Genomic DNA, 880252 nt, shown 5'->3' with positions numbered 1-880252 from the left:
CACATAAAAGAAGATCAAGAAATGTCCAGATATCTCCTGTCTGAGCTGACAGTTAGGAAATGCAAACACACAGTATTTCTCCCAGTCCATAGGGGGAATAAATGCAGATGTGACTGTACAGCTAATGAAATGTACTCTGAATCCCAAACACTCTGCAGCTCTGCTGCTTTCTGTCCCTTGAGCACAAGCAGCCTGACCTGTCCTTTGTTCCCAGCACAATCCTCAGTCAGAATTCCTGCTTGCTCAGCTAACTGGATGCTAATAATGAAGCTGGGAATTTTACTTTGGTGATATCAATGTGAAGGGGCTGCAGTGGTGGAGCAGGACGGAGGAGCTGCAGGAAGGACAAGAAACTATTTTGGAAAATGGCTGCAGTGCAAGGGCCAGCCCAGAGATTTCCTGCATTTCTGGAGCTCTGCAGCAGTTTGGTGCTGTATCATGGTGTTAAAGTCCAGAGGTGACAGAGGGACAACAGGCAGGGAGGCCCATATCTATACTCTCCTTTTCTTTATAAGAAGAAAAATGACAGCAAAGAGGGACAGGCCTGGCTGAATACATTGCCAATGCTGACCTCTATCACCATCCAGGCTTCCTTTTCCAGTGCTATTTTTTTCAGAGTGCCTCCTTTTACCTGCCTGCTTATATACACCAGAAGGCTTCTACAGTGAAATCACAAGCTAGAACAGGACAATAAATCCTCCTTTGTGGTCCCATTGTTCTTATTGAGTTAAACACCCAGGCTGCCAGAGGGAAGGAGTGAGTCAGACTGCTGATGCTGACAGATTTATACGTCTATAAAACCTGGTCCTCTTGGATAAAAGGCAGCTGTGGACGCGGACTGCACCATCAGCTCAGGAAGCAGCAGAGCGCAGTTATTTCTCCATGATACTGCCTTCCTCTTTATGCTGGGGAGAACTTGAGCTTCCACACAGCTCAAGAGACAAATTCCCACCACTGGCCTGGCTGTTTGTTTTTTTCCCTGGATGTAGATGCTGGCCCATGCAGTGGAGATGTAGAACTCCTTGAAAACAGACAAAGCTGCTGCACACGGAGAAGTTTTGCTAATGACGCTTATCTAGATGCTGCAATTCATTAAAAAGTAAGCCAAAGAAAAAGCAGCCAAAGGAAAAAAAATACCCACAAACCCCAATTTCCCTTTGGCAGGAATGCAAACATCTCCTTTTCCAGACTGAGGAAGAATGTGGTCATTCAGCAAGAAGGAATCAATAAGCAATTCAGAGCAGTCTCTTCCGGCACCTTTGGCTGGGTCCAGCCAACTCTCTCTTTGCCAGCTCTTGGCACAGACACCTCTTTAAGGAATAAAGAGCTTCTTCCTGCAGTGAGTGACCCACACAGAGCCCTAACACAGCAGCCAAACAGATGTTTCTGATTGATCAAATGTCCCCATCACTGGGCTTTGACACTTGGAAGCAGAGTTTCTGTCAAAATAGCACAAGCGGTGCCAGCTCATTCGTGCAAGACTTCAGAGGCCTGTGGGAATAAGGATCCCTTGGCAAATGCAGCACAACATGCAAACAGGGCATGGCTTGGGGTGGGGGGGGAGAATTTTCATTGACCCTGGTCTGTTCCAGCTCTTCCAGCTGAGCCAAAGGGCTGCAGAGCTGGGGATCAGGGGAAAGCACTCCTACAGATTGTGCAGGGGTCTTCATTCAAAACCCAGCTCAACCAGAGATGAGCCTGCAACTCCGTGACAAGCGATTACATCCTTGTTAAAGCAGACAGGCCAGAACTGACATAAAGCATAACATGAAGAAAGAACAGAGTTCATGTCCATGTTAAACATCTGCTTAGACAGCAGGGAAATGCCCAGAAAATGCCAGAGTGCAATTCCAGAGCCCCAGGTACACATTCACTTGCTGATGGCAGCAAAGCTCTTGAGGTGCTGTATCAGTTCCAAAACAACAGAGGCCCAAAGTCCATTCCTAGCACAGCAGGGTCACTCTGCTCCTTTGCCTTTGGATTGAGAGGCAGCTGCTGCCTGCCTGCATGCCAGAGAGCACAAGGAGAAACAAGTTCTTGGCTCTCCAATGTCCAGAGCAGCCTTGTAAATGCTCTGACAGACACGTAGTCATTCCCTGAGATGATGCACATGCAAACACAAGTGTGGTCTGTAAGAAAAAGCTGTTTGGAGATGTCATTTGGAAAAGCTGAGATCAGACTGGAAAACATGGTTTGCATTGAGGCTCAGAACATCATTAAGTTTAAGCAAATTTTTAGTGGAATTGCAAAAAAAGAAAATAAGCAAAAAAAAAGAAGACCTAAGCCCCAGATATGACACCTCATTAGGAAATTCCTAGTCTACCAATGAGACCTGAGAGATGTGTAAAAAAGAATGCCTGAAGCAAGCCAAAATGATTCAGCCAAAACATTAAGGCTAGATTCTTAAGGAAGCAAGGATTATAGGATCATACTGTGACTCCATGTCCTCTTTACCCCCTACATCCTCCTCTGATCATTTCTTATGCTCATCAGCTTAACTTCAGCCACATTTGAGAGTACTGGAAGTCACAAAGGTACCAAACCCCTCTCAGTTTCAGGCTCTCAGGTAGGCAGGGGACACATCCTCAGGGACTGAGAAGCTGAGCATCCCCTACTGGACACCAGAAAATCCATTCAGAGGACAGAGGTTATGGATGCCTCAACACCAGGGGCTCCAAAGTAGCTCTCACAGGAACACACAATTTTTTTCAATCTTTGCCAAGTCTCCACCACCCACTTTTCTACTGTTAATGCTTCCTTTGGAAGAAAACAGACATTTTAAGCTTCCATTTCCAAATAGACTTTTACCACACAATTAGGAAATGCAAGTTCTCTTTTCCTCTTTGGGAAACATTTCTTTTGCAGACCACTGCTGTATTTGACACAAATGCACTGTTTAACATTAAATCCAAAACCAGTAAAGATGGTGACACAGCTCCAGCAAGAATTCTGCAGTTGCAGGGCAGCCAATCAATATTGTATTTCACCTCAGATGTGATTACCATTTCTGTCTCAAAAATAATAAAATTTGACCTGTCTAGTGATTAAACCTGTTTCTATGGCAACATTCTGAAACCTCAGTCAATGTAAATATTCCCTGGCTCATTCAATAAGGGTCTCTTAAAGATAACATGGTAAAGATCCATTTGTGGCCACCTTGCTTCTCTTTCTGCTGAACCAATTAGTGTTACAGAAGAACCACAAGATAGAGAAACCAAATAAAAAGCAGAAGTGAAGAAAATGCACCATTTGCAACACTTCTCCATCTCTCAGATGGAGAATTATGACAGAGCAGATATTTATGACAGCGTAAAAGGCACATTTTAAAGAACTTAAACACTCAGGCTGGCCCTTGGTGCATTCTATTGAGTATTTTAAAAGATTAATGGAGACAACTCTTTAAAAGAAAGGCATGCAATGCATAAAAACTCCTATATCTCTTAATAGAATGAATCTCTCCACTCATTTGTATTGACCACAAATTTCATACAAATTATATTCCACACTGATAAAAAGTAAAACCAGAAATGCCAGGGATGTAATTTTCCTAGTGACTGTTAAAAATGTATTAATGTAGGTCATTGCACATAAATGATTAATGATTCCCTGAAAATATTCAACATGGACTGGTATTAGATAAGCTTGAATGGCTTTTCAATAAAACTCTTTGGCTGTTTCACAACTACAGAAATAAGCTGTAGGAGCTCCCCTGGCTCATGTGCGCCACAGTCTGGTGGCAGTGCAGAGCCAGGCTGGGGGCACTGTTGTGTTCAGGACATAAATGAGAGCTGTCCCTGGCCACTGCAGGTCCCCTCTGCTTAGAGGGCTCAGCTGCACATTTCAGCAGCCTCTTGAACCTTATCTTCTTCTTACACTGAACCTGAACACAAAGAAAACAGGCAGAATGTAACCAGTGTGACTCTGCTCACAACTTGATTGTAGCTTGATTCTGCATTTATAAGAAATCTGGAAACTAAGGCTCATCATCTCCTCTTGCTGGGAATTAGCAGATCTGTACAGAACTCGGAATTATGCTGCATTTATAAGCAGTATTTAATAAGGATCTGTGTTCGCCACGATGCTGTTGAGAAGACAATGAGAAAGGAAAACCAGAATTATCAAGTAAAGAAACAATAGTGTCTGTAAAGTAATGAATGAGTCCAAGCACACCTTCCCTCACTCCAGAGCACAAGGCTGGCTCATCTCCCACGAGGGCAGAGATGCCATCCCATAGACGGCCTGTTGTTACAGATGCTCCTCTATCATCAGGACCAAAAGTGGCTGGAGGCAAGCCAAGGTTAAAAGGAGAGCAACAGAAATAAAACAGCAGCAGGAGAGCTGAAAGAAGATTGGCACATTTTACAGCAAGCAGGCTGATTATGCAGGAAACCACAGAGCCTCAGCTCAGCCTTGGCAATAGCTAAAGGTCACCCTGCTGCACAGGATGTGCCCCAGGGGACCTGCAGCACTGCAGAGGAGGAACACATCAGTGCCTTCAGGTGAAAGAAAGCAGGATGTTCAGCCAGGAAAACGATGCTAAAAATACACTTTCTGAAGGCAGGTGAGGAAGAAATGGAGAGAAGTGGACAAAAGGGAAATAACAGGTCACTAAGCATTCATATCAAAAATGCCACAGGCTACAGGCCTTCAATCCTCCTCGTTAAGGCACCAAAAGGGTGAAGAAGGGAGTGTTGGCCTTCAGCATTTTAGCTGGCATGTGATTTACCCTGCAGAAAAATCCTTTGAAGATATCCAGGAGGCCTTTTTTTTTTTTGACAGACATTAGTGCCAGTGGCAGCACAGCCCTCTTGGGGCCATGCAAGTCAAATACATCCTAGAATGACATTAGTTTGAATTAACTATCAGCTTCTAAACAGCTGTTAAACTCTGCACATGAGCCCTTCTGTAGATGTGAAGTTCAAGTCAGGGTTAAGGGTGAATTTGCAATGTAAAATGTGACTATACTGATAATGACTTTTTAGCACAGAGCTATAAATTTGAAAACAAACCCCTGAGTGATAATGGAAAAGGAAGGGGCAATATTGAGTATTTGAACCAGATGCCTTGATTCCAATGGCAGAGAAAGATTCATTTCACAGGGATGTGAGAACAACAGCCATAAACATGAGAATAACTGAGAGGTGGCTTTCACAAAAATATGTTCTTGTTGATGAACAAAGGGGTCCTTTAACTACACACAATTATTTCTCCTGTATTTCTGTGGAAAAATCATCTTGACTTCTTTACTGAACTATTCTCACCAAAATCCTCATTAAAAGGAGAGTTCCAGAGATTTCATGTTATTCCAGCTAACAATACCACACTTAGCTCCAGTGGAGACTCTGGGATTGAATTACCCTTCACCATTCAGCCTCTTAATTGAAATTTGTCATTCTAACAACCCCAGAGCACATTCAGCAGTTTCACTATCATCTACTATAATTCTGAGGTTGACATAGGAAACATAGCATAGAAACACAAGGGCTCAATTTTAAATTGGCTAAAATAAAGTTTATTTTACTGTTACAATATATAATCTTTTATTAACACAACTCACAAGGTGTTTACAAAATAATCTCATTTTCTGCTGCATTTTAAACACTACTTTTATACAAACTTTAAAGGTAAAATAGGAGTTTGTAGCTAAAAAGGCTTTTTGTTACATATTTAGAAGCATCATGAGAGTTACTTCAAACAAAACTCTTTTTTTCTTATGGTGCCACCTTCACAGACAAAACAATGTTTACAGTAAAGACCTGAGGGAGGATTCATGAAAGCTTTCTTTAGAAAAGGATGCCAGTCCTCTTTGGCTGACAGTGAACAAACACATTTGAGCCCCAGCAGCCAGGAGGGCCAATGGAATCTGGGAGTGCTTTGGGAAGAGAGTGGCCCCAGGCCAAGGGAAGTGATCCCACCCTTCTACTCAGCCCTGGCATGGCCACACCTGAAGTGCTGTGCCCAGTTCTGGGATCTCAGTGCAAGAAGGACAAGGAGCTCCAGGAGTGGGTTCAGCAGAGGCCACAAGGGGTTGCTCTGCTCCTTAGGGACACTTAAATGCCCCTCTCTGCTCCTGGCAATGTGCCCTCCATGCCTGACTGGCTGCCAGGGGCTTCCAGGTCTGGATGGAGCTTGGGGTCACTGCTCAGCTGTCCCCAAGCTCCAGAACCCCTGGACAGGTCAGTCAAACCCTCACCCCTGCACTTAGCTCAGTTGCTGCTGCTGCCTCACCAGCTGACTGAAAGAAAGAAAGGGATCTGAAAGAAGAAGGAAATTCTTTACATTGAGGGTGGCAGGCTGCCCAAGGAGGGTGTGGAGTCTCCCTTTCTGGAGACATTGCAAACCCACCTGGACACATTCCTGTGTCTCCTGCTCTGGGTGACCCTGCCTTGGCAGGGGGGTTGGACTGGATGAGGCCTGTCCAACCCTAACAGTTCTATGGTGCTGTAACTTAGGTGCTCTGAAATGCCTCACAAAGGAATCTCTTCCCTTTCCCTGCACTGACTGTAGGAGAGGGAAGGAGCCTGGTGCCCAATGGAAGCTTTCATGAATCCCCACACTGATGACTATGCAGCATGAGCATAACACACAGAGCCCTCTGGTCCTTAATGTTGCACAAATGCTTCTTCAAACAGAAGAAAATCTGAAGTGTTACAGTTGTCACCAAACCTAATTTTAACATGTTAAAATTAAAGTCACCTAATGTCCTCTGTGAATCTGGTAGTAACAGGCAGGTATTACATTACTTAACCCTGATCTCCACTACAATGCACTAAAACACCTTAGAAAGAGTGGAAAAAGTGACCATTTTCACAGCTGCTGGAGAGGTATGTGCTAAAGTGAATGGATTTATGTGTCTGACAGTCAAATCAGTTGACAGATTTTACATGATAACAGATTGACAGTGATTACTTTATATACAGCAAGCAGGTAGAAAGAGGTGCTAATTTTATTTCTTTTTTCCATGCATAGTTTAACCAGCTTACAGCCAGCTCATCTCCATTCAGACTAGAGATGCATGATCCACCATTTGGTATAAGCCAAACTATCAGCAAATATATTTCCAGTGCAAACAAAATTGTCTTTCTTCAAGAAAAACAACAAATTTAATGCTACTTCTCAGAAAACAATGCTTATGCTGCATTATTTTCTACCTATTTTGGTCTGCATTTCTGAAGTTTCCTTCCTCTCCCCAAATCACATCCAAAGGCAGATGATCACAGTATATTTTTTTTAGGCAAATGACTGTCTCTACCCCAAAACAAACTATACTGCTCATTGAAGACCATCCCTGAGAGCACTGTTCTAGCTAGACACTTAGACAGCCAGAGAAATCTCAGAGCTTAGAGGAAAAAAAGGCTGTTCACCCTGTGAAATCTTGTGGGTTTAGAAAGTAAAAAAAATTAGCTACTTGGAGCATTTAATTTCCCTGAGCTGAGTGAAATTTGAAGACAGTAATCAGTAACATGAAGCATAGCAACATCTACAGCTGTACTTAGAGAAGCTGCAAGTTTTTGCAGTGGTGAAATCAGAGGTTACATTACAAGCACACAGCAGTGAGTGGTGGTTCCTTTCACTCGCTTCCTGCCACAGGAAACACGACGGCTTCTTTGGTGAGAAACAGCACTGAAGAAGCTCCAGGACTTCAGAATCTTTTGCCTTCTGATATTCCAGACACCTTTAGGTTAGTGGAGACACCACCAGGCCATAGTGCAGTACAAGTAGACCATCCTAGAGAGAAGAAAAGAAGATGTCTCATAGTAGCACTTTTCCTTCTTCCCAAGCCATTTCTGTCACCAGCTGGTACAACTGCTGCATGGCAGGACCCCAGGCACAACCTCACCAGTTGATACTGTGTCTCATTATCAAGGCAAATAACTGTACTCTCCTCTCCTCTTTGAGATGGAAAAGTGTGGTAAAAAAAAAGGTAAAATCTGGTAGTGCTTTTATAATAAAGCTACAATGGCATTATCATCATACAATAGGCTCTTGGTTACAAGTCATGCTGATTTCCACATGGCATTGTGGAGCAGAAAAAAATATAATCCATTAAGTAGTTCTGGAAAGTGCTGCCAAAAGTTGCAGCACAAGAGTCCAGACTATTACTATATACATTTATTAAGTAATAAATGAATTGGATTAAAAAACCTCCAAATGACAAACTATTAGTTTATTAACTCGTGTTTCTTCTCTTCAAAGACTGCTTGACATAACAAAAAATCCCTTCACCTGTGAAACAGGACAATTCTGAGCCATTAGTCTTACTTATGTCACTTAATTCACAGCTGCTGAAAGGCCTAGCACTTAGTGTGCTTCCACCACAGAGGCACTGGGAATCTGACTTTGCATTACACCTACTTATATGGACAGACTTTAAAAAAAGTTCTTTTGTGAAGAGAGAACTACACTAATACCAACTGACGTGTTAGAATTTTTACTGCATTTCGCTTCAGATGTTTTTACCTGTTAAGACACAGGCTGTAAGATAATGTATTAGTACCAACTCACTAACTTTTCTTCATCTTCCTACCCTGTTAATAACCAGGAACTCATTGCTAACTCCTGAAAGGATACAGGAGCTTTAACTTATTAGGTGATTAGCATAAATTGGGATAGCAGCATTGCAAGGCAGAACAGGTTCTAAGAGGTTACTCAGGAACCTCTTGGAACATGAAAACGTTGTTATACCTTCCCAAAGGTACTTATTCCTTGTGCCCATTAGTTCCTTCAAAAGAGAAAATAAGACACATTCAAAACTTTATTTTTGGAGAAAAAAGTGGTCAAAGCCAGTTTTTCCTCTATTTTCCAGTTTCTTAAAGGAAATAAATATTTATACAAGAAGAAAATGCTACAATGTATTCTTTGATGAATAATTTTGAAATGGTACATTTGGCAGCAGGACATTTAAAGGAAATAGCCCTGTTAAACCCAAGGCCAAAACCACTGCAATTCCTTCTCTACAAAGAGAAGTTGAGAGTTACCCCCAGTACTGGCACTTCTTACTCTGTAATTATTCACTTGTAAAGGATTACACACTTCTATCTATGCTCAGCTACTTTCTCTAGATGCTGTTATTAAAAGGAAGTCCAAACAGAGAATGAGCTCTCACTGCCCATTACAAATCTCAAGGCTAAGTCAGACAGGCACAAAAGAAAAGCAAAGCTCTCCAGTGTCCTTTGACACACATTTGTGACCCTGACCTACAAAAAATGCAAAGGATCCCACCTGTTACACCCAGCTATAAATTTCAGAGTGGAACTGATAGCTATATCAGAGCATACACACCTTTTGATGTTCTAAGAGCAGCAGCAACAAAAAGTGCCCCACTTTCCAAATTCAATAATCCCATAGCAAAGAGTAAAACACTTCATAGGAAATGTGTGCTAGAAGGTCACAGTAATTAAATTAGAGCACAGTTCTTCCTGCCTAGCTCAGGAGACCAAAAAACCAGCACAACAGCATTGGGTTACAAAAAGGTGAGAGCTACAAAGAGACCATTATAATCTGCCAAACCTCTGTGCCAAGGGCCAAGGACATCAAGGAAGCTACTCCTTTTAGCTTTTCCCATGTGTGAGCTCTTTATATCCATCAGTGATGCAGAACTCTGAGAGGGCCCAGTTTTAGACAAGTGAAAATAACCAGCAGCTTGGATCAGGTTGCCTTTGTGCAGCAGAGGGGAGGAAGGTGCTACTGGGAAGAAGTTATATTCCCTTTTAGTTAATAACAAGCTTCCTTTCTCAGCTACTTGATCAAACTCATAATTACAGGCAGATCTCAATGCCTGGTGACAAAATTGAGCTGTTAAAAGTCCATGTGTCTTTGATCACTCCTTGCAGTAAAGTCCACCAGCTTTACACTGTTTAAAAAATTAAAAGAGCAAACTTGTTTCTTACTATATAAATTCTGTCAATGAGTTTTGTATGTTTTTGCCCTAAACAGAGCTAGAAATCCTACTTTCAGCTAATTAGGAAGATTTAACCAACCACCCAACTTCAGAAATGTCAAAATATCTTGACATCTACAAGATTAAACAAGATTTATTCCTGATTCTTTTTTAGCCTTCTATCAACTATCAGAAATGAACATGTTATTTGCTTACATTCAACTACTAAAATTAGTTGCCTATTTACCCAATTAAAACAACCCAAATAAGTTACTAGGGGATCAGTGTCAGGAATATTTATTTTATGATCAGATCACATTTGGTCTTCCCACACTTGTTGGAAAGGCAGAAATCTATCCAGAACAGCTAAAATCCAGCTTGCACTTCCAGGAGACTTTCATTTACTCAGGCTCTAAGGCATCATTACACACTGCTAGTCAGTAGGAAAAAAAAGAAAAATAAATACAACACCCAAAATCTTCACAAACAAATCTTAAGAACCATTCAATGTAAGTAAAAGCCACTAAGAGCACCACAGTGATTATGGCTCAGAACAATAAATCACACAACATATGTGATGATGCAAATGCTACCAAAGAATGCACGTTATAATTAATATATTTGCCAAAGAGAAACTTATCTGCATTTTTATAATCACTTTTCCCAGCAAAAAGAATAACTGCTGACATGAATGAACTTGCAAGTGAAAAATGTGACTCAGAATAGCAGCTATTTTTCTCCTCTAACAGTGGTTGTACTCATCTAAATAAAAGAGCCCAATGTTTATTCCTTCAAATGACTTTCTGTTGCAGAAGTAGTTACTGAAGCTTTTTTCTCTGCATGAAGCATCTACAATGAACCTCAGAAACCTGTAAATGACAGCAGCAGTGTTGAACAGTGTCTCAGCATTCTGGTGAGAGCTGTTAGGGACATTCAAGCTCCAACACTGATTTGGAAAGGCTGGAAAGTTACAAAGACACAAGATGCCCTTGGAGTTTAATGTTAAATTCATCAAATATTCCTCTGTACTTGTAGTTTGACTGGCCAGGACAACTGTGCCCCTTACTGAATTTCAGATCCTGTGAGAAACAAACAACCCTCACCATTTTAGATTTGACCCATTCGTTGGGATTTTTTTTGTGGTTAATTACCTAAAAATATTTCCCAAGTTTTTTTTAATTGTAGAAATGCACCCTCTTGATTTCTAAAACAAAATATTATGTTAGACTAAAAACCATGAAAATGTCATTATTTCAATATCAAAAAAGAAGCAACATTGCAACTGTAACTATTTGGAATCCTTAGAGATCTTCTAACAATATGAAGAGAAAATGAAGATGAACCTGGTCTTTCAAATTTCCTGTTGAAAGTGACAATGAAAGAACAAGACTTCACAATAAGCCAAGATGTTTCTTTTCTATTTATTTGTCCAATAGAGAAGCCTTGAGAGAATTAACTGCTAGCATACTGATTTGGCAATGAGATTTGAAACATCACTGGAGAATGCATCTCAAGGCAATTGCTCTCTTTGTGGAGCTGCTGACTGGTGCTTTATCACCAAACATCAATCAGGCAGACCCAGTTCTGACAAGAAATGAAACTGCTGCAGTATTCACTGAAGTGCTCCCCCAAGAGCATTTCTCATATATGAAAAGCTTTTGTGCTAAGCTCAAGTCTAAAACCATACATGTGACTGTAGCCCAGGAGTGAGAAATGTATCATCCCCTGCCATTTACTGAAGCTTTCAGCAGAGAGCACTTCCATCACTTTGTGCTGTTTGCTGAATTTACTTACAATGACTCATAGTGTCAGAAACAAGCTGGTTACCAGTACCCACTTCCCCCCAGTTTCTATCCCCTGCTCCCCAAACTGGATTAGGTTACATCTTCATTTCTTCTTTATGCTATTATAAACCAGCTAAGACATCAGGTGTGGAATTTATTCCCTTCAACTGCAGAAACAGCACAAGCCTCACAGATTTTAATGTTTGCCAATATTACCATGAGCCAAACACCTCTGCCCTGACTCTGGGACCCCTCCTAGTGATTCAAATCAGCTACAAGTGATGCAAAGTCCAAGAGATCTCAAATTCAGCTTTTTACTTCCTGCCTCCAACACAGAAGCCTTCCTGTAGAATAAGAGAGCTCAGCAGGAATTTTAAATGTAAATGATTGTGCATGTGTGTGCACAAACAAGTGGGGAGAGCTGATCTTGCTACTACTATTTTAGCCCTTCTGCTATCTGCTAAGATTGCTTTCCAAATAAAATACCAACCTAATCCTGTTTCTTCCTACTGTATTAAATATTAACTTTTCAGACTTCCTAGTTCAGATTAAGATACAATTTACCATATATCACAACTGTACATCTCTATCCAACGATGCACTTGGCAGAGTACTTCATTGTTTCTGCAGTACTTCTGAAATGGTATGGTCCTTTAAAGATGCTTTGAAAAGATTCACAAAGAATTTTAAGAAAATGCTTTCTTATTTGCAAAGTCAGCAACACTACAGACAGCAAGTTATCAACAAGAAATAGCTGGCCATACACTCCTGCTGTGACCAGAGCCAATGCAATATGCATCAAGCACATTTACTGCATTCATTACCCTCTATCTGTGGTTTGTGTTTTTATAAGCAAGTTTATTCTCCTGACCCAGTCAAAAGGATAGCCTTATTTGGGATTTGTCCTCTGATTTCCTGCAGAGATGCAATTGCCAGGGAGCAAAAACAAGGAATGTTAATTGAAAGAATGGCTGGTACATTTTATCATTGGTAAGGTAGCAACTTGTTTTGGGGGAAAAAAAACCCCAAAACAAAACCCAACACAAACCCCTCATACCCAGAACATCATGAGACCAAGAAGAACATGGTGCACTTTGTCAACTCTACTTACAAGATAAAAATGATTTTGCATAATCTGGAGAGATTTTTCCAAGTGGCTTCTTCAGACAAGCTGGTGCTACCTGAGGGCTTAAGAGAGGTCTTCTGTTTGGAACCAAAAAAACCTGGAACAAAGCCCCAGCTGCCACATACCTGTACTGCACTCTCTCCTATGACCTGACGGATTTCCCTCAGTGTCTGGTAGTGCTCCAGCAGGTGATCACCACAGATTATATCCACCTGGGAAAAAACACAAGCATGGTTAAGGCCAACTTGCCTTTGGAGTAGCAAAACAGTATCCAAGCCCTTTCAATTTTATTAGCAGAGTTCAATGCCATCATGTTAGACACTAAAGCTATCTTTGCCTCTGTTATCCAAATGTTTTTAGCATTCAAAGCACTACTGCACTGCCCTAAAGCCTTTCATGGCCCTGACCTGGGCTCACTGCTGAACAGAGAGGACAGTTTATTGTTTCTCTCAGTTTGGTGTGTCCACTGAAACAAGCTCTTTAGTAATAGCTGTGATGAATTTAATGGGAATGTAGATAATGTATTAGAACAACCACACAAACATCTGCCATCATTCATCAGTTGCAAAAGAGGGTAACTTGTTTGTGCCACCAAAAAAAAAAAGAGCCATTGCCACCCTCCTTACCTCAAGGGAGAAAACACCTGACTATTTTCACTTAATACTTTGGAAGAAGTGCCTTAATAGAAAGGAGCATCTTGGTGCATGTCACTGTCAGCCATTACGTGACAGTCCTCTTTCAGCATGCACTCAGTCAGTATTCCTGGGGTGCAGCTGCAGGGCATTCTCAGCAGTTACATGCATTGTACTCTGCTGCAGCTGAACTCTGTCAGTGGTGCCTGCAATTCCATGGGAGGCACTTGTTTAGTATCTACCCATAAAAACAGTAATTTTGTGGAAAACACAAGCCTTAATCAGGTATTTTGAATTCCTTTCTTGATTATTATGAAAAATAGGCCTCTATAAAGTTACCATGTATTTACAGTGTATAATGTAAATCCAGTCTCTAACATTCCAAATTAGAGCAGCTAACACAGCACTGTTTTTCTCTCTCAACTGGAGCTTGCTTACAATTTCCTTATGAGCAATTTCTAGATAAGGAAATGAGAGTGCTCTCATCTATGAATTGACAAGACCTCAAAATTGAAGATAAAGAGCATTGATAATGAGCAGTCCCACAGCTTTCTTCAAGGGACTGTCTAAGCCCTGCCCCTGCAGCAGTGGGAGCACACTGCAGTATCATGATGTATTGGTTTATACAGCCACCATCCACCACAGGACGTGCTCTGTGCTGCAGCTGTTCCACTCCCCCAGATTTATCCTCCTCTGCAGCCTGACCCACTACCTCTCTCTTGTTCTTCATGGAAAGATTTAGTAAGATTTGTGCTGGCAGACCACATTGTTCTGAGACTTGGGAATGCAGGAATTCTACTCCTCAGAGGTTCAAAAAGGACTAATTTACTGCACCACCTATATTGTATGAGACTGATGCAGAATACTCTCTTTGTGTTTGATTCTTAATGTGCAGAAGATGTAAACTGCTTCGCAGCACTTCTGCTTTTAGCTACCAGGAAGTAAAAATTTGTGTGGACATAATTGTAAATACTGATTAGATATTGATCCATATATAGTCATATATTTAACATCAACACTTGATGTATTTAACATAGTACTCAAAAAATTTATTTATTTTCCTTTTGGAAAACTGTCTGCAGTTCTTTCTTGCTATCTTCCATGCATTTTTAACCTCTACAGTTATTACTGCAGGAAGACAAACATGACTGCTTTGCTTTCCAGGCACATGAGTTTAATTACTTTTGCTTGTAAGCTTACTTCTACAATTTTTATAGCATAAAGCACTGAAAACTCAATCTTGCTCCCAATGAAACATATCACATAAATGTTTTATATATTCTACAGAAACAGAAAATCTAATTTGTTTGACCAATACAGGATGCAAATAGACAGTCACAGCTGCTGAGAATCTCTCAAAACAGAATTAGAATGCTTGTTTGAAAGTACACTGTTTTACCTGCTGCTCCAGTTTCAAACAGCAGTTATTAAAGAGCCAGTGTCTAATAATAAATTGAGACAAGTTTCACACATTTAATGTATTAGAGTTCTCTGAATAACAAATGCTTAATCTCCTAATTCCAGCCCCCAAAGTCTGAAATTCTGCCTGCTAATTGTTATGCTAGCACTTCTTTTATAAGGACAAGAGAAAAAACATACAATGAAAAAATAAATCTCAGGTCAGTGCAAAAAATAAGTTGTGAAATGTGTCTCAGAGGAATCCTTGTATCATACAGGAATTTATATGTTCCATTACAAAAGAGGCACCAGCACCATCACTGCCATGAATTTACTAAAATTTCAAATGACTGGTAAAATTGAAGCCAACTACTACTGATTGCCTGAGACAGCAGTAACTGCAGCTTGACATTTTGTTGAAAGGAAGCATGAAAGTGAATCTGCTGAATACTCAATCATTTCTGTTAAAAAATTCTTATTAAAATAAAGTAGGTTTTGCATTATGCCATTTCTTTTCTTTTGGTGACATGTCTGCTATTAGAGCTACTTCTCTAAAAGCCACCATAACAGACAATTATAAATTCATGTTCACAAAGTAAGACATATATAAAAATAGAAAAAGTTCATGCAAGGGACACCTCACATAAGACTCATCCTAAGGGAGAATGTGGCCCAGAAAGCAGTAGGCTTCAATCAATTTTTTTTCTATACCAACTCATACTACCTAGGGAAGGACAAGGAAAACACAAAGTTTTAGAGACTGATATGAGTATTTGAGCTAGTTATTTATAAAGCTGTCAGAATTTCCTATTTCCTCTAGCTGCTGTTTACTTTCCAGAGGCCCTGGATGCTTTTATTCCAGGGTCCAAGACTGGCATAAAGGAATTGCATCAACAACTGCACTGTGTATGAGCACAGAGTCCTTTCTCCCAGTGTCCCCCCAGACTGCAGCTCACACACTTTTAGGAATGCACATCTGGTAACAGAACATTTCTGTTCAATCAGCCACATTAATGAATTCCAAGCAGCTGAGCTGCAAGTCTTTCAGCAGCTTCTCTCATCCTTACAGAAGAAATAGCAGGAAGGAATTTTGCAGGAGGAGATCAAAGGAAATCACACTCTAAAGAAAACTTTTGATGCCACAGACAAGAATCTACTGGATTCCAAACACCACAAGCTGCATTTAGCTCCTATCAGATGTTACCTACTTAGCTATTACTGGCAATTTCAGTTTCTAAAAAATATTTTCACCCTCTCCCAAATTCCAGCAAGAATATTCAAGAGAGACCTTGTAATTAGAAGTAAACATAAACACATATACAAAAATTAGTCATTGCCCAAAGCACAGAGTTCAAAACAAAGCATCAGAAAGAGGAAACTAGTCTGCCAGCCCAAGTGGTAGATAAAAATAAATGAAGCCTTAACCTTCAGATAAACTAGGGAATTTAAATCATAATCCATTTGCAAATGCTGTTACAGAAGTCTGAAAGCAATTTGAATTCTCAGAATAGGGGAGAAAAAAGAACAAAGGCAGTAGGTTTAAAACTGGTTTTTAGACTTCTATATATACTGCCACACACGAGCCAGATGGCTTATTTCACATTTTCATTAACCTAAATCCATTGCACTTGTGCAGGTCAATGAAGAAGGGCAAGTATTAGCTCAAACTCCATGTGAAAAGATTAAGTCAGAGATGTCCAAGCAGAGCCAGGAGTTCAGGCGGTGGGTAACATACCTTCTATCACTTGGTCACCAAATGAGCTCTAACAGGGAATGACTGAAACATTCTCAAACAGGACCTTTGCAGACTGTCAAACTCAGGTGATATTCAGGAGGAACTGGCTGCACTCACAAAACAACCACACCTAGTGTCCTTAGGAGAAGTTTCAGCAACGAAGCCAAAAATGCAATTGATACACTGAGGAGATAAAGGAGGAAACACTCTGTCCCTTCAAGTCCCAATCAAGACACAAGTCAACCCTGTTGCAATAAATTTTCTGTAAGTAAAGATAGTAAAAAGTACAGCAAATGTAGCGCATTTTAGCTCAATATGTTTGAAACTTAATTTTCTGAAAGAAACTTCCAAGCTTTCCAAGGAAATTGAATTCTTGGACTCCAGTTCCAAACTAAAAACACCAAACTCAAGACATTTTATATAGAAATCTATTATTTTAGGTAATGAAGAGAGTTGGAAAATAATAATAAAGAAGTAATATTAAAAGGAAGAGCTTGTTGTTCAAAGTTAGTATCTATTTCTTTTTTAACATACTTTGGGGAAGCTGACAGGAAATGAACCACTGCAGTCCTCAACACTTCCAAATTTCTAGAACAAACTAAAAAAAGCAGCAAAGAATCTTCTACATTTAAATTCCTTGCACATATGGCTTGTAACCTAGTTCTCTAAATTTTTCTGCTTATGCTAATTCAGAATCAGGTTCTCCCTAATTTTGTTTTAGTTTATTGGCCATCCTGGGAAGCTGGAGTAAGACATGATTCATTAGTCTTATTAATTAGGCTTATTAATCCTCAATGACTTGTCTGACATCTCTTTCACTTTCTCCATGTTCACCAACAAACCATCAGCTTCAGCTCTGTGTACTACCATGAGAAGGTAACAGCTCAGTACATTCACTCCTTTAATCTTAGTCCCCATATGACAAAGAAATGATCACAGGCTAGAAAGAAATACTTCCAGCTTCATTTCCTGAATTTCCAATTTTTTTAAAGATGAGCCTAGATATCAAGACAACAGTCATGACTTGGGGCATAAAAATCAACTGCAGGTTTCTAATGACCAAAAAATACTTGCTAAAAAAAAAATGGGAGCACATCATTTAAGATGAGGAAAAAAAGGCAGCCAAGGCATCTGTTTAAAGAAGAAAGAAGATTTATCATTTCCTCCAAACAGGCAGGGCTTGCACAGAAGAGACCAAGGATTAGAACCAGACAATGATTGTGCCTTACACCTTACACAATGGCAAACTAGACACTAGCAGAGATAGGAGTGACTGGCTCAGCATCAAGAACATCTTGAGAAAGGACACCTATGAAATCATCAGCTTTTGAGATTTAGTAACATTTAACCATTTAACCAAGGGGATTGTACCTGTCTGGCAAAGTCCAAGTAGAGAGTAACTAATGAGTGTAAAAAATCCCAAGTTCTCTTACAGATGATCTTAAGATTTTACAATCTGGAAGACCCAGCACATAGGCTCAGGGTGATTTTGAAAGATGGACACCTGCAGTTTACAAGACAGATGCTCAGTGTTCCTGAAAATTGAGATTCTGATGTACTATTTAAGAAAATCCAAACAAACAAAACAATTCCTTCCCCTCAAATAAACAAGAACTAAATAATGCAAGAAGTTTCTCCAGCCTCATTTTGAGGATACTTGTATTTGTTTAGAATATCAAGTCACCACCATGTAAAAGCTACAGACTCTCACTGAGAGGAAACCAGCAAATAAAAATACATTAATTCCTCTGCAGGATGGATAATTTATATTTGATTTGCTTTGTCACCACTGAAAAGGTAAGCAGCATGAGTACTCATTACTGAGGCACAGCAGTCATGCTGAATTGTCCCAAGTTACTGCTGTATAAAAACAGCCCTAACTCCAAACCCAGCACTAAACTTCTACCATCTGCCTTCACAACAGCATCAGCTTGATCTTCCAGGAACTGACAGCTTTAAGAATTATTTACACACTACAGAACTCTTGCACTTTCCCAACTGAATGGCTGCTGAAATACACAGAAGAATTGGAAACTGGTTTTGACAAGCAGTTCCTCTCAAAATGGAGAAATATGAAGTTAAATTCTTTTGTACCATATTCTGTTCCTTTGAATTCTTTTTTGGAGAAAAGTGTCTGTAGTTGCATTCATACACATTTCAACACATCCATCCATAGTGTAATTCCTTCTTAGCCCTTGTTTGCCTTCAGTTAAATTTCACTACTATTCATCTTGCAGCAGTTGCATCATGCCTTTGCATGCTCCCACATTCCCACTTTTCTGCCTAGTTTTCCTTTGAAACAGCAGAATCTCTTGGCTTTGAATTTCTTTGGCTGAAATTTTACAAGGCACTTTAGAAATTCTGTCCAGTTAGTAGAGTACTATGAACATCTGAATAGGTTGCAAATGAGTTAGTTGTTCCTTGCAGATCACAGAATTGCAAACAATTCTTTTTTTAATCCTTACTGTATAAAAAACTCCATCATTACTTCTAGAATCTAATGAACAATGGAAATGTCTGTCCAAAGCACAGACAACTTGTGAGTGCTACAACAAGGATGTACCTGACAAGCAGGGTCTAGATCCATTTTTCTTCTGAGGAATTTCTCCACATGTCCAATTGTTGCCTCCCCAGAAACACGCACAAACTTCTTTTCCAAAGGCTGCACAGAATAAATAAAGATTTTAAGTTAAAGATTTTGCCACTAATCCCTCAGAAACTCCAAAGTCAAGCAACAGCCCAATAACAGGGAAACAGCTTACAGTTTTGAACCCTTCTCTGATCTACCTGCACATTACCTCACAGGCAACAGACTAAATATGTATTAGGACTCCAGATGCTGTTAAAACATTTAAAAATTAATAAGCAACTGATTATTTTTAAATGTTTTAAACAGTTCTATGTTCTGTGTGGCCCAAAAACCCCAGGGTAAACAAGGCAGAAAGAAGGGCAAATATGAGACAGAAAGGGTAGGAGGGGATACTGAAGATGAAAAAAAATACTGTGAAATATGAGGATAAAAAGAAGAAAAAATGCTGGGGAGCTGTGATGTTATACAACAATAGGTTTTAAATACACTGTAATACAAGATTGGTAATTATTATTCTGATAAAAGCTCCAGCTGCACTCAGTATAAGAAAACCAAACTAAATATATTCAGGTTATAATTATTCCTGAAGAAAACTGTAAGATAAAAATTTAATAATATTTGTACCTTAAAATTCCCTGTGCCTTCATTTGCTCTGAAAAAACAGAAGAGTAAATAGTCAACATTGCTAAGATTGTAAGTTATTAATATACTCAAACTCTTTATGATAACAGTGACTTAGTGATTTATGAGTCTTGCATATCCAGCTTATTTTCCAAACTGAGGCTCTTCCTTTCATTAAATTGCTATACATAAAATAATATTGGACTGAATTGATGTATCTTTTTCTCCTACCCTTTGTATTTCTGCTCAATTTTTCTTGTAAATTCAGCTATTTAGGATGTCAAGATTTCTCTACATAAAATGTGAATAAAACCCAATGCAGGCTAAAGTAATCTTTAAACACAACATAACTTTAATTTTCATAGGCCTAGGTTCATCATATTGATTTCATAGACCTAGCAGCATCATATTGATGCTGCTTAAACCTCCATGCTTCATGATCCTTGATATTTGGAACCTTAACAGACAGCACCTAAGAAGTTACTGACAGAACACACCCAACCACCTCAGGGGCTCCCTGGGCAGGATGTTGGCCTTCCAGACTGTCCATATGACAATATTAATGCTAATGCTATCTAGGAACTCAGGAAAGCAGCATGTGTTTCTCTGGAATGTGAAATACATACAAAGGTGGCAAATAACCAAATTTCCAGCTGGCTTCAGCCAAGGTTCACTGATTTGCACAGCCTGAGCATGTGATCTATCATCGATCACCTATCTCCTTCTTGTAGTGCAATGTGTAAATTTCTCAATTAATTAAGGCCAATACATGACATTTCATTATTCTTGTATTGCATTAGCAAGTATGTACATATGAGAGAGGAAACACTGCAGTATTTTCATTGCACTGGAGAGGACAAAAAAATCAAACATTCCTAAAATCAGCTGACCACTTGCTACAGCAAGCAAATAAAACACTTGTGCAGACCACACATTAACGTGGCACTTCAAGTTACAATGATTGAGTACCTCCACCTCTAAATATGTACCAGGTATCAGACAGAGCTAAGTAAATCTGTCATGAACTAAGAAACAAACATAACAAAGCTTTTTCACTACAGCTGTCATTTTCTTTGATACAGTTCCACAGCCACCGGTGACCACACCATAAACAGTAGAGAGACAATGTAGACAGACTTTCAAGGTAACAATTTCTTCTGGCTGGTCTAATCTATTCCAAGTTTTCTTTCTTCAAAATGCTTTATTAATCTCTCATTGCCAAGACAATCTCTTTGATTTTGACAATATAAATTATCTAAGGCTAAAAAAGTCACTAAAATAAAATACAAAATAGATGGTGTTAAGCCATCATCTTGTTTTGTTAAAAACATTCTGTGCTTCCCTCCATATTAAAAAAAAACCACAAAAACCCACAGTGGACAGTTCCATATGGTACAGATGATATTTACACAGTATTACCTGCTTTGCTGCCAATGCTGGACATTTCAAATAAAACTACCAAAAAACCAAATATAACAGATTCAAAAGTCATCTTCTTTATCAGGCAGACACAAGTTTACTAGGTTTGAGGTCTGAACTGACTTCTGCAAGTCAGGCATGAAGAAAATGAAAACTGAAATTAAGGCAGGTACGTGGATTCACAATGTTAAAAAGTTTCTACTATTTGAAAGCCACTGAGGGTTTCCTGTGAGCACATCCAGCATTAACAGTGCTGCCACCCACAGGGATCAGGGATCAGGGACTGGAACAGACAGGGATTTCTCTGCTCAGTTTACTGAGACTGCACGACTTTGCTGAAAATAAAACACATCTACATTTTAAAACTATACTTCCTAGGAAGTATACATCTTAAACATTTAATTACCTGCATCCTCTATCTGTGCATAGCTGGCTGTCACTATCACACTGTAAGTTAAAACTGGCTCCCCACTACTATTTGAGATGGAAGAAATGCACATTTAATGAAAACCAAGAGCCAGTTAATGGCTCCTCACATGCCAGCAGCACCCTCATGTCAGTCAGTTGCTCTTACATTTGCCCACAACTCACCCAATAAACTCCAGAAGTATGGAAATGTCAAGTTCTGGTGGGATCTGAAACACTGAACCCAGAACCTTTCGGGGTCTTCCTCTGCTCGGTGGAACTGGCTGTGGGACAGCTAAAATATTCAAGCAGCCAAAATGCAAAGATAACTTGAAATAAAAGCAGCATAAGATACTAACATGCACTGAGCAAATCAGAATAGCTCACCAGGGAAAAAGGCCTATGCAATTCATCCTCTTTTTTTATTACTAATCTGCTGTTCCTACATTCTGTGCTGTGTATCTGAATCAGAATTTTAACAGCTTTCAGCACAGCACTCTCCAAAGAGCTTTGTTTGATAGGAAGACACAAAATAATTAGAACAGTCCCCCACTGTTCAGCAGACTTTGAAGCTCTCCTTTTTACTCCTTTGTCATGTCTATTACTTATTAACAGCCAGAAAATAACATTAAGGCACATTTTATATATATTTCCTGGTTGTAAGCAAAATATGTAGCTTAAAATAATTCAACCGTGATCAGGGTTTAAGTGCTGCCAATTCATCTATTTTTGTAATCTGAGATCTGTAGCAAGTTATAAATTCCAAATAACTAAGAATCCCATATTTCCAGCAGTACTTCCACCTTCAGTTGTGAACTAATATTTCAAAGAAAGCCCTTAAGAATAAATGATATGGTAAGTATTTTCTTAACAGTATTTCTTAAAGTGATTACAGCTTACCTGGTTTGGGTACTTCTAATCCTCTTTCTTTGTAGAAGTCATGCATTTGTTTTTTCTCTCCTGAAAAAAATGCACAATACAGGCTGAAATGTTTCAGATGCTGAGAATATCCATTCTCATTAACCAATTTTCAATGGTTAGAGCAGCAAAAACTTTTTACAGACCTTCACCATCACTAGTATTTCATGAGGCTGAAATACTTAAGAAACCCTGACTAAAATTTTGTTAGTAAAAACTGGGAGAAAATCAGAGAAACTGGCCATAAATAATACTGAAATAGCTGCAGGAACTAATATCCTTCTGGCTGTCATGCCTTGTGACACAACATGGTATTTTATAACCTGTTCACATAGAGCACAGTACTTTTTATACTATATTTGTATATACACATATATTTTTATATATACATATATTTTTTACATATGTGTTCATGGTATACAAAGCAATACCATCTATAGTCCATACATATCCACTGGATTGTATATTTCACTCAGCCCATCCAGGGGGACTGTGAAGGATCATTGGTTCCCAAAGTTGAAAATAAATGAGACAGAAAACACATCTAAAATCAGGCAAGTAACATGGCAATGAGGAAAAGATAAAAGCATTTGAGAGAATTGGTCTTGGCATTTTTTTCTCCTGAGCCAAGTGAACTTTTTACACAGAATGATATTATATAGTTCTACTAAAGTAAGAGGAACAAATTGTGAAATATTATCTGCATGTTTATCTGGAAACAGTGACAGCTGTGTTTCATGAGAAAAGGTACACAGCACTACCACAATAGCATTCAGCAGCCAGAAAGATGCCAGCTGTCACAGTTAATTAATTACAACTTATAACCAAACATCACAAAACTATTTTGAAGAGTCCAGAGAAGTAACAAGGCTTTGAATTACTCTTTTTTCTATTCTTTTCAATCTCTAGATAGTAATGTAAAAGAAAAAGGGACTTACTTTCCTCCAGATTGACAACTAATTTGTAGACTATATCTTGCAGTTGTCGGTCCAGTCTATCAAATAGGAAACAAAGGAAAAAAAAAAAAAAAAAGGAGAGTCTTTGGTGTGCAACAAAATTGTTTCAGTAAACTGTAACAAAGATGCCAAATACAACATTGAAATGGGATGTACATGGAGTGACAGCACCACCCTTCATAACCAGCTCAAAAACCTAAAATTCAGTTTTTTGAGTTAATAAATATACCACACCAAAAAGTCTTAGTCTTAAAAGGAAATCAAAGCAAATAGTTAAGTGTTTGTATCTCCTGTAACACTGAGCAAATGCAAAAAAATATCCAGGGCAGCCCTAGAAATGGATACAAACTAGATAAAACAATAGAGACCTTTTATCTTAATTACTGTGGTGAAACTCATGCTAGTAAAGAACATAATTGTTTCTTGTAACTTTCCTTTGTTTAAAATAGGAAAGCACTGCATGTCTGTAGAACAAAACATTTAAAAGCAAGTAGCAAATCTATAAAAATGGGACAAATTTATTACCTGATATTATAGAGGGGCTGTGTCTGATGTACAACAATATTGCACTTTGGGCATCTGTTGCTATAGTAGAAGTGTCTCACGATGCAGCTTTTACAAACTGTAAAGAAAAGAAACCCCACAGGAGTCACATGTCCATTACACAGTGCCATCTGTTCAGGCAGAAGGGATAAATACACCCAGACTTGCCATACATCATTTGTCAGAGACAAAATGAAATCACTGAACACTCCTAATCCAATGGATGCAGAGTGAGAGTTCAATGTGCATGTAGAACATGAGCAGGGCTAAGGCAGAATATTGACTGCTGAAAAGCACCCTACAAACACTTTCAGTAGAAACAAGGCAAGAAATCATAACTCTGCCACTTTCATTGTGTTTTGCAAGTCCTTTAAAAACTTGGAAAAATGCTATTAAGTGGAAATACCTAGAATAAATAACCTATTATCAAGTCAGCTCCCCATCTGCCTGAACAGTAACACTTACCAGGAGAGTTCTAAGACACCACAGCTGCATTTGCAACTCTATGCTGTCCTTAGAAACAGTTGTGCCTCTTTGTAAATTGCAAACTGTGCTGAATACTTTGTGCTGTAGAACAAACCAGTGAGCAATGCTCCAAAAAAGGGAAAAAAAAAAAGAAGAAAGTTTTCCCTCTATGCAGCGTGAATGTTTGGGAGATCTAATAAACCAGGATTCTCAGATTCAGGTATGAACATGGGTGTGGCTGAAAGAGTCAGCTTCACAAAAGGTGTTTTATTAGTTTGGAGAGAAAACAGTTCTTTAGCACTGGGAAAATTGTTGGCTCTAGGATCCAGGGGGAGAAATAACAAGACAAGCACATTGAAATCAGTTATTTATTTCCTCCCTGCTTCCATTCATCAGATTATGGACAAACTGTGCCACAGGTGCAGACCACTGTTTCTGTATCTGAACTGGTACTTCTACAGGAGCTTATGGGGTTTTGTGAATTTAAATAACAGCTTAGGAAACTTTCCAGTCCATTAAAAGCAAAGCCATTCAACTTCCTTTTCTCAGTTATACACTCAAATTCCCAGAGCCTACTTAAAAAAAAAATTTAAGAAAATGTATGTAGTAGCTCTGCTTTTGTCTTACTTGGGCTTTATCTTCTCCTATATCATCTTCCTTCTTAATATGGAAAGCTGACTTCATGATTGATTGATTGAATATATCTTGCTTAAGGAACAGAATAAACACAACACACGTTCACTTCAAACAGAAAATTATTTTTCTGAACTCAGAACATTTCAACAGCTGAACTGGTTTGAATTTGCAGCTAAACCCTTGGGCAGACAATACTGAATGATACTTACAGGTGTGCAGACATTCTGTAATAGTTGTAGCATCGATAAAGTAACCTTTGCAGATGGAACACAGGATGTAGGGGGTCAGCTCTGCGAGGTTTATCATACGCTGCAAACAAAAATTGGTGAGAGTTTGAATACACAGGCTAAGCCATGAAATTCCTTGATTGCAGTTTCCAAAATACCACAGCCTTAAAACCACGGGAAAAAATGGGATCAGTATGTTACAGGAATGGGTTTTCCTAACAGATCAGTTGCTTCTCATGTAGGGCTCATTTTTTAAAGACTTTTACCTAGTCTTATAAATTGAGCTTTTTGACAACAGTAATGCAATTTGTTTCATGAATCTTACCTAAAAAGAAAACTTTAAACAATTAATCATTTTGGAAAAAGTTCTTTTGGATAAACTCTTTTAACAAACTATCACATAGCCACCAAGCTTGAAGTGGATACAGGTGGTAAACAACATCATTATTTAAAAATGCTCAGCAATGCTCAGTTGGAGTCCCAAATCTAGATATAGAGAGAGTTTGTATGACAAGAGACAGTCGTACCTGTTTGTACACACAGTTATGAAATATACAATACACATAGAAGCAAAGGCTGAAATCTCATTGCTTTGAATCCTGGTCATGAAGAACATTTACCGGGAGCGCACACAAATAGTTCCACAACAGCTTTCCTGGCTGAATAACACTGTTTCAAAAAAGAACAAATTTCCTCAAGAGCGCCCATCTGAGATGTGTCTGAAAGAGGTGACACATTAGATTCTTACGTTTCCCCTCGTCTCAAAGCCCGACTAAAAGGCTTTCTTTCCCTCAATAGCAGCATTTATTTCGCCCACGTGCCACCGTCTACCACCCTCAGCCACGCGGAGAGTTTGTAAGGGCTTCACTTAAACGAGACAGATGAAGCGAACTCGGGTAATAGTAAAATAAATATTACAATAATCATAATATTTTTTTAAGAAGTAAAAATAATAAAAAGTCCATTATGACACGCGGGGCACGCCGGGAGCGGGGCCTGGCGTGCCCCGGGCACCCTCCCGCCCCCTTTACCTCCCGGTCGTCGTCCGAGTCGAGCTCCCCAACATCCGTTCCGAACCGAGCCCTGGTGTCGCTCTCCATCTCCTCCTCCTCCTCTTCCACCTCCTCTTCCTCGTCGTCTTCGTCGTCGTCCTCATCGCCGCTGGACTCCGAGCGACCCCGCTCGAACTCGAAGGGGTGGGAGCGCGACCCCGAGCAGCTGGGGGCCCCCTCCATGTCCCGGTCCTCATCGGCCGGGCCCAGGCCCTGGCCCGTGCCCGCTGCATCCCCGCCCGACAGCGCCGGGACCCCGGATCCGGCGTCTCCCTCCATGTCCACGGACCGGGGCTGGCACGGGTCGGTCCGCGGTCCGGGGCGCCTGCGTGGGAACGCCGCGGGGCACGCTGGGAAATGTAGTTCTACAGAACGCACGGCCGCGCTCCCGCACGTGCGCTGAGCCACAACCGGTGTGCGTTTATAGCCCCGCGTTTTGGGATTATTTTTTTAATTTTTTCCCCCAAGCGACTCGCCAATGAACGCTTAATTTTTCCCGAAAGACTGTCAATCACACAATACCAGTTTCATTCAAAATACGGTTTTAATTCTATAACATCATTTAATTTCTTGGGTTGGAAGGAACCTTAGAAATCATCTAGTTCCAATAGCCTGCCATGGGACACCTTCCACTGAAGCAAATTCTTCAAAGCCCCATACAATCTGTCCCGGAACATTTCCAGGGCTGGGGCATCACAGCTTCTCCAGGCAACCTGTGCCAGTGCCTCACCACTCTCACAGTAAAGAATTTCTTCCTAATATCTAATATAAAACTGCTTTCTGTCAGTTTAAAGTGATTCTCCCTTGCTCTGTCCCTACATGTCCTTGTCCAAAGTCCCTCTCCAGCTCTCTTGTAGCCCCTTTAGAGACTGGAAGGTGCTGTAGCGTCTCCCTGGAGTCTTTTATTCTCCAGGCTGAGCACCCCCAGTCCTCTCAGCCTTTCGACAAGTATCACCGAATCTCTGTTTAACAAACAAGGTTAAAAAAGAAGCAGTATTAGAAATATCTGGACAACTCAGCGGTCCGGCCGTAATTACGTTAATTGTGCCCCAGAGCAAGGCCATGCGCGCTGCAATGGAGGGAGCCCCGCAGTGCCCATACGGTTCCGTCCCCACACACCGGCCCCGGCGCCGCCGCCCCTCTCCGTGCCTCCGCTGCCACAAAGCGCTTCCGCCAGCGTCGCAAAGCGAAGCCGCGCGCGCCTGTGGAGGCAGCGGCAGCGCTGCCCTTCCTTTGCCCTCACTGTCGCAAGGGCGGCCGCGCCTGGCGGCAGCCGTGCACCGCCGGCGAATGGAAGGCGGCGCAAGATGGCGGCGCTGCATGAGGAGCCGGCAGAGGTGGCGGTGGTGCAGCCGGACCCCGAGGCGGGGACGCCGCCGCCGCCTCCCGCGGTGCCTCCCGCCGCCGCTCCCGCCGCCGCCCCGGCCGCCGCGGCGGAGGGAGAGGCGGCGGGAGCCGGTGGGGATGCGGCACCCCCGAAGCCCGCGGCGCCGGGCCCGGCCGCCTCCCCGGCGGCGTTGGACCGGCAGACGCTGGTGGCCGTACTGCAGTTCCTGCGGCGCAGCAACCTCCGCGAGTCCGAGGAGATCCTGCGCCGCGAAGCCCGCCTGCTCGGTGACGACCTGGGTGCCGCCGCCCTCAGCCCCTCCAACGCCGGGCTCCTGGGGGGCTCTGGCAGCGACGCGGACGCCGGCGAGGCGCTGCTCGGCCGCGGCACCGGCGCTGCCGCCGTCGCCATAGGAGGCAACGTCGCCACTGTCGCGACTTCCAGCCCCGGCGTGGCTGCAGTTGCCGCCGTGCCGCCGGGGAAAGGTGAGGCCCGCGGGGCTGCGGGGTCAGTCCATTCTCTGGGCGGGAACCCCGGCAAGTGGGGAGCCCGTGTGCTACTTGCAGCCTCGGGGCTCTCCGTTATGCTGGGACACAAGAGTCGGTGTCAGGTTCTCGGTGCCACCGAGCGTCTACCCCGGCGTTCCGCGAAGTCCCTGGATGTCTCATTTCTCTATACAATCCGTGGAGAAATCCGTCTCTCCTGGAGCAAGGGAGCACGGACAGGGCGTCTCTCGCATTTGCAGGGAGCACTGCGAAGCGAGAAGTGCTCCCGTTTGTATTTGTGTCCCATCACAACCGATGGAGTAGCGGGAGCAGGAAGGTTCCATTTAAGTTAGCGGGGATCGTCCCGGTTCTGGCCGCAGGGATGAGAACAGAGGTCTGGTGTACAGGCTGCTGATGTTTTGGTGAAGGAGCTGTGGGATATTTGTAGGCGAGGCTTTTTGCATTTCTTATCGAGTTTGAGTACTTGAGATTTCCTTTGGATAATTAAATTCTAAGTGTTTTTAATCAAGGTGTTCTGTGAGGAGCTTTACTGAATAATGGAATTTCAGGAACTGTTAGTCTGAGTTCCGGTGAGTGTACAGCATAAAGTCAGCTTGTTCCTGACATCAGTAGATATGGTTGTTTTTATATAAAAGACCAAACAATGGAAGTGTGTAAAAACTGCTGTGTGGAACAGAACTGTCAGAGTGCTCAGTGTCCCTGCTCTGTGATGGCTCTGTGGTGGTCTTGCTGAATTGTTCTCTGAGTCTACTTAACTTGCTTGTCTACTGGAAGCAAAATAATTATAGTGGGTATGTCTTGCATTCTGCTCTTTGATTAAGAGTTTCTAGCCCTAGCAGTAAAATAACTCATTCTCGTGATGTTAGTGGCTTTTTCCTTTACACTTAGAATCCTGGCTGAAGTAGGCACTAAATGGGCAACAGTTGGCAGGAAAGTCCAAAAATCTGCTGGAGAGAATTGGCTGCTGGACCGATGTGCTCTTCTCACCTGCATTGTTTAGCCTTGGTGCTGAATGGGCACAGGACGTGTTTTGCTCACCTGGCCACGGGGCTGTAGCCGCTGTTTGTTTGCTGGCTCTTGCAGACTGTCTGAGCAGCTGTTGTTGTTGGCTGGTGCTTTTGCAGTCGGAGGCGCGGTGGTCGTGGAGGACCAGCCGGACGTGAGCGCGGTGCTCTCGGCCTACAACCAGCAGGGGGACCCGACGCTCTACGAGGAGTACTACAGCGGCCTGAAACACTTCATCGAGTGCTCCCTGGACTGCCATCGGGCTGAGCTGTCTCAGCTCTTTTATCCTCTCTTCGTGCACATGTACTTGGAGTTGGTCTACAATCAACATGAGAGTGAGGCAAAGTCTTTTTTTGAAAGGTAATTCATTTTCATTTGTACATTTGTGTTATTTTGTGTTTGCTACTTCAGCTAAATCTGTGAGCTATTTATATACGTATACATGCATATATATTATTCTTCTCTAAAGTTGAAGAGAATTGAAATCTCAAGTAACAGTGCCATGGGTTGTAGTAACTGTTCTTAAATTCTTTTCCAATCTCCTGTTAGAAAGATGTGCAAACTAGTGAACTGTGCATCGACAGAGTTTGAACCATGTTAATGGTGTGCTGATGGGCTCCTTGCTGCAAAAGTATCAATGAAGAGATTCTGCATCTTTAGGGAAAGATTGTGGGGGTCAGTTTTTATCATTGGAAGATTGCACTGAGATGCCACAATAATGAATGCTATAAGTATTTGCTGATATCATAGGATGTACAGTGAAATTCTTCAAATGAGCTTAAAGAAATTAATTTCTGGTTAATCTATAACTTTCTGTACTCTTACTATGTTTCACTTGTTTATCACTTGAGAAGAAAATAGAATTTAATTTGTTTCGTGGATTCAGATGAATTGTGAAATACTTCAAGCCAAAAGTATAACTTTGTTTCCCTTCAAATGGTTCTGTAAATAGTTAAAATGTCCCTTGCCATAACTATTTTATAACAAGTTGAGTGATTAAACCTTTTACCATATCTTAAATTGTTTCAATAGATTTCATGGGGATCAGGAGTGCTATTACCAGGACGACCTGCGTGTGTTGTCGAGCTTAACCAAAAAAGAGCACATGAAAGGTAACGAGACCATGCTGGACTTCAGAACAAGCAAGTTTGTGCTGCGCATTTCCCGCGACTCTTACCAGCTCCTGAAGAGGCATCTGCAGGAAAAGCAGAACAATCAGATCTGGAACATTGTTCAGGAGCATCTGTACATTGATATCTTTGATGGAATGCCTCGCAGTAAACAACAGATAGATGCTATGGTTGGAAGCTTGGCCGGGGAGGCAAAACGAGAGGCTAATAAAGCAAAGGTAGGAGACAAAGATTGTTGCACTTTTTACAAATCTCCCTGCTTTTTCTTAGTATAGATTGACAATCGTAACTGGAGATCTTCAAAGACAGTGCGAACAGAACAAAGGAAGAGAACAGTACAAACGGGTGTTGACAGGAGTAGAGAGAGATCAAGATGTATTGCTGTCAGGTAGACGAAACTGCTGAATCTTTTTGGGATACAATGTTGTGTTCAGCCCACTGAACTAAACTTAAAGTAACTCATTAATTACTTTGGAGTTTTAAAATGGACAATTTGGCTTCCTCTTTTGTACAACAGATAGCAATTTTGACTTGCTACCAGTTGTTACTAGAAGAGCTTTGTGTCTAGTACCACAGTACTATACAAATAAATGAGGTAGTGTGGGGATTGCACTTTAAGGAAGGACTAAGAGATGGTGGGAGAACTTGCAGTTGTCCAGATCAGTTGGCTGGGTAAACTAGAAGAACATGTACTACTTTCCTTATGGGCCAAGCAGTAATATATGCTGTAATGTTAAACGGGGCAGCTTTAAAGGGTCCAAGTCTATTGCTCGGACTACTACATAGAAAAGTTACCATTAAAAAAATCTGGTTTTCAGTAAGAACAGCAATTACTTTTTTTGTCTTGTGTGGTTTTTTTAATTGTTTGGTAGGTTTTCTTCGGCTTATTGAAAGAACCAGAGTTTGATGTGCCTTTGGATGATGAAGATGAAGAAGGAGAAAATGAGGAAGGAAAGCCAAAGAAGAAAAAACCTAAAAAAGATAATGTAGGGTCAAAAAGTAAAAAACAGGACCCTAATGCTCCTCCCCAAAACAGGTACCGAGGAAATAATGTGTAGAGAAGTTTTTAAAATCCAGTCTTGTTAAGCCAAATCTGCATCTCTGTTCACATGGCATTTTTATAATTTTTGGCTATTTTGGCTGTACACAGCTTTAGCCATAAGACTTCTAAGGGAGGTCATGGAACTCTTGGCTTATAACCCTCTATCGTTGCCTATCAAGTCAATCTAGATTTCCCTTGATGAACTTTTACTTGGTTACTCACTAATCTTTTCAGGTAATACTCAATTGTTTATCTTGTTCCAGTACCTGTTTGAAATTCTGAAAGCTACTGGCTCTTTTTCTCATCAGTCTTCTACATAGTCTTTCAGATTTTCTAATTCTTGTTTCTTATTTGAATACTGAGGTATGAGGTTGCATGCAAAGGTTTCACTGTGTTTGGATTAACAGTGAGGAAGGTGTTTTTACTTTGTAAAAATGTGTGTTTCTTGTGTAGAATTCCTCTGCCAGAACTGAAGGACTCTGACAAGCTGGATAAAGTCATGCATATGAAGGAAGCAGCCAGGCGAGTGCGTCTTGGGCCAGAGTGCCTGCCCTCTATCTGCTTCTACACATTCCTTAATGCTTACCAGGTTGGTAAAAGAGTTTGAGTAATGGGGCTAAGGGGATCAAAATTATGAGCATCACTCTTGCTAAAGAAAAAAGACATAACTGTGTTGGCAAGGGTAACTGGAGTATTTGGATTAAACGTTGCCAAGTTTATGTTCCAAAATGTTCAAAATTCTCTCCAAAGACTCCTTAAACTATAAAATTTCCATGCTCCTTGGTTTTGCTTGGATTTTGCTATAATTCTTTCTTTTTCTTTTTCTGTCCTAAGTGTTTCCTGCAGAACACAGTAGATGTTTTACACTGGAGTACTGGAAAGCAATACTCTTTGTCAGTTCTGACTGCACTTCATACATAAATCTTTATTTTTAATGGGGCAAGAATCTGTGTGTGTTTATGTTCATCCTACAGTAATTCTCTCTATTTTTGTAAATTAGTCAAATTACATTTTTGATAGTTTTTAGGATTTTGTAATATTTGCAATGTATAATGAGAGATTCAAACAGTATAAATGCATATTTTGTGAATAGGGTCTGACTGCAGTGGATATTACAGATGACTCCAGCATGATTGTAGGAGGCTTTGCTGACTCTACTGTCAGAGTGTGGTCTGTGACTCCAAAAAAGCTACGTAGTGTGAAAACAGCTGCAGGTAATTAAGACAATAATACTAATACTTAATAGGAGCATGCATAACTTGTGACATTTGTGTTCTGGATACTGTGCACACATTTCTAAATCTTGATACTTAACTGAGATGATGTCACGATGACATTTATCTTTGAACTTCTGACAGTTATTCTGATACATGAACTTTGAAATCTTGCAGACCTCAGTCTCATTGACAAAGAATCAGATGATGTCTTGGAGAGGATCATGGATGAGAAAACAGCAAGTGAGTTGAAGATTTTATATGGTCACAGTGGACCTGTGTATGGCACCAGCTTCAGTCCCGATAGGTAAAAGTTTACAAGCTAACTAGTTTGCTTGTCTTCAGTTTTAATTGCATGCTCCTGAATGAGAACATATTCTTAATGCAGCTTTTTCCAGGTTAAAGCAATTCTTGCTCATGTAGCTTGTAAGAAACTGTGTAAATGCTCGTAAAGTTCAGAGTGTTGAGCTTTGTCAGCTATTACTGAAATCAATTATAGCTGAGAATACAGCACCATTTTGGAAATTTAGGACTTAAATGACAAAACTACAGTTTTGCAAACTGTAGTTTAAGCTAGGTTTTAACTGAGTGATACATAGAAAAAGTACTTCAGCATTGATATAACTCAGAGTGTTGCAAAACTTAGTCTCAGTAGCACATCATTGTACTTCAAGTTTCCCATATTCTATTGAGACTTTATTTTCAGAATGTATGGAACAGAATCTTTAAAATAAGAAATTATAAAGCTTTGTGTAACAATGGGAGTCTGGACAGTGGAAAAGAGGTTTAAATATCTCAGGTTTTGGTTTTGCTTGTGCTTAGTCAGAAAGCAGCCACCACAGAAACACAACTGAGAAGTAAACATTGTGGGGAAAAAATATAGTTTATAATTATAATTGAGAATGAGAGCATGATATGAATTCTCTTTCAGGGAATCATGAAATTTCGTTCAGAGTTGTAATAGAAGATCTTTTAAAAAATAATATAGCATAGCAGTTTACTAGTAATTTTTTCCCTGTAACTGGGATTCCTGAGTAAAGACCACCTCTGTGGTGTGTTTGTTGGTTCCACCGCCCCCCCCCCCAATATTAAGTGCCATCAGAATTAATCATGAATGTAAAATCATCTCTTTTTTTGCATAAGGGCCTAGGGTTCTGCCTGAATTGGTTATTGCTGCTTACTGCACTAAAATGATGATTTATGGGTGACATGCCAAACTGGTGCTGATGAGGGGACACTTCTATCATGGACATTTTCCAGTGTTTATGCAATATTTATACAGCCCCTGTGTGAGTTTGATATATATTGATATGTATATGTTTCTCCTGTGACAGGAACTATCTCTTGTCCTGCTCTGAGGATGGCACTGTGAGATTGTGGAGTCTCCAAACATTCACGTGTTTGGTGGGATATAAAGGACACAATTATCCAGTTTGGGATACACAGTTCTCTCCTTATGGTTATTACTTTGTGTCTGGGGGACACGACAGGGTGGCTCGGTAAGAAACTGCATGTGTTTTTTACTTATCTGGGTCAGTTTTTGGTGGATCAACCCTGAAATTCATTAGCTGATATACTCTTGTCTACTCTATTACTCAAAATAAGTTTTATGTCAGTTAAAATACTGAGCAAATGTTAATGCAGTTTTACTATTTTTTTCAACACACATTATCTCATGGTTTTTCTATTTTTTTCAACATACATTAGTAATACCTGATGACTAAAGAGATGGTGTCCTCCTAAGTGACCCTCTGATTAGAAGTATTCTCTTCTAATTGTTGGAACAGCTTGACAGAATATTCTTTATTTCTCCATTCTAAAAAGTGTATTTTCCCAAAAACACCCTGCTAATTCAGTAAACTGACCCATAAGAAATCACTCCAAAATTAATTTTTTTTCCTCATTGTGCAACCAATCATTGAATCATGGAACAGTTTGGGTTGGAAGGGACCTTTAAAGGCCATCTAGTCCAACGAGCAGGGACATCTTAAGCTAGATCAGGCTGCTTAGAGTCCCATCCAACCTGACCTGGAATGTATCCAGGGATGGGGCATCTCCCACCTCTCTGGGCAACCTGTGTGTTTCACTACCCTCATTGTAAAAAATGTCTTCCTAATATCTACATTAAATCTACCTTCCTTTAGTTTAAAATCATTATCCCTTGTCCTGTTGCAATAGGCCCTGATAAAAAGTCTGTCCCCATCTTTCTTCTAATCCCCCTTTAAGTACTGTAAGGCCACAAGGTCTCCCCAGAGCCAACTCTTCTCCAGGCTAAACTGTTGTCCTTTCCTAATTGCAGAGGTACTTCAGCCCTCTGAGCATTTTTGTGGCTTCCTCTAGAGTTGCTCCACCAGATACAGAGACTGAACTTCTTTGGGGCTCTTTTATTAATGCAGCTTTTCTTTTCAGTCTGTGGGCAACAGATCACTACCAGCCATTACGGATCTTTGCTGGCCATCTGGCAGATGTGACGTGTACCCGATTTCATCCAAACTCCAACTATATTGCTACAGGCTCAGCAGACAGGACTATAAGGCTCTGGGATGTTTTGAATGGAAATTGTGTAAGAATATTCACTGGACATAAGGTAAAGGCAGATCACTGACAGTGTGAAAGTGATTTTATTTCTATGCTGAGATTCTAAACAGTTCTGAACACAGCTTGACTGACTGAATGTGAGTAGTCTTAATTAACTTGTTTTGCTGCCTCCCCATGTCTGTTTCAGGGACCAATTCATTCATTGGCATTTTCTCCTAATGGACGATTCCTGGCTACTGGAGCAACAGATGGAAGAGTTCTGCTGTGGGATATTGGACATGGCTTGATGGTTGGCGAATTGAAAGGGCACACAGACACCATCTATGCGCTCAGATTCAGTAGGGATGGGGAGATTTTAGCATCAGGTAAAGTTCACCAGAACAGTGAAGTGTCCATTGTATTCCATAATTCTGAAGAGGAATTATAGAATTGAGAAGGACAAAGTAGCATCACTTGCTTAGCAAAAGCAACAAGGACTAGTAACTTATCTGTGCATTCAGTATGCTGTATGAGGCTTGCTATAGTCTTTTGCTGAGCTTCAATTTCTGTTAACTTGCTGCCCAGAACCATTTTTTATATTTTATTTTATAACAAAAGACTTTAAACTGGTTTTTTTTGTTTTTTTTTTTTTTTTTCTTTTTAGGTTCAATGGATAACACAGTTCGTCTGTGGGATGCTGTGAAGGCATTTGAAGATTTAGAAACTGATGACTTTACTACAGCCACTGGACACATAAACTTGCCTGAAAACTCACAGGACTTGCTACTGGGCACATACATGACTAAATCAACCCCAGTTGTTCATCTCCATTTCACACGCAGGAACCTGCTGCTGGCTGCGGGAGCCTACAGCTCACAGTAGATCAGGAAGCTGAGACTGACTGTGCCAAGTCATTGCAGTAGTGACCTCAGGATGTGAGACCAGAGGGAATGTCTTGAACAGAAGGATCCCACGAGTCCATTGCAAGGAGTATGAAACTGTAATTTATGCAAGCAGCATTTCTCAGTTCTGCTGTTTCATATTTATCTGCAGTTTGAAAATGCTGGAGATTGACAAGACATTGTGGCTGTAAAAGAAGGAACTGTTCGTGGTGCTTTTGGTAACATAGATATGTACATATGAAATGAGCCATCTCTTCCCAGAGGTGGTACTGAGCTCTGCTGAAACTTGTGAAAAGTTAACAGCCTTTACGTGTGTTCTCAGATTTTTTTAAAGCACTTAATTTATGTATAGCAAATGTTTCATCAGTCTCAAACACAAGCAAAACTGTCCATTTTCAGAAAAGAATGTAGTTTGATTCACTACAGCCTGGGCTGGGCAGCAGGCGTGGTGAGATCACAGCAGCAAGCTGGGAATTGACGGAGCGGGCCCGGCAGCCCGATGCTTGTGGGGAACTGCCAAGCTCCATGCACTGCTTGTATGCAGCCAAGTACTGAGTCCTGAAGAGATTTCAAACTGGTGCGCTCTTCTGAGGTGTCAGAAACACAGATCTTGTTACTGTTTTCAAAGGTAGCCAATGCTGTCAGTGTGACAAGCAACCAGAAGCGCAATGTGAACTTTATTTACTTTCATACTTTATTGTATGAGAAAACAAAAAAGGGGAACTGACGCACAACTGAAATAGTCACTATTAAAAAAAGTGGACTTGAACCCTTTACTTTGTGTTAGCTGTAAAAGAACATAAATAACCTGTATCCTTTCTGCATAAGGTTTAATATAAAAAACCCCAGTAAAATTAGCCAAGAAATTGAAACATTATAGCAGCAGGAAAGGATAAATGTGTGGTCAGTTTGCTCTTGAAAGGCCAGCTTGTCTGCTGAGTGACAATTCCTATCCATGAAAAGATTGTACCCAGTGAGTCCTCCTGGACTACCAATAAAGCTGTGTTTTATTTTTAAAGAAGAGTAAAACATGCAGAACATTGGGAAGAATGTCTGTGTCTTTGAACCAAAACCTCCATCACCAAAGGCCAGGTCCAACGTGGCTTGGGTTTGGGTTGGTTTTGGTTGTTAATCTCTTTCAAGATTTGTGCAGAGAAATCGGTTTTGTGTTCCTCATTACTTCACAGTAAGGACTTGGACACTTGAACAATCTACTGGCTCTCTAGTGAAAATGAAAACAAGACCTGTCATTTCTAACGTAAACTAAATGGAGAACTACCTCCTCTTTCATCTCTTGTTTGCTCCTACAGGCATTATACATGAAAATAAAGTGTGGAAAATTCACTAGGAAGCTCTCCTAGACATTTTCTTCAAAGAAAAAAGGGTAAAACGTAATTATTTTGATTTTTTTTGTGTGTAATGATACCTCAACAAAATTTCCTAGCTCTCAATGTGTCCAGTTAGATTTAAGTACAATTTTTGACAGCTTAAAGAAAACACTGCCACATTCTGCCTTTGTATTTTGTACAGTTTTATACTTTTGATATAATAATAAATACTAAAACCATTTAGTTTGTGTCTATATGTTACAAGAAGATATTTACTTCCCTTCATGGCTGGAATAGAAGCAAGAGCAGTTTGTAACTGTGACAACTTTGCTAAGAGAAACAAAGTAATCAGAAATGTTTAAGTTGATGAGTAGCCAGTCCATATAAATCTTGTTCTAAAGGAAGACTACAGATTCTAGCTCCTGCCATTATTACACTCTTAACAGCCACCATTCTTTAAGGGGGGAATTAAATACAGCTGAAGCCATCTCTGCAAACACTCAGGAGGGAAAGATGACCAGATTTGTTCAGCAGGCACAGCATGCAGAAAAATGGCTTTAAGAAAAAATGAAGTAGGGAGAGCATCAAGACCCTGTAATTAATGTTTCCATTTTTCCAGCAATCATTCCTAGCTCCTGCTGCCCTCAGTTTGGGAAGTAAACTATTTGCAAGCTTTAGCATCGTTCAACCCCTGCTGCTGGCACATTCCCACATCAGCATGACTGTGACATCTAAGGAAGGTATCAAGTGTTAACTGAGCTATAGAAAGACACTGTGGAGAATGCACCAGACACATTTGAGTGTTGGGCAGGGAGGAGGCTGCACACACCTAACTGTGGTAGAGCATCTCCTTTCACAAGAGACAGGGAAAGGAATCACTGGACTATTTGGGTCACTCTTTATGAATGTGGAGAGTTACAGGAGCTTAACATTACTAGACTAAGCTATTTTCTTTCTTCCCTCTGCAAGAGAAACCAGTAACAGAAAAAGCTCAAATACCATAACTGGGTCAGCCTATTTCAGAGGTTTTCCATCAAAACCAAAGAGGTTCTGTGCAAAATACAGACACCTGAGGCAGAAGATGTCACAGTTTCCATGTAAGCTACTAGCTTGGAATGCAAAAAGTGGGAGCAACCAGATGGCTGCAAACCATGCAAGCTGTGGCACAGATGTGTGGAGATGCCTGGATCAGCTCCAGGCCCTGTGCACTGTAATGGCCCTGAGGTCCTGCCTGGTGCTCAGAACTCCTCAGGATGTGTTACAACAGCAGCAGAGTTGAGACAGCAATGACACAATCAGATGCTCCATCTCTGCTACAAGCAACTATTTTTGACAAAGGAAGAAAAATGAGAAGTACCACACTCTGGCTTTTTTGGACCATTTCATATTTCCAATAAAACAAGTAATTATTGATATTTTATTAGCCACAACAGGTCATCAGCCTGCATTACACTGACACAGATTGGGGGTTCAGACATGCCAGGAACCTGCCAAGAGAAGAAAGGTCAAACATAGCAATTCTTGCACGATGTTAACTGAGCATCCCCCTGCCCCAAGCCCAAACTATTTTAGCTACAAGCAGCCAGATTTCAGCACACCCAGGAAGAAGTGGCTGATGTCCCCTTAACACACAACCTTTTACTATTGTTTTATACCCCTATCTTCAGGCTATGAGGACAGCCCATAGGTTTTCCCAAAGTGCTATTTTGGTGAAAATTCTTTATTTGAAAGTGGCCCCAAAATTTTGTAACACTTGGTTGTTGCTATACAAGTCCAGTCATTTCTGCACGGGCCTTGAATAATCATGTGTGCAACATGCACAGTTCCATCATATGGTGTTCCTGTACTCTGTTCAAATGAAGGTCTTAACAGACTGCATTAATCTCTACTTTGAATTTTAATACAGTAAAGAAATAAGTCCTTAAGTACTACTTCATTATTTCCATAACCTACAAAGAAAGTTATCCCTATTTTACAGCAAAAGGGCAGCCCAGAGGGACTTAGTATTCATAGGCAAAGCTTGATGTGTATTGCTGCAACATCCTTCTGTTCCTCCTTCCCTGCATCCCACCCCTAGTCCCATTTACCATGTCAGAAGAAAAGAACACTGTATCCCATACTTTCTGCACCTTTAATAACCCACTTCATTCAGAATGCCCCCAAATAACGTAATGCTATAGATTATTTGAGGTTTAAAATAATAAATAGGAAGTTCATGTGCCTCTGTTTCTGTCTCCCATTACACTGCATTATTGGCAATGCTTCCTGACCTGGCACTGAAGCATTTTGGAGGAACATCAGCCACTTACTTGTCACTTGGAACATCAGCCATTGTCACTAGCTGTCACACTTATCTGTCACAGCAGGAGCTTGCTTCTTAGGCCTAAACTTGAAATACAAGACAAGGAGTGCAACACTTGTGTACGTTGCTATTACATACTGGAAAAACAGAAAAGTTAAATTTAGTTTCAGTCTAAGACCCAGAAAAAAACATTATACAAGACTACAAAACAATGTACTTAATACATACATTCCTCCTGCCTATCATGGTATGGGAATTGAAGTACTTCTGAAATCCAGTGAACTGGTGTTGAGATCCCGAGTCATGGCCAGCCATGGCTGCTTGTCCTAACAAACAGGACAGGACAGGGAATTAATTTAACGTCACTTGGACAGGATCAATAGAAAAATCAAACTAATCACACTGAGCTTCATAATTCCATTGTCTGCTCCCAAATCTACTTTCAGGATGTTTGACAAGTAGTGGATACACATAAGGAGTAGGCACATCCAGAGCATTCTTTCCTGAGGTACAAAACTGGTGATAGGTGCAGACAAGCAAATAAAGGGTTCACTGCACAATAAACGCAGAATCGTTTTTTAATGTTTAGAGATAGAAGAGGATGTCATGTTTAGGACAAACATTTGCTGCTTATCTTCTGCCTCCCCCCAGGGGCACCCCACACCCGACACAGATCCCCAGCCCGGCAGATGCTGCAGCCCCGGAGCCCCTGCAGCACACACGGACTGCGCTGCGGTCACTAACACAGCTCCTGTGTGCCATCCAGCTCTTATCCAAGCCAATCCACAGCGCTATCGCGGGTGTACAACCAGGTAAGTGTTAGCCGACTGTGCCATAGGTAAAAAGCCTAATGAAACAGCCCCTCTAAACGTGCCACAAACTGTTGTCAAAGACTTGAGAAGCCAAGGTCATCTTTTGTCGTGCCTGACCGATGCAAAACCCTGGGCAAGAGCCGAGGGGCCCTTCCGAGGACGGGAAGGCAACCCATGGAAGCACGAGTCCCGTTTTGCGGGGGAGCCCGGTGCCCTTGCCCGGCTACAGCCGCGACCCCGCGCTCGCGTCGGGCCGGGGAACGGACGCGGCAGCGCCCGGGACTCGGAGGAAGCCACGCCGCGGCTGGAGGTCACGGGTGCCCCGACGCTGCGGAGAGGCGCCATCCCCCCCGGCAGGACCAGGATGCAACCCCACCGCGCCCGAGCCGCCCCTCCGTACCTGGGCCGCCGCCGCCGCCGCCGTCCCGACCGCGCTCTGCCCTTCGCCTCTGCCCTCCCACAAGATGGCGGCCGCGGGCGGCGCGCGCAGCCCCCGGGAGCGCCGATTGGCTGCGGGCCCCGGGGCGCAGCCTGACCCCGCCCCCTCCCCGCTGAGGCGCGGCTGCGCCACTTCCGGGCGCCCTTTGCCCTCAGCCCCGTGTGCCGCTTCCGGCCGGCGCCGCGTGCGCCTCCCGCTGCCGTGCGCGCGTCCCCGTCCCGGGAACGATCCCGGCAACGATCCCGGCAACGATCCCGATCCCCGTCCCGGAACGATCCCGATCCCCGTCCGGGAACCGTCCCCATCCCGCGCTTCCCCCTGGCAGCGGCCCCGGGCAGGTAAGATGCCAGCCCTGCCCGCTCCAGCGGGGCCGGCTCGGTTGCTTGCCGTGGGAGGTGTGTGTGTGTTCCCCAGCGAGCCCCGAGGTGAAGCGTGCCTTGACGGCTTTCGCTTTATCGTGTGCTTTCCATTTAAAGAAGCTTTGTGTGTCTAACAGCCTGCCTGAAGTTTGACAGCATAGGGGTTCAGCGCTGTTTTTTGAAGTACTGTTGGCTAATAATAAGCAATGGTGTAAGGAATAATATAAGCGCCATAAGCAATAATAATTACTTGCAACTTGCAAAATATGACTTGCAACTACTTTTACTTATCCTTATATATTAGTGGTAGTAAGAAGAGAATTACGTCCTAATAAGCAAGGTGTTGTTTATTGATTGAAATAGTAAGGTTAAGCACCTATTTTTTATATGTATACTTATGGCTTAGACAAAGAGGTAGCAAGTCATATTAATCATAAGTAATTAATTAATAATTAGCGTTCAAAAAGTAAAAATGCAGGCCAAGCTTACCTAGTGTGTTGCTCACAGCTTGCTCCTTGATGACTGAAGCTGGTAAATTCAGCCACTGAATATAATACAGACTGGTTTGGGCAACATATGGTTAAAGCAGTTTTATGAATATATGTGTGATGTATCGAAGTGCCTTAAAAATTAATACTGTAATACTTCAGTGGAACTGTGCAGTAGTAAAAAGTGTTATGGATGTGCATATTTTATATAATATGCATTTATATATAGTATGACCATTGCAACGCTTCATTGTAGTCAAGTGTTAAATCCATTTGGATGTGAGTTTCTGTTTTGTCCCTGACTAGCTAGAGCAGCCATCCAAAGTCTTTCTTATTTTAGGGGTAGTTCACTCATATCACCTCAGTATTTGTGAGGAACAAGCACAATAACTGCATGTTTCATTTCTGCTTTGTCATTTGTCCCAGAGCAGTGCAATCATGGCATCCATGGAAGAAAACTTTCCTCGAGGAGGCATCCAGAAGAAACCTGCAGAGGGAAAAACACCCAAGCCAAAGTCAGAGCGGGACAATTTGTTTGATGTAGGTTTGCATGCTCTTGGTTAATTTCTCAGAGCTCTTCCACTGTCAGAATTTGACTGCAGCCCTCTCTACCTGTTACTTCTACGGTAAACTTCAGAAGGGCCTCCCAAAAACAGATGTCTGTTGACATCCCATCCTCCTGATCTCTGATACCTGTTACATCTTGAATATGATCACTGAGAAAGTTCAGTCAGAATTATTGATCAGGCTGTAGCTTTTAAACTTCCCACAAGCATCTCATCCCAAGGTGCTGCATGGTGAGCCTGGTGTTACTGGATGCAGGCTAAGTTGGTCTTTCTGATAGTAGAGTGTGGTGCAGATCTCTTGCACCTCTCTTTTCTGTTCCCAAGATTGAGCTTTATAAATGATCAGCCTTGATTCAGCCTTATAAATGATCAGCCTCAGCCCAAAGGAGGTACTTTGGAAGACTTGCATGTAGACAGGCAGCAGTTAGCAAGATGCTTCTCTTTTTTTTGTCTAAATTAGTATTTTATTCATGGCAGCAGAGTTCTGCCATAGCGCAAAATTTGTTTTTTTGTCCACTTTTATTTTTTAACCTTCTGTGCTTGTAATCTGCTTTAGGTTCAACATGAAGAAAAATCCCAGAAAAGAAAAAGAAGCCAGAAGGATCAAGAAAAGCCGAAAAGGTTCAAGGCAGACAAAACTGTTAAAGCTGCTGTTAAAGACGATGTTATGAATATTGGACCACTCACAATTGAGGTTGGTGCATAAATGTTTGATTTTGTGTGCCTCTCTTTGCTGGGCTATATAAAAATGGCATGTTTTTCTTACCTAAACTGCCAAATACATCTGAGATCCAATACAGAACTTACCTGCTTTTCCCCCTCTTATGGACTTGCCAAGATACCCATAGTATGCTATTTTTCCTGTTTTTCCTCCCTAAACTGCCAAATACATCTGAGATCCAGTACAGAACTTACCTGCCTATCCCCCTGTTGTCACTGACTTGCCAAGATACCCATAGTGTGCTATTTTTCCTGCTCTCCCAGGCACTCAGTGAGGGCATGCTGCTCCTTGGCTGTATCAAAGAGGTCAGTGACTACGACCTCACCATCAGTTTGCCCAACGGCCTCTCTGGGTTTGTGCCGGTCACGCAGATCAGCGATGCCTACAGCAACCTGCTCACCAAGCAGGTGGCCCAGGGAGAAGTCCTGGAGGTGAGACCTGGGACTGGGGCTGTGATTTGTGCTTGGAGCTACAGAGTGTTGTTAATACCTCAGAAGCAACCCTGAGGTATTGCTTAGGAGCCTGGCGTTGACTAACCTTGGTTAGGAACTTGGTTTTCCAAGCAAACTTTGCAATTTCCTGGTAACAGCTGACTGCTAGAATAAAATAAAATGAAATAATCAGGTACCCTGTCTGTCTGGTGTCCACAGTGCCTAAGTTTTCTCGAGGTGCTGTGGAATGTGGGATTATCACTACCCCTTTTGCTGGTGGTGTTTTTCCCTGCTGAAGGGGGAGGCTGGGTTATGGTCACTGTTGGCTCTGTAGATGTTTCCTCAGCTGCACTCTCCTGACTCCAGCCCACAGAGTGTTTTTAAGCAAAGCCTCTCAGTCTTGCTGACATGACATAGTGTCATCCCTGCCTCTCTGTTGGAATCCTGGTGTTTGTGGCATTTCCTGCCTGTTCCTGAAGTGTTGACAGAGAAACAGGACTTTCTTATGGGTTTTTGTTTTCAAAATCTGCTTCAATAACAAATTCTAGCCTTATGTTATTTAACATTGTAAAAATTGTATGTTTCTGTGTTGATCATGTTGCTGGGCAGGAGCTGAATTCTCTCCCAGACCTGTTTTCTCCAGGGACACTGGTCAGGTGCATCGTGACCAGCATTGAGAAAAGTGACGATGGACGCCGCAGTGTCAAGTTATCGATTGACCCCAAGAAGGTCAACAAGGGCCTGAACTCTACAGCACTAGCAGCAGGCATGGTAAGTCTGTCAAAGCCTCTCTGGGCTCTTACATTTCAGTTTGTCCTTACATGGGATCGGGGCAGAATGTGGAGCTGCTCCCACCATGGAAATGATCTGTGAGGAGAGGGTGGGTTTAGTTCTTGTCTCCAGGTTGTCATTCATGAAATTAACTAACTTTATTCTGTTTCAATATGGCCAAGTTATTTAAAGATTTCTTTCTGAGTAGGTTTCTTTTTAATTCTTACAGAGAGTAATATATAACATGGCTTGCAGAGGTGCTTGGTTGTTTGTTTTGTGTTTTCAGCTGTATTATTATATACACCTGCTATTCTTGAGCATCACAATTATTTTCTACTAGTTTGTGAGCTCCTTATATGTATAGCTAGATAAAAGTAGAGTTAAGTCCTCACTGCTAGGTGAACTGTGTAATAAGAAAGAATGTAGTTCTTGCTCTGAAAAGCTCAGTTCTCTGTCCATTCAAAACAAGGGAATACTTGGGTGGTGAATCTCTTACCATATGTTCATTCATTAAAGACCCAGCTGTTTCATTACATTGCTGAGCTGCAGTGCTTTTCTCCCAACAGCTGCTCTCTGGTTCTGTGTTGAGTGTGGAAGACCATGGCTACCTCATAGATATTGGTGTCACTGGAACTCATGCTTTCCTGCCTCATCAGAAAGCCAAAAATTACATCAAAGCAGCCAAGAAAGGTAAGAAGCAGTGCAGGAGAATCTGATGGTTAAAATGGAGGTGGAGAATGACAGGGATTAGAGTTTATTATATCTGTGGTGTTAGTGCACCTTGGTGGGATTGGGTCAAGGTGGAGTCTTTGCAGGTTGCTGCAAACAGCAGTTTTGTGGCTGGTCTGCAACAAACCTTTGTGTTTCAGCCCATGATCTGACAGACTGTGTTCCTGCTGCAGTAAACTTCACACAGATTGAGAGGGAACTCTGTAAAATCTTTGGAATGAGTGGGAGGAAATACTGAGTGTTCCTGCAAGAGGTTTTATGCTGTGACTTATCTTTGTAGGGCCTGACTTGAAAATAGGCCAGAACCTGAACTGCCTGGTTGTGGAAGTGAAGAATGAGGGCAGGGTTGTCTGTTTGTCCATCGATCGATCAGAGGTGGCTGCATCCATTGCCACAGAGCGACAGAACTGGGCACTCTCTAATTTATTGCCAGGGCTGGTGGTGAAAGCTCGAGTGCAGAAGGTAAGCTTGGTTTGGGTTGCTTTTGTTGGGTTGGCCTTTTGAACATTGTTGAAGGTAAGAAACAGGTGAAGCAGAGATGAGAGTTTATGACCTGGAAAATTTCTGTTTGGTCTCAATTATTTAGCAGTAGCAAACGTAATCTCCTGGACACTTCCCTCTAGTGCGTTCACCTGAGGTCTGATCTCAGTTCTGGTTGTGATGCCCTGAGTATAAAGGCTTCAGGCTGGAGCTGCTGATGGAGTTTGAAGCAGAACAGGATTAATTTTGTGTTTTCTGGCCTTTACTGCTAAAGTATTCAGCAGGATAGCAGTAGTCTTCAGAGTACACACAGCATTATAAAAAAAACCAGAAGCATTGTTTTTTCAACAGTGTGCAAAGCAGAATTGTTAGCAGTTTTTCTGTCTCTTGTGATGTGCTTGTTGATTAACACTGACAGTGCCATTTTTTGAAATGTGTGAATTGCTCTCTGTGCTGCATGAAAATTGAGTGTGGAAATTTTTTTGACATCTTTTCGTTCCCCTTTCTAGGTGGCCCCACTTGGGTTGAAACTGACTTTTCTGTCTTACTTCACTGGTATTGTGGATTTCATGCACATGGATCCAGAGAAATCCATGAGCTATTCTCCAGATCAAGTGGTAAGGAGGGTGGAGGATGCCTGGAGTTGTTATGTTGCTTACAACATCTCTTACCTTCTCCAATATTTCTGAGGAGTTATCTCTGAAATTTTAAGGCCAATAGCTTCTTTCATATCTTTTACTTGAATTACTATTGTGACTGCTTTGAAGCTGTAAAGAACAAAGCCATTCCTGGAAGACTTATGTGGGAAGTCTGGAGAATTGCAAGGGATAGAAACATGACTTGTGTGGTCATGTTCCCCTCCCTGCATTGATACCAGCCTAGTCCATAAAAAACAGACAAAAGCAAAAATCCCTCCTTGGTGAGGCTGTTAGAAGCGAGTGATGTCTTAGCAGCAATACTGGAAAATGCTTGCATGTGGACAGAGAGTTGAGGTAGCAAGCAGAATGTCCATGAGCACGAGTGAGGTGCCTTTTCCCCTTTTGTTCAGTGAGCACTCTGTGTTCCAGGTGAAGGCCTGTGTGCTGTCCGTACACCCCACGTCGCGCGCGGTGCGGCTCACGCTGCGCCCGCCCTTCCTGCACGCCGGGGGAGCCCCACGGCAGCTCCCCGGGCAGCTCATGGGGGCTGTGCTGGAGGAGGCCACCCTGAAAGCCTTCTACAAACAGTTTGGGGCCATCTTTGAGCTTGATGATGGCACTCTGGCATTTGCACGGGTAAGTGCCAGGATGGTGAGGCAAGTCCTCCATATCTATCTTAGTCTGCTTGGAAAGGGGGCTGGGAGAGGGTTTGATTTTTTGCCTTTATCCTCTTTGTGAGGCAATACAGTAAAATTAAGATAGCATGCGAGGTGTTTGTTAAATTATACATCCCCTTGTTTGAATTTAAATGTAGGAGGGTTGTTGTGGAAGAGCTGGTGAAACCTGCACAAAGGGAATGTTAGGAACAGATTTGTCAGATGCTGGCACTTCAACCTAAGGCCCATATCAGTGCTTCCACTTTCCAAATACTCACTTGTTATTCCTTCTTTTCTAGTTGAAGCATCTTTCAAAAACCAGAAAATCCTTTAAACCTGAAGCATTTAAGGAAGGTTGCAAACATAAATGTCGGATCATTGACTACAGCCTGATGGATGAGATGTGTATTGTATCTCTGAAGAAGTGAGTATGACCGAGTCTTCCAGAAAACTGGTTGAAGAATTAGAAAGGTGTTTGAGAGTGGAAAATTACACTGCTTTGCCGGACTGGAATTTGCCATTTGGGGTTTTTGACTTGTATCTATGATGTGGCACATCAGGTTGTCTGGGCATCCTGCACATACTCCCCATACTCTGTGGAATTGGGACACCATCAGTATTGTTGGTGAGCTGAGGCACAAGGAGGCTAAATTAGTTCTGCCATGATTGTGTCAGAGGACCATGGCTCAGCAGGAAATCGAGCCTTGATCTTGCAGCTCATTTGTATTATAAAGTCCCTCTTAGTACTTCCAACTTTGTGGCTTTAAGCAAAGCAGATAATGGGTTCTCCTATCATGGGGCCATAACTGTGTGACTGTCACCTGGAATGGAGCATGGTGAACCTCCCTAAATTTTATGTCCTAAGAGCTGTTTTGGGAGATTGGTCAGTTGGAGTAAAACACAGCTCTGGAGTTGTAGAACACTGGGCAATGTATGGAATAATGGATATTTGGGACAAGTCAGAGATGGGACTGTCTTGTCTTATCCTGAGTTTCCTTCAAGATGACTCACTGGTCTCTTTGTGTCTCTTCTCTAGCCAGATTATTGAAGCACAGTTTCTGCAGTACCAGGATATCCACACAGGTGATGTGGTGCAGGTGAGCTTCTGAAGGACCTGAGCATGTTATACTTCAAACAGTGATCTTGCCAATGTGCACTCCTGCCTAATCAGTGTGTCCAACTTCTGATCCAGACTAGTGAGATGAAAATGAGAAAAACCTTCTCTTGCAGGACTTGATTAATAGAATGTAATACTCTTTCTATTTTGTTCATGTTTTTATTCATGATGTGGCAAAGGCAATCAAATTTTATCTATGATCAGTCATTTATTTGTTGCCATAAGTGTATTTTAGAAAGACTTGAGTGAAAGAAATGAAAACTTGCCTTGCAGTCATGTAGTCAAAGTAAAAGTTCATGGTTGAACAATCATAGTGAATTGTTGGGCAGAATATGATTTTTATGTCTGAATCATGGCTGTATTGGATATGTCTCTGGAAACAATTCTAGTTTGCTGGCATCAATAGGGATTTTGCAGAAGTAGCCTGTGCTTAAAGAAAAGAAGCTGTACAAGCTGTACAACAACATGATGAAGTATATAAAAGTTAAAGGGTCAGATTAGTTGGGTGGAATGTAGTTTGATCTAAGATTACTTATTTTTGAATGTGATTAGATTTGGTGACTGTAGGTGTTGTAGTGTCTTGGCTGTTTCCTACCTGACCACAGTCTGCTTTTCATGCTGAGTTTACCAATGTTTTCCCCTATTTTGGCTCTTAGGGCAAAGTGCTCTCTCTAAAGCCCATTGGGATGCAGGTGAAAGTGGCTGATGGGATTAGAGGACTTGTGCCATCCCTCCATCTCTCTGATGTGATCCTGAAGCAGCCTGAGAAGAAGTTCAGCATAGGAGATGAAGTCAAGTGTCGGGTGAGAGCTGCCAGACAGGGTCTTCAGCTGCTTTGCACTTTTCTCTTCTGAGTATGTAGCAGCTGAATTGATCAGGCAAGGACAGACATGCTTTTTGAACCTCTGTACTCCATTCTTGCAGGTGCTAGAGTGCAATCCTGGAGGAAAGAAGCTGATCCTTACTCTAAAGAAAAGTCTTGTCCAGTCAAAGCTTCCAATCCTCTCAAATTACGAAGATGCAAAGCCAGGCCTGATCACACATGGCTTTGTAGTGTGTGCAAGGGAGTTTGGTTGCATTGTGAAGTTCTACAATGATGTCAAAGGTCTGGTACCCAAGAATGAGCTGGGCTCAGAACCCATATCTTGTCCAGATAAAGTCTTCTATGAAGGCCAGGTAATTAATCTACCTCTGCTGTGTCACGTGTTTTAATGTGAAAGAGAAATCTGCAGTTGGCTTCAATGTGGATTTTCCTGAGGGACCAGCTACACCAGGAGATGTTTGTGTCCTTTCACTTTATTAGTTGTGCTCCATTGAAACAGGGTAGGCTGTTAAAAGGGCAGCTCTTCTTTGGAAGTTAAAACTTTTACGACAGAATCATAAGGATAATGTTTTTTGCCTCAGTGTTACTCTGGTTATCCTGCTGGTTTCAAATTACAGGCACTTTAGAAACTGTGTTATTCACAGTTCTGGTTTTTGTTGTGGGCAAAGTTACAGAGATCTCAACCCTCTTCATTATTTTTTCTGGTGCTTTTCTTTGTCTTTAATCTTGTTATTTTTTGGTTGGCTTAGGAGAAAAGTAATTTTCTAGTCAGAATTTCTGACTGCAGATCTGGATTTTATTCTCAACTCTGCTACAGACCTGGTACATACTTTCAGAAGATCATTTAATGATTATATACTTCTGTTTTCCCTCTGTGTGATCAGAAGGACATTTGTCTGTGGTTGAACTTGTTAAGTTCTAGCACTGGCCTGCTATCCTCAGGTGTGAGAGAAAAGTGTACTGTGTATGTCCCTGTCTTCTTTTATAGGTGGTAGCAAACTGAGGAGGGTCAGCTGAACTTAACTTGTGTTTTATAAATTTTTTTTCCCTGCAGGTTCTTAAAGTAATGGTCTTAAAATGTGAGCCTCAGCAGGAAAGACTCTTGTTGTCCTTCAGATTATCAGGCAAGCCTGGCCCTGAGGACAAATGGAAATGTACTCTAAAGGAGAAACAGGAAATGAAGTACCAACTAGGAGAGGTATTGGATTTAGTGGCTGATTCCTTTTTAGCCTTTTCCTACTCATTTTCCATATGATTTGGTATCACTTTGAACAACTTTGCTTCAAGGAAGCTTACAGTGATCAGGAACTAGTATTAAATGTGCATTTCTTACTGTGTGGTTGACCTCCTGGATCAAAAATGGTATCTCAGTTTTCAGAGGTCAGGATAAAGGAATACCAGGAAAGTCCCTCTGGAGGTACCAATTAGTGCTCCAACTCCAAAGGTGGAATCCTCTTTTTTTATTTTCTGCATGCTGCTGATTTTCTTGCTCCAAAACCAGCTGCTTTTGCTCCCTGGAAAAGAACAGCTTTAGAGAAATTTGAAATGTTTCTCTGTTTTTGCAATGAACAGTTTCCAACTCCCTGTAGATATTGCTAATGCAGGAACAGGACAGTTCTAGTCTTGATGAAATTACTCCCTTCACCCTTCAAATGAAAAGTCACAACCAAGAGAATGTTTCCAGCTCTTTATTTCTCTGGGAGCTGAGAATTAGTTTTTATTTTACCTGCAGTGTTGCCATGCTTCTTAGCTCAGCCCTGTTGATGTGAGAATTTTTCATGTATAGCTGGGAGGCAATGTCAGATCCCCTGCAACACATCACATCCCATCCCATCCCCTGTGCATCAAAAGATACGAGTTCAAAAACACTTGGAGTTTTATATCACTGTACTTGTTCTCTTTTCAGATGGTTGATGTGAAAATCTTGAAGAAGAAAGATAATGGTTTAGAAGTTTCCATCTTAGAAGATGAAGACAATGTGGTAGCCTGGATCCCCATGCTGCACCTCTCTGACTTTGTTGCTACCTCCAAGCTCCTGTGGCACTGTCTTCAAGAGGGAGATGTCCTGCCCAGAGTTCTGTATCTAAGTGACAAAGGACAGCACATTGTATCCTTTGCCACCTCAACCTGGCAAACAAAGTGTGGGGAAGGAGGTGTCTCTCAGCATAAATAAGAATACATGCAACAAAAATAAGAATACTGTAGCTAGTGTGAAGTGGAAGTGCCTGTCATGCTAATGATACTTTAAAGAGTAATTGTTCTAGAAGTGAGGCTCAGCTGGGGCTAAAATCTCTTCAGAATTAGGTTGTGAGCTGACTTGTTTTCTCAACCAGCTTCTGGGCTGTTAAGCTTATCACAACCTTAGGAAAAAACTTGCTGTTTTTATATCAAAAATCTGAACTGAATTGTTAGGAAGTTGATATTTCTGCTACTGTGAAGCATATATCTTTAATGCTGAGCAGTTTAAGAGACATGAGTTGCTAAATTTTTGTGAAGGGAGACCAAGACAGAAATTGGAATTACAGCATTTAGCACTCCTGTACTCTCTAACTTGCAGCAAGTGCTTTAGCCCAATAGTTAACAGCACTGAGAGATTTGCTTGGCATGGTGCTGCTTTCATTCACCTTTTCCCATTTTTCTTAACTGCTTGTTCAGATCTTGAGTAGAAAGTCTGCAGTGATTTCTGCTGTACAGGAGGAGCAAGTTGTGAGAAGCTTCTCTGAAATCCAGCCTGGGATGCTCTTGACTGGTTATGTGAGGAATGTGATGCCCTTTGGAGTGTTTGTGGAGTTCCCTTTTGGTGTGACAGGACTGGCACCTAAAGTGGTAAGCAGTGCCTCCCCTTAGTAAGCAGCATGTGTGTGATCAGGCTGCTTGAAACATGGTTTTAGCAAAGGTACAGTAACAAGGAGGGAGCAACTGGGCTGCAGGCCCTGCATTCGCACAGCTTCCTGCTGCAGGGTAAAAGGGTTCAGGTTTGCCTTTTAAATTACTTCCAAAATTAAATGAAGCACTTCATTCAAGTGAGCTTAAGCTTCAACAAGGATTTCATGTGATCTCAGTAATTAATTTTAATTGATGGGTTTTTCTTAGTCTTTGTTAATTTCTCTTATGCATTTACATGAAGTCGTAACTCAAACCCTGCTGAACAGCTCTGTGAGTGGTTGGTCAGTATCAGCTGTGCTCAGTAACCTTGCCCTCTGTTTCCTTTGCACAGAGCATGAGTGACAAGTTTGTGACAGACACCAAGGACCACTTTGTGGTGGGACAGACTGTGGTTGCAAAGGTGATGAGCATTGATGAGGAGAAGCAGCGTGTGCTCCTCAATCTGAAGGTGTCTGAGTGCAGCTCAGGAGATTCTGCTGCAGAGAGCTTTGGCCTCCTGAATCAGTATTTCAAGGAGCTGAAAGAAATCAGGGACTTGCTGAAAAGAGGTAAAGATTGGGAATGTTCTGCTAAAGGGTATCAGGTCAAAAAAAAAAAGGTGCACTAGAGGAAAAAGAAAAGAAAAACATTTACGTGAAGAAAGTTCAGTTTAAGCAAAGACTTCACTTCCCAAAGTAGCTTACTAGAAAAAAGATGTGTGTGCCATGTCAAGAGGCTTTTTGTAAGTAAAGCTGGAACAAGCCAAAGGAATTGTTCTTTTCATTGAAGTCTCCTAAGCCTCTTGCATTGATTTTGGGTGAAGTGCTTGTGATAACCCAAACACAGTACTCACATGAGGGTGAGTTTGTTCAAATAGATTTACCTACATGCATTATAGGTCCTCCAGCAGGGGTTTTCTCACATGCTGTTTTTCTAGTGTTTTTATCAAATTCTCACTTTGTCTTTTTAGATTCTTCCTATATCCAGTACTTTTTAATGTTTGTTTTCTGTAATTGTGAAGTGCCTGGTCTGTTTTGTACTTCTAGTGTTAATCTGTTTTGCTTTCATGTTTTTCCAAATGCAATGCTGGGTGTGTTCATATAAGATGGGAAAATATTCTCTCTAAAATTATTAGGTCCTTAATATCACAAAAGGGTTTCTGCTTTGATTAACTCTTAGAATTTACTTTGTAGTTCTACAGGTTCATGAGCCTAGGCTTTGTTTTCCCTTATGAAGGTAGATTAATGCTTCATGTACCACTGATTAAATGTGAAGGCTTGTCTTGGTTTTGTGAAGAAACAACATAAGTAAAACTGATTTCCCACTTTTTCTTCCCTTTATTTAGGAGAGCCCAGCGTTTGTGAGTTGATGCCTGGTAAGAGGGTGCATCTGGTCGTGCAGGATGTGAGGGAGGATGGCTCAGCACTGTTCAGTGGCAGCTCTGTCACAGGCCTGACTGTAACTGCCACCCGCTACCATTTGGGAGGTGAGGGTCTTTCCTTTGCTTATGTTAGTTTTCAGTCTTGTACTTTGAAACCTCTCCTAAAATGGATTCTGCTGATGAGAAACTAATAGGGAGAAGTCTGATTAGAGTAGGGATGGCCTTGAAGAGTAGTTAAGTTTCCCAATGTCTTGCTGGCCCATTTGTGTGATTCAGAAAATATGATATAAACCTCCCTGTGTCTCTGTTAATTTTGTCTCATATTTTGGGCATCTAGTTTGTGCTCAGAGATCCTTAGTTGAACCAAACTGTATAGAGACAAGTATGAATACAAGCTCCAGCTTTCTTTGTTTTTTTCTTCTCCCTTTATAAAGACCGTACTCCAAGGAATACCTATCTGAAATTGCTGCCAGTTTTACTTGAAAAATCAATGACTTTAAAACAGGACCATAATTTTCCAATTAAAAAATTAAAGTGTCATATTGTGCAAAACCAAACATATATTTGCTGAAGTAATGAATAAACCAGAGAAAGCAAGATAAACTTCTAACTTCAGCTGAAGTAATAACCCCAGCACTTCTGTATCAGAAGGATTTCTTTTTTCTTTTCCTTAGCAAACAGATAGACTGATGATCGTTTTGTGCAAATTTTGGGAAAATCTTTTTTATATTATCTTGACCTTGTTTTTAGTCAGCCTTGTCTTTATTATTTAAGAGTAGTGTCTTCAGAAAATCAACTTCATTTTTCCAAGAAAGATCAGACTTTTTCCAAATACAAAGCTCTCTTTTTTTAAATCATTGCCAGTGACGTTAGAAGAATCTGCTCTTAAATAGACTTATTATATGTTTAGTACTAGTTTGGTTCAGATACAATAGTAATTAAGCAGTCTTATTAAGCAGTCTTTGGTCTTCAGGAATTAAACATTTCATGTTTGTCATGTAGCTCTATCACAGTTGCTCAGAATTCTTCATTGTCATCAGGATATAATCTCCTTATTCTCATTTGTAGACAAAAATATTGCTCCTGGTGAGAAAAGGAAGGCATTGGTTCTTCATGTGGATGCCCTCACATCTGAAGTGTTTGTTTCTCTTCGGGAAGAACTGTTAAAGCAAAGGCCCAAGCGAGTGAGTATGTGTTCAGTATTTGGGTTGGTGTGTTTCTGCTTGTCAGGCAAACTGTAGCTGATTAATAAATTTCAAGGGTGACTGTTTCCCCTTTTAGAGCTGTGGGAGGTAGAGAGCGGAGGGAATCCAGATCTCAGCAGGGGAAGTCACTCTGTCTGTCCATTTCTGTCTAGCGGCTCCGAGAGAACTCGCAGCACTCTGTGGTGGTGCAGCACATCACAGAGCACTTTGCCATCGCGTCTCTGCCAGAAACAGGCCAGCTGGCAGCTGTGCCCATCGCCTGCCACCTCAATGACACCTTCCGCTTCGACTCGGAGAAACTCAGGGTGGGACAGACAATCTCTGCCACCTTAAAATCCGTGAAGGAGAATGAGCACGGGGTCTTGTTAGCAGTACAGGGCCCAGCCAAGAAGAATGTTTTTGTGAGGGTGCGGAACGAGTCAGAGACAGCCCTGGAGGAGATGCTGCCTGCTGTGAAACACTCGCTGTCCCCGGGGGATGTTGTCACCGGTACCGTCAAATCTGTCAAACCCACCCACATCACTGTTGCCATTGATGACAAGCTGACAGGTTCAATCCATGTGTCCCGGATCCTGGATGAAGTGCCCATAGGCTCTTTTCCTACTTCCACTCTGAAAGCTGGACAGAAAGTGACTGCTCGAGTCATTGGAGGCAGAGATGTGAATACTCACAGGTGGGAAGACATGTACATGGTTTTGCTTCTGGAGAAATGCAAAGGATGAAACAGTTTGTGTTTCAATTCAGGTCATCTAGGCCCTCTGAACAGATGCTGTTACAGCTGCCTTTGCCGGAGTAGTTGAGGCTTGAGGAAATCTGCTATTATATTCTATCCCAGCTGATCCAGCTTTCAGTAAATAAGCTTTCTACCTGTGCCGCTGTATTAATCTAGAGTATAGATTGCAAGAAAAAAAGATGTCTAAACTTTTAAGATCCTGTTGAAACCTTAAATACAGGCCCCAGGGACTAAATGTGCTGGGGTATTTTGGTTGCCTAAATTTCTACTGCAGTAGTGATCGGAAGAATTGGAATTGGAAAGCTCTTGCAGTTTTAGAGGGCTTGCACCTGGGGTTTTTTTTGCTAGTACAGAGGCATTAAATGTGGGCCTGGGGAGATCATGAGAAACTTTGATCCTTTTCCTCTTCTTTAGGTGCCTGCCAATCACCCATCCACACTTCACACAATCCATTCCAGAGCTCAGCATTCGACCAAGGTAAGTGTTGGCCTTTGTGCTGTCTGCACATGCTTTACAGATCTTGTATCCTTGGATGTTCTATCCCTGGTACCTCATTCATGAAGGAGCTGGCTGTGAGCAAGGACCTCCACATGTAGTGCAGTGAAGCAAGGCCTCTTACTCTCTCTTGTCCTTAGCTGTGTTAAATATCACAGTGCTCTCCTAGCACACGATTTCCTTTGATTGTCCTTTTGGCTTCAGGTTCTGCCAATCTGGACTCTCTCGTGTCTATTTCTGTCAGAAAGATTTCCTCTTATGATCAGGGAAGAATGAATTCCTGGCAGAAAAAATGCAACTGGGGAGGGGTGAAAGACATTGTCACAGTAGTACCAGCTCACCACATTTCCATGGTTTCTAACTTCCATCTTCATCTTTAGACCAAAGCTATTGTACTGATGTCCTCTTTCTTCTTTTGCAAACAGTGAACAAGAAGGGGAATTCACAGCAATGCTGAACCTTAAAGAAGAAGGTTCCCTCAAGAAACTTGGACTCTACAATGCTGGACAGACAGTCACCTGTTTTATAAAGAAGGTGTGCTCAGAGTCTTCTTAGAACGTGTGCTGGGGGAGACAGCAAGTGGGTGTGACCTTGGGGGGCCTTAGCTCAGACCTAAATATTGAAGACTGTGGTCCTCATTAACTGTGAGAGTGGCCTGTGGCAACTGCAGTCCCCTTCTTACAGGGAAGGTAGAGGAAGGAAACAAAAATTTTTGGTACTTGGTGGAGTCAGGCTGACTTGTCCTCTTTGACATGCCTGTTTGTTGCCAGCAGGCTCTAGTACAATGGCCTTGGAGTATGCCACCAGCACAAAGTACACTCACTGCTGATCCCCTGTGTGCACTTGCCTGTGAACCACTGCAGTGTTGTGCTTCTAAGAACAGAATCCAAACCACCATTCTTGCTTGGTGCAGAAGCCAAGCTGGGCTAGTTCTTTTTAGCCTTAAAAATTAGTGAAAAATTCCTGCCAGAGAAGGTTTTTCTTTCCCCTAAGGTCTCATGCTTGGGGTCTCATGTCTTCATGACACTCTTATTTGGTGTCTTTTTAGTATAACATGCTCAAAAACTGGCTGGAGGTGGAAGTTGCCCCTGACATTCGAGGAAGAGTTCCTCACCTGCTGCTGTCTCTGAACACCAAGGTAAGGATGCTGTTACTGGTGAGCTGTACGCACACTTTTTTTTTCCATATGCTTGGCCACAAGTAATGGCTGCAGACCTTTCTGATGTCCATGTGAACTCATAGCCCAGTGCTTTGCCCTTTAGGCATTGCTGCCCCTTGCTGACAAGCAAGTACTGTGCCTGTAGGTGGTTCAGTTCAGGATAGCAGAGCCATTGAAGCAGTGCTGAGCTATCAGTCAACTGCACATCAAAGATGTTTATAGGAAGTGTAAAGGTTCTTAGAGGAAACACTGTCAGAGTTGTGCAAAGCTTCCTTTCTGGAAATAAGTGTAAACATGTCTTTTATTTCAGGTCTTAAAACATCCAGAAAAGAGCTTTAAAAGTGGTCAGGCAATATCAGCTACAGTGACTGGAACAGATGCCAGTGAAACATGCCTCTGCTTGTCACTCACAGGTATTGTGAGCCTTAACAGCAGGACCCCACCACATGTGATGCTTTGCTCAGAGTTGGGCCTGCATTGACCCCTCAGATGATGTTCCACTCTAGAGCCAAGCTATGCCTCTCTGTAGAACAGAACTGACCCCTGGGACCCTGACCTAGATGTAGCAGCATCTAAGACAAGCGAAGTCAGATCTCTAGAATAAAGAATCACTTTCCTAGTGTCTCAGACTGAGCCCTTAACTAAGCCCTTCTGAACATATTCCGTTCTAATCTCAGATGAGAGGTAGTACATTTATCAACATTTGTCAGTTACTCTGGATATGGGAATTGTGCAACTAAGGGTTACATTTGTCTGGGCTACCAAGGCAAACGTGGCTGTGAACAGAGATTGCATAGACTGCACCTTACCAAAAGTTTGTGGGTTTGATATGTGACTAGGCAACTAAAATTAGCTACACTAACTTACTACCTCTTGCTTCATATTTTGAAGTATTATCAAGCCCTTTCCCTTTTCCAGGAATTCACTCACTGGAGCAGGATACCATCTCTGTAGGCATGGTAACAAAGGTGACTCCACATGTTGGCTTGACCATTGCACTGCCAGGTGGGAAAGCTGGCAGAGTCAGCCTCTTTCACCTGAATGATACTTACACAGAGGATCCTCTGGGGAACTTCAAAGTTGGCAAGATTGTCAGGTCAGTAATTGTCTTCCTTGTTCCTTCAAGCTGCAAGGCTTAGAAATATCCTCCTTCAGTGACAGGCTTTTTACTGTCTTGAGGTAGTGCCAGACCATAAGGTCAGTCTGGGGCTAAGAAGTGATGCTTCCCTTGTAAAGGCTTGGGTGAAAGTCTTGTAGTTTTCATTTATGAAGAAGCCCCTTTTCAGCTGCCTTCATGGCCTGTCTTTTTGAGAGTAATTACTCTGTTAGCTAAGGTGCTGATGGGGCTAAGGGTAGCCAGGCATCCCAGCTTTGCAATGGTTCTGTGGGCTGTTTGGCAATTGAGTTGTTTCTACATTTGCACGAGCAATTGCATTTCCCTGCTTCACATACTTTTTGGGAATGTTGGAGAGTGCAACAGGCCAAGTGATTTCAGGTGTAACAATCTTTAACTCTTTTGTACTGGCAGTAGAGACTGAGTAAATCAAGTAGACATGTTTCAAAAGTCCTTTATGTAGTTTTATGAACTGTTGTGTCATGCTGGTTTGTATTAGAAAGTCCTTAAAGGAACAGAGTGTTTCTTTTTCTGCTACTGCAAATATTTATTTTCCACCTGTGGCTTATTTTAGTGTATAAAAAACCTTTCTGTTTTCTCCCCCACCTCTGCATGCAGGTGCTACATCCTCTCCAATGAGAATGGTAAAATCCAGTTGTCTCTCCGGCAGTCCCGGTATGTGTCATCCCTCTAGTCTGTTAATCTACTAGTGAAAAAATGATCATGAGATACACTTGTGATTTGTTTGGGAAGATCAGTGAGAAGTGTTAAAAGAAATGCATTTTTGTAAGGGGTGATACTTGTTTCTACTTCAGAAAGATTTTTTTTCCTGTGAATCAGCAAACACTTAACATAAACATAGTGGGTTCAGATTTAATTTCTGTTTGTTACAGTTTCTAGGCCTGCCTTATCTTTTTTGTTTGCTTATTTGGGAAGAAAGCTCTGCCACTGAATTTGCAATACAAGCATGTTATGTTTCAATGTTCAGCTGGATTTTAACAGTTTTGATTAAATAATAGACTTAGCCCAAAATGTCTCTTAAAACTGAGCCTCTTGCTTTGTCTTCCTTATGGAACAAAAGTGTGGAATTAGGTATCTTAGAAATAAGTGGGGAAAATACCAAGCAAATGCTGTGCAAAATTTCAGACAGCATTTTGCTCTCCTCGTTTTCTTAGTGTTGGAGAAAGCCAGGCTGATGTGTTTGGCTCTGTTTGCAGCAGCATGTGTATTCCCTAATGCTAGGTAGAGCTTGGCAGGGATGCAGGTAGTCCATTAGTGCATTTCAATAAACAGAAGCGTGCCTCTGATCCAATGTGGTTTTCAGAGAGTACTAGCTGTTGTTAATACTGATGTATTTTCTGCTGTCCAGAGCGGAATGTGAATTAATCAGATGAGTGCTTTAACTTCTAACCTCTCTTTTCTTTTAGGCTAAATCCAAAGATAAACAGCAAAGTGGAGGATATTGAAATAACAAGTATTAAGGATGTTAAAAAAGGCCAGCTAGTGAGAGGCTATGTCAAATCAATCACTCCATCAGGTGTATTCTTTGGGTGAGTAACCTGAGAAAGTTATTCTGGCAAATGATGAGTCTTGGAGAACTTAATTTGAGTGTACAATTGTGGAATCTTGTTTGGGGATGGTCTCTGGTATAACGTGAGGTTGCAAAATGAATTATTTGTGGGAATCAAAATGTCATGGATACTGTGCTGAGCCTGTGAAATTAAAGTAGGGAAAGTTAGTGAGACACTTTATAGAACTGATGGTGCCACAAATGCACTTTATTTTTCTTTCCTCCTGCTGTAGAATACTTATTTTTGGTTTTCTTCCTCTTCTCAGATTGTCCACTTCTCTCCTGGGCCGAATTCTGTTCCAGAATGTTTCCCCATACTTTGTACAGAAACATTCCTTATATGAAAAGTACCTGCCTGAAGGAAAACTGCTCACTGCCAAAGTACTTGGGTAGGTCCAATGTTCTTTAAAAGGAACTATGAATTAGAAGAGAGGAGAGGATGGAAAGAAGGAGGATAAAAGACAGGAAGGTTTAAAAGAAGTTCAGATCCTTGCAGTCATTGTAAATGCTCTCATTTTTTTCTTATTCTTCTGTCCTGCTACTCCTGGCGATGCACCACAGGGTAAATAGAAAAGAAAAACATATTGAGCTCTCTCTCCTGCCTGAGGACACTGGGATGCCAAGTGTCTTGCCTGAATCCCTAGGCCTACCACAATATGGAGCAGAGGAAGAGAAAAAAACAGAGGAAGAGAAAAGAGAGACAGATGATGAGAAAAAAGGAGAAGAGCCTAAGCTGAAGAAAAAAAGGAGAAGAGGAAATGATGAAAGTGGTCAGGTATGGGTGTGATTGCACAGGATATGCTAAAGGACTTTGTTAGTTCAAATACTGAAGTGACTGGGAAAATCCCAGTCTCATCCCAGAAGGATAAGGCTGAAAAATTATACAGACTAGGGAAAAAAAGGTTAAATTGCATTGGAGATTACAGACATCAAAAACTATTCCTTTTGGATGGGAGCTAGCTGAGATAACAGCTCAGCTGTGTTTCCTGTCCCTTTGGTCTTTGCACCCCGTGTAGATGAGTGTGGGTTTATTCTCCTCTGTCTGTTGGCTGAGAGGGTAGAGGGGGATGCTGTGCCAGGGTATTGCCCTCTCTCTGCTGCCTGGCTCTTTACTTTGTGATCAGAATTGCCTTTAAGATTATCACAGTTGTTGCCCTTGACCATCCACTCATTTCCAGTTGCAGGAGGCAAAGCCAAAGAAGAGGAAGATCTGCCCAGCAGATGAAAATGACAGTGGAATTGAGGTGTATTACCGTGAGGAGGAAGAGGATGACCAGGAGGAAGAGGCAGCTAAAAAGAAATCTACGGTGAGAAGTTTGGAGGAGAACATGAGCCTGAAATGACCTTCTTGCCCTTCTAGCCCCTTGATATGTGTCAAGTTTAACTTTATGTGTGAAGTTTAACTTTAAAAGTACAAGAAGTCAATAGTACTGAATGGAGAGATGCCACAAGCAAAGAGCAGTTGTCTGATCCCAGTTAAAAAACTTGAAATTAAAACCCAGGGCATTTTCTGTCTTCTTCCAAACAGGTAAGGAAGCCTGGTGAAGCTCCCAGGCTGCAAGTCTCCATGGGCTTCACCTGGGATGAAGACAATGCAATGGATATACCTGTGCTGGATCAGAAGGAAGAGAGCTCAGAGAGCGAGGAGGAGGAGGATGTGCAGTCCAAGGTACTGTGTAATTGTATTGTCTGCACAGGAGACACCACACAGTGGCTGTAATGTGATGTTTTGGTATTTGCATGTCTGTCTGCCCTGTAGCAAAGCCTTTTAACACAAGGGAACATCTTTGGCAGCTGACACAGAACTTGTTCAGTTATTTTGATCACTGACTTCAGTAGCAGGTACCTCTGAAGCAGAGGAGAAAAGGCCCAATTTTAGCATGGCTGCATGAAAAACAGGTTTTCTCATGTTGACATGTTAAATAAATAAGTATTTAGAGTCAAACAAATGTTTTCATGAACACAAAACTTTTTTTATTAAATGTCAGCTCTGTTTCTTACTTTCCTGAGTGGCATAAATGTACAGAAAAACCTGGAGGTGAAAAACCTTTCAAGTTATAGTCCTCTTATTTAGCAAAACACCAAAAAGCACCAAAAAAGAATCTTCTTTTATGCTATAACCTTTAGAAAGGTTTTCTGGTGAGAGCAATTCATCAAAATCAGAAACAAGCTCATGAACTCCTTTCATGTTTGCTCTTCAGGATTTCCCCTGTCCCTCAAACTCACCTCTGTAAAGGCAATGCATGGCTGATGCTTTATTGCCCAAGGTAACAAGGCAGAGAACTATGGCACTGTGAGTTCCAAATTTAGACCTGAGTCCCCCTAGTGATCCAGCAACACACCCCAGTTGTACATGGGGAGAAATTGTGTCGGATTTTTACAGAGTGTAGGAAGGTGATGGTGAGTACTGGCCTGGAGGGTAAAGATGTAAGAATGAGAGGGAAGGACAAAGTGTGGATCCTGCAGCTGGCGTGCCAGACTAGCAAACTATTTGGTCCCTCAATGAATTTCATTTTTAAAAAAAGAATTTCATGTAGTGCTGCTCTTCTTTGAGGTGAGAGCTGTGTAAGAAGGGGTGGGGGGTGTTTATCATTTTTATCCTCTTTTAAACAGTTGGCCTCACCTCTTCCTGTGGAAACTGCTTAGCCTTGGACATACTGAAGTCTGGCTGTGCTTTATCTGGACCTGCCTATTCCCCCATGAAGTGCCTGCCCTTCCTCAGTCCTCCTGTTTTGCTCTTTCAGCTAAAGAAACGAACAAAGAAGGAGAAGGAGCTGGAGAAGCAGAAGAAGGAGAAGGAGCTTTGCAAAGTGGAGGCGGCTCTCATGGACCCGAGCCGGCAGCCCCAGTCCGCCGATGACTTCGACCGCCTGGTGCTGGGCAGTCCCAACAGCTCCATCCTCTGGCTGCAGTACATGGCTTTCCACCTCCAGGCCACAGAGATTGAGAAGGCCAGAGCTGTGGCAGAGAGAGCGCTTAAGACAATCAGTTTCAGGTAATAATGGAGCTCTGACTCTCTATGCCCCAAAGAATAAATCATGATGGGGTAGTTGTGGTGGAAGAACATTGATATTATCAGTATGAGTCTGTATGGGGAGTGACAGAGTGTTTTAGCGAGCTCAGAAGGATTAAATGGTAGCAACTGTCAGCTGGCCCTTTGAAGGTCTGGCTTGAGTCACCACCACTGACCTGCTGCAGATCATGAGCTCAGGAGCTCCTGAAGGTGTCACTGAGTGCACAGACATTCTACTGGGCAGTCAGAAGAGTTTGGAAGAGCATAATGCTGCCAGTGATGTCCTTGAATCAAAACATGACACAAATGGTGAAACTCCTGTTGTTTTTGCCATAGGGCTGTACTTTAAATCATCTCTACTGCATGGTTAAGTATATTGTGATTTTTTGACTCAACCTTCTGGTTTTTAATTAGAAACAACAATGATAAAGACTGTAGTGTGAATCAACTGCTGTGCTCTATTTCAAAAATCATGTTTCAAGGAGCAGTGTGTCCTGTTTCTTGTCCTGGAGGCCTGCTAAAAGTCAGTCACTCTGTGTAGGTTAGTTTGCAAAAACCTGGTGAAGGTTGGCGAAAGGCTGAATATTCTTGTTGACATCTGCTTTAAGGGAAGAACAGGAGAAGCTGAACGTCTGGGTAGCTCTGCTGAACTTGGAGAACATGTATGGTACTGAGGAGACACTGATGAAGGTCTTTGAGAGAGCAGTTCAATACAATGAGCCTCTGAAAGTCTTCCAGCATCTGTGTGACATCTATGCCAGTTCTGAGAAGTACAAGGTAAGACAGTGCAAGCAGATCCCTGGCATGTATCCCATTCAGGCATGCCAGTAAACTGCAAGTGCTGGCTGTGTAAGCTTCCAGCTGTCAGCTGTTGGGCCTGTCCCGTTCTTAACTGGAATTAATGGTTGTGATTGACAGTGGGCAAGGATGTATTGATGCTTGCTTTTATGTCATAATGTTCAGAGACACCCAGCCTAAGAATTAAAGTCTTAAACCTACAAAGCTTTGTTATGAATGTGTGATGTAACCCAGCTCTGTCCTTCCAGCAAGCAGAAGAATTGTACCACACCATGCTGAAGCGTTTTCGTCAGGAGAAATCCGTGTGGCTGAAATTCGCCTCTTTCCTCCTGAAGCAAGGCCAGGCTGAGGCTACACACAGGCTTCTGGAGCGTGCTCTCAAGGCTCTGCCCACCAAAGAACGTAAGCTCTCTGCCCCAGCCTTAGTGTGGGCCTTAATGTAGGCAGGGGATGGGCTGCTCTCTGATATCTCTGCCTGTGACAGCATTTGTAGTAAGTGAAAAGTGCAGCCAGCTGACTCTCAGGGTGGGGAACTTTCAAGCTGGATGTCACTGCTAAATGCACCTCTGCTAAAGGCACCAAATAGAATTTACTGTGATGCACAAAAACAAAGCACCCAAATCAAAGGCAGCTTTGAGTTTTACAGCCCTCTAGAAAAGTTCACTTGGTCTAAGCTCAGGTTTCTGGGACTGCCCATGGGTGCTGCATGATACATGATAAATATAGAAATAAACCTTCCTCTTCTGCAGACAGCTGAAATGGGAAGTGAACTGTGACCCTTCTGTGTCCCACTTTAATCCCACCTCAGTCCAGAACCTCTTTACAACAGAATCTTTTGTCTCTGGGTAGAGATGGTGCTGTCTGTGCCTGCCTCTGTTCTGTGTAATTCTCACTCCTGTTTGATCACGTGGAAGAGAGTTGCTGTGATACCCTAACATGTCATTACTTTTCCCAGATGTGGATGTCATTTCAAGGTTTGCACAGCTGGAATTCCATTCTGGGGACACAGAACATGCCAAGGCCCTCTTTGAGAGCACCCTCAGCAGCTATCCCAAGAGGACAGACATTTGGTCCATCTACATGGATATCATGATCAAGCATGGCAGCCAGAAGGAAATCCGGTGAGCTGTGGTGCAGCAGGCTGGGAAGGGGCAGAACACACCTGAAAAGAAGAGCAGAGGTACCCTGCAGTGTGAGGTTGTATAGGGCTTCCCACAGCAGAAAAAAGGGATTTTTTTCCCCCCAAAACTGGGATGTGTGGAAGTGCTTATTCTTGCTGGGACTGAGGAGACTCCAAAAAGTTCCATAGGGCAGAGGGGAACTGTTTTGTAAGTTGTGGCCTGCATGACAGAAATAGAAGCCTTGCACTGAGGTTCACCTGTCCTTCTGCAGGGATTGCCTTATATCTGAAGGGTGAGATCAATCTTGAATAATCAATCTTTGTAACATAAAAATGGAAAAACATATTTTTTCCGTTTCTTTTCCTGAGAGGTGAAAAAATGAAGTAATTTCCCACATCCACTTAATGAATCCATGGTCCAATGCAGTGTCTGGATCTTTTGTTTGAGTTGACCAGCAGCCTTAGTGTTCAGCAAGCAAGTAGAAGGCTTCTACTTCGAGATTTTGGCCAATTGTCAGGAATCTCTTTCTTCCAGCACCAGCCCTTCGCAGCAATTTCCCCTGAATGTTTCCCCCCAGACTTTCTGCTCTTTGTTAAAAGACATGGTACAGGGCCTATATTGAGTGCTGTCACAAACATGATTTGAATCACTTTGGTTTCTTGCAGAGACATCTTTGAGAGGGTCATACACCTGAGCTTGGCACCAAAGAAGATGAAATTCTTCTTCAAACGCTACCTGGATTATGAGAAGAAATTTGGTACAGAAGAACGTGTCCTGGCTGTTAAAAGAGCAGCACTTGAGTATGTGGAGACCAAGAGTTCCCTTGCTGACACCTAAGTGTGGTGCAAGTGAAAGCAGAGAGACTTAGCTTTCCATGCAGTGTGAGAACTGAGGACTGTGAAGTTCTGCTGTGACTGTCCATGGACAGTTTCTGGTGAATATTGGTCTGTGACCAAACCAGCTTGGAAAGAACAAACAAATGAAAAGATTTGATAAATGTTTGCAGCTTTGTCCAGAAGTTACAAATAATCCTGTTGATGACATGTTTTTAAATATAGACTGTTTTATAATCAAAAGAAACATCACCATACCTGTTTTATTTTCCTGGGTAAATGCTGCAGTTATGACATGCTGCTTTTAAGTACAGTAATGTCTTACAATTTGATTTTTCTCACTGTTAAGATGGCAGAGAAGATTCTTGTCTTTTGGATGAATTAACACTTCCAAAGATTTATCTCAGGTGCCTTTGTGCTCTAGAAATTGGCAGAGCAACACTGGATGCTGGGCATAGCTGAAGCTGGAAGGAACCTCTTGATGATGATCTTCAAGCTCCTGCTCAAATCAATGATCAGCAAGACTAGGTTGCTCAGGTTCACTTCCAGTTTGGTTTTGATTTTCCCAAGAATGGAGACTTCACAACCTCTCTGGGCAGCCATCTGTTGTAGCAAGTTGCTAGGGATTGATGACAGAAACAATAGTGATTTTCAGTAGTCATTTTCTCTTAAGAGAAATCGCTGAAGTCAAAGAAAAAGTGTTTTTTCTGTGCTGAAAAAAAAAATCCCAATGTAACCTGCTTGGAAAAAGCCAGGTGTTTTGGGTACTTGAAAAAGCTGTCACTGATGTCAGTGCCTTATGGTCCTTACAATTCTGTATTCCTCTAACTTTCCACTGAGATGTGGATATGATCAGCCCAGTGTTTTACAGAGGAAGAACTCGAGGCAAGGGGAAAACAGGATATGCAAACAGATGTGATTACCCACTGTAGACCCTAGCTTTGAAATACCAAACTTGAAGAGTCTTCCTTATTGTAGGTACTCTAAACTCAAAATCAGAGCTTTGCAGGACCCAGCTCTTCTGCCTCTGTGAATGCCCAGTGCTGGCAAGGCTGGATGATTCAGCATCTATTTCATTCCCAAGTCCTTTGGGATCCAGAAACAAGTAATTTCACTTCTTGCCCCCAGGGAGAGCAGGGTGCTGTACTCAGATTTTGCTTAATGATCTTGTAGTGGAGGAGGCTGATTACAACATCCAGTAACAACTGCTGCCTTTTTTAAAGAACACAGCTTCAGTGATGGTGGCTCTTTCTTTTGGTTTAATTAGTTGCATAACAGAACATGTAAATAAGCGTTGCAATAGAAACCAAGATCCCTCTGAGATATTGTTTCTTCTTCACTACTGGTGCTATTATACTGTCTGTACTAGGCAGGAGAGGTGAAAGACCTGTGTGTAATTCTCTGTACTGGAGGAGCCTGGTTTGAACCCATCTTGCTGCTGGGAGCTGTGACCTGTGGGCTGTTCTGTGATGGGATTATTGTTGGTCTTTGGAGGAGCAGCAGGGGATGTGTGAGCTCACAGTTTGTGTGATCCAGCATGCCAGGGAGATGGGTGGCTCAATTTCACTCTTGGCATTTCAGTGGAAAATCTAACCTGGCTGCTTGTGCTTGTGTGTAAAACCATCTGGGTTAATGTTCCTCACCTCAGCATTGTCACTGGGGGACACTGGGTGACAGGAGCAGCAGGGATATATTCCTAAGGGTGCTGATGTGCCAGGAGAGGCAGAAGCCTAGGGCTGTCTCAGTGGAGACCACGCTCAGAGAGGGTGGCAGAGAGGAGAAAAACCAAACCTCTGCAATTCAAACAAATTTCTGAGTGTAATGTCTTGCTCCACTTCTCACTGACAGCTGTCCACTCAAGCATGCCTCTCCAACAAGAGGGAGGGAAAACAGGCAAGCTGGACAAGCCCCTAGCCCATCCCAGCCAATGGAAAGAGAGTGGATTTAATACAGGAGAGCAAGGATGCAACCAGAACAAAAGATGGTTTGTGCTCATGGTTTATTCTTAGGATAAAAATCCATTCTCAAGCATTACGTGTCTTGCCCCTTTCCTTCAAAGGAGGGAAGGGGAAGAGAAGGAACCAGAGTGGAGGTGGTTCAAAGGAATAATTGGGACTATCAAGGAGGAAGGCAAGGGAAATAAAGGAAGTAAGAGGAACTCTGCTTTGTTTCAGCAAGTTACCTCGTGTCTGCTGGCTGTGTGGGGGTGGCGTGTGCATCTGCATGTTCGCACTCGAGGGCCAGCATGAAGAAATGCAAATGAACTCCCTTTCATCTCAAGTTAATGCAATTTAATTTAACTTCCATCTGATTATTTCTGTGGATTAGTTGATGAAGCTGAGAGCCAAGCCTTCCCACAAATGCAAAGCAAATCTGTGGAGAGGCTGAACAGGGATCCTGGGATGCCTCGCCCATTAAGCGGTGTTCCAGCCTCTTTATGTGAGGGAGTAGCCTGCAGCTCTTTCTTGCAAGACACCATACTTGTCAAAAGCTTTTTAAAGAATTTTCTCTCCTTTGCTGCAATTGTGTATCCTGATATACAAGATTTGTGCTACTCACTGCAAGAATAACTAAAAAGCCAAGTTACTAACTTGTAATATGTGATAATGCTTTGAAACATTCTCAGATGATCTGGATAGGAGAGGATCTGAATCTTTAATAGAAAGAAAAAATAAGTTCCCAGTCCTTGAGTTCAAAGAGAATGTTAAATTATGCCTTTTATACCCCCCTGAAGAAACTCAGAAGTCAATGAAAAATAACTCTCCTTTAATAATTTATTTAAAATCTTCTTGTGTGTACCCCTCTGAGTTTTGTGGGTTTGGGCTGTTTTTTGAACAACTTTAGACTTTTTGGTAAGTGACACAGTGTAAAAGGAAGTTGTATCTATAACAAAACAGTTCAAGTAGGAAAGCCAAACTTCTCTGTCATGCCAGCTCTTTACACAGTGTACACAGGATTGACCCTTGGGAGAAAAGGGACTGTGCAATGCCAGAGGAGCAGCCTTGAAGCCATAGTCACACAGTGTGATGGTGAGGGTAGTAATTTTACACCCTTCTGGTTTTGCTTTCCCAGAGTATGGCCAAGTCCATAAAAGAGACATTGTGCTTCAGGGGCCAATTAAGGCAGTGGAAAGAGTTTTAGAACATTCAGTGGTAGACGTGTAGGGAGAGAGCTGCTCCCCCGCTCCTGTTCCTGCTGTCCCCTTGTTGCTCCAGGGCTGCAGTCCCAGTGCAGCAGATGGGTGAATGTAATGTGCTCTTTGGGCTGTCAGCTTTCTCATCCCCTTCCCCTCTGAGAAAGATGCTCCATTAATACAACAGACTAACGACAGTTATATGTTACATCCACTATATGTATGTTCATACATACATTTACGGAAAGCTCATTCTGGTTGAGGTCGTCCTGCAGCTTGTAACCCAAACAAAGGACTCTCATCTGATGGCTGGATGACAAATGCAGTGAGATGCAGACAGTACTGTGGGTACTGATTCCTCTCAGTCTCCACCTTGCTACCTTGCCCCAAAGCTGTTCTGCTGATGGTGCCTCCTCTGGGTTTATAAACTCATTGTGGTGACCATTTGGGCTCATTAGAGATTGCCAGGCACTTTAGTAAGGACAAAGGGAGTTTGGTGTCTTACCCAAATTTCAAATTGGTAATTACAGAGTGCCTTTCTGAATACCAAGAATATTGGTGATTCCTTCTGCTTTAGTCTCTCAGTTATTTCGTGTGTGGCTATTACTGACTTATTCCTTCCCAGATGCTATTGCATCCTCCTTGCCTCAGGAATTTACCCACAGCTTCCTTCTTTTACCTGCACTGTAAAGTCTGTAAAGTGCTCTGGGACCTGCCTATGTAACAGGCATCACACAAGTGTGTAAGAAGATATCAATGTCAATAAAACAAATAGGTATGGGATGGCTGGCGGGGGGAGACAAGTGGGACTGCATGAGTCACAGTGAGAAATGTGCCCATCTCTTGCTCCCTAAGGCTTCTGCTGGTGTGTCAGGCAGAGGGCTGCACTGGAGGTAAGGGCTGCATCTGCTCCTTGCTCCCCTGTGTCTCTGGGAGCAGCAGTGAGAGTCTTGTCTCCAAGGGAGGGGTTCCCCAGCTCAGGGTATTGCTTATCAGTCTCTGCCTTGAGGCTGTTGATTCCTTTTACCTGCTGATAGAAGTAATCCTGCTGGGAGGAATGTTCCCAGCATCCCTCAGCTGAGCACGGATACTGGAAGGGCTGCCAGGCAGTCTGGGGAAGCGCTGCTGGTTCACTTCTGTCTTAGGAAGCTAAAAACAGCAGTTCATGGCCTTCTGGGGTTGGCCCGTTCCCTTCCACCCCTTTGGCCCACTTGTGGAGGCGGCTGTAGAGCGGGAAGCCCTTGTTCTCTCGGTAGATGTAGACACCTGTGATGGCATTCCACTGGGGGCTCGGCTGGACGCCCTCCACCGGGAACTCCTGCACCAGCTCCTTCTCCTCCTTGTCCAGTGCCACAAAGCCAAAGAATTGTTTCACGTTCTTGGCTGCCAGGATCCTGGAGTGAACCTCGGCCGTGCGTCGGAAGAGCTTGTCCTCGTTGGAGCGGTACTGGGCCCAGTAGGCCTCCTGCCGGTAGCTCAGCGGCGAGCAGCAGTGCTTCAGGCACTTGGTGAGGAAAATCAGCACCGCAACGATGCCGATGAGCAGCCAGCCGAAGAGCTGGGAGAGAAGAGAGAGGCTGCGTTAGGACACGGCAAGGCTGTCTTACCCACTCCCTGTGGCTTCTCCCTGCTGTGCCTACCTGGGACTCGTATCTCAGCCGCCGTGTCACCTCGTCCCTGAACTTGGTGAGGTTTGCCGGGACGTCTCTACAGGGGATCTTGGCCAGCACCTCGGCCCCGTACTCAGCTGGAAACTTGTCCAGGGAGGATGACTTGACAAACTCGCTGAGGGCACAGATGTAAGCTTCCCCACGCAGCAGCGAGATGACCGACCAAGTGATGGGTGCCACGGACGCTCGGCCCATGATGGAGCCAAAGAGGAGGAAGGTGGCAGCAGCAGAGAAGTTCTTGGTGCCCCGCTTGTGGCACTCGGCCACCAGGTTCCAGGTGTGATTGTTCCAGATGACACCAATGAGGAAGAGGGCCAGGGCCGGGACACCGATGGCAGCCAGCCCATAGATGTAGTTGCGGGCAGGGGAGCAGGGGCAGTGGAAGGCGACGACTGAGAAGAGCTCCTCACTCCCCACTGTGCCCAGGGCCACCAATCCATTGAAAATCATCACGTCTTTGCTCTTGAAGAACAAGGAGAGGAAGCGGAAGTTCTCAGCGATGAGGGCGGCCATCTCGTCCGGGGCCTGAGAGATGTGTTCTGCAGTGGGGGCTGTGCTGGCTCAGCCCCCAGCTCTGAGGAACACTCCAGTGGGGGATGAAAGGCCTGGTGCTAGCTGAGGTGCGAGGAGCTGTTCCAGGAGCAAGACACCTTCACCGATGTCACTTCTTCCCACCTGGTGTCCCAGCCTGTGGAGTTGGCTGCTGATACAGGGATACTTCAAAAGGTATCCTAAGCAATATGTGAAACTTCAGCCCTTTTTGTTTCCCACTAAGCCCTCCAAAAGCTTCACTACAGCAAAGATGACAGGTGGGACACACCTTTCTGTCCCTCTCAATTGCACATTTGTCCTCTTTCCTTCTGTTTGGTCTTAGTCACCTCTCAGAGGCAATTATTGTCAGCATCACTGGCAAGCTCTTGATGATCACCCAAACCTGCAATGAAGGAGGACACCATGTTACTGGGAAAACTGGACCAGAGCACTGGTGCTGGGATGTGTCCCCAGCCCTGCAACTGACTCACAGTAGCCCAGCCATATGTGGCACATGGGTGCTGGGGTTGTGCTGCTTTGAAGGTGTCCTGTGTGGCTTTTGCCTCCCTCTTTACAGCTGATGAGTTAATACTTATGAATAGACACAGGTATGTGAGGAAGGCAGCAAGGGGTGCTGTGAGACATCCCAGAAGATTTGGGAGCACAGAAATGCAGCATGGGAGGCCCAGGCAGGAGCAGCCTTTGCTGAGAAGGGTGAAGGGATGCTTGGGGGCTGTTCATACCAGCAAGAGAAGTTGCTTTCTGGGAAAGCTTATCCTGATGTCCCAGGATACAAACACCAAATGCTCATAGAGCTGGGACAGCAATTATATGTGAGCTTTTGCTAGGATTGGGTGTGTCAGGATGATCTCCCATCCTGCAGCCGATTCACAAAATCGTACTTCCTGTCCTGGCCTGCAGTCCCTGCTCAGCTTCTTAATTGCTGCCCTGAGATTGAGCCCCTCAACCTGCAGCCTCAGTGCCAGAGATGCTCTTTGGTGCCCTTTGCCTGGGTTACACCCCACCGACAGGGCTGCAGGCACCTGGGGCCAAGCAGGGAAAATCATGTTCCCTGATTTTTTTAAGGGCAGGGAAATAACTGGGAATTGTATCCATGCTCTCTGCAGCGACATCATTCCCTCCATCCCATCTGCAAGCTGGATTCAATTAATTTCTTAGCTTTCCATCAGTGCTGCATCTCCACAGGGTTTCTCCTCAGAAAGCCTCAACACCTTGCAAGCCCTGTGAACCTCACCCATGACGAAACCCTCTGGCCTTAGAGGAACTGCTGTCACCAGGGTTTGCTGGAGACAGGAAGGACCTGGGCACCCAACCAACTGCCTCTGGCAGCTTGCACAGTGCTGGAAGTACCAGCACACATCTGGGGCTGCCTGGGGGCCATGGCCCACAGACCTATCTCAAAGTCTTACCTGGGCCACCCCAACTGCAGGGACAAGACTTCAGGGATAGTCAGGCAGAAGAGACAAAGATACTTTAATCCCTATGGTCTTATGCACAGGGCTTGCTCTTACACTGTGCTTTAAATCACTCCTCTGCCTCAGTTGATCTGCTGCCTTAACACATCCTGGTTCACTCCCTTTCTTCATGGGGCACGGGTGGGGAACAGGGACAGAAATTTTGCCTCTGTTCTTTGCCGTGTCTAATCCATGGCAATCCCTCCAAAGTCACGCTGTGATATTGCCGAGTTCAAATGTAAACAGCCCTTAATGTCTTCCTGCAGCTTCCCAGTTTTCCATATGCAAAACTCCCTCTGCAAAGGAGACAGACCAGCTGAAAACTGCCACCACGTGATGGGGAGCCAGGCCTCCATCTCCATGCTTGCCGGAGCTCCACGTTTGCAGCCAGATGCCAAGCCCACAAACTTGCTGGAGTTCAAGCATCTGTTGTTAGTTACCCACAAACAGCCCCGACAAACATGGCCCTGTAACCTTCCTGACAGAGCCTGGCAAATGGCAAAGCAAATATCTGAGGAGCTGGCAAAGAGAAGTATTTGCCACTTAGAGGTTACCCTTCCTCTGCTTGGTAGTTAGGGTCTGAGAGAGAGGGTTGGGTAGAAGGGGAAAAGTTGTAAGCAGGTAAAGGAAGAAGTTGCAGCAGGTAAGTTTTTAAGAGCCTCTGTTTCTTTCCCCAAAATATATGTGAAAGCAAGAAAAAATTAAGTCACTTACTTGAAAAAGTTGTTGAAACCAGTTCTGGAGCCTTCGCAGCCCTTCCTGTGTTTTTTCACCCAGGCTCTGGTTTGTGGGGGGTTTCCAGCAGCACACAGGGCTGTGCAGGAGTTGGGATGAAGCCAAGGCTGGTCTGATGGTGAAGTGGAAGCTTTTGAAAGCAGCCTTAACAGTTTGCGAAGGCTTCCTCATTCAGTTTGAAACATGCTCTCTGCTGTTGGCTTTTGGGAAGAGGGAGGAGGTTGTTCTCCAGCTCTGAGATTGGGTGGGGCAAAGAGCAGGCGCTTGGCTTCTGCTCTGTGCGCAGCTGAGGTTGTGCCTTTAAGAATAAAAAAAAAAGGAAATGAAAAAGCTGAGAGAATGAGTCACTGGAAAAAGCACATCGTGCTTTCTCAGACTCATGATGCAGATGTGCAGTGGCTGGCTGGGACGGCCGGGAGTTTGCCTGGAGAACAGCAGCGATGAGGCACCTTGCAGGGGTGCAGAGGGGAAATGGGGAATCCCTCCTGCCCGGGGCTTGGGTGCAGCCCCCATTGTCCCCAGGGGATGCCGTGATGCTGATGGAGCCACGCCAAGCAGGCAGGGACAGCGCAGGAGAAGCCCATGGTCCCACGAGAAGGGACAGAATCTTCTGCTGTAGCACACGGGAGCCGGCTGAGCCAGCGGGAAGGCGCCTGCCTGGGTGGATTTTGGGGCATCACAAGCTCTGTGGGGTGCCAGGTTCTGCTTTCCCCCAGGTGGGACAGAGCAGGCTGGGGGCTGAGCAGGGCCGGGGACCGTGTGTGTAGGGCTGGGCACAGCCTGATTTTTGGCGGGTGCGGTGCATTCCTGTCTGGTTCAACTTTTCTGCTCTCTGTTTCCCCTGCTTGAGCGATGCCTGCGAGGCAGCCGAGAGCGCCTCTCTTTCTCTTTGCTCCCTCCTCTCCACCGTCTGTCCCTCAGCTCCAGCTCCTGCCCAGCCTGTTGCAGAGGCTGGAGGCCCCCATCCTCCTTCCCCACCCTCCTTGCCGTCTTGTCCCTGGGGTTAAACTCAGCCCTCCCCAGGGAATGCCTTCAGCACAGGCAAATCCTCAGCAACACCCACGTTCCCCTCCTCCCCGAGCAAGTGTAGGCTCAGCCCAGCGCCGGCAGTTCAGCCGATGGGGTTTTTGGACCATTTTCCTTCCTAGCCCAGACCTGGGATCCTCGGGAGGTTTTTGCAGCTCCCGGTTGTTTGGGCGCGGTGCATCCCTCGGCACTCCCACACCCTGGGTGCTCGCCTGGGGGTGGCTCCCCTGCTGGCTTGGTGGGGACCCGGGGCTTGCGCCACGCTCAGAGCACTGCAACAAAGTGGGATCAGCACTGGGACCACAGCCTGGGGTGTGTGGGGCTTCCTTGGGAAGGCTCTCCTCCCAAAGGCCATGAGCAATGTCCCCAGATTCCAGCGTGGAGAGGGGAACCTGATCTATGAGGACTCTGCAACTGCTCCATTTGCTGCATGGGGGCAAAGCTCTAATCTTAAAAATCTTAGTTAAGAGCCCAAGAGTTTCTCATTGCAAATGCATCTAGTTGATACCTTAACGGCTGTGCCATGGAGCCCACCATCCCTCTGTGCTGCTCGCCATCGTGGGGGACTCTGAGCGCACCTTTCCCAGTGAGCCACAAACAGCACCAAACTGCAAATGATAGGAGTGGAAACCACCTTTATCTTTTAATCTCCTTTGCTTTGTAAATCAGGTTTTGTGCCTATTAATTTCTGGGCAGGTGCGTTAATTAAAGTTTGGGTGTGAAGATTGATGACAAAGCTATGTCATGCTCCTTTCTCCTGGGAGTTGGCCAGATTCAGCCTGCCCTTGACTATGAGCTTGCTAAAATGCTCTCACAGCAGCCAGGAGAATTTCCTCATCACTTTGGTCCTTTGTTCTCTTCTACCCAAAGCCTCTGTGGAGTTGCACACTGATAATTAAGGTTTATGCAAACGACAGTCACTTCAGTTACTCATAATAAGTTGTTTGAACAAGAACACCGCAGCAGAAATTTCAAGTGCATGAACATCTTGGAAGGGACGTGGCAGGGCTAAAACTCATGCCTCAAAAGGGGTCTGCCTTCTGCATATTTGTAATAAAATCAGGGCCACTGGGAAACACTCTTCTGGGCTGTGATTTCCATGGTCACCTCAAGGGCTTGCATCCTGTCATCCCCTCTTTCTGTGGAAGCAGGCAGCCACCCTGAATTGTGTAATGTTGGTGGTGACCTCCCGGCTTCTCCTCTGAGGGCCAGGGCTGGCTGCTGCTGGTGGCCAAGCACTGGCAAAACTCTTCAACTCACACAGCCTCAGCACCTCAGGCTTGGCCTGGGGACTCTTCCAGTCCTTTTCATTGCATACAAGTAAAGAAACACCAACAGCTTTAGTAAATAGCTTTTATAAATCCTGGTGTTTGAGCACAGAGCTTGAATGGTAAACCTGAATTATTCATTTGGCTCCTTAAACAAACATCCAGGTGGGTTTTTAACATCAGCGTTTGTGTTAGGGAGACATACAGGAAAATTTGTAAAAACAAATTGTCCTGAGGCAGATTTGTGGCAGGGTGTTGGCCTGGCCCTCTCTCCATCCCCCTGCTGCTGAATGCTAGCTGCTGTCCTTGTCTGGACACTTCCCTCAAGGAGCATCTCTGTGGAATCCTCATTTAATGGTGCCCGTAACACCAACCACCCTGTTTCTGTCACACAGGGCTATGTGGAATGTCTCTTCACTACCTCATTGCTTTGGTCAAATTTATTTTAAGGCTTTTCTTGGCTTGGGAGCCATGTGTCTGTGGGGATGTAGTTTGTGGAGGGGTAATGTGGTCTTTCAGGGTTTCACAACTTGGCAGCAGAAATGGGCACTCTCAGCTTGTTTCCCCACCAGGGGAATTTTTAATACTGCCTAAACCCACATGCACTGCTCAATGCTGAGCACATCATGAAAGAGAGGAAGTTTTGCACATCTGGTAGTGTCTGTATTGGCAACTGCCACAACACAAACCTGGTGCTCAGTGGTGTGGGACACACAGCACGTCTGGCTGCCACATTGCACCCTTCAGCATCCCTGGGGCTTGTCCATCATAGCCTTCCAAAATTATCCTTCCTGGCACACAACTTGTTACCTGGATCACCGATGCTGTGGGACTGGATGTGAGAGCAGATGGGATCCCACTGAGCCCTTTGGGTGCCTGTTCCCCTGCGGCTGCTGTGGCACTGGCCCTTGCCTGTGCCCTGGCTTCTGCCCTCTCTGCAGCCCATCTCACAAAAACATGATTCTGCCTCTGCCCAGCCCCGTGGCCCTCACACCCAGCTGTAGTAGGCAGCTGTCTCTTTTTGGGGTGCAGAGGGGTGTGTGGGGGGCTGCCCTTCTCCTGCCCAGCCGTTTCCAGTAGGTTGGGCAGGTGGGTGGAGGTGAAGTGGGGGCTTGCATCTGTGCCAGCTCTTCAGGGCCATGTTCATGGTGCCCTGGTCGGTGATGCCCAGGAGCTTCTCGGCAGCTTCCCCTGCATCAGCAGGGGCTTTCCTGGGCAGGTGGCAGCGAGCAGCCTCCAGGTCCGTGCTCATGCCCTCAAAGAACTGCTGTATGCAGACTTTGGCAAAGCTCCTGGCGTGCTCCGCACACGTCTCGTCGAACAGCTTGCGCTCGATGTCGATGTAGTGGGACCAGTACCTGCTCTTCAGGAAGGCAGCCTGGCTGAAGCAGGGCCGAAGAGATCTCACCAAGAAAGCCAAAGTGGTCATCAGCAGCACAAAGCACCAGCCCAGAGCCTGCAGGGATGAAGGGGAACCAGAGCTGTCACATGCCCAGCAGAACCAGCCCGCAGAACCCCCCTGGTTTGCAAACAAGCCTGACTCCACTTTGGGCTATTTGACACTTGGCTGTGTTTACGCTGCAAAACTGGGTGAGGAGGCCCTATGAACCATTTGCATAGAATTTTTGTTCAGTGCATAGGCAGCACCTCTTGCTTCTTGCCTTATAGAGCATCAGCAGGCACTGACCATAAATAACACCGGGGCTGAATCCTGTGCCCAGCCCTTGGTCCTGCCTCCAATGAGGGTGCCTCACCTAGGTCTAGGATAGCCTGTGTCCTCTGACTTGCAGTATTGCCCCAGATGCTCCCTGGTTTATGCAGCTGTCTTAGCTCTTTTTCCAAGCTGAATTTAGTAATATCTACTGTGAGTGGGCAGCAGTGAAAGCTCCCCTGTTAATGGGGTCTGACAGGAAGGGTGAGATGAGGACAGAGCCAGAACCAGTTTGTCTTGTTCACCATCAGTCTTAGCTCAGGCTGCCTCCAGGCCGTACTGGCAGAGCTCGTGATGTTCAACGCCCCTGTAAATGCAGCCTCCTAAAAGAGCACCTGAGGGGGAGGTTCTATGTGGGACCTCCTGTTTTTCAGCTCCCAATGCTTTTCAGATGCGGTATGCCCAGGAAAATCTGCTTTGGAGGAGTCCCAGGGGTTCCATTTCTCTTAAAGGGGATAATCATTCCTGTCTGCCCTAAGGTCTGCTTATAAATGGGAGTGCATGAGTGACAGGTATTTCAGACCATCCTGTCTCCAGCATGGCCAGGAGCAGAGGGCTTGAGAGGAATTAAGCACAGGACAAGTGGTTAGCAGCACATCTTCATTTGTGGTTCCCTGGGATGGCTAATAAACACACCCTGGCTGCTCCCATGCAGCGGCACAGACAAGTGGCACAGATGGTTATCGGCCCGTTGCTTGCACGTGTTGTAATAAGAAAAGCAACTGATGGGTTATTGGAGAGGTGACAACCTGCCAGCCACTGAGGAAGATCCATCTCAGCCCCTTCTGAGCCTGCTCTGAATAAATACATGCAGATGGTTTGGCTGTCACGCTCTGCAGCCCTGGGCTGCCCAGGCAGGAGAGATGGCCAGTTATTAGGATGACCTACAGCTACAGCCTCTGCACCATCCTGGAGGCATAACCCCACAGAGCTGAGTCTGAATACCTTGTATCCCTGTGAAATCACCAGTCTCTCCTGCTGCAGCTTGATTTCAACAAGGAGATTCTGTTGAGGGAGCTCAGGCTGTCAGTGCCTAACCCCAATCCACCAGTGAGAGCACACCATGGTGCCTCTTACCTGTGAGATGCAGCGCAGGTACCTGACGGCCACTTCACTGGCGATGAGCTGCTGCCCGGTGTAGATCTCCTTGCAGGGGATCCGGGCGAGCACCCGCTGTACCTCCCCCTGGGACAGGCGGGGGTGGCTGGCATTGCCCAGGCTCTCCAGGGGCACCGAGGTGCAGAAGGCACAGGTGATGCACTTGCCGTCCAGCAGTGTCACCGAGAGCCACACCACGGGGGCGATCATGGCCCGCTGTGCCATGGAGCAGCACATGTAGCGCAGCACGGCCGCGTCCTTCCCGCGCCGGCCCCGCGGCCGCCGCCACTCCTCTGCCAGCATGGAGATGTTGTTGTTCAGCACAAAACCCAGCAGGAACAAGATGAAGGGGGGCACCAGGAGGATGCCCAGCCCGTAGGCCAGGTTGTACTGTGGCAGGCAGGGGCAGTTGAAATCAAAGGCTGAGTACATCTGGGTGCTGGCAAGGGCCATGATCCCACAGATGCCGTTCATGAAGGACTCCTGGTTGGACTGGAAGAACTGGAAGATCATCCGAAACTTGTCCATCTTTGCTTGATTCCTTCCCCCACCAGGGTCCAAGCTGTGGCCTCAGTCTATTTCATTCTTTCAGATTTCCTCTTCAAAGATGGCATCACTAAGTTTCTGTGCTGTCCACTGTTTCATTCATGCACACTTACAACCCCACTATTTGAAGTAAAAAATTAACATTTTTTCCTGCTGATTTTGCTGCCTACAAAAGTTTGGAGTTTGCTTCCTGCTGCTCTTCTTTGGATCTGGGACCTGGGTTGTTTCTGGTTTGCAAAACCAGATTTCATTCTTCTCCACATCCCCATTTCTGCAGTCTTCCAGCCGCCAGATCTCTTTACTGGAGGGTGCAGGTGTTACCATGGCTGTGCCCTCCCCAGAGCACTTTGTGCCCTGGGCAGAGTTGGCTGATTGGCCTCTGTGAACCTGTTTGCAAATGCAGGGAGTGGGTGCTCCTCCTAGGACTGAACGGGACACCCCACCCCTGCAGTGCTGGCACACATGGCAAAACTGGATTCCAGAGCTTCCCCCTTCCCTCTGTGTGTCTGCTTTGCCTCAGCAGCATCTGAGGCAAGCACCTTGCAGGTCTGCCAGCCCCTACTTCTGAACCTGGGAGGAGTTATTTCTGGGAAATAACTCTTCATTTTTATTCTGCAGAGGGAAGGGAAAAGAAAAGGAAAGGCAGAGAAAGGAGAGGTAATAGTTAGGCAGGGCTTGGCTTCCACAGCACAAATCTAAAAGAATGGATGGTGTTGATGGTGCTGTCCTGCATCTCAGTTCCCAGTTCACAAAGCAGCCTTGCTGCGTTCAATTGCTCCCTCAAGCTGGTCAGAAGGTGGGGGATTGCTGGGACTACAGGTGGCTCTAAAACAGGCAGTGGCAGTTGCTCAGTTGTTCCTGTCCAGGCACCACCTGATGTGAGGATCAAGATACATCTCCAGTGTGACTGCAGTGGTGGCTGTGGGACATGTCACCAAGGGAAGCTGTGCATAGGTGGGTGGCACACGGAAGACACAGGACAGGTACTTTCCCACGAGTTTTTGCAGTGTGTCAGTGCTGAGCTAGGAAGCCAGACCAGGCTTTTTGACCATTAGTCAGTGCTGCAGGTTCTGAGTCTGCCCTGCACCAGTCCTGGGGCTCAGCTGATTATGCTGAGTTGACCCTGAGATGCCACTGCAGAGGTGAGCACCGAGCACGTGGGTAATACCTGAGCAGTCTTAGCTCTGTCTGCCGTGGAGAGGTTAATTGCATGATCTCATCAAATGGGAAGAGATTTTGCTGCATGAATATAGATGAGACCTGTTGTACTGCTAGCTAAGAACTCAGACTGGCTTCTCTGTTCACCTGACAAGTGGCTTTTTGAAGGGCAGTTCACATCAAAGCCTGCTTGAATCAACCCTGTAAAAAGCTGAGAGCTTTTTGATCTCCAGGAAAACCCTGCCTTTTATTAAACATGAATTGAGGGTCTGAGCCTGCTTGGTGTACAGCACTACAATTCTCACTGAAGCCAGCAATAGTCAGTGAGAATCAAAAAACAGTCCACAGAAGGCAATGCCTGGGTCTTTCTTTCCATGTTGGCTTTGTTTTCATGAGCTTCCTAACAGAAAGTTCACTCTAACTGACTTCCAAGGGAAGGCAGAGCTGATGATTCCTCCCAAATCCCAACTTATTTGTGCTCTGGAAACCCTGCCCTGAAAGAGATGGTACCTGCCCAAGTCCCACCCTGGACCCAGTCCTGCACCTGCACACCAACACAGACTCCAAGGTGTGGAGCTGGGGAGGGCTTTGCATGTCCTAGTCAGTGTAAGATATGGAAAGAAGGAGTGTGAAAGCAGTAACAATTCCCTTCAGGAGAGTTTAGGAAGTGACTGGGGAAGCTGTCTTTGCAGTCAGCTCTGCTGTTTCACAGGCTCTTGGCAGGTGAGGATCCCTAAGGATGCCAGACAGATCTGCAGGTCAGGCATCACAGCAGCCCTGAGAGACAGACAGCTGTTAAATCCATGGCAGCAGCCTTAAACCCTCCTGTTTGCTCCCTCCTGGTACAGATAACAAATCTGTTCCTCTTCCCCCCTTTAGCCTTTCATATTTTGTGGCCACACTGGGATGACTTAAAACCTGAGAACATGGAAAGCAGCATGCAAATGGAGCTGCAGACCTCAGCTGTGAGCATGTTAGGAAAATACCCAATTTGACTAAAATGAAATGGTGAGTCCAAACTGAGCTGCAGCCTCAGATTTGTGATGTCATGTCTGACAAAAGTAAACCAGAGACACAATTCAAAGTGCAATGTTGATTTCAAAGAAGAGCTCAGAATCTCCCTGGATGTAAAGAGCTCCTGGAGAAAGGACCACTGTGTTTTTCCCTACCAGCATGGGCCACAGCTGGCTCTGTGCACTCTCCTAGCATATCCAAGGGAGCTCAGGGATTCATCCAGATCTGATTTTGCTATGCAAATAAGAAAAGCTCTGCAGCCCATCCCTCTGCACCCTGCAGCTCCTGACTGGGCCTCAGTGGGCAAAGGGGTGCAGCTGCCCATGTGTGGGCTATGGAGTTATTTTGCTTCCCAATGTTTTACCCAGTACATCCTCATCCTCTGGCCTGTGCATGCAAACATCCTGGGCAGGAGGTGACCCACCTGCCAGCAGCTTGACAAGTCAGTTTGGGGTATTAATATGAATTTTTATTTTGATCCTTCATTTTGGATTTAGTCCCAGTGTGGTGGCAGGTTCCTCTGCCCCTATCCCACCCTCTTATTTCCTCCTGAAAACCCTGCTTGCCCCACCTACCCATACCCAAGGAGATATTTCTTCTTCACTCCCACCTCCCCCAGCCCCTCCACGTTGCACCTCTCCCTCCAAGAGACAAAGTGGGTATCAGTGTGAGGTTCAGCCTGGAGGAACAGATGTGTCTGTTCTGGGTTAATTTGCAGGAAAGACTTTAATGCATCCAAGCAGCAATGCTGGACAGAAGTACCCGTCAAACTGGCACCATGTACAGTGGGGGCTGGAAAAGGCAGGTGAGAAAGCAATTATCATCAAAGGCTCAGAGGTAAGATTATATCCAAACAGCTTTGAAACTGTGGATGGAAATGCCCAAATAGGTGTTGCAAGGATGATCCTCTGGATAGCTTGTACCCAAATCTAGCAGAGGAGTGTTTAAAGTCTGTGCTCAGACTTCTCAGGCAGAGTGAGCGTGTCCTTTCCATGGCTGAGCACCAGTGCCTACAGCAGCTACTAAACCCCAGCACAGCCCCATGGTTGTGTTTCACAAAGCCTCCATCTCCTGTTCCTTCTGCAAATCCAATCCAATCCTTATTCAGAGGTGTCTTCAATTAAAGTCATGCTGCTCCATGAATTTCAGTGTGTTGCCATATTTCATTTTATAAATGCATGGAAGTATTGATGGGTTGTGAGAGGAAGACAGAACAGTTTGGCAGCTGGGCTGGGGGCAGCCAGAGCTCTCAGCAGATGGGAAGACTTAGGAGGTGGATTTGCCTTTTTGAGTAAATATGTTGGTGTGGTGCTAAGAGAGTTGCCAATTAAATAACTTCTGTGTCAGCTCTGATAACCCTTTGAAGCAGGTTTCACTGGAGTGGGCAGGAGCTCCTCACTCCTCTGTGTGTGTGTGGTTTGTATGCAGCCAGATGCTGCTGCCCTGGTTAAATCCTTCCTTAGCCAGAACACTTTTATCACAGCTGTAAGAAGCTGCAAACACTTTGATATGACAAAAGTGCCCCGAGGGTCCTTGGCTGAGAAATGTCATTAACAGTGACTGCATCTGGAGCCCTTGGACCCTCAGAGCCAGCTGACTTTGTAGGTTTTGCTAGGCATGCCCTGGAGTGGAGCCTTTGAGTTTGCAGATTTGGAGGAAGGTATGAGCACCACTGTCACCTGCCACTGGTCCTGGCTTTGTGCAGAGGTTTGGCAATGCTCCTTCTGTGCCTGCAGGACAAATCCCCCTTTACACACTGCTGTGCTGGGGGACTTTGGAGTGGGTGCTGGCATTGTCTGCCCTGGGCAGGGGGGATCTCTCTCGCACCAGGGCATGCCTCTGGTGTGCCTGGCTGACATCCAGGGGAGGTTTCTCATAGTACCACGTTTTCAGAAGTTCATTCACCTGGTCCTGATCTGTGATACCCTGGAGAAGACCTTCCCCTCCTTCAGCCCCCTCTCCCTGCCTAGGGAAGCTGAAGCTGTGCAGTTTGATCTCTTGCTGCATGCTTTCGAAGAAGTGGAGGATGCATTTGTGAGCAAAGAGCCGGCTGTGCTCACAGCAGGTCTCCTCAAAAATCTTTTGCTCCATGTCAATGTAGTTGCTCCAGTGACGTGCCTGCAGGAGGGTGACCTGGTTGAAGCAAGGTCTGAGCCAGCGGGCAAGGAAAGCTGCTATGATCAGGATCAACAGAATGCTCCAGCCAAGTGCCTGTGGGATAAGAAAGAAGCAGTGAAACAATAGCAAGACAGACACAAGGACAGGCACAAGCTCTTTGCCTGCATCAGAGAGACAGGGAGTTTGTGTGGCTGGAGGAGAAATGTGATGCATCTGGATTCCTGGCTTTGATCTGTCCCTGTAGTCCAGCACCTCACACTGTACCCAGAGGGTTGGTATAATTTCCTCCCAGAGAATATGGGGTATTTATCTGTGCATGAATCATTCAGTAAGGATAACTGATTGCAAAATTGCCTGGAGCAGACAGGCATTTGCTATGAGCATAGGAGTACCCCAGGGAAAGGGGACTTTAGTGCTCTCCTTTGGCATTCCTTATCTCCAGTGATCTTCATCTGCCACCTACACTAACTCCAGGGCTCAGGAGTCCCCACTGCAGCATGAAGACAGCCCAGACTATGGGCAGCTCCCTTTGATAAGAAAGAAGAGCTTGTTTTCAATGACCTTCCACCAGTCTTCTATACCAAGAGCTGAGGCCAGTCAGGGCTCCAGTCCCCCTTGTGCCCCGTTCTATTGCTCCTGAGCAAGCTGTTTTCATCTGTCTAAGCTTGCACTGTCCTTAAAACAGTGGGTCCTGTCTGCAAGGTTGGCAGTTAGAAGGATCTTTTGACACTGAACAGGGTTTAGGAGACACAGTATCTTATATTATCTGCGTTTAGAAGCTGCTGATTCTTCTATTAAACCATTCATAAATTCTTTCTTTTTCCCTACCCGACTCGAGATTATCACTTGGGATAGCGACATTTGGAAGCACAGAGTAGCCTTGCTCCCAGCCTGACCACAATGAAGGGATGGCAGATCAAGGAAGAGCAGGAGCAGGTGCCCCATGCCTGGTCACCTCACTAACATGAGGGGCTGTGCCAGCAGTGACCCACCTGGGAGCAGCAGCGCAGGTACCTGGACACGGCCTTGCGGGACGTGCTGTTCCTCAGGAGCTCGTCATCCTTGCAGGGCACCTTGGCCAGCAGCTGCTGCACCTGCTCTGCGCTCACGTTGGCAAAACCCACAAACTTCTGGGGGTCCATGGAGCCACTGAAAGCACAGATGAGGCATTTGCCATCCAGGAGGGTGACTACGATCCAGACGACAGGGGCAACCATGGCTCGCTGCATGATGGAGGAGCACAGGTACCTGGAGCAGAGGGAGAGGTGAGTGGGTTAATGCTGGGAGCTTTCTCCTCATCCTGAGCCCTGAAGGATGCAGGCTGTCCTGTGCCAAGCAGTCCTTCCAGACCCAGGGAACTGACTCCCAGGGCTGCCCTCAGCATTGCTCCTGCTGATGCTTGTTCTGCTCTGGGATGTCTTTGTTGGTTCTGCCTCTCAGTGGAACCTGCACTAGCACAAGGCAGGGTTCTGTGTGCTGCCTGCACTCAGTGCACAGTCCCCTCACCATGGGCTTGCCTTGACTGTACCCTTATGTCTCCCATGCACAGATCTTTGTCAGCTCTCCCTTGTCTTCCATATTCACACTTCCTTATCTCATCAGTTGTAATCTGGAAAATCCCCTTCTTTCTGCAGCCTTTCTTGCCCCTCTCTGAGCCAACCTGTGTGCTGCACAAAACTTTACATATAACAGATGGACTATTATTCTCCTCACCCTTCTACCAGTACAAATTAGTAAAAGCTCGGGTGAAGGGACTGAGACTTTTGATAAAGAATGACTGTGATGAAAATGCCACACCTTCTGCATATTTAAAAGGAAATGCCTGATGTTTTTGCACATGGAAGCCCCAGAAGACACCCTGTGAGTGCATGACAGGGCAGCAGCAATGCAGTTCCCCAGGGTGGTGGCATAAGCCCAGGTGTTGAGGCATTCCTGCTCTCCTTAGCTGGGATGGAACGAGCCTGCCTTAATTTCTGCTGGCTGTAAATGCATTTCCCACACCCCTGCCCCTCCAGGGTCCTGGGGAGAGGTCTCAGGAGATGAACTTACAAGAAAACTAATCTACCAGGAGGATCAAAGCCATGGATACAGACAGCTAAACAGAAGGTGAGAAGAGGGATGCCACTGCCACTGCAAACCCCACCTGATGACAGCTGGGTCCTTCGTCCTGCGCCCCGCTGGTCGCCTCCACTCCTCCAGCATCACCAGGGACTGCCTGTTGAGGATGAGCCCACACAGGAAGAGGATGATGGGGGGCACGAACATGATCCCCAGGCCATATGCCATGTTGTACTGGGGCAGGCAGGGGCAGCTGAAGTCCAGGCTGGTGTACATCTTTACACTCGCCAGGGCCAAGAGCCCACAGATCCCGTTCATTACAGACTCCGAGTTGGACTGGAAGTACTGGAAGATCATCCGGAAACGGTCCATGGTGTTCTTCTGGCCAGGGATGCTCCTCCTGGAAATCCCTGGGTGCCCAGACAGGCCTGTCTCCCTCTGCTCCTCCTGCTGCTGCCACAGGGCAGGGGATGCAGCTCAGCTCCCAGTCAGCAGGAGGATGAGGATGGAAGAGAGCTGCTGTGGTAGGGGGGAACAGCCTGTGCTGAGGCTTCCCCACTGGCACATGGCTCTGACAGGTCTGGCTCTCACAGGTCTGGCTCTCACCAAGTGCCTGTCTTCCAGGGCAGTTGGTAGCTTTTCTAGGTGAGCTGATGGATACGGCCTCCAGCAGCCTTTTTTATCCCCTTGTTTTTCATTTTGAGGGCTGTCCCACACAGCAAGCAGTCACAGCCTCCGGTGGTGCCTGGTCCCTCCCTCCAGGAGATGGTAACTCTCTGTGGAGAGCCATTGGTGGATGCCTGTGAGCTGCTGTCTGCTGATTGAAGCCTGTTGGGTGATTCACTGCCCAGGAGAAACCAGGTAAATCAATGAGCTCATCCGTGCTCCTGCTGCTGCCCCGCTTCTCTTTGCATGTCCCCAGCCCCGTGTGGGGCAGGGGGAAGGCAGGGAGCACACACCTGGCTCAGTGTGCTGCAAGCTCAGATTTCCCTATGAAAATGGGCTGAAAGGACCAACCCTCTAGTCAAGAGGATGTGAGAATCCACAGCTTTCAAAGCCTGGAATGGCACCTGGGGGCAAAGGCTGCTCTTGGCTGTGCATCCTGTATGTACTGGGGTATTTGTACCATACCACATCCTTGTCCCCCTGGGGCACTTCTGGCTTCCATCAGAGGGCACCATGCAATCAGAGCAGCTGGTTCTTTTGTCCCATGGGAGTGGGTTATCATCTTCATCAGCTTTTTGTCTCAGAAGTTCATTTTACAGATAAAGATAAGTCATTGCCACACAAGGAAGTTCTGAGGTTTTTTCCTGACATATTGAACATAATTTTCCTCTCCTCGACTTTCCTCTGAAAACACTTCCAGATTTCTTCTCAGCTCAGGTTTCCAAATGTATTCAGGAAAGGGGGAGGGGAAAAGGGTGTTACTTTTAGCTATTTCATTAAAAAAGAGGAATTCTCTCCTATCTGCCAGCACTGTTTCTGCCCATGCTGTCTCCCATTGGTTGCATTGATGGGATCATGTTGAAAGGATCATCAGGGAGGAGGTACCTGTATCTGTACAGATGAATCACAGATGAATGCCATCTCCTCCAGTCTGAACAGCAACTTGCACAGTTGCTTTAATGAAATACATTTGCTCCAACCATAATATTTGTGCTCTCCTTTACCTGTGAGTGAATTGCCTGTTAATGTTCATCCGTCAGCAATAAAAACCCCTGGCTAACCAGCTCATGTTTCCATTACAGGACATCAGGACCCCTCCACATTGCTGTTATAGGGGATCATGACCCCTGGCTGAACTCCACAGTTGATATTTAGCCAGGGTGCAGCCGGTCTTGATTCTCAACTGCTTCAATACTCAGTGGGTTTCTCATTTAATGGTTTACATTTATGTGCTGACTCGGCTTCAGAAGGTGTTGTGCACTCTCTGTAGAACAATTGCTTTAGAAAAATCATTTTGCCTTTCTGGCTCTCCTGGGCAAAAACACAGTAAAGGCTAAACAGCTCCTTACAGCTCAGGAAAATAAGACCTAAAAAGAGCAGGAAACTTCCTCTGGACAGGACAATCTACAAGGGAATTTTACTTCTCCCAGGTGCCTCTAACCTGGATGTTAGAGGTCTGTAAAGGATGTGATTGGGATATCACCAGAGATTCAGAGCTGAGACATGGAGTTGTTGAACTGTAGAAGAAAGGGAATATTCCTGAACTTGCAGAGAAAGACATTCAGAGCTTCCTGGGGAAAAAGAGAAATGCCTGTTGAGGTAAGTAAATAGCTAGAGATGGACAAGTGCTCAAAACGTTTCTCAAAATTTATCACATTTGATTAGTCAGTCCTTAGGGCAAAATGAAGAGGAAACAAGGATTAAAATAATCTCTCTCCTGTCCTCCAGCATGTTGACCTGCCCCATTTCCAGCAGTGGGTACTGAGAGGGTGAGTAAGGCACTGGTGAAATGTCACATCCCTGGATATGGGAGCACCCCATGCTTGCCCAGGTCACCATGGGAGGACTGTGCTCCAGTCTCTGTTTTGAGCACCTCTCAGCTGCTGAGCTGGAAACCCCTTCCACCTGGCTGTGTTTATTCAGAGGACAAGGGTTGGTGCTTTTTCAAGGCTTAGAGGAAATTTGTCACCTTGTGTTTGAGTGAAGGCCATTGCCACTGTAAATGGCCTTTCCCAGCAGCTGTGCCTGCAGACCAGGTTGCTGTTCCTCTGCAGCTCAGGTGAGCCTGTTCCAAACCCTTGGGCCCACAGGGAGACACCCTGAGAGCCTGGACAGAGTACACAGTCTATGCTTGGCCAGCAGGCTGCAGCTGAGCTTTATTTTCTCTGGCCTTTTGGAAACAGTTTGGGGGCCCAGTCCTCCACTGAGGACAGCAGAGCAATATGATTGCCTTCTTTTTTTTCCAGATCTGGCAGAGGATTTTACTCCTCACTGAAACCATTCAGCGTCTTCAATTTATCACAACAGAAGTCAACTCCCATTTCAATTGCCCATGAAGATGGACATAGGTGGTATTTCCTCCTATGCAAACTGCTGATAGTCACTGGTAGCAGTGACAAACATCAGCTTTGTTGGCTCCACAGGCAGGGACCACCTGAATTCTGTGATTCTGTGGGTATCTCTGCACAGCTGTGTACTCTGTCCAGGCTAAGTAAATAATGAGTAATGATCATTAAATGATTAATGAGATGCTAGCAAAAATAATGGCAGCATTGTAAAATGTAGTTTATCCTCACTAATGATGATCTCTGAAGATTAAATATTCCTGTGTTCTGCCTTGTAACTTCATTAAAGCACCACCATGCAGCTGACTGCCAGTGAGGAAATATGTGGCTTAGTTATGTGTTGCTCTTCTTAAGAGCTCATTATGTATTGCTGTCCTGGCCATTAACACTTTGCTTTTTGGCTTACTTAGTAGACTTATTTCCTGATCTCTGCATTATCCCAATCTTGACCTAATTCACACCATTTCTGACTGAGAGGGAGTTTTGTAAGGCCATTTATCTGCTTGGCTTGGAGCTGGTGCTGCAGTGACATCATTTGAGACAGAGTCTCTTCCCAGCTAAGAGGGAATTAGGGAATAAGGTGGAGAATGAAGAAAACAGAGGATCTCTAAATATTGCAGCTCAGAGATTTTTCAGACTTTTTTTCAGATTTGCTAATATCCACATATCTATTGATGTTTAGCTAGGGGTATTTTTGTGTGTCTTGTTTTTTATTGTTTTTTATTTTGGTTTTTTTTTTGGGTTGGTTGGGTTTTGTGGTTTTTTGGGGTTTTTTTTTTTTTTTTGTTTGGTTTTTTGTTGTTGTTCTTTTTAGACACTCAAAATTAAGCTCCAGCCCTGGGAAATCCACAGTTTACAGGATGAAGACCACTGATAAAAAACTTTTCTTGAGGGATCAGTTTGTCTTCAGTTTGCAGAGATGTTACAGAGACTGTTTAGGTGTTTAAAAGGAAATGGAAGTTGAATGACAAAACCATCTCAGTGCTATGACTTTGGGCGTCTGCATTTGGATTTAAGGCTGACCCAGTCTTTGTCCAGTGTGACTACTCTAGGAAGCAGACCACATCCCTCAGTAGCCTTAAAAGATTCATGGCTTTTAAGCCGAAATTTCTCTCTGTACTGCGTTATTAATTCACCAAAACCTCTTAGGTAAGTCATATCTAAAAACTATATCTGATGTCACAGATATTTTGTAAGGAGTGATCCTGTATTTCTCTAATTTGTGCGTCAGGAATGGAAAAACTTGTAAGGATAGAAAGAGAAAATTGTAGGTAAATTTTGCTCTTTTTTTCTCAAAAAAATATTTTTTTTACTCGAAGGATGAAGCCCAGCTGACCGTGTTTTGCAGTCAGGCAGTGGGCTGTGAGGCACATCCCAGTATCCCTGCTGTATCCTGGGGTGCAGGATAAAACCGGGGAGTGAAGGGTGCCTGCATACAGAGGGATTAGAGCGGGAGGGAAGGATGGAGGGGAGCAGAGCAAAGGCTCGAAACGGTGAGGAAACATCTTTTCTTTGTGCCACAAAAAGGCTGTGCTCGGCAGTGTTGGGTTAGAGCGAGCTGCTGTCCTGTCCTCAGCTTGCAGCGGGGCCCGCCACCACAGAGCGGAGCTGCGGCTCCTCCGGCGCTGCCTTCCCTCCCTCCCCTGCCCTTCCCACGCACTCAGAGGCCGGAGGGAGATTTTTCAGCAGTGCCGAGCATCCCTGGAAGCGGAGCCGGGCGGACCAGCCCTGCCAGCGCTGCTGTGGTGCGCTCCGGGATCGGGGTCAGAGCTCCCACAGCACCGATGCTTTAGGGCTCACCTCATGTAGGTGTCTCCACTACAAACGTTCATGAAGTTTTGGCAGATATCAGAAATTTTCTGGGCTGCAAAGGTGCTAGAGCAATCTTGAGCCTTTCCTATGTGCTGCAAATAAACTGCAGAAGGAACTGAGAGGGAGGACTGGGTGGTGGGCAGGATCCACTCTGCTGAAAACTGTGCAGCCATAGAATATTGCCAGTTGGAAGGGACCCACAAGGGTCATTGAGTCCGACTCCCTGCTCCTCACAGGATTATCTGAAATTATTCAGGTGTCTAAGAGCATCATCCTGATGCTTCTTGAACTCTGTCAGGCTTGGTGCCATGGCCACTTCTCTGAGGAGTATATTCTGACTGACAACCCTCTTAGGGAAGAACTTTGTCTTGATGTCCACTCTGAACCTCCCAAGACCTACCTCTAGGTATATCTGCAAATACAGAGGTACCCATAAAATAGAACTAGTTACTATGGGGATTTTTTTATTTGGTAGAACTTGAAAAAGATTTGCAAAGCGGGAAAAGAACCACAACATTCAGAATGGAATCCATGAAGCAGAGTTTCCCAAGAAAAGCAAGGTATGCATGAAGACATCATAAGTAAAACACTACAGGTATTTTCTTGTTGCAAGAAGACCCAATCTCTCTCCACAGGTGTTAAAATTAATCTTGTCTTGGTCCTTTGAGGTGGGAGCTTTATTCTTCCAATGCCATATGTCTCATGGGAAGTGATGTTTAAAACCCCCTGCTCTGACAGAAGGATCAGTATTTAAATTGGTCAGGGTTTGGATTTGGATTTGCCTTTGCTTTCCTTCAGGTACCAGTGCTAGTCTGAACTTGCCTCAGAGCAAGTCAAAGACAGAAAAAACTCAGCTCATTGCAGCATTTCTCTGCAAAACTCCCCAAACCCAGCATCTTTTCCCATCAGAAGCCAGCAGTCGCACCCTTGGACAGCGGCCGTGCCGGTCCCGGTGGAGCAGCCCCAGCACGGAGCGCTGAGCTCTCACTGAGCCGGGCAGGGCAGCCCCAGCACGGAGCGCTGAGCCCCTCACTGAGCCGGGCAGGGCAGCCCCAGCACGGAGCGCTGAGCTCTCACTGAGCCCGGGCAGGGCAGCTCCGGCACGGAGCGCTGAGCGGGCAGGGCAGCCCCAGCACGGAGCGCTGAGCTCTCACTGAGCCCGGGCAGCCCCAGCACGGAGCGCTGAGCCCCTCATTGAGCCGGGCAGCCCCAGCACGGAGCGCGGAGCTCTCACTGAGCCGGGCAGGCCCAGCACGGAGCGCTGAGCTCTCGCTGAGCCCGGGCAGGGCAGCCCCAGCACGGAGCGCTGAGCTCCTCAATGAGCCGGGCAGCCCCAGCACGGAGCGCTGAGCCCCTCACTGAGCCCGGGCAGCCCCAGCACGGAGCGCTGAGCTCCTCACTGAGCCGGGCAGCCCCAGCACGGAGCGCTGAGTCCCTCACTGAGCCGGGCAGCCCCAGCACGGAGCGCTGAGTCCCTCACTGAGCCGGGCAGGCCCAGCACGGAGCGCTGAGCTCTCACTGAGCCGGGCAGGCCCAGCACGGAGCGCTGAGCTCCTCACTGAGCCGGGCAGGCCCAGCACGGAGCGCTGAGCTCTCACTGGGCAAAGCAGCCCCAGCACGGAGCGCTGAGCTCCTCACTGAGCCGGGCAGCCCCAGCACGGAGCGCTGAGCTCCTCACTGAGCCCGGGCAGCCCCAGCACGGAGCGCTGAGCCCCTCACTGAGCCGGGCAGGGCAGCCCCAGCACGGAGCGCTGAGCTCCTCACTGAGCCGGGCAGCCCCAGCACGGAGCGCTGAGCGCCTCTGACAGCTCTCTGCCCCCGGCTGCTGCTGCTTTTCCCAACGCCTTCTCCTCCAGACAGAAACCTCTCTTGCTCTGTGGACTCCTCTTGGAGCGAGGGGCCTCAGCTGGAGAGCGGCCGGACTTTTAGGTGTTCGTTCAAGAGTAGAGATAACAGGATCGTTTAGAAAGAGGACATCTTGATAATCCAGGCAAATATCAATGTTTTTTCTCAGAGCTCTTGTCCTTATTTGGTACAAAGGAGTTTTCTCAAATATCTGGGGTTCAAGTAACAGCTTAAATAGTGTGGAAGTTGGTAGAGTGTACACACACACACACACACACACAGACACTGCTGTCTGGCCATTAGCCCCTCAGCAGAGTAACAGGTGACCTCCAGTCCTAAAAATCCATGTTCTGGTACAAAAATGCCATTTCATATTCCTCCTAATGCCAGGGTCACCTGAAGCACACATCACTGAAGCATTTGAAGAAAGTTGGTGCTTCACAGTAGCTGCAATTCATCATCCAGCAGAATTAGAGTCCTGCTTCACCAAATTGTCTTGTCATCTAGCTCTTGTCTTTATCTGTGTTTATAACCCACCTGCACATCGTTAATCTTCCTTTCTGTGTATATTTATAATATTTGTATGGTGTTGGGTGTCTCTGGGACACTGTGAACACAAATGCAGTTATCTGACCTTCCCACAGGAAAATGCCATCCTGACTTAACCTTTTCAGGGGGGTCTCTCACCAGCAGCAGATATTATCTGTGATGGCAAGAGACTTGTGGATGATCTCTGTGGCAGATTTCAACATATGCTTGACCATGATAAAAGGGAAATTAACAAATCATAGGAATCCCAGGATGTTTAGACTTGAAGATACAGTTTTCCTTTCTCTGTTCAGCTCCCATTTCATCTCTCTCACACATTCTGCCTTTGGAACTTTTTTACAAGCTTAAAAGCTCAAGCTCTAACACCTTTTCAAAGGGAAGATTGGAGGAGGAGGTGTCTGCAGGTGGGTTTACTGCTGCATTGCTGGGCTCTGGCAGGTTCCTGCTCACTGCTCTTGCCACATAATCGTGAGGAGTAATTAATGCATGCTCTTAAAAGAAGCAGTTCCAAGAGAGCAAAAAAAACTTCCTCCAAAACAGCAGGTAATCTTACAGAAACTGTAGGGTAAAACCCACCAACCATTCCAGCTGCACCACCATCCCTACCATCCCCATCCACCCCCTGACAAGCTTTTGTAAAGAGCTAAGGAGAGAAATGTGCCAACATCAGAGACAGATGGTTCATCACAAAAGAGACTCTGTCCTCTCTGTCTTGGGCCTCCTTGCAGAGCATGAAATACCTTTTAAAGACAAGATTATATATTATATTAAAGACAATTTATAACTTTACTTAATACTAACAATCGTGGACTCAGAGGAAATGGTCTTTTAAGGTACACTACAATTTTCCATATCCTCTGTTCCAAGCTAAATTCTCATGGTTGCACAGACAGTAATTACCTGCAGTGCCTTGTGTTCTGCAGAGGATAATCATCTTCTCATGCTGCCTTTGGTAACATCTCTAACTACTCCTGTCTTTCCAAAGCAAATAGCTACAATCACACCATGTGGGATGATGGGATCCTGTGGTGCTGTGACAGCCAGCCCTCTGCTCCTTGAGGTTTATCTGCTGTAACAGGGCTTTGGGTATGGACCTTTTCCAAAAGCTCTGAACACCCCTGAACTGTTCTGTGTTAAGGTCTCCTGGGGAACTCAGTGTCTTGGCTTTGGTACCACACACAGACTAAACATGCTGTTGTAAATGAATCCCTGTCTCTCATGGCCAGCCCCCATGTCCCCCCTCATGTCTTTCTCTCCCTTCTTGTCTCTAAACCTCATTTTCACTTTCATTTAGCACAGTCCATCTCTGCAGAGTAACGTGCTGTAGTGACTCTGAGGGGCACAGAGAACATTTGGGATCCACATCAGAAACAAGGATGGAGTGACAGCAGAGGTGAGTGAGGAGCTTCATGAGAGTGCTGATCCCTCCCTGGCTTGGTCTCAGCCAGAGCCCTCAGCAGTTCAAGGCTCTCTTGCCACCAATTTCCCAGCCAAGACGCCTCACCTTCAGCCCAGCTCTGCGCCTTTGACCTGCTCCTGGTGCTGACCTGCCCTTTCCCAGCCATCAGGCCTTCCCAGCCCCATTTGCTCTTTAGGAGTAAATCATCTCTCTGTGATTGAAGATGATTTTGAGGGGACCCAAGCCAGGACCCAGTGGCTGCAAAGCCACCACAAAGTGGCTTCTCTGGCCCTGGGCACACACAACACCCAGACCTGATTTCACTCGGGTGTTTGCTGGCTCACAGCCTCAGCTCTCCACCCTGGGCAGCAGAGCAGAACAGTTCAGCCATGTAAGTGTAAGGCAGGGATTGCACTTTGGGTTATTTCACACTACCACCTTCTCAGTCTCTGGCATGATCACTGTTTTATTGCCTGTGTGCTCTGTTAGCTGCAAGTGCACTCTGGAAGTAGAGAGAAGCATTGCAGATCCAGCTGTTGTTATTGAATTCCCTCCTAAAATGAGGAGACAGAATTTCACAATAAAGGTTTTTGACTACTGCAGAGATGGAGACAGTGAAGAAAAGAACTGTGAGAATAAAAGTAAAAGGAAAAAAGAATAAAAGCAAAAGCTTTGGCAATTAGCCTTAACTTCTAGCAAGGCTGTAATTAGGGTCTTGACCTGTTCCATTTGTGCAGAAGAAGGAGGAATGATGGAACTACAATTCATAAGTATCTGCTTTGCCTTTTGGATCAAACACAAAAGTATCTAAGAAACTCCACTGACATGGAACTTGCAACTCAGCAAATTCAGACTGGAAGTTGTAGGATTTTAACTGACAGTCATTAGAGTATTGCAAAAAATAGCCTAATAGTGTAATAGCTTTTCCTTTGTTTTCAGTCTTAAAATTAAGGGGAAATTTGTTCCCTAAATGTCTCAGAGACATTGAAAATATTGTCAGTAATTCAGAGGCAGAGATGCAAAATTTCCTTTTGAATGCAGTAGCTATAACTCATGCAGAAGCTTTTAGAAGAGATTATAATGTCAGGAACATGTTGTCAGTAAATGAGAGCTGAAAACTGTATCTGCTCATGAAGTGAATAATGATGGGTGCTGCTCAGTTACTAAGCTGTGAAGCTGCCTGCAGGATTTTGGTGACAGCGTGAACAATGCAAGTGGTGCTGTTTGAATTGGAGTATTTATTCATATGGAAAGGGAATATTTAGTCCTTGCATCCCTATTTATCAGAGCCCAGTGACAGTACCTGATTTCATATTGTGATCTGTTATGCAGACCGGAAATTCTGAGAAAAGAACAGATCTGTCAGCAAGATTATTCAAATAAGTGCTGTTGGGGACTTGTGCTCTCTCCTGTTCCTCTCTGGTTTATTTGAGCATTTCAGCAGAACAGTTTTGATACTCATTCTAGCTGATCCTGGCTGTTAAACCAAAATTAAGGCTAATATTTGTCTGGAGGGGTTAATCCTCACTGCTGGGACTAGATTGTATCCTTGGAAAAGGAAAGAGTTGTGGCTGATATGCTGAATGCAGCAGTTCATGACATTCTCCTGGTGGGAAGTGCTCCTCATCATGATGCTCTTTAAATTGAGAGTCAGTGGAGCTTTATGATAGCAAACTTGACATTTCTGAGTTTGTGCTGGCTGGCTTCCACTATTTGCATCAAGGAGCAAAGAGAAATGTTGACTTCAGATGCTACCAGCAGGCTACAGATCCAGTGCCACCAGCAGGGCTCTGTAGAACGGGTAGAGAGAGCTTTTGCTGCAGTTTCCAGGTCATCTTTTTGAGATTCAGCCAATTTCCCTTCAGTCAGCCTGGAAGGCCCTGTGTGGACTAGGAAGGAATTAATGAGCAGTCTCAGCCTTTCTGGGACCCCTGAGGGTGGTGCTCAGCTCCAGGGACTACAGAGGGCCTGACTGACTTGGATGAGAGCTCATCAGGAGGACACATCTGAACACATCCTGTTTCTATGGCCAGTTTAAGGCTGAGTCAGATGTGGGAGGACCATCTTGGGTGGCTCTTTCATACTGCTTGTGTCACTCTGTGTGGTGGTGCTGGCTGTGTGCAGGCTCTGCAGACTGTGGAAGACTGGGAAATCAAAGCCAAGACTTTTCTTATTGCTTTATTTGGAGCTTGTAGTCTTTGGAACCTGTGAAGATACACTGTTATCCTGGAACCACATGGAGAAAGGAAATTCTGACCAAATACACCAAAGCTGTTGGGTGTCTTTGATAATCTAACCCACCATTTAAGGTACTGAGGATGTCAAACACATTTAGAGGTTCAGACTAACATCCTTAACATCCTGAATACACTTCTCCTTTCTCTAACTCATCACATTTAGTAAATATTTGGTTTTTTCCCCAATATTCCTCAAGCATGCTGACTTCTCAGCATGATGTAAAGTTGGCTTGCAATGACCCATTTAGAAATCTGGGCACCTCCACTGTTAATTTGCACAGTAAATTCAATTAAGAGCAAATATTTTGATGCAGAAATAGGATATGAGATTGACACTGGCATCTGTCATCAAAGTCTTGATATATCCCTCCTTTAACTTACAGCCATTCAGATCTGGAAAGAATGTAGGATCTTTTTTAGAAGGCAAGTATCCCTCAGAGTCTATGTTCTGCTACAATGGGCTGCCTGCCACCTCTGTAGCAATACCCACCATCTTGACAGAGATATGAAGGTGAGACTAAAAGGAAGGTCCATTGTCTAAGAAAAAGTTTCAAGGGAGAAATTCCCCAAGAGTTAAGTGAATAGCAACAAAAACCCTGCAACACTGGTCAATCTGTGAAGGTGGCAAACACACTGTAAAGTGCCAGGGAGAAATCTCTGGCTCCTATTGCTGGAAGTAGGGGTTCAGGCTGTCTGACAGCCAGTGAAACTCCAAAGGGAAGATCAAAGGCTTGACTATTAGTTGTGCTAAATTCCTGTTAGATTTCTCTTGTAGATCAAAGGACCCTTTAAATAGGGAGGAGCTGATTCCCCTGGAAATATCCTCTGCTCAGTACTGGCCTTTCTAGTAAGCCCCAGCTTAGTGGTGAGATTTGGGCCACAGGATGTGGCACAAATGTCCCCCTGAAGCTTTCTGCTGTGGGAGGAAGCAGACTTGGGGTTGCTCTGAAATACACTTGGGGCTCAACAGGCTTCACTCAGTTTCCCAGTATGAGGGGCACAATAGACTTGAATTAAAAGGTACTTAAACCCTCCTCACAGAGGCATTGCAAGAGTATAATTGTGCTTTCATGTCAGAGCTCAAAAAATGTAAGCAGTGCATGTGGAAGAAATTAATATTTTCCAACCACCTGTTTGTTCTCCCCTGTTTTTTTGGGTTGTCTTCAGATGATTGTCTTTGAGCACAGCTCATAACAAATATTGAAGTAGCACTCTGCAAAATGGCTGCTAAAATATGCAAAAGCTTCCTCTTGTTATCACACTCTCAAGTGAATCCATTGCTGATGAATGGGAGAACTGCAAATGTAAAGGTCAGAAAATAAACAGAATTAATCTAAAGCAACAAGATGTCTGCACAAAGCATTTTCCCCAGTCTGCACACTGTACAGTCAGTATGTCACAGAAGATGGACACTTCTTTCCTGCCCTGCTCATATAAAACAAGTATCTACGTTTCTTAAATAAGAGGTGACATGGGATTTAGTTTTGTCAGGAAAAAAGCATGAAATTGGATGATCACTTGTCATGATGGCTTTTTTGGACTGCTGTCTGAGACTAAGCATCTTAAGAGGCTTTATATCTGCAGATCTTTTTTCCCTTCTTCACTTTAACCTATTATCTCTATCTTCACATATTCTTCTGGTTGCTGCTGTGAAATCTGTTGTCCTGTTAGACACAAACACAGTTGCTCACCTGTGACTGAGAGTGGTCTCTTGTCATCCTGTCCTATTTTAACTCACAAGGCCAAATTTGCTTCTGTCTCATCTGACTCTTACATCTAGTTTTCATAAGTTTCCAAGGTGACAGCAATGGGCTAAACCTTCCTGATGTAGTGGCTGCAGGGTATTTGATTTTTGTATGATGCATGCCACATCAAGAAGGCCTGTTTCATTCAGGCAGTTTAAAATACACAAATTAGGGATTAGCTCAACAATTAGATGCAATGAATATCTTCCAGAGGATCTTTTCTCCCTGCAGCATGCAGATCTCCAGATTTCATGGATAGGCGTGTCCTTTTCTTCCATGTCTGTTTGCCCCCTTTGCAGTCTGAAAGCACCCCTGTGCACCCAGCCCAGCAGCTGGTTATCTGCCTCATCACCCAGCACTAGATCCTCCCCTCCAGCCTCTACAAATCCTCCTCCACATCCTGTCTCTGTGGTCTTTCTCCCATGCCTGAGCTGAGCAGCTGCAGCTCATCCTTGCACTCAGATCCTGGGTGGAGAATTGATGGGTGGTTTGGTGACTTCTGTTCCATGAGCAGATGTGGCTCTGCAGAGCCTTCTCCTTGTGTTTGCCCATAGTTACAGTCACAGTGCTAGCTGATACTAACTCCAGATGAAATTAATGGAGTGGCTGCGTTGTCTCCATTGACTTCTAAGCACAAATTACAAATTGGAAATCAGGTGCCCATGCACAAATTCAGAAAGTGGAGAGGAGTTTTAGGTCACTGTAAACTCATCCTGCTCTGCACCAGGTCCCCACTGCCTGGCATGGCTGGTACCAAGGAATTGCATGTCTCTAATTAGCCAATTCAATTGATAACACTAACACACAAGGAAAGTCCTGACTTGCTGGTGTGAAAGCCCTGCAGTTTTAGCAAGCTGTTTCAATGCTCCCTGTTGCTAAAGCACAGGAAAAAGGCAAAAACCCAGAATCAGTGTGATCCTGTTTTGTCTATCAAGGGCCCCTGTGATCACAGAGCATATTTCTCACCCTGCTCAACATTTTTTGCAGGAAGAGCTGGCATAAGTTGGCAAGGACAGCAAGCAGCCCCTCCTTCTCCTTCTCCAACCAATAAAAGGAACAAATTCAAAGGCTCTTTGATAAAGTGAACCAAGGTACAATCACAACAACGCCTGGTGCTGTTTTGCATTTGTCCCCAGGTGTCAGCTGCAGGCTGCTGTGCCAGGCAAAGCAAAGCCCATCCCTCATGGTGGCTGAACATGTTGCTAAAGCAGGTCTGTAAGGCTTCCTCTTTTCACTGACGGAACTGGGCTTCACCTTGGTTATCCAGGTTGAAAGGGGAGGTGGTTGAGCACAAACCCCACCAGCCATGTGGGGCACAGTTTAATACTCTCACTATGGCACCAAGGTTAAAGTGGTGCCTGGTGTCTAAAGCTCAGGGTGGATTTGGCAGAATCCTGGTAGAATTTCCCAGAAAGCACGTGATCCTTCTGGGAACAGGTTCCCCTCATGTGAGCTATCACACAAGGCACAGTTAGCAGCCTGCTCTCACATGTGTGAGTGCCTGTCATTTAATGGATGACTGCACAGAAATCTTTCCTGTGCTTACATGGATGTTCCCTATGCCTCCAGTCCAAAACTGGTGCCTTTCCTTTTTCAAGACCTCTTTTATACAATGGAAAGATGCTTCTTTCCATTATAATTTGCCTTACATTGACACCTCTTTCTGCCACATTAAATATGAAACTTCCCAGAAAAGTGACAGTCCTTGCTCAAGATCTTTTGCAATTCAAGGACAGGCAGAGAGAGAGATTAGAAAAAAGAAATGGAGAAAGAACAGGTTTGTTGTTTTTTTTTTTTCTTTTGTTGGTTGGAGACAATTAGGTTCAACAGGATGGAAGGTATTGTACGATGAGGAGGTGGAATTGCCCCTCTAAGGGCCATTCCAGTCTTGTGCCACAAATCACAGAATATTCTGAGTTGAAAGGGACCCACAAAGGTCACCAAGTCCAATTCTTGAGTGAATGGCCCATGCAGGGATTGAACCCACAACCTTGGTGTTAGCACCCTAATCAACTGATCTCATCTCAGGGTCATTTGTTTCTTTTTGGGCTCACTGTAATGAGCTGGCTGGAAATACAGAGTTCATGTTTACAAATGAGACCTGCTCGCCCCTCAGCCCAGCTGCCTACTCGTCCACTTGCCCTACGACTGTGCAAGGAGCTGCTTGCCCATCTTTGCCAGAGCGTGCCTCTGACATGTTTGTATCTATGAGAATCCTAATTGCTTTAGGACAGCTGCATCCCACCACAGCCGGTCTGCCTGGGTGAGCGTCCATGCATGATGCAGCTTCTTTGGAGCGCCTGGACTCCGGGCTTGGCCCAAATTTCCTGTCTGGAAGAAGGCGGCTGGGGAAGCGGGTTGAGGGCCAGCAGGTGCGAGGGAAGTCCCGGGTTGGCAAGGGAAGGGAACAATGTCCCTGACCCCGCGTCTGCCCCTCGGGGTTGGTGGTCCTGGGCTCCCTTGTGCTGGAGCGGGGGTCGGCGGGGGCCCCGCGTGTCCCCCCCACCTGTCGCGCCAGCGGTGGCACATCTGGGCGGGGCGGGGCGGGGCGGCCCCCGGCGTAACAGCTGTGTCTCCATGGCGACGGGCGCGGCGGGGGGGCCGCGGTGCCGCCGCCCCGCCCCGCCGAGCTGAGCCGAGCCGAGCCGAGCGGAGCCGAGCCGAGCGGAGCCGAGCCGGGCGGAGCCGAGCCGAGCCGAGCCGAGCCGAGCCGAGCCGGGCGGAGCCGAGCCGGGCCGAGCCGAGCGGAGCGGAGCGGAGCTGAGCCGAGCCGAGCGGAGCCGAGCCGAGCCGAGCGGGGCGGGGGGCCCGGCAGGCGGCATCGCGGTTCTCGGCGCCCTCCGAGCCGCCACAGCCCCGGGGACAGAGACCTCGCGCGGTGCCGCCCGGCCCGGCCCGGCTCGGATGCCGCCATGGGGAGCCGCTTCTCCAGCATCCCCGCGCTGCCCCGCGGCGGCCAGGGCCGCCTGCACCGCGCCCGCCACCACCGCCTCAAAGGTACGGCTCGCTCGGCACCCCCGGCACCCCGGGCGCCCCCGGCATCCCCGGCACCCCGAGCATCCCCCTCCAGGCGGGCACCCGATGCAGCCCGGAGCGGGATGGATGCTCTGGACACCACGGGATCGGATGGGCACCCGGCAGGACACAAATCCCGGGTACCGCAGGGAGCCCAGAGTGGGGTTAGACCCCTGGGACACAGAGCACCCTGAGCAACCACGCCGGGCAGGCATCCCGGACACCCTGGGACAGACACCCCGGACACCCGGGGGCAGGCACCCGGACACCTTGGGGCAGACATCCCAGACACCCTGGGGCAGGCACCCCAGACACCCTGGGGCAGGCACCGCGGACACCCTGGGGCAGGCACCCCGGACACCCGGGGGCAGGCATCCCGGACACCCTGGGGCAGGCACCCCGGACACCTTGGGGCAGACATCCCAGACACCCTGGGGCAGACATCCCAGACACCCTGGGGCAGGCACCCCGGACACCCGGGGGCAGGCACCCCGGACACCCTGGGGCAGGCACCCCGGACACCCGGGGGCAGGCATCCCGGACACCCTGGGGCAGGCACCCCGGACACCCTGGGGCAGGCTGTGCATCCCCGGCACCCCGAGCCTCTCGCGGTGTGAGCCCCCTGCCCTGCTCGCAGCGCTGTCACTTCTTCCCCAGCACTGCCCCATGGGCGGCTGATGGGTGCACGGCTCTTTCCTTACCTAGGAAAGCAAAGGACAACGATTTGGGGGAGTAAGAGCACCAAGAGTCCCCGAGTGCTTATTGGTGAATGAAGGCTTTGCTTTGGCGTCTCTTCTGAGAGCTCCATGAATGTGTGTGTGCATGGGACTGTCAGTCCTGTTCGGAGGAGGGCAGGGAGTATTTGGGGTTCCTTGTCTCGCTGATGTGGCTATTCCGTTCCTCAAAAGGATGCCATCCCTTTTCTGAACTCCTGGGGACCTGTTGGCACCAAATGGGATGGGGGTCACTTGGGTAATGTGGGCAGGAGAACCTGCCAAAGGTCTCCTCTGTCTCTGCTCTTTTTTACCCCTTTTGCTGTAAGTTGGGAGGGTGGTAGCAGAAAATAGCCCATCGTTCATGAATACAGTCTGCTCAGGCAGCAGTACACACACACTGTGTGTGTTCAGCACTACCTGGGTACCTCTTCTCTAAGGTCATTTTCACAGCCAAAGACACTCGCCAATGGGGGTAGAGGATGTCACACATCTCTCTGTAAGCAGGGAATGTCACACATCTCTCTGTAAGCAGGGAATGAGGGAAGGTGCTGCTCTAACAGCCATTTCAGATTATAACTTGTTGCAGCTTCCTCTATGTGTTGCAGAATTTGCAGCCACCAGCATGGAAAATAGGAATGCTGCTATTCACCCTCATTTTTTGCTGGGCTTTTGGATACTTCTTTGGCATGATCTAGAGGAGTGGAAATGGTTAATGATGAGCTGGGCAACTGGTTGTTATGGGGAAGGATTTTCTGATACTTGCATTATTCTTCTGCTGAATCTCTCTGCCCCCTTTGTCTGTACTTGGGTGATTTGGAGCAGTTGTGTGAACTGAGGGTGGTTTTATCATGGCCATGCAAGGAGATGTTAGGAGTGCTCATTGCTGTGTCACAGACAAAGTCAGTGAGAAACTCAGCCCAAGCAATGGTGGTGCTTCAAATCAGACTGGAAAGGAGGGGGATGCTGAATCCTAAGCAGTGAACCATCATCCTCTATCAGTGCAAACATGAAGGCACACGCAATGCTGTGGTTGTTGGTATGCAATTGTAAACTGCCAGGGAGGATTTGTCTCTTTAAGAATCATGCTGTCAGCTGGAAGTCTTTCTGGAGCAACCTTAAGCAGATAAGAATTGATAAACTGAAGCCAGAAGGGACACTGCCACTTAATCCATTAACAGCGGCTTACGTGAGATTTGGAGGATGCTCTGTATGAATCACCTGATTGTGGGGGGTGGGAGCAGTGAGTTGTGTGTTAACGGCACTTTGTTTCTATATTTCTTCCTTTAATTTACATTTTAATTCTTTTTCTACCTGTGCTGAGGCAGCAAGCATAAATATTCTCTAGATTCTAATGCAACAGAGCATTGAAATAATTTTTATTTGGAATAAAGAATGAACAAGGCATTGCCTTTGTTGTAAAAACTAAGCAACTGCCAGGGACAATATGTGCCTTTTCTGTCTTTTTTGAAACCAGACTGCCTCAGGTCCTATTTAAATGCAGAATAAACAAGTCTGATTGCATTTGACAGGTTTCTGTAAAATGGACTCAAGGCATAGCAGTGAAAGTATGAATGTCACACAGTTTTGTTACATATCTGCCATTTAACATTTTGTAAAGTATATTTTAGTTGAAGGTCCCCAGTTGTTCTTCCTTCAGTGTCTGGCTTAGTGTTAGGGATACAGAACTTTTATAAGTTGGCCACCATGTAATACTCTGGGACACCCTCTTCCTGACCTGGTGTTGGGGTGATTAGAGCTCATTCTTGCTTGAGAAGCAGCTGTGATTGCATTGTTTCCCCAAGTGGTCTGCACACTTTGAATTCAGTCCCTGTGCCTTACAAGTTCATCTCACCCAAGTAAGAAGTAACATCTCTGCACATGGTAGAGCTGTCGCCCACTTGTGCTGGAAATTTTTATGTCTTTCTCTTAGTCCTGCTAAAAATGGTCACCTTTAGTTACATAAATCTTCTGAAGACCATGTGATACTTCTGGTGTTGAAGGCATGAGACAGAAATCTCACGAAGGCTGACACGGCTGGCAGAATATTTGCTTTGCTGTGGATGGTCCTGCAAAAGGAGGAAAGCACACAACTTGACTCTCAGGCTTCAGCTGCAGTTTTAAAACCAGGTAACTGAAATAGGCAGGTCTTTATGAAGGTACCTGCAATAACAAAGCTGGAACCCCAGGCTGATGATTTTCAAGTTGCTTTTGAGTAAGGTGATACTTTAAAATCTATTATGTCCAGCTGTTTATAAAAGCACTTCACATAACTGTTCACTAGGAACCACTAGACTTGAGCACTTTGGAATTATCTATCTGTTCCAGAGCAGTATGTCATATCTGCATTATGAATCCAGACTTTGGGGCCATAGTTGTGCCCACAGGCTTTGCTCTTTTGGAGACAGTGAAAGTTGAACTCCTCCAGGACTGCAGGTGATGCCATGGTCCTGATGTGGCTGTTTACCTTGAAGTCCTGGCCAGTGATTGGAAGGAGATTTTCACTTGGTGATATCATGATGGGGAGGTTGAGGTGAGATTATTTTCAGAATTCCTGTTAGTATTTCCCTTCCCATAACCCAGATGTAGTTTGTCAGGGGTGACAGAAGGTGATCCTTTGTGTACTTTCCTAATGCTGTGCAAAAGATTATGATTATCTGGTAACAATCTCCTTAAGGATGCAGCCAGATAAACTCCAGGAAATTTTTGCTGTCCACCCTCTCTGAAATATGGTTTGTGATAACTATCAAACAAGGTGTGTATGGCTGTTTGGAGGGAAGCCAAGTGAGAAAACTCCAGCTGTATCTAATCTGCTGAATTCTGAGATGAAAAAGATCAGCCTTCTCATCGGTCGCTCTGTGTACTGTTTATTTAGTTGTGTCAGGGCAGTCTGCATTGAACTGTTCCAGCCAAGGAGAGTTTTATTATTTCTCAAGAGATGGATCCTCAGTTCAACTCCTTTCCTGCCCTCAAGGTTCTTCCAAGATAGTCTATTCTATCTCCTCTATTAACCATTTTTTCTAATCCTGGTGTATCATTAAGTTCCCCTCCTTGCCTAGTGTTACATATTCCCAGTCTCTGGCTTTTGCATTCTTTCCTTAGGTACTGCTCAACCTTGCTGGAAGTGTTTAACTCTTCCTCCTGTGAGATGTGGGCTGTGTGCCCTGTTTGAGCTGTGGTGTAGCTCCCATATGTGCTGGGCCAGGATAAAGAAATGAAGTTTTTCTAGTCCTTGGGTCAGAAGTGAGACACAGGACTTGAATGCCATCTCCTGTGCTCCATGGACATGTAGCTCTTTATCCTCCTTTGTGTCAGCTTCAAGAGGGCTTAGCCATTGCTGTAGACAGGAGATCAATATTACATTGTAAAAGCTAAAAACTATTACTGTCTTCTCTCTTAAATCCTCTCCTCCAGCCTCCTACTCAGGTTTGGTACTCCTTCCTGAGCCCCTCTTGCCTTGAAGAGTGAGTGGCAGCAAGCAGGATTTCTTCCTGTTGATTTTCTCATAGGTGAATGCACCTGTGATATTTTTGCAAAAGGATGCATGCACAGTGTTACAGAATCAGCCCCAGCTGCCAGGGATCCTCTTTTCAGCAGTGCTGATTACTCATGGGTTCCTCTTTTTTATTTGTATTCCAGTGGCATCCGGAGGCTCCAACAAGATCTTAGTCACGTTGTGCTGGGTGCTCCTATGGCTGCCTGTACTTATTGCTCATTCATCCAGACAGCTTTTACTCATGGGTCTGGGGGATGTCTGTAGAACGAGTTGGGGTTTATACTTCAGAGTATCACATGAAGCAGCCTGGCACCTCAACAGAGCAGTTCTTAGTCCTTTTGCTGGGACACCTGCAGTCAGTGAGGATCAGCAGTGGTTTGCTGAGGTGTGTTACCACCTCTCTGGCTGCAGCCCCCAGACTGGCAGCCTTGGCCAAGAAGGCAGAGGCTTTCCTGCTTTCCCTCACCCATGGAGAGCACCAGTCAGGATTACACAGTCCTGCATTTCTGCAGTTGCTGCTCCAAACATTATATTCCACTGACACATAGACATGTCAGACTTTTTCTCCATTTCCCTGGTGCTTTATGAGCTTCTGAAACACACATAGAAGATAGTAATCTGGCTGGTGAAGGCATTTCAATAATTGTTTATTGTTGAAAGGCTGTCCTGCTGCCAGCTCCATTTTGTGCACTCTTTAGATAGAGCTAAGGGGGGAGTAAAAGGTTATCAGCAACTGATGGTCACAGGGCTTAGAAGTTGGGGTGTATCACAAGCATTTTTAGACATCACAGGCAGTGCATTGTGGGGATACCAACAGTGATGCTGTGAGATAACCTCAGCTCCCATTGCTGTCATAATTGGTTCTTCTTTGAAGTATTATATTATTTTCTTCCAGCCTTACAGAGTCAGAAGTTTCATCATTCAAGGCTTTGAAGGATGCCTCCTGCTTCCTGCCCTTCTGCTTTTACTCTGTCAAGGGTATGCTTGTCTCCCTCTGACCTGTCTGGGTTGTGGGTATAAGGTTTTTCCTGCCTGAGGTTGTCAGGTTTGTATGACCTTCTCCCAGGCACTAGATTTTTCCCCAAGCTACTGAACTTTGATTTATTGCATTTAAACTGCCTAAAATTGCTCAATGTTTCAAACACAGCAATTTATTGATCTTACTTTTCCTTTCCTATTGTCTGTTTCATAAGGCGATGAAGCCTGTTGGTGAAGCAGGTACTGCTGCAGCTTTTCACAAATTTCCCACGAAATCATGTAGTTGGTTTCTTGCCTCTATATTTCTCAAGTGCAGGAAAGTCTGCTTCTGAAAACCAGTAGGAACCAAAACATCAGTTGGATGATTGAGCTAAAAATATTAGTGCCAGGCCTCAGTAATTAAATAAAGCAAATTAAATACTAGAAATTATAAGGGAAGCCAAACAGAGGAAAATAGAGGCCATTAATAGATTGTTGTGTAAATGTGTATATTATGTATAGTTCTGGTTCTTCTCCTTCCAAAATCTCAGGAAAGATTTGGAAGAACTGGAAAAGATTCAGAGGTGAGTAACAAGAATGGTCATAAGTCTGGACTAATTTAATATAAGGAATGATTGAATAAACTAGGACTGTTGTCTCTGGAAAAAGGGACAACTAGAATGGAAACGACTTGCAAGTAAAGAAGGGGCAGAGCTCCACTGTTCACTGTCCCTTCCAGTACAAGAATTTGGAGGACATAAAATGAACAAAAGGTGACTGTAGCCACCTGCAGTAGGTAGTTGCTTGGTAGAGTTCATTCTTGATGGATGCTATGGATGCTAAAATGGATCCACTTCTAAGGAAGATTGGAAGAAGTCATGAAAGAGGAATCCTTTGACATTTGTGACAAAGACCATTTGGCCTTCTCATTTTGACTTCCCAAGGGCATCTTCCTAAAGCTACCTGTGTTTAGCTGATAAGGGTAGTGCTAAAATGAGAACTTTAAACTTCAGTGAAAGGTGCAGCTGGGTTGTTCAGACCTTGCAGTGGTAGATGGAGGCATAGAGCCGGCTCTCGTGTTGGCTGGTCTCTAGCTGGATCCATCCTCTTTATCCTAAGTATCCCTGCCTGGTTGTTTACAGGGTGGTTCATTGCCATGTCAGTGTCAAAGCCATTCACAGAACATCCAGGCTTTATTTGGGAGGCAGAAGAGATTGTAACCAGGTCCCTGTACAAGCTTTCTTGGATGTGACTGTGTCTCCTGCACACTGTGACTTTGACTGATGCAGTTGCTTTTCCATTTGTGGGCTCATTTTGACTAAGAGAAAGCAGGTTCTCTCTGCTTACAGTGACCTCCTAATGGCAGAAGCCTAAGTAGCCCCTGCTTCATTTTGCTTCCTAGACTGTTGAAATGGCAGGTTTTGTGGCTATTCCCATATCTGGGAAGATTTCTCATACAGTGGCGTGGAAGATTTCCGGTTTGGCAGCTGTTCTTACCCACTGCTGCTAGGATAATTGCAGGAACCAGCACTTCTGCAGTGCTGAAATTGTTGCCTGTGGCAAGTACGTAAGTACATGTTGTTTTACTTACAGTGTGTACCTTCACAGGGGCTACTTATTTCAAGCTGGGGATCCACACGTGCTCTGACTTGGTCTGCCTTGAAAGTTTAGGACATCTGAGTAATCCAGTTCTGAGCTGTGTCAAGGAGTGGGCTCCACAATACTTGTGTTTCAGGATTGTCTTCATCTAGAAGTGGTTGATCTAAGATTAACCTTAATCACTGCAGTGTGCAGGTGCTCAGTGCTGTGCTGAAGACTGCCAAATCCCAAAGTAGTTTCTCACTTTAATCACAGCACCATGCTGGTGCTCACTTTTGTGCCACAAATACCAAAGTAGTTCTGGGGATGAGAACTGAATTTTCACTGAAAGTTAGGGTCTAACTGTGGTTAAAACTTTTGTTGTGAGTGTGACATATCCATGACCTTAGGCTGCCTTTTGGCCTGGCTAACCAGGGCATTGCTAAGCTGAGCAGGGAGAGGAGGGCAGACACTTGAATACTTACCCATACTAAGATCTGGGTTGATGCAAAACTGTGGTTAAAATTGAGGTGAGAATAGGTTTTCATCTCCATTTGTTCATGGGGAGCTCGAGATTGTGAAAGTATGTTGTTAGAAGATGCTAGTTCATGTTTACACTCTTGGTTATTTGGCCTTTCAAGTACAGGATTAAAATAGGATTTTGTTTTGAAATTATAGGGCAGAGGATGCCATGGTGGCATTATGTTTATACAATCCTCCATTAGTCCACCTCATTTCAACTTTTTGCTGAAGCATAGGGAAGGAATCTCAGCTCTCAGAAAACTGTCGGGTTAAACTGTAGTGCTGCTTTATGCAAAATCTTGAAAAGTAAATATTAATAGTTCTTTGCCAGTCTCAGAGATAAAATTCCATGGCAGGTTTTTTAGTTTCAAAAAACTCACTTGATGTAAACTTTTTGTTAAAAAACCAATAACAACATTTTAGTAAAAATTTATTCTAAAGTACAGACATTACTTGTGGAGTCTCCCTCCTCTCTTGTTCCTCTGTATTTAGTATTTGAGTTTCACACTGGTAACACTGACACTTTCCAGATGTTCCTGCATGGGTGTAGGCATGGATTCACTATTGACATAATCTCACAATTTTTATTATATGACCACCACACATCCTATATCTAGCACCAGTGCTTGGGAAGATCTGTTCATCAAAGCAGTGGCTGGGGTCAGTAGCTAGCAGTTAGCTAAGGGTTAGGGTTAGCAAAGAGGGAGCCTGCTTTCTGAGGAGACAAGGGACAGATAAGGCAAACAGATCTAGAAACAGAGCTAATTTACCATCCAGGTTCCATGTTTTCATCAAAAACTTAGTTCAAATCTCCTCCGTAGGTGGTATCTTTTAATGTAGCATTAATTGTATTGGTATTACTCATGATTTCTTTGATTTGGGTAAATGGTGCCATTGTGTTTCTAAATATCTATCTTGCAAGATAATTTTTGTCTGTGATGAATGCCTATTTTTTATACTTAACAAGTCTTTACTAGGCAGGAATAGAAGAGATGGTTTCCCATTAGAAGAGATGGTTTCCCATAGAAATACTGAGTCACTGTAGAAGACAGGGCACAAATAACTGTAAATGGTGCAAACAGAATGTTTCTTATGTGAGTGAGTGAGTGAGTCAGTTCAATAGATGTGATAGAAAATGGAAAAGACAAAATGTTCCTCACTAATTGATTATGTTCATCAAATACAGAAAGTGGACAAGTAGTTGAAATTTACTTTCTTTATTAAAAATGCAGCAAAAACCTAATGAAGGACCCAGGTTACCTCTGATGTTCAGTACTGGATTTCTACATTCCTACTCCTGTTTCTGTATATCATTTAGTGTTCTTGTTTTAATGGTATAACTCCTCAACAATGACATCCTTAACAAGCATGAGATAAAATAAAGGTGCAAGAAGTTCTCCCTAATAAAAAGCATGAATATTTTTTTTTACAAGGTTTAGAGTTGAGATGCTAAGAGATAAGTACTGACAGCTGAGAGCTTTGCTCCTCTGCTTGAAATCTGCCTTACATTAGTTGTGGAAGAAAGCTCTTACCATCTGCTGGGCAGAGATCATCTGCTGTTCTGTGCATCTCCTCAGGATGGTTGCTCTCAGCCTTACAGGTTGTGCACTGGAGGGCTCAGCAGAGAGGTCAAAAAGTGGCTGCGGGTTTCAAGCAGAGAAGCTGTGCAGGTGGGACCTGTAGCACTGAATGCAGCGAGCTCTGGCTGCTCTTGCCCACACAGAGTGTGTTTGGTGGCTGAGCAGACACTGTCAGCCTCCTGCTGTCAGTCCAACTTGAAGCCCAGGAGGAGAAATTACAGAGTGATGGGTGGGAGCACTGACTGAGGGTGAACTCCCAATTTGGAAATGTTAACGCTGCATCCATTATTAATAACCCCACTGCAAAAGCAAAAATGCTTTGCTGCAAACGAAGCTGGGACCCAGGGAAGTAGCAGGCAAAATGAAAATTTTATACTTGTCGTGGTCTTACAATAAAGGTTTTGTGATACACATCCAGCAATGCTGCTATAAATAGTCTCGTTATCTAATCTTCCAGCTCGGTGTATGACAGAAGATTGCAAGTAAGAAAACAGTTCAGTGTAGCTTTTAGCTGTTTTCCCACTGCTTCCCTTGCTCCTGCTGGAGCATTATTACTGTGTCCCTTGTAATTCATATGGAGACAACATTATTCAGAAGTACAGAATGTCACTAGGAGGAGGAGAGTTCAGAGAAAACCCAGAAGATTTATGACATAGTTTAGATAAGGCCATGGAGGAGCTGACATGAGGGAAGTAATGACAATTCGCAGCCCAGCAGCATTTCTCAGGGGCTGCTGAGAACTTCTTCATGCCAGCTCCATCAGGTCAGATTCAGAGCAGAGCATGCTTTAATAAGGTGTTCTACACGCTTGATTGCAGAGGGAACCCTTTTGCTAATAAATAATCCAGACACACCAAGTTCTGTCCACATGGGTCTAGGACCTGATCCAAAACCAACAGAAAGTCCTTAGAAAATTTCACAGAGGCACAGCTAGCACAGAGAAAAGCTTTTTTTTTCCTTTTGATCTTATTTCTCATGGGAGAAGGAGGAGCTGGTAGACAGGGAGATTCCTTTCTTCCCCTCTCTGTGCCTTGCTGGTAATGCAAATCCTCATTTCTGACCCTTCCTTGGAGATTCCCCTGGCCTCTTTCACATGGGGTACCTGAACCCTCTGGTGAGTGCTGCGTCCTGGGAAAGCTCCCCTGGAGCAGAGGCAGCTAAAAAGGACCTTCTGCAGCCTCTGTGTGTGGACACAAGCAACCCTTTCCCAGGGAGGACTGAAGATCACTTTCAGAACTGTCACGGAGTTTTGCTGTGTGTCCATAGGAGGAGGCGTGAGGGAGTGTGGCTGTTGTAGATCTGGAGCCCCATGAAACTTGAACCATCCTTTTTTTTGCTCTATGAGAGGAGCTAGGAATCCCTTGAGTGTTTGTTCAGACCCCAGCACAGCTCCCCTGCTGCAGGGTGTCCTCCCCACCAAGTGTCCTCTCCACCAGCACTGTGCTGGCCTTGTCCAGCCAGCTCAGGAGAGTGTGGTGGTGGGCACACAGGTGTCCTGCAGCCATGGCCAACTGCAGCAGTCTTCTTCTGTGCCTTCATCACACCTTCTCATGGAAGAGCTACAGCAACGATAAAACTTGAGGAACTGAACCTCACCACTGCTCTTGTAGGGAGGGAGGAAAGAACCTCTGTCATCCCCTCATCCTGAAATAGGCTGACCTGGAGCCTGATACTGCTAGGAAATTCTTTACCAGTCCAGATTCTGGTTTTCCATCTTAAATTCCCAGGCACAGGCAATTACAAGCCCTGGCAGGTGAAATCTCTCTGGACATGGGCTCACTTGTGCTGGAGCCTGTTCAGCAGGAAGGAGTTACCTTCTCCTGATTAGATTCTGTAGGCAGATCTAATTTGCTGTTGGAACAGAGATTTTATATATAGTAAAATGCTCCCAGGTGTGCTTTTCAGTAGTGCTTCTGGGCTAAAGGAAAGATTTATTAATAAGAGGCACCCAAACCTTATTACCCAGTGCAGCAGAGCTGGAACAGGGTGCTTTTGCTCTGATTCAGGGAGCTGATTGAATTCAGTGACAGATGCCAAGTATTTGTGTCCTTGCCTGAGTTTATCTTTTAAATTTGAAAGTGTTAAAAGCAAGAGTTATTTTTGGTATAAATATATTAAATAGTGATGGAGAACTCCATCTGGGTGTTGGTGGGATGGTATTTCATTGTTACATGTCGTTGACCAAAATGTACTGCTCAGACCATCAGAACAGAAACCTGTGGGGGTAATACACTGGTCTAGATTTGCATCAAAATACTGCATGTCAGAGGGCTCAGTGACTTTGCTTGTGACATTGCTTGATATCATGAACAACACAGTAAAATTATCTTTATTGTATATTTACAATAAATACAATACATTGTCACACAATTATAGTATTTTCTGTGAAGCTCCAGACAGCTGTCCATATTTCTACATTAATGTGTCTGTGTGTGCAGGGATGCTATTTGAATTTTATGTTTTTTATCATATTGACAAATGTCCAAACTCTAGAGAAGCTGTTAATTGCCTTGGAAACCATTGCCACCCCACCTTTTGGTTGCTCACTCTCCCTCCTACCAGTAGTCTTTTGAGCTTCTATATTTAATTTATTCTGCAACACCTAAAATAGCCCCTGGCCTTTGTTTTTGTTTATAGCTAGTCATTTAGAGTTTAAAATTATTTCTATTTTATTATCATCTCCATAATGAGCATTTTACTGTTTTATTTAGGGCAAAACAAGTAATTATTGTTTAGCTGTTTAATCTTTCCATGGGCCATCTTGAAGCCCTTGAATGGTGACTCTTTACAGCTGAACCAAGACTCAGGGTGAGGATGAACAGCTGACCCATAAACTCCAGGCAAGTTGTCGCATTTCCAGTGCCTCTGAGCCATCTTGTGCCTCAAAAATTAATGCTACTTACAAATTGCCTTCTGCTGTGCTCCATCAAATGCTAAGATGCTGTAATTATTTATGACAGTTAAAATCTCCTGATGCAGTCAAATAAAAGCCAAACACATAGGGAAAACGTGTCCTGTGGAGGAAGGTTGCAGCATGAAAGATGGCTTGTTCTGACTGCAGGTCACATTGAGGGGCAAGCTTGAAATGCACGTAAGAGATGGAGACCTAGATGTGTTAGATTTTAGGGGAAACTCCATTGCTGCTGTCAGTGGACTATTTTCAGGTGTTTGGATGAGTGAATGACCCAAATATAGTTTAAGCCTGTGACTGTTTCATTTTAATAGCAATGCAAATACAGTAGGTGAAGGCTAAGAGAGCTGCATCTAATTTAGCAGTGTTGCTTTAGCAACATGGTGCAGGATGCAAATAGTCTCCTTGGCAACACTTCCTAAGTGTCATTAGATAAGCCATGCTTATAAACACGGAAGCAGATCAGAAGGAGAGGCATGCTCTTGTGCTGTGCCTTTTTATAGCCCCAGACATCACAATTAGCAGGACGGCAAGAGGAGAGGGGAAAGCTGGGGCTCATAGTGCTTGTGAACGTTTGTGTGTTGTGGTTTGGGAAGCCACACCAATGGTGATGGGGTTTTCTGACTTGGTTTAAATAAAAACCTTGAAATAAAGGTTTAAAATAAGGGGAGGTGGTTGTTCCTGCCCTGCCTGGTTGACACAGACATACATGAAGTGTCCTCATGCCTCTCCAGCAGGTGCAGATTGCAGATGTTAACACTTCTTCTCTCTAATGGCACATTCGAGTCTTGGTGAGTTTTGAATCTACAGGTTGGGAAGGGGAGAGGAAAGGAGACCCCAGAGCTCAATGTGAGTGTGACTCTCCCATGTTCACCCTGGAAAGAATGTGGAGGTTGAGGTGGTGGTGAAGGATCTGCCTCTGGGCTGGGATTAAGTACAGCATCCGCTCCCCTTCTGGCGATCTTGCCCTGTTCCACTCTCATTGCCAGTGGATCACCTCTCCAGAGCTAAATTTGGCTTTCTCTGTTGAATTCCAAAGACCCTTTCCCAGGGATCAGCAACAGAGTAGAGATGAAAGTGAGAAATGAGGGCTAATTAGTGCTCAAAACCAGGGCAGCTGTTTCTGCTGTTGGCATTGCCATATAGAAAAGACTCATGAATTGAGGCAGAATCCCACTGGTCGGTGCCTGAGGAACGCATCCAAGGAATGTGAATGCCTGATGATGTCAACTGGAGCACATGAAAGACACTGGAAGGAGCCAAGTCCACAAGAGCATCAAAACAGGTTTATTCTGGTTTGGGATGAAAGTCTGAAAGAGCAGATGGTTTATTTTATCATGAGCTTGACCCTGTGTTAGTAGAGGCAGACAACTGGTAGACTTTTGCAGTGTTTTTTTGGAAATCCTCTGAACCAAGGCTAAGCTACACCCTTTCAGCAAAACCCCTCCTGATCTGCAACCTTCAGGCCCACCCACAAATCCTTTTACTGGAGACTGGCCAGTCCAAGCAACCTCTTTTCATTTCAGTGGTGTGTAGCACTTTGCAATTTAGATACATGGCAGAAGACATACTGCAATTTTCTCCTTTCTAATAGAAAAAAAAAAGAATTCAAATATCAATAGTCTCTTTTTACAAGGAAAACTCAAGAATAAGCAGAACAACCATCCTTCAAGCCTTTTTTTTGCTCCCTAATCCTCTTGGAATTCATCCATCTTTGTATCACTCGTGTCTCGTGGTCTCTGTTGTAAATGTCAATGCTAATTAATGAGACCTTGGCCCTCTGTGTATCTGAGTAACAATCCCAGGTTTGTTTGTGAGATGGGTGCCCTTCCATGTCCCCGGGGGATGGCACTGGGGCTGACAGCCCCATGTGTGACAAGCTGTGAGAGGCAAGCTCTGAAACACCTCTCCACCTCTGTAGTGTCCAAAGGTTTTCCTTGGAGAGCTCCAATTCACACACAGAGCCTGGCTCTCTTCCTGGGCTGATGTGAGTGCAGAGCCCCACGGGGACGCTGTGAGCCAGAAATCCCCCAGTCTCACCTTGCACACCTGAGGCCAGAGGGCTCTTGCCATTGTGCAGTTGCAAACTTCCTTAAATCAGAGTTTCAAGACAAGCAAGGAGGCAGTTCTGGGTTTTCTGAGAGTTTGTGGGGGTCTTTTTGTTTTTTGGGTGTGGGTTTTTTTTTTTTTTTTTTTTTTTTTGTTCCTAGTGGGAATCAGGAGTTTCACACTTAGTTGTGGCTTCCTAACCCTAAAGGAAATCCCTTCTTTTCTCTCTTGGTCAGTGGATGCTGATGTTTTGCCCTGCAGCCTTGATTAGGGGCGGGGGAGCAGTGCGGGGTCACACAGTGGCTCTGAGGAGGGATGGAGGGATGCTGGGGCAGTGACAGACATTGCTCCAGCTCCTCACCTGCGCTGCTCCTGTTCCCTGGGCTCTGCTGCCTTGTGTCTGCCAGCCAGGCTCCCCAGGCGGCCACAGGGGCTCCTTGCCCACCTCCTGGCCATGGGGAGTGTCTCTAGATGAGGGCTGAAATGTGTCCCCACAGCAGGATGGCATCCCAGTGCCCAGTCCAGCCAGGAGACTTCTCTCTAACCCGCCTGTCCTGATCTCTGGCTCTTGCTCTGCTGCCTGTTTCTGTGAAAATGGTCCTTTCCGATTTTCTTCACAAAAAATTAGAACAGACCACAACCAAGAATCCTTTGGCTTGTGAAAGCTCCCCCTTTGACACAGTAGTCCCTTATTCAGCATTCACCTCTGAGGACAGCTGACTTGTGCCCACTCTCTGCTTGCTCAGATAGGGGTGTTCTCTGTTGCTTGCTGGGCGCTTCCTCTGCAGCTGGGAGCTGCTTTCACAGCATGCCATGACCTGCCCTGTCTTGGACTGTCACCCTTCTCTGTTATTTTTATATTTTTAGTGGCCTTTCTTGTGCAATAACATGATTTTTTTTTTCCATTTGATAAGCATTTTCTTAGCAGAATATTAATGCATATAATTAAGATAGTATTTGGCTCTTGACTCACACTGTTCATTCTGAAATTGTCTTAATTACACAGCTGCTCTTCTAGAATGAAGCTCTCTTTGTTTAAAAGCTTAAATATGGAAAAAGAGACAAAATTTCTTCCTCTAAGAAGAAAACCTCCATTTCACATTTCTGGCTATGGTGGAATCAGTGGCTTCTCTGTTTTAAGGAAGGGGATAAATCCAGGAAATAATAATGCTACGTTTTGTTTTAATCCTCTAGCTGGAGTAAATCTAACTCTCTTGATTTATTTAGTTGGTGGTTTTTTTTCCCTTTTCTGCATTATTGAAGATAAAAAATGTTCAAGGATCTTGCAATCTTTGAGGTGGTTCACATGCAGTTTCTCTGGTTTTCCATTCTCTGACATCTGGAAACTCAGGCATCCCTAACAGCCAGATGAAATCTATCAGATAAGGCACCTGCTTTTCACCAGTTTCCAGTTTGTGAAGCATAAACCTAGCTTTGACATGAGCCTTACTTAACCTGTTAGTGTTACAATAACATGTTAAAAAGTGCCTCAGACAAGTCTATGGAGTTACTTCAGCCTTCTGCAAGGCAGCTGAGAAGTTATGTTCAATTTGCTGTCAATTCTTCTGCTTTAAACATTGCTGCTGTAAACTATCAGCCTCTCCTATGAGTACATTGGTGTTTGGAATGATGCGTTAAATCAGATTATAGCTGTCCTTTATTAACTCTGATGCACAAGATTTCAGCAGTGGAGGTTTGATTCAGAGAAAATGAATGAAGATAGTTAAAGTCAAATATAAATAGAGCCTCACTAAGAAACAAACAAACCAGCCTTTGTTTCATTATGTGGCTCTTAATTGTGCCATGAGTGTAGAAGTATCTCTCATTAAATTCTCCTGGCAGCTGCCTTCTCTTCATCTCCTTCTGCAAACTCACCCACAAACTCCTAGGATTTCCTGGGGACATGAACCCAATTTACACCTTGCAATGGGACACAAGGGGACAAAGCAAGCAAAAGAAGCCTGTGTGCATGTGCACTCAGTAAAAAGAGCATGGCCTTGCCAGCCCATCTGTACCTGTGCGTGCTGCCACCCCTCACCTGCACCCAGGACCCCTCTCCTGCACTCTGTCAGTGTGCAGCATTGTCCTCACCTGGCTGGGCTAAGCCAGAGCCCTCTGATCTCTGCTCCTGTGCCTCAGCTGGGCTTTGTGCTGGTGCTGCTCTGGAGGCAGCTCCACGTTCCCCAGCTGCAGCTGCACTGGGAGCACACAGCGTGGTGGGGTCAGCATCCAACCCCAGCTGCTGGGGGAAAACAGCCCCTCTGCGGCCCCTTGAGCCCCACAGCAAAGCCCAGTGCTGCCTATAAAATGAAAACAAGCTCCTTATTGCTGGGTGCAGTCTGTGGGGAGCTGCTGCCATTCCCTCAGCACAGACACGAGGAGAGCTCAGAGTCTGCCTCACACACCCTCCATCCCTGTGTGGGTGGGTTTGTTCATTTCTGGTGGGTTTTTAAGTACATATGTTTTGGGGGAAGAGAGAAAGTGAAAAAGCAGTGATGGAGTCAGAGCCTGGAATAAATCCAGCTTTGGTAGCAAAATGCAGTGTATAGCAGTCTGTGCTGAAGAAGGGAAGGTTGCTGAATGGTACCCAGTGCTTTCAATTCAGTAATGTACCATCCACAATTACCTTTAATGAAGCTTCAGCTATTGCCTTAATGAACAGAACATGATTCTAAGTGTGAAGTGAATAGGAAAATAGTCCTGAAGGGCTACTGGACAGTGTTTGATAGGAAGACCTGTAGCTCTGGCAAAAGAAGCTACTTTTCAAGCAGAGTTAAAAGATGTTTTATTTTAAAAAGAGTCTATTAAAGACTCTGTGAGTCTCATTACTGCTCATGCAACAGCACAAGTGGGAGATTAATACTCCTCTTGAAGAAATAAAACTGCAATATCTCTTGAGCAAATCTATTCCCACATGGATGAGAGAGCTCAAAAGCAAACAGCAGCTTTCTGCTATTTACAATTGTACTCCTGGATCACATGTGGAGCCTGCAAGGGCCCTGGCAGTATCAGTTGCACTTTTCTCATGGTTTCTCCCTGAAGTTCAATCCCACTGTTATCATAAACTCAGTCCCAGCATTACTAGCCTTGGGATCAGGAGGCCATGAAGTCCTTGGTGTTTTAAAGCAATGCATCAGCTACTCCTGCTCCCTGCAAGCTTAGCTGGCATGATGCCTGAGAGCCCAGCACAAGGGCTCCCACAGCTCCAACTTTATGTGGAAAACCATTCCAAAGTTTTAATTAATTTTAATTCATACTCACAGAGCAATTTGGTGTGTACAGATGGAAATTAGTAGACAAGTGCTAGTATTTTTATGTATACATATGTTTTGCAAAAAGAGTTGCAGTTTACTCAGAACCTGGGCTGGACTGTGACTGTTTAATTACTGTTCACACAGAAGTCATTTGCAAAGTGTTAATTTCTGAAATCAATGCACTCCAGTCCAATAAATATTTAATGCTTCCATCTGCCGTTTTTTAAGTTAGTTACCAACCCTGCTGGATGAAGTCTGTGAAACAGTGATCTGCTGTTGACATAAAGAAGGGTTTTGAGATCCAGCTTTCATGGAAACATAGAAGAAAGCAGGTTTCCTGAACCCAGTTTTATTCTCTTTATTAGGTTAAATGTGGGTATGGACAGCATTGCATGTAGAGACATGTTCATAGCAGGCAGAGCAGTGTAGAATTACATCTTTATTTTATGAGGGAAAATACATTGAATCTTCCCTAGTAAGGCTATGACTGAAGGTCCTAAGTTTGAATTTTGGGAGGAATCTAGTGGGAGCATGCAGTATCTTTTCCACTGGGAATAGCCTGATAAAGTGAAGGGCATGGTGGCCATCCCAAGGAGCAAAGAGGAGGTGCAGCCCCTCTCCCTGCCCAGACAGGAGGGAGCACACGGGGCCCTGCAGGCAGCTGGGGGTCCCATGGGTCAGGGTGGGATCTCAACTCACTCTGCAAAACTGGATGTGGCAAAACCTGTCTGCTTCTGGCTGCATGACACACTATTTAATTACTGATATTCATGGAGCATTTGGAGCTCTGTGCATGGGAATGCCCCATGCCAATGCAAATGTCACTGCTCATGGCACAACACAGGGCCCTCAATGATTAGTTCTGTTTTACTGTTTTTCTAGTACAATTATGTTTAATTCATGTGTTGTTTCATCAAAGTGTCTGTCACTCAGGGCTTGGCCTCATCTTCTTCAATAGCTGGGTATAAAATTACAATGTGTTCCTCCAGTGAGACCATATTTCCAGAGTATCATCACAGCTTTATGATGACACAGGGCTTTCTATTTAGCTAAACAGACACACTGAATCATAATTTTAAAAAATAAATATCTCTTGAGCTTGGATCATTAAACTTGTGCCGTCTCACATACTGGGTTACTCTGAGTCAGCACAATAAACAACCTGTGACTTAAACACTTCTTGTTGAGTCAGGGAACACCAGCAGCATCATGGGCAGTTGCAAATTGCAAAGCACCAAACAAAACAAGACTGGTTTCTCAGGAGATGTTCTTTCTTTGAGCCCTTCCCCAGCCTAGTGGCAGCTTCCAGGGGTTATTTGGAAAGTGGTGGATTTGTCTGAATGACCCTTGTGTCCCTGTGGTGCCTAAAGCTCCTGGAGGAGCATTGCTGCCAGCACCAAATGCTTTAAATATCAGATCCCAAAGTGCCCATGTGGGCTGTGGGATGGATGGAAGTTTGTGCCTGTAAATATGAATCTGTAGTTTAGATAATGGTTTTAGCAATGCATTCAAATTATTGCCCAAAGCTATTCCCTCTTGTGCCCTTGCATGTGAAAAGCCCAGTCTAAGCCTAATGGGACCCTAATGAAATTGTTTCCTGTAGCTTTATGCTGTGCAGCTGGATGTAATAACTCCAGCTAATGCACCAGGGACAGGCAACAGCAAAGTTCTCATTGCACTTGATGAGGCTGCTGCAGCAGTGGATGGATGGCTGTGGGGATGGTAGATGTGTCAGCCAATCTATAATGAGACTTCTGGATTGAAGAATTTTGCTGGATTATGGAAGAAGCTTTTGAATTGCTACTGTGATGGGCTCCCCTTGTGTAACCAGGTACTACAGTCTCTTTTTGGCTTTCATGTGGGTGGTGATGTGCCAGAAAGGAGGAAAAAAAGAGAAGCATGGGAAATAGTGTTGGAAGCATGATTTGCAGTATTGCTTTGGTCCCTATATTTTATTTGAAGATGGCTTTTAAACCTTCTGGGGCAGGCGCTGAATGGTGCTCCATGGTTTGATTAACCAGCATCTAACCTCAGGAAATCCCCAGCAGCTGTAAACAAATATTAAATTAAGTAATCTTTTGGCTAATGGCTGTTCCTCTACTGCCAGTAAAGTGGTGTCCTGGGCAGTTCCTGAGGGAGCCAGGACCACTGCAGTCAGGTGAAGTGCAAGGGGACAGGAACCACCTCTGTGTTTGTTACTCTAGATATGGACATGTGCATGGTGGTGGGGCACTGCCAAAGAGCATGAGGCACCCTGTGTCCCCATTATCTCCTTTGCAGCAATCTCTTCAGGAGAACAGAGTCTGAACACTGCAGAAATCTGCCTGGTAATGTGAGACAGCATGGTCTACTAGTCACAGCAGGGCTTAGTGGAGATAAATCCCTGTACTTGATGTTCTGAGTTCTCCCATGCAGATACCAAGGCATTTCACCTCTCTGCACCTCAAAATACCTCTATGTAAGGATAAAGGAAGGAGAGATTTAAGTTGTTGTTATGGTAATTCTAACCAGAAACAAGCTGCAGGAAAGAACCAACAGTTCCCAGTTCCTTCTGCTGTCATTTAGACCCCAATTAGTGACTCAGTGTGAATTCAAAGGAGGTTGGAGGCGGTCAGTGTTGGGTTTGCTGTGGACCCCCATTCTACAACTGGGCTAGTTGTAGAATGGGGGCCCACCACTCAAGAAAATATTTTTCACAGAAAAAACAATTCCTTTTCCCCCCACATCTTATTTTGAGAAGTTAGTTTTCATTTGCATCCCTGAGTGGACTTGCTGTGCCATGCACATGTCCTGAGGCGAGGGATGGGGGCCGGATGGTCTGGCCAGGGAGGGAGGCCAAGGAAGGATTGTCCCATGTGGCTTTGCTGGGGGCTTTCCTTTGGGGGGTTGTACTGAAGACTGAAGGCATGTCTGAACTCAGGGTGTGTCATTTGGCCAGCTTGGTGCCTTAATTTGATGAGCTTTGGAATGATTTAGGGAAGATTCTCCTCCTGCTGAGATCTCTTCTGCCCTCTGTGCAAGCGGGTTCCTCCTGGAGATGACAGTGTGTGCACTGATTTGCAGGGCAGTCCCTTGCAGGTTCCTGAAGGCTGGATTCCCAGATCTTCACATTTTTGTGAATGAACTGTATCTGTGCATCAGGGATTCAGCAGGAGGAGCCAGCAAGGCAGCCATGTTGTTGTAGTGCTTCCACCCCTGTTTCTCCACCACTGGAACCTCTCTCCTGTCTTGCACAGAGGCCAGGCGAGATGCTGGGTTTGGAGCAATGGGATACCTGCAAGACAGCACTTTGCCTCTTCAGAATTTCTCAGCAGAGGCCTGATTGTGCTGCCTCTGTGAGCTTCAATCTAGGAGCTGGCTTCCCAAGACCATATTAGTATTCTGCAAAGCAAACAGGAGTTCTTTCTTCATTGAGCCAGCTCAAGGGACTAGTGTGGGTTGGTTATTGTAGGAAATAAAATGGCTGCTGAAAAAAAAAATAAGCATTTTAAAAAAAACCCTTATGTTCTGCTTTGAATTATTGAGGTTCAAAAAATAAATTGGTTTAAATGGGTGGGGGCTGGTTCAGCAGAGCAGTGTTGAGTGTTGTGAGAGCCAGCAGCCCCCCAACCTGCTGGGTGAGATCCCTGCATAGAACTTGACTCCTGTGGTTTCCTGCAGGGCAGCCAGCACAGAAAGAGCCTTGTGAAAGAGAGAAGGAAAGGCAAGCTGGGGAGGAGCAGCACTTCAGTAATACTGCACTTTCTGGATATCAGAGTAATTTTATGATACAGGAATTTAATAGTACAAATCTGGCTGATAAACGTTTTGGTAAATAATAATAAAAGAGCTGTGACAGTTCAGCTCTAGCATGACTAATGTAGTGATTTTATATATCTTGAAGAGAAAAATACACCAGCACAGAATGTTCCTTTCTGCTGTTTGTCAGGTGTGCAGATGTCATTGGGGAACATTTGGGCCCATGCAAAGGGACCAGCAAACACACACCTTTGGGTCTGTGTTAAGCTTGGTTAAAATACCCTGTTTCTATGTTCTGAACATCTGTGCTTGATGCATTTCAGCTCCTTCCCATCTTTAATGTGGGGATTGCCTCTCTAGCAGTCAGGGAGATGACAGCCCAGGCAATCTGTTTCTCCTTTACTATGTTAATAGCATTTGCTGGTGTTAGGAGACCTCTGCAGCCCTGGAGAGCAGTAATGGTTACTGTGGTTTTATATCTAATGACTAAGAGAAGCTGGAGATGGTAATAAACCTGGCTAAGCATCAGGTGCTCAATGACAGGGCTTGTCTCTGACCAGGTGGGAAATGGCAGGGTCATTGCTGTACCTTCCAGCACCTCCCCAGGCATACCTTATGGCATTAAAAGCTTGGAATAGTTTTGTTTTGGGTGAAGTCAATTGGAATGGGCTGCTGAGTTAATTGGAATTAAGTAGAATGGGGCAGCTGAGTTATATCTTTCAATCTGCATATTAATGCCACCTCACACTCTCCTTCCCTTTCCATGCCCAGAAAGCAGAGGAGGCTGCCTGGTGCTGCCCCTGTGGCACAGGTGGGTGTTGAAACTCTGAGACCCGGCTTCTCTCCCCTCAGTGCAGTAACTGCTGAGAAATGCTGCCTTCCACCTGCACATTTGATTTGCATTTGTTGCTCCTCTGGTTGCTGAGGTATCCCACCTCTTTTTTTTCCTGGAGAGACACTGATGTTTTTATGTGACTAGCTTAGGAAAGGTCTGCCTTTAGCAAGAAGGGGATATTGGGAGTTCTTCTTTTAACTGCAGCTATGCAATTTGTCATCCATAGCCCAGATGAATTGCCAGCTGTATTTTCATTTAAATTATGCTTCTCAGGAAAAAGGATACAACATAAAAATCTAACTTGATTCTCATTTACTTGGATGAGAATGGGCTCTGGCTTTCAAAGTGTTAACAACCGGTGTTGTTGGAGTTTATCTTACAGCAAGCCAGGAGCCCCTCTAGGATTATGGTCCATGTGCTCTGGTGCAGTAAGAAATATACAGGCTGTGCCTTGGACAATGTGTGCTCTTTTAAAAATGGTCTCCTATACATCTTTATAATTTGTCTGTCAGGCTTTTAGTGAGCTCTGTGTTTAAAGAGACAGCTGTAAGTGCCCAAAAGTTCAGCTTCATTCTTCTTTCATTATGCTTGTTGTATTTAAAGCAAAACTAAATTAATTAAAATGGCCACTTAAGTAAGGTACCATTATTTCCAGCTTTCTAAGAAAGTGTTGGAAAGGAAAAGTGCAAACCTTTGCTAGATTTGGCAGCTTCCTTGGAAACTCTATCCCTGTGTGAGAGTGCATTAAAAATAATGCTCTCTAGCAGCTCTTTTGGAGCCTGGAAGATTAAATGTAGTAACCAGCTCTGTATCGCGGATATCTTACGTTAAATCAGAAATCACAAATATCTGAGACTTACTCCTCAAACTCATGGGGAGAAAAGCCCTTGGTCACACTTAATTCTAATGATGTTTCAGTATTGCATGTTCTTGCTTTTCCCCCAAGCACCATGATAAGGTTTGTGCTCTCAGATGATAGTGCAGGATGAGCCTCACTGTGGCTCTCTGGTGGACAGTTCCCGTGGGTTGAGTTTGCTTGGAGCTCCTCTGCTGATGCCTGCTGCTGTATTGTCTCTGCAGCTGGGGCTTCAGCCAAGTTCGTAAGCAGAGACGAGGCTCAGCCTCTGAGTTTGGACCCAGCTCTTGAGTTTCCTCTGGGGTGTCCGCTGGCCAAGTGTTGGATACCAAGTGTACCATCTCTGCTAATAAACCACATGGTCTCAGGTGATAAAAATGGGTTTCTAAATCTAGGATACCAAAGAAAGTGGTAGCTGCTGTGCAGTGGGAAAATAGCATCCTGCCCCCCAGCTGTCAGTAGTTAGAGATGTGAGCTGTTGGAAAATATAATGTTTTTTTTCTTTTATGTCTCTTTCACTTTTTGCATAGAGACTTAGCCATTCAACGCTTATCACAGTGCAAGAGTATTAGTAAACATAAGCTTGTTGATAGTTGGCATTCTGATGCTTGACTGGAGGGAAGATCTACAATTTAAAAGGGGATTGGAATAAGAAACCCCCAAGTGTAACCTGTGCTTGGGAAATAGCAATGGTTGCTGTTAGTCTGGAGGGTGTTGGGGTTTTTGTGTAGCAGCGAAATAAGATCCTTGAATGAGAACTATGTAATTGTGCTGGAGTTTTGTGTCTGGGGTTGTGGCTCCTGCTCCTTTTCAGTGTGATGTGTGACCTGAAGAATTGCTTTGCTAAGGACACTGAGAGGTGGTGAATTTACAGGTATCTTTACCTACAAGTTCTCTCTTTGATTCCCTTAAACATAAGAATCAGACACTTTGCCTCTGCTGCAGACAGGGTAATTTCTCTGCTTTTTAACTCTGTTATCCTAACTAGCAATGATAATTATTCAATAGTAGCATCCTCTCAAAAAGAAAAAAAATCCTTTTCTCACTTGGCACAAAGGTTGTACATTAAGGAGAGCTGGATGTGTGACTGGAGAGGAGGATGATGGCACAAATATTGGCTTGACAAGGCTGTGCATGCAATGATTCTGCAAAATGCACCAAGTCTTCAGATCTTGATCCTCTTGGGATCTTCACAGGGCTTTAATATTGCTCCCTTTTCTCTTGGCCAGACATCTTGCTTTGATTTCAGTGCTGTCAGCTTGAGCCCCTTTCTCTGCCCTTCACATCAATGGGGCACAGTAAGTGTTTTGTGCAGCAGAAAACACCATAACCTCCTAAAGAATGGTGCTGTGATATTTTCCCCTTGTCTCCCACACAGCTGGATGAGCAGGATGGTGTCAGTGCCCTCTCTTCCCACCTCTGTCCCCCCCTGCCTGGTGAAGTGCAGCCCCTGTGAGCTGGTGACTCACTGCAGAGCCTCTCGGCACTATATAAACCCCCACAAAACCAACCTGCAACGTAATTGTTCTTTTCCACCAATTTTCCGATTTTTCTTCCAGGGCTCTGGCTTTGCTTGCAGCTGGGTTTGGAGCCCGTGGCCACCTGCAAGGGGCAGAACTGTCACGTTACTTTTGCTCCAGCAGCCTCTAGTGGGGAGAGTTAATGTGGTTACAGCCGGGGCAGGAGTCCTCCTGAGCTGTCACTTTGCTGCCTTTGGAGACCACCCAGAGGAGCGATTTAGTGTCTGGAGTCTGAGATTAACTCTCCTTTAATCTGTGTTATAAGGGAAAGCTGACGAGTAGGAGAAAAGGCTATTTATTTCCCCCTCAAGAGGCCAATATGTTTTTTCTTCCTTTGTATTTTAAATGTGTAGAAAATAAAACTATCTAGAGGTGAATGAGTCACTTTCATGAGTCACCAATAGTGGGAAGAGGGGATTTAATATTTGCGAATCAGAAGCAAAAAGTACAGTCTGTTCCCTGCTTGGTGTGAGAGAGAAAATAATGGACAATTTAAAAAAGCTGCTTTTCTCCTGAAAAGAAGAATAAGGATGAGGTTTCAGACTCCTCAGCATCTAGGGGTAAATGGCTAACACCCCTCCTGGTGCTGTGCTCCTGCTGGTCCCTTGACTGACTGCAGTCAGTCCCACACTGCCAGTGGCTTTCTTGGTGTGACCTTGGGCATCCCTCTCCACTGCTTGTCCCACAGTTTCTCCTTTATAGCATGAGACCTTTGCCAGTAACTTAGAATGTACAAAGAGCCATCCTTGTGCCTTCAGCAGCCCCTTTTCTGCCCCAGAGAACACAGACTGGGGAGGGTGAGCCAAGGTGGGAAATCCTGCCCTGGCCATGCTGGGAACTCTCAAATGCCTGGCTGGTGATGCCAAGTGTGGAACCACCTGAATCTGACTCGTCTCTCCGAGGTTCCGAGGGTCGTGACTCAGCCTGGGAGGAGGAGGAGGATGTGCGGGGCCTTCCTCCCGTGTCCGCCAGCTGTCACTGTTGCTGCACACACCCGGATGGCCGGTGCCTCCTGTCCGGCTGGGATTTACTGCTGCCCCAAAGCACGGAGCTTGTTTGGCTCACCCGGCCTGTGAGAGTGTTTATCCTCATCTTAACAACCTGTTCCTAAAGCCACAACTTTATTGCCTCTACTAAAAGGCTCTGTGAGAGCTCCAGAGATAATTTTAGTCCATACACATTTTCCCCTCACCTTGGTTGTAACAGTTTTAGATTGTTTTCTTTTTCTTTTCTTTTTTTTTTTTTTAGGCATTGTTGCAGAACTAAAACTCCCTCGAAGTGCTTCTCTGATTAAACAATGGTTTGTAAAACTGAGGGGGTTGGAAGTAATAGTAAATTAGGAGAAGTGGTCACAGCAGGATCTGTCAGGCTTTGGCAGCATGCATACTCACACAGATACCCACATATCTGTCTCTGTGTGTGTAGGCACTCAGCTTCTTCCACCTTGTATTCCATATGAATTTGCCTTGAATTAATGAGAACTGCTTGTGCTTGTAAAGTGAAGAAGATGGATTTTGCCTCCCCAGTGTGAAATGGCTCACAGATGGAAGTATGGAGGTGTTTGCTGAGGGCTATTCTAAAATTACTCTTAGATGCAGCGAGCATCTCTTCAAGTATTGCACTTTCACCATCTGAGCTGAAAAACACCAAGTTTGATTGAGCAGGTGCAGACTGGACACCAGAAAGAATTTCTTCTCTTGAAGGGGGTCCAACATTGGAACAGGTGCCCATGGAAGTGGTGGAATTGCCATCACTGGAAGTGTTGGATTAGATGACCGTGGAGGTTTTTTCTAACCTTAATGATTCTAGGAAATTAGCCTGATGTTCACTCAATGGTTTAAGAGACCTTATATCAATATTGTAATCAGGTTTTTCTTGAGTTCAGATATCCCAATACTTTACACCTGAAAGGACTGAGTGAGCATAGTGTTACTTTAAGTTACTATTGATGTACTTTGTGGGGATTATGCAGAAGCAAAATGCCCCATCATGTGGTTTTTTACCTGTAACCATGTTTTGGGTTTGAGGTCCCAATACTTATTGAACCAGGTTCTGCTGTGGGAGACACAGATGTAAACTGTGTCTCCCACAGCATTGCTGCAGCAAAGAGCAGCATCTGGCCTTCAAAATGTAATTCTGATAAAAGCAAGCACCAATTGACACAATTTTCTCCATTTAGATTAGATCCTGCCTCGTGCAAATGTAATCCAGAGGAGAAAGTGAGTTCCTGGCAGAGACAGATGGAAAATCCAGTCCCTGCATTGTGCTCACGTACTTGCTGCTGTCTCCTTTCAAACCTGTGTTTTCTTGTTGGTTGTCTCTCTTGAAGCTAAGCATTAAGAACAGCAAATTGATGTTTTTTTTAAATAGTTTTCTTAATTCCTGACCAGATAAAAAGGGGAGGAATCTGTGGGTACATGTGTCTGTGCACAGCCAGACCTGCCTAGGATGTCTCCTGGGAAGAGCCGGGTTGAGCTTTGAATGGGTCCCTTGCATTGATGTTTCTGTATCAGTCTGACCCCTCCTGTGCCAGGTGGCTGTTTGGCCAGAGGGAGAGAAGGCACCTTTCCCATCTGCATTTCTGCTTTTAATTTGGCAGCCCAGAGGCCTGGTTTGCTGCCAGGTGAGTGGCTGTGCTCGCAGCCGTGCCTGTGCCCTCTGTGCCGCTGTGTGTCTGAACCAGGGCTGGGGGAGAAAGAAGCAGCAATTTGTGATCAAAAAGGCTGTTTCTTTCTGTAATGAGGTATTTATACATGCAGTTCAAATAAACACAACCAGAAATGGGGTGTCCTGATGTGTGCTTTGGAAACATGGCTGGGCTTGGGGATGTGGAAGGAGGCTGATAAGGAGTTTGGCCTTTTCCAAGCTCTCTTGCTGCCTGCCGCTCACTGCTGCTGCTCAGTGTTTCTCCAGACTATTTTTAATTGTTTTCTGCTCATGTGGTGACTTCTGTCTGGGTCTCCAGGGAGCAGCATTAACAAGGGTTGTGCTCCCTGCATAGCAGTAAGGGTGGAATGGATCCTTATCTGGGCTGCTGCCTTGCTTTTCTGCCTGCTGCAGCCCCAGTGTTTCCCACTGTGGGGTGGGGAGCTGACAGCCCACTGTGCTGGGTGTTGGAATAAAAAGGTTTCTCAATAGCTTAATTATGGGCCATATAATGTATTAATGGAATTGATGGAACTTAGTCTTGATTTTTGCAAGAGGAGCTGAGGCTGGGTTTCCTTTAAGTTTTTGTGAGTGATGGGGTTTGTGCCCTTGTTGACTTGTAGGGCTTTTCCTTATTTCTCTTCTGCCTCTCTCCCTCTTTGTTTAGCTGCAAGCACTCTATTGAAATTCTGTTGCTGAATAAATGTCACATCCTGGGCAGTATTGTCTTTGTTTTCCATATTTCTTTGCCACATTGAGGCTCGTTGTGTTTATCAGGTTTGAATAAACAGCCTGTGGCCGTGCAGAGATGGGGAAAAGCAAAGGAAGGGTTAAGTAGGCAATACACAGATCCTGCCAGCTGGGATGTGAGCATATGTCCATGTGGCAGGCTGAGGTGAATTCAGTTTGCCTAGGCTGAACCTGACTAAATAAGCTCTGCTGAGACCTGGTAATATTAGGTTGAGCTCAGTGTTGCACAAAAAGTGGTCATACAGCTTCCTTGTGGATTAGTGGTCAGATAGAGTAAGAATGCATCTGTTCAAGGAGTGCAGCCTAAAAATACTTAATTCAAGCCTTGTAGCACTAAATAACAGTCCTGATAGTTAGAAAGACAACTAAAACCACTTAAATAGCAAGAGGGAAATGAAATGGCCTGTTCTGATTTACATTCATGACAGCAGTTACAAGAATCTATGTGGTGCAAGTTTGCTGTAAAGCAGTGAAACTTCCCTTAATCTGACATTTAATAGATCAGCTTAAAAAAAATAACAACCTGACTGTCACCCTGGCAAAAATAATGGGGAAATACAACAGAAAAACTGCTGTGGGGGCCACACACTAAGCCACTAAGCCTGGTGCACATTGAGAGAAACTGGAGGGAGACATGTGGTTGCACCAAAATGTGACTCGGGGCTCACACGTGTTTACTCCTCACTGAATCCATCCCAAGGACTCTTAAGAGAAAAGAGATAACCCTGTGCTGCCTTCGCTCTGCTGCGGTTTCCAAAAGAGGCTGCTGGCTGCAGGACTCCCCTTCATCTGCACTCTGGAAACAAACAATCAATTTTTCATTTTTAGTGGTTAATTCTGAAAATATGAAGGTCTGTTTAGTCTTGTCTCCCTAACATAAACCAGCCAGAACAAGGCAGCTTGAGGGGAGTTTGCAACAAGTTCCCTTATTTGGAATAACAGCCACTGGTGTAATGTGGCAGCTGTGGGATGTCCCCACCCTGGTGGGGCTTGAGGGGTCGGGATGTTCTTGTGATGGATCACAGGGCTGTGCTGGGGGAGCTGTGGGGGCCATGGACACATTTGAGGAAACACAATGAGTCAGATTTGATCCCAAGCTCTGCCTGTTACTTGCACCCAGTTTGTAGGAACAGGTTGTGATGTGAATGGGGTCTGGAAAGGTGAAATACAGAAGAAAACAAAATTTGTGTTGAGTCAAACTTTTCCACAGAAATTCCGTGGCTGTGACTTTCTGCTTTTCTTCTGTAGGGCATAATACTATCCTACCAAGTGTTCCAGGAAGAGCTGCTGTCCCCTGCCAGTCAGGTGCTTGTGGGCAGATGCCAGCCTAACAGGATCCTTGTGTCATGGCTGTGAACAGGCTGGAGCAGTGGCTGGATGTCTCTGGATGCGCTCAGCACCTCCCTGTCACTGCCCTCCTTCCTTCTCCTCCTCCTCTCCACAGCTGTTCTCACCCTGCTGCTCAGGAGGACTCTGATCCTGCAGAAAGGAGCCTGGAATGGCCCTTTTGGATGTTGGATTGTCCTTAGTGAGCTCTCCTTTTCTCTAGGCTTCAGATATCAGTAACTTGCTAATTGCATGAGCTTATAAATCTTTCAAATGTGCAACTCTCTGTGGCCTGAAATTTCCCCTTGGCAAAAGGGGAAATGAGTTCTCTGAGCTCCTGCTGAAGGTATGCTGGGAATTAGGGTTTGGTGAGCTGGGCTCTGCTCAAAATATGAAATGTTCTCCATGTTTGAGGTCTGGTTACTATTTACCTTTGACAACAGAAGAAAAAAATTTAAAGTGCATTTCATTTGGATGTGACTTTTAAGTTGCCCCTTATGCTGAACTATTAATTTACAGCCCCCTCTAATGCCATCTTTCTCCATTCACTGGTGGTACAAGAGCCCTTCCCTTCCCTTCCCTTCCCTTCCCTTCCCTTCCCTTCCCTTCCCTTCCCTTCCCTTCCCTTCCCTTCCCTTCCCTTCCCTTCCCTTCCCTTCCCTTCCCTTCCCTTCCCTTCCCTTCCCTTCCCTTCCCTTCCCTTCCCTTCCCTTCCCTTCCCTTCCCTTCCCTTCCCTTCCCTTCCCTTCCCTTCCCTTCCCTTCCCTTCCCTTCCCTTCCCTTCCCCTCCTTCTCCATTGCACACTTGTCCTATGGCAGATACTAAGTGCATTTAGAATATGATAGTACTTGGGTATGCATTCATCACTGAAAGAGCTGATTTTATTTTTATTTGTTCAGTAAAGCATGAATGACAAGTTCAGATCCCAGACAAATTCTGTTCCCTCCCAAGATTTCTGTCAGTATAAATAAACTTGATTTTAATACAGCTGTCTAATAAATTTGCTCATGAATTTGGAAGGTAAACTTGCCTCTATAGGTAGGTATTTATCAATTTATGGTCTTCTAACCAAACTTCCATAAATGGTGTTTGAAGCACTGTCTAAATTATTTCCATGCCATCTCAAATGTTTCAGAGACTGTTTTCATATCCTAATGATGATTTTCAGACAATGGCAATCTGCCTTGCCATGAAGAAATGTTTCCTTTTCACACAGCTTTTTTTAAAAAGTCATTATAATAACTTGTATTCCTGCTCAAGGTGTTTTATAAAATCTCCGGCTAGTTCAGCAATCCACCCCTACTTAACAAAGCATTTTAAGTGTGTATTTGAATTATACCTGCTACAAGAGAATGAATCTAAGTTCACATGTCAGGAGCAGGAAAAGGTCCAGAAGGACCAACTCTCTGGCCCTTGAACCATTCTAGAGGATCTCAGGACATTCCTGTGAGTGCTGCAGCTGCCTGTCCAGGGTTTTAGCCACACAGTCACTCCAAGATTTCTTCTAAGATGAGTTAAGATGGAATTGGAGGAGCCAGAGCACATCTGATACACTCAGCACTCTGTCTGTTCAGCATTTGTTAATCAGTAAGTTTTGGAGGAACTGCTGCAATTAGCTCATGTTCTGTGCTTGAAGGATGGAGCAACGTGGGAGTTGTCCTGGCTCCAGGGACAGAGGCAGCGGGGTGCTTCTGAGAGCTCCTCAGTCCTGTTCATACTGCATCATCCCACACCATTTGTGAGCAGCCAAGCCCTTTGCTTTTGCCTGCTTACTCAGATGGGTGGGATGAGCTTTTGTACATTTGCTCTTTTTTCTTAATCTTTTCCTTACTAGCACTTGGTCTTAACTGACAGGCAGAACCACAAAAGTTTATTCTCCCATTCCACCCACCTTTTCCTTTAAAATTCCCACTTCTAGAGTGAGCAATAGTTACAGATGCCTTCAAATTGCATTGCTCCCTCTGTAAACAAAGAGCTGACATCTGGCATATTTTGAAGTTGCTTTATTGGATCCTGGTCATTCCTGTGAATAGGCTCCATGTCTGTCATACCTCAGTGGCAGAGAATCGATGGATTATTCCTGCAGGGACTGAGGGGAGAGCCCTTCCTTCCCCTGTGCTGGCCACAGCCCGGAGGAATGATGCCCTCAGGACTGTTTCTAGGAGAGTGGGAGGGTGCACACACTCTCACAAATACCTTGGGGTTACAATGCTGGTCGGAATCACAATAGGATGGATAAACATAGATGGAGGAGACAAAGTGCTGGTAGAGTTTAGCAATGAGTCAGTTTTTGGGTGAAGCCTTGTTTTGGTAGACTCAGATATAGATTGACATGAAGCTCAAAATGTGTTATCCAGATTTAAAAGTTTTCCTTTATTTTTCTTCTATTCCAAGCTAGTGTAGTATGAAGCTTCAGAGTTTTGAGTGTGAGCCAGGTGTTTAAGTAGGTTTCATTTTTAAAAATTGGGGGAGAATCTGCTGCATTTCCCCCATTGCTGTATAGTTGGAAAAAACCTCAAAAGCTTCAAGCTTGATGGTGTGGAAATCTTCTTTGTACAGCTTGAAATCCAAAGAGAGCCAATGGCAGAGAAACTGGAGACTGAACAATGGTTTTTAACACCAAGGTGATGTCAGCTCCTTACTCCATGCAGCAACCACCTAACTAATTCCTGCTGTTGGATTTAAGATCACATTTCCTGCCTTCCTTATTGCTAATTGGGGCCTTAAAAATCATTAACAGAGGCTATTTTCACATCTTTCTGCTGAGGTGAAAAGTGTTGTTCCTAATTTAGAGGCTGGAGGATAGGCAGAGGGAGGTGTAATGATTTGTCAGGGATCATAGAGGAGGGTTAGTAGGGTCAGGAATTGATCCCAGATATCCTAGGAGCTCACTTTTTTGCTGTGTTGGGGAAAGCAAATGTTCTGCACTTACTACAGGAACTGACAGAGGAAAATATTGTTTTTTTAAGCTCCATTATAAACACAATTCCTTTTCAATAATATGTGTTCGTGCATATCCTCTGACGAACTATGACTGCAATTTATTATGAAGGGCTGTAATTCTTGCACATCAGAGGGGGAGAAATGAAATATTTATCTTCATCTCTATAGCATATTCCATATTTTCCTTGCTTTTGGTTACATTTTTGTGAGGCGAACGATGAATTCCCTCGCCTATTAATAATTTATTGTTACTGGAACATAATAATGTAGGATGCAGTTCGTCCAGGAAAAAGCTTCAACAGGGAGTGACTCACTGATGGTAATAAACTTCCGTTCCTCTCAATAGACCATAGGACTGCTTAGAAAAAATGTTTTTGCCATGATTCCTGAATTGCTTGTGCTCTGTACAGCAGCTGGTAGAGATAAAACTGAACAGAGCTGGGCAGACTCCCTGTCTCCCCTCTATTACTATAGCATGTTTCTGAATCATACACAAAAAATGTTTTGGTATGTAAAAGTGACTTCAGAAAAGCAACTCTGACTAGAAATCAGCCAGCAGTGAGCAAGGATGCATTCCCAGAGTGTGATCTTGAGTGTGATATCAACCATATCTGTGGTGCTCAGGGGGTTAGCAGTGCGTGGCTGTGCAGTGCTGAGCTCTCCAGCATTACCCTTCTGTGAGAAGCGTTATCTCCCAGGAGCCCTGGGGCCTTCAGGAGGCAAATCTGAGCTGAATCTGATGGTGTTTCACAGCTGCCTGGGTTGGGGTGCATCTTTGCATGTTACTGTCTGTAACCTCTGTCTTGTTTGGTGTGCAAGATCTCAGATGCAAAGGACTGGTCTTGTGTTTGATGGAGCACATCAGGCACATTCCCTGCTCTGCTGGATCCAGGTCCTCAGGAGCAAGTGCCCCATTTGGGTCCTGGAGAGTGAAATGTATTTCTGGCCATGATCTTGTGCTCTTCCCATGAAGAGGCAGTAGGATTAGTGACCAGATAGATAATAAACACCTTTTGAGGATGTTGGCTCTATTAAAAATGGTATTGGTGGGGTCATGAAGGGCTTAAGCATTCCCCAGTCAGAGAATAGTTTCTCTAGCATGGGTGTTCAATATGTGGTGTGAAGGGTTAAATGTCTTTAACATAATTTCCAGCCTTCTTCCATCAGAGTCCTTTCAAGGCTCCTGGTCCTCCAAAATGCTGCTGCATCCACAGGGGAGAGTGCATCAGGGTGTTGCTTTCTGGGAGCTGTGTTGTTCTCAAGAACTGAGCATAAAACCATGAGGGACACACTCTGCACAGCTCATTAGATGGTGTATTTTATATCTGTGCACAGGCTGCCAGACATGGAAATGTGATGGGCAAAGGTTTTGCAACCTAGGCCTGAGGGAAGGGAAAGAGTTGACGTAGCTGCCATGTGAACTGTAGGGCTATGGCTGGACAGTCACTTTTGTAGCCCAGTGCCAATGGGAAGCTATGTTGCATAAACAGTAAATGCATCCAGCTTTGCCTGAATAATGCTTTTATTTCTCATTTTTCATATGGTGGTTTTAGTTGACAGATTTTGTGATTCTGTTATCCTTCAGGACATGTCTTCTTTGTGAAGCCTGCAGTTGAGTGACTTTGTGTTCTGTGGTGTTGTCTGTAACTCTGCCTACTGCAGTGCTTATACAAGCTTTTCCCCCCTTTTTTCAGTACAGCATTAAGCCTTTTTTTCCCCCCAGGAGTTAATAAGGTATTACGTATTAATACTTTTCACTACCTCATCATTTTTATCATGTTTAACAGATTTCCAAATCTTCTTTCATTAGAAGCCTCAGTAGATTTCACAAATTTTCAGAATTCTTTGCCTTTGTGTTCCTCCCAAGTGCAGCACCACTTGTGCAGTGGTGCCCAGCAGCACCACCATGGCTGGGTGTGCAGGTTAACACAGACAGGCTGTGCAGCTTCCTTGCTGTCACCACCTCAGCTTCAGGGAAGCTGAAGGACCCATCCTGATCAAACATCTTTGGGTTTTTATCTCCTCTGCTGAAAGTAAGAAGTTCTCTTTGAAACACTGTGACACATGAGGCTGATGAAGCCTCACAAAAAGAACCACTTCCTTCCCACCTTCAACAACTGAAGGCTCTTCACTTCTTCACATGAAGCTCCTAGCCTACTGTTAGGGATTTGAACATCTTGCAGATATTCACATACCTGCCTTCCTGCTATTTACCAGAAGACACAGTCTGAATTCCAGCATCTCATGCAGGTCAAGGTCACAGCAGACTTCTTGCCTCTCAGTCCAGAAGGTACCCTCCTAAATATTTGGTGCAGCCACTTGAGGCTCCATCATACCTGTTGTGCTCTGCATCTTCTAATGTTTTCTCCATTAGTATGGCAGGAAAGGAAATTGCACATAGATAAAAAAAAGGTATTTGCATTCACAAAATGGGTGTTCATGTGTTGCACTGCTTGTCCTCTCAAGTGCTTCCTCAGTCATAGAAATACTTGATAGATTTCCACAAAACTGTGCTTTATTGATGAGATCCCCATTGACATGCAAATCCCACCTCCAGTGCAGAGCTGGGCAATCTGGCATTTTCTTTATTCAAACTCCAGCTGCTGAAGACTTGGAGGTGTTGAGTTTAGTGCTGTGCTGCTGCAAGGAGCCTTGTTGAGCCATTGGAGCAAATGGGGCTGAGGTGGAGCTTGCAGAGGTCGGAGCAGAGCGGGAGCAGATTCTCCCTGAAGCTCCCAACATGAGCTCAGTGCAGCTCTGGGTGCTGCAGGGCAGTGATGTCTCTGCTGCTGCTCACTGAAGTGGGCATCGCTTGGGAACTTGCACCTTCCACCTGGCCCACCACACTGCCTGCTTTTCCTCTCTTCTTGTGACCTGTGTGTGCTCTGTGGTGGTGCTCATAAACAGCTTTGTGGTCGTTAAGATATTCTTCAATGCTCACGTTTGTCCATGAAACAGCAGGAAGGAAAGGGCAGAAGGTAAAAGGAGATGGAACATACTGTTCTTGGCAGTGGATGGGTGCTGGATTGATGTGTGGGAAGGTTGTGCTGTGGGTACTGGGCAGGCAGTGTGCAAGTGTGAACTGCAAGTGCAGGGATACTCTCCTTCCCCTGGGTACGTGCTGCACCCACAGGCAGTGTCGATGCTGAGTTATCACAGACTCCTGACCAGCTGTAGCAGGCTGGCAAAAAACCCAAGAAATTTGGTGCTGGTTCTGGATAGTCTCATGAATCTTAAAAGCCATGAAAGCTGTGTGAATAATCTCTAGAGAAAATAAATGCAGAGTGCTGCAGGGAAGGAAGGCTGGATGCTGGCTGTCTGCTATCCCCAGGTCTTGCTGGCTGCTACATTCAGCTGCCCTTGTAACCCAGCAATGATCCCTGATCCTGTGAGATGTTCTCCTTCCCTGGACCTTGCTGACCAAACTCTGCAATGACTCAGTTTTCTGTATTCATTTCTTTCCACCTCTATCACATTTATTTTTCTTTAGTACTTGTTAGGATTTTTCAAATGAACGGGTTTCCTTTCCCCACAGAATTTACTTATTAGGGATATTTCCTTAAAATGTACCAAATTTGTGTCCTTGAAGTCTGCTTGCCCTCTGCTGTCTTCTGCCAGCCTTCCTATTGCCTCTTGTTTATTTATTAGGTCTTCCTAGTGATTGCATTTCCTAATTAGTGTGTTCTCTCATTTCACTTACTGTGCTGTGTCTCTTTGGGTGATGTGTGACTGGATGTGCAGCTGTCCACCAAGTGATCCTATGGATACCTTGACTAACTTCCTCCCAAACACAGAGTCATCTGTCCCACAGAGTCTAATTACTGGAATTATCCTGAATATCCTCATGGTTTCTTCCTGTCAGCTCAGCTACTTATATCTGTTAATGGACCTGACTGATGGAATGTGCACTGCTCTCTATCAGGTTTTAAAACAATTCCTGACTTTAATTTAATAATTCTATCAATTTTTTTTCACCCACTTTTCATATAATTTTGAATTTTAGAAGGTTTCATTTACTTTATGAATTAAGTCTCTTTTTGAGATTTTTTTTTCTATAATTGTCACTTTCTGACATCTGGTAAAATATATCCATCATCACTCATATTTTTCCATTAATTCCCTTTCCCAGCTAATTTTGCTTGTAATTGCTTTCCTTTTTGTGACTTGGGTCTTTTTCTCATATGCATTATTCTGTAATTACTGTTTTGAACCTACTATATTTCACATGCCAAATTCAATCAAGTTGAGGAACTGGAGCACCTGGCTGCTACTATTTTTATTCTTTAACTCCTGTTTCTGTGTGGAGATGAGATCTGGTGTGGCATTTCTCCCCTTTCTGGAGACCTCAGGTGAACGCTCAAGTTTCAGCTTAGCTCCAATTAAACCCTTGGGTCTTGGGAGGTTGGGCAGGAGCTCCTCACTGCTGGCATTGCTGGGTCAGGCCCTCCCTGCTGTGGCTCTGTGTCCCCCAGGCAGCTGCCAGACAGGCACCCAGCCCCAGTGGGATTCTCCTTGCTGTCCTTACTGGAATCTGTCCTGCAGAAGTGTTTGCTCTGTCTTCTCAGCATCCAAAATCCTTGCTGTGGGTGTGAGGAGCCAAGCACTCACCTGGTGCTCTCCTTGCTGCTGTGCCAGGAGGGCAAAGAACACAGTGCTGATCTCACAGCATCAGGGCAACTCAGAAATAGCCAGGAAGATCCTTTATGTTCTGCCTCTTGTCCTGGAGAGTCTTAAAATGTTTGAGTTATTTGGTGAAGTAGCCCACTTGTCACGATCTCTCTGTATTGATTATCCTTTGTGTGATAAATAAGATGCACTTAGGGCAGCCTCTTGGTGTGGTGATGCTTCTGAAATGAGTATTGCAAACAAACCTTCCCTCAGGGATAGATTCACCTGCATGGGGAGAGAATCCCTAGTGTTTTACCACACATTTCAGCAGACTGAGAGGTTGGATATCCCCAGTTAGTCTGGCTCACTTGCTAGGAGGTAATTAGTTAAATAACTGGTTATATGTCCATGTCTGTCTTCAATCCTTTAACTGGATCAGTGACTTGACCTAGCAGAGCAATTCCTAATTCCTTTATGAAACTTTGCTGAGAGCCTGGACTCTCTGCAATCCAAGAGGCTGCTACATTTTCATTAGTGGCTCTCCAGGAAGGCAGCTAAGAGCAGCCTTTAAACTTGGTGTCAAGAGTGATGTTAAAGGAATATTTTTCTTATTTGAGGTGAAGTATGTCCTTTTAAAAACAATGAGTTGGCCAGAGAAAATCTCTCAATCGATCAAATACCTGCAGGACCCCTCTGCCTACAGTATTTATCTTGCCGTGAGCAGCTGAGCTCTGAAACAAAGATATGAGGTATGACTGCTGGAGATTTAAATGAGATGTTTTTTTTCTATAAGAAATATATATTATATAATTGTTAGTTATATATTAAAAAATATAAGTAACAATTGTATCAAAAAGATGATCTGAAAAATGCCTGTGTGTAGTTTTTTCTAGTAGCTTCATACCTGAGGCAGGCTTAAATTCATACAATTGTTTGTTCACTTCATTTGAGTGAAATCTGCAGAAAGGTAAGTGCACTATTTGTTGTACCAGCAGACCAGACTTGGAAGCACTTTACCTACTGGAATCTCAAAACAATATTAAAGTTTAGGAGGTCATTTGGAATTGTCAGGTGTGACTCGATGGAGACAACAGCACAATGCTGTTCTTGGACAGAAGAACTTGAGGGTGCAGATAAATATTAGTGCAGCGGGAGTCTGGGAGGAAAACTCATGAGAAATTATATCATTCTGTTGCAAAAGAATGAACTTTTATGGTCAGGGGAGGTGAAGCCCCACAGCTGGACTGGGGGAGGCATTCCCCTTAGTGATGAGGGTTGAACTGGGATAACATGTTCACTTTTGGTCAGCATACTTTGAGAAAGGCATGGAAACACTTGATAGAGCCCAAAAGACATGAACAAGAACCATGAGGCAGAGGGAGCACTTTCTGATGAGAAAACTGTAGAAAGTGGATCAATTTCCTTTAGGGAGGTGAAGGGGGCTGAAGTCTTTGTTGGAGAAGGCTGTGAGAAAGGGCAGAGCAACCCCCAGTCCTTCGGCAGCAGGGAAAGGAGAACCAACTTCAGTGGGATATTTTAGTCAAATATTTTGGAAAAAACTTCTGGAGGTGGAAGAGTAGGTAGGCACTAGCACCTGTTACTGCAAAAGAAACCAGTTTCACAGGAGGTTTTGTTATCAAGTCAGTCCACACACACCAGGTCCAGTTCCTACACTTTGTGCCCTGTTCATGCTGCAGCTCACTCTGTCCCTGCTTCCTCACATCCATCCCCGTGTGCTCTGTGCATCCAGGATGGTTGTACTGATGATCCTGGGCTGATCCTGGCAGAGGAAATCCATCACCGATCCCTGCAACAGCAGTGGCACCTCTGGGACGAGCAAGAGTACAATGGCTAAACCCTGACCTGGTGGGACCACCATGGGAGTGAAAGGGTGCTCAATCCCGTGGAAGAGTGTTATATTATAGGATTAGGGTTGATGGGCTTAGGGGTCAGATGGGCAATCCTGGATTTCTTTTAGGAAGCCATAGCTGAAATCTAAATTACAAGTCTAGTTATAAAATTTAAAAAGGGGGAAAAAAAATCCCTATTTGTAAAATCAATAAAAACAATTTATAGGCACCTTGATAATCTTTTCTCTTGCCAATTAAAAGCAGGAAAAATCAAGGTGCCTGGTCTGCATGTATCTTAGAGTTCAAAAAGCTAAGAGAAGTAGGCAGGTTTTAGGTCTTGCCTTAGGGAATTTTCCTCTTCCTTTTAGATATTTCAGTTTGATACCATTTTATACATCTGCACATCTGACACAACAAAGATTTTTCTGTCTCTGATACAGGAAGTATATTGGGACTATCACTTGGAAACTTTAATGTTCTATAATCTGCTTTAATGTTCTTTAAACTGCTAAATAGTTGGTTACATTTTCACAAATTTTGAACACAGCACAGTTCTCCTAAACCCCCTCTGAAGCCTCAGGAGTTTGGTCAGTGGGTATCCAGCTTGTGAATATCCAGCCTCTGAAAACCAGGCCTGTTTGTTTACTTGCTCTGCGTGATGCTGGTTACTGCTGTGGGATGGATGAGCTCTGAATGCCCCTGATCTGGTGCTCACCCTCCACCTGTGTGCAAGCCCCAGTTCTTCACCAGTGCCTGCATTCCATGGCAGGATGCTGTAATGGGAGGAAGTGTCAGGGCAGAGCAGAGAGGAGCTTTGTGAGAGCAGATAGGAACAACTTGCGCTGGAGCAGCAGACGTGGCTGTTGTTTTGTGCAAGATTATTCCCTAATCCTCTTAAGGCCAGCCTGGGCAAAATCCCCTTTGTGACAAGAGGCACAGCTCTGGGCCAGGTGGCCCCAGCTTCTGTTGCTGCTTTGCTCTGAGGGGTCTTGTGCTGCTGCACAAACAGCCACGCTGCCAGCTGTGGGCACAGCCCCGGGGACAGCCAGCACCAGGCTGCTGTGACACCTTTGGCCAAGTGCAGCCAAGCACTCAGGGCCTCGGGGGCTGTGGGTGTCACAGAAATGCTCTTTCTAGCAAGGAGGGTGGTAAAATATTTGGCCAAAATTAAAAGGGATGACTGTGAGGTGAGGGAGGAACGGGATAGTATGGGAAAAGCTTAATGGTGAGGCGAGGTGGCACAAGGAATATCTTAGAGCTCCCTCTGCCTTTCTCCAGGGAAAGCTCCTTTCACTGATGTGTCTGGCCTGTGTAGTTGCAAAGGAAGATTTTCCTTGTGGTTGGATTGTGGCTAGGGTGGTGAAGGAGATTGAGCAGGAGGTGGAATGGTGGTCTGACACCTGCTATAATTTCCCTGCTGTGTCTTAGACTTTCTATGTGACCTTGTACAAAATATTTCATCCTGGAACATGGAAGGGACTCCAACCATGCAAACAGTCTCAAGCAAGGACTTGGAAGCTTTGACATTTCTCCCACTTGCCTTAGTTGATATTCATTGTACAAGTCAGTAGTGGTCCTTAAAAAGTGTTATTGTCCATTAATAAACCATTTTATTATTTCATGCTTAATGAAAAATACCCTCATCAAAAGTCAAAACCTAAGCCCCATCCCATTGCTTTCTTTCTTTGTGCCCTTCAGTAACTTCTCCTCTCCCACTTTTCTTTGCATTACACTCAGCTACCAAAATCTGCACCTTGCACTTGCCTCCCTCTTCTTTGGTGCTACAGGGAGTGGTGAGACCCACTATGAATGCCATATGCCATCTTTGTATTTTTAGCATTACTGTGAAGACAAATGGCTTTGAGATTGTTGTTTTCCTTTCAGTTTGGTGGACACCACTATTTTTGTCCTTGCTTTAACTAGCCAAAGAATTTTGGTAAGCCAAAATTCATCTTTGGAATGACACAAAAAGTATTGTGGGGACCCATTAAGGCTGTGGAGTTCTCTGGATTTTGGTGGGGATAATTTTGGAGGGTGCAGTTCTGAGGTTTTTACTTGGGCAGATCTCCCGCTGACTCATCCAAAACTACCATGTTAAAGTCATCAAGAGGATACAAGACTGTATGTGGTATGTTTCTGTAATACATTTTTTGTGTGTCCAAAGCAACTGGTATTAACTTTATTTCCATGTTTTCTGAATTATTTTTGATTTCTTCACCACTCTTGCTCATCTGTTGTAAAAACACCCTTCCTGACACAAGAAAGGATACAAAAATTTCTGGCCTTGCTTCCCTTGTAAGCGATGGTGATGGCAGTGACTCGAGTTGCTGGTAGCAACAACTTCCTTTGCGGGGGAGAAGATAACAATTTGTCCAATAAAATTCAGCATCCCTTCTGGGATGACACGCAGCACCCTCACTTAGTCCTTGTAACTCCAGATTCAGTTTATGTAGAGCTGGCACACTGCAGGCATTTCTAGGCTGGATGGTGTTCAACATCTTAGTGTCAGTCAGCTACTGACTCTCTTCTACAGATTATATGGATCATGTGTCAAATGTAAGATGTGTCACTTCACAAAACTGTTTTCAGATAGAGGCTGTGATTTTCTTGCTCTTTTGTGAGTTTAAAGAAACTTAGACATTTCAGAAGAGCTTCTTAAGTTTCCTAACAGTGTGCTGAAAGTCTGGTGTCAGCCATGGAAGCCCAACTCCATGGATCAGTCATGTAAGCAGGAACAAGTTGTCCAGGATTTTTCTCTCTTTATATCTTTCCTCAATGAAACTTCTGTTTACAAAAAGAGACTACAAGAAGGAAAGGAGTCTGGGGCCTGAGCTTTCAGATGTTGAAACAAACACTTGACCTGAAATTTGGCCATTCTGGGACCTGTTCCTGGCTCAGCTCCTGCTTTTGAGGATCTTCAGTCTTTGTGGGCTTGGGTGCATTTCATTAATAGGTAAAAAGTTGATAAAGAAAAAAAAAAACAAACAGTGTTTTCATTAAATTAGCTTCCTCAAGCTGTAAGGATGGAACTGTTGCAGCCTTACATACTTTTTTTGGCTTCAGTAGAGCTACTCTGCATTTCTACTGGTACAGAGAAGATCTGAATCTGTCCTCTTGGCTGCTCCACTTCAGCAATTGATTCTAAATCAGCCTTGCTATGCAAACATGTAGAATTAAAGATTTGTTACTAATTATATAGCTGTAATTCCTGACCATTTTTCTTCCTAGTTTAGTCAAAATCCCTCTGACATTTAGCAGATTGACATTCTCTTAGCATCTCCACAACAATCTGTCCAGTTTGTTTAAGAAGACAACATTTTTGGAAGAAACTGCAGCATCTCTGCTGGAAACTCAAGTACCTGGCAAGAAACACTTGAGATGCTTGTTGAGCTGGCCAAGTTCTGCTGTTATGCTTAGAGATGGGCAGTTGTGTGATCTCATGGGTCTTTGGCTGAGTAGGGTTCACCTTTTGTTTCCTTCTAGAAGGCTCAGGAAGCAGCAGTGTGGAGTCAGAGAGCGCTGCAGGAGCCCTGCTGGCCTGGGTGGTTCATTCTCAGCAGTGCTGCCTGCTCCCTGTGGTGAGAGGTGATGGATGCCAGCATGACAGACACACCGTCCTGTTTCCAGTGTGTCCCGTTTCCATATTTCCGCATTCCCATGGGACAGTGACTGCCGGCCAGTCTGACGCTGTCATCAGCACTCAGTGACTATCTCACCCACCTCAGGGGAGATAGAAAGTGCTGGGTGATGGTTCCTGTTCCCGTAGGTCCGGGGAAGCCTGGGGCGGGGGGGGGAAGTTTCCATTTTAGAGCTGTCACTTTATATTTTAAGGGTCTACCTAGTTAAGAACTAAACCTATCCTAGGCTAAGGACTCAGGATCTGTGTCCTCTCAAACCAAACAACTACTGAAAGGCAGTCATCACTCTGCAAATGAACATGGATAAAATCACATTGTTTAAATAAACAGTTTAACCCATGGTTGTATTTTTTCAGCCACCTGGATTGTAATCTCTGCTGCTGTCCAACACTGCTCCAAGAGCCTCCCAGCACTTTTCCCTGAATAGCTTTGCTCTGCACTTAATTTTATTTCCATCAGGTAGTGGTGATGTGATCTGTCAAAGAGCCTTAAAAGATGTGAAAACATCTCTAAGTGTGTAAAATGTTTTTAAAGAGAATTTTTCTTTTGTTTTCTGTTGTGGGCTGACAAACTTCCAGGTGTTTACACCCAGTGCATTTCACATTTCACAGTGATCCTGCTGACCCCCACTGGTGCCCCTGCAGATTGAGATGGGAATGAGTACATGATGTGTGCTGTGAGCAAGGCTTAGCTTTTTTTGGTTGTTCATTCTTTATTGTAGTTTGTGTGACTGCAGGCATTGTTCCATGTTATTGGGCAGATCAATTATCTTGCAGGATCAGCTGTGCTCATTGCAGGCAAAAGTGGATTGCAAGTCTATTTTTTACATAGTTCAATGCTGAGCAACAGTCACACTGACAGGTACTGAATTCCAGGTTAGGCACACTGAATGTGCAGTATTCCTGCTACAGTTTCTTTTGGCCTTTAGTGAAACCACACTGAGGGCTAGTTCAAGCAGTTGGTAACACCCAAGGGTTGCTCAGAGTTCAGCCTTTTAGCAGATACTTACCTTATCTCTACTTGTCCCAGGAAGATTGCTGTTTATTTTCATTTTGAGCTCCATGATTTGGATAGCTTTTTACACATTGCTCATTATAAATTATACTTAGTGTGTTTCCATTTGGCCTGGATCCTTCTCTCTTTAAAAGCTTATTCCAGGATTTGTTCACTATCTCTGTTTCATATTCAAGTGTCCCTTTTATAACCTTGGTGAGAATTTACAAGTAACTTCAAACCTTGTGTCCAGTTTCAGTTTGCATCCCCCTTTCATTTATGGCACAAGCACAGACTGCTGTAGGTACAGCAGTTAAAGCAGTGATGTTGAAAAGTGGTGGAAGACGTGGTTGCAGAGACAATTTACTGACAAGCTGGCCACTGCCTAAATTTCAGAATATCAGTGGAGAAAACATGAGATCTGTGCTGAGCCAGAGCATCAGTGATATCACAGGAGCAATCAGTAGCTCTCAACAAAATATTTACTGGTGGATCCACACTTGTCAAAACCTTGGGGTAAAAAAGGCTGAAATAGATGAAGAAGTACTTTCTCTCTTGCCTGGGGCTTTTTGACTTCATCTAAAGATAGTTTCCTGATTGATCTTGGTGAAGATTAGGTGCTGCTCACTCTCTCCGTTGCTTTGCTGTCTAAGAGGCCATTTATTAAGTAGTACTCTGGCAGAAACTTACACTCTTTTATATAGTACTTGTCATTTGAATATCTCCAAATCTGTCCAAAGTGTAGGAAATTTATAATCTTTATCTTGTGAATTTAGAAACTAGGGACAGACAGACAGGGTCAGAAAACCATTGCCAGCACTGGAAACAGAACCCAGCTTTTTGTTGTAGTTTCTGATCTTGGTAAAAACTAGATACCAAGTGGGGAAAGGAAAATGATTCTTAATTTCCTTCTGAACCTATCTTGTGTTGCAGTTCAGTTGCTAGGCTGCCATGATCTCACATTTACCCATGCACAATAACAATACAAAGGTGTTTGCAGAGTGTAACCCAGACCACTGCTTTGCACACAGGGCAGGAAAGCCTTGCACAGCTTAGGGCTGGGGGGTGTGGGCCAGTGCTGCCCTGTAATGCAGCCCCAGCTATGGAGCTGGATCCTAAAGAATGGAGATTATTTACCTGAAATGATGGACAGAGCCTGGCAAGATGATGCCTTCATCTTGCTTTGATCCAAGATGAAATATAAATCGTATAATAATGTCTTTTAGATGCAAAGGCAGTGAACCTGTAAGAAGCAAATGGAAAATAATCACTTGCTGCAGCATCCAGTGAACCTGCTATGCTTTCTTGCTTCCACAAGTCATTCACACATACTGTTTCACTCACTGTTAGGAGGTAGAGAAGCCCTTTCAAACCTACTTTGCAATCAAGAAGAAGAAAAAATAGTTATTTGTGCAGAATAGCTTCAGACACTGTATTCTGTATGCATCTGACTTGGAGAACATTACTGCTGCTTTTAAAAACATCAGATACTGTCTTACTGCATGAGGTAGTATCTCACTGGGAAAGACACTCTCCTAAATGCCAGCAGTCCACTGTTAGAGAAAATGAAATTAATTTTTCATTCTTGTCTCTGATGTAGTCATCTCCTTTATGTGAATCACAATTCACATCACTAGAGAAGGCCGGAACAGAATGAACATTTCATTTGTACCTATGTTCTTAAATTGGTCCCCATCACTGCATTCAAACATCTGCTCCCTGGGGAAGACCATTTGCTTTCATATTTTGATTTGGGAACTGTACTGACAAAAATAGACAGCAACATCAGATTCAGCATCTTGAATGCACTTTCCAGTCTTTGCATATCTTCAGGCTATCTGCTAGGGAAAAAATTTGAAAGTATTTTCAGTGAATCCACTTAGATGCTAAGTCATTTAAATTCTCAGCCTTTTTAGCCATTGTTGTTACCAGACATTTGTATAATGGCACAAGGGAGTGTTTCCTGCCTCCCCCCCACATTCACCCCAGGATGTGGTCTGGTGGGCTTGAGGACAGCAACTTAAAAGGATCCCTTTGTTAAAATGGGCAAATCATCTCTGAAATGGAGAGTGCCTTGATCTGATTGGAGATGGTGGGTTCTGGTTTTATGGAAAAATACAACAAAATGCTCTTGTGTCACACTGAAATAACAGGCAACTTTAACAATCCTCAGGGGAGGAGTGTGTCCAGCCACCCTGAGAGCAGCCAGGAGTCTGAGATAGCACACATCTCTTGCCTGTTCTCTGTGATAACTCTGGGAATGTATTTGGCTAATTCTGAAATGGGAACTGATTGAATGCTGAAAACCATTTTTGCAAACTGCTGCTGAGGTGACAGAACTTCCCAAATTTCTGTTACTCTAAACCAAAGCAAAGATGTGTGCTGTGCTTTTCCAAAAGATGTCCCAGCAGACTTGTGTTAAAGACAGCTTGTAGAAGGCTGGCCATGCTGTTGTGTTGTCTTTTCTGTTTTATAGCATGTAACTTAATAATCTTTCTTTCAGGTTCTCTTGTTTTGGTTTGGTTTGGTTTTTTTTTTAAAGTTTGGGGTGGTTTTTTCCTGATGGATGTACAGGTATCTTGAGGGTTTTGAAGGACTCATTTAACATAAGAAAAGTTGCATTCTGCTTGACCAGTTAATCTCTTGTATTTTTATATCTAGTTTTTCTACTGCTGCTCTGCTTGTGTCAAGGTAGATGTAAGAAATAGTGAACAAATTTAGGATGATGCTAAACAGAAGTTGCACGTCTGGTGCTACAGCTGCATAATTTGACTTGGTTACTTCCAATCATGGAAGCATGTATATATATGTATTTGTAAGGTACTGGGTACCTTGGCCTCTGAAACTGTAAAACACTTAGCATTTCTGGGATTTGACAAAACACATGGCTATTTTCCTTTCTCACACATGTTCTTCTCTGTGTGAAAAGTGTGAGAAACAGTTTAGAGAAGGGATGAGCTCGGAGGGTGACCTAGGTCTGTTCTAGCTGGAGAAAGAGGGCAAATGTTCTCCATTGGTGCTGTATCTCTCTGTTCTGTCCCTCTAACTCCTCATGACTCATTTGCCTCATAAAGCTCCTGGGCTGAACAGGGGCTCTGGGGCTCCCTGTGATTACTTATTGATGGAGCCACGGCAGAGCGAAGCCCACGAGCACAGAGCAGGCTGTGGTGTTGAGGAGTGCAACTCACACCCACCCTGCATAATGCAGGCACTCAGAGTTCCATTTAGTTTCCTTGTCTCCTGTTTTACAGGACCTAGCAAACAGTGTTCTGCTCCACACGTGGCAAGAGGGAGTTGTCTCTGAGGGAAGAGTGGCTGTTAAGGAGCAGCAAAGGCTGTGGCAGCTGTGCTGCCCCACTGCCACCTGTCCTTGTGTTTGGGGGGCAAAGCCCTGCTCTCCTTGTCTTTTCTTTAGCTCCCATTTGGATAGAGCAGTGGTAAAGATGACCTTGGGCATCCCTGTGTTGTCCCCTGTCCCAAACCACAGATGGATGAGCAAAGACAAGTTTGGTGACCAGGAGGCAGACAGGTGTATGGAGAGACTGCTCCACGTGGGAAGAGGAGTGAGGAATGACCAGTGAGATCCTGATCCCCACCCACAGCCTTGCTCTGACTCTGTCAACAATCAGAGCAGGTTCTGTCCTGCATGAGATGTTTTGTTCTTAAGCCTCAAAGCAATAAAGTGCCTTAGTCATGTTTTGCCAACAGCTGATGGTGTAAGCACAGTGAAATGAGTGAGCTGCAGTGTAAGAGGGTGCTGTGGATGTTATTCTCTGGACTGGGCATGGAGCAAACCCTGTTACAGCTGTGGGTTTTTCCCAGATTTCACTGCTGTTGACAGTCAGTCATCCTCCAGAGTCCCTCTGGAGAGTGAAGACAGCGTGTGTCAACTAAAGTGTCTGAGTAGGTGACCTCTAGGAAAGGAGATTTTGCTTTTGATCATTTTTCACATCACAAGCAAGAAAAATCACACTTGAAATTTCCACTTTGCTGGGAATGTGAGCAGAGGAGCCTATAATGGTGGTGGCTGCACAGAAGGTTATCCCTTGAAGGTGGCCTGGGAACACTGGGAAGGGTCACTGTGGGGCTGCAGTGGCACCATGGACTGGGTGCTCTGTGTCCAGTGAACAGTTTGAGTGGTCCCATTCCCAGTTCCTTAACTGACTTTGATAAATCCATTATTTTTATACATGTGTTAGTTATCTAAAGTTCCTCTGCTCCTGGTTGAACAATTAATTGCTTCTGACCTGTTAATAATGAGTTTTCATTCACTGCTCATTTCCCTGGCACAAGACAGAGCTCTTCATGATAATGCCTCTTCTTAGGGGTTGGGTGATTGTAGCTGTCTGGTTCGAGAGGAGAAATACACTTTCTCCAAATATTCCTGTTAGCACAATTTTGCTTGTCTGTGCATTAATCAGTGATGAGTGTAATTTATTTCTGCATATGGTGGGTTCATGTTTGCTGTTTGTGTTTCAGACCACTGTGAATGTCTACAGTCTGGCTGAGGGAGAACTGTGGTGTTGTGGCAATTTGTAAGGCTTGGACAATCCATGCTGTTTGATTTTTGCATCTTTAAAATAGGTTTTAAACAGTTTTTTTTTTTTTTAAATTATATAATTCCTATTTGAATAGGGAGGAATAGCAAACGAACTTGGTCCAGCAGGGAAGCTTCCTGTACATAAACAGTAACCAGAAAAGATGCTGAGCTTAAGCCCTGTGGCATTTGCAATGATTGCCATTTCTCTGGGGCTTGGAATGAGGAACTTGCCAAGTGTCACAGCTGGTCCATCACCAGTGATGGCCCATTAAAAAGTTCTTTTTTGCTTGGCTTTCATCCCTTGTGAGAAGAGGGTAGAGGAGAGGGCAGCTCTCGAGCAACGTGTCCAGTTCTGTGCCTCTGATGCTGGCTGCCCCTCACTGGGGATCTGACCCTCAGCTGGTCAGGGGTGGCAGCCTGAGGTCCTAAAGGACTTGGGGTCTGACCCACCTGTGACACCCCTGGCCCTTGCTGGCATGTCTAGATGTCTGCATTCATCCAGCATTGCTGTTCCTCCTCTCCACACCTTGCCTGGCGTTGGATCTCTCTGTCTCCATGGTGCCTCTTCATGTTACTCTTTGCTTATTTAAAAAGGGAGAAGAAAGCCAGGTGGTGTCAGTTTCCATCGTATGTGCTGCTAATTCACCCTCTTACAGTCCTACTCTGTAATTTTCCCTGTGACTAAAGGGGAATCATTCCACCCAGTGCTCCATTTAAAAAAAAAAATCTAACAAGGCTTTTCAAGAGTGCAGAGAATAAAGGAAGAACCCCCATAATTTCTTCTTTAGAAGACAAAAAAACCCCCCCATTTTATTATTTTGATTAAAAAACATGAACACCTGACTTGTTAGGTAAAAAAACAGATGGTAGACGCTCGAGGGGTAGTGTGCACACACAAAACATCTGCTGTGCAGACAGTATTTAGAAAATTATGATATCAGAGCCTATTGCATCCCACAGGCTGTAAATTGTGGAAATGCCCCTAAAAAACACACCTCCTAGAATAGGAGGTAACCCCAGCTTTGAGTGCCCTGAAATGCTAGGCCTGGATCTAGTTGTGTTGCCCTGATAATGGTCTGTTCATGCCCCAAGGGTAATTGTTTAGGGTTAGGTTCTTCACCCCGTTCTTCTGCTGTCCCCCAGTGCAGGTCTGCTGCCTGCATGATTTATCCATGGAGTATGCCAGATGTGAGAGTCCAAGTCCTGTTTCTCTGTTCTGCCTTGTTATCTTCATTATATGTTCTGTGCTCAGAGAGATATTAATTTCTGAATATCATGCTTCCCATAGTGACTGCTCAGCAGCCACATCATTGTGGTCTTAAAGATACAAGGCCAGATGCTTTCATTTATACTGGATAAGCCTCTGAGGCTTATATGATCAGTTCCCAAACAATAATTTACAGAAATATTCTGCCTTTTGCATTCCAAGACGTTTGAAGGCTACTTTGACAATAAATTACTTACAACAAATTTTATCCAAATTATCTTCTATGTTGTATTTTAATCTATTTTCCTCTCACATGTTCTTTTGCTTGGTGTCTTTATAGACTTAACATGACTATCCAAATGGAAAATCTCATCTTAAATATGAGTCAGCATAACCAGCTTTTACAAGCATGAAAACTCTCCAGATTACGATACCTTTGTACTGTGAAAATGAAAATTTAAAATTATATGCTGCGTATGGTGAATTATTTATCTATCTCATAGGCAATTAACTACAGCAAATTGTATGAGTCTGACAAAGCAAATGTCAGATGTTGTTTCCATTTCTGCTTTTGCTTTGCTTCCCTGGCAAAATTCTTACTGATTTCAGTAGTGGCAGATTAAGCCTTGCGTCTGTTTAATTTTCATAAGCCAGCAAAAATGTCTTTCCTCTTCATTGTGCCCATTTCCTTTAAATATTTCTGTGTGTCTTTACACAACTCTCCCACTCAAATTTCAACATCTTCCAAGTCTCCTTCCTTGGCTCAAGTTGTCTAAATCCCAACAAGTATTGACTCAGACTATGGTCTCACCCAGCTAAGGGTCCATCCCTGCTGTGGGAGACAGATACTGCTTCTGTTTGCTAGGAGGTGAAATAAGGTATTGAATAAAGATGCTTTTCTGCATTGCCTGATTTTTGAGCCTCTTAGGTGTTTCACAGACTTGCAAAGCAGCAGATGGATAAATGGTGTCAGCAGTATAGTGTAGGCTGTGAGGAAAAAAGCAGTTACTGAGCTTTAGGCTAGCATGAACAATATCCAGAAGGAGTGAGCAGCAGGCAAGCCCTGGTGTTTGAGCACCCAGGGACAGGGGGCTCCCTGTGCTCCCCAAGGGCAGCCAGTTCAAAGGGGAGTTGCTCAGGGGCACTGTGGTATGGGTCTTGTACATATTCTCTTAAATAAACCTCTGCCTTGACAGCAGGTTTGGGGTTTGTCTTGAAGCAAAAACCAATGTCTGGGAAGATCACAAACTCCTACGATGTGGATCTTCAATACACTTGAAGGTGTTAAAAAGAGCATCATCTGAAATAGCCTCATGTCCATGTAGTGTACAGACCTGTGCTGCTAACATGGAGCATGCAGAGATATTTATCTTGTCATGCCCATATCTATTGTTCCTATCTTAATCTAGACAGACAGAAAAGGATTTATACTTCTTAACTGCTCTACATTAATGAAAAACGTTCTCTTCTGTTCTCTCACTGAAGCTGAAGGGCAAATAGTCTCTGAAGTGGGGGTGAGACCACAGTCAGACCTTGAATGAGGTCTTGGAAACGTCAGTGGACTCTGTTCACTGTGTGTGAGTTAGAGATGTGGCAGAGTGCAGTTTGCTGAAGATCCAGTTGAAGTTGTGGAGCACTGAGCATCAGTTGTCTGTGTTTTCTCTTTGGAGGCAAAAGCTGGGTCAGAGTCGAGTAGGGATTCCCCTGGGATGTGCAAGTGTCTCCTGTGGACAAGTACATGCTGCTGCCTCCAAAAGTGATGCTGGTTCTGGCCCCTCAAGCTACAAGAGGGAATGTGTGAAAATGTCCAGCTTAGAAAATCTGCTGAAGAGTGTGGTGGCTGATCTGCTTTAGAGGCACAGGTGAGAATTTGCTTTCAATAGAGCAGTGTAGGTGGATATTGGGTGAAAGCCTGGTTAAAGACTGTCAGCACTGTGATGACTGTGGCTGCAACTGTGCTGATAAAGCCATTGAAAGATGGACATTTTGTCCATGTGGCTACAAAAGGCTAAAGTGACAGGAGTCATCATAGTTGGCACGAAGCTGCAAAAGTGAAAATGCTTTTGTGCAGCTAAAATGTCTCCAGGCCATAAGAACAGCTGAGTTAAGATGACCTGATAGGGAGGGAGAGACACTCTGTTTGGATTGGTGTTGTAAATGATGTAACTGCTGATTTTTACTAGCCTGGGGTATGGCTCACAGGTCACCTTGAACAAGCAAATAGCTGCACAGAATAGCTTTGAGTTTTTGAGTCATTCTGTGGAGCATACACTTTGGTCCTAATAAGCAGTGTTTATTAATCATTGAAACTCAACTTTGATTCTAATCACAAACATTATTTTTAGCCCCTCATGCTGAACAGACTTCAGGTGTATTTTATCTGCTCAAGGGACCAGTTGTGCTGGGGTCAAATCCTGCCTATTATTAGGAATGTGTGTATTTAATAAAATATCTTGTTTATATCTAAGTTAAGCATTTTTTTTTCCTTAGATAGGTGTGATTTAATGTTTCTGTTTTAAGATGTTTTTCTCTGTTCCCGCAAAACCAAATAATAGTTTGGGAGACCAAGAGAAGGAAGGGTGGGAAGAAGCAGACATCTAAGTAAAACATATGCTGAATGGGAAAAAAATCAGTCATCCTGGGTTCTGGGCCTGTGATTATTTCCACATGCCTGGACCGTATCGCTGTGCTGTGTGCCATTAATGTCATTAGATGCTTTATGCCAGAATGGTTTTTTTGTATGTGCTGGTGAGATTGCAGGAGTGGGACCTTGATGGGTAAACGTTGCCACTGCCATGTGGGCACGGAGGGGGTGCTGCACCTTTCCAAACCCCCTTCTTGTGCTGTGTGGGCACATGCCCAGGCAGCCCAGCAGCCCCTGGAGTGCCAACAACAGCCTGGCTGGTTAAGGAGCCTCCAGGCAGGCAGCAAAGCTTGTCCTCAGCTCTTTTTAAGAAAAACTAACAAGAAAACTGGCTAATCTAACCCCACCTTGTAAAATCTGATATTTTTAACTGGTGCTTGGGGCTGGGAGAAGGTTGAAGAGAAGCTTGACGTTCCTATTCAGAGGTGCCTGTGTGTCCAGAAGAAATACCAGCCCCTCATTTTTGTGAGGACTGATTTGTGAGAATGCGAGGCCTTGGGATCCATCGCCATTCCCTTTGGTTCCTGGTGAAAGGAAAAGAGATTTGCTTGCTTCTTCCAGATAAAAATACAGAGGAATCTTCCAGGCCAGAAAACTACTTTTCCCCCCCCCCCCTTTTCTTTCCTTTTTTTGTTGTTATTTGAGCTTGCCAGATTGGTCTGCTCTCCACTCTCCAAGTGTGTGGGCGGCACAGAAGAGGTTGCAGAGACAAAGAACTGGGGGAGGGAGGAAGGAGAAGTGAAAAAGCCCTTTGGATTGGAGGCATGGTGTATGGGAGGAAGCGGCACAATGGCAGGAGCAGTTGGGGTTGTTTTGGTTTGCGGAAGCTCGCGGCAGATCAGAAGGAGCTGTGGTAGGTCAGAGACGCTCAGTCTAGATGCTGCAGTGGTGAATACATTAGCATGGTTTAGATCCTGGGGATATGGACATTCTTCTGTGTTTGGTAATATGAGTCTCACGTCCTGCTCTGATCCCTTTTCCTGGAAATGGAGATGTGGGATGGAGAAGTGAATGGAGGGAAACATGACCATTGCTCTGCTTAGTACAATATTTGCACTTCATGTTCATCTGCTTTGTGCTTTGATAAAGTAGCTATAAAACAAGTGGCATTTGGTGAAGGTAAATCTGTGATCTTTTGTCTGATTAAAGACAGGACTGATTAAGTCCTATTTTCCTGAGCTGAAGAACCAAAACACTTTTCTCATTCCAATATTAGCTGCCCCCAGTCTACTGCATCTGGCTTGTGACCTTTCAGGATACTTCTGTGAGACTGAGTTAGAGTCAAAATGTTTTTTAGTTTGAATAATAGAAGAAGTAACAAGGGAGGGAGGCTAAATTTCAGGTAAAATGTGAAAGGCCACAAAGAGTCTAGGATGAGGAGGTACAAAACATCAGTGTCTGGTGAGGGAGAAGTAGAAGAACAGAGAATGGTGAGTAAAAGATGAACAGAGGGCGTGGGAAGGGGCAACACCTGTAACAGGCATGACGTGATTTGTTTGGTATTTACACCAGCAAGATTCCTCTTACCAGGGCTGAAAAATTCACCCTTGCCATGCATTTTGTCCTTGAGGTATTTGACCTCCAGCTCCTTTGGTTCCCTGGAGACCAATGTAAAAGAGCTTGTGAAAGCAGCTCTGTACAGGAAAGTTCTGTAAGTAAGAAACATTTCCTCTGAGATGGCCCTGTAGCAGGAGACAGGGCAGTTTTGGGGTGAAAAGGGGTGCATGAGAAGCCATTCCTGCATGAGGATCACTGAGTGTCCTCTGTGACCCTGGGAGCCTTTCAAAGCCCAGGTTAAAACTTCCTGTGGGCGCAAACAGTGAGGAGCATTCTCATGGACATGAGGGGTGAGCCTGCCTGCCCATCTTGCCAGCCCAAAAGGTTTCTTTTGGATCCTGCTGCCCTTCACTGTCCTCTCTGGAGGACTTTCAGCAGGGTAATAAAAAGGTGTTCTCAGCTGGGCTAATATTTACATCACAAACATACAGTGCCTTTGCTTGGTTACAAACATGTAAGTGAGAGGCTTTTCTGGGAAAGGGTGGCACAGGAAACAGAGAGGTTATTCACTCTTATCATTGTATCTGCTAAGAAATATCTTTAGCAGCTGCATTTCTTTGACAAGGGAGCGTTATTTAGATTACAAAGTCAGGCTCCCAAAAGCTGTCACGTGCTGGAGTGGAAGTTGTCTATCTGACCTTGGTGCCGGTGCTTTCTGATTGCCTTCTTTACCTCTTTGGTTTCACAGAGGCCAGCCTGTGCCCTTTCTAGAGGGCATTGAATGAAGATTGTTAGAATGAAATAACCTGTTGCTTGAAAAGATCCTTTTTAAAATTTTTGAAAAAAGTCAAAATGTCCTTCTTTAGCTCAGGCAGAGAGGCATCACCATTTCCTACAGTAAACTATTGTGGAAGTGAATGCAGTGCTTGCTCTGCACTCACATGTTAAAGCAAAAATGCCACAAAAATACTGTTGATTCTAGCTGGTGATTTAGTTTTTCAGTGCAGAATTTGGATATTGCCTGTGATAAAGTGTGAACAAGCTACTTATATAGTATAAAAACATATATACTATACCAGTATTCCCTGTAACTTTGTGTGGAAGGACATACTTGGGTTGCTAAAGTCTGCCATAGAACCTTATCATGTGATACTGTACAAAGTTTCCAAATATTTCATAGCCACAGAACTGGGCTTGAAATAACATATTTCTCAGTCCTGCCATGTTGTCATTGTGCCGTACCTCCAGCTGAAATAAAAATAAGGATATTCTCGTGAGATTAAAGAAAATATTTGCTTTAATATAGAAACTTTAGTTTTCTCTGTAGTTCTGAAAACATAAGTCAACTCAGGTGAGTGTTATAAATCAGCATTTCTCTGGTTTTTAAAATTACAGTGTTTCTTCTGGTGATGTGTTTTTATATTCACTTTCCATTTGATTTGGATAAGCCTAAGATTCTTCTGAATCTTATTGTGCTTGAATAAGTAATGTGAAATGGCAGTGAGAGGCAAAGCTATTAATTTAGCATGGAAATGAAGGTCAGAGCTGGAGGCATTTGAGGGCCTGGTTGGTGTCATGCACAGCATGATACTTGCCCTCAGGAATGGGCTTCTGGCAGATTCCAGGGGACCTTGCCCCAGACAGACACGTTTTTTTCTGTATCATTTAAAAGCTCCTGGTTAGTGTTTTCTTGCCAGGCACATCTTATATTGAATTCTGTGAATTTTAGTCCTTGCTTCCTCTTTGTTTCCCACAGAGTTTTCTCAATATATTATCCCAAAAGTATACAAGGAAGAGGGAGCACTCTTGGCTTTTGGTGCAATCATTTCTTTCCTGACACCTTCATGCCCTGAGTCACTCTTGTTAAAGATAAACCCCCCATCCAGTGGGGGCTTGTGAGCATGTACATGCTGATGGAAAAATGTTGTGCAATTTGGCCTGAGGTCAGTTCAGTTCCTTTCCATAGAAATCCTTCTTCTTGCTCAGCTTTTTGTCCCTCTCCAACTCTGCTGTTTCTCTGTTCCCCTCCTGCAGACAGTCAGGCAGGGAGGCTATGATAAAACGCTGAGTGCTGGCAGTGTCAGGGTTAAGACTTGGAAGCTGTGGCAGCTTTGGTTTTACATAAACAGGGGTGACAGCCCTTGAGCAGTGGCATGAAGGCTCTGGCTCTCCTTCACAACCTGGACATCCATTGCAACACCTCCCTGATGTCTTTATTGCCCTGCCAGAGACAGCCTTTACCACTGTGCTGCTGCAGCTCCTGTCACTAAAGCAAACACAGCTGATGTCTCATTTAAGCTAAGTGCAAATGGGAGGTGGTTAGTCAGCCTAAAGATTTTTTCGTGTCCTTAAATTCCCCTTCCTGCTGTGCCTGCAGAGAATTGTATTGGGGTAATTGAGCCACCTGGGTTAGCAGTGGCAGTGCTGTAGTTTGTAGGTATGAGTCGTGATTTCGATTTTAAAAATTTAAGCCAGAATTTTAAATTTCCTTTGACTTACACTGTGAGATTTGGCTTTCATCCAGAGCTGCAGCTTTATAATAATGCTTAATAATGACATAACTCGTTATATTCCCAAATGGCTGCATAAACGTCAGCTAATCAGCATATTGCTTGCTGCAGCAGTATCTGTGTCTTTGCATTGCAGAAAAAGGATTGAAGGTGGAGACACACCTTTTGTCTAAGTCACCTCTGTAAATGGCAATAAATTAATTTTAAAGGAATGCATAGAAGGCAAGGTTTCCTAGCTGTTTCTTGTGCATGTTGGTGAGACTTTATTTTTTGGATGCTTTCCAACTGAGAACATAATTTTTCCTCTGAAGTTACAATGGCATAGGTTCCTGAAGGAAATCTGTTTTCTGTACAGGTGAAGCTTCCCCCTAGGAGCAGTCAGAGACTCATGCTGAAAAAAGACCTAAGAATGTGTTCCTGTAAATTATCCTATCTTCCCAGATGAACTCCAGTAGCTGAGAGCTACTGGAGTGAAAAAGGGCAATTTCTAGACAGTCTGTTTGTTACCATAGAGTCAAATGTAAGTGGTAATGGAGAAACTGATTGCACTTTTAAACCTTTTAAAAAGTCATTGAGAGAAGATTCTATGTACCTGGTGAACATTAGATTGATTTCCAGAGTTCCCATCTTTTACCCATTCTGATACTCAAGGAAACTTCTTGGACTGTTTCTTGGCTGGATGTCTCTACCTGCAGCACTGTTAAAGGAGGTGAGATCCCCATCAAGAGAGGTTTTAATTCTTGTTTTGTCTTGCAAACAAAGTGTAAACTCCAGTTCTCCATAGAGCCAAATCCAGTTCCAAAGGACTTCTAGCTGCATGAGGCTTGCATGAACTGGATTTTCATTTTCTTGGCCTGGCCTATGCATAACTGTGATCTTATCCTTGATCTCCCTGAGTTTTCATCCTTTTCTTCTCTCTTTGTATCTCCTTCTCTGTTTCCTCCTGTATGAGACAGGTCTCTGCAGAGCTGGTTCTCCCTGCTGTGGTTCCCTGCAGATATCTCTTCTGCTTTCCCTCAGTCAGGGTTGAATGGGCTCTTTGGCTCTGTTGGGATGTCTTTTCCCAGACCATGATGGTTCTTTGGGATCCTCCTGGCTGACCTGCCAGCCTTCACACCAGGACACCAGGAAAGCAATGCAGATAGTCATAACCCTTCCTGGCCACCCTGTCTGGTACCCAGGGCTGGGAATTTTATCCTGGGAGGGCTGGGAGAGGTGCCCCATTGTTTGCTCAAGGCTGCTTGGAAAGACCCAAGGTTTTAGCTATGGCTTGATGTCTGTGAATCTATTTTCAGAAGTGCTCTGCAGCCTCAGCATCCTACTCTTGTGGTTAATAAGTATATTTAGCAAGACCAGACACTGCCTCAAAATACTCCTGCTGCAGATTTCTCCTGGCTTGGACAGCAACACTGCTGCTTGGCCAGAGTTTGCTGGATGCAGTTCATGAATGGAAATGGATTTAGGGGCTGGGTTTTTGTTGGGTCCAACCTAATACCTTTGTCAGTGATTTAGGAGGGTGTGCAAATGGTGATGTTATTGATTTTTATACTTGACGCCAAAATGGGAGGGTTTATCCTTATTGACAAGAGCAAAGAAACAGCCCAAGGGGATCTGGAGTGTATTGACAGAGAGAACTGTGAAACAGGAACAGGGCAATGGGAAGGATTTCCCTTTGTCTAGAGGAGAATCTGAAACATGAAAGACTGAGGAGTAATTTGGAATAGATAAAGATCTGAAATGGGCTTGGAGGTGGCCAGAGCAAATCAGCAGTAAGTTTCAGTGTGATGTATCTGTGAAGGAAAGATTTGCCATATGGCAAATAATCCTCAAGGAATTATCACAGAACAGGGATGACAGGCCATTCTACTGCTGTGGATGGCTCTGAGGGTCTGTGTCCCCCAGGAGCAGCTCCACAGCACCAAGGGAAGCTCAGGGGTGGGAGGGGATGCTGGATTCTTTTTGAAAAAAATCCCCAAATTTAAAATCAATTGAAATTGTTTATAATTTTCTGCCAAACAGGATGACTCATTCTGGCAGTCTGCCCTCTCCACCCCCCCCCCTCAGACAAACAAACAAAGCCAATAAGTTACAAAAAATAAAATAATCAGACAAGATAGCAATTCACACTTTTCCTTTTGGTGTATTCAAAACAAAGGGCCTAATTTATTTTTTCTTTAAGGACATCATTTCAGAGCTGGATTGAATGACCATAACTTGAAAAAATGAAGTAAAAATAACTCTGAAAATAAAATGGCTCATTTTGAATTAAAGAAACATTTTGTTCAGTGAGACGCACAAAGCATTCATTTTTGGGCCAACATGAAATTACATTTTTTTTTCTAGCAATCTCTTGGTTGAGGCACTGAACCAAGAAGTCAATTATTCACAGAGCTGTAGCAAGATTAAGGTAAGGATGGAAAGCAGAGCTGAAATGAGAAACTGAAGGAGAAAACTTGGGATTGAATGTCCAAGTCAATCTTCATTCCTCCAAGTGAAACGTGGTATTTGATGTTGTAAATTTCTGGACCCATTGCCTGAGAGGGTGAGGTGCCCCCCCAGAAGATGAAAGCAGCAGTGTCCTTGGGGCATCTGTGGGTCCCCAGCAGCCAGGGAGCAGAGCAGGGTGCTGGGATGGGTTGGTGTGACCTGAGAGTTGTCCTGCACCCACTGGGGCTGTAGGGGCCACACCACGGTGCTTGGGGCACGTCCTCACCCCACTCGCTGCTGCAGCAAATGCAGCATCATCTGGGGAGGGGGAAAAAAAATAGAAGGAAAAAAAAGCGAGATTCTTCTTCTGCCAAGAAGCTGCCATGAGCTCTGCAGAGTGTGACTTTGGGCAGGGATGAGCAGAGTGCTGCCTGCGTGCTGCTCAGCTGAGGAAGAGCTGCTGCTTGGCTCTGGAGAGCACTCTCGGCTGGGCAGGTGGGAGCAGGGGTGAGCCGGCAGCGGTGACTGCATGGAGGGCTTGGGACAGGCTCCTCTTGCAGGTTGAAAATGCTGGACACAGCTTTCCTCAAGCACGCAGCACTAGTGCAAACACCCTGACTATGCTTTTTGGCTTGGGCTTTTTTTGCACTGCCTTTTTTTTTTTTTTCCTTTTCTTTTTGTTGTTTTTTTTTTTTTTTTTTTTTTTTTTTTCCTCCAAAGTGCTGAGACCTCAGCACACAGACATCCTAAGCAATAATCCTTACAACACAGGCAAGAGAAAATCTTATTTCCGTTTTTTCCGGTGGCAGAATCGAGGCAGTGGGATGGCAGGATTTGCCCAGCACCATGGTAAGAGTTGGGAGGCAGGGCTGCTCTCGCGGCTGCACAAGTTTCACTGCCGCTCCTTTGCAGAGAGGGGAGCGACTGCGGCGCAGCACAAAGATGCATGAGCTGGTTTCCATCGAGCCAGCTGGGATCTGCCGCGCTGGCTGTGGCAGCTCGGTGCCTGCTGTGTTAATTTACCCACAGAGCAGCGGACAGGAGAGATGCAGGGAGAGGAGCGAGTGGGCAGGGGCGTGCGGTGCTGGAGATGGAGAGGAGGGAGCGAGCGAGCTCCTGCACGGACTGCGGGATGCAGAGAGCGACCGAGGGACCATCCCTGGCTGCGGTGCCCTGCGCACCTCCTCGCACCGCTCTCGGCATCCCCCTGCTTTCCCTAACGCTGGCCATTATCCATCAGCAGAGGTAATGAGCTGGAGCGCAGGAGGCATTGGATCTGGGCTGAGCATGCCGGCCCCGCACAAAAGAGTTTACGGGGGGTAATGCTTTTATTATTTCAGTCTGTGGCGAACCATTCTGCCTTTCGAGCACTTATTTATGAAATAATTAATAAATATTAATATTAGTAAATATTAATATTAATAAAACTATTAAATAATTAATAATTAGCCCGCAAAAGCCGTTTGAAGACTGGTGTGGTGATGTCTGGTAATAAATTTTAGCTTTTCTTTTTCCCCGTTCTAATTTATTCCAGGGTTTTGCAGTGGGGAACGAAAGTTTCACGTGGCCAGAGTCGTTTGGTTTTATAAATGAGTTCTTAATTTTTGTTTTCTTTATCTTCCCCCGTGGAGTCAGCGGTGCCTCCCGCTTTGTTCGCAGCACCGCCGGGTTTGAGCCGGGCCGGCCGCCCCGCTCGTGGGTGCCGCGTTCCGCGCTGTGCGTGGGGAGGGGGACACGCTCTATCGGTGAAACGCCGGCAGCTATTTCAGGAGGCGAAGTCTCCTCCTTCTTATGTAAATAAAGATGACAGCTCGGAGCGCCGGTGCCGCGGCGGGAGGCGCGGGTGTGGGCGGAGGCAGCCGGCGCGGGGCAGCCGCGTCCCGCGGGGCCCGGGGACTGCGGAGCGGAGCCGGGGCCGGGGCCGGGCGGGGGCTGCGCCGACATGGGCGGGCAGGTGACGAGGAACCTGCTCTACGGTAAGCAGCGAGCGCGGGAGGCGGCTGGGAGAGGTGCGGCGGGGATGCGGATTCTGCCCGGCTCTCCTCCCCGAGCATCCCGCTCCGGGAGCGGGGCTGGAAGCCCGGGCTGGGATGGGGCTCGTCTGGCTAAACACGGGGATAAGGCGTAGATACCTGCCCGGGCAGCGCTGACAGGCTCGCTGTGAGGTGTCAGGGTGGAAGGAGAAGTAACTGTGTCCGTGTGTATCCGTGTGCGCTGGGTGACAGCCCCGCCGGGAAACGCCAGCCCCGCTGCCAAGGTTACTCAGCGGGCTCCCAGAGCAGTCACCTTATTTCTCCTTCCCACCAGCAGTTTCTTAGCTGAATTGCTAAGGTTCGGAACGAATGTCGGTGTGAATTGTCGGAGCTGAGGCTCTGAGAGCAGCCCTGTCCCTGGGTTTGTTGGGGGATGCACAGCGGGGCGAGGGAGGAGCTGGGGAGGGACCGGAGTGCCCTGCACAGGCCAGCCTTACACAGAATGTGAATCCATGGACAGTGTGAGACACGTCCCTGCCTGCACAAATCTCGTGCAATTAATACTTCTGTGAGAATATTGCAGTCCTTAGCATGAAATCCGTGTCTTGCTCTGAAACGGTCTGCGTGGGTTTGCACGTAGTAAGTGTGCTGCCTGCTCAGTGAGGTGTGAATGGGGCTCTCAGAAACCCTTCCTTGTCACAATAGTAAACAGGGATATGGGAGACACAGGTAAAGCACTGTGGAGGATCTCATATCCTTGAATAGAGATACATGAGGTATATACATTTACACTGTGAATATTCATATTACAGCCCTGATTCTTCTCATATTTTCTACCAAGTCCAGACGCTATAGTTTAAGGAACAAATGGACATAGTTAGGAAGTAAATGACTCTCCCCAAAGATATTTAGCAAGATGATAGTGATTTTTTATTTGTTCATTGTGTGTATTCTGAAGTTTCTGTGGCATGACCTTATTTCTTATTTAATCTCATGATATGCATGCAGTATGCAGAATAATTGTACTGCTGGGTCACCCCAAAAAAAAAAAAAAAGAAAAAAAACCCCTCTAGCTGTTATCTTGTCATTGTAAGTGCCTTTTCCCCTCTGAAGCATTATTTGAATTAATTTTTTTTTAAATCAGTGAAAGAATGAAAAATATATATGTTTCCTGTGTGTGCCAGGGGCTTGGCATTCCTGTTGGGGCCTTCTCCTGCCTGCAGCTGGCAGTGCACTGCACAGCAATCTTGCAACTTCTGCCTTTCAGCAATTCTACTCCAGCAAGCATGCTTCTCTTTAATTTTTATTTGTTGGAAGATGGAGGTGGTGTGGCTAATTAACTCAAATTTTCCTCTTCAGAGCGGCCATAGACTGTGTTATATACAGAGGTGATGCACTGCATTGTTCAGCACAGTGATACTTGAAAAAAAAATAGGGATTATATATAAAAAAATCGTGCTACAAAGGCACATTTAACAAAAATAGACTACATCTGCACTTGTGGTTTGTCTGTGGCTACTGTTCCTCCAGTTCCATCTTTCTGTTGAATATTTGTGTTTCAGATGTGTCTCAAAATAGCTGAGGAAAGAGAACAGAATCTGTATCCATTTCTCATAAACTGAATTGAAAGTGAATGTAATGATACTGAAAGGAGTTGTATTGATAGCCTTAGGACTGACAATCCTTGTCTTACATAGCACAGATAATTAATTAACCAGTGTCCTTCAGACATTTCTGGTGACCTCTCCGTGTGGCAAGGATGAGGTGGGATTTTTACAAGCACCTGTTCACTGAGAATTAGCTAAACTGGGGAGATGCTGCTCATGCTGGGCTGGTCCTGGGCACAGAGCAGGTTTACTGAGACTTGTGCCCAGAGCTGGGCACACCCTGACCTTGTCAGGGTCATAAAAGCTAATTGAGATAAAAGCTCCTGAAGTGGCTCTTGAAGGAAGCACTCTGTCAAAAACGCCATAAAATCAGGTTGTTTGTTTTAAAAACTGTGGGTGCCCTGATGTAAGAACAGAGGTTTTGTGTTGGCTGCCAGCCAGCTGAACATGAGCCAGCAGCGTGCCCGGACTGATGGCATCCTGGCCTCTATCTGCAGTAGTGTGGCCAGCAGGACAGGGCAGGGGCTGTCCCCCTGTACTGGGCACTGCTGAGGCTGCACCTCGAGTGCTGTGCCCCGTTCTGAGCCCCTCAGTCCAGGAAGGACATGGAGGTAACCAAGTGAGTCCAGAGAGGGGCCACAGAGCTGGTGAAGGGTCTGAAGGGTTAATCATTTGAGGAGCAGCTGAGGGAGCTGGGGGTGTTTAGCCTGGAAAAAAGGAGGCTCAGGGGAGACCCTGACACTCTCTACACCTGCCTGAAAGGAGGATGTAGTGAGGGGGGGGTCAGCCTAATCTCCCAAGCAGCGAGGGATAAGGACAAGAGGAGATGACTCAAGTTGTGCCAGGAGAGGTTTTGATTGGATATTAGAAAAAATTTCTTCTTTGAAAGGGCAGTCAGGTGTTGGAAGAGGCTGCCCAGGGAAGTGGTGGAATCACTGGCCCTGGGAGTGTTCAGAAAGCATGTTGGTGTGGTGCTTAGGGACATGGTTTGGTGGTGGACTTGGCAGGGCTGGTTAGGAGTTGGTCTTGGTTGTCTTAGAGATCTTTTCCACTCTTAATGATTCTTGATTCTAGGTTTGCAGCAGTCATGTACAACCACACACGGACCATGAGGAACACCTGGCATCATTTTGGCCCCTTTCAATCACAAATGTGCTCTCAAACAGCAAAGATATGCAGCAATCCTGCTGGATAGAGGAGTCTCAACATCCTTTGGGTCAAGAAAAGTCACGAGTGGGTGACATGTCATGCATGGGGTTGCATGGCCATGGTGGTGGCACTGGATGTCCCTGGACCTGCACTGATGCTTGGCTGTACTGTGTGAAGTCCTGCAAGCCAGTGCTGCTGATCCTGTTTGAGCCACATTGTGAGCTACACACAGGCTCACATGCACAGGCATCTCCCTGGGTGAAAATGCTGCTTTCCCATTGATAGGTGGCTGCAGAGCCATGCTCCTCTGCCCTAAGGTGGAGATGGTGGGTGCTGAATGGGCCCTGAGCCACCTGAAGGAAAGTTTCCCACCTGATGGGACTGGGAGGAAAAATAAACTTTTAGCTAGCATCACTAAAGCTGCCTGAGCTTCCTAAGAGAGCTCCATTTCTGACTTTATTCCCCACTACCAAACAAACCCCAATGGCTTGTACCATGAAGAGCAGTATGTCTGTTTGTGAAAGGAGTCATCTGATGGCTTGAGATGTTGTGTCATGGGATTGCAGTGCTGACACCCACTCAGGCAGTCTCCATCTATGTCCCTATTCCTGGCACTGTGACTGTCTCTGTTCCTCTTTCCCATTCCCCCCTGCTTTCCCACACCCTCTGTAGAAATCCTCGTGGTGTTTTCCAGAGCAGTCTATGCAGCAAGAAGAGAAGTCAAAATAGGAGGTTCAAAGGTAACACAACCTTGATGGACAGGATGTTTACTTGCTATTTGAAGTGTAGTATCTATATATGCACTGCTTAACAGTATTTTAAACAGGAAGTGCTGATATGGTTCCTTGTGATTCATAAAAAGCTGGTTTCTACAAGAATGACTGTATACTACAATCTTCCGATAACAGAGTCAGGGTTTATTAAGTTATAATATTAAACTACTTGCTAGCTAATCATGCTTGAAATAAATGTCTAATAGATGCATATGTCATAATACTCAGGTTCTTTTTATGTGTTTGGTACAACTTTCATCTGCTGCAGTAGTTTTTCATGCCTCGTACGGCCGTGAGTAAGCTGCTATTTGTAAAAGATCCTATTCTTGATTTTAGGGGCCAAATCTATGAGATTCAGTCTAAGGAAAAAAAAATCCCCAAACACCTGGCTACTTTTTATGTCTCTTTCACTAAGAACCAAGCTGACCCAAAGTGATGGTTTAGCCAATGAAGCTGCTGCACTGTGTGGTGGAGGGGTTCAGTGTAGGTAGGCGTGCAGAGGTTATGATGGCACGTGCACATCTCTTCAGAGGACCTTTGACTTGCCAGAGTTTACACTGTGGGTTAGTCCATGTGCAGGGACTATGTCAGTCTGCATAGCTGCACATTTACTCAATAACTACTCTACCACCGCTGGTAATTATTAATAAATCAGTTGCAGGGCTTTGTTTCACTTTCAGTTTAATTACTCATGTCACTGGCAATTCATCAGAATTTTGCTGTGGAATCACTTTTACAAGGAGCAGGGGAAAAGGCATCTCATGGCATGTTTTCCAAACTGTAATTGTATGGCATCAATGTAATTGCAAAGCAGTCCCAAGTGAGACATATCTGGTTTTCAGCCCGGGAGGTGGTGCTGACTGACAGGTGTGATTTTCAGTTGGAAGGGCAGAGTTTTTAAGCTGCTTGCAGAAGGTGCTCTGTAAGCTGTGAGTACAATATAAATAATGGCTCGTGGGTCTTTGTGTGGTGTATGCGGAGGATCACATAAGGGCTCTGCATGACCAGATTTATATCCCCCGTATGTAGGTCTGGTGAGCAATGCAGCCACATTTGTGTGCTGAAAAATGAAAGAAGGAATCAGGAATTAGGAATTATAGCAGGACTTCATCCACACTGCATGGGAATAGGCTTTTGGGTGGCTATCTGCATTCATTTCCCATTTCATCGGGATCTCATTTTCCATGGACATTCCTTTCCTTCCTGGCTGGTCATTTATTCCTGTACAAAAGAGTGTGAAGCTCTCCCATGATCCTTCCCCCACATTTTGTTCTCCTGGAAAACAGTTTCTGGGTCTTGTTCACACATGTTGGTGGGAGATCTGGAACATTTGAGTGCTGTGTGGAAGCCTCAGCCCCCATGGCAGTGGCTGAAGAGCTCTGGGGAAGAGCAGAGGGTGGAGGCCATTTCCCCAGTGAAAAATGGCTATGGTATGCAAGTTATTTCACTCTTACTTTGCCCTATAGAGCTCTATTTTTTCTCTTTCTCTGAATTCCTTGTAGAATGGTGGATGGTGTATCTATATGCACATGCTGAAACCAGCCCCACACTTCGTGTCTTGCTGTCTGTTCATTGTACTGCAATAACCATTCCAATTACCACAATTTACCCCTGCAGTTAATATCACTAAACTGCATTGTTCTCAAACACACACATATATTCTATCTTAATGATTTCCATCTTCTTACACCTAATTAAAACTTTGTGTATCCCAGAAGAAATAAGAAACAGCAACCCAAAAAACCCCAAAAAACCAAACCAACACTAACTGCTAGTGAGATTTCTCTGCAAATTAGTGTTGATTTATATTCTAATAATCTCTGAGTTGTTGTCTAGATTTTGGGGTAACTTGCCATTTAATGGAGTGACTTGTGATGATATCAAACTCACTAAGGGATGAACATCTCTATCCTTCAGACAGTTGCTTGTTGAGAACTAATACAGGACTGAGGAGAAAAGGTTGTTTCTAAACCCCCTCTGCTTTCAGCAATTGCCATATAGCCCTGAAAGCAAGAGAGTCTGTGTGTATGAGGAATTAATCCTGTTCAGGGTTGGATTAACTGGTGCAGAAGACCTTGGGCAGGGTGCCAAAACAGTGTTGGCATTTGCTGAAAGTGGAACTTCCAGACATTATTTTGGTGCGTGCCTCTGACCCGTGTGTCACCTGCCAGTGTCCCAAGGTGACCAATAATAGAGTGTTATCTGCTGCTGACAACTCTTGTGACAGGAAATGTAGCATCTCTGTATGTGGAGATTTTATAGGTAACCACGTTTATACCTGAAAACTGCTTTATTTATGAACGGCAAATGAGTTTTTCATTAGCTGTGGCAGTTTTTGAGTGTAGGGGTCTTGCTCCAATGCTGAAAGCTAAGGCTGTTCCTGTTCTCATTTTGTCCTTTGCTTTCATGACATTTTCTCATTAACTTTTCTGCCAGCTTTGATGCTCTGTCCTGGTGGGACCTTGGGAGTGAATGTTGTCAGGTTTTGTTGCCTTATTTGTCTCCTCTTGGACTGCTCCTTTCCCTCCTCTGTGTGAATGCATTCTTACCTCTGATCCTTCTTCACTTCTTCCTTATTTCTCCTGGTTTCTTAAGAATGATGGTTGCTATATTAATCTATCATTCAATTAGTTTAGAGGCAGCAGGTGTCTCTTCAGGAAGGTTTGCAGGGTCTATTGACATGTTCTAGAAAATCATTTGCATATTTAATCAAAGCAAGTACTCCCACAGCCTGAACATTCACATTGTTAATAGTATAAAATAAATTTACCAAACAGATATGATTACCATTGCAGACATAAGCAGGAATTAAGAAGAGGTTATCTCTATACATATAATCTCCAAACTTATATGGCTGCTTTAGTTTCAATAAAGAACTTTGCATCAATGATATCTATATGTGCACAGGGTTGCATTAAGAACAGTCTAAAAATTAACCCTAAAGGAAAGGGAGTTTCCTGTAAAGTGAAAGCAAACCAAGGGGTGGAATTAATGTTTGCTCTCGGGAGTTGTCAGGGGTCAGGATGACACAGAGGGTGCTGAGCTGCAGGAGTGTGACTGTGAGCCACAGGATTGGCAGTGCTTGTGCCCATGGTTGGAGCACATGCTCCAGCCCTGTGGGTCCCTGAGCTTTGCTCTGGGGTTGATTCCCATGACTGTTCTTGTCCTTTCATTTTTCGTCTTGTTTATTCACCTCTAAATCAATGTTTTACTTTGAAAATGGTTTTCTCTGAGTCCAAAATGAGTTAGAGCCACCTTCTCTGTAGCTCTTGTTGATTTAGTCTCACCAGTATTTCTGTTCCTTGACTCTGTCTCTTGAAAGGACACTGTAATTTGTTAGCATTAAAAATAACATTTCAGATGACTGCAGTTGATGGTGCTGAGGAGAGAAATCCTTTGGTTCATCTGAGATTTACCATGGGCCTGGTAGCTGAAAGGGGGTGGGCTCAGAGCGAGACATAATTGATTGGATGCGTGAACTTACTTTCTTCATTGGACACATTGATAGCACTTCTGTTTTAAAGAAGAAGGGAAATAGTAAAATAGTCATATAATAAAAGCTATACACATTCATGAACATTATACAGTGTGCTCCTGATTGCCTCTCTTCTAAGAGCCAGCATCAGCAGAAATCTGAAGTTCTTGCCCTCTCCATCAAGGTAAAAGAACTTTTTTTCAGGAGAAACCTTTGTGTTAAACCAAGGCCCCTTGCTATGAAAATCAGCTCCTTTTTGGGGTTCAATTGACATAATTTTCTGCCTATACCAGTAAATACAGAGAGGGAACATGGAGGGGTCATGTAACACTCATACTCATGGTCTGACTTTGCCCCATCAGGCTGTAGCTCACAGGGTGGTTCTGCACAGGGGCTGTGGGAGGCAGCTCCATGCCAGGTGACCTTTCCAGACATGCTGGGTCAGCTCCCAGGGCTCAGAAACTTGCTCACAGGAGACTTTGATGAGGTCTGGAAAACAGAAAAGGACCCAACACTTGTCTAAAGGAGAAAGGAGGTGACTTTCCTATAAGGTTGCCTGGAAAGCAGAGGCTGATCCCATCTTTGACTATCCTAACAAGAAAGTTCCCACCAGTGACTTGCAGACGGCTCAGTGTGATTCTGAAAATGCTGGTTTAGTCTCACTTCTGGTAAAGTCTTTGGGTTACTTGCTGTGATTTCATGAACCTTTTTCAGGCTGACAGTGCCAGATTTTCCCTGTGATAGGCCCTGCTGTGCAGCCACGTGGCGCCGTGTGGATGCAACACTGGAGGTTTTGGCCAATAGACTTGTCAGTGAAAACAGGGCCTGCTGTGAGATACTGGGGTGGGACTGAAATTGTGTTTTTCAAGAAACTCTGAGGCTTGTGGCCTGGCTTAAGCAGAGCCCAAGCAGTGTCTCCTGAAGCAGGAGGGACTTTGAAGGAAACATGTGCCTGTGTTTGAGCTGCACCTTGGCGGGTCTGGGAATTGGTTGTGGGGTTTTGGCTCGGACTCCTGCAAGAGCCTGTTTGTCAGCTCCCTGCAGTGCTCCCCAGCAGCTGAGCACTCAGCTTTATGGAGTTCAAGTGATCCTCAGGCTACTGCAAGTCCCAGAGCTGTGTTATCAGCCAGGGGGAAGCTGTGCAGCCTTGAGAGAAGTGGATGGGTTTGATCCTGGGAGAGCTCTGCCTGGGGAGAGGAGGTTTCTGCCTACAGAGCAGGGATGGGAAGGTGCTGTGCAGAGCCCCAAGGGAATGCTCTCCCCTGTTTGCAAGAGTAGAAGGGGATTTGAGCCATAAACCACATTGTGGCACACAAAGAAGCCATTTTAATTTCAGTCTCTGCTGGAGGCACCACATGGAAAAGAAAATGTGATTGGTATGAAAAGAAATGTTTACGTTTCTAGGAGCAGAGACCTCCCAAATAATTAGTATCACTTGACAAACTGCTGTTTAAAATGCAAGTGGTTTAAGTGCTGCAGATCAACAGGCATTTGTCAGAGCTCTGGTAGTAGATGTGATCCCTGCTCTGGGTTGGTTCCTGCTGTAAAGAAAAGGAGATTTACAGTAAACATCTTTTGCTTAAGGAAAATTTCTCCATGGTTTTATCTTTTCCTTGGTTGGATAAACTAAATGTTACAAACTGGACAAATGGCATCTTGATGGCAGTGCTGTTTGGGATGCTGTTTTGGAATGAAAGAAATCCTGGATTTTATTTTTTGTTCATCAGACCAGGCTTTTGGTCAGAAGAAAGATAGAAATGTCTCATTTTCTTTAGCTTTTGGGAGGAGGAGAGTAAAGGAAAGGCTTTTGGGTGAGAGTTTTGAAAGCCACAGCTTCTGATCTGCCTGTCTGTAATATTCACTGACTCAATTAAAAGTACTAAAAAAGCCCCCTTACTTTTCTCCAGGGCTGTTTGAAAACTAACTGAAGACATAAGGGTTGTTAAGAATTGGTATTTTTCAAAGGTTAAAAAAATGGCAGCTTATAAAGAGACTGAGATAAAAAAGAAAAAGTTAAAAAAAAAAGTCCATGGAAGATGGAAATAAATGGGTGCCTATGATGTACTGAAGCATCCCAAATCAAAATGACTTCTGTCTTTGCACACCAAATAGAATCAGATTATCAAATATAAAATAGAGCTTTAAGAATCTAATTGCTTTTACAAAGGCATCACTGATGATACAAATTTCTTGCAACTTGCAAAAGGAGAATTGCTCAATTTATTTTCTCATTATCTTAAACTAGTTCAATGCCACCCTCTGTTTTTCATCTCTGAAGGGTAAGAGACTATCATTTGTGGTGCCTTCTTGTTTTATGGTTCTGAGTGAAGCTATGTGCTTAGAAGGAACCCAAGACACAAGATTGGGAGTCCTGATGGGTGCTGGTCCCATACAGCTCTCACATGGAACTGGAGCTATGGCATGGTAGGAGCTGCTGTTGTTCTTCTCTTAATCTCTCTGCACATCAGTGGCTTTGCAAAATTGGCCAAAGAGATCTTGATCAAGAAGCATGGCTGTGACAAGGTTCCTGGGCAAACCTGTCTCCTTCCTGACCAGCCCAAGGCCCTCTTGCTTGAGCAAGGGTGGGTGATTCAGTATCTTGATGCTGTGTCTCAGTATCTCAACTCTTGCATTTTGGATGGTTGCTGACTGTAAAATGATCTTGCTCTCTTTGGCCTGTGCTATTCTGTGCATGGATCCCAGCAGTCAGGCTTAGGTAGGAAAGTGGGCAGTGCTGTCTTTGGGATGCTACAAAGGATATTGCCTCATGTTAGAAATTAATTCCTGAAAATGGAGATGCAGTGATTGCAGTTCCCTGCATCCTTCCTACACAGGCATGCAATGGCATTTATCAAACAAAGGATAAAACATCCAGGATATCTGTACCAATGGTAAAAAGGATGAAATTCAGAGAAATACCCTAGAAATGTACTACAGATAGATTTGAAAGGGTGCTAAAGTCATTCACCAAGTTTGCAAGAGCTGACTGCAGATCTCACAATGCTCCACACCAGAGACTCTGGAACCTCAGCCATTTTGCTGGGAGATGTTTCTATCCTGTTAGTTGTAGAGTGGGTACCTGACCTCTCTTCACCCACTCATGAGTTATCCCAGACAGACCTTTCTGCTCTGAACCCTCATACAGCAAAGCTGTTCCCTGGGGGCTCCAGGTCATGCCTCATCCCAAGCTGATTGCAGCTTCAGACTGACCACTGCACAAGTGGTTGCTCAGGGATTCAGAAGCTCTTTAGCATTTGATAACTGGAATATTTTGAGATTTATTTGCTATATATACACATGACAATACACACTTTCCATCTTCTCTTAATGCTGTGCTTTGGAAAGTCCATACTTTAACCCTTGAGGACAGACTCTATCAGTTTTGTCTTTAGTGATGTGTCAGAAGCAATAATTTTGTGATACCATGGCTGGTACTGCTGGCTCAGTTAGTGCAGAGTGGGGTGTGTCATACTGAGTGAGCAGCTGTAATAAAGTGTAGATATGAGCAAATTGCCCTTAATAACTTCAATATTCCAGAGATTTTGAAGTGTACCCTCTGGGAAAAAAAATACAGATTGATGGTAGTTTGGGATTTGTGGAACTTCAGTTTGATAACAAATATTTTGTGTTTTTCCTCTGTGTGCTCTATTTACAGCAGTAGGTTCAGGTTTTGAATTGAGATCTGCTTTTGGGTGCAGAAAACTAATCAGGGAGATGCTTCATGGCCCAGAGGTCTGGATTTGCAGGCTCCAGTTCAACAGCTGCATCTGCCTGTGCTGTCAGAAAGAGCATCTGTCAGGGATGCAGTGTGGTCCTTATTACATTATAATTTAGTGCTGTGGCTTAGAAAAACAGGACCGTTTATGTACTTATAAAACAACCCCTGCAAACCCCTAAAAAAAATTAAAGCTTTGCTGATCTTTCTTAGCAGAAGAAATGCCCCTTATCTGAACATTGACTAAAGGATGTTACACTTTTTTTTAAGCTACAAAAAGCAAGGAAAATGGATGGATGAGTTGGTCTCCACACTCAATTGCTCCTTGCTTTTCTGAAATAGTGTATGTGTCTTTCCCCTGAGAGAATACAGTCCCCTGAGCCCTTCAGGCTTGTTTCCAGTTCACACGTGATCTTCAAGGCTCTCACACTATGAACGTGGCTTCATCAGGAACAACTGACTCGTGTGGCATCAAATTTCTTCCTCTTTTCACTCTTATCAATACATCAATATGGAAAAATGCCCCCTCTGCATGAATTGTAAAACTGTGTGTTGTTCCCATTCCAGGCTGGCTTGGTTTTCTAGCCCATCTCTCTTCCTTCAGCTGTTTAGAAAGCAGTCAACTTTTCATCCTCATGATGTTCCTCCTGTGTCACCTGCTGTACATTACCCAGCTTCAGTAGATGGCAACTGGTCATCTGTGCCAGGAAAGGTCATGCAAGTAAAACCTGCAGCAATGTAAAATTGATGAAAACTGAATTATTGGGAAGTTTTTTCCTGTTTTATGCACTGATATTAAATTTCAAAGCCGGAGATGGCAGAACTTCCTTGGTGTGTTCTCACAGGAAACATTGGGTACCTCCTCTACAAAAGAACTGACTCTGTTATCCACGTCAGTAAAAAATAGTCATGAAGGTTTGGGAGGGTTCTGTGAGGGCTTATAATGAAAAGGCTTGGAGCTTCTAGTTTGAATTGTATTTTTGCCTATGCAAATCAGAGAGGACTATAACTAACTTCCATGTGCTGTTGTGGTGACAGAATGAGTCACCTCCTGCTGTCCTCTGGGACAAGGAATAGCACTGGCCATGAGCATGGAAGAGCATGTCCTGACAGATCCATTAAAATAACAGAAAATCAGATAAAACATACACTTGCTTACAAAGATGTGTTCCTCTTGTTCCTATTTATTTTCTCATATGCAGCCTGTAAACACTTCTGGGCAGGACCCATCTCTTCTTTCTGTCTTTGTGAGATTGGGCATGAGGTGGTGGCTAGCAGGTAGGATGGCTTTTAAAGAAATAAAACAGATCTGTGTGCTCTTGTCCTCAGGCAAAAAGGATTCAAAACCCTTGGTCTTCTACTGGCTGATCCATGGCAGCAAATGCTAAGGAAAGCAAGTTCCTGTATGGACTGCTCCATCAGCTGTTTGTAGCAAAACCTGAAGTGAGAACTTCGTGGAGCTGGCATGGGAATTGCTGGGGAGGATGGCGGAATAGTATTCACACTGGTTCTTTGAATAAGCACCAGAGATACTGCTTATTTTAGTTAAAATAAACTGTAACTCTATGGTCTGACTGGCTGGTGGAGTTTCATGTTTTAATTCAGTGGTCCAAGTTCAAGTTCTGCTCTGCTAAAGAAACAGAGTTATTTACTGGTAAAGGGTGTTGAAACTGGTGCAAGTGATGTGCTGCAGTGCCAGATGAGAGTGGGAAAGTCAGTAATTTAGATTCCACTTGTGACTGTGGTACAGAAAGTGCAGATTAATGAAGGAATGTGTGCATAGAGGGCCAAATTCTTGCGTAAAGGGAGAAATGTTGCCCTTTCTCCTGGTTTTGCTTCAGCAGAACTTATATTATTTGCCCGGAAAATAAAAATATTTTAATGGTGTAGCGGTTAACACTTCTAATGCTACTGGAGTCCTCCCTGGTCTGGGCAAAAGTTCTTGTTTATAATTTCTGTTTGTGCATTGAAGGTGCTGGAGAGCAGGGCTAGTGCCCTGCCCTGGGCTGGGAGCTTTGCACTGGGCCCTTGTGCTGTCCCTGCCAGTGCACTGGGAGTTTGAGAGGGGATGATGGTGGGACTCAGGCATGGAGCTCTGTGCTTTCATCCCAGCAATGTACCTTAAAAAATGCTATTTTGATGGCAAGCTTTTGCCTCGTTTAGTACCCAGTGCAAGTTACTTTGCAGGAATATGTTACAGATTAACTAGTGGTCTGCCAAAATAAAGCCATCTCTTTATAACTTTGTGAGATTGAGAGCCTTGGTTGATCACAAGGGCCTGTTGTGCTTTAGGAGACAAGGAGTTGTTTGTTTTATTTTTTTTTTTAATAAATAAATACGAGGGTATGAAGCATGAGGAGAACAAACCAGAATAGTACAAGAGGTTGGGAAAAAAAAAAAGGAGTAAACCTAAGTGAGAGAGAAATGCTGGATAAAGTGGGGCCAGTGAAGGAAGGGGAAGACTTAAAAGAGAGAAGTGGCTGAGAAACTTTAATACTTGTGACAAGGGAGGAGGAGGAAGAAGGAGGAAGGGATGGCAGAGAAAGCAGAAAGGAAGGTTGCATGTTATGTGAGTTTTCCTGAAGAAGAAATGGACAGAGAAAGAGAGAGTGGAAAGGAAGAATAAAAAAAATGTGGCTCCTATAATCCTGAAATATTTAAGAGGATGTTAAATGTGGCCAAATAGTAAAAGTAATAGTAAATTTTGACCTGCCTGATAAGTTGCTAGCTCAAATAACCCCTTACTTTAAGGATTTGTTTGCTGCCAAACAGGAAATAAAGCCAGTGGAATCAATGTCTTTTGGGTCTAGTCAGTGTGCAGCAAGACTAGAGTTTCAGGTAATTTTTCCTTTGTAAGCACTTTCATATTCCATTTCACAAGAACATAAACCCTACAAAACCCCCTGCATAAACAGCAGCCAGGTGACCCTGAGTAGATATATATTTAAAGAACTTCCCTTTAGGACTGCTTTTGGACTTCATATTGAAAGGAAATCTTTGACATTTGGGTAACTGATGTGGATGGAAATAGTTTGGACTCTGTCCTGACTAACAGCAGAGAGCAGTGCAATTTTCTGATGCTGAAAAAGAGAGTTTTCAGTTGATCAGAAAGAAATTAAAATAGGCAAAAAACCCCACACCAAACAGCATAGAAAAGATATACTGGGTGACAGTATTTCCACAGGTGCCAGTCTACAGGAAGGAAAGAGCAGTGACCTGAGTTTGGGGACATAGCACATCAACATCAGATAATTTTGGCAAAAGATCACTGCACCTCACAAGTTTAAATATGGGTAGGGAAAGGAGCTGGTTGTGGCAATCATGCTCTCAAGAGACCCTGCAAGGAAAAACAGCAGGGGATTTTCAGGAGGAAGGGTGTGAAACAAGAGTGGTTTGAGCACTGTGTTTTTAAACAAGACCACACACAAAATGACCTATCTTTACAGTATCTTGAAGTGACTCTAAATAGATGTTTTACACTAGAAAAAAAGGCACACTCCAAGTGTAATTGTCATGTATGATGGAAGAAAAACTGCCTTCTGAGAGTCTGTAGAAATGTCATTACAAAATAAAACTTCATGATAGGTGGTACTGAACACAATCTAAACTCTCCAGCTGGGTAAGAGGAGATGCTCTTGTGCTGCTCTACCATTCATCCCAGTGCATGTCCTTCTTGATTGGAGGTGGTCTCATATCAGGGAGCTGTGCTAAACAGGACACTGGGGATGGGGAGGCATCCTCCAGCTGATCCTCCACATGAGCATAATTCAGATATGGTCCACAAAATACCCTGTCTCTTTCCGCTGATGCAAACAAAAACATCCTATTATATTGTCAATATGCAGTGGGAGTAGCCTGATGTGGGCCTAATTCCGCATCTTGAGTCTAGGGGCACATCTGTGATTTTACACAGACACAACTCAAAGCAAGCTCTAGTGCTTGAGTTCAGAACCACACTTAGCTTCTCTGATTTTCTTTGCATGGCTTTGTCAGTAGGCTGCACCATTTCTACCATCTCTGGGATTTTGGTTCTACAGATCCATTTGCTTGTCTCTACTGCTCTTACCTTTGCTTTCTCCTGCTCTCCATTGCTCCCACATCCTTTCTAATCCTGACAAAAAAATGAAGTTTAACCTTGGTAGGTTACCTCTGTTTCTGGTGAACTCTCAGTATTCAGACTTTCAAGCTATTACACTGTAGATGGAAAATGTGCCCAGGATAGACTTTCCATTAAACTGTATTTAAATTGGAAGAGAATGCTGGCACCTCAACAAGTATTCCAGCATTAGATCCCAAAATACTGAAGCTAGCTAATCTTTTGGAAGAACAAAAAACTCTTACTGATTTATATTTAGCAGGGGGAATGCATTTTAAAAACACAGCCTATATGAGGCCCCTTGAAGAAAACATCTTTTACATTGATTTGTAGTGCATGGAAATACTACACAGCCGTAAAATATTTGCACTTGGGCTCTGCTTTTATGTCTTCTTTTTTTTTTTTTTTTTTTCAGTATGAACTGTCATGAACTCTCTGAGAGTGGCTGCTTTGCTGCCTGTGGCTGTGCAGTGAGACAGGGCAGCTTTGCTGCTCATCAGGGCTGTGCCCAGCGTTGCAGGAGGGGAAGCAGCAGTGCAGCAGCTTTGGGGGGCAGCAGCTTTGCTGCTCATGGTGCTGTGCCCAGCGTTGCAGGAGGGGAAGCAGCAGTGCAGCAGCTTTGGGGGGCAGCAGCTTTGCTGCTCATGGTGCTGTGCCCAGCGTTGCAGGAGGGGAAGCAGCAGTGCAGCAGCACCACGGTGGGAACCCCCAGCTTGTGACTGTGGGGCTTTGGTTCAAAGTGGCTGCAGGTATTTGTGCTGTACCTGGGACCTGTGTAGAGAGGGATGAGATTAGGCTGGCCCTAATCTCAGCAGCACAGCTCGGAGCTGAGTGTCTGCAGTGACTGCTTGGGCTTGGTTTACGTGATTGTAAATGAGCAGGAATTCTGTACTGGTAATGAAAGTGTAGCGTGTTCTATGCATAGTTCTGATCTATACCAAGGAAATGATTAACTGGAGTTTCAGTGGATGTGAGAGGTCAATGGCTTATCCCAGCGTGGCAGTTTCTGGAAAAGAAGCTATGGTAAGAAGCGGGTCCGTTAATGGAGTGAGTCAGAAAAGCAAACATAACTTATAAATTATATGTAATCTTATGGCCAACAGTGTATCAGTTTATCTTCGAGGAGATAAGGATTATCAACGGACAGAGTATGGAAAGTTCTGGGTGTTTTTCTTCCTTATGTCCCACCATCTGCAGCACAGACAGATCAGCCATCACCCTGGGCAAGCTGTTTCTATTCCTCCTGAAGCATCAGATATTAGAAGAGGAGAAGATTAACAAACTGCACATTTACAGGAGGATGATAAACAGAATTTTTGAAACAGCCCTAGACCATAAACCTAACTAAACTTAACTGGCTTTCTTTTGTTAGAAGACATATATATATATTATTACATTTCTCTGCTGACAGAGCCTACCTAATCACAGCAGAGCAAAAATGTTCTAAATCAAGAAAGAAATTTTAGATGCTTCCACAGCATGATTTTTTTACTTTGATCTTCTCATTTCCTACCCACAACATCAACCTACAGTAGTAAGTTAGTTGTCTGTAGTAAAAAAAATGAAGTTGCAGAAGCACCAAGATGCAAAAAGAATAAGGTCAGGAATGCCTCCCTGCTGTCAAGAACATAATTATTGCACAGGCAAGTTGTTCCTGCCTGTGGATCAGAGGAGCTGCTGCAGGCTGCTGGAGGGAGGGATGGCTGTTGCTGATGCAGGGATGGCAGTTCTCTTTCCATGGATTTGTCTGGAGCCTGGGGGTGCAGCTCCCAAGGCAATTCCTCCTGCCCAGCAGCTTCCAGGGGGCTGCTCACCCCCTCTCTCCTCACCTGGCAGAAGGCAGCATATGGCTGCTTACTTATGCTCTGCTGTTCTTATGTGCTTAGTGGGCTTATGGTCCAGAGGGGCTCGGGGGGATTTGCACAGGGAGAGGGCAAGGAGGGAAAGGATCTACATCCATGGGAAGTGGAGTGGTACCAGAGGTCTCTGTGTGTGAGAAGAGTAACTGAATTTTTGGGAATGACTGGCAGACATTGAGTAAACAGTGCCTAATTAGGGATCAGGAGATGATTAAAGATTACACAGCATCGTAACTGAAGATATGAAATTTAAGAATTAATTTATAAAGAGAAGATATTTCTCCTCAACAGCCTTGTGTCCATATAGAACTGTATTCACACTTTTCTTCTTGGTATCATCTATTCTTCAACAAAGAAAAGGGCCTGATCAGCCTTGGTATTTTTTAAGTGCTTGCAGAGCCATCAGGTGGGTTGCTCTTCCTGGAGATGGTGTGTGTGAGGATTTGCCTCCTCAGCTCAGTCCTGCACTGCTGTCCTCTCCTTTTGCCTCTCCTGCATTTTGAGGGTCATTGTCACCTTCCTTCCCTCATCTGGCAGAGTCTTCTCTAGGCTCTGCACAGAGACATTTTCTCATGTCTCTGTGTAATTTCAACAACAAACATAAGTTCAGCCTTATCCTTCCTGTAGCAAATTAACAGATTCACTTCTCATCTGTAGTACTTAAATCTACTTTGACCAGCCTAGACTTTTGCTCTGAGTATTTTGCCTTTAAAAAAGAAATTACAAACAACTCAGGCTTATTAAAACTGAAGCAGAGCTCTTATTCTGTCACTCCTCAGCTCCTTTCATCTACTTTTTTCAAGCTTTACAAAAGTTGCCACGCTCCTGACTCTTACTGATAGTCAGAGCCTCAGCATTGTCTTCAAGCAAGCTTTTGTGAAGCCTCACTTCCAGGTTCTGAGCAGGGGCACCTGAGTTGAGGTGCTCAGCTGTGTTGCTGAAAAAGCCCCATCCCAGGTCACTGCCTGGCACTCCTGCAGAGGCTGCTGTCTCTGTGCATCTGTTGGACTGGACACGTCTCTGCTCCTCAGCTGCAGCACTGCAAGAGATGGAGAGCAAAGGCCCATCCCAGCTGAGCAGGGAGACAGAGGAAATGCCAGTGTCTCTCTGAGCTCAGCCTCCTAAAAGCCCTCAGACACAGCAGTGTGAGTCTTGCAGATCCCGCTTGCATCTGTCCCATCTTCAGGACACAGCCTTTCTCCTTTCCTTTCTGTTCTGAAGCTTTGAAATCATCTCTTCTGCCCTTGACAAAGTCTTGCTGTGCTTGTATTGATTACAAATTTCACCTGTTGTACCTATTTTCCTGCCCTTTGTTCTTGCTGTCACTTTTTGCATCTCTTCCATTAATTTAATTTTTCTTTCTGAAATGAAGAATCCCCTTCTTTACTTTGAGGGCTCCACACAAATGAACCACTCCCTTCCCACCACTTGTCAGTCAGGTTTGAAGGATGGATCCATTGCAGATCATCCTGCAAACAGCCCCAGCTTCTGCTGCCCAAGTTTTATACTGGCTGGAGGGAAGCTTCTCACAGATGCTGTAAAAACACCCTTGTTGTCTTTCATATCTCTCACTGTAAAGACAGCTTAGACAGCTTTGCATTTCAGGTTAAAAAAGAAGAAGGAGGACTGGTACTATCTCCTTTCCTATGCATGTGGTTTGTCTGCACCTGCCTCTTGTCGTGCAGTTTGCAATTTAAATGGAAAATCTTCCCCTGTGCACGAACCTCCTCGCTTGATACATCTTGTCACCTCTAAAATAGCACAGATGAAAATAAGTTATGCTTTGGCTTTGACTTCTTTTGGAGTCGTGGATGGGAATGCTAGATCTGAGCAGCTGGCTGAGATCCACCTTGTAGATACTTCCCTAATTCACTAAAGTTTAACCCAAAATGCTCCTTAATTTGGATCTAGCACTCTACAATTAACCCTTTGCATTTGTATCATTGAATACCCCAACACTTGCAAAGTAATAGTCTCCTCCTGTGGAGAATCAAAACTTTGCTTTGGCTTCTTGGTCATCTTGCCATGCAGACATGAGTTCTTCACTGTGGTGACAGCAATCTGACAGGGTCCTTGTCATCCCACAGGCCCAGGGAAAGCTGCATATACACTGGAAATACCTATTACTTACTCCCTCCAGAGCAGCAAACATGTTTTTAAAGGCAGTGAAGATTTGCATTAATTTATGGTTCTCTTTCTTCTGTGCACATGCCCTGGGTCAGGCTGCATAGGAGAAAACAAGGTTTGCAACCCCTTTCAAGTTTCCACTGGTGTTAAGCTAATGTTTATTTTTAGTAAACTGTATTTCAAATTGTGCTTTTAAGAATCCTTTTGCAAAGCCTAGCACAACAATTTCAATACGTTTTATCCTTCTGAGCTTTTTATTAACAAATATAAAAGTGTATAAAGGATCAGTGTAACTAGTTATTCTGTATTTCACTGATAATTTTCAAAAGTATGGGTCCGGCTCGAGAAATGGTAAGGATTACAAGCATTCATCTCAGCTGGATTTTTTCTCCCTGTGCTGCTACTAACTACCCAGCTTTGGGAAGGCTGTGTGGATGCTCCTTCAGGGCAGGCCTTTTCTGCTGTGCTGTGTGGGTGTCCCTGTCCCCACACCCACACATGGTTCCCTTTTCTTCGTTCTCAAAATCCTTCCCTTTTAAGTGCTTATCCAGTAAGGCCACCTGCCAGATAAAGCACTGTCAGCCTCTCTTGATAAGGTAATAACTCTGAAACACTCTTCTCCACTCAGAGTGTGGTGTTTGCCCTGCCTGCTCCTTTCACTTTCCCTTGCCTGCAGCACAGGTGTCTCTGTCCCACCCCAGACCTCTCCCTCTCCCCAGGTAGACATGAAAATGACATTTCCATTTGCTACTGCATGTCAGTCTTTGGGCTCTGTTTTGAAGTCTTGTTTTCTGTTTCTTTCAGTTCTGAATGATAGTTATTTCACACACTTTAAGAAATTTAATACTTGCAGTCAGCTTCCAATCTGTAATGATTTTTACAGTGTTCTCATAAGTACTCAGCCTGAGGATGTGCTGTTATAGCTTTGTGTAGCTACAAGCTAAGACTACCCAAAATGCTGGCAGGAAGAGGGTCTGGACTTTTTATTGCAAAACCAAGAGTTATATTAGAGGTGCAAGCATTATTTTATAGTAGCTATAGAAAGACATAGCAGTGAGCAATTAGTTTGTGTGAAGAATATAGATAATTAGTTTCTATAGTTTGCATGTTTGAAGAGTACTGTTTAGTCATGCATCTCTGCAGCACAAACTGGCACATTCTTAAGATCATGTTTGCTTTTTTAGTGTCCTTCAGTCTGTCACAAAATAGTCCTGTATTCTATTGGTACTCTGATTCCAAATTTAGGAGTATTTCCTCCCAAACATGTGCATGATGCAGTGTGTATGTGCACACAAGGAAGAGGAAGCAGATGACTTGTGTTCAGTGGAGTGGTTGTTTTGAGCTGGAATGCTGCAGGCTCCCTGTTGGAAGGAAATGTGCCTGTCCATTCATTCAGGAACAAAGCTGCTGTCGTGGCTGTGCTGATCCTGCTTCAAGGCTTTCTGTAGAGTTTTGAGTGGAGAAAAATGTCATTTCTTCCATCCTTCACAGCCTTTCTCCCTCTTACCTTTCCTCACTGAATCATAGTGTGCTGGCCAATGCCTTCATTTCATGTGGGATCTCAGCTGAGGTTCTTATCAGTGCAGGAGAGAGGAGACTGGATGGGAGTCGGTGGAAAGATCCAGCTGGGTCCCTGCTCAGGGGTGCTGGGGTATGAATTAGCAATGTGTGTGCCTGAGCTGGCACATGGCACAGCTGGATAGGGCACCCAGGCACATGGAGACAAAAATCAGTGGAGTTGCTGTTGCAAAGGATGTGTAAGAAAAATGGTCAGGTTGTGTAGGAGTCCTCTGGTAGTGGAAGATTGTTCCCTAGGTGTGACGGCTTTGATAGAGCAACTTTACAAGTGCTTTAGAACCAATTCTTGTGTTCTCTTCTCATCTGTGGCCTCAAGATGGCCTGTGATTTCAGTGCTGAGGTGCAGACCCAATGTCATGCTCTGTACTGTCAGATTGTCCAAACAGGAGTCTTCAGTATCCTTGCAGTTTTTTACTGCAGAAGATGCTCTAAAATCCCTTGCTGGTTTACAGTTTAAGGATTTGGTTACCTTTGTTTTGTTTTACCTATAATTTCTATGTTAAGTACCTCTTTTTTTTTTTTTTTTTTTACTTGAAAATTTCCATATTACTGGCAGTATATTTGAAGCCCTTTTTTTCCCCATTCTGCTTTCAGATTCCATTGGTGGGTCGTTTTCAGCTTCCTCCCACCGATGCCACCACAAGCAGAAGCACTGTCTCCCCATCCCACAGTGTGGAACTCTGTCCATCAGCCCTCTGCTGTTCCATCCTCACACAAAGGGATCCCAGATCATCATGGACACAACACAGAAGGCAGTGAAGCGCCAGGCTAGCTTCTGCAATGCCATCACCTTCAGCAACAGGCCCATTGTTATCTATGAACAAGTCAGGCTTAAGGTGAGTAGATTATACCTTCCCTTTTGGCCATGGGATCTGCTGGGACTGAATGCTGGCGTGTAGGGGGCTTTGGTGCTTGCAGCAGATCTTTAGCCCTTCCTTGAAAAGTGCAGTAGTCAGATCTTGGACTTAAAGGTCTGCAGTCTTCATTGGTACTTCTGCTTTGGTCACTGTAGTTCTTGGAGCCATAGGTACAGACTGTTGTAGAAACTGAGAGCAAAAGGGAAATCCACCTCCCAAAAATACTTACATTGATGTTAGACAAGTACAACAGATTAAATTGAGATCACTTGGAAAGCCAGGAGATAAGATGTCAAAAAAGGACCTAGAAGTGAAGGTTCTTACCCACATGCATGGGAGGAAAAACAGAAGAGTTTGGAGGAAAGAAGGAAAGGAGCAGTCAGTGTGATCACTGTTGCTGTTTGAGAAAAGGACCTTTCTGGCAGCCTGCTGATTGCTTTGTTGAATCAGTCACCTGATAGCATTAAGATCAGCGGAGAGAACATTGCAGGGATCACATTTTTCTGACTGGCACAGGCTGATTTCACTTCCTTTGTGTCTGTGGTGGCCTGGAGGATGGAGTTTGTACCCCTGGTACCAGGCCATGCTGCAGCTGGCATGGGAAATCCAGCTTGTCTAAGACAACATGCCTCCATGAACACCAGGAGCTGCTTTCTGATGAAGAAACTCCTCCATGTCCTTAGGAACTGAAGCACTTTTCAGGTTATTACCATCCACAGGTACTTTCCAATCTTTGTGCCCTCTATTTTATGGGACTGCATTTCTCTGTTCATAGCCAATCTCAGGCCTTTATTGGCACAAAAAAGGTCATCTTTGGCCACTTTTGTTCGTGGCACACATGAGTGATCTGACTGCAAATCCTTCATTTGTGCAGAAAGAGTTTTCCAGAAGGTTTGTCAGCATATAGATACATGGTTTGAATGATCTTGCTGTCGCCCATTTTTAGAGGTCCTGGAATGCTGGGTCCTGCAGCAGCATTTCAGCCTTCCCTGCCTCTTCCCTCACAGCCAGCAAAGGAGCAAGGAATGAGGGACATGCTTCTTTTTGTAAATCTGGAGATTTCAGTGATTTCAGGCTCAGGCCCAGAGATAGAAAATCCCCACTACAGGTTTGTTATGCTTCCTGTGGAGCTCTTACTGCTTCTATCCAGGCTGGAAGCCCAGCAGGAGTCTCTCACATTGCCTAATGAGATTTCTCCCATGTTGGCCAGCAGTTTGGACAAGCAACTGTGACAAATAATCTGGGAGAAGATGAAAGCAGCATTTCACTTTTGAAGACACCATCAAAGATTTGAGTGGATTTAGTGGTTTAGGCAAAGGTTCTGGGTTATTTCTTCCTCATTCTGAAACAAGGTAGCTATCTCTGGAAATTCACACTTGTTTATCTGTGTGTATTTGGGGATTTTAGCTTACATAACATATGTGAAGGATATGCATGCAAATCTGCACAGGAGATTTATGAGCAGAGCTCCTGCTGACTCCAGTGGGAAGGTCTCATGGGAGTAATCAACAGGCTTTAGCAGAACTTGTGCTCTAGGGAGGGATGAAATGGGAAAACATCCTTGCTGTTGTATGATAAATCCATCCTGCAACTGCCTTGCTGTTGTTTGTGCTTGTGAAAAACAGCACCTTAGACCTTCTTACCAGCCACACACTAACCATGAGCCTACTCATTCAGGTCCTATAAAGTCTAAACTCCCTCTGGAAAACTGAGGGAAGAAGTAAGGAGATTTCATTCTGTTTATTAGCTATTGTATCTCAGGTTTTACACTGACATTATTTTGCAGATATGGGAATATGGCTGTCAAGCAGCCTCAGAGGTAAATGCTTTCTTCCATGTAATTTGGGGCATTGCTAGGAAGTGTAGCTCTCAAAGACGGCATGAGGCAGTAAAGATCAGGAGCCTGTAAAATTTGTAAAAGCAGCAATTTGCATGTTGATTCTGTATTTTCCTCCCCTTCTGGTACCCAGTGGACCTCCCAAGCTTTTCTGCTAGCAGTGGCTGCTGAAAAGAGAATTTGGTCCATCATTAACTGTTGCCTTTTTTAGCAAAACTGTGTGCCCTTTGTCCAGCTGTGTCTAATTCTTGGCAGGCTTTATACTTGATTTTAATTTGGATATTAGTTTGCCTGTGGTCAGACTGTATTGAGAACTGTTTATAGGTGCTGATTAATACATGGAACATGTGCAGCCTCAATTACCATATGAATATTTACTTCACGTTGCCTGTGATTGCTGTGAAGTATTGGCAAGAGGCTGAATTGTACAAATGACAATGAGGCCATATTTATCTTAGACCCAAAAGCTTTTAGGGCTTGCAGTAAATTTGCTGCAAAAAATAACCCAGGCTTCTTCTTGGAGTGTGTTATGTTTCCCTGTTTTGTCATGTGCACACCCTGTTAACCCCACTTCTACTGGGGACATGCATGATGCCATCCCACCATGGCGAGATATATAAAAGAGCAAATCTGCTTCAGTCCTTTTTAGTGTCATCCCAGTGTCCACCCCACAAACAGAAGCTTCCTGTGGTTCCTGGGGCAGAGGTCAGTGCTCAAGTGTTTCATGTAAACAGTTCAGGTGCCTGGATGGACTGAGTAGGGATAAAGAGCAGCACTCCCTTAACTGAAAACTTGTCCATTGATTACTTTTTTCTGAGCTCTGAGTTATTTTCTCTGATACTTTAATTATAAAAGAGAAATCTCTGGGCTTTGAACAATGTCTTTGTTGTAAGATTATTGTGACCCCAAGGGCACGTACTTCAGATTTGCCTTGGAGAGGAATATGTAAAAGAAGAACACAGTATTTACAAATTTGATTACCAGGGAATTCAGAAGTCCAAAGAAAACATCTTGTAGAATTCCTTGGTGAAAATTCTGTGCTTCCAGGCTGGGACGTGTGGGGCTGCTGCCAAGCTTTTGAGAACAAATTCCTGCAGTCCTGGACAGTTCAGTCTCTGTCATTGCCATTCATCTGAGCCATTAGTGCTTTGGCAGAGCATGAAATTACAGAAAGGTAACAAGTTTTTTGTGTCCCCTGGTAGGTAGGTGGTACCTCTCCATGTTTCTGCCCTTGCCCTGTGGCCAGCAGTGGAGTTGCTTGAGGCTGCCAAGGCATTGATGGAAGATGACTATCTCAGGTGCTCTTGTGTTTGCTGCAGGTTCAGAGTGTGAACAGATGCTCTGATTGTGGGTCAGCTGGCATTCAGGAACTGTCCTGGCCCCATATCAGAGCTGGATACACCATCCTTAGATCTTTCATGTCAGTCCTCAAGCTGACAGGCTGAACCCCTTTGAGAGGAACAATTCCTAACAGGTTCATACTCAAGTAATAAAATGAGAGGAAAAACTTCACCAAGCACATCACCCGAGGACCATACTAACTCTGGAAGACTCCTTGCTTCCATGGGAATAAAAAGAGACCTTATAACTGGGTAGTAGTGTTTCAATGAGCTGCATGTATTTAGGACCTGCTGCCTGCTCCCCACAGGTCCCCTGCTGGCCAGGGCTCAGCTCTTGTGAGTAGAAGCTGATGACTCTGGAGGTATCTGTGATCCCTTGTCCTGCTGTCTGTCAGGTGCAGAAGGATGGGTGTAACACATGAACCATTCCAAAAACCACAGCAGATGTTCCTGACCCTGACACACTGAGCAATTGCATACTGGCAGGTTGGGGTGTAGTTATGCACAACATATTTCACAAAACACCATTCACAACTGAAATAAGTAGGTTTTCCCAATCATAAGATAACACCTATTGTTGCTTCAAAATTTTGTACTTAACGAAGTCAAATACTTTATATTATGCTTTCCCACACACAAGTTCTCTGCTGTAAGGCTGTGATTTCAATATGTCATATTGGGACAAGTTAAATAAAGGAAAGACTGTCTTTTACTTGCCTGAGAAGCCCAGAAAACCCTGTGGAGATAACTGTGATTCCAGAGCTTTTCTTTCAGGTCAGAGAGATGAGAGACCCCATAATCTGAGCACCATGTGGGAAGAGCTCTGCTGGGATTAAAGGTCTTGTGCCCATTTTTGGCACATTTTGTGTGACGGTTATTCTTAGACCAAAAGGAATTACCCTAGAAATAGAAATGAATCATCATGCAGCTGTAATTACATTTCACCTATCCACATAGATTTAATTTGATTTATTTGGTTTTAAATATGGGCATCGTATCCTAAGTGTACAGCAGCATTGCTGTGTGCAGCTGAAAAAGCTACAGCAGTGTTGAGTGGGTAAAATGTTTTCTAAATCTGGTGGGGCTCTCTGCACGCTGGCCACCAGTGTTGGATGCACAAATCCTGTGGTGTGTGAGTTGGTGTTCAGTGGCCAGCCTGTCATTGCTGTGTTGTCTTTGCAGATCACCAAAAAGCAGTGCTGCTGGAGCGGGGCCCTTCGGCTGGGCTTCACTTCCAAGGACCCATCGAGGATCAACCCCGACACCCTGCCGAAGTACGCCTGCCCTGACCTGGTTTCCCAGAGCGGCTTTTGGGCCAAGGCTCTGCCCGAGGAGTTCGCAAACGAGGGGAACATCATTGCCTTCTGGGTGGACAAGAAGGGACGGGTGTTCTACAGGGTGAACGACTCCCCTGCCATGCTCTTCTTCAGCGGCGTGAGGACGGCAGAGCCCCTCTGGGCCTTGATCGATGTCTACGGGCTCACCCGGGGCGTGCAGCTCTTAGGTGAGTGCCTGGGAACAAGCTCAGGGGTGATGCTAAGGCATCCCTAACAGAGGATGACACTGCCTGTCCTTTCTCTGTGCTGGGACAAGTACAGGGAAACAGCTGTCCTTCCTCCCCAGAGTGTCTCGGGATCAATTTGAAACTTAGCAGGTAAATATAACCTCAGTGGGAGGTGGGAAACAGCTGCTACAACATACACTAGAAGCCATCTCTAAGTAAGTGGATTTCTGCTCAAATGTGTAGCTCTATCAGAAAATAGCCTGGAGTGTGTCATATACCTCATAATACTGTATTTTTATATCATCTTGTGCTTTCCCTGTGCCAGAGTGGGGAAGTGCATTTTACGCACTGTGGTTAAATCCTTCCTGGATGGCACTGTTACGATTTTCTGTCAGGTTTATTGGACAGATTTGAAACATGACTATCTTTCAAATTACCTGAGAGGGTCTGTGGCTGGTTTTTCCAGGATGTTTTCACAGAGGAGTTTGATTTGTCCTCTGGAGCCTGAAGGTTGCATATACAGCAGGGGTTGGAGGGTGAGGAGTGCTGAGTGCCTGTGTCTTTTGCCATGAAGATAGCTTGGTATTCATGAGGACTCAGTCCCAGATGTGCAGGCTGTCAAGGTTTGGGCTATTTGAGTTTATGCATCTTAAAGAGCTGAAAAGGATCTCTGAGGACTGAAGGGCAGCAAGGTTGCTGGGGGACCAGGAGTGTCAGCACACACCCTTAGAGGTGGCTTTGCATTGTCACTGGGAGGCAAATTGCAGCACTTCTCCATGTAACAGTGGTTTCATGGGTCTTTTTACCATGGAAAAGGTTAGATGGTACCTTCAGGAGCTGAAGTTCCTTCTGAAGATGAGATGATCTGAGGCTGAGAGAGATCCTAGCTTTTTCCTGCCATATACAGCTTCATGCTGTATATCAAAAACATCAATTAAACTTCCTTATGACAGTTCTACCTCCTTCCTGCATTCTGTGCTCTATTAAAAAATATGGTGGCAGGACTACCCATAGCAATCAACACAGCAAGGAAGAGGGATGTTCAGGAGATAAAGAAATGAGACTGACCTTATTGCAAAAAACTCCTGGCCTGAGATTGCACAAGGCAGAGGAATTGAAGAATTTCTCAGCTGCTTTTTCTTTTTTTAGGTGCAGAAAGATTTATCTTTTGTTGTGAATCAGCTTGAATCAGAGCCACTAGTCAACTGTTCATAGGCCAAGGTCGTGATATTTGAATTGGGATGGAGAATTTGGGCAAATGTCATGCCAAGGGTTCAGTTAGGAAGAGCTTACAAATGACTCCAAGTCCTAGGGCTGTACTTGTGAGATTTGGCTCCTCAGAACCACTCTGCCTGATTAATGAGGGTCCATAACTCTGGATTATGTGTTTCCTTTCAAAACGCCCGAGAATCCATTTCCTATCCATCATCTGCCCCTGCATTGTCCCAGCATCTTCCACATCCCCTTTCACAAAGAAAATGTGACTTCTGCCAGCCACTGGCTTACCTCTAGTCCAGGAGGCTCCTGACTCTTTGGTGAAGTCCCTGAATGAAGCAAGCAGCTTCTGAGTTTACACAGTTGGCGTGGAGCTCAGATATGTATTTATAGCTTGTTCCAGCAGCCTTCAGCAGGCTTTGAGCCTGAAACTGTGCTGAAACGGCTTCCACCCGAGTCCTCTCCATCTCCATTCATTATTAAACAGCACTAAAAGTCAGAGAAGGGAAATCATCAGCTGTGTTGCCCCTGGATCCTATAGACATTCCCGTTACTATGCTGTGCATGCCTGCTGGAGTGTAGCAGACCACACATATAGCACAGGACAACTTGCCAAAAACTCCCAGGACTTGACAAATGAATTTCATAGCTTAGCTACAAACATATGGTCGAATTCAGCCTGGTATGGCATGCAGGGCATCTGATGGAGGCTGGGGATGCTGGAGCAGTATGTTGAACAGAAGAGCCTAGCATTTCAGATTCCAGCTCAGTGATTTATTACCCTCTAACCCCAAACATATTTCTTATTCTTAAGTCTCACTATTTTCTCAATGCTTGTAGGGTTACAGGGTCAAACTGCACCTCTGCACAGTCTCCATTTGCTTTTATGTGTAAGGATCTCACCAAAAACTTTACCATTTCTGGTGTCTTTCTGTTTATTGCAGAATTACTCCCTTCTCACTCCCAGTAATGTAACTTCACTTCCAAAGTGAGACTTAACAAAGGAAAGACCTGCAGCAGTAATTCTTGTGTCACTGCAATATCCCAGCTCTGCAGGGAAATGGACAGTGTGCATTTGTGTTCCCAGAAGTGACAGCATCCAAAACTGCACATTTTGATTTGCTTTTCTGCATTACACTGGCAAATCAAATCACTTCCAGCCCAAATAAGGGACTCAGTAAAATGGGGTAATGACTAAGGCTAGTGACTCTGTTCCTGTCTTACAGATCTAATAAAGACAGATTGAATGAAGGGAGGCCCAAAGCCTGTGAGAGTTTAGTGACTTGCCAGAGCAAAAGGTGTCACCTGACATCATCCTTGTTACCCAGCTCAGTCCTGCCTCTCTAGCTGCATCACAGGCATTGCACAACATTCTGGCATCACTGAAAACCAGCTGGTTTGTACCTTAATTTTTCATTTTCCTCTGCTTAGTGACAGCATCAGCCTTAGTGACAGTTACCCACGTGTCAGTACTGCTGTCACTGCACAGGTGCATGTGGCTGTCACAGATGTTCCTGGGTCTGACTGCCCTTGCTGTATGTTCAAAGGCAGAGCCCTTTAAGCAGCTTCTTTGCCAGCTGGATTTTGAAATGAACCAGGTGAAAAGATTTGCACAGTCCACTGCTCTGCAGCCAAGGGGAGCTGGAGCTGAGCTGGGACCATGGTTTGCTGTCACTGCTGGAGTGATTCAAAAGCAGGGACTGGTTTAAATCCACCTTGAGTTGGCTTCAGTGCTGACAGTCACAGGTGAGAGGCTGCTCCTTGCACTCCTCTACCCTTACTCTCTCTCTACATTCTAGAGATGAAAAGGCTTAAATTCACCCTGGAATCTGGTGTCCTCTGACCACAGGGTCTCAGCTGGTTTTCTGCTACAATGTAAGGGCCCTCATAGAGGAGTCTGTGGCAATGGAGTGCATGCATGTGCTGTGTTTTAGGGCATGAGTTTCAGTGTAGGTGCAGGCTTACATGACCTGTAAACATGCCCTTATACAGTGACTCTCCTACTGACATGCTCAACTTGCAGGCAGGGTGGTTTACAGCTCTGCTTTCCTTTTTGGGCAGCTAGTTTTGCACAAGTGCACTTTTACATTCCAGGGTAATTTAAAGTAATATTTACCAAAAATGTGGCTTGTCCTTATGGTATCACTTCAAGATACACACATGCTCATTCACACTTTTAAAAAGAGTCCGAGAAAAATGGAATATAAGCAATCTGCTGTCTGCTGCTATAATAAAGCATCAAAAAAAGGAAAGGAAAGGCCCAGCTGTTTAAATTCTGGAGTCTTCAGAGCTGTGGAGGAAGGATGGCAGCTCATGGGAACCAAGTGGTGATGTTTCATACTAACCTGTTTCTTTCAAGCACTGGGCTTGAGCCTGGCATGTGCACTTTCCATGGATTCACTGCAGGACATCAAGGTTGGCAACTTCCCTCAGTCACGTGTGCAGCACAGCATGAGTGTTCTCAGCATTTTCCTTTACCTTTGGCGGGGGATTACAGGTTTGCCTCTTCTATATGGTGCCTTTTTGAAAATCACAACATTTTTTTTCCTTTTTGAAAATCACCCTGTTTTTTGGGCAGTGACATTGCAGCACAACACTGCAGAGTGGTTAAGATGGGAAAGGCCCTATGAAGATCATCTAGTCCTACCACCTACTGTCTTTTCTTTCAAAGCACAATGCAGGTACTCTACAAGTACAGAAAAATAGAGCTGCAAAACAGTTATGATTCCAGCATACTTCACTTCTCATCCTGTTTTTCCAGTGAGGAAATGTTAGGTACAGTCTGCTAATTTTCCTTGGTCCCATTCTTTGCTACTATGATCAGCAATCACACCCCTTCACTGTTTATTACTCTGTTCACACTCTTCTCCCATCCATCACTATTTTCATTCATGCAGTATTTCAAGAGTATTCTTGGTCTTTTACCAGCACAGGCTTTGAAAATCAAGGATAATTTTATTTAGATTGGCACACTGAGAGGCACCTGTTAAAAGCTAAGTCTCACCACATATTGTAAATATAAAATATGTGAAAAACTAGTAAGACTGTGCAATATTGGAAAATTTTAAATGCATGTGTATTGAATGTGCATATTAGATTTGCCTGAAGTAGAAACATATATAGTATAAATATATATTTCAGTCATAAATATATGTACAGATCCTGGGAGAATTAAATGGAAAATGGAATTTCTGTATATTGTATTAGATATTTGAGAAATCTCATTTCACCAGATCCTCTTCCTACCTTCTTATTGTTTGATGTTTGCAAAGTGTTAAGTCAAAATGTGAACTGATGGAAATGTACCCATCTCATGCCTCAAGCTGGTGTCTCTTTGACAGGGAAGTTGCACATTTTTTAGGGAAAGAAAGAAATGTTTTCATTTCTTCATGCCTGTCACTTCTTACGTAGTTTGAATCTCTAGCTCCTGGCCACCTCTAGAAGAAACATTAAATAAGCCTCAAATGAGGTAGATTTATGGGCAAATTTCAGGTGTTAACGGTATAAGACTGTTGATAAATCTAATTTATTGCATGCATCTGCAGTTTTACTGTGTGGTTATTACTATTTTATTTTCCAAGTGCAAAGCTTATTTTCCATTGCCCACGGGAATCCATTTTGTTGCTATTCTGACACGTGCAAATAAGCAGACTGATGTGCCAGGAGTGCTTTGCACTAAACAAAATTGGATAATCAGATATGACTGCAGTGTATTTTTATAGGGTATTGTTGAAAGTGGAAGCTATAAACAATTAATCCTTTTTGTGGAAGTCTGTGACTATCTGATGGAAAAGCATAATAAGTGCTTAAACAGAGTCCCACTTAATGAAGGCAAGAGACACAAGACCTGCAAGCAGTCAGTTGTCTTTGTTTTTCCCCATCTCCTAAGGGGAGAGAGAATTTAAATTGCTCATAAAGTTTTATTGTCTGTAGCTGTTGTCTCTATGGCAGCTGCAGGAAGCTCTCTAACACAGCTGAAAATGTGAAAACAGTTTAATAAATAACTTATCTCTTGCCATTTTAATCAATCCCTGCTTTGCCCTAGCACCTCTGGAGGGAAGTGTTTTCCAGATGCAGTAGGCGCCCAAAGCGAGCCCACAGACCCAGGCAGCCCCTTGTGCTTGAGGGCCCGTCTGTCCTCCAGCTCTGTCTGTCCAGGTTGTGGTGATGAGCCTGCTGGGCACAGCACTTTCAAGCAAGCCAGATCTCCTCTTGGCCGTGTGAATGCAGTGGGGACTTTTGTTCTCTGTGTGTTTGTCTGCCTGCAGTGGAGAGTTGTGCCCGTGAGCTGGGGAAGGCAGCGTCCGCCTGCCCTCGCGGTCAGCACGGGGCGTTTGGGATGAGCAGCATGTGGCAAACACCAAGGAAGTCAGAACAGGCTGATGCCAAGTGGAATGAGATCCCTGAGGGGTCAGCGTTTCAGGCTCCACGGGGTCTGGATGAGGTGTTGGATTTCAAAGTCCCACAGAGGCTCTGCAGGTTGCTGGTGTTTCCTCAGCACTGCAGTCCGATAGCTGCTGTGCTCAGCACTGCTGCTGTCACCTGAAGCACCTTTGCCTCAGCAGGACCTCTTGGCATTGCCACAGGTGCACAGAAAGGACAAAATCTGACACATGATGTGCTATAAGGCGCTTTGTATCAACAAAGTGTCCACATCAGCGTCAGGAGAGCCTGCAAGGGTTCCTGGGTAGGAATAAATTTAAAAGGGATTAGTCTGGCTTTTATTTTCCAGACTGAGAAAAATGGAGGCTGCTGCAGGATAAAACGAGCAGTGGAAAAATACATTCTGTGCTATAAAGTTTCTTTAGTTCTGGTGAGCTGAAATACTGTTCCTAACACAGTCAAGAAGGGCCACTTTACCCATAAAAAACCCAAGGAAATATGAAAACTCTGACAGTTGTAAGTGGTGTTTATGTTATGGGTATGTTGTAGTTCAGACTACAAGATAGGCCCCTATGTTAAAAAAAAAGTGGAGTCTTCACATTAAATATCTGTTGTGGTGATTGATTTGGCTGTTGCTTTAAGGAGGTAAATGTTGCTGGTTTACAGTAAGAAGTTCATCTTGCCTTTGCTATGTGTTGGAAGCGTGGAAAGTAGAGTCTGGAAACAGTGGTTCCAGTTAAAAAGCTTTTGACTTTCTTTTACTTCTGCTAAAGGTACTTGAATAGTTGTATGTATACTGAATTTATTACACACCTATAGTTAGTTATAGACATTTCTAGCATGGACAAGGCCTTAGAGAATAATAATCCTCCACTAATGGAGCAGTGTATTCTTTGGAGAGGAGTTTCAAAGAATTCCATACGTTAGCAAAAGTTTGAGCTTTCTGATTTAAACCATTAGGATATCTATGCTGCTCTTTTTTAATGCACTCTATTAACTGATACTTAATACCACATATAATTGCATTTTACTTAGTTTGTCTAATATAGTTCCTTTTTTGAAATCTGTAAATCAGAGCTGTCTTTTAAAAAAAGGGAGAGAGAATATGCTGGGAAAGGAAATTAATCTTTGCAGCTTTTTTAATACCTTTCTCAATTCAGCCAAATGGTTTCAACTGTTCAAACCTTGGGCTGTAAAGCTGAAGGCTAATTCCTCTTCATGCATAAAGCTATAGCTTGACAAAAAGAGTGCATTTGGAGTTGGGGCTAAGTTTTGGATGTGAATGGAGTGGTCTGGTAAAAGTATAACAACTAATTGTGCTAATCTTGCAATTCCAGCTATTGCAGCTGTTCCAGCTGTGGAGGCCCTTTCCCCTAAGCCTGTGTGACAGATGATAGCTAAACACTGCTAGTATGATAAAACTAACCACTGTCTCTGTGCAGTATGCCTCTGCTGGCCTGACATAGCACTTTGTCATTTCAATGTCTAATTGGCCTCACAGCTGCTGAATGTGCAATTTACCATACAGAGGATGTGAATTGTTATCCTTGTAGGTGTCTGGGTTATTAAAAAAGTTTGACACCTTTAATAAAATAAAACTGGGTTTTCCTTCCATATCAGCAATAGAGCTAAAAATTAGGTTGCTCTGTAGTCCAGTCTCCTTCTTTTTTTCTTCTTTCTTTTCCCCCCCCAAGCTGCATAAGCAGAACTGTTATGGAGCTCAGTCCTTACCTATAGCCCAACTTTGCTCTCAGTTTTGCCAGCCTAAACTTGTGGCTACCTGTGGAGTCACTCTGGGTTTGCACTGTGAGCAGAGTCTAGCCCTGGGTTTTTGCTTACTTATCCCTTCGTTTTGACCAAACACTGAGCAGCAGAAGTTCCTCCAAAACTGGCTTATCCACAGAAGAAAACAAAACATTTTGACGATGCCGATTTTTGAAGCTGTGCTGATTCAGGCCAGAATTTCTCCTTCACAGAATCATGGAATGGTTTGGGTTTGAAAGGACCTGAAAGATCACCTAATTCCAATCCCACTGGCAGGGGCAGGGATGCCATTCACTAGATCATGTTTAGTCCTGCTGAGCTATTACTTCTTTTCTGAAGGTTTTCTACTTGTGTTGAGTCTACTCCCAGTTTTGATGCAGATGTTACATCAGCTCTGCTTGAGATGCAGCTGAGCCTGCAAGGTGCTGTGCTCAGTGAGAGCCTGAACTCCTCTCTCCTACTCAGACATTTAGATAAATCTTGATCTTTCATTCTTCTATGTTGCCCTCTTAATTGCTTGTTCATAAATATGTTCTTCCGACAATAATTTTTAGATGTTTCCCCTCTGTTTTGGCTTTTGGTGAAAATACCATACCTTGTACTGACATGCACTAGGTAAGTGTCAGTTCCTGTTTTCTTGGAAATTATAACAGGGTAGTGTTGGCAGAACTTTGTGAAATTTATACAAAGCATTCCATGTCTATTAGCTAGGACAGAATGTCCAGTCACAAGTTTTGATTCTCAGACATTTGCATTATTTTGATGTTAAAGGCCTTTACAAAATATATTTTTAAAAATTCCATTCCATCTGCTCATATTGGATTTAGAAATTAAAATTATTAGGGATTGGTAAATTTTTGGTTGGTGGCTAGGGATAAAAGATTGATAAAACAGATTGCTAGCCACTGCCTATGTGTTTAAGAAGATGAAAATCTCTTGTGATGCATCTGGCTACCAGTGTGACTGTTCACAGACGATTAATTCTCTTCAGGGAAAAAAAAAAGTTTAATTGCTCTATCTTTTTAAGAGGATAAAGACCACTCCAGGGAAAAAGCCTTTCAAATCCAATAATCCTATTCCCATGCTGGTGCTGTGCCAATAAATAGTGCACCACTTGCAAGGAAAGATCTGAAGCTTCTAAAATCTTTAATGCGCAGTGTTCCCTCTTTGTCTGGCCAAGGCTGGAGGACCCCAGTGCCTCTGAGCCCCAAAGGTGTTCACTGGAACCAGGAGACTGGTGGCAATTTATTCAATATGTTCTGAAGGTATTTGCGTTTCCTCCTCATTCTGCAGTGGTGTTTCCCTGGTTGATTTTCGTTGCTCTCTCTGGTGTTTGTGGGCAGCAGCCATCACTCTCCTGAGCCCTTCCCAGACATCAGCAATCTGCTGTTATCCCAGCATGGCTTGTGTGAAAGATCTTTTTGACAGAAACACTGGGCCTTTTGGGTTCTGCCCCTGTTTGTAGCCATTTCTATTCCAGATAGAACAGATTCAGTGTTTCCTTACACTGGAATGTGTATGCTCATATCAGAGGTGGGCCTTGACACTGCCTGCATTTGTCAAAATGCATTTTTATTGCTTCATTCCTGACATGGTAGAGTCTTAGAATCTTGCCTATAACACCCCCTGGCCAGGTGGATGGAAATTGGCCTCATGATGGAGATCAAAGCTGGAGATAGCAGGAAAGAAAACTGAACTAATGAGAATTTCATTGTGGAGCTGCAGGGATGCACAATTTCAACTCAGCCTAATTGCACACTCAAGAGAAATACATAAATAGTTTGGTTTTGAGCCATAATCACTATTATGACTATTTTAATGATATTTTCTAGTGCTTCAGTTTTGGGTATGATATGTAGAAGATCAGTGCTGCACAAAAAGCAGACAAGATATGAAAAGTCAAAGTAACAATCTGATAGTGAGGTAGAGGCTGCTCTGTGTTGGCAGGCTAAGGGATGAGAGCTCGTGGAGGGAAAATTCAGTGGGAAGTAGAATACTATATTTTTAAAGGTATTCCAGCTGAGCAATTGGAACCCATTCTCAGGTGCTCAGAAAAGAAGACTGCATAGGCTGCAGGGCCCAAATTCAACAGGATGATAAATTCCCTACCTACCTCCATGTATATGTAGTTATATGGTGTGCCAGAAATCAGATGTGTGCCTGAATAAGTATGTTAATTCACATTCCTAAAGATAGCCATGTGCTTAAATGCTTTGCTGGATCCTTTTCTTTGCCATCTGCTTGTTACTGGATTCTCTGCAGGGCTTGCTAGGTCAAAACCTAGCAAGGTGGTCTGTGGTTAATCAGTAATCAATGGTTATGCAGGGATTAGCCTCTGTGCTTAATGGTTTTTCTGGGCAGCAAAGACTCTTTTAGGAGGAGGAGGAGGAGGAAGAGGAGAACATGAGTAGGAGAGGCTGAATGCACTGTTGAAGTTGGAGGGGAAGTAAAAAAGTTGCCTCCAGGCAGTGCTTGACTTTCTTGGAAAATGTGTCTGGTTTCTGTGCAGGAAGGATTAAGAATGGGTCCAGATGCCCGGGGTAGGGAAGAAGGAAAATGCAAATGTGGAAACAGGGTGAGCTGCTGTCTGAAAGCAGTGGAAAGGCAGGTTTGGCAAAGAGGGATCAGGTTATATTGATGGGGAAGGCAAGGACAGCCCAGTGACCAAGATACCATCCTTTGCTTGCCCGGTTTCTTCACCGACACCAGTGGCTCATTTTGTCTTTGTGATGGCAATTTATGAGCCATAGGCTTTGTTTTCCTTTTTTTCCCCCCCTTTATCTGGACAGCACAGGGTGTTAGGTGTGTTTGAATCACTTTGTATGGGTCACCATGAATGTCTGGCATGTTCCCTGAAGATAAGTGAGCTTTTATCAGGTCAAGCACATACTACTGACATAGGGATCTATCATAGGGATCATGAAGATACAGAAGAAAACAGCATGGACAAAGAATCTGAGTCAGATTTGTTTCTTGCATCCTGAATTAGATTGATGGCTCTTAGTTCTGCTCTTGAAAACACCTATTCCTCTTCATGCAATGGTTCTTTCATCATATAATTAATTTATTGTAGAAGTCTTTTTGCTAAATAACAAATATTGAGAGAAAGAAGTATCAAAGTGTTTATTTGGATGAAGATGAGCAGTTTGTAGGAAAAGAGATGAGAGATATTCCTTTTGTGCTTTGCAGTGAGGATTTCACACTCTTCCATCTGTGTCTGTGGAATTTGCTGCCAGATGAACTCCTGTCTATTAAGTTGGACTTTGGAATCTAATCTTGCAATTAGCAGCATCTCTAGCTTGCTTGGCTGAGGAAAAACCCCAAGCAACCATCTCTAAAATATATACTGAGTGCAGTTATTTTTCCAGCAGAGGGTTTAGTTACAATGGGCAACCTAGAAAATGAATTCGAATTAATAGCAAATGTGACTTTAGAAAGAACTAGCTATGCTAACCTGAATAGTTGCTATGGGCAAGCATTTAGAACTGAAATATCCTGATCTGATTTAGTTACATTCAGAGTGAGATCAGCTGACATCTAATTTACTTTAGGAGTTTTGTTGACAACCACAAAAGTGAGAAAAAAAAATAATCCTAACCCCTCTCTGAGACAGACATGGGGTGAATGGTGGCCACTGGACAAGGCCAGGCAGGTTTTATCTTCAGCTGAAGGGTGAAAATCAGCAGTGACTGCAAGGAGATTCTCAGGCTGTTCTGGGTAGACATAAAGACAACTCTGCCATCTCTCCTGGAGATGTGTCACTGATGGTTATTCTGTCATAAGTGTTGTCTGGGACATTTTTGCAGCCAGCAGTGCCAGATGTTTGCAACTGCTGTCCCCTCCTCAGGATGTTCCTGTTGGCAGCTCTTTGACCAAACTATTATTTTATGGTGTATTTAGTTCTTTTTTATCTTTCCTCACTGTCAGTCTATACAGAACAATAATCGTGTTTTCTTCTTTACCACAGCCTCCATATCCTCCTGTCATTCTAAAAATGCTTCTGTGATGTTAAATCTTTTCCAGTTATATGACGAGAATTAATTCATTCTGACACAGCCATGAAAATCTGATTCAATTCCTTTTTTTGGTATCTCAGTCACAGTTTTTGATCACAAATCAGCATGAGTCAGAATTTCCCAGGTTATTATTTCCTCAGAAAGGCTGATTGCAACCCTGTCTCCATATTTAATATCCTTTTTCTGACAGAGGTGGAGCAGAGCAGTGGAGGCTGCAGTGATTTTGTCTGCAGTTCTGTCTGTTGTTCTGGCATTTGACACCAGGAGGAAGACACCAGAGGATGTCCCACAGCAGTTTCAGTGCTGCAGTTTCTTGCCATTAGGGAGTTGAATCCATGGTGGTTCTACCATGGTATGTAAAGAAGTGTAAAGAAGACTACAGAACCCATGAGGATTTATTACTCTGGAAACTAAGAAATCTTGGTTCACAAGGTGGGGATGGGACACAGTGGCTTTATCAGCATATGCCAGGACATGAGAATTAGGTAATGAGTTTTTAAAACTATCCTATCTAAGCACTACTGTGCTCAGATCTTCTGCCAAAGCAGACTGCCCTGAGATATTCCATATAGATGAGTTTGGAATCCTTTTGGAGTCAACTATTTAAATTAGTAGCTTATCTGAAGTTGCTAAAAGTACATCAGAATGAAAAATAGGTAGTAAATACTCTCTTTGGGGCCCTTATAATTCATTTATTGTCTCCAGTACATCTTTGTCTCTTAACGTAATGTATAGAGGCCAGGACTGCTTGGACTGCCTATTGAAGGGGGGGATTTTTGGTGGAGTGCTGTCAGTCTGTTTTGCTGGGCTGGGCTGTGGCCAGGAGGGGTTTGGGGGCACGAGGAGGCTTCCCTTTCCTTATGCAGAGCCTCTGGCAGGAGGAAATCCTGCTTCCATTGCCTTTGAACCTTCCTTGTTCTGAAGCTGTGCTGTCAGTGAGCAGGAAGGAGTAGGCAAGAGCCTGAGCTGGCCCTGTGGGGTTTGTCACTGCACAAATTCAATGTCCAGCTTGAGGGCTAAGGAAGCATTTCCATATTTCTATTGATGGCTGCAGTTTCCTTTTGTGTTTCTCTTGGGTTTTTCAAATAGGGCAATGGTAGCTTTAATACCCACTAGGGGTTTTTGTTTGCTTGGTTGTTTCCTACAAGCTCTATGAATAAATTTTTTAACATGGAAAGAGCAAAACAATGCCCAGAGAGAGTTAGGTCCACTATTTTTATGAGGGAATAATATTTACCAGGAATTAATTGTGCAGGAAAAGCAATCAAGCACTGCCTGCAGGAGAAAACCCTTACACACTGGTGTGAGTACATCAGATCAGTAAATAGTGATTAGCAGGGAGAGACAAAAAGCCATCCTTAGCTTTAGTGGTAAAGGATCCAGCTCCTGATTCAGGCTCAGATTACTCATTTTCCTGAGACATATCACACAAGTGCCTTCATTTTGCAGGATGGAGATACTGCTTTTCTCCCTGACAGGGCACTGTGGGTTTCAACTCCTCTGAGTTTTTGGACTCCTCACAACCTAAGGTGGGCAAGCCAAGCTGCTGGTCTGACAGAAATGCCGCATCTTGGTTTGCCTCATGTGCCCTGTGAGTGTGTTTCTGGCAGAGACCTCAGATACCATTTTATTATTTGATTTTATATTGTGTTGCACATGGCAAAGGCTGTGCTGGGCTGCTGCTGCCCTGCTGGACACTGGTTTTGGAAGCTTAAGGGAGTGAATGCAGTTTCCCCTAAAATTTCCAAGCAATTCTAGGTTTTATTGGTGAGGAGAATTAGGATTAGATGCTGAGCAGAATGGGTGGCCTTTGTGAGGCTCATCCATTATTAATCAGCCATGTAATTTCCCTTAAGTGGCAAGGTGAGGTTGCTTTTGTTTTAGGTCCAATTGCATCTTCATGCTAGGAGCAGAGATGGGACCCTCTTGTCTGCATTATTGTGAATTACCCATCTGGGAAATGAGGGTGCTGTAGGTTGGAGATGCTGCCTGGGAGCTTGCTTGTGACACAGAGACACAATCAGATGCTGAATAAGCAAGAAATTAATTCCTCCTTTCCTTTCTGTTTTTCCCCATAAGAGATGGGTTTGTTTTTGCTGGAGCTTTGCCTGTGTAAAGGCTGCAGTGTGGAGCCAGTGTTTGCTGTCACACTTAACCTTTGGCATGTCAGAAAGCAGCTCATGGGGGAAACCAAAAGCCTTCTCCTCTGATGGTGGTAGCTGGGCACAGGGAGGACCTGGGGGAGCCACCCAGCCCAACCTGAAAATACCGGAAAACAAACTCCTGACAGATGACACAACTGTAGGACACTGACTTAGTACAACATAATAGTTGAGCTTCAAATGCCTTATAATGGAGAACAAATCTGTATACTCTTAGCTAAAACCAGAGTGATAGCATAATAAACATAACCCTGTTGAACTGCAGGAAGCATAAATCACTTATAAATCAAAATAATTATTAAAAAAATACTTATAGTTCACTGCTGAACTCTGATTTACAGTCTGAAAAATGCTGCTTTGCTTTCATAAAGGCATTTCCCTTGATCGAAGTTGCTGCAATTAGAGGGAGTGGTAATGAGCCAGGAGGCAGCTGAGTGATGTTGCCTTTTGAGGATCTCTACAGCTGCCATTTTCATAGCATGAATAGCAACGCTTGGTGCTGCAGAGAAGCTCCCGTGGATCAGTGCTCAGAAATTGGAAATGTTGTGTTTTGTAATATATCCCCACTCCCCTAAACCTACCGTGCTGTTGAATTCCATCCACTTAAAACAGAGCCTATGTTTAACAATAATTTAAATCATTATCCTGCCTGTCAGCTCAGAGTTAAGGGGCTCTGCGACTGCGATTCTCTGTTTAGAAACTGCCTGGAATAATAACTTTCAGATGTCTCAAATATGCACCACTTATCTATAACATCTAAATACAAATGTCTCCCTGCTGAGCAAGCCCAACACTGTTTACCTATCGTGTCCAAGCCATTCCAGAAGGTTTGCTTGGCGTGGAGCGGAAGGCCCTATATCCGCAGCTCCGACGGCGCTGTCACTGTAATGTTTTTCAACTCCTCCTCACCCTTAGGTGATCGCAAAGAAAGAAATAGCCTGAGGCGGAGAGTGACAAGTGAAGGATGTCCCTGCGTGTGCTTCGCCCTTCCCCCGCCACGCTCCAAGGGTAAAAGTGCACGGGATGGAGGGAGGGAGGCAGGGATGCAGCCCGGTGCGGCCGGGATGATGCTCTCGCCGCTGGCTCCCTTCCAGCTGCTGTGAGATGATCCAAATGCTGCATCCCGGGCCCCGGGCGCGCTGGGGCCGAGCACAGCCGAGCCGCTGTCGCCAGCTTGGGGGCCCCGGGCTCTTTCTCGGCGCGCAGACCTCGGTGGGACCTGTCAGGTCTCATTGAGCATCAGGCCGGGCAATTGGCTTGCGCCGTATGCTGCCCCCGAGGCGCGGCGTGTGCCGCAGCTGGGCGGCCCCGCTGCCCCGGAGCTGCTGTGCTGGCACTCGGCGGGGATGGGCTGAGCTCTGGGGCTGCCCCAGCAGCTCATCAGCAGGGAAAACTGAAAAATCCTTCCTTGCTTCACTATGTCTGACCTGTGGCTTAATATCCCAGAGCCCTTGGGACTTTTGGAGGCTCTCTCGAGGCATGGAGTGTCTCATGCCACCCACCTGGAAAGAGGGGAGCTCCATCCCCATGGCTGGCATTGGGTACCAAAGGCTTCTGCACAGTGCTCTGCAACCTAATGGGAAACCTATGTGGTTTCCAAATTTCCTAATACACTCCAGAGAGCCTCACATGGTACTTGGGCTTTGTTTCCCTTGGGCACACAGAGCACCCTTAGCTGCTGTGCACCGTCCTGAAGCAGTGAATGAAGGTTAGATCAGGAGAAGTGAGAAGCTTTTAATGCATCTTTGCATCATCTTTGGTCCCTAGGTGAAGACTGAGTCACAACTCTTGTTCATATATCAGGTCTGTGATATCAACATTCTTTCTGGGGCTCTTATCCCTTTGCTTTCAGTTAACTCCTGCATTACTTGTGTCCAGCCCCTGCAGCACTGCTGCTGGCCTCATGCTACACAGCAGCAGGTTTTTTGAAATGAGCACTGAGGGGCCACAGTTCATACCAAATTGTTTTACATGACTAAGGTTATGGAAGCAGGCCCTCCCCCCTTGTCCTCCAGTGCTGCTGCCTCTGCAGTCAGGTTGGGCCCACAATAGTGTTTTTAAGAATAGCTGCAATTAGTGAAGCGTGCAATGGCAGGTTTCTTCCTCCTTTTTCTTTTTTTTTTTAATACAGACTTCATTGTAGGGATGTGGCTTGGAGAGGAATCCTTTATAGTTTGCTCCCAGCCTGCTTAGGAAACCAGACTGGTGAGGCTCAGTACCTGATGACTTTTCTTCCATCCATGCACATGGATATTCAGGCCAGTTTACTTGCTTGGAATACCCAAACTGTGTTTCTGTTCTTCCTTCACCTTGTGGCTATTGTTAGTCAGATTCTTCAAGTTGTGGTTTCTCTGGACAGAAACATGCACATGTTCATGGCTTGGTGCCTGCTTGTCCTGCTGGAGCTGCCTGTCCCACCTGCTGCTCCAGCACTGTGGTGGTGCAGGAGAAATTCTGCCTGGGGAGCTGGAGGCTCTGCCATGCTCAGGAAATGAGCTGCTCTGTCACTGTCCCTCTGTTCTTCCTCCCTCTCTGAATAGTTGGGGGCTCCCTCTTTATGGCCCTGTCCCCACATACAGAAGCATCAGGTAGAAGATGGGAATGAGAGCAGCATGCAGGATCCACGGGCTCTCCATCCACAAGCTGGCCCTTCCTGCATGCTCTGCAACTCCTCAGCAGCTCCTTGCTGGTATTCCCATCATCACTCATGCCAGAGCTCCTGGAGCAAGTTAGCACAGTAGAAAAATTTCATCGATTTAATCCATTGCTCTACTGTGTATCTGTGCTGGTGGAGTGTGGCAGTGATGTCCTCTCCACAGAACATCACATTTACCAGTCATTTTCTGATACTTTTTTGCAGCTTGGCCGTGGATGCAGAAGAATAATTTGCAGGCACTGGTGCTGCCTTTATTCTGTTCATTGCTCTAACTGTGCTGGGGTGTTGGCTGCCCAGACAGAGAGAAGGCTGTGATAGCCATCCTGGCAGCCCAGGTGACTCCAGTGAGAGATGACCAGTGACGTGTTTCTGCCCCAGTGGCACCCTGTGGTGACAGGGCAGAGTGACAGATGGCGTTGGGTGGCACAAGAAGCATTGCTGGCATGAGGGGTATAAACAGCAAGGCTGAGCCCACGTGATCAGTCCCAATCAGTCTGTCCAAGGAGCCGTGGCTAGTTTCAGCTGTTGGGGGTGGGAATTGTTTGCTATAAGCTAATGGTTGAAAGCTGAATTGAACCTCAGCTCCTCCAGCAGCCCCAGTGCTCTCTGATCTGGTGTTTTGATTACCTGAACCCGTTTTAAATGCTAGCTCAAGCATCAAGCCCTCGCATTTCCATTTAGCTGTTCAAGGGAAACAATTTTAATAGCTACCCAGCTATTCATCAGGATTAGGCCCTCCTGGAGTAATTTGGATAGCATGAGAGCTAAGTGCAGTGTGATCCAAGCTTAACTTGGAACATCCAGAGGCACCAAAAAACATTTGCTTCTGTAACTGAAGCGCTCTCCTCAGCCCCCGCTCTTCATACCGCTGGCCATGTCCAGGACCAGAGGAGGAGGGGCTGGGGGACAGCCCTCCCTCCTGTTATTCCTGGCCCTGACAGGAACTGGGAGAAGCAGAAACATCAGCAGGAAGCATCCACTTTTGGAGCTCCCACCCACAAGTCAATGTGAGCACCGAGGAGAGAAGGATCCGTGTGCTGGGATGCTCACCCAGCTCCCCAGAGAGGGCACCCCCTGCCCTGGCACTGCGGCACAGAGCACAGTGCCCTCCCAGGAGAGCTCTGGAATTCCTGGGGAGCAGGAGCAGTTAATTTGGTCTTTATTTATTGCCCAAGTTTAGATAGCTAGTATACTGCTCTGCCAAGTGCTGAGGGGAAAATTCCTTGTTCCACGTTGTGTGTTTCTTGGAGTGCCCCTTGCTGAGCTGCCAGTGCCCAGCGCTGAGCAGGGCTTCATGGTGCAGCTGAAGGTTTTGCTGGTGGCTTCAAGACTTGGGAATGCACATGGATTTCCTCTCTTGTCCACATATGTATGCATCAAGAAGTTTTGGTTACTTAATCTCCTGTGTGCAGTGGGAAAATGCTAGAAAATGTTCTTTAAAATATTTTAAAATTTAAATTGCATAGATTAAGGTTGTTTTTATGCTGTTCTGCTGACTGGCTTTTTCCTATCCAGACTTCACCAAGATTTCAGTGAGAGGCTAAGGCACTAGAAAAATTTTGAACATGTAATGGCTGTGGTGGTGAGGACCTGTCAAGGGTGATGCTATCTGCTTTCTGTATAATTGCTGAGATCTGAAAGTGGGAGCTGGAAATCCCTTGAGAATCTGGTCTCTTTAAGCACTTTGAGCCTTTGGGTTGGCTGTGGAGGCTCCTGGGACAGCAAAATTTATGTAAGACATTTTGCAGTGTCATCTTTTCTTTTTTTTCAGTTTTGGGAAGTGTTGAGGCTGGATGGAGTTCAGAGGGTGAAAGGAATGGTTCTGTTGCCTTTAAAAACTGCTGCTCCTTGTTCCTGAGGCTTGTTGGTTGCTTTACAAGGGGAGGCAGGAGGGTATCTGCTTACTGTCTGGTAGGACAGTGACTGTTTTATTCACAGAATGGTCTGAATTAAGATAAATTACTGAATCTTGTAAAAATCATGATGGTGAGACAAAGCCTCTGAACCAGCTGAAAATAATGGCTTTTTGAAGCCCTCTATAAATTTTTACAGTGCTTTCTCTTTATATATATGTATATGTGTAAATGTAAAAGTAAACAAACAAAATACTTGAAACACTGCACAAAGATTAGAAATCTTCCAGACTTTCACCTTTTCCATAAAAAAATAAGGGGAAAGTAACACATTAAATTATTTGCGCTTTTCAGTTGTCTAGATAGTGCTATAGTGAAATAACACAGTGCATCCAGCTGAAAAGGGAATTCACCCAGGACTGCAGATCACATGCAGGCAGCAAGGAGGAATTGTTGAAAAGCCTCAGAGATTGGTGAGGGGAAGCTCTCCACTCTTCACTGTCCACCTGGGCATTACATCTCAGAAGAGCTGCTGCAGCTGAAAGGGACTGATCAGTCCCTAAGAGGGAGGAGGAGGAGGTCAGCTGGGACCTTCAGCATGTACAGAAAACTAAAATATGACAGGAGAATGGGCCTCATCTCTGCTTCTCTGAAAAACAGAGAATTACCATGTTGAAAGTGAAGTAAGACTATGAAGGAAGGAGTATAGCTCTCATAGTTTATGTATTTAAAATACTTTGAGGATCTGAAAAAAGGAGAAGAGGGAATTTGTTGTTGTTTCTGTTGTCTTGGGACTGTTCTCCTGGTGCTGTGCTTTACAGTGTTGCACAACAAGCACAAGATGCAACTTCTGTGTAAGAGGAAGTGTGGTAAGTCTCTTGGTCACTTGTTTCCTTTTTTTTTCTTGGACTCTTAATTCCTCCCCTTGGACATGCATTGGCATGTTCTTGTGGTTCTTTCCTTCTCCCCACCTCCCCAGGAAGAGAGATGGCCAGCACTGTCAGGAAAGCATGGACAGAGATGGAGCCACACCGAAATATTTAGGCTCCCCTGTGTGTGGCTTTTACAGCAGGAGCTGTACAATATCTCTAATTTCTTACAGGCTGTTTCCTCCCTTCACCCTGCTCACCTTCAGGCACAGGATAAAACATTTTCAACTGAATACATGCAATGTAAGGAGTAGAAATCAGAGCAGGACCTGATGTGCTTGAATTTTAGGCATCCTAGAGTTTTGTAGATCACAACTACCCTGTTTATTTTTAAGATGTGCATAAGATTCAGCCCCATAACTCTGTCTGCCATCACCTATTGCTAACTGAACTGCCAGGAGAGCATTTAGGTGTGATCACAGCAGAGCCTCATGTTGGGAAGCATGTTGGCAGTGTTGCAGGACAGGATGGTGGATGCCCTTAATGAAGAAGCACTTAAAAGTTATGCCAAGTATCTCCTCTGTCAGCATCCTCTTTCCTGAGCAGGAATGTGCTTAGTGCTGTGTGTTTGTCTTTGGGGAGCCAGGAGATACCTCTGCTGAAAGCTGAGACTCAAGTCTGAGCATTTGAGCCATCAGACATGAAGTCTCTGATGATTTTACTTAACCACTGGATGGTGAAGACAAATTTGGCCCTTGCAGAAGCTTCAAAGCAAAGAGATGGCTGAGGAGGGAGAGCTGATCCCAGCACTTCTCCAAAAGCAGGAGCTGAGAGTCCCCTGCAGCCCTGGGAATGCTCACAGTTATGTTGAAAGCCTTTCATGCTCAGCCTCAGGAAGGCTGCTGAAACAGCAAGGGCGGGGGGTGGATTGTGACTGTCACTTGTGGATTGTCAGTGACTGTGCAGACTACAATGGATTTATTTAAAATTTCATAGGCTGTGTTTCCCATTTAAAACTACAGAGATTTCCAGGAGAAGGTCAGCTGCTGGCCACCTGCTCCCCAGAGAAGTGCTTAAAAGGGCCTTTTCTCCCTTTTAACACCTAAAGCCTTTCAAAATTTAGCAAGGCAAGCGTGGGATCTGGCACTGAGGGCTCCAGACCTCAGTCCCTGCAGACACCAGAGGGTATTCACTGCATCATAAGCTGCTTGCAGGAGGAGAACCCAAGTCACAGGTCACAGGGATTGACAGACCTCCTGAAGGCTCTTTGGGGAGGACGAGGGACAGGAATAGACACTGGGGAGCCTGGCTTTCTGCCCCTCAGTCTCAAGCACAATGACACCATGCCCTGTTCACATGGTGCACTTGATGGCTGTAGGTGTGGTGAGTGAGTAGTGGGAGGGGAGCTTTGGGCAGGGGTGGGACCAGGAGGAGTGAGAGGCAGAGAATGGGATGAGACAGAGGCAGATGATTGTGGGTATGGAGTTACCTTAACAGCAAAAGCAAAGTAGAAACCCCATTAAAAGGGCCACTACAGAAAACACTCCTTTTCCTTATTTTGGAGAATCCATATATTTTGTTAGAGCACCTTCATGGGACGACCTGCCCAGTGTTTGTAATCTGAAATCCTGTTGTCTAACATGTTTTTGACTGTTAACATTTTCCAACCTATTGTGTAAATAGCTTCTATTTTAACATTTTGGCAAACTGCTTCCTGGGAAAAGCCTGATCCTTCCACCACTCCTCCAGGGTCCTATTGTCCGGGGTCTTATTTTTCCTTCCTGTTTCACATGAACGTGCAGAGCTTTGACAATTGCACTTTGTAATCTTGAAATGTGAATACTTTCCAAGTCTGGAAGGAGTCTCTCAGTTTTTGAGATTGACCTTTGATTTCCAGTGACAGCCAGAATGGGTTTCTGCAATTTTTCATGTTGCCTAGGGCCTGACATTGACTAATAGGACTGGATATTCAGCAGGAATGTCAGGAAACCTTTGGTGATGAGATTTATTCAGGCTGTCCATGCATAGTTTCAAAACTGTAGGGCTAAGTTCCTGTTTGGGATGAAGGGAGCAGTGTTACAACATGGGTGAACTTAGACCATTGCCCCTGCTTTCATTCCACACCCCTCCAGATCTGTCTGATCAACAGCAAGCAGTCTGTTCTGCTTCAACTACTACAATAAGGACATGCAAAATCACATGGTTTTCTGTTGAAGACTAGCAGCAATTCCATTGAATTTGCCTTTTGTTTATCTTTCTTAAGAAAACAGCAGATCCTGCTTAGTTTTACTGAAAAAGTCCATTGCTGGCTGGAAATTACTATCCATAAAAAAATAAAAATGCAGCAAGATGTAGGTCAGTGTGCTTGAGAAAGGTTTCTGCAGAACTTCTACACTGACTTATTCGGGGGATGTATGTGGGAAGCAACTCACAGGAACCAGGGCACTGTCTATAATCTATAAAAGCAATTTTCCATTCTGGTTATGTCTTTTTGGCCCACTGGGCATGTGATCTGCTCCTTTTGCCCCTGGTGCTTGGGAAGACATCAGAGACCATCAGAACTCTGCTGCAGGCACTGATTCTTCAGGGCACCCCAGGGCTTGGCTGTGCCAAAGAAAAGGAAGGGTGCCAAGCGCAGTGGGGGGCTCTGCATGGTCCAGATTTGTCTTGGTGCAGCTTCATCCTTTCCAACAGAGCAGATGGGGCTGCAGGGGAGAGGAGAGGGACTCTACAGTTTGTCAGAGATCTCTGAGGCCATCTGCAAATGTAGATAAATGGAATAACTAGCCCTCACACTGAGCTTGTCCACAGAGCACTGGTGATGATGACCTGGTTACATTGGGGTTCTACTTTAAAATTCTTCATTCGGCTCTCCAGCTGTCCCTCAGTACAACCTCACATGACTAAATAAAATTGATGTTTAATGCTTGATTCATTCTTTCCTCTCTTCTATATCTAGGGCAGGGAGAGTGAATGAAACTTTTTTTTCTCCTATTTGCCAGTTCAGCACTGGTTGCATCTAGGGGAGAGTTTGATTTGTATTTTTATGTAAGTGAAGCAGTATGTGAAAACAGTCCTTTTTTATGGGAAGTTTTGTAAAAGATTACTACTGTTTTTTACAAAACACAGATTTTGATCTGACAGTATTGTTTTCAATATAGGTTTGCTTTAAATCGGCCACTCACCCTCCTTTGTCGTTAAGCCACTGCAATGGGTTTCACAGGAGCTGAAAATCACATTTCCATCAGCTGGAATACTCTCAGCAGCCATTAGAGGCCCTAACATGGCTCTTCCTTTGCACAGCAGCCAATGGGATGTGTGAGATGTTTGTTTTCCCTTCTGTCTCCTTTATATTACCTGGCAGGCAGTGGGTGGGCTGCAGAATGCTGATCCAGGGGGGAAGGTGTCCTGACCTCCTTTCTTTCCAAGCTCTGGCACGGGGCTTCCTCCTGGCCTGGAGAGGATCCCCACCCCAGGAACCAGCCCTGGAGACTCCGTAGTCCCTGCCAGGAAGGTCCCTATAAAGGATCAGCAAGCATTTACTTGGACATTTAAATACCCCTTTGGGCCCCTGGGATCAGAATCTGGCCCTGGTTCAGGCAAAAGAAGAAACAAACATCTGCTTCTCCAACATTCAAAGCAATGTGAGAATTTTAAACTGATTTCAAAATAAAGACATTAATTTGGGCATAAACAAACAGTCACCAAAGAAAGATCCTCAGAGAAATTTAGCTGCTGAATCCTTGACCTCTAAAGGACCCCTAAATATAGTACTGTATGCAATGTGCCTCTTCTTGTGGGTGAGATATTAAGAGCTTGTTTATTTATTAGAAAGTGGTTTACAATGTAAGTAAATTAGTGAGTTCCAAAGCCCTCTCTCAGCTGCCAGATGCTGGGAGGATGTTTATGACCACTGTAAATAATTTCATGGCTTAATACAAACACATTTTTAGAAATCAAGGGCTGATGACTGTGTGTTTATAGTGCAGTTGAGGATTTATCAATTCCTCCAGAGTATGAGAAAGAAAACAAACAGTATTTCAGATATTTTAAAAATTCATAAAAAAGAAAAACTCCAAAGGTATCCTTCATTCACAGTGCTGTGGGCTCAAGTCTGCATTGCCTTGGCTGAGCTCTCCCAAGCCTCATCAAGTCAGTGAGATCAGGAAATGCTCAGCATCCTTCAGGACCCAGCCCATGCATTCTGGTCACTGTGAAGGCTGGGGTTTCCACAGCACAGACAAGTCTTCCCTGCACTGCATTTGCAGATCAGTTTGCTGCTGCTGAATGACCTTTCCCAAGGTCAGCTTCACATGACAGAAATCAGATCCTTCCCCGTCAGCAGAGCAGCAAGGTGGAGCAGCACAAGGGATTTGCTCTATGTTGTGGCTAAAAGGTAATAAGGACTGAGCAGCCCCTCTGGGTACCAGCAGAAGGGTGGCTCCAGAGGGAAACCTGCTTCCCAGACGAAAGGCATAGGATGAAAATGGGGCTGGAGGGAATTTCCTTTTCGAGGCATGTGTGCAGCGAGGAATTCGAAATCGGCAAGGTGACGTCAGAGCCTATGTGGGATGCTTGGTAGGATTTCTGTGAAAAGTCTCAGTGCCTTGGGGAGGGATGGGCAGAAATGAAGTATTACAGATGCTTCATTTGAGCTTTAAGTCTATTTTCAGCCTTTGTGTGGATGGCAGCGGAGAGCCTGAAAATATCAGCAGAAGCTGTGGGCTGCTCGAGTCATGGTGCCTTGTGGTAGCTGCACGTTCCCATGCTGTGCTCTCCATAGCAACATATTTTCAATGTAAAACCACAGAACCAGCTGAATAGTTATGAGCATTTACACTCCCATGTGCATGGGAAAACTGATGATGCTGCTGAGCTGCTGCAAGGCAGAAATGGTCCTTGCTTTAAACTGCAGCTTAAGCTGTGCTTTCAGTCTAGGGATGAAATGAAGTTTGATGATGGGAAGTGCTTAGGCACATGAATTCACAGGTGCTCTGTTCACTTTGGGGGGAAAAGTGACCCTTTTTTAATTACCTAAGAAGTTCTGGGGGCAGGAGAGTGCCCTGGATCTACAACAGGGCAGAGTTAGGTGGGTTGACACAGTGAGGTTTGCCTGGGCTAATGGTGACAATTAATTAAGGGCAATTAATTTAGGGTAAAGTATGCTTTTTTGCAGTTTTTGAGAAAGCAGTCAAGCCCAGTGCAGCAATGCCTCAGATCTGGCAGGCTGAGGTTTGGGTGCTCTCATTGCAGCAGTGTCAATTTTTTGCAGTGAATGTTGTCTGGCACCATGCTGATCCTTTTCCTTGATGGTGCTGGGTTGTCCAGCTTTGAATTCAGCTGAGGGGCTGTATCCTCCAGCAAAGCAGAGTTGGCTGTGCAGTGCAGGCAAGGCACAGCCATGGGCACGGCCCTGGGATGGCCAGGGAGGTAAATGGATGGAGCCTGCAGGGCTCAGTGGCCAATCCTGGCCATGCCTGGTTTCCTTGTGCCTTGAATCATTCCCCTCCTGCCAGTTTCTGGGACCAGCAGTATGTGTGCTGGGAATGGCTTTGAGGTGTTTTGGCAGGTACAACAGTGGCAGAGCATAGCCTGGGTGTGTGTGTGGCTGTTGTCAAAGGAGCTGCTCCCAGGCTCTGCCTCCAGCTGCCCACAGAGCAGGCACGCTCAGCAGGATGGCACAGAGACAGTGACAGCATCTGACACGCCTTTGCTGAATAGCTGGGAGTGCTGGGGAACAAGGCTGCTGACCTGGAAAACAAGCCAAGATTAAGAAATGTCAAATTTCTGGGGAGAAGAGGGTTTCCCAGAGGGCTGAGAGGTGGAGAAAGTAGACTTTGGAGGTTACTTTGGGATGGCTCATTTCAAATGGACCATAAACGCTGACATAGCACTGGTGCCTCTGGGAAGTTCCACCCTGACACCCAAAGCTGAGACTCACCCCCAAAAATGGGGCTCTCGGGCACAGGCAACTGTTGACATCCTGACAGGAATGTAGAGGTGGCTCTCCTCCTGGGGGCAGAGATGGAGGATGATCTCTGCTAATCACAGCCTTTAGGGAGCTCCTGGCAGGGTTGATGTAGCAGTGGGCAGGGTGAGGCAGGCACAGGAGCCACACTATCCCTCTGACTTTCCCCCAAAGAGCTGTCTGTGCCCCAGCAAAGCCCACTGTGTCAGCAGCTTCTCCTGTGGTTAAAAATTCTGGTAGTCCCATCCATGTTCTGTTTGTTGCAGATGTAAAAGTGAACCCAGCAGCTATCCTGTTATTTGTTTCCTTACTAAATTATGTTTTCTTCATTTGCTCACAAATATGAATTTTCAAAGCACTGCAAACTCGCTCAAGAAAGAATTGGCATTGCCTGATCTGTGAGACCACGGGTGACTGCAGCAGCCTCGACAGACCTGAGTGAAATGCTTCTGGCAGGACAAATCACTGAAATGCAGTGGGTAGCAAAGTTGTCATTTATCACTGTTCCTGCAGATTTGGGCCATGGTGGCAGTCCCTGTTCACTTGTGTGCAGACAGGGCAGTTTTTCTGCTGTGGCAGCTCTTGCAGCTGTGACAGAGCTGATGTGGCAGAGCCGGAGGGCAGAGCCTGCAGCTCGGGTGACCCTCACCTCTCCCAGCAGGATGCAGCATCCCCCATGCACTGTGCTGGCTGTCAGCAAGCCAGCAGGCACACACTGGTTCTGTTCTCAGTGCTGTCACTCTGTCCCCCTGTAGCAACAGTGTATGGTGTGTTGGCTGTGGGGACAAGGCTGTAGTGACTTGGAGTCTCTGTAACTCAGGTGTCTCTTTGCCTACTCCAGCAGTCCTGATGATCCCCTTGATTTTTCCATGCTATTTTAGGGAGTAAATGCTGTCCCCATTTTCCCCTAGATGCCCCATTTGGAAATGGTTGGACTGCCAAGAGCAGCCCATTTTCCTTGTTGACAGCATGGAGCAGGACCTGCATGTTCAGCACCCTGGCCTAGTGGAGGGAGGGATACTCAGCCAGGAGGGATTTCATGGACTTCACAGCTCTTCAGAAGGGCTGCTAGCCCCAGGCTGGAGGGCTCAGCTTGGCCTGGAGAAGCTGTGGAACCCATCCTAGCCAGGGCTGAGCAGCTGCAGTATAACACACCAGCAGGAGGTTTGCAAAAATGAGCAGGGATGCAGAGCCCTCTCAGTGTTTAATAGGAAGAATGAAGAGCTGGCAGGGCACATGGGCAGCATCTCAGCATCTCACCCTGACCCTCTTCCCTGTGTTTATTGTACCCTCTCACTGTGTTATGTCTAATAAGGGCCATAAACTCCCCTGGATGGGACTTCCCATTTTTAACTGTCAGGCACAAGGCACACCTAAGCCACCTTATAAATAATCTTTCTGTGCAGAGGGAAACTTGACTCTGGAACAGAAAGGGGTGGCTATGGCAACCACTGTCTGGGTGCTCTGTGTCTGCTGTGGGCTCAGAGCAAAGGGGACATGGCTTCTCCTGGGCTGGAGCGGAGGGTGCACAGCTTCCTGAGGCTCTTTCTGCACGTGGCCATTGACTTCTTCCTCAGCATAAATCATCTCCGTGCCTTGTTGGGATTTCTTCTTTTTCTTTCCCCTTTTTTTCTTCCTTTTGCATATTTTGATATGAAAAAAGTTACAGAACAGAAATACAGCAATTAGTAACCCTTTCTTCTCTGTTTTAGATTACAGGAGAATATGATCACATCCTCTGCTTTTTCTGCCTTTCAGAAATGCTTTTACAGGTTTAGCTATGTGCCTTCCCAGGACCACACTATGGTGGCTGGGAATGGGCTTTGATGTGAATTATCCAGGTTCTGCTCTGATCACTAGAATGCATCTGTGCTTGGAAACAAAGACATTTATAAAGTCCTAATTGTTTTAGTGCCAGCAACAGTGGGACTGTACTGAGCACAGTAGGAAGAGGTCTTTTTGCTCTGATATCCAGGTCCCAGACAGACCTGGGATCAGTCCCAGGTTCCTTTGAGCAAGGCATTATTGGTGTTGGTGATGATATTTCAGTTGATGCAAGCACATCATACTGCAATATTTATTATTATGTAGCAAGGCTTTGATAGTCCCCTACAACAGTTCAGAGTAGGTGTAGAAAGGTTCACAATAACATTCTTACCAAATATTGCTTTAAACATTGATGCTGAAGAAGGCAGAAACTGAAGAGAAATTAATCTACTAATGGGGTGAGAAATTCTTGAATTTGGGAGAGTCATCCCTATATTGGTTACCAGATTGGTTAGCAGATTGAAACTGGACAAGTGGATGAATGATCTGTGGATGAAGTGGATGCTATGATCTATGCATTCAAAATACTGATAGGCAATGAAATTTTTCTCTGGGGTAGGTGAGAGTGAAATTTGTCTTTTGCTTATTAAGGAGTTGGCTGAAGCTCTGGTAGCAAGATTCTTTAGTTCCTTTAGATCAGGGTATCAAAATAATTTTTAAAGAAATCCCAAGCCCGGGGATTTGCCATGACAAATCACAAGCATAGGCATTTGCCATGACAAAATACATGAAGAATTTGTAAAAGAGATGACCTTTTCAGTTATGTACCTTTGTGGAAGTGAGCATGGGCTCTTTCCCTGGTTCCCCCATCATTTTGTCCAGCAGGGACAGCTAAAGTGGGGGATCTAGGCTTAGTTTCAGGAAATCTCCTTTGCTGTTCTCTCCACTGGCACAATGCAAGGGGACAGATGGAAAGTGTAATTTAACAAAGAAATTTTTTTTTTTTGTTCTGTGGAATGTAGGTTTTAAACCTTACCCTGTGCTCCTGGTTTGGGGCTGCTGATTTTCTTATGTGCACATCCTGCTACCTTCAGTGGGATATAAATATTTGTTTGGAGGAAGTATATGTTGCAGGGCTGTGTTGACCTGGAACATGCCTAAACACATACAGAACTCTTCAGAATTGGTGCAGACAGCAGCAATTGGGCTATTTTAAAACAAGCTCATATACAGGGCCTTGATTTGCTGTTTCCATGTACAGCTTTGAGAGTGCATCCTGCAGACTCCACCAGCTCTGGAATAGAAGTGAGAGGCATGGTGTGTAATGGTTGTACTGTCATTTTGTACATGTGGAAAGTGAGTCAGAAATTTTTTGAGAGCTCCTTCATGTTGATTTATGGGTGGAAATTCTCCAAGAAAGAGATATTAAAATGAATTTTACAAATAAAATATTCTGGACAAATAGCACTATGTGCATTCTTTCAGATATATGTTTTTTGGATCTTTAGATGAGGAACCAGCTTGGAGGAGGAGAGATATCTATAAACTTAGTTAGTCATGGTTGAAAAATTGAAATACTTTTGGCAAACTCTAGCTGTTTTCTTTTACTATTTTCAAAATTCTATATTTCAATGTTCAGTCTTGAAATAACATTTTAATCTTGAAAAAATCACTGGCAACAGTGATTTCCAAACAAGCCTCAGAAACCAACTGGAGAAACTCTTGATCCAATATTCATTTGATCCAATATTCATATTCATAAAAGGAAGCAAGATAAGCTGAACACTCTGCTTCAGGTTAGCCTGAAATACTGTATCTTCACAATTAATTGATTTTTCTTCAGGCAGGCTGTGAAATATTATGTATTATTACTGCATTTCACAGGCTGCATCTTTAGTAGAAAATGTGCTTTTTGCCCTAAAAGGTAGGTGAGTTAGCAGCAAAATCCTTGTGATGCCCAGGCAGTTTATCATTTAGCAGTGCTCTTTGAATGGAACAGGACTGCAGCAAGCCCAGGCTCCTGGCATTCCCAAGGAACTGAGTTTTCCCCCAGTGGGATGAAATCAGCTCAGTAAGCAATGGTGCTGGGTGAAATGCTGGCCCTTGGGAGACCCTGCCAGGTAGGAGGTGGTTGTTGCTGGGCTGAGCTCTCCCCCAGCACTGTTTGCAAAGCCACCAGTGGTGGCAGGAGCCTGGCACTGGGAATGTGGGGAGAAGCTGCAGAAGGAGCTTCAGCATCCCCATGGCTGCCCCAGGGCACAGGGGTAAATGCAAGTGAGTGACAAAGGAGAGATGCAGGAAGGGAGGATGACAAATGGGAAGGAGGCAGAAAGTGCTTGTTTTGAAGAAAGTTGCTGTCAGGTGATTCAGGGGGTGAGGGAATGTGTCTGATTCAGCTTGGAAATGTGCTGTGAGCACTGAGATGCTGTGGAAACATTTGCACAGGAACATAAGGTTGGAAACAGGCTTGTGGGAGGGCTCACAGCAATCTGTGGCAGAGCACATTGAGGTAAAGTTGTGGGGTTAACACTGCCTGCACTTGTGTTCTTACCTGAATAGGTGAAATGAGAGAGACAAAATTCCTAGGAGAACAGGAGGGTAAAAGGGATGATTGTGCCAGGAGTAAGCAACAGAGTCAGAGCTATGAGAAGACAGCTCTAGAAAGTTATTAGACAATAAGAACTTGCAATTATTGCCCTAATTTCCCATAAAGAAGGTAAAAAAAAAAAAAAAACCAAACAAACCCAGAGCTTTTCTATAGAGAAATTTACATTTTAAAGATCAGGAAACATAAGATAAAGTGGCAATTGACAGTCTCCTGGGAGAATTAAGTCTATTACAGGTAATTAAAAGAAGTGAAAAAGGCTTTCCATCTATAGAAATAGTCAAAGGAAATGGAAGGGAAATGTGGGTCACCCTATAGAGAGAGGCAGGACTGAGATTAAAATAATATTGGCATGGTCCTAAAAGTGATGATTGTTTTTCTGTGGTTTCCAAGAGGGATAATAATAATTGATCATGAGGAGGCCTGGGCCATGGAGGTGAAAATCATTGATTGGGGTGGAGTGAGGTTCAGAGACTTCATGTGTTAGTCAGGGATGATTTAGGAGTGAATAACAGGATCCTGTTTGTCTCCACAAAACCCAGGGCATGTGGTTTCTGTTCAAATCATATTTCTCTGACTTTAAGGGAAGTTAGGAAACCCATGAACACAATAAAGGGAATCAGACCAGGAGGAGCCAATATCCAAAGGTGGCTTGTGGTAGTGGATAGGCACATCTTCAACCTGAAGGATGTTTGTCAGTCTTCAGAACTGCTGGCTGGGGAGGATGAATTTGCCCTGAATGAAAAGCCTGAATGAAACTCAAATGTGTTGCTGGTAACACAGATGTTGCCAATACCCTACAGACTCTCTATGAGCATCAGCTTTTGTAGAAAAGGAAACAAATGCAAAATGTAACACACATATGGAAGTTTGTTCTCCATAACCTACTGTCAGACTCTTTCAGAACATTCATATTTTCTGAGGAGAGCAGCAGTAATTTATTTCAGTTTTATGAGGGGAGTTATGCTCTTTGTGCTGTTTCACATGTGCAAATCAATTTGACATGGTTACAGATGTTAGGCAGAATTGTATGAATATTTGTTATAAAGCAGACTGGTTCAGAGCACTTTATTAGATAATAAACACCCCAAACTACAATTTATTGATCCATGTATAAGACTGTATGCTATCATTCCTTGGATTTTATTGAAGAATATGCAGATGATCAGTTCAATTACTAGGCTGGCCTGGGAACTGCAGTTGCTCACTCTGGCTTAAAAACAGCCAGAATTCTCTAAAGCTCAGGGATTTTTATTTTCCTTTTCTGAATATTTCAGCTTGGAAACTGGCAGCACATGAGCTCACATCCTTTTAGAATCCAGATTGCTTGTTTGGTTTTTTTTTCTGTTTTGTTTTGCTATGATATTTTGTCTGTACCATTGGTACAACATTGACAACCCATGGCAAGAAATCTGTGATAGTCACAGCAAACCAAGGTCATATTTGTGTTCTTGGAAAAGTGAACAGGTCCCAGGGGTTTTCCTGAGATTCATTTACCAGGACACCAGCTGCCTGGTGGTATAAAAACACCATTACCCCAAAGCAGGATTTGGTGCTAAATGGCCACAGGAAGCCACCAGATCCGCACAATGAATTTATCAAAGACCTAGCTGTTGGTAACAACTAAAGACTAGGTTTATTCTCTTCCATCCCATTTTTTATCACCTCTCCAAAACTGAGTCATGCAAACCAAATAGTTTTAGTGTTCAATATCTCCCAAAATGCCTGTAAAGAAATGCTGATTTTTATCCAAGTAAATGGATAAATCACAAAGCAAAGATGAGTCCAGGGAGATGAACAAAAGCATTGTTGATTTCCAGTCATTTCTGTTAAAGTGGCAGATGTTTGTAGCCTTGCAATTGGTTCCACAGGATGAATGATCTGCTTTCTTTTGTAAACCAGCTTTAAATTTTTGTGACAATTTTTAGTGTAAATATGAATTATTTCTCCCACTGAAGAACTTTGGCTTTGGACTCTTTGTAACCCTTGGCTTGAGCTTTGACTTCTGCCCCTTGGTTATTATAGAAATTCGCTCAAATACTTCCATCAGTATTGGAAAAAAATATCTGAATGTCTTGCCAGGAAGTTGATTAGGACTGTGTTGGTCACAGGCACACAAATGGACTCAGGTGATTTACATACCTGCTACTCCTGCAGTGATAATGGCTGATATGAAAAACCAGGTAATTTGCCTCCCAGGCTGCAGTGGGCAGGAAGCCAATATTTGCTTGTAGCAATTAACTCCTGCTTTTCCCACGTGGATGCACATGAAATGTGTGTGTGCTCTCCACTGACTGTGCAGTGATCCCAAATTGGCCTGTTGGGGAAGGAGAAATTCTGGAATGGTGGCTTCCATGTTGGCCACTGGGATCTGTAGTGGATGAGGAATCCAATGTAAGTTGACTTTTGAGGTGAGAAGAGCAACCTGCATACAGAAGCAGAGGAGCAGCAGATAGAGAATAATGCAAGAATAATGCATTGATGAAGAATTAGGAAATGAGAAGGTTTACCATGGAAAATGGAGTGGTTTTGTTGTGCACTGAGCTAAACCCTAAGGGGCTTCACTTAAGAGTTCTGCCGGAGGAGCCATCTATCCCTCCGGACTGCTCAATCCATCCCACAGTTTCCAGTCTATAAAATAAGAACACTAATTCTTCCTGCCTGCCACTCACCTCTTACATATACTTTCTGTTTACATGGTGAGGAGTGTCTTCAGCTGCAGAGCCTGGCAGCTGGGTTGTGATCTCAGGTGCAGTTTGCCCCAGAGCAGATTTTACTGTCTCTTAAAGAGCAGCCTGGCATCTTCCATAAATAGCTGGTAAAAGTGGTATTGTCTGTTGGCTGTAGTTTTGCAAAGAGAGGAGCCAGAGCAGTGAGAGCAAATGGGAGCACCTCCATTTGAAATGGGATATTTATGCTGTCAATGAAGCAATGAAATGCACATAGCAAGATATTGTGTAAGTAGATTTTGACTGATGTCCTTGATTTGATGTGGGTGTTTTCAATATGGAATGGTTGATCAGAGGCAATAACTCAGGCAGTTTGATTTCTCAGTTGTTCATAAAGAGAAATGTACTTTGTAAAAGTGAATTCCTAAGTATATGGCAGAAGAGGTTTTTAGTCTGAATCATTCCTTTGAGGGATTTTAAACATTTGCCTCCCACATGCTACAGTAATGATCTGGAAGTGGTTTCATTGTATGGTCCGAGAAGCTGCATTCTGGCGCCTGATGGTTTATGAGAAATAAACACAATGGAGTGGTCTGGGGTTATATAAATTCACCATTTAACAGCACAAGCAGTGAGGGGAGAACCTGTGTGCAGCGTCAGAGCAGGAGGACCTGTCCAAGAGCGTGGGTCTCTGCAGCATTATGCTGAGCGTGGCAGATCCCAGCCTCCTCTCCAGACCTCACAGGGAGAGTAAGAGTTTGCAGAAAAACAAATAGTTTTATAAGTATCTCCTCTCACACGGCCAGCAGGGAAAAGCACTTTAGACATGCTCTGTGAGTGGAGCTTTGCCTCTTAATGACTGTGAGCAGGGCCTCAGCATTCTTCACTTCTGTTTTTCTCCTGTGTTTATTTTAAGTAAGGATGATTTTTACTCTCCTGCTTGCAGAGCTCCTCCTGCTACAACAAAGCAGTTAGGATGCACATGGCAGAAACTGAGGGAGCCTAGAGCAAAGAATCCCATGGTGATGAGGATGTCTTCACACCATGAGTACAGCAGGCACTATGAAAATCTTCTTCCAGTTACCCATTAATTTTGGTAGGTTTTGAACCCAGGGCTACAGAATGGTCCTTCTCTTCCTAGACCCAGTCACAAATGCTTTTCTTCTTCCCACTGGAGGTGATGCTGTGGGCTGAATGCCATACACACATCAGGCAAGCTGGCAACCAAAGGAGTTTGAGAACAGGTATTACTCCTTGCCACCAGTTGCACTGATCTCCATCCTTATTTTAGGAGAGATAAATGAGAATATAAGTTGCTTCCATTTTACCACATTTTCAACCCTCAGTCACCTTAAAGTACATAATAAGTTGAGCTATAAACAACATACAGACATTCTTCTGGCCACTCTGCACTGTGGCATGGCAGCCCCCAGCAGTGCACATCAGCTTGCCAGGACTGAGTCAGAGAGGGAGCAGTGAGTGCCACAGCACAGCACAGGGCAGCTGAGCTGAGATTGATAATGCACTGCCATGGTGGGCAGCTGGAGCCTGGGAGCCACAGAAGGGTCCCAGAAACACAGGTTTATTTCTTGTCTTACAACTGGTTGCTTTCCCCAATTGCCCTTGAGTGTGATGCTGTTTTACAGCGTGGTACCTCTGCTCATGTTTCAAATACCTCTCTCTGCAACGACAGAATCCTGCCAAATGGACTCTTTGGTGCATGCAGACCACAGAGGAGGCACTGCAAGGTTACAGGTGTTGGAAGGGCAGCTGCCCTCCCTGGGTAACTCCTTGTGGCAGGTAGAGCTGATGGTGGGAAAAAGAGCCTTCATCTGCACTCCTGAGTGGGAATGCAGCCACTCCAGGGTGGTGGAACAGTACAGTATACATCCTTTTGCAGGTACAGGTTTACACAGAATATTTTTGCAGGGGCCTCTGATTTCAATGTGTATTTTGGTAGCTCAGTACCCCTGAGGTTGCTTGGTCGTGGAAATTATACCATGAGCACCAGTACTCACTGAAAATACCATTACCCAGTGAAGTGAAGGATTAAGAGAAGAAAATTGCACTTGTGAAAAGTAAAGCAAAGAACAGAAGGAAGGAAAACCATGAGTTTTCATATGGAAAGGGAGGTATCATACCAGCAAAATTCTGGCCTTGTTAATTTTTTACTCTTGGTTTAGTAGATAGGGACAGAAATGTTCTCCAGATGCAAGGAGTCACCAAGCACTTCCTTGACTTCTCAGCATTCTCTCTTCTGGAAGGGAGGGAGGGAGGATCATTAGAAATGGAATATATTCTTAAGGTTCTCACAGAATGGTCTGAGTCCCCAAATTAAAAGTTATTTTTTTGTAGTAGTAAGAGTCACAGTTGGTTTATTTACACTAGGTGTTCCATAGCTCATTCTGGTGACTGGTTGCAGACCTCATACTCTGAAGAATTACAATTCATGGAGGCCATAGGATTGCACCAATCTCAGGAAACAGATCAAGAAGAGGTCTGTGTCCCTTGAGCTGTAGTTAAACACAAGTCTGAGTTTCCAGCCTGTGTGTGCATCCAGCTGAGTTTGCTCTGCTGTCTTAGATCCTTTACAGGTGTAGGAATACTGGCTGCTCATGACCTTGGAAAGTCAAGCCTTCAGGCAGTAACAGACAGTACTGAAAAAAGAAAAAGAGGAGGCAAATGGTGATTTGACAGTCTGACAGCAACACATTCCCTTTGGGCATGTGTGGGGCTGAGATGATCTGTGCATGCTGGTGTATTCAATTTGCATGTATGTGATCTCTGTATACTATAGAGATAATGTATGTATTCTACATATTAACATAACACATGTTTAAGGAAATAAATTATTTTGACAAGACAACATTTGGCAGTAGCTCAAAAGAAAGGTGGTAGTGAAATACTTTTGATCTGAGTGCAGTGATTTCAGGTGCATCTGTCTGCTCACCAGCTCCTTGTATAAGCTGTTTTAGAGAGTTGCTGCAGTTGCATTGAGCTTGCACAAAGTGGGAAGCTCTTCCATGCCCTCTGAGCAGGAAAATGGAAAGCTTTGAAACCTCTCGCATGAGGAAGATACTTGAAATTATTTTTCTGTGTAAGGAATCACCTGCTGGGAATCTAAATTTTGCAGATGAACCCCACTGAAGAGGAGAAGAAAACAGAAAGCAGCTGAACTGCTCAAGTGCCCTTTTTCTATTTAGATAAATTTAATTACTCCTCCTTACCTTTTTCTTAAACAAATCTAGAAAAAAATAACAAAGTCATTTGCAAAGATAGACATCCTTTAAATTCAGTGTCTCAGATTCTCCAACTGAGGAGCAGAAAATCTGTATTTAGTAGAAATCCTTTCTACTTTGGCTTTGTGTGTACTGCTACCAGAAACTATAAGTCTCAAAATCCAGAAATAACATTGTAACTTCACTGATGCAGAGCTCAGCAAAACCTCTCTGGAAAGCTACCTGGTCAGCCAGCTCCACTGAGCTGCCATGGTCAGGGCCAGCTGCTGGTGGTGTTAATGCTTGCTCTGGTGGCTTGGGGACAGCTCTGTTCTTCACAAGTCCATCTATTCTCACCCAAGGAGATCTCTCATCAATTGAATTTTCCCAAAGTAACACTGCCAAGTGTCTTATACAAGAAGTTTTATAGCCTTGGATGTTTAATGATGAGATGAATGATTTCTAAATTCTTCAGACTGAAGCTGGGTGGTCCTTGGTAATAGGCTGTTGGACCCATTTTGTGTCTTATAGTCTCATCACGTGAAGTCTTTCAGTCTTTTTGATGTGTCCCCCAGATTTGCCTCTGTAAATGTAAATGCTCCTGAACAAAGGAGTCTCTCCTGTGTAGGCATTAAAAATCACTTGTAAATGTTCTGCAGGGCTAAGGCTGTGTTATGGGGCCACTCCAGCATGAACATTAAATCTGTTTTCAGTGTGACTAGTTTGGTCTGTGTTTAAAAAGTGAGAACTGAAGCTTTAAAGGAAGAAAACAACTAATTCCTGGGCATCTTCTTTTGAAAGAAAGTGGTCAAAGTCATCTCATTTGTTCCACATTTCACCAGATCTGTTCTTTCACAGCCCTTGGCCATCATCAGTTATTGTGGGTAAATGGCATTCCACATTTCTTCCAACCTACCTACTACCCCAAAAGATGAATCCCACTTTTGTTTTGATTTATATTCAATGGGATTTTTTTTCCTTTGGCTGGATATTTTGCAATGCAGGCCAGCATCTCTTAGAGACTCATCTCTAAATTTTCACAAACATACTTCAGAAGCCAGTAAACTGCAATCCTTTCTTCCATGGTTATTTGAAAACATTAATGAACTAAGTGTCACAGTCACTTCTATATGCTAGAGACATTTTATTCCTTAGGTGGCCATGCATCTGAGCTACTGAGGGATTTAAGTAAAACAGTTGGGTATGTAACCTTGGTTTGCTATCACTGCCATGTGTCTTGTCTGCAGAACTCCATCTCTCTTAACCTCTTTTCAGATGGAAAAAGATATTCTGTCCAGCAGCCAAAGGGAAATGCAAGCATCCTGGTGGAAAACAAGCTGTTTCAAAACCCTGGCTGCAAGCTACCCACACATCACAGTTGTCAGCCAGGCTGCACATGTATGGTTACAGGGAATAAAATAGAGAGGACCTTCTGTTCCTATTCAGAAAGGTCTCTATCCATTCACCTACACAAAAGGATTGTCATCAGCTGCCAGTATTAATTTGTTCTCCTATGTAGGTTTCCAGCTATAGGAGGATAAAATAAGTCCAGTGCTATCCAGCAGGAGCACTTGGAATGCAAATGCTAGCCCATTAATGCGACCCACTTCTAGATTACTTGGGGTAATTTCTGATCTTGTTTATTCCTCCTTTTCTTCAATTAACTTCTGAGAGGCTGAAATATCAGTATGCAAAAAATCAAATATGAGAAACAAAGCCCATTTTTATTTTAGGACTCTGCTTCCCTTGTAATAGCAGTTTATTTAAAGAGGAGCCTGGAATAATCCAGTTTAAGCAAAGCAAAGAGCTCTACTGAAGCCAAACCTTGTGTGGGTGTGCTCTTGTCAGGACTCCCAGAAGAGGAGGACAGGAAAGGCTGTTAGTCAGACCACAGATATTGCAGGAGATGTTGGTTACTCAGTAGCTGGCATTATTCCTTGGCATACCAGTACAGAGCTACTACTCTGGTGTACTGGGAGACAGTACATCCCACTGGGAAAATCCTCAGATAACCTGGTGTCCTGCTCTTTATTGTCATAGAGAAAACCCCAAGGATATGTGAGTGGAAGAGGTGTCCACTTCAAGGGCCTAGCATGTGCTTTAGGGACAACTTTGCCTCTTCCCCTTGCTCCACCTTGTGCTGTGTTTGCAGCACGTCCCACGCTGGGGTCTGGTGTGTTGCTTGTGTTGCATGGGGTGGTGTCACCTCCTGCTATTTGGACCTGGGCTCAAAGCCACAACAGACTTCAGTCCAATTGGGTCACAGCTTCTTACACCATCCCAAGAGTTTCCACATACTCAATTTTCACAGAAAGTTGGACATAAAAATAAATTTTTGCATTATCTCAGCTTTCTTTATAATTTTTTAATGAAGGCGGTTTTTTTCAGTATATTGTTCTTTCAAATTTCTAAGACAACAGCACAGCTAAGGATGTAGTAAATATAAGTAATTTCAGTATTAAAGACAGGGGAGTATGTTCCTCAGGAAAAAAAAAATTGATTGGTTCTTGAAGCAGCAGGTGATACTAACAAAGAAAATAAGGTTCAATTTTGTTTCCACTGGTGGATTTGAATGTCTGAGCATCATTTTTCTTAGTTATATATCTGTGGATTTGAATTTTAATTATTTGGGTTGGATATAATAAATGATTGTATTGTATTTCTAAAACCTGGCATATTCTCAAATTCTGCACTGTAAAATTCATGTCTGTACTGCTCTGCACTGAGAACCGGAACACTAATGATTAGCTATAGACAGAAATATTCATTAAATTTCATATGGTGATAAATAATATAGAGCTGAACATAACAATTTCTTTAAAATAAAAAAAATTGTAGCTAGATATTTATTTTGTAAGTCTGTGAGAATTACTGTAGACAATAAAGAGGGCATGAAAGAGAGCCTGCATAGATATTGATTGATATGTTGAGGGTGTATTTCAGATATTTATCCTCTGCTTTCCCTCTCCAAGGAGAGCCTCCCTTGGGCAATTCTTGCCATTGATTTTGAGTCTGCCTGCTCAGAAGCTGGAAATGTTGTTGCTGGTGGGGAAAGTACAAGAACAGCAATTGATTGCAAATACATTTTATGATACTCTGCTCCCATATTTCAAAGGGGAAAATGTATTAATGGCGGCAGGTCTCGGAGTCTCCCTTTTAAACATGTCGAGCAAACCCATATTTTTTCAAGATCCTGGACATTTTTATTTTCTCGGAAAGTGACCCTTTTTTGTTTCCTTTCTCCCACAGACAGTGAAATCATCCCTCCCGACTGCCTGCGGCCTCGCTCCTTCACGGCCATCCGCCGGCCCTCACTGCGGCGGGACACGGAGGACACGCGCCTCTCGGTCAGCCTGTGCGACCTCAACCTGCAGGAGGACGCCTTCCACGTGACGGCCACCACCTGCCCCATCCCGCAGAACTCCCTCAACTCCCAGCACTCCCACCTGCTCCCGTCCCAGCTGGAGAGCGACCTCCGCTTCCACCTCCTCCGGGGACCCCACGTCAAAATCCTGGATGACCAGACCGTGGCCCGCCTGGAGCACGCCCGCGAGGAGAGGACTTTGGTGTTCACCAGCAGACCCCTTCGGATCAACGAAACCATTTTTGTCAAAATCAACAAGTCCAATGCCGTGCGCACAGGGACGCTCTCCTACGGGGTGACGTCCTGCGACCCCGGCACCCTGCGCCCCAGCGACCTCCCCTACAACCCCGAATCCCTGGTTGACCGAAAGGAGTTCTGGGCCATCTGCCGAGTGCTGGTGCCCCTGCAGAGCGGAGACATCCTGGGATTTATGGTGAATTCCGATGGTGAGCTGCACTTGAGCCACAACGGCGCCGGCGTTGGCATGCAGGTGTGCGCGGACTGCTCCCAGCCCCTCTGGATGTTCTTCGTTTTACACGGCGCCATCATGCAAATTCGATTGCTGGGTATGTTGGGCCCCCTTTTTCCAAACCTTGTGCACAAGAAAGCAAGGGGGGAGGTACATGATGGGAGAGGGAGTGAATGGCTCCCTCCCTGCTCTAGGATGAGGTATAAATTTTGGTTTGTATTTCAAAGAAGGTCTTTCATAAAAAGAAAAAGAAATGCAAAGGCACAAACATAGCATATGGGTGTGAGTTACAAGACAAACCTCCTTGCACTTCAGTAACACCCTTCACATGATGGTCTCAAAGATCTTTTCAGATAATGAATTAAGCCTCAGGGACCTCCATTAAAGTACAGATGAGTCATCACTGACCTAAGAGAAGCAAGGAGGGCAGAGGAGAGGTGCTTTGGGCCGAGCTAATGTAAGGCGTAGCCAGCAGGAGAAAAGAGATCTGATGCCCCTCTCTGTGTGTTAGATATCTGGGATGATGGACTCCCAAAAGAGGGGTGCCCTTGCTTTCCCAGGCTAGTATGTGAGAGGCAAGCCAGCAAGCAGAGAGGAAACCCTGTGCTTCACTGAGCATGGCACTGACCATCTCAGCTGGAGAAAGGTTTCCTTGTCCTCCAGCCCTTTTTAAGGCAGTGTAGCTCACACAGGTTGAGAGACCTCTGAAGAGCTGGCCTCTTGGTAATTTTGCTGTTTTTTCAGCTCTTTTAGCTGACATACTTCATTGAAATGCTTCAAGTCACAGTTGGAAGGCGTGGAGGGGGAAGCTTTGAAATATCATTTCTCAGGATCAAATTTACTTTCTCGTGTGTGTGTTTTAGACCAAGTATAGGATGTGTTCAGTCATTAATTGATACCATATCATGGTTCTGCTCTATCAGTGTCAGACAGTAAAAGATGGATTCTGAGAACATGATGTAATCCCCAGTACCCCTATAAATGAAGACTAAAAAATGCTCCTTTCTGTTTATACTGTTGTATAACTTTAAGTATACTTATATTCCATTTTGCTTTAAATCTTCCTCATACCTAACAGCAAAAAAAAACCTCCAACAACCTGCCTCTCCATCAAACTCAAGAGCCAACAAACACCTCCTTTTTTAAGGATTTATAGACAGTATTTGAAGATAAATTGTGAACACACACACATCTGTCTGCAGGGTCCAGTTCACCTTAATCACAGTATGAAATGCCTTGTATAATTTGTTTGAAGTTGACCACAGGCCTCTGCTGTGAGTGTTTTGTGGCTGTTAAAGGCTCACAGAAGACAAATGTAATACTGCAATTTATTTCCAGGAGCCCGAGACTCAATCCCTGCTAATTCAGCCTGATTACATTTGATGTGGGTACTGCACATAATCCGTGGTTTGCTCTGCTCTCCACCAGCATGTCATTGTGATAATGGTAGGTGAAGTCAAACAGAGCCCAGTAAAGCAGGAGATTAAATGCTCCTGTGTATGTTAGAAGGAAAACATACTTAGGTCATTGAGTTGCTGGTGAAACTAAATCATCAACCAGTGCTTCCTTTCGTATGAGATCACTGATTCTGGCAGTTTGGCACAGAGCAAGGAGCCTGTTTGCAATGAGCTCTGAAACAGGGCAGCAAGGATGTGTCTCCCCAGAGGGACAGAATCACATCCTCATACTGAGTTTGACAGAGCATGGACATGAGCACAGATCTCCTGTGTAAACCTCCTGCTGTGCATGCCCTGCAAATGTCCTCCCTGCTTATTACAAGTTCAGCCCAAACCAGAACATCCCCAGTGTGTGTTTTAGATAAATCTACACTTGTATGCATGAAATTAAATGTGCAGAGTTGGAAAACCCTTCACTTCTTGGGTTTATGACCATGACAGGCTTTTCTAGCCTTGATCGCTGGAAAAGAACCTGAAAATGGACTATTGTTCCTTAGTGAGATGTAAGTGAAAAGATCTGGACTTGCTGACCTTGCCTCTCTCAAGGAAAGGGTAGGACCCTGCTGAGTGTACAACTTTATCCATATCAGCTTGGGCAGCAAGCTGTTATCTCCAAGTTAAATGCTCTGGAATTGGAGCTTGTCTGTAATTTTTAACAGGTATTAAAACACAAATAAAGCTTTTCATAGCTATATTTCCAGTATAACAATGCTGGGAGCAGGGAGCAGTGCAGTCCCAGTATCAGTACAACATGAGTGTAGTACAACTGCCCAGAGAAAAGCACTGATGCTGTCCCAACAGCATCTCTGCAACTGCAGTAATTACATGGATCAGCAATATCCTGAGAGAAGGCAAAGAAAATAATGAACTCCCAGCTCTAACTATTGCAGTTTTATTAGGGAGGTGATGTGCACTGTTTGCACTGCAGTGGAACAGATTATGGTGCTTGCCATAATATGTGTCATTATAATATTAGAAAATGTAAGAAGAATGTAAAGTGTTCATCTTTCTAATGACATGCTCCATCTTCAGAATGCAAACAAGAGTAATTTTGTGAGATCTGTCTTTTGTAATTCGGGCTTTATATCACAGCAGAAGACATTTATAGTCATCTTTTTCTAGTTTAAATAGAAAAAAATGAAGTTACATATCCTTGAAAGAAATGAGACACAAATATTGCAAAAGGCATAATTGTACCAAATCTATCCTAAATAGCAGATGTCATTCTGTTTCTGGGGCACACCATTATGAGATGAACCAAAGTCACATTATATAGTGTTAAAGGAACATCAGCACTACAGCTGACTATAAAATTAAATTAAAGTTACTGGGTTTGCTTCTTCTCCAGCTTTTCAGTTTTGTTTGGAGAATGGACAGCCCCTCTTACACCTAGAGAAGGTTTGTTTTTGACTTGGAGAACAAGATGACTCCAGGTATTGATCACTGGAGACTGTATTTCATGACTGGACATTATTTAGTAGGTCCTGATGCAGAGCAGGAGCAAGCTCAGGTCTCTGCTGGCCTGTGACTTTGCCATAGAAGCTGACATTTGCTGACTGCAGCTGTTCCACAATGCTGGAGATACAACATTTATTTCCTAATATCAGGGGAGACCATCTCTACCCAGGCTGGTGATCTTACAGGACTCTGTAGGAGAGGAGGGCAGTGTGGGGTTAGCTGGATAGTAAAGAATTCTGGCTTCTGGTTTCCTCTTATCAGTCTGGCATTGTATACTGGCAATATATTTGCTGTAAGAGAAATAAACCAGCTGTAAATAAAGATGAGGTCGGAAACACTATTATTCTTCATGCCATCCCAGTAAAAGCAAAATAAATTAAACACAAGTCTCACTATAATGCAGTGAGAGGCCACAGTCATCTGTAGGGGAGGCAGAAGAAAGTCAGTTTGTTTCAAAGAAAAGTTTAAAAGGCAACTTGACCACATAGAGCAAAGATAAATGAAAGAGAAGGGCACTTTAATGTGGCAGATAATAGCATAAAAAATATCAAGCTGCTGGGAAATGGACACAAATTTAAATTAAACATAAATGAGGCTAATTAACTATGGGAACCAGCTATTGAGGGAGGCAATAGATCTTTTTGTCAGGGAAGCCCTTTTAAATATTTTATATGTTAAGTGCTGGTCTTAATTTAGTAGTTCTGGGGATTATGCACATAAAAACAACCAAACAGAGACCCAGATAATTAGACATGTAGAAATGAACCAGTCTTTGTGTATCCTTTAGGAATTTCATTAGTTGAGGATTGGGTTGGTTTTTTCAGATATCATTCCTATATAGTCAACAAAACCAGCCTATTAAATTTGATTTACTGCTCTCAGCTTTTGCTGGTAAGCATTTCAGCTCTCACACAGTTTTATTGACAGCTCTGAAAGTTTGAAATGAGCCAGTCTGGATACAATGGTCTGGTTTTGGTCAGGTTTTGGTGGTGTAATTCATTTATGAAGTTAAATTGATTGACCCCATAAGGTTTCAGAATGTATGACTCATGTCTGGAGAAGCTATCACAGCAATAAGTTTATATATTTAATGTTTGAGGATCCAAATAGTTGGGGATATTCTTTTATTTTCTTTTGTCTCAGAGTTGAATTGCTAGCAAGTAAAACAACTTCCTTAATATCTTTTTTTTTTGTGGTTTTGGTTTCCCTTGCGAATTTCATCCTTTTCAATAATATTGAAGCTTTCTTTTGAGCAATGAAATAACATGTTCCATCAACAGTCACACTAATGAAGCCAGGTTGCCAACTTATCTGTCCTTTCTTTCCATGCACTTCAATAACTCCAGCCCCACCAGAACAGCTGCACAATATAGCAGCTTTCTGGATGTCTCCTAATGCTGGCCAAGAGCCAGTCCTAGGCATGAAAAAAACAACCCAAGAGGCAGCATTTGTTGTGGGCAAGTCTGAACTCAGATCCATGCTGGATAAATGCAGTACCTGGGACACTTTCCCACCTCCTTTACCATGGACATGAGCTGGGGCTCCTTCTTAGCTGCCCACTGAAAAATATTTACATATCAGTTGTTACTGAGGCTTGCATCCTTCTTTAAGACTTTATTGAAATTGGACAATGTGATCAAAACTGAGGAGATGAGTAAGAAAGATTTGACATGGCACTTGCAGAAAAACCAGCTCTGTGTCCTCGGTTCCTCGGGATTTCTGACAACACCAGTGGGCAACAAACCAAATTGGAAATTAGCTTAGCAGAGTACTGTGGGACACAATTTGCTGGCAAAGGGCTCTTTAAATCAACAGTGAAATTTGATCTGGAGTGGCCTTGGTGCCAGTCTGAAGGACTGCCAGCTGCAGCCAGTCCCAGTCACAGGCAGGCTTACTCGGAGCCGTGCCCATTATGACTCTTACTGGTGGTCAAACTTAGCAGCCCTGGTAGTGCTGCCCTTGTTAAAACAGCCTTTTTCCTGGAGCTGACTGAAAAGACCTGAAACTTCATGGATGAACAGAGCAGTGTCTTGCTTAGGTGTCAGAGAGCAATGGTTTACCAGAGGGAATTACTTTGCTTCTGTGATGTTCATCACACTGCCCTGCTTGGTTTTCCTTGACTTTTGCTCTATCCCAGGTGAGTGACCAGCTCACCACAGACCACTTATGATTCACAGGCCATTGGAGACTGCCCTCTCCCTTCTAAACAAAATTTTTTCTCCATGTCCCAGAATCCTTTACTTAATCTTGGTGATACTGTTCCTGCAACTACTGTCTCCAGCGTGTCCCCATGGGAGACTTTCTCCTATTCTCTCTTGTCCCTGCTGTGGCACTTGTCTGGCCTGATCCTCCTAAAAATCTATAGGACTTCTTGGGAGATGATCGCATCTTACCTCATCTTTCCAAGCCTTTGTTCTCAGTAAATGAGATTTTTATCCTGTGGTTGATCCTTGACTGTCACAGGACTCCGACATCCAATGGCAGAGATTCCGTCCCTTCCAAAAAGCTTCTCCTCTCTGGTTGCACTTAGGTACTTACTTGGCATGTACAATTATTGCAGTGAGCACACAAAGTATTTAAATGCTGTTTGGTATGTGCAGTTGTTACACACATTGCCCACAGCACAGGCTGTAGGTGAGTTTGTAGAAAAGTATCTCACACAGGTGAGAAGCATCCAGGATCTTGGTCCTCCAGCTCTGAGTTTAGAAGCCTCTCCTGCTTGAGGGAAGATAGTTCTTGGCAGTAGCAAATCACACCCCCTCCTCTCTGATCTCTGAGGGGGTCAGTACATTATCCATTTGGAATTTTGATCCTTCTCCTCTTTGGTTCATTACAGTGACATAGAAATTGTTGAGTTAAACACAGCATAAGAGAAGCCTGATAACTGCCTAGACATTGTTGCATAGAAATGCACATAATGAATCTCTTCCTTTAACAGACTTTCAATTAGATATGCTCCAGAGTTCCATCTTCCATGTTTTGATTTTTATGGAAAATTGCCTCATTTAAGCTGATTGGGATCTAACAGGCCCACATGTGTGTCATTTAACAGCCTGGAATTCCTGTGCACTGCAGGGTACAGGGTAGTTTATGGTGTTAGAGACTGGGGGAAGGAGGAGAGTTAATATTCTGTGCCTCCTGGAAGGCAATCCACTTGTATTAATTGATGCCTCATCATAAATACCCCTATCATGTATGGTTTGCTTTCCCTCTGAGTGAAGTACACATTACTGATGGTAAGTTGAAACAGCTGCAAAGAGAATACAGCATCCTTAACTGCTTGGCTTGATTCTAGCACTGCACAGAGCTCTCCATTCACCTCTTGTTTTATATTCATTGTTTCAAGGGGGAGTTAGCACAAAGAGAAGCTGCTGTGTGAGAGAGAACAAGTTATAACTTGGGCCTTGGAAAACTGGAGAGGTGGATGCAGTCAAATGCTTGACTTCCCTGTGGTCAGTGCCAGCAATGTCAGTGTTAATACCTGCTCATGGCACCTTTGTACCACACACTGTAGATCCCATCACACATGACACATAATTAACCTGCACTTGGACAGGTGGTCAGTGACATCAGCCTGTGCTCTGAGGTGTGAGCTGGTATCCAGGTAAAGGCTAGGGAAAGCAAACACATCTCGTCCAGCAGCAGCCACAGGGCTCCCAAATGTCTTGTCCTCTGCATATCATCCTTGACAAAAGTAGAAACTATCATCATTATTAATATAAGAAACAATTACTGGCTGAAGTGAGATTTTCATAGTGAGTGAGGTGTAGATTTCCCTTATCTCATAATACCTTTGCCTTCCTACAGTAAATATACAGGATATGGGATTCCATACCAGCCTCTTTGCCTTCCAACTTGTCTGTGAGGACAGATAAAATTTGATCTATTCTTTGATCTAGCTTGGTATGAGTTAGTTATTCTGGCTACTGTGAGAATCGCATAGCAGATTAAACTCTTTCTTTGATTCTTTGTCAGATCCCTTTGCATCCAGCAGTGCCCATGGAAATCCAGAGAGTGCTGGCCAAGAAAAGTTATTTGTGTATGCATCTACCACCCTATTTATACCTGTCCCTCCTGGAAAAGCACAGAGCTGGGAGGTGCTGGGTTAGGCAGCAATTTTCCTTTTGCTCATAGAACTATCTTTGCTGTGGTCTCCCAAATACCCTTAATTTGTTTCTCTTAAACAAGATGAAAGCAACAACTCTCATTTTTTGTGGTTTCAGCTACTTAATCCAGGCTTCCTTTTTCACCTCTTCTTGATGTAAGCATGTGCCTGGGTTCTTTGTTGCTCTGGAATTTCTCAGATTGAGAGGTGGAGCTCCAACTCTATGACTCTTTCACTTCAGTTCAGCCATTCATTGCATGGTTTCCATGCCCTCAGGATTTTGCAGGATGTAAGTGCTGAGTGACCACTGAACTTCACCTGTCAGGTTGAGACAGATCCCCTGTAAGTCTGCTGTGTGCTCTTTGCTTCCAGGGAGCAAAACCTCTGTGGCATTTGGAGCTTTCCTGTTTCCCCTGCTTAGCTGGAGTGTGCCTGTGGCTGCAGGAGGGTAATGGATGTGCTGGTGCCCCGCTGCCCTTCTGGACACAGCAGACAGCAAGGCTCCAGTAAAGCCATAAAGTACACTCCTTTTCTGTTCCTCATGAAAGTCTGAACTGTTGTTCTCCATGTGGTTTGGATCTAACTTTTACTTCCTTAAACAGTGGTTGTCTGACGCCCATCTGCAAACACAGACCTTATGGTTTTGCATGCAAAATCTGCCAGGCTGCTTTTTGACCTATTTCCGGACATTTCTTTAGCATAATGCAAAATCCTTTATGTTTCCATGGGCCTGTGAAGGACAAAATGTGTTATTGTTCTATTCAGAACAGTTTTTAAGTCCTTCAGGAAATGCTTGAATGCAGAAAAGCCCATGGATCAGCAGCTGACGTGGGTCACCAGGTACTGATGTACCTGAGAGCAGAGATGAGCTGCAGCACAGAGCCTGGGCTCTGAGAGCCCATGGTTGGCCAAAAACCATTGAGCCCAAGGGGAAGGAAGCTCTGGTTTCTGGCCAGGGCAGTATTGTTCCTATCACCATGGGAACACAACCAATGGATGTGTAAATACATGTATTTTACAGCAGTCAGAAATGATGGATGTGCTCACATCCTTCCCCAACATTATCGTTGATCTTTAACTACCACGTAACCAGGCAGCAACAGGTGCTTTGTTCTTTTGTTTTAGCACAATGGATTCAGAGGGCCCTGTTGGGCAAGACCTGATGGGGCTGGGGGACAGAATAGCTCTCCTGCAGCATGGCTGGAAGCCAGAAAATCTGAAGAGGACCTGGATGCTCTGGTGTCCAATATCCAGTGCCAGGAACGTCACAGCCCCCTCACTCTGGAGCAGCTCATGTATTACAGGACAGACCTACTAAGAGAAATGTTCACATGAGCTCAGAACACACATTTGTGCCAGATTTTTGAAAGAACCCGGATCCTGTTTAGATAACAAAATAAATGGCCCTGATACACTCAGAGTGTTAAATATGAGAAAGAGTGTTGAACAGTTTTTGAGACAGGGTAAGAATTTTAGCTGATATGCTTAAACAATCTGTCTCCTAACAAAAGGAAATAATGTTGAGGGTTTTAAAAGGCATCTAAGTGATGCCATCATACAATATACCTATGACTGCCAGGTACCCAGTAATCACTAGGCTAAAATGTATGAGAAGTGCAGAGATGGCTTGAACTCCCTTAAACATGCTGCAGCCAGACCTGAACAGCTGTACTAACCTTTTCCACTGTGTGCTGGAAGCTCTGGGGCCTGTGGATGGATGGAACAACATTGAAAATCTGTGATTGCTATTGATAATTACCTGATCTTTATTATCTGTCCTATTTATGCAGCAAATGTGTTATAAAAGAGAAGGGGCTGTCAATTTGCTCAACATGAAACTCAGCATATAGGCAAGTTCCTATGTTGCATAAGACTTTATTCTTCCCTAGAAACTGTGGAAGGAGGGTCTGGTAATTTGTCTTTTAGGAACAATGTTTAGTTAAGCTTCTGGAATAGTTGTCAAGACGATTATGGGTAGAGAAAGCCCATAAAAATTTTGCAGATCATCAAACTATGTGAACTCTGACTTGTAGAGTAGTGGACATTCACTGACTGCATCCTGTAAGCCAGGAAAAACAAAGTTTAGGTGAGGTAGGTTCAAAGAGGGGGAAAAGGATGATTCTGGAGTGCAGACAACCAGTTCTGCATTATTGTTATAGAAATGTATGTAGAAATAATGTTTTTATAAAATAACTGAGAGGGAGAATTAATTGAAAACTGTATTTTTAGGGAGCATTAACTGTATCTGATCTTCTTACCATTATAAGTCCTCCAGCAGTACAGCTCTCCCCAGACAGCTGCCATGAGGAGAGATGCTTGGAAGTTGGGACAGCCTCAGGAGATACCCTGGAGAGTGGATTGCAGGGTTCTGGGAAATCACCCTGTTCACCACAATAGATACAGAGAATCAAAAGCATCTCTGATAGCCACAGCTGCTGTATTTTGGTCACAGGACATTTTATAAAAGGGTAATTATGGATTCAGATAGCTATTCTCATAAAAATTGTAAATGCTGTATGGGATCCCAAGAGACTACTTACTTCACCTTCCTGTCCTGAAAGAGTTCTAATGATGGAGATGCCATGGTCTCTCTGGGAAGTCTGATTGCTTTACAGTGCTTCACTATCTACATAATGTCTAACCTTAGCACCTTAGGAGACGGAATCCATGATTTCTTGTCTTACCCAGAACATTCATGAAGAACAGATTGTTTCTTTACTTCATTCATCAGGCTGTGAAAAATTTTGCCATACAAAAATTTAAAAAATCATACAATATTTTAGGTCAGAAGGGACCCCATGGAATTGCCTAATCTAACTTCCTGCTCAAAGCATGGCTAACTTCCAAGGTAGCACAAGACTTTGTCCAGTTGAGTTTTGAGTATTTCCAGGGAGTGGAAGATACCACAGTGTCTCCAGCCTCCTTAATCAGCCTCACATGACCCTGGATTGGCTCAACCTTTTTGTAACAGGATGGTATTCTTGGTTTATGATCATCTTGGTGACCTCTAGCAATTTCCAGGCCTTTTTTCTGTAGGATGTCTGTATTTCAGATAGAATGGACTAATTCCCTGTCCTGTGTTTAGGTAACTATCTCTGAAGTGCTGCATTTTGCATTTGATCACATTGAACACCATACCATTTATTTCTGATCCTATTTCCAGACTATTTTGAATGACAAACCTTTAGCGTACTGGCAGCCTATCCAGGCATGATGTTGTCTGTACATTCCATGGTAAAGCTCTTCTGAAAATATAATACTCTCCTTTGGCGGTGGACAGAGAGGTCCATTTATTTGCACCTCTCCCACAGCAGTGACAGAAGTGTAGACAAAGCATCAATCTGCATTGGTCTTTGACAATAATTGAACTTTGTAAAGATAAAACAGCAAATGGAATTTATTCAAAATCTATTTAAGAGTGATTCCAGTGTGTTTGAGATCAAGCATGAGACAAGTTAGCAGCAGAGACAATTGATCTTAGGGCTTTAGAGAGAGAAAGAATGTTTAAGTTGATTTACTTGAAATTATTTAGTTTTTTAAGTCATGGTTTGAAAGCTGGCTCTTGGTGGGAGCTCTGTGCACACAATGAGCATGTTTGGCCTTGAGCTCATGTATCTGGTTTTAGTTAAGCCAGGCTGGCCACACTCATTCCACTCTGCTCATGATCTCATTCCATGCTCCTTGTCATGATATCTGCACACCATCCAGCAATATATTAAAGCATGAGTAACATGTCTTATGTTGATTATTCTGTCACCAAGGGAGAAATGTGTCTTGTCTGGTAGGGAACTCAGATTGTTTTAAACAAAGCTCTATACTGACGCTGGAGAAAAGTCAAGAGCTGCGCCTTGTATTAGAAGGAAGAATTGGCAAGGTGTCTGCTGGCCCTTGGGTAAGGCCATTTTGGGACTCAGACCAGCTACAACCAGAGAAAACCATGGTTCCTGCACTGCTGAGCTCTCCCTTCACTGTGGAAAGGCCATTTGCCCTGCTGCCAGCATGCTTCATCAGCTCATACGCTGTGATACTTGGGGCACCTCCAAATTCTCCCATTAGTCCAGGAAGAGAAACACTCCTAACAGCCTTTATTTTGCCTTTAATGAAATGACCAGGTTGGTGTTAGAAATGCAATGTGCTCTGTGTCAGCTGAGTGGAAAAAAATGCCTCCAGGCTGTAGGGAGGAGAGGAAAGGCTTGAAAAACTTGTTCAGCTGCTCAGTGTTCATATTTGTGTGTGCAGTGAACGAGCTGAACCCTGTGCCCTGCTGGGCCTGTCCTCAGTGTGTGTTACCACAGGGCAAGTTTTCTGCTTTGGTCATCTGTCAGACTGGAGGGGAAGGGCTCTTGCTAGTAGCTGTCATTAGAGGATGCATCATTCTCTTTGCTTATTTACTGAGCTGAACTCCAGCCTCAGCTCCCATCTGTGTTATGAAGGAGGTAGCTCTTTACAGTATCTCAAGTGTGAGAACTCCAGAGCCCTTTATAGAGTCTAAACTTCAGCTTGTGCCTGGAAGAAAAATGTTCCTTTTTTTTTTTTTGGAGAGGGGTGAAACTGAGGGACTGATGGCTTAGGCTAATTGCTTCTTCTCTCATACACAGTCCTCAAAACAGATTTTGACTCAAACATGACCCCTTCCCAGTTCCTGTGTTGCACTTTCACTGCTCAGTCTTGTTCTGCTAAAAAGAGCAGGAGAATCTGTATTTTTGCTGTTTTTCACAATCCACAGCTGGCACTAACAGTCCCTGTCTCTCAGGTTTGGTCAGTAGCCTCCCTGCAAAGAGGAACTGAAGGACCTTTCTGGCACATGGGGTTTTCCTGACCTCCCACTGCTGCTTTTTCTCTGGAGAATAGCCTCCAACTCATTGAGGACACTGTGGATCCAAACTCTCTGTGCCTCTGGCTCCTTATATGGTAACATGAAGAAGTCTGAACATTTTAGTTCTCATTTCGAGTTATCCTGGTTGTCTTCTCAGCTGGGGAAATAGAAACTTTAAAACCTTAGGCAAGCTGGTTCTTACCATCAGGAAACCATCCCCTTAGTTCAAGCCACGTGTGTGCTGCTGTCTCACCACTGGCTTAGCAAAAACCAGGCTGCATTGGCAGCAATGAAAGTCCCCTGCAAAATCTTTGCAGAGGGTAGAGTTTTTTTTTTCCCTTCTGGAAGGGGCTTTAAGAGATGTGTTGTTACAACAGCAGAAGAAGGAGACTGAGATGGAAGGAGGGTGCCAGACAGGCTGTGGGACAGAGGTGGCTTTTCTAGCAGAGAGCGCATTAATACTGATGGTGGGCAGTGGGAGCAGGAAGTAATGGAGCTGGGGGTATCTACAACAAACTTGAAGAAGCTTTGCACTCTTGAGCTATCACATCCAGACATGCAAGTGAAGAACACATTCCTGAATGATGGAGAGGTGTCCTTGTTCATCCTAGATCTAAATGCATTTTGGAGACTTATCCCTACCTCTGACAAAAGCTACACAAGAAAGAGGCAGAACGGTGAGCATAGCTAAGGTTTCCTGATTGCGAGGCCCTCCTGTTTGTTTCTGAAAAGTCCTTGAGTGCCTTTGCATGAATTTATTGAATGTATTTATTATTCAGTAACAATAAATAAATAAATAAATAAATAAATAAATAAATAATTACTGAAAAGTGCAGTTTTGCACAACTTTTTGACAAAGGGATGTATTCTTGTGTTGAGTCCAGCCCACCCTTCCGCAGGCTGTGTCCTCTACTGCTACAAGCCTGTGGCTGGCTCTAGTACTGGTGGCACATATGAGCATGAAACCACATAGGAAGTAACTGCACTAAATGATTTGAGATAGATTTAAGGGCAGAAACAAAGGGTTATGGTAGCTGAGGGAGCTCCAGCCAATTTCAGGGGTCGTGGGAGTTTGATGTCCCTTCAGGATCAGCTGCTAGCATTAAAAAGAAGGCATATGAGGATTCTTTTGTCTCCTCCCTAGATTTCATGCTGATGAGACCAATCCTGACAAGCACTGAGAGCTGCAACCCCTGCCATGTACCCCCAGTGCCTTGTCAGCCTCAGTTTTTAGAAGTAACCACAGATTTTTTCTCTCACCCGCAGGTTCCACCACCTTAGCGGAGCGGCTGGGACTGTCGGCACCGAGCTCCCCCTCATCCACACCCAACTCCCCCACCGTCCTCTGCAGTGGTGTCTCTGGCCCCTTGCTGTCTACGTGTGGCTCTGGCCCCCTCTGCAGCTCCATCAGTGGTAAGAATGGTGGGATCCCCTGCTGCCTTCCCTTTGCCTCCCTTCACAGTCTCACACTTGTCTCCCAGAAGGGCTCTAAAACCACAATAATCAACAGATTATTATTATCCCGTCAGCTCCCATGGGGAGGAAGGGAGAGCCTCTGTAAGGGCTATTTTCAGTCTGTTTTATGTGGAAGCTGCTTGGATGCCCAGACAGCAATATTTCTCTTACCCTTTTCATCGTGAAAGGTCCCAAGGGAAGCAAAGGATTTTCTGCCGCATGCATGGCCCTGTGATGCAGAGCTCCTTCTGGAGAGCTGTGTGGCACTGACATGTCTCACACTAGCTTGGACTGGAGCTAAAGGTCAGCCTACACCTCCCCTTTCTCCCTCCACACTCCTTCAGTAAGACACAGTATTGCTATTTCTAAAGTGCCTAATAAAGTACAGATATTTAGATAAATGCACATGCAGTAAAAAAGTGTAGGCTGTTCTGCAGCACTTCTAAAACTCCAGACACCTGCACAATCCCAAGGCATTGATGGTGGGATATGTAACTTACCAAATCCTTGTTGCATGGGAACAGCTGTCTCTTGGCTTGCTCCTCATGGGCAGCAGACCCGAGTAGATGTTGCCTTCCTGCTGCTTTGAGCCTTGGCATGTGAACCAGGACTCGGTGAGTAGGACAGCAGGTCACAGGAAGGAACCCTGGTCCTGGAGTATGCATTTCTGCTGGAGCATGGTTCGTCCCTATGTGGCTGCAGGGCAGAAATTACCTTGGGATGTCAGCAAGAGGAGTGACCATGGTTTTTTTTGTGTTGTAGGCACAGGTCCCAACTCTCCAAGCAGCTTGCCTGAGTCACCCATCTCCCCGTCCGTCTCAGGGCCCTGGGTAGATGAATGCACCATCTGCTATGAGAATGTGGTAGACACAGTCATTTACTCCTGTGGACACATGTGTCTCTGCTATTCATGTGGGCTGAAGCTCAAGAAGATGGCCAATGCCTGCTGCCCCATTTGCAGACGGGCCATCAAAGATATCATCAAAACATACCGCAGCACTTAGAGCAGCAGCAGATGCCTGGTGGGGACTGGGCACGTGGGGAGGAGGCCGTGAGACAACACAGGCCTTGGTCTTTATTCATCACCCGGGAGATTCAAAACTCATCAACCACCACCAACCTGACCTCCTCTTCCATGGACAACAGATGAGACAAGCTTAGATGCTGCTCTTCTACCCCCCAAGCAAGCCCTGCGGCTGAACTCCAGTGTCAGGGAAGTTGCAGTGGACTTCTCTCCCTTGTGGATTTTAAACTCTATCTCAAAAAATGCCAGCCAGTGCAATCATCCCTTTCTACACCATGCACAGCAGAGTGGAGTCTCCATTCTTTAACATAGACAGCAAGTGGTAAAAGGTTCAGTGCTACACATCTCCTTCCAGAGGCACCCCACATGCAGAGACAGCTTAGCAGAAGAGAAGAAATGAGCAATGTGTTTCTGTGTACAACCAGCCTGACCAGAGGAGGCTCCTTGGAAAGGATTGAGCAAGGCAAGCATTGACCCAGCGAGGGAGGAGCAATGAGAGCAGGGAGGCTGGGGCCAGTGCAGAAAAGAACCCAAGAGTTGTGAAGCAACACCCACCCCATATCTGCAGACAGAAGAGCAGACTCCTGGCAGCCTCTTGAGGGCTGTCCCCAACTCCTCCTCCATTGCCATTCTCTGACAGAGGCTTCCATGGTGGTTTTGGCAACAAACACTGGCAACAGCTCTGCTCCTTCTCAGCAGCATCAGCCACCTCCTGTCACCACCCTGTCACATGAGGCGCAGCTCCCAAACCCCACCACCACCATCTTGCGTGTGGTCTCCACGCAGCACGAGGGATTCAGCAGCATCTCTTCTCCCCTGGGCCTGTGAGAGAGGGAGACATAACTCCCTCACCTTTCTCCCCCCTGCCATCCAGACAGCACTTGTGAGGAAAAACCCCAGCCTCACGGGGGAAGAATGTATAAACCCACACATCTGTGGGTTACCTTTACTGGTAACTTTATCACTGTGCTTTAAGACAAAACCAGCCAGGTGGTACTCAGCTCTTCACAGCCACACCGGCAGGACACAGCTCTCCTTATGTGTTAGGAAGTAAGGAATGAGAGAAAAATAACTTGAGGGGTTTGGTTTGCTTTGGTGTATTTAAACAAATCTCCTCTGCTGCCTGAGTCAGGAGCCTGGCTGTGCCCAGCAGGGACAGTGGTGGCCCCCACAGTTCCCATGCAAACATCTGCTGCTCTGCCATGGCCACAGGTATGACCCAGGGCTGCTGGCCCTTGGGGCTGGGCTGTGTGGCTTCGCAGCAGCAGGAGCTGTCTGCCTCCCTTCCCAACCCATCCTGCTCCTTCCTGGGCTGCAGGGGAGGGAGGGACTGTGTCTGGGTCCTGAGTGGAGTCAGGGCTAGGGTGCCATGGCAGTGGAGTTTGCCCCCACCACATCACCCCCCTGGCCAGACCAGGGAAGGCCATGGAGTCACAGCCTTCCTGCTGAGCTTTCCCTTGCACCCGAACATTTGGCCATTGATGGGACAGGGGGAACAGTGTGGTGAAGGGATAACAGTATTAAATGCACACATGCGCTTGCTGCAAGGGACATCATGTTCCCCCACCCCCCAGCAGCAGGTGGGTTTGCACCACCCACACTGGCAGAGGCTGATCCTAAAAACACCTGGAAAACACATCCTTGCTCTGTCTCTCAAGGAGATGCAAAAAGAGACTGCTCACAGGGGAGCACATTGTAGAGCCTTTCTCTGAAAGTGCCACCATCTCTGCGGCCTACCCAGGGGCCTGCAGCTCCCCGGGCCTGCCCTGCTGGCAGCACTAACTTGAATGCTGACACTCCGGGTGACAGGGATTTATGTCATTTCCTGGCATACCTCTGATGTACAGCCCAAACCCAGCCCTGTCCCAGCTGTCAAAAGCTCCAGAGCTCGTGGCTCCCATTCCCAGATGGCCTCACTGAGGGGCAGGAGGAGGCTGGTTGGCACAACTTGGGGGAGTCAGAGCAGCCCTGCAAGGAGCATGGCTGGTCCTCAGGCACACAGCCACTCCAGCTGTGACCAGCACGCACAGGGAGCCTTTTTCAGTAGTTAACGCAAACTCCAGTGTAAAGATTTCAAAAAGGAGGAAGCCAAGGGGTAAGAAGGTGTTGATGAAAGAGTGGATGTGGGGAAACGTGCAATAAGCAGCCTCCCGAGCCTTCACCACACCAGTGGGACCAGTCCCACTCCATGCAGGGAAAGCCAAGCAGTAAATTTTATTTTTCAAGAAATTCCACCCCTGGGTACCAGTGCAGTGGTGTAAATTCCTTTTCACCTTTTGAACTGAGAGTGTTTTAATATATTAACTGTGTTTGTTTTACTGTGGACCAAACTCTAGGAGTTAAGAGAAGCTGAAAACTCCCCCAGCATCTGAGTTCAAAAATTAGGGTTCAGTCCTACCCCTGCACAGGCTGGCCTCCAGCTGTAAGCAGGGAAGAGAAAAAGGCTCTCTCCAGGGAGGAAAAAAAACCAGCAAAACCAGTAAAAATAACAAAAATCCTAATCTTTTGTTTTGTTTTGTTTGATTGGTGTAGGTTCCCATGTACCTCTGTGTTGTGTCATCTGCATTTCATTGCTTTACTTTAAGATGTTTTGTGTTCTGTTTAAAGACAAGAAAAACTCATTGTGAATAATTGGATAACTGTGATCGTGAATAAAGTTGATTTAGATATCCTACAGCAGCACGGGTCGCTGAGGATTTCCCACTTCACAAAAGCAGCAAAACACAATGGCCAGCACAGTGTGAGGCTGAGGTAAAAGTAAGGATAGCATGAGAGCCTCTTGCTTAGGGGGAGCTGGGGGGAGACATCTCAGACTTTCCTTTAGTTCTGGAGGATGGGAGGGCATTGGGAGGTGGGTATCAATATCCCCTTGGTGGACACCACACACACGTAAGGAATAGAGAAAAGCACAGAAGTAAAAGCAAGAGTTAACATAATTTCTGAAAGCTTAGGCCTCACACTCCTGAGCCTCTTCCTGCCCTCCCTAGAGAGAAGTCACAGTTTCTTTACTCTCACTGCCTTGATTACAGTCTCTTCTGTAACCACAAAAAAGCACCCTCCACCAAAGAACTTGTGCTGTGAGGAAAGCCAGGACATGCTGCTCAGCCTAGGAGGGGGCAGGTGGGGTGGCTGAAGATGAGGCAGAGCATCATCCCAGCCCTGGCAACATGCTGGGAAGGCCCACTGACAATCTGTGGTCTGCCCAAGCAAGATGCTGAGGTAAGGTGCAGATGCTTACTGGGTACGTAGCAAGGGACACAAGGGCACAAAGGGAATTTGGATTCTCCACAGATCATGCCAGCTCCCTCAAAACCCAATCCTCTGCTGCAGGTATCTGCTCAGAAGCACACCTACAATACAACAAATGTGAGCTTTTTCTCCTCATGTTTTTGTTTAACTATTCAGTAGATGAGGTTATCTGGATCACACTCTTGTCGTGGGACATATTTGAGGTGGCATCTTCTCCCTCAATGGGGATGCTCCATCTGCCAAGGGCCTGGGACAGCCCAGGAGTGGTGTCCTCAGTCTCTCCAGTTGAAACCATTCTACTCTAACAGTTCCTCAGTAGCCTGAAACATTCCAGGCTGGGTAAAGTGCCAAGCCAGTTTTCTCCAGCACCAGCCTGAGGAGATCCCAGCGGCTGGGACAAGGCAAGTCTGCACAGTTGTGTGCTGCCCTCCAAGAGCTGTTCCAGCTCCTGCTTTCCTGGGGACAGGATGACCTCTAGTGGGTCTGGAAAGCCTCCTCATTCCCTCAGGAGCAAGGGACAGGGTTGCACAGCACAGAAAGCCCTAGGACCTGGCAGCACTGTCTTGCTGGATGTGCTGAGCCCAAGCACCGCCACAGATTAGGATGAGTGAAGTGCAAATGCTCTGGGCCAAACTCAGATCTCCTTCTTCCTTGGCACCAGCAAGAGGTACCGTGGCACATCTGCCAGGTTTCCCTCTGCCAGCCTCAGCCTGTGCAGCCCCTCATGCTGCCATGTGCAGCAGCCCCAGCGAGCTTTGCATCCTCATCTGCTGAGCATCGCTGGAGTCACCCTGCCCTGCCTGCCCTCCCTCCCCACAGCCAAACCGGAGTTGTAATTTCACCATTGCTCCCCAAGGATTCTCCATCAAGACCAGCTGTGGTGCAGAACTAACCTTCCCCAGCCAGGGTGCCCCAGCCCATCCCGCTGCTTCAGGCAGGGCTGCTCGGCTGCGGCACAGCCCGGGCGGGCGAGAAGCAGGCAGAGGAAGATGAGAGGGAGGATGCTCCGAGACTGGTCCAGGAGCTGCAGCGCTGGTCCAGCATCGCCACCTGGTGCCCGGCGCCCGGCCCGGAGCTCAGCTCATCCTGCCGAGATCGATTCTAACAAACACTGCAAATACACTAAAGTAGGACCAGAAAAATTCAGTCTGGAGTGCAGCACAATTCTGGTAGTGGTTCTCCAAGAAAAAGGGGCAAGAGGTGAGCAATTAACAGTGAATTACAGTGTACAAGGGGATACATTAGTAAATAAATTGCATTAGCCCAAAAAAACCCTTTCAAGCTGATTGGCTCACTCAGCACAAAGGGAAGAGAGGACACAGTTTCCAGTCACACTTGGCACTACGTTTGTGCCCAGACTTTGTGTACTGCATCAGATTCAACTCCTGGCATCCTTCAGAGAGCAACAGGACTCCTTGGGCACCACTCACCTACATGCCAGCATAGAGGAACATCTACAGTCAGGCTGGGAACTGAAGAGCTAAAAAACAACCTTGTTACCCCTCTATATTACATCCCTTGTTAAAACCTCCTTACCCAATATATCCCCTAATCCACTGCCTTTGGCATCCCCAAGAGATGTCCCTGCATAAGGAGAGGGGATCCATTACCAGAAACTTCAGTTTTACCCAACTGCTGCTTTGCACAGCAATGACCCTCTACTTGCTGAGCTATCTGGGCCTCCAACCTTCAGAGACAGGCAAGAGGAATCACCAGTGCCAAGACACCTTGCAGGATCAGACCTCAGTATCCCCTGTCCAAGCACCACCTGCTCTGCAGACTGCACACAGGGCTCATCCCACCTTGCAGAGCAACTCTAATCACAGAACCAAAGGACCACTTTTGTAAAAGTATGCTTTTGTTCTTATTTTGAACCTATCCTTCTCCAAAAAGCATCCTTCCTTGAGTACTGTGAACCTTAAGAACTTGCTGAACACAGACTAAAGTTCTTCATGTTTGAGGGCTCAAATGACTTTTCCATAAAGTTTGTGGAACAGAAAAAATACAAAAATACAGCACACACTAACAACTTTGGCCAGGGAACAAGACAAGGTCCATTTAGCCTAAGATGAAATTTGCAATTGCATGAACACACAAATTAAAAGTTATTTTGGGAAAGATAAATTCAGTGGAATTCAAGTGGAATCAAAACAGTACTGAAAAAATTAGAAGAAAAACCCCAACAAAACAAACCAACTGGATCACAATTAAAAAGGTCAAAAATTTATTTTTCCTTAGGGCATAAGAGGCATTGTAAACAAAATACCAACAAACAAACAAACAAATCACAAGTCAATTCTTACAGTCTGCAAGCATTTGAAGATAGAGTACCCTTTTCCCACCTCCCCCCAAACACTGCAAGCCTGCTCAAATGGTAACAGGCAACAATCCTGGGCCCCGAAGGTCCAGGGAGTTTTGCCATGTCCCAAGCTGGGACTAAATTTCTCATGTAAGAAGGACACTGCATCTGTTTTATCAAACACTTAAAAAAAAAAAGTCCAACAAAATATAAATATTACAGACAAAGATCAGATTTAGCACCACCTTTGGTCCAAGCAATCAATGAACTGGGAGATGACAGGTACAGTTTGTTTAGCAAGTCCTTTCTGCCTGAGTCTTTGAAAACATTAGAGGTTCATATTGCAAGAACTTGTAATTTCTCTGAGAAAACACTTCTCAAATTCTGGCAGTCCCTCACAACCTCCCAGGGTCCTGCACACAGGGAGGGGGGAGCATCCTGGCTGGGCAGCAGCACCCAGGCCAGCAAAAGTCACTCAGAGTGCTTGGCAGAGCCCTGTGGGACATGGCAAACACTGTGCCAAGGGTCTGCTCCTGCTGTGGCCCAGCAGAGCTCTGACTTCAGGCATGGAGCAGGAAGAGCAGTGACAGCATGAATCCTGAATTTCCCTTTCCACCAACATTTGCCACCCTCCACCACCTGTGAGCTGCCAGGGAGGGAGATGGCAGATGCCTGGAAGGAGCTGAAGTTGCCTCAATGTAAGTTATTTCAGCATATCTGGAACATGCAAATCAGGAGTTCTTTTATCAGCTGTAGTTTACTCCAAGGCCTTTTTAGGCTCATCTTTTCCAATACACACATGCCCATCAGATGCATGGTTCTGAATTTTTGCAAAGAGGTGTCACTGACCAGCACTAGTGTATGCCAGGACACAATCACAAGGACCTGTGACTTCCTAGAAGAAAAATTAGGTTAATACAGCACCTGGCCACATTTTATGTTTCTTACAACTCCCTCTCCTATAAGTGTCCAGAACTCAAATCGTCTTTTCCTTTCCTGCAGGAATTTTTGAGCAGTCCTGATTAACCATTATTAAATACTGTTCAGTTCCGAAATAACAATAGCTCCAACAAATGCCTATAGAGAAATGCTAAGATCTACTTTTAGGCACAGTAATCTGAAGTCTTTGTTCTGTATCTTCATATGTACAATTTCCCAAGACAGATGGTATTTCTTATTCTCTGTTGAGAGACCCATGCTGAGTTTCCACCTTTACAGAGACATGATTAAAATTTCCCAAACAAGCACTTGTTTTTACTTCACTGCTTTAGAACATGCTGCTCTAGGGAAAAACCCCCAACCTCAGTTGCTTTACATTGTTTTGCAGTTCTCTGAGCAAGCAGTTGGTCATGGCACAGAGAGGAGGGCAGCCCCTCTGAGCGCATTCCCTGTCCCACACAGGGCACAGCCATGAGGACAGCTCTGAAATAGTTCTGGGCTGGGCACTGCAGTCAAGTAAAGTCTGCAAATTTGGATTAAGGGGGAGCTTATGCTTTTCACAGCTCATTCCCCCCACCACTGTTGTATCCAGAGCAAATGAAAACATTGTGCTATGGTGATTTCATTAATTCTTGCTGGGATAAAGCCACACTTCTGTTGCCCCAGTCACAGAAGCAGGCTCTCAGTACCATATATATCAGCTAAATCCTCACAGGTCCCAGCTGATTTGTGCTGAAGCCTGAGGAAAATTTCTAGAGAGTCATTTGGCAAAAAGGAGATCTGTATTCTCCTCAATGCTAATACATGTTTTGTGTTGGCCCACAGAAAATTTGCTCATTTTGTTAACCAGTACTGTAATGTGCATCCAGTCTTTACAAATGTTTACACACAGACTCAGGGACTGGTCACAAAAAGATCTGTTTTGTGTCAGTTCAGACAGACTGGGGCATCTAATCCCTCATTAACAGTAACTCTTGCCATCAATGGCAAAAGATGCTCTTAAGTGCAGAAAGTGTCACTTTTCTGGATTTCAGTTTTACTGGGACAACTGAGAAAGGCAATATTTTTTATAATGCATATGATTTCCTGTCCTAGGAAAACCCCTCACAGACTCAAGCATTGTACAAACAGTTTTATCCAACTGGTCAGCATCTCAAGTTCATTAAATAAAAACTGAACAATATTTGAAGCTACAGTTATTATTTCTGTCCCTAGCTCACATTTGTTATGACACATTATGAATGTCATGATGTCTATCACCTCTCTAAGAATTAATTAATGACCAAAATCTTTAACATCTACATGATCAACAATATTCACTCCACTGCCTTCAGTGGAGCTGGATCAGAGGCCAAAACAAAATATGGTCCAAAGCTGTTACCACAAAAAAGGATTTCCCCAGACTCATTTTCTTTCTCTCTTAGCTTAACTTGCAACCCAAAACAAACTAAATGGTCTCCTGCCCATAAACTCTCTTAAAAAAAAAAAAGCAAACCAAGAACAAACAAACAAAAAAAGCTCTCAGCTAACTCCTTCTCATATTTACTGCAACAGAAACCACACCAACTTCTAGACCTTTTTCCGAAGCAGAACAGACAAATTGGTTCCCATATTAAAAACAAAACAAACAAAAGACAAAAAAGTGTCACCAACTTGACCACACGCACACTAAGACCAGCCACACATTTCTCTACCTCTGGTCACCAACATACTCTCCCAAGACTCCAAGCTCCCCCAGGTACATTCCCATCACCTAACCACTAAAAAACGGAGCTCTACACCAACACAGAAATGACAACAGCATCTAGTTTTCAAGGTCACATGAAGAACACCAACCACCCAAGAAACCCACTGCAAAATTTCACTGAGACCAGGCCTAGATCCATTTTTTTTTTTCTTTTTGGTCAACTAAAACTTTGGGACGGCAAACCCTCTAGGAGCTTCTAGTACAGACATGTGTCACTGCTCTGCTAATGCAGAGGAGAACAATAGCTCAAACAAATTTCAGCCTTTCTTCACCAACAGGTTTAGGCTCCCAGGAACTCACTACCCACAGTTTGCAGAGATAATCTGGGCTAATTAACAGCTCTGGAAACAGTTACAGATGTACACAGGCACCTGAGCTGCTTTCAACACCCACCTGGAGTTACCCACATCTGAACTTTAGCCTAAGCAGCAATCAATCAAGCTGCTGGCAGGGCTTCTCCTGATATGATATTTGATATTGAGCCTTAAATGAGGAGGCTCATCTACATGATCCTTCCTAAACACTGCTAGCGGAATAATAAGCACTGCTGTCTGCAATTAAATCTGCACTAAAGGAACAGCACTGATGTCATGTGCAAGTCAGCCAGACAGCAGAAATGCACTTACTCTGTCACTACTGACCCCACTTCGGACCCTCAGTACAAAAAAGTCATTGTAATGCCACACATGCTTTGCTTTTGCAATATTCCAGGTTTGAGCTCATCACGAGTAATGAGCAAGACTTTTCAGCAAGCCTGGTCAGCATGACACAGAAAAATTCCTCCTAGCAACTGGAAACAATTCTAGCTTCCTCCTTCCCTGAAAGTCCAAGACAGGAAGTAGTTACGTCAGCTATTCACTGAAATACTTCATTTTTTAAAAGGTTTATTTTTCTTTTCTTTTTTATTTGTTCCAGTTTACTAATTGCTACAGACCAAGCTCCAGTGACTGCACTATTCTTTTCTGTCCTGCTTCAAGGGGACAGAAACAAACTGAATTAATGTGTTCTGGGGGGCCCAGAGTCAGGACAGAATTGAATGCCCCTCTAGGGGTTTTGTTTATTTATTACTCCTTCCCTGGTGACCCAGAAGCAGTTCAAGAACAAGCTCTCCAACCACAAAAGAACTGTTTGCACAGAGAATGCTGCCACATTGCTTACCTTTCAGTCATCAAATACAGAGTCAATAATACCTTTGATGGGAAATATCTGGAGAAACCTGAAATATTTACCTGAATATTAAATATCATATTTTGAAATTTTTCTTTCAGTGCCAAGTGATTCTCCCTTCCACCTGTTTTTCTCCTCCACTAAACAGAGACCAGAACAGGTACCACTGTAACCCAACAACCCTGAACATCAGGGAAAGGTCACTAAAGCCAACATTGTTCCAGAAGCACTACTAGCACCAGGTTGTTCCTGCCAACATGGACAGGTTTAGAACAGCCGTGCTTGCCCAGTCCACCAGCTGAACCTTGGTGTATATAAACTCCCAGACACACAAACTGCCTCATCTGCAACAAGCAGATAACCTATGTTTGTCTTCTGTTGGTGGATCAGTGGCTTCAGGATACAGATTATCATAGTATATTAGGGACTGAAAAAAAATCAACTTTTCTCAATAACAAAAATCCTGTTACAGAGCAGTGATGTATTTAAACCATCTATACAGAGAAAGCACCTGCAGTGTCAGACCAAATAATTCATGGCCTTATTAGAAACATCTTTTTCCTCATATTTTATCTATCTCTCCCCCTGCCAATATAGTTACTTCTAATTTCTTTTCTAATTTCTTTCCAAATGATCAACATAATTCCCATAATTTCAATTCAGTAACAAACAGGAGTCTCAACTCAGGACAGTAGTGGCTTATGCTGACAAGAACAGGTCTGTAAAACGCCAGTGTGAAGCTTAAAACCAAATTTATTTATAAAAAAACCAAACACAAGACAAAAAAGATTGCACTCTCCAACTAAAAATCAACACTACCTTGATGCAAGAACAAATTAAGAACATAGTTGATGGGACCAGCCCAGCCCTGACAATATAAAATGGGGAAACTAATTTGTTCTGACGATGCCAGCCGTGTCCGCACGCAGTGCGGCGCAGCTTCCGCTCCAGGAATTGCTGCAGACTCCCGGCCCTGATGCAAGGGCACCCAAGAGAAAAGAGCTCCTCATTCCACCCTTGGCCACCCTGCAAAACTGACACCCCAAAGCAGAGTTACAGGTGACTCCTTACAGACACCTGTGCTCTGCTCCAAATTGGGTCTAAGATGGAGGAGGAAAAGCAGCAACAGCAACAAACATCCCAAGCCAAAGTCAGCTGACTGGGGGCTCCTGGATCCGGCCTTATGTACAGTACTTTGAAAATTACAGACACACACAACAGACACGACTGCTGAGCAGCACAGAGGGAGAGAAAGAGCAGCACAAGCACTGGGCAGCGTTAGCAGAGGCCATCAAACAGTTCAAGTGTGCGGACACATTCCCATGCATCATCGCAGTGCTGGTCCCTGCTTCTAGTAAGCAACAAAGAGCAAATGAAAACAAAATAACTTAGACAAACACATGCTCTCAGACCATCCTACTGGTACTGATGGCAGCTATCAAACACTGCACTGATACACAGCACTTCACTACGTGGCTAAATAGCATCTGAAGCGGACAGAGAATGAGCTGCTGGTGATGGAAAAGCACCAGCAAACAGCAGCAAAGCTCCAGCTGGTTTTAAAGAGCTGCAATGTTGGCAGCACAGTGGATCATGGCAGAGCAGCACCAAGGCTAAGCAGCCCTGTGCACCCTTTGGAGGTGTAGGAACAGAGTGCACAGGGCTTGCTTGTGCTGAGAACGGTCCATGCTGAGCACCCACAAGTGTCTTCTGTCAGTGTAACTCTACTGATGCTTGTGGGACTCTTGCCAGTTTAGACAAGGGCATGTGAAAGAATTAAGTTGGCTCCTCAAAACCAGATTGCTAATTGGTAAAGTATTAGAGGTTCTCCAAAATCACGTGTTTGATATACTATTTCAATACAGCTGCAGAATTCCGTTTTTCTGTTTGAATGCAAAGGTCTCTGGTAATATTAAGGCTTTTTGACAAACTTAAGAACAGCAGGACAAAAATTAAGCAGAAAACTGAGGTACATCTCTCCAGAGTAATTAACTAGAGCCACAGGAGATGTACTTTCCAGAGCTCAGTGAGTCAAGTGCTCTGGCTTTCACATTTCTCTTGCACCTTACAAAAATAGTCCAGTTTTTCAAAGGTAGTAGATTTTGCTGCTACCTGTAAAGTCACATTATTTTTGACAGCTGGAAGTTCTCCTTCCATTCAAATAGAATTTAATACAATATCTCTTTTGAAGAGCAAAGTTTCTGCCCAACTTTATTTAGAACCTGACAGATCCACCTTTGCAAGCCAAGAAATATGAAATCAATATCCAAAACATCTGTGAAATTCTGCAGGTGAGAATTAACCCAAATAAAAAGGAGACTTTTTCTTCTTAGGTTAACAATAAGGGCAGAAAAGTAAGGACCTGCAAAAATATTTCCATAGCTCTTGCAATAAATACAAGTAACAATGCAGTAGCCAAACTTGGGACTGCACCAGCAGAATTATTTTCCCTTCTGAAGCTACCACCAAATCTGAAGTGCAACAGAGGACTTAACTAGCAGAGACAAACCAGAAGACAGAATCATCCAGCAGAGACAAACCAGAAGACAGAATCATGCATGGATGACATACAGAGTGTTTCAAGCATAGCTCAGAAGTCCTGTATTGATCAGGATGTTAATGCACATTCTATACATAATCCTGGTGACATGCTGCATAATCCTTATGCTTCCACTAACAGGTGATACTTGTTTATGGAAAGCATCCATTCCCAACCCAAGCCATCCCAGCTGTCAGTCTCTACCTACCCAAGGGTCCTGTTTTCATCCAGTTGCCCCCTCCCCTGCATTTCCCCTTCCCTAAGAGTGCATGAATAGAGAATTGCAAACATTTCACACTGCACGTTCCACTCCAAGTCCTGGATGAGGGGCCTGTTTATTCTATGAATATTGCACTTATCCACTCATTGGATTTGCTTTTTCTCAAGAATGCAGAATATTTGGGAAAAAATAGAAAAAATAGTAGGATACAACACAGGAAAATATGAGTTATTAACAAGCTAGCTATGAAGATCTAAAATTAAATAGTACTAGTTCTATTCTGTTAATACTAGTAATATGAAAATAATGAATGCTTTATCAAATTCCCTTGTTTTTCATATAAGATAAAAGCAGTAACTTTCTTTTTAACTGAGGAAAGCAATGAATATATATTACAATAAAATATGATTCATTAAGATCTGAAAGTGATGAAAACAATTATATAATGCCTTCGTCAAACTTTATAGCATCATAATGGAAGGAGTCTTTGGGGTACACATCCACAAGGGACAAATGCATTTTTTAGCTATACCCATGCAGATATGAATTTCCATTTTGAAGAGTCTAGCTGCAAGACAATCCAAATCTTTCCTTATTGTGTATTTGCTACTACTGAATACATCAATTTAAAAACTTCCTGTTGACACATCAGTTGAGTACCTCAACATGTGCCCATCATCTCTTTTATCTTGAAAGGTGTGGCTTGCAAAGAACTGGTACATAGGACTGCATGGGGTGACAGCTAAAACAATGAACAGGAATTGCCTCCCATGGGGAAGGACTCCTAACAAAATGCATGACTCTTGCTGTTATGAGGAAGTGTTTTGAAAGGGGAGACAAGGGAAACCAGCAAATAAACTTTTCAGGCATTATATAAACCTCAATAACGAACTCAGAAGTGCTCATTATTATTAAAGTTGCAGTATACAGCAAGACACAATTTTCACATTCTTTAATTTTGTTCTCTGGCATTGGAGTTTGGAATTTCTGCTGGTCCAAATTCAAGACTTTTTGGAAAATACAGAGAGTGGGTGAGAGCAGACAGCACGAGCAGCTGCCTCTTCCCCCAGAGGAGGGCCCCCTTCAGCTGCAAATGGCTTTGCTCAAGCCCTGCAGACTCTTCCTTTTAACAATCTGAAAAAGAAATTTAAACAGTACTATTGATTTCTGCATTGAGTGTTCACTGAGGTGTACATTACATTTAAATATTGCTCTTGATCCAGTGTCAGTTCTGACAAATTTAGTAAATAAAAGGTGACGTTAACATTTTTAGAAAAGAGCTAAAACACTTCTAACAACACTACACTGCCCTCTGAGTACTCTGCCAGGTTTTCCTGCCCTGCAGTCAGCTTTGCTGATGTAGCTTAAGGCCCTTCCCTCTGCTTCACAGCTAAGAGTGAAGGGCTTGCTATTTCAGGTATCAGCAGAACCGACCAAAACTAGCTGCTCGCTGATGGAAAAAAAATTTATTTTTCTGCTACCTCTCAGCTGAAAGCATCAAAAAAAGAGAGAACACCTCAGTGAGAGATGCTATGACAATGGTAAGACAGGAGTGGGAAAAATTACATTTGGAGTATTTGTTTTAAAAGTGCCCTTTTAAACACAAGCAGCCAAAACAACTACCAAGTGAACGGAAGCCCAAATGGACGCTCTTCCACCAGGGTGGAAGCCAGCATGCCAAGTGGTGGCCAACAATAATTTCTGGCACCAAGTAGGCCATCTGCAGCCCATCCTTTTTGCTGGTAGAGGTGAGGGCAGAGGGAGGCCGCAAGTGTGGCTCTGCAGCAGCCCATCTACAGGGTCTGGTCTCTCTCAGGAGGGTGTGAAGCCTTTGAGATGGGATAAAGCAGCAACTGAGCCATGGAGCTGCAGCTGTGTGAGAAAATCCTGGCAGTACTGCAGGCAGCCTCATGCTGTGCCACCCTGCCCTGCCTGAGCACTGCAAACCACCTCCCTGTAAAGCCAGAGCTGGAGAAGCAAGCCAGCAAGATGGAACAGGAGCTGTGGGACAGACAGACATCTGTCTCAGGCAGATCCTGAAGTCTCCTAACCTGAACCTCGCTGAGAACCTGCATCCACTGGGGCCAGCCCTGTGCAAGGCACATGGCAGCCAGGCACTGGAACTGTGCCACAAACACCTGTGCCACCCCACACCCTGCAAGGACTCCTGCAGTTCACAGGTGCCCAGGGCTTGGCTGTGCTGGATGCAAATGTGAGTATTTCCAGCAGTCTGGGCTCTTCTGTCTCCTTGCTGCTCTTCCCTCCTTGGATAGGGGCTCATGTCAGACCATACCATACTCAGAGAATTCAGTGGCTCAATGCAGAAGATCTGGGAGCTGTGCTTTACATCCCCCCAAAGAGATGACCTAGTGGGAATGTATTTAAACAAAACTTTAGAATATTTTAAATAATAAGTTAATTCTTAATAAATATGTGCTTCAAGAAAATGATAATTATATACTGCACCTTTAAATAATGCACTTAGTTCTCTGCATTGGCTTCCATTTTGGTTTCTTTTATTGTTAAAGTGCATTAATTCAAAATAATGAACCACTTCCGCATCATTATTGTTAAAATAAATCATAACATTAATACGAATCACTAAGTCACTACTATTAGTACTGCAATCTAGCAGATAACTCTATGTATTGCTCTATTTAATACTGTCCAGCAGAAGAATATAATACTTCTATTATAATCTCACAACAGCTCCAGCAGTCTTTTATGGCTGCTACCATATTAGTACAACTAAAAATGGGGAGAAGTATGAGAGACAGGGCCACAATGTCTCACACTGACACACACCCAGTGAGATGAAGCTAACTGGACATGCACTTACACATTGCATGGTGAGACATCAACATACAGAAAGGACCCTGTAGTGGGATATGAGCTGTTGTGCAGTTACACCTCCTTCTCCTGCCACCACAATTTAAAGGGATCCCAAACAAACAGCCTCCCCTCCCCACCTGCACGCAGAGAGCTGCCTGAACTACAGCACTGTTTGTAGCCTGTAGCTGTGGCACCTGGATGTTTTTTCAGCTACTGAAAGGACATCAGCCACATTAGCTGTAGGCAACTCTCTTAGTGTTATCATGGAAATTAATAAAACTCCCAAACCACACACACATACACACACAAAGAAAAAAAAAAAGAAAAGAAAAAAAAAAAAGGAAAAAAAAGGAAAAAGACAAGAATAACATATACGTTTCCTAATTTTTTTTTTGGCAGTGAAACATCCCCAGTAACATATGGTCTTGTTGTGCTGTTTTACTCAGCCCCTTGATCTCAGCTATTTTGAAACCTTTATAACCTTCAACTTCCAAGCCAAATCAGTGTGAAACTCTGGTGGAAAAAAGGACATGTAATGCTTTGTGTAAACCAGTAGTGAAATGGTCTTCTGTCCCCCCCATCCCACCCTCCCTTAGAACAGATTTACAATGTTGCCTATTATTTAAAGGAATTAGATATTGATCTTGAGTGATTAACAAGGCCATTAAAGAAAACCCCCAAGCATGACTTCCTTAAGCACAGTAGGGATTTAGTAAATTATGTTTACAGTACAAGGCTACCACACAAATAACTCCATGTTCCTAGTCTCTTCTGATGGGTATCTCTTCCACTTCCCATCCTGTGTGCCACATTTCAAAACATGAGTTACAAAAGGCAAACAGAACTGGAACTAGAAGAGGCAGCTTCCTGGTTAGATGCATTGTAGACCAAATCGCTTTGATATGAAACCTCTGAGCCTGAGAAGCCCAGGCCCACTTTCCAGTACAAACGTACACTTTGGATTCAAGTGGGAACAGAAACACATATTTGGCTCCTACTTCAGTTTTAAGTCTTTTCTGGTAAAACTAGACACACATACTAAGAAAATACAGTAAACCCAGAATGCACAGAAAAGACAAAAACAAAATACAAAATCAATTCCCCAAAAATATACAAATTATGTGCAGACTGAGTTTGATGGCTTTTTTTTTTTTTCAACTCATTGTAAACAGTGATGTTGCAGAAGGTTACAAATTTTTCTCACTAATATCTTGGTGGGCCCTGCCAGCAATCAGCACCCTTGGATTTGGACCAGAGGGCAAAACAAGAATTAACACATCTGACAGCTTTGTCTTTAGTGTCTTAAGGGACTGTGTTGACCAACAAAAAGTTGGATAACTTTTGAGAAATCTAACTCTGGGAAGAGAATCAACCAGTGTCACCTGGCAGGAGTCAGGCACAGAACCAAACATGAAGCCTACACAGTAACAGACGTGTTTAAGCAAGGGGTTTGTAGGTTTGTTTTTACAAGCACCAGTAGGCATCACTGCCCTTGAACACCTGAAATCCCAATTCAAAGAACAAGACAGAATGAAAGGAAACAAAAAGCCCCCAACCCACACCACCTCATGGCCTTTTCCGGTGAGTTAGTCGTAACAATACTGAAGTCAGAGACCAAAACTCTCCATGATGAAATGATGAAAAGGCTCCAACTCTGGACCTACCAACTGTTGAGTATAGTAAAAAAAAAACAAAAAAAAAGTGAACATCTCCAAAGGATTAGAGTCCCTCTGTGTTTCAGAAACTTTCATTTGCTTCTCACTTTAAGTTGTGGAAAAGCATCCATAATTCTTGGGTATTCCACGTATTGACAAAAATGAGGAGAAAGGGAGCCAAGATTGTAAAACAGTTTGGCACAGGACTCCCCAGGTAGATGCATGTGTATTTCTCTCACAAAAGGCACACATTTGGTTTCCTATCAATAATGGGAAGGATGGGATGTCATACCCTGTTACACATACAAGATTATTAACAACTTCACAAAAAGGCATTTGACTATGCTGCATCTTCCTCGTAGTTGCTTACAACATGTAAACCCCACAAACCTCTCCAGAACATGGCAGATTTGTCCTCATATAGACTCCTTTGTACAAACTGGAGCACAGGGAAACGTCTTTTTGTGTAGCAATTGTTTTTTCCACATGTACACAGCAGGAACAGTATAAATTAGGGAGGTTAAAGATATTGCAACATTAGTTCTTTTTCTCCAAATAATTTGAGGGCACCCAGCCTTTGAATGGCTTCACACCACTCATTATCTGGCAGTACCACCAGCCGTTCGGGTTCCTTTCGAGGACCTCCATGCAGACGCCTTCCTGAAACCCCGCAGTCTCCTCATCCCCTTCATAGTCTGCAATGGAAACATAGATGTCCTTGAGGTTGTTGTGGATGAACTGGGATTTCTCAATGGGCTTTGGCCTGACTGTGGACACAGGGATGCCGTTCCTCTGTGTGGGGAGGTTGGAGGTGGTCTCAGAGCTCTCTGTGCCCAGCCGCTCTGGCTGCTTTCCCTTTGTGTCACCGGGCTGTGACCAGGCGTTGCTGAAGGAGGAATTCCGACGGACGGTCCTAAGTTGATCTGTGGCTGTTAAAGACTCATTCCTGCGCAAGGAGCACGACAGGTTGTTATCCTTTGGTGGTGGAGACACAAACACTGACTGTGGACGGACAGCAAGTTGCCTCACACCATTCCTCATTTTAACTGGCCCTGATGCTTTGGAAAAGCCACCAGGAGGTTTGCTTGGGATGGGTGGTGTTGCACGTTTGCTCTGGTTGATGGTGTTCAAAGCTTGAACCCTCTTCTCTATCTTCTCTAAACTGTTTGACTTGTTTTCATTTTTCCTGTTCCTGGCAAAAGAGGAATCAGTCTCTGCTGACATAGTTTCTCGCTGGTTATCAGGGAGAGCCAAATAATGGGAAGGAGCCCAGCCTTCCATGTCTCCATACTTCAGGTACCACCATCCACTGGCTTGCTTTTCCAGCACTTCCACTTCTACTCCTGCTGGGAAGCAAATTTCAGAATCCTGTACCTTTTGGTATGAATCAGTGGTCACATAGAAACATCTGGAGTCATTTTCTTGTTCAGTTTTGGCAGTGTGGCTGGAGCAGAAGACACCACGGGAAGGAGCTGTGATGAAATCAGCCGAGCTTCTCCGAACAGGGTCATCCTGGTTATCAGAAGCGGTGCGTGGGGGGCTCGCAGACTCCTCACTTCTTGAACCTTTGAGTCCACCTCTGAGCTGCCCAGTTGGCCTCAACTGACGCCTTAAAGTGCTAATATCCATCTTTTCTTGGCTCTGAGAGTCTGCCTTGTTCAGGAAGGGTTTGGGCCTAACGATTGGCTTTGCTCTGATGGAAGGACTCTGCCCGGGATCTTTCTTCATGCCTGTTCTTGGCACGCTACGTAAGCCAACATCTGAAGCTGATCTTGGTTTTGTCTCCTCACTCCTGGAATAGTGACATTTTCCAAGATCAGGCTGAATGTTTTTGTCTGTTTTGAGCTTCATGAGTGATGATTTCGGAGAGCTGGAAGATGGAGAATTCCTTCGGATCAAGGACAGAGAGGAGCTTTTCTGAGAATCAGAATCCCCACTAGATTCCTTGTTGGACAAAGCATCTTCCACATAACGCCTGAACCCCTCGTTCTCATAGATGGTTTCTTCTTCATGAGCAACTTCTTCTGAAGACTCTCCTACTTTGAACTTAGCTTTCTGAAGTGATGACACAGGTGAAGGCTTGAGGGCCTGAAACAGTCGTTTTTCAGGAGTGCCCTCTTCATGGTGACTTTCACTCACTTCACACTCCGAGTCAAAGCCAAAGGCAGGTACATCATACTCAGGTTCTTCGTATTTCAGCTTGTGGGGAGAGTCCTGGGCATCTCCTGAAGAAACTGCTCCAGGAGTTGTTCCTTCTTCAGAGTCCTTTGGTTTACTGGGAGGTGCTGGGGGTGGAACCTTTGGGCGTGTTAAAGTACTGGTTCTTCTGTTCAAATTTGGTTTCTTTCTCTTGTCAATGTAAGATGCTGGAGCCCATCCTTCCTTCTCTCCAATCTGCACATACCACCAGCCCCCAGAATTCTTTTCGATAACCTAAGAGGCAACAAGGAACATGTTACTTAGAAAAAAATCTCAACTCACTGCTTCCCACTCCTCCCCTTCCAATCCAGTCCCATGCAACAGACATATATTACAATTTTTCCAGATACACTGTTAAGGCTCACCTCTGCTTTTTGTCCTCCACGAAAGCTTATGCCATCAGAGATGCATGACTGGAACTCAGCAATGGTGTAATATTCCACTTCCACGGAGGGTGGCTCTGGTGGCTTGGGTAACTGAAAACCCTACGGCAAATAGGATGCTTTGTTCATTTAAGCCAAAGACACAGTCAGCTAAACAGCAGTATGAAAAAAAAAAAAAGCTTTTATTCACTAAGACTCTTCCTTCTTCCTGTGCTACTTCCTAATGCTAACTGCCCAGTTCTCCTGAGCAGGAGTTGATGTATTGATATGGGCTAAACGAGATAAACCTCTCAACATATGCACTGCTCATGCCACCTTCACCAACTATTAAAACTGTAATAATCTTTACCTGAATAGTAAAATGTTGTACTTGTGGGTGATGAAGTGTGAGCTGCCACTGCAGTCACACTAAGAGCAGCCAATTTACCCTCAGATTTTGTCCAGAAAGATTCAGCTCTGGATAACATGCCACAACTGCAGAAAATTGCATTGCAACAGACCCCTAACAGATTCTGCCTGTCATTAAATACACTATCTTAAAATGTCATCCCAATGAATCATTGCTCTGTATCTGCTGCTGGACTTTTTAAACAATCTGAATTAGTGAGTAATGTGAGCTAATGGGCATCTCTTCTAGCAAGAAACAAGGATAATATCATAGACCCCCCCGCTTTGCCCAGGTGAAGTGCTAGAAGGGAAGGACTTTACTGCTTGATCAAAACAATTCCAAAAAGACCCAGAACCTCTACTCAATCCTAACACAACCTTGCTAAAGGTTCTATAAGAAGTGAGACAATGCTATTTACAGCCATTCTGGCAGCATAGCAGGCTCCTCCAAAAGCTAAGTGTCTTTACGTTAAGGCGCCACATTTTAGTATTTGCTACAATTATTTTTTAAGGTGATAAATGTGAAAAGGGTCCTTTCAGGAATTTCAGTATTGAAAGCTTTTCGGATGGGCACAGTGCTCATCCGCAGGGCAGCTAGGTGAAGCTGCACAGCTTCTGCACTTCACTACTTAGGATTCTGTGAAAGAACCATAAGTCAGAGCATCCACAGACAAAGCACAGGACAGACAAAGACACAAAATGATCCTGAGCCATCAATGCGAGAAGGGCAAATCACACACTGTGCTTTATTCTCCTGCTCCTCTATTTCTATGATACCCTTCCTGTAACTAACAGTCGATGTTTCATCACACACAGCATGTGACATCTCACAGAGAATGCAGCTCTGCACCTTAGGAACCGTGTCTAACAATGTTATAATTGAATGTTTCTGCACTATAAATGCTGAAATACAGCAGAAGCACAGCATAATAAAATGCTTTCAGATAATAGGATAGTTTGGAGTAAAAGAAGTTAATTAAAACCAGCAGATATGCTCAGGGTTTCACATGCAATATCACTGTTATTTTTAGCATGGGATTAAGTGTCATAGTCTTGCCAAAACAAAGTCTAATTGAAAATAATGCAAAGAAAAATAGGAAGAAAATGCTAATATGCTATTCATGTAGTTTGTTAGGAAGCATCTCTGGTGACAGAAAAATTACAAGTCGCATACGGCTCATAAAGGGTACAGCGAAGATTAAACACTATGCATTGCCTAGATAAACAAGCTATTAGCATGACTTTTTGTATAAATATGCTACTGACTAGTTGCTATTGAAGATGACAGTTCTAACCTCAAATTGGTACAAACATACAGGATTCTAGCTTTGGGGATAAGAAATCATAGGGGGTCTCATTCCTGTAGCACACATCCTTCCACAGTATTCTGAGCCACTCCAAACACGCACAAGAGTGAAGCTCAGCCACCTCAAAGGGGGCAGCAATGGAAACAGGGGACACATTCCCAGTGGCTTAAGACAAGAGAAGGTCGGAAATTTCAGTCTGGGCTAAAGACACCCAGAAGACATTTAAACCTCCTGAGTCAGCCAAACAAGTTTTCATGCACAGAACACAGCAGCTTTATCCTATTCTCCCTTCAGCCCTGATTAGTTGGGGTAACATTTTGAAAAACAGAAAATGTGATTTATCATTAGGATGCCCTGAGGTCTGCTCAACACTTAAACAATGAAATGAACAGGTATGCAAATAAAGGATCCCTCCCACCTTGTAGAACTGCACAAAGTCTCGCAGAGCACCCAGACACCTACCCACTGCTAAGATAAACCATAAACCAATACACACCAGACTGGACTCTCTTCGTGGGGGTGGCCTTGTTCTTAGATTTGGAGAACCTGAGTAGAAAAGGGAACAGGGAGAGTTTATTTAACTTCACAAGTACTGCTAAACACATTTTTCAGCAGCTCTCTGCTGTTACATAGTTTGAGAATAGAAGCCAGTATGTGCAATATTTAAGGCATCTCTATGAAACAAGATAGGAAACTATGAGAATATATTAGAAATACCAAGGTAGCTTAGCTATTCATCTCTGCTAAGCCAGCAAATTTAAGAGGAAATCACTGCCAGAAAGCAGTGGATTGTATTTTCTCCTGGATCTGACCAGCTCCATTGGAGACTGGATAACAAAGGACTGACTAATACCTATTTTTCCCCCAGCAGTAGAAGTAATTCACTAAAGACTCACACTGTCCTCTCTCCTGTTATTTTGCCATTCCTTGCACAGAATAGCATCAGCATCTGCATTTCGCAGATGAAGTAGTAAAAAACATCATAGCAACTTGCCCCCAGGAAAACAGCAGAATAAATGCAAGAGACGACACAGGTGGTCTCCTCAACTTGAACATGCTATCACATTATCTACTTTTCTGGCCTAGAAGGGCACATTTTAGAGCTTTCAAAAGGGAAAAAAGTATTCTCTGGTAAAATTAACAAAGCAAACACGTGTAGGCTAAGATAAAGAACCACCAGTCAGCCCCTGCATAAAGTGAAGTTAAATTTTATCACTACTAGTGAAGGATTACATTCTGGAGTCCCTCTTGATACATCTACAGGCTATGCAAAGGTCTGCTTGTGTGGACTTGGCAGTATGGCCAGGACATGTGGGACCTTAGCTGACAGGCAATGCCAGCACTGAAAGGCAGAGAACAAGAATTTACTGCAAGCCTGTGAAAACCCAGACTAATTTACTGCCTTACTTATTTGAGCTCTTTGTGGTGCTATCCTTGCTATGGCTGGGGATCCCTGGGCCAGTTTGGAAGCCTGCTTGTCTGCAGTCATCATAGCATTGCCATTAGAGTCATTGCACAGGATGGGCAAACTGATTTCCTTCTTGGTGATGTGAGTTTCTGCAGACTCGTTTTCTACTTGAGCTTCCTTGTCAGTAGATGATTTCTTGTTCAGGAGGTTACTGATCTCCATGATGTTTCCTATGATTTCCACTGGCCCAGTTAAGTTCTTTTTCCTAGATGGAAGATCATCTTTAGCCTTCTTCAGATATGAAGCTGGGGCCCAGCCTTCTTTGCCCAGATACCTGGAGAGCCAAAAGGAAACACCATCACATCAAACACAGCCTTCTCATGCATTTCAGGTAGAAAGATAAAGCAAAGTGATGGATGAAAACATCAAACAAAGTTTTCAGTTCTCAGACAAGATTTTGTAGTCTCTACTAATTTATTATCCATTGATTAGACATAACAAAGTCAGTTGAGCCAGCAGTGAACTGTGTAGATGAAAGCCACCAATCATCCTAGGGAAGGAGCCTTTCTGGACAAGAAATAGTTACACACAAGGTAAAGAGCTTCACCAGGTTGTTTTATGCCTCCCCTAGACAGTACCAGGCAAACTTTGTATTTTCCCACACAGTAAAAAAGCAAACTAGTAAGTAAAATATTTTAATAGTTTTAAACTTCCTAGTAGCAACACAGATTGAAAATGGGCTAAAATAGGGGTGAGCAACACCTTGTACAGAGAACCTGCACTGCAGTTTAAGATCCTTGTGCAAACCACCCTCCCTTAAACTATAAAGAACACTGGCCCTCCTTCCGTAATTCCCAGCCCTGCATGAGCGGCTTTTTGCCATGGAACATGTGGGACCTTAAACTACTGCAGCTTCTTCTAGCACTGCAAGATCAAGAAACAATTTGTCTGAGGAAAAATGGCTTTAATGGAGACTCATTTTCCTGAGCAAGCTAGAGGCAATTTGAAGAAATAAACTAGGAAATGTGAACAGATACCTGAATCCAGTACGTGCTCCTGAAACACCACCCTGAGCTGATCATGCTACACTTCAAACTGAGGTCATTCTTCCATAACTGGGCTTCAGGGAAGATTTCTTTTTCTAATTCCTGCCATTCCTAACACCTCAGCAGGGACTTCAGATTACAATCAGACTCCAGGGAGGACCATGTGGACGAACTCTGCTTTCCCTAATAAAACCCTAACTTGCTACAGTGAGTCACTGAAAACTTTCTCTCTACTCTCTCAAGATACCCAAAGCAGGCACTTGAAGTGTAAGTGAGAAAGCAGGCATCATTAAAATCCTGGTGCTCAGGAAATCTGCAGGAAATACAAAGGTTAAAACAGGAGGACTCTAAGGTTCTTTATTGAAAAGGGAGCCTCATTAGACAGCAGAGGAAAGAACAGGGGCACATGGGATATGAGCAAATCACTTCCTGGCAGGTGAGCTTCTTTGTCATGACAACACTTGGATTCTGAGGTTTCCAGTGAGATTTCTGCATCAAATCTCATCCTGGTCTTCCTCACGACATCCACACACACTGGGTCTGAGACTTTACAGGGAGAACAGGAAAATGCAGTGTAGATTTGATTCTCTAGACTTCTTTATTACTCTTCCTGTATAAAAGCAAATACAATTCTAGTAATGACTACAAGAATCTTTCTGTCCAAAATCCTGCCTTTTCCTCCTCGCCCACCTAGACCAGGCAGGATACTAGAGATTCTGCTTCTCCTTACATACTTGCCTTCTGTCACACATGAAGGTAAATATCTATGATCTCTCCTGCTCAGAGAGTTTAGTGGCAAGGTTTTCCAGTGATTCTGATGTCAAAGGAAAGCATTCCAAGAGCTCTGAGCTTTCTGTGATGCATGGAGACTAACAAGAAGTAGCAGCCTAGTACTAACTTGATTTGACTTCAAAAATATAAGAGCATCCACTGTGTGATGCTATGTCAAGAAGCAATTTGGATCTATTCAATCTTGTCCCTTTTGAGGCTTTTCTGCTAGGCCTCAAACCAAGCCAAAAAAGGAAAAGGAAAAGGAAATAAGGAAATGCCACAATTCCTGCTGTGCCAGCCAATTTAACCTGAAGTTAATGCTGAGCAGTAGTTACCAGAAATTATTGGTTTATTTCTGCAATATCACAAATAAATACTACTTATGTAAGTGTAATATGCTTACATTTTTTACCTTAGTCCTTGAATTTGTTAATCTTTAAGCCCTTTGAAGAATAACCTTGGAAGATTCCTTGATCTTCCCCATTTTATAGGTGAAAGAACTAAAACAGCTATTAATCAATTTCAGCAAAGTTCTGAACCAGTAACAATTTTCATTTCACATCTTAAGAGTTGACTCACAAGTATCCTTCCTTCCTTTATATTCAGAACCTACTGCAGTCATTTGAAACCCCATTCAAGACTCCTCCTCATTTCAGTACTGCCAGCACCTCCCAGCTGTGCTTCATTCTCATGGGCTCAGAGCAACCACAAAACGAAGGACATGAAGGCAAATAAAAAAGCTTTACTTAGCATATTGGTACCAACTTGCCCTGCAGTCAGTCCACTTGGGCACCACATGATTGTACCTGCTGCTGACACCTGGAGACAAAGTAAGATCTAAATGAGGGATGCTAATGCCAGCTATGGGCACCCTAGGAAGCAGAGATCTACTGAATTCAATGCAGCAGTAAGAAGGATCCCAGGACAGAGCCTTTCTTTAATTTCTCCCTAGTCCTGATTTATTTAAAGTCATAATGCTTGTGGGGCAGCATAAAGACAGACAGCAATATTGCCTCTAGCTTGTACAGCATTGAATTGGGAGGGTCTCAGAATTAGGTGCAGTGATTTGGTTCCTTCATGCTTCCAAAACCTTCCCTGTTTATATTACATGAAGGAAAAAATGGATTAAAACCATAGGAATGTTGAAAAAAGTCAGAAGTGCCTCTGTAAGTCTGAGAGTCACATCTGCTTTCCAGCTCCAGAGCACTGGAATTACTCCAGAGGGAAGCAAACTAGGGAAATAAAAAAAAAATAATGAAAAAAAAAAAAAAAAAAAGAAAAAAGAAAGAAAAGAAAAAGAAGGACAGGAAATGAGGATCAGCACATGGCCAAGAATTTGGAGAAATTACATATTTAAGGTGGAACAAGCTAATGTCTTTAAGGTGGATTTAATTACAAACTACTGGATTTGTTTTCCTCTCTACACATTGACGTGTGTTCAGCCTGTTACCCAGCCCAGAGTTCAGCTGCATTCTCCTCCTGCTCCCTCTCCCCTCACACTCACAAGAGGAGGAGGAGTTGCTCCTTCAAAGGCACTCAATACTCAGAGAAGCAAATTTCTGCAGGAAGGGAATCCTTGTCTGAGGGGTACCTAACAGCATTCAGGGCAGTTTACATGTAACAAACAGCACAACAGCTGGAGATAGCTACCCAGGCTGCAAAGGACCAGCTTGCAGGATGGATCACATCATCAACATTTCTGCAAGTGTTGCCCATGGGAAAAAAAAACCCCAAACTATTTCTAAGAGTTTAATCCTCCAGGAGGAAAGCAGCACAGGGGAGCACAGTTGGCACCCCCTATACTTGTCACACATACGGGAGCACATAACATCTTCCAACAAGAAGAGGGGTTCCTCAAATCAAAATGCCTCTTCCAAAAAAGCCAAGTACATGCAATCCCCACCCATCATGGGGTGGCTGGGGTATCCACTGTCCTTTCAGCAGATTCCATGAATGGAGATGCCATGGAAACCACTGCAGCAAGTGTCATCATGCTGCAGAAGGCACTCCTGGCATATAGAAAAATGTGTCTTTTGGGTTGACTCAAAGAGGTGTGTGAGAAAAAGGGGAAAAAATTCAACTAATTGTAGGAGTGCTAATATGGCAAAGGGAAACCTACAGTAGTAACCAGGCTACAATGCAGAAATAAAATAAAAAAATAAACTAGAGGTGTCTTGCAATGGTTCTCCCCTCAGAAAAACCTATGAGCTTGATTCCCCCATCTGAGACTTTGGATTCCACTTCTGTAGACAATTAATGGAGAAAAAATGTGACCCAGGCATTTCTGAGCTCCTCCTATCTAGAGTGCCTTCCTGGCTCCACTGCTATCTTTATTAGCTTATTTACTCCATGGGATCATTAGACAGAAAAGTGATTTTTTTTCCTTCTAAGTAAGGGAAATCAAGAAAAACAACAACACTGCTTCAGTCAGCATTTTTACAGTCCTCATGCATAGCCAATAAATCAAGCAGCATTCAAACAAAAGCAAGCTATAACTTGGGGAGGGAAAGAGGAAAAAAATCACTATAATTACATGTTGAATGGAAAAAGATGACTGTATGAGATGCTCTGCACTGCTGAGAGATCAACCTCCATTTTAAGCTACTTGTTGCATCACATCTCGTTTGAAGAGAAATGAGATGTCACAGCACTGAGAGGTTCACACACAGATACAAGACAAGAGGCAGAACCACAGAAGTGCACTAAAACCCAAATGCTGTGTGAACCTAGATGAAGAAAACTCTCATCAAGTGCTCATCCTGACACCCTACATCACTGAGGCAATATCTAACTTACAGTCTCCCCATAAGCATTTGCAAAAGGAGATTCTTAAGTCAAAACTCTCTGCTAGGACTGCTGTTCCAACTACATAACAAAATTTGATATACAATAACAACTTCACCTGCCCTTGGAATGCAGTCCCTCTACATTAGGAATATCCAATGTAGACAGGTAAAAATCAAAGCAAAATAGCTGAAACCATGGGTAAGCTTGCACAAGGGCTATAGCCAGCAAACTGATCTCCTATTCCTGAAAGTAGCACTACCTGCCCAAGAGATCACAATCAGCCTTTCAGCATTGCTATAAATAAATTTAAATAGGTTGCAGAATAACTCTTATACTGGAAACACATGAAAATTATACACAACAGAAAGACTTGTTAGGTCTCACAGATCTTAACTCAGATATGGGCTTTTAACTTGAAGCAAGGAAAAAAACCTCTAAAAATGCAAGTTAAGGCATTTCCTCACTGGAATGGCCCACAGCCTTTGCAGACACTCTAGTGTTACTTTAGTCATCCTCCAATTGCCTCAGACTTTTCTTTATATTTCTTCAAGAGGCATTATGAACAATTTGGGCTTCCCTGTCCAGCTACAGTATGATTTAAATGCTAGCATTGAGTGAATGACCAGAAAGGCTCATTGTCACAGTTTCTGCAGGTTGCACAGCTCCTTTACCTGATGTACCACCATCCTTCCAGGTTCTTTTGGATGACCTCCACGGTGACCCCTTTTTCGAAGCCAATCTCATCCTTCCCCTGGCTGGCGTACGGCTGGATGGTGACATATTTCTCTTCTGGTGAGGGGAGAAAAGGCAACATCAGTTAGGGTCAGGATCAGTCCAGCTGCTTTTCTGCACTGCTTGCTTTTAAACTGTTCTGCAGCGATTACGTGAAGCCATCACAAAGGCGGAGCCCTGCTCAGGGGCCCACTGGTTATTTATGCTGACGACATGACAGATAATCAGCCCCTTGCCACTACCCTGCTGCTGATAATCACAAAATGTTTCCATGCCAATAATGACACAAAGTCCCCAGAGAGCTCCCCCCCTCTTCTTCCCGCCTCCCTCCCCTCTCCAAGTTCCTCGAGCGGGTAAGGGAGAGGATTTGAAGCTGGACTTAACTCCCGGACTGTAACTTGACAGAATCAATCCTGCTGCCAAATCAGCCGAGCATCGCGGCAGGAGCTGCAGCCAGTTGGCTCTTTGCACACACACATGGCTGCACGGAGCATTGTGTTACTGAAACCTGAGGACTGCATCCCCAGGGGGGACACAGCTCCCAGCCCAGAGGGGCTGGCCCAGCACGCCGCTCTCCTTGCACCTCCCAAGCAGCACAGGTCTACAGCAACGAGCTTGAAACGTTAAAAAAAAAGTGACAGAAGAACAAAAGAGGCTTGCATATGACAGGAGGTGACACAGCATGTACATTCATAGGTTGAGAAGTGTTTTACAAAGATACTTTTGCTAAATATGACTGCAGAGAAATGCTCGTGTGACACTGGTGAAGGAGGGCCAGAACTAAGACACACACTTCAAAAGCACAGACTGGATTTCAAGTACAGTGTTGGAGCCAAAAACTTAGCATCCCTATTCATCTCCAGCATCTATCCCCTTCCCAGTTGGGCAGAGGTTTTAAGCAGACTTGCTGAGAGCAAGCCAATAAGCAGAGCAGAACAGACACTTGTCAACATCTTCTTCCACCTACCCGGGAGTCATTTACTGCAGCATTCCCATTACACCCGAGGTCACCCTTTCCCTCTGGAGCTTAAAAAATTACACCTGCCATTGAAAACTTGAACTACCATCCTTCCTGTGCAGCAGCAGACATGGGAAGTGTCACAGAACCCCTCTCCTCAACCCGAACTATGGTGCATGTGACAGTTTCTGTAGCCAGATTAAAGGCAGGGAAGGCAAGCAATGAAGTGCACCCCAGGCAGCTTTCCTAGCACTTCCTAACAGCAGTCACAACAAGGCAGGGAAAGAATAAATGGAGGGCTGTCAGTGCAGAGGAATGGGGAGGAAATGAAGTGAATCCAAAGCTCCTGATCACTGCAGAACAAAGGAGCCATGAAAAGGCTGCAGCAGCTTGAAGTGAGCACTCTTTAAGAGAGTAAAACAGATCCAAGCAGCTGTTTGGTTTTGTGGCTCAACTGTATTTTGTTGCTGGGTGAAGCATGGAAACTAATGAAAAATAAACCAAAGCCCTTACTGAGATAGAGTAACAAATAATACCTCAGAAAAGGGAAAATAATGTTGACAGAGAATCTGATGCCAGTGAACTCAGCAAAGCTACATCTCTGAAGTCAAATTCCCTTGATTGGTCACATTTGGATCCTTCTAATTCTGATGGGGCAAAATCTGTCAAAACCTTTGCTACCAAGAGGAAAAGACTCTCTGCTGCTCCCCCCTAGGAGGGCTGCTTAACGGGCTTATAACTGGTAAGAAACTCCAGCTAGTTTGTAATTAGCACCATCAGCTTATGACACTTCCCCACAGAAATATTCTACTACAACATGGGGCCTGAAAAATGAGACCTGGCAAATGAAATCCCAGCCTCCAAGTCACAGGACAGGAGAGTTTTCCTAGCTAGGTTTCTGCTCTGGCTGGTAGAACTGGACTAATTTTCCCTCTATTTTCAAGTCTGCTGCAGAAGGAGCTCCATGTCTGGTTTCCACTGCATGCAGTTCACTAAACTGAACTGCAGAAGATCCCATGGCAGCTAGACTGTGTCCCTGTAAGGGCCAAGGGAAAGTTCAGAGCTGCTCTGTCCAGACACACAATGTTTCAGACACTTCCAGGGATGTTTCTAGGACAGTAATACTGAGCTAAGCATATATTTGCTGAGTCTTGGAAGAAGGCCCTCTTTTTTCTTTCCCCCATACCAAAGATGCTTTATAACCCAGGCTGTCAGAGGTCACCCTTGCCACTAGATCTCCCACAGAAATTGCTGTGTTTATTCAATTTTCCCTCCAAACAAACACCAGGCTCTGCTTCAGCTAAAGGCAGCTATTCAGCTCCTCTTGCTGGGCAGAGTGGTCCCACTCCTCAGGGATGTGGCTTCCCTTCTTCTGCAGATAACCATGCACAGGGTGCTCATGCCTAGCTTCCTACAGAACTTTCCAAACTCGTGTGTGAGGAACTGAGACAGTGGTCACCCATCAACACCAGCAGCGGTGGAGGCTGATCACTCAGGAGAAACAGAAAGGCTCTTCTGAACTGCCACTCTCATTCTGTACATGAGCACCCTCACTGCTTACATCTTCAGTCCTGTGGCTGTTAATCCAAGACTACTGCTTTTTGAGAATAAAGCCCTTTAGGTAACTCCTCCCTATAGAGAAGAAATAATTTTTAAAAAAGAGTGCATGGAAATATGGAGGGAAGAGAGAGAAAAAGGATCTCCTATGAAGCAAGACGATCAAAAGTGTTGAAAATCAAGTCTAGAAAAGAAGGTCCCACAATGTTTTTGTTTAGCAGCTCTATTTTTAAGCCTACAGATAAAAGCCAGGAAGCCACCATTACAATTTCCCCTTGCAAACTACTTTGACAGCAAAAATTACATTTCCAAGATTACACACATTTGGTTCCTGTCAATGCTGCAGGAGATACCACAAACATACATGAGGTTTGTAACTTAAACAAACTGGAGATATGGGCCCTCTTGTAATCAAAGTGTAAATTCTGTTTTGTTTCTCAAAGATTATCTCTAGCCAGTGGACCCTTTGTATAAACCAAAATTTGCTGAAGGGAGCAGGGGAACTCTCAGTGGACGTGTCACTGAAGAGGACCGATAATAGCATTCAACATATCAGATTATTATTCAAAAGTCTTTAGAAAAGATATTTGACACTTCATGACTGATATGTAAAGTTACTGTAAAGACTTAACTCAGATAAATGGTTTCATGAGAGAATCAGCAGAGCGTCAGACAGCAGAATGACACTGCTGTGAGTTACACTGACAAATGTGATATATCATGCTGGCTTCATTCAGCTTCTGTGACAGGCAAGAGTATAAAACAGAAGTCAGTGAACCATCCCAGACCTACCATTGAAGTTATATGCTCAGATCTACAGAGAATACAAAAGCATATAATTTTGGTTCATTAAGTTTTGACTTCAGAATTACCAGGGAAAAAAAAAGACAAACAAAAGGATAATTCATATTCCCCAGCTGCAGCTTCTGTTACATCAACCTCAGTGTTGAGGTCAAGTGGGCAGAATAAACTTTACTACATGCTACAAAGCACACACACCAGCTAAAAGGCTGCATTCAGAAACAATGGGATCAAAGTCCTACCCCCTTTGAGCTAAAAATGGCAAGAAGACAGCTCTGCTCTTACAGAGTGACATCCAGAGATCTATTAATTGCCAACTCCACTCCCATTCCTTTATCACTAATTTCAAGGCCCAAGACACCTTTCCCAGATGAGCTGAAGGAGGTTCCTCTCTGGATTTTGAGCTGCCCCAGTAAATCCAAACAAGGCATGCATGAAGAGGCAAAGCCCGCTTGGCAAAGAGCTACAATACACATCTGTCACATCATGCATTATCCAACTGCAACCTGCTTGGGTCGGAAGGAAAGGATTACTGTGTGTCATTCTCTCTCCTCCCCAGACACAGACACAATTTAAAATACACACAACCAGAATTTTTGCACTATTTCAACCACCCAGCTCATACCTTGCTGCTGTAGCTGTGCTCTCCCAGCCCTCCCAGACACCGTGGCAACCCAGTGCTCAGTCCACTACTTATTCCAAAGCCTCAATTCCCTGTCAATGTACCTTTCTCCTCTTCCTTTTCCTCCTTCCTAATAGAAGGCAGGCTTTTATTTTGCTCTGGTTCTACCTAAAGTCTCCTGAACAAATACAGTAGAGAACTGGGATCAAAATATAGGGACAGATCTTGGTGGATCACTTGGAAAACAGCATGGACAGCAGAGAGCAGTACCTGTGTCCTTGGAACAGCCCACAGTACTACAGAGAGGGCTTTTTTATAACAACAAAGACTTTCCCCCAGAAAATGCAGCACAGGTAGGGCTGTCCAGCTGGAAGGTGTGCACATACACAGGACAAAGGATCAGAGTTGCACAGTGCCCTGCATGACAGCCACATACACTACATGGTCTATACAGATGTACACAACAGCCCTGGTACAAGCAAATCACAGATGTTTAAATGTTATGGATCACTTTCTCACAAGTTTTTAACATCTAATGTCCTTCTGTAACCACTAGAAGAGGAGAAAAAAAGGAAAATGGAAAGAATACAAAAACCCCACCAAAACAGGAACACAACCATTTTGTGTTCCTCCAGCAACACCGTGGTGTTTTGCCAAGCTGAGGCCTCCTCTATACATAAACAGCAATAGCTCTAAAACTAAAAAGACACTTTAAAACCAGTTTTTGAATGCAGAGCAGAGTCAAAACAACTCATACAAAACTTGATCTAAAATCTGGCTAGTTTAAGCACGCCCATGTTTCTTGTCCTACCCATTTTAAGATGAAGCTTAATGAAGTGCAACTTTTCACATAAAAAGAATATATAATACAGATATTAAACCATCATATGATTTACAGCAAAGCAAGATGACCTGTAGCCACCTTGGCAATGCTCAACATGTAGCAACAGGTCACCTCTGCAGTCACAGTGTAATAAGGACTGAAATACCTCTTCTGTCTTGCCCAGCCGGTTCACTGGCTGTGATACAACATACTGGCTGCAGAAAAATGAGGGATGAGACATCTGACTTCTTAAATTTTAGGAGGACTTAATGTCAATGACAGTTATTTTTGGATAATTGCAGACCTTGACAACTGTGCTTTTTTGTTTTTTTTTGTGTAGGATTGCAGCTTGCACATGGTGAGCAGTTGGGCACATTCCAACACATTCCCTTTAAACAACCTATTTCTGAGTAAGCTTTCTTTTGTTTCACCTGATGTATTTCTGTCAAGTAGTAAAGGGGAATCTCAGAAGAATTTTTAAGCATTGGTTATGGCATTTTCCATACCAAGTAACCTGTTAGGACACCTCTCTCACAGGAAAAACCTCAGGACAGCTAAGACGAAGCTCCATTCCCTCCTGAAGAAATTGTACTGACTTGGCTGACAAAGCAAGACACTGAACCTGACAGAGCCTGTGAGGCTCCTCCAATCCCATCTGTCAAACCAGAATTCCATATTTTGCATGTGTGACTGAGCACATTGAAGTTATGAGGTGTCTTGAAATGGCAATCTGGTCCCTCCTCTGGCTGTCTGGATTTATACCTAAAGTCAGGTCAAGGAAAGCAGACCTATGGTTTTACAGCTTGAGTTGTCACAGAGCTTCAGTAGCTCTTTCAAAATCTCCTTCATTCTATCTTCCCAGTTCCCTTGGCACTGTTATTTCAGATTCCTCCCAGTCTATCACTGAGGTGACAGACTTGCCCTGACATTTTCAAAGTTCTCCACCACTGCTGCTCGTCACTGTCCCTTCAGTGACTCTTTTGTACAGCCACTGCAGCCACCTCCTGCCTGCTTTGCTTCCTTCCCAGCCTTTCAGCACACACTGCTCTTGCAGAAGGCCCTTGGCACAGCACTTCTCCGGCATTTCAACCAGACTCCTACCAAGGACATTCCCAATTCAGTTGTTCCATCTTGAATTTTCAAGCCTGTGTGCTGTGCCTTGCTTTAATGCCCTACTGCACACACTCACATGTTCATGTGGATTTCCCCCTCCTTCAAATTCTGTGATCTTTTCCCACTCAGCCTCATGCCTTTCATATGATGCCTCATCAACCTGAGCACGCTCCTTCCTCGATCAAATATCAAATAACCTGAGGCTCTCAAATCCTTCCTAAAAAAAGCCTTACCTACCCTGATTTCCTGCCTTCCCAAACAAGCTTAGTTTTAGTCCTTCTCTAAAAGCTTTTAAAAATACTGAAGAAGGATCATTTTACACTGTGAAAACCCCTTTGGTTGCAGTAAGATTCATGCCAAATTGCCACTTGCCCATGTTCCTTTGATGCACAGATCTCCCTCTCTTTGTTTAGGCTGTAAACTCTTTGGGACAGGAGCCTTGCCTTGAAGCAGCTAAAATACCACGCACGTTTCCAGCCCTGCACAATCTGCCTCATCTTTCCCAGGCAAACAGCCAGTGCTCAGACATTTCTGCTTCCAAGTTCTGAGAGCTCCATTTCACATTCCTCTCCTTCACCTCTGTTTTGTAAGTTTTCTCTTTTCTGCCTCCATTAATAAGCGTGGAAGTTATCAGCAGTGCTCCAGGAGCCAACCAAATAAGGGAATCATTTCCTTTGCTCAGCTGGGGCTTGTACATGCCCCCAACTTTCTGTGACCCCCTCCTGGTTTGATATGTAGGGGTAGGGGAAGGGATAGAGGGGAACTGGGCTAGAAATTAGACAATTAATGATTTCTCAGCAAAATGCAACAGCCCCAAACCTACATCTTCCAAACCACAGAAGAATTTTCTTTCAAAATACTTTCCCCTCTGTCAGCAGTCTGTGTTTGCCCTCCCCCACTCCTCCGCTCCACCCCCCCTTTGTCAGACCTGCTTCTGGAAAAAGTCTCTCTGTTCCAGAAAGCAATGCATTAATTCAACATGGACTTTATTTTACTGGCCTAAATATGCAGAGAGAGAATGACTATCCAGTTATCAAATGTGTTCATCTGCAGACAGAAGCTCTTCAGCCTTTGTCCCTCTTCCCTTCCCTGATTTTTGTTTTAAATAATAGAAAACCTTGTGCCAACAGATAGAAAAGAACAATAATGACATTTCTTCTAAACAGCTTTGTATTGTGCACGCTCTTACTTCAACCAAGCAAGGACCAATAAGCATTTACTACTTTCCTTGGAGAACAGAGTAAAAGAAAACCCAAACAAACAAACAAACAAAAAAAACCCCCAAAAAAACCACAAAAAAAACCCAACCAAAGGAGAGAACAAACTAAATCTAAAGCTGCTCTGTGCTGGTTTGATTTAGCACAGCAGTGTCACTCACAGTCTTCTGCTGTGATTGACAAAGACTTCATCACCATCAAGTACAAGCAGGAAAGAGCAAAAACAAGGGGAGAAGTCCCATGGAGGGGGCTTCCAAAGAGGGCAGAGCAGCTCTGGTGAGATGCAGGAAAGTGTAAGAGTGCACAGGCACATCAGCCAGGCTGGATTATCAATACTGACCAAGTACTCTTTCCACAGCTACAAAACTGGCTGAAGAACCACTCACCTGGGCTAGGACATGGGGTTCCAGTATTAAAACCAACTCAGGATCAGATTCAAGTATCAAGACCACTGGGTTACACGGCTGCCTTCCCTCTACACACCACCTTTGCCCACCAAGCTCCCTCACTCCCTACGACAGGCAAGCAGCGGGAAGTTCTAACTTCAACTCTTTCAATTAATAGCTTATTCCTTGTGCTAGGAGCTACTCCTAAATAATTGGCTCATTTGGCAGAAATTCAGCCCATATGTCACTATATTGTTGGTATGAATAACTTTAAAGTGCTTTTCTGCATTGTAACAGCTCCACTTGAAAGCATTGGGCACAGAACCAAAGCAGCAATAACTTAGGTCAGATATCTGGCATAGAAGACAGGCATGTAACATCCCAATTTTGCCAATCAAACTGTAAAAGCACAAATGACTTTTCATTAAATTAAGCCTGTAAATAATCCTAAATTCTCTTCCAGGGGAAGTGCCAAATAACTGCATGCATACAATTACTATTTAACCCTGTACAAAACATGAACTCTGCAGCTTGCAGGTCTAATGAGTGTCAAGTCTGAGGAAAACTACAAACTTTCAGGGTTCTCCTCACAACCCATATTGTATTACTGGAGTTTCAGAATGTATAGGAAAAAGTTTAGAAAATGTACCACATTTAACATTAAAAAAACCGCAAGCTTTGCAGCTACATAAGAAACACAAACCAATGTAATCTCTTAGATCTGGGCACACCACAGACCATTTTAAAGAGAAAAGTTCAGCAACAAAAGTCATCTGTTTCTCTTTGTAGAAACAGACTACAGCTGTTCCCGTGCAGATTTTTTTTCAGGTTTAAAAAAGGAGCACTACCATGATATTCAACAATTTGTCTTTCATGTTTCTTATTCACAGACCCAGTAACATTGCTTCCAAATATCTGGAGGTCAGAGATGCCTAGCCTCTTCAAATGGCTTTGGAAAAGTTAGAAATAAATACGCCATATGCTACCCCTAATAATTTTTCCCCATCAGGCACAGTCTAACAGGGAAGCAAACACCCTTCTCTTCTGCACTCCAGCTTTCTCAGTGTTTTCAACGTTCAAGTCACTTAGAACATTCTGCCCTTCAGAAGCAATGCTTAATTCCTCTGATTCTAGCCTTAAAGTGATTCTATCACAGGCCTAACTGATAGAAATGCTTATTAAAGGTACCCAAGCATAAATACAAAGGGAGGCATCCTTTACAGCTTGCTTTTAAACTCCAGTGAACTCCTGGAGCTAACCCTTCCAGCTTCCAGCAGCAAGGACTATTTCAAGCAGAATATTGCTGGGTGGGAAGAATTTCAGCCAAAATGTTTAATTGAGTTTGTTTCCAAGGAAGAGGCCAAGTGGGGAAGGGGAAGCTGTTCTGCTTGTGTTGAACAATTCTGGCAGCCTCCTGTTTGAACAACTTGACTTCTTCTGTGCTTTGGAGCAAGGACTTGAAGGTTGGCAGGGGAGTGTATATGTACGCTTTGTGCATTCTGTCATTTCAGTGCAAATTCACCCAAATTTGGCCTTGTTAGAAGTCTTCTGGGCTGGGATGGGAGGGGAAGATGGGAGAAAATCTCTCCTGACCTCATATAAACTGTGTTTTGTTAGAGAACAGCGGGCTGGACACCCAGAGAGACTCATACTTCCAACAACTGAAGTTTGGAAGGAGTAGATGTCTGCACAGGCTGCAGCTCTGCCAGATCATGAAGCCACTGTCTCCAACTTGTGCCCATTTATTCAAGTCACTTTCTTTATTTCCAGTAAGCCTGCTCTTGTAAGGATTCCCTAAGCTATCATTTCTGATGACAATAAACAGCTTATTTTTAGCTAGCTGTGGCTGAAATACATTGCAGAGACCTTATAGAAGCAGCTCAGCCACAGAGGGTGCCCCAAACCTTGGACAAAATCACAGATTGCTGAAGTCTGTGCCAAGTCAAAGTGCCAAGATTCAGTCTGAGATAAAGCACATATTCTCCAACGCCCTCAAAACCTCAGCCCTGCTTGGGCCTAATAGGGAAGAAACTGTAATGAAGCAAGAAAAAGGCAAAGGTTCAAGAGATTAGGGGAGCCTGTACTGGGGAAGACTGCCAGGGAGGACACTGACACTGGTCTGGAGAAGATGCACACATGGCGGGCATCAGAATGCAAAAGGGAAAACCTGGGAATGCATCTTAGGTCCTTGAGTCTTACCAGCTGACTGCTAAGGGACTGGTTATGCAGTCTTAATATTTTATGGAGTTTTGTTTGCAATATTGTACAAACACAAAAGAATGCATTCATTTTCACCAGTAAATAAATTGTTTAGAAAACTGATTCTCATAAATTCTCCCAGTTAAATTGCCAGGAAGCATCTAGCAGAGTTTGACAAAACAAAGTCAGTAGCTCCCAAACAGCTGGGGCACAGAAATAAGCACACTTCCCCCCCCCCCCCCAAGACAGCATGTGTGCTTATGAGGGGTTTTTGGTGCCTTCTGCATTTGGTGGCTGAGAAGCAAGACCTTGTCTTCTAAAGGTAGTTTCAGTTTCTGCAAGGTCAAGCTATGGCAGGTAGAACACAGCTATTGTTGCTTTTGTTTCCTCAATAATAATTTGAAACAAAGTTAAAGGGCCTGAAAAGCTGGGTGTGCTTGAGACAGGAGTCTGCACATGGTATCATCATCAAATCCAGGATGTAAATTTGCCACTTTAAAAGTACATTCCTTAATAGGAAAGGGTGCCTTTCCATTAACTGGGAATCATCTCTTGTGCTTACATCAGTAAGGTTGTCTTAAAGTTACAGAGGTGCAAAAGGTGCTTTGTCCCACCTTTCCTTTACCAAGGGCAATGAAAACACCGGATGATTTTCCAAGTAGAGCAGAAGGTAGATAGGGATACCTTTGGTTTGGGAAAGATGATTCATCTGCCCTTAAGAAATATTTTACTTATAGGGCTCCTCAGGCTTCACCCAAACACAAGGTGTTCCCCCTTACCCTGCCACACTCACTGTTAAACCAGCAAAAGCTGAAAGAACACACAACAAACCAAACCAACTAAAATGCTGCTACTGGTGGCATTTTAAATACCTGGGAATGATGCCAAAAACTCCCAAAAGTTCTCAAGACTCTCTTTAGTACCAAGCACTGCTTGCAAGGAAGAGAGGGGAATGCAACTGGATTCTCATCTTTCCACACCACACGCTTTTCCAGTGTTCACATCTCCAACCATGGCTTTTTGGCATTCAACTCATTTTAACAGCCCTGAAAGTATCACTTGTCCTTACTGAGGCAGGAAAGACTGAGCACAAATATGCCCAAGTTAAAACACAACAGATGTGAGCTTCCCCAGCAGCACAAAGTCAGGCTGCAGAGCTACCCCTGATGACCAGCTTCCAGCTCCTGGGGTGGCTAATCCCGGCTCTGAGCCACCCTCCAGGTGCCATGTAGGAAACCCACAGCTGAACTCTGGAGCTTTGGCCCCTCACTACCAAAGTGCCAAAGATGCAGGTCCTGCCACACAGCTGCTGAATTGCAGTGTGGCTTTTGGTGCCCCTGAGTGGCTGGTGCCAGAGGAAGCTGTGAATTCACCTCGGCTCTGCTGCCTGTTGACTATCCCGCCCAGTGTCCATCGCCGGTCCAGGCGCCTCAGGTGAGCCTTGCGTCGCTTAGAAACTAGTTTGGAACATGGATGGAAACAAAACAAAGGGGGAAAAAAAAAGAAGAAAAAAAAAGTGATGGGAGGGTGAGGAATAAAAACAAAACATGGCATTTACAAGCACTGGTCTTGTTAGTGGGAATGGGTTAGGTGGGATGCAGATGTTTTGTTTTAGTTTATACAATACAGTGGAACAAGTTAACTTCTTGAGCTTGAGCAATGTGAGCCATCCAGAACTGTCACAAATTGCTACTCCTGCTATTGGCATTTCTTAAAAAGCAGTAATTATAATTAAAAAAAAAAAATCAAAAACATATACACACTCCAAAACAAGCTGCACAACTAAAGACAACTTGTCCAAGGAGAATGCAGTGGCAGGACACATCATCATCACTGTTGTATCTCCTAATTCAGCTGCATGATCTTTGGGGAATTCAGTCTGTTGCACACGACATGAAACCCAAGGGCTCTAAACCTCTCTAAGAAAAATTATCACACTATAAACAAACCCACAAACTCTTATGTAAGTTCCGTCATAAGAGCAGCACTCAGGAACTGAACCCAAGTGAAAAGTCTGATGTGCTTGCAAGGCATGACTTGCATTCATTGCCACAGCCGGTTCTCATGATCAAAACTTCCAATATACAGATTACAGTATCAGGAAAAAACTAACCTTGCAATTTTTCAGCAGGCTCAAGAAGCTAACAAGCCAGGACTGAGTGTTAGTTACATACTCAAACAATACTTAAAACAATGCTTAAAGTATAAACAAAGACAAGACACTAATGGAAATGGCACTGTGAGAGCAGCTGTGCACAGAGGACACCACTTGTTTTCTGGAGCACATACTTAGATCTCTACTCAGATTCTTCCTTTGCCTGTACAGGTGTGAAAGACACTGGAACCATGAGATCGGCACAGAAACACAGACAAACGCTTTTCCATTCAAGGGCTTCCATCCCAATTTGGCAACTACTGCAAGGGGACTAGATGCTGCTGCAAAGCAATGCAAGATATTGCAAGGCAGTGATAGCTGAAGTGCAAACAATCATTTTACCAGTGGTGCTGGAAAGCTGTTCATAAACTTTGATATCACATCATTAATAATAATTCAATTCTGTATATGTGCACTTATTTAGGGATTATATCCTTATACTGGAGTAAGCACTGTTGTTTTCTAGAACTGTGTTCTGTTGGCAATCAGGCACAGCAAAATTACTTGATTGGGAAATCATAAGCTGGGCAAGAAAAAAAAAACTTCACCAACAAGTGGCTTTTGACTTTTTGTTCTTTATATCTGTCAGGGACTTAGACCAGACTTTTACATCCAGCCCACTCTCCTCAATTTCTCCTTTACTGTAAGGCCCAAACCTTTCCACATCACCCTAGGTGGAGGTGTGGTAAATGGTGTTGAACAGGTACATTATCTAGTCTCTGGTACTCTGTACTTCCCCTTTGATCCTACGTTGGTCAAAAATCAACCACAGATTTTCAGATGAGCCAAATCTCAAAATTTTAGATAGCTGTGGTTTTGGCTCATGGAAATCACTGATCCTCTTGGAAGCCCATGGAGGGACAAAAGATGAGCAGATTTAACCTGGTGACTTTCCCCAAATCAACAGGACATTAGACTGCCAGTTACACACATGCTACACAGGGAGACAACACAGGACACATTGCTTGACACACAGATTACAGCAGAGAGAGAAGTTGCAATAAGGCTGCCTGGGTCACACAGATCCACCACACTGTGTCCTCACAATGTATGGCCATCCCCAGTGACAGCCCTTTTACAATGATGCTTCTGTATGAGCCAGGGTTGTTACCTTAAAAATACTGAATTTTGTCATTTTGCCCAGACTTGGACTTGGTTGGTCATGCCACAGTCACCAGAAAGGTTGCCTATTAACAAGTGTCCACGCCTTTCCAGAGATTATTTTAACATGTTTACTTTATCAGATCCTGTAGCTGTTAAATGTTTCTTTAGATTGCTGATTGTTTTCCAAGCCTTGCAAGATGTGTTGGTCTAAACACAGGCCTGGGTAACAATCTGTCTGCCTTCATCCAGACAGAAATGTTGTGCAAGCTCAGGTGCAGGGAGGAAACACTTCTGCCCTTCTCAGTGAGCAGACTTTTTAAGAGACACATGAAAATATTACTGTTATATTAGTAGAGGCAGGATTATTAGCAAGATGTGTTCAGCCCCCTGCTATCTTTACTGGGCCTGCCACAGCAGAGCAGACTTCAAGGTTTGCCTGGCTTGTGGACTTGTTCCAGGCCTGTTCACACGGGGAAGGACAAGGGGCTGATACACAAAGCTCCCTACATCAGTGTTCCTGTGCTTTCCAAGTTGGGGGAGCAGGGAGATTGCACAATTGCAGGAAGTCAATGTCTGTTGGAGTCACTCTGAAACGTGTGCAAGCTCTAAATTGTGGGGCTAAGGCATTTATCCCCTAGAGGTGCCTTCCTCCTCAGTTACATCTGAGCCCCTTTCTCCTGCCTACCTGGAGAGAGCTGGCAAGTTTTCTGTCTAAGTACAGTCACTTTGATACACCTTTTAAAAGACAGTGAATCCAAGTAATTACTTCTCCTATGAAGTAATTATATGGAGAAAAACAGCCCAAGTAGAGAAAAATTGGAGGGGAAGAAACAAAGAATGTAGGAAGTCTCAGCTTAGACAGCTAATAATATAAACCAAAGTTACTAAAAAGCAAGCAAGCAAAATCTGGGCCACATAAAAGCAGCTGCAGAGGTTATGCAATTACATCTGTCACTGAGATGGAGCTGAGCAGAAAGGGAAAGGCAGTCTCAAGTTTCAGCATACCTCGATTTGGAGTGAGGCACGGAGCAGGACTGCTGACCATAGCTGAAGAGAGCAGTGTAATGGATTAAAAGGGACAGAGAGGAGGAGATAAGGAATATTTGATAGATATTCCATTACCCAGAACAGACTGCTGGGTGGCAGCATCCCTGTGCAGAGTGCACTCCAGAGGGCAACATGAAAGAGGAGGAGAGCATGAAATGAAAGCAGTTTAAGCTGTAAGGCTGTCAAGCACATACCATATTTAAGAGTCAGGAGAAGGGAGGGAGCTAGAGACCAACAGTCAAGGCTTTCTCCAGTGCTTGCAGAGCAGAGCAGTAAAGGTCTGTTCTTTAATAACAGAGAAGTTTTACTCACTGCTTTTGCATCCACTGAGATGTTGCATCATACCAGACTGGTCCTGACCTACCAGTCTACAGCCAGTCTGTCTCTAAACCAGGATATGGGTAGACTTGAGCAGGGAAGAATGAGTTGCAGAGACCAAGCTTTCAATAAGCCACAGATGTCACCCTTGGAGCCCAGCACAAAGTCTGGCTCTGCCTGTGTGCTGTATTAGTGGGCAGATGGTCACCCCAACACATCTCTAAGCCTCCTGCCTGTGCTAAGGAAAGGTCAGCTGAGTTTCCACATACATTTTACATAAGTGTCAGGTCAAGAAGACTTAGGTTTAGCAACAGATTCACTAGAATGGAGCAAATCATAATAAAAGTGTCCTTTGTACACAGTTGCTACATGAGAAGCCCATTAAGATGTGGTTAGTGTTTCATAATGGAACTGAGGAACATGCAATGCTGAACTATTTCATTTCTGGAACCTGAATTAAGCATCTTTAGTTAAAAAAAAAAAAAAAAGAAGGAAGCAGTGTGGCTAAATACATATACACGACAAATGGCATCTCACTTTTAACAGAATGAGACCTTACCAATTAAAATTACCCTTCCACACAATCACAGACCATAGCAAACAGCAGTGAAACTATTTTCAAAGATTAATTTAAAGGAAAATATGAGAAGCAACCATTAAAGTTAAACCTCACTCCTTTCAATGGCCTGTGGCTCTATCATGCATCTCCTACCAATTAGAAGCTCTCACTTGGGGGAAAAAGCATAAAGCAAGAGAATACCAGTTTTCTCTTGGTAATAAAAATTTTTCCATACCTTCCCCAAATTTAGATGTGTTGATGTCAGAATCATCTCTGGTTCCATTTTGGGATTCCAGGTATGTAGCAGGGACCCATCCCTGCTCCTCTGCTGTGCTCACAAACCACCAACCTACAGAAAGAAGCAAAAGAAGTTTCTCAGTCAACATTTAGAGAAACAAGAATAGTAAAATGCTACAGAGAAGATGACAGAGTCAGCAGCTTCAGTGCATGTTTGAGGTATTCTGCAGCTTCCTAGAACAAGAAAGGGTTTAGTGCTATCACACCATTTCTAGCAGATCATCTCCCAGTGGTAGTGTGCAATGAAGAAAAAAGGTGCAATGAAGCAAATATCAATTTACTTTGAGAAATTCAAAGTCCATCCACGACAACTTTGAGTAAAATTCCCTCAGTCAGTTGCACCTAGCTGGTCTTGCTATAAGCACATCTACAATATCAAAACACTTTGTATATGTAAATATGTACATGGGCACATATTAGACAGCAAAACCACTGCCCAAATCCTAATATGAAGTACTATGAAAGGCAAATGAGGGAAACAGCAAAGACATTCATAGAAGAGCACAGACTTCAGAACAGGATATAAAAGTGCTTCTAGAGCACTTGTAACCACAGCTGATGTTTAAAAAACATTACCTGAATTCAATACCCTGGGAAGCTAGAAAATACTGCATAGAACAGAAATAAAGACAGAAAAGCCAACTGAAATCTGACTTCAGGCCATAAGCACCACTTATTTGTCCTCCCACCTGAACATCCAAGTTTCAACCAGTACCTACAAAAATGTTAAGTATTCAGCAATGTATATGGATATAACCTTTGGGTCCTATCTGTGGACGGATGAATAAAATTATATGCATGCCAGTTTCAGATTAAATGCATTCCAACTGCAACTATCCTTGCCTCTTTTCTTGCTTGATTACACAGATTTATTGAATCCTCCAATGATTTTGACATAGACTCACTCACCCAAGGACTTGCTGCTCTCAGATAAAAGCACAATTAGATTCTCCTCCATTCAGATAAGGTGTGAGTTAAGACAACAGGGAAAAAAAAGTCTAAAAGGTAACCAAACCACTTCTTTTGCTGTCTGTGATAGCCCAGTTTCCCCAGAAAGCATAAGCTGCTTTGTCAGGACCATGCAAACTGTTGTCCATTACCACCCTTCCAGCTTCCCCAGAGGGAGTTGGGAAAACAGCTATTTCTGTACATGCACCTCAGAAGAGTTTACACTTTGATGGCTGTCATAAACACAGCAAATTTCACACAAGCCTGCCTGTGAAGAGCAAAGGTGCCAGCCTGGGCTGTAAAGAGATGGGCACCAACACCAGCGAGCTGTGAGGTGGCCACACATCCCTCCCAGAGCTGGGATCCCACAGCCCAGCCCAGCGAGGGGGAAGAAGGTCTGGGCTCTGCTCCCATGCCACATGCAACTGTCTGTAAGAGAAAAACCACCCTGCTGAAACAACGCTCAAGTGTTCATGCTAAAAGTCACCCAAGTTCATTCCAAATCCTGTCATGGAAGATTTTACCAGAGAACAGTAGCTACAAGCCCTTGCTTTCCTCCCTGGGGCATGTGGCTGGGAGACAATGGACCCCAAGCAGCAACCCCTCACATGGCCCTGGGCAGCTCCTAGGCAGCTCTATTTATTTACTCTCCAAATTCAGACACAGATTTCCATCTTCTGGCCCAGCAGAAGTTTGGAAACTTTGCTTCACGAGGCTCATGGTTGGAAAGTTTAAATTTAGTTATTCTCCCTCAGCAGGAGGTGGATTCTCCTGCCACGAAGCCCACAGCAGTGAACATGCAGGATCTGCCAGACCGTTTCAAAAACACGTCCTCATGGTTGTTCCTGATTTCACCAGTAACATATCAACGTGGGTAACAAACACAGTTTAACATACACTTATAATTAGGCACAAAATGTGAGAAGCTGGCTTCCAGCTGATATTAAGTAGACTGGAATAGTTTACCTACTTTCTTCCTCAGAAAGAAATTAAACACAAGCGCAAAAAGGACTTGCCTACACTTAAAAATGTACATTTGGGCTGAATTCAAACCATGGTAAAACCATCTTTGGAGGACTGGAAGGCACTTCCTTGACACCAACCCCGTGCTAGCCCATTTCACAATACAGCTCCTCTGGTTTGGCTCACTAGCCCCAGAGCCAAGTTTAGATTTTTGCTTAGGGCCATAGTGTAGCTGAGTCTCCATCCATCTAAACATGACTCAGGTTAAAGCTCCTAATTGCCACAGAACTCATAAAGCTATAATTTCTTTCTAAAGACTTCCCTTATAAACTCTGCACAAGGGTAAAGTATAAATGAGAAATCTCCACAGCTACTGAGAAATCACAGCATTTGTCCAAGCTCAGGGAAAACCAGCCCCCCACTCTGAAATTCTCTTCCCCAATTTCAAGCTTGCTTCTCACAAGGACAGAAGAAAGGCTTTAATATAGCCCATTGAAATAGCATGTCAGCAGAAAAATGTGTGTTTTGCTTAAACAGACTCAACAACTGAGAAGACTGAGAAGCTTCCAGCAACACCCCCTGGCAGCAGAGAAGTCACAATTGGGTGCTCACAGGCAAGATGTGCAAAGTCTCAGAGTGGCCAAGGAGCCACTACTGAGGCAGCACATCCCTTATGAGACCAAAACCTAAATTATAATGGCACATCCAAGCCATAACCCTACAGAAAGGAAATTACAGCACACAAGATTTGACTCCTAGCAGAAAATGGCTGCAGAGCAGACAAGCTCCTCAACACAGCCTGTGCATGACAGCCACCAACTGCAGGACTCTGCTGGCTGATCATGAAGTACTTGCTCTGCACCATCCCCTCATTAGAAGCATTAGGGCAGCTGCTATTTGGTGCCACCATCCTTTCCCCGTCACCCTCAAGTTCATGGGTATTCATGGTTTGCAGGCAAATCAGACAGAATGGTCTTAGATTGCACCATTATAGCCCAAACCTTTTGCAAAGAATCCCTTGTCCCATCTCCTGCCATCTTTCCCAACCCAGAGCATCACAGAAAACTTGCTTTTGAAACACAGAACAAAACATTGCATTTATTTTGAGTTCTCCTTCTATGCTGGAGTTTAGCTTGACTTCACAATTCATTATTAAAACCATTCTGCAGCAACATCTGCAGGGAATTATGTAAAGTTATCTCTGTGCACTGCCAAGCCAGACTGAGGTTCACTCTTTCACTCACACCATCTGTAAAAATTAGGCAGTGCTTTACAGCTTGAGTTAACCCTTACAGGTGCCCCTGGCTCTCAGGTACCCAACCAACTCTAACACTGATGTGGCATGGATGTCTAGACTGAGACTCCCAAGCCCTCATCTCTGATGAGGATTTAAAGGGAGTTTGAGCTTCACAGAGCCACTGTGTCCAGAACAAGTTCAACTTGAGCTTTGCTGCATCACTCCAACTGCCTTAACACTAACCCAAGAACAGAAATTTTTAAGGCAGAAGTGTAATTTTCTCCCTACATATGTTGCTGCTTTAGTTGGCATCTGTCAGCATCCCTAGGCTGCAACAGCCAAGATATCTCCTCATTCACAGAGTCCACCTAGGCTCAAATAACTCCCAGGCATTTCACAAGTTACCAAGAAACAGCCAGTTCCACTTGACAAGCATATAATGCACACTGCAAGATGGTGATTGCAAAATGGATTGGTCACACTGGAGAATGACTAAATGACAAAAATACTTGGACTTTAAATAATCGTGTTCTTGCTCATAATTGCATTCCAAGTCCTCTTCCCGAAAGGCTTTTGGAAAAGCAAAACAATTAAGCAAATGTTAGCCACAACATGCATCATGGGAAACTAGTGGAACCCAGTTAAAGGAGTATATTTTATGCCAGTTTTGCTCATGTTTGCATGCATCCTTACCCATCCATACTTCAATGGATGTTGCACATCAACAGGAGAACAAGCTATTCCCATTGAAGTCTGTCTGATCATAAGATGCTACAAAACACTTCAAATACATAAAATTGCAGGATCATGCTGAACTTTGGTTTCTAATTCTCTCCTCAACCATTAATTTCTCTGTAGACTTTGACTGTCATTTTATGAGCTTAGCTAAAGTAAACAGGACTGATAGCACCACTGTAAAAGGGCATGACTATTTCTCCAGCATGAGTAGACTACACATTCTTCTAAACAAATACTTAAGTAACACTCCACCTCTCAAGAGTCTTGAAAAAATCCCATTTAAGCAGCAGTCTGGTACATTTGACACATGGTCTATGGGCTTCAGAGAGCTGTTCATTTTTAAGTCCCTTCGCCTTGGAACTCTCTCAAGAGGATTTTTTGATCCAACAACATAAATTGTCCTACAAAGCAGTACTAGGTGCAATTAGGTCACTTCCAGACCAGTCACAGAGACCTTTTCCTGCTGATTACTTTTCAAGCTGATTACTTCCCTTCAGAGATATGATCTACTCATTAAAAACAGCTAAGACAAGGGTGCTGCTGCACAGTTGAAGGCACTTGCTTTTTCCAGCCCTCCAAAGCTCTTGCCACACAGTACATATACATTTGATACACATACGGCAGTCTCAGTAATTGCCTCTGACGGACCTCTGATGAATATGTAGAAGCAGATGTATAAAGGCAACAGAAGTAGCTTTTACAAGAGGGATTTTCTGCAGTAAGCTTATTCTCACACTCACTCCTGTGTCTGTGTGCTGTTTGACACTACTGTGGTCCATGCTGGCCCTGCTCTCTGCAAAAGGCTTTTTCAGTCTCACACACTTGGAAAAGGCACAAGGTTGAAACCACTGAATTCATGTGAAGGCCAGTCTCCATTTGCTGAGAGTTTTATTCTTACAATTTATAGAAAAGGCATCTTTGAAATATGGAGATACATGCAAGAGGTCTTTCTAGCACAGAGCTGACTGCAGTTGAGGGTACAGCAATCTGTGAATGACTCACTGCAAGGAAGACTAAGGCTGTCATTCTAGGATGAATTTTTAAAGCTGCTGAAATATTAAAGGCAGCTTTCACCTCAAAACACACAATGTTTCCCAGCCTGTGTGCACTGCAGTCTTCACTGCAGCCACCCCTCAACCATGGAGCAATGTTTGTCTTGTTTTAGAGATGAAAGTGGGGCCCAAAGACATGCCCCCAGGAAGAAAGATATTTGTGGAAGACATCCTGCTCAAACACAATTAAGATCCACAGCACAGCTTCATAGCCTTTTATGTGCCACGTATTTATGGGCCATAGATTAGGATTCCAAATTAACCACGCATTATGATCCTTCCAGCCAGTTCATGTCCTAGAGCTACAGCTGGGAGTGTGGCTCACATGGGAAACCCTAAATCCAACAGCAAGTGTTGCCACCCCAAATGTCTGTGCCTGATTGCTGTAACATTCAAGAGTGAAGGCTGTTGCCTTGCAACTACTGTGTTTGCACTCCAGGTACTAAATCCTGCTTTAGGAACTCAGGAATAAAATACAGCACCCCAAGTTACTGCTTAACACCAAGAGGTTTTTTTATTTGCTGCTGAAATACCCCACAGTGCTGTGATAGGGCAGAGCTGTTGGCTTTTTTTTCATGTAAGAGAAAAGTGAAAAAAGGATCCCACCTGTCCCTTCTTTCCTGGTAGCCTGGCATGGGAATTTGGAGATTCTACATGGGCTAAGAAAGCAGGTCTTCTACCATAGTGGTAAAAAAATTAATGAAGAAATACAAACACAGAAACTCTGCCTTTTTATTTTTTAAAGAGCACTTCTTGTTTAAAGAAGACAGTTAAGATTTAAAAGGTAATAAGCAAACATTTTGCTCCTGGTACCAATAACCCCAATATCTGAAGGATATACCTTAGAAACCACACATCTATTCAACAGTAACCACACAGCCACAGGCTACAGTCTGCCCAGCAAGCTACCCTCAGTATTTAAAACTGAGTAACAGTTTTAATATTTAGTGAAGAGAGTACACATTGAAGGAGGATGAGAGGTTGCACACTCCTGTGCCTTGTGTTCAACTGAAAATTTACAGGTGTCCCTACAAAAATGCAATAGAAACCTGACCCTAAGAGTATCACTCTGGAACCCTGACAACCCAACCCTGGAAACATTTTTCTTTCCCTCCTTAGGGAGGATCTCAAAGCTGAGTTATGTTCTCATCAGAGTACAGGCTGCAGCAGTTTTTGCTTAATTTGTTGATTGAAACAACACTTGAGAGCTTCCTGAGGAGAGGGAGAAGATGAGGAGCAGGCAGGGGGAGGTGGAGACTTCTGGAAGGCTGAAATTTGTTGATATCATTTTTTGGCTATTAACAGGACAGCATTCTGCCTCATGGAGCTAAAAGCTGGAACAAAAGGCCAAGAGCTGAGACCACAGTTTGCTTTCTCCACCAATATTTGATAGTAACTGCCAATGCTTAGGGCTCAGCAGCAGCATAGGGAATTGCAGTCCTTGCACTGCTTCAGGTGTTACTAAGCACAAGGAAAACTGAAGTGAATCCCAGATTTTAGGTGCTATAACATACTCGTCCTGCAGTGACTGGTTGTTAAGGTAACCAGCTGGATTTGCTGCCCTAATCCTTCCAGTCTGTCTTCTTCCTACACTTCTACTGCCAATCTTGTGACATTTGTAGACAGAGAATTCTCAGCTGTGCTGCTAGCAAATCCCATAGCTGCTGCTCCTACAGCTGGCTGGCATGGAGAGCCCACTGCATGGGAATTAACATGCTAGTTAATGATTCTTCCTGGGCCCAAACCAGCTGACTAGGTGTGTACATAAGTGTTTGATACAGAGTCCCAAAGTGCATCACAGATTCTGGCTGAAATATCTGGCTTGTTTGAGTTGGTTTCACATCACATTATATGCATAAACACACATGTATCTATGTGGAAATTCACAGCCTGACCTCTGCTCTCAAACACACATTATCCTTGTCTTCTGTTGGGATTGGAATTGTGTTTCCCTAGTACTTTTGGAAAAAACAGAAGTGATCAGAACATGGGAAAATTTCATGGGAAAGAGAAAACTGGATAATATACAACTCAGCTCTAATACTTTATGAGTTACATCACTAGCAGAGACGATGGATATTCCGAGTATTAGACAACTAGGAAATACCACAGTACTGTATTTATTCAAATCTTATAAGCTAGTAGTCAACAGGCCTTCCAGAGGTGCACATTTGGCAAAATACTGATATATTTATCTCTCATTAGAGTGACACACACTTCTGGTGTCTATGTGCACAGGGAGTTGTTCAAGTACAGCACACAGTTTATCTTTGTGTTCTGATAATACAAACTGATAGCTACAGAGTCCAAGTGCTATATCTGCAGCTATTTGCCAGGGCCCAATTGTTACCCAGGGGCTTCCCCTCCCTGTTTAAAAAATGGCCTCAGATTTGTGTATTGACACAGCTGGAACAGAGCAATCTGCCAAACACGTTTTCTAGAATTGGCACGTACATCCACAAAGCCATCACATAATCCATAATACAAATTACACATTGTGTTCTTAAAGCAAGGGAATCAACACACTACCTACATTAACAGATAGGGAAAAGTCTTTGACATTGCCTGTAAATCCCAGATCAAGTCCCACCACATTCCACGTCACCAGTTCTTTTAAACTGTGAAGTACTCCAGTCTCCCCAAGACAAAAGATGAAAGCATCATTTGCTAAACCTGCTCATGTCCAGCTCCAAAACACACACAGCCAACATGCCCAGGGGGTGGCCAGCATCCCCAGACCCCTCACTTTAGGGGATCTACAGAGCAATCAAGTCAGCCAGTTCTACAGGTGAGTCAGCACCCAAGAAGCTGGAAAAAAAATATTTTCCAAGGCTCAAACATCTTAATGCCTTCTAAAAATAAAATTTAAATAATCTTTTCCTTCCTGCTTTTCTTTCAAGAACACCTAATGGTGAAACTGTCTGTGCAATGTCAGCTGCATTCCACATAGTCCAACACGTCTGTGTATGTCGAACCTGCAATACCAACTCAGTCATTACAGAAAATACCTGGTTACTGATCACAGATCTTCCTTTTTTTTTCTATCTGATCCATTTGGATACCAAATTTCCTGTCTGACCTCAAGTTCTGGTCATACTATACATCTATTTACACCTTCTTTTGAATTCTTTTCTCTTAAGAAGTGAAAGATTTACACTGATCCTTTGAAGATGACGTCTTTGTGATTTCAGTAACCACAAGGTAAGATTGTGGAAATCACACGGACTGAATAGCCAGTACAAAAAGTTCTGCATTAAGCCTCTAGGGGTAACAAGTGGTACTGGAGGGTCTCTTTCTTCTTTCCCTTTCCCTAAAGTTTTGTTTACTTCAGACGGTCCCAGAAGTTGAGCAGTGACGATACTGCCTGCTGCTAACATCTTCCAGTGCAACCTTCCTGATCATGGGAAGTTCCTGGGCTACCTTCCTTCCTCCATGTTCAATTACAGCCCAAAACCATTAATTTTCTCCTCCAAAAGGACTTCTGTCCTAGATTTCCTTTCGTATTGCTATTGTTACGAAGATGCTGCTCAAGTAGGAAAGTTAAGCAAAAAATCCTGCCACCCTCCTTAAAGCCTGTCCCCCATCTCATCTCCAGCAGCCCATCATTTAAAGGTTGAAATCTATAGACATGAGGCTTTAAGGAACCTGCCAAATTGATGTTGTTGTCACCATGTTTATATAAATCAGTAATTTACAAAGGCTCCCAATCAAGTGGGTTTGGCTGGGATGCAGAGAGAGGAGGACTGTAGCAGAGAGGGCAAAATAAACAGAAATCTGGTGGGCAAACCCAACCCATGGCAGAAAAATAATCCACTGCCTTCAGAAAGGCTACGCCAGCATAGTCAGTGCCTGCAGCAAATGTTCCAGAGCCATGAACAAGAGATTCCAGTAAAGGCATGCAAACAGATGGCTTTCCACCCCACGGGGCACTGGAAGCCAAGGGAGACTCTATTAGTCATGACCAGTTGTGGGGTTGTATTTTCTGTGGTCAGCCAATGGGGTGCAACCATCAAGCTCACAAGTAATTTCCTTTACATTCACAGGACTTAATCTTAAAGAAAACACATTTTGTGTCCAAGCTTTCTCTAGGAAAACATGAATAAGCTTTCAAACGGGCCTCACAAGTAATCTTGTCCAAAGATTACAAATTACTTCCTAGTGGTTTAAAAAGTTACAGACCCCTAACCCCAGCTGATAGGAAATGGCCTTCACAGGCAGCAAAGAATGGCCAATATTTACTTCCCATACAGAGTGACAAAAGTTGCTCTTGTTTAAATTTCTTATTCTGAAGTCTGTAGAGAGTGTGGTGTCAGTTGGGACATTACTGGGAATTCCTCATAATCACACAGAATCAGAATAAAGAGTCTGAGAACTAAGAAGAAAACCTAGCAGAGTACAAAACAGCACTGCAGGTGCTAGAGTCAAGATCATACAGGAATTCCTTATTTAATTTAAAAACACATTTGCTGCCTCTGAGGCAAGCTTTGGTTATGTCAGGACAGAACAGAGCAATGCTACACAAGAGCTTGAAGCAATGAACAAAAGCTATGGAATATCCAGCAGAAATCTGAGGATAAAGCAATCAAACAGCAATATTAGTTCAATCTGAAGCCCAGCTGAGTCACCAGATTAAAAATGCTGGCTTTTACAAATAGCTTTTGTGGGATCCTTCTGAACCACAACACTCCTGCTAAAGGAGCGGAGACACCTCGGTATGCTGTGCAGCACTCAGATAACCATCTCACAAATGACCATTTCCACATCCTGGCTGTTCCTAGAAGCTCTGCTGTCCAAATACTGCTTCTGTCCAGCTCTATTTATTAGCTAGATCTGGCAAGATGGTAGCCCAGATGCTGTGTTATCACAAACACTGATGTAAGCCACGTCCAGTGCTCTGCTCTCTCTCTCTGACACTGCTCATTGCCTTCCTCCTGAGCTCCATTCACTGTTTCTGCAGTGACCCCGGGAGCTGAGCCTCAAAGAGCTGCCTGCACACGGCTGCAGGAAATGACAGCTTCGGAAATGAGCCCCAGAGTGATGAATAGCTGGCAACAAGAGCAGCCAGGGCGTTAGTGTGCTGCCAATTCATAACCTACATTGTGCTCAGCAGGGACATACATGGGCAGGAGTATCACTGACACGCCCCAGAAGAGATTACAAACCCAACGCATTGTGTTCTGAAGGGTTCTCTAATATTTAGAAACTCAGATTTGTTACTATATTTTGTTCAGTGCGAAGCTGAACTAGTCCCATTTGGAGCAGATTATGGAAAACTGGAAAAAATGAAAAAAGGAGAAAAAGATTTGCCTTTTATCTTCATTCATCATGAAGTCCCAGACAATGAGTAGATTCTGTGCAGGTGAAACAGAAAGAGGTATTGATCTTTAAGGAAGGGGTAACTGAGATCACCCATGCAGACTTTAAAAACACAACCAGGAATAACTGGGGCATCTGTGTCCATCAGCTCCAACAAAAAGGTGCATCAGCAGTGCATAAGAAAAGAAGGTAAATATAGCAAAGTTACTGAGGCAAAAAGCTCAGGTAAGGCAGCTTCCCCCCAGCTCAAAACCACTCCTATATTGCAGAAAATACTCTCCATACAGCCAAGTAACTAAGCATTAATTTCTACTCATTCTGGCTTAGCCTCTGGATACAAAGGGTACAGAGTTGGCTCAAGCTCCTTTGCAGGATTTTTTTTCACCACATGGCAGAAAGCACATAATTTCCTGTAGCTTCCTTGGTTGTCTCACCTTGGATCTTGACTTTAAAGACTGACCTTGAGGCTTTGGTTGCTCCTTACAGACTGGAAAGGCAGGCTAGACTCAGAGCAGAGAATCACTGTCCCAAGAAACCAGAAACACCTCACTGAGTTAGTCTTGCACTACAACATCAACAGCAATGTTTCTATTAACACCCTCCTGATGGAAAAAGGCCACGCTGTGGCAGCTTCAAATGCTGGTCTGCCTCCAGGAAGGTACAGTTAAGTGCACAATAAGTCAAAGTCCCAGTACATAAATATTTTCATTTTCTGACTCTCCTTTCTGTCTCCTGAAGCTTAAACAAAGCCAGAGCAGGCACTAAGCACAGATTTGCTGGCAACAATCAGGGAAGTTGATCTTTTGATGCTAAATAAAGGTTAGCAAGGCAAATTAATGACGTGAGATACAGAAGAGCTGTCAATCTCCATACATTTCACGGATCTGAGAAAAGACAAATAGATCATTGTGAGGCTTATTCCTTTCCATTAGGAATAAATCAACCATGAAACAAGGGCAAGAGTAATGCTGTCCTTGGGCAAAAAGCTGAGATTTGCAGACCCTTCATTACAAACACACATGCATTACACAATACAGCACCATTTAAACTAAATAAGCAGCACAGTAAGGGATTACCTAAACCTGCTAGACAGATGATATAGAGGCACAGTGTTTATCTTTTCAACAGGGAGTCACTTAAGCTTACCCTGTGAGTGAATGCTAGATTAAACCCTTCCCTCTCCCCAGCACAAGGCTACCAAAAGAGGAAATGCTGGACTGCCTGTAACTATACCTGGCCAGAGCCCGCTGCAAGCGCTAAACTTTGATGTATCTCCTGCTATTCCCCAATTGCTCTGAAAATCTTCAACAGAAAACCTTAAATTCAGGCATTTTGCAATCTTGCACTTTTCAGGATCTCACTCTTGGCAGACTGATGGCTTTTTTAGGGGTCCTTTTGAGGATTTAAAAAAAATTTCTTTCCCCTTCTCTCAAAGCACATTGATTTCCCCTTCTTGCTTTAGGAAAGGTCAGTGATGGAGCACAGAGGCTGCACATTCACTGCAAACTGAGAAAGAGGATGGTCCTGCAGCTGGGGAGCTGGCCCAGCTTTGGGGAGCTCTCCACAAGAGAGCTGAGAACCAGACCAGTTCTTTACGCGGGAGGAGTTTTTCCCTCCCCAGTTTCCAAGTCTTAGTTACTTCCCTTCCCCTCCTCCATCCCCCAGATCTGAACAGCATTTCCTTTGTCTGTTCCCCATGTAGACTTCCATTCTCTGGAGACGGGGCCTAAATGTCTAGCACAACAGGACCCTGATCTCAGCTGGCCCTTAGGCACTGCCATAAAAAACAAACAGATCACAGAAGCATGGCTCTTGCATTGTAAAACAGCCCGGATAGCAAATAAGTCTTTGGATAGGTCTGTTAGCTGACACACTAATTACACTGTTGGAATGCTATGCTTTCACAAAAGCTTGTATGGTCTGAAAGTTTATTCCAAAACATCCCCTTTAGTGATTATGAGTGCATTTGGAAAGGCAGCTGGAGCTCACTGCAATGCTAACAAAGTACATGCAACACTGTACCTCCAGCAACACCAAGGAGGTTTCTTGCACACTTTAGGATGACTAATGAATTGAAGTTTCCTTGGCATGCTTCCCTCCTCACACATGTGGGCAAGGACTACAGAGTGGAAAGAACCCAACCTGGGGAGAAGCAAAGTGCAGACTCTTGTAGCCCTTAAATCCCTACTGGGGAAGAGGTTTTCCCATTGCATTTCAGGGATGTCTACCCCCTCCCTTGTTTGCATGGGCTGTTTGACACACACACCCCTGAAATTCTCGGAGTGCAGCTCAGCAATACACTGCGCCATGCAGCTTGCAGAAGGCCAAGGCCACACATTTTTGGGAAGGACAATCATCACTTCCACTTGTGCACAGATTCCTAACACAACACATGAATTTCTTGGTCAATATTCTGGCTAGCAACTGACACCACCTGAAGGTTCCACATCCTCCTGATGTTCCTCCCTCCTATGTTAAATTATAGCACAGCTCTCCTGCTCACAAGCCCTTTTCATGGAGATCATGCTTTCTCTGGCTGAGCCATTTGTCATTGATTGCTAATCCAAGTCAGTGAGCGGGGTTGCCCAGTACCAACACCTGCAGCCTTCCAAATGCCCTGCTAATAATCAGGTTAATCCAGATGCCAAACAGTAACAGGAACTGTTTTAACAAAATTTGGAAGTCAAGCTTTACATTGTCCTAACATTAAAATTTAACTCTCTGTTACAGAAGTGGTTAGATTTGTTGGTCACCAACCAGCACATACCACCTCAATGCTAAGATATGCATCTACTTGCTTGTCCACACATAAGCTGAAGGAAAATGAAAACTCAAAGGAGATTCAATGTCTGGTCTTCAGAATATTTCTGGCCTTTAGCTTCTGAGAAGCATCATTAGGGCAGACCAATAATTTTCCTATATTTATTAAAAAAAAAAAACAAACAACCATGCAGAAGTGTGAGCAAAATGTGACTACAGATCATTGTTTCTGTGCCTGTAGCTGTAGCATTTAAAATGAGATCAATCAAAGCAAATGAGATGCCTGTCTGTCTTTAGCCAGAGGTCTCAGGAGCATGGCATTTCATTCAGATATTGCAAAGGACTTGCAAAAGAGATGAGGTATTGATTAAAAAGAAAAGCGGCTGATGCAGCCCCTGCTCGCTCACGCAAGCTGTTAAGTTTAAAGAAAAGGAACAAAATGAACTTTGGTTTGACTCCTCTGTGCCTGAAATTACTCTGCGACGACGATTCCCTGCTGCCAACACACACTCAGGCTCTGAGAGCAGGATCGGCGGTGGCCAAGCCAAACACACACGTGGCTGGAGAGCCTCAGAGCAGATTAGACAGCTCTTCTTTGTACCAATACATGAAACACATCTGGGGCACCCTGGCCATGTCAAGGGCACATTCCTTGGCTGAGCTGATGCTCTCTGAGCACTGCTGCAGGCACCAATGAGGCTCATCTCTGGAGCACTGATGCAGCACTTCCAGCAGCTCCCCAGGATGGCAGATGGACATCCCTGGGAATGAGACTTGTGAAACAGCCCTGAACCATTGATATTCTCACCCAGATTGTCTGAATCCCAGTGTAGGAAACATGCCAAAAGCATCGTTACTCTGAATCACAACACAATGCTCAGTAAGAGGCTGGATTTACAGAAAGCCAGCTGCAAACCAACACAGTCCTTGATCACAGTGTCCTGAGGAGTCTACTCAGATTAACAGATAAAACTTTATGTGCAAGTCCAGTTCCCACCTCAAAGTGCAATACTTCAGTCAGTTGTACATCTGGAATCAAGCTGTTGCCACTCCAGACACAGTAACTCTCCAGAGGGGTTGGTTCTCTAGAGGCACAGGGCTGCAAACAGCCCATTTCTCAAGGGGGATCTTTTGGTGGTTTTCAATTTCTTTTAAAATGTGTTGTTGGGGTTTTTTTTAAGGGAACAGAAATATTATAAATTGTTATTATAGTGATGATGTCATCCAGTAAGAAAATAAAAAGATATACAATATGGAGTTCCCTTATTATCCATCTCCTGAAATATCAAAATGTTTTTAGTCACTTTATACTGGCCCATGAAGAAGGCAGGAAGATTAACACTGAGTCAGAGTTTAATGGCCAAACCCAAATGAAATGTAACAGGCCTTTGAGTTTATACACCATAGCTTTTTCATGGATTTAGCAGTAAAAAGTTTCAACTGTATACCATGAATGTTCAGTTTATCATTAGTAATAAAAGTTACATCACTGCTCATGTAAATCAGAAGTAATTTGATGGGGCATCAGAAGATTTAAGAAAAACACAGACATCTCTACCAGCATGGAGCTCTTGTCCAAGCAGCACAGCCTGACTCCAGCACCTTCCAGTCCTCCCTGTGCTGCTCTTGCCAGAATGTTCACACTTTGCAGTGGTTTCAAGTTTCCAAATCAGGACCTTTGCTGGATTTTCAATTTTTATACCTCCCCATGCCAGCAGGAGAAAAAAAAAAAAGATTCTGAAGAATTTTAGTTTTTCCAGACTGCATACCAGGTTTAATTCTTTATTCTCTGTTACTATTGTCTATAAGCTCACTTGACAATTTTCAACTTTTCAGATTTACAGCCATTCCTAGCAAAGTATTTCATCCACAAATAAACGCAGCCATCCTTTTTCTGAAGGCAAGAGAAAATATATAGAAAGCACACAGATGTTTGGCAAGTACATCAAAGCTAGGCTAGTCAGTACAAAAATCCTCCCCAAAAGCCTTGACGTTCTTAGTGCTTTAACAATACAATCAAATTTTAAATATGAACAGAGGGGGATTCCAAACGGGTACATACCACCTACAATAATAAATTAATTGGAAGTGCATAGAAACTTGGACTACAGAGAGCTGTATACTAAATTAGATGTGCCACTTCATTCTGTGAGACCAGGCACACTGGATCTGAATAAATCTTTGTTTTTCACATTAATATGAAATTAGATGAGGTTGGCCAGCGATACCAACTCCTGGCCAGTAGGTATCAACTTACTGTCTTTGGCAAAGTCCTGCTCCTGTGTTCTCTGCACAGCTGGAAGAGATGGTACTTGGCTCCCTGAGCCTGCTGTCCCAAGTACAGTCACTTTAGACACTCCTGGATCTTTGGCAAACAGAGAGCACTTCACCCTCCAACAACATTTCATAACTTCAGCACGTAATACCTTTTCCAAGGGAGGACAGATGTGCAGGAGTAGTTTCAGTCTTCCAAGAAGTTTTCCATCAGGATCTTAATTTTTCTTTGGCTGTGCAGTCCAAGAGCATAACCACAGCCCCTGCAAGACTGAAGACAGGAGGCTGCAGCCCGAGCAGAGCCTGCTGCCAGCACACCATCCAGCTGCCCATCTGCTCCTCAGGGCTGGAGCTGCAGCTGTGGGGAGCCCTGCTAGCACACAGCTTTTCTGGAGAATTTTGAAAAGGGCATTGTGCAAGAATAGCTTGAGCCCAGCTTGTCCTACAAGGGAAATTTCAGCCAGAAGCCATTATGCCAAACATTCAGGTTTTTGAAGGGATAGAGAGGTATCATACAGAATGGGTGGGGGAGAAAGACTATTTTCTTTTCAGAATACCACATATCCCAGTTACAGTAAAGAAACCAGCAATAATACCTATCTGCACTCACAGGTTTGGTTTTAGGTTGTTTTGTTGGTTTGTGGTTTTTTGTTTGTTTGTTTGTTTGTTTTTAATTATGCAATCTTTGAAGAGGAGAAGGATAAAGACAAACCTTCTGAGCTCAAAAAATTTTACTCTTGGCATGCCAAAGCCAGCAGTAGAAATGCCTGGGTCTTCCACAGCGGCTTGGATATGTGCCACAGTAAAAGAAGCCACTTCACAGTGAGCTGTCCTTGAGGGAACACACTCCAGATCATTCAGCTTCAGGGAGAAGGGGCTACTTCCCTTCACTACAGAGAGCCCCAGCCTCTGTGTGTGTACATGTACTGCCCCCACCCAAACAGCCAGCAGGCTGTTCAGTCGGCCTCGGGGACTGAGGCCACAAAGAAATTGTCATATTCCACAGAAAGGCATCAAATCCATGATTATATTCAAAATGGATCACTATGGGCTAAAATAGCAGAAATCCTGCAAAAAAGTGGAAGGGAGAAGAAACTGATGGGGAAAAAGATGGTTGCACCCCCAAAATAACAGTAAAAAGTCACTGGTTTCAGTAGGGGTTGGAGGTTGAAAGCTGAAGGACAGCCACAAGTAAACTTTGCAGATGCTGCATCCACCTTAGGAAATGTTATTTGTTTTCGCAAATTACTATGAGGACACATCAGTTTTTGCTTACTATCCTTTTTTTTTGGCCAGGAAACCTTGATGCTGCCACCACATGATTAAGAAGTCACTCAAATTCAGCAGAAACCCAACACTCCAGTGTCTTTGGCTGCAGTCACTCTACAAAGAGCAGTTGGGATCTTGTGACATCTGACAGTTTTCCTCTCCTCAAAGACTGACATTAACCAAAAGTCTCCTATTCAAAACAAAACGCTAGACAGAGCACAACCCACATTCCTATTTTGGGAAAGTCTGGATTGGAAACGTAATTTCTCATCTTGAACCCATGTGTAGCTGTTTGAGTGTAGTTCAGGAGCCATATGACATTTACAGTTTATTCCTTTGAATACTATAGAAAGCTAATAAAAGAGTGAGAATCATCAGCAGAATGTACTACAAAATGCAACACAGAATAAACTGGAGCAAACACTGATCATTTCATACCAATGCTGCCCACCAAGGACCTTCTGCAGCACAGAAGATATACAGTTTTGGGAAACAGCAACTTCATGACAAGTTGAGAGTGAAAAATGCAGGTTTTTGAAGGGAGGCTGGGTATTCTGCTCCCAACCTCATCCCAAGCCTGCTCCTCATTTTCATAAGGAACTGTACTTGGATTTTCCAGAGTGGCTGCCACCTATTCAGAAACTGGTCTTGAGCAGAAACAGCAAGGCTACACTGCTGCCAGCTCTTCAGCCCCTGCCTGGTCACGCTGTAAAGTCCTCTGCCTCTGAAATCCATTCTACCAGCCTTCAAATGGTAATTTCTGAACACTTCTGGGCAAAATTCCACCAGCAAAATACTATTGCTTTGAAACAGAAGAGGACAGCCAAAAATCCAAACAGAAATTGAAAGCACCTGCTGAAGAGACTCCACTAGTATCTCCACAGTCCTTGACTAGTCAACACCTTACATTTTTATTTTTAAAACCTACTTCCACCATGGTTTTTGGACCCTTTAAACCAACATCATCAAATTCCACTACGGATTTAGACTCCACAACGTGACTTCACTTCTCCGAGCACAGAGCAAGAGTCTTGTGAGAAGGCTTCGCTTCTGCCAGCATCCACTTCCAAGTTCTCCAGCCCTGGACAGCAGAGAATCCAAACAAACCAGGATAGCCGCGTAACAGCGCTCAGCCTCCCACGCGCCCCGGGGCCTCCTGCTACTGATGAGTTCTGTGAGCTCCCAAACAGAGCTGGGCCCAGCTGCCTGCCTGCTGGTTGTGAACTGCACGGCCTGGGCCGCCACGGGCGTGCCCATGCCATGTTCTGTCCTGTGCGTGGGACAGGAGGCACGGCTCAGTCATTTCAGGGAAGGTTATGAAGCTGTATGAACACCCAACTAAACAAAACCCTGATATGGTCCATCCTGAGAGATGGAGAGGTGCACACGAATATCATCCCCACCTGGGCACCCAGTTACAAGAACTAGAATGATCATGGAGCACTTATTGACTTGAACAAAGCTGATATCCAGACCAACTTACTGGCAAAACTGTAAAAAGTCCAGTCAATCACTTAATCACTGTCTCAGTGCTGGCATTCCTGAACAGAAAGCAGCAAAAGAGCAGAGAAAGGTGGATGGAAAACATGACCAGCAATGCAACTCATTTTCCTCCTCCATACTAAAAGACAACACAGACAGCAGAGAGCACAAGAAGGAAAAATTAAGGAACAGAGAAGAGGGCATGACAGAAGGATACATCTGAGTAGCAGACATCAGGAAAGAAAGAAGTTGATTTAAACTATCCTTTGCATTTCGGGCCACACAGCACCTCCCACAGCTAATGCACCTGGACCGCTTTCAAGGATGCTGGCCACACACTGCTCACATAAACTTCATGGGATTAACACTACAGCCTGTGGGATGAATCATTCATATATCTTTCTTTTTTTATCCCACATTAAAATCTCAAAAGGAAGAAAACAGTGGCTTGCTCATAACAGATTTTCTCTCTCTACTCTCCAAAAACATGCAAAGGGCTTGTTACCAATTGGATATGCTAGGGCTACAGATACATTCCAAAGGAGTATGTAGCACCAAAATAAAAGCTCCTGAGTTACTTTACATTTCTAGCTGTACTGTCTTCTGCTGTTCTATAGCTATTTGTTGCATTACAAATAGAAGCTGTCTATCTCCAGTGTGAGCTGGCCATTGGTGAGCATTCAGGGGAACTTGCCTTATTGGGTCACTTTCTCCCAGAAAGGAGGACTGTGCAGCTTCAGAAATCAAAGACAAATAGTTCTGACCTCAATTACAGGTTCAGTTGAACAGTTGTGACTAAAGTTGTGAAATTTGCTTTCTGAAGTGATGGTGTTTTTACCAATCTAGGTCAGGCTTCACTACAGCAACTGAGGCTCCTTCCTGCCAACTCAAAAGAAACACATCAAGCACCAATGGATGGTTTGACTCCAGAGCTCTACTTTGTAAGTGCAATTCTAGTCCATCCACCAGGACCTGATGATGGCACAGCTTTACAGCTAGAGAAAAATGCCTCAGCATCACATTGTCAAGGCTAAAGTAAAACTTCAGTCCCAAAGAAACAAAGTACTTTGATTTCCTTAAACTGAGGAACATGCTGTGTTACATTTCCTTAGATTAGAACGCGCTCCTGACAGAAGAAATTAGAGAAGGATTGAGCTTTCACAAAAAAAGCATTAATCACATTAGGTTCTTGACAGAAGGTATAGGAGATCAGTGAAAAGGAACTAGAGACACAGCAGAATAAATGATACCCAGGAAGGAAGTCACTAATTTCCACCTGCCCGCAGTTATCCTCCTTTCAGATCTTCCCTCCCCCTCCATGCACATTTAAACTTCCACCAAATTTACCTGGGGCCACTCAAGTGGTCCATTCAGGAGTCTGCCCAAATAAGAGGCAAAGAGGAAATAGAGGAAGGATTATAAGATTTGAGAATATGGAGAAGAATTAGTAGGTTTGGCAAGTTTCAGCTGTAGCAGATGGTTTTCCTGATGTACCAAGGACCTGGCACTGTTTGTCTGCAGATGCCAGAGTAGCTCATCTGGCAGCCTGCAGCCATTGCTGAGGCACAGGTGAGTTTGGCCCAGTCACTGTTTCAATTCCTGTCACTGCAGTGCCTCCAAGACACACTTGCCAAAGGCAAGTGCATGCCCAAGCACTCAGCCTCTGCCACATCTACACAGAATTGGTGGAAAAAAGGCCCTTGGGCAACTCAAGTGCACCATGCAAGGAGGTGGATTGTGCCACAGCACAAGAAGCCACTTCACAGTGATGCATTTGCCACAGCATTACAAAGGGTGGCTCCATCTCATCTGTAATGGAAGTTTGTCTGAAACCACCAGCGTTTTCCCTCAAATGTCTCTACACAACAATTCCCAGTATCCAGAGTCAAATTTAAACCAGTGTCAGCAGGGATCTTGCAAGACATCCCCAGAACCATTCAGATCCCAAGATCCCACATGCACATTCTGCAGACAGTGTCCTTATTGTGGGATGCTGGTTTCTGTTTGGGATTGTTAGCCTGGGAGTCTCTGGGGTGGCCTGGGGAAAGCAATGTCCTTTCATGTGGCTGCCTCTCAAACCTGGACACTTCTGTGAAAGAGATACTTAAATTCCCAGCTCTCAGTGAAGTGGAAAGGTTCACACGCCAGCCCCAGAAGCTCACTTCTTATTTTAAAGCCAACAGGCTAACAGCCCAGGAAGTGTACAGTCAGCTCTAAAAATACAAAGACATCTGGAATGACCAAGCGTGTAATTTAACTTGTAGCTGGTACAGGAACCAGTTTTGCTTGCTGTGTTCAGGAGGAGCAAGAGGCATTTTCTACAGGACTCAGTTATCCCATTTGCCTGGTAAGGAAAATAACGTCCTATTTCTGATCATTCTACTTTTATTCAAGGACATCTTGGTCACAGACTACTTGAAGCAAGGGAATAACTTCCAAGCTCACTCTGAGCCTACAGCCATCCTGTAATTTAGTTCTTCATACTCTGCAGAGCATTTCCTTCTCAGTAACAGTAAGGAATTTTAGTCAGAATTAATAACAAAACATCAAATTAACTGTCCCTCAGACTCTTGATCCTGTTTTCAGGCAAATAAGCAAGATTCACCTTCCCCAACATGAGTCAGTGTGTGCAGTTTTGTCCTTGCAGACACCCAGAAATGCAGACTCTTCAGAGTGGTTTCCAGGACACTGAATAAACTGCCCTTGAGTTTAATCCTAGGGTTTCAATGGTCAGTGATGGATCTTGCTAAGTTCACATTACCCATACTAAATCTCCAGCAATACTCAGTTAAGACAATTGGGTTGAGTCTCTCCAAGCAGCTCTGCTCTTCCTCGTGCATGGAGGCCTCCAGTAACATCCAACAGCCATGAAAGTCCATGTGGGAGAATGAAGTGTCATCTCTGAACCTACCAACGTTCAAGCCAATGATTCAGGTTTACTGTTAGATGCTGTTCTTCCAACCTTAGGGTCACCACTGCATGGAGATTTACCATGCAACACCCTCCCCATCACTTCCATTGTGTTTGAGTAGGAATCATGTTTAGAGCTTTCAAAACTTCAGTTTCAGCCCATGGAATACGTCATTCCAACTTCATTCCAGGTTTGGTCCCTGGGAGCTATCATTCTTTAAGAAGGATACATTTCACCTGCACATATGGTCACAGTTTGAGAGCCAGCACAGCACCTCAAGGCCTGGACATCAAATCATGAAGGTGTCACCTTACCCTCATCAGCACAGATGTGTGCCTGACAGCATTGGTCTGGCTAGTCAGGCTGCTGCTAATCACGAGAAAGCAACTTTCTCTAAGTACCAAACCAGTCTGTGATTCTTTAACAAACATACGGCAGGTGGGTTAACAAAGGAGCAAAGTGAAGCTCAGTCTGCAGCCTGGGTGCACCCAGCACTGCCCTTTCTCTCCAGGGGCTGGGAAACAGGATTGCATCACAGACAATCCCAGCAGCACGCTGACCAGAAAGGGTGTGCATGTCATGGGAGAAAGATCAGCTGGAGACAGTTCTGCAGCTGAATCACAACAGCTTTTCAAAGCAACACATCAGGGCATCCCAGCACACATTCACACTGCAGGGAAAAATGGGAGATACAGACCCAAGTGAGGTCTGGGAAATACTTGCTGTTATCACCAAGATGAAGTTTGACTACATTGCCAATACAACTGCAGTCCAGCTTCATTTGAAATAAAGTGATGTCCCACTGCACGTGCAACTTTCAGATGAAGTCACACTGTAACAAGATACAAAAACCTGAACTTGCCAGCAAATGCAGTAACAAGAAGCGAGCCAGTAAAACAGCGCTCCAAGAGAGCCCATCTCATCTGCTGCCTCTTCTAGAACTGCTCTGGTTAATCCAGCCACAAGCCAACATCTTTCTACCAAAAAAATAATTAAATTCTCCACCAACAATGCCAGAAAGTCTGATGTCCCAGCCCGGGGGAGTGGATAGGAAGAGCCAACATGCGCCCTTTTGTCAAGCCACCCCCTAAACCTCACTGTATTACGGCAATCCTAAACAAGGCAATTACTCCTATAGGTTTTGCTAAATCTGAAGATGGACAAGAAACTGGTTTGTGGCAAAACTGAACTCTTTTTAACATGAAAACCAAAAGCATGGAGTTATGTTGCTGGTCGTAACTGAAATGCGTCTGCTAATGATTAAAGCTTCCATTTTCCTGCCAAAGTATTATTGGAACTGCTTATTTGCTGTGCAGCTTGGGAGAAAAAAATCTCTTCCATCCTTTATTAATCTTGTCCTCATCTGACACAACAAAAATGCACCATCAGTCTTTTTCTTACTTGGAAAAACAGGCCTGAAAGTCACTCCAAGAGCCAAAGTCTTTGTGTATAATTACTGTCTTGATTAACTAGAACAAAGGGCAGAAAACATCAGTTATTATGCATTAAATTCAGTATTTTGGGGACTTCTTTAAAGACATTTCATCAACCTGCTTTCTTAAAAGGAACTTTGATATAGCACAAATTCATGAAATAATTAAAAATAAATTATTTTTTAGGTATTTTTGGTTGGTTGTTTTTTTTAAAGCAGTCACATCCAAAGGAATGCAGCTCACAGGGTAACTATGGGACTCCTTGGAAGGCCTCAGCAATAATACTTGTATCTTCTTGGCCCCAGGTAGTTTCTTGCAGCAGTGCTGAGCTGGTGACCTATTTGGCTGATATAGGAAACTCAATCATTAGAAAGTTTATGCATTCTAATATAAAAAGCAGATTTTCCTTGGAAAGATTTTCTTGGGGCAGGTTTCAGGGTCCTGAAACTGGCAGTGACTGCATAAACAGAGTAGGTAATGAGTAAAGGCTCCAAAAGGGGATGCTATGTAAATTTTTTCCTTTCCAGCCTGCCATCCTGGGCTCCAAACAGGGTATGCAGGAGAAATGGGGAGTTTAACTCTCTGCCTGAGCATGAAGTCTCATCAGAGGAGGGTTAAATGAGAAGGGAAAGAGGAAGAAACTTGCAGGCAGCTGGAAATTTCAGATTTGAAGTTTTCAGAAGCCTGGTAGATATCCTACTGCTCAGGAGTAGCTGGATGTGTTGTACAGCAAACTCAAAGGCAGCAAAGCCTGTGTCCACTGCTCCTCCACCCTTACCAACATGCCCTGTTTTTCCAAAGCTGAAGTGCCTTTATGCACACCTAAGTCTTCAGGTCTGTGGTTTCAGTGGTCACATCCCACCCTCTCCCCAGCAGACAGACTAACAGGGCAGTCTCAGAAATCCTGGAACACATTTCATGCCCACAGCTGGCAAATATGAAGCCCAGACAGGCTTGCTCCCCCTCCTGCTCCTAGAGGAGGTCTGGGGGGATGGTCTCAGTGCCTTGGATTTGGAGAAATCAAAACAGATGCAGAAGAGAAACAATCTTTGCAAGGGCTGGCATTGATATCTTTTTTTCTCCTTTGAAATACACTTTTTGTGTCTGGAGACAAGAAAAATCTCCTCACATGCTGACCTGGGAACCAGAACCTCTTTCATTGCTGCCTGTGTGAGGGCTTGGCCCCAGCAATGGGCTTGCTCTGCTGGCACTTGTGAGGCAGGGCAGTTCCTTCCTCTCTTTGGCCTCCAATTCCCATTTCTTGAGAAATCAGAGAAAAGTAGATGATATCCTCTAACCTACAACTAGATTGGAGATCTAACCACAATTAAATGAGTAGTACATTGTTCTACTCAAGCCAGGTGGACAGAAGTTGAAAAGGGAATCTGCTTATTTCAGTGGAATGCTTACAAGATAGCATGGAAAAAATCCAGCCCTAGAGATAAATGTTTAATATACCTGGTGACTTCCCAGTCACAGCAATCACCCTTCTCCTGAGCTGTGAGAAATTTAGAGGTGTGTGAAAGCTGTTCCACAGAGGCATGATATCAGCTAAAGAAAAGAAAAATGAATGCCAAAGTCAAAGTGGTTGGACTTTAGATGTCTCCACAAAATGGAAAAACCCTCACATAATTGAACTAGCCCTGTCAGAACACCAGTTGCTCAAGATTAAGACAAACAATGGGAATAAGACTAGAAAAATGAATATAAACCACACATTGCAGCCCAAAACATTTGAAAAAAATATGTTCTAGAGGGACAGTTTCAAATTGGAAGCTGTTTTATGTCTTAATCTGGAGAGATGTTTCTTTAAAACTCTTTAAAAAGTGAACACTACATAAAAGGGATCTGATGGGTCGTGTTAAAAAGGAGAATGCTTTAGAGAAACATGACCCCATGACATTTTTTGTGTCCCTATAACTTGTTAATCCATCTTTTCCCTCCATAGGGGAATGAAATGAGGCAGTGTTGCTTGGAAAATAGTAATTAGTTTCTTACTACTCTGAAACCTTCAACTACAAACCCAAGAGAACACCAGTACTAGTTACCTTTGCAAGGCTTTATAAACACACCAAAGGTCACTTTAGTGTGGCACTGAACTGCTCCCAAATGAAGGAACCTCGATAACCCAAGCCACAGTCAACGACTCCATCCCAACAGGCAAAACTCCCCCAGCAGCAGAGCTCCAGAAGGTGTCCCAGGAAAGCTCCAGCCAAAGGAGGCACTGCAAAGGGCAGGGTTTTAGCAGACAGACATATTTCAAAAGCTCTTAATGAGCTTGTCATCAAGGAGGCAGAGCAAATACCAACTGCAATTTGAAACTGGGCAAAGGAAAACCAAGCAAGGATGTCTTTGAAATGCAGAAATGCTTCCCAGAAAAGATGGAAATGTCACAGCACAATTAAAGGGACACTCTCCCCTTGTCACAGGGCTGGAACAAATAGCACCAGCAGAAAACCAGGAGCCCACCTTAATCCCTTGGCACAGTCACAAAACAATAGGTATTTCAGAGGGGGCAGTGGAGAACAACATCATTTTCCACAGTGATAGAGGACCACTACAAAACTAACAGAGTAGTAACAACCCTGCAGTGGTTCCAACACAGAACTGCCTGCCAAGCTCTTAAACAGAAACAAACTGCCATGAAAGTTACTAAGTGGGGCAGAGGAAGCCATTTAGACATCACAAGATAGCAACATAAATATCACAAAACATTCATAATTCAGGAATTTTGTTTTATGCAGCAACAGTCCAAGCTGGTGTGGTGGTCAAGCAATATGCAGGCCCAGGAACTTCAGTCCCAACCCCTCATTATTCAAACCCATGTACAGGGCAGTCTTGAACTACAGCTCAGAGGTAACTACTTCAGAAGTGTTGTGGCATGATTCCTTTCTGGGCACAGTAAATTCAAGTTTAACTGCGGAAAATCAAAAGAGGGCTTCAGCCATACCAACACGTTTTGGCTGCTGAAATAAAACAGCCAGAAAAAGAAAGCAGCTGGCATCCTCCTTATTGAGGCACAGAATTAAAAATTCAACCAGACAAGGAAAAGGCAAGAAAAAAGGTGTTCAGAAAATAGCTCACAAAACAATCACCAGAGAGCTCAGGGTAGGCTGTCAAGGGCTGCTTCCAGCTCGCTCCATCTGCTAAAGTCATTAGACAGTGTCACCCCACCCTTGGGCTCCCCAGGGCAAGAGCAGAGGAGGGAGGGCTCCTCCTCATCTCCTGCTGACCCAGCTGTTTTGGTGTGAGTGCAAATTTTCTCATTCAACATTTAGCAAACAGGCCACTGGAAGAGGGAGTGCCTGTTTGCAGGGTTGGTCAGGCACTATATTCCCAGAAAGGAGCTAATTTCCAGGAGAACTTGGCTAGAGCAAATCATCACATCCAGTTTTACCTCTCTGCTCCAAGTTTGTCCCAGGCTTCCCTTGGAGCCAGCACAGAACCTGGGTTAGTGCAGATGTCCCTGTTCCTCCTATCAATACTCCATTTCCATTGACTACTTTAAAACAAGGCACCCAGGCTCCTTCCAGAGACAGCAGTTTCCAAGACAGCTAAAATTGAAAATAAAACCCATCCTTTGCAACCAGATGCACCAACAGGATGCTTTGCTTATACTGTTGCAGAACAAAGCAGAACAAAGCAAAAGAACAACCAGGCTTGATCAGTGCCTCCAAAAAGTCTGAAGACAAAGACACTGCTGCAGTGAGACAAGAAAGTGCCACTGAGCATCCCTCCTCAGAGCTCTGAAGCTCTGCTTGCCCAGAGCAGCCCTTCTCCAGCCCAGAGCTGCAAACATTTGAAGGAGGAAAGCATCTCTGCTTTGCCAGCATCGTCCCTGTTTGGAGAGAGAACTTCTGCAAACACTGTTTTTTTATGACATTAAACAACTTTCCAGTAACTCCTAGCCAAAAATTCCGAATCACCCACCCTGCCTCCTCAGATGGCCTGTGTTTGACTGCATTAGTACACACATTGGACAGAAACTGCAGCAGGGCAGGAACTGATTCATAAGTGGATCAAGTAACCTCTGCTGCTGGGCTGGTGCCAGGAAGGCAGGACACATGGCAAGGCAGCCCTGCATTCAGAATGCACACTGAAGAATACGCACCTTTGTTTTCTAAACAGGGGCTTGGGGTGGCCCTTCCTTGAACTTGGCCCTCCTTGTCAGAGAGTTATGAACACTGGCACATACAGAAGCAGCTGGACAAGATGTCCCAGGTACTTAGTGGGGGCCACTCACCTAAACCTGTCCTCTGGGATAAAGCCAAAGTGCTAGAGGAAAACTGTTCAACCTACACAAGTGTTTGCTTCTTCTCAAATTCCAGGCGCAGCTCAAGGACTGACCAAGAAGGGAAGGGGCTCCTGTATGAGGGAGTATTTACTTTTTATATCATGACCTTGGTCTCTTACAAGGCTTCAAATTCAAATACACAGACACACTGGGAAGAAGTGGAAACACAGAGAACTGAAGTATTTCTCAGAACAAACAGCAGGGCAAAGCTGAGTGTACAAACAGAAATCAAGTCCTGCATCATATCTGGTGAATTACACTCTCTTGAAATGCTACATGAAGGGAAAAAAAACCCCTCACTTTCTAAAGGAAGCCAACACACACCAATTGCACCTGAAATAAAGCACAGTGTTGGCAATTTCTGTGTCTGGTAGCACATCTGACCAGCGGATGCAAAGCTATTGACAATTCACAAGCAAACTAGGAAATTGCTTTTGCAATTTGGTCTAGAGCTACAGTCACATTTGAAACCTAGAAAGCTGCTGGACTGCCACTTATCTGATAGAATAAACAGAAGAGTACTGGGTTTGGCCAGCTTTTACATGACAATACTAACGCTCAGAGGCATTTTCTAGCAGTGCACACAGTCCCTTCTGTGTATAGAGGGGGGATCATGAAGACAAGGACCTAGAGAAAGAGGTAGACCAGCAAAAAAGTAGATGCAAGATAGAAACAATGATCTTTACAACATTTAAAACAAAAAAGCCTGACCAACACTAAAGAAAGGTGACTAAAAATCAATGCTACTTGCAAAACAGGCATGGCAGAAGGAATATAGAGATGCGAGATTGGTCCATGAGTTGCAAGAAACCCTGTTCCTCTCTTTCTACTTAGAACACTTTAAGGGTGTGCCTTCAGCCAAGATGCAGCAGTTAACCATGAAAGTAATGGCTCCTTCTGGTACCAAATAAATCCATTTAACCCTGGAAAGCAACACCTTCAAATTAAGGGTGCTGTGCTCCCCATGAAGAGGCAGAAGCCTAACTCCAAAAGGCCTCAATCTAAGAACAGGGAGCTTGCAGTACAGAGGCCAGTGCATCCCCAGGAACTGAGAGTTGCATCCCCAAGGCCCCAGAGTTGTGGCCTTTCTGTGTCCCTCTCCCAGGCCCTGACTGCAGCCAGTGAGCAGCACCAGTGAAACCAAATCGTGCAGCAGAGGACACTGCCAGGCACACACTCATCTCCTGACACTGTGTGGACAGCCAGCAAGTCCCAGGACCTCTAAGCCAGGACTCCCAGATGAGCAAAGATCTTCCTCAGCGCCAAGCCCACAGCCCAGATAGAGAGAAAAGCAGCCTCCCTTCCCAGCGATTCCTTTGGGCCCTGATAAAGTTACACTAACCATAATAGCCTTGTTTTACGTATTACATGTACCGTAACACTGAAAATTGGTCTGCAGTTATGTAATTGCAGAGGAAATGGCTACAGCCCGGCTCGGCCCAGCTGAGAACGCCGTCCCACGTCGGCTCCACCGCAGGCAGGGCTCCCGGGGGCTGCAAGGAAGGAGCTCCCATCCTGCCTGCAGGCACAGCGGCAGCAGCAGAGGCAGAGGGGCTCGGGACTGTGCTCATACTTCACTGTCTGTCAGGTTTTCCATTGCAAACACTGCCGACACAGTTTATAGCTTGACCATTTCAAGCCACATCCATGCAAAACTTGGCAGAGAGGGAGCTGCTCTGGCCCTCCCTCTTTCACCTTAAAGAAATCTGTCAGATTCCTGCTTTAAAGTCACAACATTATTTTTTCTGCAACAGAAATACATTTTTAAGTCATTCCAGGAGGCCTTTTTGGGTTAAGGTTTAAAAGAAGCCTATGTAGTCGACAGACAGGACTTACGTCAACTACTCACATAGTTTTTCTGAAACAGCTCAGAAATGTTTAGATAGTGTTGGACAGAGCAGGTTGATTACACCATGCCTTTAAAAAAATCACAGTCACTTCTAGCAAGAAACACAAGCCCTGTAACTACAGCTCTTTTCCAGACAACATCTGTAGAGACTGTAAACCTCCTTTTTTCTCCTGATGCATTTGTAACCATTTCTACAGGCAGATTTTCCTCCCAGCTAAGGAAAAAAAGAGATGAGTATTCATCAGATACAACAGGCATATTGGGTATTTTGATCTTATAAACAGAATTAAGGTATGAAAGACAACTTTTGTTGAGCCAAGATAGGTGTTTGCTGCAAAAACCAAATGCTGGAGTCTGAGAGGTGGTACACTACTAAATAACTTGTTCTGAAGTACAACAGCTTTATTTACGTCTAGCAAGGCTTGCTTCCACAATAATTGCAGCAACAACCAGGTTATAGTGACCCAAAGGCTTCACAACTCAGATTAAGGGTTTTGGAAGTTATTCACTGCATATACTACACTGACCTTGCTCCTGAGTCATAATAATGGACAGAAGTTTGAACTTCAAATAATGTCCAACAGCACAATAATGAGGACAACTTGTCCAACTCTTTCAGTGAAAGAGAAAGCCAAATGAGACAAGGCCCCTCTCCTATATGAGAAAATTAACACTGAGCAATACTATACAGTAAGCATGACACACTTAAGGTGAAGCTAAAGAAGCTTCATGAAATACCAGATAAGACTTCAATAAATCAAATGCCAGATATTCCCCCTCTTCTACCTATGCCCTATACACTGGGCTCTGAACAAGCACAGTTTATGTCCTTCAGGAAAGCACACAACTTGGAAGCAAACATCAGAAAAGATGGTGACTCTAGCTCAGGCCCTAGAAGTGTGCAGAAGAAAATATCCAGCAGGTGAGAGATGTGCACCATCATTTGGAAACTGATTGTGAGGTTCCTTGTGTAAAAACATAGGGACATTTGACCAGAAAAGAGAAGGTGTTTCTTTCCTACGAAAGCCATGCAACAAAGACAAGTTAAAGCTTTTTCTGTTCCAGAAAACAAAAGAACCATTTAAGTGTCCTTGGCATCAGCAGGCAACCCTATTCAGGCAAGGTTTTAAAATGAAACAATCATCTGTGTGTCTTCACACATCTTAGCTCCTCAAAGTACAGTTAAACACCCAAAGCAGACATGATATGCTATATACATGTCTGTACATACAAGGAAGTTCAAAATATTGGCCCAACATCACATCCAACACACACTGTCCAGTCTGAGAGCACTTTTCAGCTGTCAGCTAACAAGCTGTCCAGCACCTCTTCCTTCCTTTCACTGAAGACACTGTCCCTGCTGCAAGTGACATCCAAGTCACCTTGCATCTCCTTTGTATGGATTAGAAGAATGAGCCTCATTTATACATCACAGGTAGAGCTTCACAACACTTAAAAGGTCAACATAACAATACAGTCAAATGAAGCATTACACATGTGCATAGCCCAATAACCTTATTTTCTTGGAAATTATATCCCCATGTTCTTAGAGGTCATAACCACATCTGCTAGGTTGGCTTGCTTACACTAAGCAGATACTCAAATTCAAGCCATAATTCATATGTTCTGAAAGTTGACTCTTGACAAAATTTTGCTAGTTTCATTACATGCCATCCAAAGGTTCAGCTGAAGAGACTCTTGTAGCTGAAGAGACAAGATACAGTATTGAAGTCATTCCTGTGGTATCCCTAACCTAGGGCAGAATTAAGAGACAGTTTGGAGTCCTGTTATTGGAATAGCTAAATCATGAGCCCCCTACAAGAAATGTCAAAAAAGGCATCCAAGCAAGTGATGCTCTCTCCATCACCAATCTGTGACTTATGAGCTTATCTGATGGGTTTTTTAAAGGATATAGATATCTTTATTTTGTACATATATAAGAGCAAAATCACAGCATGGAATTCCAGGCTTAAATTTCCTTTTGTGTTTACGAAAGGAATCTGGTTGCCAAGCATCAGAATATGGTTTTAAGAAGTATAATCCAAATTCAAGGATGTTCCCTGAGAACAGTCCCATTCCAGGACCACCTAATTAATTTGAGCCCTACATTCTCAATTTCTATCTCTGCATACCATGTGGTTCAATACAATGTGGTCTGAACTGTGCAAGGCAGAGAGGCCACACTAAATGAAAACACAAAGGAACTCTGACTGGAATTCAGACACTTCTTGTATTATTTAACAGCCCAATTAATTCCCTTGGCTCCACAAGCCATTACCCAGTACAAGGATACCATGAATAGGAATATAAGTTGCCACAATATAACCAGACTTGCTCTGATGGCAGGGACACCCACTACTGACAATGAGAAGCCACAGGCTTGGAAGGGAGGATGCTTGTCCACTAGGCCAGACACAGTTCAAGAAGTGAAGACATTTTTCCCTCTTCAATCAAAACTACTGCTGTTAAGGGGCAGATGAGCAGTTTGGTTTCCATTAGTTCTGTAAGTGATAGTCAGTACCCAGGAGATGGGTATTTCTGTCCACACTACCCTGTGCCTTGCCACACACAATCCTTTTGGACTCCACACAAAATCACCAGCCAGCAAATGACTGTATCACTTTGAGCCAAACAAGCATGAGGCTCTCATACAACAGAGAAATCCCCGCTCCATTAAAAGAAGGAGAAAAAAAATACAATGCATGGTCATCCCTGTGGATAATCTGACTCAGAGCTCTGAAAGCTGAATTTGAGCCTTGGATCAGAGTGGCCCAGTGTCCCCAGGCTCTGCTGTGCCCAGCACACTGCAGAGCCTGCCAGTGGCAAGTGCCTTGAATATGTAGGCACCACAATGTGAGCCTTGGCTTGAACAGATCCAAATGTCAGCAGCTCCTCTGGATGAGGACACACAAGTCACGAGTGGGCTGGAAACCAGTCCTGGACAACAGCTCTGGAGTAATACACAGGGAGTGCTGGAGAGGAGGAGGGGAGCTGCTGAAGACAGGCAGTTATTCAAACCAGCTGCTAAGCCACTCCAACCACTCACACGTACACAGTCTCCTGCATGTGTTCTGCCCAACTCAAAGCTACCAGGCTTTGTTCAAGTACAGAAAAGTTCGAGTACAGAAAAGAAATCTATACAAATGCTTGCCAAAAATCTCATTTTCCAAGTGCAAACTGGTTATTCCACGCATGGCAGAATGGGATTTCATCTTGCTTTTACATGACAGCCTCCGCCTCTTTGCTTCAAAATTCCCCAATTCACACTTCTGCAAGAAGTTTTGAAACTGCGCATGGCCACGTATTTATCTACGCACATTCTCTCCCCTCCCTACTGAGCTCTGGGCCACGGGCTAAGCTGTCAAGCCAAGTTTCATCCCAAGCAATTTTTAAACACTCATCCTATAAATCCTCTGCAAGGGGAGTTAGTAATGGAAATACTGACAGAAACTTGAAGAGACAGCAGGGCAGCTATAGCAGCCTACTATACATCAGCTTCATTAGCTGCAGATCCTTCTCCCCATCACCTTCATTTTCCATTAGCATACCTTGGCTAATTAACACACAAAACCTATGAAACATTCTTACAGTAGAAGGCAACATTTGGCCCCCAGCCCAAATCAACAACGAAAAACTTCAACATCCTCTGCCAGACATAGTAACTGTACCAGATGGAGCAAACGTACAGCTAACAAGTAGTGACGAGGAAACTGAAAGCAGAGGAACAAATGCAAAAATCAGACCATCAGAAGAGGGAAAAGCAGCAAATACAACTTACCGCTTTCATTTTTCTCTATGACATCCACGACCTCTCCAGCCTGGAGGCTAATCTCAGAGTTCTCCTGCTTCTCATAGTTGGACACCACCACATATTGCTCCAGGATCATGGGTTCAGAGCTAGCATCAGCACCTGGGGAAGGGAAAAAGCAAGCCGTAAGCCAGCTTCCAGCCATGGCTCCTTGAGAGCGACCTCCGTCCATCCGATTCACAACAGGCCAACTTGTCACCAGAGCCAAGCGAATCAGCAAACAACCCTGGCTCGCAGCATGTCCCCAAATGGCTGGCCATATAGAAACAGCCTCCTCTGGCCCACAACCCAGCAGCACAGAGGGACATTGGAGAGAAGAACAAGAAAAAAGGGGAGGAAAAAAAAATACAAAAAGGAGCCAAAAAAGTGAATTAGTTGCACAGTTTCATGATGGATTCTGAAAATAAACCTCTTCCCAACATGGTTTCCACAATGCTTGCTCCCATTCAGAGAAAAAAATCCTGGGCAGAAGCAGTATAAATCCACAGCTGAGCCATCCCCCCAGTAAACCCAAAGAAGAAACAGCTCTCCCCTTGGCGGCTCAGCTCCTTCTCCACTCTAAAGGCTTGAGCTGAAAGTCAAGAGGGGGCTGTAGATGCCAATCATATTCGTCTGCACTGCAGCCCTTAAATAGAAACACATGAGCGGGGCTGAAAGAGAGGGAGGTGGGGTGGAGGGAGCGAGGGGAGGGCGGGGAAGAGTGTTTACTTGAAACAGAAGAAGAAAAAAAGTTATAGCGCCAGATCTGTGCTCACACACGGCCGCCCCCTGCCCCGGCAGCCCCGCGGTTCCGCATTCCCCGGCGGGACCGGGCTCGGCTCCCCCTCTCCATCGCCCCTCTGGAGCCCTCGCAGCCGCCCCCACTTGTTTGGTTTCTCTCCCGAGCAAGGGCTTTCGGCTGTCAGAGCCATTTATGAATGAGAGCAGGCGCTCACGCCAACAGGGGCCACGAAAGGTGCAAAATAACGCTCTCCTCCCTCCCTTCCCCCACACCGCTGCTCTTTTTTTTTTATTATTAGTATTATTTCTGACTTTTTCACCCCCAAACCGAAATCATGCATTTCGAGGTGGAGCCACGAGGCAGGCACAGCGCAGTGCCAGATGTGGAGGGAGCCCTCGGGCTGCTGCATCTCGGCTCTGCAGTGCAGCACAAACAGACCCTGCGCTCCCAAAGCCGGGCACAGACCGGCTGGGCTCGGCCTAGAAACCGCCTTGAAAAGTCATAAGAACCTCTCCGTTTAGGTCTTTACTTTGTAAGAGCCAACATACCTTAATGCAAAATTATTTTACAGGTTTTCTCAATTAGAGCAGTTTGGGACACTGGCACTATTAACATTTTACATGTTAAGAGGCAGTTCCTGTCGCTCTGGATTAAGATGCCAAATAAAAGGGAGGACAGAAGCAGATACACAACTTGCTGAATGTCCCATTTTACACAACAGGGACACAGCCAGGAGCAGACTTTGGATTTTCCTGAATTTCTGATGACAAATTGGCTACAAGAGATGAGAAAGAAGCAGCATGGTCTGAAACTGTCCACCAGAAAAGTCAAGGGACTGACAACCAAGCACAGGATGCTGGGTGCTGTATTTCCAAACTCAGCATGTTCATATGTGTTTGGACTGGAGATGCAAAGTGATTCTACAGACAAGTAATTAGCATCCCTGCCAAGAAAGAGGTAAAGAATGCATCAGCCATTAAAACAGCATCCTGTGAAATGAAAATCCTAGAAAAAAGGCAATTAATACAACTGTTTCCTGAAAGGAAACACTATCACAATGCCTCCCCTTGGACCAGGTTTAAGAAACCCAGAAAATTAGAAGACTTCCTTGCTCCCTAAGCATGCCTCTGCCTCTCCTCAAATTACCTAAGTTAATTTTCTTTAAAGAGGAGTCATCTCCTCTAGAAGCTTGTGTTTAAGAGATTTAGCTTTTCTATAGCTTGTTGAACCCCAGCCAGTAGCAGGAACAGGAGGAGAAGACCATGAACTGACAACATAGAAATTTATAATACAAATTTTCAGCACAGCTATCCATTCCAAATCAGCATGATGTTTCTCTTCATGATCAGTCAACCTGACTCGTGCACTCTGGTTTAAACCAGTGCTAGTTGGGCTACCTGGAGTACAATGAGATGATTTCCCCTGTTTCACACTGTTTCCTACACAGTCTTTTCTCCAGTCCAGAATCCAGCAGCATTATAATCTTCCTTCAACCTGCTTAGGCTGGTAATACCTACAACCCCTACTTTGTTTTAGTCTTGAGATAAATCCAAGGCTTTTAACCAGAAACAAAAGCTGTCATGGACTTATGTCTATGCACGTGCACCAGCAGAGAATTCAGTGTGTAGAAAGGCAAGAAGGACCAAACAGTGGCAAGGGGAGCAGGGCACATGCAGGAAGCTAAACCAACAACTCAAATGCCTTCTTTCCTCCAACCTACTAGGCAGTTTTCATGGGACTGGAGTAAGGAAAAAAAAAATCCAAAAGACTGCATTGGCTCGGTGGCAGGAGCAGTGTTCATGTGGTGCATGTGTCCCTGCTGGGAACAAAGAGAGGACCAGGCTGGCAAACACCCCACCAGCAGCCACAGGGACACGCCAGGGACTGTGTGCCAGGGGAATGCCCTTGCCAGGAAACACGGAGAATCAGCACTTCAAATCCACCTCTCAACTCTGCTTCAAAAAAAAAAAAAAAAAAAGCACTTAAAACAGTTTGGCAAGATAGGTTATATCTGCATTCTCATATCTGAAACCCAGCAGGGTTTCTCTGCCCTGCCTTGGATAAGGTAGTCACTGCAGGAGGATTTCTTTGTCATTACAGGGGCTGGAGGAACACATACAATCAAGAGATTGTTTTAACAGACGCTTGTATAACTGCTACAGGGCTCCTATTAAGACCAAAAAAAAATAGGGTGATAAATTCCTTGTTCTAGGAAGTAACCAAGGTCAAACAAACGTGTTCATTTACAGCTGCAGCAGATCATGCCTAGAGGATATCCCCCTTTCAAGGCGTGGGCTCCCTGTGGCTCCTGGAGTGATGGTCACCCAAGATTAGGTACTCCACAATGGGGATTTCAGTAAGAGCAAAGAAAGGAAGAAGAGGAGGAGGAAAAGACAGAGAAATAACTCCTTCCAGTAACCAAAAGCTTTAACCATTTTCTGGGTAGCCTGGTTTGGGTTGTTACTACATTCCCTTCAGGCACAGTCAGTAGAGTAAGGGACTCTAACCCTCCTCAGCCTTCCATCCCCCACAAGCTTTAGATGAATTACTGCTCAGTGACACTCAGGATGCCCACAACATTGCTGCTACACTATGTCAGACTCTCCAAAGGGGATTCAAAAGAACAAGACAGGCAACACCACAGGCAGCACAGCACCAATTACACCCGCTGCCCTGGGCGCTTCCGCATCCCTGCCAATTAGTTCAGGTCTAATTTGTACCACAGGACACAGCATGCATTGAAGAGTAGCAGCCTGCTCAGTGTGAGCACGCCAGGGGACAGGGATGCAGCGTGGCACAAGTTCCCCAGCAAGCTCACATGCAGCTGCAATGCCACCCTGACACAACAGCCCTACTTTTTTTAAAAGTGTCTTCAGCCCAGGCAGGAGAAATGGAGAGCAGAGGATAGGATAACATTGATGTGCTAGGTAGAGGCCCCCCCCTCCTTTCCCTCCAAAAAAGCAGAATTAGTGTTTTGGTTAAGCTCCAACTTGCAAGCCCTCCCCAGAGCAGAGCACAGATTGCTGGCTGAAATAAGAGTTTGCTTGCCTCTCCATTTCTTTTTGCCTCCAGTCCGTTTCCCGGTTAAAGTCTTGAGGATACCCCTCCTCCTCTCCATAGGGCTCCACTTTACAATCCTCCCGCTCCTCACCTCAGCACTGCTCTTCCTGGGGCGGAGCAGGAATGTCACTGGAGCTTGTCCATGCCCCTCGCAGCTGGCACTATTAAGTGACAACAGTTGCACCCTGTCCCCCTCACCAGGCAGCGAGGAGGGAGCATCATTCCTCCTGCTGCACTCGGAGACCAGCAACTACTGTGAAGCCTCCTAAATAAGAGCGCAGAACGTCCGCTCCAACATCATCCTCCTCCTCCTCCTGTGTTGCAACAGCTACGACCTATGATGGTTTTGCAATAGCCAAAAAATGAAAACCACCAACTGGACTCCAAAAATAAAATCATCTGGATATGGGAATGTGAGACTCCTGATCTTTGCCAGATTACTCTGCTGTTATCGGGCTATAAACATGTCTGCTCTTTTAATCCATACAGTGCACAAGCTTTTATATCGCTCTTTCATGATTATCAATCAAATGTTTACAGATTAAGACTAAATGAATTAATACTGGGCTGGTCAATGGAAGTGCTGCAGCAGCAGCCAAAACCACAGAAACGGCCAGTGAACGCCATGAGGGTGAGTCACAGCTGAAGCACCAACTGCAGGTAGTGCAGCCCTGGTGCAGGCACAGGCACAGCTGCTGGGGACACGTGCAGAGCCTGCACGCTGGGCTGGCTGGCACCCACGGCCCCCAGTGTCCTGGCATGCCATAAAATAATGGCACAGCTCTGCACTTTTCCACACACAGGGAGGAGTAACTGTGGCAGCTTGGATCTAGAGCTGCGGTTTCTTGTTAAAGCCAGTTCTTGAAGGGTAAACTTTTATGTATCTCTGGAAAACTCCTTTTGGGGAAGGATGAAGGGAAAAAAAAAAGCCCAGAATAGCAGCAAGCCTACTTAAAATCCTCAGATCAGTCTAACATCTTACAGCAATAAACCCAGCTCTAAATACATGGAATTTCTTCCCCTAAAAACTTCACCTCTTTTCTTTCTTATCAGAAGGACCACATAAGAAATAAACATTAAAATTGCATGTTTTCTTTAAGCCTTCTCCCCGTGATTTATCCTGAGCTGTGTTAAGATAAAGAGCTTAGTTCCATCTAAAAATTGGGTTAAGTGTGTACTGCATACAAGATAAAACAGACTTTGCCATGTAATGCATGTGAGAGTACACAAGAGTTCATCATATCTCAGCAGTGTTGGAAAAGCAGTTCTTAAAATAACCAGTTCCTAGAGTAAGCAGTGAGATGAGACTGATGAAGCCTGCTACAAATCTCTATGGGGACAACATGGATTCAGATCAAAACTGTGTTTCCCAGTCTAGGATCTCTCTTCTATTCAGTGAGAGGGTTTTTTTTTTTTTTGTCTTGGTGTTTAGGATTTTTGTTCATTTTTTATTCTTTGTGTGCCCTAAACAATCGGAGCTTTGACTCATCTCCTAGATACTCCTGCACTACAGCCCTGTTGCCACTTACCAAAACTCAGACTGTATTTATATTTCAATTATTCCTGAAGGTAAGAGTACTACTGCCACAAGCTGTGAGTGAAGGGGATTCATCTTCATCCCTCCTGCCAGATAGCAATCCTCCCAATCCTAATAGTGTTTAGCCTCAGTGCTCAGAGGCTCTTGTGTAGCAGCTCTGAGCCACAAAGCTTTTGGGACAGAGACAAAAGTTTATCACCTCCCACAGTTATGTCAGAAATTCAGGACAAATCCACTGTCAAGGTCTGGATTATTGCCAATTATAGAAGAAAACAAACATTTGGGCAACTTTATCAAACGGGTTATTAATACACTGTGCTTTCTCTAGTTCTTCCCTGAGCCTGGCCAGGTAGCTCTTCTACAAAGCACAAAGACACTCTACTGCATTTTCAGAAGAGAATTTCAGAAGCAGGTGGCACCCTGCTATTAGATAGAGATGGGTGGAAAGCAGAAAGGGAATGGTTTGGATCTGACCACCTAGGTAATCCAGAAGACTCAAAGCCAGAGAAGTTTAGCCTAAAACCTTGTTCCAAAGCCCAAAAAATAAAACAAGATTGAGCATCATGCACTGAGCAATGGCCAGGTCAGTGTGCAAACCCTCTCACCCCAGGCTGGCAGCTGTGATTGATGTACAAGAAGTTTCTCCCTAAGTGAGCATCCATCCAACCATCCACCTTCCTTGCTCATGTGCTCTGCCTTTCAGGACATGGGGCAATAGTAGCCAAAACTCTAGCCCTTCTTGCTATCTTTTTGGCTAAACATGCCAAGATCTGGTCTAGATGGTAACTCCATGAGCTGCACTAAGTCTCTCCCAACCTCCTGCCTTGCTGCTACAAACAGCTGTAGGGGGCCCATGCCCACAGCACACATTGCCACCAAGAAGAGACTATGATCAGCAATCATAGCAGCAAAAAATGAACCGGATGCCTGGATTCATCCCCCACCATAAGACACACATAATACTTTCTGTTACTTCCTAGAATCAAGATCTGGGTGAGCCTTCAGGAGTCTGGGACAAGTGGCAGCTTTAACTGTGGACTGTGGCTTCCAGCCCTGGAGTGTGTGTGACACAGAGCTAAAACCAGCAGCACAACACAGCCCCCATGGGGAGCACCCCAGGAATGAGCCTGGCCCGTGGTAAATGGCAGGAGCTGTCTCAAGCAGCTGCTCCAGTTCAGTTCTTCCCTCTTTACAGCCCTCAGCAGCATTTCCAACAAAATCCTGACCAACAGAAAAATTCAGTGCTGACCTTTGCCAAGTGGAGCCTATTGGTCTCGGGATTTTTATTTTTTATTTTTGATCTGCTAGGTTTTAAAATAAAGCCAAGAAAAATTAGAGGCAGGAGCGTGAAAGTAAAAAGTTGAGTCCTCTTTCCACTCCTTCTTGGAAAGTTGGCTCTCTGAACAGTGATTCCAACCAACTAGGTTACAGGTAGCAACAGTTAGGAATACTTAAGTAGTATTTTGCACACAAATCTGTTAAACTGCTTGGAGATTTTCACACAGCTGCCAAACTGGGTCTTCCACCAGACTGAAGTCACCAATATACTCTGGCATTCATCCTAGTCCTGCTCAGTGGTGCAATGCATTCCCATCCCTCCACAAGGCACAAAGCAGACCGGCCAAGGATTTTAACAGCAGGCAGGGTGACCAAACTGGAGTCCCACCACAGCACCTCCCAGGGTGTGGCTGTGTGGCACCCATCTTTTTACAAAGTACAAAATGAAACCAATTTAATGTCTTGGTTAGAGTCTCCACTTCATGGAGCAGGTCCATAACCTCAGCTAGAGCTTGGGCAGCATGAAGCTGGCTTCTGTTCTCACCTCCAAGCCACAGCCCAGCTAGGACACAAAAATGTACTACATAGGTAAAGATCACATCCAAATTCAAGTCTGATCTACCTGCTTGACATGTCAGGATACAGCCTGTGGCAGATCTGGACTGAGGAACAGCTATTTTGGAAACTGGGGATTCATTTGGACGAGAAACTAAAAGGCCACATGACCTAGAACAGCATGGGGAGCTAAGAACTTGCCAAATGTACACAAGACTTTGGAGCAGCACTATGTATCAACATTCACCTTCTCAGACACCATGCAATGCAATTAATCACTTATATTTGCACACTCATCATGCACCTTTTTTTTTGCCATTCTAGCAACATGCATTTAGCTAAAAGCAGTAAGCAGAAGGAAAAAAATTTTATCTATTAGAAACTTTGCTTCCTTGCCCTTTGAGAAGGCCAAAAACCTTGGCATTCAGTTTGCCATTTTATATATCACAACATGAAGCAGTCCCAACAGACCTATTGAGTCAAAGAAATCCAACCTCACCCCTCCAGCCAGGTAATCTGAGGGGTTCTTGTCATTTTTCCTCAGGGACACTACCTCTTCTGTCTCCTCCTTAACATGTTTCTCTTCTGCTCAGTCTCATTCTGTTTTTCTCTCTCAACTCCCCCATGACCTACGAAGCAGCAGGCTCCTGTGACTGAATATTTCAGATATTTCTGCACTTTTATATCCAGTTACCACCCTCAAATTAGACCTAGTCTGTAAATATGAGGCAGAGCCCCCAAGAAATATTCAACTTCTGTCAAGAACAGTGTTTCTGCAATCACAGCAGTCTTGCTCACAAAAAACTTCAGACAAGCAAGCACTCATCCATCAAGGATGGTGGGATTTTGTTCACATACTTTCAACAGGGCATGAACTTGAATATTTACCAAATCTGGTATGAAAATCAGCAGGAGTGTTTCCATCTTTCCTTGCCCCAGGACCTATATGTAGCCTTAACAGCTTGAGTGACCAGCCCAGCATCCTGTACAGACACAGGATCTATCACTTGTGATCTCTTCTTCTAAGTCTGAAGCAGAAGAGAATTCTTCTGTGATATTCCATGTCAAGTGACAAATGTTTGCAGAAGAAATCCACTGGTTACACAGCAGAAGTCTTGATTCCTTATACTATAAAGCTGAGTTTTTGCCTTGTGTGGGACTATTGCTCCCAAGCCCCTGACACCTCACCTAAAGCTGCTCCCCTGCTGCCTCCTCCTTCCTGACCCACTGCAACAAGGAGGATGATGCTCCCTTGAAAATTTTGCATCTTTATCAGAGTTTCAGCTTTTCCATGTGAAACCACTTCTATTTACTGGGGAAATGCAAAGAGCATTTCAGAAGGATAAGGAGCACACAGTCATGTTTCTCTGCCTTATCCTGACCCATAAAGTTTCTCCCATGTAGAACAGTGAGAGCACAGCTGTGCAGGTACTCAGCTGTAGCCAGACTCAACCCACCACAAAAGGGGAAGCTGCCTTGGAATGAGGCTTTGAGTTGGGCAAGGGAAATAAAACCCTGCAAACTACTAACCCCTGCTAGCAGCAGCATCAAGGTGAGGCAGTCATCAGAAAAGCAAAGTTCTTCCTTATCAGAAATCATGCATCATGGAAAACCAAAACACAAGCAGACAACAGGTCCTGGGTATTCACTGTCAGAGATTCACATTCGACACAACTTCAAAACCACACACAGCTTGAACTAGAGAATTCTGGTTTTAACAGCATGCAGAACACCAAGACACAAGAATTTACCTGGAGTGACACTCTTTTTTGGAGTCTCAGACAAACTGGACATCCAGACTTGAAATCCAATCATAGGGCAGCCATGAAAAAAGAAAGTAATTAGAGACACAAGAAAACAGTCAAAACCAGTCATATCAGAAAGTCTGAGAGTTAGTAAAGACAGCTTTGAAAGAGACAGTTTTTCTTAAGAGTAGTGTTGGCATGATGGGGACTCAGAGGAAGGTCAAGTCATAAGAAACACCCAGTTAATTTTTATGTTTTAGTGGATTTGCAGAACTTCTGAAATTGATCTGTAGGTGATCCAATTTTGAGCTCTAAGAAAAAGATATGCCCTGAGCTTATTCCCAGTAGCTCAAAAGACTCATACCAAGAGACAGTTTGACTTATTAAGCCTCAGACCTGCAAAACTATTTATCTTTGCAGCTGTTAATCATACCCAAAAGACACATAGACAACTGAAATTGAGCTTAGCAAACACATATAAGTTTCTACAAGCATTTTGTTACTCTGAAATTGCATTAAGGAAAATAACAATAGACAAATATAGAAAAGAGTACAAAGCTCAAATAAAGGTATATTCAGAGTATAACTAGAAAATCAATTTTTAAAATAATGAATGAGACAGAGATCAGGTTAAGGAAAAAGCTGATAGGAGTTGCTGCCAACAAGGTCAAAATGTTTCCCTCCCCCTCCATGAAATGAGGTGGAAATACTTGGCTTGGGAATTTAGGAATAATCTTCAAATGTTAAGTGTTAATTTTTTTCTTAAATACACTAGAAATATGTTTGGAAAGTCAACAGATTTCCCCCCATTTCTAAATAACAAACATTCCCTTTCTGGGATGAAGCAGCAGAAGGGCAGCTGTTACTCTCTCTTTACCTGGGACAAGAGACATCTAGAAAGAAATGTTTAAAATTCTGACAACTCCAAGATGCAATTTGAAAAATTTATTTGCAATGGGGAACCCTGTTCTGGACCCAGCAGTTTAACAACAGAGAAGATGCACCCATCAACCAACTGGAGAGAAAAGCAGGCTATGCTGGTGGCCTTGTCTATTTGTCACTGTATTTTGAATTGCAGAGTATCTCCAAGACAGTAAAAAGATGAGCAGATAGTAATGTAACAGATTCACAGTACATATGTAACTGAGGAATTGCTAGCATGATACAAACGTTAAGAAACAGCTTTCAAACTTTCCCGATGGAAACCAGAGGTCCAAGAAACACATTGCTGTTTTCTCAGCACTGAGGGAATGCTGAGGTTTTGAAATCCTTTCCTTAAATTAGGGATACAATTTTCGTTGTGTAGTTGCACTGCAATCCAAATGGATTCAGTACTTTGACTACTTTGCAGCAAACTCTCTATAGTGGCAGCTTGGAGAAAATCCTGAACTCTTTCAACCATCTGACTCCCAAACCCATGTGCTGCACTGTCACAATACACTGCAAAATACACAGTGGTAAATAACAATAATTTACTTTGGACTGCCATTTAAGAAAAAATGAAAAAGGCTTTGCACTGGTGGAGTGCAACAGGAAATAATCTGGCAGAGTAACTTGTGCTGTAGCTCATGGAGGGAATATACAGCATGTTTCTGTTACGGGCTCAGGGCACGCACGGGAAGGGGTGTGAAGGAGTTGTTGTCAGCAACTTGTCTATTAGCTTTTGAATAGACTTCCACTGCCTTCAGAGCACGAGTATGAACTTCAGTCAGCTGTCAGATCTTTTTCCAGACAGAAGAACCTGAATATGACAATGATAAATCAAGCAGATGATGTATTGCAGGAGTAACCGAGGAAGTTTCAAAGTTTGCCCCCACCCAAGCTGCGGCAAAAGACGGAAACACCCAAAGTCAGAGGAAATACACTGCACTTAACACAAGTTTAGGGCTACTCTGGATCTGTCTACCCAAGAAGAGAGAGTTTAAACCTAGATCAACAGTAGCCATATCGACAGACACCCATGTGAGAGCTCACCATAAATAAAGCAATTCTGTTAGCAATTATCAATTTCTCAAAAAAACTTCTTTTTAAACAAAGTATTTTTTCTCCTTGTCAGAGCTCTTGGCTTAAGCCAGAAAAGAAGGGCAATATATGTATTAGCTGGTAAACAATCCCACAGGTCACCAGTGCGGGCTTCCCAGCCCAGGAAGCAGCAGAAAAGCAGCAGCACTTCTGAGCTGAGCTGAGCCCCAGCCTGACAGCAGCTAGAAGTGGATGAGGTTGCTTCTGAAGCAGAAGACAGCCAGCATATTTCAGCTGCTCCTGCACATCTGCTTAGCATTAAACTTCCTTCTTGGGGATTTTTTTTTTTTTTATTCCAAGACGTTTAAGCTCTAATTGCTACCAGCTTTTAAGAGTCCCCCCTACAAATAATAAAAATATCAGACATTAGTGATAGATTCCACTTCACAGAGAGCTCAAACGAAGAGCCGCGGCGGGAGCCAGCGTACGGGGAGGAGGTCAGAGGCCTCAGAAACATGCTGTGCCTGAGCCAACAAAACACAAGCTTTGAACAGCCCCAGGTTTCCCCTTTAGGACTGGGTTTTACTGGAATTCTGCATGAGGCTTGGACCTGGTTTCCAATGGGATTGGTAACAGTAAACGAACAAACCTTCACTTCCTGCCACTCCTCTCCCCCAGTGCCACACGGCTGAGCACTGGCTGGTCTCTGATCACTTGGAAGTGTAGAGGGGGAAATTTCAGTATCTGGAAGGAGAATTAAAGTTGCCTGCTCAAAGCAGGCCACTCCTAGGGCAATGGCATCCCAATTCTGCTCTTAACACCAGTCCCCACAGCCCCTGCTGCCGACTTCAGTTGGAGCCAGAACAAACTCCTCCTACCGGAATTATTTTTAAAAGCTCAAAAGGAACATGAATCCATAAATTACAGCTAAGTCACAAGGCCGAGGCAGTTGTGAAGAGCACAGAGGAGGCTTTCCTTCAGAGCCACACTGCACAGAAATAGCAGCACAGCAGGCACGTCACTGGAAGTGGCTGCTGAGCCCCATCCCATCACTTTCAAGCTGCCACGATGGAGTTGGGCAACCCTCCCACGGGTCAAGGGGGGTCCTCAGGTGGGAAAGAAAAGGAAGGAGTCGAAGGGCAAAAAGCTTTGAAGACAAAATTAAGCTGGTTGCTATGGTGAACATGAAACATATTATTCTAGATTTCAGCAGAAGCTTTTGTGCTGCCAGTGAGACTGGTTTGTTTGCTGCTCCTCCCACCTCTGGCAAGAGAGCAGGCGCCAGACTGCTGGGGACTAATGCTTTATGCTTGTGATACAGCTCCACTCATCTCATTTTAGCAGCAGACTATTTGTCTTCTGTACAGTTAGAGCAGAGCAAGCTTCCACAAAAACCTACAATAGCTGGAGTCAGTCTAGAATTAAATGCATGAGCTCAATCTGCCAAAATCCAGATACCACATTCATGGTACACATCAGTTCTACACATCCAGGTGGGCTCCTGCCCCAGCAGGTGCAGAGGAACTCCTCCTCCATGGGCATTTCAGCAGCAGCTGCTGGTACAGGTTCCTTTTGTTAGTAACCCTGTCTGAAATGTTCAGTTCAGTTTTGAGCCCAGCATCCATGATTTGACACTGCTGCCAGCACCAGGAGGACACTCTCTTGCAGAATCACAGTTGCTGGGCTATCAGAGACCATTATAACAAGCTTTTTTTAAGACAAAAATCTGTCTAGCTTGTTAAGCTACATATTTCCCAACGACAGTCCTGCAGTAACTGTGGGCAATTGGATCATACTGGCCATGAGTTTCAGGGTGGTTGTAGTTCTGGCAACATAACCCTTGCCCCAAATGATTTCTGTGCATAGCTGAGAAATTAGCACAGGCCAAAGACAGGCCCCTACCAGTGATCTGGATGTGGCTACCTTGCTTTGGAGGGCAAAGAGTTTAATTACACAGGTATGGCCTGTTCTTTGGAAGTGGCCTTCCATAGAAGATAACAGTCCCAGGGCCATTTAACTACTAAAACTATTTTTTTCTCATGAAGCCTTTAACATCAACTGGGAATACCAAAATCTCCCAGCTGTTCCAGTGCAACTTAAATTACTGAGAAAGGGATTATAAGAACAAGTGGCCATACTGAAGAGATACTGACATCTGGTCCATTTCCAACAGTGCTCTGTTCCACGAGTGCAGTTGAGTGTTTTGCAGACTCATTTTGTAGACTTTTATCCTTCCTGTCTTAATTGGAGGGGTGAAAAGAAAACAAGCAATGCAATCAGTGATTCCTTGGACTGGAGCTGGGGGAAATAAATGCTTCTTCTGAGGAATGGGTGTGTTCTCATGCCAGCAGTGGTATCTGACAAGTCAGCAAAAAGTGGGCTGACCACATGATTCCACTTAAATGTGTCCACTTCTTAGAATTGGCCTAGAGCCTTGTTGGCTGCAATGTTCATCACATATGGCAGAACAGAAAACAGAAGTTGAGCCTGTATTTCAGTTTACATTTTGGAAGACAAGCCTGTATACATGAAGCACCATGTTGTTGTCCTGGGGGCTCTGGTGGGACAGCTTACTGCCCCAAGCAGGTAAAGAACCCAAAAGCCAGGCTCAGTCTACTCAGTCCAGGGCTTCTTGCTGAGGTTTTGCCTCCACTTTCCCCCCCTTCTTGCTTCTTTCTGCATTCTTCAGACAAGCAAAGGAACAACCTCCTCCTCCTCCTGACAAGGTGAGGCTGCCCAGTCAAGAGCAGAAAGCTCAGTCTCAGTGACGAACCCCAAAACTGTGGGGCTTGTTTCTCCTTCCATCTGCAGACAGTGCACTATGCTCAATCCCTGTGGCCCTCTCCAAAATCTCCATCCCCCAGATCCACTGACCATCCTCTGTCAGCCTGTCTCCAGGTTTCTCTCCTCTAATCCATTCCCCTTCAGCTGGGGCTTGACACTTCAGTTAAATGGGAAGGCACTGAAATGCAACAGTGCTAGACTAGAGGAGGAAGACAGAAATACTTGGTTTGCTAAGCTCCCCTCAGAAGTAGAAGTACTTTTACCAGAGAATTCCTCTGCTACAGAGTCTGTGTGCAGTTTTACAACACAGCTGGAAAGAGTAAAAAGGCAGATGAGCCTTCCTCCAAACTGGAACCATTGTCATGCGTTCTTGGCTCACACAATTAATTCATTCAGTTAGGCAGAGAACAACAGATAGTCAGAGAAATGGGAGGATGGCACAGAAAGGTTGCAAGTGTTTTGATCTATCTCACTCAGTCCTGCTCAGGGCACCCTGTTGAACTGTGCCATTGAAGCTTCTCCCCTCAGGCTCCAGAGAGACCTAAACAAAACCAACATTTGTGCCCGGTGCCTGGCTCAGTGTGAGCCTGGTCAGACATTAAACTTCTTAGGTACCACCACAATGACAGATTCATTTGTTACTGTAATTGCTGGGCAAGCAGCTGTCCCACACTAGGGTAGCTTAAATAAGCTTTCCTTGCTATTATGTCTGTGGGATGTTGATGCATCATATTTAAAGCAAGTATTTTAAGATAGTTGTTGAAGGAATACACTTATATTATTTTTCTCCCTAATAGGAGACTGCCTTTTAAAGTAAACTCTCATCCCTGCTGAGATATCTCCTCTTCTATACATTTGAACATCACCTCCACTCCCCATGCCATCTGTTCAAGAGGGCTGTATCTTGAAAAAATATTTGACTAGCGGATTATCAAACATGCAAATCCAGCTAAAGTATCTGAGTAAGAGGATTGGCAGTAGGCATTAAATAAGGCCTTTAATTTTAGTCTTATTCACCAAGTTCAGCTTCATCACGAGCAGCCAGGGAGGGCCTGTCAGTGTGGGGGGTGGGGGCAGAGGTGCTGGGCTGCAGTGATGGGCATAGCCAGCAGCTCCCTCCCTCCCTGGCAGAAATGATCCCACCGGGAGCTGTCGGGCACCACCACGCCGCAGACCAACCTCAGACCACGTCCACTTGCCACGTAGGCTGGCGCAGGCCAGACCCACACACACTGCCTGGAAAATGCTCACATCTGGCTTTCACGTGACTCCAGCGTGCCTCAGCAATTCATCATCTGGATAACTCACTCCTGCAGGGGAGAAATCCACAACCAGGGAGCCCTTTCCTGAGCTGGAACAGAGGAGTGGGGCCAGAGGATCGTGTGCTTGACAAACTGCACAGTGACACGCTCACAGCTGCGTTTTCACAGCCTCATCCAGTCCTTCATCCTTTCTAAAAGTACAAACACAAAGAAAACTTAGTCCCAATTTTCCACTCTGTTTACTTCTGCAAAAACCCATTTTAATCCCGTTCGCAGACCCAGAAGTATCCAGGACTGTTTAGTTTTTGTTCTGGCAGCCATTGCTCACATTAACTCTTTCCACATGGCAAGTGGGGATTGTTTCCCACATGATCCCTGTGGTACAGCCCCTGCACATACAGTTTTGTACCAGTTCCAAGTTTTGCTGGGAAGTGCCTAGAATATCTGAATGCTAATCCACATCTACAGCTGTACAAACTGAGAGCATCACCCCTCTGAGGGAAAAACCAGCCTCCAGCCCTGCCAAGGAGGAGGGCAGAAAAGCCCCAGACGTTGCACTTGGAAACTCACAGGTATGTACACATGCTGGGATTCATGTGTGGCTCAAAAAATGGAGCAAGAGTCAAGTGCCAACTGTGAAGGAGCCATGCTGCCAAGCACAGAACACTCAGCAGCATTGGAGTGTCCAGGCAGAGCTGGCCATAATCAGTGCATATATTGTAACCCCTGCTGGACACCTCTGGAGGTAAAGCTTCCAGCCATTTCTGGTTGAGTGAACCACTCCATCCAGAGTGAACTGGAGAGAGGATTTGTGCTGTCACGCAGCCTGGACACAGGCCAGCTCAATGGGCCAGGTGTGAAGCCATGCACAAAGCTAGATGCATTTAGGGAGTGCTATTTTAGGGGTGAGTGCTCTCAGCTGCTGAGGACACACATTCTACATCCAGATTTCCAGAATCTGGGGACAGAGTGCTCACCAGCATGAGACTAAGTTACGCAAAATGCCCAGGGAAGATTTTATCTGCTCCTCTCAGCCAGCCAGACTCATCTGTGCCCCATACAGATTCCTGCAGTGGCTGAGGATCATCACCCTCTGCTCCAGCTCCCAAATGCACTTCTCACCTGCCTTACCCAGTGTGCCAAAATCAAAATACCAGCACTCTCTGTGCAAGAGAGGAAAAACCCACACAGGCAGTGTTAATACCATCTGCTACTGACAGACAGAAGAGGGAGGAAGAACAGGAGCAGATGGAGAACAGAGAATTTCTTAAAACCAAGAGAAATGCCATTATATGCCCTAAGGTACCAAGTGCTTTCTCTGAGCTCGGCTGAAGACACTCTGAGGCATTTGCAGGGTTCAAACTGTTCTACCACAGCTGTGCTTAAGCCACACCTCATTCTTCCAGCCCTGCCTGCACCCAGTCTCCCTGCCCTCCCTCCTGTACACAGGGCTCTCTGCAGCACCGATGCTGAACTGGGAACGGCAAAGAACACAAACACATTCTTTTCCCTAATCCTGCACCCTGTCCCCACACTTCAGTTTAAAAGCCAAGGAGCAAGACAAAAAACCCACACAACATACAAACATCTCTTTCTCTCTTATCCCATCTTCCTTCCACCCCAGCATATGGGCCACCCAGAAGATGACAGTGATCCTATACATCTAATGGGCCACACGTCCTGTCAGCAGAAAACTGAAGCAGTGCAGAATAAAGTCTCCTATCTGCTCTTCTCGTCAGCAGCCTCAGGCAGAAGTCCAAAGCACTTCAGTTTAAGCAGTGACTTTAAAAATATGGTGTACAAGGAGAAGTGTGAGATCAGCTTCCTTCTGCCAGAACACTATAGACTGGCTTTGGAGCGTGGGATTGGAGTGGACAGATTCACATCTTGACTGAAGATGCAGAATTGGGTCACACACGCACAGATGCTGCAAGGACATGAAATCTGCCTGACTTAGCAGCAGCTCTTCCTCAAATTCTGCTCTCTGCTAGTGCACCTGAGCACAACAGCAGTAGTTTTGCCTTGGAAAAAAAAACAACCCAAACCCACAGAATGGATGCTCCTCTAGTTATTTGAAAAACTTGTTTTAAAAAAAAGACTTACGGTCTCGTTAAAAAAAAAAATCGGGGAAGAAAATTAGGTCTTTGGGGAATAACTGCATCAAGCAAAAGCCAATAGACTGATCAGAAGTTTAGCAAATTCACTACATGAGAAAAAATAATTGTCAGTCATGAGAAGAGGAAGCTCTGTCATTGATGACTGAATTCAAGATGCACACTGAGATCATTAACTACTAACTTCTTCCAGAACCAGGCCCAAGATGTATATGCCCAGTAATTAAATGAAAAGGTTTGTTTGGTCATTAACTGCTATGCTTTTGCCTACTCTATCCTTCTTTTGTTACTAACTCCTTTATCTTCCTGAAGAGGAACAGGAAAAAAAAAAAAAAAAAAAAAAAAAAAAGAGAAGCAGCTATGTTAGAACCAAAATGTTCTGCCAGAATCTGCTGTTTTTAAATTCCATGCAGTAATTAGTACACACAGCCAAGAAGGTTAATCGTATGATGAGGGAACAGATCACAATTTCTGATCGAGAGCAATCTTGTCAGTACATGCTTGTGAAGTTATAAAATACTGACTGGCAAACCATCTCATCCAGTTATCCTCATCAACAGGCCAAGTGGCACCAAGGAGCCAGTCCACCATCCCTGCTTCTGCCCTAATTGTAGGAAACAATGCAAGGAGCACAGGGCACACGTGTGATTCATCAGGACACAAACATGAGCACATGCCTCAGTCTGCAGGGATCATGTCATACCTCAGATTTCTTACAAGGATTAAGACACCAAGTTACATTATTTAAGATGTTCCTGGGATGTTGCCATGGGCTTGGACAGATTTGCATCCCTATTCACCACCTTAAACAAAAAACAAAACAACCTTCCAAGCTAAAGCTTTCAGAGGAACTATAGGGAGACAGACTTCAGAGACAAACACCATGAGAGCAGAATGACTCAAAGTAATATTTGAGTTAAAAACCACATTTGAACTTTGTTGCTACCACCTGGGCTCAGATTCACTGAGCAATGACCAAGTCCCTGCTTGGGGCAGGTAGCCCCCAGCATCTGCTGCAGTCGCCACTCTGAGAGAAGAGGCATTGCCTCATGCTGGGATTGACCATGGCAGTTAATTGGATTTTTCAGCCTCTTTAGTAACACACTTAGATTTGGCTTCTTTGAGAACCCAGTTAAAAGGCTTAAGAGTTCTTCTGGCTGAGAAGGTAAAACTGAGACAGATTTCACAGTCAGCTGGATTAGTTGAGGCATCCCCCAGTTCTAATACTAAACACAACTCCAGAAGACATCCCATCAATACTGCAGCAACCTTAAGGCAAAGGAAAGGCAACACTATATGCCTCCAGGAGCAGTCCTTCCTTCTCCCTCTACTGCAATCATTTCCCACAATATTACCAAACACCTGCCAGGGCTGGAGGCTGTACCTTCCCTGCTCACCCTGTACCCATGTGTAGCTAAGTGCTTGCCACAGGCCTGTGAAGCTGGCAGAGACCTCCACACTCAATTCCATCAACCAAGCTTTGTTCCCAGGGTCACCACCTCAGACCTGGAACACAGTCACAGCTCCAGCCACACAGCCCTGCTGGTCCAGCTGGGAGCTCACACACTTGTCACCCCATCGAATGATTAAGCACAGAAAGGGTGGCACACACTATTCATTTTCTCCGCATTGTCTTAAAGGAGGCAGCTCAGATTAAGTCAAGAAAATAAAGCTCATTTATAAAAAGTTAAAAAAAAAAGACAGCAAGCAAGACACGCCATGGAACTCTAAGTGCAGGCTAAACACATGCAGGGTTAGAAAGGTTAAGCTCTGAAGTGAAGAGCACAGCTCAGCTGTAAGGACAGAAAAAGCCACAAGTTGAGCCATTTCCCTTGGTAATTATAAAGGAAACAGAAAAAAACCTATCCCAAATAATGCAAAGAAGCAGCAATTAAGGCACTCCCTGAAGCTGCCAGAGTGCACATCCTTGGTGCACGAGGGCAAGAAGGAAAGTTTCTCTAGTAATGAAGAATTAGGCTGAGGAAGCAACTTGGGCCATCCGCTCCACCCATAATTCCTAGGCAGCATCCCACAAAGTGATCAGCCACCAGGGCCCTTGTGTTTTCACAACAATCTGCTTGTTTCTCACTTGAGGCCCCACTTCTGTCATTGCTGAAACTCTCTCAACTCTGCTTAGTAATTTCCCCACTGAGGGAAAGACAGCATTACAGATGTTTCTATAAAAAGTTTGTGAAGTATCTTCCAATGGACTCTGAAGTTTTTCTTTACTTGCCAGCAGATATATCCTTGCTAGTTTTAGATTACAGGAGGGAAAGAAAACAGTGATTGTTGGCTGTGTGTAGCCATAATCTTGCTAGTCCAAAAACTAGACAGGGAAACCTAGCTGAAAGATGGTTTGCTCATTCAAGGAAGCCTCATCAGCATCCTGAGGCAACACTGGCTTGAACCAAATCATTAACTTAATATTCTAAGTGCCAAATTACTACTTAAAATAGGCTTCAGCTGCCAGACTCAGCCAAAGCACAGCCAGCTCCATGCAGACAAGATCTGAACAGTGAGGGAAAGGAAACACTGCAGGACTGATGGAGCCATAACGTCCATTTTATTAAAGCTTATTCCCCTTCACTTGGAGGAGCACCCTACAGCATAGCACCAAGGTGCCAGAGGAAGCCACCAAGCAAAGGCTGTGCCCCCAGCAGCCAGGTGGGCAGTCAGAGCAGGGGCAGTTTGGTTATGGTTCCAGAAGGGGGTGGCCAGCAGTGCTCCTGCCCAGGCACACGGAGAGCTGTGACCACAAGCGCTTGGTCACCTACAGGGCAGGTGACAGAGATCACTTTGATCAGAAAGCACCTCTTGTGCTGGATCTGACCTCAAGGTTAGCAAAGAGAGTCCTCTCAGTAGTTGAGAAGCACTGAGATTCAGTGTAGAAAAGTTGTGGAGCCCACACCAGCTCCCTGTTGCCACCAAACAGCAGGTCCCAGATGCTTCAGCTTCCTGACTGGGATCTGATTGCTTTGGCATGAAACCAGCCAGGAAAGATTCTCAGCAAGGGGAGAGGGCAAGATATTACCCCAGGAGTCTGCAGCTTTCTCTAGCCAGCAAGGGGGTTTGTGAGATGGGTGACACAATGATATCTTTGGGGAGAAACATACTCCAACTGGTTTTATAAGCCACATCAGGATTAGCAGATATCTCAAGGGTTAATTAGTTCACCATGCACAGATGGTAGCTGGTAGGGTTTGCAGAATGGATTAACCTAATCTGTTGCTTGTAATGTACCATACAAATATCCATTCCTAGATTTGCAGCAATTCTACCCTTATTTTGATTTGAGGACAGAAAAACCACACAATGGATGCCAGCATAGAAGTAATGCCTGTTTTGATGACAAATGAGTAGCTGTTCACTTGGCTAATGCAATTGACAAATTGGAGTTTGAAAAGTAATTCCTTCACATTTTGCTGCAGAGGGTCCTTGAGTGGACCAAGAAGAGCCCATTTGTTGCAAGTGTACAGAATATGCTCATGTAACCTCTCACAGTTGTACTGAGGGCTCTCCAGCACTGACAGATGGTCACAGAGAAACAATTCAATTGCCTGGAAACATGAAGGCAGCTTTCTGAGCAGCTCTGCAGCGTGTCAAATAAAGCCCCCCAAGTCCAAGGCACCAGCACATGTGGCATTTCAGGCCACAGCAAATGTCTGTGCCTTCACAGAGCCCCAGGTCTCTGAGCTGGCTGCAGGTTAAAGCATTTATAATTAGATCACATCCAAGCAAAGGGCTGTGTGTTTACACAGCCCTTTGCACAAGAGGAAGCCTGGCTCAGGGCTGGCATGCAGAGATGCCCCAGATCAGCACAAGACTCCCCTTTGTTTAGCTAAGGACATGCCACGCTATTGCATTTGGTTCAGAAGGTCTCAAATGTTTACAACCAGCATCAACTGCAGCGGTAAATGTTTCCATAACTCCTGTTAAACTCTGAACTTATCCAGTTTCTCCCTGCTCTAAGGGGTGAGAGCAGAGGACTAGCTAGACACTCACTCTGGCAAGGCAGAGGTCAGGGTAGAGGTGATGTTGGCTGTCTGAGGCATTCTCTGGATGTTTCTGCAATTGGCCACGCTCGTGTCATGCCTGCACATGCCTGAGACACAGCAGCTGTGGGATTCCTGCTGGACAGTGTGGGACAGCTGTGCTCACACCCAGCAGCCTCCTCCCAGCACAGCTTTGGTCAAGACACAGGATGTTCATAAGGTCTCATTTGTTGGGAGGTGCTTGCATTTAAAAATGCCTATTTGTCTCTTGTTTAAAGATGCAGTAGTTCCATGCACCTACAGAAGAAATTGCATTTCAAAGCTGTTTGTTATCTTGAAAGACCATCACAGCAATCATGAAAATCTGTGCTTATTTACCCCATCCCTTTTTCAAGCGTCATAAAGCTGATCTTTGTTAGAGGCTGGGACTGGCAATGCCCTTGGCATGTTCCTTTGCTCGTTGCGTGCATGCTCCCACAACATCCAGCTCCAAACAGAAGGAAGCATTCCTCATCCAGCTCCAAACAGAAGGAAGCATTCCTCTGCCATTCCAAAATCAAGCAAGGAGATGGCTGAGAACAGAGTCCCTTTTATGCAGCTCCATTTGTTCGTAGCACTGCTTCACATTGCTCTTTGTACAGGGCGAGTGCAGAAAGGGTGTCCCTCAGCTCCAGTGTGTCCAAGCCCTGGCTGCACAAACAGCCCAGCACCAAAAGGAAAGAAGTGCAGAAGGAGATCTGGCAGCACAAGCAGCCAAAGGAGGGAGCCCAGCCTGGGTGCCCCTGGCAGGGATGAATGACCATGTCACTTGGGGTGCTCAGGCAGGGGACCAAAGATTCCAGCAGGGCCAGAGCACCCACAAATGGCATCTCAGCTACACTGACTCTACTGCTTTTCTCATGATGTCATGGCAGATCAGCTCCAACTTGCCCCAGAGCCACAGGAATGGAGAGGAAGCAGTTTCCTTCCACTCCCAAAGCAGTTCCTCACATCTCTGGCACATGAATTGCAATACTCTTTCATGTAAACTGGTGCACTGAGCCCAAAGCTCTATGTGCCTCCTAATGCTGTTCCAGGTCAGTGCTAAATCAGGTTGCCCCAGAGACTTCAGCATCATTTTTCAAAGATTTTTACATGGCCCAAAAGCCCCCAGTGGTCAGGATGTGGCACTGAGCCAGGAACTCCCACACTCAGCTCTGCCCTCTACCAAGTCACTTGGACTTTTTTATTTATGGTCAGCCCCTCTAGAGAAGGCACTGTTGCCAAATTAATTCACAGGCTATTGTGAACACACACTTTCCTTAATATTACATTTTACAAGTCCTAGAAGTGCAACCCAGACAGAAGCTTTGCAGATTAGGAAGACCAAGCATGCCCTAATTTATTTGTGGGACCAGCACCTTGTACCATGCTTGCCCCTTCACTACCACACCCCACCTCAGGGAAATTCAAGGAAAGGTACCAAAAGTATTGGCCTGCAAAGGCAGCTGCCAGTTGATACCCAGGCCACCAGGGTTGAGCAACAGCTTCTCTTTAGTGCATCACTTAGCTTATTATAGGATGGCAGCTTAAAAGCCCTCATAATTATCCAACAAATCAATCTAGACAGTGATATTCATTGCAGTCCAGTATATTACATTTATTTTCCCTTCCCTTCCAGAGACTAAGCCACTGCAGTGTTTCTTTATCATCTTAAAAAGCAGGAAGAAAAAAAAATCCTCCTCTCCCTGCACACAGGCCAGAGTTTTCCAGGAGTCAGTACTGGTTTGAAAGGCTTCTCTTTGGATGCCCTGAATGCAATTTGAAGCATCCAAGGTTCCAAACAAAGTCAATGAGAGTTGCAGGTGCTCAATGCTGCTTAGGGGAAAAAAAAAATTAAAAAATAGAAAGCCCTGACACATCCAGCTCAGACCAGCCAAACCCAGAGGCCCATAATTGCACATCCCTATTGAAAACACATCTGTAAGAATCACTAAGACCTACATGGGGAGGGGTAAAATTGGATTTATATAGTCTCAAATCAGAGTTTTATAGGACATTTCAATCCAGGATTTTAAGAGTAAAACACTGAGCTACAGCCTCTGAGGCAGCCCAAGCCCAGACACAAGCACTGAGAACATTTTGCATCAGAAGCCTCACCAGAGCATTTTGGAAAGGCATGACAAACGATTCAAATCGGCAGAGAAAAAGATATCCTTCCCCTCCAGAAAAGAACCCCAACTCTGACTCTGCACTTTGACCATTTGCAATGAAAAATAAAGAAAAGTAATGCAATGATCATCTCACATCGGAGATGGAGCTGTATAAATACAGTTAGAGAAAAGCAGTCATTTTAACTGCAATGATGTATACGGTTTATGGTATACATATAGCTATATAGCATACAGATATAGTTCTTCTATACAGTGCAAAGGAAAGAAACTGATGCTTATCTCCAGCAGGATTCAGCAATAAAAAGTTAAACTGCTACACAATTTCATACCACACGAGATAAACAGAAGGGGAAAAGCAGGGGGCTAAGGACACCTCTAGAATCATGCAGCACATAAAAAAAGCCTGGTGTCTTACCTGATTTCCTCTTTGAAGATCCATAGTCCCTGAAAAAAAGACAACAACAAATAGACATGGTTAGAGCTGGGAACGGTGCTGGGAGAACGGGTGCCTCCCAGATTTCCACCCATACGCTCCAGGGCTGGTGCTGCGCCCTCTCTCCCTCCCTGGGAGCGGAGGTGAGGGCACCGGGCAAGGCGAGGGGCACGGGCAGCACCGGCCCCCGGGCAGCACCGGCGGGGCTGCGGCAGCTCCGGGGGCTCGGAGCATGTGATCAGCCGGGCAGAGCGAACCATCCACCGCCGGCGAGGCAGGGGAGAGGGGTGTCATTCTTTCCCCTTTAAATTGCGCCGTTAAATGCACAGCTACTGGATTAACCCTTCGCGTGCCCCCGGAGAGGAGCGGGGGTGGGAGCTGTTTGCTGCAGGGATGCGGCGGCTGCGGGCTGAGCTGGCGCGGCTGGCAGTCCCGGGCTAATTAATTTGTGAATAACCTCCGGTGCTCTCCTAGTTAGCTCTGACAAGCACTTGGAAAGCACAAGAGGGGAAAAAAACCCCAAACAAACCTAAACAAACCCCAAACTTTGTCTTTTCTTCTTTCTCCCAGCGTAGAACACGCACCCTTACTATTCCATAGTGATTTAAAGGGTGCTGGCACCTCCACTCATGCACAACAGCTGAAACCCCAGACAGCTGCTATGCGAAGGGAAGAAATTATAGAAGGAGCTGCAAGAACTGATTGGGATAAGCAAAACTGAGGGCAGACACACTTGGCTGATGGCTGTGCTTCCCGGGGTGCCCTCGGGAGCCGGTGAGCCCCAGCCCGGCACGGGCAGCGCCGCTGTGCCCGCACAGTGCCCACCGGGCACAGCCACCCGTGGCAGGCTCTCCTCGCAGGAATCCACCGGAGGGGCATGCAGCAGCCTCCACATTCTGGGGGCTGGGCTGTCAGGAGTGGGGTTTTGTCCCTTGCGCCTTGCTCCATCCTCCAGAGGATCAGAGAGGGATTATCCCAAACTGTTTCTTTAAGGAGAGTTTGGGGGCTCAGCTGAAGAGCCCCCAACGCTGTCTTGAGGGCAGAGTTATGTCTACCTGTAAACTCTGTTTCTCCCAGAATTTTGTGTGCATCCCCATTTTGTGTACATCCCCCCATGACTAGGAGACATGTCTAGGATTTGCTTCCAGTGAGTAATAATTGGGAATTTTTTGCACTTTTTAAATTTCCCAGTGTCATTCTACTTCAATTAAATGGTCGTTTTCTCAGCCATATCTGCAGCTGTATTTGATGTGATGATGCTACTGCTCATGAATAAGTTGCTTCTTCTACAGAAGTGATATCATATGCAAATACAATTCCTGCTATATGGTGCCTGAAACAGATCCCTCAGACCAAGCCGGGGATGGTACAATCCCCAAAATGTAGTTCTCTACCCCAGCTTGGCTCCCATGCCAGTCTGGAGCTTTGTAGAACTGTCAATACAGCTCTCCTGGCATGCAGAACTCAATTCACATGATTAGAAATGAGGTAATGATTGATTGATTGATAATTAAAAGAAATTAATTAATAATATCATTATAAAACAGTTATTTGCATCACTACCACCACCCAATTCACAGGGCTTAGTGAAAAATAAAGAAAAGCCAAACAACCTATGGGGCCAGTTTTCCTCTTTCCATTTAGTCTTTCTGTATGTTTTAAAGTCAGCTTTATTTGGGTTCTGATTTTGGAGTTCCAGAAAAAAACCCAGGTACCCTGTATCTCCCTGTCTTGTTACTTTTTTGTACACCCACATTTCACTCATAAAGTCAGAGTAAAGTAGTATCATATAAAATGAAGCTTGAAATAAAATCTTCATCTCCACAGTGAAACTCTGAAATCCAAAACTTGTTCCTCCCAGAAAGGACAGAAAAAAAAAAAACAAAACCAGAAAGCAAAGATATAGCAAATAATCTTTCTGGCTGTGTAAAGTGCTCTTTGTGTTTATATTCTTCAACCCTTTTCTGCTAAAGAAGAAGGCCTGTGTTCCTGTTTTGCAATAGCAGCAGAAAGGAACCCTGCCTGGCTCCATGTTTAATTTTTTTAATGCCTTACTATCCTGCATATGACTCATTGATGTACCTTCCCTCTCCCAAGTGATGATATATAAGGGTAATTCTTCTCAGCCTCACTGTTTTCAATGAAGCATTAATGTGAGGCTGAAGTATTGGTTTATGTCTCCAAACCAATAGAGGAAATTATTTAATGGTTTCTCTTAACTGTAACAATTTCCAAGTAGAAACTCTGATCTCCTGCAACCCAGACTGCACCTGGCACACTGTTAACCCTTAGATCAGACAAAAAATGTGATCTTACAGAAGAAAAACCCATCCATGGAAAGGTACAATCAATGTAATATCTGTAGCTATGCAGGGAAGCTCACTTTCTTTTCAGCTCTTGCTCTTTTTATCTTTTCATCTTTATACACACACATATTTCCATTCTTCTTCCATTTCTGTATGAGAACAGACACTGCCATCCTAACTCCACTGCCAGCCACAGCTACAAGAATAACAATGAAAGCAGCGGGAGGAACTAAAAGTAGCTCTGGCAGGTCTCTTCATCATCCAGGATCTCTCCATACTGAACAAACACCTATCTCAAAAATAGCATATTTCTAGCCTTTTCTGAATTAGAATCTAGCAATTTTGTTTAAAGTCTTCCTGTGGGGCACCACCTTTAGCTGATGCTGAGCCTCATTACTGGCAGGGAAAATATTTCCTGCTGCTAATGGTATTAAAACACAGCTGGTGCCATGCACGTCACACAAGCTGGATACTCTCCTTCAATGACAAAGGAGAGGGAAGCTGGATCTCCTTTCTCATCAGCATTACCCCAGGATGACATTACTGATTTGAAATCTAGCAATGAATGTGAAAGGAGGACCATGGACATTGCTATAAAGCTGACTGCCTTTTTAGCACATTAAGCTATCCAGAGTCTGGAAATTTCTGAATCATAAAAAGATCTTATGTTGAATTAATATGTCACTTGCAATCTCATTTAAATATGAAGGTTGTATTAACAATGTTATGGAAAAGTTTTATGGCACATCTTTAGGGACTGACTTTGCTCTGCATTTAGTGAGAGTTAATAAACATTGATGTGTGTGCACATGTGGTTTGATCTATCTAAATACATACAGATACAAACAGTGGCACAATCAGAAAGTTGTTTAAAAAGTGAGGAGTATCCTGACATATGTTCAATAGAGACTAAGAAATGTTCCAAGTGGAGAGGACTGGAGGTGACTAGGTGCATTGGTGACAGCTGTGCCTATCTGTTTTCTAATTCACTTTGATTTATATCCATCCCAGAGGGTTTCTCCTGCATCGCCGCTGGAGACCTGGCAAGTCTGCAAAGCCTCCTGCAGGACCAGCTTCCCTTGGAGGTGATGGGTTCAGTCAGGGCACCTCATCCCTGTGGGACCCATGGTGCAAAGGCTCTTTTGAAAGCTTCTCCCCCTTGCTGTGGGACAGCAGACCCAGAAAGTTCACTCTCTGGGATTCCTCCTTTCCCAGATACGTCACACTTTAGCCCGGGGCCTCTGCCTGTCAGTAAAGCAAGGCTTGGTTTCAACTCATTTAGCAAAGATTTCAGACAGCCGTGAGTTTCAGCTATGAGGGAAAACAGTGCCTGCAAAGCATGAGGAGCTGTCAGACCCAAGGCTGGGGGAGCTACACAGCAGACACTGCAGCAGACGGGACAGAAGCTAAAGGAAGAGTAAATCATCTTCCTGTCTCTTTCTCAGTGTTCTCTGTCCAAAGGAGATGAGACAGTGACAAACCCTGAGTAATGGAGGTCAGCCTGTATCCTCGAGAGTGTTTGAATACATAAATTGGAATTATTCTGTATTTGTTGGCTTTTGCTAATTCATGTTTAAGTACATTGTAGTAATTTCTGTTCCCAGGCTCCTTAATTCCCAGAAGTCTCTAGTGGGGTGGGCAGACTGTGGTGAAGATATATGACATTTCAAGCAAACAACTCAGATTATCATTTAGTCACCAATGATTTTCCAGGCAGATTAAAAGCACAGAAATATTTTTACAAGGAAGTCCACTCTCTCCTTCCCAACACTTAAGTTTGCAGTCAGTAATGAAGACGGCTTTTTCACAAACTGTTTTTCTTAGCACTGCTATCAGATTCTGTGACACTATTTTTAAAGTAAACCAGTACAAAAATACTTTGCTACTACTCTTTATGTGCACAGGAACTCGAGCCTGGAGAATATATTTGTATCTTGAAACACTCCTTATTTTCATCAACAGCCAGACTGTCATTTTCTATTTGAGACAAGGCACAAAACCAAGTGTGACTGAGAACTGGCACCTGCCTATCACCAAGGACTATGGTTGAACGAGCACCTAACACCTTAATATTATCCAAACACACAGGAGCTATATGGAGAGTGCAGGGTTGTAATTCATACTTGTGGTACTCAGAGTGCAGAAGCTGAATCATGTGCATGAAGGCATCTCCATTCCCAGTGAGCTCTGAGACCCATATGACATGTAATAAAGCAAAATTAACTCTGTGTGTTATGCATTGGGAATAGAAACTCAAACAGATGGATGCACACAGCTATACATTTTACCCCTACAGCATTCCATGCTCTGATATCATGAAACCACAGCTGATCTCTTTCCTGAGCCAAAGAAACAGATGAAGGCTTTCTTCCTTCTTCTTCTTCTTCATATTTTTTTAGAAAGCATTCTGTTCATTTCCTGACATAAATCGTTGCATTGTGGAGCCCTCTCCACCATGAATCTGTCCTTTCTGAGCAGAGCTTGAGCTTTCCAGCCCTGTGAGAAAGGGCCCCATTGTGGTGGTCCCAAGACTCCAGAATTCCTTGCCGCGAGCAAGAGGGACTTGTGGGGCAAGAGGAGAATCTGACTTCCACCCCAGGCATTTCTCACTGGCTGGACATGGCCTCTGCTGCTGCTAAGAGGGGTAAACCACTGTGCAATCACATCCTTAAGAGAACAGGGACAAAACAAAAGAGAGGATTTTGCCTTCCTGTCACCTTCCTGTTGTCTTCACAGCGTGTCTGCAGAGCAAACAGCCCAACTAAATGTACTCTGTACTTCTGCTTAGGCTGCAGTGACTTTTTCTGCACTCCATAAGAAAGGTGGCCCAGCTGGCTCACCAGGACCCAACTGGAGATCCTGATTTAGTGCTTTAGTGACTTCTGACAGCTTGCTTGAACACAGCAACCTTAAATCCAACCAGAGTTCTCCCTGTGAAACTCCAAGCACAACACTGGAAAACTTATTAAGTGCCGAAGAGATCTCCCCTTTACCAGTAACCTTAGCTTGCATGAAAAGGCCAAGGTTGGAAGGAGATGGACACTGTCTCCTCTCCAGCAGTGCTCCCTACACCTGAATCCATGGATTTCTGTCATGAGGCACAGATGCAGGACAAGGAAAGGCAGCATCCTCTGTTCTGCACTTATCCTGGAGATTAGCCCCCCACCAAGTCCAAAGTGCAGGGGATGCAGAAGCTCCAGGACAAGTAACATCCCCATGGCCATCTCAGCCTCACACGGACACACTGTGCTGGAGAGCAGCAGCCACTTTCTTTACGTAGAATGGGTGTTAGAAGGCCAAAAGATGGTTTGAGGCACCCAACCCTTTCCCTAAATGAGTAAGAAATGCCACAGATTTTTGTCCCAGGATTCCTCAGCAGTGAAGTTGATTGCTTGGCTCCAGAGAGCAACTTTAGTATTTGGCTCAGGCTAAAGAAATGCAGAATTAGCCTCTCGCATTTTTACAATTATATTTTTATGATGAAATTATCCTCCTGGAGGAAGACAGAGCTTTGAAAATGCACATTCAGCATTTCACCAGGCTGTGAGGTACAGGGCAGGGTGCTCTGACAGCAAAGCCCAGCCTCTCTGGCACCAGGGAGAGATGGCTCAGCATAGGCTGGGGCTGCAGAGCACAGGAGCAATGAGCTAAGGCCATGTGATCCTCTACTGCAAGCAGCCTTGAAAAAGACAACACAAATGTTTATAGCAAGTTTTTCCTGGAAAGAAGTATAAAAACAAGGTCTTGCCTAAGAGTCACATCCTCATCTGTTTCTGGTTTACCTTGTTTATTCTTACAGATGGCAAATCTCTCCACAGGACAGAAAAGCCCATTTACCTTAGCAAGAACTCTGGGTGGATGTGTTCTTCGCCTCCTCTAAACTGACCCTGCTTGTCCCTTGTGGGGAGGCCAAATTTATCTCTGTCTTACAATGACCAAGCATGTGTCACTTTATTATAGCCTTTACAGCATAAATGCTGAGTGATAAAAACAAGTTAATAAAAATTAATTATTCTCATGTGCAGGTTTTCCAGTTATGCCCTTCACTTGGGAATTTTATTACAAACAGCTACATGCAGATACAACATGTATAAAAGATGCATCTAATCACAGTTACAAATTAAGTATTGAGTATCAGAGTAATAAATTCAAATGTACCTTATAAACTGGTTGGGCTAATGAGCTTGCATATACATCATATGAATCTGATTAAGAGCTTAAGAAGTCTGCACAGGCTTTGAATCTTTACTTCATTTTCTTGAGCCCTCCCTGATTTGAGGGTGGGTGCCTCAAATTCTCGTTTCTGTAGATGTGGGTCCAATCTCTGCTTAGCAAGCACATTGTCCATTTGGGTTTCTAAACTGCAGCCCAAAGAGTCCCCACTGCTGTCCCTCTCTGGGGACATCTTCTGCTGTGTCACACTAACTCTGCCCAGAGCTGTGTGTGCAGTGCCTGGCCACTGCCTCCCCCACCTCCCTGTCCCTATGGGTGACCTGCCCAAAGGAGGCATCACCCCGGCCAGCCAGGCTGTGCCTGCTCATGGGAAGCAGGATGCCATCACCCCAGCACAGCATGCATGGAACTAACAATGTCACCCCCAAAATGCCCATCCCAGAAAGGCCTTGGAAATGGAGAGAGGGAAGGAAGAGGAGAAAACTCCCAAGTGACAGACTACCAAGAGTCAACTCCCGCTCCAGACACAGCTTGTCCAAAAAGGCTTTTGCCCCTGAATTACTGCCCCAGGAAGAACAATTGGAGCACAGCAGTTTAAATCAAAGTAAGAGCAGAGCTTCTGCATGTAACACAGCTGAATCAGGGTACTCACTGCCGTTAGACTTTGTAATCACCAAAACCAGGCACAGGTTCAAAAAGCAATGAGATAAATTCATGAAGCAAGGATAAATGGTGGCTATTGTACTCCATGCTCTGGATGTTTTGACCCGAAGAGTCCCATAGAGGCTGAATACCAGAAACAGAGAGGATACACAAGGGAAGTTCACTCTGTATTTGCTTTGTTTCTTGTATTGGCTGTAAGCCACTGTAGGAGACAGGAGGCCAGATGGGGCCCAGGTCTCACCTAATTGTGGCCTTATAATATATTCTCCTGTAAAAGATCAGACTGGATTAGGATAAATTACATTCAAATCACACTGCATTACTCAGCACATTAAATTGTCCTTAATCACGTACTTTGATGGTCTAGAGTCCTGCTTAAATTTACCTCCTGTGCATATTTCTGTGCCTATTCTGTTGAAATCACAGCTGAATTTCAACTGTACATAACCAGGCTCTAATGAAAAGCCAATAAGGCTCTTTGATCAAGCTTTAATAAGACTCATCATGGGGACATACTCTACTGTGGCAAATGGTTTCCTCATCCTGTCTCTTTCAGAAATGTTTTGTGAGCCTTTAAAAGCAATTTAGTCCTGATTTATGTTAGCTAAGTGATTTCTGTTGCACATGTGAGTTACAAGAAAAGGGCTCTCATTTCTATTTACTACACTGTTCAGGAAATCAGTTATAAATGCTGTAGTGCCTTCAATGTCTCTGACTTCAATGCAGCGGAAACCAGCAATCTGAGTGAATACTTCATCATCCCCAATTCTCCCACATGTGCATCCACGACTTAAAGAGGCAACCTATAGGATATTTTTTTTTTTTTGTAAAGGGTACTGAGATTCTCTTGTCTAAGCTGTTTACCTAAACTTTTTCCAGCAGATATTCAAGGAAACAAGCATGCAATTTTTAATAGAGGGCATATGAAACATATTGATGAGTATCTTATAAAATTAGATGTGTGTTCAATAGGAGTGAGCGTCTCATCACACATTCAGAGGTGAGGAATGTGGAAGGGGTGACTGAGCAAGCTCATGTGGTCAGCCAGGGGTGCAAAGCTACCCAAAATTTTGATGGCTTGACCTGACCTGCCAGAGGCATCCAGCAAGCCCTGGGCACAGGTTAGAGCAGGTCTCTTCACCCCAGGGGACAGATGCCAGCAGGAGCCATTGCAGAGTGCCTGTGGCCAGTGGTGTAAGTGCTGCAGCTGCTGCTGCTTTGTTAATGGGGTTGCTGAGCAAAGACCTTCCCACTTCTTCTCACTCCTCATCTTGGGCAGAGAGACCTGAGAAAGGAGAAGTGACCCAAACAACAGTGCTTTGGGGTGCCTCCTCCTGCTCTCCCCTCCTGCTCTTGAGAGAAAGCCCTTGGGACTTGCAATTCCCCTCACACACCACATCCTACCTGTGAACACAGCTCCCCATGATGAACAGGGCTGGTGACATCGAGCCCTTGCAACACCCACAGGACCAGGACCCTTTCACAGGGAGACAAAGCAGAAGAATTTCCTGTCTGCCCTTTTCCTTCTGACTGCCCAAGGCATGAGGATACCCACTCACAGCCTCCTCTGAGCACTCTCCTTTGCCTCACAGCCACCCCCCTGTGTGTGCTGGGTTCCTCATCTCTCCCCGGGATTCCCCACAGCCCATCCCAATGCCTGGTGCAAGTGCTGGCAGCAGCTCTCATGCTGCAGGCTCGTACAGGGAAATCCCAAGCTATCACTGGCATTTTTGACATTCTAAAGTCTCTTACTTGGCCAAATAAGAATTTATGTACAGGCATTTCCAGACATGGCCCCAGCCCTGCTGGACCTCTGGGCTCCCAGTACAAAGGAGAGTGTGCCAGATGCTTGGTATTAGACAATTTGGCATTTTTTTTTTTCTGGCTGTGTTTTTCTGGTGTTTTGTACTTCTGTATACTCAGCTGACTTTTTAGCAACATGAAGCTTGGACTTCTCTGTCTTGCTGCTCCTGCTACGTGTCCAACGCAGTTGGACCTGAAAGATTAGGACTGCAGTGAGCACAGACAGCAGATGGCTGTTGCATCTGTACTTACTTTGCACTGCTAAATACCCTATTGCCCTACCTAGTTTTACATCCTTTTTTAGTGGGAGATCTCCCCTGAATTTTTAAAATCATCTGTTGCACATATGGCCCTAAGAATGGTAAATACTTTTTCCAAGAGAGGCAAAAACTTATGATGCATGTGGGAAGGCAAGATCAAGCCCACAGTATGAACTCCAGCTTCATCTAGTGACTGCAGTCTTTCCTTTCCTCTTTACATTTCCTTCAGTCAGAGCAGGGAGATTAAAGCAGGGCTCCTTCCCAAATGTGCCTCAGCAGCATGTCCTCAGTTCACTGTCTTGCAACATCAAATGTCTTTTCAGCATACTAAGCAGTGTAGTTCTCTATAAGACACCAATTTTATATTACTTGGAATTGTTTTCTGCCTGTTTCTACAAAGCAGCACATGGAAATATCTTTCAAGTCATTGGGTTCTTTAATTTACTAGTCAAGAGACATAAATCATGGCATGTAAGATCTACTGCAAGTTCATGAACTCTAGGAAATTTCTCTAATCACTATCCTTTGAATGGAGCTTTTTTCAGACACTGTAAAACTCCAAAACATAGCTAGTAAATTTTGCTGGATTGGCAACTACTAAAAGCAGACTTGTCTTCCCTGATTACCTACCAGGATCAGACAGTCTTAAAACATCCTCTGTGATTCTAACATTAAAACATAAAAGAAAAAAGAAGTCCTGAATTTGTCTTGCCCAATATAACTGTTGAGTTTCATTAAATTATTCCAAATTATCATTGACAGGCACCAATTTTGGGAGAAAAATAGAGACACCTTCCCAAAGATAAAACCTTTCAAATACTAAGGTTACTTTTCAAGGTGACCAAACCCCTTTCAAATACACAATTCTGATAGCAACTCTTTTGGAGATTTCTTTACTTTGTTTACTTTTTTTTTTTTTTATATAATTACATGATACTTGCAAAGAAGCATCATAAAGTTTCCAGAGTATTGCACCCTGGGAAGTATCAGACCCACTGAGAAAGGATTTATTGAGCACTCCAGGAGTGAATGGAGATGCTCTTTTTTGTAACAGGGTATGAAATAATAAATAAAAAAGTAATGTACTTCAAGATGGTGTAAGAGATTGTTTAAGTCTCAATGCTCAGTTCATTTTAGGAAGGAAACAAAGAAAACAGCTATTTCACCCTGGATATACTGCAGATATCCATACTATAAGATTCCTGAAACTAAAGATAAAGAGATACACCTCAAGTTTTATAGCCCTATACCCAAAATTATCAAAACTTCCAGTGAATTTTGCTTGACTGGTATTTCTTAGATTATAATAGTAAACTTAAAATTAGATTTGCACAAGCAGAAGATGGTTTTGCTATTACATGTATGGATCCATCCAAACACTTTCTTTTGAGCCTTACTCAATTAAAAGGGCAAATTAAAAACATCATGTTACCCTCAAATATATGTTTGCATACTTGCCTCAAAACACCTCAAATCATGTCAGCTGACTTTCTAAGGTGACTAGCATTAAATATTAAATACCTCTGGAAAACAGAAGAAAATATCTTTTTATATGCACATTCAGATTGCACACAACATGAAACAATGCAATGTCTGAATAGACAAAAATTTTGCTGTTCAGTTCAGATACAAATTTGGATGTTTTTCAGATGTGCTCATAAGGGAAACAGTCAGTTTCTCCTTGTTCTTTTTATGCAATTCCTGTCCAATTCTCCATCCAGACATTAACTTTTAATTCACCTCGTACATCTCCAATGAGTGTGTGTGGCATTTCCAATATCTTTTTCCATGTTCTGTGTTCATAAAAGTGAAGAGGCATAATGAATGAATGTAATTACTTCCATCCATTCAGCTGGTTATAGGATCAGACCTTTAAATTCAGCTAAAGGATAAATAATTTGTTCCTTCAAAATGAATGATGATTCAGGGAGTTTTTCTGGCCTGAAACATGAAGGATCTCTATTTTTCAGAGCTAAATGGCCATTGTCAGCTTATTTCTCCTTCAACTGTTCATGTTATCTGATATATAGATATCACATGTGGGCGAAGGGAAAATGCCACTCATTGTCAGGCATTACACCCCCTCATTTTCAGTTGTTGATCTCACTTGCTCAGTATTATCCCAAGCTTGGAATATCAATGAGGTTCTGCTAATGCCATGCCCTGCAATCAGCTTTTGTCCACTGTTTTCTCCCTTTGTTACCTGAAATGCCAGAAGCTGCACAATAATAAACCAAACCATCAGCAGGAACACTGCCTTTTCCAGCAGGGCAGGCCATGCTATGCCTGGCAGTAGCATCCACCACAGGATCACAGGAGCATCCCTGAGGTCCTGAGAGGTTTCTGTATTCGGAAGTTCACCCTGTGGTGTCCAGTTCCAAGTCTGAATTCAGTGCTATTTTGAATAATCTCTCATTACAGTAAAATACTGCGAGATTCAAAGCTGGAGTCTAGGCACACCAGCCATGAGAGGCAGCTGTGGGGATTAGGAATCAGAGCATGAAACTGAGTCTCCTACTGCCAATAACCTACTTATTAACAATTTCTGCCCCAGTCATCCTCTGGGATGAAGCCAATTCCTGGAACCTTCTGCTTTGCCTCTGCCCCCTCTGCAGCACCAGCTTCCCACCCATCCCTGCCTTGCCACTTCTGGCCTCGAGCTGTTCTCTCCTGGGCAGCTGATTGCCTCCCTCCCTGCTGACAGCACACACCTCTAATGCAAAATGGCTCTGATCACTGCATGAACACCCCGAGCCCACAAAACCCAGCTCTGACCTACTCAGCAACAGCATGTGCAGCACCAAAATTCAGCTTCAAGCCTTCAAGCTCTGCTGTGCATCTCTTCCATTAGCAGTGCCTGGGGAGCTCTGCAGAGACCTGCCTCATGATTAGATAAAAGCTTTTCCTTCTAAATCATTGTACAGAAGGAAACAAGAGCTTGAAAGACAGAATTCCATGCAGATTAGAGGCCAGGCATATCCCCTCTGCTGGTTATTTATGTATTTTCATTTTACACTAAAAAATGCAAGGTTTTGTTGTAGGGGGTAAGTTGCTTAATTTATTTATTGAGGTAACACTACCAGGACCCTTTTCTCAGTAAGACACAGAAAAGAGAAAAGTTTTTCACAAGAATAAATATTTTTTTTAAACAGCGTTAAGAAAATCTTAGAGCTCTACGTGCACCAAAGCAAATCTGGGGTGGTGATGAGAAGGAAGAGATTTTTTTGCCTACCTCTCTGCCTCCACTGCCCCAGAGCCTGCAGGTCATATCATGCCCAACAGGTCCTTGAACTGCTCTAATCAGCAGTGAAACAGCCCAAAATGCAAACATAACACCCTGCCCCTCATCCCTCCTTTGGCTGCCTTGAGGGTCTCCAGAGGGTGAGCAAGGGGGCTGTGAGAGGAGCCAACCTGTGGAGCACAGGGCAGAGGACACACACAGATGGGACACACCATGCACACCATGACTGCGGCTGTGCCTCACCGCCAGCTCCAAAGAAAGTCCATCTCCAAAAAGTACTTGAAAAAGAACTGCAACAGTGACAACAGAGCTCCAAATGTGTCTCCAGGTGCACTTCTATTCAAAGCTTAAAGTCAGGAACATTTCAGAAGGAAAACTGCAGTTAAGGTGGGGAACAGATCCCACGTGAAAGAACTCAAGAGCATCCAGCTGCTAATGCAACCATGGCCGTGTTATCTTCACAGCTGAGCACCCAGGAGCTCCAGAGGATCTCTCTCCTCTGAAGGAGGGACAAGAGCCACAGCATTTCACATGAGGAAAGCTGAAAGTCACGAAAAGTGGAGGCTGGGGTTTAACTTCTCCATCCCTCAAAGGCACAGACTCAGTCATGCTGACCTTCCTCCTATCCCACAGTGTGAGTTTAAAAATACATTGCTCCTCTTGAAAGTGTGTCACAGCTCTTAGAAGCAAGAAAATCAGGTTGTGGGTAGGAGTAACTCCACAGTATATCTGCACCATGTGTGTATATATATATATAGATATATATATATACACACACACTTTTGAGCAACAGTCTTTAAAATTCTACTTTGCAGAAAGCAGACTTTTAGCACTTCAGGAGTGGAACACACTGTTATTATCAGAGGCTGGAAGCAGAACTGTTTTAAGAGGCAGGGGTCCTTTTCTATTAATTTTTTAAGAAACACAGGTTTTTTTATAGCTCAACTTTTCTAAAATATCATTATTTTATGCTCAGACACAGCTCTTCACAAGTAATGCCATGCCAAATTTGGAAGATATGAGCACTGAATTATTTGGCAGAGGGATATACTCAAAGGAAAAGAAACTGCTTACAATTTATGATATGCTTTGATAGCAGTGATTTGAAAATGCTGGTGTTTCATTCCAGCAAACGGTACAATAACAAGCACAAGACTAATGATCTGATGCCTTATCAGAGATGTTCACAGGTCAGATAAAACCACACCATACCTGCAGGACCCAGCATTTCACAGACAGCTCTGTTTGAGTTTCTCCTGGGCTTTCATCCTCACAAGCCATGCATGGACACTATCATCCCAAAAGCTGCCCTAACACTGAAGGTTTTTCTGCTGACACTTTCAGATCTCTGAAATACATCTGGGCTGTGTCACCTCCCAGCCATGGCCACCTCAACCACCTGAGCTTCTTCCTCCATATGAGGCAGCAGTGAGAGAGAAGAAGATGTTCAGCCCACATCAGGCTTTGCCAAACAGGTGGCAAAGAATAACCTTAGAAAAATGGATACTTAAGCAACTGTGGAGGAGATCTGTCAATTTTAGAGGGGCAGGATGAGATCACCCATTGCCTGCTGTTGTCCTTTGGCTGAAAACAGCCAACAGACAGCTGGATGGCTCCTGATCCTGCACTCAAACAGAGTCACAGAGAAATTTGCATCTCATCATCATTTTGCATTTTTCTTTTCTTCTCACAGGCCTTCCCTTGGCTTGCTCCAGGGTTTCCAAGCCTGTATCACATCCCTTCACACCTGCTGGGGTCTGTTCACATTTAATGTTGAGCAGTAACAAATACTTTTCTTATATTCCTTCATTTAATAAAAAACAAAACAAACAAACAAACAATTTTCAGAGTTCCCCTTGACTTAACATTTTTTTTTTGCCACATATTCTGTAGAAATAAGCCAGATTGTGCTCAGAGGTGTGTGTGGTACCAATCTGTGCTGAATCACTGCAGCGCAGACTTGGGCTGGTGATGCTGCTCCATGGATCAGGACATGCAGGCAGGATTTCAGCAGCACCTGAGCTTTTAAATCATTTCCTTTGCTAAGGAAAAGGATTAATTTTTCAGAGAATGCTGTGGCACTCAGACTCCTTCATGCTGCCAGCCTGTGCTACCCTTGAAGAGGCTGCACAAGGACCATGCAGGCAGCCCTGTGTGATGTGAAGGGAATTGCTGCTGTTACTTAAAATAACCTGACACAGAAATGAGGCTCTGCTGGGACTCTCTCATCTGTCTGTGGATGGGCATGGTTGAAATTCCTCCTCCTGGGGTACTACAGAGCAGCAGCAGCACTTGTCCCAGCACCTGGGGTGAATTGTGACCATATCTTGGGCAAAAATTGAGTTTCACCCTTTACATCTGAAACTTCTCTCACCAAAAGACAGAAAGACATGTACTGGGTACATTCACATTTAAATATTACACTGAGATATGCTGGGTACCAGCACACGTGGTCCTTCCAAAGCTCACATGCTTACAACTTCTGATATTTATAGAATCACAGAATCATTTAGGTTAGAAAAGATCCTTAAGATCATCAAATCCAACTGTTAGCCAAGGACTGCCATCAGTAAACCATGTCCATAAGCACCACATCTACCTGTCTTTTAAACAGCTCCATTATCCTTTCCTGGATTCAACTCAGCACCCCCAATGTCTTTCTTGTGGTAAGATGCCCAAAACTGGACATAACACTGAGGTGCAGTTTCACCAGAGCCCAGCACAGGGGGATGATCACAGCCTGGCCCTGCTGGCCACACTATTGCTGATACAAGCTTTATAAAGCATTTTACAGATCACCTTGCCAGTCCAGATGAATTTTCTGATCTGCTCTAGTTATGGAGGGATTTAACAGAGTTTGCCTTGCAGCATGTGACTGGGAGAAGACTACAGACCAAGAGATTAAATGGCAGTACTGGAAAAAGTTAAGCAACAAAGTTTACTGAGAAACTTTTATTTCAGCATGTGCTACATCCTTCCCTCCTGGGGCCCATGTCTGACTCTCCCCCTGGACTCATTGTGCACTCAGACATGTTAAGTCTGTCAAGAGATAAATGCCCAGAGACACAGTGATGCTCATCTTCCCTTCCTTCTGCATAATGCTGAAGAGCAGCTGAAGCCTTGACAAACCCAGGCTGCTCAGGGATGACTTCACACCCAAACTTCACCAAAGGCAGCTTTCCCCTCCTCAGTATCACACAGAACATTTGCATTCAGATTTTTCGCTTCATTTCATTTTGATCCATCTGCTCCTCCTGGCTCATTTCCTCTTGTCTGGTCAATACTTCAGAACAACTTGAATAATTTGTCAAATGAAGGACAGCGAGTCAGGCGCCAGGAGCAAGGCACACGAGGAGAGGCAGGCAGAAAACAGAGCTGGGGCACAAGGAGGAAGGACCCTGAGGTCCCCAGGGAGCAGGGGCAGAGCACAGCCCAGGACATGCTGCTGCCTGATGAGACTGGGGCTTGGTCACTATTTCTGCCCCAGCACTACAGCTCTGTCTGCCACCACGTTTTCAGCTGTTTGACAACTGGTGACGAAGATGCATCCCCCCTCCTGGCACAAGATTAAATTTTCCCTGCTGTGATACACAGGCTTTTTAACTATGTGTGGCCAACTCCTGCTATGACCAGCTTGCTTTGAATGATACGTGGTAAATGTGCTTTATCCCTGTCCACAGGCATAGCCCTGAGTCCCTGTCACATGTCAAGGGCACTGACCTTTGCTGTCTGCCCACTGAGTCCCAACAGGACTCATCTGGTGCCCATTTATGCTCAATTTCAGGCTCCTATTTTGCCCCACAGCTCCTTGTCTCTGGTTAATGTGTTGCTATCACTTTGGATCAGCAGACCCAGAGCGGGGTGAAGGTAGGTGCTGACTCCAGGGAGCCCTCCTAGCCTGCCTATCCTTGCTTTTCAGACCAGATATCATTTTCCAGGCATGTCATGGCTCACAACAAAGTCCTGGCAGCACCCAGCTGTCACGGGACAAAGGCTCAGACACATCATCATCTCCTGCATCCTTTTCCCTTTCCAACTGGAGTCAGCCACAATGTGGAGAGGCCCAAGCCAGCCCCATGGGGACACCAAGCTTGGGTTGAAGCCTAGACGCCAAGGCTCTGCTTTATCTCTGCCTCAGAACAGAGCACAGCAAAAACAACTCTTGGGACACTGCAGTGACCCATTAAAATTAATGGGGTTAAATCATCCTGGTGTAAGTCACCAACTTCAAAAGATTTACACAAGGGATGAATCTGGAGCCATTATTTTTCTTCTTTGTGCCTTTCAGAAAGATGATCTGTTTTCCAGACTGCTGTGCTCAGCCAGTCTTTCTAACTAAATTAACTACCCTCTTGTCGGTCTCTTATTCCATGCTCTTGTCTACTGTCCAAGTAATTCCAACAACTGCTCACCTGCTCTGTTTTTCCCCGTGCAAAATGGCCCTCATATACTTCCAACTGGCCTAATTAATTTCCCTTTTCAGGGAAAAATGAAAAAAGACTTTAAAAAAGCAACCACCCCAAACAAAGTTTCATTAGAGAAACAGGAGAGCTGCATACCCTCCAGGCACATTTCTTCTCTACCCTTGGTTGGATAGCAGGTACAGGAGCAGGGAGAAGTGTAAAACCTCTACCTCTCTTAAAACTACAATGCACAAAACCTACCTGATGTATGCCACATACACTCTTCTGTAATAGGCAGCACTTACTTTAGCTAAGGAGGTGCAGGGGACCACAAGACAGGCAGAGAAGCCTCACGTGTAACAGATACAAGCTCCCAGCTACTCTGTCCTCTGGAAGCCAGCCTTTGTCCTGAGGAGGCTCGTTCACTGCCAGTGCAGATGGCCTTCAACTCTTTCAGCAAAGAGCACAGTAACCTTAAAAAGCATAAATCAAAACTGTGTAAAATTGGCAGATGATTTGATAGGAAGAAATTGCCTTTTGGGGACTGCTTTATGTCTGCCAAATTCACCCAGACACAGAACCACATATGGATTTCTAACCTATGCAGGTTTCAGTGGTGATTACAGTAGTGATTGTGGTATGAACCATGCTAGACATATTATTTTGGGAGAGCTGATGCATTAGAAGTAGACAATGAAAAGCTCAGAGTGTATTTGGTCCGTGACTTAACCCACCTCCATAATTCCCAGGTATTCAGCTCTGCGGATTTTGGCACAGGGGAAGTGGATTTGAAACTCAGCTCCTGAACTTGTTTCAAACTTTGCTGAAAGTCCGGAGGTGTTTGGATCTGGAATATTGACTAGTAGCTCCCAGAAGAGGCTGCTAATTTCTCAGGGTGAGACAGCAGAGGATGGAAGGAACCAGTGTTATTTCACTCTGCTCTAAGCGCACCGCAGCCATCTGTGCAGCCGCTAAACCACAGGGCCTTGAAGGAACTACAGGAGAGTCTGACTATAGAGTCAGGCACTGAGGAGCAGTGCCTGCCGGGCTGACACAGCCTGCTGGTACTCCTCAAACCCCTGCAAGAAATGCTGCCTGACAGCTGCTTTCTATCCCCCGTGCTTTGGCCCCACCGCGTCCCCGCCAGCGCCTTCTGCAGCGCTGCTCAGACATGTACCAACCACGGATCAACATGAGTAACGGACTAAAAACAAAAATACGGGGCGATCAGGAGCTGCACAAAGCTGCCTGTAAATCAGCCGAAAGTGGCGTGTTTCCATAATAAACACTCCGTTATCGCTGCTGCGCTCCCCCGGGCAGCGTGCGGGGAAGGAGCTGCGCTCCATCTGCCGGCCGCGCCCGTGGGACGCCGCTCCCTCGGCCGAGGGCAGGCTGCACCGACCCCTTCTGGCATGGGGGCAACATCTGCGCGGGCACCGCCCGTGAAGCGAGACCAGCGCTGTCAGGATTTGCGCTGATAAAGAACAAAAGCGACAGCGCCTGTGTGAGAGGTGCTGGGCTGTGGCCGCGCAGGGATGAGGAGAAACCCTTGCCAGCTGGGACTGAGAAGTCACTGCTGCCACCTCTGTGAGACACAATCCGTCACCATGCACAAAGCACGCAACAAGGCACGGTGGGTTCAGCGGGTGGGAAGCGGTCTGGGAACCAAGAGGTTTGTATTGCTGTTACAGGCAACAACACCTTTGTTTCCCTTGCCTTGACAACGTTTTTCCATTATCCCTGGACATGCAGGGCTCCATAACAGCAAAAGCCATCTGCCTTCCCAAAGGTCTTCAGGTGAAATGCATTTGTCTCAATATGCTTGATGATGACATGGCAAAACTGTTGACACCTGAAAATACAAATGTGTATAGACACATGCAGCTGGCAAAGATCTGGGACGGCGCATGCATGTACATATACTCATATATTTCATGTTTGTAAAATATGGATTTCCAAAGGACAGGCTCAGTGACACTTCCCAGCAGGACTTCAGGAAGTCCAAATGAGAGAGCAGAATCACTGTGTTACCCATCAGCCACAAGTGACCTCTGCTGGGGGTTGCCTTGAGAGCTAAAATAGAGCCTAAGCCACGAACAGAGAGACCAAGAAGCTCCCTTCAAGCAAATCTGCACCAAAGGGAGGATGTGAATTCAGGACTTCTCCATCCTTATCTCCCATTCATCCTATGAGTCCTGTCACACATAGCCCTATCCAACAAGGCTCCCACAAGGCAGAGACCTTGCCCATCCAAAAGCAACAGCAGGCACAGGGCGCATCAAACCTGCATCCAACAGCCTCTTCCTGCTAATTACATTGTGCCAGCTAATGGGCTTTAAAAGCCTAATCCTGACTTATTTTTCCTATGTCACTTTTAATATAATGGGGACAAAACAGCTCACATCATTGTTGTTGAGCTATCAGGCAGTTTAATTTCTTGCTAATCTCCAAGCAGTCATAGCCCTTTTGATGTCTCATCCATATTTTAAAAGGATGTGGCAATCCTGACAGTTTAGAAATGTGCATGCAATTATGAATGCTAATACAATTAACAGTGAAAGACTCATACTTGGATCACAAACCCAGCTCTCTTTCAACTCAAGCTCTCCTTGGAGGCTTCCAAGTAAATGGGTCAGATAGCAGTACAAAACTCCAGATAAAGAAAACTAATGCTTAAGCGATAGAAAAGACCAACAAAATTCTTCAAAAAGCCCTGACTAGGCACTGTCAGAGAGATTAAAGACAGGAGCAGCTCCCTAGCTATCAGATGTCAAGGTCAAATTTCATGTAGGGTAACTCGTGGTGGAGTTACCCTGAGGATGGGAAGGATTTGCACCAGCGATGAACTGAACTGCAAGTGAGTCTCAGCCCTGTGCTGAGTGCAGCTTCAGGATCAGCGCCTGCACCCCCTGCACAGCACACACACACACACACACACAGAGCAAGGGATGAAAAATGCATGATCAAGTTTATGGCAAAGCTCCTGCCAAGGATCAAAGCTGCCGCCCCCAGCAACACTCAGTGGCCCCAGCCAGCTTCACATGCTGCCTTCTTGAATTTTCTAACATGGGAAAGCACATCAAAAGCCTTGAAAGGGGAAAAGCACATCTCCAAGGAACACCACCTTCAGCAGACAGGCATTATTGAGAATGAGAGGGGTTTGTCAGCACTCTACAAACACCATGGGCACAAAACCAGTCAGCTTCCCAGAAAAGAAAAAACCTCACTTGTCCAAATCCAGCAACAATTAGCCCAGGGACATCCCATTTGAAGCTGGCACTGCCACAGCCAGGAATGCTCTGTGGTGAGGCCACACCAGTTGGTACAAATTTCATCAGTTCAAGTCAGTGGACTGAGACTGGTGCCTCTTCTCAGAAGCTTTGAGGAAATTTCTCTTCCCAGAGCTGGGGGACCACAGGCAGCCAGCTCACATCAGAGCCTTGTCAGCCCACAGCTCTGCAGGCTGGGTCACATCTCCCCTGCTGGGGGGTGTTCCCACTTTTCCCTCCCTTCCTAGGGCACTGACTCACCTGTAGTGAGTGCAGAGTAAGGAGGCACTTTGCTCAGGTGCAGCCTCTCCTGTGAGGAGACATCCTGTGGCAAGGTAAGCTGCTGCCCCAAGAGCTCAGCTGGGAACTGCTCTGGCTGCTGCTGGATGGTGGGAGCACATAGGAAGGGCAGAGAGCCCAGCTGTCCCACCAGCAGCTGGACATGGCTCTAAAACCAAGAGTGCTGCTGCTCAGTTTGTAATTTTTCAGTTCATAGTTTTTCAGCTCATAATTACAAATATATTTTCCTCTTAAGACTATTTTACAAACAGTTCTTAACTCTGTAGCTTACAAATTGTCCAGCTTTGGGTCAGATTGTTGCTTGCAATTGTAAAACATCAGAAGTTGCTTAATTAAATCAGGTTAGTGAGGTCCCAGGCCCCTTTCCCACTCCCCTAGTCGTAGTCATTCTTTCCTTTACTCCATTGTTTAAATCTCTGCACAGCTCCTGCCCTTGCAGAGTCTTCCATTTCACCTGCAAATGAAGAGTAATTTTCCTTCAGAGCAGCATTTGGAGAGCTTTGATTGGAAATTTGCCCTTGTTCCATTGTTTTTCAGAAGCTTTGTGTTCCAACCTGCTCCCTGCTTCAGGTTAAATGGAGCAACATGGAAAATGGTCTTACTGCAAGGCAGGAGCAGGGCCTGGCAGGGAACAGTTCAGCCTGGCTGACAAATTCCTGCAAGGACTGCATGTGTCTACAGGTACCAGTGTGCTGGAAATGGATGGATGGATGGATGGATGGATGGATGGATGGATGGATGGATGGATGGATGGATGGATGGATGGATGGATGGATGGATGGATGGATGGATGGATGGATGGGAAACACAGGACAGGCAGAGGCAGTCCCTGCCATCTAGGGAAGAGCTGTGTCTGGGCAGCTGTGGGAAGGAAGGCCTGCTCTGAGCTTTGCTAAGGAGCATCAGTGTGATGAGGCAGCAGTCCAAGGGAGCTGCAGCAGATGTGGGGTGTGGTTTAATCCTTCCTGGGTCAAGCAAGGAGGCCAAAACCTAGATTAATGTACAGTGTGTCAGGCTGCACATGCAATGCCCTGGCAATACTATTTGGAAACAAACACCCAGATTAGGTGCTGACAACTCCCCTAACAGGATCACACAGGAAATCTGGCCAGAAGAGCTGTCACTGACTTTCACAGCCAAAAACACGAGCAAGCCAGTGACACCTTCCACACTGAAGCTGTGCTGAGTGTCCTGGCACAGCCAAAGCTGGGGATGAGAAAGGTTTTCCTTTCCAAATTGGCTCTTTAGCTTAGTGGAGCAGGAGCAAGGAGAGCCTGGTGATCTGCACAGCTTCCCAGGCCTGCAGAGATGATTCAGTCTAGTACCAAGTATTAAGGAGACAATTAGATAATCTTCAATCTCTTCCATATGCTTACAAATGTCTGATCCAGGTGTGCTTCTGGAGTTGTTAGTATTGATATCCAAGACTGCAGGTCTGCTTCTTTCCCATTTCCTCATCAAGTCTTAGATGTAATGGTATTAAATACCAAAAAATGACTATCATACGACTGATGGAAAAAGATAGGGCTGTAACACCTAATAAGAAGCCAGGTGGAAAAGCTATTTCATATCTGTTCATAGCAATGTGTCACAGCTTTCCCACTGCTGTCCAGAGGAATTTCTGCTCTCTGGGGCATGGGAGCCAAGACAGAGTTAGCTTCACCAGGTGAGCATGGCAAGGGGTGAGGCAGAGCACGTCCCTGGAGAGAGCAGAACACACATATCACCACGTCCAAAATCCAAGCAAACCAAATGCATTTTTTCCCAGCTCAGCTAGTGGTTTTTGCTGCACAATAAATGCATGTAAAGCACCATCTCCCCACGATGTGGCAGTAGCTGCCTGCAGAGCCCGTGACTCAGACCCTTCCCAATTCCAACCCTTGCCATCAAGTGGAGCTGTTTATACTGCATGCTCCGAGCTGTGCAACAAATGTGGCTTTGCAAAGAGGGTTGCAGAGTTCTGCAAAAAACACCAAATGCAAACCTTAAAAATTGTAAATTATCATCAGACATAGGGATAGTGAATAATGGCTGTGGTAGAAGGACTGTACACATCACATCCACACACATGCACATGAGAGCAAAATATTATTTCCTGCATCAAACAGCTCTTGACACAAAAAGGGCTTTTGGCTAAGTTTTGTGTGAAAACCTGCCAGAAATCCCTGCCCTCTGGGGCAATGTTGAACACAGAGCATTTTGTGGACAGGGGATAGATGTGCCTGTTGATGTCCCTGGCTGCCCTCCAGCTGAGGAAGTCCCTCTCCTGGCTTGCTGGGAAGGGAAGGACACTGGGCAGGTGAAACCCTGCCTGCCCTGCTGGGTTTGTTGTACCAGCTATTGCTGGTGAGAGATGTCAGTGGCCTCTCCCAGGCAAAGCTCTTTGTAAAACAGATGCCAGCAACAGGAGGAACACGCTAGACACCAACCCAGTGTCACAGCAGTCTCAGTGTAGTCTGCAAGAATGAAGGACAGGACACACAGGAAGAGCTTGTGCAAGGCTGGGATAGGAAGCTGTTCCCTCCCTACTGGTGAGTCCTTCTGCTGACATAAAGGGCCCAATTCATCCCCTGACACCTGGTCTCCATGAACACAGCTTTTACTGATGTGATCTTCATGCTGCCCTGCTCATGAGTCCTCCCTGCAGTGGCACTCACAGGATCAGTCCTCTCCTCACCCTGCTCCTGCAGAACACGTTGGCCCACCCACACCTCAGGCTGCTGAGCGGGGCCCATGTGAGGCCTCCACTGCTGGATCTGCTGGGACACCAAGGAGTGATGTCACCACTGACCAGAACAACTGCTGGATTGAGGGGACAATAAAAAAAGGCAATAGAAGAGACAAGGTGTTCATCAAGGGTGGGGGGGCACAAGAGCAGCAGATGAGTCCCATCAGGTATCACAGCGTTTACCTTCAAGCAGTGTTAGAGTGTTAGTTCAATAAATGTTACAGACCTTGGATTCACGAGCCATTTTCAGCCAGCAAGGTTCAGGGGACCTATGGACAATCCACTGCACCCTAGGCTCGGTAAGCAGTGACATTCAGGCAGCAACACCACTCCCTTGCCCAGGTGTTGGCAGTCTCACACTGAGGTTGCTCCTACATGCTTTACCTGTGGCACCCTGCCCTGCTTTTAGAGCTAAGGAGGCTTTTGGGAATGCATCCCTAGATCAGCGACACAGGGCAGTGAAAGGACTGCTCTGCCTTCAGCAGAAACTTCCAGGCCAGCACAATTCTCTTTCCAGCTCCCATGTAACCTGCTCCTCAGGCAGAGGGGCCGAAGGACACGCACTGGGCTTACTCTCCCATCTCCTTCCACCTCACAGTGCACACATGAATGAGGATTGAACTGGGTTGAGACAAAATCTGAAATGGGCTGGCCCTACATATTGGCCTCTGGTTTGTGGAGGAGAGCAGGTCCTGCCCAAAAAGCTGCCACGAGCCAAAACCTGGCCAGTGTGCAGTGGCTGGAGCCCAGGCAGGACACAAAGCTGCTCTCTGTGGCACACACAGCCTGGCACTTCACTGGTGGGCATGGATCAGCCTTCCCCACACAGTGCCTGGGCAGTGGGAGCTGCTCCGTGCAGCCATGCTCCCAGGCAGCCTGGTGCTCCCTTTCCTGTGGCTTGGATGGCACTTCCTCAGCACTGCCAAGCCATGAGCCCTGCTCCTTCTGGCACACAGGAGTACCTGCAGGCAGGGCTGGTAGGGCTGTGTGCCGGGGTGAGGGAGGCTCCTGGGCTGGGGGTGAGCTGCAGGGTGGGGGGCTCAGCAAAGTGGGATTGGCTCCTCCCCAGCTGCCCCCAGCAGGGCTGTTCTCCTGTGATAAGAACCATCCCTCAGCTCAGCTCTGCTGCAGGAAGTTTGTTCCTGTCACCCCATTTCCCACCTCCCTCCCCTCTCCCTGCAGGCTGGGGAGGTCGCAGCCCTGGAATGTGCAGAGGAAGAAGGGACACAGGAGCAGGCTGACTCTGCCACCCTCTCCCCAGCTGGCCCCCAGTGCCTGTGGCAGGACCCTGCAGCAATGTGCTTACAGAGAGGAAAGCCTAAGAGCAGCTCTGGGGGTTTGGTTGCCTTCTGAGCACAGGCCTGCAGCAAGCAGGCTGTTTGTGGACAAACAAGCCATCCCCTTCATAAATCCGTTATTTATTCCATTCTGCTTCCCCATCCTTCTGCCAGAGAGTTTGTCCCTGGCACTGTGCTGGGCAGGACAAACAGCTGATTCATCATCCAGCAATAGAGGGGAAGAGGTGGGAGCCCCAGAGCTGCCCGTGCTTGACACAGGACTCTGCTGGCAAAAATAACTTGTCTCCCCTTTGAGAGCCCCTCTGCAAGCCCATCTCCCCACAAAGTGGATCCTCTGCATCCCCTGATGCTCACTCCTCGCCGTGCTGAAGAGCAACAAATCAACATTTCCATTCTTTCTCATTTGGGTCACTGGGTTGAGTGAGAGGAGGCAGAATGTTTCTCAGCTCCCAGGTCAGCACTTTGCAATGCCTCTGTTTCTGTGAGTGCTACACAGGCAGGTTCCAACCCTTCCTCCAGGTCAAAGCAGCAGAACCCACCAGGTGCAGCAGCAGAAGCAGGATGCACAGTGGTGCAGAGCTGAGTAATGCAGTGCCCCACTTCAAACCTCCAAAAAATGCCTAGGGATTGATGTATCCCCAGGGTAACTCAGGGATATCAACAGCATCATCACACATGGTGTCTGCCCAGCACTGTTACACAACCCCTGGGAGGCTGCTCACTGTGCCAAACACCATCTCTGCCCCTGCAGCAAGAACCAAGAGTTTGTCGCAGGATCTTTCCCAAGGGCTGGACTTTGCTGGCAACCTGTGGGGAGGTGGCTCCCTGCCTCTCTCTCCCTCACTGCAGTTTAAGGGAAGTCCTTGCAGCAGAGCACAGGGAGATCTCCAGGATCACAGAGGAGCTGGAGGCATGGAGGGATGGATCCTCTTTGCCATCTGTCTGAAGGAGCAATGCAGCCTTGACTCTTAGGCAGAGTCTGCAGGTGATTCCTCCCTTACAGTGACCCAGGTGACTTTTGCCCTGCTGTGCATCCACTGATTCCTTAAAGTCTTGTCCTGAGCCCCACGGGCAATCAGAGCAGACCTTGCCACAGGCAGCAGCAGCAGCACAGAGGAAATACATGGGAAGTCCAGTCCTTTCTATTAGTATTTCAGAAAGGGGAGAATTGCTACAAGAATCCTGTACTGAATCCAATAAATTGCAACTCTGCTTCTTAATTCTACCTCTACAACCTTAGATCAAATGGCATTTAGAACCAAGAGAACAGGGCTGAAGGTGCTTGCAACCTGCAAAGCTCAACCAAGAAACTCATCTCCAAATGCTGGCAATGGCTGCCCCAGCTCTAATGATCCCCTTGGAGGCTCTTCTGCCTCTTAGCTGAGCACAGTAATACTGCCTTACATTTATTCAGACCATATGTAATACACACAAGAGCCCATAAAAGCTTAAACAGCACAATAAACATTTGGAAAAGCACAGTGACCAGATTTATGGGTTTGGATACCTGCCAGCATGACCCACCAGAATCAGATCCTTAAGTTTTTGTGTAAGTCCAAGACATACATGCAACACAAACACGAATGTGCTGTTATCCTTGGAAAAAAAGACAAACAGCCCCCAAAGCCCATCCCCAGCACTGGAACATGACGGCCTTTCACTGCATCTGATTGGACTTTGTTTAAATCAAAGCCATAAAGAAGGTCTTGGCGAGGAGAAATAAATGTAGCACAACAAAACTTCACCCCAGAGCACACTGTAAAACTGACAAAGAGGGAAAGACAAAAAGATTTAGACACTTAATTTCCACTGAAGGGGAGATGAGTCCTGCTGTAGAAAAAGAGCTTTGCTTTGCCAAATTCCAAGATACTTTTGTACAAAGTTTCCTCCACAGGGATGATGTGATACCTCCTGTGCCACCTACCAGTTTGGAGGAAGGGGGTGATGGCTCAGCAGAACAGAAAACGTGTGAAATGATGACAGATCCCAGGGTGTGCAAAACATTTTTACCCAAGGAACGGCAAAAACCTTGAGCTTTGAGTAAAAATTACTTTGGGATAGTGGGAGGGCAAGGCACCAGCAGGATGCAGAAGTTTCTCTATTTACCAAGCTTAAGAACAGATGAAAGAGTTCCAGTTTCCTGGCTTTTTGGGCATTTTATGGCACTGGGGTTTTTTACCTCTTTTACATTTAATAACATCTATGGCTAAACACAGTATTTTGAGTACCTACACCCCTTTCCAGTTCACAGAGATACTTCACAAGCAGGATTTAGCACAGTCGTGAGCATCCAGCACTCGAGACAGAAACCAGGAGTCCTGAAGCCATGTTTTGTGCCCTCATCCAGGGCAGAACCCCATCCCCAGACTTAAAGCAAAAGGAAAGAGATAAAAGAACAACACAAGATACTGCTTTTGAGAAACCTGCCTCATTTGTTATGATAAAGGAGAGCCATTACGGATTCGCTGGCAATACATGGAAGGAGTTGCCCACCTCCCGCGCATAATTTCCCCCAAAATGTTTTTACCAGTCTAAGATGAGCTGCTACATAAAGTTATACAAAAGAAAGACTAAAACTTGATGACAGATTTACTCACATAAGGCCCAGGACGTGATGATGCCCTTGCTGTTAAAGGAGCAGCTCAGAAGCACTGCTCTGCTTTGCTCACTGACTGCAGAAAAAGGCTGTTTGTGTTTGCCTGCTGCTCTGGGAGGTGGGCTGTGACTGAGAACAAAAGCCACATGCAAGGGCACATTCTCTCACCCACTGGCACGGGCACACTCAGGGACAGCTTTGCTTGGGACAGGGTCTGCCTGCAGCACCACTGCCATGGGGCAGCTGGGCACAAATGTGGGTTCTTCTTCCCCATCACAGCGACAGCCCACCCTGCTCCCTGTGCTGTCCTGCCATATAAAGAAGTGTGGACTGGTTGTTGTTGCTTCTGCACAGGTACCTGCTGTTTATCTCAGGGGAGGGACTTCAGATCAGGCAATTCACCACAGTTTGGGGAAGAAGACAACAGGGTGAGGTCAATCTTGAGCTAAAGATCCCCCTTCACAGGCTGACGAGCAGGGGGTGAGTGTGTGGTTTTTTTAGAGGACTGTGAGACCAGTGGTTGAAGCAGAGAATTCAAGGGCATCCTGAAACCTAGGGCAAACAAGTTCAATGTTTCTTTAACACATTTTCCTCAAATATAGAATTTTGCAAAAATTGCCATTGACGCTGACCCGCTCCAGTAGATCCTGAAGTAACATATCAGCAAGTCAAACTGCTGGCATGCTAGGGGTGTTTGCAGAGGCAAATGGCAGAAAGTATGCCAAGAGTCTCAACACGAGGCTAAAATCCAGACCTTCTGGCTCCTGTTCTATCCTTGGTGACCTTTCAAAACCACTTTCATACTTTTGCTTCCCTGGTTCTAAAATAAAACCTGTATTTCACAGTCTAGCTGAGAGCGTTCATGTTTGGGCCATACCTCGAGGTGTAGAGTGAGATAACTCTATAGAAGGGCAATGCAGTACTATTGCCATTGCTGATGCTGGATGACTTACATGATGCTTTCTTTTCAGTATTATTATTAGGAACAATCCCTGGGAAGATTTTAGTTTCACTAAAAAAAGAAATAAGATAGATTATAGACAGCTAGTGACAAAAATAATCTGTTCCCATGTGCTTTGTGCTATTTAAAGGGACATAATACCTATTCTTGAAAAGACCAATTTCAGAAGACAAACAACTGACATCTGTCAGCATAAAAAAATTTGGAAAAATAGACTTAATACCATTTTCCAGAAGCTTTAGCTGTGCCTGAGATGACCCACAGTACAGCAGCAAGAGGGTGGAAGCATGCCCTGTGCAACAGAGCCCAGCCATCTCTTCTGTCAGAACACAAGCAGGGAGTAGTTTTTCTAGCCAATTTTTGGAGGAGGATCTTGGTTTCAAGCCAGGAGGTTGAAGGGTGAACAGAGCAGCACAGGGCTTGGTGCATAGGGAGAGTACTTTGAGCCACATTCCCACATTTCTGTTCACTGTCCCAGCTATGGTCAGGTGGGAAAAAAGCAATGCCGTCTGTTCAGCCTGAATTTCACTTCCATTTTTCTTCTGCTGAAGTATCTGGTGGTTGGACAGAAGCCACTGAGCTAACAACATCTGTGCCTCACAATGAACAACAGTTGGAGGCACCAAGAAACTGGCAGAGAGTGGGAATTTGGCCCAGACAACATGAGATAAAGCAAGAAAGTCTTATTCCTCCTGCATTCCTTCTGCATCCTCCACGGCCATCTGCTGGGGAAAGCTGTCTGCTGGAATCCAGGGGTGCAACCATGGGCTGAGCTGAGCGTGGGGCTGGAGCTGGAGAATGTGAGCAGACTGAGCAGGGGGACACAGCTGTGAGTGCACGGATTTCCCAAATCACTTTTGGTCCAGTCACATCCTGACCCTTATGCAACTGCAGTGAAGCATTGATCTTGTCCTGGTCTACAACCTGGAGGTAATTTAGAGATGTCCACAAAGTGGAAAATCCCCAACCACACACTCTAGAGTTAGTTTCTGTGGGTTTATATCTTTGTGTTTTGCTCTGGGACCAGCTAAAACTGCAGCAAAAACATTGGTAAAGACAGAAGGACACGTTCAATTAGTGCTGGTGCTGCCCATACAGTTCCTGTCGCTAACAATCACTGGGAAGTCAGTGAGAGATGTCTCAGACACAGCATTCAGAGGGAGATGCTCAGCACATCATCCACTGCTGTCTCATTTATTCCAAACACTTAAAACAAAATGTTGGGGCAACTACAGAGAGAACAAGGCTGAACTTAGAAAAGTAAACTTGCTTTTCTTTGTCTCTAATATTAATAGGCATATTATGTAATTTTCTTGGCTAACTGATCTAGCAACTCTAGTTACAAGACAAGATGGGATTTCCTTGAGGTCATTCCCCCAAACTGTGTGAGTTGTTATTTTCCTGGCTCACCCACAAACAGAATGGCTTGCTCTTCTGAAATACTAATGTCCAACTGTTGAAAGGTTTTGCCAATCAAAACATTGTAGCCTTACCCCGATTTAATAATCTAAGGCATCAATCTCCCCTTTAGTATTTGTTTGATGTGTCCTGCACCCTGCTGAAATATCCCCTCCAGACCTCCCTGAGCTCAGGCTCTGATTGAAGAGAGATGCCATGCATCAGGCCTGCAGCTTTCTCTCTGAAATGTTTAGCAGGGGATGGTGGTAAAATGTATTTATTTTCATGTATTGAGGAAAGACCATATATTCCAGTCTCTTTTTTTTTCCATCACTCAGAGATGGGCCTGAGGCCAAAACGGTGCTGCTAAGCTTGTTTTCTATTTAAAACCTTCATTTTTATTAATAACCCTTTACAGCCTCCACACCAGCACGGCGGGAGTTGCATTTCCGTGTTATGTCATCGTGAACCGTTATGTATTTAATTCCTGTACCCACAAACCCATGTGGACATCATTAAACACGCACCATACAGCATTAAAACCCTGTTCCATAAAGTGTGATTTAGTAAAAAAAAAAAAGAGCTATGAAGTGGGGATTTCTCTCTTTTTTTTTTTTCCTAAGGTCATGGGAAAATGGAGAAGTAGGGGAGAGAGAAAGGGTTCAGCAGTGCTGCAGGTTAGCTCACAGCTCTCCACGCCTGCAGACTGAAAACCCAGCCAGCTTCATCCACCCCAGAAGATTAATTACCCAGGAACTCCAGGCTGGTGATGATGAATTTCTGTTTGGCAGACCACAGAGACAACTTCTACAAAAATTACGGGTTACAAAACAGCAAAAATCCTTGGTGATTTTATTTCTGCCAAGTTAGTTTTCCATGACTTCTTTTCTCCCTAAGAGATGCCTCCAGCAAGGCAAAAGAGCAGGTGTCCCCACATTCTGAGGGTCAGTCATCAGAGCCACTAACACGTATGAGGGTGGCACAGGGTTTGCTCCCAGTTTCTGTTACAGCCTCAGGCTGTACTCTATGCAAACATCTAATTCAGTAATGAGACGAGTTGTGTACCTTCTGTCATCCCTCTGTTATCTCATATGTGGTATTGGGGATGAAAAGATCTGGGGAAGGGAGAAAGTGATAGGAGAAATACATCAGAGAGCAAATAAAACCAATGAACAGAGCACCAGTGGGACAAATAGAAGTAAGTGTTGCAATGCTGGGGGAAACAGCACAGAACATATTGAGAAAAAAGAAAACAATATCCAAGGGATATGAGGATATGAGGGTAAGGAAAAAAAAAAACAAACAAAAAAAACCTAAGCAAACAGAGATAGCTAAAAAACAGAGATAGCTAAAAAAGACACAAGAAAAGATATGCCAGCATGAGGCAGAGAAGCTGATGCAGTCAGAGATAAAGCAGCCAGGTAAGAAAGCTAAAAGAAAGCAATAGATAAGAACAAAGCACAATGTAAAAATGTCATGTAAAAGATTTCGGTACATATGGAGAACAGGAGACAATAAGCAAATTGCCTACAACACACACTAGACACCTTCCAATGACCTAGTCCATTATACTGGAATGAGGCCTGCCAAGCCCTGTTTGATGGATGAATTCCCTCTGCTCACAGAGCAATGCTGGCTGAAGTGAACAGACCCCAGTGGAAATGGTATCTGACAGGATGTTTCAGCAAGCACAGCCAAACAAAGGTGCTCCTCACAGCCTTGTGCTTATGGCTTTCTCTCAGAGAGGCTGCTTTCCCTTATGGAGACTGCATTGATGCTTCACTGATTTTACAGCTACAGAATTAAGAGGCCTCCTCAAGGATACAGATGAAGATATACATCTAATTGCTTTCATGCCCTTTTTAGTTGGGTTTTGGAATTTTTTAAATTAAAAAGTTGTAAAAACAAATACATAAAACCAGCATCCAGGGCACACACAAATTATTTGCTATATCAAACCTCTAAATGATCAGGCCAATTAAGCCTTTCTCCTGTTTTGTGATATGTGTGTTTAAAAGTCTCCACAAGTAGATGTTACCTACCCTCTTCCCTTGAAAGCCGGTGACTTATTCCAGTTAAAATTGTTGTGTTGGCCCCAAAGCCTGCATGTACATACTTCATACCTGCCCATCTCCAGGCAAGAAAGAAGAATTAATACATGATTTGTAGAGGGGGCTACTGATGAATGAACCTCCTTTGTATCCCAACCCTCTCCAGAATTTTTATTCCCATCAAACAAACATACACATGCATACACACACAAATAACTCTGGGAGCACATGTGCTCCTGTTGAAGTCAATACAGTTACTCACTGTGAGGAAACTACCCACGTGCACTAATGTCTGGGGGAGGAGGAGGAGGCTGCTCTGGGGATGAGGCTGACAGCAAGTTTAGTGTTATCTAGCTGCATTACTCTCGAGGTGAAATGTTTCTGACATGTGTGTCTGTTGGGCTGTGTCCTACTTCATTCAAAACCAGGAATTTGCTTTGATGTTTTGAAAATAAAGCCTTAAAAGAAGAAACAGACGTGACTGGCAAAACTTTTTCAGGAAACCTGCAAAGGACCACTAGAGCTGTAAGCTGTTAAATGGGTTTATTTTGTCTGTTTCGGGTAAGTCCTCTTTTAAACTGATCATCTGAGCTGAATGAATCTGAAGTGGAGGTAAGACTGGAGACCTTCTGAGCATATATTCAGATAGACAAAATCATGTCAGAAAGCAACGCTTGTTTGTTAAAGCCCAAAATTCTCTGTTTGCTGATATTAATTCAATCTTCTCTCAAACACTGCTTATCCTGCCAGAGATCAGGATGTATTGGGCAATAAACCAGGGCTCAGTAGTTTATATGCCTGTCCACAAAAACACTAAATATAAACTACTTGTCAGGAATCTGCAAGGACAAAATTATCTGATTTATGAGGATGCTGAATGATTGAGCCAAGACTGTATTAAAAAAAAAAAAAAAAAGCCTTAAGAGAAAGCAGGCAAAAAAGGGAAGAAAAACAAGTACTAATTATATAAATCACTGGAGACCAGCCTTCCATAAGAAGAGGGGGAAAGGGACTGCTCCTATGATGCCATTTCATCCCTTGCCTAACAATCCAAAAGCACATAACTTTCAAAGAACTGCATTTTTTCACAGGCTGGAAGCACCACAAAGCATCCTTCATCAGCCTGGCCTTTTGGCTGTTCTCCTTCTCCAAATGCAAATTCTACATCTGGAAAAAGCAGTAATCCTCTCTCCTGCCTGAAAGCCTCCTTTTATCTCCATTCTCCTCAGAACTCCTACTTCTTGCAACTCCTCACTCTGACATACGACTTTATTGAAGGGATTCAAGGCTTTCTGCTCATCTGCTGAATGTCTGCCTCTCATTAAAGCCCAGGCTCACCTTTGGGGCTCTCTCACTGGCCAGCACAGGTCACCCTGTCCTCCCTCACCAAGCATCTGTAACACAACCCCTCCTGAACACCCAGAGGGGCAGAGCACAGTAACAATGAGCATTAACAAAGCTTATTTATCAGGGCTGGCAAGAAAAGCCTCTCATTAGCTGGGATGGTCTGTGCAGCTCGGGCTGCTCCTCCCCCAGGGGATGACACTGCTGCATCGGGAGCATCGCTGACACCCCAAGTGCCGGTCCCACAGAGCCCGGCTTTGTGCAGTGAGACAAACAACAAGAGAGCTTTCCACTGACCTCTGCTGCAAGAGTTTACAGCTGTGGGCAGCGTCCCAGCAGCAGCCTGGTCCTTGGCTTCACTGCTAGGTATGTGTGGAGGTGAAGGAACCAAGCCAGATCCACCCTGCAAGGTGCCTCAGCACCCAGGTCAGCTGCAGGCACTGCAGAGGTCATGTGCAGCTGAAGAACCTTGTTATTGGGACTATACAAAGTGCTCAGTTCTCTTACTCATGTGACACCCAAATTTAGCAGCTGTGTTGCTAACATGTCCCATCTTGTAGGAAGAAATGTAGAACACTGGCAAGGTGTACCAGTTCCCCCTACAAGAGTAAAAGCTGCCCCAGTTACTACTCATTTTGCATTTCCCCTTACTTTCAGGGATTGATGACAGCCTTACACCCCACTCTCTGCTCCCGTGTTCTGAGCAGCTGATATAATTCTCCTGACTTGGGGTAAAAATTCACAGCACCGCTGCCAGTGTCACAGTGCTGAGGCTGGGCTTTTTCACAGCAAAACCCTTCCTGCTCCTCCTTTACCTCCCAAATATTCCCAATGCCCCAACCAAGGGTTGCACCAGCGCTTACACTGTGATGCATTCATGAGTTCTTTTTCTGCTGGCCAGAGGCTGGCACAGGAGAAAGGGATCATGCACGTGGCTGATGCTGTCCCAGAGCTGCCTGCTGGAGAGTTGAGGAATTGTGTAGGCAGCACCAGACACACCTCAGGACTGCCAGAGGCAGATCAAGTCCCAGCCCAGAGACCTGGGCACCACTGCAGAAGGGTCACCTGCCAAGCGGCCTGCCAGATGTCTCTGTGCATGTTTGTTCACTCCACAGCCGTCCTGCTCCTCAGTAGGGCCAATGAAAACTATTTGATTTCAGGGATTTGGGACCACAGTTCAACAGGAACTGAGAGGCTCATTTTTGGTTCAATGTTCTCATGAAAAGAAAATTCCTCTTTTAGTTGGATTCAGAGAATAATTGACATCTCCACAAAATAGTGTGTTTTGAAATTTTAGCATCCTCAAGAACTATGCAGCTTCCTTAGAAAGAAAGGATGATGTTGGTGAGGATTGTTGGTAAGGATTTCCTTCTAATCCTTAGGAAAAGAACCAGCAATCTGTCCAATGGGAAGCAGCAGAGACAGCAGCATTGCTAATTCACTAGTGCACCAGGAGAGCTTCAAGCCTCTGATGAACACTGTCTCTGGCATGAGTCACTCACACCTCACTCCTGGCATGCTTGGATGGGAAAGGAAAAGGTTTATCTTTTAGATATGGTGCCCCAGCTGTTCTAATCCTACAGTTGTTGCCATGGTTGGCTTCTCATAAAGCAAAATATACTTTTTTTGGTCCCCACCATTCAACATTTTATTCTTCTTTTATATTTTCAAGTACTAGCTATCTCAGGTTACTGGTGATTTTTTGTGGTGGTTCCCACACGAGCCTGAACTGCCCTGATTTTTCAAACCCACCAGACTGTAATTGAAAGCAAATGTAATCAGACATACACAATGTTCTGAGGCTCACCACAGTGCACTGCAGTCAGCATTACTGCAGTGGCTGTTAAAACTCTTTGGAGCTGGGAAGAAATACAGCTTGCAAGAATCCAGCAAATAACCAGCATTTATTAGATTATACTAAAGTATTGCAAAGCCACAGTCAATCCTCTCTTCACTAAATATCTAAGGTCTGTTTAAATGAACATCTTCCTGAGCTTAGGCCAATTGTTTTAAGAGATGAACAAGAAAACAAGGAAAGAATTCTACTTCTAACACAGCAAATTCTGCAATCCTTACATCACTGTCGATCTTATATTGTCCATTACTGTCAGCAGGGTCAGTCCAATCAGACTCTGCATAACTGGAAAAAGAAAGAGGCCCAAAACCAAAGGGTATCTTTGAACCCAGACACACAGCTCTAGCTGGAGATAAGCAGTAGCAAATCCCTTCCATAAAACTCCCCAACAAGATGCAAGCATTAAAAGAGAGGGCAGTGGTGTGATGGGGCAGGGGGGAGGGGAGTGGTTAATTGAATTCCCACTGCCTCTTGAGTCTGCACTTAAAAGCAGGTCTAGGGTTATCTGTGAAATTTCAATTAAATCAAAAGCTTTGATAACATGATAAGTCATTCCAGAGTTTGGAGTCAAAACACATTGTTATTTGATCCTCTGCTTGTGTTTCTGGGAACAGCACGCATGAAAGACAGTCAGCAGCAGAGCAGTCAGGAAGATGGAAAAGGTGGAAATGAATCTACTAATAGATCACTGTGTCTCCTTAGCCAGAGACACTTGAGGTCTGGTATTTTTTTATATATACAGAGTCCTAAAGGTACCCCATTTCTTATGAGACCGAACACAGAACAAAAGAGATCACCTGGGACATGGGCAGCACCATCCAGGGGATGGCTCCCTACTGCCACAAAAGTTGGGCTTTTTTCCCAGGCTTGCTGTAAACAAGATTTTTACCTGCAACAGCATTGGGAGGTGAATGCAAATCTCTGTGACAGACAGAAAACACTGGGCCCTGTGTATGTAACGGAATGGATTTCTAGCACAGACTCTTTGGTGGCCTGAGATGAACAGGTAAAGACAGGTACACTGAAAAACAATAATATGATTCAACCAAGCCAGAACCAAAACCTAGCTCTCATCTCAACAAAATGCAGGAGAGGCAGCAGCTCTCCAGAGAGACATGACTTGCTTGGCCTGTTGTTCAGCACCCTTTGATTGCTAAGGCTTCCTCCTTTCTCTTCAGAGGCAAGTGCTGGATGAGAAGGGCAGTGCCAGAGACTCTCAAAGTCCTGTTCACTGAGGAACATCACCTCTGCTTACCAGTGTTCAGACAGCAATGCTTCACCTTAAATAAATGTGAGATTTCAGCTCCACCTGGCCTGTGATGGTAAACAGCATTTAATTAAAATACATTGTAAGCATGCCTTCCCTTGTCACATATAGCACAGCCTGATAAAATCCTATCAAATGTAATGGGATGCCTTACCTTGCCCCTAAACAGGTCAAAATCACACAGAGGGTCACACTAGGCATGTGTACATGAGACTTTTATAACCAGTGAGGCTACTGATCCTCAACAGTGCTAAAAACAAAGGGACTCTCCAGACAAGCAATGTCAAAATTACACAGCAATCAACACAAAGAGAGCAGACCACTGAAAAAACCCATCTGAACCCCAGGCACCACTGGGGGATAACTTAGAACCCTCCTCTTCAGAGTGAAAGATCTTCATCAAACAACAGTGTGACCATATCATAGACAAGCCCTGACAGGCTGAGTTCTCCTCTGTGATATAATCATATCTGCAACGTAAGCTGCCTGTTCTGGCTTTCCAGAGATGTGACACACACAGGACAAGACAGGCTATACTCAACTCTGTCATGTTAGTGCATAGAAAACCCCACCCCAGCTCCTCCTGCCTGGCAGGTGACGAGTCAATGGTGACAGTGTGCAATTAACCTGCCAGCAGGGGCTCACCAGAGCAAGAAACCCAGATAAAAAAAGGAAGTCCCTGTCCCTCATCCTCTCCTCAGTTCCAGGCTTATCCACAGAGAAGATGAGGACCAGACATTTCTCTTCTGTATGAAATAAAGATTTCTTTTGAGTCTATCAACAGGGGCAGTTCAACCCTGTGGGCTGCAAACCAAGCATCACCTGCCTTTAAACAGAGAACTCCAGAAGATCCTGTGGCATTGAGCCAAACCTCTCTAGAAATGAGTGCTCAAGGATAACTGGAACCTCAAATCCTTAACAACAAACTTGATAATCTCTGAATCCAGTTATTTTGGTTCTGATCCAATCCTGCCTCATTAGGCCAGGGTTCCCCCACTGCCATAAACAAAGAAATTTACTCTTTTGACTTTCTAACTGGTTTTGCATCTAGGAGGACCAGCAGAACAAGCTTTCCTCACAGATTTTGGAAGTAATGTTTCTTCCAACATTGAGTGATGATTTTTTAAAACAAATTATTTTTGTAACTGGTCATCTCTTTAACTGTATTATGGAAAGAATGGGGTTTCCTTACCAGAATCAAAACCTCTTAGCAAATCTCTGAAACCTAAATCTGCAATCATTCTGCAGGTAGAGCCAGGAGATGTAAGGAGCCTTTCCAACATCACAAAATAAATCAATGAGACAGTAAGAAGCAAATTTCCCAGTGCCTTGCATTAACCACTCAGCTTCTCCAGAAAGAAGAAATTTTATGGTTTAAGTTAAACAGTAAGCAAACTATTACTTTCTAATCTACAAAATAGGCACTGGCAAATCATCAGCAGTGATTGCTCCTTTAGGATATGAGTAAAAATTACTGGACAGGAAGAAAGATCTTGAGCCAACATGTTTGGCATTTAGTTTTTCTAAAGGCACCATCTCTGCATTTCAAAACACCTGAGTCACTACACTTGTACGGTGAAAGAAAAATTTTTTTTTTTAATTTGTGCTCATAAACAGTGAAATTTAACCAGCACTGACACTCTCTTGTGTTTCACCCCAGCAAGGCAGTGTCCAGTGCCACTGCTGAAGCTGCTGGGTGTTGGCAGAGCTCTAATCTCATTCTCATACTGATGAATTTCGAGTAAGTCTGTTTATTCTTGATCCATCCTGTGCCCATGACAGCATCCCACTTTTAAACCCTGCAGCCTGCTTATAACCAATCCAGGCTAAAGCTATTTCTGTACACTTGGCCGCCAGTGCTGAGTGTCAGTACATTAAACTGTCTTTGCTCCTCTCAGCTCTGTGTCCTTTCACAGTCAGGCCTAAAAGCATGAGCCAACCCAAATGTGATACCCAAGGCAAGGGATAAAAGCTCATGTTGCTCCAGCAGCCATTTTCTATAGGTTTTTTTTCTGGTTGCTGAACATATTTCATTTAATATGCTTTCAGTTTTCCCCCAGGTTTATTATTTTATATTCATCTATGTGTAATTTCTTTTTTCATTTTCTGAAAGAGTAGCAAAAAAAAATTCAATCTTTTCTCAGGAAGGCTGAGTTATTTGCTGGTATCACCAGTGCTGCAGCCAGTAGCAAATTTCAATACCCTCCATTTGATATCCCAGTCCAAATCAGTTTATATGCCACAAACAAAAGGGAAAGCCCCGTGTGAAACTAAAGAAGATAACAAGTAATGAATCTGTTATTTCCTTTTTTCCATTCCTGCATCGGCTTAGTTTATTTAAGATAACAATCTCCAAGCCTTGCAGAGATCAGGAGCACTGATGAAAGGCAGCACAGCCAGGGGAAGCACAGCCTCACCTGACCATGGCCCAGGGACTGAGCTCCTGCTCTGGGGGTCACCACTGGCATTGGCCACACTTGCCTGCTCTGTTCCTCGGCTGCCTGACCTCTCAGCACAGACTGTGACAGTCCCACGCTGGGAGCAGGACATTGTAAAGCACTTCTGAGACTTTTTTTTCCCACAAATTTAGGTGCTGAGGCCAAATATTACTAATAAATACAGCCCTGAACCAAGTATATTTCAGAAAATAAACACAGGTGCTCTGCTGCACTGGAGATGCTCAAAGAGCTGTGGTGCCTAATTCCCAGTGAAATCAGTGAGAGCTAGGTGACTAATTAGGAGTGGCCAAGCAAAGCTCTTGGCAATAACAGCCCTAAGCATTATTGCATCCTTAGCTACCTAAACCTCGGTGAATAAATAATTCTTTGACAATATTAAATTTTTCTTCCCTTCAAGACAGAGGGTTTTAACTGCCTTATGCTATCAAATCTTTAATCAGAATTTTTTCCACTCTGTGTTTCATCATTTACTTCCCAGGTAAAAAAAAAAATCAAAGAAAAATAAGACCTCTATCTCTTTTCTGATTTTGCATTTCTTAGGGAAATCAATTTCCATTCTGTCTCTCTCAAGGGAAACAGATTTCCCAAATAAAATGTGTGCATTAGCAGTCACAGTAACAGTGCCAAGTTCAGACTCTAATGCCAATTGTCATCAACTGGTGCTGAGCACATTCCTAAATGATGTGGAAATTGTCTGAATTATCTGTATTGCAAGTCCTGTAAGAAAGAGCAATCACAAAAAAAGAATGCCAGCTTTCCTCATATCACATCAGCTCAGAGACTCAGCTGTCCAATGTATGGGGAAACACAATTCAAAAGCCATACAATATAAGGGAAATAAAAGCAATGAAATATAAGGGACTAAATGTAAGAGAAAATATTTTCATCATACCAAACAAATCAGAATAAACACAGATATTTTGCACATGAAAAGTTTTCTTCCTCTACCAATATGTAATTGAATTGTTATTACAGAGCAGGTCTGGGAAACAGAAATAACTGTATATAGACACAGTCATGCTTATGGAGAGAAATAGTGTATTGGGGAGCTGTGCTTTAGCATCAATATGCTCATAAACTAAAGCAGCTTCCTTAACATGGTCCCTCCATTACCCTGGCTATTTCTGTTCAGCATCCTTATCAGGAATTTGTAATACATGAAGAATAAGAGGAGAATCCAGCTTCCATTTTACAGTGGCTGCCTGGCATCAGAACATCCGAGTGTTACACCAATATTTATTTGACAGAGATATGATCACTAAAGCTCCTGGCTACAGACCACAATAGAGCATTTCTGTTCTTTAGTAAAGGCACCTTCAGCATTAACTGCATTTTCAGCATGAACCCTCATAATATGTCACATCCCTGTAAGTTCCCTAGCTTTTCTGGATTTGCATATTATTTGAAAATTGCTTTATGATTCTCATAGGAAAATTATTCTCAGATACTGAACACTGCTTTAAATTCATCTGATAATATTATTAGTGGTGGTTTCAACAGAAATCTTGTTTGAGATTGCATGCATTTCTATAGAGGGAAGTATTGGAGAACTGAATTCTTGGCTCTTGATCTGCTCTTTAGACTGGCTCTAGACATAAAGAAAAAACAAACTCCCACAAGAGTGGTCTGGCTGTGATACTTTGAAACTCACTGCAAAAAAGCCCTAAGACCAGTAAACCATATGCAATGTCTAATTGATTAATCCTGCTTTTTGGGTATTTCTGTTATTTCTAGTAAAATAGAATCATTTAAAAAATTGGCTTCTGAGATTTTGTTTGTTGACTGTGAGCCCTGGCCTGACCCTGGCCTTGAATTTAAATCCCCAGCAGAAATCTGAAATTAATCTACCTCTGGTTTAGTTATCAGTAATTATAATTATTAACAGAAGTATCCAGTAAATGAATAATTTTTTAGTGACATTAGAACAAAGGATAAATAAAAACACACTTCCTTCTTACCTCACAGTGTCTTTTCCCATGGCAGTGCAGGATCTGGCCCTTACACGGGCATGGTGAAGGACACAAGCCCAGCCATGTGCCTACAGACACAGGCATTTGCCCAAACACTGAAATGTCAAATTTGGAAACAGAAGCAGCTGAGAACTGCTCCTCCTGTACCAGGGCTGATGGTTTGAAGCTTGCTTTCCCTGCTGCTAACCCAGGGGTGGAGTGAGAGCAGTGAGACAGCTGCCCTGGGAACACTGCCACTGTCGCTCCCAGTGACACAGCTCACAGTGCCCAGCCTGGCACATCACTGCTCCCTTGGCCCCCCAGCTCCTTGCAAAGCCATGCTTTCACCATGTGGAACAGCCTGAACAGCTCCCACACCATTCCACACAGGAATTTAGGGTCCTCCTACAGTCTCTCCCATGCCACATGAAGGAAACCTGCTGTTGGCAGCTACCTGGCCTGGAGCTATCTCCACCAGCAGGAGCAGGCTCGGAGGAGACTGTCAGCCAGTGCAAATGCTGAGATTTCTTGAGACATCTCTCCAGCTCTGTGCCTGTGAGCTGCTGTACCCTGGAGATATTTAATGGGCTGGAAGAAATACCTTCTGCCTATTGTCACAGGACTCAAAAGCCTGGATCACCACCAAAACAGAAAACCTAAGCTGTGAATTCAAGCGAACAAACTGGCCAGATTCTGAGAGATTGGGAAAGGCCTTTACTGCAGCTTTTACTGCAGCTTTTGCTGCAGCTGGGCTGTGAGCTGCTCAGCACTGCTTGCACCCAGCACAGCAGCAGTAGGAAATGACTCTGCAGGGAGCAGCCAGGCAGCCAAACACGGCACAAGCCGGACAGGAGCCACAGAGAAGCAGAGAGGAGGCAAGGTCAGGGCAGAGGATAGGCTGTAAGGAAGAAGCCAGCAACACATTTGTAAAGGCACCTAAGGAACTGCAGGGGAGTTCTGGTGTCTTCAGGACAATAGGAACAGAAGTGAAGACCTCAGCTTTGTGGCTGAATTGATGCAGTGCTACATGGATTAGTGCACCACTGCAAGCCACGGCTCAGGAGTTAAAGGCATGGATACCTCTCTGCATATCCCAGCTGTAAGGTAAACTAGACATTTTTGTCATTCCTCCCTCAAAGTCTAAACTCCCATGTATATCTGTCTGGAAGCACAGGTTTAGTCACTGACACTCAAAAACTCCATCAACTCTCTGGGCTCAACAACCCAAATGCACATGGGATTAAGGTTACACTCCTGAAAATTAGTTAATTAAACCCTAGGTCAGGCTTTGTCTTATGAGGCCAAGCTGCTGCATAAAAACTGAGCAGGTCAACACGAAACTGAAGATCATCCCATTGTGCACAGAGAGGATATATGCAGGCAGCACAAGCAATTCTGTTCTCTGCCCCTTGGTGGCCGAGTCACTTGCTTATTGTTCTTTAACCCAGCAAGCTGAATGCCAATGCCTGTGCTGACAGAGCAACATACAAACCACCTCTGTGCTGAGGGCTAAAAGAAGCAGCTGAAGAAATAGATAACATAATTAGGATAGTCTAGATGATGCCTCCAGGCTACAGCCCTACCTCCAGTGAGAGGAATGATGAACCATGAGGTCTGGGGAAGACTGAATTCACAGGGCTTGGGCACCACTGGCTCACTGTTTCTGGAGGGGCTTGGCAGGGTAAGAAAACAAGGGAATACATTGGGATTTCTCTGGAATCATGCTCCTTCCTGCAGTGCCTGCTGAGGTTCAGAATCGCCCTGGAGGTGTCCTTCCCCCAGACCCTACACAGTGGTCCAGTGAGCCTCAGATCTCTTCCCTTCCCCCTCAGTTCACAGAAGAAAAACACTAAGATGTTTCCGTTGGCTTTTACATCATCTTTTTGTAGAGGCTAATCTTCAGTTTCCAACAATACATCTTTTGTGAAGCACTCCCAGCAGAAACCTTAGACACCTTCCCTAAGATCTGTTTGCTTACAGAAGACGAGGTAGGATTTGTTTAAACCCAGCTAGATTAATGTCTTGCAGACATTAGTGAAGTGAGATTTAATCAGGTTATTGCTCTACATTTTCCAGGGAAATAAATCACACTTATTACTAGGTTGGAATAGGATGCAAGGCTTGGGCTGAGAACATTTAGTCTTTTTTGTTTTTGCAGAGGGCAGTGAAGGGATAACTTGAAAATTCCTGCAAGGCTGTCAAACAGGCCCTCTACAACTGTGAGTAGGGACAAGGGATGCAAGCCATATGGTTAGGGTACACCTTGGGGTGGGCCTGGGTCCCAGGCCCTTTCCTTGCTGTAGGGTCTGCATCAGTACAGAAAGCAGACAGGAGTTTCAAGCAGACTCATAACCCCCATTTGAGTTCCTCCATGCAAACTCTTCCATAACTCTTAGGACCTAACTCTTCTTCTGGGTGTGCGTTTCTGCCTGGCACACAGGGATGTGTCTTTGCATTGCAAATGGGGTGTTGTGGGATCAAGTAACCTTTGCAAACCTACTTGCAGACCCTAAATGGAAACTCTCAGTGATGCCAGTAGTGCCTTCTTTAGTACACATGTTAACACATCTCCTTGTACAAACCCATGCATGTGCAAGGAACAAAGTCTGGGAAATCAAATTGCAAAGGTCCTCCTCTCTTTTTCACCAGCATGGGAGCAGACAGCTAAAGCCAAAACAAATCTTTCAATAACTACAGGTTTGCATGTGCTGAAGTGCCCAAAGCCCATAAAAAAAAAAAAAAAAAGCATCCATTTCCCCTTATCCAGTGGGTGTGCAAACAAGGGAGAAAGCAAATTATGGTAACACTGCCTGCAATCAGGTTTCAAATCATGCAACAAAGCAGCACAAAACACAATGGGACCAAGTCAAAATCTTATTGCAGAGTACAATAAGATATATCCTGTTTGGGATGAAAGAGAAAAGGAAATACCAGGCAAGGGAGCACTGTTGCTTGTAAATACCCTCCTGCCAACACTTTCCCTGGATAAATGAGTCCTATGGACCCTGAGTGCATCAGAATGAATCAGCCTGTCTGCTCCAAGGTAAAAACTACAATTCTGCCTCGTGTTTAATGGGAGCTCTTTCCCTCCTCCTTTTCTTGGCTTCCTGCTCAGAAAGAATAGACTCTCCAGAGACAATTTTGGATCTGGACCACACTCTTGCTCCCTACTGATAGCTAAGTATCTCTGGGCAGGAGTACATTTAAAGAAGCAGCTGGTAATTATGAGCCAAGTGCTTACTGGCAGGATTTCCCCCTGCTACTGAGCCAATGCTTTTTGGGAACTAAATGACTCCTTGGTGATAACTATCAGGTAAAACCTACAAACCAGGGGAGGTTCCCTCATTAGAACCATGAGCAAGAAACAATGCAAAGGTGGGTGGAGGATGGCTGAAAATTGTGTCTGAGGGCTGCTTGACTTCCCTGTCCTCCATTCACCCACACGGGTTGTATGTAACTGCTGGGCATTTTCTAGGTAGTAATGAAAGCTACAAAATCTGTTCCCACGTCTACAGCAGTAATGAAAACAAATGACCTTTTCCTTCCAGCTAATCAAAATGTACTGAGCAGCACGGGAAAACCATCACCACACTTACTCCTTTGGAGGGTTAAGGTCTTCTGGGCGAGCCTCGAAGAACCTGAAGACTTCATCACACTGTGAAATATGGGGAGGAAGCCGAACCAGTGCCTGCAAAACAAAACAGACAGTGAGAAGCACTTAGACATAAGCCAAGTTTGAAACATGGCATCAAACATCTAAACTGCCACGCATGAGGAGGCAAAACAGTCCTGGCAGGGGGAAAAGAATACTGAAGAATACAGGTTAGCAGCACACCTGGCTCCTTACCTGAGAAGAAAGGAAACAGCAAGCCTTGACTGCAAATGTCAGGTAGGAAGCAATGAATTCAGACAAGCAACAGTTCTTAGAATCAGCCAATGTTATTTATTTTGCCATGTGCTCAAGAGCAAAGTTTGGTCCATAAGTGCAAAACCATGACACTGCACAGATAATTGCTCTGTGGCTGGGACAGTCTGTGACATGGGCTTGCACAGCACCTCACATGCTGAGGTTAAGGCTCACAGGCCTTGTGTCAATGCACACAAATTCAACACCCATTCAGACAATAGATTAATGTGCTCATAAAGCTTTCCATGAAGTACTGTCCACACAAAAAGCAGCGTTCGCTAAAAAAAGCCCATAATCAAACCAAACCAAACAACAATTTGCTCCTAAATTAACAGGAAAGGAAGTTTGATTAAGTGTCTGAAAAAACCAAATCAAAACCCAACCAAAACACAGAGAGGCTTTTTCTGAATGAAGAAGGTTGCACAGCACATCCTGGCTAGCAGTGTCTGTGCACTCTCCTTGGCAGAGGGACATGGCACTTGTCATATTCAGCAATAGATAAGTACAGTCTGGGCATCAACCACATTATGTTGAAGTGTACTGGAAAGCAAGACCTAAAATAAGACAAGCACACAAGGCAGAAACATGGTATGAATTTGCTGTTCAGAATCTAGAGCTTTATGGTGCCAAGAGAAGTTAAAGAGCTGTCCCCAGCCCACAGAGATGGGGCAGCAGCTCTCAGTGACATGACTGGGTGGCTGCCTCCAGAAATGACAAGCAGGAGAGGAGAAGAGGCTGGACTTCACCTCCTCCTGCGCTAAGTTATGCTGAAAATAGGCCACAGGTTAAATATAGACCAAGCTTCTTAGAGTTGCTGTAAACCTGTTTGACAAAATGAGATTGTCTGGCTCTTCTCCTAGTTGAAAGTAGGACAAACAATCTTGAAAGACGGATGAAAAATTGCACCAGAACTAAATGAAGATGCATTAGGTGAACAGGTTATATTAACCATGAGGCATCTGACTGATCTTGGTCAGACACGCCAGAAGGTCCAACCAAAGCACAAAGGCAGGACAGGGCAGTTGGTTACCAACAGAGCTGTTTTTAACCAGGCTTTAGAAGTGGCCAGATTTGTTTCCAAGACCACATTTGCATGGGGGTGTGAAGGAAAAGAGTTGGAAAAAGCCTGCTATGAAATTGTAGTCTCCAGTATTATATGATTTGGTCTTATTTTGAGGTGTTCATAAATTCAAAGTCAAATGCTTCACACCTACAGCTCTCCTCTCCTTTGTGAAGGGATATTACAAGAACATTAGGAAAATCTATTTGGTATCACTAGGCCTGTGAAAAATGAGGCTCTGGCCTTTGGTCATGTGGAATTGCACTACAGAACTGAAAAAGATGCCTTGCAAAGGAAGCAGCACCAGATGCAGAAGCTGGGCAAGAGCTTGGTGGGTGCAAGTGCCAGGGTAAGCACCACAGGCTGCTGCACTAAGGCAGGATGAAACTGAACAGCTGGAAAGCTCAAGCTCTTCTACAGGAACAAAGGATGCCCTGGTCTCCACCTCTGTTTGTTCAAACTTGTCTAAAAGTGTAACAAAGGTGTGAGCTGTGCCTTTCTTCCTACTGTACATAAATACATGCATCCAGCTGGCAAACCAGGAATAACACTGGGAAGTCAGGAAGTGCCCAGGAATAGTAATGATCACAGCATGTTGAAGAGCCATGCCTCACCAGCACAGCCTAACAAGAACAGAAACAACATTTATTCATCTGCGCCCCAAGCAAGAGACAGCAAAGCAATGCTGTCTAACCAACAGTGGATGGAGCTGACATTTAGCACTGGCTCTACTATTCACACCCTTCTTGGTCAGGGCAGGTTACTTAACCTCTTTTCATCAAATTCTGCTGGGCTATATCTTCAGCTACCCCCTTCCAATGCTGAGCAATAACACTTACCTAATCTGCAGAAAGGTTAGGAGGCTCAGGTATTCAATATCTACAGTGTGTTTTGAAATCCCAAAGGGCTCAGGCTTGCACAGTCAATGGGGCAGGAGCAAGCAGTGCAAACGATACGTGTCATTACTAGAGAAACACAAATACCAGAGTCACACCCAGCACGGGGGTCTGGGGCATCAGACACCTTCCCAAAGAGTCCCCACTTCCCTGCAGGTCACAGGTGCTCACCCTTCCCAAGAACCAGGCTCCAGATGTCAATACTGAGCTGAGCACAGAGCGGGTGTTCAGTGATGGAGGAATGCAAAGCTGCTGTGGAGATTTTTGTTTCTAAATGAAGGGAAGCTTTGGGAAATCTGAACCCCCTGAATCAGTGGTTGTCTGCCTGGAAACCCACAGAAGCACTATGATCCTGCTAAGCTGAAGGAGGATGGCTGAAAAGCACCTCTCTGACTCCAGGCTTTTGCACGGAGTGGATAAAAATCAGCCAGTCATTTCCACACCCAGCCATCCACCTTCCCACCCTGGGGCAGGGCTGGCTCTTCTGCTTCTGAATCATCTCCCAGTGTGCTGCAATCTCCAGCCTTATGCACAGAGATGGACTGAAATCCAGCCCACAGTAACTTGCCATTGCATGCTTTTTGGGAAGCTCAGGTGTAAAGTCAAACCAGTCAATTTTTCCTTATTTTGTTTTAAGGAACAAAACCCAAAGAAGTGGTAAGAAACTCTAAGAAATGGTTTTAAAAAGGGCAACCAAGGGTGTAAAACCAATCAGGATCCTTCTATTAAATTCTGAATAGCAGCAGGGAGTGGTGACACTGTTTAGTGAGACAAGTGTCTCTTCAGCATTCACATTCACACAAAATTCACATGAACAAGTCAAAGCCAACACAATTCTGGTGAGCAAACAAAAAGTGCACTGAGGAGATCAGGGACACCACTGTCACTCTGCAAGGGGAAAATGCAAGCTTCTGGCATTTCCAGCAAGACAGTTCCAGGGCAGAGCTGCAACAGCCTGAAGGAAAGACTGCAGGGTCAAGGGAAGAAGTGTAAAGAGGAACAAAGAGGAACACAAAGGAGAGAAAGGACAGGGAAGTGACATTCTTCTGGAGATGTGGAAACCAGAGGTAAACACACACAGCTACAAACAGCAAGCATCCAGGAACTTGCACAGGAAAGGTGAGAGATAAAAAGAGCCAGCAAGCAGAACTCAGCCTTGCACAAGCATTGAGAACTATCAGTAATAGCATGTTTCCTTGCTTGGCATGCACAGGACGTGCACTGCTCAGCCCTCTCACATCCCTCAGGAGATAGATGGGCTTTCATGTGTCCTTCCAGCCTGTAATCATGTCTGGCTCTATAGCACAGCTTACAGCCTTGCAGAGCAGGTGACTCAAAAGGCTATAGAAAAGCTGAAACATTAGGCAGGGTGTGAGCAGGGTGTGCTGGGGATGGCCAGCTACTCTCAGAGCCCCAGCCCACCTGTGGAAAGCTGCTGTGTGCCACACACAGCAATCAAATTGCTTATGGTTACATGAAATGGAAACTGCTCCCTGGGACTGTATCACAGCTCAAAGGCTTCATGGAATACCTGGTATAAAACCCTGCAGGCACTCCTAACAATGTGTTGAGAGCTGTGGGTTGCGTTTTTAAAGGTATATTTATAAAAAGCTGATGCAGAGATGTGTATATGCAGAGATGCAGAGCACATGTGTGGGTATGCACAGAATTTTATTCACCCCATGAACTTCATGTGTCTTCCATGGGAGACTGCCACACTTGTGTATCAACTGGTATCATTGCTAGAGAAAGAGCAGCATCCTCAGAGGGTGCTTTGTCTACCCCCTGCCATGGGTGTCTGCCTCTGGAAGGGGTGAATCACTGATTGTCTCCACACAGCCCCTAGAGACACTTCAGATGCACAGCTTTTAAATCCCTAATGTCCAGTGGGTTTATTCCCAGCTCTGCATACAAAGACACAGTGCCAGCTTACAATACTGCACAGTTATGACTCCCTTACTTTTCCATTAATTGTTTATCATTTTCATTAACATTAGTCACTAGAGCCAGATGTTTGGGAATGGCCATGAGCCCAACAAGGGGGAAGGTGCAAATAAAACAGATGATTTCTGAGAACAAAGAAATAAATTGTTTCATCTATATGAAAACATCTTCTGTTTGACTGAGAATCTCAAGCTTGAACTAAAGCACTGAAGTGGTGGATGGCAAACACTGACAGGCAGGCAGAGAAGTGGATGAAGAATGAATAGGGGTGGTTTAGACTGGAGAGAAGGAATAAATAAAGAGCTGAGAAAAGGAGGAAAGAGGGTGCAGTTTTGGAAGTAACTGGAACATTGTAAGAGCTTCTGTCATGGAAGCACCATAACACAATGGAAAACAAGGCTCTGCTCCAGGTGCTGAGAAGAGTGTTGCAAAAAATTAACTCTCATTACTGCAGCCAGTCTAAATGCACCGGGATTCTGAAACATGGATTAAAAATGTCAGATCAAGTTTGAAAGTATTTCACTAACAACAGATAAATTTTGAAAGTATTTCAGTTAAACTCCCATTCTTGACCAGGACTACTATTCCATCTTCAATCAAACTAGCTTAGTTGTACAACAGATAGAGAGAGAAATGTCTGTGCACCTGTCTTGACAGGTTCAAGGATTAAACCTTGAAAGAGAGGCAGGACTGAGAGACCAAGAGGGAGGTAATTATGTTTGTGAAGTATTGTCTCTCAAATAGTGAACATTAATAAAAGAACGACATTAATAAAAGTACTTCCTGGCACTGATGTGACTTGCTCATTTAATTTCCATTTAGGTGATGTCCATTTGAATACTCAAGCCTCACTACAGAAAAACTCCCAAGCTTCTTCTTAAAACCATATCCAGTTATTTGGGACAGCATGAAGGCATGTGACAAACCCAGGTTAGTGTTTATGACAATGGGATGTTACATCTTAAGGTCTTCCCTGCACAAAGATGCTTCCCTCAATTAGGATCAGCACGCACAAATATGGAAGTCAGCAAATTCTGGCCCAGTTCTTCCCAGAGGGCTGTGAAAGGACAGAGCAATGGTTTTGTGAACCACTGACCTGAAAGGTCTTTCTTGAAGACAGGATGGTACACACTGGACAAACACTCACCAGAGGTGTGTTTGAGAGATCAAAAGCCTCATAAATAAAATGCCCCTCGGGAAGGGAGCTCTATGAAGTTGCTCTTTCTTTCATATTGGCAAAAATTCCTAAACAAATTTAGAAAATTGGGTCCAATGAGCCCAGAAGACCTTAAATCACACTAAACTAATTCCAAGCCTACAGTTAAGAGGGAAATCATCCAGCGAGACTAATTCCAGTGGGCAGCACACATTTACTGGCAAAACACAGTTTGTTTGGTAACTCACTCAGGTTACCAGTAAGGACATCCAGACTCTGCACTTTCATGCTTACAGATGAGAAAACTCCTGGAAATCTTCCCATGTATCCCACTCCTCTCATTTTTGTTGCAACTTCAAAGTTTCCTGCAGCCTTAGCAAAACCACTGCCCTAGCTACCTCTGTGATGCATTTCTCTAAGCTGCTACAATGCACTGGGAACAACCCAGACATGAAGGATACAGAGATGGAAGCTGTAGGGTCCAGAGGGATCATGCCCCTGATACAGAATCTTCTGCAGACCTCCCCTTACTGCCAAGTATCCCCACAAACTCTAAGACAGCCTCTGCCTGTTCCTGGCACAGAAACCACAAACACTTCCACACAGCAGGAGTAAGACCTGCTTCTCAGCCATGCAAATTTCCACACTGACAGACAGTCTGCAAAAACAAGACAACAAATGGTCAAACATTTGCATCCCCCATTTGTGCTTCAGCTTTCCAGACAGGTGACATGGATGGAGAACTCCTATCTTGCAAAAAAAAAATGCCATGAACTTTGCATTTGAACCTGCCTCCCCCTCTGCTGCCACACAGATTCCAGGGGACAAAGGTCTATTGTTCTGTTTATTCATTTGATTCCATCAGCTTCACCCACATCATTCCAGCAAAAATCTCTAAATCTCTAAGTTTTTCAAATTTGTCAGCCTACTCATTTCAGGATTAATATGGACATAAGCTTTGAACTCTTATAGAAGTAGGAACTTGTCAAAATTATGCTCTTGCTCTACAGTTCCATACAATTCTCTAAAGAATCAAAACATTCACTGGAGAAGGGCAGAAAAGCAGAAAATAGGTACAAAGGCAAATTAAATACAAATTACAGTAAACTGCAAACAAAATAAAAAGACATTACATCAGGCACAAGAAACTGACGTGCCAAAGACCACTGGAATAATATTCTGGAGAAGTCACTAAAGTGATACTCAGTGCTGAGAACCACTGTGGCTGCTCCTGGAGACAGAAAACACTGGGCTGGAGGAAACTGGGCTAATCCAACACTGCAGGGTCTCTATTCACAAAAGCAGCATCTATCAATACATAGATTAAGTAAACAGATTGAGTGCAGGCACATATCGAACCATGTTTGGGCAGCAGCAGCAGATCAGACCAAAGTGAAACCGTTCTATGATTCTATGACCTGAGCCAGACTTGTCCAAGAGAGAAAAAAGGAAATGAGGAGAGCAGCAATCACAGCACCACCGTGTCAATGAATGTGCCATCAGCCACAACACACCCCTTGGCCATGACCAGTGGAGCCCCGGCAGGCCAGGCTGGGTCAGGTCAGGTCTGTCTGGGACACAGACAATGGGGTCCCAGAGAACCAGCTGCCCCTGGTCACTGCTTTCACTGCTGGGTGACAAAGTCCCTGCTTTCCCCACCAGCATCTGCTGGGTGAACCCTGACATCAGCCGGCCCCGCTGCTCCTGTCGCCGGCAGTTCCTGTCTGAGGGAGGGAGGCTGGGGACCCACTGAGACCCTACATATTTCAGAAAGAGCCATTTGGCTGCCAGCAGGAAGACAGTACACTAATTGTCACACAAGAAAGCCTGATCTCATGAGAGAAGACTTTAATTGCAGCTTCCTCACCCCGGGGGTGCAGATGGCATGGGTTTCACCACCACCACCACCACCCCCAGCACGCCTCAGGCACTTTGGCAATCTGCTTCCAATTTTGGATGAGCAAATGTCTGACTGGAGAAGTTCTTGGGAATGCTTTTTCCCCCCTCCACCTGCTCCTCTGACTTTCTAAAAGTGGAAAGAAAACCTCAAGGGAAATAAGAGAGGAAGTCTGGGGTTTAAATAATGTGCTGACGGACTTGATACCTTTGCAAAAACTGGGAATCCTACTTGCCTAAGCAAGTAGAACTTGCCTAAGCAAACTACTTTTATTCTACTGACAGAGAATTAATTATCATCAAATCATAAACTCTAGTTTAGAAAGAAAAGATTAGGTGGCTTAATATTCTTCTCAACAGAGTCAAGCTTTTCTGTCCAGCAATAAATCTCCAGGCTTTCACTCACGAGGAGAAGCATTCCTGGAAGACACAGGTCCACCCTCAGTGCTGCACCAGCCACCGCTGTCCCTCTTGTGGCACCAGGGGACAGACAGGCAGAAAACAGAAGAAAACACCACCTTAGCTGTGCCACTCTGCCTGCTCAACTCCTGAGTCATCAAGGCTGATGCAGAAAAAAAATCCACATTTAGGGCAGGTGAGGCTTAGAGCCTTTACTGAGTAAATGAGGCACCAAACCAGTACATTAAGTTTGCCAGGGAAAAGCTGTGAGGACCCTGGGAGCAAATAGCAGCCTGTTTCCACCTGCCCTGTCAGTCTGGGTGGTGTTTGGGAGGGACCATCCCTCCCTGTGATGGGTGTCAGCATTGTGACACATCCATTCCTTTCTCCAGCAGGGAAATGCCAGCAGTGGTGGTGCCCTGAGCCCCCAGGCAGGAGGGCTGTGCCCCCAGAGCCTTACCCTGCAGTACTCATCGATGGGCTTCAGCCTCTTCACTGCTACGTCTCGGACGTGGCTCCTCCGGAACAGGATCTTGCCTGAGGAGAGAACACACCAAGGGGAGGGTTAGGGGCATCACCTGCCATGTGGGACAGCACAGCAGCACCAAGCAGAGAGGGTTTCATCCCTGGCTCCAGCCATGGCTTCCAGCATGAAACCCGGATGACTGCCACCACAGTCCTGCCCGTGTGAGCTTCCAAAGGGCACCCAGGGACTTATGGGACAGAGGGGGGTTCTGATTTCACCCTGTAGCTAACACAGAAGGTTTTGGTTCCCTCACAGTGATGGCAATACCCTGGAATGGACTGACACTATGCTGTGACTCGCTCCCAGCTGAGGGTCACTTTGGCATGGCCATGCTGGCTGTGCAGGAAGCATCAGGGGCTCCATCTGCTCCCCACTCACTGCCTCCCACTGTGGATGCTCCTGCCCTTCCAGCAGACAAACCACACACCCAGCTCACAAGCAAATACAAGACTGTTGGTGACAGAGCCCTTATAAATCTACACGGAGAAACCAAATAACAGAAGAAAAATAAACAAACTCTTTTTTTTTTAACTAAAAGAAAAATAATAACCTCCATGTCCTTACTGGATGACATTTCTGCAAGCAGTTAAGATTAAATAAACAACCGGGTTTTGTGTGAAACTGATTGTAACAAAGTTTATCAAAATAATCTAGGAACTGAGTTTCCCCACACACAAGGATGTCATAGAGTTGGTATTTTTTTGGCTAGAAGGGATTATATCTTCATATCCTTTTTTGGTGGTTTTCTTCCCTTTTCTTTTTGTGCTGTATTTTTTTTAATACAATCAGACAAGAATAAATTGTATGTTCTCCTTGTGGTACAAGAAAACAGTATCTGCCAGCATTATTTAGTCCATGAAATATCTTAAAAAAACCACATCTATACTACACCCTGCTCCAAACTTCTACCAACAGGCAAATAAGATACTCATCCATAGATTGTGAGATAAGAAACTGGACTAAGAAATCAAATCAGATCCAAAATCTGAATATGTGGCTTTGACTTCATCCGATTGCACAATCTGGGAGGTTAATGAAATGGCAGCCTTTGACAGTCCAGTAGCACAGGTTCTAAGCCTCCCCCAGACACTGCCCCTTTTAGCTGCCTTTTCCTCCACAGCTGCTAATCTGGAAGGTGTTAAAGCCTTTTGTTTCAGACAGGAGAAAGTGGTTTATCTTTATCCCCAATTCTGGCAACAAAACAGTTTGTGCTGTGAGGTGAAGCCATTTCCTGGTGCCATCGGTTTCCCTCTCTGGGTTCCCTGTGGTTATCTCATTACTATGCTGATGTTGAGCCATCCCTGTAGGATGTGATGCCTTGTGGCCACTGGGAAATCTTCAATGGGTGTCTGAGACATTGCATCATCTTGAGCAGTTTAGTCAAATTGCATCAGCTTGAGCAATTTAGTCAGAAGCAGCTGGAGAAGGAAAGTGACCCTTCCATCCTCCTGCACTGACCCACACTGGACACACTGGAAGATTCTTGATTTCCTGCTTCTCTGTCTGGTAAATGGTGAGAATTATCTGCCTTGAGGATCACACTTATACTGCATAACAGCAATAAACTGCTTTTGGGGGGCAGAAAAAGGTAGGGGTAGCTATAGAGAAAGGAATAGTTCCTTTGTCAGTGCTCTAGAAATGCTGGTGTGGGAGATTTTGGTATTTTTTTTTGCAACTTTTATAAATATACTGCAAAGAGAAAACGACATTTTGGAAACATTCTCACTTTCTGTCTTTCCTGTTTTCAGTTCAAGCCATGAGTTGAAAGTTGAACGGGTGACCATATAAAAACATAAAGGAACCAAAGATTTAAACACATGAAAGATCTCCTGTAAATGCAACTCAGCTTTTCTAAAAGTAATAATAAAGAATGTTATATTAAACAGTACAAAAACGACCCCAGGATATGATGAATCTTAATTCAGTCCTTAAATGGAGATGGAAAATATCAGGGCAGCTGTGGTGTTAGGACAAAGCAAAGCCCAGAAGGTGCTTCCATTTTAATCCCATCAGCAAAAGGAAGATTTTCCTTCTACTGCTGGAAACTGGAAAAGGCTCAACGAGGCCAGTGGGGAAGATCTGCAGCTGCCCAATCCAGTATGGCATTCAAAGCTGAGATCTGGAGAAGACTGGGTATTTTAGAGCACTGCGGAGTGGCAGTCGACAAAGAAAAAACAAGAAGAAAAACAAGAACACTCTGCAAACACATCCAGTTCTGATGGGCAGCAAGGATGGCATCCCCCCCCCCCCCCACACACAAATTCTGGAGGTCTTCAGGCACAGAAGTCTCATTGACAGAGTCACCTAAGGAGGGACAGCTTCCCAAGAGCCCAGCTTCTCCCCTTGTCTGGGAAGGCAGACCGTGCTGATGGGGGCTCAGTCAAAGCCAGCACAGCCGCCCAGCAGGAGCTGGTGGCAGACCCAGTGCCAGTTACAGCTGCTCTCTCCCGCTCCCCCTTTTCTCCTGGTCTTCCTCTGAAAGCAAGGGAGGTCCCACAGGACTGGAAAAGGAAGGGAGTGGAGAGACCCATGTTGTACACTCTTTGCCTTCTCCAAGTGAGTGCAGACCCCGTCAATGGAAAGTTTTGCCTAACACGGGAGACAGGGTCACCATAAACCCAGGGAAGGCAGAGAGCTGGGCAGCAGGAGCACATCAGCCAGCAAGGAGCCCTCTGGACAGCACTGGAAGGGAGCATTTTGCCCAGCACCAACATCAAGTGGGAAAGTTCCAGGGTGGCTGGTAAATGCAGAACAGCCCAGACAATTTCCTGGCGAGGGTGGAGTAGTGGTTTATGGGCCACTTGGCTTTTCCTCCGGGAATATAAGGAAGGGATCTCTTCTCTGTGAGTACACAGAGCACTGCTTTCTCCCTCCTGAATTTTACTGCAGCTCTTTTAAGCCTCCTCAGGCACTACAGCCCCATTTTACAGAAGGATGAGTGGCTTTTCAGCACACTGCAGCCCAGCTAGGAAGTGAACAGGAAATCTGTGTCCATTCAGATGGGAAGTCAAAGGTTACACGAGATGACGCTGCCTCATGCAAGTATTTCATTCACTGGTGTGCCAGGCTTGGACAGGGCCAAAGGAGATCTGGCACATGTTAGAAAGGGCTCTGAAGACAGCAGCAATTGGAAAGAGAGACGTGGGAAAGGCAGGGCTCCAGCCCTTCTGCTAATGCAGGATAACAGTATTTATTTTTATCATTTTTTCTTTAAAGAAAATATTATTCCTAGGAAATTAATATGGATAAGAGGCAAAGTATCAGGTTTAACATAGTAGAAGACATTTTAAGTCATCCCTTCATCTTTGTGTGTGTGTGTGTGTGTATATATATATATATATATGTATGCAGTCTTTAATTTCACAACCACACACCTCTTCTCTCATAAGACCTAAGTTTCCTCCTGTATACACAGTGGGTGCACAAAGTGGGAATAATAAAGCTATGCAGGAGATTGTCTATCTGGCAGCTGCTGATTCTGTAAGCTTAAAAGTATCCTCAGAATATAATTTTATTCCTGCATCACCTCATACTTGGAGTAACATAGACTTTTAACAAGTGCCATGAGGCCCAAGAACAAACTGGTTTAACCAAACACTCTGGTGCTCCCATTAGCCCACAGACCTGTGCTGAGTACACCAGAAGGGTCCACAGCCTAATGGTTTGTAATAGCCAAGGCCGTGGTTTGTACAGGGAAGAAACCCAGCTTGGTGGCACTGTGGAGCATGGTCTTGAGGCAGGACAGCACCAGGCACCACCAGCAAAGAACCAGCACAAGTCCCTGAGGGGATGCCTAGCAGGAGAACCCTGCTTTCCTTGTCTAGGAGGGGGACATATGGAACACAGCCCCTACAAGCACAGCAGATGCCAGCTGTCAGCAGCCACTGCCCTTGACTGGGGATTTGTAAGCTCTCAGACAGTCTCTAAAACAAATCTCCCGATCACACCTTTCACTGCCAAGGAGAGGTGCTGCACATCCAGGCCTTGAGACCTTCCAGGGATGCCTTGGTGACCTTCCCACCTTGGTGGCAGTGGCTCAGTGCTGAGCTGCCAGCCCTGCTGCTCCCCTGGAGCCAACAGTGAGAGGCAGCTGCTGCAGGGCCAGCAAGGAGCAGGGAAATTGTGTTTAGCTCCCTTCCTAATCTGACAGAGAACAGATTCATCTCTTGGTCTTACTCTTGGATTGCTGAGCTCAAGTCCCATTTCCAGGTATGTCTGGGTGATGGATTGGCCTAAGGACACCAATAGTTTGATGCAAAGAGCCTCTGCTCTTTGCAAAGAGACTAAGAAGAGACCAAACACACTCTCAAAGCGATGATGGACAAATGCATACTGACATTTAATCTTGAATTTCAAGCACCATCACCACACTTCAGAATGAAGCACGTGAAGCAAGCCATATGATAAATATTCTATAGTGGACAGCCTGAAGACTAATGGGAGCACTAAAAGTACTCTAATGTCTCATCTGATTTACGTTTAAAAGAGACATGTGCTGCCTTGACTACAGAAGCTCCAGCTGGGGAGGTTCTGTCAGTTCTCTCTCCCAGGAGCAGGAAAGAGCTCCTGCTTCTGCCTCTTCATGTTGTTCTTGTTACTGGGCTGTTGATTCTCTGCCTTTTTTACCTGAAAACCTGGGAGGCACCAGGTCTGTATGGATTGCCAAGCAACATGTTTAACCCAAGATCAGCTTCTCAGAGGTACCTGGCAGATGAGGTCAGACTCTTCTTGCAGTTACACTGCATCAGTTGCATCAGTAAACAAAAGTAAAGAATTTAGCCCGACTGCAGTTATAGGTTCTCCTTTTGAGCTAAGAAGCTTCTTCCAGTGTAACTAAAACTATTTTGCCATTAAAGTATTTTTATGAAGGCTTCTAATTCTTACACATGGCTATTAGAATTATTTTTATACACCAAATAAGCACAGGCCTGCCATCAAATATGACACAAATTCCCCTCAACCCAGTTAAGCTGTGACATCCACCTCAGGGTCCTGCCAAAATTCTCAGGCACCTGACACACAATCTATCTCCAAAATGGGGCATTTTAACATGCACTGCCACCTTGCACTGTAAAATAGATAGATCAACAGCACAATGATATGGAATATAACAAAAAATTATTTTTCTCATGAAAGTACATGTGAATGTCAATCAGATGGCAATCTGATAGCAGCCAGAAGGGAGGTGTGTTCCTTACAAAATAATATCTAACTTTTAAATGGGGATTCCAGTTTCCATGGATTGTTTCACCCATGATTTCCTGGAGTCAGAAAGTCAGTGCCAGGGTCCTAACACTGATGGCATTTGCTCCTGACAAAAAAAGGGGAGGGAAATGATTCATAGTGTTTCCACTGGTGGGAGGGGGAAGGACTCTTTTAATAAGTAGAAACTCGTGACAGAGTCAGAACTGTTGGCTGAACTTGTCTTGCCAAAGAGCCTCAGCTGATAAAGGCCTTTGCTAATCAGCAGGAATTACCATGGAAGGTGACAAGAGGTGATAGAGACAGATGGGGCAGCCAGGAAAGCCACACAAGCAATAACAATATTGCCCTGAGATGTGGGGGATGGTGGGGATAGTGTCCTCCTGCCCTTGGATCCTGTTTTTAATGTGCAGAAGCTGCAATGTTAAAGAAAATCACTGAGAAGCAATAAAGCATGGGAAGTAACGTGGCTTGTATAAAAGAGTATCACCAGGAAGATAAATCCTCCTCCATTAGAAGTGATAAGCAGAATATGCTCTTTTGTGAATAATTAGAAAGGGGAACCAAGTGACAGGGCTGGATTGTCCTCCAGGGACAACAGCATCAGCTCCAGAGTAGCTTTGCTAGTCCACACTTTGTGAATTGAAGCATCAGGCACAGCTGGAAGGAGAAAAGCCACGAGCACTGACAGTGAAATTCAGGAGTGACAGACGGGGGCCATGGGGTGCAAATCTCAAGCTACCTTTGTAGAATATTTTGCATAGGCCAAGAGCTCCTTCACATTGCTCTGTGTCCTGCTGCTATCACCCAAACAACCCATTGCTGCTGTAATCTCCTCTTCACACATCCTAGTTGCAAATCTCTCACCTCTCCAAAGCAAAGCAGGAATCACAGTGTAGGCAAACGATACAGAGTTTGGTCTGGAAAGGGCAGGCAGAAGTTGCACAAAATTATCCTTTCAATTTTTTCACTGTGGGGCAGCTCCCTGTTCACTGGTCTATGAGCATCAGCAAACACAGAGATCCATCAGCACTTCACTTAAAACAACTTTACCACCAGAGCACAGTAAAGTAAAGCATCCACCCCACACAAGATGATCTCAGTATAAGCACAAGTCCCCAGAATCCTTAAAACTGAACTTCCCAGTCTGTGGGTGGTCATAAAATGTTGGAAGTGTTGATTCAGTGGGTCAGGTCTTCAATTTCTGCAGTGAAATCGGTGCCTCCTCAAACTACACAGCTCAGCTTCTCCAAGGGGAAAGTGAACTGGTGTGTAATTGCTGGTTGCAAGAGCTGCATTATCCTGCAAACAGCCAAGAGCTCTTAATTGCAGAAAGCAGCCAGTGTGTCTGAGGGCAGAGGGAGGAGTGTGATCACACCTGCAGCCAGCAGCTAGCACACCCTCACCTGGAGGAACCAACACCATGATAATTCCCAGTCCCATCGAGACAAGGACCCCAGAGAGGGTCAGATTTTCAAAACACCTAAGAAATGATTCCTTAGGGCTTTCTCATACAGAGGATGCAGGAGTGTCCTGCTCTTTGCATAACCTTTGCTGCGCTGGGAGCAAAAGGCACAGAAAACCTTCCCAAAGCATCATCCTTACCTCTGCATGCTTCTCCCTAAGATAAGAATCACATCCACTGCACTCTTTGTTTAATTTTGTTCAACATCCTCCAAAAAGATCCATTTCCAAATATCCAGGACCAAGTTTTGCAAATTTAATGTGCAAAACCACCAAGGCTTAAATAATGATCAGACTATCTGGACCCTGCACCAAACTGAGAAACAGAGAAACACCAACCACTGCATCTGATTGCTGAAACACTTGGTTTTCCTCCTGTATCAGCTGGCACCACTGTCCTGCCTTCCCCAAGGTAGTTAGTGGCTCCTAACCTGTGATTTCCAAATCATTAGGGCTCCACAGTCTGCAGAGCTATGTTCCAGAGTACCTTTCACTCCCTGGGCAGTGTTGCAATGATGTGGATCGCTGCACGTTGGCCCAACAATTTTGGGAAGGAGCAGTTCCTGTGGGTATTTCACATTTGCTGGTGAAAATGGTTCTTTCATCTGAGCTACTTCAGTGCCTGACTCCTGAGCAGAAAAAGGATAGAGCCTCTCAAATGCCTTTGTGCCACCTTAACCATAAAAAATACTCTTCCTAAAGGGCAAGACCCTGTCCCTGCAGCTAACACTAACAAAACTCCTTCTCTGCTCTTTCCAAACCCACATCAAGTACCACATTGCTCACTGGGGTCTAGTAAAGTCACCAGGTGTCTTCCTACTGACACTGAGTGGTATGGACCCTCAGGAAAGGACCATATGGTTCCTCCTCAGTCTTTTAAAGCAGGAGCCTTAAGGAACAGCGACATTTATGCTGTCTTGTGAGATTTGTCATTCATGCAGGAGCTGGTGTGACACCAAGCCTGAGACATCACCTCAGAGGCCCTGGGCCAGCACCAGCCTTGCCAGCAGGGAGCCTTGGGGCTACATCCACTGGGATAAGAGACCCTGCAGCAGGGTCACTGCAGGGAGATGGATGTGCACCACACCCCTGCCAAACTGCACTGGAAAAGCACAGCAAGGCCCCAGCCACATCCTCTGGCGTGATGGGCAATAACAGTGGTTGGGAGGCTCCACCCTTAAGCTGGTTGAGAACTGGAGCTGTGAATAAACTAATATTTCCACTCATACCACGTAGATCAAAGTTATTATTACAGGGAGGGTGGCCATGCAATAACGCGGTGCCACAGCGTGTGTTCTTACAGGAGCACTGCAAATTGAGGGGTAGGGATGCAAACGTGGCTTCACAAGGTCACAAAACGAGCACACACTAATGAAAGCCATAGAGCCAGTCCCTAGATCCCTCTGCTGATCACATGTAGCATGAAAATACACCTACCTTGCTATCCAGGGCCAGAAAAATCTTCCTGTTCAGTTATTTTAATTGAAAACAAATTCTAAATTTCTGCCACAAAAGAGGCAAAACTCTTTCCAGTGGGAGACTGTGATTAAGTCAGCTGCCAGTTTACACATGCCCCATATTCTAGGAGGTGAAATTCAGCACTCAGATCGGCAGGGACAGTGCTCCATAGAGCAGCTGGGGTATTTGGAAGGCACCAATTAACACAGAAATTAAACAAAGAAACAATATGGCAGCAAACAAACTAGGCAAGGCTGGAACTCGCCAGCTAGGGTTTCAGAGAGTGTAGTAATAAATTAACTCCCCAGTGCTTCACAAAACAGAGCACTGTTCTTGTTTCCTAAATCAAAGTGCTCTCCTGGAGTCCTCCAGGTGAAACTGCTGATTGGTTTTAAGCTGAATTTTCACTAGATGACAGCAGGTACAGAAGAAGCTGCTGAACAACAACCAGACCAAAACTGGCTGGCCCCTGAGTCAAGAAGCTCATCACAGACCAAGACACCATCTCAAACCACAGACATAATCCTCTGGTTCCAGACACATCTCTTCAATATATCTTACTTTTAAATGTTATTAAGGCAATCTCTGGTAGGGATTTTCTCTCTGCCTGCTCTGATCCCTGATAAAGCTATTGCTGCTTCAAAGGCTCACAAGCATGCGCTTTAAAGCAGGGATGACCAGTTTCTGTGCTTCAGGAGAAGGGAAATGGGCACACATTGGGGCTCTGACTGGTGCAGTCACCTTTGTGCCAACCTGTGCCATCTTCAAAGCCAGACCTGCACCCCTTGTCCTGCAGTGCAATAACCCACCTGGGACTTGTGCCCACAGGTATTGATTGGATCTGACTAGGATGGAGATGATTTTCCCATAGCAGCAGAGCATGGTGCTGTGCTTTGTATCTGCAGCTAGAAAGGTGTTGATAACACCCCAGTGTTTTGGTGCTCCAGAAGCAGTGCTCACAAAGCCTCACAGCTCTCCAACATTGCCACCAGCACCACCAGAAAGCTGGGGTGGGCAAAATCTTGGGAGGAGACATAGCCAGGACAGCTGACCCAAACTGACCAAAGGCATATTCCAAACCTGATGACATCAACTCAGCAGTCAGAGCTGAGAGAAAGGTGGAGAAAGGAGGAGCATTCATTATTCATGACACTTGTCTTCCAGAGCAACCATTACACATAATGAAGCTCCACTTCCAAGGAAGCAGCCAGACACGGCCTGATGATGGGAAGTAGAGAATAAATCTTTCATTTTCCTTTGCTTCCACATGTGACCTTTGCTTTCACTTTATCAAACTGCTTTTATCTTGACCCACAAGTTGTTTTTTCCCATCTTATTTCCCCCTTGCCTGTCCTGCTGAGAAGGAGAGTGATACAGCAGCTTTATGGGCTCCTGCTGACCAGCCAAGGCCAGCCCACCCCATCACACTGCCTGATGGAGCAGCCTTTGGGTCAGGTCTGTGGCCAGGGCACCCAGCAGCATCTCCTCTCCAACTCCTGCCCACGAAGCCATCCCTACTGTCCGAGCCTCCCTGCTGATGCACACAGGGTAACCACCCCTGTGGCAGGCAGGGGACACCATGGTCCCTGTGGCACATGGGCTGCACCAACATGAGCCAGTGTTGGTCCCTTGGCCTCCTAGGAACAGCAAAGCTCACTCACACTGCTCCAGCTCAGCTGCACGGCTCTGAGCGCTCACACCAGCACTTATCACAGCTCAGCCGATGCACAGGAACAGGGAAATGATTTTATAATTACTTATCTGATAACCAGCCTCCTTCACAGCCAGCTCCTCTGTGTGTGAGCACGTCAGCTGCTCCCAGCTCAGGCCACTCAATGCAAACTACGCTCAAGTGTGACTTGGCACCAGCAGTGCCTGCTGCTGCCAGAAGACAGTGGAGGACAGTGAAAAATTCCTCTCAGTTCCTCCACGTGCAAGAAAATGCAGTGTTAAGTCTGCAAGAGGACAGAGCTGCTGCCCTGCACCTCAGGATGCTGAGCAACCCCGGCTTTCCCTGGCTGCCTTTCTGGGTTCAGCAAGGTGCTTATGTGTGATCAAAGGAGGAAACAGCACTGTCAGAAGTCAACAGTTGCCCACTGCAGAATAAAAAGCCTCTTTCAGAGATTAATGCTCTGAGCAATTACTCACCCCATGAAAGAAAAAGTGTCTTCAGCCAAGGTGACACCAGGACCCTAGGACCATGCACACTTTTGTTTCCCTTTCACAGTTAATATGGGCTTCTCATTTCCCAGGGAGAAGAAAAAAAAAAAGGTGGACTGGAAACTAATGTTTTGCTATTTTTTTATTTTTAATGAGGATCTCTTGGCCAGCAGCATGAAAACATGAAAACAACCCCAACTTTATTGCTAAATTAAAGAAAAAACACTAACATGAATAGGCACAGAAATCTGAATTAGGAATGTGAACTGGTAATTACCCTTTTGGGCCCTGATTAATTGCATTTGAAGCCACAGAGACACTGAGCCGCCAAACGGGACTGGCTGCAAACAAAATCCACCCCACAAACAAACCTGTCTTTCTCTCCCTGTGCCACCACACAGGAATGGCAGCTCCCCAAATGCTGTCTGCCTTTGTGTCCTGGTGTGCAGTGCTATTCAGGTCTGGATGGAGTTACAAAGTCACACTATTGGGCACCTCAGGTAACCCCTCTGAGGTGGTCCAGCCTGCAGACTTGTGGTCTCCCAGTAGAAGGTCAAGAATGGACAGATGCCATCTCCTCCAGCTCTAGATGGAGGATCACTATCTATGTGTTCAGCTCAGTTCAAGAATGCAGCTCCAGTAGTGGTTATTATACACTAAAAAGAGATGGAGGATTTAATCCACTTTGTTGCAGCAGTGTAGGAGTGCTGCATTTGGTTGGGAAAAAGGTCTCTGTAACCCAGCTCCCTCTCTACAAGATTGGACAGTAGAAGACAGGCAAGAACAGGGTACATGTAATGGGATCCTTCTCCTGATACACTCTTTCTGTTCCTGCACAGCAGAGCTCAGACATTTTAGGAATTAGAAAAGAACTTTTAGCAATCAATGTTGGCTTCATCCTACAGAAACTGTCCAAGTGCATTTTTGAACCTACAGATTTTGTGGTCCCTGTAGAGTCCTCTGGAAATGAATTTCATAATTTAATCACACAGCTTGTGATTTCATACTTCCTTTTGCTCACTTTAAGCTTGCTTTTCAGATTTCAAAGGCTGCATCTGGTTTTTGCATTCTGAGAAATAAAATTAATCATGTTTTCCTCATTCCCAAATTTTTGGTGATTTCACAAACTTCTGCTCTATCCCAACCATCACATTGTTCAAGACTGAAGACTTTTAGTCTATTTACTCCTATTCTACAAAAGCCAATTCCCCTCTGTAATCACCTCTGTCATTCTTCTCAGCGCCTTACTTTATTATGTACATTTTCTGAGAGGCAACACAGACCTGCATACAGTACTCACAACGTGGGGAAATCTTGGATTTTCACAGCTGAAGCTCTGGGTTTTGTTCCCCATTCTTTGCCTAATTCTTTTTAACACCACCTTTGGCTTTCTGACTGCTGCTGACTGTTGAGCTGCAGTTTTCAGGGAAACACCCTCAGAGCTACAGAAATCTCCTTCCTAGATTGAAATGGTTCTTCTCTCCCCGGCTTTGTGCTTACCACCACCAAACTGCCTTCTTACCACGGATATTATGAGATCCTCCCCCACCGTTTTCCAGTCAGCTCCAAATTTGAGTATCCTAAGTGAATTTCATGACCAGCCAAGTTAGTTATATCGCTAGCACCTCCTAAACCAAATCATTCAAGAATCCCTGCCAGTAAGTCCATGTATCTTTTCAGATAGGAAGTTTTTAAGTCCTCGACCTCAGAGGATGCATTGTTTTAAAATGTAGGTTTGTTGACACCAATTAGCTTTCAATCCCGTATTTTAAAAACTTTTCTGTAACATTTTTATTTCAAATGTCAGAAACCAAGGATTGTTGTTAATGTCCACAATGGCAAAGCATTAAATGAAGGCTCCAAACTGGCAGAAAATAACCTTACAGCTTATATCAGTCATACATCAAATAACAAGAAAGACTGTTAATATAATTATCTTCTTATTGCTATTTTGGGAGGCATGGTGGGTTTTGATGGATCTGGAAGTAATAGGATCTCTTAAGCCATAATTTACGAGCACTTCTGTCTTGAACAATTTTCCACATGGGAAATTAATCACATTCTGCCTAATGGGAGGAAAAATATCCCTTTGCAGTTTGAATTGGATTTGCCATGGTCAATTGGCTGTGGGCTTCTTCTTTATCCCTACTTACAATCTGAGATCTAGTGTTGCCATCTAAGATTCACTGTGCTAGATTCCACAGAGGAAGGCATTTCACTGGTGGGTGATACTTGTATGTAATTCCCATGATGAAATAAATATACCATCATGGCACAGCCACAGAATGAGATTGTGGCAGGAGTCAGGAATTGTACATAATTGTTGTGAAAACAACATCCCTGTAAATTTCAGTGGCAGCTGCTATATAGTCCACATATACTTTGGTGTAAGTTCTGTGCAAAGTAAGTAATTGGATTTAGGAAGCAGGCAGCACATATCCCTTCTCCAGCCAACACAGATCAGCTGGACCCAGGTCAGGTGAAATGGCTCATCTGCCTCTCAGAACTGCTCTCACACACTCAGCTCAAGCCACCATGAACCTACATTCTGACTTGAATGTGTAAAAAAAAAGTTTCCAAGTCACACAACTTCCAAGAGAGTCATGTTCTCAGATGTGTACCTGTATCTCAGGTACAAGAGGAGTGAATTTAGCTGAGGCAATGGTAGCATATGTGAAATCCCAACACCAGGAGCTCCATTTGGTACAGAGTCACTGCAAAGAGTCACACCACTCAGCAGAGCCCATCCAAAGCCAACCCTGGGCACGGGGTGCTGGGAGGTGACATCAAATGCTGCAAGACACTAAATGCTGGTGCAGTGCTGCAGCTCTGAATCACCCAGGACAAGGTGTCAATGGCAGCTCAAGCACTCACAGGTCTCATGTACCATGTAGACATTTACTCCTGCAGGTAAACTCCTGCAAGACACCACAAGGAACTGAAGGTTCCTCATGTGCCAGGCTAATGACTCGTCTGGAAGCTGGCTGTTCTTTGTACCTCCACTGGCAGTCAAGAGTGAGCTGTCCAGAAAGTGGGGCTGGCCCACCCTAAAGCTTTTACTGAAATAATTTGCCAAACTTCAGGTTTAGATTTTAATCCCTCCCTGTCTCATCATCAAAAACCCATTGTGCAGAGCAGATGCCCTGGTGCCGATTCATCTCCACTTCTTGGAAAATCCCAACTTGCTTATGGTTCCAGTGGAAAAGGAGTGAGAGAGAGAGACTCGGAAAAGGTGATGGAAAATAAACCAGGAAACTAACACATCAGCTGGCACTGAGATAAAGAAGGTGTTTCCAGGTAGCAGGAAAAGATCCATGTCTCTGAAATCCTTTGACTTTGCCATTAAGAAGCAGAACACAGAGTTACTCAATATTTCTTTAAGGCTGAAAGACTAAAGGAAAACAGGATGGCTTAAAGTAGAAAAGGAGTAATCGTATGACTGGAAAATATGAGTGCCCCTAGCCAAGCACCCAAAGGAACTGAGTGATGTTCATTAGTCAGTGACTTTATTGGTACTTGGGACTTTCGACTTCTGAGCAAGATTTAGACCAAGGAGATATTCTGGGGCATGCTACTCTATTTATGTTTGGATAGAATTCAGTCTCACCCCGCATAATATTTTTCCATGCTGATTTAGGCAGAACCAGTCCTGACTTTTTCCCTGTGCAGGGTAAGAGTGGGTCTCCTTCTTGGCATCAACAGGGTGGAAATGCCACTTCCCAACCAGCAGGGTGAGGGCAAAGGAGATAGCTGAAGAGGAGTAGTTCTGTTGCAAAGAACCAGAAGATATTTTCCAAAGTATTTATTCCCAGAGCAGAAATCCCCAGTCCCAGAACACAGTACAAACACAAGACAGTCCCCGAGATCAACTTGTTCACAACCAAAATGCCACTGTGGCTTTTGAACAAGTTAATAAATAGCAGGGAAGTGCCAAGCACCTGAATTAACACTGGGTACCTGTGTAAAACAAAGTCATACCACAAAATTACCTGACTGTGAGAAATAGAGCATCAAAGGCTGCCTGCTCAGCAGCTTGGTGATGTTATACTTGCCACAGCAATGATGGGCCAGATACAACTGCTACTAAGATCCTGTGAATGCAGGGATGGGTATGGAAAGAGAAGGAAACTGGGACCAGTGGAGACCAGCAGAGAAATTTCTCAAGTACCCAGAAGCCTAAGGATGCAGCAGAACCTTCCACTGCACTCATCTGCAAGACAGACAAAAGGGTATTTCCTGCTGAGTTACATAAAACCATGAGGCTGCAAATGGATTTGAAAGATTGGGCTTTTTCCTTTAGACACACAAGAAGGAGGAAATAAAACTATTTCTTGCAACTGCTACAATGACTGCTCTGTGACAGGAGGCTTTCTGAATGCAGTATTCATACAGGTACACTTGAAAGAGCACAGGCAGCTGAGGGACTGGTGTTGTGGTGACACAAATTACACTGGTGCCACTTACAAATCAGAGTGGTGCTGTCCAGAAATCATGAAGTTTTGATTAAAAACCAGAAGCAGCTGAGGAAAAAATTACATTTTGACAAGTTTCTATTATTGGGTAGACTAAAATCCCTCTTTTTGAGGCTGAGATCATACATCCACAAGCTAGTCTTACAACCCCTTCACATCCAGTTGCTACATACTCTGAATTAATCTTCATGACAATCTTTTCAGCGTGTAGCTCCAAAGAACCAAATCACAGAAACACAGCATGAGAGCTCAAGAGACAAGCAAATCCATTACCCTGATTCATGGTACAATCAGCTCTACCTATGGCACTACTGGGGAAGTTTGTTTAACCTGGAGCTACAGATCTCCAAAGTGGGGAGTCCTCACTTCCTGAGGCCATCCAAAATCACCTCTCCAGTGCACCACAACAAGAAAGGAGGATGCACATTCAGGACATTTAGGACTTGAAGAAAACTTTAGGTGGTACTTACCACCTTAGTTTTTTTATGCTTTTTATCCAGAAAAAGTACCAGATGGATCTTTTTCACAGGTGTTTGTCTTGTTCAGGAGGCAGTTTTTAAAACTTTTCTCTGGATGACTGTTTTCCACATTACTTATTTTAGCTCATATTTTATACATTTTTGTTCATGTGCCAAGAGGGAAAGTCAGGTGCATTTCAGATACTGCACTGGAGATTAATTTCATAACTATTACTTGAAAAAGAGGGCACTGACATGAGCTTTTTGGAAATACAAAAACAAAGAATTTAACAAATTTCTGATGATTTGAGGACATATAGAATATTTTATTTTTAATGACAAGCAGATCAGTCTCCTGAAGTCAGATCTTGAGACAGCTCAGCTCCCTGGGAGTGATTCAGGAGGGTCACTTCTGAGTCAGCTCAACCAGTCAGGTTGCTTTAGATCATCTTATAATCCCCAGGAAACCTGCATCAGTAATGGACCACAGCATAAACCCAGAGCCCCCAACAAACCCCAGGCACTGCAAGTGGGGAAAAGAAAAAAAATTTTCTTGGCCCTTTCCAGACATTGCAATAGGGAAACACTGTGGAAAGGGAAGCAGGTATTTCCAAATGGAAAAGCCATTAATGAGAAGAGAGTCTGGCCCTGGGACTCACAGGGATCAGAACCAAAGTAAGTGAGTGACATCGGAGCCAGCATCTCTGCTGTGAGGGAGAAACCAGCTGGGCTGCGCCACGAAATCAGAAACACAGGGAGCATCAGTGAGCCCCTGGGCACAGACCAGAAACACAGGGAGCATCAGTGAGCCCCTGGCACAGACCAGAAACACAGGGAGCATCAGTGAGCCCCTGGGGACAGCAAACCATTCCAGGCCACAGAGGAGAGCAAAAAAAAAAAGAGATGAGTGGGAAGGGACAGCCTGACAGTCCCTTCATCATGTGCTGGCATTGAGATGGACCAAAGGACTCCAGAAAGGGACACAAACACCCACCGTGGCTGCTCTGCAGCAGCACAAGAACCTGTGTGCGGCTCACGGGGCTGAGGAAGCCAAGAGAAGCTGAGTCCTTGTGCCGGAAACAAGCTACGTGCAAGGACAGAAGCAAGAGACAGAAGTTAATGAGACTGAAGAGGATTATCCCCTCTCCCCAAGGGTCCATGGGTAAATACAGGTTTTCCTGCAAGCATACTGCCACTTGGGGTGATAGCTTTCCTTCCATTGTATTACAATAGCTAAGCAATTTGAAACAGAAGTCAAATTTCCAAACACATGCACAAACACACACCAGGAACTCATTGACACTTCAGAAAACAGGAGTCAGGGTCAGATGACACTTGGGCTCTTCTGAAAATTTCCTGCTGGAGCCTTTCACACTGTAAAATTACCCTGCAATAATTTGAACACTCCAGGCGGAAAAGCCAGCTGCTTCCCTAGGTCAGCCTGAGACCTGCTCTTGCGATCTTTCACTTGCTCACCCAAAACAATCCTGTTCTTGGGGAGGATGATTTCACTGCCTTCCCCAAGATACAGAAAAAGACCAGTTTGTGACTCCCATATGCCAATGGGAGGTTCCCTGCCTGCACTAGCCTCTGCTGGCATGATGCTCTGTTTCATGAGCCTGAGAGCATTGCTTTGAAGGAGGACAGAATAGAAATGAGGTACTATAAACCACTTGGGAAGAGAAGTGCTTGGCTCTCCAGACACCCACAGTCCTACATCCATACTCTTCTAGTGGTACCAATGTCAAGAGAAACTGTGCCTTTGGCAGCCTAACCTAAATAGACTCCTGTGGGAAACATCTGGATACTGCCAGGGTGAGGGATGGGGCTCCCATCACCTCCACCCCTTCAAAATCTTACTGCAAAAATCACACGTCACCAAATGCCCCAGTGCTCTAATGTCCAAATCCTTACTCCCTCCTTGCATCCACCCCCCTCCCACCCTCTGAGGCTGCAGCAGTGAACCCTCCTCTCTTTGTTACACCAGTGCACACAGCAGCAAAGAAACAGTTTTTCCTTTGCAAAGGAATCGATTCACCATAATGTAGTAATTTCACTCTCTGGTAATTAAAAAGCTTAAGCGCCAACTCACACTTCCAAGCATTTGCTCAGATGGGAGAAAAAATAACAAAAACAGTCAGAGGCATCAGCAGAACCACCCCTGTGAAAGGCCTAATTCCCTACATTGCTTTAATTAAAAGTGGATGAATAGCAATCTCTCAGCCCAGAGACCTTTAAGAGAAATAAAGTCAAACTATAGGCTTATGAAAATAAAACAGGAGGATGGAAACAAACACAAAAATCCTGCCAGTTTTAGGGCTTACAAGAGGATTATAACATCTGGACTCTCTTTTCAAGGAGACGTGAACCAAGAAATGGATGGTGTAGACAGGACACAACCACCCTTGAAGTGAGTATCGTGCATAGGGAGCTGTTGATGGGAGAGGAGGAGCAGAAAGCTACAGAGAGGCAATAGCCTTGCCCACACATTTCTGTCTTCAAGGCTGCCTGGAGAAACACTCCTATCTGCTGACACCACAGAAAAAAGGATCTGGTTTAATTGCAAAAAAACAAAAGTGGGCCCAGGGGAGAACATCCAAATAGATGATGAGTACAGTCGACCTCCAGTGAAGCAGAGAACAAGTTGTGAGGAATAATCTAACCCATAAAAGCTAAGTATTTATCATCACTCTCACAGCAAGAGACCACCCTGCTCCAGAGGACCTCTGCAAACAGATGTGAGCAAGGAAGCTTTAACACAGCAACACCACCAGTCAGGGCATAGGTAACTGCAGAAGGACTCTACTGCTGCAGTATTTGAGTGCTATACAATGTTTCATGCATTTATTCTTCTATTACACTGGGAAACATAACAACTCTAATTTGTCTCTCTTCTTCCCCAGTACAACATGTGCAGAGTGTCTGGGGGTAGGTTTGAACCCCATTTACCCTACCTGAGCCCTCAGATTTTCCATTTTCTATTTGTAAAGAACTTATGGAAGCACGGAAAGCTAGTGACACATCTTGGGCAGAATTAGTAACTAAACATGGGCTTAACTGGTGATTCCCAAGTTCACACCCTGTAGCAGAGGGACAGAGAGAAATTGAAACCAAGCCCCCAAAGTGGCTCCAGCCCTGCTCCCCTGGTCCCACGTGCACAGACAAGGCTGCATGGCAGTGGATGCAGGATGTCACCTTGGGCTTTGCTGCAGCAGTGTCCACACACACATGCACACAATGAACCAAACTCATTGCTTTTCCACTTGGGTCAGAGAAAATTAAAACCTTCTGAAACCTGCTTTGTCTTAGAAAGAAAGCAAGTTTACTTTGCTTAGCTTTATTACAACTTAGCCTTTTTATCAGTTTGATTTCATTCTTAAGTCATTTTAAACCCTAGTATCATATAATCTGGCAGCTACAGTGATGGGTTTTACACAGAAAAACACAGGGAAAAGGTTTTCAAAAGCACTCAGACCCGCTGTGATTGCTCCTCCTGAAGTCAACAGTAAATCCAATGATACCACTGGGAGCAGAGGTCAAGGCTGAGCAGGCTTGACACTACAGAAACTTATGGGTGGGATTTTCAATCTCTTCAAAACCCATTACTAATAACACAGTATATTAAAAGTAAAGAGCTAAGTTGTGACCCTGAAAATATTTACATATGTGCCTAGCTCACAGATTGTAAGTAATTATGGGAGGCTTGATTTCTCTCACTTTCTTTAATGAAAGCCAGGAATAAGGGCCCAGATGCGTGGAAAACCTTGGCTCACGGAGAGGGTCAGTTACAGTGATTTGGTGGAATTACTCATGCTCTGCAAAGACTTTGAGCACAGGCATGCACACAGCAAGACTTCTTAGAAACACCACGATCTTCCTACACCCTCAGCCACACACTGACATACAAACACACCAAATGTGAGATGGGACTTTTTGGGCTGTGATGGCGGTGGATAACAGCACTAAAATCCACTATCTTCTAATTGACTGTAGCAAAACTTGGACCAGAAAATGAAGGCTAGTCAAGAAAAACTGGAGGGCTGTGTGTTTTATTATTTGTGCAGATCTGACATTGTGACATGAACTAACTTAACTTCAAAGGATGAAACATCATCATTACAAAGCATTGCATTGAGTATAACCATTTCCAGGCTATTATGCAAGCCCAACTGAAATAATATTATGAGTACAGGATTATTCTTGTTCTCTATTAATCCAAGAGGAAGAGTGATGTGACTTATTTTCTCATCCTGACAAATCATCTCAAGACACTGCTGAATCAGACATGTTTGCAGCTTAAGAGGAAATAAGTAAAAATGTTCAGCTTCTATTACTAAGTTTGAGGATTCATTTACAGGAATGTAAAACTAAACCTCATTTAAATCCCCTCATTGTTCACCATATAAATCCTTAGGTTGTGTAGTTACACTGGAATGAGAGGAAAAAAAAAATATTTAGAGGAGGTGACCTTCCCAGCTATTGGTTTCCAGGCAGTTTCACTCCCAGGTTCCTGCACAATACAGCAGTCTTCCCTGCAAACCTTTCAGGGGAAATGCTTCACTTGCATAAAGGCTGCAACTGTTCCCACTGAAGTGAAGCCATAAAACCATTGCAGTTGAACCAAAACCTGATAACAGCTTAATGGCATAAAGCAATATTTGGACTAAATTGAGCCTGATCATATCACTCTAAAGTTCTTTTCCAAGTTAAAAGGTTTTTATTTATAGTTTTTACTTACACCCAAGAGACTTTGACATATTTCAACTAACCTGCCTTCCTTGTCTTCTTAACCTTGGTCCCTTTCCAAGAGAAAAGATGTCATCTGACCACGAACAGGGTTTGATTTCCAGCAGCAGAATTAACCCACAACAAATCCCCTGTGTTTATTCACCGAGTGACGGTGCATGTTCTGGGGAGTGAGCTTAGCCAGTATTTCCTTGATGAAAGGGGTGGAGGGCAACAGGCTGGAGGGCAACATCAGCCACTTCCATGAAACAAATCTTTGAATCCCACCTCTTCCAACTCTTCCTGGTTTCACAGACAGCTCTGAGAGCTGAATCCAGCAAGACTCACCAGTGGACTGGTGTCACTCCTACTGGGACTCACTGAATCTCCTCACACACATCACCCCATGCTGTCAGTCACCTCAGGCTGCTGCACTGCAGAAACAAGGCTTAGACTATGCAATCCTGGCTATAAACACAAACTGGACAAAGCAAAGCACACCAGAGTCTTCCCTTGACCTGCTGGGTACACACAGGAGGGACTTCAGAAATGCCTGAGTGGTCAGATACCACTGCAGCCACCACTACAGCCTAGGGAGGCTAATGCAATGACAACTCAGCAGTATCTACAGACCAAAGAGAGGCAATTCACCCTCTCTTTGACAGGAATGGAAAAAACAACATTTTTGTCTAGGGTTAGTGAAAGAAATTGAAAACAAGTATTACAGCAGGTTGAACAATGCCATGACCACAAGAAAAGCCTTTTCCTGTCTCTGAGGGTCTTTTTTTTGACTTGTGTCCAAGGGTTTTCTTAATCAGATCTAGTGATGTCCCTCTTCTGCTCACAACACAGTTCATGTCTGCTTCAGACCTGGCTGGTGGTGGGCATGTGACGTGGGATGGCATCACACAAGATGCTGCAGTCCCCAGATCCTGGACACCTCAACTGCCTGCTGCAGCATTACCCTGCCTTCATTTCCCAAACACCCTTTCCATGGCTGCTCTGCTCTCTGGGAAGGAGCAGGGGTGCCAGTTACCTCACCAGCAGGGCTATCTCACTACCTTGGTTTGTTAGACCAAGAAATGGGAAAGGAGGCCCAGGCAAGTGATTCAAGCAAGCTCTTAGTGGTCCAGCAGCACATCCCTGGCTGTGGGAGGCTGCAGGGCACAGGTGGGTCAAGCAGGGCAGTATCACACTCCAGCAGAGCAGCTTTTGCTTGGCAGACAGTGTCCTCCTTCCAGCTGCAGGCAGCCCACTGGTGGCTCCCCCAGCGCCTGTCACCACGTGCCAGAGCCAGCAGCAAGCAACCCCTTCTTCTCCCAGCCCCTGGAAGACGGTGGCTGGGGCATTGTGCATGAGTAAATATTTACGTAGCCAGGGCCTTCCTTCCCCTGCCCTGTATTTTCTCCCCTTCTTAAAATGTCACAGATCAGCTGTTTCCATAATTGTGCAGGAAATGAGTTCCCTGCTGGCTAGCAGCTTAACACTCACATGTGCTGGGTCTACTGTAGCTGCACCACTCACCTCTGCTGCTGGCCCCTGCATCCACCCAGAATCTTCGGAGGATACGGCCAGAGGGGAAATGCGACAGTCAGGGACGTGGCCACAGAGCTGCCTGTGACTGTGGCAGCCGCCACAGGAGCTTAGAGGAACCCCTATTCCCTGGTCCACGGGTCAGATCAGGATCCCAGGAGACCTGACACTCTGTTTATGCCGCTTCAGAGCAAACATCCAAAGCAGACTAACAGAGTTTCCTGCCTGCACACAGCGGCGAGCGCACTCAGGAAATTCAGGCACATTTCAAGCTTGCGACTTCTTCTTTGTTCTTTGGACAAAGCCTCGTTCACTGGAGATGTTGCTAAAAGGATTATTATCTATAGGAGACTTCTTTTCCCAAGAGGAAATCTGCTAAACACACAAATCTGCATTTGCTGTGTTTTGTGGGAGGCGGGATTAATACAGGAACATTCTTCCTTCTGCTCTCCACATCTAACGACTTAAATAGACCAGCCATGACGCCACTGCCCACTGGGAATAGGCCCAAATGCCTTTCTCCTGTACTCCAGCCTGATGGCTTTACTCCTTGCCTGAGATAACACCAAACTACCCAGCATTTGGTGAGAAGAGTTGGAAGAATTTGGTGGGAATCACATCTAACAATGCACTCGGTGAAAAAGTGAAGTGTGTCCACCAGCCTAAACACCAGTCAAATCCCATCATGGGCAAACTAGATTGTAGATGTTTTGTTTATTCCAGGTCAGCCCTGTGCTGTTCAGAGCTCTGAATACAAGAAGCACCCTGCAAGCCTGAACTTGCCAATGCTTAGGATGTAAAAGCAGAAGGAATGTAACTTTCTGCTCTTTATTTAGAGATGGCAAAACCCTGATAGAAAACGACATGGTGCAAGTGCTTAACTTCAGACCCACAGAAATTTGAGGGCAAACATTAATTACCTCGATACTGCCTACAAGCCTGGGGCCTGTATTAGCACCTCTCTGAATGGAAGAAGCTCAAGAGGATTGAATTTCTCACTTCTAGGACTTTCCTCTTCTACCTACCCCTGGTTTCCTCTTTCTTATTCCCACGTTATTTCCTTCTCTCTATGTCAGCTTTCCCTTTAAATTGGACTAAACTCTAAAAACTAAATCCCACAGGGGAGTAGACATGGCCATGGGTTATTTCATTATAGTGAAAATAGATTAACTTTGGCAAATCCCTGCCTGCAGTATCCCCTCACTCTGCTCCTGAGTATAAAGATCCCATTATGAGTAACAACAATGTTCATGAGAGCCTGGAAAAAGCTGCATTGTGGAACAGGGAGGTCTGCAAACACACCACACCAGAGAACATCACCACCTAAAAAGCTCAATAGATAGAGAAAATAAAGTAGGAGGAATCCAGCAGCAAATTCCCAGGTTCATTGTTTCCAATCTACAGGAAAAAAAATAATCACAACCTATTTTAAGCATGTGAGTATATAAATAAATCAGCTGGCCCAGCCAAAAGGCAAAGTGGGCTGAAAACAGATTCAAACACAGGTCTAGACTATTACTTAACTCTGAATCTCAGCTGGGCTCTTCTCTCCTGTATTGCCTAGGCAACTTAAATTTGAACACAACAAAGACAAGATTAGGTAGATAAGTAATATCCAGAGGGAATATCTAGAGCCTGTGGGCTGCAAAGCCATCTGAGTCCCTGGCAAGCTTGACTACTGTGTTAAAAAGCACTTTCATTGTATGGGCCATTTGTTGATGGATTGTGGGAAAAAGTCAGATTTCAGACCGGAGAGGAAGACAAGCAAGCCCTTATATAAAGTCACCCTCTCCCCAGTCTGTGGGTTGAATGCAGAATGCTCTCAGACTTGCTACATACCACCCACTTTAGATTACAGACTTGCAGAGTTATTTTTAAAAAGTAATTATAGTAGTGGAGGGCACTCTCATATGGAATGGCTGCCTGAGGAAACGACAAGCCCAATGCAGGTCAAACTGCTTTTCAAGTCTATAATCGTGTTTATTTATTGCCTTTTAAAACAAGAATCAAAATCCAACTAATTTCTGAGGAAAAACATCTGTATATTTCCCCAAGGAGTCCAGGCAGCTAGACTATACTGAAAACCTTCCCTGGCCTTTCAGTCTAGCATCCAGAGCTACAAAATAAAAATAAATAACCCCCATTAGCTCTGGCTTCAAGGAAACCCAGACCCAAATCCCTTTTCATTCTTTGTTTTCCCTAGAAACCGTGGCTTGATCATTACAAAATCCTCATCAGGAGATTCAAGTAGTCTAATGAGATACATCATGATTTGCATATGCTGATTTGTGCCCAGAGGTAGTTTTTGGTTGAGCAAAACACAAGTTCTTAACCTGTGCGAGAAGAGTGGGTTTATACAAGCCCCAGAAAAAGGTTCAGTAGCTTTTTCCTATTGCAGTCCTCCTTTCAGCTGTCAGCTGGTGGGTTTTAGATCTGTATGCTGAGAAAGGACTCAGGAGAGACTGAGGCAAGAGGACTGGGTGCTTGGGCAGATACCAGCACTATTTTTTCCCACTTTTTCTTCCTTTTGTAATGGAATCAGACCCTTGGTTCATGCCCTATTAATGCCCAAAGACCTTCAGAAGGCCCAGCCTGTGAATCAGCATGCAAAGCCAGCAGCTCCCTGCACTCCAGTCCGGGGGACTCCTTACATCCCCCTCCTCAGTGGGCAGCTCTGCTTTTCCACAGCTTTTTCAATAGGCAGCAGCCTTAGGGCATCCTACGACCTCACACTTGACGCCTTGTCTTTCAACCAGAAAACACTTAAACCCTAAAAATATCTCCACAGAGCCTACAGAGAAGAATAGGCCTGTTCCCCTCGAACCATCAATCCTGTGGAGGAACAGCCGCTTCCTCCCGGCAGCCCCCGCTCTCCCTTCAAGCCCGGAGCCGACAGGAAATCCATTCTCCTCTTGTGAGAGACAGGAGATGGATTTTCCACAATAGCTCTCCTAGCAAGGCAGAAAATAGAAAGACACAATAGAAACTGTGAACTCAAACAATAGGAGCTGCTGAAGGGCAGCTCACCAGAAGCTCAGCATCACCCAAGTCCTAAATAAGCTGGAGTGGAAAGAAGCCAAGGACCTGTTAGCTGTCTTCCTAACACAATATCCAGGCTTGAACACAAGTTGGTTTTAAACCTGGAAGCACTCTCCTCTTTCAGAGAACAGGCAGGAAAATGTAAAATACATGCATTAAAATGAAATTGCACTGCATTATGGAATGGCCCCCTAAAAGATTTCCGTAGCTCTTCAAGCCCCCAGCAGCTCATGCCATGGTGCCATGGGTCACCTGTCCTCAGAGATGGGGACAGGGGACTGCAATGCTCACTTACTGCAGGTGGTGGAAGGGGACGGGGGCAGAGCCCCTCTTTCTTCAGGGAGGTTGTTGCCTCAGAAAAGCACAGCAGAACATCTTGGTTATTGATGTTACACAGGTAAGGCTCAGCAAACCAGATATCTGAGACTCTGTAGTGTGTGTGTCTATGCCTATCATGCCTGTAGGACTACCCCTACATATTAATGGAACACTGTTTCAAATAACTTAATTCATATTTTAATCTAAAACATAAGATGTGCATTGATAAAGAGAATTTTATCTGATCTCTCTTGGGTTTTTTAATCTTTAGGCAACTTTTTGACTGGTTTTGAACTGCTGCAATCTTGTTCATTTCTGAGTAGGTCAGAGATAAAATTCTGAGGAATTCAAAATTACTCAAAAAAAGTTTAAATAACTTCTTAATAACTTGCTGCCCTTGGTCAGACTGATGAAGGACAGAATAATCAAAAAATTAAAAACAAATCTGAAATCTGCACATAAAATACAGCTAAGAATTAGGACAGTGAACACATTTCCTTTTAAATGCTCTGCTACCAACCATCTCTCCAAGGGATAAAATGGCCTGCAATAAAAATACCTCTGAAAGTTCAAAGGCTCCTCCTTGGTCAGTGTGTGCCTTACAGTATCATCCCACTGCCTCCCAAGGTGGGCAGAATAAATGTTGAAAGCACTTTCCATGCACTGTACCCTGCTGAAATGCAGCACCTTGGACAAAATCACACATGGCCAAATCCTAATTTCGCTGGTGCTGGTCCTGATTGACACAGGCAGAACATGAATGGCTGGATCCCTGTGCTGGATCCAGCCACCGGTGCTGGCTGTGTGAGGATGAGCCCATCACCTCTGCTCCAGCACACGATCTCTGAACAAAGCCCTGCTTCTCCTCCAGCCCGGAGCAAAACAAAAGGCGAAAAGCTGGAATATACACAGGTGAGAGGAAAAAAACCAAACAAACCAACCCTGTTCTCATCACCGTGGACAAAATTCTGCTGTTGCAAACCTGCCGAAGCCCTTTTTGGCAGCTGCGTCTCACCCAAAAGACAGCACTGGAAAGGGGAGGGGAAAAATCCAAACCCAACACCTCAGACCGAAACCAAGCAGCAGACACAAGCACCTGGGATGCAGTTCATCGGCAGATCTCCTTCCCCACTGCAGCAGGAGCGGAGGTCCCAGCCGGCATTGGCGAGAGGCTGTTCCCCATGCTCCCACAGGTGCCAGGGGGAGGCTCCCGGCGGCACCCCCAGGTATCTGGGCGGCGCTGCCACGGCCGCCCGCGCCCTCTGCGTGCCAACCTCTCCCTGCCCGCAGCCTCCTGACTCACACACGGCCCTGCCCTCGCTCCTCCGACTCACCTGTGCTGCAGGAACAGCCTCCAGCAAACCCGGCTGCCAGACACCGGGGCTCCTCTGGGGAGCCTGGCCCAGAGGTGAGGCAGCCAGGCAAGGCCTCCAGGCAGGTGTCAGCTCGGCCCACTCCCACCCTCTGCTCCCGGCAGGAGCAGAAAACAGGGCTGAACTCGCACCACCAGCAGGGAGGGATCTCTGCCGCCCTGAATTGCTGCCTGTCCATGAAACACCCAGCAGGCACACGGTGTGTGCTCCCACTACCCACAAAGGAAAATGTCCCACAGACCCCTCTGAGATGGTGCCATGGTGTTTCTCTTCTCAGGGGTAAAGCAGGTCAGCAGGGCACAGCGAGGTGACAGCAGCTGGGTGACATCTCATCCCCCATGCTGGCATCCCTCCAGTGCCCTGGGACACGGCCACCAAGCTACACTGGCAGCATACACCCCAAAATGGACAATTTCCTCTCTCCTCGCCCTAGTCAAGGGGGGAGGAAAACCTGAGTGGGGAAAAAAAGGAAGAGAGAAGGTGCCTCTCTGGTAGAAGCTCCAAGCACTGGAGGCAGGGACTGGAGCCTTGTTTCTCCAGCTGCTTGGCCAAACTGGTAGGGCAGCCTGCAGTGATCATCCTGCTCCCCTGGGAAAGGACTCAGCTTCCCAAGAGTTAGGAGAACCAGGCACACAAAGCAGTCTCCTCAAACAGGATGTCTCCCTCTCCAGGCAGCATGGAAGTTGCAGAGCAGACTCTCATTGAGGATTTTCTCCTTCTGGCACATCCTATGCAAAAACCCCCTGATTCTTCAGTGGGGGTCAAAAGTGGTTTGAATCCAGCAGGGATCAAGCTGGAATCTGTGTGGGAAGTGCAAGGGGTTCCCATCATCAATGGCCAGCCCTCCATGCCATGGCAAGCCCAAGCCTGTCTCCAAGGCAGGGATCTGCAGCCAGCAGGGCACAATGATTTCATGCCATGCAGAGTGTTTTCCCCAGGGCTGCACTTTGGAAGATGCAGTGGAGCAAGAAGAGCTGACATCTCTCCAGCTTTGTCTCCAGATGGCTTTCCCACTTAGTGCCAAGAGAAATGAAAAACAATGCAAGCCCTGGAGTCTTGGGTCAACCACTGCAAAACTGTAAATCCCAGAGTTGCATCGCCCTGTCTCTGCCATTTCATTTGCCACTGTGGTCTCCAGAAGCTCAGCAGATGAGTCTTCTTCCAGCTGAAATTCCTTCATTAATTACCAAGATCCCTGGAAAAGGGAGCCCAAATCCACATCCCTTTTTCTCTGCTGACACAGATGTAAAAGTACCTGACAGGGAGGGAGAAAAACTACTCATCCACACTCCAAAGATCATTCTTCAGATATGCAGCAGGAGAGATGATGGAGAAATCAGCCCATGCAAATGGGCTCAACCAACAGCATCACTGATACATGCAAACAGCACTTGCCATCCATGCCTTCTTAGAGCAACAAACTATTTTTGCTCTAGAGAGGGATTTTGCAGCAAATCTTATTCTGACTCTTCCACAGTCTCCCTCCAAAGGAAAAAATTCCTACCACCAGCTACAAAAATGCTCTCTGGCCAATCCACAGCGTTTCTAATGCAGTTTTCTTTTGCACAACTCCTCCCAATGCAGGATTTTCCAACATTAAAATGGAAAATCAGAGAGAAGAATGGAAAAACTCATGGGAAGAAGATAAAATGAGGAAAGGAGAAAAAAATATAACTTTTGCACTCAAAGTATGTTTAAAAAAATCACAAAAAAACCTGAAGACAAGGAAGTCACTCTTGAAAAGTAAAACAAAACTACAAAATTGTCCACAGGACATTTTCTGCAGGACTACCTGGCACTGTTTATAATTTCCTTGCACCTCCTCATGGTACTGGAAGTCCTATTTGTGTAAAGGAGAAGTGAGGGTAAATACATTTGAAGAAAGAAATTGATGAAAATAAGATGAAGGCTGGGGGAAAGAAGACCTGCACTTTCCTGCTGCTGAACCCAGTCTCTCCTTTGGGGGCAAGGCTCTGAACACCATTACATTTTACTTGGTTTTACAGGTAAAAGGTCTCCAGCACAGTCAAGCTCTAATTATTATTTCATGAGAGCACCAACAAACAGGAGTTCCAGGATGGAATATGCCAACTTCCTAAGCCAGAGCTGAAGGGGGGATTTGTCCTACCCTGCAAGTGGCACAGCAAACCCTGGGCACTCAGAACACATGCAGAGCCACTCCAGCCTGGCTGGATCAGGCCCACAATAAGCAAGCATAACATCTTCATAAAGCAGGATTTAAGTACAAACATCTGCCTTGCCATTTTTTAATTACGGGAGTTTATAGCTAGATATTCGTTTCCGTAATGCAGGGCTCCAGCTGCAGAAATGCCATGCGTATTCTAATTTTGGCAGCCAGTTTATTTAACAGAGTTTGACATTGTTTGACATTTAGCTGAGTCACCTTGTTCCTGGGTAAAGCAACAAGGGCTGTTCAGCAGTTCAACAAGAAAGAGGTAGAGATTCAATATCAAAAGTAGAACATATATCACAGAAATTTTAAATTAAATACAGCTGAGGTCTATGCTGTTCTGGCAGCTTCTCTCTTTGGGACACTAAGTCAACCCAAATGTTTTCCAGATATAACTCTTCCTCTCAAGGGCATGTGGCACTACCATCTCCCTCATGTTCCTGGAGGGTGGGAAGGGTAGGAAGTGTTGTAATGGGCATATGGGGTTTATCTCACCCTCTGCAAATATCACCCACACATATATCAGGACATCCAAACACTATGATCTGCACAAAGGCTGAGGAGCAGCCACCTGCAGTCAGCCAACATTTTTCTAGGAGAAAATAAAACAGGCCAGTGACAGTCAACACAGGAGGAACAAATGCTACCTGCAGACAGGATTTTCCTACAGCACCTCATGTGAAGCCATCTGCACTCCTGTACAGTGCTTTAAGGACCTCAGAATGCTTTCCAGTAAGAAAAGCAGGCCAGCAGTATCCATTCTTATCACAAAGAGGTTTCATAAGGTGATTTGGCTATGAGTTTGTTGGTGGTACAGCTACAAAGAGAGCCCACTCTTAGACTTTTTTCTCCTCACCACCTTCCTCTGGCTACAGAGCCTGGATGCAGCACAGAACACCGCAGAGAGCAAACCCCGAGCCTGGAACTGCCTTCCACAAGGGAGGAGGAGGAGGCTGCCAAGACACTGCCAGGCAGCCTTGCTGCCCTGCTGTGGCTCTGATGCTGGTGTTGTGTATTTGTGCTGCTGGGTATTAATTCCCTACTCCCCAATAACCTTGGAGATGTGCTCACCACACATCTGGAGCAGCTGCTTTGCCTGCAAAGAGCGTTAGGGACTGCAGCATGCTCCTGGTGAGGACAAAGCCATCCCAGCTTCTCTTCACAGCTCCCATCCCAGCTTCTCTTCACAGACCTTAAGAGAAGAGCTGGGATCTCCTTTTTATAGAGAGAGACAGAAGAGACCTTTTAACAAGCTGAAAATACTTCGCTTATCCTGGCAGGCAGTGCAGTGAGCCAAGCTTAGAGCCAGCAGCCAGAATGATGCAGGCAGACAATAGGGAGCTGGCCAAGCCTGCACTGCCAAGAGCACGCTGTGGTCTGGCTCATCTCCCCCATGCCATCCCTGCAGCTGCTGCTGGAAGAAGCTATGTAGAAGTGTGTGCTGTTACCCTCAGGACAGCACATCCATCATGTTCACACACTCTACAGAAGGTGTCAGAAGTTCAGTGGCTCAGCATTGCAGAAATCCCTATTTGCATTTAACCTTCCTTCAGTTTCCTTTCTCTTGCAGGGGCAACTCCAGTTATTCATTCCTTATTGTACAGTAACAGTGTCTGCAGAGCTACAGCACCCAGAAATGACAAAGACTGACTCTGGTCCCCAGTGGTCTCCCAAATGGTGGCTGGAGCTCAGGCTGCCTGGCTGCACCCCAAAGACACAGCCCCTCAGAAGCCCTCAAATCCCTTTGTGCAACAGGGCATGAGCCAACCTGAGTCTGAACAGCTGAGGAAAGGTCCCCTGAGAGCCCTAAACACCATGCCAGCTATTTTAGGAGGTGCAGGTCTGGTATCACAGGGCTGTGTGTATGAGCTCCCAGGGAAAAGGCATTTATAAGAATGGTCACAAAAAGTACCAGAGACAGTAGCCAGGGAACTGCAGTCTCCAGCTGCTCTCAGCCATCTTATTTAGGGCTTTCCCCACAGCATTACCTGGTAGAAAAGGAATGATTCTTTGCTTGGGATCCTTCTGGCCTCCTTCAATAGGGAACTTGTCCAGAAGCTGCATCTGCAAAGAAAGCACAACAAATAAAACATCTTAGGGGGAAACATGGACCATTTGCACAGGGATCAAGGGACCTCTTGGTTTGTGTGTGGTTTGAGACAGAAGCAACTGCAGGAATTACTTTGTCTTGTTGGAGGGGAGCCTGTACTTAAAAAGGTATGATACAGTTCACTCCAAGAAAGGGAGGGCAAGTTCCTGGCAGCACAAAGGAGCTGGGATAGGGCCCAGGCAGACAGCTGAGCCTGGCCTTGCTGTCATTCTAAAATTAGGCTCCCACTTTTTGCTACACACGTGCCTTGTCTCTAATACACAGCCTGGCTAAGTGCTGGTGCAGCAACAGGTTTTACCTGTCCATGTGACAGACCACTCTCCTGGCTGAAAATGCTGTTCAAGCAACCAGATTAAAGCATATCTAATAAAACACCTGCTCTGCTTTTATGGCAGTGCCAGAAAGACCCACTGCCCTGGTCCAGTAAGAAAGAACTCCTGTTCTCCCAGGGAGACAGAGATGGGGTTTTGGGGAGTATCTTCCACTTCAGTCCCTTCATAGAGGGCAGCAGGCAAGGAGGCCTCAGAGAGGAAAGCATCCCACAGAACACCAGCCCCATGAATGGCCTGAAAGCACAGCTCAAGGTGGGTGTGCTCCCAGCCCAGTAGCCTTTAGCACATGGTTTCCTAGCCTAGGAAAGCCACATGCTGCTCTGACATTCTTAAAGGAGCTCTATGATGTATCCTTGGATGATGAGACCTGATGGACCAGTGCCACTGAGGCTGAAGACCAGCTGAAAGGCCTCAGGCAGAAAGATGCACCTGCTCTAGTGACACCTTCATGGACTTGCCCAAGAAAGACCAACTCTAGCCCTGAAAAATATATAATATTTCACCCTCTGTAACCTTTTGCTCTCATTCAGCAGTGGTGCTACCAAGACAGAGACCCAAATCTTCACATTCTGTTTCATTTCTCCCTGTGCTTCCTATGCATGATGTCTCTGTGCTGCCCAATGTCCCCTCCCTACTCAGAAACCCTGGCTCCCTCGGGTAGGGGGAACTCCAGAGCTCCTGCCAGCCCCAGGGCTCCTTTCCAACACACCAGGAGAGACATCTTTCAACTCACAGTCCACATCTCCTGTGATCTCTGAGGAAGGCAAGGAAGGAAAAGCAAGCAGTAGTGTTACTTGCCCTTGCAGAACCCCTATCTCCTCACCTCAACAGGATCTACAACTCAACACAAATAGGAAAAGTGGCAGCAAGAGCTGGGGGAAGGGAGGGGACACTCGTCAATCAGCATTTAATCTCATCAGTGCTACGTGCCCAACGGGGAGGCTGTGCAAGTTAAAAGGGTTTTGCTAGCTCGACAGATTTCCTTTTAAAAATATTTTTTTGCCAACTTGGGGAAAAACAGTCAAATTTTTTTATTATTATTTTTTACTGGTTTTGTTTTAAGCACGCAGAATCCTTCTCGTCTTCCACCGCACACAACATCTCCAGCGTGTTCAGCATATGGCACAGCAAACCAAAGATCAAGAGGAAACTCGGCAGTAGAAGCAACATCTGTGCAGAAGAAGGACTTAAAAGATCCCACATGTTTCCCCATCAGGGAGTCAGCCTGGTAAATAAATAGACCATGGCTTTGCGGATTGTTAGCTAACTCGCTTTTCTGCCTACAGAGACAGATTTTTTATTGAAAATGGGAAATTTTGTTTTCTTGTAGGTAGAGCTCTGGGTGTCTGAGGTCAGGCATGGGCAAGAGCTTCTTTCAAAGAAGAGGGGGAAAAAAAAAAGTGGGGGAGGGAATCCCCACCTAGCTGACTTCAAGTTTCACTGCTGCTACACTTTTAGCCAGGAAGGCAATTCTCACTTGACTATGTGGTGACTGATTGAAGCTGGAACTGATACAGTCAAATTCCCAGGGTTATTCTTGGAGTTAGATTAGCTTGGCTAATACAAGCCTTTTTAACCACATCAAGAGAGCCACAACATGTATAACTTAGTGCTATTTATCTAAAGGGTGGATATCAGCAAAATAGATACAATAAACTGAAGCTGGAAGAGTTTGGCTAAACTTTCCTAGACTACACTTTCCACCCCAGCTCTTGCCTCCACTGGGAGGATCTGGGAGAGCTGGGGGAGGCAGGGGCACTCCAGAAGCCACAGAACCTTCAGGATGTTAAAGTCAAATAAAGTGCAGTAGGAGCAGGGAGCCTTCCTCAGCACTTTCCTGCACCCAGTTCTGCCATTCAAAGCCAGAGCAAGTTAGAGCTAAAGTCATAAAAATGCAGGATTCTGTATCCTCCCACCCACAGAGAGGGATGCAAAGTGAAAGATGAGGAGGAGATGTATACAGGAGGAAAAAAGTACCAGTGGACTTGAATTAAACATCCCAAATCTTCCAAAGATGGTGGAGTATCTCAAGCCAATGCCTAACATCCCCCCTCAGCCCAGCTATGGTAAGAGGAGACAAAGGGAGTAGCTGGGAATTAAAAAGTTAAGGGCTGAACTACCAAAACTCCTCTTGGTAGGCACAGCCCTTCCCTCACATGATTAACAGACAAAGACCAATAAACAGATTTTCAGTTCTCCTAATTAAATGTCTGCAGAGCATCTGAAATTCAAAAACTCTTTTGTCTGTGACAAATGTTTTTCCATTAAAGGAAGTTATTCTTGTTATAACTGCAAATACACATATGATTGATGGAAAAAACCCTGTACTTAATGCCCCAGGTTATTCTGCTCAGACATGGGCAGTCTCCACAAGTTGTTGCTCACATCTTTGATGTGTGACAGTTAACTTAGGGACAAAGTTTGCTAAATCAGAAAGCAATTCTGCCGCCTGGAGTGAAGTCATCCCAGTATGAAAGCAAAGAAGGGAAGATGCAGAGTCACAAAGAATTGAATTAGAGATGAAGTTGGCTTTGAACAGACAGGAAAACACAGCTGGGCAGTGCATTTTGGCAAAACTGGAGGAGCTCAGTTCATCTGCTTGCAATGAGGAGGAGCCTCCAACTGCATGAGTGGTGCAGTGAGCAGAAAGGAACACATAACCATGTCCCTGTACCACAGGGTGGAGGATCCCTTTGCAAACAGGGAGGGCATATGGAAACCAGGAAGTGAGCTTTCCATCCACTCAGGCAGCAGGTCTGGAGTCAGGCTGAACAAACACATCCCATTCCCACTTGTGGCACAACAGATGCATGAATAGCTCACCACCAAAACTGCCTCTCCAGACTGCTCTTTCCTGCTGAAGTCCTGCACAGTCCTGCCTTCTGTCCCAAGCACGTTCCTTCTTGCTTCTGACTAAAACTCCTTTAGAAGACCTGCTACAAAACTTTGTGGTCCAGATTATGACTTTCTTGCAGCAGTCACCAAATGATCATCAATTAATCTCATTAAAAGTCAAGGGAATTACTCATGTGAGTTGCTGCTTATTAGAAAGAGCAAACTCAAGAGCACTGGCCTGCCCCACTCCTTTCTATTTGGACATAAGCATGAAATCACTTGACTTGCAAGAATAAATAGGAAGATTTCAAAGTATCAACTCAACCACTTCCCCAGGCATCTTCCTTCTCATGTCTTCTGCTTCAGGCCATCTTTAGTTAAAATGTAAACATATAGTGAAGAAAGAGCCTCTCCTGCACTCAAGAACCATTTGGGTTTTCCATATAACAGCATCTTTGGTCATTCCACATGAGCTTGGCTGTGAAAATAAGATTGCACTCCTGTCTGCCTTGCAAAGGTAATACCTGGTTTAAAATCTTAATAAAGAAAAACAAGCACCCTTTGAGATGCTACCTGTAGCAGCTTCCTGATAATTTACCTACTACATTTTGCCTATCTTGGTTAAATTTTCATGAAACAACATTTCCTTCTGCTGCACGCATAAGGACTTACAGCACCCAAGACTAAGAGGCAGCTTCTCTTTGGAGGGAGAGGCTTGTACTCTGCTACAAGCCAACCAGTGCAGGGGACACTAACATATAACCTGTTCAATGGCTTGGCCCTGTGGCATTTGCCAGTGGGAACTTTGTTCCTGGATTGGTTTTGAGGTTTCAGAAGTTGGAGTCCAAATCCAACTCCCTAAAATGAATCCACTGAGACAGCTACCTGACCTCCACCTATGCCTTATACCCATCTATAGACTGTAGATGGGTTCCTGATGGGCTGTTGGTTCCTCCTCTTCCTTCCTTGCAGCAGTTTTAATTCCTCTGGTTAGAAGAATTAAGTTCTCCTCTTAAAATGAGCAAATGAGGACACTCACATAGCCTCTTAGTGTGGAAATCTTTCTGGTTTGTTTTCAAGTGGATGCAGGTTTGCCCAGATAAAAATCAAAGCTCTGCAGGAGGTCAGCACTGCAGTCAAGGGGACATTTATTTATAAGACAAAGATCCTGAGGGTGACTTTCATGCAAGCCCCTTACTTTGGCAAGCAAAACGACATTCACTGCTGCAAAATTATAAAGGACTCTGACCTTCTACAGGGAGAGATGAGGCCTCTCTCCCTTTCCAGAGCATCATTTACTTGTGTCCCAGACAAAGAGCAGTTGAAAATCAAACCATGACCCAGAGCAGCAGAGTTTTTGCAAGGTACCCCTAGAAATCCCAGCTTGCAACCTTACTCTTGGCCACTCAGGTGGTCCCAAGACTGCATTTCTTCCTACACTGAATGCCAAGAGGCACATCAGCTTCCCTTTTTCCAAGTGCTATCAGAAAATGCATTTTTCATTAAAAGTGAGGTAAGCTGACAATAACTTTAATTTAGACACCAATGGACTTGAAAGGTAAAGAATTAGAGGACAGTCGGGCATCAGGCACATCCCTTCCCACAAGGCTGATCTGATCTCAGAGTTCCAAGGAGGAAAGAAGGGCTACAGCCAGCTGGGAGACAAGGAAGAGGAGAGGAGGTATCTCTGCATGTGTGGGGCTGTGTGCACACTTCTGAGAGAGTCTGCCAAAGAAACTGGAAGAAAAGCAACGATTCTGAAAGGGGTCTGAAACTAGTGATGATGGAACTCACACCTCAGCAAGAGGGGTTAAGGGCATCTGTAAATCAGAAAAGACTGAAAGTCTCTAATGCAGATAACACAAGTTTAGATGAGGAGGAAAGGTAAGATACCAGAATAGGAGCTATTAATTAAACCCCTGAGGAGCTGCAGTAATTTCCTTTCATTTTGAAGCTGGAAACCAGCTGTGCTGCTTGCTGAGGGGATTGATGGTTTCAGCATCATCAGCTATATTTTGAATTATAAACCATGTGATCTGCAAGAAAGGGAATGGCCAGGATGGGTTTGAATTCTGTCATCTGCCAGTGTTTTCTGGTGGGTAAATCTCTCTGTTTCTGTCTCTGTTTTTGCACCTGCAAAATGTGAGACAGATCTCAGGTAGGGGGCGTGAGATGTAATCAAGAGCCATCAAAGGCTCTGAGCCTTAAGCTGCAGAGCAGGAGACAGAGACTGAATTCAGAGGAACTACACTACCCTAAACCCAGCAGGATGAAAGCAAATGGAAGAAATATTATTGGTGGTTTTCAGATATAATTATCCTCTCATTTGCAAGCTTGTCCATCCATAGCATCCTCCAAATCCAGGTTAACCAGGGAATCCAAAGGGGTCTTCCACTTAGGAAAGAAGGTTGGCCCCAGTTTCCAGAGAATGGATCTCGTGCTGCTTGGTAACATATCAACATTTAAATGTCAGCAGGTGAACACAAGCAAGAGAGTGGGGAACACAAGAGACTATCTCCACAGATTCACCTTCTACATACTGGCCTAGAGAAGATAATTTCTTCAGTTGTTTGGTTTTAGAATAGGTGTTCTGCTAAGATGAGTCAGTGGAGCACCCATGATGTAAAGGAAGGACCTCACTTACTCCAGCTCAGGACCACACCAGCTGAGATCAATGACAGAAGGAGACACATGGCAGGGAATGAAACCTCTGCTGCTGGGGCAGATCCTCCACAGCAAACAGCTGTTAGACAACTTTCTCTCGATTACTCTGAGCTTCTTTTTATTCCTCCTCTGCTTCACTGTCTCACAGGGACAACAAACCAGTTCACTGTCACAGACACAAGACAGCAGGAGGCCTGCTTAACTCCCACCCCTTCAAAATTGGCCAGAGCAGAGCTGTTCCTGAGCACAAGAACAACTAGGAAAAGTTTGCAAAAGATCTTTGGGTGAGGACATGGAACAGACTGAGCCTAGGGGAGCTCATCTGTTAGCCACTCACACATAGAACTGACAACTTACACAGCAGAAGGAGATGGAACTCCATCTCTTCCTAAAGCAGTAATGGGCTCCACAATGCAGCAGGAATAACTTTATCAGGCAGCCAGTGACACTGGCTGCCTTGTGGTGTTACATGATGCCACAGCATGCTATAATTCAATGCCTGAGAAGCAGCAGCAACTGCTTTCCTTTTATTTTTAAAGAAAAAAAAAAGTTACAGCAAAAAGTCATCCGGATAACCAGCTGACATGCCTGACAATTACAGCATTATAGGATATGTTCTGAATTAAATATAGTGCAATCCGTGAGAAAGTCAAACAAAAGCAGGAAAATGCATATAAAATAAAGAGAACAGACATTTACAGCATGGTGTAATACTCAAAGGGAAAATGCCTTTCTCAGGTCTGAAAATTTCCACAAGAAATCTTGGAAATCTTACAAATCTCTCAGTATCCAAATAAAACAGCCAGGGGAGGAGAAGGCAGGGAGCAGAGACTGGGGGTCTCTCCCCAACATGATCCATCAAAAGAGGGAGTGCTGTTTCCCAGCTGAGACATTTGGTACTTTTCATAAAGAAATGCAGCTTTCTCTAAAGGCTCCACAGAACTAGCCTGGCTTTGTGGCTAACACAGCCTGGCAAAACATTCTGAGGTGCTGGTTGGGGATGGCAGAGGCGCTTGGTGCATCTCTGAAGAGCTTCTCAGAAAGCCCACACTGTCCTTTCACAGAGCAGCTATTGAAGTCTCCTGCCAGAAGCATTTTCTTTCCCCAGTGCTAAATTAAACTGGCCTCATCCAACTTAACCACACTGGAAGATGCTTGGACAAAGGCTACTTCATACTTTTCCATCTATCCACGGTGATTACACGTCCCCTGTTACTCTGGTATCTACAGAGGATTTGTCCCAACAGCATCCCTGGGAAGTAAGGCCATACCACAATGCCTGGTTTAGAGAGATGAATGCTGCAGTTATGTGGCACCACAGGATCATGCAGAACTGTGAGAGCCATGCTGATGCCCTGCCCCATCAGGTCAATTAGCTTCTGGGGAAGGCTCATAATTTTGTGATGGGATGTAAGAAATTTGTTTGATTTTTTTTCCAGAGCCCAGGTGCTCAGGCTGCACACCCTAGGCATCTTCTAAAGCATCACTGCAGGTCACAGTAAAAATCCTGTCTGGAAGAAAAGCTAACTTCAAGAGAAGAGCATCTTTCCTTACATCCTTCAATTTTTTATCCTTACAAAACCCACAGGCTTTAAGGGTTCTTTCAGATTGCACATAAGAACCCTTGAACAGCATGTCCCAGTGAGAGACACTGCAGCAATAGTGCCCTTGGACACTCAGCTCTGGCCTTCAGACAGCACAACTGCATCTGACAGCACTGTCAGAGCAGAGGTTCCAGTTTTAAACACAGTGGCAAGTCTAAGAGCTTCACTGAAAGGGAGCAAAGCACCAAGGTCACTTCCATTAATCACTGCTTCCTACATCACTTGGGTGTTTAAAAAGTATTTACTCTCTATCTTTTTTTAAATTTCAACCCTTTCAAGCCAATGACTGAAATACATGGTAGCCCCACTACGACTTTAGGGTTTGTCAGTTCACTAACTTTACCAAGCCACTCTAAAGACCTCAAAATGCAAAAACTGAGAGTGCCTGCCCTAAATTTGTGCAAGCTCAACTCAGCTTAGCCCAGCACAAAGGCTGGACAGATTGGTAGGAGGCTGCAAGGGTTTGAAAAACCTTTGGGTCTTTAAACAAAACCCCAGGCAGCAGCACCAAGCACTGCATTGCAGCTGCAAGCAGGGTGCTTGAGGAGTATCCCAAAAGCAGCACAAGGGCCATGAGCAGAGTGCTGGTATCAACTGCATCCTTACTGTTAGGACACACACCAAATATTGTCAGCATGATTCACAGGCTGTTTTGGTTTTACCACTGCTTTGTTCAGTGCTGTCAGATCGTCCAGGGAACCAAACTCCTGCTCTGCTCTGCAACATGACAGATTTAGGATGGCACCTTGTGGGAATGGGGGCTGGCCTCTCATTATTGGGTCCCCTTGCTTGCCAGGGTGACTCCTGGGTTCAAGCAGTCCCTAAAAGGGATGTCAGGAGCTGGAGAATCACACTGGTCATGCAATGCCCTCTTCTATTCTCCCTTACTCCTCTCTCAAAAAGAGAGAACAGTGGATTTTGTGGGTGTTTTATGTGGTGACTACCCAGACAGCCAGATCCCATCTTTGCAAACTGATTCTGTTTGAACTGGTGCAAAGCCCGGCACAGAAACTCTCTGAAACCAAATTTACACATCGGATGTCATGGAACTTGCACCCACAGAATCCATCCTTAGAGAGTCTTCTAAGTTGCTCACACAGTGCTGACCATAGTTTTAACTAAACCCTGATAAAAACACACCCTCATTTAAATTGGTTCACTTTTATGAGTCCACAAGAGTGCTTCCCTGCTCCCACTGCTAAGAGAGAAATGAGACTTTAGCTCCAAATGCATGAAACTTAATCCCTCTGTTTCCATAATCTACATCTCCTCTACAGCCTGTTAGCTTTGCTTGATATATTGTCCCCTGGAAACCATGAGTAACTTCAATATTGAAAACAGAAACAATAGCTCTGAACACAATGGCACATTTCACTTCACAAACTCCATCTGAAATGGTATCTACTCATCTCTGTAGGACACTTCTCATAGCTCTGGGGAGAGCATCTGCCCGAGGAGAGCGGCCGCCCAGCACAGCACAATGGGGAATCCGTGCCAAGCACAACACAACCACAGGTTTTAACTCCACGCTGGGAGGAGACTCCTTTGTCTTCTTTTCTTCCTCCATCCCCACCTCCAAGCCCCAAGATGTTTTGCCTGAGTATCTGGTTGCAAACACACGTGCATCTCGTCTTTGGGGGGATTTAGAAAGGAGTTCAGACAACGAATCCCACCACCTGAGCAGGCAGAGGTGATATGTAAGAGATACCTTGCTGCAGCCTCCAGGGAGGTAACCAGCAGCCAGCAGGACAGGTTTCCAAGAGCTCAGAGGCAGCTGCCAGCTTTACACCCCATGCCAGCATGGGCCCTTCAGCCCAGCCACTGCCCAGCCTGGGTGCTGTGCTGGCATCTCCCCAGGATGCTCATGTGGCACACAGGGACAGCAGAGGTTGTCAGTGCATGGGAAGGGCAGATTCCAAAAGCACTGGCTGTCCAGTTGGGCGTGCAACGCAGAGAGGAAAGGATTTACACACTAGAATACAATGTGAGAACAAACCCAGGTTTGCAACAATCTGTCTTTACTGGTGCCTACTGTAATGGCATCTCAGAGATTGGCTTCTCTCTGTAGATTTATTTCTGGACAGGGGCACAAAGTTCATTGTATCAAAAATCGGTTTTAATCAGCCCTTCCATCACTAGCCCAACCACACAGCACAGGCACCTGAGCTGCACAGTCAGATCCACACCAGCTCCTTCTGATCCCTGCCCCAACATGCAGGATGGACAACTCTCTCTCTTTAAAAGCAAAAGGGGCATTTGGGTAACATCTGAGTTCATAAAGTCCATGCCCAGAAGGAGAATCCCAGGGGACTCGGAACCAGAGCAGTCCCAAAGGACTCAGCACCCTACAAAGTGAGGCTAGGACTGAAATCTTATTTTTATAAAGTACAAGTCTGCCTGAGGAGTTTCATTAATTGAATGGAGAACAAAAGCAAACCCTGGGAAAGGAGAGAGGCCTGGCTGGTGGCCATGGCTGCTGCTCAGAGCTGGGTGGGCACTCCAAGTGTTTACAGGGCTCCGTGTTACGCTCTGCATGCTCCAGCCCTGCCCTGGGATTTCCACTCAGATAAAAATCATCCATCCCTGGACTCATTCCTTGTGGGCCAGATGCTGTTCTGTCTATCATACCAACTAATCACATGTAATGCTTGGCAGAGTTTGAAAAGCATCGATGGAGGTCTTTGACAGCAGTAGGGGTTATTTTGGTCTTTTTTTATCTCAGTAGCTTTTAAGTGGCACAGGCACATTGTCAAGAAATACTGTCAGGGCTGTGACTTTTCCAAACTTGCTGATGAGACAACAGCTACAAGTTGTGAGGGAGAAAGAGCACATGGAGGCAGACGCTTGCATCCAGGAGGAGACAGACTCCTTCCAGCTCTGTCCTTCCACAGGAGGTTTCCTGCCTGCATTCCTGCCTGGTGGCATTTGCAAGTCCTGATGGTGAGAGCACGGTCAGCAGCACCAGGTGCACCCAGCACATTGTTAGCCACCACAGGCAGCACAGTGCTGCCTTGAAAGCCAGAGCTGCTGTGCCTGTCCCTGTCAGGGCAGCAGCAGAGCTTTAAGCCAAGGGTGGCCACAGGGGCTGGGCAGCAGCACCCATGGGTGCAGAGGCAGCTGGGTACATGTCCAGCTGCTCAGTGAGCATTTATGCCTGCTCTCCTCTGGCAGATGCTCTTCCAGGAACACGAGGAGCAGTGCAGCACCAGAACAGTTTGTACTTAACTAGGCATGTTTTCAGTCATAAAACAAAAACACAAGTGTTCTCCAGCCTGCTGGCCACACATGCACACCATGGTGGCCAGCTGAGGGGAACACATTGCATCTGCACTGATGTGAGATGTGCTTGGGTGATGCAAGGAAAGGGTGCTGGGGAAGCAAGCCACAAGAAATTGTAGCCACAACTCATCACATCCAGCAGCTCCTTCCCAAGTATTTCTGAGGGGAAGAAGGTGACCTACAAACTACTTTGATGGGCAGGCTGATGACCATCCAGAACATCCAGCAGGGATCATGGAGATTTCTATGCCTTTCCACATCTTGTGACCAGCTTTAGAAGCTGGATGGGGCAGACAGGCAGGGCAAACAAGCACAGCAGTCATTTGTGCCCTGCTGGGCACTGTGCAGGCATCCTGGACTATTTCTCATCCTCCCTGTGGATTTGCACTTGTGTATTCTCTCCTCCTCTCCATCACACAAAGCCACAATAAAGGAACATCAGAAAGATGTCCAGACTGCGGAAACATCCTCAAAAGTGTGTTGAAAAGTCCAAGCCTAGCTAACAAGCTGCAGGTACCACAACGCTCTCTTCTGCCCTAGCCCCTGGCTCAGATAGAAAATTAACATTTCACAGACTCCTCCTGAAATTGCATTTAAGATATTTTGTCACAGAAAATATCCAGGAAGACACTAACTTGGATCAAAGAGATTCAAGCCATACCCAGGCCTGTAATTCCCCTGTGAGCAGCAGTCAGGCTGTCTGATGGCACTGCCCTATGAGTCCTGGCTGCTGGTTTTGAAAGCCCTTCATGATCCTTGTGTCCTCCATGGGGTTATCCATCTTTAGCACCTCAGCATTTTGGCTGCAAGGAATCAGGTCTAGAGAACTGCCATCTGCAGAAACCAGCACTAGGAATTCAATTAAACAAATAAAAGAAAAAGATACCAAGAAAGAAGTGAAGTGAGGAGGAGGTGGGAAGAGGAATGGCACATCAACTGCTTTCTACCAGGCACAAGCAGCTTCAAAAATTGAGTTCCACATATGCACCCTGCTGAGAGTAAGAGAAATATCAGAGCACAGAATGGCCCATTTTCCATCAGAGAGCAAGACACAAGGTTCATCAAAGCACAGCTACTGCCAGCCTCCCTTTGTCATCAAACAGGGGCAGAAAAGGTGTGGGAGGGCATCAGCTACACTGCCATGGCCAGCACAGAGAATGCTCTTTGCCAGCAACCCAGATGCAAACTTATCTTGCTTAATTAGGGCTTCCTTTGGCTCAAGTAACTGACCAAATAAATTACACTTCCAGACACAAATAAGTATTTTGCTGAGCCAGGTTCAGACAATTGTTTCTAGCCCTTCATCTGTGACTGGTGCATGTCTCTGCATGAGGTCTGGTGCCAGAGAACATCGTGCTGGCCAAGAACGAAGGAAAACCTGAGAGTGGCTGAGGATCAACAGAAACAAAACTCAGAAGAAATTTTTTCCACCCTAACAGGTGCAGAGATGTGATTAAATGTGCCTCAAAACTCAGGCTTTCAGCACAGCCTGAGCCTCACACTGCAGATTCAAAACGGGCAAGGAGGCTTTGAAATCCCAGCCCTGCTTTGAGCCCTGCAGATCAGTATCAGCCTGGAGAAGGATTTGAAGCCAGAGGAAGATGCTCATGTTTCGAAACGGGAGGCAAAGGGGCTGCTCTCCATTACAAGAGAAACTGCAAGAGCAGCTTGGGCAGGCGATCCCCTTGCCTGAATGCGGGACTGAACAGCATTAAGCACTGCAAGTACAATAGGGACTTGAAAGCAAAAACAGATTTTCCTTCCTAACCATTCTGTGACATGCAGCAAGGTAAACTGCCAGACAGCTTCACTTGCCTTTCCGTTAAAACTGAGCAAAAGAATAGGATCCAAACACCAATGCTGCTAACAGATGGGCTGACACTGTAATAGAATCTCATCCACTTAAAAGCATCTCTCAAATGTCAGAGGTAGAAAAAGAACTCCAGACTTCATATCCTGACTCTGAATGAGTCCCTCGAGGTATTGCTTCCATATTTGATCCATGCAGAAAGAACCTATTTCTATCATCAGACAGAACATAGAGAAAGAAGGAAAAACTGAGATGAGGAAGAGATACTGCTGGGGAATTATGGGGCTGATTCTGAGTATAATGCTGACTTGCATAAGTCTGACAGTTCTGGGACATGTGCAGGTGTCCTGTGCGCCTACAAGCAGATAAAAAAAAAATCAATATATAACTACTCCAAAAAGCAAGAGAAAGAGCCAATTTCTGCAAAATCAATGATTTCTAGCATGCAGAGGCCACTTTTCCATGGTTTGGAACTCAAGTAAAGGTGAGGTTTTTTCATGATGCCACTGAATTTTCAGGCACAACTGAATTCCCTTCCCAGGAAAACCTCTCTTACACCTGCCTCCCCAGCTGGGAAGTCTCCAGGAGCCATTATGGCTCCCCACTGATAGCAGTGAGCATACAATGATTATGTAGTTAAGTAGTACCTACAAACTGGCTTATTCTTTACTGAGAGGGTGGTGAAACACTGGAGCTGACTACCTAGAGGAGTGGCTGATGCCCTAAGCCTCCCAGGAGTTAAGAGGCACTTAGACAATGCCCTTAACTTGCTTTAATTTTTGGTCAGCCCAGAAGTGCCCAGGCAGCTGGACTACATGGTAATTTTATGTCCCTTACAACTGGAATATTCTCTTCTAATAAGGAAGGCCCATAGCATGGACATACAGCAAGAGTTTCTCTCTGTCAAGATTATGACAATTGCAGAAGACAAGAATTTTCTGTGAACTTTACTGTCCTTGGAGCAGAGCCCAATACCCAGGACTGAATTTAAAACTCCACATAAGAACAAAATGATCAGAGTTCTTGACATGACCACAGACACCACTGCATGTGGATACCTGACAGCCACATGTTAACTTACCCTCTCAAATCCATGGGAGATGTCTGTCTTCCCAGCTGTCCCCATCTCCCTTCCTTACACTGGTAAAATACTGCTGGCAATGTAACACCATGATTTCAACAGAGAGCCGCCAAATTCAACTGATCACAGTGAACAAAGGTGTTATATATTTCAATTTATCTTGCAGCTTCTTTTGCCTTTTCTAGTCCTTAACACCAGACAGATGTACCGCTACTCAGAGCTGCTATGTCCTACTGAAATACAAATAAATGAGCAGGCTATTATGAGGGAAGGAAAGAGTTAGTTTTGCATTTTGCATATTGACTTATCTGAGAGCCTGGTGTATTTGAAATCAATTTTTTAAAATTTATTTCAAGGGCTCTCTTTTATAGAGGGACTTTGTAATGATGTGGAAAATTCACAGCTCCCAACATCAAGCCATGGGTGGAGGGAGTCTGAAGTATGAATTAAAAATAATGTGTCTGTTTGCAGAAATTAGCAGCACCGATTTAAATCCACACTCCCCTCCCTCCTCAAATAATCACCCCATGAACAGAGGTGGTTTATGGAGCCCTCTGGAAAATGTTCCTCATGGCCTCCATTCCGGACCCAAAAATAAAATACATTACATGGCAGCAAATACTTCACCAGGGTGCTGCTCTCTCTTCCCCCAGCCCACGCCTCCCATTTGCTGCTCATTAAATGAAACAGCAGGTGCTGAGACCACAAGTGCAGCAAGGCTGGAGTGAGTGCAGTGATTAAACCCCCCTGGAATGTCTTCTTGGAGAGCTGCATCTTTCCAGGGACTGGACTCTTGGAGGGAAGATGAGCTCAGAGGCGAGGGCTGGGTCAGCCTTGGCTCTGAGCTCCATGATCAGAGGGTGCTTTCGAAGGACGACAGATCTCTAGAAACATCAGGGCTCTGAGCGAGGTGCTGCACCTCTGTTCAGCCAAACCACCTTGCCAGCATCCCTGCTCGCACATAACAGAGTGTGCTCTGCCTCTGGGCTGGAGACTTCTCCTTTCTCACCCAGCTGAGAACCATCACAACAAGGCAGAGCAGCCTCCCCCATACCCAGGCATGTCTGGGCACCTCAAATCTTCAAAGATTAGCAATGCAGTCCCTGAGGCAGGAAGCCATCCCAGCCTAGCCCTGGGTGAGGCTAGGGACTGGATGCATCACAAGCCAGAGTGCCAGAGCTGTAGGTTGTGTCTGAACACATGACACACCAGGTCATGCTAATGAGATATTCCTAGTTGCCACCCAGAGCAAATGCCTGCAAGCCCAGAGAACAATTTTGTAAGAGTAACTCACTCTTTGGGATGTGTCCTTACCCCAAGACTCCTGGCACATCCATTTACCTGCTGCCTCTGTGCTGCAATCTCATCCACAAGGTACTCTGGGGACACAGCACGGGCTGAATCCCCCCGGTTCCTTCACATGAAAAAGAATGATCCTTGCTGACACCAATGCCATCACCAAGCAGGGACCAGAAATCAAAACGAAAGGCAAATGCTATTCTGTTATTGACAGGGCAGACACAGTGCTGTTAAGAAATGGACAGGCATGGAGCAAGGGGCATTTAGGGGCAGCCAGAGCTGAGCAGCTCATCACCCCAGCTCTTCCTGCATCCTGCTCTGGGGCCTCCTCGTTTTGCCCTGCTCACCATGCACTCCATCAACATCTCCCTCCCATCCCAGCATGCCAGTCTCACCCAGGTGCCTTCCCATGGAGACAGGACAGGATAACTGTAATCACCCAAAGGCCACCAGTGCATCCTAACTCAGAGGGACCCTAAACCAGTTACCAACTGGGGTAACATGGTACAAGCTTAGAAATAAATTCCTCATCCCTTCTACAAATTCCATTTCCAACCACAAGACTCCATAGGTCCAGGACATAATCCCAAGAACTAAAAGCACTATTTATATTTCTGCTGAGCACTTAACTTCTGTTTGGTCACTCTGCTGATGTTTCACTTCTTCACCAAACCCTGTCAGAAATGGCTGGGGGCTCAGGGAGAGGAGAGGGAATGTGGTCTTTACGGTCTGGCTTAGCTCCTGTAATACAGCTAACATTTGGCTCTGTTAAAAACACTCCAAACCATAGACTTCAAAGCATTTCACAAATATTAATGAAAAAACTTTCTCCAGAAGGGCTGATTATAGCCCCCATTCTATGGGTGGATATTTCCAGATAACCTTCCTGCCACACCAGAAGTTCCCCCTCCTTCTTCCACACCACAGACTCCAAGCTCCTAATTATACAAAAAACATTTCCACATTAAGGCAATGAAATATATTCTGACCTAAGAGTGGAACAGGATTCAGCATGAGGTTTCCTAACAACAACAGGCAGGAACTGACAGCCCTAGTGCTCCTGCAGCTCACAGCACACCCCTGCTCAGCTGGATAATCCTGGGCTCTCCCACACCCAGAACCAAGCCGAAACTTCGTAGGACTTCTGTCTACCTTGGAAGCACCTTTTGTAAAATTTTCCCTTCACGCAAGGATAGCCAGGGACCACTCTCATGGAGCACATCACTTGTTCCATCCACCTTATTCCCAGAATCCAATGGCAAATGAATCTCTACCACCTCCTGAAGCACCAAATGCTGAATCCTACCCTTACGTGCAAGCAACCAGCACCCTCTAACCCCCAGCACAGTAACACACTGAGCATTGCACAAGGCAACAGAGGTTTCTGCAAAGCTGCACCAACAGTTACCAACACACCAGAAAACTACCAGACAACCTGGACTTGTCACAAGGACACAGGTGTGCAGCATGTGCCATCCCACAACGTACTTCCTTCACCAGGAAGACCCATGCCAGTTCTGTTCAAGCAGCACATCACTGTAGTGACTAGCAAAAGCCTGGACTTGGATGCCAAACATTCCCAGACGACAGAGAGGCCACAACATTCCCACTGGGCTGTCAAAAGGCAGAGTTTAGCCAGATATAAGGAAAAGTCTGTGAAATAATTTTTTGGTCCAGGTGGATAAGGTGTATTCCCTTCTAAGACAAAACTTTGATCATCAAAATCAACCTAGCCCTTTCAAATAAATTTTTCCCTATTATCATTTTACTTAGTCCTTTCCTGGTTTGCTTTTTAATTTCTTCCCATTTGGCATTTTCCCCTCTCTTTCACAGTGTTTTCATGGTTTGTCCTTCACCTCTCTCAAAACACCTGGCTGAAGGGAGCAGCTTAGCAAGTCTCACTGGTTTTCTTAACACACCCTTTAAAAAACAAATGACCCAGACACATGGCTCTGATGTTACCTCTGTTTGCAAAAGCACCACTAAATCGATTAGGATCTGCCCTTGACTGACCTGGTGAATCAGAGGCACTCCTGCATCAACACTGATGCCTCAAGAATGGCTTTAATAGAGAGCTCTACTTGTACTACAGAATTACAGAAATTATCTTAAACACACTGTGATGCTTTTCTCAGGCTCTGCTTAGTCCTTTGTGAAGTCGTTCACAGCTCCTGCCATCAAGACCTTGTCAGCAACCTGTTGAAGTGCAAACCTCCTCACTGGACTGCAACTCCTTGCTCTGCTGTCTTTGCATCTTCAGAGGGTCCCAGGTGGGATAGCTTAAAAAAACTTTAGTTATGGCCACTTTGAGGGTCGATGCTCAATGGCAGGTGTGGACTCAGCAGGCTGCCAGCCAGGTCAGTGCCAAAGGATCTGATGTGCTGTAAGAATTCAAATCCTTCCTTTCCTGCACATATCTGACAGACCAGAACTCTCCTTTTAAATTGAAAAAGCAAAAGGCGGAGAAAAAGCCCTCAGCTTGGCTGAATGCTGTTGAAACAGGGCACCCAGGAAGGAGTGTGCACAAAGCTGTGCTTCCCCAGAGCATCACTAGTCCTGCTTTTTGCGTGACTTCACCGTGTGTGTTCTCAGCTCTGTGCATTTTACTGCCCTGACCACCCCACTTCAATGCTTCCCCTGAAGGGAGGGAAGTGGAAATTGCAAAAGGCAGTTCTGCAGTGGGAATACTTGCACTTGCATGAGATGTGAAACTGCTCTGGTTGCAGAAAAGGAGAACCATGCTGTGATTCAAGGCAAACAGGAAGGAAACAGGGGGAAAACTCCTGATTTCATGCTCCATACATTGATGGTGAAAAGATCAGTCATTCAGATGCTATGGGGAAGAAGCAAATAGCACCCAGTGCTCATAAATCAGGCTGGGGTGAACCTGATCAGGAGCCTTCCCTATGGCAGGCAGGACTGTACACAGTCCACAGTGGAAGAGATGCCAGCTGATGCTTTTCTGTGTCCTGTAAGCAAAGCATGGTGTGACAGGACCAAGAGCTACTGCTCCTTCCAGACGAGGCCCTCCCACATCTGAGCCTGTCAGAGCAGAAAGCCGGCACGGGTGAGGTGACATGGAAAAGAGCCCTGACAGAGCCCTGCATAAACTTTCCATTATGGCTGGGCAATTTTCTATTTGCACTTAAATGCAATAATGTAAATAAACTCCCCGTAACCCTTCCAGGGCTATTTAGGACGTTTGCGAAAACAACTGGCTCCTCTCATCACGAGCCAAGGGATGCGAACACAACAGGCACTTCTCATCTTGGTCTCCACACACTTAATGAAAGTGAAGGATTGTATTCCCTGCACAAAAGCAGAATTGTGTTTCAGGGCTGGGGGTGTGAACTCCATGCAATTTTCCGGCAGTATAAATAATTGAAAGCTGAGTACGATTAGGGGAGAGCGACAACATAGTGCAGGGGTGGGATTGTCATGCCCGAGCTTTCGGGGCTTGGGTGCTTCAGGGAAAAAAAGGCCATGGAGAAATCCTGCCAAGGAATTTAATTTTCACACAGATGTTCCAGAAAAAAAAAAAATAAAAAGGTTGATCTTGATCTCTGGTAAGAGGAAATATGCTAATAAAGTGGCACTTGGAGAATTTGCTGCCTGTGTGAGGGCCAGAGCTGCAGCTTTGGCTGGGGCTGGTCCCACAGCCAAACCACTCTCCTGTGTTTTATTGTTCCAGCAAACAAAACCTGGAACAAGGGTAACAAACAAGAGGGCTGTTTCCAAGGCTGAGCCTAAAGTCCTGCTGTGGAGATCTATGAGGAGAGCAAAATAATGGAAATGGAGGAGGGATAACACAGGAGGTATATACTAAGCCTTTATGCACTCTGATGAAGAAAGGTTTTTAGCCCAGTTTTTATCATGATTCTGCATGATAATATGCATAATGCCTTGTATGAGATACTGCCCAAGCACAAAACCAGCACATCTGGGCCCCATATCAAATCCTTCCACCATTATTCAGGATTTTTAGCAATTTCAAGCATGGTTTTAGATTTCCATTAGCACCACTACCTTGCAGGGACTCATGCTCCTGATACATTGGATTTTTAACCTGTAAAGCAACCAAGAGCCATGAAAATAAGTCTGAGTCCTCCACAACTGATATAAGTCAATTCAGTTCATTAGGAAGAACTTATTCCTTTTCCTCTCTGTGGCTGTATCCAGAAGAGCCCTTACCACAGCACAGGTCCTCCAACATCCTCACTGTCTCCAAGCCAGCAATAAGTGGGGGATGGTAAGAGCACCTTACACAAACCAAAACTCTAGAAAGCAAGGGAATAATTCCAGAAAATAACACTTTTGGCCAATTTCACTGTTTTCAGTACCTGCTAGAGGCAGACCACATACAGTAAAAAGGACACAGCTAAGAAGTCAACAACTTTGTGATGCTCCCAATATTTCCTAAAAAACCCCAAGCAAACAAAACTCATTTGCCTAGCTATATATACAGCCCAGCCCACAGAGACAGAGTGGCATGGCTATCACCTCTGTTCTTGCCTTGCTGCCAACTACTCACACCCTGAGGAGTTGGCTACGCCACCATCTCTTTCTAAGGTCACCCATGTTCAGAGAGGTGGATTGGTGCTGAGCAGCAAGTATTTCCCTGTAGCCACCCTGCAGGAGATTCCCATGCTGATTAGGGGCAATATTCAAGTGTCAGCTTTATGCTCCAACAGAACCCAGGTGAAGAAGTACAAAAGGGAGGGTTCCCATAGGCTGGGTCTCGTCCTCAGCTGTGGGTTCTTTGCCATGGTCACTCAGTGCACCTCTATTGTAGGTTGGCAGGCACTTTGCCATTTCCTCATCATGGCCCTCATCTTCGTCTGACGTGTAAAGTCCCTTTAAAAACAAATACTGGAAGCTGAACAGATTGTTTTGCCAAGCAAACATTTAAATAATGATGGAAATTAGAATTATAAACAATTCTATGTATTCATTGAACACAAAGATACTTCCCCAAGCCAGTTGGTATCCTAAAGCATTGAGGGTTAGAAGGACACATGGTATTTAGATAGCTTTTAAATCACTGGAGACAATCATTCTCAGCTCAATAACTATGTCAGCTATTATTTTTTTCCCAGGGGCATCTCAGTTCCCCTGGGAAGGCCTGTAACAAGCTTGCTGCTGGGCTATTTTTCTGAGAGCAGCATTGAGGGGTCTCTCCTACTGGAGCCGAGTCTTGCAAGCGTGGCTGCACCAGGAGCTCCAGCAGAGCTGCCAAAACAGTGGAGGAACAGTCAGTCCTCAAAGATGGTGCAGGGCTCCTCCTGGAAATCTGGTTTTCTGCATTCCTTGCAAACCTTGCACTGCAAGTTTCCCCATGCACTGTCTGGGATAACAGCAGCAAACAACTGTGTTTACTCAGAAGAAAGGATGTGCCATTTCTCCCCAAGGAGCCAGCACTGACCTTTGGGAACAGACGTGTTGACAGACCCATGTTCAGATTTCCTCTGAATTTTCTCAGTCTTGTTTCAGTTTCAATAATGCTCTTAAGGAAGCTGTTTATAAATGAAACCCAACTGTTTTTGCAGTAACTCCATCCCCACATTTCCAAGATTATCAAGGATGTCCCCGAAGCCAAGCAATGGGTCTGAACCTGACGGGTCAGATATGGAGCCAGGCCCCTGGTCTGGAGAAGGATTTCACAGCAGCTCTCAGCATCTACAGCAGGGCCAGGATGCTGAACACCAAGGGAATGGGAACAGGGGAAATGTGATCCTTGCAACCCAGACCATGCTGGCCAAGGCCAGCATAGCCCAGAGCAGAGGGAGGCACATGCAGAGCCAGCAGGACAAACCCCAATTTCACTGTGCACTTGCACCACAGCCTGATGCAGCAACACTTGCCATGCCATTCCACCCCTGTTCCACTCAACCCCACCACCTGCTCCCCCAGCTTTCCTGCCCTTTTCCTTGGGCACCCTCAGATGCACACACACAGCCCAACAAACACTCCCTGAGCTCGTCAGAGGCTGGGAATCCTTTCAGCACAAACCTCCCACGCTGGAGAGGGGCAAGCTGCATCTCGCATGGAGCAGCAGCAGCCCTCCTCCCCTCCCTGCCCTTCCCACCGTGCCAGCAGGAGCTCTGCACAGGGTGGCACCTGCAGAGGAGACAATCACCCACTGCAGAGTGACCCTGCTGCTCTGGATGGCTGGGGAGACCAGTGGGAGACTGCTCACCCTGCTAGAGGCCTGGTGGGTTTGGGTTAGGAGTCAGCATTTGCAAACACAGGAGAACACTTGCCCCATTGCATTCTTACCTACACTCCTCACCACTGCTAAATTTAGTGCATGCTTGAACTTGTCCATTCACTGCTCCTGCAGAGCTAAAAGCACAAGCAACATGAAATATCAGAGGCCCTACAAAAACAATCATTACTGAGTTAGACTGCACTGGACCACCAAAATTAGGGCTGGAGGTCTCCACTTGGGCAATTAACCCTGACTAACTACTGGAGTGAATATACACAATTCCATCAGAATCACAGAATTCCCTCTTTGCTCTGTCCCAGAAAGCCTGCATGCCAAAGCCACCAGGTCCTGTTTCAAATCATAGTGACCCAGTGAAATCCAGGCACATGGCACAGTTACAATCAAACTGGGAATGAGAGTGGACACTACCCTATTTGGTACAGCTTGGGGTAATGGAGAAAGGGATGTTGTTACAGAATAGTGTAACAAGAGAACAATCAATAGCAGCAGCATTTACATGAACTCCAGTCTAAGAAAAGCAGAGATACAAGCTGCAATTACTAGTTTTTTTATATTACCATTTTTGTTTAATGTCATCTCCAGTGCTCCATTACTTCATTATAGCACTATAAACAATCAGGACAACCCAAGAAATAACAAATTAAGCTCTTAATGTTTTATCATCTGGATGAAAATAACTTACAGGTCTTTACTCTTCCTAATAAAATTCTTGATAGCCTTTACTTTTTTAATGCTCTAATTGGCTGCTAGTGAGTTCCTCTTTCTGCACGCCACTTTTAAGAAAACCTGCTTAGATCAGCAAACCACGTTGGGCAGATAATATTTTGCTGATACACAGAGTCAGTGCTTGAACAAAGCCTTGTTTGCCTTTTCAATATTGTGACATTTCAGACATCTCCTTGCAGCCAAACCTCCTGAGTGTGTCATTGTGTGGGGAGGTTGAGATCTGCCTGCCTGTCATTCCTGCCGCGGCTCCGGCGATGCTGCTCCGCTCCTGCACAGCCAGGCACACAACGTGGGATGGTGGCATGCTGCTGAATCCAGCTGCTGTGTTCCACCTTGGAGAAAGCTGCACTACACCTGCTGTGAGAAAGGCTCCTCCCCCAGCTCTGCACACAGACCCAGCCATCCTCACAGAGCAGAGGGTCGGGTCCCTCTGCTGAGGGGCAGGTCCTGTTCATGCTCTAACTGCAAGCACTCAGCTGCAAATCCCCATTCTGCTAACAGCCTCCAAAAGCACTTTCCAGCAAGAAAAACACAGGCCTTACATCTGCAGATGTCTTTTACTGCACAGTGGAAATGTCAGGAGTTATCCCTGCTATCCCAGTAAAGGATCCCTGCTGTCCTTTCTCAGCTCCTTTGGGGACAACAGCAGCATTACTGAACTATCCTCTCAGAATCCTGCAACCACCACCAGCAAATCCATCAATGATGATGGAAGCAGCATCCAGGGAATGTGCCCCAGTGAGACACCAGCCTGTCACAAGGGTCAGCACTACTGACAGGTGATGTTCACACCACTCTCCTCATGCTCCTCCATTCTGCACTGCAGGCAAAGGCAAGGAAACTACATTCAAAATATTACATTAGGAGATAGCTTTGACCCCACATGGTGCTCAGGTGCAAATGTCTCCCCAGGGTGAAAGACAACAGATAATTGGATTTGACAAGCAATTTATAGTAGTGCTTTCATCTCTGCAGAGTTAATTCAATCTTTTCAATCCTATTTACTGAAACACTGGCACTCACATGTATTCTGCTGCCATCATTTGACCCATGCTCAGGAGCAGATGTGATTGGCTGCACAATTAAATGATGCAGCAATACCCTAATTTAATTTAAAATCTGTGTTTACAGATATCCAGCCCTCACTGAAGCAGCACAGAGCTGACACTTGGTTTGCTGCTTTGGGTTCTGTTTGCTGTACTTCTAACAACTTTGTGGGGCAAACAAATCCTCTGGTATGACCATCCTTACTGCCCTATTACCAAACTGAAAAACAACCTGACTCCCAATTCAAGCATATGCACTGCTGAAATAGCACAGCCAAACTCTCCTTGGATTTGAATCCTTGGGACAGAGCAGCCTCTTATCACCTGCAGCGCCTAATAGAATTTGCAAAGAAGTGTTTTAAAAAATGCAGCTTCTACTAATGCTGCAGCACTCAAAACCACTGAGCCACTTCCCACAGAGACAGCTGTTTGGGGAAGGGTGGGCTCTTTTTTAAAGAAACATGAAAATGGAGTAGTGACATTAATTATCTGTATTCCTCCCTCCTTGCTCCTGGGCAGCCCTCGGGTTTCCCCATGGGTGGGATCCAGTGTCACTGTCAATGGCAGCCACTGCAGCCCTGATTAAGTCATTACAAGCCAGCCCTTGTTCCTCCACTTCCAGTCAAGAGCAAAGCAGACACGTGCAGCCTTCAGAAGCCCTGAAGTGCAGCTCTGTTGGTGACACAGCAGGGTGAGTGCAGTTGGCAGAGTCCTATGGACTCCAGCTGTTTTGGACATGAGTGGTGCCCGTGAGTTGGCTGAGCATCACTCCCTGAGAATTTGCTTGGTTCTCTCCAGAAGTGCCACACGGGGATAAGCAGGGATATTATCAAAGAAGATTGATTATGCTGAGACCACCTTACCATGCGTGGTATGAGATTGCAAACCCCACGTTCAACCAGTGCTGGGTCAGAAGTTCAAGCTTCCAGCAAAAATCTGGAAAGCACAAGATCTGGAGCTAATTTCTCTTTCAGCAAGAATCTCTGCACATCAAGCCATAGATTTCCCAAAATGAAAGGGTTGCTCAAAGTCCCCCTTAGCATTCATTTACTTTTCCAACTCTCTTTGCAGGATTCATTAGAGCTGGAAACACAAATTTCTATTCAAGATCCAAACCAGTTTCCTTTGCCTCACCTAAGAGATGCTCAGGCATAATCAAAAATCCAGAAAGAGTACTAGGAGGGGATAAATAAAAAAACACCTATCACCTTTGGGAGTCTAAAAGCACATTATGGCAGCCTGAGCACATAGGGCCTTGTCCCCATCTCACAGCTGGGAAACTGAGGCACAGATGGACACAGTACAGAGACATGGCAGGACTGTGCAAATCTTGAGTAACCTCAATTTCTGTAACTCTGCACCTCACTCTGCAAGAGCTAAAGAAGGAGCTGACACTGCTCATGCAGCATTGGCCCTGACAGAGATCCCTGGGAGGGAAAAGGGTTAAAGAAGGAAATTTTGTTACTTTCTTGTCGTATTTTCTCGTGGGGGGAGAAGCGTCATGCAAGCAGGAGTTTTCCACTGGCTAGGCCCCCTTGCACTTATCAATGGGACCTTTCAGGACTCACTCCCTGATTGAGACATCATTTCCTGTCCAACACACTAACCCCATTGATAACTCCACACTTGATGGGAACTTTTCAAACCTACCAGGAAAGGCCGGGAGACCCAGAACAACATATACATGAAAACAGAACTGGGGTGAAAAGAGAAAGAAGAGAGAAAAAGAAAGAAACAGTTTTGGCCACAGTTTGCAAGCTGACAAGAAATGTTTGTGACTATGGAGCAGGTATCTTTAGCAGGTACAGCAGACACAGAGAAGATGCTGACATACAATTGCAGCAGTGGGACTAGCAGGCCTGGCACTTCAGCCCAGTTAGAAATGGAGATGGGCACAAGAGGAAGCTTAAGAACATCCCTCTCTTGTCTTCCTGCCACACAGCAAAAAGAAATTACGACTGGCTGTAGAAATGGTCACATTTCACCCAAAAGGCCAGGAGGCCATAATAACTGATACAGCTTACAAAACAGACTAGAGAGTTCAGGTTTCCATGTACCAGAAATAAAGAGGAGCAAAGATGAAACTAGAGCTCTTTGAGATACTCCAAGCAAGAACCCTTTTTTCCCTAATTTATCATACAAAAAAGGCTCAGCATTACTTTTCAGGACACAGCACAGTCAGCTACATCCTCAATACTGACCATAAGGACTCACTTGGTATTGTAACTTCAGCCCAGCTCCAAACACAAGCTCCAGGCCAAAAATCAACCTTTACCCCAAAGTTAAAGAGTGTCCAAACCACAGCTTTTATTTTTACCCCAGGCAATTAGTATTGCTGCCTACAAAGCTACAATGATACAAAAATATCAGATTTGGATTATTGCCAAACAGAACATCAGCACCAAAGCTCCCCCTACCCATGCAGGCACCTGGGAGCACTACCAGAAATGAAGCAGCTGATTCCTGGTTTCAAACCCTGGTCAGCAGCTATCCAGCAAGAAAGCTTTTGATGAAATCTAAACATTCAGGCACAGAACAGAGGGAAGGAGCTGTACAAAACAGCAGGAGCCAGGACACTGGCTGGCTGGGGAGATGGTTAGGAAGAGAGACTGCAAAGTTTCCACTGCAATCTCTGTTACTGAACTGCTGTGGGAGTGTGCAAAAGCTCTGTTGTTTTCAGTTACTTGGGTAAGTAGTTTCTGAGGGCCCAAAATGTAGCGCTCTCTCTGTTTTAAGTGCATCTGAAGTATTTAAAATTAGATCTCCTCTTTAATAGGAACCATTCATGAAAATGTCAGCTTTAAATGTCTTTACACTGCAAGTTACTCACTGTGAGCATACCACCCACTTATCTTATACCCTACAAGGGCAGAGTCTGAAAAGTTTCAAGATCATGACATGTAACAGACCAAACAAGCACAAAGCTTTATTTAAAGGCACTATTAACCCAGCTGGAAACATGACTAGAAGCATGAGTAGAAATAATATTTTATGTTAGACAGGACAGACTTACCTGCAGGTCAAAGAACTTGCTGTATCTCCTGTAGATGATCTGGGAAGTCAGGTCAGACCATGTTACATTGATGATATAGACCTGTTCAGGGAAAAGAAAACACAAATCAGCCTGGGCCAGGAAGCACAGGACACATGCAAAGGCAGAACAGCCAACAGAGGTTAATTTCAGATCTCACCGGCTGTTCCCACTCACAGTGAGGAATATAGCCCTGGGAGCAGGACTAGCCTAAATTAAAGCCCGTTGCAGCCTCCAACACAAGTCTTGGGGGAGCACTCAGTGCTCTCCCACACATCCCCATCAGCAGCTCCCACCGACTTGGCTCTGCCTGGGATAAGAGCTCTAATTGAGGGACGCCACATTTTCTGGTCTGTGGTAGCACACCCTGCCTTGTGTCCTCTTTGGAGGGTCCCAGGGCCAGCTACAGGCATGGCTGGGTGAGCTATTCCACCCCTGCAGCAACAGCTCCTCAGGGGATGCTGATCTCCAGCCCCACGCTCCAGGTTTGAGTATGGAGCTGTGGCTGCCGCCCTTCCCAAGCAAGGAGTGGCTCTGGTTCCACAGGAAATCCAAAGGAAAGGCAGCTCCCCAGGTGCTGTGGAATTACAGCCATGAAACAGCATTGTGGAATTACAGCCATTGCTCACTCACACCCATACGTGTGTGACAGAAACCAAACCCTGCCACAGCACACAGCTCTTGCTGAGTCACATCAGGGGATGTAAAGCTGGACAGTGAGAGCGACACTGCTTCCTTGCATTGATGGAAACAGCAACAGACACCTGGAACAAGCCCGGGATTTCCCTTGCCCAGCCCTAGTCCATTCCCAAAACAATTCTCTTACAGAAACACTGTTTTGCCAGAAGTTGTGATAAAAATGATTTGCACGTGCACACACACGTGCAAACTTGTACATACACATATAAACACACACACAAAACATGAAAACGTTGGCTTTTGACCCTGGTATCTCCAAGATATTTTTTTTTAAAGTTACAAATACACTAGGTTCTGCTCTCATACACTTGCCCTCAGGCCAATGCTGGTCCTGCTGCCTTGATGACAGATCTACAAGAAGACTTCAGCAAACACAGGATGGAGTTATCAAGGGTGACCATGGACATCAACATAACGAAAATCACAGCTAGGAGAGCTCCTGGGCCTTCAAAGCAATTCCCAGGTTTCACATATGGACTGAGATAACGATCTGGCAGAGGAAACAGGCAAGCATTCCTCCTCCCTCAGCCACAGCACTGCAGCAGGACATGTCCCTTCAGCCATGGAAGCAGAAGTGAAGCTCTCAGTCTCCAGCAATGGGGGATGGATAAGCATCACCTCCTTCTCCACCTCCCCCAGGACACCAGTCCATCTTCCAAGCTACTGATTCAATTGCTTCTGTGTTTTTACCAATAAAAATTATTCATGAAAATCCTTGCAGGGGTGTTGAATATTGGCCTTGACAACACTTTTCCAAGGACCACCAGTGGATGTTTTTATCTTCCTCTTTCCCAGTAGGAGAGGTATCCTCCCAGAAACCACAGAGATCCTGCAGCCCTGCTTCCCTCTCTGCCTGTTACAACCACATTCAGTCCCCAAGGCATTCTGCCTCCCATCTCCTGCAGCCCAGTTTCATGGCATTCAACAACTGGAGATGCTGAGCACAGGCTGTTAAGGAGATCTGGGGCCTTTCTCATGATTGTACCAAACATATCTGCCCTTCCCACCAGGGCAGAGACCATCAGGGCTGACAAAGGGAGGAGCCTGACTCTCAGCAAACCCAGGTTACTCTGCTGCATCTCATAATTCTCCTGGAAAACCAAACCACCCGACCTCCTTCCTGCAATGCCCATATACACAAGGGTGACATCAGCCCTGCCCTGCTGTATGGAGGGGAGACAAGTCTGTGTGAAATGAAGATTTCAGGTTCCCTTTAAAGATTTTACCCACACAGTCAAAGCAGAGGAGTCAGAGCCTGGGAAGGAAGCTGCTGTTGCCAATTTTCAGGCCAGCCACACTACACTGAAGAATATTTTTCCATGTGTTTGTTGTGGGAAAAAAAAAAGTTTGTAGCTTCACTCTGAGCTAATTCACACACAAATATTTCTACTCATCCTCTATCCAACAGCTACTTTCAGATGGAAAACCCATTGGATTAAAAACAGATCTTGACAGATGGGAGCTGAATAGGCTCCAAAAGCAACTTCAGATACTGTAATTCTGGCCCTGAGTTCTCACAAAGGGAATGAGACAGGAGGAGAAACATATTGCACATGTAAATAAAGATTATAATTTTTCATTCATTATGCATCTTTTCTTCAGAAACTAGAAACAAAACACATATGCCACAGACATCCAGGCACTTCAGGCTTCTCTGTGCTGCTCTTCAGAACCCACAGAAACTGTGAGTTCCTGAAATTTTTAACAGCCTACAAGTCTGCTTGTTCAAAACCTAATCCAAGCTGAAGTCAATCCTGCTTTAAGATTCCAGTTTGGTGGTGCAGTAAGTGGCACAACGCCTCCATGACACAAGGAGGGGCAGAGTTGGGTGCACAGGGATATTCTGGGCAAGAGGTTGGATTTATTTGGTGCAGGGAACAGGTGTAAGAGCAGCACCCACTGCACAGTACAGACATTGCCCAGATCTGAAATTCAGGCTCTGTGGGAATGAAGCTGCCACTGACTTCAGTCAAGCCAGGATTTTGCTGCACATTTAGGACAGCAATTAAATCTTTTTGAGCCTGAAGTCTCCTCAAGCCCAGTAAGTGATGGATGGGGCAGCATGCAGATACACTGACTTCTATTTCAAGGAAAGATTATAGCAGAAGCAAGAAAAGCCTTTAATCATAACCTGGTGCTATGTAAAGTGAAAAACCAGTGGGCTCAAAATCTGCTTGGTGGGAGACAGGTGCAAAACCTAAATCAGCTATTGATCTTTTTTGCTTGTTTGCCCAAATCAAATTGCTTCCCAAAAGCCACCATTTAAAATAATGGGGTTTGAAAAAGATTTGTAAAATGCCATGTGATAAATGCAAGGTCTAGAGGTTTCAGAAGCCTTAGATATCACATTTCTCTTCCTTAGAGATCTGAGTTTGGAAGTTATTTGCTTCTGCTGCCTTGGTCAGATGCATAACCTTTTCATGAGCAGCAAACCTTACATCAGCTTACCTCACCATATTTATTTGTTCCTCAGATCTTAAAATGGGTTGCTGTGAAAGTGATCAACAATGTCCCAAGAGAGAGGGAGAGAAGCAGTCCTGGGGGAGCCCAGGGCCATGCAAATGCAAGGGGACAAGGAGGCAGCAGGAAATATCAGATAAATAGGGAGAGTCACCCAAGGCTTGAACACCCATTAGAGCCAGCATTGCTCTCACAGCCTTCTGCAGAATCAAGGGAAGGCTTTCTGTGGCATCCAGCAACTCCCCAAAACTGAGCCACACAAGGCACCACTCCAACCTGCAGCTGGTCCTGCCCACGAGAGAGACCTGGCTCCTTGGCACTTTCTGTCTTGATAAAAAGATAAAATCAAAGTACCTTACATGCCTGGGAGCAAGCTCTTTCATGTATGCACAGTGTTTGCCTACACACAACTAAACTGTAATTGAGATTCCAAATTACTACAGTAATTAATTACTAAAGGCAAAGAGACCTGCTTTATGTATCTGCCATACTTATAACCATAAAGGAGTAAAAATGCAAATGCTATTCAAATGCTTCACCTTAAAAATCTTTAACAAAAGGTCCTTAACAATGAATGAAAATTGAAGTAGAAATAACAAACAACTCACTGCACAATCATAGGGTGCTCCAGCCACTAAGAATGTTCACATTTTAATTTCCCAAGTCCAGTCTTTTTTTGATGTATTATTATATTTTTAAATAAATCCTTCTTCAGAGAAACAAGAAGCTGACTTGAAAGACTGTAGAATATTAATCAGGAACTGAGCTTGATAAGTAGCTCTTAATATTCATGGCTTATGAAAGAAGGTGCAGGGTGCTCTTCCAGCATATGTCACATTGAGATAGCCACAATACACAGAGTACCACCATACAATTTCAGAAAGCTTCAACCCACAAAGAATAACATCCTACCATTTCAGAAGGCTTCAAGTGTCTGTCCTCCTTGTTCTTTAGCCCAACCTTTTATCCCCTCCTGTTGATGCCCTGCCCCTGTGTGCCCTCTGCTCCCTGTGGTGGTTGGTCAGTGCCCCTGGGCACTCCATGGCTCGTTGCTGTCAGTGCTGCTCACAGCTGTGCCCATTGGGGAGGGGGCTCTGCCACAGCCCCACTCCCAATCACCACACACTGTGTGCCTACAGGGTGCCAGGGGGATTTTATCAGCTGCTAATTATTGTTGTTTAGCTCTGGGAGACTTCTTCTTTACCCACCAGAGAGCAGAAAATTTATTGTAAACTGAAGTCATTGCTCTCCCTTGACTGTCTACACAAGCAATGAGGAGAGATGACTTCCTGCTACAAAACACAGCCACTCTAACGTCACTGGGCATGACCTTATCACTGACTGTCTTGTTTTCACTGGAAAATATCCAGCTCTAGGCAGCACAAACCCCAGAGGTAACAAATTCAGGTTATTCTCATGTGACCTATTTTTCAATTGTTTTTTCAGAGGTTAACACCTTGTTGTCTACAGCCAGATGAGCTGGAGTGGAAGTCAAATGTCTGAAACTGGTCATGTGATGAGACCAAGATTAGAACATAGACAAACACAAGAGCAATTGGCAAAGGGAAGATTGAAAAGCAGAAACCAGAAATATCCCTGCACACATTAGAGAGGGTGTTGTTAACCTCTATAAGTCATTACAGTAAACACCAGCTATTAAGAGAGTTCTGTGAATGCAAAAGACAACACTATGGTGCAGTTTGTGTGCAGATACCATCGTGAGATCTCCCTTTATCCTGGAAAATGTCAGCTTCTTCAAAGACTCTTGTTTAAGTGTTGGATGTTTGTCCTCCTATGAATCAGGTTTGAGTTGGAAAACATACACCTTCTCCCTGTATTCAGATGCTATCACCACCTGTGAGCTGGAAGCTTTCCACCAGCACAGCTCAGCATGTGAATGCTCCCTGCTCCACTTCCATGCAAAGTCAATTCGGCTCCTGCAAGGCTTGCAGCAATTTCAGCTGCTTAATTTACCTGGCAGGGTTTGCATTAAAACAACTTAAACTGCAGCAAAGTCAACATTCATTTGTGCCCTAAATTACCAGAGTACAGCACTGCACCAACTCACTGTTTGCATAACCTTTTAATGTCAAATGTGTGCTGATGAGCACAAATTGGTGCTGGCCCAGATCCAGATTTGAAGTGATATCAGCCTAGGGACAGCAATTTTGGTACCCACAAGACCAAAGCAGCAAAGCTGTTCAGCTTCCTGATGCAGTTTAGTGGATTTTATGTATCTTCCTCCATCCTGTAAGACACTGGAAACTGGGGTTTCCCTAGGATAAGGGGCCCTAACATCCTCAATTTCTGCCCTACACAAGGGCCAGTGTGGCAACAGGAAGGGTGGAATGCTCCAGGAATAAACACAGAGAGAGCAAGCTCATGCACACATCACCTGTGCCTTCACTTGGCTTGGATCACATCTGACTCTGGATTCAGCACAGCACAGGCTTCTTGCCCAGCTCACTAACATCCAAAAGGCCCTAAAAATCACTGTGAGACCTGGGAAATTCCCACAGAGGTGAAGTCAGACCCTCAGCCCCAAGCCAGTGGTAAGTCCATCACTGGTGCCATGCAATGAGGTCACCTTTCAGCACTATGGTCTCTGAGGTACCTCAGCTCGGTGCAGGGCCAAGGAAGAGCTATTTTCAAACCCACTCCAGAGCTGTTCTCACTCCAGGATTTTGAAGACTGAGCTGAGAAACAGAGATGAGACTTGGAAGAAATACGAGACCCAGGGAGCCCCAGACAGGAAAGGTCCTTGCAGGGTGGCTGCTGCCAGGGCAGGATGCCTCAGAGCAGTCCCAAGGAGGGGCTGATGTGGGCTGCACACAGGTGTGGGGCATCTGGCTTTCTCATGCACCAGATGTGCTCTCACAGACACCCCTCTACCCAGCTCGTGTTTCCATTACCAGTGGGGAATATGTAACTGAGAAAAAGACAAAATGACCCAGGGGTCTCATGGACAAATGTTGCACGTACCTAAGTCTTGGAAGCAAAGCAGAGTTACACTGTGCTGGGAGGGAGCAAACTGAACAGCTCTAGCATTTGCCAGTTCTCATCTGTGAGCAGCCACCACACAGGCAACTAAAGCAGGACACAGCAATTCCAGTTTCCATCATTATTTGCAAGCTAATTAACAGTCAAACATACAAGTGAGGGGGAAGAAAAAAAAAACAGGGAGTGGGAGATACGAGAGTTTTCCTTTCTCCAATTTCTCTTGTGGATCTTGTTTCACCTCTAAGCTACGGTGTAAAAGGATTAATGCTGCCTCTCTTTTCAGCCATATCACACCAAATCTGATGTGAGTACACAAAAAAACAAACTCCTTTCCAGCTCCTAATCTAGTCATATTCTCAAGACTCAAACTGGGTCCACTCCAGTTTAGAAAACCACATCACTACTGCAACCTATCTGAGCACAGATCTTCCTCTTGGTGGAGCAGTAACCAGGGTGAAATCTGTTTCTCTTTGCCAGATCCCAGTAGTTAAAAACAAATGAGAATAGCAAACAACTGCCTCGAGCCAGCCAGCAGACATCCCTGGAACACAGGAAGAGGAACTCACTGGAGTATGGAGGCACCTGGCTGGATGACTTTGCTGGTTTCCTAGCTCCAGGGGGACAGACCAGACACAGAACAGAGCTGTGTCTGGATGAGGAATCCAGCTCGTCGTGTCACACAGGCAGAATAAGACAGTACTTAGCCTCCCATATTTTTCTCATGCACTGATGAGGTTTTAAAGCCCACAGTTCAAATTCTGATTTAGTCTCCACTTCACCCCTCAAGTTTCTGGCATTTGCCAACTTGAGTTTCTAAACAGTCTTCAGGCCTCTGCAGCATCTTCCTGCTAAGAAAATTCTGAGTTGTCCCACACATTCAGAGCAATAAGCCAAAAGCAGAAAACCTCCCTGCTGTATTTCTCTGCACGGCCATGCAAATGACCATGAGAGGCATAAAAAGGTAAAAAGTGGAATCTGCACCCATGATTTGTGGCAGTAACTTGACCGGAGAGCTGCAGAACTGGAACAGCTGGGAGCCCTGCAGCTTGGTTACAAACCACCTCGGAGCCTCTTGCCAGGCTTGTTTGATTACTTCATTTAAGTTCATCCTTGGGGGTGTGTGAGCAGAATATGATGTGTCTGATTCTTGCAGACATGCAGTATCTGTGCTGCATTAGCAGGGTTTTGTTTGCTCTTAACTGATATCCTGGGTCATGTCAAAGACCTGTCAAGGCTATCTTAACTCCAGCATATCCAACAGCTACAGCTTAAAGAAAAAGAAACAGCATTAGTAGTGACTGGTCACTTCTCCACTACCACTTTCCAGCTTCTGGAAGCAGATGAGCAGCTTCCCTGCAAGGGGAGGAGACAAAGCAAGGGGACAGCATCCACCCTTTACATTTACATGTGTACGTGAGGGAGAGGGAGCATCTGTGAGGAGCACAATGAGGACTCATATTTGTTTCCAGTCTGTCTCAATCCACCTACATTTACTTTCTACATGTGATGGAACAATTTGTGAAGCAGAATAACCACAAGACTCAGTTTCTGCCTTTTAAGAGTTGTCAGGTTATTAGAAAATAGAACATCTAAGCCTAGATGCATTAGAACCTTAGAGTGACAAATGTAAAATGGAAACAAGAACATACAGGCTCTCTGTGAAACCTGCCTCCCTCGTGGCCTTCTCAAATACCCTACCCAGGTCTGAAGGAGGCTGTGCAAGGCAAGCAAACAAAAATAATAGAGCTGCACTTGGAGGTAAAGATTTTTCAGCTTACTGCCTCTTAAATCTGAATGCCTTCTGACTTTTAAACTATTTTAACTCAATGCTTGTGTCCTTCTCCTCAGCAGATGGTTGGTGTTTCATGACAACCCTAAAATATGAGCATTTCCTGGTGGAAGAAGAAAATCTCCACTCAAGAAAAGAGAACTGGAAAAAGAAACAATCAACAGAAAAAATAGACTCTTGAATTTTAAATCCCCCAAGTTTCCCTGACCAATTTTGAATACAGGAATTACATCAATTTCACTAAACTGGTTTTAGAGAATGATTTGTATCTGAAGTTGTTCTGAAATAAAACCTATCACCCCCAAAGAGTACAGCTTAAAGTGGAAGTCCTCAGGGCCAGTGCTGGATGGGGAAGTGAGGTGGAGGTTTTTCTAAGCCAATCACTTCTCAGGTCCTACATCATCATGTCAGTTGCAAGGAAAACAACAGACACCAAGGGGAAACAGCACTTAAAAAAAAATTACTTTCCAATATGAAATTACTTAATTCCCCTGTCCTTCTTCTCTACCAAGGAACAAATCTTAAAAACCAACTCAAAACTGGCTTCTTCCTCCTTCAACTGAAATGAGTTTTAACAGGAAAGCATTGAGGCAGACATGAGCATTTTAAAAATCACTCCTCAGTTTACACCACATCTTGCAATGTTCAGCTGTAAGAGATCACTCTGCTGTCATCAGCAATGATGATCATTCAGATGAGGGCAATGTTTGTATATTAAATCCAATCCTGGTCCAAATGGGTACAACCTGCATCTGATTTTGACTGCCATTACAGCATCATTAGACTCACAGAAGCCAACAGGAAGAGTTTAATTCCCTTCATGGTGCTGGATCAAACCTCACATGAAAGCAAGATTGGTAAAGTATCAGAAGGATGCTGCCAAATTGAAGAGGCTTATGAGAGAAGCAGCTGAATTAATTTTGGCACAAGAGGAATTGACTTGAGGGATGTTCAAAATAGGACAAGCAGAGCTCTGCTCATATTTCAGGCAAAGGGATCTTTGTCATGGAGTGCCCTGGGGCCAGGGATACAGGAATAGCTTGGTCAAATAAGAACTAACAAAAACCTGCTTGCTACTGTTAAGTGCATCAAGATTGACAAGACAGAGAGACAAAATACAACCTGGAAATTGCTGTTTTCTACATGTGTCAACCACCTCTGCACCGAGTTATTTGTGCCTGTGGGAGCTCTCTTGGAGCACCTCTCTGCTCTGAGGACAAGGGCCCTTCTACCCTGTACCAGCAGGCCTGGGCTGATGCATTTCCCCAGCTGTGGAGCTCACGCTCAGTGCTGGAGCAGGCACAGCTTGTGGGCACATGCAGACACAGCACACCGTGGTGCTGCCCAGCCCGTTTCACACAGCCCCAGAGCGGCTCTGCTGCAGCTACAGACCCTCACTGGCCCCGAGGGCGAGCGCTCCCTGCCCTGGCTGCCTTGGGGCTGCAAAGAGGCCTTGCTGCTACAGCCCAGCCTCCCTTCTGGCTCCCAGCATCCAGGATTCCTGCTCTGCAGCAACACTTGCATGTAGTTTATATTAGCATGCAAATCTTCCGGCTTTGATTCGTAACCTTACGTATGACCCCCAGATGCAGCGGTTGGAAAAGCAAAGCAAGGGCCTGGGAAAACGAGCAAAACTCCTCCAGGCCCTTCCAGAACAATGACAAAGCTCTGGGACATTCTTAGTCCAAATAATGGAAATCTCCTGGGATTTTGCCATAGAATAGTGGGATTTTTTTTCTTCTCATTTTGAGTAGAGGGAAATAAAAAGTTCATGTAAACCAAGAGACCCTCAGATTCACAAAGCCAGACCTGAGGGGCACAGTACTCTAAGTGTGAAAAAAAAAGTACTCTGAAACAACTCTTCTAGTTTCTATCCTGTTTGTGTAGCTACGTTTTTCATGCATGACTAAAGGATAAAACTTGAGGTGAAATCAACATCAACCAGCAAAGCATTCCAGAACTGCCAGCATAACATGCTGACAGATCACAGAATGGTGTGGATTGGAAAGGACCTTGAAGATAATCTAGTTGCAACCCCCCTGCCATGAGCAGGGAAATTGTATTTGCATTTTAAATGCAAAATGATAGAAGAGCAACTGAAAAAAGGAGCTATCCTCAAAACATAAACACCATTCTGCAAATGTTCAATGCACATGGATCTTTAATTATACTGCATGACTACCTCTATATATATATCTAGAAAACTATAAAAGAATGAATGTACTTGTTCTTTACAGAACAATTCTGACAATGCAAAACCAATTCCTGGAAAAAAGGGAACAAATTTCCACAGCCCCTGAAAGACGCAATGCTGAAGTCACTGGAAAAATGTCTTTCACTGTAGTGACCTTTGACTTCAGGCTTTAGAGAAGTCTGTTTCTAGTGGGGAGAAGAGTGAAAGAAGAAAATTATTTTGTGTCCTAGTCTTGCAAACAATGACTGAATTGCACTGCAAAATGCCTAAGAGGCAAACATGGAGCACCCTCCTTATTCCAGCCCTCAGCCCCCGGCCTTCTGGCCAAACCAGGAAAACTGATGCAAGAGTCCTGTGCAGAATGGATTCCCTCCCAGCAGGGCACGGCACTCAATCAGACACAAAATTACCTTCTTCCTGTGGACCTTCAGGGTTTACAGGAAGATGCTGTGCCAAATCCTCACACCCTCAATCACTGCCTCTCTGCTAAGCTGCACTATTGTCTCTGCCCTTTCCTTCCCTCCTACTCTTCTCTCAACCATCCTCCTTTTCCCTCCTTTTCCCACGCTTGGCTTCCTGCCTTCCTATTTGCAGGAACAGCCTCTCCAGCCCCAGCCATGCAGGACTGTCACAGACAGTGCAAACCCATCCCTCTCCAGCTCTGCAACCTGGCCCACACACAGGGACAGACACAGGGACACTGAGCCGTGCCCAGCAGCTTCCAGACCTTCCAGCACTCCAGGAGGAGTGAGCACTGCTCCACCCTGCTGGGATCCACAGAGATGGGAGAGATGGGGGAGATGGGAGAGGTGGGAGAGATGGGAGAGATGGGAGAGATGGGAGAGCTGCTTTGTCCAGCCCAGAGCAATACCAGGCTTTGGGTACTTCTGCTCAAAATGTTGCCCCCTTTAAACCCTGCAAATATAAGGATCCGAAGGTAGGAAAAGCTCTTTAACTGCTGGGCACAGGGATGGCTGCTGGACAGGACAGTGCCACTGCCTTGCTTCAGCCCCAGCTGAGGAGCTGGGAGATGAGTCTCCAGGCTGTTCTGCAGCCAGAGGAGAAAGCTGTCCTACTGACCTGCACTGCCCACCAACCCAACCTGCTTCTCTGCAGTTTGTACATAGGATACAAAGGAGATGGGCCCCTAAAAGAATGCTGAATTAGGGTGGGTGGTGATTATCAGCAGTTGTGACCATACTGCCAAAGGATCTGCTCACCAAATCCAGCCCCATCCTGGCTCAAGGCCTGGCACAAGCACCACCTGAGCTCCTGCTGTGAGCCTGGACTCTTTCAGTGCAGGGTTGAAGAACACTCCCAGGGATTTTCAGTCACTCTAAGCTGGGCTTTGTCACTTGCACAGCTTCTCCCCATAAAAAACTCCACATCTTCTTTGGAGATGTGCACTGCTGTTTGGCATTGCAGCTTCTGTCAGAGATGCCAGGGTGGCAGTGGCTACACTAATTCCTTCTTGTTTCATAGCTCAGGCAAAAACCTCACATACCCTGGGAATTACTCATTTCTGGAAGGAAGGTATGTGGCTGCAAGTCAGCATGTGCCCCATTAGAAATAAGCTTTTAAGGGCCATGCCCATATTATATGTTCTATCAAAATCACTAATAAAACATGAATCAGCAAAAAGACGTAGAAGTTTACATTTCTGTCAAATTCAGGGCTTACAGTGCTTGAGAACAATAAACAAAGCTCTTCCTTTCATTCCCAAGGCTGAATGTTCTCCCACTCTTAGCCACTTAAAGGGAATTATGTATGTTGCACAGACAGAAACTCTATTAAATCTGCTGAAATGTCCACCCAAAGCCCAGAAAGATCACTGACTGTAACAGCAGGCTTTCAAGAACTAATACAGCTGCACTCAACACATCAGCACCTGGAGACAGCAGGAATTTGCCAGGCAGAATTTGGAGAAAAAGTCCTAGCTTTATACAACCCTACACTGGGATCTCAAACTGGCCAAAGCTACTCATCTCAGATCCCTCTCTAGGTAGGTGCCAAGGGTACACATCCATCTCCCGAGGTGCCTCTTCCTCTGCCTGCAGGAAGAGACAAATCCAGGCAGACACCTAACGCCTACAAGCTGAAGCTAAGGTGGATGTACAGTAAGGATGATGCAGAGATGCCCAAATTGACACCAACCTGTGTCTCCTCTATGATGCAGCACTATCAGTCCAAAGCAGCTTGGCTGAGTCAGCTCACTCACACGAAGAGCCCCAAATCTTTGCTGGGCACATGAGCTCTGGCTCAGCACCACTGGTAGTGATGTAACACTTCCATGTGCCTGACCCTTTTAAAAAAACAAGGATTTGACTCCAATCCTCATTCAAAAGATGCAAAGTTTTTAACCTGGGTCCCCAGAGTGATTCTAAATTCTAATTTATGAAGCGCCAAACAGGAAGGAGCTGGAGGCAGCACTGCAATTCACCACAAGGCAGAGAGGCAAAGAGCAGGGAGAGACAAACCCTGCAGCCACCTCTGGCCAGGGGGCAAGCTGAGCTGAAATCCCTCAGCCCCCTGTGCAGGGCATGAAGCAGTGGGCTGAATGCCACAAAATGCAGGAGGTGTGAATTACAGCATCTTAACTCACACCTTGAAGTGTCTTATTGCAAAAGGGCTTCTGGCAGAGGTAGGATTTTTTATTTCCAATGTTGTAATTCCCCTGTCTCTTCCCTCTCCCCCACAACAGCCCCTCCAGTAGAGGTACATCCAAAGAGGATCAAATCTCACCCTCCTCAGCCCTGTGAAATGCAAGCAGAACTAGCAGGACTTGGCCCACTGTGCCTTTTCTTAAGGCTTCAGCAATATTAAATTAATACTCTTTAAATATGAAACACTTGTTGCCTTGGAACAACACAAAGATGGATGTGAAATCACTGGATTCACAGATGGGTGCTATGGGTGGGCTCTGCTGACAGGGAAAGCTTCCCATGCTCCAGCAGAATTCCTCCCTTTCCATCTTCCACACACCCCTGTGGCAGGAGCAGAGGGGCTGCCACGAGGTGCCAGGAAAGCTCTCGGGGTCAGGGCCTCCTTCTCCAGCTCTGTGTGCAGGCTGCTGATGGGAGCTGGCTTCCACCTGCATGCTCACAGGTAAAAACAAATCCTTGCCCACACACCAGCAGATGTAGACAGTCAAATGTGAGGGCCTGCCCTCAGCAACTCCACTGGGCCACCAGCTCCAGGATGTGCCCTGGTCTCCTCAGGAAGAAGGAATGGACATGCTGGACATCCCCTAGCTGGAGCAGAAGGGTGATCCACCACTCCAGGGCCAGGAGAATAGATTCCATGGTTGAAAAAACCCAAAATCTGGGGCAAAAATCTGCTCACAAGTCAACCAAATTCCACTGGAAGCAGCAAACATGGAGTAAGTGTTCCACAAGGCATCCCAAATCCTGTCTGACACAGCCCCTGTGGCTGCCTTCACTTGATGGAAGGGACAAAGTCACACAAAATGATGGCTGGAGCTCTAGCAGACAAGAAAGCCACAGGCTTGGGTGCCAGAGAGACACCAGCAGGCTCCCACAGTCTCTCCTCCCTTTAACCATGCAAATTGCTCCTGAGGGTAAGCAAAGGAGGCCGGTTGGAGAGCAGACTGGTAGTTTCAGGGGAGGATAAGCACCAGCCCTGAGACGTGGCTGACCACAGGGCAAAACCACAGCCCCATCAGCATTCTGCAGGAGTGCCTCAGACAGGCCAGGACTGCCCTGGATGGGACAGACCAGAGCACAGCTGGGGCTGCATGGCTGTGTCCATCCTGTCTGTGCTCCTGAGCACACGATTTCTGCTCCCCCGGCTGCCTGGGAGGCTTCTCCACCAGCAACACAGAGACAGCCAAAACCTTCCTCATGGCTTGTAAATAAGGAGGCACACCTCACTTGATGGTGAGATTTTTCCTGTTCTCCATGGTCACAAAAAAAACCCCTTTTCTGAACACTGAGATGAGTGATTTGCTTTGGTCCCATGGATAAATGTCACCTCCTCGGGACAGGAAATCTTCCTAGAAAGTGTAGGGCAGAGACAGAACAGCCTGTGGAGATCACAACAGCAATCCCTTGGAGACTCAGCCTGCCAGGGCACTGAGAACAGAGCAAACTTCAAGAATGGTTAACTTCTGGCCTTAATTCCAGAAATTTCAATGGGATTTAAGACTGCACTTAACTCTTGTCACTGCTCTGCAGCCTGTGACCATCAAGGCCTTTCTCTCTGTCCCTTTGTCCCAAGAAGTGACAAATTACAGTGCCTGGACTTCTACAACTGCTGATCTGGGGTCTCTGTGAAAATCCTAACTTGCTGAGTATCATCCTGCTATAATTCTGGGCTTTCCCCAAAGCAGTCCATGCAGTTGGTCTACACCCCTTACCAACAGTGCTTTTCCAGCCTTGCAGAGATGAGCAGGAACCCTCCAGCCCAACATCCCCACAACTCCAGCACACACAGATTGCTCCCACACCCTATTTTCACACATCACTCACAACCTGCCAACTTTCAGCTGGAGATGACTGAATCCTCTCCATATTGGCTCACTTCTTGCCACAGCTGCAGCAGCCTACACAAGCTTCCAACCCTTGTTAAACCTCACGAGCTGTGGATGCCAGCCTGGGGAGGGATCTGGAGCAGCCCCTCCATGGTGGCAGGGAAGCCAAGCCATGGCTGCAGCCACTCAGCAGCCAGAACTCTGTGCAGAGGCTGCCACAAGGCTGTGGTGTCTAAGCACTGCCTCTTAGCCTGAAACCATGAAAAGCCTCAGTCAGCAAGGGTGTCACCAGACCCCCAGGTCAGCAAACCGCTATCACAGCAAGAAATCACAGAAAGCAGAAAAATGTCACACTTCTACCTGATCAGCCCCATTGCAGACCCATGGATTTAAGAAACAGGACAGCCAAAACAGGCTGAAGTTGTTTTTCAGGAGTTCAGAGAAATCCCATCTATGGGAAAGGGGTATTGATTCCCACCTGCAGATGTGGCCACTCAAACAGGTCCACCAGCACACTTGGAAACACCTGAGAGGCTGACTGGAGACCCAGCAACCCTCTCACTGACATGGGAACCCTCCTTAGCTAAAAACCAACTCCAAAGCACCACTGAACTACAAATCTCCTTGGCAGGGTAAATTATCGGAGCATGATTTAAAAGTGAGCTCTGAAGTGAGGGAGCTCAGCCAACCCCTGCATCTGGCCACAATATTGAGAGTCAATCCCCTAGTTAACAACCTCAGACTCCATCGAGGTGTGACATTAAAAAACAACCCAAATAATATCCCAGCCATGTCATTTTATTCTTTTTTTCCCTTGAAAGGACATCTGGCATGCAAGCCTTGGGTTTTTCCTCATCCCAGAAAAACCAACAGCCACATTTTCCAGAGGTCTCTTTTCCCTACCCGGGGAGTGGAAGGGATGCAGTCAGTTAATGCATGGCTCCTAACATTTTTCCACCGAGCAGGTTGGACTCCCATTCCCTTCTCCCATGGAGGAACACAGCTGCTATAATCAGCCTGTAGCTGGGAAGGGGATGGAAATACCATTTCTGTCACTGCTGCATAAAAATCACCAGCTGACACTGACAGATTGCAATGAACCCATAACCCCCTTTAAGAAGGTAAAGCATCTCTCTTATCTCCCACAGAAAAACCCTCCAGAAACAAGTGCCTCAGGCTGGACATATCTATTTACAGTAACAGTCTGTAGATCTGTTCCTAAAAGTAACTCAAGCAAAGCTTCCTCCATGTCCAGGCTCTTGCATGTACCTTTGTAACCCCTTTAGGAAAGCAGTTTCAGGACTGCTCTGGTGAAGCAAACACTGATTTCAGTTGCACAGTGTGAGGGCTGCAGCTCTTGTGCTCCCAGCAAATGTTCTGTCCTAGCAGGCAACAAACCTGGTAACAGTGGAAAATATTTGTGCAGCCTCTCCTGTTTTTAGGTTGACATGAGCTGAAATTCTCTTCCAGCTTCATGTTCTTGTGAATTTTTTCAGCTGCCAAGAAACCATCTTTTCAGCAGAAGGAGCTGTGGAAATGGGCTTGGATATCTATCACAGCTCCAGCAACCTGACCAAACTCTTCATAACAAAACCAGGTAGGACTCAGACCAAGCCAAACAACAAAACAACTTTAGCTCCTACACTCAAGTGAGCACAGGGCCAAGGACCACTGATGCCAGTGGGATTGGTGTGAGGATGGAGCTTGCGAGAGGCCAAATCTGAGCTGTGAAACACTGAAGAGTTGTTTCCCAAACATTAGAACATGGCCTTAAAAAGGACCACAGTGTTTCCAGAGGAAAACAGAATTGAAGCTACAAGACTGAGAGGGAGCCTTGTTTGGAAGCTCCAGTCCAAGAACCAACTCAACCTTGTCACTGGCTCAAAGCTGAGGGACTGCATCTGGACGTGAGGGCAGTAGGAGGGGGTTGTTTTCCAGCAAGGGAAGAAATGCTTTTTGAGAAAATCTTGTGCTTTGGTTTTAAAGACCCATGGTGAAATGCAGAGGAAATTCACAAGCTTGAGAATACCAGTACCTGCATACACAGCTAGGACATTTAAACTTGACAGTGCCAGACACAAGACAGAAGAAAAAAGTGTTTTGGAAGCAATGTTTTTTTCCAGGAAAAAAGAGCAACGTGGCTATAAAATAATGCATTTTCATACCAAGTTTATTTCAAGCCTTGTGCTACAGGCAGTGCTGGCCTACTGACTGCCAAGCTGGCTACTGGGTTTCTCTTCACCCTGTGATACTTATTTGATTGGAAAGATAGTATTCCAGAGCAATAAAACCCTCCTGGAACATTCTTCCAATAAACCAAATTCCTTTTCTTAGTAATAATTTTATTTGACTAATTATTAGCAGCACTTGGAACAAAACAGAGAGCACAGGCAGAATCCAAGAGGATTCAGTCCCTGCCCAGCAGCTGCTCATGCACTGCCTGAGATGGACCAGGACTGAGATTTCCATCTCAGCTCCCTGGACAGCAGAATAAGCAGAAGTCTACTGGGAGCATGCTGGGGAGCTGCCTGCTCTAGGGAATGATGTATCCCAAGGTCAATAACATCTGACTCAACTTTATCTCCTACTTTGGCCTAGGCAAGATGCTCTCTTGGGCGCTTGCCTTCAAGGAGCAATCCTGTCTATCTACATCAGCATAGGTAAGTTTGCTCTACAGGGTGCAACATCCCTCTGCAATGATGAAATTGCCCTTTGGCAGGAATGGGGAAGAGTAGTAGCTGTACTTTCCCTATACAAAGCAAACAAAAAGTATATTCCTTCCATTTCTTTATCAGCAACCAAAGATATAATCTGGATGCAGTACCTGGGAGACTGAACTGCTCTGCAGCCCGTAGGGAAGCAGCATGGTAAGGGAAGGTCTGGTTAAACCCAGATAAAATCCATTCTAGGGGCACTGTAGAGCAGAGATTAAAACTCAGGAGTTGGATGGCAGTTATTCACAGAAATGAAGGAAGAATCAGGGGGACATTTATTTTTAAATTCACAACCAATATGAGGGGCGTGTTGCTGAAATGCAGTAGTACAGTGCACCCCATGCAACCAAAGCTGCCCCTCCCAGCAGCAGAACAAACTCCCTGGAGTCTCTCTGGGGCACACTCGAGTCCTGTGGGATATTCCTGTGGGATATAAAAAGCCTGCTGACTCGTTGGCAAGGGCACAGCAGCTCAGTCACGCACAGGGATTTTCTCCTGGAACAGTTCTCGCCTCACTCCACGTGCAGGCACAGACACACACAGCCCCCAGCCCAGCAGGGATGGGATATCCCAGCACCAAATGCTTCAGAAAGTTCAAACACCAGGCATGGCTTCATGGAGAGAGCACAGGCTTCAGCACCACGGGGAAGGAGGGCCCCAAGGCTCCAGACCACCTCCAGCTCCATCTCCTCTCCCACGGTGCCTGGGGCAGTGTTTCCACTGTGGTTCCACAGACCCAGGTCTGAGGCCAAGAGCAAAAGCAATCCTGGGATGAACCTGCCCTGCACAACGTGCAGAGGGCAACACAGTTGTCCCCAGAACAAGGAATGTGTTTAAAATAATCCTGAGGGGCAGGCAGGGGGAAAGGACAATATCCTGAAGCATAAAACCACGATAAGCACATTCGTTTCGCAGTTGCTCGAATATGAAGCCAAGCCCTGGAGCTCTGCCAGCCAGTCAGTATTTTTATGACTGTATCAAAGCACATGATAAAAACAAAAAGCTTAAGGGTCAAACTCAGTGCCAGGATTAGTAACCAGCTGAAGTGAATAGCATGATACCAGGTCTGAACAGGATCTTCTGATCACTTAAAACACGTCTGCTTTTTTTACATAGACAGCAGCCGTGCCTGAAACCTGTGTGCCAAATTCCTCCCCTTCAGCTCGTTCAGGTGGGGAGGGCTTTGTGCAAAACCTCCAAACCATCCCCACCAACAGGCACCAGCAGAGCCTGCAGCTGTCTGGAGTCACGTACATCACCCAGCAGAGCACTCTGCCCAGGCCCTTCCCTCATTGCTATTTCAGTCCTTTAATTCAGACACTTGCCCCTGCCAGGGCTGCCCCCCACAGCAGTGGAATATTTCCAAATATCCCTGCATTAGGCACTAATGCTCACAGGTGAAGCCTGCAAGCATCAGGAGAAGAGCAGAGCTCCCTTCTGAGTAGATCTCAAGTTCTTACAAGGAGGATTAGATATTTTTAATTTATTCAGCATAAGGAATCAGCCAACTTGTGCTAAGGGATTTAACAGAAGAAGCTGCATCAGAGATTCTGAAAGACCAAAGGGTCCTTTCATGCTACATCAGAAACTGTAGGTTGAGAAAGGGAATTCATTGCAGAGCAGGAGATCCCAGCCCATGGGAACTGTGTCCATGACTGCCAGCAGCTGAGGCTGAAGGAGCCACTTGGGAGCCCTGCTCAGACTGTGGCTGCTTTCCCACAAGCCAGCATGGTCACTCCAGAGCTCCACCATGGTTACACACATGGATGCTGCTCGCTGGCACTGCTGCAGCTCAGAGAACAAAGGGTTTGCAGCAGCTCTGAGCTGAAATGCCTGGAATCCAAACCCATCAGAGACACCTTCTCACCCTGTGGGTATCAGTACTCTGTGCCTCCCTCAGCTTTGTCATGATAAAGAATGAGCCAGGAGAGGGACATGGCACTGGGGTGGTGGCATGTCCCCTGCTGCAGACAGGAGCTGAATGGATCCAGCAGGACATGGTGCCACATACCCCCACTGCAGCCTCCTTCTGCATGGCCACACAGCCAGGGCATCCAACAGAGACCTTCACTTCCAGCTGAATTTCTCTTTTATCCAAGGAGACAGGAGCTTTCCCTATGGAATCATCTCCAAGAGTGAATTTGAATGTAATAGATCAGAGAGAAGCTTAAAGCTTGGGTTGTTTGCTCTAAACACTGGATGGCTTGGTTATTTTGTCCACTGGTTAGGCTCCCTTTTATGTTACACATAGAGAAAATTCCTGCTTTTCTAGGGCAAAACTGGGAGTGATTTCCTTTCAAAAAAGCTTTTCGACTAAATAAAATTACTCATTTATGGCATTCAGCATTTTTCAACAGTGCTTTTCATTTCTGCACAAGATGCAGTATTTTATTGCAGAGGATGAAAATTCAAATAAAAGCCTTTTTCCACCTTTCAGCAGGAAAGACATCCATTTTTATTGAGCATTAACTGCAATGACAATTCTCAAGTTTGTGTTATTTCCCTGAAACAACAGTTTGAAATACACAATTCTAGCCAGTTGCTTCCATTACAGACAGAAGCTCTCTTACAACAGGAATTAAGGACAATTTGGGGACTATGTATACACAATGGAGGTTTTTGGTATGTACATGTCATTGCGACCAATTTGTACACAAAGACAAAATTACAGCTGGAGGAAGGCACTGAGGGAGGACATGACTGTGAACAGAAAGAGAAAAGTCTGATCTCCCTTGTTCGAGCTGTTTACCACCCATCGCTTCTGTACCTAAGCTCTGACTTCATTTCACACAAGCTGACAAAAAGCTCTCATCCCACAAAGTGCTGAGCATGCTCTCCTCCCACACACCTCTCTCCATCATCAAAGTTGGGTGGATCTAGGGCTGCCACTCAGCCCCAAAAACACAGAGAGATGGCACCAAACATCACTTCTAGACTGTCCCGGGCAAGCTGTAATTTTGATTAAAGAAGAATTTCTAGCTCCCCCAAGCAGTCTCAGCTCCCACTCAAATTTTCCTTTTGATCTGTCTGCCCCCTTCATCAGATTTTTAAAGAGTTAACGGTGTTGTCTTCCCTCCTTCCTGACACTGTCTGACCTGCAAGGCTTGGCTGGGGCCAGGCTCAAAGAACATCACACAATAACACACCTCTTCTGATGCAATGTCTCTGTGAGAGATTATGGGGCTGTATCATTCCTTCACACAAAATCTGAGAGCAATTCTGGGGAAGAAAATGCCAAGAGGAACTGTTTTCCAGGAATAAATCAACAACCTGTCACAAACAGCATATGCAATAATTTCCTTGTTTACAGCTACAACTTGTCTGATGAAGCAATTAAAAACAAAAACCACCATGATTTTTCTGACCTTCTTCCTTATCTGAAACTGGTATCAGCAGGAAGAACACAGGTCTGACCACACTCCAAGAAGGTGGTGTAGCCTTACCCCAGAATATACTTTAAATATACTTCATATCTAAACCACAAGGTTGTTTAACACATGACTCCAGAGCCCCGGTGTCACTGCTGCCACATCCCAGTCAAGGACAGCTGGGCAGGGAACAGAACTAAACTTGCAATCACTGTCTCTCCTTGTGACTGCACAGACCACTTGTACCACCCTATAGAGGCACCTGGCATTTGCTAAACTGAAAACATTGTCAGGGATGGAAAAACGCCCCTATGTCCCCCAAAACTGAAGTAGGGAAAACACAAGGAAAAAACGATGGCTTACATCAAGCTAAAAAACACCAGTGGCCACCATGACCTTCATTAAGGTAATTCTGAAACTCTGATTTTAATAAGATAGGGGGAAAAAGGAGGGAGAAAAACCCTAGCTGATGATTGATTTGCCAACAGCAGTGGCAAATCACTGCAAAGCATTGCCAACAGCAGTGAGCAGCCAGGGTGAGGACAGAAGCCATGTCTCCTGATATTTGAATTTCTGTGAGAGATGTTTCACCACAGCTTTTTCCCTTGAGAAACTCCTCTCACTGAAACTGCAGTTTAAATATTCCTCACTTCAAGGGGCTGAAATTTCAAAGCAGATGAGCCCTTCCATGAAACCCCACCCTCGTGTTGTTCTCCTTGCTGCCTGAAGGAGATGGTGCTGCTCCTATCTTAACATTATCAAATGGGGGACATTATCAAACCAAAGACATTGGTTTTGAACCAGTTTTGCATGCCCATAGCAGACCAAACTCTGGAAAAGCCAACATATTTTGGCTTGCTGGCCCAACTGCAGGCTTTGAGGACAGAGTTCTGGTTCTGTGGACCAGTTTGTGTACCCTGGAGAAAGGAGGACTGTAATACCTTAGTGACATGGCATGGGGACAGACAGCCCTGACACAGAGAGACAGACAGGCAGATCCCAGCTGGCTTTAAGGGGCAGGGCAGACACTGCAGTGCAAACCCCAACATCCAGGATGAGAAATTAGGTAAATACCCCAAGCTCTGTGCTGTCCCAGCTACACAAACCAAGGGCTACAGGCAGCTCCAGCACACCTGCACAAGGTCCTGTGATGGCACAGAACTGCTTTCTTTATAAGAAAAAAAGTAGGGAGAACAAAAAAAAAATTTAAAAAAATGAAAGCGGATTGTTCTTTCTCATGTTTGCTATGATTTTTAATGTTTAGCATTCACAAAGTGAGATGTGAGAGTCCAAAAAGCTGCTTTAAGGGCACCCCACAAATGTGCCAAGGCAGAGACCTCCAAGCCTGAGGGATGCACTGAATTACTGTCCTTGCAGGACTTGCACTGACTTTCCTTTCTTGCCTCTTGGAGCACATCTATGGAGTCTGGAGCAGAAGAAGGCAAGCTATAAAGAGTGGCTCCCAGGCAGACACTGAGAACCACCACAGGAGGGGTCAGCACCTCTGGCAGCTCAGCTCTCCCAAGCAGGGAGCGTGTGGGGACTGCAGGTGAGATCTCAATCACACTTTTGGCACTGGACATCTCTCCCAGAGACTCAGAGCAGCCAGTGGGACACACCTGTGTGCACACCTTGGCTGTGTCAGACAGACCAAGGGCACCCAACACTTGTCCCATCCTCCCATCTAAAACAGAGGAGAAAACAATTCCAAGTACTGACCCTTGGAATTGTTCTGATGACTAAAGAGCCAGGTTATAACAGTGCTGAAGCTGACTCTTATTTCTTGCTAATTCTTATTCTGAGTATAAAATTAAACAGTTCATTTTAAAAGCAGTAAAATGATTCCCACTTCAGAACACAACTCTCAAGGGGAAAAGAGAAAGTTTGCAATTTCAGCAGGGCAATGCATGAGATGGTCTGTTAATTACCAAAGGAAAGGCAGCTGGTTCAGTTCCTGCTATCTCAATCATTTTCCTCTCTTTGATGTCTTGATCACATCTTTTGAACAACACGCTTGAAGCATAACACTGAAGAGATCACTTATTTTCATAATGAAAAGGAAATATTTTGCTCCATGCATAATATTTAGTTATTGTGATAGGGTGCACTGATAGGGCTTCATATATTGTGATTTCAAACTAATGCTGAGTTTAAAAGGCCTGCAGGGCAGTGCAAGGCGTCTATCAAATGATAAATACGTAATCAGTGTACATGTCCAGCATCCTTTAAAGTGATATCAAATGGTTTCTAATAAGAAAGATGCAAGCACCCAAAACTTTCTTGTCCTAAAGGCATGAAAAGGAAGTTTACTTGTTTCTCATTTTAGTTTTCAAAGTTAAAATATCTAGGCCATATGAAAATGACATTAATCCTTCACACAGTGTGACAGCATATCCACTGCTGCAGAGAATACATAATCAAAAACTCTCTCCCACTTCCCACAGACACCAGAGAGGGCCAAAAATCTGGAGCAAGCACACAGTTTTGAAAACTGCCAAGAACAGGATGGAGTTCTGTGAGAGTTGCAGTGATCTATAGAAAATATATTTGCATGTTCCTTCCCTCAGTGCTGCAGTAACAGGAAAAGCTGGAGGATGACCCAGCTACATGTACATGGCACTGAATTCCTCGAGAGGCAGCTGGCCTCGAGTGCTGGGACAGCAGCTTTCTACAGCTGCCTGCAGTTAGAAGGTCCTTCCTTAATAAATGGGCTGAGATTCAATTTATCCTAACTGTAAATCGGAATTGAAGTCAGTAGGGATATTCCCAACAGGCTGCACACCAGAGTAAGAGGTAGTGAAGCATGCAGGAGAACTCACTAAAAAGATGTTCAGAGACAGGAAAAATGTCGCCAAAATGCTCATGACCTGCACAGAAAGGTCAGGGTTATGGAAAAACTCAGCCTTGGCTCTAATTCTCTATGAACAATCTGAGTCTTGATATTGCAGGTTACACTGAATCTATCTGAACAAAACCTGGCTGTGGAGGAGTGACTTCAGGATGCAGACTTGACTTTAAGCACAACACCCATTTCCTCACTCTTTTCACTTGAAACCAGATGTTTTTATATTTGTGTGTGTGACATTTACACTTAACAATGCAGACTCTGGTCAAATGTAATGAAACAGTGAGCAAAGCTATGGTTAAACAACTTCCTATGTGCAAGAGCACTTTGAACATCGTGTGTGTCACAGAGGCTGGTGAGTCAGAGGCACAACCACTGCCCAGCTGAGGGGCCAGATCTGCTTAGAGCTGCAGCTGGGCAGATGTGGGAGGCAGCTGGCCACTGCTCCCCATGGCCTGGTGCTGCCCCTTCCCTCCTGTGGTTAGCACCACCACACATCTGCCAGAAGGACCAGGTGTGCCACCCTTTGAAAGTACAGAGAGGAAAACCCTGCAGGAAATGGGCTCCAGTTAATCCCCACTGGTTTGGGAGGAGGATGTGACCTGTGGTTGGGAGTAGCTGGAAGAGATGACACTTTACCCCAGCACAGGATAGCATCCCTGACCACAGCTCCTGCCTTCCAACCGACATCAGAGCTACTCTTCCAAAAAAGGAAATAATTTGGGGCTCTTTTGGCTCCCTGAATTGGCTAACCAGAGTCTCAGAGAAGCACCAAGACAAAGAGGTTGCAGGGAAGAGGGTCAGCAGCACTGTCACCCTCCCCAGCAGGAGCCTGACTGGCTCTGGACCCAGACCCAGCTGCTCCTCTGGTGGGAGCTGCATGGGGTGTTAGAAAAGGGGATGTGCACCATGCACCCAGACACACAGTAACAACCTGAAACACTCACACCACCAGCACATGGGAAAGAACAGGGACACAAACACCTTCCCTAACACCCCTGTCCTTGTATTTGCCCCACTGCAGAGCAGCTTCCAAAAGCTGCTCACCTTCATATTCAAAAGAACCTTCTGTTCCACTGCTGCAGAGGCAGAGCCAGTGTGAGGGCAGCCCAAAAGCCAGCCCAGATTCCTGACCAGGTGACAGAGGCCTCCCCTGCTCTACTTGGCCTGTCTCCAGTGAGGTCCCAGGAGTGGAGAAAGGCAGGGATCAGCATTAATGCCAGCCAAGGCAGGGGGAGGCAGGGGAAGGCACTGCCTGGGGGTGAGCACACTCATCCTGCCCTTAGGGGACACAGCCATGGCCCTCACTGTCCTCCTTGCCAGGAGCAGAGACACACACACCCCTCAGCCACAGCTTCATTCTCTAATTCAGCACTGCACAGAGCAGAATTCTACCCAGCCAGTTTCCAAAAACAAAAACAGACTGATTTTTGTTGCTGGGGCAGCCCCCTACATTCGCAGAGCCAGTAAGGGGCAGCTCCCTGTCTCGGTGCTGTCCCCTGACAGCTGAGCCACCCAGGAGCTGGGACGTGCCAAAGGAGCCCCACAGCTGCAAGGCCACGAAAAACTGAGCCAGTGCATTCTGCAAAAATGTCAGCAACAGCTGCTGCAGCAACTTCAGTTTCTTGCCCCTACATGTGCAATTCTCCCCCAGCACAGGACAGTCCAAGCAATTTCTATCACCAGGGGTTTGTGCTACCTAGGGAATGCTAAGCATGCAGCTGAATCTTGATTTAAAAATTCATATTTATTAGGAAATCTCATTTCTAGTGGGTTAATGATATATTTCACTAGAGGAGTTTTAGGGCGTCCTAAAGAATATTACTGTATCTCTAAATAAGATTGAAAGACACTTAGTATGTTTGTAATTTGGCCTATTTTCAGCAACAGTAATTATAATAGTTTTTATATCCTGTTTCTCCTCCTGCCAGCATGAAGGAAAACTCTTAGAGTCTAAGACAACAGCAACTAACACAGGATAATAAAACCACAGATTGTAGAAATATGAAGACACAAAATAAATCAAATTAGAAGATGTAATTTGAGAGAGGGAGGCATCTCACGTTGTGATAACAGACTCTCCTGCTGGCAAATCCATAGCACTCCATGGCCAGAATCATCATTAGCATGTTACTTTACAAAGATCTATTAAACCAGGACAGAAATGAAAAGATCTCCCCACCACAAAAAACAGTGAAGCAGTGGGAGTTGCAAAAGAGACCTTTGATTCACCCTTAATTCACCGGATGAATCATTTCATATTGAGCAAACATCAAACCACACTAAAGGGACACAACCAAAACCTCCCAATCCCTGAAGCCCCTTCAGCTGGCTCACTAAACCATGCAACATTGATCACACACATTGCCAAAGTGCTATGATTTACCTTATTACATGCATTATTTAATTCATGGCATCTTTGCATAAACCTTGACCTGCACTGCAAGACCATTTGACTCATTTTATCTACAAAGAAAGCAAGTTTGCTCTGCCATGTATTCGAGGAGGCTGAGTTTGAGGCAGGGTGAGCACCCCACTACTCATGCACTGTTACTTATTAAGTTGCAGTAAATGGTCCATGAGATTTAAACAGAGATCAAAGGGAGACCAAATCCTGCCCCTGCAATTTTGGCAACAGCATCTCTTTGCAAGATCAGTTTTGAGCATGTGGAGTCGAAATCATTATTATAGTTCACTGCTCAAGCATGAGGCACCTCAGTTCCTCTGCCCAGCAAACCTCCATGGACACAAGGAGGAATTCAGATGTGGCAGAGTTACCTGGTGAGAGTCAACTGGTTTTCTTCATCAGCTGCACACTCACAGTAAAAGAGAATTAACCAATTTTTAATAACTCACATCAGAGAAAAAACTTCAGAGGAAAGAGTTTTGCAATAAATGTTCTTAATTTTAATGCTCCTTGTATAATCTTTATGTATTAGGGTAACAAAAAGTCTAGTAAGCATTTCCTAGCCAGAGCAGCACTGCTAAGTGTCAGCCTCCCTTTATCTAAGATGAGTGACAGCTGTTGGCAATCCCTCCAGCCCAACTCCTGCTAATCCCCATCCGCCCATGAGGCAATGTGAGCTCAGGAAATGGGCTCAGTATCTTGGGCACATTATCATTAAAAGTGTCCCACCTTCCTACTTTACAGTTTGTTCCTGTGCCTTCACAGACAACATCTCTGGGGAGGGAGCCAGGCACTGCTGTTTGACCCAGGTGCTTGCAGCTGTACCTGACACAAAATGGCTCATTCTACACTCAAGGGTGCCAAGCATGCAATGCCCAGGAGATGCTCTGTGGTCAGTGAAGAGTGCTGACCCCAGTTCCTCAGGCCAGCAGCTAGAACAAAGAGCTGCTTGATGTGTTCAGCAATCACCTAAGACACTACTAAGGACAGTCCTTTTTCTTGCCCCAGAACATATTCAAGCAGCCAGAGCAGCAGTGGAAAACCAGAGCCACACCTGATACTGGCCAGCACCAGCTGAGGGGATGCTGGTGTGGGCAGCTCAAAAACCTCCAGAAACAGTGCAGTTTCTAGCACACAGGTACTCACCATCTCCTGAGAAAACAGTCTCAGGCAGGCCTACAAAACCCCAAACAAATCCCAAATCCACTCTGGTTTTGCCTTTAGCAAATTACATTCAAGAGCTGCTCATGATCCCCCATGCTGCTATCTATTGGTGACACTGTCACAGTAAGCACAGGCTCCTAAAAGTGCTTCTGTAGTTTCACTGATGCTTGTGGAAAAGTGCAAAGATACCAACTATAATTTAAACAAGTGGTCTCTGCACATTTTTCCTCCACTGAACAGTGAATTTAAGTCCAAGAAAGCCTATGTTACTTCTGCCAGCACTTCTGAAACAGACCACAAAGCTCAGTGTGAAAACTGCCTTAAAACATAAGGGACCATGTTCCCCTCTGGGGTCTCCCAAAGAAAACAGCCTCTACGACAGAGTTCAACATCTGAAGGGCAAATGAGTCTCAGGCTGCTTTGATGAAATAGGCTGCAGCCATCCTAAAGCCTCCTTAGTTCACTGACACATCTTGTAGGACTGATTTGTTAAAAAAACAGGCACTGAGTGTGCCAGAGAGGACAGTGAGCAATCTTCATGTCAGGTCCTGGGAATGTTCCCCAGCACAGGGAGATGGAGAGACACCAGGCAGCAGGACAGCTGGCCAAACAGCCAGGGTCAAGGACAGCTTTGGACCAGGAGCTCAGCCCTTTGGAATAGAGTCAGCGCCCAGCTTTGTAAAGGGGACAGCTTCAAGTGACACTAAATTTAATGGCAGTAGGTCTATAACCTCACAACTAACACTCACGAGGACTGAAATCCCAGGGGCTGCTATGGCCTTGTCCTTACCCCAGAGACAAATGCCAAAAATATTAAAAAATAGCAGATAGGGAAGATGAAAAGAGAGTGTTTGTCTGAAACATCCCAGCATCATTTTTGGTTCATCAGCATCACAAACCAGCCTACAAAGGAGCTTGCTGATAATCACCCCAGCTATCTCTGCCGATACACGTAAGATGTGTCACATCACTTCTGTGTCTGCCAACACTTCAAGCTCCAATTGTGACCCTGGCTCCCTTCCCCAAGCACTGAGAAACTCCTGTTATGTTTGGCTCCCCCCTTGTCCTCCCTCCACAAAAACAGCACGCTTCCAGAGCGTCAATCTGGAATTATTTACTGCTGTTGAAGCTCAGACAGAAACCGCAGGCCACCTCTCCTCTCGCCCAAGCAGGACGTGCAGAGCTTGTCCAAGTGAGAGGGAACTTCACCCAAGTGCTCCAGCAACCCTGCCAAGAGGGATTGGGTTCAGGCAGCCTGCTGCCCCCACAGCCGTGCCCTTCTCTCCCACTCTGTTCCCAAGACCTGCTGAAAACCAGTTTATCAGTGCTACCAGAACATTAAATAGACACCATCTGCTTAAAATTACCTGTATTAAAGCTAACGTGACAACATAATCAGCCACATTTTCTCTCCTCTGCTTTTCTAAGTGGAGTGTCACGTACAAGGATTTGGGACTAGCTCTGAAACTCCCTGAAGAGAGGAAAATGAAACTGTGACAGAAGCACAAATTACAGGCATCCTCCCTCATGTTGACACGGCACACAGCTTGCGGATGGTACAGGTCCAGGAGTGCATCTACTCCAAATTACATCTGGAAAACCACCCAGCAATGCCAACCTTGCTCTTGGCATCTGCATCTGACCCCTGCCAGCATGAGCAAGGCTGTTTTAAGCAGATTGGATCCTGACCACTGAAGGTAACTTTACAAATCTTTTTTTCCATATCCTTCACAGAAACAGCTGGAAATAAGTCTAGAAGCAAACCAAGGAACGAGAGTTACAAGAATATTATAAATGGTTTTATTTCATCTGTGATGAGTGTTGTTTCTGAAAGCTATGGAAGTTAATTTATAATGTTAGCAATTTGACAACCAGTCTTTTTAGTAGGAACTCAGCTATTGTGTTTTGAAACAAACAGGATCTAGCATGGGCAGGGCCTTGCCTGTGACTATGACTTGGCTATTATTTTATCAACTAGAAGCAAGGCTGGGCTGCAAAACCCTTCACCTCGTTTTACATGTAGAATCCAAAAGGTTGTCTTGGCTAACATAACCAGAAGATCAAGGTTTACAAACCAAGGCATTTTTGCTAAGCAGGTATAGGAGCCTCATCTGACACAAATGCACTGGAGAGTGCTACCCACAACTGCAAAGCCCTGCACATTTCCCATAAACCATCAGAGGTGTTTGATGGACACAGAGACCAGAACATGGGCAACAGTGGGAAACAAGCCTGGGAACTCAGATCAAGCCCCAAAGTGAATGGACACTTGCTGATGAGAGCACTGCACAGTTGGCTTTGGTGCTTGGCTCCTGGTAAAACAATGACATAATGCTGTGTTTACTAGCAGGGAAATCTGAGGGTTGGAAATGGATCTGTAAAAAACCACTAACACGTTTTTTTGACAAGCCAACAGATTAACATCTATTGTCACTGGGGCAAGGCCAAACTGCACTGGAAATGATCCAGGAGTTTGATGTCACTGAGAGGCTCACAAGGACGTCAGCTGAAGAGTGTTCCCATGTCACCTCAGCATTTCTGCAGTTCTGTTTAACCCTTTCTGCCACAAGGTACAGCACGGAACATATTGACTTTTTGGCAATAGAGGTTTGACCAAGATTGCTACAGCTCACATTGCCCAGATACAGAAGGTTGATGAAGGGCCAGGCAGGACAGGCTGCTGGCAGATAAAACATACATTTGACTGTCAGGCTTTTGCTAGTACTAACTAAAGTCTCTCTCTTTCCACAAATACAAACAGTAGACATTATTTCTTCATTTGGCTCCTTAGGATCACTGCAGGTCACCTGTGAACCAAATCACATGGCCAGCTGCACCCTCACCCTCATCTGAGTCAAAGTCTTTATCAGAACCCAGCCAACGCCTCTCACACACAGTAGAAACAACAGCCAGGAGGTTTTAGCTACACACAACAGCCCCACAAAGGATACCTGCAACCCCATAAATGCCAGTGCCTGGTAGAGAACAATCTCACTCCTATCAGATGAATCAGGGCCCTGATGGCTCAGAATCACTGCAGGGATAACATGATGGGCAGAGCCCCACAAAGCCCTTGGCACACAGGGAAAGTGTTGGGTAACCTTTCCTCAGGAGTGGTAAAAACATCAGTGCTATGCTCTCAGTCTTCCACAGACCCTCAGATCCCAGAGGAAGGACCTGGAGATTGCCCATAGGATGCTCTTCAGTCCAGCACTACTGCATCTGGCAGAGCACGGGAAATAACCCCATGCTGTGGGCAGCCTTAGAGCTTGCCAGAAGGAAGGGAAAAATTTGGAAGAATAAAAGAATATTCTTAGGGTCTGGCTAGGACTGTGGCATCAGCTCTGATGGAACCAATTGCAAACCTCTCCTTTCCACCTCATTTCTTTGACCATGCCCTCCTCTTGCTCCAGTGCAGAGCAAGACAGAAGTGAAAACAAAGCAAAGCAGATGTGTGTACACACAGACAAAGATCTCTCATCAAAACCCCAATCCCTACCAAACTCCTGCACACTCCCTCAGCATACCAAGAGAAGAATTCTGTAGAACAGCAACCCCAATGGTCATTCTGGCCAACACCAGGGCATGCAGATGTACAGTCTTACAGCTCAGGGCGTGGTAGAAAACCCAGCACCATCACAGCCAAGCAGTTTGGCCAACAGCACCAGAGGGAGGCCAAGGGGCTGAGCAGCAGTGCCCTGCTCCATCCCCAGCTCTGAGTCCTCTGACTCTGCTCCCTCAGGCCAGAGCCCCAATTATTTCAAAACAGGAGATCCCACCAAGCCAGCAGTGCCTCTCACACCTGTACAGTCACCCTCCAGTGCCACCAGCAAACTGCCTTTGCTGCTCAAAAGGCCATTGGTCCCTACAGCCAGAGGGAGGTTTAAGGACAGACGGACAGACAGACTCTTCTGCACAGACCACGCCCGCAATCTCCAAGGGTTGTTACCCATGGAAAATTCACTGACAGTATTTTTAGTTTAAATGGAACTATTTATACTGGGGATGTCTGTATTAAATGATGAAATGCAAGCTACAGCTGCCCAGCTCAGAAACAGGTGGAAAGCTGCTTCTTCAAAACAGTGCAGAGTTTTGACACAGGCTTCTAGAATCACAAAGACAGCAGCAAAAGTTTAAACTGAAAATTTCTTCTTGAACAGTAACAGCCAAAACACTCCTCCATATGAGAGTATTCCAGAGGTGGCTACTGCTAGATTTCTCTTGAGTAAAACATCCTGAATTGCTTTTATAAAGCATTTTTTGCTGAAAGGTTAGAGGAAAGCTTAGCTGAATTTGAGGGGCTGGGGGAAAAAAGAACTTGTTAAGGACATTCAGGGCTTGTAAAATGTATAAGGTACAGGACTGCTACTTTCTGGTACATGGAAAACCAGCATGGATGTTCCTCTAGAACCAGTCACTTTTTATTCTTCTCTGTTATTAACTGAAAATAAGCAGCCTTTTGGTTAATAAAAAGCCCTATTACCATCAGTGCTGCTTCAGAGTTTCTAGACAGTTTCACCTGATGGAGACATATTTATAAAACACACACACAGCTTCCTTCCTGTTGCTGGCTTTCCTCTGTCCCATCCCAAAGCCATCTCCAGAGCCTGTTTTAATCCCACTGAGGAAAATGCTGAACTGTCTTCCTGTGACATGTCTGGGAGATGGGAGGAGGGACATGCACTTATAGTCTGCTCTCCATGGCTTTCTTCCAGAAAAATACTTCACATATCCTTGTTTGTTTGTTTTTAAATTCTAAGTGACTTTTAATGTCAGTGAAAGTTGCTGGAGTGATAGCTCTGGGAAACTTCAGGCCTCCCCTTAGGCATCAGCAGGGGCTGTGCCAGCTGCCCTGATTCTGCAGAAGACCAGGAGCTCATCTGCCTCTTCTACCATCCACCACAGGAAAGCTCAGCTCAGGCTGCTCAAGATGAGGCAAGTGTCAAAGCATCAAATTTTCAGGCAAAGGGAATAGACTGAGCTCAAAGCAGCAAAGCTTGCAGGGCATGGGAATTGAAAAACACTTAAAACTGATTTTCAAGGTATTTTGCTTGGGGTCAGAGGGGTTTACTGGCAGGCTTGCACCTGCTGGAGAGGGGAAAATCAGGAATAACATTCTAGGCACAAAAAAATACATGCATGAGTTAATGTATAAATAATAAATAACCTTAGTCAAAGAGCAGGAAAATCTCACAGGATGCTGAGGGAGCAATTAGAAATCTCATCTTCACAGGGCTAGGAAAGCAGTAATTGAGATGTTCTCTGCTGCACCAAGCCCTGAGGGTACAAGAATATCTGGAAAGAAGACTGCATCTGTGCCAGGGAGCCTTCCTGGCAGGTAATGTGCAGACACCAGAGAGAGCAGCCAGCAGCAGGCAGCAGCCCGCTGCCAAGGGCTACTCCCACAAAGACCACACTCCATGCTCCACCTCAAACACTTCCACAGACCCTGGGACTCCAAGACAGGGAGGAAAGCCCATGGGGAGCAGGCTCAGAGTCGACAAGCACAGCTGGCATCCTAGATGTGTGTTTCCTCAGAAGGGAATACAGATCTTATGCCATCCCAATCACTACCTGAGCACTGCCAGGGAAGCTCAGCCTTGCTCCCATTTCTGGATAACAGCCTGACCTTGGCCATCCCACAGCCTCTGCTCCCAGGGCAGCCCTGCCCATAGAGGAAGATGATCCTTCTTGGGGGTTTCAAAGCTGATGCCAGCAGTCAGGTAACACCTGCATCTCTACACTTTATAAAACGTGAGTAAATCTTGTTGGCTTTGCAGCAGAGCACACCAAGATCCAGAGAGCCTAAAGGCCACACTGGTAAAGACTCTTCTACCACACTGCACAATGTCCTGTGTGTATCACACTGGAAGTTTGTTCAAACCTCTCTGGTGATTTATGAACTTCATGTGTTAAAGTTTGCATTTTCAGGCATGTCCTGGACAGTGGAGAACCCGGCTTCCAGCATTTCTGGGGCAGCTTGGAAGACAGCTGTAAAGGAGACAGAATGGCAGTGTGGAGCTCCTGTTTAAACACAGCTATGGTTAGTAGAGATTTGGCATGTTTCTCCCCATGAACAGAGATAGGGGTGTTTTCCTTGTAAACAAGTTTGCATCAAGCCCATAAAACCATGCTGCTGACTACTGAGAGCATAAACCCATGCTACTGACTCTGAGAGCATCAGAGCCCTGCATCCCTGAGTTTAGCCAGCGTGGTTTACAGGAAAAACAAAACACACCCCATTGGTCAGAGAAACAGTGCCAGCAACGTATCAAAACATTATCACTGCCAGTCAGGCTTCAAACATGCTATGTGTGGGACCACACACACACTCATGGACACTTAGAGTCTAGAAATAGTTTATTCTATCCAGTGAGTCAACTCAAAGAAACTGAAGAAGTTGCATTCTAACAATACAGAATCAGGGCTTTGTTGTGAAGCCATGGTACACCCAGAGCAGTGTCTGCCGTGACCAATTAGGAATGCACTCAGCAAACCAGGGCAACCTGTGATGTTCTGATGGAGACACAAAGCTGGGGATGTGTGTTCTGCCCACTAAAGGAGAATGCTCCCAGTCCAAGGCTATCTACACATTGACCTCCTCTTCCAAAAACTGGAATAAGAAGGAGCTTTGTCAAAATCAAAAAGCATGAGAGCACGAATTAAGATCATCACTACACTCAAGCACTTATGGGTACAATGAATAGAATATTTATTTGCTGTACCTTCACCTCAGGGTAATCTAAAGGTTATTATCCTTTCTTGTGCCCATTTTTTTGCAGCAAGGTCTAAATGCTGACCAGACAGTTAGCTTAGGTTACCACTATGCCCAGACAATCACCTGCTCAGCTGGCTGAGGTTGTCTCACTGCTCCCTCCTGCCTGTCCCTGGCTGTCATCACCTGTCCCTCACAGCCCAGTGCAGACACCATCTCTCAGGTCTGTCTGCACACGTTTCAGTGCAAAAGCATCCTTGCTTTGTAATAAATGCTCTTATGCATTCCAACCCTTGCCCCACATTTATAAATACATACAATGAGAATATCATATAACTGACATCTAGTGAATGTATGTTTGAAGGAGTAAATTATTATTATTATTACTAGATATTTATCTTGAAGGTGGAGCAAAGAGTGAGAGCTCTAAAGTGGGAAGACTCTAATTAATCTGAAGGATATTCCACTTTAAAATACTTTGAGGTGAAGAAAATCACCTGGTTTCCTTTAGTTTTACCCCCCACACCCCAAATGTGAAGATGTCCCTGCCCAGAAGAACAACAAACAGATCCTGGAAACTGAATTTTTACTTTTAAAGTAAAGACAAAGGAAAATGCATTATATTAACAAACTTAGTAATTACAAACTTCTCAGTAAAAGTTTCAATAAAGCCTCTCTAGAGGTGTGAACCAAAGCTCAGGAAAGTTACTAGGAGGGTTTTTTCCATCAACTTGACTGTATTTGGCTTTGACACTACCTGATTAAACAGCAGACACCACCAATTTCAAACAGTATGCTACTGTGCTGCTCTCTGCCTTCTGCATGCAATATTTACACAGCACGCTCCAGGCGAGGTGTCTGCTCTGGCTACATGAAAGCCTTCAGCCTCACAATGTCACACAGCACACGGTGCTGCCAGCCCCCCTCACGGTCCTGCTCTTCCCTGTGGCTTCTGGGGACAGTTCCCTTTGCGTGAGCAGGCACAGATTAAGAGGATACAGCATGAAAAAGGAAGATCAAAAAAAAGAAAACCACTTCACATTAGAAGGTCCAGCTGCTTCCTCCCAAATGACTAAATTAGAGAGCTCGTACGTCACCTCCTGCCTCAGGTAGGGTCACATTGAATCCCTCTTCCTGTTTAATCCATATAAAATGGGAAATGGGTTTTGAGCAAGACAATGATTGAATACAAGAGTAGTATTTTTTCAGACTGTATTTTTTATCAGGTAATTGCAAGACTGCTTTGAAAGCCAAAGAAAATAACATGAAATGCTACACACACTTCACGGGTGGCTCTGGGTCAACCACTTCTTGCTTTGGGCTTCCAGTGAGGATACCAGCACATATCCTACCTTGCAGGGACAGAGGAGGCAATGCCTTGGAGCTGCTCTCTGAGGGCCAGGGGTGTGGGTGAGATGAATAGACAAGCTGCTCTGGGATGCAGGAAGTCTGGGCTCCCTTTCCTATTCCAACAATTGCTTCCTTAGGATGTCTGTGCATCTCTCTATCTCCATGCTTTGGTGTCTCAGTTCTTCTCACTTTTAACTCAAAGCAGTGAGACTGGTGTAGTTTTGACTACAAGCCATCAAGCTGGATTGCACCAGTGGGCTCCAGCACCCACACACTGAGCCCAGGCAGGGCTCTCATGAAGCCAGAAGTCACATGCAGCTGCAGCACCAACAGCATTTGTGCTGTGTCTTAGGCCATCATTTCCCTGGCAACCAAGTCCAGTGAAAGTCAATAGTAGCATCTTCATCGTTTTTAAAATGGAACTTGGAGGCTTTGAAGCTGTTGTCCCCAGCTCATGGACTTGCTAAAAGCTTTTCCCTGAACTTTCATTTAGCTGCCCTCCCAGCACACTCAACCACAGGGGAGCCAGTGCAGGCAGCCTGCTGGGACGTAAGGCCTCTGGATTATTTCATCCTGCCCTGACCACCACACATCAGGACAACTACCTTATCTCTCTATTGAAAGATAATCTATTCCAAAGGCTGGACACAGCCATTTGCTTTGCAAACTGTTGAATTTAGACACCACTGCCTCTTGGCTGAATGTTCCCAGCCCAAAGCTCTGCTGGAAGAAACAACTGGGAGTGCTCCTTGATCTGCTGGGCTCCCTGAATGCATTGAAGCAGCCTCAAGTTGCACAGGACAACTCATTTGATGAGCCAAGCAGGGGGAATTCAGCTCCTTCTCCCAGGGTAGCAATTCCTTCTCCAGGGCATACTAACACAGGAGCAAAGATCCTTGCCATTAAACCATGTCCAGACTCCCCATCAGTGCTGGCCATGGTATAAACAGCAGCTTGCAGCAAAGAGAATAAAGCCATGAAGATACCTGATTGTGTCAGAATTGCTCAAGTCTGAGCAGTAAAAGCAGGAGCAGCCAAGAGTCAAGGAGCAGAGCTTGACCCTATCAGTACAAGATTTTTCTTCAAAGCAGGCTGACATTTTACAACAGGTCACTTGACACAAGCACACTCATGTTCTCCTGGGAGCAGTGCTGAAACCCTACACAGCAGAACTCAGTCCCTTAAAAGTCAGCAACACCAGTACACCGAGGAGGTCAGCAACCACTGACCATCCATGCAGGGACATTCCTACAAGAGATCTCAAGGCATTCAGAGGGGGCATTAGGAAACAATTACCCTGGGGAGGAGCTGGGACAGTATACAGGCATCTCAGATACTGACATCAGCAGGGCACCTCAGTCTAACTGGAAGGAGGCAGAGCAGCCACTTGTAAGCCAAGAACATTTTACTTTACTTCTGTGCTGGACAAAGCTGAAAAACACACAAAGCCCAGCTGAAACAGGAGCAGAGCAGTGCTGAAAGAGAAAATCTCCACTGATGTATCCACCCCTGCCCTTGGGATAACACAGGCACACTTAAGAGACCTCAGAAATTACCTCAAGCCTATAAATGTCTGGTGAGATAATGCACATCAGTAAGTGCTCAGTCCCCAGCAGAAAAGCAAGTGGTAAGAGAGGGGGTGGGGGATCCTCTTCATCTGGCTTCTAATGAACGTTTGCCATCACCCAGGTCTGCAAAGCAGTGAACAGGTGAAGGTGCAAACCCAATCTCATCTCCCTGGGAGCAAGATCAAGCACATCTGTAGGCAGAGGCTCCCTGCAGGGCTGCTAAAGGAGACAGACATTTGGGTAAAGGATAAGACATCTGCCTGAAGATAAGATGGGAACAGAGAGAGGGAAGGAGAGGGGAGGTGTCCTCTTTAACCTCCATGATGGATAGCTGAAGGAGGCAAGCATCAACAGTACATCCTTTGAAATACAGAATTTCTGGTTTGGGATCATTTTGTGCTTAGTTCAGACAATTACAGTTTCAGAGCAAAAGCCAGAGAAGCTACCCCATAAACAGATCAAACCTCATCAACTGAGAAAAGAGGATTTCTGACTATTTAGTGCTTAGCAGGGGCCAGAAAAGGGATTTGGATTTTGCTACCAGCTTTTTCTCTTCCGAATGATTCACTGGCACCTTCAACCACTAACTGCACTGTCCTAACCCACCCAGCTTCACTGCAGCACTGCTCAGCCAATGTGTGACCCCTGGTGCATCAGGGGTCTTTCCAATAAACCCAGACTTGACCTTCCTGATATTGTTCTTGTTAAAAGAAAAGGGAAGGGACAAAGCAAGGAGATTTAACATTTTTTCAAGTATTAGCAAGTGCAAATCAATTTTTAAAAGATCATCAGTATGGAGAAATAGAAAACTAATTTGAAAAGTCAAAAGCTCTAAGAGCAGCAGTAGCTTGTGTTGGGGATACACCATACAAGAGGCATGTGGTTATTGATCCAACCTTCTGTTTATCCTTTCTCATTCTGCCAGCCAGGGCCCCCAGCCAGCCAGGTGGTGTTGTGCAACCCAGTTGCAGAGAAGGATGCAGAGGGAAGCACTGCAGACTCCTTCCCCAGTAAGGATTTCCCAGAAGAGGGTAGAGAGCTGGCTGGGTTCCTATCAATAGCATTGGAGCCAAGATTTTAATCTATTCCCACAGGCAGAGCCTTTTTCAACTTCCAGTGAGGCAGAGTCTTATTCAACTTCTCCAGAAGTTTCACACACACAGGATCATAGCAGAGGATATGTAAAGCTGTCTTCATTCTTTAGCTTTCTTTATTCAAAGCCACAAAAGCTGTGCTCATGTCATGAAAGACACCTGCTCCAGGCAATGACTCCTGGCAGCTAAGCCAAGCAGTGCAGGGGCTTATGTGCTGCTCACATTTAGCCCTCTCCACGTGCTCACAATGCCTAAGGTGTGCCTTCATCTCTGCAGGTTCCACTATGGTCCTGAAAGATCACAATTAAAAGGAGCGAGAGTTGTGTTAAAACACCTGCAATACTTAGGTCACCATCCACCAGAGAAACACATCATTAATCTGATGCCAAGGCACGTTTGCATGGCCTGAAGGCTTGGCATGAAGACATTTATGGATGCTGGAGATAGAAAAGCTTTTTGATATTTCAAAGCCACATAGAGCAAAGAACATAAAGCTTTGCACTCTCCAAACTATCCACAGGCAATGGAGAGAGCTAAATCCTAAATTATATTAACCTTAGAAGAAAATACTCATCTCATGTTAGAAAAAGAGCACAGAATCAAAGTAACAGCAACCAATGGGTCAGACCCAGGGAACTGAATTCTTTGAAAGCATGGGTCCACACTCAGTGACAGATGACAGAGTGACCCCATTGTACTGAACACTGTACAGCCACAGATGGAAACTAAGTGGGACAAAAGGCAGAGACACCATTCATCACCAAACAAACCATTTAGTTTGTGGGGTTTGGGCTGAGAACTGGGCACACGGAGGTGTGGAACTATTGTACTGAAGAGCATACCAGTTGAGGTGTAGAGTGACAAGGGTGATGGCAAAGAAACAACTTTGCCACTAGAAGCACTGAAGAGATCTTGGAATAGTCTAGGTTACTGTTTATTAACATGCAATGACAATGATCATCAAGGAAAAAGATGTATTTTACAGGTAAACACAGGAAATATTTTCTTTCAAATTCTGTAAACACAGGGTTTAAATCCTTGTTTTCTGGTCATTTTCCATCAAACAAGAAATGAACAGTGTCAATTTCTCTCCAAGAGAAGAGATTGCAAGCAACCCAAGAGACTGGAAGATATTGTTAGCAGTTCTTTTGTATATTTCGGTGCTTGGCAGATGTACTTTTCTGATGCTGAACTGCCACCACTTTTCGTGTGAGATAACACCCTGCAGCTGTGTCAGGCACAGTCCACAGCAAAGTTTGCAAAAACCAAATAAACCTTTCCCACCTGGAAGCAGTGAGTGCATAATAGACTGAATGCACAGGTCCAGCTGCAACCTGAGAGGACATAAGGCCTACAACTTCCAGTTTATGAATTGGTCCCAAGATGCTTAATTCCATGGTAGATGAGAGCTTCAGCTTTACAGGAGTGCATCTCCCAGCAACATAGTGCCCTCTAGCCTTAAACGGGATTATGGTCTAAGCCTCAGAGGAAAAACCTCAGTGATATGCAACACTAATATAAAGGTTTATGTCCAGTCTTTGGCCTTATCTTTTCAACAATCCATTCAGCTGCTGATCAGCTCTGGAGAAATCTGGCAGACACACAATGCCAGGAAACACAGTATACTCAGAGCAATTTCACACCAGATGCAATACTCCCTCAGGCTTTTCCTTACCAAAGCTGGAAGGTTTACCATCTCTATAGACAAAATCCAGCTTTCTGTGTTTTAAAATGCATGTTGTATCTTGAGAAACAGTTAAAGGATTTGGTGCAACTAAAACCCAGAAACAGTGAGAGACAGAGAAGCAAAAACACTTCTCTACCAATGTGGAGACAGAAAAGCTACTGACTGTATGCTGCCAACTCCTTCAGGCAAAGACACCTCAACATGACAGGCTGCAACACAGGAGTCTGGGAAAATGGTTAAAAACTCTCCTCTATTGCTGTGCTATTGGCAGTAAGGTGTGAAAGGAAGAAGGTGAAAGAGAGATAAAAGAGATCCAAACGCTGAGTCTGCCTTGGGAAGCATGCAGACAGACTGCCCCCTCAAAAGAAGGTCTGAATGTAACTTAGGGGTGAGAACGAGCGAAGATGCGCTCGGCACCGCCGGCTGCCCGACCCCGCCGCAGCCGAACCTCGCTCCGCTCCCCACCGCGCACCCCGGCCAGGACAGGGACAGCCGGGGGATCCGGGAGAGCTGCCCTATCCTGCCCTGGGACTGGTGAGGAGGAAGAGAGGGAAACTTCAGAATGGTAACCTTGAAACGAGCCAAGAATCAAACGGGGTGAAAGAGGGTGAGGAAGAGGAGCCGCACCTCCAGAGCAGGAGGCCGCGGGCAGCCCCGCGGGCGCCTCACCTGGGGCCGGCGTCTCGCCCACATGAGGCGAGGGACGGCTCCGGGCACCGCTCCGGGCACGGCTTCGGGCACCGCTCCGGGCACCGCTCCGGGCTCCGGGCACCGCTCCGGGCACGGCTTCGGGCACCGCTCCGGGCTCCGGGCACCGCTCCGGGCACCGCTCCGGGCTCCGGGCACCGCTCCGGGCACGGCTGCAGACACTGCTCCGGGCTCCGGGCACCGCTCCGGGCTCCGCGACCGCTCCGCGCCCGGCCCGTCCCCCCTCACACGTGCGCACCCCGCGCCCCGCCGGCACTCACGTAGTGTTTCGAGGGGTTCCTCCGCTTCTCCACGTCCACCACGTTGGCGTCCAGCACGCTGTAGGACAGCATCTTCGCGCAGCCCGGCGCGGCTCCGCCGCTCCCTGCCGGCGCTGGCAGCACCCTCCGCCGCGGCGATGCCGAGCGGGCGGCAGGGAGACAGCCAAGGGAGGATGCCCCGGTGCCGGCTCCGCCCCTGCCGCGGCGGCGGCGGCGTCTCCCCGCTCACAGCAGCCCAGCCCAGCCCGGCTCCGCTCCCTGCCCGCTGCCCCGGGGCTGCGCGGCCACTGCGGCGGCGGCAGCGGCGGCGGGAGGGGCCGGGCCGGGCCGGCGGCTCCGCCCCCGGGTGGCAGCGGAGGGCTCTGGCGGGACGGGGCGGGAGGGGACGGGAGCCACCGCCCCCCAGTGCCGGAGAGGGCGGGCGGCTGCCCCCGGGCCCGGGTAGAGCCCCCGCTCCCTGCCGAGACACCGCGGCCCGGCCTCGAGGAGAGCCCGGGGGAAGGGGCGGGGGGAGCCCCAGGGCCTTCCATGGCTGCAGAAAGGGTCCGGAATGCCCTCCCCGAGCGGCCAAGGCCACGCCGGAAAGCCGCGAGTGAGGGGCTGAGCCCGCTCGCACCGGGCTCCAGCTGGGAGCTCAAGGTCGGCCAGGGAAGGTCCGCAGTGCCCCGTCCCGCAGGGACACACGGACATCTCAGCTGAAGGAAGGTTGCACAGACCCGCTATTATGAGGGCTTTTTAGAGCTAATTCTGCTCTTTGTATATGCCTGCACAGGTAAATGGATATCATCTTAGTCCCACGCCAAGAAGAGTTTGCCCCAGAAATTTCAGATTTTGGGGTTTTTTTTTCTTTTCAGTAATGCATCATTAATTTGCATATGATTATTTTAAAGTTACGTCAGAAATGGGAACTTCAATGTGATCTTCCAGCCCTCAGCTTGTTTTATGACATGCATTAGCTATTCAACAAATTAACTGAAGTTATAAGATCTCTCCTTCCTCTGAAGTCTCTTCAAGAGCAGCCCGTGCAGATTTTCCAGTAAGATTCCAGAGTGCTGCTGTCGGCTCAAGACCTGCCAGCCCAGGAGTGCAGAGAGGACCAGCTCCTGGCAAAATAAGCTTCTTATTTACAGTCAGAACAGTCCATCTCAATGTGATTTCCTTTGACGTGCTCTAGTCACAATTTCTGAAACAGAACTTTTACAATGTTACTGGCCCTGAAACAATAATCATGAGACAGACACCACAGTCACAAAGCCTTAGGTATTTGGGCCAGAAAGCTGGCATAAAAAGTGGCTGTTTTCAGTACATAGCAGGTTTCCACAAGCAGCCTAAGGGAGGAGAAAAGAAAAAAGAAAAAAGAAAAAAGAGAAGAGAAGGGAAGAGAAGGGAAGAGAAGAGAAGAGAAGAGAAGAGAAGAGAAGAGAAGAGAAGAGAAGAGAAGAGAAGAGAAGAGAAGAGAAGAGAAGAGAAGAGAAGAGAAGAGAAGAGAGAAAAGAAAAGAAAAGAAAAGAAAAGAAAAGAAAAGAAAAGAAAAGAAAAGAAAAGAAAAGAAAAGAAAAGAAAAGAAAAGAAAAGAAAAGAAAAGTCAGGAGCAGCCCATCAGTGCATAAGATATCAGCTACTGCCAGGTGGGAACCAGGTATCTGCTGGCATAGTGACAAGGACAGATGCTCTGAGCCAGCCTTCTCCTCCCTTCTCAGCTAATATACACAGTTTACCAAAATAAATAACCTGACATAAAATGCTAAAATGCCAGCATCCCTCCCCAGGAGGTGCATAGGTATACATGAGACAAGGAAGGCAACAGAGGGGAAAACCTCATGTGCCACTTCCATTGTCACTTTTGAGGCTTATCTTCTTCAAGGCACCCTCTTCTCTTCTTTGAGGGACTTCCCACCTCTAATCCTCATGCATGACACAAGGCAGAAGAACAATTATTTACATTAGAAACCTTTGCTGTTTAGACTGGCCAAGAAGTCCCTGGTGTGCAGAGCAAACAAAGAAGATTCTTTCTTCAAAATGTAAATATTCAAATAACCCATTGATAAAAATATTCCTGGCCAGTGTGATTTGGGTCTTGGATGCCTCTTCCCTGTGAACCATTATAATACACATCACACATTCCATCCCGTTCTCCTATCACGCTGTCCAGAAAAAAAAAAAAAAAAAAATCAAGGGTCCCATCCACTGTTGAAGACTCAGGGTTTGTTTTAAAACAGCTTTCAAAACATGTCATTGTGAGGGAGAGACAAAATACATCATTCTCCAAACACCCTCCCCAACCTGACATTTTTAATGATTGGCATCTTTTTACTGATACTCTTCTCATCTGCTCTTGTAAGGAAGGAGTTTCTGTTTTCAACCAAACCTGACACTGGTGCCTTGGGGTTTGCAGCCCTTTGGTGTCTGCCCTGTTCTTTCACGGCATCTGCTCCACTGTTCACCTTCCCTCTATTCAACACAATTTGATTCTCCTCTGCTCCACACAACCCATCCCACCTGCAAAGCCTGGCCAGCCTTTGCACCTCTGTCCCCCTCCTCCTCTATTATCTGATGGGTTTGTGCTCACAGCCACCTCCTGCTCTCCTTGTTTGCTTGCTGCATCTGTCCATGCATGTAGGAAAAATGTGTGTTGCCAGGGGCATGGATAGTTCTTTTAAAACATGTACAACACCCAGTCTAGTGGGAGTCCAATCTCCAAGTATTGCAAAGCTGGCAGAAGAATAACCAAAACCCCTTATTATGCTGCAGGCTTGGGAAAATCTGCTCCTGTCTTAGGCAGCAGCTGGGAAATTGAAGCTGATGGCACTTCCCAGGCTTGTATTGGAGAGCTGGGCTACAGCTGCTGGGGCTGAATGGAAGCGAGCCTGGGTACACTGAGGAGCACAGCAGGCTGGGTGCAGAACAGCCTGTACCTGACCAGGGCCATGAACACAAGGCTGAGACACTAATTTGTAGGAAAATAACTCTGGAGATTTTAGTGCTGAAACTCCTAATATTTACCTTTTTTTTTTTTTCTTAAAGCCCCCACTACTGAAGTCCTATCATAGCATGGGAATATCACTGCTGTTAAAACAATTTTAACACATATATTAGTATAAATATTAACTGCTGATTTAATAACTCACTTTCAAAGTCTCATGCTTCTGATAAAATTCACCTGAGGAACACCCTGGGAAATTCACCTTCTGAAGGTTGAAATAAACCAGCCATTTTTAAAACCTTTTTTTCTCCTCTTTTGCTAGATGGGTATTGGGGTAAAGATTCTTCTTTCACTTTTTTTTGAACAAGCAGGTAATCACATTAGCCTCACAGACCTAGTGCAGCTAGAGCCCAGCAGCCTGGACTCTGCTCCAATTACAGCAAAAGCTGATCCGTGACAGAATGTGTGTATGTGATGTTGTCAGAGCTGGAGCATGACTTGAGTTTTCATATTTCAAAAGGACTCTCTCATGCTGGCAATTTTTTTGTAAATAAGCATTTGAGTTGTAAATTGAAAACACTTGGATTGTTAAATCAGTGAGAAAATAAAACAAGGGTCAGGCTTTTCTGTGCTCCATTAGGGCCATTTCTAATGCTTCTTATTAATTCATGGCATGTCACTGTAGATAGGTAAGTGCCCCTGAATGTTAACCTTGCTGGGGTCTAGCAGCCCTGTCTGTGGTGGCTGGACTTGTTGTTAAAGATGATTTTCCTTTCTGTTTTCTGACTGAGCAGCCAGGTGGAACACAGGGTTTTCCTGTCCCACTAACTGAAGAGACTCTAACGGTGCTCAGCACCCTGGGGGAGAAATTAAATGCCATGAGCTCAGCCCCTTGGGGGAAGGGGAACTGTGCAGTGCTGTGCATGACAGATTAGCCACACAACTCATTACTGGCAACTGGAGTTGCATGCATAATCTGCTAGACATGGTACTAGAGATGTGCCCCTTAGGGTTTTATTGGCTCTGATGTGCAACAGCACAACACAGAGCCTTTGTTACACTCCCATCTCAGCTTCTGTACTTACAAAACCTCAGCTTTTTAAAAAGGCTGCTTTCCATGCAGTCCTTCCACTTCAGCATTTCAACATACACGGCCTTTGATAGGAATGACAGAAATGGTAGAGCCTGTCTGGCATTCAAATCTGAAACTCTGAAACAAAGCACGGTGGGATCTTTTTTCTTATTTTTTTAAAAGCCAGTTGCATTTCATCTTCTTGGGAGATTACTGCTCTTCGAATGAAATTCCCTCTGGAGATAAATAGGCCCAGCTAATATGGTAGAAGGCAGCCAAAGGAACCAGCAGCAGTGCTGGCAGAGCAAATCCCCCCTCCTCTAGCACAGTATCCTTGTGCCCCTTCCCCTCCCAGCCTCCTCAGCAGAGACTGCTGCTTTGTCAGCCCCTCTGTGCAATCTACTATAATGGAAAAACCAAAATAATCATTCCTTCTGCAGGCAGTGTACATGCTTTTCCACTAGCATAACAGCTTTTACTTACATTATGAAAGATCTGCTTCACCCTCTGGACTTAAATTATAGATTATCCTTTCCTTGAAGCAGCTATCTTACAGTTTAACACTTTCATGACTAACAATATTTTTCAGTCCACTCTTAGCAGTTGTGGATGAAGGATTTCCCACTGTGGTGTGCACCCTGCACAGTGTTTAGGGTGGCAGCAGCACATTGTACCCTGCTTTTCATCCATGTACACCTTGTGCTTTTCCATTTTTACAGAGGCTTTGTAGATATCTCTTGAAGCACTTAAAAAAGTAAAGCAAGCCCAAGCCACACTTTTCTTTATTTATGATATACGTGTCAGGCTTACATTTGAGACAGCTGAAGTTTACCAAACTGATCACAGGTTTGGATTTGGATTCCTCAGGTTTCTTCCCAGATTCTATCCCTGACTTCAGCATGCTCACTGTTCTCAAAATAGCACATTTTGAGACTGGTTTCTACTTTATCCTCTGCAAAAAAAACATGGTAGTCTCCATTATTGATAACATGGGCTTGTTAAAATAAAGTCAGTCTAGGAAGAAATAGTGTTTCTTTGCATTTTCTTCCCATGTTACCTCTATGGATACATACATGGACACTGAGATTTAAAATTTCTGCCAAACTATTTTGAAATTAGAATTTGTTTGTTCACTATTTTTACTTATTCAACCCTTTCTGAAACCAAAAAGTAATTTTATTTGGCTGCACAGTCCCTAGAGAAAGTAGAAGAATTTATCTGCCAATATCCAAACCAGAAAACATTTGACTGACAGATTGTGAACTATAAAACATACAAATAAAACCTTAGGAAAAGTTGCTCATGGAACTGCAGTTTGAACACAGGTGATGAGCACACAAGCTTGGCACTGTAAGAAGAATCTGTAACATCTCTCAGCAGTGAAATGCATTAACTTTTTGTTTTGTTATCTTCATGCAAAAGCAAAGTGGTTTTCCCAACTGAGAGACTTCTGTAGGAAAAGCAGATCTCCCCAACAGCAACTTCATCCCCTGGGTAGACACAAAGAGTTTGGTTTTTATTCCCAGTCATTAGACTGGAGTTAGACTTCGTAGAGCAGTAGTGGAGATGCTTGAAAAATGAAATGCCCTTTAGGATATTAATTGCTGTTAACAAGAAATGAGATCATCCCAAGTTGAGCCCTGGCCATGCAGCATCAGCAATGCAAGCCTAAAGAATCATTTCACTAGTGGATACTTTCTCAGCCACTTTTCTGGTGACTGAGGCACACAAACCATCTGTGAGACAATGGCAGCTTTACCTTCTGGATCATTCTCATCAGTTCATGACAACATCTGTGTGACAATTACATTATCCTGAACATTTTGGTCCTCAAAGGCATATTGGTGACCAACTTTCACTTTAGCATCTAACTTTGAGCACCCAAACCATTGGTCTTTTAGGAAGGACAAAATACTCTGCAGAACAGACCTGTTCAAGGATAGTGTAAGGAAGGCAGAGGAAGAGCATATAAATACTGCTGTGCTCTATGTAAATTTGCCCAGCTGTTTATGCTAAATGTTCTCTTACTCCATTTTTCCTGACCTCATTTCCTCCTCTGCTTTCTAATTGCAGAAAATAAAACAGTACAAGTCCTTGCTTTCATTACATGCAACACCTGCTGCTTGTTCTGAAACAGATGTCTACAGCATCGTTAGGCAATTATTTCTTTAGCCTTTTTCAGTAGGACTCATTTCAAACATCTTTGTGCTAAATCCTCCTCCTTCAGCTTCCTCTGTATTTCTCATCCTTTCCTAAATTCAGGGTTCCAACAAAAACTCTTCTCTATATCAGTTTGCTCTTGTTATGTTTGTCCTGGATCACTGTACTCACAAGAGGACAGAGACCATAACCTTTAATCAGAAATTAAGTTCAAGAGATTTTATTGAGGGGAAAAAAGACAAGGTGAGGACAGAAAACAATGAGAGAGATTAGTCAGCAGTGTAGGCCCGAGTTCAGAACACCAGCTGGCTTGTTACAGCTCAGAGATTTTTGTGGACAATACAGCAAAGAGTTTTACATGAACACAAGGACAGACCCTACACTCTCAAAGCAAATGACCAATATTGTCAACAAGAGAAAAACCCAGCCCCAAGCACTCTTTTCATTTCTGTACCACCTTTGTTCCTTGCCAAGAAGAGCACATGTTAAAATCTGTTAGGCCTGCAGGACTTACAGGACTCCATTGTTGGGGAAAACATTTGAGGGAATAGACTCCTCCCTCCTGTCTTCAAATATCACTGTAAAATTTGGCTGAAGTCTCCATTCCTGGGAGGAACCATGAACTTTCCAGGCCAATAACAGACTTGGCACATACTGTCTTTAATCATGTTGCTATGCAGTGACATACATTTGCTATTAATCTTACCTTGTTTCCAGCAGAGCCATGTGAAGGTGGCAGTTCTAGCTGGCAGGGAAGGAGTGTGCCTTCTTCCAGTGAGTAACAAAAAAGCAAGCTAAAACAAGAGCTGTAGGACATGCTGTGCCAGGTTAATTGGCACTGCAGTGTTCAGTAGTTAACACTTACTGAAAATCGTTCCTTTAGGTTATTTCTTTCACTGACAAATTCTTGGCTGTGTTGTTCTCAGGCAGTCTTGTTAATCTGGGCTAGTTTCAACTTGTAAATTGCTGTGACTAAATTAGTATAGCCTCCATTGCACATTTAAAGATATTAGTGGAAATGGGGTGGTGGCATCATTAACAATCAGTTGCTCAACTTTGCACCCCCAGTGCAGCTTTACCAGATTTTGATGGATTTGCAGTTTGCCATTGTGACTGTCTTAGGGCAGTATCTGTGAGGAAACTTCTGCAAAAACTGTCCAATCACTTCTTAAAAGAGCACTTGCAGAACAAGTACTTCTTGTGGCAGCTGAAGTTACAGGAACGAGTTCTTTGGGATTGTCCTGTGTGTGGTTTCTCTGGTGTTGTCTTTCTTCCTTCCCTTTCACAGAGGCACTGATTTGGGCTTCCCTCTTCTATCAGTGCATCCATTTCCTACAAATGTGCCAGACCATAACAGTTCAGGGTCCTTTACACATCTTAGCTAGCCAAAGTCACTTGGGGTGGTGGGACAGAGGTTGACAAATGCCCAGACACACAGTACAATCACATCAGAATAGAGTCACAACTTCTCAGAAAAAAACAGGCTGAAAAGAGACACTAACTGAGAGACACACAGGCTACAAGTCCACATCAACTTTACAGATTATGTCTACAATGAGATCTGCAAGGACATGAAAGTGGCAGGGAGAGGCAGATAGCTTCTATCAGGGGTGTGACTTCTTGTTAAGGCTTGGGCAAGACACAACTTATTTTTTAGATGTGGTGGGTTTTTTTTGGTGGGGTTTTTTTTGTACTTGGATACCTGCAAAAAAACCCCACCACTAGAATATTTAGGGTGCTACTAAATCTTCAGGAGGGTGGGGTGGAAAGAGAGTTGTTTTCCTGAAATTGCAGCTCTTTCCTGCTGCAAACTACACTGAGAAGAAAGTGTCCTCTTCTGGTGCCTAGACAAGGAGCAAAGGACAACCTGCTGGAATCACAACAGGCTGTGAACAGTGTCAAGTCAGTTTGGCAAGGGAATCAGTCTGAAAGTTTCAACAACCAAATTTTGACAAGGATATTTGAGTTCAGAAAGATAAAGGGAACAAAATAGAGGAAGGGATTTTGACAGGATCTGTGACTGTGAATGAAATGAAGGGCCCGAGAATTGAGCCAGAGGGGAGAGTGGAGTTCAGGAATAGATGAAAGAAACTGAGGGGAAAGTCTCTGTGCCTGACAGGGTATATTGCTGGGAATGAAACCCAAGATCCTTGGCTCAGCATTTCCCTGCTGCCCACAAGGATCCACAAAAATGTGGCTGTAATGCTGGGACTCCTGGAGGATGGTAACCAATTATTGTAACTATTCTTTTATCTTTGTGACTGAACATTTTTTTTGCTCTAGCCTGGAGGGTTGGGGCAGGAGGACTGGAGACTGTGCTGAAAGACAGAAGTAAAGAACATAGCGCTGCACTGACAGGAAGTCTCAAAATTCAGGGTGCCCATGGGATCTGAACTTGCTCCCTTTCCCATTTAGAGGTAAGTATAAAGATACAAATCTTTGCTAGGCACATCTTTTCCCCACAGGATCAGCTTACTCTCAAAGTAAACCAAACAGCATTTCTTTCACGAACAGATTTCCAGTACTTTGTCTTGTAATTCTCTGTGTGGCTCCATGCCTCACTGGCTGCTCATTGATCAATTCCCACTTTGAATAATGAATTAGCAAGCCCTATTTATGTTGTTCATCACTGGAATACACAAGTATACGCAGATCCAAAACAGGAACAGCTTTTAGTCATGTCACCAATATTTAACTTGGTAATTTATTATTTTGAAAGTAAAGCTTGATTTCCCAGGCAGGTTGTGTAAAATGCTTGTCCTCATGGGTCCAACTTTACAATCCAACAATTTCAGAACAAGAATACTCAGAACTTATTTATCTAGATTTCCATTTTTATGAAGCCATCTAAGAAGTCATGAGAGGAAACAGGAATCCAGAAAAAATATGATAAAAACAAAAACAGGGAGACCATCATTGCCTCATAGGCCTTGGAGAGAAAGATGACAAGACAAGCAAAGCAACATGCATGGAAAGAGAGGCAGAAAAAACCAAAGCTATTAGTACTTGTAGAAGAACAACTTTTCCTAAGTCCCACTCCAGCATCTATCCATTCACTCTCTCCTACACAGCCATACTGTTTTTCTCTAATAGCTCCCATAGAGCTTTTAATGACTAGGATTACAAAAAATTGAGGCTTATGACCTTCACAGGGAGTTGTATTATTCCCAGTTTACAGAAGGGGGAAACTGAGGTATGAAGCAACCTCTCTCTTCTCTCACATAAGCAGAGGGCAGGGACTGAAGGTAAAGCTGTTCCTTTGTTTCCTCACCAGAAAAGCAAACACTGTGCATTTTGCTAGAGTAGAATATTGAGATTCTTAGGTAATTTTTGTTCTCAGGTGCTGCATTTCTATGGAAACTTACCTTTTAGAGGTAATGTAGAAATGCTGACTGCTTTTAAAAATTCCATTTTCCTTACCTACCTTTACTGCCGTAACTGTTGCTATGGAAACTGGAACTGGCCATGAAGCAGTTCTACAACATGAATTCTCACTTGTCAGTCTTACTTTAAAGTGCCACCTTCTAAGTCCTTTAATAAACCAGTAATAATTGTGTTGCCTAATGAGTTTTCAAATTAAACAAAACAAGAAAGCATGCTTTCACTGAATGCTCTGCACAATATTTCATAGGTGTGGTCTAAGAATTTTAACAGTGTGCATGATATAACTCTGTTGGTTAAGGATATGATCTTTAAACAGAGAGACAGTTTATTTGCAGTAAAAGCCCTAGTGTGTGTAGTTGGACTTACATAAAGGTGACTTATACCAACATGGGTATGTCTAGACTGCTGTCACAGAAGCACACTGTAGAGATACTGAGTGAATGGGTAAATCAGCCCACAGTGAGCTCTGTGCTCCCACAGCTCCTGGGGCACTGCTGTGCAGGCATATGCATCCTGTATTCCCTGTAGGTGCAAGAGGGAATGCTCTCAACCAGAGCATTAACCTGGGTTGGGTGGCTACTGTGGAAAAAATAAAGCATGCAAGCTTAAGACACAGCTATTCTGTAGAAATAGTCAGAATCTGTGTAGCTTAAATCTAGGCTCCTCCATTAACTTTAGCTTAACCTTTCACTCTTGTAAAAACTATAGGCTCCCTTGTGTTTATTCATCTTACTTCCCTGAGACAACTCATCTGAGAAAAATCCCTTTTTCCTGTTCTTAGGGGACAAACACCATCACAACACACCCTCCATCACAAGAGTTGAGAACTCCCAGCAAGGATCAACTTAAAAACTTCCAGGGACAGGTTTTTTCCAGAATAACTTACCCATGTTTCCTGAGATAAGCTCCTTCCACCTCATCCCCAAGGCTCTGCAGTTGTTCAGTGCTTTTAAACTGCAACAGGAGCAGGACTGAAGCAGACACAAGTGTCTGCCCTTTCTACCTCCAAGCACAGAAAATCAGTGGACAGGGATTTTAGGCAAACTTTACACAAAGAAACACATTTAAAACACAGTAAGTGCAGCCTCAGAGTTGGAGGCAACAGAATTTGCACATGAAACTATACAAACTGCAAAGCTGAAGACGTAATCCTATTTTGGTATGAATTTATTTTAAAGAGATCCTAAGGAGCAACATGATCTCCAAACTCTTTTTCTCCTCGAACTCATCCAGCCCACACACTCAGCTGTCATCCTCAGGAGAACGAGGGTCTTTCTTCTAACTTAAGAGGGATCACCTTTCCCATTGAGCTAGCACTGTTTCTTTAACCCTTTCCCGGCAAAATAAGCTTCTGCTAATACAGAACATTTCAAGAAAATGGCCAAGACAGTCTTGTAAATTATATGCCATGCTCTTCCAAATGCTTTCCTTTAATATATCCTCAAATTCATGCCAAATAAGCAACTTAACCATATGTACTGCTTGATTGTGGGCAATTCCTGAAGTGAATTTGAATATAGGAATCAATATTCCAAGCTACTTCTTCCACAGATAGCCTTGTTTTTAAGCATCACTTCAAACTCATCAACAATCAGAGCAGGAATTTAAAAGCAAATCTCCCCAGTGGCCAACCAGATCTTCTCACAGGCATAAATGAAAGTTTCAATTCCCCTCAGTAGCACTTCACTCAGTATCTGCCTTCTTTCCCTGATTTACAGAGATATTCAGGGCGTGGGGAGGGAGTGTGGAATAAACACACTACAACTCTTCCTTAATCCTCTTCTGTTTCCTTCTGCACAGGTACATCCCCCTTCAGCACCCGTTCAGGGCCCATATTGAGATCTGACTAGAAGGTACCTGAGTCAGAGCAGAGCAGCAATGTGAGGAGTAGGGAAATCTGTGAGGAAACCAACTACTGAGTCCTGCAGCAAGTGGGGAACACAGAGCAAATGAATGATTCATGCACAGTTCTCTACTAGGAACAAACTCACCGTCCCTTTAAGGCCAGAGTTTTCCAGGGCCTCTGAATGCAAATGCCAAATATTTTGTCAAGCCTTTCTCTTAGCCTATATCTCACTACAGCCAGGGCTTGGAGTGAGGCAGATAATATAACAAACCAGAGAGCTGGCACACATGGGGCTACTCACTGGCTTTCCTCATGCACATGGTTTATTTTTCCCTGCTATGTCAATCCTTATATAGGGCTTTACCACTACAGCTGCCTCCTGGGAGTCTGCTGTTTCAACTATTACAGGGAAGGTGCAGAGGAAAAAAGGATAAATTCAATCTTTTGTACTCTTTTCAAGTTAAAGGTCTCACCTCCACACCATAAATTAAACAGATTAATTAAACAGACAAGCCCCTGCAGCAGCAAGCTCTCTCCAAGCATAAATATTGAACAACTTTGCTTTTTAACTGTTGCACATAATTATTCCAGATCAAACATCTTGCATGGTAACCTTCTTTAGGCTAATGTTGTTTCATCTATGCCTTGTGTTCTTCTGTAAGCACAGAAATGGGCAGTATTTTACCCCAAAAGTGACAAAGAATAAAAGACACAAAAAGCAACAGGCAGAGGAGATTACAGTAGGTCTCAATGGTTTCTGTATTTTCTTTTCCAAAGCATCGAATTTATGTTTTACCATTTGTGATCTAAGAAACAACTGAAACAGCAAAATAGAAGCTGATTTTAAAAATTCTAGTCTGAAGAGAAACTGCAACAACAGACATCAGTAGCACAGATGGGAATGCAGAGGAATGCATACATGCTTGACAACTAGTGGGCAAGGGATGCAGGATCCCATTCCTGAACATTACTTTACAGAGAATGGGGAGGATTGCTTTAGTAGTGGGAAAGCTGTTCAGATTGAGGAACACATATTCACAAACAAAGATGCACCAGCACTGCCAGAAGGACAGGCAAATCCTTCTGTTTGTGTGTCCTTTCTCTAGGTGTTACCAAGTTCACATAAAAAGAAAGATCTACAGCTATTACCACATGAAACCTAGCAAGATCAATCATTGAGCCAGAAAACTATCTCCTGCGATGACCACTGCTGTAAACAGTGATCTTTAGCAGTGACTTTTCTTTAGGCACACTGGATGCAGATGTGAGGATGATCAATGTCTCATCTTACTCCAAGAGCACAGTTTCTTTTCCAGTTTCCCTGCTAGATTAGAATGTCCAGAATGACTTTGATACAACTTTCACTAGGAATAGCAAGGAAGTCAGGAAGAATATTAAAACAAGTATTTGAACAATTTCTCTGAAGCTGAACAAAAATAGCATTTGGAGAATCAAAAGGCTCTTTTTTTTATCTGCTATCTAGATAATACCAGATAATTACAGTTTCTCTCAGTCTCTCAACCTCTCTTTCTTATCTGTTCTCTTTAAAATACCATGAAATATCCTTCCATAGTGCTGACAACATCACTGTTACTCTCCAGTAGTTCCAAGACGCGGTGCATCACCACCTCAGGCAGAGAGGGGCTGTAGCTCTGCCGAACACAGCTCAGGACATGAAGGAAATGGCAGCCTTTTTCAGCATCTGCAGGAAAAAGGAAAATGCAGCCAGGCATGGAAGAAATATTTCAGTGTGTCTCTTTTGAACTATCATACTACAGATCAATCAGGAAAAATCTCACAGCCCTAGACACAGAAACAGATATGTATTCAGAAGAAAGAGATCCTGTCTGTGCCTACAGTTCTCCAATTATCAACTGTTCCCAGTGACTTGTCTGGGAAGTGCCAGGGCTGTAACAGTAGTAATGAGGGTGAAAGATAACTCAGTCTTGACTACTCTTAACATACATGGCTCAGTACAACTCGATGAGGAGTTTAATAATGTAAGGGCACCTCCACTGTGCACCTGTGCAGGCCATCCAGTTTTTGCAGCTTCAGAAGGAACCAAATGAAAGTCATTTTACTGAGACCCAACTTCACAGCCTTCAAGCACAGCAGGGAGGTGCGTGGCCAAGGCCTGTAACCGCTGGCCCAACGCTGGCATCTTGTGGAAAAATTGCTGCACTGCAACTCGCAATGCTATCCCATCCCTACCCTGCAGACCACCCAGACAATTATGGGAGTAGACAGTCATGGAACCATCAGTATCAGATTTTATCTCCTTTTAAGTGGAATTAGCCCTGCAATGTACAAGAGAACAGAAGTTTAAAATAGAAGTTTAAAATTCCCCTTTGCTAGGGGCAAGCACAGAGGTCCTTCATGGCTGCACACATCTGTTCTGTGCTAGGTGGGACATTGTTTGAAGCTGTCCCAGTCATCATTTCCTCCACTAATCATCAGTGCTGCAAGCTCCCAGTCCCCCAGGTGCTGAAGTCCACAACATATTTCTCCACAGCAACTGACAATGGAAAAAAGACATAAATCAGATTTATCAGCACAAATTATTTTCCATCTCCTTTGCTCACGTAATGCAAGGCAAGTTTGATAAGGGTACTGAGAAACTGCCATGGGCCAGGAAGGGCCCTATATTTTGTTGTGTTTTGGTTTTTTTTTAGTTAATTCTCTACTCTAGAATCTGCTGAGCCCCAGAGCTGGATCAGAAAAAGCTGCTGAGAAAAGTCACTGGTAGATAGCAGTAAATAAACAGTTCAGCCTAATTCTGATTAGGCTGTGAATCAGGCAGATATACTTCCTCAGAAGTATCCAGCATGATAAAAAGACCTTTGTGGCCAATAGCCAAAAATGTGTCCACTACCCTGGGAGAGATAACTGCAGAGAACAGAACAATACTTCTACCTGGTCATAGTGACTGTTGTTGCAAACAAAATGGGCAGCTGCACTTTGCATTTGTCATAGGTTTGTCATAAGAAGGTCAAATTGCCCATCCCTGATCCAGAGGAACTTAAATCTCAATGAATTACATTAATGACTCAAATGTTACCTAACAGTACAATGTGTACATTTCCCCTTGATGCTGGTAGAAAACAGCACTTTGGGGAAGCTGCAGGTGTGTACAATTATTAAGTAACCCAAAAACACTCCTGTCCCTCTTTCACTGAGATCCTGGGTTCTTGCTTTTGTCCAGCAGCTGAGGGAAGCCAGGCTGTGATTGACTGTCCTGCCTGACAACCAACATCAGAGGGGACAGAGTTTTAGAACTGCCATTTGCTCACTGTAGATGTCTCACACAGGGTATATTCTGACATATTAAATTTAACTTCAAGTGGTTCTGGTTTTTGTCCTCTCAACCACTAGCCTGATTGAAGCCTAAAATTTATAAAACAGAGAAAGAAACAAACCAAAACCCAAATCCATTTTGCAGATCAGTCTGGAGTCAAAATGTGCTATCTGGCTATATTAAGTTTCTTGATGGACCCACAGTGGTGTCTCATGAGTGCATTTAAGATCAGGAACTATAAGTGGAGCCAAGGACTAGGAGTGTCAGGTAGGCACATTTCAGATCAGGGCTTGTGCAGCTCTGAGTAGGCAGGCAAGATTTTTTTTTAAATTTTTACAATAGTTTCAGACAGCTGGGTTGGGCCTGGGAATGTGTCACAACTACAGCAACGGGGCAAGGCGTTGCCTGGAAAACTGGCAGAGAAGTAACTCATTGGAGAGAAGAGTTTGATTTGTCATAACTCATCCCTCTTGTCATGGAAGATTACTGTTACTCTTGGAGGAAAACGGGTAGGAATTTCTTGCAACAAACAAGAAAAAGCCCTAGAGGTGAATGGCCATGTCCTTGTTTTCTCTCTCCTGCAGCTCCCGCCGCCAGAGGGGGGCCGGCAGCCACGCTCAGCTCCGCGCTCTTGCATCATCCCCGGACAACAAATACCGCCGTGCCTGCTGGTTTCCATTGAAGCTCCTTGGCTTTGCTTCTGCTGCCGAGGACCAGGACATTGAAATGGTCCTTCTGGAAAGCAGCAAAGGGACACTGACCTGGAAACTAAGTAGGGGGAAAGCTTCAAGGAGAACAAGAGGGTTTGTAAAACAGTTGCTAATTTTAAACTGCTTATTATGGAAAACATGGCTTTGAGGACTCAGGACTCTTCAAAGTCTTTTCTGTGACTGATCTACAAATTACTTTCTGCTGCTGACTTTCCTGACCAAAAGAACTTCCCAGCTTCCCATGGATCACAGAGTACTTGACCAGTGTGACAATGCACAAGAAGGGAACAAATAGGGGGCAGTCATTCAGTGCCTCTGTCAACTGTATAGAGGTTCTGGCCTTGATAGTGGCATAGTTCTATTAAAAAAGCAGGTTATCAGGAGAACTAACTGATGTATAAAATGAGCAAAGGAATTATTTGACTCTTAGAGAAATGATGTTTTTTAATCGGATAAAAGACAATAAAACAATGTGATACAGCAATTTGTTGGACTGAAACACCCTCAAGAAAACAAGCCCATATTAACCTGCATGCCCAGCAGTAACCTCTTCTCCCAAGACCTTGTCTGCCATTGTACCACTCAAGAGAGACAGTTAAAACTCAAACTTGATTTTGCCTCATTTAGCCTTTTTTTCACTGCAGAATAACCATCATACTCCTGGTCCTACAAGTGCTATTGTAGTTATGATAGTATAGGGATATGAGCAATTTAAGATTTTATGCCTTATGTTCCAGTCAGTCATTTATGCTATACTAAAGCACATTCTGTCCCACAAATAGCTGCACTCCTGCAAGCAAGTGATCCCTGCTGACACATTCTATCCCATGAACAGAAAGACACTCTGTAGCAATGTACCTGTGTAATTAGAACACATTCAAGTCAAGCACAAGTTATCACTCTGACAAAAACCCAATAGTTTAAGGGACAGGGATAACTCAGAAACCACCTGAGGCACGTTATCTGAAAAGAAATAGAATTAGTTCGACTGAAATCTTTAACTACAAAAAAATACCATCTGAGCTCTACCCGACCTTAAAATCTCCAGAGAATATCCTACTGACTTAAGCAAGTTGTATTGTTGACTTAAAGGAGGCGGGGATTTCACCTTTCTGCATGGTCACTTTTGTGTCAACTCCCCTGCAGAAACTGAACCAGCAAGATTTGCTACTTCTCCAGAGTGCAGAGCAACACCTCCTAGGTGGTGACCTGACTGTATTACATTTGGTTCCTCCCAAAATCCAAGTATTCTCAAAAGATACGGATCTAAGATAATGGCTGCTTATTTCAGATGGGAGAAGTTTGCTTCCTGCTGGGCACACCTGCTCTTTCTCTCTCCATGCTCACAGGAAGCTGCTCCTGCACTCCTGCTTTTAGTTTTACTGATTAGCTACACCAGCAACAGCTTAAGCTCGAGGGTGAGGACAGGCAGCAGGAGGAGATATTGTCATCAGTATATCAGCACCAGCTCATCAGAGCTTGATCACCCTGCTACTTACGCCTGGGTTTTCGACAGTCTTCTTTAATCACATCAAGGGTCACTTTAAACAGCTCCTTATCATGGTCAGTCACCTGAAGAAAAAAGAAGAAACTGGCCTTGCTGTTGAAAAACAATCCACTGACATGGTGTATTCTAAGCTAACACTGTCATAATTACACTCTGCACTTTATGCTGCCTCCAAGACTAATAATGGACATCAAATCTTCAGGCAATAGTTTTACTACTATTAGCAGCATCCATGAGTTAGGTGAAGAGCATGATACAACTGTTTGACCCAAAGGAGGGTGATTGCCTCAGCAGAACAGCAAGCTTGAACCCACTTGGAGAACTGTCCCAGGCCCCAGGTTTCAGTGAGCTCAGCTGCATCAGAGCAGTTTGGCAGCCCAGTGAACACAGGCAGAACTTGGAACAACTCAGTGGGTGATACAGAGGTACAACCAACACTGAAGCAAGTTGCAGAAAATACTTCTGAGTAAACTGAGAGCACCTGGATGTCCTGCTGCTCTTTCTGAAACATTTCTACTATTTCTGCAGTATTTTTTATTGTTTTTACTGATTAGGAAAGTCATACCACTGAACTTGCTTGCAACCACAGCTCAGTTCCTTACATAGTATAAGTCCTTGGAGCTGCTAGGTTTCTGGAAAACCACTCCTTTTTCTTGTAGCATCTTTATTGCTTCCTTAAAAACACCATGAATCCTTTTGGAACTGGAGCTACTTTCTGACTTCACCTGGATGGAAAGAAAGGAATGAAGCAGATGGTGAGAAATCTAAGCTCAACCAAAGTTACCAGCAAAAGCTCCAGATGCTTTCAAGAAAAAGATGACTTCATATCCTCTTTAACATGAATTTTGTTACAAATTTTTTTTTCATTTAGTAATTCACAAATCATATATGTTATGTATGAAATAATCAACAATGCTGAGCTTTAAACAAAACTCAAACACCAGAAGCTTGTATCAATCCTGAGGAACCACAATCTCTAAACTGCCTTCTTTGTGATTAGCAGCTATTTGGTGATGGACCAAGAAATCTTTTTGGAATGTTCTTTTGATGCTTGCAGTTCATTTGACTTTTTTGTTAATCAAGCTTTGTTCACTTTCAGAGTTTTCCTGGTAATAAGGGTGAAGGTGGGGTAGGAAGGTAGGAAAATCAGTATTTTGTGAGGATATTCAGGAGGAATCCAAGGGCTGAGGACTAGATTCCCATCTCCTCATTTCAGGGAAAGGAGAAAACTGACAAAACCAGTATTTGTTTCTCGCCCCCTTTGTTTCCAAATTTTTACAAACATTCTGGTCATGCTCTCAGGAGCTTCTCCACAGCCTAACGTAGTGAAAGGATAAAGAGCTTGCACGAAATTAAGGCAAGCATACGAAATAAGGAAACAAAGGATTCAATTTTAGGGATAGGTGGGAAATTTGTTTTTTGTGAAAGGAGAACAATGTATCTGGAAGTCCTAACTGAGGTTATTTAGAACACAGGGTTCTGGGTTTGGAACACATCTAACAGAGAAGGAAGGAAGGGGAGGGGAAAAAAACCAGGGAAAAGCAGTATTTGTTTGGAAGTAGAGCAGATCTATGAGAGTGGAATGACAGCTAGGGAAGTAGAAGGAAATAATTACTTGAGGAGAAGGGAAAGTATGTGTAGATAAGAGCAAGATTATGACTTACTCTTCTCCATCTCCATCTGTCCTACTGTGTCCTTCAACCTCCCATTTATCTACACAGACTGCTTCAGTTCCCCAATTGCTGTTTTCTCATCTGTTGGGAGCACACTGTGCTCCCTGTGGTTTTCTTTGAGAAGAGAGCTAAACTGCTTCCCACAAACCACCATGTGATAACTAGAACCACACCAGAGCAACCAGAGCAAGATCTGCCAAGCCATTCCTTCAACTATCACCAGAAATGCTCCCACCCTGTTCTGAACAGAAATATCAGACTTGGCACGTCCTACTTCACTCACCAGGAGCAGCTCGGAGCCTGGGGAGTGAAGCAGGCAATCATCATGAACTAGAAAGAAAGTACATGAATATGAGAAATGGACACCACAGGAGCAAAGGAAGAATCTCTCCTCACAAAACACTCATTCAATGTATTTGCAGCTCTCAAGGGACACTGCAACAGCCTGGAAGCTGATGTACCTAACTGGGAATAGTTCTGGGATCCAAAAGGGATATTGGTGTTAGCATGCATCACAAGTTTCTCCCTCCTGTTCCTCCAGACAACCCTCAGCATTTCAACAGGCCATAATCACATCTCTCTCTCTGTCCCACAACAGCTAATTCTCTTTTTCCTCTCAAATCACCAGCAAAAATAATTGCTGAATACTTCAAGATAATTATAACAGAACAATGGCTCTTATTCTCAGTTCAGTTTCCTCTGTTTCAGGCTGAAGGATTCAGTGCCTGAACCTTGTCTGTCCTCCTGTCCACCATAGTACCAATCTGGATAACAACAGACTCTACTTCTAATTACAGACTTGGCCATGCATCTGGACACTGTTCCAGTCACTGCATTAATACCACAAAGGTATTTCTCTTTATTGTGCCTCTTCTGATGAACTGAAGAAACAAACATAAAATGCATCAGGAAGGATTAAGTGAAGAGGGAATATTTGCTCACAGAAAAGCACATTCTCACAGCCATATGTAAAATGAAGAGACTTTGCCTCTCACTCAAATGCAGTAATAAATCCTCAAGAATGTAAGAAATTGCTAGCAAAGCAACCAACTCAAGACTCTGATCAATTTTTAATGTGAAAGCAAACATTTGGGGAGAAAAAAAAGATAAAAATATTTCCAAAGAAGCACAATAATTATTCAGTTTGGCTTACCACTGAAATCCTGTCAGAAAAGGGAGATAATTAAAAACAGACTCTGTGCGAACTGACACACAGCTCAGCCTGGATGGATACTGAAACAGAATCACTAAGAATGCAAGTCAAGGCATTGACAGAGTGAAAGCAGCGAGGCCTTATTATAAGTAAGCAGCTGCTCCATATCAGCACTCTCTCATATGTGCTGCAGAATCCATGGAAAAGGGCTTCATGGCAGAAGGACTGTATCTGAAAACCAAAATAGGGCTCCTGCCAACTTTAATAGTACCATGTTATATATTAATACAAAAATATTATGTATTATTGGTGTTTAGTAGCACCATAAAATGACAGGAAAATTTTGAGTTTTTTTCTTTGTGTGCTCTAGAACATGCTTCCTCTTCTCCATTCCTCTGGGTAAGGCAGCAATTCAGTTTCTTTGTCAACACAGACTGAAATTGCTTATTCTGCTCTTTTGGCCCACCCAAAGCAACTCCAGCATCTCATCCTGCAAATGCACAAGTCAATAGTTCTTCTCCCCAATACCTCTCCTTATGTTCACACCTCCTTTTGCAAAGTGCCCCCCTTGAGCATGCCTTAGTTTCAGGGTGCACCATTTCAGGATCTCTCAAGCAGTAACAGCAGGGTCTTCCCCCTCTCTTCCAAATCAGGTCCTTTTCAAATAAATGAAGCTGTACATCCAAAACAGAGGAGCATTCATCAGTCATCCCTTTTGTAAAACATGTTGTGTATGTGTGTAACCTGACACAGAAGCAGCTATTAAATAATAATTTTACTGTCATTACCCTCACTCCCAAGAATGGCCAAGGGCTCTGTAGCAAAGCCAACAGAAGAATCTATGTGTCCAGAATGAAATTGGTGCTTTAATCAATATATTCCATCTGATAGGCCTCACACAGCTTAGTGGGCTGGTGCTGTGCAACCAGTTATTCTCAGATCTTTAAAACAAGACCAATTCTCTCTACAATCAATAATAGGTCAAACAAATGAAGTGGCAAAGGAATTAGTGAGTCTGTTTAAAACACTGGAACTATGCAACCTTTGACTCATTATGAATCACACCCTGATGGTGTTAAAGTTTCCTGGTATAACCACACATGTGATTCTACTCAGGGAATCACCTTTTGCATTTCCTCATGTAATGTTTAATCCTGGACTTAGGCAGGTGACAATTTTAATAATAGTGATCCTGGACATGTCAGTCCTCAAGTCCTGTAATAAGCTTTGCAACTTATTGTAGCAAATAATATTTAAAATAATATTTTTATATGTTTAAATAATATTTAAAAATATTTAAATAATATTTAAAGCAGTGGTGAAACTTCCTTGAGAGGCAGAAAGACAAAGACCCTGCATCAAGAACTTTCAGTGAACTGTTACACCTACAGTACAATGAACAGGGTGGGCACAGACAGAGTGAACAACACAGCAAAACTTCCTGCTATAACTACTTCTCATTGGTGACCTTGAGATAACATTCAAATCAAGAGGAGCACAAACAGCACACTCTGGAAAGCACAACTCAAGCCATGTGTCCAGGGCAGTGACATTCACAAACTGGAATGGCAGCACTAAAATAGCACACACTGTAGCTTATGCATGGCAGAAGGGCAGAAATATTGTTAATCAAGACTGGCTGGTTTAAAGCATTTCAGTTGAGAAATTGGATGGATCCACTTAACATGCAGCTTTCTTTAAAAATGGAATCAAAGGCTTGACCATTTGCCAAACATAATTGTCCAAGTCCAGTAAGTACACACTGGAGGTTCTCTAAGCACAAAATTACTTTTTCTTCTTCTACTTGTAGTCTTCCTTCTGGTACCCACCCACTCAAAAGTCACTTGTTTTAAGGGACAGGGAAAAGGCTACACCTTTGGGATAGATGGGGAACTGGATATGCAAATTAAAGCTCCAATGGCTTTAAAATTCATAAAAGATTTGTTAATTTTTAACTACTTTTAAAAGCAGTTAAATTCTCTTCCTCATCATCTGTAGACTATAAAATTAAATTTTCCCTAGTATATGTCTGAGAAGAGGAAATTATTTCAGTTCTGCCAGATGCATCTGCTAGAGGGAAATTTATTCCAGACAGGCAGAAGACTGCATTTCCAGGGAGGCATGAGGACTGGAATGAGGCATTTATTGTAGGACCTGTATGGGATGTGGACAGGGCTCAGCTACACAGTAATGCTGAAAAGGAACACAGAGATGCTGCCTACCTCAAACCATCCCAGCTAACTCTTCCATCTTCACCCTCTGCTCCACTCCACTGCAGTGACTCCACAGCAGTTCATCACCTCCCTGGAGAAAATATTCCATGGGGAGACACCCTCCCACTATGATGAACATTGTGTAAGTATTTTACAAGTTGGGAAAGAGATGAAGGGGGAAAGGAAGAGAAAGGAAACAAATAGTTTAACAGCAACTTGTGCTCTAGAACACTGGAATCAGGATAAAAAAAAATAAACCTACACATCCAAATAACTCATCCTTTTACAAGCAGGAAAAGTGCAAGAAGTGAACAAGTGTGTATATTGAGGCATGGCCTAATTAGCTGAGTTGGCTCTGTAGCTCCTGCCTTGCCAAATAGGCCCAAAATAACATTGTTCCACATCAGCAGCACCTTTTATCCTCTTGGTTTGAGAGCAGCACAAAACAAAAGACTGCTGAAGAGAAAAGAAAGGAAGAGGGACAGAAATCAGATCTATTACACTTCCTTTTGTGGATAGAACTGGGTACTTGACCCTTTGCCAATTACGAAAGGTGACACCTTCTAGAGATGGAGTAGAGGAACAAGGAAATACATTTCCAGAGCATTACTAGGCACTCCTCCTAAGACATTCATGCCACTTGACAACTGAAGGTCTTCTCTTATGCAAGAACAGATAACCTTCTTTGCAAGAAATTAGTAGTAAAGGACAATAAGTAGAACTGCAATTTCTAAATAAGCAGCTGTGCACCCACATTCCTGGGACATATACTCATGTCCTTGTATCAGGGTCAGGAGCAACTAACAATTATTATGACAGCTCTTCATGACTGCTAATAACACTGATGCTACAGTATTTTTCTTGATTTGGGGTTTTTGAGTTGTTTTTCTTTTGGTTGGTTGGTGTTTTGTTTGGGTTGGGTTTTCTTGGGGGATTTTTTCAGTCTTTCTATGTTTGTTCTGCACCAGTTCCTACTTTAAATGGCTTTGTAAATTATTTATCTTGGTCTTTCTATAAATGCTGAAGCATTTAAGTTTCCAGTATTGGACACAATGGTGACTACTTCCTTTATTGTAAAGTGTTTGGGAACTTTTAATACTGCTCCAGCTAGTTTAGAATGTATCAGGTGCCATGTTGGATAATCTACTAGCAAAATTTTCTGTCTAAAATGAGAATAGGTCCTGTTAGTGCTAATATCCATGTTTGTTTTAAAGCAGACCAGAAAAAACCACCCTAAATGAAAACAAACAAACAAACAAAAAAACACCAACTCAGCTATCAAGAACAGCTATCAGCAGCATTTCAACAAGGCCAACAAGAAAAGAGCTACTTTTCATTATTATTTGACCTCATCTGCAAGAGACTGGTTTTTGCAGGGTTTTTTCTGGGTTTCTTAAGAATTAAACAAACATTAGAATTCAACATAACATAGCACTTAACAGTACAGTGCACATCAAAATCAGGTGAAAATGACTGCCAGGGATTTATTTCTCTATAGAAAACCAAAACAAACAAATGAATCACAACACTCCAGCTTAAGTTCCAATTGCCATTTCTTTCATGATAAAAGATGTAACTGTAAGCTTTGCAGAAAATTATCACTTCATACAAGTTGAAAATCTGGTTTGTAATTTATCCAACTAATACAGAATAATATAAAGGCATTTTACAAAATGGGTCTTGTTCTGTTTCCCATTCTGCAGCTGATCAAGAGGTTACTAACTCACTGGAAAATTTCTTAATAGTTTGGTTACATGCAACTGCCTGTAAACTGATTTCAATTTAATGCCACCTTCTCATCTTTTCACAGTTAGGGACTTCCAATGTGAGAAATGTAGCAGGGAGCACTGTTCATCTACACATAACCTCCTCTTGAGAGCTGCATCTCTATTAATATATTGAGCTTCAAATGAGAAACAAGACAAAGATTTTGTGCTCCCTTCTCCTGATTAGATCCAGGATCTCAAACCTCTATCCCAAAAAACTCAAGCACCTTAAAGGGATCTCTTTTACTGACACAGCTACTAATTACAAATCTAGATACAGTAGTGACTGCTGCAGGCTGTAAGATTGCTCAGCCCTAACACAAGATTACCCCTAATAACAGAATGTTCTTACATTACTTTTTCTAGCCCAGTTTTGTATGTCTAAAGGAACAAGATTTCTTCAAGCTCTGTAAATAATTAATGTGTAAAGCTCAAGCACTAGTTGGTTTTTGAATCCTCTGAAGACACCAGTCTCTTATCTGTTTATGCTTTAAAAGAGTACATGGTATTATCTCCCCCCACTAAAAGCCTGGAACAGGTGCATTCACTCACCTCCTCACAGCTGGGGCTGGGTAGATGCACAACCATCAGAGACACCAGAGAATCAACTGTCTCCAACTCCTGCTGGTAAAAGGTCTGAATTTTGTTTTCTAATAGAAAGCCTTGCACTTTCTCATGCAGCATGTGGATTGAGAAATTCTGACCCTCCGGGCCACTACAAGGATACACAGAACATGTCAAAAGGTAAGAAATGTGTTTTAGAACAATTACATAAAGTAATTGTAGAAAAAAACAACAACAGTCCACTGGACTGGTTTCAAAGATCAAAAGATGTTTTACTGCTCTTAAAGATTTTGAATTTAAATCCTTAATTAAAACAGATCATTTTTATAAGTATAAACGTTCAACTGTTCTTCTTCAATCATTTGCTGTTAGGGTTTTGTGAATTTAAGATCTGCAGTCTCTGAAACAACACTACATGCACCAGGCCTCCCAATAAGCATCCAGCTACCCTGAAACTGAGTACAGGAGTGGGTGTTTGACTCAGCTTATGGAGGTTATGGATTTGTGATTTGACAATGACAAGGGCAGGAGAGCACTTCAGTGGAACAGCTCCTCAACCTTACACATAAAACATCAGTCAAGGATACATCTCCATCCTCTCTGCTGACCTCAGCCCCAAGTCTTGCTCTAAATCCTATTTTTTTTTCACTAGATGAAAGAGGTCTGTACACATTATTTTACTTCCTTCCTAATATTCACTTTAGTTCAGCATTATAATTCTTTCCTCAGATTATGGACAGGTATCTCATCTGTATGCATCACCAGTTATTTGGGAGAAAAGCAGACTGCTACTGTAATGAATGCAGTCTGAATCACAGTCAGGCCCTGCTCTATTTTTTTCCAGAGTTATTACAACAAGTAAACAATCATAATATCCCATACTTTGCCCCAGGAGCAGTTCTGCATACTGCATTTACCTCTGTAATTCCTCAGGGCTCTTGAAAGGTTTATCATAAACTTTTCTATAGAGACAGGGGAGCTCCAGCATTCTCGAAATCTGGACATCACACACAGGATCATCCACTTTATCTGGAAAGGCAATGAGAACTTGTAAACCTGGCCAGGACTCCCACACAATTTTTTAAGCAAGCAAACCTAAGGCAGCACAACAGAGCTTCACAGCCAGTATTAAATTGGCAAAATTTGTTCACTGTGGTTTTCATAAAAACAAACCACAAAGGCCAATCCTGCTTTTACAGTTTACAAGGAGGAAAAATGGCCTGTTGTGGTGCATTACAGGTTATGATTTTGTCTGACAACTTATTTAACCAGAATTTATGATCTCTATTTTACCTTTCAGCAGCCTTTATCCATTAAATGAAGTTAACACGTAGTAAGGAGCTTTATTTGGGCCAAAGTGAAAGCAATTTAGAGACTATTTGAATTGCATGGCTCTCTTTGGTATTATTACCAACCCATGAATGGGTTGTATATACTCATAAATCTTCTGTCTGGAAAGAGAGGCTGAACTCCCTTGCAAACTTAAGCTAGAGCTGAAAAATCTAGATTTTTTTTATCTGACTTATACAGGGTTTTTAAAAGACAGGATTTTCTTCACTAAAGAAATCATTTCAGTATTATCTATGTAAGATCTCATTGGGGAAAACCAGCTCTTACACAACAGCACAGACACGGAACTGAGAAGCAGTTATGTAACTGGAAGGTCCCAGAGCTGTGGGCTGCAGAGCCCTGCTGCTCCAGGAGCTGTCAGACACAGAGGCAGCACCTGCTTGCAGATCTGTGCCTGAGGAACACTTCTCCCTCATCCTGCAGAGCCAGGGAGCTGAGGAGAAGCCAGGCTTCAGTGGGACCCTGCCCATATGCTGCTGCCTGCCCAGGGAATGGATTGGCTGTGATGAACAGCAGCCACTTCTCCAAAGCCCTCAGCACCCTTGGTGAAGTGGGACACAGAAGGTCAGCAGCTCCCTTCCCACAGGCTTTGGCTGCTCTACTTCAACACAGAGAAATCTGAAGAGCAAATCACTCTTGCAGACACCCAACCACAGTGTCTGTGTGGTATTCTTGTATGCATGCTCATCAGCTTTTACAGTTTTTCCAGGAAAGCCTCGTTTACAGGCAGTCTAACCTCACACATTACATAGTGTGTCTTCTAACCTTATGCTGCTACAACTGAAATAAAGATATACAGATGAGAATCCTCAGAAAAATGAGATGCCAGAAAATAATGTGGAAAATATTCAATTAATTACATAAAGCCCAGATATTTTCACAGATTCAGACATCTTAGTCACATATATCACAGATTCATAACACTCACAAAAACATGAAGCCTGAATTTCTCTTTGTTGCCTATAGGTTCGGATGTGACCTCTGACCCTGACAACATCCCCAATCTCCAGCTTGGTTTTCTGGCTTACTGTTTCTTGGAGTTTCTTCAGCTGTTCAAACACACTGAGACTGCTGGGTGTGCTTGGATGACCTGCAAGAAGTGAGGGAAAGGGAGTCAGGCACTAAAGTCGATGCATTAATTGTCCTTTTGCATTCATCCACCTAAGCACCACAGGAGTCATATCACTAAAAAAGGGTAAGGTCCCAGGCACCATGTGTCCTGGGTAGGAAAACTTCTGGGTGACAAAATTAGTTTACTTTATTATACTTATTTGAGTTGTTCATCTGGGGAAAATATAAAAGGGAGAAGACACTGATTTACTTCTGAAAATGTCATAGATGGGTTGCAAAATTGAAACAAATTTGAAATTGTTTTGGCATTTTTTGATTTTATCATGCTAAGATGGATGAAAGGGGAAAAGAAAAGTTAGCTGAACTTTTTATGCAAAAGAAGAATGAGTCATCTGAGGTGGGGCCAAAGCATTCATGTGATGCAATTTGATGTCTACACTGGGGTGAATCCAACTGAGGTGAATTTAACTTGACAGAACCTCACATTTACATAACACAGCTTTGTAGGACAGTAAATCCTTCATAACTTAAAACCTGATTATTGCTCCAAGTATCCCTGATCACAATTACAAAGGGCTGGAAGAAAGTTTCTTGTGCCCCCTAAGAGCTTTCTTTAGCAGGTACAAATAAATGAATTTGCATTCTTAGCATAGTGTCCATCCAAGCACTAGTGATGTATGAGTAAAATAAGAATACAAGGCTGAAAAGCATTCTTGGTCTTCATTCTATTTCAAGCAGTATTTCATGCAATTCCTTTTAATGCATCTAAGTTCCTCATTTAAGTTCCTCAAAACTGATTTGATTGCATGTCTCCTTTTTCTTTTTTTTTTTTTTTTGAGAGCTGTGCCAGATCATCACCTCTCCAAAGTGAGAGCTGTCTTCTACATTCCAGTTGGGACCATTTGTACCACCTGTCATAGGATTGTTAAATATAAGTATGAATTATCTGTCTGTATAAATGGGCTTGTTCCACAGACATCAGAGCTTTTAACTTTTACATCAAGCTTTCCTTTCTCCATTCTATTAATATGCATTCCTAACACTGCAGATGACACCAGTAAGATTTATTTCAGTAGGATTTGATCAGCTTCATATTAGGGTTGTCAATCCACTACATGGGCTTCCAAGAAGAGCCAAAGTAGAAAGAATTCTGTACTTTGATCTACAAGAAACAGTGGGAGAAAAAGCAAAGAGACAGCTAGACACTAGTGAGTTGTTCTGTTACAGTAATACATTAATTTCAAATGCACAATTACTGCACATTTAGGACTTGCCCAAATTGTAAAAGACTGCTGGCATCCTCCCACTGTGTTTGAAGCTACTTTCAAGTTCATTGCTGACAGTGTCTGTTTGAGCAAGAGTATATGAATACAAACAAAGCAAGGATAAATCCTGAAACCAAAATCACCAGGGCAGGTCAATGGACTGACTTTGGAAACAGAAGTTGTGGCACATTTCCAGCCTAGTTCCTTACTTGATGAAGGTACAGAAAGAACCTTAACAGGCAAATTCTCTGAACAATGTCACAGCATAGAAATGAAATATCATATTACTCAAATGAGGAAAAGGCAGGGACAGGACATAATGTAATGGTTTTATTGGCATCACCCTTGAACAAAACACAAAAAAATAATATAAAATTCCCAAAATGGCCCAGGTAGTATTTGCTCTTCTGTAAGTTTGATCACTTATTAAATTATTTAAGACAGACATAAGTAAAAAAAAAAAAAAATCAAAAGAGGACTTATTTCTTTGATAAATTACCTGATAAAGGAGTTTCTGCTACCATGGGATTTTTCCAGCAGACACAATTTATAACTCCAGTACTATCATCCACTGCAAAAAAAAAAATTGCAAGCATTACAGACTAGGAAAGCAAGCAATCATGTTCCAAGAAGTGAAGATACATAAATATGTAGGGAGATAACTGCCAAGGACATCTCATTCCAACTGGTTTGGAAGGTAAAGTCCAAACTCTACTTGCATATCTGAAATAATTTCCACAGTTGTTTCAGACATGGAAGTAGCTCAGCACCAGATGTGCTTATGTGCATAGTCAGCAAAGTAACACGTATATTCTCAAAGAAAGATCATACAGTAATTTAAATTATGAGGCTTCAGTACATATATTGGATACTAAGTGGTTTTAATCTTGTTGACAAGGTCAGGAGAAGAATTAGTTTTGAAGGCTGAAGTCAGACAAATTAAAACAGGAAACCAGGCACAAACTACAGAAGCATTACAGAAGCATTACTGTTAGAGTGATGGAACAGCACTTCAACATTTGGGGATATAACCATGTCAATAAACCAGGAGTGCAGCTACCTGCAGCTGCATTGGTTTCCAAGCCAATATTATGCTCAAAGTCTGCTGGTCTTTCCAATTCAAGACAATGTCCAGGGAGCAGAAAGGCAGCTCCCCTAGGCAGGAAGGACAGAAGACATGCATGCTTGTGGTTCTGCTCTAAGCCAGGAATTCCCAATTCAGAGTGCAGGTGCTGGTGGCATGCATGCCACTTCCTCTGCTGAAAAGGCTCAACACCTTCTCCTGAGCATGGAGCTGCTCTTCCTGTTCTGCCAGTGACCAATGAAAATCAGTTTGACAATTTCTGCTCCAGGCACTGCGTTGTCAATGACAGCAGGAAAAGACAAAACTCAAAGGAAACTAAAATCTGTCTGAAGAATCAATTGTCCATTGGTCAAGGGACTGTATACAGATGGCTTGTACAACAAACACTCTAAATAGAAAGATACTAAATGTCTGTCAAGGATCATCCAGCCAATATACCTTGCTTCTTGAATGTAACCTCTCCAAGATTGAGATTCCACTCCTCACAAATGGAAACCTGCAATTTTCTTCTGCTCGTTAAAGCAGGTCCATGACTAAAAAAGTAACAGCAATGTTTACTATGAAGGCGCTGATTGATACCTGCAGTCATTTCCTCTGAGAACCATAGCATCAATGCCTTTGTATTGTCTCACATGTTTTAAAACAATCTCCCTGTTTGGGGGGGTCTAATTTCAAATTATTGTTTTGCCTTCCAGTTTCCAAGCAGTTTAGCTGCACATTCCTATTAGTAAACTAACAGCACTTATAAGATGCAGGCAATTCCAAATTCCATCACAAAAGTAGGCTCCTCTCTGCTCTCTCTGCTTTGAGCTGCTGTGTCTGCAACTATTTCAGCAGCTTTAATTTTGTACCAGAGCACAGATAACGATCTGCTGGTAGGATTTCCTCTCCTTGGTACAGACAGACAGCAACTATTTTAGTAGGAGGCAGAACCCTCATAAGCCATGCCCAAGCCATGTGTGCAAGCCAGCAATGGCAACAAGAAGCAGGGCAGATAACATTTCACTCCTGCATTCCCACAGTTTGTAGATGTTCCAGCTTGCACCAACCAAGACAGACAGGCTTCCTAAGAAGGGCCTGGAAACAAACCAAGACTGAAGGATTAGGAGGCCAGACTGCTTCTCCTCAATGTAACAGCTGAAAACAGAGTTCCGGAGAGACTGACCTGTACTTGACCACAGAAGGAATCTGGTAGCAGAGTAAGGTTCTGAAACAAAGTTTTGGAATTTCATAGATGAAAGCTTTGAGCAAAAGGACAAGTAACTCTTGCAATTGTATTCTAATTAGACAATATATTTTAAAAGCACAAGGGGTCTACAAACTCTTGAAAACTTCCTGTGCTCCCTGTGCTGCCCTTCCTCATCTCTTTGGGTTTAAACTTTTGTTTATTTGGGTTTTTTGTGGGTGTACTTTTTGTTTGTTGGCGGTTTTTTCCTGGTTTTTGTTTGTTTGGCTTTGGTTTCTTTGATTCGTGCTTAATAATTTGAGGGGTAGCTCAAAGCTACCTGCTAAATGAGATAATTGTGTAAATTTTTATTTCTTTATGACAAAAAGGGTATGGCTCTTGTCAGGCCTGCATGGACCTATTGAGATGCTGGTGATTTTTTTTTATTTTAAGTCGATTGCCTTTTAGCTTTTAAAGTTAGTTTTGGAATACAAAGAAAAACACACGTGATGTTTGGTTTTGTTGAAAAGCAAAGGAGACAAAGGGGTCAGAAAGGTGCACTAGGTAAAATATGAGCTTGATCAAAGCAATGTTTTAATTAGATATTCTCCTAACTTATCATAATAATAGCAAGAAACAATCAAATCCAAGCGTCAAAATAAGATATTACATAGCATGTAATTTTAATTTTTTAAGCCAGGAAAGAGTAAACTAACTCTTTTTTACAATTATAATTTTGTCATCAGTTCTGCCTCTAGAGTTTTCAGCAGAGGACCTAAGACTCTTTAAAGTGAGTGATGTGTATTCGGAAACAGACAAATAGGAAGTGAGGGGGGAGGATCAAGGCAGGGACACAAAGACATTTCAGTTCCCTATCAGAGGGAAAGTACAAAGGGGGAATTGCTTTGTAAGTCACTTTTAAGCAGATGGAAAGTGAGCAAGTCCTGAGCAGTGTGTGGCACTCCAACTGATGCAACCCCTGTGACTCACCAGAGTCTGTTGAACCGAGAGATGCAAGAAGTTACAAGCAGGAAACTGTCTAAGAAGTTACAGTTTTGTGCTGCCAGAGTCGGCTTGCCTGAAAGGGAGGGCAGGCTGGGGAGGGGCACTCTGGCAGGTAGCCTGAAAACTCAAACCAGGAACTGCTGGAACAAAGAGTGGAGTTGGATGTGAAAGACAGCAGGAAGCCAGGCTTACTGTGAGCTGCACTTGAAGGTCGGCTGATCTAAGGCCTTAATTCCACTACTCTGCAGTTTCTTTTTATTTCTATTCCTCTACTTTCTGCTCCAGTCAAACATTTTCCACAGGTGTAGTTGTTAAACTGATGCTGAGAGCAGCATGGAAAACCCTTACCCACGGAATTGGTTTTGTCTTGGTCATTTTGATTCTGCCTTCCTCTGTTCTCAAGAAGAGATAAATGCATTTGCAGTCAATGCCACCCTGCAGCAGTTTGATGCTGGGGTATCTGGGAGCTGGTTAATTCATCAGCTGTATCTTCACAGCACTCCCAAGGGTCAGGGAACTGCAATCTTACAAGCAAAGGAGCTGGGAAGGGGAGGCACTCTGTGACTCACCTCCACCAGGTGAAAACCCATGGCAGAGGAAGACACTGGCCATAAGGGCTTCAATAGGATCTCTGCATTTGGCTCCCCATTCCTACTGTGAGGTGACCTCCCCCCACCTTTTGAAACTTGCCACATCACCACTGCTGTACTCTGCTTTTTCTCCAGATGTAAAAGACAGCTGAACAAAATGACAATCAGATGTTTCCATGTTAATAAAACTGAATACTGGGAAAAGCAATACAGAGGAGACAACTCCCAGCTGGTGCTGGCAAGAACTGGTGCTATGATGCTTCAGTGCATTTGTTAGGACTTTTGTGCATCTAAACATCAACAAGCTCCTGACAGCTTTTAGAAGTTGGCTCCAAGATATGACAAGACATACAAAAAGTCAGAAAGGATTTCTAAGGTTCAAATATGGAAGAAGTGATTTCCCATTTGTGGACACTGTTCAATACATTTGCATCTAACCAAAGCTACTGCAAATAGGAGAGGAAGGCAGCAGAGTCCAGTGACAAAGCAATACCCAAAGTTAAGATCTGCTACATGACCCCCACATGAACCAATCACTCTGTGTTAACAATTTAATTCTCTATTTTTGAAGTGGAGATAAACAGTAGCTTCCCTACATGTGCCAGGTAATCTCAGCTGTAGATATAGACTCTATTAGGATTAGAACACATTTGTTTCAAGAATACACAAGGACCACATAGGGAGACCTTTCAGTTCTAACGGTAACTAAGATAAATAGTAAAGGCTGATAAGTGCAAGAAGAAAGAGAGACATTTTCCTTACCTCCATAATTATAAAAGGCATCTCGCTCCTTCTTTTGAACCACTGTCCCAACAACATCCACCTGCCTTATAGGATGTCCATTATAAAAGAATATACCTAGACACAAAACATTCTTGATTAGTGTAACAATTTCTTTTAACACCCTACTCTACATAGTCACATTTGTCAATTAAAAAAAACATACTTTCTCATGTATTTAATAAATCTTAAATTATACAGCACCTACACAGGAAATATCCCCTGTATCACTGAAGACTAGGGACACTAAAAGGAGAAAGTATCAGCTGTACTTAGGATACCAAAAGCTTGCATTTGCAGAGTGTCAGAATCTTATTAACCTCTTGTTTTCCTGCACATTTGAATCTGAAAAACAGTTTGCTTGCTGCAGGCTTTAGGGGGTTTTTCTTTGTTGCTTCATTTGGGTTTTTGTTTTCCTTTGCTTTGTTGTTTGGTTTGGGTTTTTTTTATATCTTCATAAGGCTTCAGAATAAATAATAGAACACAAAGGAAGCAGTTTGAGCTTCTCACAATGCAGCTGTTCCTGATTAAGGCAGAGCCTCCGAAAGGAAAACTAACATAATTCTGTCTTTCATTTCTAGAGGAACAGGAGCTGTGGGGGCAGGGGGAGAGCAACAGCCCTCTCAGACTGCAGAGTACACTACTGCAGTCATTGTGGACTGCATCCTGAACTTCAGTTTCTGAAAACACATGTTCTAAAAACATCCCTTCAAAGCTATTTTTGTGCATCTATAAAGATAACTTAACACTTAGAAACATGCCCAGGAAAGAGTGAGAAATCACAGCCCAGTGGACTCTGAGAGCACTGAGGTTGCCTTGCTCTGTAATCCCTTTCAAGAGAGTGACAAATGTTGTTAACAAACACTAATGTAAACATCATACACTGAGGCTTCACAGTCCAACAGCAGGAGGAAAATAGGGCAATAAGCTCCAAATATACCCTGGGCTGGCTAGCTTTCAGTGACTGTGTTTTCTTCAGTTTTCAAATACTGCTGCTTTACTGAAATAAGCCATCTGGGATGTTCAATAACTGTCTTCTGAAAAGTAGATAACTCGAGGGACTCAGAAGGGAACGTTTGGCTCCATACACCGTGGCAAGTGTTGTTCTTACAAAGGGAAACACAGCAGCAAGGGAGTCAGAAAAATGTTCTGTACAAAAAAAACCCTAAATCCAAAATCCAAAAATAACTTGTCCTACATAGCTAGCAGCCTTAAACGAGCCTGGAATTAACTTTCTTCACACAATACAGAGAGAAAACACAAAAGTTTCAGAAGAAATCAGAGGTGATCAGCCAAGCAGCTCATAAGCAGAAATTCTGCTCATAAAAATCCACGGCAGTGTTTTGAGGATGCATCTAGGCTATCATCTCAGATCTGGCTACACTAACCTGCAGTCACTGGTCAGGTCTGGCACAGACAACGTTTAGCAGGTCTGTCCACTTGTCTCCCATTTCATTTACCAAATAAACACTGCTGCAGAAACCCCCAGTGGAGATGCTCCCAGTGTGTGCAGTCATTCACTGAATCTTACAACATCTCTGTAAAAGGTCTGGGCTAGAGCAAGACTGTGGAGCAGAGACTCCAAGCTCCTGATTATGCAAACAAGCAACATGTTATTATGTTTGCTTCCCAGTTAGTAAGCTGAGTTTTGGCAGATGACAGAGACCAAATAAAACTGGTTCTCTCCGTCCCCGTAAATTCTCCTAGAACTCCACCCTTACTCTCAGAGAAACTACCTGAACTAATTTGAAGAATGAATTGATATTTAACCTATAAAAAGTTATTGCACTTGATGACTTCAAGGTGTAAATGACTCGTCCTTCCAGTTTATTTGTTCAAATTAAGTCCATATTGGTAGCAATAATTATATACTAAATATTTGAAGCTGTGGACAAACAATTCAGTGAGGTTCCTAAAACCCCAGCAATCAACACCCAGAGCAAAATGCCATTACCATAACAGCCACAGCACTGCTACAGGGAGCTATAGATACAGAGATCTCTAGGGCAAGTGCTGGTCATGTCTGTACCAGCATTGCTGTGCTGTTTGCCATTTCTTTAATTATTATTACCTCCTTTTATGCTATTTGTAGCTTCCCTTCCTTGTTGATAAGCTGTCACAAAGCAGTGGTGCATGATAACTCTGAGAAAAGCTCATTTCCATGATGTAATTATGTGTTACAACTGAGTTTGACACCCACTCTCATTGCAAGGCTGCTAAGACAACACAATTGCTGTTTTTATCTGGGAGGTTTTCCAACCTTCTTGTCACCATTTATAGCAGCAGAGTAATTGGCCAGGTTTGCTGCTTCCCTTTGTGTTGCTTTAAAGGATTAGTCACTGTGGCATCAAATCCTAATGCTTAAAATGGAAAGAAAAAACTCATTAGGTCATTCAGTCCACTTCCTCAGAGCCAATATAAGACCATTTTGTACAGTAAATTCCTGGCAATCTGTACAGTCAGAATATAAACAATCCCAGTGAAGGGCATCCCACCTTTTTCCTGGGAAGGCTGTGCCATGGTCTAACAGATGTCATTCTAGGGATGTTTTTCCTGACATTCAGACTGTGTTTCTTTCCATTCTTCCTAGTTACAACGTTTTGTTTTGCACTCATTCATTCTTAATTACCATTACTTAATGACTGATTTATAGCCAACCATATACTTAGCTTCAGCTGGTCTTTAAAAGCCCATTAAAGGCAGGAAGCATTGACAACAAACACCTACATTCTTCCTTCCTCAAAAGGTATTAATTTTAGTGTTTTTGTTGTGCTATCATTTGTTGCCAGCAAATAAGATACACTGGAAAATGTCTGTTTTGGTATATATACAGCACCAGGAGAATGAACAAAATTCAGGATGTTGGTTCCAGAAAATATCATTTAATTTGAAGTTTGGTTTAGAAAATGATGCAGGATTGCAAACAAGCAGAGTGCAGAGTGCCAGATGCACAGGAAGGGGAGAAAGCTCAAATGTACCAACTGTAAAGGCTGATATCTTGACATGACAGATACCACCTCCTTAGGATCATCTTAGAAAAAACAAAGGTAATAACAAAACTGAAAAAGTTTCTCAAGCAGAAGCCAACTCAGTAAAGTAAAAGAACGGGAAGAGAAGTAAGAAGGGAAATTCAGGTATTGGAGTAAAGAAAAGAGCAGGACTGTACTTTCTAGGACTGTTCCTGCTGTCATGAAATGTTTGTTGGTGTTTATAATGCTAATTATTCTGATTACATTTTCACATGTGTATGTACTAATGTTCAAGTCCAAACTACAATCCAATTCTGCTGGCATTGAATTGTTTTGTATTTTGTTTGAAAACAATTAAAATATGAAGAACATGATGAAGAACAATTTTTACCAGATGCATTTCCCACACCAGTACTACTAGGAGACATTTATAAGACAGTTTAAAAAGGCCTTTAAAAAAAACTTGCTGTAGGACAGATATCAACAACAGTCTGCAGCCTAATTATTACAATGGATTTATGATAAAAGTCTCTCTCCATATTAAATAACCAGGATAGATAGATAGACTGGTATTTGTGGTTTGTGAAGTCCTCATGTACATAAAAATGGCTGCAAGAAGAGAAAAAAAACCCGCCAGTCCTTCATTTCTCCAAAAATAGCATTGCTGCTATTCTTGCTGTTAAAGAACACTGAAGAAGAATAACAAAACCTACAAGGCAAAGCATATTCAAAGAGCCAAACAGGGGTATTTAGTATTTGTGGACAGAAAATAATAAAAATAAAAAACCACAAACAAAACATCAAAACCAAACCAAAGACATGCACTGTGCTTAGGGCTTATTGCTTTTCCTCATTAATTCTAAGTTCTCTGGGTCCCTCCCTGATAATCTTGCACCATGTCAGGCTTCAGTTGGGAGTAATGAACTCTTTCCCAGCAGAAGACACTGCAGTCTATTTAAAGCCTGTGTAGTGAAAACAGCAATTCAAGGTCAGAGCTGTGTTGCTTCAGCCAAAGCTCACATGTGGGTGACACTGCAGAGCAGCAGGACAGACTGCAAAGCAGAAACTTGTGGGGCAAGGTCCAGCATGGAGGCCAGAATCTACAATAAGCTTGTTCCAATGTATGAAGAATGGCATATATCTATCATATCTAGAAATTAAGGAGAAAAAACCTCAAAACCTCTATCTGTCTTATAATGTATTAATATCCATAGGAAAGAGCAAAATCACACATTCAGCAATATCCTCAACTGTCAAAATTTTGCGAAAAATGTAGAGACAGCAGAGAGATAACAATACATGTGGCCAGAAAGGACAAGCAATTATTTAGAATTAACTTTATCAGAATATAACAAGCACCACCACACAGAGGAAACACATTACCTTAATGTAAAAGAGGTATTGGAGAGAAAGGAAAACCATTTTAACAAATATATTTTATTTTTCACATACAATCTCTTGTTGTTAGAACTTTTAAAAGAAACTAACATCACTTAGCTTAAGGCTGTGGAAAACTACTTCACTGATGTTTGTGAAGTGTTCTTCAATCCCTTCATTAAAAGCACAACAAATCAATCATAATACTGGGTGCATCATAACCAGCACCTATAAATACATACCTGGCACCTGTATAGATTCTCTCAATTCTGTAATATCTTTAATATAGAGCCTTGCAAATGCAGAAAACACAGGATCGATACCCCAGTGCAGAGAAGGCATCTCTTCTCCGTACTTCTCAGACTGCATCCAAAACCTGTGAACACAGAAGGACATTAAATTGTTTTCTACAAAGGTAAAGAGCTTTCACATTCATTATTTTTCACATAAATGAAAAAACAACTCATGAGTGTACACACAATAACACAGCAGAGCGGAGGATGAGACACTGGAGTTTATCTAATAAAATGTTACATTTATCTATCAATATTTCATGTGTTGCCACATGAAATATTCAAAGTATCAATACTCATGACTTGTTTGAAGTACTGAGAATCCAGCAACAGCATTTCCCCCAGTAACTTCAAATGAAATAGAATTTCAGACTTTTCTTCTCTAAAATCCATAAACAGAGAACTAAAGTCAACATTTGTTTAAAAGAGCAGGATTGTGGGATCCTAAGTGGTTACTTTCTCTACAAATGATTATTATTTCCCCATCATTCTCCCTCCCTAACGTACTCATTGTTTGTGCTGTGTTTTATCATGGAGTTGAGGGAGGATGACTTTATTCAAAACAAAAACAGCCATCCCTTCTTTGTTTTGGGCATGTAGTCTCCACTAACATTGAAATTGTTACTTTTCCCTTTTACCCTTTCAGATTTTACAGTTTATGCCTGCAATCTTATGCCATTACAGATCCAATTCTCTGCTTATCACAGTCTTGATGTCAAAACCCCCAGCACTCGATTCAGGAAGATCCTCATCAAGATTTAGAAGCTGAAAATACTTTCTATCAGCTTCTCCTGTAGGTGCAGGAACATTGTTCCTGTAAGGCTTTCCAGGTCATCTTCCTTTTACTAGTAAAAGTTAAAAAAAAGTCAATGTTATTTACCCTTCCTTGGACTGGTCATTTCTTAGGTGAGAAGTTGAAAATATTTGATTTAGTCAGTTCCAGCAGTAACTTCACTACTGAGTAACAAACTGAAATAGTTTGATCACACCTGGATTCGTGTCTTGCTCCCCACTACAGACAGCTCTTCCCAGCCTTTCCTTTTTGCACCTGCAAGGTCTACTCCAAAAGTCACACCATTCCTTTCTCACTCAAGTCTCCCCATGAAGCACCCTTTTTCTACTGCTGAATTGAGACACTGCTCAATAGAAATTTAGAAATTAAGCTGTTAAGTGTATGATTTTAACACAAGCTGCTATTCCTCCATATGGCAGTTCTTTGAATACTTGCTACAGTCAATATCAAATTTAGACCATAAAGTTTCTCAAAGGAACAAATGGTTTGAACCTGTATTTTACTTGGCATACTCATTTTCTTACAAAATTAGTTTCTCCATCTCTTTTTGCTTGCAGTCTCTAGTACAAAGTTACATTGCTTTCTGCTTCATGCCCCCCAATTTACTCTGCATGGTTACAAAGCCTGTCACAGCTCAGCACCTGTTTTTCCTTCTAGACAGACAGCAGACTGAGATAACCAACCAAAAAGAGGCAATCAGGTACCAAGTCTGTCTAACCTGTTGTATTTTGGGTAAACAGACACTCCTTGGGGTGAAAAGCAGAAGTCACCCCTGCACATGTGTGCATGTGAGGGGAAATCAATGAAGCAGCTCCACTGAAGATTAAAAATATCTGTATTTTGGCATTTTATAGCCACTTGTCAAGCCTGAAATGCCCAAATGTTGATAGATCAAGTCCAAGCACACTTTAAGCCTAAATGAAGGGCATCTCCCCAAAATTTTTTACTGCTTTCCTCTTCTGAAGGGGGAAGATTTCTGCAGTGAAAGCTCTTTCCATCTCAAAAACAACTGGGACTTAAATTTCAAATTCTGGAGCTTTCTTCTCACTCCCAGGCCTTGTTACAGCTCCTCACTGGAGATATTTACAGCCATCATATGTCTTTATGTAGAGACCATTCTGTTTGGTTCAAGCCTGCTACAGACGCACAATGCTTTATCTTGCAGCTGTGGCAAACATTCCTTGACAAAAACTAAATTGTGCCCCCAGCACTATGAAGGCATCACAGGATTCCCTGAAGTCCAGAGACAAATTTGCTGAAGTCCTGAGTTACAGACACTCCATCCACACCAGGCTGGGGCAGTGAAACCCTACCCCAGCCACCACTCAGTGTCAGCAGTGTCTGACAGGCACACCAGGGCATCCTGCACTGCAGCCAACGCCTTCCCTGGCCTCTCCACAGTCCCAAGAGCCTTCCCACCCCTGACACCACCCAAAACCAAGCCTATTTTCTTCCTTCCCTCCCAGTGGTCAGCTTGGTAGCTACATTTGAACAGTGGCCTATTTGAAGCCAAAAGTTTGTGGTCAGTTGGAAAGAAAAGATGTTTAGTGCCTCCTGGATGTACAACACTGCTAGTATCAGTCCATTCTTCTCAGCACTTGTCTGTTTGCCCCTAAAGCAAAGCAAGATGTAAATTATTTCCAAAGTATCTATTCAGTGAGTTTCCAAGCTCGTTTCAGGCCGATTGAGAGTATTAAAACCATAATTCCTATAAGGCTGACAAAACTCTTCCAATCATTTATCTTTGGATAAATAATAGTATCTTCCCGTAACTTTTTCCTAAGTTGGCACAGGAAGCCTCTCCAGCCCGGGGTTAATTCATGAGTCATCCTGGCAAAAGTGGAACTTTCCATTATGCTACAAGTGTTTGCAGCTCTTAACTGGTACCATTGGTGATTTGCTATCAGCAAAGAAGATAAGAGCTGCCCTGTACAATGAAGAGCCAAGGGGCAAATAGGGGCATTGTGGAGATGCACAACGTTCTAATCAATGAAGACCCAGACAGCAAACAATAGACAATTCTGACCAGATACCATCTAATTAATGTTTAAGGATTAAACTGGCTCTTGCTGGGAGAGGGCGATCAGGCTTAGCAATATAAACAACACAGAGTCCTAGCAAAAGGTCATTCCTTTCTGCATTTTGTTTTAAGTGCAGTGCAATGACTTCAGGGTTGCTGTAGTGCAAGGAATTCAATCATGTTACAGGAGAAAAAAAGGCAACAGAAGAATCTAGTCCACAAGCAAATTAGACAGAAGATATCAGCATTCTATTTTTCACTCCAGAAAAAGGCTATGAAGGCATAATCAAAACCAAAAGAGGAATTAAGTTCTTCTTGGGAAAACAACTCTGTTTGAAGGGCAGAAATCTAAAGTTTACATAATAGGTATCTGGATACAAATAAACAAGGCTCAATTTGAGATTATTCTAACATATTAAGATTGGGCTGTCTCTTTCACCCACTGCTATCAATGTTAGCTTTCCTGACTCTACTGAGAAGCCAACCAAGTGCATAACCCCAGAGCTACCTTGCTAGCTCAGCAAGGTATTATCCTAGAAGGGAAAGCAAAGAAAATTGGCACCCTTCCCAACCATGCTACCCCCCAAACCCATTTTCTTTCTTCCCTCCTAAGCAGCCTACTGGGTTGTTTTGTCTCAAGAGCTTCCTGTTTAACACCCTATTGATTTATTCAAAATCAGCCCATGCCAATTAATTTCTTGGCTCATATTCTTGTGCCCACCATGTACCTTTTCCAAAAAAGGTAAACAGTCTTCCTCCAATCCCAGGGCAATTGAAACCTCAAAGAAAAGTATCTGTTTTCATGTTTCTTGTTGTGTTTTCTCCAAATTTGATTAACAACCTAAGCTCTTGGAGAAAATTGCCTTAGCTTGAGATTAATAATTTTGAGCCAAGAAAATGTGTCTTGCCAGTGGCTGTCTGCAACTGCTCTGCAAGTGCTGGCACACTGCTGCAAAAACTCTTTCTCAAGTTAGCTGTAAAATAGAAACAGAGAATTTATTCACTAATACAGGCAACTTAAACATCCTACCAGGCTTTCACTCTTCTCCAAAGGCTGCCACTACCATGCTAGCACTGACAATTTACACTGGAAACAGCTCCTAAACTGTTGGATTTGCCAACCCAGTGCATTAAAACAACTTAAAGTCATCACTGGTTTACTTGAATAAACTAGGCCAGAAACTGTGCCTGTCAAAAACTGCTCCACAGGTCAGCCATTCCTGCCACAGACAAAGCAACTTGTGGAAAGAGGAGCAGAGTCAACAGCTGGGTTTTGTAACGCCCTCTGTCATCTGAATTGAAATCATCTGTGTCTGAGTCAACACCCTATGTGACAAACAACTATTATTCAACTTTTCATGATCAGCAGAGGCAATTCCAGCATGGTACAGTCAAACCCACCATTTTTCAGGAAATGTTTTTAATTACCTACAGCCACATACAACATTTTAAATTAAAACCAAATAAACCCATTGTATTATTATACAAGTAAGTCCTACTGAACTGGGAAGTAAAGTTTTTGGTTACAGTTAATATGAAACAAAGATTCTAGACATGAAACTCACCCATAGGTTTTTAAAAATTACATAGTTAAAAGAAAGTATCCAACACCAGTAACAAGATGAACACCATCACTGAGACCAAAACACATTACTGAAAGGCAAAAAAAGGCTCCTGGAAAACAGCTGTTGGAAAACTATCAAACAGTGAGGTAAGGTCAGTTTGGAACCACCTCCTACCTGGTTGTTCTATTACAAATCAAGATGGGGCAAGCACTTTCAGTCTTTCATAATAAACCACTTTCTGCTTCTGTCATGTAAAATCCTGACAGTTTTGATGCTACATGCTGCATGTCTTGTAGTTCTTACATTTAAGTACAATTCCAATTTAAAGACATAGTTTCAAAACAAAATTAAGAAATCTAGAACTCCTCTGAACTTCCAGAAGTTCAGCACTTCCTCAAACATTACTTGTACAAGGGTTTAACATTTGTCTAAGCTGTTCAGATAACAATTTACCAAAAGGAAGAATTATAGATTTTTTTCTTAAAGATGCTCCTTGAAATTCTAAACATTGCATGTCTTTTTACTTACATTAGTTTTTATTAATTAGTTTTTATTACAAGACAAGAGGCCCATCACTGCAACCTTTAGCCAGTGGGGAATCTAACAACCCATAATGGCACTGCCCACAGTGCCCATAAGGCAGGATACAGGTAGGAGCAAAAAAGCTCTTTTATCAATAAACTGACAAGGCTCTAAGTGTAACAGCGTTCCAGTGGAGTTAAGGTCTCCATGTGATAACTTGTAACATTTCCCTCCCTCTGGTTTTACCTTTCCACTGCCTGGAAAACCTTCTGGACAGGTGCACGTGGCTCCAGAAGACCAAACTGGCTCCTCCAACATCCACAATCTTGGAAGGAATGGGGACAAAGCTTAAAGTCCTAGATTGCCTCCTTTTGGCATTGAAATTTGTTTTATATGCAAGCTAAACCTCAAAACAAAGTTTTGGCACTCAATTTCCCAAAACCTGATTCTGAAAAAACTGGCAGGGAGGTGTGTAACAAAATAAACAGTACAAGTAGCTCTTTTGATCCTTGTCCCATGCATTAGATACAATTTCCCATGGATCCAGAAATGTCTGTGGGAGAACATGCACTGGAACAGCTTGCCCAGAGACATTCCAAAGCTGTCTGGACAGAATCCTCACTAATGTGGTCTAGGGGGCCCTGCTTGAGCAGGAGGTTGGACCCCTCCAACCTTATCCATTCTGGGATTCTGTAATTTACTGATACAGCACAAAGGAATTAACTAACAGAGAAAAGAGAATACTCTGTTTTAGCAGTGTAACATAGATTTAGTGTCACTTCCTGAATGAACATTTTCAAATTTCATAAATTTGCATAGAAGTGACAAGACTGGTTAATAGCTTACTGTGCCTGTGAACTCCACAAGTTTGACTTAGCTTCTAGAGGCAAGCATTCCTGTCCATTTACCTCCCTCCCCTTTAAACCGGTTTATGTATCTGGCCTAAATTAGAACAGCTTTTGGAATAAGTCAGAATTTATATGAACATTCATAGCACCACAGAGCACTCCATTACAATCTGAAATTTCAAAATAATTAACCTATGATTTGGTTTTTGCCCATCTTTAAAAACTTGTTCCAAATCCCATTGAAAGGCACTAAATGGACAGAACATTTTTTAGATACTTGAAAGAAAACACCTCCCTGTGGCTGTAACTTCTTCCATGAATCACTGTCACAGCTAACATGATAAACTCATTACTATTTCTGATATCTTGGTATGTAAAGAAACCAACAGCCTTTTATAAACTAATTTAAGTGTCTTCTTAATTGCATTTGAATAGATGTCATTTCCTACCTCATGCTCTGAAAGGAAGTCACTCCTGTATAATCTATCCAGAAAAATATATTAGTGCTCAGTCAGAAGCCACAGGAATGATTTTTCATGTAAGTAATTCTATTTCTTGATATGATTCAGTCCATGCAATGTAATGGGCTTTTTTGGCTCAGTCCATGAATATCACAGGGTGCTACAAAACATAATTTTGAGGATTAGCTATTAAAGATCCCTTCTGTCAAAAAATAAACATTTCAGGGCACTTGAGACAAAAAGTGCATCACATCACAATACCCTGCTCTGTCATAAGCAAGTGCTAGTGGCCAAAGTTTGCACAGACTATTGTTGGACACACAGTAGCTGCTGTCTGCCTTAACAATTGCCATATTATTGCAGCTCCCCTCATTGCTGCTGTACCAAGATGAGATCCTACAAGAAACCAAATTCTACTTTACAACGGTCAACTATTTTTGCCTCATTTTCTAGGTAAAAAGAGAAGAACATTACACACAGAGAAATCAGTACAAGCATGGTTGTAATGCAAAAATAACATTATGCAATGAAAAACTTTGTTGGTTTTTTTTCCAATAAAAAAAAATAGTATTTTAAAGTCTAGCTTTACATTAATAAACAGTTGGTATCTCACATTCTACGTTATTTCCCCTTTTTGCTGGTAGACATATCTGCAATATTATCCCACTGCAATGTCTCTTTTTGGGATATCAGTAAGAAATCAATAGTCTTTAGTGTTATCTTTTTGTCAAATTTTTCTTTATTGTGTGTGTAGGAAATGTTCCCTATTTAACAGGATGGTATATTTTTAATAGTAATTGTAGAAGGCATAATAAACTTCCTGGTTATGCTTACCACACAACCAGGATTGGGTCTGATGGCTGGCCAGCCAGCCATCATTTAAAAAAATTAATTTTCATATTACAGAAGAAGTTATTTGGTCCCAAGATTCCAGAGCTGATCAGGATCACAAGAGAACACAAAGTCCATTCTGGAAAAAAAAAAGACTCCTGGGAAACAGTGAAAGAAAATCAGGATTTACAGAAAGAAAAGCAGTAATACATGTGGGCTTTCTGTTCAGACATTTTTTTGTGCCAGTATTGACTGAGAGCAATACTGAGATGCAAAGCTATCTTTATCCCTTAATAAATTTCTAATCCTAGCTACTATGTGAACTAATGCAAATTTGAAAGCCACAAACAAAAAGAGCAAATCAGCTCGTGACTGCTACGCAAGAGGAAAAGGTTTAATTACCATCTGGAGGAAAGGCAACCATGGTGCAGCATTTGCAAGACATGTTTCATGTGATTTAACTAAAGCTTCTAATAGCTATCAGATGGAGGGGGCTCCACAAGTTTGAAATAATTTGCTTTGTGTTCATGTACAGCTTTGATCAAATAAATCTCATTTCAAATGAAATATAACATCAAATTATTAAAATCGTTAGAAGGAATACAGCACTATACCTAAGAGTAGTATAGTAATAAAGGATATTATTATTTTTAAAAAGTGTTCTAGATGGACTTAGTCCTGCATGGTTCTGTGAAAGATTGTTACAGTCATTACAATATGGAGAGAATTTTTATTAGACTAAGTACTCCATGAAAAAATGCAACTATTTGCCAGTGCAGCTCAGTAGTTGAATATTAACTGAAAATTTCTATAAAAGGAGGTTTTTGTGTTAAATACAAACCAAAAAGTGTGCAGCCTTCTTGAAAGGCTTTATCAGGAGGATCTGAAGTTCTTAATTGCATTAGTCAATTAATCAAAGAGAATCAGCTATGTAAGTTTCAAGTTGTTGATGCCTTCCATTAAATCTGAGGTTTGCTTCTCACTCCCCTACAAAGACATAAGACTATTTCTGAATCTCAGTCTTGGAGAGGGTTTTCTTGCACATCAACTGGAAGCAATAAGAAAAAAACATTTTTTGCTATAGCTTCAATAAAGTCAACATGTTAAAACTTGAATGGCTTTGAAATGCCAGGTTTCCAAGAAATATTCTTGCATTACTTGTTGAAAAATCTGATCCTTATTCAAACTTTGATATTTATATTATTGCTTTTTTCTCCGCCATTTAATTTCAATAAAGTCTATTCAATAAAACATCATAGGTTTACTTGGACACATTCAGGTAATTTGGCAATTTTTATATTTGCTCAGTCATCATTCCCAGAAGTGTTGCTGACATCAAGAGAAATGCACTCCAAGAGTTCTGCTGGCAATGGAGTCTCCATAGGTAGGAAGAACTCCCATTATATGTTGCCAGGAAAACTCACCTCACACAGTCCAATACTGTGATAAAGGTAAGTATCTCAAATGGGGAAGGTGAACTGCCCTGTGAAAATACATTTCCCCACTGACTGCTGAAAAAGTATGGCCAATTTAGAATAAACACACAGACTTTTCTGAAGCCAAAATTAAATCAATCCTATTCCTAAACATTTTAATATTCAATGTTTTTTTACTGCAAACATTGAACTATGTCCTTACATGCTGAAGCTTCCGAATGCCACATGTTTCTATGGCAATTCTTAGATTAACTGATCCTGCAGTAAGGCAGGAGAAAACCCCAAACCAAATAATAAATAGTAGTAAACCCAGGTTATTGATAGGAGCCAGAGTATTGATTCTGGCTAAGGTGTGGGCAAGCTCTTGAGTGTCCAACCTCTGGTATTATCATTTTTTCCTGTTTATATTATTTATGACTGAACTATTCCTGTTACTCATATCATAAACACAAAATACTGAGTACAAGACTAAGTCTCTTTTTGCTCTGCATAAGAGAAAGAGAAGTCTCTAAGACACAGCTCTATCAATGGTACATTTATCAGAAAGCTGTTGTAATCATACTGTTGTTAACATATTCCTAAAGGCTATACCTTCTGAGTGGCTTTCTCACATACAGCTCTTCTCAGCAGTGCTGTTCCTTGTGACTCCACCAGGGCTCTCAACCCACCCCCTTTTATCCTAGTAACCTTCACGAGCCACAGCTGCTGCCCAACTAAGGACTTCACAGCTGTGGCTCATTTAGAATAACTAGAACTGGGGCAAGGCCACTTATACAGTACATAGATGTTACAGGGACTGCTACTATAGGAAGCCTTTAGGAGTGCTGTGTAAGTAGCATGTACAGGCTAACCAAGGGCTCAGGCCCAGCCAGCATGGCTTTTGGGAAGGCAGGTCCTGCTTGATCTCCTGAGCTCCTTTTATGACCAGATGATCCACCCAATGCATGAGGGGAAAGCTGTGGATGCTGTCCTATTGAAGACTTCAGGAAACTCCTCAATCCTGTGTTCCACAGCACTCTCCTGGGCAGGCTGGCAGCCCAAGGCCTGGACAGGGGCTCTCTGCTGGCCACAAAACTGCCAGGAGGGCTGTGCCCAGAGCGTGGTGCTGAGCGGTGCCAGCAGGGCTGGGCGCAGGGAGCAGAGCTGGGAACAGCCCTGTTCCACATCTGCATCCATCGCCTGCATGGGGCACTGAGGGCAGCCCCACTGAGCTCACAAACAACAGCAGGCTGGCACGAGCCAAGGGAGGCTCTGCAGGGGGACCTGGGCAGCTTGGATCAGTGAGCTGAGGCCAGTGTGTGAGGCTCAAGGAGGGGAAGTGCCAGGTCCTGCACTTGGGTCACAAGAGCCCCAGGCAGGGCTACAGGCTGGGACAGAGGGGCTGGGAAGTGGCCCAGAGGGAAAGACCCCAGGGGCACTGGGAAAGAGCAGCTGATCATGAGCCAGGAGTGCCCAGGTGGCCAAGAGGGCAGTGGCATCCTGGCCTTTATCAGGAACAGTGTGAGCACAGGACCAGGACAGAATCATCCCCCTGCACTGGGGAGCACTACAGTGACCTGGAAGCTACATTGGTGCTTAGACTGGAATGAGCCCAATACAGCACAGAGTGCTAACTGTGGGAACAGATCAGAGGAGAAATGGCAGAGCTGATGAAAAAATGCTACCACACAATGAGAAAATATCAATAACAACACAGGGTACATCGATTAAAGGAAACAGAAAGGACAGTGCTGAGTGCCAAGGGTGACAGACAGATTAAGATGGATGAAACAAGAATTACACTCCAGATTTAACCACAAACAAGCCACCTGTGACCTTACAGCAGTTCAGTGAGCTCAAACACCAGAAAGAATTCTGGAGATCAGTGAAAGCGTGGGTGGACAGAAAGTCAAGACAATATAAAAATATACCATTAAATATTTTGAAAGAACTGAAAACAGAATATAGGACTGCAGCAAAAGGGCAATAAATCTTGTGAAGAACACATTTCAAATTAAAATTCTGAAGTGTTTACTTTCAATTAAGAGAAATTGGAGCAGTTTAAAAGAAACAGCTTAAAGAGAGTTAGGAACAGTGGCAAGTGTAAGTGATTGAGTCAATGAGAAAGGATGGTGGTATTAAGCAGCAGGAAGTATAAAGGAGATTTCTAACTCACAAAGAGATGAAAAAGATTGTCATAAAGAGTTTACAGCTATTTTAAGCCAAAATATTTGATGCACAATCAAGATAGCTCTTTAACATCTTCACTTTAACATCTTCCTCTGACATTTAAAGGAAGTAATGAATTTTCAAAAAGCATTGCTTTAAATTCCTAAAGGAAAAATTTTAATATAACTCACTTTTACCTTTTTATCCTTACCATCTGGAAACATTTACAGTTGCTCAGAACTCCTTCTATCAGGAAGAAAAAAACCACACACACAAAATTCAGGCTTCATACAGCCTCCTCCAAACCAGGAAGTCAGAGCAAATTGGGAAGGATTTGCTACTAGCACTTAACCTTCACCTCATGGAGTTTATTGTCAGGATTGAGTGGCAAGCTGTAACTCCAGAGTGAAAGAATATGGGAAAAAATGAGACAGAGTCATAGTTTTCCTTTTCATATATCCTGGTTTTACCTTGAATTACTTGTTCAAGAGTAAGAAAGAAGAAGTTAAGTGCTCCTTTCTCATACCAGACTTTCATCTTCTATTTCCAATGTTATATGAATGAAAAGCCCTGTGGAACAGGCAGACTGTGTTTACACAAGTCTAAAGCAGCACAATGCAGCACCTGCTGAGGTTCAGTCATCGGTAGGATGGCACCAAGCTCTGCTCTGAGCCTCCTTTGTCACACAGGAACTGACCCAGGCAGAGGTGCTGTGTGTGAGCTCTGCACAGCCCAGTGTTTGTAACAGAGCTGAGGCACAGCCAGGCCCTGCTATCCCAGCCCACAGCTGCCACCTCAGCTGCTCTTGTTCACATAGAACTTACCAAATTTTCTTTTAGTTTTGCATTTCTTTCCAGTTATTACAAACTCTAACATTCACACATAAACACCCCCATGCCCCCCTCCCACTTCATTGCCATTAACCCTGAGGCTAAAGAAAAGATAATCCTGCCTCAATACAAGGAATTCATGCTATGACTTTGGACTCCTTTTCCCCCCCATCCTCTATCAACCAGTCAGTTTAAATAAACCTACAGAAATTAGTCCCAAAGCACCTTTTATCTGACAGAAAGCAAGTAAAAATCAAAATATTACATTACAAATATTAACGAAAACTATTATTTAAGCCATCATTGTATTTTAATATCCAAATCAAAGCTATCATCCCACCTGAAGGGGCAAAAGAAAAATTATAGAGAAGAAAAAGAAACTGAACTTTAAAAATTAAGATATGAGAAGTTAAATTGCTGCTGGTGACACTGTTTTTGTTATTGCATTTAATTCAATATATCTGAATGAAATTAGCCTATGAAATTAATAGGTGGAGCCAGCCAGCCAGATCACAGAAGATAAAGCACATCCTTAGGATTGCAGTTGTTTCTTGGTTTTGACCTCACACACAAACAGCCTTGGTTTTAGCATCCTTCTGAACAGTTTTACCTTTTGTGGCAGAGCCATCAGTACAAGGAACCCATAAAGCTGAATATCATTTTTGAAAAACAAACGCTGATTATTACAACAAATCAGTTTAGCAAGAGTACTTGAAAGGCTCTCTATTCATAGGGTGGGACTGGTTTGAAACTGGTTTTATACAGTTTAAAGAAATTGACTCATGACAGAACACTGTTGTTCGATTCATAAACGCTTTGTGTCAGGGGCATCTCAATGCCTCATTATTATTACTGAATTTACACACGGACTATCCTCATAGCAAACTACTGTCACGCTAATAAAATGGTCTGGGGAATGATGCACACCACAGGCTTGATCTTCAGAAGCTCATCACGCAGCTTAAGCTAATGGCAATTGCAGGCACTGAGGTTCATACGAGGATACGGCATTACACGATTTTCCCTGGCTGTTTGTCTCACTGTCAGATGTCTCTGAGGTCTCAGCATCGCCTCGGCTGCTGCTGGATGGACTCGCAGCCCGTCACAACCCAAACTCAGCGCCCGGCTCTGCTAATTGCCCCTAATCCAGGCAACGGGAACGCCTCTCGCTTTCAAGTGAGCAAACGCCCCACATTGGGTGGCAAGCACACAACACAGCTATTAAAATGCAATTATACTTCAGGCTGAGGAAGGAATCACTTGTGGGAAGAGAAGGTTGTGAGATAAGGTAATTCAGGCCTGTCCCAAAGATAAATAAATACCGAAGATACCAAATGGGCAGCACAAGAACATCGCACCCTGCTATGACAGAAGCTAAACAAGTAGCAGGTCAACGGACAGCACCGGACCACAAACAAAAGCAAAAGTTTTCCAACGCCGTCTGGTGCTATTAACACTTTCCTCAGAGCTCCATGTCCAAGCCCCAGCCCCCCAGGAGGCGCTACCTGCCCTCACAGCGCTCCTGACACACACAGCGAGCCCCTCAGGGCCCCTCGGCTCCCGCGGCGGGCCTGGGCACTCAGGGCACCCGGCCAGTCCTGAGGGGAGGCCGTGCCCCGCCTAGGGAGCATCAGCCTCTGCACAGGGCTGGGGACACCCTGCCTGCGCGGCAGGGAGAGCCGGGGGTCTCCTCCGGGATCAGAGGAAAAAGGGTCTCTCTACCACACGCCCCTCCCGGAACGGCACGCAGCGGGGGCTAAAGGGAAAGAGAACAGAGGGAGGGACGAGCCCTCGATCTGCCACGCTGCTCTGAGCTACGGGGGGAGGGTGCGGGCGCCCCCCTCCATCTTGAGCCCGACACCGACTTACCCGCCCGGAGCTTCCGCGCGCTCCTATTGGCTGAGGCGGCCGCTGCCGCGTCACGTGGGCAGGACAAGCCCCGCCTCTTCCCTCCGCCGGTGCCGGGCCCGAGCCGTTGGCGGGGGAGGGCCGCGCGCGTGCTGCCGGTGCGGCGCGTGCGCACGCGCCGGGGAAAAGGGGGAGCGGCGGGGGCGCGCGCTGCTGCGCGTGCGCCGGCGGCGGAGCGGCGGGAGGGGCGCGAGGCGGTTCCGGGAGCGCGGGAAGAGGGGCGGGAGCGCGGGGCGCACGCGCCGGCGGCGGGCGGGAGCGAGGGCGGAGGGGGCGGAGGTGCCGCCGGTGCCGCCCCGCAGGAAGCGGAGCCGCCCGGGCCCCGCTCCGCGACAGGGCGAGGGAGCGAGCGAGTGGAAGAGAGGCCGGCAGCGAAGCGTCATTTTCCGCCGCGGTGCCACCCTGGGACGCCGCTCGCGAGGACGCCGGCTGGGAGCCTGGAGCGGGGCAGCCTCCGCCCCTCCCTGCATCCGCCCCGTGCTGCGAGGCGGGACGTGACCGCTCCCCGCTGCCCGGCGCGCAGCGGCTGCCCCCTCCCAGCGGAGCCGTGACCCCTCCTCCGGCTCCGCCGCCGCCCGTCCCGAGGAGCGAGACCGGCACTTGTTGCTGCCGCGATGGTGACCGGCCCGGCCGAGTAAGGGACCGCCGAGCCCGTCGGGGAGAGCAGCGCCGAGCCCGGCCCCGTTCGGGGCATCGCGGGGTGTTGTCTCCCCGCAGTGACGGCGCCTCCCGGGCGACGCCAAGACTTTGGTCTCCGCGTGGGAATCGCGCCCGGCATCCCCGGCCGCGCCAGGTGGTCCCGGCGGGCGGAGGGAGCACCGCCGCCCGCCCCATCCCTCGGCCGCAGCCAAAATGTCCTTCTTCAACTTTCGTAAGATCTTCAAGCTGGGCGGCGAGAAGAAGAAGAAACAATACGAGCACGTCAAGAGGGATTTGAACCCGGAGGAGTTCTGGGAAATCATAGGAGAGCTGGGCGATGGTGCTTTCGGTAAAGTGTTCAAGGTAAGGGCGGGCAGCGCGGCTCGCTTGTGTTCCCGTAGCTGAGGAGTGACTCGGAGCGTTGCCGGTGCCCGCAGCGGTGCCTCGGGCTCCTGTCTGCCGGCTCCCTCTCCTCGGGATCCCTGTCTGCCGGCTCCCTCTCCTCGGGATCCCTCTGGCAGCGCCGAGTTCGGGACAGCTCGGCTGGGGCGCCGAGCGCTGCGGGGGGACGCGGCCGGAGGCTGAGCGGGGCATCCCGGCGCCTCTTGGCCACGGAGCCTCGTGAAACTAAAGATAGAAAAGACCTATTAGGTCATTGTCCCGCCTTTGCTCCACCCTGCCCGCTGCTGGGTTGCTCACTTCTCTGTGTTTTGGGTTTTTTGGGACTCGTGTACAGTATGGCTCCTAACCTTACAAAGATTGCATTTTCTTAGATCCGAAGTTCATACTGTTTTTTTTTTTTTTTTTCCCCTGTACGGAAGGAACCCCATGAGCAGTAAAACTGACTCTGTGTGTAGTGCACAGAGCCAGGCTGTTGTCGCTTTAATGGGCATGCTCCCATCTTGTTCCATGTGGAGTTGAATTAAACAGCTGTGTTCTCGTGGCCTTCCCTGTGTGCCGGAATCCATGTGTTGGATCTCCTAACTTCTCTCAGTTATTTGCTCTTTAAATCTTTAAGTGTACTGGTACAAGTAGGGTTTTTAAGGAACCTTATCTAGAATTTATCAAGCCAAGTGGACTACAATGGCATAGATACAACCCTGCTAGTGTTTGACGAGATTTCAGCTTTCAGGCAAATCTTCGGCTGCTTGCCCCTTCCTAAAAGGGTGTTAATGCTTCATGTTTGGTTTATGGATAGCGTGGAAAAAAACATCCTGGTGGATAAGCATGAGAGAATTGGGAACTGACATGAATTGAAGCTCTGGAGCTGCTTCTGGAGACGAAGAGAAAATAGCACGAGAGGATGGCATTTACAGTCTTTCTGAGAGCTAATTCGGTCAAGAAACAAATTTAGAGTACTGCATTTGAGAGTTTATGAAATCTGGGTGCTCATGAAACTTGTGCTATTTTTGGCAGAAGTTATTTTGGGTTCTGTTGTACTGTGGTGGTATCACCTGTTTGTATATTTGAGCAGAAGTGCCACAGTACGGTCAGAATGTTAGGTGGGGTCATTTCACCCAAGGAATTTGTGTCAATGTTCTATATTAAGAACATTTAGTTTATTTAGACGCTGGTGTAGTACCCAGTCTAGATGGTGGTTCTTTGGTCAGTTTTGAAGATTAGACTTCTGGGATTTTTTTCTTAAAAGGCTGGGAATGTGTCTGTCATAAAGCCTGCTCACCACAAACACGTAACATCTCTAACAGCGCTTCCAGAGTATTGAAGTCTTAATTTGAGCTTCATAGTGGAGTTTTGATTCCCATTTTCTGAAAATATGCCTCAGATATAATACTAAATGTGTTTTCCTCTTCCCCCACGTGCTCTTCCCCTCCCATCTTCAAACCTCTTCTCCCTTCATCTGTATAGCAGTAGTAGTTGATGAAGGTGTCTGAGCAAGGCACCGGGTAAAATTTGCATTTCAGTGTACTCTGTACAGAAACAGGAGAATGTTTTCCACTTGGATGTCATTTTTCACTTCCGAGATTTAATTCTGACTGAAATGACAGAGTTCACTGTTGAAATTGATCATAGGCAGCATTACAGATGTGGTTGCTCTGATCAACTTGTTGAAGTTGACCAGTTGGCCCTTATGAGAATTAACAGGCAGTATTACTGATAAAAATTCCCCTTTTAAAAAAATATGTTACTGCATGTGTTCATCAGCATTCTTTTTGTTTCCATATAGTTTGAGAAGGAGGCTTACACACAGATACAAACTGTACTTGTGTTCGTACACCTGAGTGTGCTTCCCAAGAAACATTGTGGAAAGCAGGAAAGGTGTGTTAGGTTGTTCTTTCATGGACATACACCTCAAATGAGAAGCTGCAGGAATAGACATTCAATTCCTTCTCAAATTTTGAATTCAAAACTATAAGCCAGAACAAAGCTCTCAAGAATGCTTGAAGACTTTGTCTTTAGGTAATGGAAGTGTGGGGGTTGGGGTTTTCATTTTGTGTAATGGATTTTGTTTTGTTTGCCAACCCCCCCATCACCCTAGTGTCAGTTACATTTGCCAAAAGTACATTTGCCTTTGTTTAAGATCTTAGGATCTGTGTGTGACTGCGTTTTGGCAGATGCATGTTAAAATGGAATTGCCATACAAATGTTTGTATACTTTGAATTTCTAAAAAGTAGGTTAGATTGGTTGCATGCTATGATTTCCCATAGAGGGGTAATTAGTTTAATTGTGCAACTGATCTTCTGAACAAAGTGTCAAATATTAAAGTAAAGACTCAAAACCAGTTCTAAATGATTCTGACAGTACTGGGAAGCCTCCCTGATTAAATAATTTACTTAAAAACGCTGTCCAGTGATAATTCATTTTGTGTACTGAAGACTTAAGGTCATTGAAAACTTGTGATTCATTCTCCTTTGCAATCAAGTACAAGGATCCTGCTTATTTTTTTAATACCTTAGCCAAATTTCTAGAAGAGTTTATTTCCTTTGAAGCCGTTTGTTGCAGCATTCTAAGGGTTTTTGAGTTCATACATTTGTATTCGCAGGCCTGTAAGTAATGTTCAGAAATACTCTGTTTCAACTGCTGTTGCAAGTCTCTTGTGATCAGGGGAGCTCTGTAATTGCAGATTACTGATGGCAAAGGTTTTATAGCCCTGTAGGACATTTTATTCTGGCCCTTTTCAGGCTCTTCAAAGAGGCCACTTTTAGGCTGTTTTCTTTTTGCTCTTGGCTAATGAGTAATGGTGTGGATTTCTGTCCTTTTACAATTTATAGATCCTAGCAGTACTTCAGTGTCAGGTGATGGCTCTTGAAGAGAACTTCGAGTTTCCTGATGATAGAATTTTATGTGCTCTTCATGGATTATTTAGAATAATTGAGTGGACTCCTAGAGTTCTGATGGACACTGGAGGCTGATTTCAACTTTGAAATTTGGCAGTCAGACACAAAAAGCTCCTAAAACAAAAGAGGGACAGTTTGAAACTGCTCTTGATTTGATTAGGTTAAGTGCCCTGAAAAAAACATGGGCTCTTATTGTAATTACATCAGTTTGCTTTAGAAAGTAGTTACATTATTATATCATGTTGCTGCATTGTGTGTTCTAGTACCCTGTTGTGTCAAATCGCAATTCTGTGCGTATTGTAAGCATTGCTTTAAGATAGATCAGTGTGTTCATGACTTTCATCAACTTTAAACTATTTTCTGAATTCACAGAAGTAAATATTCAGATCATGTGAAAACAGACCATTCAAATGCCTCATGTGATGTGTGACTCTTTCTTGCTACAGATACCTGCATTTTCATTAATGATGTTTATCTTCCTCAGTTAACCTTTTGAATTAAATAAAGTCTTGTGCCTGTATTGCAGTAAAATTTGCCAGCCTCTTCTGGCAGTAAGAACATTGTACACTCATATACAAGATTTACATTGCAGAAAGGCATTTTCATAGTGTCTAGTTGTCTTTGAGCCCTTTACTAGGGGATGCTATTCCAAGAAATTAATGTACTTTTGGCCACGATTATGATTATTATGGGTACCATCTGCACAAATGTACTAATTTTAAGTCTTCTGTGGGAACAGATTCTACAGAAGTAAAACATATGTGGCACTATATGATATAAGACAGAGTATCTCTATATGGTATGTGTATATAGAGATAGTATATCTATATTTTAATTATTGTTAGGGAATACTTTGGACTTGTCTGCTTAGAATTTCATTCAGGCTTCTTTGTTTGAACTGGAGTGTTCTGCCCCTTTATAGTATTGCACTATATTCACTACACTAAATCTAAGATGTTGGAAGCATTCTGTATACAAAATTTTCATAGGAGTTCAGAAAATAAAATGACAACTTCATATGAAGTATCTAACACAAGTTTTCCAGCTCTGAGAATTAACTGGTGCTTGGTTTAAAAAAAAATCTGTTTTTTCTTTGGGTTCAGAGAAGAAATTTTGTGCAAGCAGATAACCCTAATCATGGTGAACAGCATCACCCAGTTGCATTATCCTCTGAAAATCACTACATTAAGTGTTCATATTTACTTCTGTTGGCAGTAGTGGCCAGTACCAGCCCATCTCTGGCTGGTCATAGTGGACTTTTGACAAGAGCGTTTCTTCAAGTCAAATAATCCAATGGTGTTGCTTCATTTTTGTATCTGTATTGAAAACCATCTTATCTATAATGTGCCTATATGACTTACAGGACAGCCTGGTTTTGCCTTAATGTCTTCTACAGCAGGTAGAAACAAATAGAATTTTTAAGTAGTGATTTAATAAGACCGGACCAATTACGTCATTTAATGATTATGTGCTCTTAATTCCTTTTAATATTTAAATATGAACTGACTGCTGGTAGCTGCTGAGAAGTACTTTTCTTGTACCACTAACATATTAACTTATTTTCTTATCCTAGAAAATGCATTAATTAGTTTGACCTATAAACAAATTAAGGACAGAACAAGGAGAATTCATATTTCCTAACCTCTTGGGTCTTACAGCACATTTTTCTAAATTCCTGCAGTTGGATATTTCAATTTGAAGCTATCTAGATGATAGTAATGGATCATGCTGCTTCCTAGGGTGGATATCTTTTAGATCTGTAACCTAGGAATCCCAAGAACTGATTTTGACCACTTACTATATCTAAGCTTGAAGCACAGATAGGCTTTGTTTTTTCTACTCTTTATCTTTTTACTGATGTGGTGTCATTAGTTCCACTAATTGTTTAGAAGAATTTGGTAGAACTGTTGAAACTTTGCAGACATTCCTTTTTGGATGGTATAGTTCCCTCTGGAAGGATGTTGCTTGAGTTTGTCTGTAGTCCTACATGTTTGGTCCTAGTTGGAAGATAAACTCATATTTGAAAGTTTCCAGTCAAACACAGTGTTTCACAAATGAGTTTCATGTGGGTCTGCCATGACCCCAGACCTGGAAAGAAATAGCAGGTGAAAATGTTCAAAATTGAAGTTCAATACAGAAGAATGACTCAGTGGGGCAGAACTCTTGGCAATTTTGATTAAAATTGTTTGCTATATGAAATATGGTTTCTTCTAATTTATTGTCATTCATAATTGACTATATAAGTTGACCTCTCATTAAACTGGAGCAGTGGAATGGTGCAGTTGCCCTCAGGAGATCTGAATTAATAATATTCTCTAAAGTGCTGGGTTGCTTTGTTTAGCCATTGAGGCATTAGCACATAGAGGAGATATGGGAGTTGATTTACTCTCAAGAGAGGAATGTAAAAGGTGCCAATATGACATTTTAAATATTTAGTCCAAGTGAAATAGAACTAAACTTTACTTAAGGCTTGCTAGGAACAGTCATCTCTGTAAAAGTAGCCTGAGTCCTCTAGGGCTGCTGTGAATGATGAAAAACATGTTTGACAGTTCATAGAAGGCAAATAATTGCAATCTTGCTGATCAGCTTGGTGCCTTGCCCTACAATGTTATCTTTATTTTCACACTATTGCAGTTTTAGCCTGATTAGAAGATAGCAGATAAGGAAAAGGCAGTGTCTGTTTTAAACTCTGGGAAATTTGTCAAAGGGAAAGCTTTACAGAGCTCTTTACACCTATTGTCACTCCAGTAAGTTTTCTGAGGAAATGGTACTGCCAGAAAGTCATCTGTAAATTGTGGATTGAGATAACTTGCTTGACTGAAATGGCAACTTGTTTCTTACTTTTCCTTTTTGTCTGTAGCAAGGAAATATTCAAAAGGAGCAGAGCACGTGTCTCACTTTTTGGACATATTTGCATCACTTGGCCTGAAATCAGCATCACAATACTTAACTTATGAGTAATGTATTGTCTGTCTGATGCATTTGGAACTAAAACTGCAGACAGTTTGTGGAGGATAATTATAGAATGCTTATGATCAGTTCTTGGTAAGGCAGTCATCTTTTCCAAGGTGTGAGCATAGTTATGTCAACTGTTTCAAACTCTTAAGTAGATAGGAACTCATTATTTGATTTTATTCATGTTTATTAAGTTCCCTTTTGTTTTTCTCATGTCATCTGATATATCACATTTCTTAGCTAACTGTTTGTGTAACTGTTTGGACTGTGGTTTCTTGTCTGGAAAGAAAAACTTCACATTTCAAAGCTAAATGTAACTGTTTCAAGTCAAATAGATTGCAGAATGAAGCTTCTTTAAGCTGTTCTGACTTAGTGAAATAATTTTTCTATCTTAAGTCACATGCAGTCCTTTTAATTAAATAATTCTGCTCTGGGTTTTTGGGCAGGGTTTTGTCAATTTTTGGGGTTTGTTAACAGAATATAGAGAATGTGGTCAAACCTTTAATCATTGGCAGGATCTTCCAGAGCTACAAGCCTTCACATAGTAACACACTTGTTACAGTGTTGCAGAGCAATAGTTGAAAGGTTTCTGTTGGTAATGACTGAAATTATAGTTCTGACCACCCTGTAAACAATATTTTAGAAATAATTTGTTGAGTTTGTATTTGCAAATATCCCAATCCCCAGTCTGAGATTTCTTTTTATTTGATTTTGTCATTGTTTAAATTGAGCCCACCTAGGAATTCCATGTCTTGTGGGCCATGACCCACGTTTTGAGAATCTCCGAAGATTGTAAACATCATTTTCCCTCAGTGGCAGTTGCGTCTGTGTTCAAGAGGAGTCTGTAATTAAACTCTCTGATTTGAGATTTTAAATACATTCCTTGAGACCCTGGTGGCTGATGTGTCATTTATAAATACTTTTCCAGTCTTTGCTTCTTTGTGCTTCCCCAATAACCTTTAATTATATTCAGATTATACACGGAGTTGGCAAATTCATAGTGTCTCACCTCTTTTGCTTATTGTCTTATTTTACAGTAGCTGCCAAATTAGTCAACTACAATGCTTGTGCTATCTTTTCTTTTGATACTGTTTGGATTGTTCCAGTTTTCTATGTCTAGTGATGGAAAAGCCATGAAATCTACAGTTAGAAAACAAAGCAGATGGAATTAATAGCACAGAAAGCAGATTGATTTAATAGCACAGAGTAAAAGAAGTGATGTTTTATAATTTTTCTCCAAAACCATATAAAATTCTCCCTCTAGTCCATATTTAATGACTTTATAACATGATTACAGCTTGAAAGAAGTTTTAAGTCTCAGATATATCTCAAATGTGTCATGGGGAAATACAGTTTCTCCACTCAGAAATGGGAAGGAATTTTTATTAGAGAGAAAAAAGACCCAGTATTTGAGGAATATGTTTGAATGATGTCAGGCAATAAAAATTGTCTAATATTCAATAAAAGCCAGTAGGCTACCTCAAACCATTTTCTAATGGTATTCATACTTCAACAGAAAATGAAGGCTTTACTGGAAATGTTAATTTCTACTGGCATTTCAGATTTTCTGTTGAATATGCTCTACATTCATGACACAAACCAACTGGAGTATATGCAGCAGAAGATGTACCTGAAGCAAAAAAAATTTGCAATAAAATGTTAATGTAAGATTCTTCTAATACTTAGTTCACCTGCTTAAACTACCATACTTGGTTTTAGGAGGATATGGTGTTTATTGAAGGAGTTTTGCATGTAAATGCAAGTTAAAATATTAAAGTTATAGATTTGTCCCTGATGGTGGTGGTGTTTGTTTGGTTGGTTTTTAAAAACTATTTTAGATTAGGACTGGATTTTTTCAGTATTTTGTGTCATTGCATGTGTGTACATAGAGAGGTTAATGTAAGGCAGCTAAGCATGAATTGTAAATTGGAAGCTGAGTGAGACACAAAGTATTTCCCCTCTGCCTGGCATGTTTATATTTTTAGCCATTTTCTAATTAGGTGATTGCCTGTAGCCTAGAGCAAAAAATTGCTCAAACCTACACTCATGCTTGAATCAAGTTCCACACAAAATGTAGCTTAAAGAATATTCTGACTACCTGAGGCATGCTGTTCTATGATATGATTTTCAAATTTTACTTTACTTTTTGTGGAGAAGAACATGAAGTGAAAAGTTAAGACCATACTGCAATAGTCAAATCAATTTATTGATTAGTGTTTAAAATTGGGTAAATCTCTTGTTACTACAGAGGACTGGCTGTTACCTTCAAGTGTCCATCCTGAAAATTTGTTTCAGAAAATTTGGAAATGAATGATACCATCGTGACTTAACAAACTTTATTATTTTCAGGACGACTAGATGATTTCTTCTGCAGTTGCAATAATGCAGTTAATTTAAATCTTAATTTAAACTCAATTTAAAATGAGTTGGTGAACAGAACTAAAATGTTTTGTGGCAGGGAAACCATTACCCCATAACTGAAATTGTGCCTTAAATCACAATTGGTTTACTTGGTAGGGAAGCAATGGTGAATCCCTGTCCTAAGGCTGAATTGGGTTTTTATCTATGTAATTTAGTAATAAGCTGGGAGAAGACTGTCCCTTTGCTTTCTTATATCTCCTTGAAAGGCCTTTTAAATCTGAGACTTCCTTGTTAAAGGAAGACTTTAAGGAACTGGGTTTGTCTCCAGAAATGTTTAGTCATAGCTGTGATTCAGAAAGGGTTCTGAGGAAAGTTACTGTAACTTTGTCAGTGATAGTGTAATAACTTGGCAAGACTTTTACACAGGATTTTATTATTTCTTTATCTCCCAGGTAATGGTTCTCCTGAACAGATTTATGCTGTAAAAACAAAGGTTTTTTTCTAGCACGTCTACACTGTGTATTATAGAAGAAAACTTTAAAATTGTATTTCTACATAGTATTTTACCAGGAAAAGTTAATACCTTTGTAATCAAAAGGTAATAAAACAATAGTGGAGAAATGTTAATTGAGTGCCTCAGCAAAAATTGAAATGTTGCAGTTAACCCTCATCTCCTTCATAACCATTGTCTCAATCAGGATTTATTCAATTCATTTGCTGCCTTTTTTTATTTTGTAAAGTTCAGTCATGTTCCTGCCCCACCTTCAGCTTTTCCTGTTTGAGGCCCAACCTTTTTAGTCTGCTTACTACAAGACAACAGCTTGACCCTTTAATAATTTTGATTGTCCTTCTCATTCTCTTACTTTCTTCTGTGGATGCCACAAATCTTTCAGTTCACCATTCAGGCAAAATTTCTCTGGGTTTCATTGCTGGATAGTCAAGGGTCAGAAACTCAGGTGTGTGCAGCTACAGCACACTGTGAGCTGTGCTCATCATGGGGCAATTTGCCAGAATAGTTTGAGCAGGAATTATCCCCCAAAAAAACTCAAATCATCCCAGTAATGTGGAGAAATGGATACTCTCAGAGTTAAGCTGAGCTTTTTTAGTCATTCACTCTTTCCAACTAGTTTTGGCTATTAGTGGAGATGTACTAACCAAGTTTAAAAGTAACCCATCTGCTATTTTTCATCTCTCTGGGAAGGAAAGTGTGAAAACTTAAAAATCACCACTTAAACAGTACTGACAAGTGTTTCCTGTTGACAGGGATAGCTGGGGTACCTGACAATGTCCATTTGCTCTTGGCTGTAGCTTGAATTTCAAACTGTCTCTTGGTAGCAAATATAGGTGTTCTGGCCAGCTTAAGAACCCAATAAGCCGGTTGTTGATTTTTGTGTTGCATTTGAATAAAAACAAAGACCCCACACACTGGCCTTAGTACTTAAAAGTGAAATATAAAAAGGAGCTAATGTACAGGCTTGTTTTCTTCTGCTGTTTGTGGTGTTTCAGTGTTTATTGATGCTGTTGTAAATTTGTGGCCTTTAGTGGCCTGACATAGGACCTCACTTTTAGCCAGTGCAATATAAAGAAGATTATTCTGAATCCCTAAAAAGCATTTAAACAGTGTGGAACTGTGATATTTACTAAGTGAAACAGTCAATAATACATTGCTGTCCAGAGCAGTGCGTTTTAGTAAGTGCAGGAGTGACACTGAAATGAGGAGTGTCAGGGTCTTACCGTGACTCTTTTCCACAGCAGTTTGGGCAGGCGCAGGTCGGTGCAGGCAGGGTTCTGGCAGGGGATTGTCCTTCCCACATCCTTCCTTGTGACAGGTCTGGTGCTTGCCAACCCTGTGCTGATCTGCTTCAGGAACTAAGCCATGCAAAAGCTGATTGTCCATGTAATCTTCTTGGCTGCCCAGACCAGCTCACGAGAGGGCCAGACAAGTGACACTGCCAATGGAAGGGAAAATTGACAGCACATTGTCAGTGTTGGCTTCAGTAGCTGTCAAAGGGTTGCATATTAATGCTGTGGAGTTGTTAAGGTATGTCAGATGAATGCTTTTAGTCAGGACAAAAGGAAAAATAGACTTGTTCCTGTTGTAGGAGCCATTTGCTGTTAGCAACTACTAAGAAAAAGGTACTTATGGGAAATGCTAGTGGTGTTTTTATCAGTCAGTGGTTCTGTCCCTTAGCACCACTGATGTCCATGCTAGGTGCATTTTGTTATTTAGGCATAACTGCAAATTGACTAGAAGCCCATGATCCCAGTTTTAGTTCAGGTGGTGATTCTCTTTTCTACTTTAGGTATGCTCAATAACTGCTAGAAAAGATTGAAAATTTTCTAAGACTTAGTATTTGGCACTAAATCTAACTCATATGAGGAAAGTACAGAAACTGAATTGAATTTGAGTTGAGTAAGGTGTTCTGGAGCAACAAGTGGCTTTGATAATTTTCCAAAGGGAGAGGAATTCTTCGTTCCCTCTCACTGTACAAATATACAACAAAAGATAGTAATCTGCTTCAAAAAGCTTTCAGCCTACTATTCAATTAAAAGAAAAAAAACAGAGAGAGAAGGAGAAGAATAAAGAAATGAAGTAATTTTCCCATAACAAGGCCTCCTTGTGAGAGCCATGCAACATCACTTCTTGAGGACATGGACAAGATGAAGCTTCCATAATTCCATGAAAAGTAGCATTGCCACACAGCTATGAGGCAAGAACAAGCACAGGAGATGTTCAGGAAGAAGCATTAACTGTTCAGTGTTACCATGACTCTCAACAGGTCTGTCAGAGGAAGAACAATGTTCCAACATTAGGTGAAAACCTTACATTGATCAATGTTTGTTAGTTGCAGGTGTCTGAGTAACACAGTACGTTTTCCTTTGCATATTTTGTGCTTTGTGCTTTTTCACAGACTTGAAGAATTTTATCTTGATTTATCTGGATTTTTTTAAAAATAATTTTATCAAGTTATGCAATTATTCCCATGGCCATTTGTGTTTATCAGTTGCATTCTAGGTAAATTCTGAACAAATGACACTAATCAGTAAAATGTCAAACAGCAAGTGCATAGAACATGAGAATTTTAAAAATACCATCAGTAGCATGCTTCTAAATTAAAAATTTCCTTTGAAAATTGCTGATAAGTAATATGATTTCCATTCATATAGTTTCTCAGAGTAGTCAGTTTTCTTAATTGTTTAGTTGTTTAAATTCAACAATTGAAAAAACCCCAACAAACCAAACAGTTAATCTGAAAGGCAGCATCAGAAAGCAGCATACTCCACTACAGTGTTGAATATGAATGAAGTTCATTTACAGAACCCAGGGTGCTATTTTTGTGGTACTTGAATAGCCAGTTGTCAAGGAATACCAAATGTTTATTGAGAAGGCTCTTTCTCATCTCTTGAGATATTGTACTTGCAGCACAAAGGTAGCCAGCTTATCTGAGCTGTGTGAGGCACCTTTTGAAATTTCATTTTGTGCTTGTGAGGTGCTGTGAAACTTTAGGGTCAGGATTTACAGCACAAGAGAAACTACTGTCAAGTTATAGACTGTACTAGCATTAAATAGCATATACCAGCAGAATGAATTTAATAATTAATAAAGTTTATTATAGTAGGACTGACTTGAAAATAACTTGTTTACATTACAGAGTGCTGAATGACACCAGCTTAATTGTTGATTTCTTTGTTGTTGTTGCTGTCTTTGCAGTTGGTTTCTGATAGATTGCCTTAGAGATGGTATGTAAGGAATGAATGAGTCCCTGCTAGAATTCCAAATTTTATTTTTAAAACATATGAATACTATAAATAGAATATGAATTTGTTTCTGTAACAATTTCACTTAGAAGTGAGGGATAATGATGTACAGCTTTTTTAGTTGAAACTTTTTAAAGCTACTTCTTTCTTTTACTCCTTCAGAAATAGAGGAAGTTTCATTTTAACAGACTAGTTTGTGTGAAGCAACAGAATATATGCTTTGATAGTTTTGCAATAGTTGTTGCCAGTTTCAGTGTGGTATTTATGTATTGTCTCATTTCCTTTCCCTCTGCTACAACTGTATCTCTTTGTAAAACACTAAATCTTAAACTGCCTATATAGTTTATGTTTTTCCCTTAAAACATATGAAGTATTCTGCATTTGTTGTGTTCATTTTAGGAGGGCAAAGAATGAAAAGAGGTGATGATGCTTCATTCATCTTGTTTAATTTAATCTTTCCCCTCTGGCTATTTAGCTGTGCTTATTGTGAAATTTGAACATGGCTCACATTGCAGTATCAAATTATACAGAACCTTTTCTTAAATTTGCTGTATATTTGAGCTAGTAAGATGTTTACACTTTAAATGACAGTTAAGTTACATCTGTTATAGGTCATCATTTTCTGCAATAGATACATAAAATAAATTGTCTTAGTGCTGGTCCTTTAATGCCTTCCTTCTGCTATGTGAAATGTAGAGTTTTAAATAATATTCTTTACTTGTTTTGACAGCAAGTTTTTTTAATTTAATGACTATGCCACATTGCATTTCTGGGGCTCTGTAGTTCCCCTAGTAACATGTCAGAAGGCCTTTGTTGAAGGGTTCTTAAAGCCCAAAGAAATTGTCATTTTTCTTTCTTTATTTTTTTGTTGACTTGTTGATATCCAGTTGGAAAGGACAGAATTCTCCATGCTCAAGTCAGATGCTCTGTTTTTTTCTTGTTTTGTCATAATGAATGGCTGTGTTGGGTCAGCAAACAGCTGTAGCCATCTTGCATCTGATCAGGCTGAAAAGCTCTGGGCAAAGCAGATCCCAGTTTTGTTTTGTAATTTAACTCTGAGGAACTGTGGGTTGACTGACCCACTGTATTTAAAGAAAAAAAGGACAAAAAAGTAAAAAAGGAGTGTAGTAGATCTATACTTGTACATCTGTGGATGTACACTAGTCTGCAAAGTGTGAGTAAACAAAATGACTTGGTGCTCATGAAGCCAAAAGACTCCGAGGTGTCTGTGTCTGGAGAAGGCTCCAGTGAGCTTCAGCTGCTCCAAATGTCTCCTTGGGAAGGGGTTAGCAGGAGGAATGCTGGCTCTGAGCTCCAGTCAACTAAAGCTCCTTACAGATGTTAATGATTAGAAACAAGATTACAGCAAAAACTTCCCAGATGAAGGACTTGGAAGTTTTTTGAGTCCTATGTTCAGACAAATCATAAAATAAGCAAAAGCAAATAATAAAATTCTCAACCTGGCAGTGGGATAATTTTCTGATAAAACCACAGTCTGTACACAGCTTCAACTCCGACTTCTTGTTTGTCTTAATTCTAGGGAACAGCTAAAATTAGTAATTATGGTGTGATTAAAAATTATTTCTTGATAACATTGTTTCTTGGAAGCACTCCTAATGACATCGTTTGGAATAAAGGTGTGTTTATTATTGGAATAGACTGAATTTTAAGCTGTAGTCACTAAAATAAATTGGTAAGCATTAAGCATTGTGTTGGTTTTTTCCCTAATGACACAAAACCAAAGAAATAACTGTAGGATGTTTGTAATCCAAGATGAAGATCCACTGTGTTACTGTCTTTCTGGGAGGTTTAAGTTAGTTTGGAGCTGTCATTGCTGCTGGATAAAACTGAGAACCTCTGCCAGCAACTGTTAGTGACCTCTTCAGGGGAAAGATACTGGCAAAGCAGCTTAGCACTGTGGGGATAAATCTCAATTTGTCACACCTCCCTCTTCTCAAATTTAGGAGTTAATTACAATGCAGTATTGTGTGTTTTAATGCTGCTTTAGCAAGTAGGATGTACAGTTATTATAAGTGAATTTTGGGAAAAAATGCAACTCTTTCGCACACACACCTCTGATACCACCTAATGCTTTAGTTATAAATGCTTTCCCAGTATTGTCAGCTGGTTTTCCCTGTTGCTTTTATGAAAGCCATCATGCAGCAAGAGAAGGGAAAATGAGATGTGTTATTATAGAACAGCATGGCTGTTTTTTTCTTGCCAGTATTTAGCAATTTTTTCTTATTTTTTACTCTGTTTTAAATCTATTTGCTTAAGTAAGAATTATGCTGAAATCTTCTCCTGTTAAGTTTACTGTAAAGGATTTTTTCAGTTATTTTGCACATATTTGCCAGTTCAGCTCATATACTCTTCAAAGATGAATATAAGTATTCCTTCTAATTTCAGTGGCACAAAGCATGTGCAATCAGGATGGAAACTCTACTTAGCTAGTACACAAAATACCACAGAATTAATGAGAATACTTAGTGGGAAACATGAGGTTAAACATGAAAATTATATTTCATACCACTCCCAAAAATAACTTGTGGAATCCTCAGAAACCAATGTGGAGGAAGCAGAAGAACCACAGTAAGTACGAAGTACAGGGATAATGTTAAAAGAGTGAAGTTGTCATGGAAACGGCTCCCAAACGAGCGTAGCCACAAAGGCAGCACCAGACCACAGGATCATAAAGATGCTTCAGCAGTCAGGGATGAGCCCTGGCCTCCACTTCTGTAGGAGGAGCATTTGCTTGTAGGAAACAGAGGCACTTTTATCTGTATTTCTATTTCAGTGGTGGTTGGGTTTTGGTTTTTGGTGGGGTTTTTTTGTTGTTGTTTTTGTTTGGTTGGTTTTTTCCTCAGCATTAAACAGAGAAACTGAATTTAATTAAGTAGAAGAAACTGTATAGTAGGGTAGCTGTGATACATTGAGCAGGCTGGGAAAGTGTTTGGCTGATCAGCTGTAGTTCAAGGGTGTATCATCTTCTTTGGGAGATAGTTCATTTCATTAACTTTTGAATAAATCTTCTGTATCCATCATTTCAACAATTTTCAGCAGGTTTAACTGAAGTTAGCTGGTTTTTAATTCCTTGGGCCAAGCACATCTATAATTAAACAAAAAATTGAAATTATCTCCCTTTTAAAAATTTATTACTACTGCATTTTCAAACATCTCGCAGTGAAGATTCTTGCAAAAAAACAACTACTTTGAAATTATTGACTCATCTTAATTTCTAGAAGTCCGTGGAGATTGCTGTCTTCTTCATTGGCTGAACTTGTGTTTTCTTGATAAAACTGGTTTAATATTGCAAGAGTAGCTATTTGCTCTTGAATTCAAACTGATACTTTAATTACATTTTTTAACATTTAGTGTTAGAATTAATGCTTCCTTTTATCTAAGGTAACTTCTAAAATTCACTGATGAACACGTTTCCATGTTTTTGAAAAGAAATTTGAACACTTGATACTGTTCAATCATTTAAGGTTTTTTTAGTTCCAAAATGTACAGGACATTGTTAATTATGTTATAGGAAACTTTGACAAAAGAAAAGTCCACTGTAGTTGTTTCAGTAGGCCACACTACTGCTTATATTTTTATTTGATAGAGCTGCTAAAATTTAAAATGAGAGCAATTTTTTTTTCCTTAATACATATGTTCTAAGAAAGATTGAAATCTCTGCTCTGTGGTAGCTCAGAGAAACAGCTCCTGCCTTTGTGTTGTACAAGGCCAGCCTTTCAGTACTGATTACCCAGGCACTGTCACAAAATTTATGTGGAGCTAGAGCTGACAATCCCAATTTCACACAAAAGTGGAGCTTTTTATGTGGGAAAAAACATCTTTTGCTGAATAGGGATGTGTATATTTTTCCCCTTTTGACAACTTTGATGATCCATGATTATGACTATATGGTTTTGTTGAGAAGAATGAGTCAGAAAGGAAAAGCTTCTTAATTGATTTGTTTTGCTGCCTGCAAAACATGCAGTGAGGTTATGTAACATCTCACAAGAGATCAGGCATCAGGAGGAAAAGTGATGAACAATTTTCTATCTCATATCTCAGCTTTGTTCCTGGCTGGCTGAGCAAGAGGTAAAGGATGTACTTAACTTTTTTTCAGTTGTAAATATTGTTTAATTTTTGAAGCTGCATTGCAGAGGAGATGCACAGCTGGGAAGGAAGCGTTAGCTGGTGATCCGAAACTGAAACAGCTCTTCACAAGTAAGGCTGAAACTTCATATTGGTCATCAGAAGATGAAAGGCTATGTGTTATCTCTGAGCTGTAATCCTATTACTGTGGAGCAGTAGCTCTGCTCTCCCTGCTGTCCAGGGCTGGCAATATGCAGCTTCTTGGCCTGGTGCCCAGATAGTAAACTACCTTTTAATATTCTGCTGTCAGTCTCTTCACAAAGCTTCTGCCTCTAGAACTTAAATTTAGTTATATGATACCCTGTGCAAAAATCCAGCATTGTTAGGGAGGAGTCACTAATTTCACATTCTTGTAGGGCCTGGTTTTGTGTGGAATGGTTATTCTTCTTTCTTGAGACATTTTCAGATTTCTGCAACACTTTTGTGCATTAGATGTACGTTGCCATTCCAGTGTAAGGGATGTAAGTTCAGACATATTCAATTGCAAGTTGTTATTTTTAAGATTATTTATTCTATACAAGCCTGCAATCCATCTTTTCAAAGTATTTAACTTAGAATTAAGTGTGTTTTTCTGTGCATTGACAGCTGATGAGACTGTGCCATCCCTTGCAAGAACCATGCTGTAACATACAGATGGTTATTTCCTTGTGCATTCTCTCTCCTTAAGTTAAAATGTTTGCTGTAGTAACCTTCAATACATAATCCAAATAGGAGTTTCACTGAAAGGATTGCAATGTTTGTGTGTTGTTGCATGTAACAGTTAATAATATCCACGTCATCTTGCATTAGTCACGTCTTGAGGGAATGAGTTATTCCAATTTGGTTTTCATCTATTATGTATGTATCTATTGAAAAGATCAAATTTGGTTAATGAATCCTTCTACCCTTTTCTTCTTTGTCTGCACATAACCATTGAAAATGCCAGTTTGGATTTCTTAGCATAGGACTGAGGTTTAAGTCACTTAATCCTGCATGCAGAATCAAATGTATTCAAGCAGAGCATTTGGAATAAATTGAATTGGTAGTTGAGAGCTAAAATACAGGAAGAAACTGCTGGACTACAGCTACTCAGAAGTTCTGCCCTTTGAAAATATATCCTGTAACTTAAATGGCAGGTTGACTTTAATTGTTGGTGTACCCAAATGCAGAATTGCCATGTGCAAATCAGGACTGATTCTACACAATCATTTTTGCTCTGGCTCTGACCTTTGGAGAACGTTTTGTGGAAGAAGAAAGACTTCAGCCAAAGTTTAGAAAAAACAAACATACCCACACAAAGTTGCAAGTGCTTTTTGTTCCTCCTAATCCGAAGAGGTTTTTTTTTTCACTGTACAGTACAGTGATTCATAAATCTTGTGCATGAACAGCTAAATCCTTTTCTACCCAGTTAAAAAGAGCATGTTACTTACAGTAAGTCAAATAGATGGGTATTTTTCATAGACTGCATTGTGGGGTGGAGATGACTAATGCCTTATTCAAAAAGAACTTTAAAACATATAATTTTTTTCAGGTGTTTCTTGATGTATACTTAAATTGTTTCATCAGTCCTCAGAAATAGCCAGTGGAAATATGCTAATTCTAAAGCTTTTTTCTTTTAGAAGCTGGGAAAAAAGTCTGGATCTAGACCTACAAAATCTACTATTTTGAGGCAGAACAAAGGCAAACATTTGTTTTGTTTATAATTGTTAAGATGCTTATAAAGATAATCACACTGTCTCTATAATAATTCATTATTTGTAATGAGGTGTTTTAATAGAGCTGCACAAGGAGGAAATCGTAGAAGCATACTCAAAGCAGATTTCTAGTTGCTTTAAGCAAAAGGATCTGGGAAAAATCAAAATACAAAGTATTCTGTCAGTAGAAAAAAAATAATATATGCTGTAAATGTAGCAAACTCCTGAGCATGTAATCATTCACACTAACTTAGCAATGCCCTTCTTGCTCAAAGGTGAAACTCAGTCTGGAAGCAGTAACATCTGTTACCTGATGTAGATGGTTTACTTAAACAAAATACTATTGCCAGAATATAGTTTGTAAGCAAATTTGTGTAAAAATTAATTTCAGCTTTGTTTTTTTAAGTATTTTTATTTTTTTTAAGTGAAGAGTGTGTGGCCATGCATGCTTCAAAAAAGTCAATTTACAGCTAAAATTTGAGTTCTATAGAAAGGTGCTTTAAAAACTGTTTTTCTGCACAAGTAAAGCTACCAAGTCCAATTCTGTTGTGGTCAGACATCTGTTTCACTTTTTGTGTTTAATTTACAGTGCAGCTCTCGAATAGGAAGGTTGATCTTTCATTCTTGCTACAAAGCATGAAACCAAAACAAATGTTGTTTGCGTTACTAAGCAGACCTTTTCCTTTTTATTATTAGAATGTGTGTTGGAAACCTTCTCAGTAGTTGGTTTTCAAATGATGTTATACAGATTACTTATCTTTGTTGTTAAACATGGGAGGGCAAATATTGAGGTTGGGAAGATTTGGTTGTTTTTTGTTTTGGAAAGAATATTGAGATAAAAAGACATGTAATGGAAAACCTTTACCCTCAACATGAGATGAATCAGCTGGGACTGTGCTTTATAAGTGTGTTTTGCTGTTACTGCTGTTTTACTGAATGTTAATGTAAATGTTTATCTTTAAATATTTTATTATCTTTTGCCACATAGAGAGAATTATATATAGCTGTGCAAGTAATAATATTTAGACCTTCAGAATTATTCCTAAGAGTTCTTGCTGTCTGATAGCAGCTTTTGTCTGATACTGGTTTTGGGATTTTTGCTGCGTCCTGTCCTGGGATCATCCAAAATAGCTTTAGGGCCATGCACAATCCACACCAGCAGAGACATGAACTGCCTTGTGATTCTGCACATCAGAAGCTGGAATTCCCCTTGCTGATCCTTGTCTGTTGCTGCTTTAGAGAGAGCCTGTGTCCCTTCTTGCCATTTAATTTCATTTGAATGTCAAAAACTCAGTGGAGTAAATGCAGGACTTGGCTTCATGGTCTTCATGTTCAATGGGTGAAGTAGACTTCAGTCCTGCACTTCCTTTATTCAGAGGTAACTACTGGAAATGTCACTACTTGGCAAAATAGTGTTTTTATGATGACTTGAGAAAAATATTTGTTTAAAGCTTGCTGCAGCTTGGAATTGAGCATTCCTTCAAACATATCTTACAAGAGAATTATTGGAGAGTGTATATATTTTTTGTGATTACGTTTCAGCAGTGTTCTTTTAATAAGTAGTATTTCCTGGTTGATGAAATGTTTTGCTATTTAAATAAGTCACCTGACTTGTCTGTAATTTCTTATGTTTGAAAAAATCCAAAGAATATTTAAATGCACAGCAGAAATGCCTTTTCTTTTCCGTGGGCACCCAAAATCTTGCTTTCCCTTTGCTTGATTTAGTTGTTCTGCACTTGTCCCTGTCCCTGGTGTGTGGGTGAGGAGCAGTGCAGGAGAGCTGGCAGCATTTGCAGTGCTCACCTTCCATAGCTCCCACCTGGGGAGTCCTCCCAGGCTGCTGAAGCACAGGGAGCAAAATGCCCAAAAGAAGGAATGATGGCTTGGCAGCTCCTGAAGCTGGGGTACAGCACACAGCCCCTGGCTGAAGAGGAGCTCCAGCTGCTTCCTGAGGCAGGATCTGCTTCCCTGCCTGGCTTTGGGAGCAGCGGTGCTGCCACAACGTGGGGAGAGTCAGAAGGGCAGAACCAGAGGGTGGAGGCTCCTTGACTCCTTGCCTTGTGTTAATAGATGATGTTTGAGGAGCAGCACAAAACTTCATCGTAGTAAGGCAGCAATTATCCTGAGCTATTGATGATGGTTTAAAGAATGTGATGAAAATTAAGTGTTTTTACATGTCTTTCATTGTTTCTTGGCCTTGAGAAAAGTTATTAAACCCTTTTTCTGCTAGATTTTATCTCCTCTATAATATGCAGGGATTGTCTTTTTGTAGAGGAGGAAACTGGAGACAGGAAATTTGTACAGAAGTGTCAAGAGAGAGAGTTGCTTTATTTCTGGGGTTTTTTTTGCTGGTGCCAGTTTTCTGGTGAAATTAATGCATGTGTTTGCTGTGACTTTTCTATTACAGGCTCAGAACAAAGAAACGAAAGTTCTGGCTGCTGCAAAGGTGATAGATACTAAATCAGAAGAAGAACTTGAAGATTACATGGTGGAGATTGATATTTTAGCATCTTGTGATCATGCTAATATTGTCAAGCTCCTAGATGCTTTCTACTATGAAAACAATCTGTGGGTAAGTACTCTTCCTTTTCTAAATGTTTTTTCTTCTTTCAAAAGGTTATTGAAATTACATGTTTTTTCTTTTATCAAAATATTATTTGTCAGATTTTATCTGGATTGTCACTGTTGAGATAACTACTCCATTTCAAAACTAATTTGTAAATTGTGGGTATGACTTAGGTAATTGTCACTGCAGAATTGTGCTACCCTGAGTCATTTGGTCAGGGGTTTGAATCAAAAATGTGGAAATTAGCAGTTCAGTTTTTGTATTGAGAGAGTTCTCAGCTGGTGCTTATTTGTAACAACAGGACTCGGCTTTCAATTACATTAGCATGATTTTAAGTGAGACTCAGAATCCACACCTGAAAAATAAATAAAGAGCTGAAAAGGTCAGCCTGTGAAGTACATACTTTAGATGCCAGGGGGTTTATTGGCACTCCCAGGAAGGGAGGACAGTTTAGCAGGACTTGAACAATAATTAATTTACTTAAACCCTGGGTATTTGTACCTTGACGTGCAGAGCGTACCGTACATGGGACTGCACATCCCTGCTGTTTGCTTGGGTGGCTTTAGCTGTGACAAAACAGTTTGCACTTGTAGGTAATTCAGTGCAATATTTATAGCTGCTTTTCGAGTGGTACAAAGAATGCATGGATTGGGGTTTTTTTTAAAGAGCTTATACTTCAAAAAGATAGCTAAACCAAATAAAAGATGATTTCCTGGGAGTCTTACAAATAAGCTTTACTCTTTGAACAAATGGTGGAAGTGTAGTACCTTGTTTCCTGATGCACGTTTGTTTTGTTAAGCTCAAAACTTGGTGATCTTAGTGCAGAGTAAGTTATTATATAAAACAGTGGAATAGTGAAAAAATTTCAGTGCATAAAGGTCAGCATGAAAGCAAGTAGGCATAAAGGCACAATATGAAACTGAGTGGGTAGGCTTCACTGGCAGAATAAAGATAGAAGTAAACACTTTGAAAATAAAATTGGAGCTACATACTTACAGTGAAATGCAGGAGCTTGTAAGCCACAAGGCTAATGATGTGGTAAATAAACAGAATTTAGTGAGGGCAAAAAAAAGAATGATAGTTGGACACTAAATACATGTTTGCTTTCCAAGATTAGAAACATGATTTCTCTAGCAAAGAGACCTTTGTCAGACCAAACTACAAATTTTAGAGAAATAAATTCTTTATGTGCAATTTCCCACACTTACCTACTTGGCACACAGACGCATGTAAATGGAAGAATGTTTACAGGATTTACAAAAAATTGCATTATATAATATATTTGTTGGTACCATTGCTGTGGGGATTAATTGCAATAATAATTTGAAGTATATGTGACATAAGTGGTGTATATATAAATGCTGTGGTACAAGGTATACTTTGAGGTTTCCTGTTTTATCAGCAATTATACGCTGATCTTAAAATTACTCTACAGAAAAATAAAAAAATAACATACTATTTCCAATCATATTGACTGTTGAGATTCTGGCAAGAAATGCTTCTTAGCTCTCAGACAGTAGATTATAATTTATAATATTTAAAGTTTAAATTAAAGAAAACCACATAAACACATAAGGAAGAGTGGGGTATCAGTCTTGGATGAGATTTCCTCTTTCTTGCTCTCCTCATTCTTTTTGTCTCTCCCCTTTCTCCTTTGCATATATTCTTTCTGTCCTTCATAGCAGCATAGTTTGTGCTCATAAATAATTGCAGTATATTTTTATTTCAAAAGGAAGCTCAGAACTGGGAATGAACTTGTTCGGGTATTATTAAATTCTGGGATAAAGGCCTTGAAGTATTGTAGGCATGAATAAAAATAAAGGAAAGTTAATGTAAACATCTGAATTTAATAATTTTATGTAGCTTTTCAGAGCATTTATTCTGTGTTTTCATCTTGTCTGAAACAATATAGGAGATAGCATCAGCTACTGGAAAATCATTTAGCTCTTGGACTTTTCAGTCAGAGAGATTATAGTATAGGAGTAGAGCTTAATAACCAAGAAATGAGTTTGCAGGGATTATGTAAATCACATTACAAGGAGTAGGTTTAAGCTGACTGTGTCATTATGTTTTATAAGTTTTATTATGCTATTTTATAGTTGGATTAAAACTTTTGTCTGAGGGTCTCAAGGCATTTTTCAAATAATTTGTTGAGCAGTACAGCCCTACATTTAGCTGGGTAAGAGTACCAGTATTTTGCAGGTTAGTAAAATAACTTGTTGAGGCCAAATATTCTGAAACTCTGATCTCCCAAAAATGCTCCCTTAATCAATGATTCACCTCAGTGGAACTATTTAGTTTCTAATCTCTATATTTTTTTTATTTATTTATATACAGATCCTGATTGAATTTTGTGCAGGAGGAGCAGTAGATGCAGTAATGTTGGGTAAATAAGTTATTTCAACTAATAATAATAATCCTGATACCTTAAAGTGATGATATATACTGTAACTTATTTCATATATGTATTGTTTTGATATGATTTATGTAAAAGATCTAGTCTTTAGCATCTCTATGTAACACACAAAAGAACCAGTCTCTAAATGATGTAGTTTTTTCACAGTTCATATAGGTAGGTATACATAATTCATAATGAGAAGGGGGCTGGGCTCAAGGAATAAAATCTTTACTGGAAGGAGCAAGTATTCTGAGAGAATTTTTTTCTGACATGTGATGCTTAGAATCTGTCAGATTAATTAGTTTCCCCATATATTCCTATAGGGTTTGCTGTGAACATGTAACATAAAATGCAAAAATGTTGTGATTATTTCTGTCTCTCTCTTGTAGAGCTTGAAAGGCCGTTAACAGAGCCACAGATCAAAGTGGTGTGCAGGCAGACACTGGAAGCACTGAACTACTTGCATGAGAATAAGATCATCCACAGAGATCTAAAAGCTGGCAATATTCTTTTCACATTAGATGGAGACATTAAACTAGGTAAGCATGTTGCAAATGAAACTCTTTCCTGGAACTTGGCATGGTCTTTTAATTGTATTTTCCTTAAGCTGCAGTTTGTCAAGGTTCAATATTTACCTACTGAAATACCAATCTAAAAATGAGAGGTTTTTCAGAAGCAAGTGGTTTGGTGCTATCAAGGAAAAAAAAAAAAAACCAAAACAAAAAACTTGAGCAAGTATCCTGACTATACTTATGACATCTTTCATACTTCAAAATCAGCACAAGAAGTCATCATAGATCTTGCTGTTTCTTAGTATAACATTCCTGATTATACTTACCTTCACTGTGATAGCATCAGAACTTCCCTTTGAAGTTGTTAGTTTGGAAAGGGAACATTCTTCACAGCCACCAAAAAGCAGTACCTTGTACTGTTGTCTCTTCCTTTGAGAGAGGAGTAGTAAACTGAATCATCCAGCTTAGTTTTCCATTCTTTTTTCAATTGTTTGTTGCACTGAAATTAAGACAGAACAGTTTGGAACAAAATACAGCTTACTATTGTTGATTTCTGTTTTTTTTTAAATCTTAGTTTAAGCAGTCATCCACATTTTTAGTCTGATGAGGATTCCTCCATGCAGAACTGACAAATGGCTGCTGGTGGTGAATAGCATCCCTTCATTCAGCCAGGAAAGGGCAGGAATTATCTGGATCCACTTTGTTTCAGGGGGAAATGTGTATAAGCTGTCAGCCTTTGCAGTGCCTCTACCCATGGCATAGTTCCATGACATCCCTGCCCACGCTCAGGTTTCAAAGCCTTCCCTCTGCATGGGATCAGTGTGATCAGTTTTATTTCTTTGGATGCACAGAGGGCAGAGGTAAGGAAAATCAGAATAGTGCCACAGGGAACCGGGGCTCTAAATTTGCAGCCTTGATACAGACTTTCCTTTTAAATGTAAGCAAGATGTGTTCAAATTCAGGAATATATCTCCTGCTTAACTCATATTGATCACATCTCAGCAAGGTACTGTGCACCTTCTCCATTAGAAACTGAGAATATTTAAGAACCTGCATTGCTGTATTGATCAGTTCAGTGTGATTATGCTTTTCCATGAATTCCTTCTGTACAAGATTATTCCTGTACACACAATCCTTGCATCTGGCTTTCTTTTAGTCTGCAGAGTGCATGTAACTTTACTGGTGTAGCTTTTCTTTGGAGCCAGAACATTTAGTGATGCACTTGGGTCATAGGCCTGATGTGTAAATGTAATAGAACCACTGTCTTAGTTTCTTGGCACTGCTGTAAAAGAAACCACAGATCACAGCAGGAGTCTCATGGTCAGAGAGAATAATTTGTTTCAGTTCATCTCCTCACATGACCTGGCTTCTCCTCATACAGACTTGGAACTACTTTAAGATTTTGTCAAGCTTAGCTGGTATACAGCACCTTGCAGGCTGTCAAGATGCTACTTAACAGTTTAGACCACAGGAGATTTCTTTCTCATGTGCATTTGGTGATGCATTCAGCTTTGCTAATTAAGATTTCTAAAAAAGACTTGATGTAATTATGAAAAATGTACAGCATCTTTTGAAGGAGCATTTTACTCCTTATAAACTACTTGTATTTGGATTGTTATACAAAGAAATATATAATTCCTTTTTTAACTGATGTGTGAATGGCAAGTAGATTTATTGCATTTTATTTATGTATATATGTATATCTATCTGAGTTTTATTATTTCAACACCTGTAGTCCCTCAAAATTTGAGTTTTATGCATTTGAGCCAATAGATTTTAGTCCTGTTTTTTTCCCCAGAGCAAAATTAGACTTCTCACGTATTGAGCCCATCAAGTGATTTTGTACAGATTACAGATGGCAACATATGGCTCTTTGTCCCTTTGCTTTAATCTCTAGATCTTCATTAACAAAATTATGTGTGTTATAAGCATATAATACTTATTTAAATGTCTTTTTTTAAGAGTGAGAGATATAGTGCTTTATAGATAACTAATTGCAAAGAGGTAAAATGGTTTTTTTTGGGTAGATATTCATGAAAAGTGCATATGCAAGCTTTCAAGTATTTATTATAAAATCAAAAATCATGTGGAAAGAAACCTGTAAGATGAAGAGGAAATGTAACTTTGTGAAAATTTGAGTCCTGAAATTTAAAATTGAATGACTTGTTGAATTAATGAGACAGTTGGTGCCGTGTTTGATGAATACAGACTTCATAGGCTAAAGAAATGAATTTCTACTTAAAGGAATATGTAATGCACTTTTTCCTGTAGTAAATACATGTTTTGCTTCTGTCCCATACAGCCCAACAGTAGCATTATGGTTTGGGGTTTTTTTTTTAAGAAATGTAGAATATGTTTTATGTAAGATCTTTCATTATAAATGGTATAAAACCTTGTCACTCAGCTATCAGAGCACAAATATTTTTACCTCACTTTGAATTTTTAATACTGAATGTTTGCTCTGGAATACACATCATTTTAAAAGACAATTGTAAATAAAAAGAATCATAGTATGCTTTCCACCACCCTGTTAATAGTGTTTTACTGTTTGCTTTAAGCGGATTTTGGAGTATCAGCTAAAAACACCAGAACAATACAAAGAAGAGACTCCTTTATTGGCACACCATATTGGTAAGTGCACTCTCTTGCTGACTTTTTGTATTCACTAGTATCTTAATGTTACTTTTAATTTGATATTACAAGCTTGATGGGTACTGTGTAAATCTTCTGATGGTAGAATGTGCTTCTAGCAAGACTTCAGTGAATGTCTGTGTTTAGAACTGCTCTCAGAACACATCAAAAAGCTTTTTCTCATCTGGAACTTTGTTGCTTTCTTTGCAGGATGGCTCCAGAAGTAGTAATGTGTGAGACCTCTAAAGACAGACCATATGATTACAAGGCTGATATCTGGTCTCTTGGCATTACTTTAATAGAAATGGCTCAGATAGAGCCACCTCACCATGAACTGAATCCCATGCGAGTGCTGCTGAAAATCGCAAAATCTGACCCGCCAACATTGGCACAGCCTTCCAAATGGTTTGTGTTTTATTGACAGCTTTCCAACCCCAGTGTAAGGCACTCCAAGTCATTTGTTTGCTAAATTTCATGAGCACAGCCCTGTTGAAGTTTGTTGTGTAGCTTTATGCTTCAAGGCATGTCCGTACAATCCCAATATATGTTTGTACATGTGTGTATACCTTTATATGTCTTCTGACACAATTTGAACTTTTTTTTGGTCATAGTTCTGTATAGAAGCTTTTACCCAGAAATATTTTACAGGCTTTGCCTTAGAATGTATGTGAAATAGCTTTTTTAAAAATGTAGTAACAGATCTGAAGGCCATCTAACAAAGGGTGAAAGGAAACTAAAGCATTTTTATACTAAGAAAGTATTTTTAAGAGCCATTATCTATTTGGTCAATTTAGTATCTTCACATGATTCAGTTACTGATGTAGAAGATAAAGTAGAAGAAGAAGAGCAAAAAGTAAATTCTTCTGATAAAGGACAAACCTTGTTAAGATTGTCTTTATGCTGTTTTTGCCTTGGCATTCCTGTATTCCCTTTGTGTTTTCCTGAGTCAACAGCAGGATTTGGAGTTGCAGTGTAGATTCATGTGAACCTAAAGGGTATTTCACTTTATATGCTAGTCTGATGTTAAGACAGAAGAACAATCACTGCCTCTTTGCTTGTTGTGTAGGTCATCAGATTTTAAAGATTTTCTGAAGAAATGTTTGGAAAAGAATGTAGATGCAAGGTGGAGTGCAAGCCAACTTCTACAGGTAGGAAGAGTTAATTGTTCAGGACTGTTGTTTAAAGGCAAGCATGTTTGGTATTTTTTTTAAAGCAGAGTGCTATTATAGTAACTACTTAAATATCTTCAAATAAGGTCTTTGTCCACAATCTCTTTTTAAAATTGATCCTTATTTGGTAAAATTTGATCAGATGATACTAAGCACAGATCAGGTTATTAGTTGAACATATTTTGCTGTAATAGAACCAATTACTTTGTGTAAGTAACTATACTTGTATACTTACAATGGATGAAGGAGTTGTTAGGTCTATGGCCAGTTGCTGACAGGTGTTTTAAAAGCTTTAATGCTCAGCCTCCTCTGTAATACTGTCAGTGCAGAACAGCTGAACAGGAATAGATGTGACCAGGTACATTTGATTGTGTTTAACGTCAGCACCCATTTGCTTGATCCACAATCCATCTGGCATATGCTGAATAGATTTAAGTAGCAGGGCCAAGCAGAGAAAGAAGATTCAGATGGTAGGAGAGGAAGAGGTACCTGCTTGTTCCTAAAGAAAAAAGCAGAATTCTAGTTCATGTTAGTAGAAGTTGTTGGAAAGGCAAAGCACATTTTTTTCTAGAAAGTATATTTTCTAGATAAAGCTTGTCAAGAAGTAATTTAACTGTGGAACGGAAATGAAATCTAATTCCAAGAAAAATAACCTTTTTAGAAATCTTTCTACTTCTATTCTTTGGATTGTGAAAAAGGTCAGTATAAATGAATATTTGTATTTTTAGCAAGTTTGTTAGACTACTTATATAGTATAGTTGAACACAAATGTTGTGATTTTAAGACTTCTGCTGAAAAAACACATTGGAACAGTTATGTTAATTGTGAATCTTCAAATGTGAGGCAACCAAAGTAACACTTCTTTGAAGTTATATTTCTTTCAGATTATGATTTTCCCACTGTATATTATGAAGCCACCACCTAATATTGTGCTTATTTTTTTGCTTTCACAAGCATCCATTTGTTACTGTTACTTCAAATAAACCAATACGAGAATTGATTGCAGAAGCTAAGGCAGAAGTTACAGAAGAAGTTGAAGATGGTAAAGATGAGGATGAAGAAGAAGAAACAGAAAATTCTCTGGTCAGTTCAAAATTTACTTTTTTTAATATGCTGTGGCAAATTTCCCATCGAGAATTCAGTTTCAATTGTATTAGCCCAAATTTGACATCAAATATTTTAGGAATAACATCATAATCATACTCTAAACTTATTACAAAATAGGTAGCCAGCCATTTAAAAAGTAGCATGTTTGAACTCTTTAAAAACTACTAGTAAATAATAGCTAATAAAGACTAACGTCTTAAATTTTTTACATGTATATGTGCTATTTTAAAAATGGGATCCTGATGTTTGTGTAAATGTTTTTAAATCATAATGACTGGGTGAATAAGGAAATGTGTGTTTGTATTCCATAAAGTGTTTAAAAGATTAGGAAGAGTATTTGACTATTATGCTGTAAACTAAGTTTGTGATTTTACAGTGTGGCTATCAAAGATAAGGAAAACCCACATATTTTATAATCAATGTAGTTCTAAAGATGCTTTAAGATTCTTAGAGCGTGAGTGTGGTTGCTCAGAGGGAAAACTGTGATGTCCAGGGAGGGGTGCAGGTAGCAGAGTGCCCAGGCTGTGTGTTCCCTGTGCCTCCCTGAGCTGCTGTCCTGCACTGCTGCAGGAACCAAGAGCTCGAGCAGGTGCCTCCATTCCCCCCTCACCCATCTGCACGTTCCTCACGGCCCCTGGCCTCCTTACTGCCTTCCCAGCCCACCCCACGGGCTCCAAACGTGATCCCCAGCAGCTCCCCTCCCGTGGATGAGCTGCTGAGCCATCCCTCCAGGAGGGCTGGACTGAAGCCCACCCTGGGACTCTGTCAGGTATCTCACAAGTGGCATTGCAGCAATGTGTGAGGTAGAGCTCTTCACGTTATTTCCTTGGGGTAATTTTAAACACTCCTGGGAGACCAACACTAAACTTCTTGAACAATTACACAAAGAAATATTTTAAATGCAATTTTGACTTAAAAGGAATCGATTTCTGTATGCTTGGGAAATCCTTAAGGTAGGAAATGTACAATCTAACCTGTGCTTGCTGCAACAGCTAGCCTGGGATGTTCCCTATGGCAAATCAAAAGCCTGATCTGCAAATTACAGGGCTCTAGCAGGAGATACAGACAGATACCACAATCACTTTGAAGAGTGAAAGGGCAATTGTGGTTAAAATGATGCTTTATTACTATATTCTTTTGGATGTCTCTGTGGAATCTGATAACATTTATTCATATTCTGGCAGCGGCAGTTTCTAGAGTGAGGTAACTGTTTCTGTTCTAGTTCTGTGCTGCCATTTAATCAGATCTGCTGGAGGTTTTCACCATTTTAATGGGGTTTCAACATGATTAAAACCAGATGAAAAGTTTTCAGGCATTTTTAGCCAAGAGCACAAAGTAAAGCAGAAGAACTTAATACTGCATTTTATCAGTGCTGCACTAACCAAAGCTACAGTTGCTTCCTTGCCCAGCTGGCACAAAGTAAAGTCTTTCAAATCCAGCTGTAGCTGAGACTGTTGAGGAGCTGAACTGATTAAAAAAAGGAATGTGAAAAGAAAAAGACCCTTGAAGAGTATAGCTGATGACCATGATCCCTTTCCCTTGATCACAGTGAAACTTTCTGTTCAGAGCCTGTCTGCAGTTCATGCACTTGTTCTGTGATAGTCCAAGGGAAGGACTCTGAAGTTTTCTAACTCATATAACTGCACGTGAATACAATATTGATCTCTGTTCCCATATTCTCCCATAAAACTGTGCTTTGGTTAAGTTACAAAATGACTGAATACTTTTCTTGCTTTAATTTTTTAGCAGTTACCTGTAGAGAAACGTGCATCCTCTGATCTTAGTATTGCCAGCTCTGAAGAGGATAAACTTTCACAGAATGCTTCTGTTCTGGAATCTCTCTCTGAGAAAACAGAAAATAATGCCATTGAGGACAAAACAACTGGAGATGAATCTGAGGACATTAAATTTAGGAAAACAGCTGATCACATACACGATACTCCCGTTAGTGATGTGAAAGTGCAGAATGGTTCTTTGCCAACTGGTGAAGATGAGCAAGGAAAAATGGTGCCAGCAGAAAAGAATACAGAAAGCCTGGAAAAAATGCATGAGGATACAGAACCCCAGAAAGGAGGTAAAGAACTTGATGTGGAAATAAAGAATGAACCTGACTTAATAATAGAGAAAGAAGATTCCATGGCAGATGAACAGATAGAAGATGACAAACTGAAAGTAGTACCTGTAACTGAAGATAGGGTAGAAAGTGAAGAAGGCATTTCTAAGGAAACTGGTGAAAAAGAAGAGAAGGGAATGGATCTCTTGGATGGTGAGGAAGAAAAGGTCCCTGCAGAAAATAGAGATACAGAACAAAAGGAAGATAAAGGTGAAGCTCAGAAAGAGGCAGTAATAGATACCACTACAGAAGCTCTGCCTAATGCTACAGTTAAAGTGTCTGATGAAGAAAAGGATCTAATAAACCATGGAATTGACAACATTAAGGAGATAGGTGCTATTGCTGAAACACCCATCAGTGATGGGGATAAAATACCTGAGCTGGAGGATAAGCCAGTGGAAAGTCAGGCTAAGCAGGTCCATGAGATAATCAGCTCTGAAGAAACTGTATCAGAAAACCAAGATACAGTTGTTGAAGTAGATAAGAAACTGGCAGAAAGTGAAAATGAGGGTATCAGTAATATAAACAGCACAGAGGAAACACAGATCAAAGACTCTGGAAAAGATATCGTAGACCAGAAGGCATTACAGACTAAACCTGAGGATATTCCTGATAAACTGGTGGATAAACTGACTGGTATGGACCAAAATTCAGGAGAGCATGGACCTGAGAATATACAGGAAACCAACATCCAGGTAGACAAAGAACATCCAGCAGTTACCTCAGATGAAATTGTGAAGAATAAGCTTCAAGACACTGTCAGTGAACAAGCTGAGGACTCTGAAGTCACTCCAGTCCCCAGTATTAGTATTAGCACTGAAGAAAATGAGAAAGTCAAAACAGATAATCAAGGCAATACTGAGACTTTACAGCAACTGGAATCGGAGAATTTGAAGGAAAATGATGCAGATTCAGGCACTGGTTCTACAGCTGATAACAGCAGCATTGATTTGAACTTGTCCATTTCTAGTTTCCTTAGTAAAAACAAAGAGACAGGATCAATATCTTTACAGGTGAGTGCAAGGATATATTTTTTAAATATAAAATCGCATGTGAGTGTCACCCTGAAATTATCTCCAAGTGTTGCCTTTGCTACAAAGAAAAATATTGAGGGAGAAACCAGTATGGCACATATATACAAAGCTTTGTAGAAACCAAAGTATTCTAAATTGCACCATACAACAATGTCTGGATTATGTGCAGTTATGCTAATTAGTTTCTTACTGTATTGAATAATAGTATGAGCCATAAAAGGAAGTGTAATAATACTGCACATGAAGATTTGTGAATGGCTGTAGGTCAGAGCTGATACTCAAGAAGACCAGCTAAATGCACAGAATTCTTGTTCAATGGAAAATCTCTTGAATATCTAATCTTACACTGAACTCCTGCCTCTCCCATATTCTGTCTCTCTGTTTGGGACACCCAGGGCAGGCATTCTGCTGGATTTTTTTATTGCAGTCAGTGTTCTCCTGTGGTTGTACTGTGTCCATGCAGTTAGGTCACTATGAATGAGTGTACTCAGAGGAAGCAAATTCCGGACTATGAACTTTATTATTTAAAGTCTTTGTATTAAAATGAATATAGCTATGTTGGGGTAATAACTGTGCAATGTGAGCTTGAGTGGGGGAAAAACAAACCTAGAAAGACAACCAAACAAACGAATCATAAATTGGCATAGCTGTGCTAAACATGAGGGAGTTTGCAGTTGCCCTGACACAGTGGAGATGGTGCAGGTTCAGCTGGGGTCCTTCTCTTCTTGCAATGAAACAGCAGCAGCTCTGACAACTGAGACTTCTCTAGTGGTCAGCAAGATCATGATATGATTTTGGCTAATATATATCAATAAAAAAATAAACTCACTTGTTTATGTCCAGAGCAGGAAGAAGTAGGTGAGTAAATTGTTATCCAGTTTCAGAACTGGTTTTAAGAATTAAATACCTGTTGGTGGCTGGGGAAATCATGATCAAAAGCAAACAGTAAATGTATCTGTCTCAACTCTTGAAAATAAAACTGCATCAGTTCTCTTCAGAGTTTCTGGCTTAATTTTTTTTCTTCTGGTACTTGGGATAATCAATAATTGCAGTTTTCCTTCCCTTACTAGAAAGTTTCAGTTTATTGGAATTTTTCAAATTTTCACTTGATTAGTGAGGCACCTGGTAAGTGAGAAGGGCTCTTGATTACTGCATAGAAGACATTTCCAGAAGTATTTGATATAATTCAGTATTAAGAAAAAAGGGAAAAAGAATATAACCTAAATAAATACATAACAACTTACCAATGCTTAATTTAGGAAACTAGAAGGCAGAAGAAAACGTTAAAGAAAACTCGGAAGTTTGTTGTTGATGGAGTAGAAGTGAGTGTAACCACGTCAAAAATAGTTACTGAAAATGATTCAAAAAGTGAAGAAATGCGATTTCTACGGTAAGTGTTTCTAAAAGTCAAATTTTCAAGAGGTTAGCAGCTGATATTTTTTTTTCTTTGAATAAAACAAGGGGGCTAATGATCTTATTTCAGTCATATTTGGGGATAAATTTACTTTTTTTTTTGTAGAAGTGAATATAAAATGTTTCTTATTAAGACAATCAGTTCAAAATAGTTTTACTGGGCCCAAGTTGTTAATGATCCTTTTCATCTCTTGTCATTTTGCACTTCTTTTGTTTTCCCCTCAGTATTATGTTCTTTGTCCTTCTTAGGCGTCAAGAGCTCAGAGAGCTGAGACTTCTTCAGAAAGAGGAGCAGAGAGCCCAACAGCAGCTCAGCAATAAGCTTCTGCAGCAGCGAGAGCAGATGTTCAGACGTTTTGAACAGGAAATGACAGTGAGTTTCTGCATTTTGGTGCTCTTAAAATATGACATCTTGATGGAGAAGGCAGAATAGTGCTAAGAGCAATCAGGTGTTTCCTGCCATGATGGCTCTAGCGTAGCCTTTATTCTTAAATAAAGGCAATATCTGCCATTGTGGGGTGCCCAGCTTGTGTGGGGGCTTGCTGCCACAACAATCCATCATGGCCCTTCCTTGCTATAGCACTTCATTTAACAGGACTTAGCTTTCTAAAAAAAGGTACCAAATAATTTTTACAGAGTAAAAAGCGACAGTATGATCAGGAGATAGAGAACCTGGAGAAGCAGCAGAAGCAGACGATCGAGCGCCTGGAGCAGGAGCACACAAATCGCTTACGGGATGAAGCAAAGCGCATCAAGGCTGAGCAGGAGAAGGAATTGTCCAAATTCCAGAATGTGCTGAAAAACAAAAAAAAAGAGGTAAGAGACGATGCCAATATAGAAAATAAGGAGTATAAGCATAGCAAACAGTTGAGATTAGGTCTCCCAGAAGCCTTGTCAAACTTGTGCTATCCTAAATTTTGGAAGTGTCACTACCAGTCAGAATTGTGTTTCTTGTTTGACTGCCTAAAGTGAAATACAAACAGCTGACAGGAAGCTTGAGGTATTGATTTCATCTAGAAAACATCATCAAGTTAGAAGATTTTGTTTTTCACAGAACATTTAATATTTCCTCTCAAGTACTAAATCAAGAAAAAGTATTTTCATAAAGACTATGAAAAAATCCCAGCTATAGTTACTTAGTAAATACTTAATAAATTAGAATTTCAAAGACAATAATTTCAGTTTTGTTTCGTTTTTGTTATTTTTTTTAGATTTTTTTTATTGAATGTGTGCTGTAATTTTTTTAGAATTTCTTTATATGAATTGACAGCAATAATATGAATTTGGTTTGTTAGTTCAAAAAAGAAAGCCAGGAGAGAGAAGTCTGGATAACCTAAAATCTTTTATAGTTAATTTCATAAATGTCATACTGTTAAGGCAAAAAGACTGACACTGACAACTGGTGCAATAATTTACTTGCATTGGCTTAAGAAAAGGTGATATGTTTCCATATGGATTTTGCATCTTAAAAGCTGTTTTATTTCATTTTTGGTTCAATTGGGTAGTGCCCCTTTTTATATAAACGGCTCTAGTGTTTGCTCTGATAGTTACTAGACTCAGAGATTTCTTTAGAAAGCTGAACTGTCAGTGCTTTTGCATAGAATGATCCTGTAGCACAAATGTGCATTGAAATATAAGTTGTATTTAGTTTGAATTGTATGCCCATATGTAAATAACAATTTTTCTTCTTTTGCGGTACCTCTTGCATTTTGAGTCTCTCTCTGTTCACTGGTGATTGGGTTCTACATGGGAAAGTGGGGGAATTTGACATATTGCTCTGAGCTAAAAGCAGTTCTTTCATGGACATAGGAATAGCATGTGGTGATTTGGACTCTGTTTTCTGATGATGCTTCCACTATTAAACAAACAGGCATTTGTCTCTGGGTGCATACTTTTGTGTTTAAAGCTTAAAAAGGCGATGTACAGTTTGAAGGAAAATGCAGCTGCTGCTCTAAAACTGTCCATGTTATATTGGAGTGTACAATGCTACATTTTTGTAATTCTGAAAAACAAAACTCATCAGCAAATTAACAGATTAATAGTCACTTGATTTAGCCAGGTTATATTTAGAATCTTTCTGCTAATCTTGTCTAATTCACCGTGTACTGAAACACGTTCCATCCCAGCGTACGTGTCACAAAAAGTTTCCTGAAAACACTCTTATTTATTGGTGGGTTTCGCTTTAAATTCTTCAGAACCAAACACAACCAAATAATATTTTGTTTGCTTGTATGATTATTTTGAAGACATAAGCTGTGTAGATGTCATTTATGGTCAGAGACACTAATAATGGCATCTTGTAAATTCAGGTTAGAGACAGTGTCAGAAATAACGACGTTTCAATGGAAGTTATTTTAAGCTTCCAACCATTTTTCACAGCTTTATGTGATGTAACATACTCTGTAGTCCTTTTGCCATAGTGAGTCAAGAAAATACCACTTTTGCAGGTGGTGGTTTTCTTAACTATTGACTCTTCTGGCAGCTGCATGGAAGCACAAGCGAGGCACTGCCATTTCTGAGAGCACTGGGCAGCATTTGCATGCAAAAAGCGCTGGCACATCCCTCCTCTCTGCACTGCTGGCATGCATAAAGCACCTATTGTTCCTTCTCTTTTCATTAAGCTCTTTCACTAAACTAACATCCCTGCCACTGAAGCAATGCATGCTTCCACTACCTCTAGTGCTTGACCTGCATGTCCCTATATTCACAGTAGTGCTTGCCGTGGGTAGACAAAGTGTTCTTTTCGCCACCTTCTGCATGCTTATATACACTGTAGGTTTTATGTGAAGTGGAGAAAGCACCAAAAGAGCTGAGAAAAGAGCTCATGAAACGCAAGAAAGAGGAGCTTGCACAAAGCCAGCATGCTCAGGTAACAATGGCAGCTTCAAGCTACTAAAATACAAAAGGCAGCAGTATTCACACAGCTTGATGTTTTCACCTCTTGTTGTTGTTGAGTGAATATGGAACTTAACTCAAACTAACCCTACAAACTGCTCTTTCTTCAAGTACTCCCATGTCTTAGACTCCCATCTTAGACTTAACTGGGTAGAAATGTGGCAGCGGTTGCCAGGTTTGTACTGTCAAGTGTAGGATTTTGTGTGCTCTACTGAAAAAGAATGGTATTTTTCTACAGCACGTTTATTTACAGTGCTTTTATGAGTGGTAAGTACTCCATGGGTCCTTCAAATTTTAAAGGTTATAGTCAGGAGGAAGTTTTGAACTACACAAATGCAGAGGAGGAAAATGTATCTAATATGTAAGCATGAGACATCTTGTTTATAGGAGCAGAACAGATTAGGTAAAATGTTATTTAAATGTCAAAGTGTAGGTGTATAGAAACTTTATAAAACATCATCTGTGATTTCATGCCTTCAGACTTGATGCTTTTCTATGACCCAGCTAGAAAGAGGGCTAGTATTTCAGAAAAATACTGGCTTTGTGATGGCCACAGTTTGTACAGGGTGAATTTGAACCACAGCAGTGCAGGTTTGAATTGAGTAACTTAAAGATTAAATGTTTATGTGAGTGACCTAGTATAAAATAATAGCAACTTTATTCCATTATGTGTTTAATTCCCAGGATAGAAGGTGATTGAGTTGCAGCACTTTCCCCATACCAAAGATATCTGTCTTTAAACTTTTTAAGGAAACAAAAATCTAATTTTTCATAGTATTTGTAGAGACATGGTTAATTTCCTTTGCTGCTTTCAATTTGCTGAAGAGAGGTGAAAGAAGATTTTAAGTGTGAAATATCCTTACTTGGAATGACAAGTGCTAAATAAGGTGCAGCTGCTTAGTTTTAGAATATCTAGAACTTCCATCAGCATCTACTTGTGTGATTAGCCTTGACATTTCAAATGTTTCTTACTAACGTACAGCAGATCTCATTTCTTCCCTTTTTTAAGAATAGGAATACCTTTCACTATATTATGACACACAATTACATTGTGTCCCACAGGGTGTTGCTCAGGTTATGATTCAGTCTTTTCAGTTGTCTTCATGTACGCTTTTCAACGCACAAATGCAGGATGTAAGTCTTAAAATGCAACACAGTGCAAGTTTATCTTTCTAATTTTCCAGATGTGTGTCTTTTCTTCTCTTTCTGCTCATATGTGCTGATCAATGTCACTGCTGTCTCCAAACTGGTTAGCACCAATTTGGGTAATTGTGCACTATCCATTGTCAAAGTTCCAAAAGACAGTAGTTACTCAGTCTGAGCGAGACACTGAGGCTTCACACATGCAACATGACACTTGTTCAGCACATGTGAGAAACATTGTGTGACTTGTATTCTGTGTGTGCAGTGAAACCATGTATTTTAAAGATGTTTGAGTTTATTTTAAGATACGGGGCATAACCAAGTGGTACTTTGAAAAAGGTTGGCTGCCTTGCACTGTCTGCCTTTAAACCACCCAACACATTCTTTAGTAAAGTCAGTGACATTCATTTTATGTGATACTTGAGTAGATGTGAGAAGTGGAAAGGGCAGGGTATTTCCTGAGATTGCCTAGTTTATCTTACAGCACTAGCAGGTATAACTTCATAAGAGTTACTCTGTAGAGAGCAGCAATGATATTTAGATGATTAAATGTGTAAAGCTCAAGCATAATCACTTTTTGACCATGACCATGTTCTACACTAGAACAGCTTTCCCCCACTCCCTCCAAATCAAAAATCTCCCTGCAGATTAAACACTGTGTTGATTATGTGTCTACACCCTCAGAATATTCAATTTGTAGTAGTCTTTTTAACTTTTTCAGGTATAAAGGGAAAAACCAGGATTTTTTGTCGCTCTATAAATTCGGTTAGGTGTGTCTGACTTAATTTACAGACATCACCTTCCAGTTCTTTTTGTACCCTGAGACAAGAAAGCCTCATCTATGAATAACTTTATGTAAAGATGAAAACCAGGATTTTTTTTTGTCAAAATAAAAGGTACTTTTAATGAACATTAATTCCATTTGTTATGGATTTGAGCAGCCCACCTTGGCTCTGGCATTGTTCTTTCTTTTGGCCTTGATATCATGCTATAAGCATCTGGTTCAATTTCTTGTTTTAAGGCAGGTGTGAGTGTGTGTGTGTGTGTGTATGTGCATGCTTGCATGCTCATAGCTGTGGTTTTTAATGGTTGCAAAGAAGAAAGGCAGCAGTAGGTCGTGGGGCATGGGAGGGGGACTCAGTGCTGTCTGCTTTTCATGATGGGATGTAACAGTGATGCCCCTGGATAATGGGAAGATGCAGGTTATAAATCCCTTTGTGAGGAGCCAGCTCAGCTCAGGTGTGAGCAGGTTACACCCCTGCAGAACCATGGGGTGTCTGCACAGTGGTCCTGCAGAACTCCCAGTCTCAACAGCCTGCCCCAAGGATAAGATAAACCACACAGATCTGAAACCCAACTGTGTAAATAAATAGGCTTTAGCTAATCACTCAAAGCAGAATAACCATACATACCTTTATTTTCTTACCTACATGAATAATTAACCCGTTTTAGAATGAGATCAGCTTTATATTGAGTATTGTCTTTGCTAGCTCTGAACGTGCAGCTTGTTCTGAGGAGACAAGAGATGGAATGAGTTGCAGATGACTGGCTAGATTGTTTCCTTTGGTCTTATTTCTGTATTATTTAAACATGAATATGCTCTTACCTACACTGTACACAGAAAATACAAAAGATGGATAATTTGATAGCCAAGGCACCCTAGCTCAAACTTTCATAGATGTATTTGTTTTCATATATAGCTAATGCTGAGAGGACTGGGAGTTTCGTTAACATGTATTATGGTTAGAAGAACCCAATTTAATTTACTTCTATTGGTTTTTACCAGGAGCAGGAGTTTGTGCAGAAACAGCAACAAGAACTGGATGCATCTCTGAAGAAAATAATTCAGCAGCAGAAGACAGAACTGGCCACTATTGAACGAGACTGCCTCAACAACAAACAGCAGCTCATGAGAGGTACCCAGCACTTCCTTGGAAACAGGCACTGGTTTTTAGTGAAACAATGCTCTTTCTTTGCTTTATGAAATCAAAAATTTCATGACCAATCTAGAACTGTAACAAAATGCTGTTTCATTTGCTATGAAGGAGCATTGTTTTTAAAATGCATTTTTAGGCCACTTCTGAACATACACTAGGAGGTTGGGAAGTATGGGGTAGGACTGCAATTCCTGAACCAACCTTTCTCTGTTTTCCAGCTCGTGAAGCTGCATTCTGGGAGCTGGAGGAGCGGCACCTACAGGAGAAACACCAGCTCCTCAAGCAGCAGCTCAAGGATCAGTACTTCATGCAGAGGCACCAGCTGCTTAAGAGGCATGAAAAAGTTAGTGTTGACTTTGACATTTTCTTTTGTGTATTGTAAATCAATTTTTTTTATCAAGTAATCTTACGATCTTTCCCCAGTGTTTGCACAGGCAAGACCCAGATAAGTATTTTGAAGATGTTATATGCTCTGTTGAAATTTAAAAAAAATCTTACCTTAGTAATATACAGAAGTACAAATTATGATATTTTCCCTTTTGATTCTTAAAAAAAAACGCCCACCAACCAACCACAACATCAGTCTTTTACTATAAAAAATACCAAATTCTGCTTATCCACCAAAACCAATTTTGATTTGTGTTTAAGCAAATCTGCTCAGAAGTAAATAATCCTGGAATTAAATGAGCAGAATGAACTGGATTAGCTTCTGGGCAAGTAGCTGACAACTGTCTCTTTATAGCTAAATCCTTATTTTCCACTAGGCATTTTGGTTTTTATAGAATACACAAAAGCAAATAGTTCAATTTCTGAAACTGTAAACCAGGAGAGAGTTGTTTGAGGATCTCTTGGTGATCAGAGCATGAGCAGCCTCCACTGAAGGCTTGTTCTGTCCACTCTGATTTGTCCCATGTAGACTGTTGTTTTCCCCAGTTTTTTTAAGCAAACTGCCCCCTCCACAGCTGTAGCCCAGAAGTTCAGTTACACAAAAAGGAGTTTCTCCTTTTGAATAACAGGCTTTGTAAAAGGCAGTGCAGGAGTTGAGTAAGCGCTGGTAAAATATATGTGCATTTACATTTATTAGAGAATTTTCTTTGGGTTGGGCAAGATCCAGAGCTCTCTGCAAGAAGCCTCTCCTCCCCACTGTTACTCCTGGGACTGGGAATGGTTTCTGCTGACAGGCACTGAGTCACACCAGAGACTTATTATTGAAAAGAGATGCACACTGTATAACATCACAGCTACTGTGTAATATTTCCACATGGTTAACATTTCAGGAAACAGAACAAATGCAGAGGTATAATCAACGCCTTATAGAGGAGTTAAAGAACAAGCAAACTCAGGAAAGAGCAAGACTGCCTAAAATCCAACGAAGTGAAGCAAAGACCCGCATGGCCATGTTTAAGAAAAGTTTAAGGATCAATTCATTTGCTTCTCCAGACCAAGATCGTGAAAAAATTAAGCAGGTAATTAATAAATTAATATTTAATAGTTTTAATAGTGTAAATGCTGAATGTGAGGATGAAATAGAGTGCACTCTCATGCGTTCTCACATGGTACCAAACTGGGCTGATGCACTGGATGGGGTTAGAGGAAATCATCCTTCCCTGCTGCTCTGGTGAGCCTCTTCTGAAGTGCTGGGTCCAGCCCTGGGCTTAGCAGTACAAGTCAGACACAGATTTATTGAGTGAGTCATGCAAAGGGCCTTGAAGAAGATGGCTGAGAGACTCAAGTGTCTTGTTACACAAGGAGCCACCTGGGGTACCTGGGATGCTGCAGCCTGGAGGAGAATAGGCTCAGGAGGGTTTTAGCCATGTGTATAAGTACCCAACAGAGGGAGCAAAGAAGGTGGAGCCAGACTTTTCCCAGTGGTGCCCAGTGACAGGGTGAGAGGCAGCAGCCACAACTGAAATACAGAAAATCCAGCTTCAACATGAGAAAATATTTTGTAGTGGGAAGATGGTCAAACACTGGAGCAGGTTGTGCAGAGAGCTTGTAGAAATGCTCAGAACCCAACAGGACACAGTCCTGCACAGCCTCTTCCTGGTGACCCTGCTTTGAGTAGGGAGGTTGATCTTTGCAGGTCCCTTCCAACCTCAACTGTTCTGTGATTCTGTGAAACATTTTTAAGGATGCTTGATTTTTGTGAGCTTTTGAACTAAAGCTGTAGGTATTCACTCATTCTTTAAAAGGGAATGCTGTGCAGAGGTTGAGAGGTTTGCTTTCCAGTGCACCACAGTCACAAATCATGGTTTCATACGGTGAGCACTGGAAGGATGACAAATGTGGAAAATATGGTCTCCTGTAGCTGTTTAACACCAGCCTAAACCAATGCTTGCAGCTGGACTGCTGTGTCACAGCTTCAGAGGGAGGTAATTTCAGGAATCTGGAAGTGAAATGTGCTGCGTTTTAAGGAAAAATCAGAGTGCAGACAGAGAAATGGAATTAAAACTGTACAGAACTTCCTTTGTAAGAATTTTAAAAAGAAAAAATAGAGAAAATTACTGCTTAAATCTTCTAGAACTGTTCTTCTCAGTATGTGTTCATTCTATTAGATGCAGTTCTTTGACTCATGCAAACAGTTTTATTCAGAGGCACAATATAAATAATGTCTTATTTTTAATTTTAGTTTGCTGTTCAAGAAGAAAAGAGGCAGAAGAATGAGAGACTGGCGCAGCATCAGAAACATGAAAACCAAATGCGGGACCTTCAGTTGCAGTGTGAAGCAAACATCAGGGAACTGCATCAGTTACAGGTTAAAAATAGATGATATTAAATGACCATTCAGTGAGAAGACTTAAGTTAATACCAGATGCAGGCAAAGCAGAAACACCTTTCCTTAATTTTTACTGTATAGTTTTTTCAGCTTTGTTTTCAAAGGCCTGCAGTGCACTGTTCTGCCCGATTCATATCTTCCCATCAATTTATGAGTAATCATTTTAAACGAAGAAGAGTATGAACCAGAAGCAGATGATCACTTCTGGAATACCTGTCAAGTTCCCAGGGCTATTTTCTGTAGGCAGCATTGCCTTTTAACTTGATTTTGCTAGAGTGTCATTAATCAGAACGGAGGTAGGCAGCACCAGGCATTACCCACGAGAAGTTTGCAGCAATACTGCAGGAATAGGAGGTTTTTACCAAGTGCTGCCACTTGCATGTGAGCTTCTGGAAGGTACTTAGAAGGAATTCTCTTCTTGTGATAAGGAGCTCTGATTTGTCTCTTTTGGTATGCATTTTGTTAAAGTTTCTGCTGGATACCAGAGGCCAGATCTCCTTTTCTGTTAAATCAGCTTTTCCCAGTTTCAGGGACACAAGGCAAGTTTTAAAGCATTAAATGATCACCTGCTGATAACCTTTGCTTAGAGAAATCATGCAAGGACCAATGAAGCTCATTCTACTCTATTCACTTTCTTACATCCTGCAAAAACAGTCCCTGGCTGTGCCACTAATATGCCCCAGTAAATCCCCAAGTACCGTGGGAGCCTTGTGAGAGTTTCAGCTGCAGTAAAATACAGCAGATTAGGGCTGCTCTGAGCTTCACAAGGAAAACTGGCACTTGCTGCACTCAGGTCTAGTCAAGTGCTTGTTGTTTGTGTTGCTGTGGTTCTGTACTCTGCATCAGACCCATTTGGGACTGGAACCCTAGGAACACAACCATCCCCAACTGCTCTTAAAAAAGTGCAGAGACTTGAAGCCAAATAATTGATTTTTTTCTTGTCATGCTTCAAAAGTCCTCTGAAAGTGAGGCAGATGCCGGGGTACCTTACTGAGAGAAATGTGAAGCTGAGGTGTGATTTGAGCCTTATCATAGGGCAATTTTGAGGCTGCTTCTGCAACCACCTTTGTCTCTTCTCTAAGCTCCATTTGTTTGTCTCAGCTCTTGGCACCAAGAGTTGAAATATTTCCAAAAAACAGCTTCCTTTTTAATGTAATTGGTTTTAATAAATTATACAGACTATCTTTAAAAAGCAAAGCAGAAATGCTGCATGACCTTGAAAAGCATCATTAGGCAGTGAAACACAATTTTGAGTAACACTCTCAGCAGCTGCCTTAATGATGCTCAGCAGTGTATTTGGATTTATGAGTGTTTCTTATCTCAATTGGCTCTGATGGAAAGATCAGCTTTTGAAAACACAGCCTTGTAACATACTTTCATCTTGTAATTATTCACGTCACTATTTACACGGAATAAGCTAATTAGAAAGAATTAGGACAACATATGTCACTGTACAAATGTTGAGTTGCCTAATCTGAATTAGTTTTACATAAGGATTATCTTGTTTTAAGAATGAAAAATGCCATCTACTGGTTGAGCATGAGACGCAGAAGTTAAAAGAGCTGGATGAAGAGCACAGTCAAGAACTGAAGGAATGGAGAGAGAAATTGAGACCAAGAAAAAAGGTAAATGGGAGCAGTTCATGAGTCAGGCAATTATCAAGGGTTTGATCTAGAAAATACAGACAGTACAAAAGTATTGCAGAGGAGGAGAGTCAAGCTGCCATACAAAGCTGTTGCAGTTCACTGTATAATAAAAGATGTTTAAAAATTGCATAAGCTGAGCAAAGGGCAGGTGCACCAAAACAGGCTGGGTGTTACCAGCCTCTTTGCAGGGCTCCCACCTGCAGCATGTGTGCAGGTTTGCAGGGAAAACTTAGCTGGAGGAAAATCTGAGGCTGGCAATTTATTTCAGAAGCCAGTAGGTTACTGCAAAAATTGAGTGATATATAGCAGACATATAGCTGGTGGTGGAGGTTGGTCTTGGGGGGGATTATTTTATTTTAAAAGGGAACGCAGTAGAGTTTCACACGGTTCAGAGACTGATCAGACAAAATGTCTCCATAGTAATGGGTTTCTTGTACTTTGCCTTGTTAATCCTGTGACAATCTGATTTTGGTTTTAGATGCTGGAAGAAGAATTTGCCAGAAAACTGCAGGAACAGGAAGTTTTCTTTAAAATGACTGGAGAATCCGAATGCCTTAATCCTTCAACACAAAGCCGGATTTCCAAATTCTACCCAATCCCCAGTCTTCACTCCACTGGGTCATAACTCTGGGAACTTCTGGAGGATTTTTGGTGTTTGGAATTCTCCCTCTTTACGGTCTAACCCGACTTACCCGCGGCGTATGAACATCGGGGACCTCGCCTGTCTTGTTTTCAGTGGAGACAATCAGTGTCAGGAGCGCTTTCTTCACTCCCCTAAATAGAAGAAACAAACCAAGTGTTGGTGTACAGTGGTATTGTTACGTCCTTCAGATGTTTCAAGACTAAGTGGGCTTTTTATCCCAGTCTCTAAAAGTACATTACCTATGGTTTTGACTTTAAGCCTGAAATATTAATTATGCTCTTTCTCATCATAAAAAAATGGTTTCTCATCTGAACACTTAAATTGTGTAATATTAGTTCTGCTACTGTGTTTTTAAGCATCAGATTTCTCCATGAGAGAATTCCACAATTGAAACTGCCATGAGAGGTTTAAAATTTTTATAATGTGAGCAGTGTCTTCATGGCAAGGACTGAAACTAATTACTAAGAACATGCCAGTAATCAGAAAAACAAACCCTTCTGTTCAAACACAATTGGCAAAAGCAAAAGCCTTTGCAATTTCTTTCGAAAGAAACCTCTGGCATAAATTAAACTGAGCTGATCTCCATGACATGTTTTGTCCATTAGTTCCATAATGAAATGGGGTGCTAGTTTAATTAATACAGTGCCTGAAACACTTAGATATGCTGATCCTGGCAACAGGATACTGTTTTGTCATTTAAAAACACAAAACTCCTTAGCGTTGCTGTTACTGTACAAAACAAGATTTCTTGCTGCTACTGCCATTTTTGTTGTAAATCCTCACCCTAAAATATTTTGCACTAAAATATGTAAAGGTGAAAGAAATGCTAACTTTAAAATGCACAGTTTATTATTTTCTTTAGCTATTACATACAGGTGGTTAGTTCTACAAATTAAAAAACTGTAGAATGTATTTTTTAGAAAGTGGTGTGCAAAATGCACGTGGTTTCTCTAACTGTACCTGGAATGGGTAGAGCCATTGTTCTGTTCTTACCAAAGTCTGTTCATTTGAACTCCATCACAGAAGTGGAGGTGGATGGTCATATTTATAAATAACCATGGCTAAAGTCTGATTTCACTAGAAGTGTTAGTTTCATTTTTTTTTTTTTATTGTAGTCATTTTATTTTAAGGAAAGATTTAAGTTAAATATACAGACAAACTCCTTTATGAAGCTGGGTGTTTTGCTTTTGTGTCGCCACCTACTAACATAGGCAGGTTTTTTTTGAGTTCCTAGATGTACCATAAGTTATTTGCCTGACTGATCTGTAGTGGGAAATCTGAACTGTGTCTCCTATAGCAGGGTAGGGAAATACAGCTGTATTAGGTCACTTTTGCTGCACTCCTTTTGGTGGATGGAGGTTGAGTCATATCAAGGCAGTGTTACAGCCTGTACTTGGGTATGTTGGAGCTCCATTTGTAAAATAGTATTTGCTTTCTGTCTTTTGAGGCCTGATGTTCTCTGATATTTTTGGGCATCAACTGCACCCGTTTTGTTTGCTTGCTTTGACTGTGCAACTGATGCCCATTCCATGGCGTTCATTTCATGGGAACAGTGTTGCTGCATGGCAATGAACTCAGAAATTAACATAGGACTTTAATCAGCTGTGGTTGAAACCTTGGATGCTGAAATCCTTGGACGTTGAACCAGTATCTTCTCAATGAAGACACTTAATTTACAGCACAGTAAAAAGAAAATTGGAAAATGCATGTTTTAATTTAAATTTTGTAACTTTTTGGTAGCATAATTACTTTAATAGCTAGCCTTCATTTCTGGCATTTTATTATTTTAAATGTGTATTGTGTAGTGTTGTAAATTCACACACCATATCTCTAGAATGTTCTTTGTTGCTGAATGCAAAGTTTTTTGAATTGTTTGTTTAGTAGGGAGAAACAAGTCTTTGAAGACCTTTTGCTTTTTAAGCTCCACCTTCATAAATTGACTGTTACTAAGGTAACATTAAATAATCTTCATCTCTATTTAACAGAATTTGTTTGCAATTTCATATGAAGTAGGCTCAGTGCTTTACCTGGGGAGTAGGCAGGGCAGGCAGATTTCCTCCTCTGGATTATGTCTACGTTCATCTCCATTGAATCCTCACAGGGAAATGTTAATAATCTTCTCCTTACGTTTTTGGTCGTTTCAGTGATACATTGCTAATATGTAATGGCATTCTGTTTACCTCTGTCTGAATCTCTTACATCTTTTATCTGAAGATCCTTTTCACACAGGCCCTGCAATCTGATCTCATTGTAAATTGCACAAATAACTGTAACTGAGCTCTGGGATGAAGTGAGGGATCAGATGTGGTGATGGAAGCCTTGCTCAGGTCTCCAGGTGGGGAGCCCTGTGAAGCGCTTGCAGCCTTGTGAACTGGGCTGAGAATTGATTCCAAGCACAAAAATATGTTCACTGAGTGATAACAAGAACTAGCATGGGTACTTACACATCTAGACTGACAAAATTTGGTTTAAGTGTTGCAGAATGTGAGAGAGGTGTTACAATATTGTATCAGTGTCACAAAATTCAATTAAAATTAAATTTAGTCTCACATAGGCCTAAAGGACATCTCCTGAGATGTGAAATCCAATCTTGGTACTATCTCACGTCACCTCTCTAATGAATGTTAGCAGCTCCATCTCCAGGGTGGTAAAGTGTATTTTCTGCAGCCAATGTACTTACTTACAAATTCTTACTGTTTGGCAGATCTCATTGTCCCCACACGCTCCTCCAAAGCTGATCACAAATCAGTGTTTGTTCACCATTGTGTTCTACTACATTGTAAATTCTGTCCACAGGAAAATGAGAAAAGGCAATAAATCCCTGGATTGCAGTGCTGCGTGTGGGTTGTCCTCCTGTGTTTACAACTGATCCTCATGGAAAACCTGCCTGCAGGGCCTCAGCCTCACACCATGTGTTTCCCAAGCTCTGAAAGTGCATTTTGCACTGCTTAAGACAGCCAGGGAGAGCTGGGGCTAAAGGTCTTCAGGTGCATCTGCTACCTATTTTTAGTAGATTCTGGCTGAGGGGTTACCAACAAGGCAGAAAATGGGCTGTGGCAGCTCTTGATCTTTTGAAGTTCCAGGGGAACTTTCCTGCTTGTTTTATGAAGAAGACATACTCCAGCATTTGATCCTCTGTGATCCCCATAAAACACATTTTCCTTCTCCAAGCATTCTGCTGTCACTGGTGTGTACATGAGAACTATACACAGCATGTAAAGATATGATACTGAAGTTGTTATTCATATAATGTAGGTCCTGATTTATAAACAACTTATGAAGGAAAACCTTTATTTGAATTGGCACCTGAATTCAAATTCCCTGCTGGCAGGGCTGCACTGTCCTGACCATCAGCAGTCACTCAGAGTGATTTTTCACATCACATTAAAAACTGATGTTCAGTCTGAGCTGCACCCTTTTTTCCAGGTAATCTTTTAAGCTGATATTCTTTTAAAATTGCATTCACAGGTACTCAATATCTGATCTATCACATAGTTTAAGGAATTATTCTTCTGTCCCAGAGGACTTTATGATAACTCTATTCTACTGAATTATTGTCCTTAAAAATTGGAAACATAGCACCTTAACTAAGACAGAGCTAAGCAAAGCAGCAATGAAATCACTTTTGTCACACCATGTCTTGTGACAGCATCACATAGGAAGTTTAGGCTGATTCTCCAGTTGAAATAGTATCTGCCTTGCAAGTATTTCAAGCTTGCTTTCATATAGGAAAGATTCAAATAGGTGGTTTAAATTCAGGCACTTTAGTTCACTTTCAGGTAGCCTGATTTTCAGAGCTGTTGTGCAGCTGTAGCTCCCAGGACCTCAGAAATATATCATTGTTGAAAACTGAAATGTACAAAAAAGCTTGGTGCTAGTTGCTTCCACTGATCTACTGCTTCTTGGTTTATCTGCTGTGGGGAAGACAGGCAAGTTTGAGGACAGTGACTCTGGTTGTTGGAGGAAAGGGCAGGGGGAGTGTTTAGTGTGTCGATAAGTTCAATATTAGCATTTACACTCTCATCATTTTACATCAAAATCTGTACTTCTAGATCTCTGAAACTTCCTTGTGTTGATGTGTCCATGCAAATTTCACAATCCCAGCCTCCTTCTGCCATCTTCACAGCAGTTGAAGATAGATTAGAGAGAATTAACCTTGTTCACAGGCAAGCCAAGGCCAGGATGCCCCATCATTTCTCAGTTTTGTAAAAGATGAGAACAGATAAAGGGAAGGAGAAGACAAAGGAAATTACAGTGGTTCTTTTACAGAACTTTTACTTGTCTTGCATCTCTTTTCTCTAGCTCAGTCCTCGTGCTTTGTTTTTTGTAGCTCCTTTGCACATCCATTATCTATCTGGGCAGTCAGTGGTGCCAGAGGAAAATCCCTTAAGCAAAAGCATGCTCATGCCCAACCCATGAGAAAGGGCTCATGTGCTTTCCCTGGACTGAAAGAAGGGAGTGGCTGAGTCCAGGGTTGCCCTGATTTCACAAAGTCTTCCACACTTACAATTAGGTGGTAAAGCTTCTTTGGTAATGAGAATCAGTCCTAAAATGGTGGAAAGAACAGAAAGTAGGAAGGGACATGCAGTGTTGTACTGTCACCCCATTTTCTGTCAGGAAGCCAAGCAGAGCAGGAGCATCCTGTGACAAAACACGCGCCTGAGGCACCGCCGGCCTCCCTCGTGTTCTCCCAGCAGTTTGTTGAATGTTTTGTGTTAACTGCAAACCAAGCTATTTTTGCCTTACGGAAAGCAACCAAAAATCATGAGATGGATGAATAATTGGCTAAGGGTCTCTGTACAGCTTGTGGAAGTGAACTTGCAGTAGCAGCCATACAACGGTTTTGGGAGTTTTTTGTCTTGTTTTTCAAAGTAATTTGATTTCATGGCTTTCTGTAGAATATTGTAATAATTCTGCTGTAAATACAATAAAATCACAGTTTGCTGAAATCGCCTCAATTTCGTTGTTGGAAAACTTGCGCGAAATACAAGTGATTTGTACAAGTGTTTGAGTGAACAGGATGATTTACAATGTTTAAAATAACTGAGTATAAAAGTATTTCATGATTGCCATTGTATTTACCACTGTACCTCAGACCCATCTCAGATGCCTAACCCTGCCCACAACCACCTGCAAGCACAGACCAGCCATCCTCAATAGTTCAGGGATGGGGCTAAAAACACACTTTAATTGGGCTGTTTACATTAAAGATTATTTTTTACCAGAATTAAAAAAAACACAAGAAAGTACAAAAATATTCTTACAAGATGAACAAATTACTTTTAAAAGTGCTTTGGTTTGGCCCTGTGTGTGTCCTGTCTCACTGTGCTGCTATAAATGGGCTCCACTTGGGGTTGGCAAAGCTTGTGGAGAGGGAATCCCAGGGCAGTGCAAGGCCAGGGTTTTTCACAGGGCCTTGTGGGCTGCATCTGATCCCTGACAAACCATGCATTTGGTGGGGAAGGGATTGTGTTGCTATTACATTACACTGCAACAGGATTGTTTTCTTTTTTCTGCATAGTTGGCTACTTGTTAAAAAACCCAGGTTTTTACATATCTGGGAGCAGTACAAGAAGCCTGGACTAGGTGAGAGAGGAAGCCCTTGTCAGCCCAAGGCCATCAGCCTGGGAGCTCAGGGGCACAAAGCCAAACATCAGTAACAGGAGCAAACACCCACACTGGGGCCATGCTGGACACACACAAGAGACATTCAGATCTGAACTATCAACTCTAAGGGGTCAGCTGAGCAGTGAGGATGTTTTAGCATTAAGGCAGTGAAGACTCAGGCTAATTTTCTATAGGTTGCTGGGAATGCTGCCCTGTGCATAACTGAGCTACCTCTTTCCTTAAACACCAACAGCTCTTCTTTTTCTTCTGCCAACATACAGTTGTTCACCTGGGGACCAGAAAAATCAAAAGGAGGGTTAGTTGAAAAGACCATGTAAAAAGACAAAAGACCCAAACCAAAAAACTGAGGCTGTGTTTTCCAGCAATTCCCAGGGATGGGCTGGTGCCATTTGTGACAGTCAGCCCTGCTCTCCTGGGAATGGCAGGTGTTCCTACCTTTCTCTCCCTTCTCTCCTTTTGGTCCCCTGTGCCCTTGTCTTCCTGGTGGGCCCATTGGCCCAGGGTCACCTGAAGGAATGAGAAGACCAAGTTTGCCCTTCAGCACAAGTGACCCACAGACAGGGACAGGCCAGGGAAAGGGACACCAAATCAGGACAATGTTTTGGCTGAGATCCTGAAGGTGCCACCCTCACTGTGAGAGGGTGTGACCTTGAGCTGTGCTGTGACCTCTGTGGTCACAGTGCTGCTTCCTGGCCCTGACAAGGCTGAAGAGGGAAAGGATGGCAAGCCTTACCTTTGGGTCCACGATAACCTCTCTCTCCCTTTTCACCAGGTGGCCCCTGAATGGCACCATGTGCTGGAGAGGGAAATGAAGGAGAGAGTGAATGAATGGGAGAAACCACTGCCCACCCAGAGAAGCGGTGAGTCACACTAGAAGGACATTCCTCTTGGTTAGATAGGATTAGACTGACAGCGAGGTTTCTAAACAGGGTTTTGGTCCCAACAAAGTCCCAAGGACAGGCTGTGGTGTCATTTTACCAGCACTGCTGTGTCACTCTCTCTGGGTGTCCTGGCTGTCACTAGGGCTGGAGCTGGCCCATGCTCAGGGTGGGGAATCTGAGAGCAGAGTGAGCAGCTGGCTCATGTTTCTGTACATGTGCCAGCCCAGCCATGTTAAAATGGGCCACAGAGCTTGTAAGCACAGAGGCCTTCAGGGTTTGGGATGAGTTTCCTACCAAGAGTGGGAAAAACTGATGTCCTTCCTAATGATAAGACTGCACCTCCCAGCAAGCAAGGAAGGAGATGGAAAGACCATCCACCTTCAAGTCTGCACCTTGACTTTTGCACTGTGCAAGATCAGTAGGTCTGTGAGAGGCCGGGGAGATCTAATATGCATGAGCCAGAAATGCCAAACCAAAACGTCACTCACTTCTGAAGAAGTCCATGAGGTCTGTGGTGACATTGCCATAGGCTGCAAAGACCTTGCTGATGCCAGGGGGACCAGGAGGGCCTGGGGGACCTGCAGGCCCCTGTGCTGTGTAAGACATCAGGTCCTGGAGAATACCTCGGCCTGTGGAATTAAAGATGCCATTGAAAGGAGCTCTGGGAGAACTGTGGCTGCATGCTGAGGCAGAAGGTGTGAGGGAGAGGTGTAGACAGCAGGAAGGAGAGGGAAAGGAACAGTGTGACCAGGCCCAGGGGGTGTGGAGGAGCAGGCTGGCATGGGGAGGGTCAGGATGAGCAGACACTGCACTCACTCTGCAGGCTCTCTGACACACGCAGTGCCAGCTCGTTGTAATCCAGGGAACCTGTGAAGGAGTTGCTGTAGGATCTTGACCCTGCTGATGATCTGTGAGATTCCTCCTCTGCCAGCAGCCCATCAAAAGACCCAGCAGTGCCCATGGAGGCATCGTAGGTGCCATCGCTGCCCACTGAGGCGTGGTAAGAGGATCTGCTGCTCATGGAGCTGCCATAAGAGCTGCCTGTGCCCACTGAGCCCCCGTGGGAGCCCTCAGCACCAAGGGATCCTCCGTGCAAGTGCTCAGAAGCTCGTAACCCATTGTACGATGAAGACATAGACCCAGACACAAAGCCACTGTCTCCTTTGGGTCCTGGTGGTCCTGGGGGCCCAGGGGGTCCTGAGATGTAGCTTCGAACTTCATCACCTACAAAATACAAGGGGGGACACTGGGCTTGACAGAGATACCACCTGAATGAAGACTGGAGTGTGAAGTTCTGTCTCACCAGCCATCAGTGACCCTCATCCAGCGCCATTTCTCACGCAGCAGGCACATATCAACCTTGAACTTCATCGATGGCAAGACTACCTCTTTCCTATCTCTCCCACAATTTTGTGTGCTCAATCTTAGGAACATGCCCAATGATTTTGCAGAAGGCTGCACTCCTCAGACCAATTTCAGCACCTCTGCCAGAAGAGCCATTCTGTGACCAGTTTACCAAAACTGAGGTGTTTTTGAAAGCCTGCCCTGGATGGCTTGCCAGCATGAGCTCAGACCATTGGTGCTTCACAGCTAGCTCAGTGCTGCCTTCCAACCCTTCCATTATCCATGGCTCTGTGGGCAGATGTTTGCCAAAGAAAATGCTTTTCCCATGGTAAAACTCTTGGTGACCTTCCTAGGGACCCATGTTCAGCACAGGCCAACTGCATCTACCCAGTGCTTGTCCTTGTCTCACAACACAGGCTTTGGCTGGCAGTTGGACTGAGAGGAGAGAAGCCTACAGGGTGCAGCACATTCCTGTAGACCTGGCTGTAGAGGGAAGGCTCCTACAGGAATGTCTCAGCTGTGGCAGAGCCAGTCACCTACACCAGGTGAAGCATATTTTGGGATGTGTGCAGGAAGGATGGATGGTGTTCCCTTACTCTTCAGGTACTGGATCAGCTCACTCCTGAACTCATCGCTGTTGGTGATGTCAGCATAGGACAGGAGGCCAGTTCCAGAGAAACCTGGTGGTCCTGGAGGGCCAGGAGGGCCTGGTGGGCCCCGGACTCCAGACAGGGAAGAGTATCCAACATCTTGAGAGAGAGAAAGAATTATTTTTCATCAGTGAGAGGATAAGGAAATTTCACATATCTGTCATGATCTTGAAAGTTTAAAGGCTCCAACCCCAATTTCCATCCCTTTACAGACAACACTGACAAATTCTTTTCTTAATACAGTGACTTTGTTTCCAGGGGCAGTCACATCCCTGCTAAATCTAAGCTAAATCTCAGCCTCAAGTCCCCCCTGCATCTAAAAACAGAATCACCCTGCCAGCTGTGAGAAACATAAGTGCTTTACTTTGAAGGTAAGCAGAGATGTCCTCCAGAGAGGTGCCTGGTGATCCAGGGATCCCTGGAGGTCCTGGGGGGCCTGCAGGACCAGGGGGCCCAACAACACCACTGAATTCAGAGTCTGTAAGACACAAGAGAAGAAAAGAAGTCACCCAAACAACCCCAACCCTAATGAATGTTCTTTGACAATACAAGTAATACCAGATACAGCCAAGTGGAAGGGTTTTTTTCTCTCTAGTAATTCCTGGTGTAGTTTTCTTGGTGTACCTCACTTCCTGCATGTAGATGTCACACTGGACATTCAGGTGACTCCAAAGAGAGTAAAGTCCCTATTTTTAAAATATACTTTTAAAGAGGCATAAGAAATGATGCCTTTATGTTGCAGAGTTTGGACACAACAAAGGGCTCCTTCATGCCAAGACACCCCCACTGCTGTTGCTCCTCACAGGAGCATGGTGATCCAGCTGCAGCCCCCTGTGGGGTGTGCAGGTGCCAGCAGAGGCCTGCCGTGTTGCTAAGGACAAAGGACCATCAGAGGGTTGTTTGTGATGACAGGCCAAAAGGGAAATTCTGAGACTAAGGCTGTAAAAAAGGTCGTGGGGTCACACAGAGCCCCATGGCAGGAGAGTGAAGAAGCTGGCTTACTTCGCAGGTACGCTGTCAGGTCACTGTAAGATATCCCAGGTGACCCTGGAGGCCCAGGTGGTCCAGGCAGTCCAATGCTCATCCCAGAACCTGCAAAATCCAACAGATCCACATTATCAGAACAGGCTGTTACAGTGTGAGCAGACAGGCTGCAGGGCTTGTTCACAGGCAATGCAGGAGGGGCTCCTGCAGAGTGCAGAGTCCCCATCAGCAGCTGTGCCAGGAGCCAGAGCTCAAACCTTGTTCTGGACTTGTGACTTTGACCTGACAATCCCAAGGACACCCACAGACAGACAGGCAGGGGCTTCTGCTCCTGACAAAAGCTCTGCACCTCATGAACCCAGGACACCCCTGGACAGACCAACTCTTTCACAGAGAAATATATCCTGACCACAGAGATAAAGGTTAGAAAGGCACTTAAAGGTGTTCATGGCACTTCTAAGATGGCTAAGATGAAATTTTGTTCCTAAGCTCAATTTTTAACAAAGAAAGGATTCATTACTAGTCTGTCAGTGGTATCTTAGCTACAGGGTATCTTTGTTCTCTTCCAAGTCTCTTACAGTCCCTATGAAGAGGTCTCTGTACACAGGGATTCACACAATTAGCACTGGAATAATTTCTACTGACTTGACAGCATGAGCTTTGTGCTGGGCTCCCAAAGGAACAGAGAGAAACACACACTAATAAAACCATTACTTGACAAGTAGTTGATAAACCTCCTGGTCAGCTCATCATAATCCAGTGACAGAGACATTCCATCTCCCCCTGGCCCAGGAGGTCCTGGTGGGCCCCGAGGTCCAATGAGATACTGACGGATTTCTTCTCCTAGAAATTAAAAAAAACCAGTTTTTAAGGCTGTCCAGCTGCTGCACAGAACCAGGTGTGAGGAGATCCCAGCCTGTGAGCTGAGCCCTCTCCAACAAGGAAACCACCAAAACCTATGGATGCAAAGCTCCTTTCCTCCCTCTTTTTGCAGTGAATTGTCCTGTATATAGTGCCAGAAACATTTGTGACAAGGCTGGGAACCTCCTATAATAAGGGTATAAGGAGGATGTGAATTTGGATGGCTTAAGGGACCTCCCTGTGGTCTGTTTTTTTTCAGGACACCCTGGACAACTTATTGGGTAAAGGGAATGAAAAGCAGTTCAGCTGGGAAAGACCATGCTGAGCTTTGTGACACTTTGGAGCCATTTGGAGCACAGTGCTGGCCAGCAAAATCATTACCTTCAGGGACAGCCAAATGACAACCTGGAGATTTACCTGTCAGCCCACAGTAACAGTGTGTATAGAAAAGAATACAGAGTTGGGGATCTCCTTCACCTTAAGAACAACAACATAGCAAGGCTATGGGAGAAACACAGAGTGGGGGAGCTGGAAAGTACAACAGCCTGAAGCAGCTGCAGGTAACTCCAGTTGCAGACTGGAGACTGGAAGGGAAAGAGAGATCTCCAGGATGCTTTACCCTCAATTCCATGTTTCCCTTGAGGGTCACTTACTTTGCAGCAGGTCCAGAAGTTCTTGGTACAAAATGGATGTAGTGGATACTGAGCTAGAAAATGACTCATAGCGACCTGAAGAGCCTGTGGGAATGCAAAGGTTTTACATGAGCCAGCATGAGACAGAAGGTGAGGCGGGGGGGGTCAGGAAGGAACAAAGGACAGATGAATTAATTAACTGGTAGAATGGCCTTCTCATGCCCCCAGCTATGAAACAGTTGCTCTGTCACACATCCTGGTCATCACAGACAGCTGTGTGCTCTGTTCATTTCTGGTTCAGATTCCAGGCTACTTCCAAAAGCTCTGGGGATTTCATCTAATTTAGGAGCACCCAAGACAACTCCCAAATACTTGAGACCACATATACTAAACAATCCATCTCTGTTTGGGGTCTTTGGGGTGTCAAAGAGTCTAACAGCAAATGTTTAATATAAGACTTTCCAAGCAGCAGCAACTGCTAGTTAATCTAACCATTAAAAAAGGATAAGGCTCAGAAGACACCTCAGCTGTGCAGAGTCCTGGGCCTAGACTGCTGAAGATGAATAACCTAGTTGGGGTGCTGCTATTCAAAGATTTGTTTTTCCTCTAGTTCTCACCTCCTAGGTGCTGCACAAGCTCAGCAGAGGGCATGACTCAGTACAGAGTTTATCAACACGGTGCTTACTTGTCATATAGCTCATGACACGGGTAGCCAGCTCTGCATAGTCCAAGGTCATCCCATCTGCAGTGGTGATGAGTCCAGGCGGGCCTGGAGGGCCTGGTGGGCCTTGGGCACCAGTGAAATAATGTCTGACGTTGTCACCTATGTAAAAAGCCCAAGATATGCCCACATGACAGAGGGAAGACTGACCATATGCACAATTACCAGACCTGCTTCCTTTGACAAGGAACGGGACAACAGAAGGACAGTTCTACAGAGGCCACAATGGACAACAGCACTTCACAGTACTCAACAGAAATAAGCCCAGAGCAGCAGGGCTGTTGTTTCTAATAGAAGAGGGTTTCTAATAGAAGAGGACAAGGTCCTAGGGAGCAAGAGAGATAGGCAGGAAACTGCTGACCCACAGCAAAAATCCCATTATACTCACTCTTCAGGTAGTCAGTCACATACTGCTGAATCTCTTGAGATGAACCTCCACTTGGGCCAGGAGGACCAGGTGGCCCAGGAGGTCCTGGGGGTCCCTGAATTTGTCTAGATCCACCTACAGAAAGCATTGTAAGGAGAAGTGTTTTTGGCACAGTTGCATTAGACCAAGTGATAGTGAAGTGTACTTGCATTAAGCCGTCCCCACAGGCCTGGAAAGACCTTTGGAAATTGAATATGGAGGGGCTCCCCCTGCATATTTAAACACAGTCTGAGCATGGGCTATTTGGCAGTATAATGTCTTCAATTAATTCAGCATCTTATAATTCAGCAGGGCTGAGTCCAGAGACATTCCTGGCTTTGTAGAGGCAGACCTGGTGGGCTTGAGCACTAGAGTGCAGTGCTGTGCAGAATACAGATGGAGATCATAGAGCTCAAGCTCATTAGTCTAATATCACTGCCCTGCTGCTCCCAATTCTAGTCAGCCTGGGCAGCACCAGTTCAAGGATCTATCCACACAGAGGCAAACTCTGGCTTAAAGGATTCCCAGTAAGTTGGAAAAAAACCCCTTGAATTCTTAAATTTTATGATTTAAGACAAGTTGCGCAAGAAGGGTTTTGAACAGAAATCCCATCAGCATTAGGTTGGCACCCACACTGGTAAAAGTCAAAGGAGCTTTTTCAAAGCCTCCACCAGATATTAACATTCCTTCTTAATGTCAGAGCAATGATGGTCTGGCCTCTTACCTCGAGATGCTCCTGGGATGCCAGGTGCACCTGGGACACCTGCATCACCTGGAAAAGAGTGAGGGAGACAGACACTTGTAATGGGTGTGATTGCATCTTGCATACTTGGTCATGTGAAACAGCTGAGCTTCACGTTGTTAGAGAAGTAACTATCCAGCCCTTGCAATAACTGTCTTGAAATGCCAGCTTGCTGGGAAAGAGCATAAGGAAGAGACCATGGCAGCTTGCCTGAGCCTTCTGTGGCCTGGTCAAGTGCTTTGTGCTCACAGCAATTCTATTGCTCTGATCCTGCTTTGCCTGAAAAGGCAGGGGTGAGCACAGCTCTAGTTCCCAAAAGACTGGGCTGTTCCATCCTTTAGTTTCAACCACGTTTGGATGTGTGAGGCCACCCCCAATAAAAGAAAGATGATTTTTAACTTCACCTTTTGGTCCAGGTGGGCCAGGTGGGCCTGGGGGTCCCTGTATGGTGACTCTTTCACCTGCCAGTTGCAGAAAGAGAGTCAGATTGACAGGAATAAAGTATGTAGACAAAATCCTGGCTCCGGTAAAACTAAGTTAGAAAGAATAGAGCAGGATTTTGGCCTGATTTCAAGCCCAGGGACAATGAATTCAAAGGAGGAAAGGGGGCACAGACTAACCGTGGGAGGAGAATGCTGAAAGGCCAGGATCACCCGGTTCTCCTGCATGAGACACAGAAATGAAGGAGCACTCCTACACCCAGGCCAGCTACCCTGAAACCCACTGACATCTCCTTACCTGTGAATCCCCGTGGGCCTCGTTCACCTGTCAACAAGGAAGCACAGGAACAGTGTCAGGATTTGCTTTATTCTCATCAGCAGCATCCCAGCCCACACTGCAGCATATCATCTTAGCCTTCAATTTGTAGGGGAGAAATGGGTAAAGGGAGCACATTTTTCTGCCAGCTGAGCTACACTTCACAGGCCACCCCATTGCACTGAGTTAGTCCACAGTGCATTTGCAAAAGGGCTGTCCCCTTCAATGGCAAATCTGAAGTTCTGAATGTTCTTGAATACGATGGGCTTGCAAAGTTGGGATCTGAATACAGCAATTGCCTTGGCACCAGCACTGGAGACTAATAAATGTTTTTGACAAAGATTGACTTGTTTTACAGCAGACAGGAGTCCTACTTAGTGACAACTGTGCTAGCTTTCTTACAGACAGAGAAAGGCAGGAATTTCTGCTCCTAAGTCCTTTCTTCTTTTCAGTCTAAGGTGCTAAGACCCCTCTAGTAAGGCAGCACGATATACCCACCTGGGTCTCCCTTCGGGCCTGGTGGTCCTGGTGGACCTGGTGGGCCTGTGAAGAATGCTTCTGCAATTCAAACAAACATTTCTTCAAGACATCCAACAGAACATGAACCAAGGTTTCCCTGGCTCCATTAGGTCCTAGCCTTTTATGTGCTCTCTGGAACCCCAACAGGACATTTCCAGGACCAGATGACAGAATGAGTGGCAAGGACCTACCTGACGTGGACCTGGGTGATCCTGGTGGGCCTGGAGGTCCTGGCAATCCTAGAAAAAAGGGAAACAGAAAAGCTTCAGGAGGGATCAGCCTTGGCAAGTTGAAAACTTTGAGTGTCTTCCCAAAATACTTTTACTAATTAGTACTCTGGCTAGAACCCGCTGCAAAAGCAAATGTTCTTTGTTGGGCAGCATCTTGCTGCAGTGAAACTGTGTTGGTAGAAATCCACTATGTGGCATTCTGCTTCCAGCCCTAGGCCTTGGAAAAACCTCCCACTTTCCAGCTGGGTTTCAGAGGAACAAACTCTTACCTGGGGGACCATGAGGTCCAGGGGGTCCCTGCACAGATTCACCTGATGACAAATGAAACAGGGGTATTAGAAACATTTACTCAACAAATTGCATGGCTCAGAAACATGCCATGCTGTGTCAGCATTCCATGCTTAGGGGCTGAGCTCTGTACGTTACTCACCTGGTGGTCCAGGGGGACCTGGTGGTCCTGCTCGCCCTTGTAGCTCTCCCAGCACTGTGCAAAAGAAAAACAAACAAGGGAAAATTGTTGCTATGGAGCAAGTGCTGCTATGGAAACTGTCAATATATTGCTGCTAGAAGCTCTTACAATCAAAGGTGGACTAAGATGGGACCTGAGTGACCTACGTAAGACCAGGATGAAGCAGAGGAGGGAGAGGAGAGATGTGTTTGGTAAGACATGAAGCAAAATACAGCTCTGAGTAGGATACTGGAAACAGGGAGGAAAGTAATGGTTCTTGAGAGAAAGAGCAAAGGACCAAAGGCTAAAGAAGGAGGGAAAGAACTTCAAGGAGAGTAGAGATTCTTTATAAGAGTAGAGAAATTTTGGGAGGAGAACACAACACAGAAATTATTTATCAAGCAGCTGCACTGTGTTATCTTGATTGTACTGTTTGATGTACCCTCACCTCCAAGCTGAGGCACAAACTCAAAGTTCAATGATGCTGTGATCTAGGACATCTGAATGGGGAGCTGGACATGACTGAAGCATGGTCTGAATCTACATGGCCCCATTCAGCTGGTGATCAGGCAAGGATCATTTATAATTTTATGCCCTCATCTACCTTGCTGCAAACTTGCAGAGGTCCCAGATCCTAGGAATAGCAACTCTAAGTGCATTACACATCTCTGTGTAATGCAAAACAGTGCTGCACAGAGCAAGCACTTTTCTTGGGATGTCCCTAAACCATTCAGTTCAGCTCCACTTATTTTCATCTTAACATTTTAAAATTTTTACAAAATGTTACATTTTTTAACCTTAAAATTTATTTGCTCTCATGTGAATTCATCATTTAATTTGAAGAGAGATTACTTCTGTTGCTTAGATTAACATGCCTTTTCAAACTGGTTCTCATCTTACTCTCATCTTACATGGCTCCATGCTCATATTGCACAGGGAATTGCCCTGTGTGAACTCAGTGGCTGGAAGCTCTCAGCTCTGTATCTCCCCTGTTAGTGGCAGCTCATCAGCCACCATTCCTCAGCTTCCCTCTCTGTGATATGGGCCTGATGTCCTTTGCCTCCTTTTGAAATGACTTTAGGATGCACAGATGAAGAAAGAAGAGGTAGCTGGCATTGCAGACACACCACCACACACACATACTTGCCCCATGTCACATTGAGAAGAAAGAGTTAGGAGCATCTCCTGGTGGATGTGAGCAGGCCTTGAAGCTCTGACACACCTCCAGGCAAAGGAGTGGAAAGGCAGGGCCACTTACTTTGAGATGCTAATGATGAGACTTCTGTTCTGATGGTTTCTATCACAGCTTCACCTGGGGATCCTTTCTCACCCCGTGGACCTTTTTCCAGGAAAAAAAAAAAAGAAACAGAGAAAGGGAGTTATGTAACTGAGAGAGGGTGACATTTTGTACCTACTCTGACAAGAGGTTCAGACTGTTCTTAAGAGAACTGGGAGCATGAACTCAGTCCCCAGATCTGAGGGACATTGCATTCAAGTGTGGAAATTATGCCCAGTTTGCTCTAACAGAATCAGAGAAAACCAGCTAAGAAAGGTTCTTAGGGGTCAGCTCTCTTCAGGCCCTTTCTAAGAGATGTCTGCCCAACTGGCAGTGCTTTCACAGTGACATTAATCCCAATTTGGCTCTAGTTTGCTCTCCTGCCTTTCAAAATGGCAGGAGGTATCCAGCTGGACTATATCCCCTATCACAGAAAGGCAACAGCACTTGAGGAGTGCCTTAGAAATACCAGCCTTCAGAAAAAATAGCATAAGAAAAAAAAGCCATCTGCAGCATCCACATGACACTGGCTCTTATCACCCTCTTACCACTCTTCTTCTTCCCCTGGGAAAACAAAAAATTATAAAAATTCTTTACTAGATTAATTAAGCCAAATAGTGCAACAAAATGAACTGAAAGGAAGAAATCTGTGAACAAAAGGGAGAAGGAATGAGCCAGGGGCTTAGAGAATTAGAAACTAAGAAAAACTAATGAATTCCTTTCTCTTAAGAAGCATAATCAAAGCTGAAGGAAAATGGTACCTTGCTGTCCAGGGAGACCAGCTGGTCCAACAGGACCTAGTTTCAAAGGAAAAACCCAAATTTCATTAGATTTTACTGGCTATTTTACAATAGCAGAAAATATCAATAGAACTTTCATAAGAACTGAGACCAAGACTATGAAAAAATGTATTTTCTACACAAACAAATGGAATTGCTATGGGGTATGAATTAATCAATGCCCCATATATTACTTGAATTTCCATCCTGTGGCAATTAAAATGCTTGGTGCCTCTTCGACTGGGGAAATAACCAGAATGCCACTGACCACAAAAGAAATGGAATGCAAAAGACCTAACCCTCCTCTCACATTCCATACTGCAAACTGAGACTGCCTCTGCCAAACCAGCTCCAGGACTAGCTCCAGGCAGAAAGTGCCATGAGAGTCAGGGCTCAGGAACTCTGCTGCCTGACACCAGCATGCTGGAGGGCAGTGAGTGACTGGACAGAGGAGTCTGAGGCCCAAGCTCATGCACAGCCAGTGTGTGTGTGGGAGAAAGATTTACAGGTGCTTGAGTGGGAATTCTGCTGCCTTGAGCTCAAAGCTGAGGCTGGAAAACAAGCACTTCCTAATTTCAACAACAGTGCTGGGAAAGGGATGAGACACAAGCCTGCCTTCCTGAGCAGTGAAAGAGCTTGATTCTAGTCCCTGGATTTGGCCTATCACTACTTTGTCCTCATCAGTACTCACCTGGAACACCTGGAGGACCAGTGGGGCCAGGTGGGCCTGGGGGCCCTGGTGGGCCTGGCAGAGTAACAGTTGATGAACCCTCTGAAAAAAAAACACAGATTAGCACACAGACACTAATATTCACACATCTTTACACTTCTATTTACACACTGAATGTGTAAAAATCTATGCTTAAGGAATACCACATCTATGGCACATACATTCTCCCAGCACAGGGAGCCCCAGGAAAAGTCTGACACACAATCAAGATGAATTGAGGAGGCACAACAAAACCCCAGAGAAAACTCTCCTGAATCAGAAGTGTGACCCTCACAGCACTACATACCTGCACTTATGACTTTTCCTGGAGCTCCAGGTTCTCCTAGGAAAACAAAGGTACAAAAGTTGAGCTTCTTTTTAGAGGGGTGGGTGGGTAAGTGCTATAATAGGCTCAATAACATTGTACTATTAAGCATGTACTTTCTGTTCTTTCTGCCCTTTATCTCATGTCTGAGAAGTCACAGCAGTAGAAGGTCAGGGGGGAAGCAAGAGAGCTGTGCTAATCCAGAGAAGCCCTCTGATCAGCTTTCCAAGCACTACATCTGCCAGCACGGGCAATAGCTTGATTTATCTGAGGCAGGCACACAGCTTCCACTGCAGTCAGCAGGCATCTCATGCTCAGGGCAGAACCGGGCTTCAGAGGTTTGCTCAGAGGAGAGCTGCCATGCCAAGTCCCTCAGCAGATGTCCCCACTGCCCTCTGTGTATGCTCAGAGAAGCTTTGCCTACCGTGCTTCTCAAACCTTCCCTTCCCAAAGCCACTAGATGCCACTGTTGATCCAGGGACTGGTCAGTGGAGCCGGTAATCCTTGCTAAAATGAAATCTTTAGAGAGAAAATGAGCATTAGGGAAGAAACAAAACTCACCTTTAGCCCCTGGTCGGCCGGGGTTGCCTGGAAGTCCTGATATGAGGTAGACAAACAATTTAAAATAGTTAGTGCAAATATTGTTTGCTGTATGCTTTTCAGGTACCCCAGCTGTTTCACTGGTGAGTTTACAGAAGGAGCTCCCTACCCAAGACCCCAGCCTTCAGCCTTTCTAAGCAGGTCTCTAAGGACTTTATAAGCCAGTGGAGGAACAGACTGAGCTGGTTGTGTCCTTGGGCTTCCCTGGTCCCACTGCTCCCTGGATGATGACACTGCTTCACAGATTTACCTGTAGCATCTTCTAGATACTGCTACCTGTCCTGAGGCTCCTGGGTGGATTCCCTGTTGAACTGTTCCCCCCAGCCACCTCTGCTTACAGATGTCACATCCTCTGTTTCTATCTCTATTGCCACATCCTCTCCTTTCTGTTTCTGCTGCTGACTAGAAGGACTTTTCAGTGATGCGCGGGGAACTGAAATGTTATGTTATGTTTTGGGGAAAGGCAAAACTCAACACTCAAAAGCTTTGCATTGCTCAAAAATCACACATCTTGCACAAAGCCTGTCTCAAAAGCCAAAGGAGATTAGGAAACCTTGGGATATCACTTTGGAAATCCTGAGTACCACAGAGGGAAAATTACAAGGGTTTTTGAACTCAAATTAAAGTGTGTCATTGACACACTGGAATATAAAAAACCTACCTGGTGGTCCTTGAGGTCCTGTAAGACCTGTCAGAAAAAGGCAAAAACTCTTAAGATGTCTAAAAAATTTCATATGGGAAAAGGACAGACAGGGAGAAAAAGATTCCATTTATGTGAAATTATAGCACAAAAAAATTCTCAAAGTGGTGGAAACTGGCCTAGCAACTGGTATGTAAATCAGCTCATAGCAGCTGATGTTTGCACTGTGGGCAATTTTGGGATCATAAAGGGTTTAGATTCTCTATGTATTTTCCTTTCCTCACCACCTTAAGAATACAGAGATCCTCTGCCAGACTTAAATTCAAATTAAGACTGGAAATTGACAAATACATCTGCATTCCTGACTGAGCAAAAAGCATTTTTGTTCTCTTTATGCTTTTACCTGGCTCTCCAGCATCTCCAGTGGGTCCTGGAGGGCCTCTGGCACCTGGCATTCCCATAAGACCTGGTTCACCTAGGGATATAAATCACCATTAATGAGACAGAAGTCACTGACATACAACCTACCAATCCATTCAAGCTTGGCTGTCCTGCAGCAATTTCTACCTATTGTATTCTCACAGCCAAGTGGCCATCTCCAGCATCAGTGTCTGGGAGGGGAACATCAATGACAGAAGAGTTCTGTAGAGAGGTAACTCTGTCACAAGTTTACAGCCTGCTCCATTATATGTCTCAGTTCCATGTTTACAGGTTGACTCTACAGTTCTTAGACAGAAGATCCCATAACATGAATCTGCTGCCATCTTTCTCCCACCCCTTTTACAAATCAACTCCTACCAAATCAGAAAGTGCCTGCACTTCTACCTCAAAGGAAGCCCTTACCTTTTTCACCTGGCTGTCCATCATGACCAGCTCGTCCTGTCCAAAGAAAGAGATTGTCAGGGACTTCTGAAACAGTACCACTGTTATCCTGCCTTCCTCCAAACTGGAGCACAGCCCCAGCCCTAAGAGTGGCTTTTCATCACATCGTATCTGAAAGAAACCTTGGCTGCCATCACTGAAGGTCCAGGAAGCATTCATTCAAAACTTAACTGCAGGACATTTTCTCTGAGTGTACAGACTAACCACAGCTGTCCAAAGGTAAGACCTAGGATCACAACAAGCATATTCCACTCCCATACTGTTTCCTTGTCTGTGCTCACAGAAACACAATCTGGGTGGAATGACATTGCCTCCCATATAAATACAGCTGCTTTCTGGTACCCACCTGCAGGTCCTTTAGCCCCTGGCTCTCCAGGAGGTCCAGGTAATCCTCTTGAGCCTTGCTCACCTGTAGCAAAATAGTATGAAAATGAATCAAACAAGTCTTGGACAATTCTGTCAGCAATATTTGCTGCTTTGCAACTGAAAACAAGCATTGACAGGATGTTCAGGCCTCATGATTCACAACTGTCTCTGGGCATTAGAAATGTTCAAGTGATGTGAATATAGGGCATGTGAGAGAGGATTTTCCTAAAGCTAAATACAAAGATTGTTACCAAGATTACTGGAATCAAGAATGGGATCTATTGGTTTATAATTTTGGTGCAAAAATAAAACTCCTATAATCAGTAACATCCTTATAGTATTTCAGAAAGCTAACTGGGATTGGCTGGGCTGTGCTTTTATTAGGTTGGCTGTTACTCCAGTATTTCAATCCACTGACCTGTCATTCCACGAGAACCCTTCTCACCCTGATCACCTGTGGCAGAAAAAAGGGACAAATTCTGTGAGATTGCTTCATTGTAAAATGTTTCCATCAGGGAATATGAAGTCTGCTTTCTGACAAGAGCACAGAAGAAAAAGCCAAAGATGGATAAGGATAAAACCCATGGACAGTATCCATATCTAAAGGAATCTAAAGAAAATTAACCACAAAAGAATACCTAATTGGTCAACATACCTTTGGGTCCAGGGGGTCCACTGGCTCCTTTTTCACCTGAAAGAGATATGGGTGATTGAACAATGGTAGTAACAAATCATGAGGGAAAGGCATTTAATGCATCAAGGGAAATAGAGATTCTGTGGTACCAGACAAACTCAAACTGGAAATTCCTTCCCTTTAACACAGCTCCATCCACACAACTGTTTTTCCTCTCTTAGACTGCTATGTTACCTCTGTGTCTTCTGCATTTCTCAATATTTGCTAGCAATCACTGACTAATTTTGGTTTGCTTCCCTTTTCTTCAGTCTTATGCTTTTCTTTGCCCACAGAATCAAAATGTGACATGGTCAGATCACATCTGCTGCTCAGAGCAGTGATAGAAAAGCACCTCAGCTAGTGCTGCTTGAATTGCCAGGAGGAGGAGAAAGTTACCTTTAGGACCTGGGAGTCCTGCTTCACCTCTAAGCCCTTGTAGGCCAGGAGGACCTGCAGAAAAATGAGATGGGGGTTTTTCATTCATCCCACTCACCACAATGCATCACTGAAGCAGAAAAACTATGAGAAGCTGTCACTCTGTCACTCTGTTTTTTCTCTCCTCAGCCTCTAGATGCCACAGCAAAGTAATACAGCACTCACCTGGAAGACCTGGAGAACCCATCAAACCTGTAAGGAACATGGATTTTCTTTTAGTAACACCACAATAAGAAAATTATCAAATTGCTTTCAGTTTGCACAACAGCATCCAAAACCCAAGAGGTGTTTAGTGGATTGGAAGTTCCCCAGCCACTAGAAGAATTTGCATTACTGGCATCCTCAAAACCAGGACAACAAATTCAGAGAATTCAGTCCTTGTGACATTGAAGAAATATTTTCCACTTAAGTAAAGAGACCCAAGCCATCTATCTCAGCTGAGATGCTGGGATATGTGCTTCAGACTATTAGTTCCCTTTTCTGGTTACTGCAAGTGAAATGGGACAGCTGGAGGGCCCGTTTACTCCTAACCTCTCTGTTAGGTGTTCTCTCTCTATCTTCACATTTACCTTTTAGGCCAGTAGAACCTGGGGGTCCAGGTGGCCCTGGAGGACCTGGCTCACCAATAGCACCTGCAAAATAAGAGCATGAATAGACATGGTAGAATAGAGCCATGGTCCCATTTTCCCATTATTCTATCTACTGTTATTCTTTCTCTGGTAAGTGTCATGAATAATCTGCTCATCAGTTCAAAACACCCAAACAGATATGCCCTGTCCAAGAGAAGAATATGAGCTCTCTGAGCTTTAGCAAGATGAATTCCTCAGCTTTGATGATCTGGATAACAGGGAAGAAGATAACCTTGAGAGTGAAGTCATTTTGGTTTTGTCAGACTCAGACTTGACTGTAAGATCTGGGAAACCAAAGCAATCCTTGTTCATCCATTATAAGTCTGACAAAAAAATAATCCCTAAGGACATATTAATCTGTGCTGGGAAATGTATAGATGAAATCTGGATTTGAATAGTGAAATCAAATTTTATCACTGAGGCGTTCTATTAATCAGGACCAAACTGTTGCTTTTGTCCTTCTCTGTCTTATCCAACAACAAGACACTTGGTTCCTACCTCTGTCTCCTTTTTCTCCAAATCCAGGTGGTCCTGGTTCCCCTCGAGGCCCTGGCATCCCTTCTCTACCTCTTTGTCCCATGGGACCTTCCATGCCAGGCTCACCTACAGGAAAGAAATGCATTGTAACACCAGGTGTCTGTGGGAGGGAGGCCTTGGGCAAAAGGATCCATGGCTGGCTCCACTGGGGAAGGCAATGATCACACACCCAGGTGTCTGTACTCCTGTGCCATGTGTCAGTCAGTTGTGAATGACTCACAGCACTGACAGAGATGCTCACCCATGCTTCCCTTTTGGCCTTTTGGTCCTTCTGGTCCTGCATGCCCAATTGGACCAGGAATGCCTGGAAAGAAAACACAGTAAGCATTCAGAGTTCTTGACTATGTACCATAAAACAATAACATGCAACTTAGGGAAATCTGAAGAGATTAATTCTATGGGGTAAAGAATATATTACTCATAAGATGGGTACTTTATCTCTTTAGAAGAACACAATACATATAAAAGCACAGGAAAGCTGAACCAAGTATTTATGCAGCTGTAGGACTCTTTCAGTGCTGGACTAGAATCTTCACAAATTCAGCATGTTCAACTAAGGGGAAGTCTGGCCAAGGCTTTGCTTGTAACCAAGTCTCTGAGCTGTGTCTGTAGCTCAGCACCAAGGTATTAATCAAGTGACTTAATCTATGCTAAATATTGACTCTTCAGAGAACCACCTTGAGCTAAGTTCAAGGAATTTTGCAAGGAAGTGCTGAATTTGTTCTTGCCCACTAATGTAAACAAATGTCCTCCCTTAAAGGGGAATTGAACTATAGCCCACCTGGGACACCAGGAAGTCCTCGATCACCTGTAGACAGAAACAAAGAGACAGTCAGTGGGGAATAAATTTTCTCTTTTTGTCACTTTGGCTAACCCTCACCCTCATAAAAAGAAGCTTATGTTCCTGGAATATTTACAAGTTCTAGGGCCTCCAGCAATTGTCTCCCTTGTATTTATGCAAATAATTGAATCATTCACACCATGCAAAACCCTCTGGGCACTGAAGCACTCTGTGATTAAACCAGGTAGAGCCTGGCTTCAGGAATGACTTTCATCCAGGCAAAAGGAGCTTCTAGATTCAAAGTGAGATTTTTGACCAGAAAACAGGAGAAAAACCCCAACCTTCACAACAATATCTGAACTAACAGATAACTGGCATTAGCTTCTCCACATGTTGGAGTTACAAAATATCATTTTCTACCCAGGTCCTATGACAGGCTGCCAATCTACCTGAGAAAGCAGGTAACTCCAGACTCACCTTTGGGACCTTGTATTCCCATGTCACCTGAGAAAAGTGAAAAAAAAAAAAAAATTGAATCAAGAGACATCCACGTCATTCATTTTGTCTTCTAGAAGACTGTGCATTGCCAGAGCCAAGGAATGGGACAGGGGAAGAGAAGGACTATATGGCTGTACCTTTCTCACCACGTTCTCCTCTCTCCCCTCGGAAGTAGCCTGTAAGAGGAAGTGAAGGGGCTGTTAGAGCTCATTATACAGCACACTAGATACTCATTTCAAGAACAAGGATACTTCTATTTGGATTTCAGGCCACAGGCAGCACAGTAGGGTTTGTGAGTTTCCTCAGTAAATTTGTTTTCACAAATACATGAAATTTCTAAAGATGGGAGAATGTTGGCTGCTCTGTTGTTCATCTCTTTCCATCATGTGCTAGACAGAAGTAAATCGCCTTTCCCCTGCTAACAAAAGTAGCATGAGAAATAAGGTATGGGTTCATTTTTTGACTCTGCTCACCTCGTTCTATTTCCTTATTCAGTCTGCTCTTCACCATCAACCAGACTGACTCTTCATTTTCATATGGGAAGGTTGAGGAGAGTGAGCTACCATGAAGAAAATCTACTCTTGAAACATCCTTTTCTATTTTTGAATTCCCTTGGTTGATTGCCAGGAGGCCACCATTGATTCTTTCCAGGTCTTCCACACGAGATTTCAGCTTTCTCACTTCTTCAGCTGGAAGGTTAAAGGAAAATGCTAGGGAACATGCTGCCAGATATGCATGCCTGAAACATCTCATGCTATCACAGGAACATGGCAACACTGTCATGTAGCTATGGCCACTGAATTTTGAAGAATTCTTTTTTTTCCCCAGAAGGGATATCTGGAATTTAAATGACAGCTTTGGAATCTGTCAGTCTTGGAGCAGTAGACCTCAGATCTCAGAAGCTTTGCTATCCTACTCACCCCAAGACTATATAACTCCCCAACAAAGACTGTATTCCTTATCCATTCTTTCTGTCCATTTGTAATATCTCAGTGGCAAGTCACCATCAAGCTGAATGTTTCCCTCAGTTCTCTGGCTTGGTATCTCTGGTGCTTGGGCTTGTTCCCAGCTTAAACCCTCTGTCATTCTATACCATTCAACATTTTTTCCTCAGTTATCTCTTACCCAGAGCAATGAGTCCAAAAAGCAATCCAAGGAGGAACAACCAGGCTAGAAGCAAACCCAGAAGCCATTTCCACCAGCTACAGCAGGAACCACAAGGACACCAGGATGGTGCTGATCCAATTGCACCTCCTGCATCACCACTTCGTATTTCTGGAAAAGGGAAGGAAGAATCTCCTGGTTAATGAAGAGTTCCTTGACTTTAGAGTTAAGAATCTCTTACAATAAGGACATCAAGGCCTGATCCATTATATAAAGGGCTATGGAAAAAATCTTTATGCCACTCTGTGCACATGGTGAGTGTAATTCTAGTCCCTGTGGAAGTTGGGAACAGTATTTCCAAAAGGAATTCAAACAGGGGACAAAAACACTCAGTGTATTTTAAAATAACAGCTGGAAAACATGATCACATGAGTGCGAATTTTTTGTACACATCTGAGCCCTAAATGACAGCAATAGCCAGCATGGTCTGTCTGACCCTCTCTTCCCCATAAATCTGTCCCAGTAGCAGGATGCAGCTGGATTGTCAGTTATCTGATTTTCTCTAGTCATGCAAAAATAACCCAACTGCCCACTTATTTACAATCAAATCACTGCTACCAATTTCTCTGGTAGCCTCCTGAACATTCCCTCCCTCTCTCTGATTCATTGCTCAGAGACCACTCATGTCCCTCAAGAACAATTGCTTTTTTGTGTACTGTGCTTTGGTGCTTCTTCCAATGAAAGTCTGAGTGGCATCACTTACCTGCATATGTTTCTTTGTCCCGTTTTGGCATGGATTTCAGCCCTCCTGTTTTAACAACAGTAAAAGAAGTTTTACCAGTCTTTCTCTGCATGACAAAATTTAGAGTGTGGGCTTGAAAGGGAAAGGTAGTAATGGAGGCAGAAGGAGAAAGTTGTGTTGCACTTCCACAGAAACAAATTCTTACCATTTGCATCTGATTTCAGGCCAGTATCTGTAGTATAAGAGGAGGAAAAGCCCTGCTTCTCTTTCTTCAAAGTGTCTTCTCCAAAAGATCCTGAACAGGAACCGAATATAATTAGAAACATTACACCAGAAGTTAAACCAGGCCAATCTTCTTTCATTGGTAAAGGTGGATTTTTCCTGGGAAGACACAATAGCTCTGCTGTTTAAACCATATCTAGTTTGTTTTTATTCTCTCAAAGCTCCTGAGCTTTGTGAAATATCCCAAGGCACACTCTGGAGCTTCAAAAGCAAAAGCCAGAGCCAGGTTTCAGCTGGCATGGTTAAAAGCTGCCTGCCTGTCAGAGGTTCTTGTATGATGTACAAGTTAGGTGTAGTGCCCTGAACATTGAACTTCCCTTATGATCAGTTTCTCTGCCCTCAAAATAACCACATGTCCTGAAAGAGGAACGTTACCTCCACTAAGCCCAGTGTTAGAAGGATTAAAGACTTTGCCAGTGTCCTTTGTCATGACCAAGAGCTCCATCTCCTTTGCAGGTGCCTTCTCCTTCTCCAGCAGCAGGAACTTGCAGTCTTTGCGCAGAATGTCATCTCCCTGGGAGCTCACAGCAGTTCCTCCTGCAATATTAGTAAAAGATGGTAGAGAGGAGATGAGGGCCATTGAGCCCATAACTACAAGCCACATCACTTCTGCTCATAAAAACAGGTGGTCACATTGTGATTGGGGTTGCCAGTACTAAAAGAGCCCTGTAAGACACTGGCCACTAAAGGTAACAGGACAGCTGTGCATGTCATTAGGTTTCTGTGGAGATGTGCATTTCACTAGCTGGGGAGGCCCTGCTGCCAGAAATGGGGAACATCTGGAATTCAATCATATGTAGAAGTGATTTGCTCAATGAGCTCTTTGCTCCTCAAGCACACTTCCTGTGGAGTCAGAGAAACTCATTCCACTACTCTAGCAGAACCTGGAGTAAACCTTTATTAGAAATGTTATCATAACTTCTGTGGTCTTTACATCTATTTTTAAGCCTTGTCTTTGGGAGTCCTTGGATTACAAGGCAAACTTGGCTTTCTTTACATACAGAGAAAAAAAAAAGTGCAGTTTGTAACTCTCAGAATTGCAGAAAAGAACTGGAAAGGATGAATCCTGACTGTTCAAAGACAAAAGGCTTCTCTCATTTAAAAAACATATTATGGTCATGTATAAGTCAATTCCTTCATTTTTGAGTGGTTGAAGCTGAAACTGGTACAACTGAAAAATTATTTTTAAGAGCAACATTGCAAATGTTTTGGCTTCAAATAAAGTACAATTTCACACGTGTCATCTTCTATCCAGCTTCCTGAGCTGAAATAGCTCAGAATTAAACAATCCAAATTATTGCAGAGAACTGAATCAGACCAGTTCATTTGCTCATTCTTAGATTCTGACTCTCTTTTCAGAAAGGTACTGGTAGGAGACTTGGCTAGTGACAAGTTATGCACCTGAGTGTCACTTACTGAGTCTCTAACTCATTTTTATGATGTGCTTGTACGAGGCCATGCCTAAACACCTGTGAATGACAGACTCACCTGCTGAGGCAGACACACCAGTACTTGCCATGGTGTTGCTCTGAGAAGTGTTCTTCATCCCATATGCTGCAAAGAAGAAATTCAACAATGACTGAGATGAAGGATAACAAGGGATCTACATACATCAAAATATTTAGAAAATCTGTTCTCATTCAGTGTTCCTAGGACAACTCAAACAACCAAGGGTTTTCCCAGCAAGCAAATTTCTAGTGCATCAGCACTGGGAGCTGCTCCTGCACATGCACAGCAGAGGAAATGTCCCTGAATATCTCTTCATACCACACTGTGCCACACAAGAAGATGATGAGGAGGCCTCTGTCAAGATGAACCTTCTAATCACTACAGAACAGGTGGGAGAAGGAAGCACACATTGGTGACCCTCACACTTTCTCTAGGCTTACTTTGTTGCTGACTTGCAGAGACTGCTGTAGCATTCTGGGTTGCAGAAGAAGAGCTTGGAGACAGGTTGTTTTGAACTCCAAATACTGCAAAGAAAAGCATTGCAATGAGAGTTATATGAGTCCTGCAGTGCAGGTGGCATTCTGGTTAAAACCCAAACAAAACCAGTGACACAAAAATAATGACCTCTCCCAACAAATTTCACCAGCTTTCTGGAGGCACCACAGGCCTTACAACAAAATGTCTTGTAACTTAGTTCACCTGGCTGTATTGTTATTGTTGGCTCAGGACAATCATGGCAACCATTTTAAAACATTATCTCGAGTTACATTGTGAGCTCTCTTGGCTGCATGGACATTTCTGCAGGTGGGGCAAAGAGCTGCTGACACTCAGATGAGGAATAGGAGAGAAACTGGTATTATTGCACTGTAGTTGTCAGTGCCAGAAATGCAGTGCTGTCAAAGTGTGAAGGGAAGAAAAATCTGACCTGTAGAGGAAGAGCTCAGGCCCGCATTCAGAGTATGATTGCTGGGAGCCAGGTTATTTGGAACACCAAAAACTGCAAAAAGAAGTGAAATGTTATTACTGCTCTCAAATCTAGCACCCAAAGGTCAATGGCACAGTCCCAGAAATTAAGAGTCAACTTGGAAATGCAACTAATGATAATGCACAATAATTGCACAGAGGAAAAATCTTGACAATAATAATAATCACCCTTTTACTGAACTGACACAGGCAAAAAATCCTGCCTCAGACAAGATGAGATCATGTGACAGTGAGAGAAAGTAAAGCTTTAAATAATATTTCATCATAAAGCTTCTTGTGGTTTTTCTCTGCAACTGGGGAATGTGGAATCCCTGGCATTTAGAAATGGGCCTCACCAGGTGTAAGAACACACAAAGCTTACTTGTAATATCTTTAGTATATGAGCCATTCTTACAACGGGCCAGGATAATCCAACATTAGTTTGAATCTAAACTGGTTTTTATAGGGAATGTGAGGTTGACCTCTTTTATAAAGATGACATCAAAATTTAATGACAGTCACAGAGCCAGGACAATAAATCTCACACAGAAGGATTTTGAGATAGATTAAGTGTAGAAGCAGAGAGCACCAAATGACAGAAAACCAGAGAAAATTCAAGCATATCCCTTGCCATTTTGATTATTCCATCATTTTAGCTTGTACTGTGCAAAAAAACCTGCTTTTGACCCAGTTTCAGGATAGTTCCATCCTTCAAACCTGGGCAATCCAGGGAGCATACCTGATCCTGTAGAGTGAGACATGGCATTGATCAAGGAAGAGCTGTTATGGTATCCACCAAGGGAAGACCCAGCAGGCAGAGTGGATGACCACATGTATGAAGGGAGGGCAGTATTCAGGATGGTTGTGTCATATGTCCCTGACACTGAAAAAACCAAGCAGACAGAAGTGGTTTTCAACAAGGCCAGGCTTGTGGCTTAACATACACTGCAGGTTTATAGGGCAAACAACTTACATTTCAATTACCCTTGTAGAGTCAACCCAATGACTCCAGGTTAGCATGGCATAACTGACCTCAAACATCAGCTAATTACAGCCCACACAAATTTTAACCAATGGAATACAGATTGACCTGATAGCATGATCATTCACAGAACACCTTGAAGAGATTTCATTGCTCATAGATGGTATGGTACCAGAATAAACCATCCCAGTCTGCCACTCCATTAATAAATCGCCATGGGATGTATGGCTTCTGCTTCCCACATGTCTCTGATTGGTTCACTAGTGTACTGGACTAAAATTCTATTTTAGACAGGATTGGAGCTCTGAGTAAGACAAAAGATATTGTTTTTAGACATTGATGGAAGACTATGGAATCCTCAAGCCCTGTTGTGAGGTGTATAAATAAGTAAAAAAGGTTGTAGTATTTTAAGTACCACTTCAGTTATAGAATCACAGAATGGTTTGGGATTAAAGGGACCTCAAGGATCATCTAGTTCCAACCTCCTGCTATAGGTAGAGACACCTTGTACTAGACCAAGTTGTTGAAAGTCTCATCCATTCTGGCCTGGAACACTTCCAGTGATGGGGTATCCACAACTTCTCTGGGCAACCTGTGCCAGTGCCTCATCACTCTCAAAGTAAAGAATTTCTTCCTAACATCTATTAAAGTCTGCTCTCTTTCAGTTTGAAGCCATTCTCCCTTGTCTTCTCATGCAGTTCCTGATGAGTTATTATGAAATGGAATGGCTAATAAATCACTCACTGAAATGTTGTCTTCAGTCCTATCTCTCTGTCTCACTTGGAGATAAGAGATCAAATCACTCTCAGACACATTTACTTAGAGCTCTTATCTCTGCTAGAAATACCTCTGAATTGAAACTGGTGGCAGAAAGAATGGACTCATTTATTTGGAAATTAGACTAGTCCCTATGAAGACACCCAAGATGGCTCTTGTTACAGCAATACCTGGACAGTCTTTCAGCATTCTGACCCTTTTTCTGTACAGGAACACCATGTATTCTTATCTGAATATTCTTAACAACTGAGTACTTTTTATGGCAAATGCTGTTTGGAATGAGTGCAACATTGCTAATGCCAAGTACCTGACTGAGAGCTCTCAGTGACCATCTTTGTCTCCACCACGGCCTTTTTCGGTATCGGGAGGGTACCGGATGATGACCGAGTAGGGCTGCAGCTGGCAGATCGACTTCCCTTCAGCAAACGTTTCACATCATCCAACTCTGTCCCTAGCAGGAAAAGCAAATGTCCAGAGTCACACAAAAGCCAGTGTTTCATTGTAATCCTGCTCTGGTTCTAAATAGTTCAGTGGAATTTATCTGCATGTCTATGAAGTTGTTACTTTCTGGGGGGGGGGGACCTAATGACAAAGCTCTAGAGGATGTTTCTGGGACTAAGGACCATTTTACATATTTGCAAGAGCATCACTTAACCCACAGCATGCTTCCTTGTCCAGAAAAGGGACTCAAATTAATGTTTTTAACAGGAAAAGTCATAACCCTAGCAGCAATACCCTCTACCTTATCCCCAATACCCCTGGAATAACTTACATCTGCCAGAGGGAGATGCACTTTGCAGTCGGACTCGTATTTCACTCTCTGGGAAGATAAAAAGCAGATCATGAATATGGAGAGAGATTCATTTGTACCCTGGGCTGGGAATGAAACCTTAGGCTGAAGTGAATTCCTTCCTTCTTGCTGTCTATGTTCCACCTTGCTGTCTGACTGCTTAATCTGAGCAGTACTCATGGTCCATGCAAATTGGTATCAAATGGGCTTGGGCAACTTTTTGTTTTGGGGTCACATTTTGCTGCTTTAAATTCCAGGGAATTATATTTCACTCATTGATGGCCTCTGATGAAGTCAATAATGTTGCTACTGTCAGATATACAGAAGGTCTAATTATGCAGTCCTCAATCACACTGATGTTTCCACTCATCACAAATATTATTTTCATTTTCCCTCTGAACAAAAAAATTAGAGAGCCAAAAGATGTTTAGTAAATACATAAATTCCCTACTACCTCTTGGCTACAACTGACATCTCTACAGTGGGCTGTATGATTCAGTCTCTTGCTACTTACTGACTTCTCTTTCAGCTCACTGAAAGTAACCAGCCCAGTTTTCAGCCAACATTCCCACCAGGTACTCAATGCTATTGCCTTACTTTTACTGGACCTTTACTGTCCAGCACAAGAAACTACACAGTTAATGTGATTTGGCTAGGGTAAACCTTTAAACTTGCCTCCCACAAGCAAAGTGGTCAGCCAGAACATGTGATACATGCTCCTCATGATGAAATCTGACAGTGCATGCACTAGAAAAGAAATACTATCTTGGCATTCATGTGGAGAAGATGATGGATTGGAATTATTTTCTGAAGTAATATGAGAAGCTGGACCTGATTCTCTGGTGTCTACTTTATTATGCATGGCCTAGTTCTGCTGGGAGTTCAGGTATGTAGTGTGCTAGAGGAGACTGTGATGATCTGAGGCAGAATAATTGGGAATGTGACACTCTCCAGGAGGACTGTGCAAGACCATGCTGTGATTTATACCCACTGCTAAAATTAACTTGAATAAAGTGACATTATAGTGTCCTCTTCAAGCAACTGGAAACAGATACTACATTCTTGGAGACCAAGAGAATCCTTCTTTCCCCAACACTGTTAATAAATTATTAGAAGAGCTGAATGATTTAAACAATGCACAGTTTTACAGTGAGCTGGCTACAGATCACAGTAAGTCTGCAATTTCCTCACCATCTCTCTACTATCAGCAGGAAATTATTTCAGGGTATGGCTTTATGGTTTGCAAGAGAGATCACAGTAGGAGAAGCATGAATGCAATTACTGTAAATATGTCAGAGGCTGGTCCCAGAGCATGGATGGACTAAGGCTATTGTAGTGAACAGACAACATGGAAGACCATGTTCTCAGACATCCAGGTTTCCAAGAATATCTTCCTTTCTGACACAGTCTGAACTACCATGACGTTCACTAAGGTCAATTTTTACACTAAGCTTGTTTAAACAACTGCTTACAGATTCATGGCTCACATCTGAAGTGGTGCAGATCCATGTACCTCATCTGACTGCTCCACACTTAAACTGGTGGATTCCAGCTCAAGAATAGGTCTATTTAACACACCTGAATTATGCTGGACTGAAAAAAGGAGGCTTCTCAAAGAACAGAATCACTCACCTCGACTTTGGCTTCTCCCTCTCGTAGAGGCAGATGCTGTGAACAGCAATGAGAGAAAAGCTGTATTAGTCTTTACTGCCTGTGACACCTCTGAAAATCAGCACACTGATCTTTGCTCAGTGTGCTTACATTCAGGCAGTAACTTTTCTTGGAGCACAGCTGGAAGAACTGAACCATTAAGAGATTTTATCAGGCCCCCTTTAGACCATAAGGTATTTTAAAGAATCAGCAGCACTTTTAGCCTTTTTGGACCAGATGCTGTTTCTTTTAATACAGGGAAATGCTGTTTATAGACAGTGATGTCACATTTCAAATGGCCAAAAGGAACCTAAGAGGCCTGTTGATCCCACTGACCAATGCTGGAGATTGTGAAACCCTGCCTTCTCTATGAGCCAAAAGGTGACCTGATCATAATGTTTCACTACTTCACTGAGTAAAATCAGCAGCTCAGACTTTGGACAGGGCAAGATAATACCTGCTGACAGTGTTTAGTGTAAATATATCACTTGATAGCCACTTCATTTCTCCATATGCACTTGATGAAGTCTAGAAATGAGCTACTGGAAAAGTATATCCAGCAATGTCTCAAAATCCCAAGAGTCTGGACTTTCCTGCTTGCAGCTGTTCTCTGAGCTATTCTGGAAGGGTGAAGGGAATGCTGTGAAGCATCCCATGTCTGTCTTTTCCTGTCCATGTCCTATATCATACAGGGAGCATCACAAAAGCAGCTGAGAGTAGCAGATACACAGTATTCACTATCTGTTTGAATATGATCAGCTAGAGACCTGACTTTCAGCTGTTAATGTAAATCCCACATAAATCCTGTGAAGAAGCTGCATGATGGCCCAATACAGAGGTAGCAAAGGTAGAGCAGGATACAGGAATGTGCAAAAAGCCCTTATGGTCATCAACTCACATGACCTTGCCATAACATTCAGAGGAGCAGCTCTAAAAAGGACATACCGAAATCTTTTCTGGGAAACTCAGGAGAAGAGTTGGCACTGGAGCTCCCTGCAAAGAACAGAAAAATGTTCATTCATACTTTGTACAAGATTATTAAAAGCTTTCAAAACATGACTTCCTGGCAACTATTTAATCTCAGTGGGCAGAAAACATTTCCATTAAAAAAAAAGAGCTATTCAGATTTCACATGAAAGAGCTACTAATGTCTTTCAACAAGAATATGCCACAACTCCTTTTAGGAATGAGCATTACTCCTAGGATAGATAGGACTTAATCATTAAATTGTGTCCCTGACAGTTTATTTCCTAAGAAAACCACAAGGGGACTGGGGACAATTCTGCACTAATGTGACCTCAGAGGGCACTGCACGCTGCCTCCCTCCTATGGCATGTTCTGTGATACCTTCATATGCTGCATGGCGGCTGACATAGGTTTTCCTTTCAAATGTTGAGCCAGGTGATTTGGTGAGAGTGGAGCTGGGAGACTGGGCTTGTCTGTAGCTGGAGGATGATGATGTTGAATTCAGTCTACCACTTCCACCTATGGCCAAAACAAAACACCCTCAGCAAATGGAAGAGAAGTCCTGGCAGTACACTCTGGATGCCCTAGGTGCTTTATGTTAATATATTCTGAGCTGGACAAATTTGCACTAGAGATGGACAAGAACAATATCAGTGTCTAACTCTGGCTGTCCTCAGCATTCAGGGCAGAGAGGAGTATTGTTTATCACTGTGTACAACTGTGTATTTATTTCAAAGCAAATCTTGTCAATGATTTGTATGAAACCAGGTTCTGGCCTAGGGTAATAGGGAACCATCTCCCCTGAGCAGGAACAAATTTAGCTCTGGATGATGCTGAGTTTTGGTAAGGATATAAATTCATTTGTTAAATTCAAGCATTACATGACATAGGCTACAAAAACTGGGAGACTGTTAAACCAAACTCAAAGTGCTGAAGGATGCAGATTATGAGATAATGGAAACCACACTCCCACTTAATCCACTTTCTGGAGAAGTGACTGAGGTGTGTGTCATGCCCAAGACAGTCTGGACATTATTAGTACCTGTTATATGTAGGCAGAAGAAACAATTTCCCTCCTAATTCACATCAGGGCTGTGGAGAAGGAACTGAGGCAAGGCATAATTACTGTGTTCATACTCTTGCACAAAATCTAATGCTGGAGTATGATCAGGCTGCAGCACAAAGGGATTGTTTACCCATCCCTACAAAAAGTGTGTCCTTTTGATCTCAACAGTGTTTTCATGCCAACTTCCCCTCTAAGAGGACCTGTTTTGTTCTGTAACTTTTCCATTTAATTCAGCAGAAAGAACTACTGTGCCAAGTAGGCCTCTGTTAGAGGCATTCTGCAAGAAAATGGGAAAGAAGAGACTACAGAATGCTCTCTGAAACTTCAAGAGATCAGTATCTCTGAAGTTCAGGTTATTTTCTCTTTTTCCACATACTGAAAAAAAGAAGATGGTAATCCTGCATGGTCCTCTGAGTTTGCAGGACTGGATTCAGTTCTCACATTGATGCCAGTCCAGACAATTAGCCCAACATCTGCAGTGGAGTTACTTCACTTGTGCCCTGAGGCAAAGAGATTCCACACTCTGGCCTTTAACTGGCATGCAGGTGTCTGTCAGATCTCTTTGGTATGGCTAACTCTCCCCTTGAGCTTCCAAAGTGCACTTCACTCCCTTTGGTTTGTCAGCTCCCTTGGAGCACAGAGAATGTTTTCCATAAGGAGAATTTTACAATCAGCCCCTCTGGGGACAGAGAAGTGTGCCAGGTACCTGGCTAGGAATCTCAGTCTTTAGAAGCCTTTGCTATGACAATCTAAGAGCTGTGCAAAGAATGTTGTTAAAGAAATGGTTTTACAGAGTAGGCAGCACACAATGATTTAGCACATCCAGAAAATCTGGCAAAGTGTTCAAAGTGCTAAAGCCATGGGCACACTAACCTAAGAAAACATTTTCTAGGAATTTCTTTAATAATATTCTACCTTCAGCAAGATCAACAAAAAGATTAATCAAAACTGTCGTTAGAAGAAAAATTGTCAGAAAGACTGTGATTTGGAAAAACTAAAAGAAGGGAAATTCAGTTTCTGGATGACTTCTTAAAAACAGTAGGAATGAAATTTTTTGTTGTTGTTCTCCTGAAATTAAGTTTTCCCTGTGGAAATGGGATTTTGCCATTTACTCACCCATTCTTAAACTCAATTTTAGGGAAGGAATATCTTTGCTTTAGGTATGCATTTGGCACTTCTACTTTCATAACTCCTGTTTTCCTTGCCCCTGGCTCACCCTACTTCCCTGCCTTGAATCTCCCCAGCCCATTTCTGCTGCCTTTGCTCTCTTTCTCCTACTGGGCAGTGATTCCTTCCTTACTTGAGGTCACATGGCTGCTTCCATGGGTGTACGACCGCTTTTCCACTCCACTCCCTCCAGCGTGGGATGATGTTTTGAGCCCACTGCTGCTCCCTCCTTCTGAAAGAGATGAGCACAAAATGAGACATTCTCTCCAGGCAGGAGACAGGAGGAGCAAGGACACTGCAAGAGAAGGCAGGAGGGACCCAAAGTTGTCCATACACTCAGTTATAAGTACAGCTTCACATCTGGTGAGAGATCAGAAGTACAGGGAAGTGTCTTGGCAGAGCAGACAAGCATTCACACTCCACAGCCAGCAGGTCTGTAGTCAAGTCTTGCTTCGTACACAGACTGACCCTCATCATAAATAAGATGATAATGCAATTCCTTGCCAACTCAGCTGCAGCAAACTAATCAAGGATATGGTGGGATAAAGAGTGTGGAGGATTCTTCCCTATTTGGAGCTTGTACTTCTCTGCAGAGGTAGAAATGTCCTGTGACTTTTGATATTACTGAAAAGATTCACTCACTGTTGCCAATTGGGTGATGACAGGGAACTAATACACTGCAGCCCCAGCAGTGGAACTTGCAGACCCATCACTTTTGGTCCTTCTTCCCAAGAGACAATCACCACTAGAGACCCTATATCTGGACTTAAATCTTTGCAGAGTCTGGTCTTCTAGCCTTAGTAGAGTATGTGGCTTTGTTTCTGACAATACCCAGACAGGTCCTCAAATACTACTCCTCTCCAGTAACAAGTGTCTTGAGAGAAAGACATTTCTGAAAATTGCATTATTTGGGTGCAGATCTTTATGCACTGAGATCTGCTGCAGCCAGGAATTTATGGACATAATGGAAATAATGCAGACAAATAAATAGCATGAATAACAGAACATCAAGCAAATGCAATGACTGAGAATTACTTACTGGGTGGCAAGGATGTCAGTCTTGTGGTTACAGTCTCTGTAATAACTGAGGGAAGAAAGGATGCAGAATTAATGGCATGTTAATAGAGCCAAACTGGATCAATGTTCTACCTATTCTCCATGCAAAAGCATGACTTGTTCAAAGAAGATTGACTCATTTAAATAAAAGTCCCTAAGGACAACACTGCCTGGGGCTGTAGCTGTAGGCTCATTATCACACAATGCTGTGTTTCTTTGCTGGTCTTTCTAGCTCTGAATAAGAACATTACTGCCATGAAAGATATTTTTCTGTACGAGATCCCTGTAAAATTTCTGGGCGCTTCTGAACCGCAGCCATTGCTGTAACAGCAAAGCCCACACTTCTTAATTCTCATAAGGTCAGTAGAAAATTGACCAGTTTTACACAAAGCCACCTGACAATTTCTAGGCCACCCAGGGCATTGATACCAGAGGTAGGAGTCGTATCCCAAAGTCTGCACTACTGGTTAGAAATGCTACCACAGGGAAATCATCTGGTTAAACAATCAGGTCATGATACACATCTCTAAATGTCTAACCTTGGCACATTCTATTCCTTATTTTGACTTCAACACAGACTCCAGGGCCAAGAATAGAATTTAGTTCTGGACCACTGGTCAGCATTTAATCCCTTACAGAAATGGCCATTCACTTCTTGGCTTTTTGGGTGTGATGTAAAAATTAAAAATCTCCTCCTTACGTCTTTCAGTTACTTCAGATCCATCTTGCCTCGTTTTCTTTGTTACAGAATCCATATCATTGCCACTGCAGGGAAAACAGAGGGACAGCACTCAGAGCTCTGTGAAGAGTAAGAAATGACAACAGCTCCCCACAAATTCCACCACTTTCCTCACTTTGGATGGGGACTAGACTGCCTGGAAGATGTCTGTGCCAGGGAGTTTACAGAGCCCTTCCAGAGCCATGTGATTATTACAGATGGACTGCCACCTACAACACTGGATGCTGCACAAGGCAGCAGAGCTGAAACACCAGGAGGGGCTGTAAAGCCAACAGGTGAGATAGAGGCACTTGAAGCAAATCCACCCAGTGATGGAGTTTAGACCTGGATTTATAACCAGATTACAGTACATTATGGTCTCCAGCTGCACCCCTATAAAGGTTTGATGAAAACCAGTGGATCAAAACACTACTCCCACACATCTGTTCTGGGCAAGACTCAACAGTGCAGGATTAACTGAGCAGGCAAAGCTGCAAGAGTAAGCTCCCTGCACCCTGCCAGTACTGCCAGAAAAGCTTCAGCAGAAATACTGCTGCTCTGCTAAGAGAAATAGTGCATAATAGTGCAAAGCAGAAAAAACACCAGAGGTGCCTTTGAACTGCCTATTTTTGGCAGCAAGGAACTTAAGGTAGGAAGTGCTTTACCTTGTTTTACAGGTAGTGCAGCAACAGTTTGGAGACCCTGTCTGTGGCTCTGGAATCTTATCTACTTTAATGCCAGTTCAGGTCAGTCTACACAGTGCTGGAACTGAAGCTGTGAATGCTGTGTACATTCTTTTTCATTACCTGGATTCCTCTCTAGTCAAAATTATAATCTCTACCCAAGGTATGACTGTCTGCCACAAAAAAAACATGATTGTGAAAAAGAGACATCATCTAGAAGAGAAAACACTTCTGTCAGAAGGAACCACACAATTGCTCACTCCTAGTCTTGCTAAGATAACATTTCATCTTGTGCAGCCACAAACAATGAGAAGGAAGATATTTTAATTTACACACAAGCTCACCATAGGCCAAAACTCTTCACTGGATTTGAAGTTTCCTCCTTTAAACTGAAGGCCCAGCTGTACCAAAACAGACAAATTTAAGAGGCTGAGTCTAAAAAAACTTCGGGCAAAATCCCTTCCAAGTTTTAAAGGCCAGCTTGATGCAGAAGCCAAGACCATGTCCCCCAGTTCTGTTAGATGTGAGTTTGATCCTCATGATTCCATTTGCTCTTCTGTAAACTGCAGCCCCCTTGATGTTACACTTGTACTGCCCAAGCATAAACACTGACACAAGGCAAGATGCAGCAGAGAATCTGCAGGAATATTCAACATTCAGATTAATTCTGTCCTTAACCAGCTCCTGCTATTCCCAGAGCTGACAGGAACAATTTGAGTGGAGAAGGCACAGTGCCAGGCAAGCCACTTCAGCCCCCATGAGAGACTCATCTGCACTTTGCAGAGAACACCACAGAGCCCACAGCCCTCACTCTGCACTGCTGACCCTGAGCTTGTCTAACAGCTCTGTAAGTGGAGCTCCTGAGGCCACATCCAAGTCCCGACACAAGCTGGTGGCAGCAGGATGCTTGCTAACATTAGGGATTTCCAAGGGATTTTCCAGGGTGTTGATCCCAACACACATGCAAGGCTTGATCTACATGCATTAGGAGAGTTCCTCCTCCAGCAGGGTAAGAGTCCCCTGCAACAGAAGGGTTTCTGGTCATTCACTCCAGGAAAATGCATTATCTCTGTAACTCTTCCTTACTGCATCAACAGTAGAAGCATCTTTCAAGCTCTCTCCCTAAAAACAGATGCTGGAAGCTGCTGTCTAGATGTCAGCACTGTTGGCTTTATCAGTGTTTTTGGCAAGGGGCACAAATTGTATTTGGAAACTGCTTTCCTACTGCTTTGTAGAGCAACACTTTCTCTCTGCTGTTGGGAGGTGGTGCTGGTTATGGGTGCTGGAAGAGGCCATGGAGTGAATGCATCTTCTGCATCTTTGCCCTCCCTTGAGAAAGGAAAGTATCTTGCTGTGATATGAATTATGAAAAAAACGAAGTTTAAAGTCCATTTTTGGAGCCATGTGTGCCACAGTCCAACCCCAGCACACAGTGCCTTTGCATGTGTGCTTGGCACATGGATGCCAGCAGACTGACTGTGCTGCATTTCCATTGCCTGCCAGGCCTGACTCATCTCCCAGGCTCCTCTCTGGAGTCACAAAGGCATAGCTGGGGGCTATGTCTGTGCCACAGCAACAGCGCTGTTGAATCAGAGAAGTCATCTGCAGTCATCTCAGAGCAACAAGCAGCAACTTGTGGAGTCACTCAAACAGTGCAGGAAGGTAAGGCAGCAACACTATGGCCCCTTCTACATAAGCCAGGGGCTGTGGTGTGCTTGTGGCACCCACAGAAACCCAGAACTTGCAGCCATTGTTGGCACTCAGAACCAGGAGAGGAGTGGCACTGGCACACTTGTGCAGGCTGCTTCTTCTCTGTACAGCATTGAAAGCAGGACAGTAACAACTGCCCAGCACTGCCAGATGTGCTCAGATCTGTGCTTTCCACAAAAGCCTGACAATGCAGGGTAACTCTTGCATCCCCTGTTTCACTTTGCTGCAGTGTAACACTGGCAAGGACACTAAGCTGTTCTGAGACTGGACATTCAATCCTCTCTTATCATTTTAGAATCTAGGTATTGTGTGCAATGGTAATAAAGTTTATTACTGATATCTTTCAAAGGGGAGTGGAATAACCACAAAGGTGTCCTTTGGTGGAAAAATAAAAGCAAGCACATTTCAGATACTTTGATCCCTCCACAATGATCTCTCAGTTTTCATCTCACAATGCTGTTGTACTCACAGCACATCCTTTCAGCCCTCTCCTCTCTCCAGAGGTTCCTGCTGTGAGACACTCCATTAGGAGAAAGAGGCACCTGCAGGTGCTGAGATTAATAATATTTAATGTCAGCAGAACCTTTTGATCATAAATACTCTGACACTCAGCAGATGTCTCCAAATGATACTACTGACTATGCCTCCTACCATATCACTTGTCTTTTAGGTGCCCCTTCCTCTTAACCAAGACTTTTCCTGCCGCTGGCCTGGAACTAAAACTGGTTAAAAATGATCCCTTATCTCTTTTGATCCCACAGACTGGGAATTTGATCTTCTTGTCCTGCTCTAAAAGCTGTTACTTTCAAGTCATTTTATCAAAACCAACACAGTCAGAATTGAATAAAGCAAATCATTCTTCCAAATCTGCTGATTTTGTAGGCTGAAATGATGCAAATGCCAGGGAAGCAGGTTAGATGCCCAGCCAAAGGTTGGTCATGCTGTACGAACCAAATTGTGCCCTCCCTGCAGCCTGTCCTGGCTTCTTTGACACCAATATGTGCTCACATCTCAGAGCACAAGCAACAGCACTGCCCAGACTTCACTCTGCTCTGCCAGACACCTTTCCTTTCAAAAATGTGCCCTTGCCATCTCTACTTAACTGTGCTGCTGAAAAAGAAATAGGCCATTCTGACCTGCACCAACTTCTTGGCTCTGTCACAGAAAAGGAGACAATCTGGTTGGTATTAATGAAAAAAGTGTTTGCAGAATGGGACAGATCTGCTGTCATCATTTCACACATGAAGCAACTAGTCATGGAAAAGCACCTTCTCTAAAGTCATTCAAGTCAGTCTAAAGACAGAAAAAGGCAAATCTTTTACTTTATGCCACTACAGTCAAACTGCTGGACTTGCTGTAGAAAGGATTCAAACTGATTCTCAAATCATACTCTTCTGACTTACTGTGACCAAAACACCTCATAATCTTCATGAGAAAAATACAGCACAAAATACACAATCAATGAGTCACTGCTGATAACAAGCTCACTTCTTTGAGACAAAGTAATTTGCCCATGGCAACACAAACTTTCAGTCAGAAGCAGCTCTAGGTATTCTCACAACTAGAGATTTATTCCTTAATATTACACCCTGCACCCAACATCTGAAGCTCCAATTTACAATCACTACTCCTCTAGCATATTCCAGCTCTGCTCACTTTTAAAAACAGCCAACAGATGATCTGCATTTCACCGTGCTGGTACCCTTATGTAACAGAAAAATTCAGCTAAACTTTATCGATTTTGCAGTCGTTTCACAAAACACATTAACAATGTATCCATAACTTGGCTTCACACTTCGTTTCTCCCAGCAGGTAAACTCCTTTCACTGGATACTCACTTCAAATGAGTAGTTTTCACTGACAAAGAGAAACCCACAATGATCCAGCCCTTAAGCAAACTTGTTTTTATATTGTATTCCCCATATAAAAATGTAACACCTGCTTTATCCTGTCTGAAAAGTCAGCCTTGTTCTTAAAGGAATCTGGAAGACAAAATAAAGGATACCTTTTTCTGCCTCTTTTTTTCTAGTAATGTAACTTACCTGCAGTGCTTTGGTTACTGAAATGAAAATCTTTTTTTCTCCTTAACTGCTTCCCTTCTATCAAAAATTTGCCACCTGCACTTTATATCATGTCCTTCCAAAGGTGTGTGGAACCTGAGTGATCATCCAAAAATGTTCACCTCTTCTTTATTTCTCCTGTTTTATTCTCGCCCTTCTTTTGCTTTTCTATTCCCGTGCTCTTATACAAGTCCCAACAAAGGCGTGTCGTGGTTTCCTGCCTCACCCTAACCTTCAAATTATCTGACACTCACTGAAAAAAAAGATCTGCCTCCAGGAATCAAACTTTATTGAAAGTAAAAATGCTCCTTCCTATTCGCTCAGGTAGATTAACTATTAAGATCCCAAAGGTATAAAGGCTTATGCCAGGGAATGTGAACAGGTCTAGCAGTACTTTCTGATACATGATCTAATATCTGTTTGGGAATTTTCTTGCAGGAAATTACACAGCACTTGCTGATGCCACTGCAAAGCTGCCTGCAAGTTAAGCATATTCTGCTGCTTGCAAATACAGCAGGCTAAAGTACCAGCTATGACAAACTGGCTGAAAACAACTTAAATCAGGGATCTGAAGTGTTTTGCCAACCCCACAGATATTTATCTCTGTTCAGAAGAAGCAATATTAATAAGTAAAAATACACCAAATTAAGTAAGAACCAAAATTTCTTCCATGAATACTACCTGCAAACTTCTCACTGCATAGGAACTGAAGCAGAAGGGCAGCTATGGTGGGTTAGAGCAAACTTGCATCCAGCTCAGGACCCTGCTTTCTTAGCACAGCTCATTGTAACAGCTCTGGAACACCAGCTGAACGGGACAAACATGTGCAGATTTTTTCCTGGTGTACAGAGTCAAAAGTGACAGCACTGCAGTCATTCTTTGACAGATGGCTTTCCATTAGTTTGTTCAGTTAGTTTTTGAATCTGTACATTTTATATGTACAGTGTCCTACAGCAAAGATTTTATAACTTAACTATACCTTGTGTAAATATTTTCCCTCCTACTGAACATAACAGTGCCATTCAGTGCCCTGTGCTTCTTTGTAAGAATCAGAATTCACCTTGGCTTTTCCCACCCTACAGATTTTGACAGATTTGTTCTGCTGAATAGGAAAGAAGTTAACACTTCATGGGGATTTTTGCCCAGAACTTTCGAGGGGGTGTAGCCTTGTACTGTCAAGATGGTATCCCATTCTTTTAAGTTCCATATAGGAAATTTCCAAAGGTGTGTAGGGACATGGCTGCTCTGCAGCCCTGCACTCCACTCTAAAGGCTATGCCCTGCGTTTTTGATGGGGATCAGGACCTTTTCAGAATTGATCAATGCATCTCCTAAATCCCAGACCTTGTATTTATATTTATCTTTAGTCAGGTGTTTATGCAGCGTAATTTCTTCCCGGCATGCAGGAAGCAGCTATTACTCTGCTTCTGGAACACTAATCAAAGAACACTTAGTTGTCTAAACAAGCTGCATCTGGTAATTAAGTCATTAAGAGGTGTAGAACTCAGCTTGAGACCGGGTCAAACTGCACTTGGCTTTAAACCTTGACCAAAAGGACAAAAGTGGCTTTAGCTTTCTGAACTTCATGCTCTTTGAACATGACACAAAACTGTCCCTCTTGTCATCAACTGCACCTAAAACCTGCACTTCGTTCACCTTACTCTACATTCACTTTCAGACAATCCAGTGTGTGCATCAGACACACACATTGTTCAAGGAAACACGGCACTGAAAGCACTGGAATGTTCTAACTCTGTAAAATCTATCAGTATGAGGGAGACTTACTGGAATGGCACACAGACTTCACTGGAGCAAGAGACAGGACCTCACATTTCCAGACAAAGTTCTCAGGATTGGAGAAATTTCCACTCTCCTTCCACTCACCTCTGTCTACCAGGTTTTGTTAATGTATAAGCAAAATGAAGCCATCACAATTTTGATAAAATAAGAAAATTACAGTATTTTCATTCCTGCAATGTTGTGACAAAGAACCTGGTTTAATATTTATTAAGAACAAGGCGCTCAAGGAGCATTTCTTCACGAGACATTTGGCCAATTTCTCATCAGAAAGTTAAAGAAGGCAGAGGTAAGAGTATAACATGAAGGTGATTTAAAAGGAAACTGAAAATAAATCACATCTTGAGAGCCTCTTGAGAACTGACCTCACATTTCACAGGACAATACAAGATAAGATGGAGCTGAGTATGCTGCCAGCTGAAACACATTGATTAGGTCACTCAGGTCCCTGCTGGGCAAGTGTAACATCAATGATATAATTTAGAGAGGTCCTGAGCTGTTCACAACTTTGACTGAAGTCAGTGATGGCCTCAGATATTCAGAGCACTGTAAGCCAGGTGTCTAATGGCAGAGTGCAAAGAATTGCAGCAAACCCAGCTTCAGGTCATCAGCTGCCACTCCTGCACTAACAGTGGTGTGCGGGCTGGTGGTCAGAGCAGAGGAGGCACTGTGAGCTCCTTCTGGAGCAACAATCACCATCATTCCATCCCCCACCTGTCCTGCTCAATTTTGATTGCAGAAGCCACAGAAGTCTGCAGAGGTGGAGACATATTCCTGTTGAGTGTACCTGGGAATGTTCTACCAGCTGCAGAGTTTGCTGTCTTTCCTGCTCCCAGCACAAGAAGTTGCAGAGACACTGAGCTCTCATCAATGTCTTGGTCTGGCCGTTAGAGACATCAAATCTCAGTTGAAGACACCACCATTTTCCTGGTGAAAGATGCTCAAAGAATTTACAGCACCTGATGCTTGCACTGAAAAAGTTAAGAAGATGAGGCAGAGCTCTGCACAGTCACTGCTCCTGGAGCTGGGCTGTGCTACAACACATCTGAATCACTTCTTACTCTGCAAGGGAAGTCCAGTATAAAGGTTCTCAAAGCTGAACCAGCTTGTTTTGTTGTGGCTATTCTCTAAAAGCTTAAGGTGTGTTCATGGTTTAGAAGCAGACAAGTTATGGTAACTGGTCACCTTCAAAGGCAGCTGTGGAGGAATGAATAAGGTGCACATTGGTCTGATAATTCTGTCTTGATTGGAACATAAATTACACAACTCGTGAATCAGCCAAGAAGCTGATTGGAATAGTGCAGGCCCACACAAGGATGGTTTGCACAAGGAAGAAGAAACCACACCTATTTCTGTATAGCAACTGTAGTTCCCTCCATGCCTTGGTTTTATACAAGGCAGCCACTGAACCAACCAGAGCCTCTTGAGTCACCCCTTGACTCAATGCCCTGAGTCCATGGTTCGCACATCACTTGGGAAACTCACTGTGAGTAACCTCGGGCATGAATAAAAGCCTTGCTGGGAACTGATCATCTTTTCTGGGGGGCAGGGAGGTGAATAATGTCAGCATGCAAAAAAACGTTGCTAACTCCATCGCTCAGGTCTCAGGGTACTTCAGTGATCAAGAGTCTTGGCTGTTTGTACTCATTAATACAAAGATTGTACAGCTAAGGACTGCCTTTCCTCTCTCCTTCTGGCCTTCTATAGCATTCCACATGGCTTCTCAGTGCAAACAATAAATAACAATAATTATTATAAATTTATACCTTCATATTATGGAGTATTATAGAACACAGCTCCTCAACAGTGCAGGACAAACTGAATTGTACTGGCCCAGAGAGGTGGGGCTGGACTGTTCTGCTGGGGCACAGCAACTGGGAGGAAGTTGCTGAAGACTTGGGCTTGCTGCTCTTATTATCACCATGTAGACAGGAGGAGTGGGTCTGTCCAGCAGCTGGGGACAGCTGTGCATCTCTGCAGAGACAAGTTTGTACAGACACCAGGGCCCTGGTGCTCTGCAATACAATTGCCTAATAGTTACTAGCAAGTAGCCCAGTCCAAGGACAGGGGATGGACATGTGCATTATCTTGTGTCTGGGACTGCTCCTGATAATGTAAGTTTTGGGGACAGACAAATCCAAACAAAACACACCTCTCAGAGGCCTCCTTGTCCTCCATGCTGCTTTTTATGCACATCAATGCTCGGGCACACTGCACATCTCAGTACAGGTCAGGCTGTACAGCAGGAGTTGGCTGGCAGAACCAGAAGTTATCACCCATGTCAGACTCACCTCTCACCTCTAATGGCATCAAGGCTGCAATGTAAACAGATCTGTGTGCAAAGGTGACCTGCTGTTATCTCCCCCTCCCTCCACACCCCACCCCACCCCACTGTCTCCATAGAAATTAAGGAGCTATCCCAGCTGTCCAGCACACCACAGCATCTGCCAGGCAGCAGGGTGTGCACTGCCTCTCTGAGGGGTTTCACCGTGAGTTTAAGTGAAGTCATTTGCATCCATAAGATTCTTTTCCCTGGCAGTGCTGGCATGATGAATAATCCCTTTCACTTTGTCCTGTAGGTAAGAGTTGCCTGCAGCACAAGCTGCACATGGCAGCACAGCCAGGAGCTGGCTGAGGCTCTCCTTTGATGCTGGCAGTTATTCCCAATGAGCCCACTGCCCAGTCTGCTGGGCCAAAAGGAACCAGTCCTTGACTATTTTACTTACCATAATGTGCAAGTTGCATTCACAGAATCAAATAATTTCCTGTCCCCTGGCTTTTAGAGAACTCCTGCCTGTTTGGAAGTCCACCTGTGAACCCTTAAAAGAGTTTTAGCACCAGTGCCTTTTAGACAAAATCTACGTGCGCTAACCTCACACATTTCAGGGCTATGACACAGCCCATTTGAATCACTGAATATCTGATTATCAAACATTTCAGGCAGACAGCAAACGGACACAACCAGTGCCAGATGACCTGGCTGTGGTGCTGCCAACACACACAGTGGAGAAAAGTCAAAGCAAGCAGTTTACAAAAAACTGTCACCATGGGAAAAAAAAAACCAAAAAACAAACCAAAACAAAACCCAAACAAAATATTTTTTTAAAAGTTTCTCTGACAGCTCCAAAGAAAATAAGGTATGGTTTGTGAACAGCTCACCAGCTCACCCATGATTGAAATTTCAAGCAATTAGTATTTCAAGCAAATAATTCTACCAGTTCTACCTGTGCCAGTCCAAAGCCTTCAAGTTTAAGCACCCTTACAAAAAGCAACACAGGGAGAATTTCAGTGCAAACTGCATACAGGACAAAAGCTGGACAAAGACTGCTTATCTTGGAGATCTGCCTCAGAAAATTATGGGTGTTGGCAAATAAGCATGTTTTCTGTCTGCAATCTTAACAGAAAATTCAAGGCACACATTGGCAAAAAAATCCTGATGAAAAATTTCAGGCAGGCTAAGCTACAGTTTGTAGCAACTCACCTCCTATATAGAGAGACAGATCCTTGTTAGCAGGAAGGCAAACGCAGGGGACAGTGTCTGAAGGGTCTCTGAGAGCAGTTTTCTTTTGCTTTCCCCTTTTCCAGTCCCATACATTCCTGCCCTGCAAGTCCTTTTCCCTGCTAAGTTTCAAACAGTAATTTTGGGATCAAGGATTATTTCATAATTCAGGAATCTCTGAGAATGGAAGTGCCACTGATGCTGTGACACTCAGGTGAGTTTGTGCATAGAACATCTCCTGGAAGTACCTGGGCACTGAGAAGAAATGAAACACAAGATTGTGCTTAAAGCCCACAGCTCATACCCAGTGCAAGGAACCTGGCCAAGCACTTGGGACCACTGCTGGGGAATAAGTGAAGAAAGCACCAGACCTGCTGCAGGGACAGCTGAACTGCAACCTTAGTCTGAAATCTGTGACAAAATGGAAATAAAAACACTCTTGATTTTTTGTGGAGAACTGAGAGAAGGTCATCCCAATGGTGAACACAGTCACTTGGGACATGCAAACATGTACTGTACAGTGATTTAAACCTGTGATTTTTGCATTGTTTTCTTCAACCCTGTGATAAGACAGTCTGTCCTGAGCTGAAGGGGCTTTGATGAAATGCTTCCTTTAAAATAATGAGGTTTTTGAGGAAATTGTCAAGCTTAGGTGCAAAGTTTCTGAGGGGGGAAAAAAAGGGGGGCTGTACAAACATGTTAGAACATATGTTCTCTGTATGTCCTGAGTTTTGGCTACCCCCCATGAAAAAGACTGAGGCCATTCAGCAAATTTCCTGAGTCAGACTTTGAATGGGAGGCTGCAGAGTTCTACAAGACTTCTGTTCAGAGATGGGCTCCAACAACATCATCCTTCTTCTTTGCTAGGAAGGCACTTCCTGTGATTAGGCTCTCAAGCATTTCAGGGTGGTGCTCACTTTTCACTGCCAAGGTAAACAACAGAATGAAAAGTCCCTGCTGGGCTACTACAGTGTTCCCTCTAAGGGAACATGCTCTGCTTATTGCCACTGATCATTATGGATTCATCATGGATTGGAATTTATCACAGTACAGACTGGTGTTATAATTAGGGATGGGCATTTCAGCTCACACCAGCTTTTTGTTCTCCTGGGTTCTTCACAACCATAAATCAATTTCCAAACATATGCTTATCTGAGTATTGCAAAACAGTGTTAAATCAAGAGCTTTGTTTCCATTAGCATAAAGCTGGATTGGGCATGTTCCTGTTGCATTTGTTTAGATCTGGATTAATAACACACAATAAAAGGGCATTCTGGATCTGATTTTGGTTCCAAAGGTGACATAGCACTTGTTATAATTGCTCATGGCAACAAAGTGTGTGAAATTGCTTTTACTCCTGTTTCTACTGCTATTTATTAGTTGAACTGGTCCTCAGAAAACTTGAATCCTTCTTGGCTGCTCTGTCATGCTGCACCTGCTTTTCCTGGGGCACACAGGCTCAAGCTGCCATGTGCAGGCTTGCAAAGCCCCAATTTAAATGGCACTCCTTTATTAGAGGATACATTCCAGAGGCATAAAATATTATTATCCAATACACATGACTAGAAGGCTGCTGATCTCCTGCAGGACTGCAAGCACAAGATGGGACATGAGACTGGGCAAAAGCGCTCTCCAGAGCACACCTCACGTGGCAGCTGGAAGCTTTGGATGTGTTGTCAGTACTGAGGCTGAGACCCTCCTCTCTCAAAATGCAAAAATTCCTGAAGTAAAGAATGAGTCAATCTCATTGAGACAGTAGCTCTCACTTCAGTTGTCTCTTCTGTGGAAACATTCTCCTACATTGTAGAAATTATGTTTCCAACACTTTTCTACTCTTCCAGTCTTCAGGAATTTCTCAGTATCCTCCTCAAGACAGAGATATTAACAGTCCTCTTTCTACTTCTTTCACAGATTTTCCTCATCTTCTCTTTTTAGCAAGTAGTTATGGGAATTTATTAATTCCTAGGTTTTGTGGTCATAGGAGAGAAGCTGTTATTTCAATTCCCATTGAAACAGAGATGTGTGAGGTTTTCAAATTTAGTACTTCAACTGAGCCCTGAGCCTCTATTTCCACAGGGAAGCTATAGGTGTCTTCACTAGAATATGCTTCTGTCTTGACTTGTTGGCTCAATTGGCTGTTTACAAAGAGACTCCTTTATATGATATTTGCACAAAGCAGTGTTCTTTTTCCAATTGGTCATTGAAAAAGTTTGGAGAGAGTAAAATGTCTGCAGTGTGCTGCCTGCTCCCTGATGGTTATGCTGGAGATAACGCAGACCTTTGCTGTGTTCATGAGGAAGCTGGCACAGACTGAAACTGAAATCCTTTTTTTCTCTACACTGGGATTATTTTTTACAATCTTGGCCAGAAGGTGCAAGGTCTATCTTGCTCAAATTCTGCTGTTAAATATAGATTTTTATAAATACTAATTATTTATCTCTTTCACATAGTCTTTCACCCATATCTTGTGTTAAAATTATAGCATTTGTGGACTTGCTTCTATTTTGACACACAGCACTTCAACAATCTCAAGTTTCTCATCTACATGCGTGATCCTGGCACAGAATTCCTGACCATACAAATGTCCCCACAGAAAAGAACAGACCAGATCCACAGAGAACAGTTACAACACAGACTCAGTACTTCTCTTCAGAAACCATTTGGAAAAATAACAGATACAAGGATTAAAATAAGCCAGACTTCACATTTTCTTTTTTGCCTTGACTCTGAGTCAGTTAAGAACAGACAATTGTAAAAGTGGGAAACTGTGGCTGGAGTCACAATGCAGTTAGAGACACACCACTTATCAACAGTTAGAATAAGAATAAATATTTGAGCAATATTACAGAAGCAAAAAGTTATGCCTCACAGCTCATTAACAAGTATTTTCCAATATTTTATGATCTCTCACTGTTCTTAAATCTAGGACAATCTTTTAGATTGCAGCTTTCTTCTCATGTGGGTTTAAAGCAGTTTTCAGCACCATTCATGGTTATTTTGTTTATGCTCCCATTCTCTCAGAATGGGAAACTTTCCAAGTTTCTCACTTTTCATTAGAGATCATGCTTCTGCAAGCAAATCTCTAGCCAGACACACCTTTGCCATACAAACCACAAGTGATATGCTAATTCCAACCCAAAAATGTCTGTTCAAGAACAAACAAAAAGGAGATTTCTGACCCAGAAGAGAACAGATGAGTGTGAGCCCTCTCACATTATTTCCTTCTGCCTTGTAAGAACAGAGGTAGAATTCTAGAATCACAGAATGGTTTGGGTTGGAAGAGACCCTAAAGACCATCTAGTTCCAGCCCCCTGCCATGGGCAGAGACCCCTCCCACCAGACCAGGCTGCTCAGAACCCCATCCACCCTGGCCCTGAACACTTCCAGGGATGGGGCACCCACAACTTCTCTGGGCAACCTGTGCCAGGGCTTCAACACCACCACAGTAACAAATTTCTTCCAAACATCTGATCTAAGTCTGCCCTCCTTCAGTTGGAAGCCATTCAGCTCCTGTCCTGTCACTCTCTATGCTTGTCATAAGTCCCTCCCCAGCTCCCTTATGGGCTCCCTTCAGGTACTGGAGTGCCACCATTAAGTCACCTCACAGCCTTATATTCTCGAGCATGCAGTCTCTGGAATATCTGCCCATGTCTGCTGGTGTAGCAGTAATAAAAAGAGTAGTAATAATAACATGATAAGACCTAATATTTTTTTAGAAATCATGCAGCTCCTTCATGCATGGCAGTCTTACAGTCAGCTCACGTGTAGTAGGAACTCAGACAATCCTAAGTTGCTCATCTATCACAATTCATTTAATTGAGCAGTCACCCTTTGCCATGAATAAAACAACAATGCTAAGATGACAACTGTAGGACCAGCTCTCCAATATGCCAGAGCTTATGGAGATCTTTTTTCTTTTCACCAAGACTCATTTTTGTGCAGTTAGGCAGGAACACTTCTTCATTTTCCCTCCCGAATTCTTTCACTCATTTCTCTTGATGATCCCAAGCAAGCTGAGGGTCACTCTGCCTTGCACAAGAGGGATTTTCCTGGAACAGCTCACTATTTTTGCTAAACAAGTATTACATTTTGCTAAACTAGTATTACAATTTCAGTTGCAATGAGCAAAACAAATATATAAACAAGGAATATTCAGAGAAAACACAATGAGCAGCAGCTGGCTTTACTGGGAAAGGCTCTACATAATTTGGTCCCCAAGCTGCAAGTGACACTTTTACTCCTTGCTCTCCTCAGTCAGGGACAGCAGTGGTTCAATCACTCCTTCATACAACTTCCCCTGTAAGAGGATCTCAATTTACAAACCAGCTTTTCTCCAGTACCAGGTATTTAAAATCAAAAGTAAAAGGATGAAAGATGGCATGATGGCAAACACACTGTGTTCCAGCTGCTCAGCTGGAAGGGCAGAACCCTGGTGAAAAAGGAAGCTTTCCTGTCCAGGACTTGATCACTGACTTCAGACTAGCAGATTATTTTTTCTAAATAGTTCTGAGGAAAACATTTGGAAGTGAACACTCAAAACTTGGATCCAAGCTATTTAAGTTGCCTCCACTTCCAGTTTCTGGCACGTTTTCTGACTTGGCTCCAAACCTTTTGACTGTGCCCATCTCTATTTTCATGTCTCTGCTTGAAAAATCCTGTTTCTTATCCAAAGCACTAAAGTATTGCCTTTTCCAAAAGCCAGGTCTGTTGTTTGTCACTTCTTCTCAGCAAGATGACTGGCTGGAAACTTAGTTGTTACTCAAACTTTTCATTTCACAGCCATTCAGATTCTCATTAATTTGCTTCCATCAGAAATTTGTCTTGTGAGACCTGTGATAACACACAGCTTTTTCTTATTAAAATCAAGGCGTTCTGGGCTCATCCTCACTCCATATGTTGTGTATTTCAGACATTCCTGCTGGCATGGAGCCTTTTGGGTATTTTTATTGTTATCACAGGGTTGCCAGATGCATGGTATGGTGGCTGCTTTCCTTACCCAGTGCCCGCAAAGGTGCTTTTTGGATTCTAATTTAATAATATCCATGATTAAAGTAGTCAGCTGAAGGCTTTGTAACTACAACACCTAAAGGTGTTTTTAGTTTTCAGCATAAATTAAAGAGTTCAGAACAAAATATTTACACCTCCTCCCCAAATATTAAAATTTGTATTAAGAAATCATTCTGTTAGGCACAACGGCAATATAAAGCTAATGGATAAAACACAGCATAGGTGGTGATCTGAAGGACCCTCACTAACAAGTGCTTGTCTTTTCTGGAGTTCAGTACACTGACTTCACTGAGGCCAAATAAGAGCACTGATCCACTGTTCCCACTTCAGTCAGAACTGCATTTGTCTAAGCCTACAAAGAAGAATACTGTGACAGTCTTATACATTTACTTTGAGGATACATGTGAAATTTTAAGCACATAAAATCACACAACAATGGAAGTTAAGGATGAAAAGGCCTTCAATTAGGTTTCTTGTCCATCTCTGTCCAAAGCCTACCTCCATGTTAATTATTCCTCACAAATTGTTATTTAAAACACTTTTAAAACTTTCCATTAGCTTTCAGAGCCTCCTGATGTGATCTGCTCTGTAACTCCCATATGTGCTGTCAGAAAATGTCTTGAAGTTCCAAACGAGTATCTTGAGCCAACAATCACTTCCTTTCTTCCCTTTTCAGTGTAACTCATCTCCTTTCTTGCTGTCACCTTTTAGGTATTTGGATGCTGTTGTCACATATGCCATGAGAGTTTTCAACACAAAACTAAGATTCTCCTGTTCCTGCAGCTTTCCTCAGACATTGTTTCCCAGACCTCCCACCATTGGGAACTACCTCCAGCCTTCACAGGGAGTACCCATGAAAGCTGCACACATTTTAAGTGCTGGTCTGAGCTGGGGACTTAATTTTTAGTGTTGCCCAAGGTTGTCAAACACATGCTGGTCTGGTTCAATTGCATGACATTTCAGTTAATTACTGTTTTGATGATAAATCTGGCAGTTTTGCAAATGACTAAAATTGTAACTGCAGGTAAAAATCCCCTATTTTGCTAATGAAGGACAAGCAGTGCCAAACTGCTGTGAACCATATCTACCTGGCCAGCAGGCAGTGTTTAATACTTGTAAGGTATTTCCTTAAGAGGGTAGGCATGCACAGGGTGTATTGGACATTGGTGTTCTTAAAATGTCTGGAACCAAATTCATCTGCTAATAAGCAGCCATGCCCAATACGTAGTGCACAGTGAGACACTGATACACACACATATCCTCATCCATGAGGAGGTTTAATCCCCTCCATCTGAGTACCCAAAAGCAGCAGAACAGCATCTGTGGCAGCTGACACATGCCAAGTGTATGCAATCAAGCAAAACATAAAGAAATCAACAAGCCAATACATGTGCATAAAATATTATAATGAAAATTCAGGCAGACAGAGAACAAGTGGGAATAAGGGAATAAGATGGAATGGAAACAGAGACTAAGCAACTGCCAGAGTCAAGAGCAATTAGCTCACAGGTGGGAGGGCACTGAACCACAGCTGGGCTGGTGTTAAAGGGGCTATTAGAATTACATGCTCCTACTTCTGTTCTGTTTACTTAACTGTAGCTGTTTCCAGGGTCAGCAGAATCCTCCAGCTTTTCCTAAAACTAATGCATAGTGTTTGCACAATGAATGAAAACAAACCAGTAAAAAAAGACCAGCATCTAGAACCAATAGAAGTCAAGTGCACAATTAGAAATCTATAGCTCCCAACACAAAAACAACTTAGTAATAAGCAAATGTATGATCTAACACAAGACAACTGCTTGTTGTGCATTGTGTGAATGTGCAATATTCATAGAATATATCTGTGTCAAGTATTCAGGAACTGTCAGGGACAAATGCTAACAGTATTTTAAAGAATTAGGAAAAATATACTAAGAGTGTTCCTTCAATGAATTTTTTTAATACTTAGGATCTCCATTTTGTAAAATCAGTGGAAAAACACACTCAAGATTCCTTTGTGGAATATATCCTAAAGATACTCTGAACACACACCCATCATTTCATGAAAACCTTCCTGATCTGGTAACCACCCCTTGGGATTCCTCCACCTAAGCTGATGAATTCACACTTTAATTACCTACAGCACCAGTTTGAACATGGCTGTGGGACATAATTGTAAAGGGAATCTTGGAGTACAGCTGCATTAATTCTAGTAATGGCTTTAACAGACCAAAACACTGAAGAAGGCTACATCTCCTACACAGCTGCTTCCAGAAAAAAGCACTTGAGCATTCAATCTTACCTCACTTTACTTATCTTTCTTCTGCCCAGATTATGCAGATGAACAAAATTCTTACAAATCAATTAAATGAAATTAGTTTTTGATATAAAATCATCAATTCCCATGAAATCACCTAAGCTAAAGATTAAACTGGCCCATGTGGTTTTGCCATTTAAAAACAAATGCAGCAATAATTAACAGCTGCAATAGAGTTTGTCATGGTAACCTCAGAATGGGAGGTTTGATCCTCCACATCTGGATGGTAAATCATTGCTATTTCTCCATCATATCTGTGGGGATGGCTCTCACACATAGGTTTACTTAATAAAGTAAATACTTCTTTGTAAGGAATATGTATGAGCCACATCTTTTTTATTTTGTTCTTCCTCCCTGGTATTGCTCCCATCCTCCTGGTAACACACCCAAGTTATAAAAGTGCATCACTGAATGACTTCACCTCTCTGGCCTGCTCCTGAGGCTTGGCAACATGCATGGCAATCAATCTTTGGTGGACTAGAATTTTTATTAAAAGGAAAACTTATTGATTATTTAGCTTCTTGAGGTTCTTTCAGCCTCTCCACTGCCTGGTAGACTCTTCAGAGTGCTGTATCTCAGGTTGGCTGTCTGGTGTCAAAATCAGACCACAGGTTTGACTGTGAAAAATCTAGAATAAAGAGGCTGGCAGAGCTGATGGAGATCTGGCTGCAGCACTGAGCAGAAAGGGTAATTTCTTCATTTACAGTTTTCCTGCCAGTGCTATGTAGGGACCCTGCCAGCATAAGCTTGCAGCATCTCTCTCAGTGTTGGCTTTTGAGATGTATTTGTACTTCTTGCCTGCAAGATGTACCCATGTTTATCTGAGAAGTTGGATACAGGTAAGGAGCACTATTTATCTGTACTAAACAGAACCTGAAACTCCTTGAGAAAGTAAAACACCAAGACCTTTCAGTAACAGATACTGGCACAAACATTGTCTGCAGGGAAGAGACCCTCCTCTGCTGTCATCTTACTGCAGGGGTCCCATAGTGCTGTCTCCTTATCACAAAAGTTTCATACCTGCTGGGTATTTCTCATAGGCATCTCCTCAGAGCCCCACCTCTTTCTTCTTCACAAAGCAGCCAAGTGACTCCAGTTCCCCTCTCAACCAGCCAAACCCACTCTTTTATAGCACCTTCATCTCATTGGTTACAGCTGTGGCCTGGTAAAGTCAGGCCTGTTCCTAATCTTTGATAACTGGCCCAGCCACAACTCCTTAGGGGAAAGATTACTTTCTACACTATCTGTATTTTTTTATATCCTATCCCTCTACACTGCTCTCATTGTACTTTCTCAGCTCTATCTATTGCCCTTTGTTTGTTTTTGCTTTGTTTTTCCTGTTGTGTTGTTAAACAGATCTTTTGAAAATCAGCAGTTACAGCTAGGCACATTAACTGGTTAGGCAAAGCAGAGGTAGCTCTTGCAGTGTAGTGGTATTTGGGAGAAAACCTTAGGACTAGGAAGTGTTAAGCCAGAGAGTTTCACAGCTTCTAGGCTTGAGTCTACATAGTTAGAATCCTGCTTTAAGGAGAAAAAGTCTGACCCAGAATTCCTCAGTGAGATGGAAAAGAAGCATGTCACCAAACAGAGCAAACTGTAGGGAGGAGATGATGATATCCATGATTAATCTTTGCACCCACATGTCACACATGATTAAGTAGTGTACACCCATATGTGCACTGTTGATCCTAGAAAAATGAATCCCACATAAGACTTCCTATCCAGACATAATGTGAACAGCTTCAAGACTATCCATGCCCAGTTTCACAGTCTCAAGAACAGGCAGGATGTACACCATGTAAAATTTAAGAGTGGTCTATCTGCTCATCTAAATCCTGAGGAGCCTTTCAAGAGAAAACTTGTCAGTGCATACCCATGTGCTGAGTTACCACCATGCATTTAACAGTGATGAAATTGCTTATTCTGGCATATGTTACCCATGAAATGCTTGTAATTAACTCAAGGAAAAAATGCACCGAACTTTAAAGCATCAAAAGCAGAATAACTCTTTCAGCTGTGAATGAACTGCAAGATTTCTCATTTCAGAGTGTCACATAATATGGTATGGCATGGCTGTCATCAAAGAGGCTGGTGACAAAGAGAGCTTGTTCAGTGTCTCTTGATGTGTGTGGTGGAGGTCACTGCAGCCAGGACACAGACTTGAAGTTACCTGAAGGGAAAACTTCCCATCAGTTAAATCAGGTGGCATTCCCCAGCTTGGTTCACTCAGCATCAGTTCAGTGCTCCTGCACTCCAGTTAAGACAAATGCTCTTCACCCAAAATACAGTTGTGTTCATGTGTTGAGAGGGAGACTGGTGGCTGTCCCACACAGGGTCAAACACACTCATGAGGCAGCTGCAATTCCAGTATCCTCAGCACCACATGAAATAACACCATTAGCTGACTCCATGTGCTACACACACTTTCACTAAAGCTCCATCAGGACAGCAGAATCTGCTTCCCTTCAGGTCAGCAGGAACTTTCTCAATGACTGCAAATGTCACAAGGGCTAAGCTGCCTCTCCACAGGAAGACAACACAACAGTAGAAATAATATAACAGTAGTCACTTGAGCCCACAGAGATTGTAAGAAAATATTACACACTCATCAGTAAAGCTTTCTGTATACTTTCTGTACACTTCTGTGTAGAGAAAGAGACTTAAAACACCATTATTTCAGATAGGAATATTAACTGAATTTGCACTGAAATTGCTTAGAAAAGAAATACAGGTCATAAACACTGAAAAATTTATTTTTTAAAAGCCATGACTAGCATAAACAGTGTATTTCACTCAAGAAAAAGGCAGAAGTCAAAGAAGCTTCGCTGCCCATTTTACTTGCTAAAGGAAATGGCACTGAAGACAATTATATTGTCTTCCCTTCAGCTGAGTATTTTGGGAAAAGGGGTGATAAAAAGAGTATTTATTGAGTTCCTATTGGTTTTGACTATCTTAAGTCTTTTGAATTTTAAGAATTTGCCTCAACCTTTACATTAAGAAGTGACAGTTTCATACCTGTTCACAAATTTTGATGAATTTCCAGCCTCACAATTCTGAGGCAGCTGTCCTTAGACATGTTATTTGGTTTGCATAAATATTCCACAGACATATCCCCCATCTCACAACAATCATGCACACTTGAGACATTCCACTGATCATTAACTGTATGGCAACCAGGGGAGAGCTTTAAGCCAGCTCTCACTCACTTGTGAGCCTGATTTGCCACATAAGGTGGTGGTAGAGCCCAAAACCACTGCCACATGGAAACCCCAGCCCTCTAGATATGACTTGATTCTCAGCAGTGTAAGAGATGGAAAACTGCCATGAGCACTTTAATATTTCATCCTCAGGAAAAGACTTCTAAAATTTTACTTTATAAGGCTTTCTCTAGCCTCAGGTAAATGATGTAATTAATTTCCAGGGAGGAAGTGTATTTTTAAACCTTGCCTGCTGATGCTGCAGTTTGGTAGGGTGTGCTCGGTAGAATGGTTATTCTAAAACAAAAAAATAACCAGTGGTGCTGCTGAGGTGATGAGGAACACCAGTCACTCATATCTGCACTCAGAGCAACAGGGAAACCCCCAGAAGCTCAGGAAATAGAAGTCTCCATCTCTGCTTACACACTCACTGGATGACTTGTTTGGTACACCAGTTTAATCCACTGGGTTCCACCAAGGCCTCCAAACTACAGGTAACTGCTCAGAGCAGCTTGTCTGCACTTGCAAATAAACCACGTTCACTTTTCCAGCTTCACCAATTCCAGCAGCCCAGATAAATGTGAGCAACCCAAGAGTTATGTGCACGCAGCACAGAGTGAGCTCTTACAGCAGGTATGTGAGAAAATGAAACAACTCTTCGAGCTCTGCTACAATTCAAAAACTCTTAACACAAAAATGTACTCAGCCAATCAGAGATGGCAAAAGCTGTACTGGGGACTAGTTTGGGCAAGGGCTTAGATTCAAAAGGCTTGAATTTTCTTAAAATAATGATCAACCAGTTCTCCAGCAAAGACAGCAACACTGTTTATTGTTTCCTTCGTCTCCTACTGTCTCATAAAGACTTCACACTGTAATCTTTGACTTGTTATGTCAGAGAAAATCCCACAGGCACAGAAATAAGAGACAATCATATGCTGACCCCTTTTATCAGCCCTGTGCCTCACCCACTTGGTTACTCACACAGGCAGCAGTGAGAACGACACTGCTCATCTCACCTGGCTCCTACATTATCTTTGGTAATGGCAAATTGCAGTGCCCCTCAGCTACAATAAATCCAGGCAGTTTTTCTTTTCAAGACAGCTACCTCAAAAATTGCAAGCCACAGATGTAAAGCAGACAAGGCAAAAAAATTTTACTTTTGGTTTAGCTTATGCTGATGTCATTCTAGAGACTTCACTTTTAGTTACTGGGCATTTGCACCATTATGAGAGCAGAATCCATCTCCCAAGGACAGGTTTTGTTATAGTAAACTGGTTTTACTCCAGCTGGACTAAAAAGTCCTTCCCTTGGTATATTTACATGGCTATAAGCAAGTCAGAACATCTTTCAGAGATGTGAATTGCAGCCAGCAAAACCACAGCCCTAGGCTGATGCAGAAGTGGGTAGGGTTTTAAAACTTTCTGCAGCAGTTAGTGGTTAGGCACATGAAAGCACCCCACCCTCCTGCCCCAGGCAAGAGGGAATATGCAGACAGTGCAGAGTGTGCCTCGTGCATCAGGATACATCACTTGGCTTTAAACAAGATCAACAGATTTCAGAAAATGAGAGAAGGGGTAATACATTTGTGCCTTAAGACATGTTCACTAACATCCCAGATACTCAGTGGCAATGTTTAGGGGGAAAAGGCCTGGTTGGTGTGCCCAGCAAACAATCAAATGGAAGTCTTGTGATGCTCCTGACACCCTGGAAGAGAAGGACCCATAAAGCACAAACTGGAGTTTCTAAACTCAAAGCCAGTATCTTTTACTATTAACTTCCATTTTGCCTTTGCTACTACAGATGATGCCCTTAGGGGAATTAAAACATGTCATTGTCCTGAGAACGCTGATGTGTCAGCCCCAAAGCTCTCCTGCTACCACAAGGTAACTGAGAGGGTACATAGGTAATATCTTTCAACTGTGCAGCCAAACTGGTGTACACTGGGAAGAAAAAATAATCTGATCACTAAAATGTCAACACAGAAATACCAAAGAAAATAAAACCAAGGAGCACATTTTCCTTTTGGTTCCTTGAGGAAACTAATTTCTCTGAAGGGAAGTGGTATGTTCAGCAAATAGAGATCAATAATTTTATTGCCCAGTGCACAATCTCCTACACTTTTTTCAATTATTTTGCTTACCCCAAACTATTCTGTCACAAGAGGAATCAAAGAAATCAAACAATAGCATTACAGTGCTTAATAAAGACTGTACTGCAATGAATGTTCTTCTGTGTGCACACTGGTGATCTTAGCTGAACAGCATGAGAAACACCCTGCAGAGTGCCATAAACATGCCAGAATCAATGACACATGGAGAATCTGTTTTCCCCAAGAGAAACAGATGAGCAGTTTTTGAGAGGAAGGTTTCAGTCTAACTCTGGTTTGCCAATTGAAGAAAACACAATATCCATCACAGTCGTGTTTCTGCAATAGAAATACTGGATAGTGCCTGATGGCACTCCAGCTCCCAGCTCTGTCAGGGGCTTCCAGCCAAGTGTTGGGTGAGCCATGTTTGTGCAGTACTGTGTAAATGGAGTAAACACAACTAAACACTTAATACCAACCTGAACAAGACCTTTTCCTAGAGTCACTGCCCATCAGTGAATACAGATGACAATATTTCCTTTCCTCTACTCTAGATGTAGCACACTGAACTCCCACACCCAACGTGTGGCACCATCTCTCTGTACTCCAGTCCCAAACAATCTGTCATCTCACTGGGGTGGGGCATTCGGGCGTTGCTCTCATTAAGGGCAATGATAATGCACAGGATGACTTCTTCAGGTGTTATGTTCCTGTAAAATCTCACTGCAATCTCACCTGGCAAATGATCTAAAAATCTCAAACTTGCTGTTTTTCTTGTGCAACTCATCTGTTAGCATGTCTGTACAACAGAGCATGAGTAATTTAAAGTAGGGACCATCCTTGAGATTGAAGGAAATACCCTGTGAGCTTGGAGACATGCCACCACAAAGCTCCAGAGTATCTGAGATCCACCCTTCTTGATAAATTTGCAGCAGAAGTTCTATTAGCACTTTTGCTGTTGTGCTCAGGAGCCCATTTTTAACATATTTAAAAATTAAAATATTTATTGTATTAAATTAAAGGTTTAAAAAAACAAACTCAAAACCCAGAAAAGAGGCAGATTTAAAAAATATTTCCAAACTGCCTCAACACTTGGGGTATTGTTCAATGGGGATTATTTGGTAGAGGGTTACAAAATATAGTACAACACCACATAAGGTAAATTCCCACATTAGCTACTGAGAATATTATTTCTAAATCAATTTCACCCACAGATAAGATCTTATACAAGGTATAAACTTAAGGCCTCAAGTCCTCAGATTTCCCAAAACATGTAGATGGGCTTTGAATACTTTGATACCTTTTACTGTAGGAAAGTAAAAGGTTGCTATCATCCCTGTCAAATCCTCTTTGAAGTGTGTGAACCTATGAAAACTCATGGTCAAAACCTCAGCAAATGCTAACATGTTATCACACCTACAACACTCAGTGTTTACTCACCTCTCAGCTCAAGACTGTCTCTGGTCTCAATAGAGATAGGAGTTACCCAAGGTGAAGAGACAATAGTGTCCTCACCTGTGGCAGTGAGGAGGAATCAGACAGGAAATCAATGCAGTCCTGACACACAAGCCAAGGGCATGATCCAGGCATGTGTGTGCCTGCACCCCACGTGCAGTTCTCAGCACGGCTGCGTGAGGCATCGAGGCACAGCTCGGGGCCGTTTGGCTGTGGGCAGTGTGGAGGAACCACTGGGACACGACCCCTAAGGGCTGGCAGCTGTCGTTGCTGTGGCTTCCTCAGCTCAACCTGCCGGTCCTGACAGCTACAGCTGAAAAACATTTTGTACAAATCAGTTTTGAGGGAAGTAAATGCACATGGGGAAGCCAGGTGTGCAGCTGATGGAGACAGGAAGGTCACTCTTGACTCTGAGTGTCAGGGAGCTGTCTAATCCTGAACTGCACTGTGCAGCCACAGCTGGGATTGCTCCTTCTCACGGTCACAATCTCCCTGTTTCGCCAGTCAAATGCCTTCATTATCTCTTCTTTCCCACAATCATAACAGTGCTGCTGAGGTCACACATCTCCCAGTGAGTCCCTCAGTTACACTTTTTCCCCTTATGTGAGGAGACAGTTCCTGGGATAAAGGCTTCTGCAGCTTGAGATGGAGAGCTGTGGTTCCCTTGGCTGTGACAAAAGGGCCTACTGTGCTATCCATGGGGAGGCAGAATCCCCCTCCCTGGCACATGGACACTTGCAGGGACATTGTCTTATCATCTTCAGCTAGGCCAGAGAAGGTTTAGGTTGCTCACTAGGAGAAATTTCTTCACAGAAATGGTGAGTGGAATTTGAACAGACTGCACAGGGAGGTCCTGGTCCACCCCAGAAAGCGTTTAAGACTGAACATGGCACTTGGTGCCGTGGTCTAGTTGACATCGTGGAGCTGGGTCATAGGCTGGATTCGATGATCTTAATTTTTCAGCCTGATTCTGTGAGGTGACACCTGACCTCGGCCCAGACGCCAGCCATGAATGGCGGGCCCACGCTGGCCTAAGAGACACAGCACCCCCTGGCATGCTCAGATGGAAAAGTAAAGTCTACGAGGCCTCAGGGGATGCTCCGCGTTTCTCACTCGCGGGATCAGGATCAGGACCGGGACCAGGACCGGGAGAAGAATCACGACCCCCCTCAGGCTCCGCGCCCGCCCCTCAGTCCCACAGCGCCTCCCGCCGCGCGCAGGCGCGAACAGCCGGCGCCGCCCGGGCACGCGCAGTGCGCAGGCGCGGGGCCGCCCCGGCCCGGCCGCGGGAGGTTGAAGCGCTGAGGGGAGCGGGGCACGGAAGGGCGGTTCCGCCGCGTTCTTTCCCCTTTCTCCCCGGTCCTTTGGGGTTTGTGCTCCCCCAGGGGCCTCCCCTTCGCTCCCCAGCCCTGCGGGTCGGTGCTGTGGCTGCGTTTTTGGGGTGTAGCACCTCAGAACGAGCTCCACAGGTCTGTGGCCGTGCTTATTGCTTCCCCAGGGTTCATCTTGCTTCTCTGCGAGTGGAAAACTAGCAGGGCAAAAGCTTGAGTGTTAATTGTATTGTGTTAATAGAGTGTTAAAAGTATTGAGTGCTGATAGAGCCTTTTGTTGTTGAGACAGTAAAAGGAGTGAGTGCCTTTATATAACGTAACTATAAGCAGGAAAACAAGAGGACAGTTACAGACGTACCCAAAGTGCAAAAGTCAAGTAAGTATTGAAAAGCAAAATTGTCTTTTCCCCTTCTAACTCAAAATTTCTTTACTTGCTGGACAGAATTTTTTGTGTGATGAACAGCATTACTGGTTGAGAATGCCAAGGATTCTTAGCCGAAGATACAGGAAAAGGATTTTAAGAGTGCGGGAGATCTGTGTGAATATGCTGCCAAGTAACAGCATTAGCAAAGCAGTGGAAAAAGTATTAGTTATGGTCATTTAAAGACGAATTTCCATAGAAAGTAAAGGCAGAGAATTGTAGGATTGCTTGGGGATTTTAAAGCTCTCTCTTAGGCTTAAAATTATTTTGCTCCTTGCAAAGACTCACAACATATTTGTCATATACAGTATGCATAAGAAAGATGTTGCTTTTTCTAGGCTCTTCCTTACAAAAAGAAATAATAGTATTAAACTTTGATTATATTTAATGGATGCTCTGGGCTTCCTGTTTAATTGATAGATAACTAAAATACCCAATTAACTAAACTCCTTACTAAGGTCTGGGTTTTTTTAATCGAGTACCATATGTTCAATTTTGAATAGCTGGGAAGGAATGTTGACTTCTAAGATAAATGAGGACCTCCATCCTTTGGTATCAAGCCAGGAAGACCAGGGTTGCTGAGCTATTAAGGCTTTGGCATACTGAAGCTTTGGCAGTTTTCATCTGTGAAAAGGCAGCCCCTTGTGCCAGCCCTCTGTTGCCTAGTTTTGGTTTGCAGGATTTTGTTCTTGAGAGGCTTCTGTCTCAAAACTTGTAATTGCAATTTGCAGGTGAGTGGAGGTATAGCTGTTGATTTTCCAGCTGCATTCTGGTCATTAGTAGGTGGTTCACAATTGCTAAATGAAATTAAACATTGCCAAATTGATTTGAAGTTGGTTCATGCTGGGAGGTGTGACTTAACCATTTTAATTAAGGTGCCTTTCTGAGTGAGCTTGGGATGTTTCGTGTTAATCAAATCTTCCACCTGTGTGAGTAATTACTTTTTTAAGCAGCACCCCCAGAAGGATCAAATGAGAGTGGATTGTTTTCAGAGACCTGGATACCCAATTATATTGTTCTATAGAAAAGATTAATTGTTTATTTTTGTGGACAACAAAAACCTTCCTGGCTCCACAGAGCTTTAGGAGTGAGGGGAAAAATAATATATTAAATGGATAGTAAAGGACTTTATGGCATTTAGTAGTGTCATGCATCCTCTCAAAGAAAAGCTGTTCACAAAGCAAGATGCTACTTACACATGAAACAGTTGTGTAACTTATGCAGATGTCCTTTCTGAACATGCTAGTTAGAAAATAAGCCTTAGAATTTAATATTAGAGTTTTTTACTCGTTTCTGCAGCCAAGGGCTCATTATAATCAGGTGACAATGACACCATAATTCATTCTGTCATTTAACAGAGACAGCTGTTCATCTCGAGATGGAAGAGTCAGTGCTGGATAAATTGCCATCTTTGTGCAGTACTCCGAAGGATGCTGGGGCACCACCTGCACCAGGGACCAGTTCAGGGAAACAGGTATGAAAACTTTCTACTTTTCCAACAATATGATTGTTCCTAGTAAAAGGAATGCTTGTGAAATCATCCAGGAGTCAGAAGTCACTGAGATGCTGCTTGCTGGAAGGCTAGAGACAGGCACCTTATACCTGTAGCTGGGAGGCTGTGCAGGTAAGGAAAGTGCCTGGGGTGCTTTGCTGTGAAAATGCAGATGTTTGCTGTGAAAACAAAGTGATGCAGCAACATAACCCAATGTCTTACTAATAAATTTAAATATTATATAGGGTGTGTGATGGATTTTTTTGCTTCTTTCTTTTAACCTGTCATCTTCAGTTTTCTCAGATCCCAATTTTCTGGGTTGCTGTACATGCAGGATGACTTTCTGTGACTCCTGCCTGAGTGGAACAAAGTACAACAATTTCAGTTTGTATCTTCTCCATAGTGCTGAGCTCTGCTTTGGTCTTACCCTGGGATGTGAAGTGGTGGTACTGTCACACTCAGCATCCAGATCTATGCAGGACAGGCCTGGTTTGAAAGAATTCCATAACTAATCCCTCACTCCTGTATTTTAGTGTATTTCTATAAATAAAAATGTTAGATTATTAAAAATAGTTATTTTGAAGAACAAAAAATCTTTTTAGATGGTTGTGAAGTATCTTGAAGCATGAACAGGTCAAAACTATACAGGTATTTCTAATATATTCTAGAATACAGAACATACTTCCATTAAACCCTTATCTCCATTAAACTAGAGGGGAAATTGATAGCATATTTCAACTGGGCTAATTTTATACTATATTTCTTTTACACAAACACTAGATGAGTAAGTTTACCTCACTAGAATATAGGATTTTGTCCAATAAAATGTGGAGCTACACCTTTCCATATCTTGCAGCTGTGTGTGCAAATACATGTGAGAGGAAGAAGTTGATTTTGTTCAAGTTTTTGAAGGCTGTACAGAGAATTAGGAAGTCTAGCTTTAAAATGATAGTTAAATATATTACATATTCTGTGTAAATAATAATGATTGCTAAACAGCTATTTGAGATTTGATAAAAATTTAAGAATATTCTAACCACCTGGGTTTTCTGGGTTTATTTATTTTGTTTTTTAGCAAATGAGTGCAGCTCTGAGGGAACGATTAAGGAAAACAAGACGTTCATTTAATGCCAATTTTACAGTGGCAAAGCGGCTCAAAATACACACAGAAGAAAAAGACACTGCTGGTGCTGCCACTGAGTGCTTGCCAGAGACAAGGGCAGACTGCTCCAGGTTACAAGATGGTTCTGAAAGCCTGGAAGGAAATGGCACTGGACATACATGTTTCAAAAGTCCCTCACAGGAGAGTGATCCCTGTGGATCAGCAGAGGATTCAGATGTGCTGCAAGTTGATGTTGGTCAGCAGGAGTCCCTTGAAGAGAAAGTGAAGCTGGAGAAACAAGTGCAGGAGAAGGAGGAGCTGCTGCGTAGGCTCAAAATGGTGAAGATGTACAGATCCAAGGTGAGGCAATACTCACTGGTGTTTTACTGTGCTGCTTGTGTATTGTCTCAGTTGAAGGCATTTTATAAGAATATCTGCTGGCAGCAGATGATGACTCTTTTTTTTGTCTGTTCCAATTTCAGAACAACCTGTGTGAGCTGCAGGCTTTGATAGTGAAGTGGAGGAGCAGCACCCAGCTGATGCTCTATGAGCTGCAGTCGGCCTTTTCTGCAGATGGCACGAAGGTGAGTCTCACTCAGCTCATCGACACCTTTGGCTTAGAAGACCAGTTACTGCACTACAGCAGAACAGAAGAAGATTTTGTAGATGCATAATCTACAGCTGCAGAGCTTTCTTTGCACAGACACAAAAGCAGAAAAGACTGAATAAATACTGATTGTGTCAGAAGTGTTGGTCAGACAATGGACTTTATGCTTTGGGGTTAGGAGGTTTTCTCCAGAGATACTTGTAAAGCTGTGTGCATACATACAGTAGGCACTGTAAAAGGCATTACTTAATGGAAAAAAAACAAACTGGTGATGTTTTGGAGAATCTGGCTTAATGACTTGGTCAGTGAATTTTTATTTAATAAAAATAAAGTCATAGTTTAACAGGTAGAAAGAAGTCATTTTTTTAATTAGTCTCTGCATGGTTACTTGTATTGAAATAACTCAGATTGTCAATTCTGTTGATGTTCAGATGGGGAAGAGTGCAGTTTGTTTATAGATAGACCCATTTTACACGTCTTCCTGGTGCTAATGACAGCGTTTTGTGAGTTAAGTGAAGATAACTGATTTTCACGATGGTAATATTCCAGAGCTGAGATAAGATGTTTTCACTAGCTTTAACTCCTACTGAGGAAAATATGTCATAATGCAGTTGCTTTCAGGTTCTGGTCCAGACAGTCTCTGCAGAGCTGCTGTCTCATAAGCATTCTGCCACAGCCTGAGGTAATAGAAGGGAAGGCAAGAAAATTGAAACCAGCTTTCTATTCTACTACATCTAGAGCTAAGGTGTTTCCTCTCTTCAAATAAATAAGAAAAACAAGGCCTTGTTTAATGGGATTGCTTCAAATACAGCATCATAAAGCTCAATAAATCTTTACAATTCCATTTATTCTCCAACAAATGCCTTTTTTGAAAGTTGTTTTTATTTAACTTGAAATTGCTTATTTTTTCATCATGGTACCCTTTGTTTTTTATTTTCCCTAAAATCACTGCTTCTCAAGTGTAACAATACATAAATCTTAATGACTATACAACTCTCCCTGCTAGGAATCTTGTTTTCTTATTGGTTATACCCTGCCTTTTTTGTCTGCAGGTGCTATATCCTGTTACCCTAATAAGGGAGTAATTTCTTAGACAGCTCAAGAGAAAGAAAATCAAAGATCATACAGAACCTTTTAACCATTGGTAAGGCTCATTAGACTTCAGCCTGTACCTACAATTTGCTCTTAAGAATACTGACTTTTGCTGTCCAGAGAGAATTAATGCAGAACAGCCTTTATTGCAAATCATTATTTGAGTATTAAAGCACTATTTCTCTGCCTCTTTAGGCATATGCAAAAAGATGATGGTGCCTGGTGCAGGGGCCAGTTCACTTCCTTGGAGTTGGAATGATGCTGCTTCTTTTTCTGCAGAAGACAAAAGGTCTTGTAGTGAGATGTAATTAGAATCCTAACAAATCCCAGGCAGAGATGGCAAAGCGAAAAAACATGTACAGGATCACAACTGACATAGTAGAACTTTAAGCTAAGGCATCAAAGCTATTTGTTGCTCTCACAGTGAAATGGGTTAAGATGTCATGTGACTTTATGAAAGGACACGGGTTGACCCACACCATGGAGCAGGGAAACAAAAAGCAGGGACAATGCCTGAGAGGGCAGATCGGGCTCCAGCAGTAGGTAACTTTATCACAGGTCCTTTATTTTTCTTAGCTGTCGTGGAAGGAGCTGGCAGGAAAATACTCTGCACCTCAGTGTAAAGGGGTGGGAGATGCCAGCAACTATTTCAGGAGGCCAGATGCTTCCAAACCTGGTTTTCCTGTGATTCTACCCGTGGCAGCAGCCACAGTTCCTGCTGGCTGTGGGTGATTATACCACAATAAGGCACAGCTGCCTTTGGGATGGGGCCAGCTTGCACACATGGTTCTTTTCTATAATGAGCTATACAGTTTATACAATAAAACCAGTAGAAATAAATCTCATCACCTGAAATATAATGGGGTTAAGACCAGGTGTAAAAAATACAAATCAGACAACTATGCATCTTTCAAATGGAAGTTATTTAAAGGAATTACGGAAGAAACAATTTGCGGAAAGAAAAGTTCAGAAGGAGAAGAATCAGCTGTCAAAACTCTCTTCCCTTAGATAAGACCATGGTATTATTCATCTATTATTAATCTCTGATTTTTAAATAATATGGAGTGTTCTTGGATTCCAACTTTCAAGTTTTGACTGAAGAAGTGCAAGCTGTTTTTCCTGTTCCTTTATAAGGTTCCGTAGATATTTCTGCTTCACAATCTCTTGGTAACGCTGCCTTGTGATCTTCTCAGAAATATCCCGTGTGTCTGCAGAAAACAAAGTGTTAGTGTTAGCCTGTGCTCAGAGGGGATGTGTGGTCAAAATATTTCAAAAAGGCACTGGACATGCTTTCTTTAGCTTCTAGCAAGTACCCACTGTCTTATAAATCTGTAACTGTTTTCCACTAGTGGAAAGATCTCTCTAAGTTTTCCTAATAGTGAATACTATTCTTAGCTCCACATTACTTTCTCTGTTCTCTTGGAAGGGTGAAAAGAAGCCCATTGAACAGCTCTCAGAAAAAAATGAAATCATGTTGCCTGATGAAGTCATTAATGACTGTAATATTTTGACTTGAACATTTCCAGGAATTCAGCTAGCTTTGGTTACAAGAGCCACAAGAGTCTCCAGGTAACTCTTCAGTAACCATGGCAGGTTTTGGCAGGAAGGACTCTGCTCATTGTGCACATACAGTAACAGACAGGCATTCCTTGTCCCTCAGCTGATGGTGGAGAACAGCACTGTCCAGCCTTGCAGTTATTTTTTGAATGTTATTTGCCTGTGCCTAAATGCCTCGCTGGACTCACCAGCTGCCTCGAAGATGTGCATCCTCTCTGACACAGACACAAGCATTTCCTTCAGCTGCAGGCTGAGCTCGTAGTTCTCCTGCTCTTTCAGACAGATGCACTTCTTCAGCTCTCTGACTTTTTTCTGATGGTTTTTCACATTCTTCTTGTGCAACTGTCCATTTTGAGATGAATAAAGCAAATATATGAGGTCATACAAAAACTGTTCAGACAAATTTATAATTATAAAAAGTTGTAATTTTAAGCACTGTGTTGTACCTTAATAAACTCTAGTGTATGTTGAATTGACTAGTAGCACATGATAGGATTTACTTTGGAAAGTGTCTTTCACACATGGTATCTCAGTTTATGGAGTTCTAATTTAAGGAGCAGTCAAGGAATAAAAAGGTATGGGTCAGGAAGAAAGAGATATTAAAGATAAAACTTGAAAGGCAAAGGGAGAAAAGGAAGTCAATGGAATCAGTGAGTTAAGGACATGCTCTAAGCTGCTGAAACTGATGGATGGGCTGTAAAGGGACAAGATAAATTCTAAAGCTCTAAGAGGAAGAGGAAGCTGATGCCAATTAGCACAACTTGGAGAAAATCCAGTGAAATCACTTTAAAAAAAAGGACAGTCATAATTTGAATGATGAAATACATGAAGCAGCCAGCCAATCAGATTGTTGTTTCTCTTATTTTGAATACAAAGGGGAGGGATACTTTGAACAGGCTGGTGCTCCTGGAGAGAAACATTAAACACTGAAGATGGAAAGAATGCTTCATTAGGAATGGAGAAATGACTTATAGGCAGTGCTGTGTAAGAACTGATTAGCATATCTGCATTCAGATGTTCAGGGTAGGAAAGTATTTAATTCCAGTAACAGAGCAAGAAGCCAGGCTTCATCTCTGCAGCAATCCACATGTGACGAGTGCTTCCAAACACTAGAGAGCTGCTGCTGCAGACAGCACAGCTCAAGCTGAGGAAACCATTGAAAACCAGATGGACAAATACATGATATATCTATATTTATATATCTATGTGTCTCTCAGATGTGGTGGTTCCCTTGGATTTACCTTATCCATGACGCTGAGGCTCTGCTCCATCCCTGCTAGCTGCTGAGCAGTGTGGGTGTCGTAGTTACGTACAGTTAGGAACTGAAAAAAATAAAACCAGAAAGAAATGATCTTATGCCTGTTCATTCTCAACAATTCCACCCTTCTATGAAGAAAATCATACTATGTGGAACTCAAAACACTGGAATTCTGCAGTGGTAAAGCTTACTATTGATCATAAATGGACCTTGTAAAGATATGCTTGGATGCTGTGGGAGTACCTAGACTGTGCAGCTGTTAAAAAGGATGTTATTTATTATATATTTGTAATGGAAACAAGGGCCAAACAAGTATGTCGAAACCCCAAGGTATGCTTTTGCTTGTAATCTAAGCTAACATTGCTGGAGGCAGTCTGTCTTTAGGCTACAGAGGAAAATTATTATTTTCTGTCTAGTGGCTTCCTAATCATTCTTACTTCTTTTATTGTTCTATCTGCATAGTAACTGACATATCAGAATTTATTGATTTTTTTCCTTGAGCACACTGCTACTAAAATACCTCTTTATCAAATGACAAATGGTAAACCCCATAATGTTTTATGGATCTATAACAGGCAGTAGACAGGTTTCTGTAGATGTAGATTCATCCTTCCAGAGTACTGTCCCACCAAAGTGACAGGGAGAATCCTGTGGACTGTTCTAGTTACAGGAGGAGAAAGAGGAAAAACCCAGAAGGGGCTCCTTGCCTACAGAATTGAACTTCTTTCACTCACTGCTTCATTAACAGCCCTCATTCCAAATGATCTCAAGTCCTTGCTCACACACATTTTCATAAACCATCTTTCTTTCCATTCCTGTTGTTGGGGTATCTGTTACCTTGTCTTTCCCACTAACCCCATATTTCTAATCCAAAAGTGACCTAAGTAAATTCCCTCAGGGCATTCAAATTCTGATTAAACTGGTAAATCCCTTTACTATGGGCAGTTTAACTCTGAAGGGCAAGAGCTCTGCTCATCAGTTTAATGAACAGAGCTAACGGCAACACTGATGATAAACTTGTCACAAGAATTTTTCAATGCACTGTCACAACACCTCTTTGGAAAGCTGTTCTGGTGATTGGTGTTAGCCATGAAAGTCCTGTGGCTGTGATTCAGAACATGCATTTTGTAGAGCAGCAATACAAATGAAGATTAAGCAAAACATACGTTTTGAATTTTCTTCTAATCCTTTGGTTGAATTGCAATATCCTTACCTGCTGTCCAACACCTTCCTTTTCCTCTGTGCTTTACAGCTGTCCCCACTGCTGTATCTTCAGCCTACCCATCCTTCAACATCCCTTACCCCAAACCTTTATGCCACCCACTTCATCAGCATATGACTGTAAGATTTCCCTACAGTTTTCAACATCCCATACTGCAATACCCCCAGGCATTCCCTACAACCTTTCTTCTCCCAGTGGTATCCTTGGCCGTGTCCCACAGCCTTTACCTCTTTCTCCTGCCTGCCAGCTGGGCTGTGTGGGTGCTGACATGCTGGCGGCCGCCCCTCCTGCCTGCCGGGCTGGGCACAGCTCCCGGCTCTGCCGCTGGGCCAGCGAATGGCAGCGAGAGGGTGGGACCCGCTGAGGCTCCCCCAGGAACCTCAGGCTCCGAGCAGAGCAAAGCTAAAAAATGTCTGTGCCATACCAGCTGGGGGCACCTCAGACTTCCACTTACAAAGGACTGCTCGATTTAAGAGATCTGTTCCTTGTGGCTGCAAAATTCTGGTTCCTTATTCAAGGCCAATTTTGAAACACTGAGTTAGGGCTAATTTTGCCTTAATTTAACACTGTAACATCCCGAAGAATTTCATCACTGCTCAATCTCACGAGTAAGACTTCCCTTTGAAAGCTGAATTGTTGATCTATTAGGAATCATGTTTCTCTGGTAATAAGAGATTTATGAGGTACAAATATAAATGATCTTTCTTATAGGTATAGGCAGCATAATTTTCTGCAGTTGAAATATAAATCAGAAAAAGCAACTCACTAGCTGGCAATCTTTTGAAATAGGTAGGATTACAATATCCCGAGCCTTCTCTTTCAGATCTTGTATCTGCATTTTCATTTTCTTGTGTTCCCATTCCAGCTGTATTATCCCTTTGGAGAAGTCCTTAAATTCTACCATGGCAGTAATTTTTTTTTCTCCTTGAGCCTAAAAAAATAGATCAATCTTAATTAACACACTTACAGATTATGGAATAATTGTTTGCAACAAGATGGGCAAGTTTCCAAAGTCATAATTTTAGTCAATTAAACATGCTATACTTTATGCCTCTTTCCAGACTTACTCCAGATGGTTATCTTTTAAGGAAGTTCTTTTTTATGCTCTGTGTCACAGCCTTAGAGCATGGAAATAGATGAAGAAAATGACAACTAACCTCTCACCCCATCGATCTATCTTACATAAGAATGGAAAGGCATTTTAGGTCTACAAAATACAAGCTTGCTCTGTTTAAGTTATTTTGCATATGTTACTGAAGGCTTTGTGCAGTGGCAGTAAAAGACAATTTTTGTACAGCTAGAATGCCTTAAAAAAGAACATTTCATGAGGGTATGCAAAACTGTTTTAAGTATCATCACCAATTTCACCTTACATAAGAAACTATGAATTTTTAAATTTAATGTGAGCCACTCTTTGAATGCTTTTTAACATGGCTGTAAGTTTGCCTCAAGGGAATTTTTGGTCTGGTGCCCATGATATTAGCATTTTCTAGTTACAATGTATGTGTAAGTGATGGTGTGTCTAAAGCCTGTCACCATTTCCTTGACCTGAACTGTATTGATCAAACATCAAGAAAGCAGTCTGCACTGCAATCTCTACATCATCAGAAGAGACATTAGAGAATGCTTAATAGCTTCTAGATTACAATTGAGCCTGCTGGTGTGTTGTAATGAATTGAAACTAGATGTCAGACTGGAGAAAAAGCTGAGCCCCTGAAGGACAATACATTTGTTTAGGAAGCTTAAATCTCCTCCAGATAATGTAAATTACCGCAACATTGCGATTCAGTTCCTCAACAACACTCCTATCAATGAGAACAGCATCACTGTACTCTGGGATCTGAGTACCATCCAATTCCACCTGTCCTTGTTTTAGCAAAAACTGGACAATCAAATTCTCCTGAAGCTTTATCTTCTCCTCCTTCAGCCTAAGATGGCAAAAAGCAAAAACAGTGTTTAGTGATTTCAACAGGATTACAGAAATACTCCCATGATTCTCAATGTTTATATTTATTACTGGCAGGTGGTATGTTCATGTAGGGCTTACTCTTTTCCAGACTCTGTCTTCTGTTTGCTGCTGAAGTGACTACAAAATCTGGAACTTATGGTATATATACACTTAAAGTTTTCAAGCACTGGATTCAGTCTAACATACACTAAGCAATGTTCTGGGGAAAATGTCATTACTGAAATGAAATCTTAATATCAATTGGAAAGAAAACAGAAGAGACTTCCAGCCAGGGACCATTTTCCTTTATATTTTACTTTGGAATTTATGAAACCTGGATAAAAGAGTACAGGAGAACAGAAGTGAATTATTTTGTTTGTAACTTTTGGTTCTGTGTTAGTGGAGTATTAAAGATCAGCTGAACATAGGAAAAGATAAAAAATTACCAAGTGAGTTCTTGGAAAGCTTTCTCCAGTTCTGACTTCATCTTATCATTTTCCTCTGTTCTTCTATGGAGACAGCCCTGCATCTCTGCCAGTGCCAGGGTCTTCCATTTCACCTAGGCAAGCAACATTGTGACATTCCCAACCTTTTCAACTTTGGCAGTATGTCAGGGCAAGCTTCTTTGAGGACAGAAAAGCCAAGTTCTTAAGAAGATATCTTTATATATAAATATGCAGCCCAGTATTTTGAGAATCTCAGTACAGCATATAAGACATAAAGGTTAAGCCTTATACTATGCTCAGGAAATTATTTGTTCATATATGAATATTCATGTGGAGGGAAATAATATTTTCTTCTCTTTTGGTAAAATTTCATGTATATCTGTCTCTGGATAATTCAGATTTATTCATTCATGCTTTTATAATTAACAAATACATCTCCAGAACCGTCTTTTGTTAAGTCTAGAAAAATATCAGAATGCATTGGTGCAAGTGTAGAATGCTTATGGGAGAGGATGACTTCAACAGATAAAGGGAATCAAATACCTTATAGGTTTTTTTTGTATGGATAGAGAAAAGGAAAATGATGGGTTTTTATTTTTAATGAAACCATATCAAGGTGACAATCATTCTGATCAAATCCATCCATATTAATAGGCTAATTTTTCCTCTGAAGAACTACAGCTAGAACTAGAGAACAGGTTCACCTGTTATTCTGAATTGAATGTAGCCAGAACAAACTTTCAAAGGCCAAGGGAGTATATGTACCCTGCATTGTTATTTCACCACTAGCTTGACTCTACATGAGAACTCCACTAAAATTTAAGATTCAAAAATATCAAGAAGTATATGGGCAAAATAAAGAATTTTACATACCAGCTCCTCGCTCTCCATTTTATTTCTTCTAGCTAGACAAAAACGTTCCCACATAGACCGGTCTAAGCCACTAGGCATGTGCTCAGGTCTATCCAGTTCATCCATGGCTTTCATTAAAAGGGAAACTGCACCTTGGTAATCCTCAGGTGATCCCTTCACATAGGGGTTAGCTGTGTCAAGGAGGATTTCTGTATCTGGGATCCTAGAGCACACACAGAGCACAGACAGGATGTACTTTGTATTTTCTGTTGCATAGCAGAAGGTCACAAATAACTAAGAATGTTTCATACTCTCAATCTCTTGCAAAAAGCAAACAGATAAGACTATACCAAACAATAATATTGTCTTGGAACCTGATGATTGCTTAGATTGCATTTAAAATAGATTTTGTGGAATAAATAAGGAAATGTATATTCAAAATAGCAATTTTTAGTGTGATTGGAAATTAGCTATTGTCAACTATTCCACAAAAAGCAGGCAATAAAATTTAGACTATTAGAATAAATAGTATTCTCATTCTTGACTCACAAGGAAGATTAGTATTTAAATAATGGAATCAGAGGGGATCTTACTCTGGTCGATGTTTGTAAAGTTGTAGAAGCTCCTCAAAGAGACTGCCAGGTGTATGGGCAAACTGCTTCACAAAACCATGTTCCAGGTTCTGGGAGGGAGGAAGAAAGCTTTGTTACCACAATATTATTTTTTAAAAAAGCATCAACTTGCCCATATCTTAGAAATACTGGATGCAGTACTTTTGCAAGTGCTCCCAAACATCACAGGAATCTGCACTATTTCATAAACTCTTCTATGCACACACTGTCCTCTACTGCCTAATTTCATTGATCAGTGAATTGGCCACAACTCTTGCTTACAGAGCAGTACATTCTTCTCATTATGAAGATATAACATTAACTTTTAATGAAACTCTGAATTCTGAAACTCCTTGTGTTTTCAAAAGTCTCACCTTCTCTTCATGTAATGCCTCTTTATAGGGGCCTGTGCAAGCCTCAACAGCCTGTTTTGCAGCCAGGATTTTTCTTGCACCCTTGACCTATAGTAAAACCGAGAGATTTCAGGAATGAAAAAAGCAGCAGAAGCAGTGGATGGCTATTCACACACAGTGATGAAGCTCACACATTCTTATTTCTAGAGATAACCTTGTGAGTTATTTTAAGTAACCATACAGTGCCTTCTTCAGCGGTCACTTACAGGTACTGCTAGAAGATGAAGTGCTGTAAAATTAAACTAACTGCTGCTTAAGAATGTAACACATTTCAAAAGAAATGCTTACAAGCCTTTTGAAACATTGAATGTAACTATGTACATTGATACCTTTTTTTCTATAGAGATTTCTCTTTACTTTCATGTCATCTCAGGTAAGACCAGTCAAAAAATCCCAAATGTTGTTCAGTGGAGAGTTCTTAACTTTAGAATGCAATTTCCCCACTGTCATGGCAGAGCTCTGCTATGTATAAGGATATTAAAGTCATGTTTTATAGAGGCTGTTAAATGCTAATACTCTGCAGGGGAGACAGTTCTGTTGTATGACAAACTTGTTGTTGTGACAGTTTTTGACAGTTTCCATGGATCAAAAGTTGTACCAAGGTGCCCATTTAGAAAATGAGGGGAAAAAAAATTTGAAAATTGTAAGCTGGTATACTCTTGGCCTCAGATGGCTTTAAAACCAGTCCAGCCAATTCAGTGGTGGGGGCTAGATGCCTGTTGGGAATCCCTCCCTGCAGCTCACAATGGGCTGCTGGCAGCTCCAAACACACACAGGCTGAGCAGGAGAGCTGACATGTGGAGGCAGCAGCATATTTATTATCTGAGGACTCATGAACAGCTCCATGAGGACAAAGTGGGCAAATGGGATAATATTGTCCCAAAAGCCAGAAGCAACCTGCAGACTACCATAGTAAGAGACTTGCATTGAAACCTAGACCAACTGCTGTACTTTCAGCTTGATACCAGGTAGAAAAGAATATTCTTTGTAGCAAACAAATAGCAGCATGCCCTTCTGAATGTATGAAGTTTTACCAAAGGTGAACTGAGCTGAGAACCTATCAAGAACACCAGAAGTATTTATAATGTATGTCACCTGCACAAATTGAAAAAAAAAAGACTGTAAATTGTCAGAAAGTCCTTTATGGCAAGATTTTGGTTTGGAAAGAGCAGACTTCACATGAAACTGTACTTTAAACATTACATTACTCCCAATAACAGCATTCCAAATGATAACTTACTTTTTCTTTCTTCTTTTTCATAAGGAATTTATGAAGTCCAGCTTCTCTGGTGTCCAACTCTTCATCCAACAGTAAAGTGTAAATGAGATTGATTATTTTGAGTTCTTCCTGTGAAATGATTGTAATAAAAAAGTTAAAATTTCTGCTGCACAGAGGTTCAGATGAAAAATTAATGCTTTTTGCAATACCTGGTAGATGACCATCTGTGATTTCAGTTTCTTTACAGAGAGTTTGCGGACAAGCTCATCAAAATTTTGTGTTGTTTCCTTGATGGAAGCTTCAATTTTTTTCCATTCATTTCTCAGAAACTGGGGAAGGGAAGGACAAGAGCAGCAATATTACATCTGGAGGAACAAGTAACATTTTATGTCTCTCTCAATATTTATCTATATACATGAGATGATGGAGAATGCACAATATACAAATGTATAATTCAGCCAAAAGGCCACAGAAATTACTTGTTTGAAAAGAGAGTTCTGCCAGGCTACAAAGTTATGTTGTTCCAATACCACTTTGAAGAATAAATAAATTTTATTATTTTTGTATGGCATCAGCAACTCTGGGAATGAACCTGAAAAACACATTTTAGAAATACTGGTACATTTGTGAGGAAAGTTACCTTCTCAGGATATCACATCTTTTACAGGTTTTTGCCCATAGTAATTGTTATAAGTGGAGACTGCCTGATTCTGTCTGAGGTAGGATTTATTTAATATGCCATGTGATCTTTGATGATCATTTATTCTTAGTTTATCCTATTTATTAGCATTCATTTTTAGAAGTTGCTTCTAAGAAAGACTGGAAGCTTTGGTCATGAGCACTGTGAACAAACCCATCTTTTCCTCATTTTAATTTACCTGTCTATAATCTTCTTTTTCTTCATTCAATTCATTGACTTTTTTTTCATATTCTTCAAATACTTTCTTTTCTTCTTCAGTCCAAAGATCCTCAGGTTTGGATAAAAAATCAGGTGGAGGAATATCCTGGAAGTATTGAAGATTAATATGTTTAAAAAGCAATATTAAGTCTACATCAGCACACTAAGAAACTACAGCATGCACTAAATTTAACAAAAGGTATTTCTTAGTAAGGTACAAGTCTTAAGTCAAAGTAACATATATATTCTGTTGCTTTGGTCTGTTACTTGCACCAGTAATTTTAGTGTATCTATACTGTATATATATCATATATATATGCAAACTCACTGGCTTACAGGAATTCACTACTGGATCTTGCAAATACAACAACTTCATACTCCAATACTACTGGCAGTACAAGATACACCAAATTTTCTGTTTCAGAACCCCAAACCTAACTCCATGCTCCCATAAGCTTCTATGTGGAGTCCTAATATTCCAAAACAGATTGATTCAGAGGAGTGCTTGGGTCTACCAACCCTTTTCCTGTGGCCCTCCTTCACATCCTTTCCTTTCTCTATTGCTGTACTATCTATATTTGGTGAGTTAAATGAAACAAAGTGGTTTTCTGTAAGATCACAGCCTTCCCCCAACAATATAGGTGTTATAATGGTAATATCTTAGATGTACATTAAATAGATGATGTTCCAGAGTATTCCAATGTGATAGGAATAGATGTTGATAGGTAATTCTACACAGGCAGTAAAATCTTGTGGTCTTTTTTTGTGTATGCTCTCTTATGGAGTCCATCTGGTCATAATGCAATTCTACAGTTCTCCAGCTTTTTGTGGTCACTGAGTTTGGAGATATTTGCTGGTTGAATTTCACATTGACACAAGAGCCCACAGGTTTCCTAAAGGACATGGCAGAAGCACATCTCACCATTTTCAAAATGTCTTCCCTCCTGAGTTCCAGCACTCCACCCATCATTTCCTCAAGAGCACGCAGTCGATCATCATCCTGGGAAGAACCACAAAAAATATTTGAAGGTACAAAAGGAAGTGTAGCAATTGCAAGTTTTGGGCATGATAACAGTGTTTACCTCTAGATTATTCAGCATGTAAAAGCAGATTGATGCTTTTTGGGGATGTGTGTGAAACAGGCCAAAAGTTTCAGTTTTTTCTGGTAAAGTTACTTATATGCCAAATAACTTACTAGAACTGCCATTTTGGCAGTTTTGGAAAGAACACAGGCATAGGTGACTCCTGATAAGCTATGAAGAAGGAAGTTGTAATTGTGCATCTGTTTTGGAGACAGAACCATCTTAGTTTTTTTATAGATGCATTTTAAAGCCAGAGGAAAGCACTACAATCTTCTAGTCTGAACCACGGAGAAGAGAGGCTGCTGAATCAACAAACACATATCAAGCAAAAAGATCTTGACTGAGGAGAGGCATGAATTTGCACATGTATCTAGCTCCCAGCCACCTGATATGGTATTTTAAATTGCCCCTAAGCACATGTTTAAAAACTGTGAGTCTAACATTCTATCTTTTCTTCCCCCAGCTGACCTATGTAGTTCTGATTGTAAACAGTAATAAGAAGGAAGAGGCACATATCATCAATACCTACCAGTTTAGATTTATTCTCTCATACTACATTACTGGAATGTTTCAGTGCTGCAATAATTAAACAGCCTAAACAGAGACAATGAGGATGTGTAAAAGGGATGTTTCTTCACTTACTGTAGCAGCAAGGCGTCTTTCCTTTTCAAGCTTAGCCAGCATTTCTGCCTGCTCTTTCTCCTCTTCAGTCATGTATTTCTCAGCTTTAATCTGAAGGCAGAAAATGAAGAAGTTTGTATCATGGTTCTTTTCTCCAAATGTGATCACAGGGACTAAGAACCTTTGGAAAAATGGTAGTCCTGGTTTTGGCTGGGATGGAGTTTATTTTCTTCCAAGTAGCTGGTGTACAGTGCATCCCTCAGCCTGGGGATTGCTATGTTGGTGGTGAGCAGTTCTTTCTCATTTGCATCAGTTAGGGGTTTTTTTGGCTTTATTTCTTTCTCTTTTCATTATTTTCCTCTTAATTACATTTATGATGATGTTTTAATTGCATTAATTACACTATTATTTATCATTGTTGTCATTATTATAATATTTTATTTCAGTTATGAAACTGTTCTAATCTCAACCCATGAGTTTTCTCACTTTTACCCTTCCAATTGTTTCCCTCACCCTGGTGAGAAGGGGCAGTGAGTGAGCAGCTGTGTGGTGCATAGTTGCTAACTGGGGTTAAAGCATGACAATGGTGTACTACATATTCTCAATGCTTGCTGTATATCTGCTCTATGACAATATTCCTCAAGTTGAAAATTCTCATTTTGAACAACAACAGAAACTACATTTAAATATCCTAAAATATAAACCATCATCACTTTTGTTGCTAATATTTAAATATCCTAAAATATAAACCATCATTATTTTGTTGCTATTGTTGCTATAGCTGTGTTTTGTGTGTGCCTTCTCTTCTAGTTCAATGACATGGACTGGTGAGAGAGCAAAGAAAAATGGGAAGCATTTTTCACGAGCAGATAAGATCAGTGGAATTTCCTGCATAAGAAATATGGTGTTTCTTTGTAAATAATTAATTGAATTTATAAGTACATTACTAAGTATGCTCTAATACTTAGATTTTTAGTTTAAAACTACTTTTTTTCAAAATGGCACTCAGAGAAACTCTTAACTATGGAAGCAATTCCTGAAAGCCTGGTTGATATGTTAGAAACAAAGAACTTCTATCAAATTTATGGGCATATTTAAAACTTTTAACATCAATAAATTAAGTTTGTATACATTTTTCATTTCAGATCAACTTATTAAGGCTTTTCTCTTTAAAAAGGAAAGGGAAGAAAATGGGCCAAAAAGATGATTTTAAGTATACAGACACCCTCTGCATGAGGGTTTTTCAGTACTGACACAGTGTGTGGAAATGACAAGAATGAGAAAGCTGGGTTTGAATGGGTCAACTACAAAGATGCATTTTTCAGACACCTCTGAATCCTGAACGGTGAGCACTCGCTCTGGAATCTCATCATCTGTAAAGTCTGGCTCCCACAATTCCACTTGAAGGTCAAGCTGCTCCAAGATTTCTTGGATCTTCAGGTTTCTTTCTTTCACTCGTGCTATCTCCTGCTCCTTTTTTTGTACAATGATGTCAAATTCCTCATTAAAAGCAGCCTTCACTTTGTGAATGACTTCCTGGAATACCAAAAAGGGAAACAGCAGCACTGTTCAGATCACATCCATCCATGTTTATATACTGCTCCTCAAGCCATCAGAATCATGAATGTATTTGTGTGTGTGGCGAGGAAATAAATGGTAAAACTTTTTTGTGAAAATTGTAAGCATGAGTTCAAGTTTGTTAAATGGACTTTGGCAGATGATGTCTTTTTTCTTTTTATTTCCCAACAAATTTTTATTCATTTTTTTCTACACATTAGGCATTTAAGAAAGAGTCTGAAGGAAACATGCTGCTGCCAAAGCTAGATAAAAAATTAGGCTCCTCTATTGGCTTTTTTTTTGGCCCTCTCCAGGTGAAAGAAGGAGGAGCTTCAAAGAAAAACACATGTGACCTGTAAATCTAGAGACTGTGAATCACAGGTGCAGGGAGGCAAAGGATATACTTTCCTGATGCAACCTGCAGTTTCAATAGGCTTCCATGTAAGTAAAATGTGCCCATTAAACAAACATTGGAAACTGAATTTTTAAGAACACCTCAGACCTTAAAATGATCTAAAAAAGCCTGTATTCTTAGTGGATAAATTCTTCTTCTAGCATAAAGAATTGATTTCAACAAAGAAAAGCAGAAATTTAAAGAGGGTAATGCATATGTCTCTCTTACTGTGTCAATTTACTAAAATGCACCGTGAAAAGGATACAGATACCCTGAAACTGGATAACCAATTTCATAAAATCTTGTTCTTGCACACCCAAGCTGGCAAAGCCACAGCAATTTGTGCATGTATCAGCTTTTGTCTCAGTTACTTTGAGACTGGTGCCACTCTCCATTGTTTAGTGTCAGTATGTCCAAAATCTAACAGTGGCTGTGACTGGTTTAAAAACCAACAGATACAAGAGTGTCACTGCAGCAGGACAGGTTTCAGAAGATATCACCTTCAACAATATTGTCTGATTGAGTTTCTGCTCCTTTGTGTGCAGGTCACACTGGTGGTAGAGGATAGATGTGTCCCCACCATACTGAGAGCTCAGGCTTCCATTTAGGCAGACAGGTGTATCATGATCAGCCACTTCCCTTGCTGCCCCCTCTCCTTCTTCCTCAGATAAACCAATCTCAGAGTCAAGATTTTTCTTCTGAGCCTGCATATCAGAAACATGGCAACTGTGTTAAGTTTGTACACGATCCAGTGGCACACATTGAAGAAAATTCTAGAGATTATATTCTTCAATTTACTCAGTGATCAAAATAATCCAAGTTGAAATGATCATATCTGGAATTCTGGGTCTATTTGTAGGTTCCCCAGTACAACACTGGGAATACTGAAGTAAGTCCAGTGATAGAGCACTAATATCAGTAAAGGTTTAAAACATTTTATATGTGAGGACAGACTGAAAGAACTGGAATTGTTTACCCTCAGGAAGGAGAAGGCTTGGAGGGGTTCTTTTTCCTGTGAGGGTTGTCAAACATGAGAAAAGGTAGCTCAGAGAGCTTATGGATTCTTTCACCATGGAGATATTCCAAGCCTCACTGGACATAGCCCTGAGTAAATGCTCTAGGAATGCTGGACTAGATAACTTCCAAAGGGCTCTTCTAACCTCAGCTATTCTGTGATTATTTAAGACTAATACATTTTTTTTTAACAACATTTCACCTTGATTTATGTTTTTAAATTTTTTTGGCCAACTCCTAGAGCAAGAAAATGGGCCTTAGGAATGTAATTAGTTAAAGAAGTGATAAAATACCAACTGAGAAGATCATGATGTGTACCTGAAGATCAGCTGTCCGCTTTAACTGGAGAACTTCCTTCACAGTTTCCAGCTCTTCTTTACTACGTTCCTTCAGTGGAAAATTCCTCACTGCAAAATCCATATGGAAGCACTGCTCAAATTTAAAATAAAAAATCCACAGTAAGGAGTTCTTCATCATGCTTCTATCAGTTAATTTGTTCAATACCTGAATGCTAAACAGTTACAGACTGCTTCAAATCAGGAATAAAACTGAGGATCAATTAGTACAGACAATGTATTAAATACATTGTATTTAATACATTGTTTTGTGATGTTTCCATCGTCTTCTGTCACCTATGCATTAAAATTGTATTTTAAAAAATAATCCATGGGTGTGGCCTCTTTATCCATCTTCATGCACAGAATTAAACCAGAACTAGTTTGTTTGGTTTTTTTGTAAAATGAGTTGGTCTTTCACTACCCTTGGGATCATTCAGAATCATCAGTTTGACTCATCTCCCTCTATTTAAAAGGAAAAATCAGGTTCGAATTTTGCTTTTATGTTCTCTGTAGCAGAAGTCATATGGACTGACAAGGAAAATTAGTATTTACTTCTTTTAGCAATAATGTGTAAATATATTGTCTGAGATCAAGGAATTAGAGTTCCCTATTTGCTTATCAGCACTATTTTCTACTTTAGAAGGTAAAATTCATCAGGCTCAGACAAAATTAACAGAATAAAAGATTTCCCCAAGCCTTGGGAAGAAGTGAAGTTTTTCCCACACCATAAGCAAATCAGAAATGTATTATTTTGTCTCTGTACCTTAAGGAATAAATAAAATACTGCAGAAAATATCTTAGAAAGCAGAGGTTACCTTAACTGCACGTTCTTTTACACACATGTTATCCCAGCACTCAAATTTGATTAAATCCTGCAAATAGCAGTAGGATAAAATCTCCATCTCAATCTCCCTCTTCGCCTTTCAAGACAAAGAAGAGAAAATAACAGGATGTGGTGCAAAGTAACAATATATGTACAATTTGTATTGAGTTACTGAAAGAAGAGTAACAAATGAAATCAATTATCAATATTTCATCATCTTAGACTATCACAGCTGTCTTCTCCAAAAACTATCTGCATAGTACTGAAGGCATCATTTTCTAGAAGAAAAGCATTCTAGATCTTAAGCAACAATCCCAAGGCCACAGTGTGAGATTTATAGTTTCTGGCATAAATCATATTCCAGTTTCCCTTGTCTGCCTCAGCAGTTTCACCTGCTTCAAAAGTGACTTTAAATACTTTCCTGGTTTTCTGCTTCTCAGCAGTGAACAGCAACTTTGAGCTAATCCTCTGTTATTTAATAACTTTTCTCCTTTACACTGATAGTTTTAAAATGTTCCCCCATTCTGCCATACCCTGGCCACATCTTCTTCAGCCTCTGCTTGCACTTGTTCCTGTTCTTCTAAATCCAGGTTGAACTCCCTGTGCTCGAGTTTCTCAGTGTCTGGCACCTGCTCATTTTCATGCATCATTTTCTGAATCTGTTTTTATTTAAAAAAATATAAGGAATAAAAAGTAATTTGAATGTGAATAGAGGAACTGCTATTTTTAACTTGGCATTAGAGAAAATTATTTTAATTATCTGCAGTTTTAACTGCCTTATGGGAAGAAACAGAAGAAAAAGGAGAGGACAGTCTTTTTTATAATGGAAGGTTGTTAGGCAGAAATTCGCTTGCTGAGGGGGTAGATAGCTCAAGGTATGAGGCTGGCACAAAATATTCATTTGGAGCAAAGGAAAATGAGAAGCAGACAGTAGCTCCTGGCAGTTTCAGCATTGGTCTCTGAAGAGGCACATCTCTTTAATACCTGTCTGCTCAGAGTCTATGACAAAAATGTAACTGAGCACTAGAGCTCACAGCCATAAAGGAAGTGTTCTTGTAAACAAAACTGGGAAGCTGAGCCATTACCCTGGTAAGAAACTCACAGTTTCACGCAGTTTTCTAATTCCCATTTGCACCTCTTTCTTCTGGTTAGCAAACCTCAGAGTCTCTTCTCTCATAACCTGACATACAACCAATGCATTGTTGAAAGGCCAAAAAAAAAAAAGGCAAGAGAAAAAAAAAATCAGAAGTAATCTAAAGGAACATTATCTGTACAGAAAATAAAATGCCAGAGGGGTTAATAACTGAAACAGACACAACCCTAATTCAATAGGATGATTCTCAGAATTGCACAAGAGAGAACAGATTTTACAGCCAGGTCACATTGTAAACTGATTGTACGGCAATAGCACTTGAAAAAAAGAAAATATAAAGAAAGATGTAATTACAACTGCAATGCTTACAGACACATTAAACTGCATAAAGCCTACTCCCAGAATTTTTTAATCCTTAGATTTTTCATTGTGGAAAATTTTCACTGTTTTCACTTTTCATTGAGTAATCTGCTTGGTTACTGGTAATAATCTTCTTGACAACTTTTTGACATATAGTATAAAAAGTTTTTAAGTTTCTAAAATAAGTGAATTTGTCAGGCTTTTTCCCCCTTGTTTTTATTTGCCTTTTTTTTGGTATACTCCTTGTATAGAACTGTTCTTCTGGTCTTCAGAGCTCCTATTGTGCTAGGCACCTTCTCTGATGTGTTTATAACCTTGGCCTTTGGCCTAGAATTTCTACAAGTCTAGATCACAATGGTTAAAGAAAGGGTCACAATGTGAGAAAAGCTTTTGAAACTAGATCTGTTTACAGCAAATACTTTGGTACCCCAAGTGACTAATGACCCTTGAAAACTCTGGTTTTGATTAATACTTTACATGTGATTAATGTTTTTTGAAAGTACCTTCTGTATTTTCTGGCCCATCCATGTCATGCCATCAGTATCTGTGACGTCTCCATCTTCTTCTGTCACCTGTGCATGAAAAGATTTCAGTGGTGCCTCCTGATGTTTATGTTAAGGATAAACAACTAGCTCAGGTACTATAAGAGTGAGTGACAGAAAGATGGAAAGTAAAGAAAAAGTGGACTCCCATTAGAAACACCACCACCACCAAATTAGAGGGTGCTACAATTTTGTTGCTTAACTAGTCCCCAGATCTGATCCTGCAAACTCTTGCTATTATGCACAGCCTTTTGACTGAAATGATTGACTGGACTAATCTCTGAAATCCCTATTTTGATTGGTTTCAATGAAAAGCCATACAATTAGTAACACAGAATGTATAGCAGTAACATCTCACTGGGAAGGACATGTAACTTCACATGAGGAGAAACTGACTTTCACAGAGTTTTCTGTGGCTGAAGAAACCAAGTGAAACTCAAGATGTGAATGTCATCTTCACATAAATATCCTATTTCTTTGATAGTACTCTTTCACAAAGTACTATTTAAGCATATTCAGCCTATCCTCAAGGGTATTCTTCCACTTTAACAAAAGGATAAGTGTATTAAGGACAATTTTTATCACGTAAAATTTTAGGATAATGATCAAACTTCCCCCCCCCCCCCCCATAAAAATAAAGAAAGCATTTTAAATTTCTTTACTGAAAATGATTTTGACGTGGATTCTGGGTCAAAATTCCATTCTGCCATAGATTTTAAAACAGAGTCTTCAGCTGAAATAGACTTGTTCAGTATATCATGTAGAGATTGCCAGTAATGAGCAGCTTTTTCAACTTCAGTTTTCTTTGTCTCCCTGGTAAACAGAAAGGGAACTGATGTATTTTTCATATATTATGAAAAAGGACAAAGTATTAAATATTCTTTATAACACAATTATAAACTTGTTAAAAATGCACATTCAATATTTTTGTATTGTTTGAGTTCTAGAATTGCACAGAAATAAAAATTCTGAAAGATGGGTTACCCATATTAGAAATATTGCTCTGACAGAGTCATCTTAATTAATCTACCTGAACACTTATTTTCCTGCAGGAAAGCTGTACTTTCAAGTGCCTCTTACTCGTAATGTCTGCTAAGAGCTCTCTACAGGCACAGTAGAATTTCCATTAAAGCTGTGATGTCTCCTTTTCGCTGAGTTAAAACAGTATCTCAGATTACATCCCTTACATGCCCAGAAAGCCCTTTCCAGAGCTGATGTGAGAATGATAAGAGGTATCAGGTTATGTTTAGTAAGTCCAAGTGCCAAGTCCTGCCTTTGGCCACAATAACCTCCTGCAGTGTTACCGGCTGGGGACAGTGTGGCTGGACAGTGCCCAGGCAGAAAGGCACCTGGGGTGCTGGTTGCCATGAACATGAGCCAGCAGTGTGCCCTGATGGCCAGAAAAGCCAATGGCATCCTGGCCTGGATTGGGAACAGTGTGGGCAGCAGGAGCAGAGAGGTCATTCTGCCCCTGTTCTCAGCACTGGTGAGGCCACACCCTGAGTGCTGTGTCCAGCTCTGGCCCCTCAGCTTGGGAAGGACGTTGGGACGCTGGAGCGCGTCCAGAGGAGGCAACGAGGCTGGAGAGGGGCTGGGAACACAAACCCTGTGAGGAACCACTGAGGGAGCTGGGGTGCTCAGCCTGGAGAAAAGGAGACTCAGGGGTGACCTTATCACCATCTACAGCTCCCTGAAAGGTGGCTGTAGCCAGGTGGGGTCTCTTTCCCCAGGCAGCAACTGATAGAACCAGAGGACACAGTCTCAAGCTGCACCAAGGGAAATATGGGTTGGTTATTAGGAAAAAGTTTTTATGGAAAGATTGATAAAGTACTGGAATGACCTATCCAGGGAGGTGGTGGAGTCACCATCCCTGGATGTGTTCAAAAAATGATTAGACGTGGCACACAGTGCCATGGTTTAGGGCATGGGTTGGACTTGGTGATCTTGAAGGTCTCTTCCAACTCAGTGATTCTGTAAAAATTCTCAGAAGATATTCCTGTATGTTGTGCTGCAATCAGACCCAAAGTGTAAGACTTTTCCTGAGCTAGGGAGGTCAGGCTGCCTCAAAAGATGAAAGGAATGATTTTATTTCTATCCAACTCTTCTCCTTACTTTGAGACTAGGAAAAAGAAGTCTAGAATCACAAGTAGAGGGAAAAATTTATCAGGACACAAGAAATGACACAATCAATATTAGTCTGCCACTTTATACATACTTCCACTTCAGACACACCAGGGCACAATCATTTTCACCGTTAACTAGGATGAAATTGCCATCCAGGGAGAATATCATGGATCTGATTCCCCCTCCGTGATATGAGTGACAATGGTTTTGAGCAAGAACATCCTAGAGAAGTCATAGAAGCAGTATCAGCAAATATGTTTTTATAATAGAGTATGTCTTTAAAATATTTTTATTACTTAGATTTTAAAAATATTTAAATGTTTCTTTATTTTTAGATAAAATTCAATCCAAAATGGCAGTACAAAGTACATAAAATACTAGGGTTTTTCAGTTTAAAAAGGTTTGACTACACATGGGACAAGTTTGTGGTATATTGATTTTGCAGGAGGTGAGAACAGTAGCAAAATTATCGATACTAAAATTTACTGAAGAAGGAAGTAAGTGGTTTGTTTGCTTTTTTTTTATGTATACACACTCATTATAAAAATAATTGTCTTGTATAATGCTAAGCCAGTTCATTTTCAACATAAATTTTTCTCACACAACTTCTATTCAAGTGAGGAAAAGTTTACAGTTCAAGGAAGTAATTTTCACACTTTTGTCTCACATAAATCAAACAAAGCCTGTGCCCAGACGCCCACCTACCAGAGCAGAAGTATTGTACATAAACAAAACACCATCCTTGGCTGCTGCTGCCAGCCACTGGCTGTTGGGTGATAGACAGAGCAAGCCTGATCCAAACTGTTTGCTAGGAACCGTCAGTTCTGATGAAAATATTGTTGGACCTCCGAATGTAGTCTGCCAAACAAGCAAAAGGTTAGCAGCAGTTCAGATGATATCTATGCCATTTGGAGAAAATTAATGAGAGGTTTGTGGGTTACCACATGCATTGCAGTTTAAACTGTTGTTGGATTACTGAGCTGAGGAAGTAGTGACATTGCTGTGCTGCTGATTTCTTCTTATTTCTGCAAAAGTGCCTGGATTCAGTACGTTCGAGCCTGAATTTCTTGGCTCAGAAAGGATGGGACATGTCAAGGAGGAATCTGACCTTAGAATTCACCTTTTTACCTGCCTTGACTCATAAACTCTGGGAGACCTATGAGCTGCAGAGAGCTGCAGCTCTCAGCAGGCAGTGAGAGTGGCTTTCTGAAGCCCCCACTGCTTCCTTGCGAGGCTGGGCTGGGATTGCGTTTGAGAGTCCTGGGCTGATGTTGGCTGAGCCCCTTCAAGAGCTGCATGCCCTCAGAGCAGACTGCACAAACCCACAGCTCCAGCACAGAAGCCACTTTTAAGTGCCTGCAAGCTGTGTGGATTTTAAGAATCAAATAATAGAACAAGGACATTATTTTTGCCAGTTTTCTGAGCAAGTGGTAAGATACTGAAAGTTGATGAGTATGCATGGAGTAGGTATTTTGACCAGAGAGAAGATTTCTTTAAGATAATATCCTGCTACATTAATTTCATCTGCAGCCTTTGTTTTTTGTTTTTATTTAGCTGTATTTAACCACCACCCAAAATAATGCAACTTCAGAGAATTACCACTTCAGAGAGGTGATATTGACAGATGAGAGGTGCACAGGAGCAGTAGCCATACACAGTGTTATTCTTCAGTCTGACTGCTGAGCTCAAAGGGTAATCCACATCATATTGCTTCTTTTTCAGGTCACTAGCATTAAACATTCCTTGTTCATTCACACAGTTTTCATTATCTAAAGGATTGACAAAAGAAAGAGAGAGGAAGAAGAGGCATGATTACCATTAATACAGGTGCTTTGTCTATCATGTAGTTATGAAAATGATCCTCAGCAAGGAGTGAGCATGAGGTGAGTTTTCAGGGAAGTGACTGGAAATTAATTAACACTTAGATTTAACACCAGCTCAGTGAGCTGTGCTGGTGCAGGACACTGCAGTCAGGCAGAGCAACAGCTCTACTGGCTCTAAAGAAGTACTGGAAACACTTTAACCACCATGATGTAACTATTTGCATGCACTAATTTACTCTGCTTCTTGAGTATTACGTCAACATAATTAGTGCTAATTAGTTTGCATGCAGGTTCATGCCACCACTGCCTTCATCTAGAACTTGTTTTAGGAATCTCTGCCATGAGGAACACACAGCCTGGGTGGTATTGGTTAAAGTTCACATCTTCAAAAGGGCATTTTATTTGTTCAGAAAATTAATATATTTTATTAGTTAATAAAAGTTAGTCATATAAAGGTAATATATTTTATTAATTCCCTAATTTGAGATTTAAAGGGACACCAGAAATTAAGACTGACAAGGCACCTGATATAAAACTGAAATGAAGACAATAACTGTAGTTCTTCAGCAGCTTTGAAAATAAAGCCCCATTTTATATATCTAAACACAGGCAGAAAAATAAGTCCAAAATTAGTGAATATTTAAAGAAAATACTAACTTTGTTGAAAACTACAAAACTACTTTTTGAAAAGTTTGTAAAATGTAAGGCCTTTTCAAAATTAAATGTAAATAACTTGAAAATCTGACACTAGCCTTAATTGCCCTAGAAAATGAAAGTATCTATTTCAATTTTTACCTGTTATCATTGCTGAAGTCAGATGAAAAATTTCCAGTCTTGCTTGTTGGTCCTTTGCTACATTAAGAAGTACCATCACTTTCACTAAGTCCTGCTTTAAGTCAGGAGTTACAGAAAGATGGAGCACTTCACCTTCCAGTACTGAAGCAGGTAAGGAAGATCAATGGAAATTGTTACTGTGGCATGGTAACATTGTTTTTATTAAAATATCCTGTGACAAAAAATGAGACTCCCGTTGGGAACACAGCTCAGGAGTGCTGCATGCACTCAACTCCCCTTGAGACACTGGGTGCTGGGAATCCCTAAACACCAGCACATTAACATTACATTAAATAGTTAAATCTGAATTTACCTCAAGCTTGAATTGTAGCAATTTTGAGGTTATCTGCTGATAACTGCCAGATAAAGAACAGAAAAGCCCTCCTCTAACAAGTCCTCCAGACAATGAGAACATATATGATCAGGCAAATTACATAAGTTATTTAAGGAGATATAGTTCTGTTTGCTAAACCAATTAAAATGATAAAATAATGTCCTTTATACTTAAAATTATGGTGAAGATTTATACACACAGATATGATCTGTAAGAATAATGCTTTTGGAAAAATCAATTCACAATTTCCAATTTTTTTTTGTGAGTTAAAATTCATCATATTTTATTTCTCACTATCAATCATCAAAGCTGACCATTTCAGCAGTTCCCATGTAAAAGATGCCTGTGGTAGAAATTTGAAATAGGAGATTGCACACAATGATTATAACCTACAGTATTTTAGTCCAAATTCTCACAAAGTTCTTTAGTTCTTTGCCATTACTATTAATTTTATGCTGGAGCTGTGATCAGTTTGTCAGTTAGTCCATTCTTTTCCCTGTGAGTTATACATACTTTGAAAGAAAGGTAATATTGGTATATTTGCTAACTAAAATTACAAAGGGGAAAACAAAAGCAAAAACCAAAACCAACCAACCAAACCCACCGAAACAAAAAACCCCAAAAAGAACTCTGGCCCTTAGAAAACAGGTGGGAAGAATATGTTTAGTCCCCCAAGAAAAATAATTGAAGGAAGGTGAATGGCTTAGGCTGAATGATAAGTATACTTTAAATGCATAAAATAGAGAAAAGAAAATGTAATTAATGTTGTTACATGTATTACCTGTATATCCCAGAACCTGGAACAATTTTGATGGACGAGCATCTAGAACAAAGATGTGTCCTTCTGTAGCTCTGGCAATGAGGAACTGACCAATCTGATCATAACTAGGTAAAATCAAGTCCAAGTCGAAATCAATTCAATACAGTCAATAAAAAGAGTCAAATAATTTCACTCCCATAACTTGCCTGAATGCATAAACATAAATTTCAGCTCCTGGGTTTACAGTTTAGGGTCAAATATAAAGCTCAGTACTATGAGTGCAGTTTCTAATTGAGTGAGAGATCAATTTAAAGTTGATCATACTACACTGCAGTCTGCACTAACAACTTTATTAAGTCTAAATTTCTTTTACATTCACTATTTTGGAAATAAAATTATTACACAGATCTTGACATTATTTTGAAAAAAAAACATTTTTGCATCGATTTAATTTTGAACAAGTTGCTTTCTGTATTTATTTTTAAAGTTCTGTCTTAGGTAGCTGTGAAAAGGGATACATCTGAGTCTCAAATAACAGGCAGATTTATATTAAAGTTTAACAGTTCAAAATCCATTCTATCTTTGCAAAGGAGAGTAAAATACTCTCAGATTTTTCAATAATTGCGGGCGGGAGGAAGAAACCCAACCAAAAGAAAACCCCAACCAAACACCAAAAGCCCTTTAGATAACTAGAGCTAATTACAAGAGGACTGGCAATCTCCAGAACTTCAAGTAAATGAATAATTAGCAATGGTAAAAAAATCTACCATATAGAAAGAGATGACAAAAAGGCTTAAATTTAACTTCACAAAACCTTAAATTTATATTCAGTGAGAAATAACCCTCTCAAGTGAGATACATGGAATTGTGCATAATTACTGCATATGTGATTTTTCAGAAAGGATCTTATACATCAGTATCTTCTGTGTTCAGTTAAACCTTCTTAAAATACAGATTTATTATATTTCTCTCATAAATCCTGCTACTGCCTCTTGCAAACAATTCAGAATATGCTCAAAAAATGTAGAAGCTATTAAAATATTTCAATTTTTTATTTGTAGAATAAAAAAGTCAAATTTTTTTTCAACTAATATCATTACTCAAGGAATAAACTGACAATATCTCTACCCTACTACATACTTACTGCAAAGACAGCACTGGAAGTTTGGAAAGAAAAGTTTTGTGAACAACCCTTGGAGCTTCAGCTTTGGTAACATCAAGGAAACAGATTTGACCTCTTTGGGTCCCTACAGCAACACTCTTGGAGGAGGGACTGCAAGCCATAGAAGTTGCCTGGTTGAGAAGTAGAAGATACTTAACAATTCAACATATTTTTATATATTATACTATTTGCTAGCATGCAATTTCCTTTGCTATTTAAAAGTCCCTAAAATTTGAAGAAGAAACCACAAGTGGTTTATTTAAAAAACATGTTTTTAACAAAGAAAGTATTTAGAGACATAATGGAAATTTTATCTATGCTTTGTAGCTACACATCAAAACTTAATTCTGTTCTTTACAGAGAAAAAAACAACCATTATATCCACTCTCCAGATTCTAAGTGAAAGAAGTTTCACCTAAATAAAACAGTGAGTGCACTGTTGTGTGTATAGCTGTTATAGAAAGGGGTTTTATTCTTTACTATGTCAGATTTCAGGGTCTGAATGCATCTTAAATCAGGACAAGGCATTAACAGTTGGAAATACTTTTAGCAATTCAATTCTTAAAACCTGTTTTTCATTATCAGTCAAGGCATTTAACTTATATACTTTTGAAACTTTTCTGTCACTCATTAAAAAAAAAAAAAGGAATACCATAAAAATTTATATTTTTTTACAAAGATGTACTGAAAGATGCATCATGAGGACATTTGGCTGAAATGTTTCCTCTTCTTTGAAGTCAAGATAAAAACATGACAGGATTAGCTCAAGGAAACATTCTGAAAGATAATCTTTAAATCTCATTGATGGGTTGCTCAAAGACATTACTGAGACTTCCTCTGCACTGATTGATGCAAATCTGTGGAATATGATGCTATCAATTTAAAAATACAGAATTTTTTAAGTATCAGTCATGATATAAGCTCCTGGTTACTTGTACCTCAGTATTGAGGTTTATCTTGCTGAGGAAAGTTCCATCTTCCAAGGACCAAACTTGTACTTCACCTGTAATTGTTACAGACTGTTGAACAGAGAAAAACAGTCAGAAGAGGATGAAACAACCAAATAGTCTGGAAGTGACTAGTGATGTCCTATAGAATATATATTCAAATAATCACTGAGCATGGCAGATTAAGGGTTCCTTGGAATTATTTAGCTTTTCACTAAATCCTGGTGCTGCAAGGTACATCAACTTAAGGAACACTTTCAATAATTTTTGTGCATTCCTGCAGCTTCTAGCAGAATGAGACAATTTAGGGCAAAATTTGTTAGCTTGATCAATATTAGCACTCCTGCCATCCTGACAGCAATAGAACAACCTGCTTATAATTTTATTTGCAAAGGAAAGGCCTTGAGAAGAGGTCTCATTTTCTCACAGGAAAAATGATAGGTTTCAAAACAATTGAGTTCTTCCTATATCCAGGTAGTTTTGTAATTCCATAATTACAAGGAGTAAGGCTTAGAAGAAGTAAGGCTAGAGATCAGTCAACCTTCACACTACTCACACACAGTCAGGTAAAATTTAGCATTCCCATGGTAATGGTGAACAAAGAGATTCAGCCAATTTAATAAACTATGACCCCAGGTTTTCTAGGCTGGCTACCTGGAGAATTCATGGCCTGGAAATGAATTGGTGGCTAAGATATATGTCTTGCAGGGGTAAAAGACAGTGAAAAACAAGGAATTTCTAAGAATGGACAGGTGCATGAGTAAGGCCTTCTTGGTCCCTGGACTCAGCACAGAAGTATCTCTCAGGATGTTCCAATCTGTGCAGAGGGCTGAAAAGATCAGTAGCAATTGTTGGACAACATCAGTTCTCTGAAATGAATCCATCTTTTGCTCAGCTATCTTCCTGAACAATCTAAGTCACACAAATCAGCATCAGAACCAATACAACATAAATTATCCAACCTGAAACCCAGTATAAAAGTTCTGACCCTTTTATAGACTATAGCTAAATGAATGCCATTTACTTCCTTAATGAGAAGTTACATAACTGTAACAAATATCAGAACAATTTGATTTCTGCAAGGCTTTTCATTTTGTGCCTTAGAACATATTGGTTACCTGAAAAGAGCTATTATTCTATATTACAAATAATACAATTACTTACCACACAGTAGTTGCTCCCTGGAGTAAGAAAATCAGCTGCCAGAAAACAACTGCCGGAGGCATCCAAGAGTTTGACAGCTTCTCCACTATGGGCAGGTCTGTAACTATAGACTGTTCCCTGACAAATACAGAGAAATAATCCATCACTGGCATATTAGAAGCTTTGAAGACTTAAAATAACCCCTCCCATCTTTCTGAGCTTCACTCTTTGAGCTTTTATATTTGACTCAAACCTCAGGTAAAATGTGCCTAGTAGGATTCATCTGAGTTTAGAGGATTATATTAATTTACCCTGGTTAATGTTAGTTCCTTTTAGAGCACTCCAGTTAACCATATTTTCAAGAAGTTTTGTTTCTCAAACTTGCTTTAATAAAGTAATTTAAACACACCCAATTTCACGTTACTCAAGAAATGAATAAATAGACATCAGCACAAAACTTCCTGTCTGTAGAGAGAACAACCCTACTGCAGAGTCACAGTAGGTCTGATACACCCAAGGTACACTTTTCTCCCTCTGCAGGCACACATCAAGCCTGGAATTCAGGCCCAGTAGATCCATGACTTGGAGAGACCCTGAACATGTACTCAACTGAACACACACAAGGATTTCTGCTGGGAAATCCCAACATTAGGTACTTTATATTCCATCATCTGTAGGAGACAATTGTTCTGTGCTTCATTAAAAGTCTTTCCAATTTTCAGTAAAAACACAGAATGGACTATGTTCTCTTCTGATATAATTTGTTGACTTGTGTGATTGCATTAAACATTTTGTACTTGTGTGATTACATAAACATTTTGTACTAATAGTATCAGCATATTCATATAGAATCCCAGGAATATCCCATGATGCAGTGCTGTTATCTCAAATGTTGTACCTGGTCAGTGACAAGCAGCAGACTGGTGTAATCAGGAGAAAACACGAGGCTGGATATGGGCTCTGAGATATCAGCACAGATTTTAATCTCATACTGCAGATCTTTGATGTGATAAAAGATTAAAATGCCCTCCTGTGCAGAAAAGTACAAATCCACATGAGGTCTATGTCAGTTATACTATCTGGCAAAATAAACTGCAAGATCTTAAGAATATCACTAGAGCAGCAGAGTTTAACTGCATCCCATCACCAATGGTGTCATTTGTCTTTAGTGGGTTTAAATTAAAGCACTCTAAACTGAGATAATAAATCTATTGAACATAAAGGTGTTCTTTAATACAATTCTTAGTGACAGTCCATGTTTGATAACAACAGATTCTCTCATTAGATAATGCTTTTGATTTCATATTGTTGTTTTTGAGACAGTGTAAGAATTTGTCTCCCACTTGAGAATGTACAATGGCATTTCAGATTGAGTTAGATATTGAGTTAGATATTGCACAAGATAATTTGGTAATTCTATTGGCCATTTTCTCTCCTTTCCTATTTTGTCCATCCTTCATTTCTGTTCCTTTACAATATTCTTAAATAAAACCAGGATTATCCTCTTTTATTGCTTCTTTGAGTACAAAAATGGAATCCTTTCACACTCTGTTCCCTTGTGTCAAGCCTTAACAAAGTGATATAGTCAACACCAGAGAGGAACTTTATGGTCCTGCAGCCCCTCACTTTTTCCTAACTCCTGTCTTTGCAGTGAACTCTGCAAATATACTCCATTTGAATGCAGATTTTCACACACTCAGAGTAAATCAAAAGCACAAAGGATGCCTTACATGTCCAGCTGCATACAGTCCCTCTTTACAAAATGCCATGGTAAGTAAAACAAATTTTTGCAGATTGCTTGGTTTGCGACCTGAAAGCACAAAACCAACACAAAATATCAAATTTAATTTATTTCAACCATGTGTTGCAACTCCAAATCCAGGATAATTTACTATTTATTTGTGAGTAAAAGGATCATGAGTCATTTAGATTGGAAGGGATCCTAGAAGTCCTCTAATCCAACCCCCTGCTCAGAGCAGATTTCAAACTCGGAACCCACTGCAAAGTTGAATTATGTTGCCCAGACTCATATCAGCTAAGGTCTGAATATACCCAAAAATGGCAATTCCATGTCTTCTCTGGGCAATTTGTTCCAATGGCTGACTACCTTCACTGTGAAAGTATTTATTTCCTGAAATATACCCAGAATTCCTGTTGATGCAAACTGTGTTTGGTTGTATCTTCTCTGTAACCTTTCACTGGATAGCTAAAGCAATGGTAAAATCCCTCATTTCTTTTCTCCAGGCTGAACAAACAGTTTTCTCACACCAAATTTGTATGTAATGTAACACGACTGTAACAGCCCTTGTGGAAATGTGCTGAAGTTCATCCATTCTTTTTTGTACTGTGGTGCCCAAAACGAAGCGTTTGAGACAAACCCCTAAATCCTAACTCAGATAAATTATGAGTGATTGCAGTTCTACAGAAATGCTAAACTAAGCAGTAGGGAACCTCTTCTAGCACCACTTATTCCAATTTAAATTAGAATGAACACAATTTTTCCCACTGTCACTGTTTCTCCTGAGGCTTTTAATTTGGCTGTCTCTTAGCAGAAAAGCTGTTAATCTTTTGTCATGTAAACACACACAAGATTTTTGCCAACAATGTGTCTTGCAGAGGCCAGTGTGAGATGAGTTTTTCTAACCAGTGGCTTCCAGCTGCACTCACATATTATTACTCCCAGACATCAGCAGTGCTGCCTAAAAATCTATTAGCTTCATTTGAACATGGAAATACCTTTCTTTTTCTGCACTTCTCTACGAGCATAGGACACCACATCTGCTATTTTCTGCATGACCTCTGCACAAAAGAAAACAATTTAGAATGTCAACCTTGTTTGTAGATCAATATTGCAAAACAAGTCAGTTGTATTCCACTCTATTCAACAAAAGGCCAGCTTCAGTATGCTAAATGAAAAATGTGCATTCTTCCTAATATCTACCATTTCTGCCATCTATGCAACTGAGCAAGCACAGTTCTGTTATTCAGTTTATAGCTGTAACAAGGAGATAACATGGACTTAAGTGTGGAGAGTGGCTCAGATGCAGATTTATCTTCTAGTACCAAGTTATGGTATTCTTATTTCTAACAAAAATTTATTTTTTATACACGTAGAAGGAAAATTCAGCCACTCTGAAAACAATGCCTAAGTGAAATATTGTGGCTCCTTATGATTCTGTTTGCCAGCACCATATCAGGAATTCAGCATGTGCTTAGAGCTGGCCATGCACTTAAGCATTCTGCTAGATACAGATTGCAGCCTGGTTTAAATTAAGCAGAAGCTTCAGTATAATATAAATACACAGCATTTTGTTAAACAGTTTTAGGACAGGACTCAAAGATGAACACACAGGCCAAGAAAAGGCCCAAATGGCCAATATTCTTGTTGCCTTCTACTCAACTAACAAAAACAGTTCTGGTCACACCTCAGGTTTTTATTTCTTGATGATTTCCAACTCTTGATTTGCTAAATTTAAAAGTCTGATTGTTTTAAAAAGAGAAATAATGCTGGTTTGTTAGATTGTTTTAAAAGCAGCCTTCCATTTTGGTGTTAACTATCAAAAATGAAGTCGGGGTACTTACTGCAGCTTAAAAAATCATGTGCTATATGTAAACAGAAGAAAATAAGATTACCAGGAGATTATCTATTACCACTAATTCAGTGTTTGTTAGGGAAACATCCCTATGTTAGGGAGAAGTATATTCCAGTACCCCTCCTAGCCCTGACCAAGGTATGAACTTCATGTGCACCACAGGATTGACACTTTCCATCCCATCAAAGGATGATGGGGTACACATTGCCTAAGGAACAATTTTTGCTGGCTGTGTCTCAGCATCCTCCATTTAGGAGCCCTCTTAATGGGCACAGAAGAGTAGTGGCACTTAGCAGAGGAGACACCACCTCAGGATTCCTGGAAACACAGTTAATTTAATAAATTTTGATCTATTTACAGTTTTTTGGGGTTTTTTTTTGTTTTTTTTTATGAAGAAAAATGAAAGTTAGTTATTGGCTGTTAAAAACACCCCCACAGAATCTCAAAAGACATTCTCATTTGTTTACTCTACTAATAAAAAAAAGGGTTCTACAAAACAGCTTTATAATTTCTGTAAGGTACCCAATAGAAGAACAGAAGAAAGCACAAAAGGCTTTCACCTATCTACTTTCTTTCCTGCTTGAATGAAACCCACTCAGCTATTTCTTACCAGGTGGAGATTTTTGTTGAAGAACAGAAACACTGTATTGCTCAGCATCAATTGCCAAAACATATCCTTCTTTACAGCCCATGTATATTTCTGAGGCTGCAGTCCAGCAGTGGGCAGTGGGATGCACTGAAGTCTTAATACAATTTCTAGGCTTCAGCATGAAAATAAACAAGTTCAATCAACAATGGACAAATATCTGTACAAGCTCTTACATACATTTCAAGATAAGAAAAAAAAATCATTACCTCAGAGTCTGACATCATGTTTAACATCAGCATTATTTTATTCAGTCATCCCTTCACTGAAACTAGTAACTTGACAGAGAACATTCTCCAAAAAAGCGTATATCTGGAGACTGTGGTGGAAAAATCACTTCTCCCTCTAGAAACTTGTTTAAATGATGAATTATATTTTCAATGAAAAACTATCTAGTTTTAAATTTGCATTTATCTGGATTTATTCTCCAGTACTTGCATCTGTTACAATTTTATTTCTAGCTTGGAAATCCCTCCAGTGTCTTCCCTATCCTCACAAAGATATTGACCTACCACAACAGGGGCATTTTCCAAAGTTTTAATGATAGAATTATGATAAAATTCAATACACTGAGCCCCTAGAGGGTTCTTTAAATGTCAGAAGGGCACTAGAAGCCCAAATTTAAATGGTTACTTATTATGACCTCACCACAACAAATGCCTTTCAAACTGCTTTTCAGAATATTCTTCCACTTTATTGCCAAAACGTGAACATGTGGTTCTTGCATACCTGGCAGTACTAAAACACATTTTGTTTGAATATCTTATCTTATTGTATAATCCAAATTGCTCTGTAAAACAGCTTTGTCAATCTTTGTGTCATCTGCAAATAAGTGCTAGAAATATCCCTGACCTGGATTTCCCATGTGCCTTGAATTTCATTTTGCTAAAATAACTCTCATAAATCTGTCCTCCATAAAACAGGAAGAACAGAACTTCTCCAGCAAATATTATTAAAGACAGAGAGTGGCCTGTTCAGATAAAACAGTGACAGAGGTCATAAAAATGCCCTTACAGAAAGAACCAGATTAAAGAGAATTCAGGAGGGGAAGAGGGGGACAAAACACAAGAAAACTTTGGGAGAACATTTAAAAGAGAGGATTCAAAGCACCATACATGTGTGCAGAAGTGGTGAGGGTCACTAAACAATATGATGGATGAAAAAAAAGAAGGTCTTATGTATGATTCTGTAAAACACCTTTTGTCTCACTAAAGGTTCTATAAAAAGAGAAAATATGGATGAACTTGTGATGAAAACATAGGACAGATATCCATAAGTACCTAGATTTCATTAGCAAAATATACCAAGCCCTTGTTATGTGACTTTGGGTAAGTAACTTACATTCTATTTATTTATGCCTACAAAGCATTTTTAGTTTCTCAGGGTAAAAATGTTACAGGAATAAAGTATATTAATATTTACTTTATAAATCAAATAAGGCTGACAGTAACAAATTTACAGCAAATAGGGCTTTACATCACCCAGAAAAACATCTAATATAGGCATTTTCACTGATTTTATAAGGCTTGAGCATCACAAATCTTTGGGAAGGTTGTAACTGAACTTCTGCAAAACAGAAGCTTTCTGGGTAAACACAATTTCTGCAGTGTTCCTTTGTACCTTCTGCCATGACTGTCTTTACATATAAAAATATGCTAAGCCTAGGATGAGATTATGTAAATCCCCAACCAGGTTGCTTCTTGGACTGTACAATGGTATGGTGGTGCATAATAATAATAATAATAATAATAATAATAATAATAATAATAATAATAATAATAATAATAATAATAATAATAATAATAATAATAATAATAATAATAATAATAATAATAATCCTGTCTTTCTTTGACTTCTCTCCCTTTTGAGTAGCACCTCATCAGGGGAAAAAAATCCACGATGGATCCTTGCCACAAAAAGTTTTATAAAAAGACAATGGAATAAAATTGGTGCTAGAGGTGAAATGGATTCAAGTGGGCTTGATTGTCCCACTCTGCTCTGCACTGGGGCTGCTTCACCTGGAATATTGTGAGCAGTTTTGGTCACTGCAATATAAGAAGGATAATACAGTATTAGAAAGTATCCAAAGGAGGACTAGGAAGATAGTTAAGGCTCTAGAGGGGGAGTCATATAAAGAGTAGGTGAAGTCATTTGGTCTTTTCAGCCTGGAAAAGGAGACAGAGGGGAGACCTCACTGCAGGTACAACTTCCTTGTGAGGGGAAGAGCAGGGGCAGACACTGATCTCTGCTCTGCGGTGACAGTGACAGGACCTGAGGGAATGGCCTGTATCAGGGGAGGTTTAGGTTGGACATTAGAGAAAGTTTCTTCACCAGAGGCTGGCTGGGCATTGGAAGAGGCTCCCCAGGCGAAGGTCACATCACCAAGGCTGACAAGAGTTCAAGAGCTTGGACACCACTCTCAGGGACAGGGTGTGACACCTGGGGATGGTCCTGAGCAGGGCAAGGAGCTGGACTCCATGATCCTTGTAGGGCCCTTCCAACCCAGCACATTCTGTGATTCTGTGGTAAGGCACATTTAGAAAACTCTGAGGAAGGAAGAAAAGGCTGGAAAGCTGTGGGATATTTCAATCCTTTCCCTCTGCTGCCCCGCTGTGGTTACACTTGGGCTCGTAGCCAGTCTCAGTACGTGGCTCTGGAGCACGGAACACTGACACACCTCCAAGAGGCAAACCAGCACACCGGGCTGGCTTTTCAGCGCTGGGGGGTTGGAAAGAGGTGCTAAACGTGACAGCACAATCACAAGGATTTCCCTCCAGTGTCAGGGCTTAGAAGATCTAAGAGGGCTCAGTTTTTCTGCTCGGTTAGAGATGGGGTTTATGTGCACAGGCATGCGTGGAGGAGAGAATTAGTGCTGGAAGGCACAATAAATTCAAGTCCTAAAAAAAATTACCCAGCTACCATTTACTGGAGCAAGGTGAAAAAATGCCAGAAACAGATTCATTGCCTCCCAGAGGTAAACTCTGAGTGTAGAACCTCACAGTTTAGTACACAGGAAACAACATACCACCCCCACAACAAAAGGAACAAGGGCCTGTATTTCTGAGAAAAACCCCATTTCATTTCTAAACAACTTGTTCATTACCTACCACTACTAACAACCAAAATACACCCATCTAAGAAAACTGGACAGTAAATAACTATTGAAATATTTACCATATAATTTGAAAGAAAATGAAATGTTCAATGAAGACTATTAGAACAGTTTACTCTTACTCCAGAAATATTTCTATGGATAAGGAGAACATAATCACATTGAAGGTGCTAAAAAAAATCTAGGTTTTCTGAAGGCAGCTGGGAATGCAAAGACCCTATAAAGATCTCTAGTACATATATCAACCATGGCTGAAAGGATAAACTTTTCCATGTGGAAAAGTCCCCAACATGGTTCTGCAAGTTCAAGCATGAGAACCCACCACTGCTGCACAGCATGGCATCTATTCAAGGACAAATTCTATAAAGCCTCACAGACCTAACACAGGAACTGTTTTTTCTCCAATACTACTTGTAATTCACTTTACAGAATAAAGAACAAAGTGGGTTTTGCAGAATTTATCATCTGCACATAACCTAAGAAGCAGTAAAGCAGAAGAAAATGACAAGGCTCCAGATGAGCATATATTGTCTTTACTTTCTACGTTCTAAGTGATCTCAAAGAGGAATAGTTCACATGTATTTAGAATCAACAAAGGATTTTTTTAATAGTTCTTGATTGTCCTTAAAAACCATAGGAAACTAGTTATACAGTTAAAAACCTCTACCATTGTGAAAGCATGAAGCAACAAAAAGATGATGAAGTCAGGAAAACATAATTTCCTGGTTTTACCTTTTGACTCTACTTTGTACACTAATACAGAACACCCATTCGTCCATTGAGCAGATGCAGTATATAATGCCAGTGTCATTTGATGCATGCCAGTTTTGGTGCCTCATATACACCACAAGCCACCAAATAGAAATTGATGGCCTTAATCTAAGAAGAGAATCCCAGATTTGTAAATTAAATGTTTTCACACTTCTAGCTGGTAGTCATGGGAAAGTAAAATTTCAAACAAAATGAGAAGACTTTTGAAGCCTCTAAAAAGAGGCACCTCAAGGGTGGATAAAAAGTAAATAATCAAATACAAGTGACACCAATGGCAAGGTCCAACACTTCCAGTGGTATGGGAATGTATTTCAGAAGCAGGGGTTTCTGTCTGGAAAAAACCCTTCAACGTTTTCATAGCTTGAAATATTTTCAATGTCAAAAAGAAAATCCCAATGGGAAGCAAGAATACATGAGGGTTAATTTAGTATGGGAATAAGTTTTCAAGTTTTCAGCAGGTCATTTTAGCAGGGCACAGTTAAATGCTGACAGAGATTCAAACCTCCAGTACACAGATTTATGCTAGGAACTATGTCAAACATCTCAACACTGTACTGCACTATGCAGCAGCATTGTGCCTTCTCAGTCTCCTGGAAAAATGGATTTCAAAAATATTGTTGAGATAACAGATCTATTTACTGGGTTGTACCTATTTAATAAGCATTAGAATTATGAATTTATTAACAACTATTTGTATAGAAAATATGACTGGCAATAGTAAAAAGGGAAAAATTCAGTAACTACCACAAATGTTTCTGCTTCATCTCCTTCCAGTCCACCAATGGCTGAAATTGGCAAATCAGGGCCATAGTATGGATCATCTTTACGAGAAGGTGGGAAAAACAAATCCTCATGAGGACTCATGGCCCCCTGTTCATCAGGGAGTTTCACAGGGCTGTGAAAAGGCAAAAGACACAGTCAGAGGAGCAGAGATATGAATAGCAACCACTGATACAAAATGGAGAAGCTGTTTTTAAAATGGGCTTTATTTCTGCAAACTGAATGGAGGAAAAATAAGTATGCCTATGTATTTACATATGCATTCTGTAATGCCAAAAGGCAAAAGCCCTTTGGTATTTTTTTCAGATCACAAATTAAGGCCTTGTTTATGCTTTCATTAGTGTAACTGTGGATGTGGCAATATGTTGATTACATTAATAGTTAATGAGATTAAACACAGCTGGGAATGGCAGAGTAGCTGCCACCTCGAAGCACAGGTTTTATATGTCAACAAGTCCAACTTCAGTGGTACATGCTACTTTTCCACCAACCTCAAAACACATTTTGGCATAAATAAATTCTAGCTTTGTTGTGCTCAGTGAATTGCATTGACAGAGCTATGCTCTCTGGACCTGTAAATTAGCCACAGAAGTTGGAAATCACATCGAAAAACTGATACAGCTTTTGGTACAATTTGTGACTACAAAAAGATATTGTTTAACCATGCTTGTACAAATTGATCTAAATTTGATGCTTTCATAGCTACAAAAGCAATGCTCAACATAGCTATGTACAGAAAAGCAGTCCAGGCACTATCTTTATTCAGTCACACAGCTTTTGATCAAGGCTGCCAAAGCAGCTGATTAGTATTAGCTTCATGGTGTGCATAATCTTGTCATGTGAGTACTAAGAAATGAAATCATAAATTTAATTCACTTGCTTGACTAGACAGATTTATAGTGGTTGTGATTTAGTAATTACTGACTGCAATACCTAGGTGAACTAAGTGGGTCTAAATCCTTTGCAAATAGATGTGTGCTGCCAGTCTTTAATTATTAAAATATACTTATAGATGTTGCTCTTAGCCTGAGGGTGGTTCCACTCACTGTCGTATGAGGAGATGCTCGTCCTTGCTCTTTTCAATGCACCAGATGGTAACAGAGCTCTCAGCAACAAAACACAGCTGCTGCCAATTCATGGGGTTAAAACTCAGAGAGGTTCCTGTGAGCCCTGGCTGATGCTCACTGCACAGGAGGATATTTTCTTGCCAGTTCCTTCATTAAGGAGAATAAAAGAAAATTAAATCCATTAAACAGGTAAAAAACATTGAAGCCAAAGGCCGGGATGTGATTAAGACTGATGTTCAAGATCCAGTCTGGAAAACAAATACTTTGTCACTGACAAAAAATTTCTGCTGTCAAAACAGTAAGGTCCTCTTGAGAATGAAAAGGATGTGGTTAATTAGCCACACATAAAATTATTACTGCTAGAAAATGATTGAATAACTGACATTTTAGAAACATTATCAGTCAATTCCTTTTGTGAAAAGACTAATGGTCAAGAGAAATGGATTTTTTGTCATTAGCTCCATCAGCAACAACTAAAATGGGCCCAAACAATTAACTCTTCAGCACCCCAGCCTTGCTTTTCCAATCTGTAACATAATGACTGTAGTGCCTGCAGCTGGAAGGTGTGATAATGAGGAAAGAAACCACATTCAGCCTCTGATTATCTATGGATTAATTACCTAGATAATACAGTAATTGTGTTGAGAATGCAGACATACAAGCTATGAACTAACTTGGCCAGAAACCAGGGCAGAGATTATGTGGGGCTGTTATGTGTAGCTAACAGAAACCTGGGAATCTGCTTTCTGCTGACTTTTCTTTTGTCCAGTATAACCTACTTTATGACCTCCTCATCTATTTTTAATATTTTTCAATATTCAGATTAATATCTAATGGTAATTGCATTTTTAGGTGCTATCCAAGAACTGATTAACAACATTTGAAGAAAATGGTTAAAACTGTTTTTTACTTTATTGGACAATCTATCTGACTGTTAATCTAAATAACATTTATAGCTTTAGTATTTGTCATTATTGCTGAGAGGAGAAATGTAAAATGCATACACTGCTGTAAACAGATTCAGTATAATCCTTTAGCCTGGCTGTAAAAAATTCACTCACAGAAACCATCACGAAGCAAACAATGGTTAACATTTATAGCATATGCAAAAAATGGGAATTATTCACACATATGCAGTTGCCCTCATTAAAATTACAGGAAGCTATAAACTGTAATTCTGACTTTTACAGATATCAGCTTATCTTGCTTTCTAAAGATCTGTCAGCATGTTCTTGTCTCATACCTACCAGATAATGCCAACAGGGTTTTATAGTAGATAATTTACTAAGATCTGAAACTATGGTGAAACATGTATCTGAAAAGGAATCTGACATTAAGTTTCTCCTTTGAACAGCAAAGAATAAATATCAGGGATAAAATATCTCAGATGAAAGTCAATTTTAGTTATCCACAAGCTCTTTATATTTTGAGACTGACATCTTTCAAAACATCTCTTACACCTCTGATTCCAAACTATCTGCCTAAAGTACTGGGGTGTGCAATTATCATATAGTCATGACATCTAATGCTCTACACTGTGACTTCTGACCTTTATACACACATAGATCTTCAATGAATACGCAATATAATCCAATCACAAAAATGAAGGTCCTGATTTCACAGTAAATTCACACACCTCTGTTCAAATTATTGCACATTCTAAGCTTAATATTCTAATGTAATTGTATTTTGTTACTAAATTCTTTGCGTCTTAGATGGTTTTTATGACAATTACCTGCTGATAGTTGTAACACGCTGATTCAAACTGGTTAAAATTGTTTGGCCCTGGAAATTACTACTACTTTAAAGCATTTAAACACTTCTAGGTATTCCTGGTTTTAAGAATAATCTAGAGAAGTCTTTCAGGATGGTGCATTTTTGTTTAAGAGCACACAATGAACACACTGGATCAGGTGTGCTACTTCTGCTGTAGGTGATGAGTGTGTCAGCTGTCAGGCCAGCGAGCCTTTGCTGGTTTTCAGTGTGATATGCACAGACATCCTTCTCTGTCTATGATCAGAGTTCACAGCAAACAGTATTCTTCTTCAGAAGGGAGAAGAGGCATCTGTAATAGTATCTACTCTCATTACTGAAATTCTGAAATGTAGGGGGCTGAGTAAATATATGTGTAGGGGTCACCAGATGTTGTATTCATATTGTTGTATATCATATTTACAGAGATCTTTTACCTTCTGGGTGGTTTTCTCACAGCAGATCTTCACAGCAGTGGTGTTGTTGTCTTCTCAGTCAGGGCTCCTCTGCAAGGCTCTCCCTGACCACCTCACCCCCTTTTATCTCAGCTACCTCAATCTGCTACAGCTGCTGCCTAATCAAGGACATCACAGCTGCAGCCCATTTACAATAACTAGAATCAGGGCAGGGTCACTTCTACAATACAGAGATCTTTTACTGCCATACATATATTTATAATACATATATTTACTCAGGCCCCTACACATATACTTACTCAGCCCCCTACACTGAAATTCCAGAAGTTTCTGCATCTTCACTTATACTTGTACAAGAAAAGATCATCAGTAAAATGAGACTATACTGACAATTCCCTACATGTCCTCACTTGCCTCTCTCCTACTCCACCCTCCACATTTAATTTGAAGTGCTCAGACTCCACAGCCAATGGGAGCTTGCTGGCAATGAAGGCAAGAGCAGGATTATATTTTATACAATTAAAATATTGTACATTGTACAATTAAAATATTAAATATTCTACCTTTCTGTATCTGCACTGCATTATATAATACTTCACATCAATGAGCAGAAAATTATGACCTAACCCAGTGATCCAAGTTAGCGTAATCACTGAGCAAAATTATAAGCCAGAACTAAGATCAAGCAAAAGTAATTAAGAGGACCACTGAACAGTCCAGGGGGAAAAACCAGTGCCAATCAGCTTTAGAACCCTTCTCCTCTTTTCAGCAGGCAACTTTCCTCCACAACCAGCATGGTGCTCCCTCTCCAACAGTGAACAGATAATTAACTGATGCTGAAGGCTCTGGAAGCACTCCAAAAAGCAAAATTTGGAAGAAGGTGAAAGATAACTTTGCTACCACTAACAGCCATTTTGACTAGTGTCTACTTATACTAAAAAATAAACAGCATTTTTGGTTCAGAAAGTTTGCAGACAATAATCAGTCAGGAAAAAAAAAAGAAGAGATTAAGGCAACCAGAATGTTTGTTAGCATATTTGTTAGCCAAATCTATGCTAAAACAGTAGTCACACAAAAATATGAATTAAATACAAATGGTGTAAGAGAATTTTGGTTTTTTACTCTTACCATACTGAAAGAACAAACTCTGGGATTGAAGAGTAACTGGCCAGATATGGGCCTTTAAAACTTAATGCAAGTAAGGTATAGTCCAGCTGAGCATCACCTGAAATGTAAAAATAAAGAATATGGTCTTTGATTGTCCCAGACTTTATTTTATAATACCACAGATACTCTTCTCACTTTCTTTATATCCATTTAACTCTTTAAATATTCTTCAGGCCCTTGATTTCTTTGCTTCACTGCAGATTATTCTTTTGATTTGATCATAGAAGTGCTCCCTATGTATCACTGCTTGGAATTGTTTCAATTTCCTTTCCAATAATACCTTGAAATTGTAAAGTATTTTTCCCCACGTCCGATGAAATCCTTTGCAGTCATAATTTTATTCAAATACATGAAAAAGCAAGCATCACAATCCTTATTTAAATGGCAAGGGAACTGAAACATGAATAGGGTAAGCAACTAATCCAAGGAGAGAAACTACATGAAGCAGGCAAAACCATACATTAGATCCTGGACTCCAAAGTTTAACTGCAAGAACCCTCATCCCTCACTCCTGGATTTCTCATCTGGCTTGGGAGTCTACTGCAGTATGACTTTATTGCTTATTCTGACTACATTTTCCTAAAACTAATTCCATTTAACTTCTTTTCCTTTTAAAATAGCTTCATTGTGTATGGCCATATTCCTCCCTAGCTTAAACCTAAATAAAAGTAGTGCAGTGGAAAATTCCTTGCACTGCTTTCCATGAATCTCTTCATGAGACAGCTCCTGTGACAGGGACAAGCAGTCCCTGGTTTACAAGTCTTATAAAAAGGCCCCACAACTTCAGAAACTGATGATTAAAGTACTGTTTTAATGAAATAATGATGATGATGAGGGTTACCACATCACTACCTTTTAACTCTGTCAGTTTTCTCAGTTCTGGAAAAGTGTAGATGTGTATGAGAGGATTCAGCTGCCGGTCAGAAAAAGCCACCACTTGGCTGCTGGTGCTTGCTGCAAAGGCTCCCACCTGGCCATTCTGACACTGCACTGCTCTTGTCTTCTTTGTTTTGATGTCCAGGAAGAGGATGTAGTTACCACAAGGGTAGCAGACAGTTTGATTGTTGATAAAGGCCAAGTTCTTGTTTGAGAACCCCTGAACCCAGCTGCAAACAGAGTAACTGAATGTTAAAACATGAATCAGACACAAATTTCTCAAAATACTGTGCAAAAGGGAATGCTGCAGCCTAAGTTACACTGAATTGATGACTGGGATTTGTTAGACTCATCCCCATACTGATGTTGCAAAACCACAACAACTAAGATCTGGTACTATGAGTCACTAGTTCACTGTTTCCAAAAACATAGTCACAAAATGCACAAAGAATTGGCATAAGAAAATGGAGAGATGTTTTTATTTCTTTCAGTTTTCACTAAAAATAAAGTCAGCCAAGTTCACAGGCTCTGGTTTCACATATCCCTGCAGAGAGTATAACTTTATTTGAAAGAACTGCATGGGTAGGATCTGTACTTGGGACCCAATTGTGTTTGCTTAACTTTTTTGCACTTTCACAGTTCATCTCATACACATAAAAGATATAAAGGTACAGCTTCTGTTTATATGAAGCAAACCAGGAGGACTGTTCTGCTTTAAAGACTCCAGTACTTTAACACAGTAAAAGTCTGGAATGTAAAAGGATGTGTTACACAAGGACTGAAATAAATCACTGAGGAGGACTCTGTTTATGAGCTTACAACATGTCAACAAATTTGTAACTGCTTGCAGATGTTTTTACTTTTGAAAAAGTGTGTGGACAAACATCAGGGTGGTCTTAGCAAAGGGATTTGCATCTACCACCGAGTGAGGATGTCAGTTCAGCCTGCTGGTACCATGTCAGGAAAGCTCCAGCAGTGTAAGAGACACCCTCTGTGTACAACACTGCTGTTAGCATCCTCCCTCTGAATAATTTGAATTGTTATTCAGAAACATCCCATCTCTTCTCTTTTTCCAAATCAGACAATTTGACTGGGAAGGATTTTTGTTCTCTGCAATGACCAGAAATATTTTTATGCTCCTTTCACAAACATCAGTCAGTCATAAAATCAGCTCAGTTGCTGATCCTTTGTACTCTTCAGAGAAGATGGTACTAAAGCCTCAGCACTCTCATACTTAGGAACATTTTAAAATTGCTGGTCTTGAGATAAATTTATTTCCAGCAATAACTTCCCATTATCTTTTCTGAGGAATTTCTGCTCTAGACTTCTTTTGCTACATAGGAGTCAAGTGGAGCCAGAGAGGAGTGGGAGCCCTGACGATGTGCTTGTGGAGATGAACTGAAAGCCATGGCAACAGAGGAGACATTCCAGCTGCCAATGTTTTTCTGGGCCTTCCTTCATACAAAAACAGATTGTATGGGGTGCCACAGCACATGAGACCTGTTTGAACACGCTTACCAAAAGCTAACGTGCTTTTCTGCAACATTAGCTCTCAATCATTGGAAATGAAGTATTCCTAACTTCTGTTTGAGGAGGTAAAATGGAATGGAGAAAACGTGTATGTAGGGATAAATTAATGGGGGTGACAGTCCAATATCATTCTTATACATCCAGTAAAGGCCTAAGGGGACAAGGGTTCAGGCTGTTTAGAAACAGGCAGGTAGGGAGAGATAGATAGATAGATAGATAGATAGATAGATAGATAGATAGATAGATAGATAGATAGATAGATAGATAGATAGATAGATAGACAGATAACTACTGTGCGAGAACCACACACTGGAACAGGTTTTTTCACACAGGCTGTGGAGTCTCCTCACTGGAGCTGTCCCAGAACCGTGTGGATGTAATCCCACGCACCATGCTCGGGGATGACCCTGCCTGAGCAGGGAGTTTGGGCCAGATTACCACTGAGGTGCCCTGGACGGCCCCATTCCGTGATCCTGCCATCCGTGCCCATGATTATTCTCTCCGCCCGCGCTGTCCTGACAGACCCCGACAGCGCAGCCTCCCCTCCCTGTCTGACCGCCCAGTTCACGGGGCCGCTGCGGGCTGAGCACAGCTGAGGACACGGCGCCCCCCCGGCGGGCTCGGGAGCGTGTGGGCGCGGTGCCGGCCGCCCCCACCTCACTTCCAGGGCGGCTCCCTCCGCGCCGGGTCCCGCCGCCATGCCCGCCGCCGCCGCGAGACCCCCGCGCCCTGGCAACAGCAACGGCGCCCGCCACTGGCCCGGCTCGGAGCACGCAGCTGATTGGCCCGCGCCCCTGCGCCAGCCAATCAATGAGCACGGGCGGGTATTTAAGAACCCAGGTGGGGACATTGCTTTTTACCTGAGCCGTGAGAAGTGTGGGAGCTGTTGTTGTAGCTCCTATTGTTAATAAGCTGGGGTAGTTCTGCCCCTGAACCGCTGATATAATCTGTGCCCTTTCACCTGGGCAATCATTGCTGCTGAATCAAGTGTAGGAGCACGCCAGCCTTGGGAGAGAGTCTGTGGGTTCCATCTCTCGGTCACCCCGCATGTCCCTGAATCTCATCCAGTGCCATCTGCCTGTCTCTTGGCAGGACAGCTGTACCTGTTTTCCCATTGTGTCTTGTGTCTTTCTGCAGTTACCATCCCTAAAGGTGTTCAGGAGGGGTCTGGATCTGCTGCTGGGTGATGTGGTTTAGGGGTGATTTGATGGTCTTGAATGTCTCTTCCAACCTTGATGATTCTGTAATTCCACAAGGTACAAAAGTTCTTCTTGGATTCTGTGCAATAAAGCTCCTGAAGCTTCAGAGTGAGCTGAGGAGAAGTTTTCCCCAGAAAAAAAGAGAAAGTACACCTGCAGCCTTTCCTTCTGTACTTTTAGCCTGGTGACACAGCAGTAACCTCCCAGAATTTAAAAAAATAGATTTTTTTTCCTAAGGGAGGATTTTTATTTATAGTGTGTTTTGGTGTTTTTTTTTGGTTTTTTTTTTTGTTTTGTTTTGTTTTGTTTTGTTTTGGTTTTTTTTTGTTTTTTTTTTGTTTTGTTTTAGCTTGCTGTAACTTCCCTGGACAGTGGCAGTGTGCAGTTTTGCCATTCTGGTGTGCACTCACAGTGCTAGAGGGCAATGCATGGAGAGTGGCATTTCTGCCCAGAGGCAGCAGGACAAGGCCATTCCTCACCTCCTGTCTCCACAGGCACTCTGCGTGTCAGCCAACACCAGCAGAGAATGAGGAAGTGAGTTTATTTTCTTTGGTACTTCTGAGGGCCTATTGCAGCATGTGGGTCTTGTGATGCTGGTTTGAGTTCCTACATGCCTGTCTCCAGGCTGTGGGTTAGCAGACTGCAGACTGCCTGTGTGTTTCATAATTGCTATAAGAAATTTCAAATTAATTTTCTCTATTTTCATCACACAAAATTCTGCTGAATCTTTACTAAGGATAGGTACTTAGAGGAATAAAGGCTATGTCCTCTAATACAGCTGGGGGGTTTTTTTTATGGTTGGAGAAATTTTTTTGTTGGCAAAGAGCACCTTATGTACAGGTTCTGTTTGCCTAGGGCGTGGCAGACTTTTGTGCAACAAGTTACCACTCCCCTTCTGTGCTGAGCTGCTTAATATCTACACAATCAAGCAGCAGTGACTCAACAAAAATCACGTTCCTTCATTGCAATGGATAATGGTGTCAAGGTCATGGTTGTGTTACTAGTGATCATCTTGATGTTTTTCTGCAGGTGAGATCTCCACAGAAAATATTGGTCTTTGTAACCTGGTGTCTGAGGTCCAACTTCAGTGACAAAACCAAACCAAAACAGGTAGGACTTGTCCCCTGTGTAAACATGGATCCATTGATGGGACTGGAGAATGCTCTGTTAGCCTGGGGGTTTGACAGAGGAGTATGCACTGCCAGGAAGGCCAGGATTTTCCCTCCTTTGGCAAGAGCCGTGTCTCTACAAATGTGCCGTTTCAATAAATGTACAGTGCCAACCTGAAGATTGGTGTGTGGAGCCACGGGACGGGAATCACTTTACCTCTGTGGTCAGAAATCAACTTGGACACTGTGTGAATATATGAAAATCATTGAGAGGAAAGCACCTCCATTTCCATTTTTATACTTCAAGGAAAGCTGGTACAAGGAAGGCCCTGATACCCTGGTATCTCAACTAGAGATGGAGCAAAGGGATGGAGAAGACTTCAATCTGTGTTTGGTTCTTTCTTTTGCTCTATGCACACACTGATGTTCCCACAAAGATGTTTGCAGAAGCATGAATCCTATAACTGCCCTGTAGTAATTAAGTTAGATTTAACTTTTGCTATGCTGTTTCCTGGGTTATTATCTCCTCTCCGGGTTTTTATCATGAAGCAGGACAGCTGCGGGAGAGATAAACCCTTCTTGTTACCATCAAGGTGGGGTTGGATGGGGCTTTGGAGAGTGGTAGGTGATGCAGGAGGAGGCACTGAGGGGAACCCTGTACCTCAGCAGGCCCGTGAGGTGGAGTTTGGCCGTGCGTGTGCTATCGCCACGGGAATGCTGGAGGTGGTTGTGCAGTTATTTGTAAACGAGGAGGGAGAGCATGGAGAGCAGCTGAGCAGTGCCTGTCCCGGCTGCGTGGGGCGGGCGGAGGGAGAGCAGCTGAGCAGTGCCTGTCCCAGCTCGGTGGGGCAGGCGGCCACCTCAGGGAGGGACCACCGAGCAGCTCTCGGCGTCAACAGCGGCAGCGGAGCTCTCCCGGGCCGAGAGGGAGTTGGGAGGGAAGGAAGGGAGGCAGGGAGAGAGGCGGGGCCGCACACCCGTCCCCCGGCGGGCGGTGCCGGCGGCCTGGGCCCGGCGCTGCGGAGGGGCCGTCACCGATCGGAGCCGTCACAGAGCGGAGCCTATCGCGCCCTGTCGATATGTCGGGCGATCACTCCCGCAGCCTGGGCAAGGGTAAGCGCCGCGGGCCCGGCACGGATCTCGGGTTCTCGGGCTGGGGCAGGGCCGGCACGGCTCTGGGGCTGGGGCATGGCCGGCGATCACAGCCCCTATGCTCTCCCCGCAGGCAGCGCGGCGCCGGGCCCGGTGCCCGCGGGGCTGATCCGGCTCTACAGCATGCGCTTCTGCCCCTACGCGCAGCGGACGCGCCTGGTTCTCCGCGCCAAGGGCATCAGGTGAGCTCCGGAGCGAGCGGCGGGCCAGCTGCCTCTGTTTCCTAAATTAAACATCCCTGAACGAGCTGCTTGGGAACAGGCTTCTGTGCGTGCTTTTGTTCTGGAGCTTGAATGAGTAGGGTGTGTATGAAAGCAGCTGTATAAAGGCCCAAAGTAAGAACCCCTAGCTGATTTTCTTTTATAATTTTTGCCCTGAGTAAATTGAGTAGAGACATAGCAAACACTGTTTGTTTTTGATGTGAGTGGCTGTGAAAACTCTGGAGTTGTTTCTGTTGTGTCACTGCCCAACAAAACTCACTAGAGAGTGAATGACATTTTAAAAAGGAAATGGAAAAGGAAATGTACCGTGTTGCTATAACATTGTATCTTTCCTGTGCTGTAGTTAGTTAACAAAATTCAGTGCTTGTGTTTGTTTCTTTTTCAAGATAGCCATTTCAGCATTCTTGAATGGGGTCTAATATCTCCCTTAGGTACAAATGAAAATTAACCATTTTTTCCATCTTTTTGTGGCTCTGCCAAGTCCAAGGCCTACCAGTGGTTTGTGAACCAGCACAGGGCTGGGAGTTCATGTTGGAATGGGGAATGCTAACAGGTCTCTTGAAAGTAAGATGAGGGTTGAGTTAGTTAATTTTGTTTTTTACATGGGTGTTTTGATTTTGGAAGGGTAGATGCAATGAAATTTCTGGGTCAGTTTAATTCTGTTTTTATTTGGTGTCTTTGGATTGATGTTGGAGCTGGAAGGTTTGTTGTACCATAGTGATTTAGGAGGGGTTTTATGGCTACCTAGATGTGATAGTTGCCTTCTGGTAACTACTCAGTTGTTTGAAGGCTCAGCTGTGTTTAGCTAACCTTTGGGCTTAATAGGAATTGTCTCGGGTCACACATTCAAGTCAGCATATAACTTCTGTTTGTTTTTTTGTTTTTTGGTTTTTTTTTTTTTTTAATATAGATGTATTTCCCATATATTTTTTTAAATCAATATCTATTTGCCTTTGCCCTAAGCAGTTGTTCCTTATGAGGCCATAAGTTGGGAAGATAAGCAGGAAGGATGCTGTCCTGATTTGTTCTTTGGTGTAAGGGCAGGTTAAGGTTCAGGTGCATTTCTTAATGGGGGTGTAGCTCATTTTCAGTCACCTGCTTCTTAGACTGCCCCTGAACTCACATGGAGTAAGTGTGCTGAATTGTAATCTTTGTTTTTAGCCTGCTAGTTGTGTGCTTGTTAATCTAGTAAAAGACATGCCTGCAGTCTATAGCCAACCCATTGCAAGTCAGTGTGTGCTTTCTCCAGCAAAGTGTGGCAGTACTTCTGTGTCAAAGGATTAGTCCTGCAAACAGCTTCAAAGAAAACAGGGGAGTACAGGGGCTTGAGGGTTGAGCCCCTCAATTATTGAACTGCAGAGGTGACTACATTTCACCATGGTATGGGCTGGACTGGAGCAGAACTGAGCCTGTCTGGGTCTTGTTTCTTTTGCTCTTTTAGCCATGAAGTAATCAACATCAATCTGAAGAACAAACCTGACTGGTACTTTGAGAAGAACCCCTCTGGGCTGGTTCCTGTTCTGGAGACCAGCAAGGGCCAGCTGATCTGGGAGTCCCCAATCACCTGTGAGTACTTGGATGAAGCATTTCCAGGGAAGAAGCTGATGCCTTCAGACCCCTATGAGCGAGCTTGTCAGAAGATGCTCTTGGAAGACTTCTCAAAGGTACTGTGTGATCAGGGTGGGACTGTTTCTGACCTCACCGTTGCACCAAAAACTGCAGCTCTGTTGCTGATGTTGCTGTCAACCTTGAAGGCAGGTTTTGTGTCTGAGATGAGCATTTAAATAGGCAGAGGGGATATTTGGGGCCTTTTGCTGTGAGCACATACAGTCTGCTGTGTCTCTGAATTGCTCCCAGAATTATGTGCAAGGATGGATGCAGGAAGGCATCCAAGCAAGTGAAAGTTTGTATGACTGAGATAGGGTTTTGAGCATCCTGCAGTAGAACAAAGGTTAGCAGACCAAACCAGCCAAATATGTGAGACCTGGGGAGTGACAATTGCTGTATTTTATTCTGGTCCTTTCTGGAGGAAATACTGAGTGAATGCAGGATGTGGGAAGTGCCTGAGAGAGCCTAAAACCATGACAGGCACATGGCTGTAAACACGGGACTTGTGTAGGGAGGCTGGTTTTGGCTCTTATTTGGGGTTGGAGCTGGCTGACTGGAATTAACCTCTCTGTACATTCAAACATACAAAGCATGTGATTTGAGGAGTCTAGGAAGTGAAAGAAGTCACATGGACATGAGACAAGAGAGAAAGAAACAGAAGATGCAAAGGGTGTGGACAAAGAAGGAGAATAAAAGGGAGAGTGTATTTACAACACTCAGTAAATAGGCCGAATGGAAAGAGGGAAGTGTGTTGCAAGAAAGAAAATGCACAGATGGAAAACATTTTTCACTATTCTCTTCTTATTATAAGACTAAAATTCATTACTGTTTGTATTAATTCTTCCTCTAGGCTTTTGCTTGCTTTTATGAATTATAGAAGATTTTTATCAATGGACTTTATGTAGCTCTTTAATGTCAAATCTCTTAAGATTTAATTTGCATTGAAGATCTTAACATCTAAGTTAACATTTTAAGTTTTGAGTGACAAACTTATATTTTTGTAATCGGTGCATTAAAAACTTTATGCTTTCCTTTTTATAGATAACATCCTTGCTTTTCAAGCATGTTTTGGCAGTCAAAGATGGACAGGACACCACTGCACTGAAAGCAGAGATTGCTGAAAAGTTTGGCAAACTTGAAGAGGTGAGAGTATTTCATGATAAGGAGGAGATTGCCAGCCTTTATATGTTCCCTTTTGTCCTTTCATGATGTGGCATTTGGAGGTAGATCTCTCATTTAGTTGGTAGTTACCACAAGAACCAATCTCTCAATTTATTACCCTCAGCCCCAGGATGCACAATGGCACCATTGGAATAAATTTCAGGGACCAAAACTAGCTAAACTAAACAAACTAAACTTTATCTTATGATAAGTACTGTATAGGCTTGTAGAGATTTTTGAATTTGAACAACCACTGCTGTTGTCTTGGATGTCTTTGTTCTGCTCTAAGTGAAGGAGACCTTGCAGCATGTACTAAGAGCAAGGGCTGAAGAGTCTGAGCTGCTGAAAAGCATCTGTGCTGAACCCAACTAGTGCAGGTATCTTGGTGATGACAAAATCTTTTTTGTTCTAGAGCTTATCTTTGGGGGTGGGTGGAAGCAGAATGTAATGTGTACTTTGTAGAAATCCAGCCCCTGGACCATGGTGGTGTAATGCAACTTCAGTGAAGCTCCAGGAAGTGTCAGGTGGCTTTGATGCTGTGTTAGCCACTTGACAGTCTGTGTCAGTAATGGTTCTTGGCTAATCTGAACAGGTGTTGCACTTGTCTCTGTCATGAATCCATTCCTTCTGTCTTTAGCATCCACAGCCAATGCTTGGGTGGATCAATGAAGAACAGAGTATTTCTGCTCTGGTGCAAAGCTGCCAATAACCTTTTAATTCTTTCCTAGTTCTCCTGACAGTCTGGTGCATTCTGCTTTCCCATCCCCTTGGGTTGCCAAAACACAATTGTTTCCAGGGTAGTCTTGTCCATCTGGTCAGGCTGAGGCTGGAGTAGTGCAGATGGCGAGTTCCTGGGGGAAGTTGTGTGTTTCACTTCCCTGAAATACAGATGTATTAAACATTAGGGAAGGATTAACCTTCTTCCTGCTCAATTAATACTGCAAAATAACTTGCTGTTCCTTCATTGTCTCTATTTTACTATACCCTGAATGATTTTACAGCAGCAGCTGATGGTCAGCTGTGAATGAGAGGCTGAAACAGAGCCATGCAAACTTCCCTCAGTGTATTGTAAGAGATATTCCAGAGGGGAAGTACTTTGGAACACTTCTGTATTTCGATTTCTGCTGCCCGACAGAGGGGGCTGTGTTCCCATCGCTGCCCCTATGCAGCTGCTGGTTGTGTTCTGCCAGACACCTGAGAACTCAAACAGCTCCATGCTTCCTGAAGGGCTGCTTCAAGATTTCTACTAGGTCATGGGGGTTATGGGCAGGGAATAAATGCCATGTGAGTGTATAGGGGGTGTGTGTTCACAAAAACCAAGTTGTGTAAAGTTCTTTTGAGTTCCACCTTTAAAACACCAAAGTGCCTGAAAATAAAGTCACTAATGAATCTAGAGCCACTAATCTAATGGAAGAAGAGAACAGGCTCTGGAGGGTCCTTAAAGCATATTAAACTTGGATGACTGTGGCACTTAAAAGTGCATCAGAGTCATAAATGTAACGGGAGAGCTTGCTGCATGCTTTCTGTGCTGAGCTGTGAGAAGGATCTCTTTCTGGTGTCAGTTACACTTGCTTACTGTTGCCTTTGCACCTGGAATCAAATGCAGTTTGAGATGTATTGTTAGAAATGCTTCCCTGACACCACTTGGCCTCAGCTGCCATGGGAAGAGAGTCCCTGCTAAAATGGTGCTCTAATTTAGCAGGATGATTAATTTAGCTGGATTTATTGCTCAAGAAATGAATGTTTGCTGCTGTGTTTGATTAGTCTGTGCTGTTTATGTTTTATGACAAGGAAGAAATCGCAAACATTCTGAGCTAAGCTACTCTTTGTTTGTGCACATGCTGCACCTTGTTAGTGGTTCATATTTTGTGACAGATTTTGAACCTCTGGAGAAGAGCTGGGCTGAGTTTGTGAAATAGCAGCTATAGTATTAATCTTAACTATACTGACTCTGCTAATACTGTATGCACAAGAGAAATGTACTGTATCTCCTTCATTTGCTCACTGATCCCTGTAGTGTGCCTGCCTTCCACTGTGCAGTGGGGTTTTTGTGTAGTGTTCTGCTGCACTTTTCCTTGAGGGCAGCTGACACCTCTCATCCTTCCCAGGTTCTGTCCAAACGCAACACGGTGTTTTATGGTGGGGACTCAGTCTCAATGGTTGACTACATGATCTGGCCATGGTTTGAACGTCTGGAACCATTCCAGCTGAAGGAGTGAGTACTTTGCCTGGCTTCTGGTGTGTTCTGAAGTGCCTCAGCATCAATATTCCTGGTGTACCCTGCAGCAATGGGCCACTCTTGGGGGCTGCTGAAGAAAGCTTGTATTGTGTTGCAGTTTGGGGGAAGCATCCTGCTCTAAACTGGACATTGTACTGGGACAGAGAAAGTAGTAAAATGGAACTTTTCAAGCTGTTTTGTTTCCTTGATGCCCTCTGAATTTTCCATTTGCGTTACTCAGTCTCTTCCTTTTTCCTGTAGCTCTTTGAATCACACCCCAAAGCTCCAACGCTGGATGGAGGCCATGAAGGAGGACCCTGCTATCAAGGCTACAATAACTGACCCACAAATATACAAAAACTACCTCCAGCTGTATCTGAAGAACAGCCCTGAGGCATGTGATTATGGGCTCTGAGGTGATAGTAGGAATGTGCTGGCTGAAGTGTTAGTGCTGTTTTTCATCTGGGAGATCAGTGTAGTTTGGTGAGGGCTTTTCTGTGGTTGCATTTATAGTGGGGAATAAATCTGTGCTGAAAAGGCTGAGAAACCTTCTGTGAACTCCACTCCTTCCTGTTGGGGGAAGGATGTGCTGGCTTCAAGCAGGAGATGGAAAGTCATTGTTGGCCATGAATATTCCATAAAGGAGAATGTTTCCACTCAAGAGGTGATGGTCTATAATCTCTGGGCTCTTTCTAGGCATTGCAGTGGGCAGTCCTTGAACTGATGCTGTTACCTGATTTAAATGTTGTAATAATCATGTCTTGAAAATAAATAAAAAACAAGCAATGTCTTCAGTTTTTCCTTCCTGTTTCTGGGCACCTGTTAGTCACTGGATTGGTTCTTGGTTCTAGTAAGGGCTTCTAGTTTTTGTTAGATATGCTAAGGGAGTGTATGGTTATAATCCTTTTCTGCCCTTCTGAAGTACTGGTGTGTTTATTCTACATTCTAACCTAAAGGCTGGAGTAAGGAGTAAAGCCAACAAAAACAATATCCTGAGCAGAAGGACATTGATTTTCTGTTCTCAGAATTTGAAGCATTGCTCTGCTTGTCAAGGTGTAGGTAAAATTAGAGAGCAGAAATGAAAGGAGTTTAGTCAGAACATTATGCTGGTGATGTCTTGTTGCTGGAAGGAAAAGAGTGTTCTGCTTCATCAGGTAAGTGGCTGGATCAGAGCTTTTTAGTGGAACATCTTTGAAGCTATTCTGTATATAGCAGTGTTAATATAGCAGTGTGGGGACAAGATTATTTGAAGCACAAGCAGTCACAGGAAAAACTTCTTCCTCTCCTGTTTTTTCTTTTTCCTGTTCACATCTATGACTCATTCTGATGTTGCTCAGTTGTGTATTTCTGTCAGAGCACTAGCAACCCAAACTAGCCATAATTCCAGGGGATAAGCACACAGAAAGAAATAAGGCAAAGCAGAATGTCCAAGGGCAGGGCTGTGGTTCCTGTGAGGATGAGGTGGTTGTCATGAGAGATCCAAGACTGTTCCTGTCTGCCTCCCATTGCAGTGAGGTGAGGTAACATAGCAGAATGTGGTGGTTCATGGATTTCATGGTAATTGAGATACTGGGACTCTTGGAGCTTTTCTGGAGGAAAAGTAGACTTATCTTTTTCCTGTAACATGTTCTGCCCTGGCATGGCAACTGAGGTGGTGCATGCTTGTGGAACTTCAAGTAGGAAAGAGATTTGATGGGGAAAAAAGAATAAGCAGATCTGTCAGCCTGTGGCTCTTGGAGGGCCTTGTTTATGCTCTTACTAGCTTTAATTCAAAGTATGCAGCTTTTCCCCTCCTGTTTATCTTTGTGGCTTTTAAACACATCTGGTATTACTTAGAAGGAACAGCAGCATAATTATTATTTTTCTAGAATACTGTAGTTTTTAAAAGAGTTCCCAGTTGGGAAGTGATGCTACACATGTTTCATAGATTGTCAGAGGACCCAGAGGGAGCCAAGAGCTGTGAAATGTTGTCAGGATGTGGATCTGGGCCCTTCCATTAGATGAAAGCAGGGTTTGAGCTTTATAAAGCCAATGTCTCTGAAGTAGTGTTGGTGGGATCTCAGTGGCAAGCTTCCAAGAATTAACTGCAGAGCATTTTGGTTTTATTAGCAGCTCTGCTTTGTGTAGGGCTTGTTAAAAGCTGTTAGGATAGTGCTAGAAATATATTACAGTTTGCTCCAATGTGTTATTGACTGTAGTGGGAGATGTAGCATTAGGGAGATCCAGTAATAGGTTAAAAGCAGAGATCAGCATCCAGAAACTGAATTGGCTCCAGCCAGACCACAGTAACCCAGAGACTGTGTTATCTGAACAGAAAGAAATGCTCTCCCCATCTTTATTTAGTGGCTGTAGTGTACCATTATAAATGTGCTACTTCAGCAGAAGAGAAGTAAAATGAAATATTCTGCCTTATAATTTACTATTAAATATCTGTGTTCTAAATCCCCAAGCAGACAGCTGGGGTCTTGAACTCATTACAGCACAGCAAGAAATGCAGGCCTCAGGCAAAGTGTTTTTAATGTGGTAATGAATATGCAAGGCTGGCCCAGTCTTGAAAGGAAAAGACAAGTTATGTGGAATGGACTGGCTCTCTCCTTTCTGGGTGGATGGGTGTAAAGGAAACATTTGCATTTTCGGCACTAGTCAACAGAAGAGAAAGATGGAAGTGTGCAAGGAAAAGATCAAACAGATGAACAGCTCTCCCCTTTGGTCAGAGCACTCCTTAAAACCTTCTGTGGGTCAGGTAGTACAGTAAGTAGGTCTTTACTTGCCTTCTGCTCCAGGTTTTGCCCTTGAACATGGTTAGTGCTCTTGCTTTTGAAAAAAAGAGGGTGCTTGTTTGTTTTCTGTTATTGTGCCACCAAATACAATTGCTACTAGCACAGGTTAAAAAAGATAAATTCAGTATCAAGAAAACAAGGGCAGAGTCTGTGACAGATAGTGTGACAGAGTCACTATAAAAATAGTGAGTTTAGTAGCATGATGGATAATAGATGCTTCAGATTAGCAAGGCACTGGGCCATGTTCTATCCTGCATTTGTAGCATGTTCCTGTATCTTTACTGATATCCTTGAGATGTTTGGTACCCTCATACAAGGTGTGTTCCAGTGTTTGTTCATTATAGTTTTAGGGTCCCTTATGTTGAAGCTAAGAGAAAAGTAGAGGGGAGCCAAGACAGGAGGAAGAAATGAGGATCCCAGGTTCTCAAATCTGGGAAGTTTTGCTGAGTTTTGGGTAAGCTGAGTGGGAACCTGGGTGAATGGGACTGCAGCTATAACAGAAGGCCCTTGCTTGGGGAAATTGTTGAGAAGTTTCTGTCTAGGGAGGTATTAAAAGGGCCAGTGTTTCTTGCACTGAAAGTGGTAGTAACTGGATATACTGGTTTGAAAAGTTTCAAAATTAATGTACTACAGACACATGGGACACTTTACATTCATGGAGATGCCTGTGGATTTGTTGCTTTTTCTAGTCAATCAAAAAGGAAGAAAAATGGAAATATCAACTTTTTGCTGTTTCACTTAATCTCAGATTCTTGCCATGCTTAATTTAGCAGCTGTCTGTCCTGCTCACCAGACAGGCCTGGCTGTGAGTGCATGTGTTGGGCATGAGGTGTTGGCACAGTGTTACATGTCCTGGGACTGCTCTCCCCAGTTTTCCACTGTCGTGGCATCTGCATGTTCCCCTGCATTAGCAGGGTTTGAGAACTGGCTGTTTGCTGTTTGTTTTCCTCACTCCTGTCTTTCCTAGTAGTCTGATTATTTCACCACTGTTCCTCAGACACAGATTTCACTTGGGAATGGCTCGTGAAAATGCAGTCCCTCTAAAGTCATGAGGGCAGGGGCAATTTTACTAAAACACTCCCGTTTTCTGTAAGATGGAAACAGTCTTTTCTACTGCTGGTCCAAAGCCAACAGGGATGACAGTTGCTGATTTATCTGAGTGCAGTAATGATGCCACATGATGTAATTAGTATTTTTCCCCTTCTACAACACTTTGATTTACTAAAACATGAGTTTCAAAACTTGTCAGTGGGATGCGAGTGTGCTTGGGGTAGAGTGTGACAGCTGTTTAGCAGTGTGCAATAATGCTGTATCTGAGCCCAGGAGGGAGTGAGAATGCAGCTGGAATGAAGGGCTGATGTGTGGAGCCTATTCTGTGCCTCTCACAGCATCTTCTGGTGAGCAGGAAGCAGCTTGTGAGAGCTGCAGCACGTGCTCCAGGTTTGTGTCTGAGAACCACCACCCCTGGCAAAGCTGATAGAAAAAGCCATCTCTCCAGGGGAAAGGGAGCCAAGAATAGGGGCACTGAACAGCCACAAGCTGGGTAAGGAACAGACAGTGTTTCCTGTAAGCTGCAAACCATTTGCATGAGTCACCTATGTGACTGCACAGCAAAAGCATAGGAGGGCTGAGAAAAAAGGAGGAAAAAAGCTGTCAGCTTCAGACTGCCTGAAGAATCAGTGAGGACCAATGAGACATTGTGAATTAATACTGTCCTTCCTGCAGTTCTCTGCAGCATTCCTGCTACCCCAAGGGATGCTTTTGTGCCTTTCCTTCTGTCACTCAAACCATCCTCAGAAGGGAGCTCTTAACAAGAATGCACTTTGGGCCAATCCACAGGTTGAAGTGTGGGTGCTTTTTTCCCCTAAACATTCATCACAGCTCTTTCTGTGCCTGTTTAGGCTTGGAAGCAGAGTTTGTCTCCTCTTACTTGTAGTAATTAAGGTGTGGTGATTAATCAGCTGTTTGTCTTTGTGGGAAGACAGTTCTGATATAGCCTGTGCATTCAAGCCCACAGATTAGGTGCCTCAGTTCCTCTCCATATGCTTTATGGCTGTTTTCTGCTGGTCTATCTCTGCTCTGGATCAAACCTTTCACTTCCAAAGCTTTGCCAGGTGTGGCTCTGGCAGGGGAGTCAGTGTGGGGCTCTGGTAGACAGCTGCATGTGGGCAAGCCTTGCCTTTCTCTAGTTTTGGATACAGGAGGTTTGTAACACTGACTTGATGTGATAGCCCTGAAGGTGAACTGAACTGGCAGGAATATCCTGCTGAGGGTGCAGAACACCTCTGTTCTGTGGGAACACCCAGGTGATGGAGGCCAGGAGGGGCTGCTCTGGATCATCTGTGCTTACAGGCACAGAACCATCCAGGGCTGCCCTGCCCTGCCCTGCCTGGTCTGAGCAGGCAGGGATGAGATCTGGAACATGTTCCCAAGCTACATACCATCTCCCTGAGGAGTAGGGAAATCCCTCTGTGCTGCCTGATTCCCAGCAGAGGGCTAGAGAGCAAGGCTGAAGGTTGGGAGCCAGGGAATGGATTTCTTGATGCACCTGGGGATGAGTCAGGCTGTGCACTGTGGTTACTGATCCCAGACCTGCCTAGCTCTGCCCCCGGGCTGTATTGCACTCTGTGGGATCCTCAATGTTGGATGGGCTGCACAAAGGTGCCTAATTGGGCTTCAATGGCATTATAAGTGTCATGGCTTTTCTGCAATTAGGACAATCAGACAAAAACTTGTCTCTTTACATGATTAAGTCTTTGAGTTGAGTCTGTTACTGGCTGTGGGCCCACCAGTGGATTTGAAGATAGTTTCCCATCTACAATAGACTCCTTTTACTGCAGAGTGCCTAAGACACTCTAAAGAACTTCATTGGTTTTATTTTTGGGCACAATTTTTAACATAGTGCCACAGTCAGAGATTTTACAGGCACTCAAATATCTGAACAGGCTGTATTTAAATGTTTCACCTCAGCACTTTCTGTGCTTCCCCCTCAGAGCAGATCAATAAAGCTAATACCTTTTTTTTTTCTCCCTCCTCTAACATTCTGGGTGAGCTCTGGTTTTAGCTAGACAGATTTATAATTACTTGTAAACTCAGAGCCTTTATTTGCAGAGGTGCTGCCTTTGAATAATGAGTGAGAAGCTTTGTTCTCTGCCTCTGCAGCCAGAGATTTTACTTCCAGCACTTGAGGAGTCTCAGATGATACTCTTAAATGAAACCTAACTGGAAAATGAAGTTTCTTTTGAAAAACATAGTAACATTAATTGATCCACAGCAAGGGCTTGCTCAGGTTTCTGTTTTGATACCAGATTAGTCCAATAGATATGATGGGAATAACTGCTTGCATCCATCTTCCCTTAAGGCTCTGCTGCAAAGTTGGGTGGATCATTTTGAGAGCAGCAGAAGCAGTAACACAACTCTGCATTTCCTCGCAGCTTATTTCTTCAGGTCAAAGAAGACATGAGACTACCTTTTACTGCACTGGGAACATTCAAAATACCTCTTTTGTGCTTTTGAAGCATTATGGGAGTCTTTGTCTCTTGTCCATTTGCCTGCTTGCCTAAAGATTATCAGGGGTTTTTCTGAGATCTATCAAATTGAGTGAAAGTTCTTTGATGGATTCAGAAGCTACTTGGAAGGAGATGAAAGTATAGGCCTTTTTTTCCACTGGCCCAGATGTGTGAACACACTCACTGCTAAAAATAACCTAGTTTATGTTGCCATAAGGAATTTATTATTTCAGAAAAAGACAGGACTGCCTGGAGTTTTATGTGGAAGGGATGCAACAGCTCACATGTTGGGTTGAACCCAATGACCCAACACCTTGAGGCATCCTTTTCCCAAACAAAGAGAATCCAGTTAAATGTAAGTTAAAATCTGATCCTGTGCCAGTGGCACCTGGGGACAGAGCTGTGTTAGCTTTCAGTCCTGCAAGCAACAAACCATGATGCAGAGATGAGCAGAGTGGATGGAACCTGTTCACTATGTGGGCAAATCCTGAGCTGTATCCCATGCTGAGACCAGTGTTGCCAGTTTGATCCCTGCTGGTACCTTACTGAATTCATGTTAGCATGCTTGTGAGTTCCATATCCTCTGAGGCTGCTTTGCTATTTTTTTAATGGCACAGGTATTTCTGCCTGCTTGAAATAAAGGAGATTGTGTCTTTGCTTACAGCTACCCCATGAGTGGTAAAAAGTCATTAGATAAATTTTTAAGCTAAAAACCAATCTCTAGTGGGTGGCTTTTTCTTTCTGCTCTGCTTATTCTATGATGAATAATACTGCAATAATGGTCATTGCATGGTTCAAAAATCTGCCAATTGCCCTTCTGAAAAAGGATTTTTTTAGGGATGTTGCCCTTTATGTTCCACAGCAACACTGAAGCAGTAAATTGAGGCAAGAAAAAAAGTGTTGTAGAAAATCGAGAGCTCAATGGAGAAAATGTTGCTGAGCTAGTCAGATAGCTTTGAAGCAGGATGGGTTTATTTTTGTTTGGTTTGGGTTTTCTTGTTTTATCAAAGTTGCACCAAACCAAGACTGCTGATGATCCTGAGCTACAGAATTCCCTTTCCAGCAGTGTGTGGTTGACCCTGAGAAATTCTAACTTCTGGCTGCAGCTCTTAAGCCAGCTGCTTCTCAGACCTAACAGTGGTGATTCAGCCCCAGTGAGCACTGGAAGGCAGAGTTATTAAAGGCGTGCAGGGCATTCTGTGGGGCTGGAAGACATTTTGCTAAGGAAACAGTGGTGCTTTTATTATATGAATTAATGACTAGCTCTGGGTGTGCTTCCAGAGCCAGAGCATATTAGAATGTTAACAAGGAGATGCCATTCCCTTAAACCAGGCAAAGGAGTTAAGCAGGGTGTGGGTGGTTGCTGAACTTGGCTGTGGATATCCATAAAATCAGCAGGTAAAGAGGATTCCTCTGGGTGAAATGGAAATTCAGGAGATTTCTTGTTCAGCCCATAAGGGCAAAAATCTATCAGCATTATTTAGGGCTTGCTAAGGGTGTTTTTAAGCAGACATATTTAGAATAATTACTTTGATTTCCTGTGGATTCATATTCTCAAGAAGAATGACATCCCTGGCATTATTCTGGAATAGCTGTCCCACTTTGTCATATTGCAGTTTATTCTGGAATAATTTCTCCCGGAATTCTTGCTGCTGGGTTCCCTGTACTGGGATCACACTGGAAACATCCCCACTTTTTCCTTCTGCTCTCTTAGAAACATTTGGCAGGGAACTAGAAACAAAAGAGACTTCATGCTCACTGAGATTTTGTACAAGACTTCCTTTATTATAAATAAAGCTGCATGAGATCTATACAAATTCAACAGTGTCCTGCTATAGAAGCAGTGGTTTAAGTACAGCATTGTCCATCAAGGAAGACCTTAGTCTGGAGAGTTCTGGTATTATTGCCCATCTTGGCTCCATTGCCAAATTCATCTCTGTACTACAGTTTTGCTTCTGAGCTAACACATTACACACACACCCCCCCCAATTCTAAAAAACCCAAGTAATAAATAAAGCTGTTTACCAGGTAGGTGCTGTGAGACAACTCCTCACTAGCAGCAGCAAAGCTGTTACAGGTGCCTGAAGTCTCACTTCCTCACCACAGAGAAAACACTACAAAAACTTTGCATTAAAAATGGCTGGTGAACAATCACCCAATCCTGCTGCTTGAATACTGGACAAATTTTTGGATCATCTGGCTAAACTACATCTTTATACCCCTGTATATACCTGTATACAGAGCAGCTTGGAAAGAGAGAAACTCTTTTCTGTGGCTGCTTAACAGTGAACACCCAACACCAGCCCTTAGCAGACATTCAGCTCCTGTTCAGCAATAATAACCTTAGACCAAGACATTTTCTAAGGGCAAATGGATCCTGAGGCTATGCTGTAGATCAGTGGTTGCTATCAACTCACCACTAATTCCACTGCTTTGACAGAGCCTGTAATAAAATATTAAAACCACAAGCTGAGGGCTCAGGGAGTGGCTGGAAACCAGTGGAAGGCACTTGGAGTTCATGTGTTGAATTCTCCTGGTTAGCAAATGGCAAGAACAGCGCTGAGAGTCCAGGACAGGCTGTTTACTTTTCTTTAGGATATCTCACAGAGATACAGGCATTGTCAAAAATATGTTTGTTACTCAGGTAACTGCCATAAGCAGTTTGGTTTTAAAAAATCGTTTTTCACTTTAAACCACAAAATCTCCGTTCTACTCCCATCCTTTAAAGCTGCTTCCTATGATCACCCACCCAGATTTCAACCAAGGCAGAACTGCCCATGGGCAACACTAAAATGTCCTAAGACATTTTTACTGACTGGCAGCTGCTGAAACTGAATTGTCTTATAAACCTTATTTTGTGAAATGTGAGTCTAGGCTCTTACTAATAGGCTAGTATTTGGTGGGCAAAGATTTGATCCTGGAGAGACAAGGAAGTCCAAGGAATGATGTGCTTCACATCACAGCCTCCTTGTACCATGGCAGAAGTGTGGTCCAAAGAAACACTGTGTACCAGGCTCTCCTCTGATGGGACATGTCTGTACCTTGGTTTCCAAGGAAGATCTCCACTCTGAGGCTGACTGAAGCGCAGCTTATAATCACAGATAACATTTCCCCCCAACAGGTATGAGTGGGTCCCCTCACAGCCTAAATGCACAGACCAGATCACTTTAAAGGTGCTCAGGGAAAAATGAGCATATTGCATGTAGGAAAACTATGCCAAACAATTTGCTTTCAGTGGGATCAAATCCATAAATTACTTGATTCAACTCCAGCTTCTGTTCAACTAAACCCCGTGGGAATACTTCAGGGTCAGTTTGGGCATAAGAGAAAACAGGCATACAAGTACAGAAAACAAAGAACAAAAGATTCAATCCACTTATCAGTTCAGGTTCCCTTTGAGTCTGAGCAGCAGCGCTTGGGGCTGTGTAAAGGCGAGTTTGGGCACGTTTACAAGCCCTTTGCAACTGGTGTTGCAAAGCTTTGTTCTGACATTTTAATAGGGGAGTTACCTTATTCTGTTCAACAGCCTTTTCTTCTCATGGTCCTCCTGCTCAACCTTATATAAAAGTTATTTTTCTACTCAGAATGTCATTTCCTGAGAGACCTGGGTCATAAATTTGTTTCTGTTCTTTGGACAGTCTAAATTTAGACTCCTGACAGGAAATGGCAGAGAAATTCTAATTTCTCTCTGGCTGGGCTGGGAGCACATTTAGAAGCAACTTCAACCACAACTGCTCCAGAGTGACCTGCCTGCTTTACATGCCAGCAGTCCAAGTAAAGCTGGGTCTGCTGCAGGCACTTTGCAATAAAACCTGGGCAGGTAAAAATGGCAAATCACCTGGGTTTGCAAACGACTTACACAGCTTCTGAGGCAGCCTCCGGGCTCCAGTACTGACCCACCCTCCCTGTACCTCTGCTTGTCACTACCTGCTTGCCATGGCCCTTGAGATTGCTCCTGCTCTCTTTCCTACTGGGGAAAGCCTTCTTGGCTGTACTTGGAAAGCCAGGGATTTACAGCACTCGTTAGCGTCAGCAATTAGTCCTGCCCTGCTGCTCTCCTGGCAGTCTCCCAGGCACTCATCACCAAGGATGCTGAAGTAAGCACTGATGATCCAAGACTTTTTCCTACTGTCATTACCCACCAGCCTCTTCTCCCCCATTCCTACCTACCCCTTACTTTCTGTTCAGAGACCCTACTTAACTACCTGTGGTAATAAAAGCCAAGGGAGGCAGCACTTTGGGCATAGCTCTGCCACCATCTGTGCTTTCTTATAAACCAGGTGTGGAGACAGCAGTTACAGCTTCCTCTGCCTCTGTGTGTGAAGTGTCCCTCAGTGGTGGCAGGACAGAGAAGAGCAGACACCAATGAGGTGATGAAACAGTTTTTACCAGGAAGAGGGAAGAGAGGACATGTCTATGGAAAGTTTGCTTATCAACTGGATAAGGCAGGATAACAAGCTTCATGCTGTGTGCTGCTTCCAGCAGTGATACAGGATTGTTAAAAGGATCTCTGACAGGTCTTACCTCACAGAACCACCACTCTCTTGTAAACGGGATTAAGGGAAGCCCTAGTGTAAAACTTTGCAGGGAATCCTAGTGTGAGAAAATGGTGGGAAAGGTCCCCTAGCACTGGAGGCCAGGCTTCTGGGACTAGCTAAAGCAATTATGCACTGGGGCCCTGGTTTGGACCCCACACTCAGGAGGGTGAGGATCTCCTGAGTCCTCTCCTTCAGGAAAGCCACCTTGCTGGGGCTGGGCAGCCCACTGGCACAGCACTAACATGCTTCCTGTGGGATTTCAGGCATTTCTGTTTCTGCAATTTTTTTTTTTTTTTAGCACATGCCTCAAGATTCTCTCCTGGTCTGAAAGCCTGTGGCAGCTCTCCTCCTCTGCACTCCCAGCTCAGCAAATTACAGTCTACTAGTGCAGGTCCTCAGAGCAGCAGTCTTTAAAATGATTGAAGAGAATGTATAAAGTAGCTTTTGCCTGCATATATGGAACAGAAGGGATGCAACATGGATCATAAGGCAGCTGCAAGCAGCACTGCTCAGATCTACTACATGTGCATCTTTTTTATCCCTTCCTTCCCTGCTGGCCTTGGCCTAATTAAAACCATGTGCAGAGAGTCACACTCTCAAATGGAGGGTGATCACTCCTGCTTCCAGACTTCTGAGATTGGCTTCATTGCAGGATAATTTTGGAGAACTGCTTCTTTTACGAAATCAAAACTTACAGCAGTCATAGAATCAGAATAGTTTAGGCTGGAAGGGACCTTCAAAGATGATATAGTTCAAGCCCTGCTTTTCCTTTCTCTCTAGGCTGTTCTCACACTTCGGTGCCCTGAGGTAACGAAAACAAACAACCCAAAATGTCAGAACCCAATAGTGGTGTTTCTTTTATCTAAGATAATAAAAGTTCCTGTTCATTGATCCATACAAAATGGGCAGGAATATAAACCACTAGCCATGTTCCCATGGAAGACTCAAATGAAATGGTCTGAAGACACAGACCCTGCTCTGCTACATCCTCCCACAGGAGAAAAAAATGTGCAGGAGTATTTCTGGAGGACAGGACAAGCCATATAAGTTACTGCTGCAAGTCCAGTCAAGAAGGCTTTTTCTTCTTCTTTTTTTTTTTTTTTTAACTACAGTTCTGAAGCTGTGCTTTATTTAAGGACCTCCATCCAGTCCAGACCTTGTGCATGACCCTCCTCCTCTCCACACCAGCATGTAGACTGATGTTGCACTTCCCATTGGTGAAAGAGCTCCTGCTGTCTGCAAGCAGACAGGCTCCTTTGATCCCAAGATCCTGTCTCTGATTCCCCCACCCTCTTCTTATCTGTCCCTTCTGAAGGAAATGAAGTATTTGGCCACCATCACACCCCCGCCCCCATTTGCATTGCAGGCATCTGAATAAATTACGTATATTTATTGCTCACCACTGCTGTAGCATGACCGAGGCACAATAGAAAAAATATATTCTTAGCTGCATAAAACCAGGCACAGCAGTGGAACAGAAACCTACTTCACCACCACATCTTCCAGTTTCTCCCTATTCTCCCCCCCAAGCCTCTTCCTTTCAGCAGGAACCATGGCCCAGGACTGGTTCAGCTCCAGACAAGAAGCTCTACTGGCAAAGTCAGTTGTCTCCAGGAGGCTTCAGAAAGCTGCCCTCTGGACTTGTGCTTAGAGTTAGGCTTTGGTTAAAGGGGTTCCTTACGGATCCCATTGGTGTGTGCAAGGGGAATGTGCACTGTGTACTCGTTTATCAGTGCAGACATGTTCCTGAGCATCTCGTGGAACGTGTCCACCATCTTCCTGTAAATGTCCCTGCGCAGCACAAAGGGACGGAAAAGGTTGAGAGGCTCAGCCCTCTGAAATATGATGGGGAAACCCAGCTCTGCTGGTACCTTCCCATTGCCAATAAAGAAGTGATAAAGCTTCTTTTCATGCAAACATTTCTCTAGGAATTTCAGCATGTCCTGTAGGCGGGCCTCCAGCTTTTCTGGGGCCCAGTCCTGGCTGGGACGTGCCTGCAGGAGATGCAGCAGCACTGTTTTCAGGTGGTAGTTGGTGAGCCCACTGGGACCTGTGAGGCTGCACTGCTTCCCATGGAGGAAGGAGAGGATCTGAAGGCAGCTGACGTGGCAGGCATTGGCAGGCAGTGTTTTGGAGACCAGCTGGATGAACCTCCTCTCATACACTGCAAAGGTGAGAAACCAGTGGGTGCTGGAGGGGATATCTGCTGCCAGGCTGCTCCGAGGGAAGTGGGAGATGAAGTAAACGTCAGAGTTCTCATACTGCACCACAGGGGTGAGGTTGAAGGCAATAGATTTCCCCGATTTAAATTTTATCTTCAGGGCTCCTGGCGAGTCCAGGAGGCTGAAGGAAAGGTCAAATTCATATTTGTGGGAGATTCTGTTCCAGGCCTTGGTGACAGCAATCTGGAACCACTTCATGACTTGGTCAGCATCCAGATATTGAGTGTTTTTGAAGCACAGGAGGTCTTCCATCTCACTGCTGGGCTTGGTACTACTGACCTGGCTATGGAGGAGGCACAGCATATCTTCCCCTAGTTTTGTCTTGTCACAGATGCAGCCCGTCACATCCTCATCTGCCCTGCACACCTTGATAGTGCCATAACCTTGTTCATCTGGGGGAAAAGAGTCACCAGAGCACCAGGTGTGGCAGCGAAAGCAGTAAGGCTCCGGGGGAGCAAAAGGCACTATCAGATCACAGACGAAGGGTTTGCGCACTCTCCAGTTCTCATACATGCTCCCCACACCCATGCAATCCTCCACTTCCATGTCAGCATCCCGGTTACAGACGCTCCTCAAGGCCTCCAGCAGGTCATCTGCAAAGCCTTCCACCATCTCCCGCATCCTGGCCATGTCTCCAGTGGTACCCAGGATACGCTTCTCATAGAAGCTGGCCAGGACAGCCTTGTCGGGCAAGGCCACTCCTTTAAATGCCTTCCCCAGCACTGCCATGTCATCCTCTTCTCCTCCTATGTCCTGCCAATTCCCTTCCTGGAAATCCTGCCTCCAGAGCTCGATCAGCAGGAAGATGACCATGGAGAGGGCAGTCCACATATCCCATCGGACCCTTCCCTCTTTGCTTTCCTCCACTACCACTGCAGCCTCCTCCAGAGCCTTCTGTGTGGCTTCCTGGTGTGCGATTTCCTGCTCCAAGCGCAGCTGCTCCAGCCGCAGGCTCTCCTCCCGCTCCTTCATCTTCTGGATGATTTCCTCTGTGTTCTCAGGGACCGTGCCATTCTCCTTAGGGAAGAAGAGCGGGTGGTTGACAATGGCTGTGATCACCAGTAGGCACACCCGGAAGAGTCCCACGGGCATGGCAGTTCCTTCCCTGGAAGAGAAAGAAAGGTGAAATGACCCATGATTTGGAATGTATTCCCTCAAGTACAAAAATGAAAGAAACTCCCCACTGCAACAAGAACTTTAACATCCTTTCCAGACCTGGAAAAAATGCTGGAATCTAGAAACCACTAAGTGCACACCCATTTCTGCAAGTTATCAAGCAACTTCCCCAAGAGGCTTTATCAGCTGACGGTGAGGATGAAAGTGGCTCTTATCAAATGAACTTCAAAAAACAGAACTCTGAAGGCACTTCCTGCTGTCAACCCACCACGATGCTGTTGGGCAGTATGGGAGGGCACATCCTTCCTTTGCCTCTCCTTTAAAATTCCCTGGACAGAAAAGGAAAGAAATAAGCAGGCAGAACCTCCCCTGTAAAAAACAGCACTGGAGATGAGCACTGCTTTTCCTCAACATAAAGTTAGTATTTCAGATGTGGCAGTGGCATAGGCAGGTCTGTCCTGGCCACGTTCCATGTTAAGCATGTCTGGGAACCCACAGAGCCTGCCTGGATCAGGGCAACCTTCACTGCCCTGCTGGTGAGCTGCACCTGGGTGGGAACAAGCCTGCACAGTTTTGTGTTTCATAGCAGGCATTACAGGCAAAGCTCCTCCTGCCTTTCAGCACCATCAGGATCAGGCTGTGGCAAACTCTGCTGGCCCCCAGGATGGCTCATGATGGCAGTTCCAGAAAAAGGCACAGACAGAGACTCTACTAAAATGGAAATGGTTTCCTTCAGCCTAGTGGTTCTAAAAGCATCAGGCTGCTTATTTTTGGTGATTACTGCACTACTGACCTGTGGAGGACATTAGTAAACACCATGGCTTTGATCCATGGGGCTCACAATGAAAGGATTTAATTCCCAACTTTCTGGGACATGGTCCCATTGCCAAGGCCTCCTAGAGGGCTGGGCCAGATGGTGCTCAGGCTAAAGCCTGGGCTGTCTCCTCCACCTGGCATTTTTGTTTCTGGAGGGCTGGCATCACTATCAAGGGCCCAAGTGCCTGCTCAGGGCAGTACAATCTGAAGTTGTTACCCTTTGCTGTGATGTTGGAAGCTCACCAGTCCCCCTTTCTAGCAAGGACAAGATGGACAAGCAGGGATATTTCTTCTTACAGCTGAGAAATTTTAGGACAGCTGCTTAATGCCTCAAAAGTGCATGAGAGAGAAGGGTTTCTGTTACAGAAATAAAGTCTACCAATAACATAGTTCATCAATCAGACCAGAAATAGCAATCTAAGTAATGCTGCTGTGGGAATGAAGCTGCTTCACAGACAGCCAAGAGATGGTGAGGCACTCTGTGTGCTCCAGGGGCTCAGGGCTGTAATTCCCACCCCCTGGAATAGCTCCTTCCTGGCTTGAACCCAGCATGTTTTGGTGCCACAGCAATCCTGCTGTCCCAGCATCTGGGCAAGAAGGAAAATATCTCTGGCAATCTCATTTATGCCTCCACAGGGCACACAATAAAGATAGATCCACCCCAGTGGACCTTGTTATTGTAACTGCACAACAAACCTCTGGTTTTGATTGCAGGAACCTGGATTTCCTCAGTGTGAGCAGTTACTGTACATGGGAACTGTATCCTTCAGCACACAATTATCTTTGCTTATGAGAGGGCTGGGACTGGAATAACAAGGGAAGGGAACAGGATTGAGATGCATTGTCCAAGCAGCAAGAAAATTCACACGGTGCTCAGGATAATGCTCCATGCCCCTCCCTGTGTAACATTTACCAGCCACCCTTTTATTTTAGATCCCATGCACTTGCATAGATGAATGTTCTTATGCAGACATTGCTCTGGAAATAGTTTGTGGCCCTATCTTGTCCTTTTTTACATTTACATTAACTCTTTAATTCATCAGGCAATGAATTAAAACTGAATTAATGCCCAAATCTGGGTGTTCCAGTTATTCTGTGAGCTCCACGCCTGGCCACATTATAAAAATAAACTGGGGTCGCCCTGCTTTGCAAAGGGCTTTATCAGTTTGCTGGGGCAGGGCAGGAAGTGCTGGTGAGTTCCTTTCCTTAGTGCTACCCTCTTGCAGACCACGTGTGCCTTCCAAGCTTAAAAATAACATGGCCAGGGGCCAGGTGCCTCCTTCTTGCAGTCTTGACCAGGATGACATCACTGCTCTGCTCTGCTCGACCACTGTCCCTGCAGATGAAATGTTCTACTGTTACCACATTACTTCTGAGGTGTGTAAGGCTGAAAGAAGTCAGCTTCCTCAGGATCTTCTTTCTCAGGCCCAGCTGCCCATGGGCACACTGCTGCCACAGGTCACCTGTCCCAAAGCTCTGCCAGCAGCAGGGGTTAGGCCAGACACCCCCAGGTCCATTAGTGGCTGGCTCAGCTGAATTCACTGGGGGTCACACTGACATTCTGGGATACCCCAGCTCATTTTGCAGCAACCTCTTCCTTCAGTTGAACTACAGGCATCAGCCTCTGGAAACTGGAAGTGACAAGATCTTCACACTGATTTGCAAGAGGTATGTCTGTTTTCAGCCCAGAGTAAGTTCTGCTGGTCAAAACTGCCCTTTTGCCACTGCAGCTACTCACTCCAGAAAATGAAGCCAAACATTAACCTAAGGTTTAAGGTTAATGCTGCTCAGTGGCCAAAGTCAGTGGAGCCTGCCCTTGGCAGCAGCCAGGGTGGTACAGGCAGAGCATTCCCACACCTCTCAGACACAGCTTTCCTGGCTAATATGAAAGGCTCAATAATACAGGTGAAACCAGTAGTGCTGCCTGCTACGGCGCTGCAGCACTCCCCATAACAAAGGCTGCTCTTTTCCCTTGCTTTTAACTTCAGCCCAAGCTATTTAAGTCTGATAAAAATATTTATGCCTGCTCAGGCTGAAACAGCTTTTGTGTGGGGAAGAGGGAGAGAGTCCAAACCTTTCCAAGCTTGAGACTAAGAAAGAGAAATGGCAATTTTTCAATCTATGCATCAAATTTAGCAACGTTTCAAATATGGGGGCGGGGGGGAAATAAAGGTATTCATAAGTTTTAAAATAGCAAGTTCTCAAAGCAATCTGCAACCTTTTCTGAATTTCTCACCCTGACAGTTTTTTCCTATTTAGAGCATAAATAACATCTGGACTCAGTAACAGGCTTACATCCTACCTACCTTCTGCAGACCCTCTTGTGGCAGTCCTGGGGCTCCAAAAGCCCCCAGAAGGTGCTGTGGTCACAGGTAGGCCCCTCCTGACAGCAGCCAAAGCAGCTCTTGCTCTGCTCCCTGGGCCAGGTGAGAATGCAGAGACCCCTCTTTTCTCATGTGGGCACAAAGCAGGGAAAGGTTCAGGAGGACGAAAGAAAGCTGCCTGGGAAATGAAGAAGGGCCAGGGTATGTGAAACCTCACTGTCTTGATGTGAAGCTGTCTCTGCTCACTGCCCAGCATGTGATGCTACTTGTTCAAACCTGCCTCTGGCACTAGAATTCGTTTCCTTCTGAGCTTTTCTGTGGCACTCACTGCTGTAGTGACTAGGGTCTTCACCAAGGTTAGGGTTAATGACCACTCTGCACAGCCCTGGGAAGTGAGGGGGCAGACACCATCCCACCCTCCAGCTGGGAGTGAGGTTTCAGAGAGATAAAAACAGCTGATCAGTCTGTTGCCTGATTACAAACAATCAGCTGCATCCTACAGCACTTGGCATGTTCAATGAGTCCACCAAGAGCACACACAGCCCTCCACCCTCAGCTCCCAGGCAGGTTAGGTCTCATCCTTTCAAGCATGAAGCTGCCTCCGTGGCTGGAGGATCCTGACCAGCTCCTGGATGACACAGGAAGCCCCAAGAGAGGAAGGGGAATGATAATGCTGCTGTCATGCAGTTCAGGTTGGTGCCTTGAAGCCACAAGGAGGCCAGCTCTCACCCTAGCTGATCTGAGAGCCCTTTGCTGCACAATTTACTGATGTTTGGCTTGCCTGGAGCACAGTTCCAGGTCGCACACCATAAGGAAAGGGAAGTGGCACAGGAGGAAGCCTTCACAGAGTCAGGCAGCAGCAGCTGCACCTTCAGCTTCTCCTCCTCACCTGGGAGCATCAGAGAGCTCCTACAGGGTTTGTGTGGAGCAGCCTGAATCAGCTGCTGCCCTGTGGCAATGTGTGCCCCTTCCCAAGCCACCCTGTAACAGATTGCTCTGAGGGGCAGCAAAGTCCTTCATGGAGATGATGATGATGATGCAAAAAGTCATAAAAATGTACTGTCCCTTCCAGCTACATGTGCTTAGTTTCTGATGACCCTAAGCCTTCCTCACACCCTTTTCCACACCAGCTTCAGAACCTCCTGCTCAGCCTGGCAAAGGAAAGAAAGAGATGGCAGCTTGCCTCTGCAGGCTGCTCATGTGCTCTGAGCCCAGATAACCACCTTCTCTGAAGACAAGGGAAAGTATTTCCCTTTCATTAACAGTGAACTTTCTTTACTCAGGAGTTCCTCATGCAGCTTTATTTTTTCAGCCATTTTATTCCTGTAAATTTTGAATCACGGTAAGCAAAACATGCTCTGGCTGGTGTGCAGCAATAAACCAGACAGGAGGGAGCTGAAGCTTTGATTCTTAAATTGGAAAAAACCAAGTCAAGCCACTGAGTGCAGTTCAGTATTACACTGGAACACGCCAAGACATCACTTACAACACACTCAATTGCTTCCTGCAATCTGGCCGACACAAAAGGCAATGAATAGGTGGCTGCTACATTGTGTTTTGCTTTGGTAGGCTGCAAAAAAAGAGGCATTTCCAAGTAGACGATAGAAAATACAGCTGGTTGGGAGCCTTTTTTCATTGAAAGCTGCCAAATTTTTGAAACCAGAACTTTCATGGGAACAAATATAATTTCTGACTCTCTTATTGGGAAGGTCCTTGAGGTTTGGAAAGGACTCTGCTACTTGTTTTGACTGCAGAGACTAACAGGTCAAACCAGGCACTAAACCTGGGACTTTCTTACTGGGAAGATGTGAACCTCAATCTGAGGGGTTTCTGCCCAGCCCAGCTGTGCTTCCTCATGGCTGAGCTTCTGGGAGCCCTGCAATGCCTTCTTTTGCTTACAACAGTGAAAAATTACCTTCTGGCCTTTGAATGTTTAGTCTGAGAAAAGCTTCTGCTGCACATGTGAAGGTCTAGTAAACAATGAAAGTTTGCTGAAAGCCCTTAGTAATGCACCATATCCTTCTCCAGTTTGCAAGTATCACTGCCACCTCTGCAGGTATTCACAGATATGATCCAGCTGCCACTAAAAGAAATCATAGTTTCTCTTAGTGGGGACTACAAGCTCTGATTTGTAAGAAACTTGCACAATGACAGAGAAATGGGAATTACAGAGATGCACGTCAGTATTATTGTTACTGCCCAAAACTTGGACAGATGCAGTTTCTTAGCCAACCCCACACTCACACAACACAGTGCACCAGGATAGGCTCTTGCTCTCCCATCTCCTAAGCATAGTCAGCTGCACCTCACACAGCCCAGACAGGAAAATAAGGGATAAAAATCCAATTCAGAGCCTGAGCCGCACCAACTTGTGCTGTTCTTTCAGCCCCTGTGAATTAAGCTGTGTGCAGGACATCAGTGGGATGAGATCTCAACTGGGACAGAACAGTGCCAGCCACAGCAGCTCTAACTCATGGTCTGACTTGTTTTTCAGCATTCAATTAGTGCTACAGACAAAGTACTGAATTCCAACTGCCAGCACCATCACAGCTGGTTCAGCACAGACAGGTGGGACTGGGCTCTGTCTTTGGCTCTGTGGGGAGAGCCAAAGCCAAAAGCCTCAAGAGGGGAAGGACCAAATGCACCAATACATGAGGTGCAGGGGCCTGGATGTTGAGACTGGTAACACAACCACATTTAAAACCAGAACAAGCTAACTGGCCTGCACAGAACTATGGCAGTCAGGTACGGCAGAGCAACTGCCTTCCAAACCATGCCTGGAAGCCACACCCCAGATCAGCTGCTTGGCCACAGCACAGCAGTTGACAAGGCCACTTGCCTGACAGCTATTGTTCTGCTGTTTGACTGAGAACATGAGCCTTTTGTAATATCTGTGGACATCCTGTCCCGGGCCTGCTGCAGTGCCAACGGGGTCAGTCGCGCAGCCTGCCTCGGACATCCTGCCCATCAGGTCTGCTGTGCACTTCTGTGCACACAATATTTTCCTCCTGGGGGTCACCAGATCAGGTATTTCCAAGGAAATGCTGATGCTCATCCTGTGTACAGGACTAGACAGCCCTCCCTTCCCACGGGCAGGAGGATTCGGGGGGAATAAGCACATGAGGGGCACTGAGAGTGCTCTGGAAGCAGATACTGCTGGGCAGCCCCAGGTCCAAATGAGAGGCTTTGTCAGCTTCTCTCTGAGCAGAGGAGAGCTTGACTGGCCCTAGGAAAGACAGGTAGTCTCTCTCCTGTCCTGTCATGTACTTCCTTTGCCACCAGGAAGCTTTTTCTCAGGCCTTGCTAAGTCTTCCTTGCTGCAGTTTGAACCCCGTAACGTTCCAGTGCCCACTGTGGGTACAAGTAGGACGGATTTTTTGTTTTCTTTTTGCAGTAGCACTCAGGATGTTCAGAGGCACTCCTGTCCTGCCTCAGCTTTCACTGTACACAGGTGCATTTACAAGCTGTTGACATAAAATCCATGGTCCCCCTTACCCCAAACCCTAGACAGTACAAAGTATTTTTCCTGGCCGAAAGGGAGCTATTTGCCTTCTGGGGCTGTTTTTCAAAACCCAAAGAGATGTGGCACGTGTTAGATTTTCAGTTTTATCATCAAGTGGGGATTTATTGGTCCCATTTCTAAGTCATTGTTTCTCAGTGCATACAGGTATCATGCCACTAATCAAAACACTAATCAAAACATGATCCTCTTCCTGCCCCAGGAGCCAGTAGCCACCATTAAAGGCAACTTTAGTAAGTAATGAGTAACACAGAGACACCTCATGTCCCCAAAGCACTCACTGTTTACTCCTTGCAAGGCTGGACCCGAGAGAGGGTGCCCATGGAGACCAGGAGACAGCCAACAGCATGAGGAATGTGTTACTCAGCATCCTGCTCATTGCCTGAATGTGTTTTTATTGCTTTTTGACTATGCAAGCCAGCTCAGCCCTCGCTAGCAAGCAGGGCATACAGTCTGTGGAGTGCCTTGGGTTCCCTCTGCTATGGCAAGAAGGGGTTTTACAAATTGGAACACAGTGTGGGCCGCAGGAGAGGCAGGAGGGCAAAGGTAGGAAGTGTGCATGTTATGTGACTCCCACCCACATATTGAGCTGTTGTAGTAGGACAACAGCCAGGAACAGCTTGTGTTTTTAAGCCAAATAAATTTTGTTTGGTTTTGTCTGTTAATAGTGAGGAAAACAACTGGAGTAAACCAAACTTTTGTGGGTTTTGGGTTCTTTTTTTTTTTTTTTTTAAGAGAAGAAAAGAAACAGGCAAAGAAAAAAACCCTTAGCTTAACACCCTTACCAGCACCCTCCTCCTCCAACCCAACATGATGGGAGCCTGGGCAATAGTTGGGTCATTCCCTTGCCCAAACCTTCATCAGCACAGATGGACAAACACCCCTGCTGCTCCACCAAAAGCCTGAGAGTGTCAACCACAATGGATGGAGCACTGCCACTGCACAGATCCTCTCTGGCCTCCACCTGGTGCTCATGCTGGGTCCTGCTCTGTCTGTCACCCCTCAGCCACACCACAGCTCCATGCATGTGAGGCAGCCATGGCTCATGGGTCCCACCTGGCACTCACCTCAGGGAGAGGTGCTGAGTGGAGAAAGAGATCAATTGACAAGATGTTTGTTTAAATCTGCCCTCCTTTTCCCCACTTAATGCTCAGCAAGGTGGAAAAACCCCACACCAGTGTTGTTAAATCAGCCAGTGGTTACCCTGGCTCTCCTCATCCTGTGGTAAGAATATGCATCCTTGTACATTCAACTTAATCGTGCACCCACTGGAATAAATGCTTTGGTATTAAAATAATTGGTGGAAGCATTATTAGAAAGTTGATTTCCCAGCAGGGATACAGCACTCCAGCACATCTCAGAAGAGCACATGTGGATGTTGGCAGGGCACAGACATGACTTGCAGAGTGATTACATTTCACATGTGAAACTATCAAGTCCCATTTCAGGCATGAACAATCAGCACTTACATATTACAGACAATGGAAAGCACAGCAGTCACCAGACACTTCCACACTTCCACACTGAACAAAAACACAGCAAAAAGAAATTATCATCTTGGGTTGGGAATTTGGCTAATCTGAGATCTTCTACTCCATCACAGTCTTGACTCAGTGACAAAGCCACACTCATAGCTCAGGAAACCTGCAGGCCCAAGTATCTGCTTAAGCAGGACCCAAAACCACTGGATGGGATTGAAGGTTTGTGTGATATTGGACCATTGTTTTGCTAACTAGTCACTGCTGTTTGTATTCAAACAATAGGGAAAGAACTGTATTTAAAAGCTGGCTATTGTTGCCAAAGCGTCACCACAGAAATCAAAAGCAATGCTTTATTCTGTTGCCTGAAATTCCAGCTTTTTTTTTTAAACACAATATAGTTCTTTAAATAAACTAAAAAACAAACACAACCCAACTGACTGTGAAAGCCCCTGCAGGGATGGGTAGAGGGTGTGGAAGGAAGAGAGAACAAGAGCACTTTTACTGCATTGCCCCATTTCCTTGCCCCTCACCAAGATGACTCCCTGATCTAAGCAGAGACACTGTGCATTGCACACAGCCTCTGAGTAAGAATCAAACCCTCTTACTTCATTACCTAATGACTCTAGAAAAGATCAGGAGAAACAACACAAATGCTTTGGGAAGCAGAAATCCCAGTCTTGGCTCACTTGCCATAAACCTAAAAACTGCCAAGGCAGACGCATGCACAAAAATATGTTGGCTGCAGAGTACTTCTGGCTAATCCTGCTCTTCAAAATGAGCTTGAATAAATAAAAAGCAGCAGAAGAAAAAAAAGTCATACAAGAAAACAAACTGCCCCACTTCCCTACAATATTTCCATGAAGCTCATTCTTTCAGCACCCGTGGCCACCAACCCAGAGCCATTTTCACCCGAGGGAATGACTCAGAGACAGCCTATTGCCACATGCACTCATATTTAATAATTTTCATGTGCTCTCTGCTCAGTTCCCTCTTCTTACCAAGAAAAGGAAACATCTCTAAGCTCTTTGTTTTGCTGAAGAATTTGTAAACTGAATGCTGGGAAGAAAATCTCTAAAAAGACTCAAGGGGAAAGGAGCAATGTAACTTGCAGTGCTGCAGCAGAAATATCAAACACACACATATTAAAGCTGTGAAGCCACGTGGTTTTCATTTGGGATGTGTGGGGTGAGCACATACGGTTGCTTTCTTTATAACCTAAGCACAACAAAGGAAGGCTTTGTTTGAAAGCCAAGGGACAGCCTCTCACTTAAAGGCTGAGTTACAACGTAATGGGAGCTGTGAGTCATGGCTGGGGCCCCTGCTCACAGGCACAAACCCCCTGTGCTGAGCAGGCAAGGAGCTCAGCAAGGAGCACAGCCTCCAGCTCCACATGGCAGACCCAAAGCGTCCAGGGCTAGCAGCAGACACAAGGCTGAGCTGGGAGCACGTGTTGTGGCTGCCTTAGCACACAAACACATCCCTTTCAGTCAACATTTCTGCCTGTAACTCTATCAGAGTGTGAGATCATAGCCCTGCACCTCTTCCAAAAGCACAATGCAGCTATGAGTCAACAGGAAGGTGGGATAAACATAATCCAAGTACCTTCAGACCATCTTTTGATTTTGGCTGCAGAACAGCATGGCCATGATTCTTGGACTGAGCGTAGCTAGGTGGGAGCTGAGCAAACTAACTCACTAGGTGGGACCACACTAGAGCTCTGTCCTTAAGTCACCTACTGTGCCAGATAATTTGTGTCATTGTGTGTCACAGGAGAGGAGAGTCAACTGATGGATTCCAGCTACCCAAAACAAAGACATCCCTTCCATTCTTGCCCCTGCAAGGCTGGAAGATAAGGGCAAGTTTTAATTACCATGAATAAATTGCAATCTGCAGTGCAGAAGTGTCTGTGTGCTGCTGAAACTTCAAGTATTTTCCCTCTTCAAGAAATTTCCAATAGTCCCAATGTATTTGGTTGCTAAATCTCCAAAAGGCTTTAGAAATAAAATTCTCCTCTGAAACCAGTGGCAGAAAGGCACCTGAACATCCAGGAGGAAACAGATTAGGATTGAAGCATTCTGGGTGCAGATACAGAACACCAAGACCCTCTGAGAAGCATTACAGTGTGAATATCAAGTGTGACATTTTAAGCTTGAGAACATCTCCTTAGCTCTGCCTCTGGTACGTGTTAACACTCTATAGGAGCTTAAAAAATACAAGGAAAAAGAGGTCTGAAAAAGCAATAGAGTTTATTCCCTCTGCCTACACGCATGGCTTACACTGTGCCTCGATGATTTCTGGCAAGTCTCTGTTTACTTTGTTCTGAAAAGCTTCCAGCAAATCTCTGCCTCCTGAGGCAGTCTAGACTACTGCTTAGCTGCTCCTACCTGCAGGAAAGTCTCCTTATCACTGCATGTGCTTTCTCCCAAACAAGCTGTTTGGATTCCTGCTGGGATCCTGGCACAGGCAGGTGGTATCTTGTCTCAGGGAGCTTCTCTACCTCCCTGCAAACAGCGTGGGAACCATTTGCTCCCATTCCTCATCAGGTGCTCACTACCAAACTCTCTGCAGCTTGGAAGAGCTGAAAGCAAGGCACTCTCAAGCTGATTTACATTGGTTTTTCTGGGTCTTACCACAAATTCTATGTTTTCAACTGAAAGCACCCACCATCCCCAGAGGCAACCCAGGGAAAGATGAGCTGAACCACACAGGTGGCTCAGCTGACACCTTATAACTCATGTCCCTTTTCCTGCCCAGGCACAAGAACCTTCTCTACGTGCTCTTCCCCTGGTTTCAAAAGTGAAGGAACAGTAACAGTTTTCCTTTGCCAGGCAACCAGAATAACCCAATGAGCTGGAGACTGTGCCTAGCTAGCAGGGCTTAAAGTCTGCAACAGCTGGCTGCAATGCTCCTCATCCTTGCCAACACCATGCTTGGTTTTTCTGAGCCACATACATGGCAGTGGGATGCATCAGATGTTTTCCATATACCTGCTGAAAAAGCATCTCTGCCTTGAGGCAAATATTGCTGATACAAATAACGTGCTAGATCAGCCAGAAAAACCTGCCTCTGGAGGAGGGATAATAATGAAACATGGTGCACGGAAAGGAAAAAGAGAAAGAGCTTCATTTACACAGAGGAGAATGGCAGTGGGCCAGCTCTCACAGCTTTGATCGGGGCTGGCTGGAGGAGCATGCCAGGGAACTCTCTGAGCTGAGCTTTGCTAGAGCAGAGCAGCTGTTTGAACTCTGTGATGGGAAAAAGGGGACAGACACCACCCAAAACAGATCCAGAATAAGTAAGTAAAAAAAAAAAAAAAAAATCACGTGGAGTGCATGAGCTAACAGGTACTGAGAGCTGCAGCAGGACATTGTGGCAGCCAGGAGTGCTGCTCTGGCAGCTCCCTCTGTCATCAGCTCCAGCTCCAGCCCTCCCACTACTGCTGCCTGTAGAGCCTCCTGTCACACACAGGACAGCCCTGCCAGACATCTTGCTTTCACCCAGTTCTCCTTTCTGTGTTTTTAGGGGTTTTCATACAAACATGAAAACTCCACGCATCGCTGGCTTGTGAAAGCACTGTTTCCCTTTGCCTCTGCTGTCACCCTTGATCATCTGAAGTTGTCCAGGCACTTCCAGGCATCCGCTCTCCCTCTAACACTCAGAAGAGGGGAATTCCAGTACTTTACCAGTCTGGGTAAGGTACTTCTGGCAAGTTCTCCTCCACAGCAGAAAATGGATCAGTAACTGATGTCAGCAAAGCTTTGGAACCTTTTGTTCCCCTCTGCCATCACTCTCTGACTAGATCTCAACTGTACCAAGCAGTCAGATAGAGCAAATTTTATATTGAAAGTCCAAAAGGGAAAGGCTGTTAACACTGATCTTCCACACTGAGCCATTTCCAAATTAAACCTTCACAACACTGCTACTTCAGCTTTGCAAGAAGCTGTCTGTACCTCACTGCTGGGAACATTTCTAAATTATGAGCCACACCAATTTCCTTTCAGCATTTCTGCTGCAAGGCTCTAGATCTCCCAGTGAGAGCCCATCAAGAAGCTTTTTTAAATCACATCAAATCTGGGAGGAAGAATGACCCCTGGAGCACTTACCTGCTACACAGCTTTGCAGGTGCTCATTAAACTTCACATTACGACAATCACCGTGATGCAGAGAAGACTCAGTTCAGTCACCCGCCACTGAAGCACAGCCAGGAAGTCTGCAAAGCACAGAGAATGAATGAGGAAGTGCAGGCAGAAGATGGGTATATAATGCAGTTATCTAAATTATGGACTGATTAAAAGAGAGATTAACTCACCCCCTTACCTAATAAAATGATCATAAAAGCTCAAGAGAGCAGGAATAATCCGTTTGAAGTGATCAGGGAAGAGTTAAAATGCAGCTTCTCCCATGGGTGTCGGCAAGCAAGGACTTCCCTCCTCTGACTCCATCCTCACCCACCAGCACTCTCCTTTTAAAATGGATTAGGGTCAGATGAGCAGCTGCATAAGTGCAAGGGCTGGGACAGTTTTGTCTGGGATTGGTTTGTCTAGAAAAGGCATCTAGCTTCTGTAAGCAGCTTGAAAGGTAGAAATACTTGCTCGGGGAGTTGGGTTTACAGAGCTAATGGAGAAACAGAAAACAGAAGAGGCAGGAAGCAAGGGTAAGAGCACAGGAAGATGTGAAACACAGAACCGCAAAAGATAAACTACAATATTTTAGGATAGAGAAGTGAAGAAATTTTATATGCAACAGGAAACAACCAGGAGGAGGAGAAGACCAAACAAGCTGGTTGCAGGCAGACAACAGAGACATTTTTCTTCCCCAGCTGCACACAAATGGGCTGGGGAGGAGGAATGCACGTCCCTCATTTCCAGCTACCACCACTTCAAACTTTCCCACTGTCCTTGTCCAAAGCCTGATGAAACGATCAGTGTGGGCTGAGCTGAGCCTGAAGCCCATTTTAAGGGCATTAGCTTGACGCATCCTTGCTCTCTTGAACTCCTTCAGTTCCTCCCACGTACCTGCTTTGACCAGACAGTGTGTACAGTTTCACTTCTCTGTTTCCATCTTCCACTGTGAGGCCAAATTGGGCAAATGGGCTCTGCCCAGCCCTCCCATCTTGCAGGGCTGCTGGTGCCTCTGCTCAACCGGTGTGCCACAACATCACCAGCAGCAGCACAGGAGAAAGACATCCCAAGCCCCAAAGGTCTGGATCTGCACTGTAATATCCCAGTGGATATTTGTAAACCCTCAGGGCCTGCAATGTCTGGTCTCATGGTGGCTCAGGGCCAGTGAGGTAGAGCAGGTGTGTCTGCTTGGAGGAAAGGAGCTATTAAATGCTGGGCAGGAACTGCTTCTATAGGGCATACAATTCACTTGTTAAGATAATATTTTAATCTCAAAAGAGAGATTTTAAGTTAGGGTCTCCCTCAACTTTGTAGATGTTGGAGAGACCTTGACTAAGCCTTATGGATTAGTCAAGGTCTGGAAGGCCAAAACAATGTCTCTCCAGAACCTCCAGGCTGAACAACTCTCTCAGCCTATTTTGATAGGAGAGATGCTGCAGCACTGAGATCATCCTTTGTACTTGCTCCAAGAGTTCCATGTTCTTCCTGTGCTGAGAACTCCAGAGATGGATGCAACACTGTGTGCAGAGAATCAGCAGAGTGGAGTAGAGGGGCAGAATCCACTCCCTGACCTGATGGCCATGCTATTTTGGATGCAGCCCAATTTGGAGATGAGGATACCATGTGGAATCACGTCAAAGGTCTTACAGAAGTCCAGATATTTTGTCTTCTCTTGACAAACATTGCAGTCACTCCATCATAGAAGGCCACCAGATTGGTAAGGCATGATTTGCCCGCAGTCAAGCCATGCTGGCTCCCTCAAATCACCTCCTTTTCTTGCATAAGCCTTCTTATCACTGCTTCCATGAGGAAGTCTGAGCAGCCCAGCACAATGTTTGTTTTGAGCCAGCCCTATATGAGAGCCTCCTCTCCTTGACAGAAATGAAAGCTGTCCCTGCTCCAGCGAAGCTCAGCAGCTGATGTGGCCTTCAGGTCATGGCAGTACAACCTGTTTGTTTTGCTGCTGGTCAAGGTTGGCTCAGCCAGCTTTGCGTAGCCCACGTGTGTGTGTGTAAGAATAAACAAGCTAAAAACAGAGTTCTGCTGCAGCTACACCCCAGGGCAGCTCTCCATCCCTCAAGCTGCTTGAAGGTTGGCCACCTGCCTCCCTGCCCGCCCCAAGGAGTGAGCAGGCAGAAGGGTTTGCTTACACAGCTGAGCCCACATCCCTGCAAAACCTGGAATTCATGCTTGGGCACATGACAATGCTGCCCACTGCACACCCTGGCCACGTTTTCTCCCTCCAGCCTGGAAACCAGAGTCTCTACCTCTCTCTGCCACCCAACAATTACAAGTGCTGATGGAAAATATGCTGCCTGGCAGCAAACCTGCTTTTTCCCCAGTATAAATGGATTGGAATAACACTTGGGAGAGAAAAATCTGGCCCACCCAACAGTCCATTTTAAAGAGGATCTAAAGGAACAAGCCAGAAACTTTTTTCAGCTTCCTTTTCCATTGCACCATTGCTATGGATTGCAATTGCAATTCTGCAAAGCAGAGCGAGCAGGACAGAACAGCACAGGACAGCAGGGAGACTCATGTGGGCTCTTCATGGAGTTCATATTCTGTGTTAATTCATTTGCAGGCAAGCCCAAGATACTGAAACCACAGTCAACAGGTAGACAGTTGTAAAAGTCAGACTAAAATTGTCCTTTGGAAAACCATACCATTTTACTTAAAAAACAAACTCAGAAATTAATGAGATCAGTTTGTGAAACACTGGTGTTAGGTTTCTGTGGATCAGGTTCCTTCCCATGTTAGTCACTGCCATGCAAGAAGAATCACAAGCATTGGCATCCCTCTGAGACGTCATGCAGAGACACACAAGAGCCCTTATTGCCATGGATAGCACCAACAAAAATACAAAACAGGAGCAGGACATGCAGCTTTTGGCTGCCCCAGTCATCAGGTGGCCCAAAACAATTATTCAGGAAAACCAAATTCCTCAGTCACTGACCAGGGCTATTTAGTCTGACTTGAGGGGGAAAAAGAAGTGTTTAAAAAAAAAAAAAAGAAAAAAAAAGGGGAAAAAATTGGTGTTCTTAGTATATAGTAATACTCCAAGCAACAAAAAGAGAAGGACAGGTGAGGGGCCACCCCCTGAGCTCTTGATAAGTTCAGTGCCTCTGGTGTGCACAGAACACTTCCTTGCAGATGCCACTGGTGTGGACACAGATAGATCACTGAGTCCTGTACATACAAGTCATGCAAGCAAAAAATAGTGTCATCTACAGCTGGGAGCCAAGAAACCCTCAGGATTGGCCCCAGTACTCATACTCTTCTCTGAATTTGGGAAATCAATTCACCTTTTACCATATCTGTGGCAATCACACTTAATATGCGCAGTTCCCATGTGAGAGCAGCATAAAGCATCTATTGTGCTGAAAACAAAGTTGAAGAGAAGGCTTACAGCTTTTATTCCTAATTTGTATGCTCTCCTTTTGTTTGAAGATGGAGAGAACCCCTTTCACTTATACTAAGGAAAATCTGGCTTTAAAAGCAGATGGCTATGAAGGTGGCCAGAATCACTTTAGTCAGAGCTGCAGAAGAGCATTACCATCATCACCAAACCAAACAAAAAAACCTCACACAACACAATATGCTGTACTACAGTGGCTCTCCTGTCCAAGTGCTGGTTCCATGGTGGCTCAGGTCCTTGCCTGGCAGCTCATGGCAAACACTTGTGCCTGAAGGACATGCTCAAGGGATGGGCAAGGCCTGCAGCCCTCATTAAAAACATATGAATAGTAATGTTCACTCAGAGACACTGCTCATCTTTCCTGACCACGTAAGAGATGCCAACAGCAACATGTCCTGTTTTCCTGAAGGATTTTAGCATGGTAGTTCCCAAGAGAACTGCTTCCCACTGCAGGTGGGAGCCTGCCAAGCTGAAGACGAAGGCCAGTAAGGCTCGCGTTCTGCACACCAGTTTTACAGCCCATTGATTGCCACTATCACAGTCCTGGCTCACTCTGCTCTGAGCTACAAAGACCTGCTGGCCACCTTCAGAAACATGCCTGCACACATGAAGAACAGCTCTACTGAAAGCATCCCTCTAGCTCACTGAAAGCTTCACTCCTTCTCTCTGTGCTCTTTGGTGAGATGTTGAGTGTCAGAAGAAATAAATTTTAAACCCATGCCGTGTAACACCGAACACGCAGCGAGGCTCAGTGATGCATTTTGCACGGACCGTACATGTCCGAGGTCAGCGCTGGCCCCAGGACAGCACGGGCTGTGTCACCAGCGAAGGGCGACGGCCGAGAGGTCTCTGCTCGCTCGGCTCGGTCCCGCCGAGTCCCCGAGGGGCTGCGGCCGCTCTCCCGCCGCGTCCGGCCCCCGCCTGGGCTGCAGGGAGAGGGACGCCCAAAGCTCTGCAGAACTTTGGTGGGCGCAGTGCCCCCTCCCAGGGGCCCGACCCTGCCGGTGCCCCGGTACGACCGAGACGGAGAGCACGCACAAAACAAAAGTTACCCCGTCAGGAGAACCTGGGGACAGCCACACCAACGCGACCCGCCGCGGGCAGCCCGCACGGCCGCTCCGTCCCGACCCGCATCCCCCGCACCGCCGGGGCCCCGCACAGACTCACCGGGCCGGGCCGGGCCGGGCCGGGTCGGCGGCCCCGCTCCGGGCGCTCCGGCGCTGTCGGCGCGGCTCCGGCTCCGGCTCCGCGCGGCTGGGGCAGAGCCCGCCCCGCCCGCGCTGCCGCCGCTCTCTGGTTCGCTGCTTCTCTCCTCCTTCAGGCCAGCCCCGCCAGCCCTAGGAGCCCCGCCGTGCTCCGGCGGGCGGCAGCGCGCTGTCCGATCTGCCCCTCGGCTCCCCCATTAGCGTCCCAGATGGTGCTGGACCGAGGGCACGGCGGACGGAGAGGAAATGCGCTCATCTTGCTTCTCGGATGTGTTCTGACCTCCTGGTGGTCGCGCCTGAAAGTCAGGAAAGCAGTTGAAACGCGGAACCCCGTGTGCTGTTCTTATCAAAGCAAAGGAGTAGATCTCGGAACTGCTGACCCATTTTCGTGCTCCAAGCTGGCACAAGTAAAAAGCTGTGGAGCTGCTAACATCCTTCCCCAGAAGTGGTACTAGTTTCTCTAGAATCATTGCGTATCCTGAGCTGGAGGGGACCCACAGGGCCAACTCCTGGCCGTGCACATGACAGCCCCACCATGTTCGTGACAGTTTGTCCGAACGAATTTTGAATTCTGACAGGCTCGGTCCTAGTAGGGATGAGGGAACTGAGGCACGGCAAGTGTTAGCTAATGATCGGGGCCACAGTAAAGGATTTTTGAAAGTGTTTTCAAACACTACCCTCATTCTAGAGTTAAAGGCCATCCTCTTGTATTTCTCACAAAAATATTTTTCTCAACAACTGTCCATTTCACAGGAAGCTTAAGAGCACGAGCATAGTAACGTCTATGTGACTTAGGGAACTACATCCTACCCTTCCTCTTTCCACAGCATTGCAACAACTGGTTTATATTACTACTGCTCTGGCATGTTGCACGCTCTCCACCACCACTGCTTTGATTATTTTTAAGCTCAGATGGTGGACATGTGCGGTGGTGGGTGACAGTCTGTGTTTTATGTTGCACTAAGACTTTGTGCTATTATAAAGGAACCAGGCAAATGTGGTGGAACAGATTTGTTCTGAAGCTGGCTAGCTCATGAGTGATAACTGGGACTGTTAAGTCATCCTGTTCTTAGTATTTCCTGAAATGCTTGTTGAATTAAGTAACAGTTTTAATGTTGTTCCAAGGGTTTGTGATTCTAATTGTGTATACAGGCATTATTTCTTCAGTGTCCAAATCAAGTTTATTCAGTTTTATTAGCAACCTGGGTGTTATTAGTACATTCCTTCCTCATATGCCCTAATCTATGGAAATATCTCTAGCAAGAGCAGTACTGGAATCTCCCTGCTTCCCTGCTGCAGGACCCAGCCTGTCTGATGCATTGTTTATTTCCCCTGGGAACTTCAGAGCAGCAGGAGGAGAGAAAGCAGCTCCTTTGCCTGGATCACAGCTATTCATCACCTCACCCAGAGGAAAATGTCTATTGAATATCACCCACATAAAGCCCAATAAGGAGGAAATTACTGATTCTGAATGTGCATCTGTATGGATATACACATTGGACAATACAAATCACTATAGGTTACAGTGGCTATAATTTATATGTATCTGCAACATTTCTCTGGCATACAGGGAAAAGACCTGAACATTTTTCACAGGAAGACTCACATCTCAGCAGATTATATTACATACCCACCATCCTAGATTCAGGATCTACTTTCTGTGCCACCTAAGATGGTATAAAATTATTATAACAATTCAATACACATAAATGGAAAACTCAAACCAAGACACATTCATCTGATTTGTGTTAGGGGGCTTTTGATGCAGTTCAGCAGTCTGAAAGAGGGAAAGCTAGAAGCAACTGACAACTCTAGGACATGATTCATTGTTGAGTATTGCTGCACTGCAGAAGGCTTGAGATCATTATCTTGCTAAAGGTAGTAATTTATTTGATAATGAGCCAAGCTCCGCTAACCTTACTCACATGCTGGGCAGGACCTGAAGCTGCAAGCAGCGGAGTAACAGTACCACAGTTCTTCACACACTGGAACTTAACTGTGGCTCTGTGACGTGGCCACTACTGCAGCAGAAATTAGATATAATAATACTATTTCTAAAATAGTAAGATCCCATCAGCAGGTGCAGGACAAGAGCAGGATTTCGGCTGAGACTCAAATTTTAGGTACCTTTCCCAGCTGCTTTCATATATATTAGATGATTGAGAATTTAATCTTTCCACTGGTATTTCTAATTCATTACAAAACCATCAAAAGTTACTTAAGCTATTAGAAACAGTAAATAAAAAAATCAAAGAATGCTGGAGACAACCTCGAGCCTGGAGTACACAGGGGGATTACATTAACACTTCACAGAGAGAAGCAGGAGTGATCATCTTGCACTTGTCAGGCCTTGCTGGGGCCCACCCTTGTGTAAGCCTGAAGGAGACTGCAGCAGGACGGTGCTTTAGCAGGCTCAGCAGGAGCAGGTCAAGGGGAGAAGGGAGTGGGGGACTCCCACCCATGGGCATTTCACACCTCCTGCATATCATGCAAGGACATGTGCAGGGAGATGGGATCACCTCCTTGCAGCTCACCATGTGGTGTCCTCATCTACCCCGTATAGCTGACCTTATAAACATCTTAAATCTCTATGATTTCTCCACCCTTCTCTGGGTATTAAGATTTTTTCTAATAGCCTCTTCCTTCCAGAGGAGTCAGGTGTCAAATAGTGAAAGATGCCTGACAGACTCTTCATCTAGGGAAAGGCTTGGTGGCTGAGAATTAAAAGGCTGGAGAATAAAATGTGAGTGGAACAGGAATATGATATTAGGGCCTGGATTCTGCTGCTGGAACCAAAAGGCTGTTGGAAAGGTAATGAGCACATGATGACTCCTTACATATTTGAAACTCATTTTTATATAGACCCAAATGTTCCTGATTGGGAAGACAGCCATGGGTCAGAACTGGTAAGCAGGTAATGCAAATCATTGTTTGAAGAAACCTAAGAGCTCTCCAGGGCCAAGTGTATTGAAAAGCCTTGTAGGCTTTCCTTTATAGGCTCTCCAGTCATTAATGATGCTGGGCAACAGGATGGGAGGGGTTACTTCTGTCAGACTATTCCTTTACATATATATAGGAAGAAAAGTTCCCCCATCTCACTCTCTAAAGCTGAAGGCCAGATTCATAGCATAAACCATAACACTGGTGATGGTAGGAGCCCACAGTGGGCAGTGATGGCGATGGGGATCTGCAGAGCATTGCTTTCATCCAGCAGTCTTGGAGAATTCCTGTGTTTAGTTTGGAGGAGGGTGCAAGAGAGGAATTTTCTAACATGCCATAGTAATCCCAGTTTCAGAACTGGGAAAAAAAACTGGGATGGAAAACTGTTCTGCAGTTTCAAACCATACTGGGGAATAGCAAGTTCAACTTAGTTTCAGGATTATTGAATTAATTTTATTCTCATCTATTTTATTTTTTAGGTAGAACATGTAATTGTACATTATACACAGACCACTTGTCAGCTTTAGCTTCTCAGAACTAACCAAGGTCTTTATTTGGGTGTTTCTATTAATTGAAGCATTGCTATGATTTAACTTCTTATGAAAATGGTAATGTTTCCTCTCTTGAGATCGTTAGCTCAACTCTAGTGCCAAACATGATCAAAGGTTACTGTTATTTGAGATCTGTTGCATCATCTTTATGAACAAAGTAGAAAGTCTCAATCCAATTTAAACTGAACAACCGTTCTTGTTATAAAACTATCATTAGGTTTGAAAATAACAGGTGGAGAGGACATTAAACAAGAATATAGTAAAAACATCAGTTAGATAATTAAGTAATTGAGGACTATATAGCATTTCCTGTCACTGGAGCAAAAGGAGCCTTTTCAGTAAGATGCATTTCAGTAACTTTTGTTGCTTTTAATACTGCAAGACTGATGTAACTCTGAGAAGGCAATCTGGTTTGTAGGGTATCTCCCAGGATGTCAGCCCACTGACAGTGCCTGAAGCATCTCTGCTTTTTGGGGCCATGAGGCTCTGCTGGATTTCCATCCTGCTGGGCAAAGTACAAGACTTGCAGTTAGATTAAGTAATATTTATGTAACATATTTGTAATCAACGTCAAACAATAATTTAATATTAGGTAGATAAATTTTGCTTTCCTTAGTGGCAATTTCCCATTGATGATTTTATCTGAGTAAACGGAGCAAAACCGAATTGAGAAGCAGAGCCTCATGCAGGGACACGTGTTCACCCCGCATTCCATCCCGGGTATTTTGGGATGTTTGTAGCCGTGTTTGGGGTCTGGGATCAGCTCAGGAGGCACGGCCGCAGTGCGGTGCTGCTGCCTCCCGACAGCTGCGGGGCTGGAGGAACCACCCCAGCCCCCGTGCTTTCCTTCAGCACCTCATCCTCTCCTTACAAGGCTCCTTTCACACTTTCCAGAAGACTGTCATGGTCCCTGCCCCAAATGCCTTACATACTCCTGGGTCATCTTTTGATGAGATTTTACTTTATTATTTATATCTCTGCAGCAGCCCATAAATCCTTACATTCAGGAAGTAATGGCTTATCATTTTCGTGCTACTGCAGTTTAAAACATGTCTTAAATTAACTGCACAAGGGTTGTGACCTCGAATAAATCAGTGAGCAAACATTTTTTCTCTAGTAACCCTTTCTTCATGCACATCAACACACGCCACTGATGCAAAACTCTTTTATGCAGCTGGTGAGACAAGTGATTCTTCTTATTTACCATAAAGTGAATGTGCATCTTGAACAAAGACATTCAGGGAAATAAATAGCAATTTTTTCAATGAACTGAAACTTTCTAGGTCTGGCTTGTCCTTGCTATTAATGGAGATTTATTTGTTTTTATTTAAGGTATTTTTTTTCTTCTGTGTCTATTGGAGATTTTTGCTTTTATTAGCAGAAAGGCTTTTGCAGAGGAGGACATGTACTCATCTTAAAAGGGAGAGTTTAAAGTGATCCCACTTGAAGACCTCCACCTTGCCCAGAGGTTCTCTCTATTATATGAGTGCATCATTTATAGCCATGACATTCACAGCAGCATTGCAGGAGGGCAGATGTGGTTATTTACACTTCACTGATGAATCAATAGCATAGAGAATTTTAAGTGGCTCGTCCAGAATGAAAGTAAATTCTTGCTAAGTTCAGAAACTCAGGTGTCCTTTTGAGTGTCAGTGCAGCTCCTGGTTTATGAAGCTGTTGAGGCATTCTCTTGTTGTCAATATAATTTATTGCAGAATTAAATAAATGTGAATATTTGGGTCTTCACAGTCACACAGATTTGTGTCCCGGTTGTGATGTTTTAAGGCTTTAAAATAAAATGGGCTTTTGCATGAGTTACCATGGACTCCTAACACTCACCCCACTATCTCTGCACTGCTGAGATAGAGATGTGGCTGCCACGAGGGTGAACTTGCGGAATTTGGGTGAATTTAGCTCAAATGGAAGTTGTCATGAAGACCAGTGTATACGGTCACACTTACACAGTCTCAGGGGACACACTCATGAGGAGTTTGAAAAACATAAGAGTAGAATCATGGAATAGTTTGGGTTGGGAGGGGCCTTTAAAGGTCATCTAGTCTAGCAGTGAACAGGGACCTTTTCAACCAGACCAGGATGCTCATGGAAATGTCTTAATACATGGGTATAATTTTTAAACACGTTTATACTGTTTCCTTCAAGCACAAGCATGAACCTGAAGCCCAAACGTGACCATCTCCCTTCCACTCATGTTTTGTTTTTAAAAACATAAAAAACAGTATAAAAATATCAAAGTTATATATTCGAGATGTAAATTGGAGGGCCTTTTTTGTTTATAATATAATATTATTTTTTTAAATTCTGAGCATGTCCCTTTCTTCCAGCAGTATTTTGCTCACAAAATTATAATTGTATAATTTGATATTACATTACATGTGCATTGTTTTGTGTTAAAGATCTAGAAGTTTGGTCCTCTTGAGAACTGAAATCCTAGAATCAAGGAATTTATCATAATCATCCTCCTTGTAATCTTATTATGTAAGAAAAATCAGTACAAAAGAAAATGAGGAAAAAGGGGAGTACAAAACTTAGAAAAGGAACTTTATTTTTTTTTTTATTAGAAGAGTGCATTGAAATGTTTGAATGTTTCAGTGTATAGGGTATTTTGTAAATTAAGTCACACATAAAAAGAATACATTATAAAATGAGTATTATTCTCCAGTTCTAATGGTAAAATCAGATCATTTGAAAGCATCCATTTGAAACTGCCTATTTTGCCACGTAATCAGTAAAATGAAGTGCTACAATTCAGGCTTCATTAAACCAGCAAGAGAGAAAGTTTTCTGTCACCATTATTTGTTTCAAGTGGTACTTTAAGGTCGTAACCAACATGCATGCTGCTAGGGAGTGTATACATGGTACAGTACATTCCCTGCCCTAAAAAGCCCTATCAGATGGAACAATTTGTGTGCTTAGAGAGATAAACCCCACCATTTCAGGGGTTAGCTGGGAGTGGAGAGAACAGCAGCAGCTGATCCTTGAGATGCTGTCCTGCCTCTCCTTTTCCTGCACCATGGATTGTGCCAAAGCATCCACATGCACAGACAGGCTACTGTGAATAGTTAGGTACAATGATATGGCAGAAGTCAGGCTCCAAATGCCATTTGGCATGTAGTGACAGGACAAGGGGAAATGGCCTTTAGCTGAAGGCAGGTAGATTTAGATTAGATTTCAGTAAGAAATTCTTTACTGTGAGGGTGATGAGGCACTGGAACAGGTTGCCCAGATAAGTTGTCGATGCTCCATCTCTGGAAGTGTTCCAGCCCAAGCTGGATGGAGCTCAAGCAACCTGGGATAGTGGAAAGGTATCCTTGCCTATGGCAGTGGGCATGGAAATGAGATGATCTTTAAGGTCCCTTCCTACCCAATGTATTCTGTGGTTCTATGATTTTTTCCCCCAAACTGCACAAATCCCTGTTTATTGCCTTCCACAAGACTCTGCCTTAGGTGGACTCAGGACAAGAAAGACAAGGAGCTACTGGAAAGGGTCCAGTGGAGGCCACAAAGATGATGATGAGTCTGGAGCATCTCTTGCATGATGAGAGACTGCAGGAGCTGGGCCTGTTCAGTCTGAGAGAACAGAGAACACTGAGAGGAGATCTTATCAATGTATATAAATGTTTCAAAGGCAGGTGCCAAAAGGATGGTGCCAGGCTCTTTTCAGCGGTGCCCAGCGACAGGATGAGGAGCAATGGCCATAAACAAAACCACGAGGTGTTCCACTTCAACACGAGGAAGAAATTCTTTACATTGAGAGTAGCAAAACACTGGAAGAGGCCACTCAGGCAGGTCGTGAGGTCTCCCTCTGTGGAAACATTCAAAACCCACCCGGAGACATTCCTGCGTCTGGGTGTCCCTGCCTTGGCAGGGCGGTTGGACTGGGTGATCACCAGAGGTGTCCAACCCTAACCATTCTGTGACTGATCACCAGAGGTGTCCAACCCTAACCATTCTGTGACTGATCACCAGAGGTGTCCTACCCTAACCATTCTGTGACCCAGCTGGCCCACCCTGCCGGCCGCGCTCAGCCGCTCTGCTCCGGGAGCCCTTTGGGCCAGAGGGGAAACATTCCTCGGTGTCCTTGGTTAGAATCCCCGACGGCCGAACTTCAGCAGCAAGATGGACACACACACTCTGGCAGCGGAGTGACCGGCCCATCCCGGTACACGGCCGCCGCCGGGCCCGTGTCTGACGGTGCCCTGGGCCCAGCGCGGCCCCGCCCGCAGCCGCCGCCGTTGCTACGATACCACAGCGGCTTTGGCTGCGAGCGGCGGCCTCGGCACCGCCGCGGGCCCGGGCTGCCACTGCCACTGCCCCGGCATCGGCACCGGCACCGCCCCTGCCCGCGGCACCGGCACCGCCGCCGGCACCGGCACCGCCCCAGCACCGGCACTGACACTGACACTGACACCGACACCGACTCTCTGCACCGAGCCCGCCACCTCCACCCGACGGCAGCATGGCTGAGGTAACCTGTGACCTGCCCCTCCCGTCCCTGCCTGTCCCCTGGACGGGACGAGGGCTGCACCTCAGGATAAGCCCAACAACACCACCCGTGTATCATCTGTAGCCATATACCACATTTATGCGTCACCTGTGTGAGCAGAGCTCAGTTAGGTCCTGTACCTGTACCCAGGCAGTACTAACTCCTATATTTTAGGAGTAGCTGCTACATATAAGATCGTGGGTAGAATTCCTGGCCTGCCTCCCCCCTCATTACTGCTCATCTTTTAACTCTATTTACAATCACAAACATGAACAAGATCAAGACTGAACTACTGAAGGGAGCCTACAAGAGAGCTGGAGAGGGACTTTTCACAAGAGCATGTAGTGGGGGACAGGACAGGACAGAAGGGAGCAGATTCAAACTGAGAGTACGTTTAGATTAGATATTAGGAGAAAATTCTTTACAGTGAGAGTGGCAAGAAACTGGCGCAGGTTGCCCAGGGAAGTTGCAGATGGCCCATCCCTGGAAGCGTTCAAGGCCAAGTTGGATGGACCTCTGAGCAACGTGGTCTAGTGGAGGGTGCATGGCAGGGAGTTGGAATGAGATGATCTTCACAGCCCCTTCCAACCCAAACCATTTTGTGGTTCTGTGCTTTGGAGAGGATGAAATGAGAAGAAAGCCGCGAGTCCTAGAGCAGGTTTGAAGGAGGGATGCACTAAGTTTGAGCTCACAGCTCAGACTGTTCTTTGATGCCGGCCAGAGCATGGGCTGCAGCATTAAAGTTGCCCTTGAGGTCTTCCTGCTGACAGGAGAGCTGCTTCCCTGTCCTAGTGAGAGCACCTCAGAGGTGCATTTGCAAGGATTTGGCATCAGAACTGAGCTAGATGAAAAATGTCTTCTGTGGAAGGTTTAACAGCAGCATTTCCCACAGAGGGAGGACTGGATTGTGTTGGCATCAGTGGAGCTTTGAAACGTGCTTGTCTGCATGTCTCTGGCACTATCTGGATAGAAATCATGAACTAATCAGACTTTCGAGGGTAGAGAACTGGGCAGAATTAGGGCTAAAATACTGGGTTTCCTCAGTGATTGATGCATTATTCAAACACTATCACAATTATGGTATTTTATAGACTTGTCTTTAAAGCAGTTGTGGGACTCAATTATAAGAACTCTGGCTGGTAAAGCACAAGTTATTTCAGTAAAATTAGGAGAAATGTGTTTGAAAAATAGCCTACAAGATGCATATTATGTGCTAGCAAAAGAACTGTTATTACAGAAAATTTTGTCATGATTTCTTAGTAGCTGTTATACACTCAGTATATACACTTTTTTGTGTTCTGGGGTCATAAGTGAGATGTTAAATTCTTCCTGTTTATTATTTCACTCAGGAAGAGTCTGACAAACCATATGGGGAAGAAAGTGCCTTTGAAGCACTGGAAAAAGACTCCGAAGAATTCATCAGTATACTGAGTAGGGATGAAGCTCTGGAAAAATTCCGTGTCGAATATGAGAAGCTTCTTGCTATTATGAAGAAGTCTCGTGAAAATGAACATCATCTCATGGAGAAATGCAGGAAGCTGAATGCTGAGCTTGTGGAGAAGTCATCCAAAGTAGCTGTGCTCACCAAAATCACTCATGATGATGAGGAAACTATATCATCATTGAAGTCGGTAAAGTTTTGAATAGAATGAAGTATGATCTGAAATTGTAATGAAAAATGTGGTAATAAGAAAAGCACCTTGAAGAACACTTGATTTTATGTAGAGAGCTAGCTGGAGGATTAAGCATAGAGGTGGCATCTCCAGTTGTTTAACCTCTGCTTTGCTTTGTTTGCTCAGCCTGGTATATTTACAGGTTTTAGTCAATTTCTGTGTTTATTTGCACTAAACCAACTCCGTCACCTTTCAAGTACTTACTGATAGTTTTTATTTAAGCTTTCCCTCCGTAAAATGGCACATTTTCTACTTAATGTACTGGTTTTGATTCATTATAACTTTTGAAAGATTGCATTGGATGTTAACTATTGCCAGAACATAAAAAAACCCTACTTTTTTAGAAGTATGGATTTTAGGCCAAGGAAGTGACAACTTATATAAATAAATGTTTCACAGTGCTTTTGAAAAGGAATCCTATATAGCATTTCAGTGTGATTTCACCAATTTACTCTGTGTTTTGTTATTATTGATTTAAACTCTGTCAAATCAAAGTGCTTGGCTCCTTAAAAACAGTTGATGTTTTTAGGCTTACAGTGAATTTTCACTGTCAGAAACCTAAAGCTGCCAAGTAATCATAAGACTGTATGTGGAACTTCTTCATTCAGATGGTTTAAAAACTTAGCTTTGTGATACCTAGATAGGCTTTAATTTTGCACTTATTTGGGAAACCTCCATGCCTTACAATAAAGTGTTTTGTTCCAGTAAAATAAAGTCAGTGTAGCAATCCAGAGTGATTTTTGAGCACTACAGAAATAGAAGTTCTTTGAAATGGAGTTTCTTGTCCTTAGAATTATGAAGAAAATAAATTCAGAGTAAATATAAATAGCAGCACTGTCATCCTGTGGCTGCAGCTTGCAAACCCATGCCCAAAGCCTCTTCAAGGAGGAAGACAAGCATGGAAAATCTTGTTGATTTTCACTGCTGCTAATCAAAACCTGGCAGATGAACATCAGGAACCATGGTGATCCTTACAATTTCCTATTTGCTATCACATGGCAATACTCTGTGTGTGAACAGTGGGAGTGGTGGTCCTTCCAGACATTCCCAAACGAGGAGACATCTCAATAACGTCATAAAACTGAGGAGTGGAAATGTTGGGAAAATAGAGCCTTTCCAATTTCAGCAGCTAATTTTAAGCTCAAGCAGGATATGACTGAAGCATACTGCCTACTATTGAACCCATTAAGTGATTTTCTAGTGAAAAAGCTGCTTGACAATATGGTCCTGCTAGAAATGATGTGCAATGCACAAGATGTGACATTTCATTTCTAGTGGTGTGCTGTGGGTCAAGTGTATAGCGGATACTTTTTCAATTTGGTTATGAGAATTAGTCCTTTTCTTAAAGGTTCAGGAATTATTTGGATATTGTTTAAAATGTTCATGTCTTGTTTGAGGCTTTGCTTGGTAAACTCTTTATATTCCATATTATTCTTCTTTCTGAAGGAAAGTTCTAGAAGAGTTGTTGTGTTTCACTACAATTTTGTGAACATTCAAACAATTTGTTTCCCATGTATCCAAGCTAAGTGTTGAAGGAAGTTCAAGTGCTAAAGTAGCCAAGATGAAATTCTTCAGTGCTAAATTAAACAAAAAAATCTGTCCCACAGTTTAATTATTTATAAACCATAAAAGAATCCTGATGGGGCTGTTCTTGTAAAAATGGAACAGTTGCTGTAAAAATGGAATAGTTGCTCCAAATTAAGGTCCTACATCTTGGTGACTTGATGGGTCATTAGGGTAAGAAATAAAACATGCAGAAGAAAATTTTTTCTCCATGTGAAGCCTGTTTGTAATCAGTAGAGTTTGTTTAGGGCAGGGGTTAAGCACACAGATCAGTGGCTGGTAGGAGGTGGGTCAGTGATAATCAGTAGCTGCTAACTGTCAGGTGGCAGTTAAAGGATCTGCTTTGTCGTTTTAATAAACAGGACACAACAATCTGCTGTTTACAGTAATATCAAAGGAGCAAAGGGCCAAGCTAATCATGAAGGAAATTCAATTCTCTTTTTCATGGCTAGAGACACTGATCCATGAGTCTGCACTGGAAGTACTCTAGAAGAGGAATTTATAGGAGCTTGTACTGCCCTGCTTGAAATTGCCAAATTTTCAATTTCCAGGCATATCAATCCAATATAATAAGAAAACATTTCATTAATTCTCAGTTTCTGAGCAATGAAACTGATGTGATCTTTTGGGGTATTTAATGAAAGCAAAGTAAAGCAGTCACACTTCATAAGTTCTGCTTCACAAGTTCCAGTGTTCAGTACTTCTCCAGAGATTTTTGAATTATTCTAACAGCAAACATTCAGGGTGCTCCCTTTAATTATGCAGCAGACTGCCATGCATTACCTGCCTATCTTGTACTGCAATCACCCCGTGTTGCTGACACACTGCAATCTCTCACACTGAATAATAATATGAATATTTCCTCTATGAAGACTTCCATCATCAAAATTTTGCTCCTTTTTACTTCTGAAAATAACAGATCCACTCTTACAGCAGAAGACACAACCAAGGAGCAGCTACAGTGAAGCTCAGTTTTGCTGATGCTGAAGTCTGTAGAAAATTCTTATTTAGATTTTGCTTATTAGCGTGGCCATCACCCCTGTCTTCTTACTTTATTGATAAAAATTGGTATTATCAATACAAATTCAATACAAGTTTTTACAGGCCAAAGATAAAGTTCAAAAAGCACAGCTTAGGATAACCTGAAATCAGTGCTTATCTGAATGGTCTTATTGACAAAAGAGAACACTTTTGCAAATACTCATCAGAACAAAAGACTCTCTGAAGCCACTAGAACCTTTCAGAAGCTTATTGATTTTATTCCCCAGTCCTATTCCGCAAAACTCCAATCGTAATGATTGAATTCACCAATTTTAATCACAGTCTAATCAGCCAGCAGGAAGCTCTGATGTAAGTAATCAACTTTAATCTTATTTTCAATTTGCATTTTTTCTAGAGAAAGGGTGGTTGCCTCTTACTGGTTGACAAATCTGAAACATGTTTATTTGCAGTTATATTTTATGTTTCTCTGCTAGTCAATAAGTACACTGTGTCTTGGTGCAATTATTTCAGCCCAACATGCATTTATTTAAATTTCAGAATTTAGCTTCTTTGTCTGAGATATTAATGAATGAAAAACTTATAATTTGTTAGATCATGCTTGATGCTTTATGTATGATCATTGCTGCATTGAATGGAGATTAGAACTCAAAATGTATGACATAAAAGTTGATTTTATATATAAAGCTGTTTAAAAATGCTTGATACATAAGTGAAAAATCATATTTTTCAGGCTAAATTTTGAACTAAGTAATTTATAATGTAAAGAAAATACTGTTTGTAGGTAGTGAGTTTAATTGACTGTAATTTCAGAATTTCTGAGCAAGGAAAGCTCATTGTTTACCTCTTTATTAGTATGTGTGGATAAAAAGGAAGAGCAAAAATTCCTGATCTTTATGTTCCAGATGGTTTCTCAAATTTGGATATGCTGAGCTAGTTGAATAAATAAAATGGAAATGTATTCCCTCTGCATTTTGAAGAGGCTACAGATGTTATACTTTGTGTTATCATTCAGCAAAATCTGGTACCCTGTTACTTCTGCTAGTTCTATAGTTTGAATTTTTAATTTAGGCATTAAAAAGCTAAATATTACATAGATTTGATTTGTAAGGTTTCCATAAGTATATTAACAATATAACATAACATAGGTGTCATAATTTAGAGTTTAACATTAAATAGGGTTGTTTTTTTTTTAGGAACAAACAGAGATGTCAATTACAACAAAGAATTTTTGTAAACAATTTGATATAAATTAAATTTTTTTCTTTTCTTCCTTGTGGAGATGGTTTCTAAAGTAGTTTTTTCCTGCCCCAATTTCATATGATGCAAGTAGGAGTTGAAAGGGATATTATGGCCTGATATGATGATGCTTCTATTTGGCTTTCCTTGGGGAGACCCTAGAGCTAATGTAGAACTGCACAGCCACGTTTGGGGTCTAGATCTGTACAAGTTGATGAAGTCCAGACCTCTGCTAGGAGCCAGCTGAGAAAAGAGCATCATGCTGTGATTTGAAGCTCAGGGACTTCTAGTGTAAAAGTAGTATCATCATCATTTACTGAGACTTCTGGAACTTTCCTTCCGGTCCAGTCACTTGCTGAATTTAGACTTTTTTTTTAGCACAGGATTCCAGAAATGGTAGGAGCTTTATTTGAACCTATCAAGGAATAAATCTTGATTTTGAATCCGATCATAAGGATCTGCTTTAAGGTAGAGAGAGGCAGAGGAAGTTATAAAATGAAGTGAATCCTCCTCCCTTCTCCTGTTTGTGGGTATCAAACCCTAGGCTTGTGAGAGGCACACAAATCTGTCATTTAAGTAACTCCATGTGCTAAAATTTGGTGTATGAATTGAGCTGTGTCTAAAAAACTAGTTGAAATCAAATTACACTAAGTCCTCACAGATAAAAATGAACAAAGAGGAAGAAAAGTTGAATAACATCTTTTTCTCATCCAAATCAAATTGGATGCTCATTGTCCTAATAGGAATTTTATAGACATGAGTTATTTAAGTAGAGGATACCTTTGTGGGCACTGAATAGTCAGTAAATTTTTACTGATATTGGTGCTGCTCATGTTATCAAAGCCTCACAAAGTCCATGCCCTCAGCCAAGACAAAAGATACCAAGTGAAGGGGACTGTTGTGAACCTAATCATGAAAAGGCACAAAATTCTATTTTCTCAACTAAGTAAAGTGCAAGGCAATTAATTTCTAATTTGTGGTTATTTTTAAACACAATTTAATTTATGTAATTATTTTCCATTTCATTCCTAGGAGCTTGAAAGGGTCTGGAAAATGGTGGATAAAGCCCATGAAAGGGAAGAGAAAACGAAGGAAACAATTGACTCACTAAAAATGGAAATTTCACGCCTAAATGATTTAATGAAGGAAAGAGCTGGACAGGATTACAAGTAAGTTTTCCTCAGGGAGAGAGAAAGCCTGATCTGATTTTCTATCATTCTATACCTTGTTTGGCCATGTAGACACTGTGGAAAACATAGATCTTTTCTGTCTTTTACTTTTCTCATGAATACGCATTTATTTGTCTGTGTGTTTATGCAGTGAGTAAGTAACAGAATCAGGCTCTGACTGAGTTCATTCAGTGTTGGATTAAGCTAAAAGATCAAATAAAATGAATCTTATGCACTTTCTCAGTATGTGTCATATTGTTTTATCTGACAAACTCTTCAGCATACTTTGAGAATAGGATCCTGTCAACATTTTTACATTTCACAGCAGCAAGGTCAAATAGATAAATCAGGAAGGCAGGACACTTGATTTCCCTTCTGTTCCTAGCTTTGTTATAAGGCTTTAACACTGTCTGTGTTCTTGTTTGTATTTTATACATTTTCAAGATTATGTTTTGGTTTTTTTAACCAAACACACATAGAGGGACCTAGTCTGAGATGGAGCCTCTAAGCCACTGCATTGTGAACATAATAATCATCCTCTGGAGCTGCTCAGAAGCTCTCCAGAACTACTGTTTGTAGTATCAGGTCCTCAGAGACTGCTTATGCTGTAACATTAAGTTAAACTCAAAGATTTTATTAAGTGTTTTGACCCTATGGCCTGTGCACTTCCTACTAAAATTGCTGGTGGTTGGCCTGCCTGATTATGGCTTGAAATTTTCACACTGTTTAAGGTATTTATTTATAATATGCATGCAGGATGTGTATGGGACATGCTTGCCTCTTCACTCTGTGTATCCAGGTGGCAAAAACTTCAGTGTGCTCAGGCACTTCCCCCTCCAAGGAATATGCCAGCACATAAACCACCTGGGTCCATGACAAATCCTTCACCTTTTGTCCTTGACATGTTCTAGACCTGTTTGCTTTCCTTGGATCTAAAACCTTGGTCATGCAACCTCCCCCTAGTATAACTCTCCTTAAACTCTTCTCTCCCTAGCTTTTTGCATTTTCCTGCAAGAGCCAGGAGCTGTTACTTTGCTAACACCTCACTCCTGTTTCCAGCTCTGCGCAGGCTGCTGCTCGCTTACAATTTCTTCTTGAAGTTCCCTCTGTATTGCCCTCAGTTCCACACTTAATACCCTGTCCAGTGACAAGGCCATGAGACTAACTCACTCCTTTGCAGATTTCAGCCTTGAAAACCCAATAATATTTTAGAACAATTAGACTGCTTTTAAGACAGAGCTTGAACCCATGCTTGGACTTCCTTTCATGTTGTAAATGTGTCAAAACAGAGTCAGTTTTTATTTTTACATTATGTGACTGTATGACATAACCTAGTTAGGTGTCCAGTCAGGTGAGGTGCAGAGAGACAGGTTACAATAGTGTAACATTTTTGATCCCTAACTAATTTTGCAGTGGGAACAAAAGAGGAAATTTTTTCCCCTGTTACCTTTCTGGGGAATGGAAGGTTTATTCAAACTCATGAGGATGTGATACAACAAGAAAGAGTCTTGACTTGGCTGATGGTGACTCTGTTCACAGTAGATAAAAGCATATAATTCAGTTGACATACAGAGGAGTTTAAAATGAAAAAAAAAATTTTTCAACTCCTCTTTCTCATAAAAGTCTTTGTCTGGCATAGGAGGAAGAACAGAAATGGCCTGTGACACTGCTTGACTATTATTTCCTTGCTTTCAGTGTTGAGGATTTGCTAAAACTTCAAGAAACGGTAACAGAAGAGCGAGACCGACTGTTGTCAGAAATTGTGGAGTTACGTCAAGATCTCACTGCAATCACAGAGCGGCAGCAGGAAACAGAAAAGGAAAAAAATGAGGCAGAGCAATCCGTTCTGCAGGTCTGTACTGATCACCAGATGGTGATTTTAGGCTTTGCCCTCAGCCTTTCTCCACACTTACAATTGATCTCCAGTGACTAGAATGCTACTAGCTGTTGTTTTGCATCTTAAACATTTTCAGGAGTGCTCTGAGTGGACTTTGCTGTGAATGACTTTAATATTTTTCTGTGTTTTAGGCTATGTTCTTTGCAAAGTGTATTGTCATGTACCAGCTGCTTTCACAGCTTCCCAATATCCCACTGAGGCCAAGGTTATTTTTTGTGAATTGGAATCATCTTTAATGCTGAAGAAATGGGATGTTTTCTGTATTGTAAATCCTTATGCCTCAAAAGAGACACTTAGAACATAGACCTGGAATGGAGGTTCTTGGTCCCTTGCTGTTGGCAGTGGTTGCCATATTGTGAGACACTATCATTCTTAAGAATGTATCAAAATCTGGCTTAAAAATAATGAAGTTATTTTCTCTCCTCTATAGGAAGCCTTTTCCAGATTTTTGCTTTTTCCATAGTTAGGTACCTCTTACTTTCTTCTTTACTCTGATTCTGGTTTACTGTTTTTCCACTTAATTTTTTCCACCACACAATTGTCTGTAGAGAGCAGTCATACTCCATCTCAGCTTTACATGAAGTTAGGCTTTCTATATTTCTGACCATCTGAATAGACAGTTATTCTTTGTGATCAATATGTATGGCTTTCTTGAAATGTATAGAGCAGCTAGAGATAGACAAGGCAGAGGATCAGAGGAATAGCCACTGAATGGAAGGTAGAAAAAGATGAAACATGGCATACAGAACTCTGATATATCAAATATATAAGCATAATAATGAGAAATTAAAGAATTAAAGCAGAATATAAATTGGGGCTGGAGCAAGACACCTGGAGAAAGGAAGAGTAGAAAATCACACTTAAACAAAGAACAGACAAGAGGTAGAAGGAGCATTTGGCTTTCAGTTTTTTATAAATCACAAATAGGAAAGTAATGATCAGTCTAGGTTTCATGCACAGAAATTGTTGCTATTTATAAAGAAGATGACTGGTAATGTACAAGAAGAGAATATAAAATCTTTGTTTTTCTGACAGCATTGTGGGCATGAGAGAAAAGAGTCAAAACTTGTTGAATCTTGGCAGCCTTAATCTTCTGATACTCACTTCATCAACCCTTAATTTTACAGAATTGTTACAGCATTTGTAATCACCTCCCATTCTTCCAGTATGAAATTATTCTCCACTTCAGACTGCTTAAATGACAATGTCTCTTTGAAGATCCTGTTGAAGATCCAGTTAGTTCTGGCAACTTTTCATCTGTGGGCTCAGAGGGGGAGGAATCCTTAAGCAAAGAACATCTTTCAATTGCTGGTCCCTGGCTGAACCGAATATTTCCATATGGATCAGCCCCCTGTGTCTCCTCTCTGCTGATTCTGCTCCATCAAATTTTTGTGGAGTGAGAGAGCAGGACTCACAAAAAAGTCTATTAAATATGAAAAAAATTTCCTCTTTCAGAGTTCTCACATAGGAACTTTGAGAGTAGAAAAATTGAGAGCAGTTGAGAAAATGAACTCTGGTCTAACATCTCTCTCTTTCCTTTAATATCAATGTAATAAGTGTTTCTACTAGTCAGAGAAAATAATAAAAAGAAAAATCCTTGCAATACAGCATAAAGCCCCAATTAATTTTAATGCTGCATTCAGAAAGTACCACTTTGCAAGTAACTTATAACAGTAAAGACATTTATGCCACTGCATCTCCAGAGGAATGCTTTTATGTTTGGACTGTATCAGACTGTACTTCTGTCTAGTTGAACTGACTGGTGTTTAACAAATTTTTGTCATCAATAAATAGGGCCCTCATGCAGAATAATTTTTTGTTCAACCATTAGAAAACATAATTACTTCTGAGAAGATCTGGCATGCAGTGATGGTTGCAGTAATATAGAAGCTCTTGTTTTTAAAATCAAGGAGAATCAGAGAGGTGAGAGGACTTGTTTTCCTGAGTAAAAGGCAGCAGAATTTAAAATTGTTTTCTTCTCTATTATTGTAGCTTCAGCAAGACATCCAGCTGCGTCAAACCGAGGAGTTACGAGAGATGCGAAAGAAGGAAAAAGTGGAGACTGAGCTGAAAAATCTTCAAGCTGAAATGGATAAGAAGCAAGCTGAGGTCCAGAAGTTACAGCAACAAATAGAGAATGACAAAGAGGAACAACTGAAAATAGAAAATAATCTTAAAGAGCAGAAGGTAGGGTACATGGCACACTGCTGTTTATCAGGTTTAAGATTAGAGTAAAATCTGTAATTAAGAAGAAAATGGAATTTTCTGAAAAGAGAGGGAGGGAGAGTAAGTTATTAAATTTTAATAAACAGTGTTATATAAATATTACTTTACTAATAAATAAGTATGTAAAGCTTGCTGACAGATTTCAGAGATATTTCTCACAGAAGTCAGTAGTGGATCACAATGATATTGTTCATCTTGAAAAATCACAGCAAATGAGACACAATCTGTGAAGAACATGGATGATCTATAGGAGCAGGAGACTGCCAGGTTGGACTTCTGACTATATTGCCAGCTTTGCTATTGATTGTGTCTAGTGGCATTGGTAAAATAATTTTACCTCCATCCCTTCTTTCTTCTTTTTGAAAATAATTTTTATCTGCCTCTCCAGCCTGTGAAAGGGCAAGGAACTGTCTTCATAAACCTTTTTGATTGATTTCCTCATTCTGTTTCTAAAAACATTATCTGGACATGTCCTAACATAGTGTTCTGCAAGTGTGTGAATTTTCAGGTTTTCAGTCCATTTCCCCTGACTTTGAGAAACTCTCAGAGAAGCAATTTCACTAAATGGCAGGGGAGATCTCATCACTGTAAACCAGTCCTACCTCAAGGGAAACTTCCTTGTGAGTTGTGTGTATCTTGTAAATTTATAACTTTTATAGCTTTTTCTTCCCTTCTGGTCCCTGAATTTGAGAAGGTAGAGGTCTGTGCCAATTTTTAGTCAACACAAAGTCTTACTAAAATACTCAGAAAAGAGATAGAGAGAAGACTGGATTAATTTTCTGAATATCACTGATTTGATGCAGCTTTTGAGGGCAGCTCCATCATCTGCCATGGCAATCACATTGTGTATACTGGTTTTCTTCCATTCTTCCTCCTTTTTATAGTCTTTTCCAGGCTTTCAAAGTATAGATTTTAGGGTCATTCAATTATCCAAACTGTCCTGGAAAATATGTGTTCACATAAAGTGCTGTGTGTGGGCTAATTAACCAGACTTTTGCATTGACTTCCTTGCCTGTGCTGGCTTGAAGGTGTCTGTGAATGCCCTAAATGGTCTTTTGCTTGAAGTCTGTCCAAAACACAGGCTATCCAACTCTGCAAGGGTCAGGGTAGAAATCTTCAAAAGAAGGTAAGACAGCTACTGCAATTTCATCAGGTTATTGTCTCAGTTGAATAGTTGCTGTGATACCTGCTATTCTTTTATTCTTATTCTTATTTTATAAGACATTTCTAATGAAACACCCTTTCTTGCATGACATTGAAAATGGTTGGATACAGCTGCTATAAGCTTTATCCCACCGCTGTTCAAGACTCAGTAAAGGGTTGCCTGAAACAGTGTTATCCTGTTGCAATATAAAAAGGAGTGTTCCTTGTTTTTACACTAGGTTCTACTTCTCTTCCTTTAATGTTTTTAAAGGAGCAAAATATAATGACTTCATCAGGAGGGAAAAATATGATGGCTGTTACCTCATTTATATATGTAATACCTGCAAGGAAATTTCCATCCAGCAGAAGATAAATCTGGTAGCTCCAGTATTGAAATATATGTTCTGTATAGAAGACACAAAACCACTATTCCATATGTTTAACTGAAGACAAATTAAAGAGCAGAATGCTTTTGTCCTTGTCTCAGCAAACCGTGTACCCAGAGAAATGTTATCAGCACATAAATGTAGGATGCTTGCTCATAAAACAGAGCTTCCCTGCCCTCTGCTGATTGAAGTGATTTGAATCTCATACTCATTTTCAGTAATTGTATGTAGCAAGCTGTATTATGTGATGGTTGCCAGATGCCTAACGAGGTAAAGTATCTATTTACCACCTGCAATAAACACCTGCTAAGCTTCCAGAAAAAAAATTGCACTGGATCTGTTGTTCATTAGACATTATGATTTTTCCATGTCATTATGACCATGTATCATATTTAGTAATATTAGTAATTTCATCAACAGTGAGGGCTGGTTTTTAAGGAGACAACAATCTGCAGCACCTTTTGTTTCCTGGGTAGCAGGAAGGTTTGGTCTTCAGGTGTACATAGGTATTGTGATGAGATTTAGAAGAATTAATAGGATTGTTCTTTAATCTAACAGACCTTGAATGAACAAGCTGGTAAGGAACTTGAGCAATTGAAGATGAAATATCAAAAGCTCTCACAAGACAATGAGCAGCAGACTGCAATGCTTGATGATGTGATGAAGGACATTGGTAAGAAGACAGCACAACTGAAAGTAAGTTCCAGAAGGTTCATCCTACCAGCTGTATAATTCCAATGAAATCTTACCACTTGGGACAGGGATGACTTCAGTTCTTGTCCTGATAGTTCCCCACAGGTAGTTTTGGAGGAAACATGAGCAGTTTTTAGGAAAAGATCTGCTGATGCTGGATACCATTCTTTCTATGGCAGGTAGTCTCCAACCCTCTCATCTGACATGGTAGCACCTGTTCTCCTGGAGGAGTTGTTTCATAAAACACATGAACCAAAATGTTAAACACTCTGTTCATAAAGGATGGGCGGTCATAAACATGGGGACTCTTTTCAATCCTGAGATCTTCAAATAAGAGGAATGATTTTCTTACAATGATTAATGTAATTTGAATTTTGCCAAAATCCATTGAAAAATGGTTATAAATTATAATAATGGTGTCCTGGATAGTTTCCACTGAAAGGAATTGCTTTCAACACTAAAATTTCTTCCCCCCCAGTATCGATTGAGAAAGTTAATATAAATAACCAAGATGGTGTTTACTTTCAGATCTAAATGGTTTTGTTGCCTGACTTCACATTACTCAACAGTAATTTTATACAACTCAGAAGCAGATGAGTTTCTGTTGAGGAGCAATTAAAGGATTCCTGCATATTCTTATTAGGGTATTTTGAGAGCACTTGACAAAGGGTAATGTATAGATGTTGGATGCTATTATGCTATTTACCATATCTTGCATTTTGTGTCACCACTGGGGCTAAAACAGTAAACATTAGAAAATTCAGGTAGAAAATGATCTTCTTGAGTTTTACTGTATATAACTAATTCACCTAAATAAAAAGCTTGTTTGCTTGTTAGTCTGATAGAAACTAAGCCCTGACAGATTAAAAGCTCAGTTCACAACTGATGTGACATGGATGGTTCTGATTTGGATCCTTAATGGAGGATGATAGGAGGTTTCTTTCTGTTGTATTTTACTAGTCAGGCTGAAGGTTATTTTTCTTACTTATTTGAAAAACAAATTACTGTCTTTTCCAGATGATCCAGTTTTATCATTACCAATGCCATCATTATTTAAAACTTTACAAATATGACTTACATCTGGGACTTTAGAGTGTCAGAGGATTTTGTTTCTATGATCTTATCCTGATTTCAGGAAAAGTTGATAGAACTTTCAGAGTCATGCTCAAGGACTTCTGGGAACAAAAAAAATAGAAGATACTGCCCAGTTAGCAGTTAAGCCAGCTGCTAAAGGTTAAGAGCCCTAGTCATGATCTGGGCTGCAGGTTTTGTAGGGATTGTGCCTGCAATACTATCCTGCAGTGTGCTGGGCAATGTGAATTGTCAAACTACTCTTAAACCTCTGGAAGCTTATTGTCAGTGAGAACTGAGGAGATTCCCATTCTCCCAGAGGATGCTTCATAGCAGGATTCCCCTTCCCACAGAATCAGTATCTGAGGCTGTAAGTGGAACACTGTAGTCTCTGATGACTGTAAAACCTCACAGTGACACTGAATTGTACAAAGTTATACTTCTTAAAAAGAAAAAGACTGATTGCTGTTGTGATTATTGATTGTTTCCCAGTAACCAGTCATGCAGTATTTTGATTGATTATTTTTTCCTCTATTGTATAGTAAATGAGATAGACTTTGGATTTTGCCTTTTCTTTAAAGCCATAGGTTATAAAAGATATGGGGATAATACATACCTGCTATTTAGGGACATGCAATCAGACCACACTACAGATCTCTTTCTCATCACAATCACTGTGCCTAGTACTTCAGATGAAAATAGATCTGCCTGTTTTTAATCTAGTGGACTAATTGGGTAGTGCTGTGTGAAGTTTGCAGCTTGAGGTTCTTTGTTGATCATCTTTAGCCCTAAAGTGTAAGATTTGATTATCATTTTCATTTCCCAAGCTGGCTTTGTTTAAATTATATTAAATATTTTTCAGTTAGCTAATTATCTTTCTGCAGCTGACCCACAGCACTTACATGTTTTCTTACTGAGTTTCATGGAGTAAGTGTACACCAAATAAAAAAGCATTTTCTTCCCTCTTTCTGTGGATGCTTTCTCTCCCCTTTCCCTGTTGCTATTCTGTAGGAGATAGAGGATGAATCTGCTCATATGAGCCTCGAAATTTCAAAGCTGAGCAAAATGAGAGATGTTCTCCAGAATAAGCTGCGCACTGCAGAGGAACAAAAAGTTGATGCAGAAAATGAAAAAAGCCTGCTAAAAAATCAAATAATCAGACTGGAGAAAGGTAGGTGCCAAAGAGATAGGTGGATCTGTTTTCTGAGTTCTTTCAAGTTATTCTAGGTACCCAATAAGCATTAGCATCAGCTAATACATAGGGTTGTAAAACCTGTTCAAAACTACTTGAACTGGTTATGTAATGTCGAGGCTTTAAAAAAAGTCCACTAAATTGTGGACATCTGCATTTTTAACAGCTGTACAATTTGAACAGAGAATTCACTGTCTTTTCTCTTTTTCTCTAGAGTTGGAGACAGGCAAAAAGCAGGCAGATGCTGACAGGAGAGCCATAGATGGGCTTGTGAGGGAAAGGGATATGCTAAACCAGGTGAGTTTGCTTTGGTCATATTGATAAGCCTCACAGCTTGAGAATTAAATGCCTGTAGCTTAAACATTCACATCAACACAGAAATGTAGAATTCATAAGGTAAGTTAAAGCCTTAAGATTTCCTTAAGCAGCTGTACAAACTACTTTTCTGTGTACTGAAATAATGCTAGTATCCATAAAAACACAGAAGGTTTCCAAGTTTTAATGTATAAACCATCAGGGACTTCAAACTGCAAACCCATTATTTGGTATCCGGAGAGTTTGCTATATCTGTTTTTACACAGATCTATTACTCTGTATCTTATGAAGTTTGGTACTAATCTAGGCAAACTGAGTGTTTGCTAAGAGAAGAGAACCAGAGTGTTGATACACTTGCAGCATCTTGGCAGGTTGGTTGAGTAGTAATCCTTGCTGTTAGATCTGATTTCTCATTGTTTCCCATCAGCCCAAGGTTCTTGTACTGCAGTATAGCATCTCAGGTTTATGGGCAGACTTGAAATGTTATCTACTAAATTCAGTGCTAAAAGATGATTTCTGACGTGCTTTATTTGGTGTAGATTTACTGTCCTGTGTCTTGAATCTAGCAGAGGCTCTGATTTGACAGCTTAAAAACATTTGTTTTGTATAGGGAAGGAAATTTTAAAGTGGGACCAGGAAGCTGATTTTGTAAAGATTATATGTTGAGGTTTTCTGTTTAATCTTTATGCAAAATTTTAAAGTAAGCTTGAACTTTGTATTGAAGACATGAGAAAGAAGTGTATTTGGCTTTAATGTTACTGGCTGTTGGCATGCTTTACAATCAAAATGCCTTTAAGCTGGTAAGGATTTTCCAGTCATTAGTTATATCCACTTGTAAACAATCCTGTCAATTTTATTTTTTGTAATGCAGACACTAGTGTTTTAAAAAAATCAGAAAAAGCTCTATTTAGCAGCTGTGCTAGAGATTTTGGGTTTTTTTCAGATCAGATTTAAGGTTCAAGTATTTCAACTGAACAAATTAGATAAGGAATGATAACATTGAAAAGTCCATAATCCGCTTTGACAATGGCATGCTTTTGTCATGGTGGTAACAGTGTTGCATTTTCAGCTCAAGACTCATTAATTTTTGTTCCCTTTAGAACTTGATCAAGGCTGCAAATGCTAATCAGAAGCAGATCGATTTGATGAAGTTCCATGAACAGTCAAAACAGAACTTGGAGACAGAAATCCAAGATTGTAAAATAGAAGCTCAGAAACAAAGGAAGATTATTTACCAATTGGAGAAGGAGAGAGAGAGTTTCATCAAGGAATTGAGTGAGCTGAAAGAGAAGGTAGGAACAGCTCTTTGTGCAAGGGGTTCTTTCCTGTCTTACTCTCAGAACTGTGAACATGATACATTAAATTTCCTAACATGCCAGTGGGAGAAAGCTTGGATTGGTGGTCTTCAATACAATGTACAAATATTTCTTGCTGTCAGTGCATGTTGTCTGCTACTGCTTCAGCTTTCTCTAGGGAAACCTTATCAATGGAAGAGAAAGTTGGTAATTCTGTGAGAGACTTGGAGTCCAGCCATGTATTGCCATTACTGGAGTTCCAACCAAGGCCTCTTGACTTCTTATACATGAGTCCCACAATTGAAACTCATATGCACTTGGAAATTACACTTTGATTGCCCTATCTGCAAAGGATCTTATCTTGCAAATGACCACTGTCCTAAAATCCAGGCCAGGGAGACCTAACAGTGCTCAACATATTTGTAAGGTACTTAACATTTTGAAGGCTTACTTCGTATGTGAAAACAGCTCAGCATGTTCAAAATAGATTGCAAAACAAGTTTTCCAGGAGCAGCTGCAGAGGCATAAAATCCGTGTTTCCTGCTGCCCATTATTATGTATAACTTTATTACTGGTGAAGTAAAATCAGGAACATGTTTTTAACATGTTCCATTAATTGCTGAGTATCACATTGGAGAGCCCTCCAAGGAGCTCATTGATTTACTAGGATTAGCTTCCAAGCAGTTTCAACTCAAAAATTATTTGCTATCTTTTCACAGTAAAATTATCCTTCCAACTTCATTTGACCAGGGGCTTTTAAATCATTTTAGAATGGTGTATGCTCCATTGCCTGGAATACCTCTTGTCATTTCCTTGTAAATAATATTCCACAAAAGTGAGATTTGTCTTTGTTGCAAAGTCATATTTTCCTTCTTTCCCTCAAAGTGCATTTCTAACAGTGTAGATATGAGTTAAGAACATTGTAAGCTAGGGCCAGAGAGTAATTCATAACACTCAGAACTACAAGGCTCTTTCTTTTAATTCTATTTGGGGCTGCCCATAGTATTTTGAGGGTGAGAATGACAAATGTTTGTTTGCTTACTTTTTCTTTTCTCCCCCTGCCACTTTGGGTGTAAATTTTCTATCATTTCTTATAAGGCAGAGACTCAGTAAATGGCTTATGACACTAGAGCTGTTTGTATAATGATGCCTGCAGTGACTGCAGCTTTCCAAAGGACTGGCAGGCTTCCTTGGATCACCAAAGGGGCAGTTCCTGACTCTGCTTATAGGTGAAGAGCAGCAAGAACAGTTTTGAGCACGGGGGTATGTGAGAGAGCAGTCTTGTCCTTCAAGTCCAAATGCAGGGTAGGACAACATAGGATCAGGATTGTTATGTAAATAGGTCATATTTAGGTTCACTGTTTGACCTATTTAGACTTGAGAAGCTGTGTCAAAACTACAGAAATCATTTCACAGCTGGTGGGGAATGAGCTACTGATGGTAGTAAGGCTATGGCCAGTCAGTGCTCTTCTCTCACCTTTTGCTACCAACCTGGTTTTGCAGGAAGTTGCACCCCACCTTTGGAATTGCATAAGAGCTGAAAAAGAGATGTAGCTAAGAGATGTAGCTATTCTGGCTCTGAAAGCTGCCTGGCTATTTATAGCAGCACATACTCTACAGAGCTGCAGAATTCATCTTTCAAAATCATCATTTACCACATCACACAGTTTGTGGGGATTGGGAGTGGGGCTGTGGCAGAGCCCCATCCCCAATGGGCACAGCTGTGAGCAGCACTGACAGCAACGAGCCATGGAGTGCCCAGGGGCACTGACCAACCACCACAGGGAGCAGAGGGCACACAGATGCCGTGCATTAACATGAGGGTAAAAAAGATTTGGCTGAAGAACAAGGGGAGCAGCCTTCTGAAGTGATGGGATGTTACTCTGTATGGGCAGATGCCTGAAGCCTTCTGGTGTGGTATGGTGTTACTCTGTTAGGGCAAATGCTTAAAGCTTTCTGAAATTGTATTGTAATACTCTGTATATTGTGACAACAATAATTTACTATTAACTGATAAACAGAGTCAACAAAATCATATACACAACAGTAAAATATTTTTAGGGTGAGAGTTTGTGCATGATTTCCTCCTCTAACTATTGCCTTGGCTGACTGCTTATTTTCAAGTCACTGCCACTTGTTGAAAAGTCTTACTTCTAGATTAACCAGCACAAGTAAGTAACAACATCTGTTTCTTGCTCTTTGTTATGTAGCCTGTATTATTGGGTACAACTTTTAGCAGATTTTTTTCCTTTTTGAATTGAAATTCTTAAATTATAAAATACTGGTTTCTCTGTGTGAGGCTTAGGCTGCTGAAAAGGAGGTAGTGAAATTTTCACTGATACCTTCCAGTTCCATCTGAACTGTTCTTTGGCTGTGTTTTCTGAGGAGTTCCAAAACCAGTTTTTAATATGTTGGCTTTTTTCAAATAAACCCTCTTAAAATGCCGAGTGTGCAGTTAACAACCTATCCAGGAAAATGAAAAGATAAGTTTCCTTTTTTAAATTCACATAATCTTTTGGCAAACCTGTTCTTCAATAGACATATCACTAAGGCCATGGCAGCATTTCCTGGAGTGGTCAAAAAAGGATAAGCAAGTAAGGACAGCACCACTACTGACATATTGAGTAGGTTTATAGAACTAAACAGATAACCAGTAGTAGATGATAGTGAAGTGTACAAATAATAGAGCTATGAGGATAGAGGAAAAACGATGAATCCCAAATCCTTTTTGCTTAGCTTTGTGCCCTCATTGCCAAATCTGAGAGGTGTAGTGTGCCTATTGACTAAACAGGAATGGAGCATGCTCAGCCTCCCATGGGGCTGTGTTGTGACACACTGCATGTATCTTTTCTGTATTTATAAGAAAGAATTATTTGAGTTTAATCATTCCTGAAAAAGCAAAATCAGCATCTAGCCTGTGAGCACAACTCAGAAAACTTTGTCCACAATCTTACTGCACTTATATTGTATCAGAAACAAGTAAAATGCTTATAAATGCAGTGACCTACTTTCAAAACTTGCTCCAGCCTATTATCACCATAGTGCAGATAGAAAACATGCCTTATTGATTTCTTTTCTGTGCTATTACTATTGGCAGATTGTTTAAACAGCGAAGGAAAAGACAGGAGTAGGTTATAAAGTGGGATTGTGTTTTTGTATTGCATTGTAAGCAGTTCCTGGGATCACCTGAAGTCAGCTACAATGTGCTGGAATTTTATTCCTGCTTCTGTAATAAAATTTTTGATATTTAGCTCTCCCCCATCTTCAAAGTTGGTTGGAGGTACCTGGTGGAATATTTAATTATTTAAGCTCCTGTCCTGTAGTTAGGCCTCCCCAAGACTTTACTGCTGAGGAAGGGATAATGCTGTAAACTACGAACTTTGCAGTTATTGACTATTTGATGTAAACATTTGGTTTTTTTCTTCTCCTTTGATGTGCAAGCATGTATTTTAGCCCAAAACTCTACTTTCAAAAGTGGAGTCAGGAAAACGGAATATGAACTGCATCTGGACGTTGACTCTTCTCCTGGATTTTGTCTGTGTGATTCCTCAGCTTTTTTTTAATGCCTAATTTTTTTCCCCTACCTTTAAGAATGGCATTGTTTTCTCCTCCTGGGTGGTGAACCTGGTAAACCATGTTTTTGATGTGTGTGCTCCTTAGTATTGTTTTCATTTCTTATTTTTTTTGTGATGCTGAATTCTGTATGAATGCTGCTTCCTTGAGTGCTGCTGTTTTCAGCTTTGTATAGCAGGAGAAAAATCAAAAATAAATTTTTAAAAACTATATTAAAATGTTTAGAATCTCCTCATAATGATTAGTAACTATTTGTATTTTTGCCCCTGTAACATAGCAATTATTATTTGTTATGGTAACTCAATTATGTTATGCTTATGTAACTGCTTAATAAAGGTGTCTGTAAAATTTTGTGGTTTTGTTTATTGATACTGCATGTGATCATCTTCTTTCTATAGTCTACAATACTCCATTCTCCTTAGCTAATCTTCACATAATTATTTCTAATCTTTCATAGAAGCAAATAATGGTGATTACCTACTTATTTAGACCAAGTGTTACACCTTACCTACCTTACCTACTTATTTAGACCAAGTGTAAGTTACAGTAACTGATTTCTTATTGTAGTAATTGTATCTGAACATTTTGTAATCATCAACTCCGTGGTCACATGTTCATTAAAAAAATTGAGTTGTTAGAATGTAGGAGCACATGCAGGGCTTCTGGAAAAACATGTGTGTTAATTTATCTTATCATACAGCTGACATCCAAAACAACATCTAAAATCTAGACTTGCTTCATAAATGAATGGAGTCTATTCTTGATGGAAACTGTTTATGTTGATTGTATTGCAACCAATCTGTGGCAATATTTTCTTTCAGTAGCTTGATGTTAAATATGTGCTCCTCTATAAGTTTGAGTCTTGAGTGAAACCTAGGTATCAGATTAAAATACAGTTTTGTCCCACATAAGCAAGTCAGAAAGGTTAAACTTGTATTTCGACTGGAGCAATTTTCATCTGTAGTTAAAACTGCTTATCCCAGGGATTTAAACTTGTCATTTTCAAATCACAAACTTTTTTCCATCCTTCTAATCTTGTGATGATGGTTTAATCATGTTAATTTCTTTCCTTTCCTTTTGCTCCAGATTCTCAATCACATGAAAGATCTTGAAATGCATCAGATTCAGATCTGCAACTATGAGAAGGAAATAGAAGGGCAAGGACTTAAATTAAAACAGCAAAAAGCTGTTTGTGAAAGTCTGAGAACAGAGAGGACCCTGTACAGTAAAAATCTGATTGAAGCTAAGGTAGAAGGATACATTTTTCCTTGTGCTTCTCTCTCTGCTGTTGTTTTCTTTTTTCCTGATTTAATTTTAATTTGTTAAAGGGAAGCTCAGTGGCTCAATGGCAGAAGTGGTTTCTGCATTCCTGTGGGTTTTGAGGAAATGAATGTTTTAGGTCCCTGAAGTTTTATCTACACCATTTGTATTTGGGCTGGAAATAGGAGTCCTCAGTCATCATGTGGAAATATCCCCGCTGCAAACCATGCGTAAAATCATGGTACACTGGAGCCACAGACTCATAAAGCCATCCTGCCTCCAGTCTGTTTTATCCCTTTAGGAGTTGTATGCATGTATGTGAAATAGGGTATGAGGGGAATAAGATTGCCTCCTTAGTCCTGAATGAGTATGCACATTACTGTGAATAATGATTTAGGAAGCGGAGAAACACTTTCCCAGCTGAAGTGGGGTCTTCTGATGAGAACCAAATGCTTCCACCTTGCTGGTTTCTTTCAGAGAGTGTCATTTTCCTCAGGAGATGATTGTTTCCATTCATATCTCCTCCTTGGGGATCTCACTAACAATACTAGAAGAAGAGAACAGAGCACTTAAGGATATATTCTGTTATTCTGATGTAAAGATCTAAAATACTACACAAATCCTATTGTAATTGGCAGATATTGGGGCCCTGGATAGCTGTCATTTTAAGCCTTGGGTTATTTCCAAATAAGTATTTCTGACATAAAATATATAGTAAATTACAAATTTATACTTAGGTTTGGAAAGGTAGTTGTTTTGTTTGAGAAGCACATGGGAAGGAACTGTCAAAGTTCCTAACAAGCTGTGTGCTGAATTTTATGAGGAATGCACCATTTTGCCATTTATGTGGGATGTTTTACTTGACCTTAGTCATTTGGTGGATTCAGTGTTGGGATTTTTGTCCTCCCAAACAATCTGTCAAGAGAAATAAGGTTGAAAAATCACAATGCTGATTTTTTCCTAGTTATTTTTTATCTTAAAACACTAAATAAATTTGGTTATTTATAAAGAACAGGCATCTGTTTGCTGAATTAGAAATGGAGCAGCATTTTGGTCTTTGGGTTTTGAATGTTACATGGTGGTAACACTATGCTGTTCACAGATCCAGTTGTTAGAGGCCAATATTTAGACTTTATTAGCTTGCTTGTCATACTACCAAACTCTTCTGGCAATTCCTGCATGAGAAAATAGCTGACCCCAAAAGATCTTTTGGCCAAGGCAGTGTTATGTTTAGCAATGAGAAAAGTAGCTATTCAATGTTCAGTATCAGGTCACCCAGTCATGAAAGAAAAAGAAACCATAAAATATGGTTGTTTTGAACATTATGGCGAACTCTTTCTCATTTTGGGAAGTAAAATTTGCACAAGCCTGTTTAGATAAAGCTGGATGCAAATATTTTTGGACTGCTTAATGTGAAATGATCTTATGCCCACCTTGCCAGTGGTCTCCAGAATACCATAATATTCAAGTCATTAGAATGGAAAAGGCATCCTGGCAGGCTGTTATTATGATATAAATAGCTGATGCTTTCATCCTGGGGCTTTCTTTTGGTGCTAGGAGTTCATTTATTTAAGCACATTGATTAGGAGACCAGTTTGCAAAATTGTGTGTTCTTAACTGTTCTGCATTAAATAAAGAATTGAGAATGTATTTAGGTATGTCTGGGCTCTATGTGCTAAATCTCTGTCATCTTTTACAACACCAAAGAGATTTATAGGCTGTGTACCCAAGACAGCTTTTAATAACTTTTGCTTTCATGGAAGTAGCTGAATGTGCAAACAGCTGGGCCTAGTGATATTATTACTACTAATCAGTCCTCTCTCTGTGCTGCTTGGGTGAAGATTGCCATGACTCAACATCTTGCTTAGCTACATTAAGCACTTCATGCAGGTAAAAATCCCTCATTTGTTGAGTAAATCCAACCTATGGTGGATAGTGCTGAAGGAGCTTTAAGCTACCCTGGTTTGGCACTGGAAGAGGGTGGATCCATATGAGAGATTATGATGTCTTCCTTGTGAGGTGGTAGGCTCTGGCAGAGGAGTAGTAGCTTCTATAGCTGCTTTCATTACATCCAGAAGAATATATCTGTGTAATCATTGACTCTGTTAGCTTCCATTTCATGGCATAACATGTGCTGTCATTGTGCTGAGCTGAAATGCTAATTTTGTACAGGCAGGCACCTTTGTGCTGTTAGAAGTATTCCTACTGACCTGAATCTCTCTTCAGTGCTACCAACATTTTTGCTCTGTATTTGAGCTTAAAGTATGTGCTAAATATTTTCACAGAACCTTCTCAAAGACTGAGCCCTCTTTTGAACTTTGCACCTCTGTGCAAACTAGCATGTATTGGTATCTTACTGAGGCTATGTTTGTTTGTACAAAATGAGCTTCTCTGCAAAGATTTGTGCTCAACTATGCACGACCTTATTGGAAAAGCATGTTATTAGAGCATGAAAACAGATGGATATGATCAGAATCTTAGTGATTTGGATTTACTGCTAGTTCTTATAGTGTGTCCAGCACTTTAAATTAAATGTCTTATTAAACTCATGACTGATGGTCATTATTTTTGCCAGTGTATCTTTAAAAGGTTTGTTTTTTTTTTTTTTTTTATTGCAATGTCATGCTGGCTTAAACAAAAAACTGTTGTTTAATGAAACTGTTTTGTTCTGTTGGATTAAAAAGTGATGTCTTATAGTACGTACAACAGATCTAGTTTCACACACTGTTGCTACATTTTCCAACATCTAAATAGCCTGAACTCCACATCACAAACAACCTCTTGCTTTAACCCTCTCTGTGATCACACTTCCTATTCTATTAGGATGAGATGGCAGAAATGATGATGAAACTGAAAAATTCCACACGCCAGGTGGATCAGCTGAAAGAGGAGGTCAAAGAAAAGGATATAGCCCTTGAGAAAGTACAAGTGAAATTCCAGCAGTCAGAGGATGAGAAAGAGTGGATGAAAGTAAGACCCTTGACACAGATACTTTCTTTCAAAGGGTGGATTCCATGATTTCCCAGATTGCACTGTGTTCTGATCTGTGGTAGTTGTTTTGCTGTATTTTAATAAGCTATTCTGTACTTGAAGCACAAGATCTCAGCACCCTTTAGAGATAATAGTTGCAGAAATCTGTCTTTCTGACAAATTTAATCTCTGCCCATAATAATAATAAAAGAGTCTGGAATTGTCTGTTGGGAGCGTTAAATCTCTTGGTGACTGAACATTTTTTAGTACAAGTTCCACTTTACTTGTAGAGATGTTGATTTTGTGTATAAACTGATTCTAGCAAACTTTTTAATGTAGACCTTTATAACTCAACTTTTTAAGGACATTTTTCTTTCTACTGTTTTTAAGTGCAAATCCCATTATATTGCACAATGTTGTATTTCTAAGTAACTAGCAAGCATTAGCCTTTTGGGAGTTAGGCAGTGCCTTTTAGTAGGTCCCTCTGCAGAGAAAGTTATTTTAATACTGTGGTATAAAGCAGCAAGATTCTGTCTTAAATCAAAGGAAATCTAAGCTTGATGCTCGGATGGTTCTTTTCAGTGCTGCTGCAGCCCATCCTTGGATAAGCTATTAGATTTGTGGTGGTATCTCAACCCAATTTGCTATATTCTGAAAAGATTTATAGAGTTGTGTTCACAGGAGTTTATTTTTAATCTTCACTAAGCACTAGGAAAAAAAATAGCAGGAAAAATGCAAACAATACCCCCAAAAAACAAAAGTTCCCTGTCACTTTTCATAGTGTTTTCTTTTGTCAGTTTATTGCTTTGCTGCTATGACTCCTTGAATTTTCAGCCTCTCTCAGCACGTAGAGTTATGACAAGATGTCAATATGGCTTTGTAAAAAGGTGATGAATTTGTATTCTTGTACCTGGTCTGTCTCAGAGATGTTCTATCAGTGATGGAGAAGTCAAACAGCATCCCATTCCCTGTGAGCGGCTTTCAGCCTCAGCTAGTCCCCAATTCTGTCTCATCACCTCAGAACTGTCTGCCATTTGTTTGACAAACATGATTGCTGCATGGTTTACCCACTCAGTTATTCACCAGCAGGTTTGTCCATACACTGACATGACATTACTGACTTGCTTCAGGGCATTGTGGGCTTCTACCTGAGTGTCACTGCTGAGTGCTAAACTAGAAGAGAATTCAGAGGCAGCTGATTGTCACAGACACAAAAGAAGCCAATTATTTGTGTTGCAAGCCAGCATAAATTTGTCTTGTTTGGACTGATGTGAAGGAAGTAAGAAAGCTGTTCCTGGGAAATAAGCTTAAAGAATGTGCTAAATCATGGAGGACCGGGATTCATAGGAATGAGGTTATACAGACATGCTCACTTCAGATGGCATAAAGGCCTTAAAAATATGTAATCATGGTAAATCCAAGCTCTATTAAAGCCAGTTCAATGACATCTTTTGGCTTCAGTTGGCCTTCATGCTTGGCTGCAGATTAGAGTTGTTAGACAAAGGATCTGAATATTGAAAAAAAATAAAAATCAATGGCCCTCAAGATTGGAGCTGCTGGCAAGTCAAGTGATTAATATAATTTTGTAGGTGTTTATGCATATTTTTTCTGGAAATCTGAATATAAAATCTGACTTTTTATTTCAGTATTCTGTGTTCAGTCCCAGTTATAACTTTTACAAAACTCCTGCTTTCCTCCTACCTCTAGTAGAGCATATCACTAAAAATATCACTTGCACTAATACTTCAGAGTCTAAACAAGGATTTAGTTTGAGTTTGGTTTGAGATATTGGTGTAGGTCCCATATATGTTATTTTTTCTTGCTGACTGTTCTTCAGTTCTTACAAATTCTCGAACTGACTTCAGGTGAGCTGTGCTGATTTACAGCAGTTTCAGACGTGACCATTTTTCTGCTTGCACAGTGACTGTGTTTATTAATTTCATTTTACCTGATGTACAGAGACCTTCGTACTGTGTTTCTGGGCAGATTTAGTCTAACTGAAAATCCTTGTGTGGCTTTAAGTATTTATGTTCCTTACTATTCAAGACAGCTCAGATTTATTTAAACTGAGTGCATTCTAGTGAGATTTGTTTATATGAGTGTTTGCTGACCACATCTAATGCCACTTCTTGTTTACAATTCATATTTTTCTGACATAAGAGTACCATAGATTTGTGATCTATTAAAACAATATTATCAGCAGTGGTGAACACAAGAGCAGTTTTACATTTGTGGGCTGCTTTTGTACAGTGTTTATTGAATTTCAGCATGAAGTGACTTGCATTTTTATTCAACTGATGAATATCTGACACTGACTAAGAGAGCTATGTCTTACACATATAGGAAAATGAGAATTTTATTAAAGAAAATAAGAATGGAACGAGCTCTTTTATTATTATGATGGAACTGTTGGTCTTAAATCAATGTTTTTGCGGGTGCACCCTTCATCACAGGCTCAATCTTTCAGCATTGGATGATGCTTATTTTGAACATCATTCTTTATAAGGGTCAGAGTTGTGGTAAGGTCTTTGAGTTGAGGCTTGAAAGTTTTCAAAGCTATGAAAATGAACTGTGGTTAGCTAGTTCCACCTTGGCTCTAATTACCTAGCAGTGATAAAAACTTCTAATAATCCAGGAAGACCCTGTTATTTTTATCTACATGCATGCCTTAAATTGCAAATTTTGTGACAGTGGGATAGAATGACTGGCCAGATTCCAGTGTTAGTCTGTATTGGTGCTGGGCAGTTGCTGTAGCAGTGTATTGCTCCTCCTTGCTTCAGAACAGCCCCTCTTTTCACAGTCTTCCTCATTTAACACATCCACTAAACAAAGTGCTGTGGCTCTTAAATCTTGCTGTTCCTTTCCTGGTTGCCACCAATCCTTTTACTCCAGTCTGAAGCCTTTCTTGAGCTGATGCTGTTTTTTACTATACAGCAGAGATTGTTGCCCTTATCAGCAAGGTGAACTGTTCTTTCTCACATCCCAGACTGACTATGAATAGCAACTCCACTGAAAAGCTTTCTAAATATGTGTAGTAAAATTAAAAAAAAAAAAGAGGTATCCCTGAATTACAACTTGAACAATTGTCATAGATAAAAATATTTTCAAATTTCTATTGTGTATAAGACAATTACTTTAAAGTAGTATTTATATTATTTCTTTATGTGTCTTCATGCTTGTTTATCTTGGTGATCAGTTCTCAAAAACTAACAAAATGTGTACCTCTCAGGAAGGTAAAATAATGTATGAAATATTTGTAAGTAACTCTTATTTGTAGGTTTCTATAATGGGAAGTTATTATTTAACAGTTGTTCACCTGTATTCTTTATATCCATCAGGCAGAACTGCTTAAGATGACAAAAGAGGCTCAGGAAGTCAAAGCCTACATTGAAAATCAGGAGGCAGAAGAGAAAAGACTCCTAAACATCATTGCTGAAGCTGAGGTAGAGAGAATGAAGCAAAAGAGAGAATTTGACAAGGTTGGAATCCCTAATTTGAGTTTTCAAAGACCCTGCATTCTATTCCCTCATTTGTGCAGTGTATTTTAAGATGAAGATTTTTAGCTACTGTGAATTTGGGAGTACTGAAGCTTTATAATGCCATTAAAACCAAAATGTTAAGATACTGAAGTGAACAAAATCTGCAGTTTGTACTCTTCAAGGCGATCAAACCCTTGTGGGGGAAATCATTAGGTTCTTGCCATCTTTCTTTAATTAATAGCAGTGAAACCTCTTAATGTCTATGATTTTGACTGATCCAAGCATAGCCACGATACTCTGGGGTTGCGTGAAGGAAGTGTGAGTTGATGGCTTTGCCCGGTGCCCACAGGTGGTCGGTGAGAGACACGCTCTGGTGACGCAGCTGATTCGCCGCAATGACGAGGTGGCGCTGCTCTACGAGAAGATCAAAATCCAGCAGTCCGTCCTGAACCGCGGCGAGAACGAGTACCGGCAGCGGGTGGAGGACATGAGGATTCTCAAGCTGGAGATCAAAAAACTACGGCGTGAGAAGGGAATACTTGGCAAGAGTGTGGCTAACGTGCAGGAGCTCAGGTAGGAAACCCAGTGGAATACATTTCCATAGTGACTGCAGCCATGGTTTTGTGTTTGAGACAGTAGAGACTTGTATCAACCTTGGAGAAGGGTTTTTTTTGGTTTGACCTCAAACCCAGACTGATTTAAATTAATTAAGCAATTTACCAACAAATAGGAAAATTGAAATATCATAATAAGGAAAGAAGAGATCTTGTCTAAAGTTGCCAAGCATACTTGGCAAGAGTGTGGCTAACGTGCAGGAGCTCAGGTAGGAAACCCAATGGAATACATTTCCATAGTGACTGCAGCCTTGGTTTTGTGTTTGAGACAGAAAATATGGTTTATACATAATAAAGACTTGTATCAACCTTGGAGAAAGGTTTTTTTTTTTTTGTTTGATCTCAAACACAGACTGGATTAAATTCATTAAACAATTTACCAACAATTAGGAAAATTGAAATATCATAATAAGGAAAGAAGAGATCTTGGCTAAAGTTGAAATAGTTTCCGTATTTCCCCTTGTACTGTGAGTTACTGCCTACAGAATAAACTTGACAGCAGCAGAAAATGTGTTCACAGTCCAGTGAGCTCCTAAGTGGTACAGTGGTACAAGGCCTAGATTAGTGGAACTCCTTTTGGTCAAGCAATCCACTGAATATGGGAGACACTTGGCATATTCAGAACGAAATCCTGTTTTCAGAGCTCTCTCCTTCTAGATTTAGATGCAAATCTTATGAACTCTGAGAAAGTTTTAGTTAAATTTTCACTGAAGGCTTTGTTTCTTTAAAAGAGTAATTTAATAGCCCAAACCTGATTTATCTCCTCCTTCTCCAGCTTAATGCTTCCTTTCTTGTTTGCCCCTCATGTATTTGAGGTGTATTCTTTCCTGATGGGAAACTGGATATTTTCTAAGAATCAGTCTTGATTTGCAAGGAGAGGCAGTTATGTTTTAGCAGATAACCATTGTACCAATTTGGTGTAGCTGTCACAGTTTTGGGTGAGATCTTTACTTTATCAGTGTGGTTCTGTGGCTTTCAGCAGAACAAATTAACTTCAGTCCATGGTCAGTCCCATTGACTCCAGTGGAATTATGCCAGTTTGATTCGGTGAAACAGAAAGGAGAACTGGGCACACAGCATTAGCAATTGCAGTTTTCATCGACTGACTGCAGATAGGAATGGAATTTGAATTTGCTGCCCAAATGCATTCAGCTGAAAGTCTGTTACTGTATTGAAACTCAGTGATAGTATTGAAGTGTAGTGTGCTGCATGCCATGATGGGTGGATCAATTCTTGCTAACTGCAGCAGCAATCTCATACTTTAATGAAGTCCAAAACCATCATGAAAACTGCCTGTCGAAAAGATTCCATTTATCACTTGTGCTGCTAATTAGCTTTCCCGATTTGCCAATTGGAAATGTGAGGTTTTTTTACCTCTTCCATAACCTTGTCCAACCTCACAGTTAAAAAAAGACCTTTTTCTCTCTAGTGAGCTAAATGCAATTCTGAGTTTAGTAGGAAAAGATTCAGTAGTGGAGGAGGCACATCACAATCTTTCACCCCCTTTTGACACTGGAGAATTTAGAGGATCCCACCACTAGAGTGATAAGGGTCAGATAATTACAAAATATGCCTTTTTTACCTGCCCTTAAACCCCCTATCACCACCAAAAAAACCTAGTTGTTGAAGAATCCTGGTAGTGCTCAGTTAATTTTAAATTCAGCAAGTCACCTCTGAAATTCCTTGAGGAGATGTAATAAAAGAAATCAAAGTTCAGTTCTCTTAGGAACGGTGTCCATCATGCTTAGGTCCTGGAGTGTGTTTTATTTGATGCATTGTGTGAGCCATGTAGATTTAAACCCTTTCAAACACAAGCTGTTAGATTCAACACTGGAGTAACTGGATATGATCCATGACTGATTTGTAGGTTTATAAACTAACTGTCCTTCTGGCCTTAATGTACATGGGAAGATGTGAAGAGCGAGTTCCAGTAGTCTGTGGAGTAGATTCCCTGGCAGCCTCTTTTCTGAGCCATTCTTAATGAAGCAAGTGAAGAGGTCCAAGTGTGTTATTTTATGGTTCCACCTGTTCAGTGCTGTTGTATTGATACATTTGCCACCACAGTATTGCTGCAGTGGCAAAGTGCCTCTTTGTGCTTTCCATGCAGTGCTTCCTGTGCATCATAGTGCATGGGAGAATGATTTGTTAATGCCCACATTAGTGCCTTGGTCATGTTGAAGTATTTTCGGTGTGTTTTTTCTTTTTATTTTATGCTGGTCTTCAGATGGGAGTTTAATCACATGCAGAAGGAACTGTTAAGGGAACAGACTCGGTGCAAAATTTTGGAAGAAGAACTGCAGAAGCCCTTGCAAGTTCACAGATGGAGAAAATTAGAGGTGATGTGTGAGGATTTTGTATTCCCAAAGCCCCTATTATCACATCAGTGACCTAGCAAATGCCTATTTCATTTACTGTTATGCAAATGATGTGGAGGGATTGGGCAGACTGAAATTTCCATAGTACCAATGGAATCCTTACCTGCTGAATGCTTTCCTTGCACAATGCAATCAGTGCTATTTTTGTGGCACTTTCTCAATGAAAAATTGCAGGGGGATTTGTAAAGAGACAGTGAAGTGATAAAGGGAATAAGAATGCATTAGGCAAATTTAGAAGGGGTGATTCCTTAACATGGATGGTGAGAAATTAGATGATAGGGGAAAGATACAATCCTACCCTCACTGAGCAGGGAGATGTATATGGGAATGTGTATGGGAAGAAAACCAGTAATTGAAGGGCTAATAGAACAGGTAGATTGAAGAATGAACAGATATGAAGTCAAAAGGTAAATTACATCTGAGAAAAAACAGAGAGAGTCCTCCACATAAACAGTGGTGGACTCACAAAGATAGTAATTCCAGGTAATGTGAGTTCAACTGCTTTACATAAACAGCAAATCTAAGTTTTCACATGATTTGAACCTGCCAAGTGAAGGGGAAAAATAAAAAATCCATCAAGCATAGATGAAATATATGAGCATCAGTTGGCATCACTGGATATTTTTGATGTAAGTCAGTGCCATCTGACATTCCTCAGTTGCATGGATCTCTGATCTGATGCCAGCCTGGGTTGCTTAGCTTCTCTAATATTGAGTGATAATGTGCTCTGTCCCTGCAGAAGCAGAGCTGAATATTTTCACTGTGCTTACTAGTATGATAGTGAATTTCTGATCTTTCCATGCTGAGCTTAAAAGTGGATGGTGTGATTAGCTTTTCTCATGGAAGGGAGATAAAATGCAGGATGCTGAAGTAGGTTAAACACATCTAGGTACAAACTCTAGCAGCACCTTGTAACAAAGAAAAATCAGGCCAGTCAAAACATCCAGTGATGGGAAAATGAATGTATGAAGAGACTGGTAATGGGGAAATCATGTCTTTCCATTCTAGGTAACTGGTTTGTATTTGGAACACAGAAAGGCCAGCAGATGGCAAGATCTGTATGAAATAATCCTGATGGGGTTTTGGTTCAATTCCTAATGAACAAACACTCTCATATCAGTACAGTAGTCACAAATTGGCACCATGCTTGGGCAGTGCTATAAAAAAATCAAGGACTGAGGGGATCATGAGGACTGGTCTACTTTTTAGCCTGGTTTCTCAGGAGATGATGTTGTGTTGTAAGCACTGCATGTGTATCTGTGTCAGTGTCCTAGTTATGCTTGAATTGATTAGTCAATTTAGATAAAATCAGACAAAAGATTAAGAACAATGAGATGCAGAGTTCCTTATAAGCTCAAGTGAATATAAGAGAGCAGGACTTTATTGGAGCCTTTACTGCAGTGTGAGTTTAATCCTTGTGAGGCACCCCATGAGAGGGGAGAAGCCAGATGGGAGAGAGCTGATATGAGACCCTGAGTGAGGAAAAGTTGCAGGCAGAATTTGTCCTTCACTGAAAGATCCAACAAGAAGACACAAATTACTGGGAAAGTAAGCTGTACTGGCTCCTCCTGAGAAGGAGGAGGAATTATTTCTTTGCTCCTTAGAGCTTTCTCCAGATTCAATCTATGCCAAAAGAATGAAAAGGAAGGGATGGAGAGACAGACATCTACTCGCTCCTGTTCTTATGGGCTGTGTAGGTAGAAGGCAACACTACAGTGCAAACATTCTGTCACCATTTTAAGCATTTAATTCCATTGAAGAATGGGATTTCACATGTATGGACACTTTAGAACCCCATAATAATTCATCAGTGTACCTCCCAAATCCTCTTAAATTCTCCACATGCTTCAAGACTAAAGTGCAATTGGTGCTTTGTTCAATAGAAAAATCTTCTCCTTAAAAACTAAGTTGGTGCTGTTTGAAGTTCTTGAACAGCAGGAGATACTTGCACTGCTTTTAATTTGTCAGTGGACAGTTCCAGTTGCTGCTAAAATATTAAAATATTAAGTTCCAGGACTGCCTGTGAACATGCAATTAAAAAAAAATAGCTGAATGCATCTTCCCCTAGCCCCCCTTTTACACTTGTTACTTTTGAACACTGAGATATTACAGTTTTCATTTGCAAAAAAGGAACAGTAACTTGTTATCATGTATAATTTTTGAGACTCCTTTGCTCTTTCATAGGCCAGTGACCCCTCTACCTATGAGCTGATTCTGAAAGTTCAGAGACTACAGAAGCGACTTATCAGCAAGACAAATGAAGTGATAGAGAAAGAATTTCTCCTTCAGGTACTGCAGCATCATTATTTTGTGGCATCTCATTAATATATTTGACTTACTTTGTCTAGAGACATGTGCTTCCTGAATGTTCCTTAGATGCAGACTTTGGATTTCTTTTGCATGCCCTTTAGGTAGCTTTAGATGGCAGCACTGACTCACTGGAAGAGAACAAACAGCGTCAGATTAGTTGATTTTTATATTCTGGTTACTGATGCCTGGTCAGCTCTGGAAAATACAATTAAAGGTTGGCTTTAGTTTATTCATGTCAGAGATTAGTCTTCAGGTCAGATGTAGACTATTTGAAAAGTTTTTCTGTGTCATTTTAAACAAGTATGCTGTGACCTGAACATGAAGGAAAATTCCGGATTAATTCCATTTGTGCTTAGCTTGGCTTTTGCCAGGAGGAATCCTAAAGAGATTTAGATATGCTGTGGCTGGGACATGTTTGATTTCAAGGTTTTTATGCTGAACATTCAAAAAAAAATAATTTCTGATAGCTTATCTTTTTTTGAACTCTATCAGGTGTCCCTTAACCCCAGTGATAACAGTAAGATTTATGCGGTAGAATGAAGGAAAGACTGTATTCCTATAGTGCAAACATTTTTATGAAATATAACAGAGGAAGACTTCAGAGAGTCCTGGCTTTATCCAGAGGTATTAATCTGGTCTCTCTGGTGACTGTAGGGCTAGCTATAGATTACCAGCTCTAGGTATGATTTTAACATCATAAATACCCTAATAGTCTTGTATATCTGTGTTGGGTATCACTCACTGGAGAGTAAGATGTGACCTGAATCTCCCTCTGTCTTGAGAAGAAGCTCAGCAGATCTTATCAAAACAGGGTTTGTCTCTATTTATTGTTTCATGGGAAAACATTGATCTGAAATTTCATTTGAATGTAATTTATGTGTATTATTCCTCTGCTTGGAAAAATGTGATCTTTGTTGCATAGCACTGAAATGCTGTCAGTGAAATAGTTAGCTTAAAATGTAGCAAAAATAGCTCCAAATTTACTGTGCTTTACCCATGCACAAAACAAATTCTGTTAGATTTTAGATCATCTCTGTTGCATATCTGGCCTTATCCTTAGAATGCTCCCATTTTGCTGTTATTTTCAGCTGAAGAACTGAGATATAGAGGTATTAAGTTGCCTGCACAAGAAAATCTTTGAAATAGTAGGTATTTGTGCTTAGATTATACCAATGGCTAGTACAGTAATGTTTCTCTCTCTGCAGTGGTCCTTCTATGGCAACTCTATGATGTTTTTATTATTCTTCTAGATTTAAGACAGGGTTTGGCTATATAAAATCTAATTATTATAGCTAGAATTGCTAATGAGTTCCTTTGTGTTCTTAATTCAGGCACCAATTTCCTGTGTAACAATGCTGAAATGAAGGTTTCCCTTGGAGAAATAACAGTGAAGGCCAAAAATACTATGCTCCCCATTTTGTTCAGGGATTTAACATCAATGTTTCTGAGCTCTTTTCTGTTTTTCCAGGGTTTTGAGTCCTCCACCATGACTGAAATAGGGCTCTTTCATAGCAGGGTGTGGGTATGAGGAGGTAACCAGAGATGGAGAACAACCCCAGCTTGTTCCCTTTAGGGGCTTTAAGTGCTACTAATTAGCTTACTGGCACAATTACCACAAATTAAGGGTGCTGGCAGAGCTGCTTCTGCTGAGTGTCTGGATAATCTGATACAAGGCATTTCATTATTCTTTGGACTGGTTGTCCTTGGTATGATGGTAGCATCTCTTTTCTAAAATCATACCCTGATACTCACCAATACAAAACCCTTGCTAATAACTTACTGAACTGATGTTACCAAGCTCCAAACTGCTGTGGTGAAGGACCCAGCCCAAGGAACACTTCTAGCAGAAGGAGATAAGCAGGACAATAACATCAGCTTTCTGGAGAAAGCTGAGTTTCACACATGAGAAGGGTGGCTTCACAAAACCACCTTCTGGGCAGTTTGAAATATTTGAAGTGTATTTCAAGTGAAGTATTTGAAAGGTAGTGTAGGATTTGATCCTGACTGAACTTTAGAATTATGGGAAATAGCAATAATTTAGCTCAAATTTCAGGAATTTTTAATTTTGTTCCCTCAATATAATTCGTATGTTGAGGGAGTTCATCCCTCTCTTTTATTTTTTTTTTTTTATTTTTTTTTTTAAATCCTGGTAAGCCTTTCATGCTTAAAGGCATTCAGCATCTTTTTAATATGGGTCTCTCCTGAAGTCAGCTCAGCTCAGTTCAGTCACTGCTCATTTGCAGGAGTGGGGGAATTGCTGGTGGCTGGCCTGTGCCTACTTGGCAGAACCCCCCCCCATACTCAGAGCTGGAGCCTGCAGACTGAGGGATACAAACGTATTAGGTCAGAGAACCCCTGCTCTCCCTGTGTTATGTTTGCTTGCCTAAGTCACACTTCCTCACTCCCAGTCATCTTCATTCTCATCTTGCCCTGTAACAAGGGCAGAGCCACTGGGTGTATCAGCTTTAAAATTATCTTAATCTCTTGCTTGCCTACATAATCTTTTTTCATGTGTGTGTGGCCATCATGCTAGCAAATAGGATACTTGTTTAAGGTGAAGCTTGTATCTGTGTCTAATGTATGTATTGTGTAGCATAAATTCCCTCACATCAGTGTGTTAATAAAATAGAGTACAAAAAACCTTGTGTGTTGAATACTGAGTATTAAAAATACCTTTGGAGTTTAGAAATAACCCCTGTGAAGAAATGGTTGAGCCCAGTGTCAGCAACCTACAGTTTGATTTGTAGGGTATTCACCCTGCTGCATACTCATGCAGAGCCATGATGTTTTTATAAGGAAAAAATAATTCCATTTGTATTGTATGCACTGTAGCTCTGTCTTCTTGTTTTACTTTTTGGTAAATGGTCTTTTAAATAAAAGTGCAGGGAGTAAGGTTTTAGCTGGATATAGAAATGGAAATTTTCACTAAGTTAAGGATCACAGTATATAGATTCACGTGGAAAAGCATCTGCTTACTTTACCTGCTCCTGATGTGCATTTGATCATATCCTTTTTATTAGCTTTTTCATTGTTTCTAACCTGTCATTTCTTTAAAACTGAGGCAGATGTAGAAGCAAGCTACAATCCATGCTATGTGATTAAAAGTGTGATTTGCTGTGTTTCAGTCAGAAAATTTAGATTGCTGACAATATGGGAAAAACCCAGTTTGGCTCTAAAATCTCATGCAAAAATTCATCTTAATCTCTCTTAATCAGTCATCAGGGCACATTTTTTGGATAAGACAGACGCTGAGAGATAGAGAATATGCAGCATGCTGAATGTTGGGTTTTGCTAGAACAGCTTTTCAGAGTTGAACATTTTAATAAAGGTGTAAAAAGATTTCATCTGTTAGAGAAATTACTGAAGTCTTTTCTTGCTTCTGATTTATCTGTGCCCTGTCACCACAGCATCTTGGGTTATAAGGAATCAGCTCTTATATACCAAGTAAATATGCTCATCCAGGGAAGCTACTTTGAAGAGTAGCTGCAAAGCAGGTGGTCATACTTTCTCTTTTAATTCAGGCATTCTCACAGTTGTGAGCAGCTGTGCTGATGAAAAATGCTGTTTTAAAAATCAGATCCAAACACAAGGTCTTGAATACTTATGGTCAATAAAAATCCAATGGTGTTTTTCCCAAACATAGGAAATGTTCAGGGATAGCCAGTTTTCCTGTCTTAGTTGTTACTTTCCTTCTGAATTTGTGCAGTCAAGAGCAGTTTATGGTTCTTTTCTAAACTGTTGAGTAATACTGCAGGGCTTTGTGGAGCAATACCTTGTGTGCTGTCCGGGAGATCTCACAGATGGGTGAAGGTCTTTGTGAACACGTGTGGGATGAATGACTTATTGCAAGGCCACAAGGAATAACTATTAATAAACAGGAGTGCTCTGCAAATCCTGACTGCAAAAATACAGTTGCTCACTTTGCATGTGGGGCAAATCTCTCATGTGACTGAAGCTCTGTTCTGTGTACTGAGCAGTGATGTGGTAAACTCACAGTGGAAAATATTACCTTGTTAGGATTATGATTAGTGTGGTTTTGGAAACTTATCCCATTAAAAGTGAATTATGCACTGCTTTATTTGTTTCAAATTTAGTTCTTTCTTTTCAGAGTGAACTCCTCTAATTTGATTTTATGTCTGAGCAGAATTTTATTCAGCTGCATGTCTTGGAATGGATAACAGCATAAAGATTCACATTATATGTCAGTTACCTCTTTTGTCAGTCATCTCAGAAGATTGTTCATAAATGTAAAATGTAAATGTAAAAGAAAGTGCAATCTAGATTATTTGTTCAGGGAGGCAAAGGCAAATGTCTTAGTTAAGCCTTGCATGTAGTAGTGAAAACATTGTTTTTCTGTACATGTGTATTGTTTGAAGTTGTCAGCAAGGAAAGCCCAGGATTGGGCACTCAGGATGTGATGCTGTGCTGCTGTTCTTGAGCTCATAGTTCAAAGAGTGCAAGGGCAAAAGGCCTGATTAGCTCATGTATCTGACTCAGAGATTACAGCCAGATAGCACCCACATGTCCTTGCACTGAGCCAAGTTTGGAGCTAAGTTTCAATCCCTCCAGAGAACTGACTGTCCCAGTGACAGAGAGTAGGAGGAATTGAAGGGATGCTGCTGTCTCCAGCCCTGTTCCCTTTCAGGTATTGTGAGATACAGGGAGGGGAGAGCGAGAGACTTTCTCTGTGACCTTGGCAGGCTACTTCGCTTTTGCGTACTTCACATCAAGTAAAATGGAATAAAATAATTTCCATTCTTTTTCTGGTGTGTGAATGAATATATTAGAGACGTAATTCAGTAGCGAAACACTCAAAATAGGCAGATGTTTTATTTTATTTGTGCTAAGTTGGTAGTAGAGCTGTTCTATCCAGTTTGAGGTGCTCGTTGCTATAGTGTCTGAACATATACATAACCATCTTTATTTCTCAGAGCTGGTACTATAGTTTCATAAAGAAATCTACTTTAGAACAGTGTGTTACCGTGTGGGTTTATGCAGGTTGGCAACTATTGAAAACAAAGTTTTCTCTCAAGAAATGAAGGAGCTTAGGAATTTGCTTCCCTCTATTTGTTATGCATTTCCCCCCCATTCATTATATAATTTTTTATGGTTTTTTTTTTAATCTCATGAGATTTTTTTCAGCCCACTTTATGGGAGCCTAGTCCTTCTGAAAATCACTTCTTTCCCTAACTTGGAAGTTTCATGAAGCATGCTGCTGCTAAGTTCTTCACTCCTCTCAGTGCTCAAGTAGCTTCCACATAAGAGAAATGTATGCTCAAATGCTGAGTAAAGACATCCGACAATCTGCTAGGAAAACTGAGAGAATACTCTCCTATCCCCTACCTTTATTTTGGTATTATTTGGTATTATTAAGGCCAGATGAGTTTTATCTTAGATGTTATCTTTGTATCTTCAAAATGGCTTAGATTTATTTTACCCTCTCAAATTTGGCATTTATTTGTTTTTAGTGCTGAGTGTAGATTCTACTTGGATATGAGAGTATAAACTCCTTGCATATTACAGGTAGGGTATAGAGTCCAAGCTGAGGATTTTTTGGCAAAATTGTCTATTTTCATAAAAAAATAACTGCAATTCACTTCAGGGAACTAATGACTGCAGAATCCCTAAAAGTCTCCTTTGACCTGCCCATTATTGTTCCTCTGTCATCTTGTCTTTAGAGAGATTTCCCAGAGGTAGCTTGGGATAGTGCTTTGTGTGCACTGAAACTTACAGGTGAACTGCAAAATCCACTACCAAAATGCAATCCTTTCTTTACTGCTCCTTTTTCATTTATATATGAAGTCAGCCTTTTGAAGGGATTTTCCATCCAAAAATGAAAAGGGAAATTTTCTTTTTAGCTTTTTATAGTGTAGTAGGACTTGGTGCTTTTCTATCTCTGTTTCCTGGAGGATTTGAGTTCCTCTGGAAGCACTGGATTAATACCCTATCTTGCAGCTCAAGCTAGCAGTTCTCTCAGCCCTCAATTAAAAGGGTAAGTATATTGAGCTCTAGGCCTTTTTTAGGCTTAAAAGCCCCATTTCTACCAGCAAAAAAGTCACTTTTCTGATTTAGCTTATAGCAGCTCTTGAATGGCAGAATAATTTCCTGCCAGTAAAATTGCATCTAATTGCATAGGCAGTAGCTGGCATAAACAGATCAGCACAAAGGAATTGCACGACTAACTGAACTGAAATTGGCCAGTGTTGTGAAAAAACACAAGAAAGAGCTCTTCAGGTATGTAAACAACAAGCAGAAACAGACAGAAATATTGGCCCACTGTTAGAAGAAGTGAAATATCAACAATGCTTTAAAAGAGTGAAGTTCAGCAAGGACAAATGTAAGGTCTTACAGCTGGGAAATTCAATGCAGGAGTGCAGGACATGCTGGGATCTACCTGCTAGGGGAGCAGCTCTCTGGAAAGGGGCCTGGGCATCCTGGTGGACAACAAGCTCAGTATGGGTGAACATTCTGCTGCTGCAGCAAAGAAGGACAGCAGGGTGCTGGGTTATGTCAACATGGGCATCACTAGCAGAGGTTATTCTGCTCTATTCAGCACTTGTCAGGCCACGCATAGAATCTGTGCTCAGTTTTGGTTCCTGCTATATAGAAAAGATGGGCAGGCTGGAGTGGGTCCAAAAGAGGGCCACAAAGATAATGAAAGGATTGGGAAGCTTGCCATAGGAGGCAAGACTGAAACTACTGGATTTGTTTGGCTTTGAGAAAACAAGGCTGAGGGGAAACCTTATAACCATGTTTCAGTATTTAAAGGGTGGTTAAAAAAGAGGTGGAGATTTTCTTTTTACAAGGAATCACATGGCAAAGATGGGGTAATAGGTGCAGGTTACTCCTGTGGAATTCTGACTGGACACAAGATGAAAGCTGTTAACAATGAGAACATTTGGAAGGCGTGGCAATAATCCCCCTGAGATTATTGGCCAGGGTACTGGGCCATCTTGTCAAGATGGTGCTTTTGCTGAGAAAGGCTGGACCAGATTATCCTTGAGGTCCCCTTACAACCTTCTTTTCTATGATTCAGAGATTTAAAAGGTGTCAATTTAAGATCTAATCCCAAAGTCCTTGCATGACTGGTCCCATTAAAGGGACAGCAAATTTCCTGTTTGCTCTCATAGATGGTCACCAATATAAGCAAATGGGAATGAAAGAAAGATTGGACCATATGAATCTTGAGATTTACTTTCAACAGGGTATTCTATGATTCTGGCTGAGAAACCTAAGCTGCCAAAACTTCTAGCTACTGATCAAATGGTTCTGGGAGGGTGAGGGGGAGGAGAAAGGCAGAAAAATGCTCTCCTGTCCTTATAAAAACTTAAGTGCTGCTGTGTACCTTAAGGGAACAAGAGAGAGAAAACAGTACCGGGTGGAGTGTGAGGTTTGAGGTTATGACTCCAGTTCTAAGTTGGTAACTGGAATTTCAAGGGATTTGCATTGAAATATAGAAATGGGAAATACCGTGAGGACTCAGGCCTAACATTTACTTTTTGGCTTTCAGCTGGATATGAATCATAAAGAAAAAGTTTACTTCCCCAGTGTCATGCAGGATTAGGTAGATGTGTCAAAGGCACACAGTAAGAATAGCCTTGATTTAGACTCCAAAGACAAATGAAAAAATAATGTGTGCCCATGAACTCTGGCTGCAACCCAGTTCTAACTTGTGATGGATAAAAAATATCTCATTACCAGCTCAATATTATGATGCATAACAGTCTACTGAATTAGTGCCATCAAAATAATTTCAGTCCAATACCTTGAAACTTACTTGAACTGGAATCTCCAATGCGATATGAAGTGACATATGGAGGTACCTAATGCATCAAGTCACTCTTTAGGACTACTCTTACATTCTTTCCTTCTTGTGGTTTTCTTTTGTTTTCCTTTTCTTGTGTTTGAAGGGTTCATTGCTAAACTAGGACTTTGAGTGAAGATTTTACCTTTGACTCTGAGTAGAGATGTTTTGTATTTAATATTGGTTTTAAATTGAAGGAATAATATCTTTCAGTGGTTCTATACCTGGCATGATGATTTTTCCATGCAATTAGAATATCTCTAGTGTCTTTTGTTCTAACACGGATAATTTTTTCCCAATTAATTTAATTATTTAATTTTTTAAAAATTGGTTGTGTAGCCAGCAGGGTTCTGTGAGCAGGGCAGAACCACTCACACTAAGCCAATTGTAGGATAATTGTGTTAAATCTTGGTGCAATTTACTGGGGCTCATATGCAATCCTTTGATGGTGTAGTAAGGAATCATATCTCAAAAACATGAAAGTTATGAGTCACCTGTGTGAAGGTGTCTTGAAGATCTACATATCTACCTGAAAGTTTTGTGTGAGCTTTAATAATTCAATAGACATCTGAGGAATGTTCAGTTCTTGCCCTAGCTCTCTTCAGAAAGGAGTTGATTTTGTATTTCTGCATATTTCCAATACACTTCTTGGTGCATTAGTTTATTTTAGACCTTCTAATCTCAGTCCATCTAGAATTAGAAGATGTTCTACACTATAGAAATTTACAGCATGATAAACTGCTCTTAAAAACACACTGACATTTAGATTCTTTCCCTCCTCCCACATATGTTGCAATTCAAGTGGAAAAGAATAAAGTCTTCCCAGAAAAATAGCCTTTTTTTTGGTATGTTTGTTTAAACAGGGGTTTGAAAAAATGGGTGGGAAGTATGCTGATCACTTTAATGTCATCAGGTGGAGATAATTGGCTGCTCTTTAGGGTGAGAAAATAATTTTCCAATAAAAATAGTGCAAATATTTCTGGCGCTGAGAAATGGGAAGCAAAGCAGATTACCTAGTGAACAAACAAAATACTTCTGGCGAACAGTTTCCTTAGTGGAAGAGATAATTTTTACTGACTCTTTGTGAAACTACCCCACCCTCATAAACAAAATATATTTCCCATGATAAATGGTTCTGGACAGAAGCAAGGTGTAAGTTTATTTGAGAAAATAACTTCTGGGGATCTGCACCATTTTTAGCTCACCTAATGATGTTTTGGTCAGAAATATTCAGAGATTATTTACAAAGCTGAGGAAGTTGCAGGCAGAGTAAAAATCCCTTAGGGTTCATAGGTGGCAAGTATACATGAATGCTGAATCTGTCTTACAAGTTTTTTAAGATAATTAATATATTTACTTGAGTTTGAGCTTGAAAGAGAACTCTCGTGGGTCATCAGATGTCACCCCTCCTCATCATGCAAGATTGTTTTAATTACATAAATACTATCCTCCGTGGATGAGTGTCAAGCATAGTTTTGTGTCCTGCATTCTAATACATCTACTCCCAAGTCCACTCCCAAAGTTTAGCATGTCTGAAGAGATTGTTGTCTTCAAGTACGCTGTGGCTTATTGTGAGTTTTATTGCACATTTATTGTGAGTTTTATTGCACATTTGTAACCTCCTGCTGTAGTCCAGGCCTGCTATTTCTGAAAAGCAAGGAGCAGGAGTATTGACACAGCCACCAGCATGGTGGTCCTGGGGGACTGGGAGACTGAGTTTCATTCCTGTGTCTTCAAGGAGTGTTAGTGTACCTTGGCAATTCATGTAATAACTCTTTGTGTCCAGAACTCTTGCAGAATGAGTAGAGGATCACTGCCTGGCTGGAAGCAGTTCTTCAGCATGTGTACAATAAAGATTTAACACCATTCAGATACTGAGGCAAGGATGCCATGTAAGAACCTAAGACACAGCGCTGTCATCTGTAATCTGCATCAGCAAAGCAGAAACAGTGATCACTAATGTGTTTTATTCAAATACATTATGTTTGATCTGAACCCAGAATCCTGAGCACAGATACCTTGTATCATTGGACTAAAAATATTTTGTAAAATGACCCAATCCTAAAGTTCTTAGTCAGAATTGCCCTTAACTTCAACATTAATTTGCTGGAAAAAAGCTTGGATAAAAAGTTCAGGAATTGTTCCAGCAAATAACAACTGAAAACAACCTTGTTTACTCCTCATTCCTGTGTTCAGCATGTATCTGAGAAGGAAATAAATCTGCTGTGCACCCCAGGGTAAAGTATATTAATCAACCAGTTATCTTGTTAAGGGAAAATAAATGACTTGCTGTGCTGACTGAATACATTGCAGCGCACAGACTTTGCAGTGCTGTGGCAATCCGATACTGACTGTCAGCCATCCAGAATCTGCTAGAGAAGCTGAATTACTGCAGGAGTGCAGCAGCAATGTAGCAAAACATTCACAAGCCCATATTCTATAGGGTGGCCCAGAGCTAGAGGTATATCTTTAGTATTCACCCTTTGGCAGGTGTTCTTGTGTTAAGATAAGGGGTGTTTTGCTCTTCCCTCAGCAGCAAGATATGGACAATCTCCAGCATCCCAGTCAGTGATGGATTATCTTGTATGACAGATGTAACAACAGCAAAATCCCACAAAAAAAAAAAAAAAAAAGTAATTCTACAGGGACAGACTAATTTTGTTCTATTCCAGTTCTCTTATTTTTGTTCTTACTTTTGCAGCTGTTGGAGGAAGGTAGGCAGAGTCACTGTGGCTGGTTGGGTTTTTTTAGAAGGGTGGCTTAAAATGGGACATAGGAGGACACAATCAGATGAAGAAAGAACCCCATTTCTCCACTCTTCTCTTGAGATATCCAGAAATGTGCTGCTGAGTGCACAGGAGCCATGAACCTCAGTAGGGAGAGTCTCTGCCCAGTGGGGTGCATCAGTCAGCCAAGTGCTGCACCTCTTCTTGGAGCTCAGAGCTTAAGGCTTCCCATGCCTGTCTAAGTAGATACAGCTGTAATCTTAAACAGGGGTTGGGACACTTGAGCACAGCAGTTGTCTTTACATGGACATTAAGATTCACTGTCTTTCGCCTTCCTTTAGTCCTGTTTCTGTTTCTTTGAATTTTAAGAAGCAGGCAAGGGGAGCTGAAACAGAACTCCTTGAAGAATAGCAGAGGCTCAGCTCTAATTACAGTGAGCCTGAAGGAAGCCATGCATTAAAACATTCATGATTTCAGAACTGCTGTGTGTATTTCTTAGATGTACTGTTATTTCTTAATATGTTCCAAAGTGTAACAGGAGACTAGTCTTTCTTCTCTGAGGTACTTGATGTATGCAGGGGAACTCTGCTGTCCTGTCAAAAAGATGTATGTAGGCTTTACTGCCTTGTTAGACAGGTATTGTAGATTTAAGTGGTGGCTTGACTTTGAGACAGCTGTTCAGAGGTAGCAATTCCAGAACACCAAAGGACTTGAAGCAAAGTGCTCTCATCTTTCAGGGAAATCTAAAGATCTAAGTCAAGCAGGTGACTAAAGAGATATAGGTTCTTAACTTAAAAATAGATACTTCTAGAAGGAGCACTGCAATCTCTCTGACCCTTCAAGGTCATCTGCCAGATCCATCTGAAGTGAGAACAGAAGCTGAGTCTACTGGGAATTCTCATCCCAAGCTGTCACCTGCAGGAACAGCTAATCATTATTAACAGAGCTGTGATAATTCTTTGATTCATCTAAAATGTTAAAAATGTAATGGCTATTGAATAGCTGAAATACATGCTGTTACACTGACAATAAATACAGAAGTTTTAAAGTCAAATAGTCTAGATCTGAAGAAGAGACTTAATTTTTTTTTTTCTTAGAACCTTGCATAAAGTAATTATTATACAGTAAAAGGTTTCCCATCATTTGCTTTGTAGACTTATTCACTTAGAATATTTAGGAACCTTGTTGATCAGATTTGTATTGACCTCTCATCTCCTCCAGGTCACTTCAAGATAAACTGCTTCTAGAATGCAAAACAAAGGTTTGCTTAGAGCTCTCTTCAACCCAGCTGTCAAGTTGCAGGCACTGTGAAAATAGTTGGAATATTTACATCAATCCATATCATGTCAGGCGTAATTCTCACCTTCAAGGAACAGCTCACTTTCATGTGTGTGTATTTCTGCTCACAGATATAGGAGATAATTAATTGATAATCTTCTGCAGTGCAAAGTAGAAACACTGTGATTAAATGAGCTACTCTAATTAATGATTTTATAAACTCTTGTGTAATGTGAATAGTGAAAAGGGTACTGGAGCTGTTATTTCAGCAAGACACCTCCATGCCATTTACTTTGGATGGATTCTTAACCTCTTGTCTCAGAGTTCAGAAGTTAAAAGGAGTATATGTATTTATTTGTTCATTGGAAAAAAATAGTTTTCCTACACCCTTATTAGGGAAGATCTAATAGTAACAGTTCCTAGCAATAATAATAATAAAAATAAGTTGCAGCTGCACTCCAGGTGGAAATGTTCATACTTTGTTGTTCCTGGAAGATGGTGATGCTGCAGCATTCAGCTCTTGCTGTTGCAAAAAGCAGCCAAGGGTGGAGACCTTACAAGGTGCTTTCTTTGTTTTGAGGTTTCTTTCTCATTAAGCTGTTTTGAAAATGCCAGTCAATTTGGTACAGTTTGCTTTGTGCCAAAGAAAACAGAATTGCTCTTGAGAAGCATTATTATCAACTGGAGAAATAAGTTATAGGACAAGTTTGGGTGGTGCAGATTTCACCAAATGTGAGACTATCTCAGCCTTTCCTTCAAGTGATGGTTTTCACAGGAAAACCCAAAACGTCTAACACAGTGTTAGTGTTGCCTCACTGAGAAAGGGCCTCAGTGTCCTCTTTCAAACTTAATTAATGGATCCAATAAAAACTCTCACAGGGGTGAGATTAAGAAGTGTCTAGGTGATAATGAAAACAGGAGCTGTTCTAGGGAACTGCATCCTTGCGAGGGTGTTTGCTGATGGATGTGGAATAGACAGGAAAGAGCAGGAGCTTTTGGAAAGTGTTTACAGAGAAAGTTTATACTCCACATTTCTCATAGTGCTGGAGGCAGCTTTCTTCTGTTATTATAAAATTTCTGAAGGGCACCATATGCTAATTTTTTTCTTTACCTCATAAAACTTTTAAAGATAGATGTACTGAGCCAACAGCTACTGCTAGGTGAACACAACAACAAATAAATGTAGGGCTTATACAGTGAAAATGACTATGACTAGATATGTATGTCGGTGTATGTATTTAATCCAGATTTCTGTGTCCTGTTTAACACTTATGAAGAGGAATCACCACCCCTAAGGATGCTCTGCTGCTGCATGGCATCATAAACAAAATGCCTCTGGAGTTCAGCACAGCCCTGACATTTTGGTTATAGTGCCAATAAACAAGAAACCCCCCGTGGCACGCTGACTGACTTGTTATCCCCACCAAAGCCATGAGGAACTATAGAGTGCTTAGAGTGCTTGCATGGTTACTATATTGCTTTCTCCACCTTACTAATTAAAATAAGAATTTTTATTTAGGGTGAATGTTTTAGGGACTGCTGCCATACACTATATCGCACACTTCTCCACTACATCTTTGTCTTGTTGAGCTTTTTCTTTAGCCCAGTTGCTGGAGACAAGAACAGGCATAAATTAAATTTACTATGATGCAAAGTCTTTTGGACTTTTTTGGGGTTTTTTATTTTTGCCTTTTTTTGTTTTGTTTTGGTTTTTTTTGTATTTTTTTTAGTAATTCATGTGATAGAAAGCTTTTGGTGCATAATAGGATTTTTGTGGGTCTTGTGAAGAGGGCTCTTGGGGTACTGCTTTGCCAGGTAAATTTGTTGAATTATCTATTTGGAAAGATAAAAATGAGGAAGCTGGGACTGCAGGGCCTATTTCTGCTGTGAAATCATCTTCATTAAAAGTATGGTCATCCATCATCTCTGGTTCAGAGGAAAACCCTGGGCTAACTAACAAGATGTTAGTTAGTTATCAGTCTTCTGCCATTTCCTGGTGTCATGATGGGGGACAGGATGACACAAAATGGGAACACATCTTTAGAGCTCTATTCCAGCCTGGGACTGATGAATGCTTCCCATTCCCTGCCAGTGGCTGTGAATGTCTTGCTGCCGCTTTGGGAATGTGTCTGATGGTGCTGATGGTCCTTCTCACATGGCAAAGCAAATGGTGCTGTGCTGGTCAGCAGCAACAGCTTCTATTGAAGTAAGGCTTTGCTGGCAAAAGTGATTCTTCTTGCTGAAGATGGAGGCAACTCGTGACCACCTGATCCTGGACAATCAACTGAAGTTTGCCAAATGATAGCCAGTCTTCTGCAGAAGAAAATAATTTTGTCTCAATTTGCTGCAGAGCAAGCAGACCAGGAGAACTACAGAATATGGCTGAGACAGCACCTAGTTGAATTTAGGGGAAAGCACCACTTACTTCCCCACCCTCCCTTCTCCAAATTAATGGGTGAGAGACTTAGGGATGAAGAAAATTACTGTAATAGTTGGGCCTACAGACAGATCTGTGAGTTCCTCAGAGATCCCTTAGGAAACAAATCTAAGACAGGAAGGGCTATTCTAAAAATAGTATGCAATTTTATTTGCAGAATTTTTACAGCAGGTGTTCACAGAGGTCCTGAAATTATCTTTGAAATGCCTGAAATTTAACTCTTATCCTCAGCCTGAGTGTCCCAGCGTGTCCTACGTACCCAAAATGAATGTGCCATCATCTCTCCACCCTCATTTTGGTTTAGTTTGTGTCATAGACCAGTGAAGCTTGTTGATGTGATGGGCTCGGTCCTACATTCAAGCATCTGCTGAATTCCATTGGAATGTCATGGTGGAAGGATCCCATAAAAAGCTTTGTTACTGGCCTAGACCTGGTCTGAACACAGGTGCATTGCTCTTACCAGCATGGCTTTGCAGAGATTTGATCTTCCCTCACCTCAAGAAGAAGAGTTGTGCCTCACAGTGTGTTTGTGACTCTAAGTTCCTTGATCTCAAAACCTCAGAACTGTGGTAAGGTGTGTTTTGATGGCAGCCTGGTGTGAGGATGGAGGGAAATGTGAGGGGAGGCAGTTTGGGATGAGACAAAGAAACCCAGTCATAATGGATTGACTTAATCTATTACAGAAAACAAATTTTTTCTTTATGAATTTGTGCTGATATTTTTTCTTGGTCATTTCTGATTTCTTATGTTTAGAGATGGAAGTATCTGCAAATGCACCTTATGACTCATAGATTTAGTCTTGTGGTTGGTGTTTTCAAATTAATTGAAATGAATTAATTTATTTTTAATTTTTTTTTTTTGATCCTGGGGTAAAATTTCAGAAATTAAAGAAATGCCAACCTGTGAATACAAACTTCTGCTGAATAGGAAAGAAGTATCCAGGGTTTTCTTTTAATGTTTTGCTGACATATGGTGTTTCTAACTCAGTGACAAATTAATTGACTAGATGTAAAAGAGATGGACAGTGCTCAGCAAGGAAGGACAAGATATGCATTATAAGACATCTGGTTCTGCCTCTGTTGGATTATGGATACAATATACATTGGACACCTAATGAGTCTCTGCTGCATAAAATAGATTCTCCTTACAATAGAATTGCATGCTTTGTCTCTAAATGAGGTTATTATACACACCATTGCACAGTGTTTGAAGAGCTTGGTTGGCCACTGTAGAGGGCAGGGAGAGAAAAAAATTGGAAAACAATTGCACTTAAGACCTTCAGTCTACCAATTGCCCCATATTTATCCAAGTTGCCATTACACTATTACAAAATACAAATATATGATACATTCAGGGTTGAAATGTTAATATTGACTGGCCAGATTTTGATAAGGTGGATTTTTCTTCTGCAGTTGTTTTTACGTTGCAGTAAAATCTTACTTCCTCAGAAGTAAGAAAAGCTGGTAGTGGGCATAACACTATGATGTGGAATACTTAACTCTTTACTCAGACTGAATTCTCAATTTAGTATTTGCTGCTATGCAAACCTCAGTATGAGTCTCAGGAGGTTTGGATTTTTCCAGAGATAAACTGTGAACAATTTCATTTATAGGGAACTCTTCTTCAGTAATCTGCAGAGTTTAAGGACAATGCTTGCAAAAGCAAGGCATGATTTGAAGTGATTCCATTTTGGTGTCCCAACTTGTGATCATTGTAGTTCATAGTTTTCAGAAAATGATGAGGTCTAAAAGCTCTACACTCTTTATGTTCTTGAAGACTGGACACCTAAAGTTTTACATCTTCAAAATAGCAAACCACTTCTGAGAACCCTGGCTCAACCACTGAGAAAGTACAAATGTAGCAATTTTAGATGGTGTGATGGCAGCATTTCCCACATCAACAGACAAATTCTGTGGTAAGAGTTGTACAGAGACCTCATAAGAAAGACGGTTAAAAAGGGCTTTGCAAATTCAGTGTAAATAATCACCTATCCTGCCTTCTTCTTGGCATTTCTGTCTTCCTCAATTTAATCTTTTGTCTGCTAGTCTCCTTTTTATTTCCAGTTTTCATTGTACCAGAAGAGGATGGGATCTTACCAAATTATATTATTTAAGAATCTTCGTTTTCCAGGGTAGATAGTAAAACTATTGTAATGTGCAAAACTATGAAGGTGGCTTTTTTCAGAGCTTTATTCCTCAGACTAAAAACAAGTAGACTCTCAAAACACAGTTGAAAGCAACATTTCAGTACAGAAAGATGTAAGTGGGTCCATGGTGTGGTTTCTTTTCAGGCATGGCAATATCCAACTCCCACAAGTATTACTGTTCCAACATAAAGGACGAGGAGACACATGACAAAAATTACTTGTGAATTGTGCTAGTCATAATTGTTGCTGTTTATAATTCCTTTCCCAGAGCCCCTGCAGTTAAACTGAAAGGTTATATATATATAAATATCTGTGTGTGTGTACATGTGCTTTGCAGGATTTTCTTTGGAAGAAGTAACTCTTTTGTACAGTCCTTTGCTGACATTTCTATAGCCAGCTCACATCCTGTTGGGTGAAGCTGTGATCCTCAATGTAAGGCAATGTGACTCATAAGAGGAAAGATTACAATAAGCACAGTTTCTAGTGATTAATTTCCCAGCCCTGGATACTCTTCCAGTAAGTGCTGAGGTAGAGAGCTTGCTGGTGATGGTGTTTAAGAGCATTTCATTCATGGTTTGAAGTAGCTGGATGTTTATCTTAATGAGCTCTCCCATTGCTATCACAACAACTTTAAATACCTTATGGCTAGCGAGGAAAGCCTGACACACAGGCAGATTTGTTTCTCCAAATACCTTCCTGACTGAGTTGCAATTTTCAGTGCGGTTGATTTCCTCTCAGGCTGTGCTGCTGCTGTAGTAGTTTTATTGGAATAAGGCTCCCAATATTACCAGTTAGATTGTGCCTGGGCCAGTCTGACCCTTGCTGCCGGGCCAAAGGCAGCAACTGCGGTGTATCACCCCAGAGATACCTTGGCTTGCTGGTGGTTGCAGCTGGGCACTGAACAAGTCCAGGCTTGTTAGGACCCCGTTTCCTCAGGAGGAGAACTTCAGGCGATGGTGAAGAGGAAAAGGATGGATTCTGCTGGAGGGTTTAATGTCCAGAGGTTTATTCCATGGTTACAGAGGTCTGAACGTGAGCAACTGCTCCAACAGAACATCTGCCACATGGTCTGATCACCTTTTTAAGCTCAGGGACAGGGGGAGGGGAGGCACAGGTGAGCCCCCATCAGGTGAGAGGGGCAGGGTCTCAGGGGAAGATGACACCCAGAAAGGCCAATGACCTCCGGGCATAGGGGCATCCTTTAAACTTGACCAACCACACGACGCCTTGCTGGAATGTTAAGCCTGATTGACAGGACTCACTCAGCATGGGGGCAAGGGGGAAGGGAGAGAGGCATAGGCACACCTGGGGGAATGACCTGGAAGGCCAAAATGGGACATTACAGCACACCACAACATAGTTTAACCAGAGCTCCTCGTGTTGTCCCTTCGTTAGGAAAAGGAGAAGCTGTACGTGGAGCTGAGGCACGTGCTGGCCCGGCAGCCCGGGCCCGAGGCCGCGGAGCAGCTGCAGCAGTACCGGAACATCCTCCGCGAGAAGGGCAAGCAGATCAAGGTAAGGGGTGCCCGCTGTCCCCGGGGAGGGGCTGCAGGGACATCCTCAGTGAACTGATAACCCAGGAAAGCAGGGTTATCGCTGCATCTCCTCAAGGGTCAACACAGAGCAGCAAACAAACTTTTTTTTTGCACATTGTTCTACTTTTTAAATTAAAATAGAGGAAAAATCTTGTTACAATATGAGTAAGCAGCACAATGCTGTAAATATGTATTTTGCATGGGCATTCTGGGATACTGTCAGCTTTTCATTCAGCTTATTCTCCTTCCCTTTATCCTAAACTGTTAATATCTTTAAGAAGCAAATCAAAGTCATTTTTTTTTTCTTTTTAACAAACCAGTGAGAATATACTGAGACTCCAGTCTTAAGTTACTGTTTTTTCTCTTGCCATGTGTACATGTATATTTAGGTTTGCAGATTTTGTGGAGATGACAGGAGGAACCTGTTCTAACCCCTTGTCAGTTGGAGGGAGGAGTTCCTGCTTCCAAAAGGATCTTGTAGAACATTTAAAAAGCATAATATTAAAAAGCGATTCTTTGATAGAATTCAATGATATTCTGTGAATAAACCGATCTTCTCCTATTCTTGCCTGCATGAGAGATCATCTCCCCAGGAGTTCATCTACTTCTGCAGTTCCTCTCTCTGTTGAAGTCATCATCTCCTGTTCACTGCATCATAATCACGTCTATACTAACCATGAGGAAAAAAATGCAGGAGCAGATGGGCCCTTAGGAAACAAAGAGGCTGTTATGCAAATCTTAGCTTTCCATGGAGAAGAAAAACAATGTAGAAAATGTAAAATAGAAGCCAGGGTTTAGGTAAACTGAACGTGATTTGAAGTTCTCCATACGGTCCTTATTTGTCCTTAATGCAGTCAATTGCTGCTTTGCATTTCAGACACAGCATGCTGTAGCATGATGGCATGCATGCATTTTGGGGTGCCAGGTCAAGCTATTACCCTTTTGAAAGAAAGAAGGTGCACTATGCATGCTCCTCTTTTTTCAAAATTTTACCGATTCACATATAAGTGGCTTTGTATTAATATTTGCAGCGCCTGGTACTACTTTGCCTGTGTGGTTTGAATTACTCCACTTAGCAGTGCATCCCTGTGAATAAACCCCATTATTATAAAATAATTCCCTGATTTATTAGGACCTTAACTTTGGATTTTTGCCCAGCTTTATGTCCCAGAAATTAAGAGCTAATGTAGCTATTAATGCCATTCCCGTAAAGCTTGGAACATATTTTACATGTTGTATTATGGTTAATGGCATAACCTTTATTTTGTAAGATGTTTTTAGGTGAATCGAGGTGAGATCAAATGAAACATCAAGTGGGAAAAAGAATTGTGGTGGAAAATGATCATGTCTTACATCATGAAATATAAAAAGAGGAAGTGCTTTTAAAAGTACTTACGCATAAGTGAAGCAAATCTCCTGTTTCTTCTGTTTGTGTTTTGTTTATTAGGTTTTGTCCTCAGAACTGACTATGTGTGAAACACAGAGCAAAGAATACAAACATGAAATTGAAAGACTTAACAATGAGCTTCTGGAAATGAAAAAGAAATATCTGTCTCAGAAACGCAAGGAGCAACAGAAGAAGTATGGGAAAACAACACTTTTGTCTGCACAACTTTCTGCATAAGCTAGATTTTTGTTTTAGACCCTTTGGATCACAATGTGGCCAAATTTGACTGAGGTGATACAGTTTTGTTGCCTAATTTTCGTGAATGTTATCCTTCATGTTCCTTCAGTCTGGTCTGGATTTACCATGATCTATGGCCCGGACAAGAACACCATCAGAGATGTTGCTGAACGTGTTCTGCAGTCCAGTTAAATTATTCATACCAGTGAGATGATGCCCAGAGAACACAGATTAGTGTCTTGTCTCTGACATCAAAGCATAGAATTATAGAAGAGTTTGGGTTGGAAGGAACTTTTAAAGGCCATCTAGTCCAATCCCCCTGCAATGAGCAGGGACATCTCCGTCCAGATGAGGTGCTCAGAGCCCCAGCCTGACCTTGAATATTTCTGGGATGGGGCATCTACTGCCTCTCTGGGCAACTTGGGCCAGTCTTTCACCAGCCTCATAACAAAAAATTTCCTTCTTATATCTAGTCTTAATCTACCCTCCTTTAGTTAAAACTCCTTATCCCTTGTCGTTTTACAGCAGGATTTCTGGGCTGTGAGTGCACATGGCTGGCTCATGTCCAGCCTCTCACCCACAGCATCCCCAAGTCCTTCTGGGCAGGGCTGCTCCCCATCTGCTCATGTCCCAGCCTGGATTGATGCAGGGCTTGCCCTGCCTCAGGTGCAGCACCCCACACTTGTTCTTGTGGAACCTCAAGAGATTCCCATGGGCTCACTTCTTGAGCTTGTCCAGGTCCCTCTGGATAGCATTCCATCCCTCAGGTGAGTCACCTGCCCCATTCAGCTTGTCATCTGAAAACGTGCTGAGGGTGGGCTTTAACTTTAAGAGGTTTCTTAGATTTCTGCAGTCAGATGATGTGATCTGTTACCAAGTTTTTCTGTATGCACAGAAGGCCTTTTGTCTTTCCACTCATTTCCATCCTCAGCTGGTGCCTTCCTCACACACTAAAGCCAATGGTTCTGTACCATTGCTGAATAGAATTCAAAACTGCCTTTATTAATTCTTCCTTAATTTCAGACAGCAAATGATTTGATGACTAAATTAGCAAAATAATCAGTGATAAACAGTGACTTTTGTCCATCTGCAAATTGCATAATGTTACCTTAATGTTTGGAATTAGCAGCAATTGTGCAGTGCTAATGGCCTTTCTGGAGCTTTAGGATCAATATGTGAGGCTACCATAGTGCCTGATAATCCATTTCCAGCAGCTAAATGTCTCCTTCACAGTAGATTTGGTGTTTCCATTTCAGACTCTGGCATCATGTCTCTTTCTGTTTATAAAATGAGGAGAAGCTCACCCACATTTTGTTGTTATATCTCACCTAAAATTAATTCCTCTCATAAAAACTCCACTTGTTAAGGACATAATTGCTTTAAAATAAAAAATACTGTGTGAGTTGATGGTAGCTGAACGGGGCCATGCTATACAGCGAAAGAAATTTCATATTGAAAGTCTTTTAATGCTGGATACACTGTCTATAGGGTCAGGATAAATACCTGCTATTGGGTCAGCTTTTCAGGTTGTTCTTTTGGGCAGTCATGCCTGTAGTCTGATGATCATTAGTGTCTCTGTGACATCTGGGTTTTGGAAGCACATCCAGGTACTGTTAGTGGAGCTTCTGCAGGCTGGTATCATCTTGTGGTCCCCAGCAGAGCTTCAGAAGGCACCAGCACTGTGCTGCCAGCCCTGGCTTGTACCTCTCCCATCTTGTGACAGCTGAGGGATGGTGCTGGGCTTTTCTCTCCTCTGCCCCTCATTGCTTTGTACCCCAGTCAAGCCTCTTGGACTGCATTCTGCTGTGAAGAACCCAGAGGCATAACTGGGCATGCCAGTCCTGGGTAACTGCAACTTCTGCTGTCTCTAGGCTGTGCTTTTTGTTGGTAAGGGAAAAAACAACCTTGTTCAGCCCTCCTTCTCCAGCCTCCCAGATGTGCAGGACACAATTGCTGGCTTTCTGCAGCAGAGAGAACCTGTTGTGCAGTCAGGTTCTTCCCCAAGGAGTCCTCATCCCTGCCATCCAGCCATCCCACACCCCTGCTGCCTCAGGTGTGGCTGAACAGAGGCTGTGCCTGCTGTGTGGATGCTGGCCAAAGAGCCAAGGCCATTTGATGCATACAATCTCAGATATCTCTAAATCCCAGCTGACAGAAAACCACTGACTTGATTCTCTGTCTTGCTGGCTAATGTTAACAGCATGTCTGAAAGAAATGTAGCTGGTTTTGCTAATAAAAAGAGGATCCTGTCAGGACAATAGCATTAACAACATTATTGACTACCCTGGTATGAAAGAGAATTAATACTCTTGGATAACCTTACACAAAGTTATCATCTAAAGCTTTTATTGATTTGCACAAGATAGCTTTGAGTTGTGGTTTAACATCGTGGTACTGAATAAATGCAGCTTTGCATGTGATGCTGAAGGAATATAGTAACAGTGGGAATTTAGCTTTGTTTTGTGTTAAAAATGAAAATTCAGTGTTTAAGATTTTGGATGTGAATTTGAAATCCTCTTTTTCAGCTCTCTGATTCTGAATGTTGCTTTTTCCAGTTGTCTAAGCTGTTCTTGTTCTATCTCTTCCTATTTTTAACTTCAGCTCCATGAACCCTTTCTGCATCACTATTTTCCTGGTTGCTTCTAGCACCCAGATCCCATTTTGATCTTGATAAGGATTTGTGAGAAAATATGAAGCTTAAATCCACACCAGAGACCTAATCCAGCAGTCCTATATATGTAAATAACTGCACTGAGGGATGTCAGTAGTAACTGGGAGCTTTTGCACGTGGCTGGTTGCACATTACTTCTGCATAATATATTATAGTATTCAGTTGCATAGAATTTTCCATACTGATGAGCACATCTGTTTGTTGTCTCCATGGGAGCATGAGGAAAAAAAGTGAGCATGGATTCTGGATCATTTTCTCTCCCCAGACTTGGAAACCAAATAGTGAGATGGGATAAGCCATCTAAATACAGAGTGTTAGTCCTGTCAGCTGGCATATCCATTAGAGCTACACTGATACAATTAAAACCAGTTATAAATGGTTTTCGTTGTAAAGTTCATCTGTGCCATCTTTTGGCTATTCTACTTCTATATGGGTCAAGTTTGGAAAAGGATGCATAACTAGAATCTGACACAGTTTCTCTGAACTTTTTCCTATCCTGACAATTATTTAGGGGCAAATAGAAAAGTAATTACAGAAGTGTTTTCTTTTCCCTTGGTGGGGACTGAGAAAAGATACTCATGTGAGAAGGCTAGATTTTGTACAAGTGTGGTTCACTCACATTTGTTTTTCAGTCTCAGTGACTGTGAAATAAAGTAATGTACTGACCTTCTTTGTAAAGCCTTGAGACTTCTGCTCTTATGATAAACTAGAAGTTCATAAAGCTTCACTTGGTTAATCTTAAGTATCTCAGGACCTCTCTCTGAAGCATCCAGGTATGTTGCAGTGAGGTTGGAATTTTGCCCTTTGTCTTTGTAGTGCTCTGCTTACCTCCCCAGCTTTGGGAGAGTGGATCCAGCTAACCCTCGTTCCCTCCTCTTGAGGCCATCAAAGTCAAGACCTCCTGGGTTCTCAGATGGAGCAGCTCCCTAGGGCTGTCAGTGCACCCACAGCACACTGCTGGCTTTCTGCAAATGTCACAGACAGGGCAATTATCGCTGGAACTTTGGTAAAATGTGAAGACAGATAGCACTATATATTCATTAAAATTCAACAAAGGAAAAAACCCTCCCCATTGTGCCTTTGATGAATGTGGCTGTTTGTTTGAAAACAGGCATATTCCAGCTAGAACAGGATGGTGATTAGAAATCTGAAGTCATGGAGCTCATGTACATACTTGCTCTAATGAGGTGCTCTGACCATTTTGGGGAATAGCACAAAGAAAGCTCATTTATTTCTAATTTTTAATAATTCCAAACTCCATCAGTGGTTTTGTAATTAGATCCAGACACCTAGTCTTTGAGGCTTAGCCTAACAGGCTTTAATCAACACTTTTTAAATGATCTCTTGATACGTGGTTGCATCAAAGAAACTCTGGAGGACACTGATTCCCTGAATTTGTAAACATCTCTGCACTGCAGAATGAAATATGAATTTTCTGTTTCTTTGTTTCTATTTAAAGGGAGAAGGAGCGATCCGGCATTTATATGAGGACAAAATTACCACCCCTCAAGACTGATATACCTCACTTCAGGTTAGGGGTGAGGTTTCCTTCAAGCAAACCCATTCCCAAAATTGCAGTCTAGGAATGCACTCATCTAATTGCATTCCTGCTCCCAGTTTCTTGTTTGAGAAATTGTAATTTTAAAAGAGATTCAAAATCTGCTGAAATCACTGTATCACCTTCAGGAAAAAATGGTATATTGCATGTAATCAAACACATTTTTACACTGGAATTACATTTTATATTGCATTTATATATTTTACATTTTATATTGGAATTAACATAGTTCTTTTTACAATCTGTGTACCAAATCTGCCCATTTGATACCAGCAGACGCTTGCACGGATGTAAATGGATAGTGGAGATATTTCTTCTTCAATATTGTGTCTCTATTTAGCACTGCAATGCCACAAAATGCCTTAATATGTAGTTATTTCTCTTTTATCTACCTCAGTTGTAAGCACGCACTCCATTTATCTCCTGCTCAAAGCACCTGAAAGAAATGAGAATACAGAAAAGAAGAAAAATTAATAGGCTGATGTTTCAAGCCCTGCTGAGCAAATGCAAAATTAACAAGTCTTTACTTAGATGTACATATGTAGCAGTTCTCTGTGTAGGTAGTGTATAATAGGGTTTATGCAGTGTTAGCTACAGTTGTTAGGAAGATCAAGGAAGTTTGTGGCCACAATGTAGATTATTAAGAGCACGATTGTGTTTACTCTGATAGATACAAAGTGACATAATTATGTCTGTTCAATCTGGGGGTACTGTGCACACTCACTGGGACGTGCTGTTCTCCCACACAAACCCTTCTGAGCGATTAAAACTTGGACTCAAAACATGGCAAACTTTATGCTTTAATTTCTAGACACTTGGGCATTTTTGTAACTTTCAGAAATTGTTTTTGTAATACAGCAGGAGCCCTCCAACCTTTTCAGCCAAAAGAGATTTAATTACCATTCATTAACAAGTGAAATAACAAAGTCACGGCATGAGGTGCTGAAGTATAGAAAACTTTCAAGCTGTAAAATAAAATGTTTTGAAACCGATTTGAACGTGGAAGTTTTTTTGCCTGCCTGGGGGATAAAAATACTTGTCCAAAGAGATATGCTGATAAATATTTCACATCCAGAAAAAAAAGCCCAAAAAAACCCTTTGCAAAGATTTTGTTCTTTTCTTTGGTGGAATACATAATTAAATATTAAAGCTACTGTGGGAAACTTTAATGGAAGTGTTTAATTCAAAAGAATCAAGTTAAATACGACAGGGATCTACTTTGCTTTTACACTGGGGACCAGAACACTTAGTCATCAGATCCATTGTATTTTTCTTTTGTCCCCAAAATAGCTATTATTGCTTTTCTCATTGTCAAGTGCATTATGCTAAACTTATCATTTTGGGGCAGGCCTGCTGTCAGAATAGTGTCTTTTGTGTATCTGACATGTCATTATAGATGGAATAATTGACAATAACTGACATGGGCACTTGAGTCTGATGGAATCCCAAGTAGGTTTTACTAAAGCTTTTAGAAGTTGGTATTTTCTAAGGTACCAAGTATCCTGCCTGAAGCTGGATTCTGCTGTGCTTACACTGGCAAGTAATTTGTATTGAAATAAATCATCAAAGACACATTTATTAATTCCCATGGACTTGAGGCACAGTTGGACTGCAAGAACCCTGTCACTTTGTAGAGAAGCTGCTGATGTATTACACTCCAAAATGTTAGTGTGCCCCCTAACTCATCCAGAGATAATCTGAGTCTGTGTACATCTCCCACAGAATCACAGAATCATTCAGGTTGGAAAAGATCTTCCAGTCCCACCTTTGGCTGAACACCAGCATGTCAATTTAAACCAGGGAACTAAGTGTAATGTCCAGTGATTTCTTGAGCAGATGGTGGCTCCACCACCTCCTTGGGCAGCCTGTTCCAATGCTTAACCACCCTTTCCATGAAGAAATTCTTCCTGGTGTCCAACCTGAGCCTCCCATGGCACAGCTTGAGGCCATGTCCTCTTGGCCTGTCACTTGTTACCTGGGAGAAGAGGCCGAGCTCCAGCTTCTGTCAGGTACAACTCCTTTAAGGTAGTTATAGAATGATAAAGTCACTCCTGAGTGTTCTTTTCTCCAGGCTGAGCCCCCTCAGCTCCTTCAGCAGCTCATTATAGGACTCTCTAGACCTTCCCCATCTCCATTACCCTTCTCTGAACATACTCCAGACCCTCAATGTCTTTCTTGGGGTGAGGGACCCAGAAATGGACACAGCACTTGAGGAGTGGCCTCACCAGTGTGGTCTCATTTTTTTCTCTGTTTGTTACCAGGCTTTAGAAGACAAATTGTCTCAGCGGTCAGGAGAAAGGAGAGGAAGCTACGCAGATGGAATTTTTTCCCTACTTTCATATATTTTTAGGAGTGCAGTAGTAAAATGGATACTTTTCTCTCTTTAGTTGTACTTAATAATAGCTTGTACAGCACAAGTAAAAAGCTTTTCTGTAAATTATTCTTGACCTAAGTTTTTCCTGTCTTTAAAATGGTTGGGAGGGTATTTGTCTAAAGACTTGAAAAGGTGTATTCACTTACATTGAAAAGGTGGCTAGTCTTCTAGATTAAAAAAAAAAAATGTAGGGGACTGCAAAATAATGTGGCTTTCTTGTACAACATGTTCTTGCAGCCTAAAGAGCTGAGAATTGAATACAGTAAATTTCACCTGCAACGTAAAGAAGCTGTTACTTGTTCATCCACAATTTCAGGCATCAAGATGTGAATGTGTTGGCTACTATCTTCAGTTTTATTGCATTATTTACTTACTACCACAGAAACTAAATTCACAGGTTAATTTGGAAAAGAAGAAAAAAATAAAGACAAGAAAATATAGTCATCAAATTATTGCCAGTAACTTTCAGCATAATCAGGAATAAAATAACTGCGGCCAGTTTAATTTATAGTGCTAGAGAGTGAAAACCATTTCTGAGTTCATATAATAGAACGGATTAAAGCACACCAAATCCCTTCCCCCCTGGTCTATAAAAGTCAGGGAGCTTGAAAAATTGCTCTGGATGTCTGTGAGCCCAGCTGATGCTGAGGTGCTTTTAGTGTTCAAGGATTTGGCTTGCACAGCAGGGAAAGGCAGAGCGCTAATGAGAATATCATTTGTTCACTTGCTTCTGCTTTGTGAGCAGCAGCTCTGAAGTGCTTCTCTAAGTTTTGTTGCAGAAAAATGTTAATTGAATTCCAGTCTGTGCAAGATGTAGCAAGTATATCTTTAACTCCTTGTTCCTCTAAAGATATGTGAAAAGATGGAGGTGAAGGGCTATGATCCATGGCACTTAAGTTAGAGAAAATCTTTCTTCACTTTAATTGCTTTGGATTGGAGCTTGCACAGTAAATCTATCCTGGAGCCTTTCTTAGTGAGCAAAGTATGTAATACTGTTCACTTTCAAAGCTCTTGCAGTATATAGATAATGTTTAAAGTAATTTCACATCAAAATTAAGCTCTGTCTGATCTTGTTTGGCAGGTCTGTGTTCAGTGTATTGCATGAACAGGACACAAAAAAGACACTGTACACTGAACTACCAAGTTCAAATATGGGACCATGACCCTTCCGGGATTACCTGTCAGCTCTGAAAGGCAGAACGCAAGAATCCAGTCCTTAATTTACCCTTGCTTTGTGAATCTGGAGCAGCAGATTCACACACCCAGTAACATGTCCTGCTGCTGTAAATCTGGGAACTCTTTGAAAACCAGGGCACAGCTCAGACTCTGTTTTGCTGAGATCTACAAACCCAGGCTGAGCTGGGGAGGCCGGAGAGGGGCTGAGAACTTGGCACGTGCCGACTTTTACCAGCATCACTGAGCGGAAGCTTTGCTGTGAGGGGAGCAGCAGGTGCTGGTCCCTGGGGCACTGATGGGGCTGGAGGACCTGCTCAGCTCCCCCTGGGCACACTGAACCAGCTCAAACCTGCAGCTGAGCTCCTTGGGCTGTCCTGTTCTTCAGGGAGCCACTGGTGCCTGAAGGAACAACTTCAGCGCTGACCAAGACCAGGCTGCCCACAGGATGAAGAGGGATGGATTACACTGCCAGAAAAGGGATCTGTGGGTGTAGAAAGCTCAGGTGAAGAAGGTGAAAAAGGTGAAAGGTTTTTCTCCCAAAGCTTTCAAACAAGGAGCTGCTCCAGAGGCATCCAGCAGCATGGCCCAGAGCACTGCCTGAAGGTGGGTAGTCACTTACTGTGTGAGTCCACAGTGCCAGGTCTCGGGTTGCTGCTTTGTACTTTGTTTAGTGTGACCCTGCTGTGTCCTAAACAAGTTGCAAGGTAGAGCAGAGAAAGAGATCCCCTCACCTTATTCCCTGTTGCCCATGTGAGCTTGACAGAGGGCAGAGGTACCAGGGGAGTCAAAAAGAGAAGCTGGGCAGCAAAAGCAGTGCCTGCCATCTCTGAAATGTTAATGCCCCTTCCTGAAAATTGGCCATCCCAACTATCTTTACCCAAATTAGGGTTTCTAAATCATGTATATTTGTATTTAGGCACTTCAGCAATTGAGTATTATTTTCCTTGCTGGTGGTTTAGCTGTTGTGCCATCTCCTCTAGCAGAGTGTATTTTTAGTGTGTTTAATGCATTTCTAAAAGCAGACACTTGATTTTGATGCTCTTTCTCTTTTTCCCTACTTGGGTGCTTTGTAAGCAGCCCCACACAGATCAGTAACTGGTGCTGTTCAGCATACAGAAAGATGTCAGGATCACATCCCCTGGGCTTGTCTGAGAGCCCTGTTTCCTAAAGGGGAGCTGAATCTGTGTCTGTAGCATCTGTGGGTGTGAGGGAGCAGAGCAAGACCTGTAGGACACACTGCAATGGCTGAGGTCAAAGCAGCTGCCTGCCCCTCTAAGCCTGACCCTTCAGCTTCCTTTCTCCTGAAGTGGAGCAGCTGTGAAGTTTTACTGAAACTTTTAGTCCCTCTGCAGACGTCAGTAGGTTTAAAAACCTATAAACCTCATCATAGGTGTATAGAGTCTCAGATAAGCTGGCTTCTTTGTGGTGGTGGTGGTTTTGTTGTTAGTTGTGGGTTGGATTTTTTTGTTGTTGGTTTGGAGTTTTTTTTTTGTGGTGAGATCTTCAGCTTACCCAAGACTCAGGAAGAAAAAAAAAAGCGCAAACATTGTTTTGAAGGATGTTATATTTGCAAAATGATCTTGACAGATCTGAGTTTCCTTCCATGGTGGCCAGAAGCCTCCCTTTCTGGTGGTGGGCACTTTAATATGCCCAGGTGTGAAGTGGATATAAAAACTACGACTTCAGCCAGTCTAAACTGATTTAAACTTCACAGTGCTTCACAGCAAGAGCCATTTCTCAGGGCTCTTTCTTGGCAGAAGAATAAGCAGTAATTTAAAGCCATTTTAATCTGAAATGAGAATCTCTACATGGGGTTTGAATACACTTCAAGTGAAGTATGTATTTGCAACTTTTGTTGATCCCTCTTAATTTTCCAAGTGTCCCTGTAGAAACAAAGCATGTTTGTGAAGTGGCAAAATGCAGTGATAGCTCAGACTTATTGAGAGCCATAGGATGATAAAAGCAAAAGTACTAAGGGAGTGGTATATTTGGCATCACCCTGGGAAGTTGCTGATTAACCATTCTTTCCTACAAAAGACACTGATCAACATGACCTCCTGTCTTCCCTCCCCATGAACAGCTTGAAATTCTATCCTAAGAACAGAGTGTTTCTGGAGGAAAGATGTGTATTTTGTTGAAAGAATAAATAAAAATATATAGAATTCTGTGCCCAGCTTCTGCCAAAAGCAGTTTTCTAGGATTGCTTTGACATTCATGTGATCACGCCAGAAGCTATTCTGTGGCAGCTGAGCTGCAGGGACTGACCACAGGTACTGAGCTGTCCCCAGTTGCAGAGTAAAATGTGTTTGCTTAAACCATGTTGCTCACTTCAAATGAAAAGGTGCCCAAGCAGCAGTTTAAGTAAGATTGTTTTATTTTGCAGTCAGGGCAGGCTATGAGCAAATACCCAAAGGGTGGTAACTCACAAATTTGGTAAAATCCTCGGAAGGGTTTGGTTTTGCTCTGTAAAGACTGTGCCCCTCTGTAGCCCCCTTTCATGAAGGATGTTCAGAACCTCATGATGTTGTTGAATGACAGGGCAAACTCTGGGAGTTACCTGGGAAATAAATATTCTTGCTTCTGAGCCCCCAGTTGAGCTACCTCCTCCTGTGCAATTTCTGTGCTATTGTTCAGAGGTATTCCCTCTTGGCCAGTTAGGAAAACTCATCACTGGAGTGTTATTTTAACTGAGTGTACACAAGTCTTCAGAAATTGCCAAGTCCCTTGCTGATTCAGGTGCTGTAGAGGAAAAAGACAAGCAGACCTGAAATGTCTTGGACCAGACTTTTTTAACAGCCCTGCATTGATTTATTTGCTCAGTGGTGAGCTATTTGCTAACTCCTGATGCTTCCAGCACTCCTGAATTTGCAGCAGCTTTGCTAGTCAGCTTCTCTTGCCAAAGTTACCTTCAAAATTCCTCAGAGAAACTCTGTTGTGGCTTGGTTTCAGAGTAGATTCTGTTGTCCTTGTTGCAGAGAGCTGTTTCAATTGGTATGCAGCACAGAAGAGGAGTGATGTGCATTAACTGGAAGAAGTGAGCAATTAAATGAACTTTGGTTACAGAACTCAACAGATTTCTGCCAGGGTACAGGAGTGAGGGTTTAGGGTATTCCATTTGCATCTAAACAGATCCAATTCCTACTTTGCTGTTAAAATGGTGTGGGCTTAGTGAATCCAAGTCTCCTTTTATTTTGTTTGTTTTCTGAATTTCACCATTGATATTGAATGTTGATGGCATGTAAACCATTCCTAGGCCAGAGAGACCCTGACAAATCAGAGAGATGGGCAATCACCAGCTGTATGATTTTTAACAAGGGCACATGCCAGATTCTGCACTTGGGATGGAGTTGTGTGTATAGATTGAGGAATGAAAATTTGGGGAGCAGCACTGTGGAAAGGGACCTGGGGGTCCTGACTGATGGCAAGTTGAACATGAGTGAGCAGTGCCCTGGCAGCCAGGAGGCCAAGTGTGTCCTGGGGGGCATCAGGGACAGCATGGCCAGCCAGGCAAGGGAGGGATTGTCCTGCTCTGCTCTGCCTTGGGCAGCCTCACCTCCAGTGCTGGGGCAGTCTGGGTGACACAATATAGAAAAGATATTAAACTGTTAGAGAACATCTGAATGAGGCCACAAGGATGGGGAGGGTCTGGAGGGGAAACTGTGTGAGAATGGCTGAGGTCACCTGGACTGTTCAGCCTGGAGAAGAGGAGACTGGGAGATCTCACTGCAGTTACAATTTCTTTGTGAGGGGAAGAGCAGGGGCAGACACTGATCTCTTCTTTCTCATGAGCAGTGATGGGGCTCAAGGAAATGGCATGAAGCTGAGCCAGGGAATGTTTAGGAAAAGGTTCTTCACCCAGAGGATGGTTGGGCACTGGAACAGGCTTCCCAGGGAAGTGGTCACAGCACCAAGCCTGACAGGGTTTGAGAAGTGTTTGGACAATGCTCTCAAGGCATGTGGGGTGACTCTTGAGGTGTCCTGCGCAGGGCCCAGAGCTGGAGTCAATGATCCTGATGGGTCCCTTCCAGCTCAATGAATTCTATAAAATGCTGTCCCTCGGTCAGCAACTCAGGATAAGCAGCCCGGATGGATACACTGACGGTCATCCTCAACAATGAGGTGTTTCTGACTTACAAGACTCTGAGGGCTCTGGTGGTGTTTCTGGTGGGTTTTGCTGTTGGTAGACCCCATGGTTGATCCTGATGTGGGGAGGTGTGAAGGGAGAATGAATTTCCAAAAGGCTACTTTGTACTGGTCTGGTGTTGGAACATGCTCTCCCCTCTACTTCTGCAGCTCCCACCCAGCCCTCATGGGTAGGTGGGTATCTCATGTGGATAGGTATGGGGAGATATAGATAATAAGTAAATAAAGGTAGTATAGAAAGTAATCTTACCCCCTAACAAGTTGCAGCTGGGTTAATTATTAAAGATTGGGAGCAGGCCTGACTTTAACAGGTCACAGCTGTAGCCAATAAGAAGAGTGTTATAAAAGAGTGGATTGGGTGGTTGAGGGCAGCTGGAGTCTGTTGGCTACTGAGAGAAGAAGGAAGAGCCAGTGCTTGGAGGAGCTGCCTTTGAGAGACATCAAGGAGGTGTGAAACTCTTGTACTAAGGAGACAGCAATATGAAACTTTTCCACTATAGTGACAACAGGTAGGTGTCAGAAGAATGGGATCCATAACCCTGGGAGATCTCATCCTTTCCATAGCTAACTTGAAGCTTTGTGTAATATGAGGCAAATGCTCATGTTCACAAGGCACCAACAGGCCCCATGTGCCCAGCCCTGGTGGGCTGCACAAGGGCTGCATGGAGCAAGGGATGAGCTCTGTCCTCCTTCCCCAGATGTGCTGCCTGTCCCTGCAGCTCCAGCAGCAGCAGAGCTGCCATGGGGATGCTGGTGCCCAGGGCTGTGTGCTCTGCTCCTGCACAGGAACAGATGCCTGCAGCTTCCAGAGCTGTCAGTCATGCACCCTTCATGAGCACTAAAATTCAAATCAGCTGATATCAAGGGGAATTACATGCCAGCGTCGCTTGTCTGATCAAGAGCTTCACCTTGTGCTCTTGAGGGATGTGTCTTGTAATTTACTTCAGGCTGAGGGATAACTGATTTTTTTCTTTCCTATCTTCTTTAGTGCAATCTGGCAGCCAGCTCCAGAGCCCTCTGTCCCCCACTGCCTCTCCCCTGCCTGTTCCCTGCACTGGCAGCCTGCAGATTTCTGCTGGGCTTTGATCAAGTTTGGCAGCTGGGACCCTTCTTTCTTCACTTTCTTTTATTCCATGTGCTGCCATTTCTGGTTTCCTCAGCACCATCCTGTGTCCCTGAGCTGCACCCACTTTGCCCCTGGCTGCCTCTGGTTCTTGAGCTGATGCATCCAAACAGCCCCAGGTCTGCCTGGGGAAAGAGTGATGGAATTCACTGTGTACCCTAGGACTGGCCTCTGCCTTTATCCAGGCATCTGTCCTGCCTGGGTTGGAGATGGATTTTAGGGAAGAAGCAAAGCAGGATGCAGTGACCATCTTTGGTGCTCTGTGAGCACCATGGGCAAGACAGGTCAGTCACTGAGATTTATTTTCTTCCAGAGTTGAGGTAACTTGAGATTTTTGTGTCATATATTCAGCTAAAATTCACCTGATTACAGTGCAAAGGAGCATTGGGGTTGGTGATACAATCCTGCCTCCTGATATCAGATAATCAGCTTTCTCCTGTCACCTCTACCCCCAGCCTGGTGCATGCATGGACAAATTCCCCCAGGTGAACTGGGCAGGGTTGTTGGGCCACTTTGCAGAGTGCCCCTCTCCTGCCCTCTTCCCCAGCTCAGCAGGACAGGCCAGCTTTGCTGAGAAGCCAGGGGCGTTTACTTAAGCCTAGCATAAAGTGGAGTGTGGGGAAAGTCTTTCACTAGGGCTGGGATAGTGCAGGGCAGCCTTGGAAACCACCTTTGGCAGATGCCTGATGGCACAGTCAGCAATCCTGGGGGAAAAAATCAACCCTTTGGTGGCTTTTATTTGAGTCTAGGAAAAACAGTAAGGCTGGGATTGCTGCACAATGCTTCCATGAGGAAATGCCTACATTTCAAGCACAGCCCATACAGTGATGTGCTGCAGGCAGAGTGTTGCTCAGGGAACAGACAAGCTTTGGGAGCAGGGATCTTCAGGGTGGATGAGAGGCTCATGTGTTGTCTCCAGTTTGACAGTGTGGTACCTTCATCCCTCTTCTCTCTCAGCACCTGCAAGGAAGAGAAAGGCAACAAAGCTTTCCCACCATGACTCACATCTTCCTTGTTTTTGTGTTGGACTCAAGTTGGGGGAGAAGGGAATTTGGAATAAAGGTGTTGTGTTAATTGCCTGCTGGGACAAAGGCTCTTACCTAGCACCAGACATGGTGAGGTCTGTAACAGTATTTCACCTTTCTCTGCACAGTCCAGATGGAGACTACAAGGAGAGGGGCCAGCATCAAAACAACCCTGCTCAGACACTGCATCACATCTGGGACAGGCAGCTGGAAGTACAAGGTATTTCTTCCCTAAGGCAGAGCCCCTCACAGAAGTTTCAGGTGTGCAGGATCCAAACATCATCCCAATTATCTCCCAGCTTTTGGCCCAGCAGTGATGAGGAGAGGCCCCCACAGACAGTGGAGGGGAGCTGGGAGGTGCTTTGCAGGCAGAACCTGAGCCAGGTCCACCGTACCAAGCATCCTGGCTGTGGGCAATTTTTCTCTTTGATATGTCAAGAAAAGAACCCAGTTTCAATGCCAAGCCTTGGGCAATCCCTTGGTCGTTCAGAATATTACAAGCATAGCTGCAAATTTACCGAGAAGTTTTTCAAGTCCCTGCTTTCCCTCTGGAATCAGCCCAGGAAAAGCCATGTCTAAGTGAGATGCTTCATCCCTTTCTTGAATTTTTTTCATCTAATACCCTTGTCAAATACTTGCAGGCAGCTGCAGCTCAAATCATCCTGTGTTTTTCTTGAGATTGCTTTGCCTGATATCATGGTGAGCATTCATATCAAGTGAGTGCATGATAGATGGTTAGATTTATGCTTTATGTTGTGATCTGGGGGTATAAATGTATTTAAGTGACTTATTCAGCTTAAAACCCAGCACAGTTTGCTGCTCTCTCATCAGCATTACAGGCAGAGAGAGATAAAATAGCAGTGGTAATTGTGGCAATGGAATGTCACTGACAAACAATATGAGCACAAACCCCACTTTAGAGACAGATGGAGTACAACTCCTCTGTAATTTCTCTAGAATTATTTTTAGAGTGGGAGAGACTGAAAGCCCCTTGGGGGAGAAGGGCATCATGGAAGGTGAGAAGGGCTGAGGCCATAAGAAAACATCAGGATTTTGATAAGTTTATTGCTTATTTAAAGAAAAAAAAAAAGAGAGAGAGAAGCAACCAAAAAGTAAAAGACCTGTCCATCCTAGAAACATGAGCCATTTCCCAGGGAAACTGCTCCCAGAACTAGAGCAGGGTTTAGTGGGTGCAGTGGTGATTAATGGAGCTGTCTGCATCACGGGATTGTAACCACAGCTCAGGGCTGTGCATCAATCACTGTGGGGCATTTATGGCTCTGTTATGCCACCCCCCTCCTTTAACCCTAATTTACTGTGCAGATCAGTTGCCAAAGCCCCTTTGGTCCCACCTTGCCAGGCTTTCCTGCTTTGCTTGCAGAGCTCAGGGGTGGCAGAAGCTGCCTCTCCTCTGCAAGGACTCCAGGCTGGTGTGGCTGCCACAGGGGTCTGGGCTGTCTCAGGGCTGCCTTCAGCAGCTCTGCTGCTCCTTCCTCGTGGCTGATGCTTCCTCCAGGGCTGAGTGAGCTCTGCTGCCTGAGAATTCTGGGGAAGGGTGTCCTTGCTGCAATGGGTGTGAGCTGCCCTGCTCCCCTGTGATGGAAATCTCTGGGCTGGGTGAGTGCACATCGGTCATGTCTTGCTCCACAGAAGCACTAAAAACACAACCCGTGTGTTTGTGCTACCCAGGGCCAGAGCTCTGTACTGAAGGGTTTGAATTATTCCTTGGTGAGTTTGGGATGTTGTTCTCCAAGCCAAGCCTGTTTCCTTGGATGGTGAGCACCATGTGGGAGGAGTTTCTAGGTTTTGGTGGGGAGTTTTCTGAAGGCCCAGTTTGTTTCCAGGAGGGAATGCATGGAGCCAGGCTGTGCAGAAGCAACAATGCCCCCTCCAAGTGGTGTCAGGGAAATTAAAATAAGGAATGAGAAGGAAAGGTGCAGTGAGTCTTTCTGGCACAGGGACTGAGCATGAGGGAGCAAACATTTTTGCAGTGTATATGTGCTAGCTTTTGACAACTGGATGACATTTTGGCTTGCTTGGTGGGCAGGGGATAGAGAGAGACTAATGAGGAACTGGAATAATTCGGGATGCAAAGCTGGAGACTCCTGGGAGACACAAGGGGAACATATGCATAATCTTAACATCTTTCTTTGTCCCAGATCCCCAAGTCTCCTTTCTGGGAGCTTCACAAACTCTTCCTCTCAATGCTGCTGTAACACCCTCCTCTCCCTCCCCTCCCCTCTTTGTGCTTCCCTGGTGCAGCAGCTTTGGGGTTTTTAAGGGGCTCTGCTCCTCTGCTTCCTTGCTGCTTGTCCAGGTCTGCTGGAGAGGAGGCAGGGCTGTGCCTGGTGCTGTTTTTACCCAACCGTGTGTGTGTGAGCTGTGTGGAGCCAGGGTCAGCTCTGCCTTGGTCTGTGGGGTCTGCTGGGGCTCTTGGCTGCTCCTGCTCCTTTCTGGAGCCCCTTGTGGTGGTTCTGCTTGTGAGGGATGCCCTGGTCACCATTCCACCAGGTCCTGAGCAGCTCAGCTGGAGCCACGAGGGCTGGCTTTGGCTGCTGGGGGCTATTGCCATTGCTGGGTGGGCACCTGGTGCTGTGTGATTGCTCCTGATTTACCCCTCAGCTTATGTAAGGCTGTGCTTGGTAAAGCCAGCCTTAGGCAGGGAGGGCTCTGTGCCTGTACCTGTGCAAGGGCTGGATTTGATGGCAGTGCTGGCAGCAGCATGTTCTGGGGACAGGTGCTGGCAGGGGGAGCCCTGGGATGCTCACATGTCTTGGGCCGGTGCCTGCAAGCCCAGAGCCTGCAGCCCTGCTCAGGCACTGCCAGAGTCTGCCCATCTCTGCTTAGCCCAGTTTGGTTTCCAGTACAAAACTGTGTTCCTTATTTATGGTGCAATGTGAGAGTGTAATTATTGCATTCCACATGGGAAAATTAAGCAGGGGTCTTTGTTGGGGGAGAAGGGCTAATGAGGTGCACAGGAGGTTTAGTGCAGTGTGGAGCACTGGAGCATCTTTTTTTGTGCTGGGGCTCCAAAACACTTGTCCATGTGTGAGATGCTGGACAAGTGTTCAGCTAAGGGCAGCCTGGCCTGCAAGGACCTCATAGTCTCAGAGATTTAAAATGATGCTCAGGAGAGCATGCACTAGGGAGAGTGAACAAAGGATCATGGGCAGTGACTGAGACACCAGGACAGACTTTCCCTGGGCTCAAGCAAGTCTGAAGTGCCCAGATGGGCTCTAAAGACTCTGCTTTTAGAGTTGGGTGAGATGACGATCATTGCCCTTCCCTGAGAGAGCGCCAGGGGCAGGTGAGGGCTCTGGCTTACAGGATTTCTGTGGAGAGCACCTCCATCACATGGCCTCTGTGCCAGGAGGCTCCTCTGTCCTGTAAAGGAGCTGTGTGGGAGATGGGACTTTGGATACTGGAGCCTCCTGGATCTGCTCTGTCATCCTGGGGCAGATTCACTGCAGGTAGGATTGAGTTTGCTTTTTTGCACCACTTGTCTTTATTACTGTTACAGCAGTGCTGTGATCCTCTCCTAGAGTGTCCTCTCCCCATCCTTCATTCCAAGTGGCACTACATGTGCCAGATATTATGGTATGGGGAAATAGCAGAGGTGATGATTCTTCAAGTGAGCAGCATCACATTTTTATCATCGGGGAAAGGACATCAGTGAGTCCTAAACTCTCTCACATGAGAGCTGCCAGGCCAGGCTCTTCCCTGGTTCTGGAGTGCCTCTTTCCCTGATTCTTGGCTGGGCACCAGTGGTGACAACAGGAGACTTCAAGGCACCCAGGGCCACATTACCCTTGGGTGAGAAATGACTGCAGCATGTTGCTGCTGACAGGATTTCTCCTCCCTGACTGCTCAGGCAGGGGCACAACACGCTTTTTTTGGAATGTCACTTTTCTTAATTTAACCAAAAGTGTGTTAAGAATGCAAGGATAACAACACAGCTATGCCAACATGCTGCTCCTCAGCACTGCTGTGTGTTCAGGATGGGAAAGCTCTGATCTACAGAGCTGAAGATGTATTTTCCCATCCTCTGCCTAATTTTTATGTTGTTGCATTTTTGAAATTATCGCCTCTGGGGATATTATTTTTCTTTAATATCTAAATCATTTTTAAAGACAAAGTCATCACTGTTTTGGAACAATGAGTAGTTTTTATTTTTATTTTATTTAATACAGCAGTCATAAGCAATTTTAAAGCACTGCTTTTCTGTACAAAATGATCTTCCCTTATGGTTTGATGTTGATGCTGCAGTCTGATTTATTGAGGAGGGCTGTAGCAAATGACATAAACACTTAGAAGATGATTGTGTTGGTGATGAACCCATGCACAGCACATATTTAAAAGACAGGATGCCTCACATTGTGTGCTGCCAAGATTCCCTGGAGTATCCAGCACACAGGGGTAACTGCATCAGCCTTGGGCTTGTGACCTTCCAGCCTGGATCTGGGTGCTTGACACAAGCTCAGCCTGGCACCAGTTGTAAAGCAGATGGCAAAAGTGTTTGGATCCTGTCTACTGAGACAGATCCCAGTGGGCTGTGTGGGTTCTGTGAGGGTGGCTCAGGCCCAGATGTGGAGGGTTTGGTGAAAGAGAGGGGAAGGGCAGGGCTGTGGGAGCCTGGAGGAGCAGCAATGGAGCGCCAGGGCCTGCAGCAGGAGCAGCTCTGCATGCACAGAGGGATCCTGGCCTTGGGCCCCCACCTCCTCCTCTATTGCCTCCTCTGCCTCCCATGCAGACACCACCCAACAAATGCTTTGGTGGGCTGAGCTGCTGCATTGCCATTAACATCTGATTTGTGGGGGGATAAATGGGGCTGGCAGCAGCGATCATCTGTTCTGAAAGTGAACAGAGATTTTTAGCCAATAATGGGATTGCTGTACTTCCATGCAGTGTAAGTTGCTGTGGAAGCCCTGCTTCCAGTGGCTGCATGCACCCCTCTGCTCTCCCTGTAAGGGTAGGGAGGCTGGTTTTGTTTCTTCCTATTGGAGAAGGACTCACACCCTTGTTTTCTGCTTCTTTTATCCTTAATATCCACCAAAATGTATTGTGTGGAAGCTGCAGGTTTGAGGAGAAGAGAGAAAATGAGGTGATGTGAGAAGAGGGTAGGGGGTAAGAGTGCAGGGAGGAGCAGCAGGGAAAGAGATGAGATGAAGAGGTGTTTAAGCAGTAGGAAGGTGGCTTTGTGCCTTTGTGGTGTGGCTGCAGAGTGCTGCTTTAAGGGGCTGAATTTCACTGGCCCCTGCAAGGTAGGGCTGGCTCAGCCCTGTGGCTGGGGGCTGCCTGTGCACCAGCTCTTCAGGATTTCCTTGTGTCAGGTGCCCCGGGCCAGGGGTGGGCTTGGAGGTCCATCCCTACTGGAGTTGTTTCTTGGGGGGTTTCTGGAAGCCTCTCTCAAGCTGAAAGTTATTTTGTTACTTTTACTTTTTTTTTTTTTTTATTATTATTCCCCTACTGGTGGATGAAATGCAGACTGGTGGTGGATGTGACAGTGATGGGTTTGTTTGAGGTTTGCATTAAACCTCTTTGGTCTGGAATTCAAACCTGCAGCCTCCTCTCTGGCCTGTCCCCTCCCAAGCTCAACAGCTCAGAGCAGGGCAAACTGCACTGAGGGAGATTAGAAAAGTTTGAGTGGTTGCACTCAGTTTAGTGTCTCCAGTCCCAGATTCCTGCTGCTCCAGCATCCCCAGGGAAGGGGTGACCTCTTCCAAGAACTGCAATCCTGCAGCTTTGCAGGCTCTCCCCTCTCATAAGCAAGATGAACACCCAGGCACTGCACTGAATATCCTTGGAGCTTTGTCTGTCTCAGCCCTGTCTCCTTCAGCTTCTCTGTGTGATGAATTTAGCAGAGTTAACCTCCCCTGCCTCTGCCCCAATCTTGTGCATCCCTTGAATGGAATATCTGTGCAAGGAATTGGACATGATGCTGACATAACCCTGGGAAAAATCTGTTTTATAGCTAAAGGTCACATAAAAATTATGAATGTATTAAGGAGTTCTCCACTGGAAAATGAATTTGCATAGGGCAGTAATGGACACTTTTACTGTCTTTGTAGAGGGTTTTTGTTGTAATTTTTCAGACTCCTACACTGTGACGAGGGGCAGCACTGTTAAAACAGGAGGATGAATCCTTGGCTGTCTCCCTGTGAGGTACTTGAGGTTCAGTACAAACTGTCTAAGTAATGGGATACCTCACACTGCTGCTTCATTTTCCTGACTCCCAATGAGTTGAGACAGCAAATACCTCACCAGCCGTGGAGGCTGTGGCAGACTCATGCAACACATCTAAGGGTGATTAATCCTGAGAACAAGCTTGGCCATTTATCTAGCTCAGCTTCCATTGCTGTACAGGGTTGTCTGGACTGTGCAAGGTGTAGAGCAAAGGAGCTGCAGGCAGGGCAGGGTGCTGGTGTCAGCTCCTCTCTGCAGCCTGGCACTGGTGTCACCTCCGGAGCAGAAGGTGCTGGCCAAGGAGCAGGGAATGAGGGTGCTGCAGTGTAAGGGGTGGGCAACCTGCCCAGTGTGCTGCCTGAGACAGAAAATGTCCAGGAGCTGGGGTGAATGGTGGGGAGCAGCCTTGTACCACCCATGGGGGAGCTCTTCTCCATCCATCCTCTAGCGCAGTGCCAAGGTGTGCCAGCACATCACTGCCCAGCTCCTCCAAATGTCTGATCCAGCTCAAGGGGAATATTTAGCCCTATCAGACTGAAGTAAAACCTGTAGTGCTCTGTTCTGTTTTCTTCTTCTCCTTCTTCTGGTTTGGTGCAGCTGGGCTGTCCTTTCTCATGTCCTGCCCTGCATGCCTGCTTGGAAGCATGATTTGGATAGAGGTGATGGACAGGGCTTTGTAAACAAAGCCCCCTGAGCCCAGGAAGATCATGAGCTTTATCCTGAGGCTGCTGTGCACAGGTTGGGTGCATTGGTCACTGCAGCCATGGCAGGATCCTTCTTTGCCCAGTGTGGTAAAATGTTGCAACACAGGCGATGCTCAGTCCCTTGCTGAGGCTGCTGTGGAGATGGCACATCCTGGAGAATGGCTCGTGGAAGGTTGCAGGAGCACCCTGAAACCAGGGCTGCAGCAGGACTGAGAGACACTCAGGCATGACCTGTGCTGTCCCCGGGTGCTCCAGGCTTTTCTCCCCACTGGTTACACCGTGCACAAACAGGGGGGACTGATGCAGATCTGCCTTTCCCCAGGCTCAGGGCAGTGCTGATCCCTCTGCTCCAGCAGGGTCAGTGCCTGAGCTGCTCCTTTTGGTGTTCGAGGGGTTCACCCTGGGCATGAGCTGTGGTTGTGGCAGGCTGAGGCAGGGCTGTGTGCTGGGAGGGAAAATTGCTGCTTCCTGGGCAGCTGCTGCTCTTCCCTCAATGTCTGGGTCAGAGGCTGCTCCCTGTGTGGTGCCAGGGATGTGCCCTCAGTCCTGCCCTGTGCCCAGCCCCAAGTGCACAGAGGATGTGACTCTGCCCTGCTGGGAGGAGAGCTCCAAGAGGGACCCAGCTCTCCTGGCTTTATTCTCCAACGTGCCTTGGAGAGAGCTGCTGATGGATTAAGACTGAGCTGCTAAAGCAAATACTTCTCCAGGACCTTGCCCTTTACTTTGATTTGCTCTGCCTGAAAAGTCTGTCTGGGTAGAGGCTACTCAGGCTCCTGTTTTGATCTATTGTGCCAATTCCTCTGCTGATAGTTGTTGTTTCTGTGATTTGAGTACACAGAGAAAGCAGAACCACTCCTCTGCTTCCTTCTGCAACCAAGTGAGAGCAGCAAAATGCCTCCATTTAATTGCTAGAGATTAGTTTATTCTGGGTGCTTGTGGGAGGCTTCTGAAGAGCCCCATATATGTTTGTGTGCTCTTAGAGACCAGGAAAGCTTCAAGGGGAATAAGAGCCAGGGAAAAGAAGGCATGAAACAGAGCAACCTCAGAGGGTGGAAAATTCTGGAGACAAGGCTGTGCCACTGGTTATGTGCTGGACTATGAAGAAGGACAAAGCTACGTTCTCCACAGACTGACACTGCTACTCCAACACTGTTTTAGCTTGAAGATGCCACAGAAATAATTTGGGTGTTGACAGGAACTAATTGTGCTCTTTTTCCCAGCAGTCCACCTAATCTTTTCCATTGATGTTTCTTCAGCCTTTCCCCTTCCCTTTTAAAATTAAGGCTATTGTTTTTCCTGTTGGGGAGCTTCCACTAAAGGAAGCAATGTTGGAGGCATATAAACTTTTCTCAGTCACTTTCTAACTTAAAAATACTGACAGTCTTTATGAATGAAAAAGAAAATTCAAAGAAATTTTGAATGCTATCACAGCTGGTTGGGAGTTTTCTAACTAAATGCATTTTGGCAGAATGTGTCAGCTTCTTGAAACTGAAACTCCTCAAGTGCTTATTTTAACAAAACTCAAAACAGTAAGGTGCTCCCAGCTCCATGACAGAATTTCTGGCTAGAAGTGGGGGGGAAGGAGTAGGAGCAGCCAATGCTTTGGTGCTGGAGTGTTTGCTGCTGATGGGGGAGGTCCTGGCCAGACCAAGCTTTGGGACACTGGGTGTCCTGAGGAGCTGGCTTGGGGGTGGGAAGGGAATGTCCCCTTCAGCTGAGCCTCAGTGCTGTCTCATGCCTTGTCCTTCCCCACAGTGTCTGTGTGATGGTGCTCACAGGGGTTCCTGGATGAGGGAAGAGATGAGGATCTGACTCCATGTTTCAGAAGGCTTGATTTATTATTTTGTGATATATATTACATTACAACTATACTAAAAGAATAGAAGAAAGGATTTCATCAGAAGGCTGGCTAAGAATAGAATAGGAAGGAATGATAACCCGAGCCTGAGCCAGCTGGGCTGTGATTGGCCATTAATTACAAACATCAAACATGGGCCAATCACAGATCCACCTGTTGCATTCCACAGCAGCAGATAACCATTGTTTACATTTTGTTCCTGAGGCCTCTCAGCTTCAGGAACAAAAATCCTAAAGAAAGACAACTTTTATGAAAAATCCTGTGACACATCTGCAGCTTTTTACTGTGCTATAATGCTGCAGTGGGATGCACAAGCTCCTGGAGGCCCCATGGATCTTGTGGGGCAGCAATCTTGTGGGGGTCACATGAAGCTGTTTCACAACATGCCAAATCTGTGAAAGAAGGATTTTTAAAATTTTTATGTATATTTTTAAGGCCAAATTACTTTGCCTCATGAAAGAGAAATGAAAAGGAGGCAGGGGGCAGCTACAGAGAGGATGCATTAGAAAGGCTTTTCTTTCATTTGGGGTCAAAAGCAGATTTCTGTGCATTTCAGGCTATAAGCCCTGTTAAGTGCAGTTCTAGGCAGTCTGGAGCTCTGTGACAAGCACTAATTTTGAGAGATTGTTCCTTGCTGATGGACAATTACACACCAATCACAGCAGGAATCTGAGCATGGCTAATGTAAATGGCCTGGCATTTTGCTATTTGGGAAGTAATGCTTTTTGATTTGTTAATGTTATATAGCTTTTACCCGGTACAATGAAAGTTCAAATGTTCTCCACATGTTTCATTATTTCTCAGATTTACTCAGTAAAGGCAGGAATGAAATACATAGGCACTGACATTGTTTACAGTTATGGAAAATTGCCATTTTACTGCAGGTAGCCACTCCTGTGCATGCCACCTGTAGGACTTGGAAGAAGGTAAGCTCTTGTTTGGAGATTATTCCTGATGGGTCTTTAATTGTTAAATCATTGTGCTACTGAGTCCCACAAACCAACAGGACCTGCTGGTGGCCCAAGGGACCTGCACCTCAAACAGGAAGCTCTTAGTGAACATGGTGTCCTTGGGTCTGTGAATGTGTGATCATCTTGTGGAAGCTGTAGGGCAGGTGGTAGAAAGACAAAATAATATGTCTGAGACACATATTTTTCCCCTGCTAATGTACTGTAGCAATGAGAGGTTCTGGACAGAGGTCAAACCGAGCTGTTTGGTGTCTGTCTGTCAGAGCTGAGAACACTTTTGACATTCAGATGTTGCTCTGAGTGTGCATAGTGCCACTTCTGTCTCAGCAGCACTGCCCAAAGGTCAGTGCCATCTGCCACAAGTGCAAATCCTCACACAGCTGATGATGCCATGGCTCGGTGCTGTGAGTTCCACTAAAAAGATCTCATTGATACTTGGGAGGTATTGAACTTGGAAATCTGCCTGGAAATTGACCCCCCCTTCTCTCTCTTTCTCAGGGATTTTGTATTTGGATCAAATATCTGAAAGTTTAGTGTGAGTGCTCCAGGGTCTGCTCAAGGAAATGATGATACCCAGAGGTGTGTCACTGCAGGATTGTCTCAGACACCCCTGGTGACAAGTGCAGCAGAAATGCTGAGGGTCCCTGGGGTGGCTGCTGTTGCACTGTGCAATGAACTGGATTCAGCATCACCATCCATGATTAACTGGGCTGGCCAATAAATCCTTGGCTAGTATGAAGCATTGAACTTCATGGGAATTTCACTTCTTGTGCCAAAGAATCCACTCATGAGCATCCAAATTCATCTGAGAGCAGCTTGTTAGTAGCACCTAGATACTACAGTAATTGGTGAGCTATAAATAACAAAGGCAGACATAATATTAAACAGGCTGTGTCATCAATTAGCTAATGACAGAAGCATAGAAACATTGGATAAAAATAACCTGTAACAGCACAATACTTTCTTCTTACCCCCCTCCTACTCTCCCTCCTCCAGGAATGAACAGCTCTGGGACACCTCATTTTTTAATATTAATAATTTAGGAGCTGTAACGTTCTGCAACGAGCAGTGTCTGATCTGCAAAACATTCACTGTTTCAGATTGATTTATACCTCCAATCACTTGCAAGAAGTAAAGATGGTAAAAGCAGTGGGATTTGATGCATGGGATTGTTTCAGGTCATGTAGTGGAGCCTGTGGCACAGATTCTGAATGGAATTTGCTTAGTTCAGTGGCACTTATGTGATAGCAATAGCTGCCCATTGTTTCTCAGTGTGGCAAACAAACAGCACACACAGACACAAGGCATGGAGACGGACCCCAAAAACTTCATGTCTGGGCTTGGATTTGCAGCTGTCAATCAGCTGTCAACCAATGCATCTCAGATCAATAAAACCTGCCCTTACCCTGATGGAGACAGTGTGGTGTCAGAGTCTGTGTCGTGCTTTCATTGCACAGCAGAGCCCTGATCCTGCCTGGTGCTACAAGTGGGTAAATGCTGTCATGGATGGAGAATTCTGGCTCCCTGTGGAGCACTGTGTAGCTCCTGTGTTTTTCCTTGTTCTGCTCTGGGCAGAGGACAGGGCTGTGTTCCCACATCAGCCTTGAGCAGCCTCATGGCATTTTCCTGGCCCATAGGAATGCAGAGGGATTGAGAGGACTGAGCTGCCCATCCCTAAGGAGCAGAGCCCCTTTCCCTCTGGATGTGTCTGCTGTGGATGAGCAGAAGCTTTGTGAGGTAGGGCTCTCTGCAGCTGAATGGCTCTGGTGAGGGCAGAGAGCAGATTTCCTCCAGCACTTCTTTCAGAAGTGCCAAGCTTAAATGGTTGTGGAGGAGGATGCAAACAAAGTGGGTGCAGACAGACTGGCCCACAGTGTGAGCCTGTAGACCCTGTCCTTGAAGTTTATCAGCCCAAGAGAACCTCCTTAGCAAATTGTCAGGAAATAAAACAGAAGCACAGAAAGCTCTCCTGGGCCCCTGTCCCAGCTATTTACACCCTTATCAAGCCTTTTCCTTTTGGCAAGGAGATGTTCTGTTTTTGTAAGGCTGTTCTGAGAGCTGGAGTCTGGGAGCCTTTTTCTCCCTTCTAAGTTTGTCTCCATGATTTAATAATTGCTCAAGATCATTTTTAAAAAGCAGCAAGACAAGTGATCCATGACTTCGTGTGGATTGTTAGGTGGGTGAGGAGCTGACTGAAGGCTGTGGGATCACTCCCTGCCTCTGGAAGCTGCTGCATGTCTGGGTCATGAGCTTGTCCTTGAGCTTCAAATGAAGCCCTGGGCTCAGCCTGGTCCCCAGGCAGGGACCACAGGTGGCTTTTGGGGCTGAATTTTGATGATGTTTTATATGGAATGGTGTGTAGCACAAGCAAAAGTGGTTCCTGCTACTCTGCTCTGTCCCAGCTATTTTTATTCTCTTTGCTTGGTAGGGCTTGCAGTGACAGTGTTGATTTGGGCTGTGTGGGTTAAGCCCTGAAGCAAACGTTATGAGATGCTGGGGATGAGGACTCACAGAGGAAAACTTGCTGCTAATCTTTCCAGTTCCTTTTGTAGTCAGAGAGCAGCCATCTCCTCTGCAGGGTGATTCAGAGAGGGTAAATCCAGCTCTGCCTGTGAATCAGCCTCTGGAGCAGCTCACCCTGCAGCTGCCATCCCCACACAGCCCCAGGCAGTGCAGCAGGGCCAGGGCCGGGGCCTGCAGCATCCCTGGGAGCAGCAGGGTCAGGGTCAGGGCCTGCAGCACCCCTGGGAGCAGCAGGGTCAGGGTCAGGGCCTGCAGCATCCCTGGGAGCAGCAGGGTCAGAGTCAGGGTCTGCAGCATCCCTGGGAGCAGCAGGGTCAGGGCCTGCAGCACCCCTGGGAGCAGCAGGGTCAGGGTCAGGGCCTGCAGCACCCCTGGGAGCAGCAGGGTCAGGGTCTGCAGCACCCCTGGGAGCAGCAGGCGCTCCTGCAGCTCCAGCCCCACGGAGCTGGGCCAGGGCCACTGCTGGTGCTGAAATAAACACGGGCAGGAGATCTTTCTCCTTTTTAAAAATGCCTTTATCAAAAGTGATTAGCTTGGGTGGGGGGAACCAATGGGTGGGTCCATGCTCACACCACCACTGCTCCCAGAATGCGGTTTTGTCCACTGGTCTCTGGGCAGGGCTGGGGGTGCTGTCTTCATAAGAGCATTGGGACATTGCTTGCTTTTCAGCTCAACATTTGAGCTCCTCTGTCTAGCTGACATCTTAGGTTAGGGTGAGGGGTAAAAAGGGTCGTGGTAGCTACTAGATTCTGTTCCTCACGTCTAGCTATTGCTTTGATTCATCAATTTTGTGTTGGCTCGTTGTTTTAGGGGTTTTTATCTAGGTTTGGTGAGGGGTCTCTCCCATTGCATGCTGGTTCCAATGTCATTTGCATGTTGACTCGATGTCCCTTCCCCTTCACCGTCTGCGTGCCATCCTCCTGGAAGCAGCAGGGTGTCACTCCACAAAAGGGGCAATTCTTAACCATCAGCAACAGGCAGTTAATGAAAATAACAGGTGATTACAATAACAAACAGTTAGAACTCCACCCTGGCAGCAACTGGTCCAACCTGTTAACTCTGCAACCTTTAAAAAAAGTGGGCAGCTTGTTCCACTCATAACAGCTGGTACTGTGACAGTGAACCCCCTGAGTGGGGAATGGTGTGCACTGACTCCATGACTGCAGAAGGCTGAACAATGCTTCATTAAGCTATAATGTATTACACTATGCTGCTCTGCCCTACTACTACACTAAATTACTAAGGAAAAACCTATCAGGCAGTCCAACACACGCACACGTGGATCCAATTGGTCAATGAATCCAAACACCATCACCAAAGTCCAATTAAGAAATCCCCTTTGGAAAACAATCTCCATAACACACTCCACATGTGCACAACAACAGGAGCAGCAAATACAGGTAAGAATTGTTTATCATTCCTTTCTCTGAGCTTTCTCACAGCCTTCCGCAGGAAAATGCCTGGGAAAGTTGTGCCTGCTGCTCTCTGTGAAGAGAGATGTGGCCTTGTGCTGGAGAGTCTGGGATTCCCCAGGAGAACTGTGATTTGGGGAACCTCCTGACAATGCTGCTTCATATCAGGGAGTCAGGTCAGGAGAGCCCTGCATAGCCAGCTGCTCTGCCTGCACAGCCCTGAGCTGGGAGACTCAAGAGCCAAAGTTGGTGAGAAGGAGAAATGCTGAATCTGAGCTTGAGAAGAGAAAGAGCCATGTTGCAGCTTTTTTCTCCACTGAATGGTTTTTAACATTTCCTGCTGTTTTTTAACAAAGTTAAATCTAGTTTGTTTCTATCTAAAAAAAAAAAAATTGCATTGTAAAAGTTCAAATTCAAACATTTTGACTTTTACAGCTTTTTCAGGTTAATTTCCTGTCTTTTTCATCACCTCATTTTCTCTCTTGTGAGTTGTGGAGATTAGGATAGGGTTTAATGGGGATATCTTGAAATACCTCAGTATTTGAAAATGGAAAGAAAATAATTTTTTTTTTTGTTTGCTGGTGTCTTTGGGAACTTCTTTAGGAAAAAACCAAACAGCCAACTCAAAACAACTTCCAAATATTGCACACAAAATGCTCTGAATGCTCTGTTTCTTCTTTTCCCTTGGCTAAAACACCTACCCGTGTGCAAGAAGCAATGCCCTTGTCTCATTGTGGGCAACTTGAGCCTCATTGATGGGCAGGGTGGAAAAGCTTTTAAGGGAAGGCTCTGGCTCCCTTGTGCTGCTGGAATAGCCAGGCCTACAGCAAACCAAACCAGCACAGGGCAAACCAGCGTGCACAGGTGTGAGCACAGAGCAGTGAGGGTGAGGGGATGGAGCGGTGCTGGGAAGGGAGGGAAGGGGCCAGCTCCTGCCAGGGCTGCTCGGAGCAGTGGGAGCTGCAGCTCCCAGGAGAGCAGGCGGGGACTCCTCTCCCTGCTCCTTCCTCCTTCCTACCTCTGGCTTTTGTGAAGCTGCAGAAATTGCGAGCGGGGGTGATTATTTAGCATGTCACTGCTGAACACGGGAGGCTTTGTGGTAATTAGCTTACTGCTAATTAGGAGTATCTTTGGGTGTTTCTTTGCAGGAAGGCACTGATCCATTTATAACAAGTCATCACTTGTGAAGCAATTATCTGAAATACTTTTCCCCTTTTTATATAAAGAATTATCTTCCTTTTTTTCTTTAATTTTTTTATATCAAAACATGTTGAATATCCCTGTCAAGGATGATAGGTCTTTGTAATTTAAATGTTGCGAACATATCTTGTGAAATGTCTCAATAAGTAATTTTATTAGTTGAAAAAAAAAAATACCAACCAAAACCCCAAAGCCAGAAAAAACCCACAACATAAAAGCAAGCATGACTAACTCCTCAGAGCAGAAAAGGCACATTTATTTTTCTAAAACTGTGAGAAACTTTTGAAATTCAAAGACCTCCGTGTGCACACGTTTCCATGTAAAATGCCACAACACCTGTGGTGCTTTGCCTTGTGCTTTCTCACCGTTGAATCCATGGCTGGCTGTGTGTACAGGTGATGGAGGTGACACTGGTCTCTTCCTTGCTGTGTATGAGGAGCTGCTCTGGAGAGAAACCTGTGACCTTTAGGTGCCCAGGTCGTTTCATGCTATGAATATTGTGCTGTTAAACTGCAGATGTTTTATATTTAGCCAAAATATTGAAATAGAACTGGTCTCAAAGCTATTTCACATAGAGGGAGTAAAAATCACTTAAGTGAACTCTTACAGTGGAGCAAAAAGCAATGGTTGAACCAGAACAGATTTTAAGCAACAGATTCATTGTAGTGCAGAAAACTGATCTGTGTGAACAGTGCCTGAGTGTTATTTATTCCCAGGTACTTTAGTTACAGGGCTGATGTCCAGCTCAGAGGTCTCAGTGGTGTGCAGGCACTGCTGCCTCCTTTCCTGCTGTGCTTCTCCAGCCCCACTGCTTCTTCCAGCACTGCAAACTGCTCACCATGAGTGGAGGGGAGGAAGCCAAATGCCATCTTGCTCTCCAAACCTTTATAACAGTGAGGATGGAAAATTGGCTGAATAAATTAAAAGATGTAAGAGCTCAAAGGGGAGGAAATATTGTGTTTATTTTGAAAAATACACACCACTTGTTACAATGTTTGCATGTCTCATTAGGTTCTCTTAAATTTCCTTCCTAGAAACTGTATGATATGCTACTCACTGTTCAAACTCAAAATGGGGTTTTCATCATTGGTGCTATCTGTTTAAAACATGTTTGTCAGTAAATTCCTCCTATTTCTCCTTTTCTACCCACCCCTGGGTTTAAATAGCTCATAAACAACAATGAAATCAACAAAAATTGTTTTGTTATTCAAATGAGAGTTCTTTTTTCCACTGCAAATTCCTTTCTCCCCCAAACTGTGTTTTTTAACAATAACAACTGCCTAAAGCGCTCTGATTTTTCTTCATAGGCAATTGTTCTGGTCAAAAACAAACAAAATAGGGAGCCTATTAAGCTAGAGCCTCTTTTGCATACACCTGCAATAATTATTTAGTTGTGCATATCAAAATGAATAAGCTGTTGCACAACATAATTGGTTAATTTTAATTAGGCAGGAGCTCATCTTGCTGCTTTGATACAGGAAGCTCTTGCTTGTAGGCTGGGCAGTGATTAGAAATGGACTTCACAAATACAGGACAGGAACCTGTGAGGCTGGGGAGGCTTTGCCATCTGTCCACTGATAGCAAGTGGGAAAGTACCAAAAGTTAACCATGTGCCTGTTGCTAGAGACCCTGAGCTGTACTCAGTCAAGGGCTGGCACTCATGCAGTACAGTTTGCCTATGTCTGTGCCTATAACAAATATCTAGAAATCTTCATGTACATTAAAATAATTAACTAAGCCTTACTGTGACTTAGTGAGATGCTATCAGCATAATTTGACAGATCATTGGAAAGTTGAAGTGATTTGACCAACACTGATTTGCTCTTGCATGAGACTTGGTGCAACCAGCTGTGAGAGGGGGAGCCCTGCAGGCAGCACTGGGGGAGCAGGCAGAAGGACCGGCTGCTCTGCAATGGTGCTTTGATGGATGGGACACAGCACAGAGCTGGTGTTCCCAAAGGGAAAGCCCTACTGATGCTCTGTAACCTGCTTGGGCCCATGGTTGTCATCAGAAGCTGGGGTGTGGCACCAGGTGGCATGAGAGGGGTCCTCAGGTGGTAATTGCTGGTGGAGGAAGTGGGGAATGCACAACATCCATGGGGAAGCTCTATGCCACAGCCCGCGGAGACAGAATGGGTTTCAGGGCAGCCAGTAACCCAAGCAGGGCATCAGTCACTATTGTCCAAAAGTTCTGAGAGTTTAAAGGGCTCTGTGGATGAGGAAATGCTTTCCTTTACCATGTGGCTGGCAGATGCTCCTCATGTGGCTGCCCCAGCCCTCAAGGGAGGGCTCCCCTGAGCTCTCTGACCTGACACATGAAAAGTCCCCCAGTCTGAGCAAATGCAGCCACAAAATGACCTCCAAACTCCTCAGGCTGAATTTCTATGAATTGGACTAAGGTAAACTGTAAGTAATCTTCCTTTAGGACTATGGCATAGGCAGGAGAGCTGGCAGGTGGAAACACAACTGTGGGATGGGAACCTTTTTAATCAGCGTGTCTGCCCGCATCTTTCTCCTCAATATCTCCTGAAACCACTCTAATTGATTTCTTGGCAGTGGAAATCCTTTTGAACTCAAATTCTTAACAAGCCGAAGAAGAGCGCAGAATCAGTTTAGTGCTCTTAATTAACCAAGCTCTTGTTGGGGTTGCTCTATCCAGCAAAGATTCAGCTCTGGCCATGAAAGCAGCACTATTACCAGGTGTGGGGTGGGGGGAGCCTAACCCCAGACAGAGCTGAGGCAGCTGCTGGAAAGGCAACAATACTAAAACAGACAGTGAAATTGGTGCCTCTAGCTCACTGTGTTTGGCAGTGAAGAGTTTCCCCTCACAGACTTGCTTTCCTGGGACAGAGCTGTATGATTCTCTTAGCTGCTGGCTGGTCCAGGTGTGGTGTGCTGAGGCCAATCTTGGGGCAAGATTTTGGCTGCTGATGGACAGAGGAACAGGTGACCCCTTTGTACCTGTGTGGGAGGGTTGGAGGATTGGACTGAACAGATGCTGAGCAGGGAGAGATGAGGTAAGTGGTTCACTTTTCCACGCATTTAAACCCTTTTCTCTTCCTTTGCTCTGTTGGGGTTATTTTTATCGCTCTTTTGTTTGTTTGTTCTAGAAGAAGAGGGCTCTCCTTTGCTCTGTGGACAAATGATTTCAGCTTCAGGACAAATGACGCAAACCCAGGGCTTTTAGGTGTCTTTTGCCAAGGCCTTGCAGAACTGTGTGAAGTGGGGACAGGCACATTCCAACAAAACACTGATTTCACCAGTATAGTGATAACACTTCTGTCATTCTGTCCCCAGCCCCAATGCATGTTGTGAACTGGGACACATGGAAGTCCTTCTCCCTGGACCCAAAGAGCATATTGTAGTTAGAAAGAATGTGATGGCATTGCTGAAAGGATAGAGAAAAGGAAATCTTGCCCTGACTTGCCATATGATTTGTCTCAGCTGTGGGAAACAGGAGCAGCTCTTTCAGTTTGGGTTACTCAGAAATGGGAAAGCCATGCCCTGGCTGGCAGTGGTGTCAAGGAGGGGCCTGGTTAATGAGAGAGGAGGATTTTTGATGGCAGCTCAGAAGGCAATGGCCAAGGTGTGTCAGCTTTTGTGTGCTGGATATTAAAGGCACAGGCAGGAGTGGGGCAGGCTGTGAGGAGGGTGAACAAAGTTCCAGCCAGGTGTTGTTGCATCAGCTGCTCTTGGATGTGCACTGCAGAGTTTGGGAAGCAAGAACTGGGAGGGGGAACTGAAATTCCTGGTGTGCATGCTGACCTCAGAGCAGAAGTGTCTGCACACGGTGCTTTGAGATTTCTCCACTGATGTTCAGCACAGGCCTGGGCCTTGTTATCACTCTCTTTGAGCAATTCTATAGAAAGTTCCTTGATCTATTTAAGAGATAGGTATTAGCATGATGTGGGTGTTTTTTTTATGTCCTCTAATCTTCTAATTCTGAAGTGGAAGAATTGAAGTGTAACATGAGAATTGGTGCTGCAGGGATTACTCTCATCCTGTATGAATTTACAGAAGTGAGTGTATCTGGATAGCTGAGCCCTGTGGGTTTCTCCAAGGGGAATTTTTAGGCTACCTGAGGTTTTCCCACTGCTCCTTTGTTGAAACCCCATGTTCACCACATGGATAATGCAGTGAAAGTTAATGAAGTGAAACTTGTCTTGTAATTTTGATTGTTGTGCTTACCTGTAAGGTTTGGCCTTTTTATTGTTGTTTTTTTGTTGGGGCTGGGGTGGGGTGTTTAAGACTCCAAAAATCTGTTGTAAAGGAGTGTGACAGGAGACAGGTTCTGTCCTGGGAAAGCAGAGCTGGCTGAGAGGCATGAGGGATCACAAACAAATGATCCTTGGGCTTTGCTCCTGGGGCTTAGATGGATTTTGCAGTTTGCCATGGAGATATGGTTGTTTTCCCTCTACCTCAGCTGGTCCTACTACTGCTGCTGTTCCAGGAGTTGTCCTTATGTTTTCTTGCAGGGCTGGCTGGTCTCCCTAATTGGCACAAAAAGGAAATGTCACAGCCCCTGACTGCTGAAAGAAAAGGTCTCAGCTTGGGCAGTGGAGCTGTGTGGCCTGGGAAATGGAGCTCTCCAGCCTTATCCCTGCCAGCTGGCATCTTTTCCACTGCTCCTTTTCTCTGCAGTGCCACAAACCCATAAAGCACAGGCCTGTCCATTGTCCCACAGGCTCCAGTGCTTGGCATGGGCCCTCAAGCTGTAACCATGGCCTGGAGGGGCTGGAGGGTGTGGAACCACCTGGGCACTGAGGGGCTCTGATGGAGCTCTGAGTCCCAGTGCCAAATTCTTGTCCACTGCTTGGTGGCCCTCTAGACTGATCGTGGCATTCAAGGAAGGGATGGTGAAAGGAAAAACAGCCCCAGTGTTTACTCCAGAGCTGCACAGAATAGGGCTGGGAGGGACCATGGGGGCCATCTAATGTTTTTGTGCATTAGGTTTGGCCTAAAGAAGCAGATATATTTGATCAGAAACCTAGTCATGTTTGCATAGAAAGAAGCTTGATGAGAGCCAGAATTTCATTGTCTGAAAGTAGGCAGACACCCAGATCTACTTTGCTGAAAAAGGCAAACTGTTTTAAAAGATGTTTTTGGAAATCTAGGCAGTCTTCTTAGTGCTGTGTAATGTCTCAGTGTAAATTCAAAAATCAATTACTTTCTTTTACACTAAACAATGATTAAGCTGTTCAAACCACTTGGCAAACAAACAGCTGCAGCATCCACAGAATGAGAACTTCTGGAAAGTACCATAGCGATTGCTTGGATACTTGTTTTTGATTAAATTAGAATACACATATATTTTCCCCTCCTCCTTTCTTCCAGTGCTGAGATGGGTTATGCAGGAAGCTCTGAACTTGTATTTTACATTCTTATGCATACCTCTGAACCCATCAAATATAGATATTTGAAAGTTTGACTTCAACTGCTCCCAGTGGTTTCTAGATTCCCAGATGAAATGCTAAACTGCCTAAAAGAATCTGAAGATGAAACAAACTCATCAGTAGCTGAAGATTACCTATTTGGTAATTGATAAAAGCACCACCTTTTCAGACCCTTCATAAAAGAAAGAATCTGTGTATTAAAGCCCAGATTATCTGGCCAGACTCTGTGGCCATAGAAATCAAAAGCAAACTGCCAGTCCTCCTTCTGTTTTCCATTCCTCTCCAGGTGGCACACTTCTCTTCAAAAAGTTTTTTTTTTTCCCTATGGGAACCTAGAAGGGAATCCTGGAAAACAAATAGAGGCTGATATTCTTGACTGGCAAAAGAAAAAGCAGGGGCATAAATCAAGGTATTTAGCTCATGTAAGGCTGAGTAATCTGCAGGCAGTGAGGTGATGGTTTGTCAAGACATTGGGAAAGTGGCTCTTAATTCCTCACTGTTTGGCTTGTGCCTTTTTTCCTTGTGCAAGAACCCTGCATCCCTGCATGAATCAACTCCATCCTCTTTGTAGTGGATGTTTTTGTGAGTGCCACAGTTATAGTAATTTTGAACATGCAATATGTTCTCACCCACAGGCTGAATCCATGCTAAGAGGCAGGGTCTGCTTTAGCCAGGGTACTGTAAAAGCCCTGTTGCTGCACATGATCTCCCTACAGAAGTGCTTGGAAGGAGTTTGCTGTTGTTTCTGTGACCTCCCTGGCCTGTGGCTGCATGGGATGCCCTGTAGTGGGACACATAATGCTCTGCATCCAAAGGGGGGCATCCCTGTGTGCCTGGCTGCTTGGGACAGCCAGGGACCTACACTGCACACACAGCATGCCTCACTCACAGCTCCTCTTTGTGAGAATTTTCAGGATGTCTTTGTGCCTTCTCTGCTCTGGGGCTGGCTGGAGAGCTGCCTGTCCTTCTGTGCAGTGCAGAGCAGCCTTTCCAGCTGAACACAGTCACTGGGCCACTGTGGGACACAGCTCAGCCAGCAGTGCCTGCAAAAGGCAAATATTGTCTGCTTGTGTGTATGGCCCCCAAAAGCTTATTCTTTTTGTCAGCTCTTTTTTCCCTTCTGGATTTTAATTTTCTGCTGCTACTTAACTTTGTAAAATAATGTATGACAAAAAATATGTTCTTAGAAATTCATGCCTGAGGCTGGGGCTTTTTCTAAGTAGTTTTGGCTCTTCAGAGGGAAGCTACTACTAAGCAAAAATTACCATAATTAACTTTAGTAAACTGCCTGCCATTTGATGTCTGAGACTTAAAAGCTTCTGTTGGGATCCAGACGGTTTCTAAAAACAAGGCCTCAGTGGCCTAATTAAAAAAGAAAGTGGAGAGAAAGAGAGAGGGGAGTAGGAAGGACTGGTGATAAATCTAAATAAATCACAATGGGCTGACAAGAGGAAAGGTAAGTTCAGCCTGACTTCTTGGCCCAGAAATGTAGCCTGGGAAGCCTTGCCCCATCATGCTTTTCCTCTGAAGCAAACAGTTCCCTGTTGCTCTGGATCCACTTCAGTGGAAAGGAATTTTGGATCAGTGTTTCTCAGAGCATTAAAATAGAGACATCCCCTTTAAGACTTCCAGTCTTGGGAAAACACATCAGATTTTGAGTAAGTTCACCCAGAGGCAGCAGCAGCCCTGAATGAATGTGGGCAGCACAAATATTTGTACAGCAATTAACTGCTCAGTGCAGTGATAATAATGCAAATATGTTTTTAGTGATAGTGCTTGTAGCAGTTTAAATTGGGGCTGTAAATACACTGATTTCCTGGGGAATGGGTATTCACACCAGTAGAAATCTCCTTCTGAGCTTCTAAGTTGTTGTGCTGCTCCTCCTCAGTGGGGTCAAGCCAGTTTCAAAGAATCACAGGATATGACAGAAGGTGCAGTGCTGGTCACACTGTGCTAGCCAGGCACATTGCACCAGGGAAGGCTCTTCCCTTGCTCTTCTGCATGCTCAGACTGCTTCTCTGCCCAATGAAATGGCAGGAGTGAGCCTGCTTCTTACCATCTTCTGCTGGAAGAAGCCTTAAAAAGGAGCTCATGTGGTCATGTTCATGGACAGTGACCTCTAGAAGTGACAGTGGTGGGCTCCTGCTGTTTTCTAGATGCTTTCCAAGGGGTCTGAATGATGAAACCAGTTTGTGTTGTGGTGTGGGAGGGTGTTTTCCTGTAAACACAGAAGTTTGTGGTCATATCCTGGCTTACAGCACCACAGGGCAAATACCAGCCCCACCCTGGTGCTGTCTGAGCCTGGTGGAAAGGATCCCTTGAGGCCATGGATTGCAATGTCACTTGTAACGTGTCATCCAGCATGTCACACTGTTCATACAGCAGCATTTTGCACTGTCCCTGAGGCTGTGGCCAGACTTCCAGCACGGTGCCATTTGGACCAGCTGTGCTGCTGGGTATTTGGTGCTGAGTCTGGCAGTGCTGTACAGCTGCACTATGGATGCATGGCCAAGTGAATCACAGTGGGAATTGCTACCAAAAGCAAGGGTGTTCCATGCCTGAGGACCTGGTGGTACCTGCTCATGCTGCAGGTATGAGGGGGTAGCACAGGTACAGGCTCTGGCCTCAGGCTGTGCTGAGGCTGTGTCTGGGCTGAGGGTGGTGACCTCTGATGGGTGAATGGAGCTCTTAGGAGGGACAGAACCACCCAAAGGGGCAGTCAGGACACAGGTGCCCTTCCCAGCTTCTGCACCTGCAGGGTTTGTGGGACTCTGTCATGGCACACTTGTGAGGGGGAAGCTGACACATGTGAGATGTATCTGCCAGGCTGAGCTCTGCCTTTAACTCCTCTCACAGCCTCCATCAGTGCTGCTGGAAGCAGAGATTTAGAACCTCACAACTTCTGGCTGAAACAAAATAAGGAGCAAAGAGAATTGCTCGAAGGAGTTTGCACTTCTGAAAGAATAATTAAACTTTGCCCTTGAGGAGAAAGGGCACTGAGTTGCAGTGATGAGGGTTAGTTATTTCTCTATGCCTTTTAATGAAAGGGATTGAGTTCAAATTTCTCAAAGCCCTGATGCAATGATGTTTTTCCTAACTGTCCCTTTTGGCATTTTGGGTGGTGGGAGAAGCAACTTATTTTCCTTCTGATGTTGACTCATCCCCAGCTGAATCTCTCTGATGCTCAAGTGAGCTTTTGAGTTTGGCTCCATGGATCCTGCTGTTCTCCCTAAGTCCACAAACAAGGCTGTAACCATGGCAATTCTGTGCTGCTCAGACAAACCATCAGTGCTGGGAACTCTTGGCCTAACATCCCTAAAGGGAAAAGCAAAGCTTTCCTTGCTCTGAGAGCTCCAAGCAGAAGGAGGGAGGAGCCAAGAAGGGCTCCTGGCCTCTGTGGAGTTGTGTCTGCAGGGTCTGGGCCAGAGCTGATGGCTCTGCTGGGTCAGAGCAGGGATCTGTGACAACCCTGTGCTGTCACAGCACAAGCACCTGTACAGGAGCAGGATGAGCAAAGAGTGATCCACTCTCTTCACTGCCATGCAGTGCTTCTGGTGATCTCAGAGGCTTCCAGAGCCAGACATTGTGTCTCCTCCAGTTTTCTATGTGCTAAAAATCCTGGGTCATGTTATGGCTTCCTTAAGGCTGCATAAGTGCAGTGTGATTCCATTTGCTAACAAAGGATCACCTTGGCAGTCCTTTCCCATGCTGTTACCATTACAGATGTCATAGCTGCATCCTGCCAAACTTCCTCAAGGCAAACTCCAAGCACAAATGAGAAAAAGCTACTCCTTTGGCCAGTAGAGCCAAGATGTCCAGCAACTAGAATAAACCAGACCAGTGAAAATGTGATTTCTTATATCCTGTGGACTTTAGGAGAGAAACCACCTATTTGTCTAATATAAAGAAGTGTAAAATGAGATGTGCCATGTTTAATGGAGGGTGTGGTTCAGTAGTGCAGCTGAGCTGATCCAATGTCTTTGTGATCCTGAATTTTTTCACTTTCCATTTATGTATCTTTACTGGTAGAGCTATTGTCAGCTTTGATTCTGGTAGTCAGCTCCTGCTGAGACAATTTAACTCACTAAATTAGCACAAAAAACAAACTTGGCCAAAAGTTTTCCCCCAGGATAGAATAAAGGAAGCATATTCTGTCAGATTAGTGAGCTGACAGAACTGGCTCTTGTTGGGCACAAGGTCAGGTGGCCAATAATCAGGTTGGGGAAGAAAGGAGCAGGGGTAGGAAGACTAGGACTAACTTTTTTGGTGTGGGAAAAAACCTTTTTAAAGTAGTCTTGAAAGGTGCCATTGGCTGTGATACCTGGCATTGTGGGAGGATAATCCTGCCCACAGATTCTCAGCCACAGTGGCTGGGACACAAACTGTATTAGACCCAGTGCCAAAGCCCAGCATGAGGACAGTGTGGTCTCTTCTGAGAAAGGAATGAGCTTGGGGTTGGGAATGGATTTGTCCTTCTCCCAGAAAGCCTCTACAAGATTGCCTACATGAATCTGCCTTGAACCTAATTATTCAGCAGAAGCTCCACATGGAGCTGCAGTGTATCCTAGCAGAGGCAGAGGCACTGCTGGGTAGACCTATTTTACCTCCCCAAACAGCATTAGACGTGGCAAAGAAAGCAGCTGTCTAAGCTACAGTTGTTACAAGCTGTTTTCCCACCTCCTACCTACCCTTTGAGATGATAATGTCTGCAAAACGCAGCAGTATACGTACAGTATTTATGTGCTATAAATTACAGCACTTACTGTGCAGTGCACTGTGGAGATGGAGCTCCCTTTTCTTGTTCTCTGTGTATTTGGGACATGCACTGCCTTTCTTGGTGGAAGGGCAGGGCAGCAGCTCACACCTGCAGCAGCAATTTCTCCCAGGAATCAGACCCAGGTCTAGATCCAGTTGTAAGTGACTTGGCAGCTGGAGAAAGTCCTTTGGGGTAGTGGTGGCAACTGCTGGAGGTTTCTGGATCTCTCCCCTGAAATCCAGGGAGGTGTAGAGGCAGAAGAGATTCATTGTACTTGTTGGCAATCCTGGGGTGATTTGGGAGTTTTCCCCAGATGACCTCATTGTTGGAGGGAACTGGATATGGGGAAGGCCATGGTTCTTACTTTCTCCTACCACCTGCTGGGGGCTGAATCAATTTCTGTGGCTTTAAGTCTTGCAACAGTCTCTTCCCAGCATGTAAGGGGCGGTGTCATGAGCCCTGACAGATGTCTATGAGTGATCTTGCAGGTGAGACCTTCTGTGGGCCTGTCCAGACCCACAGGGTGCACCCAGAGGTGGAGATGTGGTTACCACACCATGCACAGGCAATGGTGGAAAAGGCTGTACCTTCAGCACCTCCAGACTGGGCATCTGGACCTGGATAGCCCTCATGTGGCTGCTCAGCAGAGCGGTGTCAGGAGTCCCTGCACATGCAGTGCTTGCCCTGTGCCTTGCTGTTATGTCCTGCCCATGTGCCTTGCCTTGGAAGAGGAATCTTTCCTTGTGCTTCATGCCAGAAATGCCCAATTGCACCACTAACACAACACAAACTGCAGATTATTGATATCAGCTGAAATGAAATGTCACCAAATTTGCAAGCCAGGTGCAGGGCTGCCTTCTCCCCAACACCCTGCCAAAGCACCTGGTTCTGAGCATCATTCCTTCCCTTCCTGAGCATCTCATGCCAGGGGCCATGCTGTCTGCAGCTCCTGCAGCAGCTCCCTCAGGCACACACTGTGTGTGGATATGTCCTGACATCTCCTCTTCCTCTTCTTCCAGATATGTGCAAGTCCCTTCTCTCATCTTTTCTCACACTTTGTCCTTTCAGCAGCTGAAACAGCAGAGTGAGAGGTTTTTGAACTCTGGCTGAACTGATGGGATATTTTCATAATACTCCACATTTCCGCAATTAGTTGTGAGAGTTTTTTAAATCTAATTCTATTTATTTTTAACAGGCACTGCTCCTAGATTTACTGAGCTGAATGCAATCGCTTAGCTTCATTATTCTGTTGCAATAGGTCTGCTGGCAATTTTATTAAGAATAAGGGATGCAAGGCAGCAAGTTTCTAGGTGGTTATAGTGTATGTTTGTAGTGTAGATAAGGCACAAGGTCAAAGGCTCAAATCTTTAATCACTAGAGGAAAACACCCTGGAGAGACAGGATCTTATTCGTATAATGACATGGAAGCGAGTCATGAAAAAGGAACTGCTATCAAAGCTACCCATTTCTCTGTGCCTGGAGAAGCTGATGCTCAGGAGAGATCATCTGTAGAATTGCTCTAATCTAACATCTATGGCCATCTTCCCCTCACAGGTTATGGGCCAGGTGTGAACTTGAAATGGGAATCCCCAAGCCAGCTCCTTTCTATATCTGCTAGCTGGAGAGAGCTCCAGTTTTGTTGATGGAATTTGTGCAGAGGGGCTTCCTCTCCCTGCAGAAACCCTGGAGCTCTCTGTGTGTGCAGGGGACAGGTCAGATCTTGTGGAATCTGGCAGGCTGCTGGTGGTGGCCCTGCTGGTGTGGCTGTGGCTTCACCCTGTGCTGCAGCTGTGTCCTGCACGACTAAAGAAGCATCATCATCCTTGGGCCCGGCTGTAGCTGCAGCCATACATTGTGCATGAGAACTCTGCTTTCCCTAAGCAAGCAGGTCATGGAATGCTGTCCGTTATCCTTATGTGCTGATGGGAAAGCAAACTGTCAGGTTTTTGCTTGTGTGTCTACTTTGTCACTGTAGATGGTGATGATCATCCCTACTATGATGTTTGGCAAGTCATGCCACTGGTACCAGTTTCCCATCCTTACACAACCCCTCTATATCTGGGCTAAGAGTACTTCATAACATAATCCAGGAATTCCAGGGCGAATTAACAAATTTTGGAGGAGAGTTATCCTTTAGAAATGCCAAGTGATAATGTTGTCTCCTTGTGGAGGCTGTTAGGAATTGTAGCATGACTGGGGGAAAGCTACCATTATAGCAACACACAGAAGCCAGATGGGCAAGAGATCCACACAGCTTATGTCAAGAAAACAGGAAGCATCTGTCTCTGTGGGTAATGGAAGAAATAATTAATGGATCCATGTACAGGCTGGGAGATTGATAGCTGTAATTTAGCAGTGGCTGTTCAGCACTTCTATCAGCATTGACAAAGTGGCTTGCAGTGTTACCTGTTTCTTAATCAATCTCTTGATCACAGTATGGAAGGGGGCTGGGGTTACCCTCTGGAGAGAGATCTTATAAAACCAAGCTGCACTGAAATACAACCATATGGGACACCATATGTGAGGACAACATCTGCAGAGGGCTTCATCTTTTCTTTCTCATATTTTTCCACTTCTCATCTTATTGAATTGTAAAGGGTTATTATATTAATATGTAGATCAGCTTCCCACAGCCATAGCTGAAAAGTCTCTACTGTGAATCAAACTCCTGTGGCAGGGAAACCTGAGCAGCAGAGTCCCATGGTGATGCCAGAGAAGCAGAGGATTGCTGATTTAATGCTCCAGTGTGCAAAGTCTGGCCCTGTTGCAGGGGATGGAGGCTGGTGGGGAGCTGTGCATTACGTGGTTCAGTGTTCTGGGGCCACCAAGGTCGGTGTAAATTTCTGGCATTACAGGGCACTGTAAAGTAGAGTGCTCACCCTCATTTTGTAATTCTCCATCAGCTGACTGAAATAGTCTGGACCTTTTGTAGGTGGAGTGATGTGACAAGGGGTAAAGTGCTCAAAAGCTTGTCTGTTACCCCAACCAGAAATTTAGTGTGAGAGATCACCTCTGACTGCTGGTGTTGGCAGGTCTACCCAACACCCTGCAGTGCACCAAGCCACCTGCAGCATGCTGCTTGCTCAGAAAACAGAGCTCTCAGGAGTTTTCTCCACCTGGGCTGGGAGAAAGCAGGATATGGCAGAGCCGGGCATCAAATATAAGGAGCTGCAGGTCTGTTTTTGATCCTGGTTTCCTATGGCAGAGACCTAAGGGAGTTTCCAGTGATTCAATGAAAACAGGAAGAGCAGGAAGATAACAGAGCATCTCCAGGGGAGAGGAACCCAATGCCATGGGCACCAGTCCCTGGTCCTCAGCTGACCATATTTTATGCACAGTTATTCATTGGTATAGGTGCAAGGTAGTCCTGAAGGCTGACTGGTTCAGAACAGCTTGAAAGCCTTGCTGAGGAGTAGCTGTAGTAGAAGCAAACATTGAGCCTCAGGCTCCAAAATCCAACAGCTGTGCTGCAATCCACAGAGCTGGCTTTGCATCTGGAGAAAATATTTAAACAATGTTCTCAGGTGACTGAGGGGCAGCCCATCTATGAGCTCTGCTTCCTGATGTGGCAAGTGAGTTATACCTGCCAGGTGCCATCAGGTTATATCCTTTTTGTGTGTGTAAGTCAGCAATGGAGGGCCTTGCCTTTCACCTGACATGGCCCCAGCTTTGAAATCTAGTGTTGAAGAGAGACTTATTTTAAGGACAGAAAATTGTGGTTTACTGTTTTATAAGTCTGATTCTGTTTATAGCCCTTTTCTTGTTCTGTTCAACTTAGTGAAACAGATTTTCATCCAGAGTAAATAATGTAACTGTTCCCTCCAGTGGAACTGGAGTGATGATTCACACCAGCTTGAGTTTGGTTCCACTAACCTTAACTCCTAAATGCAATCAACTCTAACATAATTGCACTCTCATACCCATGTTTCACATCTTTGAGTCTGCTGCAGCAATTTTATATAACCTGGGATAAGTTCAAACCTGATAAAACTTCTTTAAGGCCACCCAGCTTCTGCTGGGGATGGAGATGATTGGAATTTGATAAAACTTGATTTCTATATGATTCAAACTTCCTGAATGTTTAGGGTTTTTGGGTACCTGATGGCTCTTTGCTCGGGAGCCCTGGTGGCTTAGTGGGGTGCCCAGGTGTTGGCACCACTCCTCCAGTGAGGAGCTCATCATGGTGTGGCTCTGGCTGAGCTGCACTGGAGACAGCTGAGTGGAAGGAAGGCAGTTTGGAAACAGCCCAGCACCTGCATCTTTTCCTCTGGTGTGATGCTTTGGTGCTGTGGTTAAACTGCAAGGATTTCTGCACCGGGGTTGTGCAGAGCCATGGACATTCACCCTCTGCTGAGCAGAGTAAAACAGCTGGAGCTGACAGGGGGTGATGGGGAGCCACAGTGGTTCCTGGGCATGGGTTGGACTGCATTGAGCAGTTCCTTTCATTGAAAGCCCTGAGTCGTTAGACAAGAAGGGACTGAAAGAAGGAGGAAGTGAATTGACATTAAGGCAGTAGATATTTCCTTGCCTTATCACCTGGTTCCTTCATCCACCTCAAGGTCCAGTTGTTCATCACCCAGCCCTTTAACTGAGTGCTCTCTCTTGCCACATCCTTTCCTTGATGGCTTTGTTGTACAGAGAGGATGTACAATGCATCTCTCCACGGCTGCTGCCGTGACTCTGGCCAGGAACCCATGCCATGGCCCTCTCACTTCCAGGAGGGAATAGAGTGAGCAAGGAGGCAATGAGCCACAGCAAATTGAGACTGTGATGTACTACAGAGCTCTCTTCTCTAAATGTCCTCCCTTTGCTGAGGAAGGCAAAGTGGTTTGGTGATGGATTTCATGGAAAGGGACACCTGAGAGCAGCAGCTATTTGAGAAGAGAGGTGTGCTTTATGGAGAGATTGTGATTTTGTTTAAGCTTGCTTGGATGTCAAGATGACAGCTGTGTAGAGATTGTGTGGACAAATGAAGTGAGAGCTAATGCTTGGCTAGAGCAGTGCAAGCTTCCCAAGGGGTATGGGTTTGCAGAACTACATGAAATGAGATTTCAGAGATCAGCCATGCTGAAAAGGTATTGACTGAAGATAAAACACAAGTGCTTACCTGCTTGTTTTCTGCAGTGCTTTATTGCTCACTTTTGTTTGGTTTTGCACTAAGTAAAGGGATCTTTGTATTTTCTCTCAGTCAAGTCTACCCTTTGCAGGCCTACAGAGGTCATCACTCTTTCCTTATAAAGGCTGAATTACACAGGAGAACTCAAGGCTTCATATTCTGAGTGTGCCAACAAACAACATTTTTCATGATTTGGCCATGTCTTCTGTGGACTATTGTGACTCCCTTCACCCCTTGAGGGATTTTTTTCCCCACATTTTTCATTATGGAATGAAAAAAGAAATGAGGCCAAAGAAATTATGTGACCAAGTACTACATTCTTGTACTGTCCCTGGCAGTGTAGGGGAATCATCTGGTTCCTCATCCACCTTGCTGACCATGGGCAGATGCTGGAAAGGGAGTTTTTTCTGTAGGGGGGCAGGCTCTTCTGTGCCATGGAGGTTCTGAAGGTTTAAGTTGATTTAAATGAAAATCCAAAGGTCAGGAGTTTTCCAGAGGACCCCAGGGTGATCTTCTGAGGAACCTTTCCTGTGTTGTGAATGCCTACAGGCATGTGGAGACTGCTGCTAGCCATGGGCCCCTAAGCTGGCAGAGGCTTGGAATGTGAGATCTGCTGGTATCATTCCTGTCTGGGAGAAGGCAAAGTGGTGGCTTGGAGTGGTATCAGCAAATTCCTGCCATTGGTGGCAAAGCTTGGGGGTGGCTAGAGGCCTTTTTATACTTTTCCTTGTGCTACTTGGCTCTCCTTTCCTTGGGACCAAAAAAGTGTTTATGAGGACTGCACCACAGGGCAGAGCCTTGCTTTGTGTGTGGAGGGAGGGAGGGGGAATTCTCTGTGGCAGCTTGGACCATGAGACTTCTCACATCAGGGTGGCCTCACAGTGAGAGCTACAGGGTGTTAGGGGTATCCTATTAGGCTGCTAATCCTTGACATGCTCTCCTGGGAAGTGCAAGATCCAGCCTGTGTTTCTGGATACCTTTTGAATCTCCTCAGAGCTGAGAAGAAGAGGGTCATGCCTACATTTCCCTTGAAGCCAAAGGAAAGCTCCTGCTGACCCCAGTAATTACAGATCAGGTATTTCTTGGTTCTGTCCCTGCAATCAGACCTTGCATCTGTTTCTCTATAAAAAGCATCAACTACCTCAGAAAATCCCATCCCCACTCTTGGCAGCTGGGGTCATGCAGGACTCATTGAAGAAAGTAAATATAGGATGTGGGCATGGCTGGCAGTGACAGCTTTCTTGTGGTGCCAGCAGGCCCTCTGCCAGGTAATGCTGAGCTCCTGGTGAGAGCTTCTCAGAGCACCTTTGGGATGTGTACAGAAGAGTTCTGTGGTGAGATGAAATATTTAAAACCACTTTGGGCTGAAGCGAGGTGGGAGAGCAGCAGCCTCTTTAATCTGTGCACAGCTTTAAGACTGCATGTGAATCATTGATGAGGAGGGAAGAGTGTTTCTAAAGCTCTGGCAGGTCATTAAACCTGGTGAGGGACTCATTAAACAGGGAGCTGCTTGGAAAGCCCTGGACTAAAGTACTGGAGTATTTCACATCTACTGCCCTGTGGAGTGCCAGTGCTTTTTACCTGTGACTTTCAGGGTATTGTTGCGGGGTATTTTATTAATAAAGGCAAATGTCTCAGGCCAGTGGATCGTGTTACATAACAGAAAATGTGCAAAAAGCTTTTGATCTGTCAGGCAAAAACATAAGAAGACTCAATAGTTGGAATTCAGGACTCGTGGTGTTTCTAAATATCTGATTGCATTCATAGGGGGGTTGGGTAAATCACCACTGCCGAATCTTTTATCTGGGCCTTAACTTGTTGCAGTGCTAGTGTTCCCATGGCTTCAGTGGAAGAGAAGTAGAAAATGACACTTTGCCAAGCGGTGTCCTCAAATCCGTGTGTGTTGACAGTTTCTGCTGGCCCCAGTGCCCACACCACAGGGCTGTCTGACCTCTGCTGTAGCTGCTGGTCTGTGCCCCAGGCTTCCACTGACCCACCTGCAAAGGCTGCCCATGCTGTTTGATGGGTTGGATAATTTCCCGGCCATGGCAATGACAAATGCAGTGTCACATGATCTCTTCAAATGGTTTGAATTTTGTTGTCTTTGGAGAGAATTTTGCTTTTCAGCAAAACTGGGGTGAAGTGTTGGCCACAGATCTGGGTAAACCTGGACTTGCTTAGAGGCCCTATACTTCATTTCTGATTGTTAAGTACACAGATCTAGATACTTGAATGCATTGCTCTCTTGGCTCTGGATGGGTTTGCAGGATTTGAACAACATCCCTGATTGCTGTCCATTTACATAGCTGTGTTCCAAAGCACTGTGCAAATGTCACACAGAGGAGATAATATCTGCCCTCCTCAGGGGGATGGACACTGTCCCTCACCTGGCAAGCAATCAGCAAGTGACCTTTTCTGCAGAAAGCTGCAGCTGTCTGCCCTTGCTTCTGGGGCCCTCAGGAGAGAGTGGGAACAGCTGCAGAGGAAAAGAACCTTCAAATCTGCAGTGGGGAGGAGGAGCAAGAGGTTAGCAATGTGGAGGATGCTTCTGGATTGAGAACTCTGAATTCCTCTTCCCTCTGTCTCTTGGTCTGGAGGAGAATGAAGGGAGCTGGAGGCAGCTTAGAGGAAGGACTTGTGGCAGAGGTGTGGGGATTTCTCGCTCAGATGAGGCCTTAAGGCTCGGGTAAGTCCATGGATTGCTTGAAGCCATAGGTGGTGGCAGGGTGGTGAGAGAGCTCCATTCCCTTTGCTGGGTGTGGTAGCTGCATCTTGGTGTTTATAGCTTCTTCTTCAAGTTATGTTGGGATATCTTACTTCTAAATGCAATTGCTTCTGGCAGTGTGGAGAGCTGATGTTACTTAATATTGCTCAGGAATTCAGAAGAGGAAGTGGAAAATAATTAAATATGAAGTTCTGTTGCTGCTGCACATAAAGTTATCAAAGCTGCTCTGGTTTTATCCTCAACTAAACAGTAATTGAGTTGTTCTTTTTGCTTTTTCTTCTTTGTTCATTGCTTGAAAAAAATAAGCTCTCCCTTAAATGAGCTATTTCCAGAAATCCTGTAAGCAGTGTGCTCATTGGAGGTGGGAAGAGGGGTATGTGTGAGGGTTTGGGAATGCACAATTGGGTATAAGGAGTGCAGTGGGAAAGAACAAATGAATTCTGTCACTGTAAGTGAAGATTAAGCAGTGAAGAGAGTGCAGCTTCAGCTGGCACTCATTGCATGAACAGCTTGGATATTTCAATAATCAGTTTAAAGTTGAGTTTATCAGGCTCTTCAAGGTGTGAGGTTGTTGCTCAAAGCCATTGAAAGTCAAGAGAGATTATGATGGTGTGGAGTAAAAATGCATTAATGAGATGTCCTCCACTCGTGTGAGGAGACAGAGCTGGGGTTGTCAGGACCAGTTTCCTCTTGCTTATGAGAACTCCTGTTCTCAGCTAGGGGCAGAGAATGTTGTTTATCTGTTGAAAGCTCAGACACTCCCTGAAGCTGAACCACCTCTGGACTCTCCTAGCAGTCTGTGGCTCTCCAGTCCCATGAAAGCATCTGCTTTCTCTCCCTTCCAGTTGAACAAAGTGGCCTGCAGTGGACAGGCACAGACAAGAGCTCATCCTTGCCCAGGTGTGCTCTGGCTGGTGAATGTCACTCCCTCTTAAGTCGGTGGGGCTGCAGGGAATTGCCCCTGTGGCTATGCTCTCCTGGCCATCAGATAGAAATCTGCTCAAGCCTCTTCTCTCAGTGAGGCTGGACTTCTTTAGAGTGTTTTGCAGTATTTCTGCTTGGGCGAGTCCATAGGCAATTCCCTTGAGAAGAACTGTCTCCCCTGGGAATCTCTGCCTGGGGATACCCAGAGGCTGTGCTGGCTGTGGCACCCTCTGCCTGTAATTACAGGCAGCAACTCCGTTCGATGCTGCACTAAGAAATTAATCTTTATTTCCTGCTTAATCAAAACCATCTTGTTCGAACAGTTTGTTCCATTTCGGAGCTCTGTGGTGTGTGACCCCTCTGATTTCCAGCCCTCAGACGGAAGGGATTCTGTCCCTTTCAGTGTGTAGCCAGTCTTCAGCTGAGATTTTTGGCATCTAGCAAAGGGCAGCCTTGACCTTGACTACAGCCAGCTGTCCCACAAGCAATTAGTGCAGCTGCTCTAATTGCAGCCCATGGGGAGGTTGAGACTTGACCTAGAGGGAGGAGTGGTGCTTTGAGATCCAAATCTCTGCCATGGATGGATGTAATGGTGTCAGTAGGGAACGTGCTTGCCTGGGAGTGTTTTTGTGTTCATGCTTCCCTTTTTACTCTGCACCAGAGGTTGGCCTGATCCCTCTGCAAGGCAGGTAAATCTGCATTTGAACAACACCTCTTACTGAGAGAGGAGTGAACAGCCAGCCAATCTTCCATCCCATTGTCTCATGATAGAAGAAAATTGTCTGTGTTATATTATCCCTCTGGAATGACTTGGGTGCACTTGATATTAGTCCATAAAAATTTGTGTCTTTTTGTCTTATTACTTTCAGCAGATAAATGTAGCAGTTTTTCTTTCAAATCCAGTGGGACAGTAGAACATAGAGACAGGTGGAAGGGAAGTTCAGGGGGGAAAATATGCCAAAGGAAGCCACCACTTTTTTCTGAATCTAAAGGACTGGAAAAAAATGCATTTGAAAAGGATGAAATTACTCAATGGCGTTTATGTGGCTAGAGGATAAGGAAGGATGCATGTGCACTTGCTGAATGTGTGCTGGAGAATGGCCTACAAAATATTGCTGAGAGCAGCAACATAAAATTAAGAAAAAGGGAAACTATAAGCTGGAAAGAATGGAAATTGGCCTGGTGAGAAATATTTAACAAGTTGTGGGTGATTTCCTTGAGAGAATGGATAAACTCTCCATTGCTGGGGCTTTTTAAAAGTAAAGTGGATGAAAAAGTAAGAAATATACTCCAGGAACTAATCTTCTGTCAATTTGATGGATTAATGACCTAATTGGTCCTTTGGTTTCCTTCCATCTCTCATGCCTACTGTTCTGTAAGCAGCAGCAGCTTCTAGTCATTAGGAATAAACTAGGTGAAAGGAATATGTTACTGGAAATACTCATTCACTTTTAATGATTTCGTCCTTTTCCAGACCTCTTGGTCTTGATAAAGCTTTGGTGCTGTTGGAGATAGAATGGGTCTGGGGCTCAGAGCTTGCCAAACCAAATCTTGCTTTTTGCTTTCCCTATAAGGCCGTGAGTTGTTTCTGTCTCTTGGATAGGATATTTTTTAAAGACCTGGCTATTGTTTCAAAGCTGTGGCAGTTCATTGTCTCTTCTACATCTGTAGGCTGGTCTGTGCCACCTTGCCCTCTCTGCAGGCTCCTTGGGGCTTCTCCAGAGCACAAATAGGCTGACAGATGGGTTTTGCACCACATTTCATGGGTCTGGGCTATCTAGTGAGGCAAATCACATAGCAAGTTTTGAAATCATCCCTTTCCCTTCCTCGTGTGTTTTCCACCTTCTAAGTTTCCTGTGCTGCCTAACTTCCCAGATGTCCCACACAGAAATCACATACATGATCAGGGAAAAGGGATGGCATGATGGCTCTGTTTTGGTATTCTTGGTTCCTGGAAATTACTTCCTGTGCATTGGAGGAGACTTCAGGATTGTTTAGATACTCAAGAGACCAGAACCTGCTGATCCATTGAGAACAATAAGATGGTTCTGGGTAGGCACAGCTGTGACTTCCACCTAACCCATTTCATCCCAGTAACAATGAAGATTTTTTTTTCCCTTCCATTCTCCTTGACTGTTCACTCTTTTCTTTATCTTTTTCTATACCATTTAGGACATGTGGACCATGGCTATGTCTACTGTGTTCTACACTCAAGATTTCAAGTACTGAGAAACTGTCTTGTTTCTGGCCTCCTTGTCATCTCTTTCCTTTTGTATATCTGCTGGTAAAACAACCTGGCAATAGATGAAACTTTAAATACATTAGGCATTCATTTACATTTGAAGAGGGAAATAAAATATGCATGACTCACCATAATTCAGATTCATAGACTGTTTCCAGATTACATTTCTGCAATCAAAATTTGACTTTTTGAAATAGTTTTAATGACTGTAGGTGGTGGTAATTTTTTTTCTTTTTTAAGGTTTAAATGGAGTTCTCAGGGCATTCAATGAACACTTCCTCATTTGATAGGGGTGATCTCTGGATTTCATGATTTCTTTTCAGAGTCTTCAGATTTGGTAAACTGAGCATCATCAGTCCCTCTAACCCTGTGTGAGGTTGCACAGATTGAGCCTTGGTTGGAATTGATCCCAGTGTTTTTTATGTTCCTGAACTCAGCTCAGTCATAGCCTTTTTCTTATCTCAATTTCAATGGCTGCTTTTCTCAAACTGCTTACAGGTGTCTGTTCCCTTGGAATGCAGAGTTCATCTACTGATTTTAAACTGGCCAAAATACCACTTGAAGCTGCAGCTCCTATAACCCCTTATGTATTATCTTTCATTATTTTGGTGTTCACATTATTTAGCACTGTTCCATATTACCCAATTGTAAATTACCAGAAAGGAATGGCAGTGGAGTGGAACTGATCCTCTGTCTGTAGTTCAGACTAATCTCAAAATCATTGGTGTGAAGAGCACAAACTTCATACTGAAAGGAGATTTCTGACTATAGGAACTGTTTCTATATCTTTTTGAAGGCTGGCCTCCATGGAAAATGGCAGAGCAAAGCTGGAATTACCCAATTGCACTGAACTGGTAACTGTGGGGCCCTTTTCACACTTCTCGGATGAACAGATTCAAGGAACTGGATTTAAAAAAAGTCTTCATAATGCTGAAATTTGTGTGGGTGCTGCCTCTTGGAACTGCTCCAGGGACATGGCCAGCTGTAGGATGAGTTTTCAGGCTGTGCAGGTTTGTGGTGCAGGGGCAATGGCACACGACATACAAGCAAATGGTGTGAGCACCATCTGGATAATGGCTATTTATTAATATTCCCTACTCTCTGGATGACATTTGGCAAACTCAACAGCTGGACTGCCCTATAAAGAAATTCAAATGACTTCTTGGAATGGAGACATTCACTTGTTCTGTGAAGATTTTGTGGAAGACACATTACCTGCAAGGGTATGCTGTTTTCCACAGATCCTGATCCCTTGGAGTTTTATTTCTGTTGTGGATTCATGTGAGGCTTAGGAAAGCCATGTGTAACCCAGCAGGTTGTTGTCAGCTTTATCATGCTGGGAAGGTGTGGCAGCAGGATGAAAGTCAAGAATTATCTTCCCTATTGATTTAATGTAACCTCTGTTCAGCAGAGAGCACAGTTGAATGCAGATACACAGCTCTTCCTGGCTGTGTGGTCCTTCTATTCCCTAACATGGGTGATAGTGAATAGGAATATAAATCCTAACTGCCAGGGTGCCTCCTCTTCTGAACCTGTGCCATTGTGTCATGTTCTTAAAAGTTCCTTTGTGTCTCAGTTAGAAATTCCAGCTGTGGGAGTTCAGTTCACCTGTAAATGAAGAGATTGCAAGAGAGGGGGAATAGCTACAAAATGTCCTTTTTTTTTTTGTCCTGAGATGTTTTCTGCTGTGCTCACTCACCAGCCAGGGTTAAAAGGTAAATTTGCTCCCAGCTGAGCTGAAATGTGACAGTGCTGCACAGAGCTTTTTAATCAAACAGATGATCTTGGTATCAGTGTTGGGATGTTATGTTTTGAAGCTCCTCAGTTTTATTTCCTAATGCCCTTATGATGTCTGTCCTTGCAAAAGCTCTGTGGTGTGTTTGGAAGTGGCACAGTGCTTTTCATGATCTTAAGCATGCCTATTAAAACAAAAAAGGCCATATTGAAAATCCATTTTCTCCTTGCAGGTCTTGAGCAATTTTGTAAGATATAATAAGATGAGCAATCTGGTTCTGGCAGTGAAAAGAACAGATGCCAAGCTATAATTTCCCTTACCAGAAAATGCTGTGGAGTCACTTTGTGTTGTAGAAAGAAGAATCTGTGTTATTAATAGAGGACAGTTAAAACTTGGAGTCCTGAGAGCACACACTTCATCTGGTCTGTGCCATATGGAGGATGGTAGGCAGGGAGACATCCTGGCCAGCCAGGACAGATTCCAACATGGAGTGTAAGAGGTTGTCTGTACCTTGACTTAGCAGCAGAAACTGCTGGGTAGCACATCTGATAGCACCAAGGAGTTGTGTTTCTGACTGCAGGAACTGTTTCTATAGCTTTTTGAAGGCTGGCCTCCATGGAAAATGGCAGAGCAAAGCTGGAATTACCCAATTGCACTGAACTGGTAACTGGTAACTTTTCGCACTTCTCAGATGAACAGATTCAAGGAGTTGGTTAAAAAAAAATCCTCTTCAGAATGCTGAAATTTGCCTTTGAGGAAAATGTACTTTTTCTTACCTCCAGAAATATTCTGGGTGCTTCACTATCCCCACCTCCTCGCCAAGGTCAGACATCAACAAGCTTCTGGAACAATACACCTGCCCACTTATTCTGTGCAGCACTGGTGGTTGGTGCTCAGGGGTAAATTCACACCTGAATTTACCATGTTTTAATATCCCTGGGCTAGCAAGCCCTAACTCATATAAGCAGTTTGCAACTTGTTCCCTATTCTGTCCACCTCTGTTATTATGATTGTGTTAAGTGTTAGGTCACAAGTAACCTGTTTTTCTGCAGGCTGTTGCAGAGATAACATTGCACTCTCAGCATCATCAGATTTGTTCATCTCCATTAATTGATGGTCTTATGCTTTTCTTTCCTCTCTTCTTTTAATGTATTTATAGAGCCTCCTTTGTTGCCTTTATGTCCTTGTTAGTTGTAATTCAACTTGTGCCTTAGCCTTTCTGATTTATCCCTGCCTGCTTATGCTAGTCCTTTATACTTTGAGATGCTTGTCCTTGTTCCCACTTTCTATACAGTTGCTTTTTGATTGTTCAGCCTTTAAAGAGCTCCTAATGTAACCATATTGGTTTCAAGCTATGCTCACTAGCTTTGCTCTGTACCAGGATAGGCTGCTATTGTGCTTTTTGTACAGTCCCTTTCAACACTACCAGATCCTCTGCATTCCTCCCTACCTTAGATTATCTTCCCAAGAGACCATCCCTCACAGTTCTGAGTGTGTTCAAGACTGATGCTTTTTTTTTTTTTTTTTTAAGTCCACTGTCCTCATTCTCCTGGTCTCTCTCCCTCTGCTCTCTTATGATCACTTTCATCTGCAGTGATCCACCTTTCAGTTCTTAACAGCTTCTCCTTATTGGAATCAAATCTAAATTCCCTCTACTTACCTCAGCTTTTATAACAAAGACTCATGACCACCAGAAAGAACCTAGATTCTGTTTCATGCTGCACTGTTTTCAGTAACCAATATCCTCAGAGAAGGTGATACTTCTGCTATTTATCCAGAAAAGACTCATCCACTTGCTTCTCTCTGGATAATTCTCTTCTTCCCACTGTTTCTTGAGCAAGAGATCTGGAACAGGACTTGACATTTCTGTTTTTGAGCTTCAAGCAAGCACTGCTACCATGAAATGAAGGACTCCTCTTTTTCTATTGTTATTCCCCCAAATATATGCATTTATAGCTTCCCTTTTTTTCTGTGTTCTTATTTCTCATAGCATCATTTAAAGTAGGGAAAAATCCCAATGTGAGACACCAAGTAAAGAAAATCAGAATAGGAGCCTTTATAATCTCAACCAGAAATTGATTTTTCCTTCACTGTGGGCTTTGAGCTACAGTGAAACATCTCTGCTCATTATTGGGATCCAATACCAAAGCTGATAAACTAAAGCTGGTGTATTACAGCTTTGCTTTAAATGTTGTCTGCCCCTCTCCTTAATAAGCTGTATCAGAGAATGTATTTTCAGAGAATGTATCTGAGGCTTCTCCTCTGATACTGTTTATAAATGATAGGATGAGAAGAAGCAACCTGTGCATTGCACAGGTGAAGCCTAGATTGGATACTAGGAAAAGTTTCTTCACAGAAAGAGTATGGAGCACTGGAAAAGGTTGCCCAAAAAAGGGGTTCACCAGCTTTGAGATATTTGGAAGATATGGTTTGGTGGCGGTCTGGACTGTGTTAGTTTTACAGCTGTATTTGATCTTAAAGGTCTTTCCAACCTAAATGATTCTGTGTTTCTGCTTGTTCCTTCAGAGCAGAGCTCACTGGACAGCTAACTCTGGGAATCAAGAGACCACATTAAATCTCCTTGGTCTGTCCGTCAGAGGATCTCCAGTCTGGCCTCTCATGGCTTTCTGTTGAAATAGTAATTTCCTTTCACAAAGAATGTCTATTTGTAAGCTTGGCTGGTCTCAGGTGACGTGGATGCCACTGATTTAATAGCAGGAACAGGTAAATGTGCTTATGAATAGGGACAAGCATTTTCAGTAGAACTGATGCATGCTTAAATGAAGAGACAGTATGGATGCAGAACAATAGTTTTTATTGGACTTACAACCCTCTGCAGTATTTGATATATCCATGAGTACAATCCACCATCACTGGACCTATCAGCTTGATCCCATTACTTGTGAAAGCCACTTTTTTCTTTTTCTATTTTTTTTTTCTCTGAATTCTTAGGCTGGAAGTATTAACTTATTATATCAGATGCTGCTTCAGTCTTGCTGACTCAGGATGGTTTCCAAGAGGTTATTTACCTAAGGTGAGAAAGAGAAATGATTCTATTATAAGAAGCTTAAGAGATCATTTGCCTTTCATGTGAGTTGATGGATTCAGCTAGTGCAGATCACAGATGGGCAAATGATTTGACTACCAGCTGAGCTGGGATAGGAGTGGTAGGTTCAAGTTTCTGCTCTGCTCTAGAGTTAATCCATTGCCAAAATCAGAGGTGTTCAGAAGCCTAACTCTGAAGAGGGGTTAGAGATGCAAGTGTTTGGTTTGGATATCACAATCTCTGAAGTTCCTTCTTGTTTGAAGGCATATGTAAATACCTTTCTATTGTGTCTGGAGCCTGGAAACTTTGAAGGTTCTTTAGTAATAAATGGCTGGGACACAGTTTGTCTAGAGAACACAACTCATGCAAGGTACAGGTTATCAACTATTGGAATAAATTACCCTCCAAACTCATGTGAGTGCCCTCTTTCAAACATAAAGTGGCCTTATGTTAGAGGAATGAGTGGCAGGGCTTTAAAACTTCCAGGACACTTATATCCATTTGGGAACGTAAGGAACCCTTCATGTGTGCTGCCTCCCTGCCTGTAGCTAATCTATCTCATTTTTCTGAGCATTCTCAAGATGAAATGACCCACAGTTAAGGCTCCTAGGCAATTACCTGAGCATAATCCTCACAACACTGATGGCAACAAGTGCAAAACCCTTTCTCCACAACTATAACTACTGTCAATATTTCCCATCTCTGGCAGCAATCCTACCTGAAGTCTCATTCCTTCCAGCTGTGCTATTCAACCATCTGTGCCAAATTTCAAGGAATTCTTTGCATCCTGCTATATCTATTTGTCTTTTCTACACAGATGAGTGTGTGAGGCTCAGGCCTGTCTCACAGGGGCATTCCAGTGGTGTTGCACACCAAGGCAGGCAGCTGCAGCAGTGGGTTGTGCAGATGTTGAGCTGAAGAGCAAGGCCTGTGTATCGGACTGTTCCCAGGGAAAAATTAGCCGTGAATCGGTTTTCATGTTATCTTTTGCACCTCGGTAATTTTTCACCCACACGTGAATGGACAGATCAACACTGAGCTCTGAAGGAAATAATTTGTTGCATTAACACATAATTATTGGGGAACCCTGTATCATCACATAAAGTATAAACCTGCTTCTGTGTGCAACAGGATAGCCATCTGTTCTGGGGTATTTAACCTCTAGACCTAACAGCACAAGGACAAAACCAGAAAAACCTTCCTATTAGAGCACAGGGATCAGAGGAGGCATGTGTAATTACTAGCCATTAAATAAAGTATGCCCCTAAGTCTTCAAATGCCAAGGCACATGTGTAATTAGCTGATAAATAGCAAATGAATAATTAGCCAGCAGCAAAATGCAGAGGAGCAGAGGGATGCTGTTCACCTTCCCTTTCTTCTTGCAGGGAAGAGCACTATGCACATTGCTTACTTTAATGAAAAGTTGGTTATTGGGTTAATGGCAGAGGACTATCAGAATTGGGACACTGCACTTCACAGGATGTCTGGACCCAGGATTTACTGTCTTATGAACCACTGGTGATATTTATATAGTTTGGAGATGAATGGTGGTCATGTCCTCTGTTATTTCATGTGGGTTGTGTTTGCACACTCTGAGGGATGTGGAACAGAAGCTGCTGCTGAAGTACCTGGCAGTCATTCCACCCATGGAAATTACCAGCCTTGGGATGTTTGTGGGACTGGATTTTTGGGTCCAGCTCTGTAGGATTGAGGCTAGATTTCCAGCTGCCTGGTGCTGGTACAATGCTGATGATAAAAGGATTGCTCCAACATTCTGACTTTACAACCCTTGTGATGATGGCAAGGAATGGACCCTTATTCTGGTCACTGTGCTGAGCTACAGCTCATCAGCTGAGTTGCAGTGGCCTGTCCTTGACTGCTGGGTTAAAAAACAAGCAAACAAAAAACCCCAATTCATTTTAATCTCCTTTCTTTGCAGTCTAAACTGTGCTGGATAATCTCACCCATTTTATGATGAGTTTCCATGGATGTTTACAGTACTTCAGAAATGTAATCAATCAGATGCCTGTATGAGCTTCTTCTATTTTAATAATTACTAAATCTTTAAAAATAGTTTCCCTTTAGACACATCAATATTTCTAGATTTGACAAAAGTTAAAGTGAAACAAATAGAATCAGACTTATGAGCTGGCATCAGATTTCTTTCAACTACCTCCCCAAATTGGGAATTTTCATATCAAAGGGTGTATTGAAAGGTGTATTGATTGTTCTGAGTGCCTGAAAATCCCACCATGTTTAGGAATGTAACTCTGGTCTAACAATCTGAAGCAGACTCACTGCACCATGTCCAAGAAATGGGCTGTTGAATGGAATTACTTGTTTGCTTGCAGTGTGTTACTCAGCCTTTAGATGTCTCCTGCTGTTGAAATCAGCTTGGAAAGGGCACTCTGTAGTTATCAAGGAAAAGGGAATCTAAGTTTTGCTGAAGTCTCTTTCTGTTACCTTTAATGGATGACTTTATATGTGGCATTCTTTTTGAGAAAATATCTAATTCCATACACCATGGCAGATAACAAGGGTGGGTAGTAGTGCTTCTAGCTCCCAAATCAGTTGAAGCATTTCTTCCCAAAGCAGCTTTTTGGAACTCTGAAGCTTATGATTATGTCTAAATATAACATTTTCAACAAAGTATATATGTATTTCTAAAGTTTGAGCACATAGAAATTAATTCATGATCATGGAACTGCATATTTTTTTAAACATTAGATTAATATAAGAAGAAATGGAATTGGCATGCTGGAAGTGACTTTAGAACTACTCTTTTATAAGTACATACATAAAAATTATTTCATATGCATAAGCTTTTCCTCTCAAATAATCCTGCAGCATTTTGCAGATGGATGTACTAACTATAGCCAATGAAAAACTGAACATTAAAATGCAACCTGAGAAGTGCTAAGATTCAGAGAAATTTGCAGATTTTCAGAAAATTGAAGGCTTGCTTGCTCCAGAAATTGTTTTTTAAATGCTGAGTTTTATTTTCCTCTCTCTGGTTTGTGTAAAATTGTCCCCACTAAAGATGCAATTTTTTGAGGCTCTTTTGTGTTGTGCATGATTTTTCCTTTCCCCTCCCCCAAAATACACTCAACATGAGCTGATGTTAATCTGATAGTGTTGAACACAGCAGTGACTCCACCACACAGCTTCACTTTTGGAGTCAAGGGAATGAAATAGCAAATCAGAATCAGAAAATTTATGTGAGCTGTGGTTCAGAGGGTTAAAATCTGTTTGGGAGAAGAAGGCTTATACCCTGCTTCTTTCAATTAGTGCACTGCTGTTTTGATTATCAGGATTAATGATCTTGACTTTTGGCTCTCAATCAAAGAACTGTGTCTCCAGTGCAATTCATTTCTCCTACTGAATACCTGGTTTAGAAGCCATTAAATAACCTCCAGAATCTCCAGTGCTGCTAGAAGCAGCTAAGAGTGAAGCTGCAGACATTTTCTGGTTGGATTTGATTAGGCGGTTTCTTTATCCCACTGCACTTCTGGAAAATTCCAAAGCTTTCTGTGTAGAGAACTCTCTGGATATATTTGTGTTGGAATGACCAGTGGAGGGAGATGTGTGAAATAGGCAGAAATCATCATTGCAGAGTGTTTGACCAGAGCCTGAAAGGCTGAAGAAAATTTGTTTTAAGATGTCCGCCTTCACCAAAAGTATAAAAAGTTGGAAATCTTACAGAAAGAGCAGTTCTTTAAAGAACTGACCTAACTTTTCACTCCAAAAGCTTTGGAAGCAGATGTGTTTTTAAACAATTTGAAAGACATGATTTATATCACCCTTAAGAAAAACTAAGATCTATTGGGATTGGTTTAGATCAAAGTGGTCGTTCCTGAGGGTATAGAAATAGATCAGACAAGGTCATTTGCTAACTGCATCTTCTGCAATTCTTTGATTATATCTCATTTCATACTCTGTCCTGGGATGTGAAAGCATTGGAATGTTTGGAACTTCTCCTCAATGATGTTTTGCTCACTTGTGTGACGGGAAGGTCTCACCATGTAATGTTGGGGTGTTAATGAGCTGACCTCTACAGAAGACACGATACATTACACTGTTGAACTCATGCCTAGTTTTTAATTTGTATGAGTTATTAGGGCTTAATTTTAGACCACTCTGAAGATGCTAAATCTAAGTGCTAATTTTTAATTGCAGAGGCAGAGATGAAAATGCTTACATATTTAGAGTAGCTGAGTTCACTCATCGTACTTCTCAAGGCAGTTTGATCCTTTCTGTCAGTTAATATTGGCCTCCTAGTAGTTTTGACTATGCTGGAAATCTATTATTGTTTCATTTCCTTAGAAGAACTTTGCACAATATGTGTGGACAGAGGGAAGAATTCACACTTAAAAAATCTTTGTTTGAAAAAGTCAATTTGATTTACTCTTAAGGATTTCCAGGCCAGCATTCTCAGCCCAAGGCTCTTGTGAACATGAGGTATATGAGATTTTCTGTTACTCATAGTCATGAAAATGCAGGGAGTTAAAAGTGAAGTTGGAACTGTTATTCTCTGAAATCATAAAAATTAAAAGAACAAGGGGTATTTTATGATTTCACTCTGAGATCATGACACCAAATGGTTGCATAAATTAAGTGACAGAACAACCAGCTGCTTAATAGATACCATGAACTCCATCAGGCCAACAGGATTGTTTCTTCTTTGGTGTCTTGCAGGAGTGAGAGCAAGTGTAAATGGTTTTTTGACTGATTTTCTTGACCAGTCACTTAAGCTTTCTTTCTGTAGTCTCCTAGCATGCTGCAAATTGAAATCATTCTTGGTGTCTCAGGTCTTTGGATAGAAACTAGAGATTTGAGCTCGGATCTTGACCACAGCCATAAATATTCTATACTGCTTCCTTGGAGCAAAATCTGCTGTTGGTAGATAACTGTGCTCCATCAGAATAGTGGTGAGAAATTACCACAAAACAAGTTCTGTCAATTCTCTCTCTGGGTCTCTTCAGGATCAAATTTCATTCAGGACAGGAAAAAAACTTTGTTGCTTTCAACTAGAGAGTCATAATCTAGCTGAATTTTAGCAAGCAATAGGATTGCCTGAGGAAAAAAGAGAGAGGATGTGGAAATGCTGGTGTTACTGGTGTGCATTGAGTAATGCATTGATTCTGTCCTTAAAATGAAGCACATCAGAGTCTGACTTGTGGGAAGGTGTAAAGAGGATTAGGTCCCTCCTGAACTGATTCAAGAGTGCCTGGCACCCACAGGCCCTTTGAGTGGAAGTGCAAGCAGCTTATAGGCAAGAGTCAGGGCCCTAAGGAGTACTGTGTGTGCAGACATGCCAGCAACAGACTCTAGAATTTGATGGGTGCAGAGTCTCTTCTCTTGCAGGTAATGCTCTACAGGTGTTTAAAGATCAAATAAAACTTACACCAGTAGTGAAGGCAGGGCTGAGCTCTAAACATCCTCCTAAAAACCCCAAATCTGAAGCATGGGAGGAAGATTTCATCTTGTTCTTACCTTGCTCCAGTTTTGTGCCACAGCTGGTGGCACAAATGGTTTCCATAATGTATCTTGATTTGCTCATATGCCACTTCACAGGCTTCAGGTCTCTTGATCTCATTTTCTGACTGGCAGTAAATCATATCCTATCTGTCTAGCTGTAGGGATAGACAGGCATGCCTTAATTGAGCTCAGTCTATGGTTGCTGTAACTTGTCTTATGTCTACTTTTCCTTTCCATCCAAGTTTGAGGATCTCAGAGAGGCCAGTAAACAAAAGATAAGGATGAAAGTCCTTGGAGGACTGAAATGGTTTCTTGTCCACACTAGATTGCTTTTAAGAGTTACATTTAATGAGGAAAGCAGGCTGAGGGCTCCAAAATATTAATATAAGCCAGTGCCACGCGTAGGGAATATGAATCTCTGCATATGGTTCTGCTGGGGAATGGGAAAGCAGATGCAGATCCCACAGTGCATCACAGATCCTCTCTGCTGTTTGCCACCACAGCAGTTCCCAGGGACAGCCCTTCATGGCCTGACCTCAGCGAGGCACAAGCAGGGCAGGGAAGCACTGCACCAAGAGCTGCTAGACAGAACCCAGCAGCCAGAAAGGGGAGGTTGCTCCTCTTTGCATTGCAGTGAATCTCTCTGCAGAGATTCATATATCTCTGGGAAAGGGTAAATCTCAGTGGCTTCAAAAGCCAGGCTTCCATGGAGCTCCCTAGAGTGCTTTCAAAGCAAGCTGTCTGAGACTATTTCATGGGTGCTCATCAGCCCAGAAGAAGCTTCTGGAGAAAGATTTCTGCTGAAATTGCTGCCTTTGTTAGACTCTTGGCTGTAAAAGTTTTGTAAGGATGACCTTGGAAGGACTTTCTGGAGATGAAGGACTTAAAATACTCAAGAAAATGTAGATATTTATAAATTAAAAAGATACCAAAGACTTTAGATAGCTCTTGTGATTGGACGCTACAAATGCACTTTATATCCAGCCCCTGTTGTGGCAACAGTCCACCACACATTTCCTTTCATGGATTTCTGAGGCTGTTCTGGAGCTTGGTGGGAGCCCCTCTGGTGTTTGGATCCCCTCTTAGAGACTGCAGTGACTTGTTTTGTGTTCACAGACTTCTGACTGTCACTAATGGCCAAACAGCAGGGAGCTAAGAGCAGAATGGTGAGGAGGGTGCAGAGGAAAGGTCTTTCACCCCATGTTCCTGAGGTTGCCTTAATTAAGGCATAAAGGGCAAGCAGGGTTTTTCCTCTTATGCACATTGAAAACAACTGCTTGTATGTGTCAAAAACATTTTTTTCCCTTTGTGGCCTTCTCTGTGTATTGATTTGTTCAATTAGTAGTGCATGGCATGTTTTTCTTTTTAACAAAACGGTGTGGGACTTTTGACATTCAAAGGATTGGACAATGCACAGGAAACGCACAAGCTGTTGGAAATAGTCTTTGGCACAGAAATCCCTGGGTCGCTTTTCACCCAATACTTACAGCTTCTACAAAGCATAAAGTACTCTACTTTTCCTGTCTTTGCAAAGTATTTATGGCAATAGAGACATACTTTGTTACCTGTAATTGTTGAGACCCTCATAATGGCACTGACTGCAAGACAAAGAAATGAATTCTACAAAGAAAGAAACCAAATTCAAACAACTTTAGTTGTTTTGTTTCTGAAGTGTTGACATCAAATACCAGACATCAAATGGAGTGAAACAAAGTCCCTAATGTCTTGTTTTTTTGAAAAGATATAATGATCTCTCCCTCTCTGACAGACAATTTATTTTTGGTCACATTCAAAGCTCTGTTTCCTTTGCTCCTGGTAATGGGAGGATGTGCCCCTGAAATGTGTCTGTACGGAACAAGGCTGGAGTTTGAACTGGATGTTTTAAGAAGGATAATCAAACATTTGTGCTGCTGTGTTCTTCCCACTCTGCCAGATGTGAGGCAGAGACGCTGCTGGATCAGAGCAGGGAGGCTGAGGGCTGGCCCCCTCGGTGGCTGACTGAGGGCACAGCCGCACTGACTCTCCTGCACTGTCACTGCCTTCCTCCCTTTCATCTTGCAGTGTTGGGCTGCAACTGGACAGCTCTTCAGCCAGATTCCAGAGGAGCTTTCTGGGCTCCTCTGTTTCATTTTCACTGTTCAGAGCTTGAGGTTTTATAGAATGAATATGACTTCTAACTGGAACGGGCAAAGCATTTAAAAAAGCTGTAAAAATGTTGGCAAACCATTTTCCCTCTTTACTACGTTTTCCTGCTCAGATGGGAACTCATGTTGGTGGAGGAATGGAACCTGGATGTTTCTGCTCAGAACTGGAGGGGTCTCTGTCAGACTAAAGCAAACCTGAAAGGAGCCCTTGGCAATATGCGAGGGTTGGGATGCTGCTGGCTTTAGGAAGCTGTGCTGACACTTGTCAGCTTGGCATAACTCAATAAGGCTGGCCGTGTGCAGTTAAAAGTCTTTGTAACTCACTAAGCAAATTTTGCCTCAAGGTTAAAGTGCCAAATTCCCGTAGAATTTAAATATATCTTCATTAGCATCTTAGAAAATCCCATCATCAGTGACCTGCTGGGTAGCCTCCTTTTACTGTATGTTGTTTTACAGTAAAAAAACAAAATCCTGCCCTTTTGCTTTAATTTTTTGAAATGAACTGGGCTGATGCTCATCAGGAATTAAAGGTCTCATTTCTTGGTAGAGACATGGAGATCGGTGATTTAAACATATTCTCTGAAAGAGTTAAAGGAAATTCCAATTTAAAATTTCATGAAACCAAAATTACACGTGCTACAGGGGTTTAGCTAGGCTAACTTGTATCCTGTAAGTCTCATAAAATGCTTGCTTATTTCAGGTTGGTCTGTATGTGGATTGCTAGTTCCTGATTTTAGGGAACACTGACTGTTTAATCAGTATCTGAGGCCTTAGTTTAAGTTAGGTGAAAAAATAGCTGGTGCAACTAAACTTTCTTGATATAATTGCATTCATCCAGTGAATGTAGGCCAGACTTTCTTTCAGTTGGTCTCCTCCAAAAGTCCCTTTCTTTTGAAGTACATATTAACTTGAAGAACCTCCCATGCATGAGTAAACAGTCAGCCAGTCTGTTTGAGAGTCATAATTTCCTTATCTTTCACTAAAAGGGAAATTTCATTTTTTCCTCCTTCTACCCAAAAGGAAGAAGGCTGGGAACCATTCCCCTGGAAAGTGGTATGAGCACTTACAAATCAGAACAAGGTGTCAGTTAGACAGAGGATCTCAAATATAGCCCTATTTGGACTTTGGGAAGTAGAAAATGAATTTATTTTTAAGGCTTTTTGTTTAGGCGGCATATAACCAAATTTTTTCTCTTCACACTCAAAATACTCTGTCTCATTTTTTTTTTTTTTTTGTACCCTTGCTTTTTGTCTCAGTGTGCTGAATACTGTGGTCCCCAGAAGAACGTGGGACAGACATCCATTGTCATATGAGCTGTGAAGGACCCTAGAGATAAAATTATACAGTTAGAGCTGTTGCTGACAGCTCATTGAATTCTGACAGCTTTGCTCAGGAGAGGAATAAATTTATTGAGATGTATTAAACTCTTCATCCCTGTCTTGGAAAGGGAGTCCTCTCATGGCTGCAGAAGGACAGTGCTGAAAAGGATTTAAAATACCCAAGAAAATGTAGATATTTGTGAATGAAAAAATTACCAAAGACTGCAGATGGCTGTAGAGTGTCTGAGAGAGACTGGGGCCCAGCTGCCCATCTGACAGTAGCGGAGTTGCCTGGCTGGGTTCCCCTTGTTGTGCTCAAGGGAGTTCCTTTGTGGAATTGAGAGCCATCAGTTTGAGGAAGGGCTGAAATCCTCTCCCTGCTCCTGCTGGGGTGCTCATTGCAGCTCTGTGTGCAGGATGAGGGTGGCCTTGGGCAGCTTACAAGGGGCATATCCCAAACAGCTGTAACTCCTTGAGAGCCTCTGGGTCCATCTGATGTGTGACTGCAGGATACAGCCCACTCATCTGAGGGCATTTCTGGCCTCATGAATACTCCAAACATGGTCATTTCACACAGAACCCTGTGAACCTCTTCACCAGAGCAAGTTCTGCTCTGAAAATAAAACTGACCCCTCTTTAATGGGCAGATCTGATATAACACAATGACTTTGGTGCTCTTGGGAAGCTTCACTCAATCTTCTGCTGAAGGCGACTGTTCATTCACTCTGCAGCATAATTGCCCTATTTCAAGGCTGGAGCCACCTTCCCTTGGGACAGGTTTCACCTTTGCTCAGCTGAGCATGTGTAGGAGTGATCCACAGGAGCACATGGAAAGCAATTTAAAGCAGCAAATTCCCTGCTGCTTTCAGAAGCTGTTAAATCAGGCAGCTCTGGAGTGAAGAGGGGGTACAATGCAAGAAATTCTCCCATTCTGAATAGTTCTTTCTGTTGTGAGCTGACATGGCTATTTTCCTCCAATGCTAAATTCTTCCAGTATAAATTTTTCAACAAGGATTTTCTTTTTTCTTAACAGCAGTGGAAGAAAAAAAACAAGATAAAGGTGGGAATTTTTGATGAATATGCTATGTATTTGTAGTCTGGCATTTCCTCTAACTCAATAGATCAATAATAATAATAAAAAAAAGATGTTTGGAAACAGACAAGTAATATTTTTACCACTTGTTTGGCACTGATTGATGGAAAGACTATGTCTGGCTGTTCTGTCTTGAATGACAGAAATAGGTCATGAGGTTGAGTGAAGTTAATAAATGATAAAGGGTACTGGTCCAGATTCTGCCTGCCTCCCACAGCAAGGGTTTTAATTCAGGCATAAACATCTCCCAGTGATTTGCAGTGGGCTGTGCTGGTGTGTGACCCACAGGATGAGGCAGCTCATGCTATAGAAATGAAGATCTTTGATCTGGTGGAATTTCTGTGGAAGTGGTCCTTAGACCCTGCTATGGTGCATCCTTCTCATCACTTCCAAGGGATTAAAAGTTTATTTGTTAGTTGAAGACTTCAGCATCTGTTGGTTGTGGATGGTTTGGTTGAGATTCTGCTTGCCCTTAATTCCTCACTTATCAAGTTAACCAGACCTGGCTAAAACACCTTCAGTTAGAACACTTGGTTTCCTCAGCCTTGTTTTGCTACTTACCACATGTACAGTGAAGCCACAGGGCTGATTTTATGTATGACCTGGTGGGTTTGATTGGTTTGATTCTCTGGGGGCTTTGAAATACTTTCTCCAACATGAGTTAGCTACTTCTGATATGCAAAACCATTTCTGTTGTGTTTAGGAGAAATACCCCAAATAGACTGAGAACAGCTGTGTATGGAGGACCAGTTTGGACTGGTTTTTATTGTTAATTTGTGATTAATGGATAGACACAATCTTCAAATGAGTATACCCTGTGCTACTTCTAGAAGTCTGTAGAAATAATCTGCTGGATTTCTTGTTTGACCTATTTTACATAAAAATCCTGGGCAGTGTAACAGGTATTAAATCAATAATGATATGTGCAAATAGAATAACATAAATTTCTCCCAACTCTAATGAAAATGAGAATACTCTCAGATTTTTAATTTTGTGTTTTGCTAGCTGATAGCACGCGTTACAGAGGTCTCTCTGCTCTAAAATTGGACAGAAAGATTTCGATTGAGTAATGCTTAAAGTTTCCATTTGTAAACAGCTCATTAGCAATTTCTTTTAACTAAATGGTTATTAAAATATTATCTTCCTCTCCACCAGATCAATAGGACCCTCTCCAGAGGTGTGTGTAGCCAGCTGTAACAAACAGTGTTCATATTTTTACTGGGCCTGTGCTGTTCATGGCTTGTCTATAGTTTGCTAGTGGTTAATGTTCATAGCAAAGATATCAAATAAAATGTGATTTATCTTTTGTGCCTGACCAGTCTGTTGGTGTCCTGTTATGGGGACTCCACTGAACAATCTGCTATGTCCATGGGTGGCCTGACTAACTTGATCAGGGCCATATACCAACAGTGTAAGAGAGTTGAGTCCTTTACTATAATTTAGGAAGAGACCCCTTCCTTCCTGGATATCTCTGCTTTCAGGTGATCATGTCATCTTCTGCTGGCAGTTGCATTTAACCTGCATTTAAAGCAATAATAGCCAAGCTCAAATCACCAATGAAAGCTGCTCAAATACTCATTCAGTGTGCACCAAATGCAATTCTTACCCAACAGGAGGCCCTATGGGCAGAGAACAGTTGATGCCCAGTGACTGATCCCAGAAGTTACATTGGAGTCTTCCCTGACTTCTCCCCATCCTTAAATTCACCATTATGCTATTTCTTTCCTTTTAGGTAGAGCCTGAGTGACTCCATTCATACATGCCTTTGTTTCTGATTGGTGTAAAAGTCTCTTGCTTTGGTCTGAAAAATATAGTCAGTGAAGCAGAGAGCACATGCTGAGTGAGGAGTGGTTGTACCTTAGGCAGGTAGCTTTGGGCTGGAGGTGTGGGTGCACCAAGCTCATCTGCAGACAGCTGTTTTGACACAGATGCTGGTTCAGCAGCAAGACACCTCCTGTCTCCTTTGGTTGACAGCTGCTGTGTGATTTATCAGCCGTGTGGTACCACTGACTTCCCATCCCTGCAAGGGTTGCAGCAGAGCCTGGCTGCCATGTCTCCAGCTGCTCCCACCTTCATCTCGTCCCTCTTAGGCTGTACACAGGGCTGCAGGCTGTGTTGTGTGGGGAATCATTGTGGAGTACATTTTGCACATGCCAATTGCATTCCATCCTATAAATTCTGTACTAACTTCTGCTGTAATGTGAAGAATGTAAGTTTCCTCTAATTTTGCCCACAGTCATCATCCCACACAGGGATAATTGTGCTAATTGCCCTTTTTAATATAAAGGAAACATTAGTTGAGAACTAAGGTTTGTTATAATAAATTTCCTGGAAGATTAAGTAATTTGTTTCTCACAGAGTTGTTTCTCTCTGTACTCCTGGTTTCAATCACTATATACTCAAGTCCATCAGTATCTTGCAATATAGCAGAAGGATTAGCTTGAAAACTCCTAACTACCTGTCAGTGGAAAGACAGGGACAATATTTAATTTAAGCCCTTCAGTAGCTCATCATTCATTGTTTTGATTTTAGATGCCACACTACAACTCTAAGATTGTTTTTCAGTGCTGAAGGGAGTACTATGAACCTGGCCCTTGTGATTTGTTTACAGGAAGCCAATGTTACAGCAAGGAGGAGAAACCTGATCTCTCAAGTCCTTGACTGGGCTAATATCTGGGACCCTACCCCCATTTGTGTCAGCAAACAGCTTTGGTTCCTGTTTTCTGTCTTATGGATAAGAAAGAGAGATTAACTAAGGAGAAGTAAAGCCCCCAAACCCTTGAGAGATCAATGGCAGAGCTGGCACCAGCTGTAAGCCACAGAGAGCTTTTGATGCAAGATGTTGCCTTGCTGTTTTTAAATACGTTCAATTAAAACTGTCTGAGTTTTGTGCACCTTTCTTTTTTGTCTAAATTATGTGCAGCTTTCCTGTTACCTGCTGCATAAATTGCCAACCTGGCATCCCCCAGAAGCTGCTTTCTCTGGAGGATGAAGCTTTTAAAACAAAACAACCCGCTATCACCACACCATCTAGAACAAACCCAGCACCCTAACCCCAGGAGCAAAGCAAGCCAAAACCCCAAACTGTAAATTCATGTCTGCAATGCCCTTGGAAGCAAAACTGCAATGATAGCTGCCCACTTTCCTTCTAGACTCACAAACCAAGTAGGTTTCTTTGAGAAGCCCAAGTGTGTTTTTTTGTGTCCTCATTCTGTAAACAAACCTCAGGCTGAAGTTGCACCTTTGAGGTCACTATCTCAGAATTTGTCTTAACTTTCAAGAAGTTGCACCAGGAACATCAAAATGTGTGAAGCCTGCTTTCTGGCATGGCTGCTGACTCTTTTTGTCTCCCATCTGTAAGACTGGGAGGGAGAGAAAGGGCTGAATTTTCTGATGTCTAACAGAAAAACATTCCCCAGGAGGAGACATTAATTTGGGGCAATCTTTTTAATCCAACTACTAATACTGAAATTCTTTGAGGAGGTTCATGTCTCTGAAGCCTCCACTGGTCCATGAAACTGGTTTGAAAATAACTAGTTAATGAAAAAAATAAAAAGAAAATAGGATGAGTGGAAGGGGCAGGAACTCCTGAAGGGATTTCCAAATTGTAATGAACATGTCAGAGGGCATATAATCTGTGAATTAATACCATTAAACTGTACCGCCTGGAGATAGATTTGCTGCAGAGATTACCTTCCAAAATAAGAAGTTTTCTTCTCCAGATATATAGATATTGTGCTGTGCACTGAGAGTGGAGGTACTGAGGTTTACTGTAGCTGCCTTTGCTCCATGTTTGGGTTGCTGCAATGCATTTTCTGCAGAGGTGTTAGAATAAATTAAACGGAATTCCTCAGGGGTTGTGCTTGCTGGGATGACATGAAAGTCAACCCTGGCTGTTGTCCCAGGAGACGTATGTGGGAGCAGATTTGTCTGTGTGATTTTACTGGTTTACTTTGAATTAAGCACTCAAACTCAGTTCACTTTGCTAAAAGCAAAATATGTTGCAGCACTGCTATAACTTGAGAATTAAAAAAAAAGGTGAGCTCTCACTACTGATTGATTGAGAGTTTCCTTCTCTGCCAGAGGGTTTAACTGAACTGTTGGACTGACCTTCTACACTCGTGGTAGTGCAGCAGACAGCATGAACTTTGCTTTTGAAATCAGTATTGCTTGAAATGGTGGAAAGCTAGGAGATGGAACTAGTGGAAATGTGTTTCATTACTCACATGACTGCTCTCTTCCCTTACAGACATGGCTTTGTTATGGGCTAAGAAGTTTGTTCAGTCAACTGAGGCCCTGGGTACATGACAAGTGCCCTGGTGTTGGTGTAATTATAGACTGCTCCCAATGTTTGGTGGGTCTAATGAAAGTGTGGGCCAGCATCTTCCAAAAATTTGGTCTTTATAGTCTTTTAAGAGGTGCTTGTGCTTCAGCACCAGATGTCATTATGAGAATTTAATGAATACCTATATGCTTACTTTACAGGTGACCCCCAAGATGGAACAGACTGTGCACATAATCAACTCATGGGTATTGAACAGTTGTTGAAAAAAAAGTCCATGTTTGGTTCTTGGGGTTCTTATATAGGGGAAGAAAGGGATTTCACATTTGTCTTATCCTGAGAACCGTTTCTCCAAATTCTTAGTATTTTTCCATTCCCTGCTCACCCAGTTGGGAAATGAGCTAAAGCTTGTGTTAACTACTCATAATTTTGAAAGTTCTTTTTCTCTCCATCTGTGTTATTTTATAATGAGGAGACTTTCAATTGTTTCATCTTCGCTTTGTAGTGATACAACTGTTAATCAGGTGTTAACCAGGGGAACTAGCTCATTGCTTTCCTCAAGCATCTTTGTCTGGCAGGATAAGCAGCCAGATTTTTGCTCTCTGATTGCTCCAAATTTCCTATCACAGACTTCTCCTCCAGCCATTTTTTTCTGATTTTACCTATGTGACTGCTTTTTTTTCTTTATTAAATGTTGTGTTTAATGGGAGTTGTTTTATTAGCAGCACTGAGAATTGGGCTGCTTTACCCTAGGGTTAGGGACAGAATTCATTAAAAAAAAAAAAATCATTCAAGCAGAAGAAAAGCAGCATGTTCATACTCAAAGAGGAGAGACAGTTGGCTAACTGGTTTTGCTTGGCACATGGAGTTCTTCTGCCTGCCACCAGTCTGTACTCTGCCTAGAAATAACATTCTCACTCATGTTGCACCCTGATTTGGCTCTGTGGCTTTATTTGGTAAAGAAACTGCTGGAATATCTGACACCACTCTTCAGCCTGGGACATAACACTCCTGTGTGAATTGGCTCTTATTCCCAACTCTTGCTGGGCCTGGACTTTGCTGCCAGGTTACATGTTTGCATTGCAACTTGCCACTAACATCTGGTAATAAATATAGAACTTTCTGCTTATTGCCCTTGATATCTAATTATATTGTGAGCTGTTTTTCTTCAGTGCACCTCATAATGTCATGCTGTAAAAGATGAGGAAGACAAGTTTAACAATTCCCTGCTTAAAAGTAAAAGATGACAGTCACAGTGGTGAACAATCCTGTTATGTTGCTCCCATTACAATTCCTGGTGTGTACTCAGTGGATAATAAGGACCACTGCTTGATGGCCAAAGATGAAATTTTTATGCTCATACCCTGGAGATTTGATAGTTTTCAGTTCCCCATAAAGGATGGTGTGGTTTTAGTGTGCTAGGCACATGTAGCCCCTGGTGCTTTCAGAACAGGGGGTTTGATGGGGTATCTGAGCAGCTGAGTGTGTCCAGCCAGAGGAAGCAGGAGGCACTACAGCACTGGGTTTTGCTGGAGTTGGGAACAACATATGGAGGGCAATGGTGCTTCAGATAAAGAATGGAATCTTGGGATGGAAAAGCATCCTGCAGACTGGCCAGCAATGAGGTGAGTGTACACCTGGAACCACTGCAGTGTGGATGGATCTGCCAGGAAGGTCATTAAAGAAATCAATGTGGCCTTGACAAGCACATGGCCTGGTCGGACAATATTGATTCACTGGTGACATGCTGTTCCATAATCCTCTCCTATTTGGGTCTGATGGTTTCTAGGCATGATTGATTTTAATGTTTGCAAGGAAGCATATGAGAAACAAAGAACATAAATTATTCTATGAAAGTTGGTTCTTGAAAGTAAAAATGATTTGGACAGCAGAGGAGAATTCTGTAGCAGGCTGACAGACTTGTGTATCCTTTGCTTTTTGTTCATCATATTTTGAATCTTAATGCTTGCTTCTCATAGAGCCACAGAAATGTTGGCTAGAAAGGACCTCTAAAGCCTTCTGTTCTGCAGGCTGAACAGATGCAGCTCTGTGTCTTCACAAGGGAGGTGCTCCAGCCCTCTGATCATTTTCGTGGTCCTTCTCTGGACTTGCTCCATGTCTGTGCTGAGTGCTCCAGGGCTGGACACAGTGCTCCAGGAGGGGTCTCAGCGACCAGAAATAAAGCACAATAAATCTTGTGCTCCTCAATGATGACAAAAGATCCACTCTTCCTTCCCACCACACATCCACAGAGTCCAGTTCATTGCCATAGACTTCTGGTACTAAATACCCAATTTATTTGTAAGGCAAAGTACTAGCAAACACAGACGACCTCAAGGTCTTTGCTAAAATTCTGTATCCATGCAAAAATTTAATGTGCTCAAAGACCTTCAGAATGAGGACAATATCTTCTTTAGTGAGGATTCTTTCTGGCAAGGAGCTGAGGAAAGAGTAGCAAAATTTAAGAGTTGAAGACTCTAAACCTCAAAGACTTCCTTTTTGTCTACTTCAGCAATCTCTCTAAGAAGTTTCTACCTTGGTTATTTCAAACATTGTGTGGAGCTTGACCTGACTTAGCAGTTCTACTCCTGCTTTATTGCCTTGTACATTTTGAGGAACTTCAACTCGATCCATTTTCTAGGGTATATTTTTCATTCTATAACTACCTGTCAATTTGTTAGTTTTGGATTGTGTTTTCAAGGAAGCTCCTAATTCAGACTTGTGCAGCCATTCATCAGGTAAAGGACATGGATGAGAAATCTATATAGAAAATAGTTTAATGTCTTCTATCTGGCCCCTTCCTTTCAGGCACCCCATGAAGGCTCGAGTTCTCATTCGGATGTGCTTTGCACCACTGAATTGCTCAGGTTTGTCTCAGGATATACTGAGAATTTTGGGAAGCTGGAAAGCAACTAGTAAGGGAATATGGAATATACAATGATAATGGAAGCATTTTTATCATTTAGTGTCTTGAGTTTAACCAGAAGTTGAAAAGTCATCCCATGCATTCAATGCAGAATCAGTCTCTACCTGTAAAAACTGAAGAGAATTGGTTTCTCTGTTCAAGTCCCAGCTGGGCATTCTTTAACTGTATGAAACTCCTCAAATCAAATAGGAATAGAAATGTTACATCTTGGCTTAAAAAATTCATTCAAAATGTTTTTCTATTTGTAAAATATTTAAACATTTGCCTGCAGTCTCAGAAATACAAGCAAAATTGTGCTACTACATGAAAATCTTATGAACTAGCTCAGAAATGGAAGTCTAAATGCAACTGTAGTTTAGTAGATGACTTGTGTACATAACTGTAAATTATTCTGCAGAAGAATTGCTTCCTGAGAAATGTTTTATTTCATGACAATTCCATAATGGGCATGTAGGAAAGAAATGCATATCTCCAAACACACATATATGTAATGTTATCATATGAAATATTCTACAGCAGATATTTGAACCTTCCAAAAGCAGTCCAGGGCTCTGCTTTCACTGAACGTCTGTGCCTTTCCATCCTCCTGGGTGTCTCTTCATCCTTCTTTCTATCTCTGCTCCTTAGGCCAGGACTGTAGTTTGCTACAGACTGTGGTTTTGCAATGCATAGAACTGAGTGTCTCTGTGCTGTCAGTGAAGACAGTTTGTGTTCAGGAAATTGTTCTCTAAGTACTGCCTGCCTGAACCCCTTTGCAAAAGTTTTTTACTTGACTGTGTTTTTCCAGCTTCTTGCTTGTTTGCTACCTAAATATGAACCCATGGGAACACCAGAGGGTTTTTTTAATGTTTTGTTTTGTTTGCTTTTTTAGAAAAATCAGTGAGTGGGTTAGTTCAGGTATGATCTGGATGGGCCCTGTGGCTGCAATGGACAGCTAAAGACTATGCTTCATTTTTCCTCATGGCCAGTCCTCTTCAGAGGACCTGAGCTGTGTTACTTCCCCACCCAATGGCTGCATCACCCCCTGAGGGACATCTGCAGCTGTCACCACGTCCCATGCTGGCCCCACGTGGTTCAGTGGTGGCCCTGGGCACGTCAGGGGAGTTGTGGGGCTCCTGTGCTGTTGTGCTGGTGCCTGTGCACAGCTGCAGGTGTGGGGGCAGAGCAGGAGCCCTTCCCACAGAGGTGTGTGCTCGCCTTTGCAGCCGAGAGCAGAGGCTGCTGTGGAGCTCTGCAGGGCTCAGAGCAGGGTGCATTATCATATTTATGTTGTTCTACAGCCCAAAGAAGCAAAACTATGATGTGTTAAAGCTACTTATCTATTGCTCATGACTACTGCACTGCTTCTGTGTAATCAGCCAGAAAACTATCTTAGGAAGCCCTATTTTGCTTCTTTTGATGTCAAGAAGAAAAATCCCATTTACAGCACTGGTACAGAAACAGGAAGGAGCAGATGCTGGAAAAAAATTCATTTGAAAATAATCTTGAGGAGGGAGAGAATGTGTAGAAGACACTATAGAATGAATTTACCACATTTGATTAGGTATGTGACACAAAAAGATCAGAAAATGAAGAAGCCTTTTAAAAGGGATAGTTATAGGGCTATAAACATTGAAGATTTATTTCTGAGGGGTGGGGGTGACATCAGGCAGAAATTTGAAATGTAAAGAATCTTTGTCCTCCAGCAGGTGCTGCTGGGACAGCTGACTCTTCAGTAATTCTTGTCCACATGAAGGCACCACAGGGCTCAGCATCATCTTCCCCCAACACGTGCAGGAGTCCTGTGTTTAAGTGGCCAGCAGCTCCACCAAGCATCATGGCAGGGTTTGAACCTTCATCTGCTGCAGCCTTGGACAGAAGGTTTTGGGAGAGAGGCAGCACAGTGCACAGCTCCTGGGGGTGAGCATGCAGCTGTTTTCTATTTGTCTCATACTAAACTTAGAGCCTTGAGATGGGTGCTCTGGTTTGGCTGGGACAGTGCAAGGCTGGGAATCCACTGTGTCCCTCTCCTGCCATGCAATCTCTCATGTGGCCTGCAGGCTGCCACCCTCAGCCAATTCCCCCCAGATTTATTGTTCAGCACAATGCCATGTGAGCTGGAATATCCCTCTGTCCAGCTGTGTCAGCTGTCCTGGTTGTGCCCCCTCCCAGCTTCTTGTCAACCCCCAGCCTTCTCACTGGCCAGGCAGCAAAGCATCTGAAAAGTGTAAGTGCTAAAACATCACCATGTTATCAACATTATTCTCATCCTAAATCCAAAACACAGCACTGTACCAGCTAATAGGAATAAAATTAACTCTATCCCAGCTGAAAAAAGGATAAGCAGTGCCAAAGGCGCTGATAAGTGCAGAATAAAGTGACTATTCTTAGCCAGTTTAGGGCAGCTTGCACAGCATGCTGGGTTCACAGTAACACTCTGGCCTGCTGCAAGCTTGAGAGAGGCATTAACTTTGCAGATCTCCTTTTGCTGTGAGAGTGTTGTGCTCTTTCCTTGTCTGCCTGCTCCTGGGAGCAAGGGGTAGCCCAGCTGCATTTCTTTCCCTGTCTATATTGACTTACCGTTAACATTTCTCAAAGCTTTTTAAATAAGAGTAAAAAACTCCTGGCCTCTTTGGGAATACATCTGATTTTTCAGGTTTTATCTTTATCATTCATCCCTTTCCAGTTACTTCAGCCAAAGGTGAGGAAGTGATGTGTGAATGATGGATCACCTCTTTTTGTAGCTAGGCTGTATGTAAGGGTCAGCTGTTAAGCTGAGATTCTTACAGAAGCCCCAGAAATAGGTACTCTCTACTTTTGTGCAGCCAAGACAATTACACCAGGGAGAACACTCTACAATGCACTGAATTCTCATTTTTGCTCTTATACTTTTTTCTATTTCCCTCTTGCCCCCCAGAGAGTAAACTGGACAAAGCCTGCATCAGGAATGTATCCTGTGAGGTCAAACCCATTGCAGACATTTAGTGTGGCCTCCACAGGAAGAATTGCTCAACTCCAGTTGCAAGAAAGTGTCGATAAAGGATTCTTGTACAGAGTTTACTTTTAAAAGCATTTCAAATTGGTCCTGAGCTGACTTGAAGTAGAGCATAGAAGAGTAGAATAACTGACCTGCAGTTCCATCTGATAGGGGTCTTCAGGTCAGCATGAAGTCAAAGTGGGACTATATTTAAGTGGAGAACACTAAGAGAACAGAGAAAGCATCCTGTCCTTAGTTGTCAGTCATGCTCTAGCATTGCTTGTAGTTATTCTGTTTCTCTATTAGTTGTAAATTGGTCTGATAAAAGCTCCAGTATTTTGGTGGACCAGTTGATTGGAGAAAATATATCTTTCACAGTGCAGGCCAAAAAGGAATTAAAGTTTTTCTAGAAGTTTGCAGCAAATATTTCCAGGACATTATAATGCAACCTGGCATAATGCACTTCCTAATTCAGAGAAAGGAGGTACAGATAAATGTGCAGGAAGGTTATGGTTTGGTGGTCAGTTCCAGCTTTGTTTCCTTGGTTAACCAGGTGCCACACTGGACAATGTTTTGCACAAAACCATGATTTCAAACCTAGGAAACACAACTGCCAGGCTTCTGAGCATTAGACAGAGAAGAGGATGTATGTAGCTGATCTGCCATCCTGCTGAGGCCAACCTTGATGAGCAAATTTATTCCTTGGGGTAAGGATGTAAATAAGCTGTTTTTATGCATGTTCAGCACCACGAGTTCAGCTTCTCTCTTTTACATAAGGGATGAGGATTTGGCCTTCAAGGACTCAAGGCAAAATCATGCAATTGGGATTATGTGGTGTCACCTGTTTGGAAGGACTTTTTTCCCACTTACCCATCAAAGACCATCTTAGACTGAGCAGTCTGATTTTTCAGTGCTTTTCCATTGCCCTTTAGGCAGTAGTTATTTCTGTGGGTGCTGTCTGATCATCTGCCTTGTAAAACATTCTCTGACATGGGTATGAGGGCATAGTCAAGCAGAATAAGGTTTGGGAATTTTAGGTGATCTGTGGTGCTAGTCCATTGTCTTGAACAGCAAAGCTGGATGAGGGGATTTCTGGCCCTTTTCCCATGACAAATAGGACATTTTAAATTAGGATAATTTACTTTTCCAGTTTCCAGGAGAACCCCACAAACAGCCTTACTAGCAGGCCTGAGAGGAAGGTGAACCTCCTCATGAACTGGAAGGCACAGAATTGGTGGGAGAAAGAGAGAAACATTTTAAGCTGGCATCAAAGCCAAAGATGTAATGCTACATCCCAGTATCTCCACAAAGTCTGTGGGGAGACATGGATGCCTCAAGAGATGCTTTAGTTCAGAGCCTTCAGTAGATATCAGCCAAATGTCAACCCAAAGGAGTCTCTGACTCATTCCTGGTCTTTCAGGCTGTGCCTGGTTCTCTACGTGTCCTTTAGCTTGAAGATGTGATTTGATTGCCAGGGCCACCTCCAATCCCTCCTTTCTCTTTGTGTGTGTGGAGTTCTTCCACCCTGATTTGTTCCTCCCACCCAGCCTTTGTATAGAGCAACCTCCAACACAAAGTGCCCAAAAAAGGATTGTGCAGTTGTGTCACCATTACACCTCGTCACAGCAGGGAGGTGACTCAGCTGCCACCCTACTGCATGGCTGGGATGTGTCACCAAGTGAATGATGACATTTTCAAATGCAGCAAAGTTTGGAACTAGAGTAGAGGAAAGAGGAGGAATTAGGCTATAAAAGGACATGGGGGGACATCAATGTTTCCAATATCTGAAGCTTCTCGTTTAAGAAATATGCAGTTTAGAGAAGTATGATATTGTCACCTGAGCACATTGTGATCTCTTCTATTCTTTTTTTTTAATGGTAAATGGAAGACTGGTCTACTGCTTAGAAGTTTTGCATGTGAACTAAATGATTTAAATTCAATGCCCTGTTCTGCAGCAAATTTCTTTGATTTCTTTTACCCCAGCTCTAAAACAAGGTTGAAAATAGCACTCCACTTGTGAGACCATGGGGAGATTTCAGTCACAGTCCATACACATTGTTGTCATGGAGTAGATCTGTTTGATGGACCTCCCCTGGTGCATTAGTTTGTGCAGCGTAGGGAGCTCGTTTGATGGGTAAAACCATGGAAGTGCAAATTATTTTTAGCTGTTGTGAAGGACAAAATGGATTCAGTACTTTTGGTGGCAGAGCTTGGACTAAAAATAAATCTACTGTCTACGTGGTAGATAGACACTCATAGACAAATGAGTGTCAAGGCTGTCATGGAAGTTAACATATGGAGGCAGCTTTCCTGAAAGGACAGGGTACCTACATCCTTCAGATACTAGAAATGGTGCAAGAGGAGTTGCTGAAACCCAAGAAATTAATCTGGGGTTTTGAGGAGAGATATTTTATAAGCATGGGAGTTTTTCCCCTTACATAAATAAACCTCATATTTATTATTTGCAGCAATGGATGGCTTCAAGAACAGCTAAAGGAAGAACAACTGGGGTATAAACTGGGGTTCAATCCACCACAGACTTCTTTTGCTACTGTGTAGAAATTACTCAGGTACAATGAGCTTTGGTTTACCATTTGTAAATTGGGAAAAATATCCTTATCCTGCCTCACAGTGGTCCCTGGTCCTAATGCTAATTTATCAAATTTTTAAAACCACTTATGTGCCATCCTGATGTCTGAAACTTGAGAACCTCATTTGGATATAGCCTAAAACAAACTTCCCTGTTGCTTCAGAGATATTGTGGGACCATTTAGAAGTGTTAGACATGAAGTCCTGGCCAGAGTCCAAGTTTAGTGTAGTTCCAGCCTGTTTCCCAGAGAATCTGCTCTGAGTGTTCGGGACATGCTCTCGTCTGCTCTGTGTGTCTGTTGTGGGCTGTTAAAGCAGCTGACACATATCACCCCAGAGGAGCTGCATGCTAAAATTGGTAAATCTCTGTGTACAGTAAACCAGTGCATGGCATTTAAGTGTTTTGAGATCCTTTGGGAAGAGGGAAACTTACATAACAGGATGAAAGAGTGTTCTGTTTAGATGGGAAGAGCCTAGATATGTTCTTTCTTTGGTAGAGCTGTAACTCCATATCCAGTGCTTAATGAACAGGCGACAATGATAAATGTTGGAAGAGTATTGTTGTTGGACAAATGTTTCAACCTAGCAGATGGAACATGGATTCATTTAGTTCTTTAGGAGTTCAGAAACATGAAAGAAAATTTGTGGAATGAATCTTCTGTGTCAAGAGGTCGAGGTCTATGCTATCAAAAACATTAACTGTTCTATTCACTGATTATACTCACTTTAAAGCTAGGAATCACTCTACCAAAAAGCTGTTTGATAGTCCAACAATTGTGATTAGAAATCATTGTGTATTCCCCAGCTAAAATGTCACTGCATGTTAATTCTTTCCTTAGTGATAATTGCTGAAGATTTATATGGAGAATGATCACATTCGATTTTGCTTTTTATAATCAAAGTTCCACTTGTAGGATGACTTTTTTCTCTTCCTGATCATACTGTAGCCCTGTTTCACACCACTTCTGATCTTCATAACTCTTTGTGACTGTAGGTGACAGAACTGTCTGCTTTATCCCAGCAGAGTTCTTGTAATGGTCTAACAGCTCTCTCTTACTGGAAGGAAGGCACCTCATGTATTACAAAGCTGTTTTCCCCTCCATTCTTGCATTTTGTTGGTGTCATCTGCTGAACAACTAATACAACATGCTCTGTCTTTTCTTTTAATTAGATCCTGCCTAAAGACACAATTCTTATTAGTCTTTAACTGCTTGCTTTGACTGTGATCCTTCAGTGCACTCACTATGATTTTTTCATTCTTGCCCTTGGCCAATTTCTGTCACTTTTTAAGTTTAATTTTGAAAGTGGAAAGGCAGAGTAAGACTGTGCCTTATGGGAATTTACTAGTAAATTCCCATGGCAATGAGGGTTTTATTTTTCAGTGGGAAAAAATATCAGTCTCAGTTGTGGGTGGGAAAAAAAGCTGAAAAAGTTATTCTGGTAATTGTTGAGGAAGATTGACATTGAGGTGCAATAATGTGTAGCCCCTGCTATACCTTCTAGGATAAAAAGCTTCTTAAGGTGAGCATGTGTTGTCAAATTGCCTCAACACCAATCCTGAGTTTCTAGTTATGTATGACATGGTAATAAAGATGTGAACAGGGGAGTAACTCGGGTACTTTTGAGTTAATACAGATCCAAATCCATGCAGCATCCTGATTGCCAGACTTCAGGGACTGCTAGTTGAAGTTCTCTGAAGGAAAACTTTTTGCTGAATGGTTATTGACTTCAGATTTGCTTGTGAAATTTTTTAGTTGCTTCTAAAAAGCATAAACACAATGCTGCTTTTCATAAAAGCTTTTTAAGTAAGTCCTTATTATCTTATGAAAAATATGTTCTTTCAAACCCTCTGACAGGACTGGGAGGAATGAGCAACTTACATGCTTTTTCAAGTCTCTGCATAAATAGGAGCAGACAGCAAGAAGTGGGGGGAAAATGGTAGTGCTTAGAAAAGCTTGTAAAATAATTGCCATTATTAAACATGCATAGTTTAGTTTTGAATCTTCTTCATGGAAAAAACCAAGTGCCTGCTGATTTTTACAAATTTGAAGTAATATGATAATATGATTTTATTTAAAATTTTGAAAATACTTTTCCCCCAAACTAGCTCTATTTTTAACCAAAATTTCATACCAAAAGGTGAAAATGTGGCAATCTAGCTTCTGCAAGTAACAGCACAGTGTGAGTTAGCAGGAAGCATGAAGTACAGGGAGCTCTGAGCAGCGGCTACCAGAGCCTGCTGGGGAAGATGAGAAGCCACAACAGAGCCTGAAATCTGAGTAGTCTCCCAGATGGGGAAAGGAAAATGGTGCTTGTAGAGTCTCCTGCCTTCTGCTGCTGTCCCAGCCCCATCTGGCTGTGGTTTTGTGGCAGCTGTGATGGAGAGAGATGCTTGCAGCATGGGAATCTTTGGAGCTGGAGAAGGCTGGCTGGCACAGAGGAAATTGTGTGCATTTACCCTTGACTTGATCCACAACCACTTTTAAACTGTATGACAATTATCAGCAAAATCTAATAGAAATATTAATTAAAATCATTAATAATTACATAAATTATTAATTTTCCTCTTTTGGACTTTTCATTAGACTGTAATGTTAGTCCTTAACCCCTGAAAAGGGAGGGAGGTGACATAAATCCTGGTGCCACTGTCTCTGCTTTCTTTGTAGATCTACCATCTCTCCAGCCCTTGGTGATGCCTGACAGCAAGCCACAGAGGTACACGCTTATAGCAGATGCCTGCTAACTTCTGGCAAGGGAAGGCAGCTGGAGGCTTGGAGTTGCCATTTAGTATCAGAGCTATAGACTGTGACTCTCTGCCTTTGAACATGTGAGTAGGCTTACTTGGTTCTTGCCATATTCCCTTTCCCCCTTACTAAGGAGGCTATAACATCCTCCTAAGATGCAGTTTCTGAAAATGCTATTACAGAAATAGTTCTTATGGTGGAAAGTCAGCCCAGCATCCCCATCCTGCTGCTGCTAGAATCTGCCTTCCCTGCTGCCACAAGCACTGGGAGCTGCTGACTTAGACCTGGCATGGAGATTCAAAGCTAATCACATACCCTGCCTTTACAATGTGTGCTCCTCATTTTCCCTGATTGCTCTGATTGTACTCCAGGGATCACTGTCAAAGGGGTCAAACTGAGGACTGTGATGCTCCCACCACAATCCTGAAGTCAGATCAGAAATCAGTCTGTAAGACCTGAGCATTTAAGACTGGAGTGTTGTGTTGTGTTTGGGTGGCTGGGAATTAATCTCTCTTTCTGGCCTGAGGAGAGAGTTTAGTTCTGTGTGGGCTGGTATCAGACAGATGGACTGATGGAAAGGAGCATTGCTGACCCTGACCTCGGAGCTGGGCAATGTTATGGAGCAGTGACATCACCCAGCACATATGGGACAGCCAGGGGATCACCCCCAGCCAGGGTGGGGTTGGGACACTCAGGTCCTGCTTGACCAACCTGCTCTCCTGTCTCCTGACCTGCCTAGGGCATGATGGAAAGGCTGAGGTTCTGTGCTTTAGTGTGTCTGCTGCTGTGTCTGCCTGTGCTTTAGTAAAGCATTTGACCCTTTCTCCCACAGCATTCTCCTGGAGAAACTGTCTGCAGATGGAAGGGATGGGAATTCACCTCACTGGGTAAAACCCTGCCTGTGTGGTGGGGATGGTGCTGCACCCAGTGGGCAGACAGGCTGACTGGTGCTCTCCAGGGCTCAGTGCTGGGGCCAGGCCTCCATCCTTTTCCATGGTCTGGAGGAGGGGATTGAGGGCAGACTTACCAAGTTTACAGGCAACACTGAGTTGGACAGGTGTGCTGACCTGCTGGGGAGTAGGAAGGCCAAGGGATCTGGACATGCTGGATTGAAATGCCAGCTGTATGAGGTTCAGTCAGGTGAACTGCCAGGTCCTGCACTTCTGTCATAACAACCCCAGATGATTCTGTGAAGACTGTGATGTGTAATGCTTATTCTTAACTTGATGTGCTGGTATGAGCTCTTTTGACACAGATGCATGAGACACGCTCTCAGGTAGCTTGCACTGTGTCTGATACCTGCTGCTCCTTCTGTGCACAATAAAAAATCTGCATTTGCTCTCCAGCTCTTTTAAGACAGTGATGGTTTGATGGCTACAAATTATTAATTTCTCTTCCTACTCTTTATACGGTCTGCTTAGTATGAAAACAGTTCTTGGCAGTGACAGTCTCTGCATCACATCCAATATCACAGAGTCCCAGGTGTGGTGTGATCTTTAAGTGCATTTTCAGTACCTCTGTAAGGAGTTCTTGCCAGAGTACTAAACCAAATCCTGTTGATGTGGGTGCATTTGTATTACAATGAAGTTCTCCTTCCTCTTCTCTCTCAGTTTGGTTTCCTATTTCCCAAACCCAGTGCTGACATCAGGTACATGTATCTCCTCACGTGGACAATGGCTCCTTCTCTAAGCTGAACTATTCCCGTCTCAAAAGAATGGAGAATTTTGTGACTTACCCTAGGGCACTGCGGTGTAGCTGGCAGCGATAAAAAAAGCTACAGCAGGGAATGAAGGAAGGTCTTTTCTAGATGATTTTAAGTTCAGGATGTACTCACAATTGAGCTTTTGTTTGCTGTTGTTCTTTTTAAATAACTAAAAATTCAGGGAGTGTATTGGGGGAAGCCACTTCGGTATGTTGGGTGCTCATCTGTCCCGGAGGATGTGGTGTGAACAGGGTGGATAGTTTCCTTCTCTGTGCAGAACAGAGCAAGGATTGTCTGGCTATGAGAAAGGCAAAGCAGTGATCCTTCAGACCACGGCCTTGTTACTCTGTGCTTTTATGTTTGAAATCAGGAGATTCTTTAGCTCAGCAATTTGTACTGTGCTGTAAGACAAAATGAATGAAAAGTGCAGTCTAGGGAAAAGACTGAGGCTTTCTTGAGTTTGCACTGAGCTTGCCCCCTTGACTTTTTTTTAATTTTATTTTTGTTTGGTTTGGTTTGGCTTGTTTGTTTTTTTCCTGAGATTTGCCATTTATGTCAAAATATGTAGGCAGGTCTGGGACTTGGTTTTCAGAACTTGGGAGAGACTGGCATTTGAAGGATTACATGGATCATCCTTACTGTATATATATGGTATGTATAATACAAAGCTGAATTTTTCACCTTTTGGGATCATGTATGGTTTAATTCTTACCACTGTGACATTATTCTTCTACCTCAGAATGATGCACTGTTTTAGAGCTTTGGTGGAGGAGGGAATGTATTTTCCTATAATGCTGCTGATATCTTTACTTGGGGGTAAAATCATGAGTTCAAGTCCTGGATAGCTCAATCTCACTTGTCAGATTCCAAACTCCAGAGTGATGTCAATGAAAGGAGACGTGGAACTAAATAACACCCCCAAATTATCTTGTGTGTGTGCCTGTTCTCATCAGTCCAGTGGGCAATCCCTCTCCCTCACACCTGGGGGTTACACTGCACTGCTGCTGCGGGGAGGTCCCACATCTCCACAAGCTGTCCACCTCTGCAGCATCTCTCCTCAGGTTTGAGTTCCTGAGGTGTGCTCCTGGCTGGTAGCTCTGCCTCAGGCCCTTCTTGTACTCAGCTCAAATGAGACAAGAAAAGACAGTGGAATTATTCCAGCCTCCTCCTGACTCTGCAGGGATTTTAAAAAGTGTACTGTTTTACTTTTTTCTTCTAGAAGACTCCATGCATGTTTTTTCCTATCTGCAGGGGTTTGGATGCTGATGGCCACACCTTTTCCTGTTTGAAACACAACTGCAGGATACATATTCTATTTGTTTCAGCACCTTTGTAAACCTCATTTCAGGAAGATGAGCTGTGGAGCTGGTGCTGGATGAGGAGTAAATGTGATGAATGGCATTCTTTACCCTCATGCTCAGGCAAGCATTCAGGTTTGTTTCATTTGCATGGAAGTAGAAGGGTATGAACAACAACTTGAGTGCTGCTTTCTCTTCATTATTCACCTTGTTAAGTCCCTATTTTGCTGTGTTTGCCTTTCCTATAATCACATATGTTATTCTTACCTACACACGCTTTGAATATGCCTTGATAGGCTCAGCTCCTGGAGTAAATTTTGAGTAACTGCCTTGAGTTTAGTGTAGCTTTTATTTAGCTACAACTCTCTCACAGGTCATGGAGTTAGGGCAATATAAGCCAGAAATGAATCAGGAACAGTGTTCTGGTAGCTCTTGATGTCCCAAGGACAGATGATGGTCTTAGTGCCTTTCCTGTGTTATTGCCTTAAATACCCCCCAGCACAGCCTGGCTCTGCTGCCTCTTGCCCAGGGCTGTTCCAATGCCACATGAGGGTAAAAGGAGAAAAGAGAGGCATGCCCTGGAAAACCACTGCAAGTCTTCCCAGCATTAAACTGAATTTTTATCCATCTTTCTCATGTGACTTTTAAATTGGCCTCAGCCATTTACATTGAAGGTGAGGCCGTGCCCTGCACATTACACACATGAGTTTAGAAGTGACAGATCTTTCTGGGGAGCTTCCAGCAGCAGCAAACACAGAGCAACCAGTGGTCAATGTTTTATTGTTGAGCTGTGTAATGCTATTATTGTGGCACGGGACAGGAGTATTTGATGTTGTGCTGGTCACTAATTAATGTGTGAAGCCTCAAGCATTGATCTGTGTGGATTAAATGCATACTGGAGACATTTTCTGTGCTGTGCCACTTCAAATTCTCTCTCATGATTCAACACATTCAAAGCAAATAATTTTCTGTTTCCCATTTGCCAGTGAATGCGTGCCATTTAGTTTGTAATTGGAACACAGTATGCTGTGTGTGTCTCTGCTAACTCATGAAAAGTGGTCCATTTTCTAAATTGCACAAGTATTTGTCACCTTTGTTTTAAAATGAGAGTCATAAATTTTATGTGAATATATGTATTAGTATTCTTACACAGGTGAATAAGTCACACTGTGATCTGACACGGGCTTTATGATCATGCTCAGGTTATGTCCTGTGCTAAATTTTGTCTGTTGCTTCTATATTTAGAATTTAGCTTTGATTTTTTTTTAAGGAAACAAAAATATGGAAAAAGTAGGCATATCAAAAGGGCTGTTCTGTGCTTCTACATGTTTTTCATAAGCCAGGAGATGCAATGAGCTGTGGCAATTTGGCATGCTGGAGGTGCTTGACAGTCCATTGCGTACTAAATATGGTACATTTAAAAACTTTGATTTTACACAACTGCAAATCCACTTGATTAATGTGTTTTCTAGGGAGTTTTTAAATACTTGTATTGGCTGAGCAAAGCCCTCTAATGCTTAATGGGGCATGACAGTGGCCTCAGCATAGCTATGATGTGGAATGTCAGCTGACAGGGGAGACAGAAAGGGTTATATTCCTAATCTTATGGGGGATGAAATGCAAATGAATTAATGGAACAGAATTCCTTCACACTTTTGGAAATACAGCATTTTTTTTCAGGTCAGCAAACATTATGAAAACCTTACTGTCTCTGCCTCTGAAGATACATGTGCCCTTCAAAAAGTGAGAATGAAACTTCTCTAATTTTTTCCTTTACTGATACTACAATTTTTTCTTGAATATGTGGGATGTTCTTGGGGTTTTTTGGTGAAGAGGCTGAGGGAGGGAAATGGAGGCAATTTGCAAACAACGTGACTTAACATGATAGGAGTTAATCAGAGCTCCTGTGCCAAGCCAGAATTACTCAATAATTCAGCAGCAGCACTGCTGCTCTTTCTGAGAGAATAAATATCTTTGTGCTCTTCAGCTGTCTCTGTATTTTGGTGGGGGGGGGGAGAAAAAGGGCTCAAAGAAATGGTGTAGGATTTCAGTCTGCCTATTATTTGTAATATACATGTCATTTGTAGTGCAAAGAAGACGGCAAAGTGCAGTGCAGCGAAAAATGCCGATACAGAGTTGGAGTGGGGTTATCTGATATGCCTAAGAGAGCTTTTGGTAAAATTTTGTCACAGTTGCTCAAAGAAATTGAATTTAGGCCACTGCCAAGAACTGTTGAAAACCCCATTTTGGGCTAAGATCCTTTTTCTGAGGTTAACTCAACAGGAGCTTTGTGAATTTGTGATGCAGGATTGAAACCAATGGGGAAACAGGAAATAAGAAGAAATCTGGAAATGCTTAGAGCAGTTACTGGGGGCAGTGTGGTTGGGAGAGAGTGACTGTGGAGGGATGAACCCCTCTTTTTAGTCTGAGGGCTGCTAAACTGAGATGTGGGCTGGTTTGCAGGAGCAATGTGAAAGTTGGCTGGAATAAGTACAAGGATTGCAGACGAACTGACCCTGATCTTATTTAACTTGTGATCTCAAGGACCAAAAGCACATGGGTAGTGGGATCTTATCCTCAAGTGGAATTGTTGGTCTGTTTAAAACATGACTCTGTGCTTACTGCTCTGGGTTTCACTGGTCTTACCTCAATATTGTTATTCACCAGTAAGAAACCAACTTGACCAGAAATATGGATACAAGACGCACTCTAACACTGACCACCTTTATTGTGGATTGTATCATGTGAAAGCTAGGCTTGCTTTAACTTCAATGAAATGCTGTCAGCAATCTTGTTCTGCCACACATTTTCTAAGATTCAGAGACAATTTCTGTCCTGTTCTATCTCTTCTTGTCATCAAAAGCCAGATTTTCACAAGAGATAGTCACTCAGCAGGTTTTATTTTCACACAGACCAGTTTCCTGTTCATTGCTTAGGTTGTCATAGAGTGATTGTAATTTATGTCCATACTAAGGAGGCTTTACAGGGGATTTAAGCAGATTTAGCATAGACCGGACCAGACAAAAAATAATTTGGCTTCCATTTTTGCAATTGCACAATATGAGAAGGATTTTCTGAGCCAGGTGGCAAAGGAGTGGTGAAACCTACTCTCCTCCCTTATAAATTGAGGAGTTACCTCAGAGCACAAAAATCTCATTAGATCTGGAAATTCAATGCCTTGATCTATCATAAATGTTTTAAGATTAATATGGGGGAGGCTAGATTTCTTTTAGTATTTCACAATTTTATTTTAGCCTAGATATTATTTCCCAATGGAGGAAGAGTTGTTTACTTTGGAAATATCACAAATGGTGGAATATTGGGAATTGAGCAATCGCTTTTTGATGCTTGCACACAGACTTCACCAAGATGCAGGGATACTTACAAAATGCAATGTTCAGGGAGAGTGACCATGAGAAGCTTTTTGATTGAACCTCAGTAATCAAAGGAAGGTGAGTGCATACCTAGCAGTTACCATGAGTGCATAATGAGGG

The 880252-nt window shown here is 43.4% G+C and overlaps 17 protein-coding genes across 45 annotated transcripts; 7 read left to right on the top strand and 10 right to left on the bottom strand.

Moving 5' to 3' along the window:
* Positions 1–5489: 5489 nt before the first annotated feature.
* PCGF6 (polycomb group ring finger 6) lies at positions 5490–26699 on the bottom strand. Its single transcript, XM_063163283.1, has 10 exons — positions 26367–26699; positions 25318–25417; positions 23990–24086; positions 23447–23502; positions 22491–22550; positions 21777–21885; positions 19770–19797; positions 19119–19217; positions 12916–13002; positions 5490–7728 (listed from the first exon to the last, which is right to left on the bottom strand). Exons 1-10 carry the CDS (start codon positions 26664–26666, stop codon positions 7678–7680), a joined length of 987 nt encoding a protein of 328 aa, XP_063019353.1. The 5' UTR covers positions 26667–26699; the 3' UTR covers positions 5490–7677.
* A 995-nt stretch (positions 26700–27694) lies between these two features.
* TAF5 (TATA-box binding protein associated factor 5) lies at positions 27695–37601 on the top strand. Its single transcript, XM_063163281.1, has 11 exons — positions 27695–28199; positions 29345–29585; positions 30258–30573; positions 31228–31391; positions 31851–31986; positions 32491–32611; positions 32789–32918; positions 33946–34110; positions 35021–35198; positions 35337–35514; positions 35793–37601. Exons 1-11 carry the CDS (start codon positions 27695–27697, stop codon positions 36008–36010), a joined length of 2352 nt encoding a protein of 783 aa, XP_063019351.1. The 3' UTR covers positions 36011–37601.
* Positions 37602–38722: 1121 nt separating this feature from the next.
* Positions 38723–40961, bottom strand: ATP5MK (ATP synthase membrane subunit k). Its single transcript, XM_063163282.1, has 4 exons — positions 40873–40961; positions 39889–39986; positions 39668–39797; positions 38723–38845 (listed from the first exon to the last, which is right to left on the bottom strand). Exons 2-3 carry the CDS (start codon positions 39973–39975, stop codon positions 39696–39698), a joined length of 189 nt encoding a protein of 62 aa, XP_063019352.1. The 5' UTR covers positions 39976–39986; positions 40873–40961; the 3' UTR covers positions 38723–38845; positions 39668–39695.
* A 135-nt stretch (positions 40962–41096) lies between these two features.
* Positions 41097–66298, top strand: PDCD11 (programmed cell death 11). 3 transcript variants are annotated; one of them, XM_063163277.1, is made up of 36 exons: positions 41097–41249; positions 42190–42298; positions 42881–43018; positions 43309–43476; positions 44086–44247; positions 44814–44937; positions 45257–45438; positions 45966–46073; positions 46524–46730; positions 47050–47174; positions 47787–47847; positions 48524–48670; positions 48792–49043; positions 49745–49888; positions 50597–50797; positions 51346–51516; positions 51908–52124; positions 52901–53041; positions 54005–54120; positions 54294–54814; positions 55289–55351; positions 55795–55903; positions 56418–56507; positions 56839–56941; positions 57447–57624; positions 58261–58317; positions 59070–59192; positions 59479–59601; positions 59774–59987; positions 60391–60519; positions 60741–60881; positions 61957–62207; positions 62834–63002; positions 63272–63425; positions 63979–64144; positions 64810–66298. In XM_063163277.1, exons 2-36 carry the CDS (start codon positions 42197–42199, stop codon positions 64979–64981), a joined length of 5529 nt encoding a protein of 1842 aa, XP_063019347.1. In that variant the 5' UTR covers positions 41097–41249; positions 42190–42196; the 3' UTR covers positions 64982–66298. The 3 variants fall into 3 exon arrangements, with proteins under 3 accessions (XP_063019347.1, XP_063019348.1, XP_063019346.1); XM_063163278.1 differs by having other exon boundaries at positions 42185–42298; positions 60397–60519; XM_063163276.1 differs by having other exon boundaries at positions 42185–42298.
* Positions 66299–66959: 661 nt separating this feature from the next.
* On the bottom strand, positions 66960–72754 carry CALHM2 (calcium homeostasis modulator family member 2). Of its 2 annotated transcripts, XM_063163280.1 has the most exons (3): positions 72501–72754; positions 69751–70714; positions 67734–69668 (listed from the first exon to the last, which is right to left on the bottom strand). In XM_063163280.1, the coding sequence occupies exons 2-3, from the start codon at positions 70291–70293 to the stop codon at positions 69252–69254; spliced, it is 960 nt and encodes a 319-aa protein (XP_063019350.1). In that variant the 5' UTR covers positions 70294–70714; positions 72501–72754; the 3' UTR covers positions 67734–69251. The 2 variants fall into 2 exon arrangements, with proteins under 2 accessions (XP_063019349.1, XP_063019350.1); XM_063163279.1 differs by having other exon boundaries at positions 66960–70714.
* A 1473-nt stretch (positions 72755–74227) lies between these two features.
* Positions 74228–78398, bottom strand: CALHM1 (calcium homeostasis modulator 1). The gene is made up of 2 exons (XM_063162828.1): positions 77604–78398; positions 74228–76271 (listed from the first exon to the last, which is right to left on the bottom strand). Exons 1-2 carry the CDS (start codon positions 78150–78152, stop codon positions 75804–75806), a joined length of 1017 nt encoding a protein of 338 aa, XP_063018898.1. The 5' UTR covers positions 78153–78398; the 3' UTR covers positions 74228–75803.
* Positions 78399–82091: 3693 nt separating this feature from the next.
* Positions 82092–84890, bottom strand: CALHM3 (calcium homeostasis modulator 3). The gene is made up of 3 exons (XM_063162891.1): positions 84604–84890; positions 83453–83708; positions 82092–82553 (listed from the first exon to the last, which is right to left on the bottom strand). Exons 1-3 carry the CDS (start codon positions 84888–84890, stop codon positions 82092–82094), a joined length of 1005 nt encoding a protein of 334 aa, XP_063018961.1.
* A 15096-nt stretch (positions 84891–99986) lies between these two features.
* Positions 99987–241579, top strand: NEURL1 (neuralized E3 ubiquitin protein ligase 1). 4 transcript variants are annotated; one of them, XM_063163271.1, is made up of 6 exons: positions 99987–100113; positions 180667–180908; positions 185289–185610; positions 224005–224685; positions 237691–237837; positions 238642–241579. In XM_063163271.1, exons 1-6 carry the CDS (start codon positions 100029–100031, stop codon positions 238881–238883), a joined length of 1719 nt encoding a protein of 572 aa, XP_063019341.1. In that variant the 5' UTR covers positions 99987–100028; the 3' UTR covers positions 238884–241579. The 4 variants fall into 4 exon arrangements, with proteins under 4 accessions (XP_063019341.1, XP_063019344.1, XP_063019343.1 ...); XM_063163274.1 differs by lacking the exon at positions 99987–100113 and adding an exon at positions 157672–157700; XM_063163273.1 differs by lacking the exon at positions 99987–100113 and adding an exon at positions 158500–158569.
* A 2780-nt stretch (positions 241580–244359) lies between these two features.
* Positions 244360–486819, bottom strand: SH3PXD2A (SH3 and PX domains 2A). 10 transcript variants are annotated; one of them, XM_063163269.1, is made up of 15 exons: positions 486715–486819; positions 446186–446266; positions 420146–420221; positions 389699–389775; positions 381577–381668; positions 337639–337667; positions 322963–323010; positions 314031–314162; positions 281665–281778; positions 277620–277703; positions 266510–266627; positions 261234–261568; positions 260323–260372; positions 258115–258234; positions 244360–257983 (listed from the first exon to the last, which is right to left on the bottom strand). In XM_063163269.1, the coding sequence occupies exons 1-15, from the start codon at positions 486784–486786 to the stop codon at positions 256088–256090; spliced, it is 3324 nt and encodes a 1107-aa protein (XP_063019339.1). In that variant the 5' UTR covers positions 486787–486819; the 3' UTR covers positions 244360–256087. The 10 variants fall into 10 exon arrangements, with proteins under 10 accessions (XP_063019339.1, XP_063019340.1, XP_063019331.1 ...); XM_063163270.1 differs by lacking the exon at positions 277620–277703; XM_063163261.1 differs by lacking the exon at positions 322963–323010.
* A 12006-nt stretch (positions 486820–498825) lies between these two features.
* STN1 (STN1 subunit of CST complex) lies at positions 498826–537342 on the bottom strand. 5 transcript variants are annotated; one of them, XM_063163255.1, is made up of 10 exons: positions 537253–537342; positions 523879–524012; positions 519273–519368; positions 515166–515237; positions 513259–513420; positions 511898–512009; positions 510969–511131; positions 504214–504336; positions 503604–503676; positions 498826–499801 (listed from the first exon to the last, which is right to left on the bottom strand). In XM_063163255.1, exons 2-10 carry the CDS (start codon positions 524003–524005, stop codon positions 499644–499646), a joined length of 1086 nt encoding a protein of 361 aa, XP_063019325.1. In that variant the 5' UTR covers positions 524006–524012; positions 537253–537342; the 3' UTR covers positions 498826–499643. The 5 variants fall into 5 exon arrangements, with proteins under 5 accessions (XP_063019325.1, XP_063019324.1, XP_063019326.1 ...); XM_063163254.1 differs by lacking the exon at positions 537253–537342 and adding an exon at positions 530127–530279; XM_063163256.1 differs by lacking the exon at positions 537253–537342 and adding an exon at positions 529076–529212.
* A 263-nt stretch (positions 537343–537605) lies between these two features.
* On the top strand, positions 537606–587053 carry SLK (STE20 like kinase). 5 transcript variants are annotated; one of them, XM_063163249.1, is made up of 19 exons: positions 537606–538293; positions 558529–558693; positions 561025–561073; positions 561475–561624; positions 564156–564228; positions 564439–564633; positions 565295–565376; positions 566352–566480; positions 568254–569630; positions 570911–571041; positions 571314–571437; positions 571701–571880; positions 573841–573933; positions 576889–577018; positions 577258–577382; positions 578317–578505; positions 579669–579794; positions 581327–581440; positions 581940–587053. In XM_063163249.1, exons 1-19 carry the CDS (start codon positions 538144–538146, stop codon positions 582084–582086), a joined length of 3729 nt encoding a protein of 1242 aa, XP_063019319.1. In that variant the 5' UTR covers positions 537606–538143; the 3' UTR covers positions 582087–587053. The 5 variants fall into 5 exon arrangements, with proteins under 5 accessions (XP_063019319.1, XP_063019320.1, XP_063019318.1 ...); XM_063163250.1 differs by lacking the exon at positions 573841–573933 and adding an exon at positions 575022–575093 and having other exon boundaries at positions 568251–569630; XM_063163248.1 differs by having other exon boundaries at positions 568251–569630.
* A 219-nt stretch (positions 587054–587272) lies between these two features.
* COL17A1 (collagen type XVII alpha 1 chain) lies at positions 587273–624420 on the bottom strand. The gene is made up of 57 exons (XM_063163259.1): positions 624184–624420; positions 619731–619796; positions 619014–619058; positions 618108–618206; positions 616123–616260; positions 615721–615768; positions 614758–614793; positions 613108–613155; positions 612643–612786; positions 611316–611459; positions 610539–610610; positions 610054–610137; positions 609653–609718; positions 608540–608701; positions 608088–608177; positions 607904–607948; positions 607162–607311; positions 606510–606725; positions 606174–606212; positions 606016–606042; positions 605539–605565; positions 604999–605061; positions 604719–604823; positions 604161–604223; positions 603757–603783; positions 603553–603606; positions 603139–603174; positions 602902–602937; positions 602464–602526; positions 602079–602114; positions 601639–601710; positions 601257–601283; positions 600557–600592; positions 599978–600013; positions 599653–599733; positions 598944–598979; positions 598165–598245; positions 596889–596942; positions 596728–596769; positions 596420–596467; positions 596208–596267; positions 595692–595718; positions 595574–595615; positions 595358–595414; positions 594936–594983; positions 594194–594307; positions 593770–593907; positions 593106–593189; positions 592306–592434; positions 591610–591699; positions 590972–591085; positions 590554–590706; positions 589430–589837; positions 589102–589242; positions 588466–588528; positions 588168–588239; positions 587273–588000 (listed from the first exon to the last, which is right to left on the bottom strand). Exons 2-57 carry the CDS (start codon positions 619783–619785, stop codon positions 587951–587953), a joined length of 4521 nt encoding a protein of 1506 aa, XP_063019329.1. The 5' UTR covers positions 619786–619796; positions 624184–624420; the 3' UTR covers positions 587273–587950.
* A 20399-nt stretch (positions 624421–644819) lies between these two features.
* On the top strand, positions 644820–651334 carry SFR1 (SWI5 dependent homologous recombination repair protein 1). 3 transcript variants are annotated; one of them, XM_063163246.1, is made up of 5 exons: positions 644820–645244; positions 646648–646763; positions 647857–648243; positions 648366–648467; positions 651009–651334. In XM_063163246.1, the coding sequence occupies exons 2-5, from the start codon at positions 646668–646670 to the stop codon at positions 651096–651098; spliced, it is 675 nt and encodes a 224-aa protein (XP_063019316.1). In that variant the 5' UTR covers positions 644820–645244; positions 646648–646667; the 3' UTR covers positions 651099–651334. The 3 variants fall into 3 exon arrangements, with proteins under 3 accessions (XP_063019316.1, XP_063019317.1, XP_063019314.1); XM_063163247.1 differs by lacking the exon at positions 651009–651334 and having other exon boundaries at positions 644820–645006; positions 648366–648833; XM_063163244.1 differs by lacking the exon at positions 651009–651334 and having other exon boundaries at positions 648366–648833.
* On the bottom strand, positions 650487–693367 carry CFAP43 (cilia and flagella associated protein 43). The gene is made up of 39 exons (XM_063163243.1): positions 693324–693367; positions 691114–691367; positions 690223–690319; positions 686906–687073; positions 685824–685974; positions 681161–681311; positions 679694–679756; positions 678688–678767; positions 677856–677987; positions 676979–677095; positions 675806–675886; positions 674850–674998; positions 673727–673830; positions 672573–672713; positions 671554–671723; positions 670660–670812; positions 670046–670176; positions 668493–668643; positions 667792–667860; positions 666938–667015; positions 666369–666494; positions 665828–665932; positions 664993–665103; positions 664161–664364; positions 663039–663245; positions 661731–661820; positions 660929–661006; positions 659987–660112; positions 659318–659437; positions 659130–659237; positions 657851–657937; positions 657459–657547; positions 656887–657088; positions 656014–656126; positions 655391–655547; positions 654386–654550; positions 652381–652461; positions 651328–651481; positions 650487–650790 (listed from the first exon to the last, which is right to left on the bottom strand). The coding sequence occupies exons 1-39, from the start codon at positions 693365–693367 to the stop codon at positions 650633–650635; spliced, it is 4965 nt and encodes a 1654-aa protein (XP_063019313.1). The 3' UTR covers positions 650487–650632.
* Positions 693368–695960: 2593 nt separating this feature from the next.
* On the top strand, positions 695961–702125 carry GSTO1 (glutathione S-transferase omega 1). The gene is made up of 6 exons (XM_063163242.1): positions 695961–696088; positions 696201–696309; positions 697790–698012; positions 698998–699099; positions 701226–701332; positions 701597–702125. The coding sequence occupies exons 1-6, from the start codon at positions 696055–696057 to the stop codon at positions 701748–701750; spliced, it is 729 nt and encodes a 242-aa protein (XP_063019312.1). The 5' UTR covers positions 695961–696054; the 3' UTR covers positions 701751–702125.
* A 7263-nt stretch (positions 702126–709388) lies between these two features.
* On the bottom strand, positions 709389–732385 carry ITPRIP (inositol 1,4,5-trisphosphate receptor interacting protein). Of its 4 annotated transcripts, none has more exons than XM_063163237.1 (4): positions 732348–732380; positions 727959–728255; positions 727745–727851; positions 709389–715489 (listed from the first exon to the last, which is right to left on the bottom strand). In XM_063163237.1, exon 4 carries the CDS (start codon positions 715474–715476, stop codon positions 713827–713829), a length of 1650 nt encoding a protein of 549 aa, XP_063019307.1. In that variant the 5' UTR covers positions 715477–715489; positions 727745–727851; positions 727959–728255; positions 732348–732380; the 3' UTR covers positions 709389–713826. The 4 variants fall into 4 exon arrangements, with proteins under 4 accessions (XP_063019307.1, XP_063019310.1, XP_063019308.1 ...); XM_063163240.1 differs by lacking the exon at positions 732348–732380 and adding an exon at positions 718623–718818 and having other exon boundaries at positions 727959–728363; XM_063163238.1 differs by lacking the exon at positions 727959–728255 and having other exon boundaries at positions 732348–732385.
* CFAP58 (cilia and flagella associated protein 58) lies at positions 731957–798535 on the top strand. Its single transcript, XM_063162889.1, has 19 exons — positions 731957–732235; positions 732502–732792; positions 741730–742011; positions 746887–747023; positions 748719–748875; positions 750913–751107; positions 753234–753371; positions 755451–755610; positions 755846–755928; positions 757047–757238; positions 761901–762062; positions 764898–765044; positions 768383–768523; positions 768873–769096; positions 771362–771473; positions 773697–773801; positions 791609–791728; positions 793196–793329; positions 797503–798535. Exons 1-19 carry the CDS (start codon positions 731957–731959, stop codon positions 797624–797626), a joined length of 3183 nt encoding a protein of 1060 aa, XP_063018959.1. The 3' UTR covers positions 797627–798535.
* The last annotated feature ends 81717 nt before the right edge of the window (positions 798536–880252 follow it).

The sequence above is a fragment of the Melospiza melodia genome, chromosome 9 (genome assembly GCF_035770615.1).
Source record: "Melospiza melodia melodia isolate bMelMel2 chromosome 9, bMelMel2.pri, whole genome shotgun sequence".
Lineage (NCBI taxonomy): Eukaryota > Metazoa > Chordata > Aves > Passeriformes > Passerellidae > Melospiza > Melospiza melodia.
The sequence above is the reverse complement of the archived record's forward strand: the minus strand, read 5'-3'. Positions and strand labels throughout refer to the sequence as shown.

Coding starts and splice junctions, on each gene's coding strand:
- TAF5 (XM_063163281.1), top strand. CDS start 27,695: ATGGCGGCGCTGCATGAGGAGCCGGCAGAGGTGGCGGTGGTGCAGCCG. Junction 32,919..33,945: donor ACCAGCTTCAGTCCCGATAG/GTAAAAGTTTAC, acceptor CTCCTGTGACAG/GAACTATCTCTTGTCCTGCT. Junction 35,199..35,336: donor GAATATTCACTGGACATAAG/GTAAAGGCAGAT, acceptor TGTCTGTTTCAG/GGACCAATTCATTCATTGGC.
- GSTO1 (XM_063163242.1), top strand. CDS start 696,055: ATGTCGGGCGATCACTCCCGCAGCCTGGGCAAGG. Junction 696,310..697,789: donor CTCCGCGCCAAGGGCATCAG/GTGAGCTCCGGA, acceptor TTGCTCTTTTAG/CCATGAAGTAATCAACATCA. Junction 698,013..698,997: donor TCTTGGAAGACTTCTCAAAG/GTACTGTGTGAT, acceptor TCCTTTTTATAG/ATAACATCCTTGCTTTTCAA.
- COL17A1 (XM_063163259.1), bottom strand. CDS start 619,785: ATGGATTCTGTAACAAAGAAAACGAGGCAAGATGGATCTGAAGTAACT. Junction 613,156..614,757: donor AGGGAGAAGCCAAAGTCGAG/GTGAGTGATTCT, acceptor TTATCTTCCCAG/AGAGTGAAATACGAGTCCGA. Junction 606,213..606,509: donor GAATAAGGAAATAGAACGAG/GTGAGCAGAGTC, acceptor TTCCTCTTACAG/GCTACTTCCGAGGGGAGAGA.
- CALHM2 (XM_063163279.1), bottom strand. CDS start 70,293: ATGGCCGCCCTCATCGCTGAGAACTTCCGCTTCCTCTCCTTGTTCTTC.
- SLK (XM_063163248.1), top strand. CDS start 538,144: ATGTCCTTCTTCAACTTTCGTAAGATCTTCAAGCTGGGCGGCGAGAAG. Junction 538,294..558,528: donor CTTTCGGTAAAGTGTTCAAG/GTAAGGGCGGGC, acceptor TTTCTATTACAG/GCTCAGAACAAAGAAACGAA. Junction 577,019..577,257: donor CAAACAGCAGCTCATGAGAG/GTACCCAGCACT, acceptor TCTGTTTTCCAG/CTCGTGAAGCTGCATTCTGG.
- CFAP58 (XM_063162889.1), top strand. CDS start 731,957: ATGTCCGAGGTCAGCGCTGGCCCCAGGACAGCACGGGCTGTGTCACCA. Junction 753,372..755,450: donor AGAAGACAGCACAACTGAAA/GTAAGTTCCAGA, acceptor GCTATTCTGTAG/GAGATAGAGGATGAATCTGC. Junction 773,802..791,608: donor AGAAAGAATTTCTCCTTCAG/GTACTGCAGCAT, acceptor TCCCTTCGTTAG/GAAAAGGAGAAGCTGTACGT.
- SH3PXD2A (XM_063163269.1), bottom strand. CDS start 486,786: ATGCTGTCCTACAGCGTGCTGGACGCCAACGTGGTGGACGTGGAGAAG. Junction 323,011..337,638: donor ATCTTCAAAGAGGAAATCAG/GTAAGACACCAG, acceptor TTGGATTTCAAG/TCTGGATGTCCAGTTTGTCT. Junction 314,163..322,962: donor AAAAAAGAGTGTCACTCCAG/GTAAATTCTTGT, acceptor TCCCTTCCCCAG/GTGCTGATGCTAGCTCTGAA.
- CFAP43 (XM_063163243.1), bottom strand. CDS start 693,367: ATGGCGGCGGGACCCGGCGCGGAGGGAGCCGCCCTGGAAGTGAG. Junction 675,887..676,978: donor CAGGGAGCAACTACTGTGTG/GTAAGTAATTGT, acceptor TCTGTTCAACAG/TCTGTAACAATTACAGGTGA. Junction 651,482..652,380: donor GCCTCAGCGTCATGGATAAG/GTAAATCCAAGG, acceptor CAAAATGGACAG/TTGCACAAGAAGAATGTGAA.
- PCGF6 (XM_063163283.1), bottom strand. CDS start 26,666: ATGGAGGGAGACGCCGGATCCGGGGTCCCGGCGCTGTCGGGCGGGGAT. Junction 24,087..25,317: donor TACAGAATGTCTGCACACCT/GTAAGTATCATT, acceptor TTTTCTTTACAG/TTTGTAAAAGCTGCATCGTG. Junction 23,503..23,989: donor CAGCCCCTCTATAATATCAG/GTAATAAATTTG, acceptor CCTATTTGATAG/ACTGGACCGACAACTGCAAG.
- ATP5MK (XM_063163282.1), bottom strand. CDS start 39,975: ATGGCTGGCCATGACTCGGGATCTCAACACCAGTTCACTGGATTTCAG. Junction 39,798..39,888: donor CCATGATAGGCAGGAGGAAT/GTATGTATTAAG, acceptor CTGTTTTTCCAG/TATGTAATAGCAACGTACAC.
- ITPRIP (XM_063163238.1), bottom strand. CDS start 715,476: ATGCCCGTGGGACTCTTCCGGGTGTGCCTACTGGTGATCACAGCCATT.
- NEURL1 (XM_063163271.1), top strand. CDS start 100,029: ATGGGGAGCCGCTTCTCCAGCATCCCCGCGCTGCCCCGCGGCGGCCAG. Junction 180,909..185,288: donor ATGAACAAGTCAGGCTTAAG/GTGAGTAGATTA, acceptor TTGTCTTTGCAG/ATCACCAAAAAGCAGTGCTG. Junction 224,686..237,690: donor CATGCAAATTCGATTGCTGG/GTATGTTGGGCC, acceptor TCTCACCCGCAG/GTTCCACCACCTTAGCGGAG.
- SFR1 (XM_063163246.1), top strand. CDS start 646,668: ATGGAAGAGTCAGTGCTGGATAAATTGCCATCTTTGTGCAGTACTCCG. Junction 646,764..647,856: donor GGACCAGTTCAGGGAAACAG/GTATGAAAACTT, acceptor TTTGTTTTTTAG/CAAATGAGTGCAGCTCTGAG. Junction 648,244..648,365: donor TGAAGATGTACAGATCCAAG/GTGAGGCAATAC, acceptor TTCCAATTTCAG/AACAACCTGTGTGAGCTGCA.
- CALHM3 (XM_063162891.1), bottom strand. CDS start 84,890: ATGGACCGTTTCCGGATGATCTTCCAGTACTTCCAGTCCAACTCGGAG. Junction 83,709..84,603: donor AAGGACCCAGCTGTCATCAG/GTGGGGTTTGCA, acceptor CCTCTGCTCCAG/GTACCTGTGCTCCTCCATCA. Junction 82,554..83,452: donor ACCTGCGCTGCTGCTCCCAG/GTGGGTCACTGC, acceptor CTTATCCCACAG/GCACTTGGCTGGAGCATTCT.
- CALHM1 (XM_063162828.1), bottom strand. CDS start 78,152: ATGGACAAGTTTCGGATGATCTTCCAGTTCTTCCAGTCCAACCAGGAG. Junction 76,272..77,603: donor ACCTGCGCTGCATCTCACAG/GTAAGAGGCACC, acceptor TCATCCCTGCAG/GCTCTGGGCTGGTGCTTTGT.
- STN1 (XM_063163254.1), bottom strand. Junction 519,369..523,878: donor AGAATCTATACAGGTGCCAG/GTATGTATTTAT, acceptor TTTTGTGTCTAG/GTATATTCTTTTATAATGGA. Junction 515,238..519,272: donor TGCCTTTTATAATTATGGAG/GTAAGGAAAATG, acceptor TTTTTTTTGCAG/TGGATGATAGTACTGGAGTT.
- PDCD11 (XM_063163277.1), top strand. CDS start 42,197: ATGGCATCCATGGAAGAAAACTTTCCTCGAGGAGGCATCCAGAAGAAA. Junction 48,671..48,791: donor GAGATGAAGTCAAGTGTCGG/GTGAGAGCTGCC, acceptor CCATTCTTGCAG/GTGCTAGAGTGCAATCCTGG. Junction 49,889..50,596: donor TGAAGTACCAACTAGGAGAG/GTATTGGATTTA, acceptor TTCTCTTTTCAG/ATGGTTGATGTGAAAATCTT.